Source organism: Rhipicephalus microplus, chromosome 4, assembly GCF_043290135.1.
Source record: "Rhipicephalus microplus isolate Deutch F79 chromosome 4, USDA_Rmic, whole genome shotgun sequence".
Taxonomy (NCBI): Eukaryota; Metazoa; Arthropoda; class Arachnida; order Ixodida; family Ixodidae; genus Rhipicephalus; species Rhipicephalus microplus.
Genome location: NC_134703.1, coordinates 213355317 through 214400316, shown reverse-complemented (window position 1 = coordinate 214400316; position 1045000 = coordinate 213355317). Strand labels below are relative to the sequence as shown.

General features: G+C 45.4%; 4 protein-coding genes, 5 long non-coding RNA genes and 1 pseudogene across 19 annotated transcripts in view; 4 read left to right on the top strand and 6 right to left on the bottom strand.

Annotated features, from left to right (window-relative positions):
- Nucleotides 1-96423: 96423 nt before the first annotated feature.
- Nucleotides 96424-98502, bottom strand: LOC142814475 (uncharacterized). Its single transcript, XM_075893234.1, has 3 exons — nucleotides 98365-98502; nucleotides 97376-98238; nucleotides 96424-96889 (listed from the first exon to the last, which is right to left on the bottom strand). Exons 1-3 carry the CDS (start codon nucleotides 98500-98502, stop codon nucleotides 96424-96426), a joined length of 1467 nt encoding a protein of 488 aa, XP_075749349.1.
- Nucleotides 98503-206580: 108078 nt separating this feature from the next.
- Nucleotides 206581-208971, top strand: LOC142814748 (uncharacterized). Its single transcript, XR_012895076.1, has 2 exons — nucleotides 206581-207027; nucleotides 207762-208971. It is a non-coding gene; the product is annotated as an uncharacterized LOC142814748 (long non-coding RNA).
- A 733-nt stretch (nucleotides 208972-209704) lies between these two features.
- LOC142814747 (uncharacterized) lies at nucleotides 209705-216692 on the bottom strand. The gene is made up of 3 exons (XR_012895074.1): nucleotides 216443-216692; nucleotides 213750-213826; nucleotides 209705-212275 (listed from the first exon to the last, which is right to left on the bottom strand). It is a non-coding gene; the product is annotated as an uncharacterized LOC142814747 (long non-coding RNA).
- An 828-nt stretch (nucleotides 216693-217520) lies between these two features.
- Nucleotides 217521-756033, top strand: LOC119172976 (alpha-mannosidase 2C1). Of its 5 annotated transcripts, XR_012895065.1 has the most exons (18): nucleotides 217521-219089; nucleotides 252981-253095; nucleotides 276139-276335; nucleotides 300108-300238; nucleotides 346080-346293; nucleotides 401152-401279; nucleotides 482171-482299; nucleotides 519761-519920; nucleotides 567225-567370; nucleotides 581356-581744; nucleotides 616753-616995; nucleotides 658029-658255; nucleotides 664987-665160; nucleotides 666288-666411; nucleotides 676081-676191; nucleotides 693579-693768; nucleotides 739670-739812; nucleotides 754190-754321. XR_012895065.1 is itself a non-coding variant. In XM_075893985.1 (17 exons), exons 1-17 carry the CDS (start codon nucleotides 218844-218846, stop codon nucleotides 754451-754453), a joined length of 3207 nt encoding a protein of 1068 aa, XP_075750100.1. In that variant the 5' UTR covers nucleotides 217540-218843; the 3' UTR covers nucleotides 754454-756033. The 5 variants fall into 5 exon arrangements, 4 of the variants coding, with proteins under 4 accessions (XP_075750101.1, XP_075750100.1, XP_075750103.1 ...); XM_075893985.1 differs by lacking the exon at nucleotides 666288-666411 and having other exon boundaries at nucleotides 217540-219089; nucleotides 754190-756033; XM_075893986.1 differs by lacking the exons at nucleotides 616753-616995; nucleotides 666288-666411 and having other exon boundaries at nucleotides 217536-219089; nucleotides 754190-756033.
- LOC142814047 (uncharacterized) lies at nucleotides 303013-303876 on the bottom strand (annotated as a pseudogene).
- Nucleotides 756034-771113: 15080 nt separating the features above from the next.
- On the bottom strand, nucleotides 771114-772153 carry LOC119171509 (uncharacterized). The gene is made up of 2 exons (XR_005109859.2): nucleotides 771634-772153; nucleotides 771114-771273 (listed from the first exon to the last, which is right to left on the bottom strand). It is a non-coding gene; the product is annotated as an uncharacterized LOC119171509 (long non-coding RNA).
- A 3292-nt stretch (nucleotides 772154-775445) lies between these two features.
- Nucleotides 775446-783356, bottom strand: LOC142814746 (uncharacterized). 3 transcript variants are annotated; one of them, XR_012895073.1, is made up of 4 exons: nucleotides 781033-783356; nucleotides 780354-780428; nucleotides 779403-779456; nucleotides 775446-778195 (listed from the first exon to the last, which is right to left on the bottom strand). It is a non-coding gene; the product is annotated as an uncharacterized LOC142814746 (long non-coding RNA). The 3 variants fall into 3 exon arrangements; XR_012895072.1 differs by having other exon boundaries at nucleotides 780354-783356; XR_012895071.1 differs by having other exon boundaries at nucleotides 779403-783356.
- Nucleotide 783357: 1 nt separating this feature from the next.
- On the top strand, nucleotides 783358-826658 carry LOC142814745 (uncharacterized). Of its 4 annotated transcripts, none has more exons than XR_012895070.1 (4): nucleotides 783358-784025; nucleotides 797941-798081; nucleotides 815203-815353; nucleotides 824112-826658. It is a non-coding gene; the product is annotated as an uncharacterized LOC142814745 (long non-coding RNA). The 4 variants fall into 4 exon arrangements; XR_012895069.1 differs by having other exon boundaries at nucleotides 824089-826658; XR_012895068.1 differs by lacking the exon at nucleotides 824112-826658 and adding an exon at nucleotides 822199-822610.
- Nucleotides 826659-917714: 91056 nt separating this feature from the next.
- LOC119163434 (uncharacterized) lies at nucleotides 917715-922106 on the top strand. Its single transcript, XM_037415429.2, has one exon. The coding sequence runs from the start codon at nucleotides 920573-920575 to the stop codon at nucleotides 922079-922081; it is 1509 nt and encodes a 502-aa protein (XP_037271326.2). The 5' UTR covers nucleotides 917715-920572; the 3' UTR covers nucleotides 922082-922106.
- Nucleotides 922107-955875: 33769 nt separating this feature from the next.
- The window catches only part of spab (space blanket), a 140328-nt gene continuing 51203 nt past the window's right edge, over nucleotides 955876-1045000 (bottom strand). The window contains exons 2-5 of one of the 2 annotated variants that reach the window (XM_075893984.1): nucleotides 1005169-1005316; nucleotides 997894-998043; nucleotides 961551-961639; nucleotides 955876-957791 (exon numbers count right to left, since the gene is read on the bottom strand). In XM_075893984.1, coding sequence (XP_075750099.1) covers nucleotides 957648-957791; nucleotides 961551-961639; nucleotides 997894-998043; nucleotides 1005169-1005316 — 531 coding nt within the window. In that variant the 3' untranslated portion in view covers nucleotides 955876-957647. The remainder of the gene's footprint in view (nucleotides 957792-961550; nucleotides 961640-997893; nucleotides 998044-1005168; nucleotides 1005317-1045000) is intronic. The other variant, XM_075893983.1, reaches the window with a different exon arrangement.

Below are 1045000 nucleotides of genomic sequence, written 5' to 3'. Positions count from 1 at the left end.
GGAGTTCGTCCTGATCCACGGAAAACAGCCGCCATCGCCGACTTCCCGCCGCCCACTGACAAGAAAGCCGTGCGCCGATTTCTGGGCCTGTGCGCCTATTATAGGCGGTTCGTGAAAAACTTCGCCCGCATCGCCGATCCTCTCACTAACCTTACCAAGGCCGACGTGGAGTTCAAGTGGGAAACGCCACAGAAACACGCTTTCCAGGAGCTTAAACATCGCCTCCAGACGCCTCCGTTACTTGCCCATTTCGACGAATTCGCCGAGACAGAAATACATACTGACGCAAGCAGCGTAGGTCTTGGCGCCGTTCTTGTGCAGAGGGCTGACGGACTTGAAAGGGTTATTAGTTACGCCAGCCGATCGCTATCCAAAGCAGAAGCAAATTATTCCACAACAGAAAAGGAGTGCCTCGCCATCATCTGGGCTACGTCGAAATTTCGCCTATACCTCTACGGCAGGCCCTTCAAAGTTGTGAGCGACCACCACGCCTTGTGTTTGCTAGCCACTTTGAAGGACCCTTAAGGTCGCCTCGCACGATGGAGCCTGAGACTTCAAGAATATGACATTACTGTCATTTACAAGTCCGGCAAAAAACACTCCGACGCCGACTGTCTCTCTCGTGCGCCTGTCGACCAACCGCTACCCGACAACCCGGATGACGACTACTTCTTGGGAACGATCACTACCGACGACTTCGCTGAACGACAGCGGGCCGACCCGGAACTTAAGGCCCTAATAGAATACCTCGAAGGCAGGACCGCCGAAGTCCCGATGGTATTCAAGCGCGCACTTGCGTCGTTTTTTCTACGAAACGGTCTTCTACAAAAGAAAACTTTTCACCGCTTCGGGCTAAGTACCTCCTTGTGGTGCCTTCATCTCTGCGACCAGAACTCCTGCAGGCCCTGCACGACGATCCGACGGCAGGGCACCTCGGTGTTTCTCGCACGCTCGCGACGATACAAGAAAGGTACTACTGGCCGCGTCTTACCACCGACGTCACTCGTTATGTAAGGACATGCCGGGACTGTCAGCGACGCAAGACACCGCCGACAAGGCCAGCAGGACTTCTGCAGCCAATAGATCCACCTTGCCGACCTTTCCAGCAGATTGGTATGGACCTACTGGGGCCGTTCCCGACGTCGGCTTTCGGAAACAAGTGGATCGTGGTAGCTACCGACTACCTCACCCGCTACGCCGAGACAAAAGCCCTGCCAAAAGGCAGTGCATCTGAGGTAGCTAAGTTCTTCGTCGAAAATATCGTCCTACGTCACGGCGCCCCGGAGGTCCTTATCACCGACAGAGGAACGGCATTCACTGCCGACTTAACTCAAGCGATCTTGGCATACAGCCAAACAAACCACCGCCGGACGACAGCGTACCACCCACAGACCAACGGCCTCACCGAGCGGCTTACCAAGACGATCGCCGACATGCTGTCAATGTACGTCGATGTCGAACACAAGACGTGGGACGCCATTCTTCCGTATTTGACCTTCGCATACAACACGGCGGTGCAGGAGACGACGCAAATATCTCCATACAAATTGGTCTACGGAAGGAGCCTGACAACGACGCTCGATGCCATGTTACCCAACGTCACCGACGAAGAAAACCTCGATGTGAGCGAGTACCTTCATCGCGCCGAAGAAGCCCGACAACTTGCGCGGCTCCGTATCAAGAATTATCGAGGACCGACAGCCACCGTTACAACCTTCGACGACGCTTCGTGGAATACCAGCCCGGTGAACGTGTTTGGGTGTGGACGCCGATACGCCGACGTGGACTAAGTGAAAAGCTTCTGCGACGGTACTTCGGACCGTACAGGGTGGTTCGACGTCTAGGCCCACTTGATTACGAGGTTGTCCCCGACGGCATCACGAACTCTCAACGACGCCGATCGTGACCTGAAGTCGTCCATGTCGCACGCCTAAAGCCGTTTTATGCGCGTTAACAAATTGAAACAGTGCTTTTTTTTGTATTATTGTTGAATTGTAATTTATTCATTGTACTTTCTTGCATTATTATTGTACCTTCATCTTTAGTTAAAGCATCGAGACGATGCCTTTTTCAGAGGGGGCAATGCCACGTTCCATTTCCCAAGCTTTTGTTATCGTCCCAAAACACCACACGATTCTCAGCGCAAACCGCGCCTGCAGTTTTCGAGAGGGTTCCGGACTGTAGTAGATCATTTCGATAAGATCACGCCCACTGTGCGAATGGTACAGATTGTTCTGGAACGTACGCCGCCGCCAGCGGTAGCGCTAGAACATTCGACGGTGGGAGTATAAATGCCGACGCGCGTCGCCGCTTGTCAGTTGTTGATCGAAGGCCGACGCTCCGTTCGCCGCTATCAGTCCGAGACTGCTATCTGTGCGAGACTGCTGCTGTAATTGGACTTTCCGTTTACCGGGCACAGGTTCACCCAAATAAACAGTTAAATCCCAACACAAAGTCTCCTGTCTTCGGCCACGTCACGACCCCGTGACAATATCAAACCAACAATTGTAAGCTTTCCATAAACGTCGACACAGCAAATTGATAGAGTGCGCGGCTTCATGTCAGCAGAACGAGACTTACCTTGAGGCATAACGTCGTACACGGTATTACCACGGAGGACCCGAGAAATGCATTTCGCGGTGACTCGGGCGTCCTCGTCTTCTGTCGTCTGCTCCACATCATAAAGTGGACTAACGAGCTTTACTCCTTTCGTTTGATTCGCTTCTCGGAAGTGGTTGTCTAGCTCAGAGATCTTTGTGAAGCCGACTGCAGGGGGTTCATTGTGAGTTGTCTCAAACGGAGCGCGTGATCTCTGCACGAGCAGGTAAACGAGTGGAGCGCATTGGAGCGAAGAGAAAACGCGCCATCTACATCGTTGATTTCTACCTTTCTACCAAAGATGGCGCTGCCGGATGGATGAATGGATGGATAGATGGATGTGGCAGTACCCTTTAGATCGGGTGGCAGCTAACGCCACCTAGCCGTAATACCTAATGAACTAACCATTACATTTATCTTTTTTCCCTTTAAATAATGAAGTTGAGGATTCGTACTTCGCAATGAAGGGCTTAATTTTCACTCGTGCCTTGACTTAAGCCACCAATCAGATAACCTCCTTCTAGTTAAGTCTACCTGCTTAAAGGCTATTTTGCCCTCCCTGTCCCTAAAACCCAGTGCTTTCAAAAACTCTGCGCCATCATTCTGAATTATATGGTGAAGCCCTTTACAGAACATTATCAAGTGTTCGGCAGTTTCTTCTTCCTCTCCACACTCACTGCATACTGTGTCTACCCCTTCGTATTTGGCCCGATATGTCTTGGTTCGCAATACTCCCGTTCTGGCCTCAAACAGTAGAGAACTACCCCGAGTATTATCATAAATCCTTTCCTTGGCAATTTTCTGCTTAAACGTTCAATAGATCTCTAGCGCGGACTTCTTATACATGCCCATTCTTAACATATCAGTCTCCTTTTCCTTCACTTTCTTCTTAACCGATAGTTCTTTTTGGTTTAGCCACCTGCTGTTTTCTAAGTATTTACCAGTCAACTTCCTGGTTCGCTTCCTCCATTTTGTATCGACATTCTTCATGCACAAGTAGCTGAAAACTTTCCTAGCCCAACGCTCCTCCCCCATTTCTCTCAATCGCTTCTCAAATTTTATCTTGCTTCTAGCCTCCCTGCCCTCAAATGATGTCCATCTCATATCACCTTTTACTCCCTAATATCGTGTATTCCCGTGAGCTCCCAAAGCAAGCCTACCTATTCCACGTTGCTTAATTTCTAATCTTGCTTGAACTTCTGATCTCATGCACAAGACTGCATTGCCGAACGTCAGCCCAGGAACCATGACCCCTTTCCATATTCCTCTCACAACATCATACCTATTGTAATTCCACAGTGCCCTATTTTTCATGACTTCTGCATTCCTGTTACCTTTAGTCGCCACGTATATTTCGTGTTCTCTCAGATACTTGGTGCCATTGCTTATCCATACGCCCAGATATTTGTATTTATCTGTTATCTCTAGCGTGACCACCTGTATTCTAAGCTCACTACCTTCGTTGTCATTGAAAATCATGACTGCTGATTTTTCCTTACTGAATCTCAAATCTAACCTATCTCCCTCATTACCGCAGATGTCCACCAGTTTCTTCAAATCTTCCTTGTTGTTGGCCATTAGCACTATATCATCTGCGTACATTAATGCTGGTAGTGCCTGATCAATAAGATTTCCTTGTTTGACTAAAGAGAGGTTGAAGCCCAGTCCACTTGCCTCTAAATTTGCCTCTAATCCCTGTAGGTACATTATGAATAATAAGGGTGACAGGGGGTGCCCCTGCCTAAGCCCCCGTTTTACCTCTGCAGGCTTGGATACCTGTTTTTCCCACTTTATAACTACCTTGTTACCTTTATAGATACCCTTTAAAAGATTAGTGACTACATGTTCCACGCCTAGTGTGTCCAGTATTCCCCACAATTCCTCTTGAACCACATTATCGTACGCTCCCTTGATGTCCAAAAATGCTAGCCACAGGAGCCTGTGTTCCTTTTCTGCTATTTCGATGCACTGCGTCAGTGAGAACAGATTGCCTTCCAACCTCCTGTGTTTCCGAAACCCATTCTGCAGTTCCCCCAGCACCCCCTCATCTTCTATCCATGCCTGCAGTCTTTCCTTTATAATCTGCATCGCCAGCGTGTAGACCACTGATGTCACTGTTATAGGGCGGTAGTTGTTTATGTCAGCTTTGTCCCCCTTTCCTTTATAAATCATGCTCATCCTGCTAAGTTTCCATCCATCGGGAACTTCACCATCGATTATTATTGTGCTCACTGCCTCTCTCAAAGCCTGCTTAGACTTCAGACCTATTGTCTTTATCAGCCTAATTGGAATGCCATCTGGGCCTGTTGATGTACTACTAGGAACCTTTTCTCAGCCCTTTCCCACTCTCGTTGTGAAAATGGAGCCATTGCACCACTTGATTCGTCCTTGTCTATTGTGGTGCATAAAGTACTTCTTTGTTGAAATTTTTCTATCACCCTTGTTCTTATATATTCAATAGCTTCGTCCCCTTCTAGCCTAGCACCTTGGGCTGTAGTTATAAAACTCTGCTCTAGGCTCGTCTCATTTCTTAGAGAGTTTAGATGGTTTCAAAATTTCGCAGCTGCCTTTCTATCTTTTTTATGTGCTTCTGCCAGCCACTGAGCTCCTTTTCTTCTAATCTTTTCATTGATCAGAAGGAATGCATCCCTTCTACAGCTTAGAAAGGTTGCCCATTGTCTTTCAACATCATCTGTCGGTTCACCCCACTGCTTAGCATGTCTGTGTTCCCTAGAGGCTTCCTGACGTTTTGCTATGGCTCTCTTAACTTCCTCATCCCACCAACTTTTGGGTTTGTGTCTTCTTTTCCGGGGTGACTTGTCACGCGTCTTAGCAAGCTCTAGCTCAAAGAGTCTAATTAGATTCGTGTATGTCCGCACTGTCTTATTATCCTCCGTTATTACTTTCTCAATTTGTTTAGTGGCTATTTCAATTTGCCTTTCTGGATAAAAATTTTCCTGTAGTTGCTCATCTTGTCTCCTTCTCACTTTTGCTGCTCTTACAAAACTTAGCTTGATACGTTTGTGATCACTACCCAGACTTCTGGAGCCACCTTCATCTACGTGCATTCCCCTGAGCTTATCATACATCCTATGTGACATCAGTGCATAATCTATCGTCGACTGCAGCCTTCCTACCTCCCATGTTATTTGCCCTTCACACCTCTCGGTACTGTTGCAAATGATAAAATCAAGCCTTTCACACATATCCATGATCATTTTGCCTGTCGGGTCGGTATACCCATCTATATCTTCTATGTGCGCATTGATGTCTCCTAGTATAATTATCTCGCACTCTCTTCCTAACTCCTGAATGTCCTTTGATATACACTCTACCATTGCCTGGTTTTCCTCTTTGGCCTTTGCTCCCGTCCACAATTACACGAAATCAAGGGGTGTCATTTGACCTGGCACTTTCTCCTTTTTAGCCATAAATGTTCCTTGCACTCCTGCTTGACCTTTTGCCAGTCTGTACTTTTATGAATGAATGCCCCAATACCACCCCCCTTTCTGCTGCCTTCTGTTCTATTACAATATTCCCACGCGTAGTCCGGATTGTTCGGAGGTTGTTCCATGTCCCTGAGATATGTTTCTACAAAACCGCATACCATCGGCCTCTCTTCCCTTAGCTGTTCTTCTATCTCTTCCCACTTCAGCCTGTTCCTACCACCCTGCATGTTAATATACCCTATGTCTGAATTGGCTCGGCGCTCGTGGCTACGTCTATTTATGCCCCGGTCTCTACCTATCTTAGATATTGGTGCCACTTTGGAATCGTATCTGTCCATACCACCTGTCGAAGAGTCTCCCTCGTTGTTTTCCTCGTTGCTAGCTATCCTGCACCCCGAAGGACTCGCTTGCCCCCCCCCCCCCCAAAAAAAAAAGCTACTGCGCGTCCTGCAAGTCGCCACCCCACCTCATGACCTAGCCGCCCATCGAAGTGAATTCTGTCTCCTTGAAAACCACCCCACCTATGCACCTCTCTGTTTATTTCCACCATCTCAAAGCCTTTCTCTCGACTCATCCGCCATATCTCTTGGTTTGCGTTGACAACCACTCTTTGCAGGTTGCTATCACGCACCGGTACCTCCGGTATCGTGCATACCATTACCTGTACCTTAGGAGAAGTCGCGCGCATGTCATCGACGCCTTTCGCCAGAGTGGCTGCTAGTCCTGCTGTATCTTCATTTAAGACATTGTTTGAACCGCCTGAAATTATCACGATGTTTCGTCTATCAGCTGTTGAGTTTGAGATTTGCTCTCGCTTGCCTCATGACTGCTTCAAGCTTGCGTCCTGGGAACGCCCCTACTGCAACCCTCTTGTGACCTTTTACCCTCTCTTTGATGGCTTTTGTGCATCGATTTAAATTCGAGACCCCGACGATTATCCCATGCTGTGGCTTTTCAGCTGGAGCGTCCTGCACCCGGGGGCTACTTGCACCTGTGACGCCGGCTGCTTTGTTCCCTCCCAGCCTTACTAAGACCTCGCTGAAGCTGGGCCTTGCGACAGTTGAACCGGCTAAACCTGTTTTTTGCAAACTTGGTTGCTCTTTTTTGTCCACCGTTCTGGTTGCCCGTTCCCTACTGTTCTCTCCGTAGGCCACTTCTTTGTTCAGCTTCGCTAGTGCTCCTTCGGCGGACTTCAGTCTTTCTCCGATTGCCCTCGTTTTCTCTTGCTCTGTCGCCAACGCAGACTCGAGCTCGGCGATTCTCATCAGCAGTTCACTCTGGGCAACCATCATTTTCTCCATTTTTTCCTCGACCTCACATTGCCTACACTTCGCGTCAGCCTCTTCTCCATCAGCTTCTACACTTGGGTCCACTTTCAAACCCTCTCCACATCCTGAACACTTAACAGTCTTTTTAACCTTGTCTTTCTGACACCAATTGTCCCTATACTCGATACTTACAAAACTCGAGCCCTGCACTACAAGAAAAAAAGAAGAAAGTCTAAGCTCTACTACAAAAATTTACGTGTCCAATGTACGCGCACCTTCCCACGGGGTGGCAAAAGAAAAAAAAACAATAACAACAAAAATTTAAACACACATACCCGCACTAACTAATAATTACCTGGTGACTGGCCCCCGAAAAAGCCGTACCATAAAATAAGTGCTACGAAGATTTCAACCGCTGCCTTATAATTATAAAGACAAGCTCAAAACATGCAAAAACACTTATCCGCGCAGTCGACCCGGAGCGCTCAAAAAACACGTCCATCCACCATGACAGCCCGAACTGAACTGACCGTATGGGGGCGCTGCGCTCCTGTCCGGAGTCGCAGCGCCCCCATACGTCGCTTCGGCTTCCTATATATAGTCTTACGCCGGGCGCGACCGCTGCGACGAACGTTCGTCGGCATGGCCCGACGCAAGCAGCGCGAAATTCGACATGCTGCATTTCGCATCTATGCGTTACCCAGACAACACTGCGTCTCCTTCTTTTCGTGATGGAGGGACACTGGATGCGCTGTAACACTCAAGCATGAAAGCAGCGCAGCGCAGTGCGGCACGCGCCTGCGAGTATATGGCAGGACCAGCGCCAGGCGTGGCCACGCCAGCTTGACGCCACGAAATGAACGCTGTAAAGCACGCGCACTGCGTAACGTCGAAGTGCATTGGCGCCTCGGCTGTGGCATGTAGTCATGTTGTTACATGACACGCATCTCATGATTATCATGTATGCACCAGTCACATACTTAGTCAACCATTGACGTTACATAATACCGAATTTTACATAAGTGAAGCTAGCGAAACGGCCGCGAGCGCATCATTAGTGTGGCATGTAGTCATGTTGTTACATGACACGCAAGTCGTGATTATCACCTTTGTATGTGTCATTTACCTATGCCGTCCGTTAGCGTCACGTAATATCGAATTTGGTACATCTGAAGCTAGCGAAACGACTGCGAGCCCATCATGAGCATGGCATGTAGCCATGTTGTTACATGACATGCACGCCATGAATTTATTGTTAGGGTCTGTCGCTTGTGTTCGCCATGCAATAATATCGTACCATACTAGTTTTGCAACATGTCATGTGAACGAAACCACCGCAAGAGCTGTAGGACAATCAAATGTAAATCATGACATACATTTCACGATTTTCATGTTAAGACTACTGAAATGTGTTCTTGATACAGCCATGTTATGTCATGCCAAGTATGGTATTGCTGTCATTATCGAAAAGGCCAGGAGAGCTAACAGTCGTAGGTGGATAGATAGATAGATAGATAGATAGATAGATAGATAGATAGATAGATAGATAGATAGATAGATAGATAGATAGATAGATAGATAGATAGATACATAGATAGATAGATAGATAGATAGATAGATAGATAGATAGATAGATAGATAGATAGATAGATAGATAGATAGATAGATGGACAGACAGACAGACAGACAGACAGACAGACAGACAGACAGATAGATAGATAGATAGATAGATAGATAGATAGATAGATAGATAGATAGATAGATAGATAGATAGATAGATAGATAGATAGATAGATAGATAGATAGATAGATAGATAGATAGACAGACAGACAGACAGACAGACAGACAGGCAGGCAGGCAGGCAGACAGACAGACAGACAGACAGACAGACAGACAGACAGACAGACAGACAGACAGACAGACAGACAGACAGATAGATAGATAGATAGATAGATAGATAGATAGATAGATAGATAGATAGATAGATAGATAGATAGATAGATAGATAGATAGATAGATAGATAGATAGATAGATAGATAGATAGATAGATAGATAGATAGATAGATAGATAGATAGATAGATAGATAGATAGATACGTTCAAAGCCGCCGACGTTCGCTAAGAAACCCCTCGCATTTAATATTTTCTTTTTTCATTCCAAATAAATCTTTTTTGTGTCATGGGGTCGTGACGCTGACGAAGGAAGAGAAGCTTTGTTTACAATGAAACTATTTGGGCTGAACTTGTGGCCGGTGAACGCATGACCACATTACACCGATACACACTGGCACTGATGGCGGCGAACAGAACGTTGGCCATTGTTAAACTGAGCAACGCTGAAATGCGTCGGCATTTATGCATGCGCCATCAAATATTCCAGTGCTATTGCTAGAGGCTACGTAAGCATAGAGAATCACACTTACGTAAAGAGTGGACACTCTCTTAGGCCGCTTTCACACTCAGCATTCCGGCCGCCGAAAGTGCTCCGAATCCGGTTCGGCGGCGGCGAAATTCGCCGAAAGGGCCCTTTCCGCGCCGATCGCTCTCGGACCGATTTTTGCGGCGTCTGCCACCACAATCGGTCACCACAGACCAATAGGAGCGCTAGTCAAGGAATTTTAAAAAGTGGCGGCCAAGCCTTACTCACTTGTTATGCCGCAGTGCACGTAACTGAATGTTGAAACCAATGGTAGTTTAACCTACTCTGTGCCCACTTCGCCTCCGTATTTCGTGAAAGGGGTGACCGAGCTTGCTGTTGGCGTGACCGAGCTTGTTGCGGTCTTGCAGAGCAAAACGAACCCACCAACGCCACTGGCGTCGGTGGTTTTTCTGCTCTTCCTGAATTACAAGACAGCCACTTGCAAGCAAAGTAAGCAGTACTGTCTTTTCTTGCGTACGAAAATCGTCCCAATATACACCAACGGGTAGCGTAGTAGCGTTTGTGAGTCGCGACAACAACCGGGTGACAGCGCATGCATCCCCCGTTCGCCCCGTAGTAGATGGCATATTCGGCGGCGCGGGGCGCGTCCAGTGAGAACGACGCTGCGTTTCGGCGGCAGGGGAATTTCGGTCGCTGTAGAAAGCGGATGTTTCAGTGCGAACTAGGCATTAGGCCCTGCAGCTTAACAATTGCACTGCTTCGCACGCCTTGAGTGACTGGCCAGACCTATATTTTCTTCGGCATAAATAAATTTCGAAGAAGAATTTTTCTTCCCTATGCTGTTATTTGAATCCGTACACTCATGCTCCAAAAGCGAGTGCCTCCACCACATGGGCTTCTTGCTGTTTTCGTGTGACAGTGCCAGCACCAACGGACAGGCCACAACAACCTCTGAAGAATAAAAACAGGTGGTTTGGCCTTGCCATACTTGTAGGTTGTATTTAACTCCGAGCAACCTTGTACTCCCGCAGCCTACGCCTCGGCAAATGCACACAACACGCTGGAAGGTGGATAAGGCACTGCTTACAGCCACTATGACTAGGGTCATGTGCATTGTGTTTGCCTCTTTGTTATATTAAAGTTGAGCCATCTTTTGCACTCCCCATTCATTATCTCTTTTGATTGTGCCGTATCTGTGCGCCGTCATCGCGCAAAATGGAAGGGTGACGAGCCTGGTAACGCAAAACTGGTTATGTTTTACAGAGAAAGCTGTTATGAGATCACAACTCGGGTCACGCTCAGTTGTCCGCCGCCGCCGCTGGTGTCAAATCAAATCAAATCAAACTTTATTTCGTCCACAAGTGTGTGTGTTGTGGAACAGGAGGGCTCGAGAAAAAGTGGATTTATCCACTTGAGATGCCTCGAGCCCCCGTTTTACATGGCATGCAGCGAGAGCATGGAAGTGATTATGCAGTACTGATATAATACAAATACTTATACTAACACAGTATTACAATATTTACAACAAACACTATACAATACAAAACGTGCACACCATCTAATAGTAAATCATTCACATAATCATGAGATCGCAATCAGCATTTCTTCATGCAAAAAAAAATAACTGAAAAAAGACAAAAAGAAGAGAAAACAGTTAAAACTTCAAAACTCGTTGGACAGAATCTATACTTTTTTACAAAAAGAAAGAGCATCAATCCTTGGCGGCAAAGAATGCTTTGATTTCACTGTTCCCAGTTGTCTCTAACATGATCTCACATTGATGGAGTTCATTTAACAACTTTGGAAGCGTATGACGAAGCATTTGTTTTGTTATCATAATGCGTGAAAAAGGTATTTTCCAGATATCATCATTTCGTGAATTATATGACCTTGTGAGTGGTGTCAACTCAGAAAATGTACGAAGTAGTCCGTCTTTATCGTGCTTGTATTTTCTGGCTAGATTTAATGGATACAAAATGTGTACGGACGTGATGTTATATTTGATAAACAGGGCTTTTGTGTGCGCAGTTTTTTCTACGCATGCAATGTGGCGAAGTGCTTTCTTTTGTAAAACAAACAGGTGGTTCAGGTTTGTGAACGTTGTTGTGCCCCAGACTAGACAGCAATAATTTAAGCGAGAAAGAAATAGTGCATTATAAATATGAAGCTTGACAGCTGTTGGCAAGTGGAATTTGAATTTCGCCAGAATTCTTACTACCTTTGCTACCTGTGTAACAACATGATTTATATAGATGTCCCATGATAGATGCTTTTGAAAAAATACACCAAGTGATTTTACTGAGTCAACAATCTCGATACGTGAATTTCCTAAGGTAAGATTCAGAGTGGGTGCTACAGGTGATTGTCGGGGTGTGAAGATAATAGCTTTTGTTTTGGCTGTGTTGATTTCAAGAGAATTGATTACGCTCCACTTGTGTAAGTCGCGCAGAGCTATGTTAACGTTATTTTGAAGAGTTTCGTAAGAATTGCTGAGAAAGAAAATAGCTGTATCATCTGCATAAGTTATGTACTTTGCTTCATAATTAATTTTAGAAATGTCATTTATATAGAAGTTAAATAATAGTGGTCCAAGGGTACGCCTGAGGTACTTCCTTGGGGTACACCTGAGGTAATTGCCTTGGGCCGAGATAAATTGCCTTGAACACAAACACATTGCATTCTATGTTGCAGGTAAGACGTTATAAGAGCGAGTGGTGTGACTCTAATTCCATATAATTCAAGTTTTTTAGTGAGTGTTAAGTGGTTTAGGCGGTCAAATGCCTTAGAGAAATCAATGTATATGCCAGCTATTAGACTTTTTTCATGGAATGCTTTTAAAATGATTTCTTTTTGCATGACAAGGGCAAGTTCTGTTGATCTCCCTTTTTTGAATCCAAATTGAGTTGGGCTAATTAAATTGTACTTGTTTGCAAAACCAATTATTCTGGCATTAATTATCTTTTCTAAGCCTTAGGAGAACACGGGCAGTATGGAAATCGGTCTGTAATTTGATAAGCTATTTTGTTCACCACCTTTGAATATTGTAATAACTTTTGCTACTTGCATTTTCTTCGGAAAGACGCCTGTAGAGAGAGCAAGATTATAGATATGCGTAAGCTGTGGCAGTATGATGTCAAGAACATACTTGACTGGCCTAACTTGAATGCTGTCAATATCGCATGTTAAGCTGTTCTTAAGAGATTTATAAACGTTATCTATTTCACTATCAGTGGTGGGATTCATATATATGCTTGCCGAGTTCCTGCTGATCGCCTTTATTGCCTCCGGGGAATGAGAGCTAGAAACTGGATTTACAAAAAAACTATTAAATTCTTCAGCTAATTCTGCTCCTTGTATGACTTGATTGTTCAACTTCAGTTCATGAGTTTCTGGGTTTTTAGATGCACGATTTAGTAGCTCATTAATTTTTCTCCACATTACGTCCAAGTTCTGTTCATTTCCGATGTCAAAATAATTGTACAGATAGTTTCGCTTCGCATTACGTAATAAGGCATTAGTTTTGTTTCTATGTAACCGAAATGTGTCCCAGTCGGCAGTGTTACGCGTTTTGAGAAATATATTAAAAAGCCTATCTTTCTTTTTAATCATTTTAAGGCACTCCTTATTTACCCAGGGCTTACGCGCTTTTTTACTTTTTTATGTGTGATTAATGGAAAATACTAGGAGTATGCTTCAAGAAATAGGCGCAAAAATTCATCATAAGCATTATCCGAAGTGGTAGACATGTATACAGTATCCCATTTTATTTTTTCGAGGCTGTTGCGAAAGTTCCGCAAGGTTTTTTCATTGATGTCTTGAATTTTTTTGCTCATTATAGAGGTACGGCCAGAATTAGTGTTTTTGGTCAACAAAAAAATGGGCAAATGATCACTAATGATCGATGCTAATACACCACTGATGACTTCGGGCTCTGGTAAGTTTGTTATAAACAAGTCGATTAATGTTTCCGTTATGTTTGTCACTCTAGTGCATTCTTTAATCACATTATTTGAGCAGTATGAAGATAGCATTGTCGATAACTTGTGTGGAGCGTTAGAGTAATTTAACATGTCTATGTGAAAATCACCACCTATAATTAATACTAAATTGTTTTCACTTGCATAGCTCAATAAGTCTTCCAAATGCGCAATGAATGCATCGACGATTCCATCTGGAGGGCGGTACATTACAGCTAAGACATAGTTCTGTGATACAATTGTGAGACACTCTGCATCATGAGTTATAAAACAAAATTCAGGAACGTAAACATTTTGACAGCAATCTGTCTGGCTGGGTAGAAAAGTTTAGAAAATTGAAATTGCTCCAGCCACAGTTCAAATAGAGTCCGACGTTTCGAGACCGACTCGGTCCCTTCCTCAGGGGGTGACTGTCTTGGTCATGGAAGTGTCGTCGCGTCGTGTTCTCTCACCACGGCTCCGGCTTTCCCTTTCCACCACGTTTCGGAGACCGTGAACCTACACCGAAGGCATTGTTCCCAGCGAGCGGTTCACGTTGGCAGGCGTATGCTGAATGTGCCAAGACTCGAGCAAGAGCCTCTTTCCCAAATTCCGTTCTGTTTCAATAACAGAAGCGCGGTCTAAGTCAATTTTATGGTCGTGCTTCTCGCAGTGCTCCGCCAGAGCGCTACCTTACACTTCCATCTTCCTGATGTCGTTCTTGTGTTGGCGCATTCTTTCCGGGAAACACTTGCTCTCGCCTATGTAGCTGGCTGGACACCCAGAACACGATACTTTGTAGACAACGCCCGGGTGTAGCTCCCTCGGAGGTCGGTCTTTCGGCCGCGGTAGCAAGCGAGCGAGCGTCGAAACAGGTTTATGGATTACCGTGACCCCGGCTTTTCCTAGGACTCTCGAGAGCTGTTCACTTATGCCCGGCACATATGGAATGGCGACGCGGTTGTTTGGCGCCTTCATTTTTCTCGTGTGCGGTGGTGTGGCCAGGGCGGAAAGGGGTCGCCTACTGGAATACTGCCTCAAGGGGACGTATTTTAGCGTCAACGGGAGCTTCTACAGACAAGCCAGCGGGACCGCGATGGGAGCGGCGATCTCCGTTACGGCTGCGAACCTCACAATGGAACACATAGAAGAGACGGCACTGGGCTCCTTTATTGACAGGCCGAAAGTATTTGTGAGGTACGTGGATGACTGTTTTTGCATAATAAAGAAGGCAGCAGTAGACAGCTTCCTCGAACATCTAAACTCCATCGACCAAGCGATACAGTTCACGGTGGAACGAGAGCGAGACGGGGCGCTTCCGTTTCTCGATGTTTTAGTCAGACGACAAGGCGAGCACATGACCTTTTCGGTGTATAGAAAGCCAACTCACACCGGCAGGTATTTGCATTTTGCGTCCTGTCATCCAACTGCCCACAAAGCTTCAGTGGTTTCGGCACTCCTTTCACGTGCACGAGTAATCTGCACGTCGGAGGGTGAGAGGAAGAAAGAAGAAAAGAGGATTGCCGCCGAGCTACGAAGGAATGGCTACACAGAAGCGTTCATCCGCCGGGCGTCACGCCGTTTGTCGAGACGACAACCACCGCACCGCGGAAAGACACCTGCAAGCGACACACCGCCCGACCCCCTTTCCGCCCTGGCCACACCACCGCACACGAGAAAAACGAAGGCGCCAAACAACCGCGTCGCCATTCCATATGTGCCGGGCATAAGTGAACAGCTCTCGAGAGTCCTAGGAAAAGCCGGGGTCACGGTAATCCATAAACCTATTTCGACGCTCGCTCGCTTGCTACCGCGGCCGAAAGACCGACCTCCGAGGGAGCTACACCCGGGCGTTGTCTACAAAGTGTCGTGTTCTGGGTGTCCAGCCTGCTACATAGGCGACAGCAAGTGTTTCCCGGAAAGAATGCGCCAACACAAGAACGACGTCAGGAAGATGGAAGTGCAACGTAGCACTCTGGCGGAGCACTGCGAGAAGCACGACCATAAAATTGACTTAGACGGCGCTTCTGTTATTGAAAGAGAACGGAATTTGGGAAAGAGGCTCTTGCTCGAGTCTTGGCACATTCAGCATACGCCTGCCAACGTGAACCGCTCGCTGGGAACAATGCCTTCGGTGTACGTTCACGGTCTCCGAAACGTGGTGGAAAGGGAAAGCCGGAGCCGTGGTGAGAGAACACGACGCGACGACACTTCCATGACCAAGACAGTCACCCCCTGAGGAAGGGACCGAGTCGGTCTCGAAACGTCGGACTCTATTTGAACTGTGGCTGGAGCAATTTCAATTTTCTAAAAAATTCAGGAAGTAGGTCACAAGTAATGCACTTTTTGATATTTAGTAGCACTCCTCGACCACGTTTGTGCTTGCGGTTCGAGTGAAAAGTGCGATAATTATCATTCACTATGGCATCACAGTCTGAATTCAGCCACGTTTCAGTGAGCATGACTATGTCGAACTTGAAATAAAACCGATCTAGGAAAACGTTCAGCAAGTCTTGTTTATGATAGGCAGATCTGATGTTTAGATGGAAGCACGTTAGTCCAATAATGCTTTCGGAAGCTATTGGTTGGTTGACATCTTCGGGTTGCAATGTCATTTTCGGTACAAAATCGTGGTTGAAGGCGTGTCACTGTACATTCACATTATTTTTGCAATGTCACTCTCACAGTGTACGCGAACTACCTTGGACTGTTCGTCCTTGCGGGCAAAAATCTTCCCATCCCTTGTCCAAACAAATTTCCATTCACATGCCTTTTTCTTGCTGATTGCCATCCCGAGCAATCTCTTGAGAGTAGGGCAGAGGTGCTCGTTAACAAATACTGGCTTATTTGTTGAGCGACCGATGTCACTTGTTGATAGCCTAGTTTTCCTAGCTTTGAGCAAAAAGGCGTCCCGCTTTGAGCGGCTCTTAAACTGCACTACGATGTTTGAGCAGGAAGCATCGTTCTTGGTTTTCACTCTATGGCAAACATCAATGTCGCTTGCAGTTATTGGCTCATTAAGGGTTGTTTCCATCTGACACAGAATTTCATGCAGATTCTCATTACTACCCTCCTCAATTCTCTTGATTTCCACATTGCGATTTTTAGAGTATTGCTCGCTATTTGTGATTCTTGTTTCATGATCATTTAGTTGTTTCATACACTTATCACAATCCTCTTTCAGTGCTAGGTTCTTTTTGAGGGCCTCGTTTTCTTTTTGCAGCGTTTCATTTTTTATTTTGCTCTCATCAAATTGCTTACTTAGGAATTCAAGACTTTCTTTGACTTCCCTCAACTCCTTTCTGAGCTCACGTTCAATTTTAGATTTGAATTCTTTAAGTTCTTTCCTACTCTCTTCTTCGAAACGAGCAGACATGGTTAAACAGGAGATAAGTCAATAGTTTTGGCAGCAGGGAACAGCAAAAAAAAATGCGTATATATGGGAGCGATATCCAACCTACGACGATAAGAAAGATGTGTCTTCAGGCGCGTTCCACGCTGCCCGCGCTGCTGCCACGTGGTCCGGTGCACGATGGTGTCCGGCTTATGTTAGGGTGCCTTGATGCCTGCGCGCTCCGCTGATGGTGAGGACAGCCGCGTCGTCTGCTACGACGGCCGCCATTACGGCTCCTGCCGTAGTGGGGCAGCATGCGAAGCGCATTACCGCTTGCGGTGCTCGCGTATGGTAGGAAAGAAGTACTCGTTGGCGAGCTTTTTTTTTTTTGGTGCAACTTGGACACCTCTTAGTGCTGTTGTTGCCTAATTGTTAAATGGAACAACGCACGTCATACAAACTGGTGGCCTGTGCTTGTACAATGCGCCAGGGGCTGACATAGACTGAATGAAATGAGCCACGAACTCCCACACCAGAAAGATTCGCGTTAAACCGTTGTCGTCGTTAAGACGGAGGGGCGCACGAACTTTTATTACTACGCTTGCTGAAAGGAATGCAATATTTGGGTCTTTGTGAATCAGCCGAATAGCAAAGGCAGGAATCGCTGTACTTTATATACTTGCGTGTGTGTGTATATATATAACACACACACACACACACGCACACACACACACACACACACATTATCTGACATTCGGTACCACCTTCCCCTGCCTCACCATTTCATGCACTGTGCAGGCAGCATACCCGAGAGTAACATGCTTTACCAGTGTACCTTTATGAAACGACACCCACGATTTCAGTGAACAGGCCATTTATTTGTGCGCCTTAATGCTGCGTTGTCCCACTAGTGAAAATCAAAGTCAGATACAAGACAAACCAAATGCAGTACGAAATGAAATGTTTAAAAATAAAAAATGCAAGAGTCAAAAGCGTGCCCACGTGAGCCGAAACCTTTTAAGCATACAGCTTATCTTGGCGTGTCCATTTCTCATGAGAGGTTGACGCCGGCACATGTTTTGCTTGCATGTCCATTGCAACTCCCGACTGGAACCTGCCGAAGGTGAATGCGCAGCCTTATTCTTGCGTACCTCTCTGTGAGCAGTCGGTATATACTGTCCTCGTGCTCCGCGCATACACACAAGCTGCGGCGGTGCACCTTGTTTAGGTATGCGGTGAGTGAACGAAGCGGCGACTTCATCGTGACTACTTTGTCCGTGCACCAAGAGTTTATGGCAGCAAAATGCTCCTCATAGTCTATCAAGGCTTTCATAACTCCCTTGCTGGGGTAGATGAGGTTGCCTCCATCTGAAACGTACTCTTTCAGTGCTGTCAGCGAAGCATGCTCGTCGTTGGCAGTTCCAAGGAGAGCATCTTTGCATTTTGCGCACTTCACAGATGTCAAAATTCCCTTCAAAATAAATCCTCCTAGGTAAAAGAGAATACTGCATTCTGTGGACGACAATCCTTCGATGAACAAAATCTCTGAATCATCGATTTCTTGAGCTTCCTTCTCGACGCAGGCTTCCTTCCCCTGGGATAGCAGGTCCACCAGGTACTCCCTGTCATCAAGCTCGTAGCTGGTCGTTCTCGGTGAATGCAAAAATTGGCTTACGCTCACCAGTCTCAGAGCGCACTTGAGATCGTAGGCATTGGGAACCGGCTTCATAAGCCGCACCACAGAAAAGAGGTTCTCTAAGCAGTCCTGCAGGAGCCTGCTCGTAAGAAAAAACTCATAGCCTTCGTCTCCTAAAAGAACGTCTTGGAGGCGAAGTACAACTGTAGTTGATATGAGTACACCTGCTTGCGACGGTTTCCAATGGGATGTGGCACCCATTTTCATAGTTCTGATGGTTTCTATTGCTGTGTGTAATGTATCTAGGGCTTCGGAGTACTTAGCCCTACTTCTCCGACTCAGGGCCAGTGTTGGATGCCGCGAAGACATCAGTGCATACCATTTTGAAATCAGCTCCATAAACCAAGCTGTTGTTTCTGCTTCCTGTTTAACAACTCCTTCCTTTATACGGAATCTGATAGCTGGGGGAGCTTCCCGAAAAAGTTGTACAGCGACACCAACCTTCATTTTGGTGAAGTGGCCTGCGCTGGTGTGCATTTCGGATAAGTTTGGGGCTACCTTCAGTTCTCTTTTAGAATCTTCTTCGAGCACAGCCTGAACATATTCCAAGTTGACTTGTGAAGAAGGCAGGCCATGTTTGGCAACTGTGGCCTCACTCAACGTGAAAACTTCTGAGCTCAAGAGCTGGCCTCTGAGGTTTTTCAAGACGTGAGCCGGATCAGCAATGAAAAAAAGTTCCTTCCCCTCCATGCACGGATGAGGTATGGAGCACACCGTGGAAGAATCTCTGTGACTGGAAAAGGCGAATTCCCTCCACATTGCGCGGTTTGCCGAGCCCATGTCACATGTGATTGCGTGAACTCTCAGATATATTTGACTGCACAGCTGTACTAGTTCCAACACATAGTTTTTCAGCAAGCCGCCATCGATGTTTCTTCCGGTAAATTCATATGCAATCACCTGCTTCCATCGCTGGTTAAGTCCGCCCAACATAAATACCAGAGCATGAACCGCAGGCTCTTCAGGCTTCGGAGGAAGAGTTATTCCTCCGAGAAGTGCGTCTTCAGCCCGATCTAGCTCAAACCCCGGCACTATCTCCATTTCATCCAAAAAAAAGGACGCAGTCCTTTTCTACATCCTCCATGGTCTCAGCTTTGCATTTCATAACGTCTATCACTTCGTGAAGAACGCCTGGGAGAAACTTCAAATTTTGAATCCTCCGTGCGAGCGTTCTTTTGGATGGGAGAGGATATCCCATTTTTCTCAAAGTTTCATATCCGGTTGTTCCACAAGCAAACTTAATTTGAAGGCCTTGCTTGACAGTGTGCGGAGACCAAGAGTTCCCCAAGCTGCTGCTCCTTGAGAGAGCGCGTACTTGATCGTCGTTGAGAAATTTCATATTTTGCGAAATATTTGTTGCCTCAGTCTCGAGTTTTTGCACTTTTTTCTTGAGACCACTAATGGAGTTCTTGGCTGTGTCATGATGTTGCTGAAGTTCAGAGTACTTTCTTGTAAGGTCAGCAAGCTTCTTCTTCAGTTCTGCTGATTCTGCAGTAGAATTTGATGTCTCACCAGCCGCTGCATTAACTTCTCTTGAATCTGCATCACTAGTGTTCGCTGACAGTTCAACAACGGCGTCGTCAACTTCCATGGTGTCGTGCCCATAACACGATGTTCCTTGCCGTGTAGATTCAGGAACGGCGTGGTTTTGTGGGGTCTCTAGGGTAGTTTTAACTGCAGCTGGATATTGACGCAGACCAGGAGGAGATTTGTTGGTCTCGTTACTGGAGGGTGCAGGCACAGTTCTTTCTTTTGGTGGCTTTCGTTCCTTAGGCAGTGCTGCAAGCAGAAATGTATGTATTCATGAACATATTCAAGCAATGCCAGTTCATGTCTAGCTTGTTAATTTTACAAATGTAACACATGCAGCAGATACCGGCTTAGTTATTGACGTGAGGAAGACACTTGTCCTTCCCCCGCCCTTTCCACAAGGGATAGGGTCTTAAAATACCATAATTAAATTGTGCTCAAAATTTCTCCCCACAATAAATGGCTCTAATTCAAATTGGAGCTTCATATGCCAGAGCTACACGTGTGCGCCGTTGTGGAGGGCTCAACTGACATTCGCTCCCTATGCAGTTTATTGATTATTTGATTGTAGGGCTTAACACGCCAACGCAACGCAGGTAATGAGGCGCACTGTAGTGGGGGCTCGTGCATCGTGGATCTCGTATACATAATGGTTTCCGTTTTCCCCCTTTGTAAATAACATAGCCACTGCACCTGACATCCTAGCAGTACACGACCGTGTGCTAAGTAGCGGAAAACTGTTGTGCAGTGGGTCATGTCTGTAAACACTGAAATCCAGACGTATATACAGTCATGACCAAAAAATGCAAACAAGAAATATAAACCACAACACTCAAGTATCGCAATTTTTTTTTACATGCAAGTCAAAGTGATGCAACGTAATCACAAAAACAAAGTTGGGAAATGTAGCTTTCCAAACGCACTAATAGCGTGCCATTATTTGACCGTCTAATATTAGCAGTATTTTTCGATTTTGCGTGGTCTGGTTCACATTTTTGTGTTCGCATTTCCTAGCTTTGTCCGTGACTGCATTTCCAGAATTTATGCACTAATGTGGACGCAGCATATGAGGACCTATTTGGTGTTAGCTTCGTAGAAATCCCAGGTACATAGAGTACTTGCAACTGGTGCTGCTTTATGTAATGCAAGAAAAAAGTTCAATCTTACGTTTGAATGTGAACAAAGTTGGGACGGCATTTGGTTTCAACTTCTTCCAGCCATCCGCACGATGTTGCTCATAGTTGTTCTCTTCAAAGTGAGCCTGCAAATAAAACCAGAATTGGAAATTAACACACTGGCAGAAGAAAAACGAATGTCTGTCACTGTCAATAAACAAGATTTCATGTATGCATTCAAAATGATTCGCAGCAGGAACTAGCAGCAACTTTGAAGCACAAAAAGAAGGAAACTAATTGAGCTCACGCGCGCTTTCACGTAAGCCACTTCAGTGAGCGCGATCATAGACCCAGCCTGCTGTTATAATGACCCTTTCAATTTTCGCACTGAAAATCTGTAAGGATTCCTGAATTCATGTGAATAAAATATTAGTCTATTGTGCCGACAAAGGACCAGGTCTGATTTTATAGCGAGCGTTACAGATTTCGTTCTATCGAAAGCTTTGTACCCAAGCCTCCAAGTTCCCAATGCAATCGAATTTATTTGTCAGGTAAAAATGACAACACTCCGTAACAGCGCTTGTTTTGTTCTTCACTGAAGTGTTCCTGATTCCCAAGTATACATACGATGATACACACAAGACGGGCAGAAGTCCGGCCTTGTAATATTACGAGTTTTTCGCAGGAACAGCATGTTTATGTTCAAACGGCTTGATTTCACAAGAGGCGTTCAAATTTCGACCGATCAGTGCCAACGCGTGCACGAATAAACATGGGCAGGCCTCGTAAGCGTTGTGAAATCTTCCTACCACGCACCCGAGCCTATCTATGTTAATTCCCTGCGAGGCCATATGCGCGCATTTCACGTCCAATTTCCTCTTATGTGAATTACGTGAACTCTACGTGCCGTACTCTTGAAGTTCGGCAGCAGTCAGGCGCCGTCAGATTTCCGTACTCGCTCGCCGGCACGCGGCCTGAACTCACTCCCCGTTTTCTGCCCTTGCATATAATTTTCTCCCTCCTCCACTTTCTAAATTCTCATCTGTTTAACTACACCTCCTGCGTCCCCATCTCTTGCCTACTTTTCGTTCAGCTCAACTCCGCCAGCACCCGGTCGACGCGTACGCTGTCGGGGCGAGTTGGCGAGCGAGTACGGCAATTTCACGAAGTCTGTCTTCGGGCTGCGAGGCGGACGGTCACGACAGCGGCAGCCGGTCTCGCGAGCAAAATAGCTGCGAAGCGCAGTGCACGAAATTAACAGCCTCGGGTAGGGGGTGGGAAGGATTTCACAACGCTGCTGCCAAGGCAACACTTTCCCGTGCAAGGGCACTGAAACTAGTCGCAATTCCTATGAATGTAGTAGCACACTCGAGGCCCTTGAACCAGCATGAAATGTTATCGACACGGGGGCTTCCGAAGCCCCCGTACTTGACGCATTTTCTTAAAGCGTGATCTTTTAACACGAGCAAGCCGCACAGTACCCTGCACGACGTTTGGCTGTCCTGCGTTTACATTGCGCACCTAAATAAAAAACAACGGCGCCCTAAATAATGCTGACCAGTCAGAATACGACGCACTAAAAAAAATGTTTACTTACGCTGCATACGTGCGACGTATAAGTCGGTTGCCACTTGTCTCGTTTGATTTTAACGGTCCAAAGAAGCCTTCTTTTTGGGTCTCTTGGAAACCGGTACAACTTCCATCCGTTTCTCGAGTGATTCGAGCACTGCGGCACGCAGCAGCCGGGCATGGTGATGCGGAGATGGGTGCATAAAACTGTAAGGGAATGAACACTGCCCAACAACACCTCACACGCCAAGCACGAACTACCGGCCGGAGGCGCCAAAATGGCGGTCGCGCTGGCGCCGAAGCCGAGGCGGCGGCATCTGCCCTTGCAAAAGCTGACACCACTCTAAGCGGGGGCGCGCGCATCGAGGCACTCTAGCTTACGTAGGCTTCAATAGCCCCTGGCGGCAAAACGATGAGGCGGCTTCCAGAAGATACTGCGGCCACAACCCCAACGTAGGCACGTGGATTCGCAGCAGGAGCAGCTGTGGCTTGTTTGATGGGGTTATCTGCGACGATAAGAAAGATGTGTCTTCAGGCGTGTTCCACGCTGCCCACGCTGCTGCCAAGTCCATAACCTTATCGCGTGAAATAAAAAAGTAGCATCGAAGGCACAGTGGGGATCGTAACACGGGTCTGCTCTGGGTGCTAGAGCAGCATTTTGCAACTGAACTACGCCTGTGCTTGTGACATATTGGCAAACCTAGCATCAAAGACACCAGACACCATGGGGCTCTATCCTTAGTCCGCTGCGTGTGAGCCCAGCATTCTGCCAAGCAAAACTGCGATTCGACCTAGTTGGAACATATTTGTCTTTCTTTCTGTGTCCATGCGTGCTTGCGCAAAAACATTAAGACCGTATTCTACCACTGAGCTACGCTGTTATTTTTTACATGGTTTTAGAAGGACCACAGAAACCGCAGAACCGATACGTCTTCGGTTTATTGCTAACAGAAAGATATCAAAAAATATACAGAGCATGTCCCTGGCCACTCTTTTTTCCTCGCCTCTGAGCTACATCTTCAATCTGTTTTCTACATCTTCCCGCCGACCAGATTCAACCGAAGCAACCTTCGAGCGAATACAACAGTTTAATAGCCCTCCTGACCAGTTTTTTTTTTCAGGTGTACAAACCAAGCATGTTCTCACTAGTCCTTCCTTGCCTGGGAAAATTCTTTCGACCTTGCAGAGTTGACACTGAGTTCTTTTTTACGCTTCTCCAAGCAGCAGTACATCTCCTTATTGTATACTTGTGTGACCCTCCATTTTTCCGCTGGCACACTTAAGCTCTTCCATAAAATCCTCCCCACCATGGAGCTAACTCTACAATAAACTTCCATTTCATTATCAGGTTACAGGTATACTGTTGCACCCTTTCATCTTTCATCTTTATTATCTTGTTCATCTCTTTCTCAAATTTTTTATGCTATTGCATTATCACTGTAAATTGTGCACAATTATCTTCTAGCTAAAAATTTTCGGAATGCTTGTATAAACGCTTCTGATGACATCCCCTTGACCAACTCCAGTTGTGCGGCTGTTGTAAATATCACAATGTTGAACTTTATAATTCTGTGGCCTTTCTCCTCTCGAGCATTTAGTGGTCCAGCAAAATCTATACCAACTGTATCGAATGTCCTCGTCTGCGTTATCCTGTCAGCCGGAGGTGGTGAAACTTCTCGTGCCATTGGTTTAGAATTAAACCTGCTACACGTAATGCATTTTAAATGCTAAGCATTTCTTAGCAAACTTCGGTGATTTTGAGCGTATCTATCTATCTAGGAGGATAAAATCTTTTGACAAATGTGACGCGCTGGTCAAGACATGAATAATGCCACAATCCCATCACGTACGTCGCCAAACACTTCCCACCAGACCGTGGCACATACTTACGGGCGGGTATGTGCTGATGGTATGCGGGTATGTGCCACATGTGATCGACTCTTAGTATCAACGAAAGAACGACAACACACATGGGCTATTTAAACGCACGAGCACTAGGAAATACCCGATATCGCTAACGTTGAGCTGACGAATTCAAAGAAAAAATGTAGGGGTCCCAGCTGGAATCGATCCCAAGCAATCTGCGTAGCAATGAAGCATTATACCACAGAGCACAGGGCTACGCAACGTCTCGGAACTATATCCGTTTTAAATGGACGATAATTTTCGTGAAACGTCAATAGTAGTTGCAGTGCTGCCTACCCAATTTTATAAACATTACTTATGTAGCCCTTTGATACAGCCGTCACGTAAGGTTAACGTCAATTGTGGTTAGTTGTCACGCGCTGAAGCTGATTTATGTAGCCGCGTCCAGGGACAGCGTCCTCGTGAGCATCAGCACTTCATAGCAGCTTCTCGCGTTGCTAATATGCGTGTTACAGATGGCATCATTGCGCAAGTGCGAACAGCTGGTCATATCAACATCTGCAACTCTTCATGTGTCTGTGCGTGCAACATTTTTACATAGTGTAAGCACAATATTCACAGCGTTTGACCTTCACCTTCTTCATCTGTATATAATCATCATCACAAAAACGTCGTCTTCGTTCGAAGCGTTGATCAGGTGATTCGGCCTAAAAAACGCCGTCGAGACCCAAACGCCGCAACTGTCTTACAGAGTGGTGGAGGCTGCTTAAGTCCCTAAGTCCTCTCCGACGTCACGTTCCCCTGGAGCTTCGTTCGGGTCGCCGCTTGCTTCCCCCGTCCGCTGTCACGGCTCAAGAACCGCTGCCCGAAACATCCAGCATCCCTGTCCAACAAACCATTCCTGCGGAGATCGTGAACGCCCGGCAGCGCAACCCACCCATCTTTTCTGGTCTTCCACGCGATGACGTCGAGGTATGGCTGAACAAATACGACATGACCAGTGTTTATAACCAATGGCATGAGCCTCAAAAACTTTGTCACGTCGCCTTCTATCTGTCCGATGTCGCAAAAACGTGGTTTTTAACCACTAGAGCAGCTTCCCGGATTGGCCTGCTTTTGCTCAGCGAATTTGTACGATTTTTGGGAAACAGGAAATCTATTCCGAAGTGTTGAAACGAAAGCTCTATGGGCGTGCCCAACATCCCGGGGAAACGTACACTTCGTACATTCAAGACGTCCTTGCCCTTTGCCACCGCGTGAACTCGGCGATGAGAGAAGCTGATCGTGTTCGCCACATCATCAAAGGGATAGGCCATGTCGCGTTTAACGCTCTGGCTGTTGGAAACCCCACCACCGTTGAGGACGTCATCACCACATCTCAGCAACTTGATGAACTCCAACCTATTGAATTGCACCCAGACTACCCAGACGCCAGTGACAGCCGCCCTTCCTCGGATGCGAATTTGCGCACGCTGATTCGCACTCTGATTCGCGAGGAACTTCAAGCGCAAGGGTTTTCAAGTGCACCCGCCCCTCGGCCTCACTCTCTATCTGCTGGTTTGCGCGACATCATCAAAGAAGAGCTCTCATCCATGGCTGGCACTCTCTCATCGAACACTCCGGCTCCACCAACCCCACTCATGACGTATGCGCAATTCGCTGCCTTGCCACCTGCCTTGGTTCAGCACGCGCATGCTGGTCCTGAGCAGTCCCGCGTAGCAGCATTGGCACCACACTCACCTGTCCCAGCGCCAGTACCAGCCCCTGTGACAGCTCCGGCACTCTACGCCCCCTGGCGCTCGCCTCACCCAATATGTTACTATTGTGGCATTCGGGGCCATATTTCACGATTTTGCCGCAAGCGCCAGCAGGACGAACGCCGTGGCTACGACGTTCACGAAAGGAATTCGGAGTCATCCCCGAACCAGTACCAGCGCCGTCCTACGACACGTTCCTTCTCCTCGACTTCTCCACTCGCCGCACCTCGCCTCTGCTATCCCGGACGCCACCGGTCTCCTTAGCCTCTGCAACGCTCAACATCTCCTTTAAGACCGGCAGCACCTACTTCTGAATACCAGTCGGAAAACTAGCTGGTGCAGTTTTGACGGAAATCTGCATCGCTCGAACACCAAGACCTCCAGAGGGCCCAGCCAACTTCTTATTAGTGTATGCTGAAGGGGTATCAGTTCAGGCATTGATGGACACGGGGGCTTCTATTTCTGCTATTCATGCGGATTTGTGTTCTCGTCTACGTAAGGTTACTACACCCTATACTGGCGCGCTCTTACGTAGCGCAAATGACTCGCAGATATGGCCATCAGCACAGTGCACCATTAGAGTTTTCATTGATGGGATCTGGCCTCATTTTCAGTTTGCCGTGCTGGCTTCTTGTGCTTTTATGCTTATTTTAGGACAGGACTTTCTTTCTGATGCTGCTGCTTCACTCTCTTGTCGACAACGACTCATATATATGCGAGAGACGGATGTTATCTCCCCGAACTTATCACGTGACCGGCTACGAACAGCTAATAACTTTCGTATGCCACCTAACCACGAGCACGTTATCATGGTTGTGTCTGACTCCATTAACCACGGTGACGTCCTAGTCAATCCATCAGCCCGTTGTCTATCCAGAGGGATTGCACTTTCATCGAGTCTTCTGCGCTTCTCCAACGGCACCGCATTTATCGCTGTACTGAATATGACCAATGAGCCAATTCTGCTGACCAAGGGCGCTGTTGTAGTTTCCAGCGTGGACACACAACCTATCTCTGTAGTAGCTTGGGATACTAGTCTGGTGAAATCAAGTTCAATACCAACAGATGCTCCACCTACTGCAGCTCTCGTCATTGCCATCAGCACAGATCTCACTCCTCCGCAAGCAGACGAACTACTTGGGTCTAAGCATAAATTTTTTTTCGACGTACACTCCTCTGCTCTAAGCTAGGCTTCTGCGGTGGCTCATCACATACACATCGATGGAACTTCTATTGTCCGTAGTCGACCATACCTCTTTCGTCCCAGCGAACACGAGATAATCGACAAGCACGTTGCTGATATGTTGAGGCAAAACATCATCCGCCCCTCTTCAAGCCTTTGAAGGTCACCTGTCATTCTCGTGCGAAAAAAAGATGGTTCGGTGCGATTCTGCGTGGACTACCGTGCATTAAAATTGACCAGAAAAGACGTATATCCTTGGCCTCGCATTGATTATGCCTTAGATTCTTTACATGGAGCGGAATATTTTTCGAGCCTTGACCTGCACTCCAGTTATTGGCAAATTTCAATGCACGAAGATGACAAGAAAAAAACTGCCTTTGCCACACCCGACGGACTTTACGAATTCGACGTCATGCCTTTCGGCCTCTGCAACGCGCCAGCAACGTTTGAACGAATGATAGACGCTGTATTGCGAGGCCTTAAGTGGAAAACATGCTTATGTTACTTTGATGACATCGTCATATCTCTTCAACGTTCGAGCAGCACTTGCAGCACCTAGATGATGTTCTGACGTGTCTCGCAGCTACTCGCCTTCAGCTTAACACCAAAAAGTGTCACTTTGCTTGCAAAAGTATTAAAGTACTAGGACATCTTCTCAGCAAAGATGGAATCCGGCCTGATCCCGACAAGATTACCGCCATTCTTCACTTCCCGGTGCCTCAACACGCCAAATAGCTCCGAAGCTTTCTTGGCCTTTCGTCATACTTTCGGCGCTTTATACGAGACTTCGCCACCATTGCTGCGCCACTTCACCAACTCCTTTCTTCGGGAGCGTCGTACGTATGGTTGGACGAATGTTAAATCGCTTTCGACACCTTCAAAGGTGCCCTCACGTCTGAGCCAGTGCTTTGTCATTTTGATAACGCCGCACCTACTCTCCTGTATACTGATGCCAGTGGACACGGACTCGGCGCTGTACATTTACAACGAACAGAGCGTTATGGCGAACGTGTGATCGCATACGCTAGTCGCACCCTCACACCAGCAGAAAAAAACTACACCATCACCGAGCAGTAGTGTCTCGCCGTTGCCTGGGTCATCCAGAAGTTTCGACCATATCTTCACGGCCACCACTTTGCTGTCGTCACTGACCAACACGCTTTGTGCTGGTTGTCGACGTTGAATTTGTCTGGACGTCTCAGTCACTGGATACTTCGTCTCCAAGAATACAAGTTTGACGTTACCAACAGATCCGGCGAGAAACACAACGATGCCGACGCTTTTAGCCGCTGTCCTTTATTATCCTCATCAGGCACCCTTGGCCTGTCGCCAGCCCCGCCACGGTGGTCTAGTGGCTAAGGTACTCGGCTACTGACCCACAGGTTGCGGGATCAAATCCCGCATGTGGTGGCTGCGTTTCCGATGGAGGCTGAAATGTTGTAGGCCCGTGTACTCTGATGTTGGTGCACGTTAAAGAACCCCAGGTGGTCAAAATTTCCGGAGCCCTCAACTACGGCGTCTTTCATAAATAGTGGTTTTGGGACGTTAAACCCCACAAATCAATCAATCAATGGCCTGTCGCCAACTGAGAAAGAACCTATCAAAGCGTCTCTGTCAGTTCATTCACTCGCCGCTGTCGACTTTCTTTCTGCCTTCGACAACGAGACGTTTTCCTCCCACCAACGCAACGACAGTTACTGTCGCTCTGTAATGCAGCGCCTTCAAGGTTCCTCTTGTTCTCCCAACGCCCGCACCCATCGACAGCTGCGGAACTTCAAAACTGAAAACTCAATCCTATACCGCTTTGTCTTTTACCCCGTAGGACAGCGCTGGGTTCCTGTCGCTCCTCGTTCCCTAAAGGCGCAGACTTTGGAGGCGTTTCACGATGACCCCAAGGCTGATCATCTCGGTTTTCAAAAAAACCTATGAACGCATTCGCAGTCGTTTTGCCTGGCCTGGGATTTCCACCTGCGTAGCGGGATATGTTGCGTCATGCTCGCTATGCCAACGCCGCAAGCGACCCACCTCCTCCCCGCCCGGTCTTCTACCACCTCTTCCGTGTCCTGGTGCTCCCTTCAATGTCATTGGCATTGACCTCTACGGACCGCTACCAATATCAGCTAGCGGCAAGCGCTGGATTGTCACAGCAGTTCACCACTTAACAACGTACGCCAAAACAGCTGCACTTCCTTCAGGATCAGCAGAGGACATTGCCACAATTTTTTTCTGGAGGCAATCTTTCTAAGACATGGTACACCACGCATCTTATTGAGCGATCGCGGCAAGGCGTTTCTCTCGAAACTACTCGAACAAGTCCTCCACGCATGTAATACGATTCATAAGACGACATCCAGCTATCATCCCCAGACTAACAGCCTCACAGAGCGCTTCCATCGAACTTTGACCGACATGATATGTATGTATATCAACGCCGACCACACCAACTAGGATACCATCCTGCCATTCGTGACATTTGCGTGCAATTCCGCTACGCAGCGCACCACGGGCTATTCCCTATTCTTTCTCGTCTATGGCCTTCAACAGACATATCCGCTCGACACCTTCTTTTTTGACGTCCCTGTGAACTCGTCATCGTCTTCGAGCGAGCACTTAATCTCTCACCTGGCCGATTGTCATCGACGCATCCACCTCAATACAGAGGCAAGCCAACGAGAGCGGAAGACTCGCTACGGTGGCGTCCACCGCGTAGTTCACTTCAATACTAGAGACGAAGTACTGTTGTAGGCCCCAACGCGGGTTCCCTGCCTGTGTGATAAGTTTCATTCACGTTTCATAGTCCCCTACGCTATATTCGGGCAGGCGTCTCCTACCGAGTAACCCCTGTTGTTATGCCTTCTGATGGCCGTTTTCATAGTACGGAGGTTGTTCACGTGTCACGCCTAAAACCATTCGTGCGACGTACACCACCATCGTAAACTACGGCCACAATGGCCGCTTCCCCGCGAGGAGGAAATTATTGTAATCATTATATTTACAGCGTTTGACCTTCATCTTCTTCATCTGTATATAATCACCATCACAAAAAACATCATCTTCGTTCGAAGCGTTGATCAGGCGATTCGGCCTAATCAACGCCATCGAGACCCCAACGCTGCTACTGTCTTACAATATAATTAACGTCCACTCATGACGTGTCGTTCAATAGAAAAATTGCAACACGGACACCTTCTTTACACAAGCTTCGCATATGGTCAATTCTAGGGTACGTGAAATCTGTGGAATTTCCGTTATAACATATTTCACCATCTATCAGCCACGCACAATGCGAAACCTCGTTCATAGATGTATCAATGTTTCCGCAACGTCACCGTGCGTTATCACTTGATGCGCGTTCAGAACTAGAAGTTCTGAAAAGTGGTTCTCTCTTGGTAAAACAATAGGATGCTTCTCATCGAAGCTCAAAGCACACCTATGAAGCCTCCCTTTTACTTTTAGGACACCTTGATCGCCTTCGAAGATGTTCGTGCCGTACAGATTCATGTTGTCATATATTCGTCTCACTGCATTTTGTAACGTTTTCTGCTCCTGTTTTATCAACACAAACTCTGCCTTCTCCTATTCTACGCATGTGAGCGAACTTGTTTCCTTTCTTTTCGTCGGTTCCCTATATAACGCATCACCCACGCGGTAACTCGCAACGCATTCTTGTATGATCCAAACCTGTTCACATCAATTATCTTTTCTTGACTGATGGTGGCAGTTAAGCTTGCCATGGTCTTTTTGTCGTGTTTGTTGTCATCACTGTCTGCTTCTTTCGTGATGCCATATTCAGGCCTTTGTTTTTCATTCTTGATCTCCATAGGGCCTTTCCACTATACTTCACTGTTCAGCAAACGTTTCATCTTCATCCCCCTTGTCATCAAATCCACAGAATTTTCATCACTTTTAACATAGCCACAATGACTCTCGTTGGACATGCTATTGATTTCTGCCGCGCAGTTGCGAACAAACAGATATTCAGTTTTGTTTGACTTTGTCCAGCATAATACAGCTTAAGATTCAATCCAGAATTTCACACTCCTTAGTTTCCTGGTGAAATTCTCAGTTATAAGACTGACTGGCCAATCTGACTGATATTATGGCAGCCAACAACTCCATTCTTGGTAGTGTAATCTTTTTTATTGGAGCGACTCTACCTTTTGCAATGATTAAGCTGGCTTCATTGCTTCCATCGAAGTATTCTGTTATAATGTATGTTCTGCTACATATGCCACCAGACTTGCATCGAAAACGCGTGTAGAGTCGATAATTTCACTTCAGTTTGCCTGTTGTCATAGCATCCATTAACGGTGAAGTCATCTATGTGTTGAAGCTCCTCAGACCAGTCTTTCCAAGCTGATCGATGCTAGCTTGGTAATGGGTCGTCCCATTTCAGTTTATCCATCCATATTTTTGCAGCAATAATTTTGCTCCAACTAAAGATGGTGCCAAAATTTCTGAAGGGTCATATAGCCTTGCCGTAGCTTGCGAAACCTCACTTGCTCGCTGGAGTCCGTGCCGACCAATTGTGCCCTCGCGATCTCCGACGACAGTGCAACTCTGACCAACTGGGTTGGTCCTACGCCACCTCCTGGCGCCAGTCACCGACGACGACGACAGTGTAGCTCTGGCCGACTGGATTAGCCCTACGCCATCTCATGTCACCGACAAGATCTCTCGTCAGTGGTGCCCCGTCCTCGGACTCCTGCAACCGTGCCCATCTTTCCTGTCTTCTCCTCACTTCCGTCGTTCACTATCCCTGCGCCTTGCCCTCTCCTTCCTCTCTATCTCTCTACCTTTTAACCCTATATTTTTATTCCCTTCTCTACCCTCCCCCCTCGTGAGCTACTGTTGAGTGTCCTCCCCCTGATAGACAGTTACGGGGCTCACTTTTGTCTTCTTTTCATTTTAATCACTTACCCCCTTGCCAAACCTGTCTTTTTGAGAGTTGTCTCATGTCCTTGCCATTTCGCCATGTAGTGTCGGGAAAGGTCAACACGTCGTCTACGAAATTCTATTTCAGTCCCAAAATCATGATTTGTCCCTCTTTTTTTATTTCTTGATCCAGATCATCTCCTTCTTCATCAAATATTTTTCTTTGTTTGGCGTCATATGAAGTCCGATTTCTTAAATTCATTCCTGCATTACGAAAAATGTCTCTTGCTTCTTTGTATATCTTTGTCGATGTCGAGTATTCGTCGGTTCCTTGTAAGACGTCATCGACGTAGTTTCCTTTCCGGAGTTGCACCACAACTGCAGGATATTTTTCTTCGAACTTATTCAAATGTCGATGAAGTGTGTTCGCTAGAAGAAAGCTACATCGTGTAGTTCCGAAAGTAACCCTCATAATATTCCACGTTTTTATCTTCGGGCTTGGCATCTCTTCGCTAGATATTCTTTCCCCCCACATATATCGCAGTGCGTCTCGGTCATTTTTATGTATTTTGATCTGTGTAAATTGCTTTTTTCACGTCGGAATACATGGCGATCTTGTGATGACGAAAGTTCATAGGCAAACTTGTGATGTGGGGGTTAAGGTTTCGCTCAATTTCCAAGTTGTCATTCAAGAATTTCCCTGGATTCTGGATTGACGATGCGTCAAAGACCACTCGTATCTTTGTCGTTGTTTGGTTTTCCTTAATTACCACTTGATGCGGCTTGTAGTATACAAATTTGTTCTGTATATCTGATCCAGCATCTTCATCGACGTTTTCTGCTATTTCTTGCTCGAAGTACTCTTCGATAGTTTTGTCGTAGGCTAGGAGGTCATCTTTATCTTTGTATAATTTCTTTGTCACCCCCCTTAGCCTCTTCTCTGCAATGCTGTTGTTGTCGCCCAAAGCTTTTTCTTCTATGGTAACCGCACTTGGTATATTCCTGCTTTGAACTCTATTGATTGTCGTACGTACTCTAGCACATGGTTATCGCTCATTTTTATTGCTGGTTTCTCTTTTATTCCCATCTTTCCAAGTCCAAAAATTGGTGTAGTCCTACAGTGACGTCCTACGGGACCTTGGACTGTCCATCCCAACATTATTTCTATCGCCATTACTTTTAGATTAATCTCTCAAATGCCACCAGTGACTACAGTCCAGTAATAATCTGCTCTAATTGATATCGAAATTTCCATATTTTTTGTTTCTTTTTCAGTCTTCTCACTGTCATCAGCCAAACAGATTCCCATCAATCTTGCTATTTCGTGTATTGTCGATAATGGCGATGTTAGTATGTCACAGGATATCACTTCTATCTCCAGTGCCTCAATCGTGACTCGCTCCGATGTGGGGTTCTTCCTCACGCTTACCTCGATGACTTTTATGTCTAGATCCATCTCTTCTCCTCCAAATGATTCTACGGTAATCCTTTCGGATCTTTTTACCTTGCACGCTAGTTTTATTGACAGTCTTTTAGGGATGAATGCCCTCTGGCTTCTACTGTCCAGCAGAAACCTTGCGTAGCGCCCACTATCTTCTCCCTCCATCCTCAGAAAGGCTGTCTGCAGTATTTTGCACTTGTGTTCCCCAGACTGCTGTGCGTGCTTGTTGCAGGACTTGCTGGTGTCTCACTGCTCAGGCTGCGCGCTTATACGTACTTGCTCAACATTATCCCCGCTTTGTTTCTGTGCTAGCTTTCCTGCAGGCGTACGTGGTTGACAAATGGATGTCGCGTGCCTTCCCCTGCATGTTTTGCAGCATACGTTAGCGTGGCATATCTGCGCCGTCTGGTGAGGTCCGGTGCATCTGAAGCACTTTCGCTCCCATCGCAAGGCTTCTTTCTTCTGCTGCATAGTAATGCTTCTGCAATCTTCCGTGTTATGCCCAGTCATCTCACAGAAAATGCAGTTTTTTCATCGAGGTACTTTGAAGCGTAGATGTTTTAGTCCGCCTCATAGTGTGTGGTGACTGGGTCACGTCGTATTTTCCCTCTCGAGTATCTTCTCTGCTGCGTACATATATATATAAATAAAACTCCATAATTTCTTTCAAACCGCTCGCGCTGTCTCTTGACGCTGAGTCCGTTTCCGTAGTTACGGGTCTGTTGTCGTCTTTCTCTATCTCCTTCATTTTCATCTCAATTCTCATATCCATCGATAGCGAAAATTTTATAACAGGAGCTATCACTGTGGCATAACTAGCCATTTCCACTTCTCATGACTGCAATGCTCGTGTGTTCTCTTGCAACTTTTGGAGGAGCTTCTTCAACCCATCTACGTCTTTAGGATACTGTACTGCTTCTATACGTTTGCTAGCTTTTTTATGTGGGTGTCTCTTAAATTCTCTTGTCTTCCGAAGGTTTCTATCAGAAGATCGGCTGCGTGGTTGCAATTCTGATGAGAAAACTTCAAAGTTATTATTAGAGACGCAGCCTCTCCGCTCAGGGACTCCAGAATATGATTATATTTTTGATTCTTCGGCATGTTCAATCTGTTATGCTCCGATGTCTCGAACTGATGCCCAAACCTTGACCATGCTGTTTTTTTTCATCAAACTTGCTAATCTCAAGACGTGGCAACTTAACAAGCTCTTGCGTCTCCGGGATTTTGTTAGTACCTTGCAGTGAGCTCGCCTGTTCTGTGAATATTCTCGTAGTCAGTTCCATCTCTTGTTCTAACTCACGTAATTGCTCCTCTTTTTTTGTCGTTTTGGCGACGATCTTCATCTCATCCTGCAAAACATTTTCAAATTCTGCCTCCGCGTCTTCTTCTTTGATGAGCAGTTTCTGTTCGTTAACTTGCCTTAACGTCTGTGACACGCTCTTCAGCTGGTTTAGAAGCGTCATAAGTTGCGCTCGATCAGCGTCTTCTTCTATCTTCTTATCAGTTTCCCTCGTAAGCGTTCTCACAATTACTCGAAGTGGCTTCCGCTTCTTCGATAGGACCTCTTTATTCATGCCTAAAACGTGTTGAAAAAGCCCTTGCATGTGTGCGCTGCCAACAGTTATCGGTCATGGTCCTTCTCTCGAAGGTTATTCGTTGAGCCAGAAGCCGCCGTTTCGTTCTTAAATCCGTTGTGCGAATGGGGTTGAAGTCTTTGCGTCTGTCCTCAGATATCCTGGTCGCTGCAACATGCTTCAGAAGGACCAGAGACCGCAGAACTGATACGTCTTCGTTTTATTGTTGACAGAACGAGATCAAAAATTATACAGAACGTGTCCCTGGCCTCTTCTTCTTCCTCACCTCCGAGCTCTATCCAAGCTCCATAGAAACGCAGCGAACGTGTATACATTGCGTACAACATACATAGGGTCAAATCAACAAATGTACAATGGATGTTATGAAGTAAATCTTGTACTACAAAATTCTGAAGGAGTATTTGAGTAGCACACTCCATGAACTCAGCATACCAGTCCGTCTGAAATCGCAGTCGGTCATAAAAGTCCCTCAGCCACACAGTGATTTTCAAAAAGTGGCTTCGCGAAGACGCCATTGGTTCCACATGCCTGTCCAACATGCGAGTGTTCTACAAGCTATGCCTGCCCGTTAACAACAGCATGTCATCTGGCATTTTGTTGCATTTGGGTGATACAAGATAACGGATAGTATGAGAATATAAACCCAGATCTTTTTGAAAGCCCTCTGCAGGACGTCCCAGAAAAGTATGGCGTCCTTACAATAACGAGAAGTTCGGGCAATAGCTACAGAAATTGGATCTTTGGGGGGCTTCTACAGGAAAGTAAAACAAAGCATGTAAAGCAAAATCTTCAAAACCTATATGAATTTCAGCATGAGGCCCCTGGTCGCTATACAGCTGAAATTGCTAACACCAAAAATGCACTCCAGACGTATGCCACTTTACTTACAAAGGTGTCCGTGTTTAATTCCGCAATACTCGTATTTTGCATTGAGAGGAGCCCGCACGCAGAGAGCCTTAGTCGATGAATATCGCAACGATTAGATGAATTTTCTACCAGACATTTACTTGAAAGGATATTAGTCAATAATTCCAGTGAAATTATGCCGTAATTTGAAACTCATTACAAAGAATTGTTCAGCGCCTCTTCTGAAAACGACACTTAAGATCTGGTGACGCAGTTTTTCTCATTTGTGACTCCTCTTACTGCCGAGGAATGTGAATCTATTAGTTGGCCATTCACTATACAAAAAATAGAACTTGAAATTAGACAGTTACCACTATCAAAAATACCAGGACCTGATAGAATATTCGGCGAGTTTTACAAAGCATTTAAATCCATACTTTGCTCTGTACTGGTCAAAATTTTCACACTAATTTTGAATCTGGAGACGCTTCGTTGCTCTTTTACTAAAAGCCACATCGTTCTAATTTCAAAATGCTTACATAAAAAAAACTTCGTCACGTTGACCGATTACATTGTGCAACGTTGATTCCGAAATTTTTGCAAAGGTACTTTCAAGCAGGCTTCAATTTGTAATGTCAAAACCCATCGGTGCTCATCAGACGTGCGATATGAAAGGTCACTCAATACAAAATAATATGCACATTGCTCGCGCAGTATTGGAACGCTGTTCACACTCATATAAACAACTGGCAATACTACAAGTAGACTTAGCGAAAGCCTTTGATCGAGTTCGCCATTCTTTTCTGTTTTCTCTTCTCAAACATGCCAACGTTGGCTCCACTATAGTTATATGCGTAAAACTATGCTACAATGAATATTCAACCCGTTTAATTGCTATTGACTATCTTTCAAAACCCGTGTTTCTTGACTCGTCTGTGAAACAAGGCTGTTCATTCTGACTAATGTTTTGTGCTCTTTCCTTGTAGCCACTATGCTCAAGTTTATATTCGATCTAGTAACGTCTACGGTTTCAGTGCTTATGAGAATGAGGTAAAGGTATTGGCGTATGCGGATGACCTAACGTTCTTTTGCACAGATATTTCTAGTATAAAAATGGTGGTGTCAACAATAGTAGAATTAGGAAAAAATTCAGAGGCACGAATGAACTTCGCTAAAAGCTTGGGAATGTGGTTTGGCCCATGGACATATAAACCAACCCGATTTCAGAATATATAATGTTCTTGTGTTCGACCAAAATACCTAGGCGTTCCATTAGACGCATATCGATCATGTGCAAAATATTGAAAATGACGCGTACCCACCCTAAAGCGCTATGCCCAGACGTTTATTCCTCATAACATCCCTATGTTCGGCAGAGCTAAAGCATGCAACCTGTTTTTGGCATCAAATTTATTCTACGCTCTGAAAATAATTAGTTGTTCGATGATTTACATACAGAAATATCACCGTATATTTGCTACCTTTACTCGGTTATCAACGTATGAACCGATGAGGCGAGATAATGTTTTCAGACCTGTCGGCGCAGGTGGTCTTCTATTGGTACGTTTTTATTAGACCACTGGTGTGGCGCTTCTCTTATTTGCCTAACTGCGCTCATCCACTGCTTCGAACATTCTTGCCAGTGAATTTCACAGATGTTTTACCAAAGTTAGTGGTACCTACTAAAGTTGCATCACCTGCCTATCTGCAAGGGTTCATGCGTGAAGTATTCGAATCAGTGCGTTTCCTGACAACCAGATTCTCTAATGAGTACCTGTTCTCTAGCTAAAGAAAAGACCTATATTATGCTGTGTTGGAAGCGCTCCTTCCGGCCCACTTTACCGCTCACTATGTATTGGATTTGTCGGTCACGACGTGCCATTACGTGTGAAGAAAATGCCAATTTCACCAATTACGAAGACGTTTTTTTTTAGTGCATACAGACACAATACCTGTAAAAACCTGGTTAAACACCAAATACACATTTGTATCCTCAATTATTTGCTGCCTCTGTGAAGTTCCAGAGAAGGAGGAAGGAAAACAGGGGGAAAAGAACGGCAGGGAGGTTAACCAGCCTATAGGCAGCCGGTTTGCTTCCCTGCGCATGGGAGAGGGATGGGAGAATGAAAGATAGGGAGCAGAGAGGGAAGAGAGAAACACAGCAAATTCGGCAGCACACGCGCGCACACTCAGTCATAGTCCAATTTTGTCTTTCGCGGTGTGTGACGTTGCTGTTACAGTCGCTTGTTCAAGTCCGTGTCGCGTAGGAATTTCAACAGAACTTTCGTCGCCTTCTGTAGCAATGTCTTCTCTCGGGCACTTGACAGAATAGTGTAGACCGACATTTGGCTGTTGTCGATGCGCGCAAAAGCGGACACTAGTGACTGTCTCTGGATTTCATGCAACGGAAAGTCACACAGAATGGGGTGTAGCGTCTCTTCACAATGACAGGCATCGCAGAGAGCGTTGTCGGCCATTCCTATCACAAAGGAATAAGATTTTGTAAATGCCACTTCTAGCCATAAGCGATGAAGAAGGGTGGCTTCTCTTCGGTCGAGTTCAGTGGGCACGCGGAGAGCCATCAAAGAGGACAGGTGGTGTTGAAAATTCGTATCGATGCTTGGTGCGCACCATAGCAAAAACGTGATTTCACGCGCAAGTCGCCGAAGATTACTGGCAGCATCAATCCACGATAGCGGCATGGCTTCTTTTCGTGTTCCTTCAAGGGCTGCTCGCGCGGCAGTATCGGCATGTTCGTTTCCTATGATGCCGCAGTGACTTGGCAGCCATTGAAGCGTCACATGATGCCCTTTCTCGTGTGAACTGTGGAGAAGGCATCGAATTTCGAAAACAAGCTGTTCGTATGGCCCGCGACGCAGTGCTTAGAGCACAGATTGTAGGGCAGCCCTTGAGTTGCTGAAAATCGACCATTGTTGCGGTGGTTCCCGATTGACCACACGAAGTGCAGCGCGCAAAGCAGCTAGTTCCGCTGCTGTAGATACCGTGGAGTGGTCATTCCTAAAGCTGACGGTAACACTTCTTGCTGGGACAACTACTGCCCCTGACGAAGACTGGCGGTTTGTGGAACCATCGGTGTATGCATGTATGCTGTCTGAATATTTCTCGTGCAAAAGATGAAGAGACTGTTGTTTCAGCACAGGCGACGATAGCTCACATTTTCTCCAGATCCCTGGTACACTAAGGTGCACTGTGGGTCGAATAAGACACCAAGGTGGTATGGATGTTTTAGATGCAGGAGTGAAGCCCGAGGGAAGTTTATCGTTGTATTTCACAATCATTTTGGCGAACGATGCTTGGCGCCTTTCTGAAGGCAACAGTGCAAGGTGATGACAGGGAGCACGTGCGAAGTGTCTGATGTGCGTTCTCAGGACTTCTACAACAATGTCAGTTTGTATCAGATAGTCACCAGCAATTGCAATTGTTGCTTCTGTTGACGTACATCTGGGCCGACCGAGGCACACTCTCAGCGCTTGGGCTTGCACTGCCTGTAGAACACGAACATTCGTCTTGCAGGTATTGCTAAGCACGGGCAAGCTATATCTGAGGAAACCGAGAACATGGCTCTGTAGAGCTCCATCATTGCGTCTACTGACATCCCCCACGTTTTCCTGTCAGGAACTTGAACAGTTGGGAAATAGCGGTCAGGCGCTTCTTCATATAGGTCACATGCGGACTCCAACAGAGGTCCCTATCAATAATGATGCCCAAAAACCGGCGGGTTTTGGCGTAAGAAATCGGTCGCCCGCAGATTAAGATGACATAAGTGGTCATTGCTTTGCGAGTGAAGGCCACCAGCGCACATTTTTCTGGTGATATGCTGAGACCTTGTTTTAACAAGTAGTTGGCAATCATATTTGCTGCTTTTTGAAGCCGGGAACGTATCTGAGGACGTGTGACTGCCGAAGTCCAGACACAGATGTCGTCTGCGTATATTGAGATTTTAATGATGCTTGGCAAGTATTCAGCAAGGCCCATTAGTTACAAGATTGAATAGCGTCGGGCTAAGAACTCTGCCTTGAGGAACACCCCTGGAAGTATAGCGTTGCTTAGTTGGGCCACCTTCTGTTAACATAAAGAATGATCTTGCAGCCAGGTAACTCGAAATCCACCGAAAGACTCGACCACCAAGGCCAACCACCGCAAGAGCACCCAAAATGGATTCATGTAGTAAATTATCATAAGCGCCTTTCACATCTAGAAACAGAGCTGCAAATAGTCGCTTACGGGATCTTTCGTGCTGAACGTACGAAATTAGATCAATGACATTGTCAATAGAAGAGCGGTCGCGTCGGAAACCAGCCGTTGAATTCGAATAAATCTTGTAGTAATCAAGACACCACTCCAAGCGGCCTAGTATAATCCGTTCCATTATCTTCCCTACGCAGCTGACCAGTGCTATTGGGCGGTATGAGGTGAGTCCGAGTGGGGATTTGCCCTGCTTCAAAATGGGTAACAAGCGGCTTACTTTCCAGTCATCAGGAACATTGTCATCCTGCCACGAGATGTTGTAGAGGCTCAACAGTTCTCTCCTTGCACCTTCCCCAAGGTTGCCCGGAGAAGTTGAACACCTGCAGAGAGCTAGTGCCACCTCGAGCTCTTCCATCATTAAAGGGAGGTCCATGTGGTAGTCACGGGAACGGGGGTCGTCACCCTCACTGGAGAATCTGGACGAGTGGCTTTGTTGGTGATCTGCGCACAGAAATCTTCTGCGACATCGATGTCTTGCCTCCTTTGAAATAGCGCGAGCGTTTTGAATGGAAAGCGCTGTTCCGTAGGGTGACGCATACCTTGCACCGTTTTCCAAATGTGTGAGAGTGGCTTGCGAGGGTCTAGTGACTGGCAAAGCGTTGTCCATCGTTCCGACGCTAATCTATCCATGTGACGCCGAATCTTCTTTTGCATCCTCCTGGCTGCCCTAAGATCGTGAATTTATTTTGTACGCCAATACCTACACTTCGCCCGGCGTCGCAGTGCTCGGAGTCGCTCTAACTCTATATCAAAGTCGTTTCGTGTGGAAGATATCATCACCAATCACCATGCGAATGGCGTTCTACACTGTGCTCCTAATTGTTTGCTCTAACCCAGATCGTAGGCCATCGCTGCAAGCATCTTCCATGTCAGATTTGAAGTTGGTCCATTGTACTGCTCGAATGGTCGTCCATGGACCATAACTAGACAAGCCTTTGATGTTAAGGTAGATTGGAATGTGATCACTTCCTCGTGTCTCAACATCTGGAAACCACTTGACTTATCTCGCGAGGGAGTTAGAGACAAAGGCAAGGTCGAGACAGCTGCCGTATGTCACCCCTCGAAGAAAGGTGGGGCTGCCGTCGTTCAGGAGAGTAAGGCTATAGTTGTAGGCGATGTTTGCTAACCTGCGTCCTCTTGCATTTGTCCGCGTACTTCCCCATGCGTGATTGTGCGCATTGAAATCACCTATGTTGACCCATGGTTCAGGACACACTCTCAAAATATCCGCTAATCTTCTGGAATCGAGATTATTCGACGGCGATATATAAACGCCTATGAGAGTAAACATGATTTTGTTCTTTTTCACAGTGATGCAGACATACTGATTGTCATCGTGAGGTGCAATTGGTTGCACAACATACGTCAGTTCATGACGAACAAAGACGATGATTTTGCTGCACGCACAGTTTGTTGAAGACATGACAACTTCGTACCCCGGCAGTCTTATTGGTTTCGACAAATTGGGTTCACAAATGACGATGATTAGAAACACGTTGGTAAACACAAACTGCCGAAAATCTGAAAGGCGTGATTTTAGTCCTCTGGCGTTCCATTGGATGACGGATGCAGCCTTGACTTCTTTACGAAATGATGAGGTGTGAGTAGCCATCTTCCTAGTTGAGAGATTCAAGCACTGGGCTTAGGGCCTTCAATAGTCCAAGTGCGCTTCGAGCAGACGGTGTCTTCATGTCGACTAATATCGCTCGGATGGCTTCTATGAGGGAACGCAGCACCGAAATCACTAGACGATCAGTTTTAGGCAAATCTTCCATGGCTGGAGATGGCTCTGGTGTGGCCACAACCTGCAGAGGTTCCTTGGCAGAAGAGCACGTCGGGAGCGTGGGCCATTCCTCAAGAGAAGGCGGCTTCTCCGTTTCTTTCGTAGAATTGGTGGGCCCTTTCGCGGCGCTATTGGATGGAACCGCTAAAGAGTGGGAAGTAGCGTCTCGGGAATGTGCCTTCTTTGAAGACTTTCAATGATGCCGACGTCGACGCCGACGCCAGACTACTTCGGCTGCCTCCCTGTGCGTCGAGTTGTCTCGGGCCATTTGTCTGAGAACCGCGCGCTCCTTTTGGATTCGAGGACACTTTCGACGAGGCAGCATGAGGACCGCTGCAGTTGGCGCACTTCAGAGTAGTTGCCCGACAGGCGTTTTCAGCATGAGGTTCAGCGCAGCGGGGACACAGTCGTAAGTTGGGGCATACGCCCTTGACGTGTCCTAGCCTGAAGCACTGATGACATTGAAGTGGATTTTGGATGAATGGTTGAACCGGATGTCGGAAATGTGCAAGTTTAACGTGGGACGGTATGCAATCTCCCTTGAAAAACACTTTTACACGGCACGTATTTCCAAGGCGCCGCACTTGCGTAATGACAGTTCCCTCGTTTGCAGGCTTGATGAGGGTAGACAAGTCAACATTAGGAATGGCAATGTCGATGTCATAAATTACACCGGCAATTGAATTTTCATCCATCGGGATAAAGGGGCGCATTTTAATGCCGCCTAGCTTAGTCATTTGCTGCAGCTGTCCTAGCACACTCACATCGTGCACGTCTATGGCGAGAATGTTCTTCCTTGGGTTTACTCGTACGTCCTTAATTTGATGTGGCACCGCACATTCGAGAGCAATGGAGAGGGCTTGCCTGTTCAGAAGCCGTAGGTTGCTTGATGGATCTTCGGGCATGAAGATGACGTGCGGCCAGCGTGCAGGCCTTTACTGCACAGTCGCTGTGCTTGCAGGAGCTGAGGCTGCTGTCGTCACCGTCCTTCTCTTCGCCATCTAAGCCCGGACACGTATAAAGCTGCCATCGGATGTGTCGTCTTCCGACATAGAATAGAGATCGGTGTCCTCAGTGTCACTGGGAGAGCCAGCTCGCTTTTTTGTGGTGGACGGGTGTGAGGACCTGTGACCAGGCGGGCCTCTGGCATGATCCACGGCCATCACCGCAAGACGGGAAGGCGAAGCACCTCAAAAGACCGATGATTTCACTAAAAAAATACAGAGCGCAGAAACAAGTGTTCTTCTAAAGAGACACTTTTTCTTCTTCTTCCTCGCCTGTCTGAAGATACAAAGAAGTGAAGTTCTAGAAACAAATGAGCTTATTCCCCCAAAACGCCAAATTACAATCCCTCAAATTTTTAAATAACATATTATTAGATTACTTGGAGCATGCAGAAACTAAAAATATAATAGCCACAGATGCTTCCGTAAATAATCAAAAGGCAGGTGTAGGCATTGCCTCTGATTTGCTTGACTGGTCCTTTTCAGTGAGACTGCCTGATTTTACTCCAGTTTTTGAAGCGGAGCTCTTGGCGATTATTTTAGCACTTCGAAAACTTCCATCAAATCAAAACAACGCAGTAATAATGACGGATTCTCTTTCAGTTTGTGCAGCTCTGACGGCTTCAGAGAACTCTCGAATTCTAAGCACATTCAAAACATTAGTACCCCCGCAGTTGAGACTCCTGAGATTACTATGGGTTCCGGGACACTGTGGATTAAGATTAAATGATTTGGCCGATTCCTTAGCACGAGCCGCACTTGATGGGCCAGTTTTGTCCATACTGCCAGATGTTGAATATATCAAGGCTATAAGATATCAAAAATCAGCAATCTCCACTGATACGATAGAAAAAGTAACTACACGGACAGACTATAACCACCTCATGTTTCCATGGCAACCCCACAGGAGTCAGTCCAGAAAGCTCGAAGTCTTAATTACTAAATTTCGATGTCGTGTCCCCCTTCTAAACCTGTATCTACACAGAGCTGGTCAGACAACATCACCCCTCTGCGCATTCTGCGGAGAAATGGAATCACTAGATCATTATTTTTTGTATTGTCGCCGCTACGAGATACTTAGAAAAAGGTTACTAGTTATGCCATTTCGGAAAATAGGCCTTAGATTGACGGCGGAAACGGCGCTAAGCTTTGGCGCCTCAGCTTTGGGACATTGCCACAGGGATGCTTTCAATGCCGTTTGCGATTATATTCAGGCAACCAAGCGTATACCTTTGTGATCTTCAATCAAAAAAAAATTATTTATTACTCCCTAGGGTAGAGTGAAGTAAACGCAGCTGAGTGGTAATCATAACACCTCAAATCTCAAAATTGCTCAACTTGATTTTTTTTCGTTTGCTCTTTTTATGTTGTTTTTATTTTTACATTAGTCTTATTATAATACCAATTCATTACACATAGTTAAAATGATCACAGAAAAACTGCACTACACTTTCTTGGCCAATCCCCCTGAGTGGGTATGAACCAGCCTCCCAGGGAAACAAAACAAAACAAAACAAATGAGCTACCCTGGTGCTCGTGATTTGTTGGCAAACTTGCCTTGGGCAGCCTTGATGTCGGGAAAGCAATCGCGTAAATATGACTGTGAAAGTGTTTTAAAACTGCGAAAGTAGAACCAGTCGTCGTACATTGCGAATAACGTAACGAGTGGGCCATCGAATGCTCCCACCCCTTACGAAACGTTGTTGTTCCCCTATTAACGGTGGCGCATACCAACTTCAGTCCTCATCGTCGTCAGCCACTGCATGAACAATTGGCATGACATTCTTTGCAAGTGTTTAGCAGGTACCATGCTTCTCATAAGAATGACGAAAAATAGTATAGCGAATGCCCGCCTACTACTTAAAATTTTATTATTATTGCACTAGTGGGTATGGAGCAAGCGTGCTTGCAGTAGTTACGTAATGAGCGCTTTGAAAAACTCTGAAAGGCCACTCTTCTAACTTTCACTGTGGTGCTGTGCCTTCCGCGCAGGAATGGCATTTTTATTCTCTTGGTGAACGTTATTCGCAGTCAATGTAGCCATGCAGTGGAGCTTGCGACCATAAGCGGCATGGCGAGTGATTCAGCCGTCTTCGCCAGGCTGATTTTAACAATGCTATGGGGTGAGTGCTTGAGGACGGTTCACCTGCGAATGAAAACTTGGTTTAATTTGGATTATGACAGCTTTGACTAGTTGAGATGCGAACGAAACACGGAAATAAAGAAATCGCTATAACACAGCAAATGCAGTCAGTTGCGATGCTCTGACACAGACGTCTGCGAAAATCACAACACAGTGCAGTATGTATATTAATAGATGCGCGGTACACTGCAAGCCTAAATGAGAGGCACATGCTTTTGTTTTTCTCGCTAAAGTGACCTGGCTCAGTACACATGCGTCAAAGTACAGGTGACTTGTAACCATGGTCTAGTGAATAATTCATTGCTCCTGATACTTTTTAGTAGATTGGTCAAAGCTGGGAGTGAGCCAACCACGTCGAAATTTCAGTCTTGTGTGCACTTTACCACAATATAGTCTGCACCATTCAATGATGTTTTCGCGTGCACGTTCGTAAGCGCTGTTAAGCACACCGCTTCGGCTAGATTTGTAACACATCGCACTAGCGTCTAATTCTTGGGTTAACTCGACTTTAGCGCTTACAGATAGAATACAACTTCAGATTATCTTACATTTGCCCCCACAGTGACACAGTCACACTGATTTTACAGCGAAGGTTCGTGGACAAACCCACTAGTCAAGCACCCAACAATTTTTCGGAGTTTTGAGTCCTTTGTGCGTCACGAAAATAGTCGTATATGAATCATGCTGTCCTTTATGTCTCAGAGTTCTATCTTCGAAACAAGTCCGGTATCAAATGCGGCCTTCTCGCTTGTCAGAATGAGTGGGTCAACGCACAATGCAGAGAGCCACTTTGTCCGTGTATCTGTGTTTAGCACAGGCGTCCAATTCCTCAGCGTACAGGCTCAAGCGAGCCGAGAACGCATCAACCATGGCTGCAGTACATTCGTAAATGGTAAGCCTCATACCTTCTAAAGCCAAGTAAAATAAAACACGTACCCGCAGTAACTTGTTTGCACCTGCTGGAACCACCAGACTGTACTACGTCTATGCCACCGTAATGGTGGCCTTCAATATGATTTCCGAGTGGTTGCCAGCACAGCTGGTGCACTTTTCGCTGCCGCGCACCACCAAGCTACTTGTGAGGCAGGTTGTATCAAGGTTTCGCTTCCACGGTATCAACAAGATTCGTTTTTACGGACATTCCTTCAAATCAGGCTCGCATCAGAATTGCCAAACTGTATTGTTATATCAAATGATTAACTCCGTAATGGTGTCAGTTGCTTTCTTCGAGAAGTTGCTACTTTTCGGTTTTTTATGGCTAGATTTAGTTCGGAGCACCCGTCTCATGGCACTCGGAAGCGTTCGTCGAGAAGTTTGATTGAAACTGTTTTTTTCTCTTCCTTTGTGTAATTCTATGCATAATGTAGGCCAAGAAGAAGACGTCTTGAAGAGAGATGAAAAAAATTATCGCTCCAGCCGGAGTTAAAACCTTCTTTTTTAAGTTGCACACGAATACGCTGCCGGTCAAAACCTGGCTATAACAAAGAGGTAATTTTTTTACCGTAGGAATCCGACTGCTTACTGTGCTGAAAACCTGAGCCAGTAGAGCATGTTTTTATGAATTGCTGGATTGCATTCTTGTTTTGGGATGTTTTGCAGAGAACACCTAAGAAATATTTTTTTCTAACTTCACATGGGATTTCATTTTTAGCAATAGAACCTAGCCTAATAAAACACGATTTCTTCTTTCGTCTTGACTTATGCAACATTTGGCGAAGCCTCATGGCAGTCCGACATTGTGATTTAGACGCTCGGCCAGTACCGCTATATTTTATTAAATATATGTGCAAGTAGTGAGAAGTTTTTGCAAGACTTTGCTACATTGATGAATCGCTCAATTTTAAAGATAAATTGTGTCACTTGAAATCATTTTAAGTATGTTTGGCAAATGGTTTATCGTCCTTGAAACCATGGCGTTAAGCATGAAGCTTAGTTGGAATATGTTTGCTTTTGCTTGAATGTTACATGCTGTAGTAAAAAAACAGATGGGCTGCACACCCATGTTTTCTCAAAGAGAATACATGTACACCTATACCACGTGAATGTGTGCTCTTGGTGCGAAACGTATGCTAAAATACAACACTTTCTAGTCAAACTTTACTGATGTTCATGGTAGTGCACTAAACGTATTCAGCGAGCCATCATGTTGAGCCATTGTGGAGAATTGCCAAAATCAATTATTTTGAATAACTTGATGCAAAACTTGTTTTCCCTGGTGCTTCTCAGGCGACAATTACATTTTATATTTAGACTGGTGGCGAGGGCTCCACCGCAGCCCATACGTTCAGAAAGTAGCTGCTGGTCAGCGCCTGATAGGGCTTAACGCCTTCTCTGTGAAGGGGCAGTACTTCCGATGGAACGAAAAATATAGCGGATGTGATGAAATAGCTCGTGAACAAGCGACGTCATTTTGTGTGCACTAGCGTGAAATTTAATCTCAAATTACTTTTCATGGACCCTTGATCGCTAAAGACTCACGCTAAGTCGCTCGCCGGCGAGTAATCTACGAGTGCACTTCAACCCAATGCCCGCTAATCCAATACGGACTCATGAATAAATAGTGATGTTTAAATGTGCTACCGTTAATTTTGCCTCGTTTTTTACAAGAAAACTTATTCTTCAAACGTGGCGTCATCCGCTGATGGATTGAGGCAACCCACAATATAGCAGCGTATACATGTGCAATCTGCGGCTTGACTGATTTGTTTCACATATACGCAGGTTCTTTAGCGTGCACGTTGCTTGTGATCTGCTGTTTTAACAGGAAGAAAGATAGTCACACCAAAATTACGACATTTTAGTTTTATTCAATAGCCACAATAACTTAAATTTCTTACACAGCACAAAATGGTAATAGGAGCAAAAAATCTGCAGACACTCACTGCGTTATATCTTTCTTTTGAGCATTATGCTACAATAAATTAGCGGTACATATGCGAATGAACACATGCGAATTTCGCCATGATATAAAACTTGGCAGTCTGCTCACCGATAGCACGAATAATAGGCACTGCATGTTCAAGAAGGTAACCGGGATGCAGGAATACTGATGGACGAAAGTACAACGAGCAGCGCATTCCGAGCCATTGTCCCTGTTTCGTGTCTAGGAGACATGGGTCATTAGGCATGCGCTTGTTGCTACTGCATGCTCGCACAGCACATTGTTTCCACAGCTACCGACGAAAGCACTTGGCGTTAAATGTATTTTGTGTGTTCTGCCGCCCGTTCGACACTGCACTGAAGACGTTCACTAACGATAAAACGCACCTAACTATTTTGCGCACAACAGGGACACAAGCAAGCGCAGAACAATAAAACACGTGAGGGGGTGTGTCTTCGCAGATGAGTTTTACGAGCGGGCCTGCCATGTATACCGATATAGTACAAGAGTTGTACTGAGTAACAATAGCGAGGGCAGAAGGCACGAGAAAAAAAAGAGTCTCGTAATAATAAAATCATCATAAATCTTTTGTTTACTAAATCTACATATTATTGTTGGGGAAAACATCTTATTGATAAAACCCATTATTTGCTTTCACTTTAAATCAAGCTCACTTTTTTTCTCTATTAGTGTTTGTTCTCTCCACATATTGTCGCGCTTCAATCGCAGCTACCAAAACCACTATGCTGATGTCGCTGGCAATAACTTTTGAACCGCTTTTCGCCCAAGCCTTCGTAAACAATTTAAATAAACCTTGGCTATTACATGTCTTCACTAACGAGTAAAAGCGAGCATGAGTATGCCATCTAGCCGTGGTTCAGACCTGTCTTGCTCGAACGAAGCCCCATTCCAATCATTACAAAAGTATATTTCTCTATGACGTAGGTTTCAGAATAATGTTGGCGTTGTGCTCTTAAATTTAACAAAATATTTACAACAGCCCTGAAGCTTCTCAAACACTACAGGCGTGGTCTGCGCTCATAATTACTTAAAGTTTAACAGAGCAATAACAAAATTTGCGGACGAAATTTGTCGTTGCCTCCTTCTGTGAAAGGCAGTGTCTCGATGCTTTAACAAATGTTCAAAGAAATATTAACGGGATCGTGATGTGGTTGAAGGCAGGAGACGAAATGGTCAGATCAAACTGTTTATTTGGGCGAACCTGTGTCCGCTAAAGGGAAAGTCGGGTTATGATAGCACACTAGCACTGATCGCGGTGCACGCAGCGTCGGCCGTCGATCAACTGACAAGCGGCGAAGCGTGTCGGAATTTGCCGTCAAACACTTGCCATGAAACACTTGCAATCGAATGTTTTAGCGTTATCGCTAGCGGTGACGTAGGTTCCAGAATAATCTGTACAGTTCGCGGAGTTAGCGTGATCTTATCGAAATGATCTACTACAGTCCTGAATTCGCGAAAACTGCAGGCACAGTTTGCGCTGAGAATTGCGTGGTGTATTGGGGCGATAACAAAACTTGAGAAAAGGAGTGTCGCAATATAAATAATAGGCACAGGAAAGCGAATACAATAAAATATACAGTCTTCATGTTCACTAACGCTCACGATACCGCTCGAGATGCACGATATGGACGACTTCAGGTCACGAATGATGCTTTTGAGACTTCGTTAAGCTATCGGGGACAACCTCATAGTCGACTGGGCTGACATGTCGAACTACTCCGTTCGTTGCGAAGTACTATCGCGGAAGTTTTTTATTGAGCCCACGTCGGCATATCGGCGTCCGTATGCAAACCTGGTCACCAGGCAGGTTTTCTACGAAGCTTCGTCCAAGATTGTAACGGCTTCTGTCTGCCGTCTACTGATTGTTGATGAGGAGACGGGTGAGTTGACGAGCTTCTTCAGCACACTAACGGTAGACAGTGACCTCGAAATTTTATTCGTCAGCGATATTTAGTAGCATTACGTCAAGCGTCGTTGTCAGCTTTCTTAAGTTGACCGACTTATTTGGCGTCATCTGCGTCGTACCCTGCACGGCCACGTTGTATGTGGAGGTCCCGTACAGAAGGATCGCGTCCCACGTCTTCTTTTTGGCGTCGACGTACATGGCCAGCTTGTCGGCGATGATCTTGTTCACAAGCTCGGTTAGGCCATTGGTTTGTAGGTGGTACGCGGTGGTCCAGAGGTGGCTTGTCTGACTGAATCTTAGGATTGCCTGAATCAGGTGAGCAGTAAACGCCGTACCTTTGTCGGCAATGAGAGCCTCCGGGGTGCCTTGCCGAAGGACTTTGTTCTCAACAAATAACTTCGCTACCTCGGCGGATCTGCCTTTGGGCAAGGCTCTTGTTTCGGCGTAGTGGGTAAGGTAGTCAGTAGCTACGACGATCCATTTCTTTCCGCACGTCGACGTTGGGAACAGCCCCAAGAGGTTAATCTCAATGTGCTGGAATGGTCGATGGGGATAGTCAATTGGCTGGAGGAAACCTACTGGTCTTGTGAGGGGGGGGGGGGGTTGTCTTCTGCCGTTTACAGTCTCCGCATGTTCTCACGTAACGCGTGACGTCGGCGGTAAGGTTTGTCCAGTAGTACCTTTTTTTGTATCCTTGCAAGCGTGCGGGAAACACTAAAATGCATTTCCGTCGGATCGTCGTGCAGAGCCTAGAGGAGCTCTTGTCGCAGATTTAAAGGCACCACAAGAAGGTTCTTAGCTCGAAGAGGTGAAAAGATCTTTTTGTGAAGAGCTTTCCGCAACAAAAACGATGCTTGATTACCTTCGGAAAAACGGAGGTCCTGCCCTAGAGGTATTCGATTCTAAGTTTTGGGTTGGCTTGCTGTCCTTCAGCAAAGTAGTCAGCACTTATTGTTCACACGAAGCAGTCGTCATCCAGGTCGTCAGGCGGTGGTGGGTCTACGGGGGCAGGAGACAGGCAGTCGGCGTCGGACTGTTTTCTGCTGGATCTGTAAATTATGCTACTGTAATATTCTTGAAGTCGCAGGCTTTATCGATTGAAGCGATCTGAAGGGTCCTTCAAGGTAGCTAGCCAATAGAAGAGAGACTCTTGCGGTGGTCGCTCACAACTTCAAAGCACCTGCCATGAAGTTTCACCCTTAAAGGGTGAAAGGCGGCATCGAAGTTTCACCCTTTATGGGTGAAACTTGGATGCAGCCTCGATGATAGCAAGGCACTCCTTTTTTTTCTTTTGCAATAAGCGGCTTCTGCCCAGATAGTGACCGCCTAGCGTAACCTGATAACCTTTTGCACTCCGTCAGTCCTCTGCAAAAGAGCGGCACCAAGTCTTACTCTGCTTGCGTTGGTGTGGAGTTCTGTCTCGGCGAATTCCTCGAAATACGCGAGCGACTGAGGCTTCTGTAGGCGTCGTTTTATTTTCTGAAATGCCTCGTCCTGCGGCGTTTCTTACTAAAACTCCACGTCTATCCTGGTAAGGTTAGTGAGTGGCTCACAAATGCGAGTAAAGTTTTCGACGTGATGCCTATTAGGCGCGATGGCGAAAAAATCGGCGTGCTGCCTTCTTTCGTTAGGTGGTGGAATTCGGTGATGGCAACTGTTTTCCGCACGATGGGAAAGACGCCAGGCTTGATAATCACGTGTCGAAGGTACAAGAGCTCCTCGTACGTGAATCGGCACATTTATGGCTACCGGGGTAACCCAGAGGCTCGATGGCTCAAAGTACTGCTTCAATGCGCTGGAGATCCTTGTCGAAGCTCGAGGGAAACGCGACGACGTCGTCCAAATACAAGTCAATTCTGCCACCTCAATTTTGTCCATACTCTATTCGTAACACGTAAAAAGTCGCAGGCGTCGAGCAAAGGCCGAAGGGTATGACTTTCAACTCGGAAAGGTCGTCTGGTGTCATAAGCGCGGTCTTTTGGATATGGAAGATTTGACTTCCCAAAACCACCATATGATTATGCCAGACGCTTTAGTGGAGTGCTCGTGACATTTCGACCACCTGGGGTTTTTTAACGTGCATCCCAATATGAGCACACGAGCCTGCAGCATTTTCGGCTTTATCGAAAGTGCAGCCTCCGCTGCCAGGATTCGACCCCGTGGCCTGCCGGTCAGCAGCCGACTACCTTAGCGACTAGACCAGCCCGAGGAGCATAGATGCGGTCTTCTCTCTCTCTCTCTCTCTCTCTCTCTCTCTCTCTCTCTCTCTCTCTCTCGATTGTCGACTTCGATTTGCCAGTGCCAATCTTGAGGTTCATCGATGAAAGTACTTTGCGTTGTTGAGCCAATTCAGCACGTCGTCTATACCTGAGTGAGGATACACGTCACATTTGTGATTTTAATCAGGTGGTGATAATAGACGGGAAACACAGGGTTTCATCCTTCTTCGCTAATACCACCAGAGACGCCCATGGACTCAAGGACGGCGAGATGATGTCAAGGCGTAACATTTCATCAACTTAATTGTCTGTACGGCCTTATGTTCTCGCGTCAAAACCCTCCACGTACTCTAAATGAGCGGTTTACCATTTTGCTTTTTTATGATGCGAAGTCTATCAAATGGGGTTTGCTGAATTTTTGATGACGACAAAAAACATTCCTCCTAAAGCACGAGCAAGGTCTTTAGCTGCTCTTGCTTACGCTTCAGAAGGCTCAGATTCAAATCGAAAGTCGAGAGAGGGGCTTGGTTCCTTTGAGTAGGTTCCGCAGATTCGGTGAAGGTGGGAGCACAGGTGGCTCCTACAATTTTCTCAATATATGCGATCATAGTGTTTTTTTTTTTGACGTGTCTGTACTCGTTGCTGAAGTTTGTGAGCATAACTATTTATTTTCCTTCGCGTATCTCGGCGATTTTCTTTGTGACATAAATATCGTGGTTGGCGATCAGGTGCTGATTGCTTTCAATGACGCCTTTGAAGTTTTCTGCTTTCAGAATGTCGACAGAAATGATGACGCTTGAGCGAAGAGGAACATTGTCTTCTTCCAGCCCATTCAGAGCGTGGCTTCCTGATAGGGCGTATGGCGGTAATGCTCTTTTCTGTGACTAGCCCTATAGAAATTTTTTCTCATGTCACAGACCGCATCGTTGAGACTCGAAAAGTTCATTCCAAGATGATATCTCTCAAGCAATGGTTTCGTACGACGAAGCTTGCGAGATAAATCGGGCATTTATCTGGCTGTGCGAATATCTGCTGTTGTTGCTAGGTGACCTCCGTCTGTGCGGATTTCAGGGCCTTCCCAAGTGGTCCTAACTTTCTTCGACTTCGTGGCCAATGTTTTGCTGATTATGGAATAGTCGCCTCCGGTGTCGACAAGAGCTGTGACAGTGTGGCCATCGATCAGAATGTCGAGGTCACTAGCTCGTCGCCTGGCGTTGTGATTGGGTCGTGGCGTAGGATTGCGGCTACAATGGTTTGTACCGCTGTTTTGCCGTTGCGTCATCGGGTCTTCTTCTGGCCGCAAAGTTGCCCCACCGCGGGGACCTAGTGGCTAAGGTACTCGGCTGCTGACCCGCAGGTCGAGGGTTCGAATCCCGGCTGCAGCAGCTGCATTTCTGATGGAGGCGGAAATGTAGGCCCGTGTGCTCGGATTTAGGTGCACGTTAATTAACCCCAGGTCGTCGAAATTCCTGGGGCCCTCCTCTACAGCGTCTTTCATATTCATATGGTGGTTTCAGGACGTTAAACCCCCCATATCGATCAAACAATGGCCGCAAAGTTTCGACGTCGAGACTACATTGAGGATGTGGCGGATTCTTGAAGTTTCGTCGCGGTGTCGTCGTCAGTGGCGGATGATATTCGGTGGTTTTTACCGGACATCAACCGCACCTACATTGGTTACTTCCCTTAGTTTTTCAAATACAGACTAAGCGACCCGCCCTGGTGTGAGCCAGTGTACGGCCAACGGTGAGGTGACATGTAGCGGCCGTGTAATGGTGAGCGGGAAGACAGTCAAGGCGTCCGTTGTTCTGCTCCGATGTAGTCGGCAATGTCACGCGGTCTTTTTCCCCACTGTGCACGCAGTGCATTGACGGCAAAACAACGCAGTCTCATCTGGCGCTACTGGCAGCGGCAATAGGTGTGGGCAGCTTCTCCGCAGTGGTAGCAGAAAGGTCGGTGGTTGGCGGATAGCCATATATACGTCGACTTTCTTCTTAGCGTTGCGCTGGCCCACGGGTAGCTGGTATGGCGCCGATGGCGGCGGTGTCTGGACCGAAACTGCGGTGGTGTGGCTTCTTGACGTGGACGTGGAGGGGGAGCGTAGCGTCGGGCTTCAGCAGCGTAGTGCATTGCTTGTGGCTCTGGTGGTTCAGGGCTGCTTATCGGCTGCAGAATTTGATTTTTTTGCGATGTCGTCAATGGAGGCCACTTGTGACTATTGTGATGTTAACAGCTTCTGCAGTTCCTCCCACTCGATCGCTCGTATTGTTTCGCGCAGGTCAACGAACCGAGAGCAATAAGACCTGTGCTATTCTAAATAATCGGTGATTGTACTGGAGTGTTCACATTTCGAGCGTCTTTTCAATTGCTGTCGCCTCCGACAGAAAATTCAGCATGTTATTCGGTGGGTTTTGAATTAGCCAAGTGAAAAATTCTTGCTTGACCTCTCACATGAGGAAACGGACCTTATTCTCTTCGGGCATGTCGGGGTCGTCGTGATAAAATGGCTGGGTAATCTCTTCCACTAAGATGCTAATGTTTTCGTTCGTGAGTTGCACCCTAGTTTACAGCAACGTTGTGGCCCTTTCTTTGTGGGCGACACTCCTGAACGTGCCAAGATATGTGCTATGGAAGAAATCCCAGGTTTGAAGTTCAGAGTCTCGACTCTCGAACCAGGTCGTTGCCACGTGTTTCAAGAAGTACACGTGACGCACCTTGTCGTTGTCACAGTGGTGTAGGGTTGACATGGTCGCAGGTATCCAGCCAGTTTTCCCGGTCTTCACTCAAGGATTCTTGGAAGCTCGGTGGCTCTCTTAATGGCTGCGTCATGACCGTGGTGAGTTACAGCGCAATGGTTGTCATGGTTGCCACAATTGTGGCCGTAGCGTCGGTTTTTCGCCTGTTATGCGGTAGAGGCCTGAACTTGGGATGTAGCCCTCGTTACATATTCGGCTAGCTCGCTGACCGTCGTTGGTGTCAGTGTCATTTTTATAGTTCGGGCTTCACTCATAGCTGACTGGAGGCGTTCGGGGCATGGATCGGTAAGCACGTCCACCAGATGTCACGGGTTCATAGAGCTGAAGAAAAATGAAATTGTTTATATAAAATGAAACCGTTTATTTGGACCGAACTTGAGACCGGCACATGGATACGCCAATTAACCCGTGACCCCGAGTCTAAAGAGGCTGCGAAGTAACTGACTACGGCAGTTATCAGTTCTGCGTCCCAGCAGAAGGTGCTAAGAATCTCTGTGGCTGGACCGGCCGCATCTGTACCTGAACATGGTAACATTTAACGCGAGAACCTTATCAAGCGAGGCAAATCTAGCTGTCCCATCCGAGGAGCTAGAGGTTGTTTGTTTATTTATTTTATTTATTCATAATACCCCTAAAGGCCCTCGTGAGAGGGTATTACATAAGGGGGGGGGGGGTTACATGAGCAAAATTACAAACAATAAACGTCAAAAACGAAAAAAAGGTAAAAAAATTCAAATTAAATACAGACTAAGGTTGAGATATATGTTAAAACAAGTAATTGGTAAAGACAGCAAAAATAGAGAAAAGAATAGGCAACGAATCATTGGAATACAGATAAGTACACAGTGAACAACCTATGAAAATGCAAGAAAAAATAATCAATACACTTGGAAAAAAACAGTAAAGCGTACACTCAAAAACGGATAAAAAATATACACTCACTCATCACACCTCAAATAAGCTGAATCAAGGTAAAAATACTACACGTGTGCTCTGCACGTTTTAGAAAAGAGGGAAAAACAAGTAAAAGAGCAAAAGTTAGATGATGTCAGTATTTTGAATTAGTTCTTGAAATTTCGGGGCGTTTTTTTCTAAGGCAATGTGTGATGGTAGATTATTCCAATTCATTGTGGTACGCGGAATGAATGACTTGGAAAAATCAGATGGCTTACAGTGTAAGCGTTTAACTTTGTAGGGGTGATCGCGGCGAGGAAAAATAACGGCAGCTGGCTCGAAGAAATCGCTGTGAAGTGACACGTGGTGATAAAGTTTATGGAAAAGTGATAGGCGTGAAAGTTTGCGACGATGGAATAGGTCGGGTAGCTCTGCTCGGCGTTTTAGTGCTGTGACGCTGGAATGACGTGAATAATCTGAAAATATGAAGCGAGCGGCACGATTTTGCAGTGATTCAATGTTGTTTGTGATGTAAGCATGTTCGGGATCCCCAATGGCTGATGCATATTCTAATTTTGGACGTATTAGTGTAGTAATTGCAAGTTTGCGTATGTTAGGAGGAGCCTGTTTAAGGTTACGCTTGAGAAATCCGAAAGACCGGTTAGCAGCCGCCAGGGTGAGTTTTATATGGTAGTGCCATGTCAGATCAGGTTGCAAATGAATTCCAAGATATTTATAAGTGAAGACGAGGTCAACAGTAGTATTATTCAACACGTAGGAGGTAGGAATCCGGGTTACGTGTTTACTGAAAGACGTAGACTTCGTTTTAGAGCAGTTTAGGGTCATTAGCCAAGATGAGCACCATGCATTAATAGCATTTAGATCAGTTTGCAAAGCTTTCCGGTCATTGTCAGAGGAAATTATTCGGTAAATCACACAGTCGTCAGCAAAAATTCTAATTCGGGATGAGACACAGGATGGCAAGTCATTAATGTAGATTAGAAACAGTAGTGGACCAAGTACGCTACCCTGTGGGACTCCAGAAGTTACTGGTCTGAAGGAAGAGTTACAATTGTTAGCGGACGTGAACTGTGTTTAGAAGAAAGGAAATCTTTTACCCATGCCAAAATGTTAGGGTGAATGTTAAGCCTAGACAGTTTGGTTAGAAGCCGGTGATGAGGGACACGGTCAAAAGCTTTAGAAAAGTCGAGGAAAATAGCATCAACCTGGGATCCACCGTCGAGAGCTGAATGTATGTCATGAATGAAGCCGGCGAGCTGCGTGTCACATGAGTATCCTCGGCGAAAGCCATGCTGATATTTATGTATAATGTTATGATCTTCCAGGTAGTTCTTACTTGGGTGTGGATTATATGTTCAAGAAGTTTACAAATGGTACTGGTTAATGAGATGGGACGATAGTTTAATGGCGATGAGCGTTCACCAGACTTGAAGATGGAAATTACTTTAGCGATTCGCCAGTCATGTGGGAAGCAGCCTAACGATAACGATTGTGAAAAAAGGGCGGACAGTATGGGACAAATGCTAGCTGATATATTCTTTATTATCTTATTATTAAAGCCGACATGATCAGAAGCGATAGAAATTTTGAGTTTATTTAATAAGGAGAATATACCCGCTTCACTGACTATTATTTCTTGCATGCTGATATCAGGAATGAGGTTAACTTTCGGGCATGACGGGATGTCTTCACACGTGAATACCGAAATTGGATGTAATTGGCCTCGATGAGGTTAGTAGGACAGATGAGGGCAATTCAGTGCTACAGAATGGTCACGCTTTTCGCCATTGTGGCTTGTCTGGCAGAAGAGAACTGGGGGTCGAGTTCCTTATGCACAGAAACATGGCTGGTAACATAGAGAAATACTATACCATTAACGAAAGGGTAGACGGTATTGTAAATAAACTCAATAAAAGATGCAAGGCGAAGGTGGTGCAGGCATACGTGCCTACATCCAGTCATGATGACGTATTAGTTGAAAGCCTCAATGAATAGTTGAAATTGGCAATGAGTAAGATAAAAACACAGTATACTATATTCATGAGGGACTTCAATGCCAAGACAGCGAAGAAGCAGGCTGGAGACCAGGCAAAGAAATTATGGCGTTGGTTCTATAAAAGCCAGAGGGAAGTTAGTAGAATTGCCAGAACGCTGTTTGTGACGAATCTTGAATACCTTCTATCGAGAACGACGGAACTGAATGTGGACTTGGAGAAGCCGTGATAGAAAAAGTAAGAACAAAATGGACTCTATTCTGAGCGCACACTCCGGCCTCATGCAGGATGTGGAAAGCTTGGCAATGTACGATGCAGGGACAATAGAATGGTAAGGTCTGGAATTTGCCTAGACTTGAAGGAACTACTGAAACCGAAACTGATGAGCGAGCTCTAAGAGGGAACGTAAACAATTTCAAAGTGTCGCTTAAAGGTATATACGCGGAGGTTATAGAGGCAATCGGCCTTAGTGTTGACGCAATGAGTGGTTCAAATTTAAAATCACATTTTATTTCTACATTAAAGGACACATTTCACAAGTCGCAATAGTATTGCATGCTTTGGGGTGACAGCAAAAAGCCATTAAGGCTTGACAGAGGCTCTCGCACCATTAAACAACATATAAACAGCAACATTCGTTACACAATATAAAACGAACGTCGTGTATGAAAGAAAAAGTAAGAGTGTTTTCTTGCACACAACTATTTAAAATTATTGGCAATAAGTAGCACATCTTTTGTAGACCATAAAGTGTATGTGTAAGGGATGTTCCACTTTGCAGTGGCTCGTGTGCAACAAGGGCAGGTTGACAGGTTTTAACGCGCTAAATCATCAAGAAAAGAATTGTGCGTTATTCTAGAAGTACTATATAGCTTCATAAAAGCTGAATTGTACATGTCGAGTATTCGTTGTAAATTAAGGGCTTCGAAAAGTGGTCGGGCATGCTCATCGCGTAGAATACCTGCAAATATACGCACAGCTTTTTTCGGTGATCTATATACTCGGCCTAAGCTCTTTTTCGTTGTGGTGCGACATACCCAAAAACAGTAATTGATTGATTTGTGGGGTTTAACGTCCCAAAACCACCATATGATTATGAGACACGCGGTAGTGGAGGGCTCCGGAAATTTCGACCACCTGGGGTTCTTTACCGTGCACCCAAATCCAAAAAGCAGTAACCAAAATTAGTTAAAAATAGATAACTATATAGTAAGAGTTTAATTTTTGTTGCAAAAGGATCCGCAAACGTCACAGTACACCTACAGCACGGGAAAGTTTAGTGTGAATGATATCAGCTTGTTCGTTTCATAGCATGTTTTAATGAAACATTACTTTTATTATTTTCATCTCAGGCACAATATTGATGAGTGAGCCAATTTTAAGGCCAAATTTCAGTTGTCGGGCTCGTTTGTTGGGCGAAAGAGGACAAATATTGTTTTCGATGCCTTTATAATTTGCTAATTTGCTATGCTCCAAACGTTCAACATTTGTAAGACACCATTTTCTTGGTTCTGAAGCTTATTCAAATTATGACCCCTAAAAATTAAATTGGCATCATAATCGATGTTCACCATGTCATTGACGTAAATATAAAAAGCAGGAGAGCCAGTACACTGCCTCGGAGCATGTCATGAAGAATTTTCTAAAACTAGATGTGTATCCATCAAGTTCCACTTTTTGCTGTCAGTACATCAAACAGGTTTTTATGATATTGCGAAAGTTCCTCCGAAAGCCATAGTGTTCCAGTTTCTTTTAATTATAGTGGGATAATTATTCCTGTCAAATTACTTAAAAAATTCGCATAATTTCAAAGGAATATGTTTGTTTTTCAAATACATCGAGTAAGATTTCTTTTCACATCAACAGAGCAGTTTCCGTGGAGCGCTGCTTTGTGACACTGAATTGACAAGGTAGAATAATATGGTGCTTAATTAAGAAGGACACTACCCGTTTATGCAAAAAGCTTTTGAACTACTTTTTTTAAGAATACAGGTAGTATAAATATGGGTCTGCAATTCGACAAGCTATTTTCGTCCCCACCTTTGAACATAACCAAAACTTTGGCCATCTAAAGACGAAGAGGAATGGTGCTCAACGAGAAGATTAGCTTAATTATGTATACTAATATGAGACATGTAACAAGAATGACGTGTTTGACAAGGCGAAATTGAAGGCCGTCTACATCGCAACAGCTGCTATTATTAGGTGACATGAAGTCAGCCATAACCCTCTGTGTAGTCACCGGAAAGAGAAATGCACTATTGCCTATTTGCCTACCTATGTATCGCACAAAGCTATTGTCATGCAAGCTCATGCCGATAGAGGTAAAACATTTATTGAAAGCTTCAGGGACGTTCTCACTAATGAGGACTTCACCGATGAGAAAATAGTGTCGCAGGGCCCCTTTCAGGAGAGCCTAGCTTCATCTCCCGTGGAAAAGAATTTTCGAGTTGAGTTGGCAATGTTTTTTTTTTACTTTGCACTGCCCGTTCTGCTTTGATAGTCATCGTTGTGAAAATTTTTCAAAGTAGTTATTGTATAAGCATGTATTTCAAGACAAACAGCTTCAAACACAAAATTAGGAACAGTTCTCTACAACGTAACAAAATAAATTATTAAAAAAAGGCAGAAACATTATGCCACCTAAGGCAACTGCATTTTCACAGAGATAAGGGAAGGTCGACCAATTTACTCAACTTAAACGTCCATGCAAATGTCCTGAGGCCACAAAAGGTGATGCACGTGGAAGCATCATGACGTGCCAGTGCCTCCTCTTGATGAAATTTTCTTTTTCCCTCTTCTCCTCACAGGCCAGCGTCTTTGCGTTGTCCAAGTCTAAACTGCGCCTTAGTACTGTTCGAACTCCCGTCTTGCACCAAAAAAAAACAAAGAACTGTAGCCACAGCCGCGGCAGCACGACTGAAAAGAGAGAAAAAAATTCAGCAGATAGTAACCTCTCCCATCATCAACACAGAAGTTGCAGCTAGTTTTTTGGAAGGGTGCCTTATCATTTCTCCCTTTCTTCCACTACAATTTCCATTCCGTCCTAAAATGCTGAGCCGGGCTGTCATACGGGTTCACTTTACTATCCCCCTCCCCTTCACAGAAACGTCGAGGGCCGCACGACTCGTTCTGTCAAGCAAGTCCCTCTCTCTCTCTCTCTCTCTCTCTCTCTCTCTCTCTCTCTCTCTCTTTGTTTTTTTTTTTGCATTCCTCGTCTTTTGTACCATCAGTTAGTTTCGCCCATTTCTTTCTTTTCCTGAAAGCCCCACGTCCCGCGAAGAGTCCAGTATACTTCTAGAATAATATCTCAGATATAATTTATCGAACCTAAATAACTTTTTCACAAGTATGGGTGTGTGTATGCGTTCTAAAAGCCTTTACTAAACCCATTGCCCTACCTCAATTCACTACATTTACAAAGAATAAACACTGTTTTTAGTTATTGAAGTTTTACTACATCAGAATACATATTCTATCAGAACAGTTTTTCAGTATTGGTAGACCTCGACCTGGCGTGTGTTGATATGAAAAGCGGACAAATATTACCGTTTATGTGTACTGACAAGACCAAAATATATTTTAACCAGTTAGGTTTACCTATAACAATTATTTACGTTTGATGGAATCAATCTAAAACTATCATATTTTTTTCTATTACTGCATATATAATCAGCGCTCCAAATATTACAGTGACTTCATTTCATTTACTGAAGTTATTTAGCGTAAACGCAGTCCAAAAAGAAAATGAACAACTACAAGCGCTTGTGGTGTTAACCTTCTTTATCTCGTCTTTTCTATTTTGGGCTACCTTTACGCCATAATTAATCAGTACCAACTCGCTTTTGCTTTACCTAAGTTATGTTAAGAAAGAAACAAAGACGTAGTGCAAACAATGCATTATCAGATTTGCGCTAATTTTTTTACTTATATCTTGTGAAATATTAATCACATGTTTGGTGTACCAACCCAGCATTATCCAATCTTAGCACTACCTGACAGTGATAACATCATTCACCACTTTTTGGCCACACCAGCAACCGCCGGGTGCCTAAACACTCACGAGATCACAATGTGTCTTTCGCTGCTCGGAACCATCACACGATTACCGTTTGCACAACTCCCTTCTGTCGTTGATAACCTTCGTTGCTGCTTGTCGCTTGCGATATTCAGAAGGTGTTCAAAATGACTTCCTTTTCTCAGAAGTGGCCGAAAGCTTCGCACTGACCCCACTGCACCAGCTCTGTCTGCGCGACGTTGGCTTGTGGGGAACGGCTTCCCGGTGGCAAGGCTACCTACGTAACTCCTTATTGGAGCATTTTCGGAGCAACCACGGGAGCATAATAAGGGGATTGGCCCCGTTTTCCTCTGGTTTCCTTCAGGCGGTGCCCACTGAGAAAAATGGTGGAAAACGAATGTATTTCCTCCGGTACAATTCGGTTTGAGTGACGCCACCGGGGCAGAGCGGGGGCATCATTCCCGATTCCTCCCAGCTGAGTATATTATTGTTCACACTAATAGGCGTTCTACATGCAGCGATGCGTCTAATTGGAAATGCAGTGAAAATACCGTTCACGCTTTAAGAACACACGCGTCCTGTACACATCAGGCTTCACAATGCAACATGTATTATCAAAGTAATATCACGTGGGGCAAGTGTGCATTGCAGTCAGGCGTCAGAATTTTATTATCATAAGGACTTTGTGACTTGAAGCAGGCAACCCAATACAAAAGGCACACTCGTTAGTGCACAAATTCCCATAAGTACACGTAGTGGGCGCATAAGAACTCCTAAATGATTTTATGCGCATAAATTTTCTTATTACACAGAATGCAGCCATACGCGAAAGCTTAATTCACTGACGCAGATCACTTTCAATAATGAGCTACTTTACTGCCGCGCAAACGCAAGAGGCAGCACACTTCGTGATTACATGGAACACTACCCAAACATAGGCACAGGAGTGAGTAAAAGTTTTTAATTACAAAAAAAACATGATCTACGTGCAACATTCAAGTATTATGCAGCTTTTAGAGACAGTAAATAATTTATTACTTTGCGGTTCTTTCCATTTTGTCTGTCATGTGAAAGTTTCATGTTTAGCGCATTTGCTTCATCTCCAGTGACAGAGACGGCGTACATAGTTTCGCCAACTACGTGTCTATTCTTGTACATCGCAAATGTCGTGCAAGAGGCACTTCTAAAGCAGTCAAAGGAAATCAAAGTCCAATCGTGTAATGAAATTTGAGTACCGCGACGAAGCTTTAAATAGTGCATTCGCTGACGCCGCTTGCTCTCTCGTGACGCGTTTTCGGCCTTTACTATAAAATGCAGCCTTGTCATTACATCAGACTTGATGAAGCTGTTAGTTAAATCTGTGAATCATTGTTTTCTGCCAACATAAGTCATCTTATTTTTCTTGGCACTCAAAATCAAGTCCATTGCGCTATTTGCTCTCAGTTTGCTAAAGCTCAAGCAGTGTGTGAACGAGTCTTTGAACTTTGCAGGCTTGCTGGTCGCTGGCTTCGTAGGCTTGCTCATCGTTATTCAGGTCGTGGAAAGGTTTCAAAACTTCACTAACGTGCAAACGTAGCAACGGAGGTGCACACTGTACGCGCGCCGTACACGTTCTACGACGCTTCTGACCGGACAGAGCGATCTAATAAGCTACGCGTACGCCACCTCTTGATCATATGAACAACTGCTACACCCCCCGCCGTCTCCTGTTGGCTGTGTTGCTCCCACCACAGCTGCTGGATGAAACTCCTTCATTCAGAGGCCGTGCTCTCACTTAGCTCCTCCCACCTCCCCTTCTAGACACCATACCGAGCTGGTTTCGACCGGCCGCGGCGTTGGGGTTCTTCAGCGTCGGCGGCAGCGGTGTCGTCGGCGCACGCCGGGTAAAATCGTGGAAGGTAGCGTACGGCCTCTCTTCGTCGGCGTGGAAAACAAAACGACACGTTCAAAAAGCTCTTTACCGCGTGTTTTTTTTTTTTTTTTTGCTTATTTAGCTAAAATTCAGAGCTTTTAACACTAACGGCTGAAAATGACATATTATTTTACTAGAACAGAATATGCAAACGTTTTGTAAATGCTTTGTTTTTCAACATGCATATTGAAAATTTTTTAAAAATTGCAGCATATCCACGGGGTGAATGATGTAGAGTGGGGCGAAGCATCCGTCCTTCCATTCGTTCTTGCTTCCATCTGTTCATGCGTCCATCTGTGTGACCGTCCATGCGTCCATCCGCCCGTCCGTGCGTGTGTTTGTTTGTCGGTCCGTCCCTGCGTTCGTCCATGCATCCGCCCCTGCGTCCGTCCATGCGTCCATCCATCCGTGCAGCCATCCGTGCATCCGTTCATGTATCTGTCTGTGTGTCCATTCGTCCATCTAGTCAACACTCTATGTACCACGATCTCGCATCTTTTCATCATATATGCGTCCGTCTGTGTGACCGTTATAAAATATCATCATCAAACGCCAGAAGAAGAAGAAAGAAGACTGCTGCCTGGAGCGAGCGCGTGCTACTTCGCTTCTTCGTCGCTCGTCTCAATCGTCTTAATAATGGTGCCGTGACCAGGATACTACCTCCTCACCGGCAAAAAAGGCCATCCTGCCACGGAGCAGCAGAGAAGAAAACGGCGGAGGAGCAGAGGATAGACCTGGATCGAGCGACAAGACCACGGTGGACAATACGAGCATCAGAACGAACAATTGACAAGTAAGGAGTCATTGTTAACCGCCTCAGTATGAGCAAGAAAATGATAACGAAGAAAAGAAAACCGCTTCGCTCCCAGATCACGTGACTGATTAACGCAGCCGAGAAGCAAATTAATGATGGAGCTAACCGGGAGCAGCTGCGTACAACGCAGGCACAGATTAAAGCAATAAGCGACAGCCTCAAGAGCGTGAACGAGCAAATGGAAAAGTTTCTGACAGAAGACAATGCCGAAGCTGAATTCGAAAGCGTCATAGAGTACGACATGAAATTAACAACGACCTTATCTACAATAGAATTCAGATTTCGACAGCCTGCACAATCGGATTCAAGCGATAGGACAAGGAACGTGACGCCCCCAAGTACAGTACAAGAAGCAACGGAACTAGTTAAGCTATCAAAGCTTGAAATAATAAAGTTTGGGGGAAAAGCTTTCAAGTGGAACCGCTGTTGGTCTCAGTACGATTCGGCAGTTCACCTGAGACTGAACATAAGCAATGGACAGAAGTTTAATGACTTGTTAGCATCACTAACCGGAAAATCGGCGGCTGCTATTGAAGGACTTCAGTACTGGTCAGAGGAAAATTATGATGACGCAATCAAAATACTGCAAAAAGCATTCTGCAATCGAGAACATTCCATTGAAATGCATATGAATGAGCTATTGAGTATGAAGAAAGTGAGGTATGTTCAAGATACCGATGACCTCAGTAGGCTAGTACAGAGTGCAAGTTACCATATTGGCACTCAAGTCCCTAAAAGTGGAAACCGAGAGCTATGCACGATGTTGTTACCGGTATTGAAAAGAGCAATTCCACCAGAATAATCAGTGCAGTTAAAGTCAAAAGAAGCTATGGGAAGCAGCTCAGCTTCAGAAAACGGTGAGCAAAACAACGCAACGGGAAAAGAGTGCGAGAGAAAGCTGGACAGGCTTATGTTATTCTTAAGAGAGCAAGTGGCTTTTCGTGAAGAAACACAACGTGAACAGGAGAGGATAACTGCAAAACCAAGAGAGAACCGCGGACAGATGCGCACAACTTCGAGCTTCTGTAGCTCAGCGGACAGAATATGCTTATTCTGCAAGCAGAAAACCCACGCAACCGAAAACTGTCGTAGGAGCATTCCAATGGATGAAAAGAAGCTATGCTTACCGAAAATAAAGCATGCTTCAGATGCACGCAACCAAACCACACTGCACGCATTTGCAAGGCCCAAGTAAAATGCAAGCAATGCAAGGGACCACATGCCACGTCAGTGTGTAGAACGGTGACGCAGGCAGAGCTGGTCTCAACAGCGCAAGCCGAAGCGACGACGTCTACGCTACACGCAACTGAAAATATCAAGCATAAGTTTGTGCTTTTGCAGACGGCTGTAGCATGCGTAAAGGAGAAAAATGTGACCGACATTGCCGTTTGTTATCATACAGCGGAAGTCAACGTTCATTTATTGAAGCGGGATTAGCGAAATAGGTGCGAAAGGGTTGCGACAAGAAAGGCTGACGATTGGTTCATTTGGAGGAGACGAAAAGGTCAAACTAATGAACGTGGTGCAAGTGGCTGTAGGATCACGAGAAACAAGCACGACAACAGTGATTGAAGCGTTACAAGTCGACGTTATCTAGCACAGTTGTATACCCACTGCAACTAAGAAACTCAGCGAGAAAATGAAACAGCTAAAGATGCAAATGGCGGATCACAGGACCGAGACGACTGCAACAGATTCTGTAGAACTACTGATCGGCTCAGACTATTATTGGGAATTCTTTACTGGTAGAACTCAGAATTGAGGACAAACTGATGGCAGTAGAAACTATACTGGCATGGGTACTGCAAGGGCCGTCGGAGCAAAGCAAGACAAAACTAACACATAATCAAGCAGTCATGGTTCTGAAGGTCGAAGCTGCGGAGACAGAACTCCAGCAAGAGCTACATGAGTTCTGGAGCCTGGAGTCAATGGGGATCACAAGAAATAGTTTGGATAATACCGGAAATGAAGTGGTAGAAGAACTCGAGCGCAAGATTGTACAACAAAATGGTTGCTATCAAGTCAGCATGCCATAGAAACAGGACGTAAGCTTGAAAAGCAACAAGGAAAATGCGATAAAAAGACTACAGCAACTGACTAAAAGGCTGCAGAAAAAGGAAGACATGCTGTATCGCTACAAGAAAGCGATATCAGAGGATATGGCATTAGGAGTCGCAGAGGAGGTCCAAGAGCCATCAGAACAGCCAAATGCACTTTGCGACTGCATGCCACATCATGCGATCATTACAGAGGACAGAGCCACAACAAAGGTTCGAGTAGTGTTTGACGCCTCATCACATTCTCGAAAAGGCATGTCTTTAAACGAGAACCGAGAGGCAGGAGCCAATTCGAATGAGGACATGCTATCGCTGCTCATTAATTTCCGAAAAGAAAAGGTGGCATTAGTAAGATATGTTGAAAAGGCATTTCTGCAAATCTCTATACACGAAGAGGATAGAGATGCAATGAGATTGCTGTGGTGGAAGCATGACGCTGAAGGAAGGTTAATGAATGAAGTGCAAACATGGCACATGACAAGAGTAACGTTCGGAACAACACCGAGCACGTTTATACTGGCAGCTACAATTAAACACCATTTGAAACAAGTGGAAGACCGGTTTCCTGATACGACAAGGACATTGCAGAAAGTGATCTATGTGGAAGATGTCATTCTGGGAGCAGCAACGCTTGATGAAGGAGTCAAGTTGTACAAAGAGGCAAAGCAAGTGTTCAGAGAGGCAGCGATTAATTTGAGAAACTGGACATCCAATGAAGAGCGATTAAACAAAATCATAGATGAAAACGAAAGGGACGATTCTCACATAGATATTTGATCTAGAGGATTTACAATGCTTCTGGGCTTGATAAGGAAACACTCAAACTACATGATTTGCTTCCCTATGGAGAAGTGGAATTTATTAACAGATACAACATACTTAACAAAAAGGGCCGTGTTACAAACCACAGCGAAGATATTTGACCCGCTCTGTTTGTTGTCGCCATTCACAGTACGCCCGAAAATAGGACTGCAGAGACTGTGGAAAACGAACGTCACGCGGGACGACCAGCTCCCTAAAGATGAATGTTACAAATGAAAGAACCTTATGTCTGAAGCGGAGGACTTTCGAGTTCTAGAAATCCCGCGATCCTACGCAAGCAAGAATCAACCAGTACAAGCATACAAGCTGCATGTATTTGCCGACGCGAGCCCATTAGCATACGGAGCCGCAGCATGCTTGATAGCAGTATACCACGATGAAAGCAAAGAATCAAGGCTGGTAACAGCAAAAAGCCGCGTAGCTCCAATTAAAGAGCTGACATTGGCGCGACTTGAACTGATGGCAGTGGTGGTAGCATCAATGATTGATTGATTTGTGGGGTTTAACGTCCCAAAACCACCATATGATTATGAGAGACGCCGTAGTGGAGGGCTCAGGAAATTTTGACCACCTGGGGTTTTTTAACGCGCACCCAAATCTGAGCACACGGGCCTACAACATTTCCGCCTCCATCGGAAATGCAGCCGCCGCAGCCGGGATTTGATCCCGCGATCTGCGGGTCAGCAGCCGAGCACCTTAGCCACTAGACCACCACGGCGGTGGGTGGTAGCATCAAGATTATGCGACTACATCAAAGTTCACTTCAACTAAAAATTTCAGGAAATACACTGCTGGACGGACTCGATGATTGTGCTTCACTGGATCAAGGGAACTAGCAAAAGAAATTCGTTTGTTGCCAACAGAATCGCAGAAATCAGAGAAAAAACACCTCAAGCAAGCTGATAATTCGTTCAAAGTGGCGACAACCCTGCTGACCAACTTACACGAGAAATAAGTGCAAAGGCATTGATTACGTCAAAGTTATGGTGGAACGGTCCCGAATGGATAACATCACTGCAAAAGAACTTAGTGAGAATAATTGACACAAATACAGACGTGGAGGACTAGCATAAAACACAATGTCACCAATGCATGAGAAGAGCCGAAATTGAGCCAATCTTGGAAATCGAAAGGTATTTATCATACGGATGGCTTATAAGAGTGACAGCATGGATGTTCAGATTCATAGGCAACACAAGAAAGGGAAATCACAAAGGACCGTTGACAGGAGAAGAGGTAACAAATGCAGAGAAATACTGGATAAGACAGATCCAAATATCACTGAGACAGACAAAGGGTGAGGTCTATTCAAACACACAATCATTTGAAATTATTGAACACGAAGTCTACCTTCATGACGATGGAATCATCAGACAGAAGGAACGATTGCAGTGCAGCCAAAAATTCAACAAGCACGTTATAGTAATTCCAAAGGATGAACATTTCACGGAACTGCTAATACGTCCCGTGCATAAAATAGTAATAATACACGAGGAGTTCAAGTTACGCTAGCGCAACTTCGAACTAAGTTCTGGATATTGCAGGGTAGACAAGCAGTGGAAAGAGTTCTGAACAGATGTGTCGTCTGTAAGAGGCATAACTCCACACCGGCGACTGAAGACATACCTCCACTTCCGGCAGACAGAGTCACTGAAGCAGAGCCATTCAAAGTTACGGGAGTTGACTTCACAAGACATCTTTACGCAAAGGACAAGTACCAGATTGTGAAGCAATATATATTGATATTCACCTGCGCGGTAACGAGAGGAGTACACTTGGAAGTTACCAACGATTTGTCATGGTCAAGTTTTCTACAAGCATTTCGACAATTTACAGCTCAACAGGGAATGCCAGCAGTAATCTACTCGGACCACGCCAAAACATTTATAAAAGCTGGAAAAGAAATCAACAGAATGCTCAAAACCATTCAAAACGAGGTCTTAAATAATTACTGCAGTAGCCAACGAATTCAGTGGAAAACGATAGCTGAGTGCGCGCCATGGTGGGGAGGATTTTATAATAGTTTCACTGAACTGGATGAATGAGAGAAGTTCCTGCGAATATACCCAAGCAGGCGGTCGGCGTTATTTATGATATAATGAATATGAGTTTTCCAAGACAGGTTAGAATAAATGTGAACACCTAGGTACTTATAAGAGAGTACAGTTTCAAGAAAGACATTGTTAATGTGGTAAGTGGAAGATGGGCTAGAATTTCGAGAAATGTGCATGTGCTTACACTTATTTATGTTTAGTTTCATGTTCCAAGTGTTGCAACAGTCCATGACCTTGTTAATGTCGGATTGAAGGAAAGAGACATCGTTATTGTCGTTAATTTTGAGATAAATAACACAATCATCTGCAAAAAGATTAATTGAAGAAGAAATATTAGTCGGTAAGTCACTTATATAGATTAGAAACAAAAGGGGCCCGAAAACGGACCCCTGAGGTACACGAGAACGAACAAGTAAAGGATGCGAGTCAATGTTGTTTGCTGTTACGAATTGTAAGCGGTTTGAAAGAAAACAGATCAACCATGCAAGTACATTAGGGTCAATGTTAAGATTACATAGTTTAAGAAATAGAAGTTGATGCGAGACTTTGTCAAAGGCTTTCGAAAAATCCAAATACATACAGTCTGCCCGAGATCCGTGATCGAGGATGCAATGAAGCTCATGCATGAAACATGAGTTGGGTTTCGCATGAAAATGACTTGCGGAATCCGTGCTGGGCTATAGTGAAAAAAGAATTCGATTCTAAGAAATAGACGAGATGAGAGTATATGACGTGCTCCATGATTTTACAAGGTATACTAGTGAGAGAAATGGGACGAAAGTTCTCAGGGCAATGTGTATTTCCAGACTTGTGCAGAGGAATCACCTTTCTAACTTTCCAACCATTGGGAATACAACCTGTTTCAAGGGATCGTTTAAACAGTTTATTAAGATATATAGAACAATACAACTTCGTATTAATCAAGAATTTGGAATTTATGTTGTCAATGCCACAAGACGAAATTTTAAGATTTTCTATAATCTTCTGAATGCCAGATACGTCAAATATAACTGGGACCATAGGAAGAACTTCAAAAACAGGGTAGTTAAAATTATCGCAAGAAACATCAATAAAAAAAGCCCCCGCAAAACATAGTTGAGAACAGAAGCACATTCGTGTGACGGGACTGCAACACCATCAGTAGATGTAAGTCACAATGTGGTGAAGTATTTCTTGTTTATTACATTCCAAAATTGTTTAGGATTGTTAATAAGCATAGCAGGCAAAGTGTGGTTGTTGAACGTGTCCTTGGCGCTCTTTAATGCAGCTTTGCATTCAGCGCCCACGAAAAAATAGGTTTCCCATCGCACCTCGGAATTCATAACCTTTGCAGAGCGAAACAAACGTTTCTTTTCATTGGACAGTCTTTTCAAATACTCATTAAACCAAGGTGATTTCCTCTCACACCTCAAAAATTTGAGCGGCACAAAAGCGTCAATAAGACGCTCAACAATGCCCTTAAACAATTCCCAATTAGTGTCCACAGAGCGCAGTGAAAACTCCTGCAAGTAATCATCGAGAAAAAGAGCTAGCTCACGATTCATCTCGTTGTAGTCAGCACGTTTATAGTCTCTAATATTTTTTTTTATTGATGTGTTTAGACAAAGGAGTTTCAAGATCAAAATGGTGTAACGAATGATCACTGAGACTAGGTAGATACACGAGTGAAGAGATAAGATGTGGTGCGTTAGTTAGAACGAGATCTAAAATGCTGGATGTGGCTGAGGTATTTCGAATAGGTTCAGAGACAAGTTGTGACAGGTTGAAGTCCAGACAAGCCATCAAAAACTTGTTACATTCAGTCTAGAAAGGGCTAGGATAAGGCGATGTATTATTCCACACAATCGAGGGGTAGTTGAAATCCCCAGCCAAGAGGATAGGAGTGTTGGGAAAACGTACAGTGATCATGTTGAGCGTGTCATGCAATTCATCAACGAATGTGGGACACGAAGACGGGGGACGGTAACATATGCCCAAGATTAACTTCATAAAACGTACGCAAAGCTCAACCCAGACTAGTTCCAGGTTACTTGGGGAATTATTGGGCAGCGCAACAAAATTTTCTGCAACAGCTATCAAAACACCACCGCCACACCTGTGGTCTCTGTCGGAGCGGAATACGTTGAACTTCTTTTTGCAATCAAACAATTCCATACTCGTTACCTTAGAAGAAAGCCTTGTTTCAGTCAACAAAACAACATCAGCATCACAGGAATTGATTATAGAGTCAAGTTCATCGCGCTTTGGTAATGAACTTCTAATATTTGTAAAACGAAAAGAGACAGAATTTGCGGTAGTAGGCGCTGAGCCACTGCCCCTCACGCAACCCCACAGCGCAGGGTGCGGTAGAACAGTGACATCACGGGTTAACTGCTGACTCTGGACCAACGGACGAGCATAGTGATCAGTATGTTCAGTACGTGACAAGTCAGAGATACTAGAATCGTTGATATCGTGACGCGATGTCTGTCTCCGAAAATTATTTTCCATAAAAACATGATCACGAGCTGCGCTGTAGCTATAACACTGACCGTTAATGTACAGTTTGTTGTACCTCAGTTTGTGATGCAAGCCCCGATTGTTTGCAAATCAAAGCATCTTTTTCTTGGCTTGGCGCGTTTCTAAAGAAACATCTTCCCTTACAGTGATATCTTTATTCTTGAGTTTCACTGACTGGTATAGAATCAGCTGCTTTGTTTTAAAGGAACGAAATTTCACGATTAGCGGACGGCATTTTCCCTCCGAGAATGCACCAATTCTATGAGCACGTTCTAGCGCGACCTTTGTAAGCACTGGTGTAAAGCAGCTTGAAATCATGTTTAACAGCTTTTCTTCTGTGGCCTCCCATGTGTCCGATAAACTCATATACAGCGAGGAACAATAATTTGTCTCTTCGTTGCCTGTGCTCCAGCTGTGATTGACAAAGTCACAATTTGTCATTTTCACGAGCTAGGTTATCCGCGAGTTCTCGTAAGGCCAGCAGGTCTTGTTCAGCGGTGTCAGTGGCAGGCGTCCTAGTTTCAACAGCGGACAGCCTTATATCAATATTGGCTATGTTGCTTTTCATAGTTTCCTCAGCTTTTTTAACTCAGCAATAGACGTAATTAAACGTGACTGTTGTTTCCATTTCTCGCTGTGCGGGAATTAAAGCTCTGTAGTAGAGTTAACACATCATTCAGTTTCTTCTGTATTGCCTCCTCGCTAGCATTGTCTTTAGACCGCGTAACAACGCCAGAAGCACCAGTCGAAGGGCCAGGGTTTAACTCTACGTTTCCTGACTGCAAAAGCAGCTGACCACAAACATCAAATGATTGCACAAATAAAACAAGTAGTACTCGTGGGCGTGGGAACAGCAAAAGGCAGGCATTGCTAGATTTCTTAGCAAATAACGAAGTGTTTTACTGACCTGCATGAACAAACGCATGTTTTAAAGCAACCGTCCAACGATGCTGTTCGCACGCCCACTGGAAGGCGTGGGCCGTTGGCATCCGTTTATATCCAGAGGAAATGGTGATGTCATAGGTGATGAGCTGAACTTGTGCACTGGAGCCATGGTCCAGGAGGGTTGCCAAGGCAAGTCATGTCCAGCGTAGTCGCCATGGCGGTGGCCGCAATCAGTAGGTGCGCACGAAGCGACAATGGCTGGAGAGTTCGATGCCGCGCAAACATGAAGGCATCCCGCTATCTGCATGAACAAACGCATGTTGTAAAGCAACCGTCCAACGATGCTGTTCGCACGCCAATGTTGCCTGTTCAATGAGTTTTCCTTGTTTGACGAAAGAGAGGTCGAAGCCCTGTCCACTTCCCTATAATTTGGTTTCTAATCCTTGTAATTCTGCTTATTTAAGCAATGCCATCCAGCGGACATTCCGAGGACTAAACGAGAGGTGCACACGAACGCTTTCTTAAGGCTTGCGCTTCTTGTCTAGTTCCCACCTTTAACCACCTCGAGTTCACGGCAAATACTAGTTCACTGTATTCATGGCGGGCGCTGTGGCCCAATGCTCGCTAAACCTTTCTAAAACCAAAGAGGTTACGCCCAGCGAGTATAACCCAGCAACCCTTTCTTTTCTGATAGTGCTCAATGTACATGCCAATGGGTGTTAATTTGGATTGAGAGACGGGAGAATTCGGCTTTCAGTTAACGTGCACGCTGCGAAATTTTTATTGTTGAACAACGCACAGGAGAAATCTCCCACCGGCCCCACCTTGCAGGTCAAAGCGTAAGACTGGTTAAGCACTACGATGACGACGAAGGACGAACGGGTGCCGCTTTAAGGAGCTTCGCCCCTAAAAAATGATGTGAGGGGGAAGTACTTGCATGAAGTAATCTCCTTGAAAGCTTCGACCACACCGTTAGTGCTCGTCAAATTGCGATTACCGCGGCTAAGATCAAAGACGCATCAAAACATCATGCCACTGTGGCACATACCTTGAAATAATGTTTAGTGTTTTCACATGAGTGCAGCATTATTTGTTTTCTTTTTTTGGTACCGTGTGTGCATATGTTTCGCGAGATTCATGGCGGTAACCTGCTGGCATATCACTTGAAATAGCGACAAACTCAACCTTCAAGTACGCACGCTCTCAACAAGATTAAACACGATATCTCAGAATAGCCACTTCAATGAAGCAACATGGTTTGAAAAGAACACCAAGATGTACATGCGCTACGCGTAATGCATCTAGTACAGATGGAAACATTGCGCATGGGACACTCCGATAATAGTTAGTTACCAACATGTGGCCATGCGCCGAAAGAGCCATAAAGATTTAACGCAGAGCATGATACATGCAAATAACATTTCTCTAAAAAGATGTTTAGCCTCATTTTGTGATTACGCTATAAAGAGTAAACGACCAGGACCATGTTTTTTCTTGGTATTTACATGTCTTAGTCAGTTCCCTCTCGCACATCGTGGCATTTAACGTGCTTCTATCAGTTCCTTTTCGCATTTATTTAATTGCTGGGTAAATCATTAAAGTAGGGTGAGCATGCACTCTGCAGTCGAGCTGGCGAGTCTCTGACCACCATGATAGCAGAGCGGGTGGTTGTCAGGGACGTGCCATACCTGCCCGTGTTAGCAGTACCGACAGCTGGCTTTACGGGGTTTCACCATGAACGCGTCAACGACCACGCGACATCACCGACAACCTCGCGGGAGCACAGTGGGCATCCCGACGAGCTTACCGCTCTTTGTAACCTGGCTGGTACGCCTCACCGTACTGCAGGAATGCCGGCTTGGCTCGGGGCCGATCTTCAAGCCCTTACCAGGAAAACTAAGGGCAGCAAGCGATGTAGGTGCGATTACTGCACGGCAAACTACCGAAGATCCTCCACCACCGACGATGACGACGACGGCGTGACGAGGTATCAAGAGCCTGCTACACCCCGAACGCAGCTCTGACGTTGATACTTCGCAGCCATCGGAATACGTGACAACGCAACGTCGAAGCAGTGGTACAAACGTCATAGCCGTGAATGAGGCCCTAGATCGACTCCACAGTGCCAGATACTTTTCTTCGATGGACCTCAAGACCGGCTAATGGCAAATTGAAGTTGCTGAAAGAGACAGAGAAAAGACGGCCTTTATAACACCAGATGGCCTATTCGAGTTTAAGGTCATCACGCCCTTTGACCTATGCTTGGCACTTGAGACTTTGCAACGAGTCATCGATAACGTCTTGGCTGGCTTGAAGTGGCATAGTTGCTTCGTTTACTTGGACGACGTCGTTGTGTTTTCCTCGAGCTTCGACGAACAGCTTCAGCGCCTTGAATCTGTACTTCAAGCAATTACGAGCGCTGGACTAACCCTACAGCCATAGAAATGTTACTTCGCGTACAAGAAGTTCTTGTTTTTTGGGTCACGTGATCAGCAAGGTGGGAGTGTACCCAGATCCGCAGAAAACAGCTGTCATCGCCGCCTTTCCGCCACACACCGACTAGAAGGCTGGGCGCCGATTTCTCGGCTTGTGCGCCTATTACAGACGCTTCATCAAGGACTTTTCACAAATCACTGAGCCACTAACGGAGCTTACGAAGACCAACGTCTATTTCAAGTGGGGAACGGCACAAATTGAATCATTTCCGAAGCTAAACGACGCCTGCAGAGCGCTCCGATACTAGCCCATTTTGACATTTACGCCGATACGAAGATCCACACCGATGCAAGCAGCATAGGCCTCAGCGCCGTTCTTGTGTAGAAGACTAACGGAGAAATAGGTTATCAGTTATCTAGCTGGTCGCTATCGAAGGCAGATTGCAACTATTTCTCAACAGAAAAAGAGTGCCTTACCATCATCTTGGCTACATCTAAGTTACGCCCCTACCTCTGTGACAGGCCTTTCAAAGTAGTGAGCAACAACCATGCCCTCTGTTGCCTAGCTAACTTGAAGGACCCTTCAGGTCACTTTCTACGGTTGAGTCTGCGACTTTAGGAATTTGTCGTTAGCGTAATTTACAAGTCTAGACGAAAACGCTCTCACGCTGACTGCCTGTCCCGTGCCCCCGTTGACCCACCACCGTAGAATGACGATGACACTGACATTTTCTTAGGAATATTAAGCGTCGATGACTTTGCCGAACGACATAGAGCCGACCCTAAAATCAAGGGCCTTGTGGAATACCTCGAGGGTAAAGCTACCGCTGTTCCACAGGTATTAGAGCGAGCCCCGCCGCGGTGGTCTAGTGGCTAAGGTACTCGGCTGCTGACCCGCAGGTCGCGGGTTCGATTCCCGGCTGCGGCGGCTGCATTTCCGATGGAGGTGGAAATGTTGCAGGCCCGTGTACTCACATTTGGGTGCACGTTAAAGAACCCCAGGTGGTCGAAATTTCCAGAGCCCTCCACTACGGCGTCTCTCATAATCATATGGTGGTTTTGGGACGTTAAACCCCACAAATCAATTATTTTACTTTACCCTTCTGTTAAAGCATAGGGACGATGCCTTTTTCCGAGGGGGCGATGCTACGTCCCATCCACAAGTTTATTTATCACCCCGTTACACTGTACGTAATCCTCAGCGCAAACAGCACACACACTGTTCAAGAAGCTTCGGATTTGCAGTAGTTCATTCTGTTAAGATTATGCCCACTTCGTGAGCAATACAGACTACTCTGGAACCTACATCGCTGCTGGCGATAACGCTAGAGTATTTGATGGCAAGAGTATAAATGCCGACAGGCTTCGCCGGTCATCATTTGATCGACAGCCGACGCTCCGTTCACCGCTATCAGTGCAAGTCTGCTACTCCTACCGACTTTTCGTTTACTGGGCACAGGTTCGCTGAAATAAACTGTTTGATCTGACAATCCAGCCTCCTGCCTTCAGCCACGTCACGACCCGTGACAGTATGGTTATGAGAGGCGCCGTGCAGTGGAGGGTTCCGGAAATTTCTACCACCTCTGTTTCTTTATTGTGCAGCCATATCCGAGCACACAGGCTTACAGTATTTTCGCCTGAATCGAAGATGCAGCCACTGCAGCTGGGGTTCCATCCCGAAGCCTAAGGGTCAGCAGCCGAGTACTTTAGCCACAAGACCACCATGGCTAGACCATAGAGAAACATACTTACGTAAAGAGTGGACAATGTTGTAGGGCCCTGCGGCCGAGCTAGGGCGCTTCTTTCAGCGCCACGAGTGGTTGGTCAGACCTGGTAATGTCTTCAGCATAAATAAAATAACAAAAAAATTTTTCTTTGCGACGCTGAGATTTGAACCCGTGCCTTCATGCTTCGAAAGCGAGTGTCTGTACTACTATGCTACACACCCATGCGTGCACAAAGGGAATACATGTACAGTACATCTAAACCACATGAATGTGCCTCTTTGGGCAAAACAAATGCAGAAATACAACACTTTCTATACATACTTTACTCTTTTTATTGAAAGGCATTTAATGTCCTCAGTGGCAAATGATGCAGGGCAGATATGGAAAATAGCACCAATTATTACAATTTCTCTTTTGCAAAAAATTTATGCCAAACTTAGGTATTTACTGTCCTCCTGAAGAGGCTATTATATGTATTAACAAAAAAATAAAGGCCAGGACCGGGACGCCATCTAGCGGTTAGTCAGACCCTTTCTTGCTATAGGCCGTGAAAAGGCTCCAATGGTCACTCTATATAGTATGTTTCTCTATGGCGGGACGATGTGTCTCATGCAAGAACATGACGACATTCCACGCTCATGATGGGCTCGCGGCCGTTTCACTAGCTTCCCATATACCAAAGTTGATATTACGTGCTGAAAACTGACGACGACGGTAAATGACGTATACCTCCAAACATGATAATCATGACATGCGTGTCATATAAGTACATGACTAGAAGCCACGCTTATGATGCACTTGCGGCTATTTCGCTGGCTTAACATATACCAAATTAGGTTTTACGTGGCATGAATCGACAGCAAATGTAAGCTACAAATTGAAACATGATAATTATGCCATGCGTGACATGTAAAACATGACTACAAGCTACGCTCATAGCGTGCTCGTGGCCGTTTCGCTAGCTTCGCATATACCAAATTAGGTATTATTGACTTGAATGGACGACGAAGGTGAATTACGTGTCTAATCATGATATCCATGGCATGCGTGTCATGCAAAATATTACTACATGCTACACTCATAGCATGCTCGCGGCTGTTTCACTATAGCTCCACGTATATAAAACACATACGTTAAGACCTGTTGTTAAGCACCGCTTCAACTTCAGAGGTAATTCTTTCTTTATCTTCCCTTGTTAGCAGTCTCTATCCGATGACTTTCCTCGTCATGAATGGTTTCATGCTTCGTATGATCCTTTCATAGAAGCTTCCCCAACAACGCGCTTGTTTGGCGATAAACTTCTGCTTTATTTGATCTCATATAGCGCAATGACTGATACAGGCAGAACTATAGTGGCATGTTCCAAAGTGGCTTGTTACAAAAAACAACACCACGGAGCAGACGGAAACGGAAGAAGACTGAGAGTAGTGAATGTTATGCAACTAACACATACACGTCAATTGCGGCCGTGATCGACGCAGCGAAGTATGGAACCTACATGAAATTGCCCAGAAAGACAGCCTGCATGGGTTCTTGGATAAACGTAGATTATAAAAAAAGAAGCGTAAAATCAGTGATCTGAGCTTTGAGGAACTGAAGAATGCAGAGACAGGAATAATTAGATCGGAGCAACGAAAGATACCGGAACATATTATACTCAACAACAGCAACACGACTAAGACAGCAAGGATGTTTCTTTGTGGTGGGGAAGGCTTTGAAGTTGAGCAAGGGCTAATAAGGCCCATGGGTCGTCTGTCTCGAGGTCGATTGACATGAAACAAAAAACATCCAATTGTGCTACCGAAGAGGACGGCCGCTACAAAGCTGCTAGTACGACGTGTGCATCAACTCGCGTTACATCAAGTCAGTGCAACACTGTCACAGCTTAGAACGAAATATTGCATAATCCAAGGAAGGCAGCTGGTAAAGAAGTGTGTTGAAAGTGTCAACTATTTGACGCTAAACCAATTCAGCAAGACAAAGCACCCCTGACTGCTGGCAGAGTAAACTACCAACACCCATTTGAAGTGACTGGTGTAGATTTAGCAGGCCTGATGCTTATAAAATACGCCGCAAAAGGCACGGCAAAACTGTACATCGCAGTATTCGTGCATGCAACAACACGAGCTGTACATCTCGATGTTGTCGACAACTGTAAAACAGAAGCATTGTTACATACATTCAGGAGATTTACAGCGAAGCCAGGCTTATGCCGCACAATATATGGCGACAACGATATAGCGACAACGCAAGAACATTAAAAAAAACCAACAGAGAAATCAATCGTATGCTAAAGGAATTACAAGAAGAGATTTTTCAAAGAGCTAACCATATGCAGCTCTACAACACTATCGCAGATCCCTATTGAACACGCTGCAAGCAGCAATAGGACGAGGTCGGTGACTCGATGGATGCCCAAATGCACAATGGCAAGTCCTGGGGCTTGCTTAAACATTTACTCAACGAGGGCAACACAAGGGCGAATCAGAGACACGCTCTCACCAGAGCCCTCCGCGAAGCAATCAGGTCGTGTTCCGAAAATTAGCTGGCTGCGAAGCTTATGAAGAAGTACCTGCCCCTGACGCATCGAGACGAGGAGGTCCAGTTTCCCGAGTACCACGGCCCGGCCCGTCCAGAGTTGGACCAAGACTTCACCTTGGTGGAAGTCAGGCAAGTCATTTTCGCACTCAATGGCAAGTACACGCCAGGTCCCAATGGCATCACCAATAAGATGCTGTGGAATCTTGATGGTGGTTCAATCGAATACGTCACAGATATGATCAAAGAGACGTGGAGAAACAGCAGCGTCCCAAAAAATGGATGACTGCCACGACCGTCCTTATCCCTAATCTAGGCAAAAATCCGAATATTGATAACCTCCTACCCATCTTCTTACGCCCGGCGTGGAGAAAGTGGCGGAGCACGTCGTCCTCAACCGATTAAGCTGATATATGCAAGGCAAAAACGTCTGTACTTAAAACATGATTGGCTTGCGTGCCGCCTTGTAGACGAAGGATGCAATGAAGATGACCAAGGATCAGATAATTGATGCCAGTGCCAGGAACACCAGGGCCTTGCGTGAACTCGACGTTGAGAAGACGTTTGACAGTGCTCTCCACTCATACATTCTGCTTCCGTCGCGGACCTCGACCTGGGCTCCAACTGTATAACTGCGTCCGTTCATTCTTGACCGGGAGGAAAGCTAAACTGCGGATTGGTGACTGTCTCTGATGAGGTGCTGCTGGGCCCACCGGGTACACCGCAAGGTTCGGCCATTTCACCCACTCTATTCAACATCTGCGTGGTCGGCCTTTCAAAGAAACTGGCCCAAGTCGAAGCTATCAACCACACCATCTGCGCAGATGACATCATGATCTGGTGCACCTGCGGTAGTAAAGGGCAAGTGGAAAGTGCCATACAAGAGGCCATAGACGTAACGGAACAATGCGTCTTATCTACCGGACTCAGGTGCTCCCCGGCTAAGTCCGAACTCCTGCTTTATAGAAAAGAAAAAAGGGGCAGACCCAAGTCTTCGAAACCGATCTCTGAAAGTGACATTCACCTGTTTACTCGGAGCAGCAACCCAATACTCAGGGTCGACACCATCAGAGTCCTGGGTATGTTTATGGAATACCGTAGCGGCAATGGCAGTGCGTTGCGTAAGATCACTGAAAACACCGAAAACGCTTTTCGCCTCTCTCTAAGAGTCACAAAGAGAAGTCGGGGCCTCAAGAAGCACAACCTGCTTTGGCTCATCAACGCCTTCGTGTGGTGTTACTTTACTTACATGGTGGCCATGCACAACTGGCGCAGAGGAGAGCGTGACAAGGTTAATGCCCTCTTAAGAAAAATTATCAATAGAACCTTCGGGCTGCCCATCAGAACGTGTACCAATAACCTCCTTTGGCTAGGCATACACAATATCATGAAAGAGGCAGCCGAGGCTCAGGAACGGGCCCAGCTAGCTCGGCTCTCTACCACGCTAGCCGCAAGGCCGATACTAAAACAACCTGGACTCGCCCCAGCCAAGAATTCAACTAGTAATACACAATTATCCAGAGAAATAAGGGAGAAGGTCGTCATTGCTTCACTGTCTCGCAATGCCCATCCAGTGCACAAAGCATCACGTCGCAAGGCAAGAGCGGCGACGATACTTCAGCAAATTTCCAAGAACAAGATCGAGGCAAGCTTCGTAGGTGCCACCGAGCACCGAAATGGCAAGGCTTTTGTGGTTTCCGTTCTGGAGACACAAGGCGAGATCATCAACTGTGTTTCCATTCGGATTACGAACCCTGAAGTAGCCCAGCAAGTGGCCATTGCGCTACCCATGCAAGACGGTCGGAGAGACAGCGTGTATAGCGACACAGAATCCGTCAGGGCGTTTCGGAAAGGCCGGGTAGCATGGGAAGTAGTTCATATTCTGAGAGGCACCAGAAACAGTGACATCACCATACACAGCATATTATGGTTCGCTGCTCACGTCAGGGCAATTGAGGGGGTTCCTCTGAACCTTAACCGGTCTGCTAACATGGCTGCGCCTGGCATTGCCGACCATGCTACCCTCGGATCGGGCGACTTTCTTCCTAGACACAGTGTTGCTACTCGCACGCACAATGAGATAACGAAATTCTTTTATTTAGAGAGAAGGCTCTTCCCGCCACCTCATATCAAGCTAAACAGACCACAGGTGGTCCCGCTCAGACTCCTGCAAACCAACTATTGCCCTATAATCCGGCGTTTTTATTAGTATCTATACAGAAATTTACAAGAATAGTTCTTGCGTGGCTTGCGGCAAAATTGATACTTTGCCTCACATGCTGTGGGAGGGTGGGGCTCGATGTTCAAGAAGGAAAAGTGGGACACGCTCATGTGAAATCCCGTCTTCAAAGACCACATCCTAGCCGTCCAGCGTGCCCGTTATTGAGCCGGCAGGCTATACACATGTCGGTTTCGTCGCGGGATTAGCTAGATGCGTGCTTTGTCGCGTTTTGCGGGACCAAATAAATGTTTATGCGCTGACTCACTTGCTCACTCACTCAAGCAAATGCATCGCAATCAATTCGCCTGCCGGTTACCGTTAAATCGCTGGATCAGAAAAACCTGTTCGGTGCTCCTAATATCCTAATAGCGTAGAACCGTAGTGTTGGACTGAAACTAAAAGTTATCTTAAGTTACTTTCAGGCTCACTGTAGTTAAGCGAACACAGGTTTATGACAGGGCCTTACTTGGAGTATGGGAGGGTAATGCCTTGTGTTTCCTGCACTTTCTCGTGCAGTCGCGAGACCATCAAACCTAATCTGCGCCTTACTTTGCCCGTTTTTTATCTAGTTCTAGATGCCTATTTGTGACAATTGGTTCAATTGAAACAGGACATCACTAACGCCGCTTGCTGTGATGATGTGTAGTGCTTTACGGCGCAAGGGCCAACTGATGGTCAAATAGCGCCATTTCAGTGACTAGAGATGTGGACAATGATGTGGTTCGTTGCTGTATACAGGCCTTAAAATTTTTCGCGACAATGCGGGTAAAAACATAAGTATTAAAATTATGACAGTGGCGTTATATGTATAACAAAAATGAGTGACAAAAGGTTTTGATAATAAAAGCACATGTGGAAATATTTGGCACTAGCACAAGTGTCTCATCCGCGCAATTGTGTCTAAGGGCCACGAGGCAAGTGCTTTTCAATGTAGCCAACGGAGAAGCCAACATCCCTTGAGAGGTTGCGCTACGCAATGCCTGTGTTTATTACATGGTAGAAGTGGACATCTCTTCAAGCTGGCAACAATTTATGAATGAAAAGTGGTTCCCTTCCGATGAACATTACAGGGTGTAATGGTATATGTTGTCTGTGGGGTAATGGAAAGTGTTGTATTCTTAAAGTGTCTAATTGTTCACATTTGATTAAAGTGTGAAGAACTGTTAGTGCTTCACATCTCTCACACATTGGTTGATCGCCACCGGACAAAAGATATGAGTGTGTTGCGTATGTAGGTCCTATCCTGATCCTCGTTAGTGCTACCTCTGTTCGACGTGATTTTGATACTGGCGGCCAATGACCAAGGTGTGGCTTATTAACGGGTAATTTGTTTGGTGTGTGTCTATCCCACTTGCTCTGCCAGTAGTCCCTGAGCGTTCGTTTGACATACGGTTTATGATCAAAGGCCGAGATTGATATGTAGTGGCAGTGCTTTCGTAGACGGATGCAGCAAGCTGGTCTGCCATCACGTTGCCTTGGATCTCACGGTGCCCTGGCACTCAGCACACTACATGTTGTTTGAGTGTATAGAGTGTGCATAGAATAGAGTAAAGTGAGAAGAAGACATGGTTTTTTTGTTTTTTAAGAGTTTGCAGAGCTGTTACCACGCTGAGGGAGTCCATATAAGATACTGCTTTCTGTAGTTGTAATTGTTTGATGTGTTTAGTGGCCAGAAGTATCACGTAAGCATTCGCTGTGAAGGTACTTGTGTATGGATGTAGAGGGCCAGCATTCGAAAAGGATGAGCTGATAGCAGCGTAGGACACAGAGAAGTTAGACTTAGAGGCACCCGTAAAGAACCCAGGACGTGTGCATTTGTGTCGAAGTTCCAGGAAGTATGATTAGACATGGGCAATGGGCGCGTGTTTTGTAACTTCTAGGAAAGTCATATCGCCATCTATAGTCTGCCCCTGCCATTGTGGCGGGTATGCTACAGGAGCCATTAAAGTGTGATCGAGTGACACACCAGTTTTCTCAGATAAACCTCTCAGGTGAACTGAGTAGGGCTGCTTTATCGAAGGCCTGTTATGAAACAGAGTGGAGCTCAACCAATTATTAATAGTGGAGTATGAGGGGTAATTTTTGTCTGCTTTCACCTTGGGGAAATGTCTAAAAGACATGTAAGTCCTCAGCAGATGAAGCGACCATTCATTTGACTCAACGTAAAGGCTTTCTACGGGGCTGGAGCGAAAATCACTTGTAGAAAGGCGGATGCCCAAATGGTGCACGGGGTCCAGCATCTTCAAAGCGCTTTGAGTCGCAGACTGTAAACCACGACCCCATAATCTAAGTGGCTGCGAAGGAGGCTTCTATACAAATTCATGAGAAATTGCCTGTCACTACGCCACGTAGTATGTGACAACGCTTTTAGAACAATCATGGCTTTTACACAATTTGTTTTCAAATACTTGATGTGCGGTATGAAGGTTAGCTTGTGGTCCAAGATTAGGCCTAAGAATTTATGCGCGGCATTACCAGACACACGTTGACCATTCAGTTCAATGTCAGGTTCTGAGTGCATGCGTCTTTTTCTCGAGAACAAGACACATGTGTTTTTTTGTGGGTTCAGCCGGAGTCCATTTTCTTTTGCCCATTTGGAGACCTTGTTTAAGCCTAGCTGAACCTGCCGCTCACACATTGCCGGGTTGCATGACTTAAAGCCAAGGTGGACGTCATCGACATATGTACAATAGAACATATTGCGGGGGATGGACAGTTGCAAGGAATTCATTTTGATAATAAAAAGTGTACAACTAAGTACACCGCCTTGCGGTACTCCCGTTTTTTGAACAAATGTTTGGCAGAGAACACTCCCCACACGGACACGGAATGTAAGACTTGACAAGTAACTTTCGATTGTGGTAAACATTCTACCTTCCACGCCAAGGTGGGACAGGTCTCTTAATATTCCGAAGTGCCATGTTGTATCGTAAGCCTTCTCGATATCGAGTAACACAGAGAGAAAATATTGTTTGTAAACGAAAGCATCTCTGTTCTGTGCCTCGATACGAACAAAGTGGTCAGTGGTGGATCTGCCCTCTCGAAATCCGCACTGAAGTAGGTCGAGCAAATTGTTTGTTTCAAGCAAATCTACAAGTAGGTAGTTTGCCATTTTTTCGAAACCTTTGCACAAGCAGCTCCTATTTGCAACAGGCCTGTAGCTTGAACTGAAGAAGAGTCTTGCTCACTTACAAAATGGGAATAATTATTGCCTCTTTCCAGGAAGTAGGGATAGCGCCAGAAAACTAGACAGCTTTGTATAAGCAAAGTAAGATTTTTTGCGTTTCGAATATTGGGTTTTTCAAAATTTCGTACACTACCCGATCATAACTTGGGGCGGAATGACTGCAGGAGTTGAGTGATGTTAGGAGCTCACCTAAACTGAAAGCTTGGTTGTATGCTTCGTGTTTCGTACATTTGTGTTCTATTTTCTGCTTTTCAATTTTTGTTTGGTTTGTGGAAAGCTGCATTATAGTGGAACGAGCTGGACACTTGTTCGAATCGCGCGCCGAGAAAGTTTGCTTGATCTTCCAAACTGTTGATTGATTGATATGTAGGGTTTAACGTCCCAAAACCACTCTATGATTATGAGAGACGCCGTAGTGGAGGGCTCCGGAAATTTAGACCACCAGGGGTTCTTTAACGTGCACCCAAATCTGAGTACACGGGCCTACAACATTTCCGCCTCCATCGGAAATGCAGCCGCCGCAGCCGGGATTCGAACCCGCGCCCTGCGGGTCAGCAGCCGAGTACCTTAGCCACTAGACCACCGCGGCGGGGCGATCTTCCAAACTGTCACCTTACGTGTTTACCAGAGGGAGTAAATGTACTTGTCTTCCTGCTACTCTCCTAACCATGTTTCTGACTTTAGCCTCTTATGTATATGAATCGATGTCTGATGTAAAGCTGCGCCAACTTTCTCTTCTGACCTGTCGGTGGGTCCTCCTGCCTTGAGACTTCATGATTTCAAAATTTCTGAGATTCTCCGTTGTCGGAGAGTCTCTAAGCAGCTACCATGTCTTATTTTGCTTTCTACGTGCATACTGACACTAACAGTTCCACAAAGGGACGTGTCGCCTGGTGGACCGTCCAGTTTGTGGGATACACTTTGTTGCAGCATCAATAAGAAGTGCTGTCGAAAAGTCTGTAGCTGCATCTATACTTAATATACATATGTCCGACCAACTAAAGCGAGTAGCTTCTCTGAACTTTTCTCAGTAAACTTTGTCTGTTTTCTATCTGGGGACATGTAGAGGACCTTTGTCTATTGGTGTACTTAGAATGATCGAAAAGTGGGCACTTCCAAAGGATTGTTGAACGCTTTCCATTGAAGAAGGGGTACAAGCGATGAGGACGAGATCTATGCACGAGATCTATGCATGAGATCTATGCACGAGATCTATGCAATGCTGAGATCTATGCATGAGTAGGTTTTTTTGGCGAGCCTAAAGTATGTTGGTTCTTTCCTATTCAACAGACACGCACCCGAAGAAAAAAAAACTGTTCGATAAGGCAACCTCATGCATAGCAGCAAGAGTCGCCCCATAGACCATCATGTGCATTGAAGTCCCAAGAACCACATAAGGTTTCGGTAGTTCATCTATCAGTATCTGGAATTTGTGTTTTTAAAGATGGTACTGTGGAGGTACGTAAAGAGAGCAGATGGTGAAAAGTGTGTTCAAAAGAAGTGCTCAAACAACCACTGCCTCAATGAATGTTTGTAGCGGTAAATGTTTACATGCTACGCCCTAACCAACTATAATGGCCACACCACCAGATGATGCTACTGCTTCATTGAGGTATTTTCTAAATACAAAATAACGACGTAGAACACTGGTGTTCCTGGAATTTATGTGTGTCTCTTGTACACACAGCACTTTAAGTGAATGATTGTGTAAGAGTTCTTGGATATCGTCAAGGTTTCCAAACAGTCCTCTGACATTGCATTTTAATATTTTTGTATCCATTAAAAGTGTAAAAGAGTGCTGTGTGTACTAAAGAAGTATTGCGTTAGGTCAGAAGCCCTTGTCAGGCCCCGTGATGATTGTTTTTGACTTTCTGGCGCGCTCCAAAGAGCCGCGCCTGTGTCTTCGGCGCCGAAGACAACGTTGGACTCGCTGTTGTGTCCATCACCTCGGACGAGGTGCTGGATGCCCGCTCGCGGTTCGCGCGTGCGGCAACGGAAGTCTTAGGGCTATCTGTCCAGACAGAAGGCCCTGTAGCTTCAGGTCCGGAGGCTTGCAAGCGCTGCCGCCCGTCCACTTTGTGTGGTACGTGCGGGCGCCGCTGATTTCGGTGGCACTGCCCCCTTTCATGCCATCTCCGCGAACGAAGAATCCTACATAAGTAGACGTTTGCGCGCCACCCTAAACGAGATTTTTTTCATTTACTTTGGGTGTAAGTATTCCTTTTTCGTGTTTCCGTGTAGGAAATGTGCGAGAGTGAGCGGGCTGTGCACCATTGCAGTTTGCACAGTGGGGAGTTTCTTCTTCACAGTTGTCTGTAGCGTGTTCGCGCGAACTGCACTTTGCACAGGTTTGACGGCCCTGGCAGCTCTGAGAGCCGTGGCCGAAACGTTCGCACTTAAAACAACATCGCGGGTTTGGGATGTAGGGTCGGACCTTTAAATTGAAGTAACCTGTTTCGATGTATTCTGGAAGTGTGTTTGTGCAGAATGTAAGGATGAGGTGCTTTGCCGGCGTTTCTTTGTTGTCCCACCTGGTCATAATTCTCTGAACATCCGCTACGTGTTGTTTGTTCCAGCCTTCAAGGCGCTCACTCTCTGTCAGGTCGATTAGGTCTTGATCAGGCACTACGCCTCAGGAAATGTTCAGGGAATGGTGCGGTGTGACAGATAGAGGTGTGGTTCCGAAGGAGGTGAGTTTTGAGAGATTTTCGTACTTGGCTTTGCTTTGTACTTTGAGAAGAAGGTCGCCACTGGCCATTCGTGTATCCTGATAACCTGTACTAAGGGTATTGGTGAGGCATTTTGATACAAAAAATGGCAATATTGTTCTTGCGTTATTTTGTGTTTCACAATGAACCACACGGAAGCACGGGAAGATTTCTTTTGGCTTTATGAAGACATTCAGTGTTGCTTTCGGTGCGCCCCCTTTTAGGAGCAGGGCGATCAGACATTTTAGGAAATGAAAAAGAAGCAATAAAATATATACGAATTCGGCAGCCATGCCAGCCGCCCACCATCGAGCCCGACATGGGGACGCAGCAGCACAATTATAAAAAAAGCATGCTAGTGCCATCTGTACCAAGTCCCTATAACCCAATACTACGTGAGCAAGAGAGGGCACATACACAAGCTTCTTCCTTGCCGCCTGGACGATGGAAGTAAACATAAATGAGGAAATGACAGGAAAGATTCAAAGAGAGAAAATACCAAGACGTAGAAAGAGAGGGATAGGAAACGGCGACTGCCGATTTCCCCAGGGGTGCCGTAAGTCCAGGGGTGCCGTATACGTGAAGCCTGGGCCAAAGGGGTGTGTTGCCTCTGTCGGGGGCCTTAAAGGTCCAATCACCCAGCGTCAGCTCAAGCCCCAGGATCCCCTTTTCCCCGGACGCGGCTCATTCACGCACGGCTAGGCGTGGGAGAGATCGAAACCCCCCGTTAGCTCGGGTCTGTGGTGTCGCTACACACCAAACGCCTGCTTGCACAGATGCTCCTGCGGGGATGCCGCTTGCTGTGCGAGTCGCTTCATGATATTAGGAAGAGAAAACAAGCAAAAGACACGAAGACAGGAAAAGAAAATAACCACCCAGAACAAGCGCTGCACATCAAACACGGTGTTCATTGCGGAAAGCCCACCCATACACAACCCAGTGACGCATGCAATCTGAGTCATTTCATAGTTGCACACTTAGCGGTAAACAGGTGTGAAGGTGTTACGAAAAGAATATTTTCATAAAACACTAAAATATTGATGACACCGTGACACCACTCTGTAGCTACGCGAATTCTTCATCTGTAAAGAAAACTAATGAATGATTTATGCATGATGCTTTGCCATGCAATGTTTTGTTTACGCATCGTTTGATAGCCCATTTACGCATGCGCTGAGGGTCCATGCGTGCGAAGGCTTTCTTAAATAATTGTTTCATTTTTAGTCCACCACTTGTTCTGTCTGGTTCATTTGCTGCTTTCATGTTATTGGTTGGGTTCTTATGAAGTATATTTCACCAAATATTATCACAATTATGGCCATGCGAGTGATGCAACAACAATCGTCACTCCCTTCATCTTTTTTCTGTATTTTCTTTTCATGCGCATATATACAAAACGACTTCATGAATGCATGACGTAATCTATTGCACTGTTCACACACAAACTATACAGCCCATCAACCTTCTTTGAACATGTTGTACGAGACATTCTGAAAAATGATCTGAATTTCACATATAGTGTTTGTCATAGATCATCGTTATGCCAGTAATTTATTAATTCATAAAACTATCAAATTAAAAGAACCCTCTATATGACAGATTATGAAATGAAATTAAACTCTGCAGAGGTATATCAGTGGTTCTAGAGGTTGTTTAGATATTGTGTCTGGTCATTCTGCCAGAGGAGATCCGGAAAATTGGTGTCGAGGCAACTTTATAGGTACTGAAGCTTCACGTTTATTTAGAATAACTAAAGAACAAGCATTTTGCTACGTGACTAACATATCGTGAAACCAGACGAATATTTCGTCTCCATTGAGCCAATGTACGCCCAGGTCAAAGTTTTGACTATGCATTGGCACCACACTTTACATATGGCACAAACGTGTCCCTTTCTTGATGTGAGAAGGCGGCTGGGTCATAGGTCTAACGCTTGTATTACGAAGCAACAAAGGAACTCCAGTCGCCACGCTCAATGGGTGGGCTGATTGTCATCCACCATAATACCACTCTCTTTCAGCAGGGTGTCGTGGCCGGGACCCATTGCAGTAGTTTTCGTTGAACACCTTGCCTCGTTGGGCTGCGTAGCGTCTCAATTTCTGTGTCGGGAGGTCGGGAGGATGATACACCTAGTTGTACGACCATCAGCCGGCCCAAAGCCCTCTGGCGACCTGCTTCTTGTGGTAGAAGGAGGAGCAAAAAGCGGGGGGGGGGGGGGGGGATGCAGACTCCAGTTTCAGGAAAGTGTCGCCCAAAATATCACCAGAAAAAGGCGTGGTCATGACTTTTTTGTATTTGATAGCACAAAAACCCTGTATTGCCATAAATACTGTTAATGTGTGCTCACAATGGTCCCACTCATTTGCCCTAACTGGTGATAGTAGAGGAACGCGATGCACTGAAAAGAGGGGGAGGAAGTGCTGAAAAGCTTTGGGGGGAAGGGGTGATCGCCCCTACCACCCCCCTTTCTCTAGAGCCGCCACTTAGAAGAGGAAAGGGGACACCACTTTCTCCATGACTCGGCGCCAATCCCAACAAGGTGTTCCGAAGACAAGTACTTGTGTGCGATTCCAAAAATACTTTCATTTAAACAAAAGAAAAAAAAGCTGAAAAATCCTTTCTGACACTGGTAAAGTAAAGCACTGTTTAGTAACCCCTTACCCTTTTCACAACCCCCCCCCCCCCTTTTTTTTGCTCCGAAGGAAACTTGGTAGATAGAAGGCACCTTTTTCGGAGGTCTTCAACATCATGACGGGCTTTAGGCGGCACTTGGAGAGCCTTTGTTGAAAGGCTGCAGCGTTCAGTCACCCGTTAAAAGGCCCGGCCGCAGGGCTGAGTCGAAATGAAATGAAAGATAACACATTGGCCCCGTATATGCATTTATTCTGCAAATGTCGTCGAAAGACGATAGTCTTGCTTGGGGAGAGAGTGAACAAAACATTTATTTGATGTTCTGCGCAAGAAAATTGGTGAATGGTATTCGGAGGCGCTATGTCAGAGCGCCTAGGGCGTGCAATGGAGGCGAACGAGCGCATCAAGTCACGTCACACGTGAGACATGGGCGCCGTCTGGCAGTTTTCTTCAAAAACAAAGCAGGTGGCTCTGAGACGGGTGTGCGCGCCCGTCTCAGAGGTGATAATGTGTTGAACGGAAGGCGATGGGTAGGTGCCACCACCGTCTCGTTTTAGCAAAGTGTTGGAAACACTCTCCTTTTCGTGCAAGCGTTACATGGTCAGCGCAGCGTGATAAGTGCTATGGTCCTTAAAATTACTTATCTCGGTCTTTTCTACCAAAAGGCGCACATGCAGAATATATAAGTGTTGTTTTAGTGCCACCGACATGCGCAATAATTTCTGTTTAATCGACAATTGCACAAGTATGAACGCTGAATCTTGAGCAACATAGGTGGGCGCTGCGGATGGGGTCGGCCGTTTCAAGTGCCCAATGCTGTTAAAGGTGGACAGACAGACAGACAGACAGACAGACAGACAGACAGACAGACAGACAGACAGACAGACAGACAGACAGACAGACAGACAGACAGACAGGCAGACCAAATGTTTTGCGTCGAAGGTCCCCAAGAAAGAGTCTTAAAAAACAGATGAAACTCTAGGTAGGCGTGAAAAGGGTACAGGAGGCGAGTAGTTATGCACGATTCCTGTTAGCGTGAAGGAAAACTGGAAAATTTTCGGCGTCATTCTATGGCTCCGCGATATTTTTAGATCATCAAAAACAGGAGATCAAGGACCAGTTGTACTACTGTCCATGTAATCGATTAACCGAACTATTTAGCCAATATCAGGAAAAAACTGCACATTTAAAGGCGCATTGTTTTGTTAGATGTCGTACGTGCCACCTACCATTTTCTTGAAGGAGGAAGAGGAAAGGAATCAAAGAGATGTTAGCCATTTTTTGTCTTGAGATAGAGTGTGCATAGGCAATATGGGACGCTCAAAGAACCTTGAATGTCCGTTGCATCATCGGGAGAAGACTCGCCTGCTCGACTTCAGAGTGTGCGGAAACTCGCCCGGTTTTAACGACACCCAGAAATTAATGCGAAAGAGAACTGATGGAAGCATTTCAAATGCCACCGATATGCGAGAGGGAAATGACTAAAACATATCAAATGCAACAAAAAAACAGGCGCCTGATCGTGTACCTTCCGTAGCATTATCACAAAAAGATGCTGATATAGTTAATATATAGTTGATTTCTTCATGGGGTTTTTTTTTCAGAGATATGTTCTCACTTTGACAAGATTTGTAGAGGGCACATGGGCCTATCTCGCTTGAGTTGAAGTTCAGTTGAAGCACTTAAGTTCAGTTGAAGCACTTAAACAATTATCTATGGCTTCAGTGCTAAAATTCTGCACAAGTCTTACTTCCTAAGAACTATGCGATATCAAGCATTACTTATGAAACATTTGTAGAGAAAGAGCAAGTAATCCATAGCTTCCTACCTTTCTTTGGAGCCCTTACTTGGTAAAATATTAACTATTGAGCTAACCACAATTAAACGAACAAAGGATTTAGTCTCATTTATACTGCTAGATTCACATGCCTACATCAATTTACTGAAGAAATTGTGTATAAGTTGTCCAATGTTTCAATAGATATTGTCAATAGGTGTCCTAAGTCTTAACAGACAAAACTTACTTTTCAGCGACTATAAGGTAATCTAGTGTATCTTAACGTGCACAGTCATGTACTTTGTCTTTTCTTAAACCGCATGCTCTGATTGCAATTGTGGATCTGCTGTGATTGCTAAAGAGCTACGACATTTATATGGGTCAGACCAGTTCATCTGGTAGTATCTTGGTTGTGAATGATGGTGGATGTTTGGCAAAACAACATGAATGAGTCACACAACAAACTCGATTTGGAACACGTTTATTTGCTACGAGTAGATGAGAAGTACACTTAATCTCTTATAGTGAAAACTGTTAGGTATGACGTCATCATTTATTGCGATAGAGGAAACAGGGTCAAAAAGCACTTGAGAGGAAAGGAGGTGGGATTAGTGTCACGGCATGTTCTGCAATCTAATATTAAATGGAATTTCCAGTGCAGTCTTCTGGCTGTCTTCTGAAAATAAAAATAGGAGCGAGACAAAGGCAACTAAAGGAGAACAGCAAACTGCAGGGTCTTTCTAAGCTTCCACAGCACCAACGCTTTGTAAGATATTCCTCTTCGAGCATTTTTACACCAAAAGCAAATTTCTTTTTTCATGTTATTACTGGCCGTCACTTCCACACCCACCGAGACGAATTGAAGATGTTTCCTTATGAACTGTTTTTATTACCTCGTTAACTCGTCCAAGCAAAGTGGCATCAATCATAACTTGCAATTTCAAAACCTTTGTGAGGTTACACTCCCAGTAGGCATTATACTAGTGTTAATAATATATACCAGACTATTCATTACCTAACCCAACAGTAAATGCAGACTGTGAAATTATACTTAAGTTTATAAATGTGTTCACTTTGACTGGGCAATAATTTCATAGGAAACTAGTACACCACAATCATTCACGACATGGGACACTTCAGGTTGGTTCAACAGAAAGCAGCACGGTCGAACCAACTGTGTAATGAGCTTAGGGATAACAGGTACTGAGCTATGAACAGCAGGTAGTGAACCGCAGGTAGTGAGCTATGGTAACATCAACAACATCTAAGCCCTTGAGAGGTCTCTTTCTGTCGATACTTTTTGTTGGATTGACAGAACGTGAAAATGTGGTTAGAAAAAATCATAAAAAAATCACTCACAAAGGAACAAGTAGGCTAAGACGTCTGGCCTACGTGGCTAGACGTCAACCACCGTATAAGCTGGAGGAGTGTTCTTCCATAGAGCCTTCAGTAAACTTTCGTGTGGTAGTGTACTCCTACTGCAGGTACACTAGCTAGGTACCCGCTACACCAATTGCCATCATTTTGCATATAACGAAGTACCAATTGTGCATCTGCAAGGTGTTTACGCAGCTTGCACACTTTGTTGATACCGCGACTGGTGATGATGAGAATGACGAATTATGGTTTTGCCCTTGGTAACGATTGGGAAGTTTTCAACCATTCACTCATTAAGCAGTTCACAATAAGTGATGTCTTGTGCAAATCTACTCTGCTTCCAAGCAATCAACGTGATTCGTCACTTAATATGATGCCTGCAAAAGGTAGTTTTTGCGAAGAATATTCGAACACTTGAACACTTGGCGCGAAATGACCAGAATTCATGATCATCACCAGGAATCCAACTTCAGTTGCTCAAACCCTGAGCTTCTTTTCTTACTGAGGATGACAGCTGCAAGAGACTCTGGTGGCAGTTGCAGAAGATATTGCCACTAAAACTGCCTATTGTGAGCTCATAACTTACACTGCAAAAGTTTTTTTTCTTCTGTGTTTAGTTACGACACAGACAGAAATCATACGACCCCACTGTCACGATCTGTCTCGAAGACCGTGGACGAGAAAAATGGCTGAGGCACCGCTTTCTGACAAGGAAGACACCACACGCATGGTGGAGTAACAGCTACTGACTGCCGAGCAGCGCTCGTCCGTGTTTAGTCTCCAAGCACGGCCTCGTTGCTTCCAGAACTTGGTGAGGTAATGAAAATCGGCTAGGCAGGGTGCCACACGCTCGTTACCTCCCTCCCCCCATTTAGTGCAGACAAAAAATTACAAGTCGCAGTCGGTGTAGCGTTGCTTTAGGTAGGCGAAAAGTGGTCTGGCGCCCTTTGTCGTCAGTTGCTCCACCTGGCTACAGGTGTTGAGAGGCTAGGTGCAGTAGCACTAGGTGTTGCCTGAGCCGCTCTCGGTTCCTTCCGTGATTCTTCCGTGGTTGGCAGGAATGGCAGTCAACTTGCCGGTGGCTCAACTAGTGGCGCACAGCTGGAGGCGCCTGTTCCTTGCGAAACGGTTGCCTCACTAGCCCCAGCTGGTGCTGTCGTGGATCCAAGCGTAGTCCCATGGTTAGCACTCACGTGATCAGGATGTCGGTGCCGTGTGGTTTCATCCTCCTTTCGCAAGAGCAAGGATAATGAGCTTGCAGGCGAAACCACTTGTCCAGCAGACCAAGGTGGGCCGGAACAAAAATTCCTGGTAAATACTGGCATTCCGGGCTCGGGCAACAGCCCAGGGTGGCACCCTTTGTCAGCAGCCAGCTTCTGCTTCAACTGTTTGAGGAGCGCCGTGGACTTGAGGTTTGGGAGCAGAATTTCCAATGGTGTATTCACCATCCGTCCCCGCAAAAGCTCGCAGGGGGCACAGCCGGAGACTATATTGAGGTGTGCCCTGATATTGAAAGAGTATGCGGGCGTCCTGCGTACGGAAATCTCTCACCTGGCTCTTAAGTTTGTTCTTAATCGTCTGCACCACCCGCTCTGCTGCACCATTTGAAGCAGTGTGGTATGGACGAACTATCATTCAGCGGATTCCGTTCTTTTTCAGTCAGGCCAGATACTGCTCGCTGGCGAAAGTGGACCCAATCTCGGACACTATGATGCCTGGGAGCCCCTGGGCTGCAATGATCTGCCGCAGTGCTGCAATGGTCGTATCTGCTGACGGAGTGGTGGCAGGTAAAACCTCCACCCACTTTGTGAATGCGTCAACCACCATCAGGAAGTAGTGACGTTTGAAGAGGCCCCCAAAATCCACGTGAAGGCAGGACCAGGGCCTCTGTGGGAATGGTCATGGGGTGATTTCGACATGACGGGAAGCCCGCTGATGTTCCTGGCAGACTTGGCAGCTCCGCACTATGTGAGCAATATCCTCGTCCATTCCAGGCCACCCAACGTGGGACCGGGCCACCAGTTTTGTCTTTTCAACGTCAGGATGCCCCGCATGTAGCAACTGCAGGACCCTGGTCCGGAGACTTTGTGGGATCACCACCCTGGAACCCCGAAATAGGCAGCCTTGCTCCAGGTTCAGCTCAGCGGCCTTGTGGCTGTAGGGCTGTTGCACCAATTCCTCCCCTCGGGATGCTGCCTTCACTACCTAGGACCGGACCGAGTCCCGACTGGTCGCCTGTGACACAGCAGACCTGAAGATTACCTCGGGGTACGCATGCTCCAGCATGAGCACTTCAGCTCGTTCTGGAACCACAGCAGGCACGTCTGGCAGCGGTGACCATATCAGGGCATCAGCAGGCCCCAGGTCTTTTCCCGGACGTTACACCAACTGGTAGCTGTAGGCCCCTAGCGTCAAGGCCCATTGTACTCTCGAGGTGATGCCTGCACGGGGACCGCCTTGTCTGACCCCAATAGCCCCAGCCGTGGTTCGTGGTCCATGACTGCCTTAAACTTCCGGCTCCGCAGGTACTGTTGAAAATGCTCGACGCCATACATGAGAGCGAGGTCGTCCTTATTCAGCTGGCTGTAACGCTGCTCTGCTGTGTGAAGACGACGAGAAGCAAACGACATTGGCCGTTCATGGCCATCCTTGTTGTCTCTGCGCACTAGGACAGCTTCTACACCGTATGGTGATGCGTCTACAGTAAGAACAACAGACTTGGCTGGATCGAGGTGCACCAGCACCGGTGCCTTCGTGATTAGCTGTTTACAGTGCTCAAAGGCCATGTCCTGCTCCTTTTTCCACGCCCAATGCTGGCCATACCGAAGCAGAATGTGCACTGGCTGCAGATACACAGACAGGTTGGGCAAGAACCACCTGTAAAAAATTGATGAGGTCAAGGTAGCTTTCCAGCTCTTTCTTTTTTCTGGGCTTAGCCGCCTTCAGAACAGCTTCAACATTGCGGGGTGCTGGAGTCAGGCCGGCCTAGGATATGACGCGTCTCAGGAATTCTACACTAGGAACCAGGAAAACGCACTTTTCTTGCTTGAGCTGAGACCAGCATCCTGAAGTCTGGCCAGAACGTTGTGCAGATTCTGTATGTGGTCACCGTCATCAATACCGTCGACCAGGATAATGTCCATGTACACTGCGACGTGCCTCGTGCCCTGGAAGAGGTTGTCTATCCCTCTCTGAAAAATGACTGCTGCCGAGGCCACGCCGAATAGCAAACGCGTATATTGGAAAAGCCCCATAGTTTTCAATATTGTGACGTACTTCCATGAGACCTCCTGGACCACCAACTGCTGGTACGCATTTTTGATGCCAAACTTCGTGAATTTCTGGCCACCAGACAAAGCCTACCAGAGATCTTCAATCCGAGGCAGAGAGTACTTTTTGATGGTTACCGACGGGGTTATCGTAACCTTGAAATCCCCACAAATTGTGACACTACCGCCTCGCTTGGGAACTAGAACGATAGGAGCGGCGCACTGCGCCGTCTTGATGCCTTCTCGCTGTAACCGTTGCAGCTCCAGGGTGACCCCGTCCTTAAGTGCGAATGGCAGCGGGTGAGGCTTGAAAAACCAAGGCTGGACTCCCTCGGGTACACGAATGCCAGCAGTCGTACCAGCGAATGTGCCCACCTCTGGCTTGAACAGGGACTGGAACTCCGTTAGAAGGCTCGGGATGTCTTGTACGCCATGTATGGCTGCTTCCTGGCCACCTGGCAGCCGAATACCCAGTGCGCAAATCCAATTCCTGCCGAGCAGCGCCAGTGACGACCACCTGGTCAAATACAGAAGAAGGGTAGCTTCTCTGTTGCCAAAACAAACGCTGACCATGGCCTGGCATTGGACCTGGGAAAGCTCGCCGGAGTAACTTCGCAGCATGATGTCTGAAACCTCGACGGCCACTCCAGGGAAGGACCTTTTAAAAGTTTTGCCAGCCATAACCGACACACTGGCCCCCGTGTCCAGTTCCATGGAAATGGGCCACCTGCAAACTTGGACGGTTAGTACGTACGGCGGCACAGACGGTGGGACAAGGTCTGTGTGCCACATGTCTAAAATAGGCAGGTGCTCAATCGCGACGTTGAGCCTGGCCGCGGAGGAACCCGAACCTGCTGCCGCACTTCCCCGCCGCCACTTCCGACGCCTACCCTTACCGGGGGCTGGTGTGGAACCTGGGCTTGACCCAGGCTGCTCCTGTGGTCCGCTGTTATGCTTCTACGTTTGGCATACTTGTGCAAGGTGCCCAGTTTTTCCGCACGTGAAGCACTGCGAATGCACGAACTGGCGCTGTGATGGGGAATGGGCGTCACCACAGTGACTGCATCCATCACCCCTTCCCACCATCTTGTTGACCACAGCTTCTGTTGACGCCACACGTGAAATCTCACCGGCGTCTTTCGTCGCCGCGTCCATTGCCAGCGCTGCTTTCACCACGTCGTCCAGCGAGGGGTCGGGAAGTTCCCGGAGACGCGTCTGCATGCCGGAATTGTTTATGCCGCAGACGAAACGGTCTCGTAGCAGCGAGTCTAGCTGGTCCCCGAAAGAGGTACAAGCCAAACTTCATAGCTCAGCGACGTACTCCCCTTCCCGGCGGCTACGGTTGTTAAAGCGGAAACACCTCAGTAGTGTGAACGAAGCCGGACTGAAGTGTGAGCGCAGTGCAGTGAGACACTCACTGAGCGTCTTGGTACGCGGTGTAGCTGGTTTTAGGATATTGAGCAGGAGACTGAAGACTTCGGTTCCAGAACCTGCCAGGAAAATGTCCCGTTGGTTCTCCTCGGGCGTGTTGCTTGCGCGGAAAAACACGTGAACTTGCTCCTTATAGATGGGCCAGGTGGACCCGTCTCCCTCGAACGGCTCGAGCCTTCCGTACAGCGGCATGGCGTCAAATGCGGAGGGCGATGTTTTGCCACTCTCGATGGCGCTGGTCGACTTGTTGACTGAACTCGTCGCCAGTTTCACGGTCTGTCCTGAAGAGCGTAGACGAGAGGGAGGGCCCAGGCGCCACTCTCTGACAAGGCCGACACCACACGCATGGAGCAGTAACAGCTACTGACTGCAGAGCAGCACTCGTCAGTGTTTATTCTCCAAGCACGACCAAGGTCGCCTGCCGAACTTGGTGAGGTAATGAAAATAGGCTAGGCAGGTCGTCACACACTCGTTACACCTACTAAAAAACAGCTGTGTGATACGATATGTACGCTTATCATGAAAGAAATCGCAGACTTCGCTATTGATTACGGCACAATTTCTAGCAAAACCACAAAATCTTAGCTTGAACCAAGTTTGGCACTGGGGCCACCCTTTGAATAGTGTACTTTCAAGCAACAATAAGCCTCACATTTTACACTGAGACATTCATGCACGAGTTGAAATTGACAACTTCGCCACGACGAAGAACTTTTACCAATGACACAGCGGGCCTTCAACCCGGGTCTACTGCGTGCCAGCTCAATATTCTATCACTGAGTTACGCCGGTACTTGTACGTTGTTGTCAAACTTGTCTTACGCAGGTATTACCTAGCACCAATGGCACAGTGGGGCTCGAACCCGAGTCCGCTGGGTTCCAGCCCAGTATTCCACCACTGAGATACAACGGTGCTGGTGACTCGTTGTCAAAGTTGCCATTGGCAGGCTTGATGTAGGCAAAGCAATCGTGTTATTACGACTTATAGAACATTTTACAACAGCGAGAAAACAACCAATCAACGCGAATTGCAAATAGCGTAACGAGTGGCCCGGCCAATGTTGCAAATCATCACAAAAGCTTGTTCTTGTTCCCCTATTAACTGTGATGCATACGCACTTCAGCCATAATTCCTCATCGTCGTCAGCCACTGCATGGACAATTGGCACAAAATTCCTTGTAACTGTTTAGCGGATACCACAGTTCTCAGAAGAATGACGAAAAATAGCTTAGCGAACGCCGGCCTTCCACCCAAAAGTTTATTATTAATGTCCTAGTGGGTATCAATCAACTGCGCTTGCAGTAGTTACCCGATGAGTGTTTTGAGAGGGCTCTGAAAGGCCGTTCTTCTAGCTTTCGCTGGGACTGTGCTGCGCCTGCTGCACAGGCCTGGCCTTTTGTGTTGTTGTTGTTGTTTTTTTCGACCGGGCAAGCGAGCTAGATGATACGCTGAATTCCTTTTTGCGCTTTGAGCAGATCAGGTATTCAGCGGAAAGCATTCAAATTTTGGCTGTAGACGAACGCGAAACGCCATCCACAACGCCACCTGCCAAATGCCTTTTTAACAGTAAGCGCTGGCGTCGGAAGCCTAGGCACCCTCGTCATCGCACGGGCAGAAAGTAGTCGTTCGATTTCTCAGATGCTCAAGTAGCTAAGAAAGAGGTGTCAAAAAGAGTGGATACAAAACAAGCCGTCTTCATCGTGGCGATCGACCCATTCCTCGACACGTTTTTTTTTTTTGACATATTATGAGCAAATGCCCCGAGGATTCGTAAACTATACTCGAACTGCCCCAGAAGTGGCCATTTTGTAGCGCACTGCCGTTTACCGCTAACTGGAAAATTTTAGCCGTGGCTGGAAGAATTTTGATCTTCCAGCCCACACCAGCAGGAAAACGTACAGCTGGTGACGCCGATGCTCACGAGCAGTCGCTAGTAATTGGGCAGGTTTCGTATGCCGCAGGAGCGGGTACTTTTTGTGTTCCTGTCGCCATTCACAGTGAAACAATCAAAAGGACTTTGGACCCTGCAGCTGTAAAAAGCTTTATTACGGCATCAATAGTTGCCAAACTCCAACTAAGCATAAGGCCTTCGTGCCTAAGTTTCGTAGGAGCAAGCAATCATCCGCCGCAAACTTTAGGTCATGTCAGCGGTGACAGTGGATGACCTATTACTGCAGCAGGACTTTGTCATTTTTCCCCACTTATCTCAAGAAGTAATTGGTGCTATAGCCAATGAATTTTTGCGGGCTTCAAGAGCCGTCATCGACTGGGGCTTGAAGAGTTGCGCAGTATCGGTTCTCCAAATGCTACACAAGGTCTACTTGGTTAGGGTGCAACCACTTCCAGCTTCATCGCGAAGTTAGTTCCTCTGGCCTGGAGTCGCATATATGAAGATGAAGTTTTTTCATGGTTTATCACAAGGACAAAGCTTATGACCGCTATACAGTCATAGTGGCGCTCATTGAGGCAGATGCATCAGAGGATACAACGAAGGTTTTGATGACGAACTGCTCTTCACAAACATTCGTGCTTCTACCTTAAATAACAATGGATTTCATTGAAGAAACAAGCAGAATTGAAGACACAAAAGTTTCTGCAGACGGCTGCCAAGAGATCCTCCAAATTTTGTGCCGGCCTTCACCTGAGGATCTTCATGCACCACAAGCTCATGCAGTCGATGACCCGCAACATTGCTCAATCGCAATAGCAGACGTCAGCTTTCAAATTGGAACAAGGTTATCTTCCAGTAGGCTGTAGGCCATGAAGGATTTGTTGACGCAACATTCCGCCTGCTTTTCAGTCAAGTACAGATGTAGGCGATCTGTACAGTTGACCCAAATTGCATTCCAACTGGAAACGCAAAGTCAATATCGCAATGTCCTCGCAGATTGTCACCAGCACAGCGTGATCTTGTTAAAAGCATGATCAAAGACCTCATTCATGTCAATATTGTGCGCCCTTCTCAGATTAGTTAAGCGTCACCAGTGGTCCTTGTAGTAAACGAAGGCGGGACGACACGCATGTACGTTGAATAGGGGCGTCTCAACGCACTCACTGAGGACATCGTTCACTCTTTCCCAAAAATTGAGGATCAGCTGCAGGCACTCACCGAAAAAGTACTTCTCTTATGAACAGGGTGTCTGGAATTTATCAAATCGTCATTATATATATATATATATATATATATATATATATATATATATATATATATATATATATATATATATATATATATATATATATATATATATATATATATATATATATATATATATATATATATATATATATAGATGACGCACAGCAGACTGCCTTCGTTACGCCGTTGGGTTTTCACTCACCAATTCGTAAGGATGCCATTTATATTTACGCTGTTTACGCATTTTATATTTACGCTGGTCTCCGAGAAGGCTGATTTCGTTGTTCAAGTACAAACACATGCACTTAGGCTCAGCTTGGGAGGTGTTTATATATTGCCGCAAGAGGAAATCATTGTGAGAGAGCAACAAACACAACGCACGAGGAGAAACAGACGGGGACAGGCGCACACTACAAACTGACGTTGCTTGTTTAAGGAAGATCCACATCCTGATACATCAACGCCTTGCACAGGGGCACTGCCACGACAGCCAAGAAAATTCAAATCAGGCGTCAAAGAAATTGTGATTCACCATTTTACAGCGCAATGGAGGTTTCACTCGCGCACTTGTCACCTGCTTTTTTAATGAAAAAAGCTACTAGCGTATCGCGAGCAGTTTTTTCTATACTTATACCTAAAAATTTAGCACAAAATAATCACGGTTCACAATTCGGGCAAGCTAAGCAGTTGTCAACGAGGTGACTTCTCTCAATATTAAGATTTTTTTCGTGTTCACTGAGCCGGTCGTTGAGGCAGCTCCCTGTCTGGCCGATGTAGACTTTGCCGAAAAACATGGGAATCTCTTACACGGCGCTGTTGGCGCACTTCACAAAACGTTTTCCATAGTTTTTCTTTAGGCAGACCCCCTTATGCTCCACGCAGGTGGTGCGCCTGATCAGCTGAGCGAGCTTCTTCGTGGCCGAGAAAATCAACTCGGCGTTGAACCCACTGGCCCCGTTTTTCAGACTGTGCGTGATCTTGTGCACGTAGAAGACCACAGCTGGCCAATGCGAGCCTACCAGAAACTTAGTGGAATCTTTTCAGTCGCCCTGCTTCATCTTCTTGAGAAGCATCTCAGTAACAGACATGATGACCGCCCCGGGGCACGAGTAGTAAAATGCCTTTCCAATTGTGGATCATAACTATATTTTACGCTGTGAATGCAAGGCTTACGAGGTTCAAATTCTAAAGAGAGTGTTGCGATGCCTCTATTTTTCGTCTTGGAGTGATCCGATTTGCATGGAAGGAGCTCTTTCTGAGCATGCGGGGAGTACGCCCAGCACACGTGACATGCATTTAACTTTATCTGCGTTCAAACTAAAGGTTATCTTCTCGTGCGTGCTCAAAAGTGAATGCCAGTGCTTCCCTAATATTTTGAAGTCTTTAAGAACAAACACACTTCAGCACATGCTCATCTTGGTTGGACACTTCTGTAAGAGGATTCAAATGTCGTGAACGTTGAGGAAATGTTAAAGACTATGTCACTGTTGCTACAACTCAAATGCTGATGTACAGCGTGACTGAAGGATGATAAGAAAATATGGCACACACAGATGCGATACAAGAACCAACGCAGATTTCTTCCTTTTAAAGAGAGATCTGGTTGCGGAGCTTGATGAAAGTGAACTGAAGAAGTAAGTCTAAAAGAATGAAAGGTGCTCAACTGACGTCCCTGTAGCATTTCGAAAGGTATTCACACTGTTTTCATGAATGCACTGTTTAACAGCAGCAAATAATTCACAGTGAGGCACCACGTATAAGAGCTCTTCAACGTCTGCAGAAAAATCTAAATCAATGTCACTGTTGTCTTCAAATAAACGGACAATTTCAACTGGAGTTTTTTGTTACGAACGGATCACTTGTCTAGAGAAAATTCAGTAGTTTAAGCAAGAACTTACTGAGCAATGCTGCGAGGGGCCCCTTTCACTCACAATACTATGGAACAAGGCTTCAGGTTTACGCGTCCTAACGCTAAAGAAAACACTCAAAGCACAATTTCACTGTTGACTGCAAGTCTTGTGAGCTCAACGAAATTAAAGTGCTTCCAAAGTTTGCAGATTTACTTTTAACTCTGCCATTGCTTTTTACGAGAAAGAAGTTCTTGTTAGACAAAAGTTTACCGGAACGACTCAATCAACAAGCTAGCGATGTCCGGAAGCTCTACAAAAAGCGCAGCGCCGTCACCGAGCACTCTGAGATTTTCGACTACAGGGTAAATTTCGACTCAATGACCAACCTTGAAAATGACTCTAACGGGAGGAGAAGGTTTTTAGTCGAGTCGTGGCATATACAGCGGACAGCCCAAAACGCCAGCCGTTCTCTCGAAACCCTTCCCCTGGTGTATGCACACAGAGCACGCTGCACACAAAAATGGGAGAGGGGTGGGGGTCATTACCACCCCGCGAGTGCCTTGAAAACGGCGCTACAACGTATCCCCAGCCCTCTGAGGAAGCAACCAAATGCGTTCCGAAACGTTGTGTTTATGCGTTTTTACGTCCTTTTTGGTAGGAGTTGAAATCATTTCCCAGTGTACAAACCCAACCAGACAGACATCTGCTAAATTTTAACATTCGTAAAATAATTGTGTCTGCTTATGGCTGGTTTGAAAATGTTGGTTAATTTTCCAACTACAACTTCTGTACTTCAGCTATATTTTGTCACTAAAAGTAGATTTTGGGCTCTACATGGTCCAAACTGTAGGTACATAAAGATGTTCACTGCTGGCTTAAAATATTCTGACAAGCCAGTTGGTATGGCTACGCCATCGTAGACAAATAAACGAAAAAGAAGTGGACTCGCCGCGCGAGATGCTCGTAGCCTTTGATGTCACAGGTACTTGTAAATATTGCAAACATGTGGTTTCTGTCCTCTGTGTTACCGTGATCCCCATGCAAAATTGGCTGACAGGCTGGGTGAAGAAACGCAATACAACGGAGCTACGCAGTGGTCGTCCAATCAGACTTTTCAGGATGAAACACGGGACTTCTCCCACGACCACTTCTCTATCGGTCTCGTAAGTGCCAGCACCATACACGGCAACGCCTGCACCGGCCCTAACCACACCCACGTACGTGCTGATGCATCCGAAGAACCCAGGAACGTCCTGCGGTATACGGACAAAGCTGGCGTTGACGGTTGGATAGCCGACAATGAACGTACCCGTGCACCCAACCGATATGACCCCACTCTCATTCTGGCCAATTTACTGTTTTTTTTCTGAAAGGCACGGCTAAAGTGTGGTACGAGAATGATGAGGAGGTGATTGGCAGTTGATACAATTTCAAGCAAAAGCTTCACGACTTATTCGGGAAACCCATCGGTCGAAAGGCGCTTGCAAAGAAGGAGTTGTCCATACGTGCTCAGACGTCCACATAGTCGTAAATCTCGTATATTAAGAACGCGCTGGCTCTATGTCGTAAAGTTGACAACGACACGTCAGTCTGACAAGGTTGGACACGAACTGAAGGTGATAATGGACGATGGGCTCAACCTGGTAATAAGCCGGAATTGTGCGACCGACGATGAAATTATTAAAGAATGATGTTGTTTAGAACTGTCCGAAATCAGGCGTATTGCGAAATCATTCAATCGACTGCCCAACACCCCTGCGACGTCCTCCTGCGAAGATGGACTGACTTCTCGTCGGCAGTCTTCACCGGCGTTTAAATCATGTGAATCGTCCGGCGGGAAGTGAAAGCATTTACACTTGCTCTTCTCACCCAATGGTCAGCCAGATTCCCAAGTTCCTCAAGTTTCTCTGGTCTAGTCGATTGTGCGGGAAGAACTCAGCAGTTTGGGCTTCGACGTCTGGGCCGTTGCTCAGTCTCGGCCTATTGGCTTCATTTCAAGGTCACCGGCTCACCCCATGTCACCGACCCAGAAATAGTCCTATTCATGCTCTCGCGATGCGGCCGAATGGCGAACTGCGGATGATCGGCCGATCTGCTTTGACTGCCGCTGCATAGGTCACGTCGCACGGTATTGTCATAACCATTGGTCTTCACACTGGACCCAGTATAGTACTGGTCGCCACGCCGACAGCTAAAGGCCAAACCACGGTACGGCCGCACGCCCTGTACCGCCCCGTTTTTTTTCTGTGCGGGCCTGGTTTTCGACCGATCCAGATGCGGCGACACCTTTTCGGCTTTGGACGGAGGGGACGAGCCCGCATGCTCTTTAGGTTGCTGATTGGCTCGAAAAGACTGGTGGCTCATGACGTCATCACGCAAGCTGGAGAAACACCTCCTCTAGAAAGATGCCTGCCGCATGAGAAGAAAAACAGCTGCCACACCCTTTCCCTCCTTTATTTTAAAATGTTCGCGGTCGCTAGCGTCACCTGTGGCGGACGGTGCAACAACGCAACACTTTGCATAGCCTCCGAAGCAGTAGCGCACAGTTGCAGGTCTCGAACAACTCTCGACGGACACGCCCCTATGGGCCGCAGATGAAAAACGCTTAGCTGGTACCGGCCGCCGCCGTGATGATGGATGGATGAATGTGGCTGTACCCTTTAGATCGGGCAGCGGCTAACGCCACCTAGCCGTAATACTTAGTGAACTAACCGTTAGATTTATCCTTTTTTTCCTTTTAAATAGTGATGTTGAGGATTCGTACTTTGCAGTGAACGGTTTCATTTTCACTCGTGCCTTGACTTTAGCTACCAATCCCATAACCTGCTTCTAGTTAAGTCTACCCGCTTAAAGTCTATTTTGCCCTCCCGGTCCCTAAACCCCAGTGCTTTGGAAAACTCTGCGCCATCATCCTGAACTATAGAGTGAAGCCCTTTACAGAACATTATCAAGTGTTCGGCAGTTTCTTCTTCCTCTCCACACGCACTGCCTACTGTGTCTACCCCTTGGTATTTGGCCCGATAGTCTTGGTTCGCAGTACTCCCATCCTGGCCTCAAACAGTAGAAAAATACCCAGAGTATTATCATAGATCCTTTCCTTGGCAATTTTCTGCTTAAATGTTTGATAGATTTCTAGTGCGGACTCCTTAATCATGCCCATTCTCCACATGTCATTCTCCGTTTCCTTCACTTTCTTCTTAACCGATAGTTCTTTTTGGTTTGGCCACCTGCTGTTTTCTAAGTATTCACCAGTCAATTTCCTGGTTCGCTTTCTCCATTTTGTATCGACATTCTTCATGTACAAGTAGCTGAAAACCTTCCTAGCCCAACGCTCCTCCCCCATTTCTCTCAATCGCTTCTCAAATTTTATCTTGCTGCTAGCTTCCCTGCCTTCAAATGATCTCCATTCCATATCACCTTGTACTCCCGTATTTGGTGTATTCCCGTGAGCTCCTAAAGCAAGCCTACCTATTCCACGTTGCTTAATTTCTAATCTTGCTTGAACTTCTGATCTCGTGCACAAGACCGCATTGCCGAACATCAGCCCAGGAACCATGACCCCTTTCCATATTCCTCTCACAACGTCATACCTATTGTAATTCCACAGTGCCCTATTTTTCATCACCACTGCACTCTTGTTATCTTTAGTCGTCACGTATATTTCGTGTTCCCTTAGGTACTCGGCCCCATTGCTTATCCATACGCCCAGATATTTGTATTTATCTGTTACCTCTAGCGTGACCTCCTGTATTCTAAGCTCACTACCTTCGTTGTCATTGAAAATCATGACTGCTAATTTTTCCTTACTGAATCTAAAATCTAACCTATCTCCCTCATTACCGCAGATGTCTATCAATCTCTGCAAATCTTCCTTGTTGTTGGCCATTAGCACTATATCATCTGCGTACATTAACGCTCGTAGTGCCTGATCAATAAGTTTTCCTTGTTTAACTAAAGAGAGATTGAAGCCCAGTCCACTTCCCTCTAATTTGGCCTGTAATCCTTGTAGGTACATCATGAATAATAAGGGTGACAGGGGACACCCCTGCCTAAGCCCCCGTTATACCTCTACAGGCTTGGATACCTGGTTTTCCCACTTTATACCTACATTGTTACCTTTATATATATCCTTTAAAAGATTAGTGACTACATGTTCCACGCCTAGTGTGTCCAGTCTTCCCCACAATTCCTCTTGAACCACGCTATCGTACGCTCCCTTGATATCCAAAAATGCTAGCCACAGGGGCCTGTGTTCCTTTTCTGCCATTTCGATGCACTGCGTCAGTGAGAACAGATTGTCTTCCGACCTCCTGTGTTTCTGAAACCTATTCTGCAGTTCCCCAAGCACCCCCTCATCCTCTATCTATGCCTGCAGTCTTTCTTTTATAATCTGCATCGCCAGCCTGTAGACCACTGATGTCACTGTTATAGGACGGTAGTTGTTTATGTCAGCTTTGTCCCTCTTTCCTTTATAGATCATGCTCATCCTGCTCAGTTTCCATCTATCGGTAACTTCACCATCGATTATTATTTTGCTCACTGCCTCTCTCAAAGCCTGCTTAGACTTCGGTCCTAATGTCTTTATCAGCATAATTGGAATGCCATCTGGGCCTGTTGATGTACTACTAGGAACCCTTCTCTCAGCCCTTTCCCACTCTCGTTGTGAAAATGGAGCCATTGCACCCCTTCAATCGTCCTTGTCTATTGTGGTGCATAAAGTACTTCTTTGTTGAAATTTTTTCTGTCAACCTCGTTCTTATATATTCAATAGCTTCGTCCCCTTCTAGCCTAGCACCTTGGGCTGTAGTTGTAAAACTCCGCTCTAGGCTCGTGTCATTTCTTAGGGAGTTTAGATGGTTCCAAAATTTCGCAGCTGCCTTTCTATCTTTTTTATGTACTTCTGCCAGCCACTGAGCTCCCTTTCTTCTAATCTTTTCATTGATTAGAAGGGATGCATTTCTTCTACAGCATATAAAAATTTCCCATTTTCTTTCAACATCATCTGTCGGTTCACCCCGCTGCTTAGCATGTCTGTGTTGTCTAGAGGCTTCCTGGCGTTTGGCTATGGCTCTCTTAACTTCCTCATCCCACCAACTTTTGGGTTTGTGTCTTCTTTTCTAGGGTGACTTGTCACGCGTCTTAGCAAGCTCTAGCTCAAAGAGTCTAATTAGATTCGTGTGTGTCCACACTGTCGTATTATCCTCCGTGATTACTTTCTCAATTTGCTTAGTGGCTATTTCAATTTGCCTTTCTGGATAAAAATTTTCCTGTAGTTGCTCATCTTGTCTCCTTCACACTTTCACTGCTCTTCCAAAACTTATCTTGATACGTTTGTGATCACTACCCAGACTTCTGGAGCCACCTTCATCTATGTGCATTCCCCTGAGCTTATCATACATCCTATGTGACATCAGTGCATAATCTATCGTCGACTGCAGCCTTCCTACCTACCATGTTATTTGCCCTTGACACTTCTCGGTACTGTTGCAAATGATCAAATCAAGCCTTTCACACATATCCATGATCATTTTGCCTGTCGGGTCGGTATACCCATCTATATCTTATATGTGCGCATACATGTCTCGTAGTATAATTATCTCGCACTCTCTTCCTAACTCCTGAATGTCCTTTGATATACACTCTACCATTGCCTGGTTTCCCTCTCTCCCCTTTGCTCCCGTCCACAAGTACACGAAATCAAGGAGTGTCATTTGACCTGCCACTTTCCCTTTTAGCCATAAATGTTCCTTGCACTCTTGCTTGACCCTTTGCCAGTCTGAACTTTCCTGAATGAATGCCCCAATACCACACCCCTTTCTGCTGCCTTCTGTTCTATTACAATATTCCCACGCGTAGTCCGGATTGTTCGGAGGTGTTTCCATGTCCCTGAGATGTGTTTCTACAAACCCGTATACTATCGGCCCCTCTTCCTTTAGCTGTTCTTCTATCTCTTCCCACTTCAGCCTGTTCCTACCACCGTGCATGTTAATATACCCTATGTCTTAATTGGCTCGGCGCTCGTGGCTACGTCTGTTTATACCCCGGACTCTACCTATCTTAGATAATGGTGCCACTTTGGAATCGTATCTGTCCATACCACCTGTCGAAGAGTCTCCCTGGTTGTTTTCCTCGTTACTAGCTATCCTGCACCCCGAAGGGTTCGCTTGCCCCCCAAAAAGCTACTGCGCGTCCTGCAAGTCGCCAACCCACCTCTTTACCTAGCCGCCCATCGAAGTGAATTTTGTCTTCTTGAAAACCACCCCGCCTATGCACCTCTCTGTTTATTTCCACCACCTCAAAGCCATTCTCTCGACTCATCCACCATATCTCTTGGTTTGCGTTGACAACCGCTCTTTGCAGGTTGCTATCACGCACCGGTACCTCCGGTATCGCGCATATCACTACCTGTACCTTAGGAGAAGTGGCACGCATGTCATCGACGCCTTTCGCCAATGTGGTTGCTAGTCCTGCTGTATCTTCAATTAGGACATCGTTTAAACCGCCTGAAATTATCACGAGGTTTCGTCTATCAGCTGTAGTTTTGAGTTTTGCGCTCGCTTGCCTCAAGACTGCTTCAAGCTTGCGCCCTGGGAACACCCCTACTGCAACCCTCTTGTCACCTCTTACCCTCTCTTTGACGGCTTCTGTGCATCGATTTAAATTCGAGTCCCCGGCGATTATCACATACTGTGAGTTTTCAGCTGGAGCGTCCTGCACCTGGGGGCTACTTGCACCTGTGACGCCGGCTGCTCTGTCCCCTCCCAGCCCCACCACTACCTCGCTGAAGCTGGGCCTTGCGACAATTGAACCGGCTGAACCTGTTCTTTCCAAACTTGCTTGTTCTTCCTTCTGCACCGTTCTGGTTGCCGGTTCCCTATTGTTCCCTCCATACGCCATTTCTTTGTTCAGCTTCGCTAGTGCTTCCTCGGCGGACTTCAGTCTTTCTCCCATTTCCCTCGTTTTCTTTTGCTCTGTCACCAACGCAGTCTCGAGCTCGGCGAATCTTCTCAGCAGTTCACTCTGGGCAACCATCATTTTCTCCATTTTTTCCTCGGCCTAACATTGCCTACACTTTGCGTCAGCCTCTTCTCCATCCGCTTCTACGCTTGGGTCCACTTTCAAACCCACTCCACATCCTGAACACTTTACAGTCTTTTTAACCATGTCTTTCTGACACCAGTTGTCCCTATACTCGATAATTACTAAACTCGAGCCCTGCACTACGTAAAAACAGAATGTCTAAGCTCTACTACAAAAATTTGCCTGTTCAATGTACGCGCACCTCCCCCACGGGGTGGCAAAAAAAACAAAAAATTTCAAACACACACACCCGCACTAACTAATAAATACCTTGTGACTGGCCCCTGAAAAAGCCGTACCATAAAATAAGTGCTACGAAGATTTCAACCGCTGCCTTATATTTATAAAGACAAGCTCAAAACATACAAAAACACTTATCTGCGCAGTCGATCTGGAGCGCTCAAAAACACGTCCATCCACCGTGACAGCCCGAACTGAACGCGTGATAGTGTCGGTCGCGAGCGTCACCGTGTGGAGCTTGTTTAAAACTGAAGGCAGGCCAACTCTGCTGGGAGCGCGAGCCATTCCTCAGCCATCTTTCTAGAGGAGGCGTTGGCTGGAGCAATGCCTCCGCTAGAAAGATGCCTGCCACATGAAAAGAAAACAGCTGTCTCACCCTTTCGCTCCTTCAATTTAGAATGTTCTCGATCGCTAGCGTCACTGGTGGTGGACGGTGCAACAACGCAACACTTTGCATAGCCTCCGAAATAGTGGCGTACAGTTGCAGGTCTCGAATGGATGGATGGATGCTATGAGCGTCCCCTTTATATCGGGGTGGTGACAAGTATGCCACCAGGCTCGACAAAAAAAAACCCTTTTTTTCTTTTTATGTTGGCCTAATGCCTCTACTTCGATAAATTCTATCTTAATAGAAAAAAAGGTAAATTTTCAGCTTAAGTTCTCTGCCATTTACGGCACACTGTCCATATTTTATTTTTCCAATATTTATTTTTGTCCTTTCTCTCTAATTTTCTGCCACCAATACTCTAACCGTCTCTTACTTATTTCAATCGCGGGTGTGTTCAGCTTTCCATTGTTGTCCCTAAAACCCAAGGCTTCCTGTAGGCTCGTGCCCAAACGTACACCTGGGTGGATATCTCCACATTCAATCAGAACATGCTCCGCCGTTTCCTTATCTTTCCCGCAGCATGTGCATTGTTCTTCTTCTTTACTGAATCTTGCTTTATAACTACGCGTTCTAAGGCAACCCGATCTCGCTTCAAACAGTAAAGCGCTTCCCCTTGAATTATCGTAAAATGCCTCCCTCCTTATTTCATTTTTGCCCTTTCGGTAGTTACTCAAAGCCGGTTTTTTCTCCATAGCTGCCATCCAGTAAATCCTCTCCGCCTCCCTGACTTTTCTCTTAACGCTCTTTGTTGACATACGGCTTACAATACCAGCCGTATACTTACTAGTGAGTCTTCTAGTTCTTTTTCTCCACTGTGTGTCCACGCTCTTCCTATACAAATAACGGAACACCTTCTCTGCCCATCTACTCTCCTTCATATTTCTTAGCCTTTCTTCGAACCTTATTTTGCTCTGCGCTTCCCTCGCCTCAAAACCTGCCCACCCCATATCGCCTTTTTCAGCCTCGTTTGTCGTCTTCCCGTGAGCACCCAACGCGAGGCGTCCCACAGTCCTTTGATTTACATCCATTCCCGCTTGCACCTCTGCCCTCATGCACACCACTGAGTTCCCAAAAGTAAGCCCTGGAACCATTACACCCTTCCACAGACCTCGAAGCACCTCATACCTATTGTATCCCCACAACGCTCTGTGCTTCATTATTGCCGCATTCCTCTTTCCTTTTGCTGCCGAGGCTTTTTCCTGTACCTCCATGTATCTATCACTCTCATTTACCCATACTCCAAGGTACTTGTATTCACTTACCCTCGGTATTTCTTGGCCTTGTATGGACACCGTCTGATCACAGGGATCATTGAATACCATCAATCCACACTTCGTTACACTGAATCCTAGTCCAAGAGCTTCACCTTCCCTTCCGCATATATTCGCCAGCTGCTGTATATCATCTCGACTGTCCGCAAATAAGACGATATCGTCCGCATAAAATAAACCTGGAAGCTTCTGCTCAATCATCATGCCGCCCTGTTTGTGTGACAGATTAAAACCAATGTTGCTACCTTCTAGCGCTTTTTCCATACTCACCATGTACAGCATGAATAACAGCGGGGACAAAGAACATCCCTGTCTCAGACCCCTGCTAACCTCAACGTTCTCTTTGCTACGCATTCCTTCCCACTCTATGCAAACTGTATTTTCTCGGTATATCTCCCTCAAAAGCTGTATACAGTCGTCGCCCATGCCCATTCCTTTCAATATATCCCACAAAATTTCCTGATTAACGTTGTCGTATGCCCCCGTGATGTCTAGAAAAGCCACGTACAAGGGCCTATTCTCTATTTTGGATATTTCTATACACTGAGTGAGAACAAACAGGTTATCGTCTAACCGCCTGTCGACTCGAAATCCGTTCTGAAGTTCTCCCAAAATATCGTTATGTTCGGCCCATGTTTCTATTTTCATTTTTACTGCTTGCATCGCCATCCTGTATAGTACCGATGTAATTGTTAGTGGTCTATACGAGCGAATCTTGTCCTTTTCTCCCTTGCCTTTATAGATTAAGTTCATTCTACTTTGTCGCCAACTGTCCGGTATTTGTCCGTCCTTTAAGCTTTTTTCTACTGCTTTTAACAATGCTCGAAGAACTCTCGGCTGAGCGCCCCTATGGGCCGCAGATAAAAAACGCCTAGCTGATCAACGTTTCTAGACCAGGTAAGTTGCAAAACTGAGCGATGTTGCGCGGCACGGCCGCTGTCAGCAATAAATGTGGCGCTGCGGTCGCATCCGGATTCACTCACTCAATGCTCGCTCCTGTCTCCTGTCACTCTCGTAACGTCCGTCGGCTGTGAATGTTGCAGCGCGTCGCTATTCGTGAAGGCTGCCTTCTGCGTGAACAGTTTACGCTTCACCGTGCCAAGTTGTGCTTTGTATGTGTTACATGTCTTCATCATGCAACATGTTGCGTCCCCAGCTGTACGAGTGGCTATAGGAAGTCAGAGACACCACGACATTTCTTTTGTGCTCCGCGTGACCCTGAGCAGCGAGTGGCGTGAGATCACGCTATTCCTCGTGTAGATAAAAAACTGTCCAACACTTCACGTGTGTGTGATATGCACTTTCATGAGGAAGACATCCTAAAAACTTTCACTCACATCATCAATGGTGAGAACATACAAATCGCCAGAGGAAAGTGGGACCTCGTCGAAAGATGCGTTTCAAAAATATTTCCGAATATGCCCACTTTCTTGTCAAAGCCAGCGACAAAGAAGCGAAAGCTGCCCGATAGGAGCGGGAGACTCTCCGGAATGTCATCGACGAGAAAGAGAAGACTATCAGCGAGTACTGCGCCCGAAGACAGTGAAGTACCGACATGTCATTGAATGGCGTCATTTCGCTTCAGTACATAGAAAACAATTTTTCGCCTGCTGCATGCTGGCGAAAAGTTGTTGAGAATGACGCGACAGGACGTTTTGTGGGGTTTCTTGTGCTCAAGAAAGAAAATAAGGCGCTATTTGTGGAGAAATGCGTAGTTGTCACAGAAGACATGACAGTCACCGCTAGCGGCCGTGGTCGCTTAGCCAAGTCGCCCGACGACGTAAATACGATCACTCGATTGACCGAGCTACTGGAAAACATAGAAAAGTTGAAAGTGTGTTCAGGTTGGCCTAATTCGTCAGCAGGTTGTCTCGTGAGCAATGACTGTCAGGTGCTCAGCGATACCCCTAACTGCGGTCCCTGCTCGAAGCTTTGGCTTAAGCTCTGTAAACAGGCTTCTTTAGAGCAACTCAAGAAGAAGAAGCAGAGGGAAGACTTGCTCAAGAAAAGGGCCACACGCGCAGTTTTCCGATGGTCCAAGTTAGAAAAGAATGTGACTGACATGAAAAAAAGCTGACTACAAAACAAGATAAAAGCCTCCAGGAGGCTTTAAGCGTACTTCCGCCTATTCAGCAAGTGGCATTCAAATCATCGCTAAAGCAGGCAGAGGCCAAAGGCCCGCAAGGAATGCGTTTTAGCAGCACTTGGATCATGAACTGCCTTCTTTTGAGAATTGCTAGCCCGAAGGCTCACAAGCTTATAAGGTCAATGAAACTCCTCGCATTGCCAACCTGCAGCAGGCTTAACCAAATCCTTGCAGGAATGCCATGCCAATACGGTTTCAACGAAGTTGCTCTGGCAACAATCAAGGCATACGTTCAAGGGAAAGAAAGGAGAAGTAACTGTGGCACACTACTAATTGATGAAATCAAACTCAGACAGTCAGTCGTCTTCAACCCATCGGCATACAAGTTCGATGGCTTGGTTGACTTTGCTGGCACAGCTCCTAGTGAAAATGGGAAGCTCGCAGACCATGCACTTGTTGTTATGTTTGCACCCCTTTTCGAATCATGGGTCCAACCTGTGGCCAGCTTTGCAACCAGAGGAGCAGCACTTGGTATTGTGCTTGCAAAACTGGTGTTGGAGTCTGTTCTCCAGCTGGAACGCAATAGTGCGTGTATCAAGGCCGTTGTATCTGATAGCGCAGGAAATAATCGTTCCATGTGGACACATAATGGCACTTCGGGAAAGTGCAATGGAGCCAAAAACAAGATCCCACACCCATCACTTCACGGAGTGTGCTCACTCCACTTTTTGTGTGATGTCCCGCACATAATTAAGTGTATCAGAAACACTCTGCTGACCCACAATTATGCAATGATGAGTGTCTTTCCTTTGTAAATTTTGCCAATAATGCAGGATTTCAAATAAAATTGGAAATAGAACTGACTACTTTTTGTATTCCCATTCTTCACTGAGATGACCATTTCAAGCTTTATGTTTTTCAGGCTGGTCCGCACAAGATCAGCTTTGATCATTACAGGCTGCTGTACAAAACAGAGGAGAACAGCTAGTTGAAAGTCGTTCCGAAGCTGACAACCTCCCACATCAATCCAAACAACCTACAGAAAATGTCGGCGCCACTGGCCACACAGGTAGATGTCTTATTTGCAGAAAAGCCCTCGTGTACATTCTATTGCTGTTTAAAGTGCATGTTGACTAATATACAGGCCGAACTTCGTATTTCAGCTTTTCAGCAGGAGTGTTGCAATTGGATTTAGTATCTACAGAGAACAAAACACACCGGAATTTGAGGACAACCAAGGTACTGAGAGCTCTACTTTGCTTCTCAATAATGTTTTTGACACTCTGAATGCAGGAATTCCTGCCGAGGGAATAAGGAAGGTTTCTCGCGAAATCAAGGTAAAATCTCTCTTCCTTCATGCAGCCTACAGTAGTTGAATTACATGTGAACCAATTTTTAAAATTTTAGCAGCAGAATGCAATTAAGTGTTAGTTGTCATCAGAATGCGAAAAAGAAAAAATATATTCAGTTTTTTAAACAGTATGCAATCTATCAACACGCAATTTTTTACAGCTTCTCAAAGACTTCCTCAGCACGATCAACGCGACGGAACAGCAATGTCAGCAAACCAACACAAAAATGTTTGCATCACAGATGACAGTAGAGTCCTTTCGTGTCACTCTATTGTCTGTACTTGACATTATCGATATTTTGCACAGCAAAGGAATGCCATACGTACTCACCGCAATGTTAAACCAGGATCCTTTGGAGGTAAGTAGCTTTTTACTAAATTTTCAGAGGCTTCAAGCAATGTAACGAAGTTTGTTATAAGTCTCTCTATAGATCCATAACGTGAATCGATCTTTTTCAGCGATTTTTCGGCGTGGTTCGAACATTTGGAGGCGATGAGGACCATCCCACTATCACCAGTTTCTGCCAAGTGGTCCGGCTCTTCAGTTTAAATACACCCCTCAAAATGGCAGTCAGGGGTAACTGCACAGGTCAATCCGATCCAGTGCTTATATTCCTGAAAAAGACGTTGACCAGCAAGAAGATGTTGGCTTTGACTGAGAAGCAGAAAAGAAACGAGAAACTCGGCAGCCTTCTTAGGTCTATAACTATTGAAGACCATTCCACAAATGCTCTTGAGCATGGCTACAATCGTGCACGTGCCCAAAACAGTGTGTTATATTACCTTAGTGGCTACGTTGCGAAGAAAGCTTAGAAATTTTCCGGGTGCAACGAGTGCCAGGCAAGTGTCATTAACACGGAATGCGTTCCTCCTGCAGCTATTCTGACTGAGAAGCGCTCATTCAATCCTGGGGCCCTCAAACATCCATCACAAGCCCTGAATTCATTGGTGACTGTTGTAGAGACAGCTGTACAGAAGGAAACAAAAACTGGAAAGGTTTTTGGAAACTTGTTTTGGTGTATCGTAGACGTTGTGTCCCAGCGCAAACTTGTAAAGTTAGGCTGCGACCTCTACTCCGAGGAGTTCACTGCCCAAATAACCAAGTTTTATTTAGTAATTCGCATGCATTTCTACTCCAGGTTTCTTGCTGAAAAGAACTAGGTTAGTGAGCAAGTGAAAGCAGCCAGGAAGCAGTCACGACTTTTGTAAATAAGTTTCCATTCAAAAAGTCAATGTTGAAAATAATTTTGTAATGTGTCAATAAAAGTGTGTGTTAAGTGCACAAGTGTGTGTAATTGATTATGAAAATCGTGCTCTAAATAATATTTTAGAGTTAGAGCTGCATTGATAAGGTATTACGCCTGATAATATCAATTGTGTAGTCTGCGCATCACACTTAACATGCAGTATCTGAGAATTTGTTTCACTGCATTGCATGTGTAAATAAATTCAACTCTTCTTGCCGTACACACGGCGGTTCTGCCACTGGAAGTAATGACAGCCTATATACGCAGTGAAGCTCCTTCAAAAAAGTGAAAGTGAATTATGCCACGGGACTGCACCACACAGTTGTAATTTATTTTAGGGCACGAAAAATGCAACTACAAAAGAGGGCATGGGACATTGTGTCAATTTTTGCGCCTAATAAAAATCAATTGCTAACGTACACCAACTATAAGCTAATGAACAGACACGTATGTTATGCTATAAAGCATCGTTTATCATTAGTAGTTCAGAAAACCATAATTATACTGTCTTTGCCTTACACCGTTACATAAAAAGTAGTCTTACTTTGGTGCGGCCGCGCAACAAAATCCCGGTAATATATTGTTCGCAAAGCCCTTTCTGAACAGCCGCTCCGGCGTCTTGTCAAGGCGGCTACGAGTTTTCGGCTGCTAGCGGAAGCTTGTTGCGCCGCCAGCGCCACTATACCGGAAGCAGTTCTGGCGCCGCGTGACGGGTTGGCTGACGCGGAAAGCTTTGCAACTTACCTAATCTAGAAACGCTGTAGCTGGTACCGTCTGCCGCCGTGATGATGGATGGATGGATGGATGGATGGATGGATGGATGGATGGATGGATGGATGGATGGATGGATGGATGGATGGATGGATGGATGGATGGATGGATGGATGGATGGATGGATGGATGGATGGATGGATGGATGGATGGATGGATGGATGGATGGATGAATATGGCTGTACTCTTTTGATCGGGCTGTGGATAGTGCCACCAAGCCGTAATACTTAATGAAAAAAAATTCGATTTATTTTTTCCTTAAATAGTTAAGTTGAGAATTCGTACTTTGCAGTGAAGGGTTTAATTTTCACTCGTGCCTTGACTTTAGCCCCCAATCAGATAACCTCCTTCTAGTTAATTCTACTCGCTTATTGTCTATTTTGCTCTCCCTGTCTCTAAACCCCAGTGCTTTGAAAAACTCTGCGCCATCATCCTGAACTATACGGTGAAGCCCTCTACAGAACATTATCAAGTGTTCGGTAGTTTCTTTTTCCTCTCCACACGCACTGCATACCGTTTCTACACCTTTGTATTTGGCCCGATATGTCTTGGTTCGCAATACTCCCGTCCCGGTCTCAAACAGTAGAGAACTACCCCGAGTATTATCGTAGATCTTTTCCTTAGCAATTTCCTGCTTAAAAGTTCGATAGATCTCTAGTGCGGACTTCTTAATCATGCCGATTCTCCACATATCGGTCTCAGCTTTCTTCACCTTCTTCTTAACCGATAATTCTTTTTGGTTTGGCCCCCTGCGGTTTTTAAGTATTTACCAGTCAATTTTCTGGTTCGCTTCTTCCATTTTGTATCGACATTCTTCATGTACAAGTAGCTGAATACCTTCCTAGCCCAACGCTCCTCCCCCATTTCTCTCAATCGCTTCTCAAATTTTATCTTGCTGCTAGCTTCCCTGCCCTCAAATGATCGCCATCTCATATCACCTTGTACTCCCTGAATTGGTGTATTCCCGTGAGCTCCTAAGTTTTGGAAGAGCAGTGAAAGTGGTAAGTAGACAAGATGAGCAACTACTGGAAAATTTTTATTCAGAAAGGCAAATTGAAATAGCCACTGAACAAATTGGGAAAGTAACCACTGAGGATAATGAAACACTGTGGACATACACGAATCTAATTAGACTGTCTGAGCTAGAGCTTGCTAAGGCACGTGACAAGTCACCCTGGAAAAGAAGACACAAACCCAAACGTTCGTGGGATGAGCAAGTTAAAAGAGCCATAGCAAAACGTCAGGAAGCCTCTAGGGAACACAGACATGCTAAGCAGCGGGATGAACCGACAGATTATGTTGAAAGAAAATGGAAAATCTTTCTAAGCTGTAGAAGAGATGCATCCCTTTTGATCAATGAAAAGATTAGAAGAAAGGGAGCTCAGTGGCTGGCAGAACTACATAAAAAAGATAGAAAGGCAGCTGCGAAATTTTGGAACCATCTAAACTCCCTAAGAAAGGAGACGAGCCTAGAGCAGAGGTTTATAACTACAGCTCAAGGTGGTAGGCTAGAACGGGACGAGGCTATTGAATATATAAGAACAATGGTGACAGAAAAATTTCAACAAAGAAGTGCTTTATGCAGCACAATAGACAAGGATGAATCAAGCAGCGCAATGGCTCCATTTTCACAACGAGAGTGAAAAAGAGCTGAGAAAATGGTTCTTAGTAGTACATCACCAGGCCCAGATGGCATTCCAATTATGCTGATCAAGACATTAGGTCCGAACTCTAAGCAGGCTTTGAGAGATGCAGTAAGCAAAATAATAATCTATGGTGAAATTTCCTATGGATGGAAACTTAGCAGGATCAGCATGATCTATAAAGGAAAGGGGGACAAAGCTTACATAAACAACTACCAACCTATAACAGTGACATCAGTGGTCTACAGGCTAGCGATGCAGATTATAAAGAAAAGATTGCAGACATGGATAGAGGATGAGGGGGTGCTGAGGGAACTGCAGAATGGGTTTCGGAAACACAGGAGGTTGGAAGGCAATCTGTTCTCACTGATGCAGTGCATCGAAATAGCAGAAAAGGAACACAGGTCACTGTGACTAGCATTTTTGGATATCAAGGGAGCGTACGAATGCGTGGTTTAAGAGGAATTCTAGGGAATACTGAACACAATAGGCTTGGAAGATGTAGTCACTAATCTTTTAAAGGATATCTATAACGGTAACGAGGTAGTTGTAAAGTGCGAAAAACAGGTATCCAAGCCTGCAGAGGTAAAACGGGGGCTTAGGCAGGGGTGTCCCCTGTCACCCTTATTATTCATGATGTACCTACAATTATTAGAGGCCAAATTAGAGGGAAGTGGACTGGGCTTCAACTTCTCTTTCGTCAAACAAGGAAAACTCATTTAACAGGCACTACCAGCATTGATGTACGCAAATGATATAGCGCTAATGGCCGACAACAAGGAAGATTTGAAGAGATTGGTGGACATCTGTGGTAATCAGGGAGATAGGTTAGATTTGAGATTCAGTAAGGAAAAATCAGCAGTCATAATTTTTAATGACAATGAAGGTAGTGAGCTCAGAATACAGGAGGTCACGCTAGAAATAACAGATAAATACAATTATCTGGGCGTATGAATAAGCAATGGGGCCGAGTACCTAAGGGAACACGAAATATACGTGACGACTAAAGATAACAGGAATGCAGTGGTGATGAAAAACAGGGCACTGTGGAATTACAATAGGTATGATGTTGTTAGAGGATAATGGAAAGGGGTCATAGTTCCTGGTCTGACGTTCGGCAATGCGGTTTTGTGCATGAGATCAGAGGTTCAAGCAAGATTAGAAATTAAGCAACGTGTAATATGTAGGCTTGCCTTAGGAGCTCACGGGAATACACCAAATCAGGGAGTACAAGGTGATATGGGATAGACATCATTTGAGGGCAGGGAAGCTAGCAGCAAGATAAAATTTGGGAAGCGATTGAGAGAAATGGGGGAGGAGCGTTGGGCTAGGAAGGTATTCAGCTACATGTACATGAAGAATGTCGATACAAAATGGAGGAAGCGAACCAGAAAATTGACTGGTAAATACTTAAAAAACTTAAGGGGCCAAACCAAAAAGAATTATTGGTTAAGAAGAAGGTGAAGGAAGATCAGACCAATATGTGGAGAATTGGCATGATTAAGAAGTCCGCTCTAGAGATCTATCGAACTTTTAAGCAGGAAATTGCCAAAGAAATGATCTGTGATAATACTCGGTGTAGTTCTCTGCTGTTTCGGGGGGGGGGGGGGGGGAGTGAGATTTGTGTCTGTCTGTCTCGACCCACATGTGTTTAACCTCGCGATTGATGGCTGATCGTCGTCAGCGTGCCTACTTAAATAATCTGGTTTGGAACATGTGCGGGAACGTCGTGTTCTAAGAAGCTGAAGCGCGGGCATGTTCAAGCACGGCGATGTCACACAGAATGCACCTAGTACAGATGGGCTGATCTCATGCTGGATACGGCAGCTTAAGCGAATATCAAAAATCACACAGGTTAAGGCCCCTCTGTAGAGTTTCTAGCGTCCACGATCGCTGCCATGCCACTCATGCCGCTGCAGAACAGAACGTAACAGTGCACGTACTTCGTTTCAATTGAACCCGCAAGGGCAAGAGTGTACGTTTTGTGTCATCTGCTGATGATAGTCGCCATCGAACACCTCTGTTTTGCCGAACAGTTGTCAGTACTTCATGAATATCGCGTCAGCCAATCACGGTGCTCATGCATTCCGCTCGTGCGGCCCCACCGTGAACAGCCTCCGTCTCCAGTCCGGCTGAAAACCGGAATGGTCCTGAAAAACGGATTGGAACCGGGCGTGCGGCTGTACCCTGTTTAAGCCATAAGGCCGTTTTCATTCTCCTGCGCCGATCAACAACTACCGCCGGCTCCCGCCCTTCGATTTCTACACCTTCGGCGGCCCAATACTCAGCACAGCCGTTCACCATCGCCTCGAAGTCACCAGTCTCGCTTGCCACCAGGACGTCACCCGTCGTCACCGTCTCCTCTACGATGACGCCCGACCCCCCTCAATCCTCATCAGGAAAACTAAGAGGTGCAGTTCTTGGATGTGAAGCTGCATCCTCGATTCCGACCTCAAATCCTCTCCTTATACTGCGGACATGCCAAATTTGATCGACGTCGACGTAGATGACCTGACAGTTTCTGCGCTTGTTGACACTGGGGCGTACATTTTTATGATGACTGCTCGACTTCGTCGCCACCTGAAGAAAGTGCTCACACCAGCTGCTAGTGGTATTATTGGCGTCGTTGACGGAAGAATTCTTGGTATCACAGGATTGAGCACAGCACGTATCACAATCGCCAATGACATCACATATGTCCTGTTTGTAGTTATTCAGCAGTGCATCAATGACTTAAATCTCAGATTAAATTTCTTGTCCTCTAATGCCACTCTCATCGACTGTACAACCGTCAGTAATGTTTCAGGCAAGCGAAAGGGGGTCACTCGGTAGACGGCACTTGACGAAAAGAAGAGATAATGAAAAGTGGCCGCGCAGACGGGGTACTAAGCCGTTTGCCTATGCACGCGCCTTTGTTTTCAAGCACCCCACATCTGAGAAACGAGTCGGAATGATTACCAGGTGCCTCAAAAAGGCGAATATAGGCCTATGTTACTCCAGGGATAAACAAAGAGAGACCAATCATCTTTCTAAGAAATAATATAACTTCTAAGAAAGTAAATCAGTTGGCAAGCAAAAGAAATGTGTTTATCGTCGTGTGGGCCCTCAGCCTGTCGGACAAGCTGTCAGTTGGTGTTAGAATTAAAGTAGTAACGGCACGTGACCCGCTCTAATACCTGACCCACTCCATGTGATCTGGTGCTCACTTGACCCACTTGGCTGTGGCAATACGGAAGTACATCTTTTTTATCACATAAAGAATTGACTTAATAAGTGCGATGATGTCTTGTCACATTTAGACAGTGGTATTCAGTAGAGAAAACTGAGGGGGGCGGGTGGGAGGTTGTTCTTTTTCTTTCTTGACTACTACTACTACCGAATGGGTCCATTGTGAAGTGACAGTATGCAAGTTTGTTAGATTTAGGCAAGCAGCAAGAGCATGGTGTCGGAATGTTGATTAATTGCCATGGTGCACCAAGGAACGTACGCAACAGGGTCCAACCTGCCAGCTATGGTCCGACCATTGTGCGGGTGTGGCTACTTGAGTGCGTTTCTCTTGATTTTTTTTTATTTCGTGTGCATTCCCCTCCTGGCGGTAATATGTTTGACTTTGTGCGTTTGAGTGACTACAAACATATTACGTCAATCCACTGTAACGTGTTGCTTCTGTTGTTGTTGTTTTGGTCATTTTTGTATGATGTTTACTCACGACTCGAAGTGTCGGCAGGGCACCTAAGTGTGATTTCACCCCCACTCATACTGTTTTCGCAGTTGTACGTACAACTGGTATACATAGAACACTCTTGGGCTGGAAGGAGTTATGTTTGGGGCAAGCGGAGGATGGCCAGTCAGTAGAGGGCGCCTGACGAAAAGGGAGGATAATGAAAAGTGGCTGCGCAGACAATGTACCAAGTCGTTCGTCTCTTCACGCGCCTTTGATGCCAAACCTCGTGAACTTTTCTTCACGGCACCTTTCGCTAGTGAGTCACCCGCATGGCAGAACTGTTCTCGTGGTGAACTAGTCTGAGAAACAAGTGGCCCCTGTCGCGACACCACTCCCAACAGGATAATGTGGCAGAGTACTGTCACAATAAATGCGGACAGATGGCAGTATCGTGTGTCCAAACAGGATAATGTGGCAGAGTACTGTCACAATAAATGCGGACAGATGGCAGTATCGTGTGTACTAACTCCAGACACCCGACCGGCTGTCTACCCTAGTTTGTTGTTGCGCGAAAGTATTTTTAAGCAGTACGTTGACGAAATGATGAAGTTCTTTAGCCGATTCCTGGAGGATGCGGATAGCAAAGTGTGGGAACGCAAAGGCGTAGACACGTCTCTGAGGAAAGAAGAGTTGTTTACTGCATTTGTGGAGCATAAAGAAGGGGTTCCTCCCACCAGGTGGTCTCAGATGAGACGGTAGGTAATTAATGGAGAAGAATAGAGATAAGGGAGCTTAGGGCTTGAAGAAGAGATCGCGAAGTGTGGACAGAGGTCATGCTTGGCGCCGGCTCTGATCCAGCGTTCCATACCACATCAAGAAGTTGATGTCGATGTGTGCAGTACAGTAAAAGCTCGGCAAGTAACGCTGACAATAATACAGCCCAGTGCTTACTGTGTGGTCGGTTTAGTGTTTGCCCCGGCCTGTGATATTAAGTAAGTGACAGTGTGTAAGTAAACTGAAGTTTGCTAGAAACGGAGCAACCGGGCCTGTCCGGTCCTTCAACATGTCATCGTGGCCATCTGAACCATCGGGATTGCCTTCATCATCCCAATCTTAACTACACCGTTCTCCAGCTTGAACAGCCTCGACTTGGGGCTGTGCCATCTTTGCCGTCACACCTCTTGTGCGCTGTTCATTGTGTGTGGCTCTTACCACAAGCCATCGCTTGCATGGCCTTTATGATGCTGCCAGCCGTTCCTGACGGTGACTACATTGTGTCTCCATCAGTAGATGTGCTCTTGGCCCGAAGTGTTGCTGTGTCCCATACCATTGTGACTATCGTCGACAACTACGTTCAGCTTCCACTCCTCAACTTTATTCGTTCGAACCAAGCTCTCCAGGAAGGCATTTTGTTTGCCTGCGTATCTTCACTTGATGCATGTAACGCTGTGGCAGTACAGCTTAAAAATTGCTCATCCCTTGTTACAGCTGGTCAAGCAAACGCACATCCCAACGGAATGAGGAAAATGATTGCCCCTTATCTACTGCCTTGTCAGGCTGCGCAATATTTTGGTTGGTTCTGACGACCAACCAAAATATTTCCGACTTCAATGACTACCCTTTAAGTCAAACGTCATTCGTGCGTCATCAAATACGTACCGGTGATGCAAGTCCTGTTAGACGGCAACCATATTGTGCTTCACAGTTCAAAAACCAGGTCATACAACGAAAAGTCGAGAAAATGCTTTTCAAAGAAGTCATAGAAGTCTCTTCAAGTCCGTGGGCAGTACCTGTTTTTTTTAGTCGAAATGAAGGATAGCAGTGGGAGATTTTCCGTTGACTACCGTGCCTTGAACAAAATAACCCTCAAAGACGTGTATCCGCTGCCACGAATCGATGACGCCCTTGACTGCCTTTAAGGTGCGTGATACTTCTCATCTATAGATCTGCGTTCAGACTACTGGCAAATTCCTGTCGACAACTTAGACCGAGAAACGACTGCCTTCATCACACCAGATGGGCTTTATCAGTTCAAGGTTATGCCTTTTGGGCTGTGCAACACCTCGGCGATGTTTGAACGCATGGTGGACTCTCTCCTTCGTAGTTGATGATTGATATGTGGGGTTTAACGTCCCAAAACCACCATATGATTATAAGAGACGCCGTAGTGGAGGGCTCGTGAAATTTCGACCACCTGGGGTTCTTTAACGCGTGCCCAAATCTGAGGACGTGGACCTACAACATTTCCGCCTCCATCGGAAAAGCAGCCGCCGTAGCCGGAATTTAATCCCGCGACCTGTGGGTTAGCAGTTGAGTACCTTAGCCACTATACCACCGTGGCGGGGCTCTCCTTCGTGGTTACAAATAGTCTATCTGCCTTTGCTACCTCGACGATGTCACTGTTTTTCCTCAACATTTAAAAGCCACTTAACTCGTTTGTCGACAACTCTAGCTGTTTTTTGTCGAGAGGGACGCCAGCTGAACTCCAAAATGTGAAATTTCGGCTGACAACAAATCACGGTTTTTGCTCATCGTGTAAGTGCTGCTGGCATCCAACCGGACCATGACCAGGTTAGTGCTGTAAATAACTTTCCTCTGCCTTCTTCTATTAAATATGTTTAGAGTTTTGTGGGCTTATGCTGGTACTTCCGACGTTCTATATACAATTTCGATACCATTGCCCGACCACTTACTGACCTCCTCAAAAACAGCGTGTCCTTCTTGTGAGGCCAAGACCAAGCAGCTGCGTTTTCCACGCTGATCAGCCTGCTTACTTCACTACCAATACTTGCCCACTTCGATCCACCCGCGACGACTGAAGTTTCCACAGACGCCTTTGCTCACGGCATCGGCGCTGTCCTTATTCAACACCAGGGTGCCGAACGCGTATTATTGCGTACGCCAGCCAGCTTGTCTCCACATGTGAGTTAAACTATTTGATCATGGAGCGCAAGTGCCTTTCGTTGGTCTAGGCTCTAGAAAAATTTCGCCCCTACTTGTATGGTTATGAGTTTTTAGTCATTACCGACCACCACGCTCTTTGTTGGTTGTCGTCGCTCAAGGGCCCAACCGGTTGCCTAGGTCTCTGGGCTCTACGTCTCCAGGAGTATAACTTAAATGTAGTTTATAAGTCTAGCAGGTTCAGCCAAGATGCCGATTGCCTCTTGCGTTATTCGGTAGACCCTACTAACCTCGCTGTCCAAGAGAGCGATTCTTGCGCTACATCAGCACAGAGCAGCGTCAGGGCGCAACCCTCAAAATGGTCATTAGGCAAGTATTTTAAGGGCATTCCAACCCTTCGCTTTCTCAATATATTCTACACAACGACGTTCTGTATCGCCGCAACATGAAGCCTGATGGCCCGGAATGTTTATTAGTTATTATTCAACACCTGCGCGTTGCCATTCTTAAACATCAGCTTGACACTCCGACGGTGGGACACCTGGGCCTTTCACGTACCTATCACCGTACCTAGCACGGCGATACCTTCACGTACCTTTCACGTGCCTTTCACGTACCTAGCACTGGTTCTTTTGGCCCTGGCAATGCTCGCTGTTTGCGAGCACTGCCAGAGTCACATACCTCTTGCTCTCCGTCCGGCTGGCCTGCTCCAACCTATCAACATTCCCAAAGAACCATTCTTCCATGTCGGCCTTGATTTGCTCGGACCTTTCTCTGCGTCCGTGCCAGGCAGCAAATGGATCGTTGTCGCAACTGACTATGTGACCAGATGCGTTATAACTCGCGTCTTGCCAACTAGCTGCACTACAGACGCCGCAGACTTGCTACAGAATGGCGTCAATCTGTGGCATGGGGCTCCATGCCCGCTTCTTACGGATCGTGGTCACCCCTCCTCCACGAAGGTTATCGACGAAATTCTCCGTAGCTGCTCTATCAAACATCACCTTGCTACTGTCTACCATCCCCAGACAAATGGCGTCATGGAGCGCCTCAACTGAATTCTCACAGATATGTTGTCAATGTACGTCTCTGCTGACCACCGTCATTGGGATGCAACGCTCCCCTGCGTTACATTTGCATGTAATTCGTCAAGGCATGACACCGCTGGCTATTCTCCGTTCTTTCTTCTGTGCGGCCACAACCATGCATTGTTATTATAAACACTCCTTTCTTCTGATACTGTCCAACCAACAGTGCATCCTCAGGTTGTTGCTTTTCGAGCCCACGTTGCTCGACAAGTCACGCACACAAGGCTCTGTATTTCTCAGGCCTCACAAAACGTCCACTACGATGACTGGTACTGCGACGTTGACTACCCTCCTCACTCTCTTGTGTCCTACTTCAGAAGCCGTGCCGACGTGAAGGCTTATGCGAAAAGCTCTTCTCGCGATACACAGGACCCTACAAAGTTTTCTATAAGGTCACCGACGTCGACAACCTGATCAGTCCCGTTCAACCACACACATTTTATACTGCACCACCCGCTGATGTTGTTCATGTGTCGCGCCTAAAGCTCTACTATACTGCCCTTCCTGATTGACTTACGGGTGCCGTGACAGTTCCTTGTCTACAGGCGGGGTGGGGGGGAGGGGCACATTACGTGGCAGTGGGCATAACTCCGCCGTCGTAGGCAAATCAACGTAAAAGAAGCGGACTCGCGACGCGAGGTGCTGGCAGCATTTGTCACACCTACTTGTATGTGTTGCAAATATACACGTTTCTTTCTTCCGCGTATTCGCAATCCCCATTGCACTATTTTGCTGATAAGTTTTGCACTTGCAACTAGTATATCTCAAATATGTTTTGTACCTCAAAATACTTGCATATCAAGCCTTGGGTCCATGCATTGAGCTTCACAGATGGGGATCGTGCATGGAGCCAGAAAAAGAAACTGGTGCAAAACATGTATACACCAGTACCGATTCCGATATATAGCTATGTCAAGCCACCTGTCTCTCTCCAACAAATCCCTGAAATTTATGCCACACAGCTGTTACAGATCTTTCAGAACAATGCCCCCAATTATGCCATTGCAGTGATCAAGTTAAAAGTGTACCTGTAATGCCCTTGCAAAATAACCTGTTTTCAAATTAATGATACACAAGCAATAAAACTAGTGTTTAGAACATGTAAAGCAGACAAGTTTTGCAGTCAAATTTTGTGCACCTGTTGTGCTCGTATGTGCCTGTTCATTTATACAATCCAGAGAGGTTGAAGCTATGAAAGACCATGTCGTCCTACAAGCAGGTAAGTTATCGTAGTGGTTGTAGTACTTTGCAGCAGTGCATGAGTTGACCGTTGCAATTTTGCATGCTGCAGCCGCATTTTAGTATAGGTGAAGATCTGAAAAGGTGGTGTTACTTAGGCTCATGACAAGATATAATAGCTGTAGAGTATGACTTTGGAGCTGTGCACTACAAAGCGTTGTGTAAACTGAATGTCTCATTAGAAGTTCAAATAGTGGCTTATTCAAACCATCAGCACACAGCACTCTAACATTTACTTCAAACGCACTGGTGGCTATCATTAGAAAATTGCCATTAACTCATTCAATAGTGATATATAGCGCTTGGTCATTGATACGGGGACAATAATAAAAACTGATCAGAACTCTTTGTGCACGATGTCATGGCTGTTTCCGAGTGACCGCTCTCACCTAGCACTTGGTGCTCAGCGAAAATGTGCAGGGGTGAGTGAAAGCATTGCGCATGCAGAAATGCTGACAAGTAGTTGCATATACCACGCGCACATAGTTGTAGGTTGTGAAAGATATGGTAAATCACAGCATGGTAGCATTTTATAGGGCTCTCAGCATTTATTATCTGTTCGTATTCTATTTTGTCAATTACAACAGTGAGCTTTAGTCGCCACTCTGAAACGAATATTTGGCTGCGTTCATGTTCTAAGACGTTCCTCTGTGTTTTTTTGTATTAAGCTAAGTATTGATTATTTGAAGCAGCTCCAATGAATGAAGAAATGCACTATCTGTGCAAATTCAGCCAGCATTTGTAGGATGGTAGTGACTTCTTCCTAGGGCACACAATGTCTACAAGAACTGTTATGATAGCAGGTCGACCATGATTAAGATTACATTGCTGTGTGTTGTGTCTTATCCACTGTCCCTAACATACTTTTCATTGCCATGCAGAAAGCACAGGCGATGGCCTGACAGCTCAATGGCGAAGTCTTGTACCAAGAAAGGTGAGTCTGGCATTTGTCATGTGTTAGTGTGCAATGGACTCTGTTGCATACAAGCCATTTACAAAGTCAATTGCTAACAAAAAAACCCCTTAAACTTCAGTCAACCAAAGAAACAAGCAGGATTTCGAAAAGGCTACTCAAAAATTTACCACATACATACTATCGATCGGGTAATAGAGAAATGCTCAGAATAAAGCCAACCACTATACATAGCCTTCATTGATTACGAGAAGGCGTTTGATTCAGTAGAAATATCAGCAGTCATGCAGACACTGTGGAATCAGGGCGTCTATGAAGTATATATAAACATCCTGGAAGAAATATGCAGGGAATCAACTGCTACCATAGTGCTTCATAAACAAAGCAACAAAATACCAATCAAGGGTGTAAGGCAGGGGGACACAATCTGCCCAATGCTGTTTACCGCGTGCTTACAGGAGGTTTTCAGAAGCCTAGAATGCGAACAGTTAGGGATAAGAGTTAATGAAGAGTACCTTAGTAACCTGCGCTTCGCCGGTGGCATTGCACTGCTGAGTAACTCAGGGGACGAATCGCAACTCATGATTACGGAGTTAGAGAAGGATAGCAGAAAGGTGGGTCTTAAAATTAATCTGCAGAAAACGAAATTATTGTACAACCACCTCGAAAGAGAGCAGCGCTTCGAGATAGGTAATAGTGCACTTCCAGTTGTAAAAGAGTATGTTTACTTAGGGCAGGCAATAACCGCGGAGCCGAACCACAAGATTAAAGTAACTAGAAGAATAAGGATGCGGTGGAGCACATTTGGCAAGCACTCTCAAATTATGACAGGTATATTGCCACTATCCCTTAGGAGGAAGTTATATAACAGCTGTATCTTGCCGGTACTTCGCTACGGAGCAGAAACCTGGAGACTTACAAAAAGGGCTCAGCTTAAATTGAAGACGACGCAGCGAGCAATGGAAAGAAAAATTGTAGGTGTAACCTTATGAGACAAGAAGACAGCAGAGTGAAGGGGGGAACAAACGGGAGTTAAGGATATCACACTGGAAATCAAGAAGAGTAAATGGACATCGGCTGGGCATGTAGCGCGTACACAGGATAACCGCTGGTCATTAAGGGTAAATGACTGGATTACTGAAGAAGGCAAGCGGGTTAGGGGGAGACAGAAGGTTAGGTGGGCAGATGAGATTAAGAAGTTTGCGGGTATAAATTGGCAGCAGCAAGCACAGGACCGAGTTAACTGGCGGAACATGGGAGAGGCCTTTGCCCTGCAGTGGAAGTAGTCAGGCTGATGATGATGATGATGATGATGATGATGATGATGATGATGATGATGATGATGATGATGATGATGATGAGGATGATGAGGATGATTATGACTGTGCAATGACATCTTTTCACTTGACTCTTCCGGACTTCTGCCATGCGAACACTCGAAAGACACGTGGGCGTTTCTTTGCCTGAGCACCACTCAAGTTTGAATATGCCAGTGCACTTGAGCATGCTGCTTGATGCTCTATTATTCCTGAATAAACCTTGATTCAGCGATTAATTGGTAAGGTGTTTGCACCTTAACTAAAGGCAGTGCTTTTTGCATCTTGCAGATCTGTCCTTTCAGAGTTAATTGTATATAATCTGGAGGACCCCTGTTTACAATCATTAGGTCCCTCAAAAATAGTTTCCGAAATATTGAATACATTATTGTAAGTGGTAGTGCATGAAACACATTAGTGCAAGCTATGAAGCCATACAAAACTTCTAGAAAGCTGTACAGTGTAGCTGCGGAGTATGTATGTGTTGCTCTCTTCTACGTATTTTGTGTAAGCCCCACTTTGAAATCGGGCCAGTATTTCTAATCGCTCCTGCTCTTGAAGATAATCACTGCTCCTCTAAGGTTTGAAATCAGCTCTATCTATTTGCCTGTTGTACATGCTTGAACATCATATCGGAGTTTCACGTCTCATAACTAGTGTTCCAAAAAACTACTGGAGGGACAGACGTGTTGAGGTGCACTACATCAGGGTCCATCCTTGTAACAGTTGCTTTGACATACGCAAACGATTACTTAGTGAGTCTCTTCCAAACTTCATTAGAAAACTTTATATTCATTATCCCAAATAATTTCTTTAAAAACTGATAATTACATAGACTGCTATTATAATTAGTTTGTGTGCCACTACCAACACAAAATGTGGCTCGTGCTTGTGATATTCGTTTCACGTAATCCCAGAAATTCTTTTCCTATAACAGCATGACACCACAACGTCAAGTGAAGGCAGGGGTCACACCGAGTTAAGCTCGATGTCAGAGTGAAGAAAGTTAAAACTGGCAAAGCAGTGAAAAGGAATGTGGCATTGCCTCTGTACTGCATTCTGATCACCGTGTTGAAAATAGCACTTTTAAGGGAGAAATGCATCAGCTTGTACAGTCATTCATTTGCTGCACAAGTTAATGCCGAAAAGCACGTTTTTATTGGCAATATTAGAAAATAGCAATTTAGAAACAAAATTTACATAGTTGCCTATGAACAAATATTTAGATAAGGCTTAATACTCTACAGTTGCTTTTACTACAGTCGATCTGACCCAAGTGTGTGTTCAGTTTTACAGCTAAAAAAGCCTGCCATTTCAGCCCATTTACTATGCTGGAAACGCTCTCTATGATGACTCGTGACTTCTAGCAGAAAGCACTAGAAAAAGTGTTGCAGGAATTGTGTGAAATATATAGTGGTAAGAGTTCTAGAAGTGAGATTTAATTCATTACATGGGAGCGATCGAATTCTTCAGAGTGGCACCGACATAGAAAGGGCCTTGTGACAGCAAGCGTTGCTCATGCTTGTATGGCCCGAGCGAAGACATTTCTTCGTTCGAAAGGTACGTTCAACATTAACCCATTTTTTCTCTCATTTTAAGAAACAAGGCCGTACCTATGCCCGCAATGCGTTCTGGCATTGCTATACAGGATGAAGCTCGTAAGACCTATAGAGTGTGGCAGGAATCCTTAGGCTAAACACTGGGCCTATGTCACGCTTGGCAACGTCCCCCGTTTCGTCAACACTTTGACAGCAAAGGTGGCCGGTGATATACGTGTCTTCTGATCTTTCTATCAGCATTTTCAAAGGTTTGTTTCAGCACTTTTGTATTTGCTTATACCTAACTTTCAGCTTGTTACTACTGCTGCCAAACTTGTCGACGTAGTTGTGCCATACGGTTAAGGGGACACGGATTGATTAGTGTTACTGAATAAGACATATGCCTCGTTTGCAAGCGCGTCCTTAAAGCCGCTGACGCTGAAGTGAAATGTAAGACATCCGGCTACTCTTATCGCATAGAAAAGTGCTCCGGTGTAACTGAGCCACTTGATCAATCAAGAAGTGCTCCTAGTGGCTTTCGAAAAACTTATGTCTGCCCCACATGCAAATCTGGTGCGTCCCGCAAGGATGCGGAGATTACTGCTGATGTTTGCCAAGCGTTGAATCTTTCTGTTGCTTTTCTCAATTGAGCCGGAAGCTAGATGTTTTCTAGCCGCTAAAAGAGAAGTTTGATGACATTGAATGGACGATGGAAAAAAACGATGTCCGATCATGTCGGCAACTTTTCGAAATGGCTTCATAACACAGAAAAACAAATTGAGCAACTGTAAAAGAGAACCGAACATTTGGAACGTGTGAGGCCAGACGAACAACTCCACCAGTTAAAGAAAGATTTGAATGACTTGGAAATGCGTAGTAAAGCAAAAACCTGGAGATTCATGGTGTGTTATTTAATGAACACGAAAACCTTCTGTGAAAAATCAATGATGTAGCTAGACTGATCCAGGTTGCCGAGATGGGTGACCATGACATTGACGCGTATCACCGGCTAGCAGCAAAGCCAACTGAGCAGCCTGCTATAATCGCGCGCTTTCAAAGCCGAAAACTGAAAGATACGTGGTTACAAAAAAAGCGTACTAAAGCAACAGGGTTTGAAAATGTTCTTGTAAGAAATTTTACACGCTGGGCTTGATAAAGTTTGTGGACAGTGAAACAATTGGCTCGCAAAAACAGTTTTCAATACATATTGCTACATGCATATATAATTATGTTCTTTGGGGCAACGCGCATGTGTGCCTGACGAGGAAGACGAAGGGTTGTCTCCGCTCGATCGCTGGTGAACCGGTCACGCCATTACCGCTGATTTTGAATACATCTCATCCCCAGCCTCGTCTATATGGCGTCTCTTTTTTTCCGTAACATATTTGGTGTAGGTGGAATGTTCCCCGTCTTCACCACGAAGCTTCGGAGTGGCCGCACCGTTCAGTCTCCGGCCATGGCTACCAATGACAACAACCCATGATCGTCTCCATCTTTAGCTCCAGCCACTACATACCTGACGATGCCCAACCCCTGTGATCCCGATACATTCTCCACACAACTTGGGCTTGACGTTGACTACTGGCTCCGTATGTACAAGTGTGTTAGCCAGACACACCTATGGGACCCTACCATGATGCTCGCCAACGTAATATTTCACTTGGACGGCACCCCACGGGTCTGGTTCAACACCCATGAGACCAATCTCACCAGCTGGGATACCTTCAAGGAGAGACTACACGACATCTTTGGGGACCCGTCCGGTCGCCAAATGAAAGCGCGAAAAAACCTCGCCACTCGTGTGCAGTCCTCTTCAGAGTCGTATGTCTCGTACATACAGGACGTGCTCGCGTTGTGCCGAAAAGTCAACAAGCAAATGATAAAGAGTGACAAGGTGGGCCGCATACTCAAGGACATCGCGGATGACACCTTCAACTTGCTCGTCTACACTAACGTCACAACCATAGATATGGCTATCAAGGAATGCCGTCGCTTCGAAATGGCCAAAAGCCGCCGTGTTCTGCCTCAATTTACGCGGCTACTAAACACGGTTACATCCACTTGCAGCGATCTCGATGCCGCACCACCCATGCAGGACAGCATGACACGAATATTTCGACGGGAGCTTGAGGCGTCAAGTCCGGCACCATTCCCTCCACATCCACTCGACCATGGCGCCGCACAAACGCCTCCAGTGGTCTCCGTTATTTAAGCAGTCATGAGGCAGGAAATTGCAAAGCTCGGTCTTCCTGTGGCCTGCTCTGTCTCCCGACCCGTTTCCAGACCAATGACAAACAAATGCACCACGCCATGACTCACATTTTCTTCCACAATCCCGCAATCCGGCGGAATGGAGAACTGCAGACGACCAACCTATCTGCTTCCGCTGCTACCGAGTTGGCCATATCTTCCGCTACTGCCGCAGCACTTGGACGACCTCGAACTGGAGCCCATTATCCTCTTCAAGCCCATACGAGGACTCCCGTCGATATTTACCCAGTCGTGTGTACCCTTCTTCCGACGTCCCTAACAGCAGCTCCATCGCTCGTTCGCCGTCACCTCAACGCCGCCGTTCCCCATCGCCCCAACCACGCCGCTATCTGTCACCGGTGAACTGTGGATCCTCTCACACGGAAAACTACATCATGCAGCTCCGGGAGGTAGTGCTGCATCACTTGCGACTGATCCAATTCCTCCATAGATGCTTTCCACTAATACGAACTTGATTGAGGTGTATGTGGACGGTATGTCTTTGACGGCGTTAGTCGATACCGCAGCTCAAGTGTCCATAATGAATGCTTATCTGTGTCGCCTGTTCAAAAAAGAAAGCCCTCCGTGTCGCTGATGGTGGAACTGTGGCCATCACTGTAATGTGTACCGCTCGTGTTATTATTGCCAGCCGCCATGTCCCCGTTTTATTTACGGTGCTTAAAAATTTTCCTCACGACCTAACCTTCGCCATGTACTTCCTGTCGACGCATTCTGCCCTAATAGATTGTGCCACTGGTACTCTCTGCCTAGAACTTCATCTTCTCCCGGATTCTCACCTTGAACTCCCGAACAGCCTGTGCACCACTGACTTCTTCCGGATACCGCCTAAAGCTCTCGCATTCGTTGAATTGGCAACACCCTCTCCCGTGCTCGACGGTGATTATATTGTGACGCCGATTACTGCTCTTCTCCTGGCGCGTGACATTACTGTCTCACACTCCATCGTAACCATGGCCTCTAACCGAACATATTTACCTGTTATCAATTTCAGTTTCATAAAACAAGTGCTACCCCAAGGAATTTCGGTTGCCATGCTAATACCCCTAATTGACGACCAGGTCATCAAATGCTTAGCTTTTTCACCAGTATAACCGTGATTGGATTACCAGAAAATGCAAGCGGGTTAGGGGGCGACAGATAGTTAGGTGGGCAGATGAGGTTACAAAGTTTGCGGGTATTAAATTGCGGTAGCAAGCACAGGGCCGAGTTGACTAACGGATCATGGGAGAGGCCTTTATCCTGCAATGGACGTAGTCAGGCTGATGATGATGATGAGGAGTGGTGTTTTAAAAAGTCCTTCAGGGTGTTATGTTTCACGCATGAAAAAGTAAGACTGTAGGGGTCCTGAAGGAAGAGAATAAAGGAAAATATACTTTTACGAAGGCTTATGCCGCACGATTGCTATGGTAATGCCCCGCCTGTGGCGATGTTGCTGACATCTACGCAACGACTTCTTACTAATTTCAATATTCATTTGGTCTGGCTTAGTTTATCAGCAGGCAAATAAGAAGCATTTCGATTCGTGATGTCTGCATTCTCTTTTTTTTTAATTCTTTTAATAAAATGCCCATCTTTTCGCTACCACACTTTTCTCTTTCAGCAACCGCTGCTCTGTGACTTGAGGAACAAGATGTTATTGCCCCTTACTGCTGCCACTTCGAGCGTGGCCAGAAAAGTGATACGAACAGAAAGAAATCGTGCAGTCTCCAAGTGACATATGTAATCATATCATTTTTTATCAAACGAACGAGCTCCTTAAGAAACCTTGAACAATGTACCTTCAAAAAAACTCCTAAGAATGCTCTTCTTCCTTTGTTCATGTACAGCCACCATTGCTGGCAGCCAACTTGTAGCCTCAGATTCAAACATTATCCGAAAGCCTGTAGCTGTGTGCATGGTCGTATATGTGGGACCGAATATTTTTCTTACTAAACATCGGTCCAGCCAATTTTTAACATGCACCTTTATCCGTAGAAACAAAACAAATACTTTATTGCGTGTTTAACAATAAAACTTAAATATTCATATTCTATTAGAGAGTGTTATTAAGCAAATACTCTTACTCTTAAAAAGTGAATGCTGGTTAAAAACTTGAAAGCTTACTCTGTTTCAAGGCAGTCACGCTACGTACACTCCCATATCATGACGTGTACGCCTTGTGACGTGTCCACAAGGCGTACTCGTTACAATCACACACACGCTTTAACCCCTCATTTCGCTAGGACAGATATTTACAAACACTCAGTTTTTCCCAGGACAGTGTCGGAGTGCAACTCTAGGCATGAAATGAATGACCTTTTTTAAGTTACCGTAGTACCCGCGTTAGGTGTTGTGTTTTGATTTTGTATGTTTTTTGTAAGTTGTGTATTGATTTCGTATGATTTTGTATGTCGGAGTGGAATTCTGGGCATATAATGAATGGCCCTTTTTAAGTTACCATAATACATACGTTAGGTGTTGTGTTTTGATTTTGTATGTTTTTTGTATGTTGTTTTCATTTTGTATAATTTTGTATGTCGGAGTGGAATTCTGGGCATGTAATGAATGACCCTTTTTTTGTTACCATAATACACGCGTTAGGTGTTGTGTTTCTATTTTGTATGTTTTACTTCATTTTACTTATTTCTGTTGTAACTACAGTACTGCATTTTTTTATATTACGCAGTATGAGTGCCTTTACTAAGTTGAGTGTAAAAATTTGCGCATTCCTTGTACTCACTGTATTGATATTTTGGTATTGTATTTCTTTTTTTAGAGTATTATGAGTGCCCTTCCTGCAAGGACCAAATTCTGGTCTGCAGTATGTTATAAATAAAATATATATATATATATATGTTCACTGATTCATGCCACCGTATTTTAATTTGTGCCATGCTTCACATTCAGAAGCATGGTATGCTCAAGCAAATATTATAACATGTGCATCGGTCATCAATACTAGAGAAACCTTCACAGTTGTTTGAAGAATGTAAGTCATCTTTCAAGTTTTGGAATTTTATGATGCCATACACACTAATGCATACTTTTGGAAGGTTAAATACCTGTGTTCCTGGGCGCATTTCGCGTCACAGTTATTCTTCCATTACACTCTTATCACCAAAACTGTTGCGTGGTCAGGGGCACCCGGACGTATATAGACTTAAAGTAGTCATTCATCCTAGTTAGAGAGTACATGACATGCTTGTGCGAGGGGGCATTGCAAAGGTGAAGTTTTTTTTACAAAATATGTTTGTCATGCCGTACCTTAGCCTCTCGTATGCACACGCCATCAACTAAAGACATTCTTTATTTGGCAAACAATGGCTAGTGTGTTTCTAAGATGTGACCACACAAAACAAACATGCCCGCCTTACTATTTTCATTATTTCTGAGGAAAGGTATGTGTTACAATTGAAGCCCTGCTTACCCCATATGTACTGCTTATCAGGGTCCCCTTGTCACCAAGGATGTTCCGCAGCAACTTCAGACCATGGCACGCATAAAAGATGACATGAATCTCGCGATTGTGTCCTGGGCACTGAAATGTTGTGGTCAGGTCATCGTAACACTGTTAATGCACACGACAGCCGAGTAGTTTTGCCATTGACGCATTCGCTTCTAGGCAGTCGCAAATCACAGCCATGACGATGAGCCCGCACTCTTGCAGCTTCTCCAGAGCTTGCATCACAAGGTTTCGAAGCACTTTGCCTGATAGTCCAGCATTTAGGAAATACCCAAATGGCATCCTCCATGGCGCAGCTAGTCCAACAACCATGAACACAAGCGCGTCAGTGGCGAGCGGGGTGCTCTTTGGGTCACTCGGCTGCTGTCTCCCAAATCAGGATAGCCGATAAGACGCCCTGTTGAAATGTCCAGGTCACACACCTGTTTGATACTCATACTATCCAACAAAACTGAGCACATGCGCTCACAAGGGATGGCGATTGCGTATTTAGTCTTCAGGGCATTAAGAACCTCAGGTGTGAAACCTGGCCAGCCATCAACAGCCTTGAGCCATCGTCGTATTGCTTGTACACATGGCATAAGAAAAAGTGTGCTAACGTAATCATACGCTCGGAGCGAGTAGTAGTGTAACGTTGCAGCAAATGTTTTCATTTCAGGAGCATACCTCCTTCCACGGGGCTGTTTTGTCGAATTTCTTTGTCAATCCGCAACAATTGCCTTTGGTAAGTTTTCTACTGCCTCTTTTAACACCGCTTGCGACTTTTGTTTTTGCTGTAGCAGTGTCTGTGCTTCACTTTCCAAGCTTTCTCTTTTTTTCTTGTAACGACTGGCCTTTTCTACAAGCAACTTGACTTTTTTTCTTGCAGCATCTAGTTCCTTGCTGAGCCTCTTCACTCTGCTCTCGGGCTCCTCTCTTTTGCTGTACGAGTGCTCAATAACGACGCTTTGCAGGCTTGCGTTTGGCAACTCAACTGCTGCTGTCTGCGTTCTGGAGGAGCTCTGGCATGTTCCCTTGTCGGCTGGCATCTGCGTGTCTTGTGCCTGCAAACGAATGTTCACCCCAGATTAACTTAACTGATCGTTTATGCAACGACATAGTAACTACAAGAGCAAATCAGTAAATACACTTTGTTCGATAAGCATTGAACAGCAGGTAGCAAACGCAGAAGAGCTGCCTTTTAAGAACACACAGGTTTTTTATTGCTTGCACTGCAGCAAACATAAGCATATCTAGACATGTGCCAAATAATTAAGAAGAACATGTTTTTCCTGTGTTCAAAAGCAACTTTACAGAAACTTACTCTTTGGGCAAATCATTGTCATGGAAAAACGTCATTGCCGAACCAATGACCACACAAGGCTATAAAACCATAAGGCTTCACACAAACCACTGTGATACAGCTCACACTTTGACACGGACACAAAGATTGGACAAAAATTACCACTGTTCTCATTTGTCTTTCTTATTCTTCCTTGTCATAGTGTGTAATGGTAATAATTCCACTGATCAACATCAATGAACTTGTTGTACGACACTGTTCAGTTCCTTTAAAAGTATAAGTGCCTTTGATTAAATAAAAAAAAATTAGTTGTCATGGCATTTAAACTGTGGAAAACTGCCATTTGTGGGCGGTGCCTATCATGTAAGCAGAGTAAATTAACTTATCACAAACCGGGGGAAAGTAAATTAACAACAACACAATTGCTCAAAACAGCAATACGCCTGCAAGCATGTCTTGGTAGTTTTATACATACTCCAGGGCACGACATTTTTTACCTTTCTTTAATGTGCAATGCGGGCTGTTTGCACCCAGTCTAACAGCGAGGCAAACAAGCAACTTTGTTGATATTTGAGCATAAGTACTTCTATAACGAAAGGGGTACGCAACAATTTTGTCCTCGCTGTTTTTTTTCTGCACTGTCGTTCTGGGGACCTTTTAATCACAGCACAACACATAATTGTATGTGGGGTGCGACCAGCAGTGGAAGTGCTGCCTATTTGCTCTAAGCTGTTCCAAGAGAGAAGTGCTGTTTCATACTGCTCCATAGAGTTATGTTTGTTAGTAACTGCTCCGAACCTGCTACAAAATTATATTAAGAAACGGAAAACAATGCATCTCAAGTGTGTGAACATTCAGCAAGCCTACACGAAACCAAAAGCAAGCTGTATGTTCTTTCATCTTAGTATGCAAAAATGCAGCTTGCTTGCTAACTGAATACTTGCTGCAAACTGGCATATTGGCAATGCCAGAAGTCGTGGCACTGTATGTGCCTGATTTATCTGTATATTTGGACCTGACAAGCAGATTATTTTGATGAAATGTGTGTGATGACGGTTCAATATCATAGTGGTTAATAACCTCTGTGATTATGACGTTAATGCGTTTCAAATTACATGGACCTTTACATCACCTTTCACCTCATTTATGCCACAATAGGTGACGTTATGTAACTAGCCTTCCTTTATTTTTTGCTTTCTATTTCTATGTTCAGTTTAAATCTTGAGAGCTACCTATTCCTTTGATCTCGTACCAATATAAACTGCTGCTTTGGCGATAGTTCCATGTGGTTTTGCCTAGTCTTAAAATGGGGTGTGTCGCTTTATTAATGTTATGTCATTCATACCACTGGTACCAACATATTAAATATATAAAGCTCACCTTACTTAGTGTTAAGTGACCGGTCATCTCCTTAATCATTTGTTTCTTGTAGTTTGCTATGGTTATTGTACATGTACATGTAATAGCTTTATTATTATGCATTGTTTATGACATGTTTAAATGATTCTTTTTATTCCAGGAGTCGTTTGGAATAATTTGCCATGTGCTCCGAAAAGTAAAATGTTGCTTCCATCGCTATATTGGACAGACAGTTATTTACAGACTTGTTATTACCAACCAGTGTTACTTCGGGTTTCAAAAAACGACAAGCCATCGTGTGCAACTCCCACCACCTACCTGGTGCAACACTCGACCATGGCAGCACACAAAACTGTGATGCACTTCCGTGCGGTTCGCATAAAGAATTATTTTGTCGAACAGGAAATGGGGCGCAGCAATGTCATCAAACACAAAACATACAATGCACGCGCCGCGACGACACCTTCCCAAGCAGCTGCCGAGTAAAAGTCTGCTGGAGCAAACTTGGCCAAATAAAAATAAATACTGGCTTTGATGTAGTCATAACTTGCTGCAGTGTAGTCAAATGAGGGAAGGAGGGAGTTTCCAAAAAACCCCTTTGAGGTGATCTTTCAAGCAAATTTCAAAATTCATTTACCATACCTTCAAAGTTATTTCCACTGGTGATATTTCGCAGATACTACTCATATGTTCATAGGAATCGGTTTCGCGGGCTATCCTAAGCGTGAAATTTTGTGTTATTATGCCTCAAAAAACCCCAATTGATGGGTAACTGCTGTACACAGTCCACTGCACATACTGGGATATTAGTACTAGTAGCTTCCTATCTGTCACTTCATGAGCCAGAGAGTTGCAGTATTCAGCAGTGTAAAATAATGTCTCACTAGCATTGCTATTTGCGTATGGCATCGTGCGAAAATGTGCATATAGAATCGCTTTTTCCCTTATCTCTTTCACCTATTTAGTGCTGTGCAAACAACATAACTAAATTGTTCTTGGCAAGTCTGCCACCTGATGGCCAATTTTTTAGCTTCTTAAGGGGGGGGGGGCGATGCAGTGTACAGTATTTTATTATTTATGAGAATAACGCGTTGACATTCTGCATGCATGTGTGGTTTGTTGTGCCGATATTACAAATATCAGTTTTGAACTATCTGTTCCAGTTCTTGATTTATGACACTTGCTATGCTCTCATTCACATTCCAAAATAAACTAATTAAGCAAACATATTCCGACATTTTTACATAACTATATCCAAAGAAGCCATGGCGTCCTGTGAAACTGTTGGCCGATGTATGAACACTTTTATTAGCTAACAAAACAGTTTTGAGATGCCCTGTACATCAGGTTCACTGCAAACTTTTAAAAATATTGCAGAAAGCTTTGGAACGTGCCCACAAACGCGAACAGTTTTACGACACTTACTGGTATTGCAGAGTATGAAAGAAAAAAAACATAAGAGGTATATCTATGTTAATTGTTGCGAAATGTCTCAGGAGTGACTGACGGCGACTGTGCAAAATCATGAAAGTTGAGAAAACGAAGTTCACGGTAAATTAGATTGAAAATCAGACAAAATGGAATCCTGAAGTGAGTTTGTTTTATTTGTCATCTGAGAAGTGCAGCATTGCTGCCACCGTGGGCTACATTCTCGTCAATGAAAAAAATTACAGCACTGTGCCAAGAAAAAGCTGCAAAATTTCTACTTTTTATGTCCCAGCTTTCTCAGACTTTTGCTCACAGCACACTGATCAACTGGTATTTTCACAACTTTTATTGCTCATTTTGTTTTATTATTTTGTCATGATGTACAGGAATGGTCAAACTTGACATCTTGTCTACATTTATCATTGCTATTGCCCTGTCTCCATAATATTATGCAAAATAATGTGCTTTGCTTATGGAAACATTACCCTGAAATTTGTGCACATTTGTTTGTTCTTTATGAGGACTCGTGCACACATGCCAACACACACAGAATGATGTGTTGCTAAATGGTGGCAGTCATCTATTACCTCATTCTGTGGCAAACTAAGGTGGACAGAACACAGAAGCATGAAGCATGTACCAAGTTACCCCTATATTGGCGCAAAACGAAGTTGTGTTTGCAATACCACATTAGTGTGTATGTTTCACTGTGGAAAACAACACTGAACCACAGCTGCTAAAACATAAGCTTTCATTACTTCAATTACATGACTTGCTCTTCGTACACACAGCATGATCTGCATAGCTGGCATTCTTGCACATGAGCATAAAGTCGGTTACGAGAGCAGTATGCATACAATAATTGCCTACTGTTCATAACAAGTGGTGCTGTCTTTTTTTTTTTTGTCAGTGCTGCTCCGCTTCCAGCATTTTTCGCAGTCTTTAATTGTAATTTGGAACAATTCTTCATCGTTGAGCACGAAGGTTTGTTCAAATTACTAGTTCATTGACATTTGCGCCTTGGTATTTTTAATAAAAAAAGTAGCAGTATGATTACCTGTTCTTTTTTGTCTGGTGTCATGAACTTCGATGGCACGGCACCCTCATGGAGGCGGCGGCGTTGCCTGCCAGCGTAGAAAGCGGATTCTTCAAAATGTGCGGAGCACAGCACGTGGCGCCCCGACGGTACAAAGCCTGGCTGCCCCAATGCCTAAAGCCATTTTTGCAGCAAGCCTGGGTCATGTACCAGAAACCTGCACAATCAGAAAGGTTTTCCTTCTTTCGTAGAAACTGTCCTATATGAAGAGGGGCGGGCGTTGCAATGCTGTTCCTGCAGCTTTTGGTGCATTTTTGGCAGGATATGTTTCTTGTAAATGCTTAAACAAGTTCAAGGATGCACATGTTCGAAGCCATTTCAAGTAATTTAATTTCAAATGTCACTGGGGCCAACATTTTATAAAGGGAATTTCCCCTTTCAACATTCCTTGTCCAACAAATCCAACACTATTTACATGGCGTCATTGTCGCTATGGCCAAGTTCAACTGTCGCCGCCCGATGAAATACAGCATATATCTTTCTGGTCAACACAATGATTTATCGCAGCAGTGACTGCACATTCTTTGGATGTTTTCATGAGGCATACACATCCCCATTCTTACTGCTCTGCAACGTTGCACATCAGCATCTGCTGACCAGACTTTTTATCTGTTGTGTTGGTTATTATTTCAAAAACATGTCTCACAAACGTCTTCATCTGTTAGCCTAGGCAGGTAATGGCACAACTACATTAGCATTAGTTCCACATTGTTCTGCGATGTGTTTACGAACTGCAAGGTCCCACTACATAAAAACAAACATGCCAAAAAATATTTCTGCTTCACTAGCTAATTAAATGACCGTGCACACTTCTCTTGCCCTTTAGCTATAAAAAGTGCCTCACGTTTTCTTTTATTTTATTATTTGCCTAGACAGCATTTCGGAACCTTTCTATACACTTTACCAACTAAAAACATCACATTGTGTGTTTACGTGCCTTCTAGCTCTCCCATTACCATCGTATGCTTGAACATTATGTAAATGTCAATTATTTCTGATTTTGATAGTGCACTATGATCACAGGATTTAACTTTTCTATCAAAGTTTTCAGGTTGACCTGCATACTTCCTTCTGATTCCACTGTGTAATTTCGAAGGCTGCCAAAAGTCTTCAATTTTTAAAAATTGTACTGCTACTATTTATGTCGCCAAATGGTGCTGCATCTCGGATGGCAGGCTGCTCCTATACAGCTTTGCATTTTAATTGTTTTATCTTGTGTATTTTCATTACACTGACCACTGGTACACACGTACCTGAAGTCAATCAGCTGTTGTGACAATATTGAAAAAAAAATCTTCAAACACTGTGCCTCTGAGATTACACATTTTAGTTCACGCTTTCTTCTAGGTAGTCGCACCTTCAGGACATTCAACAAAAAGACTTGTGCGGCACGATGAATTTTAGCTTATTGTACACTTTGGTTTTGCACGTATACCTGTGAAGTGAGACAGCTGTGTTTCCTTGCTTGCTTTTACTTGAGCAAAAACGGTAGACACAACGCAGGGGCATTGTCAGCGACGTTGGCAAAGTTTTACACACGTTTGCTACTATCAAATGCAACAAGCATGCCGGTGCTAGTATGCTCCCCGAAGGTTTTGAGGGGCAGCAACCAGGGATGTCTGTGTTGTCAGCGTAATATTCGCGAAAACGCTAAGCTTTAAGACGTTTGCCGTAGTTCTCGGTGCTGAACCAGCTCCACGGGAAGTGCAATGACTTCAGCTGAAATGAAGGCAATGCATGAGCAGACGATACCTCAGTTGACGTTAAGCACAGCATCTCAGACTGTATTTTCCGTAATGTATTGTGAGAAATACCATTTCATTCACTTAACTAAATTGTTTTCGTATTGAAGGATTTCATTACGGAGTGTCGGGACACGCACGTTGATTCACTCGACCAAACAGTCGACTTAGTGAACGCTGTTGTCCTAGTTTTTCTGCAAACGTAAGAAATATAAGTACGAGGTGCACATTTGAGGTCATTTTGGCAATCCCGTGCGAGTTTCGTGACTCTTGCTGAACGCTGTGTCTGATGAAGCAGCACATAAACACCGCATCTCCCGAAGCAGACGACACTTTTACCAGACGACGTCGTGGTTCTTTTTTTTTATTAATTTTTTTTCTAGTGCGTTGAAGGGAAGCATACAGTTGTTGATTTTTACACACAATAACTCTACTATACATGAAGACATTTGTTGGTAAATCATTTATTATTGCACATCACATGAAGATCAATAACAAGTCTTACCTCGGCAAGAAAGAATACCGCGATTCACAAAGCGTTTCGGCAGCTTCATCGTTAGTCAAATTTTTTTAGCCTTAGCACAGTACGTCACAATATCCGCATTTCTTCATACACCAATAATATTACACAATAATAACAAGAAGTTCACCCAACTTTGAAACTTGCTTGTATCACACACGAACCTTTTGAAGGTAAAAACGCTCGGTTGACCCAACAGCTGCTTAAAACCGGCTTGACTTGGCTTACAATGTATGTATAGACGGCGACAGAATCGCTGTGTTCGACATTTTTTCGGGGACGTTTAGGTGGTGAGAACGAAAGGTCTACCGCAAGGTTCCTCAACTAACTTGTGAGAATCTTTACCGTGCGGTGGTTATTTATCCGTGGTCTTTGCTTGGCCGGGAGCCTTATGCATTCGCGAGAACCGCCTCTGCGCATGGATACGTGGATATGTGGTAACGACTTGCCCGATCATGAACACCGTGTGTTATGCTATTTGTGGATGTATGCCGTACGTGTATGCCTGGTAAGTGCGTGTGTTGCGTAAGGATCAATGTGTCGCTTAGGTGAAGTGTATGCTTGTGCCAAAACTTTCATTGAAGCTTCATCGTGTGTAACTGCGTGAGACAGATACGAAATGCACAAGTTGGAAGCGATGGAATATTAGCAGGCGTTCACACGACGTTGTTTTCCAAGTGGCTTAATTATGCTGGCCGATTACGATAATCGGTTTTCTAAGCTATGTCTGTTCTTGTGGGTGTATACAAAGAAAAATAAGAAAATAAAATTGAAAATATGCTCGGAGCACTATAAATCTCCGGTCAACATTGCCAACACTGCAGGTGCACAGGTGGAATTACACTTGTCTAGGGCAGTGGAGCGCATGGCTCTTGTTAGCGGCGGCTTCTATGTCACCTTAGCTACATGCTTCTTTTCACGCTTAAATTATCAAACAAAGGACTAGCACGCCGTATGACATGTTAGATATTCATACGGCGTCGGCATTTACATATTTTTGCAGAAAATGGCAACTGGAGCGGTCGGCTGGGTGTTTTAGACACGTGTGATTCGATCTGTAGAAATATTCAGTGATTTAGCGCTCCAAATTTAATTTTTTGTGTTCGATTCAACAGTCATGATTTGCAAAACTGTATATGTTTTAACAGTTTACTAATGTTTTAAAATGTTAAGTACACCAAAATAAAAGGAAAACTTGTGCAACAGTATGATACACAGCATCTGCCCTGGCACATTATAAGAAAAAACTTCAGAAGTTGTGTAGCGCAGCTGGCTACTTAGCTCCAGGAATGTGCTTGTACCAATGAATGCTCACCTTTTCTAAACTGTTCTGTGGATTTTGAGGGCCTGATTATTTCTTACAGCCAACCAATTTTCTAATGTACATTTCTTTCATGTCACTGGAAAGCTCGTAATTCAGAGTGTCTAATCACAGATTGGCAACACAAAAAAGGCAACGAAACAGTTTTCACCAAACGTTGTTGCTGATGGAGTCTTATATGTAACACAGTTCAGGGGCCTACAGCTGTTCACTGCATTAGAACCAAATTCTGCCATGACAGAGTGCATGAGAGAAAAGCTGGAGAGATGGTGTGCGCATGCACTGTGGTTCAATGCAGGTTTTTTGTTGTTGTAGAAGAAGCTCCACTGCTGAGCATCAATTTCTTAACCTTTTGAGGGTTAATAGTGTCACGGGGTCATGAGGTGGCTGAAGACAGGAGACTTCGTGTTGGGATTTAACTGTTTATTTGGGCGAACCTGTGCCCGGTAAACGGAAAGTCCAATTACAGCGGCAGTCTCGCACAGATAGCAGTCTCGGACTGATAGCGGCGAACGGAGCGTCGGCCTTCGATCAACAACTGACAAGCGGCGAAGCACGTCGGCATTTATACTCTTGTCTTCGAATGTTCTAGGGTTATCGCTGGCGGTGGCGTAGGTTCCAGAATAATCTGTACGGTTCGCACAGTGGGCGTGATCTTATCGAAATGATCTACTACAGTCCGGAACCTTCTCGAAAACTGCAGGCGCGGTTTGCGCTGAGAATCGTGTGGTGTTTTGGTACGATAACAAAAACTTGGGAAATGGAACGTGGCATTGCCCCCTCTGAAAAAAGGCATCGTCTCGATGCTTTAACTAAAGATGAAGGTACAACAATAATGCAAGAAAGTACAAAAAATAAATTACGATACAACAATAATACAAACAAAACACTGCTTCAGTTTGTTAACGCGCATGAAACGGTTTGAGGCGCGCGACATGGACGACTTCGGGTCGAGATCGGCGTCGTTGAGAGTTCGTGATGCCGTCGGGGACAACCTCGTAATCAAGTGGGCCGAGACGTTGAACCACCCTGTACAGTCCGAAGTACCGTCGCAGAAGCTTTTCACTTAGTCCACGTCGGCGTATCGGCGTCCACACCCAAACACGTTCACCAGGCTGGTATTCCACGAAGAGTCGTCCAAGATTGTAACGGTGGCTGTCGGTCGTCTGTTGATTCTTGATATGGAGACGCGCAGGTTGTCGGGCTTCTTCGGCGCGTTGAAGGTACTCGCTCACATCGAGGTTTTCTTCGTGGGTGACGTTGGGTAACATGGCATCGAGCGTCGTTGCCGGGCTGCTTCCGTAGACCGATTTGTATGGAGATATCTGCGTCGTCTCCTGCACCGTCGTGTTGTATGCGAAGGTCACATACGGAAGGATGGCGTCCCAGGTCTTGTGTTCGACATCGACGTACATTGACAGCATGTCGGCGATCGTCTTGTTAAGCCGCTCGGTGAGGCCATTGGTCTGTGGGTGGTACGCTGTCGTCCGGCGGTGGTTTGTTTGGCTGTATGCCAAGATCGCTTGAGTTAAGTCAGCTGTGAATTCCATTCCTCTGTCGGTGATAAGGACCTCCGGGGCGCCGTGACGTAGGACGATATTTTCGACGAAGAACTTATCTACCTCGGATGCACTGCCTTTTGGCAGGGCTTTTGTCTCGGCGTAGCGGGTGAGGTAGTCGGTAGCTACCACGATCCACTTGTTTCCGAAAGCCGACGTCAGGAACGACCCCAGTAGGTCCATACCAATCTGCTGGAAAGGTCGGCAAGGTAGATCAATTGGCTGCAGAAGTCCCGCTGGCCTTGTCGGCGGTGTCTTGCGTCGCAGACAGTCCCGGCATGTCCTCACATAACGAGTGACGTCGGTAAGACGTGGCCAGTAGTACCTTTCTTGTATCCTCGCGAGCGTGCGAGAAACACCGAGGTGCCCTGCCGTCGGATCGTCGTGCAGGGCCTGCAGGAGTTCTGGTCGCAGAGCTGAAGGCACCACAAGGAGGTACTTAGCTCGAAGCGGTGAAAAGTTTTTCTTTTGTAGAAGACCGTTTCGTCGAAAGAACGACGCAAGTGCGCGCTTGAATACCTTCGGGACTTCGGCGGTCCTGCCTTCGAGGTATTCTATTAGGGCCTTAAGTTCCGGGTCGGCCCGCTGTCGTTCAGCGAAGTCGTCGGTAGTTATCGTTCCCAAGAAGTAGTCGTCATCCGGGTCGTCGGGTAGCGGTTGGTCGACAGGCGCACGAGAGAGACAGTCGGCGTCGGAGTGTTTCTTGCCGGACTTGTAAATGACGGTAATGTCATATTCTTGAAGTCTCAGGCTCCATCGTGCAAGGCGACCTGAAGGGTCCTTCAAGGTGGCTAGCCAACACAAGGCGTGGTGGTCGCTCACAACTTTGAAGGGCCTGCCATAAAGGTAGGGGGAAAATTTCGACGTAGCCCAGTAGATGGCGAGGCACCCCTTTTCTGTTGTGGAATAATTTGCTTCTGCTTTGGATAGCGATCGACTGGCGTAACTAATAACCCTTTAAAGTCTGTCAGCCCTCTGCACAAGAACGGCGCCAAGAACTACGCTGCTTGCGTCAGTATGTATTTCTGTTTCGGCGAATTCGTCGAAATGGGCAAGTGACTGAGGCGTCTGGAGGCGATGTTTAAGCTCCTGGAAAGCGTGTTCCTCTGGCGTTTCCCACTTGAACTCCACGTCGGCCTTGGTAAGGTTAGGGAGAGGATCGGCGATGCGGGCGAAGTTTTTCACGAACCGCCTGTAATAGGCGCACAGGCCCGGAAATTGGCGCACGGCCTTCTTGTCAGTGGGCGGCGGAAAGACGGCGATGGCGGCTGTTTTCCGTGGATCGGGACGAACTCCAGACTTGCTGATAACGTGCCCCAAAAACAAGAGCTCCTCATACGCAAATCTGCACTTTTCTGGCTTCAGTGCGAGTCCGGACGTCTTGATGGCTTGAAGTACAGCTTTAAGGCGCCGAAGATGCTCGTCGAAACTCGAAGAAAACACGACGACGTCGTCCAAGTACTCAAGGCAAGTCAGCCACTTCAATCCTGCCAGTACTGTATCCATAGCGCGTGGAAAAGTTGCAGGCGCTGAGCAAAGGCCGAAGGGCATCACCTTAAACTCGAAGAGGCCGTCCGGTGTTATAAATGCCGTTTTCTCTCGGTCTCTTTTGTCGACTTCGATTTGCCAATAGCCAGTCTTGAGGTCCATTGACGAAAAGTACTTGGCGTTATGGAGCCGATCAAGTGCGTCGTCTATTCGTGGGAGAGGATACACGTCCTTTCTTGTAATTTTGTTCAGGTGGCGATAACCGATGCAGAAACGTAGGGTCCCATCCTTTTTCTTCACTAACACCACGGGGGATGCCCATGGACTCTTGGACGGCTGGATAATGTCATCCCGCAGCATTTCATCAACTTGTCTCTTCATGGCCACACGTTCTCGCGTCGAAACCCTGTACGGACTCTGACGGAGTGGTCTGGCATTTTCTACCCAGCACCTCCACCAGATGTCACGGGGTCGTGACGTGGCCGAAGACAGAAGACTTCGTGTTGGGATTTAACTGTTTATTTTGGCGAACCTGTGCCCGGTAAACGAAAAAGTCCAATTACAGCAGCAGTCTTGCACAGATAGCAGTCTCATTGATTTTATTGATTGATATGTGGGGTTTAACGTCCCAAAACCACTATATGATTATGAGAGACGCCGTAGTGGAGGGCTCCGGAAATTTCGACCACCTGGGGTTCCTTAACGTGCGCCCAAATCTGAGCACACGGGCCTACAATATTTCCGCCTCCATCGGAAATGCAGCCGCCGCAGCCGGGATTCGAACCCACGACCTGCGGGTCAGCCGCCGAGTACCTTAGCCACTAGACCACCGAGGCGGGGCCAGATAGCAGTCTCGAACTGATAGCGGCGAACGGAGCGTCGGCCTTCGATCAACAACTGACAAGCGGCGAAGCGCGTCGGCATTTATACTCTTGCCGTCGAATGTTCTAGCGTTATTACTGGCGGTGGCGTAGGTTCCAGAACAATCTGTACCGATCGCATAGTGGGCGTAATCTTATCGAAATGATCTACTACAGTCCGGAACCTTCTCGAAAACTGCAGGCGCGGTTTGCGCTGAGAATCGTGTGGTGTTTTGGGACGATAACAAAAACTTGGGAAATGGAACGTGGCAATGGGATGAATGTATCCCACTTTTTCCTCAGCAAAACTATCTCTGCCACTTTGCGTTGCCATCAGCACAATGCCTTCCAGCTGTGGTGTACCAGAAACTATATGTTGCACGTTTACAATGCATGGTATGAGTGATACGTTGAGCTTAAAACAATTTTGTTGTGTTAATATTTTTTCAGCCAGTGTCATATTGCGTACCAGGTAGCTAAAGTTCCAAATTTATGGTATTATTCTGTTCTGAATGTTGAGAGAATTTTAGCGTGCAACTATGGATTTTCTTTCTGAATTGCAAAATTATATCTGCCTAAAATCATTGTGGAAGTGCACTTGAATGAAAAATGAAGCACTTCCTTGCATAGCCTAATAACATAGCATACATGCATAACTGTTTTTTCATGTTTGATGGATTTCACAAAACAGCACATTCTTTTATATTTTTTACCATTATGAGGAGAGGCAACGAGACCAAAAGCTGTGGCTAAGACACTGTTGCTAAGATTTTGGGCCAAAATAAAAATATGGCGAAATTGCTGCTTCGTACAGCCAGAAGCCAAAGAGAACACGAATATTCAAGATCATCAAATCATGCAAGTTATATGAGAAAAGCAAATATGTCACACCAGATTTTACGAATATGATGCAGCATTTGTAAATGCACTTACAGCATTCAGTGCATTGACAACACGTCGAAGTGGCTTGCCATGATTCATTACAATTTCAATTATGTGCGAAAATGCAGGTTTAACTGAGATGTTCCCCCTTATCCGTTGCAGAAACAAGACAAGACATGCATGGACACAGCTTCGTTGAATGTGAATGAAAATCAATATTCTCCTTTTTTTATTTTCTTATGAATGCGTGCAATCTTCTATGCCTGCTATTTTGTCCTTGTCTTCATCGAGTTTCAATATTATCTACACCTACTGACAAGACAGACACAACCCGAAAGGGTTTGTGTATGTGAAGACCCTGGGACAGAGCCGCTAGACTCAATGCCACAGGCAGAGTCGCAGAATTGAGTAGAACATCTGAAATTAAGGTATACTGCAATTTTTTTTCCACATTTTAGAAGTGTTCCTCTGTACTGCTTCCACTGGGCCTTTTTGGGCAAGAAATTTGGCAGCAGAATTACAGCTTAGTGCCCTTATGAGACAATGTGATAGGTGTTGCCCCACTTATTCAAAGATGCTTCATGGGTCGATGAGCCACATGCGTCCCACTTTTTTCTCATAAATTGATGGCCATATTTTAGTGAAGATTGTGTCACACTATTTTTAGGCATGAAGTAGTGCAATGGCACAGCTGCTGTGATTTTCAAACACCATTTCAAAATACATATACAACTCAAATTACTCAAGGGAAAGGGAGCTTGACTTTATCATACTCCTGCATGTTTCCAAATAAAGAAAGATCTATTTACACTTCCTGGCCAGTTAACTGCTGTACCCCTAAACAGACATAAAAGTGAAAACCATGACATTTGATAGTCTAACAATGGACCTAGGGATTTCAACATCACACCAATGTGATTTGGCATAAGCTGTAAAAGCTTATTCAATCAGTCATACATTGTTACCCTTTTATGCCAGTTTTAACGCGATAGTTTTAAAAATCTCGTGGGCGTCATTGATTGTCAGTGATGGACCTTGTGAGCAACCGGAAAACCAAGAAAGATGCAAATAAAATAAGTAATAAAAAATTTCCCCGTTTGCGGGAGGATCGAGCCCAGGCCGTTTGCATGGCAAGAAGGCATTCTACCGCACAGCAACACATCTACTTGGAAATTCAGGGAAAATAACTTCATCTGCTTGAAAATGCAGTGAAAGTAACAGGCTTTGCAAACACATGTGTCCTGTATACTGCCTTCACAATTCAATATGTAATATCACAGTATTATTTCTTGATACAAGTGTGCATTGTAATCAGGCATCAGAACATGTGATTATCTTAAGGACTTCATAGTTAAAAGGTGGCCAGCCATAACAAAACGCGCACATTTTGCTGTACACATTTCCTTCAGACCACATAGTGAGTGCATACCAAGTTCGAAAAGATTTCATGCGCCAAGTGCTTGAAGTACGCACTAGGGCCAGGGTATCGTTATGATGTTCAATTCTTAAAAGCGAAGCTTAAGAGTCCCCCAATTTTTCTTTATTAAGGGAGAAAAACGAAGCACTATTCTAACCATGAATATTTTTATGCCAGCAATTTGACTAGTAGGTTAGCTCAGTGAACCATTTTTGCTTTTATATCAGGTTTATTTGACTCAAGGAAAGCAATATTATTTGAAATGGCACTGTATGCCAAAGACCTGATAAGGTGTCTATTGTTGGACATTATATCCTGGTATCCTCGGCCCTCCCCCTTTCGCTCGTTGAAAGGCCTGTTTTTTGTTTGAGAAAACGTGGCAACTCTGGTGACAGCAAAGTGTAAAAACAGTATAGAGATATTGAAGCAGGTTGTGTAGACAACAATCTACAGACAGTGAGTGGCATACAGAATTGACTTGGCTGTCTTCAATAAGGGGGGGGGGGGGCATGAAAAAAAGCTGCTACAAGGCCAAAACAGATGCCTCAATCGCAGTGGCATCTATGCAAAGGGGCAGCTGGAAAGTCTACTTAAATGTTCCAAACATGAGCGTCTTGAATTCGCTGTAGTTTTATTTCGAACGAATTAGGACTTGGAAAAAAATAATAAAACCTAGCCCTCATATATTTGAAACAGGCACATATTGCAAGAAGGCTGGTGATAAACCAGCAACAAGTTTAGCCTTGCCTTCATTGTTGACAATTATGAGCACACAATATATACAACAGCGATACTTTTGGGAAGCACACCTATATGTGACCGAAGTTGGCCAGGGAAGGAGACACCTTTGAGAGGCTTCACACATTGAATACATCACTAACAATGCTAACAGATCTCTCTGAAGTGGCGTACAATTCTTTCGTGAGCGAGGGGGCAAGCCTACCACACTCGTCACCCGGGATATATATATATATATATATATATATATATATATATATATATATATATCTATATATATATATATATATATATATATATATATATATATATATATATATATATATATATATATATATATATATATATATATATATGCAATCTTGGCAAAATTACACTATGTTGTAACACATCCTCGTAACAATTTCATTCTCCTATAGAAACACAAGTGAGTAATTGCTGTTGTGATAAATAATTACACCTTACTTATTCGTTTCCCCAGCGTGCAGCCATGAGTGATCACTGTTGAAAGTAGGGGGGCTCAGCCCCCCAACCAAGTTTTCTTCATGGTGGAGCTCGTGCGTCCCTCTCCCCCCCTCTCGGCTGGTACGCCTACGTCTCTCTGGTAGATTTGCAGAATTTGTTCCGGAGCTTCATGTCATTTAAAATTAATACTCAACAAAACATTAATTAAACCCAGCTGGAATATGCAGCTTATTTTTGGGATCTGCTCAAAAAGTATTACCAACCATAATTGAATCAGTTCAGAAGCATTCAGCGTGTTTCACATGCTCTAACCATTTTCACTCGGCTAGCATTTCACTGACGAAAGCAGACCTTGGACTAACAAATTTGAAACTTCGAAGAAAAATTTCTCGAGTATTTCGTTTTTAGAAGATCAGCTACCATAAATGTTCACTTAAACAGGAACTCATCTCGGCATCTTCATACGTATCATTGCATCTTCATTTCTTTTCCATTCAAGGTTTTCATTCCTTTTTACTGCACTAATTTTTTTCAGACTTCTTTTTAGCGAAAACGAGCACTGAGTGGAACCGCCTTCGGCCCTTTATCGCCTACATGGAGGATGCGTCATCATTCAAGGCTGCACTAACGGATTACATCTTCAGCCTATTGTAACTTAGTTTGTTTGAGCATGTATTTTCATTAATATGTTGTATTGCTATGTTGCGTTTGTTGCCTTTTTTGTTTTTGTATAACCCTGCTCCTTCTGTAAAGCCTTTATGCGCCCTGAGGTTAAATCAATGAAATGAACCGCATGTGCCCTGCGAAACATGCCACGCTCTGTCCGTTTTGCACAAGAGAAAAAGGCTTTCTGCCACATATCTTGGCAGATTGCTCAGAACTCAAGATCCCCCTTCCTTCCCTTTCCCCTAACACCCTCAATACCCAATCTCTTTGGCGTGGGAGACCTTGATATCCAGCCCCCTCCTACCAGCTCGGCTTGCACTGACCAACAAGGTCCAGGATCTGCTGAGAACATATGAGTCATGTAACCAGTGAACCACCTCGTCTGGTGCCAGTGTTCACCACCAACATAGTTGGGCTCAATGAAAGTTGATTCATCTCTCTGATTCTCATCATCTAATTTTGGGGCTATGTGGACTCCCCAGTTTTAGTTTCTTGTAATGTGCCACACAGCGTCCCACAACAAGAATTTTTTGTAACCCATTCTTAAACGCTTTCTCCAAATAAATGCAGTCCCTTCCCTGTCGTTGGGTTAGTTTGACTTTCGCTTCAGCTCGTCGGCATTAATACACCTTTTACCTCTTCCAGATGTTATATTTATTGCCGAAACAGTATGCATGCAGAAAAATAAAAGAATTGCAATTGGGTCATTCTATGTCAAACTTCCCAGCCATTTTGGCGACCATCTCAAATGTATTCGAAAAAAATTGTGCTCATTCACTGCGTTGAAAACAGTGAACTGCTAAAATTTTTCTGAGAGAAAAAAATGTTTGGTCACGTGGCTGCTTTCTGAGTTTCCTGGAATGCCATTTGGGTGTTGTTTGTGGAAAAGGTTATTTTAAAAGTACCGCTCCTTCTTTCTATACCAACATTGGTCTACATGTTAAGGAAAGGTGCCTGTGTAAGTCTCCACTACAAGAATTTAGGTGAAATGTCTTGTGTTTGCAGTTTTTTTATTGCAATACTGCAGTTTTTATGCATACCTGAGTAGTGAATACTTTCTTTACAAAAGGAGTATTTTTAGGGAAAAATATTGTTAAACCTCTCAAGCAGCTAAACATTACGAGAAAAAATTACAAATTTTGCAAGTCGTCTTTTTTGTTCGTATTAAAACTCAATTTGCACATTCTGGGGCTATAATTAGGTCACCTTTATACCTAAATCAAAAGCAAATAAGCAGTTGTTTTTATATGCAAATTTTATCATTACATTTTTTTTGCTTTAAGGCAGAAAATAATTTTTTGAACTTTCTCATTGGAGCCCATCTTCCCATCTGGTCATACGACAGCTGCCGCTTTGAAATTCCACATTGTCGTCAATAGGCAAGTTCTAAAATTATTTTCTTTCTTAAAACAAAAAATTTAATGATCAGTGTTGGCAATTGAAGAGAAGTGCTTATTTGCTTTTGATTTAAATATAAAGGTGACTTTCAATTCGACCACCCCAAGGTGCAAATTGCATCTGAATATAGACAAAAATGACAATTTTGAGAAATTTATAGTTTTTTATATTAAATTTTATCTGCATGAGGGAAACTGCAGTATTGCAATAAAAAAACAACAAGCATAAGACATTTCGGCTAAATTCTTAGAGGTGTATGCGTTAGTAAAATTGCACTAATATCACTGAGCTTGCACACCATGCACAAGCACCTTTGCTTAACATGTAGACCGAATTTGGTATAGAAAGAAGTGGTACTTTAAAAAAAATTCACAAACAACACCCTAGCGACATTTTCAGGAAACTCGGAAGGCAGCCGCGTGACCAAAAAAGTTTTTCTCTCAGAAAAATTCTACCAGTTCACTGTTTTCAATGCAGTGAATCAGCAAGATTCTTTTTTTCGAATACATTTGAGATGGTCGCCAAAATGGCTGGGACGTTCGGTGTATAATGACCCAATTACATGGATGACTTGTAGAATTTTCACTTTATATATCAGAAATTACTGCCCCGTTTTGGAAACAAGTAAGACTTATCAGACATCTAATTTCAGTATTCAAATTGAGAGTATAAAATGGGCTAAAATGGGTGTGGTGAAATATGATCTGCGTTTATAACAATAACAGTAATAGTAGTATTAATCTTTCCTGTGATGCACAATAGGGGATTCACATTTCCACCAGACGATTGTCAACTCATGGCAGAGAAAATGCACATAAGGGAGGTAACCTCCCTCGCCTCCTTAGTAGTTCTTGTCAGCTTGCTTATTCTGCACTTCTGAGTAAGGAAGCTGCTGTTGCATAAGGGCTGTGCACCAGAAACAATGGCTGCACCAGTAAGCTTACCTGTTGGCGCCTCTCAAATATACCGTGGTAATGAACACTCAGTAAAACCCGCTTATATCATTGGTTGCCAAAGTCACCAATAGTCCCAATGTACGCGTCATTTAACTCTAATCAAATCATTTCGTAGGGCTTTACATGTGCAGTACATGACCAACAGGCAGCCACTTGATTCCGACAATCTAAGCATGTAACTTATGTTCAAAGGTCGTTCGTGGATCTGCAGTGCCAATATAACAATTTAACTCAGGAAAAAACGAAAAAGACCTTGGCGGAATCCCGCCAACAAAATTTTCCAACGTCCACGTCTACGTGGCCTTCGCCGCGCGGTACCACACTGCACGGAAATTATACGTAGGACGGCTATCACAGCTACACACGCCTAATTTCGCGTAATTTTATCTGCCGTGGGCACTTGCGATGAAGCATGTGCACTGTAGCGCTGCAAGCACGCCTGCGTTTTCTTGGAGGATTGAATTCGTCTGTTTTAAATGCAACAATTGCAATATGTGTCGTTGACTCGTCGCTAACCTGTAACTTTGATCGTCCGCAGCTGCTACCGACTAGGCAGCTAGCGCCTATGTAACATCCACATTAATTGCTTACCTGGCTACCACGTTTCGTCGGGTGCACGCCGTCATGCTTCAGCATACCCATCAACTCGTGTGTGCCGTCCACGAAACCGTAGCCGTTCTTGTGGCACAGCGCCTGCAAAATGGCATTCGTCTCCCCAGCATCCGTGTTGAACGCCTCCAAATCTCCGACAGACAGCGCCCACTGGCACTTGCACAAACTCGCTTGTCTCGGCAGAATTGCAGACACTACCACACGGATTGACATCTAGAATTCTGGAAATCAGTGATCGGAGCCTGGCAATCAGCGCGAGGGGTTCTTTGCCGACATTGTTAGTGCCAACCTGAAGAACTACCATGTGCACATCTGCCAGAGAATGAGCAATTAAGGAGAACAATTTCTCGATCCACACACCACTGAATGAGCGAACCTCGACATGTGTTCTGGAGCTCAATGCGAAAGACCCTGCGAGGTCCTTCAACATTGAGTCTTTGTCAACGAGTGCACGGGTGATGTTAGGGTTGGCTTTTCAGCAGCCGCACACGAACAGTTCAAGCACACTTAGACAGACAAATATATGCGAACAAACTACAATGCAAAAAGTGCAACAGAATTGACAGGCACAACTGGAAGATCACATGCAAACTCCAACACGATACGGTAGCAGAATCCGCCAGCTGTCAACGGTTAGAATTGTCCGCAGAGTCAACCGCACAACTCACCACCAATGAACAACGAGGCCACAGTGCTAGGCAGCAAAGTTTTGAAATGAGAGCTTTTGCCGCTATGCTTTCTGCGCACGCGCCAAAGGCGGGCACAAGGCAGTATGGGAAGGCGAAGCGCAAGCCGCTGCGGGGCTGCGGCCACCGAAGTTTTGTCTGCTCTACTTGCACCCTTGCTTGCAGCGCGTGAGAGCGTATTGCGCTGTTGTAGCGCGTGCATGCGAACGCGTTGTTGCAAGACTAACGCGGGTTTGTGAGCATGCAAAGTACACATTTCGATAGCTCCACCGACCATAGACAGGATGCCGTATATTTGGTTCCTAAAAGAGTGTTAAAAAACTCCTTAAATGGGAATGGCTGTGCAGCTGGGCTGGGTCGTCAGGTGCTTTCTTGGTAATTTTTCATGGCAAATTCTGGTATTGATGCGGCGTCGGCATTAAATAAAAAGCAGCGTTGCGTTGGGTGTCACTGAAAATTCGAGGTAAGAGCTAGCCGAAGGACGTTTGCACCTTCATGTTTTCCTAGCGGCACACAGCCCTTGCAGGAGTGAAATAGGCTTGCGTACGTGAGCCCTTGCGTTCTTTTGTATTCTCCATAGGTGGGCAGAGAGTGTATCCGGCAAGGCTATTGCATCACGACTGCGCATCGGACATGCGCAAATACTCACGGCGCGCTATCGTGCGCCTATATAATCAGTGACTGAATAAACCGATGCCACTTCTTGTTCTGGCCATCATGCTGTATCGTCGTCCTTGCTAGTTACATGGTGTCAGAAGTGGCCACCGCGGACCGAAGCACGGCAGCAACGGCGCGGAATCGCCATGGACCTACTGAAGCCGCCGGAGCCATTGCGCCTATCAGGCAACTTGTCTGAAAATTGGAAGCGCTTCAAGCAAAGATTCGAGCTTTTTCTGCAAGCAACGGCAGCCGAGAAGTCCCCGAGAAGTGACTCCTCGAAAGTGGCGCTCTTGCTGAGCTTCGCGGGAGACGAAGTGCTCGACATATTCAACAACTTTCAGTACGGCCCCGGAGAAAGCAAGGAATGTTACGACACGGTCGTGCGGAAGTTCGACGCCTACTTCTCCGAGGTGAGCAATGAAATTCACGAAAAATATGTTTTTCGTACACGAAGCCAGGCGGAAAAAGAACCTTTTGAGAAGTTTGTGCGGTACTTAAAGAAGCAGGCGACACAGTGCAACTTTGCGGATCAGCACGATTCACTGATTAGAGACCAAATTGTGTTTGGTACGAACGACCCAAAACTGCGTGAAAGAATGCTTGCCGAGAGAGGCCTGACACTACTAAAAGCCGAGGAAATGTGTAAAGCGGCAGAAGCAGCGGCACTAAGGAGCCTAGTTTGGAATAGGACGGAAGACAGCTTTGACGCAGTTTCAAGTGGCAAAACGGTGACGGAAAAACGGCAGCAGCGGGAAAAAAAAGCAGAGTCGCGATAATCAAGATATTTGCTGCAGGAAGTGCAACCGCAAACATAAACCTAAGCAATGCCCCGCGTATGGTAAATTATGTCATTCTTGCCGCAAATACAACCACTTTGCAAGTTGTTGCCAGAAGTCTACCGCCATTAGCGAAGTAGCTAATCTCGTTGAGAATGACTTTGAGGTTTTCGAAATCGGCTCCGAAAATTGTCGCAAGAAAGACTGTACAATCAAGGTTCGAGTAAATGGCAGAGAAGTGACGATCAAAGTGGACACCGGTTCGCAGGCAAGCTTACTTCCATTTACAACGTACCGTAAGCTTGTATCCAAAGAAGCGTTGCAACCTACCGGGTCAGTGTTGCGCGCCTACAACGGGGGCGTTATTTCAAGTTGTGGAACAACGTCACAGAAAGTGTCTGTCGGAACCACCGAGATAAGCGTGAAATTCTTCATCGTAAAGAATGGGCGCCAAGCCATCCTTGGGCTCGATGCCAGTGAAGCGCTTGGATTGGTTCGACGTACGGTGGACGCTGTCAATGCCTCGTCTGAGTATGAACTTTTGAAAGATTTCAGGCACCTGTTCCAAGGGCTCGGCTGCTTGAAAACGCAGTACAGAATGGTCCTGGATCCAGACGCGGTTCCGGTCGTTCAGCCTGCTCGCCGGGTTCCACTTGCACTTCAGGAACCTCTGAAGAAGGAGGCGAATGATCCGGGGGGGGGGGGGGGGGGGGCATCATCGTCAAAGAAAATGAGCCAACCGACTGGGTAAGCCCTCTGGTACTGGTAAAAAAAAAGAGACGGTGCTCTAAGGGTTTGCATGGACCCCAAAAGAGTGAACAAGTATATCAAAAGGCAGCATTTCCCTTTACCCAGACGCGAGGACTTGGAAGCACGGCTAACCGGTGCTACTTATTTTAGCTGTTTGGATGCAAACGCCGGCTTTAATCAGGTGCCCTTGGACAAGACAACATCAAAGATCTGTACGTTCTCGTCGCCTTTTGGCAGATACCATTTTCTAAGGCTACCTTTTGGCATCTCATCTGCACCCGAGGTGTTTCAGCAGGTACTTTGTCAGGTATTTGACGGTCTGCCAGGCGTGCTCATATATATAGATGATATTCTGGTCTGGGGCTCAACGAAGGAAGAGCATGATGAGCGCCTGGTAGCAGTCCTCAAAACTGCTGAAACAGCTGGATTAACGTTTAATCTGCACAAGTGCAAGTTTGGCGTAAAAGAGCTACGGTTTCTGGGTGATATCTCAAGTGCGAACGGCATATCCCCAAATCCAGGGCTCGTAAAAAGTTTGGTTCAAATGCCAGTGCCAACATGCAAGGCCGATGTTCAAGGTATGCTTGGTGTGTTGAACTACTTTGGAAAGTTCGTGCCGCAGCTATCTGAAAGAACGGCCCTGTGCGTTTAATTTTAGATCATTCTTGCGGAGCTATTTTTCTTGATAACTCAAGAAAACCCGACAAAGTAAACCATGAGCTTTTAAAAGGAAATTTGCGAAATATGCACAATCATCTCTAATACATAGCCTGAGTATATCTTTCAATAATAATGATCATTTTCATTTGAGAGCACATATCTGATGGCACAAAATCTGGAGTACCAAGGAGTTTGTCGCAGGTATTTTTCATTTCTTTATTGGGGGCCATGCAACAGTTTTAACTTATTCATGCGATTTACTAGAAGTTTACTGCAGTGTGAATCACTTGCCACAACTAAAAAAATAATTATGGGGGGAACATATCGACTCTTTACAAAGGTTGAAGTTGGTGCCGATGCCGTCTGCCGCATGACCAGTAATGAGACAAAGCACGACGCATCACATTGGGCCTAATAGCAGTGCTACGCTTCCATTTTACACACACACGCGGTATGTATGCTTTACTGCAATACACTGCAAGCACTTCGCCCCATAACACTGGTGTATTGCGGCAATGTTAACTTTTAAAAAGACCTTTAGGGGTTAGCAATTTAAGCTCGACAATGCTCCCAGCAATGAAATTTCTATTTTATTCCATATTTTTTCATTTTTATACACTTGCCTAAACTAGTGTTACCAGCCGTACCGAATTTTGCTGGACTGTCCAAGACTTTACCCGTGCTGTCCCAGTCAGGACAGATGTCCCCGATTTTTTCCGGACCGTTCAGTAAACGAAAAAAAAAAAAAAGAAACGTTTTGCGTTATAAAAGGCACGCCAAATAGCGTGCGTCCAACTGATCACACAGACTAAGAAATGTTGCTGTGGATAGCCGCAAGGAACTTGAAACACTTCAGCTGAACTTTCACGTCAACTTTTACTAGAGCATTTCTACAGCGAGAGGAAGTGTCACGAAAAGCACACAGCAAAATTTAGTGCCACATCAAGAGAACGACGCAATGAAGAGAAGAAACAACGGATTTGTTTGGAAGGCACCGCAACAAAGAAAACTGATTTCCCCACCCACACACAACTACCTTCACTGTTGATTACCACAATCTAAACACACACTGCTAAGCAAACAAATTGCCATCATCTGCGACCGCTAATTAAAGCCACTTGGACAAGAACATTCTTTAATTCCAACTTGTGCATTCCGTATCTATCTCGCGCACTTACGCAAGAACAAGCTTCACCGAAAGCGTTGACACAAGTATATACTTCCTCCCAAGTGACACTAGCTGTTTGATCTGTCTTCAAGCAACACGCATGCACCTACCATTCATCCGCGTAGTAGTACATGCGTCAAACCAATATTCACAAACCGCATTCCACACGGCCTTTATTTTATGATCTATATCATTGCTTGTAGATTTGGTGGCAAACACCTTGGGCGAATGCCGTTAACTACTCGATAAGCACGGATGAGAAGCTCCTGAAGACGGCGACATCACAGGAATTAACAAAAGCGGCAGCGACTTCGTATGAATCACTTCCTAACAACAGAAAGCGACCACGTCCCCACGGGCAGAGGCGGTTCTCGCCATTTCAAACAGATTACAGTCCAATCCAACACCAACATCGGAGAAAAAAACATCACGACTAGAATACGATGAACCCGCCGCAGACTGTGTCACAAGCTAATGAGAAACAGAATAATGAGAAACAAGCTAATGAGAAACAGAATAAAGAACGCCTCAATCGCCTGGAAAAAGTTTTCTAACACTGCGATTCTAACGCCTTCTATTCATACACTTTCAGCCAAGTCAAGCCGGTTTTAGGCGGCTATTGGGTGAACCGAGCGTTTTTGCCCTCAAAAGGTTCGTGCCACCGGGTGAACCGAAACACTGCCCTATCACACGTAAAATTATGGCCGCGTCTGCTGCCACCGGGTGGCACGAACCTTTTCGAGGCAAAAGTACAGTGAAAGTATTCTAGTTCACTGTAGCAAAAGCGTTCGGTTCACCCATTAGCCGCTTAAAACCGGCTTGACTTGGCTGAAAGTGTATGAATAGAAATCGACAAAATCGCCGTGTTGGACATTTTTTGGGGGACGCTTAGGCGGTGGAAACGAAAGGTCTAAGATTCCTCACTAACTTGTGAGGATCTTTACCGTGCGGTGGTTATTTATCCGTGGTCTTTGCTTGGCCGGGAGCCTTATGCATTCGCGAGAACCGCCTCTGCGCATGGATACGTGGATATGTGGTAACGACTTGCCCGATCATGAACACCGTGTGTTATGCTATTTGTGGATGTATGCCGTACGTGTATGTCTGGTAAGTGCGTGTGTAGCGTAAGGATCGATGTGTCGCTTCGGTGAAGTGTATGCTTGCGCCAAAACTTTCATTGAAGCTTCTTCTTGCGTAACTGCGTGAGACAGATACGAAATGCACAAGTTGGAAGCGATGGAATATTACCAGGTGTTCACACGACGTTATTTTCCAAGTGGCTTAAATATGTTGTCGCCGATTACGATAATCGGTTTTCTAAGCTATGTCTTTTCTTGTGGGTGTATACAAAGAAAAAAAAGAAATAAAGTTGAAGATGTGCTGGAAGCACTATAAATATTCGCTCAAAATTGCCACCTTAGGCGTCTTCTTGAAATTAAACAGTGCCGCAAGGCACTTGTGCCTTGCGGTGAAGTGCACGTTGTGTATTGCGGTAAAGCATACTTATTGCGCGCGCTCGTGTTTAAATTGGAAATGTAGCACTGACATTGGGCCTCGTGTGTGCACCTAAATTGTACACGCGCTATCCTCTGCCTCATCAGTGACGATGCGGCAGTCAGTATCGTCATCATCTTCAGCTTGTGTAACAAGCACAGAACAATTTACCTAGTAAAATATATTTTGTGGCAGGCAATTCGCAAGGCATTCAGATGTTAGTTCATTGCAGGATTATTCAAGATTCTTAAATGGCACCTTCAAATAAACGAAACATGCATATGAGAGGCTTCAGTCGTACTTCAAAATTTGTGCCATGCCTCAAATTGAAAATGATTATAAAGGAAATATATGCTAAGGCTGGGTGTAGATTACCATTCACAATTCAATTACCATTCATATTTTAGAAACTTAGAAAATTTGTAGCTCATGTTTTCCTATCGAGTAAGCACAAAAATAACTGTTGAAGAATGGTCTACAATTACTCACACAGTTTGCAAGAAATAGATCTTTGAAACGTATGTCGTGCCAGAACTAAGTGCAAGGTGGTTAGAGAAAACTGGTTATGACCCGACATAATAGCGCATGTTCGAACGTTTTACATGGGCTGCTTGTTGGCAAAATGGGGTGAGAATTAGGTAAGTGCCTGCAGGGATCTGCACCAAGAGACGAAACCTTCTACATCTTTTTCATAAATTTCATTATTTGTGTCGAGCATGCGTGCACTCTTCGTTGTTGTGTTCTCTCAGGGAGCAAGTATATGGCATACACTTGAAATCTATACGTTACCCCTGCGATTTGAAGATGTTATCACAGTGGACATAAACGTGCAATGTAGTTGAAAACGTTGCTGGGCACCAACTTTCTTAACAATCTGAACCCGCTTATACTACAAAAGTTACCACGTGACTTCAGCCAAATAGTTTCTAACTGTTGTGGTTACTGTCAGATAAAAGTAATAATGAGCTAGTTGTGCTTGGACAACAGTCTTGCGTTACTGTATTAAAATACAGTAATTTAGTACCTGCATATAGAACTGACTACTTAGTTAATTTTTTATTTGTGATCCTATTTGTTACAGTTTACTTTCAAAATATTTCATACAAGGTGGTTAAGTTTTAAGTCCATACAGTGGGCAAATTTTATCAGCAGCATCGCATGCTGTACAATCACTGTTACTTCTCCTAGAAAGCATGGTGTTCCGCTATCCCGGTATGTCTCGGCTGGGCTTCTCGACCTCAACGACTGTACATGTCAAACAGTTTGCCAAGTGTAACTACTTACTCCCCCATAACTCTAAATTTTGTCGAGCCATAATAAATAATTGCCAGTAAGGACCAGTTACAAAACCCTTTTTTTATGAAGTGCTCATCAATCAGGGACCTAACAATTCTGTACATAAACGATGACAGCAACCACTTCTCCACAGATTGAACGATTAGGATGTACTAATAAAAGCATTAATATAATCAGACCCTTTTTTTTGGAAAGTAAATACAATGCATAAATAGTCTTACCAGTCCGTGATTCAATATTGTAGCTACACTATCGTTGAAAGCCAGAGTCATTTACAAATGCCATGTGAATTCCCGGAAAGCACTAGGTAGCTTTATATAAATTGGGGATGTCTGCAAAAAAGCAAAAAGCCTACATTTATGTTGAGCAGAAGTCCAAGTGAACATGCATGCATATATATGTTCATGAACTAGTTCCCTGTAACGTGTGGTGCAACAGCTCTAGCTTAAAAGCTTCAGGCAGCTTTTATGCTGCTCAAAAAAGATTTTAGTTGCACCACAAGCTCCGGATATGCCTTTCATGAGTCACGTCACTGTGCCTGTTGAGTCTTTAAAAAAAACACATTTGAAGGGGATGCTAAAATTTTTTTTGAAGGGGGGAGTAGCAGAGAGCATTAATTTATTAAAGTTTTCAATTTTATTATGTTAGCTCTGAGTCTTGCAGGTATGTTAAATGAGCATGGTCATATGAGTAACACCTCTTAGGTCAATAATTTTTGGGTTGACAGCAAGGTATGAAGAGACAAGATTATGAAAATTGCAGAAGTGAAAATTGCAGTAATGAAGTTGTCGAGAAGACTTTGTTAACAGTACAATTACAGGCTTCACGCACAATTTGCTTTCCAGCAGGGTGAATTTACTTTTGCTGATGCTTCCGATGGCATCATTGCACTTCATAAGCACTGGTTTTATGCACTGCACGTGAGGATCTTGTTTTTTCAAGGTTCATGTACTGATTAAAAAGTATAGCATCAAGAAACTTACATGCTGTCTTAAGGCATAATCAGGCTCACCATAGAGGTAATTGGTGACATTTTAGTGAGTTGTATGTGGGAGGTCTGTGTACATAACATCATAGTAATCTTGCAATGCTGTAGCTTTATTTGTGTAACGAGTGAAGCTTCTTTTCCTGTTAAATATTTCTCCCAAGCAAACAAGTTCCAACAGTAGGATTTGCCCTTGGGTAAAGCAGGTAGTAAGAGTGAGCTTATTCAGAAGCCCTTCAAGAGTACCCACTGAAGGAATTAGTACCTATAGGGCAAAAATTCCAGTGCACCAAGAAGGGCAAGGGAGGACGGTGCAGGTTAACATTTCAGGAGGGCATCTTCTGGACATCATCCTTCTCTAGCCACAAGCTCGTATGGCCAATGTTTAGCAGACTCCTACTAACATAAACTAGGTATAAATGTTGCTTCTCTATTGCAAGATGACACACCATATACCTTTTGAGAGTCTCCTCACCACAAGCCCTTACATTAGCCTAAAAATATTTTTTTCTACGGTGCCCTTTTTTTGTCCTAAGCAGTTGTCTGAAGCAACAATATGCACATTGTGACAGTCTAGCTGGTGACCACAGAGATGGCTCCCGCCATCACGATGTATACTCCACTCAAAATGTAAGACACTGCAAAATCATAGTCCGGTGTGCGTGCATACGACCTTGAACATGCAAGCAGTGACCACTTCTCTTGTGTTCTCTGCACTGGCGCATGCTTGTTGCACACCTGTTCAAGATTGTGACAGTGAAATTAGTTCTGGCAATGCTGTCTCAGAGGTAAGACTGTGTACGCCCTTAGGAACACCATGGTGGAGCGAGCAGAGATTCATATCAAACGTAGTTATAAACTGGCAACACCATGGTGATATAAGCACCCTTGCATTAATTTATTACATTTTATTGAGGCAGACATCACACAGCTAAGCCTAGTTGTGATCTCTTTTCATTATTGTCTACATAGTTTTCCCATTGGTCAAAGCACAGGAAGAAAAGTTTCTCTGTGGGAGCACCATATTTTAAGCTTGCATGACTCCAATGAAGCACTGTGCGAACAGATATATTGAAAATGTCAATACTTCGGGTCCTATAAATGGTGAACTGGTTGTCACATTCAGCCGGTGATCCTGCAGGAGCTTTAGCATATACTCTAAGGTCATTTTGCATCAACAATGCCACATACAATAGTTTAACAATGGTTGTTAATGGGCAAGATGATGCATAGCTTCAGGGAGGTAATTAAGCGAAGGGGGAAAAATATAGATGCCTAAGCACCATTAAAAAAATGAAAAAGCACAGAAAAAGAGCGTCGGTCGCAGCTGAACTACAGAAAATATTTACACTGCACCACACATTCGCATCGCCTAGAATTTTCCCTAATAATGTTATACCAACCTGCCTAGCAGCAAGTACTTCTAAGGTAATAAAGTGCAGAATGACACTTGCATAAGACAGGGAACAGGACGCGAGTTAGCTGCCATCTATCTTTGTTTGTGCAGGGTGTCTACCAACCTGGGAAAGTCTGGGAATTGGGGCCTTGCTGGAAAACTGTAGGAACTTTGGTAAAACCTGGCTAATTCATGGAAACTGGCGGCAGTCTGTGCCACCATCACAAAAATAAGCATTACCCTTGATCAATACTCAAAAAGTCACTCCTTCGATTGCAACTACAGTGAACAGCTAGAAGAGGTCTAAAAAAACGCAATGCATAACTGTTTCTTCTTAGTGTACAAACAAAAGGATACACCGACCAGAATAACACAAAGTTCACTGATGTTTGGGCACCTGATATTGTTCTGAATGACAGCCATAAGTGTATCGTGCTGGGTCATGCTGACCATGACTCATGATGCGCACTCCGGTGCGCACCGACCGATTATGCCTAATATAAGCGGCGACAATAAACCCGGCAAGGCATTGCTGCATCCTGCTTCATCGGTGACCGTCTCAGTCTTTGATCAGCCTACCTGGGTCTGATACATGGTGTCAGAAGTGGGATCGACGGCGGATGCTACCACATCGCTTCGCCGGTGCCGACAATCATGGAACTACTGAAGCCACCGGACCGACTATGCCTGACAGGAAATGTTCAGAAGAACTGGCAGCTTTTTAAACAAAAGTTCGAATTGTTTCTACAAGCAACAGAGCCAGCTACACGACTGACAGAAGCTGCTAGAACAGCCAGGCTCCTGACTGCTGCTGGGGACGACGCTTTAGAAGTCTTCAATAACTTTACATTCGCAGAAGGCGAGAACAAGCAAGACTACCAGACTGTGGTAAAGAAATTTGAAGAGTACTGTGCAGAGCAGCAAAACGAAGTCTACGAAAGATATGTCTTCAGGACAAGGACGCAAGATGAAGCTGAACCAGTGGAACATTTCATAAGAGACCTGCGCAAGCAAGCAAGGTATTGCAACTTCGGTCCGCTTGCTGACTCGATGATACGCGACCAAATCGTATTTGGCTCCTGGAACACTAAACTGAGGGAAAAGATGCTACGCGAGAAGGACTTGACGCTCCAGAAGGCCGAACAAATCTGCAAAGCAGCAGAGCTCGCGAACAAGCAAAACGAAGCATGGCAAGGTAACGAAGCAAGAGTGGACGCCACCGAAAAACGTTACCTACATCGCACCCAAGGCCGGAAAGCTCCTGTCCAGTGCTGCAAGTGCAATCGAAGACATGAGCCTAGGAAATGTCCCGCCTTTGGCAAAATATGCCGCGCCTGCGCAGGCCGAAATCATTTTGCGGTTTGTTGCAGAAAGTATGAGGTCGACGAAGTACAAGAGGAAAAGGAAGACTTTGCAATCTTGGACGTCACCGTGTGCGGAATCCAGAAAACATATTGGATTGTTAAGGCCCAAGTTGGACAGCAAGAAGTTGCATTCAAAGTAGACACTGGTTCCCAAGCCAATTTATTACCACTGTCAGTGTACAAAAGATTCCGAACGAATCCACCCCTCAGGGCAAGTAATTCCGTTTTACGATCCTATAGCGGAAACGCTATCATGCACTACGGAGTGACAACTCAGGTGATTACGATCAACGAGCGTCGGTGCCTTGCAGATTTCTTCGTTGTGAAGCGGGGCCAGAGTATATTAGGTCTCGAACTGGCTGAATCTCTAGCACTTGTCTCCAGGGTGGTTGATTTCGTAACCACTGAAGGGATGACTCCAATGACGCAACGGTCTCTCCCAACGACGCAGAAATTCAGCCACCTCTTCGAAGGCACTGGGTGCGTGAAGCGGCAATATCGTATGGTACTACATGACGATGCGGTTCCAGTGATCCATGCAGCGCGACGCGTTCCTTTGGCCTTACGGGAACCCCTACAGAAAGAGCTGGTGCGCATGGAACAGGCGAACATCATCTGCAAGGTGGACGAACCAACTGATTGGGTAAGCCCGCTTGTTATTGTAAGAAAAAAAGACGGTAGCCTCAGGGTATGCATGGATCCAAGAAGCGTAAACGCATGCTTGAAACGCGAACACTACCAGATGCCACAACGCGAAGACATTGAGGCGGAGCTGTCTGGTGCGAATTTCTTCAGTCGACTAGACGCTAACGCAGGGTTTCACCAAATTCCCCTTGATGAACCTACCTCAAAGATATGCACGTTCGCCACGCCGTTCGGGCGCTACCGATTTCTTAGACTTCCATTTGGCATTGCATCTGCCCCCGAAGTCTTCCAGAAAACACTGAGCGAGATTTTTGACCATTTACCCGGAGTTAGAGTGTACATTGATGACATTCTCGTGTGGGGAGCAACCAAGCAAGAGCATGACAGTCGCCTTCAAGCCGCTCTATGCGCAGCCCAACGCGCAGGGCTAACATTCAACAGGGCGAAGTGCCAGTTTGGAGTGCAGAAGATAGTTTTCTTGGGCGATGTTATCAGCTCAGCAGGAATTCGTCCAAATGCAGCTCTTGTAGACTGTTTGAGCAAAATGCCCGTACCAACTGAAAAACTTGCCGTACAACGTATGCTTGGAGTAATAAACTATTTTGGAAAATATGTGCCAACTCTCGCTGATAGAACGAAGCTTCTTCGAAGCCTGATACGGAAGGACACCGTATTTGACTGGACCGAAAAACACGCTCAGGAATGGCACGCAGTCTGCGAAGCGCTGCGCACTGCCCCGCTCCTCGCTATATTCGACCCCGCGAAAGAGACAAAGATAACGGCAGACGCATCTAAGGACGGCATAGGGGCCGCACTGCTCCAGCGACACTCCAGTGGCTGGCGTCCTATCGCCTACGCGTCACGAGCCATGACCGACGTTGAAAAGCGTTATTCTCAAATAGAGAAAGAAGCGATGGGTATAGCATACGGTTGCGAGAAGTTCCACCAGTTTGTGTACGGTAGGAAAATTGTGATCGACACCGATCACAAACCGTTGCTAGCCATTTCGTCCAAAGATATCGGGAACATGCCCCCAAGACTTCAAAGATTTTTTCTGCGCTTATTAATATACGACTATGTTCTACAGTTTGTTCCAGGCAAAGAATTGGTCCTTGCTGACATGCTCTCAAGGGCCACACCGTCAGAGCGTGAAGACACAGTGGATTTTGGCGACATTCAAGTACACGCAGTGGCCGTTTTGTCATCTTTAGTGAGTGAAAGAACGAAACAGCTTTTGTCTCGGGAAACATCTAACGACCCGGAGCTACGTGCGGTAGTAGAAAGCTTGTCGTTAAACAAAGACTTCGAAGGAACACTCAAGCCGTTCGCCTCGGAACTTTCAGTTGTCGACGGAATTCTTCTGAAGGGCTGTAAAGTAGTTATACCAAAGAAACTGCGTCCAGAAACCCTAAGCCGCATTCACGAGGGCCATCTTGGTTTAAATAAGTGCAAAGCTAGGGCACGGCGTTTAGTATTTTGGCCTGGTTTGAACTCTGACATTGCTGACGTTGTACGGAATTGTGCTGCCTGTAATACCTATGCGTACAAACAACCGGACGAGCCCCTCTTGCTACGAACCCCTCCTGATCACCCTTGGTACCGAGTGGGCGTAGATCTTTTTTGTTATGCTGGAGCCACGTACCTTGCTGTTTTTGATGCCTATTCCAATTTTCCAGAAGTTGAAAAACTCGAGGAGACATCGGCAACTGCGGTTATCGACAAGCTGGCAGCCATCTTTGCAAGGTATGGAATACCGATGGAAGTCTGCACAGACAACGGCCCCCAGTTCGCAAGTCACCAATTCGCCACGTTCTCCAGACGGTACGATTTCAAACATATAACTTCGAGCCCAATGTTTCCACGTTCCAACGGGCTAGCAGAAAAGGGTGTCCAAATTATAAAGCGGCTGCTTAAGAAGACTGGGACCACACATGAAGATTTTTGGCTTGGGTTACTTGGTTACCGCTCTGCTCCCTTGCAGGATGGCCGGTCGCCGGCGGAACTTCTGCAGGGCAGGCCTCTACGCACTAGGATCCCCGACTTCAACCTGCAGCCCAAGAGTCCTGTAAAAAAGCGCCAGCAGACGTCGTCTGGACGACCGCTGAAACCACTCCTACCGGGAGACGTGGTTCGCGTGAAAGGCCAGGCTTGGTCTCAAAAGGCTAAGGTATTGGGAAAAGTAGCCCCGAGGTCCTACAACGTCGCAACAGGAGAGGGGAGAACGCTGCGGCGTAACCGCCAACAGCTGCTGGCAACCTCGGAGCCATTTACGTACTCCAGCGACAGTAACACTGACGTCGGAGATGATGACGCAGAAGAGCCTCCACATCAGAGCCCGCCTCGCGTGACTTCGCCGGCACCTAGAAGATCCGCGCGCATTAGGGAGGAACCAAGACGTTTAGCATACGGCCCCAACTTTGCTCAAATAGTTTAGCGGCTAGTTCCGGCGGAATACTGTTGAATTTGTATTTTTTCTATCGCATTGCACTTCTTTTTTACGCCTTGTTAAAAAAAAAAAAAGGATGGGAGATGTATCGTGCTGGGTCATGCTGACCATGACTCATGATGCGCACTCCGGTGCGCACCGACCGATTATGCCTAATATAAGCGGCGACAATAAACCCGGCAAGGCATTGCTGCATCCTGCTTCATCGGTGACCGTCTCAGTCTTTGATCAGCCTACCTGGGTCTGATACAATAAGAAAGGTACATTGTATTTAAGTATGACTAGGTGCGTGATGTAAGCACCAAAAGTATATGGTCAGCGTTCCATAAATCTTATTGAGTATATGTGCAGCTGTGTGAATGTGCAGGGATTCCAGGTGCTGGCATGATGCAAGCTTGTTTTCTTCGACCAGAACACGGTTGCTTGACCAGTCAATTTGAAAGCCTGTATATTCCGCATGTTCAGCGAGGGCATCCAAGGCCACCCATGATTTGGTGACTTCATTTTGAACTGTTGTGTTGTTTAACTCTTTCATTGAAATCACAGGTCTCATAGACTGACATGTTGTCACACTCGTGGCAGACAACAGTGTAAAAAAGACTACAGAAAGTTCGCTCGGCAGCTTATTCTTTCCATTGACTAAAGCATTCCTTAACTTCCATGTTGGTACATGCACTATTTCGATGTATGTTCCTTCTACATATCACATATCATATCTGACTTCTCAAGCACAGCATTTCTCACATCGGTAAATTTGTGCATATTTGTCGTGGCCACAAATTCGGCTTGGCTTGAAGGCCTTTTAGTTTGGTGCTTATGTTAGAACTACCATCGCAAGAGGCTTACTGAGCTATATCCTGCCTTTTATAATATTACTGCTATTATTATGATTGGCGATGCAGCTGCAAATGTCCTGCGCCATGCACTTATTGCAGATATTTCAAGAGTAGCACTTTCTCTTCTCATTTCATTTTCTTGAGATGGTGTTATTAAATCCAGAGTATTTTTAGCATTATGTTCATAGAAGAGTACGTAAATGAAGATAACCAAACACACAACTTAGCTTCACAAAAAAAGCCTACTGGCTTTTTCAGCTTGCCTTTGTTGTACATAGCATGGTCACTCCTCACAACGGTGTTCATGCTGTCTGAGACGCATCTGCAAGCTAAGTTGCGTCTTTTGGTTGCTGACAAGGAAGGCTTCTTTTTAACTCTAGATGGCTCTATTTATAATGATAAGGTAGCCACTGGTTTGGAAAAAAGCTGAATAAATCATTTTCTGAGCAACTCCAGCCAATCAATTTATGTGGATGGACATGCATCTTCACTTTCACATGCAAAGTCTGGTGTTCCCCAGGGATCAATCATGGGACCAGTTTTGTTTCTCATTTACATCGATATTGGACATGGTTTGTCATCTACTATCAAATTATTTATATACAACTGCATCATTTATAGAAAAATTGACAGTTTCTAAGCTAACGAGTCATTATAGTTGGACCCTAATTAACTCGCATTTTGGTGTCACCATGGCAAATTAACACTTCCAAAACGAAGGCCATGACGTTTACAAGAGCACATAAAACAGAAATGAGTCAATATGAAATTCAAGCTCTCCCCACTGAAAAAGTATCCCTATTTAAGTATCTTGGAATTCATTTATCTTCTGACCTGCCTTAGAATAAGCGCATCGATATTATAACTAGTGAGGTGTCAAAAGCACTTAGATTTATTAAAAGAAACCTTCACTTGGTGAACTATACCTCTAAAATGCTAGCGTACACTACACTTGTCCGTTAAAAGATAGAATATGCATCCATCATCTGGAACCCGAATCAATCATATCTCATCGATTAACTAGAATCAATACAAAATGAAGCAGCAGGATTTATCACCAAGTAGTATTCTCGCAACTGCAGCACTACAGATATTACACACTCACTTTCATTACCCCTTGAAACACGCAGACTGTCGTCACTGTTGTTGCATTTTCATACATTTTATCACAGTAAATCTGCCTTCGTAAAGCTTGCACAAACACACCTCATAATATTTTGAAACATATTGACAACTAATTCAAAATACAGCCTTTTTTGGTACGCACAATTATGTATCAACAATCACAATTCTTCGAAGCACACATCACTGGAACACACTGCCGGGCGACATCGCTTGATTCATTGATCATGCTGCCTTTGTAAACCAATTCAATGTTTTCTTGGACATATGACTTACCTATCTGTGTGAGTTTGTAAGTGCATGTATGTGCTTATTTTTACTCTTCTTTCATTGTAAATATATTTTCTGCTTAAAGATTATAGTCTTGCTTGGGATACTCCAACGCAAAAATTTTGGTCTGTCTGTCAGCAAAAAGGCTCAAGTATGACCACATCCACAGCATCCACCAGTATTGCTCAAGTTTCTGCGTTCCTACTTGTACGATTGTCAATAAAAAGCAAATATTGAGCATATTTGAGGCACAATATCAACACGTCAATATTGTGCACTGTGTTTATTTATACTAGAAAAGGTATAAATAAGTAATTCTAAGCACTGCAGCTGACAATGCGACGCTTCCCATGGAAGGGCGAGTCTCCTACGCTTTGCTAAGACGATACTGTGCTGCTACCTGTCTTGAAATCTACAAAATATGGCCTCCAAGATTACACACATGCTGCGTGCTCGCTATAACAAAGGCCATCCTTTCGTTTTCTGAAATTACCGCCAGATGGCACTCATGCCTCACGCAACACCTCCAGGATCCCATTCACCAGTTTTCTCGTGCAAAACATCAAATAAATATTTCTGTCTATTCACTCTTTTCAGGCAAAATACAATAGTCTTTCGACGACATTTTTGGTCATATATGCAGATAGGGGGCAATTTTTTTCATGGCAATTTTCTGTATATATATTTTTTTGCACTATAGCTGTGTCTCTCTTATTGGGTTTTCATTCCTGCCACAATTTTTTTTTCCTTTTGCATCTTTGTCTATGGAAGTGTAATTTACATTGTTTACCACTTTATTATATAATGGCAATGTTCTGATTTGCAAATTTATTGTATAACTAAAACCCCCTGTGTAATGCCTGAATGGGCCTTTAGGGTATATATTAATAAAAAAAAGTGTTGATGCACAAAGCGGGTGACTGAACGAATAAGTCTATGCCCTGTTACTAACGCTTAATCAGGAACATGTAGCGGCAAGTGTGAAAAAAGCAAAAAGGCAAAAACTGTCAGTTTTTATTTCAGTGAAGATTCATGTTGCCACTAAGAGCTGTTGTTTCAGAAAAAAACACTTGGTAAATAAATGTTTCAGAGTATATTCAAAGAAATTTGGAGCGTTTGAAGACTTGTGATCCGCTAAGAATTTCTAACTCAGAATCTATCATCTTATCACTAAGTCAACAATCTTCACAGTAAATCACAGCAACTCCTTTTTGCTGAAAAGTATATTTTAGACATGTACAATTGAGACGGGGATGCAAATCATTAGTAAATACAGCAGTCTAGATCAAAATAATCTAATCCAATCCTAAATGGCCTGCAGGCTATAGCCATTATAATGAACTAGAATGTGGTCCAGTAAGCCAACTGGCCGGGCTGTTGCATCCTTGTTTTATACGAATGCCACGAGATAGCGCCACCTTTACGTTTCCTAGCAGCATTGGCTGCACTGTTGGACTATCGCAGGCTCCTTCAAACTTGCAGCTGCAGTTGATTTTATTTGTGTGGTTGTGTTCTGGCTGTTCTAAAAACCAAACAGCCAACTTCCTCAGTGCCTGGGTCACAAGTTTTGTTTTGACCAGATACGCACATTTTTTCATATTTACCACATACACTCACAACATTATAAGTGTGTGTGTAAAATGTGTTCATTTGTTTTATATGGGTGCCTCTTATTTTATTTTTTTACTGCTAAAGTGTTCTTTGCACCGCACATTTTCCAAGCAGACATTATGGTCATGGAGTTTGCTTTTAATCTATGTGAAAAACCTGAAAAATCACTAAATTTGAAAAATTTAAATTGATAAATGTGATATCACCGTATCGCGAAGCGCCGAGTGATAAGTCGAACCGATCCATGGACGGGGAACCACCGCCTTTATTTTGATGGCAATCGCTTATATACAGATGATAGCATTGACAGCGCCCCCTATACACTACACAACACATTCCCCCCTCATAAAAATTAACAACACAACTAAAGTCAGTCTACTTTCGCGCACTCACTTCACAGCACACGTTCACTTCACCACACTTGATGTTCTTGTAGTCAGGTCAGCTCGTAGTCTTGATACCGTGTTGGCATTCTTCTTGTTCGTTCCGGCCTGGTGCGTGATGGTGCTGTGGCTGTGGCCAACTGCGACCGAGATGTGTCCTGCTGATCGGGAACCTCTAATATGGGCTCCGTTACCGTGGTTTGTGCACTGTCAGAATGGTTAGCGCTTCCCTGGGTGTCTTCTGATGGACCCACTTCCGATTCATTCACGACTATAGGGTTTTGTGGCTGAGCCATCTTTCCTATGTGAAGATCCATGTCGTAGGAAAACCCCGAAGATGCATTGCGTCGCGCTGTAACCGCGTCAGCTAGTGCTTGTGCCTGTCCTGTCCTTCCTTTACTAATTACTGTTAACTTTGATGCGTTCCATTTCGTCCCGTTTGCCAGTAGAAACGAATTCGTGCCCACACGTCTCTTCACCTGGATCGGCAAAGAAAACTTGTGTTTCGTCTTCGGTCCGCCTTGTTTTACTTTTACGAAATCTCCTGGCTCAATGACAGACGCTCTGGCACCTCGTTTTTCATCGACGTACTTTTTTGTTCGTTGTTGCTGCTCCTTAACGCGCTGTTTCAACTTTTCCATGACGACACGCGGCTCCTCAAAAAATTCCCTTTCTGGGAGGCCAACAACATCCAATCTCGTTCTGGGTTTTCTTCCATGCAGCAGGTAAGCCGGCGACGCTCCTGTAGTTGCATGCGGGGTGGCCCTATAAACACCCAGGTAGTCCCAAATTGCCTCCTTCAGTGGTCTTCGCTCCAATGCCGCAACCTGCATATACTCCTTGAGAACGCGGTTGAACCGCTCAATTTGCCCATTGCATTGCGGGTAGTACAATGTTGTAACACAGTGCTGAATTCCCCGGTCTCGTAAAAACTGCTCAAAACATGTCGACATGAACTGACGCCCATTGTCAGTCACAATGCTTTTCGGGTACCCTTCTCTCGAAAAAATTTCCACGAGTACTTTCACTACTGCCTGTGCAGTTATTGTGGACACAAATGCCACCTCAGGCCACTTGCTGTGGTAATCAATAATAGTGATTGCAAACCTGCACTCTGGAGGGGCTCGTTCCATCGGCCCAACGATGTCAATTCCAAGCTTTTCCCACGGCTTCTCGGGCCACTGCACTGGCTCCAACGGGGCCCTTACAGTTTTTGCAGATTTATCTGATGCTTTGCAGACAGCACAATTCCTAACCAAAGATTCAACATCACTGTCCATTCCGGGCCACCAGTACTGTTCCCTCAACCGTTGTTTGGTCCTTACAATGCCTGGATGCGATTCGTGTGCCATCATGACCAGCCTGGAAGCAAGTGCTGCTGGGGGAACGACCCGTTCAGCGCGAAACAATAGTCCGTCTATAACCGACAGTTCTTCTTGCATACGAAAAAACAATTTTATGTTTTCAGCTAAACAGCCCTTTTCCGGCCATCTGGACATAACATACTGTGCCACCTCATTTAACACGGAATCCTCGGCTGTCGCTGCTTGCAACTCACTCTTTGTGATCATGCTGGAAACCACAGCAACTACTTCCTCCACAGGGTCGTCCTCTGCAGGGGTCAACGGTAGCCTAGAAAGCGCATCCGCAACGACATTGGTGCTCCCCTTTGTGTACTGCACCGTGAAGTTGTATCTCAGAAGTCTAGCAGACCAGCGTTCAATACGCAGTGGCCGTCTTCCAACCCCATTTGTGGACAGCAGTGTCACCAAAGCCTGATGGTCAGTTCGTAAGACAAACTTGCGGCCCCACAGATAAACATGCCAATGTTCGCACGCCCATAAACATGCCAGCGCCTCTCGTTCCCCGGTAGAGTACTTGCGTTCTGGTGGCGTTAGTGTCCTCGAAGCGAATGCCACTGTACGTACTTCTCCGTCGACTACCTGCTGTAGCACAGCTCCCAGTCCATATGCCGAGGCGTCAGTGGTCACTTGTACAGGCCAAGACTCGTTGAACATGGCCACCACCCCACATGACGACAGCATCTTCTTGACCCTGCAAAAACTCTCCTCGGTGCTCTGGTCCCACACGAACTTCTGTCCTTTACGAAGAAGCCGTCGCAGCGGCTCCACCACCTCTGCATAATTGGGGAGAAAATGAGAGTAATAGCCTATGAGCCCAAGGAAAGACCGCAGCGAGACTACATCGGCAGGCGTTTGTGCTTTCATCACAGCATCCACCTTTGACTTAAGTGGGGCCAGACCTCTTGCACTCACGTGATGACCCAAAAAGGAGAGTTCCTTGACAGCGAATAAGCATTTCTGATTCAGCTGCAGCCCCGCCTCAGCGATCCGATGCAATACCTCGCGAAGGTTACGGTTGTGCTCGTGCTTAGTCTTTCCAAAGACTATAATGTCGTCGATATAAAACAACACGCCCTTGCAGCCCTTCAATATTTCTTGCATCATTCGCTGAAACGCGGCAGGTGCCGATGCGAGGCCAAAACAAACTCTGCAGAACCTAAATAAGCCTTCGTGCGTAATAAACGTCGTTATTTCGCGACTCTCTTCGGCTAATTCCACTTGATGGTAGGCTGCAGCAAGATCCAGTTTCGAGAACCATGCTGCTCCGCTCAGCGCATGTAACAGTTCCTCCGTGTGCGGCAAAGGGAATCCATCAATGACTACTGCTTTGTTTGGCTCGCGCAAATCGACGCATAGGCGAATAGTTCCATCTTTCTTCTGCACAACCACTATAGGAGACACCCATTCCGCAGCGCTAACCCTTTCTATAATGCCTGCATCCAATAATCTTGTCAGTTCAGCCGCTACTTTATCTCGCAGCGTCAGGGGCAAGCGTCGAACTTTCGCTGCTACTGGTTTTACGTCTGCGCGCAGCTTTACAGAATGTACAAAGTTTTTCGCTAAGCCCAACTTATCAGCGAAAAGAAAAGAAAACTCACACAATTCAGGAGGGAGCGACTGGGGGCTGGCCGTGACTTGTAGACATTCCAATGTAGAACCGATGATGTTCAACTGTAGCTGGTGCACCGCGTCTAGTCCCAGTAATGCCACGCCCTGGGGAACAACGTAAAAGCGGAGGCAAGCCGAGTTTTTCCCGCGTACAACTCTGGCTGTGAACCATCCCAAGACTGGAATTTTCTTCTGTGAAAAATCACGCAGCGTCGCTGTAGCCGCAGTCAAAGGAAACCTGTTGGCGAACTTGTCTCGGTAGACGTGGTCGGGCAAAATAGACACCGACGACCCAGTATCCACCAGCAACTGAAGTGGCTCGTTCTCAACAACGACGTCAACTACCAAAGTCCGTCGTTCCACTTGTCTGACCGCCAGCACAGTGAGCACGCCTTCTTCGCTAGCGCCGTCGTTCCGGACCGTCCGTACGTTCCGCTCCCTCCTCATGCCACAGACCGCTTGAAAATGTCCCATCTTGTGGCATTTGGAGCAACGTTTCCCCCGTGCTTTACATTCCTGTGAATTAGCGAGGTGCCTTGTAGAGCCGCACCGGTAACACTTGCGCACCGACGTCGCTGTCGAGTCGCCGTCTGGGCCTCTGCCTTGGGATACGTGCTGTACTATGTCCGTTTGTGGCGACCCTTGGTCATAGACCGCAGCGCCCTCCGCTGCCTGCTCGTACGTCTGCAGCATTTCTACAGCCTCTGCCAGCGTAAGTTGGGACCCCTTCACGAGCAGTTTCTGTCGCAACTCAGTGCTCCGTATTCCATCAACAACCCTGTCTCGCAGAGCCGCCTCCAAGAAATCCCCGAAGTCACACGTCTTCGCTAACTGTCTGAGGTTACTGACGAACTCCCGTATAGGCTCATTCGGCAGTTGCCGACGTAAGGTGAATCGACGTCGCTCTACCAGTACGTTGACGGTGCTTGAGAACTGACGCTCCAATAGGCCCAACGCCTCGATGTAACTATCTCTTCCACTTGCCTCCGTCTTATCTTCTGTCGTGCCTGGCGTCCGCGCCGGCTCTGGGCCCAGTGTGCGAAAAATACGGCGTCCCTCGACCCCGAGACATTGCAGTAGAATGGCCTTTTTCCGTGGTGGCGGTTGCGCGTCCATCCCCGTTGCTTCAAGGAAATTTGTGAAATCATCGCGCCACTGCTCCCATGGGATTGTCGCATCTCCAGGAGTCTCCAGAAAAGGCGGTAATGGCGGTAGTCCGTACGTTGCCATCTCGTAGGCGACGCCCCTTAAAACGGCAGGAAACGGTTCGTCGCTAGCTCGCTAGCTTCGCCGACTGCGCCAGAATGTGATATCACCGTATCGCGAAGCGCCGAGTGATAAGTCGAACCGATCCATGGACGGGGAACCACCGCCTTTATTTTGATGGCAATCGCTTATATACAGATGATAGCATTGACAGCGCCCCCTATACACTACACAACAATAAACACCCTGTTGTGGCTTTGCTAGCAAGTATGTTAGGAAACATTTTGACGCGTGAGCATTGAGAAATTATGAACCATTTCCCCGAAGAGAACCCTGCTGGGATGCGAAGCAGCAGTGGTGCTCACGTCGTTGACCCAGTTGAAACGGGTGTCGACGCGGGGGCTGGAAGAACGGCTGGAAGCGAACTCGGTGTAATGTTTACTCGCGTAAACGTTTGTTTGAAACGCAAAGACATGGGAGGCGGGTTGGGTTTCGTGTAAGTTTCATCGCAGATAACGAACTAAAAAAGTGTTTCCACTCGACGTGCGGTCGAGCGTTGCGGGTGGTGGAGAAGATGAAGTGGGAGAGATGTGTGTTATGAGCGGGTGGAGGAGCCGGCAGCTGCTGCGGGTGAGACGTCAACGCGCAGCTGCGACTTGACCTACTTGGCAGTGCTGCAATACCTGCGGCGAGAGAAACGCGCTGCGGTGCGTTCGCACGGACGTACGTACGGCGTTAAACACGTGAGTCAGAGATGCTTCGCATCTAAAAAGCCTCACATCGGCAGCGCTGACCCGACGAATGCAAAGAATAAATATCGCGGTCCCATCAGGAATCGAACCCAAGCATTCTGCGCGGCACTCAAGCATATTCTACAACAAAGCCACGCCAGATCTCGGACTTACTTTTCAAATAGCTTAATATCTTAATATGTTCATGAAACGTTAATAGTGGTTGCAGTGGTGGCAATCCAGCTTTATAAACATTACATATGTACTCCTATGAAGCAGCTGTGATATCGGGTTAACGTCAATTGTTGCTAGGTGCCATGCACTGAAGTTGATTTATGCAGCAGCGTCCAGGGCTACCATCCTCACTAGCACCAGCACTTCATACCAGCTTATTGATTCTGGTGTTCCTAATGCTCAAGTTCATGTTTGCATCATTGCACAAGTGCAAACAACTGGTTATATAAACACTTGGAATTCTTCAATGTATGTCTGTGTGTGGAACATTTGGACGTATATTTGGCATAATTTCATGACGTGCCGCTATAAAAAAATCTCAACATGGTCACGCTAAGCATGCCTCCGCATGTGTCGCATAATGTCGATTCCGGAGCTACGTGGAATATGCTGAATTTTTCAGAAAATCAGAATATCCCTGGGCAAGACGTACTTTCGGCACGAAACTTGACATAAGTATGTGTCAGTTTTTTACAAGAAAATGTAACTCTTATAAATGCCGATTGTCATATTTTTAATTGTGTAGTCAGTGTACTTAACATTTCAAGCAGTACTCTCTTTTATATTCATACAAAACACAGCTGTATTGTATGGCTCATAGTTGAGGAAAATGCTGGAAAAGCACAACTTGCACTTTTGCAGTTAAGACGACATAACTTAAGGGCCCACTGAACGTTTGTGTTATGCATGGTGTACTACTAAGTTATTACCGTTACTTCGTGCGATCAGGCTGACATTATGATCTGTGCATGATACAGCTCCTCAGCTGCACGATAGTGATTTGCTTTGCAAAGCTGTTTTCTGGCACGACAGGCATGAGAATTTTGGGACAGGATGTGACAACGAGCATGTACGCTAAATCTTAGTGCGCCATCAATTCAGTCGATCTGTGTATAGGAGCGAACATTTAGCCAGGTAATGGTAAAAAAGTGACGCATAGGTAAAAAACGAGGAGCCCTCAAAAATGAGGGCGAGAGAAGTTCAGTGTGCGTGTGCCTCCTTCTTTCTCTCTTCTCTCTTTCTTTTTGAGAGCTCGCCTTTTTTTTTCTTGCTCTGTTCCCTGTTTTATCTTTCCTCTTTGTTTTCTTTTCTGCCTTTGGCTGCATCACTTTCTACATTCTTTTCTTTCCAGGTGAAAATACTCCATGGTTTCAGTTCACTTTAACTGAAACCATGGCTGTATACAGCTGGGACTAAGTACAAGCCAGCACATTAGCAACATGTTCCAGTTGGTCCCAGCATGAACCCCTCGAGACTGAAAATGAAACCAGCTGACCTGGAAATGGAATCAGCTGGAATCATTTGTTATAATGAAACCAGTTGGTGTGAATTATTATTATTATTATTATTATTATTATTATTATTATTATTATTATTATTATTATTATTATTATTATTATTATTATTATTATTATTATTATTATTATTATTATTATTATTATTATTATTATTATTATTATTATCTTTCTTATGGCCATTCTCTTCATCCCAGACTAGCTGTAGTGCAAGGCAAATAAGTGATAAGGGCTCATTGCCTTCATGATGGTTTTTTTTGTACATCTAATGCTGACAACATTTACAGTTCATTGTATGCCAGTACAACTTTCATTTCAAAAAGGCACAGGGTATTTCAAGCAGTGCAAACAACTAAAAAACAGTTAGTGTAAAGCACAGGACATATGCACAACCAAATATTGCTGTGTGCTGCATCGAAGTTTAAACGGGCTGGCACTCCCTTACCTTCTATTGCCTAGCACCTCTCTACCAGAGGAGGACATGGCACTGCAATTTATAGAAAGGCATAAAGCTACTCTGAAAAGGTCTAACTGCTTTGCCTCATACTGCCATCACCTGATCTTTTGGAGATAAGGTAAGGTTGCATGAAAAACAGGTAGCCGTGCATCAGTCATTCCCTAATACGTACCTCCTTCAAAAATCCAAAACATCCCCGGGATGTCCTGAAATGACGCAAATATTCTTGTCCTGTAGGGTGTGCCACAAGACTGGCTGATATATCTGAGTCCATTAAATGCAGTTAAAATATGTAGGTCTTTGTAAGGACATTATAAATACTGCCTTGAACAGTGTAACAGTGAAATACAGATTTAATGAGGAAACTGCAAATCAAGTGCAATGTTATCAATGCAATAATAATAATAATGAATGAATATATAACTAACATGATTATAATAGTATTGTGGTGTTTCCACATACAAGGTAACTAATTGCAAGGATTAAAAGGGGGTGCACAGGAAGGCAATGAGGTATATTTATAACAAATTCAATATAACGAATTCTCCTATTGAGTTGCAAACGAAAGCTGGTCTATTAACACTACAAGGTAGGGCAAAAATAGCAAAACTAAAGATTTTGTTTCAATTAATTCATAGTGACATAAACATCGACATGTCAAAAGTAATTTTTTTCTGTCATTTTAAGTTAACACCTTACAGGCACTCACAAACACATAATAAATACACTTTTAAATCAAGTTGCTATAAATATTCATACTTCCCCCAAACTATAAAAGAATGCAAACCAAATAAGTCCTTTTGGTACTGATGCCTCATCTTTCACTGTGTCCTTAGATATGGTACAAGCATCACGCATAACCGAGAGGAGAGAAAACAAAGAAAGGAAGGAAGTATTTGCCGAACAGTATAATAGACAGCGCTTTCTTAAGAATTACATAGAAACTGCAGTTGGGTAAAGATAACTAGATGGCGCTGTACCCCTACTCTCAGATTGGCTGCATGGGGGGCTGTGCCTGGATATGCATTGAACGAGCGGATCTCTCAGTCTCTTTTATAGTCACCATACGTAGTGGATCGTTGGTGTGGCATGAACGAAGCAGAGTGGCGAGCACGTTAAAGATGCTTGCGCTCGGCTCCTTTGGCACGCGTCTCATCGGTGTTACCCATGCGTCATCTGCATTCTCAAACGCAATCGAACGCATAGACGCATGCATGGACGGACGCTTCAACCCACTCATCATCAATCACTCCATGAATATGCTGTAATTTTTTTAATTTTTTTTTCTTCTGGAATTTAAAAATGTAATATTATTTTTCCTCATTTTAACTTGCACATATGTTGTAATACCACTACTATTATTATATTCTAACAAAGCTTATTCAGCAGCTAAGTACCTCTATATCACCTTACATTTCATACAACACTACGCAGTATAGATTTAAAACTACGCTTCAAAGTTAGACCCCACCTATTTACTCATAAATTGTGCCATTCTCTTGATGAAGTGATTCATAGACTGAATTATTTTATAATTTTCTAACACATTTTCATAGACTGAATTATTTTATAATTTTCTAACACATTTGACAAGGTGAGTCATAAACATTTACTTTAAAATTAAGTCATCTGGACCTTGGCACTACCGAACAAAGTTTAGTACTTTGAATGCTTCGCATGAAATTGAACTCACTTTGTGCTCAGCTAAGCCCAGCTTATTTCTCATTTTAACTGCCGATGCCCCTTCCTTGCTATCATCTAAATTTCGTCATGATTTGCTGATAATAGTGTTGTCATTTGTGAAATTACTAACAGAAACTATTTGTACCACATGTTATAGATATATTGCTAACAAAATAGGCTGGAATTAATCTGGAACTCCCGCACTAACTATAAAGTTAGTGCGGGATAAATACCATATTCTTTCGTCACGATCGTTAAAATTCACGTGGCGGAGGCATACTCATCGCCACTAAAAAAGAACTCTCATGCTCTCTAATCAACACATCTTCACAACTAGAATCATTATGGGTAATATGCCGTGCCCCTCCCGAAGCAATAATACTTGGCGTACGCTATAGGCCCCCCCCCCCCGAACTGACCCAGACTTCCCCCGCAAACTTAATGAAATCTTATCCCAGCTAACTAATAAACACCCTAACGCACGTGTTCTGCTTTATGGGGATTTTAACTTTCCCTTCATTAATTGGCTCAATCAGGTTTCACCAACTTCGGGAAATACTGAAGCAAGAGAATTCGTCGATGTTTGCCTCAACTTTAACCTCATCCAACAGGTAACCGAACTAACGCACCTCACTAGTGAATCCTCAAACATTTTAGACCTGGTATTAACAAATAGCCCCGAAAGCTTAAAATCTATTGCATATTTACGTGAAATCAGCGATCACAAAGTCATCCATACAATATTTAACTTCACCCCAAAAATACGCTCCATTTTCCGCAAAACGATTCCCTCGTATGATAAGGGTAACTATGAATTATTTAATCGTGAATTACGAGATTTCCTACCATACTTCGAACTGAATCTCGGTTCCTGTTCTCTCAATGAGAGCTGGCTAATGCTTAAGGACAAGATAACTGACTTGATTAATAAATTCATCCCCACAGTGAGCTTTACTGCCAATAAATATAAACCATGGTTTTCCACAAGTTTGAAAACACTTAAAAATAAAAAAAGCGCCTCTTCCGAGCTGCGAAGTTTAATGGTAATGCGTGCGCATGGGGCAAATACTATGCTGCGAAAGATGCTTATTATGCTGAAATTATAAAAGCGAAACAGACATTCTATCACAATGATTTATCTAAAATTCTGAAATCTAACCCTAGAAAATTCTCGGAAATCATAAACCTGCAACTAACACGAGACATCACGCTTACAAACGATAAAAATGAAGACGTAAGCGACACTGTTTGTGCCAATATCTTTAACACCGCGTTCTCATCAGTGTTCACTAAAGAAGCCAACGTACCGTTTCTTGCGCCACCTACTACGACATTACCAGCGATGGACCCTGCTGTGTTATCCGTTAGTGGCATTTCATCACTCATTGACAAATTAAAACTTTCATCATCAGCTGGCGTAGACAATATTAACTCTAAATTGTTAAAAAATACTAAGGAAATTATTGCAGTGTACTTTTCGATGATGTTCTCATTGTCACTCGAAACAGGAATTTTACCAGGATGGAGGGAAAAGGTCATTCCAGTCCACAAATCAGCTAACAGACAGTCCCCCGTAAATTATTGACCCATCTCTCTAACAAGCGTCCCCTGCAAAATCATGGAACATATCATATAATTACACATCATGAACTTTCTTGACACCAACAATTTTTTTCATTTTTCCCAGCACGGATTTCGTAAATCATTATCCAGTGAATCCCAACTTGCTATATTTATTCATGATATACACTCTTCTCTCGACCATCACTTTCAGACCGATTCAATCTTTCTCGACTTCGCAAAAGCCTTTGATAAGGTACCGCACAAACGCCTACTGTTAAAACTTTCCCAGCTGAACCTGCACCCCAACATTCTTGCATGAACTACACAATTTCTTACTAACCGCTCTCAGTTCGTCTCCATTAAAAATACCCGTTCTAGATCCCTCCCAGTAACATCCGGCGTCCCCCAAGGATTTGTACTCGCACCCCTCTTGTTCCTAATATATATTAATGATCTTCCTGTTCATGTATCTTCCCATATCCGTTTATTTGCCAACGACTGTGTCATCTATCGCACAGTTACTAACATTTCTGATCAAACTACACTCCAACAGGATCTGGATCTCGTGCAACAGTGGTGTGATCTTTAGTTAATGAAGCTTAACCCTACTAAATGCAAACTCGCCTCATTTCAACGCCAGCGTAATCCTTTATCATTCTCATACCTAATCTCTAATTCCGCTATCGAAGAAGTTCAGTCATAAATACCTAGGCGTCACCTTAACATTTGACCTTTCCTGGAACACTCACATAAACAACATCATATCATCCGCGAACAGACCCCTCGGTTTCCTAAAGCGTCATTTGCGTCACGCACCACTAGACCTAAAACTTATGGCTTACAAATCGCTCATCAGACCTAAACTAGAATATGCAGCGCCCATCTGGAGCCCGCACCAGATATACCTAATAAACGAAAAAGAATCTGTACAAAATCATGCCACTAGGTTCATTCACTCTTCATATTCATACGAAATAAGCATATCATCCCTAAAACATGACATTGATATTGATAATGTTTCTGTGCATCACCGCATCGCCAGCCTCTATTTGTTTCACAAGTTCTTTCACAGTTCCCTCAATCAAGCACCTTACATTATCCCACCAACGCGCATATCTCACCGCACAACCCATTCTTATTCAATAGCATGTGCACGCGCTCGCACTACTACTTTTGCTGCCTCATTTTTTCTTCGCACAGCAGTGGACTGGAATGGCCTTCCCCGTGACATTGCAGCCATCACGTGTTCATCAACGTTTGCGCAAAACATAAATACATATTGCTTGTCAGAAGATCACTCTCTGTAACCTCCATTTGTTAACCCATCCCTTATGTAATACCCCGTCACCGGGGTCTTTAAGATAATAAAGTGAAGTGAAGTGAAAGTTAGCAATGCTAACCACATGCTTGGCTTGTGCGAGAAATGTCGCACCACTCCTTCCTTTCTTAATGTTAACGTACAATCAAACCAAAACATGTGCACGCATGTGCCTTTAACACATTTTGTAAACAGATTTGTCCAATGCCTATGAACAAGCCTTACCAATGCCTTTTGGCCTGTTTGACACTTCAGGGCCTTCGATGCACTGTAAGGGCACAAGAAAACTTGTGGGTCTTAAAAGTGACTTGTTTCAAGACTTTGCAATATGATGGTTAATTGAAAGTGATAAAATACTGAAGTTGATAAATGAGTTAGTTGTGGTGTCTTGTATAATAATATGCATACTCTGTGAAAAAGAAGCAAGCATGCAAATTACTAAATTCATAATGAAAACATAATGACATCAGTGGAAGATTGGTTGTTGTGGTAACTCACCTGCAGTTTGATCGTAATTATGGAATATGAATGTTTAACTATCTTGAGTTTTAATTAACTGGCATTTAGTTTGTGAATAACAGTATGCTAAAGAGCATGTACATATTCTTGTTTGGTTGTACAACAACAGCGTTAGGAAATATTTTTAAAGAATGAGTGGTAAAAATTTGTGGCACAAGCCAAGAACATTATTAGCATTGCTCATTTTGTAGCCAGCCTGGACATTCGAGAATAATTTAACAGACATCTGCCCAGCCAAGTATTTAAAATTACCAAGGATGTTTCAAGGGATGACTACATAATAATCTCACCTGCATGCATGAGCTCGTGTCTCTCAAGTTTCATGCACGTGCTTCGTCATGGCAGAGCATGGTGCAAATACACCCAATGGTTGTCGGCCACTGTTTGATACACAAGTTGTGCAGCAAAACGAATTTGAAATAAAATTTAACACAAAATGTTTCATTGCTATTTCCCAGTTGATGTATTATTTCTATTGCAATATAAAAACAAGTACATCAAATACTGGCTGTATCTCCCTTTGCAGCTATGATAAGGACTCCTAGAAATCTTAAAAGTAGGAATCGAGTATCTGGCAAAAACATCAAGCGCTTAAAATCTACAGAAGTGTTAAGAAAGGGTAAGTGACAATTGTATAAGTAGCAAAATTACTTTCCTAGAGCAAAGCAGCCAGCTGCACTAGATAAACTGTCATGTTTAATGCGTATAACCTGCCAGGGATGAAACTTATGATACTTTTACACATTTCCGCTTTATTTCAGTGCACTTAACATTTTAAATTTTATTAAACTAGTAAAAAATGTTAAGTTCTACAAATAATGGCGACTGAATCAAATAGAACAGTATTCAACTTGGTATGTGAAATCGTAGAATATTTTGCACACTCTTCGAATTTGCCAGTTGCAGAATTTCCCTGGGACGCATACTTCTCCATATGGGCTTTACATGTTTTCTAGAGAAAGCTTCTGGGCCATCATCGTGAAATAATTTTTTTAATTAAGCCATCATAGCAAGTGTGGTACTTCATTTGTTTTTTGCAAAGCAGTTGTAGGGTTCACATATCTCTATTTTCAAGAAATATGAAGTGAATGAATGAAAGTATAGTTAGGCAGCTAACTGAATGATATAATGACCCGTATGGACTCTGACCACTGGAAGGGTGGAGCGTGTGTTGTTACACGTGAACTTACAGGCTGTTAAGGGTAGATAGACAAATATGGCTGATTGTGTGAAAGTATCGGGGCATGTCAGTTCAGATTAAATACCAGACAAAAATTTCAGGCAGCAGTCCTGATAGATGTGGACTGTTGGAAGCAGTTCAAGCTCGAAAAGAAGTGGTGTATTTAATTGTGACACAATTGTTGAAACTTTGAAAACCAGGAAAATTTCTCGAGCAGGCAATGTTAAGTGATGTTTTTGATGACTGCGACATTGTACACTGTCACTCTTCACATGTGTCTGTTTCCTTATATATTTTCTACCAAAGCCACAAACAAAGATAGATGGCAGTTAACTCGCGTCCTGTTCCCGGTCTTATGCAAGTGTCATTCTGCACTTTATTACCTTAGAAGTACTTGCTGCTAGGCAGGTTGGTATAACATTATTAAGGAAAATTCTAGACGATGCGAATGTGTGGTGCAGTGTAAATATTTTCTGTAGTTCAGCTGCGACCGATGCTCTTTTTCTGTGCTTTTTCATTTTTCCAGTGGTGCTTAGGCATCTATAATTTTCCCCCTTAGCTTAATTACCTCCCTGAAGCTATGCATCATCTTGCCCATTAACAACCATTGTTAAACTATTGTATGTGGCATTGTTGATGCAAAATGACCTTAGAGTATATGCTAAAGCTCCTGCAGGATCACCGACTGAATGTGACAACCTGTTCACCATTTATAGGACCCGAAGTATTGACATTTTCAATATATCTGTTCGCACAGTGCTTCATTGGAGTCATGCAAGCTTAAAATATGGTGCTCCCACAGAGAAATTTTTCTTCCTGTGCTGTGACCAACGGGAAAACTATGTAGACAATAATGAAAAGAGATCACAACTAGGCTTAGCTGTGTGATGTCTGCCTCAATAAAAATGTAATAAATTAATGCAAGTGTGCTTATATCACCATGGTGTTGCCAGTTTACTACATTTGATATGAACCTCTGCTCGCTCCACCATGGTGTTCCTAAGGGTGTACACAGTCTTACCTCTGAGACAGCATTGCCAGAACTAATTTCACTGTCACAATCTTGAACAGGTGTGCAACAAGCATGCGCCAGTGCAGAGAACACAAGGGAAGTGGTCACTGCTTGCATGTTCAAGGTCGTATGCACGCACACCGGACTATGATTTTGCAGTGTCTTACATTTTGAGTGGAGTATACATCGTGATGGCTGGAGCAGTCTCTGTGGTCACCAGCTATACTGTCACAATGTGAATATTGTTGCTTGAGACAACTGTTTAGGACAAAAAAAGGGCACCGTAGAAAAAAATATTTTTAGGCTAATGTAAGGGTTTGTGGTGAGACGACTCTCAAAAAGTATATGGTGTGTCATCTCGCAATAGAGAAGCAACATTTATACCTAGTTTATGTTAGTAGGAGTCTGCTAAACATTGGCCATACGAGCTTGTGGCTAGAGAAGGATGATGTCCAGAAGATGCCCTCCTGAAATGTTAACCTGCACCGTCCTCCCTTGCCCTTCTTGGTGCACTGGAATTTTTGCCCTATAGGTACTAATTCCTTTAGTGGGTAGTCTTGAAGGGCTTCTGAATAAGCTCACTCTTACCACCTGCTTTACCCAAGGGCGAATCCTACTGTTGGAACTTGTTTGCTTGGCAGAAATTTTTAACAGGAAAAGAAGCTTCACTCGTTACACAAATAAAGCTACAGCATTACAAGATTACTACGATGTTATGTACACAGACCTCCCACATACAACTAACTAAAATCTTACCACTTACCTCTATGGTGAGCCTGATTATGCCTTAAAACAGCATGTAAGTTTCTTGATCCTATACTTTTTAATCAGTACATGAACCTTGAAAAAACAAGATCATCATGTGCAGTCCGTAAAACCAGTGCTTATGAAGTGCAATGATGTGCAACTTGTTGCAATGAAGTGCAATGATGTACACAAGTTGCAATGAAGTGCAACTTGTGTACCAAACAGTGGCCGACAACCATTGGGTGTATTTGCACCATGCTCTGCCATGACGAAGCACGTGCATAAAACTTGAGAGACAAAAGCTCATGCATGCAGGTGCAATTATTATGTAGTCATCCCTTGAAACATCCTTGGTAATTTTAAATACTTGGCTGGGCAGATGTCTGTTAAATTATTCTCGAATGTCCAGGCTGGCTACAAAATGAGCAATGCTAATAATGTTCTTGGCTTGTGCAACAAATTTTTTACCACTCATTCTTTAAAAATATTTCCTAACGCTATTGTTGTACAACCAAACAAGAATATGTACATGCTCTATAGCATACTGTTATTCACAAACTAAATGCCAGTTCATTAAAACTCAAGATAGTTAAACATTCATATTCCATAATTACGATCAAACTGCAGGTGAGTTACCACAACAACCAATCTTCCACTGATGTCATTATGTTTTCATTATGAATTTAGTAATTTGCATGCTTGCTTCTTTTTCACAGAGTATGCATATTATTATACAAGACACCACAACTAACTCATTTATCAACTTCAGTATTTTATCACTTTCAATTAACCATCATATTGCAAAGTCTTGAAACAAGTCACTTTTAAGACCCACAAGTTTTCTTGTGCCCTTACAGTGCATCGAAGGCCCTGAAGTGTCAAACAGGCCAAAAGGCATTGGTAAGGCTTGTTCATAGGCATTGGACAAATCTGTTTACAAAATGTGTTAAAGGCACATGCGTGCACATGTTTTGGTTTGATTGTACGTTAACATTAAGAAAGGAAGGAGTGGTGCGACATTTCTCGCACAAGCCAAGCATGTGGTTAGCATTGCTAACTTTCACTTCACTTCACTTTATTATCTTAAAGACCCCGGTGAGGGGGTATTACATAAGGGATAGGTTAACAAATGGAGGTTACAGAGAGTGATCTTCTGACAAGCAATATGTATTTATGTTTTGCGCAAACGTTGATGAACACGTGATGGCTGCAATGTCACGGGGAAGGCCATTCCAGTCCACTGCTGTGCGAAGAAAAAATGAGGCAGCAAAAGTAGTAGTGCCAGCGCGTGCGCATGAGATTGAATAAGAATGGGTTGTGCGGTGAGATATGCGCGTTGGTGGGATAATGTAAGGTGCTTGATTGAGGGAACTGTGAAAGAACTTGTGAAACAAATAGAGGCTGGCGATGCGGTGATGCACAGAAAGAATATCAATATTAATGTCATGTTTTAGGTATATATATATTATCAATATCAATGTCATGTATTAGGTATATCTGGTGCGGGCTCCAGATGGGCACTGCATATTCTAGTTTAGGTCTGATAAGCGATTTGTAAGCCATAAGTTTTATGTCTAGTGGTGCGTGACGCAAATGACGCTTTAGGAAACCGAGGGGTCTGTTCGCGGATGATATGATGTTGTTTATGTGAGTGTTCCAGGAAAGGTCAAATGTTAAGGTGACGCCTAGGTATTTATGACTGAACTTCTTCGATAGCGGAATTAGAGATTAGGTATGAGAATGATAAAGGATTACGCTGGCGTTGAAATGAGGCGAGTTTGCATTTAGTAGGGTTAAGCTTCATTAACTAAAGATCACACCACTGTTGCACGAGATCCAGATCCTGTTGGAGTGTAGTTTGATCAGAAATGTTAGTAACTGTGCGATAGATGACACAGTCGTTGGCAAATAAACGGATATGGGAAGATACATGAACAGGAAGATCATTAATATATATTAGGAACAAGAGGGGTGCGAGTACAAATCCTTGGGGGACGCCGGATGTTACTGGGAGGGATCTAGAACGGGTATTTTTAATGGAGACGAACTGAGAGCGGTTAGTAAGAAATTGTGTAGTTCATGCAAGAATGTTGGGGTGCAGGTTCAGCTGGGAAAGTTTTAACAGTAGGCGTTTGTGCGGTACCTTATCAAAGGCTTTTGCGAAGTCGAGAAAGATTGAATCGGTCTGAAAGTGATGGTCGAGAGAAGAGTGTATATCATGAATAAATATAGCAAGTTGGGATTCACTGGATAATGATTTACGAAATCCGTGCTGGGAAAAATGAAAAAAATTGTTGGTGTCAAGAAAGTTCATGATGTGTAATTATATGATATGTTCCATGATTTTGCAGGGGACGCTTGTTAGAGAGATGGGTCAATAATTTACGGGGGACTGTCTGTTAGCTGATTTGTGGACTGGAATGACCTTTTCCCTCCATCCTGGTAAAATTCCTGTTTCGAGTGACAATGAGAACATCATCGAAAAGTACACTGCAATAATTTCCTTAGTATTTTTTAACAATTTAGAGTTAATATTGTCTACGCCAGCTGATGATGAAAGTTTTAATTTGTCAATGAGTGATGAAATGCCACTAACGGATAACACAGCAGGGTCCATCGCTGGTAATGTCGTAGTAGGTGGCGCAAGAAACGGTACGTTGGCTTCTTTAGTGAACACTGATGAGAACGCGGTGTTAAAGATATTGGCACAAACAGTGTCGCTTACGTCTTCATTTTTATCGTTTGTAAGCGTGATGTCTCGTGTTAGTTGCAGGTTTATGATTTCCGAGAATTTTCTAGGGTTAGATTTCAGAATTTTAGATAAATCATTGTGATAGAATGTCTGTTTCGCTTTTATAATTTCAGCATAATAAGCATCTTTCGCAGCATAGTATTTGCCCCATGCGCACGCATTACCATTAAACTTCGCAGCTCGGAAGAGGCGCTTTTTTTATTTTTAAGTGTTTTCAAACTTGTGGAAAACCATGGTTTATATTTATTGGCAGTAAAGCTCACTGTGGGGATGAATTTATTAATCAAGTCAGTTATCTTGTCCTTAAGCATTAGCCAGCTCTCATTGAGAGAACAGGAACCGAGATTCAGTTCGAAGTATGGTAGGAAATCTCGTAATTCACGATTAAATAATTCATAGTTACCCTTATCATACGAGGGAATCGTTTTGCGGAAAATGGAGCGTATTTTTGGGGTGAAGTTAAATATTGTATGGATGACTTTGTGATCGCTGATTTCACGTAAATATGCAATAGATTTTAAGCTTTCGGGGCTATTTGTTAATACCAGGTCTAAAATGTTTGAGGATTCACTAGTGAGGTGCGTTAGTTCGGTTACCTGTTGGATGAGGTTAAAGTTGAGGCAAACATCGACGAATTCTCTTGCTTCAGTATTTCCCGAAGTTGGTGAAACCTGATTGAGCCAATTAATGAAGGGAAAGTTAAAATCCCCATAAAGCAGAACACGTGCGTTAGGGTGTTTATTAGTTAGCTGGGATAAGATTTCATTAAGTTTGCGGGGGAAGTCTGGGTCAGTTCGGGGGGGGGGGGCCTATAGCGTACGCCAAGTATTATTGCTTCGGGAGGGGCACGGCATATTACCCATAATGATTCTAGTTGTGAAGATGTGTTGATTAGAGAGCATGAGAGTTCTTTTTTAGTGGCGATGAGTATGCCTCCGCCACGTGAATTTTAACGATCGTGACGAAAGAATATGGTATTTATCCCGCACTAACTTTATAGTTAGTGCGGGAGTTCCAGATTAATTCCAGCCTATTTTTTTAGCAATATATCTATAACATGTGGTACAAATAGTTTCTGTTAGTAATTTCACAAATGACAACACTATTATCAGCAAATCATGACGAAATTTAGATGATAGCAAGGAAGGGGCATCGGCAGTTAAAATGAGAAATAAGCTGGGCTTAGCTGAGCACAAAGTGAGTTCAATTTCATGCGAAGCATTCAAAGTACTAAACTTTGTTCGGTAGTGCCAAGGTCCAGATGACTTAATTTTAAAGTAAATGTTTATGACTCACCTTGTCAAATGTGTTAGAAAATTATAAAATAATTCAGTCTATGAATCACTTCATCAAGAGAATGGCACAATTTATGAGTAAATAGGTGGGGTCTAACTTTGAAGCGTAGTTTTAAATCTATACTGCGTAGTGTTGTATGAAATGTAAGGTGATATAGAGGTACTTAGCTGCTGAATAAGCTTTGTTAGAATATAATAATAGTAGTGGTATTACAACATATGTGCAAGTTAAAATGAGGAAAAATAATATTACATTTTTAAATTCCAGAAGAAAAAAAAATTAAAAAAATTACAGCATATTCATGGAGTGATTGATGATGAGTGGGTTGAAGCGTCCGTCCATGCATGCGTCTATGCGTTCGATTGCGTTTGAGAATGCAGATGACGCATGGGTAACACCGATGAGACGCGTGCCAAAGGAGCCGAGCGCAAGCATCTTTAACGTGCTCGCCACTCTGCTTCGTTCATGCCACACCAACGATCCACTACGTATGGTGACTATAAAAGAGACTGAGAGATCCGCTCGTTCTATGCATATCCAGGCACAGCCCCCCATGCAGCCAATCTGAGAGTAGGGGTACAGCGCCATCTAGTTATCTTTACCCAACTGCAGTTTCTATGTAATTCTTAAGAAAGCGCTGTCTATTATACTGTTCGGCAAATACTTCCTTCCTTTCTTTGTTTTCTCTCCTCTCGGTTATGCGTGATGCTTGTACCATATCTAAGGACACAGTGAAAGATGAGGCATCAGTACCAAAAGGACTTATTTGGTTTGCATTCTTTTATAGTTTGGGGGAAGTATGAATATTTATAGCAACTTGATTTAAAAGTGTATTTATTATGTGTTTGTGAGTGCCTGTAAGGTGTTAACTTAAAATGACAGAAAAAAATTACTTTTGACATGTCGATGTTTATGTCACTATGAATTAATTGAAACAAAATCTTTAGTTTTGCTATTTTTGCCCTACCTTGTAGTGTTAATAGACCAGCTTTCGTTTGCAACTCAGTAGGAGAATTCGTTAGATTGAATTTGTTATAAATATACCTCATTGCCTTCCTGTGCACCCCCTTTTAATCCTTGCAATTAGTTACCTTGTATGTGGAAACACCACAATACTATTATAATCATGTTAGTTATATATTCATTCATTATTATTATTATTGCATTGATAACATTGCACTTGATTTGCAGTTTCCTCATTAAATCTGTATTTCACTGTTACACTGTTCAAGGCAGTATTTATAATGTCCTTACAAAGACCTACATATTTTAACTGCATTTAATGGACTCAGATATATCAGCCAGTCTTGTGGCTGATATAATAATAATAATAATAATAATAATAATAATAATAATAATAATAATAATAATAATAATAATAATAATAATAATAATAATAATAATAATAATAATAATAATAATAATAATAATAATAATAATAATAATAATAATAATAATAATAATAATAATAATAATAATAATAATAATTCACACCAACTGGTTTCATTATAACAAATGATTCCAGCTGATTCCATTTCCAGGTCAGCTGGTTTCATTTTCAGTCTCGAGGGGTTCATGCTGGGACCAACTGGAACATGTTGCTAATGTGTTGGCTTGTACTTAGTCCCAGCTGTATACAGCCATGGTTTCAGTTAAAGTGAACTGAAACCATGGAGTATTTTCACCTGGAAAGAAAAGAATGTAGAAAGTGATGCAGCCAAAGGCAGAAAAGAAAACAAAGAGGAAAGATAAAACAGAGAACAGAGCAAGAAAAAAAAGGCGAGCTCTCAAAAAGAAAGAGAGAAGAGAGAAAGAAGGAGGCACACGCACACTGAACTTCTCTCGCCCTCATTTTTGAGGGCTCCTCGTTTTTTCCCTATGCGTCACTTTTTTACCATTACCTGGCTAAATGTTCCGTCCTATACACAGATCGACTGAATTGATGGCGCACTAAGATTTAGCGTACATGCTCGTTGTCACATCCTGTCCCAAAATTCTCATGCCTGTCGTGCCAGAAAACAGCTTTGCAAAGCAAATCACTATCGTGCAGCTGAGGAGCTGTATCATGCACAGATCATAATGTCAGCCTGATCGCACGAAGTAACGGTAATAACTTAGTAGTACACCATGCATAACACAAACGTTCAGTGGGCCCTTAAGTTATGTCGTCTTAACTGCAAAAGTGCAAGTTGTGCTTTTCCAGCATTTTCCTCAACTATGAGCCATACAATACAGCTGTGTTTTGTATGAATATAAAAGAGAGTACTGCTTGAAATGTTAAGTACACTGACTATACAATTAAAAATATGACAATCGGCATTTATAAGAGTTACATTTTCTTGTAAAAAACTGACATATACTTATGTCAAGATTCGTGCCGAAAGTACGTCTTGCCCAAGGATATTCTGATTTTCTGAAAAATTCAGCATATTCCACGTAGCTCCGGAATCGACATTATGCGAAGCATGCGGAGGCATGCTTAGCATGACCATGTTATGATTGTTTTATAGCGGCACGTCATGAAATTATGCCAAATATACGTCCAAATGTTCCACACACAGACATACATTGAAGGACTCCAAGTGTTTATATAACCAGTTGTTTGCACTTGTGTAATGATGCAAACATGAACTTGAGCATTAGGAACACCAGAATCAATAAGCTGGTATGAAGTGCTGGTGCTAGTGAGGATGGTAGCCCTGGACGCTGCTGCATAAATCAACTTCAGTGCATGGCACCTAGCAACAATTGACGTTAACCCGATATCACAGCTGCATCATAGGAGTACATATGTAATGTTTATAAAGCTGGATTGCCACCACTGCAACCACTATTTACGTTTCATGACCATATGAAGGTATTAAGCTATTTGAAAAGTAGGTCCGAGATCTGGCGTGGCTTTGTTGTAGAATATGCTTGAGTGCCGCGCAGAATGCTTGGGTTCGATTCCTGATGGGACCGCGACATTTATTCTTTGCATTCGTCGGGTCAGCACTGCCGATGTAAAACTTTTTAGATGCGAATCATCTCTGACTCACGTGTTTAACGCCGTACGTACGTCCGTGCGAACGCACCGCAGCGCGTTTCTCTCGCCGCAGGTATTGGAGCACTGCCAAGTAGGTCAAGTCGCAGATGCACGTTGACGTCTCACCCGCAGCAGCTGCCGGCTCCTCTGCCCGCTCATAACACACATCTCTCCCACTTCACCCTCTCCACCACCCGCAACGCTCGACCGCACGTCGAATGGAAACACTTTTTTAGCTCGTTATCTGCGATGAAACTTACACGAAACCCAACCCGCCTCCCATGTTTTTGCGTTTCAAACAAACGTTTACTCGAGTAAACAATACACCGAGTTCGCTTCCAGCCGTTCTTCCAGTACCCGCGTCGACGCCCGTTTCAACTGGGTCAACGACGTGAGCACCACTACTGCTTTGCATCCCAGCAGGGTTCTCTTCGGGGAAATGGTTCATAATTTCTCAATGCTCATGCGTCAAAATTTCCCTCGTGTGTTCTCGTCATTCCTGGGTAGATGCAAAAAATTAAGTGTCAATTACTTGGGGCACATAGCCGCCCGCGGGTATGTGTCACTGTTCAGCAGGAAGCGTTTGGCGATGCGCGTAACAGGATTGTGACCTTATTCATGTCTTCACCGGCGCGTCGTATTCGGCAAACTATGGAACACTCCTATACTAATTTTGGTTTACGCCAAGTTAAGGAGGTGATCACGAGAGCACCCAGACGTGAGCGGCTAGACAGATAGATAGATAGATAGATAGATAGACAGACAGACAGACAGACAGACAGACAGACAGACGGACGGACAGACAGACAGACAGACAGACAGACAGACAGATAGATAGATAGATAGATAGATAGATAGATAGATAGATAGATAGATAGATAGATAGATAGAAGAAATGCTTCGCCTGTAATATCTTTACTCACATTTGTAAAACAGCAACGGTAAAATAAATATGAATTACCTTTCTTAGGTTTAACCAATCACAAGAAGGCTGTTTGTGTATGACGCCTTTTTGTTGATAATCTGCATGCTGTGAAAGAACTTTTCGTATTGCTCTTCACATGTGCGTTAATTCGTTCCATTTATACACTTGTAACTGCATGCATGCTTTCATGACGCGAGGACGCGCGTTGCTGTTACATGCAGCGTTCAGTATTTCCTTTGTCGAGCTACACGATAGGACATGGCACAGCGCTTATAAAGCACTGCGCATTGCGCCATGTCCACTTATACTCTATGAATGAGTCTTGACGCTGTCAGCCACAATGATTCTTCACATCCATCTGCTGGTGCGCAAAGTTTAAACACAGTGAATATATATATATATATATATATATATATATATATATATATATATATATATATATATATATATATATATATATGTATATACATACGCATAAATGGCTCACTGAGCTAACCTGCTAGTCAAATCGCTGGCATAAAATATCTATGGTAACAATAATGCTTTGTTTCTCTCATTTAAAAAAGGAAAATTGGGGGACCCTTAAGCTTTGATTTTAAGAATTGAGCACGATAACGATACCCTGGTTCTAGTGCGTACTTCAAGCACATGGTGCATGAAATCTTTTCCAACTTGGTATGCACTCACTATGTGGTCTGAAGGAAAGTGTGCAGCAAAATGTGTGCATTTTGTTATGGCTGGCTACCTTTTAACTATGAAGTCCACAAGATAATCACATGTTCTGATGCCTGATTACAGTGCATGCTTGTATCAAGAAATATTACTGTGATATTACATATTGAATTGTGAAGGCAGTATATAGGATACATGTGTTTGCAAAGCCTAACATTATTTTCACTGCATTTTCAAGCAGATGAAGTTATTTTCCTTAATTTCCAAGCAGATGTGTGGCTGTGCGGTAGAACGCCTGCTTGCCATGCAAACGGCCTGGGCTTGATCCTCCCGCAAACTGGGAAATTTTTTATTACTTATTTTATTTGCATCTTTCTTGATTTTTCCGGTTGCTCACAAGGTTCATCACTCACAATCAACGATGCCCACGAGATTTTTAAAACTATCGCGTTAAAACTGGCATAAAAGGGTAACAATGTATGACTGATTGAATAAGCTTTTACAGCTTATGCCAAATCACATTGGTGTGATGTTGAAATCCCTAGGTCCATTGTTAGACTATCAAATGTCATGGTTTTCACTTTTATGTCTGTTTAGGGGTACAGCAGTTAACTGGCCAGGAAGTGTAAATAGATCTTTCTTTATTTGGAAACATGCAGGAGTATGATAAAGTCAAGCTCCCTTTCCCTTGAGTAATTCGAGTTGTATATATATTTTGAAATGGTGTTTGAAAATCACAGCAGCTGTGCCATTACACCGCTTCGTGGCGAAAGCTTAGTATCGAGTTCTGGAGAATTTCTGCACGTTGCCTGCTGGAGCTCAGACAATCGTTAATCTGGCTTAAAATTATATAGTATATATATTGCATTATCACTTTCAATTTTGCTTAATATGCAATTTAACTTACCCTTCGTGAATTCATCGATATTTTTCACATAATAACAGAAATTTGCAGAACTTCATGCCTAAAAATAGTGTGACACAATCTTCACTAAAATATGGCCATCATTTTATGAGAAAAAAGTGGGACGCATGTGGCTCATCGACCCATGAAGCATCTTTGAATAAGTGGGGCAACATATGTCACATTGTCTCATAAGGGCACTAAGCTGTAATTCTGCTGCCAAATTTCTTGCCCAAAAAGGCCCAATGGAAGCAGTACAGAGGAACACTTCTAAAACTGTGGGAGAAAAATTGCAGTGAACCTTAATTTCAGATTTTCTACGCATTTCTGCGCCTCTGCCTGTGGCATTGAGTCTAGCGGCTCTGTCCCAAGGTCTTCACATACACGTACCCTTTCAGCTTGTGTCTGCCTTGTCGGTAGGTGGCGATAATATTGAAACTCGTCGAAAACAAGGAGAAAACAGCAGAGATAGATGAGTGCACTCATTCATATGAAAATAAAGAAAAAGAAGAAGAATATTGCTTTTCATTCACATTTAACGAAGCTGTGTCTATGCATGTCTTGTCTTGTATCTGCAATGAATAAGGGCGAACATCTCAGTTAAGCCTGCATTTTCGCAAATAATTGAAATTGGGGTAATGAATCATGGCAAGCCACTTTGACGTGGTGTCAATGCACTGGATGCTGTAAGTGTGTTAACAAATGCTGCATCATATTCGTGAACTCTATTAAGGTGTGACATATTTGCTTTTCTCATATATCTTGCATGATTTGATGATCTTGAAAACTCGTGTTCTCTTTGGCTTCCTGGCTGTATGAAGCAGCAATTTTGCCATATTTTTTTTTTGGCACGAAATTTTAGCAACAGTGTCTTAGCCACAGCTTTTGGTCTCATTGTCTCTTCTCATAATGATAAAAAATATCAAAGAATGTGCTGTTTTGTGGCATCCATCATACATGAAAGAACAGTTATGCATGTATGCTATGTTGTTAGGCTATGCAAGGAACTGCTTCATTTTTCATTCGAGTGCACTTCCACAATGATTTTAGGCAGATATAGTTTTTACAATTTACAAATAAAATCTATAGTTGCATGATAAAATTCTTTAAAAAATCTGAACAGAAGAATACCATAAATTTGAAACTTTAGCTACCTGGTACGCAATATGACACCGGCTGAAAAAAAAAATATTAACAGAATAAAAGATTTTAAACTCAACGTATCACTGATACCATGCATCGTAAATGTGCAATATATAGTTTCTCAGTTTCCTTAATGTTTCTGGTACACCACAACTGGAAGGCATTGTGCTGATGGCAACGTAAAGTGGCAGAGAAAGTTTTACTGAGGAAAAAGTGGGATGCATTCATCCTATTAACCATCAAAAGGTTAAGAAATTGATGCTCAGCAGTGGAGCTTCCTTCACAGCAACAAAAAACCTGTATTGAACCACAGTGCATGCACACACCATCTCTCCAGCACTTTGCTCATGCACTCTGTCATGGCAGAATTTGGTACCAATGCAGTGAACAGCTGTAGGCCACTGTTTTCAACATGTGTTGCATATAAGACTCCATCAGCAACGGTTGGTGAAAACTGTTTCATTGCCTTTTTTGTGTTGCCAATGCGTGATTAGACATTCTGAATTACGAGCTTTCCAGTGACATAAAAGAAATGTATATTAAAAAACTTGATTGGCCGTAGGAAATAATCAGGCCCTCGAAATCCACAGAACCGTTAAGAAAGGGTAAGTATTCATCGGTACAAGCACATTCCTGGAGCTGAGTAGCCAGCTGCGCTACACAACTTCTCAAGTCTTTTTTCTTTTAATGTGCCAGGGCGGATGCTGTGTATCATACTGTTGCACAAGTTTTCTTTTATTTTAGTGAACTTAACATTTTAAAACATTAGTAAACTCTTAAAACATATACAGTTTTGCAAATCATGACTGTTGAATCGAACACAACAAAATTATATTTGGAGTGTTAAATCACTTAATATTTGTAGAGATCGAATCACACTTGTCTAAAACACCCAGTCCACCGCTCCAGTTGCTGTTTTCTGCAGAAATATGTTAATGCCGACGCCGTATGAATATCTAACGTGGCATACGGCGTGGTAGGCCTTTGTGCGATAATTTAAGCGTGAACAGAAGCATGTAGCTAAGATGACGTAGAAGCCGTCACTAACAAGAGCCATGCGCTCCGCTGCTCTGGACAAGTGTGATTCCACCTGTACAGCTGCAGTGTTGGCATTTTTTTGGTGCATGAAATTCTCCATGTTCACTTTACATCTGGTGTATTATATAAAAACATGGAAATAAAAAGAATAACAAATAAAATCTTCTAGGTCTGAGTGAGAATAGAAGCCAAGCTGCTTGTGTGGCAAGCAGGCATTCTACCACAAAGCCACGTGCCTGCTCAAAAATAATTTTCATGCTTTACAAATACACGCGTCTAGTATACACGCTTCACAATACAATATGTAATATTGCAGTATTTCATGGTACAAATGTGCATTGCTACTGGCCATCAGAACGTGTGATTATCATAATGACTTCGTTGTTTAAAGCAGCCACAAAAAACAAAAGGCACAAATGCTACTGGAGTATTCTCTTAGGACCATGTACTGGGTGCATATCAAGTTTAAAAACATTTCATGCACATAGTTGCTCGTGATTTAAAGCATACTACACAGTACCTGTATTGCGTGGTCTATCCTGTGTCCCATCTCTGCGCTCTTCGAAATAACTATGTGTACGTATCAAGAAGCTCGCTTAGCCACCATTTAGAAATCTATTACGCAGACCGCAACTATATGCGAAACCCTTACTAGCACAAGCCACTTTAAACATTGATTACGTAGTAATAATCTGCAGTATAAACTTTTCAAGTAATGTTACCTTGCAAAAAGTATGCACTAGGTGGTTGGAATATGCACTAGGGATAGGATATCACTCTTGTGTTCTACTCAAACCTTGAGGGTCCCCTAATTTTTTTCACCAAGCAATTGTAAGATTCATAGATAGTAATGTTCAGCAAGCATGGTATTGTAAATAATCACACATTTGGCCTATACTGGAAGAGTGGAGGGGGTGTTGTTAGGAGTGAATTTACAGGCTGTTAAGAGTGTACGGAAAATTTGACATATTGTGTAAGTATGCAAGCATTAGGGCATGTCAGTTCATATTAAATACCTGAAGAAGATCACAGGCAGGGGTCCTGATAGGTCTCTTGAAAGCATTTCATCCTAGGAAAGAAGTGATGTGTCATTGACACATCTCTTGAAACTTGGAAGGTCAGAAAAGTATTTCAAGCGTAGGTATGTGACGTTTCTTGACAATACATGACTGTGACATTGCACACTTCCATATTGCACACGTGTCTGTTCCCTAACATACCTGCTAGCAAAGCCACAACAGGGTGTTTATCAATTTAAATTTTTTCAAATTTAGTGATTTTTCCAGGTTTTTCACATAGATTAAAAGCAAACTCCATGACCATAATGTCTTCTTGGAAAATGTGCGGTGGAAAGAACACTTTAGCAGTAAAAAATAAAATAAGAGGCACTCATATAAAACAAATGAACACATTTTACACACACACTCATGTTGTGAGTGTATGTGGTAATTATGAAAAAATGTGTGTATCTGGTCAAAACAAAACTTGTGACCCAGGCACTGAGGAAGTTGGCTGTTTGGTTTTTGGAACAACCAGAACACAACCACACAAATAAAATCAACTGCAGCTGCAAGTTTGAAGGAGCCTGCGATAGTCCAACAGTGCAGCCATTGCTGCTAGGAATTGTAAAGGTGGCGCTATCTCGCGGCATTCGTATAAAACAAGGATGCAACAGCCCGGCCAGTTGGCTAACTGGAGCACATTCCAGTTCATTATAATGGCTATAGCCTGCAGGCCATTTAGGATTGGATTAGATTACCTTGATCTAGACTGCTGTATTTACTAATGATTTGCATTCCCCTCTCATTTGTACATGTCTAAAATATACTTTTCAGCAAAAAGGAGTACTTACGTATTTTATGCCACCTTGTCTTGACAACGACTAACAACAATGTTGCAACAACGAAACTGTACAGCATAATTTACTTTATCCTTTCTTTCACTCTCTTTTTTTTTTTTTTACACAATGCACACATGCTTGTTGGTGTTTTATTTCTCTGGGTTCTGACACGTGGAGCACAATGAAAGTACTCAGACACCTGCAATAAAAGCTGCGGTAGCGTTTGAAGTGCTGATGTTTGAATATGGGGTGGAAAAAAGGAATCTGTCAGACCGCAACTGCTTCCCCGATTCCATAGGTAAATAAAAGATGCAGAATCATGATTTAGGCAAATTGGTGAGTGTTAACCATAGAATATTTTACAAAGGAACAGGTTAGAAGCAGTCAGAGAGCATAAGAGCGCAGATTTCACAACTGAAATTTATTTGGAAAAGGAAAGAACATATATAGAAAATATTGACTCATCAGAACTATGCACATGTACACATGTGTTACAACACAGAATGATTTATGTCTTCTCTAAGACCTTATGTTCTTCATCTAGACGAGTGTTACATGAAATACTTATGCACTTGTTGTTAGATCTAATGAAAATGCTTCGGCTACTTCACACATGCGCTAATCAACATGTCAATATTTGATATTTGTTTTCTACAAGTGGGGCACAGACAGGGCTGGGTAGTATCGCAATATTTAAGAGATACTACTGAGTGTCTGTATTGCTGTATCAAGGCACTTTTAAAAAATGTATTTGTATCTCAGTAGTGAAATAATTTTACGGTGTATCGCATGTATCGCGATACTATCCAGGACATGGGTATCTTGTTACTTTAGTTTTTTCGTAAATGAGCTGAGACGTGTTGACAATGGGGAAAAAAATTTCTGCTGTGACCTTGGCAGTCCACGGTAAGATATGCACCCACCATTTCTACATTTCTGCTGAGGGCGAAACTGACTCCTACCTTCTTGAAAGCGAGCTAGTTGCTTTGCTACCCGCATCCTATGATGTGTTTGAATGATGGCCTGCTTCAGCGTGACAACAATGTTATACTGCTATATTGAATTCCAGCACAGATATTTTCATTGTGAGGAGTATTGTATACTGCACAATGGGCGCCATTTTTTAAATGTATTTCCTCATGCCAATTGAACGAGTAGTGTTTGTTTTTCTAGTTTTTTTTCCACTTTTCTTTTGCAGCGCCCATTTGAAAAACTGGAGCTTATTGCGGAAGCCACAAACCACCCAAAGAGAATTTGGTGCCGTGTGCCATCTACGATACTTCTTTCTGCAGAGCATTTCTGAAAAACGCCAGCATGGCCAAACAGCGGTTCGAAAGAGGTCTTGTTGAGTTTTCTTTCGCATTCCTTGTTTTGTCTGTTCTTAATTATTTCTGCCTTTTCTAAGATGTTTCTAGAAAACACTAAACCTTCAACTGGAAGTTCACTAAACACTAAACCTTCAACTGGAAGTGTATCGCATGTATCGCGATACTATCCAGGACATGGGTATCTTGTTACTTTAGTTTTTTCGTAAATGAGCTGAGACGTGTTGACAATGGGGAAAAAAATTTCTGCTGTGACCTTGGCAGTCCACGGTAAGATATGCACCCACCATTTCTACATTTCTGCTGAGGGCGAAACTGACTCCTACCTTCTTGAAAGCGAGCTAGTTGCTTTGCTACCCGCATCCTATGATGTGTTTGAATGATGGCCTGCTTCAGCGTGACAACAATGTTATACTGCTATATTGAATTCCAGCACAGATATTTTCATTGTGAGGAGTATTGTATACTGCACAATGGGCGCCATTTTTTAAATGTATTTCCTCATGCCAATTGAACGAGTAGCGTTTGTTTTTCTAGTTTTTTTTCCACTTTTCTTTTGCAGCGCCCATTTGAAAAACTGGAGCTTATTGCGGAAGCCACAAACCACCCAAAGAGAATTTGGTGCCGTGTGCCATCTACGATACTTCTTTCTGCAGAGCATTTCTGAAAAACGCCAGCATCGCCAAACAGCGGTTCGAAAGAGGTCTTGTTGAGTTTTCTTTCGCATTCCTTGTTTTGTCTGTTCTTAATTATTTCTGCCTTTTCTAAGATGTTTCTAGAAAACACTAAACCTTCAACTGGAAGTTCGTTTGTTTATGGTTCCAGCATTTCGCTTGAACTATGCTCCTTCTAGCATATCTAATACTGTTGAGTTCCGGATTTCAGTGTACAATGCGTGTGACTGATGCTCTCATATGGCATAGTTTTTTATTGCAACTGATATCTGTAAATATGTGGTTATTAACAATTATGTGCAGTGTAAGCATCCTTTGTAATGCCTTAATGACACTCGGAAAATGGCGAAAATATAATAAATCAAATTCATTTGCAAGTTCCAATGTGCTGCACATTTTAAATATTATGCTGCACATAACAAATGTTTGTATGGAGTATAACTATCCCCGACATAGACAAAAGTATTTTAGTATATGTATTCTGGAATACTTTTTTGTCTTTTTACAAACGTATCTCTGAAATATCCTGTCACATGAATTACAAATTTATCTCAGTATATGTATTTTATGCTTTCAAACCACGCATTTCGATATCTGCATTCCAGAATACTTTTTCGGGCATCTCTGCCCAGCCCTGAGCACACATCCACATGGCCTACAACGAGCTGCCAAATTAGACGTGATTTTAGCATCTGATAGCATTAGCCCATGCTCTCTTAAGCACACGTTTATGTAATGCCCCATTTCACCTAAATATTCGCAGCTGCAAGACAGTGGAATCCCATAAACCACGCCAGTAGTGCAAGGAGCATATCTGTGGACATGACTGGAGACACATTTGTTCCCTTTCCCTGGCTGCTGACACAATGCTCTATCCACCAAAGTATACACATTATGCACTTTATTATGTGCTGAGAATGACATGTTTATGCAATAACGAGCATCAACATTTTTCAAACCATGTGCTATCCTGTACATGTATGGGATAACTGCCTGCCTCTTTTTCTTACTAATTTCTAGTGCAGTAGAATCACAATGATAAAACTTCTCTATCTTTGAAATAAGTTTTTCCGACAAGGAGCAAATCACGTCACTCGGAAAGCCAGAATTTGCAAGGCGAGCAACTTGTGCATCAAATGCATGCGCCATAAGGTGCTTGCGTAATTTCTGAAGAGCGGCACCCAGCACAGTTGACGCAATGGCTCCCTGTATGGTTTTGAGTGGCCAGAATTAAAATTTAGCATTGGCTTTATGAATCTAGGTTGGTATTGCTATATATGTGATCTTTGACGAAAGCCTGTCTTAAATCAAGAAACTGTAGCTCATCAATTTTTTGAAACTCCAAAGTGAAACGCTGGCATTTCGTTTTCCTTAACATCTTTCTTTATATTAGCAACCAGTAAAGAGCAATTGTTAATGTCCAGTAGAACTAAGAAGTCATGGACATATCAAACAGCGTGTGATGATAACCAATTCAAATGCTTTTGCAGCTGCCCGTCTACATACCCAAGAAAAATATAACTAATTACAGGTATATTCATGATTCAATGCAGATACCAGATTTTTGGACAAAATTATTTCCCTTCCAAGACACAACGGTAGAATTTAGGTGGCCTGCATGAGCTCTAAAAACGACGCAATAGAGATGCCACACTGGCACTGAAACAAAAACTCATCATTATCTTCTCTCATGCACTGCTTTATACACTTCAAATCTTCACATTGGGGCAAACAATAATATAAATCTTTTACGTCTATACCGAATGCATTACGGCACAAAGAAGGTTGTTCACTTAGTGATAAGATGATAGATTCTGAGTTAGAAATTCTTAGCGGATCACAAGTCTTCAAACGCTCCGAATTTCTTTGAATATACTCTGAAACATTTATTTACCAAGTGTCTTTTTCTGAAACAACAGCTCTTAGTGGCAACATGAATATTCACTGAAATAAAAACTGATAGTTTTTGCCTTTTTGCTTTTTTCACACTTGCCGCTACATGTTCCTGATTAAGCGTTAGTAACAGTGCATAAACTTATTCGTTCAGTCACCCGCTTTGTGCATCAACACTTTTTTTTATTAATATATACCCTAAAGGCCCATTCAGGCATTACGCAGGGGGTTTTAGTTATACAATAAATTTGCAAATCAGAACATTGCCATTATAAAATTAAAGTGGTAAACAATGTAGAATACAGTTCCATAGACAAAGATGCAAAAGGGAAAAAAAAAATTGTGGCAGGAATGAAAACTCATTAAGAAAGACACAGCTATAGTGCAAAAAAATATATATACAGAAAATTGCCATGAAAAAAATTGCCCCCTATCTGCATATTTGACCAAAAATGTCGTCGAAAGACTATTGTATTTCGCCTGAAAAGAGTGAATAGACAGAAATATTTATTTGATGTTTTGCACGAGAAAACTGGTGAATGGGATCCTGGAGGTGTTGCGTGAGACATGAGCGCCATCTGGTGGTAATTTCAGAAAACGAAAGGATGGCCTTTGCTATAGCGAGCACGCAGCACGCAGCATGCGTGCAATCTTGGAGGCCATATTTTGTAGATTTCAAGACAGGTAGCAGCACAGTATCGTCTTAGCAAAGCGTAGGAGACTTGCCTTTCCATGCGAAGCGTCGCATTGTCAGCTGCAGTGCTTAGAATTACTTATTTATACTTTTTCTAGTATAAATAAACACAGTGCACATTATCGACGTGTTGATATTGTGCCTCAAATATGCTCAATATTTGCTTTTTATTGACAATCATACAAGTATGAACGCAGAAACTTGAGCAATACTGGTGGATGCTGTGGATGTGGTCGTACTTGAGCCTTTTTGCTGACAGACCAAAATTTTTGCATTGGAGTATCCCAAGCAAGACTATCATCTTTAAGGAGAAAATATATTTACAATGAAAGAAGAGTAAAAATAAACACATACATGCACTTACAAACTCACACAGATAGGTAAGTCATATGTCCAAGAAAATATCGAATTGGTTTACAAAGATGGCACGATCAATGAATCAAGGGATGTCGCTTGGCAGTGTGTTCCAGTGATGTGTGCTTCGAAGAATTGTGATTGTTGATACATAATTGTGCGTACCAAAAAAGGCTGTATTTTGAATTAGTTGTCAATATGTTTCAAAATATTATGAGGTGTGTTTGTGCAAGCTTTACGAAGGCAGATTTACTGTGATAAAATGTATGAAAATGCAACAACAGTGACGACAGTCTGCGTGTTTCAAGGGGTAATGAAAGTGAGTGTGTAATATCTGTAGTGCTGCAGTTGCGAGAATACTACTTGGTGATAAATCCTGCTGCTTCATTTTGTATTGATTCTAGTTAATCGATGAGATATGATTGATGTGGGTTCTAGATGATGGATGCATATTCTATCTTTGAACGGACAAGTGTAGTGTATGCTAGCATTTTAGAGGTATAGTTCCCCAAGTAAAGGTTTCTTTTAATAAATCCAAGTGCTTTTGACACCTCACTAGTTATGATATCGATGCGCTTATTCTAAGGCAGGTCAGAAGATAAATGAATTCCAAGATACTTAAATAGGGATACTTTTTCAATGGGGAGAGCTTGAATTTCATATTGACTCATTTTTGTTTTATATGCTCTTGTAAACGTCATGGCCTTCGTTTTGGAAGTGTTAATTTGCCATAATGACACCAAAATACGAGTTTATTAGGGTCCAACTATAATGACTCGTTAGCTTGGGTACTGTCAACTTTTCTATAAATGATGTAGTTGTACGTAAATAATTTGATAGTAGATGACAAACCATGTCCAATGTCGTTGATGTAAATGAGAAACAAAACTGGTGCCATGATTGATCCCTGGGGTACACCAGACTTTGCATGTGAAAGTGAAGATGCATGTCCATCCACATAAATTGATTGGCTGCAGTTGCTCAGAAAATGATTTATTCAGCTTTTTTCCAAACCAGTGGCTACCTTATCATTATACATAGAGCCATCTAGAGTTGAAAAGAAGCCTTCCTTGTCATCAACCAAAACATGCAACTTAGCTTCCAGATGCGTCTCAGACAGCATGAACACCGTTGTGAGGAGTGACCAGGCTATGTACAACAAAGGCAAGCTGAAAAAGCCAGTAGGCTTTTTTTGTGAAGCTAAGTTGCGTGTTTTGGTTACCTTCATGCTACCTTCATTTACGTACTCTTCTATGAACATAATGATAAAAAATACTCATGGATTTAATAACACCATCTCAAGGAAATGAAATGAGAAGAGAGTGTGCTACTCTTGAAATATCTGCAATAAGTGCATAGCGGAGGACGTTTGCAGTTGCATCGCCAATAATAATAATAATAGCAATAATATTATACAAGGCAAGACAGAGCCGAGCAAACCTCTTGTGATGGCAGTTCTAACCTAAGCACCAAACTAAAAGGCCTTCAAGCCAAGCCGAATTTGTGGCCACGAAAAATATGCACAAATTTACCGATGTGAGAAATGCTGTGCTTGGAAAGCCAGATATGATATGTGATATGTAGAAGGAACATACATCAAAATAGTGCATGTACCAACATGGAAGCTAAGGAATGCTTTAGTCAATGGAAAGAATAAGCTGCCGAGCGAACTTTCTGTAGTCTTCTTTACACTGTAGTCTGCCACGAGTGTGACAACATGTCAGTCTATGAGACCTGTGATTTCAATGAAAGAGTTAAACACAACAGTTCAAAATGAAGTCACCAAATCATGGGTGGCCTTGGATGCCCTCGCTGAACATGCGGAATATACAGGCTTTCAAATTGACTGGTCAAGCAACCGTGTTCTGGTCGAAGAAAACAAGCTTGCATCATGCCAGCACCTGGAATCCCTGCACATTCACACAGCTGCACATATACTCAATAAGATTTATGGAACGCTGACCATATACTTTTGGTGCTTACATCACGCACCTAGTCATACTTAAATACGATGTACCTTTCTTAAGGCTGTCAATAAGAACAATATCAGGTGCCCAAACATCAGTGAACTTTGTGTCATTTTGGTCGGTGTATCCTTTTGTTTGTACACTAAGAAGAAACAGTTATGCATTGTCTTTTTTTAGGCCTCTTCTAGCCGTTCACGGTAGTTGCAGTCGAAGGAGTGACTTTTTGAGTATTGATCAAGGGTAATGCTTATTTTTGTGATGGTGGCACAGACTGCCGCCAGTTTCCATGAATTAGCCAGGTTTTACCAAAGTTCCTACAGTTTTCCAGCAAGGCCCCAATTCCCCGACTTTCCCAGGTTGGTAGACACCCTGCACAAACAAAGATAGATGGCAGTTAACTCGCGTCCTGTTCCCTGTCTTATGCAAGTGTCATTCTGCACTTTATTACCTTAGAAGTACTTGCTGCTAGGCAGGTTGGTATAACATTATTAGGGAAAATTCTAGACGATGCAAATCTGTGGTGCAGTGTAAATATTTTCTGTAGTTCAGCTGCGACCGATGCTCTTTTTCTGTGATTTTTCATTTTTTTAATGGTGCTTAGGCATCTATATTTTTCCCCCTTCGCTTAATTACCTCCCTGAAGCTATGCATCATCTTGCCCATTAACAACCATTGTTAAACTATTGTATGTGGCATTGTTGATGCAAAATGACCTTAGAGTATATGCTAAAGCTCCTGCAGGATCACCGGCTGAATGTGACAACCAGTTCACCATTTATAGGACCCGAAGTATTGACATTTTCAATATATCTGTTTGCACAGTGCTTCATTGGAGTCATGCAAGCTTAAAATATGGCGCTCCCACAGAGAAATTTTTCTTCCTGTGCTGTGACCAAAGGGAAAACTATGTAGACAATAACGAAAAGAGATCACAACTAGGCTTAGCTGTGTGATGTCTGCCTCAATAAAAATGTAATAAATTAATGCAAGTGTGCTTATATCACCATGGTGTTGCCAGTTTATAACTACGTTTGATATGAATCTCTGCTCGCTCCACCATGGTGTTCCTAAGGGCGTACACAGCCTTACCTCTGAGACAGCATTGCCAGAACTAATTTCACTGTCACAATCTTGAACAGGTGTGCAACAAGCATGCGCCAGTGCAGAGAACACAAGAGAAGTGGTCACTGCTTGCATGTTCAAGGTCGTATGCACGCACACCGGAATATGATTTTGCAGTGTCTTACATTTTGAGTGGAGTATACATCGTGATGGCTGGAGCAGTCTCTGTGGTCACCAGCTATACTGTCACAATGTGAATATTGTTGCTTGAGACAACTGTTTAGGACAAAAAAAGGGCACCGTAGAAAAAAATATTTTTAGGCTAATGTAAGGGCTTGTGGTGAGGAGACTCTCAAAAGGTATATGGTGTGTCATCTTGCAATAGAGAAGCAACATTTATACCTAGTTTATGTTAGTAGGAGTCTGCTAAACATTGGCCATACAAGCTTGTGGCTAGAGAAGGATGATGTCCAGAAGATGCCCTCCTGAAATGTTAACCTGCACCGTCCTCCCTTGCCCTTCTTGGTGCACTGGAATTTTTGCCCTATAGGTACTAATTCCTTTAGTGGGTACTCTTGAAGGGCTTCTGAATAAGCTCACTCTTACCACCTGCTTTACCCAAGGGCAAATCCTACTGTTGGAACTTGTTTGCTTGGCAGAAATTTTTAACAGGAAAAGAAGCTTCACTCGTTACACAAATATAGCTACAGCATTGCAAGATTACTACGATGTTATGTACACAGACCTCCCACATACAACTAACTAAAATTTTACCACTTACCTCTATGGTGAGCCTGATTATGCCTTAAGACAGCATGTGTGTTTCTTGATCCTATACTTTTTAATCAGTACATGAACCTTGAAAAAACAAGATCATCACGTGCAGTCCGTAAAACCAGTGCTTATGAACTGCAATGATGCCATCGAAAGCATCAGCGAAAGTAAATGCACCCTGCTGGAAAGCAAATTCTGCATGAAGCCTGTAAATGTACTGTTAACAAAGTCTTCTCGACAACTTCACTATGTCTATTTCTGCAATTTGCATAATCCTGTCTCTTCATACCTTGCTGTCAACCCAAATATTATTGACCTATGTGGTGTTACTCATATGACCATGCTCATTTAACATACCTGCAAGCCTCAGAGCTAACATAATAAAATTGAAGACTTTAATAAATTAATGCTCTCTGCTACTCCCCCCTTCAAAAAAAATTTTAGCATCCCCTTCAAACCTGTTTCTTTAAAGACTCAACAGGCACAGTGACGTGACTCATGAAAGGCATATCCGGAGCTTGTGGTGCAACTAAAATCTTTTTGGAGCAGCATAAAAGCTGCCTGAAGCTTTTAAGCTAGAGCTGTTGGACCACATGTTACAGGGAACTAGTTTATGAACATATGCATGCATGTTCACTTGGACTTCTGCTCAACATAAACGTAGGCTTTTTACTTTTTTGCAGACATCCCCAATTTATATAAAGCTACCTAGTGCTTTCTGGGAATTCACATGGCATTTGTAAATGACTCTGGCTTTCAACAATAGTTTAGCTACAATATTGAATCACTGACTGGTAAGACTATGCATTGTATTTACTTACCAAAAAAAAAAAAGAGTCTGATTATATTAATGCTTTTATTAGTACATCCTAATCGTTCAATCTGTGGAGAAGTGGTTGCTGTCATCGTTTATGTACAGAATTGTTAGGTCCCTGATTGATGAGCACTTCATAAAAAAAGGGTTTTGTAACTGGTCCTTACTGCCAATTATTTATTATGGCTTGACAAAATTTAGAGTTATGGGGGAGTAAGTAGTTACACTTGGCAAACTGTTTGACATGTACAGTCGTCGAGGTCGAGAAGCCCAGCCGAGACATACCGGAATAGTGGAACACCATGCTTTCTAGGAGAAGTAAAAGTGATTGTACAGCATGCGGTACTGCTGATAAAATTTGCCCACTGTATGGACTTAAAACTTAACCACCTTGTATGAAATATTTTGAAAGTAAACTGTAAGAAATAGGACCACAAATAAAAAAAAATAACTAAGTGGTTAGTTCTATATGCAGGTACTAAATTACTGTATTTTAATACAGTAACGCAAGACTGTTGTCCAAGCACAACTAGCTCATTATTACTTTTATCTGACAGTAACCACAACAGTTAGAAACTATTTGGCTGAAGTCACGTGGTAACTTTTGTAGTATAAGCGGGTTCAAATTGTTAAGAAAGTTGGTGCCCAGCAACGTTTTCAGCTACATTGCACGTTCATGTCCACTGTGATAACATCTTCAAATCGCAGGGGTAACGTATGGATTTCAAGCGTATGCCATATACTTGCTCCCTGAGAGAACACAACAACGAAGAGTGCACGCATGCTTGACACAAATAATGAAATTTATGAAAAAGATGTAGCAGGTTTCATCTCTTCGTGCAGATCCCTGCAGGCACTTACCTAATTCCCACCCCATTTTGCCAACAAGCAGCCCATGTAAAACTTTCGAACATGCGCTATTATGTCGGGTCATAACCAGTTTCCTCTAACCACCTTGCACTTAGTTCTGGCACGACATCCGTTTCAAAGATCTATTTCTTGCAAACTGTGTGAGTAATTGTATACCATACTTCAACAGTTATTTTTGTGCTTACTCGATAGGAAAACATGAGCTACAAATTTTTTAAGTTTCTAAAATATTAATGGTAATTGAATTGTGAACGGTAATCTACACCCAGCCTTAGCATATGTTTCCTTTATAATCATTTTTAATTTGAGGCATGGCACAAATTTTGAAGTACGACTGAAGCCTCTCATATGCATGTTTCGTTTATTTGAAGGTGCCATTTAAGAATCTTGAATAATCCTGCAATGAACTAACATCTGAATGCCTTGCGAATTGCCTGCCACAAAATATATTTTACTAGGTAAATTGTTCTGTGTTTGTTACACAAGCTGAAGATGATGACGATACTGACTGCCGCATCGTCACTGATGAGGCAGAGGATAGCGCGTGTACAATTTAGGTGCACACACGAGGCCCAATGTCAGTGCTACATTTCCAATTTAAACACGAGCGCGCGCAATATGTATGCTTTACCGCAATACACAGCGTGCACTTCACCGCAAGGCACAAGTGCCTTGCGGCACTGTTTAATTTCAAGAAGACGCCTAAGGTGGCAATTTTGAGCGAATATTTATAGTGCTTCCAGCACATCTTCGACTTTATTTCTTTTTTTTCTTTGTATACACCCACAAGAAAAGACATAGCTTAGAAAATCGATTATCGTAATCGGCGACAACATATTTAAGCCACTTGGAAAATAACGTCGTGTGAACACCTGGTAATATTCCATCGCTTCCAACTTGTGCATTTCGTATCTGTCTCACGCAGTTACGCAAGAAGAAGCTTCAATGAAAGTTTTGGCGCAAGCATACACTTCACCGAAGCGACACATCGATCCTTACGCTACACACGCACTTACCAGACATACACGTACGGCATACATCCACAAATAGCATAACACACGGTGTTCATGATCGGGCAAGTCGTTACCACATATCCACGTATCCATGCGCAGAGGCGGTTCTCGCGAATGCATAAGGCTCCCGGCCAAGCAAAGACCACGGATAAATAACCACCGCACGGTAAAGATCCTCACAAGTTAGTGAGGAACTTTAGACCTTTGATTCGCACCACCTAAACGACCTAAACGTCCCCAAAAAAATGTCCAACACGGCGATTCTGTCGCCGTCTATTCATACGTTTTCAGCCAAGTCAAGCCGGTTTTAGGCGGCTATTGGGTGAACCGAACGCTTTTGCCTCGAAAAGGTTCGTGCCACCCGGTGCCGGTGGCAGCAAACGCGGCCCTCGAAAAGGTTCGTGCCACCGGGGGAACTGAAACACTTCCTAAAATTTTTCATTTTTGTTCTATTTTCCAAAAACTTACTGCTAAGTTTAGACACTTGCAAAAAAAGCAACATTAACATTGTACTAAAATTTTGTTTGATTTTATGCGTATTTATACTTTTTAAAGCGTATATTAGTAAAAATAAAGGCATAAATAAAATTGGGCATGCCACAGTCATTACATAAGATTTTGTCTGTCTTTTATTAAATAACAATTTTTTTATGTCGAAAAGTCATTTGGAGCCAGAATTACGAAAAGTAGGCAAACGTTTGTGCTACCCATAATTCCCATGCTCACTGAAGCCCTGTGTTACACTGTAACCGTGTGTTGTAGGCTTGCAGCTCCCAGCTCCCCTCTTATATCCTCCTTGGCTCCCCTCAAATCACGGAGCCTCGGATGGATAAATGGATGGATGAATATGGCTGTACCCTTTAGATCGAGCGGTGGCTAGCGCCACTAAGCCGTAACACTTAATGAACCAAAAACTATATTTATTTTTTTTCCTTTAAATAGTGAGGTTGGGGATTTGAACTTTGCAGTGAAGGGTTTAAATTTCACTCGTGTTTTGACTTTAGCGACCAATCAGATAACCTCCCTTAGTTAATTCTACCCGCTTAACGTCTATTTTGCCCTCCCTGTCCCTAAACCCCAGTGCTTTGAAAAACTCTGCGCCATCATCCTGAACAATAGGGTGAAGCCCTTTACAGAACATTATCAAGTGTTCGGCAGTTTCTTCTTCCTCTCCACACGCACTGCATACCGTGTCTACGCCTTCGTATTTGGCCCGATATGTCTTGGTTCGCAATACTCCCGTTTCGGCCTCAAACAGTAGAGAACTACCCCGAGTATTATCGTAGATCCTTTCCTTAGCAATTTCCTGCTTAAAAGTTCGATAGATCTCTAGTGCGGACTTCTTAATCATGCCAATTCTCCACATATCGGTCTCAGCTTCCTCACCTTCTTCTTAACCGATAATTCCTTTTGTTTTGGCCCCCCGCTCTTTTCCAAGTATTTACCAGTCAATTTTCTGCTTCGCTTCCTCCATTTTGTATCGACATTCTTCATGTTCAAGTAGTTGAATACCTTCCTAGCCCAACGCTCCTCCCTAATTTCTCTCAATCGCTTCTCAAATTTTATCTTGCTGCTAGCTTCCCTGCCCTCAAATGATGTCCATCCCATATCACCTTGTACTCCCTGATTTGGTGTATTTCCGTGAGCTCCTTGCGCAAGCCTACCTATTTGACGTTGCTTAATTTCTAATCTTGTTTGAACTTTTGATCTCATGCACAAGACCGCACTGCCGAACGTCAGACCAGGAACCATGACCCCTTTACACATTCCTCTCACAACATCATACCTATTGTAATTCCACAGTGCCCTGTTTTTCATCACCACTGCATTCCTGTTATCTTTAGTCGTCACGTATATTTCGTGTTCCCTTAGGTACTCGGCCCCATTGCTTATTCATACGCCCAGATAATTGTATTTATCTGTTATTTCTAGCGTGACCTCCTGTATTCTGAGCTCACTACCTTCATTGTCATTAAAAATTATGACTGCTGATTTTTCCTTACTGAATCTCAAATCTAACCTATCTCCCTCATTACCGCAGATGTCCACCAATCTCTGCAAATCTTCCTTGTTGTCGACCATTAGCACTATATCATCTGCGTAGTCACTAGCGCCAGAGTTTCCTCTAATAAGTGTTGTGGGAAACTCTATGGTGAAGTAGGGCGAAAATGTTGGGCTTGCACCAGCGCCCTCTCTATGTGGTGAAAGTTGCGAGTGGTGAACTGTGGTGCCTGGTTAGTTGGCTGGTTATAGTAGTTTTTCTAACCCAGCTTTCCCTCTGGAGTCTGTGTATCTGTGTATTGGATCATCTATGCTCTGCACTCTAGTAAACAATACCAGGTGTTCTGTGACAATACTCTTGTGTTAGTCTTGCGAACTCTGAGCACGTTGTGGCAGCGAGAGCATGGCTTCGCTGTTCAAAAACAAGCGGTCCACTCTTGAGAGGGTGGAGAAATTCGTCAGTCCGGTCTATTTCACGGATGTCAATCTTTACGGTAGGATCTACCCTGAAGCCAAAGAGTTAACTAGTCTGTCCGTGTGGTCTACACCCGACCGCGTCTCGTTCGACGAAGCATCTAAGCGACCTGACTTCGTGAACACCAGTGTCGGTGCTCAGTTCGGACCGACGTGGACTACCTGCTGGTTTAAGGTACTACTATCCCTCACTAGCTTTGAGATCCTAGGCATTTTTGTGGGGCACATGTCTGAAAGCTCGACGCGGCGCCAAGAATTTTATGACGCCTAGGCAACATCAGCTTGTCTTGATGCTAACGGCCAAATTGATGTAATATTCTTAGACTACAGTAAAGCATTCGACACAGTTCCACACAATAAACTAATTATAAAGCTTCGGTTAGTTGGTATACCAGAATTATTTATCTCCTGGATCTCAGCTTATCTACTCAATCGCAACCAATATGTTCAGGTAGGAGAAAAACAATCGGGCTGCCTTCCTGTGACTTCTGGCGTTCCGCAGGGGAGTGTACTAGGCCCCCTTCTGTTTTTGGTCTACATTAATGACATTGTCAATGTAATTAGCACCCCGGTACAAATTCGTTTATTTGCTGATGATTGTGTTTTGTTTAGATGTAACCTGCATTAGTAACCAATGTGATCTTAATACTAACTTATGCAATGTATCAAAATGGTGTGAGCAATGGGGAATGCTTCTTAATGCAAACAAATGTGTGTATCTCCCCATAACGCGCAAAAAAGTCCCATTAAACTACACATACAATTTAGCTGAAGCCCCTTTACTTAAAGTAGCCTCCTATAAATACTTAGGATTAACGTTAACAAGAACCTTATCCTGGAATTTGCACATAAACAACATCTGCTCTGCCGCTTTCCGTAAATTATGCCTTCTCCGCCACAAGCTCAAGACTGCTCCGCCTAGTGTTAAACTCCTCTCCTACTTTTCCCTAATTAGGCCTAAACTTGAGTACGCCTCCATAGTTTGGGATCCCCACACAAAAATTAACGTCCAATACCTAGGAAGAATTCGAAGAAAAGCAGTACGATTCATATATAGTAAATTTATGTCAACCGACTCCCCCACTGCATTACTAACAGCAAATGGTATAGAAGTATTACAAATTCGAAGAACAAAAAGTCGGCTACAGTTTCTTTCAGACATAGTGAACCACAGGCTACCCTTAGACACCGCAATATACGTATCCCCCTTGTTAAGCAGACCCACTCGACACCACTATCCTCATTCCCTAACTCCAATCTTCGCAAGGACTGATACTTTTCGGTACTCCTTCTTCCCACAAACAATAGATGATTGGAATAAACTAACCGAAGCATTTCCTCAACGCCCTTGACCATTTGTGTAAATACTCTTCTTCCATGACTTCCTTGAATGGTATTATCACCTTGTTGTTCAACTGTTACTTTTTTTTTAAAGCCATAACCCTTCTGTCTTATAGCAAAGAAATTGTGTAAAAACGCTTTGCAACCTTGTTTCATTCTGTTATTTAGTGTGCTTCATGTATGCTCACCCTGCTTGGACTTTTTGTCCGCAGTATTCTATAAATAAATAAATAAATAAATAAATAAATAAACCGAACTTACTAACTTTGACGCGAGTGAGAGCAGTCCTGAAGTGCGCATAATAATTTTTTTTTGCAATTTCAAGTACGGAGTGACAGCAGGGTGGGTGGATGCCTACTAAACCACAAGTGGTTCCGAAACCAAACAAAATGTTCGGTAAGCAGTCTTGCAATAAAAGGTGGCCAGCTTGAACGTTTGATCAATCGCACTAATGGCACGCGTACCTGGTTGCATTCTGAATTCGTGCCTGCGCGTATATGGTTCAGAAAAGATCATTACTCGCACGTATGTCGGCGGCATGAGTCGACTTAGATTGGGAGTCCGAGTGACAAACTTTAGTGAGTGAGTCCAGTTGAGGAAAATATTGACTAGTTCGAATGAGCCCTACGCGCAGACTATATTTCTTGAGGGAGCCTAAGTTAGCTACACATTTTGTATTGACATGTGCTTGATAACTAATCAACTTCAGCATAACTATCGCCCTTATGATGGCTTGCATTCAACTGATGTCTACTCAAACAGACAATAACACACTAGCATTCATATGCCCGCTGTAGATTTACTGATCAAAGGCGTGAAGTGGCTTGACCAGCCCCCCCCCCCCCACGTGGGAAGTTATGAAGCGTGGAAATTTGGGTAAGTTGGTAGGACATACCTGAATGCAGGAGCAGCACAACCTAGAAGTAGTTTCTTCGTAACTACGGAAGCGAAAAAACAAGGTCAGAAAAGACCTTGATAAAAAAATTGGCGGATCCCACGTACTGTGAGAATTGATGATATATCAAGCACAAATGAGGAAGGTTGATATGTCACATAAAAATTGACGCAACATTATGAGGTGGATGTAAATTATGCGTGCATGACTTCCATGCCATGACTATCATGTTTGGATGTGTCATATACCTTTGTCGTCTATTCACGTCATGCGATACCAAATTTAGTAGCACGTGATACGATATGCGAAGCTAGAGAAACGGCAACAAGCATGCTATTAGCGTAGCATGTAATCATGTCTTGCATCACACGCATATCATGATTATCATGTTTTGACGTGTCATTTACCTTTGTCGGCTATTCACGTCACCTGATACCAAATTCAGTTTTTGGGTAGTTAGCGAAACGGCCGCGAGCAGTCTATGAGCGTAGAATGTAATCTTGTTTCACATGGCATGCATGTCATGATTATCATGTTTAAACATGTCATTTACCTTCGTCTTTCATTCACGTCACGTAATACCAAATATGGTATATGTAAAGCTAGCGCAAGGGCCACTAGCACATCGTGAGCATGGTATGTTGTCATGTTCTTACGTGGCACTCATGTCATGATTATAACGTTTGCATGAGTTAAAAACTTTAGTCATCCGTTGACCTCAAAACAAAATTCGGTATATATGAAGCTAGCAAAACAGCCGCGAGCGCATCATGGGCATGGCGTGTAGTAATGTTCTTACGTGACATGCATTTTATGATTATCATGCTTGTAACATTCATACCTTCGTCATTCATTCAAGTCCATTAATACCAAATTTGGTGTATGTGAAGCTAGCGAAATGACCGCGATCGCATCATGAGCGTGGTGTGTAATCATGACTAGTCATAACATGAAAATCATGACACGCATGTCTTGATTTCCACCTTAGGGTCTGTCACTTATGTTTGCCATGCAGTCATGTCCCAAGCAAAAATTTGTTCTCCGCAAGAGGTTGGCGAGAGGTTTGTGACTGACTGCGAAGTGGGTGGCCCGACCTTGAAAACCAACGTAGGGTCGGTCTTGGGGATTGACGCCAGCTGACGTCGGAACACAATGTAGGCCCGACCGCGTTGGCCGACGAACCTGAGTGCGTGCCGCATACAGCTTGCCTTTACATAAGCGTTGATTCACCGACAGCTGTAGGTCGGCTGCCAATGTTCCTTGCTCTGCTTTTCTTTTTTGTATTTTGTGCACATCACATTGGCTCTGCGCACATGTAATACGAAATTAAATGCCTTTAAAGTCTGCACTTGTTAGCGTGTATGTAAACATAATAAAAGAAAGATGAACGCTAGTTTCCTCACTTTATTTGTTTATTTTGCAGTTGTATAAATGCACTATGTTTTCATGCCACATTGTTCCCATGGAACAATTTGTAGCAGGCCTTGTGCAACCCAACTATACAGTCGATGGAGTGGTATTCTTGCTAGATCGGTTCTCTCTTTCAGTCAAATTTCGTACTCTTGGCCGCAAGTACGTATTCAGTGTGCGACGTTTTACCACTGAGATGTGAGGCTTGTATCGTCCTGTGGCTGGGAAAAGCTGAAAAGAACAAACAGAATCATTGATACTTAAAGAGTCGCATGCGTGAAACGCATGCGACTGTGCATGCACAATTCGGCAAACCAATTTTGTGGGTATATACACAAATCAGAAAAAAACTGTGCACTTACAATAATGTGAGTCCGTTGATGTTCTGAAACATACTTGAAGCCCCAGAGCACACAGTTTTCTCGTATTATGTCACCAGAAAACAAACAGTGCAACAAATAAATTAAGGAAAACACATCTTACCTCCTAGGCAGGCTAGGCAGATATTTTTCAGTCATCATTTACAGTTCATTTGCGACCTAATGTAACGTGAAAAAAATTGCGTAGTACCTTAGCAGCAGAGCATGGATCTTACTCGACTTCCTTTCAGCACGGCGAGACAAGTGCATCACGCTATCCACACTTTTTGCAGTCCTTGTTGCAGTACTTCCTAATTGAAAAAAAAAGCAAGTCTTGTCATGCTCTTGCAATATAAACAAACAAACAAAAAAAAAAACAAACACGGAAGGTGTATATTTACCGATAAACGATCAACGACAACTGATACAGCAGCCGTTCACCTGAACCACTCTTCTTCGTCAGCTAGAGGAGACTAATGGATTGACACATCAGTTGTGCAGATCAAAGTGAATTTTTCCAACAGACAAAACTGGCAATGCGTCAGGAAACATTGTCACTTACGAGTACGCATGAAATCCTCAGCGGGGGGATGCGGCTGCTTCTACGAGCATGGCAAAGGAAATCCTGCTCAATGCATGTGCTTCTTATGACTTTGCATGGTAGTGCTCCGAGCGTTGTCTCCTTCCTTCCTAACGCCGCGACTTGAAAAAAAGTATACGCAAAAAACAAGCAAAACTTCCGCATTCTTTTCCTCAGGTCTTCTTTTTCTGACCACAGCCGGGCTAGACTGCACCTGCGCGTGCATCTTTCAAGCGAGGGGGTGCTCTAAGAGAGACGGGATGCATGGTGTATATGTTCTGTCCCCAAAGCCGAACTACGGGGCCCCAACTTCTTTCGAAGGAACGCATGTGCTGCTCTGTGTGGTGAGAAAACAAATACCATCAAAAAGAGGGGTGACTCCGTATTCCCACTGGGACCTTACGGGGCCGCAGGCCGGGCCAGTAGAACCATGGAGTAGTAAAAGATTTTTTTTTACTGCTGTTTTTCTCCTTTCTGTGTTTCTCTACTAGCACACGATTCCTGAATTGACTTTGGCTTGCAGGCCCTGTGCCGTGCTCTCAACCTGGCTGCAGAAATTTGTTTGTTTCCTTGGATAAATGGCACGTGTACCCACTTTGGGGAATTGGTTAAACACCTTCTTCATTTTCCAGCCACTACCACCACCTTGGCTTGTCTGTGCTTTTCCTGTGCTTTTAGATTATAAATGGAATAAATGCATTGTTTGAGTTAAATTTGCTTATGCTAGGGATCTAATTATTATGTAATCAAGTATTTGAGGCAGAAATGCACCGTTTATTCAGCCACTTTTTTTATAAGAGTCTGCTATTAGCGTATTTGAACACACACACAGACACACATTTATTTATTTATTTATTTATTTATTTATTTATTTATTTTGCTACAGCATGAACCGCCGGCCTGTGGTATGTGCCAGTGATGTGAAAGAGGGAGACGACGTCTGGTGCTGTCTGAGAGCTCCATTTTTACTTCTAATTGCCCAATCTCATATTCTCACCCTGCAAATAAACCCAGTCATTCTTTATTCAACCCTAACAATATATTTTTGCCCTCTTGGCGAATGATGGTGCTGTGGCGAAATTTCTCAAGGTGGATGCGCTCCCCCGGCAAAATCATGTACAAATTAAATTACTTATATTTTGTGTTATCTGGTCTATAATGTAATCGGATTGTCGCACAAGTACTCTTTGCCTATTAAAGTAACCGAACTTAAGACCACAGGTATATTGTATCTCACTGTCTGCTAGGTAATGTTTTTAATGTTAAAGAAAACACTATGTTGTTTATATTGTTACGTGGAAATAACACTAATTCAGTCGTAAATCACATTACGACTCACGCCCGATCGACAACTGCTTCAACTCCCTTCTCGAGGCCTTTTTAGATTTGTCCCAGTATACACTGAGAATGTTAGTTAAAATCACTCAACAATATATTTTATGCCAGTCTAAATAAATACATGTTGTTTTACTATACTCATTCGGCAACCTAGGCCGGCCCGATGTGTTGCCGACGGAGGCCCGAACCACGCCGCCGACCAAGTGCCGATGTAACCGGCAGCGCACCTCAGGCTGACCCTTTTCAAATGTCTGGGGGCCAGTGAAGTTGGCTGCCGTCTACATGCCAGCCAACCGCCAATGGTCGGCAGTCGGCCAAGGTTGCTTGGGGTCATACCATACCAGTTTTGCAAGATGTCATGTCAACGAAACCACCGTAACAGCAGCAAGATTATAAAATGTAAATCATGAAATTCATGACATACTTGTCATGATTTTCATGTTATGACTAGTCTATTATGCTAGTCATACAGTCATGCTTTGCCATACGAATTTTGGTATTGATACCATTATCAAGACGGCCAGGTGAGCCAAAAGTCTGAGGCGGTCAGACAGACAGGCAGGCAGACAGGCAGACAGGCAGGCAGGCAGGCAAGTAGGCAAGCAGGCAGGCAAGTAGGCAGGCAGGCAGGCAGGCAGGCAGTCAGGCAGATACGCTCTGTCTCTGAAGTTCGCTAAGAAATGCTTCGCATTTAAAATGTCTTTTAGTCATCTTTTTCTATACAAACATCGTTACTTGATTTCAATAACTGATAGATTGATTGATATGTGGGGTTTAACGTCCCAAAACCACTATATGATTATGAGAGACGCCGTAGTGGAGGGCTGCGGAAATTTAGACCACCTGGGGTTCTTTAACGTGCACCCAAATCTGAGCACACGGGCCTACAACATTTCCGCCTCCATCGGAAATGCAGCCGCCGCAGCCGGGATTCGAACCCGCGCCCTGCGGGTCAGCAGCCGAGTACCTTAGCCACTAGACCACCGCGGCGGGGCTTCAATAACTGATAACCAATATTTAAAGCATACCAGATCAAAATGGGCCGTTTTTTTTTCTTGAAAAGCAACAGCTCAGCATCAACTTTGTCTCAGTAATTCAGGAGCTTTATTAGATGAGGCTCCAGTATACAGAGAAACGCACAGCTGAGGGTGCTTGCGGCAAATTCAAAGAAATGTTTATATTATTATACGAGGGCTTTCCCATTGTTATAACGCCATCAAATAGCCCTGCCATGCGGCAACCACTGAGCTCCATATACCTCCATTCAGCTTCTAACTCCTCAATGGAGCTTTACTAGAGTGGAGTTGTAGCCATGGTATGTCACTTAGTGAAAACTTTTGACTGGAGCCACACGAGGCAGAAATGGGGCTGTTGCATCTGTCGAGACATTCCATATTTGCCATATGTAGTCACTTTTAAAACAATGTGCATTCATCTATCTCTCTCTTTTTTCTATGCATTGTAATAAAACTAAAGTGAGAAAGTACACTGTGCACATGCATATGTTTCGTGTGTGTATAAATGAAAAATACGGCGCTGCACTTACCGGTGGCAGCTTGGCGAAATGTTGCGTGTACAGGGTACAGACTCTGATGTCCTCGAAAATAGACGTGTTATTCTAAACCGAACAAAAGTATAATGTTAAATTGTTTAATTTAGACAACTTTGTTAGCAATATTTTTTTCTTATCAGTAGCTATGTCAAAACGAGATTACTCCATCAAGACCTAATGATCATTGCCAAACTCCCTTTTCCAAAATGGAAGTCGTGTGACATAAACCTCGGCGAAGAGATGAAGTCATGGTTGTTGTGTGACAAAAGTATAAGACTTCTCATGAACTCTGGATTATCAGTTAGCTTACACCAGTAAACGACAATATGTCTGCGATATTCATCAAAACAAGAGATGCCGACGTGCTAGCAGAGTACAAATCGCTGTGTAACCACTTGAGTTAGGAAACTAGAGTAGCCAGAACTACACATTCATCATTATCATCAGTGTGTAGAGAAGCCGCCGAACACTGAAATGTGTCGAACTCTCAAGTGCTTTTTAGTGGGTCTATCCAAAAAGAACGCCGCTCGTGCGAAGAGTCCGTGCTTGGCAGTTATCGTCGCCATTGTGTATACTCGCTGTGTGCCGGCTAATAAACGCCATAACAAGTTGGTGGAGGTGCTGGGTACGTGAGCGTAGTTCCAAGGGCATCGAAGGGGATCGTAGCCCTCTCCACGAACTTGTTATGGCGTTTATTAGCCGACACACAGCGAGTTCCCTGATTATGTCGTGGCATATGCAAGCCGGGTTCCCTGATTATGTCGTGGCATATGCAAGCCGTACGCTCACGAGAGCCGAGACAAACTACACCATCACGGAAAAAGAGTGCCTGGCGATCGTCTGGGCCCTTACAAAGTTTCGACCTTATTTGTATGGTCGCCCATTCGATGTCATCACCGACCATCATGCACTATGCTGGCTGTCATCATTGAAGGATCCCTCAGGCCGCCTCGCCCGTTGGTCTCTTCGCTTACAAGACTACAACATCCGCGTGCTCTACCGCAACGTATGCCAGCATGCTGACCCCGACGCCCTCTCGCGCTCTATTCTGCCTGAAGCTGACGTGCTCTGCTCAGTATCCTCGGTTGCTGTTTCTGCCATTGATGTTGACATCATTGCTACCGAACAGCGAAAGGATAATTGGATCGCCCAACTGATCGACTTGCTCTCTGATCCGTCCGCAACGCCATCCACGCGTGCCTTGCGTCGTCGAGCTCACCATTTCGCCATCCGACCGTGCTTTTAGAAGGAAAGGGTTGCTAGTACCTTTCGCGACCGTGCAAATTACCCAGGGCAACGCCACTATTTTCGTGACCAACCCATCCCCAAACAGTGTTACCTTGGTTCGAGGGGAATGTCTCGGCAAAGTGTAACCCGTCGACGGCGCGACATAGTCAACATGGAGCGCCTAAAGGCTTACTATGACCTGCTCGTAGTGACAAGCTGTTAGGTCGCCAGGCGGCTCCCTCTTCGACCCCGGGGTAATTGTAGAGAAGCCGCCGAACACTGAAATGTGTCGAACTCTCAAGTGCTTTCTAGTGGGTCTACCCAAAAAGAACGCCGCTCGCGCAGAGAGTCCGTGCTTGGTCGTTATTGTCGCCATTGTGTAGACTCGCTGTGTGCCGGCTAATAAACGCCTTAACAAGTGTTATAACCGGCAGTGCAAGGACCCGGCCTGCAATGGACGCTTATCGGTGTACCTGCGAAACGGGGTACGCATCCAGTATAAACGCAAGAGGTGTCCCTGTGCGCTGCAGAAAACATGAATCGAAGTAGCGGGGACAGACAGTTCGCGTTTGAGGAGGAGCGCATGCAAGGACTGAGGATATAAAAAGCTCATCTCGTGCTAGCTCGGTGCTCTCTCTCTCTGGCCTTCATTAAGGCCGGTCGTGTCTTGTGTAAAGGTACGTCTCGACGCCTAGTGTGCTTGACCCGTATAAATATTGAAATAAATCGTGTGTTCTTTGTGTGAGCAAGAAGCCTCACAAAAGTTCTTCCTTCCCCGGTGCCTGGGTGAACGCTAGTGCCCCGCTCTTCGGTCAACGCAGCTGGTTGGCAGCGGCGGGATTCGATTGTGTTCTTTCTTGGTATCGATGCTGATGAGTGCTCACTTTCTGTAGAGATTCTACCAGGTGCTTTGGATAGATGATGTTTTTCCAAAGGGGTAGATTGGTTACTGCTTTGTGAAGACTAGTGTTTATTTGAGGTGCCTTCACAGCAGTTAGAGCAACCAAAGTTTGCTTAGTGTGACGATGGATTTGAACAAGGTAAAGGAAGCGGATTTAGTGCTTTTGTGCAAGGAGCTGGATATTGACGTGGTGATGATATGTAGGAAGCCACATTTGATACAGGCAATTAAGGAGTTCGGCGTCGATGTGTGGATTTGCGATGGTTGGGTGCTCATACAGGCCAGGCGTAATGAAGTAGAAGAACAAGAGCAACTTCCATTTGAGAGAAAGACTGCCAGGCGTAAAGAAAAAGCTGCAGCTCATGATGGGGAAATGGGACGATTGAGGCTTGAGTTTTGCATAGTTCTGGCGAAACATGCCGGTGGTCAGGGTACAGTGAATGCGGAGGTTCATGATACACACAGCACGGGAAACATTGAGTGCGAGGTTGAACTAGCTTGTGTGTACGGCATCCGTCACCAGTCAGAGATGACAGGTGTCCCAAGCATGGCAGAATGCTAAGATGACTCGGTCGTAAAAGGAAGTTTTTCTCAGCTTGGGAAGATACGATTTCCTTGACTGAATGGGAGAAAAGATTAGAAGCGCTTACCAAAATTGAAAATGTGCAGTCTGAGGGGCTGTCGTCAATATGTATTGATGTAGATGGTCAGGATAGCTAAAGTGGTGGTGTGGAGACATATGTGGAATGTGTTGTTGGTGAGATGTATGAAATTCCACTGACTTGCAGGATGGTCTACATAGGCCAAACATTTCGTGTGAATATTAGGGCCTGTGAACATTTTAAATTGTTAGGGAAAGGAACAGGGTCCAATTTAGCCCTCCATTGTAAACAGTGCAAATGTAAGCCTATGCTGAACAAAATTAGGATTTTGGGCAAAAGCCATGAGTAAATGGCACGTGAAATGCTTGAATCTTTTCGCATTGCAAAGAATGGTGAAGCATGTTGTAGTGATAGCTCCGTGGTGTTGTGCAGGAAGTAAAATACTTGCCTGGAATCTTTTCTGTAATCTTGAGTGATTAGTAGGGCAAAAAATGCATACAGTGACTGTGTGTCAGTTTATTATATTTTGCAATTTTTGGGAAAAGCTCATAGCATGACCATGTGACCGCATGAGTACATATACTTGAGCCACGCATACGTGAATAAACAGTTGGTAGTCTAGCCGCTTTTGTGTCTCCTCCTTTGTTTCCTGTGTTAGTTACTTTATTGGCTGAATTTTTTCTGATGCAATGCCAATACTAGCCCAACAGCGAGTGTTATTAGAATTGGCTTTTTATGTATCAGTTTCTGGCTTCGTTTTTTCAAATCTGGGTGGATACGAGCTCTTACCATTCTATGGTCACTGCATCTGATCTTGCCCACAACTACTACATCCTGTACAGTGCCTCGGTGTGCACACAGAATGAAGTTTTTTTTATTTTAAGTTTCACGATTAGGACTTTGCCACATCCTCTTACGATTGCCGCGTCTACTTACACTTAGCCCATTTTCTGCTGAAGGTATTCAAGATCCGTAAATTATTTCGTTCTGCGAACTCTACTAATAACTTCCCTCTGGCATTTCTAGAGCCTATGCCATATTACCCCATCGTATGGTTTCTGACTTGTTTCTTGCCTACTTTAAGGTCAAAGGTGCCCATCAGAATAGTATACTGTGTTTTTATTTTATGGTGTCTCGAAATAGAATGCCACAGTCCCGGAGCAGGAACACAGTAGACATGGTCGGACCGAACCAAAACAACACACATTTATTTAACTGTTTTAGTACGACAATATTGCTAGCCGAATTAATACATCAGTTGTGATCAACAATCTAAAACAATCTCACGCAATATTCCACAACACTCAACAACATAACAAAGACAAGGAGGCATCGCCAATGCTTGACTCACCACGAGGGCCCACAGCAGACGACCTGCGGTGCCGTGCATCGCGGGTCCACCGCCAGAAACAGTCGTTCGCGTCAACCCATATGCACCAATGAGAGCCGCTCATCTCTCATGTGCTGCCACCCAGGCTTGCCGCCAGTTGTCACTGTCGGCGAGACCGCACTCACTATGATGATGATGGTGGTGATAAACGCTCGCAAGCACAACGCCACCTACCGCTCGATAGTTGTGACTTCTGAATGTTGCCCATACGCGAGACACGTTCACCATGACGTGCAAATGACTTTACAGGGGGTGTTAGCACACCCACAACTTTATGAATTGCTGACTCTACATCTTTATAGAAGCGTTCAGCCGAATGATCGTCATGGCTCAATGTAGACGCGTGGGCCTCCACCACCTTCATCGTGTACCTTTTGTTAAACATAATTATACTTGCCACCCTCTCAATGATGCTCTACTATTACATAAAGTTGCCAGGGATACTCTTGTGTGTAAGAAACCCCATACCTTGCTCTTTTCTGTCAACTAATCCACGGTAGCGTTGGACGTGTCCTTTCTTTGGAACTGTATAAGCCTCACGTGTCCTCCTAACTTCACTGAGCCCTATTACGTCTCATTTAACACCCTCTAATTCCTTGAATAGCACAGCTAGACTAGCCTCACTAGATAGCGTTCTAGCGTTGAAACGTAACCAGGTTCAGATTCCAATGGCGGCCTGTCTGGACCCAAAGATTCTTAGCACCTTCTACTGCGTTACAGGTCTGACCTAGGACAGCTGTTTCGCAGTCGCTGGGGACTGAGGGCCAAGGGTTAATTGATGCATTCGTAAGGGATGTAGTGGCCAAGTACTGCACAGCGTAGCCAATCCTGCTTACGTGAGGAAGTGGATTACAGTAACTTAGTCCTGGGTAAGATCACACACCAGACCTCTTTTTTTCATGATTCTTTCATCACGCATTTCAAGTAAATATACGAATGGAAATGGTGCAGCATGTGCATTCGAACTGAATTTTGCCATCGCATCCTACGCTGCTGTGCTATCGAAAAGTGCGAGGTTCTGTTGCAGATTCTTAGCACTTTAGCCTACTACCTGACCCATCTACTCCAAACTTCACCTGAATCGTAGCTCGCCTGGCCTCCTTTTTTTTGAGTGTTTGGAAGTGCATCTTTTCTAGAAAAAACAAAAGCATCCAGCCTGGTTTCAAACTCCTGTCATTGGGAGTTTAGGCCGGTTTATTGCTTTGGATTACCCTCCTTTTCACGCGTTTATTTTCTCCTGACTTATTCTTGTCTCACTCATTTTGCCATTGTTGGCTTCAAAGTGTCCGCAATATCGGAGTTTTGTGGATTTCGAGTCGTCGCACTCCTACTTTGACATTTCCTGTCAACTGAAGAGTAGTGCGCTCCTGTTTTTCGAGCTGATCGCCTACTTCTATGTGATTGTTACGTTGAGCGTATACAATGTGGGAGGTTGGAGTGCATGAAAAGTAAATGCAGAATGTTTCTAACTCCTAAAGAATAAGCTGGTGTTGCTTCTAAAGGGCCCATAAACCACCCAGAGGTAGACATTTAGTTGTGGGGGTGAAATTGTGCACGACTGTACGAAGAACACGGAGCTGTGAGAATTTTTTGAACGGTGCAGTACTAGTGGAGTTAGACGCCTTTGATTATCAAAACCGTGCAACCACACTTTTCGCCATCTCCTGAGCTTCCCTCTACTGCTATTCTCTTCCACACCGCTTTGCCCTCTCGCAGAGCGCCCCTCTCATGTCTCTCCCAATCTCGTGTGGCATACGTCATCGCTGACACGCTGTTTCAAAAACCATCTACTTCCGGTTGCTGCGACTTCGTCTGTTGCGTGCTTGTTGGCGAACCATGGCTGTCGTAATCGTGCCGGTATGGAACCTGCGTTGCGCGCTTGCCTTCAAAGAATTGCCAACGCGATGGACCCGTATGGGGACACGCTGTGCCCCGCACGTGTTACACGCAGGCAGGCAACGCGACGAACAACAAGCAGGGCAGACAGCTGCTTGCAGGCTGACCGGAAGTTGTAGGCTCTTGCTCGACCAGTCACAGCATATTTGGCATATTTGGCTCGGTGCGTGAGAGATGTGGCACGGCGCGTCACGTGGAGGCTTGAAAGACCCAGAAAGGAGGAGGGATTATTTTTTGGTAATTGTGGCGCGCCGGCGACTCGTAGCGCTGCTTTTTTCAGAATCGTTGATTGCGACGGCATTCTGCACATGATGCGCTTTTACTTGAAATGCTTGAAGCGATATCGAAGGTGGTTTACGGGCCCTTTAAGGCTATATCCGATTTTTGTTGGCATATTGGAGTAGTACTTAAAACTCTGGTAAAGTGAGGTTTATTGAGGTGCTGTATGTAAGCTTAGTATACCCTCATCTTGGGTCTTGTATATTAGGCCAAATTGAGGTGGTATTATGCGAATTATGCATAACATATTCTTTGTAATAATATTTTATTACAAGTCCTACGCCATGCCACCTCGAACGCCATATAGTTCTACACTGTCTAAATAAAGACGCAAATATAAATTATTTATCCGAAAGCATAGCCACTCACTGGCACCAGTTACGTTCTTTAAAGGTAGGACTATGAAAGCTCCTAGAAGCACTTATGAGCTGAACATGTCGCGTGGACTTGTCGTGTACGTGCGTGGTGCCAAGAGTCCTCAGGGTCTATCAATTCAAGCTGATGCTATGCGGGGAGGGATCCAAACACGTCATTACTTTGGTAGGAAATTTCTTGCCTTTCACCACTTTCTAGGTTTAGAAATAATTTCCTCCTTACCTTTTGATTCACTTTTCTACATTACTTAGCCATAGGTGTAATTAGTGAGATTCACCGAGTTACACGGCCCCGGACACCGGTGCCACATTCGTTTTTCTCGGGGACCATCTGGAAGCTCCACCTACTCGTCTGGGATCGCTCGGACACATGTTCGTTTTTCGCGTGCCTTGCGGCCTGCGGACAGCCCGGTACCGTCTGAACAATTTTTTTCAGGCAGGCTGGCGAACGACAGCGCGGTGCGCATGCTGTGCGGCCATCTTAAGTTAGACACAGGAAATTTTCGATGCGCTCTTGCTCCCTCTTTGTTTTTCTGTCCACTTCTCGCATGTTTCTGGATTTCGCATTGTTTGCGCACCCAGTTGTTATCTTTTGTGTTCTGAGCCACATCGAGCATGTGCGTATTCCCGAAGGTCGGGCAAACACGCTTTATACTCGCTAGGAGAAACAGCGGTGGAACGACCGTGCCTGTCTACGATGCGCACGCACTCGAGTAGTTCACCTACAGTAAGTTGCATCATAACAGAAATAGGTATAATTCACTACCTAACTGCTGTTTAGGTTGAAATTGGGTCAGCGTTTTGGCCTGTGTCACAGCTATGCCGAGGGAGCAGACGTCACAGCAGATGCAGTCAGCATCAAGCGCGCAGATGGCCCGAGGCCGCTCAGGCTGACTCAGGACTTTTAGATCACATGCATGTGACATAGCCGCCTGTGAGCCGAGCCGTCCGCGAGTGATCCGGGTCTTGGTGAATCGATGAAGCTCACTAGTACATATAATTGACTCCCGACTGAAGACCACCGTGTACTACTAGTATATCGATTTACCAAAGTTTTTTGTTTACGTAAACAATTCAAAATGGAAATTTTGTGGCTTTTTTTTTTCAGGGGTCCCGCAAAAATCAGTTTTGGGGCCAGCTTTATATTTACTGTAGCACATAAATTACATGTACCCAGGTATGAATTCACCTGAGGTAGAAATAAGGTTTTTTCTGGAAGACTGCGTCTGCTCAGATAAAAGTTAATGTGATGATCAAATAAAACTTGATTTGAGTTTAGGAAATATTGGTTGACAAATGGGCCATGCAAATGAGCACAAAGAAAACCATGTCTATGACTGTGATTGAAAAAAAAAGAGCCCTCAAGCTTCAGATGCAGGCTGTAAATGGATGATTGCATGGAACAAATCGACTCAATAAAGTATTTAGGTATAGCTATAACAAAATCACAAAAGTAAGACCTACAAATGAATAGCATTGGCACTAAAGCTTTTAAACAACTCGCATCTTTGTAAAAAAAACTGGTGACAGCTTTTCTCTCAGTGAAAGTAGCTGGTTATAAGACTCTTGTTAGGCCTATACTGGGATACAGCTGCCTTGTATGAAACCTGCATCGAAAATATTTATGCCTTGCATTAAACAAAATTCAGAACAGAGTTCATATACACAAGATATTTCAGGCATGACAGTGTAACTGCGCTTCATACCAAAGCAGGCATATCTATGCTGCCTTGTCAGAGGAAAGCTTCCTTGAAAATTCTTTGTTGCACTTGCCACGACCTTACAAAGTTAACCAAGTTGGACAACTACTATTTGGGGCCACCCTACGTCGTTCCAGTAGAATGAAATATATCAGGCCAATTTCTTTGTGCTTCCACACACTGAAATGCTTTTTACATTCAACAGTACAGGTGTGGTATTTTTCATTCCCATTTGATATTTTGCTCACAATATGTGGCCACTTTTGTATCAGCACTCGAATTGCACTTCGAGTCATCCGAAACATGAATATGTTGTTATTTAGTATGCCATCAAACTTTCCACATATGCCATGACTGCGAGTTTTTTTTCTTCATCTGCAGCTTTTGTTTTTATTGTGTTTACATTGCACACATGTACACGAGTGTGGCTCAGTTATTTGTTGTATTAAGCAGCTTTTCAGTGTGGACTTGACATTGTTTCCCTCTGCATTTTTTTTTCTTTACTGAGTGTCTTCTTTTGTACTTTGTCTATTGCAATGGATTCTTTGGCAGTACTGTTTATATGCCTATACAAGCCTTTGGCTTAGAGTGCTCATAAACGATAACATTTAGTGAGGGAGTTTATTCTGATTGAGCTGCCCCTTCTATTCGCACTGCCTTGACGTCATTATGAGCAGAAGCGAGTAGAAACGTGCGTCAATATCAGGCTGCCAGTGATTGAAAAAACCTTAGTAGGGTGGCAAGACATGCAGAGCTCACTCAGACTCCTCCAAGAAATGTATTTTGGGCTTGCGGCTCACTCGGACTCATAAATTTTGCTCGACTGGACTCTTCATGCTCCAACTCAGGGCTCGATCTGTGTCTCAGGAAGTCTCAGATTTAAGTAAGGCAAAAATGCACTGAAGAGGCACACAGACATACACGAATGTTACTTTCAAGAATTTTTTCATTGGGATTTTTACGCTACTTTACCATCACTTAAAACTTTCGTGACCGCCAGAAATTTGGCTGTTTTAGGGCAGTCCAGGATCCTAGAAGAAGAATAACTTTATTTATGAAGTCCAGCGAAGTTGATTTGGGGCGGGCCTAGGCGTCGGCCACGAGCCCTTGGGCTCGGGCGGCTTCCTCGGCTCGCTGGACGGCCCACAGTTGTTGTTCGAATGAGGAGCTGAGCAGAGCCCCCTCCCAGCGTGTCCTGCGGTCCGAAACTGCCTCTTCGTGGTTTTCATCGTTGCTTTCATCTAAACTCGAGCATTCCCATAGTATATGTGAAAGTGTCGCCCTTTCATCGCAAACCTTGCATTTTTCTGTTAAATACAGATCAGGGTATCCTATAAATAATATTTTTTATGGCACTTTAAGCTTATGAGCTTACCTTTATGGTTTGAAGTTGTAGTGTAAGGAGTTATCTTTCATGCAAGGTCAGTTTGAAACCACAAATTTACTAACAAAATGAACAAATTTTATATTATCATCAACTGTGCTGTGAACAAGCTAAGTATAAAAAGAAATCAAAATATACATTTTAAGCTCAAGGTATGCACACAATTACTTTAGAAACGTAAGTGCTGTAAATTTTAACGTTTATGTGCACATGGAATATTATTACACATGGTGTGTTTCATGCTAATGTAGGAGCAGTTTTGCGATGCAATTAAACACGCCCATTTCCAGAAAACATTTTTCTTTTCAGCTTTGTTCATAGCATAATTTACAGTTCCTGTATTTATCAATTTTTTTTCCTTGTGCTGTTGACCCTGAGAAGTGTTCCGTGTAGAGCAGCAGGAATGACTGCGGAACTTCCAAAAATCATCTCTCTTGCTGTATGTCATCTTCTAAAAAATATGCGTATAAGCATATTCATTTGTGCTTTTGCACAGCTGTCCGTTAGCTTGAACAATGAAAAACAAAAAGTCGACAGCTCTCAAGAAGCACGGCGCGGCACTACGGAATGCAGTTTCAGGGTTCACTCCCGATTGCCTTCACGCGCTCTCTGCACTGCCACTAGCAAGTGATCCTGCCCGATTCAGAACACATCGGATTAACTTACGCCGACAGATACCGGCAATAACACGGCACGAGCACAAAGCTAAACTCACCGACAAGTGACCGGTGATGTTCTGGGGTGGTTTGACGAACTCCTGTCGTCCGCACTAAAATCACAAGTGTCGCTGCCGTCTTCCGAGCCTGTGCTGGTGTCATCATTTTAGATTCTAGCCCAGATGCATGAGAATCGTCTGAAATTTGCCGTTTTCGTGAAGCGGTCGCAACCAACGTCGACATCATCATTGAAACTACACACGCTCACTCGCACGCATAGAAAATAGCTTTAAAAGCCCACGCAGTGAAAAGGAGAAAAGCAGTAGTGAAACTGATGAATTACTTTTCCTTTTACATGTTAGATAGTGCAAGGTGTTGAAAAGTGGTCGGAACGGGGCAAATATTGAAGTTGTAAACATGGAAAGCATGCTATTGATGGAGATGGGCGCAGTCACAAAAGTGTTAATCTGAGCACAACAGGGCACAGAAATCCCTAAGAATCGCAAGTCAACATTGTATAAAAATTACATTGTCACACCCGCAAAATTGTACAATTTTTGGGTTGGTGAAACTGCGGATGCTTAGGCATGTTTCACTCGTCCTTGTATAATTCCTTTTTTTTTGTTGATGATCTCTCTTGTAATGAAAAGGAAGTTTAACGCTGAAGTTGACGAGGAAAAACAGGAAGGGACCCTAGACACATGGGTGCTGCTCACAACAACAAAGTTTATTCCTTGTTTGCATTGTACAAAAGTGCCATTGTTTGTGTCATTGTTAGAAAAAAACTGTCATTGTTTAAAGTACCCACTGCAAAGTCACCCAATCGAGAAAAAGTGAGCAAATTGATTGTCATGGTAGCTCCTGCATCGGCAAGACTTCGCTAACACTATCTGACAAAGTAATTATTTTCTGGCGCAAACCCTGAAAGTCTTTATCTTTTTACTGATCTCACTGTAGTGGTTCTTTTGTTTATTTACTTGGTTTCGTCTTGTTCTTGTATCTTGCGAAGGTCACATATTTTTGGGATGTCCAAGTGAAGGCGCTTTTGTTTGACACAATCAACAAATAAAATTTATTGTTGTGAGTAGCGCCATGCGTCTAGTGTCTCTTCCTGCCCCACCGCGGTGGTTTAGTGGCTAAGGTACTCGGCTGCTGACCTGCAGGCCGCGGGATCGAATCCTGGCTGCCCCGGCTGCATTTCCGATGGAGGCAGAAATGTAGGCCCGTGTGCTCAGATTTGGGTGTACGTTAAAGAACCCGAGGTGGTCGAAATTTCTGGAGTCCTCCACTATGGCATCTCTCATAATCATATCGTAGTTTTGGGATGTTAAACTCCACAAATAAATAAAAAAAAATGGAATGATGCAAAAAAATAGACAAAGTTGCTGTACGTAACAACTCGAGTGCTTCTTCAATTGAAAAAAAATAAAAGCAGCGAGTCGAAGCACCGTCACTACGCCCTCAACACCCGAATCAACCCGCCAAACCATAGTCTTTGCCAATGTGAACGCACGAAGCATTCTAAATAAATCCGAGGCTGTTGAATCGTTACTGCTTTGCATGAAACTCGACTTCTTAGCAATAACCGAAACATGGCTCACACATGAGGTTATGAATTTTTAAATTACACCGCCCGGCTATGTTATCGTACGGAAAGATAGAGCAACACGTGGAGGAGGCGTGGCCATCCTTATTAACAAAAAAATACCTTACACTGTTATGCTTGAAGCTTTCGATGTAGAGGCAATATTCTGTAAACTGATGTTTGGTTCACGTAACGTTATTGTAGGATGTGTTTATCTAAGCCCCAATTCCGGAACAGATAGCTTGCAAGCCCTGCATGGCTACATGCAACGACATGTTGCTGGCGCAAGGGTTATCTTGTTGGGGGATTTCAATCTCCCGACTATTAACTGGGAAACATTACGATTCCAATGCGCACGCTCGGAAATACTTTTTGATTTAATGTTGTCTTTTAACCTCAGCCAGATCGTGAAAGAGCCATCACGTGTTCAAGGAACGAAATCAAACATACTTGACCTGATTTTTACAAGCGACCATTTCTCAACGCACGACTCTAAAATTTAAATAATGACCGGTATATCAGACCACAAACTAGTTCTATGTACCTCCCACATTCAAAGAAGTAAAACTGATTCAGTATCACGGACCACAGTAGCGGACTTCGCAAACGCTGACGATGCAACTATAATTGATTATCTTTCCCTTCAATTAGAGTCATTTGTAAATGATTCGGGTCATCCCTCCGCTGATATAGATACAGTGTGGCAATTATTTAAAAACATTGTACTACACTGCCTTCACAATTACATACGAGTAAAAACAAAAAGAACTAATAAGCATAACCCATGGATAATGCGAGACGTTATTCATGCCAAACGCAGGGTTAAAAGACTTAGGAAATCGCTAAAGCATAAACCTAATCCTTCTAGGAATTCGCTTTGCACTGCCATAGTTGAAATGAAATCTAAAATTAAGATGGCGAAATGTCACTATTTTAAAAACGTTCTATCGAGCTTTATTCAAAACGCGCCAAAAAAATTCTGAGATTATCTTAACCCTAAAAAACGTACTGACAAACCGATCACGGGAACAAACCGCACAACAGCAGAGTCCTTAAACACGTACTTTACATCTGTTTTCACTATCGATGATGGTAAACTACCCCATATTGACTCATGTGACGAAAATCATCTCGAACCAGTCTCTGTAACTGAAGCAGGCGTACTCAACCTCTTGCTAAGTCTTGACATAAAAAAAAGCCCTGGCCCTGACAAAATTCCAAACCAATTCCTAAGAAGGTATGCCGAATCGATAGCAAAGTATTTATATATAATCTTCAACAAATCCCTCCTGACAGGTACTGTCCCAAAAGAATGGAAGAAGGCAAAAATAATCCCGATACCTAAATGCGATAACACAAATGATGAATCAAACTACAGACCAATATCTTTAACATGCACAGTATGCAAAATTTTGGAACACATAATTCTTAAACATTTGACCACTTACCTCGAGCAAAAACGCTTTTTGTCACCTTCCCAACATGGGTTTCGTAGAGGGCTATCGGCAGTAACTCAGCTAGCTGAACTGATACACGACTTGTCTTCGAGCATTGATAACCAGAAACAAGTAGACCTCATCCTACTAGACTTTTCAAAAGCTTTCGATCGTGTCTCACACAAAAAATTAATTAAGAAACTTCAGTCAGCTATAGAAAATTGCTCGGTTGTTCGCTGGATTAAAAATTACCTATCTGATAGGACACAGTACGTCGAGATAAATAATGAAACTTCCTCTATAGCAGCAGTAACTTCCGGAGTACCTCAAGGCAGCGTCCTAGCACCTTTGCTGTTTCTTATATTTATTAATTACTTACCGCTGAATATTCCTGTTACCGTAAAGCTTTTTGCCGACGATTGCATACTTTACAATGAAATTAACTCCCACGAAGATCATATAGCGCTAAACAATGCCCTAGAAACCGTGTCAAAATGGTGCGATGATTGGCAAATGACAATTAATGCCAAAAAATCCGCTCTTCTGACAATAACTAGAAAAAAAAACAGGTCACTTTCCCCTACATCATTAATAACATTCCCCTGCTACGAGTTTACGAACATAAATACCTCGGCCTAACAATAACCCAGGATCTCAGGTGGGACTCCCACATATCGATAGTAACCTCAGCTGCGTTACGGCGCTTGATGTTCCTTAGATGACGCCTTCGATTAGCTCCTGCAGAAACAAAACTAATTGCATACCAAACGTTCGTCAGACCTGTGTTAGAATATGCCAATATTGTTTGGTTCCCATTTTCTGTCACCAAAATTAACAAGTTAGAAGGAATTCAGAGGAAAGCAATTAGGTTTATATACAATAAGTATCGATTTTCTGACTCACCCACTGAACTTATTAAAAAAGCTGGAATCCTAACTCTTCAAAACCGAGCCAAGTTAGCACGACTACGGTTCATGTACCAATTGGTACATGGAGAGATAAAGATTAATACATCCAAATACATTTCTATTGCACAAACAAGACTGACACGTCACACACATTCTGAAATGCTTGACGAGTGCTCATTTCACACAGATTCATTTAAATATTCATTCTTCCCATTTGCAATAAGGGAATGGAACCGGCTGAGACCTTCTATACTTCACTGTACTTCACTGGATAATTTTACCGCGGCAGTAAAAGAGCATTTACAAGGCGACAACGAATAACCCGTCTACATTGCAGACTCTCTGAATTACTCGTGTTCTGTACGAATTTTGTGTTTTTGTTAAATCAATAAAAGAAGGTAGTTGTTGTCAGGTTGTCATAGGTACGAGTATGAACATTGATTGTTGTTTTATTCTATATACTGCGGGACTTGTTTGTCATGCTCGTCACACTAGGTACGATGCAAATTATGTTTCCCCTTTACTGTTCATTCCTTTTCCAAACAATTACCCTGTGCTAAAAAGTGCCTAGCCCTCAACATGTATTCCCCTCGTGTATGTATGTGTTAACTTGAAAGCCCAAATGATTTGTTTTTTTCTTTCTTTTTATTGTTCACATTCTATGAAATGCCCTTTCTGCTAAAATCCCAAATGGGATTAGCAGTATCTGTAAATAAATAAATAAATGATCAGTGTCTCTTCTTATTTGTCCTCGTCCACACCTGTGCAAAGGAACTGCCTTTCTACTATGCACCAACAAGCCCACATTGCCATGCTCTTAAGCTGTATTTCTCACTTAACGGGCATTTTTTTTCATGTTCCTTGTCAAACGGTTGCCTATCTCGCTACTGCAATGTGCAGCGTTCGTACTCTTAGTTCTTGCATTTGAAACGGCATCATTCCTCAATACGTCTTACCCCTTTCTGGGTGTTTTATCCCCTCCGTGGACCAGTGCAATAGAAATAAGAAGATTCTATATTCAGAGTGGCAGTGACAGCTCAACGGGCAGTGCAGTTATACCGTACCTTCGCACAGGTTAGGCAGTGCCTTGTGGACCAAGTCATAAAGCACCTTTGTTGTGTCCGATTGCGGTGGAATATAAATCTCCCCAAAAAGCCAGCAACAGTGTTCAGGTTCACGAAGGTGTTTCGAACACAGACGTTGTACTTTGTGGTATTGAGCTCGGCCCGAAGTTTGCGGTAGACTCCGAAAAAACAAAATGCAGAGCTTCTGAGTGTTATGTACCAGGTTTCTGCCAAGTTTCTAAGCGGACTCTGGAAGATGAGGCACCAAGGCTGAACTCTGAGGGAGCAGATTTTGAAAAAAGCCTCACCCTGACAGCATTCCAGTGAAGCGTGTTTTGTCACATCTCAGAAACAATAATTACCTTCGCGTTCGCCCTGCTGATAAGGAAGGTGTCTTTGCTCTATTTTCATGGGATACTTTTCTAGGGAAGGCTGGAAAAGCTGTATAATCTATTTTTTAATTAGAAAAAGGCAATGACCTCGCCTAGGATGAAAGACCATGCACTAGAACTTTGTGGGAAACCTGGTCTTAAAAATTGTGGAAAATATTGTGAAATCTGCCAGCAATTTTTCAAATGTTTTCTTTAGTGCCAAAAAACAAGAGAAAGGTATTTCTTTCAGGGTCATTATTTTTGAGAGATGCATGTGGCAAAACCAAGTCTCGTCTTATCTAAGTGGTGTGCTAAGGTAGTTGAAGGTCAACAATTCATTTCTCACAAGAAATTCTAATCAAGGCTCGTATAAATGTTGTCCTCAATGCTTTTTTCATTGATGTCACAGATGTATATTATTCCTTACCATATATTAGGATGCGTTGAAGAGTGCATTAACAAGTATGGGCCTGTAAACAAAATTTTCTTGTGGAGCTGATGTTGCCGTCAGTGCCTTTAGGAAGGCTTCAGTTCTACCTCTCTTCATCCTTCATGGAATGGAATAGGGATTTTCATTTATAAAGAAAAGAGTCTGCATTGGTTTCCATCTGGCTCCTTTTTTACGTGATTTGTATTTAGTGACGTTTGATTGTGAGGCCTTGTCCCTACGCCTAGCGTCACGTAGAACCTGCATGTAAATCTTCAGATATGTAGATGATTTTTTAGTGTTTGTAGACTGTACTGTGGAGATCTTCCAGCATGAATGCAATGACACCGTATTGGATATGCTTCAACTCCTTGTCACCTGTTGACCGAGATGTAGGTACTGACTTTTTTTTTTTCAATGACCAGTGCACACCCAGGGCTAATAAGGTGCTCATACCTGCCATTTCAAGCTGATAAAATGGGGTATGTTGTACACTGGATAAGTCATGTTCCCATCTGATGCAAAGCAGCTTCAATAATCAAGCGTACCGTCTATCCAGGACTGATTTTTAGTATCGGCAGGTGAAAGTACAGTTGTGCCATATGTAGCACCAACATAATTCCTGCTGCTGACAAACACAGTGAAGCTATAATTTTATATATCTATCGCTCAACACAAGGCAGGCCCTATATGTTTCATGCATTTTTGGTCATTTTGAGGTACCATATTCTAGGAGACTAAAGGGACATTCACATAATCCATACATGATTTTGTTCGATGTTCCCTGCTATTTTAATTGAACTAGGTTTATTAAAATCAGATTTATATTAGACTTTTAGTAAATTTTTAACCACGAGGACCTGAATTTTGAGTCAATTGTCATCCACAAAAGGTTGTAATACAAGAACTATCAATTGCACAATGTCAATTCAGTTACAGTACCTGTAGGCATTCATGCAGAATACAAGTAAAAATATTCAGCTGGTTATCTTGGAATGCATAGGAAATAATGGTACCTAAGTGATAAAAACATGGTTTGAGATAATCGTGTGTGAAGTTAAAAAATGGCTGAAAAGCAAATACACTTCTTGACAAACACCGTTCAACTATTTTGTTTATTTGCCAAAAGCTTGGTAATCATTCCAAAAGTCAATTTTTCACTTTGGAGCCTCTCATAATGCTTTCCTTGCGTCTTTTGTGAGCTGTCCTGTAGCTGTGTCCGCATTGTATCATTGAGTGTAGTCAACGTTTTCCAGTAAGTTAATTCTAGTTTGGCCAGGTTTCAATCCTATTTCAGAATTTTGACTCGTGTGATACCACCATCAGTAAATGCGAGAACAATATCATATGTCGCAATGCTTAAGACTTTGAACCTAAACAAAGACAACAAAGACTCTATGACCCAATTCTAATTAACTCAGTACGTGTGCCGGGCAGTAGGCACATGCTATTTTGGTCTACTTGCATCACAATATAGTGGTCATGTCCATTAGAGCACACTTTTCGTCACCCTGCACGTGATTGCCTCGAACAACACCGAAAGATTTACCTATGAAGAGCTTACCGGTTGAGCCATCAGTGCACATCATTGACATTTATTCACATTTAGAAGAGAACTGTATGGGTTGCTGCAAAAATCATGCTTGCTAAAGACATTCTTTACCCTCAACATCTAAACTTATTGACAAGCACGACAAACTCAAGGTGTAATGAAGCTAGAAGCTTAAAGTGTTCGAAATGATGCACTTTGTAGGCAAGGCGAGAAAATAAAAATGCACAGTATCTTCCGACTGTCTTATAGAAGTTTATATACACAGCTGACTCTTGGCAAGCATTTTGGCTTAAGTACAAAATGTTTTTTTAGAAACATAAGCCGTAAGCACTGAACGCATATGAGAGGCTTGCCCTAGGGTGCGTGCTCGCTCACTACGAGAAAGCTGGTTTTGAGCATCAAAAAATGCTTAAGAAAAGCGCGAATGTGGAAAATATGCACTAAGGGACGCCATTGCCAAATTGCACAAAAAAGGGGTATTTTTTCTAATTTCTCCTGACCCTGTGCCCTTAAAGAAAATAACGGCTTGGGGCAATTTACAGTTTGTTTTCGCAGCGCCTTGTAAACTGTTAAGTCTATGTAAACAAAAAAAAAAGAATCCAACGTAGACTATTTTAAAAATCACGAAGGAAAGTTTGTTGGGGTGTGTACTGGATCTTGTTATCTTGCCAGCATTTTTATATCAAACAAACAGGAAGATGCCTGCGTGATCATCTTCAAGAACACCACTGTAAATGTAATGAGATGCTCGCAGCTAGTTGTCTGGGAATTCATTGCCAAGCGTGTGTATTTTGCTGTTTTTTGAAAAAACTGCCACTGTTAGAAAGAGCAACTAAGAAGTCATTGCGATGACATTAGAAAGTGAGCTAATTTACTAATACAGAAGGGATACTAAAGACTCAACCCATGTAGACAGAAAAAGAAAGGCGACAAGGTAGGGTGCCAACTTGCAACTAACTATTTGAACAAAGCTCCTTTTTATATGCACGCTGACGTGTGCAGTTAGAGTCGTGCAAGACGTGGGTGAAAAATTGCATAACGAGCCCGCATCCCTTACCAACGCCCACCTATGCTCAGGTTGCTGCTCTCGCACCACCCTCCCAGCAGTCTCCACAGCCTGTGTAAGCAGTGCCTGCTTCACCTAATGTTCTCTCTCCCAGGGCGCTGCGTGAGTTTTACAATGCCTGGAATCCACCTTGACCGATCTGTGATTACTGTGGAATCCGTGGCCAGATCTTGAGGTTCTGCCGACGGCGTCAACAAAACTAAAAGCACGGCTATGATGATTTCGAAAAGAATGAGTTTGCCCCTGTTTCCCAACTCTGCCACTCATACCCACTTTATCCACGCCACTCACTATCTCTGCAGACCTTTGATGCAGCGGGTACGTACCGGTCTTCGCATCATCGCTCTCTATCGCCTATGCGGCGCACCTCTTCTCTTCGTCTGACTATCACGGCATCAGTGGTGCAATTTTATACGCGTTTGAAATCCAGATGGAGGCGTTCCGTTCAATCGAGTCGCTCGTGATTGGCATATTTGAGCCATGGGGAATGTCGTGATATTCTACGTCACGTAAGCCAAATTCGGACGGAGGCGTTCCGCTCCATGGAGTAGCAGACGATTGGCCCATTTGAGCCGTGACGAATGCTGTGATGTTCTATGTCACGTGAATCGAATTCTGATGAAAGTGTACCACTCCATCGAGTCACACACGAATGGCCCGTTTGAGCCATGACGAATGCCGTGACATTCTATGTCACGCGAGCCTAGATGTCACGTGTCTGTTTTCGTCCATTTCTCGGACGTAGGTGAAGGAACGGTCGGAGAGACCGCCCAAAATGAAGCGGATGAATTGAAATGGCTGCGAGGTGACACGGGATTGGATTTAAATGTAAGTGCTTCGCTCTTTTCGTTATCCGGGGACTTTGAGAACATGGCGTCGCAGCGGGCCTCATGCACTTAGCCTGTGGCTCAATCCCCCCTTTGTTTTCGTAGTCACTCCGTCTGCCTGTCCGTGTCCATTGTCATAGACAGACAGACGGACAGACAAAACAAATGGACAGATGGATGGACAGACAGACACAGATAGACAGACAGAGAAACACACGGACGGACAGACAAAGGCAAATGCAAAGTCGGACAGACAGACAGACATATGGACAGAGAGAGAGACAGGCGGAGAGACGGACGGATGGAGAATTCACGGTTTACCAATGAAACCCTTTCAAGGTTTGCTCCGCTCATCATCATTCACTCCATGTTGTTATGAGTGTGCTGCGTCTCTTGCAGAGACACTGAGTGCATCCGTCAGGGACACTGGGTGGGTCCTTCGCAGGTGGGAGCAAGAGGAGGCACTGGTTGGAGACATGGCGTGCGTCCCATAGAGATGCTCGACGCGTCTCTTTTTATATGGGGCGCATTCCACAGAGGCACTGGCACGTCAGGTTTCTATTGCGCTCAATTGGTCCCCAAGCCGATGGCGAAATTGGGACACAGGCCTCCATTTCTCACATTGGCTGTTCGCTTCTCGTCTTTGCAACCGATGCGGACCACCCACTTTTTGGCGCCGCCTCTGTCAGTATTTGGAATGCGTATAAAATTGCACCACTAATCTTCGCTCGTAAAACTAAACAGTGCAGCTTCAGGAGGGAAAGCTGCATCTCACGGGCTGCATAAAATTCTTCCGGAACGCCCCTCGTATGTATTTTCGGTGTGTGTCAAAGGTGTGTAGACTTATGCCTTGGTGGACACGGGTGCATCACTTTCTATTATTAGTGCCGATCTTTGTTCTCACTGGTGAAAAGTAAGACTCCATATGCTGGTCCTTCTCTTCACTGCGCTAAGGTAGTTCTCGTTCAGCCCTCCGGAGTTCACACAGTGCGAGTTTTATTTGAGGGCATTCTACATCAGATATAGTTCCTCATTCACTCCTCCTGCACTAACACACTCATTTTGGGATGGGAGTTTCTCTCCCCAGCTTCAGCAGTGATATCTTGCTGACAGAAAGTCATTCACATGACAGACACTGCACTTTCTTCTGATATCAATGCCCATAGCCTGCGCTTTCTCATGGTGGCAGATTGCTCCATTTCTCTAGGTCATGAGCATATTCTCATGCTGTAATCTGATACCATCAATAATGGGAATGTGCTCTTTGTACCATGGGTGCGGTACTAAAGCCTCTATAATTCGTTAAAGTACCGCCGTCTGCTCCCCCTCGTCGCCTACTCCTCGGCGCGTTGCTTATTTTCTTTCGCTTGCGAAAGTGGCGCCCCCTGTAACACGCCACGAGCTTGCAGTTTGCTTTCGAGCCGGTGGCGCACCGCCGCTGCTGCATTAGAGACAGCCGCTGTACAGCCGTGGCCGTCTGCTGTGACTCGCATACGGCTTTATGTAACGATTCTTCTGCATTGATTTTCTCAGCAAGAATGCGTATGCTCATCAATAATACGGCAGAAGAGCTGCTGCAAGTCATGCACAAGTTGTAGCGAATTACACTTCGTTTAAACTTCTTTTCGCAGCATAGTGCTTCCTTGTGTATTCGGCGCTTATATAACCAACTGGGTTTATTGAGAACAGGTTTAAATTAAATTCAGTAAACTCGGCACGCTAATTAAAACTGGTAGGAAATATTTGAATCACATCTGGGTGTCTCAAGTCACATGGTTTGGGAAGCAGTAGCTCTCATGTGTACAAACTATCGCGATATTTTATAATTGTAGCAATGTCAACAATTTCCATGAAAGTGGTCGCTCAGAGCTTTGTGACGTTTCACATGTTCACATGCTACATCTCCTCTGCCTGCCCAATGCACGCAGTACGCCGTTCTGAGATATTTGTCCTCTGCGGTGCAGTTTGCAACCATTGTCTTAAGGTTTTACATGTCTTCATGAGCGTTCCAGATAATGTAGGGAATAAAGGTCATTCTTGCACATAGAAACTATTTGGAATTGCTGGACGGCCAAGATGATGCTGTAATATAGAGGTCGAAAAATGCAGTCGCGTCGTCACAGTCGAAAGTACCGCTCGCCCATTTCTAGCGGTGTATTTTCTGAACTCAACGCACAGTATCATCTCAAAGCAATGCGAAAATTCAACACATCATTACATGTATTACAACAAAGCGTTGTTGTTTTTTTGCAATTGCCAGCGGTTCATTTCATAAGGAGTACATGCGACGTGCACGCTGTTGCAGACATGGGTTGCGCTTGAGAACAGCCGCGATCAATCATGAAATTCGAAACATTAATTACTTTCGAGAGAAATGCTCTCACACGTCCTGCACTTAGTTGCGGCAAAGAAGCAACTCAGTGGTGCTTTGGCGCATCCAGCATGGTGCTGAGTGGTAAAAACCGGTTCTTTGCTGCATCCACCCGAAGAGACAAAAAGCTCCAGCGGGGAGAGGAGAAAGCGGCGCAGATCAAAAAAACACTGTATTTTTCCGAAGGTATAGGGGCTTTGTACTCCTTTTTTCTAGAATGTTGTACTCCTTTTCTCCTGAATGCTGTACTCTTTTTTTTTTCTGAATTTTATATACGTGTAGTGTCCTTTCGGTGACTATGCATAAGAATAACATATTTTTGTGATTTTATTTTTATATGCCAGTTTCCTTACACTATCACTGCTTGCTGAACTGTAACCGGCTGAGAAGCCTAGTCAAGCTCGCAGGAGCTTTTTCTTTCCATGCCCTCTACTTGCTGAAGTGGAAAAATAAAATGATTGATTGATTGATTGATTGATAGGCGGTACATCTCTGGCAGCCTTATTGTTGCTTCTAGCCTATTGCGACGTCATGATAACCGAGCGTTTCTTTCAGCATTTATTCCTACTTCTTTGCCTATTGTGCTTGCCTGCGGCATCACAGTGACTTGCTTTGCCGACACCGAACTGCTTTTTCTAGTGCCTCTCCACTCGTACTCGCCATCTTTATCTACCAAGACTTATCCGGATGCTACGACTGCTTTAATGGCCACAATAAATCCTGATCTCACGGCAGCACACAAGGAAGAACTTTTACAACAGAACCGAAAGTTGGGCTAGTTGGTCCTCTCTTCCTTTCTGTTTATTCGTGTACTTGAACAGACAGTTACACCAAGAACTTTTAGCGCTACTGCAGAAACACACACCTTCATTTGATGTCCACGGCAAAAACTACCGTTGCTTTACATTGGAGTATCTAAACTGAAGGCAATTCAATTGTATGTCACCGCCCCTATCGTGTATCTTCCCCTGAGTGAAAGATCACCGACCTGCTGAAGGGAGACGTCATCCTACTTACTATCCTCCAGCTCTTGGTTATCACCTGTAGTTTTTGTCCGGAAGAAAGATTTGATTTGATTGATATGTGGGGTTTAACGTCCCAAAACCACCATATGATTATGAGAGACGCCGTAGTGGAGGGCTCCGGAAATTTCGACCACCTGGGGTTCTTTAACGTGCACTCAAATCTGAGTACACGGGCCTACAACATTTCCGCCTCCATCGGAAATGCAGCCGCCGCAGCCGGGATTTGAACCCGCGACCTGTGGGTCAGCAGCCGAGTACCTTAGCCACTAGACCACCGTGGCGGGGCCCGGAAGAAAGATGGTTCCGTGCGATTCTGTGGGGATTATCGAGCTCTTAACAAGATTACACGCAAAGACGTGTACCGGATGACACACATAGACGACGTCCTTCACTCTTCGTAGGGCACTGAATTTTTCTCCAGCCTTGACCTTCGATCTGGGTGTTCGCAAATACCCATGCCTGAAGCCGACAAGGATAAAAGGGTTTTTGAAACACCAGACGGCGTGCATGAATTCAACGTCATGCCTTTCCGCTTATGTAACACTCCTGCCATGTTCGAACGAATAATAGACGCAATTCTTCGTGGCATATAGTAGAAGACCTGTCTTTGCTATCTAGATGACATCGTCATCTACCACTTTTCGTCAAGATTTTGAGCGATTGAGCGAAGTTTTGACATGCTTTTCCAATGCTGCACTTCAGCTAAACACGAGCAAATGTCATTTCTCCTAGAAAAACATTAAGGTATTACGTCATCTTATCAACAAAGACAGCTTTCGACCAAATCCTGACAAGATTTCTGCCATTATAAGCTTCTCTCCCAGAAATTCTGAAACACCTATGGAGTTTCTTGGGTCTGGCCTCCTACTTTGACTGCTTCGTCAGTCATATTGCTACAATCGCCTTGCCACTGCACAAGCTCCTGACATCAGGATCGGCTTTCACATGGACCGACAACTGGGAGCGGGCTTTTCAAGCCCTCAAGCGTGCCCAAACATCCGACCCCATCTTACATTATTTTGATTAGAACGCACCTACTTGTTTACACACTGACGCTAGTGGCCATGGAATCGGAGCAGTTCATTTACAGCAGGATACCATTTCCCAAGAGAGAGGTCTTGCGTATGCCAGTTGTGCTCTAACCGCCGCTGAGCAGAGCTACTCTATCACTGAGCAGGAAGGTCTTGCTGCTGTTTCGGGCTATACAAAAGTTTCAACCATATCTTTACAGACACCACTTCACAGTCATTACAGATCATCACGCCTTATGTTACCTATCTTTCCTGAAAAACTTGTTCTCTGAAAAATTAGTCTGGTTGTCTGGGTCGTTGGGTACTCTGCCATCATGAGTATGATTTCGACATTGCCCATAAATCTAACAAAAACCACTAAGATGTAGACACCCTCTTTCGATACCTTTTGCCACCATCGCCATCGAGATCATTTGTTCAATCCTTGTCACGTGATCTTGAGGCTGCATCACCCCACACATTAACCCACCTAGTGATTGCTGACACGCAGGTTTTGAATTACTACGCTCAGTTTGCCTCGAGTCAGGGTAATGATGCATATTGCAAGTGCCTTATCGAACTCCTAAGTGGTGGATCACCCCCTTCTAATGCTAGATCGCGTCGACAATTATAATAGTTTAAGATCGACAACAATGTGCTACTACATCGTTCAATCTACACTACTGCTGAACACCTCTAAGTTCCAGTTTTTCCCCATTCTCTATGTCAACAAGTACTCAAAGCCTTTCATGACGACCGGTGTGCAGGCTACTTGGGATTCAACAAAACTCACTTAGGATTCAACAAAACTCGCAGCCGCGTCAAGCAACATTTTTCCTGGCCTGCCTCTCTACATTTGTGGCCAAGCATGTTGCATCTTGTCCTGTATGTCTACGGCGGAAGTGACCAACTTTGTCTGTAGCTGGCCTAATGCAACCGCTTTAGTGTCCCGAGGCATCATTCGCCATTGTTGTGATAGACCTAGTTGGACCTCTCCCCATCATGCCAAGAGGACATCAATGGATCGTAATAGCCGCTGATCACCTAATACGGTACGCAGAGACGGCTCCTCTATCTACAAGTTCTGCCTCAGACGTTGCTGATTTTTTTCTTAAGTTCATTGTGTTACGTCATGGTGAACCTCGAGTCCTGTTGAGTGATCGCGACAAGAGTTTCCTCTCCACTGTCATTGAAGACCTACTGAGGACTTGTGGCACAATGCACAAAACAGTGTCAGCCTGCCACCCTCAAACAAAAGATTTAAATGAGAGATTTCATCGCACACTAACAGATGTTATGGATGTATATCTGACCACACAATGACAACTGGGATATAATTCTGCCTTTTGTGATGTTTGCCCACAACACCGCTGTCCAATGAACTACTGGCTATTCTCTATCTCGTGTACGGCCGTTCATGAGTGTTCACAATCAACGTCTTCCCCGCCACGATTGTCTAGTGGCTAAGGTACTCGGCTGCTGACCCTCAGGTCGTGGGATCGAATCCCAGTTGCGGTGGCTGCATTTTCGATGGAAGCAGAAATGCTGTTTGCCAGTGAGCTCTGATTTCGGTGCACGTTAAAGAACCCCAGGTGTTCGAAATTTCCACAGTTCTCCACTAGGGCGTCTCTCATAATCACATGGTGGTTATAAGACTTCAAACCCCACATATAAATTAATAAATCGGCGATCATCGTCTCTTTCCTGAATATTCCCACTGACACTTCGGCAACCTTATCTGAGCAGTTTGTCTCCAGATTTTACCAATGCCGGCAACGTGTTCGCCTTAACACAAAAGCTTGTCAGCAAGATCGAAAATAATGCTACGACAGCTCCCATCACAATGTTTCTTTCAGTCCTGGAGATGTAGTACTGCTTTGGACGCCCACTCGTACTCCAGGACTGTGCAATAAATTGCAGTCACGGTTTATTGGGCCCTTTATAGTCAGTCAACAAACATCCCCAGTCAAGTATCGCGTCGCCCTTGTCGAGCTTTCTTTGGACTGCCGCTGCTCCATGCTTTATGTATGAAACCATTTGTTCAACGTCCCGTTGACATCTAACGCACGGTCGGGCTGGCTGCTCCGCGGGGGGGGGGGGAGAATCAGTGTGAACACTATCCATGCGCCCATCTACTCATTTGTTCATACTCATCATCACCATGCTGGACTGGGTGGTGGAGCTCATTATCAGCAAATGAAAGAAGTCTTGCCTTACACTATTTTTAGTTTTTTCTTGCAGCTACGTCTGTGTTTTCCTTGTACCTTTACTTTTATAAAAGTGGTTTTACTAATATGCCCAGACTGCTGTATTGCTGGGCATTACAAAAAGTTTGGGGCATCAAGGGGCCTGGGTTGGTATGTTCAACATTATCACGTGTGAATGCAAAAGCAATTGTTAAATGCCAGTCTTGTATTTATCCAAACTGAACGTGGTGGAGAATATAGAACATGTGCATTTGCAATAAAAGCGCTCAAAATATTAAGTGTGTTTCATTTGAACATCTGTCGTCATTCTGGTTGCGGAATTTTTCGCCACAGATTGTCATCGACATTCCGAACAAGTGGTGCGGCAAAGAAGTCCACCTACGATGGGACTCCGAAAGTGAAGCACTTCTTTTCACGAAAGATGGGAAACCTCTTCAAGGGCTTTCAGGTAGTGTCTGCTATCACTGGCAGCTCATTCAAGCATACTTGAAATTGAGATTGGACTTTGTTGTTAGAGCTGTGTTGCTTCTAATGACTGCATAAGCATGTACTTGAAGTAGCCATCATAACCAATGCATATACATTGTGTCTGTTTTAGAAGTGTCATTGCGTTCAGGTATCAAACTGACGCGAAAAGGGGAGGAAAATTTAGGCAGCACTGGTATTTTACTATTTGAGAGATTATAAAATTCTTGTTTAACAAGCTGTAGTGATTCAAAGTATGTTTTTTTCTTTTTAGTTTGTTTTGTTTTATAATATTTAATGCAGTATTTATTAACATGTGTACATATGTTATTGTTACATTTTCATACCTGCCAACTTTTCCAATTTTCCTGCAAAATATATGTATTTCGACCGCGCTTACGATTTTATGAATCTTACCTGAAATTTTACGAAAAATATTTCATTTCCGATGAAAAAAAAAATTTCTAAAGTAGCGCGGCTTCTGCGATTGGCTATGTTGCATTGCCGTAGCTGGTTGCGGAGGCCACAAAAACAGTTTTGTGCTATATCTCGCCTCCAGGAGAGAACAATATGCATTGGTGTTATTTTCACATACCTGTCAAGTTTCCCGCATTGTCCAGGAGACTCTCGGATTTCGACGGTTTCTTTCGTTTGTACGGTTGCCATAAAAATCTCCCGGAAATCTAAATTTGTGTGTGACATGTGGCCGCATTGACATAAGTGCAGGTCAGTCTGTTCCAGGCTTTTTGAGAGCCCACCGCATTTTGTTATAAACGAACTTGAGAGGCGTTCATCTAAACATACAGTAGAGTCTCAGTGATGCGAAACCGGGGCAGATACGAATTCGTGAAATTCTCCAGCTAAATTCATGTGTCCATTAGGCCAATAGTACCGAAATCGTGTAAACGAAGGCCAATCGAGAGCAGCGGGCTCGAACTTCGGAAGTACGTGCGCAACCAGCGCACGCACTATCTTCTACAGTGCGTGTGGTTGTCGTTGCCCCAACTGCCGTAGTAGTTCGACACGATCATGTATGGCGACGATGTTACTGACAAAACTCCGAAAATGTGCGCAACGCTCGACTAGTCAAAGCAAGGCTGCTTTTCCCAAACTCTGTTGTACAAAACTGCGGCAGTTGTGATCATAGATAGCATAAAACAACTTAGTTTTGAAGGCATGTGGATTGAAAACAAAACTGCCGTTTGCCACAACCGTCGCAGCGATGCAATAGCGATCTACGAGCTCCAAGGATATGTGGTTGACTCAGCGGTAGATTAAAAGTGGTAAAGATGTAAAAAAGGCTAGAAGCGTTTTGGCATTCCTGTCCTAAGAATCTAACGGCGAGCAAAGCCAAAGCTTTGACCTATGCTTTCGCGGCAGCCAGCTGCGCCGTCCCGTTCGTTTACATGTGAAGACATACGCGAGTTGTTTTCATGGAATCAATTATTTCTCTATAGTTGTTTTGATGATGCAAAACTTCGGAAGCATTTGCGCTCCCTTTTTGATACTCTCACCTTAGCAGGAAACCCTACCCTCGTGTGTTTGGCCACTGCAAGCCATTATGAGACCGCAACACCGATGTTTGCACTTGTCTTTGGGCCCCCCTCCTTGTTTTTCGCGATGTTTTTTCTTCTGGTGGCGAAATTGGTGGAAATAATTCAGTGCCTCGATATGACTTATGGTGGCAAAACATCATTATGCTTGTCGCTAAAGACAAATTGATTACACCTACAAATGAAAGAAAAATCGGTAACCCCTCCCCTCCTTGCCCACGTTCCCCACTTGACGGGTTTTACGAATTTCTCTTTTGCCAGGTTAGCAGGTATGCATTTTTTTCTTTTTTACGCTTTTATTCTATACACCTTCTTGTTGTTTTCTGTTTATTTTGTGTGTTTCAACATTTTCTTGCATTACGCTCCTTGCATACTGCTAATAGTTACCTATACAAGCCACGAAGATATGGCTGTTTTTGCTAGACGAAAGAACAAGAGAAGGAGTCAAGGAGAGCGTTAACTTTTGACAGCTCGTTTCTATCATGAAAATTTACTGGCACCCACATGCACAGCAAGCCAGGCACACATTGAGTATAAACCAGCCTAATCACAACCTGTGAACTAAGACACTGACATATCACCGATACACAAGGAACCTCGTAAGTTTATTATGTGGAATGCAACCAACGATTCTCACGTCATGGTGTCCCTGCCTCTGCCGATGACCAAAATTTCATTCAGGCAATGCTCACACTTACTAACATAGCAGCGCGTCAGCTAATGTGCCCCATCTTTTGTACCGTTTAGTGAACACTTGTGTTCTCACACATGCTCATTCACGTACTTTCCCATCTGGCTGACTCATGTCTTGCTGCAGGATAGGGGAAATTCATGCTCCTATTGCTCCAAATCGCTCCAAGAGATAAATGCTGCTTCATGCTGCTCCAAACAGTAATTTTTGTCAGTAATTGCTCCAAACTTGTTCCGAAATGGCATCCAGAGAATGACAATAACAAACTTTTACTATTACACTAACTCAAATAAAAATTAAAGAAACCGAAAATAATTTCTGTACTATCATCCAGTGTGCAGCATTATTGGGTCTGCTCTCATTTGTGGGAGAACTTGCATATTTAAGAGACTTTAAAAGTAATTAATATGTCGACGTTCATTGCTGAAATAATGGTCCAGAAACCCCATAGTTCTAGTTTTGCGCCAATGAAATGGTTATTTTGAAATAAAATCATGTTTTAATGGTCTGCATTACATTAGTGCACGTAAAATCACTTGCGCTTGAAAGTAGTCTTTTAGATGTCACTGTTACCGTGGCAAATGCTGCCTTTACTACGTGGCCGCTGACACCAGTAGCAGCAGAGCAAAAGTAGCCGGAGCCACTGTAACAACAGCAGCTATTGAACTATATTATGCATTCTTGGATGCCATGAATCTGCTTGCTTGCTTCACTTGGGCCCCGCTAGATAGCACCACCTGTCCATCCTAATCAGTCAAAAACGGGACTGGTTAGAAATGCAGTGAAAGTAATCTTCATGCTTTACAAACACATGCATCCTGTATACATGCTTCACAATGCAGCATGTAATATTTCCATAATAATGCGTGGTACAAGCTTACATTGTCACTGGACATCAGAACATGGGAATATCATAATAACTTCATAGTTTAAAGCCAGTCACCCACTACCAAAGACACACACGCTACTGCACCCTTGTGGCCATGTAGTGAAGTGAGTTCAAAGGAAGTTCAAGAAAATTTCATACACTAGGGGTTTAAAGTACGCACAAGGAATAGAATATGGCTATCGCGTTCAGTTCTCAAAGGCGAAGCTTAAGGGTCCCCCAATTTTTGAATCACCGGTGCATTCCCCATAGTAACATCAGGGGCTCTTTTTTTTATAAATCAAACAGAAACCGACAAGCAGCATTTTATTACATGTCTTAATGGATGGAAGGTTCTGTTTTAATGCAGATAGTTACTAGCGTATAATTGTAGACGGACACACATGTCATTGGTATTATTTCGTGAATGTCCCACTCATGACGCACTTCGTATCATACATTTATGGTTGAAGCTTGTGACGAGCAATAGCAGACGACGCTAGGTGCGTGTCTCGCGCTTTTGCGCGAGAAAAACAAAATAGATCGGCACCGAGCACGCGGGTGCTCGAGGAACGTACAATAAAAAAAGGGTCTGGCTGTCCCTTCCTGATCTTGAAAGAGTGTGGACGTCCTTCTTAGGCCGCCTCGAAACCCAGCATATCCGACGGCCACAACGGTACGTCACAATTGGCGCCCAGCGGCTCGAGGTGAACTAAGAAGACTTTTACATCTTCTATGTGGGGACGTCGCTCCCAAGCGCTCCTTTGGCTCAACCACTGATGTTTAGATAGCGTCGGCTCCGTGTTCCCAAGATGGCGACGGACTGTGCTTTGTCGACATGTTCGAGCAGCTGGATGACGCCACCCGGGTAAAAACCTACCGATCAGCTGTGTCCGAAGCCGATGACCTAAGGACCGAGGTGGGTCAGCTCCGGAGCAAATTGGAGGAACTGAAACTGATGATTCTCAAGGACCATGACACCGTCAAAGACGATGACGCACCAAGACCGTCTCTTGACTCGCAGATGAAGGCAAGTCACGACCTCTTGTGTAACTTACTTGCTCCACTAGTAGAGCGCATCGAGTGTCTGGAGTTAAAAAACACATGAAAATTCTGATGTCAAATCAAGCACGAGTGTAGAAGAAAGCAGTGCGTCGATGAATCTCAAACACAGTTCAAGAAAGCAACAAAAACAAACGAGAAGCGATACTCCCGTGTGCATGTCTAATAATGAAGATGCTCGTCACTGACTTTCGAGTTTCACGGCGAGCTCTTTACCACATTTGGGAAAGATCTAAACGTCTGGTTTCACCAAGTTGACTATTGGTTTAGACCAACCAGAAATATACAGGAACTACAATCATTCATCGGGCTCACATCGTACTTCAGGAAGTTTATTCGGAATTACAGTGTTATCGCAACACCTCTTCGATCACTCCTAAAGAAAAACGCTACTTTTTCTTGGGAAGGAGATTAGTAAGTGACACTTGAGACATTAAAGTGCTCGTTGTGCCAGCTGCCTGTCTTTAAGCTATTCTCCGAAAAACCAGAATTTGGTGTCCAAGTACACACAGATACACCTCGGCTCGGCTTGGGAGGTCTGTTGCTGCAAGAAGATGGAGAGCGACGATATTGTCCAGTGCTATACTTGAGTCGATCTCTCAAAGGAGCAGAGTTTCATTACTCTTCGACAGAACTGGAAGCTCTTGCAGTAAAATGGGCATTAGAATAGCTACAACCACCTGATTGGGTGAAAATTTCACGTTGTCAGCAGCCACCATGCGCTGTGCTGGGTCTTGTGCTACAAGGAAGGAAACCGCCTTCTTCTTTGGTCACTGATTCCGCAGGAGTTTGACTTTGATGTCATTTGTTAATCAGGAATTCTGCACAATGCACCAGATTGTCTTTCTAGGAATCCCCTCATTGTTGATGATGCTGAACCAATTCATGCAGTATCATATCTATCACTGCGATTCTGTGACAACATGGGTGGCGAGCAGCATCAGGATGCATCTTGCGCTGAAGTCTTGGATAGGCTTAGGGGTGCGCTGGGCACGAAAAAGCAACAGAAATGCCTGCAAAAGAAGTTTATCATGCATAATGACTTATTGTACAAAAGAGACGAAGGCCCAGTCAGCAGTCGATTTCTCCTCTGCCTTCCTGCACAACGATCAGCTGAGGCACTCCATGAAATTCGTGAAGGACAATATGTTGGCCACATGGGCATCAAGCGAACATTCGTTGCCCTTAGGTCTAAGTATTACTGGCTGAAGCTCTATGCAAATGTCAGACTGCACGTGCGTCACTGTGACCTTTGTCAGAGGATGAAGATGTTGACATCTCAGTGCCTTACGGTCGATTACAGCCAATAGAAGTCCAGAGCCCACTTTACACAGTTGGGATGGACATAATAGGGTCATTCAAAAACTTCAAGAGATTACAAGTACATCATTATAGCCATTGATTACCTCAAAAAGTTCGTAAAGACAAAACCACTCCGGAACATAGAAGCCGCAACCGTCCAGAAGTTTGTCGAACGACGGATTATTTTGAAGCACGGATGCCCAGCCACAATAATCACAGACCGCGGTACTCAAATGATGACGCGCTCTACTGAAGCATACCTCAAACATCAGGGCATCAGACATGCTGCCACTACCGCATATCACCCCGCAGCAAACGGCTCGTGCGAAAGAGCCAATAAGACAATCAAACAGATGATTGCCATGACTACCGCCGAGGGAGAAAAATGAGCCGATGTCCTCCCTTATATTGTATTCTGTTATAACACTGGGTACTAAGACACAGTTCGCCAAACTCCCTTCTTCCTAGTCTACGGTAAGGATCCGATGCTATTATTAGATGTTGTATACAGCCGCCGAGAGCTTAAAGACCTCAAAGAAGAATCAAACTATTTCACGGCAGTGCGTGAACGACTACAAAAAGCCAGGGAGCTCGCAGCTATGCACATTCGACTGGCTCAAGAAAAAGAGAAGCGGCACTTTGACAAGCACCACGAGGACGTTGTGTTTGAAAGAGGACAACTGGTGCTCCTCAAGGCTTCAACGTACGGTGTGAAAACAACTACATCGTACACCCGACCTCACAAGATAGCGAACAAACTGTCTCCCATGAACTATGAGATCGAACTCACGGACAACATGGGAAGTGACATTCCGCATGTTGAAAAATTAAGACCATATCTGAGCCCCATTGCTCACATAAAGCAACCAAATGCTTCGGACTAAGGTGTACATAGGTGCCGTGCAGTGTAAATAAATGTTGGTACTTGTTTATAGTTTTGTGTGCCTGAAAGTTAATAGAAAATGTTTTGTTGACTTTTGTTAATAGTTACAGATAGGACTGTTTAAGTTAGTTTAGTTACGTCTGTCTTAGTGTTTTGTGTATGAAGTCGGGGCGACTAGATTCCAAACCCGGACATGTGACGAGCAATAGCAGATGACGCTCAGTGCGTGTCTCGCACCTTCGCGCGAGGAAAACGAAGTCGGCCGCCGAGCTCGCGGGCGCTCGAGGAATGTGGAATAAAAAAACAAAGGGTCTGGCAGTCCCTTCCTGATCTTGAAAGTGTGGACGTCCTTCTTAGGCCGCCTCAGAACCCAGTATATTCGACGGCAACAACGGCACGTCACAAAAGTAAAAAAAAACCTGGAAACACTGTGCCGACTGAAGTAAAAGTTAAAAAAACACACAGAAAAAAGACATTTCGGCTTCGACACGGAAGCCTTGTTTACAAGTGAAATAAAAACATGTGTAAAGCAGTTCGCCTTATGTACGTTTCAATATGTGACGCAGGCAGCACACATACACTGACAGCAGATTACCATTGTTTCTGTTTAGAGTGTGTGGAGTGGTTTGTATCATGAGCGACTGAAGATAAAGAGGCCATCACAGTCCTTTTTCTCTCGCGAGAACACGTGCCTTCTTCCAGTCGATTGTGTGACCACCTGATGCATGCTCAGTCAGGGCACTGGAATTAACATTTCCTTTCTTTAAGTCATAAATGTGCTTAGGCGCTGTTCAAAGTCACCGATATACACAACGTCACAATCCGAGCATGGGACAGCGTACACTACACCGGGGAACTTCACTTTGGCTAATCTGTCCTTCACATTTACAAGTGATTGTCGGAGTTTTCGGGCTGGAACATGTGGCACATGGACTTTGTAAGAACGGAGAATATGGCCGAGGGCTTCGCTTATGGAGGGAATATGCGGTATTCTCGCATGCTTTTGACCAGATGGAGCTCAGGGCAATTATGGATGTGCAATTTGTCATTCGACAGCGTTCAAGAAAGAATTCGGGTAGCCATAAGCTAAGAATTCACGCCGCACCAAACGTACGTTGGCAGTGTAGTCTTCATTTCTTGTGCAGATTTTCTGTGCACATCGTAGACGTGTAGAAACCATGGCCCTTTTGTGAGAAGCGGACGGTATGCTATCAAAGTGCAAGTAACGACCCTTGTAGGTCGTCTTCCTGGACACTTCGAATGACAGTGTGCCCTTTTCTTTCATTGAGCAAATCAAGGAATGGGAGCTTTGCTTCAACTTTTTTCTCCATCATGAATTGAATAGCTGCTTTCATGCTGTTCATGTGTGAAATAAATGCCTGAGCCGCCTCTTGGTGAATGATGCAAAAAAAATGTCGCCCACATAGCAGAAAAAATGTCGTCCACACCTTGGGGCTGAGCGAAATGAAGAGAGGGCTCGATTTTCAATCGCTTACATAGTCAAATTAGCAGCCATCACTGATATAGAACCGCCCATAGTCGTACCGTAGATCTGTTTGTACAACATGTTTTCGAAAGAAAAATATGTATTATGCAAACAAAATGGTAAAAGCCGAACTAAGTCTGGTACATTGACAGGTGATATTTCTGCGAAATTTGATTCCAGAGCTCTCTTTCACGCATCCACAGCCAGTTAGGCGGGCTCACTAGGAAAGAGGGATTTCACGTCAAAGGACACTAATATATCATCTTCATCGAGGATGACGTCACGGACTTTGTTTATTAAGTCGTATGAGTTCCAAATGTGGGGGCCAGAGTGTCCTACAAGGGGTGAAATGACACAATGCGGAAATCCTGATAGTCGAGCCCGCTTATAACGAACCTGAGCTGGACGCGGCATCCGTTCGCTGTATCCCGAAGTTCGTAGTAAATTGAACACAGCTTTTAAAAAAGTTACGAATGAAAACAGAAAATTTTTTGCCCCAAAAAGTTTGTGACGCACGTGTTTCGAAAAGCAGAAGCAATAAGGGCAGTCTCGAGTTTATTTTTAAACGGCTGCATGCTCTTCGCCGAGGCCTGTTGCATAAGCTGCATGAGGCACTGGCTCCAACGTTTCGTTGTTCTCGCAATCCGATTCCTTCAAATCGCTCTTGACGCGTGCTTCATTCACAATGCCCTAATCCGTGCACGGTTCTGCGGTGTCGGCATCATCATCGGCCGTAATAAAACCACCGCAAGAGATGTCCCACCCGCTCTCCCATGTCGAAGTCGACAATGCGCTGCCACATATCGTCGCCGCAGTGGTCCTGTGCGGAAGCTTCAGGGTCGGCATCAGGCCCGACGTCGACAAAGTCGGCCTCGCGAAAACTCTTTCGCGCGCATGTAAACGTTACCGCCGCCCACAAAATATTCACTATCTTCAGAGCTGAACACCGGGACGCCCGAAGCGGCAAGTTGACTGCCAGGTGGTCAATAGCTACGAGCAAGCGCTCCGCAACACGGCACCTAATGTGCCGATTACGCCCAAGCCAAGCAACCACACTTTCGGCGTTTTGTTGAGTGGCAGGAAAAGCGTGCAAGGCCTCCCGTCTGTCATCCTGATCACACACGTGCACACCAAGAGCGAGCAAGACGTGCACACGTGACACACATGCCAGAACGCGTGGTACAGCTCTGGGCCCGTTTCTAGCCGGAAAGCGAAACTTCTGAATTCGAGCTAGCTGGCGTCGCGGAGCGGTGGAGACTGGCGGTGGAGACTGGTGGAGTTGTTATAAAGAGAGGAAAGCAGATTTGCAAGAGAAGGGCAACATGTTGTGATAGAGTGAAAAGAGGGGAGGATGCGGAGAGAAGGTGACCTTGAAAACCAAAAAACGCATGGAGGAAGGAAGGAGGCAGGTTGAGCAGCTTGCTTGAAAACTCACGCGTATAAAAGGTTGAAAAAATGCCTGCGCGCAGAGGTCAAAGCACAGCCGTTTGGATTAGTGCGTGTGGCGGTTTTGAAAGCATTGGCGGCCGTGATCAAAAAGTCATTTTCTTGCGCCATCGGGTTTGCGTGGCCTCACCAACTTTGATATTTTGCGATTCTTTCTGCGCAAATTAATACCTGCTTTCAAGCATCCGCACGCGTGCGGAGGGCATGCTGAGCCGAGTGCGAAGTGAGCGTGAACAGGCCCTAAACAAAAAAAGAATCCCGAATTATCAGAGTGGGTGGGGTAGCGTACGCACGTGCACTAGAACAATACGAAAAGAAAAGATGCAGACGATCAGATACAGACGATGCTGGCAAATGGTCTGGTCACTCCAGGCGGGCCACGTCAACGACAGTACCGGCGATTAAAAACAGGGGAGAAGGCCGACACGGGCCACATCCGGCGATGTGGGGTGCTCAGTGTAGCCGGGGGACAAGGGACAGAGGGGTGCATAACAAAAATCAGTCGGGGAAAGTGGCAACTAGAGGGGCGCAGAGGCAGGGTCGGCGTTATGAATCTATGGGCACCTCGCGGATGTCTGATTGGTGGCCGAAAGTGGTTTCCGGGGAAGTCGGCAAAGCGCCAACTCTGTCCGCTGCAACCGATCAGCGGTGCTCGGAGACGTTCGTTGTAAGTGCGATTTTGTGCCATTGAAACAATGTATATTTTCACGGTCACGCAGATATTGTTTGTTTTAAGCAAAAGTTTGTCTTAAGTGGGGCCATTATATGTGGGCTTGACTGTAGCTTGTGCAGGGGTGAGTGTGTAAAATTCACAATTGGGCGCATCGGAGCGCCTGGCTTGTGGATCTTGGGTAGGCCGTACAAAGCTAGTGCTCAATCATTGTGACAAAAAAAAAAAAACGGGCCCACTTTGTCGTTCGGCGTTTTCAGGAAAAGATTCACACAGGTCGTTACTTGCATTTTGATAGCATGCAGCCCGTTTTTCACAAAAGAGCTGTGGTTTCTACACTTCTACGATAGAAGCAGAAAATATGCACAAGAAAAGAAGACTACGCTGCCCATGTACGCTTGGTGCGGCGGGAATGGTCGGCCTATGGCTACCCGAATTCTTTCTTGAATGCTGTCGAATGACAAATTGCATGTCAATAATTTCCCTAGGCTGCATCTGGTTAAAAGCATGCAGGAATATCGTATATTCTTCTATAAGCGAAGCCCTCGGTTGTATTCTGTGTCTTACAACATCCATGGGGCACATGTTCTGGCCTAAAAACTACAACAATCGCGCGCAGATGTGAAGAGCAGATTAGCCAAAGTGAAGTTCCCAGGTGTGGTGTACGCTGACCCTTGCGCGGATTGTGACGATGTGTAAATCGGTGAAAGTGGTGGTTTAGAACGGCGTCTCAAGCAGCACATTTATGACGTAAAGAAAGGAAATGGCAAATCCAGTGCCTTGGCTGAGCACGTCTCAGGTGGTCACACAATCGACTGGGCAAGGCAGGTGTTCTCGCTAGCGAAAAAGAGCTGTTACGGCGTCTGTATCTTGAGTCGCTCGTGATAGAAATCACCCCCACACTCTAAACCGAAGCAATGGCAATCTGCCGTTAGTATATGCGCGCTGCGTGCGTCATATATTAATACGTGCATAAAGCGAACTGCTTTACATATGTTTTCATTTCACTTGGGAACAACGCTTCCGTGTGGGAGCTAAAATGTCTTTTTTTCTGTGTGTTTTTGAAAACCTTTACTTTGGTCAATGCAATGTTTCCAGGTTTTTTACCTTCAACTATGTATCATCCCGACCAGACGGGCTTCCGTCAATTTTTAAGCTTTGTCATACATTTAGCTTAAAAATCGTTTTTTGGTAATTAAGGCACTGGTGTTGATATTATTGCTGTCTTAGACATTGTCATTCATTAAGCTTTCAGAAACTCTGACATAAAATTGTTATTTGCCTTCAGTGTCCCTTTCAGCATATGGCTCATTTGGCCACATTTTTTTCTTAAGCTTACATGCAGGCTATTGTGGTGAAATGTGAAAATGAGCAGGATTGCTTTTATCTCACATTGATCACAGTTACTGCGTGTTCGGCAACAGTTATATTGGACTGTGGTTACTTCTGAAATGTGGCGCTCAGCTCTTCCGGTATCGATTAACTTCTGCCACAAATACAGGTATTTTAATTTGTAGCTTATTTTGCAGCACATTTTTGGCAACCTGCCATTGTTTGCTACGTGAAATTTACATTGATTGGTGTGTGTGGTAAATAGGTATATTTCATAGGAAATACTAATGTTCAAGAGATGCTTCGACAATGCTCCGAACTTCAAATAATGTATGGCAAATTTAATACTTGCTTATTAAACCCATAGCTGCTCTAAAAAAGCATTTTTTTCTGCTTCGAAAACGCTTATGGCTGCTCCAAAGCAGCACTTTTCTTGCTTGAGAGTGACCTCCAAAAAGTAAAAAGTCACTTCTATCAAATTAAATGACACCAGTGCCACGTTTTGTGTTTGTCTTGGCATGCTTCTTGCTGCACCCATCTTTGTTGCTATCATCAGCAGTGAATAGCTGCATAGGTCGACATTTTTAGAGATTGCTCACTCATAATTACTCAGCACAATTTTTTCAGCCTTTGCACTCACGTTCATACTCACGTCTGCTCAAACTCATAAGCCCTCATTCACATTCATACTTAAGACTACTCATACTCATTAGTACTCACTCACTTCATACTCACGACTACTTACACCCATAAGTACCCACTCGCTTCATACTCACGCCTACTTACACGGACAGGCTCTCACTCACGTTTATACTCATACTAGCTCACACTCGTAAGTGCTCACTCATGTTCATACTCACACCAACTCACACTCGTAGGCCCTCACTCACGTTCATACTCTCAACATACACTCATGAGTACTCACTCTCGTTCATGCTGACGCCTATTCACACTCATTGCTCCTCACTCTCGTTCATACTTATGACCTGTCACACTCAGAATTACTCACTCACGTTCACACTCACACTCATGAGTATTCACTCACGTTCATATACTCGTGCCTACTCAAACTCACAGGCACTCATTCACGTTCATACTCACGATTACACACTCATAGGCACACTAATAGGCACCTACTAACACAAATTGGCAGTCACTCATGTTCGTTTACTCATGCCTACTCACATTCATGGAGTCATAGGCACTTACTCTTGATTACACTCACGCCTACTTGCACACATAACTTATTCGCATTCATACTTACGCCTTCTCACGCTCATACGCACTCACTTACTTTCATACTCACAACTACTACTCATCATCATCATCATCATAAGCAGCAGCAGCAGCAATGGCGGCGGCGGCAACAACAACAACTAACGACAAGAATTCTTGGTAGATTGCCACTATCCCTCAAACAAGACGGAGGTATATAACAGGTGCATCTTACCTGTACCTGTATACCTACAAAGCATAAACCTGGAGGATTACAAAGAGGGTTCGACTTAATTTAAGGACGACACAGCGAGCGATGAAAAGGAAATTGATAGATGTAACCTTAAGGGACAAGAAGAAAGCGGGTGTATCAGGACATCATGGTCTAAATCAAAAAGCGATGTTGTAGGGAAGGGCACGTAGCGCAAAGCAAGATGACAACTCGTCATAAAGACTCAAAGTAATCTACTCATACTCATATGTATTATCTAATATTCATACTCATGTCTACTGAACGAGTGCTCACTCGCGTTCACACTCACGTTAACTAAAGCTCATAACCACTCGCTCACGTTCATAATCACGCCTACTTACATTCATAGACACTTAGTCACTTTCATACTATGTAAACTCACACTCGTAGGCTCTCACTCATGTATACCCAGGCTTACTCACACTCACATGTATTCAGTCCGGCCGCGGTGGCCGCATTTTCTGTGGAGACGAAAATCCTTGGTGCCCGTGTGCTTAGATTTAGGTCCCTGTTAAAGAACCCCAGGTGGTTCAAATATCCGAAGCCTTCCACTACGGCTTCTCTAAGAATCGCGGGGTAGGTCGTTAAGCCCCAGAATTATTATAGGCACTCACTCGCATACTCACACCTCATGCCCATCGCCACTCGCGTGCGTACTCACGACAGCTAACACTCTGTGATGCGAGTGGTGTGCGTTTTATGAATGTTTTAAAAGTGTACGAAAAGAAAAGAAGATTGAGTGCACGTGCCGCGTCGGCCAAACAACAACAACGGCGTCAAGGGCCACCGCACGTGAGTGCCCAGAGCGCATGAATCAAGATCATAAAACAAAAGAATTATTAGCTGGCCACCACCCAGTTTTAAAAAGCTGAACGAGACGAGATAAGTGCGCTCCAGGGCAAGCCAAGCCTAGAGGGCAGAAGAGCTAACAGTTCGAGGTGAACGGAGCAAGAAGAAGACCGTAGCTGGGAGATGAGACGGGCAGTCAGGTGGTGGACTCAAGCCGTCTAGACTTCATGTGGCTTGGGCCTCCAGACAGCGCTTTCCAGGGAGTGCGATCTGTCTCAGTGTTCGAGACCGAAGGGAGCAGATTCTGGTGCAAAGGCAACAGCGGCAGTTGGGCCATGGGCCTGAGCTTTGCATCCAGTCGCCTCATCAGACAAATATAGGCCACCACAGGCGTCACAGAGCGAGCCCTTTTCCATCGTCGCCGCTAGTGATCATCTGTCAGCACCAACAATCAAGCCACAACGTTTTGGTGAGACAACACCTACGCTCTTCGCCGCTCCACCGCATTACCACATCAGAACTGGATTGTGTAACTTTGACTTTGGGCCGATGTTTTGGGGACTTTAGACTTTGTTTTTCTAAAGCCAACTTTTAGCCAAATACTCATTTTTTTGTAGTTTGCGTTGAGTTTTCATTTTAGTTCTTGAGTAAATGTTTGAGTGTTGTTCTTGAAGCAAACGGGTTTGTCCTTAATAATAATACTCTCCGAGGCTCAGCCCAGGAGAAACAAATTAGTTCGAAGAACCGACATCACAAATTCGCATCCGTAGCGACAGGACGAAACCGTCGGTTTTATACCTTCATTTATTGACATCATTGAAATAATGTTGGATATGTGAGAGAGCTAATGGTCTTAGTGGACCGCATGGTGCTTGATGGGGTGGATTTTAAAGCGTGGTACGACGAGAGGGAGGCATGAGCATGAAAGAAACGGGCTGCGGAACACGAAGCTTGTAAGGGACAGTTAGAATGGGACACGCAGGCCATGAAGGAGCGGCTTAAGCCCGAGACGTGCGAGAAAGATAAACAGCCCGAACTGGAGACACGCGATAAGAAGGAGCAGCTGGAATTGGAGAACTAAAGCCTACAACTCTGTCTCAGACTTGTCGAAGCTGAGAGTAGCTATGTAGAAACAGGAATTGCTGGTGCAGCAACAGGCTCAGCACAAGGAAGCAGTTCTTGATGGAGCGTGAATCTTCATAATTTGATACCAGGATTCAGTGAAAGCTGGGAAGACTTGGACACCTATTTAAAGAGGTTCGAGACGGTCGCCATCAGTCAAGATTGACCTAGGGATAAATGGGCCACGGCTTTAAGTTTATGCTTGAGCAGAGGAGCCTTAAAGTTGTTTGGAAGGCTTTCACCAAAGAATTTACTCGTATATGAAGCCAGGTTGGCGTTCTAGCATTCCTATTTTACAGCTGAAAACTATCAGAAAAAGTTCTGACAAAGCAAACCACAGGACGGTGAATCGGTAAGCAGTACCCAACTATGCTACCGAGTGTTTTCAATCGTTGGGTTGAAATGTCGAAGACAGAAAAGGAGTATTCGGTTCTTCGTAACTTGATAGTTACTGAACAGTTCTTAAGCAACCGTCATAACTGTTTGGCACTTTTCCTGCGGGAAAAGAGCTACAGCAAGCTAGAGGACATGGCTGAGTCCTCCGACAACTTTTTAAATGTTCAGAGACAACCCAACCTGCCAGTTCTCCCGAGCGAAAATGGAGTGCAAATGCAATACGAAAAAAGTGGTAGTTACCCTGGGAGAAGAGCAGTGCGCTACTTTGTATGTAGTAAAATGTGTCACAAGGCGTCGGAATGCCGATTAAGGCCCAAAGAACAATTTTGTGGATATTGTCACAAGACGGGGCATGATTTCAAAACTTGCATGAAGAAGAATGGCCCAGCCAACAAGGCGTCATGCTTTTTGTCGCCAGAAGAGCACCCAACGAAAGTGAAGCTTTCGCCGCATAAGCTAGGGGACATGGCTGGCATAGTGAGTACTGTCCTGAAGTTAGCCACAAACAAAATGCCCGTGTTACAGGGTAGAATCTTTGGCCTAACCATCTCAGTATTGCGAGATACTGGCAGCAATACATTGCTGGTGCGTCGTTCTTTGGTACCTGATGAAGCCCTCATAGGAACTACAGCTACGCTATTCTTAGGTTAAGGCAGTAGCATTACCGTTCCTGAGGTGGAAATTTATTCACCGTATTTTTCTGGTACATGTATTGTCAAATGCATGACAAACCCACTCTACGACAAACCCACTCTACGGTGTTTTCTTTTTCTAAGCCCAACACTTAGCCGAATGCTCATTTTTTGTAGTGTGTGTTGGGTTTTTGCTTTAGTTCTTGAGTAAATGTTTGGCTGTTGTTTTTGAAGCAAACTCCTTTGCCCTTATTAATAAAAATCTCCAAAGCACGGCTAAAGAGAAAAAAATCAGTAAAAAGAACATGCACCACATGTTCATAAGTACTCCCTCAAGTTCACCCTGGCTTACTCATGGCCACGAGTAATCCTTTCAGTTTATACTGACACCCACTCACACTCATAAGTATTCTCTCACCTATCGTCACACTTACTTGGACTCATCAATGCTCTCTGGCATTCATACTCTCGTGCGGTCACATACCTACCTGCTCAAGTTCACACTCACAGCACTTACGCTCTTACTCATCTGACCGGCTTCAAAAACACCGCACCCCAACAGTCGAGAACCTGATGTAATGTGCATGTGCACAAGCAACTTCGCCCACTTATTTTGAATGCCCACAGTGTTATGAATAAAACAGAGCACCTCGAAATCCTGCGACTGCAGTACGACCCTCACATCACCGTAATAACTGAGACGTGATTAAGTGAACAGGTGAATGATGACATTTTCCCGCCTTCGTACATGGCTTTTCGTAGGGACAGGCAGTCAAGTGGAAGTGGTGTGGCCGCCCTGATCCAACACAAATTTAACGCAGTCTTATTGGAGGACGTACCATAAATTGAATGTGTCTGTGTTAAAGTAACCTTGTGGGGCCACTCATTCATTCTATGCACATTATATAGACCACCTGACGCAACTCTTGAATATCTATTAAAATTAAAGGCACACATGTCTAATAAGAACGTTTTAAAACCCTTACAGCCAATGTCAACAATGCATATGCGGTGTTTGACATCATGCTCGCACATAATTTGACAGAATTGGTTCGTGAACCAATGCATTATCAGGGCACTGCTAAATCCATTTTAGATTTGATATTTATTCCTCGTGGTTTTAGTACAAACACTGTAGTAACTAATTAAGGGCTATCTGATCACTACCTTGTTTCAGCTTCTATCTCTCTGGTACCACTTTCCGAAACTGCAAGCTCGTCCTTTCATTGTGTGAAAGACTATACACGTGCCAATGACGCTTCCATTATTGAACATTTAGAAACTTATTTGATAGATTTTGTTATAGTACCAATGTTTGTAGATTGTGGGACCATATATGCTCTTTTAGCCTTTCATTAAGGCAACGCCCCGTTTGGCCATGTGGTAAGTGGTATTTCGGCCAAACGGGGCACTGCCTTAATGAAAGGCTAAAGAGCACCATTATAATGTTCACAAAGCAATCCAGGGCCACATTGGAATTCACTGCCGCGATTGTAGATGTTTCCCCATGTTTGATCAATGTGAACTGGTTAAAAAGCACCCGTCACAATTAACTCGGGAAATTATAGAAGCGCATTGTATAGCAAGAGCTGGCAGCACGTGTATTAGCGCCCCTTCTTTGGTTTTATCTGAACATGAAGTGGCCTTCCTTAATCAGGATAACCGCCTTTGATTCTGTGATATGTGACGGTGTGATGCTGTGTGTAATCTTGTCGTTGCGTTAGGGTGGTTTTGTATGCTTGCGCCGGTCTACATATTTGATGCAGTTTGACAATAAAGCTCAGTTGGAAGTTAGCGCTCTGTCCTCTTGTGTCGGTCTGCTCGGCCGTTTCTTCTTCCCCGTAATGCGCTATACTAGTTCAAGTAGCTAACTACCTTTGATCGGATCTTGCACAACTACAAAATACGGGTGTACGGTAATACGGTCGCTCCCAAGAAAGGTTTTTCATGCCGTGCAGTGGTAAGACAGCACGAGCAACATTCACAACACGCAGAATAGTCTACAAGTCGTTCGCTGATGTATACGAATAGCGCTCACACCCGTATGCACTCGTGGGGCGGGGAGGGGGGAAGTTGCGAACCCCAGCCACATAAGAGGTGGGGGCTCCCTGTTTGCCCCTTACATTGACCTAGTAAGGAGGAAGCACTGCAATGAATCTTCCTCCCGCCCCTGAAAAGATCTATGCGCCCGCTTATGCTCACACACGCCAACGCTCGCCACAGTGCCTTAAATGTTCATAGTTACTGTGCCGGCCGCACAGCCCTCCCCTCCCGAATTTTCGGCATTCCTTCGTGCTCTTTTGCACAGAGAAATATGGACAAGACCTTTCCTTTCTTTTTGAGGAGCAAGCGATGGCAGGTCTGGCATGCGGGATGATGTTACCGCATGTGCCCTCTATGCGACAGAGATGGCCTGCTTCTTTCGTCTGCTTGCTATGTTATGTCCACAAACTCTGTCTGAGCGACGCAGTCTCGAAAGCCTGAAGTTGCTATATATTCTGGTCAATACCTCACGCTACACATCAACTAACAAATATTTGTCTCCCGATAAACAGAAGCCCACGAGAATTAGCCACAAACTCAATCTGACACCATTCTGTCCACCTACTAACCTATTTAAATTCAGCTTCTTTCTGCACACTATAGAAAAATGGAATAGTTTGCCTGGGTCAACCAGATTATTGCCGTTAGATGAATTTTTGAATGAATATATGGAATCACGCTTTGTTAAGAGTGTTATTACTGTTTTTTGTTTTGTTTCTTTTTACTTTTCCTGCATTGCCTTGCTGTTTGTATTCTCCTGTTGAAAAGCCCCACTCCTGCGATAGCCTGAATTGGGTGGCAGTATGTGAAAATAAATAAATAAATCTCTGCTTCAGCCGTGTTGCTTGCCAACACTCGCGGGTACAACTTACGAAGTGCGGAGCGATGGTATCTGTTTAGATGTAGCTACGTGATGGCGAGTGACGCAGACGTGTTATTGTCGTAAGTTTGATGAGAGGGCGAAGGCGTACAGCTGAGAAAGGATGCGAGACGCCGAAGCAGAGCGATTGCCGTGGCGTTCAGGTGGCCAAAAGCACCCAATCGTTCTAAGCGCCTCTCGCAACGAGCCATCGGCACTCGTCATCTATTCATCCTGCTGGCTGGCTGTCAGTGGCACTGTGCTACGTAGACTCCACACAGAAAATGACGGCAATGGTAAAAACCTGTCCAAAGGGTCCATATAGTAATTAGTTAAAAAATAATCCAAAAACTATCGAAGCATGCACGCCTTTTTGCATGGCAGCTGTGTCTCCAGTGTAGAGGCCCTCTGTTGGAAGAGTCAAATGATCCACCGTGCATTCTGCTCCCTTCGTCCACGTCATGACCTCGTGACCACATGCCACCTTTAGATGCGGTTTCGTGTAAACCCTAATAACATTCCCATGGATAATCAAGGTGCAGCATATGTCCACTAGCACAAACGTGAAAAAATAGACAGTGTGGAGAACACTTTGGCATACTAAATAAATATAATGGGTTTTGTTTAATATTGACGATATAGCTTCTGGTGTAGATTAAGTAGAGCATTTGTAGCATAGAAGGGGGAAATTGATTAAATTTGACACGCCGAGTAAAGAAAGGGAAGAACTTTGGTTATGCAACATGAAGGGCGCATGCTGCCGGGGCCGCCGCCACACACGTTTTTACCCTTGTTTGTAGTTCCTGTTTTTGTGTTTTGTCCGCACCTGTAGTGGGGTTCTGCGTAATGATAGAATAAAGTGAGGGAATGTGGCTCCATGCATGGTATGCATGGTGGTTCTATAGAATATGTAAAGTGATCATATTCCAAAGGCTCCTAAACGGAATGGGGCAGCGGTATTGCAGAATGGGGGAAGGAAAAACATATATTGCTGAAACAGAAAAATCAACGTTTTAAGGGAGGAGCTGTTTTAGGCTTAGCGTAGATTTGTGTAGTATACGCCATAATCTGCCGTCTGGCATTTCACATGGGGAAAGTTATATGAGCCGTTCGTCCTGCAACGAGGCACTACCCTTCTCTTGGTTGGAAAAGCCGACGGAGCAAAAAGGTGATTGGTAAGAAGCCTCAACAAGCCTTAATTGTTGTTTGAAAGAAACCCACATGAATGGGTCCTGCAAATTTGTAACCGAATGACATGTTCTAACCATGGTGCAAGAATACTTTAGGTGAGCGAACGCTGCGAAGAAAGCTCTTGGCGAGAGGGGACCGATTATATCCTCGTTTGTGGCATGCCGATAGATGACTCGCCGGACTGAGGACCGTGGCGGGCTGCTTGCAAATTCCGCAAAGCACATTCGGCATGCAGGCGACGGTTTCCAAATCTGAGAAAACTGGGTTATCACGCGATATCACCATGTGACACGCATAGAGCGGCGCCACGAAAGAGGAGGTGATAAGGAAGGAGGTTGACGATGCTGCAAGGTTGTTGTGGCGATGATAAATGAGTGCCGCTACTTTCCCACTCTAAGAGGGAAGGGGCGGGGGAAAGCTGGGGCAAAGTTTGCAGCACCATCTCTCGGGTTCTTGCAAAGCAGAACATTATCAGGCAGCGAATAGTCCCAGAGTTCGCTCACCTAAAGTATTCTTGCATCATGGTCTAGACTGAATGTCACCGGTTCTGTGTCCACCACGTGCTGGTTGCAGGTACGTTTTGGTCACTTGTAATTGCCCATTGACACTCTGAATTTTACGGTGTTCAATGGATATGTTGGGCGACGTAAGAACGAACATCGAAATGTTTTGCCGGTTCAAGAAGTACGCAACACACATTCAGAGTTCTCGACAAAGAACTTTGCGGAAGGGTTGATGTGCGGGCTAGTTTCTATATATTCATAATGAAATATTGGAAGCGGGAACTAACGGGATACAAAGGAGACAAGCGCAGACTGAAACTTCTTTTTTTCAACGAAGATAATATATATTAGAAAGACAAGAAGAGAAAGGGAAATATAAATAAGGTTCCACTCTGATCAAGTGTCGTCCAAAAACAAAATTGGTCTGACTGCGCGCTCGTGTTGTGGCCCCTAATAAAGCTCAACTTTGCTTTTTCTCCTTTTTTTTAAATGCAGAAAGCATTGTTGTCACTACAAAGAGAATGTCAGTTGCTAACCAGACATTTTCTTGAGATTTTAGGCATTCTTATAATTGTTCTCATGTGTGTTTGCTGTATTATGTGACCATTTTTTCTTTTTTTTTGTATAGCACTAGATCGCTGTTTTCCTGAAAAACTGCTATTTTTTTTTTTTGCTACAACATTTCTGTATTGGATCGTTCACTAGCCACTTAGGCTATGGGTCCAAATATTTCTGTACACATCTGCTATATTATATGGCAATAAAATTGCTTTTTGATTGATTGATTTACGGCGTGTTGTATGCGATGTAATGAATGCGATAGCTACAAGTTCTAATGCTATAGAAGTAAGGCTGGCAGCCAAATCTTTTGGATCCGATATCGAGAAACTTGTACAAAACGCTATTGTAAGCAGATACGACTACTCCAGGGAGAAGTGCTCTTTTTACACAGTCTCTTCGCATTGAAAGTGCACTAATACTTTCCGAGGCGTCGCCACCGTGCTTTTAAAATCAAAGTTCACCATTGCTACCCAAGCTACCCCCTCCCCCTCGATGTGTTTTCATGCCCGTTCAAAACAGGTGGTTTTCCTTCTGTTTGAGCATTCGATGGTAGTTCTAACAAGGGGGAGAGATGTTATCGTATGCGCCCTTCACGAGATAGAGATGAGCCAGCTGATTTGATCTCTGTTTCAAGAACACTCGCGCGCTTTTACTCGCTCGTGAAAGTTACGATGCGCGGGGGCATGTTATCAATTTGGATATGTTACGGAACATGGCGGCGACGGCAAAAGCTTGCCAAGAGTGTCCACATAATTGCCATTGCAATAATAATGTAGTTTGTTCCCGCTAAATAAGTATTTTGAGTTAGCTCTGCAATTCAGTTTCCCTTTTGCTTGATTTGTGCATATATCTCAAATTTTCGTGACAAACATGCATAAAACAAAATTCTCTTTGCAATTCATTTTTTCCAGAATTAGTTGATTTTGTTATATCTAGGTTCAACTGTATATTCATTAGAATAAATGGCAATCAGCGCCCCACGACCATCGCATGTAAATCATGCCCATGATCACGTGCACGTTTGCCCAATGAGGAGATAGGGGTACAGAGTTTTATCTAAGTGCCCTCCTTTCCACGATGTCCAATGTATATGGCGAATTTTCGGCCCCCCTTAGGTAAGTAGGGGGATGCCCCCTGCTTGCCTGTATGCACACCTATGATCATAACGTAAATGACATACGTATCATGATCTACAGGTGATGACCTGTATGATTCTACGGCTGGTATTGCTTGTACAATATACTCCTCCTAAACAGAACCTGCATGGAGGACAAAAACATGTTCAAATTAACGGGAGTTTCTAAAGGAACACAGTGATGCAAGTTTTAAGTGTGAAACAGACCTCATTCGACAAGCAGCCATTCTGTTCAAAAGATTTGCGTTTACTGAGAGGCTACTGTACTTACTTATTTTCATGCTTTATCCCCACAGAGGTAAGTAGGAGTTCATACCTTTGCAGATGCTGTTCTCACAATAAAGTCAATGAAAGCACACCGTTACAGTAGCTGCTAGGCTTGATTTGCGTAGCATTTCATTTTGTTGCTATTGCATTTATTGCTTTACCCTATGTGGCTAAACTGGCCTTTTCTTTTTATACTTGTTACGACACCACACAATGGCAGAATTTTCTTTACATTCACTGTAGCATCTAACTGCTTTTGAGGTACAGGAAAATCACAGATCATAATGTCAGAGCCAGATTTTTCACATGCACTGCATTATTTACACAGATCCGGTGCTGTAAAACCATTGCATAGCAGAAATAGAAGTATGGACAACTTGTTTGTCATTTTACCGATGAACTTGACAAATACCTTCATTTGTCTGAAGCGCAATTCAATTATGCTTTAACTGAAGGAAAAATCTTGCTTTCACAGTATCTCTTCAGAAGGGTCTGAAATTTTTATTTAAAGTAGAATACTTAAGCGTTTAGATGAATTGAAAGAAAACATCATGCAACGTATTGATTTAGTACCTTTCTGGCAATTGGCTTCAGTATTTTTTTGGTTTAATGGTTTCAAGTGCGAAAAGGCGCTGAAAAAGTACAGGAGAGGAAGTGTCTGCCTGCCAGATATAACATCTCTGCAAGGTCTGATTTCTTCTCGTTACTTTGTTTTACGAGTTTAGATGCTCAATTGTGTTAATGATAATGAACTTTCTGGTCTTTCGCAGGTGGCGTAAGTCATCAGGAGCGGCAGACTTTCACCATCACACCATCTGCAAGTGTTTCGTGCCTGCACTATGAGTTCTTCCTAGAAATGGCTTGCAACCATCTTTTTGGTGCCGGCACTCCTACTATGATCAGTGCTCCTGACCCCAAGAAGACGTTCACACTGAAGAAAGCAGATGTTGCTGTTTACGACAAGGAAGTAATTACAGGCTATCATATTTGTTCAATGAAAGTGTGCTTAGCTGCAGCTTTAGAGAAAGGCATGATGTAATGAGTGTGATGCCATGAAATGCTGAGCAAGCACCCATTCTGATTTCACTGCTCCTTTCAGACAGCACCCACCTCTCTTCTTGCTCCGCAACCAAATTACATCCGAATTATAGCCCTAGCCTGTTTGAATCCCACATCGACGGCTGTTTAGCACCCTGAATGTAACGCAAAGCCTATGACAATTTGCAGGGTCCTGCAAGCAAAAGCATGACTCTTAAAATCTGTAATCAAAGATGGTACTTATGACAAGTGTGCAGCGAAAATAACGCCTGTGATAGCACACTTTTAGCGGTGAGCCGGAGAGACGTTTAATAAAGAAATGGCATAGGTAGAACCGACCAGTTGTCAAGCGAAGCAAGCATGAGCAGCAACAACAATAGTCTTCCTTCTCTTCTTCCGCTGGCAGTCTGGTCTGGGCCGTACGTCCATACTATAAATCACTCCCCCACACAAAAGCATCCTGGCGACCTGTGGAACGGGTATAACGGGTGGGTTGTAATGCGGCTTTAAGCGATTAACATGAACAATCTGGCGGCCATGAGGGCGTCACTTTGTCTGTGGTTGAACCGGCTCACCAATATAGTTGACCGGGGAAGCTGGACGTATCAGTCTGTAGGGGCCTTTGTACTTTGGCAGTAGCTTTGTGGAATGGCCAGGAGAAGATGAGGAAATGCGAAGCCATACTACAGTTTCAGGTTGATATGACTGGGAAGGCAGGTTTTCATCTTGGCGACCCTTCTGGTATGGTTGATCTTGTGCAGTTGAGGAACGTGAGAGTTGCCCGCATTCTTCGGCATAACTGGCGACATTAAAAAGAGTAGTGAATTTAGTAGAGTCCAGGCGATACAAAAAAATGGTGCCCACAATTGAGGAAAATTCGTGCCCCTAGAGAAAAAAGAACGGAGAGAATTGTATCAAAGACTGAGTGGTGCTGTTCAAAGCATAACTAATAAACGTTAGTATGCGGTCCCAGTTTGTGGGGTCAGCAGACACTACATGACTAGCATGTCACTTAGCATTCAACATGGTTAAAGTGGTCATTTATTTCGTTGGTTTGTGGATGGTACGCGCTGGTCGTCCGATGCACAACATTGCATTCACGAAGAAGGGCTTCTACCAATTCAAAGAGGAACCTACGCCTGCAGTCGCTGAGTAGCTCACGAGGTGCGCCATGGGGAAGAACAAGCTTGTGAAGGATAAATAAGCCAACTTCATGTGATGTGGCCATGTGATGTGGCTAGTAGCTGGTCCAATACAAAAAATGCATAAAAGTTAGCAACACACATGATTGGTCATGAAAATTATTGTTTTTGCAAATTTCAACAATGTAAAATCTACTTATGAAAGATGATCACAATTCACTAGACAAGAAAAATCATTTGCAAGAAAGGTTGAAGTTACACATAGTTTTTATTTCTAGAGGCAGTGTTGTAGGTTTGAGCTAAAGAATTCCAACAGTCGTTCGCCATAAACATTGTTGCAGGGAGGAAGATTTAAATTTAACTGATTTGTTTGCCTGGTGTTGGTACGCAGAAATTTGAATTTGGTGTTGGGTAGTGGACAGTTTGTGTACAGTATTTTGTGAACTAGGGAAGCTACCTTATAATTTCTTAGTGCCGTAAATGAGAGGATATGAAGATCATTGAATAGGATGCTGCTGGGGTATTGAACTGGGGAGAATGTTATTATTCTTAAAGCACAGTTGCAGTTGTGAACAAAGGTGTCTATGCAGGCTAGTTGGCACAGTTAAACCTGAATAAAACGAAATTGATAAATTCCCAGAAAAATTTGTTATACAGAGGATTTTGATATACGCAGGTTTGGCATGAAAATCTGAAAAATAAGCGTGCAAGTTAAACAAACGGGGGACTGAAGGCAGAGCTATTCCGAAACATTTATTTTGCAGTAAAAGACCGTGCTATTATTGCAGTATCAATTATATGGACACTCTCGGCGAGTTTTGCCATCACCGCCATGTTCTGTAAAAAGTCCGAATTGATAACATGCCCCCTCATATCGCAACTTTCACGAGCGGGTAAAAGCAAGCTAGTGCTGCTGAAGCAGAGATCAAATGAGTCGACCCATTCCTGTCGCCTGAAAAAGTGCATAAGATAACATCTTCCACATGTTAGAACAGGCATCGAATGCTCAAACAGATTGTAAGCCACCCGTCTTGAATGAGCATGAAACAACGTGTGGAGCGGAGGGGAATCGCTCGCGTAGCAATAATGAACTTGCATTTTAAGGGCGGTCTCAATCGCTGGCCCACTTGCTATCTTGCAGTTTCAACGCGAAGGGACTGTGTGAAAAAAGCACTTTTCTCTGGAGCGGCCCTATTTGCTCACTCCAGCGTCTTGTAGGAGTTCTGCGATATCGGATCTGAAAATGTTGGCTGCCAGCCTTACTTTTTATACCGTTATCATTTTTTAATATCGCATTTAATAAATTGATTTTGATGCATCGTCGTGTTGCCAGAACAAATCAACTGATCACGAAAGCTACCAGCCTGCAATCTCAAGTGGCGCGGGGCAAGACTGAGGGGCGTGCAAAGTCTACCTCCGAAGATCCCTTGTCACCGTCGTGGTCTTGGAGAGTTTTCATCAGCGCCAAATCTGACATCCCCTCGGTGGCGATGACATGGTTGTCCGAAATTAAGAGCAGTCACAGTTTCGCCGCGAGGGCGAAGCAATTAATGTGATAGCAACAACTTGGAATGTAACACTGAGAATAGCAAGCAGATCAAAACGTGCAGCGCGCTGCTCATGCACAAATGACGCACAAAAACAGCATACACAGGATGAGAGCAAACAGCGTTTACCGCTCGACACTTAACACGCTTTTTGAAGAAAAATGAGGCTTGAAACGTAATTGCAAGTACAGATATGAGTGCAAACAAGTCCCCCAGCTGTTACTTCGCTGTGTTTGAAAAGTGCACTCTTTTTGCAAACGGCTCCTGTCCTGCAAGCAAAATGATCATTGTGCGCCCGACAACTAAATACGATTATTCCGGTCAAGGTCAAAGACGCGCGATTCTCCCCACCGAAACAAAAGTGCGCGTGCACAAGCATCTACCCCCCCCATTCGCGCGTCAAAGTACGTGTGGAAGATAAGCGCGCGCCAGCGCGTGGTGAAGAGCGGAGCGCCGAGTGGGGCGTGGGTATTTTTTTCTCTTTTTCTTTCTTGAGTTTTCATATATTATACACGTATACAAATGCGGTGATTGACAGCGGCTGCAAAAAACCAGTCGAGACTGTACATATAGTTGCTATAAAAAGAAAACCATAGCTGAACGTCGAGGGCTACATCATGCACGCGCAGTGAAACTATGCACGCACGCACATCGTCAAATGTGACGCCAACTATACTTGGGGGCAACTTTCTGTGGCAATGAAGTGAAAGCTACGGGGTCGGAGCTTACTGCACATGTATTCCTCCCCGAAGTAATCAGGCTACATTCACTTTCCAAATGCCCGTTGTGTTCAAATAATACCACTGCACAGAATTTGCTACATCCGCTCACACAGCTATTTGTGAGTGAAATTCCACACAAGCTCCTTCGGCGAATCGTCAGAATAGCTGGAGGGCGACGAGCACTCTCCTAAAGACGAAGGCACCATTGGGACTGTGAGGTGCACCTAAAATATACGACGTTTCCAGATATGCAATAATGGGAAATGACACTTCATGAAACAAAACAAATAATAATATCTTCTTGGTTCGTGCAGCGTCTCTTTATAAACGGCATCCCTTAGAAAATGAAGTAATGTTGTTTTTTATTATCTTCGTGCGGATAACACCGACGCATTTGTGGGATTGTATTCCTCAGCAGTGGCACACACCCTCTTTGGTTTCATGGCCGTCCCTTTATTGCCACAGAAAGTTGTCCTCGACTATAAAAGCGTGGCACTGCCAACGCGCAAAAGTAGTTTTCTTTTTTTCTTTAATTTTGGTTTGGAGTGGAGGGGGGCACACTCGCACACGCTCCCACGGCGGTGAGAACGGGGGCAACGCTGGTTCGTGGCGTGCAGGCCTGCCTGCCCACCTCGCCCTTACCCACGGGCAACAACGAGTGCTCGCTCTCACCTGGTCTGCTGTGAGCGCCACCGCCACTTGCTTCATCGACAGCGGGACAGTCAGGGAAGATGCAGGCTCATACCGAAATGTCAAAATGCGGAGCGAAATTTCTAGATTGCCTGTGGGAAAAATTCGTTACATCAAAGTTGTCTCCCGCTCTTACTTTGTTACATAGAGGTCGCGAATACATGTGCTTCTATGGAGCAAAAGCGGGTAACTGAAAAACTTTGCTATATTGAGGAAGTCATTATATGGAGGTTCGTTATAACCAGGCGTAACTGTACTTCATTGCAATAATTCGGTGTAGCATCACGCACAGAATTGTAAGAAATAGTAGTTCACAAGAAACAGGCGCACTCGCAACCAAGCTTTATTTTTGCATTCATTGCACATAAAAAGCCGAGAAACCATGCAATACTGATAGCACTGGCACATTGTCTAACAAGATAAAAGCAAATTAAACTGCATACAGCTCCAATCGTCGAAGATGGCGGGAAGGTGACGAAGACAGCTGTTTTTTGCGAGTCTGGGCGCACTCTCGTCCTGGTGATCAAGTGACTCAAAAATAAATAGGAGCTGTCTGTATGCAAGCAGCATTTCTCTGGCTTTAGGGTGAGTCCAGAGCTCCTAATTGCTTGGTGGTGGTAGTGGTTACAATGAAGAGGAAAAAGGCACCTAATTTCTGTCTGCCTTCAGGCGACACGGCGCAGTGCCTTATAGGGGTGGGGGGAAGGAGGGATAAAAAGGATAGAAGGAAAGTAGAAGCAGAAGAAGACAGCCAACGAGAGGAAAAAGAAGGAGATTGCTTGAAGTTAAGTTTCAAGGCGTTGCAGGTGTTCGTCAAAGCTCGAGGGAAACACAACGACGTCATCCAAATAAATGAGGCAAGTCTGCCACTTCAAGCCAGTCAGGACTGTATTCATGACTCGTTGGAAAGTTTCAGGTGCCGAGCAAAAACCAATGGGCACGATCTTGAACCCAAACAGGCCGTCCGGTGTTATGAAGGCAGTCTTTTCTCTGTCTCTCTTGTTGGCTTCGATTTGCCAATAGCTGGTCTTGAGGTCCATAGCAGAAAAATACCTCGCATTGTGAAGTCAATCTAGGGAGTCGTCTATCCATTGTAGCGGGTACACATCCTTCTTCTTCATGGACACCACCGATGACGCCCATGGACTCTTTGAAGGCTGAACGATGTCGTTGTGTAGAACTTCGTTGAGCTGTTTCTTTATGTCCTCGCGTTCTGGCGTCGACACTCAGTACAGGCTTTGACGTAGGTCTTTCACGATTCAATGTTTCACGACCGAGGTCTGTCGAGTTCTGGACGATGACAAAAAGCAGTACTTGTAGTTCAGCAGCAGGTTTTGAGCTGTTTTTGTTCATGCGTCAGAAGGCTCAGATTAAGGTCAAAAGCTGGTTGAAGCTCTTGATTCGTCGGAGTGCATTTCGCAGAATCGATGCCTTGAAGTGTCTGGCTTCCAGTATTTCTTCGATGTAAGCAACCATAGTACCTTTGCTCACAAGCTTATACTCGTTGCTGAAGTTCGCGAACATCACTCTTATATTACCTCCCCGCAGCTTGGCTATTCCTCTGAAGATGCAAACTTTGCAATTGATCAATAGGTGCTGGTTGCCTTCAACGACGACTTGCATGACAGCCGATTCTTGAGTGCCAATGGAAGTGCTGACGCTGGAGCGAGGAGGAGCGGTGACTCGATCTTTGAGCATATTCAAGGCGTGTCTCCCTGACGGCGGGTGCGGTGGCCATGCTTTTTTTGTTGATAGCGTTATCGTCCAGACCTTAGGTCGACGACGGCGCCGTTACTTAAGAAGCCCATCCCAAGTATCACATCCCTTGAGCAGTGCTGTAGAATTAGAAAAATGGTGAGATAAGTACACTTATTTATGGTGATCTTTGCTGTGCAAACACCAGCCGGCGTTATTAGATGACTCCCAGTGGTCCGAATTTTAGGGCCTTGCCATGCAGTCTTCACGTTCTTGAACTTTGTCGTGAAAGGCCCACTGACAACGGAATAGTTGGCTGCAGTGTCGATGAGAGCAGTGATGTAGCCATCAAACATTACGTCAAGGTCGCTAGTTCGTCGTCGTGCGTTTCGGTTTGGTTGTGGCGTCTGGTCATGGCTAAGTCGGTTTGCTCCACTGCTGCCACGCAAAGTCATCAAGTCTCCTTTTGGCCGGGAAGTTTCTACTTCAGGGCTCTCTCTGGCTTGCAGCGTGTTAACATTTCGTCGCATCATCGTCGGTGACGGAAGGTCTTTGCTGGTTTATCGTACAGCAACTGCACATCGTTTATTCATTTTTGTTTATCAGTATCTCAAGGGTCCCGAGAGACATTAAATGAGGAGTGGGCAAAAAACATAACGGATGAAAAAAAAGCAAAGCAGCACTAACAGTTACAAAAATAGAAAAACAGCTGTAGTTCATAATTACAAAGATAAACTATGGCTTTTTATGGCGTTTTTAAATGGATGAAACTGAGATGACCTGGTGATGTGGGCGAAAAGATCGTTCCAGTATTTCGTTGTCTGAAGGAAAAATGATTTCTGGAAGGTCGTTGTTTTTGGGCATACGGGATATACTGCATTGGGGTGAGAATGTCGCGATGTACGATGTGCAGGTCTGATGAATGCATTGCCTGGTGGCAAGGAATGAAAAAAAAAAGTTATGATACAAGCACAAGCGTGAAATTTTATGGCGAGAAGCAAAATGAACAAGAATAAGCTGAGATTTGACTGCTGACACACTTATGTTATTTGAGTAGTTTGAGATAATGAATCTGGAAGCATGGTTCTGGATGGATTCAAACATAGTGGAAAGGTTAGCTTGACGAGGATAAAAAATGGCATTAGCATGCTCCAGTTTAGGCCTGACGAGTGTTTTATAAGCTATTAGTTTGGTAGCAGCAGGTGCCGAAGCAAGTTTGTAACAAAGATATCCAAGAACTTGATTACTCTAGTTGGTGATGCTAATGACGTGTAAAGTTCATGTTAGATCAGATGAGATACGAACACCTAGATATTTGGTAGTGTTAGTAGCGACTACGGGGTAGTTGTGTAGAGTGTAAGTGATAGCGATGTAATTTTTACATCTAAGAAAAGTCATTAGGAAAGTTTTAATAATATTTATAGACATTAATCAATCCTTACACTATTGCTGTTTAGTGTTAAAATCTGACTATAAAACAGAAGAATGCGAGACATTATTTACAGGATGATACAACATGCAATCATCGGCAAATAGTCTAATAGCAGAGGTGATGTTACGTGGCAGGTCGTTAATGTAAATATAAAAGAGGAGGGGACCTAGTTCAGTACCCTGTGAAATGCCTAAGTGATTGGGAGAAAGAATAGATTTGCAAGAGTTAGCGACAACAAACTGCTGGCGATGGGTTAGAAATTCGTGAATCCAGTTCAGCACAGAGGCGTCTAAGTTCAAGCATGAAATCTAAAGCAGTAAGTGATGATGAGAAACCTTATCAAATGCTTTTTTTGCAATCAAGAAATATAGCGCCAATGGGGATATTATTATCAAGGTGAGAATGAATTTCATGCAAGGGCTAGTTGGGTTTCACATGTAGGAAGATGGGTGGCATTTGGTTTTCCACATTTTCATTATTTTATCCCTTCTCTGGCATAGACGTCCTCAGATGCTGTCGTTCTTGCTGGCGTATTCTTTTCTCATCTGGCTCGAACACGTGCAGCTGTGGCACAACTACTTCATCTTCTCCGAGACGCTGACGGCCTGCCATAGGGCACCCCCTCTAGCGAGGTAGCCAGTGCGCGAAGGAGCGACCCCATTAGCAGGTTGTAGGTTCTGCTGTTGCGAAGTGCGTTCGTCTAGTTTTTGCGGGTGGCTTGTAGTCTTCGAGGACAGCGTCATTGTCAAGGAAAGCTGGCTTTATGCGGTCAATGGAGACACTGCCTTTGCGTCCATTAAGCATCAGAAGGAAATGCTTCGGGCAACGCTTGAGGCTCTTAAAGGTTCTGTCGTAAAAAGGTTGCAGTGGTGGCCTGATTGCATCATGTCGTACGAAGATGTGGGTGCAGTCACGCAGTGCACGACTGACGAAACTTGGGCGTGAGTGTTGAGGCGCAGGAATAGAAGTCACATCTCTCGTGGGATTCCTGAGTTGACTGGCATAGTCAGCTACGTCCAATGGTGATACCGGTGACGTGTCGAAAAACTGTCCAAGAAGCCTTAAGGAAGTGCCAAATATGAGCTCAGCTGAGAAGCAGGATGCATCCGTACATATCATGGTGCGCAGGGCGAGGAGGACGAGTGGTAGTCGCTCTGTCCAGGGTATCAATGATAGGGGCGCCATGAGTTGGCGGTGAAATCGCTTAGCCATGCCATTCGACATCGTGTGGTATGCCGTCGTCTTGATGTTGTTGACTCCAAGGGACAAGGTGCGGAAGAGTGGGGAGTCAAATTAACGACCTCGAACCATTGTGATAGCCTTGGCAACTTCGTAGCGGCCTATCCACACTGTGATGAGTCCCCGGGCGACTGACTCTGCCTTGACGTTGGTGAGGGGTAGTGCCTCAGGCCACTGCGTGAAGCGGTCTACGCAGGTTAGTATATACCAGCTGTTTTGCGATGGGGGCAAAGGGCCTACGAGGTCCAGGTGCATGTGACTGAACCGCGAGCCAGGAGGTGTGAAAGTACCCAGTGAGCTGACCGTGTTGCGCTGGACTTTGGTTAGCTGGCACTTGAGGCAAACACGTGTCCAGCAGCGGACGTCAATGTCTCAGGCCGATGTCAAGTGTGACAAACCTCTGTCCATAGGTCTGTATGATCGAACTATTGGCCGCGGTGACAGGCGGCGAGGTCTGGCGTCGTCAGCGGTTCTCCATCGTAGAAGGAACACCACTCACTTCGGCAACTGTGTCGATGAGGTAGCGGACTTTGGTGACGCTGTCGGAGACGTGGAATAGGCGGTCATATGTCGGGCCTAAAACACTGGCCGCTGTCAGCGCGCAGGCCATGCGTTTCCCGCAAACAGGCATGCCTGTTTGCACTGACAAGCTCGAGCTCCGTATCAGTGGTGGTACCAGGAGATGCTGAGAGGCAGATTTTGCGATATTTCACGGCTTTGACGCTGTTGTCGTGACACGTTGCAACGGTGGTCTCGCTCAGTTCAGTGGCCAACTGATCCACCTTGCGATTGAGCTCTTCGTTAGCTTGAAGAAGGTGGTCCAAGCGGTCGTCGTGCGGGGCTCCGATATCCTTAATTTTTTCGGCCATCCACGCTAGGGTGTTGAGGGTTTCTGTAGATGATATACTCAAAATCATCTGCACCTGCTGTGGTAGTCGTTGTAAAAAGAGTTTGCATAGGATGGAAGCATCCAATGCAGCAGAGTGGTCCCCAATCAGGTGTCGCATGTGACGGAGAAGCTTTGTAGGCATTCGGTAACCGAGATTTTGCGAGGTGAGTAGCTAGTGCAGCCTAGACTGTTTCGACTCAGTTGTCCGGCGTATGAGCTCGTATTTGAGGGTGTTGTAGGGATTGTCAGGAGATGAAAAACGCAGAAAGTATCTTATGATGGGGATGACAACAGGTGGTAAAGCGCCGATGACAAAGTCGTACCTTGCTGTTTGCAACATTACCCAGTGTCGTCGGAAGAGTAGCTCGACGCTCAGAAACCAGAATTCAGAGTCCGTCTGCCAAAACTTCGGGAGCCTGAGAGTAGTGATGACATGGTCAGGTACCGTGGGATTCGACATAGCGTTGCTGTTGTGGTGTCTATGGTCAGCAGAAATGAACGGGGCTGAAGGCCATAACCGTAGTCACCAGAGAATCTGCGGAGACGAGAAGTACAGGAGAAGAGCTGCCGAAGAAGAGCAGCGGCCGTGGCGTCCAGCCTGCTAGAAGCAGAGTTGGCCGTGACGGTCGGTGCATTGACGAAAGGACGAGTCATTGATGAACAGAGGCGCGTTGCCGCTCTAAGTCCGGGTCACCACTTGTAGGAAGACATATGGCATTTGCTTTTCCACATTTTTTTATTTTATCACTGCTCTGGCATGGACGTACACAGATGCTGTTGTTCTGGCTGATGTCTTCTTCTCTCGCCTGGCTCGAACCTGCGAAGCAGCTGCGGCACAACTTCTTCGTCTTCTCCGAGGCGCTGACTGCTTGCCATACACAAGAATGATTGGGACAAAAACCATGCTGATTGGGATGAAAAAAATTATGAGTGGACAAAAAACATGCTACTTCAGAATACACTATATGCTCCATTCTTTCGCAACAGACAGCGGGGATGGATATAGGACAATAATTGTTTGAAAACCAATGATTACCTTTCTTGAAGATGGAAACAATCTTCCCGATTCCCCAGCCCTCTGGAACTGAACATGAATCTAGTGATTGTTGAAATATTAACGATAATATGACACTGGTTACATGTTTGGTGTTTTTGAGCACTTTGGTATTGATTTCGCGTAGGGCAAAAATGAAAGAAAGAGTGGTTTCATGGGTGAAAACTGAACAGAAAGTATTGTTTAGTACAATAGCGACATCCTCGTTGGTAATGGGACAATCATCTGAATCGATTAGCAAAATACCTTCAGTTTCTTTGGGTTTAATAGTTCTCCAGAACCGTTTAGGATTGTTGTGTAGCAAAGAAGGTAGCGTGGTAATGTAAAAGTGACCTTTGACCTGCGTGATTGAAGCTAGATAATCGTTAGCTGCAGCAAAGTACCTCGCCCAAGCCGTGTCAGAATTAGAACACTTAGCAGATCTGAATAATCTTTCTTCTTATTGTTGAGTTTCTTTAGTTTACCAATAAATCACAGGGATTGTGCTCGCTCTTCAACAATAATGGTGAGGATATATTTTTCGGTGCCCCGTCGCGATGGTCTAGTGGATAAGGTACCCGGCTGCTGACCCACAGGTTGCGGAAACGAATCCCGGCTGCAGCGGTTGCATTTCTTATGGAGGCGGAAACGCTGTAGGCCCATGTGTTTAGATTTGGTCGCATGTGAAAGAACCCCAGGTGGTCGAAATTTTTGGAACCCTCCACTACGGCGTCTCCCATGATCATATGGTGGTTTTGAGACGTTAAATCCCACATATCAAATCATCATTTATATTTTGCGGTTAGATGTAATGTCTCATTTTTAAACATTGACCAGTTAGTTTTAATGAAGTGTGATTGATGGTGATTTTCAAATTCATCACAAAAGACAGCTAGTTCATCAGTCATAGAAGCGTAGTCAATCTTGTCATACAACATCAAAGTTTTTATAGTTTTCTTGGTTTTTATTATATAACAGGACAAGGTACCATGAATAAATAGTACAGTGATCACTCAGTGGTGGAAGATAAGTTAATGAGGAACAGTTGTCAGCATGTGTTGTAAAAAGTAGGTTGAGAATGTTTGAAAAATGAGTTGAAATGCATGTTGGCTGAGTGAATAGTTGAGATGGACCGAATGTAAGACATGTGTTCAGGAAATCACTTTCAATGCTATTTCTTGATAGCTTGACTGCTTGGTTAGTCTAGTCGGTGAAAAGAAAGTTGAAATCACCGATAATAACGATGGTGGAGTTAGGATAGGCTTTCTTTATGATTTGCAAGCATACATGGAAGCTTTCATTGAATGAGCTGACACTAATAGGTGGTCAATAACAGACACCAATAAGCATACGTGGCAATCTAACATTACAGCATATTCATAAGAATTCTAGGTTAGATGATACCTTTACTAACGTGCAAAGCAAAGATAGGTTAGTAGAAAAAAGAACGCTACCACCACGCGAGCCATCGGGTCTATCTTTACGAAACATATCAAAATTAGGAAATGCTAGTAACAACTCAGAATCTAAGATAGACAAATTAAGCCACGTTTCCATTAATTAGACTACATTGCTTGAAGATAAGAAAATGAGGCCACAAAGCGAGTTGCGCATGGATACCAAGCTACAGATACTTGCGTATAGGAATGACAGGGGTGTTTGGCGGATTAATTACGATGTGCATCCTGGTGCTAAGATATATACTCAACGACCTTTTGTACAGCGTGGTGATAAATATAGCTTTTGTTATTGCACTAAACGGCGCCTTATTGGAGCAAGTCTAGTTTACGAGCCTTATCAAACTGCTCTAGTTGTTTGTGGGCTAAGTGCATTTGTGGCAGAAAGTCCTCACTGACACCATAGACATATCCTTTAAATGTTTTTACTTTGAAAAAGGATGCTTTGTTTTACTTTAAAATTGCCAAACTTGAGCTATATGGGTTGATTTCTGCCATTCTTGTAGGAGCCCAGTCTGTGCTTATGCTCAATAGAGCTGGAATGAATAGTTAGACTGAGGGATGTCTTGTAAAGATCAATGATTAGTTATTCGCTTTCTTGCCAAGGTTCTTTTTGCGTATCACTAACACAAAAAAAAAACGAGATTATTATGACGGGACATGTTTTCTGCTTTATTCATCCGAGCAGACAGCGAAGAAACTTGGCCTGCGCAATCAGCAGTAGTTACTTGAAGTTTTTTCATGTCAACTTGACAAGTGTTGAATGAGAAGCACTCCAATTCAGTTTTTTAAGCCTTGTTTTGAATTCATTTAAAGATTTCTCGTGATTCAAGAGTGTTAGATGGATTGATTTCAATCCCTCAAGTATCGCCTTCTGCCCTGATTGCAGCTCTTACATTGTGCTGAGAAGTCCACAGGATGAAGAATCAGAGAGGACCAGAATTAGTTTCGATATTTCCGGCTAGTAGTAACAATCTGAGCAATATACAACTACAGTCATAAAACACTTTCCGCATGCATCGTGGGCTGGGCAGCACAACAAGCGTACGACAACTTGTTTTTTTTGGCAAATAAACAATGGCACTTAGTTACCTGCATAGCAATGACGAGCCAGTTAGGTCGAGCCATAGCTGTCGTGCTGCCAAGCCCATTACAACATGACCCTCGAGGCTGGCTCCTTTTGTAGTGGTATTGTGGCAACATTGATGACGTCACAGTCTTGGTGTGATGGCGCTGCAAGGCCCAATGCGATATCAGAAGAGGGTGGGTCAGCATTGTTCGATGCATCTGACGGTGTGCTTACACCCGCAAGTGCAAGGCGCAGTAGTCTTAGTGGTGTTGAGTTTCGGCGAGTCTCGGCGTCGCATCTATCATAGATTTCGTAGAGCAGTGGAAAGCATTCAACAGAACATGAATGCTAGGGAGGTTCATCATGACGCGTGTGCTACCAGAGGCAGCAGGTTCTCCAGACCACTGCGGCGGTGAGTGTACGATGCTGATAAATCTACATAGCAAAGACAAGCCAGTGAGGCCGAGCCATAGCTGTCGTGCTGCCAAGCCCATTACATCCATCAGTTCCTGCCTTTAGTTTTCCAATTATGAGTTCACGGAACGGCTTCTGTTAGGGCTGCTGTACTGCAGTCATCGCTGAGTTGACCTGTAAGGTCCAGGTGATCGAGAACGAGAGGAACTTCGAGGTGCCCGTTCTGTGGTGGTCAGGTAGTGAGAAATGTCTCGTGGTTGGCCACAGGGCTGCCGGGGTGGTGCATTGATGGCGAAGCCGCGTAGGCTCCTTTGGCAGTTCTGGCAGCGGTGGTATGTGTGGCCCAGCTTCTCCGCAGTGGTAGCAGAGTGGGCAGTTTCAGGAGCGCATCAGACGTTTGTCTTCCTCAGTACATAGCGCTGGAAAGCAGGTGGGTGGTATATCATCGGTGGTGGTGGTGGCCATGTCTGATGACGAAAATGCGACGGTGAGGCCTCTTTACATGGACGGGGGGGGGGGGGTGGAGCGTAGCGTCAAGCAGCATCGGCGTAGCTCATGGCATGGGGTTGCGGCTGTGCTCACTCAGGAATGCCCAGTGATTGCTGAATTTCTTCTCTGACGATGTCTGCGATTGACAATACTTGAGGTTGGCACAACGGGAATATTCGGCGATCTTCGCGCACTACGACTCTTATGGTGTCACACAGATCGTCGGAGCCAAGTGGCTGGATCTCTGCACAGCCTGGCGTCGAGCAGCTGTTGAATTGTCATGTGTGCACTTTAAGGGTCTTCTAGATAGTCATCGGGTCGGAGACGAAGTCTTGGATGCTGTTCGAAGGGTTGCGCTTCAGTCCCACAAAAAGCTCCTGCTTAACTCCTCACACGAGAAGGAGGACTTTCTTGTCCTCAGGCATTTTGGGGTCGGGGTGACGGAAGAGCTTGGTCATTTATTTCGTGAAGAGCACTTCGTTTTCGTTTGGCAGCTGCATGGGGGTAGGAGGGCCTTCTCCTTGCAAACCACACTTGCAAAAGTGGCTAGAAATGTGGCCCGAAAAACGTCCCTTGCTGTGAGGCTTCGCTTTTTATTCTTGAATCAGGCTTGAGCAGCATCTTCCAAAGTGAAATAGACATACCAAAGCCTGTCGTTGTTGGCCCAGGCATTGAAGGCGGGAACTCGGTCAAACTTTTCAAGCCAGCTTTCCGGCTCTTCGAGTGGCGAACCGCGGAAAGTTGGCAGGTCCTTGAGTTGCTGGTGGAGGAGTGCTGTTGGTGGCACAGGCGCTATCATTGTCGCCGTAATCGACATTAACGTCTTGGTCTTCGACGTGTTGTCAGAGAGAAGCCCATACTCCGGTGGCAGGCCTTGTTGCGTGCGGCTAATTTCTCACTTGTGGCTGACGTCAGGTCTTCTCTGCGATAGGGGCTGGGTTCGCGGCTTGATGGTGGCGTCCGGTACATGAAAGCAGCACCGCCACCAGATGTCACGGGGTCTTGACGTGGACAAAGGAAGCAGACTATATATTGGAGGTGAAAGTATTTATTCGGGTCGAACTTGTGGCCAACAAAAGAAAAGTAAGATTAAAGTGATGAGTACTGGCACCGATAGCGGCAAACAGAGCGTCAGCCATCGATTGATTGACAAGCGGTGAAGTGTGTCGGCATTTATACACGTGTCGTTGAACATCTAAGTGTTAAAGCTAGCGGCCATACAGGTTCTAGAATAATGTGTAATGTTTGCGAAATGAGTGTTGTCTCCATGAAATGATCGACTACATTCCCAAAGCTTCTCAAACACTGCAGGTGCGGTTTGCACAGGGGATTATGTACAGTGTAACGGAGCGATAACAAAACTTGAAGAAAGGAACATGGCAATATTGTGTCTGCTGTGTACAGGCCTCCATCAGCTGCTCCTGAGTACATTTTCAAACTGTGCGATCATATGACTGCGTTTTCAAACTGCAGGGTGATTTCGAATCATTCGCCAGTGATTTTAATCATCCTTGCATTGGTTGGCATAGCCCTGTTTCTTTTTTCGATGAGGATATAAATTGTCTTGTGGATAATCTGATCATGTGTGAGCTAAAACAAACTGTTACCAAGTACATAAGGGAAGTAGAAAGCGCCCGCTCAGTAATGGTTATGAGTAATGACATTTATACATACTCTGTAGATGTGGTTGATGGTGTCTCGAACTATAAGACAGTGTATCTTTCCACTTGATCATACGAAGCAGCACAAAAAAGAAGGAAAAAAGTTAATGAAGGATTTCACTAATGCTGGGGACCGTGCAATACTTGACTGTTTGTGGGAACTTTGTGATAAAATGCCTGGCTGCGTCATAACCCTCTGGGATGCTCTGAAACACACTATTCATTATTGAATTGAAAAGTCTGGCCCTTCCAATTATGTTCACACTAACAAAAACAATCCGTAGATGACGAGATAAATTATTCATCTACACCATAGACTAAAACGAGTCAAAAAACTTGGAAACTCATTAGTACAATATCTCAATCAAAAGTTAGCCTCACTTTCAATGTCCAACGATTCAGGTATTTCACTCATTCATTGCCTGAATTCTTGACAAAAAGTCCTAAAAAATTCTGGTGAAATTTAGAACAAATGGATGCTACACCCAGTCAAATAGCCGTTGATGGTTCCATCATAAATAATGCAATAATTGTCGCTTATAACTTTAACAGATACTGCTCTGTATTTTCCCCAGGTGATCAAAATTTCCGGAGCCCTCCACTACGGTGTCTCTCATAATTGTATGGTGGTTAAACCCCACATATCAATCAATCAATCAATGCTCCATATTTTCAGGCGTCTAGCATCAATTACCACATGAAAACTTTCTTTCAGTATTGTCTATTGAGTTCATATCTTATCAGGGTAAATTTTTTCGCTGATGAACCTGAAAACTAAATCGCCAGCTGGTCCCGATAATATCCCTTACACATTCTTGTATAGGTATGCCGAACGGGCTGCACACATTTTAACAAATCTTTTTCGCCTCTCATTTGAAAATTTCCTTATTCCGGATGATTGGCGTACCGCACGTGCAGTGCCAGCGTTTAAAAAAGGGAATCGTCTCAACATAACAAGCTACAGGCCTATTTCCTAAACGTGTACGTTATTCGAATACATCGTCACACATTACATTTATGGCAAGCCGTCAGCGTACCGTAGAAGACAAAGTTGTGCCTCAGCTGCTCCGCGTGTTCGAGCCAGCTCGAGAGAAGAAGGCGCCAGCAAGAACGACAGCGTCTGTGGACGTCCATGCCAGAGCACAGATAAATAAAATATGTGGGAGACCAAACGCCGCACGCCTTCCTACAAGTGGTGACCCGGACTTCGAGCGGCAACGCGCACCTACTCGTCCTTTTGTGAGCACACCGAGCGTCACGGCCAACTCTGCTTCTTCAGCCCCGTTCATTTTGGCTGACCATGGACACCACACCCAAAAGTGACACCACGTCGAATCCCACGATATTTGATCCTGTCGTCGCTACTCTCAGGCTCCCGGAGTTTTCGTAGGCGAACTCTGAACTCTGGTTTCTGAGCGTCGAGCCACTCTTCTGATGACACCGGGTAATGTTGCAAACAGCGAGGTACGATTACGTCATCGGCGCTTCACCCCCTGCTGTCATTGCCATCGTAAGAAACATAATGCGTTCTCCACCTCCTGACAACCCTTACAACACTCTTAAAGAGGTGCTCATACGCCGGACAACTGAGTCAGAACAGCGTAGGCTGCAGCAGCTACTTGCCTCGGAAGCACTCGGTGACCGAACGCCTATGGAGCTTCTGTGTCGCATGTGACTTCTGATTGGGGACCACTCTGCTGCATTAGACGCTTCCATCCTATGTGAACTCTTTTTACAACGACTGCCACAGCAGGTGCGGATGATTTTGAGTATATCATCTACAGAAACCCTCAACTCCCTAGCGCGGATGGCCGACAAAATTATGGATATCGGTGCCCCGTCTATATCTGCGAATGAGAGACCACGTGAATCTATTCTTTCTGTGCTGGTTCACGACAACCGCTTGGACCGCCTTCTTCAAGCTAACGAGGAGCTCAATCGCAAGGTGGATCAGTTAACCACTGAACTGAGCATGCTCAAGCTAGACCACCGTCGCAACGTGTCACGACAACGGCGTCAAAGCTGTGAAATATTGCAAAGTCTGCCTCTCAGCGTCTCCTGGTACCACCACCGATACGGAGCCCGAGCTCATCAGTGCAAACAGGCATGCCAGTTTGCGGGAAACGCATGGGTCGCGCACTGACAGCGGCCAGTGTTTCAGGCCCGGCATACGACCGCCTATTCCACGTCACAAACCGCGTCACCAAAGTCTGCTACCTCATTAACACAGGTGCTGAAGTGTGTGTTGTTCTTCCTACGTTGAAGGACCGTTGACTACGCCAGACCTCACTGTCTGTCACCGCGGTCAATAGTTCGATCATACGGACCTACGGACAGAGGTTTGTCACGCTTGACATCTGCCTGAGACGCATGTTTCGTTAGATCTACTTAATCGCCGACGTGCGTGTACCCATCATCGGTGCAGATTTTCTTTGACATTTTAAGCTTGTGCGAGACCTACGAATTAGCCGTATCATGGATTCTGAGACCCTCCTCACAGTTCAAGGCGTGACATCAAATTTGCCACCTTTGCGTCTCGTGCAAGATCGTGCCAAAGTCTCCCCGCTGTGGTCTATGCTACTGCAAGAATTTTCTGACCTTTTTCGTGCTCTATCTTTTGAAGACCCCATACGCCACAATGCCACTCATCATAGAGTGACAGTAGGAGCGCCAGTGTTTGCATGTGCTCGTCATCTCGCTCCTGACCGCTACAAGATTGCACGCCAAGAATTCGAGCGCATGTTTGAACACGGATATGTCCGCCCCCTCTTCTGGTGCCCGGTTGTCACCAATACACGTGGTTCCCAAGCCCTCAGGTGACTGGAGACTATGCGATGACTACCGCGCCCTCAACAAAGTGACGGTACCGGACCACTATCCGATACCGCACATCCAGGGCTTTACGGCATTGTTCAGTAAAATTGACTTAGTGAAGGCATACCACCAAATACCTGTCGATCCTTCCGACGTATCAAAGACTGCCATAATAACACCTTTCGGCATGTATGAATACTCGCGTACGCCCTTCGGTCTATGAAACGCCGCACAAACTATTCAACGGTTCATAGACCAGGTACTTCGTGGTTTGACCTTCTGCTTTGCATTCATCGACAACATCCTTGTCTTTAGCACCACTGCAGAAGATCACGAACTTCACTGGCATCAGGTTTTCACACCACTCCGCAAATATGGACTAATCGTCAACGGACCAAGGAGTGAGTTCGGCATTGCCTCACTGGACTTTCTTGGCCATCACGTAGATTCGCGTTAGATCTCTGCACCGGTTGCGCTTGTTGAAGCTATATTGCAGTTTCCACAACCAACAAATACGAAGAAACTACGTGAATTCTTCAGGATTGCCAACTATTGCCGGTGGTTTATTCCTCATCGCACTGCCATCTTGCAACCACTTCACGCACTTCTATCCGGCGAAATGAAGCCCAACGCTTCCATCTTCTGGATGCGCGTTGCAGAGACAGCTTTCAGTTCCATCAAGGAAGCTCTGGCTAACGCAACGCTCCTCGCACATCCAAAGAGCGACACCATCATGTCACTCACAGTTGACGCCTCGGACGTCGCCATAGGAGCAGTCTTAAAGCAGTTGGTTGACGAAGTTTGGCAGCCGATTGCTTTCTTCTCACGGAAACTCTTATAGACCGAGCGTCACTATAGCACAATCGGTCATGAACTGCTCGTGGCCTATTTGGCTGTCAAGCACTTTCGACACTTTTTAGATCGGCAGTTCTATATCCTCACCGACCATAAGCCGCTTACGTGTCAATCGACTGCTACCAACTCTGCCCACACCCCAGGTGAGAACAGCCAGCTTGCCTACATATCCAAGTGCACGAGTGATATCCGGCACATCAGTGGCAAAGACAACCACGTCGCTGACGCGCTTTCTCGAATATGAATCAACGCAACTTTGGATGAGTATGGCTACTGCACAACAGGATGACAGCGAGCTTCAGGTGTTGCGACTCCAAGAGAATTTCCTCAAGTTCGAAAATGTCTGACTTCCAGGCTGCAAGATTTCCCTCGTTTGCGACATCTCGACCGGTTGTCCTCGCCCTTACGTTCCAGCACCATTTCGCCGCAGAGTCTTCGGCGCTTTGCATTCTTTGTTGCACCCCGGTATATGTGTGACTCAACGTTTCATCACAGGGCGATACCTATAGCCTTGAATGAACATCGGCGTCTGCCGCTGGAGGCGTGCTTGTCTCAAATGCCAGCTAACCACAGTCCAGCGCAACACGGTCAGCCCACTGGGTACTTTCACGCCTCCTGACTCGCAGTTCAGTCACATAAACCTGGATCTCGTAGGCCCTTTGCCTCCATGGCAAAACAGCTTGTATATACTAACTCTTGTACTCTTTTTTCTTCACATTTACACTATTGTCATCTGGTCTGGTCTACAGGCTCTAAGGCATCTCTAAAGAACCTGGTCGTGTTACAAAAAAATGCCTTGCGGTGCATTGAAGGTGTATCCTATAATGCACACACTGCTTCCATATTTGCAAAATACAGAATTCTAAGAATTACCTGTTATTACGAATACCAGCTTTTGTCAGCTTTTAAATCAGAAATACGCAGAGAAAGTATCTTTTTTTGCACCTTGGCTACCTTGCAACCAAATCCTGCCAGTCGCGTTACTCGGTGTACGGAGACTTGGCACGTACCTTGTCCTCACACAAACTATGGATTCGAAACACTACGTTACCGCCTTCCAAGTGTGATGAACAAATGGAAACTAACAACTGGTAATCTGCGTATATTGTCTAAAACTGAAATGTTAAATCGGATGTGCTGATTGTGTTGTAAATGAATGTTGGGTGATTTCTGTAATGGTTATTCGGTTTTTATTCTTTCATACATTGCTTTATTATGAATATTTTTGTATGTATTTCAGAATTGTCATTCTATTATTTGCTGTCATGGGCCACATGCGTGTTTCTTTTTGTATTGTCGCTTTCCGCTGCCTGTAATTTTTGTATTTTTGTAAATTTGTAGTTTAGATTTTTTTTGGGCGAAGGGGCCAGTCAAGCTGTGAAAGGCAGCTTTTTTCCCTTCGCACCAAACCACGTATACAGTGTATTTTCGTGTACTTGTCACTTGGTTAAATAAACTCAAACTCAAACTCAACCTGCCTAGACCGGTTCACGCAGTGGCTTGAGGCACTACTCCTCACCAACGTCACGGCTGAGTCAATCGCCCACGGACTCATCACCGTGTGAATAAGCCGCTACAAAGTTATATAAACCATCGCAACGAATTGTGGTCATCAAATTGACTCCGCGCTCTTCCGCACTTTGTCCTGAATGCTTGGTGTCTACCACATCAAGACGACGGCCTACCACCCGATGTCGAATGGCATGGTTCAGCGATTTAACCGCCAACTCAAAGCTTTGCTCATGGCCTTGCAATCGTCGATACTCTGGATGGAGTGATTACCACTCGTCCTCCTCACTCTGCGCAGCACGATACTAATGGATGCGTCCTGCTCCTCAGCTGTACTCGTATTTTGCACTACCCTAAGGCTTCCTGGAAAATCTTTTGACATGTCAATGGTATCACCATTGGACGTAGCTGATATGCCAGTCGCCTCAGCAATGCCACAAGAGATGTGTCCCCTATTTCTGCACGTCAACACTGACACCCAAGTTTCGTCAGTCGTGTGCTCCGCGACTGCACCCACGTCTTCGTACGACATGACACAATCAGACCACCACTGCAACCTCCTTACGACAGACCCTTTAAGGTCGTCAAGCGTTGCTTGAAGCATTTCGTTCTGTTGCTTAACGGACGCGAAGACAGTGTCTCCGTTGATCGCATAAAGCCCGCTTTCCTCGACACTGACGCCGCCCTCGAAGACTACAAGCTATTCGCGAAAACGAGACGAATGCGCTTCGCAATAGCAGAACCTACAACCTGCTCAGAAGGTTCGCTCCATGGCGCACGAGCTTCTTCGCCCCGCCGCGGTGGTCTAGTGGCTAAGGTACTCGGCTGCTGACCCGCAGGGCGCGGGTTCAAATCCCGGCTGCGGCGGCTGCGTTTCCGATGGAGGCGGAAATGTTGTAGGCCTGTGTGCTCAGATTTGGGTGCACGTTAAAGAACCCCAGGTGGTCTAAATTTCCGGAGCCCTCCACTACGGCGTCTCTCATAATCATATAGTGGTTTTGGGACGTTAAACCCCACATATCTATCAAATCAACGAGCTTCCTCGCTAGAGGGAGGGCCTTATGGCAAGCCGTCAGCGTCTCAGAGAAAATGAAAAAGTTGTGCCACAGCTGCTCCGCATGTTCGAGCCAGCACGAGAGAAGAAGATGCCAGCAAGAACCACAGCTTCTGTGGACGTCCATGCCAGAGCAGAGATAAATAATATATGTGGGGAACCAAACGCTGTACGCTGGTAATGTGTCTTCCTACACATTACTATATTTCTTGAGGAAAACAGCTCGCTGTCGCCATCACAGCACGGATTTAGAAAAGAAATACCGACAATGCAACTATAGTCACAACAATTATGAGTTCATGTCGTTGATTGATACAGGGAATCACATTGATGCTATTTTTTTCAGATTTAAGTGAAGTATTCGATCTTGTCACTCATAGCAAACTAATTTCTAAATTGCATAATCTACAGCTACCTGTTAACTTCACTGACTTGATCTGTTCTTACCTTCACAATCGCAAACTGTATGTTAAATTGCTACATGTCTGGTATTCTACCAGTATCGTTCGGTTTCCCTCAAGGTAGTGTTTTGCGACCTGTTCTCTTTTCAGTGTACATAAGTGTCATTGGTAAATGAATAGACGCATTGCAAGTGGACATAAAGCTTTTTCCAGATGACTGCATATATTTTAAAACAATTACTACTCCTGATGAGCAGAAATGCCTGCAATACAGCCTGTATGGCATTTCTAAGTGGTGCGAAGAATGGTCAAGGAAATGAAATAGGGATAAATCAATTGTGATTCACATAACAAATAAAAAACACCATTGGATAAATTATATATATAATCATAATTACGGTCCCTTGACTGAAATTGAAGAAGATAAATACTTAGGTGTTGCATTTACAAACCGCCTAACATAGTCAAATCACATTAAAAAAAAGCATGCTCATCTGCCTCTAGAAAGCTTGGTCTTGAAAATTAAAACCAGCACCTTCAAAAATAAAACTGTCAGTCCACAATGCTTTTGTAGGACAGAAGTTGGGCTATAATAGTGTTGTTTGTGACCCACATCTAAGGAAAGATATTAAGAAAGCTGAGGTGGTGCAGCATAAGGCGGTTCACTTCGTCTTTAATGCTTACCGCAAAAATTACGTGCCAACAACGATCATGACCATTAATAACATCCATACTTTAGAATACCGATAGAACCCGGCTGAAATTTTCACACTCGCTTTGTTTTCATAAATCTAGCATTTGTCCAGAAACACACATAAGAAATCGAATTTCAAGACAAACTAGGCATTTGCATGCAGGAGACTCTTCAACCTTACTTAGTGCATACACTCATGAATTCTTTCTTTCCTCGGACCATCAATGAGTGGAACGAGTTACCATTTGAAGCATTCTGTGATAATGATAATCTGAACGTGGATAATTATGTATGTTTCTCTCCCTATCAATACAACATAAGCTCTCAGCTGTTCACAGTGCATTTGCTTTGCATTCTGTAGTTGCAATTTATATCATCTTGCCGTCATTCTAATTCATTTATTTTTTGTTCCTGTGCCTTATGATATCTTTATTGCTTGAAATTTCGTTGTATGAGAGTTAAACTGGGAATTATGCACCCTTGCTTCGTCTTGCGACTGAAGTATACTGTAAATAGATAAATAAAAGAAATAAATGAGTAAACATGGCCACCCAGGTCACTTAGCTGCAATGGTATTCAATTTCCCGGGAAACCAGTCAAGCTGCAATAGTGATTCAAGTATCACACAGTTGACATGAATCAACACAGGTACATACTACAAATTAAACAGTCATTGAAAAAAGTTGAATGTCCTGTAGCTGTTAACCAATTAAATGTCTATAAAATGTCTTTAAAAAGATAAATCTCAAGATTGGACACAAGGACCCCCTCCTCCTTCGTGATTTACACCATTGCCCATTGCCATGTCCGCGTAATTTACATGTGCAAATGTCTTTGTAACATGATGCGCACACTGCAGCTCGGCTTTTCTATCTCTTTTTCTTCCCCATTCTAGGTCGACGCTCTGGTCACTGATCTGGAGCTCTTGGCTGAGATGGCGAGGGAGTTGCCCAAGGATGGCATTCGTTCTTATGAGGCACTGTACGCTGCCAATGAAATCGTTAATTGCATCGACGTCAATGACAGGTGTGTAAATTCATACTTTTTTTTAATGGTAAGTAATGTTTGTCCATGTGGGTCTTGCAACACGCCACGGAATTCTTGCCCTGTTAATGCCCACGTGTTTTGAGCCATGTGCATCCACGTGGATGATAACTGGCTGTTTTGTGTGCAATTAAATGCTCTCAGGCATTGTTGCCTGCACCGGTAGTGTTGCATCTTCGCGGTTTTCTGCATTTTAGCTCTATGTTCATACAGTCTTTTCCTATTTATTTATTTATTTAATTACAGGGTACCTACATCGCGATATAGGCATTACGTAGGGGGAGAACAAAAAACAGTCTGTACGAAGGAATATGTAGCAAAATACATAATGCACATAAAAAAATAAAAATAAAAAAAGAACCATCATCACATTTATCAGAACATAATAATGCATCACAAGATACATTTACATACACACAGAACATACATAATGCAAGAAGAATTTCACAGCATAGAAAAAAATAAATCATTATTTGTTATATTAACCAAGTTGCACTTGAGCTGTTCCACTCTCTTATTGTTTTTCGAAAGAATGAGTGGAAAAAAGTATTGGATCTGCATTTGAAGGTAGATATCTTTTTGCTATTGTCACAGCAAGTGGATGTGTAGGGGGGTTGAACAAGGTAGCTATGGTGATTGATTCCTGCGTTAAAGTAATATATCTGGTGCAACAGTTTGAGCCGTGGTTTTCGTCTACGTACACGTAGCAGATCCCATCCCAAAGTGGCCTTCATTTGTGAAACGCTGGCGTAGGGGCTATAAATATTTAAAAGAAACCTTGCCGCTTGATTCTGAAGTTTTTCTATTTTAGTTATAAGATAGTCTTGGTGGGGGTTCCATACTACGCATGCATAATCAAGTATGAACCTGACGTGCAAAAAATATAAAGTTTCCTTGATTTCGCGCGTCGCCTGTTTGAAATTTCTTCGAATAAAGTATAACATCCTACTAGCTTTTGCTATGGCCGTGTCAATGTGTTTGTTCCATGTAAACGATTCAGTAAAATGAACACCGAGATACTTATAATCGCAGTGTGTGTTAATAAGTACGCTATAGATGTTATATTGATGAAATGATTTGGATATTTTCCTTAAAAAGCTTACACTGCAACACTTTTCAATGTTTAAATTTATTTTCCATTCTTTACACCAGTCCGCTATGTGATCTAGGTCGGTTTGCAAAACGCAAGTATCAGATTCAGTCGTGATTTCTCTGTATATGACGCAGTCATCAGCAAATAATTTTATGGGTGATGTATTGTTTTCAACTATGTTGTTTATGTAGATTAGGAACAGTAAGGGTCCTAAAACGCTCCCTTGGGGAACGCCCGAAGTTACTGCTATGGACGAAGATTTGACATTATTTAAGACAACGGACTGGGTTCTACCATTCAAATAATTACGTATCCACTTTTGAACCTTTTTATTTATGCCCAATACAGCAGGCCTTACATTCAAGAGCTTATGGGACACAGTGTCAAATGCTTTTTGGAAATCTATAGAAACCGCGTCTATACGACTATTGTTATCAATAGCTTAGAATACGAAATTTTTATTATTTTATTTTTATTTACATTTCACCTACATTGCCATGAGGCATTACGTAGGGGAGGTACACATAATAATTTGACTACATAGTTTTTAATCGAAACAATAGATTCAACAAATAAAACAGCACTCAAAATATTTTAAGAGAGAAAAAAAAAACACTCGAATATTGGTGAGTGAAAACAACGTCACAGTCATGCATTTGAAAACACACACGCGCTTCGAGACAGCAAACCATTCTTAGTGGCAGTGATATTGTAGGAGTTGTTACAATGAAGAAAAAAAGGATTCATTATCAGTTTCATTGAAGAGATCATCCGGTAGACGGTTCCATTCCTGTATTGTTTTTACGAAAAAAGAACTACCGAAAAAGTGAGTTTTGAAATGCAGAAATTCTATTAGTTGTGTGTTACAGGAATAACCTTTTGAAAACCGTGCTGGGAGGGAGTAACTAAAGCGTCTGAATCAAGAAATTTAAATATATTGGTATGTAAAATGTGTTCAAATATTTTGCAACATACCGACGTTAATGAGATCGGTCTGTAATTTTCTCTGAGTTTTTTATCTCCAGATTTGAAAACGAGTGTAACGTTTGCTGTCTTACAATCTTGGGGAATAAGACCAGTTTCGAGGGAGAGTTCATAGGTGATACTTAAACATGGAGCAATAACGTCATGACACTCTTTGAGAACTACTGGGGACAGTCCATCAGGTTCAATGGCTTTTGTTGCATCTAAGCGGCGTAATAATGAATCGACGCCTCTAACATCAATTTGAATGTCTGGCATAATATTGCTCTGGGCGGCATTGTTTAGAAGCGATGCCTGCTCGGCAGTTTCATGCGAAAAAACTGACTGAAAAAATTGATTAAAACATTCTGCCCTCTGGTAGTCTGTCGTCACGGCTTTGCCGTCGACAGTTAAGGCTGGTATAGATATATCTTCTTTTTGGTTCTGCTTTACATACTTCCAGAATGCCGTCGGTTTTCTTTTAGGTCTTTGCCTAATTTAACAAAGAAAGAATCTTTTGCAGATTTAATTGTTACTTTTAATAATTTATTTATTTCATCCAAGTGATTGTGGTTTATCAAACTAGAATTAGCAGAAAATATTTTATAAGTGCGTCCTCCTGACAAGTTTGCGTAGTTCTGCGTTAAACCAAGGTTTATGCGTTTTCTTTTTACACAAGTATCTACATGGAACATGACTTTCAACCAATCCAAGCATTTTGTGACGAAATGTTGACCACAGAGCCAACGGACAGTGTGCTTTTGACATATGCTGGAAAGTAGGAAAGAAATTTTCTAGTTCAGTTCTAATAGCAACATAATCTCCTCTGTCATAGCTGAACACTTTTCTTCGTGGAGCCTGAGATGTCCGTACACGCTGTATGCTAAGCTCTGCGGCAACAGCCCTGTAATCGCTAATACCTGGGCACACGGTAATCCCTGATACTAAGTTTTGTTCATTGCAAAGCACCAAGTCTAAGATTGAGTTTTCTCGTGTAGCTTCCAGCACGTACTGTTGTAAGTCATACAATCTGAGCAGTTCTTCAAACTCTAAGTAGATACAGGAACCGTCACCAATACTACATCCAGCACTCCATCTAAAATTCGGCAAGTTAAAATCTCCCCCAAGAAATATGCTGTTAGGCATAACAGATAGCGCATCAGACATTAAACTGAACGACTCGCTTCTGCCCGGTGGGCGATAGAATGTCCCGAACGCGACATTGTTTCCCTTGGGTAAATTCACGAGGCACCAGACATATTCTGAGTCGTTTTCAAAAAAAAAATTCAGTGCTTGGCAATGTATTTGATATTAAAAGAAACACTCCCCCGCCATGCCCAAGTCTATCTTTCCGATAGACAGTAAAACCTGGCGGAAAGATTTCTACATTACACACAGAGTCTTCCAACCATGATTCAGTGCCCATTACAATTTGGGGCTTAATGGTAGCTATCAAAGACATGAAGCTACCGACATTATTTTTTATGCTGCGACAATTTACTAGCAGAACAAAAAGTCGTTCAGGCAGTGAGCAACCCTCTGTATTTTCGTTGAGGGAAACAGTATTTAGTGTAGGTCATTTGCCTCTATCCATTTGCGCATGCGCCCTCACTGGAACCGCCATCTGCATGTCGCTATCCCAGACAAAAGCTTGCCCATTGATAATCAGTGTATCATAACTCAGACGTACACGGTTTTCTTTGCATTCTCTTTTATCTTTCGCATAGTTCCACAGCTGTCGCCTTTTTTCCTGCACGGCCTGGCTGAAATCCTCGGAAATACTGTACGAAGTACCCTTTAGCTTGAAAGCATTTTTAAAGACAGTTTCTCTAGCCTTCCATTGCGAAAAGCACGCTACAATGGGCCGGTTCTTGGTTTCCTTAAAAGCCCCTATGCGGTGAGCCCGCTCAATTGATATGTCGTCGAGTTTCATCGCATCTTTGCATATTCCTTTAATTAAGTTTTCTGACGTTTCCCAAGTCTCATTTTTTTCCGTATCAGGCACACCAAAGAAAAACCAAGTTCTGTCTATGGGTTCTATTCTCTAATTCGTCCACTTTCGCCAATAATTTGTCTTCAATTTTTTCCACACGAGTGATGCGACTTTCCACAAGGTTTGTTTTCTGTATTAAATTCATTATTTTGGATTCCAGTTCACTTTGTTTAGTTGTGATTTCTGTTAACTTTGCAAGCACAGTTTCCTGGCCCGTTTGCATTTCTAGAAGAATCCTCTCGCTGTTCGTTATTTGCTCACGCTCTGCCGCACTCATGGGTCCTGGATTTAACTCTACGTCTCCAGATAAAAGTATAAAAAATTGAAAAAGCATCAAGCATCCATCGCAAAGCAAAAAGAGCACAGCATCAATAAAACACACGCTCACATGATTAAGACAACATAAAAGTTGTCGCTTGTTAATGGGGCACGACACTCTTAAAAACATAGGATTGTTGGAGCGATAACATTTACTTCCACCTAGGTAACTAACCTGGTACATGTATAAGGGTGAGCATGGGCCGAGAAAAGTGTCGTGCCCCAGTTGTTGCAGGCCAGGTTGACCCTTTTTATGGCCACCATGCAGCGGAAACGGAAACGTTCCACAATTTATTTATTTATTTATTCATGATACCTTACAGGGCCCGATAGGGCATTGAGTTAGGGGAGCAAGTACGAAACAAAAAATATCAGAGATAAATGCATTAATAAATACAGGGAAACAAAATTGAAAAAAAAAAGGGTACAGTGCATACATATGTGCAGTGCAAAGCATTTTCAAACAGAGGAACAGCATTTCTTATTCCATGAAACAATTTTTCGCCAATCACACACACTCGCAAAGGAAAGAATGGCAGAAGAATTCGCGAAATAAAAAGTAATGGTGACGACATGATACTATTTCAAGAAATGCTTACGCAATTGGTCAAGAAATGCTTGATGGTTACTGATAGATGCAATATTGTCGGGAAGATCATTCCATAGAACAATGGCTCGGGGAAGTGCTGATGAATTGAAAGTGTTAGTTCGTCCACTGATGCGTTTAATGCTATATTGATTATGCAAGCGGCGTGATATGCGTGAAGGCGCTTCCAGTGGTAAGGGAGATGGCCTGATGCTATAGCGATATTTATGGAATAAAGACAAAAGAGAAATGGAACGACGTACAATTAATGGCACAAGCGGTATGTCATGTTTTATCTGCGTTATGCTGGAATGTGGGCTGTAGTTGGAAGTAATGAAACGAGCGGCTCTGTTTTGTACAGACTCAAGCTTGTTAGTCAGGTAGATTTGATGAGGAGACCACACTGGTGAATCATATTCTAATTGCGGACGAACGATGGTTTCATAGGTGAGTTGTCTTAGACTGCTTGGTGAGTTCCACAAGTTCCGGCGCAGGTATCCGAGTGACCTGGATGCCTTGGCAGTAATGGTGTTAATATGCATGTCCCATGAAAGATTGTGCTTGAGATGGACGCCTAAATATTTATACGATGATGCCTGGGATACTAATGTGCTATCTATGAGGTATGAAAAATCGGAATTGATGCGCTTGCGGCTGAAAGTGATAACCTTGCATTTAGTAGAGTTAAGACTCATCTGCCATTTGTCACACCACTTTGCAATTAATATGAGATCATTTTGAAGTAGGAGGTGATCTTTGGTGGATTTAATTGAGCGGTAAATGATGCAGTCGTCAGCGAAAAGACGCAAGTTAGAAGATATGCCTGTGGGTAAATCGTTAATGTATATTAGGAACAGTAAAGGACCAAGGACACTGCCCTGGGGCACACGTGATGTTACGTCACAGAGAGAATGCAGAGACACAGAGACAATGCGCAGAATTGGTCTCGGTGTGCCGGAGATCACACGCAGGTTGCAGCAAATCATCCCGTGGTCGATGGAAAGCATGATTCGATGACTGCAGATCAGTTGCGATAGGTCCTGGCCAAGATTCTGTGATGCCGTGTTCCACCGCCTCAGCGATGTTCGCCACGACAGCGAGGAATCCGAGCAGCACCTAGTGCATGTATAAGGGTGAGCATGGGCCGAGAAAAGTGAAATCAGCAGGACATACCACTGGCAGTATGTCCTGCTGATTTCACGGGAGCTTACAATAGAACTGACTTTTGTTTCTATAGTAACTGCCAAAGAGCGCAGGCAAGAAAAAGTGCTAATACTGGAAAGGAGTGCTTCGACAAATGGCCGAATTCAGATTTTGTGGGTAAATTCAACCACCATGAAACCCACCAAGCTTAAGCTACATTTTGAAGCATATGGACTTAGTAAACTTGATGGGATCTGTACAGAGTAGTCATTATTATACCCCAGTGTTTTAAAGACAACATATATGCATGTTAGCTCAAAAGCTAGTGTCAGCTGGCACAGATATGCAACTTTTATTAAGGTAGCTGCGACCTAGTGGTTCTGAACCTCAAGGAGGTTTCCTCCGCTCTTTCTTTCTTTTTCCAGTCTTCTTTCTCTCTATATTTTTCTGCCTTCTTTCTCTCGCCTGCTTTTTCGTTGAATATTTATATGTGGTTTGTGTTGTCTAGTTTCTCTAGCCACGCTAGTAATTTCTGCAATGATCGTAGCGCTCGAAGAACTAGAGGCAGAAGAGTTCTCTTTCACACTGTGCTCTCTATGATACATGGAGCTTTCCGTTTTTCCCGCCGCGGTAGTCTACTGGTTATGGCGTTCGTCTGCTAACCTGAAGCTCGTGGGATCGAATCCTGAACATAGAGGCTGCATTTTTGATGGAGGCAAAAGTGCTGTAAGCTTAGATTTTGGTGCACATTAAAGAACCCTGGTTGGTCGTGATTTCCAGAGCCCTCCACGATGGCGTCTAAAGTTTCGGGACCTTAAACCCCGAATATTATTATTAGTATTATTATTTAATATATGAAATGGCCGGAGGTTGCCTCATCGTGGCAAGTGCTCAGGATCTCATCGCGAATGGATGTCAGGACGACAAGTACGTGGGCATTTCCGCTGGAGGAAAAGTTTCTCTTATGTAGGACTCCACTGCGCAAGCAGAATGATAGCATGCTCCTTGCAAATATCTTGGGAACGCTTGTAGACTGGCCGATAAGAAAATTAATTAGCGAAAGCAACTCGCTGTCTTTTTTCTGCTTAGACGAAATGGTGACCGTGTCGACCACTCCTAAAGGCCATGTCATCCTCTTCTGAGACATTGTCTTGCTTTATAGGTGCCCTGGATAAGCAATCAGCATCGAAGTGCTGCCGTCCCGACTTATCGACGACCGTCATATCAAACTCTTGTAGGCGTAAGCTCCAGTGCGCTAGCCGACCAGATGGGTCCTTCAAGTTGGTCAGCCAGCAAAGGGAGTGGGGGTCGCTGACTACGTGGAAGGGACGGCCGTAGAAGTATGGGTGAAACTTCATAACTGCCCATACTACAGCAAGACATTTCTTTTCCGTTGTGGAATAATGGGACGCTGCACGGGAAAGCGTCCTACTTGCATATTGTTATGCCTGCGAGTCCACACCGAACGTCCATGCCTCTGAAAAAGGCAATCTGTGTCAATGCCAGCACGCGAGCCCGCCTGACGTGAACAACTCAACGGCGTCATCACGCGGCGTTGCCTTTCTGTCGCGCACGCACAGTGAGCCACCTCAGCCCACGAGCCCGTTGCAGCAATAGGCGCCTTCCAGTCTGGCGAGTCTCACGCAATGCGTGGCGTCATCACTCGCCCTTGGCTGCAACCACGTGCAGCGGCTCCGGATTCGATGAGAATGACGCGGCCCAGCGGCGACCTCATTGGAGGATTTTGACCTCACGGCCAGCGGCGCTTCTGGTTGGACATTTGGTTACTCAAATAATCCTCCCGGTGCATATAAAAAAGCCCTACAGCACGTCGCGAGCAGTAGACCTATGTGTCACAGAAAAGAGCTTGGCTCTTCGAGTCTCTAAACTGTTGGCCCGAGTGCCGAACTTGTAACGCCTCTGTATATATGCTGTACATAAACCTCATTAACTCACTGTCCTCTCGTCCGCTCGTCTATCAGCTCTGCGCAGAAGCAGTCGCGAGCTGAGTGAGAAACCTACGCTACCAAACGGCTGGTGACCTTCCCGGCGGAATTCGAAGCAGTGGCGCCTTCGGGACCGTGTTGGCGTCGAGTCTTTCATAACAGTGGTGGCAACGGTAGGATTCGTGGCACCCTTCGTAACGTTGTCCGAGGCGCGCTTCGTAACAGTGGTGGCAGTGGTAGGATTCGTGGCGCCCTTCGTAACGTCGTCGGAGGCGCGTTTCGTAACAGTGTTGGCAGCTGCGGGATCGGCCGGCGTCAGCCACATTGATGCGGTGAGTGCCTGATGTTTTCGCCTCAGTTTACCAGACTACTCTAGCTCAGGTTATAGTAGTTTAGAGAAGGTCTGTGTGAAGCATTAGAGTGCGCTTTGATCGTTTCAAGCAAAGTCAGAGCGCTTTGAAACCAAAGTTAATGCGGAGGGTGTAAACACGGCAGTGTTAAAATTGCTTGTGCGCCTTGCTAGTAGACCTATAGTGGGTATGGCAAGTAGATTCTTATCAAGGGCAAACAGCAAAAGGGTAGTGTTAACGATGGAGAACCTAAAGTGAAGGAACTCATCGAAATTTGTGAGGAACTCGGCATTACTTTGGGCCATGCGAAACGAAAGCAAACGATCCTTGAGATCATGAAGGATGAAGGAGTGTCGGCTGAAGAAGTCGATGAGGCCTGGGTGGATATCAAAGCACGCCGCGAGGAGGCCGAAAAGCGAGAAGTAGAAGCTCGCGAACGTGAAGAAGCTGAAAGGCGAGAAGTTCACGAACGTGAAGAGGCTGAAAGGCGCGAGCGTCGCGTGCGTGAGACAGGAGCGCCTCGATTTGAAACGAATAGAATTGGCAATCCTACAGTGTTCGCTGGCGCCTAGCGTAGCTTCTCCAACAGTTCAGGTCAGCAATTATAGAATTCAGTACCAACTGCCACCGTTCGTAGTAGGCGAGGACATGGCGAAGTATCTCGTCAAGTTTGAACACGTCTGTGAGCGAAATGCTTTAGAGCGGTCTCTTTGGGCGCAGAACCTGTTAGCTCTTCTTCCCGGTGAAGTGTCCGACGCGATAACTTGCTTGTCGAGGGAAGCGTTTGAGAGCTAAGACGAGGTTAAAGAAGTGCTCTTGAGACGTTACAAGTCGTCACCCGAGGCTTTCAGGCAAAGGTTCCGGTATGCTAAAAAGGGGAATGAGTCACACGTTGACTTCGCGTTTCTTCTTAAAGCCGATTTAATGGAATGGCTCAAGGGCGAAGGTGTTTATGACGATTGCAATGAAGTGGTAGAATGCATTGTATTGGAGCGATTCTACCGCTGCATCGAGGAGAATGTCAAGCTTTGGCTGCAGGACAAACTTGGTGAAGTACAGCTAAACAAGGCAGCAGAGTTAGCTGAGGAGTATTATACTCGCCGAAAGTTGCATAGCAGGGCAGTGCATGTTGAAAAGGATGAAAAGAAAGAGGGCTTTTTAAAAAAACCTGATCAACGAAAACCTGCTCCGCACGTAATTTCAAGGACCCGTCTCTTACAAAGGACACTGTAAGGGAAGGGCAAACGGAAGCGGAGAAATTGAGTGAGGTTCCTAAACAATGCACTGATACCACACGGGCATTTGAATCACGGAAGCCGCAAGTCTGCTACAACTGCGAAAAGGAAGGGCACATCGCGATAAACTGTAAGCAAAAGTTTGCTTTTGCAACAATCCGAGAATCAGAAAAGAACATGCGATTGTCAGAGCCGTATCTCCAAGAAATTAGTGTGAATGGGAAAACGTGTCGAGCACTTCGAAACTCAGCGGCAACCGTGGACGTTGTCCATCCTTCATTGGTGTCTCCGGATGACTTTACAGGAGAATGCGCGTGGATCAGGCAAGTCGCCGAGGAGCAGAGTGCTTGCTTACCAATCGCTATGGTTGTCATTGAAGGCCCGTTCGGTAAGCTTCGCACCGAAGCGGCTGTGTCTGCCGCGTTTCCCGATCGTTCTCTTTATCTTTTCTCTAACAACTCAGTGCAGCTTCTCAAAGAGCAGGGTAAATTGTTTTTCCCACACTTAGCGTACATGGCCCTCACGCGATCCCAAGCGCGGAAGCTTTCGTAGGAGCTTGATCTTGTTCAATGTGGTGACCTTGGGGGCGTGACCTTGGTGACCTTGGGATCTTGTTCATCAAGTGACCTTGGGGGCGAGTCGACGGAACCTCAGAGAGAAAGTTCTTCGTGTGAGTCATGTGAGCAGTCACTCGAGCGGACCGTTGCCGAAGTGACTGGCACGGTTTCCGTAGCAGGGGTAGACGACATGGCGCCATTGAGTCAGAGCGAGAGGGGTGCAACGCTCTCGCCTCTAGCGGAAAGTTGGAGTAAGCTGTCGAGGGTTGATCGAAAAACGCTCATTCGAGAGCAGCGTGAGGACCTCTCGATTAAAGCACTAATGGAAAGCGTAAATGTGGGAAAAAAGAAAAAGAATGTTTCTTTTTTTGACAAAGCAGGGCTCCTGTATCGAAGCTACACAAATGTGCAAGGTCGCAAGTATGAGCAGCTCTTGGTGCCACAAAAGTATCGTCGCCAACTATTGGAACTGGCGCATGAAAACGCATGGGCAGGGCATCTCGGCATTAAAAAATACCAAGGCTAGAGTTTCCCTTGAGTTTTATTGGCCGAAATGCTCGAAGGATATTGAAGACTTTCTATGCTCATGCAACACTTGTCAGAGAGCGGGGAAATCCATGGACAAGTAGAAGGCACCCAGGAAGCTTGTGCCAATTATCACAGAACCTTTTCGGTGCCTAGCAATTGATATCGTCGGGCGACTGCCAGAGTCAAGGTAAGGTTGTCGGTACATTCTAACGGCTCTCTGTGTAGCCACAAAATTTCCGGAAGCGATATCACTGAAGAAGCTCAATTCCCCTCATGTCGTGGATGCACTGCTATCCATATTTGCACACGTCGGATTTCCTTCTGAAATTCAATGCGACAATGGTGGTGTCTTCAGTAGCTGCCTTACCTCTACCATTATAAATAAATGTGGAATAAAAGTAGTGCACAGCTCGATCCATCACTCGCAATCTAATCCAGTAGAGCTTATGCATTTCGTTCTGAAACGGATACGGAGAGCTCTTTGCTACGAGCACAAATGCGACTGGGAAGCATGTATTCCTCCCGCTATGTTCGCTTTGAGATCAGCTCGTCATGAGAGCACTGGTTTTAGCCCTGCAGAGCTTGTGTATGGCAGGAGTTTGAGAACACCATTGCGGATGCTGCGTGAGTCCTGGGAGGGATTCGATGAGGACCCTAATGTAGTTGTGTATGTTTTAGACCTCCTTCAGAGGGTTGGAAAAACGAAAGATCCTGTGGAAAGCCACATGAAGGCTGCACAAGTGTTGTCGAAGGAGTACTACGACAAATTGGCGAAGAAGTGCGCTTTTGAAGTAGGAAGTCAGGTAATGCTGCTGCGGCCGTCCAAAAAGAACAAGCTTGAGGTTCATTGGGAAGGGCCTGCCAAAGTATTATCGAAGCTTTCTGATACCAATTATGAAGTGAAATTAGGAAGGCGGCCAAACAAATTTTACCACAGTAACTTTATGAAACCATACGTTCAACGTCAAGCGGTCGTAAATCTGCTGTTGAATGAAACCTTACGTTCAACGTCAAGCGGTCGTAAATCTGCTGTTGAATGCTTCAGAGGAAGAGGGAGCAGAAATTTTGAGTTCTAGTGATGTAATCGAAAGGGGATCGGAGGTAATCTTGGAGCAGTTGAACCTAGAGCCTAGGTTAAGTCAAGTCCAGAAGGAGGACCTGAGAAGGATTGTTTCCGACTTTGACGACGTCTTTTCGGACCGTCCCGGAAACACGACGGTGATCGAACACGATATCGAGCTACCTTGTGAGGAGCCAATCCGTAGCAAGCCGTATCGTTGTTTCCCTGTGCAAAAGCAGATCATGAAAGAGGAGATCGCTAAAATGCTGGAGTTGGGAGTCATAGCACCGGGCGAGAGTGACTATACATCCCCTTTAATATTGGTTCAAGTGCCGGGAAAAAATTCCAGGCGATGCGTTGGTTATCGGCGTCTTAATGACATAACTCGAGATCAAACTTACCCGATACCAAACCTAGAGGAGAGGGTAGAAACTGTGTCACAGTCCAGCTATATTTCCAAGTTAGACCTTGTGCGAGAGTATTGGCAAGTCCCCTTTACGGAGCGTGCTAGCCGCTATGCTGCATTTGTTTCTGCATTTGAAACGTATCGTCCACGTAAGCTGAGCTTTGGATTGAAAAATGCGCCCTTTTGTTTTTCAGGCTTAATGGACCGCGTTCTTCAAGGCCTCTCTGAGTTCACTCTGCCGTATCTTGACGATGTCGCCATCTTCTCAAACAACCGGGAAGAACATGTCGATTTTTTACGCGTCGTGCTGAACAGGTTGAAAGAGGCTGGCCTTACCGCGAAACCTACTAAATGTCACCTAGGGTGCGGCGAGGTGTCTTACCTGTGACACGTTGGGGGGCGTGGCCGGCGTAGACTTTCAGAAATTAAGGTAGCCGCCATCGTGAACTATCCACGACCAACCACGAAATCTGAGATGAAGCCATTCTTGGGCCTGGCTGGATACTATCAGCATTATGTGCAAAACTTCTCTAGCATTGCCAGACCTCTAACTGACGCACTTCAAAAATCTGAGCGGGTAAAGTGTTATGGGACTCAAAAAAGGAGAATGCGTTTTGCCAGCTAAAACAGGCCCTAAGCGATAAGCCCGTTCTCATGGCACCCGATTTCTCTAAGAGATTTGTGATTCAATGCGACGCGAGTGATCGCGGCATGGGAGCTATATTGTGCCAGGAAGACAGTGCGGGTAACGAAAGGCCAGTATTGTATTTAGGTCGAAAACTGAGCGGCAGGGAAGAGGCATTCAGTACCTCTGAAAAGGAAAGCGCATGCCTCCTGAGGGCCGTTCAAAAGCTAGCCTGTTATGTCTCCAGTTCAAGATTTGTGGTCGAAATGGATCACTGTCCTCTGACCTGGATATATAACATGTCGCCTAAAAGGGACTGGTTACTGAGGTGGAGCATGATACTCCAACAGCACAACTGTGACGTTCACTAGAAAAAAGGAAAGCTAAACGCTAATGCAGACGCATTGAGTCGTGTGTTTAGTTAGTACCTTCTCCGCCTTTCGGTTTCTCGCTGGCGATTTTGGGCTAAATTTTGTCCTCATCACGCCCTTAGCTGAGTGCTCTCGTCCAGAATGAGCTCAAGGAGCCAACGTTATGTTCTATTCTATTTCGTTACGTTGTTGTATGTGTAAAAATTTGAGTTCTTACTTTAAGAGACTTGTGTCCCACATGTGCCTCTTGATGTAGACGGAAGGAAATTCTGATAGACCTGTAGCTAGCTAGGTATATGTTTTACTATACTTCGTCTGGTATTCTGTCGGGTGACCGAGGGCACTTGCTTGTGTCGTTTGTTGTCTGTTGTCGAACTGTTCTTGACAAGTTGCAGAACCATCGACAAGTGCTGACACCAAAGATCGTTAGAAGAGACGAGCGATGCTGGCCGACAAGTTGTGGCGACAAGCCAGTGGAGCTGGGATCCATCCTCAAGAATGGGGTGTGTTCCCGGAACAGAGTCTAGAGCTGCATTCTCCCCATGGCCCTGGAGGCGAACCTGGAGGGACCTAGCGAACGAGCGCACCTGACATCCGAGCCACCAGGAAGCAGCTCCTCTTTCCAGCGCATTGTCTGGCGGCGGGGGTGCTGTTATGCCTGCGAGTCCACACCGAACGACCATGCCTCTGAAAAAGGCAATTTGTGTCAAGGCCAGCACGCGAGCCCACCTGACGCGAACAACTCAACGGCGTCATCATGCGGCGGTGCCTTTCTGTCGCGCCTGCACAGCGAGCCACCTCAGCCCACGAGCCCGTTGCAGCAATAGGCGCCTTCCAGTCAGGAGAGTCTCACACAATGCGTGGCATCGTCACTTGTACTTGGCTGCAACCACGCGCAGCGGCTCCGGATTCGATGAGAATGACGCGGCCCAGCGGTGACCCCATTGGAGGATTCTGACTTCACGGCCAGCGGCGCTTCTGGTTGGACATTTGGTTACTTAAAGAATCTTCCCGGTGCATATAAAAAGAGCCCTGCGGCACGTCGCGAGCAGTAGACCTATGTGTCAGAGAAGAGAGCTCGGCTCTTCGAGTCTCTAAACTGTCAGCCCCAGTGCCGAATTTGTAACGCCTCTGTATATATGCTGTATATAAACCTTGTTAACTCACCGTCGTCTCATCCGCTTGTCTATAAGCTCTGCACAGAAGCAGTCACTAGCCGAGATACCTACGCTACCAAATGGCTGGTGACCTTCCCGGCGGAATTCGAAGCAGTGGCGCTTTCGGGACCGTGTTGGCGTCGCCGTCTTTCATAACAGTGGTGGCAGCGGTGGGATTTGTGGCGCCCTTCGTAACGTCGTCGGAGCCGCACTTCGTAACAATATGCAATCACTTGCTCGGCATAGTCTTGCCACTGGATGAGTACAGCGCCTAAACCTACGTTGCTGGCATCGGTGTGGATCATTGTAGGAGCGTCCTCGTCAAAGTGAGCAAGCACAGGTGGAGTCTGCAGGCACTGTCGTAGATCGTCAAATGCTGCTTGCTCCTCTTCGCCCCATAAAAATGGAACATCGTCTCTCCTTTTGCGTTTAAAGGGCGACACTATGTGCGGAAAATTGGCGATAAACCTGTGGTAGTAGGCGCAAAAGCCAAGAAAACGTCTCGCGGCCTTCTCAGCCGTTGGCACCGGAAATTTTCGGGCGGCATCAATCTTGTCAGGGTCCGGACAAGCACCTTCATGGCTCACCACATGTCCTAAAGATCGGAGTTCCTTGAAACAGAAATGACTTTTATCAGGTTTCAGTGCTAAGCCAGCGGACCGTATTGCTCGAAATACTAATAGCAGTCGTCTTAGGTGTTCCTCAAATGTTGCTGAGAAAACAACGACGTCATCGAGGTATACCAGACACGTCTGCCACTTAAGACTTGATAGGACAGTATCCATCAGTGTCTGAAATGTGGCTGGGGCTTAGTGCAATCTGAAGAGCAAGACTTTAAACTCGTAAAGCCTGTAAGGCGTAAGAAAAGCAGTCTTTTTTCTGTCTCGCTCATCGACCTCGATTTGCCAATATCCGCTTTTCAGGTCCATCGACAAGAAGAAGCGTGCATGCCTCAGCCTCTCAAGCGAATCGTCAATACGCGGTAATGGGTATACATCTTTCTCATGCGGTTCAGCTTGCAGTAGTCCACACAGCGTAAGCTGCCATCTTTCTTTTTAACTAGTACTACTGGTTATGCTCAAGGGCTTTTCAACGGCTGCCACGCGGTATGGGTTTTGTCGAATTGGTCTTGCCGTCTATTCCGTTATAATTCGGGGCTTTGTCAGTGGCGTTTGATTTATGCCCGAGGTCGATGAAAAACAATCTTTGAACTGGTCGAGAACATCTAGAAGACTCTGCCTCTGCGCTGGCGATACATCTGTGCTCACGTCGACAGGTATTGGTGTTGAAGCGGCCGGCGTCTCTGCCTGTTGCACTGTAAAACACTCGCGGAATCCTACAATTTCTTCAAAGTATGCAACTGTGGTACCCTCTGTATTGTGTCGACGTTCGTTGCTGAAGTGCGTCAACAGGACCCCTGCTTGCCTAGACACTCTACTGATGAGACTTTTGGCAATAGCAATTCCTCGAGAGAGTAAAAGTGTTGATACTTGTTCTGCGACACCTTCTCCAGTATGCTGCGTGTTACACGTGACAGAGACGAGGCGGCATGATAGTGGTGGCATGGTCACGTTGTCAATGATGGGCATGGGCTTGCGCTGCACTATGATCCGCTGAGAACGTCAGAACACCGTCCGGTATATTTATAATGGCACCGTACTCCCGCAAGAAATCCATACCCAAGATGGCCTGTTTACAACACTCGGAAAGAATTACGAAAGTTGCGACGAATGATGAATCCTTGATCTTGATTTGTGGGGTGCACTTTCCGGTAGGCGTCAGCAGCTGACCTTCGGCTCCTCTATGTTGCGGCCTCTGTCCATTCTATATACACCTTCTTCAGTTTGTCGGCCAGATTCGCCCTCATTATTGAAAAGTCCGCACCAGTGTCGACCAATGCCATCACGTCGTGATCGTCAATTGAAAGTGTAATGTCGGCGGTGACAATCTCGTCTTTCGTCGATTCATTCGAAATGTGCGCCACTTCACGGGGCGATAATGGGAGATTTCGAACTCTTCGGCAATTCGCAACCTTCCTCCCTAAGGTCGCTGCTTTTAGTTTCCCCGGCGTGAACTGGGAGACCTTCCTCTAGCCATGTCTGTGGTGCTACCTCTGTTCGATTGGGGAAAACGATCAGGAGATGGCGAGCGTGACCGGAACCCAGGAGAAACGTCCCGCGGGATCATCGTGCAAGTATCAATGTTGCGTTTTTTGTCGAAATAGCGCCAAGGGGTAGTGGACGAAAATTCTTGGCACCCGGCGACGCGATGAGGACAATACCGCACGATGTGGCCTGCTTCCCCACAATGGAAGCACAAGGGCCTTGAGTCAGGGGTGCGCCAGATGTCGGTTTTGCGCAGTGGAGGTCGCATCGGCGTCGACGTTTCCCTGTAGTACCAAGGCACTGTCGGCGTGTGGTATTGCTGAGGTGACGACACATTGCATGGCTGTTGACTGAGAATATCTGCATATGTCGGACTAACTATGGCAGTGTTCGGCTCGGTAAGTGAAAGTGCTTACCTTATCTCTTGGCGAACAACCTCTGTGACCGACGCAATCGCGCAGTCATTCGGTGTGGCAGCGAGCTTATTCACCTCTTCTTGCACGATTTCGCGTATCAGGTCACTCAAAGAACGCTCATCAGGTGTCACAATGGTCACGGGGTTGCGCTGATTTGTCCGCTGTTGTTTGGGTGGTCGTACTGGCGGTAGTGTAGATGTAGTGCGCGTTCGATGGTGGTCGCCTCCTTCGAAAATTCGTCGACGTTTGAAGGTGGGTTCCGCACGAGACCAGCAAAGAGCTGCTCTTTAACACCGCGCATGAAGTGGCTGATCTTTCTGCTCTCGGACATATCGGGATCCGCTCGATGGAAGAGACGAGCCGTGTCTTCAACAAACGTAGCAACAGATTTATTTGGCTTTTGAATCCGTGATTTGAGGAGTCGTGCATGCTCCCGCCTTTAGGTGTTTGCGAAGGTGTCCAGGAAGTTCCGCCGTAACTCATTCCACGTTGACCAAATGCGATTCGTGAACCATGTGCGAGCCCCGTTCTGAAGAGGGAAATACACGTATCCCAACTTCTGTGCAGCGTTCCACCCGTTAACATTGGCTGGGTGCTCGAACTCCTCACGCCAGTCATCTACGTCCTCATATGTGTTGCCGTGGAAGTCAACAGGAATTTTAGGGCTGAAAACAGTCACCTGTGTCGTGCTTGGGCTGGTCATGGCCGGGCGACTGCTTTCGGGCGTGTTCATGCTTTCCATCCAGGGACCGAACTCTGGGCTCAGGCCTAACAGACGCCGGCTGGCGCGGTGAACGGGTGTTTCGACGAGCGAAAGTCTTTGTGGACTAGATCCCGGGCTGTTGGAAGGTGTCCTGGACATGTATACCCAGCACTTCCACCAGTGTCAGGTCGCAGACACACCAGAAGTTCGATATAAAAGAGCTCACTTTAATTAAATGAAAGGCGGTCGTAAAAAGGACCGGGTGAGAACTCCGTCTTTTTTTCTTGCTGCGCGAGCTCTCTTGTGCAGGTTAAATACGGCAATATAACATTATTATAATATTACGGATAATGTTATAATAATTATTTTGCATGCATAATGCCAAGTGATAATGACATCACACGAGAGCCTGCTCACTGAAGTGCTCTGCCCTTTATTTAATAGAAGAATGTGTGTATGTGCCGTTATTTTCAGCAAACAAACTTTGAGCAGCGGAACTTCTCGAGCCGACCGTTAGTTCTCTGTAGAACATGATGAAGAAAGCAAAGAAAGCAAAGCCAAAGGGCTTTGCTCCCTTAACATGCACCGATTACAGTCTCTGAGTGTGGGACTAAAAGAGGGAGAGAAGTCTAAGTGGGGGAAAGAGATAGGAAGAAAGATAGGAGAGAGAAAGACATAAAAATAAAGGGAAAGATATGCAGAGTAAACAAGACCAATAAAGAAACAAACAGAAAACAAGTTGAGGAACCAATAAATTAAGAGAGAAAGGACGGAAGGAAGTCAAGCCATTAAAAAAATAATAATAAGAGCAAGCATACCCGTGTATAGTATAGTGCCACGGGGATCACGAATACATGGGAGACAGAAGCGAGTGTATATATTTTACAATATACATGTAGCTGTGTTACTCCATTCATTTGAGGACAATGTAGCAAAAGATGGAAGGAAAAATGATAGGTGTAACTTTAAGAGACAAGAAGAGAGCAGAGTGAGTCAGGCTGAGGATATCGTAGTTGAAATCAAGAAGAAAAAAGGGACATTTCGCAGGCACGTAGCACTTAGCATTATAATCGCTGGTAATTAAGGGTAACTGACTGCATTCCCAGAGAAGGCAAACACACAAAGTTAGGTGGGCTGATGAGATTAAAGATTTTACAACTATAACGTGGCAAAAAGCACAAGACTGGTTGATTGGCGGACTATGGGAGAGACCTTTGTGGCGTAGTCAGACTGATGGTGATCATGTGTACCCTATTCCAGCCACTGTAGCTTTGTCCCTGAAAGGCTGCCAGCATCATGCGTGGCAAGTTAGCTTATTCTTTGCTGATTTGTCTGCAATGGTGGGCTCATGCTCACTGCCTTTTAACGTCACCACTAGTTAACGAAGCGCCGTCAGAGTGCCTCCTAAGTTGGTCAGGACTGGCCGTATAGTAGCGTTAGGCGTGACACTTGAACAACATCAGTAAGCGGTGGAGCAGAAGATGTGTGTGGTTGAACGGGAGTGATGAGGTAATCGACATCGGTGACCTTGGAGACAACTTTGCAGGGCCCTGTGTACGAAGGGAGGAGCTTCTCACACAAGCCTTTACGTCGGTACGGCATCCAGAGTAGGACAAGAAATTCTGGAGGGTAGTCGAAGTCGAATTGACACTGCAGTGGCAGTCATTGTGGCGCACTTTTTGTGCAGCCTTGGAAACAGACTCTAGTGTTCGTGATTCAGCGAGCGATGCAGGCTCAAGAAGTAATGTCCATAGTATTGCGTCGTGAGTCCTGAGGATGGTATCTGAAGGAAGAAGCGTTTCGAATGGCAACGCAGGGTTGAGGTCGTACAGAAGGAAGAATGGTGAATAGCCAGTGGTTTACGCAAATGCAAAGTGTACGCAATCGTAATATAGGGGAGCGCAGCATCTTAGTCACGGTGGTCAGCTGAGCCGTACATTGACAACTTGTCTGTAAAAGTTGAGGTTCTCTGTATGATCGTTAGTCTGTGGATGGTAGGCTGTGGTATGGTGACATTCGGTGCAGCAGCTACGGAGGATTTCATTGATGATCCTTATGAGGAAGCAGCGACCATGATCGGTGAGGGGTTAGGGCGGAGCCCATGGCTCAGAATAATGTCATTCACCAGAAAGTCTGTGACGCCTGTAGCGCAGCTAGTTGGTAAGGCGCATATTACGGCGTATCTGTTCGCATAGTCAGTTGCGACAGCGATCTATTTGTTGCCTGACACGAATGTAGGAAAAGGTCCGAGCAAGTCGAGGCCAACGTGAGAAAATGGTTTCTGCAGATTGCCACAAGGTTTGAGGAGGCCTGCCGGACGGAGAGCAGAACGTTTGCGACGCTGACAGGGCTCGCAAAGAGCGACATAAGGGTGCATAGAACGATACAGACCAAGCCAAAAGAACTGCTGCCGCACACAGTCATAGGTGCATGAAATGCCCAGGTGTTCTGCGGTCTGAGCATCTGTGGATTTAGGATAATGGTAGCATGCAGGTGTCGAGCAATAATTAAGAAAAATTCGAGGCCAATAGTCTTCATGCTGTGACGATACATTTTGAAGGACATATTAGCCAAACGAAGGGTCGTGACGTCCTGAGGGTGACCATCGTAACTGAGGTGCGGGGAAAATTGAGGTATGCGAAACTGCGGTACGCGAAAGTTAGGTGCCCACCAGCTTTGCTTTGACCCAACTTTGCGCGACTTGCTACAGGCTGCACTAGTTCTGTTTTTATTTTTGAGGAGAAATCGTTGTGTGCCTTATGAGAAGGGTCGGGTGGTGAGAAGCCGGACTTTGGTGCAAGAAAAAAAAAATGTATGGATAAACACCAGCCACGTTCAGTCTTTGGTATCTTTTAATATTAAAAGTAGCCCTACGTTTGTTCGTATAAACGTAGGGGCACCCTTTTCGTGTTTGTTCATATAAGTTTACCCGCTGAAACAGAATCCCTGTGAAGTATGTTTACCTTTAAAAAAAGCGCATGAATCACAAAATGCCAACCGTGTGCACAGTGCTCAATATTAGGCACGTGAGCTGCGGGGTCACTCGGGGAGAGCAGACGCACTAGGCACATACAGCGTGGCCGAGGGTTAGGAAGTCTAGCGAAAGGCAGAGGCGAGAGAGAGGCTAATGAAAGGAGGTTGGATTAAAACAGGCTTGTAAATAAATAAGACCCTCGTATTGTCGGATGACATCTTTTGTTCCTTTCTCTGTTAGATGTTGCGTAAGCCCTCAATAACACAGCAACTTACTGGCTTCAAACGGACCATTGGTACTGGCATCTGGAATAAATAGAGCGACTTAAGAGTCCCTTTCCCCTCGCCCACCCCCGGTTAAAATGAACTGCAGCTGCGCCACGGGGCTTAGATATTTCAGCTCGTCGTTGCCCTAACTCGCCACTGCATGCACATCTCCAATCGTGTATACAGCCAGAGCTGTAACAACAGCAGCAGCAATAATAATAATAATAATAATAATAATAATAATAATAATAATAATAATAATAATAATAATAATAATAATGTTTTACGTCCCAAAACTATGATGTTATTATAAGGAGCGCAGTTGTGAGGGCTCCACAAACTTCTACCACCAGGAATTCTTGAATGTGCACATCAACATGATTGCAGTGACCTCGGGCGTCTTGGTTGTACAGCGCATGCAGGACAAGGACAAAGGAAAAGAACACAGACAAGCACTTGTCTGCATTCTTTTCCTTCGTCCTCGTCCCTCGTGTGCTGTTCAACCAAGATGAACCCATACCAACTCGCTCAAGCTTCTATTCTTATGCGACCTCAGGCATTTTCAATTCATTGAAAAAGTGGCTGCCGCGGCCATGGTTTGATCCCATGACCTTTGGGTCAGCTGTAGAGCACTGCAGCCACTATAGATGTTTCCAAATTTTCACCACAGAGGGCTTCCATATTGAAGTGCATGTTGCCTAACGTCCAAGTTTGGCGAAATCACCATTTATCTAGGGCTGCACGTACTCGAACCGGCACATTATCCGTTGGTGTAAGAATCCCTGCTAAAGCCTTTGTTTGCCAATTTTTTGTTTGCTTGGACTGTTCTGTGCATTATAGTCTCTGTCACTGCCCGAACCGTTCAGTGACGCGCGTTCATGGTAGCAATGCAAGAATGAGCTCCACGTCTATAATCTGAAGTGCTTCGTCGTCGGTACTAGTAGCAATGAGCATAGTACCTTCAGCGATTTGCATACAGAAGTAATTACACTTGTCTAGAATAGCGCGGTGCATGGTTGTGGGCGCTGTTGCCCACAGCTGCCAATTGACATTAGCTTCAAACTTCTGCTCACGCTTCAGTTACAGCAATAGTGCTTGAGGTATAGCTATGCTACATACAAGATGTTTCAAGAAATGGGTCCAGTATTTTTTAAAAACTACAAAAAAGAGGTGTCTGTGTGCTACTTACGGCGTTGCCATCCTGTGACAGAAGGCATCTTCAGAAGGGTACAAACTCTAATTACGGCAGTAATTATACAAACTAACACAATTAACTTTTTAACCAATGGTGATAGCTGGTCGAGTCAAATGGGTGAGTTCAAGCCCTTTCTACGAATACTCCGTAGGCACTTTGAAATTTTGGAAAATCGGCCACTGGTAATCACCACAGAGTGATGCAATCTGGCCAATTTGGCTGGTGAAACCGAAACCGACGCACCAAGCTGCACATCAGCCATTCACTTCGACAACATCTCTAATGGCGACTTTGTTTCCCTCGCATCGGGGGAGAAGAATAAGCGAGCGCCGATAAGCGGTCTTGAAGTGAAGTGTCCAAATTGATGGTTGATAACGGTGAAAAAAAAAAAAAAAAGTGGCCGCTTTTCTAAAATTTCAAAGTGGCTATAGACTATTTGTAGGAAGGGCTTGAATTTGCCAATTTGACACAACCAGCTATCACTAGTGGTTAAAAAAATAATTGTGTTAATTTCTGTAAGTACTTCCATAATTAAGGCGAAATGCTACTCGAAGACACTTTCTTAAAATTATTTCCCCTAGAGCAATGAAACTTGAGTTGTTTATGGAACTTTTTATGCTGATTTCAAATATATATTTTGTCTTCTTGGAAGTTGTACACTTTTAGCTCTGAAACATCACAAAGTGAAAACCTTACCCCTTTTGCCTCCCCTCTTTTCATCCCTAAACTTCTGTAAATTTTTACTTTTCATAGTTCATAATGTTTCAAATAAAGTTTAGCATGCAAATAACTAATTAGAAAGCAGATACAAAATATGTAATACGTGTGAAAAATAATAGACGTAAAAAGTCCACATTTCACCTACTCTAGTAAAGGTTTACATACAATTTTTTTATTATAGAATAAAATATGGGAATTTAAACTAGATACTTGCATTTGTCATACTTTGGAAAAATGTGAGCAAAATTTCATGCGAATTCAAGCACTAGAAGTGCCCGGAAATGGAGGGGCACATTGGAAAAAATGGCAAAATTTGCATTTTGAGAAACACGAGTTTTAAAGTTAAAATTGAGTTTTTATTTATTAAAGATATCATTAAATCTAATGAAATTTGCACACCAGAAAGAATAATCCTTCCTGTAGTGGCCACTGCGACTAAAATAGGCCAGCATCATGAGTTTGTCCCTCTCGTCTTCTTTGAACTGACTCCTCACTTGCACACCAGAAAGAACAATTCTTCCTGTAGTGGCCACTGCGACTGAAATACGCCAGCACCATGAGTTTGTCCCTCTCGTCTTCTTCGAGCCGACTCCTCACTGACATTTCGCTCACAGACAGGGCCATGAAACGCTTGCCAAACTTCCGCTTCATCTGGCAGAGCCTTGTGCCAACTGCAAGCTTGGAAGAAGTTCAACAGGACAGCGACATCCTAACTAAGTCCAGTGTCATGCCATTTTACAGCCATGTTTGTGTCACGTACCGTCGTACATAACGGCAATGTCGTCCCTGCTAAATTCTCTCACTGCGAGCTCTTTCGACCTCGCAAGATTGGCGCTGATGTCATCCATTGCCGCACCATGAACTTTCCGGCTGACGGGTGTGGATAACTTTTGACACATTGACTTTTGCAAGTCAACAAATTAACTGCCGCAAATCGGACCAGCTGCTTGTAGCCTATTCCTGCAGAGCACGCTGCACAACGGCTTTCACTTGCGAGCAATTCTTTTTTTCATTCTTAACAGAGATAATTACACGAGAAAAGCATTGTTCAGTTGAGCTGCTCGACAAGACATAGACCTTGCAAATAGGTTTCACAGCACATACAGGCGCACATCGGCCAATGGGGGTCCCCGAGCAGTACCACGTGATAAGCCAGTCGCTGCGCTTGAAAAACGCGGGGAAGCATGCTTTCTTTATTATTTCTTGCGCTGCATCAGCGAGAGAAACTGTTGTTATTTGAAGAGTGAGGCTAGACTCTTCGACTCATGCAATCAACAATGGTGAGCGGCCTCGCAGTATCGGCGGCAAGGTGCTCGAAGACGGCACACTTTGGACCTTTTAACAGGCACCTTGTGCTCTTTAGATGAAATTTAAAAGTATTTCCAGTTAAGTCTCGATCTGTATTTTTTTTTAATAACAGTAGAGGTACTAATCTTATCAAAACAGGCGAAAATAAAAAATCTATAATTTTGAAAAAAACTCGCGTTTTTTGATCCGCATCTCCCCTTAATGTTTGTAGATGCCTTCTGCCATAGGAAATGCAATGCTGCAAGTAGCACGCGGATACCTCCTTTCTGTGATTTTTTAAAGAATATTGAACACATTTTTTGAAGCACCCTGTATATTACAGCATCTGTATTTACATATTTTTGCAGAAAACGGCAACTAAAACGCCCGGCTGGGCACTCTAGACAAGTGTGTCTCTGTCTGCACCTTTTCTTGCTATCAAAGATGCAGCACGGGAACATTTTTTTGATCAGCTTTCTTGCCACCAAGTGCTGTGAATAGGCGCATGATAATAGGGACAGGTGGGAGTTCTTTCGATTTACTGACGATATTTACCGCATCCAATGAAAGAAACCAACGCAGCACGAACATATTACACTGGTAGTCATCGCGTAACAAACTGTGCTGAAGACACATGATTTCACCCAAGTTGTTCCTTTTTACGCTGATTGTTCGTGCACTCGTACACAACCCAGTGATGGCCAGATGGTCTGTTCTTCGAATACGTACAATTTCCTGCCACGACAGTCACTTTTATTGAGAGGGGCGCCTTTTAGACATGCTGCATGCACCCAAGCATACGGCTTGTGCAGCCCAAGGCACAATAGCAACCCTTCCACTCTTCAGCTCATTGGTTCAAGACCCGTGAAAATGTGTTTAGACCATCCTGGAGCCCGAACTGTGAGCGTTCGGACTCCATGGTTAGGCATCAGAACATGCAGTATTTTGTGATTGTCCCCCTTTCGCGTCCCAGCAAACGACGGGGTCCTCTGAGCTCAGGGACATGAGAGTGCGAGAGTGGTAGCGTTTGCCCAGTCATGTTTCTCCAGGGTCTGTTCGACCATTTTCATCAGCCTCGAGTGTGCTTTCTCGCACTGCATACTCGCTCAATAATGGCGGCAACGGTTGTGCTCCATGTATCGACGATGTGCTAGTTGCACGTGCTGGGGTTTATCCGTTATGCATGTTTATATCGGGGGAGCTGCTGAGCCAACGTGTTTAGTGTGAATGTGCAAGCTAACTCCACTCTAACACACCGTTAGCAGAAGTCACTAACTAGTGTAAATAAGGCTAACTGAATCGCAGAAATATACCATTTATCGCAGAGCACAGTTTTAAAAATTAAGATCGGCGTGACACACATTGTACCTAGTGCATATTGTTCTCAGTATAGTATAGTAACGACTAATATTTTTTGGTTAATGACAATTAATTTGTGAATATTAAATCTGCAACTGAAAAATACTCGCTTATTTGTCTAGATATCGATGAAGCAGATGTGTGCATGTTCAAACAACATCTCTCTGTGCTACTTTCAACAACATGCTAATGGTGCGCTCATTTTTTTTCTTAATAAAGAAAGCCATAAGAAACAGGTCTTGTGTACACAATGCACACTGGCAGATGTATAAACACAAGCCTAAAGGATCATACGTCTTGTCTGAAAGGTCGTCATTGAGCACTGCATTGCAATCAGTGCACATGCATGCCTTGTGTTGGTAGCACCACCATTGGCATCGTAGTCGAACTTCCGGGGAGACTAGAAATGACGATTAAAATAAAAGTGTGTTAGCCACCCTTCATTGCCTTCCTTGGGAAAAAAAGGTTTCGCTCCTGTCATTTCATGTTAAGGTATGCGATTCTGAGCTGTGCCATGTGTGCATTCAAGGAAGGCACAGCTACACAATCGGTTTATATGTATAGTGTAATATGCACATATAGGCAGACAGAGTGCTAATTTCCAACCAGGGAATGTTTATACATGTCTCTAACGAGTCACAGTCGCGTGAGCATGGTGAACAAAGCAACAGTATTTATATATAAGTTGTGTCTTTTCTCTTCCCAAGTACATTTAAGGCACACGACATGTCGAGCCCACCTATAAAGGCCCCACTTAAAACGAACTTTCGCTTAAAATGAACAATATCCACGTGACCGTGAAAATATACATTAGTTCAATGGCACAAACTCGCACTTACAATGAATGTCACCGAGCGCCACCGATTGATTACAGCGAATGGGGTCGGCGCTGAGCCGACTTCTTGGGAAACCACTTTTGACCACCGATCAGGCATACATTCTTATTGTTAAACGCCGACCGTGCCTCTGCGTCTGCGGCCCTCTAATTGCTGCTCTCCCCGACCACTTTTTGTTACACGCCCCTCCGTGCTTTGTCCCCCCCCTCGCTACTCTGAGCCATACCGCATCGCCAGACGAGGTCCATGTTTTCATACTGCCACTGAACTTTCAAAGACCGGTCAGCCATCTTCTCTGTTTTTGATTGCTGGTACTGTCGTTGGCGTCGCCGGCCTGGAGTGACCAGACCATTTACAAGGTTATCCCTGATAACTTTATAGATAAGTATAATACCACGAAAAAGCCTATACATCACAGTGGATAACTTTCATTTTCAAGGAACATGTACGCTCGTAATGGTTGCCAGGCATCAAGATCTGTTTGAACGAAGTTAGGCTGATGTTGATATTCTGACCTATTGGCTTTCGCAAGCTTTTTTAGGTAAAGAAATTTTGCTTCACTTTAAGTAACTTTTTTTGTTTATTGCCTTTTTCGTTTTTTATTTTGTGAATTTTAAATGTGACGAAGCATGGGAAGTGCTTGACTTGAGTTTGTAGCGCATGGGGGTTATAAGAGAGAAAGTTGTGGCGTATCGTGAACGGAAGTTGCAGTGAGCCACGCCAAGCAAATCAACCATGCATCAGATGGCGAAATCGGGCATGGCATGTTTTTTGCCTCTCTGCGGTGTGTTGGCCCGTGCCTTTTCTCGGCTGGCCAGCGCTTCCAGCCGCTGGGCATGAAGAAAATGGTTGATGACGAGGTCGATGGCCTGGCTTGGAACCTCCAGCTGCAAACTTGTAACCAACTCCTAAACCACCCCACAATGATCGACAACAGCTAGGGGAACCACACTACACTATACCATGCTACACTTAAGCACCTTGGCCTCGCTTAAAACCCTCCAAGCTTCTAAAAAAAAAACACAAACAAATTCTGCTTTAAAATTTCGACAGAATTATGTGCCACAAAAATTACAACAGTCATAGATGTGGAGATGTCTACTGAAGACGGAACATTTTGCCATGCGAGAAAAGCACACAATGGCAAATACAATTTGGCCCCAGATAACCATAAACACACACTTTCAAAACTAGCTTTTTTTGCTATCCGTTCTACTAAGTTGTAACTTACATCTGCTAACTTTATGAAACGCAACTAATTTCTTGACTTTCACACAAATGCAGCCTGAATCTACGAAAGGTATCTGTGCGCATTCTTTATTCTCTCATTACATACTTTCAAGACGTAGTCGAGAGTACCTACTTGTAGGACACCCTGACGGCAACAAAAACTTTCTCATAACAGATCAAACTGCATTTTTATAAATCTGTGAAATGTATTTCTAGCTGCAATGTTCGGTGAAGTGTCAGGCTTTTCTCAGGAGATTACATGATCCCCAAGCACTCACTAAAATAACAAAATGAATAAACCTCGTATATGAACACGCTCATTTGCTGAATGTAGCCTCATGTCAGCCCATGTTTTTAAAGAACACACAAGACTTTGCTGTGCGCTCGAGCACGACATCTTACTCTCATCCAAATAGCTCTAGCATACTAACACACCTAACCATAGGTCATATCGCTATAACCTAGGCAGCACTAAACACACATCTGAAGGGAAATGTTCACAAAGAACAACACGCAAAGAAAGCAAGATGCTGTACACGTCAAGAGCACCTAACAAAACCTGCGTAAGTTTTGTCCCACAAACACTGTACCAAATGTTTCTCAAACACAAGACTTTCGAAAACAGCTTTTGATTTATTCTAAAACCTTCCTGAATTGCTCATTTACTCTCTTAAGATGGCATGCGATGTCGTGCTACACTAAAGGGCACGAGGCATAGAAACTCTGGCTCCGCTCGACAACCCTACCGTGCTTGAAAAACTAGCAAGGCGTACAAATCTGCATTCACGACTAACGTGCTCTTATATCAAAGATAAACTCATTGCACGCAGTCGGCTGACTGATGCGGGTCGCTGCTTTCGGATAACGCCTAATGGCTCAGTTAACAGCTTAACTAAAACCTCTTACAATGCTTTAAAAAAAATCTAGGAGGAAAATAAAAGTATTCAAGCAAACTAGCCGTAGAGATGACACCGGCATACTACTTCAAAACCAAAAATAAGCAAACATGCTTCCAAAACCATTCCTGTGTCACTTTCTGGCTTACAGCTGTCCCTCACTCTTCAATTGTACACGCGGCGGTCGCGATCCTGGCGAATTTTCAGAACGCCCGACACCACAACTTGCACGTCCTACAAGCTGAACAGTACAGTCATGCCTCATTCACGATTTCGGCCTGCTTCTGTCAGTTTGCTGGAAGGGACACGAGAAATGTGTGGGAAAGAGTGACCATGCCTTACTCGGGCTCACTCCCATGTGATGCTTAGCTACTGTGGCCTTTCTTCTATGACCACTTCGACACTCTTGCCCTCGCAAAGCCTTAAATCTCCACTGCACATTCCGTCGCGAGGATGCGCGCTGTAGACTACCATTTCGCCGTTTGTGCCTTACTTCACGCCACAAAGGCCTCTTCTTTGAACTGGCCAATAACCTACCCTTCTGTCGTTCGCCCGGCTGATTGCTACTTTTTTCATCCCTTCGCTTGGTCGCGCGCGTACGCTTCACTCTTTTATGGCGACGTTTGCGACCGACCTTTCCCTCACTGCATTGAAATTTGTTGCAGGTTGAGTCATCAATGGTTTTACAGCTCAAGGGCGCATCATGGAACTTTCTGTGGACGGAATCAGAAGACTGGCACTTTGCACGAGATTCCATTTGCAAATCCGCTTTTCTTTTTCTTTTCTTTCGGTGGCTTGGACGCATGCAGAGCAACTTTGATGCCGATGCAAAACGCATCGTTTCGCCTGCTACGCTCAAATATTGTGAACTTTCTTCAACACGCGTAGTGCCCTTTGTCTTCCTCGAGGCTCTCTGACGTCTCTTGCATCTGCGTCGCTTCTTGCGACTCGTTTCTAAGCTTCTTGATCGTAACTCTAGCTCATTAACACTATCACTGCTTTTGTCTGCTGTCTCATCCATGTAGTCTAAATGATTTTCGACTGAATCATCTTACTTTTCACACACTGCACTGGCAAACAGGTTAACACAATAAGGAACAATGCAGCTCTTTGAACTATCTCGCTCGCATTCCTGGGAGCTATCTGCAACTGTGTTGTTGCCCTCACACTCTACTTTGGTTGCTTCTCCTGAGCTTTCTCTGGTGTTCTTGATCACTTCAACCTCATTTGCTAGATCCACCGTAGCGACACCCACAGTTGAGGTCTGTACCAGTTTTTCTACAGCTATCTTAGCTGTTTCACTTGCATTCAACTGGCACAGCACCTTATCGCATTCGCTCTGACCTTTTGTGGCCTCTCTCATTAGAGCAGCATCTTTCGCAGCTCTCACATTTGCTTCATCTTTGAACCTGCTGCTGTTTTCATTCGTGCTAGCCTTCTCTACGGCTGTGAACTGCACCTCACTCATTTGATCATCACACGTCTTGTGCGCTACAGTTGCGGATGGCTGAAGCTTCCACCGCATTGCCTAGACTTTATGTTCCAATAGTTAAATCTCCAAGTCGAGTGTTCGATCATGCTCGTCACTATCTCGCTTACGTTTTTCTCTTTCGCTTCTTTTCTTTTCTTCATTTTCATTTTCTTTCTCCTCTCTTTTCTGTTTCTCGAAAGTCTCTACCGCATTTTGAATCTCCTCTTCACTGGCTTTTTGCAGGGTCAGCTTCACAAATGGTGTTCTGCTTATTCCTTCCTCTACTTCAATGCCTAGATGCTTACTCACAACGAAAAGTTCATCTCTCAGCATTGACTTCCACGCCATGATTGCGGCTTTATTTTGGTCCTGCGTCTCACACATAATTAGGTGATCCCTTCAACTCAATACTCACAAATAGGTGATCTCCCTAATTCACACACAATGTAGCTTCTACTTAACTCACTCACAAAACGAAGCCTGGAAAGTCAAAGCAAAGACCAAGTACTCAACACAACATAGCACCATGTCGTGAAGTCCATCTCATCACTGCCGACCAGTTGTAAAGGGTAGGAAGTCGATGATGGCATTCCACCGCTGCTGCCAGTTGTTAAGGGCTCGAGGTCGATGGCAGGTACGGTGGGTTTTCTTTAGGGTAGCTGGCACCCTGCCGTCGTCCGCATAGCCGATCTTCACCAGTGAGGAGACGTGTTCGTAAGAGAGATAGAACGAAGATTTATTTACATTATAGATGAAAGATAGGAACTGTACAACTATCCAGAAGATCCCGTAATATGTACAACAGAGAATCAATTATTGATTCCGCTCATGATTTTCCTCTTATTTACAAAATGATTCGGCTTTTATAGCCCGCCGTCTCCTTTACACGGAAATCTGAAGAAGGCGGTGAGCACTCTCGTCACAAATCAGGTGACGAAGTCTCAATGGTCCAATGAGAGCACGAGCGCACCACATTATGACGCACCCAGCCCCCGCCTTGAAGGATCCATAGGGCGAGGAGGTAGAGTCCGGAGAGGGAAGGTTGAGCTCCTCCGAGGAGATGGCCGCTGACCCGAACGTCAGCAGCGGTCCATGCTGCTTTCAGCTTCAGGCAGTCCAAACGCTCGATCCCTGAGAACGGCTCCTTCGACATCTTCCCACGCTTCTGGATTGAAGGTGCTTTTGTGATGATTTCATGTCGGCGATGACAATAGGCGAGTCGAGAGGTTGACCTAATTATAACAGGCTCAGTGGCGCCGTTCCACGCTGTTCAAATCCGTTCAACGAAAGGGTTGTCTCGCGAAGCTTTTGTTGTAGCCCGACCAATTCATGGAACATCTACGGGACAGCGTCTTGCAGACTGGGTGACGATAGGGTTGAAAGCATCCTAGCAGACCAGCTTATGCACAAGGGCGTTTCTCCAGACGAATTGCCGGGCCAAACGTAACACTGGCCAGTGGTAAAAACGGCGCTGCTGCTGCTTATCAGCATGAGAGAACACAAAGCCAATTTCCGCCCTCTTGTTGAAGCTCACGTCTTCAGGTCAAGTTTCGCTGCTAGGGCGAAGCAGTGAATGAGGTGGTGTTATACTGTCACGCGGTCGCGACTTCCAAGAAAGTAGCAGTCGATGGGTTTAAGACGGAACTTTCTTATTTCGGGCAAACCCAAAAAGTGTGAAATAAAACTACAAGCGATGCGCACTGCGCACAGAGATTGGTCAACAGAACATTGACCGTCAATAATCTATCAGGCAGCCTAACCTATAGTGCGACCGTGCCCTTAGAAAACTTTCCCTTCTCGCGTCGTTCCATGACGCGTGGTAGTGATGCGTTTCGACAAGTCAGGCACATTTCATCACTGCTAAAGCGTCTTTTTTTGTAATCAAGATGTAGAAGGCACCCTTAGGGAGCATGCATCTTTGGTTAAACTAGTGCACTTTTTAACTCTGTCACTCATGTAGAGCTTGTCTATTCGTGAATCTGATCCGCGAATCTGACTGAGCGGTCGTGTTGAGCGGCTGCACATAAAAATAGCGATAACAGGGTCACTGTTGAAAGAAGATATGTTACTATGTTGCGCGCGATGGGTAGTGGTCGCGTGGTTCGTTTATTTTCACCTTGCCACACGTGCAAGCCTGAAAAAGAAAACGATGTCCCCAGACCATTGCAGTGTCGCAATGCACGACATCGCGGTGCAAAGATACGGTATGTATTGTTCCATATCTTCCCTAAGGATGCAGAAAATGCGCGATGGAGAACGGCGCAAATCAGAAACTTGTGCATTAGAAAGATGGTGAATCACACTATGGTAGTTTTTTTGTAATCACTTCACCCATGACGACCTAATTCTCCTTGGTGAGCTTACCAATATTTAGCATGTGTGCATTTTTATCAATATTCAGGCATTGCTAAGCGCGGAGTATTGTTCAGTTTGTATAAGCAAGCGCGTTATGAAATTGTGTTAGGTGTGTGAGTCCATTTCTCGCATAAGCTTGTTTTTTACGCAGGTCATAGTATTACTCATTTTCACATCAAGCTGCTGTAATCCTTCTCTCCGAAAATTTTTGGTTTTGCATGTGTTACATGCACACAAACATGTACACAAACATGTCCGCAAAGGCCACGTGTGTGTATATGTACGTGCATACTGCCTCGTTCATTTCCTCAAGTTTCGTTATCACCCCGTTAAACCGTGCCTACGGTGTTACAGAAGCTTCGAGGCTATAGTAGATCGTTTCGTTAAGGTTATACATACTTCGTGAACCTTTCAAATTATTCTGGAACCTACGTCTCCGCTAGCAATAACGCTAGAATATTCGATGACAAGTGTATAAATGCCGACGCGCTTCGCCACTTGTCAGTTGATTGACAACCGGCGCTCTGCCCTGTTGAGTAGGCCGGACCGATCCCGCCGAAGCCACCACTGTTGCGAAAGACGGCGACGCCAACACGGCCCCGGAGGCGCCACTGCTTTCAACTCCGCCGGGAAGGTCACCAGCCGTTTGGTAGCGTATGTTTATCAGCTCGCGACTGCTTCTGCGCAGAGCTGATAAGACGAGCGGACGAGACGACGGTGAGTTAAACAAGGTTTATGTACAGCATATTTACAGAGGCGTTACAATTTCGGCACTGGGGCCGACAGAGACTCGAAGAGCCGAGCTCTTCTCTCTAACACATAGGTCAGTCTTTCACCTAAGACCGCTGACTCACACACATGTCGGCACTCCGACACGGGGACGCCTCTCACATAGGACCGCCGATCGCGACGCGCCGCAGGGCTTCTTTTATTTACACCGGGCCCAACTAAAATGTCCAATCAGAAGCGCCGCTGGTCTTCCGAGCAGGCTCCTCCAATGGGGTTCGCCGCGCGATGCGTCAGGCCACCAGACATGAGGACGCCGGCTCGCTGTCACGTGCGCAACTGACTCAATGCACGTGGGCCACAGATGCGCCGCGCGTGTTCACGCCGTGGAGTTGTTCGCGCCCGGCGGAGTGCGGGCTGGCCTTGACCCAGATTGCCTGTTTCAGAGGCACGGACGTTTGACGAGGACTCGCTGGCATAACAGCACCCCCGCCGCCAGACAATGCACCGGAAAGACGAGCTGCTTCCACGGGGCTCGGATGTCAGGTGCGCTCGTTCGCCAGGTCCCTCCAGGTTCGCCTCCAGGGCCATGGGGAGAATACAGCTCCAGACTGTTCCGGGAACACATCCCATCATTGACGACGGATCCCAGCCCCACTGGCTTGTCGCCACAACTTGCTGACCAGCTTCACTCGTCTCTTCTGACCATCTTCGGTTTCAGCACTTGTCGATGGTTCTGCAACTTGCTAAGAACGGTTCGACAACAGACAACACACGACACAAGCAAGTGCCCTCGGTCACCCGACAGAACACCAGACAAAGTATAGTACAACATATACCTATCTACGTGTTTATCGGAATTTTGTTCCCTCTACATCAAGAGGCACATGTGGGACAAAAGACCCCTAAAATGACAACTCAATTTTTTTTTCCACGTACAACAACGTAACGGATTAGAATACCACATAAAGTTGGCCCCTTGAGATCACTCTGAACGAGAGCGCTCAGCCCAGGTCGTGATGAGGTCAAAATTTTGCCCCGAATCGCCAGCCAGAAACCGAAAGGTTGAGAAGTTACTAGCTGGAACGCACTGCTCAATGCACCTGCATTAGCGTTTACCTTCCCCCCCTTTTTTTTTTCTTTAGCGAACGTCAAAGTTGCGCTGTGGAGCAACATGCTCCACCTCAGTAACCGGCCACTTTTAGGCGACGATACCTATGCGGCACCAAGAGCGGCTCACACTTGCGACGTTGCACAGGGGAACAACGATACGGCTTGCTACTGATTGACTCCTCACCGCTTAGCTCGATATCGTGTTCGATCACCCTCATGTTTCCGGGGCGGTCCGAAAACACGTCTTCAAACTCGGAACCAATCTTTCTCAGGTCCTCTTTCTCAGGTCCTCCTTCACTTAAGCTAGGCTCTAGGTTTATCTGCTCCCAAATTACTTTCGATCCCCCTTCGATCACCTCACTAGAACTCAAATTTTCTGCTCCCTCTTCCTCTGAAGCCTTCAACAGCTGATTTACGACCGCTTGATGTTGAACATTGGGTTTCATCAAGTTGTAAATTTTGTTCTGCCGCCTTCCTACTTGCACCTCATAAGTTGTATCGCAAGGCTTCGATAATACTGTGGCGGGCCCTTCCCAATCAACCTCAAGCTTGTTCCTTTTGGGTGGCTGCAGCCGCATTACCTGATTATCAACTTCAAAAGCGCGCTTCTTCCCCGAGTTCTCGTAGTGCTCCTTCGACAGCACTTTTGCCGCGTTTTTCTGGCTTTCCACGAGCGCTTCAATTTGGCTTTCCACTAGCGCTTCTATCGAGAGATCCTCACCCTGCCCTCGAATGAGCGTCTCTCGACCAACTCTCGGCAGCTCGCTCCAACTTTCCGCTACAGGCGAGAGCGTTGCAACCCTCTCGCTCTGACTCAATGGCGCCACGTCGTCTCCCCCAGCGCATACCGCGCCGGCCGCTCCCGCGACGGGCCGCTCGCGTGACTGCTCACATGACTCATGCGGAAAATTCCCTTTCTGGGGTTCCGTCGACCCGCCGACAAGGTCACTTGAGAATTCACCGCATGGAACCAGATCAAGCTGCCGCGATAGCTTCCGCGCTTGCGATCGCGTGAGAGCCATGCACGCTAAGTTGGGGAAGAACGATTTGCCCTGCTCTTTGAGAAGCTGCTCCGAGTTGTTGGAGAAAAGATAAGAAAAACGACCATTCAGCGCGGCAGACACAGCCGCTTCGGTGCAAAGCTTACCGAACGGGCCTTCAATGACAACGGTGGCGATTGGTAAGCGAACACTCTGCTCCTCGGCGACTTGCCTGATCCACGCGCATTCTCCTGTGAAGTCATCCGGAGACACCAATGAAGGATGGACAACGTCCATGGTTGCCGCTGAGTCTCTAAGTGCTCGGCACGTTTTCTCATTGACCCTAATTTCTTGGAGATACGGCTCCAACAACCGCATGTTTTTTTCTGATTCTCGGATCGTTGCGAAGGCAAACTTTTCCTGACAGTTTCTCGCGATGTGCCCTTCCTTTTTACAGTTGTAGCAGATTAGCGGCTTCCGTTTGTTTTCCGGTTCTAATGCCTGTGTGGTAGAAACCTCACTCGATCTCTCCGCTTCTGTTTGCCCTTCCCCTACACTGTCCTTCGTAAGAGACGGGTCCTTCTTGAAATTACGGTGCGGAGCGGGTTTCCGTTGATCAGGTTTCTTTGAAAAGCCCTCTTTTCTTTCATCCTTTTCAACGCGCACTGCCCTGCTATGCAACTTTCGGCGAGTATAATACTCCTCAGCTAACTCTGCTGCCTTGTTTAGCTGTACTTCACCAAGTTTGTCCTGCAGCCAAAGTTTGACATCCTCCTCGATGCAGCGGTAGAATTGCTCCAATGCAACGCATTCCACCACTTTATCGCGGTCGTCATAAACACCTTCGCCCTTGAGCCATTCAATCAAATCGGCTTTAAGACGAAACGCGAAGTCAACGTGTGACTCATTCCCCTTTTTAGCATACCGGAACCTTTGCCTGAAAGCCTCGGGTGACAACTTATAACGTCTCAAGAGCACTTCCTTAACCTCGTCATAGCTCTCAAACGCTTCCCTCGACAAGCAAGTTAATGCGTCGGACACTTCGCCGGGAAGAAGAGCTAACAGGTTCTGCGCCCAAAGAGACCGCTCCAAAGCGTTTCGCTCACAGACGTGTTCAAACTTGACGAGATACTTCGCCATGTCCTCGCCTACTACGAACGGTGGCAGTTGATCCCGAATTCTAATACCGCTGACCTGACTCGTCGGAGAAGCTACGCTAGGCGCCTGCGAACACTGTAGGATTGCCAATTCTAGTCGTTTCAACTCTAGGCGCTCTTGTCTCTCGGCCTCCTCGCGAGCTTCTCGCCTTTCTTCACGTTCGCGAGCTTCGCGCCTTTCTTCACGTTCGCGAGCTTCTACTTCTCGCCTTTCAGCCTCCTCACGGCGTGCTTTGATATCCACCCAGGCCTCATCGACTTCCTCAGCCGACACTCCCTCATCCTTCATGATCTCAAGGATCGCTTGCTTTCGTTTCGCACGGCCCAAAGTAATGCCGAGTTCCTCACAAATTTCGATGAGTTCCTTCACTTTAAGGTTCTCCATCGTTCACACTAGCCTCTTGCTGTTTCCCCTGTTAAGAATCTTCTTGCCGTACCCACTATAAGCCTACTAGCAAGACGCGCAAGCAATTTTTCACACTCCCGTGTTTACCCCCTCCGCATTAACTTTGGTTTCAAAGCGCTTCGACTTGGCTTGAAACGATCAAAGCTCACTTCAATGCTTCACACAGCCCTTCTCTAAACTACTACAACCTGAGCTAGAGTAGTCTGGTGAACTGAGGGGAAAACATCAGGCACTCACCGCATCGATGTCGCTGACGCCGGCCGATCCCGCAGCTGCCAACCACTGTTGCGAAACGGCGGACCGATCCCACCGCTGCCACCACTGTTGAGAAACGGCCGGACCGATCCCGCCGAAGCCACCACTGTTGCGAAAGACGGCGACGCCAACACGGCCCCGGAGGCGCCACTGCTTTCAACTCCGCCGGGAAGGTCACCAGCCGTTTGGTAGCGTATGTTTATCAGCTCGCGACTGCTTCTGCGCAGAGCTGATAAGACGAGCGGACGAGACGACGGTGAGTTAAACAAGGTTTATGTACAGCATATTTACAGAGGCGTTACAATTTCGGCACTGGGGCCGACAGAGACTCGAAGAGCCGAGCTCTTCTCTCTAACACATAGGTCAGTCTTTCACCTAAGACCGCTGACTCACACGCATGTCGGCACTCCGACACGGGGACGCCTCTCACATAGGACCGCCGATCGCGACGCGCCGCAGGGCTTCTTTTATTTACACCGGGCCCAACTAAAATGTCCAATCAGAAGCGCCGCTGGTCTTCCGAGCAGGCTCCTCCAATGGGGTTCGCCTCGCGATGCGTCAGGCCACCAGACATGAGGACGCCGGCTCGCTGTCACGTGCGCAACTGACTCAATGCACGTGGGCCACAGATGCGCCGCGCGTGTTCACGCCGTGGAGTTGTTCGCGCCCGGCGGAGTGCGGGCTGGCCTTGACCCAGATTGCCTGTTTCAGAGGCACGGACGTTTGACGAGGACTCGCTGGCATAACAGCCCGCCGCTATTAGTTGCAGTGTCTGGTTGTAATCTGACTTTTCTTTTCTATGGCCACAAGTTCGGTCAATTAAATAAACACTTTTCATTTGGACAAGTCATCTTTACCTTTGTCAGCGTCACGACTCTGTGACATCTGGTGGAGGTGCTTCCCGGCCCATGTACCAAATGCCCCCCCCTCCAGCCGTGAGCCAAGCCAGCGCCTCCTAGAATTTGCAAGGCCCCTTCACTCCCTTCGTTTCCTTGTCTGACGTCAGCACACCTAGCCCGACGAACTGGTGGGCATTGTGAGGACCGGTTGGGGAATGCAGGCTCAGTGACTCCCTTCGTTAGGGTGAGCCTGTTAGAACTTGTTTGACCATGGCAAAGCGAGGTGCTACGCTGCACAAGAATTTTGAAATAGTGCTGGTGGACGTTCTTCGGAGATATGTGCAAGTTTTGGTCCTGGCTGTGTTATCTGGAGTCCAAGATGTGAAGTTTGTTCGCGTGAAATTACGAGGAAGTTCACAGGATGGGCCGCTGCTGCGTGCCGAGCTGTCATGGAAATTATGATAGTGGACCGAAGGTCCGCTTGTCCTTCCCTAAAGACGACGCAGGATAGAATGAAAACGCGCTATTCGTCGCGAGGACGTCGACATCGACACTCTGCGTGATCCGAAGGTAAGAATTTAAAATTTTTACCGATAAACCTTCACATAAAGCGGATTCTGTGTCGCAGATCTGTGCTAGTGCAGTGCATTACGGAGCAGCATCACTATAGATCCCAATCCTTGCTAATTATAACGTTCTAGAATGTAATCAGGCAGAAAAACATATATAAAATGTTGCTAAAATATTTTAAAACATTCTTTTTGTTTTTGCATATTGCAGGTCTGCGAACTTCATTTCATAGCAGAGTATTTGAGGACTACCACCACTTACACGGATAGCAACGGAAAGACTATAGAAGTTCCGATGAGCCTTACTCGACTAACCGAAGATGCAGTGCTGACGATGTTTCCGAACAGCCTCGCTTACCTATCCGACTGTGCTAGATCAATTGTGCTAGAAAAGCTGACCTCGAAAGAGAACACCGCCTGGTTTCACGCAGAACGGCACCAAAGGCAGCTTGTTCTCAGTGTGGTGAAGCACCTTTTAATTGACAATGAAGATTTGGACGTTTGTTGCAAAGAACACAATCCAGAAATAGTGCTTCCCAACATCTTGTGGGCAGCCACCAACACCTTACTGAAAAACTACGTCCAAATGAAAACCGACAAGCTAACGGCGGCAAAGAAGGGCGCAACACTGAATAGGAAACTGAAAACGCTCAATTAAGCTACCTTCAACGTCTTGAAGATTCACGTTAGAATAAATAAATGGTGTAGTCTCCATGGAATATATTGGATCGTAGTTTATTTCTTTTTATTCAAGGAAATCGAAATGCGCCATACCCTATGCTGGCACACTTCTAACGCTACGACTTTCGGGCACAATAATCAAAGCTTCTTTTAGCATGTCTTAGTTTGATATAACTTGCCCTCAAATTTATATCTGCACGCTTGGCAGAAAAGTACATATATGTGATTAGCACTCTGCGACTTGTGGAAGGCAACCCCACACATCTAGTGCATGGAAGTGAGTACTGCCTGGACGGCTAGCAGACAAACTTTTTCGCGAGGCATGGCCCACTCGGGCAAGGTGCGTGACGTCACGGAGGGAGTGCGCAGGCCTTAACCTGTTCTAGGTGGCTTTGGCCAAGCCCACATCGTGAAGAGGACACTGAAGCCAACCTCAATAAGCGAGCTAGCCGCAAGCAGCGAGGGCTACATGCAGAGTACGAGACTCTACCTGATAACATTTACAAGTCCAAGGCCACCACTACTACAGTTACCACTATGGCTGCCCCTGCATCAACGCCCCCCACGGTCGTAATGCAGCAGCCGAGAGAGCCGCCGACCTTTCACTGTTCATCATGTGAAGAGGCGGAGACCTGGCTGGAAACATATGACCGAGTGGCTGGCTTAAACCAGTGGAACTTGGAAAAAAAGCTGCACCGCGTCTACTTTTACCTGCAAGACACGATGAGGAAGTGGTCCGAGAACTACGAATCATCACTTTAAACCTAGATTCTGTTCCGCGGCACATTTCGGAAAATGTTCAGGAGTGTCGCACGAAAAGAAAGGCCCGCTGCTGTGCTGGAAAGATGAGTGCAGCTTCCAAACGAAAGCGCCACTATCTTCGCAAAAGAAATGATTAGCCTGTTCTGACTCACCGACCCTGACGTGACCGAGGATAAGAAGGTCCTTTTTCTCATGCGAGGGGTAAAGCAAGACCTCTTCGCTGGACTGGTGCAGAACTCACCCAAATCAGTTCAAGAGTTTGTCTTGGAGGCTACGACCGTCGAGAAGACTCTGCAAATGTGTACCCGGCAGTACGATCGCCGATTGGTGCAAGACGGCGCATCTGTTCACTCCCTCAGCTCCGACAACATCTGCGAAACGATCTCACAGGTCGTGCCGGAAAAGCTACGGAACCTACTGCCTTTATTGCAGCCTGCAGCCCCTGCCTTCATCGCAGCCCCAAACGTACTCAACTGCCAACATTGTCCGCGAAAAAGTTCGGCAATCACTTGGAGTTTCCGAAGCACCACAGCCTGAGCCGTAAGCGGTGAGCTACGCTGCTGCTGCCGGACGCCACGTCCAAACTCTGCACCCACACCAAGACGCCGCTTCACCAAACTTTCGGCGGCAGACGTCGCCGCCACCACTACCACCGGCGCCCTACCATTCTCCTCTCGGCCAGTGCTTCACACCAAGAAAAATAGATATTTGGCGTGCCCCTGACAACCGCCCGCTATGCTACCTCTGCGGGAAGGCCGGCCACACTTAGCGATGTTGCCAGTACCGACAGATGGGGCTGCGAGGATTTGCCGTCAAGACGCCGCGTCCGCAGCTGGGGAAAAGCCTGGTGACATTGCCGATTACATCACCGTAACACGGTGGCAAAAACGATGACCCAACCATTCCCCGTTGCCTGGCCGCTACAACTCACCCCACCGCTGGCCCTACACTGAACCAACCCGTAGCCGGTCGCCTAGCTCACATCGTTTGGAAAACTAAGAACCACAACTGATGGAGGGGCGGTTGCTGTACGACGAACTACCGAAGATCCTTCACTGGTGCCGCCACCGCGACGAAACCTTTAGAACACGACAGTATCCTGACCGAGCCGTGACATCCGAACCTCACGTACTGAAGGCGACCTAATGACACAACAGGGAAGCTTCGGAACAAGCCGACACAGTCATGACCCGACGCCACGGCCTGACTGCAACGTGTGATTTCGAACTAGCGACCCCGACGTTGTTATCGACAGCCACAACATGATAGCTCTTGTCAACACCGGAGCCGACTATTCCGTTATCAGCGGAGCGTTCGCTACAAAGTTGAAGAAAGTGAATACCGCGTGCAAAGGCCCTGAGATCCGGGCAGCTGGAGGTCACTCAGTAATGCCGCCAGGAATCTGCACAGCGAGAGTCTCCATTAACAAGCTTTGTGTTCCTACAACCTTGCTCCAGGAACATCATTCTTTATGTGGACTTCTTGAACCTTTAGTGTGCAGTCATCAATCTCAGATCAAAGTCGATAACGCTATCGATAAAAAAAGCACTGCCGCCACACACGTGATCAGAAAAGCACGCCTTAAATGTGCTGGAAGAAGAAGTCTCCATTCCCCCTCGTTCCAGCGTCAGCATTTCCGTCTGCACACAGATAGCAACAAACATGCAGGGGGTCATTGAAGGCGACCGGCACCTGTTGATCAACCGCGAAGTTTGTGTTGCCAGAGGAATAGCCGAAATGCGAGGAGAGAAAGCTATAGTGATACTTTCGAATTTCAGCAATGAATGCAAGCACGTGAGCAAAGGCACCACGGTTGCCTACATCGAATGCATTGTGCAAACCAGCAACGCTTTTGCCTTCACCAAGTCTACCGAAGCTCCTACGATGAACCAAGCTTGTCAAATAACTTTTGACGTTAACACGAACCTTCTGACACATAAGCAAGAACATCTCATAGCTCTGCTACGACAATACAAGGAGTGTTTTTCATCTTCGTCGGAAATTGCATAGACCCGGTCGCAAAACATCGAATCCTTACAGAGTGCCAGGCAACACCGCCAGAGCCCGTATGCAGTGTCGAGGCGAGAACGCGACGCCACAAAGAAGTAGGTGGATAAAACGCTACGTGACAACATTATCCAGCCTTCAAAGAGTCCATGGGTGTCACCCGTTCTGCCAGACAAGAAGAAGAACGGAAGCCTATGCTCCTGCTGAACTATTGCCGCATGAACAAGATCGCGAAGAAGTATGTGTATCCTCTTCCCCAGATAGACAACACCCTGGATCGACTTAACAATGTGAGGTACTTTTCTTCAATGGATCTCAAGGCCGGCTATTGGCAGATTGAAGTCAATGAGAGAGATCGATAAAAAGCTGCCTTTATTACACCGGATGGCCTATTCGAGTTCAAGGTCACGTCCTTTGGTCTTTGCTCAGCACCCGCGAGTTTACAACGCGTTATGGACTCAGTACTGGCAGACTTTCCTTGTGTACCTGGATGATGTTGTGGTGTTTTCCTCAAACTTTGATGAACACCTTTGGCACCTTGAAACGGTACCGCAAGCTATCAAGAACTCCGCGCTCACCCTGAAGATAGAAAAGTGCCGCTTTGCATACAAGGAGTTCTTGTTCCTGAGCTACGTCGTCAGTAAGTCCGGCGTTCACCCTAACCCGCAGAAAACAGCTTCCATTGCAAACTTTCCATAGCCAGCGGACAAGAAGGCCGTGCTTCAATTTAATGGCCTATGCGCCTATTACAGGCGGTTCATCAAAAATTTCGCCCGCATTGCAGAGGCACTCACTAATCTTACCAGGATTGACGTGGAGTTTAAGTGAGAAATTCCGCAAGAGGAAGCATTCCAGGAAGTGAAACGACACCTCCAGTCACCTCCGCTATTTGCACATTTCGATGAATTCACTGAAAATTCACACTGGCGCAAGCATTTTAGGTCTCAGCATTGTCCATGTGCAGAAGACTAGCAAACTGGAAAGAGTCATCAGTTACGCTAGCTAGTCGCTATCAAAAGCAGAGGCCAACTATTCCACAACAGAAAAGGAGTGCCTTGCAATCATCTTGGCTACATCGAAGTTCAGCCCCTATCTTTACAGCAGGCCTTTCAAAATTGTGAGCGACCACCACGCCTTGTGTTGGCTAGCTAACTTGAAAGACCCTTCAGGTTGCCTTGCACGGTAGAGCTTGAGACTTCAGGAATTCGGCATTACTGTCGTTTACTAGTGTGGAAGAAAACACTATGACGCCGACTTCCTGTCACATGCCCCCATTAAACATCTGCCGAAGGATGACCCTGATGATGATTGCTTCCTAGTAATCATAAGTGCCGACGACTTCACCGAGCGACAGCGAGCTGACCTGGATTTCAGGAGCCTTGTAGAATACCTAAAGGGCAAGGCCGCCAGTGTTCCAAAAGTATTCAAATAAGAAGTTGCGTAGCTTTTTTTGAAGAACAGCGACCTTCTAAATAAAACCTCTCGCCACTTCGAGCCAACTACCTCGTCGTAGTACCTTCTGCGTTACGTCCAGATGTTTTAGGTGCTTTACACGATGACCTGACGGCTGGACACCTCAGTGTTTCCCGTACGCTCGCAAAAATGTAGAAGTATTACTGGCCACGCCTTTTCGCGAACGTCACTCGTTATGTGAAGACATAAATATGATGGCATATCCAAGCAGATCGCTTGGATATGACCCCATATTTATGGCACTCGACTAAAATTTGAGAAATCAATCATTTAGCCAGCTGTCAGATAAACCTTAGATAAAATTTATAGTTAGCGTTGATAAAATTACACCTATTTGAAAAAAATTACGTTGAGTTATTAGTTTTGGTTATTTTTGTCTCTCATTACCTAGTCGTGCTTCTATCATTGGTGGGTGTTGATGCCTGTGGCAATAGGTTTTCAACATTTTTCATTCCGAGTTTCACGACACATTTAATTTGACCATGCTAGCACCTTTCGGAGAGGCGTGCTTCACATGAGCAGTTGCCATCTTCAACCTCGGGCTCGCTAAACATGTTATTTAACTTGAAGTAAATATGATGCGGTTCGCCGCACAGGCACAATGTTTGCATGCACAGTGCAACTATGGCTGCTGTTTCACCAGTGAAATCTTTTATGCTGCTGAGAGCTACATGTTCTGCGGCCAGCACCTTTCACCTTCGACGAAGCAGAGGAATCCAACCCCAAAATTCAGGTACTTCAGCACAGCCCCAAGTGAAAGCGTGTGCCACACTGTCATGCATTGCTATCTTTGTTTTTGGACAAGTCTTGCCAGGACAAGAAGCGTTCTATGGATTGGCAAACTATACCACGCAATCTTCTGGGTACACCACGTCAGAGGTCCATTGCAGAGGTCCATTGCAGGGCCACCTGCTTGCGCAATAACATAGATGTGGATCCTGCTGTTACAATATGTGGTCTCCACTTCTGTTGTCTTTAACGTGGGTGCGCCATACTGCCTAGCGACCGTTCATGGTCTGCGAAGCCACTGGTAGATGTGAAGCTCCGTGTTTGTATGTAAGGTATTCGTGCGGTTTTGAGCCTGTGAGACGCCCTAAAAAGTTTTGACTAGTCGGGGTCAATCATAATGCGATGGCGCAAGCGGGTCTCAAGTGGTCGATATCGTATGTTTTAGGCACTATTTTGATGCTGCCACGATCGAACAATTTTTAGATGCGAAGCAGCTCGTTGACTAGCCTGTGTAACACTGTACCTTCGTGCGTTCTCACGAATGCACCGCAACGCGCTCTCCTTGCTGCAGGTGTTGGAATGGTGCCAAGTAGGTCACACCGCAGCTGAGCGTTGACGTCACGCTCCCCTCGCAGTGCACGCAGAAGTCACTCTCTCGCCTGCGGCACACTTGCCGCAGGTGCTGCCTCATCCGTTCGCCCTGCAACATGTGCTGTTACCGCCGCTCGCTCCGCTACATTCCTAATTCGTTGGTTCATGTGCAATAAACCTGACCTGCGTCTAACGTGCACGTCTCTTCTGTGCGTTGTTGAGCACTCAGAGTTAGCAGCATGTGTGTTAATCAAAAGCGGACTGTGAGTCTGTGTCCAACCGGAGTCTTCTGTCTCTCACTGCCCATTAGCAGCGATTGGCATGTTCCAGCAGGATACAGTGGTCCATCACTGTGAGCTCTGCGCCTCCTTATGTTTCTCTCCAGCGCGATGCCACCATAAGCGCCAGCGTCGCTGCCACCACCAGTGCAAGCGTTAGCGCCCACTGCTTTGCATCTACGCATGGTTTTCTTTAAGGGGAGATGGTGTAATTTTTGTGCATGGACTTTAAATTTAAGTTTCCTTCAGTCACGGCTCGTTTATGCAGTTGCTTCGACCACCACTCCTAAATGCGGTCATTCATGAGCGCGAAGCCTCGATTTTGTGGTCAGGACAGCATCAGTTTGTTTCTCTTAAATTGTTGTCTATCTCGTCGCTTGAATTCTAAAGGGATTGACAACTGCCCAAAACATGAAATGACTAGACGGATGGAAATATTGTCCTTCATAGTGACTCAAACTAACCCTGTTTTTCTCGTTATGTTATTTTAGATGCGAAGCAGCTTTTTGACTAGCCTGTGTAATGCTGTCCCTCTGAGTCTCCGTGTCAACGCTCCGCACAGCCTTTCTCCGCCGCAATTGCTGGAACGATGCCAAGTAGATCAAGTCGTAGCTGCGGGCTGACGTCACCTTCTCCCTCACTCGCACCAGCTGCCGGCTCTTCCCAACATACCTAGGTGGTGTTGCTCCTCCGCCCGCTAACAACGCACTGTTCTCTCGCTTCACCCTACCCACCGCCTGCAACGCTCGACCGCACGTTGGATGGAAACACTATTTTGGCTCGTTTATCTGCGATGAAATTTACATGAAACTCAACCCTCCTCCCGTGTCCTTGCGTTTCAAAGAAACATTTGCTCGAGTAAAAGCTACACGGAGTTTCGCTTTAAATCGTTCTTTGAGCATCTGTGTCGATGCCAGTTTCAGCCGGGTCAATGGCGTGTGCACTGCTGGTGCTTCGCATCCCATCATGGTTCCCTTAGGGGAAATGGTCCATAATTTTCTTCATTGAAATAAGAATCTCATAGGATTGCATAAATTTATGTCATTGATGAAAGTTTATTTTGTAATTGCAGTAATTTTTTTCATGTATTGTATTTGCTTTTCTCAAAAACAGGAGTTCACTAAAGGCAGCCAAAGACATAGCTGACCGATTTTTTGGGCAACGCAACGGAGAGTGTCAGCACACCATAGCAGCAATTGGAAACTGCCACATTGACACAGCCTGGCTGTGGCCCTATGCTGAGACCAAGCGAAAGTGTGCCCGAAGCTTCGCGTCTGCACTTCTGCTGATGGAGAAGTTCCCAGAATACACCTTTGCCTGTTCACAGGTTAGTATTGGTTGACCATCATACTGCCATGGTAGTGCTTTTTGGTTAGTTTTTTTTTCGTTTCGTTATCGTATGGTGAAAGTTTGAGACAATCTCGCACAAATGTTCCATAATATAGCACTTTTATACTATGCTACTTTTATGTAGTGTGGCACCTGTACAATAGTAGTTTGAGCTTGTACCACGAGCCTTTCTCCGACCAATATTTTGCGTCTACCTGACTGGTGCGCGTGCACTCGGGCAACTCTCCTCTTGCACCGCTGCTGCGCCTCCGCATTCGACATTGTTCTGGTGCCTCTCCTTTATTCATGACACCATGTTATACCTTCTGATGTCAGCTACCTTCCCACGAAATACAAGAAAACTTAAAAAATTATAGTAAATATTTAAAAAGGCTAGTCCAAAAGTATATAAGAAGTCTTGTTGAGATTTTATTTAAACGTAAGCAGCTCGAAAACCTCTTGTAGCTTTGCTAATGCCACGCTAAAAACTTCTAGAGAAAATTCTAAAAACGTCTTTCTAGATTTTTTAAGAACCTTTGTAAACATTTACTATACTTATATTATTAGAAGCCTAGTAAACTTCTTGCCAAGATTTTAAAAAGACTTTTGCTAGATCTTTTAACACCTTTTTTAGACATTTATTTTTCATGCAAATCAGCTTGTTGAGCATTTCCCGTGGTTAATTTGTTGCATCAAGTCAGCGTTTTGCAATCGACGCATTTAGCTGTTCACTGTTGAGAGTGACAACTATCTACAGTAGCATAGTTTCGCATCAAATTGACTGCTGGCACTTTTTTAACCAGCAAAATTGGTGCCCTATTTGTTGAAAGAATTAATTTGTGACTGCCGTCTGTCATTACAATAATCTATTTTGCTTGGAGACAAGACGGGCTTTTAAACGTCAACTCATTATTGTTTCTGGTGGTGCCTGGAATGCATCATGCTGCACATCCAGAAGTAAATACAAAATTTCAACATATCTTGTTGCATACTTGTAGCCTTTATTATATATAATAATGACTGCACACTTTTTCCCAGAACTTGCATGATTTATAGTAACTATAATTATACAAAGCAATTGAGGGGCTGGCCAGATACTTGGTCCAGGAACCTGCACACATACAAAAGGCACAAACTGTTCTCTTTGAGCAGACTTATATCAGTGCAACGAAATTAGCAGGCTAGCTCAGCAAACACATTGGCCCAGTAGCAAATACATGAAGGTAGAAAATTTGTTCCAGCCAAAAAGCAGCAGTCGAACAATGAATTTTTTTCTCAACCAGTGCACTTAAATTTAGGTATGTTAAAATCATGAGTAGTCGAAACTAATGGATTGCACCACAAACCTGTGTTTAAGAATCAAATTGTGGTTTTGGCAACACCCCGAATTCTAAATCCATACCAAAATACTCGCTCAAAAGACACAGTGAAGTAAAAAACGCTACAGTATTCTAGAATGCCTTCTATCAGTCATTATTAACAATGTTAAACATGGTTAGGTGTCACTGTGATATATCACGCATGGTTAGGCATTGGCAAGGTTAGGTATGATTTAGTAAGACAGTAGAAAATCACTCGATTGCACTTATGGCATGAAGTTTCCAAAGACAATGAAATAAGGTTACAAAAACATTAAAACAAAATATTCAGTCAATATTACAGTGAAAATAAAACCATTGATCTGGTACAGCCTTTTTGAAATGCAAAAAATTCAATTTTAAGTGACTAACTGCAGATTAGACAAAAATTAAACATGACATAAAACCTTAGAGAGCAGCACTCACACATTCAGAGACGGGCATTGTGCTTGTAATAAAATTTAGCCCTAAGAAGAGAAAACTGCCTTTGCAGATAAGTCATGTGTGCAGGGGGACACAAAGTAAGACAATAATCAGCTGCCTAATCAGTAAGGCAGTAATGTCAGCTGCCTAATCAACTAAGAATACAAAACTTTTGGTGCCTACAATAAGTGGGTATGTTTGCATAGAACAGTTTGTGCTAGTCGTGTTTCTAAACACTTCCACTTTGAAAAATTCTTCGAGCATGTCGATGCTCTGAGGTATTTCACGCGGAAGTTTACTGTGCTTTTCATGATTACGCATTCAAGGCAGTGAGGATCAGCAAAACATTACTGCTTGGTGGGACGAGCAGTCAGTGCTTGCTATCACCAGCCGGTAGTAAAAAGGTAACCATTATAATGCTTGTCTATGGCTTTGACCCATGGTCAGATTATATGCGGCACCTCAGGGAGTAGTAGCTGTGTGCTAGTGCTCACTGTCCTGCGCGCATGATGATGCAACCCTCAACTAAACTTTTCAGCGGGATATCTGAGCACAGGCATGCCAGAATTTTGTGGACCTATGTAGAAATGTGACTGGTACAAATTTTTAATACATGCGTGGCTGCCTGCTGCAATCACCAATAAGTTCATTATTGAATCTTATTCGAGGGCACGGCTGACAGTGATAATTATTCTTGCACATTGTGTTCCCCTGAACACTTAGCTATCTGCAAAAGTGGCTTTTACTCACACAACTTACAGCACTGACTTTATTAAAGAAAAACAAAAGGCTTAATATTGGACGTCTGAACGTGCGCGCTACTTGAATACAGCAACAAGGTGGCTCAGTGAAGTTCCCTTTCCATAGGAAACAGAAGCCTTTCGCAGCTGCTGTGCATTCAGTAGCCAACTTTTTCACAAGCCACCATTGATGAAAGGCTTGTCTGGAATTCTTTCACACTCAGTTCGTACGAGGTGCATGCATAGGCTGCGATGGAAACAGCGAAAAAACAATTTAGTGACGTGAGTGACATGTGTCTCTTAGGAAAACTGGGTTTGTCAGTATATTTAAAATGATTTCGAACAATGTGTCTTAAAACAAGCAGGATGTACACAAGCTAGAGATGTTACAAGCAAAACTTTTTTGATGTTCTTGGCAAACAGAGTTGCAGCCTTATGAAAGAAAATGCAATTTCCGCATTGTAGATGTGTCAAAACCATGCTTGAATTGCGCTCGTGCATAGTGCATTGAAAGCAAATTATATGATACCACAACACATACATGATGGTATGCACTTAATCAAATATTCATTGCAGGTAACCAATAATATTGAACATGAATTTGATTTCAAATACATCTAATGTAGCTTTTTTCAGGCTGCTCACACTGGGAAGATTATACCTATAATGTCAGAAATTGGTGTCACTAAATTACTATTGTGTGCTGCCAAATTATGGTCATCAGTTTCAATAATTTTGATTGGCTAAAAGGCAGTACCCCTCACTCAAGCATCACAGGTTGTCTAATGAAAAAAAAAAAAAAAACATATGAGGCCCCCGCTTTGAACCACACACCATCCCAATAAAGCATGCGAGCTTCTGCAACAATCTCCGGGAACCAAAATCTCGCAAGCTATTGACCGCAATTTAGCAATAAGATTTGATGAAGCTGATTTCCAAATTTGTATAATTCTTTCAGTACAATAGCTTGAAAACTTGCAGTCTATATCTATTACTCTCAAATAAGTGCGGTGTCGAATTTTACATTTCAACAGCAATACGTCCATGACTTATGCATGCTTACCGTGATTTATAACATTATCGCGAGTTTTGAGTGACATACCACAGATTCCGTCAACATCTGTAGTGCATGTCTAGAAAGTTTACTTTATCCAGTATACTGTTAAGCTTGTCTATAATCAAAAGTTTCATTGGAGGTGGCGCTATAAACTATTCCTAATGATCGTACACATAAATGTGTTTATCAAAGTTTCAACACCAAGGTTGGGCGAGGTGCATAAAATACTTAATAAACCAAAACAAAATATGAACATAGTGGAAAGAAGCAGAGTAAAATTGATGGTGTTCGAACATGTGGACTAATGGCTGAATTTGTTCTCGCACAGTAAAGTACAGCAATTTGGCCACATTTAGCCATGAAATATTTGTTCTAAAATACAGTTCATGATAAACTAGTGGCTTAAAATGCATGGATTCAGGCCGCATGAGGCAACCTATGTTGCTGCTGTTTGTTTGTTTGTTTATTAATACTGTCAACCCCAGCTGGGGTTTTTACAGGAGTGGAAAACAAATGAAAGAAATGGTCATGAAATACGTTACAAAATAGAGACATACAGCGAACACAGGTATTTACACTAAAAGACAAAGTTAAACACAGGCATGTGCACTTGCATTCTGCACATAGAAAACAACAATTAACAAAGCGAGAGGCAATATACATTGACATCGTGAATTATGACGCATCTATTTCGGAGAAAATAAGCGATTCTAAAGCTGCAGAAAACGCCGTGATAGAGGAAGACATCGCGACTTTGTTTGGTAGTTCATTCCATTCTTTAATTGCCCTCGGAAAGAAGCTGTATTTAAATGCGTCGTTTCGGGTGGCTGGTGGCTGTATATATAAAGTGTGTTTGTGTCTAGAGCGCGGATCTGGAGAAATTTCAAAGAAATCTAATGAGTTGATTTTAACCTGACTACGAATAATGAGGAATAGGAATTTCAAACGGTCATACTTAGTTCTAAGTTCTAAGGCTTGTAGGTTTGCACGGTTGCAAAGATCGGAAGCAGAGTGCATGCGTTGATATTTATTGAATATAAACCTGGCAGCCATTCTTTGAACTTTCTCCAGTTTATGTAGGTTAGTGGTGGTATGAGGGTCCCATACTATTTTACAATATTCAATTATTGGGCGTACTAGCATTTTGTACGCAAGACTTTTTACCTCGGGTGTTGCGTCATGTAACCTTCGCCTCAGACCCCATAGAGCTTTGTTTGCCTTTCTACAGGTGACGTCTACGTGAGTATTCCACCTCAAATCTGGAGTGAATATTAGCCCTAAATATTTATATTCTGTTACCCTTTTTAGATCGTGGGAACCAATATTGTAATTATATTTGAGAGGTACCTTTTTTCTTGTTATGCTCATGCAAACTGATTTTACGGGGTTTAGAACCATCTGCCATTCATTACACCATAGTAAAATTTTGTTTAAGTTGTTGTTCAGGTCTACCTGGTCTCTCAGGGATGTGATCTTGTTATATATAACGCAGTCATCTGCAAACAATCTCACGGGAACAGACAAATCTGAGGGCAGGTCATTTATAAAAATAAGAAATAAAAGAGGCCCCAGAACACTGCCTTGAGGCACACCGGATATAACGGGTCTGGACTTCGATTTAATTTTATTTATTTCTACGTACTGTGTACGAGAATGGAGGTAAGAAATGAACCACTGAGTAATATTTGAGTTTCTGAATATTTCATTTACTTTAGGTATCATTCCAACTTTAGGTATCTTATGTATACCTAAAGTTGGAATTTTACTAAGCGAGCTACATGAAGTCTTAAGTGTAAGTGCAATTTTCGCGAGCCCTACCTAACACAATTCAACACGCTGCACACGAACACGCATCAACTCGAGTATCACGGTAGTTTATAGAGACGTGTGCCAGTGCGGATGCACACACCGGCATACATTCGGCCACTCTCAAAGAAAAAACTTCTCTGATAGTAGTCATAACGTATAACGATACTGTAGCTGTTTAAAATGGAACGTACAGCAGATGAAACTGCCTCAGACACGTTCACTTCAATAGCGCACAATATGAACAGGCATCAACGCCTACACCTAACAAATGCCCCAGAATAAATAAACAAAAATAGTGGTCACTTGCGAGCAATGCCCCCTTTAACACCACTGCCAACAGAGGCTGACATCCGCCACAACTCTGCTCGAATCTGCCGCCGAATTCCCGCTACGCGTGCATGTTTCACACTCCACACAAAAGAAAAAACTTGTCCGTGCTTATCTTCGCAAAACTTTGCCTTTACACTGCTGAAGTACTACAGAAAAGCTGTGTCTCCACGTAAACAAAAGCTCACTTATCGTGCACATGGTAGGAAAAATGTGGTGAACGCAGTGATAACAAAGCGCCGACAGCAGCAGTGTTGTACATACTTGCCGAGTGCTCCACGATACGAACTCACACGCCTTTGCTTGAGTATAGCGCATCTTCGTAGTCAGCAGCACTGGTGGAACACAAAACACGAACACAAAGCACAAGCACACTTTTAAAACACGAGAGAAATTGACCCGAATCCGCTCTTTCGAGAGGCGACTGAGCTCGTCCAGACAAGTAAAATTTTTCTAGCCGTGCAGGCGCACAACGCATTTGCGCGTCTTAATTTCTTAATGCTGACTAGAGAGCTCAATTGCTACATTGATATAGGTAAAAAGTATGTAAAAATATATACTACATAAATATGTAAAGCGAATATTATTTTGATTAAAAAAAAAAGAAAGAAACTTAGAAAACACCCTGCATATATTGCATGGACAATCAGGACTTCATTCGCGAATTCTACCAAAAGTTCTAAAAAATAACTTTTAGGAAACGTTTTGAGAAGACTTCTGAAGATAGTATTTAAGACCCGTAAATTATTACGTTCTGCAAACTCTACTAATAACTCCCCTCTGGCTTTTCTAGAGCAGATGCCATCTACCCCACTGCATGATCTCCAGCCAGTTTCTTGCCTACTTTGGCAAAGTCGCATACCAGAATAGTATACTGGGCTTTACTTTACTAATGGCTGACTCTACGTCTTCATAGAAGTGTTCAAGCAAATAATCATCATGGCTCAATGCAGGCGCATAGGCTTGTACCACCTTCATCTTGTACCTTTTGTTAAGCTTAATTGTGATACTTGCAACCCTCTCACTGATGCTATGGTATTTCTCTATGTTGCCAGCAATATTCTTGTGTAAAAGAAACCCCACCCCCTAGTTCTTTTCTGTCAACTAATCTATTGTAGCATAGGACATGTTCGTTTTTCAGCACTATAAAAGCCTCGCTCATTTTCCTAAATTCGCTGAGCTCTATCACCTGCCGTTTTACACCCTTTCATTCCCCAAATAGCACAGCTAGACTAACCTCACCACATAGCGTTCTAGTGTTGAAGGTAGCCAAGTTCAGATTCCAATGGCGACCTGTCCCGACCTAGGGATTCTTAGCACTCTCCGCTGCGTCACAGGTCTGACCGCCGCCTTGCACAGTTGCTTCGCTGCTGCTAGGGTCTGAGGGCCAAGGATTAATTGCGGTGTTCTTGGGAGGTTGTGGTCAGGTACTGCACAAGGGTGGCCAATCCTGCTCTGGTGAGGGAGTGCACTGCCGGCAGGTGGTCGCCAGTGAGGCCGCACCCCAGACCTCTTTTTTTTCTTTTTAACGATTTATTTTTCACGTGCTTTAAGTAAATATATCATTGGAAATGGTTTGGCATCTGCGTTCAGACTGAATTTTGTCATTGTATTCTAGGCTGTAGGGCTATCTTATGGAAAGGGCTCTGTTGCACTTTCTTAGCACTGCATAATACCACGACAGCCTAGCAGCTGTCAACTTCACATGAGTTGCAGATCGCCTGGCTTTTTTTTTAACTGTTTCAAAGTCAATTGAAAAAGCGGCACAGTTTCGAACTTCTGACCTTGCGAACTAATGCTTTGAATTTTGTGGCTTAACACCCTGAATAACCCTTCTTTTCACGTGTTTATTCTCTCCAAATTTCTTCCTGTCTCTCTCAATTTAGACATTGTTATCTTCAAAGTGTCCGAAACGCTGGCATTTTGCTCATTTTGAGTTGTCGCACACCTACTTTGACGGTTCCTGTCAACTGACGAGTTGCGCGTTCTTGTTTTCGAGCTAATCAGCTACTTCTATGTGATTGTTACGTCGAGTGTATACGCCGTGGGCAGTTGGGTTGCACGAAAAGTAAACAAGAAAAGTTTCCAACTGCTAAAGAATAGACTGGTTCTAACTTTAAGGCTGTGTCCTATTTTGTTGGCATATTAGAGTCCAGCAACAGTCTCGGCAGAAAACAGCACTTTGCAATAAGTGAAGAGATGCTAGAAGTTCTAAGGGAATATGTCTACTTAGGACAGATAGTAACCGTGAAGCTGTACCATGATTGAAATAACTAGAAAAATAAAGATGGGGTAGACCACATATGGCAAGCATTTTCAAATCATGAATGGTAATTTGCCACTAACCCTCAAGAAGAAGGCATATAAGAGCTGCATCTTGTCGGTACTTACCTACGAAGCAGAAAACCGGAGGCTTAGAAAGAGGGTTCAGCTTAAATTGAAGACAACGCAGCGAGCAATGCAAACGAAAGGGTTAGGTGTAACCTTAAGAGACAAGAAGAGAGCAAAAAGTATGAGCTGGCGCTGTGTGTTGGGACGCCGAGCTGCGAAGACGTGGGAAACGAGCGTCCCTACTGCCACGAGAGCAGCATGACCGCCCAGTTTTCAGGATGTTGGCACGAAGAGCTCGGGAAGTGGCCGTCGATCTCGGAAATGGTCTCGAGTGAGACTTCCCGGACTTGCAGTTCCTGGCGGTCTTGCAGCTTCCCCACATCGCATTAGGAAGAGAGCAGCCCACACCAGTCAGCCGAGTGGACACATTTTTTGGGGAGTCCTTAATGAGCAACACTTAGCGAGGCCGAAAATGGAGACAAGGACTAAGACACTGGCGATGCGAACAAGCGGAGAGCGTCAAGTGGACGCGCCCCAACGACGAGCTTCTTCTGCACGATGTGCTTCATGCATCCAAGTGCTTCTTAAATACCGTGGAGCGTTTAGAAAAGTAATGCAATTTCAGCTGCCATTTTGTTGTAGATGTAAGCCATTAATTACCGTTACAGTTTCACTGATCCTGGATGGAATGGTGGCGTTCTTTCATTTCTCCCAAAAGCAACTAGCTACTGTTGTTTCCTTAGAACTTCGTTTCGTGCAAGACGGAGCCGCAATAGCACTTAGGCACTGGGCTACGCTGCGTAGCGCTTTATACGACGCCACCAAAACACCCAGGAAGATGAGGCCCTCCCTGAAACAGCGAGCGGCGCAGACAAGATCAGAGGTCTGCCAAAGCGTAGAGTGACCGAGGAAACAGCCTCAGAACCACGAGTAACCAAAGCCGCCGATAATGAGGTAGCAGAAATCAAACGCGAGAATGTTATGCTCGGGAGCCTAGCAGTACAGATTAATCAAGAGGGGTACATGGGAGCGCAAACTCGAAAAACACAGATCGGAGAAAAGAAGTAGGAAAGAGCAGTAAGGTCGGAGGCTAAACTTGAGATTAAGATAATAGGCAGAAGCAACGACACATTAGTGAGAGAATTTTCAAAAGTGTTTTGTATTAAGAAGAGAGGCACGAGCTGCATTAGTGATACAACTGTTTCACTTTACCAAAATGAGCTGTAGCTTCTTGTAAGCGAGTGTGATCAGTGTTTTCCGATATTGATGCACGCATGTGCAGAGAGCTGTAATCTGGGGTCCTGTTCTTTCGAATAAACAGTTGAAGTGAAAGTTTTGCGCCTGACCTTCCTACTTCCTCCTACTACTTTTCTCTGATCTATGTTTTCCAAGTTTGTGCTACCCCATTGACGTTAAAGGTACTGACGTAAAAACTTTGTCCTCGTGTTTTTTTGCTGCAATGTGTTTTTGTTAGTCATAAAACGACACATTGTTTGCTGCAGCACGTGACAGGTAATCAACTACAGGCCCCTAATTATCGACCAGTTTCGGAAAAGCCACCGGGTGCAACTATTGCCAGCTCGCGTGTACACTTCTAGACCATATCAGCACACAGAACTGTGACACACCTCCGCATGGTCCGCATCAAGAATTACTTTCGGGTAGGAAAGGGGACTGCAGTTTCTCCAAACACTAAACTTTGAAATCATGGGCCACAACCACGTACTCGCGACCAGCCTTCGAAAATTTTAGACTGTGGGAACAAACGCATTAAAAGAAAAATGACGGCTTAGAAGTCATGATAACTTGTTTTATTTGCTGCAGCGTGGTGACGTGAGGGAAGTAGGGTCCCCAAAGGGCCCCCTTCTATAGTGTCAATGGCACGGTGGAGTCGAGCGCTCACACAAACTTGAAAATTAATTTAAAATGCCTTGCAAGCTATATTTGCTGTTGATATTTTGCAGATTATATAGTCGAGCCCACTTATAACGAACCTGAGCGTGACGCTGCATTCGTTCGCTGTATCCCAAAGTTCAGAGTAAATGAAACACATCTTTTAAAAAAAAAGTTGCGAGTGGAAATGCAATTTTTTTTGCACCAAATGTCCGTGATGCATGTGTTTCAAAGAGCAGAAGCGTTAAGGGGGGTCTCGAGTTAGTTTAAAACGGCAGGGTGCTCGTTCGCCGAGGCTTGTGTCATAAGCTGCATGAGGCACTGGCTCCAAAGTTTCGTTGTTCTCGCAATCCGATTTCTCCAAATCGCTCTCGCCACGTAATTCATTCACAATGCCCCAATCCGAGCACGGTTCCGCAGTGTCGGCATCATCATCAACCGTAATTGAACTATCGCAACAGATGTCCCACCCGCTCTAGCAGGTCGGAGTCGACAATGCGCTGCCACAAATCACTGCCGCAGTGGTCCTGTTAGGAAGCGTCGGGCTCGGCATCGAGGCCGACTTGACGAAGTCGGCCTCGCGACAGTTTCGCGCGCAAGTAGCCGTCACCGCCGCGCACGAAATGTTCACCATCTCCACAGCTGAATACCGGGACGCTTGAAGAGGCAAGTTGGCTGCCAGGTGGTCAACAGCTATGAGCAAGCGCTCCACAACGCGGCACCTAACGCGCGGACTACGCTCAAGCCAAGTGGTCACACTTTCGACATTTTGTTGAGCGGCAGAAAAAAGCGTGCTTGTCCTCCCGTCTGTCATCCTGACTACACACGCACACCAAGAGCGAGAAACGTGCACACGCGACACACAGGCCAGAACATGTGGAACAGCTCTGGGCCCGTATACAGTCAGAAAACGAAACGAATTTGAGCCAGCGTAGCGGGCGTCCCGGAGCGGTGGAGACGGGCGAAGGCACAGAGGAACCTTCCTGTGTGGGCGAAGGGGTTGATATAAAGAGAGGAGAGCAGACTTGCGAGGGAAGGGCAAGGAGTTCCGATAAAGAGAGAGGAGGATGCGGCGGGTGGGCGAGCTTGAAAACCAAAACGTGACGGAAAGGAGGCAGGCTGGGTAGCTTGCTTGAAAGGTCCACGGAACTTGCACGTAAAAAAACTTGGAAAGAATGCCTACGAGCGCAAAAGTTGAAGCATGGCCACCTGCATCGGTGCGCGCGGCAGTGTTCGAAGAATAGGCGGCTGTAGTAAAAGAATATTTTTGTTGTGCTGGTCAGCTTGCGTGGCCTCACGAACTTCGTTATTTTGCGATTCGTTCTGCGCAAATAACATCCATTTTTGCACTTGCACGCGCGCGGAAGGCATGCCGAGTCGATTGCAAAGTGAGGGAGAACAAGTCCTAAACACGAAACGAATCACAAAGTCGGTGGGGTAGCGTACGCGCATGCACTAGGCGCAGACTATCGTATACAGTCCAGTTGGTGACCGACGATGTTGGCAAATGCTCTGGTCACTCCAGGCCGGCGCCGCCAACCAGCGATCAAAAACAGGGTAGATGGCCGACCGGTCTTCAAAAGATCAGTGGCAGTGTGAAAACACGGGCCTTGTCTAGAGATGCGGGGTGCTCAGAAAAGGACGGAGGGGTGCGTAACAAAAAGCAGTCGGGGCATGGAGAAAGGAAACAACTTTCTTTCCTACATCCTTCCTCCATCGGTTGGGGAGGGCGGCAACAAGAGGGTCGCGGAATCAGGGTCGGCGTTTAACAATAGAATGTATAGGCACCTCGCCCGCCCTGATCTGTGGTCAAAATTGGTTTCTCGGGAAGTCGGCAAACCGCTGATTTCATTAGCTGTAACTGATAAGCGGCGCTCCGAGACATTCGCTGTAAGTGCGATTTTGTGCCATTGAACCAATGTATATTCTCACGGTCATGTGGATATTGTTCGCTTTAAGCGTAAGTTGGTTTTAAGTGGGGCTGTTATATGTGGGCTCAACAGTATATGAATGTTCACGGGGATTGACCGTGCAGGGTATCTCAGTTGTGAAATTTTGTGTAAGTACCTTTTTTGATCAGCTTGCCCAGCAACAAGTTTTACTCAAAAAGTTTGTGAATTGAAAAAGGTAGTCACACCCACCCAAACCCTTAGACTTACTCTCTTTAGCACGCCTGCTCCTCGCAACAATGGGGAGGATCAGGACGCTGCTATCTTACCTGCTAAAAAACGAGCTGTTCAAAGGCACAAAACTAGCCAGTGAAGGTCTGAAATTAAAGGCACACTCATCGAACTGCAAAACGCAGTGGGAAACCTGTCTTTAGCCTTGTCTGGTCTCACAGCTATGGTAGCAAAGCTCAAAGAATGTTCGATGTGGGCATTGACCCTTTCACTACCTCCATAGATGGATGCGACTTTTCACAGCATGAATCACGTCCTAATTCCGAACTCTTTTATGATGGATAAACGCTCCGCGCGTGGCTCTAGTTTCTCAACAGCTCTTTTTTTACCACCACAAGAGGGCACGATAAGTATCTCTTGGTCTACCAGTGGAATAGCGGAGGTCTAGCCAGGGAATAAAATTGGTCCTACAAGAAACTGTGTGAAACGTCCAACCTAAACCTATTCTGTAATGCTACAAGAAACCGTCAACACGTCCCCCAACATCTTGGGCTACCATGCCCTCATCCATAAATGTCGGAAATACAGAGGCAATGAAACGCTTGTCAGAAAGGGCCTCGTACCCCTAAAAGATCAAAGGTTCACAAGCTGAGCATATTATGACAGAGCGCCATAAACGAGCGCTCAACAAAGCGCGCACCTTCGAATTTTAACCGCTACATGAAATCGAGGCACCGGACAGACCCGACAAAAGCCGGCGCAAAGAAATAAACATCAAAAAGATGGTGTTCGCACACCTTTTCTTCTCGAAAACGCCGTTGCTACACTGTCAAACCTTCTCGCATCTATCGCTGAGCAATCTCTGAAAACATCTTGAAGGAAAGGGGCGTCGTGCTGCACAGTTGCGCCACGTTACGAGATAGGTCCCATCCTTTCTGCAGCGTTGGCTGTGTGGTGTGCCAATGAAACTTTTAGAAATTTCAGGAACCCAGTGGCTAGTGCATATAAGCCAGAAGCGGAGGGAGTCACATCAGGAGATGAAGAGAGTTTTCTAAAAACTTTTTTAAAGCAGTGGGGACCAAGCAGAGGGGAAGAAGTGTGTTTGCCACCTGCGAGTGAAGGCTTGTCTTACAAGCAGGAGAAGAGTGTGTGTTTACCGCCAGTGGACGAAGAAGTATTCTGCAGCTGCAGCGCTTGAGTGGCCGACGTGGTACCGGCAACGTAGTTTTGTTATTTTAGTGCAGATATTTGACGACGCGAGAGTTTCCTGAGTTTCCTGGAAGGGAAACTTCGGACCCAGCGGGATGAGAACTGGCGCTACACTTTGAGTGAGTTTTTCCTTGAAGAGAAGCATTCAAGCTTTGTTCTAAATACTTTGGACTAAATTCGTTTGACGAACATTTTAATCTGTAGTAAGTGCATGAGATTGCATTATAGCGAGTGTTGTTTGTGCCTGTTGTTTTGAGTGTATCTTGTTGTTTGTACCCGTTGTTTTGAATTTATTGGAGTATTTTGAGGGGGTTACGTTTTGTGTTGGATAGTGGTTGTGTGTGCATGTTTGTGTGTTGTTTGTTTCCGTATTTTAGAATATATATTTTTGTTTTGTTATGAACTGTCAGCTTTGCCTCGTTTTTTTGGACCACAGCTGGCATTGACTGGCGCATCATAAGAACCAATTCTAAATTATTCATTCTTTCGTCGTGTGTTTAGGGGGGGGGGGGTGATACATCAACACTTAGAATCAGCCCGGTGATTCCAAGGCTTAGGGATTAGTTACGGGACTAGTGACACAGAAATAATTCCTAACCGAACCTGAAAGAGTAGTATTTGTCTGCTAAACGTATACAGCAATCCATCCAAGAGACGGCAGCGTTTCCCTTTCTTGCTGAGAAAGTCGTCCGAGCTCGCCAGCGTTAGCCCGTTTATTATAGGTGGATACTCGAATGCTCCGTGAAATACTTGGAGATACGGCCATACCACAGCTAAGGGCAAAAGCTCATGGTGGGCCTCTCAAAATTGCAAATATACGTTCATCACAGATTTGAGCACCCCAATGCGAGCACGCAACTCGGTTGCAACAGGTACCACATTGGACTTGACAATAATCAGAAATATCGTAAGAGCTACATAGTGAAACACCCTGGAAGATTCGGGGAATGACCTTCTAATTATCCAGATCAAGATAGTGGGAACTACTCGCCCGGTCAAAAGCTTCAAATGGACTGACCGGGACAAATTCTGCCAGCACCAAGACAGCAGGCTACACGATGTGTCGATAGGAAACGTCGACTTATGGATCGCAGACCTGACTAGATAGAGATGTCGGAGAGGTCACGAAAATCACAACTTTTGAAATTACGACGGAGAATATGTATGGTCGCCTCACCCACCTCTGCGAAGCCAAGGAATTCATAGAAGGCTGATGAAAAGGCTGAATCGGCAGCTTAAAAAAAAAAAATTTCCGCATATTCACAAAGTGAACGATAATGAAGGAGCTTGCTCCATAGGTTAAATCTGGTAAACCGTGAATCCTCTGTACAATCATCATTATATTAAGACATGACACGAGAGCTGTGTGATTGTGTATACACGTTATATACACACTGTTTATTATTTACATATTTCAATGTACTATATACAGACATTTACATGCTGATGCAGTATATACATTTTGTTCAAGAGCTCATTTATGGATTGTATAAGCTCTAAGGAACATGTTTCTTTTAGTATAATGGCTTTGTGGTTTGTAAAGTACCAAGTCAGAGGATCTTGAATTGTAGCATGCAGTGAAAAGTTCAAGAAGGATCCTGACGGCGAGCCCGCGCTACAGCCGCATTTCGAGCTCTCCGCGCTGCCACCTTGGCCTCTGTGGTGTTTAAAGTGGGTGGTGGTATCAACGCGCACTGAGTGATGTCCAACGAAAGAGAAAGGAAGTGCGCCAAGAGCGAGCATTATATATAGGCGTGGCCACCTAGCGGTCTCCTACTAAACTGGAGCACGCGCCGAAAGCGGAGCAAGTGTCGCTGGAGCAGCGGCCCGTCATCTAGTCCCTAGGAAATGAAGAGCACAGCTGTGCTTCTACTGGAAGCACTGAGCACTAGCGTACACACTGGTGCAACGACGAGAGGCAACTCCCTAGCAAAAGGTGCAAGCTCCTAAATCATTTTCGATCTCTTCGTCATAGGAATGGGTAAAATAGAAAAGTAAAACCTATCCTTACAGAAGTAGTTTACATTGTACTGTACATATACGAGAGCTTGTGAAATATTATGTGTTGCTTGAAAGCTATAATGTAACGTCAATGCATCCATGTTAACTCTTAGTCATGCATCTACATCTCAAAGACTGACATCTATCAATTATGATTAAACAAACGCTTGTGGTCTAGGTGAGGGCGGAACCAGAGAAAGCGATGTCACACTCAGAAGAACGTGACTGATTGGATGCAGAGCTTTTGCTAAGGTCGCCTACTCGCGACATGTTGGGCTTATTGAACGCCACGGCCCAACCAGAGCGAAATGCAAGGCGCGTTGTGTCTTGTCTCTCGGCTGGTCACGTTTTTTCGCAGAACAAGCATTATCGGTGAACGCAGAGTTCATACATCAAGATGAAGCAGGTGCATTGCGCTATGTGTTGCAGGCCTATTTTTTTGTATGGATGAATGCTATCAGTGACACTGACGCTCATGAAAAGATGGCCACCTGAGAGTTTGTTTAGCATTGATAAAATTGCACATACATACTCTTATTATAAACGCGTCCAATGAGACAGATACTTAGAAACGACGCATTGAAGGAACTAATCGCGGATGCCACGGTCATGATGCAATACTGCACTTTACCAAGAACGCTGAGAGGACTGCGATAAATATAATAAGGTGTATTTTTGAGCGTACGAAGTATGCTACCATGGCATAGTGGATAGCGTGCCCGGCATCTGTTGCCGCGATCCAGAGCTCACCGGCTCCACTCCCGATGACTGTCATAGTCTCACGATGTCAAGCACGCCAGAAGGATGAAAGGAGTAGAACAAGTTTCTATGAGAAAAATAAAGAATTATGAAAAAACCTCAAGTATCAGAAAACATGAAAAGTAAGCTATAGTATCATCATCATCGTCATTATCATCAGCCTGACTACGTCCACTGCAGGACAAAGACCTCTCCCACTATCTGCCAGTTAACCCGGTCCTGTGCTTGCTGCTGCCAATTTATACCCCCAAACTTCTTAATCTCATCTGCCCACCTAACCTTCTGTCTCCCCCAAACTTGCTTGCTTTCTCCGGGAATCCAGTTAGTTACCCTTATTGACCAGCGGTTATCCTGTCTATGCGCTACATGCCCGGCCCATGTCCATTTTCTCTTTATTTCAACTATGATATCCTTAACCCCCATTTGTTCCCTAATCCACTCTGCTCTCTTCTTGTCTCTTAAAGTTACACATATCATTTTTCTTTCCATTGCTCACTGCGTCGTCCTCAATTTAGGCTGAACCCTCTTTGTAAGTCTCCAGGTTTCCGCTCCGTAGCTAAGTACCGGCAAAATACGGCTGTTATATACCTTCCTCTTGAGGGATAGTGGCAATCTACCTGTCATAATTTGAGAGTGCTTTCCAAATGTGCTCCACCCCAATCTTATTCTTCTTGTTACTTCAATCTCGTGGTTCGGCTGCGCGGTTATTACCTGCCCTAAGTAGACATAGTCTTTGCAACTTGAAGTGCACTATTACCTATCTCGAAGCGCTGCTCTCTTCCGAGGTTGTTGTACGTTACTTTCGTTTTCTGCAGAACAATTTTAAGACCCACCTTTCTGCTCTCCTTGTCTAACTCCGTAATCATGAGTTGCAATTCGTCCCCTGAGTTACTCAGCAACGCAATGTCATCGGCGAAGCGCAGGTTACTAAGGTACTCTCCATTAACTCTTATCCCTAACTGTTCTCATTCTAGGCTTCTGAAAACCTCCTGTAAGCACGTGGTAAATAGTATGGGGAGATTGTGTCCCCCTGCCTTACACCTTCTTGATTGGTATTCTGTTGCTTTCTTTATGAAGCACGATGGTAGCAGTTGATTCTCTGTAGATGTCTTACAGGATGTTTATATTGTAACGAACAAATACAGTGCCGGAAGCTAAAACAGCTATTTATTAATGGCGAACTTGTGCCCGTCAACTAAACACACAAAGGTCGTGAGCTCACTGGTCAAAACCTCGTCAACTTCTCTTGCGTCTCGCCTCGAGCTGCCCCTCGAAAAACCACCAGCGTTCCTTATCCAGCGCGTGATGTGGAGACACCTGCAGCCAGCGTTGCATGGCGCGTTGGCGCGTTTAGCTTGGCGCGTTTAGCTTGGCGCGTTTGGCTTGTCAGTTGGTGTGGCAGCACCTCGAAAAACCACCAGCGTTCCTTGTCCAGCGCGTGATGTGGAGACACCTGCAGCCAGCGTTGCATGGCGCGTTGGCGCGTTTAGCTTGGCGCGTTTGGCTTGTCAGTTGGTGTGGCAGAATTCATAAGAGCAGGAAGCGGGGCAAGACTTCGGTAGGTGCCTAACAACATGCGGCATTAGTCCCCCTCCCGAAACGCATCGTCCCGATGCGTACGCTGACGTCGAACAGTTTTGTAAAGGAGTATTTATCTGATGTTTGAGCACATATATCAGTTGTCTCGTTCAGTGCCTTTCGTAGTACGGTTTCATTCGTACTACATGTACGACTTCTGGGCGATTCCTGCGTCGGGTTGAGCACACTTGCCCTTCAGGAATTACTTCGTAGTTTAGCGTGCCTAACTGGCGAAGTACTTTGTAAGGGCCGAAATAGCGCCGCATCAGTTTTTCCGATAGGCCAGGTGCGCGTATAGGTGTCCACACCCACACTTTGTCTCCGGGGTTGTACTGTACGTCTTTCCGCTTCAGATTATAGCGACTTGCATCGGAGCCTTGTTGCAAAATGATACGATGTCTTGCCAATTGCCGTGCCTCTTCTGCCCTTTCTATGTAGTCACTGATGTGTGGGTCACTCTCATTCGAATCGTTGATAGGTAACATCGCGTCTAAGGTCGTTGTGACCGTCCGACCATAAACAAGTTGAAATGGCGTGAAGTGTGTCGTTTCTTGTACTGCGGTATTATACGCAAATGTTGCATAAGGCAAAATACTGTCCCATGTCTGGTGCTCAACATCCACATACATCGAGATCATGTCGGCGAGAGTTCTATTGAGCCTTTCGGTTAATCCGTTTGTTTGCGGATGGTATGCTGTAGTCCTTCTATGATCGGTGTGGGTGAGCTTCATAACAGACTGCATCAAACGGGCAGTAAATGCTGTTCCTTTGTCTGTAATGACAACCTGTGGTGCGCCATGTCGAAGTACAATCTGAGTGACGAAAAACTGGGCTACTTCGTTCGCCGTTCCTTTCGCGAGAGGTGATGTCTCAGCATATCGAGTCATGTAGTCTGTTGCTACCACAATCCAGCGCTTTCCCGATGAAGAGAGAGGAAATGGACCAAGCAAATCCATTCCCACTTGCTGAAATGGCCCTTTTGGTGGCTCTATTGGTTGCAACAGACCCGCTGGTTTCGATGGTGGTATTTTACGTCTCTGGCAATCGCGGCATGACTTAACATAATGGTGCACCGAATCCCTTAATTTCGGCCAATAATGCTTGCGGCGAATTCTGGCCAAAGTGCGACTACTACCCATATGGCCAGCCGATGGGTCGTCATGACACGCTTCTAAGATTTCTGCTCGCAGTGATGATGGTACAAGAAGCAGAAACGTCTCACCGGTGTTTACGAAGTTGCGCTTGTATAGGACGTCATTCCGGAGGACATAGGATGTCAAACCACGGACGAAAACTCGTGGTACCTCAATTTCGTGACCCTCCAAGTATTGGATAAGCGGGCGTAGTTCCGGGTCCTCTCGCTGAAGACGAGCCATGTCCGACACATTCAGAACTCCAAGAAATGGGATGTCTTGTTCTTGGTCAGATGATGGAGACTCAACAGGTGCGCGAGACAGGCAATCCGCGTCATTGTGCTTGAGACCGGACTTGTAGACCACAGTGATGTCGTGTTCCTGCAGACGCAGGCTCCATCTAGCAAGTCTTCCTGAAGGGTCCTTGATGTTTGCCAGCCAACACAATGAATGATGATCACTGATTGCTAGAAACGGTCTGCCGTAGAGGTATGGGCGAAACTTGCTGATGGCCCATATAACTGCGAGACACTCTTTCTCTGTCGCTGAGTAATTAGACTCAGCATTCGATAGAGTGCGGCTCGCGTAAGCAATGACCTTTTCTTCTCCATTCTGCCACTGAACGAGGATGGCACCGAGGCCAACGTTACTCGCGTCGGTATGTATGTCTGTATCGGCCTCTTCGTCAAAATGTGCAAGTATTGGAGGAGACTGCAAACGGCGTCGCAACTCTGAGAAAGCCGCTTCTTGTTCCTCCCGCCAAGAGAATGGTACACTTTCTTTCGTTAGCCGTGTCAAAGGCTCAGCAATTTTAGCAAAGTTTTCAACAAAGCGTCTGTAGTAGGCACATAGTCCCAGGAATCGTCTGACGGCCTTTTTGTCTTGCGGTTTCGGAAATTTTTCAACTGCTGCAATCTTTTCCGGGTCTGGGCGGATGCCTTCCGCACTAACTATGTGCCCGAGGAACCGAAGCTAAAACAGCTATTTATTAATGGCGAACTTGTGCCCGTCAACTAAACACACAAAGGTCGTGAGCTCACTGGTCAAAACCTCGTCAACTTCTCTTGCGTCTCGCCTCGAGCTGCCCCTCGAAAAACCACCAGCGTTCCTTGTCCAGCGCGTGATGTGGAGACACCTGCAGCCAGCGTTGCATGGCGCGTTGGCGCGTTTAGCTTGGCGCGTTTAGCTTGGCGCGTTTGGCTTGTCAGTTGGTGTGCCAGCACCTCGAAAAACCACCAGCGTTCCTTGTCCAGCGCGTGATGTGGAGACACCTGCAGCCAGCGTTGCATGGCGCGTTGGCGCGTTTAGCTTGGCGCGTTTGGCTTGTCAGTTGGTGTGGCAGAATTCGTAAGAGCAGGAAGCGGGGCAAGACTTCGGTAGGTGCCTAACAACATGCGGCAATATATACTTCATCGACACCCTGATTCCGCAGTGTCTGCATGACGGCTGATATTTCTACTGAATCAAGCGCCTTCTCGTAATCTATGAAGGCTATGTGTAGTGGTTGGTTATATTCTGAGCATTTCTCTATTACCTGATTGATAGTATGAATGTGGTCGATTGTTGAGTAGCCTGTTCTAAATCCTGCTTATTCCTTTGATTGATTGAATTATAATGTTTTCTTTACTCTGTTGGCAATTACCTTTGTAAATAGCTTGTATACTACAGAGAGCAAGCTGATCAGCCTGTAATTCTTCAAGTCCTTGTCATCTCCTTTCTTATGCATTAAGATGATGTTAGCATTCTTCCAAGACTCTGGTACTCTTCTCATCAGGAGACACCTCGTAAACAGGGTGGCTAGTTTTTCTAACACAATCTGTCTTCCATCTTTCAGCAGATCTGATGTTACCAGATCCTCACCAGCAGCTTTGCCTGTTTGCATGCTCTCCAAAGCTTTTCTGACTTCTTCTATCATTACTGGTGGGGTGCATCTGCGCTACTGCTAGTTCTTATAGTATTAAGGTTGTGTTTGTCCCGGCTACTGTGCAGATCTTTGTAAAACTCCTCCGCTATAATAACTATCCTATCCGTGTTGGTAGTTATCCGTATGGCAGCTATAGTATAACGGTATTTTAAACACTATATACACAACCTAGAAAGGTATTTACAGTACAGGTGCAAGGCCTGACGTGATGGCAGCTTCATAGTCGAGTCGTTCAGACTCGTCACATCTATGAAGTCCGTCACGTCACTGGTGCATGGCCGTCGGCTACACATTCGGGTCCCTGCAGCATCACGTGACTGCAGTGTCCGGTCCCTGCAGTGGCTGTACCACTTGCCCTTGTGATGAACCTTGTACGGAGCGAATCCGCAGGACATCTTTCTCGTCCTCACAAGGATGACATCGCTTGGCGGAGCTCCTCTTCTGGTTGCACCCCACAGCTCACAGGGTGTTTCTAAGAAGGCAGGGGCACCTGGCTATGCGCTCTGCTGGCGGATTTCCGTCGAACGCCATGCCGCTATCATTACATGCTTGCCTCCTGCCGTTCTAATCCCCTTGTTTGTTTGTTTGTAGCCTTTAATCCATGGCTCATACACACTCTGGGGGATTGGCATAAAGAACATATGGTCTCATATGGACGATAACTGCACTATTGCTTACAAAAAAAGGGAAAAAAAAGCTGTAGAATGAAGACAGTACTAAAAAAAAAGAAAACAAAAATTGAGAGTGAGAAAAAAAGTCAGCAAGAAAATTCACACTAATAACTATACATTGATTTTGTGAGCCGATCAGACAGCTGACTTTGCCAAACCCGATTAATTTAGTATGTCGCCGATTTATCCACGTTTTGGAAATTACTTCTCGACACACATTTTTTTCAGTATTTAATAACGTGGGCTTTATGTTGAAAAACGTTGAGTCTTGAACGAAATTAAACACCGCATCGAATGCATCTTTGTGGCAATTTCCCAAAACAGAGGCACCAAAATTTAGAACATTTTCTTTGGTTAAATTTGAACCTAGCTTTGCAAATGGAATAGCTAGAAGTCTTTTCCTAATTACTGCATAGTTCCGACATGAGCCAAAATAATGTTCAATAGTTTCTGATTCTTCGCAGAACGGACAAAGAGGGGAAAGTGTCAGACCAGCTGTGTGTAAATAAAAATTTAATGAGCGAGCACGGCACTGGAATCTGGAGATGATAATTTCAAGTTCTTTTGATGGACTCCACTGGCCTTTCCATGGAAATTTGAGGTGCTGATATTGTCTCCATTTTGTGATATTTTCCAAACTATCTGTAAAAATATCAAATTTCCTATATCTAACCCCTGATAAGTATTATAACTCAGGAAGTACCGAAATTACTGGTCCATCAAGTGATGCTCGCGCCAAGGCATCTGCCAATTCATTTAATTGTAATCCGCAGTGACCTGGAACCCACAATAATTTCAGGAGTTTCAAATGCGGCGCTGCTTTTGTGTGGAACGCTGCTAAGGCACGAGATTGTTCTGAGGTGTTCAGAGCTGCACACACCAAAAGTGAATCTGTTAGGATGATTGCACTGGTTTCGGTCGTTGGAATTTGTCGAAGAATTAAAATAATAGGTACTAGCTCGGCTTCAAATATAGGAGTGAAATCTGGAAGCCTCACTGAAAAAGACCAGCCGAGGAAATCAGACGCGATTCCTACGCCTGCCTTTTCATTGTTGACAGAAGCATCTGTAGCTATTACATTCTTTGTTTCTGCATATACCAAGTAATCTTTTAATGTATTGGTCAAAATCTAAAAGATTGCAACTTGGCTTGTGGGGGAAGATTTCGTGGTACTCTATCCTAATGTTGAGGGCTGAGGAATTGGTTTCAATTACCGTGCTAATGTCTACATTTATGCAATCCAGTTTCCTTATAACAAAAATTATCTGAGGTGTATGAAATCGAGGCCTATGGGCAAGAAAGAAAGAGTCAGGGTCGCTGATAAGTGCATACTCTGATCTTCGCGGCGGTGAACTGTACAACTTTAAGAATGTTTGAACTGTTAGGATGCGGAATCGACACAGGAGTGTTGACAATCACACTTCTTAATACAATACATTATTCGCCACAAACCTGGGAAGTCCCAGGCATATTCGCAGAATTTCTCGCTCTAACATTACTAGCGGTTTAATTTTATAACCAGTGGCCCCCAGGAATAATACACACCCAAATTCCAATATTGGTCGCACTTACATTTTATATAGCATTAACATTGTGTCTCTGCGCAGCCATATTTTCTGTTGCTTAGCCTGCGTAATAAACCTTTCGCCCATTACGCCTTTGCTGTTATATATTCTATGTGTGGGCTTCAATCAAGCTTTTCATTATAAATCATTCCTAAGTACTTGACTGGATCTACTCGTGGAATAGGTTCCCGATTATATAATACAGAAATCGGAAACTGAATCTGGTATAGGAAACACTATGAGTGCACTTTTACTGATGTTCAACGATAATGAAATGGATTGCAACCAAATTTTCTAGAGTATTAATATATCTTTGCAATTTTGGTGTAGTGAGTGTATGTCGCTCTCTGCAGCGAAGAACACAACATCATCTGCATAAATGTAGACACTGACATCCTGAACAATTGGAATAGAGCTTATCAGTATATTGAATAATGCTAAAGATAGGACGGACCCTTGAGGAACACCGCATTTCTGTTTGAATTTATGTAAACAACATCCATTCTTCGTGCAGTAAAATTCTTTTGATTTTAGAAATTCTGCTATCCACTCAATAATATAATGAGGAAACTTTAGGCTCTGCAATGTGTTCAGTAGAATAGAGTGCTCAATACTGTCATACGCTTTAGCTATTTCAAGAGTTACTAATGCGGCGTATTGTTTCCTTTTACGAGCAAGCTGTATTCGACTCTCTAAATTCGCATGCACGCACTAAATTGGGCATTCACTGCGGAAACCAATTTGGTTTGGCTTTAATTTCAACTTATTTGTCATTCAGGAGTTCATTCGAATATTTAGGACCCTCTCTATGTGTTTCACCATGTCAAAAGTCAGCGAGATCGGTCTGATATTTTATATTTTAAAACCTAATCCTTGTTTTTTTATTAATGGGATTACCTTCCTATATTTCAGTCATACGATATCGAGGCGTTCTTTAAAGAGTAGTTTATAAGATTGAGGACGTCACCGGGGGATAGCTTGAATAAAATTTTAATTATAAGAGGAGTATTTCCATCTGGACCAGGAGCTGACGAGGGTAGATCTCGAATTACTTTTGATGCTTCAAACACCGTTACGTTTTCGAAGTCAGCGCATATGCTAAAATTTTGCCAGCTGAAAGCCATAGTCAAAGAAAATCTAATTTCTAGACCTCTGCCAATTGGCTCTAGAGAGTTCTTTGTTTCTTATAATGATAGTTTTTCATAATCAGTATTTACTGTAGACGGCAGGATTTTGCGAAATTGTATATATCGAAATGAAGCTTTCTTATTTTTCGGTTTCGAGAGAAAAATTGAAATGTTTTTTATCATACTCTTTTTAGCTTGGCCACTGTGCGTTTAAGCACAGCGGCAAGAAATTTATAATATGACCAGTTCTTAGGGGTCTGACTATGTATTAGCTTCTTCCAAGCTACCTGTCATCGTCTGTGATCTCATGAACAGTTGGAATTCCACCAGGGTCTATAGGGTACTCTCTTCGCCGATTGAACAGCAAATTCATCATTTTTGTATGCCCTTTTAATTAACTTTTTAGCTTTAGTGTCATCACCATCTTGAGAGGGAGAGTCTAAAGAAACTTTGAGGCCGTGTTGAAATTTTGGATAATTTATATACATCTGGGCATGGAAGCATGATGGTTTAACGGGGCAAGCAATCTCAAACATTAGAAGAAAGTGGTCACTGTTGGAGGCGCAATCAAGGGCTGTCCACGATGTGCTAGAAATAGCCGAGCTTACAAAACTTAAATTTAAAGTGGAGCGTGAATGACCTCGAATAAATATGGGAGTTCTAGTGTTAAGGCGAATAAATTGTTGTCTACCGAACAGTCCCACAACCGTTGTCCACATTGATCCGTTTTAAAACCCCAGCATGTATGGTGAGAATCCAAGTCGCCAACTATAATTTTTTATTTACAGCGTGAATTAGCAGCCGAATCTAGCAATCTCGTGATTGAACGCCTACAGGAAAGTAGACGTTTATTAGAGAGAAAGGCAACTATCCTGGCAAGGTAATACCTAACATGCAAATTCCGCATTCAGAAGACATACATATGTATAAGATTTTAACTTTTAAACTAATTTTATTATTTATAAAGAACGCTAAACCTCCGTTTTTGGATGGACGGTCTAGACGAAAAGTTTGAAAGTTGGGTAGGTGAAACAAGTGATGTGTGGAAAGCCAAGTTTCTTGTAATGCAATAATAGCCGGATCGAATTCGCAAGACAGTTATAACAGATCTGTTATGGCTGAGTGAAGAGATCGGCACTTCCAATAAATAATTTTAAGAGACCCTATGATTTCGTATGAATGGTTTCGGCAACTACCTTATCTAAAATACTTTCTTTTAGAAAATCCGTTTTTGAAAGGTTGTCCTTGTGGTATTTTTTGCTTTTTACATGGTTCGGCGAGCCAGGTTTTTTCGATACAGGGGATGTAGAACACTTTAGGCTTTTGAGATCTATGTCCATATCTTGTGTAGCCTGAGAAGCTTCCTGTGCACCCTGGCTTTGCCTCTGAACGTCTTCTCCTGAGGGCTCTGCGGACTGTGCATTCAACAGAGTTATCTCAGATTCTGCCTCACTTTTTGGGTGTGCAGACTCGGCAATTTCTGAAGCCGTACTTACGTCTATCTGTGCTCCATAGACTTGTGGGATTTGGTTATTTATAATATGTGACAGAGACTCACACAGGGTGGTAGCAAGGGATTGCACAGCCTTTTCGATGATGTCCGCAATTGATAGAGAAAATGATGCTTCCATTGCTATGTTATGGCGGGCAGCTGCTCCTGCGTACTTTTGAGTTCGGGCCTAAATTTCAGCAATGGCATCCTTTCGGGAGCATCGCCTTCTGTCTACAATTTCAAGGATTTGGATTTTACGTGCCTTGGCTGAGCAATTTGGGCTATCAGCGCAGTGTGCTTATGGCAAAGGCATCACTTTTCTTCATTACATTTACAGTCGTTTGAGTTGTGCGTCTCACCACAAATTCTGCATCTAGGTACTGACCTGCCTCCTATCACTGTGTGCCCATAACGCCAACACTTAATACAATGTGTGGGACGAAGTGATAGCGGCTCGTCTCTGTATATTAAAGGCCACGCTTTGATTTCAGTTGGGCGATTCGACCCGGCAAATGTAGCAATCACGGACCCCGTTGAGACCTTGTTCTTGTCCAGAACTCGACTACATCTATAGACCGCTATCACACCTGCTTCTGAAAACATATCTAATATCTCAGTTGGAGTCAAGTTGACGTCGACACCCCGAACGAGGCCTTTGACACAAGCTAGGTGAGGTGGAATGAATGCGCTCGCTGGGTCGGTAGCGAATACCGAGCATTTTAGTAGGTTTCGAACACAGAGCTGGTCAGATGAGAAGCAGAGAATGCCACCTTTGCCGAACTGTCTGACCTCTGTCATGCTTTGGTAGAGAGTTGTAGCGGCTCTCAGCTCCGTCTGAATCATTTTTGGATTCTTCATCCGTATGATACCACCGTTGCTTGGGACTAATGCCACAGGCACGGATGAGAGGCCATTGTGTAGAAACAAGTCCACTGGTAATTCCTGTGGAGGAAGAGAAGCAGACCAGAGGAAAGCCCCTGGTCCAGGCGAGGAAAATGGCATCTGTCTGGTCTTACTATCTGAAAACATACTCGCTAATCAAATAGGACACTATAGAAATGCCTATAAAAATAATAATAATAAAAATTATCACAGCTACTAAATACTTGGCCAAACCCTTTCTTCCCTTTTTTCTTCTTCCTGCCTGCAATTAATATTGTTCTTTTCTCTCGTTTATTCTTCCTCTTTCTTCTACCACCACTTGACATGTTCATGACAAGGACGGAACTTTTTTTTTGTCTTCTGATTGTGCGCATTTTTCGACAACTCTTCCGTAACGGAAATACGTCGTTAAAAGTCTGGGTTGACCCTGGCATAAAGGGTTTTCGTGTTAAAATATTGCCGAACTTAGTAAGCTAATCGGAAAACACATTCAAACCTTCAGCAAGCAGCAGTGGGACAAAGTTTGCTACGTCGCTGATGGCCCGCGCCACAACAGAAGTAAGTGGCGTCTGCTAAAGCACCTGCTTGGTCAAGCCCAGAGCAAATCCAACCAAAGAGATGGCATGCAAGGACTTTTGCACAAAGAAAGAGTTGGCGAGAGAGAAGGGAATCATCCAAGTATTCGACAAGTATCTTCCGTAGCTATCGATCATTGGGCACGATGGGCACACCGGCAGTCCGAACTCCAGGTTAGACTAAGACTTCACTAAGTGGATGGTGTTTTGTGCAGAAAAACACGAACAAGAAGGAAGAGAGCACAGACAGGAACAGACTAACAACTGACTTTATTTTTAGAAAAACACATATAAAAGAAAGGCAAGGATGCGTGGTTATGATTACATGTTGGCAGTTAGATAATCAATCTCGAGTTTATGCAGGTTCACCAATGGCCTCATCACACAGACATCACAGTACTTATGTATGAAAAAGGCCCCAACGATCTCGCGTGGTCTTATCTTTGAGCCTCGGCAATACTTCCATTTCATTTAGTAAAGGATGACGTCTACATTTCTGGCAATGCAGGCAGATATTAGACGACGCCTACCCTTTCAGAGAATTCCTGTGGTTCATAATGGATTATTCAAACAGTGCCAGGTTTGACAGATGTAACACTTATATAACATGCTAGTGGAATATGATAGACTGCTCTCTTTTCACACTCAACCAATCTGCCCCGGTACTTAGCATCACACCCATTCCATTTTTTCTTGCCAACTTCATGTTTTCTTTCAAGCATTGCGCCAATGGGACCCAGCTTGTTTTTGGCAGAAAATACTTTGTCAATTACACAACGACTTCCTACTTTTTCATTGGTGAGAAAAAGCATGCAGATATCGAATACTAACGACTGGCCTTACCTTACCGTGAGCGTCTCTCATAGTATCACCTTTTCCTTCACTTTTCAACTTCCTCAATACTCATTCACTGGGTATGGCCGGACTTTCACAGGGATAATTGGACTGTTCTAGTCGATTGACTTGGAGAAAGCATCCTTCATTTGATGTAGGCAAGACTTACTCAAGGTGGACACCAGGCAAGATGTGGCAATCTCTTCCTTGACCAACCAAGAGGAATGGGACCTGAAGTTTCGAATTGGCTTCGCGGACCTCGAAAAATATATCTGGCAGGTATGTTCACGCTCAGTAGTCATCCTCAAGTCGAAGAACTGGATGGATCCCTCCATAGGAACTTCGGAAGTGAAGCTCAAACCGCCACTTTTCTTCTTGAAGACATCGAGAACTTTGTGTCTAGTAATGACACAACCTCAACAACAAAAAGCTAACCATTCACATACTGCGTTACCTTCAACCATTCAGAGCTGCTGCAAGGTCGTGGTCTATTTTGCTTAGGAAACTTTCGCTAAGCATGAGCGCGATTCGAGAAAATATGCACACGCCCGATCTCTACTTGTAAAGTTCATTCTTCCCAGGAAATACTCAGTCAAGCCCAACTACATGGTTAATATTTCTAGAAAGGCCTCCTCAAATATACAACACTCGCTTGCTGATGTGTTCTCTTTCATAAAAAAAAAGTCAGTGTACAAGCTAATGCCCTAGCAATTCAATTTCATTTGGGCGTTCAGGTGAGTGACCATGTCACACAGCCCCGCCGTGGTGGTCTAGTGGCTAAGGTACTCGGCTGCTGACCCGCAGGTCGCGGGTTCGAATCCTGGCTGCGGCGGCTGCATTTCCGATGGAGACGGAAATGTTGTAGGCCCGTGTATTCAGATTTGGGTGCACGTTAAAGAACCCCAGGTGGTCAAAATTTCTGGAGCCCTCCACTACGGCGTCTCTCATAATCGTATGGTGGTTTTGGGACGTTAAACCCCACATATCAATCAATCAATCAACCATGTCACACACTTGTGGTGAGGCCTCTTCAATCTAACATCAGCGGGCTGCTAGCGTCCATGCTTCGCCCTGTGACGTCTGAAATACTTTGAAGGGGCATATTTTGTATGCCGGTCGACCTGTGCTTGTAGGGCTGCACATGTAGTGATGTCTGGGTTGACCGATGCACTCATTAAGTAAATACTAACATTTGCTCAGGGATAAATAAGCATTTAATTAAAATAAGGCCAATGGCAAGAGCTGACAAAAATTAACTATAAGGAAAAACAAAATAAGCTAGAACAGCTACAATCAGTAACAACGCATAATGTTAATAAAATAAATATAGATGATAATGGAGATAAACAGAAATTCAAAAGAAAGAAAAATTTCGAGATAGTTCACACTCTCGTTTCAGAGCTTCTCATGTAATGCAATGCACTATAAATGTTTAAATCACTCACACACATGCAAAATCAACGTTACAATTACTTCGAGTAATGTTCCCTATTCGTCCTCTGGCATTATTGTCTGTTAATTCTCAATATTACTTCTGTACATCATAACTGTAGATCGTCATTATAACTGTAGATCTATAAGAGCAAATACATACATGTATGTAAGTATGTTAAGGTACAACTGCAGAGTATTCAATTATATTCATTCTGGAAGTATTTGGTATCAGTATCTCCAGTACATGCCCTTGTACATCATATCGCAATACAGTTCCAATGTATGTTTGCCAGCCCTGGTCGCTAGGAAGAGGTGAAGTATTTTGGCGCAGGCGATCGAGTCCTTTCGAAAAGTTAATTAGAGCGCGAAAACTTGACACGATCACTCAACACGCACACACCCATGCATCAAACACACAGCGCTCAGTTTTAAATATACTTGTCTTGCAATCTGTGCAAGTTTAACATATTTGCTTTTGTTTAGGATCTGCTGCTGCAGATCAATAAATAATATGTTTATTCATCTCCGTGTTTGAGTCATATATCTTTTGTTGTACAGTGCCGGTAACTGTGGTTAAACATCAACATGGTAGGGCTCATGCCATGTTGGCCGCCCACTTCAATTCGAACTTGCCCTTGACGCTCGCCTAAAAGCGCTCACAGCAACAAATGAATGGCATAATGAGGTCGCTGTGTAGTTATTGAAAAATTAGGTGTTTACTTAACCATGCCTGCTAATCTTAGCGTGGCGACATTTTAATAGCAAGCTGTTCATGGAAATAGTGCAATGTCACAAACATCGCTGCCAAAGCGCCAAGACATAATTAAGCGTTAGTTTTGAACTTAGGGCTCACAGAGAGCACAGCAACAAAAAAAAAATACAGGCGGTAGGGCACCAGCGTCGATAGGCGCAGCCGTTTCAAGTGTTTTTCGGAGATTGTAGTCTGTTGAGCAAGTGCATGCAGACACGTTGGGTACACTTAGCAGACAACGCAGCTCGGCTAAATACATGTGGAGGAGCTAATCGGCCTTCCTGTTAGTTAAGGGGCGCTGTAGCTCCCACAGTGCTGAAGGGAGCTTCTGACACAGATCATGGAACTCCGTTATCGCCAGTTATACCTAAGATGTTGATGTCGCAAAATGTTTAATGCAGAATGTGTGCCCAGTTCCCGCAGTATAGATGCCAGAGAATGCAGTGTGAGCGCACCGCCTTATGGGAGACGGCGCTGTACAACACTACGCCCCTCGAGTGTCGTATGCTCATGCGGCGGCCACTTCACGATGCTATGATGTGCTCCGAGATTTTACTGAAGTGTGAAACAGACTGTACTTATATAAAACACGCAATAAATACCACTTTCAAAACGGAGCTGTCGGAGTCGACCATGTATATCAAGGAAACCAGTCTGTACCTCATCTTCATTCATTGGCCAAGCCTGTGAGCTCTATTGATGCGTTCTAGGCAGAAAGAGCCAGCACCAGCCATTCGGGCAACATGGTGTGCAACCTTGCTGATAATTACAATCATACCATCTTGACTCTCAACGTATTGCCTAAACGACGCACAGACCACCACGAAGTCATTGCTGTCACCATGGAAATCACTCTTCATTGTTGGGGCCTTGACAAGCTGGGTCAAAACAAGAGCGATAATAGCAAGGAAACTGCAGGTGCATCACATCATGAGTTTGTCCAGTGGCCTGTGCTTTCTCACATTCATCATGTGTTGCATAAGCATTTTCTGGCTTAGCATACGCCCACTGTCGCCCACCAGATCTCCCGACCGAGTTGCAGTGTCGTAAGGACAGACCACCAAAGCACAGCCAGTTTTGTCTCCTCCCCGAGTCATCATCAACCAAGGTGTGAGAAAATGTCAATGCCTATCAACTACAACGACGCTGCGACCAACCAAGGCAACAATTCCAGTCACAGCGCCGTCTCTTTCGGCCGCGGCGAAATAGCTAGTACTGCCCGCCAGAACCATCTGTGAAAAAGTCGCAGCTTTAGCGCAAAGGCGAAGCAATAAACGCGATAGCAACGAACTAGAAGGTCACGCGAAGAATAGCAAACAGATCGAAACGTGCCCCACGTTTCTCACACACAAATGACGTGCAGAATGTACTCACAGGTACAGATTAACGCGAATAAGCATTCCAGTTACTTCGCTCTGTCTCAAAAGCGCACCCTTTTCGCAAACCGAGACTGTGCAGCGGGTGCAGTGACCTCCCTGCACCCAGTAACTACAACAAAATCATTCCGGTGAATGCCAAAGCGACTCCCCCACTGCGAGATTAGCACGCGCACATGTGAGTATTCATCTTGCCCCCCCCCCCCCTCTCCGCGGAGCAAGGTACGCGTGGGAGATGAGAGTGCGCCACCACGTCCTGACGATCTGGTGACATGCTTTAGGCCACGACCTACTGTACTCCTCACCTGCCCAGATAGACCCTCTCTAGTGCCCACGTCTAGTTTGTACCTTCTCCTCACCTGCCCAGATAGACCCTCTCTAGTGCCCACGTCTAGTTTGTACCTTCTGCCGCTAGGTCGGTAACCTATGAGCGCCCTGGGGCTAGTCAGCACCTGTTCGCTGACATCACTTGCAGCGTTTGCGGTCATATTTCGGCCAACGGAGGACTTGTATTGCATAACTATTACGCACAAATAGAAAAATAATTTAGAAATAACTATACTGAGTGTCATTCAGAAATTCTTTGCAGTTAAGTGGATGCAACACCTCATAGGCTGTCCTACACTATGAATGTCTACAAGTTTCTACGTTTGTCAACTAGGGTGCGATAATTACTTAACTGCACTGAACAGCTTACATGGCCAGCCATCTAAGTGAAGAAATAGACACATATATGCTGACAGTTCATCACAGAATGGAGGCGTTCTTACTTTAGCGCCGTGCAAACAGCCGTAAAGTAGCAGGTGAACAGATCACATCTAGCACCACTAACGGCGAGCGGTTGAACGAGAGCTGGGGCACGCGCTCTCATTGGAATGCCGCCACCTGGGCAGGTCAGGAGTACAGTAGGTCGTGCTTTAAATGTGCTCATTGCCCCATCTCGACGTTAGTGCTGAAAACACGATATTTCCCCTGGGATGACCATCCCCAGCGGTAAGTGGTAGATATAAAGAACTTGGCATTTCAACCTTGAAAGAGGTGCTTCTTCGTGGCTCAGTGACTTATGCCTCGCACTCACAACTGAAAGGTAGAACTTTTAATCCCGCGCGCCGGAGTTTTTTCTCTCGATTGTTTTTCTTTCTTGCGTTTTCATATATACAGTAAAAGCTCGTTAATTGGGATTTCATGGGACCGGAAAAACTGTCCGAATTAACCGAATGCCGAATTAACGAATGAACAGGAAAAACAACATTTAAAATCAAGCTGCAGAAGCATGCCTTTATTTGTTGAAGTATTTTGTAATTGTCATCTGCATTTTTGCGCAGATTCCGGCTGACATCACAATTTTTCTTAACTGTTCCAAATGGCCAACAGCACTCAAGCTGTCGGGAGTGTTCAGGCAAGCGTCATCAAATATTAACAGTGCCTCCGAGACTTCCCGTGAGGTGCGATGAGGTCGCGGCTGTATCTCCTCGCATGATTCTTCGTTGGAATCGTGGTCTTCATGGGCGCCCGTGACATTATTAATAATCTCTTGATCAGTCAGGAGACCACTCGTGGCGCCACCATGATCAATCGCGATGTAGTCCTGAAAGGTCACATCTGTGGGAAGGACAGCATCGAAAGTCGGGCAGTCATCGTCGGTGGACTCGGCTGACACCTCCTCAATGCCATCGTCAGCTACTGCTGCATGCTCGGGCCTCACAAAACCGCTATGCCGAAAGCAGTTGGCGATGACTTGCGGCGGAGTGTTTTTCCACAGGTGGGCGATAATGTGCACTGCGCCGAGTAAGTCCACTTGATACAACTTTCCAGCTTCTGAGCATAGGATCATTCGCTCTAGCAGGTGCTTGCGGTACTTCGACTTCACGTAGTGAATGATATCCTGGTCTATCGGCTGAAGAGCAGACGTTGTGTTGGGCGGCAAAAAAACTACTTTGATGCTCCTCAGTTCGACTGTACAGTTATGGGCACAGCAGTTGTCAACAACCATAATTATCTTGCGGTCCTTCGACGTGAAGTGCCGGTCCAACTGCTGCAGCCAGCCGTGAAAAATGTCCGATGTCATCCATGCCTTCCTGTTCGCTGTGTACTCGACAGGAAGGCTTTTGACGTTCTTAAAACAACGTGGCTTAAGCGCCTTCCCGACGACAAGTAGTGGCAAGCGCTCCGTGCCAGTCATATTGGCGGCAAGAAGCACAGTTATCCTTTGCTTGCACTTCTTGCCATCATTGCACGCGTCCCCTTTGAAAGTCACCGTCTTGTCGGGCAAAGCTCTAAAAAATAGAACAGTTTCATCTGCATTGAACACGTCACGTGGTTCATATGCGGCGATGTGCTCCAGCAGCTTCACATTTCTCCACTCGGTGGTCACGCTTTCGTCAACACTGGCCTTTTTGCCGCAGACACTCCTGAAGACAAGTTCGTGTCTCTCTCGAAACCTTGCAAACCATCCTTCTGACGCTTTGAACGATTCAATGTTCATCATTGCAGCGTACTTCTCACCTTGCGCCATGATGAGAGGTCTGCTCAAAGGCAGACTTGCCCAACCGCTTTCTAGAGGCATGAAACTTCTCACTTTGGAAGGCTTGTCGAATCTGTTGTTCATTTTTTCACGTACGTTCCCAACGTGCTCCGCTTCACATTGTACTTGGTCATAATCTGCTGTCGCGATTCGCCGTTCTTCAGTGTTTCCAAAATTTCCACTTTAGTCGCCAAGTTCTTTGCGTTGTAGTTCTGCCGCTTTTTCGGCATTGCCATCACTGTAGCGCACGATGGTGGTGGCATGCAAATACGGTCACAATGGAAGAAAAAGAGAACTCCGCAAGAACAGATGGTTCCGACACGGCAACACAAGGGAAAATGGCGTCGGAGGCGCTGAGTGGAGATTAAAGAAGATGCCGACGTTCGGTGACGCTGCGATCGCCCCCACTAGTTGATGATGATGGCGATGCCACTCAGGTTTCGGTTTCACTCCAGTGGTGCCAGCACTGCTTTATCACACTTTTGTGTAGCAGCAGCCTCCAGCATTCGTCCGAATTAAGCGGTGCGGAGCCGAATTCCGACGAATTAACGAAGGTTTGATCCCATAGCTTAACATGCACTTTGGCCGGGACCAATAGAGCCGTCCGAATTATCCAAATTTCCGAATTAATGGGTGTCGAATTAACGAGCTTTTACTGTATATAGACACGTATACATATACGGTGAATGACTTGGACACCGACGATGGTGGCAAAATCCTGCCGAGAATGTCCATATAATTTCTATCGCAAGAAAGACTTCTGGATGAAGTTCAAGAGTGGCCGAGCATGGCCACTTCGGAATAGACAGTGCCGCCCACCGAAGACATGCTCGGGAGTCCGCACGCTCGCAGTCATGGCCGAGTGTGATAACGAAGAATGAGACTTTTGGGCGTGCTGGGAGCTTGGCCAAGGTAAAGAAAGATGATGACAGAATAGAACAGCTCGCTCGACGAACGGGTGTTGCGTTTGTCTCGCTAACAATTACTACAACTTAAAGCGGACAGCGCCAGCATCATTTCTTTGTTTACTTCTTATGTAGCTTCGGACCTACTAGATCTTTTTATGCAAGTACGGATCAGCAAAGCAAGACAAAGCAAGGAAATCAAAGCAGGAGTCTCGAGCAAAAAAAGTATACATGTTTGAGAGTTTGAAATAAAACTATCCGCCTGGGGAGCACAAAAGTGACCTAGGAAATCAACGTTGATAGCTGATATCATGTGTCTTTGTGATTCTTTGTTAATTCAAGCGATGGTGCTGTATTTTGAACGCAGGAACAAAGCCTTCAAGCTACCTCGTTTTACTAGCAGGTGCTCGTAAAAAAAGGACTGCGATGTCCATAAGCCACCGACCTACCTATTCTTGGTGCTGAACCACTTCACTTTGCGAAAAGAATTCTGAGTACATTTTGGCACTACGTTGAAGCACAAGGCTAGTTGGTCTTGCACGTGAACCAACTAGACAGCTTGAAGGAGAGTGTAAATTTAAGGGCTTGTTTTTCTATTGCTGTTCCAAGATCGCAATTTCAGATCTTGCCGGTGGCAAGTCATCTTTTCATTAATTTTGTTTCTTCTCATTTCTATTACAAATACTTATAATAACATCACCTTTCTACGGCATTATTCTCTGTTATCATTAATGTTGTGTCTAACAAAAAAAAAAAAAACAAGCCCTTAAATTTACACTTTCTTCATTCATAGCGAAAGTCTTGCTCTGGCAGACTCGATGTTTTGGGGTGATATGCGAGGAATTATCGGTTAGCTGTCATGTCATAATAATATCACTTAGTAAGTCAGTAAGAACAATGTAGTATGTCAACAACAGCAAAAATGTGTCCAAGTGCAGAAGTAGTCGTATGTATTCCACATTAATAGGTAAGTTTAAAACATGTAAAAGAAATGAAATAGCGTGTTGGACACATCAAAATGAAGCATAGTGAAATAGACTACACAATTTACCGTGCTGGTTTGGTTTAATGAACAAAACTTTAAACAACAGCTTCACTGTGATGATGAAATAAAAAGGAAAAGGGGATAAGTGAATCCCGGGAGTAAGTGGACCAGCTAAGCATTATCAGTGAAACGGTTAAGAAGATGCTCGCAAAATTTATTGTGATTACGCTGGAGGGCGATGCTGTTTGAAAGATCATTCCTCAGTCGTATGGCACGCGGGAGTGACGAGTAGTAAAGACATTAGCGGTGCCGTAGAGGTGGGTTTAGCTAAAGTCATTGTGCAACCTGTGCGATAAGTGAGAGGAAAGTTGTAATTGCACTAGTGGTGATCGAGTGGCGTAGGCATATTTATGGAAGAGAGACAAAAGCACCATGTCACGACGAATTACTTGTGGATGGAGTGATAGTTTGAGCTTTAGCTGGGTTACACTGGACAAGTTGTTTTAATTCCGCGTGATAAAACGACAAGCCCTGTTCTGAATAGCTTCTAACTTCTGTATTAAATATTTTTGGGGAGGTGACCAAATGGATGATGCGTACTCAAACTGGGGCCGGACAAATGTTTGGTAGGCCTGTTTACGTACTTGAGGAGTAGTGGATTTTAGGTTGCAACGAAGATACCCCAATGATCTTGAAGCATTAGCAGAAATGGTAGTTATATGGTGGACCCAGCAAAGATTTTGTGTGAGGTGAACACCTAGATACTGGAAGAGACGCCAAGCAGCCAAGAAGAGTGTTCCACACTCGCCGCCATGGGAACTGGTGACCATGATTGACGCTGCCATAATGTCCTATTTGCAGACAATCACGAGGATATACAGCAACTGGCAGATATATGCGGAAGGGAAAGCAAGGCTGTAGGACTAGGATTTATAGTGACACAAAATGTGGATTGATGGTACTCAATGATCACAGAGACCAGGCGGTCTCAATACAGATCCAAGAAATAACGAGGGCAAGTGAGTACAAATACCTCGCAGTAGGGGTAAATAAGGGAGATAAATATATGGAGGTACAGGAAAAAACATTGGCATTAAAGAAAAAGAGGAATGCTACAATAATGAAGCACAGATTGTTATAGGGATACAATAGGTACAAAGTTATTCACGGTCTGTGGAAAGGCTTAATGGCATTTGGGAACTCAGTAATGTGCATGAAGCCAGATGTGCAATCAGAAAAGATGTAAATCAAAGGAATGTGGGACACCTCACGTTGGGTGCTTACAGGAAGGCAATGACTGAGGCTGTAAAGGGGGATATGGGAGGACAGCCTTTGAAGTAAGGGAAGCTCAGAGCAAAAGGAGATTTAAAGAGATGCTCAAGAAAATGAAGGAGAGTAGATAGGCAGAGAAGGTGCTTAGGTATTTGTATAGGAAGAGCGTGGACACAAAGTGGAGAAAAAGAACTGCGAAGCTTACCAGTAAATATACGGCTGGCAGTGTGGGTGACATGACAACAAAGAGCATCAAGCAAAAAATCGGAGAGGCAGAGAGGATGTATTGGATGACAGTGAAGGAAAACAAGGCGGCTCTCAGTAACATACGAAAAAGGCAAGAAGAAAATAAGGTGGGAGAGAATTTATGATAATTCAAGGGGAAGCGCGTTACTTATTGAAGCAAGGTCGGGTCGCCTTAGAACGCCTAGTCAAAAAGCAAGATTCAATAAAGAAGAGTAATATACATGTCTTGGGGGAGCTAAAAAAACGATAGATTATGTTCTGATTGAATGCGGTGATATCCACCCAGGTATACTTGGGGGTACAAGCCTACATAAGGCTTTGGACTTCAGTGAAAAACATGGAAGCCTGAACACATTTGTGAAAGAAGCAAATAAGAGACGGGTAAATTATTGGTGGTAGAAAAGTAAAGATAAATGACTGAAATAGTGGGAAAATGAGGTCATTCTGTCTGAAGAGGCAGAGAGATAGAGCATAAATTGACATTTTTTATTATATTAAGATTGATTTATTTGAAGCAGATAAGCAATTAGGCTAACATAAAAACAAAGTTTTCTTTTCATTTTTTATTGCGAGCCTGGTGGCACACCTGTCACCACCTTGTTATAAAAAGGACGCTCATAGCATCCATTCATCCATCCATCTACATTTAAATAATAATGTTCAAAATAATTCCGCTCATTTTATCCTGTCAAACTATAACCGTACTGCCAGCATATCTTCAATGAAAAGCAGCCTTTCCCTTCCCTCTTTATCATCACGCAGGAAACTTTTTCGGTTAACCATGCTGCATAAAATATATTATCATTCCTTCCTGCGCAACGAACTCTTACCCCAACCACTATACATTTCCCATCGCATTGACCACCGTCACAAGGTTGGCATTAACTATTATCATACAAAATCTGCCACTCAGTCATTCTTGCCCCGTTCGTCCCGTGAATGGAACCACCTTCCCGCTGAAATTGCGGGTATCACCGATAACCAACTGTTCCGTGCTGCCTTAGCCAATATTGTATATGCAGAAATATCTAATGTTTAATCTGTGTTTGTGTGACCACATTGTTGCGATAATACTAATTTGTTTTGTCTTTCCTTTTCCTTTTTATGTACACAACGTTTTTGTAACCATGCTACCTCATGTTATGCCTTTGTTCTGTACCACTCCCCTCTGTAATGCCTCTGGCCCTGAGGGTATAAAAAAATAAAATAAAATAAATGCGCATGTGTACTTTATAAAGTGAATAGGTGGATAAGCGCCCATAACTCAGTGGTAGAGCACCGATTGCATTATTCGAAGGTCGCAGGTTTGGACCCTGCTGGTTTCATGTTAACTTGTCATCCCCCTTGTTTCTTCTCATTTACATTACAATCACTGAAGTTTCAAGTTTATTTTGCAGTTATTAGTACAGAAAAAGGAACAGTATACAAAGTATATATACAGGAGGAGGTCCGAAAGCACAATGCTGCAGGGGGACCTTCTGTTCAATATGGGATTAGAAAGTTTACTCAGTTAGCAGTAACAGTGAAAAAAGAGAGATGAGTAAATTGATAAAATCAACACTGACTAAGAAACAAGTGAAAAGAAGAGTGGAATAAACAATGTAACACTAAGAAACAAGTAAAAAAAAGAGTGGAATAAACAATATAACAGGATAAAAACATCTAGTAATTCATCAACTATAAATACAATTGTTTTTTAAATGAGCCAATCGTCGAGCATTGTTTGACGTGAGATAGCAATGACTTCCATAATGATAATGCTGAGAAATATGCAGTGTGGCGACCAAAATCAGTGCAGATAGTAGGTAGTAAAAAATTTTCATTTGAAGTGAATCTAGTACGAATATAGTTAGACGAGACATTAGGATAAAAGACACTTGATGGGACAAGATGGTGCAATGACTTGAACAGCATGATATTTAAATAAACTAACAGTAGAAAGTATCTCTAAGTTACGAAGTAATGATGATGCACGAGAACCGTATGAACTGAAGGTTTCACTCTGATGGTTCGTCCTAAGTAGCCGTATTCCTTTACAACTTTCAGTGTCTCTACACCTATTGCAAAGTGCAGTTTTCCGCTGAGACTGTTGTACATTACTTTAGTCTTGTGCATATTTATTTTCTGACCTACTTTTCTGTTTTCCGTGTCCAGTTCTGTAACCATGAGCTCTAATTCGTCCCCCGAGTTACTCATCAAGATAATGTCATCAACGAATCGCAGGTTACTAAGATACTCCCCATTAACTCTTATTCCTAACTCTTCCCAATCTAGTGTCCTGAAAGCCTCCTTTAAACAGGCGGTGAATAGCACAGGAGATATTGTGTCTCCCTGCCTTACACCCTTCTTTATTGGGGTTCCGTCACTTTCTTTATGGAGAACAAAGGTGGCTGTGGATCTACTGTAGATTTTTCTAGTATGATTATGTAGAGTTTGTCTATGCCCTGATTCCGTAGTGCCTGCATTACTGCTCATGTTGAGACTGAGTCAAACGCCTTCTCGTAATCTGTGAAGGCTATGTATAGGGGTTGGCTGAATTCTGCACATTCCTCTATTATTACTTGATTGATAGTATGAATATGATGTATTGTGGTGTAACCTGTCCCCGAAATCCAGTTTGTTTCTTTGATTGAACTCAAATGTCTCCTTAATTTTAATAGCTATGACTTTTGTAGATACAGTCGAATCTCATTAATTTGAACACGTTTAATTCGAAGGTCCAGTTAATTCAAACTCATGCTGAGGTCCTATCAAAGCTATGGGTATTTCAATGGTCGAAAACACCCTGTAATTCAAATGCGCGAGCACTTGCAACGGTTAATTCGAACATACCGCGCTCCGAAAATGCTCTCAGCACCACGCATAATCTCGTGGCGGCACCTCCGGCACCTCAATGCTGTGCGCAAAGGAAAAGAAAAGGAAAGAAAAAGCTGCGGTGGAATGCTTGCTCTCTCTCAAATGCCGATCTGCAACGCGTCTGTGCCAGGTTTCTCTCCTTTCCGTCCCTGTCACCTAGAGAACCTTCGTTCAACACCACGTGCGACAAGAGAGAGAGAGAAAAAAAAAACAAAGCTGTCACAGAGTGTTGGCTCTCTCTCACACGCCGGTGAGAGAGAGCCAACTCCTTTTAGGGCTTTCCTTACTTCCCCTGTTGTTACTGGTAGAATGTTGAATTTCTCTGGACTATTACTGGCTGTTTTTCACGATATTATCCTGGTTGTTCTGGCTTCTGTATAGCTCTCTGTAGAAGTCCTCTGCCACCTCGACTATCCTGTCATTATTGGTAGTGACGTTGGCTTCCTTGTTCCTCGATGCATACATCTGATTTTTGCATATGCACAAGTCTGCTTTTGCAGCTTTTAGGTTTCTGCCACTTTTTACAGCCTGCTCAATTCTCTCCACCTTATACCTTCTTATGTCAGCTACCTTGTGTCTATTGATTAACTGTAAAAGCTCCACTAGCTCTATTTTGTTGGTTGCATTTGAAACTTTCATGGTTTGTTCTCTCTTAAGACTTTTTGTCTTCTGAGTTAGTCTGCCAGTGCCCTGTCTAGTGACTGCACCTCCGACTTCTATTGCACACTCTTTGATGATACTACTAAGGTTATCGTTCATTGGGCCAGCATTAACGCCAGTTACTATGTTTAGTGCCTGGAATCTATTCTGGAGCAAAACACTGAATTCCTGTACTTCCGCTTTCAATGTTTGTTCATTAATTGGCTTCTTGCGTATGAGTTTTTTTGCTTTTATAAATCTAGGCGAGTATGAGCTCTTACCATTTTATGGTCACTGCATCAAATCTTGCCAACTACTTCTACATCCTCTACAATGACTGGGTGTGCACAAAGAATGAATGCTATTTAATGTTTAGTTCCGCTCATTAGGACTTCGCTGCGTCCACTTACGGTTAGCCCGTTTTCTGAAGAAGGTATTCAAAATCTGTAACTTATTACTTTCTGCGAACTCTACTAAAAACTCCTCTCAGGTATTTCTAGAGCCGATACCATATTCCCCCTCTGCATGGTCTCGGGCCGTTTCTTGCCTACTTTGGCATTAAAGTCGTGTGTCAGTATAGAGTACTGTGTCTTTATTATTTGCTAACACTACGTTTTCATAGAAGCGTTCAACCAAATGATTATCATGCCTCGATGTAGGCGCGTAGGCCTGTACCACCTTCATCTTGTACTTTTTGGTAAACTTAATTACCATACTTTCCACCCTCTCACCAATGCTATAATATTCCTCTATGTTGCCAGCAACATTCTTGTGTATAAGACACTTCACGCCTACTTTTTTTCTGTCAACTAATCCATGGTAGCATAGGACTTGTCCGTTCTTCAGCACTGTAAGCCTCACATACTCCTAAATTCGTTAACTCCTATTACATCCCATTGAACACCCTCTAATTCTAATTCCTCAAATGGGACAGCTAGACAAGCCTTACTAGGTTGCATTCTAGCGTTGAAGGTAGCCAAGTTTGCATTGTAATAAAGGCCTGTCCAGACCGAGGCATTCTTAGCACCCTCTGCTGGGGACTGAAGACCAATGGTTAATTGGTGCTCTCATAAGGGAGGTAGTAGCCAAGTGTTGCATCAGGGTGGCCAATCCTGCTCTGGTGAGGAAGTGAATTACTGGCAGGTTATCGCCGGTGAGGCCGCACCACAGACCTCTTCTTTTTTTTTAAACGATTCCTTTATCACGCATGTCAAGTAAATATACGATTGGGAATGGTACAACATCTGCATTCAAACCAAAATTTGTTATTTCATGCTACGGTACTGCGCAATCTCTGAGTAAAGGGTTCAGTTGTACTTTCCTAGCACTGTAGAACATCATTTAACCGTCTATCAGCTCTCAAGTTCATCTGACTCGTAGCTCGCCTGGTCTTCTTTTGTAAACTGTTAGAAAGTCTAGTTTTCCTTTAAAGAAGAGAAAAAAAGAAACGGCGTGGGTTCAAACTTCTGACTTTGCCAGCTTAGCCCGCTTAGTGCCCTGGATGACCCTCCTTCTCACACGTTTTGCTCTTCTAACTTCTTCCTGTCTCGCTAAAATTTGACACGGTTGGCTTCAAAATGTTTGCTATGTCGGACTTTGGCTGATTTCGAGTGGTCGCACTCCTACTTTGACGTTTCCTGTCAAGTGACAAGTGACGGGCACTTTTTGTGACTAATTGGCTACACTCAAACCTCGTTATAAAGTAATGAGATGTAACGAAATAATGGGTATTATAAAGTAAATGAAATTCTCCTTGAAAGCTCCATTGACAAACATGTATTTTAAACCTCGTTGTAACGAAGTAAAATTGACCGGTAAATGGATATAATGAACTAAATTAGTCCATCAAAAAAAAATAAAACAACCGTAGTGTGTTAAGTATATCGTTCTCTGCGAAGTTTGACGCTCGTTAGGCTCCGCTCTTTCAAAACTTTCACGTCGACCTTACACCCACACCCCGCGGGGCTAGGGGAGCCGTCCTCCTCACACAGCCAGCGGAGAGGATTGAGGAAGCGCTCAGCAGGTCACATGATCGAGAAGTGGCGCCGTGGTGCAAAGCGATTTCCCTCTCACGGCGGCAACGACTGCGTCTCCGCTGCTACCATGGCTGCTACCCTCAGCACCGAGAAAGGAAGACTCTCCGCGACAGCTTTTTTTTTCCTCTCTCTCTATGCGCGGCCTTGAAAGGAGAAGGGTCTCTACGTGCAGAGACGAAAAAGGAAGAAGTGTGGCACAGGCGCGTTGCATATCGGCATTTGAGAGAGAGCAAGCAATCCGCCACAATCTTTTCTTTCCTTTTCTTTTTTTCCTTCTTCGCGCGCAGGGTTGAGAAGTGCTGCCGGGGGATCGGGCATGGTGCTGAGAGCATTTTCGGAGTGCGGTACGTTCAAATTAACCGTCGCAAGTGCTTTCGCGTTCGAATTACAGGGCGTTTTTGCCCATGGGAATACATAGCTTTGACGGAACCTCAGTGTGAGTTCAAATTACCCAAACGTTCAAATTAATGAGATTCGACTGAGTTGATTTTCCGTGGCCCGCAAGGTCACTCAGCGGTACATCGGGCTGCGAGGCGGTTTCCTTGTTTGCATGCTTATAGGTGTGCGCTGTTATGGGTCGGAAGGAAGATCGCTGATGGCATCCCACTGCTGCCACCAGTTGTCGCGAATGGGAGTCTACCCAGTCTCTTGTGGTAGCGTGGTGTAACCGGGTGGAGGAAATGAACGCTGACAAGTAGAGGATACGAAAAGAAACAGGTTTATGACACTATTTACACATATTTACAGCAAAGAAGGGTTAGTGGTTTTGCAAACCACGAGCGTGGTGGTTGAATCGTTACATGGTTCAGAGCGACGTCCTGCACTCTGCGGCGTCGTTTTAAGCCCTGTTGGGCTCCTCCTCTCCGAGTGGAACACCAATCACACACACACAACAGGTGAGGGGGACGAGCATGCACGGTCCACGTGCACGTCCAATATTGAGTCGTGATCACTGCACTGCAAGGTGGCGCCATTAGGGCTCTTCCTCGTCGTGTGTGTGCCGCTAGTCGAGAGGTCCCACAATTCTGACAGCATACATCAAAGGGTCCACCGATTTGTTCGCTTAATTAGCGGGGCGATTTGCGGCAGCCGCCACGGTCTCTTTCAAGGAAGATGCTGTCTTTGTTGTCCTCTCTGGAACTGTTTGCGATGTCGTGGCGACACGATGTCTCATCCTCCGGCTAGCGGGGACAATGCCTAGCGGGCATAGGCAGCCAGCCGGTCGGCTACTTGATTGAGGGTTAAAAGAGCGCCGCTCTTGCGTCAGCTCTGGCGCCGGTCAGTCACAACAGCTTCCCCGTCGCCAAATGAGTCGCCGAGGTCATCGGGCGCCGCTGCTGTTCAAAGGGACGACGAAAGGGTCCGCATTTGAAAGTCAGGAACTCGCCTTTGCTTGCCGCATGGTCAGGGTAATTGCAGAAATCTTCAATGGCATCTGGCAGACTGGGCACTGAAGGGGCTGAGAGCCTCCCCAGTAGACCAGCTTACGCACAATGGCGTCTGCCCAGACGAATCGCCAGGCCAAACGTAACAGCTTCTCCGCCGCCTGGAAAATCTGGGCTAGCCAGCGCTCCCAATCGCTGGGCACGAAGAGAATGGCTGGTGATGAGGACGATGGCCTGGCTTTGACCCTCCAGCTGCGAACTCGTAACCAACTCCCAAACCAGCTCACAATGATCGACAACAGCAAGGCTAACCACACAAGACAATACCATGCTGCAGTTAAGCACATTGGACCTGCTTAGAACCCTCCAGGCTTCTCAACACAAAAAGGAAAACCTGTAGGCTAAAATTTTGAGACAATTTGGTGCCGCCAAATTTACAACAATCATGGATGTGGAGATGCTTACCAAAGATGAAACGAATTGCCGTGCGAGAAAAGCATACAAAGGCAAACGCAATTTGGCCCCATATAACCATAATCCATTTTTACAAAATTAACTTTCTCCTACCATCTGCACTACTAAGTTGTAACTTACATTTAACTTCATGACTAATTTCATGAAACACAACCAAATACAAAGGTTTCATACGAATGCTGTCAGACCTTATACACAGGTTATCTGGGCGCATTCTTCATTCTCTCAATATATCGAACTGTGTAAATCCTTAAAACGCATCTCTGATCTCAACGTTCGGTATAACATAACGCTCTGCTAAAGAATTCAACTGATCCGTGAGCACATACTAAAATAATAAAGGGAAATGCAATTCGTGTACTAATGCGCTCATTTGCTGAATGTAGTTTCATGTCAGCCCATGTTCTTAAAGAACGCACATGACTTTGCTGTGCGCTCTAGCACGACATCATACTCTCATCCAAAGAGCGCTAGCATACTAACACACACCTAACCACGGTAAATTCCTAAAACCAAGGCATCGCTAAACACGCATCTTAACGTAAAGGTTCACAAATAACCAAACGCAATGAAAAATAACATCTGATTTCATACACTTACGGAGCACCTTACAAAACCTGCATAAGTTTTGCGCTAAAAACCCTGTACTGAATGATTCTAAAACATGAGCATTTCGAAAATCGCATTTGGTTTTATTCAGAAACCTTCCTTTAAATGCTCATTTACTCTCTTACGTTCTTACATAAAAGAAAAACTGATAGCGCGCAGTCAGTTGACTGATGCGGGTTACTGCTTCCACATAACGCTTAACTTGAAACACTCACAGTGCTTTTAAGAAATTTATAAGGGAAAAAAACTGTATCTAAACAAATTAGTCATGAAGGTGACAAAGGAATATTACTTCAAAACCAAAAAGTAAGCAAACAAACATGCTTCCCCGTAAATTCCTGTGTCACTTTCTCCAGCTTACAGCTGTCCCTCACTTCAATCGTACACGCGGCGGTCGCGGTCTTGCCGGATATCGAGGACGCCCAAGGCAACGTCGCGTCTGGGCTACAAGCTGAACGGCGCAGTCACGCATCCTTCGCGATTTCAGCCTGCCTCTGTCAGGTTCGCGGAGTGGGCCCAGCAATGCGTGGAAAAGAGTGGCCATGCCCTTTTTGGGCTCGCTCCTGTGCTGCGTTTAGCAATTGTGGCCTTTCTTCTAGGACCACGTTGACACTCTTGTCCACGAAAAGTTCTAAATCTCCACCGAGCCTTCCGTTGCGAGGACTTGCGCCATGGCCTACCCTTTCGCCGCTGGCGCCTTACTTCCCGCCACAAAGGCCTTTTCGCTGAACTGGCCGATGAGCTACCCTCTTTTCGTTCTCCCCGATACTTGATTCCTCCTTCTTGCCTTCACCTTGTCGCGCGCGTACCTTTCACTCCTCTGCAGCGACGTCTGCGACCGACTTTTCCTACACCGTTAGGAAATTGGCCTCGGGTTGCGTCAGCGGTAGTTTTACAGCTCAAGGGTGCTTCTGCACCACCTGTCACAGTACTTCGGCACTTTGATTCCTTAGCTCTGTCGCCTTGTCCGGCCGATTCACCTGTGCTAACGCTGTACTCAGGCGCGCCCTGAAACGTTCTATGAATAGAACGAAAAGACCGGCGCTCTCCACGCAGTTTCATTCGCGTACCCGCTTTTCTCTTAGTTTTCGTCCGGTTGCTCGGACGCATGCAACGCAGTTTTGACGCTGCTGCAAAGCTCTTATTTGCTACGATGACAGGTTTTGCGCCTTCTTTTACACGCGTAGTACTGTTCGTCTTTCTCGCGGCTTTGCGACGTCTCTTTCGTCTGCGCCGCTTTTTGTGTCTTGTTTCTGAGCCTCCCGATCGCATCTCACACTCGTGAACCCTCTCACAGCTTTCGTCAGCTGTCTCAGTCGCGCGGTGTAAATGATTTTCTACCAATTCATCTTTACTCTCACCCTCTAGACCGGCGGACTGGTTGACACACTTAGGAACAGTGTAGCTGTTTCCCTTCGAAAAATCTTGCTCGCATTCCTGAGAGCTGTCTGCTATTGCACTGATACCATTCTCTACTGTCGCTGCTTCGCCTGAGCTTTCTCTGGTGTCCTAGACTACTTCCACATTGTCTGCAAAATCCACCATCGCGACAAACACAGTTGAGGTCTGTACCAGCCTGTCTACCGCTATTCTAGCTGGCTCGCTAGTATTAAACTAGCACAGCACCTCGTCCCATTCGCTCTGGCCTTTGTCGGCCTCTCTACACAGCACAGCATCTTTAGCAGCACTCAAGTTTGGTTCTTCATCGAACCTGCTGCTGTCCTTAAACGTGCTAGGCTTATCTACGGCTATCAACTGCACCTCACTTATGTTTTTCTCGCACTTTTCATGTGCTACACTTACGCATGGCTGAAACTTCCGCCGCAATGCTTAAATTTTACATTCCAGAAGTTTAATCAAGTTGCGTGCTTGATTACGCTCTTTTCTATCCCTTATTTTCTTTTCTTCTCTTTCTTTTCTCTGTTTTCGTTTCTCCAACTTTTTTAAAGCTTTTAACGCGTATACAATATCCTCCTCACTGGCGTTTTGCGAAATTAGCTCTAAAATTTCGGACCTGCCCGTTCCTTTCTTCACCTTAATACCCAGGTCTTCGCAAATATTCAAAAGACCATCTTTTAGCAGTGTCCTCACCTCCATGATTGCCGTTGTACTTTGGTCCTACATAACGCACAAATGTAGGGGATCCCTCTGATTCACTCACTACTCAAAATTAGGTGATCTCCCTATCTCACACACAGTCCAGCTTCTATCAACTCGCACTCATAAAATGAAGCCTGGAAAGTCAAAGCAAAGACCAAGCACTCACCACAGCACAGCACCATGTCGTGAAGTCCATCTCACCACTGCCAACCAGTTGTTATGGGTCGGAAGGAAGGTCGGTGATGATGTCCCACCGCTGCCACCAGTTGTCGCGAAAGGGAGTCTACCCGGTCCCTTGTGGTAGCGTGGTGTAACCGGGGGAGGAAATGAACGCTGACAAGTAGAGGATATGAAATGAAACAGGTTTATGACACTATTTACACATATTTACAGCAAAGAAGGGTTAGTGGTTTCACAAACCACGAGCGTGGTGGTTGAACCGTTACTTGGTTCAGAGCAACGTCCTGCACTCTGCGGCGTCGTTTTAAGCCGTGTCGGGCTCCTCCTCTCCGAGTGGAACACCAATCACACACACACAACAGGTGAGGGGGACGAGCATGCACGGTCCACGTGCACATCCAATATTGAGTCGTGATCACTGCACTGCAAGGTGGCGCCAGCAGGGCTCTTCCTTGTCGTGTGTGTGCCGCTAGTCGAGAGGTCCCACGATCCTGACAGCATACATCAAAGGGTCCACCGATTTGTTCGCTTAATTAGCGGGGAGATTTGTGGCGGCCGCCACGGTCTCTTCCAAGGAAGATGCTGTCTTTGTTGTCTTCTCTGGAACTGTATACGATGTCGTGACGACACAACGTCTCATCCTCCGGCTAGCGGGGCAATGCCTGGTGGGCATAGGCAGCCGGCCGGTCGGCTACTTGATTGAGGGTTAAAAGAATGCCGTTCCCGCGTCAGCTCTGGCGCCGGTCAGTCACAACAGCTTCTCCCTCGCCAGATGAGTCGCCGAGGTCATCAGGCACCGCTGCTGTTCGAAGGGACGACGAAAGGGTCCGCATTTGAAAGTCAGGAACTCGCCTTTGCTTGCCGCATGGTCTGGGTAATTTCCGAAATCTTCAACGGCGTCTGGCAGACTGGGCGCCGAAGGGGCTGAGAGCCTCCCCAGTAGACCGGCTTACGCACAATGGCATCTGCTCAGACGAATCGCCGGGCCAAATGTAACAGCGCCCATCTAAACATACATTGTCACAAACTGTTATAATCGATGCAACGAAATAGTAAATATAACAAAATAATTGTGGCTCCCCTTCAACTTCGTTATAACGAGGTTTGAGTGTACTTCCATATGATTGTTACATTGAGCATATACGTCGCGGGTGGTTGCAGTGCATGAAAAGCGAATGCAAAAAGTTTCTAACTGCTAAAGAATGGACTGGCGCTGCCTTTAAGGCTGTATCTTGCTTTTCTGGCATTTAGAGTAGTAATTAGAACTCTGGTGAATAGACATAGAAGTAGACAGTGGCCCTCAGTCGGTAGTCAAGTATACATACTAGTAATGACATCTACGGTTAGCCTAATAATGTAAAATAGTGGATGAAAATACTGGATGCAGTAGAAGTTTAATGAACTCCTCATAATGCAAAAGTGTGGGCCGCATCAGTCAGACTACGTTGCGGGTGAATTAAAATGCCAAGTCGAATTTCATGCAACGGGCTTCATGAACACCTTAACGTAAATTCAAGCTTTGTGTGCGTTATGTGATCTAAAACAACATACTGGAACATGCAACAACTTGAGTATCATAATAATTTAAAGATGCATGCCGTCACGGATGCATACACTGACATACGTTAGGTCACCCGCAACAAAAGCACGCCTGATAATAGTCATAACATATAATGATCTCGTATCTGCAGAAATCAGAATGTACGGCAAATGAAGCTATCTTAGACTCGTTTACTTCTAAGCGCTCAATGAACAAGCGTGCTAAAACATTGAACACATAGCCGTACAGGTAATGAAGGTCGAAAACAGCTAAAATGCAGATATTTTGGTAGGTTTCTTAAGCTTTTATGTTCTGAACAATTGCATGTTTACTTTTATTCAGAGTGCCAGGCTGAAATTCAGTGACCAGGCTGAAATTTTTTGTGGCTATTACGTCCAGAAGAAACAAGGTGGATGTACAAAATAGACACATTATTGACAGAGTCACTTTTAAAAATTTTCATCATTATTGCACCTATGCAACATCACTATACACCCACTTTCCCATTTTCCATTAAATCATTGTGAAGCATGACAGATGTTACTTTGAAAATTTTTTTTCAACTAGCAAGACAGATTTTGAGACAATGGTGCAGTTTGTTGTGCATTGTCAATTTAGCTTGCTATAGTGAAGCAATCAACTTTCACATCTGGATGTAGCGTGTATACCACTTACCGTATTTACTCGCATATTCCTCGCACTTTTTTCGGCGGAAAGCCGATGCAAAGTTTGGGGGTGCGAGAATTGTGCAGGGAAAACTTTCCACGAAAATGTACAGAGCGAGAAAGAGAACGAAGTGGCCACAAATTGGGATTCTCACACCAACAACTAACAGCAAGCTTTGAGAAGTACTAATTAAAATTTACCTCAACAATAAAAGCAGAGGTTCAACACAAGGCAAAATTTATTTGAGACACAAAAAGGGCAAGCTGTGGGGCCTCTACGAGGCGAGCGCCTCACCACGCTCTTGGAGTGAACGGACACAGAAGACGCGATTGGTACAAACCAAATAACATACATACATTTATTTAAGTAATTTATAACGACGATATTATCGGCCGAATTGATACATAACTCATAATGTAATACGCTAGGACATCGTTACACAATAACACGACAAACACACTAACACACCCAAGGCAGCGTCGCCAACGCTTGACTTAGCACGAGGGCTCCCGACGAGCAGGCACGCGGTGCCCCTCGTCGAGGACCCACGCTAGAGATAACTAACTGTTTGCGACAGCCGCCACGCGCAGAAGTGGCTCACTCAGCTCTCGCCCACCACCATGGTTGCTTCTCGCTAGGGGTCACCACCGGCGCTACCACTGTCACAACCATGATAATGATGACAGTGGTAATCAACGCCACCTACCACCCAGTAGTTGTAACTTGAAATGCGGCTTTTGGGCAAGACACGTTGGCCACACGGCGCAAACAACTTTACAGGGGGTGTCAGCGCCCCCACAAAGCGAATAGTTGAGAATTAGAATACCCCACGTGTTCGTCACTCAACCGGAGCCCGCAAAAGGTAAGCGTAGGGTGTTAGTATTGGGCTGATGACTATTTAACAGAATTGTCCGCAGTTTCCTTCTCAAGCAGTAAGGTTTACCATCAATCCCAGTCACACGGCAGGCCCAACGCTTCTTGGTGGCTTTCAGCTGCCGTCACCAGTAGCGAACGCAAAACTTGTCCACTCCAAAGGGCCTACCGGTGGCCTTGTTGCCATATTTTAGTGCATGATCAATCACTTTCAACTTTAAAGCAGCCCTGTTGCTTCAGTATCGCCCCATAACGTGACAAGATTGCCGACACAACATACAAAACAGGCCGCAACGCGCACTTGCCGCTTTGGCTTGGCTTCGTTTGGATTGAATCTCCGTGCAATAATAGTACGCTTGATGCTTAAGAGATGGTGACAGATGGCGCACGCTATCCTCATCAACGACTGGAACAAGCAGACCACATTATAGTGGCAATTTCTGAGGGTGCGATAATTACTCGAGGAAAGAAAAATCGTATTTTTGTTGGGCAATGTGGGGAGTGCGAGAATTATGGGAGTGCAAGGATTATGCGAGTAAATACGGTACTCAAAGAATGTAAATTACCTTCAAATTACCTTTGAGTATTGTTGCATTTGTGCAACAATACTCAAATTTATTTCGACCCAGCATCAGAGATATGGTAGTGGAGGGCTCTGGAAATTTCGACCACCTGGGGTTCTTTTATGTGCACCGAAATCTGAGCACAAGGGCCTATAGCATTTCTGCCTCAGTCGAAAATGCAGCCGGGATTAGATCCCACGAGCTGCAGGTCAGCAGCGGAGTACATCAGTCTCTAAACCACTGCGGTGAGGCAAGTGAAGATTGGATGAAGCGCCCCACCCATTGAAGTTGTGATAACTTTATATTCAATATTTTATTTTCCATCTCATCCACTCACATATCAAAGGTCTCGGCACAAGCTCAGTCTTCACTAATACTATAATTTACCACTTTATTTCGACCATCTCCACTGACAAACGGTAGGATTTGCATATCACAAGCTGAGATCATGCAAGCCCATCAGCCAGCAACTTTCATGAGCAGTAAATGTGCCAATCTCCACTTTGAGTTAAGAGAAACATCAAAAAGATTTGACAACTCCTTTAATGAGCAGCACAACAGTTCTAATAGCACATAATAAATAGTGTTTGATGTACAGGAAGGTAAGGGGAGACTTTCAGGCTTTTTTTTCTCTCCTGCGTTAGGTGGATGGCTCTACATAAAATGACAACAGGCACAAGAGGTTCCTTTTGTCAACAAGCTCAGGTACACTTGCACTGTTGGTTCTACAAGGTAATGTTCAAAGACAAGGGCTGCGGAGTGTGCCTTTGTCGGCACCGCTTGGCAGTCCCCTGCCGAAGGCCAGGTCTTTTTTCACAGCTCGCATACATTTACATTTGCTTTTCCTCTAGAGAAGATGAACTACCACTTCAAACGCAGAACTAATGGTTCGCCAGTGCTTGGAGTTACCCCCAGAGGAATGAAAGAGCAATTCTTTAGAATTCTGGCACTCTTGTCCGAGCGCAACAGTGCCACTCTCAGAAATGGCAAGGAAGTATTTGTGCATTCCAGTCACATCAGTACCTGCAGAACCTATGTTCTCCCCTGCCGGACAGATCATTTCAGAAAGAAAGAGCAGGCGAAATGAAGCAAAGGTTTACATGCTTGGGCTCCTTCACCAAAATGCTTGGCTTATAAATGGTAATGAAATGGAATAGTTCAGCGGTAGTGACAGGGAAGTCATTCATGTCATGGAACTGTAAGACCTAGAATTTATTATATGTCTTGTGGTCTAATTTAGACCTAGAATTTGTGTTGGGTTTTGTGGTCGTAATCCGACGCCACGACCCAACCACAGCTCACGACAACGAACCAGCGACCTCGACATACTATTCGACGGCCACCACATCACTGATCTAGTCGACACTGCAGCCGACTATTTTGTCGTGAGTGGGTCTTTCGGGACGAAGTTGAAAGTGAAGACTGCATGGCAAGGCCCCGAAATCCCGACAGCTGGACGTCGTTTAATAATGCTGATAGGAGTACAGCTGAAGTCACCATCAATAACCAGACTTATTCTGGGAGCTTTGTGAACCCACAACATTGCTCCAGGGATGCGATACTTAGGATGGACTTCCTAAGTCAACAGGGTACTGTCATCAACCTGAGGTCAGAGTCAATGACACAAAGCTCACAAAACACGCTGCCGACCCCCATTATGCCAAGGAATCACGCATTGATTGCGCTGTAGATGAACTCACCATCCCGCCTTGCTCAAGCATCATCGTTTCTGTCAGCACTAAAACACCCACAGATTTTGAAGGTGTCATTGAAAGCCACAAGCACCTGTTTCTTAGCTGTCAGATTTGCGTTGCAAAAGGCATCGCCGCACTGAGTCATGAGAAAGTGAAGGTAATGACGACAAACTTCAGCCGTGACCGGGAACACAGATACATCAATATTGGTACGAGTGTGGTCTACATGGAAGAATGCATTGACACCAGCAATTCTTTGGCCCTCTCTGATATATCCAAACCTGGCTCGACGAATTCTCGTTTCCATCTCAATTCGACATCAACCGAAGCTTTCCGAAGCACAAGCAAGACCAGTCCAAAACTATGCAATTCCTGCAATTCATAGACCGCTCGTTGTCGTCAACAATGCGACAGACCCCGGTTCTCGAAACATAGTATCATAACAGAAGAAAGCACCCGACCAATTCGCCACAAATCTATCAGTGCCAGTGTGTATTGCTGTAACCTGGCTTTCCATTTACCGGCCACAAGTCCGGCCAAAAAAATTTTATTTTGGACAAGTTGTCTCTGCCTTCATCAGTATCGCGACCCCGAGACAGTATTGAAGGGCGTAATTTGTCCTTATTAGCTTGCAGCTCACTCAGGCTCACAGACAAAGAGGAGAGACACATGGAGACAAGCGCTTCTTCTCCTCGTCCGTGTCTCTGAGTGCGCTGTGAGCTATTATGGATCTTCACCAGCTAACCTGGTGCCTTGTCACGTTATTTATCACCAGCTTTTAAATTGCAACTGATAAATGAAAATTCAATAGTGTCGTGAACATCTTGCTAATAATAATAGTGAGTTAGTGACACTTTATTTAACGACACTGGAGCTCAAAGAGCCCCTAAACTATCCAGCGGTCGAAATTTAGTTGAGGTTAGAAAGTTGTTCTCGAGTTTACATCAAACACGTGGCCGTGAGAACTTTTCGAAACAGTGCCATAATAGCCGAGTTACATGCGTTTGATTATTGAAACGTGACGATCGCTTCTTTCCATCTTTCCTACGTTACGCTTTTCCAAAACCGCATGGCCCCTCCTCACTCAGTCAGCTGAGTGCCCCTCCTCATCTCACGTGGTATACATCATCGCTGATGCGCTGTTCGAGACAGCGTCTACTTCCAGTTGCCGCAATCCGCCACTGTGACGCCCCAGCTCAAAACACAAAAGTGTGTTTTGTGTGTCATCTGGGTGCACTGGTCGTTTACTAACCGCTGTTGCTGTCGTGCTAGCTCGTGCCACTACGCTAACGACTAGGCAGTTGCGTTACAGGCCGCAGATGTCAATTCGCAAGCGGCAAGACGACCAAGAACAGCAAGGTGCGTGCGAACAACTGTTTGCAGTCTGACTGGAAGTCGTCGGTTGTCGTTCAGCCAATCACAAGCATTGAAATTGGTAACGCCATCAAGTTTCACTGGTGATGTCACACATGTCACTGGCGGGAATGGCAAAGACTGGAAAGGAGAAATTGTGGCGCGCTTGCTACCTGTAGCGCTGTGGCGTGTGGCATCGTTGATCGTGACGGCATTCTGCACGTGATGCGCTTGTTTACTTGAAATGTTTGGGAAAATATCGGAGAAGGTTTAGGGGCCCTTTAAGGAAAAGAAAAAAAAGTTTTCCTCCTGTGACAAGTAGAGTCTACAGTCCCGTGAAATCTCAGGCTACATACGCCTTTGTAATTCGATGAATAAAAAAAAAGAAAAATGTCCCTCGCTTTCCTGGTACTTGAAGATTTTCTTGTCGATCCTTGTTGTTGAAAAAAAAAATATCAGAAAGATAATCGGTTTTTTCAATATGCCCCATTATATTGTAGCACTGAATAAAAACAGGACATATATGTTTTGTTAATATTTGGCATTGCTGTGGACAGCTCATTGAGGTACCTTGTTTCTTATTGCAGGCGCAGCAGCTGTCCTGGGTGAAAGAAAGCTACCCGTCACTGTTTGAGAGAATTCAGCAGTACGCCAAAAAAGGCCAGTTCATTCCGGTTGGTGGCACATGGGTTGAAATGGACGGCAACCTGCCTAGGTAAGACGCCTTTGTCATTTGAAGGATGTCATCCCTAATTGAAGTTTCCTGCAATGTATATTCACAGATGCGCATCAATTCTGTGTTAGTGGTGGCGTAGTTGTATGGGGCTGCCCGTGTCCGTAACGGCTCTCACGCAAAGTGAAAAAAACCTCACATTCACATAAAAAGCCAATCTCCTGTCTTTTTTTTCGTAGTTTATAAAGGAACACGAACTGTGGCTTCGCATGCCACGCTTCCGTTTCCATTTTCTGTTGTTGAGGAGGACCCCGCAGTTGCATCACGAGGTATCAAATCACATGACCTCACTAGAATTTGGCGACATTGTGTGGTGGCATTGTCAGGCCATGTAAATTTTTTGCGTCACTTGTCCCCGGCACCCCGGGTCTGTTGCCACTGCAGACGGTCAGATTTGCCATCTGGTGAAGCATGCGGGGCCTTAACATTCGAGCCTGTCATGAGGCTGTTTAATGCACTATCGTGTAAGTTAGCAGAAAAAGAATTGATCACGTTGCGTCATCAAGAACACATGAGATCATTTGTACACACACAGACACATACATACACTCTAAATATATTTCTGTTTACAAGATGAATAAATTACGAATTTGTACAAAAGACACTCAACATGCATAAACCAAGCTGATTAACAACTAATACCTAGTTAGCTATGCTAAGTCATACAGAAATGTCAGTTTGCCAGCAACACGCACTGGCGTCAGAAGCAGACCCTGGCGAGTTGGAGTCAACAGCCAGACGCCCTGTCTGCGTCCGCCATTCGAACACAGTGGTTCACGGAGTAGACCATCTTCTTGCCTGGCCAATGTCAAGCGATGAGGAACATGGGCCCCGCCAATGCCAGAGGCTCGAAAGAAGGTTGGGTGCGCGCCCAGGTGGGGGACCACAGCAGCTGTGGCACGGCTACTTCGGCCGCTGCTTGCTTTTGCGCCTCGTAGTCTGCGATGCCACAGCCACGGCTGCCGCTCTCTCGGGGGGGGGGGGGGGGGGGGGGGTCTTCATTGGCCGAGTGTGTGTTTCATGTGCCCACGTGCCGAATATTCACATTGTCATCTTCGACACTAATGAAGCCAGCATTCCTGCCATCGTCCTCCTTGTCCTCCAGTGTGCTCTATCATCACGTTAGCACACTTCTTGAAAACGCGCCCTTCACTCATCTTCGGGCCGTACGCATGATGATGAAGTATTCTGTTGAAGCTACTTGGAAAAGGGACCCTCGTCATGCTGTTCAAACAATCACGTTGTCATGTGTAATATACATATAGCATGGTAGAAGAGTAAAATAAAGAGCTGCCGCATAATCAGGATTGTGTAATTCGTAGCTCGTTTAAAGCTTCCAAGTCACTGGAGCAGGACTCGGCCATAATTCGTCATAAACCACAGCATCAATAGTGAGCCTCTTGCATTTTCGCTTTTCGGGGAGCCCGACGGCGGCCCGAGGACTTGTTTCGAACTGGAAACGATGTCAGGATTTTGCCGCTCGTCACCGTGACGAGAGGCAAAATTATCGAGCAAGCCTCGGGCAGCCTGAGGCTGCTTCTGCAGCATTATCTTCATCGTCACGCTGGCGCAGCCGTGTTTGTGTGGTCTGCTACACCACTGGCCTGTAACCACAGAGGTTTCGGCAGTTGAGACCGTTGTGATGCTGTGTGCTTACGACTCGATTGAAGAGGATGGCGGGCAGCATTACACCATCAGCCTGTTGTTGGCCCGGGTAATGAGGCAAGAACGGCACTGTGTTCTGTTGTACGCTGAGCGGGCTGTGCCAGCATATGTGGACCTGAAGTTCACAGAAATGTTTGGATGGTCCAAAAACACATATGTGAATCCTGCAGAAGAAATCAAAAGGTGTACCTTTCATACTCAATGCTCAAATTGGACAAATGAAGCTGAAGAGGCCGTGCTGATCAAACTGAGCTATCCCGGCACCCAAACTACAATGCATAGAATTGTGGACAAAGTTGACGTGAGTGGAGCTCAGCGTGCACATCGCGGTGCATTGTGCTCGTGGCTATCAATGCCAGAGAGATCAAGAGGCCGGACAGCAATGACATCACATGAAACAAGCATGCATTTCGTGCGCTGTATTAATGCCAAGGGGTGGAAGCCAATACTTGAGATGTCATCAGGGATGTTGACCGCTGTCACATTCTCATATACAGACCATCAGATTTAGAATAAAGCTAGAACCAAGGCAAGCTTTATTGCAGTGAGAGGGCAAGAATTTAACGTAGACAACATAAAACTTGCTCGCATGACAATAAAATGTCTTACTTTTGTTCACATACATGGGACTACTATGGGGTAGTGCAATGTCTTCAATCTTATGGACAGGGCACACTTCGATTTGCATCTCATTAAAAAAATATTTGGTGGTGTTAGGAGATGCTGTCCTAAACATGGTAAGGCTACAACTGAAATGCACGTCTAACAAACGTGAAAGCCGTGAACTGAAAAAGGTCGTCAAATCGAGTGCAGAACTTCTGCTACGAAGAGAAGACGCTCACAAGCAGATGACGCAAAAAAAAAGACGCGCAAAAGCGCGTCGTTAATAGGGTGGCTGCTCCAAGCAAGCCCTTGTTCACAATCCTGCTGGCGTCGGCAGGATTTTTCGTTGGGGAGGGGTGTGTAAAGCCATGCTGCGTCGCATCTGGGGGAAGGTGAAAGCACTCATACAGCACCTTGTTGGTACGTGTGGCCTAGGGGAGGTGTGGGGGGGCAGCACTTTTTATACAGCATCTTTCCCCCTCTGCTGAAGCCCTGTCATTGCTAAGTTTTCACCACTGAAAAAGCTTTATCAATGTGATAAACAATTTTAATAATTCACAATGTAGTAATAATGCACTGAAGAATAATTAACGGTATCTGTATGAACCTTTCAGCAGATAAGAAGTCAGCCAGCTCGCATAAATTGAGCGTCAATCAATGTGGGCCTGTTGGCCTACACTGAACCGTTGGGAAAAAAGCGCTGCTCTTGTCGCTTCTATGCCCCATGCTGGCATAAACTCTTCCAAAAAATCAGACATAACTCTAGTGTCTACAATGCAACCATCTTTCACTGAAATATTATTTTAAATGGCCACTGTTTGTGCGTTTGGTGAAGGCATCTTCATAATATTTATTTTCACAATATGGAGTGAAAAAGAAAGCTTCTTTAAGCGGCACATTATATAATTTCAAAAGTTTTTCAACATTCTGGTATCATTACAATATAACCTTTGATAAATTGTATTGTCTCGTGTTTTGTTTGTACATTGATAGTGAGAGTAGCCTTGTCGATTTGTTCTTTTTGTAACGGGGTTTATTTGCAGAGCAGAACGCAGAAGGCGAAGCAGTCAGCAGCATCCGGCCAAGTGCAGCAAGCACGAGCTCATGTTGATGGCGATGCCGTTGAGACGGATAAAAATGTCGCTGAGGCCCCTCTTCTTCACTACAATCGTCCTCCGCAGAAAAAGGGGCCATCCTAGCGAATTAAGGAGAAGAAAGGACTAATGTGTCATAGTTTGGCTTGAGGCGAGAGACGTGGACAGCGTCGCGGCCCCGGTAGCGTAGGTCTGTGGATGAGATGATGGGCTCCGCGATATAGTTGACGAGTGACGTTTGCTCTACAACACGGTATGGCCCGAGCTATTAGGGAAGAAGTTTTGCGGAGCGGCCAGGTGCAGTAGCAGGTGCCCGAAGCCATACCAGTGAACCAGGTGGAAAGTTTGAAGCCAAACGGTCCCCAGGCTGGCGGGATTGCTGCTGCCACTGGTCCTCGGTAGAAAAAGAGCGGGCAAGCTGGTGGCATTCGTCAGCATGTCGGGCAGCTTCGGACAGAGTTGTACTTTTGGACTCACCAGGTTTATATGGAAGAATAGTGTCTATTGTATTGGAAGGTTCTCGTCTGTATAGAAGAAAGTATGGCGAAAACCCTGTAGTAGCTTGTACGGCAGTATTATACGCGTAGGTGACGAACGGCAGAACTTGGTCCCAATTTGAATGATCAGAGGCGACGTACATCAACAGCATATTGCCAAAAGTACGATTGAAGTGCTCCATCATGCCATTCGTTTGAGGGTGGTACGCTGTATTTGTGCGGTGCACGATTCGGCATTCGTTGAGTAATGCCTTCAATGCGTCAGAAAGGAAGGCACGGCCTCTATCACTTAAGAGCTAGCGAGGGGCACCATGATGCAGAACGAAACGTCACAACAGAAACGTTCCAACGTCACGGGCTGTGGCAGTCGGCAGCGCGGCTGTTTCGGCATGGCGTGTCAGATGGTCTATCGCAACACTAATTCAGCGATTACCAGCTACAGTTGACGGTAGTGGTCCATAAATGTCAATGACGATGCGATCAAAAGGTTGACTAGGACAAGGAAGAGGTTGTGACGGGTAGACTTGCCCGGGAGGTAACTTTCGTCGTTGGCACTGAGCACACGGGCGAATAAATTTCCGCACGTAGTTATACATGCCACACCAATAAAATCTGAGTTGAAGCCTAGCGTATGTTTTGAAGAGGCCTGTGTGGGTGCACTGTGGGTCAGCGTGAAAAGCTTCGCAGATAACAGCTCGAAGATGGCAGGGTATCACAAGGAGACGCGACCGTCGAAAAGGTAGTTGCGTCGATAAAGAAAGTCATCCCTTAGGCAAAAGTTGCTAGCCTGGCAGCGGAGAGCGCGAGACGGCGAAGGAGTGAGAGGATCAGAAAGGACATTATGACGCCACTGATCCAGGGATCCTTTCGTTGTTCTACCGTCATGTTGCGCAAGGCGGATGACGCAAGTGCAGGCTCGAGGGAAGAGAAGCAAACACCTTCATCCGATATGGGTGAGCGAGAAAGGGCGTCGGCATCCCTGTGCTTACGACCGGATCTGTAAATAACGCGAATGTCATACTCCTGAAGTTTGAGCACTCAGCGAGTAAGTCGTCCGGAAGGGTCCTTAAGTGTGGATAGCCAACAAAGGGCGTAATGGTCAGTGACGACGTCGAATGTGGGACCATACAAGTAGGGGCGAAATTTTCCAAAGGCCCAAATAATAGCTAAACACTCTTTCTCCGTCACGAAGTAGTTAGCCTTGGCTTTCGTCAGAGTTCGGCTTGCGTAGGCGACGACATATTCATCAAACCCTGCCTTTCATTGCGCGAGCAGAGCGCCAAGTCTAACACCGCTGGTCGATCCTGCCGCTCCGACGGAGGTATGAACCTCCGTCGGAGCGGCAGGATCGTAGTGATGGAGGATGGGTGGTGAAGTTAGCAGGCGGCGTAATTTGGTGAACGTATCGTCGCATGCTGGTGACCAGGTGGAAAGGTCCTTGTCGCCACTGAGAAGCTCCGTAAGGGGTGCACATATGGCAGCAAAATTTCGAATAAAGCGTAAGAAGTATGACGATAAGCCGACAAAACTTCTAAGTTCCTTAGATTCTTTGACTTCGGAAAATCAACGACTGCTCGAAGCTTGGTGGGTTCGGGAAGTTTGCCTTTCCGCGATGCGACGCGGCCAAGAATGGTGAGCTGCCGGGCACCAAAACGACACATCTTGTGGTTGAGTTGAAGGCCGGCGTCGGTGAGACGTGTGAGGACGTGCTCTAGACTATTTAAATGGGTGTCGAAATCGGTGGAAAATACAACTACGTCATCGAGGTAGCATGAACATGTGTTCCACTTGAGGCCTCGTAAAATAGTGTCCTACATTCTTTCAAAAGTGGCTGGAGCATTACAAAGGCCGAAAGGCATAACGGTAAATTCGTATAATCCAACAGGTAAGACAAAAGCTGTTTTCGGTCGGTCAGATGCTTCCATAGGAACTTGCCAGTATACAGACCTTAAATCCAGTGAAGAGAAGTATTCTGCTCCCTGCAAACAGTCAAGGGCGTCGTCTATTCGCGGTAATGGGTAAACCTCTTTACGGGTGATCTTGTTTAAGCGTCGGTAGTCGACACAGAATCGAATGGAGCCGTCCTTTTTTTTAACTAGAACGACTTGTGACGCCCAGGGACAGTTAGAAGGCTGTAAAATACCCCGCTGGAGCATGGCAGCAACCTGGTCGTCAATAACACGGCGCTCCGTCGCTGAGACTTGGTAGGGACGCTGCCGTAGAGGCGTATGGCTTCCTGTGTCAATCTTGTGAGATATGTTCGATGTGTGACTGAGGACCGAAGCGTGGCTGTCAAAAGAAGTGCGAAAATTTTACAGCAGGTTGACCAACTGGCTTCGTTCTAAAGAAGACGTTGCGGCATCGAAGGAGCGGTGGAAAGCGTCGAGGAGTGACTGGTCAACAACAGAGTCAGAAATGAGTGCGCTGAGGTCCGTAGAAAGTAAACTAGACGGAGCATCAAAAATGTGACAGGCATCGATCGGATGCACGTGACTGAGACATTCACAATGGAGTAAAGGTAAAGGCACTTCTAGTGTGTTGTACACGAGCATCTTCGTGGCGCCATGCTGGAGAGTAAGCAGAGCAACGGGCAGTGGAGAACATTTGCGTTGAAGGGACACGGGAGAGGGCGTAAATAGAACATCACCATCGGAAATAGCGTCACAAGACAGTCACAAGCAGAGAAGAGCGCAATGATACGGTGGTGTCGTCAGAAACAGTCAGTTTATAATACGGCAAAGAGGCTTCGACAGCGTGAACATCAGGAAGTGCAGACAGCTCAAGTTTAGCGGGACAGCAGTCAATGACGGCATTATTATTCGCAAGGAAGTCCCAGCCGAGTATCATGTTATGAGAACACGAGGGCAGCACTACGAATCCGACGATATACACAATCCCTTCGATGACAACTCGTGTGGTACAGGCTGCGAGAGGTGTTATACTTTGTGTGTTAGCCGTTTTAAGAGAGAAACCGGATAATGGCGTCAGTACTTTGCGGAGTTTGCGGCACAGGGGGACAGAAAGGACAGATAGAGCGGCTCCCGTGTCGACAAGCGCCATAACAACGATACCATCGGCTGACACTTCAATGACGTTAGCTGGACAGGGGCGAAGACTTGTGCATGGTGACGGGGATGCAGTTCGTGCCTCGGGAACTGCGGCTGTTAGTTTTTCTGATCGATGGGTCCGGAACGGCGACGCATAGGGGAAGGCGAACCTCGACGTAGAGATGGGGAGTGGTGGGTGGGGCCGAGTGGACGATCAGGGGGAAAGGAACAGGAAGGAGAGCTTGAAGGCGTAGAAGAAAACTGAGGGTCGTTCGTCAAAACAGAGGGCATTTGTCGAATGTTCGCAGCAGCCTGGCGACGACGACAATAATGCGCCACGTGGCCAACACCGCCACAAGCAAAACATATGAGACGGTTGTCGTAGGTCCGCCATTAGTCGGAGTAGACGCCGAGTTGTGGTTGGGGGGCAGAAAACTGCGGCCGAGGTGGTATCGGCATACGCGGTGGTGAATAGGTCGGCGGCGAAAAGGGCGGCGGCGAATACATAGACGCTGGCTGGAACGCAGGCTGTCGAGGTCGAGCAACGGCCTCGGCGTACGTGAGAGGTGCGGCGACTGGCGGTGGTTCACGGGTGGGAGGAAGAACTTGTGCGACCTGGTCTTGAATGAAGTCGCGGAGTGTAGACGTCAATCTGCATGGTTTATCGGGTACACAGGACATCAAAGAGAGTTGACGAACGACCTCAGCGCGGTTGAACTCTTGGATCTTGGAGAAAAGAGGGGCACGGTCTTCTCCTATGCCAAGGGTGGACAGGCTGGACAAAGAGTCGTCAAGCACCGAGGGACGTCGGGTTTTAAGACGTTGCCTGCGCAACTCGTCAAAACTCTAACATAATTCGGTCAGTTCTACGACAGTGCGAGGACTCTTAGAAAGCAACATTTCGAAAGCGTCGTCTTCAAGGCCCTTCATGATGTGCCTCATCTTAAGCTCTTCAGACATCGACTCGTTGATTCGCTTGCAAAAGTCCAGAACGTCCTCAATATAGCTTGTGAAATTCTCACCAAGCTGCTGGGACCGAGTATGCAAGCGTTGTACGGCACGGCGTTTGCGTACCTCAGGCCGTTCGAAAACTTGTGTGAGGCTCGTTTTGAAGACAGACCACCTAGGGAGTAGGACAGTAGGCGGTGCCGGTGGAGGAGTTGGAGCAGGGCTTGCGTCGGTAGGCATAATGGACCATAAAATGCGATTCCGAAGCTCCGAGGTGATCGAAACCTAGCAGACTCCACCACTTGTGACAGAGCTTATTTGCAGAGCAGAACGCAGAAGGCGAAGCAGTCAGCAGCGTCCGGCCAAGCACAGTATGTACGAGCTAATGCTGATGGCGATGCCCCTGAGGCGCATAGAAATGCTGCTGAGGCCTCTCTTCTTCACTATACTTTTAATAAATGCTGAAAGTACTGGATGGCGAACTGTCAGCACGTCGGCACCTGGCTATCGAGCTGTCGTTTTAAATCGGGGACGCGCCCTAGCTAAGCTCTCTATTGTGACAAGCACCGTGCACAAGTACACTTCCGTAGAGCCCCGTGCCTCTTCTGTACCTGCCAGCACAGAATTGTCTAGCACCCAAATGAAGGGAAAGTCAGTGGTGCCTGGGCTGTCCCGAATAGTGAGCCGTGATTCAGCCCCGAAGTTTGGTGCACCGTGAGGACAAGCAGCATTGTGTCAAGGGTTGATCTGTGACAACAGCATGCAGCCACAAACCCAAGATGTTTGTACCCTACGTGGACGATTGCTTCTGTGTGGTGAAGTCTGGCGAGGTCGGCAACTTGCTCGCATGCTTGAACTCTGTTGAGTCTGACATAGAGTTCACACTTGAAAGAGAAAATCATTTGGCTCTGCCCTTCCTAGATGTACTAGTGAGAAGGCAGAACCTGTCATTTTCGGTGTCCAGGAAACCCACCCACACAGTACGCTACTTTCATTTCAGCTTGAATCACCCTCACGCCACAAGCTTTCTGTGTTGTGAAGCCTTTTTTGGAGGGCCAAAAGAATTTCTCGTCACCACTGGGGTGGAAGGAAGAAAAAGATAGAATCATCAGTGACCTTGGTGGTGATCCAACTGCGTCAATTGTGCCGTTTTGCTACAATTCTATATCTCTGTGCTTTTCTGCGCACACTCAAGTACAGCTTGCGCCAACTGCGCCAAAGTTCGCTAGTCCATCTTCGTACATGGCGTCGGACCGTTTATGGCCCAAAACTATTTTTGGCCTCAAGAAACACAACTAGAGGTTTTTCATAATGCCACTGCTAACCAAAGTGCTTACGCCTCTGCATGTGACTTCGTTGTTGAAAGTTTAGCATGCCCTCAATAGCCTCTCTAATTTGTTATGGAACTGGCGATAATGCGTAGATATGTCACTCCGGGTACCGTACTTTAGTCACCGTGGCTAATAGGCAACAGGTATCGGCACTGCGTGCTAGTACCTTTTTATTCCCGCAAATTAAAATGTGGCTGTGAAACATTTTGCTTGATATTTCTCCAAAAAAAGTAGACTCCTCTTTATCATGCTGCACAACGTTCTTCGCAATGCCTATTAAAAGATTAAGCCCTAATATCCAAGTAGAGCAGGTGAATGTGCAAGGGCTCGTCGCACGTCTTGAATTCCAAACAGACAGATCCCAATCACTGCACATTGTAATTGAGACACGAATTCAGCCATAAATAAACAACCAATGCTCTCATGCATGCTTAACGCCGTTAGAGCAATTGGTGTTGTCGTCAGTAGACAAAAAAAAAACTTAGTTTCTCAGCACGGGTGAAGCGAATAATGCAATAGAAACAAATCGCAATGTTATACGAAGTGAGTCTGGCAGCTCAGTCTTTAGGATCCGATCTCACGCAAATCTAGAAAATGTTGGTTTAATAAGAGAGTATGGCCGCTTCACAAACACTCTTCATGCTGCCTAAATAACGTGCGCACCAGTGAGGACTGCGCTCTTAAAATCAAAGGTCTCAGTTGGTGCTAGAGGGACCCCCCTTCCCCCTCGTGTTTTTTGACGGGAGTTAAAGACAGGTGGGTGTTTCCTCTCTGTTCAGAATATGACAGCCGGTTTAACAGACTGGGGCGGGGGATCTCATCTTATGCGCCTCTGAGTGAAGAAAATTGGGCGACATGATGATGATGCTTGAAACACCGTCGATACTTTCAGTATATGCTAGCGCAGTGAAAGGTAAAACATTGAGTAAAACAAGTCTTCCCAGCTTGTAAATATTGTGAGCATTATTCATACGTCTCATCTTATCATATGTACATACTCATCATCGTCAGTCTGACCTGTGTTGTGGGGCAGAGGCTCGGGAAGTAAAAGAAGTGATTTGCAGCCAAAACGTTGCCTTGCAAGTGGTGGAGGTGCTGGGCACCCCTGGGCATGCTTTCTTCGACTGTCACCGCCCCTCAAAAAGATCCCCCGATGTTCGCTGGCCTATGCGGTTAAGACGTTGAAGACTGGTTGGATGAGTACGACCGTGTGAGTGCGCTTAACTATTAGCATGATTCTGTGAAGCTGTCCCGCGTACCGTTCTATCTGACGGGTGTTGCTAAGCATGGTTTCTCAACCGTCAGCTGGATTTCCCAGACTGGCCTATCTTTAAGCAGCAGCTCCGTCAGATATTTGCCAACCCTTCTGTATGTGCAGACATCACCAAACGGAAGCTCGCTGAACGTGTCCAGCATTCCAGCGAGTCCTATACCTCGTACATTGAAGATGTTCTCACCCTATGCCGTCGGTCGACAGCTCGTTGACCGCGTTCACTACTTGCTCAAGGGCATAGGCGCCGTCGCATTTAATGCTCTGGCGGCAAAGAACCCGACCACGGTTGCCAATATCATCAGTGTGTATCAGCGGCTTGATGACCTTCAACTTATACGTTCACAACCTGAAACAGCAGATATCAAGCCAACGCAAGATGGTGAGCTCCGTGCGTTGATACAGTCTATGATCCGCGAGGAGCTACAACTCTAGGCAACCTTGTCATTTTATGAGCTCCGCATGACGCCTTCTGCAGGCAGCCTCCGCAACATTGTGAGGGAGGAACTAGCGTCCATGATGTGTGAGCAAGTCCCGAGCTCGCATACCACTCCAAAGCCGACGTACGCTCAGGTGGTTGCAGCGTCACCTCCTCATCACCGCAGTATGGGTCAACTATGCAGCCTTCACTGAATGTCCTCGCACCAAGGGCAACGCCTCCTTCTTTTCAAGCCTGGCGTCCATCTCGACCAATTTGCTATTATTGCGGAATACGCGGCCACATCTCACGGTTCTGTCGCCGACGTCAACAAGACAAAAGGCGTGGCTATGGGGACTTCAAGAGAGATGAGTTTGCCCGTGCTCCACAACATCGCCACCCATACCATCTGTACCAACGCCGCTCACCCTCTCTACAGCACTTCGATGCAGCCAGTACCTTCCGCTCCTCGCGCCGTCGCTCCCCGTCATCTATGCGCCGATCCTCGTCACCACTCCGTCCGGCTACCACGACGTCTGATCATCGCCCGCAAAACTAAACAGTGCAGCTTCAGGAGGGAAAGCTGCATTTTGCAGACTGCATCGAACAACTCCGGAACGCCCCTCAAATGTACTTTCAGTGTGTGTTGAGGGTATATGGACTGAAGCCATGGTGGACACAGGCGCATCGCTCTCAGTTATTAGTGTGAACTTGTATTCTCGTTTGCGCATAGTGAGGACACCGTATGATGGCCCTCCCCTTCGCTGTGCTAATGCAGTTTTTGTTCAGCCTTCTGGTGTTTGCACAGCATGAGTTTTTATTGAGGGCATTCTTCACCTTCACGATATACAGTTCCTTGTTCTGTCATCGTGTACCAATGCGCTCATTTTAAGATGGGACTTTCTCTTCTCTGCTTCAGCCGTGATATCTTGCCGTCAGGGGGTCATTTGCTTGTCAGATACTGCACTTTCGTCGGATAACTATGCCCATAGCCAGTGTTTCGTCACCGCTGATGACTGTTTTGTTCCTCCAAGTAATGAGCATATTCTGACCCTGACATCAGATAAGATCGATACTGGTGATGTGTTCTTAGCACCGTGTGGACGTTACATCTCTGGTGGACTTACCATCGCTCCTAGCCTGGTGCGCTTCCGGGATGGCAGAGCATTAGTTGCGGCAGTTAACCCCACTTCATTGCCTGTTGCACTGCCCCAGGGCACCAGTGTGGTTTTCTTCACAGATACCGAACCACTTTCTCTGGTGCCCCTTCACGCAGACTCGCCATCTTTCTCTACGACTACTGATGACCATGCTACAACGGCTACTTTAACAGCCACAGTAAATCCCGATCTCACGTCAACGCAAAAGCAAGAACTTTTGGGTATGCTTCAAAAACACAGCGCTTCATTTGATGTATATCCCAAGCTTCTTGGTCGCACTTCTGTCTGCTTGAATCGAATTGAAACGGAAGGCAATACAATCGTACGCCGCCGCCCATATCGAGTGTCGTTCGCAGAGCAAAAAATCATCGAGGACAACGTTGCTGATATGCTCAAACGACATGTTATCTAGCCTTCGTCCAGCTCGTGGTCATCACCTGCTGTGCTAGTCCGAAAGAAGGATGGTTCGGTGCGATTCTGCGTCGATTATCGAGCACTTAATAAGATCATGCGCAAAGACGTCTACCCGATGCCGCGAGTCGACGAGGCACTTGACTCTCCGCAAGGCGCTGAATTTTTTTCCAGCCTCGATTTACGGTCTGGTTATTGGCAAATACCTATGCACCATGTGGACAAAAAAAAACTGCCTTTGCAACACCAGACGTGCCATACGAATTCAACGTCATGCCATTTGGTTTATGTAACGCTCCTGCCCCGCTTGAAGGCATGATGAACACAGTTCTACGCGGACTAAAATGGAAAACATGTCACTTTTATCTAGATGACATCGTCATTTTCTCCTCTTCTTTTCGTCATTATCTTGATCATTTGGACGAAGTTTTGACGTGTATTTCTAGTGCTGGACTTCAGCTAAACACAAAAAAATGACATTTCGCCAACAAGAACATCAGGGTGTCGGGCCACCTTGTCAGCAAAGAAGGCGTTCGTCCGGATCCTGACAAGCTTACTGCCGTGATACGCTTCCCTCGGCCAGAAAATCGGAAAAACCTACGAAGTTTCCTGGGCCTGGCATCCTACTTCCCCCGCTTCATTAGTCATTTTGCTGCCATCGTGTCACCACTGCAGAAGCTGCTGACATCTGGATCAACTTTCGCTTGGAACGACGACTGCGAGCGTGCCTTTTAAGCCCTCAAGAATGCTTTAACGTCCAACCCTGTTCTGTGCCATTTCGACGAGAATGCACCTACATGTCTGCACACCGACGCGAGTGGCCATGGCATTGGTGCAGTTCTTCTACAGCGGGATGCCACTTCACGGGAAAGAGTTAAAGTGTATGCTAGTGGTGCTCTTACGGCTGCTGAATAGAACTACTCCATAACTGAGCAGGAGTACCTCGCTGTGGTTTGGACCTTACAAAAATTTCAACCATATCTTTACGGACGCCACTTCACAGTTATTACAGACCACCATGCCTTGTGCTGGCCATCGACAGTGAGAAACTTGTCTGGTCGCCTCGGTCGTTGGGTGCTCCGCCTACAAGAGTACTATTTTGACGTCATCTATAAGTCTGGCAAAAGACACCAAGATGCTGATGCTCTCTCTCGCTGCCCCCTTCCACTGTCATCATCTAGTACATCAGCTGATTGCTCGTCTGGTGGGCAAGGCACTGCGTCACCCCTCACATTATCACACTTAGCGGTTATCCACACGCCGCCTTCAAATCGCTACACCGAGTTCGCCACACGCCAGCGTGATGATCCATATTGTAATCGCATTATCCTATATCTAAATGGCATATCACCTACTCCTAATGCTAGATTGCGCCGACAACTACGGCAATTTAAGCTTGATAACAATGTGCTCCATCGTTTCGTTTACACTACTGATGGACACCGCTGGACACCGCTGGGTTTCAGTACTTCCGTGTTCTCTACGTCATCAAGTTCTCGAAGTGTTTCACGACGACCCATGTGCAGGCCACTTGGGATTTCACAAAACACAAATCCACATCGAAAGCCATTTTTTTCTGGCCGGGCATCTCTACCTTTGTGGCCAAGTACATTGCATCTTGCCATCTTTGTCAACGGCAGAAGCGACCAACTTCGTCTCATGCTGGCCTTCTGCAACCTATCCCGTGTCCCGAGACTCCTTTTGCCATCGTTGGCGTAGACCTACTCGGACCTCTCCCCATCACGCCAGCAGGTAATCGTTCGATTGTGGCTGCTGTAGACCACCTGACACGGTACGCAGAGACTGCTGCACTACGCACAAGTTCTGCTTCAGACGTTGCAAACTTCTTTCTCAACGTCTTTGTATTGCACCACGTTGCACCTCACATCCTTTTCAGTGATCGCGGCAAGACATTCCTGTCCACCATAATCGAAGCCCTGCTCACAACCTGTGGCGCAGTACATAAGACGACATCAGCCTACCACCCCCGAACTAATGGGCTGACAGAGAGATTTCATCGGACACTAACAGACATGCTGTCGTTGTACATCGCATTAAACCACGACAACTGGGATACGATTTTGCCTTTTGTGACATTTGCCCATAACACCGCTGTTCAAAGAACTACTGGCTACTCGCCTTTCTACCTCGTGTACGGCCGTTCACCGACATTCACCATTGACGTCTCTTTCTTGAGTGTGCCAACTGACGCCTCAGCAACCGTATCAGAGCAGTTCATCACAAGGCTCGAAGAATGTCGGCAACGGGCTCGCCTCAATACAGAAGCCAATCAGCAAGATTGCAAGCAACGCTACGACAGCTCTCATTGCGACGTCTCCTTCAGTCTGCGGGATGAATTGTTGCTTTGGACACCCATTCGTACTCCAGGATTGTGTGACAAGTTTCAGTCATGCTTCATTGGACCCTACACAATCAATGAACAAACGTCCCCAGTGAACTATCGTGTCACTCCCACCGACCTTTCTTCCGATCGTCGCTGCCGTGGTTCGGAGACTGTCCACGTATCCCGTTTGAAGCCATTCGTTCGACGTTCCGTTTTCGTCTAAGACGCGTCTGGGCTGGCCGCTCGCGTGTGGGGGGAAAATAAGTGTGAGCATTACTTATACACATCATCTTATCATATGTACGTACTCATCATCATCAGTCTGACCTGTGTTGTGGGGCAGAGGCTCGGCAAGTAAAAGAAGGGTCTTGCAGCCAAAACGTTGCCTTGCAATATTCACAAGTGATTCCTTCAAACTTGTTGAAAGCTTCGCTTGGGAATGTGCTCAGCACCTTATGTTCGGAAATTGCACACTGACTACCTCCTCCACCCTCCTCCCAAATAAAAAAAATGGTAGCACTCCTCCTACCTAACCCGTCGGTCGCCATCTGTCATCTTGCCTGTTCAGGGAACACCGTGGTTAATCCCAAACTATGTCAGTAGCCCAGGGCTTATACCTTCGCAGCATATTTAGGGGAACAATCCTTGAACAGGTGAGTCGCAAAAGCCAATATTTTGACAAACGGACTCGTCTCCTTCATGGCTGTCTTGAATAAATGCATCCCTCCCCTCTTCATATTTAGATTGATGACCAACCACACTCCTTGTATCAGCTGTTTAAATCATGCCAGTTTCATTTCTTGAATACCTTTTTTTATCTGAATCTAGAAAACTGGAAGTGCTGAGCCCAAACTTTTCTAGATTTCAAGTGTCACTGTGTGCTCACACCTCTAGCAATTATTGAGTAGGGTAGAGCATCATCCTCAGTGAGGGGTAGCGATTATTTATTGCACTATCTATGTAACTAATTTCAAACAGGACATTCCCAGTTGCAACGATTGAGTTTTTTTCATTTTCATTCTTTAATTGTTAAACTGCTGGTTTTCTGAATAGGTTTTACTTTTTTGGAACGACCTTATGACATCTGTCATATCGCAGAAACAGTATGCGCCATGCTTAACTTGTCAAGAACACATGTGACCGTTCTTGTCACAGTAATGCTGCACATTTGCACATCCTGTGCAGTGCAGTGAAACCAGAATGTGACACCTTGGGGATGAGAACCTGATCACTTTCTCTCCTTGTTTACATTGCAGCACCATTTTCAGTTTGAACACTAGTAAGAATATTCAATGAAATTTAGACATGTTTTGCACCAAGTGATTCTAAATTCTGTTTTGCCTGCTCCAAATCTGCTCCGAAATACAGTTCTTCCAGCTCCAAATCTGCTCCAAAACAGACTTTTCTTTGCTTCGAAAATCACTCCAAATCGTAAATAGGAAGGATTACCACTGGTGACATTGATGCCAACAGCTACACAAAAGCGTTTGTTTGCCGAGCCCTCCGCAAAAGTAAAAACGCGGCACCTTGGTTGGCACAACGACAACGCATATCAATACTTCACATCGTCGGCGCCTGTAGGGGCCCCAAGAGTTCTGGGCCTCAAAGCTTTTTGCATATGCACGCTTTAGATCAAGCAGGAGGGTAGAGTTTTCTAATAGGGTCTGCTGCGCTTTGGATGCTCTCCCAATTCTTGGTCATGTCACTTCAGTGGGTGCCATCACGTTTGTCTGATTCAACGCTTTTGGGGCAGGCTTTGGGGCTCCCGCTAAATTCGAGAAATGGTGTCCCCAACCTAAAACCCAAACGCGAATTGGGTTTCACGCATTGCGCAGTGGCTTTGATGTTATTTCTACCCTTTTCGAAAACTTCCTAATAGCCCGCATACTGAAAAGGGTAGGGGTCAACGTCGCACACAAGCCATTCACCACTATCGGCAGCTTCATTCCCCGCCCCAGAGACCACGCACCTGCAGAGAAAGCTTAAGGTGTGGTATACCAGATCCAGTGCGCCGATGCCCCGCTTCCTATATTGGGGAAACAAAAAACTTCCTTCAAAAGGTGTGACAGCACGAAAAAGACCTCTGTCAAATGAACAGCCAACGGAGCGCATTAGCAGAACACTGCGAGCGGTTTGACCACCACACCCACCTGGACGACACAGTGATTCTGGAAAAGAAAGGAACACACGGCCCTGAACACAAGAGAAACAACACCCAGCGAGCGGAGGCTTCTCTTCCTAGTGCGTCCAGAGCGTCCATGCGCCCACGGCGGCCCCCAAATCGCTTCCAAGCGACAATCTAAGGAGGGAGGAGATGTGTTTCAAGCACCCCTGTGTCACGAGCGAGCCTCCGAACCCGCGAAGGACCGGTTACTGAAACTGCTTCCAGATGTTGACCCCTCCCCTTCCCCCGCTCGGCGCAAACGAGCCACCATCGTTTCCCCCGGCAGTTCGGCCGCCGCCTCCATCCGAATAGGAATAAACTTGTTTTTAATCGTTCGAGGCTGAGCTTTTTAGACTACCGCGACCTACGCGTACGTCTATGGGCCGACGACAACACCGGACATAACACTTTAATAATTTAGAATAAGACTGCGGCACGCGGAATGGAACGTCCAATCCTTGTTTGTGAGCGCAAGGCATTAGCTATTGAGCCACAAAAGAGCACCTCCTTCAACGTTGAATTGGCAAGCTATTTATACCTACCACTTACCATTTTTGATGGCCATCTTGGGTGGAACTATTGTGTTTTCAGCATTGCCAGCGAGATGACGCAGTGAGCGCGCATCGCCAGATGGCCAAAACACGGTGGCGCGCGCTCTCATCTCGCACGCGTAATGTGCCCAGCGAAGAGGGACGGGGTAAACGCTCACATGTGCGTGCACTTATCTCGCGGTGGGGACAACCGTATGCCTTGGGCTTTCACCGGAGAGATTCTGTTGTAGTTACCGGGTGCACAAAGGTCACTGCACCTGCTGCACAGTCTTCATTTGTGAAAAGGCTGCGCTTTTCAGACGCAGCGAAGTAACAACTGAAATGCTTCTTTGCATTCATTTGTGTCTGTGAATATGTTTCGTGCGTCATTTGTGCGTGAGAATTGCAGGGCACGTTTTTATCGGTTTGCCATTCTTCGCTTTACCTTTCAATCTGTTGCTATCACGTTCATTGCTTCGCATTGGCGGCAAAGCTGTGCCTTTGTTGTGTGTGTGTGTTTGTGTGTGATATTTTTTGTGCACTAGGAGGCGATGAAGCTTCCTATATTTTGATAAACTAGATGAGAAAGACAGACACGCATCACATTGCTACGGGTCGCCGGACAGGCTACTACGGCCATCGCCTAGAAAACGGACAGAGGGTTTTGTTGCTTTTTTTTTTCCAAAATAGGAATACCGTAGAAAGGTTTGGTAGCAGAACTTCAAGTGAAAGGACAAACCTCTAGCCGAGACATCTGCGGTGTGCGAAAAACATAATTCTTAACATCTTGTTATTCATGAATATGTACACGTTATGGATGGTAATCAAGTGTGAATTCTCCCGCAGAAGGCCTGCTCCCACTGCAGGTGCGGTGTCAATGCTGTTACTGGACCTACCCGCATACATATTCTTACGCACAAGGAGGACCAGGACGTATACTGCTGAAGGGGGTCGTTTATTTTGGTCGCGAAGAGAAGCGCCGGAGCGGCCAACAGGTTGATGATCGCAGTGTCGTCCTCTTCTTTCTTCCTCCAGCTTGGGGCAGCCAGCATGTTCACCCATCTTCGTTTTCTTCCAAGGCATGTGTAACATTCCTCCCCTCGCAGACGAAGCCCGCCGGGCAAGGTAACCGATTCACCTTGGTGTGTACAACTTCAGTCGAGCGACATGGACTGCTTGGGTTTTAGCGGCTCTTCTACCACTTCTCGTGAGGCGAGCTATTGTGTATGTGACTTCTGTGATTTTGTCGAGAACGACAAACGGTCCGTCGTATGTGGCCAAGAACTTTTGGCATAACCCGCGTCTTCGTACCGGAGTCCACAGTCACACTAAGTCGCCTGGATGGTAAGTTACAGGCCGGTGGTGGATGTCATAGCGAACCTTCGATTTTTCCTGTGATGCCGAAGTGCGTAGACGAGCAATACGACGTGCCTCTTCTGCAAGGCAGAGGATTTCGGTGACTGAGAGGTTCTCGTGCGCCGAGAATGGCAAAATTGTGTCGAGTGTGTGCCGTGGCGGTCGTGCGTACATCAAGAAAAAGGGGCTATAGCCTGTTGTCTCGTGCTTAGCGGTGTTGAACGCGTACGTTATAAATGGTAGCACGTCATCCCAGTTCTTGTGGTCGGATGCCACATACATAGAGAGCATGTTTACAATTGTTCGGTTGGTGCGCTCCGTGAGCCCATTTGTTTGCGGATGGTATGGCGACAAGTGACGAAGGCGGGACTCACTCAATCGAAGCAGCTCTTCTACTATGTCTGCCGTAAATTGTCGCCCACGATCACTGATGATCACGTGAGGTGGGCCATGTCGGAGGATAACTTGCTGCAGCAGGAACACAGAGATGTCGCTGGCAGTTGCGGTTGGTGTAGCCGCCGTCTCGCAGTAGCGCGTGAGGTAATCGACACATACAATTATCCAGCGATTGCCCTTAGCCGACTTTGGAAAAGGGCCCATGAGGTCAATACCCACCTGTTGGAAAGGTGTGCTTGGAGGTGGCAAGGGCTGTAGAATACCAGCCGGAGCAGTAGACGGGTGTTTGTGGCGTTGACACTGTGTGCAGCTGGCCACATACGCCTCGACTGACTGTCGCATTCCTGGCCAATAAAAGCGTTCCTTAGCACGGTAAAGCGTCCGCGCAGAACCTAAATGTCCGGACGTAGGATCGTTGTGCATAGCACCTAAAATCGCTGTCCGAAGGGTTTCCTGGCACTACCAGGAGGAAACGTGCGCCAGTGCTGGAAAAGTTCTTCTTATATAGGAGTCCGTTGCGTACACAGAAATGGCATGCCGTAGGAGCTGTGCAAAGCGATGATAGCCTGGTGTCCTTTCGCTGTTCATCTTTGAAAGTACTGAGGTACTGAGGTCGGGAAACTTTGGTGACACAGAAGCTACGAGGTGATCGAGGTCGTCGGCGTCACACTCTGTAGTGCTCAGTGGCATGCCCAAAAGGCAATCTGCGTCGGCGTGTCGTCGACCACTTTTGTACGAGACTATGAAGTTATACTCTTGGAGCCGAAGTGCCCAGCGCGCTAGACGGTTGCAAGGATCCCGAAGGTTGACGAGCCAACACAATGAGTGGTGGTCGGTGACGACTGTAAAAGGGCGTCCGTATAAGTAAGACCGAAACCGCTGAATCGCAAATACTACCGCGAGGCATTCTTGTTCTGTGACAGTGTAATTCTGCTCGGGCCTACTCAAGGAGCGACTTGCGTATGCAATCACGTGCTCGCGGTTACCATAGCGTTGAACTAGGACGGCACCAATTCCTATGCCGCTGGCATCTGTGGGCAGTTCGGTTGGAGCTGATGGGTTGAAGTGTTGAAGAACAGGCCGCCACGTCAGGAGAAACTTCAGTTGACGAAAAGAGGAGTCGCACTCCGGAGTCCACTCGAAGGGAGTATTCTTCCGTAGCAAACATGTCAGCGGATACGCGACATCGGCAAATTTAGGTATAAAGCGGCGAAAATAGGAGCAAAGCCCCAAAAAACTGCGGAGCTCCTTCACAGAGCGCGGCACATTGAATGTTTCAACGGCTGCCGTCTTTTGGGGATCTGGACGGATGCCCTCCTGATCGACTAGGTGTCCGAGAACAAGGGTTTGTCGGTCTCCGAAGTGGCATTTATTTGAGTTAAGAACAAGGCCAGCGTTTCTTATGCAAGTCAGTACAGTATCCAGGCGTGAATTGTGTTCGCTGAAGGTGCGGCCAAAGATGACGACGTCGTCGAGATAGCACATGCAAATGCTCCACTTCAAGCCACGAAGAACAGTGTCCATAAATCGCTCGAACGTCGCCGGCGTGTTGCACAGTCCAAATGGCATGACGTTGAATTCAAAAAGGCTGTCAGGGGTTACAAAGGCTGTCTTTTCTTTATCTTCAGGATGCATGGGAATTTGCCAGTAGCCCGATCTTAAGTCTACAGAGGAAAAGTAAGAGGCCGAATGCAGACAGTCTATGGCATCATCAATACATGGAAGTGGGTACACGTCTTTTTTTGTTACAGCATTCAATCGGCGATAATCGACGCAAAATCTCCAGGATCCGTCTTTCTTTTTAACGAGAATTACTGGAGCTGCCCATGGACTTACCAACTCTTGAATGATACCGTTTTCAATCATTTCGTTCACCTGCTCATTAATAATCCGCCGCTCGAATGGCGAAACACGGTATGGCTTTTGTCTAATCCGATTGGCCAAACCCGTGTTGATAGTGTGACATGTCCGAGAAGCAGGGATTAGGGGCGCTTTGTCTTTCTGCGCAAAGTCGAATGCAGAGACGTGCTTCGAAAGTACATTGACCAATGTTCGGCGTTCACTTGTGCTCAGCGACTTATTCACCATTGACAGAAGAGCCGTTTCAAAACTGTGACTACGATGCTCTTCCGGCGCATCTCTAAGCTCGGTCACCACTAAGGCCCCGTGTTGTCCACTGACGACGGCTAACTTTAGACCATCTGGTAACATCACGGGTTCTGTAGAGCAATTGACAGTCCATAAACCAGCGCGTCCACGTCTGATCGACACCACACAATGTGGGATCAACACATTCTTTTTCATGCAGTTGGTGTACACTGGTTCTACGTTGGCATCAAAGTTGGCGGAATAGCTGTCGCTGCAACCAACAGGTACATGAACGGTTGATAACGGTGGTATGATAGTGTTGCCACAGACACACAATGCCGTCTCACCATCCACAGGGTTTTCCAAGAGTGCTGGCGGAACATGATCACTCAAGACTCTTGTCCCTGTGCGGCAGTCGACAGTCGCACCACACTCCATCAAAAAGTCCATGCCCAAAATAAAATCATGTGTCGCCTGCGGAATAATCACGAACTCCGTTGGGATAACACGGCCTCCGAGAAATACGTCAGCTTGACACACACCAACAGGATGCAGTGCCTCACCACTCACTCCGCAAAACTTCGCAGCTTGATTCCACCTAAATAAAACCTTCCGCCCCAAGGTATCTTTAAAACACGCACTCATGACCGAAATGGTTGCCCCCGTATCCACCAAAGCCATCACAGGCACACCGTCAACAAAAACACGTACTTTGTTCTTGAGCATCAACACAGGAGGTATTTCTGATATTAGCACGTCTCCGGCGACCTCACCTCCATCGGCCGCGCTTGCTAGTTTTCCTGTGGCAAAGGAGACGTGTTGCGACGCCGTGGTGAAGGAGAACGGGGAACATGAGGCGGTGGAGGCGTCAAGCTCCTGTCAGATGTAGGGGAGTGGTTCCGGAAGCTGCGTGTCCAGTAGTCATCGCGAGGCAGCAGGTGTATTGCCTTAGGGTCGGCGTACGGTCGATCAGACGATCGTGTGAAGTGTTGTGGTGGGCCATAGTACGTTGCTCGCGGGTCATCGCGAAGTCGTTCGGAAGGCCGTGCAAAGTGTGGTGGGTAGCCATACCGTGGGGCTACAGGTCGACGGTTGCAAAATCGCGAAATATGTCCTGGTACACCACAGGATTAGCAAACTGTGAGAGGTCGAAACTCTCTTTGTTCGTCGATGAATCGAACATCGTCTTCCCTGGCGGAGCGGGTCGGTTTGTTCCGTATATCATAGGGATAGACCGGGCGTCGCGAAGAAGGCGGAGGCTGGGGGCGTCGGTCATGGCGAGGAGCTGGCAAGCGTGGTGCTCTCCTTGACTGTGGGGGTGCGCTGTACTCAACAGCTGCTGCACTACCCATCGATTGCCAAGGAGTCGTAGAAGGTGGCAGCGCAGTCACAGCCTCACGTGGCACATATACCGAATGTTCGTCGTTTACAGAATGGTGATAAACTGCTGAATGCGTCTGTTCTCTATAGCGAAAATGTTCTTTGCGAACAATATCTCGAATTGTCGAGGACAGGTCTGGGCAGGTGCTCGTGTCGATGCTGGCAACCGTTGTAACATTTGTGAGCCGGCCGAACTTTGGAGCAATCCTGCGCATTTTCAGCTGTTCGAAAGTTCGGCAATGCCGAATCATGTCGGACACCGAGCTCAGGTGCTCTTTTCCAATCAGAAAATTATATACATCTTCGGCTATGTCTTTCAGCAAATGTTCTACTTTGTCGTCTTCTGACATCTGATCATTGACCACCTTGCAGAGCTTCAGCACATCCTCTATATACGTGGTACATGTCTCACCTGGAAGCTGCGCGCGTTGAGACAATGTCTGCTCTGCCCGCTTCCTTTTGACGCTCGAGTCGCCGAAACATGCTTTAAGCTCTGCAACAAAAACGTCCCACGTCGTCAGTGTGTCCTCGTGGTTTTCATACCACGCGAGCGCAGTATCTGTAAGGCAAAAGACCGCATTGCTGAGCTGAGCGGCGGCATCCCAGCCGTTGGACTTGCTGACTCGCTTGTACTGGACGAGCCACGTGTCGAAATCCTCTCCCGATTTTCCTCCGAAGGTTGGCGGGACTCGGTAGTAGGGCACGGAACTGATTGGAGTCGACCTTGAAGCGTTAGATGGCTGATCTTGGGCCATTACGATCGGCGCAGGCGGGAGTCCGGCAAGGCGGGGGCTGCAGCGTAGTCCAGGTAGTGAAGCTCCCGTCGTTGGGCTTGTCTTACCCCGCACCTCCTCCAATCTGTTACGCACAAGGAGGACCAGGACGTATACTGCTGAAGAAGGTCGTTTATTTTGGTCGCGAAGAGAAGCGCCGGAGCGGCCAACAGGTTGATGATCGCAGTGTCGTCCTCATCTTTCTTTCTCCAGCTTGGGGCAGCCAGCATGTTCACCCATCTTCGTTTTCTTCCAAGGCATGTGTAACAATATTTAGAGTACTTGTAAAGCCAGAAAAGAAGGGTTCCGATGTTTCTTCGTCAGAATCCACGAACAAAGTGCGATTGTCTCGCCATTATGAGTGCAGAGAGAGAGGTAGAAAATACAAAAAATGCTTTTACCTCGCCGTAGAGAATTGTTTGGAAATGCGAATGCATTGGGTAGCGTATATAACGGTGTTTTGCATGCAAGTACCCAGTGTTAGAAGAATAATGTTTTTTTTTTTCTTAAATCGTGCAGGCAATAGTTTTATTCATCGCACGGGGTGTTAGTCTGTCTTGAGAAACGGGGTATGCATTTCCAGCTATAGTAGCTATCGTGCACTATTAAAAAAGACTACAAAGTGAACAAAACAGACAGCATTTCCGGCTCGGCGTTGACATTTAACAACGGCGTCTTGAGCACACATTTCTGGATGTTCTTAAAAGGTGCCCAGCCAGCGAACGGTCGAGAGTGAGGTGCAAGCGGACGAGAATGTGCGGCTCAGGGAGCAGAGAGAGCGAACAGGGAAAGAAGGAGCGGCGAAGCACTGCACCTGTCGTTGTACTTGACGGCCATAATGTCAGTGCCTTATCAGCACAAATGCTACAAATGCATTTGAAGCGCACTCCATTGAGATGGTGGCAAGTCGCATTCAAGTCAAGGAGGTGGGAACTCCAGTTGCCAGGGGCGAGGATAAGCGTGCACGCCCGCACCTATTGTTGACAGCTGCCGGCGCCGAAGCGTAACAAGGGGGGGGCTCTGATTGCTAGGGATGCGCGCGTTCGCACCAGTTGCTATGGGAGAGGGCAGTGAATAGATCTTGATGAATGCCTGACATAGGCCGACTAAGAATCGCATTCGCACTTGAAACGTTTAACAAGATTTTCTTGGCTGGTAGATCGAGCTTGGTCGAAGACCAAAATTCTGACCCAAACGTGAGGCACATCAAAAACAACGAAGCAAATTCTCTTGTATCAGGTGGCCTGCATGCCATAGCCGACTGCTTTGGTGTTTTTTTCTTCCGTGTCCTTATCCTATTTTTGACTTTGCATATTCACACCCCTTGTCCTGACGTCGTGAGGCGCATCAAAAACAACGAAGCAAATTCTCTTGTATCAGATGACCTGCATGCCCTAGCCAACTGCTTTGGTGTTTTTTTCTTCCATGTCTTTATCCTATTTTTGAATTTGCATATTCACACCCCTTGTCCTGACGTTGTGGCCCTGCCGTGGTAATCTAGTGGCTAAAGTATTCCGCGGCTGCACCACAGGTCGCAGAAAGGAATGCAGCCTGGGGCGGCTGTGTTTTCGATGGAGGCGAAAATGCTGTATGCCCATATGCTCAAATTCGTCTGCACGTTAAAGAACCCCAGGTGGTCGAAATTTACGCAGCCCTCGACTGCAGCGTCTCTCATAATGATATGGTGGTTTTGGGATGTTAAACACCACATATCGATCAGTCAGTCAATCTTGACATTGTGCGAGAATTGAGTAGTTATGTATATTTGTACCAAAGTATATGTGTTTCACATTATCTTTTTAACCTTCATGGCTTCTTAAATGCAAATATAGGAAGTAAACTGCCTTTTAATACTGCCTTTTGGGAAGTAAACTGTTGTATCGCGACGGAAGCCACGGAAGAACAACGAAGCGACCACTGTCGTCGACGATCACACACCAGAACTGCCGTTTTACTCAGAGGTATGCATATACAGACAGAAGTCACCAGATGGCAAGTAGAGACGACATAAACTAAATGAAAATGGAAACTGAAAACACTACATAAACTGCCTTTTCAAGCTGCCTTTTGATACTGGTACTTCCTAGAAGTACTTCCTAGATTGCCCTTCCTAGAACGCTATTTCTATTTGACGTTTTCTTTGGTGTGTTCACATCCGTAGTAGCAATACCCCTGATATTTAGTTCGGCATACTATGAAATGTTGTTAAAAACAATAAAGAACTGAGGTACCCTTAAGTTTATAAGAGTTCAACGTGGTAGTGGCATCTGAACACAAGCATATGCACACACACACACTATCGCCTTGCCAATCACTAGCCATTTCTTGCTTTTCGGTCGTGACCTAAGTTGTGCCACAAGGAAAAGGCCAGAATGCAAATGTCCTCTAGCTCTCATGTTTGGTTTAATATATCTCGAATTTTCGCTTACGGCCAAAGACGCCACTACCAACTCCAAAATTCCTGCAAAACGAGTTCTTCAATGTTATCTCGGTAAACTTATTTCATTTCTTTTATCATCACTCACATTTTGACCATTTGCAACAGCATGTCCTTTCATAAGTGCTCTATTTTCTAATAAAATAATGGGCAATATTTGCACAACCATTTTTCTGTGACAAAAAAAAAATAATTTCAAAGTTTTGCCTTGAAGTTTGAAGTGAACTAAAGCAGTCCAATAAGTAAGTCGGCTCACATTGCTGAAAATAACAAGAGAAAGGCTTTTGGCAGTGCTGAAACGAGCACCAGGCAGCTACATGATTCTTACTAGGCTTGTGCGAATAGTGAATTTCGGGATCGAAGCGAATTCGAAGCAAATTTTGATTTTGGTTGAATAATTTCGAATCAAATTCGAATAGTATGTATGACATATAAAAAAAGGGAATATTTATCATAACCTAACTAACCTGCACGATATTTATTTTGAATTTAAATAGGGGCTCTATGCAAATGTCTTTTCTTTTCGTTGAAAGGAAGTCAAAACAACTTTGATTGGTAGTTTCGGTAGGATCCGAGTGATAACCTGTAAGATACATAACGTTTTAAAATTTATTATACTTGAATCATATAAACTATCATAACAAGCTCAATAAAATGAAGGATTGATTTGAGGGTAACATGTTCCTTTAAAGGGGCCCCTGCAACACTTTTTCAAGTATCCATGGAGCCAGTAAACATGCTTGTCGCCTCACAAATTTACCGCCGCAAAGTTTCTAGAATCAGTCCAGTACAAGCGGAGTTCCAAAAATCTGTCGCATGCTGCAATTGTGTTTTCTATTCTCGACCCGTCAAAAGAGCTAGAAGCTAAGTAGGGAAGGATGGCACGGAAAAAGAAAAAAAAAAAAAACATCATGAGTGCCTAGTGACCTTGAACATTTCTTCTCTCTCTTTTTTCTTCTAATACGAAGCCTTTCAATGCGATCCTGCACGTACTTGTGGACAAGCGGCGACCTCACGCGGCGGTCCGATAACGACGAGCGCGCCATGCTCATATCAGCCGATGACTGTGACCAGAGCAGTATTTTCTTTCTTGGCTGTGACAAGTGATTTTTTAACTTGTAGTGTCATTTGCCGAGGGAAGAGAGCAATTTTTAGCTTTGAAAATTCATTGTGAATTTCAGGCCACGTGCTGTGCTATAATACTTGCCTCGTGTGTTCTCGGTAGCCTCGACTACCGATCGGCAGCGTTTTCTGACCATGCTCAGTAAGTGTTGCAGGGCCCCTTTAAATCTGAAGGGGGGCTTCGCGGCAAAGCAAATTTCTCTTGAGTAGGTGTTTTCACGGCCTTGCATTACTACATTGCAGTGAAACCACCTTTACAGGCGGACTAATGTACATTTATTTGTTTATTGCGAATACTTCGAAAATATTCGATAATTTAAATTCGAATCAAAGCGAATTCGAATACTCTCCTATTCGTTCGAATATTCGAATACTCGCCTATTCGTTCGAATATTCGAAGCATTCGAATATTCGCACAAGCCTAGTTTTTACGCATAGCACATCAGTCTGAAAAAAAAAAAATCACGGCATATTCACGGAGCGAGTGATGATGAGTGGGGCGAAGCGTGTCTCAGTCTTTCTGCGCTTCCATTCGTCCATTTGTTGCGTCCGTTCATCTGTGCATCTGTTTGTCCGTGCGTCGAACCATCCGTTTGTGTGTTGGTCCATCCGTTCGTCGGCTTGTCTGTCTGCATATGTGTCTATCCTTCCGTCCATTTAGTGAATGCTCCAAGTATCGCCATCTCACATTTTTTCATCATATATTCATCTTATAGAAGTATGGCCGTTGAGCAAACATTCTAAGGACTAAACGAGAGGTGGCTACCTACTACTACGACTACTACTACATACATAGCGGATGCACGACCTACAGCTTAAGGAGCTTCGCCCCTAATACTATGGACCATCTTCCTGAAGGGAATCTCGATGGAATGCGAAGCAGCAGTGGTGCGCACGGCGTGGTCCCGGTTGACACAGGCGTCGACGCAGGTGCTGTAAAAACAGTTTGAAGCGAAACTCGGCGTAGCGTTTACTCGAGTAAACATTTGCTTTAAACACAAAGACAGGAAAGGGGAGACACATTAAAGACGTTCGGCTTTCTTGGCTCCTGTCTCTCGGTGTTACCCGCGCGCCATCTGTATTCTCGAATGCGACCGGTGTTCTTGACTCGCATCTTGTTGGTGTCGTTGGTCTTCAAGTGTCGAAGCTTGCGTTCGGCTTTCTTGGCTCGGCTCATGCCTCATTGGTGTTGACGTCGCCATTCACGAGCGTGATTGGCTTCGCTGAGCCTCTTAACGCCAGCTGGTTAAAGGTACACGCACACTAGCTGGAAGCATGCCGCGACGGCGTCCCGCCCATCTGCACGATCGCGTGGCAAGAAGCGGTGTGCTGTCCACATTGTCAACGCTGCGAGATTCTCAACACGGGTGCACGCGTTAGCTTGCGGCTTCTTCTCGCCGACAGATGGAGAGAGGTGGGGTAGGTGAGACGATGCTCACGTAAGAAGTGGGCTCAAGTGTTGCGAGTGGGTGGAGAGAGAGAAGGCAAAGAGACAGTACCGCGCACTGCTAGGAGGGCGTGAGCTACATGACACCGCTCCAACACCTGCGGCGAGGGGAGCTGTGTGGACGGAAGGAGAGCGTCACACAGTCTAGTCAAAGAGCGGCTTTGCATCTAAAAAAAAATATTTGTGATGTTGTACCGGGCCTGTACCAGTTTCCCCACACCAACATCTCGCAGTAGCTACTGCAGCGCCACAGACGGCATCAGCTTTTTTATTCTCACGAGAAGCGCCTTGCTTTTGCCACTACAAAACCTTCTAGAACAATATAGTTATGCGGCGCCCGCAGGTTTCGTCTGGCTATAGTGAACTAGAGTATACTCTAGTTCACTATAGTCAGGCTTCAACCCTGCATCCCGCACACACGCTAGCTCCGCGAACAATCGCGGCTAGCCAAAGGGAAGACGTGCCATTTGTTTCTTTTCTCTCTTGTCAAGCAATGGTGTTTAACTCCAACGTGGCGCAAATAGGCGACATTAGACCAAGTTTGGCCTCCAATCAGTAATGCTCTCATGGCTGTCACATCATTTTCTCTGGTTTCTCTCTCATCCTTACCAGCTAGAGCTGCCACAAACATGTATCAACACAAGGGTTTGTTTATTTACTAATGATAGATGGTGGTTACGGGATGGAGATGTATGACTAAGGCGAGAACGTGGATGCATGCAAGTTAAGCAGTGCAATAGCTGTGAAATACCAATAGACATTGCACAAGCTCTTTTATGTCATTAAACAGTAAATGTTAAACTACTTTTCTAGGGATACATTTTACTTTCGTGTTTCACTGATTTACCGAAAGTATTTTATTGTAAAATAAAAAAAGCTGCCATAGTTACATTGTTGAATGGGTACCTTTCTGTAAACGAGCAATATGACTGCTGTAGTTGTTCGAGTATAGCTAAGTCATTGGCAAACATTATGATTAGAAAGACCATCATCAATTTCACACATACAGAGAAACGGGAGTAGTGATCCAGAGAAGCTTATCCAGTCAAGTGCTGAGGGAGCAGTTGGACCCAGACGCACGCAAGATGAGACAACCTGAGTCAGATTTTCGCAGAAAGTGAGCTCTAGCAGCTTTAATCACTTCGCTGCCCTCTGAAATGAGCATCGACCAATTAATTCCATGGATATTAAAATCTCTTGAGGATAATATTATCATCATGCTTCAGGTGTAAGTCCATGAAGCTTCTTAAGTTACAGTCGAACCCCACTACAAAGAATGCGGCTTCAACGAAATTTCCACTACAAAGGCGAATTCACGGTTCCTCATCAGCAGTCTATGTGAGTCAATGCATAAATATTGTCGCCACAACGAACACTTTTTCTCCTGCCATCCTGCTTCAACAAGATTTCACGATGCGATTACAGGCTCAGATATTTATTGCTACACAAGAAACCCAATCTTTAAGATTTTGATGTATTTTCAGAACCTGAAATTACGTCGACAAAGCCTAAAACATGCGTTGGCACCACCAGAAACCGCCGCTGTTCAGCAAGCATGGGCGTCGCCATGGCTCGATAGTGATGGCAATGAGACTGCTCCAATTTCGCCACTGGCTTGCTTTCGAGGCGAAGCTTGTTTTCGAGCCGCAGCTTGCTTTCGAGCCGCAAATGATTCGAAGCTGAAGCTCAGTCGCTCAGTTCATGGTATCCTTCGTGCAGCTGCCCCAGCTGCTGGGTGTGGCAGCTGCATGTTGGGTGCTGGGTGAAAAGCATCGCTTCATGTAACCACGGAGCGATGCCTTTTCTGATTCCAATGCTTTATTCGTGCTTCGCCAGTGTGGTACCTAATCAGAGCGGCTTTTCCTTTGTAATATCAACCAAATAAGCTAGCCGCGAGTCATTGGATGATAAGAATGGCGTAGAATAAGGCAAAAATCGCCGCTCCACGAAACCCCGCCTCCATCTCGACTTTGTCGGATACACTTTGACGGCAGACAGCTGCTCGTGTTAACGTGTTAATGCAACTGTTTGGTACGTTCATGAAAGCGGTTGCAGGCGTTGTTGTTTCTGCATGCTTTTTACCATGGCCTCACTATGCACGACTGAGAGTGGCGTCATGATGCAACTGGCAAAGAATGGTAAACAGTAGACACTTTTTTAATTATAAAAATAAATGTTCTTTTGTTTTTGGTATTAGCACCGCAGAACTCATGGCTGGAATTCGCGAACCGGCAAGATACACAGTTATTCACGCCCGAATGCTAGGTCAATCGACCGTGGCAGTCGCCTTCTTTGAAGGACCGCACGTTCCCTACTACATAATTTTCCAGAGCGTCGACTTCCGCTGCAGACCATATCGTAAGTCAGTGCAGTATTGCCGAGCTTGTGGCATTACGGGTCACCGCCAGGACGTTTGTCCGAAACCTATCCCGGATTTCTGCTATATATGCGGCAAAGCCGGACAAACGTAGAGATATGAATGTGCACCCATCTGCAAGATCTGCGGAGAATGACACGAAACAGCAAGTAAGGAATGCAAAAGGAGACTAAAGCCAAGTCCACCACCATACCACGTAAGACAACAGCGTCTCAAGAGGCTTCAAGAAATAGACAACAACTGGAACGCCAGTGGGGAAGAGTTCCCTGAGGCAGAGTCCTTCAATGCTTTTCTGGTCACGAAACTCCGGCCGAAGTTTCATTCAGGGACAAAAGACAAAAGCTGCCGCTAGGATCGCCCCTGTTAGCGTGAAGGCTTCGCCGGCGACGCTTGCGGGCCGGCTGTTTCTCCGTCGGCAATGCGCCTAATTTCATCTGCTCTTCATTTCCACCTGTAAAAACGCGACCTGTAAAAACGCGAGCGAAGTGTGCGTGTTTTTGATTCAGTTGACGCTTAGCTTAGCTGTGAAATAGAGGCAAGGCCACGCGTGTTACTGAGTCGTATATGTTGCAGCGTTCGTTCGTTGCGGTAGTCACGGCCGCTACGTTCTCGCTTTGAGAAGAAGGACATCTGGCGTTTTCGATTTTTGAGTAGTCTTTGCAGTTTCCTGCATTTGAGTTAACTAGCACCAGATTTAAATCGGTATATACAGCCCTGGGCGACATGCTGCGCTTAGCAAATAGGTGTGCAAACGTACAGCACGTTGGGTTAGCGCTGTGTCTGCGCGATTTTATAGCGCGCTAATAATGTAAAAAAATAACCTAGGTTTGGAAAGTGAGCATCAACATGATGAAGAAAAACGCTCACGAAATGGAAGCAGCATAATGAGCGCGCGTAGGAGTAAATGCTACACACTTAAGCGACTTTCCCGGCTGTCAACATAGGTATAGGGTGTCAACAGAAAAACTCGTATGGTCAGTGTCTGACACACTCGTCCCACCAAAACGACAAGTTAATTGATTACTTGGTTATGAGGTTTAACGCGCTGACGCTATGCAGGCAATCGGGCGCGCGCCGTAGTGTAGCCAGAGTCCTTCAAGCATTGAAGGACTCTGGCTACACTACTACACCAGAGTCCTTCAAGCATTGAAGGACTCTGGTGTAGCTCTCCGGAATAATTTTAACCACCCAGGTATCTTTAACATGCGTGGGAATCTCTAAAACAGAGGCATTTTCTCTTTTTGCCTCCATCAGAAAAGCGGCTGGGAACCCGCGTCCTTGGGCTCATCATCATCAGCACAGCGCCCTAGCCCCTGAGCCACCGCGGCGGGGACACTAAAAAAAATTAAAAAAGAAATACAGGCAAAGCTAGCCATGCTCCGCTTTGCAAATTCAAAATACCTGATTGGATAATCAAAATGTCGCCGCCGTGGATTTTGGTTCCGCCACACAGATGACAGTAACCTGACTGGCCACTTGCTGATCGTCGCAGGCAGCTGCCAAGCGCATGCAAATGACTAGAAAACCCGCCGCGGCTGTGGTGCAAGTGTTTATTCATACAAGTTTACGGCAATAGCATGGCGGATAAAGGAAATGAACAACGTCACACAAGCAACTAGGAACACAAATGTGCAAGTGTTTTTTGTCACTAGCAAACACAAAACACAACAGTTGGGCTTTACATAGCATGACAAACAGAACATCTGCTACCCATGGGGCTTGTTGCCACCATTTGCTGGGCAGTTTGCTCGCCGCGTCGCTCGTGTCAGCTTGTTTTTTTTCCCTGGTGTAAAAGTGCAGGCGGCACCTCAAGAAAAAATGAACAACCTCTGCTGTGGTACCCACATAGTGCAACCTACAGCCCACACCAGCAGAAGCAATGCGGCTGTCGAGCAAAACTTGGTCAACAATGTTCGCATACACATCGGCACATGCAACTGTGTCCACAGTCAGTTCTTCAACATGTCCTTCCACAATGCGCAACAGGCTGAGAAGCTGGGATGAGGGCACTTGCAGGAATCCTCTTGACTTCTTCTGGATTAGGTCAGTTGGCTCTCGTGTCTGGCTCTTGAGTGTTCCCACGCAGTCAGTGCAGCTTATCGTTGAAAACTTCTTTACCACGTAACCGGCAAGATAATCAAGAATGCACTCTTTGGTGGAGAGCGTAACGTCAGGCACGGATGCATTGTTCACTGCCTCTCCCGGCTCCTCAAGAACGTCATCAAAGAGGACCGCCAACATGTCAATCTGCAAAATACATTCCAAGTTTCAAATCTTTCAATGTATAAGTTGAGATTCGTAAATGCAAAAACACATTATGTTTCATTTGGTTATTTGGTCATTTGTGTAGTGAAACTGCTCCTGAAAAAAAGAAACTAGAGCTAATAAATAAAAGCAAGGGGCACTTTACCTGACTGGAGGCAGGTTTTCCCTTGCAAAGAGGCCCTGGAGCTTGAGCAACAGCTGGGGTCCATCTCCCTCGACCGAGGCCCGTTTTGGCGGCCGAACTAGGTTGTTTACAGAGAGCATCCGATAGATGAACAAAAAATGTTGCACATTCGGCTGCCCTCCGTCACCAGCAACATGCCTGACGATGCCGAAAAACCTCTAGAAAGAAAAAATCAATTTATCGCAACAATGAGAAATTCATAGCACATTTATACACATAAAAGTCATCATGTTTACCTCTAGAGGATCTTGTCCGAAGTTCCCAACGAGAACGTAACGAAACCCAGACAACAGCAAGCTCTCGATGAGTGCAACTGAGCTATGCAGTGTCAGTCTGAGGGCTCCACATGTCTGCTTACTCAGAAAGCAGGCTTGCCTCTGGGTCGGTAATGTCTTGATGTATTTCTTCCAGTTGTCCAGCCATGCAATGCTGTCCTTCAACACCTGGAATAAAATTATGCTTCATCTATAGTACACGAAAAACACTTCATAACACATGTAATAATCTCACAGCAATGTGTTGTGCTTCGTTGAATCGAACATGGTCTGGCCTCCGAGAGTTCAGGCAGTCGAACAGCTTGTTCAATGTTCTTGTGAATTGCGATGTTGCAGCCGACCCATGGAGCTTCTTGCAGTCTTCCTGCTCGCTATAAAACTCCATGGCCGAAGCAGTACTCTCACTGAACAGCTGTAAAATGTGTGGAAAAAAAGGATTTTAAGTTTACTTCCCAAAACGTGTGAGCAGATGTTTTTGAAATACACTTTGCACTGAACATAGCTGCGTGCATGACTTGCCTGGACAGCCAACTTCACGCTCATCTTTTGGAACGCATTGGGGAAAATATGGGCTTTCGTTAACTTCGGTACAGCCCGGAGTCCAGCCTGTTCTTCTTCATAGTCCAGTAAGTCCTTGTAGTGACAGTGGAACACCTCCTGTCCTTGAGGGAGCTGCAACATAAGGACAAGTGACAAATTTTTTTTTTAAACTGAATAGTTTATGCACAGGTCAAGGCATTCACATGCAACTTTTTTTTACTTACCAAAAACTTGCCCACTTTGAGCAAGTTGTTTCTGATGCACTTAAATATGTGCGGTGGATCAATTACAACGTGGACTTGCTTTGAGGGCTCACACGGGTGTTCAAAACACGTTTGAAGCTTGTGCATGTCCCCGTTGACACCTTGAGAGAAAAACAGTTTAATAGTACACTTGTTTTTCTACTACATCACTAACCACAGCTAAATAAAATTTGAAAAGACGTACCCAGAGATCTCAAGGCTGATTGGTTTGATGTGGAGTTGTCGCAGGTCACTGCGTCAACAACAACACCAGCGTTTGTAAGGTGAACAATGCACTGCAAAAGGAGCTTCGCCACGATTGATCCTGGGGCAGCACCAGAAGCACAAAATGTGCCCGCAGTTTGTGACCACCCTCCCAGAAAAGGCCGAAACAGAAAGACCAGCACGTGGTCGCTGTCTTTGCCATGGTCACCTGGTCGTGTGTGTTCGGCGAAATCCACCTTGCCCAGCAGTGTCATGTCCGACTCGCGAATGTGGACGCTTTTTCTGACGCTCATTTCATCGAACATGAGCACTCCTGGAAAGTTTTGGGTAGGTTAACATCTTGTCTCAATTGCGCTGCTGAATATAATACAATTATAAAAATGAGTACTGCTTCTTACTTCGACGCTCTCTTTCTGGAACTGCTTCTAGCTTTTCACACAGAACCGTGAACAAAGTGCTGTCGAAGCCAAAATCAGCTTTCAGATTTCTGAGGTAGCCATAGAGGGTGCGGGGATTTGGAAGGGGCAAAAATTCATTTTCATGAAGAAAAGTGTAGACTGCTGTGGACTTTATCTTTAGCAGCAAGCAGTCATAAATCCACTCTTTTTTGTACCTGGAGAGAATGAATTGCAAATTTGTTTTCCACAATGAGCGTGTTGGAAACTATTCATGCAAAGCAAAAAATAATGAGAATGGTGTTATAAAAACTGAAGAAAGTATATTTGCCCAAACAAACCTGCAATTTTTCCCGAAATTAGAAATAACACTACACAAAACGGCCAAACCAATGTCTGCCTCAATAGCATATTGTTTTGCGGTACAACAGATACAAATACATGATGAATAAATGAAGGCTACACCTTGAGATAACATTTTCAAACGCAAAAGGGGCAATCCAATAGCAATGTTACGTGTGTGATGGGGTATTTGGAACTTACCGCGCAGCTGTTGCAGACTTCGCGTTGGCTTTCATGAGCCAGTGGTCGAAAATGAGCTTCTCGCGAGCCGAAAGCTTCTGAACGTCTTGGTGCGATCTTCTGCTCCTATTCGCTTGCACTGTCAATTTCGCAATCTTCACTTGGCACAAACGAAGTTGCTGCTTAGTGCTTCGAAGCTGGTCTTTAACTGCGTGGAGCTCTGAGATGGAGCAGACATTTCCCTCTGTCTGGCATGCCATCTCTGTGCAGCTTCCAGTGCTTATCACTCCACCTGTCAAACGAAGAAATATGGATCAATATAATGCAACATCACGCAGCACACAGGCAATACAGGCTCTCAACATAGTGAAACAAGAAAACAAGGCAACGCGAATGGAGGCTTACCATCATCTCCGGCTGCTTCAGGATCGCAGGGCTCTGTGCTGGAGCTCACAGAAGCTGCAGTGCCATCGTTGTTCGGCGACGAAACGCGACGACGTTTTGCAGGCGGATTTTCTCGCTGTGAGCGCGACCGTGGCTTGGGCTTCGTAAGATACGCCGGCAGGTTTTCAAATATCCGGGGTATGGCACCGATGCGGAGCTTAGGCTTCTCGCGCTGCAGAAGCACAGATTGTCCACTTATTCTGAACTCATCGGCTCGAATAATGTCCGTGGTGTCGAAATGTTTCTCGCACACACGAACGGCCTTCGACTCAAAGTTGAAAGCGCCCGTCTCCTGTCGTGGAATGGCTCGCTTCCACCTGTCGCGTTGTTCGCGGTCGCTTGGGAGGCAGAACAGCGAAGCTTTTTCTGTACAACTCCGATAGCCAGAGCGGCAACCAGGTACGCAGCACGTCAGAGGCATGGTAGTTCACATAGTTTGCCGTCCGTGATGAGTGTAGACAGCTATACCACACAACAAACAAACCAGTAAGCTCGCGCTCCAACGCACTGCAAACGCTGCAAATGCGGCCGCCGCCGTCCAAGCCGCCTTCACCAGACTCGTAGCGCCACCGCGCGGGAGCTTTGATCCCCATATGAAGCTCTCCCATAGCGTTACGGAGAAGTTTCGTGACCAGAAAAGTATTGAAGGACTCTGCCTGAGGTTAACACATCAGCTGCTACCTCTAACAGTAATAATGAGGGCCGTGAATAGAGACGCGGCAGATCCAAATCAATACTGAGTTCCAGTTTAAGCTCCCACTCTCGCACACGCTCGCGTTCCGTTAAACGTGCGAGCTACGCTACCATGGCAAGTGGATCTAACGGCAGCAGCAGCTTAACCTCCTCGAAGTCGGACACCTCATCCATACAGGTTCTCGAAGATAAACTGAAAAATCAGGAAAAAAGGCTCCAGAATCAGCACAGCCAACTGCAAAGCCAACAAAGCCTCATAAATAAACTGCTTCAGAATTAAAGACGACAGCAAGAGCTCATTGAAAAACTACTTGAAGAGTGCACGCATCAGCAGAACATTCGGGCAATGCAGAAGAATATCAAGAACAAGCAAACTCAAGCACAGAGCCGGCAACGACGCTGACCGAGGTAGGGATCCAAGCCCTAGTGAACGCAAGGTGCACGATATTCGAAGAATCTTTTTTGAATAACATGCACGCCACGATGGAAAAGATTGTCCACTCAGCAATAGAAAAAACAGCCCCAATGTTTGAACACAAGATACTACGCTTAATGCCAAAATTGATGGGATTGCTGCGCAAGTCAACAATTTCATCGTGCACGTGAAGAAAACTTGCGTAACCATGCCACAGTTCGACAGCTTGAACAACCCACGCCAAATGACTTGGAAGAAGGCACGAGCGAACAGTCACAGTGCTTCTCGCTCAGTCTCGCGAAGTCACGATCGCAGGCTTGACATCGAATCGATCGAAGATGGCAGTCCCAAGCCATAAGTATAAGAACCAGCATTCAACTTTACGCATATGGCAATGGAACTGTCGGTCATACCGCCCTCGACACGCAAGCCTACAAGAATTCATCAAGCTTAACCATCCAGACATCATTGCACTTCAAGAAACCAACACGCAGAACGTACGACAGCAAGGGTACACGACCTGCGCACAAACCCAACGCACTGCCATACTTGTCAAAAAAGCACTTTCAACGCAAAAACACGAAATCGAGGACACTCAGATAGAACATATTTTAATAGAGATTTTGCCGGAACGAAAGACGCAGCAAAGTCTTTTCATAACCAATATATATAGCCCCCCACGAGACCAACTACCAGACTTCGATCACTTTATACGAGAAATCAGGAAATGCACGAATGGCCACCTGATCATAATAATGGGAGACTTTAACGCCTCTCACACGGCATGGGGCTATCATATCACCACGAGGAAGGGTTCTAGGGTGCACGATACTGCTAAACATCACAGACTAACCCTGTGGAACAATCCTCTTCAGAAGACGAGAATAGGGAACAGTGTCTCCAGGGATACGAATCCCGATCTTACATTTACGACGAACATTACTGGGGCAGAGTGGAGTCTGCTACCGGAAACTTTAGGTAGTGATCATCACATCATCCAACTCTCTGTAGCGCATACTCGTAAGCAGACCAAGACTGGAATAGTGCGGTTAACAGAATGGTAATCCTTTAGAAATGATCTCGACGTTGAAACTACTATAATCGACATCAAAGACTGGTTTAAGAATGTGCTCAAAATCACCGAAGGCTACACTAAGGACATACAGCTTGATGTCGATACACCCGTTGTCGACGCACATCTCCTCCACCTTTGGGAGGCTAGAAGAGGACTTCCAAAATGGTGGAAGCGGCAAAAACTAAACAGAAAGTTACGGAAACGCATTTCTCTCCTCACCGAGCAATCTCAAGATTATGCGAACCAATTGGCCAGGCAGAACTGGCACGCTTTCTGCGACAAGCTGCTGGGGACTCTGAGCACCAAGAAGACCTGGCATCTGCTACGCACACTTATAGCCACGCAACCCTTCAAAGCAGCGCAGAAGCAGCACTTTCAGAGGCTTATTCGAAACTACGCCGGTACAGAAGAACACCTCCTAAAAGAAACACAAAAGAAGTTATGTGGCGATGCACCCACTGAGGCTTCAATTCACACCAAAGAATACGCTGGCGCACCAAACACTGAACTCGACCGGCCCTTCAGCCAGGCTGAACTGCACACAGCCCTAATGAAGTTAACAAGAAATACCAGCCCCGGAACAGACAGGATCGTCAACAAGCACTTGTGCAACCTGCCGCACCAGGCCACCACGGCTCTTCTCCGATATTACAACGACTGCTGGGGTAAAGGAGAGCTACTTGTGGTATGGAAGCACTCAGAAATCACCATGATCCCTAAGCCTAAGAAACCAGTCGGCATTGAGAACCTACGCCTCGATTTTTCTCACCTCGTGCGTGGGAAAGCTGTTCGAACACATGGTGCATGACCACTTAACCCAGTACCTGGAAGACAGTGGACACCTACCGGACACCATGTTTGGCTTCAGGCAGCATCTTTCGAAGCACGACATGCTCTTCTATTCAAAAAAGACCTCCTTGATCACTTCGCCCATCGAAGAAAGTACTCCATACTCGGAGACGACGTTAAGGCGGCCTTCAATAACGTCAGCCACGACGCAATCCTCAACAACCTCGAAGGCATTGGCTGCGGCATTAGAACCTACACATATGTCAAATACTTTTTGACGGACCGTACGGCAACTGTCGGCATATGCAACATCCGCAGCAAAAGCTTCCAACTACCGAAAAAAGGCGCCCCGCAGGGTTTGGTCATCTCGCCTTTACTTTTCAATGTGGCTATGATCAATCTGCCAAAAATTTTCGACAAAATACCAGATTTACTGCATGCGATCTATGCTGATGACATCACGCTCTGGACCAGGGCTTCGAACACTGGGAGACAAGAGACCTGCCTACAAACCGCTGTAGATACCATCAAACGGCATCTCAGAAACTGCGGTCTCTGCTGTGCCCCCGAGAAATCCGAGCACCTCGTCCTCAAAGCGAGAACAAGAGGCAGACCCCCTCTATACGACGAGCCCGACCCTAGTGTAACACTGAAAGGGACCTTAATCCCAAAAGTCGAGACCCTGCGAGTACTTAGAGTTCACAACTACAAGGATGAATCGGGAGATGCCACTTTACCGAGACTCCAACGAACACTATCACAACTCACGCACCTCGCTGAGAGAATCGCGAATCAACGAAACAGACTCAAAGAGCACGACACGCTACGTATAATGCAAGCTCTGTTCACCAGCTGCATTACGTATGGCACGCCGTACCTGAATTTGAAAACCACTGAAATTGAAAAACTTGATATCATGTTAAGAAAGGCCACTAAAGTAGCCCTGGGACTTCCGCCAATGGCCTGTACCACACATCTCCTAAAGATGGGCGTCTATAACACGTTGCAAGAGCTCATTGAAGCGCATAGGAACAGTCAGCTGAAGAGGCTCAAGCTGACGCCCACGGGGAGGTCGGCGCTCCGGCACCTCAACTACGGCGACACGTTCATCATCGATGCAGACCGGAAAAAGCGCATCCCGCTGTACGTTAGAGAGTCGCTGTCCGTCGCATCTATTCCACGCAACATGCATCTTACTTTCCATAAAAGCAGACGCAAGGCTAGAGCTAACGCTATTCAACCAAATTTCAAGGAAGACCCGGGTGCCCGCTACACTGACGCGGCCAAGTATCCGCATAGAAACGCTTACGCTGTCAGTGTCATAGATTTCAAGGCCGAGAATTAGCGTCGGCCATGGTCAATGCATTCAATCCCGACGCCGCAGAAGAATCGGCAATCGCTCTAGCAACCACAAAATGTACAGACGTCGCGGTGATTTTCACCAACTCACAAGCCGCCTGCAGGAATTTCGCTAAGGGCCGTATCTCAGCCAATGTCATCAATATTTTGAAACGGCGAAGCACTCCACTCCCATACACTTGTATATTATTGGTGCCAGGACACAAAGGTCTGCAGGAAAATGAAGCGGCCCACGCCGCTGCCCGCGAGTACGTCAGCCGGGCTGCCCCCTGCCCACAGGACATTCGACCCGTCGTTGAGGAGACGGAAGTTGTTCAAAACACCTACTCGTCGTTACTCCAGCATTACAGGCTGGAGCGACGAGTATACCCTCCACCACACCCAAAATTTACAAAAGAGGAAAGCGTAATACTGAGACGCCTGCAAATCAGCACATACACACATGGGGTCCTAATGCACCGTCCCTACCCAGCGAGATATAGCTCTATGTGCCCGCTTTGCAACGTACCGGACACCCTGGCACACTTTTTTCTTGCATGCCAGTGTATTGCCAGACGTAATCTGCTACAACACACGACTGATAATGAAGCACGACGGACGAACGAAGACCTAACCGAAATGTGGGAGGCGAAGCTCGCCCCCGAGGACCTAGAAGACCAAAAACAACTCGTCGCCAGGTCCAAGAGGGCAGTAGAAGCCAGAGGGTTCCTGGACTAAGGAGCCGTCCCACCTCAGTATGACACCGGGCATTGATTGGGGCACTGTTTCAAAATAAAAGTTTCCTTCTCTCTCTTCTTTTGTTTTTGGTGGCTCAAATCAGGTATATTTTTTCGATTTCACTGCAATGAAATTTTCGCTTCAACGAAATATTTTCCGCACCCCATGAGCTTCGTTGTAGCGGGATTTGACTGTATCATGTACATTTACTAGGGCATTTGGTTGTCTGGACAAATGTATACCATTCGATTACAGAGTGTGGTTTCAATAGTATGGAGAACACTAACTAATATATTGTCTTTAACTAAAATTGCAACATCATCTCCCCTTGTTTCGCAGTCTCTTCTCACAGTTGTGTATCTGGGAAGAGGAACCTCGACATCTATATAGTATAGCTTTCTTCAGCCATGCTTCGGCCATTATAATAAAGTTGGGATCATGTTCGAGTACTACTGCCTAAAGATCCTCCATGTGTTCATTATAATTCTTACATATATATTTATTGCATTGAACTGCTCAAGACTACTCTTACGCCGTCAGCCGTCGTCACCACGTCTGTCAGATGTTTCGGGAGGTGTTACACATTTGTACCTCGTATTAGTATCTCCATGCCAACCATAAACCATATCATTTATTTTCATTTTGTCAAAGGTGTTTTGTGGTGGTTTCATGCGTACCATCAGTATTTTACTTACATTTATGTGCTGTTTATGGTGCATTCAGACGACGGATCGAATCCCGATGTGGCGGGACGGACGGCGTGTCACGTGACCTCACATCAGCGATTCCCCTCGTCCGCGACTCGTCTGCGCGGCTCGCGGATGTATGAACCCAACCTGTTTCTCACATCGGGATTCTGGCGGGGGAGAGCCGGTACTTCAGCGGAATAGCTTGGAATCGGTGGCAACCAGTACACTTTTCGTCTGCTCGCGGCATGTCCTCCATGGCTCGCGGACAGCTGCATGACTGGTCGGCATCATCTACGCTTGAGCATTGTTTACTTAGTTTCCGGAGACTTTGTTCTCAGGTGATTAAATATGCAGAAATCACTTTTGGTGGTTCGGGAAATGTCGCCGCCGTGGCTTAATATGCGAGATTCTTAGCCGTCATGGTGGTAAAATATTCCAACTTCTGCAACCGGCAACGTGCCGCTTCTAAAAAAAAAAAAGGCGGGAGACACGTTTAGAAGTCCTACAAGTGGGGAATAATGTAGTTGAAAGAATATCCTGCTAGCAACTCCCTTTTCTCCTGAAAGAATAACACTACTCGTTCATTTGTCACAACACGACAGACATCGCAGCCAAGCTTCGCTTCTTGCGGGCATCCATGTTGAATACTCTCAAACCGGTCTGCTGCCAGCGGGTGCAGGTGAGCGCCGAATCTGCTGTCGAGGGTAATCCGGCTGTTTTCCCCTAGGACACCGTCCGTCGTGTGGATGCGCCTGCGGGCAGACCATCCGCGGATTAGCTGTCCGCGTCCACGACAAATCCGGATTCGGTCCGTCGTCTGAATGCACCATTACTGGTGGGACATTCCAGAGCTGAACTAGCGCACAGAATTTGTAGGTATAGCCACTCCTGAAACTGCTGACTGCTTTTGCTGGCGCACGGCCAGCGTGCTAACCTAATCTAACCTAGCCTTTGGTGACAGTGAAGGCGACACTCTAAGCAAAGAGACACTGTACTCTATGGCTGCCAAAGCTATATTTTGAAAGCTGCTGTCTCGCTGCGGTGGTTTTCAATGATTGGCAATGTGAGTTTGCAAACTATTGTTCTATTATGCTGGTGAACATTTGTATCAGAATTACCTTTGCGAAGTTTTTATGCATATTTTGAGTACGTCATTTGGCTAACAAAACAACTTTGCTTCCTCAATCTTTGTTTTTTTTTTCTTTTCTCTCCCGCATGCAATAAGCGAGCCACAAGGTGCAATAAAGTCGCGTATTAATAACGGCACGTAAAAAGTCGGCAATGAATAAAAAATTTCAATTTCGCGCTATGTAGGGCAAATGTGCGACGTCGCTACACCTTTCGGTTGTGAAGTGAACGCTGCCGGCAGTGTAACAATTAGCGCCCGCTGCTTCGCATCTACACATGGTTCTCTTTAGTGGGAGACAGTGTAATGTTTTTCTCTGTTTTTTTCTACCGTTTTCCCTCTCTTGTTTTTATGCTTTCGCTTGATACTCGTGTCTGTTGTACACTCCTTGCCTAGTGGTGCATTTCTGTTTACAATACAAGCTTCGCTGCTAAGTTTTCAAAAGACAGATCCTAAAAAAAAATGTGGCTAATTCATCTATTTAAGAATGGGTATACAGTCAAGCCCACATATAACGGCCCCACTTAAAATCAACTTTCGCTTAAAACAAACAATATTCACGTGAACGTGAAAATAAACATTGTTTTAATGGCACAAAATCCCACTTACAAAGAACGTCTCCGAGCGCCGCTGATCGATTACAGCTGAAGGAGTCGGCGCTCTGCCCACTTTCTGGGAAACCACTTTCAACCACCAATCAGGCGTCGGCAAGGGGCCCATAGATTTTTATTGTTAAACCCCGATCCTGCCTCTGTGCCCCTCTAGTTGCCCCTCTTTCCGATCGCTTTTTCTTACGCACCCCTCTGCCCTTTGTCCTCTCCGCTACTTGGAGCACCCCACATTGTCAGATCAGGCCCGTGTTTTTACACTGCCATCGATCTTTCGAAGACCGGACCCCTGTTTTTGATCGTTGGTACTGTTGTTGGGGTCGCCGGCCTGGAGTGACCAGACCATTTGCTGGCATCGTCGGCGGCCGACTGCATCTTGTCGACTGCATCGTTGGCCACCGACTGCACCGACTGCACCGACTGCATCGTCTGCATCTTGTCTTATCGTATCGTTCTAACGCTCGCGCGAACACTACCCCACCCCGACTTTGATAATTTCCGATTTGTTTCATGTTTAGGAGCTGTTCTCGCTCACTTTGCACTCGGCTCAGCATGCCCTCCGCACACGTGCGGAAGTGTAAAAATGGCTGTTCATTTGCGCGGAAGGAATCGCAAAATATCGAAGTCAGTGAGGCCATGCAAACCCGCTGGTGCAACAGAACGATTCTTTGACCACGGCCGCCAATGCATTGCACACTGCCGCGCGCTTATCCAGGTGGCCGTGCTTTGACCTCTGCGCGCACAGGCACTCTTTTCTTTGCTCGAGTTGCGTGCTTCGCGGACCTTTCATGCAACTACCCGACCTGCCTCCTTCCCACGTGTTCAAGGTCGCCTTACCCCCGCATCCTCCCCTCTCTTCACCCTATCGCAACTCTTTGTCCTTCTCTCATTAGTCTGCTCTCCTATTTGGATAACAAATCCTTTCTCCATCTCCACCGCTCTGTGACGCGATCCACGCTGACTCGAATTCAGAAGTTTCGTTTTCCCGCTAGAAACGGGTCCACAGCTGTATCATGCGTTCTGGGATCTGTGTCGTTTGTGCCAATGTGGGGTTAGGGGATAGCTGACGGGAGGCTTTGTACACTTTTTCTTGCCGCTCAACAAAATGTCGAAAGTGGGACCTCTTGGCTTGGGCATAATTTGCACGTTAGGTGCCGCGTTACGGAGCGCTTAATCATAGCTCTTGACCTCCTGGCAGCTAACTTGCCTCTTCGTGCATTCCGGTATTCAGCTGTGGAGATGGTGAATATTTCGTTGGCGGCAGTGATGTCTAAATGTGTGCGAAACTGTTTTCGTGAGGCTGACTTCGTCGACGTCGGGCCCAATGTCGAGCCTAAAGCTTCCAAACAGGACCATTGCGGCGGCGATTTGTGGCAGCAGGTCGTCGACTCCGACATGGGAGAGCAGGTGGGACATCTGTTGCAATTGTTTCATTACGGCTGATGATGATGCCGACACCGCAGAACCCTGCATGGATTAGGGCATTGTGAATGAAATACGCTGCAAGAGCGATTTGAAGGAATCGGATTGCGAGAACAACGAAACTTTGGAGCCAGTGCCTCATGCAGCTTATGCCACAGGCCTCGGCGAAGAGCACGCTGCCGTTTGAAATAACTTCAGATCGACCTTATCGCTTCTGCTCTTGGAAACACGTGCATTACTGACTTTTTTGCTTTTTTGCGCAAGAAAAGGATTGTGTTTTCACTTGCAACTTTTTTAAAAGCTGCGTTTCATTTACTATAAACTTCGGGATACAACAAATGGATGCCGCGTCAGGCTGAGGTTCGTTATAAGCGGACTCGACTGTAACGTGAAAGTGAAACGTGTGTTCACAAAAGCAGCTGAGCATCCATCGCGTTGTTTCGCCACAAGGGCGAATGAATGAATGCCACAGCAACAAACTGTAATGACATGCGAAGAACAGCAAGCAGTTCCCAACTTGAAACAGGCAGCTCAAGCAGAAAGCATGCACGAACAGGCACGAAATAAACATACACGAGACGAGTGCGGACTTACAACTGTCACAGCTCGACACTTCAAGCGCGTGGCTCATAAAGAAAGATGCACAAAAGGAACGCGCAAGTATACACAGGGCGAGTGTGAATAACTGTCACAATTCTTACTTCATCGTGTGTGAGCAGTGGGCTTCTTTACTAAAGCGAACCAAGTAACTCTCGTGCTCTCATCACTAGATTAGCGCAAGTGGACAAGACTGCGCCCTGTAGTGGGGCGCGTTTGCAGCAAAACGCAATGGGGAATGCGCACCCTTTGCACCGTGTCCTACTAATGACAAAAATGTGCTCAAGTTGCAGAGTTCTGTTGACGAGCAAAAGGCATTCACCATATATAAATAGCTTGCTGTTAGCAGGCTGGGGAATGTACACTCCATGATCTTGTGGATTCATGCCGCGCGTTGTGAAGCGAGAGATTGCGGGTTTGACGCCTGACAGCGGAACTTTTAAATGCGAAGCATTTTTTAGCGAACTTCAGCGACTTTGAGCGTATCTATCTGTCTGTCTGTCTGTCTGTCTGTCTGTCTGTCTGTCTGTCTGTCTGCCTACCGACCGACCGACCGACCGACCGACCGACCGACCGACCGACCGACCGACCGACCGACCGACCGACCGACCGACCGACCGACCGACCGACCGACCGACCGACTTTGTGCATGCTTTGCACAAAGTCGATTCCCAGGTACGTGGGATCTGTCGATTTTTTTTGTCTTGTTCTTTTCTTTTCAATCTCTTATAGGATACATTTTACAATGTCATAACCGTGTGGGTAATATGTCAGCAAAGCCGTGGTGGACTCTACGCACGAACATGGCTCAGAACAGAAGGTAGCTATCGCTGAAAAAGATATATGAGTTCTAAAGCATGAAAATGGTAGGAAATGAAGATATTGCCATGTTCCTTCCAGAAGTTTTGTTGTCACCCCTTTATACTGTACGTAATTCTCAGGAAAATCGAGCATGCACTGTTGTAGAAGCTTCGGGACTGTAGTAAATCATTTCGTTAATATTACACCCACTTCGAAAATATTACAAGTTATTCTGGAACCTATATGGCTGCTAGTGATAATCCTAGAATATTCGACGGCACTTGTGAAGTGCCGACGCGCATCATCGCTTGTCACTTGATCGCCGGCCGACACTCTGTTCGCGGCTATCAGTGCCTGTGTGTTGCTGTAAACTAAAATTCAGTTTCCTGGCCACCAGTTCGGCTGAATAAACAGTTTTATCTTAACATAGAGTCTACTGCCTACGTCCACGTCACGACTGCATGACATCTGTTGGAGGTGCTGCCTCTTTGATGCATCGGACGCTCCTGTCAAGCCATGTACGCAGACCAAGTTGGAAAAAACACATCTACGTTAATCCCGAGCAATGAACAAGGTGCTGGCGATTCGGTCTACTGCCAGAGTATGGGCCTCCACCTGTAAAGACCTGGCAAACCATGACCGTGACCTCAGACATGGCGACAATAACAGCCCCTGTGCCACCTGCACCGATTTTGATCCGGCAATTCAAAGAGCCACTGACCTTTCTTGGTCCAGCACTGGAGAGTGTTGGCTGGAAGCGTACGACCGAATCCCTGTTTTCAATACATTGACAAACGAAACAAGCTTAGTCATGTGTATTTTGCTTTGCAGGACACCGCTAGTATCTGGTTTGAGAACCAAGAGCGAACCCTCGAAGCGTGGGACATATTCTGCACCAAGTTTCTTGCTACACTAATGAGTGTCACTCGCAAAGAGAGGGCCGAGGCGATGCTTGAAACTTGTTCGCAGCTCCTAAAAAAAAAACGTGATGCTCTTCATGGGAGAGATAACCAAACTACTCCATCACGCTGACCCTGAAATGCCTAAAAGTTCGTTTCCTCAGGCGAAGAGTAAAGAAGGAGTTCTTCGCGGATCTGATGCAGAACTTGTGAAGTGCTGTCCAAGAATTAATGTTCGAAGCGGTGATGACTGAAAAGATGCAGGAGATGCGTGCCTCACAATTCAATCGCTGCTCTGCACCAGAGTACACAGAAGTTCAACCACTCTACTCTGACGACCTGCGCGTGACTATCAGAGTGATCGTGCGGGAAGAGCTGCGCAAGCTGCTTCTTTCAGTGCAATCTCAAGCACCGCTGCCAGTGCCGAAAGCTATGAACTATGCCTCTGCTGTGCGCCAGAATGCTCCTTTTTGCCCACGTTAGAACGCTGCCCCACCGCAGTTCCGCCCTCAGACATTGCCGTCGCCGCCATCGCCATCATTGACGTCCTATCACCCTCCCGTAGGCCAGCACTACGCGCCAAGAAAAAACGATGTTTTGCGCGCTCTTGACAACCGCCCTCTCTGCTATCACTGCGTGGAAGCTGGCCACACCTACCGTCATTGCCACTACCTAGAGATGGGTTTACGGGGTTTCGCCGTCAACGCGCTGTGTCCACAACAAGGCGGACGCTCACATGACATCTCCGACTACCTCGCAGGAGCACAGCTGGCACCACGGTGACCTTATCGTTCTTCGTCACCTGGTTGGTAATGCTCACCGTATTGAAGGAACGCCAGCCTGGCTAGAGGCCGATCTCGAAGTCATTACCAGGAAAACTAAGGGTAGCAACCGATGAAGGTGGGATTACTGTAGGATGAACTGCCGACGATCCTTCACCGCCGCCGCCGATGACGTCTCAAGAACCTGCCTTACCCCGAACGCAGCTTCGATGTCGATATTTCGCAGCCAGGAGAAGGCCTGACGATGCAACATCGAAGTAGCAATACAAATGGTCGTAGCCGTGATCTGACGCCACGACCCAACTGCAACGCGAGGCCACGAACTAGCGACCTCGACGTCCTCATTTATGGCCACATTGTCACATCTCTCTTCGACACCGGAGCCGACTATTTTTTCATCACTAGGCCATTCGCTGCCAAGCTGAAGGAAGTAAGGACCGCCTAGGAAGACCCCGAAATCCGTACTGCTGGAGGTCACCTAGTTACACTGGCGGGAGTTTGCACAGTAAGAGTTACCCGCAATCACCTCACATATCCTGCGAGCTTTGTAATTGTACGACATTCCTTCAGGATTGTGATACTTGGGATGGACTTCTTAAGTCACCACGGCGCTATTATTTACCTGAGATCTGAGTCAATGACGCTATCTACAGAAAAAGCCCTGCAGCCGCACACGCCCTCAGGAAGGCACGCTTTAAATGTGCTAAAAGACCACGTCATTGTTTCTCCTTGCTCCAGCGTAGGCATTTTTGTCGGGACATGAGAATAAAGAGACATACAAGGCGTCGTTGAAGGCGAGGAGTACCTGTTGATTAGCCGCATATTTGTGTTGCTAAAGGAATAGCCGAGCTGTAAGGCGGGAAGTAAAAGTGATGCTCACGAACTTCACCAACGAGTACAAGCATGTGAGCAAAAGTACGACGACTGCCTTGTGAGGGAGCACATGCACCCAGCCACCCTTTCCCTTTTGCGGCTGCGCGACAGCCTAGTGTGGGGTACGGGCCCATTACGTCATATGCCACGATTTGCCAGGGAGTCTGACTGTTAATCGGTTGTATGAGGTAGGGCGGACGTCCGCCTTGTGGCTTGATGCTTTGGCACACAGGACATGAACAGGCGTAGCGAATTACATCCCGATTCATGCCTGGCCGTAAGCGAGGCGACACAACTTAGCGTAAGTCTTAGGGCCACTCGCATGCCCCGCAACCCACTAGTCATGAAAGTAGCGAGAAAGTGCTCCTCTCAACGTGCGCGGTATCATGACATTGAATGACTCACTTGTGTCATCGTCAGATGGGATGTACCTCAGCAGGATGCCATCAGAATCGAGCAGATATGAATCCAGCGCACTCACAGCACTACCAGCTGTTGCCGAGCGCTCCGCACCGACAGTCATACCAGCTACCCCCATGTGCACCGTAGCCTTATTACCACTCTGCTTCCAGAGCTCGTCAAACATCTTTCGACAAAATGAATTTTTCTGCTGAGCTTCTAACAGTTACCTTCTGCTGAACCCAATCCCTGCGCTAACAACAGCCTCTACGTGGTTCACACCTTTGCCTTGAACTAATGTTTGCTTCACTGTTTCTAGTAGCGCAAGTGTCTCGCTTTCAGTTCGTTCCCAGTTAGTAGTGTGGCTTGTCTCATGTCATACTGGAGCACGTGATAGTGCGTCGGCCACGGCATTGTACTTACTCTTGCGGTAGCGAACAGTGCAGTCGTAACGCTGCAGCAGCAATGCCCAATGCGCCAGGCAGCCACTTGGTTCATTCAAGCGCCGCAACAACGTGAGCGCCATGTGGTCAGTTTCAATCACAAATGCAACTCCGTTGACATAAAAATCAAACTTACCGAGAGTGAAAACTATCACAAGACACTCTTTCTCGGTTACCGAATAGGTCCTTTCTGCCGGCGTCAACGAACGGCTCGCGAATGCAATCTGTCAGAAGGAATCTGCATGCTCCTGAAATAAAATTGCTCCTAAGCCTAGGTTGCTTGTGTCTGTGCGAATCACAAACTCTATGTTCAGATTGGGTAGCTGCAGCTGAGCCGTGTTGGCCAGCAACTTCGTGAGGCGACGCAGTGCGGCCTCCTGCTCTTGGCTCCAAGCCCAACGCTCGCCATTCCTTAAGAGCTTCGTCAAAGGTGTCTGCACTGCTGCGCAGTCTGGAATTAATTGGCGATAAAAGTTCACCATCTCCAGAAAGCGCTTCAGCTCACCCATATTGTTCGGTGATGGATAACTGGGTATTGCTTCAAGCTTACCCTTATTTGGCAAAATGCGACCCTCATCAAGCGTGAATCCCAATAATGTTCTTCGGGTCGCCGCTATCTGAGCTTTGTTCGGGTTCAGAGTGATGTCCGCAGACCTCAGCCTTTCTAGAACGTCTCTCAAGTGGGGCAAGTGCTCCTCGAACGTTTTCGAGTAAGCCACTATATCGTCTAGATATGCGAGTGTGTGCTGCCACTTTGTGTCTCCCAGAACACGGTCCATTAGCCTCTGATACGTAGCGGCAGCTCCCACCACACCGAAATACATTCTCCTGAATTGGAAAAGTCCTCCTTTGCTTGTGTAAGCCCATTTCTCTTTATCCCGCTCGTCCATTTCAACTTGAAAGTATCCACGGCTAGCGTCGAGCGTAGTGAAGTACTTCGCCCCGTCTAGGTTAGACACTAGCGATTAAATGGGGAGAAGAGGGTACGCATCTTTTTCATAACCTCATTCAGCCTGTGGTAGTCTACACCAGTGGGAAGACGACGAAGCTGTTGCTGCTTGGCTAAGTAGCTCTGTCTACATTTATCGTTTTTTGTTTATATTACGGCTCAGCACTGCTCAAGACGTCGGACGACTCGAAAAGGTACCTGCCGCATCGGCGACCGACGGGTGCTGCGCAGCCCGCCGCGTCGAAAGGTGCTAGAAGAAACGAAACAAGCATCAGGGAGAGCGCCGCCATGACCTCCCAAGGCGTGACACCAGGTCAGAAGCATTAGCTGGTTTGCGCAAGCATACCTGACTGCAAGCGACAACACAGCGTTGAATCAGAGGACGAATCAACTGTCGTCAGGGACCACAACGAGGCGAACCTCACAGATCTAGACATGGACGAGGGTGGTTTCCGCCTTCTGCGACATCGCAAAGACAGGACGGTGGGCATTCCTGTGTTAATTGCTCCAACATTCGAAGGAGCTAACTTGAGGCAAGTGAATCCTATTGACCTATACTCGGAAATTGAAACGATTCTGGGTGGAGCCTCAGTTAAAAGTCATTTCACAGCACAGGGAGCCCTGCTCTTGGATATAGAGACGGAACACCAAGCTAATACGCTTCTAGAGGCCAACACTATCTGCGGCCTTGCCATATCTGCCCGTGAATCACACAGCTACATGAAAAATACATGCATTATAAAAGGGGTCCCAAGATGGTACTCGGACGAAGAGCTGTTAACCTCCCTGAGACCGCAGGGAGTATACCACGCAAGAAGAATCATACTGTTACCACATGTGTAATTTAGGTATGTGCACCTGTGTAGCGGGGAACATGGCGGTAGCAGAAGAAGAGGACGTTCGGTTCGTGGCTTCGCGTTCACTGTGGTATACCGTCGAGTCGACCGTTACGTCTGCTTCGAATAAACCCCTCGTAGGCGTAACAGAGTGGTGGAGGTGCTGGGTACGACACGTCGACGTACCACGGAGCCACAGCTGTTCGGAGTTCGCCGGAGCCGTCGTCTTGCCGGTCTGCCGCCGACAACAGTCGTCATGACCCAGAGCGAAGGTCAGGAATCAACCGCCTCGACTTCGCGTCAGTCTACACTGACTACACCTCGGCATCACTACATGGAACCCCGCCCGTTCGCGGGAATGGCAGGAGAAGATGTGGACGCGTGGCTAACGCACTACAAAAGGGTGAGCCGGTACAATCACTGGAACTCTATCGATCAGCTGGAAAACGTCGCGCTGTTTCTCACGGACACTGCACTGATGTGGTATGAAAACCACGAAGAGTCCTTGACAACATGGGCTCTTTTTGCTCAAGAACTCAAGAAGTGTTTTGGTGACTCCGACTCAAAAAAGAAAAGCGCGGAGCGGACTCTTGCTGGAAGAGCCCAGACTCCTGGAGAAACCTGCACTGCTTATATAGAGGACGTCCTTAAGCTTTGCAAGATTATAAACCCGCAGATGTCCGAAGAAGACAGGGTCGGACACCTATTGAAAGGCATAGCGGAAGACGTTTACAATTTTCTGATAGGCAGGGATGACCTCACCTCTGCCTCCGACGTCCAACGACAATGCCGCACGTTTGAAAAATTGAAGACTCGTCGCATCGCCCCGAAATTTGGTAGGCTGGCAAATGTGACAACGGTTGCCAGCGTCGACGTGAGCCCGCCCACCGACCTTGCGGCTACTATTCGGGCAATTGTGCGTGAAGAGCTGCAGCGACAAGGTGGTAGGGTCGACGAAACCATTCCTCATCCACCTACCAATCCACCCTACTACACGGCGGCACCATCAGCTACTTTGCGACCATCGGTATGTGTGGCAGACATCAGCGAAATTGGAAATCCGAGGCCACGTCGTGACTCATTCACGGCCGACCAGCGATATGGCCAACGCCTTCGGCACGGCCCCGCCACACAGAGGTGGGCAGCCCCCGCTCAGCAAGCTCGTCACCGACCCTTCGCAGCTGAGCGGTCTCAGCATTGGTTCAGCGAGCGTCCTCTACCAGTCTGCTACAACTGTGGCTTCGAAGGACACATTGCCAGGTATTGCAACTACCGGCAGCCGCCAAGGTACGACCGATCACCGAGATTTAACCGTTCTGGCCTTACCCGAGCATCGACATTCCCGGGAAGCGCGTCTTAGGAGATCCCAGGACCGCTACGAAACCAATCTCCGGCCTCTGACCGCAGTGTGACACCACCACCTGCCCCTCGTGCCAACCGATCACCGTCTCCTCGGCGCCGCCACTCCTCGCCTCTTACGGAAAACTAGCCGGCGCGGCCGTTGGAGGTGAGGTCGCCGGACATTCCTCGATTTCAACAGATATACCTCCGTTAGCTTCCATGCTTAGAAATAAGGTTCGAGTGCTTATCGATGGTGTACCGACGATGGCGTTGGTGGACACAGGTGCAAGCGTGTCAGTGATGAGTTTAGTTTTCACCCGCCTTCTTGGACGAAAGGTTATGTTTCGTTGGGATCGTCCTGATACGTTTCGTGGAGTGAGCGGAGAGGTGTTACAACCTGTTGGTGTCTGCACTGTGACTGTTAGTTTGGCATGCCAGAACTTTGTTGCGGAGTTTGCTGTTCTCCCTCATACTACGCACGACGTCATTCTGGGACTCGATTTCTTGAAGCTATGTGGTGCTACTGTTGATTGCCGCACAGGACAAATTACAGTAGATTCTGATATCCCAGTTTCGTTTATGGAAAACTCGCCCTCTCAAGAAAGTGCTCTTTGTGTGTCTGTGGACACAACTGTGCCGCCGTTGTCTGCAAAATGTGTCCCTGTTGCCTGTTCACCTGCGAGAAAACATTTGACGCAACTGTGGAGCCCGTGCATCACAGTTGCATAAAGAAGACAGTTTTAATACCCTACTGTACATTATCGGTTGCGCAAGGGCATACTGGTTTATGGGCGATTAACTGCTCTAATGAACCTACAGTGCTGCCGAAGGGTCTGAAACTTGCAGAGATTCGTGAACACCAAGTATTGTCGCTTGCCACCCTCGCAGAAAGCAATGATTCCCCGGATAAGACCCGTTGCGATAATCTGCACGCCAGGGACGCCACCATTATGGCTATGATTGATAAGTCACTCAGCACCAAGGAACGTAATGAACTGGCGAGTATTCTGCGCAAACATGCTGGTATTTTTGATTTCGCACAGCAAGATTCACCGTCATTCCCTGCTTCTCGTATAAAGCACCGAATCGACACGACATCTCACAGACCTCTCCGACAGAAACCATATCGTGTATCACCTTCCGAACGCGCAGTGATCAATGAACAGGTTTGCGAGATGCTCAAGCAAAATGTAATTCAAGAATCATGTAGTCCGTGGGCCGCTCCAGTAATTCTAGTGAAGAAGAAAAATGGGACATGGCGATTTTGTGTTGATTACCGCCGTCTCAACGCCATCACTAAAAAAGACGTATACCCACTCCCGCGGATTGATGATGCCATCGACTGTCTATCATCGGCCTCTTACTTTTCGTCTGTGGATCTGAGGTCAGGCTACTGGCAGATTCCAATGCACGAGGAAGACAAGGAGAAGACGGCATTTGTTACAACAGACGGACTATTTGAATTCAATGTGATGCCGTTCGGACTCTGCAACGCGCCTGCAACTTTTGAGCGATTTATGGACAACATTCTACGTGGATTGAAGTGGGAAGTGTGTATGTGTTACTTGGACGATGTTGTAATTTTTGGGCGCACCTTTTGTGAGCACAACACACGCCTTGGTCTCGTACTGGACTGTCTAAGCAAAGCACGCTTGGTGCTGAACTCAAAGAAATGTCGTTTTGGAGAGCGCCAAACACTCGTCCTTGGACACTTAGTAAACAAAGAAGGCATAAGACCGGATCCCGCCAAGACGGCCGCAGTGGAGGCATTTAAGCAGCCAAGCTCGGTGAAAGAACTGCGAAGCTTTTTGGGGCTTTGTTCATACTTTCGCCGATTCATTCCTGGCTTTGCCAATATCGCATACCCGCTCACGTGTCTGCTTCAGAAAGGTGCGCAGTTTGACTGGACCCCGGAATGCGAGTCTGCTTTTTCGGAGTTGAAGTTTCTTTTGACGTCCCATCCGATTCTTCGCCACTTCAATCCTCTCGCTCCCACTGAGATTCACACAGACGCCAGTGGTATTGGTGTAGGTGCTGTCCTGGTTCAACGCTTGGATAATCAAGAACACGTCGTAGCGTATGCAAGTCGCTCGCTCAGCAAGTCCGAGCGTAACTACACTGTCACAGAGCAAGAATGCCTTGCAGTAGTCTTTGCAGTGCAGCGCTTCCGGTCCTACCTGTACGGACGCCCCTTTACCGTCATGACAGACCATCATTCCTCTGCTGGTTGGTCAACCTGCGTGACCCATCTGGTCGGCTGGCGCGCTGGGCACTTCGTCTACAAGAATATGACTTCACGGTTTCCTATAAAAGCGGCCGACGTCACGCTGACGCAGATTGTCTTTCGCGACTGCCGCTTCCAACGATTGAATGTGACGCGGACACCTTCGATACCTACATTGCATCACTCGACCACCCATTTCTCGATAACAAGACCTTTAAGGATGAGCAACAAAGGGACAGCACCGTACAACAGCTTCTTGCTACCAAACCAAAATCATCGCCTACGCGCTTCTGCATCTGAGACGGGCTAGTGTACAAAAAGAGCTACACCAACACCGGCTCACGATATCTTCTGGTTGTTCCGAAGAGTCTTCGCGTTTATGTTTTGCAGGCTATGCATGATGACCCAACATCCGGTCATCTAGGCACAGCGAAAACTCTGTGCCGTCTTCAAGAAAGATTCTACTGGCCCAAAATGCGCCAGACGACGGAACAATACGTGTCTAGCTGTAACGAGTGTCAACGTCATAAGCGCCCAACAAGTGCTCCTTTAGGGCGATTACATCCGGTGCCGCCCCCTAGAGCTCCATTCGAACAAGTCGGGATTGACCTCCTTGGACCCTTTCCCCGGTCGTCTGATGGAAATCGCTGGATAGTCGTTTGCACCGACCATTTAACACGGTACTGCGAGACAGCTGCCATATTATCGGCAACTGCAGCCGATGTGTCTTCCTTCATGCTACGTTTTGTAATTCTTTGACATGGACCTCCCAAAATCGTAATCAGTGACCGTGGCCGACAATTCACAGCAGACGTGATGGAAGAGATGCTTCGTGTCTGTGCTTCAAGGTTTCGGCACTCTACGCCATACCATCCCCAAACGAACGGTCTAACTGAACGAACGAACAGAACTCTCTCGAACATGCTGTCTATGTATGTTGCATCCGATCATAAGGACTGGGACAGTATTCTACCCTTTATCACATATGCATTCAACACCGCTCAGCATGAAACTACCGGCTACAGTCCTTTCTTTCTTCTATATGCTCGACCACCTCGTCATACCCTGAATACCATCTTCCCGTGTTTGGACCACCGTGATCCCTGCATATCCGAGATCATCTGTCGGGCAGAAGAAGCTAGACGCCTTGCTTATTTGCGCACTCTTGCTTCGCAAGATCGCTCGAAGGCACATTTTGACCGCCGACGCCGACACGTGACGTACAATCGCGGCGACCTAGTGTTGCTGTGGACACCAACTAGAAAACGCGGTTTGAGCGAGAAACTGCTAGCGCACTATGCGGGACCTTATCTTGTTGCATACCGTATCAGTGATTTAGTTTACCGCATAGCACGTCTCCATTCAAACGGCCGACGGTCTGCAAAAACTGAACTTGTCCATGTTGCACGTTTGAAGCGCTTTATTCCTCGAGAGACTGTTTGACTCGCCCAGTGGGCTTCGTCTGCGCGGAGGGAAGTGTTACCACATGTGTAATTTAGGTATGTGCACCTGTGTAGCGGGGAACATGGTGGTAGCAGAAGAAGAGGACGTTCGGTTCGTGGCAAGAGCTCGCTGCTTCACGTTCACTGCGGTATACCGTCGAGTCGACCGTTACGTCTGCTTCGAATAAACCCCTCGTAGGCGTAACAATACGACAGTCCAAACCTCATCCTCCGAGTGGGAATCAAGGCGCACTGACTCTGTGGTTCTCACATTCGCTCCCAATTTGTAACGTCCAGAGAAGATCAACCTTGGCTTCACCAGACGCGAGCTGGTAGACTACGTGGAGACGCCACCACGCTGTTTTAAATGTCAGCGTTTTGGACATGTTGCTAAGCACTGTCGTGGGGAACAAAGGTGTAAGCGCTAGGGGGGGCCTCGTGACTTTAAGACGTGTACAAGTAAAGAAAAACATGTGTGTGCAAACTGTGGCGGCGACCACCCAACTAGCTACGGCCGACGTCCAGCACAAACAGCTGCACAGTGAAGAAATAAGACGTTTGTCCTTGGCCCGAAGACTGTGAACGAACCATCACTCACAAAGAAGACGTCAGACGCACCACAACATGGCAGTTTGGATAACGAGTACGCAGGAAATTTTCCGCGCCTAAATCTGACAAGAGCTGGTACTGAGTCAAGGCAAGTGCTCAACGCTGGTGAGAAATGTATCACGAAAGAGTCCGCCAAGCGCACCTACGCTGATGCACTGAGCCCACCTCAAGTACCATCTGGAAGCAAACAGCAAAAAAAATCTCGAGCATGTTATTCGCGCTCTGTTCACTGCACTGCATTCACACGTCGCTAAGATGTCTGCGAGTTCAACGGAGGATATGTTGGGAGCAGTCCTGGCTCTAGAGTCAGTGTTACTTTGCTCTGCTTCCACAAACACACAGTAGAATAATGGCAATGTCTCGCCCACCTGGTCTATTTCGTCCTTCAAAAGTGCCCTTAATAATGCAATAGAACTGCGCCGGTCTTCTAAAACGTCTGTGCGTACTCAATCTTTTTCTGCGCGACATTCCAATACCGATTCTAGCCCTCTTCAAAGCCGGTCTACCGAATGCAAGGACGCTCCCAGGGTACACCCGACACGGCAACCCAAGCATAACGTCATTTGCAAATGGAAGCGCAATGATATACGTAAGACAGGAAATACCTCAGGTCACCTTACCAGTGCAAGACCTCTATTCCAACTAACTGGAAGTCGCTGCTGTGCAAGTGTGCCTGGGAAACCGAAAACTGAGTGTGGTATCGGTGTACATAAGCCCACGAAAAAAGGTCTCCATGGAGACTTTTCTAAAGGACCTTTACACTCGATGTCCCGCTCCTCGAATAATCTGTGGTGATTTTAATGCGCACCATCCACTCTGGGGAGATAAGAGTGTAGATTTTCGAGGCAAGGAACTTCTAGCAGCTGCTGATGCTGCCGACTTATGTGTGGCGAACAATGGCAAACCTACATTTTTCAGGCCACCAGATTCATGGAGTGCAATAGACTTTGTACTTCACACCACGGACCTTCTGGTATCATCGACCACGGCTCCAGACAGAATTGGCAGCGACCATTTCCCCATCTTCACCAATATCTTGGGATTTCGAACTGCTGGTCGACAATTCTGCAATGTAACACGCTGGGACACCTGCAGAGAAGCGTTGGACAAATTCACTGGTGAGCTGTTCGCAGATATGTTGCAAAGCAAGCGAGCAGCAACTTCGTTGCTGAAACTGCCCGACCATTTTCCTGCTCCTGACCTGAAATTGAAGAACCTCTGCACAGCACGTAGACAGGCGGAGCGGAAAATAATGAGAACAAAAGGAAATTCGTCTGCGAAAACTGAATATAACAGGATAAACGCTGCCATTCGTCGCCATACAAAAAAAATTAAGACGAAATCAATGGGCCGCTTTCTGTGAGAGTTTATCAATGTTTACGCCCTTGACAGAGATATGGGCAGTAATAAATAGTCTTTCTGGGAAAATTCGAACACACAGGCCATTCGAAGCACTTGCTTTGAAGCAAGGGATAGATTTGCAAACCCTTAGAGGATTTCGCAGACGTGTACACATCTGGTAGATCAGCAGGAGCGGCGATTCCTCTGTCACCCCAGTTTTTTCACACGGTGGATACGCCATTCACCTTTCGAGAGCTGGATATGGCACTTAGCAAATTAAGAAGACGCTGTGTTGTGGGTCCCGATTTGATCAGCAATCAAATGCTGACAAATCTACCATATCAGCGAAACAGGGCCCTTTTGGACATATTTAATCATGTCTGGAGATCCAGAAAGGATCGTGCGAGCCTCGCGTCATATCGACCAGTATCTCTTACATCATGCGTATCTAAGTTGATGGAAAGAATAATATGTACAAGATTAACTTGGTACCTTGAACAAGGAAGACGATGGCCATCGTGTATGATCGGATTTCGCCCACGACTGAGTGCCCAGGACAGTGTTTTGGACCTATTAAGCCACATCGAGCACCAACAGGTCAGCGTACTCTCGACACTCGCCGTCTTCATGGACGTTGCCAAGGCATATGATTGTGTGCTTCAGGCAGGCATCGTGAACAGGCTCCAAGCCATGGGTGTGTCAGGAAATGCTCTTCGGTGCGTACATGAATTTCTCAGAGACCACTGTGTCCGTGTTAAGCTTGGAAATGTAACGAGCGAAGAGAGACGCGTTTCCCTCAACGTCCCACAAGGAAGTGTTCTACCTCCCTTGCTTTTTAACGCTGCCATGGCCAGCCTTCTCGACACTCTGCACTTAGCTCTGAAAGCAGTTAAAATATCCATCTACGCCGATGACATCTGCATTTGGATCTCAGGGTACCAGCACAAACAATTGGCCCGGATAGCAAAGAGCGCTATTTCAATCATTGAGCGTCACTTGCTGACACTTGGCCTATCTTTATCAGCGGAAAAATCAGCCTTCATGCTCTACCCGGGAGCGCGACGGAAGTCAACTTGTCTGTCACTGAATATTCAAGGCCACTCAATTCGTTGTGCAACAAGTGTCCGTTTCCTGGGCATTACAATCGACAACAAGCTATTATGGCGACGTGCGAATGATGGTATAGTCACTGCATCAGTGAAAAGGATCAACGCTCTTCGTCGCATGGCAGGGGTCTATTGGGGCAACAATCCTATGTTCATGCTTAAATTGAATGATGCGCCTATAACAAGCTGCATTCTTTATCAGCTGCCCCTGATATCACCATCACCAAGCCAGTTAGAACGCCTAGAGGCAGTGGACAGAAAGGGTCTTCGCTTGGCGATGGGAGTCTCTCAGGCGGCTTCAAACACGAAGGTCACCAATGAAGCCGAGTCTCTTCCGCTCCGCCTTTTGGCGTCTCAGGCTTTATTGACGCAGCTGTCAAGACTGGGCGAGTCCTTCGCAGGCACGGCGCTTCTCTGGCGGCAAAAAGCAAGAACTGGCTCACATTTCAACGCGGCATTAAACACATTTCGATATTTAGGCTTTAGACTGCCTAAACGGCACTATATGGACCCGTCATGGTCTTTTGTGGATGTTGCGTGTAACTTCAGCGTACCCAATCTACCAGCGAAGCGCACCATTCCAGCCGCGCAAGCAAAATTTCTTGCGCTGGACCACTTGAGCACCATGTACTGCAGCCACCTACAAGTGTACACCGACGGATCAGTGTGCACACAAACAGATAGCTGCGCAGCGGCTTTCTGCATACCCTGCCTTGGCGTGTCATTGTCGGGCCGCCTGGATCAGGTGGTTTCGTCCACAACGGTAAAAAGCGCTGCAATCACGGCGGCTTTGCGAAAATTGCAATCCTTTTCTGCACGAGTTGTTGTAGTGCTGACAGACTCCAAATCGGCACTACAAAGACTGCATCGTGGCCTACCTCAAGAAAAGTTCACCTGGCAATCTCTGGCACTAATCAAACATCTAAATGGCAAGAGTTTAATATAAAGTTCCAGTGGATCCCATCCCACGTTGGCATTGAGGGCAATGAAAAGGCTGATGCCCTTGCATGCGAAGCACGTACATCGTTTCCAAAAGTAAGAACTCCCAAGACTTACCAAAACAACAAAGATGTGATACGCAATTATTTCAAGGCGATCTACAAGTTTCTACACCAAGCATGTGTAATTCATGGACTTTCTCGTGAAGAAGCGACGCTGTTGTACCGCATAAAAACCGGCTCCGCATACACCCCGGCCTAGTCATTCAAGACTGGGAGATACGCTTCTTCCTTCTGTGCCTTCTGTGGTGACATCGGGGATATTGAACATTTCATTTGGCTTTGCCCACAGTTTGATGTGCAAAGAGCAGCGATGATCCGCACCTTGCGAAAAGGCTGTCATAGGCACCGGACAGTTGATGACATCATCTTTCCTGAAGGATCCGCGGAAACAAGGCGGAACGTGCAACGAATTTTGTTGGTCTTCCTGCAAGACACTGGGCTGTCTGACGCGTGGTGACATTTTCCAAATTCAGGAGATGCTCAGGCGGAACAATTGCCGGCCATGCAGGCAAGGCTAACCCCGCCTGCTGCAACACCACCACCACCACCATCTACACCAGTGGTTCTCAAATGGGGGTCCGCAGACCCCCTAGGGTCCACGAAGCCATCTTTATGATCCGGGAAGCCATTTCTGTGATTGACGAAACCCTCACCCGCATTTTTCTTTAGGCGTGACTGTGCCACGTATTGATGAACTGTTCCAAATGAAGTGATGTGGCACATTTGTTTGAAGTGATGTGGCACATTTGTTTGATGTTTTTGGTAGCAATCAACGGTAGGCTTGTGTGAATATTTGAAATAATAGTAGAGTATTGGAATTCGCTTCGATTCGAATTTAAATAATTGAAAATTTTGAAGTATTCACAATGAACGAATAGGCGCAATTAATCCGCATGTAACTGCTTGTAAAGATTGTTCTACTGCAATGTCAGAATGCTAAGCCGTGAAAGCATCAATTCAAAGGGTAATCCGCTTTGCTGCGAAGCCCCCCTGCAAATTTAAAGGGGCCCTGCAACACTTTCTGAGCATGGTCGGAAAACGCTCCCGATCAGTAGTCGAGGCTTCTAAGAACACGCTAGCCAAATAATATAGCGCAGCACGCATCCTGCGATTCACAGGAAATTCTCAAAGCCAGCTGAAAATTGCTCTCTTCTCTCGGCAAATGGCACCGCAAGCTCAAAAATCACTCGTCACAGCTATTGCACGAGCCATTGGCTGACTTGAACATGGCCCAACGGTTGTCACTGAAGCCACAGCGGGAGGCCCCGATGTATCCACGCACGATCACACTGAAAAGCCGTGTGTTCTAGTAAAAAAAAAAAAAAAGAGGGCTCAAGGTCACGACGTGCGTGTGATGTATTTTCTTTCACCGTGCCATTCCTCCCGGCTTAGCTTCCAGCCATTTTGTCGGGACGAGAAGAGAGAACAAATTGCAGTGTGCGGCTAATTTTCGGAACTCAGCCGCTCATACTGGACTGATTCTAAAATGTTTGTGGCGGTAAATTCGCGAGGCAAGAAGCTTCTTTACTGGCTCTATGGCTACTTGCAAAAGTGTTGCAGGACCCCGTTAAATGACCATGTTACCCTCAAATCAATTCATTATTTTATTAGGCTTAAAAGCTTGTTATGACAGCTTATATGCTCTAAGTACAATAAAATTTAAAATGTTACCTAAGTTTCAGATTATCACTTGCATCCTACCGATTTCATATCTCTCTGCTACTTAAAGCTGTTTCAACTTCCTGTGAACGAAAAAAAAAGACATTTGCATAGAGGCCTTACTTAAATTTAAGACTAGATTGTGCTGGTTAGTTACGTCATGATAAATATGCCCATCTTTCATTGTATGTGATATATACTATTCAAATTCGTTGCAAAATTATTTGACCAAAATCACTATTTGCTTGGAATTCGCTTTGAACCTAAAATTCACTATTCGTACAAGCCTAATCAAAGGCACCAGTTTCACCCTCTAGTTCTGTTAATTTACCTCCTAGCCCCCCCCCCCCCCTTCCTGTCCAGTACTTTGCAAGGGGTCCCCCATCACTTACACCAGTCCACGAGGGGTCTCGGACACATCCATTGTTGAGAACCACTAGTCTACACAAAGGTGATACGTATCATCATTTTTTGGAACTAGAACTATTGGGAAACATCATGGGCTGTTTGACCTCTCAACTACGCCTGTGTCGATGAGTTCACCCGAGGCGGTGTTAAGTGCTTTCCGCTTAGCCAAGTTGATCGATCGGCTATTGTATTTCCAAGGTGGTGCATCACCCGTGTCAATTCTGTGCTTGACTAGCATAGTGCCGCCGAGGCGGTCAGTAAACATCGCGTCGTACTCGTACTACAGCAGTGATGACAGCTCCGCTCATTCCTTCTCTGGCAGACTCTGTGCCTCTACCAAAAGCGGGTGCACTGACCTTCCTTGCAGTGCAGCACATTGTTCCAGCGGGGTGGTTACTCGCTTTCTCTGCATGCTTTTCTCTCCGCGTATACGCGCCTCTCTCCCTGTGATTAGCATGCACTTGTCAATGCAGGGGCCTTCACGAAAAGATTTTGCGCGTCTTCGTCGCACTCTCGGTAACCGCCCTTTGTAATGTCAATGACAATACCCGACTTGGCGAGGAAGTCTCTACCCAATATTAGAGACATTGACAGCCCAGGAAGATGCACGAAATGTTATCGCCTCTCTCGTCTATCCCAGCGGATCACTAGCCTAGCTGAGTCGCTCGATTGTGCTGTGCCCATAGCAAGGTTGAAAATGGTGTTGCTTTGTCTAAAGTGGATATTGTTCTTGCAGAGATGGTGCAACACATTGTCACCGAATAAATAACAGCTTGCCCCAGTATCAAAAGGTGCCATGAACTTCTTTCGAGCTATCGTTAACTCGATTAGCAGCACAGGCGAGTCTACCGCATCACTTGTGTGACAGACTGAAGGTGCAAGTTGCAAAACTCTCTTTTATGGACAAGTGAAACTCCACACCGATATTTGCACCATTATTGCAAAGGCTTCTTGTTGAAGCTCATGTGATTATATAGCAATATCTAGCTAGTCCACAAGCTGAGCAGCGACATCAATCAATTACAGAAATGACAAACAAGAACAGCTGTCAATGAAGTGTCTACAGAGCTGTGCTGCTAAGCATCGACATCAAACCCTGTGGTGACCTCGCTACTCATCGTAGCAGAGGATCACCGCAGATTCAGGCTTATTGAGCCACAGGGCCACTTCTCCATCAGCTATATAGCCCACCGCATCGCTCGCGCTCAACTAACAAAGTGTCTAGCACGGCAAAACAGACAGTGTTCTATTAACGGCAATACAGAAACACTTTATTGCCTTTGGCGGCACCCCGAACAACAGTACAGCATTTGCTCCCGGGACGCTGAGAGCAAAGGCTCCCGCACGCGAACGTTCACAATAAGGGGAAACCGCGAGCACGTTGCAGCTGGCAATGGTGCCATTGGAGAGCGCCTGTTGTTCACAGCTGCCTTTTCGGGCAGCTTCACATGAAATTGCTTGACTGCTTCCGGCCAGCGGTACAGGCGCGTACTCAAAGTTAGTCTGGCTGCTAGGTTGCATAGCAGCCAGTGGGCAAAATTCGGCAACGGCTGAAGCCTCGTTTCTGATCTGTGCCCCGGAAGCTCCACTGAGAGCTGTTTCGGAGCACTGTGACATGGAACTGCCATGCTTTTGAAAGGGAGCAATAGCAGTCCGATTCGCCCGTGTGCAGGTTGGGTTATGGCCCCGGATCCAAAACATGCTACCTCTCCAGTGGTAGCTGTTACATAGCACCTCGTGTCATCTCGTTTGGGGCTTGTGTCAAGTGAGGGTGCTGGATTGGATGGCTCAAGGGGGGCACTAGCTCTGTTTTCGAGCAGTGCGGTATCTACTGAAAGCGTCAGCGCACAAAACTCACGCGTAGCAGCCCTAATGCGGGTAATACTGTGAGCCTAATTCTCAAAGGAGGGCTGACCCGGCTAAGTCTTATCAAAGGCTTAATGAGCCTTTGGTACTGCGTTGGGCACCAGTGTGGTGAGCTCGCTACTCACCGTAGCGGATGATCACCGCCAGTTCAGGCTTAGCGAGTCACAGTGCCGGGTCTCCATCACCTACTCACCTGTAGCGCACCGCTCCGCGTGCGCTCAGCTAACAAAGCGTTTAGCGCGGCACATCAAAACAGACAGTGTTTGATTAACAGCAATACACAAACACTTTATTGCCTTTGGCGGCACCCTGAACAACAGTAGAATGCCCGCTCTCGGGACACAGAGAGCAAAGGCTCCCGCACGCGAACGTTCACAATAAGGAGAAACCGCCAGCACAATGCAGCTGGCAATGGTGAGCTTTGACACACTGGTCGGGAAAAGGTCCCTCGTGGCTATGCTGCACACTCTCAAGATGGCCACTGGGCCTGGCTGCAAGAGTTAGGATAAACCTTGTACATGTAGGCCTTCGGCAAGTACGGCTTGGCGTGGTGCGACCACTTCAAGCACAAGGCACCGCTGTTGGCTTTAGGGTACGGTACCGAAGCTAACACTCAGGTAAACACACCCGCCGAGAATGCTATAGTCACCCGGGCAGGCTACAGTCCGGCGATTCCGAAAGGGGAAGTGGACAAAGGAAAAACCATGTGCTTACCGGGCGCTGGCCAACGGAGGGAAGAACCTTTCCGGCGCGCACGTAACTGAGCCCATGAAGACATGGACGAAGGAAAAACTTCCTCCATGACTAGGCCTCGTTAATTTTTGCTGCCACCAAAAACACACGCCGCGCCCGCGCATGGTGCCATCTATCGCCACGCATCGTTACCAAAGCACAAGAAAGGAAAAAGACTGGCCGTACGGCGGAATTCTTGTGAAATGGTCGCGGGCACGTCTCATATCTCCAAAACCCTAATAAGTTCTTCAGAAGTAAACTGATTTACTTTGGAACGAAACTGTTTGAGATTCCAGCAAACATTTATTTAAAATAGAATTAACAAAATTGGGGTTCAGAAGTTTTCAAGCCATAGTTATTGGGCACACGCATTCACTACTATGTATACAGATTGTTGGAGGGGGTGTCTATAACTGCAGATTTTGGAACTGCCATTCCAAAAGTATTCAAGGGAGTACTGTCATTGTTTTTTTTGCAGAATGTCATCTTTGCCAAGAAAACTTCTCGCCACATCGGGCCAACTTCCTCATAGTAATTCTGGATGCTCTGCATGATTGCCCGAAGGCTGGACACCTTGGGTTTTCCCGTACGCTGGTGAGGATACAAGAAAAGTACTACTGAGCCCGGCTCACTTCTAACGTAACCCACTATGTAAAAAAAAAATCACAGCATATCCACGGAGTGAATGATGATGAGTGGGGGGAAGCCTCCATGCATGCGTCCGTGCATCCGATCGAGTTCGAGAATGCAGACGACGCACAGGTAACACCGACGAGACGGGATCCAAGGAAGCTGAGTGCAAGCATTCCCAGTACGCCCGCCGCTCTGCTTCGTCCATGCCCCACCAACGACCTGCCGTGTACGGCAACTATTCAGGAGACTGAGAGAGGCACTCCTTATCCACGTACCCAGGTGCAGCCCGCGCAGCAGCCCATCGGAGAGTAGCGGTACAGCGCAATCTAGAATATTTTCACTCAACTGCAGTTTGTATGTACTTCTATGAGACCTATGAGACAGCATTGTCTATTATACTGTTCGGGAGATACTGCCTTCTTATCTTTCTCGTCTCTTCTTCTCTCGGTTACGCGTGGCACATGACAAGGTTAGACTAAGAGGAGCTTCGCCCCTAAAAACTGCCGAGGCTGTCCACGATGCAAGACATCACCGACGAGGCCAGCAGGCTTTCTTCACCCTATTTAACCATATTGAAGACCGTTTCAAGAAATTGGGATGGGGCTATAGACTGGGGCTGTTTCCAACGTCGAATTTCGGAAATAAATAGATCGTTGTAGCCACTGACTACCTCACCCACTATGCCGAAACAAAGGCCCTACCCAACGGTAGTGCTAATATGGTTGCCAAGTTCTTTGTTGGCAATATTGTCCTTCGTTATGACACCCCGGAGGGAGGTTCTCATCACCGATAGAGGGCACAGCCTTTACTGCTGATTTCACTTGGGCGATCTTGAGACATAGCCAGACAAGCATATCCGCATCACAGCTTATCACCTACAGACAAATGGTCTCACCGAGCAGCTAAACAAGACAATTGCCGACATGCCAGCCATGTACGTTGACGTCGAACACAGAGCATGGGATGCAATTCTTCCGTACGTGACCTTCCCTTACAACACGGCCATGCAGGAGATGACGCAGATGTCGCCGTATAAGTTGGTCTAGGGAAGGAATCCGGCAACGACACTCGACACAATGCTCCCCAACGTCGCGGACGAAGAAAACCTTGACATCATCCTCAATCTTCGGCGCACTTATGAAGCTTGTTAGCCAGCCTGCCTGCGCATCACAAATCAGCAGACGACCGACCGCCGCCATTACAATCTTTAACGGCCCTTTATGAAATACCAGCCCGATAAACGTGTGTGGGTATAGATGCCGATACGCCCACGAGGACTCAATGAAAAACATCTGCGACGGTGTTTCAGATTTCATTTCATTTCATTTATTTTCTCTCAATGCACAAGGCGTTACAGAGAGGAGTGGTGAAAAAACAAGTAACAATCTGTACAAACAAATGGAGCATGTTTAAAAAGGGTATGCGTTTATGGTACTCTTGAAGTTGGCTGGGTCAGTGATGGATGCGATGGAAGCGGGAAGGTGATTCCGGTCCGTGCTTGTTTTGGGCACGAATGAATTAAAATGGATGTTTGTACGGCTGCTTGTAATTCCAACTTTGAAGTGGTGATCGCTGCGGGATGAAATGTAGGATGGCGGCAAAAAAAGCGAGTTACTCAGTGAGTGCATGGTATGGTACAACTTGTGGAAGAGGCACAAGCGCGAGATTTTGCGGCGAAATGATAGGCTAGGTAGATTTAAGGTTGACTTCATATGGGTTACGCTTGCTGTACGGGAATAGTTCGACAAAATGAAACGAGCGACGCGATTTTGAATTGCTTCGATGCTACTGATATGGATGTTTACGTGGGGATCCCATACAGATGATGAATATTCTAGCTTTGGTCGGACTAATGTTTTATAGAGCAGAAGTTTCAGTTGCATCGGGACAAGGGAGAAGTTACGGCGTAAATAACCAAGTGTGCGGTTAGCATTGTTTTTAATAAGGTCAATGTGAGACTGCCAGGAAAGGTTGTCAGAAATTGTAACGCCAAGGTACTTGTAAGAGCTAACTTTAGTAAGGGTAGAATTATTAAGTACGTAGTTAGTAGAAATATTACATGTTCGACGTGAGACTCTCATTACCTTGCATTTAGTAACATTAAGGTTCATTAGCCAAGTATCGCACCAAGATGAAACATTGTCTAAGTCACACTGAAGGGCAAGGTGGTCAGAAGGGGTTTTAACTTCGCGGTAAATAACACAATCATCGGCGAAACGTTTAATAGAAGAAGAGATGTTATGTGGCAAATCGTTAATGTAAATCAGGAAGAGTAGTGGGCCAAGAACGGATCCTTGGGGGACGCCAGAGGTTACGGGTGAGAAGGGGGAGTTGGATTCATTTGCAGTTACAAATTGGGAGCGGTCTATTAGAAAGCATTCAATCCATTTTAATATGTTAGCATCAAGATTAAGTTTGCTTAGTTTTAGCAGTAGCAGTTTATGGCATACAGTGTCAAAAGCTTTAGCAAAGTCGAGAAAAATACAGTCAACAAGGGAAGAAGCGTCAATAGCAAGAAAAAGGTCATTAGTAAAGCAGAAAAGTTGGGTCTCACACGAGTACTGTTTCCAGAATCCATGCTGGTGATCACTAAGGAACGAGTTGTTTTCTAAGAAAGTGATTATGTGAGAGTAGATGACGTGTTCCATGAGCTTACACGGTATACTTGTTAACGATATGGGCCTGTAATTGCGGGGGTTATGAACGTCACCTGATTTGTGAAGAGGAACCACCTTTCCCGCTTTCCAGTCGCCCGGGAGGCAATGACATTCCAAAGACTGTGTGAAAAACTTACATAAAATGACAGATGAGTAAACAGAGGTATTATGCAAAAACTTTGCACAGATACCGTCTTCACCTGGAGCACTGGCTAATTTCATGTTTTCTATCAATTTTTGTATGCCGACACAGTCAAATAAAAGGGGTTCCATGGGAACAAAGTTGTGGGTGGGGGTATCGGGAAAGAAAAGTGCTGTAGGTTTAACAAAGCACGATGAAAACACAGAGCTTAAAATGACACAACACTCTTCTTTTGGTACACGGCTGTTATCATCATGGTATAATTCTATAGCCTTTTTTTCATTTCCCCTAATCATCTGCCAAAATTTCTATGGGTTAGTTGCAAGCAGGGAGGGAAGCGTTTGTTGATAATAATTTTCTTTTGCGACGGATAATGCGCGAGTGTACTCGTCAGCTGCGTGATGATAAGCGGACCACCCTTCCGCATTGTTAGTTAGCTTTGCCCTTCGAAAAATTTGTTTCTTTTTATTGAGTAGTCGTTTTAGTGTTAGCGTGAACCAAGGGGACTTTGCGTTTTGCCTAATTCTGCGGAGTGGAATAAAACGATTGGTAAGTTCTGCTACCTTGTGCTTAAACAAATTCCAGTTTTGTTGCACGGACCTTTCCAGAAATTGCGAAAGGTAATTGTTTAGGAAAAGCTAAAGCTCATTATTAATTGAAACATAGTCGGCTCTTTTGTAGTCCCTAAAAACTTTTGAGCTATCATTTCTTTTAGTTGTTTTAGTCATGTTGAAATGAATAGCTAGATGGTCGCTTACGCCCGGAATAACTGATAGGGATTTAATTAGGTCGGGATGCGTGGTGAGCACCAAGTCTTGAACTGAGGAGGTGGACGAGGTAATGCGGGTTGGAGCGTTAACCAGCTGGGTAAGGTTAAAGTCTGAACACACATCAAGAAAGGCAGCACTGTCAGCAGTAGTTGATGAAATTATTGGGAAAGGGGGAGACCACGAAACATTATGGAAGTTAAAGTCACCTAGGAGAAACATAGGCGCAACCGGAAACTTTACTCGCAACTTATTTAGTACATCGTGTAATTCATTTGTGAAACCGGTAGTAAGGCTAGGAGGCCGGTATCAGCCACAAACAACGATATCTTTGTGGTTAATGCGAACACACGCGACAACATTTTCAAGCGGTGAAACAACAGGCGCACGCTGAACGAGCTACTCTCGTGGCTAATGGCAATCAATACGCCGCCCCCGCACCTCATACCCCGGTCACAGTGGTAGAATTTAAACTTTTTTGAACAGTTAAATATTTCGTTATTTTCAATTTCCGCGGACAGCCAAGTTTCAGTTACTACGACGACATCAGCTAGACATGTATCTATTAGCGCAGATAGGGCATCACGCTTGTTAGTAACACTTCGAGAATTACATAGCAAAAAAGAAAATTCGTGAGCTCGAAAATGCTTATCTAGCTATCGATGTGAAGGAGGAGCGCTGGCCCCTGCGCATTCTGCATTGTTTACTTCGGGAGCAACGTGGACGGGGTTATCATAAATAGGTCCTGCCTGAGTTACACGATCGGTGACCGGACAATAAAGGTAGGCTTTCTTGTTGATTAGTATCTTGTCTATCTTCAAGTAATATGGCTGCCCAGTGCTTTTCGCGAAATTTAAACGCTTTTTCTGGACGTGGCCCGTGGCCTTGCAGAAATCTTCGCTAACTGACACGGGGGTGCTGCGAAGCATCGATTTCTTAGTAAAGACACTTTCTCTTGTTTTGAACGAACTGAAGCGAACAATAACAGGTCGACATTTGTTCTGTACATATGTTCCAAGCCTGTGTGCACGGGAGATAGCTTCATTAGAACGTTCCAGTTTAAGGGACGCAGACAGGATTTCACGAATTTTTCGCTCCGACTCAGCCCAGGTTTCTGAAGCAGAATCCAATATCCCATAAAAAATTAGGTTCTCCCTACGAGAGCGATCTTCGAAGTCATCAAGCCGTGAACTGAGAGCGACACTTTCGTGTCGCACGGCAGCTGTTACAAGACCTTGTATCTGTGCATTGTCTGGAACGCTCTCGAGGGAAATAACCTTCTGTTCAAGTACAGTTAGTCGGGTGGTTAAATCTGTTACTTTGGAATCAAGTAGCAACTGGTTTTCTTTAACTTCGTTAATAGTCTTCTGCAAGTTGTCATGACGCTTATCCAAGTGTGCGGTTAGTTTGCTGATGGCGGCTAATACTTCGCTATTCGGACCAGGATTCTGTTCAATATCCCTGCAAAGAAGAAGTTTCTTTATAAAGACAAAACACTCTGCGACTATATCAAGCAACACATGTGGGCATGGAAGGAGCAGCAGACAATAGTTGCTAGATCGCTTAGTGCTATAATCTTGGGAGGGACTAACCTGTACAAAAAGCAAAAAGTGGTTGGATGAGACTATGGTGGCGGCCGCTCCGTTCCACTGCCCACTGAGGCGTGCGGTGCAAGGCTGGCTGTATTTGTAGTTTTCTGGGTGGCTTGTCGATGTCGATGCGGTTGGCTTGGTGGCAGCGTAAGGGGTTACCGGAACGGGTAACCCCTTATCATACATGGTAGTACGATGTCTCTGCCCACTCGACTACAAGGTTGTCCCTGATGGCATTATCAACTCTCAATGGTGCCGATCGCGACTTGAAGTCATTCATGTCGCATGCCTCAAGTTGTTTAATGCAGGTATTAACGAACTGAAAGAGTGTATCTTGTTTTTGTTGTTATTGCTGTATAGGGATTTATTGTTTTTACTTCCTTGCATTGTTATTTTACTCTCATTTTCTGTTAAAGTACCTGGCCAATGCCTTTTTCAGAGGAGGGTGATGCCACGTTCCTTCCACAAGTTTTTATTTATTTATTTATTTATTCATGTTACCCTACAGGCCCCAGAAGAGCATTGAGTAAGGGGGGTTACAGAAAAATCACAATAACATAAAGCATAAAAAGAAATTATATCGAAGAAAACAAAGAAAATTGCACAATGGAAGGGAGAAGAACAAACACTATAAGCAAATGCAGCAAAAAAACAAAATGAAAAAAAATAAAGCACCGTTATACAAAATCAAGAGAACATATAAATTTGCAGTAGCTCACGAAATTTGACCGGATCTCTCACAGAAACAATTTCATCCGGAAGGCTATTCCAAACTGCGATGGCGCGTGGTAATGCAGAATTATTGAATGATTGAGTGTTGCCGAAGATGCGTCTAAAACTGAGATGATTATGAAGTCGACTAGATGTACGCGAAGGAATGTCAAGCGATAGACGACTGGTCCACGAGTTGTAGTAGTACTTATGGAGGAGGCATAGACGGGAGACAGAGCGGCGGGAATCCAAGTTAGTAAGGGCAATGTCGCGTTTGATTTGGGTGATGCTGGAGTGGCGGTTATACATTGAAGTGATGAAGCGGGCTGCACGATTTTGGATGGATTCCACTTCATCTATTAGGTATTGTTGATGCGGAGACCAGATCGATGAAGCGTATTCCAGCTGAGGACGTACAAACGTTTGGTAGGCCTGCTGCCGAATGGTAGATGGGGAATGATGCAGATTCCGGCGCAAGAATCCCAGAGTTTTGTTTGCTTTCGCGCATATCTTATCGATGTGAGTACACCAGGCAAGATTAGTACAAAGATGGACACCAAGGTATTTGTATGTAGATGAACGGGGAATTACAGCTGAACAGATAGAGTAAGAAAAGTTAAAAACCGATTTCTTACGGGTGAAAGAAAGTACGCAGCACTTAGATGTGTTAAGCGTCATTTGCCAACGATCACACCACTGATTTATTAAGTCGAGGTCATTATCATTCCGTTACACTGTAGGTAATTCTCAGTGCAAACCGTGCATGCACTGTTCGAGAAGCTTGGGGTCTGTAGCAGATCATTTTGTTAGGATTACGCCCACTTCGAGAACACTACAGATCATTCTGGAATCTATGTGGCTGCTAGCGTTAACGCTACAATGTTCGAGGGCACATGTTTAAATGCCGATGCGCATCACCGCTTGTCAGTTTATCGCCGGCTGGCGCTCTGTACTCCGCTATCATTGCTCGTGTGTTGCTGTACTCTGACAGTAAGTTTTCTAGCTACAAGTTCGGCCGAATAAACAGTTTCATCTGAACATCGAGTCTGCTGCCTTTGTCCACTTCATGAATACCTGACAATATTTAACCGATCTAGCAATATTGAATATGAAAATGCGTATGTGAAGGAACAATGAAAGGAAACAACATGAAACATGTAAACAAGCCCTTGCATCCACGAGGAGGCACGACTTTTGGCACCCAAGTTGAAAATGAGTTTAACGAAACCCGAGTTCACGAATACCCTGTTTGGGCGAACACATTCAGGTTGCCCCCCGCAATTTCCCTGAGGCTTCTTGATTTAACAAAGTTGTCTTTTAATGAGATAATTTGCTGGTGTCTTCAATTTTATTATATTGAGTTTTAACTGTGTGTCTAAATGGGCTTTATTGACCATGGTGTTGATGCTATTTAAAACCAGTATCTCAAGTAATGTTCTTGGCCGTCCCATCTCGTTTCTTTAAATGTGAGGTGTATCATTGGCTGCGATTCGGCAAGGTCTTTTGTGTTGAAAGAGATTTCTCACAAGATATTTTTTATTAGAACTTTCCAAAAAGAGCTTGCAGGAAGAGGGGAAGACATGGCAATTTTTCCCCTTGCCCTTTTTTGTGCCTCATGCCTCTGATTAAGAAACATCGTGTAGGTGCATCAACGCTGGTGCGTTGAAATAGGTGTGAGTAGGTGTGACCATAAACGGGAGCCCACATAAGGCTGAAAGTATTGCTCATAGTGTGCCTTAGATTGGTAAAAAAGTTAGGTCACTCATACTCACCCAAGGAATACATTTTGTTCACGGGACTCACTCTGTCTCAAACTCACTGAAACTTTTATAAGCTGGACTCACGTGGACTCAAGCTCACCAGAAGGTATATCCGTTTGAACCTCGACTCACGGCTCGATCTGAGTAGGAGTGAGTTCGGTGAGTCGACTAATGAGTCAGCTGGCTGTGCTGTGTCCTCTTCTTGTGTAATGTGCCACTTTTTTCGTCATGAAACCGAGGTGATAATGAGATAAAGTCTCAGCTTAGCCGTAAAAGTGAAGCAATAAATGCGATAGCAAGAAATTGCAATGTCATGCAACGAATGGCAAGCAGATCGAAATGTGCCCCGCATTTCTCACGCACAAAGGATGCATCAAACGAAGTCATAGGTATAGATGAATGCGAATAAGTGTCGTAGTTGTTACTTCGCTGTTTGTGAAAAGTGCACCCATTTTGCAAATGGAGACTGTGTAGCGAGTGCAGTTACATTTGTGCGCCCAGTAAATACAACAGAATCGGTCCAGTGAAAACCCATGGCATACGGCTCCCCCACCGCAAGATAAGCGCACGCATGCGTGAGCGTTCATTCTGCCTCCCTCCCCACTGGGCAAAGTACATGTGGAAGATGAGAGCGCGCACTGCCGCTTCACAAGGATTTGGCAATGTGTGCTCATTGCACCATCTCGCTGGTAATGCTGAAAACGTGATAGTTCCCCTGAGAAGAGCATCACCAGCTGTAAGTGGTAGATATAAATAGCTTGCTGTTTCAATGCTGAAGGAGGTGCTTCTTCGTGTCTTAGTGGCTAATGCCTCGCACTCACAAGGAAGAAGTCAACCGTTCGATTCTGCATGCCGGAGTCTTTTTTTCTGGATTATTTTTCTTTGTTGCATTTTCATATATATAATACGTATGCATGTAGAGTGAATGACGGCAGAGGCAATATCCTTTCGAGAGTGTCCATATAATTGTCATTGCAATGAAAATAATTAGGATGGTCCCCTTCGTAGCTACGGGGGCATTCAGCCTGATCTTCCACATCCATTTTTTGTCCTGAAACGATGCTGCAAAACACAGGGCAGCTGCTATAACGTGCATCTTCTTTTGATGCTACGAAGTGTGCTTCAAAATGCCTTTGGCCGTTTTCATCACTGGCTGTAGTGCCCTGTACATGCTCTAATTGGTGCAGTGGGGCTTTTTTGAAAGAGCTCATAAATATTGGTTGTCTTTATATTGTTATGTGCCGCTCACCTAGAGGAGGAAGAAGTGAAGGAATAGGTGATGCCTGTTCTCGCTATCTTGGTTGTTTTTAGCCACACTATTGTGGTCTTTAAATAGTGTAAATACGCCCGTTTTTTGTCATCTCCCACGTAACATCATTAGTGGAGGTGCGGGGTAATCAAAAAGTCGCCATCACATACTGAAGGGTCTGTGTTAAAGGAGTCCTCTAACACCTGAAAACATCGGTGCTAACTGCATAACTCATAGTGCAGCTTGCTAGAACCATTTTGAGTCGAAATGATGGCAGAAGATTGCCGCCATACCATTGGATAAGTGTACGTTAAATGTAAATGCGGCATTGCATCAAAATATGTATTACTATTGGATTTCTTTTTTATTTAGCATGATTTTTTACTCAAAGCGAAAGGGAATAAAGCTATTCGACTTTTTCAGCTTGAAAACTGCAAAGCTGCTCAAAGAATGTGCCGAATGCCACGGTGCTGGAGGAAACGCACCGGGGACGCTCCAGGTGCTGTTGTTTGAAGAAACTAAAAGAAAAAAAATCTAAGAGCGCTGAGATATAGACGCAATGACAAAAAGAAACATCAGTAAAGCTACAAGACATTATAGAAGCATTCACGAGCTGGCTCATTTCGCACGCGTCCTTCCCTTTTCAAGTACCACATTATTTGTTACCATTGCAACGGGGTTCTGGACCTAATAGGCAATGTGTCATGCGAGCTTCCTGTACTGTATAGCTTTCAATTGATTTCATTGGGCAGCCTTCAGACGTCGGAGGGTGAGGTACTTTTGTTCAGATGAGCCCGCGAAAATTGAGTTGAGGTTAAGCATCCATTTCATTGTATTTGGATATCTCTGCGCTAAATAACTTTACGCTGCGTGCCCCTATTGTTGCCGTTCTTGTAGCACTCATCTCATAAGACTTCAGTGTATGCAGCCAGCTAGAAAAGCATGTATAACTATGAGGTTGTGAAAAGTGTTACAGGGCCCCTTTAAATGAGACGTAAGTTGCGGTACCAGGGCGCAAGCAAACCAACTGAACGACACATAAACGTGGTGGCGACGCCGTTGTAAGGTCAGGTATACCAGGAAGCTTTAACTGTAACAAATCAGACGAGGAGTCGATCTATGCAGAATGTGTGCTCAGAAAGTCATGGCCGAGGATTAGGTCATGAGGGCATTCGTCCAGAACAGCAAAAAAAGAACTGAGGTCATCGAAGCTCACATGCACAGAACACATTCCAAGGACAGTAGGTGTATAGCCATTGGCTATACGAACAGGTGATGAGGCAGGTGTTAGGACATTACAGAGACGAAGGGAAAGGTGAGCGCTCATGACTGATAATTGGGCACCTGTGTCAATGAGCGCTGAAACAGGCACGCCATCTATTTCTACGTCCAAAAGGTTTTGTCGAGTTGCCAGAGTTAACACAGGATATCTGGGTCGATAGGTCAATGCAGCATCACCTCCGGGAGCTGCACTGGTCAGTTTTTCAAGGAGGTACGGCGTGGGAAAGGCGAAGGGGAGCGATGGGGTATAGGTGACCGAAAACGTCGCTGGGTCTAGGGGGACGGCGAGCAGTCGCAACGTGGTATCGATGTCCAGGCGTTAGGGTTCGATGGGTCCTCAAGACTGTGCAAAGGGTAAGATCACGACTTTGCGAAGAAAGATAACACCTGGTGGTTCTGCGTCGACTACCGGCACCTCAACAAAATTACCAAGAAAGACGTCCACCCTTCACCGCAAATAGACGACGCCCTTTATTTCCTCCATGACACATACTTTTCTTCTATTGACCTTTGTTCAGGCTATTGGCAAAAAGCTGTTGATGAAAATTATCAAGAGAAGACCACCTTTATTACACCAGATGGTCAATACCAGTTTAAAGTCATGCCCTTTGGATTGCGCGATGCACCAGCAACATTTGAGCGCATGATAGACTCGCTACTGAGGAGTTTCAAGTGGTCCGTATGGCTCTGCTACCTGGACGATGTCGTCGTTTTCTCCCCGACATTCAACAGTCACCTGCAATGCTTTTCCGCTATTTTGCAAATATTTCGCACCGCGGGTCTTCAATTCAACTCTTCAATATGCCGCTTTAGCCGCTGAGAAATCAGCATGCTTAGCCATCTTTTTGACGATGTGAGTATCGACGTGATCCAGCGAAAGTACGCGCTGTCACCAACTTTACTATTCCACATTCTTCCAAGGACGTTCGCTCTTTCTTCGGCCTGTGCTCGTACTTTCACCGCTTTGTTAAAGATTTCGCAGTCATTGCGCAGCCCCTCACATGTCTTTTAAAAAAGGATGTCCCTTTTTCTTGAGAACCTGACCAAGAGTCGGCTTTTTCTCATCTTTTCGATTGACTCATGTTACCCTCTGTGTTGGCCCATTTCAATGACTCAGTGCCTATCAAAGTGCACACCGATGTCAGTGGTCATGGTATTGGCGCTGTCCTTGGTCAAAATCAATGTCTCCACAGCTGGGTGCAACTATTCTATAACCGAGAAAGAGTGCTTTGCTCTTGTTTGGGCTGTCGGGAAATTTTATCTCAATCTTTATGGCAGACCTTTCACCGTGGTAAGTGATCACCACACCTTATGCTGGCTGTGTTCACTTCGAGATTCGGCTGGCCATCTTGGTCATTGGGCACTACGACTTTAAGAGTACGCATTCACTGTTCTCTACAAGTCTGGCCACTTGCATCAAGACTCCGACTGCCTGTCCCGCTATCCTGTCAACCCACCAGACTTTTCAATTAAAGATACCGTTCCCTCTGAGCTTGCTGTAATGGACCTGCGCAACATTTCCGCTGAGCAACAACATGACCCGGCTCTTCCTAACATTATGGGCCACCTCAACTCTACAGCTCCCAATTCATTTCTTCGTCTCTTTGTGCTATGGGACGGCACTTTACTGCGTCCCAGTGTGATACCCAATGGTCCTGAGCTCTTACTTGTGACTCCGGCACATCTTTGTTCGACTGTTCTGGCCCAGCTTCATGATGCACCAATGGCGGGGCACCTCAGCGTTTCCCGCACCTATGATCGTGCACACCATCAGTCCTACTGGCCAAGATTGGGTAAGTCAGTATGTCGTTGCGTGACCTCGTGCGATATTTATCAGTGTCAAAAGAAGTCAACACTCCCACCTGCCGACTGTATTCAATCACTCGACGTCCCATATGAACCGTTTCATCGTGCCGGCTTCGACTCGCTTGGTTCGTTCCCCACATCTGTCTCGGGAAATCGATGGATCGCCGTGGCCATTGACTATGCCCATGGTTAGCAATTACTCGTGCACTTCGCACTAGTTGCCCGACCGGCGTAGCAAACTTCTTGCTCTACAATATCATCCTTCAGCACGGAGCACCGCGGCAGCTTCTGACAGACCGTGGAAGGCAGTTTTATCTCGGGTCATCAATGATAATTTAATGTCTTGCTCGACCAGATATGAGCTAACCACGGCCTATCATCCGCAGACAAATGGCTTAACAGAGCGGATGAACTGAATCATTACTTACATGCTGGCATTGTACTTGTCTGCCGACCACTAAGATTGTGGTGCAGCGTTGCCTCTTTTCACAATTGCCTACAATACGCATACCTGCCAAGTCTTCCGGATTGACTGGGAGACTCCCAGATTTGAACTGTTTCTGCCGTTTGTACGGTTGTCGTGAAAATCTCCCGGAAATCGAAATTTTTGTGTGTGATCCAGCTGCCTTGACAAAAAATCAACTCAATCCGCTCGAGGCTTTTCGAACCTACCCCATTTTAATATGAATGAGTTTAAGAGGCATTCATCTAAACGTACAATAGAATCTCCGTGATGGGAAACCGCAGCAGATACGAATTCACGAAATTTCTCAGTGGAGTTTTATTATGTCTATTGGGCCTACATTCGAATGTTCCCAACACATTTCTTAATCGCGGTGGTTGATACGAACTTTAGTACGGAAATCGTTGAACGAAAGCTGAGAGCAGCGTACTCGAAGCTTCAGAAGTACGCGTGTGACTGGCGCTTGCAGTCTTTTCTACAATGTGCATGATTGTTGTTGCCACAACCGCTGTGGACGAAACCGTGGTTGCTTTTAACACAACCATGTATGGCGATGACATAACTGACAGTTCCAAAAGTGTGCGTGCGTCCAACACTCAACCAGTCAGAGCAATGCTACTTTCCACAAACCCTGCGGACAAAACCGCGGCAGATACGATCGTAGACAACATAAAACAACTTTGTTTTAAAGGCGTGTGTGCAGTCAAAGCTCATGAGGATTGAAAAAGGAACTGCCATTTGCCGCAACAGCCGGGCACAACATCACGGTTCCAGCGGCGCGATAGTGATCTACGATCTCTGAGGGCACGCAGCCCTAGACCAAAGGCAGTAAATACGTAAAAAAGAAGTCACAGTTTTGCCGCAAGGGGGAAGCAATGAATGCAACAACTTGGAATGTCACATTGAGAACGGCAAGCAGATCGAAACGCGCAGCGCGCTGCTCACGCACAAATGACGCACGAAAACAATACACACAAGATGAAAGCGAACTAACAATGTTTACCGCTCGACAGGTAACATGCTGTTTAAAAAAAAAAAAAAGCAATTCTCGATACATAATCACAGGTACGAATGAGTACAAACTAACAAGTGTCGCTATACCTCGCTGTGTATTAAAAGCACGCTCTTTTCACAAACAGGGCCTCTACATATACCGAAGATACCTTTGTGGGCCCGGCAACTAATGCAATCGTTCCAGTGAAAGCCGAAGGCACACGATTCTCCCCACCAAAAGATAAGCGTGCGTGCACAAGCATCAACACCTCCCCCCCCCCCATCCGCGGAGCAAAGTACGCGTCAGAGATTAGTGCGCCTCGGCGCATTGCGATGAGCTGGGCACCGAGCGCGGGTGGCTTTTTTTCCCTTCCTAGAATGTTCATATACGTAGATAAGTATACATATACGGTGAATGATGGCGGTGGCGGCAACAGCAAAAGACCAGCCTAGACTGTCAATAACAAAGGCGCCAGACACATTTTGGCGTTCGTGTCAAAAGGATCTAGTAAGGAGTAAAGCCTTGACCCGTGTTTTTGCGGCAGCCAGCTGCGCCGTCCCGTTTGTTCACGCGTGTCCCAGTAAGACATACACGAGCTGTTTTGAAGGAAATATTTTTGAAGGAAATATTCTGTTAGTTGTGTTGATCCTTTGAGACTCTCACCTCAGTGAGAAACCCTATCTTTATTTGTTCGCCCACTCTAAGCGACCGCAACGCTGATATTTGCGCTTGTGATTGAGACCCCCCACCCCTTCTTGTTTTTGCAATGTTTTTTTTGTTTGTTTGTCCTCATTTGGTACCAAAAAAATAGAGACAAATAACTCAGCCCCCCCCCCCCCCCCCCACTGAGGAAATCTCCCGGAATCAGAATCCTTGAGCTTGGCAGGTATGCAATATATTGGGGCACGAGAGGGCTGGCTATTTGACATTCTTTGTTTTATTTGGCCGAAATCTAATGTTGCCTATGGACACGATGACGCCTCCTTCAACGTACCCATCCACTGGATACACTGAAGAAGCTATAGCTCGCGCCGACCATGCACGTGAACTTGCCCGGGTTCGGCTAACTGACTTGCAAGCGGGCCAAAAATCTCGATACAACAGCCCTCACCGAAACGCCCACTTTCCTCCAGGATCTCTTTTTCTCCTGTGGTCTTCAGCACGCCGTATTAGGCTTTCTGAGAAGCTACTATTCCCATACAATGGACCATACTGTGTGAGCCGCCAAGTGACCCACATCATGTATGAAATCGAGCAATTGTCTTTCGCCTCATTCACGCAACCCCACATTGACATCGTTCACGTTCCCCATCTGAAGCCTTGTGACACACTGGACTCCCCCAATGCACGTGCATATTGACCACTTTCACTACCATCGTTTTCTAGCTGCACTGAGTCGGTGTCATCACCGCTGGAGGGTAATGTTTTGTGCCGCTCACCTAAAGGACGAAGAAGTGAAGGACTAGGTGGTGCCTGCTCTCGCCATTTTGGTTGTTTTTGGCTGTACTACTGTGGACTATAAATATTGTAAATAAGCCCGTTTTCTGTCATTCCCTCACGTAACAATATGACCTTACTAAATATAGAATACTTTTCATAGCCATTATCTCTTGGAGCGAAATTTTATTATTTTTGTTAACGTGTGTTTCTCTCTCTTTTCAACACAGCGGAGAGAGTTTTGTTCGGCAATTCCTCTACGGACAGCTTTTCTTCGAGAAAGAGTTCGGCACTCGGTGCAAGGAGTTCTGGCTTCCGGACACATTTGGATACTCTGCTCAGCTTCCCCAAATAATGAGGTAATGTGTCCTGGCTTTTTGTCATTTCTGACACTTTCCTTTCCCTGATACATTTACTTCAAGGACCATGAGCTATTGCAGATGGCAGAGGCACATTAGATACAGAACACATTCAGGTAAACGTTCAGCATGGCACAGACAAATTATAGTTAAAGCAGAGGGTCGTTCGTTCTTCATTTGTGCCCCGCAATACCTGAATATGTTGGCTTACCAACTTGTCTGCCTTGCTGCGTTAATGGAAAAAGCAGATAAAGATATGTACGCAAGATTGCTCTTGAAACGCATTTTAAAGCAATATTGTACTCTGAAGGATATATATACGTAATGTTTGATGCTGTGGCAACACAGGGTGCATCTGCCATTCTTTCTTGAACGTTCTCGTAAAAGAATCGCCGGTTAGCGCTTCTTCAGAGAGAGGCTGAATCACTGTTATGGGCGAGTGAGAAAACATGTTCGCTGCTTTCGTCATCGCGTGCCGCATGAACTGAAGCACGTAAAAGCCCTGAAACATCATTAAGTAGCCACGTGCATTGCTAAAAACGAACCTCCTTTCTTTCCTCTCCGAGGCTGGAGGCGCGTTCGTATTGGTCAATGTCGTCACACTAGACCGCATTCAGCATTCGTTTGCTTGTACGGTCGCCCTCGACTACCATCTCTTTCTCCAAGTGGGCACTCGATGGTGTACAGCATATCTGTTTTGTGGATACATGCTTGTCCTTCCTTGCGCGTTGTGCTGTGAAATGCTCTTCAACCAATATTGATGGTGCTCTTGGTTGGCGTGTGCGGTTGTTACGCTTTTTGATGCCACAACAAGCCTAGTGATGGCTGAGAGCTCTTTAAGAGGATGAGCTTTTTAAGAGGATACAGTTTATTGAGCGCAACTAGTTGTGACAAAAGGCGTGGTCACATAGAATCTGAACGCGGAACTTCAGGCCAATATCTTCCATTCCACTTAATGAAGTGAGGCGCAATTTTCTCACTATGAATGAGAGACTTTCACCACTTCGATGACTTCTCTATTGTCGTGGACGGGTCGCAGGTTATTGTGCTGCACGTCACCATCTCTGCCTTTAATTTCATTGATGTTTTGGGAAGGTTTGTTGATAACTATAGTACATGCTAAGGTTTTCTGCTTGACATTATGCACCGACTGGTTTGCTTTTTTGGTGTTGGTTTGTGCACTTAGCATACATGCAGAAGCAGGATCGGAAAACCATATTGCGAGACTTCTGTTTGTAATAAACAAGACTGCAGTGTGAAAACTCACTTTAAGATCTGTACTCTCCATTGCTTTTTCTTGTGTACTCGTATAATTTTCTGAGCTAATTGCTTCCTCTGGCTTTTTTGCATTGACTGATCAGGGGTGCCTTGCGATGCAAGGGTAGCTATGCGAACGTGCGTAGCTGCATGTGCTTATCGTTTAGGAACTTCACGTGTACGTGCCACTTTGCACGAAGGCTTGCGTTCTCTTTTGCCTGAAGGTTTAATCTGTGAATGGAGCGCTCATGAAAAAAGCACGCAAGTTCATTCATTGTCTAGCTCATTCTTTCAGCGATATAGTTTTTATCTCAGATAATGTCCACAAGGCACATTTGCGAAATATGGTTGGTGCATCTAACCACCTAATGAAAGAACCACAACTGTTTGAACCTATCAACGATAATTAATCTAGGTACGCCTTCTGGTGTACTATTAAGGCGAAAGCCTTAGGTGCCTTACTTAACGGTAAAACTGACATTGGCGAACCGCATCGACGGCATAAACGCGAGCTGATGCTTCCACTGACGGTAAGTGTGAGCGCTTTCTGCATATATTTTATACCCTGTGCGACATTACACAAAGCTCTCATAGGCTGTGTTCCAATTCTGAAACAGCATCGTGGACAGTCTACGCAGACAGCTTAGAAGACAACATTGAGTCCATGTTGTCTGAAACATGGAACACGTCCGGATGGCTTCTACGTGACGAGGTGCCACTTCTCGTCGAGAAGAGAAAGCTAAGATGAACAAGCGTAACTGTTAATTTTTTTTCCTTATTTTTGTTGAAGTCTAAAAAAGCTTAACATTACTCACATTGAGCGTCTGTAGAAGTGTATTCTTGTGTGCAAACGACAGCACTGGCGATATCCGAGCATTTCGAACAGTTCGCTGAGCTGCCATCTTGTTTGGACAGCAAAGTAGCCTGCGTTGTATTCGTCTATGATGGGGTCTTCTAGATGCTGTTTTCGTGAGGATTAGAATTGAACTTAAAATGGCCGCCGTCCACTTAGCTGTTTATTTGTTTATTGGAACACACCCGTGAGCCACTGGTGTTGATAATTTGAGCATTAGATAGATGGCTAGTGCAAATTCTCTCAGCATGCTGCGTGGCAAGACAAGCTCTTCATGAAAAGGCTCTGCTACGCATGACATTGGTAGGTGGCGCCATGTTCGATAAGAGTGTGAAGGAGAGGAGACTGAGGAGAAATGAGAGCGGAAGAGGAAACCATGTCCTCTTAGTGAAGTTTAGGGGTTTAACGATGAACCTCACTGTGCGAACCTCTGCAAACCTTACACTGAACCCCACTGCCGATTTGAGGTAGGCGTTCAAAAAACTTGTTTTTGCAAAAGAAGTGTGACTGTTCGAGCATCAATTTCTAAGGCACTGCAATGCATTTTCATAGCATTCCCACTATGATGTTACACACGTGTCATAAAAACACTTCAGATATCAACACCACGTTGTTTCTGCACGACCTGTACAATGCTGTGCTACTGTACTCGACAAATTTTTTTTAGCCACAAGTATCGCTGCACCCGCCGCCCTAATGTGTGTCGTTGCTTTTTCAAAATAAACAAGGCATAGGAGTGTGCATAAATGGCACGCTGCAGAAAAAAAAAAATCACAGCACATCCAGGGAGTGAATGAGGATGAGTAGGGCAAAGTGCTGGAGTGTTTTAGCACTAAACCGTGAACCATCCGTGAATATCGCATCGCCCACTACATCATCAAAGACTTGACAAGCAGTGTATGTACTTATACAAGAAATTTAATTATTCATAAGTTGTAGCTATGCATCGCTTCTGTTCCCCCTTCATTATAACGGTTTTATGGTCGGTGAAGCGGCGGATTGATGATAAGGCGTAGCGGGATGTTTGCAAGTACGAAGTAGTAGGCAGTTTGCAAAGAAGGAACTATAGGCAGTCATGTACAAACAAGGGATGCACACAGTGGGAAAATCCATGGTTTTTAATGTGCACCTGGATACAAGTACGCGACCATCTTGCATTTTATATTGGCTACTTGTCAACAGTATTTGCTTTATGGTCGGTGAAGTGGTGGATCGGTGATGAGGCGTAGTGGGATGTTTGCAAGAACGAAATAGTGGGCAGTTGGCAAAGGTGGAACTATAGGTAATCACGTGCATACATACAAAGTATGGACAGATCCATGTCTTTATGAGGTTCGCCTCTAAAAAAAAAGATCACTGCCGTATCCACTTTGTGGATACGGCAGTGATCTTTTATTTACAAATATTAGAGCAGCTTGCTGGGAACATCGAACCCCACTGCCGATCTGAGGTAGGCGTACAAAAAAATGGTTTGTTGCAAAAGAAGTGTGACTGTTCGATCATCAATTTCTAAGGCAGTGCAATGCATTTTCATAGCATTCCCACTACGATGTTACACACATGTCATAATTGTTTCATGACACTTGCTGGGAGTTGCACAGGTCGTTTCTTGGCAAGACCATTTCTGTAGGAAGGCTTGACAACAACCCGATGCATGATGTGTACATCGAAGGCAGCATTGTTGGGCACGTTCTGCAGCCGGCTCTGCACAGTGTTGGCTTTGTCGATCTGCCTGTTAACCACGTGCCCCATTATGACATACTTGCCGCTGCTGTGAGTCAAATGCCTAACACTCATAAATGACACATGTGGAGCTATCAGGTGTTCATTTGGGGGTTGAGAGCAGGGAGGTGAGGTGTCTTGGAAGGATATCAGTGCCCGTGCGTAACACTCATCAGAGGAACTTATCACGTGCTGCCGAGCCTACAAATCGACAAGAACGAGTTGGAAGTAGTTACAGTGTACTAACAGGGGGAATAAAATGAACGAGCCGGTCGCGCCGCATCTCGACTGATTCTCCAATGGCTGACAGTAGTGGCGGCGTTGTAGTCACTTATGTACTGAAGATGTCAAGAGCATCTGTACTTGGAGCCCACGTGTCGTAGCTTGCAAAAGCATGTAATTCCACATTTTTAGCGTGTATAATGCATGGCTGAGCCTTTATCAGTCTATGCACACGTGCTACGCACCATGGTGTATGAGTGAATATGCAAGCGTGCCAGAATTGCATGGCGACGTTTCCTGTTTCTGAAGCCTGCTTATCGACAGAAGAAAAATTAATGCGCAATCGGAATTTGCACAGATCCGCCTAGCTGCTCACTCAATGTTGTGCGATTGGAAAGCAGCGCTCTGAGTCACGCTACATCATAAGGGGGGCTAATGGTGAACTGCAAAAAGTGGGGAAGTATTAAAACCGCGATGAAAGCATACGCTCGTTCTGTTGGCATTCTCTACGATAACCAGAGAACTGATCCTGATATGAGTCCACATGCACTCCATTGTTTCATGACAAATCCGAGTATGAGTAACCAGAGCTATTCAATCATATGATTTGTGAAACTCCCCATAGGCTCCATGTATCGAAATCCGGAGACGTCATTGGCCCCCCCTGTCGGGAGTGAGCAGATTGTTGTGCCACCTGTTGATCTGCCCTCCCACTATTAAACACATTATTTGTGTTTTATGTTGCCGTACCCAGGTGGTGCAAACGTCAGCTGATTTCCGAAAAATTGGGCAAACTATGTGTCCCGATTTTGAAACACAGTTTCGCAACTCGTATAATTGAGCAAGTAACATCTTCACAACATCTATATCGATGACAACTCAGTCTTAACGTGCCAGTTTTCCGTGGGGTCACTGGTTTTTCAAAAGCTTTTCTCGATCGTTTCAACCATGTGCTTTCGTACTTACTGCGCATCGGTTGTGCAAGCTCCGAGTGCTTATACTAGCATGATGCCAAGCCAGGGAGTCAAGCCAAAAGAATGCATTTACCTTAGAGTTGCGAATGCTATGCGAAAGGTGTTTTCTTAGTGATATCAAAAAGGGCAGTTTTTTAAATAACCCCTCTACTGTTATTCTGCATACAACCAATTCTCATTTTTTATTGACAGCTCACATTGTGCAGCTTTAGAAATTTTCTATTAGCGTAATGGCATTGCACTACCGCCGGTGGAATAAGATCACACGCCAGGATGTTTACCCGCTACCTCACATTGACGATGCCCTTGACTACTTATGAGGCACCGTGTTCTTCTCGTCACTATACTTGCGCTCTGGTTTTAGCAGATTTCGATGGTTGAAACTGATCGCCCCAAGACGGCTTTCGTTACCCCCTATGGCTTATACGAATTTAACATCATGCCATGCAGGCTCTTCAATGCACCTGCCACTTTTGAGCACATGATCGACAACTCCTTCGTGGCTTGAAATGGCTGACATGCTTGTGTTATTTTGAAGCGGCTTTTCAATGCATCTTCAGTGCCTTGAAATAGTGCTATCTTGCCTCAGTTCTGCCGGTCTACAGCTCAACTTAAAGAAGTGCTGTTTCGACGCTCAAAAACTTCTAATGTTGGGACATGTTATATATAGAGCTGGTATCCTGGATGTGACGAAACTCCATGCCCTTGCCGAATTCCCTAAGCCAAACACCATGCCAGTCTTCAATGCTGGTCTCCAACCGAACTCATCAAAGTGTCACTTTGGACGCCAGCAACTAATCACCTTGCGCCATCTTGTCGACTCCTCTGGTGTGCACCCTGATCCTGATAAAGGGCGAGCCGTGTGGGACTTTCCTTTTCAGACCTGCACTAAGGAAGTCCGCAACTTCCTCAGTCTGTGCTCGCACTTTCAACGTTTTGTGAACAAGTTTGCGGAAGTTGTCCGCCCTCTCACAGACTTACTGAGGAAAGATGCCCCATTCACATGGAGCGCTGCACAGACTAAGCGTTTTCTGCACTTATCACATTGCTAACAAAACAACACCACCTGTTGTGGTCCATTTCGACATTGTCATCTCTACAGAAGTCCACATCAACGCCAGTGGCCACAGAATTGGTGCTGTTTTAATCCAGCATCAAAGTGGATGCGCCCCCGTTATAGTTTATGCCAGCCGTCTCCTCTTTGCAGGGGAAAATAACTACTCAACCACTGATAGGGAATGCCTTGCTCTCGTTTCAGCAGTAGGAAAATTTTGGCTCTATTTACATGATTGAAATTTCATCGTCGCAACCGATCACAACCCCGCAGGGGCGCCTGCGCAAGTAGGCGTTTGGTGTGTAGCGACACCACGGACCCGAGCTAACGGGGGAGTTTCGACTCCCTCCCACGCCTAGCCCTGCGTGGCTTTGCCATGTCCGGGGAAAAGGGGATCCTGGGGGTTGAGCCAATGCTGGGTGATTGGACCTTTAAGGCCCCCCGGCTTCACGTAGACGGCACCCATGGGCCGACCCACCCAGGGGAAATCGGCAGTCGCCTTTTCCTATCTCTCTCTGCCTACATCTTCGCCTTTATCTCTCACTATCTATCTGTCCTGTCTTCTACTCTCTTCTGTTTACTTCCAATTTTCCTGGCAGCAAGGGTTAACCCTGTGCAAATAGCCTACCTTGGTCTAGGCGCATTGGGTTATGGCAGTGTTGTACGGCTGACGTATGCAAGCTTTCAGCACCTGCAAACTTGCAGCGTCCCCTTGTTGGGCTCCGTGGTGGGTGGCCGCCAACGCTGCTGAACAAAAATAAGACCGGCATGCATGGAGCATTTCCTCTACTGTCTGATCGTACCGGCCTAAAGCGGGTACGCACCGACGACATCAATTTCTTCAACCAGCCAATAGAAACTTTTCCCCACTTCCACGTCATTCACTGTGAAAAAACCGGAAAGCAAGCCAGGACCGTATCTCCTTTCGTAGTTGCCAGGTGTCTTACTGAAACTCTCGGGGCTGGATACAAAGTAACCAAAATGGCTAGCGGAGACCTTCTTCTCGAAATTAGGGACAAAGCACAATTTGTAAAGCTAGACAGCCTCTCAACGTTTGGTGACGTACCAATAACCGTAACTCCACACAGATCTATGAACAGCACTCGCTGAGTGGTATCTGACGCAGACTTACTTGACCTGACCGAAACTGAACTTTTGGAAGGGTGGAAGCGCCAAAATGTCAATAATGTACAGAGAATTAACATCGGAAGAAATAATAAGGAAATACCGACGAAACATTTAATACTCACGTTTGCATCCAGTAAACTACCAGATTCCATTCAAACAGGGTACACGAAGACATCTATCAGGCCGTATATACCAAACCCTCGTCGTTGCTTCTAATGCCAGAGGTATGGCCATGGCTCTAAAACCTCTCGTGGTCGCCAGACTTGTGCACAATGTGGAGCCCTAGGCCACGTGTCTAAGAACTGCAAACAACCGCTACACTGTGTAAACTGCGAAGGAAACCATGCCGCATATTCACGCTCTTGCACATACTGGAAAAAAGAAAAAGAAATAATTACGTTGAAGGTGAAGGAGAACATTACATTTAAGGAAGCACGTTGAAGAGTCGCTCCATTCTATGGACCTACATACGCTGATGCGGCGCGTCAGGGGGCACCGCCGCACCAGCCCTCGCCACTCCTTCGGCCCGCGCATACCGAGCCGGTGGTTGTGGCACCTGCCCCAAGGCGGCTGTAGCCCAGGCTACACCGCCTACTCCCAAACAGAGACCGGAGACTCCAGAGTCCTCTGGTCTCAAGGCCTCACCTCACCAGGCGAGGCCCGAAATTCGAACTAACAGCCCGCACGTGCGGGCATCCAGTGCCTCCGAAGAGGCAATAGATACGTCGGTACCCTTGGTGCCGAAAGAGCGGCGTGGCTCCTTGGAGCGCGCCAAGAAAACAAAAAAGCAGATAACAGGGCCTGGTGACGGCCCTGTTAAGTGAACTCAAACTCCCTGTCTAAACAGCCACTCGCTTTTCGTACACACAGCACTATTTTACATTCACCATGAACACTCAAATTATACAATGGAACGTCAGGGGCCTTCTCAGAAACCTTGACGACATCCAAGAACTCTTACACAAACACACACCAAAAGTGCTGTGTGTACAAGAAACACACCTTAATTCATAACACACAAATTTTCTTCGTAAGTACGTTATTTTCCGAAAGGACTGTGTTGATGCCATGACATCATCTGGAGGTGTTGCCATCATAGTGAATCAAGGAATTGCATGCACACACTTCCAACTCCAAACATCCCTTGAGGCAGTGGCTGTTCGAGCAGTTCTTTTTGATAAACTGATCACAATCTGCACATTCCTCGTAGCTATCAGCTGCAAAAACGTGATTTACACTCTCTAATTGATGAACTTCCGGAACCTTATGTTCTCCTTGGAGACTTTAATGCGCATAGCAGGCTATGGGGTGACTCTCGGTATGACGCGCGAGGTCGACTGATTGAACAGTTCCTTATCTCGTCGAGCGCGTGTCTTCTAAATCGAAAAGAACCAACCTAATCTCGCTAATAACACCTACTCCTCCATAGACCTAAGCATAGTATCTTCATCTCTTGTGCCTCTACTCCAGTGGAAAGTCGTCAGTAATTTGTACGGAAGTGACCACTTCCCCGTAGTTTTGAGCACAACTACAGTAACTGAGTGCCCACCACGTGTTCCCAAGTGGCTCATAAATAGAGCCGACTGGGAACAGTTTTATACCATCGCTCGTCTAGGTTGGAATGACATATCTACTTTGAACATTGATGATGCTGTGAACCACTTCACAGCGTTTTTGATTGATGCTGCAACAAAATGCATCCCACAAACAAATGGACACCCTGGAAAACGGCGTGTGCCATGGTGGAACTCTGAATGCCGAAACGCGCGCAAACAGCAAAACAGAGCTTGGAGGCTGCTTCGGAACTCACCGACAGCCGAAAACCTTGACACCTTCAAGAAAATAAAGTCTCAAGGCAGGAGAACGCGTCGGCAGGCCAGAAGAGAAAGCTGGCAGAAGTTTTTATCAGGAATCAATTCATACACACAGGAGGCTAAGGTCTGGAACATGGTCGGTAGGATAGCAGGAAAACAAGTACGCACACTTCCACTCGTAAACACTCAGGGTGATACCTTGGGAGATCAGGCAAACTTCCTCGGTGCACACTTCGAACAGGTATCCAGCTCATCCCACTATACTGACACTTTCCAAAAATACAGAACAAGAATAGAAAAGCAGAAAGTCGAACACAAATGCACTAGATACGAGACATATAACCAAGCTTTCAGTCTGGCTGAGCTCCGAACATCTCTAAACTCCTGCAGTACTTCTGCCCCAGGTTCTGATCGTGTGGTGTATGAAATGTTAAAAAACCTACCAGCCGAAACACGAAAAACCTTACTTTGTTTGTACAACGTTATCTGGTTTTCTGGCACTATCCCTACCTCCTGGAAAAAGGCTATTATTATTCCCATTTTGAAAGAGGGCAAGGACCCTTCTTTAGCTTCAAGTTATAGGCCTATTGCACTTACAAGCTGCTTGTGCAAAGTCTTCGAGAAAATTATAAACTGCCGACTTGTACATATCCTTAAAACAAACAATTTGCTCAACCCATTTCAGTGCGGGTTTCGAGAAAGTAGATCCACCACAGACCACCTTGTTCGTATCGAGGCACAGATCAGGGACGCCTTCGTCCATAAACAACATTTTCTCTCTGTATTCCTCGATATCGAAAAGGCTTATGATACAACATGGCGTTTTGGAATTCTAAGAAACCTGTCCCACCTTGGAGTGCGTGGAAGAATGTTTCACATAATCGAAAATTACCTGTCAAACCGGACATTCCGTGTCCGAGTGGGCACGGTTCTTTCCCAATTATTTGTCCAGGAAACAGGCGTGCCACAAGGTGGTGTACTTAGCTGCACACTTTTTCTCATCAAAATGAATTCCTTGCGCTTGTCCATTCTTCGCAATATGTTTTATTGTATATATGTCGATGACGTCCAGCTTGGCTTTAGATCTTGCAATCTGGCAATGTGTGAGCGGCAGGTTCAGTTAGGTTTAAACAAGGTCTTCAAATGGGCAGAGGAAAACGGATTCCGACTGAACCCACAAAAAAGCATGCGTGTCTTGTTCTCCTGAAAGAGAGGCATGCACTCAGAACCCGACATTGAACTGCACGGTCAACGTCTGTCTGTTAATACGGAGCATAAATTTTTAGGATTAATCTTGGACAACAAGTTAACCTTTTTACAGCACATCAAGTATCTAAAAACAAAATGTTTAAAAGCCATGAATGTTTTAAAAGTGTTGTCACGTACTAGGTGGGGTAGTGACAGGCAATGTCTCATGAACCTTTATAGAAGCATAATTCGCACCCGCTTAGATTATGTGGCGGTTGTTTATCAGTCTGCGACTCAAAGTGCTTTGAAGATGCTGGACCCCGTGCACCATTTGGGCATCCGCCTTTCTACGGGTGCTTTTCGCACCAGCCCCATAGAAAGCCTTTATGTTGAGTCAAATGAGTGGTCGCTTCATCTGCAGAGAACTTACATGTCCTTTGTTTATTTCCTTAAGGTGAAAGCAGACAAGAAGCACCCCTCATACTCTACTATTAATGATTTGTCGAGCTCAATTCTGTTTCAAAACAGGCCTTCGATGAGGCTGCCCTTCTCAGTTCGCCTGAAGAGTCTAGCTGAGGAAACTGGAGTCTCACTTGAACACAGTTTAATGGCTCCTGTAGCATACCCGCCACCGTGGCAGTGGCAGACTATAGACTGCGATGTGTCTTTTCTAGAAGTTACAAAACATGCGCCTATTGCCCATATCCGATCATACTTCCTGGAACTTCAACACAAATACACACGTCCTGAGTTCTTTACAGATGCCTCCAAGGCTAACTCCTCTGTGTCCTTCGCTGCTGTCGGCCCATCCTTTTCGGATGCTGGCCCTCTACATCCAAGCACAAGTATCTTCACAGCGGAAGCTTACGCGATACTTGTGGCGGCTAAACACATCAAGCAATTACAAATACAAAAAGCAGTAATTTATACGGACTCACTCAGTGTGGTAACGGCTCTGCACACTCCTAAAAAACACAAAAACCCAGTCCTCGTCTCACTTTACTCCATTTTGTACACACTCCACACACTCAAACAACATGTTGTAGTGTGCTGGGTGCCAGGGCACCGTGAGATTCAAGGCAACGTGAGGGCGGATCAGCTCGCTGCATCTGTCCACAAAAGCACTCCCCCTACACCCATATCAATCCCGGCCCTTGATCTTAAGCCGTCTATCAAACGAAACTTCAGGGACTGACTACTGGCAGAGCAAGTGGGATACACACACACAAAACAAACTACACATTATCAAGCCGCACCTTGGTCATTGGCCACCAGTATCAAAATCACGTCATAGACAGGTAACATTAACGAGGCTCAGGATAGGACACACATACACCACACACTCATATCTTTTGTCCGGTGGCGATCCACCATTGTGTGACAGATGTGGTGAAGCACTAACAGTTCTTCACATTTTAATTCAGTGCAAACAATTGGACACTATAAGAAAACAACACTTTCCATTACCCTACCGACAACATATACCTTTACACCCTGCAATGTTCATCGGTAGAGAACCGCTTTTTAGTCATAAATCATTATTAGCGTTTTTACAAGAAATTCATAGTTTTCATATCATATACCAGGGCATTCCGTAGCACGACCTCTACAGAGAGGTTGTCGCTGCGGTGGCTACACGAGAAAGCACTTGCCTCACGGCCCTTGGACGCAAGGGTATGAACGAGTGAGGCACTTGTGCTAATGCCATACATATCCACCATCGTCTTTTATTATCACCAACTTTTGTCATCTATTCACACCACACACACCTTTCACGGCATGGTCATGATTTTATTACTTGTATGTTCTTACCCGCCTTACCGCGAGGAATTTTATGGCCCTTATACAGCCGCTAATCACAATCATTGTCCACATTCCTTGTCTCATGAACTGGCGCTCTTTGGCCATCGAATGGCCCTTGCGCCAAAAAACACCATATATCATCATCATCACAACCGATCACAATGCATTTCGCTGGCTCTCGTCCTTAAAGGACCCCACTGGGCGCCTTGGTCAATGCAATAGGAGTAAAACTACTCAGTGTTTTACAAATCTGGATGTTTGCACCATGAGGCTCACTGCTTATCTCTGAGTCCAGTGTACTCACCTGAGGGATTCGATGAAGCGCCATGTGTGCTGCGTATCTGCTTTCGGCAACATCCTTGAGAAACAGCGCCGAGATACTGTTTTACGTAACATCATTGAGAAGCTTCATTCTGCGGCAGCCGATTCGTCAACACGATTGTTCGTGCTTAAGGACGGCACATTGTACTGTTACAATGTCCGCTTTGATAGACACGAACTGCGTCTTGTGGTATCTTCCCATTTACGTGCGAGCATGATCGGCCAACATCATGACGCTCCCACTGCCAGTCACTTCCGACTGTCTCGAACGTGTGACCGTGCCCGACTGTCTCAGACTGTCTCGAACATATGACTGTATACAGCGTCGCTTTCACTGACCCAGTCTTTATCGCTTAGTCCGCAACTATGTCGCCTCATGTGACCAGTGTCAACACCGAAAAAAACCTTCTACAAGTCCTGCCGGGTTCCTCCAACCACCTAATGTTTCCTTTGATCCCTTCTTTCAATTTGGTCTTGACTTCCGAGGCCTTTTTCCTGCGTCTACTTCGGGAACAAGCTGATAGCTGTCCAAACGAATCGCACAACAGGTACGCCATTACACAGGCTCTACAAACCAGCTGTGCCTAGGACGTTGCCGTTTTTCTCCTGCATGTCATTCTCCATTATGGCACCCCACACATACTCCTCACAAATTGTGGGCACTATTTTCTTTCCCTGCGAGACAAAACATGGTTTAAGAGAATTTTATTTCCGTATATATCATAGAACATAAATTTACGAAGGCCTACTACCCGTAAAGTAAGAGACTGACTGAACGATTTAACCAGACTTTAACTGATATGCTCCCTATGTACGTATCGTCCGACCACCCGGACTGGAACGTACCATAATTTGTTATGCCACGATACAGCTGGTTTTTCACCTCTCTATCTCGTGTTTAGCCATGATCCAACTTTACCTTTTGACACCATCTTTCCACAGCCGTCGATTTGATGACTGAACACGCCCATGATGTTATCACCAAAGTAAGCAAAGCACAAAAAATTGCTTGTCAGCGTCTTTTAGCATCGCAACATGACTAAGGGCAACGTGACAACTTATATCAACGCCAAGTTTTCTTTACTCCGGGTTCCTTTGTGCTATTGTGGACTCTGACTAGGCGTGTGGAACTGTTTGAAAAACTGGTTTCTCGGTACTCGGTACCCTATTGTTTATTGCACCAGGTGACAGGCGTTACCTACAAAATAGCCCTGCTTGAGTCTTCCTTCGCTCCGCTTCGCTGGCTACAGACATTGTTCACGTATCCCACCTTAAGCTTTACCAATCGCCAACATCATAGAAAGCACCGGGAGGATGCCTCGGCACCCGGGGACTTTGGTATAAGACAATTTCACACTTAAGCAGGAAAAGAGGCGCCAAGAAAAACGATGTGATTTCGGTGTGTGGTGCGTACTCTTGTTCTCTGTCTTGGTTTACGCTTCATCACGGTATTAACTCTTTCATTACCGCACCTATTCAAACCGATCACTGGTGATTATTGCTTATGGATGGTCGATATTGGCATATTAAAATTGCTTTTCGTGCACGCAGCATTTTCTAGTACGTAGTCCAGCCAGTAAACTTTCAGAATCAATTTGAATTTGCCCGTTATGACAACATAGTAATTTTTGACAGATCTTTGAGCAAACCAATGTGCTTGTATTGTTGGAAAAGTCTAATAGGCTGGCGATCTTGACAATAGTGCATGTCCCTCGTGATTATGCTGCAGTAACATCAAAGGTCTGTTATGAAAAGAATCTTTGCAAGCCAAATATTAAAGTGTCAGCTTCGCAATTTCACAATGTTGAGAAGTAATGACTGCCAGAAGTTTGTGCCAGCTATTCAATAGAGAGCTGTTCCTAGGTGTCGGGGAAGATTTGTTCTACAAAAAATATTTATGAAGGTCCACCGCATCTTTAAAGTGTTGAGGCAGCCTTCTCTGACAGTTTGCAGCAGCTTTGGTTTTACTTGCATCGTTATATCAGACACAGAGTCGCATCTAGTGTCACTAGTCAATCCTATGACGTCATCGACCCGCACGCATAGGTACGCACCAGTGCTGCAAAACACATGTACTGCTGGAAACTGTCTTGTAGACCCACCTAAATTGTGTGAGGGCGAGCTTAAAGTTCGAGGATGACCGCACCTCAGCTTCAAGTTTTATAGTGACAATGTTTTGCCTCGGCCTGTGAGACACTCCTTGTCGTTCATGGATTTGCTTTATGGATTTGCTTTGTTTACGTCAAGTTATCTCTTCTGCCGCAAGTGTGTATAGCTTCTAGCTTTTGTGCATAACCTTGTAGTTACTCAAGTTACATGCATGGTCTACACTTCACTAGGGCACGGTGTGGTAGCGCTGGATCAAGAGCTCCTAATGGCAAGAGGGCCCCCGGAGCACATCTTGCCCTGACTACGAAGCAGTGCGGAACGTTTTAGAACTTCGCGCAATATTGTCCTTTTTTTATTACGATATGCACAAAGATACAAAGGATTATGCTTGGATGCATATATAGGAACGCCAACCTTTGTGAAGTGAGGTGGCTCAATGAAAGAGGTGATCCTAGATAAAATAACGAAGTTCATTGGACATCTCGTTTATAGAGGGATTATTCACTTCACGGGCATCCATTTATATTAGAAGACTTGGAGGCTCTTATCGTAACACAACAAAAATTTACTGAGAAAAGTGTACGAGTTCACTTGTGCCCCACGAAAAACTATGCGATGCTTCACAGCATGAAACAAGCAATGAAGCAGCACCTCGGTTGTGATTTTCCTTGCCTATGTGAAGAGAAATATTTTGTACAGCATTCATTATTTTTTATACTGTTCCTGGGTCATTCATCTACAAAATGTATATTCTGAATTTTTGCTGTTTTGAATAGTTTTGCATAAATGGTGTTTTTTATTTCACTGTTTACCAGCTAACAATAAAAAATTACAGAGTCCTCACATTTTACTCATTTTAAAATATTTTTGTTGCTCTGCAACATATAATATTTCGAAAGAGCATTTCATTCTGCAAATTTTGGTATGCTGCAATGCTCGCTGGAGTACTTTATAAACTGGCAAAAACGATCTTCCCAACACATATTAAAAACAACCATTTTCACACGGTAACGAAAGAGTTAATATATTCTAAAACACCTAGTTTCCTGTGTGCCATAACGGAACATTTTTTTCATTGTTTTATTTGAAACTTTGCCTCCATCATCTCACCTTTTATAGACTTTCTTTCTGGCAACAGCGACTTTTCTTGATGGTCATCTGCTTGTGATGATGCATTCACCACACTCCGCCACCTTCTTACAATCGCCTCCAATACTGCAATATTTTGATCCTCTTGCATCGATGAAAAGGCACATAGTTGCTAGTGGCGTTGGTCATGTTGCTGTGCTCGCCCAGCATAAACCTGCATTTGATGAGTACGTTGTCTTTTCTGCCAGTTGTGTGCTGACAAAAGCAGAAGCCAACTACTCAGTCACCGAAAAACAGTGCCTAGTCATCATATGGGCCATAGCCAAGTTTCCACCCTATCTTCATGAGCACCCATTGAGTGTGGCTACAAATCATGATGCATTATATTTGCTTTCCTCTTTGAAAGATCTTACCGGCCAGCTCATCCATTGAGTGTTTCAGCTACAGGAGTACGGCATTCACGTCATTTACCCATCTGAACGAAGACATTCCGACGCAGATGCTTTGTGCCGGACACCTCTACAATGTGGTGACGAGTCGCTGTCTTCCCCTGCCCACGACGCATCTGCGCTTTTTGTCAAGGAGATGCTTCACGAGCAAAGCAAGGACCATTGGATCGCTTCAGTTCTCAACTTGCTGGGATGATTTCCTTTGCAACACATTCATAGAGGTACGCACCATCAAATACTGCACTTCGTCATAACGTATGATTTGCTATACCGACGAAATTATCTCTCCGAAGGACACCAATGGCTCCCAGTTATTCCGAGACATCTCCGCTGCAACATATGCGCCTCCTTTCACGCCAACCCACATTGTGCCCATGCTGGAGTGTTAAAAACCTAAACTCCCCTCTGCCACCACAACCACTGGCATAGAATGTATCGCTTCGTTCCTCGCTTCGTCTGTTCCTGTCTCGCTTGCTAATGCCGAAAAAATCCTACTGCCCATTTTTCAGCTCCACTACTACCAATATCTTGTCCTTCCCGACCTTTTGACCGTGTTAGTATCCTTCTGTGTGGACCTCTTTTGGTTACAGCTGCTGGAAATTTCTGGATAATTGTTGCCATCGATCACCTTACGCGCTACGTAGAAACTTTGCCACGGCCATCCACGTCGGCAAGTGACGTCGATTGTTTCATACTGCTCCACTTCATTTTACGTCATGTTGCACCACTTGAGCTGCTGAGAGACCGAGGGTGCATGTTTTTGTCGGATGCAATAGAATCGCTTTTCAAGGAATGCCAATTCATTCATCGCATCATCGGGTATTATCGTCAAACTAACTCCATTACATTAAGATGCAATTGTACCTGTAAATATGCTGTCAATGTGTGTGGCAACTGATAACTTCAACTAGGACAGTCTCACTTTTGTCACGTACACGCATAATACTGCTGTCCGACAACCACTGGCTTCTCTTTGTACTTCCTTCTGTATGGACGCGAGCCCTCTTGCACGCTTGACACCATCCTTCTTTACCGCTCGGACGTTTCTGAGTCGACAGTGGTGTCACAAGCTGCTAACTACGCCGCCAGCTTGCCAGCTCCCTCACAAGGGCTGATCAGCAAGGCCAGAAACAACGCTGTGATAACCTGATGCCTCCAGATTTTTATGCCCCGAATGACCTGGTCTGGCTTCGCATCCCTTTAACCAGCGCTGGTCTCTGAACGAAACTTCTGTCTAGGTATCACGGCCTTTACAGTGTGGTAAAACAAACATCACCCGTGATTTACATCGTGGAACCACTTGAGCGGCCTCCTGATTATCGGTGCTGTGGACCTGACACAGTCCACATAGACTGCCTAAAATCGTATTACGATCCCTCGGTTGTCTCCTGCCCATGAGTCACCAGGATTGCTTTTATCTGGAGGGAGGAAAAGGTAGTGAAGAAGGCGAGTGCTACTCAGGAAGGCTGTGAAGAAGACTACGTTTGGTTGGCTGGGTGCACAGGCTGGTTTCGCCATTACCACATCACTTGTCGTGGCTACTCTTCTGTTATATAAACAAGTGCCACTTTTAAACGCCTCATTTTATTATATATATATATTACGGTGAAGCCCTTACGCTACAAAAAGCTGAACAACTTGCACAAGACTTCGAGGCACTTCACAGCGCCAACGCAGGGTTCAGTTATTCAGTTCAGAAACAGTTATTCAGTTCATTCGCCATTGATGGCGGCATTGGCCAGTGTGATACAGCAGCTCAAAATAGCTTCGCTGGCCGTGCAGTTGCCTCAACATGGCCACACCGGCTCGTCAGCGAGCCTGCACGGCGTTTGTGACCAACAAGCGGGTTAGCCTTCTTCCAAACCTCCACTGGACTCCTGTTTCTGTGTGGAAAATTTAGACATTTGGCAACTTCACGAAATTGCCCGCTGGGAACAAAATTTGCTAATTCAGCTGTATGAAAGGCCACTACGCAGCAAGTTGCTGTAATCGGCAAGCGTCAGTACAGGAGGTACAAGGCTCTGACTCTGGCACTCCCGAAGCCCTGTCTGTGAACGTTATGCCAACTGGCCCGAAGGACTTTTGTATCCCTCTGGTCGTTGGCGAACAAGCTCATATGTCTTTTTTGGTGGGTACGGGTGCCACTGCATCACTAATGACAAAGAAGGACAACGACGTGTTTCGCTTCTAAGCACAGACTGCTCCAGATATTCATTCAACTACGAAACTATTCGAAGCACCGCATACCGGTCCTCAGATATTTCCGCACTGACTTGCAGCACGGTGAGAAGCGCACCTCTGTTACTTTCTGCATCACAGCACTTAGCACTTCATTGCTGGGGCTGGATTCCATCCAACAATTAAGTCTCCTCGTTGATGGCACGACATTAACGTGTCACCTTACTACTTCAGTTTCTTCGCAGCTTCCTGCAAGTGTGCATTGTGGGTTCGAGCATCTGTTCGACGGGCAGCTAGGACTTGTCCGGGACTTTGCCCATCGGGTCAAGCAGTAGCCAGCATCCTGCGCTACTGCCCGCCAAATTGCATCGTCTGCCCCTGGCTCTCCGGGAGCAAGTTGCCAGCGAGCTGCGTTGACTCGAGGACAACGACATTATCGAGCGGGTGTGGGCATCTTAACGGGTGTCACTGCTCGTGGTCATCCATAAAAAAGACGGGGACATCCGCCTCTGCGTCTATCTGTAAGAGCCCAACAAGGCCATTGTCATCCATGCCTCCCCGTTGCCCCATGTAGATGAACACCTCCAAATGCTGAATGGTGTGCCTTACTTCTCTAAATTGGACTTAGCATCAGCATACTACCGATTGCTCCTAGAGGAATCCAGTAGAAACTTAATCACATTCATTACGCATGAAGGATTGTTTTGTTTTAAACGAGTATGCTTTTACCCAGCCCCTGTGGTATTCCAAAGGATAATGTCTATCATTTTGCAATTCTGTAAGAATATTGCATGCTATTTAGACGACATACTTGTGTGGGGAAGCTCAAAGTTGGAGCATGATGAAAATTTAAGGCAAGTCTTAACTTGTATTGCGCAGAGTGGCATGAAGTTGAATCACAAATGTCTTTTTGCAGTGAAGGAATTGACATTCTTAGGGCATAAAATTTTTGCAGATGGTATATCGCCCATGGAAAGCAAAATTCACGCAATTTTCAATGCTCCTCCTCCTACATGCCTTAAAACCCTTCAGTCCTTTCTTGGCCTTACAGGGTATTATGCCAAATTCTTTCACCACTACGTGGATATTATTGAGCCTCTTTGCACCATACTGAGAAAAAGACAATAATTCTTCTGGTCGGAAGACACGCAACGCAGCTTTGAACAAGTGAAGGCTGGCCTTGGGTGTGCTCCTGTTATAAAAATGTTTGATCCTTCATTGCCAGTGGTTGTCACGACAGATGCCTCTGATGTCGGAGTGTTGCAGTAACGTGCGGATTCTCAGCTACACACTATATCATTAGCATCCAGGACATTAACCCGTACAGAGTGGAAGTGCTCTGTGGGGGAAAGAGAAGCCTTAGTGTGCTTATTTGCATGCAAGCGGTGGCATATCTATCTGTGGGGCAGGCGTTTTACGCTCAGGACAGATCACCAGGCGGTCGTTGCCCTGCTCGCAGTAGGTAATTAAGGCAGACGTCCTCTGCGTATTTCCTGATAGTCAGCCAGGTTAATGTATGATGACTTCAACATTCAGTACTGCTACGGCTCCAAGAACCGTGTAGCCAATGCCTTGTCGAGGCTTCTATTGCAAAACGACGATTCCACTACCCTAGATGAGGAATTGTCTCCCTTGTAACCACTGTAGTCGATAAGCAAACTGTCCAGGCAGGTACTGCTTACGATGAAACATTGCAACAGGTCATCAACTATGTAACTAAAGGATGTCCCCGGAAAAAAAAACTTGGCATCACACTTATGACATACTTCCATCTACATGAAGAGCTTTCTTTCGTTGACCCTATTGCGGGGTGAACGTGTAGTTATGCCAAATGTACTATACTCAAATCTCGTTATAATGTAATGGGATATAACAAATTAAATTGATTTCTCCTTAAAAGCTCCATTGAGAGCCATGCATTCTAAACCTAGTTGTAATAAAGTAAAATAGACCAGTAAATTGATATAATGAACTAAATTAGTCTATCAAATAGTGTATCAAAGAAAAAACTGACCGTTGTGTGTTAAGTATATAGTTTTCTGTGGAGTTCAAAGGGACACTTAAGTCAAACAACAATTTATGTCATAGTGAAAGCTCAATGTATGACAACATGTAAAACGACAACATCATCAACAACAATATACTTACTGAGAAATAAAGTAAATACACAAGAACACAAGCGCCGCAGTAGGACATATTCAAAATGATCGCGATGATATCAGAGGGCCGCCTGCAATTAAACACTAGTAATCGATCTAACTGCACTATATAACGAGTGTTCCGTGAGAGACGCAAAAAAATGCTGCTTGTTCGTTCCTGTTTGATTCATGGAAAAAAGAATCACCGGACGTTGCTATGGGGAATGGCGCATGTGGTTCAAAAATTCAATTTTCGCATGGTTACACGGGACAGGTGGAGCCATCTAGCGGGGCCCAGTTGAAAGAAAAACGTCTGCAATCTCGAAGCCAGTGGCGGGAAATCGATCACCGACTTGTTGCGACTGTGGCTCCCGCTGCTTTCGGTCTGCTGCTACTAGTACAGTAAAGTAAGACGGTCCGGTCGGTCCGCTTCTTGAGACGGGTAATTTGAAGTGCGGTAACCTCATGTGGAGTGCTAAAACGTAATTTTAATTCAAAATAGGTCCTTCCTCAACACAAAAATAACACTACGAGGTTTCTCGGTCTCCGTTTCAATAATCACCATCGACATAATAGTTGACTATAGTGTTCCTTCAACGCTTGTTCAGCATGGCTCTTTCAAAACTCCTGTGCCGACCTTACAGCTACGCCCTGCGCAACCTAGAGAGCCGTCCTCCTCACACAGCCAGCGGAGAATATTGAGGAAGCGCTCAGTGGGTCATATGACCGAGAAGCAGCGCCGCGGTGCAAAGCGATTTCCCTCTCACGGCGGCAACGACTGTGTCTCCGCTGCTACCATGGCTGCTACCCTCTACACCGTGAAAGGAGAACTCTCCGCGACAGCCTTTTTTTCCCCTCTCTCTCCCGTGCGGCCTTGAAAGGAGAAGGGTCTCTATGCACAGAGACGAAAAAGCGCGTTGCAGATCAGCATTCGAGAGAGAGCAAACAATCCGCCACTGTCCATTCTTTCCTTTTCTTCTTTCCCTTCTTCGTGCGTAGCATTGAGAAGTGCCGCCGCAGGATTAGGCATCGTGCTGAAAGCATTTTCGGAGTGGGGTATGTTAGAATTAATCGTCACAAGTGCTTGCGCGTTCGAATTAGAAGACGTTTTCACCCATTAGAATACAAATAGATTTGACGGGACCTCAGCGTGAGTTCAATTTACCTGAAAGTTTGAATTAGTGAGATTCGACTAAGTTTATTTTCCACGGCACGCGTGGTCGCGTAGCAGTACATCAGGCCATGAGGCGGTTTCCTTCTTTTCAAGCTCTTAGATGTGCACCCATCTGAGCATACATTGCCACAAACTTATAATCGATATAACGAAATAATGAATTTGACTAAATAATTGTGGCTCCCCATTTAACTTCATTTTAATGAGCTTTGAGTGTAATACCGACCTTCTTGCAATTAGCAAATGGGCCCCATCACGGTATTGTTCGCACTATGCTGCTACTACGCGAACGCTATTGGTGGCCCCCCATGAATAAGTGTGTGAAGGAGTTCGTCAGGCAATGCCACATCTGTCAGCTTGTGAATAAATTCGCTAAACTACAGTGCCTTCCTTTCAGCCAGTACAATGGTCCGAACAGCCGTGGCAGCAACTGGGTATGGACATTATCTGTCCTCTGCATACAGCTCTTAATCCTACATACGCCATCATCTTAATGGACTATTATTCTAAATGGCCTGAAGTTTTTTTTATCAATACAGTCACAACGCGCGTCATCATAAAGCTACTTAGAGTTCTGCTTTCAGCTGTGAAGGTCTGCAAGAGACCGTAGTTACAAATAATGGACCACAGTTTATCTCCAGAGAATAAAAATACCTTAAAGGAAAAAGGTATCGTTCATCACTTCTCTTGTAACTATTACCCGCAGGCATTTGGGCTAATAGAGAGATTCGACCATGTTCTCAGTGAACACATTGAAGTGGCTAAGCTGCAAGGGAAGGATGTCATTCAAAGCGCTACAGAGTTCTTAGGATCTTACAGGAAGGATCTTACAGGATCGCCCCTCATGCCACAACTGGTTGTTCACCAGCTGTCCTACTTCACAGTCACCAACTGCGATCAACATTAGACATTAGAAAGCATAAGCTTCCAGTATTGCTACATACCTCCCCTTCCGCACTTCGTCAGAAGGTTCAGCAAAAGCAGGAAAAAACGAAATTCTATGAAGATACGTGCAAAGACACTAAACAAACTCTCATTAAAGTAGGCAACAAAGTGAAGGTTAGGCTACATTTGAAAGGTCCATTTAGGTTCAGCCAACCGCTTACTGCAACAAGTTAATCTATCCGTATTCCTTCTAAACAATGGAAAAAATTGGAATGCGTCAAAGTTAACACTCTAGCATCCCACATGTGACTGCAGCATCTCTTCTATTAATGCCTCAGTCTGAACCAATCTCTGTTGCACGCCTCCTCTTTATTCACGATGACTTGAGCAATTTACCCTCTCTCTTCAATAGAGAAGTTTTCCTTCAACACTCCATTCCTAGTGTCCCGGCTGTCCAGCCCAGCAATGCGCCTGCTATTGCCCAGCGCGACTTCACACCACCTGGCATGCACCCTCCGTTACCAGTGACCCAGGACCATTTGTTGGGCCTTCAAGAAGGAAGCCCTGGTTATTCTTTCTCGCCTATTGTAATTGCACGAAATTCTAATATGGGGGCGGGGAACGCGGGGAACGATTGTTCTGAGTCTGCTCTCGACAGCAGAAATCCAAGTTCTTCTGAAAGGGAGGGGGACAGGGTTTCTCAAAGTCATCCTGCAGGGCCTGTGTCGTGGCATCCACAGAAGACATGTAAGCCCCCCCGCCTACTTGAAGGACTATGTCACAAACTAAAGTAGTTAGTACTCGGTGGCTATACTGCCTCGGAGGTCTCAGTATAGCCCTAGAGGACCAGTGCGTCTTCAAGTAGTTCATTTATCAGTGCAAGTTGTCACTTGTGCTATGTGTCAGCAAAGCTGTTTTATTTTCGTTACTTTAGGTTGTTTGTTTTAGTGCAATATCATATTAATTCATTTCATTTGCTATGTTTAGTTCCCGCACAGGCTAGGTGCGAAGAAACACTAAGTAATTATACAGATGCCTTCATTGTTTTCCCTGAGTGTAAAAAAACATTTTATGCAATATCTTTTTGGGTTGTAACAGGAACTTGAATTACAGTCATTTTTGTAGTTGAACAGTGCTGTTAATTTTGTTCCATCTAAAACCAGGCTGGCTACTCCTGTTTTGTTATAATTCATTGATATGTGTATATTGTCTTAAGCTGTTCAACATAATTCAGGACCTTTTTTCACGTTGTATAAGGATGCAATTTTCCTAGGGGGAGATGATGTTGTGTCGTGCGACCCCTGGTGTCGTGTTAACACACCAGTGTGTTATCGTTTCCTCTAAATGCCCCGAGGTTGAGCTGAGCCTTCACCAGGACAGATCTCGGCAACCAACAATCCTGTCTGTACATGCAGTCACGTGACCAGTGTGTCACTGACCAATCACCCTGTTCCCAATCTTAGAAAAAACACACCTCAATAAACACTGGAGAGCATTCTCTCATCAGCCAAGCCTAAGTTCATCTGCATGTCGTCACTCGCCGGTTGCTCGGCCTCTCCACCGGCCGGCCGCCGACTTCACCGTGCTCCAGCCCTACAAAATATATATATATATATATATATATATATATATATATATATATATATATATATATATATATATATATATAGTGTGAAAAGCCAATGTTTGATGCCACTTATGCAGCCATCCTGTTCTTTTAGGTGACAGAGATCTCACCACCGTTTGTCTTCATTCACAAGGCTGCGGAACTCCAGAAGAGTACTCGACGCTGCCTCACTTCCGGCGTGCTGCAGCAGGCTGGACAGTCCCCAACCACCTCCACGCAACAGGGTTGCTTTTCTTGCAGACGTCGTGGACAAAATTCTAAGGAGTGCTGCCAATCGTCCGAGGCCTGGATTCAATATCAAGCCTTCCAAACTCGACCTTTGCTGGTGCATGTCGAAGGGATTGATGACTTGTCAGCACTTGTTGATACTGGCGCCGAACGGATGGCGCTTAAATAACGTCACGCTCTCGACGCCATTTCCCTGTAGACTCAGCCTCCACTCCGTTGACTTGGAAGCATCGCTGCTCCGGGGGGATGCTAGACGTGAATGTCCGGATGACAGCACGTATAAAGTTTCTCCCAGCCATTGCTGTCTTAGAGGACCTGCCAGCCGAGATAATTTTGGGCGTGGATTTTCTACTGGCAGGCGACATCCAGATCACAATAGATCACGGCCGTATAGAGCTCCGGCCTTCATTAAGCGAGGTTACGGAAGCGCTCCTGCCAACGCTGACAGGTGAGCCACTGCCTGGTCCACTTGCCTTAAGTTCTGTACTCTCTCAGCATAAAGCAATATTCGCCGACACTACAGCAGATCTCCCCGGCAATAAGATACGTGTACCATTGAGAAGATTTGTTAAAAGAGAGTGCGCTGTTATCGTAGATCAAGTATGGGAGAGGCTTTCTGCGGGCATAATTAGGCCTTCGTCAAGTCTGTGGGCAGTGCCTGTCTTGCTCGCGCGTATCCATGTGGTTCTGCGTAGATTACAGGCAGCTCAACAAATGCACAACGCCTGGCTCTGTACCCATTGCCCTGCTTTGACGATGCTATTGATACAGTTCGTCACTGCAGATTTTTCTTGTCACTCGATTTATGCGCTGAGTACTGGCGGATTAGCGTCACTTAAGAGGATAAGTGTAAGACAGCCTTCCACACTTCATCTGGCCTATATGAATTTATTCACATGCCCTTTGGGCTGCAAACAGCCCCTAGCACATTTCAGCGTGTGATGAACTCTGTATTAAGCTCACTGAAGAACCAAGCTTGCGTGGTTTATTTGAATAATTTACTCATCGTTGGCACCACCAAGTACTAACACCTGCACAGTTTAAACGAAGTGCTACGCAGACTCTACGGCGTGGGGTACCGCCTAAACCTAAAAAAAAAAATGTCAGTTTTGGCTGTCTAAGATAGCATAGCTAAGACATAACATTTCCCTCGATGGTACACAGCCACTCCCGGAGTGCATCGTAGCAGTGTAGGAATATCTGACACCAGGCGACGTGAAGCGATTTCAATCTTTCATGGGTGTGCCATCTTACTTGTGGAGGTTTATTCCCCACTTTGCTTCTATTGCGGCGGCTCTCCTGAGTGATCTCCTTAAACAGGGCATTCAGTTTGAATGGGACACCATGCAAGATATTGCTTTTCGGATGATAAAACAAAATCTCACTGACTGTCCAGTACTGAGTCACTTCAATGACGAATACACCACTGAAGTACACAGCGGCGCTAGCCAAGTCGGTCTCAGGGCAGTGCTAGATCAGCGAGATCCTGACGTGTTGAGCACATCGTCGTTTATGCCAGCTGCAAACACTCAGATACCGAGTGCCACTATCACTCCAATGGGCTAGAATGTCTACCAGTGGTCTGGAGCATGGGCGATAAATTCCGCCATTTTCTATTTGTGTGCAAGTTCACTGTGCTAACTGACAATGCCACTTTAACGTGGTTGTTTTCTAAGCAACAGCTTAAACATAAGATTGCTCGGTGGGTTATCACACTCCAACTTCGACGTCCGACAACGTGCTGGGGTCTTTAATAACATCACTGATGCCTTGTGACGCAGCCGCCTCATGCGCGGTGAAGAAAGCAACCAAAATCACATCTATTTTGCCGAAGTAGACATGTGCAAAGCCCAAGAAGAAGATGAGAAATTGGCGCCAATAATTGCATCTGTAATGGGTACGAAACAAATTAGTTGTTTTCAATACGCAGTGATGTACTGTGCCATCATCATTGGTACCAAGAGCTCTCGAAAGAACGATGCGTACTGGCCATTCTTAAATGTTTTCGCACATATATATACGGTCCATTTATGGTGACCCTGAAGTAGGGCACATAGGACAACAAACCACGCTTGGTAAATTACAAGAACGTTTCTGGTGGCCAGAAATGTAAAGGACTGTGCGCTCTTAAGTTACCAGTTGCGAACTGTGTCAGCAGTTTAAACGGCCTTAGTTGTGCCAGCCTGGACTGTTGACACCTGTTGAGATACCCAACCAGATATTTTTTACGGTGGGCATTGACGACATCAGACCGCTACTGACCACTACTTCTGGAAACCGCTACATCATTGTAGCTGCAGACTATTTATCGCAGAACATGGAAGTGGCAGCCATGCCATCACTTGCCTTCATTCATTTGGTCGATTTCCTGAAGTGCAGATTTGAATACAGGCATGGCTTGCCAAAGAAATCAATATCGGATCGTGCAATGACATTTCACAGCTGAGAACTACGAAGGTACATTTTCAGGGCAGGTGTACAGCATCATTACACATCTGCGTTCCATCCTCAGGAAAATGGCTTTACTGAGCTCACTAATCACAGTGTTTAGGCAAGACTCGCTCTATACACCAAAGTCTACAAAAAACGAAGAGGCCGACGGGGATGTCCATTTTTGGGCGTCTGGCTATGCAGTTAACACGGTTCTGCAGACGTGTTAACACATGTTAACACGTATTAACGACACTATACAAAACCGTATATGAAAAGCTGCCCTAGCTAAAAGCGGTCCTCAGCTTGGACGCTCCTGTTAGTGTCACACGCTGCGACAACCGTACAGATGCTTTCAGCTTGTACAGCATGTACAGCTTCCTGATGGGCGTTCCTGTTGTGAAAATGTTCTCTCCTTTTTTCGTAGCGTGTGCTGCAAAATGATAGAGGGGCTGTTAAGTAGGCGACTGCTCTAGAAGCTGAGGAAATGCCTCCAGCTGGTCGGCGAGCTCGGCAGTGGATGCGATGGGTTCTTCCAGTGCCTGCACTAGAGGCATGCCAAGCACGACAGGAGCCGGCATCTGCGTGTGTTCCTGCAATGACGAAGTTGGCGTCCGCTCCTTCATTTGCGCTGCGTGGGTAGTGGTCTCGGCCTCTGCTAGCAATGTTACGGCGTCGAGTACAGGTGCAGAAATAGAGACAAGCAGCGGAGCACAGCCCAAGCTTTCAATGTCTTCGGTAGAGCAGCCACAGAAGCTATCCATTGTGGGTCTTGAGGGCACCGAATGGGCAATTAAGGTGGTGTGCCACGAGCGCTTGATCTTTAATAGAAAGCAGGTTCATGGACAGCTGAGTTGCACCATCGATGTTATGTGCCTCGCAGCTCACGCGAGTGTCTTGGTCAGGAGAAAAGTAGTCCCAAGTATCGAAAAGGCGTCGAAAAACACTCGTCAATCTCGCGCAACACTCTGTGCAGGATTGTTACGTAACTCTTTCATAGCTGTGCCACGCTTTGGCAGCAACGCGAAAGCAGTCGGTGGTGATTACTCATTTTCGATCTTCCGGCCAAGTATGGAGAGGGCCGAGTGAGTTCATGGTGTCAATTCACCTGAAGATATCGTCCTCAAAGCTCCAAAACACTGGTAGTTCGCAGGAAACGGGCAATGGCAAGTCAGCGGCCAGAAATCCGCAGTGTGCCCGCACCAAGCAGTTCACTTGCTCTGAAATCTCTGTGAGAGAATGCCAGAGCTTGGGACGGTTCTCAGGTGGGCTTGCTTCAAGGCTTTCTGAGGCGGCCGCAGCCATCGTGGCATTGAGTGCGCACAATGTAGACAAGGCGGCAGGACACAGCTGGGAGCTTGACGCTACTAGGGCATTAGTCGTGTTGTTGAGTTGCGCAATGGTATGCTGCAGCTCCGCTACGCTGTCGGGTGATCGGCACGAAGAGCCAAGACTGGCATCTGCGGAATGTAGAGCGACTTTGGTACTCGAGGTGTTACGCTTCAGGGCAAAGGACGCGTGGATGGCGTCTCTTGAAAACACAGCTGTAGTGGAAATCGTGGACACAGGATCCAGGCCACTGGAAGCGTCGACGACAATCCCAGGCAAGTGGAACCCGTGTGATATGTCGTGACCTGGTACTGTGGCATCTATGAAGCGATGTTGTGCCGTCAAGTAGGCTTCGATGTCCTACACGGACGGTTCTGGAAGCGCCAACAGGTTGCCAGGTATCAAGGAGACATGTACGTCATCCCTAGACAAGAGAAGCTCATGCGCATAGTTGCCGCGACCTATCGCTTCGTAGAACAAGTTCACCGAAGCCACGATAAAGGCCTAGATGCCATCCACTGTTGGTGGGATCGATTGCCGCGACGGTCCCCTTGCGGGTTCCATCAGGGAAGAAGCAACCTTGTCATTCTGCTGGAAGACATGTTACCTCAAGCTGGCAGCTGAGGTTCGCCAAAGGCTTGCGACGACTGTACTATTGTCAGGGAAAAACAAGACACAATGCCATTGCTGTAGGCCAGCTGTTTTTATTCTGACTTCTTTGTCTTCTGGCTCGAGCTAGCAGAGCTTGCGCCAGAGCCTGAGCGCGGATCTTGCTTCATTACAATATATATTTATATATACAGTAGACTCTCAGTAAACGGTACCTGAAAGGACCAGAAAAATATGTTCCATTTAACAAGAGTTCCGTTTACTCAAAGGTGAAAATGGGTGCAGAATACAAACTCGAAATGAGGCTTCACAGAGGCAATAGTTCTGTTCACTGAGAGTCTACTGTGTGTGTGCATGTGTTTGTGTGTGTGTGTGTGCTGTAAGAACTCATCGGACTTCATCGTTCTCATCTGTCAATACTCATCATCAGTCTTCCCATCGTGCCACTTGATTTTCGGCGCCATCATGCTGTTGCTTGAATAAAGCGTCAGCTGAACCGTGGTATTTCAAGTGGTGGAAGGTGCTTCCTGATCTCTTTAACTTCTCTCCATCCAAAGCCAGCGCCTGGAGCTCTGTTCGGGACGTTGCTTACCTTAGCAGAGCACCATGGCGCAAGAGCAAGCCCAACTGAACCACCCATTGACCCAACCACCCGCCGCCAACCCTGCCTGGTCAACAAACCCCCTCGGGAGCCTCCAATCTTCTCCAGTCTGCCTGGCGAAGATGTCGAAGACTGGCTCGACAACTATGCCCCCGTAGGTTTCTACAACAACTGGAATGAGACATCGAAATTAGCATGCGTCTAGTTTTACGTCTCTCAAGTTGCCAAGACGTGGTTTTTAAATGATGAGAGTGACTTCTGCGATTGGTCTTCCTTCAAAGACCAGCTCCGACATAATTTCGGCACACCGATTGTCTGTTCAGAATGTGCTTGGAAGAAACTGGCAGAACACATTGAACATTGCTGTGAGTCCTACACATCTTATATTGAGGATGTACTTGCACTTTGCCACAGTATCGACAACACCATGCCAGAAACTGATCGTGTCCGACACCTTCTGAAGTGTATCGGACCTACCGCTTTCAGTGCCCTCGCCGCACCAAACCCTTCGACGGTTACCGACGTCGTCTCTTATGCCAGCGGCTCGATACCTTGCAGTCAATCTGCCTTCGGCCGGAATTCTCTTGAGAACCAACTGGCAAACAGTATGGAGCTCTGATCCATCAGGGAAGAGGCATACATTACCTGTGAAAAGGAATGCGCTTGCCTCGTGTGGGCTGTACAAAAGCTAGCCTGTTATGTCTCCGGTTCGAGGTTTGTGGTCGAAACGAACCACTGTCCTCTAACCTGGTTAAATAACATGTCGCCTAAAAGTGACCTGTTACTAAAGTGGAGCATGATACTCCAACAGCACAACATTGACGTTCACTACAAAAAAGGTAAGCTAAACGCTAATGCAGACGCTCCTAGCCGTGCGTTTTAGTTAGTACCTTCTCCGTCTTTCGGTTTCTTGCTAGCGATTCGAGGCAAAATTTTGTCCTCATCACGGCCTTAGCTGAGCGCTCTCGTCCAGAGTGATCTCAAGGGGCGAACTTTATGTTGTATTCTATTTCGTTACATTGTTGTATGTGTAAAAATTTGAGTTCTCATTTTAGGAGTCTTGTGTCCCACATGTGCCTCTTGATGTAGAGGGAACGAAATTCTGATAGCTAGGTATATGTTGTACGATACTTTGTCTGGTGTTTTGTCGGGTGACTGAGGGCGCTTGCTTGTGCCGTGTGTTGTCTGTTCTCGAACCGTTCTTGACAAGTTGCAGAATCATCGACACGTGCCGAGACCAAAAACCGCCAGAAGAGACGAGTGAACCTGGCCGGCAAGTTGTGCCGACAAGCCAGTGGAGCTGGGATCTGTCCTCAAGAACGGGATGTGTTCAGGGAAAGGAGTCTGGAGCTGCATTCTCCCCATGGCCCTGGAGGCGAACCTGGAGGGACCTGGTGAACGAGCGCGCCCGACATCCGAGCTACGTGGAAACAGCTCGTCTTTCCGGCACATTGTCTGGCGGCAGGGGTGCTGTTACGCCTGCAAGTCCACACCGAGCGTCAATGCCTCTGCAAAAGGCAATCTGTGTCAAGGCCAGCAATCGAGCCTGCCTGACGAGATCAACTCAACGACATCATCGAGCGGTGGCACCGGTCTGTCATGCAACGCACCGAGAGCTCCCTCAGCCTCCGAGCCCGTTGAAGCACTTGGCGCCTTCCAGTCTGGCGAGTCTTACACAATGCGTGGCAACATCCCTTGTCCTTGGCGCAACCACACGTAGCGGCAGGCCCCAATGAAGGATTCCAACATCACGGCCAGCGGCGATTCTGGTTAGATATTTGGTTACTCAAAGGATCCACCCGGTGCCTATAAAAAAAGCACTGCGGCGCGTCGCCAGTAGTAGACCCATGTGTCAGAGAAGACATCTCGGCTCTTCGAGTCTCTAAGCTGTCGGCCCCCAGTGCCGAATTTGTAACGCCTCTATTTCTATGCTGTACATAAACCTTGCCTTAACTCACCGCCGTCTCGTCCGCTCGTCTATCGGCTCTCCGCAGAACAGTCACGAGCTGAGAAACACACGCTATCAAGTGGCTGGCGACCATGTCGGCGGAGTTCGGAGCAGTGGCGCCTTCGGGACCGCATTGGTGTCACGCCTTCGTAACAGTGCCAACTTGTGTTCTCGATTGCGGAAAGTGAAGACACCCTACCTTGGATCACCTTTGATCGGGGCCAATTGAGCAATATTAAGACCATCGGCCCAACGTACAGCGCGTGTCTTCATTGATGGTGTTTGTTACCACATCACCTTTGCTGTCTTAATTTCGTGTGCTCATGACCTAATTTTAGGTTGGGACTTTCTCTCATCAGCATCTGCATTAACTTCTTGCCATCAATGTGTAGTCAAGATGACAGAGACCGATCACTGCAGGCGAACGCATCGACGAGAATCCACTGCGTTTTTTCAGTTTCCGATTCCATACTGCTCCCGGGTCAGGAGCTACTCATCACCATCACTTCTCCAAATATTGCCAATGGTGACGTCCTTATCACCCCTTCCAGCCACTGTCTAGCTCGCGGCATTGTACTTCCCTCCAGCCTCGTGCGGTTCAAAGACAGTGGTGCGATAATTCTTGGCCTGAACCCCACCCCAGAGCCCGTCCTCCTACCCCAAGGTTCTGCAGTGTCGTGTTATATGGATACCCAATCGATATCTTTGGTCTCTCATGACGCCATGCCAGCTCAGCCACAACAGGGCCAGCCTGTTACTTCCTCTTCCTTTGCTCCCGGGATAAATCCTGACCTTTCTGCTTCTCAATGTGACGCGTTGCTGAATTCGCTAACGAAACACCAGGCCCCCTTCGATGCCAATGCTTCAGTACTAAGACAGACCACAGTTGCGCATCATTGCATCGACACTGAAGGTCAGGCTGTTGTAAGCCGTCGCTCCTACCGAGTCTCCTTGGCCGAGTGCAAAATCATCGAGGAGAACGTGACCGATATGCTAAAAAGAAACATCGTATGACCGTCTACCAGTTCTTGGCCATCACCCGTTGTGTTGGTACAAAAGAAGGATCGATCGGTACGATTTTGTGTTGATTACCGCACGCTCAACAAGATCACCCGAAAGGATGTACATCTAATGCCCCCGTATAGATGATGCCCTTGACTCATTGTAAGGCGCCCAATACTTCTCTATCCTTGACCTCCGGTCCGGATATTGGCAAATTGCGATGCACGAAGCAGACAAAGAAAAGAATGTCTTTCGTACCCCGCATGGTCTTTACGAGATTAACGTAATGCCATTTGGCCTATGTAATGCTCCCGCGACATTTGAAAGGATGATCGACACTGTTCTTCGTGGCCTCAAGTGGAAAACTTGTTTATGCTACTTTGATGATGTCGTTGTGTTTTCTTCCACTTTTGCTCATCATCTGCAATGCCAAGATAAAGTGCTTACATGTCTCTCCAATGCTGGACTTCAACTGAACACAAAAAAGTGCCATTTCGGCAACACAGCTATAAAAGTTCTGGGACATGTCGTTAGTAAAGATGGCATCCAGCCCAATCCTGACAAAATTTCTGCAGTACTCCATTTTCTGCGCCCCTTTCGTTCCAAAGAACTACGCAGTTTCCTTAGATTTGCATCTTATTTTCGCCACCTCATTCGCAACTTTGCCCCCATTGCCGCTCCTTTCCACAAGCTCCTTGCTAGTACCGGTTCCCTTGATTAGAATGATCGATGCGAAGCCTCGTTTCAAGAACTCAAGCACGCACTGACATCCCCACCGGAGCTTTGTTATTTCGATGACAAGGCACTTACGTTATCACACACTGACGCTAGTGGACAAGGAATCAGCGCCGTACTCCTCCAGCGCAATCATGCCTTTTGCGAGAAAGTTGTCGCGTATGCAAGCCGCACTCTGTCCTCTGCAGAGAAGAGGTACTCGATAACTGAACAAGTGCGCTTGATGTTGTCTGGTCCATCCGAAAATTTCGGCCCTATCTACATGGTCGACATTTTACTGTTGTGACAGACCACCATGCTCTTTCCTGGTTGTCGACAATCAAAAACTTGTCGGGGTGACTTGGCCGCTAGGTTCTCCAGTGACAAGCACATCACTTTGGCGTCATCTACAGGACCGGAAGACAACAACAAGATGCCGACGCTTTGTCACGATGCCCTTTGCTGCAGCCTTTAGCGCACGTCACATCCCCTTGTCAAATTGGCTATGAAAAGGACGCCTCGTTGATATAATCCATTCCTTTTCTACCTTCATCTGCCCATCCGTCAGCACTTACCACTCACCAGCGGGCCGATTCTTATTAAGCTGACCTCGTCGGTCGGCTTACCAGTGCTTCGTCTTCCCCGAATGCCAGACTCCCAAACAACTCAGACCATTCAAGTTGGCGGACGAGGTGCTCTATCGATACATTTCCACCCTGAAGGCCATCGATGGGTTCCCATCGTACCACGCGCACTACGCACTGAAGTTCTGCATGCTTCACGCGATGACCTGACGTCAGGCCACTTGGGTTACTACAAAACCTACGAGCGCATTCGCAGTCGATTCTTCTGGCCAGGTCTTTCCACAATGGTAGCTAAGTAAGTTGCCTCGTGCGCACTTTGCCAACACCGCAAGCGGCCCACTACTGCTCCAGTCGGGACCCTACAGCGACTTCCTTGCCTAGCAGAGCCCTGTTCTCTGTCGTCAGAATCGACCTCTTGGGGCCCTCCCAACTACATCACACGGCAAGAGATGCATCGTCACCGCGGTTGATCACTTGACCCGGTACGCTGAGACGGCCTCAATCACTTCAGGAAATGCTTCTGAAGTAGCGACTTTCTTCTTTAATGCTATTTACCTACGTCACCGAGCCCCTGTTGTTCTTTTGAGCGACCGAGGCAAGGCATTTCTTTTAAGCACGCTCAGTGAAGTTCGTCAAGCATCAAAAGCAGTTCATAAAACAGCATCTAGCCACCCACAAACCAATGGCTTAACGAGAAGGATTTAATCGCACCTTGCGCGACATGCTGTCCATGTAATCTGACCGGACCATCGCAATCGGGATGCCATTCTTCCCTTCGTCATGTATGCATATAATACGTCAGTTCAACTAAGCACAGGCTAATCTCCGTTCTTCTTAGTATACAGACGCCAACCAACATCACCACTCGATGTTTCATTCTTTTCTGGCCCTGTCAACTCTTCACCATTCCTTTGCGACCAGTTTCTGTGCCGTGTTGCTCAATGCCATCGTCTTGCCCGTGTAAACACCGGAGCTAGCCAAGAAGATCGCAAACATCGTTACGGTGCCACTCACCGCATCGTTCTCTACTGCCCTGGTGACGATGTACTTCTGTGGACTCCTGCATGAACGCCTGGCTTATGCGAGAAGCTTGAGTCACGCTATCTTGGCCCTACAAAGTTGTCGAACAGACCTCCCCAGTGAACTACCTTGTCACACCGCTTCATGCCCCCACTGACCAACGCTGCCGCGGGACAGAGATTGTGCACGTTTCGCGTCTCAAGCCATAATGTATGCATTCCACAGCGTAATTCGCGGCCAGGCTGGCTGCTTCCATTGACGGGGGGGAAACTAGTATAAGAATTCATTGGACTTCATTTTTCTCATCTGTCAATACCCATCATCAGTCTTCGCATCGTGCCTCTTGATATTCAGTGCCATCTTGCTGTTGCTTGAACAAAAGCGTCAGCTGAACCGGAGTATTTCAATATATATATGTGTGTGTGTGTGTGTGTGTGTGTGTGTGTGTGTGTGTGTGTGTGTGTGTGTGTGTGTGTGTGTGTGTGTGTGTGTGTGTGTGTGTGTGTGTGTGTGGTGTGTGTGTGTGTGTGTGTGTGTGTGTGTGTGTGCACGTGTGTGTGTGTGTGTGTATGAAATCTAACAGACAATAATGCCAAGAAAAGTATAGGGGAAGTTATTAGTATAGACCGAATGGTAAGGTAAATGTGAAGAAATAAAAGTGGGTGAAAAGGTAAGTTGCCATGGGCAGGAACAGAGCCCGCTACCTTCGAATAACGTGTGCGATGCTCTACCACTGAGCTACCACGGCGGCTATCCTCCCAGCCACTTTATTGGGTATATGTGTGAATTTAAACGTGAGAGTGTCAGTCAGCGCCATCTGTAGCCATGGCAGCGAGTGTGGAACACTCTTTCATGAGCCTGTGTGGCATGATGTAGCCAGATCTAACAGACAATTATGCCAACCAATGTATAGGTGAAGTTATTAGAAGTAATTGTAATGTAAATATGATTGAATAAAAGTGCATGAAAAGATGACTTGCCGTGGGCAGGGACCGAACCTGCGACCTTGTCGCAGGTTTGGTCCCTCTCTTTGTCGTCTCTTTGTCGGCCTGTGTTGCGTCACGGGGCGCCTTATGTAGTGCAAGCTGGCAGCTGACCTCGTATACTACCTGAAGGTACCAAGTCGGCCAGAACAAGACCGTCGCTATGGAAGGAAAGAAGTGTGCATTTAAAGGGGCTCTGCAACGCTTGTTGAGCGAGGTCAGAAAACGCTGCCAATCAAAAGTACATGCTCCTGACAACACGCGAGCCAAATAATATAGTGCAGCACGTGGCCTGGAATCGGCAATAAATTATTAGATTCAGCTAAAAATTGCTTTCTCTTCTCTCGACAAATGACAGAAAATGCTAAAAAATCGCACGTAGCAAGCCCATCTATCAGCCATTGACTGATTTGAACATGGCCCGCTTGGTCGTTACAGAGATTGCCGTGGGAGGCCATGACTTGTCCACGTGTGCCTGCGCAATTGCACTGAAAAAGCCACACATTCGAAGAAAAAAGTTTTCAAGATCAGGTGGCGTGGGTGACGTAGTTTCCTTGCCCCTGCCGTTTCTCCCTGTTTAGCTTCCAGCGCTTTCGTCCAAATGAGAGAAGAGAGAATGCAAATGCAGCATGCGAGAAATCTTTGTAACTCCACTCGCACTGGACGGGTTCTTGAAATTTTTGCAGCATTGAATTCGTAAGATAATTCCAGCAATTTATTCTAGCGAATTCATTATTTTATTACTTGAATAAGTGTTTCAGGGCCCCTTTAAGGGGTCGTTTTCTTTTTTAGACATGATAATAATGAAATCTAACAGACAAAAATGCCAGCTGAATTATAGGTGAAGTTATTAGGAATAATGCTAATGAAAATGTGAAGAACCAAAAACGAGCTCTTGAATGTATACATCTTTCCTTCAGCAGATATTGTTGTTATTCAAGCGAAAAATGGAGGCCCGGATGTTATGTCGAACTGTTGAACTGGTAATGAAGCTGGAGGTGTGAATGTTTCAACAAATGGACATGTAGAATAGAAAGTTGGCGTGCAATTAGTTGTAGCTAAAAGGAAATGGCTTGAAATTTTATATAAGGTGGAGCTGGTGAAAGCTTCATTCTCGTCGAACTGTTGAACTGGTAATGAAACCGGAGGTGTGAATGTTTCAACTAATGGACATGTGAAATAGAAAGTTGGTGTGCAACCAATTGTAGCTGAAAGGAAATTACTTGAAATTTCTTATAAAGTGGAGCTGACGAAAGCTTCATCTTCGTCAAACCGGGCATGAACTCTTTCTAGCAGGTGAGTTAATCAGGATGCAACATATCAACAGCATGAGGACGAGTTCTAGACCACGAAGCACGAATCAGTTTTGGCGAAGTGCCGCAAGGTGATGGAATGATTATGGAGAAAATTCACACCCATTTGTTAGTATCATAAAGCTAATTAGGAGTAACTGACGAACTGAAACCCGCATAATAATAATATTATCTGGATATTCATCTCCCTTAACTCCAATATGATAATGAGAGACGCCTTAGTGAAGGGCACCTGCAATATTCACATTCCAGAAAACATGTGCCTCTAGCGTTTAGCTTCCATCAAAAAGCGACTGCCGCAGCTGATATTGAACCCTTCGGGTTAGTAGTTGAGCACCTTTACCACTGCTCGACAGTGGCCGGCAGTCAAAACTATGATCAAAGCCCGCAGTCTTCAACTGATTACAGGTATGAGTGAGGGTTTCCCTGACCAATTATTTGTAAGTTCTGAGTGTGACTTTTGAATGGTTCTTTCTGATATTGTAGTTTATGTATAAAGCATTGGGTGAATATTCGGCATTGCATATCATATTATCATTGCATATCATATCATATTATCATATCGTCAAGCATAGGTGTTATTATGCTTTAGCAGCACAGGGAACCCGTACACTTCGAAAGTTGACAAGCAAAGATTCTCTACAAATTATTTTGCGCAGGGATCTCCTGGAAATGTCGTCTTGCTTTTAAGTGCAAGTATCACTCATCTTTGCAGGATGTGTGGGGTTTCCCGATTTCTCACTCAGAAGTTGAGCTGGAATTTGGTGAACAAGTTTCCCCACCACAACTTCGTCTGGGAAGGCCTTGATGGCAGCACAGTGTTGGCCCACTTTGCTCCCTCCGAAACGTATGGAGCAGAACTCCGTGTGGCTGAAGTAAGTTTGACCGGCGCTGTTGTGTCACTGTCCAGTAAGTGCACTTTTTATCGTAATGCCATATAGTGTTGTTTGTGTAAAACGCTATCATTAGTGCGGTGACCACGATGGCTACTAGCTCTTGAACAAATGACTCTCCCAAATATAGAGTTGATGTATATATATGTATATATATGACTGATGTAAGCATAGTAAAAGCATCAGCAAAATGATTGCACAGACATAGGTTTCGGGACATGCAAAAAGACTCAGAGCCTGGGACAGCCGGAAGACCCATGAGCGGAAAGTTAAAACAGGAGTAGCTTTTGCCAAATAGCCGCCGTAAAATTCATGAGCCCGTCAATATTTCTGCTTGAAACGTTACCTTTTTTGCACTAAATACAATGTTTAACAATCTCATAACGTTGCTTGCATTTACGCTTACAATCGTTACCGATGATCCGTACATATTCCCTCTTAGTGTGAGCATGGCTGAATAGAGTGGTAACATAAAGAAAAGAATATATTGACACGAGCATCTGTGGCAATATTTTTGTCTGCCGTGCTTCCCCTACAGGAACTCCTCTTTGAGGTCATCCCCCAATGACACCTTCTATGTGGGAACAGTGACTTGAATTTCAAAGAATACAAAGCAGTTTATTGGATAACACGCTGCTTGAGATACTACCAAATATACCATTACAACTTTCTTGAATCCGTCACTCTAGTCAACATGAAAGGGTTCCATGTGAGCCCAAATGTTGGCTGTGGCGTAGCAGCCTTTCCATGAGCCCAGCGATGAAGGTTGACATAATCCTAAGTGCGCTTCTTAGCCCCTTCTCTTGCTGACATTCGTACATAATTTTAAGTAGCCAATCAATCCAAGTAGGCAAGTGAAGTAAAAGGAGCTTTGCGAAAAGGTAAATATCGCACTATTGCTAGAAAACAAAATTATGCATTATTTTTCTACATAACCTTATCACATTTTGGCCAGCGTTTGACAAGTTATATGATTTTGTCGGAAAAAGGACTTCTAGGTTTTAGCTGTAACTGATTTTGCGCCATATCAGTGACCGCTACATCGATTGCATGTCTTCTTCACATGAGAAGTTTCTTCAATGGTCCAAACATATGAAAATTTTTTGTAGTCACGTCTGCGCTCTATGGCGATGTTACAGGAATTAATACTTTCGTGACTGCAAGAAATTTTGTCATTTTTGGGTAATCCAGAAAACCTTACTTCTTTATGGCTTCTAAAGTTATTGATGTCAATGTTTATATGGTCAAATTATAAATCTAGGAGTTATTTTTGAAACACGGTCAGTTTGAAACCACAAATTTATTATCAATAGTACGAAAAAAACCATCAAACGAAAAACATTGTAAGCATGAGCAAAGAAATTTCATGGAACCATCAACTCTGCTTTGAACAGGCTAAGCATAAAAAGAAATGGAAATATACATTTTAAGTGCAAGGAGCACGCGCAATTTTCCTGTAAATAAAGGCGCTGTAAATACAAAAGTTTTCGCGTACATAAAATAACATCACGCATAGTATCTATTATGCCACTGTGCAAAACAGTGTTGGGATTCGGTAAAATGTAGGTTTGCTACACATGTTTCACAGAAAACACTTGCTTTCTGTTCAACTTTTCTTTGTTCATAGCTTAAGTTACAGTTCCTGATATATACATTTTTTTGGCTGCTGCCGTTAGCCCTGAGGAGCGTTTTGTGGAGGAGCGTTTTGTGGAGGAGCGTTTTGTGTAGGAGCATCAAGATGGTCTTTGCGTCCTCCAAGAACTGTCTCTGTTGCTGTACGTTAGCTTCTAAAAAATATGCATATTTACTGTGCTTTTGCATAGCTGCTCTATAACTTGAATAGTAAAAAACAAAAAGTCAACACTGCTCCCGAAGCGCCGCGCGGCACTATGCAACATGGCTCCAAGGTTCACTTCCAGCTGCCTCCGCCCACGAAACTGCAATCCCTGCCCTGCCGCGGGCAAGTAGCCTCGCTCCATAGAACTGGACATCCTGCAGATAAGAGCACCAACCTTTAGAACACATCGGGTCAACTTACACCGACTTTCGCCAGCAATAACGCGGCCTGAGCACAAGCTAAACTCACCTGTGGACGACCGCTATTGTTCCGGGGCGGTTAGACGAACGCTCGTTGTCTTCGCTCAAATCAAGAGTGCTGATGTCATCTTCCGAGCCTGTGCTTCTGTCGCAATTTGAATATTCTAGCCCAGATTCATGAGAATCCCCCGAAATTCGCCGTTTTCATGAAGCGGTCACAAGCTGCATCGACGCCATGATTGAAACTATGCACGCTCACTTTTGCGCATGAAAAGGCACCTTAAAGTCATCACACGGTGAAAAAAAAGAAACACAAAAGTGAAACTGATAAAACACTTTTTATTTTAGGCGTTAGATAGCGCAAGGGGTCCAAACGCGTTCAAAACAGGGCAAATATGCAAGTTGTAAACATCGAAAACATACTATCGATGGGGATACGTGCGGTCATGAAAGTGTTAAAACCGAAACTCTTTTATTGTTTCAGCTGTCTGTTTGGGAGAATGTAGTGGATCATTGTCTTGGTGTGGAATATTTTTTCACAGCTTTTTGCAACGCTTTGATGGAGATTTCTGTTTAGTTTTCACTACAACACAAAAGTTCTCACTGACTGCAGTGTCGCTTCTAGGGAAAAAATAAGTCGCTACGATAAATTTTATATATCACTACTGTGTTTGCATAATCTTAGCGGCCGAGGATCAAACTTGTAAATTTTAACATAATAGTGTGTTATGCTTGGTTCCATCTTGTGGGAATCGAGCGTGTCTTCCCCTTTGGTGCCTCATTTCCCAAGCTTGCGCAAGCGCTTACGCGTGCACTTCGAGCGCCGGGAACATGGCCACCGTGGTACCGTGCCCTGGCCTATTTGTCTGGCGTGAGCCATGCGTTGGTTTTCCCGCATAGAGGCACATGTTCGAACTTGACCGAAAAATGTGCCTCTCCCTCACGCCACGCTAGCTTACACCACGGTGCTCCGCCAATCCTAATTGGCCGCCCGTAAGCCTCCTCTTCTGGTAGCTTGCGTTCACTTGGTTAGAGTGACCTATTCTAGATAACTCTAGCCTGCCGCCGGGCAGATTCACACAGGCCTGCACCAGAGGGAGACACGCTGCTTTAGCAGGCAGCTTTTCGTTTGCGCGCTTGGCTGCCGCCCTCTGTGTGATAGCCCTAGCACTTGCCGGCAACAGTGCTCTCGGTCGGTCTTGCGGAGTTCTCTGCCGGCCCGCAAGCCCATGGTTGTCGGACTTTGTTGTATCTAGGGTTAATAAAACTTGTGTTTGTTGACCACCTGTCTCGAGTGCCATCTCTGTGCCATGTCAGAGAGTGGATAGTGGATGAGCCTGGCCATTGCGTGTTCGTGCGTGACGGCAGTGTAGGCTGTCGCGTCCCTTCCTGGTCGCTTCGTGAGTCACCCTTAAGCAAATTTAGCTCCACAGCCAAAACTTCGAGATTTGAAAACTCGACTTGCTGTGTAAGCCTAAGGAAAGCGCCAATGGCCATTGCGTGTTCGTGCGTGACGGCAGTGTAGGCTGTCGCGTCCCTTCCTGGTCGCTTCGTGAGTCACCCTTAAGCAAATTTAGCTCCACAGCCAAAACTTCGAGATTTGAAAACTCGACTTGCTGTGTAAGCCTAAGGAAAGCGCCAATGGAGACAAGAAAAAGGGCAGACTACCAGCTGTTTATTGTTGTTTCATGAAACCAAAGTATGTAGATGTATGCCATGTTACGCTACCACGATGTGCACAAAACCAGCTTTCTATTGCAGGGGTGCCGCAAACAGAGCCATGAGGAAACACTTCAAATGTAACAAACGCTGCAATCTAAAGAGCGTATTCATAAAGTGTACGCCTATATTTCATATATTTACTTTTTCTTTTGATCTTTTTATGGCACCAAGCTTCTTCAATGACGTGAACACATGAAAGGGTACTGTAAAAGCTTTTTTTTAACTTTTAAATAGCGCTTGAAACCGACTAAAACAATGAAATAACAATATTCAGATCACCCTAAGCCAGCAGCAAATGAGCAAAAACGATGAAGCACTACGCCAAGAGAGTCAAAAACATAAAACCTTATGAAAAATTGCTAAGCATCGCATGGGAAATAAAACAGGATAAATGAGTGCACACTCATAAAAAGGTCAACAAAAGAAGGAGAAAACCTTGCAAGGTGTTACCCACAACATGGCCATGCAGGAAGACTAATTCCCTGTTCAAAAGTGAGATTGATGGCATGCTTATGTATTTGTCATTCAATTACCTTTTAAATATCTTGAATAATCTCTGTTTCCATCTTTTCACGTGCCTAAGCCATGGCTGAAACATTCTCAAATCGGGTAGTGCATCCACATGTCCTACAATGAAATTTTTCGCCTTTACAGCCAGACTGTGCTCACGCATGCGTGAGCACAGTCCGGCTGTAAGGCAAAAACTTAAAAACAAATAAAAAAAAGAAAACTACGTTTGCTCGTTGGCAGTGTCATGCTTTTAGTGAGTGTCACTTATGTGGGGCCGTGCTGCATATAGAGGGCATTTTACTGAATAGTTTTCCGCGGTATCTGTGTCTGTTTGTGTCATTCGCTCTTTATTTTCAACGCATGCGCGTTCGTGCATAGTTTCACTGCGCGTGCATGGTGTGATCCCGACGACATTCAGCTTTGCTTTTTTGGGGGGGATAGCAATTATATGGACAGTCTCGACTGGTTTTTGCTACCGCCGTTATTCACCGTATATGTATACGTATCTATATATATTAAAGTTTGAGAAAGAACAAAAAAAAAATGCCCGCGCTCGGTGCCCAGCATGTCACGATGCGCTGGCGCGCGCTTGCCTCCCATGCGTACTTTGCCCCTCGAATGAGGGGGGGGTTAGATGCTTGTGCGCAAACTTACCATTCGGTGGGGAGAATCGCATCCCTTCGACTTTGACCGGAACGAATGCGTTTAGTTGCCGGGCACACAAAGAGCACTACGCTCGCTGGACAGGCGCTGTTTGTGAAAAGAGTACCCTTTTCAAACACAGTTAAACCTGCTTATAATTAACCTCCATAAAACGAATTTTTTGATATAATGAAGTTTTTCTATTTTCCATCGCTGCCCATAGAAGCACATGTATTTGCGACCTCTATGTTACAATGTAACAGCAGGAAACAACCTTAATATAATAAATTTTTTCCGCCGAAAACGTAGGAATTTTGCTGATTTTGGTACGAGCATGCATCTTCCACGACTAGCCGCCGCTGAAGCGCTTAGCGGCGACATGCACGGCGCACCAGGTGAGAGCGAGCGCTCGTTATTGCGCGCAGGTGTGCGCAAGACAAGCAGGAAGGCCTGCACCCCACGAGCCGGCACAGTGTTGCCGTCGTTTCTGCCGCCGCAGGCGCATGCGCGGGTGTGCCCCCCAATCCCACACTCCTAGCAAAAAAAAAATCTACGTTTGTGCGTTAGCAGTGCCCAACTTTATGGCAGTGCCACGCTTTCAGTTACCCTCACATGTGTGGGGTCGCGCTGCATATGGAGGGCGCTCTACCCAATAGTATTCCGCAGTATCTGTGTCCGTGTCATTTGCTCTTCATTTTTGATGCTGTGTGCGCGTGAATAGTGGCCACACTATGCGCGCATGGTGTGGCCTCTAATGTTGTTCCGCTTTGCTTTTTTTTTATTGCGATAGCAATTATATGGACAGTCTCTGCTGGTTTTGTTCTGTTTCTGCCGCCGCTGTCATTTCACGTATATGTTTGTGTATACACTTATGAAACCTCAAGAAAAAAAAAGCTGCGCGCAGTCTGCGCTCAGCACGTCACAATGCGCCGACGTGCGTTTATCTCCCACATGTACTTTGGCCCGAGAACAGGGGCAGGGGGGGGGGTTAGATGTTTGCGCTAGCGCGCTTATTCTTCGATGGGGAGAATTGCGCGCCTCTAACTGACTGGAACGATTGCGTTTAGTTGCCGGGCGCACAAAGATCACTTTGCTTACTAGACAGGTGCCGTTTTTGAGAAGAGTGCGTTTTTGAAACGTAGCGAAGTAACAACTGAGGCACATGTTAGTTCGCACTCATATTTGTACCTCTGATTACGTTTCGTGCCTCGTTTTTGTTTAAATAGCACGTTAAGTGTCCGGCGGTAAACATTGTCCATTTGGTCCCGTGTTGTGTATGTTGTTTTCATGCTATATTTGTGCGTGAGCAGCATGCTGTACGTTTCGATCTGCTTGCCATTCTTAGCATTACATTCCAAATTGTTGCTATCGTATTCATTGCTTCGCGCTTGCGGCAAAAGTGTGACTTTTCTTAATTCATGTCATCGCCACCAAAGGAATGTCAGATTAGGCACTGATGGCAACTTTCAGAGACCATGGTGACGACAGATTTTCGGAGGTCGACTCGTCACGCGCTTTCCGTTTTGTGCCATGTCGCGAGTTCGCAGGCAGGTACCTTTCGCGATTAGCTGATTAGTTCTGGCAATACGACGGTGCGTAGAATGCAATGCAATGAACCTGATAGCAAAAATTTGTAATGTAAGAAATCAGGCTGGCAGCCAACTCTTTCGGATCCGATATCGCGGAATGCTTTCAAAACGCTGGTGTGAGCGAATACGGCCGCTCTTGGGAGAAGTGCTCTTTTCACACAAACCCTTCGCGTTGAAGCCATACTGATACTCACCGAAATAGCGAGCGCCCCAGGGATCACAACCGCCCTTAATATTCAATTTCATTATCGCTGCTCGAGGGATCCCTCTTCCCCCTTTTTCCTGCGTTCTTTAATGAGAATTCAACAGCAGTTATAACAGACTGGAGATGTTACCTCATGCACTTTCCCGGCGATAGGGATAGGCCGACTCATTTGATCTCTGCTTCAGCAGCGCATGTGTGCTTTTACCCACTCTTGAAACTTACGATTCACGGGAGCATGTTATCAATTTGGAATTGTTACGGAACATGGCGGCGACGGAGGGGGGGGGGGGCAAACACCTGCCGAGTGTGTCCATATAATTGCTATTGCAATAATAATGCAGTTTTTTACTGTTTTGGGTTAGCTCTGCCTTCAGTCCCCCCTTTTTTTAACTTGTGCATTTATTTCGCGAATTTTGGTACTGAGCCTGCATGTAACGAAATCCTCCTTATAACGAATTTTTTCGGGAATTCATCTATTTCGATATATCGAAGGTTAACTTTACCTGGTTCTCGAAGCTTTCTGACATTAAATGCGGTCAGGGCTTGACCATGGCATTTGCGCAAGCTGACAATGCTCCAGTTTCAACACGCCACCAGCTGGCCTCTGATGCGAAGCAGATTCAGGGCAACACATTGGCAGCGAGAGTCTACCGCCCGCCAACATCATCGTCCACTTCTCTCGAGCCTCGTAATGTGTGAGCTGGTGGGGACTCATGACCACGTGTCCTGCCTAAACACGAAGTGGCTTCGGCTGCAAGAGAACAAAGAGATGCGCCTGCTGTGTTGAACTGTGCTCTCAACCTGTACTCATACACGCCACGGTGGGCCCCTTCGCCGAAAAGAGCGAATGAGAACCGTACCCCCGTGCTCCATTGGAAGAGGAAAGATCCAATCGCGAAGCCTAGCATGCGGCTAATCAAGAGAAGGCCTACTAGCTCTCATGGAAGCCAAAATCCTCCACTGATAGTTGAAAAGGCGTCGCAAGGCCCTGCTCGTGAGGCACTCCTTCGATGGGAGGCCCTGCTTGCCTGTCGGGAAATTGAGTGAGCTGTCGATGAGCTCCTCGTCGCCGCCAGCTACAGCATAAAAGAGCATGGGGGTGCCACCCACCCTCTGGCACCGATGGCGTGTCGCGCTGCACATGATTTTCCAGCCACGCTGGCGCTATTTATCACCCACACGATCGCTGGTTGAGAGCTTGCGACGTTGCTGGATAGCGGAGCTTCAATCTCGCTGTTTGTCGAAGAGTTTATGGCCGTGTTGCCTGACCACTCTGTCCGCATTCGAGCTTCGCTTACGACACTGCCTTCCATCTGGCCAGTGGTACCACCACTACGCACTGTGTGATTGGTTGCACACTGGGAGAATCGCGCATGCCAACGGCGTTTTGTGCATCTCCCATGTCTTTACGAGCCAGGGACTCTCGGTCAAGACTTTCTCGCGCGCACTGGGGATCATGATTGACGTTGCAAGTGGAGGCCATACCAACGGTCCTACCGGCGCTCTACGGTCATTAGCTACACTTCCCTTAGTTACAAGTGCCTAAGAGTTGCCGGTCGTCGCTAGAAAGCTGGAGAAGAGGAGACAAAACGGAGCACCATCGGCCCGTGTCTCTTACTCCTACGCCAAGACTGACCCTTTGATTTGCGTGGCGGGGAAAACTGTCTATCTTTTTCTTTCGAGCATAGTGCTACCGTCCTGGCTTCATATGCGACCAGCTCGGTATTTAGCAGCTCGGATCACTCACTCCCGCCTTTGCGTGACAGCTTGTCGAAATGTGAGAAAATAAGCCTGTCGTCACTCTTGAGTTTTTCCAGTGATATGCTTACGGAACGACTGGGTCACACCTCTTTCGTGAGGCACCGTATTCACCCAGGAGAGACACAACCGTGGAAATGCAGTCCTCGCTCTGTAAGTGTAGCTGAGAGGAAAGCATTGGGGGAGTTAATTGGGACTGGAGTTCTCCAACGCTCTAACAGTCCCTTGAGTTCACCCATGGTATTGGTCCCCAAAAGAGACAGCTCTTATCAACTCTGGGTGGACTATCTGCCGGCTGAACGAGGTCACGAGGAAGGATGCTTATCCTATGCCTAACATTGACTCAATCGTGGCTGCTCTAGGCAGTGCCTACTACTTCAGCACCTTGAGCTTCAGTCACGACCGATATAGTGCATGTCTCGAGACTTGAATAGTACTAATCACGACCCAAGGATTGATCGCACCGGAACGGGGCTTCTGCTGCTGGCAGGTAATGTCATGGGCTTAGTAGATAGCTAAAAATGATGACAACGAAGTGCTGAGAGGATCGTGCGTAAACTGTAGCAGCGTTGTACGCATTTGCTTGCAAATATATTTTCGCATACTTTCTTCCTTGTAACACTATATATATATATATATATATATATATATATATATATATATATATATATATATATATATATATATATATATATTATAGGCATTCATTAAGCACATCTGCTTTCTTTACACATATTCATCATCGTGAGTGGTCGTCATCTTCATCTACTGTGGGGATTTGGCTTGTCTGAGTTCTGCGCCTTGGGCGTGGTCGCTTCATCGTGTCTTCCGGGCCTAATAAAGGTTGCCTTCACCGTTACATCACAAGTGGTGGAGTGGGCTCTAGGATCTTCCGTCCTCTCCCAGCCCGATCTGCCTCCTGGAACTCCGCTCAGGTCGTCGTTTGTGGCAGGTGTCCGGTAACATGCCTCAGGACGAGCCAACCGGCGCTTCTGCGTCTACCTCCACGGCCCCGGCCACCGCGGCCTTTCCATCGTGGATTATCACCGCGCACCAGCGTGAGCCGCCCACGTTCGGCGGACTTCGAGGTGAAGATGTGGAGGATTGGTTGGACCAGTTCAATCGAGCGAGTTCCACTAACAACTGGGATGATCCTACCAAGCTTCGCCGTGTTTCTTTCTATCTGACAGGCGTAGCGAAAACATGGTTTTTCAATCATGAAACGGACATTACGGACTGGACACGTTTTAAGCAACAGCTTCGCCAAATTTTCGGTGCCCCGGGGGTTCGTTCAGCTCTCGCGAAGAAGACACTGGATGCTCGCAAGCAACAATGCGGTGAGTCTTACACATCCTACATAAAGGATGTGCTTGCTCTCTGTCACTGTTTCAACACGTCCATGTCTGAATCAGAGAGAGTTCGTCACCTATTGAAAGGGATCGGCACGGTCGCGTTCAATGCCTTGGTCATTCAAAACCCGACTACAGTCGCTGACGTTGTTGCCACGTGCCAACGGCTAGAGGAACTTGAATCCCAACGGTTACCGCCAGACAGCGCTGAAAACACCACCACGACTGATGCCTCATTGCGTGCCATCATCCGGGCGATTATACGGGAAGAGCTGCAATCGTTCGGCCTCTCAATGACACCAAGTCCGCCTCCCCCCTCCAACACTGTTTTGCGCGACATTATCAAAGAGGAGTTGGCGTCCATGACTGGGCCAGCGTATGTAGACGCTCCAGTACCTCGACCCCAGCCGACGTACGCACAAGTCCTCGCTGGATCACCACCCGTCGTACAACCAATGCCCGCACACTCGACGCCTGTCCCGCTGGCTTCGTTGACTCTGAGTGCGCCTAGCCAACCCTTTCACCCACCGTGACAGTCACATCGTCCAATCTGTTATTACTGCGGCTATCAGGGCCACATCGCACGCGTCTGTCGGAAGCGTCAGCAGGACGAACGTCGTGGATTCAACACCTACGGACGGGATGATGGGACAAGCTGGTACGCTTTCCAACGTCGTCCTTTTGATCCGCCGATACGTTGTTCAACGTCTCCAACTGCGACATCTGAGCCAACCAGTTCTTACCGCTCTACTAGACGCCGCTCACCCTCACCCCTCCGCCGCTCCACGTCTCCATTGCGACCTGTCTCGCAATTCACCAACCAACGCCCGGAAAACTAACCTCTGCAGCTTTTGGAGAAAAAGCTGCATCGAACGAAAAGACAGAAATTTCTCCAGTGCGTCCATATAATACGATATCTGTTTTAATAGAAGGTGTGTACGTGGACGCTTTAATAGACACTGGTGCTTCTTTGTGCTCACGTCTGCAAAAAGTGACCACCCCTTATGATGGACCTACACTGCACGCTGCTCAAGAGGACGCCATTAGACCTGTCGCTATGTGCACTGCTCGTGTTTTCATAGCTGGTCTCCTTCATTTTGTGCAATTTGCTGTGCTGAGTTCATGTGCCCACCAGCTTATATTAGGCTGGGATTTTCTGTCTACGGCGAACGCTTCCATCTGCTGTCGACAAAATGTTGTTCATATGATGGAAACTGACTATGCCCTGTATGCGGATGACAAGCCCGTTCACTTGCTCGCTGCTGAAGATACCAAGCTACCACCTGATCATCAGCGGATAGTTGCCATAACTTCTAATGTGATCGACTCTGGTGACGTGTTTGTCCAACCATCTGCACGCTGTCTCACAAGAAGTATAGCCCTTGCTTCAGGTCTAGCGCGGTTCCACAATGGCTCCGGACTTCTCTGCGCTACAAACCAGACTTCTGAGAAAATTCTCATTCCTAAAGGCACCACAATGGCTTGCGTTTCTGAATCTCAACCTGTCTCTGTTGTCCCGCTTATGCCAGCGTGTTCTGACCTTCCTTCTATTGGATGTTCATCAAGCGTTTCTGTTCTTGCTGCGACTATTAGTCCAGAAGTGACCTCTTCACAGACAGATGAGTTGCTTGCCTTGCTACAAAAGCATAGGAGATTGTTTGATGCCTATTCCTCATCTCTGGGACAGACGTCCATTATTAGGCATCGTATCCAGACCGATGGCACTTCCATCGTACGCCGTCGACCATATCGCGTCTCTTCGCCTGAGCGTCAGATCATAGAACAAAATGTAGCCGATATGCTGCAACGGAACATTATACGTCCCTCGGCGACTCCTTGGTCATCCCCTGTTGTTTTAGTAAGGAAAAAAGATGGCTCCGTGCGATTTTGTGTGGACTACAGAGCACTTAATAAGATTACCCACAAGGATGTTTACCCCATGCCGCGCATAGACGATGCTTCGGATTCACTGCAAGGTGCTGAGTACTTCTCAAGCCTAGACCTGCGTTCAGGTTACTGGCAAATACCCATGCACGAGGATGACAAAGAAAAGACAGCGTTTTCAACACCAGATGGGCTGTACGAATTCAACGTCATGTCATTCGACCTTTGTAATGCTCCAGCAACATTCGAGCGGATGATCGACACTGTTTTACGAGGCTTGAAGTGGAAGACTTGCTTTTGCTATTTAGACGATATTGTTATTTTATCGTCAACTTTCCCTCAGCACTTGCAACGACTGGACGAAGTTCTTACGTGCCTTGCAAACGCAGGCCTTCAGCTGAACACCAAGAAGTGCCGTTTTGCGAACAAGACGATTAAAGTGTTAGGCCACATCGTAAGCAAGGACGGTATTCGTCCCGATCCTGACAAGATTTCCGCTGTCCAACACTTCCCGCGTCCTGAAAAAGCCAAAGACTTGAGCAGTTTCCTCGGCCTCGCTTCTTATTTTCGCAGATTCATTCGAGACTTCGCCTCAATAGCTTCACCCTTGCACAAATTGCTCGGATCAGGCGTCGCCTTTGTGTGGTCTCCTGAATGTGAAGCGGGGTTTGCTCAACTGAAGTGTGCACTCACGTCCGAACCAGTCCTATGCCAATTCGACGAAACTGCGCTTACGCTCCTGCATACAGATGCTAGTGGTCGAGGCATTGGTGGAATTCTCCTACAGCGAGACAAATATTCACATGAGAAAGTCGTGGCATACGCGAGCCGTGCACTGACCCCTGCCGAAAAGAATTATACCATCACCGAACAGGAGTGCCTCCCGGTCGTATGGTCGATACAAAAGTTTCGACCTTATCTCCTCGGCCGCCACTTTACTGTGGTTACGGACCGTCACGCCTTGTGCTGGCTCTTGACAATCACGAACTTGTCCGGCCGCCTTGGTCGCTGGATTCTTCGCTTACAAGAATACGACTTCACGATCACATACAAGTCGGGAAACAAGCATCAAGATGCCGACGCACTTTCGCGTTGCCCGCTCTCTTCGGAGCCACTTAACAAACCCGCCACTGCCGCACTCGAGAAGCTTTCGGCCGTCTCTTCCCTACATGTTTCGTCATTAGCTACTGTAGACCCAACTTCTCCAAGCGGTTTGTTCTTATCTCACCAACGTGCTGACCCTTACTGTCACCGCATCATGGACCGTCTTGACGGGACTTGCCGGCCCCCTAACGCCCGTCTTCACTGACAGCTGACACAATTCAAGCTCAACAACCACGTCCTGTACCGTCATATCTACCACCCTGATGGTCAACGCTGGGTGCCCATTCTACCTCGCTCTCTTCGGGCTCAAGTCCTCAAGACATATTACGACGACATGTCTGCTGGACACATGGGCTTCCAGAAAACGTATGACCGCATAAGATGTCACTACTACTGGCCGGGCTCGTCCACCTGTGTCGCGAAGTACCTTGCCTCATGTGCCCTTTGTCAGCGTCGCGAGCTACTTACATCGACTCAAAGTGGACAATTACACCCGCTCCCGTGTCCCCTGCAACCATTCGAGGTAGTTGGCATTGACCTTTATGGTCCGCTTCCTATGACTGTCACGGGCAATCAATGGATAGTTACAGCTGTCGACCACCTGAACCCGCTACGCCGAAACAGCTCCCGTGCCTTCTGCATCAGCTTTGGAAGTGGCCGACTTCATCCTTCGAGCAATAATCCTTCGACACGGAGCTCCTCGTGTAATTCTGAACGACCGTGGAAGAGTATTTCTTTCAGAACTCGTTGAAGAAGTGCTCAAGGCATCCGGCACTACACACAAAACAAGCTCCAGTTACCATCCTCAGACGAACGGCCTGACTGAGTGCTTTCATCGTACACTGTCAGATATGATAGCGATGTATATCGAACCCGACCACAGAAACTGGGACACCATTTTGCCATTTGTCACTTTTGCGTATAATACCTCTGTACAGGGCACAACCGGTCACTCGCCGTTCTACCTCGTCCACGGTCGCTTCCCTTCTTCTTTCCTCGATGTTTCGTTCTTCTCTGCGCCTGTCAAACCATGTTCATCTTCAAGTGAAGAATACGTGTCTCGTCTACTTCATTGCCGCCAGCTGGCTCGTGTCAACACTGAAGCCAAGCAACAGGTTCGCAAGCTTGAATATGATGCCTCTCATCGTGCCGTGTCTTTCAGCCCTGGCGACGAAGTCCTCCTCCTTACACCCATTCGCACTACCGGACTGTGCGAGAAGTTTCAATTACGTTTTATTGGCCCCTACACTGTCTTGGAGCAAACGTCTCCTGTGAATTATCGCGTGGCACCCGTTCTTCTTCCCATGGACCGCCGCTACAGGGCAGCAGAAATAGTCCACGTATCCCGCATGAAGCCTTTTATATGGTGTTCATCTTCGCTTTAAACTGCGGCCAAGAACTGCGGTCAGGATGACCGCTTTCACGTTGGGGGGAAGTTAGTGTAGGCATTCATTAAGCACATCTGCTTTCTTTACACATAATCATTGTGAGTGGTCGTCATCTTCATCTGCTGTGGGGATTTGGCTTGTCTGAGTTCTGTGCCTTGGGCGTGGTCGCTTCATCGTGTCTTCCGGGCCTAATAAAGGTTGCCTTCACCATTACATCACAATATATATATATATATATATATATATATGCGCTGTTGCATCTACGTACAGTTGCAGTTCGGACAGAGGGCCAGCGATCGCACATACTCGCGACGTGGCTTCTTCGACAGGATCGCCTTGGATAACGCCAGCAGCCATTGTAACAGGGACACTTCCGATGATTATCAGCGCCAAGCTACACAGGAATGTGACTATCAACGAGGACAGCCATCACATCGCCATAGGCCGACAACAACCACGTGACACTGATGAACGTTATTTAATAGAGTGGCTTGTTGGCTATGTGGTATTTGGAGCCGGCATGCTCGCCAACATGCAGCTAACGTTTCTTCTGTTGCTGCTGGTTGATGGTGCTGTTGCCTGTACTAGCAGTTGCAGTTTGGACAGAGAGCTATCGATCGCACACGCTCGCGACGTGCCTTCTTCGACAGGATCGCCTTGGAAAGCGCCAGCGGCCAGTGGAATAGGGACACTTCCGACGATTATTAGCGTCAAGCCACACAGGAACGTGGCTATCAATGAGCACAGCCATCACATCACCGTGGGCGGGCAACAACCACATGACACGGATGAACCTTACTTAATTGAGCGGCACGTTGGCTACGTGGGATTTGGAGCCGGGACGCTTGCCGACATGCAGCTAACATTTCTTCTGTTGCTACAGGTTGTTGGTGCTGCTGCATTCACGTACAGTTGCAGTTCGGACAGAGGGCCAGCGATCGCACACACTGCGACGTACCTTCTTCGACAGGATCGCCTTGGATAACGCCAGCGGTCGGTGCAACAGGCTCACTTCCAACGATTATCAGCACCAAGCCACACAGGAATGCGACTATCAACGAGAACAGCCCTCACATCACCATGGGCCGACAACAACCACGTGACATGGGTGGACCTTATTTAATCGAGCAGCATGTTGGCTACATGGGATTTGGAGCCGGCATGTTCGCAGACATGCAGCTAACGTGTCTTCTGTTGCTACAGGTTGCTGGTGCTGTTGCATCTACTTGCAGTTGCAGTTTGAACAGAGGACCAACGATCGCACACGCTCGCGTTGTGCCTTCTTCGACAGGATCACCTTGGAAAACGCCAGCGGCCAGTGGAACAGGGACACCTCCGACAATTATCAGCGTCAAGCCACACAAGAATGTGACTATCAACGAATACAGCCATCACATCGCCATGGGCCGATGACAACCACGTGACACGGATGAACCTTATTTAATCGAGCGGCACGTTGGCTACGTGGGATTTGGAGCCGGGACGCTCGCCAACATGCAGCTACCGTTTCTTTTGTTGAATCAGGCTACTAATTATTGCTCAATTACGATTTGCAGATTATTGTATGCATTGCCGGCTTTATGACCTAAGAGCGGTGTACAGTGAAATGGCGTTATAACGAACCTCAACTTAAGGATTCTTTCTGATTAACGAATATTTCAAAAATCTCCCTCCCGATGCCCATTGATTCAATACAAAAGTATTACATTAGTACGAATTTCAAAGCAATGAATGTTTCAAGATAAGAAATAAAATTTGATCGCCCGGCAATTTTATAGCACTTAAAAATATTTAATTACTAGCAACGAGCTACCGTATTTCTCATATGATCTTCGCATGATCTTCGCATGATCTTCGCACTTTCTTCTCGCGAAACCGCTTAAAAGTTGGAGGGTTGGGATAATTACGCGAGGAAAATTTTCTGCGTAAACTTATAGAGTGAAAAGAAAAAAAACACAATGGTCGCAAGTCGGGATTTTCACGCCAGCAACTACAAACTTTTAAAGGGCCATAACACCCAATTTTCAACTATAATCCGTGTTGCGTGGATTGATTTTTGTACGTTGACAGACAAGCTGGTGAAGTTTTAGGGAATTTGGTTGAGTTGTTCATTTTTAATCGAATATTTTCATAAGCGAGTGAACGGTTTGAGAGTCGGGCAAAACTGGTGCACTCGCTAGCCGTGATGTCACGAAGCGCTTGTTGTGCGAGCTGCCGCACTGTCTGAGTTCCGGCGGACGGTCGTGTTCCGTGGTCAGCTGCGCGTGCAATCGAACTTTTTCTAGCGTTGTTCAACTTGCCACTCAGCCTAAATGACTATTATGGGTTGAAACAATGCTACCGTGGCACCCATGTAGCGGCGGCACTTCGAGAAAGCAATTTCGGAGGTCGGAAAGTGTCCTGTGAATGAGCAATGCGAATGCCGTTTGCCACTACAGAAAAATATTTATTGAAACTCCTCGCAGGCAGTGCCATAGTTGAGCGTCACGGTTGCTATTTTTTACCAAAATCGAATGCAATCGACAGAGTTCAAGCAAAGATTTGGCCAAAAGGCATATCGTGAGTGACCTTAGCACCGCACTGACATGCTGTTCTCTTTGGCTTATGTTTAGATATGCTGCACGCAACAACTGATTGAAAAACAATGGTCCCAATGCGCAGCATTGCTACAGCCACCTATTTATTATGTTGAGCGCCGAGAATCGTGCATGCTAGCCAACAAAAATCTGCACGCTTTGCCAATTTCACAATGCTAAGTAACACTTGCTCGCAAATGTAGCCTCAATGAACACCCGTATTTCAAGCTCGCTGTTCAACCTGACAGGCTTGAAATAAAGCTACTTATTATTGTGGAAAACTCTCTGCAATGTCTGCCACAACAGCGAGTTCGTTGGCATGTTGGTTAACACCATCTTCGACGCTTTCTTCGTTGCTTGCGCTGATAGAAGTGAAATTGACGTCAAAATGCGCATCGTACATGACGTCGTCGACGCATATGGGGATGGTACCAGTAACACACCACAAGACTTGCAACCCACTCACCCATGCGGACCACGCGGCAAGCAACAGTCGCAACACTGACCGCGTGCGAAAGCTGCTGTTGGGTAGCAGACGATGACATTGCTCCTTTGGCTTGTGACGTCACGTACTGCATGACAAAATGGCGATCGCCGGCGGTGGGCGAAGTTTTCAGCTGATGGCTTCTACTGTTTATTTTAGACTGAAATAATTTCTTACAGTCCAGTTTTCACACGTGTACAAGCATATTTGATCCTCTACCTTCGTTTTTCGCTGAAAACCATCAACTGTTTGGTGACCATGTCATGACACCTTTAAGTTCTGATCGAGATTTACGTTAACAATAAAACCACAGGTTCAACACAAAGCGATTTTTCACGGTCCACTGTTTCTAGGGCCTTCGTGTGGAAACCCTTAATATAATAAAGAAGTTCCGCCTCAAGCGGGGGGTATTTTGCACTCAGGCCCACGAAACATCTGGTGCGTGTTGGTGGCCTCCGGATTCCCGTGCTGCCATCGCCAGTAGCGAACACAAAACTCGTCGACTCCAAAGTGCCTGCTGGCAACTCTATCGTCATTGTTTTGTGCATAATCAACCGCTTTCAACCTAAAAGCAGCCATGTAGCTTTCGTATCAACACATCGCGTACCGCATGCTGCACAGACTTTAATAAGATGCCACAACGGGTGCTTGCCACTTTGGCTTGGGGCTCCGTGCGTTGGTAGTATAGATAGTTTTTAAGAGATGGTGCTAGGCTGTGCGTTATCATCAGGGGTTGAAAGTAGACATAATTGCTGCAGTTGTCGCGAGTGTGATAATCAGTACTCGCAGAAAAATAATATCGTACTGCCGCGTGCATAGCTGCATTTGGTGGCGAGATAGCGACCTCAACTAAGAACGCGGATTTGCTCGAGAGACGCAGCGCAGGCCAGTGAAGACGACAGTCTTAGTGGCCTTCTCTGAGAGCATCTCTACGAGTTCCACTGTCCGGGTTTTTTAATAAACCCCCTGTAATTTATAACCCGCGACACTGGTGCAGGAGCTGGGTACTACCACCTCATGATCAGCATCCTGTGAGAAGCCCCGAGTCCAGCCCTACGAGACTGCCTCGCGTGGAGACGCCTGTGCAGCGCTCAAGCCATCGCCTTCAAGGTCTTGAACCAGAATTTGGCCTTTTAGAGGGAGCAACACTTCTGACAGCCACCCCTACTCAAGAAATGGCAAGGAGTCTTGGACAAGTGACGGTCCAGAATATGCGCATTCCTGAACCATTTCATGGCCGGCAGAACGAAGATGCGCAAGACTGGCTTGAGCAGTTTTAACGGGTAACTAAATTGAACTACCGGAGTCTCGATAGAAAGCTCTTTCACGTATACTTTGCCCTTGAAGACGGCGCGAAGACGTGGTTTATAAACCGGGAGGCAACATTCACGACATGGGAGGAGTTTTGTCGTCGGTTTCTCGACACCTTCTGTAACGCGGCCTGACGCGAAAACGCATGCCTTCTTGAAGGATGCACCCAATTTCTGCATGAAAGCGTCGCCATGTTTGCTGAGGATATGGTGCGTCTGTGCCACCGCGCGTACCCCAACATGCCCGAGGCTCAAAAGCTAAGCCACCTCATGAGGGGCGTCAAAGAGCAGCTATTTGTTAGTCTTGTGCGCAATCCACCATCAATAGTGGACGAGTTCACCAGGGAGACCATCGCAATAGAGCATGCGCTGCAGCAATGGTGCCGACAGTCTGATCGCCCGACCACCGGCGCAGCTGCAGGCGCCGCCGCACTTACCACAAACGACAAGTTTTCTCTACGCCACCTGACTAGACAGATTGTGCGTGAGAAGAACGCAAGGAGATCGCGAAGGAGAACGCAAAGTACACATTGCAGTCACAGGTGCCCTCGCAGCAGGAGTCCATGGTAGCCTCTGTCGCTGAAGTCATTTGCCATGAAATTCGACAAGCCTTTGTCTCTCCTCAGCAATATTCCAATCTACCGTGCCATCCAAACTTGTGTACCTACGCAGACGCTGTGCGTCATCCATTGGCTCCAGAAGTATCCTACCAGCCGAACAAATCCAGCTATGTAGACGCTGTGCGTCGACCCATGCTCATGCCAGTGCCGCAGTACCTCGAACCGTATCCTGTGGCAGCCTGGGCTCAGCAGGATTCTGTCAGGCAACCCTATATGTGGAAGACCGGCATATGGCGCACTGCGAATCGCTGACCACTCTGCTACAACTCTGGAGAGCAAGGGCACATTTACCAATTTCGCCCACATCGCCGAGCTGAGTACCGGGGTAGTGCACCTACAGCTATGCGCTGACAGTTCGACGAAAGCCGTGCCCCCATCAACAACCACCAGGCTGTGTAACCACGTTACAAAAAAAGACGTTTATCCATAACCACAGATCGATGACTCTTTGGACAGGCTATGGCATGCGCGCTACTTCCCGTCAATGGACCTTAAAAGTGTATACTGGCAAATAGAAGTTGATGAGCGCGACCGAGAAAAGACTGCCTTCGAGACGCCAGATGGGCTTTATGAATTCAAAGTCCTTCCTTTCGGTCTATGCTCAGCCCCAGCCATGTTTCAGAGACTAATGGATATCATTCTGTCCGGCCTGAAATGGAAAACATGCCTTGTGTACCTCGACGACGTGATCGTTTTTTCGACCACGTTTGAAGAGCATCTAAAGCGGCTACTGTCAGTCCTTCAAGCCATACGGACCGCTGCAGGGACTCACACTCAAACCGGAAAAATGCCACTTCGGCTTCGAAGAACTCCAATTCCTGGGACACGTGGTCAGTCGCAAAGGTGTGAAGCCTGACCCAGATAAAACTGCAGCCATCGCAAAGTTCACAAGGCCTCTTGATAAGAAAGCGGTCAGGCGTTTTCTGGGTCACTGCGTCTACTACCGGCGATTTATAGCAGGCTTTGCATACTTCGACTTTCCACTCACCCGCCTTACAAGAGAAGATGTTGCAATTGTATGGGGTGAAGAGCAAGAAGCTTTGTTCAATGAGCTGTGACAGCATCTTTAAACTCCACCTGTTCTCGCTAACTTCGACGAGAATGCACCAACAGCCATCCATACAGACGCCAGCAATGTGGGCTTAGGTGCTGTTCTTGTCCAATGCCAAAGTGGTGTGGAGAGAGTAGTTGCCTACACTAGCAGACGTTGACCTGCGCCGAGTCCAACTACTCAACAACAGAGAAGGAGTGTCTGGCTGTTGTTTGAGCAGTTGTGAAGTTCTGCCCATACTTATATGGCTGTGCTTTCCAAGTCGTAAGCGACTATCACTTTCTTTGTTGGTTGACCAACATAAAATACCCATCTGGACGTTTAGCACGATGGAGCTCATGGCTCCAACAGTACGACATGGCCGTAGTTTACAAGTCTGAAAGCCAACACTTAGGCGCCGACTGTTTGTCGAGGTCACCAATTGAGTCACCGTCTACAGAGGATGATGAATTCACAGGTTTTTTAGGAGTTGTTGATGCAGCTATCATTTCTCGGCAACAACAAGATGATCGGGAGCTCAACTCGCTTATAGAATTCTTAAACGGACGAGCCGCCAATACACCAAGAGTGTTTTCGAAGAAGTTATCGTTATTCTGTTTACGGGACGAAATTCTGTTCAAAAAGAATTTTTCATCAACAGGTAGAAGCTATCTGCTGATAGTTCCGGAAGCTCTCCGCAGCGAAACTTTACAAGCCTGCCATGAGGACGATAGTTATAGGGCGAGAACAAAACGACGATACAGAGACAAGAAGGACACAAAGGACACCGCGTCACCGTGTCCTTCTTGTCTCTGTGTCGTCGTTTTGTTCTCACGCTTTAACTATCGTCATGCCATACCAACTAGCCCAAGCTGCCACACTTCTGCCATGAGGAAGCCACTGTGGGCCACCTCGGTTTCACAAGAACACTGACAAGCGTCAAAGGAAAATATTACTGGCCAAGATTAGCAGCAGAGGTGAAACATTACGTCCGAACATGCGTTGACTGTCAGCGGCGTAAGGTACCACCTGTCAAACCCGCTCGGGTATTACATGCTGTACCCGTGCCAGAAACTCCGTTTTCTCAAATCGGAATGGATCTGCTGGGCCCATTCCTAATATCGGACAGCGGCAACAAATGGGTTATAGTGGCGACGGACCACCTCACCCGATATGCGGAGACCAAGGCAATCGGGAGTGGCACTGCAGCTGAAGCGGCCCAGTTCATTGAGAACATTGTCCTGAGACATGGTGCTCCAGCTGTCGTCATAACAGACAAAGGTACCGCGTTTACAGCCGAGCTTTTGCGCACTGTGCTTACGCTCAGTGGTACAGCGCATAGGAAGACGACAGCTTACCACCCACAAACGAATGGGCTTACAGAACGACTTAACAACACAATCGCTGCATAATTTGCATGTACGTCGACGTAGAACACAATAATTGGGACCGAATATTGCCGTACATCACATTCGCTATAATACGGCGTGCCAGCAAACAACAAAATTGACGCCGTTCGCACTAATTCATAGCAGAGAAGTTACTATAATGCTTGACTCCATGCTGCCTTCGGATTGCAATGATTCAGACACAGACGCCGTAGACTTCACTGAGCGCGCCGAGGAAGCAAGGCAGCTTGCCCGCGTCAGAGTAATGAACCAGCAGCAACTTGACCCCCAACGGTACAACCTTCGCCATCGATTCGTCACTTATCAACCAGGAGATAGAGTCTGGGTTTTGTTTCCTGTACGACGGCGAGGCCTTTCAGAGAAACTCCTACGCCGATACTTTAGACCCTACTAGGTTTTGCGCCATCTTAGCGACGTGTTGTACAAAGTCGTGCCCGACGCCTCCTCCTGTTCAAAACGTTGCCAGCATCTGCCTGAGACAGTGCACGTGGTCCGCATGAAACTTTACCACTCCCTGTGATTTAAACACCCGCTGGCCGCATCTCTACCTGTTGAGCATCGGGACGACGCTCACTCTGGCGAGAGGGTAATGCCACGTGCATAGCTGCATTTAGCGGCGAGACAGCGACGAGAACGAAGAACGCGGATTTGCTCGAAAGGTGCAGCACGGGCAAGTGAGGAAGAGGACAATCTTAGTGACCTTCTCTGAGAGCGTCTCTACGAGTTCCACTTTCCGTGTTTTCAAATAGACCCCCTGTAATTTATAACCCCCGACAGTAATTTGGTTGGCCAATTCGGAGAGGGAGGGTGCGAGAATTATGCGAGTGCGAGGATTACTCGAGTAAATACGGCAAATGCTGAGCTTCATACTATGTGGCACTAGTGTCATCATCAAAGCTTTCGGACCATTTCTCCATACATTGCCCTATGCTATGCAGCCTTTTATCGTTTTTGCCTCCCCGTTGAGCGATTTAGCCAAGCTGAGCCTCGCCCGCTGGCTTAGCCTGGCAGTCTTTGTTCAGACAACCGTCAACCTCGTTCTATTGTCGTTTAACAATTTGTGTTATTGATTAGTGTCAACGTCTGGTTAAGACATTCGTTTCTGTGTTTGCCGTTTGCCATGAGCACCGGGAGCAGCACGAGAAAGAAGCGGAGGCAGTTCATTTTGCAAGAAAAAGGGGACATCATTTCACAAATAGACGCCGGTAAAAAGCAAATCCAGGTTGTGAACGCGATGATAGTCGCACCTAGAGATGAGCACGGGCCGCAATTTCGCGGCCCGGACCGGGCCTGATGCTTGCTGGAGGCGAGTCAGCCTGGCCCGATGATGTACAGAGGACCCAGGTCCGACCTGGCGTCTCATACCCAAGGCCCAGCCCGACTCGATAAATGACGCAATGAAGCCGTGACATGACAACAAAAAAATGAAAATGCATTCACTATGAGAAAAAATGTGCCATCCACCCCTGGAGCTTTTTTTTTTTAATTGTTGATAGAAGTCAAGCCTGAGTGCAAAACCATTCACAAATTATCATGCAGAAACAAAGGGCTGTCCATTGGTTCAGGCTTCAATCGAGTCTGTCGTTCCTGCATTCAGCACTGAAGTCCACGATATGAACATGAGGCAGGTGCTTCATGTTCATATCGTGGTCACGGTACTTGACAGCCCAAAAATTAATACATTGTACATGACTCGAGATAAGTTCTCTCCTCGCCTCATTTATCTTTCAATTTCAATATGCATACGATAAAAACAAAGCATTTATGAAACGTTTCAGTTGTTTTACTTCTAGTACATATTTGTGCTGTTCCCTCAGCCCTTAGTGTTAAAAGTCGTGAATTTCAGCTAATGAACCCAGGTGCAACCCAACTATGAACACTATGACAAAATGATTATTTTTCTTTCACAAAAAGTGTACTTCGCCTCTCCAAATAAAGCACACAAATGAAGAACAATTCCAGCTAATCATCTATATTTTTGTCTTGATTCAGGCTTTTGATCAGGCTGAAGCCTTGCCCGATAATTCAACAAGGAAGCCTGAGCCCGGCCTGGGCCGGAGGTGAAAAGACGCCGGGTTGTCCGAGCTTGACCCGCGGGCCGGGTTGGGCTCAGGCTTTCAGGCTACCCAGATATCATGGAGATGCACCGAGGGTCCCAACTCGCACCGTCTAGAAAACGGCTCCGACTAGGAAACTTTCAGGGCGTAGATACTGGAGTGCTCACATGGTTCCAAAACGCATGTTCTCAAAATGTGCCGGTGTCGGAACCCATGCTGCAAGAAAAAGCCCGACAATTGGCTTTCGCTCTAGACATCACGAGCTTCGAAGCAAGCATGAGGTGGCTTCATCGCTTCTGTGAGAGAAACGGAAACACCTGGCAAGTGGTGTCAGGGGAACAAAATGCGGCAGACGCAGCGAGCGCTGCTGCATGGAGGGATGAAAAGTTCTCTGAAATCATCGCTTTGTACTCTGAAGATATCTTCAATGCATACGAAATGGCGTTCTTCTATCAGATACTTCCAGATAAAATAATGCATTTCAAGGAGAGCAGCTGAAATGGTGCCAAGCATTCTAAAGTCCGTATTTTGGTGTTGTTCGACTGCAACGCCACAGGCACGAAGAAGCTGAAACCATTATTGATTGGTAAATATAAGAAACCTCAGTGCATAAAGAACATTGTGTCATTGCCATGCGATTATTGGGCTAATCCAAGCACATGGATGACATGAGCGCTTTACTCTGAGTGGCTAATGAAGGTGGATGATGAGATGAGGCGAGCAGGCAAGAAAATAATAATTATTGCCTACAACTGCTCGGCGCAATTTGTGAATGTTAGGCCGACTTATGTGCAGCTAAAATTCTTGCCCCCCCAACTGCACTTGGTTGCTACTGCCGCTCGACCAAGGTGTCATAAGAAGCGTCAAGGTCCATTATTGCAAACGTTTGATTCAGCGATTGCTGATTAACCTTCAGCTGAAGCTGCCTACTTCAATCAGTGTGCAATAGGCCGCAGAAATGGTTGCTGGGGCTTGGTGGAATGTTACAGGAACCACCATCTAGAACTGCTGGAGGAAGGCAGGCCTAGTATCGATTCCACATGAAGTTGACTCCGAATAAGGCAGCGAAGAAAGCTACGTGGGTGGCATGTGGCAAGAAGTCGCTGAAAAAGTTTAGATGGATGCCTCAGTGATGTTTGAGGACTTTCGGAGTGTAACATGAAGTGTATACGTCAGCCGAATTGACGATCAATGAAATCATCAGCGCCGTTCATGATGACGAGGACGCCAGTGATGAGGATGCTGATGGTGAAGATGATGCTAAGAACGCGCCCGTGTGCCAGCCCAAAGCATCTCTTTCCAATGCCGACATCATGGAATGCGTGCAAAAGATGCGCACCTACCTTGGCAGGTGCAGCAATGCCACCGACCAAGAGCATAAGAATGTGGACAACCTCGAAGCGTTCGTCATGCAGGAGTTGAGCGGCACCCGCCAGGCCAAGATCACCGACTTTTTAAAAAAATAAGCGTGGGCTCATTCCGGGATATTTCGTGTTTTGTGTCTTTTCTTAATCTTCATAAAAGCATGCATTTGAGGATATGCACCTAGCAATGGTAGGTAGCTGGCTTTTGTTGCGTTTGAAATTTTTAGGGCCAATTTTTTATGTTTTCACTATGACGATATTTTAAAATAACGAAAAATTTTCGTGGTCTCTTCAAATTTGCTGTATCGAGATTGTAACGCCGAAGCCAATGATGTATCATAGCAACCACTTTTGTTTTTTCACGCATAAGATTCTGTACATTGCATTTTTGTTATTCCTTCCAGTGATCTTGAGTTAAATCCCGATCCACTAAATGCCAGAGCGCTCGAACTGCTTTAAACCTTACAAACTGGTCAGGCTACATTTTTGAGTAAGTCAGAGGTCATCAACACCAGATTGGCAATGCACGAAGATATTGATGCCAGAAATTAACGGTAAACTACGTGCGACAGAAGGTCAAATTACCACACTCAGAAAACGATTAAGCGACCAAGAAAGCACCATTAGGACAATAACAAAAGAAGCTAGGTAAGCTGCATGACAAAGGTGTCGACTTGGAAAATAGAAGCCAGATAAACAACCTGGTCTTTTATGTGGTCAGCGATTCTGTTCTGAATCAGAAATGTGGGAATAGTCTGTACTACTATTCAAATAGATCTGCAAAGAAAACTTGAATTTAGAATAGCAGTCTGTGGAAAGAGTGCATCATATAGGTCATTATAATGCATAAAAAAAACAGGCCTATCATCGTCAGTTTTGCCTCCTGCAAAGAAGGCTCCTGTGTTCTTTCCGAAGCTAAGATATTCAAGGGAACTGCGTACAGTATAGAGCAAGATTATGCACCTGAAAGAAGGTATATTCGGAAAATACCTTAAGAATATGTTGAAGCTAACAACTGGAATGAAAAAGATTGCTCTAGGTTGAACTTTCGAAAGTTAATTGTGGATGGTAAAACATATAGGTGGGACAAAGAAAAGGAAGAACTCGTTCAAATTGTAAAAAATTGACTCTTGCAAAAAAAATTGGGGTGTAAAGTACAATATTTGATTACATTGACAGTGAACTCCAGAAGCGTTGTCAATAAAGCTGATAAAAAATTCAGAACTGAATCGTGGCTGGACCCTTCTATTAGAGATAGCGAGGTGTGCACGAGCGCCTTTGCTACTTATCGAAAAGATAGATCCCGGGGCGTTTTTTTTTAGTTTGTCGCTTTTCACAATTACCTTTATTAGAAGTTGGTCATGAAGAAGTAGAATCAGTGTGGTGCAATGTTACTATGTGAGACAATTTCTTGTTTGTAGCAGGTACTTTCTATCGGTCTATAAACTCGTCCGTAATTGCATTAAGGCTTTTGCATGAAATGTTTTGAGAAGCTTCTTGTCGCACGTTCATTTTAGTGGGAGACTTTAACTTGCCTGACTTAGGGTGACGGAACTTGTGAGATGACAGCGAGGGAATCTTAAACTTCGAGATGGAGCACATTGTAGATTTTCACATTTTAATCGAACGTGCTACTGCTCCCACACGAGGAAATAATACATTGGTCCTTGTTTTTTGCAACTCGCCAATTATGGTGAATTCAATACATAACGTACTAGGAATAAGCAACCACCATGCTGTCGTCGCCATCGCCCACACGAAAAATAGACAACAAACGAAACAGGAGAGAAGAACAGTGTGACAGAGGTGATTAGGTTAGCATATCCAGTAAGCTTCTTGTTCATCTGTTGCTTTTTGAATGTCTCTCAGATGACTGTGTCGTACAAGAATTATGGGATAAGTTTAGACAAAAAATCGAAGAGCTTATTGAAACCTACAATCCCAGTATCAAAATCGGTAGACTTAAAAAGCGAAACAAACCATGGACGTTGGCGCGTATCTTAAGAATAGTAAGCAAAAGAAAGTGCATTAATTGAAAATATAAAACGACTAAATGCCATCGTCACTTTGAAAGCTTGAATGGCACGACTCGGAAGTTCAAGCTTAATGTAGAAGAGGCTAAGCGGCACTATTTTGAAAAACTCGGAAACAAAATAAAAACTAATTCAAAGATGTTCTGGCATTTTATAAAAGGCTATAGAGCAGACACCTCGGGAATTACCAAAATTGTCTTCTACAATCATGAGGTACTAGATGACGCTGAAAAAGCTACCTGTTTAAACAAACATTTCCTTTTCGTATACTTGCCAAAACTTAACTCTAGTGCTTTGCAATGCACAAGTTTCATGCCGAAATTGCAATTAGTAAAGTTAAGTGTGAATGGAATCAGGGTATTACTAAACAAACTTACCGATAATAAGGCAATCGGACCGGACGGAATTTCACTTTGAGTCTTGAAGCAGTGTGCTGAGTAAATTTTTCTTTACTTGCATATAATCTACACAATGTCTTCGTCCTCCAGTGCCCTCCCAAATGACTGGGAAATAGCACATACAGTTCCTACTCATAAAGCGGATCCAAGAAAGGCATAACCAACTACAGTAAAAGCTCGTTAATTCGACACCCGTTAATTCGGAAATTCAGATAATTCGAATGGCTCTATTGGTCCCGGCAAAAGTGCATGTTAATCTATGGGACCAAACCTTCGTTATTTCGTTGGAATTCGGCTCCGCACCGCTTAATTCGGACAAATTCTGACGGCTGCTGCTACACAAAAGTGTGATGAAGCAGCGCTGGCACCACTGGAGTGAAACCGAAACCTGAGTCGCATCGCCATCATCATCAACTAATGGGGGTGATCGCAGCGTCACCGAACGTCGGCGTCTTCTTTCTTCTCCACTCAGTGCCTCCGACGCCATTTTCCCTTGTGTTGGCGTGTCGGAACCATCTGTTCTTGCGGAGTTCTCTTTTTCTTCCATTGTGACCGTATTTGCATGCCACCACCATCGTGCGCTACAGTGATGGCAACGCCGAAAAAGCGGCAGAACTACGACGCGAAGAACTTGGCGTCTTCGCTCGGCGACGCGAACTTGGCGACCACCGACGATGACTGCCTGACTTTCGATGATGTCCTTCCCACAGATGTGACCTTTCAGGACTACATCGCGATTGATCATGGTGTCGCTACGAGTGGTCTCCTGACCGATCAACAGATTATTAATGATGTCACAGGCGCTCATGAAGACCACGATTCCGACGAAGAATCATGCGAGAAGATAGTGCGACCTCATCGCACCTCATGGGAAGTCTCAGAGGCGCTGTTAATATTAGAGGACGCTTGCCTGAACACTCCCGACAGCTTGGGTGCTGTTGGCCATTTGGAACAGTTGAGAAAAATTGTGATGTCAGCCGGAATCTGCGCGAAAACGCAGATGACAATTACAAAATACTTCAACAAATAAAGGTATGCTTCTGCAGCTTGATTTTAAATGTTGTTTTCTCTGTTCATTCGTTAATTCGGCATTCGGTTAATTCAGACAGTTTTTCCGGTCCCGTGAAATCCGAATTAACAAGTTTTTACTGTATAGACCTATTTCACTCACGTCCATACCCTGCAAGTTATTAGGGCATATTCTGCATAAAGAAATAATGGCACATTTATCGACAAACAACTTGCCGGCGTCTCAACAACATGGGATTCGTAAGGGGTTATCTTGTACAAAACAAGTAATTGATTTTTACCATGACTTAGTATCTGAAATAGACGATGGCGGACAAATCCATTGCCTTTTCCTAGACTTCCAAAAAGCTTTTGCCACTGTATTGCACTCTTTTCTTTTGAGTAAGGTTGAAGCGCTAAACATTGACCCCGAGATTCTGGTGTGGATAGAAAATCGACTCTCAGGCTGCCAACAGTGGCAAAAAATCAAGCTTTGTACACATCACTTCAGGGGTGCCACAGGGTTCAGTCCTACGGCCGCTTTTATATTTAGTATATATAAATGATATTTGTTCAAGAATTGATTCTAATATTTAGTTGTCTGCAGATCACTGCGTTTTGTACAGGAAAATCAAAAATAGAAGTGAGATCGCCCTGCTCCAAAGGGACTTTTCGCGAATTTCAGAGTTGCATTCAAGGTGGAAAATGAGATTAAATGCCAATAAATGCATTCATGTTACTTTCACGCGTAAAAAGTCAAGTTAGCTCCAGAGTATGTAATGTTTGATAGTATATTAACACAAAAACTGCATTATAAATATTTAGGTGTAACTTTTAAATGCGAAGCATTTCCTAGCAAACTTCGGCGACTTTGAGTCTGTCTGTTTCTGTCTGTCTGTCTGTCTGTCTGTCTGTCTGTCTGTCTGTCTGTCTGTCTGTCTGTCTGTCTGTCTGTCTGTCTGTCTGTCTGTCTGTCTGTCTGTGACTTTTGGCTCTCCTGGCCATTTAGATAAGGGTATTGATACCAAACTATAGATATGGCATAAGATGACTGTATGAAGAACTTATGTGACCAGTCATAACATGAAAATCATGACATGCATGTCATGATTTACATTTCATTGTCTTGCTGTTTTTGCGGTGGTTTCGTTCACATGACATGCTGCAAAACTGGTATGGTATGGTACGATTGCATGGCGAACACTAGCGACAGACCCTAACATGAAAATCATGACATGCGTGTCGTGTAACTACATGATTACATGCCATGCTCATGATGCACTCACGACCGTTTCGCTAGCGTCACATATACCGAATTTGGTATTACAGTACGTGAATGGATGACGAAGGTATGTGACTAATGCAAACATGCTAATCATGAGATGCATATCATCTAACAACATGACAGACATGCTATGCTCATGATGCGCTGATGGCCGTTTCACTAGTTTCATTTATACCTAATTTGGTATTACGGGACATGAATGGATGACGAAGGTATGATACTGGTGCAAACAGGATAAACATGAGATGTGTGTCATGTAACAACATGTCTACATGCTACACTCATGATGGGCTCGTGGCCGTTTCGCTAGCTTCACATGTACCAAACTCGGTATTACGCGATGCGAACAAACAACGTAGGTAAATGGCACATGCGAACATGATAATCACGACATAGGTGTCGTGTAACAACATGACTGCATACCACACCGATGATGCGCTCGCGGCCATTTCGCTGGCTTCACATATGCCAAATTTGGTATTGCGTGACGCCAATATATGACGAAGGTATGGGACTAATGCAAGCACGATAATCATGAGATGCGTGTCATGTGAGAACATGACTACATGCCACAGTGAAGGTGCCAATGCATTGTGACCTGATGCAGTGCGCGTGTTCGCTGGCGTTCTTTCATTGCGTCTCGCCAGCATTGCCACACCAAGTGCCGGTCTTGCCATGTACTCGCAAGCACACGCCGCGCTGCGTTGCTTTGATGCATGCACGTTTCAGAGCGTCCGGCGTCCCTCTGTCACGAAAAAAGGAAGATGCAGTGTTGTCTGGGTAACGCATCGGCCCAAAATACAGCATGTCGTATTTCGCACCGGTTGGCGTCGGGCCATGCGGACGGAGGCTGGTTGCGCTTGGGGTCAGACTATAGAGTGCTCGCGTTTTGCTAACATAGCGTCGCTGTGCCCAGCGTGCACATGAATGAACGCTACATTAGAGTATGTTGGGCCTTTCATGATGCGCTCACGGCCGTTGTGGTAGCTCCACATATATCAAATTTGGTGTTACGTGATGTCAATGGATGACGAAATAATGAGTGGTGCAAACATGATAAACCTGACACGCGTGTCTTGTAAGAACATGACAACATGCCACGCTCATAGCGTTCTCACGACCGTTTCCCTAGCTCCTCATATACTAAATTTGGTATAACGTGACTTGAATAGATGACGAAGATAGACGACACCTCCAAACATGATAATTATGGCAGGATAGTCATGTACAGCATCATTTACCTCCACCTCGTATTGTTGTGCTGATTTTAAAGTGAAATATCAACATTTCTCATCCGTGCTTCGCATATCATCGATTCCCACTGTATGTGGGATCTGCCAATTTTTTCCAGCTGACTGTTCATGGAATGCACGCGTTGATTCACTTGTTGTGAAGGCCGCCAAGTCATCAAGTCTTATACAGCTGAGCCTGGGACATGTGCCAGCATGTTTAAAATAAGGAGTATTCAACATAAATTCTTCCTACGCTTGAATACGCTTGTCCCGTGTAGAACACCTTGCAAAGTACTTCAAGTTACTAACGTAAAAAAATACAAAATAGAGCTGCAAGATTTGTTTTAAGTCGGTATTCAAGAAATGACAGCTGCACTAGTATAAAAAATGAACTAGGATGCGAATCACTTTCTTGGAATTGAAAGAAACTCTGACTAAAGCTCCTGTGCCAAATATTTCATGGTAAAACCGGCGTTCAAAGAGAAAAGTACCTTCACAGTCCTTCATTATATCTCTTCACAAAATGATCATTGTTTCAAGATTTAATTTGTATGCTAATTTGTTTTTCGTTTGTTTCATTAGTGGATGGAATCACTTATCAAATGAACTAGTGTGCTGTATTAATGATGTGTTTTTCTCGACATTGCTACCTTCCTGCTGCAGTGCCTTTGGGCTAAAGCAGGGTAATCATTTAATAAAGAATGAATCAGTTGGTGACGGGACCTGGTTTGTGGTGGACGTGTTTTTTTCTATTGGCGCTCCACGCCGAAGTCATGGGTGGCCGCCGCCGGCAGCGTTGACGTGCTCCAGCCCTTCGTTTCCTCTTCTTTGCCGGCATCCCAGCCTGCCAACCCTGACACAACAACGGCGACAAGGTTAATTACAAACAGTTTCTTTCATAGTCTATTTTCTTCCGGTCCGCTTTCTCGATTTTATTCTGCTTGACGCTATTTTGATGTTTTCCCGCTTCTTTGTTCTGTCGAGCAGCCACGTCGCATTGTTCTTTCCTGCCTTTGACTCTGTGGACTTTTTCTTCTTTTCGTGCTGGCGTTTCTCTTTTCGTGTTTCGTTTCTTTTTTCATTGGTCTAGAGTTTTCTGGTTGTGATGGCTACTTCCATACCTTCACCGCTTTTTTTTTCCACGCCGGGCAATCTGATCCGCTCATTTCTTGGGCTGATTAGAAGCGCATCTTCGAGGCATATGTGGATGCAGTCGGGGAAGACGCTCGTAAGCCAGAGCGGCGGAAGGCCCTGCTGCCTAACGCGTTGGGCCACGCCGGGCTGAAGCTTTGTTGGACATTGAGTTCTGCCAACACGTCAGAGACGCCTGCGTGGTTTGATGTATGTTGAACAAACAAATGTTGAACAAAGCCGCAATTTCCTTGTTCAACGACCATTCAAAGATGTGTCCTGTGATTATGTCGTGCGCCTCTGCTTCCAAGAGCATCGTCAGCTCCCCGGTGAGCCCATTGCAGAGTTTATAGCTAGTCTCCGGTTGCTTGTCGTGTCCTGCGGGCTCAGCCCACTTGAAAACGACATGATCAAGCAGCAACTCTTTATTGGTGCTGTATTAAATAATGTCCGTTGCCGGATACTTCAAAAAGACTCGTCCATCACTCTTTCAGAAACTCTCTCGATCACACGAGAGGATGAACATTTATGCATGCAGTTAGAGCAATTTGTTCGCGTTTGGTGCAGGAACTTTCTGCTGGAGACCTCATGATGGCCACCAGTTTCACCGCTCATGCCAACATGATGGCCCTTTTTTTTGTTTTGACGCGAAGGCCAAGATGGCTCTCCTTCATCCAAGCTTCAACGCGGTGCTCAACATGACCGCCCTTCCGCCTCACGGAGGTGAGGAGGTCGCCAAAAGTGCTGTTTGGCGCCTTCGACTTCGTTTTTTCATGGCCAGAAGCGAGCTCCGAGCTCTTTCGAACATTCTTCTGCACAGTCGCCGCTTGCTTTTTGCTTCCGTTGTGAATCAGTTCGGCAATTAGTGAATTTTGCTCAGCGTCCAGCTTGGAACGGGACTTGCCTCGCATGCGGACAACGCGGACATTTTCAAGCCATATGCCATTCGTCCTCACATCAAAATGCAGTCTCTTCGCCGACTTTGTATAACGGCCAAACAAACAGGTCAACGTTTTGAATGTGGCTGGTCGCCACACAACGCCTGAGTCTACTGTTGTCACAACAGTGGGCGATGTTCCCTTGACTTGTCTCGTGGACACTGGTGTATCTGTTTCGTAAATCAGCGCTGCTGACTTTTATAGACATTTTTCAAGCGTTACGCTTTCTCCTTCGCTAATCGTTCTGCAGGCGCATTTCAAAGAAACAATTGACGATTTGGAATCTTTCGCTGCACAAGTCGGGTTTTGCAGTTGTACTGTTTCTGTTACTTTCTACTTCACTGCAAGCGGCAGTTCCTTTCTGAGTCGTGATGCTATACAGGCATTATCCCATCCTTGTCGCCACTGTTGTGTCGGGGTTCGCTGGCCGCAATGTTAACAAAGAAGAAGGAAGAAAGAGCCGCAGCACGTCGATGCTGCCAGCGGGGACCACCCACAACAAACAGGTTCGCCAAGAACCAGGTCCTTTCACCAACTGGTTTATTTACACATATATACATATTGTTACGGGGAAGATTTATTGACCGAGAGCTGGTCTTGCTAACGGCTTAGAGAGCGCACAGTCAGGCAGGCCAACGGGAGAAGCTCGAGAGTCCAACCCACAACAACCACGTTGTCGTCTTCTTCATTTGGGTGCCAATTCAGCTGTCGGGGTGACAGTTCCATACACGTATCGTCACCCTGGCCCATAAGGCACCGTCTCGGTGCCTATTAAATGAGCGATGAGCGAGTCGGCATTGTAGGGCTTGAGACGAGAAACGTGGACTACTTCCGTTCTGGGTGCAGCAGCTGATGAGTTTGAGGTAGCGCCAATCTCGTAGGTCACAGGTGTGACCTGATGAATGACTCTGTAGCGTCCAGCGTATCGCGATAGTAGTTTCTCGCAGAGGCCAACAGGTCGAGATGGGAGCCACAGGAGAACAAGAGATCCCGCAGAAAAAACGGCATCTCTATGTCGACGGTCATAAAGGGACTTCTGTGCTGTCTGCGACGACGATAACCGAGCGCGCACTGCCGCGCGTGCCATGAGGGCACGGGTGATCGCATCCTGAGCGTACAAAGTGGAGGATGGGTGGTCTGATGAAAGCAGTGTGTCGAAGGGCAGTAAGGGATTACGTCCGAAGAGTAGATAAAAAGGGCAGTAGCCCGCTGTTTCATGACACGAGTTATAGGCGAAGGTTACGAACGGAAGAGCTATGTCCCAATTAGTGTGGTCGGTAGATACATACATGGAAAGCATGTCTGTCAACGTGCGGTTTAGGCGCTCCGTAAGGCTGTTAGTTTGAGGGTGGTAAGATGTGGTGAAGTTGTGATGGGTAGCACAAGATCGGAGTAGATCATCAACCACAAGAGATAGAAAGTAGCGACCAAGGTCTGTTAGCAGGTGAGACGGAGCGCCATGCTGGAGAATAATGTCGTACAGCAGGAAGTCGGCAACGTCGGTTGCGCAGCTGGTTGGTAGCGCTCGAGTGATTGCGTACCGAGTGGCATAGTCTGTGGCCACTGCAATGCATTTATTTCCAGTTGTAGAAGTAGGAAAGGGACCTAACAAGTCCAACCCCACTCGATAAAATGGCTCGGCTGGCACTTCAATAGGTTGAAGAAGACCGGCAGGGGGAGTCGTAGGCTTCTTTCGGTGCTGGCAGAGGTTGCAAGATGGGACGTAATGGTGAACAGAGCGGTAGGGACCCTTCCAGAATACTCATCGTTGAATGTGGTCGTAAGTTCTGGAGACTCCTAGATGTCCAGAAGTTGGAGCGTCGTGGAATTGTCGCAGAACATCCTTTCGCAGGTGATGCGGTACGACGAGTAAAAGTTCCGCGCCGTCGGGGTGTAAGTTGTGGCGGTACAAAACGTTGTCTTGAAGCAGGTATCTACTAAGAGAAGGGTCAGCATAATGCGATTGAAGGCGGTCAATGATGGTGAGCAGCGATGGATCTCGGCGCTGTTCATCGGCCACGTTCAGAAAGTCATTGATGGCTAAAACGCAGGCATCAGATTCCAAATCAATGGAGCTAGTTGGATCAACGGGGTGCCGGGATAAGCAGTCAGCATCACTGTGCAGCTTTCCAGGTTTTGTGAACAACCGAGAACGTGTACTCCTGTAATCGAAGTGCCCATCAGCCGAGTCTTCCTGTAGGGTCCTTAAGCATCGACAGCCAGCAAAGCGCATGATGGTCCGTGATGACTGCGAACGGACATCCGTATAAGTACGGACGGAATTTCGCAATAGCCCAAACGAGGGCTAAGCATTCCCGCTCAGTGATGGAATAATTTTGTTCCGCTTGCGACAAAAGGCGGCTAGCGTAGGCTATCACACGGTTGGTGCCATTCTGTATCTGAGCGAGTATAGCACCAATGCCATGGCCGCTTGCATCGGTGCGAAGTTCTGTTCGAGCTGCTGAGCTGCTGGATCAAAATGAGCCAACACAGGTGGTGATGTGAGGGCGATAATTAGCGACGCGAAGGAATGTTCTTGGTTCCTTCCCTAAGAAAAGGCCCCATTCTTTTTGAGGAGATCCGTGATGGGCCTAGCAATATCCGCAAAGTTGAAGACAAAGTGGCGAAAGTATGAGGAGAGCCCAATAAAACTGCGAACTTCTTGTGTGGAACGCGAAACCGGGAATTCTCGGACTGCACAGACTTTGTCAGAGTCGGGTTGAACGCTAGTGGCGTCAACAAGGTGGCCGAGTAGTTTAATCTGCCGGCGTCCAAATGAGCATTTCAACGAATTCAGTTGGAGACCAGTGCAACGAAAATTGTCAAGTATTGCCGAGAGACGAGACAGGTGGCTTTCGAAGGAGGGCGAGAAAATGATTACATCATCCAGATAGCAGAGGCAGGTCGACCATTTGAAACCGCGAAGAAGAGAGTCCATCATACGTTCAAAAGTAGCCGGGGCCTTGCACAACCCAAAAGGCATGACCTTGAATTGGTAAAGGCCGTCGGGTGTGATAAATGCCGTCTTCTCGTGGTCGCGGTTGTCGACCGAAATTTGCCAGTATCGGGATCGAAGGTCAAGGGACGAGAAATAGTTGGCGCCGTGGAGGCAGTCGAGCTCATCATCGATTCGGGGTAAAGGATAAACGTCCTTCTTGGTGATCCGATTCAGGTGGCGATAGTCGACGCAAAAGCGCCAGGTGTTGTCCTTTTTTTTAACTAAGACCACATGAGATGCCCAAGGACTCGATGAAGGCTCAATGACGTCTTCACTCAGCATTTTCTCGACCTCCGTCTGTATAACTTGGTGCTCAGCATGTGACACGCGATAAGGGCGTTTCTGGAGTGGACTGGCGTCGCCGGTGTCGATGCGGTGGGTTACGGCACTTGGGCGGCCCAGGGGACGGTCGTCGACGTCAAAGATATCTAGGTAAAAAAATATAACACCCCGGAGAGCTGCAACTTGGGAAGGTAAGAGGTCGATGGATATCATTTTGTCGAGGAACGCCTTATATTGTGACGTGATGACAGGTTTCGCCATGGTCTTAGTGTCAAGGGTAAAAAAACAAATAGAACATTCATCAAGAGTGGAAAGATCGGCTAAAGTGATGCCTTGGGGAAGAGCTTGGGTCAACGTAGAGAAGTTCAGAACTGGAAGTAGCACCATGTTGTTAGCAACAACCACTATAGTATGTGGTAGTGCGATGTGGTGCGTAAGGGTCAAATCAACGAGAGGAGCCACCAGATAGTCTCCATCAGGAACGGACGGGAAGGGCGACAGAGGAATATACATAGCAGCCTGGGGCGGTAGCGGTAGAGACTCCACGGATCGTAGCCGAGTGCGACTTGTAGGAGTGAAATCGGAGCACAAAGGCAATTCGAGCCGTAAGATACCAGTAGAACAATCGATGAGGGCGGAGTGGGTGGTTAAGAAGTCAATTCCAAGGATGACGTCATGTGGGCAACCATCGAGGACTGGAAAAAGAATGGAAGTGTGGCGGCCAGCAACAGTAACGCGGGCAGTGCACATACCAAGCACCGATGTTCAACTTCCGTTGGCAACTCGAACAGTAGAGAACATAGCCGGTGTGAGAACCTTTTTCAGGTGAGATCGAAGTGTAGAACTCATAACAGATACTTGGGCACCAGTGTCAATTAGAGCAGTAACGGCGTGGCCATCAACGAACACCCGAAGTAAATTGCGTCTTGAATTTGTAGCCTGTTCAGGGTTTTCGTTCCAGGTCGTCATCGCAGCGCCACCTCCAGGAACTGCACTCGACAGTTTCCCTGGGAATGGCCAGAATAAGCCGGTGACGGAGAGCGGCGGCGTTGAGGGGAGCGTGACGGCCAACCCTGAGGTGATGGCGAGCGGCTAGACCAGTTTCTTTAGGCAACAATGTCAGCGTAGGACGGTTCGGAGCGTGGAAATGAACAGCGAGCTGAAGGGTGCTGAATATGGTCGTCCGGAAAACCGGGTTGCGAATAGTGTCCACGGTCCTGACGGCGGTCGACATTAAGAAAGCTTGGCCGGAATTACCACCTGTTGCGGCAATGGCGGGAGATGTGCTCAACTCGAGAGCAAGAAAAGCAGATGGGTCGATCACCGTGCGTGCGCCACTCAGATGGATTTCGGTAGCGTAGTGGAAACCAAGGAGTCGAAGCTGCCGCAGCAACAAGTGGAGCAGAGTGGTCGTCAGTGTTGTGAACAGGAGTGCTCATGGGCTGCGGCATAAATCTGGCGGGCTGGGGAACCTGGGCGCCCAGGTTAGCGAACTCCTGACGTATGACGGCTTGAATAAGCGAGACTGTTGCCCAGTTGTCTTGCGCAGGGGGCTGATAGGAAGCGGGTGCCTTGGCTTCCAGCTCCTGGCGAACAATCCTTGCGATATTGGCAGGAGGCACAAGTGAACGGGGCGCTGCAGAGTCCTCGCAAGACGAAGTTCCAGCAGTGTTTGGTAGTCTCGTGATGTGGTGGGTTATTCGCCTGCTTTTAGCTTGTTCAAATCGTCGGCATTCAGATATGATGGAGTCGACAGTGGTGCATTTGTTGCACATTAGTATGTTGAAAGCATCATCAGCAATGCCTTTCAACACGTTGCTGATCTTGTCCGCCTCGGACATGTTTTTGTCAGTTTTCCGGCACAGTTCTAGTACGTCTTGGATGTACGTGACGTACGACTCCGTCAATGATTGAAAACGCGACGCGAGTTCCTGCCTCGCTGCCATCTGACGAGCAACTGACCGACTGAACAAATCGCGAAGCTTTTGCTTGCATGTGTCCCAGCTGGTTAATTCTTTTTCATGCATCTCATACCAGGCGCGTGCCGTACCCCGTAGGTAGAATAGAATATTTGCCAGCATAAGCGTTTCGTCCCACCTGTAGTGCTTGCTGATGCGCTCGAATAATGCGAGCCATTCTTCGACGTCCGTGTTGTCCGTCCCAGAAAACGTGCTAGAGTCGAGAAGATGCGGAGGAATCACAGGTGATGGAGCCGGCGCGGGTGGCGAGGCCTGAGTGCCGGTTTCAGGCATCGTGGCTGGACAAAGCTGGCGTCCACTGCGGATTTCCAGAGCGGGGTTGTGTGAAAACCCCGCACCTTCCACCAAAAGATGTTACGGGGAAGATTTATTGACCGAGAGCTGGTCTTGCTAACGGCTTAAAGATTGCACAGTCAGGCAGGCCGACGGGAGAAGCTTGAGAGTCCAACCCACCACCACGTTGTCGTCTTCTTCATTTGGGTGCCAATTCAGCTGTGTGAGGGTGACACTTCCATATACATATCAATATAGTACATAACACTGCTGCACAAGGCAGCACAAAATATTTAGAACTGAAATTGAACGAGACATCATCACACACACACACACACACACACACACACACACGCATGCACGCATGCGCTAGTAGAAAAAAACTTGTTATTTTCCTACGTTTCAGCCAGAGAATGGCCTTCATCAGGGGAAACACCATACAAAAATGGGCTAATATTAAGTAGACATATAATGTAAGGGGCCCCCTAACACGTGAACTAATACTATCATACACTACCCACTGCAGTGTTGCGAGTAATGAACGGTGACAAGAGCATGTCATTACAAAATGGTCTAAATATATCAATGGTGTTTCCATGAAGTATATGGCATGAATAGGAGTTTGAAAAACACGACAAGATCGACAAACAAAGATCATTCGAGGAAACACTTGGAGCAAATCACACACGAAACAAAAAATACAGCAAAAACACTACAATGTAACAAAATGTGTTACTATCATTTTCACAGGGCATGAAAATTGATAACCAAAATGAAGAAAAGTAAGCCACCGAGAGCATGTAGATAGAATCCGTGAGTACAGCAATCAACATTTGGCTATGGCGATGGCTTAGTTCTGCGCCAAAAGAAACGTGAGCTTGCCTGGATTGTCAATTATACCAGATAAGACAGCCTTAAACTTGTGCATGAGGAATGACTCGCAAATTTCTCTATCCTGGTGTGAAGTGAAACCTGATTCTAGCATAGTAGCTGTTAGTTTACTGAAAGAGTGATCAGGAATATTAACGTGCCTAGACAAAGGTAGATTGAGTAGGCTTGTGAAATGTGACCTATGGATTTTGAAATGCAGTCTAAAAAAGGTTTCAGTGTGCCCGATGTATTGAAGTTTGCACACACAGCATTCAAGCATGTTCGTAGTCAAAAATTGCATTTGTTGCAAGGATGACAACCAGATTAAGTGGCGGGCATAATCTTTGGAGATGTTAGTAAGTTGCGTAAGTTTCTGTATGTGCAATATACCACACATGGGGTATTAGGAAAGATGCTTTTAAAGTGATCACTCTGTAATAGTTTGTTCTGATGCTTCTGAATAATGCTGTTGATGTTTGAGGTCGGTGCAGTGTGTTAAAACAAGGTTGATGTTAGAGGGCGTGAAGTTTTTTTTTATCGAATAAAAAGCTCTTTTCGATCAATGTCATGAGCCCGTTGAATAGCAACGTTAATACTTTCTGGTAGGTACTTTAGTTTTTTGTTTTTAGAGCCTCCTGAAGTTTGGTGCAGTTGCTTCTGAAATCTGAATCTGTTGAACATATTTTATTTCTTAAAACGTATACCGTGCTAGACCATATGGGATCGCAATTTTGCAGCGCTTTGGATGTGTACTCAAAATGCAGGTAGGATTGCCTATCGGTGGGTTTTCTAAAAAGTTTAGTCGTCAGTTGATTAGCATGTATAGTAACCGGGACGTCAAGAAAATTGGTTTACGTGCTTGAGTATGATTCCGAGAAAAAGATGGCTGGATGAGCGTTGTTAAAGTCTGCCATGAATGACAGAAGTTCTGTCTCCCCGTGCTGCCAGATAAGGAATACATCATCAATATAATGCCTATAATAAAATGGTTTGAGTGTGCCATGTCTAAGAATTTATCTTCGAGCTGGCTTATGAGAATGTTTACATAGCTTGGTCTTATTTTTATACCCAATGAAGTACCACTAACCTGCCTGTAATGTGCAACATCAAATTCGAAATTGTTCAAGGCTAAAATTAGTTCTAGTAGCATTCTTAGAGTAGTGCTGTCCATCATTTTGTTAGAAACTTCGTCTTCATTAGCTTGCAATGCTGCTTGAATGCCATTCATATGCGGGATCTTCGTGTAGAGCGAGGCCACGTCTAGTGTCACAAGTAAAGAACCTGATGTAGCGTTGTGGTCAATGATATCAGTTGATATCAAAATGGGATAGAGAATGTTTACAAACACATTCAGAGCATCGTGTCTCTGCACCCATCTCGTTGGACAAAGTGACTTCAGGTGTGTCACATGAGCTATTGGTATTAACTTTTTTAATTCGGTCACCTAGAGCAGCCTGGCCTTTCGGACTCGCATGAAAAAAATCACAAAATTTCGCCACGGCTCCCATGCAATTTCTAATCTGAGGCACAGAGCATGTACTCGACAGACTCAAATTAAGGCTGTGAGAGCCACAGTGAACATTAATGGCGTAAGGACACTGCTGTTAGACGAGTGCTTGAACACCATTGTAAGCACCACTCATTGAGGCTGCGCCGCCATTCCCTCTAGCTCTTAGGTACTCAGTTGCGATGCATATATCCCTTAAAGGGTCACTCACCAGGCCCCATACCAAACTTTAGTTAGACAGTGGAAGTGTTTGGGTGTCCTATGAGGAACATTTTGCCACAAAAATTTTTTGAATCAAATAATCAGGGTAAAACAGGGTTTTTGAAGCGGCACGAAACGAGGATGTAAGGGGGCAAGCTTGAAACTCTTGTTTCTCCTCTGCGTAGCCTTCGCAAGCTGAATCTCTTTTTAATCAACGTAGCGCCTTAGAATCAAAGGACATGATTCTAACGCGCTACATCGATTAATTATGTCTTACCAACATGCCCAACTTTATACTCTACTGAATCTCTTCCCCACTCTCTCCTGCATCCGACCAAGAGGTGACGTTCGCATGACGTGCCCATGCAAGTCCAACCCCCGAGCACGCGAGTGGCGTAGCTTTGTTGACCAGCGTTATTTTGTGGTCTTCTGCCTGTTTCTGCGGGATCATTTGGAAACACTTGCTTAGACACGGTAAAATAGATGACACAATGAGTGCGCGGATGCGTAGGAGCGTTCCATGGCGGTCGTCTGCTCCATGCGCTGACCGCGGGGACACGAATGCATGCAAAATGCTGCACATTAGACCTGCATCTCATTGCGATTCAAGGGAGAAAAATGGAAAAAACATGCTCACATTCCCTTATTGCGTTTCGTTATTTATCTAGAGTTTTATTGATCTTTTCAAGCAACAAATTGCATAAACTATGCCTGCCGTTTTAAATAATTTTCACCATATCATGTTTCACTGTCTGCAATGTCAGAGCAGAGTCGTCTACGTGGAGGACCTGCGTCACTGCATTGCCGTGTACGTAGGGCCATTCATACCCGCAGGTCATGCCCTCATTCTCCAGGCGCGCGCCGACAGAGGGGAGAGAGAGCAGCGTTCATATTGAAATTTGACCCATTTCTGCGGCACGTAGCATTGCGAATTTTGGCAGACGTGATCATGAACGCCTCGTCTACGCATTACATTTGTCAGCTCAAAATTGTCAAACCTGGTGAGTGGCACTTTAAACTTTTTAAAACTGTATCCACCAGACCCCTTCCAGTTAGATCAGTAACAGGAACAAACTGCAAAAACATTTCCCGAATTTCATTTTTTTTATGTACACGTAGCATGCACATATTGAAAGCTGCTCAACGCATGCTATATTGGCTGTTTTATCAGCCAATACTGCGAAGCATTTAGCAGTATTGATTTTAGAAACTAGCTTTCACAGTTTAATCTAATTGCATGCTGAGATAATCTCATTTTGAGTTCTCCAACTATAGTGTAAGTTGCATTAGCACCACATTCTTTGAGGTGACTTTTTAGAGAATCAATCCCTTGCAGGCACACAACCTAAGCAAGGCCTTGAAATGCCTTTCATTCTCTGCAGGCTCACTCAACAAATCTATTCGCCCTCTATATCTATCGCTTTGAAGAGCAACTCTCTGTTTTCTGCAGAAGACTACCGTTGTAATAACAGGGGTAAAGTTTTTTCTATTCTTGGCTATTTGCTCTCTTAGCCGGTGGTCAAGATTATGGTCAATAGGGTTCTTCTTGCCATCTAAAACTGCTAGAAAATTGTCTGCATCAAGGACGCTGTTTCTGTGAAACGACTTTTTCTCATGCTCGTTAAAAGCCTCTATCGCATTCTTCCAGTTGTCAAACTTTGACATCACAAGTTTGTCTGAGGGCAGGCCTCCTACACCGGCCCCACATGGAGCGAAAAGGACACAATATTTTACAAAAGGTGTTGTTCTCCTTCTTGGAATAAACTAGCCTGTTTCGTCGCTGCAGCCACCGGTACTGAAGCTTCAATTTCTTGTTCCTGTTGCCTTGAATGGAAAGTTTGCGGCAGGCACCCACGCGCTTGTCAGCAACTCCTTTTTCTTGACATTGGTCACCTACAAAAGGTTTGTGTGATTAATATACAGACGGTAACCAGAAATTCTCGCAATTACAGCATCAAGATTCGCATCCCTTAGTCTGGGTTGTCATATCACAACACATTAAAAAACAAAAAAGAGACTATACAAAAAAAACTGCTTTTTCATGCAGCTTTTGTCCTTCAGATTAGGAAGTAACAAGCATCACTATGAGACATATACACATACACATTCATTCTTGAGACAGCGAATATGCATATGGAATAATAGAAAAAAACATTATTTCTTATCCGGCTTGTTTATGAACTGGGCTCCCGCCTGCGCGTCGGCTACAATAAACTCGTACAAAAAATACACATTTCGGAATTGATTAGATTATTCTGCATAAATTTGCTAAGAAAGGGGAAATAATTATGGATTGGAAAATGAGACAGTTGCTCAATCATTACTGTGCCGAGGTTCCCGAACAACTTGCCTAAGCTACTGCTTTCTCTTGTACCCGCGCCTTGGGGGGCAGCTAGCAGCACATGAAGAGAAAAAAAGTGAGGGAAGTACAAAACAGTGAATACCATAAGTTCCTTCGACATATCATCTTCCAGCCTTTAATATCAGAAGCCTGTAGTTTGTATGTAAACAATCACCTGCTGCTGGTAAATTTTGTATTTTCGTTAGGCAGGTTGCTGTGCCATAAGGTAAGGTTTGTCAATGGTAGTTACAATGGTACATTTGGTAAATTTTGTCAATGTGACATATACAAAAGTGTCTGCTTGTTTTGCAGGGCCCACTCAATACGTACAAGGTACACATGGGAAAGACCAATATATAGCGCCTAAATATTGTGCACAGCAATGATTGTTATCGAGTTGTGTCATTGTGAAAATAAATTTTTGAGATATAGAAACGGCTGTTGTTACAATAAAAATAAAAATCCACAATAGTAATTAAGCGACAAACCATATGTTTAATTGAACTTGAACAAATGCATACTAGGTACTGCCGAACTGACAAACATTCTTCGCCATGACACGTTGACAATAGTTGTAGTGACAATAGTTGTAACCCCAAACACGGCTTTTGTGCGAGACACATGCGCCACGCAGTGCAAACAACTTTACAGAGGGTGTCAGCACCTTTACAGTATGAAATCAAACAGATGCACATTGCAAAGAGTAGAATCATCGCAGAGCCCAACGAAGGCCAATTGGACGACATGCTTATCATGCTTCCCGCAGAGAACAAGACGCCGTTCTCGACCAAGTGCAACAAATGCTTGCTGAGAACATCAATCATTTACAAGCCCATGGGATCATGGATTGTGTTGGTTGAAAAGAAAGATGGCACATTGAGCTTCTGTTTTGATTATCGCAAACTGAACAATGCGACAGAGAAAGATGTCTATCGGCTACTTCGCACAGACGACTCACTTGATCACCTTCGAAACACCCGGTATCTTTCATCCATGGATCTACGCAGTGGTTATTGGCAAATTGAGGTCAACGAGCCTGACCGGGAAAAAACAGTCTTTCTGATGGGCTTTTGAATTTAAGGTGCTTTTTTTCTAACTGTGTTCTGCTCCCGCTGCTTTTCTATGAATAATGGACACAGCTTTGTGAGGTCTCAAGTGGCAATCGTGTCTTGTCTTTTTAGATCACGTCATTTTTTCAGCGTCTTCGTGCAGTACTTGAGGCGCTCGAAACAGCTTGCCTATCACTCAAGTTCAAAAAATGCCACTTGGACTACGAGGAGCTCAAGTTTCTCTGCTACGTCGCCAGCAGTGGTGGAATTCACTCAGACCCCAAGAAAACGCTGGCTCTCGCTGCCTTCCCAATCCCAATGAACTTGACGATAGTTATAGCGCGAGAACAAAACGATGACACAGAGACAAGAAGGACGCCCAAGCTGCAGGACTCCCAATGAACTAACATGACGTACGCTGTTTTCTGGGCCTTTGTGTGTACTATCGTCACTTCGTCCTGAACTTTTCGAAAATAGTGAACCCTTACACCAACTCACAAAAGACAACGTTGCTTTTGTGGGAGCAGAACATGAACTTTTTTGCGAGCTACGACACCACCTCGAGACTCCTCCAATCTTAGGTCATTTCAACGAAAATGTTGACACAGAAGTGCACACAGATCCGAGTAATGTCGGTTTCAGAGCCGTGCTTGTGCATTGGCATGAAGGTATCGAGCGACAATCGCCTACTATAGTTGTACGTTATCTTCGGCTGAAGCCAACTATTCCAACACAGTGAAGGACTGCCTAGGTGTTGTGTATGCCATGCCTAGTTCTAACCGTATTTGTATGGACGACTGTTCAAAGTTGTCACCGACCACTATTTTTTGTGCTGGCTTGCAAGCCTCAAACTTCTCTCAGGCCTTCCACCCAATGGAGTCTGCATTTACAAGAATTTGACGTTACGGTGGTTCACAAGTTGGGACACAAGCACACCTTTGCTGACGTCCTATCACGCGCCCCAGTTGAGTTGATTCCTTCTGACCAATCTGATGACAAAAGTTTTTTCATGGCTGTCACAGCCTTCGATTTGGCTCAGAAACAGTGTGATGACATAGAACTTCGCCTACTCATCAATTATCTTGAGGACAAGCTTGAACAGCTACTGCGAACATTCAGGCACACGATTTCATTATTTTTTTCTCCATGACAGCATCCTGTTCAAGCAGAGCTTTGATCCCAACACTCGAGCCACTCTACTGGTCGTACCTTCTGTGATGCGAGACGACATCCTGGAGGCGTGTCATGACTAACCATCTTCCGGGCATTTAGGGTTGATGCGTGCTCTGGCTTGTATCGGCCCCAAGTACTTACTGCTGGCCTGAACTGTCCCTATTGTCAAGCACGACGTGAAAACCTGCCGAGACTGCCAGCCTCGCAAGATTCCGCCCATGAAACATGCTGGTTTTTTACACCCTAGCGAGCCACCTCAACAGTGCTCGGCGTGGCTCCCCGATGGTGCTTGAGCACCGTCTCAACTAGTTGGCATGACCTGCTAGGTTCATTTCCAAAATCTTTAGCAGGTAATCGCTGGATAATAGTTGTGACGAACTATTTAACTCGTTACTGTGAAACACGAGCACTCTAACGCAGTACATACAGCAAGTTATGTCGAGGACTTCATTCATGATGTCGTCCTTCACTATGGTGCACCAGCCGCGGTTCTTACCGACAGAGGCACTGCCTTCACTTCCCAACTGCTGGAAGAAGGGATGACACTCAGTGGTAGCGCACATCACCGGATGACAGTTTACCATCTGCAAGCTTACGGCTTAACAGAACAGCTCAATAAGACCATCACAGACATGATATTCACGTATGTGGACAAGAACCATAGCAACTGGGACAGTGTCCTTCCTTTCGTAAGGTTCGCATATAACATCGCTCTGTTAGAAAGTACAGGATTTACACCTTTCCGTCTGCTTCACGGCCGCGAAGTTGCTTCAATGTTAGACACCGTGCTTTTATCTCGCACCATTACGAACACTAGCAAAAATGCTCACCAGTATGCGCAACACGTCAAAGAAGCTTGACGACTAGCTTGCTTGTGCAATCGCTCTCAGCAATAATACGATGCTCCCAGGTAGAACCTTAGCCACTGAGAAGTCCCAATCACCCCGGAGAAAAAGTATGAACCTGGAGCCTCGTACGTCAACGCGGTCACCCAGGCAAGCTCTTGCGTTGTTATTTCGGCCCTTACCAAGTTCTTCAGAGCCTCACGATCTCAACTACAAAGTCATTGCAGAGCCCCGCGCGTGGTCCTCCTGCCGTTGTGCACAACTGGACATCATCTACATGGCCAGGATGAACTCGTATTACTCACGCTGAAGACTTGCTCTTGCCTTCAAACATCTGAAAGCATCGAGTTGATGCTTTTGGAGAGGGGGAGTAATGGCACTGGCATGTAGTGGACATCTGGCTGTTGCGTGGCTAGTTTCATCATTACTTGTGTGTGGTGAAGGATTTGGCAAAAGAAAGACAAAGACGAACTCGCGCTGTTCGATTCGGAGTTGTTTCGCTTTTTACTGTGCTGATACTTATTTTCATTTTATTACCAAGACATTATATATATATATATATATATATATACGTAATGCGTATATACATGTAATACGTGTACTTGACCACTATGACAACGAAAGAACAAAAATTGCACACTGAGCTTGTGAAGAGGCAACAGTTGCCGGCTCATTCGTGGTTTGACAGTGTCGCTACTCTTGCAGGTGGTGAAAACAGTGACAAACTTGGAGGACAAAGGGCGGGTGTCGCACAGCATTCTTCTCTTCGGCCATGGGGATGGAGGAGGTGGTCCCACAGAGGCCATGCTGCGGCGTCAGTTGAGGCTGCAGGACGTTTGCGGGCTCCCGAAGTGAGATATCTTTCCTTGCTGTGGCTCCAATCATTGCCTAAGCAGTCTAAGAAAAAGAAGGGGCAGTTCAGGACCTGCGAAAAATGACCTGCTGAAAGCCTCTGATACACACCGACTGATTCGCTCGTGCGCCTGTCCTGTCTGCGTATTGTGGACGCGCAAGCCTGCAGCGGTTAAACAGGACACAGATGTCACTTGCTACCCAGCAGTAGTTCCAGCACTCAAGGTGGTGATGTGGGCTAGTTAATTTGTGTCACTTGCACGCATATTTGTAGTATGAAAAAGGAATAACATGGAGACACAGAGGAACACATAAATAAGACGGGCACTTGACATTTTTTTATTCGAACTGCTTTTTTTTTATTGGAAAACCCAGAACCGTCGGACGAGCGCATGCGCGCAGTCGCACTCGAAGGTGCCCTCTTATATCATTAACGTCACGTGTGACCACCCTGCATGCGCATGCTCAATGTCCTTACTCAGGAAGGCAACCGATGCCACCCTGACACATTTTCTTTCATTAATGCTGATAGCAAATGCTTCTATAATTTCTCACGTTGTGTGATCCTCGCGTTTTCTAAGCACACTAGTAGGGGCGAATTCAGGTGTACAACTACACTTGCGGCCATGATCTGCCCAATAATGCTCCGCTGCCTACGCGTCAACTGCCGAACAGTGCTCTTGCAATCTGTCATTAAGACAGCGCATCGTTTGTCTTGTGTAGCACCCCCTGCAGGAAAGGGGTATCTTATGCACAGCACCCGTCTCGCAAGGCAAGGTGTCGTGTATGTCGCGTCGTGGGCCAGCCCTCTCTCTACTTCCCAACGGGCTGTACTGTGTTTTGGTGTTGCCACAGACAATAAAGTGTTGCTACCTTGAGCAGTATCGTGTTCTCACCATGGCGATGGTTAATGCGTGCCCTGTGGCTCGCTAAGAACGGACCCACGCTCTTGGCCGAACTCTTTCGGTATACGTATACACTACACTGGCTCCCAGCGCAGTATCAAAAGCTCTAACTTTTCACTGCTCTCCCCCACCTCTCTTCTTTAGAAATCGCCTACCATGGTCTCCGAGATGGTGAGCGCGCAGTATGTCTGTTTCCGGTCGTCACAATCGCACAGAGAAAGCATGTTTCCGGTGGTGGGCGTGGCCTGCTCTTTTTTCTGCTCTACGACCTTCCCAAGGAGGATCGAAAAGGCTGCCGCGCTGTTGTCATAGCTTGTATGTGGTAGGGAAAAAATGGTTTTGCGCTTTTATTGCGAGAGCAACTATATGGACAGTGTTGGCTGGTTTTTGCCATCGCTGTGGTCGCTGCCGTCATTCATGCTGTGGGAACGAAGGCTAGCCCGCCACCGTTGCGTGGGCTTTCTGGCCTATTTCTGTCGTTCTCATGTCCCCTACTCCGCTGTCTGCCACGCTGGGAGAGCAAGGAGTGACGCTTAACCCCTCTTATCCTGTAGCGGATTTCGACTGTGGCACCGCGCACAGGGCCTCTCGGGACGTGTCGTATGCGCACGCTGGGAGTGAGTCAGATTTCTCCGGGACAGCTGAGGGTGAGCACGCAATCTCTTTTTCGTCTGTCAACTCCCATTGTTTGGAGCTCGTCGGACTTCGCCAACGGCGCCTCGTGCTCAAGACAAACGCTCACCTTTTTGTTGCCTCTTTGCCTATGCTAAGTCGTACGGTGTCCTACTGCGTGGTAAAACTGCGCCGACCCGTATCTCTCGGACGCTAACACGAGCGCCTTTGCCCTCGCTCAAGCAACCGGACCCTCGCTCAAGCAACCGGTGCCTCCGTTAATCACTTTTACCACGGAGATGTGCTCGCGGCACCCCTGTGTAGTGCTTCTCGCCTGTGGCGTGGATAAGGCCATTTGCTTTCTCGCCGCGCCTTTGCAACGGTCTGTATTGCGTTTTGGTGTTGCTACAGACAATAAAGTGTTGCGACCTTGAGCAGTATCGTGTTATCATCACGAGGATGGTTAATGCGTGCCCTCGGCTCGCTAAGACCGGACCCACGCTAGTGGCCGTACTCCTTTGGGATATGTATACACTACACTGGCACCCATTGCGGTATCAAAAGCTCTAAGCTGACTGCTCTTAGCGAGTCAGTTCGCTTGTGCAATTCAGGCTCGTCGCAACATGTCTGCTTCGCTGGATTTTTGTCCGCTGTCCTTGTTAGCGGATGCCGCGTTGCGCAAGGAGGCCATTGCCTCTATTGACGGGAACTCTTTGGCACCCGTTCGTGTCGCCACCACCTATTGCGGTGCATACACAAGGCGCCTCTCTGCTCCCTTTGGAGATGGTGCGTCGTTTCGGAATGGGCCTCTTGCCCTACCCGAACGGTACGCACAAGCGCCTCCAACTGCTACTGCGCCCTTCGGCATGCATGGCAGTTCGTCTACACAGTGCTCGCCATCGATTCCCTGCAGAATTGACGGGGCGCAGGCTTTGGCCAATGCCGACTTTTGCCCGCCGTCAGCCAGGCCACTGACACTTCAAACGCTTGCTGCGCAGTCACCTGAATTGTCGACGGTAGCCGCACCAAGTGGGCATTATGTTCGACAACAGGCCAATTCCACAAAGAGCCCTTTTTTCTCTGGGAGTGGCGCACAGGGCGGTGGTCCAGTTGAAACCGCCCCACTGATCAAGCTGGGTGACTGCTCACCTTCGTTTGACCGCACCGCTAACGCACCAACGGCTTTTTAAGAAGCCAGTGCGACGATGCAGACGTTGCTGTAAAACGCCGTGCACATGATCCAAGCACTCTCAGGAGCTGTTTCGAGACCCAAAGCAAGTGTCTAACCGAAGCAGGCTACCCAATTCTGTTACAGGTTTCTGTAGCGGAACGCATTCTCCAAGAGTCTCGAAAAGAAAACAGGCGTGAAGCTTTGAAGTACTCGGGTTGCAGAGTAGGTGTAATCTGTTACACGCAAAAAATTTCTCACAACTTAAAGAATGTGACCCGGAGGGCTAATGTACGTGTTGTTTTTCAGCGCCCAAGAAATTAGGGGAGCTTTGCAAGCCCACTTGTCCAAGAAATGTTGCTCCCCCAGCTTGTGATAAGAAACACCACGTTAGATTCGTTGATTGTGTATCCTGTGTCATCTACAAGTTTCCATTATCATATTGGGCAAACAAAACGCTGTCTGAATGACAGATTACACGAGCACTGCTATAACGTGAGAAATAAGCTTATGGCGGGAGGATTCCTGGCGGCACACTGCAAAGGCTGTGGGTGCTCCCCTGATCTGTTTAGTTGCATAGTTATCGATCCTTCTAGAGATCGGCTCACACGGGAGATAAAAGAAGCCGAGGCTATAGAAGAATGAAACCGTTTGTGTGTAAGCTCATCATCGATTTCCTTGTCAGAAAAGGAAATGACGTTCCTTAGTTTAAGAACACGTGCAAGATGAGTTGTGCTTTGTTGCGGATGTATAAAATGGGTGTGATTGGCATGAAATAAATAGTCTCTACGTCTGTGTCGTGTGCCTTTCTTTCATGTACTGCGCTAATACACGCTACGTTTATGGATGACCAACTCCCCCGATCGGCAACCCTTCTGAGCATAAACCAAAGCATCAGAACAAAAGTGCAAGCGGAAGTGCTCTCTTCACTTGTGCGCAACAATCTAGCCAATGCTTTATCAATTGCGATATTCTCACACAGAAGGTTAACGGCTCAACCCCTGACAGATAGAAGAATGTGTTGAAAGCAGATAAACAAATGTTCTCATTACAGAAAATACTGTGTAGACCAATTATAATTTAACAGCTTATAGTGCAGAATCACTTACAATGCGGTCTTTTTCTACTCCTGTTCACCCTCCCATAAAACTCCATGTATGCGTATACCACTTATTGTACAGTCCCCCAAGATGAAAGACCGGTTATAACGCACTTGCTGTAAATTCTTTGTGATAAATGCGGTAGCGAGTGGGTGTCTGAAAGGAGGTGTGCTGGGTGCACCGCTTGGGAGCGAACGACGATGTTGTTGCGAAGGAGGAGGGGACACTGACGGAACGAACGAAGGGCGGTTGGAAGAAAAAGAAAATGAAAAAAAGTCTGCGGACACTGCACGGGCTCGACGAATAAAAAAGGAGAATTGTTGCCTTGGGGACCGATAAGCCTTTGCACCAACCGCTGCGACTACAGCGTACTACGTCTCTAGCGTGGCTTCGGCCGTGTTCCACTCAACGTGGCACGTACGATTCCATCATTATCAACTGCTTGTGCCCAAAAGTTCCCTGTCAAGAAAGACATCATTGTTATCAAGCTAGCAACAAATATCGTGTTTGCTTCCTTGTCCGTAAATTGAAAACCTTTTATGGTTTTAGGACGCGAGCTTTCACTTTTGCTGCCAGTGCGATGACGTACGTAAGCTTGGCAAGTTGTCGTCGTTGCTGATCTGCCGGCCACACACGTGAACTTCGTATCATGCAAGCTGTTTTTAGTTCACTGCTAGTGGGATCTTTTTGACACAAAATCTTCATGTTCTCGACAAACTCTCCATGACAGCATACCAAACGGCAATTAAGGCCTAATACACGTTGGTTGCGCTTCGATTGGTCGCGGTCGTGTGAATCTAAGTTGCGACCGAATCAATGAAACTCTTTGCGGTGGCCGCACTTGACTGGAAGAGATACATATATCGCTAATGAAAAGAAGGGTGTCACCTGTAGCGCTAAAATAGTGGTTCGCGATTCTATTGCAATGTCTTAAATAGGGCGTACGTGCGCCGATGAAATCGAATGATTACCGTCTTTCAACGCGTCAAATTCTGGACGTGATTCGACAGAGTTTCTATGTAATGCATATAATCAAGGTGGTCTAGTAGTCGGCGAATTTCCGCGATGGTGCTTTCATTTGTTAGACCCCCCCACCTTTTCACCTTCATTTCATTGGCCTTGTGTGTCTTTCAATGTTAAATTCTTTTAACATTCAGAAACTTAAAGGTTAGCAAGCACGCATCACCCATTTCGATTTTCAGACACGCGAAGCTGCATGTTCGACACGTTTTGCGCAAGTGCGGCCCTTGAAAAGGGTTGTTTTGGTTTGTGGGAATTGAGGCTAGCCCGCTGCCTTTGCGCTGGCTTTGCCGTTTTTTCTGCCGTTCTCATGTCCCGACATGTCTGCCCTCCTTTGCTGTCTGCCGGGCTGGGAGAGCGGAGTGACGTTTAACCCCTTCACCGGGTAGCAGATGTTGACTGTGGTGCCGCGCGCAGTGTCTTCCGAGAGGTTTTCGAGCGCTGTGTCGGGTGCTGGCAGTCAGATACTCTCCGGGACTGCAGACGGTGAGCCATGTAATATTTTCCGTCCGTTGACTCCCGTCGCTCGGGGGTTCGTCGGACTTCGCTGACGGCGCCTCGCCCCCGAGGCGAACGCTCACCTTTTGTTGCCCCACTGCATACGCTCCGCCGAAGGGCGGTACGGTGTCCTAGTGCGTGGCCTAGCTACGCCGACCCGTCTCCCTCCAAAGCCAACGCGAGCACCTTTGCCCTCGCTCGAGCAACCGGGCTTTGGCCCCGGTTTCTCCGTGGATTACCTTTACCGCGGAGACGTGCTCGTGGCACCCTGTGTAGCACTTTTATGCCCGTGGCGTGGATGAGCCTATTTGCTTTCCCGCCGCGCCTTTGCAACGGGCTGTACTGCGTTTAGTGTTGCCACAATAAAGTGTTGCGACTTTGAGCAGTATCGTGTTCTCGCCACAGCGACGGTCAACGCGTGCCCTGCGGCTCGCTAAGACCGGACCCACGCTGGTGGCCGTACTCCTTCGGGATACGTGTACACCACAGGTTATAGTGCGGTACTGCGTATAGTGCCGATATTCGCGACTTACGTTGTAAGCGGTCTATACTGTACAACACGAAAGACTACCAGCGAAGAACAATTCGAGCTTCTAGAGACCTATTCGATGCCTTCAGAGTCCTCATCAATGTCCAATGCCCATCGACTTAGTAAAAGAGCGGCTACTCGGGTGTGTGTGGGCGAAGAAACTACTGCGATTGAATGGCGCGATGCCTTTAAAAATTCAGGATACCTTCCAGAAAATGCCAAGGATAAGTACTCACCAAGGTCTACAATGTCCATTGTGAGGCAGTCCTCCATTTCATACTTACATGTTACTGGAGGAATTAAATCGCTCCCACAGCAACAAGTGCAAATAAATAGGAGAAAAAATGAAAAGGGTGTTAGGGCACAGAAGCCTACTGCCTGTAAAGCTCACGAATGTTGCTCTTCGAGAGAACTGCAGACACCAAGGAAGAGAAAAAAGGGGATCGTACGGGCTGCATCACTGCAGATGTCCAATGCCAAGACAGAACCACAGCAGCGAACGATGAAACCCAAGCCGAGGTGGAGGAAAAGGGCAAGTTCTCACAAGGTAAATGCAGCCAAGAACAGAAATCCAAAAAGAAGATTCCCCCGGAAAGGCTGCCTAACATATTCTTGTAACAGCCTTCATTGCGAATTTTCATTTCAAGGAAGACCCCTCAGAGACAGCGCAAGCTCAGCAATGTCAACACGCTCAAAGACACGAATCTGGAACAAGCGTCAAAAGCATTGATGGAAAATCAAGTTCAAGGAGATGCCCGGATGATCCCACAAGCAGTGACTTTAAACTCGTACAGACACTCGTAGTCTCTGTAGGTTAGTGTTCCTCAGCATCATGCGTAACTATGAAGACGCGGAGGATGTCAAATTTGTAGGAGGGTGATACAGCCAGCTCAAGAACTTAAGGGAAGCTAAGTCAATTCGTCGGGACGGAGGATGTCGGAAATTGTATGCGGCGCCGGTGTAAGGAGTGAAAAATTTAAAATACCTTCCAGAAGATGCCAAGGATGAGTACTCACCAAGGTTTACAATGTCCATTGTGAGGCAGTCCTTCATTTCGCACTTACATGTTACTGGAGGAATTTGTGTCGGGTAATGGGGTCTAGGTAGGACGAGTGGACTCAGTTTGGGTATGTTTGAAGAAAAATACGGCCGACGTTGGGTTTCGCCATGGGGACGGCGACTCGTCCCTTCCTCAATAGAGCTGTTGAGTAGGGTCATCTCCCAGTCCTCTTTGGTGGGGTTGGAGATGGAGGTTAATTTTGACTTCTTTTGGCAGGCCCAGACCATATGGTAAGTGTTGGCCACTTCACTACAGTACTGGCACAGCCCTTTTATTTTTGGGTCATATTATTTGAGTATGGCTGGACAGAGCAGCCTGTTTGCTTGTAGACGCCGCAAGACGCGCTCCTCCATTTTCGAGTAGAATTACGTGAGATCTTATCTAAATGAGTTGACTGCCAGCCTCACTTCGCATAACATTGCAATTTGTCGCGATGGCCGTGCCGCAGGAAACTTGGTTACTTAGCAAGTACTTGTTTTATACAATTAATATTGCACCTAAAATACCCTTGCTTCATAAAACACTCGAATATGTTGCTATTGCATTGTTGCTTTGCCCTTTTCGCCAAACTGTGGCCTTTATATCCCCTCACCTTCATTCGGAAATGTCGGGTCAAGGTGTACGAAAGTCAATGAAATGCTGGGAGATATAGATTCTCAAATGGGCATTTTTTTTTTTGCTGTAGATTCGTGTCACATTCATAATTGCGATGCCTCGGCAAGAGGTTCACATGTGCTCGAAACTTACTAGACTTCGAATTTTGCAGGCTGTATATTAGGGGGGAGGGGGAAACACTGGCAAGGAACAAAAAAAATGACTGTCTGATCTGCAAGCAAAGCCAGAAGAGTGTTGGGTTCTACACTTACGGGTTACACTCGATTAATTAAATGGGTTCCTTTTTTTCTTCTTAAATCTAGTGTTCCTTTCATTGTAACAGTGTTTCCAGAATTCTTGCAGACAGGCTAATCTGTAATGACTGTGGTGCCATGGTCATAGTGCGTATGGTCGCTCATTCGCACTGTTAGTTTTAGGTTGTTCAGTAATTATTTTGGGGATGTAAGAACAAACGTCGATATCTTTTGCTTGTTGAAGAAGAACACCGTGCGTGCGTTAAGTTTGGTGTATCTGAATGAAACACTGCACGTTACATATAAGTGACAAGTCACTTTTTATTCTTCAGTAGTCTAACTGGACGAATACTTAGTTTAATTCAGAAAGACGCCAATCTGCCACATGTACGACCTTTTCATTTGGATGCACTCGAGAGTGCAATAAATATACCCAATACCGATATTGCCATTGTGCTACCAAAACATAATGAAAATACAGATGACAAAAAAGGAGACGATAATAACTCAGGCACTTTCTCCGCTAAAGACATGGGGATGGGGGTAAATGTAGGTCAGCCAATCGAAGCTTTCCACATGATTTCGTCAAAATACTTATCACCTTGCTTCAGTATAAAGACCAGGGCACTCATTTATTTGGAGTGTAACTGTGCTGCAGTTCACCACATCATAAACATTTGTATGGCGATAAAATGGGAAAACAATGTGTCACAATGAGAAGGCAATATGGTTCATGGACAATAATCAGCGCAGTTTTCACCCGTACACATCTCGAGAAAGAAGAAAATCTGGTATGCTCTAATAAATGCTCAACTGATGTATTTAGCCCCTAGATAAAACCTACTGTAATGAAAAATGTAATACGGCCACAAACGAATCCATACCAATTTGAATTACTTCTACTGAGAAAATTCAGCAATTGCCACGCTTTTCTTTGTAAATGGGACCAAAAGAAATGCAGTAAGAGAAAGAAATACTTGCTCTTAGTGCAGCCAGAATATTCTAGGAGTGATTGCTCGTACGCGAAAAAAAAAGTCACAGGATATTCATAGAGAAAATGATGATGAGTAAAGACCGGATTATAGGCAAATGCCTATTTTGTTCCTTGTGTTCCTATTGTGCCATTTTGATATACGAGTATGAATTAAAGGTTAAAAAGGGCTTTTATGGTGATTTTATGGTGCATATAAATGCCTATTTTGGGCGTTTTTGCCTAAATGGCTATAAGTGCCTATAAATGCCTATTTTTCAAATGAGCATATATATGAGCACTATTCAAGCCTAAATTTTGTTTTCAAGCGTGGTGTGAAACCATTAATCATATAAAAAAGGCAACATTGATATTTTCAAACACTATAAGGTTCAACAGAGACAAAGCTGACATGCTGCGAGCGATTGGAGGAGGAGCATGAGGAGTGCAAAAAATGCTATTTCTGCAGCCCAAAGTGGAAGAATGTCTCAGCGTCTGCAGGGGAAGGAGGAAAAAGAATTAAAGATTGGGTAAGAAAATAAAAGTGACGTCTACGGAGTGGGTGGCTATCACTTTCTACAAGTTGCTGTTCAGTGCCCTGAAGGAACTGAAGAACACCCCTGAAAACCTGGGTGTTGTGATGGGAAAGGAAGAGCAGGTATTTCTGGGCAGCTGCGGGTAGCAGGTGAACAAATGAAAAACCATGGAGAACCACTCATGGAATGCTCTTGTTGATTCAGTGGTGGCAAAGGTCGCCAAATGGTTATACTTTATACAGCGAAGCATGAGACAGGCACCTGCATGTTTACAATCAACGGTGTATTTAGCATGCATTCACAGTATGCTTGAATGTGCTTGTTCCGTTTGAGATCCTTTGTCATATGTCTTTAAGTGACAAACATGAAAAACTACAGAACAGTGCGTCAAGGTTTGTCGTAAGCCATTTCTCACAAATGACAGTTGTAATAAAATAAAAATTAACTAGGATGGAAATTACTATCATCACATCGAAATAAACTGCAATTAAAACTCCAATGTCAAAGATTTCATGCGAAACTCGCATTCGAAAGTTAATGTACCTAAACAGTCCTTTTTGCGCAATGGTAATCAAGATTTTAGAATGTCGTATCAGATAGAATTTTTCCAATAATTCGGTTATTGTTAGTTTCATGACAGAATGAATTTCTTATAAAGAGAACAAAGTGTGTTGTGTCAATGAAGGCGTGTTTTCTTTGACATTGTAACCCATCTGCTGCAGTGCCTTCAGGTGAAAAATGTGATTTGCACGCGGCTTTTGTTTTGTTTGTAATTTACTTTTTAAGCGTCTCTCTCTAGGTGACATAATAAGTTGTATTTGGACATCAGAAATTCTGGCGTGACCTATAAAAAATATTCTACCATGGTGATTTTTCATTTGCTCCGAGCCACCAAAGCGTGATGCAAAGTGAGCAAGCTTGAATCTCTTGCCTCTCGTCTCATGTAGCCATCGTGAGCCTTATTCCTTCCCTGTTTTCTTCGGTATCAGGGCTGGAGAATTATATGATGCATACACACCAAGAACAACATGCGTCAGCAAGGTCACGCACGCCTGACGCGCCCCAGCCTACTTGTGCACGTGCGCCATCGATGTTGTGTCATTTAGGCATTGTTCTTTGTGTATTACCAGTTTTTGTGGGAGGATCAGTCAATGCGTGTACTTTAGGAGAGGCTGGCAAGGATCATGTATAGTGACTGCGATACAGCACGTCACTCCGCTGAAACTGCGGTCAGAGACGACGCACCAAACACAAGCTAAGCGTTGTCAAAGTTGACGAAGGCGCAATGCACGAATGGCGAGAAGACGAACACAAGTGGAATGGGTAGTAGTAGTAGTAATAGTAGTAGTAGTAGTATTAGTTGTTTTTGTTGTTGTTGTTGTTGTATATAGTACGGTATTTACTCGTGTAATGATGGCACTCGCGTAATTATCACACCCCTAAATTTTGTCGTCTATATTCGATTTTTTTTCCCCGCGTAATGATCGCACCCCGAACTTGCTGCATCGGTATGTCATGTGCCAAGTCTAGCCGATGATCATCGCCTTTATTATCTGTCGAATAAAGCTTCAAACATATTCTTACTTTTTGTCCACCGTTGGCGGAAACGTGCCATTTAGGATTGCAGTAAGTGCAAATGCCGCAGTTTTCACTGAATGCCCGCCTTGTGTTTTTATGTCTGTGGCAGCTGAACGCACCCATCATTGTTTCTGTGGTCTGAAAGCAGGCAACACTATGCTAATGCTGTAAATTTACTGATTTAAATGAAAGCATTCTTTATGCAGATAGAAGAAGCTGTTCTGACGCGCGTGACGTACTCACAATCTCCATAACTGACGAAAAGAAGAGAAAATGCGGTCGCTTCGCTCTGTCAGCCACCATGTTTGTTTTGACATGCTGCACTGTTACAGGGGCGGCCGCCTGCTCGTCGACCGGTGTTCATCCAGCAGCAATGTTTTTTTTTCCCGACACCACATTTTTTTTTTTGGTGTGCTTTGTGATCGTCTGTTGAAGCGCCGTTTCACCATGGGGCGATATGCGAGCATTACTGCCACGTTTAAGCTGAAGACACTTGACTACGCGCTAGAGCACGGCAACCGCGCTGCCGGCAGACATTTCAGCGTCGACAAAATTTTAATCCGATATTGGAAAAAACAGCGCGACAAGCATACGGCTTTCAGCACGCGACAGGCTTTCTGCGGACCCAAATTTGGCAAGTTGCCTGACATTGAAAAGGCAGACCTCGAATACGTTAAATTTACCCCGCGTAATGATCGCATCACGAAGTTGGAGTCAATTTTTTGAGAAAAAAAAGTGTGATCATTATGCGAGTATATACGGTAGTAGTAACAGTGGTAGTATGTGTAGTTTTATGTAAAAAAAAACACAATATGCATACAAGGGACGCCGCAGTAGAGGTCTCCGCAAATTTTGTTAAAAAACACCGCAAAATGGTGTTATTTAACGTGCACTGACATTGCACAGTACACGGGCATCTACTTTTTCGCCCCCATCTGGATGTGACCGCCGGGGCCACAATCGAACCCATGGCATTCGGGTCAGCACCGGAGTACCCTATAGCGACTGGTCCACTTAGGTGGACGCTAAACGAGGGTCGGTTAGTGAATAGCATCTCGAAGCTATGCAAAATAAAAATAAAAATAATAATGAGCTGAGATTCCATTTGCACGTTTTATTATTTTTTTCTCAGCATTCATTCATTATACTGATTTTGAAAGGGCAGTGCAAAAACACAAGGAAAAGAAAGACATAGAAACAAAGAGTGCTGTTTTTCTTTTTTCTTTGTCTTTACGCTTCCTTTTTAAAATGATATGAAGCAGCTAGCCCAAATCAAAGTATTCCTCAATAGTGCTACACAACAGAACACACAAATTGCACATGTCAAGTAGAGTAAAGTCACATACAACACTCTTAATGAGGTACCGTTTAAAATGCAGGATATAATCAGCAGACGAAACATTTTTCGTCTGTTTTTATAGATACAACTAGCATTTACCAAAGTTCTGATGAAGAGCGTACAGTATGTGATGTGAGCCCACCAAGGTAAACGTAAAGGAGTGACGTAAAAACAGGACCAATCTTTGCTGTACGTCACTCCCTAGATCTTGGGGCGTAGGCGCACGAGAAGGGCAAGTGGCATTTATTAGAAGTTGAGTGTTTTCTCGCGACATGTAATTTTGCAAATCTTAACAGGAATAATCCCGAGGGCCCTGTGCATCATTACTCTTGTCCGCTCAAAGTGCCAAACGTAGTGAGGAGCCTTGTAAAGTGTTCACCGATAGGGGAGAAATTGGTCCTACGCAATTACACCTAGCATCCCTCTCTTCTCGGGTGTCAGTGGTCTGGTTATTTCATTTGCTCCTGCGCTGTTCTTTCCAGCCACAACGAAAAAGAGACCCATGAGAGTCTTAATTGAATGGTGGACACTTGATGCACAATGCTAGACAATGAAACGAAAAACCATATACTGTGAATCGCACGGAAAAGGCATACCTATGGTCAATCGTTGGTACCTTTCTGCTGTCCTAAATATCATTTTTTTGCTTCTTGCAAAAAAATGATATTTTGTTTTGGGATCTTCAATTTTTGTGAAAATTTATTGTGCCTCTAGAGGGCCCAAAATGGTGTTTTACCTGCCTGTCTTTGGCGCCTAAAACACATTTTATTAGTGTCTGAAAATCCGGCCTCTAATGATGAGCAAGGCGAAGCATCCATCAATCCCTCCGCGCTTCTGCCTATTCCTGCGACCGTCTGTGCATCCCTCCGTGTGTTAATCCCTGTGCTCGTTCGTCAGTGCTAAATTCGTCCGTCCGTTCGTGCATCCGTCTGTTTGTGCATGTGTGCATCTGTCTCTGTGTTCGTTCCTTCGTGCGTCCATTCTTCCGTCCATCTAGTGAACACTCCAAGTACCGCCATCTCGCATCTTTTCATCCTATATTCATCATATAGAACTGCCACCATCCAGCGGACATTCCAAAGACTAATCTGGAGGCTACCTAATACTACGACGACTACTATACTACTACTACAACTACTACCACTACTACCACCACCACTAATACTACTATATACATCGCCAACACATGACCCATGGCTTAAGGAGCTTCGACCTCCCAAAAAAAACTATGCGCATGCTAGAATCTGGTGCACTCTGCTTATTGCTGCGGTTTCTACCGCCGCCGGAATCCACACTGAATGCACTCTCTCTCGGTAGCCGGACGCGCGAGGCAATATTCGTTGGTTTTGCTGGGGAGCGTGGCGATTGGGATGGCCGGAGGCAGTCCTCTTGGAGGCTATGCCTGCACTCTATGGAGTGGCGCGCACTACAAATGGTGCAACAGTTGCATACTCCGCTAGAAATGCCACGGTAGTTCTGCGGTGTAAAATGACGGAGTCTGCGCACATCATTCTCACCTGCACTATGCCACGATGAGCACTAGTGTCAACGCCGTCGCCAGTGTCAGCGTTAGCGCCACCGCAAGCTTTTAATAAAGTGCACCATCTAGCGCTCAAGCGAATCATGTACCCGCTGCTTCGCCTCCGCACATGGTTTTTTTCGGCGGGACATTGTGTGACTTTTCAATTCTTCAAAGGCCAGCCCCATTGGAGGACATCCTCGGGTTGGTCATCGTTTATTGAGGTTAATTTACGGTGGAGTTGTTTGAGAGCTATTGTGGCGAATCTGGCAAGAATGCAAGCGCTGTTTTCTTTTTTGCAGGGTTACCTTGTCCACGCCAGATGCCTTCTTCTCGGTCTTGGAATCAGAGTCTCGAAACCTGTGCCGCTGGTCGGGCGAATTGTTCTTGGAGCTTCACAATGCAACGTACACCACGCACGCTCGCACCAAGCAGCTTAACCGAATGTGTGAAGAGGCACTGAGAGATGCTGAGATGATCTATTCGGTGGTATTGGCACTTGCACAATACGTGGCACCTTATCCTTGTGGAGAATTTGAAGGCTGCTGGAAGGACGTGCTTGTCAACCAGTTTCACGATGTCCTCCCAGGAACCTGCATTGCCCAGGCACGAGAAGATGCCCAAGCAATCAACTGTCAAGTGCTGAACCGCGTGAGACAGTTAAGCGACGAAGCTTTGGAGAAGCTTTTCGGTGAGTATTCGTATATGTATGCAGTAGTATTCGTGTCTGTATTTTCTATTCACCCTGTGCACGGAAGAAGAAAAGCTCAGGAGACGCCCGGGCAGCAGAGCGAAAAGTGTGACGGAAGTCACGTGCTTTGGCAGGGGCTTGTGGGATTCTCAGGTCGCGCCGGCGTTTTGCGCCATCTGCATCACCACCTATATGATCGTGTTGTTGAGAGTTGGCTACAGTTCCAAATGCGCATTTTATGCAGCTGCTGCATTTCAAAAAGTATCCAATGTGTGAAAGGCCTACAATGAGTGTTGGACTTCAAGGTTGCGAGTTCATATCGCTTGCGGTCGCAATCGTTTCTTAAATTATGGTTAGCGCCAAAGCTTCACTGTTTACTTTCGGCACTCCGTGCCTCAGTGATCAAAGGCTAGAATTCTAAGACAAGAACAGCGGCTCCTAATGTGAGAGGTGATGGTGACCATTTTCTATGTACGACTATCACAGCTATTGGGAAGCCCAGTATGCTCACCCGAGCTTTCAGAGTCAAGTATTACAGACGCAGCTGTCCTAATAGTGTTTCACGTAATAAGGCGATTCGTTGTTTTCATGATCACATCCTGTTTAGCTTTCGCGCATGGTAACTTCATCTTTGGCCAAGTTTGCTTCGATATGATCGCAGTCAGCCGACCCGCATTGCTGCTAATGATACTCATGCGAAAGCATCTTGAAACACACGGGCAAAAGATGATTTGGAAGCGCTTCATCCTCCTAAACAACAAAACCAAATAAGATGTCACTGTTCATTATGTTTCGTGCCCCTGAACTTACCTTATATGCAGAAGGAAACAGCCTGCTCGAGGTGAATAGCCGGCCAATTTGCACCCTTGCTCTCGCATTAAGTGGAAAGACACCAAGTTCAAAGTGGCATGTTTTTGTTGATGTACAGTATGGGCCTTAATGAAGCTGTGAGTGACCCGCATGCCCCGCCGCGGTGGTCTAGTGGCTAAGGTACTCGGCTGCTGACCCGCACGTCGCGGGATCGAATCCCGGCTGCAGCGGCTGCATTTCCGATGGAGGCGGAAATGTTGTAGGCCCGTGTGCTCAGATTTGGGTGCACGTTAAAGAACCCTAGGTGGTCAAAATTTCTGGAGCCCTCCACTACGGCGTCTCTCATAATCATATGGTGGTTTTGGGACGTTGAACCCCACAAATTAATCGAGTGACCCGCAGTTACTCTACAAGCGAGTATTGCAGTGCATTTGCTTATAATAGGAACAAAAGTTTCGCTTTTTCAGCTGGCCTATCAACTGGCTGCCGCTGACATCGGTGCGTCCAACCTCAGCTTGGGCCTCTAAAACAGGGCACTCATATTAAAAAGAGAATTATAAATCTTATATTTTCCCACTACATAAAACTCAAACCAATAATTATGGTATCTGTCATGTAAAACATAAATGCATAAAATTTCCGCAAAATCATTACCTTATGAGTGTTACCTGAATACTAATATCTGGTAAAATACATGAAACACAAAACGGTTGTAGAAAAAGAAGTAGTCTAATAAAGGCTCGTAAACAAAAGAAGATGACAGTGAAGTTCGAATTCTGTTCTGTGCAAAAAATTGCTGCGAGAAAGCTGAAATTGTGGTTTCGTCTGCTAGAGGGAACTCTATTGCTCCTTGGTGGACTTATGATTGTTCGAGGGATTATAGAGCTGTAAGGCAGCCTGGAGAAAGTTGCTGTATAATTAGTGCCCTAAGAATTGGAAAGACTATCAGTTCTGCGCAGGTATACTTTTGAATGAACAGCTTCGAAAGCAGTGGTGCGATTTTGCATGTGTTCCAAATTTGGAAGGAGGTGTTACGTTCGTTACGTCAAAAAGTGGGCGGTCCGCATTGGTTGCAAGGACAAAGGGAAGTGAACAGCAAATGAGGGAAATAGAAGCCTGCATCACAATTTTGACATCGGCTTGGGGAACGTATAGCAAGTGGAGAAGTGTTTCTAACGTGTTGAGGAATGTTTAACTATAATTGCTCACTACTAAAATGTGTTGGTGCTAATTTTGAGACATTGAATAGGGAACACGGCACAATCAAAACATATTTTCTCTGTTATTGTTTTGAAGTGATGCTAGGTGGTGCGGCCATTTATCAGGACGTTTAGTGGTGGTGCTAGGTACAACCCTGTTTCAAGCAATCACTCTACTCGTGTCTCCCCCACTATTAAATTCTAGCGGCGCAACTTTTGGAGCCGTTGGCTCAGTTAAGCGAAATCATGGTGGAGGGCACCTCTACCGGTAGCCAAAACGGGCATCTTCTCTGCATTTTCGAGGCTCAATGCGCGATGGTGTTCGCGTGCATGGAAGAGCATCCCCAGCTCGCGGCGAAAGAGATTAAGCTGGGGAACGGCTGCACCATCACCGACCGATGGTGACTGTGACAGGAGCTAAGTGACGCGCCTAACCATGAAGGACCTGACCAGAAAAAAAAATTCACAGCATATCCACGAAGTGATTGGTGATGAGTGGGGCGAAACCTTAAAATATTTCACCGGTAAACCGTGAATCCTCCGTCTGTTCGTCCGTCTATCCATCAGTCCGTCTCTCCATGAGAACGGACACAGGTGGACGGACGGGGTGGCTACGACAACGGAGGAGGTACTGAGCCACAGCGTAAGGACATGAGGCCCACGACGCTGCCGCCGCTATCAACAATGCACAAACTTGAGTGACAGTCGAGTCGAATGGTCTGGACGATTTGTTCTTTGACATTGGTGTATATTTCCAGGCCACTGGCTCTCTGGCATCTAATGATAGGGTTAAGTTCGTCGCACAAGCTATGCACTGTCTATTTCTACTGAAGAAAGTATTGTTGGAACTCTTTCAGTAAACTGTTCAAATGTATCATTCATCTTGCTTCGTCATCTCTGCTCAGCTACAGAAGCCGCGCAGGCAAGACGAAAAACCATGGCAGAGAAAGGAAACGCCACATTATAAAGTGTTCGTACACTAAAAAGGTGCGAAACACTTACATTGTAATCCAATCTATGCTTCCTCGCAGCCATTTCACTCCATCCTTTTCATTTCGGACGGTCCCTCCAACTGTTCCTTTGCCTCCATCCGAAAAACGAATAAAAAGAGACACTTGACACATTGGCTCATGAGACATACCTCGAGCGTCATGTCATTCGTCACGGCTTAAATAGGCCAATCGCGTGCCACTCAATGAAACAGAACCCCTCCATCCGAATTTGGAGCGTGCACAAGACTGCACAACAGAAGAAACCATAAATCGAACGATAAAAATCCACTATATGTTCGTCAAAAAGAAATTTATTCCACGGCCTATACATGCAGATTCTTTCATTTGGCTTTGCAAGAAATAAGAAACTTGGAAGTAATTGCCAAAAGGTTAGAGCATGGTTTTTCTTCACAATTATTACCTCCTTCAATAAATGCATGCATTTATGAATAATTCACTGAAATTTCTGGGTCTGAATTGTCAAAGGTGTTACCTGCACTTCTGTCAGCGACTCCTGGCCCTGCCGGAGTCACGACAGCTCTGTTGAAAGTGCTAAATAAGGGATGCCAAGATTATTTATTACATGTATTTAATTACTCTGTAAGAATGGCATTGCTCCCATCAATGTGGAAGATTGCAAAAGTGATACCATTACTTAAAACTACGGGTAAGGGATATGTTTTGGACAACATTAGGTCCATCGCACTAACTTCACACAGTCGAATCTCATTAATTCAAACACACTTAATTCGAACTTCTGGTTAATTCGAACTCATGATAAGGTCCCGTCAAAGCTATGTGTATTTCAATGGGCGAAAACGCCCGGTAATTCGAATGCGCAAGCACTTGCGACGGGTAATTCGAACATACCGTGCTCGGAAAATGCTCTCAGCATCCCGCCCAATCCCACGGCGGCACCTGCGACACCTCAACGAATCGCACGAAGGAAATGAAAAGGAAAGAAAAAGCTGCGGTAAAATGTTTGCTTTCTCTCAAATGCCACTCTGCGATGCGCCCGTGTCACGCTTCTCCCTTTTTTGTCTCTGCCACGTAAAGACCCTTCTCCATCCAACACGCGAAGAGAGGGAGGGAAAAAAAGCTGTCGCTGGGTTGAATGAATGTGTGGTTGAAGGAAAGGAAAAAGGCACTATCTTCTGCACCTTGTGGCAGCACGGCTCTGCGCCTTGAGAGGAGGGGGAGGGCGGCCTCTCATGCGTCATGCGCCCTTGCCACGTCTCCCTCTTCTTTCCCGTCCCTGCCATGTAACCCTTCTCCTTTCAACGACGCACGTGACGATAGGGGAAAAAAAGGAAAAAAAAAAGCTGCCGTGGAGTGTTGGTTTTCTCTCAAATGCCGATCTGCTTCTCTCCGCGTGGAGAGGCTCCTCCTTTCTCGTCACGTGCTGGCCATGCTGCCGCTGTGTAGCGGAGAGACTACGCAGTCGTTGTTGTCGTCTTTAGGAAGTGTCGGCGCTGGACATTTCTGCACGCAAATTCTCTTGCCAGGAGAATGCTGAAGCCGAAGTAGACATGCTTAGCAAGCTGCGTGCAGAATTAATTTACTTGCTGCAAGGCAAACCTGGGCAGATGCGCATCACCGGAAACTTCAATTAATGACGGATGTCCTGTGATTTGTGAATAAATGTAAATCTTCTAAAACTTCTCCCTCGTGTGTTAGCTCAATGCACATGTGCCACTGCATGAAGAGCCCTCGGTTTATTTAGTTTTCATTAATTCGAACAAGTTTTTGGGCCCCTTCGAGTTACAATTATCGAGATTCGACTGTATTTGCCAACTTGATCGAATGGCCTATAAATATTCGCATTAACAATTTTATTAATGACCACAAAATGACAAGTCTATCCCAAATTGGCTTCATAGCAGGATTCTCTATTTGACAGGCCCATATAGACTTTAAGAGTCACATTTTTGAATAGCTAGGCATGAAAGGAAATATGCTGCGTTAGTCACACTGTTCATTCCAAAAGCATACAACAGTGTGGAGCATGTAGCTTTAAAAATCCGCTCCACAACCTCAACTTCACCTAATATATTTAGGCATGGATTGTGGAATTCCTACGAGATAGAAGGTTTTACTGTTTCCGAAGCGGCGTTTCGACTGCTACGTATGCACAAACAAGAGGCGTCCTGCAAGGGACATTCCTTTTACTGGTATTATTAATATCCTAATGAGCTTTATACTACGACATATAGACATATGTTTATAATGATGGCATTGCATTTTGTACTTCAGCATATGATATCTCCAAGCAATACACCATATTACAGTCATACTCAACAGCCATAGAAAGTTCGCTTGTTGATATGCATTTGTATTTATATGTTGGAAAATGCTCTTTGCACACATTCCCTTTTAAAGACCGTACTTACGTGATGTTCTATTGTCATCTGACAAATATTTCACAAGTAGACAATGTAAAGTATCTTGGTTTAATGTGATGGAATATATATAGTACTGAAGCGCATTGAATATAGAGAAGTAGAGGGTATTTCTGATGTTGGAATATTCAGGAAACTAAGTAGTTATCAGATAGGTATGCGCAGCAAAACACTCCTATTAACACATTGCATGTACATTTGCACGATTTTGGAGTTTGGGTGCATATTATTGGCGGGCCATCTATTTATAAGCTTCATTTTCTCATAATAATAGAAAGACAAGCCTTGAGTCTGTGTTTAGAACTTCCTAAATTTGTAGCAATGGAAGTTTTGTATGTGCAAGCTCGGGTACCCTCACTTTCTAGCAGGTTTAAATTGTTAGCGATGCAAGCATCTTTTAGTCTTAACGAATCTACCGTAAGCTGTTCAGAAACTATTTTTATTTCCCATCCGGACTTATTGTTTTATCATGCTGGCCGAGATATTGCACCCATCAAATTCTGGCTATACAGGTTCTTCTTAACATGTCAAACGTTCACATTAGTGACATGACTTCAATTAGTAATAAGAGCAACTATATTAACATACAATACAGTCACATCTTTCTAAGAACTACTAAACTAATGTCATACCAATTTTTAATTATCATTTGTTGTGGCACACACGCCAATGAAGACAATCATTGCAACTAATGCTCCTCAAAGTAAGGAAAGGTGTGGCATTTGTATTTTCTCCCTTACTCTAGATTGGCCTTCTTTCCTTCGCCTTTCAGATTTCGTGCGCATCTTTGTAGCAGAACTTTTAGCGAACAATATAGCACTCCACAAAAAAACATCATCAACAAGCTCTGCAGTAATTTGACAGATTCTTTATCGGCCTGTTCTTCCCTCTCTAGAAATGGGGACTCACATGTTCTGAGTGCATTGAAATACCAAATTCTTTGCATATAAATTTGAGTTGGTTGGTTTGGATTCCAGGACATAAGGGCCTATTTCTGAACGAAATGGCGGATGCATTAGCAAAGACATCTTTGAATGGCCTTGTTACTGATGTATTCGCGGCATCTGAATTCGTAATAGGTGCTATAATAAGGAGAAAAATGATGTCAGAAGGATTGTCTGCTTCGTTATTAACTGTGACATTAGAATTTCAGTACCTCAGAAACTGTAGGAACAGTAAAATATATCAAACGAGAGCAAAGTTGCAATCACTAGACTACATTGTCAGACTCCATATCTAAATTGTTATTTACACAGAGCTGGTCTGTCAGCTTTTTCTTACAGCCCTTTTTTGCAGAGTACATGAGACAACAAAATATTATCTCATTTCCTGTAACAGATACCCTACGTTGCAGGAAAATACATCAGGTGTCATTTGCAAACTCGTTAGAAGGACTGCGAGCTGGGCCAGTTGGTGACAGTACTTGAACATATTTCAACTCAGCATACAACTACGCAGATGCAAGAGATGAATAGATGACTTGTAGCACTAACTTGCAACTGATTTTTTATTGTAAAGGCATGCAAGTGTGAGACTGCGTGTTACGAAACATAATGGCAAAGTGAGTTTTTGTAACAATGCAGGTGTTTCTGTGACCAGCTTCTTGGAGATTCTTTCCTTTACTTGAATTTTGCATTTGTTGAATTGGAAGGTAGCATTTACTTACAGTGTTGTGGTGTTTGCATAGGCTCAGAGGTTGCTCCTGTGCTGAGCAACATATTTCCGGAAAGAGCTGACAGGTAAGTTCAGGAGCTTAGCATCTAACATTATTAGATATTTAGATATTTTTATTGTTTTTGTGGATGCATCTACTTTTGAACAAACAGTAACTGACAGTATCCATGTTTTCAAAAAAATGGGGTTTGGGTTTGAAATTCACCCATGAGTTATCATAAACAATCACCTACAGTTTTTAGATATTTAATTAGAAGCACAAAATGATCATGCGTGTTAGAAGTATAGCCATTCTTCAACAAAACTGCTCCTGAATTGTAATTCAGGCCATTCGAAAGGTATTAAGAATGGTAATGCTTTTTAATGTTTGCATTCTGCACTGTTTAGGTCTTGCTCCATCAGATGGGCAGTAGTTTCTCGCAATATGTGAAAAGGCTAATAGATGCAAGTTTTCCGGATGGTAGCATCTGGCAAACTGTTTGCAAGTTTACCAAGCGAGTTAAGAAAAACAGAGACAGTATCGCTACTCACCCAGATCCAGAGCATAGGAAATCTTCAGCAGTACTTCAGTACATACACACGCTATCCCACAATTTTAAGAATGTTGCCAGCTGGCCCGGTGTAAGTGTAATTTTTCATCCCATAAGAAGTTTCATATGAAATCTTAAGAAGCACACGCCAGGAGTATCTAAAGAAGGCTGTGGGGTCGGACACGTAACTCTTTTTGTACAGTGCAGGACGGGTATCGTTGTTTCCTGTGGTCGTGTATATATAGGCCAACAAGTAGATGCATTAACATAACGTTGTTGGAACACATACATTCTTTACGAGAGACATTCGTCCCAACATATTACGCAGTGCCATTGTGCACCTACTTTTTATGAAGTAAAAGTTCTATCAACACAAGGAGACCAAACCACACAATAAATAATTGAATCATATAATATAAAAAAAACTGCCGAACAGTGCTGTAGTGTGCCTTCTATAGCCTTATTTGATAGCGAGGTTAGGTTCCTGAATAGCACGATATCTTTTCATTGTTCAAAATGTCAAGTTTTTCATTGTTCATCAAGTTTTCATCAAGTGTTTTTATTGTTCAAATCGTTCAAAGTGTCAGCTGATTTGCTTTTTCTTGCCTTAGTGTGGTCACATGTGTGTTGAGGTCGAAATGTTCCTTTTTCGTTCACGTTTTTCATATAAAAATTCAGTTGCAAGTCAGCGCTGTGGTTTGTCCCTTTTATTGTGTCCGCGTAGTTGTGCGCCACGTTAAAATATGTTCAAGTTCTTATCCTAAATCTAAATATACCAAATGTGCTTTTGTTCAGGGATTTGACGCTTGGCCACAGTGATGGGTAAGTTGGCGATGCCTTAAGGGGATTTATTAAATGTTCATAGAGATTTAGACCGCAGAGCCAACTAATCCTCCTATTTTCTAAATTGTGTTTTTGAAATTCCTAGTTATTTCGTTCTAAATTACCTAGCTAAGAGGTACTATCTATGTCTTTACTCATCTATTGGTAGTATTTGCAATTTGGTTACATTATTTTTTCTTTCATCATTGAATAGATGACATTTTATTTAATAGATGAATTTAATTAAGATGACATTAAATTTAATTAGGAATGTCTTTTGAAAGCTACCTGGTTTTTCTCTCAGTTCTGGTGTGTTCAAGGTTCTACTCTACCCCTCTGTGTCCGAGCATTTCTTTGCGAACTGCAAGCACTTTCATTGTATATCTGCGTATCTATCTATCTGGCCTGCTGACGTCTGGGTGCTCCCATGAGCTTGGCATGAACCAAAATTAGTATTGGAGCTAGTCTGATAAATATGATGTGCTGGTCAAGACATGAATAATGCCACAATCCCATCGTGTACGTCATCAAACAATATCCACTAGACAGTGGCACAAACCCGGGGGTGGGTATGTGTCACGGGTGATTGACAGTTAGTATCTACCCAGGAAAGTCGAGAACACACATAAGCAATTTTAACGTGCGAGCGTTTAGAAAAAGCTGGCATCGGCAGTGTTGACCCTGAATAGTAAATGTTGACCCTGAATAGGAATAGTAAATGTGAGGGCCCAGCAGGAATTGAATCCAAGCATTCTGCTTGGCAATTAAGCATTCTACCCCAGAGCCGCGCGAGGGCACTGAACTACTTTTCAAATGGACCCTAATGTTCGTGAAACGTCAATGGCTGTTGCAGTGCTGGCTTGTAATTTTATAAACATTACATATGTTTTCTTATGATACAGCCGTCACGTCAGGCTAACGTCAATTGTAGGTAGGTGCCGTGCCCTCAAATTAAGTTACGTAGCATTGTCAAGGGCTACCACATTCACGAGCACCAGCTCTTTATATCAGCCTATTGTTTCTGGTGTTGCTAATACTCAATTTCCTGTTGGCATCGTTGTGCAAGTGCAAAGAACTGGTCATATAAACATCTGCAACTCTTCAACATATTGCTGTGACTGGTTGGCCACGTTCAATTAGCCCGCCGCAATCATCATGGCACGAACACCAGGCAAGACCTGGCTTGCATGCGTCACGCGTTCGTGCGCTCGAGCTACGAGGAAGAGGAAGACAGTTGGATATGTGCAACTCGACTACTCGGACTTCGACGGTCATAGTCACTAGACTCGTGGACACAAGTTCGCCTTAATAAAGATGCTTGTTTTTTTAGCCTGTCTGCCTCAGCATTGTTACAATTCTAGTGGAGGTGCTGGGTTATGAATCGAAGCCCCGCGAGCTCATGACAGCGCAGCCCCGATGACCAGTGAGCAAACCCCGTGGAAGTGATTCCTGTACACCAGAGGGCAAGTCGCCGTCTTCGAGGTGACTCACCTGAGTTCAGTCCTCTTCACTTCACACCAAGGGGAATTCAAACGCTGGATGCCATGAGTATGACTAGCCAGGTAACACCGGCACAAGTATTCATCAGCCAACCGCACCAGCCGCCAGTATTCCACGGCGACTCGTACGAGGACGTGGAAGATTGGTTGGACCTGTTCGAGAAAGTGGCGAGCTTAGGAAGTGAGTGTATATTTTTTATTCGTTTTTGAGTGTACGTTTTTTTTTTTTTTTTTCAAGTGTATTGATTATTTTTTCTTGCATTTTCATAGGTTGTTCACTAGGTACTCATCTGTATTCTAATGATTTGTTGCCTATTCTTTTCTTTATTTTTTGCTGTCTTTACCAATTACTAGTTATAACATATATCTCAACCTTAGTCTGTATTTAATTTGAATTTTTTTTTACTTTTTTCTCGTTTTTGACGTTTATTGTTTATTTTGCTCATGTAACCCCCCTATGTAATACCCTCTCACGAGGGCCTTTAGGGGTACTATGAATAAATAAATAAATAAATAAATAAAATGGATGGGACGAAAGAGAGAAGCTGTGTAGCGTATACTTCGCCCTGGAAGTCTTCGCAAAGACATGGTTTGAAAGCCATAAAACCTCGTTGTCTACCTGAGAGGTATTTTGATGACAAGCGGTGGCTACGTTCGCAAACATAGACAGGAAAGAAAAGGCGGAGTCTGCTCTTCAATCGAGGAACCCGCTCACAAACGAGAGTGTTGCTATGTACATTGATGACATGGTTCATCTCTTCAAGCGTGTGGATCACAACATGGCTGAAGATAAGAAAATGCGCCATCTAATGCGCGGAGTGAAGCAAGAGCTGTTTGCCGTTCTCATCCGCAGCCCCCAAGCACAGTTGGCGAGTTTTATTCGGAAGTGATGGCCATCGAAAAAAACACTGGAACAGCGAGCTTGGCAGTACAACCGGAATCTAAACTGCGCATATGCATAGGTATTCTCTGGAGGCGTGCGAAATGATGTTGAAGCCCTGCGAGAGCTCATTAGATCAGTTATTAGAGAAGAACTGAGCAGACTGCGAATGCCCCAGACTCCAACTGCACTATCTGTTACAGACGTTGTTCGAGACGAACTGAGGCAGGTCATACGAGAGCCAGAGCGTGAGCTGCAGCCGGTTTGACCTATTCAAACATACTCTGAAGTTCTCAGACAACCCATGGTACACAGAAATGCAGCAATTGCGATGGCAACGACTTCTCTCCCACCTGCAGCACGAAGCACACCTCGTCCGCGGCAACCAACGGCTACCTATCTGTCCCCAGGAGCACGTAGCATACATTGCTATGTGGAGCATAGGCCCAGGAAAAGTGACGTCTGGCGTGATCACGAGCGCAGGCTTTTGTGTTTTCATTGTGGCGAAGCGGGTCATCTGTACAGATTCTGCCCTTACCGACAGGCTGGACTAAGAGGCTTCCCGTCGTATGCACGGTGCCCTCGAAACGGCGCACAACCATTGGAGATTGAGTACTTGTCCACTGGCCAGAACTCGCCACCTCTATGCCAACATCGGTCACGGTCACCATCGCCTATGCGCTACCGGTCATCCAGCCCACGTGCACCTTCAAGGCAACCTGGTCATCGTTCTTGAAGTCCACTCCCGGAAAACTAAAGCAAGCGACCTGTGGAGGTGAGGCCGCTGATAACGTCAGTTACGAAGATCCTCCAATATCCTCCAATAGTTTTTTAACTATTGTATAACGCCATGCAATTGCTGCCCGTATTCATGGTTTGAGCTTTGTTGTGGTTGTCAGGCTGCACTGTATCTTGCTGTACTGCTTTTTTTTTTCTGTTTTGTTGTATTGGCCCCATGTATTGTATTTCTGACCCCATGTATTGTATTCCCCATGTATTTCTGTATGTTGTATTGGCCCCCCCCCCCCCCTATGTAATACCCTCTTCTAGAGGGCCTTTAGGGGTAACCTGAATGAATGAATATAGTTTGAGGGCGACGACGGTGTATTTCCGGTAAATGGCTGCAGCAACGAAAGCGTTACTTCAGATTTGCGGTTGAGAATGGAAGGATGGGAGCTGAATGCTTTAGGCGACACAGATGCTGATTATTCAGAGAGAAGTCACGAGGTGGTGAAGAAGCTAAACAAAGTTGTGATGCAGTGGAGTGGATCGCAGATACGCACGGCAAGTGTTCACATTATTACGCCCCTTGGCAGATGCACTCCAAGACTTGAAATACGAAGCTTTATTTACAATGCCTATTTCTTTGTGCTACCAAAATGTTCAAGGGAACTCATTATAGGAATGGATCTTTTACAAGCTAATGGCACCGTAATTAACCTGCGTAGGTCCAGCGTGTCGTTTTTGACTGGATGAGCTATACCTGTGGAGAAATCCGAAGAATGACGGCTAACTGCTCTATGCGTTGTTCATGATGACGTAACTGCCGCCACGCTGCAGTATAATGGTGCTCGTAGAGAATGATGTATTGTACAACCGCGGAGGCATAGCGGATACAAATGTAGGGCTGTTCTTGAACAAAGGTGTCTGCGTAGCTCGGGGTCTTGTTCACTTGACGAATGGCCGTGCAGATGTCCTACTTACAAATTTCTCTAATGAACTTCAACACATCGCTCAAGGCGCGGCTATTGCCTATTTACACCACTTATGTATGGTGACCGAACTATGCAGCTTAACGATGTCAACCACTCGACCAGTGGTCTGCAACATCGACACATCTATGACCGTCAACCAGATCTTTCCGGACAGTCAAAATAAACAGATTTATGCCTTGGTAAAAGAATTCTCCAATTGCTTCTCAACTGCCTCGAAGGTCCAGCGCACGTCAATTACGAAACACAGAATTGTAACACAAGACGACACGACGCCTATATGCCAGCATTCATATCGAGTGTCGAAAAAAGAACGGCAAATTATCAAGAAGCAAGTGGAGGAGATGCTTTTGGATGACGTCATTCAGCCTTGGAAAAGTCCATGGGTGTCCCCCGTAGTGCTTGTTAAGAAGAAAGACAACACACTTGGATTCTGTGTCAACTACCGAAAACTGAACAGTGTAAATAAATGAGGTGTCTACCCTTTGCCACGTATCGACAATAGATTAGATCGGCTGCGATCCGCAAAGTTTTTCTCCTCCTTGGATCTGAAAGGCGGATGTTGGCAAATAGAGGTCGACGAGCGGGACCATGAAAAAACGGCATTCCTAACACCAGATGGCCTCTACGAATTCAAAGCGCCTCCATTCAGCCTCTGTTCTGCACCAGCGACGTTCCAGCGAATGATGGACACTGTCCTCGCGGGATTGAAATGGCAGTTATGCCTAGTGTATTTGGATGACGTGGTGGTATTCTCTGCAACAATCGACAAACATCTAGAGCGACTACGCACAGTATTGGAAGCCATCCGGTCAGCAAAATAGACTATCAAACCCGAAAAATGCCACTTCGGCTTTGAAGAGCTGTGATTCCTTGGACATGTCATTAGTTCCGAGGGTGTTCGTCCTGATCTTGAAAAGACAGCCGCTGTTCACAGGTTCCCTACACCCAGAGTCAGTGCGTCGATTTTTGGGTTTATGTGCCTACGATAGGTGATTTGCGGAAAATTTCTCAAAGATTGTGGAACCTCATACAAAACTAACAAAAGACGACGTGCCCTTCACATGGTAAAGCGAACAAAAAAAAACTTTTGACGAATTAATAAAACGACTACATGGTTCACCAATACTTGCCCATTTTGATGAGACAGCCGACACAGAAGTCTATACCGATGCCAGCAATGTCGGCCTCGGTGCCATCCTGGTCCAGTGGCAAAGTAGTCAAGAGAAAGTGTTAGACTATGCCAGCCGCAAACTCAAAAGCTGAGGCAAACTACTCTGCAACTTAAAAAGAGTGCCTCGCAGAGTCATCTGGGCAATAAACAAATTTCGACCCTACCTTTATGGTAGACCATTCAGAGCTGTCAGTGACCACCATGCTCCATGCTGACTGGCAAATCTCAAAGATCCGTCAGGTCGACTAGCAAGAAGGAGCCTTAGGCTGCAGGAGTATGACATTACTGTCGTATACAAATCTGGAAAGAAACACAGTGATGCCGACTGCCTGTCACGCTTCCCCGTCGATCCAAGTGTACCTGAAGAGAAAGACTTCCCATTTCTAGGCGCTGTCGACGCATCCGAAATCGCTCAACAACAACGAGGGGACCCGGATTTGCTGGTGCTTATACAACACCTGCAGGGTCTCGGCGTTCAAGTCCCTCGCATATTCTCCAGAGGGCTTTCCACGTTCTGCCTTCGAGGAAGCGTCCTTTACAGAAGGAACTTTAAACCTAATGGCGAAACATTTATACTAGTCATACCCTCAGCCATGCGAGAGGAAATTATGCATGCATGTCATGACGAGCCAACATCTGGACACATTTTTTATTTATCGTATTTTTATTTTTTATTTTAATACATACTGCGGACACTAAGTGGTCCAAGCAGGAAGGGCACGTCACGCATACCACAGGCGTAATGACGTACATCATACGAAAACACACTTTGTTTTACACGCTACAATACACTTCGTTATGTAACAACATCACGCTTCGCTCTATACCCTACAATAAACTTCAATATGCAAAGCAACAACACACCCAGTTCTACAACACTACATTACACTATGTTCCACAACACAAGTAGTAACTTAAGCCAAACAACGACAATACATTGCATACCTCATACTTTACAATACGTTACAAAGAATGAGGTTCGCATAACTTGTTCCAGTCCAACACTGTTCGCGGAAAAAAAGAATACATAAAGGCATCGGTTTTCGCAAAAAATGGGGTTAGCAAATTGGGATGATGATGTCGTGTGTTCCTTGTTGACAGAAAAGATAAGTGAGGCGATGAATCGATTGCGAGTTTTTGATTAAGTAATAATTGAAGGAAATTCAGCCGTTGTTCGCGTCTGCGGGATTCAAGGGTCTGAATGTCGTTTGCAGACATTAGCGCGGAAGGGAAGACATCAGTGCGGAAGGGTGTGAGCCGAATATTTGCCAGGATTCGCCTGAAGTACTATTCGCCTAAGTTGCTCGCATCAGTGCAGCGCTACGTGAAAACTTGTCGTCAATGTCAACACCGCAAAACTCCACCCATAAAACCAGCTAGCCTTTTCTGGCCAATAGACCCTCCGGATGCCCCATTCCAACAAGTCTGCATGGACTTTTAGGACCTTTCCCGACATCGTGTACAGGCAAGAAATGGATAGTCGTAGGCACAGACTGTCTGACCCGTTATGCTGAGACTGACTCTCTGTACAGTGCAACAGCTGCCGAAGTCGCCAAGTTTTTTGTGAACAACATAGTGCTCAGACATGGTGCGCTCATCGTCGTTATTATAGACCGAGCACCGCATTTGCTGCAGACCTAGTGCAATGGCTGATGCGCATGACAAATACTGATCACAGAAGAGCAATGGCTTATCACCCTCAGTCAAATGGCTTAACCAAACGCCTCAACAGAACTTTGACCGACATGCTATCAATATATGTCAATGTTGAACATAAACAGTGGGATGAAATATTACCCTACATAACATTCGCATATAATACAGCCATTCAAGAAACAACCCGCGTTGCCCCTTTCGAACCAGTATTTGGCCGAAGAGTGACCACCCCACTGGTTGCCATGTTACTACTACGGGACAAAAGCAGCTATCCACCTGACTTGGATGACTTCTTGCAAAAAGCCGAAGAAGCAAGACAAATGGCAAGATACCGAATACGCTGCCAACAGCGCGTCGATTCTAGTCGGTACAACAACGGACGCAGTGACACACTTTATCATCCCGGTGACATAGTGTGGATATGGGTCCCAGTGCGCCGCCGAGGACTCTCTGAAAAAGCTTCTCTGCCGATACTTCGGCCCTTATGAAGTACCCCACCGTATCAGCGATGTCACTTATGCAGTCAGATCTGCTGAACACGAGAGCTCAAGACGTCACAATCCCACGAAAGTGGTACACGTAGTCCGCATGAAGCCCTATCATGACAGATTGTCAGAAAACGAGTGAGATTGCACATGTATCTTTTCACAGTCTTAAGCATCGGGACGATGCGTCTGAGGAGTGTGATGCGTCTTGAACGTGGACGATGCGTCTTGAACGTGGCCACGACAGGTTAGCCACGTTCAAGTAACCCGCCGCAACAATCGTGGCATGAGCACCAGGCATGACCCACCCGGCTGGCATGCGCCACGCTTTCGTGCACTCGGACTCCGAGGAAGAGGAAGACAGTTGGATCTGTCCAACTCGACTACTCGGACTTCGACGACCATAGTCGCTAGACTCGTGGGCACAAGTTTGCCCTATTAAAGATGCCTGTCTAGCATCGCTACAATATGTCTGTTTGTGCAACATGTATTCATATATTTAGCTTTGTTTCATGACCTGTCGCACTATAAAAAATTACAACATAATCAGTTTCCTCCGCATTCTTCGGACGACGTCAATTCCTAAGTGCAAAAAACCCCGCGCGTACACGTTTTAATCTGTTCAGATGCATCCAGGGGCTCTCTACTCTGCCCCCGCTGGCGAGGAACAATAAGCGCCGTTGTGGAGATTCACTTCAGTGCTATTCAGCGGCCTGATTGCATCTAACTTTGACTGATTGACGGGAATTTTCTATGAAGGCAAAAATGCTGTAGGCCCGTGTGCTCAGATATGGGTGCACGTTAAAGAACCCTAGGTAGTCGAAAGTTTCAGAGTCCTCCACTACGGCGTCTCTCATAATCAAATGGTGGTTTTGGGAGATTAAATTTCACTTATTATGAGATTGACGGAAGACCAAGCGGGTGTCCCTGCGAGCGAAATACCAAGGTTATTCAAGTAGCCAGATCTCTACTGAGCACGTCTGATATTGAAATTCTCAAGCTCAAAGGTACGCGTGACGGTCTTTTTTCAAGTAATGGCTGGCTATCGAAGGTACATGCCGAGATCAAGGAACACGTACCAGAGGAAGAGTTTTAAATCGAATGTGCGATGGCCACTACATATGACGACGAGGCAACCTGTATGCCTGCTGAAATAACTCATCGGATGGAGGCACTGAAATGAGCCGAGAGAGATCATAGTACAGTGAAATCTTGGTATCACGAACTTCAGGGTACCGCGGCACTTTGTTCGTTATTTTGAAAGGTCGTTATAGTGAAAGCCCAAAAATTCACTATACATATTTTCCATCAACTGAAACGACTTACCTTTACAACAGTGGTTCCTTGAACTCGTTTTTCACGATAAAAAACAAATGCACAAGTGAACACGAAGAAATGCAAGAAAAGTCTGTGATGTTTTTTTTGGATGCGTGTAGCACAAACTTTGCAGCGTGAAGGCCTCCAGCTCATCCACATTCTCCTTAGCGAAAACTGTTTTATATAGTCAAGAATTCGACGGAATCCCGTCTGGTCGGGGATGAACATAGTGCAAAATAACAAAAACACCGACCAAGGTGAAATACACAAAACTTAAAAAAACGTTTCGGCTCCCCACACGGGAGCCTTGCTCACAGTGACCGCAAATGGCGTAGTGCGCTCATCTTATGCATGTATCATTACGTGTTGTAGACATTGCGCGTACACAGGCGGGAGTGTCCCAATATTTCTGTTCAACGTATGCGCAGTAGTTTGAATGGCCAGAGATTCCATGTGCAATCGTGGTAACAACTTTCTTTCCATGGCAATGATACAGGCTTTATCCAAGTCGATAGCGTGCCCAGTAGACGCAACATGTTCTGCGAGGGCATTAGAAGCTACTTTCTTGTTCTTGACGTCATTAAAATGTTCCCGGAGCCTTCTTTTGCAATTGCCCGTTTCGCTAATGTATCCGTATTCACAGTCTTTGCAAGGAATTTTATACACCACGCTAAGAAAATCATGTCTGTCCAACTTATCTTTGACATTTGTAAGACGGCCTCGGAGCTTTCGTGTCGGAACGTGAGCCACTTGGACGTCGTAGTCACGCAATGCCCGAGAGAGGGTCTTGCTGAAGCCTGGGACGTAAGGCACCGATGCGTGTTTTCTTGTAGCACTGGTGTGTGACTGAGCCGGACGCTGCAGTTGTCGCTGCACCGAGTTCATGAAGGAAAGCGGGTATTCGCAAGTACCCAGCTCCCGTTGAACGGACTCAACATCTTCTACTGCGTCTTCTTCCTTAGAACAAATTTTCCAAGCGCGCTTTACGAGTGTAGACACTACGGAACGTTTATGGCCGGATGGGTGCACAGCATTGAAGCTTAGAAAACGACCGGTGTGCGTTTCTTTTCTGTACACGCTGAAAGTTAGGCGCCTACCGTCTCGTTTCACAAGAACGTCAAGGAATGGAAGACAGTCGTTTGATTCTTCTTCCACGGTAAACTGTATCGCGGCTTCCACGGAATTTAGCTGCCCCGCGTGTCCAATGCATTTTCTGGCCACATAGCAAAAAGGATTTCTTTTTTTTTTAATGATGATAGCAAGGTTTAATGTACGTTTTTGACATGCGAAAGATAGCGCCAGATTGTGCCGCCTGCGGAGTAGGAGCAGCAAAGTCGCGCATGGCTGCGCAGTTTTGGGGGGGTCACGCACATTAACGAAAAAAGAGAGAAAACTTCGTTGTAGTACAGGGAGGGCAGTGACACCTTGGTACGGCTGTTGCTTTTGCTGGCTGTAGAATGTGCCAGCATTCCAGGAAGTGATGGTGGTCAGACTGCTCGCAGGGCTGTGCCACTTCACTCCTTTTGGTTTATTCGCTGTTCAACTGACGGAGGTCCTTCCTGTGCTGCCACATCTTATTGTCAAAATTTCTGGTTTCCCAATGCAGGAAGTGGGCAGCCGACCATTCACGGAGCCGTGAAATGCTCCCGTCATGGCACCGATTTTCGTGCCCGACAGACAACTGCTGAATGCTTACGTTTGGTATTACAAGCCAGATGAGATTGTGGCGTGCAAGAGAGACCCCACCCCCTCCTCATTTTGTGCTAGTGTTTTCTGAGAATGCCGACTAGGACGTAGTTCGCATTTCCACGCGGGCTGCGTATTTTGCATTGCTGGTGCCGCATCGCAGAGAGAAAAAGAGAAGAGTAAAGAGGGACCCAGCCTTTCCGACAGGAGCGCTTGCTTGACGGGACGTGTGCGTCGCTTGGCGAGCGCGCATTCGCAAACGGGGACGCACGCACCTAGGAATGCACAGCCCTCTGCGGCTGTTTCATTGTACGGGCGCACCCAGGCGCTTAGTTATGTGAGGGTTGGTGGTGCCACTGTTAAGCTTTGGCGTGGAGGGGAGCACATAGTCAGCCCTTTACGTTGACATGATAGGGAGGGGCGCGGCGACTCGGGCGCATAAGGAGGGGGTGCGACGCTGCCACGGACCTCCACTCTCCCTCACCTGAACTCGGAAGGGAAACTGCGCATGCTTATGCCCACACCTCACCCACACACTTTCTCTACCTTTACTGTCTTCATCCACTTTCCCCTCTTCCTTAAAGAGCTAAGCGGAACCATGCTTCCGCAAGGGTTCATAGAACCTACTACCAGGGTTTTTTCTAAACTGCTGGTCACGATTAAGCAGCGCTTCTCCTTTTCTCAAGTCAGAACTTTTTTTACATTTTTCAGTTTTTTTTAACATGACCGTTTTCTCCTCTCACTGTCTCTTTTATCCTCATCTCCCTTATCGAGCTCTCCTCCCCTATATCGTTACCTTTTTCCTACAACATTCTTGTTTTTTTGCTGTTTTCTTTACTCATCGACAAGGGTCGCCGACAAGAGTGCCTGGTTTTTGTTTTCTTCTTACGCGTCCGGACTACGAGTGGCGAAGGCCGAGCTGGGTAAAGGCGAGTGGTCTGCAGGACTGTATTTCATATCTTTTGTTTTCACTTGTCATTATACTTCACTTGTCAATAGGCTTCATGCTACAGGAATCCATTTTAGACAAAACACCTTTCAAGTGCACAACATGCTTGATTACGGCCCCAAACTAAAATGTTGTCTAAGTAACAGACAACATTTGGACACCCCTTCAGTACATCGCTCATCATTTTTTGGAAAATAGCTGGCACAGATGCTAGCCCGAAGCACACTCTGTGAAATCTGTAAAGCCCTCGATGCGCTACAAAAGTAGTAAGGTCACGACTGTTCTCCACTAACTCAACCTGGTGTTATGTGGATGGAAGATCAAGTTTAGAAAAAATTTTAGCACCTGGTAACTGTTGTAAGAGTTCCTCGATGTGAGGTAGAAGGAACCCGTCCACCACAATGGCCTTGTTCTGCTCATGAAGATCGACACACAGTCAGATGGAATTGTCTTTCTTGCGGACAACGACCAGGGAGACACCCAGTCTCAAGCACCCACCCTCTCAATTATGCCAGTCGACTCTAGTCATTGCAGCTCGTCAGCAACTTGTTGCCTCAGCAAGAAGGGAAGACGACTCAATTTGGTCGCTACTGGCTGCACACCAGGCGCTTGACGCGATATATGTAATTCCTGACGATGCCGATGTCTGGCATAAACAGGTGGTGATATTCCGGTGGTGCATTTGCCAGAACCGCTAAAGAGTCCACGAGAGAACAAGTGATGTTCTCACCTCTGCTGATTGTTTTCAGAGCTCAGATGGCATCTAATCCCAGGAGCGAGGTGCCTTTTTCTATGGCGTAGAAGGGAATCGTTGTGCAGTGGCTGTTGTACGAGACTTTTGCCTCTAAATAGCCATGATTATTTACGGCTTGCTCTGAGTAATTCTGTAGAACAAGGTGCGAAGATAGCAACTTGATATGCTAAAAGTTCCTCTTATAATCTTGGGACCTTGAGCAATGACACAGCTGCCGCAGTGTCGGTGAGCATGTTGAAAGTGGATCCATTGATCCGTTTGGAATGATGAAGAAGTCCAGTAGTTGTGACCATTTCGTTCACTTGCAGGACAGTAACTGTATTGGTCACCGTTGATGTGCCTTGATGACCAGTCGACTCTGTAGTAGTGCGGCAGACTCTCGCGAAGTGTCCGCAACGTCTGCACCGCGAACAGGTTCGGCTCCTGGCAGGGCAAGCGGCAGAGTTGGCCCAATGCTGTGTAGAGCCGCAGCGGTAACAGGCGCCCGCGCGAGCTGGCGGGGAAACGGAAGAGGAGGTGTCCGCAGCAGTGGAGAGCGAGGAGGTGCATGCAGGAAAAGTCCCACCAGCGCCATCTTGCACCGAAGCTTGGGGAGGACGGCTGCCATTTGGCCTGGCATCTTGAACCGCTCGACAAGCTGAGCTGCCATCTTGAATCGGACACGACAACACTGCGTTGACTTGTAGTCCCGATAACTGTAGCAACGTGCGGTCGACGCACTCCTCCTCTCTCGCTACATCGAGCACCTTCGGTAGGTTGAAGTCCTTGCCCATCTTAAAAAAAAAAAGTTGTTCTAAGCTGCCGAGACGTGATGCCAGAGACAATCTGATCGAAGGTGAGGATATCGTTCGCTGTGCCAAATTTACAAAGCTTGGCTACTCGGCGTACTTCCTGAATAAATTCTACCGCCAACTGGTCTAGGCCCTGACGCAGGGCTTTGAAGTGGGCACGCAGACACGCCGCGTCCAGTTGAGGGTCAAAGAGCTCATTAAGCAGCGCAAGAGCTGCGTCGAACACACCCGGCGTCGTCTCCTGAGTTAGCCGGTCGGCTCCCGGCTGCTGCTCATCTTCGACGGCACGCAGGTAGGTGTTGAGGCCCTCAATGCCCAAGGCGTTCAGGAGCAGCGCCTTCTTGTATTCTGGTCTGGCGTCTATGGCAGCGGCGTCGATGTAGACCTGTAACACAGGACGCCACTGCCTCCATGGAATAGGTGGTACACCGGTGCACTGACCTGATGCACGTGGATTGAAGATCCTCGTCGCCAAAATGTAGTATCGTGCAGCGGACGCACCGCACGGAGAACACAGGGCACGGCGCTGAAACCCCAGCTGACAAGACATATAAAGCAGCCGGTAGCCAAGCAAGAACTCTTTTATACACAATGCCGTGCATATGTACACAGGGCAGCGCCTCTTGAGGGCGAAAATACTTTACGTGAAACCAAAACTGGCAACCATAAAACAGAAACCGAAACACACCACAGTAGGATTCACGGTTGACCGATGAAACCCTTTCAAGCATTGCCACTCATCGTCATTCACTCCGTGGTGTTACGAGCGTGCCGGCATCCCTTCTAGAGACGATGAGAGTGTGCATCACGGACACTGGACACGTCCTTCGTAGACTGTAGATGCGCCCATCGAAGATATGGAGTGCATTGCTCAGAGATGCTGAATGCGTCTCTTTTCACACAGGGCGTGTCCAACAGAGACGCTGAATGCGTCACGTTTTAATTGCACTCAATTGGTCCTCAAACCGACGTCAAAGTTGTGACGCAGGCGTCCATTTCCAACATTGGCTGTTCGCTTCCCATCGTTCTCGCGACCGATGTGGACCACCCACTTTTTGACGTAACGAACGAAATGCCTGTCCAGATCTGGAACGCGTATAAAATAGCACCATAGAAGTCCTTAGACACCATTATTGTTACAGACCTATATAGCCTTAATACTACAGATAAATTGATAGGACAGACCGAATGGCTTACCCTATAAATTTCCTAAATATTTTAAAATATCACTAGCAAAAAGCATTTCAATTCAAGGATTATCAGCATGCTAGAAATTGAAGTTCTTGCACTTTGGAAAGTACACACAGCACTCGAAAAGTTGAGATGGGTTCTACTTTCCTTTTATCTCTGATGAGTGACAGTACTGTGGTGTGATGCGGCTGTGCTGACACATAACTTTAAAATGTGGATTTTGCTCGTTTAAAAATAAGTAAAAGTAAAAACATCCAGCACTACAAACTCTGTTTGCATTCTCTTTATCTAAAGTAAATATGCAGTTTCAATAGAGCAGGTTTGCTCTGGTAATTCATGGTTTATTTATTTTTATTTTCAAATGCAAGCAAAGGTTGTATGTTGCAGAACAGTTTTTGTGAAACAGAATGAGAAATCATGTCTACTAAATGCCTTCAGAAATAGCCTACAAAGGCAGATTCTGTCCTCATCGCAGTACTTGGCCACACTGAGCCGAGCAGCAGTACCCGGCAGCATTCTGTCTCTGGTTACCCACCCACATTTCTTCAGGGACCAGCCTATGAGTGGAGTAGGAGAGAACAAAATAGTTTTAAATTTCGAGTTCAGCAACTTGTTCTCTGGCGATTTTTACTTGTTTTTAAGGACAGTTGAATGCAAATATGAGGGTGGGGAAGAAGCCAGCACTTTTATGAGTGTGAACATCGCAGTGCAAGTCATTGAGTGACATAGCATCGAGTACAAGCACTGACAGCTGCACAAGCGGCTAAATCAAAAACTTAACTCAAAGAATGAAGCGTAGGGAGGTTTGCGTTGTTAAAGAAATTGTGCTCTCAATTACAAAGATTTATAGCACTTGGCCTATCCAGGCTCTGCTTCTAATATCACTCTCTAGTTATACTGGGAATGAAATCAGTTGGGCAATCCAGATGGACATACAAAAAGACATGTATTTATTTATAAATGAACAGATGGAAATTGAAGAAGGTATACTGTGCCGACACACAGCTACTCTAGAGACAAGGTCCCTTCATCCTTCCTGTCACTTTGGCTAGATATATAAATCGTGGGCTTATGCTATTCTAAAAATACATTGCTCTTGTGTTTCTATATGATATATGCATGGCCATGGAGGACAATCCTGTGTGGCGGTGTGTTGCTGTAGATGACAGAGCATGTCGAGATAGAGGCACTGAAGGCGACTTGATAAGTTTTAAAAATGTAATTTTCTAACCCAATAAGCAAGCATTTTTTTCTTCTATAATGTGTTGTTACTACTGTGGCATTGCTGCACCTAACTTCTTAAAATCACCTTTGGCGATTTCAATACCTATAAGTAAATCAATTGTAAGTCAGGCAGTGTATACGACACTCAAGTAACAGTACCAACATACTTCAGTGGTGCAGTAATCAGTGGTTGAGTATCAGTTAGTGATAATGCCTGAGCAACTTGCGTTTCAATGACATGGCAAAGAGGAGGTAACAAGGGTGCCATTGGTTGGGATGTCCCATGATTATATATAACCTTCACACATGAATCACTGTGTACTCTGTGCAAATGCATCATTCATTTGACATGATTCTAAGGCACTCAATATTACATTCCAAGAAAAAGAATATATTGTTTTGTGCAAGTAATCAAATATATAGTTATACCACAATCAGTCAGCTTAAATGTTTGTCAAAAGCTAATCAAATATTCTACCTGAAATATGTGTACTGTTTGTTTTCCGGTGGCATTCATATTAAGCAAAGAAAAAATACTCTTCACGTTGGTCCTGGTACGCAGCACATCAAACGATCATCGAACATTGTAGTGTCTCCCACAAGTTATTCTCCTCAGCAATACGCAGCACAATGAAGGTATATGAAGGTATATGAAGGTATACGAATGTGCACACCAAATTTGAAGCTACTATTTGAAGAAACACCTGGTGCATGGCACACCTCCAATGTTGATGTGGAGGGAAGGGAATACAACTGCTGTGCGATCTCACAAATGAATTGCAGAGCTGGAATTCATTAGTGACCATCTGGGGGCTCTCTGCAGCATGCATCACCCAGACTGTTCGTGCGTGGCAGGCCCGAGCACTCCATGCTGAACAACTCCATGGAGTTTTTTTGTGAAACAACACCGAAAGCACCACTACATGCCATAAATAAAAACATTCGGCCCCTGGATTATTGTATCCGAACCCACCCCGCAGTGACTTGCGTGCTCTGCTAAGCGTAAAGCCATCTTTTTTCCTTTCTCGCAGCCCAAGTTCCCGATCTACTGGCCAATTATCAGTTCTATTCTTGTGAAATTGGTGTCAGTTTGGCACTGCATAATTTTAAAAGCTTGCTTAGTAGCTATTTTGTGCAATGCCAACCTAGAATTTAAATGTGAATTCACATCGAAAAAAAGACACCACTGTATTGCATACCAATTGTGCACGTAATGTTTGCCATTCCAGTAGTGTTGCAATTCCAGTGGTTGCCGAAGCAGATGCAGAACAGCTTGTGCTTGCGTCTTCTCACTCGCTTTGTTTCCTCTCGGCCCCCTTTCCCCTCTTTCATGATATAAATTTCAAGCCGTCAATAAACGCCGTCTTCTCCCTGGTGACACCGACTAGTTAATGTCACCGGTGGCGTCTCTGCCGCCATTGTAACAGTGGCGACGAGTATAAGCGACCCATCGAAAACGCTTATGCTGACGCTAGCCTGGCCTCGCTGGCCCTTCAGCGCTGACTATACGACAGGAGTTCTGCAACGCTGACTCAGTGCGAAACCCAGTGACGACAATGGCACATAGGCTCCCAGTGTTTGACCAGGAAACAGATAAGTGGGATGCTTATCTTGTAAAAGTTGAAGCATATTTTGAAGCCAATGAATTTACTGATGAAGCTAAGAAGATAGCATTGTTGGTCGCTGTGTTGGAGTCAAAGACGATAGAAGTCCCATGGGGAAGAGTGGTGCCGTGTCTGCCAAACGCTCTCAGCTACAGGGAAGTGATAGCATCGCTGAATCGCTTTTATGCCCCAGTGCCTAATGAGATCTCGGAGAGCTTCAAGTTTTTTCACCGCAAGCAAGGGGAAGGGGAGTCCGTGAAAGTGTTAATTGTTGAAATTGGAAACATTGCCCAGAACTGCAATTTTTCGTTCATGTTAGATTGAATGCTGAGAGACATAATCACATGTGGTGTTCGCTCGAAAAGTTTGCTAAAACAATTGCTAGCAAAAAGCGACTTGACTCTTGAAGAAGCAGAAGCCCTTTCCTTGGCTGCGGAAAGTGCAGAAGACGGTTCGCAGCAGATAGACAAGCACACTGATACTTCGACGGTTCTGAACGTTAGCCAACGGCGCATGTCCGATACCAAAATGAAGGAGCTAGGAAACGCACCGTGGCAATGCAAATGCTGTGGCAAGTACAGTCACAAAGCTGCTATATGCTTTCAAAAGAGCCGTCGATGCTACAGTTGTGGTAGGCAAGAGCATCTGGCTCGCATGTGTACAAAGACAGGTGGCACCGGAAAAACGCTATTTCTAACTGCAGAATATACAGACCAAAGTGATGACAGTGACTCTAGCGTATTGCAAATCTGGTCCGTCACTGGTACTGAGCCCCTGGTTCCGCCCATAAGGAAGTTTATCATATGGAATGGTTTCCCCATGAAGTTGGATGTGGACACAGGTTTTCCTGTCTGTATAGTTAGTTCCTAAAGGAACGTATGAGGCACATCGCAACCATTAGCCCTAGCTGCAGAGTACACATTTAAAGCTTTCTTGTTACTTGGGCAAACTACCTGTGTTAGGCACATTGGCAATGAATGCAAATTATATGTCGACGGAGGTCGACTGTAACCTCACCGTGTTAGATTGTGAAGGTCCCAGCCTGTGTGAACGAGACTTATCGGAGGAGCTTGCAGCAGAAGGAACACCGGTTCTGCACGTCACTACACCACCCAGCACGGCAAGCCAACAGAAGGCAGCAGGAACTGGTGCTATAATGGCCGAATAGGCAGATGTATTCATGGAAGGTCTTGGGTTAGTCAAGGGCCCACCAGCTAAGCTTTACTTCAAGGACCCGGCAGTCTCAAAATTTTGCAAGGCTTGGAAGGTTCTTTTTGCGCTGCTAGATAAGGTATCGGCTGAGCTAGATAGACTAGTATAATCTGGCATAATATCTCCGGTATCATTTGCAGAATGGGCAACACCAATAGTGCCGGTATCAAAGAGCAACGGCTTATGTGCATTTGAGGAGATTTTAAGGTAACATTAAATCCTGTGTGTGAAATGAAGCGATACCCTTTGCCAGTCATTGATGACATCTTCGCGACCTTGCAAGGCAGAGAAAAATTCAGTATCTTAGATCTACGAGACACTTACAACCAGATTGCATTGGACGAGGAGTCGCCAAAGCTGGCTTTCATGAACACACATAAAGCGTTGTTTTGCTACAACCGGTTGCCCTACGGAATTGCTTCAGCACCGACAATATTCCAGAGAACGATAGAGTCCATACATCAAGGAATACCTGAGGTGCAAGCATACTTGGACGATGCTTTGATTGCGGGGACCGCACAAAAGCCCTACCTAAAGCTTCAACAGGTTTTGGGATGATTCAGAGAACACGACATTAAACTTCGCGCCGACAAGTGCCGGATAAACGAGACCTTAGTGGCTTATTTAGGTCACCAAATCGACGACGCAGGGTTGCACCCAACAGAAAAGAACACGGAGGCCGTCAGACATGCTCCCGCCCCTTGGAATCTTGCAGAGCTGCGATCATTTTTGGGTATGCTAACTTTTTACAAGTCCTTATTGAACCTGTCGACTCTACTGGCACCACTGTACCGACTTTCGGAAAAAACAACCCGATGGTCATGAGGGACCACAGAAAAGGATGCTTTTGAAAATCTAAAGAAGCATTGTGTGCCGCTTTAGTACTGGCTCATTTTGACCCGTCAAAACAGCTGTTCTTAGAATGTGATGCTTCACCGTATGGTGTAGGAGCTGCTCTTTTTCACCGAGTGGATGGGCAGTATAGACCGATCGGGTTTCTGTCACAAACATTGACCTCGGCCGAGAAGAATTATTCCTATATTGAGCGAGAGGCACCGGCTTTGGTTTATGGCGTCTCACGGTTTCGCAACTATCTACTTGGAAGAGAGTTTACTCTATTGACCGATCATCAACCTTAGCTGGGTGTCTTGAGGGCGGACAAGCCAACCCATACCATGGCAGCAGCTTGGATACAGAGATGGGCTATCGCGCTAGGCGCCTATAGGTACTGTTTGCGGCATAAGCCTGGGAGACTTTTGTACAACACCGACGCACTAAGTCATTTACATATTGCTTCACAGAGTGCATCAGAACTGGAGGACATCACACCAGTTGTCCTATTCCTAGATAAGCAGGACATCGCTGCTATGTTAACGAAACAATTCTAAGCATTAAAGGTGACAGATGACATCATTTCTCAAGTATGCATATACACCTGCAGTGGTTGGGCACGGAGTTTGAAAAGAGATGACGAACTCTCTGAATATTATAAGAAGCCGTATGAGCTGTCGGTGGAAAATGACCTGCTGTACAGGGATCATTGCGTGTTAATACCTACCTACGGCCGCCCACAAGAAGTTTCTCATGATACTGCATGACTCCCATCAGAGGGTGTCCTCAGGGAAGGCTAGAGCAAGATCAGTATTTTGGTGGCCTAGGTTGGACCAAGACATACAACGTGTAGCCGCCACCTGTAACAACTGTGTTCAAGCACTGCCTATGCCACCTGCGCAAACTCCTGTAAACTGGTCAGAGACGAGCGAAAGGTGGTCGCAATTTGATATTGACTACGCGGGACCACTGCGTGGCAAGATGGTGTTGATTGTGGTTGATTCATATAGTAAAAAGATCGAGGCTGTGCCAGTAGCACATGCCAATTTTCGCAGTACCATCGAGGGCCTTAGAACAATGTTTGCCCAGTTTGGGATACCACGTACGGTGGTGTGAGATAATAGAACAGCTTTCACAGTTTTTGAATTTCGTCAATTTATGGAGCGCAATGGCATTGTTCACATTAGAACATCTTCACATCATCCACAGAGCAATGGGCTGGCTGAGCGTGCTGTGCGGACTGTAAAGGATGCATTAAAGATCGGAAATGCCGAGTTTTGACCTCCTTGGCCCAAGTGCTTTGCAACTATATAAATGCTCCTCAACAACCCGGCCTTTCACCTTCGAAAAGACTTTTAGCCTACTGGTTGCGCACAAGGCTGGACTTGTCTTTTTTGCCAAAGAACTATCACAGCGTCTCGGCCAAGCCGATGGAAGACACTGACTGGAATTTCGCACCAAGACAATTCGTCTATGTGTGAAATTATGGAACGGGCGACAAATGGACGCCTGGAAGGATCAAGACCACGACCGGTGCTCGACTTTTGGAAGTGGAGACTGAGGCAGGGGTTGTCCGTCGCCATATGGACCAAGTACGAAACTGCGATAAGGAATTATTCTCGGAGAGCAAGGACACTAAAGAATCGGTACTACCTGACTACGAAGTGACAACCGAAGATGCCAAAAATGCGCCTGGAGTAGCACAATCAATACAACGGTCCGCGAGAAGAAAAAAAAAACGGTGGCATGTTATGGTTACTAAGGTGGAAGAAGTGTTGCAACGCCAGCGGTTGCGGAAGTGGACGCAGAACAGCACGTGCATGCGTCTTCTCTCTGTCTTTGTTCTCTCTCTGCCCCTTTCCTGTCTTTTATAATATAAGTTTCAAACAATCAATAAACACCATCTTCTGCCTGGTGACACTGACTAGTTCATGTCTCCGGCAGCGTCTCTGCTGCCAACGTAACAAGTACACACAGAACTGACATGCAGCGAGCACACAGTGCACAATACATACACTCGTAGTTAAATAACAACAAGAAAAGTTTATTGTCTTTCTCTGTGAACGACAAAACTTCTGAAAACGCGACCTTCTGAAAGCCAACTTTTGGAACGCTTTTATCGAAACTCTTTTGTCGCCTTTTATCAGCTCCTTGATTGCCTCTGCGTATCGAACTAAATTCGAGTCATTGGTGACAATAACCTGCTTGGGCTTCTCTTCTGAGCTGACTGGCACCTGTGTGATAACTACATGACTAGCGTGTGCCACGGCTAGCGCATGGTCACTCAAAACGACTTCCCAGAAACAAGGCCCCGTGATCAGTGTATCTGCCTTTCTCATGCCTGTTGCTCATTTCGCCTGCTCAGGATCGGGGGCCTTGGTCGTAATGTTGGTGCCGTAACCTATATCTACTTTGTTACTTCGACGATCCCTTCAATAACTTTTCTTCGACAGACCTAAGACTTTCTCCCAAGGCAATAATTTTCTCTCGCTCTGTCGCTAACGCACTCTTCATTTTTGCGATTCTCATCACGAGCCCACTTTGGAAAGCCATCATTTCTTTTTCATTCTCTCTTCGAACTCACATTGTCTGCACTTGGCGTCAGCTTCTTCAGCTTTCGCATCTGCACAAACTTTAATCTTTTACGAGAGTGGCAATTAGGGCTTGGTAACACATGATAATTGGCGGTGTGCACACTAAGGACAAAATAAGGCACATTAAACACAAACACAGTGCCAACTTTGAGCACCGGTTTCATTACTGACTCATCCAGCTGGCATCTATGTCACGGGGTCGTGACGGGGACGAAGAGAGCAGACTGTAGGTCAAGAATGAAGTGATTTATTTGACCGAACTTGTGGCCAGTCAAGGCAAAGTCAGATTATAGCGATATGAATAGAAAGTGATGACGGCGAACAGAGCGTCAGCTGTCAATAAAGTGACAAGCAGTAAAGCGCCTTATCATTTGCACATGTGTCGTCGAATATTTCAGAGTCGTTGATAGCGCCCGCGTATGGACTAGTTCAAATTGTAATGTTCGCATTGGCTGCGCAATCACATGGGATAGTTTTAGAAGTATTGCGATTGTTCTTGGTCATTCTGTGCGGTTTGCACAAGGTTGAATTCGCAGTATTACAGGACGATAACAAAACTCAAGGAACGAATAGGGCAATATACTTTTGTGACGACACATGTCACATGTGCAAAGCTCTCACAACTATTAAGTGTTAGCTGCATGCATACATCACACCATAGGCGTGCGCAGGGTTCCCCTTCAGGCGGGGGGGGGGGGGGTGCAAAGGCTCGGGGTCCTTCTTCTTACTAAGTCTACGTTTGGGGCAGACCACCTTCTTAGGTGGCTAGGGGGCCGCTGCTCCCCTGCCTCCCCCCTCGCACGCACGCCTATACATCACAGACATATGCACACTAAGTAAAATTCATCATGTGTACACATTTTTATTCTAGTAGCTTAGAAAAAGCATTACATTGCATGCACTTGCACTCCAGTTCTTTATCTCAGAAGAGCACTGACAGACTGTTCACACATGTGTTACAAAACGTTGAAATCCTGCCGGCCTCCTGTGTTTCTGCCGACACTGTCTTTCTTTTGACCTTGTCAGCCTGCGCTCCATCAATTATAATTTTATTTTGCTAGCCATTCTCCACTCTGAGCACTTTACAGATGTTTTTCTGTGACTAGTTGAAATAGCTGGTGTCCGCGTGTTTGAAAATTGTCACACATAATAATCACAAGACACTGTGTATCATATGCAGTGCCCTGAGCCAAAAAATATCACTAAAATAATGAATGCAATATACTTCAAGTCACATGTGTATGCACGCAGTAAGTCTACGGGCACACCTCAGCCACGTGGTGGAAAAAAAGCGAAACAAAAAAATCACATGGGTGATGCAAGAAAAAGTACAAGTAATAAACCTAATGAAACTTTACGCTAGTAGCTTATGTACTCATAAAGCTACAGATGGAGGCAAGAGAAGTATTTTGGTTTGGGCTAGCTGGTCCATAGTACTCATCTTGAAAAGAGGCAGCACAACATCATGATGAAGGAAAGACAGAGAGACAAAGAGCACTAACAACTGATCTTCTGTTGCCGTCACCTGTGCATATATATGAGCCACAAAAAAGGAAAGAGGCGCGCAAAGGTGCCTAGTTTAAAGACAAGATAACAAAGCTGATTTCAACCAGTGAAAGAAAATAAGAAACTGAAAAACGATAAAAAACAATAAAAACTTTTTAAGGAACTCACACATGCAGGATGAGTGAGAAACACCAGCCTATGACAAAATATGAGCACAAAGGGTAAGGATTGCAATTAAACAATATCTCTAAGATACATAATTTCAGCATCAGACAAAGATATGGAAGGACTGCTTACGCATTTGTCACCCGCTTGATAAATGAAAAAAGCCTTGAAAATTTCATGCTCTAACTTATCACTCGCCATCACGGATAACTGTGTGCTGTGAAAGTCAGCAGAGCTGATGCAACGCCGGGAATGGTCAGCCAGAAAACCACTAGTTATATTATGTACATTATAGTCATGCTCTTTCTCCCTTCCATGAAAGCACCTGCCAGTTTGGCCAATGTACTCAAGTCCACAAGCTAAAAGAAAGTTATACACCACATTGGAAATGCACTCAGTAAACCTGTGTCTGTGTTTGGTTGTGCAGCCAGTTTAACTCTGTTCGTCATGCCACATAACCTCGAGAGTTTGCAAGCCGCGGACAGTACAACTTGAACGTCATGCTTTGATGCAAGTCTCTTCAAGTTATGCGAAATTTTGTGAACGTATGGGATAAGGTACACATGCTTCATCAATTTTCTACCAAGCTTTTCTTTTGTTTGATTGCGCTTCATGTTCTGTAATAGGGTCTCACAAACTGCAGAAATTAATTCAAGGGGATATCCCGCCTGCTTCAGTCTGGTAACCTGTGCATTGGAGCTAGATGAAATAGCATGTACTCCTCACTTATTCAGGGCTCAGTGCAAACAGCTCATTGGGATGCTTAGCTTAAGAAGCTTTGAATGGGGTCTTTCATGAGGTAACAGAGGTTTCTTAGAACTAGGATTGTACTTACAAAATATATAGTTATTCGCAAAAAACATGCAAATGTCAAGTAACTGCAACGTTTGCTTATCAGGCATTTTATGCATAAATTCGAGGCCTTGAATTTCACTCTGAAAGACATGCAAAACATTATCAGTGACGATGTCAAGGTCCGTAACATCATTCAAAATTACTAAAAAGTCATCAGCATGTCAAAAGATTTTGACAAATTGCGGTACTTGCAGCTTATCTTGAATACGGCAACCAACGACCGACAGGCAGGTGTTTTAGTGAAAGGGCGAAGGAGCATGACCATAATGTACGTAATACGACTAGTGGTCTTCTGGCTGACCATCGCAGGCGTTGCAGTTGCTCGCCTGACTTTCGCAGCACACAGTTTAAGGGGAGATGCTACTCAAAGACACTTTTTTTTTAATATTCATGAGTTTGTCCCTCTCCATGAGTTTGTCCCTCTCAGCTTCTTCGAGCCGACTCCTCACAGACATTTCGCTCACAGACAGGGTCATGAAAGGCTTGCCAAACTTCCGCTTCATCTGGCAGAGCCTTGTGCCAACTGCAAGCTAGGAAGAAGTTCGACAGGACTGCGAAATCCAAACTAAGTCCAGTGTCATGCCATTTTTCAGCCATGTTTGTGCCACATACTGTCGTACATAATGGCAATGCCGTCCCTGCTAAGTTCTCTCACTGCGAGCTCTTTCGATCTCGCAAGATTGGCCCTGACATCATTCGTTGCCGCATCATGAACTTTCCGGCCGACGGGTGTGAATAACTTTTGACACATTGGCTTTTGCAAGCCAACAAATTAACTGCCGCAAATCGGACCTGCTCCTCGTAGCCGATTCCTACAGAGCATGCAGCACAACGACTTTCACTTGTGAGTAATGCCTTTTTTCATTCATAACGAAGATAATTATGCGAGAAAAGCATTGTTCAGCTGCGCTGCTCGACAAGACATGGACCCCGCAAATAAGTTTCACAGCACATACAGGCGCACAGCGGCCAATGGCGGTCCCAGATTCGTTCCATGTGATAAGCTAGTCGCGGCGCTCGAAAAACACACAGAAGTGTGCTTCTTTTTAATATTTCTCACGCTTCCTCAGTGATAGAAACTGTTGTTATTTGAAGAGTGAGGCTCGACGCTTCGACTCATGCGATCAACAATGGCGAGCGGCGGTGCATTATCGGCGGCAAGGTGCTCGAAGGCTCCACACTTTCGACCCTTTAACAGGCACCTTGTGCTCTTTAGATGCATTTTTGAAGTATTTCTAGTCAAGTTTCGACCTGTATTATTTTTTTCATAACAGTAGAGGTACTAATCTTATCAAAACAGGCAAAAATAAAAAATCAATAATTTTGAAAAAAACTCGTTTTTTGACTTGCATCTCCCCTTAATGATGCTGAGGGATAAGTTAGAGCGTGAGATTGTCTAGGCATTTTTCATTTGTTAAGCAGGTGACAAATGCATGAGCAGTCCTTCCATATCTTTGTCTGACGCTGAATATATGTATTTTAGAGGTTTTGTTTGATTGTCGATCCTGAGCCTTTATGCTCGTGTTCGTCATGGACTGGTGTTTCGCACTCATCACGCATGCGTGAGTTCCTTAAAGTATCTTTATTGTTTTTTATCATTTTTCAGTTTCCTATTTTTCTTTTACTAGTTGAAAATAGCTTAGTTAACTTGCTTCTAAATTAGACACAGTCGCGTGTCTCTCCCCCTTTTTTGTGGCACATATATATGCACAGGTGACGGCAATAGGAGATCAGTTGTTAGTCAGCGCTCTTTGTCTCTTTGTCTTTCTTTCCTCGTGTTGTTGCATTGCCCCTTTTCAAAATGAGATGAAGGCAAGTTTGATTTGTGCAAAAACACTGCGCTGTCGTTTCTCCAAAAATACGTTCTCCGTCGACACGGAAGTCAGCCTCCCTGTTTGCAGAGGCGCCCCTGCACCAGGCCGCAATCCCTACACCAAACTTGGCCGGAAGTTTCGTGAGCAGTAGAAAGTTGCTCTAGACTCTGGTAACACTAAGCTTTGACTACCCGTTAGCTTGGAAATTTCGCACGGCAGTAGCTTCTTCCTGAAGCCACTCTCCTTTGGAGCGAGCTTTGGTTTTTTAGTGGGGACACATGAAACGCACAGCACAAGTAACGGCGAGGATACATATTTCATAGTGGTTCACCAACAAGCCCAAGCTCCCTCTATTGTAGTAAGTCTCACTTGTGTACTTGGAATTGGTGTCAACCAGCCCTCCATGTGCGCGTGTGTGTGTTCGCTTTCTGTGTCCCTCTCGTTACTTGCAACGGGGGGGAAATTTTCATAGGCCTGTGTGCTCAGATTTGGGTGCATGTTAAAAAACCACAGGTGGTCGACACTTTCGCAACTCTCCACTGCGGCGTCTCTGATAATCATATGGTGGTTTGGGACGTTGAACCCCACATATCAATCAATCAGCCTCGTTACTTGCGCTGTGTGTTTCATAACCACTTTATTGTTGAATCGTAATGGTACATAATGCTCGCATTATCGCACAGGCACATGTGATGACCACAACAGCGGCGACCTGGTGTTCGTGAACACTTTGTCGTGGAGTCGGTCAGAAATTGTCTTGGTGCCCTGGAACCGGGAAGAACTCTCCAAGCGCTGCTGGATCGAAGGTGTAGATGACAACGCCATGCAGGAGACTGATTGTGGTACACTGGTGTCAATTGTAGCTCCATCTGCTGGCTACAAAGTGCTCCGAGGCATCTCTTCCCACAAGGTGCCTGTCCTGGCTGGTAGGTCGTGACCATTTTATTATTTTGTTTTACTTAAATAGTATGAGAGGCCTGCTTAGAAGTTCAAGCAGGAGGGGGCACATACACACTCAACTGAAGTGTTGTATGTATTGTGCAGTTAAAACCGTACAGTAACAACAACAAAAGGAAACAAAATGCCGTGCATTGTAGAATGTATATACATACATACATACATACATACATACATACATACATACGTACGTACGTACGTACATACATACATACATACATACATACATACATACATACATACATACATACATACATACATACATACATACATACATACATACACATAAAAAACTTGGTTGATCCCTCCGTCATAGGAATCGGTAAAATACGAAAGCAAGACATGTCCTCACAGAAGTCGTTTACTGTACATTTATATCAGAGAGCTTGAACACTGTTCGTTGGCGTTTGACAGCTACAGCACCCCTTAAGGTGGAAGCGTCCATAGTAATACATCTACATCCCAACAACTAACATTCATCATTAATTATTAAACAAACTCATGAGCCCATAAATGCTTGTAGAAGCTGTAGTATAGTTAACGGCTAGAGCAGAATTGCAGAAAGTGATTTCAGTGCCAGAAAAGCACGACCGATTGAACGCCGAACTTTGGCTAAAGTAGCCTACTCGTGGCGTATTGGAGTTATTGAACACCTCTGCCCGACTAAAAAGAAACGCATCATGTCTTTTCTCTGGCCGGCCGCGATTATTCGTTGGGCGAGTGTAAGTGGCTAATGTGTAGCTACATTCAGGGGAAACAGGCCCGTTCCAGAGGTTGCACAGCTATTTTTGTGGATGGATGTTGATGCAGACCCTACCACACTAGCCATGTTTAATTTAGTAATTAAAATTTTATGAATGATTGAATCGAACATCAATAAACACTGCTCCAGCATAATTACCTGCGTCAATGTAGTATTTATTCTTATCCATGAATGAAAGAAGCGAGAAGGTGATAGAGTAGCCTGCACGAAGGCCAGACTGTGTGGCACAAAGAATATTAAGTTTTGTTAAGTAATTCATTAAACATTTTTCAAAGCGCTCCTCTATAACTTTGCTGAGTACAGGCAGTATTGTAATAAGGTGTTAGTTGGAAACGAAAACCTTATCATATTTCTTAAATGCAGGAACAATTTTAGGACATCTTTGCCTTGTGTCTGTGAGCATTTCCAGTGCAATTTTTTCGCTGAGTTGCACGTTGTTAATCAGTGCACACGTATCTTGATGCTGCATATGACTCCGAATAGGTGTGAGCGACCTTGTCTATGGTTGCACCAAGAAATGAGTAAGTGGTGTTTTGTCCTGAATTGCAAGTCGGGGTGTCAGACGCCTATACTGAGCATGTGTGGCTTTTCAAGGCTCCGCATGTACCAGAGTGCTTCAATAAGTGACTACGGGCAATTCTGACAAAGCATTGCAGCCTACTGACCATGTGTGCACGAAGCATTTGCTGGAAGAAGCGATCTCTGCTACATATTGTTACGTAAAAATGACACGGGGCGTGTCTATTTACAATTTATATTGAAACTGATGCATATAGCATCGACTAAGATGGAGGACAGCACGCACAACCGACAGACCACTTCCTCGCTGTCGTCTTCTTACCCCTGATATGTCAGCTACGTAGCATTACCCCCCCCCCGCCCCGGTGATAAAAGCGCCGTCTCGGTGCACATTAACTACGGTCTTCAGTAGGCAGGTGGTAAGGTTTTAGCCTGCTGACGTGCACAACATCACTGGGTGTGGTTGCAGGCAGGCTTGTGGTCTCAGATGCAGGAATGATCTCATAGGGGATGTCGGTTATCTGGCGGATGATACGGTAAAGACCCATGTAGCGAGACAACAACTTCTCTGATAAGCCAACTCAACGAACTGGGCACCACAGAAGAACGAGAGAACCGGGTGAGGAGCAATTGTCAACATGCCGGCAGTCGTAGATGGCTTTCTGGGTTGCTTGCGAAGCCGAAAGTCTAGAGCAGGCGATCTGACATGCGTGGTCGGCACGAGCAATAGCGTCGCGTGCATAATCGGTTAATGGCGTTGTAGTGGTTGGAAGTACGGTGTCGAGTGGTATTGTCGGATCACGGCCATAAAGCAAATAAAAGGGGGAATAACCAGTGGTGTCGTGGCGCGAAGAGTTGTACGCGAAGGTAACGTGAGGTAGCGCCAGGTCTCAGTTATGGTGGTTGGAGGACACATGCACTGGTCGCATGTCGGTGAGGGTGCAATTTAGCTGTTCAGTAAGACCATTTGTTTGGGGATGGTAGGAAGTGGCCAACTTGTGCTGCGTTGAGGAAGAGTGCAGAAGATCGTCAATTACACGGGACGAACATGCGCGGCCGCGATCCGTGACTAATTTGCGAGGAGCGCCATGGTGTAGGATGACATCGTGGAGCAAAAAGTATGCAACGTCAGTAGCGATGCTGGTTGGGTGTGCTCGAGTGATAGCATACCTAGTCGCATAGTCTATAGCAACGGCGACCCATTTGTTGCCTGATTTCGACTCAGAAAAAGGACCGAGAAGATCTATACCAACACGGAAGAAAGGTGCGATTGGGATGGAGATTGGTTGAAGAAATCCAGCCGAGGGCGCAGTAGGTTGCTTTCCACGTTGGCATTTATCGCAGGAGGACATGTAAGGGTGAACGGACTGGGCGAGACCGCGCCAAAAGAAGCAGCAACGCACGCGGTCGTACGTTCGAGATACACCCAGATGACCACCAGTTGGTTCATCGTGAAGCTCGTGCAGCATGGTTGAACGCAAATGTTTCGGCACGACAAGAAGGAGCTCAGGGCCATCTGGCAGGAGGCTACTATGGTACAGCGTGCCATTCAGGAGGACGTACATGCGAAGCGACGTGTCATTCGGAGCAGATTCGAGACGGTCCATAAGTTGTCGCAGAGAAGCATCACGACGTTGTTCATCACCAATCTGAAGAAACTGGGACATTGACATGATGCTGAGGCTAGGCTCGATGTCTGATTTGTCGGGCTGATCAACAGGGTAGCGGGATAAGCAATCGAAGTCCAGATGAAGACGTCCAGACTTATAAGCAACCGAGTAGGCATACTCCTGTAGGCGTAATGCCCAAAGGCCAAGTCGTCCAGTGGGGTGCTTCAGAGAAGAAAGCCAACACGACACGTGATGATCTGTGATGACACGGAAAGGCCGGCCATACAAGTAAGGACGGAATTTCGAAACCGCCCAGACAAGGGCGAGACATTCCCGTTCTGTTATAGAATAATTGTGTTCAGACTTAGAAAGCAGATGGTTTGCATACGCAATTACACGATCGTTGCCCCGCTGAATTTGCGCCAAAACTGCACCAATTCCATGACCACTTGCGTCTGTTTGCACTTCTGTAAGAGCATCGGGGTCGAAATGTGCAAGAATAGGAGGTGTCGTTAGAGCGGTATTAGCTGAGAGAAGGCATCAGCTTGAGAAGGGCCCCAACAAAATGGGACGTCGTGTTTGAAAAGATAGGTGAGTGGCCGTGCGAGCGCCGCAAAGTTTTTCTTGAACCGGCAAAAGTAGGAGCAGAGGCCCACGAAACTGCGAACATCATGGACAGAGCGTGGGACTGGAAAGTTTGTTACAGTGCGTACTTTCGCCGGGTGTGGTCGTACGCCGGCAGCGTCAACAAGGTGACCCAACACGGTAATCTAACGAAGACCGAAGTGGCACTTGGAGAAATTGAGCTGCAGGCCGGCTCGTCGAAATATAGATAGAATGGTCAAAAGGCGCTCAAGATGGGTTGCAAAGGTAGGTGAGAAAATGATCACGTCGTTCAGGTAACACAAACATGTCGACCATTTAAATTTTTGTAGGAGCTTGTCCATCATTCTCTCGAACGTCGCTGGAGTGTTGTAGAGACCGAAGGGCATGACCTTGAGTTGGTAAAGACCATCAGGGGTAACAAAGGTGGTCTTTTCTTGGTCTATGTTATCTACAGCAATTTGCCAGTAGCCAGATCGGAGGTCGAGAGATGAAAAGAAGGTGGTGCCATGGAGGCAATCGAGGGCATCGTCAATGCGTGGTAGAGGGTACATGTCTTTTTTAGTAATTTTGTTGAGGTGGCGATAATCAACGCAGAAATGCCATGAGTCATCTTTCTTGTTTACTAATACCACGGGAGATTCCCAAGGGCTCGATGATGGTTCGATTACGTCTTTTGTAAGCATTTTGGCCACTTCTTTCTGAATCACTTCTTGCTCAGATGCTTACACGCGGTATGGCCTACGGTGAATGGGCGCAGAGTCACCAGTGTTGATTCGGTGAGTGACAATTTTAGTCTGGCCCAAGGGACGATCATCAGTGTCGAAAATGTCACTGTATGAGGCCAAAACCTGGCAGAGAGTGTCGGCCTGGTAAGGCAACAGCTCCGATTCAATCATGTTTTGAAAAATAGCATCGTCTGAGCTGGGTGACCGTGAGACTGCGCTTCGATCAGGAGCACATACAGCAACAACACGGATATCGTCCTCTGTTACAGCAGTTAGCTGGGCTAGAGACATCTGGCAGGGCAACACTTGAGGGGTGAAACTAAAGTTTAGGAGCAGAAGGAACACACAGTTATCCCCTACAATCGCGATGGTATGGGGCACAGTAACACTGCGCGTCAGCTGAACGTCAGTAATCGGCGTAACGATATAATCATCGTCAGGAACGGGAGGGGCCGATGACAAAGACGTACGTGACGGCTCGAGGTGGCAGGCGAACGAAAGTGGTTAGGCTCAAGCGGCTGGTGGGCTTTGCAGAGTAGTCGGTAAAGATTGGAACATCGAGGCTGAGGGTACCAGACGAACAATCAATTAAGGCCGAGTGTGCCGAAAGGAAATCAACGCCAAGTATGAGGTCGTGAGGGCAGCAGGCTAGCACGGCAAAAAGGACCACGACGTGACGACCAGCAATGCTGACACGAGCAGTGCACATTTCGATTACTGGTACTGTACTGCCATCGACAACACGTATTGCTTGCGTCATAGACGGCATCATAATCTTTTGTAAGCGGCGGCGTAGGGAAGCGCTCATAATAGACAGGTGCGCATCTGTGTCAATGAGGGCGGTCACAGGAACATCGTCGACTTGTACTTCAAGCAGGCTGTGGTGCGTGGGAAGCATCAGTAGAGGATTTTCGGCCGTCATTGCTATTACAGCTTTACCTCTATAAGCTTCAATATCTAGTTTTTCTGCTGCGGTCGTCCAGAGAAGCTCGGGGATGAAAAGCGCCGAGGTGGCGGAGAGTGGGATTGGCGACGTAGCAGCGACGGGGAGCGGAAGCTGCGGCGACCGAACGAAGGGGCGTCAGTGTAGCGGGGACCGGGCAAATGCTTCAAAAAAGTATGGAGTGCAAATACCTAATTAGGAAGCACATACAAAGTATGTAATACGCGTGAAAAATAATAGATGTAAAAAGTCCTTATTTTTCCTATCCTAGAAAAGGTATACATACAATTTCTTTATTATACAATAAAATATTGAAATTTAAACCAGATAATTGTATTTGTCATACTTTGGAAAAAATTTTATGCAAAATTTTATGCAAATCCGAGCACCAGAAGTGCCCGAAAAAGGAGGGGCACATAGGAAAAAATGGCAAAACTTGTCTTTTGATAAAAATGGGTTTTAAATTTGAAATTGAGTTTTTATTTATGAAAGATATCATTAAATCAGATGAAATTTGCACACCAAAACGAACAATTCTTTTTGTTGTAGCCACTGCGACTAAAATACGCCAGCACCATGAGTTTGTCCCTCTCGACTTTTTCGAGCCGACTCCTCACAGACATTTTGCTCACAGACAGGGCCATGAAATGCTTGCCAAACTTCCGCTCCATCTGGCAGAGCCTTGTGCTAACTGCAAGCTAGGAAGAAAATCGACAGAACTGCGAAATCCAAACTAAGTCCAGTGTCATGCCATTTAGCAGCCATGCTTGTGCCACATACCGTCGTACGTAATAGAAATGTCGTCTCTGCTAAGTTCTCGCGCTGCGAGCTCTTTCGACCTCTCAAGATTGGCGCCGACGTCATCCATTGCCGCATCATGAACTTTCCGGCTGACGGGTGTGAATGACTTTTGATGCATTGGCTTTTGCAAGCCAACAACGGCCGCAAATCGGACCAGCTGCTCGCAGCCTATTCCTACAGAGCGTGCCGCACAACGGCTGTCACTTGCAAGCAATGCTTTTTTTCATTCATAACGAAGATAATAAAACGAGAAAAACATTGTTCAGCTGCGCTGCTGGACAAGACATGGATCTCGCAAATAGGTTTTAAAGGATATACAGGCGCGCAGCAGCCAAAGGGCGGTCCCCGATTCGTACCATGTGATAAGCCAGTCGCGGCGCTCGAAAAACGCACAGAAGAGTGCTTCTTTTTATTATTTGTTGCACTGCATCAGCGAGACAAACTGTTGTTATTTGAAGAGTGAGGCTCGACTCTTTGACTCATGCGATCAACAATGGCGGCAGGCGGCGCATTATCGGCAGCAAGGTGCTCGAAGACTGCACACTTTCGACCTTTTGACAGGCACCTTGTGCTCTTTAGATAATTTTAAAGCATTTCCAGTTAACTTTCGACCTGTATTATTTTTTTTTTCATTACAGTAGAGGTACTAATCTTATCAAAAAAGGCGAAAATAAAAAATCAGTAATTTAAAAAAAAACTCGCGTTTTTTGACCTGCATCTCCCCTTAAAGGCATCGTCTGGTATGCCTTTCAGCACATGGGCCACTTTCTCAGACTCACTCATGTGCTCGTCAATCTGGTGGCATAGGGCGATGATGTCATGAATGTACGCGACGTACGACTCCATTGACGTCTGTGCATGAGCCGCCAGTTGATTCCGCGCTGCGATCTGCTGCCCAACGGTGTCGCCAAAAAGGTCGTGGACGTTTTCTTTAAAGGAGTCCCAGCTTGTAATCTCCACTTTGTGCGTCTCGAACCACACCCGCAGTGGGCCATAGAGGTAAAAAAGCACATTAGTAAAGCAAAAGAGTCAGGTCCCACCTATAGCTTCGCCTGAGCCGTCCGTACCGGTTGATCCATTTGTCGACGTCAATGCCATCCTGACCGGAAAATACACCAGGATCACGAGCAGGAGGTAGAATGACATATGTAGAAGTCACAGAAGGGGCAGGTGGTGAAGACGATGGTTGTTCAACCTGTCACATGGTTGGACCTATGATGATACGGTCGTTGCGGAGCTTCGTGATGAAGGCAAAGAAGTATACACCATGTCCACGACAAAGATGTTACGTAAAAATGACACGAGGCGTGTCTATTTAGAATCTGTATTGAAACTGATGCATATAGCGTCAACTGAGATGGAGGACAGCATGCACAACCGACCGACCACTTCCTCGTTGTCGTCTTGTGACCCCTGATATGTCAGCTACGTAGCAATATCATGCAGAATACAAGGAAAACGACCTGTTGCACGCACAAAAAAAAAACCTGCACTGATTTCGAATGCTGTGCCTGCAATTTTACCGGGGCTACCCAAAATACCTGACCGTGCAGTGAAAAACCAGGAAAGGTATACGAAAACGGCTGGCTCTGCTATCGACTTATTGGAAGCGATGGGGACCAAAAGGTTCAACTGCATCTGAAGTGCCTGACACGACCGCTGAAAGTATGTCAAATTTCTTGCACGTGAAAACAGTGACTTTTCACAAAAGGCAGTGCTTTGACTTTAACAGTGATGGGCCTCCTCCACGTGAAGAGGAGGATGCTTCTCAACACGACACTAATAGTACCTGTGTGCTAATGTCAGTTCCTCATCACACCAGAAAAGTAATTTCTTGTTTCGAATTGAGATGTCATTGTTCAAGCTGCTTGATCTATGCCTCTTTGGACCATGAAAAATTAAACGTTGAACATAAATCATTGTACATGTCATTTCTGTGATGCAGCCATGTTGTTTTACGTTCACTGTACTCACGGCACTATAACTAGTTTGCCGGACTTGATGTCATCAGGCCAGATTTTCTTCTTTTTGGATGTCTCTAGCGCTTCATCGTCACCATCTTCCAACATTGCAGGAGCACTTCCGAGCACGGTACTTAAGACACAACACTGTTTGTTAAGGTTAAAGCTTCAGACAGCCTTAGATGCCTAATAAAACGTGAAATAGCATTATGGGCGTCCCGCATCAGCAGTGTAAGGGATGAGCTGCACAAAATATACTGCTTTAGGTAGTGCGCTCGCTTTCAGTCTGATAAGCACTTCATCGAGTTGACGTCCACGCGGCTTAATAAAATATCGCAATGTCTTACTGATGGGGCTGGACCGACAATCCCGACATGCATGTGGTATGGGTTGACCCTATGAAGTTCTTTCCACCATACCATGCTGCTTACACTGCCAGAGGCTGAAACAGAGTCATCTGAGTCATGCTAACAGCAAGACTGGCAGAGGTATTGGATTGGATTGGATAAACTTTTATTTGGTCCTCCAAAACACAGATCACTGTGTTGCGGGCAGCTCCCGCGTGGGTACTGAGATGCCAAGCTCCTCAGCCGCCTCGCGGGCTTGGTGGACAGCCCAGAGCTGATCTGCCAAGGATGAGCTGCGGATTGCCGCCTCCCATCTGGCAGAGGTGATGTGCGATAAATGAGCGAATTTGGTGCACTGCCAGAGCATGTGTTCTAATGAAGCTATTTCCCCACAATGTGGACAAAGATTACTTGGATATAGGTCAGGGTACATGATGTGTAACATTTTCAAAGTAGGGTACATCCGCGTTTGCAAAAGCCTTAATGTAAGTGCTTGGGGCCGGGTTAGATTTTTGTGAGGTGGAGGAAAAATCCTTCTAGACAGGTAGAAATGTTTAGTGAGCTCGTTATATGTTGTAAGAATTTCCCGGTTATCCCCTTCACCGCTAGAACGCATCCCCGGGGAGGCGCGGTTGGAGAGTTCTCGCGCCGCCTCGTGTGCTGCTTCGTTGAGATTGGGAGGGGAATCGTTGATTTGTTCAAGGTGAGCTGGGAACCAACTCAGAAGATGATGTGTTATGTTCTTGCCTTGCAGTATTTTTAGCGTTTGTTCACAGACCGTCCCCTTGGCGAACGCCCGTAGTGCTGACATGGAATCACTGTAGACCACTTCAATGTTATCCATCTTGAGTGCTAAGGCGATGGCCACTTGTTCCGCAATGATTGGGTCTTTCGTCCTGACCGTCGCTGAGTTGACGACATGGCCAGCCCCATCGACTACCACTGCCACAAACGCTTTCCCATTGGCGTAGGAAGCCGCGTCAACAAATACGACCCCTCGTTCCTTGTTTGAGACTTGACGAAGTATAGTCCTGGCCCTCGCTACTCTTCTTCCGGCGTTGTGTTCTGGATGCATGTTTCTCGGTTAGGAGATACCGTGATAGTCTCCCTGATGTTGTCAGGGATATCATTGTAATTGCGTCTGATTGCTATTGGGTTTTGGCCCAGCTCCTGCAGGATCATTCTCCCCGACCTTGTAGTAGATAACCTTGCAAACTGTGCTCTCTCTTGGGCTTCTGCTATTTCTTCGAGCGTGTTGTGTATGCCAAGCTCAAGCAGACGCTCGGTGCTGGTATGTATGGGTAGGCCCAGGACCTTCTTGATAACTTTCCTGAGGAGCACATTCAGTGTCTCGGACTCTGCTCTTGACCAGTTGTGCATTGCTGCCTCGTATGTGAAGTGACTTAGAACAAACGCATGCATCAACCTGATGAGGTTGTCTTCCTTGATCCCATTTCTTTTGTTGGCCACTCTGCGTATGAGGTGCACCGCACTGTCTGTTTTCCGAGTTAACTTGGCTATAGATTTGCTGTTGGCGCCGGTAGACTCTATCAGCATTCCCAGGACTTTGATGGAGTCGACCCTCTGGATGGCATCCCCTTGATTTGTACGGAGATGGATGTCTATCTGGCAGAGGTAGCGTGTCAATTTAAGTTCCTAATAAAACGCATGTGTCGTGACGCATAAGTTGAAAGTTGTCTAACGAAGTTTTTTGGTCATTTTGCTGAGCAAACAGAACCGACAGTGATATCTGCACACGCTCACACACACACACACACATGCACTCACATACATGCATAAACGCACGCAGACTATTACTTTCCTGATAGCTAGCGGAATATCTTTACTGCAAACACCTCAGATTTTCTCTCACGTACAATGTTGCTTTTTAGGGGCGAAGCTCCTCTTAGTCTAATCTTGTCCTGCATGGGGTATGACAGAGAAAACAAGAAACGAGAACAAAAGTTGGCAGATCCCACGTACAGTGGCAATCGATGATATGCAAAGCACAAATGAGGAAGGTTGATATTTCACATTAAAATCAGCACAATGTTATGAGGAAAATGTAAATTATGCCATGCATGACTTTCATGTCATCATTAATATGTTTGAACGTGTCATTTATATTTGTCATCTAGATGTTCTTGTCACATGATACCAAATTCGGTATATGTGCAGCTATCGAAAAGGTCGCAAGCATGCTGTCATGTTTATATGACACGCGTATTATGATTTTTATGTTAGGACATCTCATTTACCTTCGTTGTCCATTCACGTCTTGTAATACCAAATTTGGTATATGTGAAGCTAGCGAAATGGCCGCAAGCGCACTGTGAGCGTAGCGTGTAGTCATGTTTTGTAGCATTAGCATTAGCTACACTGGTCTCGCTGAGCCAATTTCGTGTGGCACTGGTCTGCGCATGCGCAATGATACTCCGCCGCCGCCACGCGCGGCTCACCGCCGGTGTGTGCGCAATTTGATATGCTGCGCAGACGATCAGTGGTGTCACGCACCGGAGCCGGCACCTCCCTCGCACTCGGCCGCGGCCACGCGCCACTCGCCGCCGCCAGTGTGCGCTTTCCAGAGGAGTGCCGATATAGCCTTGGTAGACACATGGACATCGACGCGTGCCTTCCCTGTGCAGTCGCTCTCTGATACTGCGCTGGAGCCGCTTGATAGCACCTCTGACTGGCGTTTGCCACTGTGGTATAGCCATGGAGAAGAAGAGTGCAAATGCTGCTCAACGGTGCAATAGAGCGGAGAAGCTCAACTGATAGGGTCCCGAAGTAGTTGCCCGGCAAAATAAATATACATGTGTCATTGCAGCAGCAGTAAGCATGATAATCAAGCTAATCCTAGACACTCTGGAAAGCTAAGAATAATCAGCTGAACCTTTGCTAACGCTACGTATATCCTGGCATTGCTGAGCTAAGCCACTGCCACTTTTATATCATGTTTGGACATGCCATTTACCTTCATCAGCCCCTTAACATCGCGTAATACCAAATTTTGTATGTGTGAAGCAATCGAAACAGACGCGAGTGCATCATGAGCATGATATATTGTCATGTTTTTACATGACACGCATGTCATGATTATCACATTTGCACCTGTCATATACCTTTGTCATCCATTCACATTCCATAATACCAAATTTGGTATATGTGAAGTTAGAGAAACGACCGAGAGTGCACCATGACTGTGGCTTGTAGTCATGTTCTTACATGGCATGTGTTCCATGACGAGTTGTGTCTTCCTTTCTGTGTCCCTGTGTGCTTGCGCAAAAATTTCAAGATGGATATGTTCCAACTTATTAAGACGATCGAGACTAGGGGCTGCTTTGAACAAATACGGTTTATTAGAATAAGTGAAGTAGCACGCGCTCGCTCTAGGCAGCAGTCTTCTTTCTTCTTCTGGTGTTTGATGCTGATATTTTATAGGCTCCCGCCCGCCCAAGTTGAAACAGGATAGGCTCTCGCGGGCTATTTGAAACAACCCCCCATAAGGTATATGTGGTTCACCGATCTTCTTAGAAGTTCTCTTTTCCCTGTGTGAAGGAGACAAGCTCTTGTTATTTCATCTCGCCTAGGGTAGAATTTTTCGATCCGGCACATTTTCTCAAATATTCTTGGAGCCTTGCCTTCAACCAACACGATGTCACCCTGTGAGATTTCCTTAATGTATTCTCGATGCCATCTTTTTCACCAAGCTTGCACTAGTTTGCATCTGATTCGCCATGTGTCTTCAATGTCACCATTGTACAGTCTTGTGTGTTCGTCTTGAAGCTGTCGCCGTCCGCCTATGATGTCTGCCGGCGTTAGCGGCATTGGCTCATCAGGTTCTCCATACATGTAAGTCAACGGTCGATTGTTAAGGTGCTCCTTCAACTTCTGCTACAATAGTGCATAGCTCCTCTACCGAAGCTGTACTTTTCGATATTATCTTTCGCATCGACGTCTTCAGGCTTCTTATCAGGCGCTCGTAAAATCCTCCCCATCATGGCGCTCACACGGCTATCACTTTCCACTGAATTTGTTGGCCACTGCAGTAATCCTTTAAGACATCGTGTTTAATGGTTTCGAGCATTCTGTTGATTTTTTTGTCAGGTTTTATAAATGTTTTGGCATTGTCCGAGTAGATTATTGCTGGCATTCCCTGTTGAGCTGTAAATCGTCGGAATGCTTGTAGAAAACTTGGCAATGACAAACCATTGGTAACTTCCAAGTGTACTCCTTTCGTTACCACACAGGTGAATATCAGTACATATTGCTTCACTATCTAGTACTTGTCCTTTGCGTAAAGAGGTCCTGTGAAGTCAACTCCTGTAACTTTGAATGGTTCTGCTTCGGTGACTCTGTCTGCCGGGAGTGGAGGTATGTTTTGAGTCATCGGTCTGGAGTTATGCCTCTTGCAGATGACAGACCTATTCAGAACTCTTTTCACTGCTTGTCTATCCTGCAATATCCAGAACTTAGTTCGAAGTTGCGCTAGCGTTACTTGAACTGCAAGCTCTTTCAACCTTGCAAGATTGGTGCTGAGGTCATCCATTGCCGCATCACGATTTTTCTGGCTGACGGGTGTGAATGACTTTTGTTGCATTGGTTTTGATTTTGATGCATTGACCGCAAGTTTGGCATTGATCGTAAGATGGTTTGATTTTGATACATTGGTCGCAAGTGAAAGCCGCACTAGGGCTTTCACATGCGAGCATTGCTTTTTTCCTTCATAACGGGGATAATTACACGAGAAAAACATTATTCAGCTGCGCTGCTCGACAAGACATGGACCCCGCAAATAGGCTTCACAGCGCATACAGGTGCACAGCGGCCAATGCCAGTCCCCGATTCGTACCACGTGATAAGCCAGTCGTGGCACTCGCAAAATGCGCAGAAGCGTGCTTTTTTTTATTATTTCTCACGCCGCATCAGCGAGGAAAACTGTTGTTGCTTGAAGAGTGAGGCTCGATTCTTCGGCTAATGCGATCAACAAAGGCGAGCGGTCGCCCATTATCGGCGGCAAGTTGCTCAAAAAGTGCACACTTTGGACGATTCAACAGGCACCTTGTGCTCTTTAGATGCACTTTTAAAGCATTTCCAGTTAAGTCTCGACCTTTACTTTTTTTTTTTCATAACAGTAGAGATACTAATCTTATCAAAACGGGCAAAAATTAAAAATCGGTAATTTAAAAAAAACTCGTGTTTTTCGACCTGCATCTCCCCTAACCTTCCCTTAGCATCATGCTTCCACCACAGAAATCTGATTGCATCTCTATCCTCTGAGTGTATAGAGATTTGTAGAAATGCCTTTTCAATATCTTCTACTAATTCCACTTTTTATTTTCGGAAATTAATGAGCAGTGACATTAATTCAAATCGGGTCCTGCCTCTAGGTTATCGTGTAAAGACATGCCTTTCGAGAATGTGATGAGGCGTCAAACACTACTCGAACCTTTGTTGAGGCTCGGTCCTCTCTAATGATCGCATGATGTGGCATGTAGTAGCAAAGTGCATTTGGCTGTTCTGATGGCTCTTGGACCTCCTCTGCTACTCCTAATGCCTTATACTCTGATTTGTCAAAGTGATACAGCATGTCTTCATTTTTCTGCAGCCTTTTAGTCAGTTGCTGCAGTCTTTTTATCGCATTTTCCTTGTTGCTTTCCAAGTTTACGTCCTGTTTCTATGGCAAGCTGACTTGATAGCGACCACTTTGTTGTACAACCTTGCACTCGAATTTTTCGACCACTTCATTTCCTGTGTTATCCAAACTATTTCTTGTGATCCCGATTGACTCCAGGCTCCACAACTTTTGTAGCTCTTGCTGGAGTTCTGTCTCCGCAGTTTCAACCTTCAGAACCGTGACTGCTTGATTATGTGTTAGGTTTGTCTTGCTCTGCTCTGATGGCCCTTGCAGTACCCATCCCAGTATAATTTCTCCAGTCGTCAGTCTGTCCTCAATTCTTCGAGTTCTACCAGTAAAGAATTACCAACAATAGTCTGAGCCGATCAGTAGTCCTACAGAATCTGTTGCAGTCGTCTCGGTCCTGTGATCCGCCATTTGCATCTTTAGCTGTTTCGTTTTCTCGCAGAGTTTCTGACTTGGAGTGGGTATACAACTGTGCAAGATAACATCGACTTGTAACGCTTCAATCACTGTTGTTGTTCTTGTTTCTCGTGATCCTAGAGTAACTTGCACCATGTTCATTAGCTTGACCTTTTCGTCTCATTGAAATGAACCGCTCGTCAGCCTTTCCTGTTGCAACACCTTCGCACCTATTTCTTTCACTAATCCCGCTTCAATAAATGAATGTTGACTTGCGCTGTCTAATAGCAAACGGCAATGTCGGCCACATGTTTCTCCTTCTCCGCATGGTACAGACGTCTGCAAAAGCACAAACTTATGCTTGATATTTTTGATTGCGTGTAGTGTAGATGTCGCTTCGGCTTGCGCTGTGTAGACCAGCTCTGTCTGCATCACCGTTCTACACACTGACGTGGCATGTCGTCCCTTGCATTGCTTGCATTTTACTTGGGCCTTGCAAATGCGTGCAGTGTGGTTTGGTCGCGTGCATCTGAAGCATGCTCTATTTTTGGTAAGCATAGCTTCCTTTTCATTCGTTGGAATGCTCCTACGACAGTTTTCGGTTGCAGGGGTTTTCTGCTTACAGAATAAGCATATTCTGTCCGCTGAGCTATAGAAGCTTGAAGTTGTGCACATCTGTTGGCCGTTCTCTCTTGCTTTTGCAGTTATCCTCTCTAGTTCACGTTGTATTTCTTAACGAAAGGCTGCTTGCTTTCTTAAGAATAACATAAGCCTGCCCAGCTTTTCCTCACACGTTTTTCTTGTTGGGTTGCTTTGCTCGCTGTTTTCTGAAGCTGAGCTGTTTCTCGTAGCTTCTTTTGACTTGAACTGCACTGATAATTTTGGTAGAATTGCTCTTTTTAAAACTGGTAACAACATCGGCGCAGAGCTCTCGGTTTTCACTTTTAGTGACTTGAGTGCCAATATATTAACTTGCACTCTCTGTACTAACCGATTTAAGTTATCGGTATCTTGAGCAGACCTCACTTTCTCCAAACTCAAGAGCTCATTCATGTGCATCTCAATGGAATGTTCGCGATTGCCGAACGTTTTTTGCAGTATTTTGATTGCGTCGTTATGATCTTTCTCTGCCGAGTACTGAAGTCCTCCAATAGCAGCTGCTGCTTTTCTGGTTAGCGATGCTAACAAGTAATTGAATGATGCTAACAAGTAATTGAGCTCATGTTCGGTCTCAGGTGAACTGCCAACTCGTACTGAGCCCAAAAGCGGTTCCACTCCAAAGCTTTTTCGCCGAACTTGATCATTTCAAGCTTTGGTAGCTTAACTAGTTTCGTTGCTTCTTGTCCTGTACTTGATGGCTGCTCTGTGGCAGGTTGACCTTTCTTGCTGGCGAGGAGGTAGTATTTTGGTTCACGGCACCATTATTAAGACGATCGAGACCAGGGTCTCCTTCGAATGAATACGGTTTATTAAAGTAAGTGAAGTAGCATGGGCTCACTCCAGGCAGCAGCCTTCTTTTTCTTCTTCTGGCGTTTGATGATGATATTTTATACAACTAGGCCGAGTCGCAGCTTTTTATCAAGATGATTTCCATGTTAGGGTCTGTCACTAATGTTCGCCATGTAGTCATGTCATACCATACCAGTTTTGAAATGTCATGTGAAATATGTCATGTGAACAAATCACCGTAAGAGAAGCAAGAACATGAAATGTGAATCATGACATACATGTCATAACCGACCGGCCGACCGACGAATGGCGTGCGCACTGTTGCTGCTTCGTGTCTTATCGTGGTTTGCTTTGGGGAGATGGTCCATAATTTTTCAGAGTGAATTTTGAGATGACTTGACTTCTCTTTCGTTTCCGTGTTTGAATGCCCTGTCTATATAAGAGCCCTAAAACAGCTTCTGAAGATGCACAATCGATCCTGTAATTCTCTCTTGCCATTTCTCATTCTTTTGGTGCTCTTCGCGACGCCAGAACAGTGATTGATGTTACATGATTACAGCACATTCTTTCCAATGGTCCATATACGAGAAATGTCAGTTGCAAATTGTTTTCTATACTGTGAGCCATGCTTTTGCACCACCCTCCGTTCCTCCTCGCTTCGTTTTTCACTACATTTTGTGAGTTTCCAATTACATAAGCGAAAATAACAAAGTTTAATATATGTGAAAAAGCGATAGCCTGTAAGACTTGTAATGAAGGGAGTGCAGTGGAGTGTAATAGAGAACAAAACCAAAGGAAGGCACTCTGGAATATTTTATTTAATCAACGAGTGAACTTTTTACAGGGAAGACGACGTAGCTCTCCTTAAATATTGCCAGCCCGCTTTGATAGTTCTTGTATATTTTTTTATTACAAGAAGCTTGTGAGAGTGCACATTCTCTACAGGCTTTCATCATCGCTGTCATGCTCTGTATTATGTCTAAATCAACAACTTTTTTACGAAACATTGTATGCTGTTCCCGCGAATAAAATCTTGCGAGCACTAGTGAGAAACGTCGCTGAAGCATATAGATGAAACATGTTCATCGCTATCGCATGGAGGGCGCATGCGATAGCATCACTTCACTTGCAATGCCTGCCATCGATTGCTCCTCAACCGGAAAGGAAGCCCGTTCTGTCTTTTGCTGGACGAAGGAATATGAAGAGATACTCAGGTAGGACGCCGCGTGATTCGATCCCCAACTGTAAACATTGATTCGCCCGTGCTAGTGCAGGCATTAGTGGACAGCTTGAAGTATCCTTCTGTGTGCTATGGCATCACTGCAGAAAAACTGCTCTTTTGCCGGGAGCAGCCGTATTTCCATATAGCAGCATTTTGCAGTTTCAGGAGATCAGATGAAAAAAAAATTAGCTGCAGCCTAGGGTCATTATGGGGCTGGGTGCTCCTATCGCATGGTATAAAATGTGAAGTTGTTGAAGGACCTTCCCACTATAGAACTGCTGAAGTCGCCTCTAACTAAGCATGTTCCCCTAAAAGACCTGAGATCAAAACTGTTTCGAACTTTCTTGAAGCTGATTACACTTCTGTACTGAACCCTTTATCCTCACCTTTTCAGGAATTTGAATGTTGTTGTGAATTCCACAGTGTAGATGCACTCCTCAATTTTTATCACATTTTGCATGGATGCCGATCAAGGTGCGTGCTTCAAAAATGTAATAAATCGAACTTGAGACTCCCATGGTACTATAGAGATATAATAAATCTCACTTGTCACATGAAGCGCTGACGTAAGAATCGTCATTCCAAGGGTAATGGTAATGCTTTTTTCTTTAATGAATTAGAAAGTATATTAGAAGCTGAAGTGAAAGAGGCTAAGAACTACTACAATAAAATAAAATTTCGGTAAAACGAACACCTCTTCAACAAACTTTTCAGAATAACGAACTTTTAAAAAATTCCACTACGACTGCTAATAGTTTCAATGTAAAGTTATTTCACAACTACGTACTTCAGAATACTAAACTTTTCAGAATGACGAATGCTAATTTAGTTCCGCGTTATATTAACGCTTCAGTACTACAAACTCATGTTCTGAAATTCGTCGCGACCACCGAAGCGGCACACAAGCAGACGACACAGCGAACGAACGTCTTGCTTCTCGGAAGACGCGCATCGGTGTGGAGGGGGAAAAAGACCGTAAGAACGACTTTCTTTTCTTTCTTTTTATTGAAATGCTGATGCTGCAGGTTTACAAACGCTGAGGCGAGTGCAACACGGGAGGGCAAGGTCATCGAGGCAGAGGGCAGAGTGGGGGTTGCGGAGCAGGAAGCATGGGCGCGGAAAACCTGAGGCAGCGAGGAAGCAGAAAAGAAAATGCGAGGAATTTTCTTTTTTAGATCTTTCTTTCCTTCAAGAGAAGCCGTGAGAACCGCGACGCTTCAGACTTTTTTTTATCTTTGTCACTTCTACATTTGATCCAGGAGACCAAAGGGGTATAGGTGTTCTCTGAGGAAACCTTGTCAGTCGTGTTCATCTTTTCGGTGATTACTTATCGTGTCCACAAAGCAAGTCCGCATTTGGGCTGCGATGCTACTACAATGAGTTCATTTCTGCTTGCGAAGAAGAAGCGGAAGCAGTTTTCACTGAGGAAAATGTCAATGAGCTGGAGGTCTTCGCGCAGCAAAGTGTGTGCTGCACGCGTCAAGAAAAAAAAAAAAACAGACTTTTCGAAGGGAATGAGCATTTTTTGATGTTCACTTGCGCATTTGTTTTTTGTCTTGAAAAACGAGTTCAAGGAACCACTGGCGTTAAGGTAAGTCATTTTGGTCGGTAGAAAGTAAGTAATTATAGTTAATTTTTGGGTTTCACTATAACAACTTTTCAGAATAACGGAAGGATTGCCGCAGTCCCCTGAAGTTCTTATACCGAGATTTTACCGTACTTTAGGAACGACTTCGTTACATTTATGGAAAACTTCTTTCAGGTTCTAGTGGTCGATTAGTCCTACATCGTCTATGCCCTCGTTGTTTAATATTGTTAGCTAGTCCTCCTCAAACCTTGAGGCTATAGCAAGCAGATTTAACAATTACTTCAAACCTGTTTTTTTCTACCAATAATTGCATTACTGCTTCATTCTTTGCATGCAACAATCTACCTGCTCTTTTTGATCTTGCATTAACTCTTCTGGAGTACATAACCTTCTACTAAATTTTGTGGTTTTGAAACAGTCAGGCCCAGATGGTATTCTAAATATGTTTCTTAAGATGTATTCAAAATGATGTGCTGACAATTTATTATACTATTTAAAAAACCAATAGTATCAGCAGCGGTTGACAGCTGTGGAAATTTGCAAACGTCGTGCTTGTATTCAAGTCTGGACACAAGCAAATCGTAATAATAATAGGTCAATATTTTTGCTTTCTACCAGCTCTAAAGATTTAGAGCATATCATTAACAAGTACATTGTAGAATACCTAAATGTACACAATATACTTTCATAATCGCTGCACGGCATTCGTGCTGGCTATCCTACTGTTACACAGTTTCTTCAATTTACGCGCAACATTGCTTCTTCTCTTGATGATTGAAAGCGGGTTGATGTCATACTATTGACTATTTGAAGGTCTTTGACATGGTTTGCCATGTTAATTTTCTACCTTCTTCACAAAGTGTTTGGCTGGTTGATTAGATAGTAGATTACTTGCTCTCATGCTCGAAATTTGTTACGTTTAACTACACGAAGTCATCTGACGTACAAGCCTGACCAAAGTAAGCAGACCATGGGATTGCGTGCAAGAATGCACCAACACGCCATCTATCGACGAGGCGCCTGTTCTGGCGTGCATGCCCGTCCCATCGTTATAAGGTGGCTTCTCGGATCTTTTTTTTTTTTTTTTCAGAGTTACGAAACTCCTAGCCAAAACGATAACTGGGTTTCGCTTTCCTTTTCATTGAATCTGTGTCGTTCTTTCATGAAACGGCTGCAGCAGGGCTGGTTTAAGAGCTGGGCGCATGTTATTTTTACACCAGTTAATTAGCGGGTTGATGTCATACTATTGACTATTTGAAGGTCTTTGACATGGTTTGCCATGTTAATTTTCTACCTTCTTCACAAAGTGTTTGGCTGGTTGATTAGATAGTAGATTACTTGCTCTCATGCTCGAAATTTGTTACGTTTAACTGTTGCTCGAAATTTGTTACGTGTTACGGCTGCAGCAGGGCTGGTTTAAGAGCTGGGCGCATGTTATTTTTACACCAGTTAAAAGCGGGTTGATGTCATACTATTGACTATTTGAAGGTCTTTGACATGGTTTGCCATGTTAATTTTCTACCTTCTTCACAAAGTGTTTGGCTGGTTGATTAGATAGTAGATTACTTGCTCTCATGCTCGAAATTTGTTACGTTTAACTACACGAAGTCATCTGACGTACAAGCCTGACCAAAGTAAGCAGACCATGGGATTGCGTGCAAGAATGCACCAACACGCCATCTATCTCCTAGCCAAAACGAAACTCCTAGCCAAAACGATAACTGGGTTTCGCTTTCCTTTTCATTGAATCTGTGTCGTTCTTTCATGAAACGGCTGCAGCAGGGCTGGTTTAAGAGCTGGGCGCATGTTATTTTTACACCAGTTAATTAGCGGGTTGATGTCATACTATTGACTATTTGAAGGTCTTTGACATGGTTTGCCATGTTAATTTTCTACCTTCTTCACAAAGTGTTTGGCTGGTTGATTAGATAGTAGATTACTTGCTCTCATGCTCGAAATTTGTTACGTTTAACTGTTGCTCGAAATTTGTTACGTGTTACGGCTGCAGCAGGGCTGGTTTAAGAGCTGGGCGCATGTTATTTTTACACCAGTTAAAAGCGGGTTGATGTCATACTATTGACTATTTGAAGGTCTTTGACATGGTTTGCCATGTTAATTTTCTACCTTCTTCACAAAGTGTTTGGCTGGTTGATTAGATAGTAGATTACTTGCTCTCATGCTCGAAATTTGTTACGTTTAACTACACGAAGTCATCTGACGTACAAGCCTGACCAAAGTAAGCAGACCATGGGATTGCGTGCAAGAATGCACCAACACGCCATCTATCGACGAGGCGCCTGTTCTGGCGTGCATGCCCGTCCCGTCGTTATAAGGTGGCTTCTCGGATCTTTTTTTTTTTTTTTTCAGAGTTACGAAACTCCTAGCCAAAACGATAACTGGGTTTCGCTTTCCTTTTCATTGAATCTGTGTCGTTCTTTCATGAAACGGCTGCAGCAGGGCTGGTTTAAGAGCTGGGCGCATGTTATTTTTACACCAGTTAATTAGCCTAACGAAGCCTAGCATCATATAACCTAATGAAGCCAAGCATACAATATTAAGTTTTTTCAGCCCAGGTAGCGTTGGTCGCATTAAATTAAGTTAAACTTACCTAAGCCTTGTTAAGCCAAAATAAGTGTAGCCAAAACTAATCGAGTCTAGTTTATCCTAGTATCACCGATCAAAGCGAAGCGTAAGTATGTTAAATAAAGCTGATTCTAATAAAGCTTAGTACACTTTGATATTTTCATGTCAAGTTATGTTATGTTTAGATGAGTGGAGGGGAGCATAATCAAGGCTAGTTAAGATAGTTGAACATGGTTCAGTCTAGTCCTGCTACAATGAAACGGAAAGGACGCGTGAAAAAAGTCGTTGCAGAATTTCGTTTTAGCGAAATTTTACCTATAGACCACAAAATTTGGTAAGATCTGATGATTATGACTCGTCGTTTGGTCTCTGCAAGCGCATTGATTGAACTCTTGCCAACTCAGAGGTGCTTGGCTGAATGCTGAGTAAACGTATTTTCTCGCATATGATCAAATTGTACAGAAAATTTGGAGCTGAAGTCGGGGTGTGGGTTTACAAAAATTTTGGCGTGCAAGTTGGCTTCATGTGATGGCTTTACAGCAATGGAGAGTAAACGCCCTTGCGTCACGTAAAATCACACACGCTAATACAACTACTACTTCTTCTCGCTGTTCCTGATCGTGCCATCCCAAAGCTTGACAACGCTTAACACGTTTTTGGTGCATCGTCTCTGACCGCAATTTCAATGGAGGGACATGGTGTATTGCAGTCAGGATATACGATATGTTCCAGCCTCTTCAAAAGTATGCTCACTGAGCGATCCAACCCCTAGAAACGAGTAATACACTACATAGATTATTGAAACGACACAACACCAATGATGTGCGTGTACAAGTAGGCTGGGGCATGCCATGCACGCTTGACCTTGTGTGCGCATGATGTTCTTGGTGCATATATGCGTCATGTGATCCTCCAGCCCTGATACCTAAGAGAGCAGGGAAGGAATTAGGCTCGTGTTGGCTAAACGGGGCGAGAGGCAAGGGTTTCCAAGCTTGCCCCTTTGCATCATGGTACAACGCTCTTCAGTTGGCATGCAAAAACTTCTGTAGTGTCCAAATACAACTTCTTATGTGACCTGGCGAGGGGTACTTAAAGAAGTAAATTGCAAACAAAACAAAATCCACATTACATTTTTAACCTGAAGGTGCTGCAGCAAAGGGCTTACGATGTAAAAAAAAAAAAAAAAACATGCCTTCATTGACACAGCACGCTTGTTCTCTTTAAAAGTAATTTCATTTTGTCATGAGATGGACAAAAAAACGTATCGGTATACAAATTAGGCCTGGAACAGCATTCTAAAATCTTAAAACATTGATTGCAGGAAGAAACATAATGAAGACTGTGTAGATACATTTATTTTCTAATGCGAGTTTTACCATGAAATGCTTGACATTGGAGCTTTTACCGCAGTTTAATTTGACGGGGTGAAAGCAATTCCCATCCCAGTTTCGTATTTGTACAGCTGTAATTTTTAGTCCAGACTACAAGGACAAACCTTGTAGCCCTGCTCTGTGTTTTTTCAAGTTTGTCTCTTGAAGACATATGCCAAGGGATCCCATACGGTGCAAGCATATTCAGGCATAGGGAAAATGTATGCTAACTACACCGTTGACTGTAAACTTGCCAACAGATGTCTCAGGTTTCACTCTATAAAGTATAACTTGGCAGCCGTAGCAACCACCGAATCAACATGAGCATTCTATGAGTGGTCCTTTACGGTTTCGCATTTGTTCTTCGCTTCCCATGGCTAGACCGAAAAACCTGCTGCTCCTTTCCAAACGCTACAACCAGGTTTTTATAGCAGTTCTTCAGTTTCTTCAGGACACTGGACTGCAGAGTATGGTCGCCACGCCTTCGGCCATAGTTTCCACTCCCATTTTCTTATCCCATCTTTAATTTTTTTTCCTTATTCGCCTGCAGACGCTGAGACGTGTTTTCATTTAGGGCTGCAGAAATAGCGTATTTGCACTCCTCCTCCACTATCTCCTCCTCTACCCGCTTGCACCACGTAAGCGCTGTGGTGTATAGTGGCCACAGAGTATCACTTCATTGAGGTTGGCAGTTGTTTTGTGGAAGTTGCTAGAAGTAGAGGACTTTGTTGAACCTCGTAGTGTTTTGAAAAATTAATGTGTCCTTTTAACATTACTAAAGATTTCAAACGGCACTCAAAACAATATTTCGCCGTAAATAGCTCTGATATAGGTGCTGAGTTCAAAAATAGGCGTTTATAGGCCCTTATAGGCATTTAGGCACCAACACCAAAAATATTCACTATAAAACACCATAAAAGTCCTTCTTCACCTCTAATTCAAGTTCATATATCAAAATGGCAAACTAGGAACACAAGAAACAAAATTTTCATTTGCCTATAATGCGGTCTCTAGTTATGAGTCTTCAAATTTCGAAACTCGAGCAGATGAAAAATGGGGAACATAAACGTTCTCTTTCGCATTTCACTTGCCTGCTGACATCAAAGGCCACTACCAATTACAGCGGGCGTCTCATAAAGACATACCAGAAATGTCACCTCATGGTGGCCTTCATACAATACCTCACTACCACTCTTTCTGACAGGGTCGTTAGCATGCTTACTACGAATCACGTGCGTTGAGTAGCATACGCTCACACAATCACACTGTTAATGGTGAATTATACTCATCGAGCGGGAGCAAGTTTTCTTGCTCCACAGCTGAGAATCCGTGTTTCGCTGGTATATTAGGAGCAACCCACTCCGCGGCTAAGCTTTCCATGTGCTCCATCTTGTAGAGAAGGATTTGGCCAGAAGTCCGAGAGTGTATTGCCGTTATTTTCAGTACAGTCGGGATGCTAGGTTGTCTTTGACATTTTTTGAGGCATTCTAGTAACCCTGTGCTCTTGTTTACATTCCTAAAATCGGAAAGCGCTACCCCTGCTTTCCAGCCCCGCCGCGGTGGTCTAGTGGCTAAGGTACTCGGCTGCTGACCCCCATGGCGCGGGTTCGAATCTCGGCTGCGGCGGCTGCATTTCCGATGGAGGCGGAAATGTTGTAGGCCCGTGTGCTCAGATTTGGGTGCACGTTAAAGAACCCCAGGTGGTCGAAATTTCCGGAGCCCTCCACTACGGCGTCTCTCATAATCATGAAGTGGTTTTGGGACGTTAAACCCCACATATCAATCAATCAATCATTACCCCTGCTTTCCACAACTGCGTGGTCGAAACGCGTACATTGAAGTGGTGACACAGTTGTCATTGAAACGTAGAGAGCAGAAAAAAAATGGTTTTTGGTATTGGTTCAGCGAGGTATGCGTAAACAAATTCTGGAGTGACCTCATGCGGGGCGTTCACATGTTTCACTCGCAGATCTGGTTTGGTGCAATTCAAGTGCTTGCTCAAGGATTTTGGTGGCTGCTTTTATTATACCAGTGGAATTCACCATAACACACATGCTTTGGTTGGGGTCACTTCTGGGTTTACTTGCAAGGCGCGTTCTACAGCAACGCCAGCACCCACCGCCTGTCACATTCATGGCTCGCTAAAAACGCACCATGCGTTTTCATCTTTAGTTGTTGATGTACCATAACCTCGTTCGTAGGCTAAATGTTGGGTTCATTGCTCTGAAAATATGTCATTTAGAAACAGGCATGATTTTTTTCTGAAAAAGTGTAAAAAGAGTTTTTGCTATTTTAGAATTCATTCGTATGGCCTGGCTACCACTATATGAATATTGCACACTATTTGTTGCATCAAGCGCATCAAAAGCAAACGGTCTTTGTCATCACGTTATATGACATGACGCCACTTCTCACAACAAAAATAGCCAATGTGTGTTGCCATAGCCCCCAAAATCAAGGTAATTTGACCCATAAATAAAATTATAACAGTGTTGATTTTGGCATTGCCATTTATACACTGATATTGGCGCATTCCACAGCACCAGAAGAACCAATGAAAAATGCATGCTCAAGTAGTGTCGAAGGGCGTTTTTAACAAGTTCAGAAGAGCAGGGCTTTCTAGAAGGGGGGAGCGTACTGTCACCATACCTGTTCTGGCAGAAACATAAGCTCTATGTCTAGAAATGTAAGTTTGTTACTTTCAGGAATTTCCGTCGTAAGTTGCACATTACTTATGTTCTCTGAAAAAAGTGCTAATTTCTCATGATCTACAGTCGACGTTCATCACGAGAAAATATAAATGATACATTTAAGTACAGGGCATGTACATTGGTTCATGTTCAGCTGCAGTCCTCAGCAATATTTATTAGTTCGTTACGACAAATGTATACAAGCAAGGCTTGCTGAGACAAATACTGTTAAGGTGTTCTACTAAGTTGATGTTGTAGTTTATAGTACAGAAGAGTGCGACACACAGCAGCACTCTGATCAGATTTTCAGCATTTTTTTTAAAGAACATGACCAATCTGCAGCTGACGACAGAGTTCCCTGAGAATAACAAACTTACATTTTTAGACCTAGAGCTTGTGTCCACGTCACAACCTGGTGACAATATATTCCCGCAATATGTGCAATAAAATTGTAAGTATGCGCTCTGTCCTATCTGATTTCTTTCTGAAATGTTACCCTGTGCACTAAGAAAATAGACTTCTTTCAAAATCAGCAGGTTAGTTACCCACAGCACGCCACTAGCGTTCGTTTTGATCACCCTTGCATTCTTGCAGAACCGTGCTCCCCATTCGGCTTCTACATTGCTACTCGCCTGTGAAACATATAACTGAACCCCGGTCCTGCTAACAAAAGCTCATCTACATTTATAAAAACTATGGCCACCCCCGCCGTGGTGGTATAGTGGTTGTTGTGGAGAAAAGGACGAGCTGCCGTCCCCATGGCGAAGCCCACTCGTTCCTCTTCTTTATTCGAATGCAATGCTCCCATCCTAATGATGATAGTGGCACTCGTCATTGTTCACACAATATTTAACATTCTCCGGGCGCCCACATTGGCACCTGATGATAAACACTAACGTATATGTGGGTTCCAAGCGCACACCAATTGTCACTGTTCCTAAGTGTTCCTAAAAGTTCCAAGTCAGTCCTAGTATGGTGTCATCCGGGTCTCCTACTGAACTTCATTTTCCAGCATTGTTTTCAGTGCTTGTGCCACGTTCATGCTATTGAGAGCATTGACATCGATGCACCGGTGTTCTTGCTGAGCAGGCTTTCTTGGTATCTGAATTCCCATTTAAGGCGCTTCCAGAAAAATATTGCACAGCTCTTCCTCAGGCAACCTTTTCATCGCTTTCTTTTCCTGGCCCCATTTACTTTGCATTTATCTTGCCTCCATTCTCTTCTAATCTTTTGCCTTTGCTTCTGTGGCACTGTCTTGGCATTGCGCAAATTCGCGATAATCAGCAGTACCGTACACATTCTCTTCATTCTTGATTTGTGCACCTTTCTCAATGAGCAGAAGCTTGGTGCAGTACAAGGGGTTTGCTTTTTTGTCATCACGATCTTTCCTTTTTCTTTTTAGTTTCTTTTCGCTCTATGAAGTGGCCTTGATTTTGTTCTGTCGGGCACTTGTACACACGGTGGTGAGGACTTTATAACGTCTGAGTCTGCCAGCTTTTGCTTGGACACATCCTTAACGTCTCGTGTGTGGACATTTGGATATACAAAGTCTTCCTCGTTTTTAATCATGAGAGTGCCTTCCACCTCGAAAATCACAGTTGTTGTAAACGTCTTGTAGATAATTTTATGAGTTTTGAACGCTGACGACAGTTCTAAAGGCGTTGGCCAGATCTTTGCTAGTAGTGATTGTTCTGTGTGGGCTCTTTTGATGGTCGTTACTTCAATCAACATGCTAATCGGTTGGCTTCGACCATGCTCAAGGATGTGTCCAGAGGCTGACTCGTCTGGCATCTGTGCTACAATATAGCTGTTCAGTAGGCTTCGGCTGGATGGTGGTGACGCAGACGCACATTGTGTTTTCTCTTTGCTTCCATTTTAATTTCTTGTCTTACTGATACCAAATGAGCCTGTCATGTCTTTAAGGTTTCTGTGGTTTTATATTCTGTTCTGACCTTTGCTAGAGTAATCTGGTGCTCATAAATATCCGCTTCCATCATCTCCGATTCCAAATTATCGATATCAACTATATTCTCAACTTCGTTGTCAATTCGTCTGAGTTCCTCATACTGCTCAATCAAGACTTGGTGAATACATCGTAACTCACAGATTGGTGGGCGATCCTACTGCCGAAGACGTTCGATGTCTGCTATGACTTGCATGACGGCCTTGCATACTCGACTTTGCCTTTTGAAGAAGGCCTCCATGATCCGGTACAGTGTCGCAAACGTGAGAAATCGTTGGCCGGATGCATCATGAGGCAAAGTCGCAGTCAACGTGGTATCTGTCACAAACGCTTCGCAGCACGAAGTCTCAAGCTATGTCGAGGTGTCATGCTTCTTGATCTGGTTCTTGGGAATGGTTTGGCTTCGAACATCAGCTTCAACCAACGACGGCGTCACGACAGTCGCTCAGGCTTCAAATGCAGTCGAAAACTCTTAAAGTCCGCTTTGTCTCACTTCTAAAAGTCTTGTCTCCAGGGTTACATGGCACCAAAATGTTGTGAAGAAAAGGACGAGGCGCCGTTCCTATGGGGAAGCCCAACTGTACTTTTTCTTTATTCGAATGCACTGCTCCCATCCTAAAGATGATAGTGGCGTTCACCGTCGTTTGCAAATATTTAACAGTGGCTATAGCGCTCGAGTGCTAAACAAAAGGTCGCGGGATAGAATCCTGGCTGAGGCGGCTGCTTTTTCAATGGAGGTGAAAAATGTTTGAGGCCCACGTGCTCAGATTTAGGATCAGGTTGAAGAACTCCTGGAAAAACTTCCAGAGCTCTTCACTATGGCATCTCTCATAAAAATATGGTGGTTTTGAGTTATAAAATGCCAGATATCGATATAATTATTATTACAAACTGTGGTCAGTGACTTATCCCCCCTTGAACAAAGCGAAAATTCAGTACTGGCAGGGCTTGCACTTATCAGCGCTGACAACTCGAAGATGAAAAAACTTAGCTGATCCCCCTATCTAGAAATTGGCACAATGCCGAATTGAAACGTGTCTTCACCAACGTAGTCGAGCATTTATTGTGCATTGTTTCAGCTACAGCGACAAATTTCAAAGTCACATCAGTCAAGCAGGTCAAAACTTGCAGCGCACAGCTCTAGCAGAAAGCACGCACGAAATTAGAATACTCAGGACGAGGGCGGACTAATAATTGTCTTAGCTCGACACTTCAAGTGCGCTGTTCAAACAGAAAGAAAGATGCATGAAACAAGAGCACAAATGTACACGAGACAAGCACAAACAACCGTCACAATTCTTCGTCGTGTGTCAGCAGTACGTCCCTTTCGTAAACGCATCCACGGCAACGAGCTAAGTGACCTTTGTCCTCTCCCGAATTACGTGTCTGATAAACCTGCTCAACAGAGACCACCCTCCCTAGAGGGGACGACCATTAGAGAGCACCCAATGCTGAGGGGACCCAACACAAGCCCTTTGTGCCATTTGGCAACTGATAACGAAGACATGGTAAAGTTTCAGAGTTTTGAGGACTGCGAAACGGTGTCTGGTGTATATAAATGGCTTGCGGTTAGCATCATATTCAACATTCGTTTCACGGCATAGTATTTAGCGCCACACACTGCGAATCGAGGCGATGCTGGTGCGATGCATCCCGACAGGATCTTTCCTTCTCGTTTCTTTAATTGCAATCTGTCAGTTTATGTTTTACATCATATCCATGATGGAAATATGTTAGTGAAGCCGTGGTGGACCCCGGCATAAAACACTTTTGTTTTACTACATTATCAGTAGCTTCGCCACTCAAGTTGACAGAGCAGTTCACACTAGTGTACCCATATCTGACTAACACTAGCTCAAGATTCAGCAATCACCTAATATGCTTCTAAAATATGGTAATTAGCAGAAATTATTGGAATCACCTTAGGGGTATTCCATTAACATTATTTAAGTCTTATTTAACTGATTGCAAACAATTGAATATACGAAAAAGACATGTTTTCTTCCCACACTAAAGGGCGGGCTTAAGGTAGGGTATTAGGTCCGTTGCTTTTTAACCTCTACATTAATGACATTACCAATCTTCATATCGCTGTTCAAATTGTCATATATGTTAGCGACACTACTCTTGTTTTGTCCATTTATTTATGTAGAAAAAAAAAAAAACCAAAGGCCCTCATAATGACGGTATTGCAGGGGGCAGGGGGACATACTACATGGTTTTCTTAAACATTTCAACAGTTGGAAAATATTTTTGGTAACGTAAATGGAGAGAAGCAGCGTACAAAAATAATTTTCAAACACAGACATCATGAAACAGCAACCAGATTCACGAGAAAGCCACCTCAAATGACAAGAGAATGAAAATTAACATACGAGGTGGTAAGTTGAGCATGCTAAGATTGTGTTCCGTGGCAATGTCTTATGGTAATGTGTTCCTCTCCATTATTGTGCATGTCAAAATTGAATGAGGATAGACTGGCAGTTTATACGTTTGACTTTATATCACAAAAGGGGGAAGACTAAAATAATTCATTGTGGAGAGAATGAGGATGATAAAGTTTATGGAACAATGTTAACTGAGAAATATTTTGGTGATGTGCCAAGTTCGCCAACTCAGTTTTCTTCTTTAACATGGTCATGCTACTGTAATGAGAATAATCAGAAAAAATGCATCACACAGCATGGTTATGCAAGAATTGATGATATATATTTGTCGTGGGTCTCACATGGCAGATGCGTGTTCTAATTTTGGATGGAGCAACGTTGTGTATGCTAGTTTTTTACATGTAGAGGGGCTTTTTTTAAGTTATGTTTGATGGGTGCGATTAGCAGAGATGAGGGTAGTATTCATGGGGTTAATCCATGATAAAACTGGAGATTAATGCCAACGTATTTGTATATGGTGGCGAGTTCAACGGTACTGTTATCAAGGGTCCTGTACTGTTATCAAGGGTGGTCCGTATGCGATGCTTATTAGTAAAAGACCTGAGCATAGTTTTCCAAATGTTCAATGGTATCAACTAACCTGAACACCATGTTTTTATGGCATATAAATCGGTCTGTAAAAATTGGCTATATGTTTGAGATGTTGCTCGTCGGTAAAGCACGCAATCATCTGCAAATAATCTAGTTTTTGACATTGAGCAAGTGGGTAAATCATTAATGTATGTATTATAAAAAATAAAAGTCCAAGCACACTGCCCTGAAGAACTCGAGAGGATACATCAGTAAAACCTCAGTCAGAATCATTAATTGATGTAAACTGAGTTCGTGAAGAGAGAAAATCGGTGATTCATGCGATTATCTTAAGGTGAATGTTAAGTCAGGAAAGTTTGGGCAAACAACGTCTAATGTGGAACGTGATAAAATGTTTTTGAAAATTTTAAATGTGGTGTCAGCTTGAAAACCAACGTCAATTAGTTTATGAACATCGTCAATAAAGCCGGCGAGTTGGGTGTCGCATACTAAGTAGCCCGTGCGAAAGCTGTGCTGGTGTCTAAAAATAATGCTGTGATCTTCAAGGAAGGCGATGACTTCAGTATGTACGATATGATCAAGTTATTTACAAATTGGGCTGATTAATCAGATTGGACGATAATTAAGAGGAGAAGCGTGATGACAAGATTTATAGATGGGCATGATTTTGGCTATGCGCCAGTCATCAGAGATGCGACCGCTGAAAACACCGGACTCTCTGACGACAACCTCGTGCATAGTGATCTCTTTCAATCCCCTGAATGTAGGCAGTAAGCTTAGTTTTTAGCAAGTGAAGACCGTTACAAGCGCGCCATTGAGAATTTGAGCGCATTATCAGTCACGTATGGGATCACCATTAAGGTCCATCAGACTAATCTCAGCCCGGCTTACCAGGTTCACAACTTGCCAGAATCGGCAACGATTATTTTTTAACGAGGACGTTAAGTCATGAGAAAAAAAAATTCGACAAGTGGATTTAAGCAGTGCTTGATATTCCTTTTTGCATGTCATGTATTTCGCATATGCGCTCGCTAGTTCATTCAGTTTCGCCCGTTGGTATAGTTTTTTTCTTGTTATTAGGTCGCCAAAGTTGGTCCATAAACAAAGGAGAACTATTTTTGCAGGTAATAGACAACAAAAAAATGCACATGTCAATGAGGTGAGTGAGAGTAGATTGAAAGAGGTTTCAATTCTGTTCCATAGAGCGGTTGTGAAAATTGTTCAAGAAGTAATCTGAAAACTTTGTTAATTAGATATTCATTTCAACAAAATTGGATTTAGCGTAACACCTTTTTTTGTGGTTGTTCTTTTGCTAGCAGTAAAATTCAGGCATCTGGTAATAACGTCATGGTCTGCGATGCCTTGGTCATGAGTTATGTTGGAAAAAACATCTGGATTGCTTGTTAACATTAGGTCAATGATATTGGCAGAACTTTTCATTGATCATGTTGGTTGGTCGATTAGCTGAGTTAATAAAAAGTCAAGGCAAATGCTCAGAAAAGGATTTGCAGCTGCTTCTGCAGCTGACATGGAGAGGGTTCACCAATCAATGTTTGAATAGTTGAAGTTGCCAAATAATTTTATAATCGAGTTTGAAAAAAGTGTGCATACTTCACTCAGTACTTTTCAATATTCATCTGTAAATACACCAGACATATCAGGTGGATGGTCAAAAACGCCAATAATCACACGAAAACCAGCGCTCTTCATTGAAATTCAAACAGATTCTAGAAAAGAACTGTGCCATGAATTCTTCCCTTATCGCAATCAGCATGCCGCCCCCTTTTCATTGTTTTCTATCACAGTGAAAAAATTGCAATTTAGATACACTCGTGATTATATTGCTATTGTGGATGTTGTCTGTGAGCCTCGTCTCAATTATTAACATTACCGTTACAGCCTGACGTGCATTAGTGAGCGATGAGAGAGCAGTACCATTTGTGACAATACTCCTGGAATTGGTGTATAGAAAAGGGCATTTATTGTCACCATTCCATTGAGTTTGTACAGGCAAGCTGGTAGATGATGTGTAGTTTAATGATACAGGAGAAGGTCATTCATCTCTGGACCAGAAGAAAAGGACCGATCAGCTTTCGTGTGCATTTCACATGTAAACATCATTGTTTAACAAGAGCTTGTCAAAAACAAGGTGCACTCAGTCCCCGTCTTTCTTTACAGTTCTCGAGAAATGTAGAAGCTTCCACCGCTTTTCACGAACTATTTCTCAGTGATCTTGTGATATGCTTACAGTAGTCAGCATTCGGAAAAATTAAGGAAACAAAGCAGCGATCAACTTGTTAAGTGGTCTTAATGTTCGATTACTGACTTCCTAAAAATAAATTCTATGAAAACAAAAGCAATGTTATTTCGCACAAAATACAAATTTCTGACTTGCAAACAAAGGGTAATGCTTGTTGGTAAAGAACAAAAATTCTGGATGAGCATAAATTACTAGGCATTACTTTTCTTCACACCTACACATAGAAAATATCTCCAAAAAACTGTCACCTGTCACATTTATTCTACCAAGAGCAAAACTTTATGCTTTACTTTCTTCTGATTTAAGTTAATGTAGCTTTGTGTGGACAACTACAGTGAAACCTCGTTAAACCGAACCCGCGTAAACAATAGTTTCATTTTAAAAGTAGTGAAGTCAAGTCCCCGACTCGGCATCCATTGAACATAATGCATTTTGTATCCGCATAAGCCGTACCAGCTTATCCCGTATGTATCGGTTAATAAGTAGTTTTTCCAATTTTCATTGCGCACTTGCCGCGGCATGTCGTCTCCCACTGGTCGTCCCGACAGAACAGGAAGCCCCAGAGATCGAAACACGCCTCGCTTGTTTGTGTTGATGATGATGGCGGCTGTGTTGGTGAGCACCATCTCTTGGATTTTTCTGCAACAAGAAGCACTCGGTCGGCTAGGCTTCTGGTGTTGTCCACGCGATGGCGCTTTTCGCAAACACGCAAACACAGTGTGCGCTTGCTTTGCTCTCTTTGTCCCTTTGGCGCCGTGCATAGGTGTTCTCTGGTTGATCCGTGCTGTACAGCTCTACAAGAAGAATCTGCTGCGCAGATTTCTTCTCGCCATTGAATGTGGCTAATTATTCTCCATCAACCTGATTGGCGCGATTCACCTGCTCGAATACTCGTGGCGGCAGGTTGAAGCAACGACAGTTCAAAATCGCTTCAAGCGTGCTGGCTTCAGTGTGTGTGCGGGCGACGCAGATGACGTCAGTGACACCATCGACCAGACTTCAGACATCGTAGACGAAGCTTGCAAAACTCTGTTAGCTGAAGTGCTGGAGTGGCAGGGCGTTACGGAAGGCATTTCCTTCCCCGACTTCAGAGGCGCAGACAGCGATGTGTAGACATCTCTGAACATGTCCGACGAAGCCATTGTTACCTCGGTTGTCGAAGTGTCGCCAAATGATAGTGATGAAAACAACATGGAAAGCGACAACACGGGTGGTCCAGGTTTGACAGTGGCGGAAGCTGCGCATTGCGTCAGCTTCATGCGGGTACTTGCCGAGAAGAGGGGGCTGGCGGAAAAGCTGGCTCACAGCATAAGTGAGTTTGAGGCCGCTTTCGTTGCTGCTAGGCCGCCGCGTCATCAAATGAAGATTACAGACTTTTTCATGCGAAGTTAATAAATTACTGCACGTTTTTTGTTCTTTCATCGCACTACCGGAAGGTTTCTTTTTTTGACAGGTAAGTGAGCGGCCTGATGCGATTTCCGTTAAGCAGTACTATCGTTTAGTACGTACTTTTTCCGAGCTCCGGCCAACTACGGTTTAACGAGGTTTCACTGTAGTGGAAATACAAACACTATGAGAATATTTCTATTGCACATTTACAATATTGGCTTTTTGTAGTCAGTACGGCCAGCTTTCCTAAACCATGAAATCATTAAAATACTATATCTCTACACCTCTCGCTTACTTCATTCATTTATTTCTTTAAAAGTGCCAAGAAAACGTTTCTTGCATCTTTGAAACTTCCGCCAATACCAGAAATAATGACATGGGGTATATTCCTAGGTTTTGTAATAAATATCATTACAGTACAACCTGCCACACGTTTTAAAGCAATATAAAAATGTCAAATGCTTTTCAGCGAAGGAACTTCAGATGCTTTTATAAACATTTAATGATTCAACGTGACTCTTGTTTTCCGGAATAATTGCTTTCAATGTTCACTTGTCAGAGCCAATCATGTATGAGTTCTTGTAACTATTGCATATATTTCTTTCTTGTGCATCAAATTTATTTCCATTATTCTTTATAATATCTAAACCTTGTTATGAACATTTGCATTATTATTTAACTTATTTTTCAGTTTCTGACAACATTGCTGTTTTTTTCATACAAACATAACGTATGCCTTAAAAAAAGCATTGGTTCAGTCAAGCTGTTTGCCACAGCTTTTAGCCAATAGTATCGCCAGAATCCTTGTATTTCTGATAATAAATCTATTCTATCATCTTTTATTCTGAAAGTGCAATGACTCGGAAAACTGGCAGCATCTCCACAGTTTAGTTTTTGGGGGGGGGGGGGGGGGGAAGGAGGGAATTTCAGATGTGGAATAGAAAACAAGGACATAACTAAATAAAAAACGCCAAGGTCACAATGAGACTCAATCCCGAATCCGCTGCGTGCCAGCCCAGCATTCTACCACAAAGCCATGTCAGTGCGGGAACTCCGTTGCTAACTGGCCTTAGACAGGCTTGTTATCAAGAAAGAAATTGCAATAATATGAGTAATAAAGGGTTTTACTACAGCAAAGAAACAACCAGGCATCACAAAATGCAAATTGCATAACGAGTGCATCATCAAGTGCTTCAACACATTGCAAACGTTTTAGGCATAATTTTTCATCGTCGGCATCACAGCATAAAAATATTGCACAAAAAGTCTTGCAAAAAAGACTGGCCCTTTCGAAGAGCCCAAGTGGGCCATGCACACCGCTACTGCACAACACGCGGTGCTATCTCTTGATAGCCGGTGGGCGTGGTTCTCGCACATCCCTCCTCCCTCAAAAAGGCAGCTGGGGACCAAAAGTCTGCAGGTAATGTCCGGCTGCAGGGACCTTGTGGTTAGGGAAGGCAAAAAAACCAATAAATATTTTCTTCTTGCCACCAACGAAAGTATTTGCATCTTGCACCAAATAATGAGGCGAACATAACAGCCCAAGGAAAGAAAAAGAACAAGCAACAAGGAAGGAAATGCACCATTTTTTCATACCCCTGTTTCCCTAGATTATCGAGAACGCAGATTGTACCACTTGCTGGGCCGTGTTGGTGACTGGGTTGCCAAGCTCCGGTGAGGAATGGATGAATTCCTAGAAGCTGAATCTTGTCGTGCAAAAAAAAGGTTTGAGATCGGGGACAAGAATAGGGCCATACACTTGATTGGTCATCCAATCTGTCAACATGTATGAAAGCTTGGATATCCGAGTTATTCTATAAAGCCCCTCCCACCTGTTTGCTAAAGAAGCAGAAAAACCTTTCGAAATGTCACTGAGGAAACGTGTGTGTTTTGACACCAAGCTTAACAATAATGTACTTTGGATGCTTATCATATTGTCCGGCCTGTTCCATGCAGGATACATCGAGGTGCTGTCTGGCTTGTTGTACTGCATCCATCAGTTGGCATCTCAAGTCATATGCAAACCTTCCATAAGATCTACCAGTGGTGTCTGTACGTGTTAGAGCATTGTCCTGCAGAAAACTCGATTCTTCGCCAAAGTTATGTTATGTAGGAGTATAACCTGTTGGCCGACACTGTCGTTCAAGTCGCTATCTCTGCCAGTTTCAGATCTCAGTCCTTGTGACGCTTGATATGCATGACAAGCATATATTTAAGATTTCGGTTTACCCTTTCTGTGATGCTGGCTTGCAGGTGATACACAGACGTGTGCTTGTGACGAATTCCCAGGGTGTCACAAGAATCCATGAACACTTTGCTGGTGAAGTATGTTGCGTTGTCCGTGATCAGATAATCCGAACCTGGTGAAGGTTTCGAGAAGGCAGTCCTATACTTTCTGCAAAGTCAGCTTGCGCAAAGAACACAATTTCACCCATTTCGTGAAACGGTCAGTCAAAACGAGCAGGTTAATAGTTTCGCCGCGGACTCATTGGAAATGGACCGATAACAAAACATGCGACTATTTGCCATGGTGACGTACTCTCAACTGATTGCATTGGTCCTAGCGGTAAACCACCTCGTGGTTTTAGCTTTTGACAAACTCAACAAGAACGCGCATAGTGTAACACATCTTGTTTTGTGCCTGGCCACAACTATGCGACACAGCTTCTCATAAGTTTTCTGCCCTCACGAGTGACCAGCTAGAGCACTGTCGGGGTAGTACGTTATGAAGGACTTGCTAAGTTTGCGTGGGATAACAACTCGAAATGTGATTTCACGTTACCATCGACAACCTGGCGAAAATATTAGAACAACAGGCCTCCTTCGCCAAGCAGGTAGCGGCCTGTTTCCTTGTCACTTCCTGTGTCAGCTGGATCATGAGCAGCAAGCTTTTCTGACCCTTTACGACAGAAGCCACCTTCCAGCTGCGCGGGAAGAAGTTCCTGTTCAGTCACCAAAGTACCCCAAAGGGAATGCATGATTTCTGGTGGCATAGTGACCACACACAGGGTTTCCGGCTCTACCTGGGGCTCAACGGCACGGGTGAAAGTGCGTCAGCAATTGTGTTAGTGCTACACTTCTTGTACTCAATGACATAATCGTAGCACTGCAAAGTAAGCGCCCATCGAGCCAGTCGTTTGGAGGGGTTAGGTAACCGTTTCAGCCAAGACAGTGCTTGATGGTCAGTCTGAATAACAAACTAAGCCCCACCCAAAAACATCTCAAACTTCTTTAACGTAGAAATGATGGGCACACATACCTTCTCAGGTAGTTGCGTTCCGCACCAGTCTAAGTGTGGCTCGCAAAAGCAACGGGTCTATGAGCGCTGACGCACTCCTGTAAAGGTGCTGTGCCATGGCCATAGTCACTTGCATCGGTCTGCAACAAAAAAGATTTGTTTAGATCTGGCAGCTGAAGGGAGGCATTGCTGGAAATTGCTATCAGAAATATGTCGAAAGCCGCTGGTTGCTCGCTGCTCTAGAGCCATTTAGCGCCTTTCTTCAGCAGCTGTGTTAGTGGTCGAGCCATGTCTGCGCACTGTGTAATGAATTCACAATAAAAAGCAATCATTCCCAGAAACCTTTGCAAACTCTTAGTGTTTCGGGGTGGTAGGAAATCTGCGATTGTACGGAGCTTATCTGAGTTTGGCTGTAGTCCACCATTGTCAACAACAAACCCAAGCAGGTTGATCTTGTCAGTAGCGAGCTGCATTTTCCCAGAAGGAGCTGTTAGACCAGCTGCTGACATGGGTTGTAAAACTGTATGCAAGTGTTCAAGATGCTCTTCAAACGTGCACAAAAACATCGTCACATCACCAAGGTACCAAAGTGCATAATTCTATTTTGCATTGCCCAAAGCCATATCCATCATGCGCTAATAGAAAGTCGGACTCTTAGCAAAACCAAAAGGCTTATGCACAAACTCAAACAATCCTCTATAGCTTGCGAATGCCGTATTTGGGATATCTTGAGAGTGAACTTCTATTTGCAGGTACCCACAAGAGCAATCTACAGTGGTGAGGAACTTCGCATTTCCAAGAGCTGAGGTTATGCTTGATATTTCTGGCATAAGATAAGAATCCCTCACCGTGACCAGGTTGAGCTAGCAGTAACCATGCCATACTGTCTTTCTTTGGTGCCAGTACAACTGGGAAGGCCCACGGACTTTCCGAGGGTCGCCCAGCTCTAGCGTCTAGCATCTTGTCCAGTGCTTTATTGAGAAGGGCTCGCTTGTGCTGGCTCAGCGGTCTCAGGTTACAACAGCAAGGCTAGCAGTCACCTTGTTGATGCAATGCACAAGGACATCGGTCCTCTCAAGATGTTCTGTGAAAATTCCCGAGAACAGTGTCAGCACGCCCTCCAACTGCTTTCGCTGGTGTTCTGGGCCCGGGAACTTGCTGAGGGACCGCACGACGGCTGATGGCACTGTGGTTTGCATGGCTCCCACGACTTCTGTGCTTCTTCGTATCGGCATTATGTCTCTTTTCTCTGCAAAGGGAATTGTCTCAGACTGTCCACAAAAGCGGTATCCTCTTGCCGGAAAGCTGAGCATGAACCCCTCATCTGCAAGAAAATCTCGGCCGAGAAGCATTGACACTGATAGACCAGGCAAACAAACAAATCGCTAGCGTTTCATTTTTCCATTAAAGCTTATCCGCAAGCCAGCACAAGCTTCAGCATTTGATACATGATTTAATGCCATTCTCAAAGGAATATTTGCATTACAAAGCTCCAGCTTTTTACCTTTACACTGTTCCAGCAATGCGTCCCCGTTTTAAGAGACTCCTGAGTCAATATCGAGAAGTGCTGGTACGATAATTCTCAGTGCTTGCTTTAACGTTGCCCCGCCACAGTGGTCTAGTGACTAAGGTACTCGACCGCTGATTGGTAGGTCTCAGGATCGAATCCCAGCTGCGGCGGCTGCATTTTCGATGGAGGCGGAAATGTTGTAGGCCCATGTGCTCAGAATTAGGCGCGCGTTAAAGAACCCCAGGTGGTTGAAATTTCCGGAGCCCTCCACTACAGCGTCTCTCATAATCAAATGGTGGTTTTGGAACGTTAAACCCCACATATCAGTCATCATGTGCTTTAATGTTCATTGTAGATTCTGGTGACCCCACCTGTGCTATGCAGCAAACAGTGAAAACAATGACTGGCTCACCAGCTTGTTGTTCCTTGTCTACAGGTACCGGGCAGCGTTCCACGCTCCTGGCATTGATGGCCATGGGCTGCAATACACTGCCATTGTTTAGTGTCGCCGGCCACAGGAGTTTTTAGAATGACCTGTATTCGCGCTACGGCGCACAAAACATTGCTGTCACACATGACCAATACGACAGCACTGGTAGGATACGACTTGCCCATGTCTGCGTTGGGAAGTTAGTCTATCCAGTACTGAAGTCACGCCTTTCGGCAAAGTGGTCCCCAGAGTAGCTATTACAGGAGTGCCTGTCTCAGTCAACTCTCGCAGGACTTGGGAACACGGCACATCGGGACTTGGGGTCTAGCCGACTATGCTCTTTGGCTCGAGTAAGGAGCGAGTGCTTTGCACTTTGACACTGCTCCAGGGACGCTCGCTCCCAGGAATAGCGGACCCCAGATATGGTATTGAATGGGGCCCCAGGCTGCCCTTGCTCTTATGCGAAGGGGTTCAGGATGAGAGAGGAGACCACTGTGACTGTGCCTGGGCTCGTCAGGTCGCATGAGGGATTGGCAACGGGTGCATGCTAAGCCAGTGATGGCTGAAGAGCAGATAGAGGCAATGGCGGTGGCACATAAGTGCTGTCAGCTAACAGGACGTCTTGTACACCATGAGCCTCCCGTGCAAGCTGCTCTAGGGTTTCGAATGTGTGCCTGTAAAAAAAAATGGCCTGAATTTGGGATGACTCTGTTGAATGACCCGAGCGACTTTGTCCCTTTTCGAGGCAGTCGGTGCTGCTCAGTGATGCAATTCCTGCTTCTTCCGGACATATTCGAGCAAACTTTTGTCCAGATGTTGGGTTCTCAGTTCGAGCTCGCCCTGGACTCGCTGCTCGTACCTAGGGGGCAGGAATTCGTCTCGGAAAATCTGCCCATGTAGTAAAAGGTGATTGTAGCCTCCACAATCATCCTGCAGCACCCCATAAAGCTTACGACAGGATTCGACCCATCATGTTCTGAGGTTCTAGTAGCTCTGGCATAGCTGTCTACTTCATATAGAAAGTCAGCTACGAATTTAGGACTTCATATAGAAAGTCAGCTACGAATTTAGGGTCATCGTAAAGCCCGCATTTGTGGGCAGCTTGACCTGCGGTCAGAGCTGGAGCCCACTTACCCTTTGTGGCTCCATGGCCAGACTGCTCACGCAGTATATGATTGTGTTGCATAACTCAGCGACACGCTCAAATGTGTCCAACTGCTGTGCCAGCAGCTATTTCGCCGGCTGGAGAGATGAATTCTCTTTCCCGCCGACGAGTAAGATCATTCCGGAACGAAGCTGCTTTCCGTCTGCTTGCATCATGAAATGAAAAACGATACCACACAACAAAAACCACACGCACCTAAAAAAGCTCCTGTGGATGTAAGCTCGTCAGCCAAATCAAACTACGGACCTACGTCCACCATGCCATTCCTACTGGCGGGAGCAAAAACCACGTTGGGCCCCAATTGTGGGTGTCAGGCTTGCTGCACCCTGTCCGTAGGTAAAGCGAGGATGATGGAGGCTTCACATCAAAAACAAACATTTAACTAGACACGGCTTACGGCAGGGTCAGCCCAAGGACGAAACAGCTACGCAGCGACCACGATTCCAAGCAGCAGTAATCAGCCAGCGTGGGTGACAGTCTCCGTCCTTCGTAGCAGCCCAGGCGGCTCTCCCTGGGCAGCACCCAGTCTGGCCCTTTTGAAGAGCGCAAATGGGCCACGGGCACCGCTACTGTGCAACACGTGGCGCTATCTCTTGATAACCGAAGCACGAGGTTCCCACAGTATTTACAAACACAAGCAATTTTCTATATCTTTCGGGCCATTCAAAAAACATTAGAGAATTCTTTTTTTTTTTGTCTGTAGAACTTTATTCAACGGTAAAGCATGCACTAGGGGTAGCGAAAAAGCCCTTGTAAGGAGGTGTCATGGTTTGGTAGATAAAGTCGAATCGAAATTGCTTTTGGATATAACGTTTTTGCCATCAAGTTCCTCTTAAAAATTTGCTTTTTCAGTGAAAACTGCTCCTGGCGTGATTCGACTGCGCAACCAGTTCCTGGAGGCCAAGTTGAACAACGTCTGTGAAGTTTCGTCGCTGAAGATCCTGGGTGGTTCCAAAGAGCTTGTCTGTGCAGACAGACTAGCAAATGTGTTTGTTATGTTCGATGATATTCCGCTCTACTGGGATGCCTGGGACGTCATGGACTACCACCTTGAGACTGGAAGGCCAGCGGTTAAGCAGGTGCGCTTTGACTGCCCTTACGTTTCTCAGTGTCACAGTCTAACCGGTGTTTAAATGATGCAAGAAGGTGCGCAAATTGCGTTCAGCTGATCCATATTGTTGTCAGCAAAGTGATGGTAAGACATACAGAAATAAAGGACATTCAGTTGACGTGAATTGTGGGAGGTGGTAGCTAGGCTTGGCGTGACCTCGCCTGCCTGCCTGTGATAATAGCTTTCTATGGCAGAGCTTCCGAAAGCATGAAAAAGGACAAGTGGTTTGTTTCTCAAACAATGCATGCAGACCTTTTAATATAACAGAGCGAAAAATTATCCATATCAAATAACACACTTAACAAAAGGTTTACTGCACAGGGTAATACGCTTATAAAGACACACAAAGGGGTATTTCACAATGTATTTCACAATCTTGCGCCAGTTGGTACGAATCCACTCTTTTGATTACGACGAAGACAGAAAACAGAAGGCTCATTTGTGTCCCATCTGTTTTCTGTATTCGTCCTTTTTGCTCTATATAAGCAAAAATGTGCAGGCGTGAGCATAAGTGTGCAGAGCACGGGATCACGTGACAGAAGGCATCGATGCGCTATCTGGCAAAGAGACGCCTGCTGCGGTGTACATGTGCATCTTGTTATATCAGTCGGCCTCTTATGTCCTTGCTTCGTGAAATTTGTTTTGTTGTTTTTCTTTTCTTTTCTTTTATGTAGCGGCTGCAACGGTGCCGATTTCAGCGCCAGGCTTGCATTGTTATTTATACCAGTTTATCAGCATAACTAAACATAGCCAACTTCCCAAAACCTGATGAAGCCAAGCACACAAAGTAAGTTTTCTCAGCTCAGCTTGCCTTTGTTTCAATGAACTTCAATGAGCCTAGTTATGATGAAACAAGTGCGATAAGTTTGAGGACACAATTAAAATTTGTTTTTAAGGCTAATTAGATATAATTTAACTGTAAGATACTAGACACGGTGATTACTAATTAGTGTCTTTCTCAGCTTGGATTCTCTGAGCTCATAAAAATTCAACTTCAATTACTTTAATTGTTTAATTACATCTAATTATAATCGGACTAGTTTGATGATGCTATGATCAACCACACTTAGTCAGCTTTTCCATGCTTACCTTAGTGCTGCCTCATTATAGTTATGCATAGATAGCCTAATTATCCCACGTGAAACTCCAGTATGTTTTGTGTGTGATTGGATATCAGACAAATAATCAAGCATAACTAGTACGCATCTTAACTAACATTAAATTGACATAAATTAGTTTGATTGGTATAGTGTCAGTAAGGAGTAATTAGTATCATCCAGGGCTTGGCACCTCCTTCATTTTCGCAGTGAATAGTTCATGCATCACTGAATAGTCAGCTCCTGTGTCTATCAAAGCAACTATGTCAAAGCTGTCAATACATAACTTAACGTAGGTAGTCGGTCTCCAGTTGCCAGTTCATTAAGGCATCGTGTCACAGCTCGTTCGGGTTAATGGTCCATGGCTGCACCTGATTATCTCGTTCATGGGGAAGTCAACTTGGATTAGTTGGTGCGAAAAGGTTTGCCTTATTTGCACTAATTCTGCTCGGGTAAATGAAATGATAGCATGATCAACTCTGCATAATTTGATTTGGCTGTAGGTTTGCTTTTCTCGATCAATCTGGGCACATCAAAGCTTTACTATACTTAACCCGTATATGCTCAGTGTCCTACATACATAAAACTTTTCAGTGTTACTCGAATGTTTTTTTCTGTCAAAAAAGTAGCACTACCTAAGATGTGTTTACGATACCCTGTCCTCGTCACATCCAAGTCTAGGTGACTGCTGGGCTAAAAATAGCAACGTGCTTGCTGTCACAAAATGGTTATTTGGTGTGCATGTAGCTGAGTGCCATACCGTGAAAAAAATATATATATAAGTAATATATAGTCAAATTATTCTTGATGCTGATATTTTTGTTGATTGTTTGTCAGTTATTTGGTGTGCAGTAACTTTCGTATGACAGTGATAGGCGCTAATTTTTTTTGTTCACGGTGTGTCAAACATTGGTGTCCTACATATAAGGCAGCTCCAAAACCAATGTTCGAAAGAGTGTTTTCTTTTTTCAATAGAAGTCTTATTCTGTTTTCTGAGGTCATACAAGCAATCATAAGGGGAAATAAATTAGTTTTGTTAATTTTCCTACGTTTGGGTACATATGGGTTAACATAAAAACAGCAACCTGGACTGGGTATAAGCTTATACTTACGCCCAAATCAATCAGGTATACTTACGCCCAAATCAATCAGGCGATACCACGCGCAACTAGTAGGCTGAACTAGATTCGTCTACACTTACATTCACTTAACTAGGCTCATTTAAGGTCAGCTTGACCAAACGCTACGACGGTAACCTGAGCCGAGAAAATTTAGTTTTGTGTGCTTTCCTTCATCAGGTTTTGGGAGGCTGGCTAGGCTTAGCTATGAATCAACCAGCATAAATAACTACGCGATCCTGGTGCTGGAACGGACACTATCGCAGCCTCTGCGTAAAAAAAAAAAAATGGCGCGAATTTGATGGAGCAAAGACAGCGACAGCCAAGTGTCTTTTTGGCTACTAGCTCGTCGGAGAGAGTGACATGAGAGGTCAAGGAATACGACGGGACATGCCTGCACACTACAGCAGGCGTCTCATCGCTAGATAGTGCGTCGATGCCTTCGGCCACGTGATTCCGTGGTCTGCACGCAGACTTATGCACACACCTGTGCACATTCCAGTTTGGACGCGGCTGAGCGGTGGAGCTGTGAATAATAGAAGTTTGAGCTCATGAGTCTGTCGAAGTCTTGGACAATGCTTGCATAAAAATGAAGCAGAGGCAGGCCTTGACTTTAGAGTTCAGGTGGGTTGCGGCCAGTGGCAAAACGGAAATGATCTGGGTGACACGCCGAGAAACCAAGTGCAAGCCGGCCAGGCAGCTGGACGCAGAACTCTGGCCCGTAGCCTGCCTTTTGCTGCCATGTTACCTGCCAGCACCGAACACCATAGGCATACAGGCGGTGTTCACAGATATTGCTATGATCGCCTCGATTGCGAACGGGAACCAGCAGGCGTAGGCCATTTTGGAGGCCCGGCTCCGCAACCCAGTCTGCGCCTTCAGTGCCCTTCTGCTTGCCTCGTTCTCTTTCCACTTCCCTGCCCTTCGTGTGCCTAAGATTTTTTTGTTCCACTGTCTTTACCCCATCAGGGACCTCGGTGTTGGCTAGAGATTGCAAGCGGAGGCTGTTAGCGATGCCCCTAAGAGTGTCTTGGCCTTTTCTAGCTAAAGGGGTTGTTTGGAGTGTTGGTATGACAAGGAAACAATGGGAAAAACAAGAAACCACACAAAGAAGGACACGTATAGTGCGTGAACTTACCACGAAAGTTTACTCTTCAAACCATGCATATGCAGTGAAATAAAAAAAGAAGAAAGAAAAGTGATAGTCGAAGATAAATTATATGTGAGCATCATAAAAACCATGCTCCTTGCGCGTGCAATCAACTTGATAAAAATACAACCTCCTTTTCTGAAAGGGCAACTGAAGGCCTACTCACCCAGCATAGCTGTCTCCTGGGCCTACAGTATTTTACGAGTTAGCTGGTCCCGCTTGACAACAGCACATAAATGAAAATCAGGGACGCACCCACAATATCGGCAATGAATGCCTACCTGGCCTGTGGAGGAAACGCTGTGAGCGTGTTTCTCGAGATGCTCATTTAAACATTCGCCAGTTTGGCCTATGTATCGTTTTTCACGGGACAATGGTAGGCAATACACCACACCTTGAACTCATGGAAAAAACTTATTCTAATTCTTAATCGCGCAGGTGGTGGTTTCTCCAATTCGCGGTTTGATAGCCCTACACATGCTAGCCAGCTTCTCAGGGGCAGAAAAAACAGTGTCGACATCACACCTGCCAGCTATCCTTTTGAGGTTACGGGCTACACCCTAGCACACAGACCTAATAGTACACAGAGACTGAGACAAAGCACATTTTGTACACTTTCTCTTACGTACACTGGTTATGCAGAAAGCCTTGCAGTACAATCTTCCAACGATACTGCAGCCGGCTGTACGGCTTTAAACATACTTTCCAACGGGCATGCCAAGCTAGCTCACAGCATAAGGCGAACTCAATATTCGAAGCCTTGACATCAAAGCAGCAAGACTTTCGACGACTCACAAGCCACTGACATACATCTTATACACTGCTGCTTGCTTTGACAAGCGTCAGCTGAAAGGCCGACCACATGCTTTGAGGGTAATGTGACGACAAATAAATGTAGGATGCCTTTTGAGGGCGATTTAAAAAATTATTTCCTTTCCTAAAACAAAACATGATGTGGTTGTACTTTCTTCATTACTTAACCATAGTGGTCTATCAAATGCCGCATCATCAGAATTTTTTCTTCAGTACGAGAAATACAGTGAAATACGGGACAAATCGCATATTTTTACCAATTTTTTTTTCAGGAAGTTCTGAAGTCTATTGCACTCCTAAACTCTTTGTACGCAAACGAACTTACCTTAAAACCACATAAATATTCGATGCGAAAGCCACATAGATATCTGGTGCTGTCGCTGGGCCAAAGGTGCGGTGCGCCTTGGTTACTTCATCTGGTCAAATGCACCTTGCGAGCGAGCCCAGTAGTTATGCCCTCAAGCTAACCCCATCAAAAGAAAATGCCCCTGAGAAAATGCGAAAGTATTTCGTGCGCCGAGAGTGCGCAGCATAGTAATTTAATGGCAAAAAATAATGACTAGATGAGGATTTGTACCGTAACCATTTATTTACACATTCGTCAGCCAGGAAACGGTCGAGGATGAGGTGCGCACTTCACTCCTTTTATATATACGTACGAGTGAGCAGACGGGAGAGTGGGGCGCATGGAGGAGAGAGAGCAAACCGCGAGAGGAGCAGTGAAGCACTGCATATACTCTCTCCTACACTGCCTTTACACGCGGCAGCTCCTCCTAGCTCCCGCGATGCGAGCTCCCTCACTCGCCAGAGTGTGCTCCTTCTCTGCACTTACTCTCCACTACTCCGCCTGCACCGCTTGCTTCAGTTGCTAGGAGAGAGAATAAGCATGCACGCTTGAGAGAGGGAGTGGGAGCCAAGAGAGAATATCTGCCAACCCGCTGATAGTGCGCAGGTGCCGCCGCATGCCTTACATAGCCTGACTAAGAAATTCATTCGCATTTAAAATAGGGGGGAGAGGGTGTAGCGGTTTTCGAAAGTTCCCTTGCCATATTTCAACCTGTGCAAGGCGCTGATGCCCTGCGAGAAATTCTATGATTTGGAAGGGGGTTGGCATTACTATAGGCACGAGACTCAGCACATTTTGTTTAATTACTCAGGCATAAATGCGACACATAACTGTGAGGACTCATATGATCACTCATGTGTAGAAAAGCTACTGGCAATCATTTGTAGCAGTGTATAATATTTCTGCCCCCTAAAAAACTGTGTGGCAATTCGTTTTTTTTTTTTTTGCCACTTTTACTCTTATGTTTTACAAATCCCCTGAATTTCAAAGTCACCAGCTTGGCAGATCGACACTTAAGTTCGCAGAGTCTGTCAAAGGGTTTCAGAGGTGCGGCAAATGCTAATGTGGACTTTGTAATGTTTCTTAGTGGGTGTTTCTAAATACTACTTTTATTGAAATATCAGTGCACATGTTCCCTCCACATGATTTAAGCGATATTGAATGGTGTTTACATATATACATTCTTTAATATAAGCCTTCTATTTTATACTGCTCTAAACTTGGTGTGTTATCATGAAAAATGGATGTTTTTTTTTTCTACCTGCTCCAAATTTGTATTTTAGTCCTCGAAAAATAGCATTTTGCTGGTCCTAAAATTGCTTCGAATTCTAGTTCGGTTCTTGCACGTCTGCCATGGAATTTATAAACTGAAGGAGCATAAACATAATATCGAGAGCAGTGATTTTTCAATCTGGGTGCCACTCATATCCCATAGTCATCGCGATTTTTTCGAAGTCTTGTTGCTTTCAGTCTTTCTAACCTAATGCTCATTTGAGCATTGCAAGTGCTCTCGAGTGTTTTAATGATGTAGAAGCATTCACAAAATATATAACCCTCAACCGGAATTCGGAACATGTGTGCCAAAAATGTAGTATACCCTTAGAGCATGTTTTTGGCAAGGTAAAATATAAGCGAATGTGTTGGGTATTTAATATTGCTTTTAAAGGAGGAGAATGGATGAGAGGATCATTTATGTCTTGTTAGACAGCTAACAGAAAAGGAAAACTAAGAGAGAGCTATTTCTATTTCTGAGCTGAGCTGTAACAATTATGACATAAACAGTAATGAATCAAGGATCCCGAAAACAAATTTCCTGTTTGTAAGGACCGGACCTAGCAGGTTGCGACAGCACAAAACTTGCTGATGCTGCAAGGATTGAACATACTCAATGACCCCAATAAACGGAGTGCGAGAATTATTGGCCTATTAGTGCCGTTGCTGAATCGTCGTACGCAATATTCGAAGATTTGGTCCCTGCTGACGTGAAGATGTTTTTTTGTTTTTTTTTTCACTTTATTTGCCTTTCGCTTGTCAAGATTACCGAACGGCAGTTGGAAATGACCAAGTGTGTGAATTGTGGATCGATGGTAAGCTGGCTATACGGCGTTGAGATTTATTTCCTGAGCCACTTGACGATTCAGTGTCGAGATGTATCTGTTTTTTGTTTAATGGCAGGTACTCGAACCAGCTACCATATTGGAGCAGGGGCCCCTGAAAGCAGCTGTCAGAGTGAAATTCACAGTTGGTGTGTCGAGCGTCATGACGCAGACTGTTATCATCGACGCAGTGCACCCTTATCTCAGGTTTGACACAGAAGTGGAATGGAAGGAAAACCACAAGTTTCTCAAGGTAACAACATTTCATGTCGTGTGAAGCTAACAAAATTATCAGGATGATTGCATGAATGTATTACATGCCTTTAGCCATGTCCTATAACCTTTCACAGGAACAGTGGATTATCTTCTTTTACGGACGAATCATTTGACGGTATGAATGTCGCGAGTTAAGTGAAAAAGCAATACAAGATTGCCTCGCACCGGTCAGTGTTATTTCGTGAGAAATGGTTCTTGGCGTCGTGGCAACTCGTTTAAACGCATGAGTTTAGAAACTACTGCTCCACCGTGTGATTTATGCAAAAAAAACGCTACCCATTCTATGTGTTTTTTAGTATATCAATATGCTGCACCTATAGACTAGAGCAACTTCAGTGGTACGTTCACGGCTCGTACTTATATCAGGGTGATACCAATTTTCCTGTGGTCCTGGCCGAGGCTCATTAACTCTATCGTAATGTAGTATGGTTGTTACAAATTCAATTTCATCTCGTGACGTTTGATACATACTTACTAGCAGGCAGGCACGAATGCAGCGATCAAGCACGACACAAGAACCCAAACGTGGGAATGACCCTCGCTCTGTAGCCTCCAAAATAACAGGCGCAAATTTTGCAGCTCTCAATGCGCCTTCATGTGCCTGTGCATATAAATTACAGGTGGCGTTAGCATTGTAACCTGTGGCAATGCGTGTGTTTTTGTCATTGAGTCGACGCGTGCAGCTGTACTCGGGGCAAGCATCATTGTACTGTGTTTGGAAGTGCCTGCCACGTCCATACAAAATATGTGCTCGCAATCAGACATCCATGAAAGTTGGAACGATGTGCGAAAAAGAGGCTGGCAGCTGTGCACCTAGGTCTCGCAACGTCAACGTGCGTGATTGTTCGAGACACACATGCCTGCCGATTTTCCTATTTGCACCGAAGACTCCCGAATTTTCAGAAAACCTTGCATTATGTTGTCCTGGCTTCCACAGTGCAGGGTAGCAAATTTACCAGATACTTGCTTTTCGGTTAATCTCTCTGCCTCTCTTCATACCATATATCTCCCTCTCTTTTAGTCACCCTTCTAGAGTTTACAATGTACTCCCCAATGCTCGCTCTTCCAACTTGGGCTGAGGAGTGTATGGCATGTTCTGTGCAGGCCTGGCACCTTTCTCCTTCATGGCGTCATGTTGTATTTACCCCACAGAATCACACACGTACGGTGCGCGTGTATGTCTTCTGCAAGCGCGAATGGCGAAGTGACACTGCAGTAATTATTAGAGGTATTTATTATTATTAATAATATTATTTGACAGTGTTTAATAAAAGCAAAAGAAATTGTGTTTTGCTTCCAAATGAGAACAAAAACATGCAGGTCCAGCTTGAACCTTTCTTAAGGGGTGACGAATGGCAGGGAGGGCACTAGAAAACAGCACAGTTTATTACGCCTTCTCTTCAAGTCATGGGGTCACGCTTGTTTTGAGTGATGTGCCGTATTTCATGAAATAGAAACGTGACAGCGCGTTTGCAGATGAGTTCACGTTACTGGCTGTTGCCTGAAGGAGCCAGCACTCCATAAGACACCGCTTTTGCTAATTGACCTCGAAGTTGACAGTGTGGTGGTAGTTCACCTCGCTGTTCTCAGATAGGTATGACTCTTGTTTTCAAGGAAAAAAAAGCTGTTACTGTGGTTGGTGTTACTTTTGGAATGATATTTACTTCTAAATCACACAGAGCTTGAAATTTCCCCTTTCAATAAGTGTGTGACACACTCAGCTGCCCACCAACAACGTTTCTTGTTTTCAAAAAGCAAGTAAAAGAATACTCTCATGATAAGTTATCTGCTAAGATGCATCAACGTGCCCTGCCGGCCATTTTCTTCGGTGAAGTGAACTAGTGATCCTCCCGTATTTGTGCCACTGAGAAAGCATGAGGGGTGCCAATATGTACATTTTATTTTATTGTTAATGTTAAGCAGCAGATTGCTTTTTGCAGTCTTAAATTCACCAGTATTTCAGAGCAGTTTTAGAGTTTGCCCCTCCTTCATATAATTTGTGTCTTATGCGACAAACGGATGGGCAGCTTCTTTGATCAGGCGCGCATACAAATGTGTACGTGTAGTGTCAGTTAAAATTAGTGTTGGACACCATTGTTGCCTTACTTTTTTGGTAACATGGTAGCATATTTATTACAACTTCAGAACTGTAATGGGTAACCTAAGTACCTAGGTTACCAATTTTCAGTAACATGTGGTGTCACGCTACCTTTTACTTTTTCTTTTGTAGGTGCTATCTTCCTAGAGCTCACCCCGACGAATTTCTTTGTCACAGAACGAAATGACTGCCTGCTTGCGTTGCACTGACAAAAAAAAATTACGCCGTCTCCCGCTAAAGAGAACCACGTGTAGAAGCAAAGCAATGGGCCTTAACGCTAACACTGGTAGCGACATTGACACTGGCCTTAATCGTGGCGCTGCGCAGGAGAGTAACCTCGGGAGGTGCAAGGCTTGATGGACTTGTGTTTTCCTACTGGAAAATGCCAAGCGCTGCTAATGGGCAGTGAAGAACAGAAGACTTTATTGGACACAGAGACCCGCCATCTGCTTCTAGTCAATGCGCACGCTGGGAATTCTCATTGTTCAGCAATGCATTGGAGAAATCTCCCACCGGCACTACCTTGGAGGTGAAGATCCAGTGCCTATATACAGGGTGTCCCACATAAGTTCAGCCAAGAATTTGAAAATGAAAGACACTTCAGTGGCCAAACCAAACACGTAATATAAACGTAACGTAACCATAATATAACCGTAATGTAATGAACACGTAATATAACACATAAATATAAACCAAACACGTACTACTCGCATTAGCCAGTAGGTACTTCAATGTTCAGTGCCAATGCACGGCGGTGTTCAGTGCCAGTGCACTGAACACTGCCGTGACCGCTGATACAGGTGGCTGTGCTTTGACCTCCGCACGCTCAGGCACTCCTTCAAGTTTTTCTACGCCCGAGTTTTTCAAGCAAGCTACCCGACCTGCCTCCTTCCCACGTGTTTTCGTGTTTAAGGTCGCCTTCTCGCCGCATCCTCCTCTCTTCACCCTATTGCAACTCCTTGCCCTTCTTTTGCGAATCTGCCCTCCTCTCTTGATCATCCTTCGCTCGTCTCCACCGCTCCGCGATGCCAGCCACGCTGGCTCCAATTCAGAAGTTTCGTTTTCTGACTAGAAACGGGCCTAGAGCCATTCCACGCATTCTGGCATGTGTGTCGTGTGTGCGCGTCTTGCTCGCTTTTGGTGTACGTGCACGTGTGTGGTCAGGATGGCGGGTGGGAGGCCTTGCACACTTTTTCCTCCCGCTCAATAAAACGTTAAAAATGGGACTGCTTGGTTTAGGCGTAATCCACACGTTAAGTGCCGCATTGCGAAGCGCTTGCTGTTGACTACCTGGCAGCCAACTTGCCGTTTCGGGCGTCCATGTATTCAGCTGTGGAGATAGTGTGGCGGCGGTGGCGGCTACATGCACGCGAAACTATTTTCGCCAGGCCGACTTGGTCGACGTCGGGCCCGATGCCAAATCTGAAGCTTCGGAACAGAACCACTGTGGTGGCAATTTGTGGCAGCGCGTCGTCGACTTCGAAATGAGAGAGCGGGTGGGACATCTGTTGTGACGGTTTCATTCGTCGCAACGGTTTCATCTGTTGTGTCGGCATCATTATCGGCCGATGATGATGCCGATAGTGCGGAACCGTGTACAGATTAGGGGATTGTGAATGAAGTACGTGGCGAGAGCGATTTGGAGGAATCGGATTGCGAGAATGATGAAACTTTAGAGCCGGTGCCTCATGCAGCTTATGCCACGGGCCTCGGTGAACGAGCACCCTGCCGGTTTAAGCGAGCGCGAGACCGCCCTTATTGCTTCTGCTCTTCGAAACATGCACGTCACGGACTTTTTTCGGGCAAAAAATTTTGTGTATTTGCTCGCAACTTTTTAAAAATTTGCGTTTAATTTACTACGAACTTGGGATATAGCGAACAGATGCCGCGTCAGGCTGGGCTTCGTTATAAGCGGGCTCAAGTGTGTATATATATATATATATATATATATATATATATATATATATATATATATATATATATATATATATATATATGGAGAAGTATGCACTATCCTTCTCTCTCTGCCGAGCGAACCTCGGCTTTCCAACCGCGGTCACATGCGTGCGCGCCTGTCTTGTGAGCGAACAGGGGAGGGAGGTGGGAGAAGGGGAAGGGCACTGATAGTTGGACGCGTTGTTTCTAAGGGTGAATTCACGGTGTTTTAATTTTTGAACAGCACCGTATTGCTCTGACTTGATTCTAAGATCACGCAATGCGAAAGTTGCAGTAAACGTTACCTGCGGCGTGCCACAGTGCGCTATGTATGCAATGCCTCCGTCGGGATTGCTGGCAGGGACACTTGTCATCTTTTCCTTTTTGTTGTGGTTGTTATTTGGAGCCCATGGGGTCAAAGTCAGCACAAACCATGAAAGTTCACACAGAAGCAGAACGTTCCAGTTTCCGCACGAAACCCTCGTTCACAATGAAAAATAAATGTGCGAACAGTTTGAATATGTATATTTTAAAATGAGACTCTGAATTGTCAGAGTCAAGATATAGCTCGGAAGTACAGTTCTATTCCCTTTGTCTTCGTTATTTTTACCCTATTCTAGTCTTTTTCGTGGCCAGTTGCTTTTGCGTGTATGGCAAGCCTGTTCGACTAAATCTTTTTTCTTAGATCATAGATGTGCACCCTAGTCTATGCTAAAGCTTACTTCTCTCGCCACGGTAACTTTTACCACAGTCTGCGCCAGCACCGTCCTCCTTCCTGGGTGTTCGTCATCATGCCTGTACCTGACCACGCAGGTTTCCATCCACCAGTGGCGTAGCCAGGGGGTGGCACACCAAGCACGTGCCTCATCCTTTGATATTTTCTCATGGTATTCAGCGCACAAAATTATCGTTGCCCACACCTGCCGGCCTGCCTGGCCCCCGGTGCCGATCAAGGTGGTGCCCCCTTTGAAAAAATTTCTGCCAACGCACCTGCCATCCGTGACTTCAGCTCACAGGAATCCTTGCTTATAGATTACGTCTGTAGAATAGGCCCATAGCCACTGTCACTTCCTCTTAATGCTGTTTTGATCTACAGGCGAAAACCTGGTCAGCTTTGAAAACTGATTTGCCTTCGAAGAGCTGCCATAAAATATCACACAGCTTATCATTTAAACTGCAAAAAAAAATGGGCACAGGCAATTTTACTGAAACATGAAATTGCAGTTTATATCACGGTACGCAAGACCTGGCAGCATGCTCATGGGTGTAAAACTATACAACTGGCTGATCGCATTTTCAAATCACAAATTACCGCTTTGTAGAAGCTGCGGAACTGAACCAATCATTCATAATTTTCACCCATGGGTGGTTAGATGGCGATCGAATGTGCAACGTGTGACCACAGTAGAAATCGGCACAATAATTATTAGGATTGTGCCACAGAGAAAAGTTACAACTTTGAATGAGGCATGTGCGTGCGTAATTTTCACGTTTGCCCGCAATCATATAAGAAAAGTTGCGGCTGCATGCGGCTGTAAGAATGCTTGATCACTAGCCACAAAGCGGAGAATCCGCTTACGCTCTGCTTCGTAGGGTTATGTGTAGTAAACATAATGTCATTTGCGCATGCTTGTCATGTTAACCGCGGCCCGTCTTTAGATCCAAACCTACAATGAATGAAACAGCGTGGGTGCACACATTTCTTGCAGCAAAGATAAGTTTCTTTACCATTAATGCCCATTTGATGCTTCAATTCAGCACGGAATGAGTTGTCACCTTTTACAGAGGCGGCACGCTCGGCTGCCATGATTTTTTCATTTAGGTGGCCATAGCAGACGACACTGGCAGTCAGGCATTGTGAGAAGCATAACATTTTCCTAGGGCAGTTAGTTATCACTCCGTACAGTCAGGGAAGAAGCTACAGCAGGACCTTACGGATTTCATTCAGTGAAGTACGAGAATAAAATAATTTTTAAAATGGAGACGTGAAAGCGACTATGGGCTGTGCACGAGAGGGCAGCAGAGCAATCCAACCACACACATCACAGGGATGCCTCTGCATGGTGGTGCCACGATATGTCCTCACGCCTAATAGGCAAGACAGGCTCAAGTTCGCGCAGCGCCGTTTGACGACCAAGCGGAGAGAGGGTAAAGCTCCGATCACTCGGACGGGCTGCACTTGCTTGGTTTTCCCATCAATAGCCCACAGAAAACATGTGCTTTAAGGCTATCTTATCTCGCATTGTGCACGCTATGGGTGCCGCTCCTTCGTCATCCTGGAAAGCAGGCAAACGCCCCTGCTGCATTGTGAGCTGCTACAATAAAAATGACTTAGAGCTGTAAACTGCCCGTGAAGTCCTACTGTTTTCAATGCAAGCAGTGCGAGGAGCAAAGGCTTCAAGAGTGAATTATGGCAGTTTGTCAGTACTTTCGCGGTCGTGTCACTTTGAAGAATTTTTTATCTGCACAATGTTACCAACTATGAACGGGGATAAACGTGATTGCCAAACTCATAAAATGAAAGTGCAATGGTAAATTGAAGCCACAGCAGATAGCCAACCACTGTACATTTCCAGATTGGGCACTGGCTTCAGAGACAATCATTTGTAATGCGACAGCGACGGAGCTTGCTAGCTTAATATGCCACAGTTAAAATATCGTACCGTGAGCCCTGCCAGTGTTTTATTCAGCTGATGGCTGTAGACTTTTCGTCGCTACTCAGTGTCGACAGTTTTATACTATGTGTTAGCGCTGAGCGTTTATACGTTCAGGTCTTTCAAGCGACACCTATAAGTCAGCGGGCTGACATGTTGCGATGCTAGGATCAAAGTCGTGAGTTCGATTTGCACGTGCACCAGCTGCATTTTCATGGGCGCGAAACGTAGCACTGAGCTTAGTTTGACATGCAAGAATGGCAGGGGCGTGTTGGTATTGCATATTTGAAGCGTGCGGTTGCATGACGCTCAATGTAAAAAGAAGTGGCACTCAGTGCCTGTACCCTCTCTTCGTTGTCGTCATCGCACCTTGCCTTACGCTTCAAATGGATTTAGGTGCACGTTAAAAAACCTCAGGTGGCAGGAATTACTCTGGAGTCTCACACCGCGGCGTGCCTTCTATTGATAGCATAGTTTTGGCACATGAAATAGTTTATCCTAGCATGCACTTGAGCCGCGGACAATATACACCTGCCACTATGAAAACTAGGGAAAAAAAGAATGAAGGCGGCAATAAAATTTTCAATTGTTTTGTGAAATTAGATGCAGTTATCAGGGACAAATCTCGTTGTAACCAAAACATGCTCAATTCTAGTGGGTACTGTATAATATGACGAATACCAAGCGACATACGAATCAGTGAACATGCTGCGTGATCAGGTGTGAATATTGTCTGAAATGAAACATTCATGCGCTGCAGGAATCATGCATGGTCGAAGTCAGTATAAAATACCTTTTTTGTGTGCGCATCATTTTGCTTTCAAAGGAACTGTAAAAAAAAATTCGAGGTAGCATTGATCTTTCGATGCGACGTTGTTAACTTCCGATGAAAACCTCGGCAAAAGTAAGACTTTTATGAAACTGAACATTGTCAACAGGGTAGATGTAAGTTAGGCTCTTCACACTGGCCCCCTAATACATTTAAAGTCACACGACAAGCTTGGCATCCAAGCCATCGAATTAAAAAAAACACACACACACACACACACACACACACACGCACGCACGCACGCACGCACGCACGCGCACACACACACACACACACACACACACACACACACACACACACACACACATCATCCGAGAAGACACAACTGCCACAGCAAATGTGCTTTTTACCAGTAACATCCATATATGATTCACGCCGTCACCTTACTTTTAATGTCATAGAAATGCGGCCATTCACCATTGACACGCAGTAGAGCAAAGACATTGTCTTTGGCAGCTTAAATCACTTGTACCCGCAAAGGTTGTCGAATAAACGCTCTGGGTTATGGTGAGATTCATGCAGTGAAAATGTTCTTCAAATCTTCCTAAATTTTCGGTGAAAGTCACAGGTGAGGCTGGACGTGCAGGGCGACCAGACAAACATGCATGCAGAGCATGTGAGCATGCTTAGGGAGTGCAGTGCAGTCTTAGCAAAGCGTTGGAAACACTTGCATTTTCGTGTAAGCGTTGCATCGTCAGCGCAGCGTGATAAGCGCTACAGTCCTTATAAATACTTATGTCTGCCTTTTTTTGTAAAAAGACACTCATACAGACTATTGACGTGTTGTTATAGTGCCTCAGATATGCGCAATAATTGCTTTTTAATTGACAATTGCACAAGTATGAATGCTGAACCTTGAACAATATTAGTGGGCGCTACAGATGGGGTCGGCGGTTTCGGTTATCGATAGGTGCCGTTTAGATTTTAGGGGATCGCAAAGGGTGGACAAATAGACAAATAGTCAGACAGACCAAAGTTTTTTGTCGAAGCTCCTCAAGAAAGACTATCATCTTTAAAATATTGCCGCATTCTCACTTCAAGCTTTGTTATCGCCCCATTTTATTTTCAGTTATTTTCAGCGCAAACGGCTTCTACAGTGTTCGAGAGGCTTCAAGACTGCAGTTGATCATTTTGTTAAGATTACGCCCTCTTTGTGAACATTACAGATTATTCTGAAACCTACATCGCCGCTAGCGATAATGCAAGAATATTCGATGTCAAGTGTTAGTGCCAACGCGCTTCGCAGCTTGTCAGTTGATCGATGGCTGTCGCTCTGTTCGGCGCCATCAGTGCCAGTAGGCATTGCTGTATTGTGACCTTCAGTCTCTGAGCCACAAGTTCAGCTGAATAAACAGTTTCATCTTGTAATTACAGTCTGCTTCCTTCGTCCAAGTCATGACCTTGTGGCATCTGGTGAAGGTACGGCTTCGTTCATGTACCGGACACCCCCGTCAAGCCGTGAACCCAGCCAATGTCGCGGAGAAGACACAAACACCAGCCAGGAGCAGCAAAGAAGCCTCACGCAGCAATATCTACCACCGGAGTACAGGCTTCTACAAGACAAAGCTCGGAAGACCAAGGCCATGAGCTCGAGTGCGGCGACAATGATAACCAATCTTGCGATCTTCATGCATCAGCCAAAGGAGCGGAGCCACCAACTTTTTGTGGGTCATCATTCGAAGACCCGGAGACCTGGCAGGAGACCTACGACCAAGTGCCTGCCCTCAACCACTGGGACACAAAAGAGGAGCTCCAAACATTTAATTGAAGCACCAACATATTTAATCTGAGCACCAACTCAATTAGGCCGTATGCCAGTGAATTTAATCCAAGTGCCAACCATGTTTCATCCAATTACCAACAGCTTTAATTCAGGTGTCAGTCAATTTAATCCATGCACCATAAACACATGGTTTGCCACTTTATACAGTCTAAATGTTGGAATAATGTAAACGTGGAGCGACAGGAAGAACTTTTCACTTGCCTATACATGCTAGCATTAACGAAAGGAGGTACAGTGCTAGTTCCCCCTAACGCCTTGGTTTCATAACTTCAAGTTCAAAAAATCCTGTGTATTAGTTACACTTACGGGTACTAAATGTATTTGCACATAGAGTACATGTTAGTCTATGCTTCATCGCTACTGCATTATTCTGGCTGATCGTGTACAGCATTGCGTGTGCAGACTCATGTCGTCTGCTGAGCAGATGACATTTGGCTGCTTATTTGCTGTCGTCTTCTTGGCCCTGTGATAATGATAGTGACCGATAGATGATATTCATCCATTCTTTAATCAGAAATAACCATTTAAAACACTGAACTTGTATTTATTAGGGTTCATATGAAATTAAGTTTTTTTCATAAAACCATCAAAGGAGTACTCCTGTTTTTATGTCACAGACGATGCTAGTGTTGCTGAAGCGTGTTTGCTTGAAACACACGTGTTTTATCGGATACACATAATTTTTTTTGAATAAAAAGATAACAGCTAATGTGATTGCAGAATATGACTTCCATTGTTCACATCAGAATCATTAGTTTACATCTTATGTGCACTGCAGGACGAAAATCTCTTTGAATTATCTCTGATTCACTCTGCCCTGTGAGGGCCTCCTAATTACTCAAGCATGTACGTGCTCTTGACCTATCACTGCCCTTGGCCGGGTTTTTCATATCTTGGTATGTATTTTGGCTTTCCTATAACCATAGTCTGCCCTTTGCATTACATCACCTGTCCTGGTCATGCAATGCTATACAAATTCAATTATGAGCGTTAGTGACGAACAAAACATAATCGTTAACATGTCCCTGCTTTTTCTTTCGTTGCCATTAAGGTGACTCCACCCGAGCCAAGCCCTCATCTACAAACTTTTACGCCCCGTATTCTGCTTTTTGTGCATGGACTAAACTGGCTGACACCTTCATTAAAGCCGTTAGCAATTGGAATAAACATGGTGGCACTTGGATTGAATTCACTGGCACACGACCTTATTGAGTTGGTGATTGGATTAAATGTTTTGCACATAAATTAAATAGTTTGGCGCTCAGATTATTTTAATAGTGTGCAGATTATTTAAGCTGGCACTTGGATTAAAGTGACCGGAAAAACCGGTTCACTGCGCAGCTGCTTGATGTGGAAGTATAGTGAAACTCATTGTTTTCCTCTGGTTTTTAGCTGAAATTATGGTTCTGTCTGTCTACTTAACCAACCAATCTTGCAATTTGGCTGAAATGTTTGGCAGCAAGAATTTTGTACAGCTTCGCTTCAAGTGATGCCTTGAGATATTTTCAGTGTCTATGCGAAGAGAATGAAAATGTGGTCACCTTGCAATATTGCAACTTTTAAACCGTTTCCTTTACCAATGTTTCTTTTTTTTGAAGGTGGAATTTCCAGTCAACATCTTGTCTCGGCGGGCCACTTACGAAATCCAGTTTGGGAACGTGGAACGACCAACCCACTCGAACACGTCATGGGACTGGGCAAAATACGAGGTAAGTTGTGGCTCGCTGTTGTCAGGGATATAAGTGTGGACATACACGAACATGCCGAAAGCCTGAGTCATGCCTGACTCATGCCTGACTCATGGGCTGGGGTCGGGACTCTTAGTGGACTTTTAATTGGTCCAAGCAGTAAGGCAGGCTAGTTTGTTGCTTGAACTCCTATTGTTAGCGGCACCATTAAAAAAAATGCACAAGTAGATACAAAGACTGTATGAGCACTATACATGAACCGAGTTTCTTCCCACATACTAAAAAAAATATCTAATGCGTTTTCCGGAACTCATGAATTCAACTGAAAATTTCATGTTGCTAACTTCATAGGAGATGAAAATGGCAGAAAGATGGAGAGGTCAGTCAGTTTGCATACTGGCTGGCTACGCTGTGCTAAAAAAATGTGAACAAACGCCAGGCGTTTGGGAGAGGCAGCACAGTCACAGCGAAAGCTAGAAGAGTGGCCTTTGAGAGCCTTTGTGAACACTCGTTGGGTAACTGCTGCAAGCACACTTGCTGGGTAACTGCTGCAAGCACACCTGCTGCACACTTGCTGCAAGCACACTTGCACACCTTTCTACCTAGAAACAAGTATTCCTTCTTGTACAAAGTGATCGACGAAACAATGACGCATTTGTTCCCCTTCCTTTGTATGTAATATGCCTCAAGTACTTCACGTGCTAACGTTTCCCTCCTTTGTCCCAACACGTGTTTCTCGGAACAGTGGTGCGCAGCCGCATGAAGCCCAATGTAATAAATGGCAGGTGTGAACTCATGCCATTCTTAATTGATAATATACAGTAAAACCTCGTTAATTCGGACTTGGTCATTTCGAAATCCCATTTCATTCAAAAGATTTCCGCGGTCCCGTATTTTGCAGTGTAAGTTTGAGTGGATAATTTGAAGCGTCGGCTTGCACCAGTCCGGTTAATTCGAAAACTTCGGATGCCATGTTCCAGATCCCGATTTCGCCGCGAATCCGCGGAACGGCGTATATTAATAGCCACAAAGCAATGCAACATATTGATACTAATGAGTGGCAGCTGAAGCACTCCAGCATCGCTGCTTTCAGCGCAAAAAAAAAAAAACAGAAAAAACGGTCTCATGGTCAACCAAAACGTGCGCTTGCAGAAAACGAGCTGTGCTTCACTGCAACATGCAATGACGTGCGGGCAGCTTATCGCATGTTTCTCGGAACGTCAGCAAGTCATGGTTTACCCATTTTTTCTGGAATTGTAAAAAAATAATAAAGGACAGTTTTGCAGAAATCGCGATGTATGCGAACCTCCGATTCTCGGTTGCTCCAGCAATTCGTGTCTTTGCACTGCTGGCAGAGTTCTTGCCAGCAACATCTACTTCGGAAACTAAGTTCGAAAGTTTCAAAGATAATTTTTTCCAGCCAAAACACATCGTGAGCTTCATCATACTGGCCATTAATAAATTCATAATTATAATTGAAAGAATGTGAAAATGGTCGCATCATGACGTGCTGACGAAACGAAAAGCAAATGACATTCTGCTCGCATGTCACTACTGTGTTACAGTGAAGATGTCGTTTTCTGCAGCTGCATATTTTAGTCAATTACGACCACATGTTTTTTTTCCGTTTTTTTTTTCTTTGGTGGAAGCAGCGAGGCTCACTGTTTCTCTATGCTTACGGCAAAATAAAGACCAGGTATTGCTAGAAAACATGACCTTTGGAGCCGCAAGCTAGCCGGCACAGCAAACGACGAGCACTAATTACTTTGAATAGCTCTAAGTTCCTTGCATCCCACTTTTTGTATGTATTGTTAATTCGAAAACCAGCTTAATTAGAAGCTTTCTTGCGGCCCCAGTGATTTCGAATTAACGAGGTTTTACTGCTCCCTAAGGCGATCATCAACACAATGTCCAGTCTGGCCTATGTATACTTTGCCACAGCTCAACGCAGTTTCATAAATAACACCCACTATGCAATGCAGAACTGGCCGGGCGTGCTTCTTTTCCCATGAGAAGTTAACTTTTTGCAAACAAATGCGAGCACAAAGCTTCGACAGCTTGTTGGGTGCCGAAAAGACCACTAGAATGTTATGCCTGTTAGCAACTTTCTTCAAATAGAAGGCAATTTTTTGCATGTAAGGCAGAACCAGTGGTTTCTTTTTCCGCCATCCTCAGGCTGTCTGCTGCATTCTTTAGGCTTCCGGAGCAGAGATTCAAACACACTGGTTACGACCCTTAAGACCATCGAAAGGAAACTCGCTGCAACCTGCCTTGAAATCTGCTCCTGAAACTGTCGTCCATAGTGTGCTTGCACGACTTCAACAACGCAGACCAAAGACAGATTGTAGCAATGGCTCTTTTTGCGGTTTTACAGTTTTCGAGGGCACAGATTCGTCAAGCAGGAGGTCTTCGCGTGCACGAGGGCTGTACATCTAGCACAAATGTGTAGCATTTAATGACAGGTTGATGTCTCAAAACTGCAAATGATTGTCTTGAGGTAGCTCATGGGTAAACGTCAAGCCTTTCCCCTGCTGAATAAATATGATAAAACATTCCTTACATCGTCACAAGCAGTCACAGAGTCAGGGTTGTTTAGATATACAAGAAAATCGTCAATTTGTCTAAAAACCTTTGGGTCAAAGTTTCCAGTCAAGGTTTCCAGCAAGTGCGTGGTAAATAGATGAAAAAAAAAAAATGTTGCATAAAACAGGAGCTACGAACCAATGGCAATGCCTTTGCACTGTACATAGGTAGAGTCATTAAAAGAAAGAAAATTCAAGCAGGGACAAGAAATTGTCAATTGATAAACCACAAGAGTTCATAAAGTTAGTGCTACCATTGAGATCAACACATTCTCAAACACAAGGAACAAGTTCAGCATGTGGCACAGAAGCAAATAAATTCTCAACATCAATATTAAAGGCGTACAGAAAAGCACTTCTACTAAAAAAATCTGTGACCACGGCTGAATCTTTATGGCAAACGTGTCATCAAGGCAAAGTCTATTTATGTGATTAAACGAGAAGGGACTGACCAGAAGTTTCCATGTGTGCCTTTCCGAGACAATAGACCTGAATGGCCTTTTCAGCTTGTGTGTTTTAACTGCGAAAAAAACTTCAAGGGTAATACCTTTGCACTCACCAATAGCTTTTGCTAGCTGGCACAAATTTAGTTCCTTGCACAAAGATACAGCACAGCTTTTAACCTTGGTAGGGTTCGCTAATGAATGGACAAAGTCCTTCTCAATAGTGCAAGAGGCTCTCTCTCGGCATTGGTCTTCTGGTAAAACGACAAAGCCTCCTTTTTTGTCCGACTGGAGAAGGAATAGTTCATTTTCTTTGAAGAGGACACAATGTTTTCTGTCGAAAACATCTGTCGAGCTGTACTCTTATTTCTGAGGATTGTGTCATCTCCCTCGAGAAGGAAACGATCATGGTCCTGTTCTTCAGCACTCAAGGAAATGTGCCGGTTCAGAGCCAGAAGTTTATGTGCAGAGACCTCAGGCTGAAGGCAAAACTTCGGCCCTTTCTTAAGAACGCAGCCTACCTCATCGGGAATGGAAACACTCCCAAATTTATTGTCACGGGTTGTAAAATACTGGGGGTTTATTTAGGAACAAGGAGAGTAGAACTCGTACAGACGCTCTCAAAAGAGAGCCGCTAAGATTGTCGTCTTAATGACTCGCCTGCGCTGTGCCTCTCGTGCAAATCCACGACCTTCATTGTCGTCGCTATCTCGAAGCTAGACGCAGCTATGCACGCAGCAATACCCTCCCGTCAGAGTGAGCGTCGTCCCAATGCTCAACAAGTAGAGATGCGGCTAGCGTGTTTTTACATCATTCAGAATGCTAAGGTTTTATGCGAGCCACGTGCACTGTCTCCGGCGGATCCTGGCGACGTTTCGAACAGGAAGAGGCGTCGGGCACGACTTCGTATGTCACTTCGCTAAGACAGGGCAAAACCTAGTAGCGTCCAATGTATCCGCATAGAAGTTTCTCCCAGAGGCCTCGGCATCGTACAGGAAACCAAACCCAGACTTTTTCTCCTGGTTCATAAGCGACAAATCGATAGTGAAAGTTGTACCGTTGGGTGTCAAGTTGCTGCTGGTTGATTATCCTGACGCGGACAAGCTGCCTTGCTTCCTCGGCACGATCAGTGAAGTCTGCGGCATCTGTCTTTGAATCATTCCAACGATAAGGCAGCATGGCGTCAAGCATTGTAGTAACTTCTCTGCCATGAATTAGTTGCGAACAGCGCCATTTTTATTGTTTCCTGGCGTGCTGTACTATACGCAAATGTGATGTACGGCAAGATTCGGTCCTAATTCTTGTATTGCACGTCGACGTACATGCAAAGCATGTCAGCGATCGTCTTGTTAAGTCGTTCTGTAAGGCTATCCGTTTGTGGGTGGTAAGCTGTCATCTTCCTATGTGCTGTGCCACTGAGCGTAAGCACAGTGCACAAAAGCTCGGCTGTAAGTGTGATACCTTTGTCTATTATGATGACAGCCGGAGCACCATGTCTTAGGGCAATGTTCTCAGTGAAGAACTGTGCCGCTTCAGCTGCAGTGCCATTCAGAATCGCCATGGTCTCCGCATATCAGGTGAGGTAGTCCATCGCCACTCGCCACTCTTTGTTGCCGCTGTCTGATGTTGGCAATGGGCCCAGCAGATTCATTCCGATTTGAGAAAATGGAGTTTATGGCACTGGCACAGGATGCAATAGCCCAGCGGGTCTGACAAGTGGTACCTTGCGCCGCTGATAGTCAATGCATGTTCGGACATAATGTTTCGCCTCTGCTGCGATTCTTGGCCAGTAGTATTTTTCTTTGACGAGTGTGAGTGTACTTGTGAAACCTAGGTGACCCGCAGTGGCTTCGTCATTGCAGGCTTGTAAAATATAGCTGCAAAGAGCTTCAGGAACTAGCAGCAGATAGCATCTACCTGTTGACGAAAAATTCCTCTTGTAGAAAATTCCGTCCTGTAAACAGAATAATGATAAGTTCTTCGAAAACACTCTCGGTGCATTGGTGGCTCATCTTTTCAAAAATTCTATGAGCCAGTTGAGCTCCCGATCACCTTGTTGTTGCCAAGAAATGATAGCCGCATCAAGAACTACTAAAAAACTTGTGCATTCATCATCCTCTGTAGCCGGGGATTCAATCGGTGATCTTGACTAATAGTGGGCATCTAAGTGTTGCCTTCCAGAATTGTAAACTACGGCCATGTCGTACTGTTAGAGCCGTAAGCTCCATCGTGCCAAACATCCGGATTGGTCTTTCTTGTTGGTCAACCAACAAAGAGAGTGGTGGTCGCTTATGACTTGGAAAGCGCAGCCATATAAGAACGGACGGAACTTCGCAGCTGCCCAAATGACAGCCAGACACTCCTTCTCCGTTGTTGAGTTGTTGGACTCGGCATATGTCAACGTTCTGCTAGCATAGGCAACTACTTTGTCCGCACTGTCTTGGCACTAGACAAGAACGGCACCTAGGCCCACATTGCTCGTGTCTGTATGGATGGCTGTCGGAACATTTTTTCTTAAAGTGAGGGAGGACGGGTGGAGTTTATGGATGCTGCTGCAGCTTGTTGAATGGAGCTTCTTGCTCTTCAGCCCATACAAACGCGATGTCTTCCTTTGTAAGGCGGGTGAGTGCAGAGGCGATGTGTGCAAAGTCTGCTATAAATTGCCGGTAGTAGGCGCAGAGACCCAGGAAATGCGTGACGGCTTTCTTATCAACAAACCTTGCAAACTTTGCGACAGCTGCAGTTTTCTCTGGGTCAAGCCTCACACCTTGGCGACTGACCATATGTCCCAGGAACTGCAGTTCTTAAAAGCTGAAGTGGTATTTCTCCGGTTTTAGTGTGAGTCCAGCGGATCATATGGCTTGAAGGACTGACAATAGCTGGTTTAGATATTCTTCAAACGTGGTCGAACAAACAATCACCTCACCGAGGTACACAAGGCATGTTTTCCATTTCAGACCGGACAGAATGGTATCTATGAGTCTCTGAAATGTGGCTGGGGCTGAGCCGAAAGGGAGAACATTGAATTTATAAAGCCTGTATGGCCCCACAAAGGCAGTCTTTTCTCGGTCGTGCTCATCTACTTCTATTTGCCAGTACCCGCTTTTAATCCCCGCCGCGGTGGTCTAGTGGCTAAGGTACCCAGCTGCTGACCCGCAGGTCGCAGGTTCAAATCCGGGCTGCGGCGGCTGCATTTCCAATGGAGGCGGAAGTGTTGCAGGCCCGTGTGCTCAGATTTGGGTGCACGTTAAAGAACCCCAGGTGGTCAAAACTTCCGGAGGCCTCCACTGCGGCGTCTCTCATAATCATATGGTGGTTTTGGGACATTAAACCCCACAAGTCAATCAGTACCCGCTTTTAAGGTCCATTGACGAGAAGTAGCGCGCCTGTCGTAGTATGTCCAAAAAATCATCGATCCGCGGTAACGGATAAACGTCTTTTTTTGTAACGTGATTCAGCTTACTGTAATCGATGCAGAAACGCAAGCTGCCATCTTTCTTTTTCCTGAGTACCACTGGTGGTGCCCAAGGACTCTGATGGTTGGATTACATCATCCTATAGCATCTTGGCTTGCTGCTGAATTACCTCACGTCTTTTCTGAGCGATGCTACATAGGTTCTGTCGGATTGGTCTTGCTATGTCTTCTGTAATAATGCGATGTTTATTCAGAGGCGTTCGATCTACTCGTGACGTCGATGAGAAGCAGTCCTTAAACTAGTTGAGCAGCTTCATAAGACGGCATCTTTCAGTCGGTGTTAGACTCAGACCGATGTCGACTGTTGATTTATGCAGAGCTAATTGTGCTGTGGCTTCCTCTTGCGTAACAAGACAGTCGTGAGAGTAGTCAAGCTCCTCGAGGTATGCCACAGCCTTTACCGATGTGCTGGCGCTCGTTCGTGAAGTTAGTCAGAAGCACTTCTGCACGCCCATTCACTGAGCTGACGATGTCACGAGCGATGGCAATGCCTTGACAGAAAAGAAAGGCAGTGATGGGTTCGGCTATGGCGCATTCAGTACAGTGCACCCTGCAACACATGAAAACAAGACTATATGACAGTGGTGGCATGCAGACGTCGTCGTCGACCACACGTAACACCCTGGGTTCTTAGTCTGGATCATGGGTCACACGCTTCAGCGGCGAGTGTAATCACACCATCATGTATGTTGACCACAGCACTGTACTTTCTTAAGAAGTCCATTCCCAGTATCGGAGGTTTGCAGCACTCTGATAGGATCACAGATGTGGCAACGAAAGCCACATTCTCAATCGTGAGCCTTGCTGTACATTTTTCCGTGGGTGTTATTATCTGGCGTCCAGCATTTCTGATATAAGAGCCCGTTCATTCCTTCCTGACTTTCTTGAGTTCGTCTGCTAATCGTTAACTCATGATGAAAAAGTCTGCACACATGTAGACTAAGGCCATCACTTCAAAGCCATCAATCGTCACAGCTAGATTGGCACGCACAGTTTTCTCGGCAGTATCGTCATTGTTGTCTCTCACGTGTTTTGGCAGCAGTTGAGGATCTTCGGCAATTCGCCAGCTTGCAACCTTCCCCCCAGAAGTCGCTACTTTCAGTTTCCCCACCGTGGGCAGGGAGACCGACCTCTGGTGGCGTCAGCAAAACTACAGTGGCTTGGTGTAGTAACACGAGCTGGATATGGTGAGCGCATCCGGAAGGTAGCAGAGCGTTCTCACCGGCCATTCTGGTCATCGTCAATGGGAGCACGGGTTCTGTCGAACTGTTGGCGAGTATCGGCAAGTACACTACTGCGGTGTTCAGCTCGGCAATGTGGGCAAAAATGATAAATGTGCCCTGGCTCTCCACAGTTGTAGCAGAGTGGTAACAGGATTTGCTGCAGGCCTTCTGCTACTGACGCTTTCCGGAAAGGATGGCCTAGTCGCAGTTACATTGTTTTCAAAGCCGGCGCGTTTCCTTGAGAGCTGAAGAACAGGACTGTGGTCGTTGCCTTCTGGAGGGAGCTGACACAATCCTCAGAAATAAGAATACAGCTCGACAGATGTTTTTGACAGAAAACATCGTGTCCTTCTTCAAAGAAAATGGACTATTCCTTCTCCAGTCGGACAAGAAAGGAGGCTTTGTCGTTTTACCAGAAGACCTATACCGGGAGAAGGCCTCTTGCGCTATTAAGAAGAACTTTGTCCGTTCATCAGCGAACCCTACCAAGGTTAAAAGTCGTGCTGTATCTTTGTGCAAGGAACTGAATTTGCGCCAGCTAGCAAAAGCTATTGGTGAGTGCAAAATTAATACCCCTCAAGTTTTTTTTTTTTTTTTTTTCAGTTAAACCACACAAGCCGAAAAGGTCATTCAGGTCTATTGTCACGGAAAGGCGCACATGGAAACTCCTGATCACTCCCCTCTCGTTTAAGCACATAAATAAGCTTTGCCTTGATGACACGTTTGCCACAAAAATTCAGCCGTCGTCACAGATTTTTCTAGTAGGAGTGCTTTTCCGTACGCCTTTACTATTGATGTTGAGGATTTATTTGATTCTGTGCCACACGTTGAACTTGTTCCCTGTGTTTGAGAATGCATTGATCTCAATGTTAGCACTGACTTTATGAACTCTTGCGGTTTATCAGTTGACAATTTCTTGTCCCTGCTTAAATTTTCTTTGAGTGGCACATTTATTTCTTTTAATGACTCTACCTATGTACAGCGCAAAGGCATTGCCATTGGTTCGTAGCTCCTGTTTTATGCAACATTTTTCTTTCAACTACTGACCACGCACTTGCTACAAACCTCGACTTGGAGCTTTGACCCTAAAGTTTTTAGACAAATTGACGATTTTCTTGTATTTCTAAACAACCATGACTCGGTGACTGCTTGTGACGATGTAAGGAATGTTTTATCATTTTTATTTAGCAGGGGAAAGGCTTGACGTTTACGCATGAGCTACCTCAAGTCAATCATTTGCAGTTTTTAGACATCAGCCTGTCATTAAATGCTACACATTTGTGCTGGATGTATAGCCCTCGTGCACGCAATGACCTCCTGCGTGACAAATCTGCGCCCTCGAAAACCATAAAACCATAAAAAGAGCCATTGCTACATTGTGTGTCCGGTCGGCGTTGTTGAAGCCGTGCAAGCACATTATGGACGACAGTTTTCAGGAGCAGATTTTAAAGCAAGTTGCCGCCAGTTTCTCTTCGACGGTCTTAAGGGTCGTAACCAGTGTGTCCGAATCTCTGCTCCAGAAGCTTAAAGAATGCAGCAGACAGCCTGAGGATGGCGGAAAAAGAAACCACTGGTTGTGCCTTACATGCACAAAATTGCCCTCTATTTAAAGAAAGTTGCTAACAGGCATGACATTATAGTGGTCTTCTTGGTACCCAACAAGCTGTCGAAGCTTTTTGCCCGCATTTGTTCGCAAAACGTTAACTTTTCATGCGATAAGAAGCACGCCCAGCTAGTTCTGCGATGCATAGTGGGTGTTATCTATAAAATTCCGTTGAGCTGTGGCAAAGTGTACATAGGCCAAACTGGACCCTGTGTTGATGATCGCCTCAAGAAGCTTATATTATCAATTAAGAATGGCATGGGTTCACACTTGTCATTACATTGTGCTTCGTGTGGCTGCACACCATTGTTCCGAGAAACACATGTGTTGGGACGAAGCAGGGAAACGTTAGCACGTGAAGTACTTGAGGCACATTACATACAATGTAAAAGCAACAAATGTGTCTGTGTTTCGTCGATCACTCTGTACAAGAAGGAATGCCTGTTTCTAGGTAGAAATGTGCGATAATCCCTTGTGCTGTGCCCCCTCTTTGTGCGCATTCTGAAAGCATAGTATATATTTGGGTGATGTGACGAAAAATGACCGAGTTTAAAGTCTGGCGCCCTATCCTGTTTCTTTTTTTTTCCCCTTTTCCTTGCAAGTATCAGTTGCTCCACAAGTAATTTATTGAGATATGCACCAACTTGCCCAATGTCACACTCTGCTAAAGCCAGTATACAGGCCATTACGATTCATGTCTCCAAAAGTCTCCAAAATAAAGAAACTGAGATATTTTCACTCAACCTCTTCATGCGACACAATGCATCTGAAGGTGAGGCTTGTTTTGAGAGAAAAGCAGGGGTGCAACAGCTGCGTCAATTGCGCTCATTTTATACAATTCTTCAGTCATGCACCGATCTGCGCCAAAGCCATCAAATTTGTCGAAATTGCACAATGCTGCGTGAAAATGCCCGACAAGCCTCAAAATTTTTTTCTTGAGCTAATATCAGCGACAAATAAAGGCCACGTTGGCCACCTACAGTTTGCGTCAATCACTCCAGGGATCTAGGCACGGAGACGTTAACCCTAAAGCGGGGTGTATGATACTTACTCATTAGGCCAAGACATTTGTGAAATGCGATTGTCGAGATCAAGTAACAATGCCGTGCGCCCATTGGTACGCTGACCGCAACAGACATTTATCAGTAACATAACAGAACTTCAAGACAAAAATGTGTTGCCGTAGCCAGCAACACTTTGCGGCAAGTATGAATTTTCTAGTCAGGAAACGCTGCAATGCATGTTTGAAACTAATGCTGAAAGCGCATCTGCCGGTACTGCGTGTGAACAAACTCGACGTGCTTTGAATGCAAATGTTACCAGTGACCTCGTTATTTGCTGTTGTAATGGCACTTTCTTTATTTTAATAAATTGCTAATTATTACAGTGGCATTCTGATATGCATTCTTCGTCATACTTCTAGCAAATTTGGCCCTTATATTTTGTATCATTGCGGCTTGTCATTAAGAAAAGCGTACCTTAAATCTTCCTTGCGATAGAAGTGGCTTCTGACATTGTTGTTCTTGTTTTTTTTATTTGAACTGACCACTCTGTTTTGATTCTTGTCGTAGTGAACATTTTTCAAAGTAGTTATTGCATGAAAATGTATTGCTTCAAAAGGAACAGCCTCAAACGCAAAATAAAAAAGCTTTGTTACTGTGTAACAAAATAACTTATAAAAGGTACAAACATTACACCATCTAAGCCAACTGCACTTTCATCATACACTGACAGAAATGAAAGAAGGTCGACCAGTCTGGAGGTCATGAAATGTGATGCACGTATTGGCGTCACGACATGCCCAGCAGGATTCCAAGAATTTTTTTTTCCATGTTTTGTTCACAGGCCTGCGTTGTCGCATTTTCCAAGTCAAAACTACTTCTCGTATTCGAGCCCTGTTCGTCGGAGAGAGATAGAAAGCAGAGTTTTGTTCTCACAGAGAAAGGGTACATGAAGGCAAACATTTTGACAGTTTTACCTGTTTAGTCAGGAAATCTTCGCTCTCATCTTTTCCGATTCACGGCCATGGCAGCAGGACTGAAAAGTGGAAAAATTCAGAGAGCGTTGTAGCACTCTCTCATCAACTCGGGAAATAGGGCTAGTTTTTGGAGAAAGTGACCTCACTTTTCTTTCTTTTACTATCATGTTCCCTCCGTCCTATGACTTCGAGCCGTGCTGTCAAATGCGTTACAGAAATAAGTGTTTTTTTTTCTTACTCTCAAACTATGCCGAAAACTCGCCCCCCCCCCCCCCCCTTCCGCAGAAACCTAAGCGCCCCACAACCCATTTTGCCAAGCGACTTCTTTTCGCATTCCTCATCACTGATCTAATCAGCTCCTTTCCCCTTCTATTTCTTAATCTGAATGCACGACAAGCCCCAAAACGGTCACTTATACTTCTAGAATAATATCTCGGATACCACTTAAACAATCAAAATAATTTTTTCACTAACATGAGTGCGTGTATGCGTTCTAAACGTCTGTACCAGGCACAATGTGCTGGCTCAATTCACTACATTTATAAAGAATAATGCTGATTTCAGTTATTTATGGTTTAATAGTTTAGTTTACGTCATAAATTAAAATAAATTATATGCTGTGGTAGACCTCAGTGTGGTGTTTATTAGTCTTTATGAGGACAAGTATTACCATTTATGCATACTGATAAGACCGTAAGGATTTTTTAACCAGTTGGGTATACTTCTAACGGTCATTAACCTTTAACTAAATCAAGCCACAACTATGATATTTTCTATTATTGTGTACCTAAGCAGCGCTCGAAGTATCACAGTGGTGTGATCGATGTTATGCTAAGAAAAAAAACACGTGGTCCACTATTGAGATTTCCACTGACTTTTTTACTGGTGTTCTGTAAAATTAGCCTATTATTGATAACCTCCTTCATTATCAACCCAACATTACCACATCTTAGCACCACCTGACAAGAAAAAATTCGTCAGATCCCACGATGCTGGGAATCGACGTTATCCGAAGCATGCGAAGAGGAAGTGACCGTGTTGAGATTTTTGTATTTAGCGACACATCATGAAATGATGCTAAATATATGTACAAGTTTTGCACACACAGAGAAAAGTTGAAGAGTTGCAGATGTTTATATAACTAGTTGTTTGCACTTCCGCAATGATGCCTACTGGAACATGCGTAGTAGCAACACCAGAAGCTGATATGAAGCGCTGATGCTCGCGAAGGTGCTAGCCCTAGACACTGCTACATAAATCAACTTCAGTGCACGGCAACTAATCACAATTGACGTTAACACGACGTGACGGCTGTATCAAAGGAGTACATATGTAATGTTTATAAATTTGGGTAGGCAGCACAGCAACCACTATTGATGTTTCATGAAGATTAGTATGTACTTGAAAAGTAGTTCCAAGACCTGCCGTAGCTTTGTAGTAAAATGCTTCATTGCCACGCAGAATGCTTGGGTTCGATTTCAGCTGGGACCTTCACAATTATTCTTTGCATTTGTTGGGTTGACGCTACCAATGACGGGTATCTCTTATTGTTCGCGCGCTAAAGTTGCCCATGTGTGTTCTCGTCATTCCTGGGTAGATACTAAGTGTCAATCACCTGTGGCCTATACCAGCGGCACATACCCTCCCGTTGGTATGTGCCACTGTCGGGCGGGAAGTGTTTGACGACGTACGTGATAAGATTGTGACATTATTCACGTCCTGACTAGCGTGCCATGTTTCTCAAACCATCTTATCCTTTCATTCTAATTTTGGTTCACACCAAGTTTTGGGGGTGACCACGAGAGCACCAAAACGTAAGCGGCTAGAAAGATAGATAGGTACGCTCAAAGTCACCGAAGTTCGCTAAGAAATGCTTAGCATTTAATAACATGGATGAGGTGAGAAAAGATCACTCGCCAGTTTTGCGCTGCACTAGCGACTGCCGGATCGATCACTTTTCGTGAGTTCACAATGCATCGTTCGCTACCCGGAACCTTCACATGATTAAGGTTCCTAGAACTCTCTTCTGTCGATGGCAAACTTCGTTGCCGTTTGTAGTCCTTTGTGATATTTAAAAGAGGCACAGAACTATTTTTCTTTCCCAAACATAGCCGAAGGCTTCACACAATTCTCACAGCACTGTCTTGGTCTGCACCATGTTGGTTTTTGTTGAACGGCCATCTGAAGATGCTGCCTACGTCACTCCTCCAACAGGCAATGAAAGCTACTGAGTAATGTACCGGTGCATTTCTGGAGCATCCACTGGTGCATAAGCGATGCGCCGGAGCATTTGCGGAGGAACCACCGGAGCGAATCCAGGGAATTTATGTTGCAGTTTGTTCCTTCTTTTTTTGTGTTTGCGTCATCGTGCGTCGAGTCAAAATATGTTCAAGTATTGTCAACAACTGGGCCCACTTTCAGTCCTTCTACAAAGAATTGGCCCCGTTTTCCTCCGTTTCCTTCTTCCGTCGCCCACTGTAATAAAACTGTGGAAAACGAATGTATATCCACCGGTACATTTCGGTTAATGGGAACAGTTAATGGAGAGTACCTTAGTAACCTGCGCTTCGCCGATGACATTGCGTTGCTGAGTAACTCGGGGGACGAATTGCAAATCATGATTACTGAGTTAGACAAGGAGAGCAGAAAGGTAGGCCTTAAAATTAATCTGCAGAATACTAAAGTAATGTACAACATCCTCAGAAAAGAGCAGCGCTTTGAGATAGGTATTAGTGCACTTCAATCTATGCCTACTTAGGGCAGGAGCCGAACCACGAGATTGAAGTAACTAGGAGAGTAAGAATGGGGTGGAGCACATTTGGCAAGCACTCTCAAATTATGACAGGTAGATTTATTTATTTATTTATTTAAAAATAGCTTACAGGCCTTCGTTGAAGCATTGTGTAAGAAGGTGAGTACAAAAAGTGGACTTCCGTAGTAGTTACAAACAGACAAAGTTCATGAACAGCGGTCATGTAGCAGATCACATAATAAGAAGAGCAGTACAAAATAAAAAAGAAATCAACAACACTAGCAAAGATAAAACAGATAATAAAGAAATATATAAGCGACACTACGGTGCAATATAATAAGAGACTGCAAAAAGGTTACAACGAAAAGAGCACACTGCAGTAATGGCAAACATTTTTACACCTCGTAGGTCAGATAACTGGTCAGTGCGTTACGAAAAGCATTATTGTTTGTCAGACATGCGATGCTATCCAGCAGGGAATTCCAACATCGGACTGCACGTGGAAGTGCAGAGCAGTTGAATTCACGTGTTGATCCGTAAATGCGGGTATAGCTAAAGTGATTATGAAGCCTGTGTGATGTGAAGTAGGGTGTTTTCAAGCATGCTAGTGTTGTTCGAGATGAATGAGTGAATTTGTGAAACAGTGTCAGCAAGGCAATGTCACGTCGAGTACTCAATGATTGCAATGAAAGTTTAGGTTGATTTGTGTGACGCTAGATTGATAGCTGTAATCGTTAGAAATGAAGCGGCTTGCCCTGTTCTTAATTTGTTCCAACATGTCAGTAAGGTATTTTTGGTGAGGAGACCAAATAGGGGAAGCGTACTCGAGTTGAGGGCGAACGAGGGTAAGGTATGCTAATTTGCGAACATTCGAAGGAGCATTTCTTAGGTTTTGTCGCAAGTAACCCAAAGATTGGGAGGCTTTGGCTGAAACACAGGTGATGTATTCTGACCAAGAAAGATTTGTAGTGAATATAATGCCTAGATACTTATATTGTGTAGCTATTGCAACAATGTCTTTATTTATATTGTATAAATGTAGGGAAGTTATAGGCTTCCGAGTAAATAACATTAGTTTACATTTTGACATATTCAATGACATTAGCCATTTACTGCACCAGTTACTAACTTGTTCGAGATCGTGCTGAAGAACCAGAGGGTCGTCTGTATTAACTATTGTGCGATAGGCAATACAGTCGTCAGCAAATATTCTTATAGAGGAGGACCCGTTATGTGGAAGACCGTTAATAAAGATGAGAAAGAGCAAAGGACCGAGGACGCTTCCCTGTGGTACATCAGAAGATACTTCAGTTAAGGAGGACGAGAAGTTATTTGCAATGGTGAACTGGTAACGATCAGAAAGAAAGTTCTGGACCATGATAAAGTGAAACAGTCCAATTGAAGAGCTGAAAGTTTTGAAATAAGGCGACAGTGTGGGACGCCATCAAACGCCTTCGAAAAGTCCAGAAAAAAAGCAGTCAGTTTGTTGGTTGTTGTTCAAGTTAGTGTGTAGGTCTGTAACAAATTCAAGCAACTGTGTTTCACACGATATGCTTTTTCTAAAACCATGCTGATTATGAAAAAAGAACTTGTGAGTTTCAAGGTGTCTGTAGATCTGCGAGGCGATAACGTGTTCCAGTAACTTGCAAGAAATGCATGTCAAGGAGATTAGTCGGTAATTTTCGCATGATGATTTATTGCCACTTTTAAGTACCTATATTATATTTGCCATTTTCGAGTCTGTAGGAAGGAGGCCAGTCGCGAGTGACTGCTTAAATATGTGAAGAAGAATTTCGCTTGACACTGTTACTGTACTTCGTAACATTTTTGAGTTTATGCCATCTATGCCACAAGAAGAAGACATCTTAAGGTTATTTATGAGTGATGATAGTCCTTTTAATGTGATATCTATAGGTTTCATGTATTGGTATCTGAAATCAGAAATGTAAGGTTTGCTTAAAGTGTCCTCTTTTCTGAATACGGAACTGAAGAAGGAATTAAGAGCTGATGAACACTCGCTATTTGGAAGAGGAACATTGCTGCAGCTGTGTAGGCAGATATCAATATATTCGCGGTTGGGGCTTATTATTTTCCAAAACTTAGCTGGATTGTTTTTAAGTTGTTCAGGAAGGTCATTAGAGAAATATTTGTCCTTAGCTTCGCCTAAAGCTGAGCAATATGTTTTAAGATAGCATTTGTAATTCTGCCATGGCAAAGAAAGGGTTCTTGCCATGGCAGAATCTTGGCAAAGATTCATGGCAATTGTAATTCTGCCATGAGGATGATTCGAAGGCTCTTGGCGATATTATACAGCTGTTTCTTTCTGCTCCTCATGCGCTTGAGCTTTTTTGTAAACCAGGGGTTTAATCTATCGTTTGTTATAGAAACGAGTGGGACATATTTGTCTACCAAGGCGCACAAAGCATTTTTAAACAACAACCAGTTCTCTTTTACAGATCTATTGTAAAATGAGGTCCACAATGTGCTTTGAAAAAATGCTCTCAGTTTCGTATTTATTGCAGTAAAATTGCCTTCATTGTTGTCTCGAATTCGCTTTGTTATGGACCTGCCGTGGGTGGTGTTATGTTTATCGTCACTTGAAGCAGATGGTGATCGCTGAAACCACCCAGGTGTTCTATGTTACTTATAGTTTCAGGAGCGTTCGTGAGAAAAAGGTCTATAACATGGGTACCGCGTGTATGTTTAGAAACAGTTTGAAATAGGTTCACATCTAAACATAAATTGATTGCCACTATCCCTCGAGAGAAAGGCATAAAACAGCTGTATATTGCCGGTACTTAGCTGCAGAGCAGAAACCTGGAGACTTACAAAGAGAGTTCAGTTTCAATTGAGGACGATGCAGCGAGCAATGGGAAGAAAAATGGTATGTGTAACCTTAAGAGACAAGAAGAGAGCAGAGTGGATTAGGGAACAAACGGGGGTTAAGGATATCATAGTTGAAATCAAGAAGAGGAAATGGACATGGGCCCGGCATGTAGCGCGTAAACAAGATAACCAATGGTCATTAGGGGAACTAACTGATTCCCAGAGAAGGCAAGCGTGTTAGGGGGAGACAGAAGATTAGGTGGGCAGATGAGATTAAGAAGTTTGTGGGTATAAATTGGTAGCAGCATGCACAGGACCGGGTTAACTGGCGGAACGTGGGAGAGGCCTTTGTCCTGCAGTGGATGTAGTCAGGATGATGATGATGATGAAGACATTTTGGTTTGAGTGAGGCTACCGAAGCAGAGCGGCAGCATCATTCCCCAGCTCCTTCCAGCTGGGTATATTTTTGTTTACAGTGCAGTGGTGAACACATTGGAAGCACGACGAATGTGGCAATATTTTGCAGGTGTACGGCCACAAGTGGATTGACCTCAGCGAACATGGTCACGGCGTTGCACTGCTGAACACGTGCAAGTATGGCCATGCAGTCCACGGAAACGTCATGCGGCTCTCGTTGCTTCGAGCACCCAAGAGCCCGGACCCTGAAGCTGATATGGGTCACCACAAGTTCACCTACGCCCTCATGCCGCATCAAGGTGAGTGCACTGCTGCGATGTGGCATTCCATCGACTGGAGGCAAATAATAACTAGCTTTGAACATTAAGCGCTGTAATGTTGAGGCGCCTTGCACTCACTTTTATAGCCTCGGCCCTATCAATGTCACCGGTGGAATAATATATACGAAGGGGGGGGGGGGGTTGATAAATGACGAATGTGTGAAAATATTTATTTTTTTCAACGCCTTGCCTTCGTCTGGGAATACACAGTTCCAGCAAAAACGCACTTCTATACACCAGTACGACGGGCGCTACACTACTATCGTCATAGACGTGGCGTATAGTATCACGTAGCCAACAATAAATGTAGGCACTCGTGCGATATATTTCGCATAAAAACTGCGAGCAAGGCACAGCTTTCAACAAAGTAACCTAAGCACGCACTTCTGGACGTGAGAACTCATGTATGAAGGAATGCCATAAATATAGCACTGGAAATATATGGTCACTGTGTGGAACTTGTAGGTTGCGCAATGAGCAAGGTGCGTCAGGACGCATCAAAAGAGATTAACAGAATAGGTGTAAGAAGATCACAACAACTAAAAAAAAAGGGGGGGGGGGGGGTTGCAACAGCAGTGCAAATGGGCAGTGAAGATTTACAAAAAAATGAAGTACTGGAAATGTGATAACTGAATACATTTGAAAAGTCTAACATAAATAAGTGTAAAATAACAGTAACAAATTGGAAAACAGCAACAGCGGTGAAAATGTACAGTGAATGTGTGTAACAAATGAAGTGTACCAACGGTAAGTATGGCAAACCAACTAAAAAAAAAAGTGATGTATAAAGTGTAAAGACTGTGCCAGAGGTGGAAATGGACACAACCAGATGCGCCGAAAAAGTGATTATGAACAGTTTTAAACAAGCACACAAAATACAAAAATACAGTTAATTAGCAAATATATGACAAGGGCTTACCTATTATATGGCCATAAGTGTCAGCTTTCTAGCGCTTTCATTAATATGAGATGATACGTCTCTAAATTTATAGATAAAGAAGGATTTGCGCACTTTTCTCTCTTGTTGGAATCAAAAACCAGGTTCCAATACTGTTAATGGTTTGTCAAGCGAATGTCCTGGCATGCTGATGTGCTTCAAAAGGGGCAAGTGAGAATATATTGTCATGTGTGCCTTGTGGTTATTGAAACGTAATCTTAATGGTGTTTAAGTTTGACCTATATATTGAAATTTCCAAGGTGAGATTCCAGCAAATGGACACAGTTATTGGTCTCGCAGTCAAAGCTCTCTTTAATTTTCATTGTAAAATTTGATGCCATTCTGATAGCAGCTGATGCTGTGAGTGCTCACCTTGCACCTCGTTTAACGAGAAGCACTGCAATCAGAATAAACGGAAGGAATGAGGGGATGGTGTCCTAGATGATGTCAGCTCGTCGTGCAGGTTCCTTGACCGACAGTATGCCATGCGCTTGTAGTTCACAATAAATGCTTTTCACAAAAATACTCTGCATGAGGATGCTGTGATGTTTTCGTAATATATAATTCATGTTCGGTATTGATGGAGAATGCATTCAGATTAAATTAGTAGGTGGTTTCTGTGAAATGCGCTTCTTCGAGGTGAAAATCTCGTATCTGTCTGCTGTTGTGGCGTAATTAATGCTGTTGTCAATTACTGGAGGCGGGCACTTGTCACCTGTAAGTTCATCACGCAGCTTCTCACAGTTATCGCGAAAGTCCGATTGCATGGAGCACCAATTTTAAAATTTGAGGACCTGACTCTATGTGCATTTCTACATTTAGAAGTTTGAGTGTATTTTTTAATGAATCAATTTCCTGCAATGACAAGGTTTGCCACGTCATCTCCAAACTATCTCAAATAATTGGTATCCTTTTCCGCTATCAGTCTGTTCGTCCCCCAAGCACCATAATATCGCTTTATTATTCGCTGTTCCAGTCTTGGCTTGACTACTGCCATCTTATCTGGGATATTTCACCTAAAGAAAACCATATTTAAATTACATATTTTGCAAAAAAAGGTGATTAGGATTGTTCCTAATGTCCCTTAATTACAACACACAAAGGAGCTTTTTCACAAATATAAAATACTTCGGGTCGAAAAATTATACAAATACTGTTTATCTGTTGTCTATAAGCATGGAATAACCCTAAACACATTCTTTTAGCAACAAGTTTCTAATTTATAAAAACGCCAACGCATTCACACAACTCGGCAAAGTGCATAATGGCTTGTTTCAACATATAAAAAGCAGTATAGTTGGCGATTACTTGAAGATGAATTGCCACAACTTCTAAATAATTACGTCGAAACAACATTGTTCTTGAACACACCACAAAAAAAGCTATTTTTGAACACTTTCTTTGCCAAGATTTTTAAGTACTATGTAGCTTCACAGTTTCTTTTTTTAATAAAACATTCACCTATTGTGATTATGTTGTACTTTGTAATATAAAAACCGTTAACTTTAATTATATTATATCTGATGTTTTATTTTTCGGACTTTCATTTCGCATCCGTGACATCAATCACGAAATTTCACTGGAACATTATTTTGCGTACTGATGCATTTGTATTGTTTAGCTCTGTATTACTATGTATTACTGCTTTCTGTGATGAGTGATAATTTTATGCCTTTTTTCGTGCGGCTGTGAAGCTGCAAAGGTGTTTGTTTGTAGGTGTCCACGGCATTGTCAAGCTGTCGAGTGATAGCTTTTAGCACGGGCTGTTCAGCCATCAGGTTTTGTTTTGATGGCAAAATTAACCAATTTCAATATGGGATGCTGGTCCTGTTATTTATTTATTTATTTCAGAAGTGCTGCCAGCCTCACACAGAAGGCCTTAGGCAGGGGTGGGTGATACAAAAAAGGAAACAAATATGAAGATACAACAGGAAAGGAAACACGTCACGTAGAGCTACACCATGAAGAACTAGTGCACCAAAGTAAAATGCCAGTACTTACACAATTGTAGTGGTTTACGCATACACATACGAAAAAAAGCATGATGACAAACATCTGCTCATACAGAACTAAGAAACAAATATCATATAACGGTTCAAAAATTGGCAACATTTCAAAAATACAATGCATTGATATGAAAAAAGTGATAAAAGTGCAACAAAAATGGAAGCCTGTTCAGGATGCGCAGTGGAAAAATAGAGGGCGAAGCGCAAAGAAAGATCAAAGTCAAGTGGGTTGCTGGTGTTTTAAGTTTTTCCATGAACGACTGAAGGGTTTCGCAGTTCACCAGATAGGCAGAAAGAGCATTCTAATTAGTGACAGTGCGCGGAAAAAATGAGTTTTTAAAGGTTTTTGTTTGACAGGAATATTTATTCAGTTTTTTGGATGCTCGGAATGAGTTGATCGGCGGTGAACCGTTTTTATGTACACGTGCTTGTCTATGCGTAGCTTGTTGAGGTAAAGTAAAAACATGTACTTCAATCCATCGTGTTGCCGTCTTGCCTGCAATGTATCCAAGTCAGCTTTTTTTAACAGTTCACTGGGTGAGGTCACAGCGCTGTAGCGATTATATACTTGACATAGCTATTTGCTTGACATAGCTACTTTCGTAGTGAAGATAGCGGTGTTTGTCCCTTGATTTGTGGTTAACTCGTTAGTGGACAAGCAAACCTTGACATCCAGAAAGTTGATCATAGTATGTGAATAGGTGGGCGAGAAAGATATTGATGAATTAACGACATTAAAGTTTGAAGTGAAAGACAGCACTTCAGCTCCTCCATGATGCCATATGAGGAACATATCATCTATGAAGCTCTTGTAGTAGAATGATTAAAGTGCTTAAGCGACATTGTAGAACTCGACGTGCCTGAGAATTACACTTCGCAATAGACATGGCTTCGCTCGGCACAAACATTCCTCACAACAACAACATTCGGTCAGAATAAATGCTTATCACGAATTAGCCCTAATCCTGCAACTGAACAACTTCGAATTTAATGGCTTTCACTAAGTTCAGACAAGTGGTACCTTGATGGGCACTCAATTGGGACCAAGTTACTTTGACATATTTAACATTTTATTTTCTTGGTCGTTTACCCTTGTTACCGTCAGCACATTTAATTTGTTATACATGTTCACAGTTCATTTTCACTGCTGTTGCTGTTTTGCTATTTGTTATTGTTATTTTACACCTGTTTTTGTTAGACTATTCAGACGCACTCCATTGTCGTTTCAAGGGCATGGCGTTAAGAAGCTCATTACGCAGAAATTTCAGCGTCGGTGTCAGCGGTGTCGGAGTAAAAAATCATCATCTTTGCGTGACGTGAAAAATCGGCAATTCTTGCGTGACCTTAAAATCGATAAACATGCAAATAAAATAAATAATAAAAAATTGTGAGTCTGAGTGCGATCGAACCTGGGTCGTTTGCGTGGCAGGCGTTCTACCACGCAGCCAGGCACGTAGCCAGGACTTTTTTTGCCAAGGTCTGATTGTTTGGAAGAAAGTCATTTCATGGCAAATAAGCCTGAGAGCATATAAGGTGCTTTGGACGCTTTGATGTTAACAGGCCCATTAGAACTCGGCCAGAAGCCATCATCGCCCTGATTGAACCCTATCTACTTTTTCTTTGCCTTGCACTGGCTGGAAGCATTTCTTATACTTTCAACATCCTGCCCAGCTCCAGGAAAAGCGCGAAGCAAGTCTTGTTGATCTGGTAAATACAGTGCTGGCTTGTGTATTGGAGGGGCAAGACAACACTGGTTTACCATGATCAGAATGTGCCTACATTACGTGAGGCAGTCGCCATCAACATAGGTTCGTACTGTCGTGTTGCACTGCTATGGCATTGTCTACTATCATACTTTGGCTGGAACTTTGAGTGCACCCCTACGGAGGTGAAGCTGCTTCCTGTGATAGAGGCAATATGCATCACTGATGCCGTGTAAGCATCACCATTCACTTCGTCAGTGCAATCGTTTGTTGCAGGACTTGGACTTGGGGATTGTTACAACTGACCCCGCGACTGGGCCGCGCCCCGAAATGCACGAACAGAGTGGCCAGGGCAAAACAAGAGCGTTTATTGTCCGGCTTGGGTCTTTATGAGAACGAAAGGTAAGGGAAGGGGAAGAGGGAGATAAGATAGAAGGCGCGCGCAGCGTAGACTGGCAGCGCTTGTTTAGCGGTGGCCAACAGTTCGTGTCATTCCTTCTTCCTTAGAATCCATAACGCTCCACTAGCTTCTTGATACGTGTGGAACGTTTTAGCTCTGGGGGCGGGTGGCCCGGAAGACCGGAGCCAGTAGCCGTTGGAGCTTCGCAGTCTTGTACTGGAGGGTTCGGGCTTATCTGGGGGCTAGTGAGAGCCTCTGGACTCGACGGTTCTTCGATGCTTCTCCGCCTGAGTTGGTCCATGTGCCGGTCAACAAGCCCGTTCTCCGTGTCGACAGACACGATGCGTGCACTGGAGGTTGACCGGACCTTGCCAGGTGTCTACTTGTTACCACGGCCGTAATTGCGAAGCTACACAGGATCTCCCGGTGCGAAGTTCCGCCCGGCGCTGTCAGCAGAGTGGACATCCCCTGTTGCTCGACTCCTGGGAGGAAAACACATGTCTAATCGGGTGCGGAGCTGGTAACCCAACAACATTTCTGATGGTGAGCGCCCGGACGGAAGCGGCGTGTTTTTATAGCGGCACAGTGTTCTAGCCAGCGTCTTTGACAAGTCGGCGTCTCCACACTTCTTTAGTCCGTCTTTGATGGTTCGCACCACACGTTCGGCGAGTCCATTACTCTGTGGTTGGTAGGGGGGTGCCCGCACGTGAACTACCCCGTTCTGTTGCAAGAACTCGTTGAACTCCCATCCGGTGAATGGCGTGCCAATATCAGACACTACTGTGTGTGGCAGACTGAATCTACTGAACAGCGTTCGCAGGGCATCGACTGTGTTGCGCGAGGTCGCATGAGCCAGGGGAATGGCCTCAATCCATTTACTGTGAGAGTCCACGCCGACAAGAAGCATTCTTGTTTTGGATCGGACCCTCGAAGTCGACATGCAATCGCGACCATCTTTCCTGCGTCTCTGGCCAGCGAATGGGTGCTTGCGCGGGTGGCATGGGCAACGCCTGTACGCAGTGCTGACACACAGCGGCTAAGCGCTCATTATCGTGGTCCAAGCCAGGCCACCAAAATTTTGACCGTGCAACTGCCTTCATTGCAGAAACTCCTTGATGAGCTCCATGTAGTAACTTCAGTAGCTTCTTCCTGGCTTCCGCCGGAACCACAACACGATGACCCCAGGAGAAGCAAGTTATGCTGCACGGACAGCTCCTTCCGCCTTTTGTGATACTCCCGCATCTCTGTGCCTTTCTCCGCAGTGCGTTGTGGCCAACCTTGGATGACGTACCTGCACACACTTGACAGTACGCCGTCTGACTGCGTGAGGGCTTGAAGCTCTTTCATGCGCACCGCTGGCTCGTCCCACTGGTCCACGACGAGGACTACTCGGCCGCATTCTCGTCGTCCTGCAGCTTCTGTTCAAGAGATTGGGGTAACCGGCTTAATGCATCCGCGTTGAGCATAAATTTTCCCGGCTTGTACTGCAGTTTATACTTGTATGCACCAAGTAGTAGCGCCCATCTTTGTATTCTGGCTGCCGCCATGACGAGGTCTGACGGTCGTGCCTTAACAGGCCGAGCAACGGCTGGTGATCCGTAACCAGAGTGAACTTTCGCCCCAACAGGTAGTCCCTAAACCTAGTAACACCAAATATCAAGGCTAACGTCTTGCGCTCGATCTGAGAGTACTTTCTTTCGGCAGTTGTCAGCGTTCTCGATCGAAAGCCTACGGGTCGCTTCTCGCCTTCGGTGTGATGAAAAAGTGCAGCACCAACTCCGTATGGGGACGCATCACACTCCAAGAAGAGCTCACGGTTCGGGTCGAAATGAGTGAGTACGGGTGCCGCGCACAACGCATTTTTCACCTGGACAAAGGCTTTCTTTTCTTTGGTGCTCCACGTCCACTTAGCGCCTTTTTCTAGCAGTTTGTACAACGGTGCTAGAATGGTAGACAAGTCGGGCATAAACTTGTTATAAAAGGTTACCATGCCCAGAAACGAGCGTAGCTCGCAGACGTTCTGTGGCGAGGGGGCTAGCCTGATAGCATCCACGTTCTTTTCCATGGGATGCAGTCCGTTCGCGTCAATACAGTGACCTAGATATGTAACAGAGGGCTCGCTAACGCGGCACTTATCAGCATGAAGCTTAATGCCATGTTCACGGAAGCGCTCGAGCACAGCCATCAGATTGCGGTTTTGGCTGTCACCCTCTTCCGCTATCAACACGTCATCTAGGTACGCTTGCACCCCAGGCAAACCCTGTAGGATTGATTCAATCCGCCTTTGAAATATCGCCGGTGCCGAAGCAATCCCAAATGGGAGGTGGTTGAAGCAAAAGAGGCCCTTGTGGGTGTTTATCACGGCCAATTTTCGAGACTCTTCGTCTAGCGCGATCTGGTTGTAGGCGTCGCGCAAATCCAAAATGCTGAACCGCTCCCCCCCCCCCCACCTAATTGCGCAAAAATATCCTCGATAAGAGGCAGCAAGTATTGTTCCAGCTCGCAAACTAAGTTCAAAGTAATCTTGAAGTCACCGCAAATGCGAACTGTGCCGTCTTTCTTTAAGACTGGAACAATGGGCGTAGCCCATTCTGAGTGCGTCACTGGTGATATAATGCCAGCTGCCACGAGTCGATCTAATTCCCCTGAAACTTTATCCAACAAAGCGTAGGGTACCTTTCTTGCCTTGAAGAACTTTGGCGTCACTCTAGGCTTGATGTGAAGGCGCACTGGTGGGCCTTTCATGAGTCTTACGCCCTCCGTGCACAGGTCGGAGTAGCGGTCCAACACAGCAGGCGCGGGCGGAGACTCCGGGCTCGACCCGAGTGGTGGCGCAGCTACGTAGAGTACTGCTGCGCCCTGCTCTTGTAGTTTCTGCAGCAAATCACGACCGCACAGGAGAGGACCTTCGCAGTCCAAGACGATTAGGTTACAATCAACCTCCGCCGATTTGTGGCATACATGCATTGACAGTACTTCGAGTACGGGTAGCTTCCCCAAATAGCACGCCAGCTTTATCTTCGGCTCCTGCAACTTCGGCCATTGATGACGGTGGGCTTTGTAGGTTGCTCTAGGAATGACGCATACGGGCGAGCCGGTATCAACGTCCATCTTCAGCTTTACGCCGTTCCACGTGAACGTTTCCTGAATCGGTGGCACCAATGAATTCTTCGAAGTTACGGACCAAAGTTGCGACGCGCTGCTATCACTGTCGTTGGCTTGGGCTGTTACATTCAACGCGTTGTCGATCCTTTGGCACATGCATGCCAAGTGCCCTTGTTTTCCACATTTGTAATAGTGCCTCTCACGCATTGAACAGGTCACGCGCTTATGATTACGCTTTCCGCAGCACTCGCATGGCTTTCCGCCTTCGTTTTTCTTCTGGCCTCGCGGCACCCAGCGTTGCTCCTTCATTGCCGACACTGTTACCGGGGGCGTTTCTCGATTTATGTTCTCCGCATCTAACTCTGCATTTTCTGCCGCCAACGCAAGTGCCTCTGCTTCTTGTAACGTCAACTCAGGTTTCGCGAGCAGCTGCTTTTGCAAATTTCTTGAACGTACCCCGCACACGATACGGTCCCTTAACATCCTATCCAGCATGGACAAGAAGTTGCAGTTATGCGCTAGGCGCCGTATTTCCACAATGAATGCGTGAACAGACTCTCCTTCCTGCTGGTTTCGGTGGAAAAACTTGAAGCTTTCTGAAATTTCGTTTGGTCGTGGGTCATAATACTCGCTTAGAACTTTCACTACCGCATCGTAGCCGAGTGCGTTTGGCTTCTGCGGTGCCACTCTACCGCATAGCACATCAATCGTTCGCGACCCAAGTGTGGCTACCAACAAGGCTCTTTTCCTGGCATCGTCAGTGACTTCGTTTGCTTCAAAATATGCCTCAACCTTCACGAGGTACGCTTGCCACTTATCTGTGTCGTCGTTGAATTCCGGGAGGCGGTGACTCATGCCTGTCGATGGGGTGGCTGCTTGCCCGCCTTCAGGAAGCAGCTGGGTTTCGTTCTTTGTTGAAATACTCGTCGCCACTGTTACAACCGGCCCCGCGGCTGGGCCGCGCCCCGAAATGCACGAACAGAGTGGCCAGGGCAAAAAAAGAGCGTTTATTGTCCGGCTTGGGTTTTTATAAGAACGAAAGGTAAGGGAAGGGAAAGAGGGAGATAAGATAGAAGGCCCCCGCAGCGTAGACTGGCAGCGCTTGTTTAGCGGTGGCCAATAGTTCGTGGCAGGGATGCATGCTGTTCTCTGCTTTCGAGCTCCACTCGCATGAAGAGTAAAAGGTCGTTCAGCTCCGTGTCGAACGTTGCTGCCGCATCTGATCAACTTGACGAGGAAGTTCGAGCAGAAAATACGTCAAAAGGCTGTGTCAAGGCATGGCGCCGTTTTTCTCGCGTGAAAGAAAGACCGATGTCCTGCGGAAGAGCCTGTAGCGAAATGTTGACAAGCGTAGCCGAATACGTCAGTGTCAGCACGTTCAGCGCTCCGAGGCAGTGAACATTCAGTTGCGTGGTATCGTACAATATTCGTAACCCACGAATGTCATTGACGGATGTCACATCTAGGAGATTTCTCAGTGCCATCAGATGGTGCTGAATAATCATTGTTTTATCGCCTAATCTTCCCTTAAATATATGCATGGCGTCAGCGCAGCAAGATTCGGTCATGGGCAAACCCGTGATTGCGTTCGCTGCGTTGCCGGCTGCGAAATTTTTTAAGTAATAGAACATTGTGGATGGCGTCAAATCACTATTGAATTGAATGAGCTGTTCAAACTGCTCCCAGAAGCCTGTCCACTGTGCGATGTCACCTTTGAATATTGGGATCTGCAGCCGCGGCAATCGGGGTGCCATAACTCTTGCAAAGCCTCGTGCCTGAAGGCTGTTGTTGTCGTGCACAAGCAGCAAGCGGTGCTTTCACCGCTTGCTGCTAGCGCACGACCGGCTTGTGCTCGTTCCATTGTGATAGTCTGCAACCTAATTTGGCGAGCATGCTGACCACTTCATCTTGGTGTTCCCCTACAGCTGTATACTGTTGTATGATGCGTTCCACTTAGATACACTGCTCATACTACTCATTAATCTGCCACAGCTCTTCATTGCCAATGGAGAGCCGTTGCTTTACGGCTGTGAGCTTCATGATGTCAACACTAGCGATGTCGAGTAAAATTCGCGCTTCCTGAATAATCTTTGTATTCTGCGCGCGTCATGCGGATCCCTTGCCTTAGAGTCGATCTATTGACAGAGCACTGCTGCTGGCTGACGTCGTAGCACCAACACCGATCTATGCATCCACGATCTGTCAAGTCCTCACTGCCTGCAACAGGAAGACAGAGTAGAAGCCCTGTGTACCGCGTGTAGAGGGAAGGCTTGTCTGCACATGTTTTTTTGGCACCACAATTATGTGGATGCTAGAATATTAACTGGCATGGAATAATTGAACTAGCAGTCATCATTGCCATCACTGAACACGATCTACTACTTCTTGGCCTTTCACTGATTGGCAGCATTTAATTATATTTTCAACAGGTGATTTGTTATTAAAAGAAAATAAGAACCAAGTGGAAGGGAACACAAGAGGCGAGTTAATCAGCGATGGAAAGCAAATTTTGACACAGCAGTAACGCGAGTGCGTGCGAACCAAAAGTAATGCTTTACTACCAAATAATCTCTGCCAAGAGGAGCCCTACAGAGTCAGTAATGGGAAAAGGAGGGACAAAAAAAGCGCAGCACAGTCACAGCGAAAGCTAGTAAAGCGGCCTTTCAGAGCCTTTTCAGAACACTCATTGGGTAACTACTGCAAGCACACTCGCTTGGTACTCACTATTGCACTAATAATAAACTTTTGGGTAGTAGGCCGGCATTCGCTATGCTATTTTTTGCCATTCTTCTGAGAAGCGTGGTATCCGCTAAACACTTGCTAGGAGTTTTGTTCCAATTATCCATGCAGTGGCTGACGACGATGAGGAATTATGGCTGAAATGGGTATGCGCCACAGTTAATAGGGAAACAAGAAAAAGCTTTTCTAATGGGTTGGAGCATAGGACGGCCCACTTGTTACGCTAATCCCATTGTGAGGACTGGTTGTTCTTTTGCTGTAGTAAAACGCTTTATAAGTCATATTAACGTGATTGCTTTCCCGACATCAAGCCTGCCTAAGGCAAGTTTGAGAACAAGTCACAAGCACCGTAGTAGCTCAGTGGTAGAATACTGGGCTGGTACCCAGCAGAGCCGGATTCGAGCCCCACTGTGCCATTGGTGCTAGGTCATGCCTGCCTAAGGCAAGCTGACAACAAGTTGCAAGCACCGGCATAACTCAGTGGTAGAATATGGGGCCGGCACCTAGCGGACATGGGTTCAAGCCTCACTGTGTCATTGGTGCAAAATTTTTTTTTCTAATTTCGCGCGATGTGGTTATGGACACCGGCGGAGGCAGTTGTGGACAACATGCAACTGCGCGTGACCCGAGCTGTGATCTCATAATGGCTTTGGCTGTAAAATGTGGCAGATCCTACACTAGCGCAACCTATTCGACATTAATAATACTTGTGCAACACACACAGGGACGAGAGGAGACAGACACCACAGGTGCAAACTCACAACTAATTTATTGAAAACAAAAAAATTCACTTTTATCTTCAGGACAAACAAACACCCCCCCAACGGTGCTCTTAAACACCTACAAAGTAAAACTAAAGGAATGTGTTCACATTACATCATGAATATAACACACTAACAACCAAATTTTGAGGCTGACATGACGCAACTGTAGAGGGATACCTAAACGTGCCTTTCAAGAAGTCGAATTCCTTATAAAACATTGTGACTGATGCTTGGCTGACACACTTCTCTCCCATATTTTTATTATTAATTTTGAACGCTTCAATTACCTCTCGCTTTATTTTCTGCCTATGTGTTGATAAAATCTTCGTGCCTGTAAAAAGTGGTGTGCACCCACATGATGTAGAATGATCCACCAGATGTGTTTGTGCTGAACTACGTAATGCAGAGTCGGGCTCCCTCAACCTGGTGTTTATACACCTTCCAGATTGCCTAACATAAGAACGGCCGCAACAAAGGGGACAACTCCCATTTTGCAGGTTTGGTAACGTTGGCTGTTCTTTCTCTGGGTGGTGCCAGACTTTGCCATGTTTCGAACTTGTGGACACAACTTCGAAAGTTTGTTAGGTGCTGTTGTAGACACAGAAGTCACACCATATCTCGCTGCTACATATTTGGCTGAGCCATGGGACAACCTGGCAACATGTGGGAGAACCACACGCTTGTTTGGTTCACTTTCCAGCCTTCAGGGAAATTTTAAGTACCTTTTATCACCAGAATCTGCAAATATAGTGTTCAAAACACGGGTGGGGTAAAAGCTGGAACAGACTTCGTGGACACATGATCAGAGCAACAAAATATTTAAGCAAGAAAATGATTTTTCATTACTTTCAAGTAGGCGGAAGCGAAATTCAGCAAAGGTTTTTAGGCTCATGGAGTGTAATGCCAGCACACGTGTTCTGCCTTAAATAGAAACTTGAGGTTCAGAAACTGTAGGGACTTGTCTTGTACCAATTCTAAAGTGAACTTAAGCCCACAAGAATTCCTTTCAAACACCTTAAGTACAATATTGACATTCTGGATATAAATAACCTTGCGTACGAGCACAAGGTAATCCCAAACATAATGAAAGATGTGTTTCGCAGTCTCTGCTAAACGTTCTGACACTTTTCTATTAACGTGGCTGAAGAAAATGTCACTGAGTAAGGGTGCTACAGCTGACCCAATACACACACCAGCCTTTTACACATGAAGGTCCTTGCCAACACCCGACTACCGTATACTGTAGATAAACCATGAGCAGTTCCAGAAATGACTCTACGATCAATCTGCACCTTGACCAGAAATCTAACCCGTCATTACCTTGCGTGATGCACACTTCTACACTTTTTACTAGTTCACTGTGTGGAAGTCAATAGTAAATGTCTTCCACATCGATTCTCACCACATAGAGGTGTGACGGTTTATTGTAGCGAAGAAAATCAAGCAGGGCTTGCGGATTCCGTAAGGGTCAATAATGTAACTGTCTTTCTAGAAACCGGCAAACAACTTCCAACCACGTGTGTCTTTCTGACACTGTCGCCTAGAAAGGAACGTCTTTCTTGTGCGTTTTAGTAATGAAATACATGTCAAGCTGCATTCTTTGTGCCTTCTTAACACTTGCTGCAATTGCATCCTATCCCAGACTCGACAATAGGCGTATTGCATTTTTCTTTACTTTGGCAAACTGGAGCATAATTTTTTTTTAAACTCTTCTCAACGGCTTTACTGGCTTTTTTTTTTTACAAGCAAGGTTTCTGACTACACAACAAAGTGAACTTCTTTATCTGAAAAAATTAACCCCAGTTTTCCTCCAGCGAAAAAATTCAAAAGTGGCCGAACACTCACAGGTCTTTGGGAACGAATCCTTGACTGAGATACTACATCAACTCGTTCTGACAAGCACCTGGGGCGGTAATTCTTTTCTATAGTTCCAGACACCTTCCGGCAGAACGTGAGCTTGTCCACAGCTTTTGTCCTTTTCTTTTTTCTCGGTAGCTCAAGGAGGACACATTTCCAGAGTGTGCTGGTGCGTTTGTTTGCTATGCGGCACCATTCCGTGTACCTGATGTCTGTATTACTCGAACCTTGTTCTCTAGTGCAGGTCACTTACAGCATTTCCTTGTAGTTGCGGGCTTGACACAACGAAGTGAAAAAAAAAAACAGCGCGTAACACAGGACAGTGACACAGACGGACGAAGCACTGAACTTACAACCAAGGTTTATTACATACATGGAGGCATATATAGAACACGAAACTTGGAAAGGAGAGAGAAGAGTGACATACTATTGTTATGTTTGTATGCGTCTGAAAAACTATGACTACACAATCATTCATTTGTCAAATACGCAAATGCTCTGGCGAGGAGCGTTATCGAAGCTGCACTGACACACATATCACCTTTGTTGTTAATGCAGAATGCCTCTTAAATCTCACGTGCTCGTTGATCTCTGTATCGTTGAAGTATCTTACACTGATCAAACAATGCATGGCATCCGCAAATGGAGCTATGCGCAGCTAATTGGCAGCCAACAAAACCCTGCATTAGATTGCGGTGCTCTCTGAGGCGGTCATTTATATACAGCAGCCAGATTTCCCAATGTAACAGCGATCACATGAGAGGGTGATTTCGTATACCGCACAGAAACAACATTCAACAAACTTGATTCTGAGTTTTTTATCACACAAATCTCGGTAGAATACTCTCAGGGCCCTACGGGCCCTGAGGGTATTCTAATAAATAAATAAATAAATAAATAAGGCCCTCTGTCCTCTCTGTTCATATTATTGCACATAGTACTAGAGAACTTCTTTTTTGCTGAAAAAACAACTGTGATGCTGGCTTTTTGTGCTATCTTTTTAAACAATGCGACACCTTATGCATATAAGGAATGACGGCTGTTTTTGAAAATGGGCTTTTTTCTTGAACACTAGTCGGTTGGATTAGTTGTTTCAAGTATTTTAAAAAACTTTGGCTATGGTACACAGTACGTTATCCAGGTAGCCTGCCCTGCGCAGTCTGCACACCTGTGACTCAAAGCTAGTACACGATGTGTGATGGCAAGATCGCATCAAGGCCTCCCCTAGACAAAATTTTGCAATCCCTCGCTTGACAAGTTTCGAATGCACAGAACTGTAAGGTAGCAGACTTTTCTTGGAGCGGGGGGCATACTGCTAGCACACGTGGTCGGATAAAAAGATATCAAGGTCAAGAAACTGGAGTTTCTTAGCGATGGTGAACTCAGTGGTTAGATGTAGTGAGCTCATGCAAGCGCACAACATATCAACAATATTATCAGCATATTGCTGAGCTTCAGAGTGGTTAGACCTGTACAATATCAAGAAGTCATCAACAAATCTAAACCCTTTTACCGCGCTCGTCTGTTTCAGGCATTCAACGAGGAATCCATCATATTTGACTGAAAGAATATCGCTTAGGATCGGGGCAGCAAATCCAAAAGTGTTTAAATTTGTTGATGACTTCTTGATATTGTACAGGTCTATCCACTGTGAAGCCTTTTACAACTGGGTGCTCTTGTGATCACCACCTTAACTTGGCGTAAACGAAAATTAGTATGGGAGGGTAAGATGGCTTGACGAATATGACGCTCTGGCAAAGATATGATTAAAGTCACAATCTCATCAAGTATGTCATTTAATACTTTCTAGATCGATGGATGGATGGACAGACTCTAAAAGTGCTTGCAGTAACGCAGAAAAATGCTTCAGATAAAAAAAGAAAAAAAAGGCAGATCCCACGTACTTCGGAGAATCGATGGTATGCGAAGCATGAATGAGAAAGGTTGATATGTTACTTAAAAATCAGCACAACATTAGGAGGTGCACGTAAATTATGCCGTATATGACTTTCATGTCAAGAATATTATGTTTGCGCCTGGCATTTTTGTTCGTCGTTCATTGACATTACGTAATTCTAAGTTTAGTATATCTGAAGCTAGTAAATGGCCGTGAGCACATTGTGGGCATGGTATGTTGTCGTGTTCATACATAGCACGTGTGTTATGATTATCATGTTTGGACGTGTCATTTACCTTCTTCGTCTATTCACGTCACGTAATACCGAATTCGGTATTTGTGAAGCTAGCGAAACAGCTGCGAGCACACTCTTAGCGTAGCAGTCGTCATGTTTTACATGACATGCATATCATGATTATCATGTTAGGACATGTGATTTACCTTCATCGTCCGTTCACGTCACATAGTACCAAATTTGGTATATGTGAAGTCAGCGAAACGGCTGCAAGTGCCTCGTAAGCTTAGTATGTAGTCAAGTTCTTATATAACACTCATGTCATGATTATTATGTTGGCAACAGCCATCTACCGTGGCCATGCTACTAATTTGGTATATGAGAAGCTACCGAAAGGGCCTAGGAAGCTGTGAAAAAGGAATAAACTGAGGAGAGGCTGTTACGTCACATTTTGTGAAGCTGAAAGTACATGAGAGTAGAGGACTCCTCCTCGTAATTGTGAGCACGCTGCCGCGGCTCACGCATACGGGACAGGCGCAAGCAGAGGGAGGTAAGTCGATTTAGGTAGAGTGACCTTGAATAGAGGAAGTGTCCAAAGCGCCGTTCGAATACACAGGAGGAGCGATGACCTTTTGCAGTGAACTCCCACGCCGCGGTGCCGCTGTGCCGGACCCGTGGGGTTTCTCTATGGCGAAAGCCAAGTCAAAGCAGCGGGCGTCTGCTTTGTGCATAATTTTTCAGCTGCTATTAGCCAACAACATTGCAATAGTACGGACAAGATTTATTATTTCATCATTCCAAAACTATGCTGTAGTAACTCACAACACAGAAAACATGTTTGGTAGCTCTGGAGCAGGTATCTTTTATGTTTTCTTCTAGCTGTTTTTTCAGGGGAATGATCTACACTTACGCACCCGTTTGAAGAATGCATTCTGCATGCACGCATTGTGAGCAAAGTACCTAATTTAGTTTCAGGTGGAATGATGAATGTAAATGCACTGCAGAAGAGGATAAGCTGCAGATCACACAGATAACCAGGAGAACGTATGATGAGGTAAGATGTGGGTTCGGTAGCCGTCTGGCCTTTTCTGACCGCGTTTCAAACTATCTCGCCTGCGCAAGCCCTCCACTCTCCCCCCCCCCCCCCCCTTCGCCTTTTTTGTCATTGAAAAAAAAAAGTTCTTTCTTCTTCCTCACGTTCCAGGGAGGAAGAAGAAAGATCGAATGCACGCTCTCGCGTGCAGCCCATCACTGGAACATGAGCCTGTCACGATCACTGAAATATGAGCCTGTCGGCTATTCGCTCTCGCTGGCCCGCCTTAACGTGCATCTTCACACACTTATATGCACAAAATAAATGCACGCTTGAAAACTTCATATCCTTTATTTTACTTCCTGTAATGGAATTGCTTTAATGGCAGTGTTCTGCGCTCTGCTGTTTCAAGCATTTTCGTGCGAAGGGGGATGTCTTTGTTGGCGTGGCTGCAGTACCAAAAGTAAAAATTAACTTGCGAAACTTTCAAGTCTCGTTCACTTGGTAAAGTTATGACATCACTAAAATGACATGCTTGTGATTCGCATAAAGATTAATGGTAATAATATGGTGTTTGGCATGCAAGCTCACTTTCTTCGGCCAGAAATAATTCTGACGATGCGTGGTCTGATGATTCATCTTCACTATGGGTTGAAAACATGGTGATCATCAGCACCAATCAAGTATCGGCGTAGGAGTTTCTCTGAGAGGCCTCGTCGTCGTCGTCGTCATCATCATCATCATCATCATCAGCCTGACTGCATCCATTGCAGGACAAAGGCCTCTCCCATGTTCCGCCAGTTAACCTGGTCCTGTGCTTGCTGCTACCAATTTATACCCGCAAACTTCTTAATCTGATCTGCCCACCTAACCTTATGTTTTCCCATAACCCTCTTCCCTTCTCTGGGACTCCAGTTAGTTACCCTTATGACCAGCGGTTATCCTGTCTACGCGCTACATGCCCGGCCCATGTCCATTTCCTCTTCTTTATTTCAACTACGATATCCTTAACCCCCGTTTGTTCCCTAATCCACTCTGCTCTCTTCTAGTCTCTTAAGGTTACACCTACCATTTTTCTTTCATTGCTCGCTGCGTCGTCCTCAGTTTAAGCTGAACCCTCTTTGTAAGTCTCCAGGTTTCTCCTCCGTAGCTAAGTACCAGCAAGATACAACTGTTATATACCTTCCTCTTGAGGGATAGTGGCAATCTACCTGTCATAATTTGAGAGTGCTTAACGAATGTGATCCACCCCATTCTTATTCTTCTAGTTACTTCAATCTCGTGGTTTCGCTCTGCGGTTATTACCTGCCCTAAGTAGACATAGTCTTTTACAACTTCAAGTGCACTATTACCTATCTCGAAACGCTGCTCTTTTCCTAGGTTGTTGTACATTACTTTCGTTTTCTGCAGATTAATTTTAAGACCCACCTGCCTGCTCTCCTCGTCTAACTCCGTAATCATGAGTTGCAATTCGTCCCCTGAGTTACTCAGCAATGCAATGTCATCGGCGAAGCGCAGGTTGCTAAGGTATTCTCCAATAACTCTTATCCCTAACTGTTCCCATTCTAGGCTTCTGAAAACCTCCTGTAAACACGCGGTAAATAGCATTGGGGAGATTGTGTCCCCCTGCCTTACACCCTTCTTGATTGATATTCTGTTGCTTTCTTTATGAAGCACTATGGTAGCAGTTGATCCCCTGTAGATTTCTTCCAGAATGTTTATATACACTTCATCTACGCCCTGATTCCGCAGTGTCTGCATGACGGCTGATATTTCTACTGAATCAAACGCCTTCTCGTAATCTATGAAGGCTATGTATAGTGGTTGGTTATACTCTGAGCATTTCTCTATTACCTAATTGATAGTATGAATGTGGTCAATTGTTGAGTTGCCTGTTCGAAATCCTGCTTGTTCTTTTGGTTGATTGAATTCTAATGTTTTCTTTACTCTGTTAGCAATTACCTTTGTAAATAGCTTGTATACTACGGAGAGCAAGCTGATTGGCCTGTAATTCTTCAAGTTTTTGTCATCTCATTTCTTATGTATTAAGATGATTTTAGCATTCTTTCAAGACTCTGGGACTCTTCCCGTCAGGAGACACCTTGTAAACAGGGTGGCTAGTTTTTCTAACACAATCTGTCCTCCATCTTTCAGCAGATCTGATGTTACCTGATCCTCACCAGCAGCTTTACATCTTTGCATGCTCTCCAAAGCTTTTCTGACTTCTTCTATCATTACTGGTGGGGTGTCATTTGGGTTACCACTAGTTCTTATAGTATTAAGGTCGTGGTTGTCTCGGCTACTGTACAGATCTCTGTAAAACTCCTCCGCTATTTTAACTATCCTATCCATATTGGTCGTTATTTTGCCTTCTTTGTCCCTTAGTGCATACATCGGACTTTTGCCTATCCCAAGTTTCCTCTTCACTGGTTTGACGTTTCCTCCGTTTTTCAGAGCGTGTTCAATTCTCTCCATGTTATACCTTCTTACATCGCATACCTTACGTCTATTAATCAACTTCGAAAGCTCTGCCAGTTCTATTTTATCTGTTGTACTTGACACTTTTATAATTTGACGCTTCTTAATTAGGTTCTTCGTTTCCTGGGAAAGCTTGCCAGTGTCCTGTCTAACTACACTGCCTCCAACTTCCACTGCACACTCCGTAATGACACTCGTCACATTATCATTCATTGTATCTACGCTAAGGTTGGTTTCCTCACTAAGAGCCGAGTACCTGTTCTGCAGCGACACTCTGAATTCCTGTACTTTCCCTCTCAGTGCTAGCTCACTGATTGGCTTCTTGCGTGTTAGTTTCTGTCGTTCCTTCTTCAAGTCTAGGTGAATTCCAGACCGTACTAATCTATGGTCACTGCATCGTACCTTGCCAACCACTTCCACATCCTGCACGATTCCTGGGTGTGCACTCATTATAAAGTCTATTTCGTTCTTATTTTCGCCATTAGGGCATCTCCATGTCCACTTGCGGTTTTCACGTTTTCGGTAGAAGGTATTCAAAATCCGTAAATTATTGCGTTCTACGAATTCTACTAGCAGCTCTCCTCCGGCGTTTCTAGTACCGATGCCATGATCTCCTACTGCCTGGTCTCCAGCCTGATTCTTCCCTACCTTTGCATTAAAGTCTCCCATCAGTATTGTATACTGTGTTTTACCTTACTCATTGCCGATTCCACGTCTTCATAGAAGCTTTCAACTGAAGCATCATCATGGCTGGATGTAGGCGCGTAAGCCTGTACCACCTTCATCTTGTATCTCTTATTCAGTTTAATTACGATACCTACCACCCTTTCATTAATGCTATAGTATTCCTCTATGTTGCCAGCTATGTTTCTGTGAATTAGGAAGCCCACTCCCAGTTCTCTTCTGTCAGCCAAGCCCCGATAGCAAAGGGCATGCCCATTCTGTAGCACCGTATAGGCCTCATCTGTCCTCCTAACCTCACTAAGCCCTATTAGATGCCATTTAACACCCTCTAGCTCCTCGAATAGTACAGCTAGACTTCCCTCACTTGATAAGGTTCTAGCGTTAAACTAGGCGACCACTTGGGTGTAACTTGAGGGCGCAGGGGCCGGATGTTGTTGTGGTTGGTACGCAGGCATGACCTCCGCTATTTCCTGCTCAATCGCTCGGCGGATGGGTGGAAGAATAATAGTTGCCGATTGTTGAACAGCCGGTGGGTAGGCGAAGGGAAGGAGAGAGAACTGGCGCGCGATTTCCTCACGTATGAAGGACATGAGGTCTGCCAGCAGCTCCACCTGATCACATCTCACCTCCAAGCCAGCAAGCTTTGCATCTCGTGGTGTGGAGCGACGGGTCATCGAACGCTGCCGGCGGAGCTCCTCGTAGCTCTGGCACAGCATGATGACCTCAGCTATTGTGCCTGGGTTTTTGGCAAGCAGCATCGTGAAGGCATCATCGTCAATGCCCTTCATGACATTCCGGATCTTGTCTGATTCAGACATGCTGTCGTTGGATTTCTTGCACAGGTCCAGGACATCTTCTATGTAACTGGTGAATGATTCACCGGCTTGCTGAGCGTGTTCGCATAAGCGCTGCTCGGCTTGCAGCTTACGAACGGCAGGGCGGCCAAAAACGTTGGCGATAGCGGTCTTGAAATCGGACCAGGTTGCGAAATCGGACGCGTGGTTGTTGTACCACAAGCTTGCAAAGCCCGCAAGGTAGAACACCAAGTTTGTCAACTTGCCGTCCTCGTCCCATTTGTTGGAGACGCTCATGCGCTCGTAAATGGCGAGCCAGTCCTCCACGTCAGTGCCATCGGCGCCCGTGAAGATGGGTGGATCTCGGATCCTGGGGACGCCGGGACAAGGGAGTGGCATGGGAGGAGGCGTTTCCTGAGAGGCGTCGTTGGACATGGTAGATTGCAGGGTGCGTGAGCGCAGTTCCAAGGGCATCGAAGGGGATCGTAGCACTCTCCACCAATTTGTTATGGCATTTATTAGCAGGCACACAGCGAGTATACACAATGGTGACAGTAACGGCCAAGCACGAACTCTCAGCCCGAGCGGCGTCCTTTTTGGGTAGACCCACTAGAGAACACTTGAGAGTTTGACCCACTTCAGTGTTCGGCGGCTTCTCTACAATGTATATATATATATATATGTGACGCTATGATGACTGGGCGACGTGGCCTGAAACTGATGTAATTTTGATGCATTTCCTTTTTCTTTCCTAATTCCTTGAAGTTTTGAAAATCGACGTCAAATTGTTTTTTCATGTTTTGTGCTCTGCGGATTTTTGTAGTGCCAAGTGAAGAGAGGTAGGAGCCTCTTCAAGTTGCTAACATAGCAGCTTTTTGCTCTTATCCTTGCATTTTCTTTTTCGCAACTCTGTGAAGAAAATGCTCAATAAAACTGAAACTGAAACTGAAACTTATGTCATCAGAAGTCGCACCTGCGGTTTTGTTTACATTATAGGCAGTGAGGTTGTATACTGGATTCACGTCGCTTCGATCTTGTGATTGGTGAACACTCGACGCTTCTGCAGAACACTTTCAGATTTGGGTGCACGTTAAAGAACCCCAGGTGGTCTAAATTTCCGGAGCCCTCCACTACGGCGTCTCTCATAATCATATAGTGGTTTGGGGACGTTAAACCCCACATATCAATCAATCAATTCTGCAGAACACTTTTCTTCACAAGATGCTGATTTTGAATGCTTCTGTTTTTGTGGAACTGCTGAGCTGACTACTTTGAACAAATGAGATTTCTGTGAACATTCGTTGTTTTATTTGGTTTCGTGCAGATTTACTAACTTTTCATGCGTAAATGCTACGACCTTATGAGGTGCTTCATCAGGTTTATTAGTAAAGTTGATGACAGGAGATGGAACTGCTGAGCTGAATACTTTGAACGAATGATATTTCTGTGAACATTCGTTGTCTGGTTTGGTTTCATGCGGATTTACTAACTCGTCATGCGTAAATGCCGCCACGCATCCGAAGCCGTGTGGGCCATGTGTGTGACACGAAGCATCAAGTGGTTCGGGTTGTTCAGTAATACCTGGAGTGTTATGGTGCCGTAAACAAATCGGAAATGGCGATTTGATCGCCCGAGAAAAATCGAACCGTAAGTTCACTTTTTTGGCAAAATGGTCTACATTCCTATCGGCATACGGTGGCATTACCTTCTCTGCTGCGACGTGCAAGTCCCTAGTTGGTGTTGTAATGCGTGAAGTGTATTTGGACGGGTCAAATGATGGTACAATGGTGGGATATTTACTCTCATGTCTTGTTCGGGAAATAAGCTTACTGCGGGAAGACTTCACTTAACTGTGAAGGTTGAGTTGAAAAGCTTTCAGCTGATGAGGTATGAACAGGTCTTCATCGTATTCCTTGAAACAGCTGATCATTTCTTCTTTGATCTTTTTCCAAGACTCATCGTTCTCGAAGATGTGGGTGAGGTAAAACTTGAATGCCTCACCTGAGATGTAGTCAGTGTAGTTTATGATCATCTCCCGTTCCGACTAGGATGCAGCGGCCGTGGGGAGCTCGAAAAGGTTGAACCAGTCCTGTACGGGTCCGTCGTCCGCTGATCAGGTGTACTTGGGGATGTCAAGGTCGTCTGATGGTGCTTTCATGATGCTGGTCTTGGTGTAGTGTTGAGATGTACTTTCGTGGTCCACGTTCGGTCACTGCGTCTTGCTGAGACGTCCGAAGATGGTGGCTGGTTGATGAAGTGGCCACCAGGACTTCATCCTGCCGACTCGTGTGATGCTACGATGACTGGGTGACATGGCCTGGCTCATACGCCATGTTTATTCTATTCTGACTTCTTCCTCCTCGGATTCTTCTAACTCCTAACCATTGCTACCTTCTTACATTACACACACACATATATATATATATACATATTGTCATGTAGGTGGCTGTACGTCGCATGGTGCAAAAACCAGTAGAGAAGGAGACCATGACCGAAATGAAATAAAAAGTAATTCATTGGGCTGACTTGCTCCCGAAAAGAAGCTAATATGCATCGCTCGGCGACGGTGAAAAAATACAAGACAGCAGGCTTGTACAGTGGCTACCAGACTGGCCGGCAGCGGATGCAGTGCTCTCTTATCTGTTAGTTGTGGCGCGACAAACCGGGCATCAGTATGCCACACGGCTGCACTCGAATACATACGTGGCACTGGTAAAAAACTGTAAGATAGCCCAGTCTGCTTCTTTTTTTCTAAATGCACGTGGCGTTGCCCCCCCCCCCCCCCCCCCTTGTGAAAAAGAGCATTGCATGATGCTAAGAAAACTCACTAAAAACAAACGAAAGAAACCGCAAGTGTGTAGTAAGACCAAAGCTATGAAGATTTTCAGTCTGCTAACACTCAAGATATTTTTGAGGCACAGAACATGAACTGTTTCAGGTCGTGGGCCTCATCGCTGCGACTGTGTCAATCCATCAGGGACAACTTTGTATACTAGGGGCCCCAGTTGTCAAGTAATCTTGTATTGTCCAAAAATACCATCACAATATTTTTCACTGATACCGCGGCGGCGAATCGGTGACCACATTATAACACGATCACCATGTGCATACTGTTTGTGCCGTCTTCCACGGTTGTAGGGTCGGGTGTCCGTGTGCTGCTGCTCTAGGATACGTATTCGAGCCAGCTGGCGGGCTTGCTCAGCAGGTTAAAGGAAGCCAGCGACATCCGTGTGGATGCTCTCGTCGTCGACGTCAGGCAACATCGCATCCAGCATGGTTTTGACTGGGCAGTGGAACACGAGCTGGAAAGGAGTCATCTGCGTTGTCTCCTGTGATGCGGTGTTGTACGCGAACGTGACGTATGGGAGGACTTCATCCCAAGTCTTGTGCCTAACGTCAACGGACATTGCGAGCGTGTCGGAAGGTCTCATTCAAATGCTCTATTAGCCCATTTGTCTGTGGGTAGAAGGTGAATGCGATACCTCTTTCGATAATAAAGACCGCGGGTCTCTATTATCGACCGTGCCAGAAGAATGTTCTTCACGAAGAAGCTGGCTACTTCGCTCGCATTGCCGGATGGTAATGCCGCAGTTTCCACGTAGCCTGTCAGGTAGCCTGTTGCTATCACTATCCACTTGTTCCTATAGAATGAAGTCGGGTCGCCGACTTCGTCCTAGACTGCGACCATAAGTCCTGCAGTCGGGTCACCGAGAAACGCTTCTAAAACTTCTTGCCGCAAAGTGGCTGGAAATGCTATGCAGCAAGTATGTGTATATACATATTAAAATAGAGGTGTTGTACGTCGAGAAAGGTTCAGACGCAGCTTGGCAAAGTGTGCTTTATCAGGCAGGTCTGGCTAATGGCGAGCGGCGTGCGCGAGCTACTACTACAGCCACCGATCATCATCGTCTTCTTCATTACCAGCAGAGCGTCCGTTATTCAGATTTATTACAATTACTCCCCGCGAAATAAGGAGCCGTCCTGGCGACCTATGGACAAGTAAACACGGGAGGGTCGTAGCAGGGCTTAAGTCTCAAGACGTGGACGATTTCCTGGCCAGGACGACGTTGGTCAGAAGATGGTCCCAGTGGTTCAATGAGGTAACTCACTGGTGACGTTTTTTGTAGCACACGATATAGGCCATGATACTCGGGGACCAACTTGGTAGAAAGGCCAGGTGTAGCAGAAGGGACATGCAGCCAGACGAGTGAACCTGGATCGTAGAAAGTAGTGTTATTTGATGCGTCATGATGGTGCTTTTGGCGTCCTTGGTCTTGGGTTGTGAATGATCTTGCTAGTTGGTGGCATTCTTCAGCTTATGTAGCGGCTTAAGACAAAGTCGGAGTCGGGTTTGTACAAAAGAATGGTGTCCATAGTGCCAGAAGGGTCGCGTCTGTGAAGAAGGAAAAAAGGAGAGAACCCAGTAGTGCTTTGAATGGCGGTATTATAGGCGAACGTGATAAACGGGAGCTCTCGGTCCCAATTGGAGTGGTCTGACGAGATATACATATAAAGCATGTCACCAAGGGTGCGGTTGAAGGGCTCTGTCATTCCATTGGTCTGGAGATGATAGGCGCTTGTAGTGCGGTGAACGACGTGGTACTCACGCAGCAATGCTGTGATGACGTTTGACAAGGATACGCGATCACGATCGCTCAGTAACTCCCGAGGTGCTCCATGATGTAATACGATGTTGTGAAGAACGAAAGTCGCAACGTCTTTTGCTGTAGACGAGGGCAGGCATGAAGTTTCGGCATACCGCGTGAGATGGCATACCGCGTGAGATCCAGCGGTTACCGTCAGCAATGTTGGGAAGGGGACCATAGATATCGATTCCGACGCGGTCGAATGGTTGGGATGGCCATAGTAAGGGCAACAAGGTACCGCTGGCGTGATAAGGGGGTTTTTCGTCTCTGGCACGTTCAGCATGCCCGGACGTATTGTCGTATAAAACGGTACATGCCACGCCAACAATATCGGAGACGTATGCGAGAATAAGTCTTCAGGAAACCTGCGTAGCCGCATTGGGGGTCGTCATGAAACGTGGAACAAATTTCGGATCGCACATGACGTGGAATCACTAGTAGCCACTGACGTCCACCGGGTGCGTAGTTGCGTCGGTACAGCACGTCGTCCCGAGTGGCGAAGTGCTCGACTTGCCGACGCAACGTGCGAGAAGGGGGGGAAGCCGTCCGCCCAGCCAGGATGTCTAGAACCGAAGCAACCCAAGGGTCCTTGCGTTGCTCAGATGGCATGTCGGCGATGGTGACGGCAGTGGCATCACAGGTTAGACTTTCGCAGCAGTCTGGGTCAGGGGTAGGGGAAAACGGGATAGGGCGTCTGCGTCCGAATGTTTCTGGCCGGAGCGATAGACCACGCGAATATTATATTCTTGGAGGCGTATGGCCCATCGGGCGAGGCGACCGCTTGGATCCTTCAGTGACGACAACCAGCAGAGGGCGTCGTGGTCAGTCACGACGTCAAAAGGGCGGCCGTACACGTATGGTCGAAATTTCTCTATCGCCCAAATAATGGCGAGGCATTTCTTTTCAGTGACGGAATAGTTGATTTCGGCTTTGCTAAGAGTCCGGCTTGCGTAGGCAACCACGTACTCTTGGAAATCGTCTTTCTGCTGTGCAAGAATAGTGCCTAGCCCGACACCACTAGCGTCGGTGTGGATCTCTGTGGGTGCCGATGGGTCGTAGTGTCGCAGAATAGGCGGCGACGTGAGGAGACGGCGCAGTTCATTGAAAGAATCGTCACAGGTGGCAGACCAGACTGAAAGGTCTCTAGAGCCGGCGAGATGCTTGGTCAAAGGAGCGATAATCGTCGCGAAATTGCGGATGAAGCGCCGGAAGTAAGAGCAAAGGCCTATGAAGCTTCGGAGCTCTTTCATGGTGGTCGGTTTGGGAAACGCTGAAACGGCTGTAAGTTTGGCAGGGTCAGGAAGAATGCCGTCTTTTGAAACCACGTGGCCAAGAATCCTAAGCTTTCGAGCGGCGAAATGGCACTTCTTCAGATTCAGTTGCAGCCCCCCGGCAGAAATACACGCGAGGACTTTCTCGAGGCGGGTTAAATGGGTTGCGAAATCAGTTGAAAATACGACAATGTCATCTAAATAACAAAGGCAAACGTTTCATTTGAGGCCTCGAAGGATAGAGTTCATCATTCGCTCAAAAGTAGCTGGCGCACTGCAGAGGCCAAAAGGCATGACTGTGAATTCGTAAAGCCCGTCGGGCGTGATGAAAGCTGTTTTTTCGGGATCGGCCTCTGCCATGGGTACCTGCCAGTATCCAGAGCGCAGATCTAAAGAAGAGAAAAATTCGGCTCCCTGTAGACAGTCCAAGGCATCGTCAATGCATGGCAGCGGATAAACATCGTTGCGCGTGATTCGGTTGAGACGTCGGTAGTCCACGCAAAACCTGATGGATCCGTCCTTCTTCTTCACCAACACAACTGGAGAGGCCCAGGGACTGCTTGACGGTTTGATTATGCCACGTGTCAGCATGTCGTCAACCTGTTCATTGATGGCACAGCGTTCGGTAGTTGACACACGATATGGACGCTGCCATAATGGCATCGCTTGACCGGTATTTATACGGTGAACAACAGATGACGCTCGACCTAAGAAAGGCTGATTGTGGTCAAACGAGGCTCGAAAACGCTGTAGGAGCTTGATCAGCTGTTCCTGCTGCCCAGGCTTGAGGTTGCAATCAATGGACTTGCGGAATACATCCATAGGTTCATTAGCGTCAGTTGCGGGTGTAATGGCACAAGTCGGTGAAAACGGCTTGTCTGGATAGATCGGGTCTTCGAAAATACAATTTAAGGTCTCGAGGCTTCCCAGACACTCGCCGCGTAGCAGGATGTACGGACAAGCAGAAACGTTGCACGCATAAAGTACCGCCGAACCATTGGAAAAGCTGATGACGGCAAATGGGAGGACGGGGGTTCGGTGTTGCACACTAGCTATAGTTGATTGGAACAGGAGCGTCTAGTTAGTGGCAGCAAGGGAAAACACAGGCACTAGGATGGCGGAAAACGGCGCGATGCGGACGTCAGCTGCGGCAAACACTTTCGAGAGACTGTAATGGTCGATATCAAGGCACGGATTCGTCAACGTGAGTTCGGCACAAGCGCAGTCAACGAGGGCTTGATGGGTAGAAAGGAAATCCCATCCTAGTATGACGTGGTAAGATGACCGTGGGAGAACAACAAAGTTGACGGCGTACCAAACATCTTGAATAAGAATGCGTGCTGTGCACTGAGCTGTCGGCACGATGAAATGGGAGGTGGCTGTACGCAGAGCAAGATTTGTAAGCGGCGTTGTAACTTTTCTCAAATCGCGACACAGTTTTTCACCAATTACAGAAACGACGGCGCCTGTGTCGACAAGTGCAGGTACAGCAACACCTTCTACTAGCACATCAGTTTCGTTGGTCGGACAAAGAGGAGGTCTTGGAAAGTTCGACGACGACGCAGTTCTTGCCTCCGGAACTGCGGCTGTCAGTTTTCCTCTCGAGTGGGGCTCGTGCACCGAAGCATCGGGGAGACAGACCGGTGACGGGGTGGTAATGACCAGCAAGAATCGACAGGGCGTCGTGGGGACAATGAGTCGGTGATAGGAGAAGATGGTCGCTGGGGATTCTGGGCAGCCTGGTAATTTGCAGAATTCCCGTGGTCTGGAGGCTGGAAGTTGCAACGGCGACAGTAGCGTGCTATATGTCCCACATAGCCGCATGCGAAACAGATGGGTCGATTATCCAAGGTGCGCCATGGGTTAACGACAGAAGGTGCAGGGGGCGAAACGGGATGGGGTGCCGTGTATGTAGGCAGCGTCGTAGGGTAGGAGGACCCGGTGCCCCGGTATGCGCCAGAGACAGGTGGGGCTGGGGGTCTAGCAACGACGGCAGCGTAGGTCAGCGGCGTAGGAACAGATGGCGATGGAGGCAGTGCCTGCGTGACCTGTGTCTCAACGACCTGGCGTAGACGTGGGTCTAACGAGGTCACTGGCTCAGATGCTTCGGCAACAAGAGAAAGCTGACGCGCAACTTCTTCACGAATAAATTGTTTGATGTGGGGCAGTAAGACGGTGTGATCTCTAGTGTCTAAGGTACTCGGCTGCTGACTCGCGGGTCGCGGGTTCGCATCCCGGCTGCGGCGGCTACATTTCCGATGGAGGCGGAAATGAAGAAGGCCCGTGTGCTCAGATTTGGGTGCACATTAAAGAACCCCAGGTGGTCTAAATTTCCAGAGCCCTCCACTATGGCATCTCTCATAATCATATGGTGGTTTTGGGACGTTAAACTCCATATATCAATCAAGACGGTGTGATCAGCAGCGACGTCGTGCACGAGGGTGGAAACTTCAGCCGTATCTTCAGCGGCCCTGCGCGTCGAGACACGCTGCTTACGCAACTCGTCGTACTCCTGACAAAGCTGGACAACATCGGTGATGGTCTGTGGATTTCTAGCGACGAGCAGGAATCCACAGACCATCACCGAGGAAGGTGATGTCATGAACTCCTTCGATGATGTGCTTGATTTTGTCGCGTTCGGTTAGAGATTCATCAATGCGCTTGCAAAGAGACAGGACATCTTCAATGCAACTTGTAAAGGTCTCGTCCCTGCGCTGGACTCGGCTACGGAGACGCTGTTCTGGGCGAAGCCGGCGCAAGGCGGGACAACCAAAGACCGCGGCGATGGTGGTCTTGAAGGCGGACCAGTTGGTGATTTCGTCTTCGTGGTTCTTGAACCAGAGGCTGGCCACATCAGCGAGGTAAAAGCGCACATTTGTGAGCTGGTCGCAGGCGTTCCACTTGTTGGAAGCGCTTACGATTTCGTACTCGACGAGCCAGTCCTCGACGTCTTGTTCGTCGTTGCCGAGAAAATTTGGTGGGTCGCGTTGCCGAGGCACCAAATTACAGTAGACTGTCGTTGGTAAGGCAGCTTGAGAAGGGCCAGGAGCAGTCATGGTGAATGGTGAGGGTAGCGTCCGATTGCGAAGTTTCAGGTTGATGGGAACCCCGGCTCCTCCACCACTTAAAATAGAGGTGTTGTACGTCGAGAAAGGTTCAGACGCAGCTTGGTAAAATGTGCTTTATCAGGCAGGTCTGGCTAATGGCGAGCGGCGTACGCGAGCTACTACTACAGCCACCGATCATCATTGTCTTCTTCATTACCAGCAGAGCATCTGTTATTCAGATATATATATATATATATATATATATATATATATATATATATATATATATATATATATATATATATATATATATATATATATATATTATATATATATAAGCTAAAGAACTATATATATATATATATATATATATATATATATAAGCACCGTCCGTTTCAGATGAACTAGGCCATAGAACGGGTCCAAATTTTCTTAAACTTAGAAAAGTTGTTAACAAAAGAATACGGCACGAACTTCACGTGCAAAGCCTCGAACAATATGTACCGGCGGGTATGGCTCCGAAGGGGCTGCGCTTGTCACTAACACCATCGATGCATAACTTTTCCGAAGGGGAAATAAAACGGTGGAACAAAATTCTCGATCACGCCACACAGGAGCTAACTAAGGGCACCATCGAACACTGTAGAAAGACTCTAAACGCACTGACAGACGAGGAGCGGTATTTAAGAAATAACTTTTCTCTTTCGGAGTGGGAAGCTAAAGAACTCGACGTATTTGAGCACAAAAAAAACGGAGGAAATTGAAAAACTTAAGAGGAAGAAATTTGCGTGGGACAATGTGTCACAAGCTATACCCACTGCTGCTTACAGAAAAAATACCAAACCATCTCACGTTCAAAAAAAATTTGCCACCACACCCCAAAGAGCCAAACGTTATTAAACTTTCCGACAAAGAACTTAGCAAAGAAGAATTGAGTATACTATCACGCGGACTTACAGTCTGCCCTGGCCACGGAAGGTATGATGAATTCACGCTCCTAAAAGACCTAGACAACTTCGCACGAAATATACGATTGGAGGAATATTTCTTTGATAAAACCGAAAAAGATAACGCACTTTTTCGTGGGGTAATCGGACGGCAATGGACCCCAGACGCCAACAGAGATCGACATCTGGATCTCTATATAGACGCGGTTCAAAAAGATGTTATACATGCGTACAAGGTGCACAAACCAAGCATGAATAACATATCAAAAAGAGAAAAAGAGGCACTACTCACGTTGAGCAACTGCGAAAATCTCGTCATTAAACTGGCAGACAAAGGAGGCGCGATTGTTGTTCTGAATAGATCGGACTACATTGAGGAAGGCAAGCGACAACTAAATAACAAACAATTCTACAAACACCTCGAATTTGACTCTACCACGGAGCACAAAAAGATCATTGTAACAACCCTAGAGGATCTCAGACGTGAAGGCGCCATTGATTCAAAGCTTAAAAAGGCACTTATTACGGTACATTCAGCGCCTGGTCGTTTTTACATGCTGCCGAAGATTCATAAAGAGAATAACCCTGGCAGACCCATTATATCAGGCACGGGAATGTTAATGGAACCCATTTCCAGTTATATTGATTCTTTAATCAAAGACATACCACCCACACATGAGTCCTTCTTGCGTGACACAAACCACTTCCTTCGGGAAATAGCAGACGTGAAAATTCCAGATGGTGCATTTCTTGTAACATTGGATGTTAGCTCACTCTGCACAAATATCCCACATGACGATGGTGTAAGGGCGCTTGTTGAATCGTATGGCACACACAACCCTGTCGCTTATTCAAGCAAAAAAGTAATTGAAATCTTCACAAGACTTCTACTCGATTTGAACAGCTTTGAATTTAACAACCAGTACTATCTTCAAATCAGCGGCACGGCAATTGGTACAAGAATGGCCCCGAACTACGCTAACATATTCATGCACCACATAGAGTCCAATTTTTTTTCATCTTGTAATATCAAACCATTACTCTATAAACGGTACCTAGATGATATATTCATAATTTGGACACATTCGGAAAACGAGCTCCTCAAATTTATACAGGCATTCAACCAGGTACACTCCAGCATTTATTTTACACACTCCTACTCTAACACTGAAATAAACTTTCTTGATGTACTCATTCGAGTTGAAGATGGTGCGTTGGTAACTAACGTATACAGAAAACCTACGGACAGGCAACAATACCTGCACTTCAAAAGCTGCCACCCGCGACATTGCAAGACCAGCATTCCCTATTCCCAAGCACAGAGATTCCGACGAATCTGTTCCCGCACCGAGGACTTCCACAAAAACAGCACACATATGCGCGAAGTACTCCTTAATCAAGAATACCCACCAGCTATCATCGATGACGCCATCAAAAAAGCTGAAAATCTGTACTGCCAGATTCTTCTCAACCACCAGAAAAACGCCGACCAACATCGCAACAAAAACTTGCTGTTAACTTTCACAAGCAACCCACCGAACATAAGCAAGGTCCTAAGAAAACACTTTAACATATTGGAACAGAGCGTGCGAGTATTCAAAATTTTCACTTCTACTGCTTGTGTTGTATACAGATGGCCGAAAAATATAAAGGATCATTTAATAAATTCAAAGATAGGTGTAAAACCTCAAATTGGGTGTCACCCTTGCGGAAAAAGCAGATGCAAGGTATGCAAACACATGCAGACGACAGTGGCAAAAAGCACCCACTCGGATTTTAAGCACAGGATAAGAGGTGCACTAGACTGTGACTCAGACAACGTCATATACCTCCTGGAATGTGGGGTATGTAACAAGCAATACGTGGGCCAGACAGACACTCCGTTTCGAATTACATTCAACAACCATCGGGCACATGTACGATCTCTGCCAGGCCTTCCACTTTCAAAACACTGCACATTAAAAGACCACAGCTTTGATGACATCAGGGTTACACTACTAGAAAACAACTTTCGAAAAATCAGAGAACGGGAACAACGGGAATCTTATTTTATCTACAAATTTAACACGATAAAATACGAAATAAATGAACACCCAGGCACTCTGTCAGCGTTACGACCGCTAAAAGACGCAAACGCTTCTCTCTAATCAGTCCGGTTTCATTACGACAATAATATTACCCGCTAACAAAGCTTTTGGCCTATGCATCTGACAACATAAAAATGATTTGCCTCATCAAGCACAGCCGGAACACACAGATAAGTGGTCCCGGATGTCGTACGCCCCCCCCCCCCCCACCCTCCCCTTTTTTTCATTTTTTTTCCTCTTTAAGTTTTAACGCACATTCTGTTCCTTCACTGACAAGGAGCTGACAGCTAGGGGGTTTCGTTAACTTTTTCATACATGCGCGCATGTCTTCCCAGTGAGCCGCAAGTGTGTGGTGACTGTCCCGGATGTCGTACAGTCTCCCCCCCCCCCCTCCTGTTCTTCTTTTTTTTTTTCCTTCTCTAATTTTTAACGCACATTCTGTTCCTTCACTGACAAGGAGCCATTGCATATAATGAATATCGATGGCGGTGCCTCAATCACCGGCTTTTTTATTCCTCCCGACGCCACTAGCACGCACTAGAAGCACTTAAGCCCTCCCCATCAACTTGTCCTAAACTTCAAAGAGGAACGAGCCGCCAGCGCACTACACGGAAAGGCGAAATACAAGAACGGCGGCTCACTGCCCACTTGGGGAAGAGTGGGTGCGGGGGAGGTATTGTTGACAATGATGACATTGCTCATCTACCTCTGCCCTACTCTGTTGAGATGCTGCCCCTTTCTAATTACGCCGTGTCGGTCTTGCTTTTTCTCCTAGATTTTCTATATTTTATTTAATGTTTGTCCTCCTGTTTCGCTGTTTCTTCTTCTTTTTTTTCTCACTCTCTCTCTTTTCTTTCTTTTTTTCCCCTTTTTTTACTTTTCTTTTGACCCCTTCCCTCCTGTCTCGACAGGCTATCAGAAGACACGGAACATGTGTAAATAGTATTATGCCTTGAAAAAGACGGGGTTCCCGTCGAAACGTCAGCACAGTAAACAGTTGTTATGTGAAAGCGCATCTACTTTCATATTTAAAACCTTGCGGCAACCAAAGTTATTCTTCTGCATATATATATATATATATATATATATATATATATATATATATATATATATATATATATATATATATATATATATATATATATATATATATATGAGAGAGGAAGTTGTTTGAAATATATATATATATATATATATATATATATATATATATATATATATATATATATAAGGGCTCCATTTTCTGTGTTTTGACACAATAATTATGAGATCTAACAGACAATAATGCCAAAGAAAGTATAGGGGAAGTTATTAGACCGAATTGTAATGTAGATGTGAAGAAAGAAAAGTGGGTGAAAAAATAACTTGCCGTGGACAGGAACCGAACCTGCAACCTTAGAATAACGTGTTCAATGCTCTACCACCAAGCTACTATGGCGGCTATCCTCCCAGCCACTTTATTAGGTGAATATATATGTGAATTTAAACGTGGGAATGTCAGTCAGTGCCACCAGTAGCCATGGCGGCTAGTGTGGCACACTCTTTAGGAGCCTGTGCGCATCACGTAGCACGTGAGTTTATCAGGAGCTGGCAGCTGACCAATAGTCTCTCGTATACAACCTAAAGGTACCAAGTCTTCCTGTATGTATATATAGTGTAGGCATCTATTATGCGCTTCATCCTCATCTGGACAGCAGTCAATCATCACCTGTTCTGGCTGACAGTCATCATCTTCTTTGAACTTGCACTTTATCTTCGGGTCCGTTGTGCTTGTTCATTCCCGAGTTTACAGCCAATAAACCTCGTTACAACCAGGTCGTCATACGTGGTAGAGGTGGATTGACACTCCCGGTCCTCTCCTCACAATGTCTACTCGCTGGAGCTTCGTTCAGGCTGCCGCTCGGACCCTCAGACCACCAGCATGTCTCAGAGTGAGTGGGCGGACGCCCTTTCTGCTCCCATCCCTCCACCGCAAGCCCCTCCTCTTTACACCGTAAACCACCAGTGTGACCCTCCAATCTTCGCTGGTCTTCATGGCGAAGATGTGGAGGACTGGCTCGATAACTATGAGCGAGCAAGCGCAACTAATCACTGGGATGACTCGAACAAACTCCGCCGAGTATCGCTTTATCTCACGGGCGTTGCCAAGACACAGTTCTTGAACCATGAGATTGACTTCACCAACTGGCCTACCTTCAAGCAGCAGCTTCACGAAGTATTCGGCACACCTGCCGTTCGATCTGCTATAGCGAAGAGAACCCTAGATACTCGCCAACAACATCCCAGCGAGTCGTACACATCGTACATCGAGGATGTCCTTGCGCTCTGTCAGTGCATCAATTCTTCGATGTCCAAACTGTGTTACATCCTGAAGGGCATCAGAAGCATTGCCTACAATGTCCTTGTTGCCCAGAATGCTTCTACTGTCGCTGACGTCGCCTCTACCTGTCAGCGTCTCGACGAACTTGATTCTGTTCGCCTGCAGTTGGGCAATAGCGAACACCGTCCAGCAAACAGGGACCTGCGCGACATGATACAGTAAATCATACGCAAAGAACTCCAATCAATGGGCTTCTCACCACCTTCTCCATCTATCACACAGCCTTCAGGTATGGCCTTGCATGACATCGTAAGAGAGAAACTAACATCATTCACCGGTCCAGCTCACATACAGGCTTCTCCGTCCAGCCCGCCAACGTACGCGCAAGTTGCATCTGCGCCTCCTCGCAACTCTATGTTTCCGCTGCCATCGTTCACGCCGGTTGCTGCTGCACCACCGGTCCACTTACGGCCAGTGCCACCCGACCCTCCATCTGCCCACTTGAGTGTGTTATCTCCCAGTGCGTTGAACGCTCTCTACTACCGGCCTTGTTGCTTGTCTCGCCCAACAGGCTTTTACTGTGGATATCGTGGCCATATACCGCGCTTCTGCTCCAAGGGCCAGCAGGACGAGCGTCGCGGGTACGACATGCGCGAACGGGACTTTTCCAGTAGGGATTCATACACCCGGCATTATTCATCTGGACAGCAGCGGTCTCCATCTCCGCCCGCATCGAATGACATGCGGAACACTTGTTCAAGCTGACGCCGATTGCCCTCGTCCTTTTGTCGCTCCTCCTCTCCCCTTCGGCCAGCCTCGTTTACCACTGACAACAGGTCGGAAAACTAAATGATGCAGTTTTCGAAGGAGAAACTTCATGTAACAGTAGGACTGATATTCTTTCAGCACATATGATGACATATGACGACTCGGTTGTAACGAGGTTTATTGGCCGTGAACTTGGGAACGAACAAGTGCAACGGACCTGAAGATGAAGCGCACGTTCAAAGACAATGATGACTGTCAGCCAGAACAGGTGATGATTATTGACTGCTGTCCAGATGAGGGTGAAGAGCATAATAGATGCCTACTATATATATATATATATATATATATATATATATATATAATGCCATGTTCCATTTCACAAGTTTTTGTTATCGTTCCGAAACACCACACGATTCTCGGCGCAAACCGCGCCTGCAGGTTTCGAGAAGCTTGCGGACTGTAGTAGATCATTTCGATAAGATCACGCCCACTGTGCGAACAGTACAGATTGTTCTGGAACCTACGCCACCGCCAGCAATAACGCTAGAACATTCGACGGCAAGGGTATAAATGCCGACGCGCTTCGCCGCTTGTCAGTTGTTGATCGAAGGCCGACGCTGCGTTCGCCGCTATCAGTTCGAGACTCCTATCTGTGCAAGACTGCTGCTGTAATTAGACTTTCCCTTTACCGGGCACACGTTCGCCCAAATAAACAGTTAAATCCCAACACGAAGTTTCCTGTCTTTGGCCACGTCACGACCCCGTGACATCTGGTGGAGGTGCTGCTTTGTTCATGTACCGGACGCCGCCGTCAAGCCGTGAACCCAGCCCCCGTCGCGGAGAAGACACTGACGCCAACCAAGAGCAGCGAACGAGCTGCCGACAGCAAGGTCTCCCACCGGAGTACGGCCTTCTACAAGACAAGGCGCGGAAGACCAAGACCATGACCTCGACTGCAGCGACAATGACAACCGGAGCGTCCCAGCCCGCGATCGTCATTCATCAACCCAGGGAACCACCAACGTTCCATGGCTCATCGTTTGAAGACCCGGAAACCTGGCTAGAAACATACGACCGTGTGGCCGCCCTCAACCACTGGGACAACGAAGAAAAGCTCCGTCGTGTGTACTTCTACCTGGAAGACACCGCAAGGACCTGGCTAGAGAATCGGGAGTCCACGCTCCGAACGTGGGATGTCTTCTGCGGCGCCTTTCTGCAAACGTTCGCAAGCGTCGCTCGCAAAGAGAGGGCCGCTGCTCTACTCGAGACCCGGGTTCAGCTACCAAATGAAAAGGTTGGAATTTTCACAGAGGAGATGACCCGCCTATTCCGTCATGCTGACCCAGACATGCCTGAGGAAAAGAAAGTTCGTTTTCTCATGCGAGGGGTCAAACAGGAGCTCTTCGCGGGACTAATGAGGAATCCACCGAACACCGTCCAAGAATTTGTATCCGAGGCGGCCACCATCGAAAAAACGCTGGACATGCGCACCAGACAGTATAATCGTCGCCTGACTCCAGAATGCGCTGCTGCTCAAGCCAGTGACTCCGACGACCTGCGTGAAACGATCCGAGCGATCGTGCGGGAAGAGCTGCGCAAACTGTTGCCTTCGGCGCAGCCTCAAGTGGATTCGATCGCCGACATTGTGCGAGAAGAAGTCCGGCAATCGCTTCAAATTCCCCAAACACCGCCGCCCGAGCCAGAAACTATGAGCTACGCCGCTGCAGTGCGCCACAACGCTCCTCCCCGTCCACGCCAAAACGCCGCCCCGTCACACTTCCGTCGCCAGACGCCACCGCCGCAACCACCCCAACCGACGTCCTACCGTTCCCCAGCGGGCCAGCGCAGTGCACCGAGGAAAACGGACGTTTGGCGTGCACCTGACAACCGCCCGCTCTGCTACCACTGCGGCGAGGCCGGGCACACATGCCGCCGTTGCCAGTACCGACAGATGGGACTGCGTGGCTTCGCCGTCAATGCACCGCGTCCACAGCCAGGAGATCGGCCACGTGACATCGCCGACTACCTGGCAGGAACTCAATGGACACCACGAAGTCCTTCCCGTTCGCCGTCACCCAGCCGCCGCATGTCACCGCACCCCCGGCAGTACTCTGGCCCAACGCGGGGCCGGTCTCCTAGCCCGTATCCGGGAAACTAAGGGCAGCAACCGATGGAGGTGCGGTTGCTGTGCGACAAACTACCGAAGATCCTCCGACGACGACGCCGACGCGACGGAGCTTTTTGAACACAACACCAACCAGGCAAAGCCCTGAAGGCAAAAGCTCACTTACCGAAGGTGGCCGGACAACGCAACATGGAAGCAGCGGAACAAGCCGACGCAGCCGTGACCCGACGCCACGCCCTAACTGTAATGCGAGACGGCGAACTAGCGACCTCGACGTTCTTATCGACGGCCACAGTGTGACTGCTCTCGTCGATACTGGAGCCGACTATTCTGTCATCAGTGGGTCGTTCGCCGCGAAGTTAAAGGAAGTTAGGACAGCTTGGAAAGGCCCTGAAATCCGCACAGCCGGAGGTCATCTCGTAACGCCTGCAGGAATCTGCACAGCGAGAGTCACCATTAACGGCCGTATTTATCCTACAGACTTCGTAGTCCTACAGCGTTGCTCGAGAGATGTCATCCTTAGCATGGACTTCTTATGCCTCCATGGTGATGTCATCAACCTAAAAACAAGGTCGATAACGTTATCCACAGAAGAAGCACTACCGCCGCGCACGCCGTCAGGACACCATGCCTTGAATGTGCTGGAAGAACAAGTCACCATTCCGCCTCGCTCAAGCGTCATTATTTCAGTCGGCGCTCCTAAATCACCTGACTTGGAAGGCGTCGTTGAAGGCAGTCAGCATCTGTTGGTCACCCGAAGTATTTGCGTCGCAAGAGGAATTGCAGAGCTGCGGGGAGGCAAAGCAACAGTTAGGCTCACGAATTTCAGCAATGAGTACAAACATCTGAACAAAGGAACAACGGTCGCATACATCGAAGAAATTGTCGAAGCCACCAGTGCTTTCGCCCTCGCCGATTCTGCGGAACCTGCTCAGAGGAACCAAGCCCCTCCCATAGCTTTCGACGTCAATCCCAGACTTCCGAACGATAAGCAAGAACAGCTCAAGGCCCTGCTCCTGCAATACGAAGATTGCTTTTCGTCGTCATCGAAAATTCGGCAGACCCCAATCACGAAACATCGAATCATAACCGAAGAAAATGCCAGACCACTCCGTCAGAGTCCGTACAGGGTTTCGACGCGAGAACGTGAGGCAATGAAGAGACAAGTTGATGAAATGCTGCGAGATGACATTATCCAGCTGTCCAAGAGTCCGTGGGCATCCCCCGTGGTGTTAGTGAAGAAAAAGGATGGGACCCTACGTTTCTGCGTCGACTATCGCCGCCTGAACAAAATCACAAGAAAGGACCTGTATCCTCTCCCACGAATAGACGACGCACTTGATCGGCTCCATAACGCCAAGTACTTCTCGTCAATGGACCTCAAGACTGGCTATTGGCAAATCGAAGTCGACGAAAGAGACCGAGAGAAGACGGCGTTTATAACACCGGACAGCCTCTTCGAGTTTAAGGTGATGCCCTTCGGCCTTTGCTCAGCGCCTGCAACTTTTCAACGCGTTATGGATACAGTACTGGCAGGATTGAAGTGGCAGACTTGCCTTGTGTACTTGGACGACGTCGTCGTGTTTTCCTCGAGTTTCGACGAGCATCTTCGGCGCCTTGAAGCTGTACTTCAAGCCATCAAGACGTCCGGACTCACACTGAAGCCAGAAAAGTGCAGATTTGCGTATGAGGAGCTCTTGTTTCTGGGGCACGTTATCAGCAAGTCTGGAGTTCGTCCCGATCCACGGAAAACAGCCGCCATCGCCGACTTCCTGCCGCCCACTGACAAGAAGGCCGTGCGCCGATTTCTGGGCCTGTGCGCCTATTATCGGCGGTTCGTGAAAAACTTCGCCCGCATCGCCGATCCTCTCACTAACCTTACCAAGGCCGACTCGGAGTTCAAGTGGGAAACGCCACAGGAACACGCTTTCCAGGAGCTTAAACATTGCCTCCAGACGCCTCCGTTACTTGCCCATTTCGACGAATTCGCCGAGACAGAAATACATACTGACGCAAGCAGCGTAGGTCTTGGCGCCGTTCTTGTGCAGAGGGCTGACGGACTTGAAAGGGTTATTAGTTACGCCAGCCGATCGCTATCCAAAGCAGAAGCAAATTATTCCACAACAGAAAAGGAGTGCCTCGCCATCATCTGGGCTACGTCGAAATTTCACCCCTACCTCTACGGCAGGCCCTTCAAAGTTGTGAGCGACCACCACGCCTTGTGTTGGCTAGCCACCTTGAAGGACCCTTCAGGTCGCCTCGCACGATGGAGCCTGAGACTTCAAGAATATGACATTACTGTCATTTACAAGTCCGGCAAAAAACACTCCGACGCTGACTGTCTCTCTCGTGCGCCTGTCGACCAACCGCTACCCGACGACTCGGATGACGACTACTTTTTGGGAACGATAACTACCGACGACTTCGCTGAACAACAGACGACCGACAGCCACGGTTACAACCTTCGATGACGCTTCGTGGAATACCAGCCTGGTGAACGTGTTTGGGTGTGGACGCCGATACGCCGACGTGGACTAAGTGAAAAGCTTCTGCGACGGTACTTCGGACCGTACAAGGTGGTTCGACGTCTCGGCCCACTTGATTACGAGGTTGTCCCCGACGGCATCACGAACTCTCAACGACGCCGATCGCGACCTGAAGTCGTCCATGTCGCGCGCCTCAAGCCGTTTCATGCACGTTAACAAACTGAAACAGTGTTTTTTGTATTATTGTTGTATTGTAATTTATTCATTGTACTTTTTTGCATTATTATTGTACCTTCATCTTTATTTTAAGCATCGGGACGATGCCGTTTTTCAGAGGGGGGCAATGCCACGTTCCATTTCACAAGTTTTTGTTATCGTTCCGAAACACCACACGATTCTCGGCGCAAACCGCGCCTGCAGGTTTCGAGAAGGTTGCGGACTGTAGCAGATCATTTCAATAAGATCACGCCCACTGTGCGAACGGTACAGATTGTTCTGGAACCTACGCTACCGCCAGCGATAACGCTAGAACATTCGACGGCAAGAGTGTAAATGCCGACGCGCTTCGCCGCTAGTCAGTTGTTGAACGAAGGCCGACACTCCGTTCGCTGGCACTCGACTCGGCGAGCGGGAAAAGGGCACTCGACTCGGCGAGCGAGTTGCAAGATACCATGGTAAGGGCGAAAGAGTGCGGCGGTATGATGACGTCTTCAGCAACAAATAGTTTGTCCCCGGTTTGAAGAGCATAATTTAACGGCGCGTCGCCAAACACTTCAAATTCTACCTCAGCGCGAGAGCAGTTGATGACGGCCTTGTTAGCGGAGAGAAAGTCCCTACCCAAAATGAGGTCATGGGAGCAGGAATCCAAAACTAGTAATTCAACGACATAGATGAGGCCATCAATCGCGATGCGAGCAGTACAGGCAGCGGCTGGCGTGACGTGCTCTGTGCTGGCTGTACAAAGGGATTTACTTGCTACTGCCGTCATAACCTTTTTGAGCAAGCGGCAGAGTCTGGCACTGATCACTGAAACTGCAGCACAAGTGTCGACAAGAGCGAGTGCAGTGACGCCGTCCACATATACGTCGAGAACATTCGTTGGGAAAGAGAGAGGCCTTGGTCTTTTCGCGGGCGATGCAGTGCCTGCCTCTGGAACTGCGGCAATCAGTTTTCCCGCTCCGGCGATGAAGGACGACGACGCATCGGGGATGGGGAGCGGCGTCGAGGTGATGGCGAGCGACGGTTAACAGGAGAGTGGTGGTCGGTGTATGATGACATTTGGTCAGGAGGCTGAGATCCTGTGAACGAAGGGCGCGGTGGCACATAAGGGGCAGGTTCGAAGCTCTGGTAGTAGCTCTGGTGGTAGACAGGGACGCGTCGACGGCAGTATCGCGCTATGTGGCCAGGTAGGCCACAGGCAAAGCATATGGGCCGATTGTCCACTGTACGCCATTGTCCACTACTCTGGGGGGACCTTGGCTGAGCGAACCGAGCAGTAGTAGGTTGCGGTGGCACGGCTGATGACACTGACGTAAAAGTCTGAAGAGGTGGTCGAGCGGCCACTTCAGCATAGCTTAGAGGTGCATTTACCTCGGCACAGGCAACGGGGGTCGGCAACGGTGAAGCGTCACGGGCAGATGGCAGAGCCGCGCAAACTTGCTCCTGGATGGCCTGGCGAAGGTTTGCTGGAAGAGGTGACTGTGGTTGGCCGACTGTCGATAGCAGCGATAGCTGACGAGCGACTTCAGCACGAACAAACTCTTTGATCTGCGATAGCAGGGACTCATGGTCATATGTGGTGGTTAGGCTTGAGAGTGTGTCATCCGCGACATTAGGGCGTCGCGTGAGAAGACGCTGTCGTTGGAGCTCTTCTAAACTCTGACACAACTCGATGAGCTCAGAGACGGTGACAGGGTTCTTCGAGAGCAGCATTTGAAAGGCGTCGTCGCAAATGCCTTTCATGATGTGTCGTACTTTGTCAGTTTCCGCCATCGTTGGGTCGACACGCCAGCAGAGGTCGAGGATGTCCTCAATGTAGCTAGTGAATGTTTCGCCAGTTTGTTGGAACCGGCTTCGTAGACGTTGTTCTGCGCGAAGTTTGCGCACACCAGGGCGTCCAAAAACATCTGCGATGCAGGCTTTGAAGGTCGTCCAGGTGGGGATATCCGCCTCATGGTTTCTGTACCACAGCTTGGCAACATCCGTTAAATAAAACATCACGGCACCAAGCTTTGTGGGATCGTCCCATTTGTTAGTAGCGCTGGCTCATTCATAAGATTCCAGCCAATCCTCAACGTCTTTCTCGTCGGTGTCGCTGAAGATGTCGGGATCTCGCAAGAGCTGGGCACTGGGACAGCTCCTGCGTGGCGAAGCCGGTGGGGGTGTGAAGACAGCGTCGTCAGGCATGACAGACAGCAGCTTTCCGCTATGCAGTTCCAGGACTGGGGAAGACCGCAGCACTCTCCAGCAAAATATAATGTAAATGCAAGGTCAAAAGTGGTATCAGCATCTGTACAAAAGCAGCAAGAGCTGGCCGGGTGTACGGACAGCATCGCAGCAACAACCAGGCAGTCTTAGCTCGTGCATCGCGCCAACGTGTCGATGTCGCTTTAGTAGTGGGCATTCCTCTTCACTATAATATATATATATATATATATATATATATATATATATATATATATATATATATATATATATATATATGAGTCCCCTTTTGTATTTTCAAGTCTAGGTGCATAAGTGATCTCAACAATTGAGCCATTTTCTAAACTGGTTCAAGTATTACACTTTCGTAGTTTTAAACTTGCCAGATTTTCGTTCAGGCAGCTATTCAACTTGTACAGCAAGAAAGGGATATTTGTAACTTTAATTGTATGTGAATATTGGTAGCGCATTTTCTATAGTATATCTTTTATGCAAAAACTTGTGAAGTAATGTGATTTTACCCTGTCACTCCTTTTCTTTCAAATATCAGAGTTTAGCTCAAGCTTTGCACTTGGTGAGCCTTGCAGGCTACCTCAGAAACAAAAATAAGACAATAGTATTACGTTTGTACAGCCATTCTAACTCTTTCTTTTGTTTCCCTTACATCTTCTCGATCTTCTCCGTTTCATAATAATTAGCGCTAGTTGAAGCTAACAAATTATCGAGTAAAACGGCTTGCATATGGCTTGTGAACAAGTAATAACCATGAGCATTGGTGCTCGTATATAGTAGTGCTGAGCGAAGCGATCACTGCACTTTATTATTTCAGCTGACTGTGCGTGTAATTTACCTTGTTTTCACTAAGTACTTGATTCTTGCGTGCACAACGCCATTGCTCGATTAGCTGTGAGAACAAGTTTCTTTTCGTTTCTTTCTTGTGCCTGTTCATTTTGCGCGTTTTTGCGCATGCACCAATGTTTTCAAGCTCTACCATTAGAGCCAGGCCACGCTGATGTCGCTCGACAGTTCAGTTTTTGCATTCTCCTGTTGCCCCAGGCACTAACACAATGCCTAAAGGTCAGTAAGCTTCGTTCCACATCGCATTATTAAAGCTAAGTAGACTTCAAGTCCACCTTGTGGAAACCAGCGCAAAAAACTGCAGCGCGTAGCAGATGCTCCTAACTTTCTGCGCCCCCGCTCGGGTGCAAAAAACCTACGGGTCCAGTGCAACAGTGGCGCGGCGTGGAAGTTCCCCGCAGCAGTCCCATGCACGCAGAAGCCAGCGTTTTGGACACTCCCCTACTCGAGGTCACTCTAATTTCGGACGCACCGGGCGGCACCGACGCTGCCATCTGATAGATAAGCTGGCAAAGCGAAACTTCTGTACTGATTATGAGTAAACGTGCTGCGATACTCACTTGTATAGAGCCTATGTGCTATTTGCAGTCTCATTATGGCTCATATTGTGAATCTATAATACACTTGCAGCGCTGCACTTCGTGTTTTTTCTGCTGAATGCTAGATAGCAACGGCGCGAATTGGGGAGATAATCTGCATGACAGGCTGTTTTCTTCTGCACATACGATAAGTTCGAAATACGGAAGGAACATAATGTAAGAGTGAAATGTTATTTAATTTGTCTTGCTATTTATCCGGACAGAGAAGCCCTGAATTATTCTTTGTCATGTGTGTCACGATACCCGCGCATGGGTATTGTTCGGAGTAGCACAAGACAGCCGATTGCGATCATAATGAAAAAAAACAATGGCCAAAGATAAGGTTACCGCGGGAAAAGATAACCAGGAAGCGATAAACCAGCATCTTGCTATGCCAGGCACTTCTAAGTCTTGACTCGGCCAGCTCCGGTGAGAACAGTGGGCCACGTACTGCATTCCGATATATGTGACTGTTGTACACGAGAATGGCTCACCATCGCCTCTTCCATTAAGAGCCGTAGACGCTCCAGTTTTCATCTAGGAATTCTAGGCTATCTTTGCTGAGACATGCAACAGTAGAGTGCCAAAGGAAAACAATGAAGCTGCGGCACAAACCATTTTCGGAAAAGTGGTCGAGAGCTTCGAAAACGACCGCTTTCGACCTCTAGGGATATCAACTAATCTCGCAGCCGTTCACTGGAGGTTTCACTGTAGACTGTAGACCGTTCACTGTAGACCAGCGTTCTAACACATGGAATTTTGCATGAAGTGCAACAGCTGCATAAAAATGCAGATTCAGATCTACAGCCAGCTATCAACAATGCGGTCGCACAAGTGGTGATGCAGACGACACGAGACGCCGGCGTGCCCAGCTTCTCCCGAAACCCTCCTGGAAAAGCACGTGACTTCCGACACACTTTTCGCTCTGCAGCTCACATTGCGAGGGCCTTTCCTTAGCTTTCCTTCCTCTATGAAATGCATCACTTGATGCAGCTCGGCGCCGGCATTCAGTGGCCATGCCATGTTAGCCGTGTTGTTTGGGTGTGTTTCAATAGCCACTCTAGACATCTGAATAGGCAGCTAAATGAACGGCAACCTTCTTGAGTACCATTTGAATTCTCACGTGGCCAGCAAAACAGACAGCTTTGACAAGACAGCATCGTAGATAAGAACGATGGAGGCTACTTTGCTGTCCTGTCTAAACAAGATGGCATGTCAGCGAAATGCTCGGGTTTCACCTGAATGGTTGTCTGCACAAATGCAGATGCCTTTGCAAAGGCTGAATGTGAGTAATGTTAACTTTTTCATATAATGGAACACGAAATCAGGTAAAGAAATGATAGTTACGGTTGTTTATTTTAGCTTGTCTTGAAGCGAGGTGGCGTCTTGTCGCTTAGACGCCATCCAGACGTGGTCCAGTTCTCAAAAATGTGCTTTTTGCTATCTTCTAAGCTGTCAATCTATACTGTCTACGGTGTCTGAAATTGGAACACAGCCTCTTTTCTTAACTGTTGCATTTTTTCTTCATGCCCAAAGTGAGCTGTGCTATAATCGTACGATATTGGAGTACTTATTCTGCCACAGTCGGAGATTTTCAAAATTGTCTTTGTTTTATTCAGCAGTTGAAAGTGCTTTCAGAAATATTAACAGTGACTACAAAATGTTGTTTCCTGTTGCTTTTAATACTTCAGGAACATTACAAGAGGCTGGTGTGATTCAGCAAGCATACGAACTGGGCTACCCTCTTAAGGCTGTTGTCTGCAATACCGAATCAAAGCTTTCTGGGATTCTGAATTCACAGAAATCGCTGATGGAGTCCGCCTCATGGTTTCAGGTCAGTGCTAATTTACATGACTTACCACTCAGTTTATTTGCTGACACCGCGTTCAACTGAATAATTGGGAGCTACTGAGTGGTTTTTACCTAATTCGATTCATCCAGGATATTACTGTCAGTAATACCCCACTGCTACTTTCGGTGTTTATTTAAGTATTCAACAGCAGTGAACGTTGGAAGACAGTGAATTTCAGTGAAATCCTTGTTAGAAGAAGTCGTCCTTTTTGAGTTGATGTGGTCAGGTGATTCTTCTTTCTGATGTGATCAAGTGGAATTCCGTTAAAAAGTGTTCACATTGAGACGACACTCAGTCGATTGGCAGACTGCCGGCGGTAACCTTGTCTGTGTCAGTACCCGGATCCTGATGACAACTGTCTACAAACTTTTCTGGCGAATACAGTCAAGTCCACAAATAACGGCCCCACTCAAAACGAACCTTCGCTTAAAATAAACAATATCCACTTGACCGTGAAAATATACATTGGTTCAATGGCACAAAATCGCACTGACAACAAACGTATCTGAGCGTCGCTGATCGGTTACAGCGAACAAAGTCAGCGGTCTGCCGACTTCCAGGGAAACCAATTTCAACCACCGATCAGGCATCGGCGAGTTGCCCATACATTCTTATTGTTAAACGCTGACCCTGCCTCCGCGACCCTCTAGTTGCCGCTTTCCCCAACCCATGGAGGAAGGAAAGCTGTTTCCTCTCTCCATGCCCTGACTGCTTTTTGTTAAGCACCCCTCCGTCCTTTCTCCCCCCCGCTATTCTGAGCACCCCGCATCGCCAGACGAGGCCCGTGTTTTTACACTGCCACTGATCTTCGAAAAATCGGTCGGCCATCTACCCTGTTTTTGATCGCTGGTACTTTCGTTGGCGCCGCCAGCATGGAGTGACCAAACCATTTGCCTACATCGTCGGCCACCGACTGTATCCGATAGTCTGCATCTAGTGCACACGCGTACGCTACCCCATCGACTCTGATAATTTGCAATTTCTTTCGTGTTCAGGATTTGTTCTCACTCACTTCGCACTCGGCTCAGCATGCTTTCCGCGTGCGTGCGGAAGCGCGAGAACGGCTGTTGATTGCGTGGAACGAATCGCGAAATATCGAAGTTTGTGAGGCCACGCAAGCCTGCCGGCGCAACAAAACGATTTTTACCACGACCGCCGATTCTTCGAACACCGCCGCTCGCACCGATTCAGGCGATCATGCTTTGACGTCTGCGCGCGCAGGCACTCTCTCTAAGTTTTCCTACGTGCGAGTTTCGCGGACCTTTCAAGCAAGCTACCCAACTTGCCTTTTTCCCATGTGTTTTGGTTTTCAAGATCGCCCTCCCGCCGCATTCTTTCCTCTTTTTATCGCAACTACTTGCCCTTCTCTCGCAAGTCTGCTCTCCTCTCTTGATCGCAACCCCGTCGCCTGTCTCCTCCGCTCCTCGATGCCCGCTACGCTGGCTCGAATTAGTTTCGTTTTCTGACTGCAAACGGACCCAGAGCTGTTCTACGGGTTCTGGCATGTGTGTCGCGTGTGCACGTCTTGCTCACTCTTAGTATGCGTGTGTAGCCATGATGGCCAACAGGAGGACTAGCACGCTTTTTCCTGCCGCTCAACAAAACGTCGAAAGTGTGACCGCTTGGCTTGAGCGTAATCCGCGCGTTAGGTGCTGCGTAGCGGAGCGCTTGCTCATAGCTGTTGACCACCTGGGCGCCAACTTGCCGCTTCGGGCGTCCCGATATTCAGCTGTGGAGATGGTGAATATTTCGTGGGCGGCGATGACGGCTACATGCGCGCCAAACTGTTTTCGCGAGGCCGACTTCGTCGACGTCAGGCACGATGCAGAGCCTGAAGCTTCTGAACTACGGCGGCGATTTGTGGCACCATGTCGTCGACTCCTACCTGAGAGAGCGGGTGGGACATCTGTTGTGATGGTTTAATTACGGCCGATGATGATGCTGACACTGCGGAACCATACACGGATTGAGGCATCGTTAATTAAGTATGTGGCAAGAGCGATTTGGAGGAATTGGATTGCGAGAATGACGAAACTTTGGAGCCAGTGCCTCATGCAGCTTACGCCATGGGCCTCGGCGAACGAGCACCCTACCGTTTTAAATGAACTCAAGACCGCCCTTATCACTTCTGCTCTTCGAAACACGTGCATCACGGACTTTTTGAGGCAAAAAAAGTTTGCTTTCACTTGCAGTTTTTTTAAAAGCTGTGTTTCATTTACTATGAACTTCAAGATACAGCGAACGAATGCCGCGTCACGCTCAGGTTCGTTATAAGCGAGCTCGACTGCATACCATCTACACCTCGTCATTTTCCTGGGAAGCTTTGACCGATTCTGCCACGACGTTGACTGCACATAGCTGGAAATTGTGAGAGGAGCTTTGTGGATGTGAAGCTAACCATGGCTCGACCTGCTGGTCCTTTAGGAGACAGAGTCGCTTGCGGTGTTGTGCCCATATACGGATCAGAAAACGATTGCGTGACACAGAAATGAGCATACGCAGCAAGATTTTAGCTATTAAACAGTGGCAGTATTCGCAGCTGGTGAGGACCTCAGCTGGTGACCGAAAATGCAGAACTACAGGGAAGTGCTGGCAGTTCTGTTGGCAGTTCTGCATGGGAGTTCTGTTGTGAAAGACCCATTGTCTCTCGTAGATTTCTTGAGGACAGACCCTGGTGGCACAGCTTGATGCTTTTGGTGCTGGCAGTCGAGCTTTGCTTTGACGTCGCATCAAGAAGTGACTTCAGGTCCCTGGGTGTATCTAGCTGACCGCTGCAAAAATTAAACGTTGCGAAAGGTCTAGCAATTTTTTCGCTGCTTGCACTGCAGGCTACATCGTGCCATTATCGCAAAAGTAATATGGACTTGGCATTACATGGACGATTCCGAGCTCTATCAGAAAATAGCGGAACCAAGCTCTGTTGAAAGGTGGTGCATTATCGCTGCGTAGCTCAATGGGAATGCTGTGGGTCGCAAAAACGAGCATGCGTGCATTGCTTGAAGCAGGTTTTGAATATATAGATGGCTTGCACTGACGTCATTGAACCGCCATCTTGGAATACTAACATGGTGGTGTGTTTGTCATGTCACGTTAGGTTTATCAGTAAATTGAATGCAGGTTATTTGGTTGTTTATGTTCAAATGCCAAAAATGTTTCAGTGGTGTCGGGACCACACCGAAGCAGGTGACATGATCAAGCTACCTTGACGTCATCAAATCCATCATGCTGGAGTAGCAGACGATGACTTGACGGGCAAGCTATCAATAATAAGAATGAGTGCAATTGAACCAGAATTAAGCCATTGTGGTACATCAAGGCCTATGACTTGCCCCAGCAGACTTCGCATCTGGTGGATCAGCGTTGGTAGACGAGTGTTTCAGCCCTTGTACTTTTTAAATACAGTACGTGACTTAGAGAACTGGTGTGCCAGTGTTCATACTGGGCCTTCCCTTCCGTTCATGGGCGCTGTGTAACAAACTCCGTTTGCTTGGCATTGTGACTCCAGACCACCGTCGACGTGCGACTTGTGCATCTGAGCTAGCAGAAAAGATACGTAATTAACTGGTCAGGTGCTAGGCATCAACTGATGATTTATTTACATAAAACGATCGAAATGTGCAGACATGCACAGAACTCAGAAAAAGGGTATGACGGCGCTACTAACGCATCTACCTGCAATAACACTTTAGGTACACAGTTTAATTTTTGAATCCTAGGGACAAAGCCCCAAAGAAAGTTAATTTCCAGTGTTTAACTCCAGTCTTTTGATACGGATGATGGCCCCTAATGTAATTTTGTGCAAAGCGGCATATCTTTCACTAGATATTAGATAACGGTCTATTGTCTCAGGGACTCCACAAAAACAACAATTAGGGGAAGCAGCCAGACGAGCTTTGTGCAAATAAAAATTGGGATAAGGAGTTTTACACCGCAGCTCAGTAATAGCAACTTCAACTGCATGCGTGTGACATATTTTACTGTTCTAACAATGATTTAGGTGTTTAAATTTCATTGTGTTCATTATGAACGGTAAAGAAAATTCTTCTAACATCATTTTGCTCTTAAATCTAGTCTTTATAATAAATTTAGATGCTGGTAATAAGTGGATAAGCAGGCCATTTAACAATGACATAGCTAAGGCATCCGCCATTTCATTGAGAAAAACTCCCGTATGCCCTGGTACCGAAGCCAACTTGACCTAATATATATCCCATAGAACTGATGATTTGAAAGCGATGCGAGCCTTGGCTTCATGTGGCACCGCCAAGTACCGTCTTTATCTTTTTTCTTTTGCGATGGCGCGCTCTCCGTTTTGCACGCCATTCAAACAAGAGTGCTGCACTAACATGCGCAATAGGCAGCTTTGATGTGCTTGCACATAAAGGCTCTCTCTCTATCTAGCATGAAAGACAAAGTGTCTAGTACGTAGTCATATTTGCAAGATGTTTCAGCGCGCGAACAAAGGAAAAAGGACAGGGTAGACAGAAACAGCGCTGACTTCCAACTAACTTTATTTCACAGAGTGGAAAGAATATATACTGCTAAAAAGGATGATAACAGAGCATGAAGGTAAAATGCACGCCTAATCTGCACATCAGTAACAAAACACGTGTGACAGGTCCTCTATTGCCTCAAAGCCCAGCTAGGTAATCACGTTCAGCCTGTGATAACGCAATCGATGATGTGCCTACACATTTATCTCCTAGCAAGTGTATTTTTTCGGCTTCAATAATTTCTCGGGTAAGCTGGTCCCTGTGCCTTGCCAATATTGAGCACTGATCAAAGAGAGGGGTGCACCCACAATCTCGGCAATGAATGCCAAGATGCCCTTGTACCACATTGTGCACATTGTTTCTGTGTTCTCGGAGGCGGTCATTTATGCACCTGCCGGTTTGCCCGACATAGATGCACCCACGTGTCAGTGGAATCAAGTAAACGACTCCCACTGCGCATGGGACGTAGCGTGTCCTGTGCGCGACAGAGCACGAGGCAGAATTTGCACGAGTTGCATTGACCTGTTTGCAAAGCCTCTGCAATTTTTCCGGGGCAGAAAAAACCACAAAAATGTTGGCGTCTCGAGCAATCTTTTTTAGTCTGTGTGATACGTCGTGCACGTAAGGCAGTACGACAGGCCGGCTCTTTCTGCCACTGTTTCGCTTATCCGGTTTGTCGCCTCGCTTCAAGACAGTGACCAGCTTTTCCACCACCGAAACGAGAACATGCGCGGGGTAACCAGCTTTGGTAAGCCGCTCTACTTGTAGAGCAAAGCTGTGGTGTACCATGTGGGGGCATGACTTCTTTAAGGCATTGACAAGGCAGAGGTTAGCGATGCCCCGCTTGACCAATTTAGAGTGAGCTGATGTGAAAGGCAGAAGAGGCTTGCCGCTTCTTGGTTCATACATCCAGCAAGCATGTCGGGAGTCTAACAAAAGCTTCAAATCTAGAAACTTCAGGTTGTTATCAGTGGGTGATTCATGGGTTAGAACTAGTGGTTTCAGGCACTCTCGGAAAAGAGTCAACACGTCAGAGGAAACGGTCTCAAAATTTTGACTATCGCATTTCAACAACACTAAGTAATCATCAACCAAACGGCAAACTTTAAAAACTACAGAGTCGTCAAGCTTGTGACACGATCATGATGTGCTAGAAATATGTCACTAAGAATGGGTGCCAAACATGAACCAATACATATTCCACTTTTTTGTAAGTAGTTTTTGTCCTCCCATGATACAAAAGTGGCCTTCAAATAAAAACTGAGTAATTCTAATAAGCTGCTGTTGTGAATTCCAGTACGCATTTGAAACGCTGATGATCCTAACCTGTCTATGAGTTTCTCTACACAGTTAAGTAGTTGGTCATGCGGCAAAGAGTAATACAAGTCCTTAATATCCACAGACATTGCCTGGAGTCCTGTGTTAGTTCGTCCAATAATGTCAATAACAGCGTCAGAGTTCTTGACCAAAAAAGGATAGTCTATTGTTGTATGTTTTAGCTTTTCCTGCAAGAAAAGTGCTACAGACTTTTGCCAGGTCCCCCTTTCTGTTACAATGACCCGCAATGGGCAGTCAATTTTATGAGTTTTTGCAGAAAAGAACAGATCAAGGCTAAGCTTTTTGCAACTATCTATCGCCTTCGAAAGCTTTTGAAACCACAGGGCCCCGGTAAGAGTTTTTGCACGCTTCTTAATCTTATCCAGACCAATCTCATCATTCTCGTTAAAAAAAGACTGCATTGCCTGCATAGCTTTCACCTTAAACATTGAACGAGGAAGAACCGCAAAACCACCTTCCTTGTCAGCCGGTAGAAGTGACAAGGAATGTGCCTTTAGGTACGCGACAGTGCTTCCTGTATGGACAACTTTGTTCGAAGGCTTGCATCTCGAGAGCACCTGCACGCCTTGGGCAACACATCTATCACATTCAGAGTCAGGAGCACGACGGGCGACTTGCCTGACCAGAGTGAGGAGCTCGTGCGGTGTTCTTGAAGGTGCCACCGCGTACTTTGGTCCGAGGCATAGGGTGTGCTTAACGTTGTCGGGAAGAAAAGCATCCCCGAGAACATGCACAAGGTCCCTAGCAGCTGGAGACTTCCTTGGTGTGATAGCCCGCAGGTAACTGAGCGTCTGACGCCACATGAACTCGACGTTTCGGTCAACGAGGCTTGAGAGTTCACGACACTTCTTTTGTTTAACTGCTGTGCGTTCGTTCCCTAGGATTCGTAGTTGCAGAGCTTGACGGTACAGGCGTGCTTGCCGAAGCCATTCTGAGCGTAGAATCTTGGAAACTCTTAGACCATGGCCAATCGAGGGAGTGAGGCCACCAAACAGCGCCTTAACTTCGGGAAGAAGTATCTTTAGCCGGATGCAGTACGCCAAAGAGCGTGCGCGGCAAGCTGCCACACTGATTAGACTGACGAGAAGAGAAGGGCTTGTAGAAGAGGAGATATAGATGCCCGATGTGCTAGAAATGTAACTCACAAGAGTGGAAGCTTGGGCTAGTTGGTGCGTATTCATATTTGCTAGGTGTTTCAGCGCGCGAACAAAGGAAAAAAGGACAGGGTAGACAGAAAGAGCGCTGACTTCCAACTAACTTTATTTCGCAGAGTGGCAAGAATTTATACGTCTAAAAAGGAAGATTACAGAGCATAAATGTAAAAAACAAGCCCAATCTACACACCAGTAACAGCACGTGTGACAGGTCCTCTAATGCCTCAAAGCCCAGCCAGGTAATCGCGTTCAGCCTGGGATAAAGCAACCGATGAAGTGCTTACGCATTTATCTCCTAGCACGTGTATTCTTTCTGCTTCAGCAAAGCCGGTTACCCCGCACACGTTCTCGTTTCAGTGGCGGAAAAGCTGGTCACTGTCGTGAAGCGAGGCAACAAACCAGATAAGCGCAACAGCGTCAGAAAGAGCCGGCCTGTCGTACTACCGTACGTGCACGATGTCTCACACAGGCTGAAAAAGATTGCTCGAGACGCCAACGTTCTTGTTGTTTTTTCAGCACCTGAAAAATTGCAGAAGCTTTGCAAACGGGTAAATACACCTCGCGCAACTTCTGCCGCGTGCTCTGTCGCGCACAGGACATGCTACGTCCCATGCGCAGTGGGAGTCGTATACTTAATTCCACTGACGTGTGGGTGCGTCTATGTCGGCCAAACCGGCAGGTGCATAAACGACCGCCTGCGAGAACACCGACACAATGTGCACAATGTGGTACAAGGGCATCTTGGCATTCATTGCCGAGATTGTGGGTGCACCCCCCTCTTTGATCAGTGCTCTATATTGGCAAGGCACAAGGAGCAACTTACCCGAGAAATTATCGAAGCAGAAAGAATACACGTGCTAGGAGATAAATGCGTAAGCACTTCATCGGTTGCTTTATCCCAGGCTGAACGCGATTACCTGGCTGGGCTTTGAGGCATTAGAGGACCTGTCACACGTGCTGTTACTGGTGTGTAGATTGGGCTTGTTTTTTACATTTATGCTCTGTAATCTTCCTTTTTAGACGTATAAATTCTTGGCACTCTGCGAAATAAAGTTAGTTGGAAGTCAGCGCTCTTTCTGTCTACCCTGTCCTTTTTTCCTTTGTTCGCGCGCTGAAACACCTAGCAAATATGAATACGCACCAACTAGCCCAAGCTTCCACTCTTGTGAGTTACATTTCTAGCACATCGGGCATCTATATCTCCTCTTCTACAAGCCCTTCTCTTCTCGTCAGTCTAATCAGTGTGGCAGCTTGCCGCGCACGCTCTTTGGCGTACTGCATCCGGCTAAAGATACTTCTTCCCGAAGTTAAGGCGCTGTTTGGTGGCCTCACTCCCTCGATTGGCCATGATCTAAGAGTTTCCAAGATTCTACGCTCAGAATGGCTTCGGCAAGCACGCCTGTACCGTCAAGCTCTGCAACTACGAATCCTAGGGAACGAACGCACAGCAGTTAAACAAAAGAAGTGTCGTGAACTCTCAAGCCTCGTTGACCGAAACGTCGAGTTCATGTGGCGTCAGACGCTCAGTTACCTGCGGGCCATCACACCAAGGAAGTCTCCAGCTGCTAGGGACCTTGTGCATGTTCTCGGGGATGCTTTTCTTCTTGACAACGTTAGGCACACCCTATGCCTCGGACCAAAGTACGCGGTGGCACCTTCAAGAACACTCACGAGCTCACTACTCTGGTCAGGCAAGTCACCCGTCATGCTCCTGACTCTGAATGTGATAGATGTGTTGCCCAAGGCGTGCAGGTGCTCTCGAGATGTAAGCCTTCGAACAAAGTTGTCAATACAGGAAGCACTGTCGCGTACCTAAAGGCACATTCCTTGTCACTTCTACCGGCTGACAAGGAAGGTGGTTTTGCGGTTCTTCCTCGTTCAATGTTTAAGGTGAAAGCTATGCAGGCAATGCAGTCTTTTTTTAACGAGAATGATGAGATTGGTCTGGATAAGCTTAAGAAGCGTGCAAAAACTCTTACCGGGGCCGGGCCCTGGGGTTTCAAAAGCTTTCGAAGGCGATAGATAGTTGCAAAAAGCTTAGCCTTGACCTGTTCTTTTCTGCGAAAACTCCCAAAATTGACTGCCCATTGCGGGTAATTGTAACAGAAAGGGGGACCTGGCAAAAATCTGTAGCACTTTTCTTGCAGGAAAAGCTAAAACATATAACAATAGACGATCCTTTTTTGGTCAAGAACTCTGACGCTGTTATTGACATTATTGGATGAACTAACACAGGACTCCAGGCAATGTCTGTGGATATTAAGGACTTGTATTACTCTTTGCCGCATGACCAACTACCTAAATGTGTAGAGGAATCCATAGACAGGTTAGGATCATCAGCGTTTCAAACGCGTACTGGAATTCACAACAGCAGCTTATTAGAATTACTCAGTTTTTATTTGAAGGCCACTTTTGTATCATGGGAGGACAAAACTACTAACAAAAAAGTGGAATATGTAATGGTTCATGCTTCGCACCCATTCTTAGTGACATATTTCTAGCACATCATGATCGTGTCTTGTCAAACAAGCTTGACGACTCTGTAGTTTTTAAAGTTTGCCGTTTTGTTGATGATTACTTAGTGTTGTTGAAATGCGATAGTCAAAATTTTCAGACCGTTTCCTCTGACGTGTTGACTGTTTTCCGAGAGTGCCTGAAACCACTAGTTCTAACCCATGAATCACCCACTGATAACAACCTGAAGTTTCTAGATTTGAAGCTTTTGTTAGACTCCCGACATGCTTGCTGGATGTATGAACCAAGAAGCGGCAAGCCTCTTCTGCCTTTCAGCTCAGCTCACTCTAAATTGGTCTAGCGGGGCATCGCTAACCTCTGCCTTGTCAATGCCTTAAAGAAGTCATGCCCCCACATGGTACACCACAGCTTTGCTCTACAAGTAGAGCGGCTTACCAAAGCTGGTTACCCTGCGCATGTTCTCGTTTCGGTGGCGGAAAAGCTGGTCACTGTCTTGAAGCGAGGGGACAAACCGGATAAGCGAAACAGTGTCAGAAAGAGACGGCCTGTCGTACTGCCTTACGTGCACGACGTATCACACAGGCTAAAAAAGATTGCTCGAGACGCCAACATTTTTGTGGTTTTTTCTGCCCCGGAAAAATTGCAGAGGCTTTGCAAACAGGTCAATGCACCTCGTGCAAATTCTGCCTCGTGCTCTGTCGCGCACAGGACACGCTACGTCCCATGCGCAGTGGGAGTCGTTTACTTGATTCCACTGACGTGTGGGTGCATCTATGTCGGGCAAACCGGCAGGTGCATAAATGACCGCCTCTGAGAACACCGAAACAATGTGCACAATGTGGTACAAGGGCATCTTGGCATTCATTGCCGAGATTGTGGGTGCACCCCTCTCTTTGATAAGTGCTCAATATTGGCAAGGCAGAGGGACCAGCTTACCCGAGAAATTATTGAAGCCGAAAAAATACACTTGCTAGGAGATAAATGTGTAAGCACATCATCGATTGCGTTATCACAGGCTGAACGTGATTACCTAGCTGGGCTTTGAGGCAATAGAGGACCTGTCACACGTGTTTTGTTACTGATGCGCAGATTAGGCGTGCATTTTACCTTCATGCTCTGTTATCATCCTTTTTAGCAGTATATATTCTTGCCACTCTGTGAAATAAAGTTAGTTGGAAGTTAGCGCTCTTTCTGTCTACCCTGTCCTTTTTCCTTTGTTCGCGCGCTGAAACATCTTGCAAATATGACTACGCACCAACTAGCCCAAGTTTCCACTCTTGTGAGTTACATGTCTAGTACGTACTGTCAAAACAATGTAATAGTGTAACGTCCTAATGAAGTACCTGGGCCTTGCTCTCACGATGAACTTGGACTGGACGTTGCACGTTGACTAATCATATCTCTGATGACAACTTTATCAAAAAAAATTTCAGTATGTGCCGAAAGCGTTAAGGGAACCCCCTACCGTGATCTAGTGGCTGAGACACTCAACTGCTGACCTGCAGGTCGCGGAATTGAGTTCCAGCTGGGGTGGCTGCATTTCGGTGGCCCGTGTGTTTAGATTTAGGTGCATGTCAAGAACCTCTGGTGGTCTGAACTTCCGCAGCCCTGTTTTATGGCATCTCTCATAATCATATGATGGTTTTGGGGCGTTAGAGCTGTACTCCTATTATGTAGCGTTAAAGGAAACGTACATGACTGATATTAGACCCGTGTTGGAATATGCATGTGCAGCGTGACACCCCTTGTGTTTTAGTTTGAGTGTTTTAGTAGATGAGTTAGAGCAAGTTCATAAAAGAACTGCAAGATTCTTCACGGGAAGGTATGATTACAAAATGCAAAGTGTCCAAAACAGAGATCAACTGGTCTGGAAGTTACTTTCTACCTACAGGAAGGTAATCTGGCTGAAGCTTTTAGAGGGCACCAATAGTGATAATAGGGCAATCTATAAAAACACATATTAAAACAGCCTCGTCATGAGTGTAAGAGACGTGACAATTAAAAAAAAATTGGGCTCTACTAATGTCACAATAAGATTCTTTTGGTTTTTGTTCTCCCCTTGAACAATCGAATAACAATATTTACTTCTAGATGACATGGTATTTGCATCAAACTTTTATTCTGCCAGAGAGAACTTTCTTTAAATCCATATAAATATTCCTCAAATGCCATTATAGTTGAAGGTCTTACGCTTTCTGAATGCGAAGCATTTTTTAGTGAACTTATACGACTTTGAGCGTATCTATCTAACTGTCTGCCTGCCTGCCTGCCTGTCTGTCTGTCTGTCTATCTATCTAGCCAGCCGCCTACGACTTTTAGCTCTTTTGGCCATTTCAATGATGGGATCAATACCAACATATTCATGGCGTGACATGACTGTATAAAAAGCATAAGTGACTAGTCATAACACGAAAATCATCACGTCTTTCATGAATGTCATGATTTACATGTCTTGGTCTCGCTGCTCTTTCAAATCGTTTCGTTCACATGACATATCAAAAAACTGGTATAATATTACATAGCTGCATGGCAAACATAAGTGGCAGGCCCGTGCAAATAATTACATGCGTGTCATGTAAGTCATGATTACACGCCATACGCTCATGGTGCGCTCACAGTCATTTCGCTAGCTTCACATTTACCAAATTTGGTATTACGTGACGTGAATGGATGATGAAGATATATGACAGGTGCGAACACGATAATCATGACATGCATGTCATGTAAGAACATGACAACATATCATGCTCATGATGCACTCGCGCCTGTTTTGCTTGCTTCACACATATCAACTTTGGTATTACGTGATGCGAATGTACGACGAAGGAAATTGCACATTGTAACATGATAATCATGACATGCATGTCGTGTAAAACATGACTATATGCCACGATCATAGTGCGCTTGCGGCCGTTTTGCAAGCTTCACATGTACCAAATTCCATGTTACGTGACATGAATAGATGACGAACACACATGCCAGGCGCAAACATGATAATCGTGACATGGAATTCATGTATAGCATAATTTATATGCCTACCTCTACTGGGGCTGGTATTTCAGATGTTAGTGGTGCCATCATTACGCGACTATAAACAGCATACTTGCATCTTATCCAGATACCCGAGTGCACATAACCTTTGTACTTGTGTTTTCTGTATACTACATCCACGCGCCTCGTAATGTTGGGAGTGATTTTAAAGGCACATATCAAGGTTCCTCATTAGTGATTCGCATAGAATCGGTTCCCACTGTACGTGGGATCTGCCAATTTTTTAAAATAATATTGTCATGGCATATTTTTTGTCGTGATACTTGTATATATGCCAGTTCTGTGGTTTTGATGCTGCTAATTTGTGACATTTATTACGATTCTATCCTTTTACGATAATACTCAACTAGGGCACTAGAGTTATGTGTAATAAATAAAATAATTAGTTACAAGTGGCATCAGGAGTTCTTGTTCCTTCTTCATCGGGAGTGCTTTCTTGTTTAGTAAATGATGATAGTATTGTTAGTAATCATAGCCTAGTTTTAAAGAAAACGGCTCTAGTAATCATAGCCTAATTTTAAAAAAAATGGCTCTGCGTCAATTAGATTTATCTGAGAAGTCGAGCACGTGGCTCCATATGGTGGTGCCGTCCGCAGCTGCTGCATGGCTTTAGAAGCAGTTGCTGTCTCTGTCACTTTTCCCGTAAGTAAGAAGGCAATCGCAGTGCTGATTCCAAGGGCTGACGTATTGACCCTCGAAATGCACTACAAAAGCGCGAACAGTTTTGTTTTGATCTTTTAGTGCCACAGAGAATGCTGCTTGTCGTCCGAAGGTTGAGTCAGAGCCGGAGTGGATAGGAAAACAAGCTATATTCTCAGATAAGGCAGTACAAACAACGTAAAAACATGCGCCCTCGGCAGTTATGAAACACAAGTCACAAAATACTCCGATATATTGAAAACAATGGGCACAAACAACAACTAGCGTTATACAGTACAATGCATTAACTATCCAAGAACATTTAAAGATTAGAATGTTCGTCAAAGCATTCAGTCCAAAGTTCTTGGACTACTTATTCTTGAATGCTTCTCTTCTCGGAAACACCCACACTATGTCCTGCGCCGGTGATCATCCTGCTACGTGCGAGGTTTCTCTTCCAGGAAATGCTCTTTAAAACTTGCCCGCTCTTCCAGATTGTTCCAAATCGACTGACCACACTTCAACAACAAAACTTCTTCGTCGGGCATCACCATCACCCACTCATGCGCCACCACTGCAGGACAGGCCTTTGTCCCCTGGCGGAATCGCACGCCGACTTCATTACCTAGATCGCTTCCTCCACTGCTTGCTTATATCCGTTCGCCACTGGGTTCTCGAAGCTACCAGGATTTTCAACGGTGCGCCGCACAGCAAAAGCTAGGGAAGGGGTGAGATATTTCTCGTAGTTCTCGCGCTAGGATTCGCTTGGTGTTTGATCCGAGGCGGCGGTGGGCAGCCGTTCCGAGGCGGCAAGGAGGAGTGCGCGGCACCCTAGATGCTCGCTTCTCGGTTGTGCTGGCTTCTATCGCATCTGATTGGGGCCTGGTTTTCACGTAGCCATTAAAAATCGGAGGAGCGTGCTTTTTTTAGTACTCGTTTGTGACAACCTCGCAGCTGCTATCTCGCTGGCGACGGTCACAGCTGCTATCTTTGTGCTGGTATGAGAGTGCTTGGCAGTCTTATGGCGTTGGTTTCTGCATATTTTTGCAAAACACGATGGGTGAAGCGACCGACTGGCCGCTTCACCCAGAGAATAACTAAAGGGCTTAGGCTTTCTCAAACGATTTTACATTGGCTCATTTGAACATATTGTCATTTGCTTTGACCACATTTCTTGCCTTTAAGAATGATTTGCATCTGCCCTAACAGGTGTCATGTCCAGCGGTGGTGTTGGAGACGGTGAAACGAGCCGAGCGTCACCCTGATGCCATAGTCCTTCGGTTTTACGAGGCATACGGTGGGGAAGCGACGGCAGCAGTGACCACGTTCCTTCCAGTTGCCCGGGTAGTGATGTGCAATGCTCTCGAAGACGGTGGCGCCGATCTGCTTCTCAGCGGGGGAACAATTCAGCTTGTCTTCAAACCTTTTCAGGTTGTGTCAGTGCTAGTGTTTCTGAAAACCCTCACCAAGTGAATCTTGTCTTCCTCGAAACCAGCATGATGAATTCAAGGCACAGAACGTCAGCTAGTAGAACTCACTGTTGGGCTAGTTGGCACCTGTATAAATAAATAGTCAACTTAATGCCAAAATCACAAACACACAGAAGAAGAAAACATATACAGGACGGGCGCTCACTAAAAACTGTTTATTTCTTGAGGAAACGGGCTATTATAAACCCATTTCTTATCAACACATGCGCAACATGATTGAGCCGTCGCTTACCTAATCACGCTATCGGACTCATGCTCTCTAGAGAACGTGGTTTCGACCCATACAGGTTAAGCGATGTTTTGCTTACACAATTAATATTCTGTTTCTTTATGTGATAGGCCTCCAAATTTCCCGTGCCACCTTGATTTCACTTTTTCCCAGGATCCTAATCTGCATGAAGCTTAGTGTGCATCCACATGAAGTGACATGCGCGCTTTGATGCGCACCGCTCTTATTCTTTACCACGAGAGCGTGTTCTCTCACTCGATTATTGATGCAGTGCCCCATGTGGCCAACATAGCTCATCCCGCATGATAGGGGTATTTCGTGCACCACTCTAGTGGCATATGAAGTGCTCCTTTTTCCAGCCTTTTGGCTGTTGAGCATGACTTCCATTGATGTGAGGGCACAACTTTGCCTATTTGTTTGGTGCAGCGAACATCATCAGTACACCATGGCAACTCACCAACTTTTTTAGGTTGTGTTTAACCTTTATAAGGTACCACCTCCGGCTGCTCTTTATCTTTTTGTGCTTCAGCCGGGCCTTTTTTTACATTCCGCAGAAGGCATTCCACAACCGCATATGAAAAGTTCGACTGTGTGCTTTGTTTGCTTTTTTTTCTTGCATAGTCGTTCATGGATTGAGTTGTTATAGAAAGTGTGTGGCTTCACACTTGGAAGACGGGAATTGTTTGAAAGTGATGCATGTGATAAATAATCACTATGCCGTAATGGCCAATCACAGTGGCGGTCCATATTTTCAGGAGACCGCGAATGCTTGATAAGCGTATGGGATTCTGCACATGGTTTTACAAGGAACGCATACTGACATTCCTGTAAGCATGACAACAGGTGGCACATATTGGGATCAGGGTAATGCTTAATAGTGGACAAGCTAAAACCCTCTCTAGTCTGAAACACTTGTGTAGGTGCACCATAATTTGTGCATAAACTTACAGCACTTATATTATTACTACACACCCCACTTTATTCTGTGCTTATGACACCTGCTGCATCTTGCCTATGACATTGTAACCCCAACACGTTTCTGCACATTTTCTCAACATAGCGTCGTAAGATTTCTTCTTTTTTACCATTTAACTTTTAAGCTTACGCATATTTTGAAGTGTTGCACTGCGTTTTGATTATTGTCCTTTTTTCTTTACCTGTAAACTACAATGACTTCCTCTATTGTTGCTCTTGTTACAATGTATTTTGTTGTTAATAATTTGCACTGTTGCATTTCTCCGTGTGACTTGTCTTCTGAATTCGCTGTAACCACCTTTCTTAGCACCTTTGGGCTTGTAATGTATTTCAATAAATAAATAATCTTCAACTGGGAAGTGTTCTTTGCACATGCGCAGCATGCATCCATTTCATGATTTCATCACTATCTGTTGTTTACGGACACATGGTCAAGTTTTGTGGTGGGTAAATGAGAAAGTATCTTCGAAGAAAATTTACCATGACATCACTGGCTTACAGGAAGGTGTTTGGCTCATGAACAAGGGCAGAAATTCGGCCTTGTTGCTAAGCATCAAAGCGATATTTAGCGCTAACATGAGGAAGGGTGTAGAGGACACTACGAGTGTGCTACCTTCTAACAAAGTAATTCATTGCAACCAGAGCACGAATGTGTGCAGTGGTGATGCTCAGCCCACACCAAAAATGTTGAAGTATCGTCTGACACTGCCTAAATGACGCTATTAGTCAACCATGGGAGAACTGCGCAGCAGACAGTCTCTGGAAGCAGTCCTTCTGTCTCTCTGACTCCTTGTGCGCCCAAGTGTCACTCGCCGAGGGCTTGATCAAGGAATGAAACCACACTGATCAAAGTCCCCATTCGAACACAGATGTCGCTTGAAAAAAGGTTGTACCGTCGTCTTTTTACAACGTGAAACGGCTAGCATCACATGCAGGTAAGCAGTTATTCCGCCACATGCAAGCTGAATTCATTTGGCCAACTGCATTGTCATGCTTGGCAAAACGCTTCTGCTTCCAACGCACAGCATAGGACTCGGTTCCTGGTGAGGTGTACAAGATCATGCGAAAACATTTTAAAACTTACTTCCACAGCGGTTTTTTCCAGACAGGTTCAGGCAACTTGTTTCATTCTACTGTTTTTGAGATGCACGAAGTGGACTTTATTTCATGCAATGATGTTCTGTAAATGCTTTTAAACTTGAAGACAACGAAATCATGTGGCCCAGATGGTATCCAATACGTATATGTTTCTTAAGTGCTATGCGGAATGTTTTGGTAGATTTCTTATTGTACTGTTCAGAGCTTCTTTGTTGTCTACTGAGGTGCCCAAAGGCTCGAGGACAGCTAGAGTAGTGCCCATTTTTAAAAAGGGCAATCGTTGATCTGTAGAAAATTATTGATCCATATATTAAACTTCATCCTGCTGTAAACTAATCGAGCATATCATCGCCAACCACATGAAAAAATTTTTAGACAGAAATTCAGTGTTAACGAACTGCCAGCATGGCTTCAGGAAAGGCTGCTCCACTACGACACAACTGTTAACTGTAATTCATAGTTTTGCAACAACATTTGATAATAATGGTCAAATCGACGCTTTTTTTTTTAGAGATTACAATATTCCTGGCATTATAGTATCCTGGATAGCAGCTTATCTTTCGGATCGCGGGCAGTTTGTCACTATTGAGGGCAACGACTCGAGCTGTCTTCCAGTCACATCCGGAGTACCCCAGGGTAGCGTCCTGGGGCTATTGTTATTTTTCGTCTATATAAATGACATTGTCAACGTTGTTACACCTGGCACACAAATCAGATTGTTTGCAGACGATTGCATTTTATATTAGGAAATAACTACAGTGCATAACCAAACCGACCACGAGATTAGTTTGCACAACATACAGGCGTGGTGTGACAGATCAGGCATGTCTTTGAATAAAGAAAAAACTGTCTGTCTTCCTATCACAAGGGAAAAAAGCCCGTTAAGATACACCTACACACTGGCCGCCTCACCGCTAAAAGAAGTTAAAAACTATAAATATCTGGGGGTAACATTTTCAAACAACATTTCGTGGAATATACATATTACTAATATATGTTCCTCAGCTTTCCGTAAGCTTTGTTTCCTGAAACAAAAGCTTGAAAATTCACCCTCCCACATTAAACTACTGAGTTACATTGCTTTCATTAGACTGAAGTTGGAGTATGCTTGCATTACATGGGATCCCTACACTAAACACAACATTAAAATAATAGAGAAAGTCCAGAGAAAAGTTGCTCGCTTCATTTATCCTTAAGTTCAAGCACACCGATTCCCTCACACAGCTGATGACAGAAAATGACATCCCCCTCTTCGAAACATGTAGGCAGATTCTCCGCCTCAATTTCCTACAGTCACTCCTTAAACGTGAATTATCCATCGACTCCGCATTATATGTAACACCTCTGTCTACTAGTCGTACACGTCACGATCACGCACATGCTTTAACTCCTCATTTTGCGAGGACAGATATTTAAAAACACTCATTTTTTCCCAGGACTGTGTCGGAGTGGAACTCTAGGCATGAAATAAATGACCTTTTTTAAGTTACCACAATACCCGCGTTAGGTGTTGTGTTTTGATCTTGTATGTTTTTTGTATGGTGTGTTTTGATTTTGTATGATTTTGTATGTCGGAGTGGAATTCTGGGCATATAATGAATGACTCTTTTTAAGTTACCACAATACACACGTTAGGTGTTGTGTTTCCATTTTGTATGTTTTACTTTATTTTACTTCTGTTGTAACTACAGCACTGCATTTTTTTCTTTTCTTTTTTTAAAGTATGCAGTCTGAGTGCCTTTACTAAGTTGAGTGTAAAAATTTTTGCATTCCTTGTACTCACTGTATTAATATTTTGGTATTGTATTTCTTTCTTTAGTGTACTATGAGTGCCCTTTATGCAAGGATCGAATTCTCGTCTGCAGTATGTTATAAATGGTAAATGTTAACCAGTACGCCAGACAGACTGTTTCGATCGCAAAAGCCCTGGAACCTCATAAGAGAGAGTAACGATGCAACGCAGAGCTGGTGGGGTGTGCCCCACATATTTTTTTTTTTTTTTTTTGTGGAACACCTTTGTGTTATAGACCTACAGCGACGAATGCTAGTTTACTTACGGTGCAACTTCAGAAAGTAGCTTCTTTCTTAATACTACAAAACAATAATAGGCCCAATACCTGAGTATGCTGCCCAATTTGGGATATGGGGCAATCAAACCTTACACAGTCATTGAATGTAGTTCAGAATAACTGTGCACGTTTCATCATTGCTAACTGTGACAGAACCGCTACTATCAGTGCCAGAAATCTAGCCTTAACTTACCTTAATTCTTTCTCATCCAATTGAGAACTGATTCTGTTAATGCATTTTTGATAAGTTATTTCATCACCCACATCTTCGCAACAAACTTACTCCATGCCTCCGCACGTATCCCCCAGACTAGAGGATATCCATATATAGTCGGTGTTCGGTTGTGCAAATTTAATGCCTTCTTGCCATCATTTTTACGATGGTCTTTGGAGTCGCCTTACTGCCTCGACGTTCACCATTGCCAGTGATTCATCAGTGGCGTAAGAACACTATAGGTAACAGTGTATGACTACAAGGATCTTTTTTTAAGCTGTTCAATTTGTACCTACAAATGTGACAGCGATCATTGGATCTCTCTGTGTCATTTGATTTTCTATGCATTTTCTATTTGCTCTATTTCCCAAGTTCATTGCATTAACCGGGTCTCTTACAACCACTAACATCTGTATAGCTGTGTTGGCCCTGTGTACATGTATATTATTTTGTTACCACACGAAAACGGTTATTTTTCATATGTCTTGGAAAAATAGTTTTTGACAGATTGAAAAGTACTACAGCATGCATTGCAGCATAGCGAATTTTTCACAATGAAGTGCTATTTCTAAAGAATATATGTTGTAGAGCAACAAAAATATTTTGGAATGAAAACAAATGATTCAGAGGTGCAAATGTTGCGCCAATTCTATACAATGCCATTTCGTTGCGCCGAGCTGCGCTAAAATCACAAAATTAGCTGAAATTGCGCCAAAATGCCCGACCGGCCTCAAAATTATCTTGCGGCCGTTAATCTTAGTGCGAAATGGAGGCCACATTGGCCACCTGTATTTTGCATCATCAATGAAACGAAACAGCAGACCCTAACCTTAAAACACTGTGTAATTTTATATACTTGTTAGATGAGGACACTCGCAAATCGCGGTCGACCAGATAAAGTATAAGATAAAGTAACAGCGGGCCACGTGCCCATCGGTCCGCGGCCCGCAAAGACCGGTTCCCTCCAGTGGCAGGCATGCCTCGCCATTTGAAGTTCTTAGGCAGTCGAGCGTGGCTGTTTCCTTCGCGCGCATCTGCTGTTTTTTGCTGTATGAAGAATGGGTCTGAGACCCATTTTTGCAACTTTTGCCGTTTGCCGGAGAGCGACACAGCCAATAACCGACGAAGGAGTGACATGAATGAGCCGTGTCGTCTGCTTCTGGCTCTCGGCGTCGTCTGCATCTGCTGTGGGACACTTCGAGCTGCTTGCTTCTTGCTCCGCGGTATTCACGCTGTAATGAATGAATGCGTGGTTTTTCCAGAAGTGAAAAAATCACAGCATATTGCCACGTTCTATTTCTCAAGTTTTGTTATCGCCCCAAAACACTACACAATTCTCAGCGCAAACCGCGCCTGCAGTTTTCGAGAAGCTTCCGGACTTTAGTAGATAATTTTGATAAGATCACACCCACTCTGCGAACTGTACAGATTATTCTGGAACCTACGCCACCGCCAGCGATAACGCTAGAACATTCGATGGCAAGAGTATAAATGCCGACGCACTTTGTCGCTCGTGAATAGTTGATCGACGGCCGACGCTCCGTTCGCCGCTATCAGTCCAAGACTGCTACTGTAATCGGACTTTCCATTAACCGGGCACAGGTTCGCCCAAATAAACAGTGAAATTCCAATGCAATGTCTCTTGTCTTCAGCCACGTCACGACCCCGTGACATCTGGTGGAGGTGCTGCTTTTTTGATGTTCCAGACGCCCCCTTCAAGCCGCGACCCCAGCCCAAGCGGCAAAGAAGACACGGACGCTAACCCTGAACAGCGAATAAGCCACCGGCAGAGGGGACTACAACCAGAGTACGGGCCCCTTCCTGAAGCAGCCAGGCAGACCCGGATCCCGACATCAACTACTGCAACCAAGACCGCCCCCGTGCAGCCTGCACCACTCCTGCTCCGACAACCCAAAGAGCCGCCAACTTTCCGCGGTTTGCCACTGGAAGACCCGGAAAGTTGGATCGAAAGGTTCGACCGCGTCGCCGCCTTCAATGACTGGACACACGATGACAAGCTCCGGCATGTGTATTTCGCCTTAGAAGATGTTGCTCGGACCTGGTTCGAGAATCAAGAGCAAAGCCTTAAAACGTGGGACGTCTTTCGCGCCAGGTTCCTCACCACTTTCGCAAGTGTGGTGTGTAAGAAGAAGGCCGCAGCTCTCCTCGAAACCCGCATGCAGATGCCAAACGAAAATGTGGCGCTATTCACGGAAGATATAATAAAACTTTTCTGCCACGCTGACTCCGACATGTCCGAGGAGAAGAAAGTCCGTCTGCTCATGTGAGGAGTAAAGCAGGAACTCTTCACCGGGCTGATCAGAAACCCGCCAAAGACGGTCGCTGAATTCATTTGAGAAGCATCTACGATAGAGAAGACGCTCGAGATGCGCACGTGGCAATATAACCGTAGCTTCTCGTCTGCAAACTACGCCGGCATTCAAGGGCTTGGAACCACTGACTTGCGTGGGACGATCCGAGCGATCGTGCAAGAAGAGCTGCAAGAATCACTTCCTTCAGCGCAGCCTCACGTGGAATCCATCGCGGACGTCATACGTCAAAAGATCCAGCAATCGCTGGGCATTCCTCAGTCTCAAGAGCCCCAGCTGCAAGCCATGAACTGTGCTGCTGCAGCCCGCTGCCACGGCCCTCCTCCACGCACACACAAAAACTCTGTCCCATCGCACTTCTGTCGCCAGACACCACCGCCGCCACCACCCCCACCGACGTCCTATCGTTCGCCAGCAGCCCAGCGCAGTGCATCGAGGAAGACTGACGTCTGGCGCACCCCTGACCACCGCCCGCTCTGCTACCACTGTGGCGAGGCTGGACACACATACCGCCGTTGCCAGTACCGACAGATGGGACTGCGTGGCTTCGCCATCAATGCACCGCGTCCACAGCCAGGAGAACGGTCAAGTGACATCGCCGATTACCTGACAAGAATTGAGTGGACACCATAAAGTCCTTCCCGTTCACCGTCGCCCAGACGCCGCATGTCACCGCACCTCCGGCAGTACTCTGGCTCAACGCTGGGCTGGTCTCCTAGCCCGTATCTGGAAAACTAAGGGAAGCAACCGATGGAGGTGCAGTTGCTGTGCGACGAACTACCGAAGATCCTCAGACGATGACGACAACGCGACGGAGCTTTCCGAACACAACGCCAACCTGGCAAAGCCCTGACGGCGAAAGCTTACTTACCGAAGGTGGCCTGACGACGCAAGATGGAAGCAGCGGAAGAAGCCGACGCAGCCGTGACCCGACGCCACGCCCTAACTGTAATGCGAGATGGCGAACTAGTGACCTCGACGTTCTTATCGACGGCCACAGTGTGACCGCTATCGTCGATACTGGAGCCGACTATTCCGTCATCAGTGGGTCGTTCGCCACGAAGTTAAAGAAAGTTAGGACAGCTTGGGAAGGCCCTGAAATCCACACAGCCGGAGGTCATCTCGTAACGCCTGCAGGAATCTGCGCAGTGAGAGTCACCCTTAACGGCCGTATTTATCCTACAGACGTCGTAGTCCTACAGCGTTGCTCGAGAGATGTCATCCTTGCTATGGACTTCTTATGCCTCCATGGGGCTGTCGTCAACCTAAAAACAAAGTCGATAACGTTATCCACAGAAGAAGCACTACCGCCATGCACGCTGTCAGGACACCATGCCTTGAATGTGCTGGAAGAACAAGTCACCATTCCGCCTCGCTCAAGCGTCATTATTTCAGTCGGTGCTCCTAAATCACCTGATTTGGAAGGCGTCGTTGAAGGCAGTCAGCATCTGTTGGTTTCCCGAAATATTTGCCTCGCAAGAGGGATTGCAGAGCTGCGGGGAGGCAAAGCAACAGTTATGCTCACGAATTTCAGCAATGAGTACAAACATGTGAATAAAGCAACAACAGTCGCATACATCGAAGAAATTGTGGACGCCACCAGTGCTTTCGCCCTCACCGATTCTGCAGAACCTGCTCAGAGGAACCAAGCCTCTCCAACAGCTTTTGATGTCAATCCCAGACTTCTGAACCGTAAGCAAGAACAGCTCAAGGCCCTGCTCCTGCAATACGAAGATTGCTTTTCATCGCCATCGAAAATTCGGCAGACCCCAATCACGAAACATCGCATCATAACCGAAGAAAACGCCAGACCACTCCATTAGAGTCCGTACAGGGTTCGACGCGAAAACGTGAGGTTATGAAGAGACAAGTTGATGAGATGCTGCGGGATGACATCATCCAGCCGTCCAAGAGTCCATGGGCGTCCCCCGGGGTGTTACTAAAGAAAAAGGATGGGACCCTACATTTCTGCGTCGAATCACCGCCTGAACAAAATCACAAGAAAGGACGTGTATCCTCTCCCACGAATAGACAACGCACTTGATCGGCTCCATAACGCCAAGTACTTTTCGTCAATGGACCTCAAAACTGGCTATTGGCAAATCGAAATCGACGAAAGAGACTGAGAGAAGACGGCGTTTATAACACCGAATGGCCTCTTCGAGTTTAAGGTCTTTGCTCAGCGCCTGCAACTTTTCAACGCGTCATGGATACAGTACTGGCAGGATTGAAGTGGCAGACTTGCCTTGTGTACTTGGACGACGTCGACGTGTTTTCCTCGAGTTTCCACGAGCATCTTCGGCGCCTTGAAGCTGTACTTAAAGCCATCAAGACATCCGGACTCACACTGAAGCCAGAAAAGTGCAGATTTGCGTACGAGGAGCTCTTGTTTCTGGGGCACGTTATTAGCAAGTGTGGAGTTCGTCCCTATCCACCACGGAAAACAGCCGCCATCGCCGACTTCCCGCCCCCCACTTACAAAAAGGCGGTGCGCCAATTTCTGGGCCTGTGCGCCTATTATGGGCGGTTCGTGAAAAACTTCTTCCACATCGCCGATCTTCTCACTAACCTTACCAAGGTTGACGTGGAGTTCAAGTGGGAAACGTCGCAGAAACACGCTTTCCAGGAGTTTAAACATCGCCTCCAGACGCCTTCGTTACTTGTCCATTTCGACGAATTCGCCGAGACAGAAATACACACTGACGCAAGCAGCGTAGGTCTTGGCGCCGTTCTTGTGCAGAGGGCTGACGGACTTGAAAGGGTTATTAGTTACACCAGCCAATCGCTATCTAAAGCAGAAGCCAATTATTCCACAACAGAAAAGGAGTGCCTTGCCATCATCTGGGCTACGCCAAAATTTCGCCCCTACCTCTATGGCAGTCCCTTCAAAGTTGTGAGCGACCACCACGCCTTGTGTTGGCTAGCCACCTTGAAGGACCCTTCAGATCACCTCACACGATGGAGCCTGAGACTTCAAGAATATGACATTACCGTCGTTTACAAGTCCGGCAGGAAACACTCCGATGCCGACTGTCTCTCTCGTGCACCTGTCGACCAACCACTACCTGACGACCCAAATGATGACTACTTCTTGGGAACAATAACTACCGACGACTTCGCTGAACGACAGCGGGCCGACCCGCAACTTGAGGCCCTAATAGAATACCTCGAAGGCAGGACCGCCGAAGTCTCGAAGGTATTCAAGTGCCCACTTCTGTCGTTCTTCCTGCGAAATGGTCTTCTCCAAAAGAAAAACTTTTCACCGCATCGAGCCAAGTACCTCCTTGTCGTGCCTTCAGCTCTGCGACCACAACTCCTGCAGGCCCTGCATGATGATCCGATAGCAGGGCACCTCGGCGTTTCTTGCCCGCTCCCGAGGATACAAGAAAGGTACTATTGGCCACGTCTTACCACCGACGTCACTCGTTGTGTGAGGACATGCCGGGACTGTCAGCGACTCAACACACCACCGACAAGGCCAGCGAGACTTTTGCAGCCAATTGAACCACCTCGCCAACCTTTTCAGCAGATTGGTATGGACCTACTGGGGCCGTTCCCAACGTCAACTTTCGGAAGCAAATGGATCGTGGTAGCTACCGACTACCTCACCCGCTACGCCGAGACAAAAGCGCTGCCAAAAGCAGCGCATACGAGGTAGCTAAGTTCTTCGTCGAAAATATCGTCCTACGTCACGGCGCCCCGGGGGTCCTTATCACCGACAAAGGAACAGCATTTACTGCCGACTTAACTCAAGTGATCTTAGTATACAGCCACACAAACCACCGCCGGACGACATACGTACCACCCACAGACCAACGGCCTCACCGAGCAGCTAAGCAAGACGATCGCCGACATGCGGGCAATGTACGTCGATGTCAAACGCAAGACGTGGGACGCCATTCTTTCGTGCGTGACCTTCGCATACAACACGGCAGTGCAGGAGATGAGGCAGATATCTCCATACAAATTGGTCTACGGAAGGAGCCCGGCAACGACGCTCGATGCCATGTTACGCAATGTCACCGACGAAGAGAACCTGTGAATGATGTGAATTAATGAAGTGAATGATGATGAGTGGGGCGAAGTGTTTGTCACTTCGTCCGCGCTTTCGTCTGTTCGTTCATTCTTGCTTCCGTGCATCTGTCCATCTGCTCATCTGGCTGTTCGTCTGTGCATTCGTCCGTCTATCTGCCCATCTAGTGAACACTCTAAGTACCGCCATCTCGAATCTTTTCATCATATATTCGAGTAAATGGGCTGTGTTTTCTGACTCAAAACCAGCCCTACAGAGCATGCAGTAAGTCCTTCGACGAGGTTGTCAAGCTTGTTAATCACGTCACAGAAACAGGCCACGAGGTCAAGTTTCAGTGGCTTCCTGGCCATTGTAGGATCAGTGGCAATGATTCCACAGACAACGCGGCTCGCGCATCGCACCAAGAAGAGCACACCCTTCCGATTCTTTCGTCAAGGACTGACGCTGCAAAGCAACTTCGTCACCTGGCATGTAGTCTGAGTCTGCAGGAGTGGAACACCCCAGGCATAAGGCATACGAGACTATACCAAATAAACCCTCGACTGGAACTTCGACCTCCATCCGGACTTCATCGACGTGAAGCCTCACTTCTTTGTTGCCTTTGGTTGGGGGTTGCCTTCACAAAAGCATATAGAACCCTCATCGGATTGAACGACAATGCGGAATGTGACATCTGCTGCACTAAAGAAGACATCGACCATCTGATATGCCATTGCCCTCGATTTGCCTCTGAAAGACAGAAGCTTTTGGACGCATTGGGACAATTGGACGATCGGCCACTCTCTGTGCAGATGCTACTGGAACACCGTCATCGCCTTTCGTTGGCTCAAAAAGCAGTCAAAGCTGTCTTGTGCTTTTTGAGGACTATAGGCATACGTGACCACCTTTAACTTTTGTGTAGTGTCACCGCTGCATACGCGCCAGCCGATTGACTGACAATCCTTCTTTTTTTGTTTTTTCTCTCTTTCTCTTCTCTTTCCTCTCTCTCTCATCTTTATGCCCCCTTCCTATTCCCCCAGCGTAGGGTACCAAACCGGGCATGTGCCTGGTTAACCTCCGTGCCTTCCCTCTTGTTGTTTATACCCCCCCCCCCCACTATCCAGTAGGCATTCCAAGTACTAAGTGAGAGGTTGCTACCTGCTATTACTACTACTACTACTACCGCTACTACTACTACTACTACTACTACTACTACTACTACTACTACTACTACTACTACTACTACTACTACTACTACTACATACATACATCACGGATACACAACCCAAGACTTAAGAAGCTTCGCCCCTGAAAGGCACCTAATTTCAGTCTGCCTATAAGGCGACACGGCGCAGTGTCGTGTAGGAGATGTGAAAAGGGGGGTCAGAGAAAGCACTCGCCTCACAGGAGCAACAGAAATAGAGAACATATAAGAAAGATGAGGCACACGGTCAAGACGGTTGAAGGAGTTCGAGAACGGGGCACCACTCGGTGAAAGCCATTTGCAACTTTCATAGATGGTGGCATGGCCACGCAGCAGCTGTCATAACTGTTGTTTGGGGGATGCCCACACTGCCAGCCCTTGCCGGCATTCAGTTGGCCTCACTTTGCCAGTTTGCTTGTGCTTTATATTTAGTCGCTGGCAATTTTCACTACGGTTATTTTGAATTTAGTACTGAAATACTGAAGTTGGACAGATACTGCGAGTTGCGAGTCGTAGTAGCGATGATTTACTCTTTATTGTTTTCTCACTGTGAGCTAGAGGTACATAAATCACGAAATGTGCTGGGTGTTGCTGTGCACACTCCGTGCTGTCAATGGCGAGGTTCCTTCTTTGCACAAGCGATAATCCTGCAAGGGAGGGAGAGAGAAAAGAAATATTTGCAGTTGCTGCAATTCAGTAGAAGCATAAGCACGCGCTTATGGTTCTTCTTTCAAGAGGGGGGGGGGGGGGGGAGGTTCGTCGAAGTGCCTCACCCCTCTATTATATCAGTGTGTGTGAGAGACATTCCTAGGTCCCACTCGTGCGCATGCATGTGAGTAGAAGTGTCGAGAAGCTCCTTCAATCGAAGTGTCGACAAACTCCTTCAAAAGAGTTTCTCCTTTAATAATACACCAGGCAAGGGTTTCTCAACACCCAGTGTGGGATACAATACACACTAGAGTCAATCACCTTCTAAGCGAAACCTTCTCAACATGGTGGCTGCAGCTGAAAATACCACACAGTTCGATGTGACGAGCACACTATGCAGCAACAGCAACATGATCCCCCATTGCAAACGACAACAATGTTGGGCTTACACTAGCGCCCTCTCTAGGTGGTAAAAGTTGCGAACACGGTGTCAGGAGAACATGTTTGGCGGACTGGTTGACGAGAGCTACACTGGCATAGGAGATTGCGGGCAACACAATCGTCGAGCTCGAAATTCAGCAGGCGAGTATCCTTCACAATATGAATGCAGATGTCATATATGTTGTTCTCAGGCTTAGTTCTATCTCTGAATAGCATGTTTCAACATCTCCGGTAGGTACTAGAGGAGGTGAACATAGGAGCGGCCGATTGAGAGAACGGTAGGGCACCGGCACCCAGAACGACAGAGAAGTAAAGGAAAAATGGGTTCAACTGCATTCAATGATCACAAGACCAATCTTCAACGAAGTAGTGGTGGAGGTGGGATGGGACAAAGCAGCCGGCATCACAGATGCAAGTAACCTCCAGGCGCGAGACACTCTAGCAAAAAAGTCACAGCACGTGATAATCACCGGAGATTCAAATTTAGATCGTTGCGCAAAAGCAATCAAAGAGAGAGTAAGAGGAGACATAGGCATACCAGCTAGGGGGGCAAGGGGGGTGCGAGCCCCCACTGAAAGAAGTTGGGGGGGCTGAGCCCCTCACTTTCGGCAGTAGTCACTCTTGGCTACACGCTAGGGAAACCAACAAGTAAGACAAAGTTTTCGTCACAACAGTAATAACTCAATCATGTTCTTACGGGAGAATAAAAATGCTACAAGGCAATGTTACAAATAGTGAAATTTTGCCAACGTTTCCGCTATGATCATTTTTCTTCGTAGGTTCTTTGCGGCGCGGGTCACCAATGCGACATTTTCACGTCGTGTGCTGTAGTATTTCAGAGTAGACAAGCTCTAAACAGGGGATCTACTATATTACATCACTTGTTCATGTTTTTATTCTGCTGTGTCTTGTTAATGCAGTTACAGTTTGGAACAAGCAAACTTTTTATGGACTGGTCAATTCATTTGCAGCTTCCGGAAAATAATTTTCTTCGAAAAGGGTATATCACTGCTGCTCTGTCGAAGCTGTTGTGAGCCGATGAGTGTCACGAATCGTTTTTGATGTTTAGGGTTTCCACACTGAATCGCCAGAACTGTTTTTTAGTCTCTGATAAACCTGATCCGCCTTGCTTATGGTAACTTGGAAGTTGGAGCTATAGCAGCAGTAAAATGTGCCTGTACAGAGGTAATGGAATATTTTCTGTACATTGATAAATGAGGATTTGCCGAATGTATGTTTTGGTGTTTGGCTGCTATAGCCCATTCAATGTGAATGTATGTATCCTCGTTGATTCTTGGAACATCTCCATCCCGACGACTAACAACCATGCTAAATTTATTAAACAAACTGTTGTGGTATCTGTAGATGTTCATCACCAAATTGTAATCACTCAAAAAAGAGAGAGGCATGATAGCAAGGTGAGCGTGGCACATAGGACGCGAAAATTGGGCTAAGGGGCCATTCCTCGGCCTTTTAAAGTGTGATTGAACTTCGTGGTATCTAAGAAAGCACGTTGTGGCACCTCTGTGTTTGCGAATTCATATCAAAGTGTGAGCACGTCAACGAAGTTCTGTGCTATATATATATATATATATGTGTTATGGTGTAATGTGGGCCCAGGATCCGGAATAAATCAACCGGCAGTCAGGTGACTCTGTACACACAACACAGACTTTAACACAGCCGATAACTCTTACAATTCACACACAACACACTATAGCGTTCCTTATTTACATGCCAACTGTCCTACGCGCCTCGGCACACGAACTGTCCTACTCGCCGTTATGACTGCTGTCGCTGCGGCGAGGTCGGTCGTCACCGGTGTTCCTTGTGCAGTCACGCTGCCTTGACCGTGGTGAGGTGGTGGTGGTGGTGATGGTGGTGCTGCAGGCCGGTAGATCACCAGGCCACTGCAGTGCAGGTTAATGGCCCGTCGCCAACATGAGCCGCGGCCACCTCGTGCCACCACTCGGGCCCCAGGACCTCAGGCCACGAACAGACTATGCTGCCGGTCCCCGTGTCAGCGCCGTCCACAGAGCGGGAAGCCAGCTCACCAGGTCCGCAAGGCTGCCGGACACCTGGTTGAGTGACGCAGCCCGAAGCAGGAAGCCAGCTCACCAGGTTCGCAAGGCTGCCGGATGCCTGGTTAGGCGATGTCACGACCCGAACCGCCGACCAGCAGCTGCCGTTCGAACCGTGTCACGCTCCAACTGCCCGAGCCGCACACCCCGCTTGCGCTTCCTTTTTCTCGTCTTCGCCTCCAAGGCGTACCGCAGAGCAGAACCGCCGTTCCCTCTTCGCCCCGTCACGAGCCACACAATCCACATCATCACAATATATATATATATATATATAGTGTTGGCATTTATAATGCACTTCTTTTCATATATGCATTATCATAATCATTATCATCCGTCTGGGTCCCTGTCCTCATCTTCACTGGCTGTCACCACAATCATCATCGGGTGTGTGCGCGCTCGGTTTCAGACACCCTGTTCATTGCTGAGCCTTTGGGCTGAATAAACGCTGTCTCAACCCAGACGTCATACGTGGTGGAGGTGGATTTTCTGTCCTCGGTCTTCTCCCACTTCGCTCGACTCGCTGGAGCTGCGTCCAGGCCGCCGATTGCCCCCACTGTCTGGCAGCATGTCACAGAACGAGCCTGCCAGCACTGCTGCCATCGCTGCTGCCATCTCTCCCCCACCGTCTTCAGCCGCGCCTCCTGTTTACGTACACAGCCACCAGCGTGATCTCCCTCTCTTCGCCGGTCTTCGCGGGGAAGACGTCGAGAACTGGCTCGATGAGTACAGCCGCGCGAGTGTTGCTAATCACTCGGACGATAGCACCAAGCTCCGTTACGTCTCTTTCTAATTGGCAAAGACAACCCATGTGGCAAAGACAACCCATGTGAAAATTTCCTGCTGGTTGGCTATTGATTCCAGCAGTGCTGGTTTATTAGCACATTCCCAATAGGTAATGGAACCAGCAGGTGATGAAACCAGTAGGTGATGGAACCAGTAGCTGGTGGTTCCAGCAGGTGTTGAAACCAGCAGGCGATAGAACCATCAGCTGCTGGTTCCAGCGCAGTGTTGCAGGCAGTCGGCCAACTTGTAATTCGCCGACATGGAGCACACCTCCAAGCAACAAAGCAGGCAATAAGCCTGATTCGAGCTGCATATTGTCAGCTGCAAGCTTTATTGCAGCTCGAACCAGCTGAAATACGGCATGTTTCTAACTGGAAGTTAGTCCCTTCACAGCTGAACAATCGTCACATTTCAATTTCTTAATACTTAGTAATATGAGTTAGTAATACGAGTTAAAGTGGTACCAATCAGCAGATTAAGTTTGTTCCCATCAATAGCATGTAGTTCTAAAGGGGCTGCTTTTCAAAAGTCCGTTAAATACACCCATAACACACAAGCGTTGATCTATTACATTTTATTAAAAATCTATTTACACTTGAAAAGGGTAATCTGCCAGCTTCGGCTCCGGCTCAAATTGTTCCGAATGAAAATCCACAGGGGACCTTGATCCACACCACAGATGTCTGTATTGTCGAGGGCAGCCAAGTGATGCAGGCAATCTATAACAAAATAAAATATTTTGTTGTCAATGCATATCGTGACTGCAGATTATCAATCTTTAAAAATGTTACTTAACGTCCGTTCGCGGGAGACAGTGCGCACGACGACGTACATATCAAGCGAACAACTTCTACATCTATACAGCCCCGTTATTTCGCTCAGCAACTAGAATTAAGCATTGTGGTAATACTTCATTACACGGAGACAAAGGATCATGGCTTACTTACAGCAACCGGCATGCATATGCAAATTCATTAACATCACAAACATCAATGTACGACGACAGTGAGCCTAATAAAGCACAGAAGCATTTGGGATATGCAAGGTTTACTTATATTTGAAATAAATATGCAACTTACCTGCATGAAAGATCGATTGCTGAGATACAAGGTGGGCCTCGATCTGCACTCACGAAATCAAGACACCGCATAGCATAGCACCAAAAAACAGCTAAAATAGGCTGATATTCACTTGTTACACTTTCCACAGGTGTAACTGACTCAAAAGTAAACTATTACATGCTCATGTCACACAGATTCCAGAGGAAACTTGCAACTAACACATCGAAAATACAAATCCAAAGACAGACAAGTCACGACAAGAGCACAACATGTGTTGTACTAAACTATGGCGCTAAGACGTCATAATAATTTATACGTTACATAAAACTGCTATTTCTTATAATTTTACCTGTAATTAAATAATAAAAATTTTTATTATGCAGTATTTTTAATAATAAGTAGCTAACTATTTAGTATTAATTTGAAAAAAAAAGCGGAAGTGTTTCGGTTCCCCCGGTGGCACGAACCTTTTCGAGGCAAAACGGTTCGGTTCACCCAATAGCCGCCTAAAACCGGCTTGACTTGGCTTAAAGTGTATAAATAGATGGCGTTAGAATCGGTGTGTTAAAAAACACTTTTCAGGCGATTTGGGCGTTCTTTATTCTGTGGTTCAGGTAGAGTTCCTCACTAGCTTGTGACACACAGTCTGTGGCGGGTTCATCGTATTCTAGTCGTGATGTTTTTTCTCCGATTTTGGTGTTGGATTGGACTGTAATCTGTTTGAAATGGCGAGAACCGCCTCTGCCCGTGGGGTCGTGGTCGCTTTCTGTTGTTAGAAAGTGATTCATACGCAAGTCGCTGCCGCTTTTCTTAATTCCTGTGATGTCGCCGTGCTTATCGAGTAGTTAACGTCATTCGCCCGAAGCACAGAATTAACACCTACCAGCCCGAAGTGTTTGCCACCAAATCTACAAGCAATGACAACGAGCATAAAATAAAGGCCTTTGGAACGCGATTTGTGAATATTTGTCTGATGCATGTACTACGCGGATGTATGGTAGGTGCATGCGTGTTGCTTGAGGACCGATCAAACAGCTGGTGTCACTTGGGAGGAAGTATATACTGTGCCAACGCTTTCATTGAAGCTTGTTCTTGCGTAAGTGCGCGAGATAGATACGGAATGCACAAGTTGGAATTAGAGAACGTTCTTGTCCGAGTGGCTTTATTAAGCAGTCGCAGATGATGGCAATTTGTTTGCTTAGCAGTGTGTGTTTAGATTGGGGTAACCAACAGTGAAGGTAGTTGTGTGTGGGTGAGGAAATTAGTTTTCTTTGTTGCGGTGCCTTCCAAACAAATCCGTTATTTCTTCTCTTCATTGCGTTAGTCTCTTGATGTGGCACTAAATTTTGCTATGTGCTCTTCGTGACACTTCCTCTCGCTCTAGAATGCTCTAGTAAAAGTAGACGCTAAAGTTCAGCTGAAGTGTTTAAAGTTCCTTGCAGCTAACCACAGCAACATTTCTTTGTCTATGTGATCAGACGGACGCTCGTTACTTGGCATGCCTTTTATTACGCAAAACGTTTCTTTTTTTTTTTTTCATTTACTGAACAGTCCTGAAAAAATCGGGGACATTTGTCCCGACTGGGACAGCGCGGGCAAAGTCTTGGACAGTCCAGCGAAATTCGGGACGGCTGGTAACACTAGTTTAGGCAAGTGTATAACAATGAAAAAAATGTAATAAAATAGAAATTTCATTGCTGGGAGCATTGTCGAGCTTCAATTGCTAACCCGTAAAGGTCTTTTTAAAAGTTAACATTGCCGCAATACACCATTGTCATGGGGTGAAGTGCTTGCAGTGTATTGCAGTAAAGCATACATTATGCGCGCGTGTGTGATTGTGAAATGGAAGCGTAGCACTGCTATTAAGCCTAATGCGATGCGCCGTGCTTTGTCTCATTACTGGTCATGCGACAGACGGCATCAGCACCAACTTTAACCTTTGTAAAGAGTCCATATGTTCCCCCCATAATTATTTTTTTTAATTGTGGCAAGTGATTCACACTGCGGTAAACTTCTAGTATATCGCATGAATAATTTAAAATTGTTGCATGACCCCTAGTAAAGAAGTGAAAGATACCTGTGACAGACTCCTTGGTACTCCAGATTTTGTGCCATCAGATATGTGCTCTAAAATGAAAATGATCATTAATAGTGAAATATATACTCAGGCTAGGTATTGGAGACGATTGTGCATGTTTTGCAAATTTCCTTTTAAAAGCTCATGCTTCACTTTATCGGGCTTTCTTTAGTTATTAAGAATAATAATCCCCCAAGAATGGTCTAAAATTAAACACACAGTTTGTCATGGGGCAAGTTGAGCTTAGCAAGAAAATGATTTATGAAAACCATTCTGTCGCATAACTAAGAGCAAGCTGGTTTCAGGAAACATGTTGACCTGAGATGATGGCACGTGTTCACGCATCTTGCAAAGGCTGCTTGTTGGTATAATGTGACTGTAATTGGACAAATGTCTGCCATCAGGTGTGGAGATACATCGCATCTCTGATGATCAAATTTTTAAAGAATAGGTTTTCAGGGGATGCTAAAAACTTTTTTTGAAGGGGTGAGCATTAGAGAGCATTACTCTATTAAAGTCTCCAATTTCATTAGGTTAGCACTGAGGCTTGCAGCTATGTTAAATGAGCATGGTCATATGAGTAACACCTCATAGGTCAATAATTTTTGGGTTGACAGCAAGGTATGAAGAGACAGGATTATGAAAATTGCAGAAGTAGAAGTAATGAAGTTGTCGAGAAGACTTTGTTAACAGTACATTTACAGGCTTCATGCAGAATTTGCTTTCCAGCAGGGTGCATTTACTTTCGCTGATGCTTTCGATGGCATCATTGCAGTTCATAAGCACTGGTTTTATGCACTGCACGTGACGATCTTGTTTGTTCAAGGTTCATGTACTGATTAAAAAGTATAGGATCAAGAAACTTACATGCTGTCTTAAGGCATAATCAGGCTCGCCATAGAGGTAAGTGGTGAGATTTTAGTTAGTTGTATGTGGGAGGTCTGTGTACATAACATCATAGTAATCTTGCAATGCTGTAGCTTTATTTGTCTAACGAGTGAAGCTTCTTTTCCTGTTAAAAATTTCTGCCAAGCAAACAAGTTCCAACAGTAGGATTTGCCCTTGGGTAAAGCAGGTGGTAAGAGTGAGCTTATTCAGAAGCCCTTCAAGAGTACCCACTAAAGGAATTAGTACCTATAGGGCAAAAATTCCAGTGCACCAAGAAGGGCAAGGGAGGACGGTGCAGGTTAACACTTCAGGAGGGCATCTTCTGGACATCATCCTTCTCTAGCCACAAGCTTGTATGGCCAATGTTTAGCAGACTCCTACTAACATAATCTAGGTATAAATGTTGCTTCTCTATTGCAAGATGACACACGATATACCTTTTGAGAGTCTCCTCACCACAAGCCCTTACATTAGCCTAAAAATATTTTTTTCTACGGTGCCCTTTTTTTGTCCTAAACAGTTGTCTGAAGCAACAATATGCACATTGTGACAGTCTAGCTGGTGACCACAGAGATGGCTCCCGCCATCACGATGTATACTCCACTCAATATGTAAGACACTGCAAAATCATAGTCCGGTGTGCGTGCATACGACCTTGAACATGCAAGCAGTGACCACTTCTCTTGTGTTCTCTGCACTGGCGCATGCTTGTTGCACACCTGTTCAAGATTGTGACAATGAAATTAGTTTTGGCGGTGCTGTCTCAGAGGTAAGACTGTGTACGCCCTTAGGAACACCATGGTGGAGCGAGCAGAGATTCATATCAAATGTAGTAATAAACTGGCAATATCATGGTGATATAAGCACACTTGCATTCATTTATTACATGTTTAGTGAGGCAGACATCACACAGCTCAACCTAGTTGTGATCTCTTTTCATTATTGTCTACATAGTTTTCCCGTTGGTCACAGCACAGGAAGAAAAATTTTTCTGTGGGAGCACCATATTTTAAGCTTGCATGACTCCAATGAAGCACTGTGTGAACAGATATATTGAAAATGTCAATACTTCGGGTCCTCTAAATGGTGAACTGGTTGTCACATTCAGCCGGTGATCCTGCAGGAGCTTTAGCATATACTCTAAGGTCATTTTGCATCAACAATGCCACATACAATAGTTTAACAATGGTTGTTAATGGGCAAGATGATGCATAGCTTCAGGGAGGTAATTCAGCTAAGGGGGAAAATTATAGATGCCTAAGCACCACTGGAAAAATGAAAAAGCACAGAAAAAGAGCATCGGTCGCAGCTGAACTACAGAAAATGTACACTGCACCACACATTCGCATCGTCTAGAATTTTCCCTAATAATGTAATACCAACCTGCCTAGCAGCAAGTACTTCTAAGGTAATAAAGTGCAGAATGACACTTGCATAAGACAGGGAACAGGACGCGAGTTAACTGCCATCTATCTTTGTTTGTGGCTTTGGTAGAAAATATATAAGGAAACAGACACATGTGAAGAGTGACAGTGTGCAATGTCACAGTCATCAAAAACATCACTTAACATTGCCTGCTCGTGAAATTTTCCTGGTTTTCAAAGTTTTAACAAATGTGTCACAATTAAATACACCACTTCTTTTCCAGCTTGAACTGCTTCCAACAGTTCACATCTATCAGGACTGCTGCCTGTAATCTTTGTCTGGTATTTAATCTGAACTGACATGCCCTAATACTTACACACAATCAGCCATATTTGTCTATCTACCCTTAACAGCCTGTAAGTTCACGTGTAACAACACACGCTCCACCCTTCCAGTGGTCATAGTCCATACGGGTCATTATATCATTCAGTTAGCTGCCTAAATATACTTTCATTCATTCACTTCATATTTCTTGAAAATAGAGATATGTGAACCCTACAACTGCTTTGCAAAAAACAAATGAAGTACCACACTTGCTATGATGGCTTAATTAAAAAAAATTATTTCACGATGATGGCCCAGAAGCTTTCTCTAGAAAACATGTAAAGCCCATATGGAGAAGTATGCGTCCCAGGGAAATTCTGCAACTGCCAAATTTGAAGAGTGTGCAAAATATTCTACGATTTCACATACAAAGTTGAATACTGTTCTATTTGATTCAGTCGCCATTATTTGTAGAACTAAACATTTTTTACTAGTTTAATAAAATTTAAAATGTTAAGTGCACTGAAATAAAGCGAAAATGTGTAAAAGTATCATAAGTTTCATCCCTGGCAGGTTATACGCATTAAACATGACAGCTTATCTAGTGCAGCTGGCTGCTTCGCTCTAGGAAAGTAATTTTGCTACCTATATAATTGTCACTTACCCTTTCTTAACACTTAAGTTCTGTAGATTTTAAGGGCTTGATGTTTTTGCCAGATACTCGATTCCTACTTTTAAGATTTCTAGGAGTCCTTATCATAGCTGCAAAGGGAGATACAGCCAGTATTTGATGTACTTGTTTTTATATTGCGATGCAAATAATACATCAACTGGGAAATAGCAATGAAACATTTTGTGTTAAATTTTATTTCAAATTCGTTTTGCTGCGCAACTTGTGTACCAAACAGTGGCTGACAACCATTGGGTGTATTTGCACCATGCTCTGCCATGACGAAGCACATGCATGAAACTTGAGAGACAAAAGCTCATGCATGCAGGTGCAATTATTATGTAGTCATTCCTTGAAACATCCTTGGTAATTTTAAATACTTGGCTGGGCAGATGTCTGTTAAATTATTCTCGAATGTCCAGGCTGGCTACAAAATGAGCAATGCTAATAATGTTCTTGGCTTGTGCCACAAATTTTTTACCACTCATTCTTTAAAAATATTTCCTAACGCTGTTGTTTTACAACCAAACAAGAATATGTACATGCTCTTTAGCATACTGTTATTCACAAACTAAATGACAGTTCATTAAAACTCAAGATAGTTAAACATTCATATTCCATAATTACGATCAAACTGCAGGTGAGTTACCACAACAACCAATCTTCCACTGATGTCATTATGTTTTCATTATGAATTTAGTAATTTGCATGCTTGCTTCTTTTTTTAAGAGTATGTATATTATTATACAAGACACCACAACTAACTCATTTATCAACTTCAATATTTTATCACTTTCAATTAACCATCATATTGCAAAGTCTTGAAACAAGTCACTTTTAAGACCCACAAGTTTTCTTGTGCCCTTACAGTGCATCGAAGGCCCTGAAGTGTCAAACAGACCAAAAGGCATTGGTAAGGCTTGTTCATAGGCATTGGACAAATCTGTTTACAAAATGTGTTAAAGGCACATGCGTGCACATGTTTTGGTTTGATTGTACGTTAACATTAAGAAAGGAAGGAGTGGTGCGACATTTCTGGCACAAGCCAAGCATGTGGTTAGCATTGCTACTTTTCACTTCACTTCACTTTATTATCTTGAAGACCCCGGTGAGGGGGTATTACATAAGGGGTGGGTTAAAAAATGGAGGTTACAGAGAGTGATCTTCTGACAAACAATATGTATTTATGTTTTGTGCAAACGTTGATGAACACGTGATGGCTGCAATGTCACGGGGAAGGCCATTCCAGTCCACTGCTGTGCGAAGAAAAAATGAAGCAGCAAAAGTAGTAGTGCCAGCGCGTGCGCATGCGATTGAATAAGAATGGGTTGTGCGGTGAGATATGCGCGTTGGTGGGATAATGTAAGGTGCTTGATTGAGGAAACTGTGAAAGAACTTGTGAAACAAACAGAGGCTGGCGATGCGGTGATGCACAGAAAGATTATCAATATCAATGTCATGTTTTAGGGATGATATGCTTATTTCGTATGAATACGAAGAGTGAATTAACCTAGTGGCACGATTTTGTACAGATTCTATTTCGTTTATTAGGTATATCTGGTGCGGGCTCCAGATTGGCGCTGCATATTCTAGTTTAGGTCTGATGAGCGATTTGTAAGCCAGAAGTTTTATGTCTAGTGGTGCGTGACGCAAATGACGCTTTAGGAAACCGAGGGGTCTGTTCGCGGATGATATGATGTTGTTTATGTGAGTGTTCCAGGAAAGGTCAGATGTTAAGGTGACGCCTAGGTATTTATGACTGAACTTGTTCGATAGCGAAATTGGAGATTAGGTATGAGAATGATAAAGGATTACGCTGGCGTTAAAATGAGGCGAGTTTGCATTTAGTAGGGTTAAACTTCATTAACTAAAGATCACACCACTGTTGCACGAGATCCAGATCCTGTTGGAGTGTAGTTTGATCAGAAATGTTAGTAACTGTGCGATAGATGACACAGTCGTTGGCAAATAAACGGATATGGGAAGATACATGAACAGGAAGATTATTAATATATATTAGGAACAAGAGGGGTGCGAGTACAAATCCTTGGGGGACGCTGGATGTTACTGGGAGGGAGCTAGAACGGGTATTTTGAATAGAGACGAACTGAGAGCGGTTAGTAAGAAATTGTGTGGTCCATGCAAGAATGTTGGGGTGCAGGTTCAGCTGGGAAAGTTTTAACAGTAGGCGTTTGTGCGGTACCTTATCAAAGGCTTTTGCGAAGTCGAGAAAGATTGAATCGGTCTGAAAGTGATGGTCGAGAGAAGAGTGTATATCATGAAAAAATATAGCAAGTTGGGATTCACTGGATAATGATTTACGAAATCCGTGCTGGGAAAAATGAAAAAAATTGTTGGTGTCAAGAAAGTTCATGATGTGTAATTATATGATATGTTCCATGATTTTGCAGGGGACGCTTGTTAGAGAGATGGGTCAATAATTTAGGGAGGACTGTCTGTTACCTGATTTGTGGGCTGGAATGACCTTTCCCTCCATCCAGTCGTCTGGTAAAATTCCTGTTTCGAGTGACAATGAGAACATCATTGAAAAGTACACTGCAATAATTTCCTTAGTATTTTTTAACAACTTAGAGTTAATATTGTCTACACCAGCTGATGATGAAAGTTTTAATTTGTCAATGAGTGATGAAATGCCACTAATGGATAACACAACAGGGGCCATCGCTGGTAATGTCGTAGTAGGTGGCGTAAGAAACGGCACGTTGGCTTTTTTAGTGAACACTGATGAGAACACGGTGTTAAAGATATTGGCACAAACAGTGTCGCTTACGTCTTCATTTTTATCGTTTGTAAGCGTGATGTCTCGTATTAGTCGCAGGTTTATGATTTCCGAGAATTTTCTAGGGTTAGATTTCAGAATTTTAGATAAATCATTGTGATAGAATGTCTGTTTCGCTTTTCTAATTTCAGCATAATAAGCATCTTCCGCAGCATAGTACTTGCCCCATGCGCACGCATTACCATTAAACTTCGCAGCTCGGAAGAGGCGCTTTTTTTATTTTCAAGTGTTTTCAAACTTTTGGAAAACCATGGTTTATCTTTATTGGCAGTAAAGCTCACTGTGGGGATGAATTTATTAGTCAAGTCAGTTATCTTGTCCTTAAGCATTAGCCAGCTGTCATTGAGAGAACAGGAACCGAGATTGAGTTCGAAGTATGGTAGGAAATCTCGTAGTTCACGATTAATTAATTCATAATTACCCTTATCATACAAGTGAATCGTTTTGCGGAAAATGGAGCGTATTTTTGGGGTGAAGTTAAATATGGTATGGATGTATTTGTGATCGCTGATTTCACGTAAGTATGCAATAGATTTTAAGCTTTCGGGGCTATTTGTTAATACCAGGTCTAAAATGTTTGAGGATTCACTAGTGACGTGCGTTAGTTCGGTTACCTGTTGGATGAGGTTAAAGTTGAGGCAAACATCGATGAATTCTCTTGCTTCAGTATTTCCCGAGGTTGGTAAAACCTGATTGAGCCAATTAATGGAGGGAAAGTTAAAATCCCCATAAAGCAGAACACGTGCGTTAGGGTGTTTATTAGATAGCTGGGATAAGATTTCGTTAAGTTTGCGGGGGAAGTCTGGGTCAGTTCGAGGGGGCCTATAGTATGCGCCAAGTATTATTGCTTCGGGAGGGGCACGGCATATTACCCATAATGATTCTAGTTGTGAAGATGTGTTGATTAGAGAGCATGATAGTTCTTTTTTAGTGGCCATGAGTATGCCTCCGCCACGTGAATTTTTACGATCGTGACGAAAGAATATGGTATTTATCCCGCACTAACTTTATAGTTAGTGCGGGAGTTTCTGATTAATTCCAGCCTATTTTTTTAGCAATATATCTATAACATGTGGTACAAATAGTTTCTGTTAGTAATTTCAGAAATGACAACACTATTATCAGCAAATCATGACGAAATTTAAATGGTAGCAAGGAAGGGGCATTGGCAGTTAAAATGAGAAATAAGCTGGGCTTAGCTGAGCACAAAGTGAGTTCAATTTCATGCGAAGCATTCAAAGTATTAAACTTTGTTCGGTAGTGCCAATTTTGAAGTAAATGTTTATGACTGACCTTGTCAAATGTGTTAGAAAATTCTAAAATAATTCAGTCCATGAATCACTCCATCAAGAGAATGGCACAATTTATGAGTAAATAAGTGGAGTCTAACTTTGAAGCGTAGTTTTAAATCTATACTGCGTAGTGTTGTATGAAATGTAGGGTGATATAGAGGTACTTAGCTGCTGAATAAGCTTTGTTAGAATATAATAATAGTAGTGGTATTACAACATATGTGCAAGTTAAAATGAGGAAACATAATAATAAATTTTTAAATTCCAGAAGAAAAAAATAAAATTAAAAAAAAATTACAGCATATTCATGGAATGATTGATAATGAGTGGGGTGAAGCGTCAGTCCATGCATGCGTCTATGCGTTCGATCGCGTTCGAGAATGCAGATGACACATGGGTAACACCGATGAGACGCGTGCCAAAGGAGCCGAGCGCAAGCGTCTTTAACGTGCCCGCCACTCTGCTTCGTTCATGCCCCACCAACGATCCACTACGTATGGTGACTATAAAGGAGACGGAGAGATCCGCTCGTTCTATGCATATCCAGGCACAGCCCCCCATGCAGCCAATCTGAGAGTAGTGGTACAGCGCTATCTAGTTATCTTTACCCAACTGCAGTTTCTATGTAATCCTTAAGAAAGCGCTGTCTATTATACTGTTCGGCAAATACTGCCTTCCTTTCTTTGTTTTCTCTCCTCTCGGTTATGCGTCATGCTTGTACCATATCTAAGGACACAGTGAAAGATGAGGCATCAGTACCAAAAGGACTTATTTGGTTTGCATTCTTTTATGGTTTGGGGGAAGTATGAATATTTATAGCAACTTGATTTAAAAGTGTATTTATTATGTGTTTGTGAGTGCCTGTAAGGTGTTAACTTAAAATGACAGAAAAAAATTACTTTTGACGGGTCGATGTTTATGTCACTATGAATTAATTGAAACAAAATCTTTAGTTTTGCTATTTTTGCCCTACCTTGTAGTGTTAATAGACCAGCTTTCGTTTGCAACTCAGTAGGAGAATTCGTTAGATTGAATTTGTTATAAATATACCTCATTGCCTTCCTGTGTGCCCCCTTTTAATTCTTGCAATTAGTTACTTTGTATGTGGAAACCCCACAAACTATTATAATCATGTTAGTAATATATTCATTCATCATCATCATCATCATCATCATCATCATCATCATCATTATTATTATTATTATTATTATTATTATTATTATTATTATTATTATTATTGCATTGATAACATTGCATTTGATTTGCAGTTTACTCATTAAATCTGTATTTCACTGTTACACTGTTTAAGGCAGTATTTATAATGTCCTTACAAAGACCTACATATTTTAACTGCATTTAATGGACTCAGATATATCAGCCAGTGTTGTGGCACACCCTACAGGACAAGAATATTTTCGTCATTCCAGTACATCCCGGGGATGTTTTGTATTTTTGAAGGAAGTACGTATTAGGGAATGACTGATGCACGGCTACCTGTTTTTCATGCAACCTTACCTTACCTCCAAAAGATCAGGTGATGGCAGTATGAGGCAAAGCAGTTAGACCTTTTCAGAGTAGCTTTATGCCTTTCTATAAATTGCAGTGCCATGTCCTCCTCTGGCAGAGAGGTGCTAGGCAATAGGAGGTAAGGGAGTGCCAGTCCGCTTAAACTTCGATGCAGCACACAGCAATATTTGGTTGTGCATATGTCCTGTGCTTTACACAAACTGTTTTTTAGTTGTTTGCACTGCTTGAAATACCCTGTGCCTTTTTGAAATGAAACTTGTACTGGCATACAATGAACTGTAAATGTTGTCAGCATTAGATGTACAAAAAAAAACCATCATGAAGGCAATGAGTCCTTATCACTTATTTGCCTTGCACTACAGCTATTCTGGGATGAAGAAAATGGCCATAAGGAAGATGATAATAATAATAATAATAATAATAATAATAATAATAATAATAATAATAATAATAATAATAATAATAATAATAATAATAATAATAATAATAATAATAATAATAATAATAATAATAATATTAATAATAATAATAATAATAATTCACACCAACTGGTTTCATTATAACAAATGATTCCAGCTGATTCCATTTCCAGGCCAGCTGGTTTCATTTTCAGTCTCGAGTGGTTCATGCTGGGACCAACTGGAACATGTTGCTAATGTGTTGGCTTGTACTTAATCCCAGCTGTATACAGCCATGGTTTCAGTTAAAGTGAACTGAAACCGTGGAGTATTTTCACCTGGAAAGGAAAGAATGTAGAAAGTGATGCATCCAAAGGCAGAAAAGAAAACAAAGAGGAAAGATTATTACCCATAATGATTTGGGCAGGGTTTCACCGCCAGCATGCGGCCACGGAATAATCTGCTCTTGTACGTTCTGCAGATTCTCGCCTTGTGCCTGGGGTTATCATCGGATGGATGGTCACCGGAAAGCCTGCTGCCAGTGATTTTGTCACCCGACGCCAATCAGCGCAGTCCTGAATTCTGCTGCACAGATGAATTTTCCTGGATTCGGTGGCCAGCTCAAGTTTTGGTTTCCGGTGCTTTGAACTACACAGCCAAATCGACAGCGACAGGCGAGGCCTCGAGATACGCCCCCCACGTTTACAGCGGCATTGGGCAGGGTTTCACCGCCAGCATGCGGCCACGGAATAATCTGCTCTTGTACGTTCTGCAGATTCTCGCCTTGTGCCTGGGGTTATCATCGGATGGATGGTCACCGGAAAGCCTGCTGCCAGTGATTTTGTCACCCGACGCCAATCAGCGCAGTCCTGAATTCTGCTGCACAGATGAATTTTCCTGGATTCGGTGGCCAGCTCAAGTTTTGGTTTCCGGTGCTTTGAACTACACAGCCAAATCGACAGCGACAGGCGAGGCCTCGAGATACGCCCCCCACGTTTACAGCGGCATTGGGCAGGGTTTCACCGCCAGCATGCGGCCACGGAATAATCTGCTCTTGTACGTTCTGCAGGTTAGTAAAAAACATTCCTATTCCAAATGCACCACGAGTTTCCGGTGCCTGGTGGTGTTGCCTTGCCCAAGAGCCTTTTGTGATGGAGTGGCCGAGTGCTTTGATGCTGCGTGTATGTTGGTATTGCTTCTGAGTGGGGACATTGAAATGAACCCGGGCCCTAATGATTCTGCAATGCAGGAGCTACTTAAAGGTCAAAAAGAAATACTTGAGGTGATGGGAACAATTAGAAAGAAGCTCGACGACTACATTGCTCTTACGGATCAGAGGTTAGACTCAATTGAAAGTGAATTAAAATGCCTTGCCGGTAAAAGTGTACAATTTGAACGTTGTGAGAAAACAGTGGATCGAATATCGGCAGGCATTGTTGAGATGCAAGTGAAACTCGATGATCTTGAGAACAGAAGCAGACGTAATAATTTGGTTGTATATGGGTTGAAAGAAAGTACTGGTGAAACAACTGAATCACTTCGTAAAACTGTTCTTGACGATATTTTTACTGCTAAAATGGGTGTCACCTTAATGAGTGTTGAAAGAATTCACCGCATTGGAGCAAAGAAGCGGGGGAAGAACAGACCAGTCATTCTACGGCTTTACAACTTTCGAGAAAAAGCTGATCTCTACAAAAATGCACACAAATTGAAAGATTCTGGCTTATCAATCAGTGACGACTATTCCAAGCAGGTGCGCGAAAAAAGAAAGCACTTATGGGAATATGCAAAATCAAAAAAAGCAGATGGTCACACAGTGAAACTTTCTTTTGATAAGCTTATCATTGACGGTAGGACTTACACTTGGGATAGCGTTGCGCAAGATGTCACAAAAGTAAGACGTTCGTGACGCGATAACAAAGAAGTGAGACAAAAGCCCCAAGGTGCCCGAGATATTGTCCTTCTGATGATGAATTGCCGAAGTGTTAAGAATAAAGCTGATGAGCTGGGTGGCCTTATTGGGTCAGTGAACGCTGACTTAGTCATTGGGTCAGAATCTTGGCTTGACGAAGCAGTTTCGAACTCTGAAATGTTTCCTTGCAATTTTCAAACATATCGAAAAGACCGGTCAACGCATGGTGGTGGTGTTTTCATTCTTGTGAAGGATTCTTTGATGTCCGAAGAAATTTTTATTGATAACAATGAAACTGAATCTGTTTGGTGCCGAGTAGTGCAAAGTAATCGTTCTAGTTTCATTGTTGGTGCTTTCTATCGGCCTCCTGTCTTTGAACCGAATGTTATGCGTCAGCTGAGAAAAATTGCCTGCACATTTTCTAAAGAATGTGTCGTTCTTGCTGGTGACTTTAATTTACCGGATGCTGAGTGGAATAACGGTAATTGTGTCTTAAAGTCTCAGGCAGCGACATACTGTGAATTGAAAACGTTGACTGACGTGCTCGGCCTCATGCAGTATGTTTCCAGTCCTACGCGAGGTGACAACATTCTGGATTTGTTGTTTTGTAATACCCCTGATGTCATTAATGAAACACACGTTATTCCCGGTATTAGTGATCACAACGCCGTCTTTGCAAAGCTAACAAGATCTCGGGTAAATACAAAGAAATGCGAATCTAGGAGAATCTTCTTTTATAGTAAAGCAAACTATCAGCAAATATCAGCTGGTCTTGAGCAACAATTTCTGTCTTTTGAATGCAGTGCAGACGAAGCAACTGTTGAGCAGCTATGGCAAGTGTTTAAGGAACGCATTACTGGGCTCATTCGGCGTCACGTCCCGAGCGTCTCAAGCGATAAACTGAGTAAAATTAAGAAACCTTGGATTAAGGGGCATCTTATTCAGCTTATCAAAAAGCGCAAGAGGGCTTTTTCCCGATACTGCCAAAAAAAATCCCCTGAAAATTTTAATAAAATGAAAGATTTGACATCACTTTATAAAATGGAACTGAAAGAAACCAAGAAAAAGTATTTTAAGAGTCTGGCCGCTGACTTTTCTAATAAGAAAAGGTTTTGGAAATATATGAGACGATGTGGTACTGAGAAGGTTAGCCCACCAAACCTACGTTACGGTGGCGAGATTGTAATTGAGGATCGAGATAAAGCCACACTTTTTAACGACTTCTTTAAATCGGTCTTCCGCCCACCTACACAAGTGATTGTCACGAATAAAAAAGAACAATATTTGCCTATGGGTGAGATAGAGCTTTCATTCAATGGCATAATGAAGTTGTTACAGCGCATTGACGAAGGTAAAGCAACTGGCCCTGATGGCATATCACCAAGAGTTTTAAAACTTTGCTCTGAGGCAGTGGCTCGTTACCTTTATGTTATCTATAAAAAATCACTCGATGAAGGCAAGCTTCCTGATGATTGGAAAATAGCTAATGTTGTGCCAGTTTTCAAAAGTGGTTCTAAATCAGACGTATCAAATTACAGACCAATTTCTTTGACGCCGATTTGTTGTAAAGTACTTGAACATGTTCTTTGTTCTGCTTTAATGAATCACCTGACTTCAATTAAATTTTTTTAATCCTAAACAACACGGATTTAGACAGGGTTTTTCATGCACAACCCAATTAATTGAATTCTATCATGATATAGCATCAGTTTTAGATAATCGAGGACAGATTGATTGTTTATTTTTAGACTTCAGAAAGGCTTTCGATACGGTATCACACTCTATTCTGATTCAAAAACTGCAGAACTTGAACATTCATCAAACCATTTGCCGTTGGATTGCGGACTATTTAACTTCAAGAAAACAAAAGGTTGTGCTTGGTGGATCTTGTTCGTGTTTAGCTTCGGTGACATCAGGGGTACCTCAGGGTTCCGTACTCGGTCCGCTTCTCTTCCTTGTGTTTATTAATGATATTTCGGATACAATTAGGTGTCGTATCAGAATGTTTGCTGACGACTGTGTGTTGTATACTGAATTGACCGACCAAACGGATTCCACCCAGCTTCAGGATGACCTTAATCACGTGGAGGCATGGTGTAAAAATAATGACATGGTATTAAACACGAATAAATGTGTTCACGTCAGTTTCACCAAAAAGGTTAATAGATTTACAAATCAGTACATATTAAACAATGAAGTTATTAGGTATGAACACAAATATAAGTATTTGGGTGTCACGCTTTCTGAGGATGGGGGATGGTCTGAGCACATTGGCAATGTTGTAAGTAGAGCGGGAAAAGCCCTAGGCTTTTTACAAAGAAATCTTAAACATGTAACCAAGGAGGTTAAACAGGCCGCATATTATGCCTATGTGAGACCAATACTAGAATACGCCTGTCCTGTGTGGGATCCGTTTAACAAAATACATATTCATGAATTAGAGCGCATTCAGTCGATGGCAGCAAGATTTGTTCTGGGAAAATATGGCCGAACTGAAAGCTCCCGTTGTATGAAAAGAGAACTTAATTGGCAATACTTACAAGATCGAAGACGTAATCTAAGATTAAAACTATTTTATTCGATATATAACAATAAAACGGGCATTAATGCTTCAGATTATTTAAAAAAAGCGTATTATCAATCCTCCCGTCATGATCACAAATTTAAAGTACGGCCATACAACCCCAGAACGGATCTTTTTAAGCATTCTTTTTTTCCGCAATCCATTGTTGAATGGAACACGTTACCAGCCGATGTAGTTGGCCGCAAGACTGCGGATTCATTTTATGAGGCTCTGTGCCCCCCGCAATAATGCCTAAGTGGCGCTGCGGGTTTTGTTTCAAATAAAAAAAAAAAAAAAAGATACAACAGGGAACACAGCAAGAAAAAAAAGGCGAGCTCTCAAAGAGAAAGAGAGAAAGAAGGAGGCACACGCACACTGAACTTCTCTGGCCCTCAATTTTGAGGGCTCCTCGTTTTTTCCCTATGCGTCACTTTCTTACCGTTACCTGGCTAAATTTTCGCTCCTATACACAGATCGACTGAATTGACGGCGCACTCAGATTTAGCGTACATGCTCGTTGTCACATCCTGTCCCAAAATTATCATGCCTGTCGTGCCAGAAAACAGCTTTGCAATGAAAATCACTATCGTGCAGCTGAGGAGCTGTATCATACACAGATCATAATGTCGGCCTGATCGCACGAAGTAACGGTAATAACTTAGTACACCATGAATAACACAAAGGTTCAGTGAGCCCTTAAGTTATGTCGTCTTAACTGCAAAAGTGCAAGTTGTGCTTTGCCAGCATTTCCCTCAACTATGAGCCATACACTACAGCTGTGTTTGTATGAATACAAAAGAGAGTACTGCTTAAAATGTTAAGTACACTGATTATACAATTAAAAATATGGTTATCGGCATTTCTAAGAGTTACATTTTCTTGTAAAAAACTGACACATACTTATGTCAAGATTCGTGCAGAAAGTACGTCTTGACCAAGGATATTTCTGAAAAATTCAGCATCTTCCACGTAGCTCCGGAATCGACATTATGCGAAGCATGCGGAGGCATGCTTAGCGTGACCATGTGATTTTTTTATAGCAGCACGTCATGAAATAATTTTTTATGTCGTCTTAACTGCAAAAGTGCAAGTTGTGCTTTGCCAGCATTTTCCTCAACTATGAGCCATACACTACAGCTGTGTTTGTATGAATACAAAAGAGAGTACTGCTTAAAATGTTAAGTACACTAATTATACAATTAAAAATATGGTTATCGGCATTTCTAAGAGTTACATTTTCTTGTAAAAAACTGACACATACTTATGTCAAGATTCGTGCAGAAAGTACGTCTTGCACAAGGATATTTCTGAAAAATTCAGCATCTTCCACGTAGCTCCGGAATCGACATTATGCGAAGCATGCGGAGGCATGCTTAGCGTGACCATGTGATTTTTTTATAGCAGCACGTCATGAAATAATGCCAAATATACGTCCAAATGTTCCACACACAGACATACATTGAAGAAATTCAAGTGTTTATATAACCACTTGTTTGCACTTGTGCAATGATGCAAACATGAACTTGAGCATTAGGAACACCAGAATCAATAAGCTGGTATGAAGTGCTGGTGCTAGTGAGGATGGTAGCCCTGGACGCTGCTGCATAAATCAACTTCAGTGCATGGCACCTAGCAACAATTGACGTCAACCCGATATCACAGCTGCATCATAGGAGTACATATGTAATGTTTATAAAGCTCGATTGCCACCACTGCAACCACTATTAACGTTTCATGACCATATTAAGGTATTAAGCTATTTGAAAAGTAGGTCCGAGATCTGGCGTGGCTTTGTTGTAGAATGTGCTTGAGTGCCGCGCAGAATGCTTGGGTTCGATTCCTGATGGGACTGCGACATTTATTCTTTGCATTCGTCGGGTCAGCGCAGCCGATGTAAGGCTTTTTAGATGCGAAGCATCTCTGACTCACGCGTTTAACGCCGTACGTACGTCCGTGCGAACGCACCGCAGCGCGTTTCTCTCGCCGCAGGTATTGGAGCACTGCCAAGTAGGTCAAGTCGCAGCTGCGCGTTGACGTCTCACCCGCAGCAGCTGCCGGCTCCTCCACCCGCTCATAACACACCTCTCCCACTTCACCCTCTCCACCACTCGCAACGCTCGACCGCACGTCGAGTGGAAACACTTTTTTAGCTCGTTATCTGCGATGAAACTTACACGAAACCCAACCCGCCTCCTATGTCTTTGCGTTTCAAACAAACGTTTACTCGAGTAAACATTACACCGAGTTCGCTTCCAGCCGTTCTTCCAGCACCCGCGTCGACGCCCGTTTCAACTGGGTCAACGACGTGAGCACCACTGCTGCTTCGCATCCCAGCAGGGTTCTCTTCGGGGAAATGGTTCATAATTTCTCAATGCTCACGCATCAAAATGTTCCACGTGTGTTCTCGTCATTCCTGGGTAGATGCAAAAAATGAAGTGTCAATTACTTGGGGCACATAGCCACCCGCGGGTATGTGTCACTGTTCAGCAGAAAGCATTTGACGACGCGTGTAACAGGATTGTGACCTTATTCATGTCTTCACCGGCACGTCGTATTCGTCAATTTATGGAAGTCTCCCATACTAATTTTGGTTCACGCCAAGTTAAGGAGCTGATCACGAGAGCACCCAGGCGTGAGCGGCTAGATAGATAGATAGATAGATAGATAGATAGATAGATAGATAGATAGATAGATAGATAGATAGATAGATAGATAGATAGACAGACAGACAGACAGACAGACAGACAGACAGACAGACAGACAGACAGACAGACAGACAGACAGACAGGACAGGACAGGACAGACAGACAGGACAGACAGACAGACAGACAGACAGACAGACAGACAGACAGACAGACAGACAGACAGACAGACAGACAGACAGACAGACAGACAGACAGACAGACAGACAGACAGACAGACAGACAGACAGACAGACAGACAGACAGACAGACAGACAGACAGACAGACAGACAGACAGACAGACAGACAGACAGACAGACAGACAGACAGACAGACAGACAGACAGACAGACAGACAGACAGACAGACAGACAGACAGACAGACAGACAGACAGACAGACAGACAGACAGACAGACAGACAGACAGACAGACAGATAGATAGATAGATAGATAGATAGATAGATAGATAGATAGATAGATAGATAGATAGATAGATAGAAGAAATGCTTCGCCTGTAATATCTTTACTCACATTTGTAAAACAGCAACGGTAAAATAAATATGAATTACTTTTCTTAGGTTTAACCAATCACAAGAAGGCTGTTTGTGTGTGACGCCTTTTTGTTGATAATCTGCATGCTGTGAAAGAGCTTTTCGTATTGCTCTTCACATGTGCGTTAATTCGTTCCATTTATGCACTTGGAACTGCATGCATGCTTTCATGACGCGAGGACGTGCGTTGCTGTTACATGCAGCATTCAGTATTTTTTTTGTCGAGCTTCACAATAGGACATGACACAGCGCTTATAAAGCACTGCGCATTGCGCCATGTCCACTTATACTCTATGAATGAGTCTTGGCGCTGTCAGCCACAATGATTCTTCACATCCATTTGCTGGTGCGCAAAGTTTAAACACAGTGAAAGGTCAATATATATATATATATATATATATATATATATATATATATATATATATATATATATCATGCGTGCACACGCGCGTTTTAATGTCGGGTACCCCTAGCTGCCTGTAGCACGCGCACGCTATCGCGTTTCTTTGAACTCACCGCCGCACCTGTGGAGAATACAAAAGAACGCATGGGCTCATGTACGCAAGCCACTTGGAGCCGCCGCACTGAAACTCTGTATTGGTAGCCTGTTTCGCTCCTGCAAGGGCTCTGTGCCGCAAGGAAAACATAAAGGTGCAAACGTCCTTCGGCTAGCTCATACCTCGAATTTTCAGTGACACATTTTCAGTGTCTGTAGATTGTCGTCTACACAACCTGCTTCAATATTTTTATACTGTTTTCACACTTTGTGGCCACCAGGATTGCCACCTTTTCTTAAACAAAAAACAGGCCCTTCAACGAGGGAAAGAAGGAGGGCCGAGGATACCTGGAGAATAATGTCCAACAATAGACACCATGTCAGGTCTTTGGCATACAAAGCCATTTCAAAATAATATTGCTTTCTTTGAGTCAAATAAACCTGATATAAACGCATAAATGGCTCACTGAGCTAACCTACTAGTTAAATCGCTGGCATAAAATATCTATGGTTACAATAATGCTTTGTTTCCCTCATTTAAAAAAGAAAAATTGGGGGACCCTTAAGCTTTGATTTTGAGAATTGAGCACGATAACGATACCCTGGTTCTAGTGCGTACTTCAAGCACATGGTGCATAAAATCTTTTCCAACTTGGTATGCACTCACTATGTGGTCTGAAGGAAAGTGTGCAGCAAAATGTGTGCATTTTGTTATGGCTGGCAACCTTTTAACTATGAAGTCCTCAAGATAATCACATGTTCTGATGCCTGATTACAGTGCACGCTTGTATCAAGAAATATTACTGTGATATTACATATTGAATTGTGAAGGCAGTATACAGGATACTACATGTGTTTGCAAAGCCTAACATTATTTTCACTGCATTTTCAAGCAGATGAAGTTATTTTCCTTAATTTCCAAGCAGATGTGTGGCTGTGCGGTAGAACGCCTGCTTGCCATGCAAACGGCCTGGGCTTGATCCTCCCGCAAACTGGGAAATTTTTTATTACTTATTTTATTTGCATCTTTCTTGATTTTTCTGGTTGCTCACAAGGTTCATCACTCACAATCAACGATGCCCACGAGATTTTCAAAACTATCGCGTTAAAACTGGCATAAAAGGGTAACAATGTATGACTGATTGAATAAGCTTTTACAGCTTATGCCAAATCACATTGGTGTAATGTTGAAATCCCTAGGTCCATTGTTAGACTACCAAATATCATGGTTTTCACTTTTATGTCTGTTTAGGGGTACAGCAATTAACTGGCCAGGAAGTGTAAATAGATCTTTCTTTATTTGGAAACATGCAGGAATATGATAAAGTCAAGCTCCCTTTCCCTTGAGTAATTTGAGTTGTATATGTATTTTGAAATGGTGTTTGAAAATCGCGGCAGCTGTGTCATTACACCGCTTCGTGGCAAAAGCTTAGTATCGAGTTCTGGAGAATTTATGCACGTTGCCTGCTGCAGCTCAGTTAATCTGGCTTAAAATTATATAGTATATATATTGCACTCTCACTTTCAATTTTGCTTATTATGCAATTTAACTTACCCTTCGTGAATTCATCGATATTTTTCACATAATAACAAAAATTTGCAGAACTTCATGCATAAAAATAGTGTGACACAATCTTCACTAAAATATGGCCATCAGTTTATGAGAAAAAAGTGGGACGCATGTGGCTCATCGACCCATGAAGCATTTTTGAATAAGTGGGGCAACACATGTCAAATTGTCTCATAAGGGCACTAAGCTGTAATTCTGCTGCCAAATTTCTTGCCCAAAAAAGCCCAATGGAAGCTGTACAGAGGAACACTCTTAAAACTGTGGGAGAAAAATTGCAGTGAACCTTAATTTCAGATTTTCTACACAATTCTGCGCCTCTGCCTGTGGCATTGAGTCTAGCGGCTCTGTCCCAAGGTCTTCACATACACGTACCCTTTCAGCTTGTGTCTGTCTTGTCGCTGGTGGCGATAATATTGAAACTCGTCGAAAACAAGGAGAAAACAGCAGGCATAGATGAGTGCACTCATTCATATGAAAGTAAAGAAAAAGGAGAATATTGCTTTTCATTCACATTTAACGAAGCTGTGTCTATGCATGTCTTGTCTTGTATCTGCAATGAATAAGGGTGAACATCTCAGTTAAGCCTGCATTTTCGCAAATAATTAAAATTGTGGTAATGAATCATGGCAAGCCACTTTGACGTGGTGTCAATGCACTGAATGCTGTAAGTGTGTTAACAAATGCTGCATCATATTCGTGAACTCTATTCAGGTGTGACATACTTGCTTTTCTAATATATCTTGCATGATTTGATGATCTTGAAAATTCGTGTTCTCTTTGGCTTCCTGGTTGTATGAAGCAGCAATTTTGCCATATTTTTCCTTTGGCACGAAATTTTAGCAACAGTGTCTTAGCCACAGCTTTTGGTCTCATTGCCTCTCCTCATAATGATAAAAAATATCAAAGAATGTGCTGTTTTGTGGCATCCATCAAATATGAAAAAACAGATTATGCATGTATGCTATGTTGTTAGGCTATGCAAGGAACTGCTTCATTTTTCCACAAGTGCACTTCCACAATGATTTTAGGCAGATTTAATTTTTGCAATTTAGAAAGAAAATCTATAGTTGCATGATAAAATTCTTTAAAAAATCTGAACAGAAGAATACCATAAATTTGAAACTTTAGCTACCTAATACGCAATATGACACCGGCTTAAAAAAAATATTAACAGAATAAAAGATTTTAAACTCAACGTATCACTGATACCATGCATTGTAAATGTGCAATATATAGTTTCTCAGTTTCCTTAATGTTTCTGGTACACCACAACTGGAAGGCATTGTGCTGATGGCAATGTAAAGTGGCAGAGAAAGTTTTACTGAGAAAAAAGTAGGATGCATTCATCCTATTAACCATCAAAAGGTTAAGAAATTGATGCTCAGTAGTGGAGTTTCCTCCACAGCAACAAAAAACCTGCATTGAACCACAGTGCATGCACACACCATCTCTCCAGCACTTTGCTCATGCACTTTGTCATGGCAGAATTTGGTACCAATGCAGTGAACAGCTGTAGGCCACTCTTTTCAACATGTGTTGCATATAAGACTCCATCAGCAACAACGATTGGTGAAAACTGTTTCATTGCCTTTTTTGTGTTGCCAATGCGTGATTAGACATTCTGAATTACGAGCTTTTCAGTGACATAAAAGAAATGTACATTAAAAAAATTGATTGGCCGTAGGAAATAATCAGGCCCTCGAAATCCACAGAACCGTTAAGAAAAGGTAAGTATTCATTGGTACAAGCACATTCCTGGAGCTGAGTAGCCAGCTGCGCTACACAACTTCTCAAGTCTTTTTTCTTTTAATGTGCCAGGGCGGATGCTGTGTATCATACTGTTGCACAAGTTTTCTTTTATTTTGGTGTACTTAACATTTTAAAACATTAGTAAACTTTTAAAACATATACAGTTTTGCAAATCATGACTGTTGAATCGAACACAACGAAATTAAATTTGGAGTGTTAAATCACTTAATATTTGTAGAGATCGAATCACACTTGTCTAAAACACCCAGCCGACCGCTCCAGTTGCTGTTTTCTGCAGAAATATGTTAATGCCGACGCCTTATGAATATCTAACATGGCATACGGCGTGGTAGGCCTTTGTGCGATAATTTAAGCGTGAACAGAAGCATGTAGCTAAGGTGACGTAGAAGCCGTCACTAACAAGAGCCATGCGCTCCGCTGCTCTGGACAAGTGTGATTCCACCTGTACAGCTGCAGTGTTGGCATTTTTTTGGTGCATGAAATTCTCCATGTTCACTTTACATCTGGTCTATTATATAAAAACATTGAAATAAAAAGAATAACAAATAAAACCTTCTAGGTCTGAGTGAGAATAAAAGCCAAGCTGCTTGTGTGGCAAGCAGGCATTCTACCACAAAGCCACGTGCCTGCTCAAAAATAATTTTCATGCTTTACAAATACACGCGTCTAGTATACACGCTTCACAATACAATATGTAATATCGCAGTATTTCATGGTACAAATGTGCATTGCCACTGGCCATCAGAACGTGAGATTATCATAATGACTTCGTTGTTTAAAGCAGCCACAAAAAACAAAAGGCACAAATGCTACTGGAGTATTCTCTTAGGACCATGTACTGGGTGCATATCAAGTTTAAAAACATTTCATGCGCATAGTTGCTCATGATTTAAAGCATACTACACAGTACCTGTATTGCGTGGTCTATCCTGTGTCCCATCTCTGCGCTCTTCGAAGTAACTATGTGTACGTATCGTATCAAGAAGCTCGCTTAGCCACCATTTAGAAATCTATTACGCAGACCGCAACTATATGCGAAACCCTTACTAGCACAAGCCACTTTAAACATTGATTACGTAGTAATAATCTGCAGTACAAACTTTTCAAGTAATGTTACCCTGCAAAAAGTATGCACTAGGTGGTTGGAGTATGCACTAGGGATAGGATATCACTGTTGTGTTCTACTCAAACCTTGAGGGTCCCCTAATTTTTTTCACCAAACAATTGTAAGATTCATAAATAGTAATGTTCCACAAGCATGGTATTGTAAATAATCACCCTTTTGGCCTATACTGGAAGAGTGGAGGGGGTGTTGTTAGGAGTGAATTTACAGGCTGTTAAGAGAGTATGGAAAATTTGACAGATTGTTGTGTAAGTATGCAAGCATTAGGGCATGTCAGTTCATATTAAATACCTGAAAAAGATCACAGGCAGGGGTCCTGATAGGACTCTTGAAAGCATTTCATCCTAGGAAAGAAATGATGTGTCATTGACACATCTGTTGAAACTTGAAAGGTCAGAAAAGTATTTCAAGCGTAGGTATGTGACGTTTCTTGACAATACATGACTGTGACATTGCACACTTCCATACTGCACACGTGTCTGTTTCCTAACATACTTGCTAGCAAAGCCACAACAGGGTGTTTATTAATTCGAATTTTTTCAAATTTAGTGATTTTTCCAGGTTTTTCACATAGATTAAAAGCAAACTCCATGACCATAATGTCTTCTTGGAAAATGTGCGGTGGAAAGAACACCTCAGCAGTAAAAAAATAAAATAAGAGGCACTCATATAAAACAAATGAACACATTTTATACACACACTCATAATGTTGTGAGTGTATGTGGTAATTATGAAAAAATGTGTGTATCTGGTCAAAACAAAACTTGTGACCCAGGCACTGAGGAAGTTGGCTGTTTGGTTTTTGGAACAACCAGAACACAACCACACAAATAAAATCAACTGCAGCTGCAAGTTTGAAGGAGCCTGCGATAGTCCAACAGTGCAGCCAATGCTGCTAGGAAACGTAAAGGTGGCGCTATCTCGCGGCATTTGTATAAAACAAGGATGCAACAGCCCGGCCAGTTGGCTTACTGGAGCACATTCCAGTTCATTATAATGGCTATAGCCTGCAGGCCATTTAGGATTGGATTAGATTACCTTGATTTATTTACTAATGATTTACTAATGATTTGCATCCCCGTCTCATTTGTACATGTCTAAAATATACTTTTCAGCAAAAAGGAGTACTTACGTATTTTATGCGACCTTGTCTTGACAACGACTAACAACAATGTCGCAACAACGAAACTGTACAGCAAAATTTAATTTATCCTTTCTTTCACTCTCTTTTTTTTTTACACAATGCACACATGCTTGTTGGTGTTTTATTTCTCTGGGTTCTGACGCGTGGAGCACAATGAAAGTACTCAAACACCTGCAATAAAAGCTGCGGTAGCGTTTGAAGTGCTGATGTTTGAATATGGGGTGGAAAAAAGGAATCTGTCAGACCGCAACTGCTTCCCCGATTCCATAGGTAAATAAAAGATGCAGAATCATGATTTAGGCAAATTGGTGAGTGTTCACCATAGAATATTTTACAAAGGAACGGGTTAGAAGCAGTCAGAGAGCGTAACAGCGCAGATTTCACAACTGAAATTTATTTGGAAAAGGAAAGAACATATATAGAAAATATTGACTCATCAGAAATATGCACATGTACACATGTGTTACAACACAGAATGATTCATGTCTTCTCTAAGACCTTATGTTCTTCATCTAGACGAGTGTTATATGAAATACTTATGCACTTGTTGTTAGATCTAATGAAAATGCTTCGGCTACTTCACACATGTGCTAATCAACATGTCAATATCTGATATTTGTTTTCTACAAGTGGGGCACACACAGGGCTGGGTAGTATCGCAATAGTATTTAAGAGATACTTCTGAGTGTCTGTATTGCTGTATCGAGGCACTTTTAAAAAATGTATTTGTATCTCAGTAGTGAAATACTTTTACGGTGTATCGCATGTATCGTGATACTATCCAGGACACGGGTATCTTGTTACTTTTGTTTTTCGTAAATGAGCTGAGACGTGTTTACAATGGGGAAAAAAATTTCTGCTGTGACCTTGGCAGTCCACGGCAAGATATGCACCCACCATTTATACATTTCTGCTGAGGGCGAAACTGACTCCTACTTTCTTGAAAGCGAGCTAGTTGCTTTGCTACCCGCATCGCATGATGTGTTTGAATGATGGCCTGCTTCAGCGAGACAACAATGTTACACTGCTATATTGAATTCCAGCACAGATATTTTCATTGTGAGGAGTATTGTATACTGCACAATGGGTGCCATTTTCAAAAAGTATTTCCTCATGCCAATTGAACGAGTAGTGTTTGTTTTTCTCGTTTTTTTTTCCACTTTTCTTTTGCAGCGCCCATTTGAAAAACTGGAGCTTATTGCGGAAGCCACAAACCACCCAAAGAGAATTTGGTGCCGTGTGCCATCTACGATACTTCTTTCTGCAGAGCATTTCTGAAAAACGCCAGCATGGCCAAACAGCGATTCGAAAGAGGTCTTTTTGAGTTTTCTTTCGCATTCCTTGTTTTGTCCGTTCTTAATTCTTTCTGCCTTTTCTAAGATGTTTCTAGAAAACACTAAAACTTCAACTGGAAGTTCGTTTGTTTATGGTTCCAGCACTTCGCTTGAACTATGCTCCTTCTAGCATAACTAATAGTGTTGCTGTTGAGTTCCGGATTTCAGTGTACAATGCGTGTGACTGATGCTCTCATATGGCATAGTTTTTTATTGCAACTGATATCTGTAAATATGTGGTTATTAACAATTATGTGCAGTGTAAGCATCCTTTGTAATGCCTTAATGACACTCGGAGAATGGCGAAAATACAATAAATCAATTTCATTTGCAAGTTTCAATGTGCTGCACATTTTAAATATTATGCTGCACATAACAAATGTTTGTATGGAGTATAACTATCCCCGACATAGACAAAAGTATTTTAGTATATGTATTCTGGAATACTTTTTTGTCTTTTTGCAAACGTATCTCTGAAATATCCTGTCACATGAATTACAAATTTATCTCAGTATCTGTATTTTATGCTTCCAAACCACGCATTTCGATATCTGCTTTCCAGAATACTTTTTCGGGCATCTCTGCCCAGCCCTGAGCACACATCTACATGGCCTACAACGAGCTGCCAAATTAGATGTGATTTTAGCATCTGATAGCATTAGCCCATGCTCTCTTAAGCACACGTTTATGTAATGCCCCATTTCACCTAAATATTCGCAGCTGCAAGACAGTGGAATCCCATAAACCACGCCAGTAGTGCAAGGAGCATATCTGTGGACATGACTGGAGACACATTTGTTTCCTTTCCCTGGCTGCTGACACAATGCTCTATCCACCAAAGTACACATATTATGCACTTTATTACGTGCTGAGAATGACATGTTTATGCAATAACGAGCACCAACATTTTTCAAACCATGTTCTATCCTGTGTATGTATGGGATAACTGCCTGCTTCTTTTTCTTGCTAATTTCTAGTGCACTAGAATCACAATGATAAAACTTCTCGATCTTTGAAATAAGTTTTTCCGACAAGGAGCAAATCACGTCACTCGGAAAGCCAGAATTTGCAAGGCGAGCAACTTGTGCATCAAATGCATGCGCCATAAGGTGCTCGCGTAACTTCTGAAGAGCGGCACCCAGCACAGTTGACGCAATGGCTCCCTGTATGGTTTTGAGTGGCCAGAATTAAAATTTAGAATTGGCTTTATGAATCTAGGTTGGTATTGCTATATATGTGATCTTTGACGAAAGCCTGTCTTAAATCAAGAAATTGTAGCTCATCAATTTTTTGAAACTCCAAAGTGAAACGCCGACATTTCGTTTTCCTTAACATCTTTCTTTATATTAGCAACCAGTAAAGAGCAATTGTTAATGTCCAGTAGAACTAAGAAGTCATGGACATATCAAACAGCGTGTGATGATAACCAATTCAAATGCTTTTGCAGCTGCCCGTCTACATACCCAAGAAAGATATAACTAATTACAGGTATATTCATGATTCAATGCAGATACCAGATTTTTGGACAAAATTATTTCCCTTCCAAGACACAACGGTAGAATTTAGGTGGCCTGCATGAGCTCTAAAAACGACGCAATAGAGATGCCACACTGGCACTGAAACAACAACTCATCATTATCTTCTCTCATGCACTGCTTTATACACTTCAAATCTTCACATTGGGGCAAACAATAATATAAATCTTTTACGTCTATACCGAATGCATTACGGCACAAAGAAGGTTGTTCACTTAGTGATAAGATAATAGATTCTGAGTTAGAAATTCTTAGCGGATCACAAGTTTTCAAACGCTCCGAATTTCTTTGAATATACTCTGAAACATTTATTTACCAAGTGTCTTTTTCTGAAACAACAGCTCTTAGTGGCAACATGAATCTTCACTGAAATAAAAACTGATAGTTTTTGCCTTTTTGCTTTTTTCACACTTGCCGCTACATGTTCCTGATTAAGCGTTAGTAACAGGGCATAAACTTATTCGTTCAGTCACCCGCTATGTGCATCAACACTTTTTTTTATTAATATATACCCTAAAGGCCCATTCAGGCATTACGCAGGGCGTTTTAGTTATACAATAAATTTGCAAATTAGAACATTGCCATTATAAAATTAAAGTGGTAAACAATGTAAAATACAGTTCCATAGACAAAGATGCAAAAGGAAAAAAAAAAAATTGTGACAGGAATGAAAACTCAATAAGAAAGACACAGCTATAGTGCAAAAAAATATATATACAGAAAATTGCCATGAAAAAAATTGCCCCCTATCTGCATATTTGACCAAAAATGTCGTCGAAAGACTATTGTATTTCGCCTGAAAAGAGTGAATAGACAGAAATATTTATTTGATGTTTTGCACGAGAAAACTGGTGAATGGGATCCTGGAGGTGTTGCGTGAGACATGAGCGCCATCTGGCGGTAATTTCAGAAAACGAAAGGATGGCCTTTGTTATAGCGAGCACGCAGCACGCAGCATGCGTGCAATCTTGGAGGCCATATTTTGTAGATTTCAAGACAGGTAGCAGCACAGTATCGTCTTAGCAAAGCATAGGAGACTCGCCTTTCCATGCGAAGCATCGCATTGTCAGCTGCAGTGCTTAGAATTACTTATTTATACCTTTTCTAGTATAAATAAACACAGTGCACAATATCGACGTGTTGATATTGTGCCTCAAATATGTTAAATATTTGATTTTTATTGACAATCGTACAAGTATGAACGCAGAAACTTGAGCAATACTGGTGGATGCTATGGATGTGGTCGTACTTGAGCCTTTTTGCTGACAGACCGAAATTTTTGCATTGGAGTATCCCAAGCAAGACTATCATCTTTAAGGAGAAAATATATTTACAATGAAAGAAGAGTAAAAATAAGCACATACATGCACTTACAAACTCACACAGATAGGTAAGTCATATGTCCAAGAAAATATTGAATTGGTTTACAAAGGTGGCACGATCAATGAATCAAGGGATGTCGCTTGGCAGTGTGTTCCAGTGATGTGTGCTTCGAAGTAATGGTGAGTGTTGATACATAACTGTGCGTGCCAAAAAAGGGTGTATTTTGAATTGGTGATCAATATGTTTCAAAATCTTATGAGGTGTGTTTGTACAAGTTTCATGAAGGCACATTTACTATGATAAAATGTACGAAAATGCAACGACAGTCTACGTTTTTCAAGAAGGGGTAATGAAAGTGAGTGCGTAATATCTGTAGTGCTGCAGTTGCGAGAATACCACTTGGTGATAAATCCTGCTGCTTCATTTTATTTTAATTCTAGTTAATCGATGAGATATGATTGATGTGGGTTCTAGATGATGGATGCATATTCTATCTTTGAACGGACAAGTGTAGTGTATGCTAGCATTTTAGAGGTATAGTTCACCAAGTAAAGGTTTCTTTTAATAAATCCAAGTGCTTTTGACACCTCACTAGTTATGATATCGATGCGCTTATTCTAAGGCAGGTCAGAAGATAAGTGAATTCCAAGATACTTAAATAGGGATACTTTTTCAATGGGGAGAGCTTGAATTTCATATTGACTCATTTTTGTTTTATATGCTTTTGTAAACGTCATGGCCTTCGTTTTGGAAGTGTTAATTTGCCATGGTGACACCAAAATGTGAGTTTATTAGGGTCCAACTATAATGACTCGTTAGCTTGGGTACTGTCAATTTTTTTATAAATGATGTAGTTGTATGTAAATAATTCGATAGTAGATGACAAACCATGTCCAATGTCGTTGATGTAAATCAGAAACAAAACTGGTCCCATGATTGATCCCTGGGGTACACCAGACTTTGCATGTGAAAGTGAAGATGCATGTCCATCCACATAAATTGATTGGCTGCAGTTGCTCAGAAAATGATTTATTCAGCTTTTTTCCAAACCTGTGGCTACCTTATCATTATACATAGAGCCATCTAGAGTTGAAAAGAAGCCTTCCTTGTCAGCAACCAAAACATGCAACTTAGCTTCCAGATGCGTCTCAGACAGCATGAACACCGTTGTGAGGAGTGACCAGGCTATGTACAACAAAGGCAAGCTGAAAAAGCCAGTAGGCTTTTTTTTGTGAAGCTAAGTTGCGTGTTTTTGTTACCTTCATGCTACCTTCATTTACATACTCTTCTATGAACATAATGATAAAAAATACTCATGGATTTAATAACACCATCTCAAGGAAATGAAATGAGAAGAGAGTGTGCTACTCTTGAAATATCTGCAATAAGTGCATAGCGGAGGACGTTTGCAGTTGCATCGCCAATAATAATAATAATAGCAATAATATTATACAAGGCAAGACATAGCCCAGCAAACCTCATGTGATGGCAGTTCTAACCTAAGCACCAAACTAAAAGGCCTTCAAGCCAAGCCGAATTTGTGGCCACGACAAATATGCACAAATTTACCGATGTGAGAAATGCTGTGCTTGGAAAGCCAGATATGATATGTGATATGTAGAAGGAACATCAAAATAGTGCATGTACCAACATGGAAGCTAAGGAATGCTTTAGTCAATGGAAAGAATAAGCTGCGGAGCGAAGTTTCTGTAGTCTTCTTTACACTGTAGTCTGCCACGAGTGTGACAACATGTCAGTCTATGAGACCTGTGATTTCAATGAAAGAGTTAAACAACACAACAGTTCAAAATGAAGTCACCAAATCATGGGTGGCCTTGGATGCCCTCGCTGAACATGCAGAATATACAGGCTTTCAAATTGACTGGTCAAGCAACCGTGTTCTGGTCGAAGAAAACAAGCTTGCATCATGCCAGCACCTGGAATCCCTGCACATTCACACAGCTGCACATATACTCAATAAGATTTATGGAACGCTGACCATATACTTTTGGTGCTTACATCACGCACCTAGTCATACTTAAATACGATGTACCTTTCTTATGGCTGTCATTAAGAACGATATCAGGTGCCCAAACATCAGTAAATTTTGTGTTAATTTTGTCGGTGTATTCTTTTGTTTGTACAATAAGAAGAAACAGTTATGCATTGTCTTTTTTTAGGCCTCTTCTAGCTGTTCACGGTAGTTGCAGTCGAAGGAGTGACTTTTTGAGTATTGATCAAGGGTAATGCTTATTTTTGTGATGGTGGCACAGACTGCCACCAGTTTCCATGAATTAGCCAGGTTTTACCAAAGTTCCTACAGTTTTCCAGCAAGGCCCCAATTCCCCGACTTTCCCAGGTTGGTAGACACCCTGCACAAACAAAGATAGATGGCAGTTAACTCGCGTCCTGTTCCCTGTCTTATGCAAGTGTCATTCTGCACATTATTACCTTAGAAGTACTTGTTGCTGGGCAGGTTGGTATAACATTATTAGGGAAAATTCTAGACGATGCGAATGTGTGGTGCAGTGTAAATATTTTCTGTAGTTCAGCTGCGACCGATGCTCTTTTTCTGTGCCTTATCATTTTTCCAGTGGTGCTTAGGCACCAATAATTTTCCCCCTTAGCTTAATTACCTCCCTGAAGCTATGCATCATCTTGCCCATTAACAACCATTGTTAAACTATTGTATGTGGCATTGTTGATGCAAAATGATCTCAGAGTATATGCTAAAGCTCCTGCAGGATCACCGGCTGAATGTGACAACCAGTTCACCATTTAGAGGACCCGAAGTATTGACATTTTCAATATATCTGTTCGCACAGTGCTTCATTGGAGTCATGCAAGCTTAAAATATGGTGCTCCCACAGAAAAATTTTTCTTCCTGTGCTGTGACCAACGGGAAAACTATGTAGATAATAATGAAAAGAGATCACAACTAGGTTGAGCTGTGTGATTTCTGCCTCACTAAACATGTAATAAATGAATGCAAGTGTGCTTATATCACCATGATATTGCCAGTTTATTACTACATTTGATATGAATCTCTGCTCGCTCCACCATGGTGTTCCTAAGGGTGTACACAGTCTTACCTCTGAGACAGCATTGCCAGAACTAATTTCACTCACAATCTTGAACAGGTGTGCAACAAGCATGCGCCAGTGCAGAGAACACAAGAGAAGTGGTCACTGCTTGCATGTTCAAGGTCGTATGCACGCACACCGGACTATGATTTTGCAGTGTCTTACATATTGAGTGGAGTATACATCGTGATGGCTGGAGCAGTCTCTGTGGTCACCAGCTATACTGTCACAATGTGAATATTGTTGCTTGAGACAACTGTTTAGGACAAAAAAGGGCACCGTAGAAAAAAATATTTTTAGGCTAATGTAAGGGCTTGTGGTGAGGAGACTCTCAAAAGGTATATCGTGTGTCATCTTGCAATAGAGAAGCAACATTTATACCTAGATTATGTTAGTAGGAGTCTGCTAAACATTGGCCATACAAGCTTGTGGCTAGAGAAGGATGATGTCCAGAAGATGCCCTCCTGAAGTGTTAACCTGCACCGTCCTCCCTTGCCCTTCTTGGTGCACTGGAATTTTTGCCCTATAGGTACTAATTCCTTTAGTGGGTACTCTTGAAGGGCTTCTGAATAAGCTCACTCTTACCACCTGCTTTACCCAAGGGCAAATCCTACTGTTGGAACTTGTTTGCTTGGCAGAAATTTTTAACAGGAAAAGAAGCTTCACTCGTTAGACAAATAAAGCTACAGCATTGCAAGATTACTATGATGTTATGTACACAGACCTCCCACATACAACTCACTAAAATGTCACCAATTACCTCTATGGTGAGCCTGATTATGCCTTAAGACAGCTTGTAAGTTTTTTGATCCTATACTTTTTAATCAGTACATGAACCTTGAAAAAACAAGATCGTCACGTGCAGTGCATAAAACCAGTGCTTATGAAGTGCAATGATGCCATCGGAAGCATCAGCAAAAGTAAATTCACCCTGCTGGAAAGCAAATTGTGCGTGAAGCCTGTAAATGTACTGTTAACAAAGTCTTCTCGACAACTTCATTATGTCTATTTCTGCAATTTGCATAATCCTATTTGATACATACCTTGCTGTTCACCCTATAATTATTGACCTATGAGGTGTTACTCATATGACCATGCTCATTTAACATACCTGCAAGCCTCAGAGCTAACATAATAAAATTGAAGACTTTAATAAATTAATGCTCTCTGCTACTCACCCCTTCAAAAAAATATTTTTAGCATCCCCTTCAAACCTGTTTTTTTAAAGACTCAACAGGCACAGTGACGTGACTCATGAAAGGCATATCCGGAGCTTGTGGTGCAACTAAAATCTTTTTGGAGCAGCATAAAAGCTGCCTGAAGCTTTTAAGCTAGAGCTGTTGGACCACATGTTACAAAGAACTAGTTCATGAACATATGCATGCATGTTCACTTGGACTTCTGCTCAACATAAACGTAGGCTTTTTTGCAGACATCCCTAATTTATATAAAGCTACCTAGCGCTTTCCGGGAATTCACATGGCATTTGTAAATGACTCTGGCTATTTATGCATTGTATTTACTTTCCAAAAAAAAAAGAGTCTGATTATATTAATGCTTTTATTAGTATAACCTAATCGTTCAATCTGTGGAGAAGTGGTTGCTGTCATCGTTTATGTACAGAATTGTTAGGTCCCTGATTAATGAGCACTTCATAAAAAAAGGGTTTTGTAACTGGTCCTTACTGCCAATTATTTATTATGGCTCGACAAAATTTAGAGTTATGGGGGAGTAAGTAGTTACACTTGGCAAACTGTTTGACATGTACAGTCGTCGAGGTCGAGAAGCCCAGCCGAGACATACCGGAATAGTGGAACACCCTGCTTTCTAGGAGAAGTAGAAGTGATTGTACAGCATGCGGTACTGCTGATAAAATTTGCCCACTGTATGGACTTAAAACTTGACCACCTTGTACGAAATATTTTGAAAGTAAAGTGTAACAAATAGGACCACAAATAAAAAAAAATAACTAAGTGGTCAGTTCTATATGCAGGTACTAAATTACTGTATTTTAATACAGTAAAGCAAGACTGTAGTCCAAGCACAACTAGCTCATTATTACTTTTATCTGACAGTAACCACAACAGTTAGAAACTATTTGGCTGAAGTCACGTGGTAACTTTTGTAGTATAAGTGGGTTCAGATTGTTTAGAAAGTTGGTGCCCAGCAACGTTTTCAGCTACATTGCACGTTCATGTCCACTGTGATAACATCTTCAAATCGCAGGGGTAACGTATGGATTTCAAGCGTATGCCATATACTTGCTCCCTGAGAGAACACAACAACGAAGAGTGCACACATGCTTGACACAAATAATGAAATTTATGAAAAAGATGTAGCAGGTTTTGTCTCTTGGTGCAGATCCCTGCAGGCACTTACCTAATTCCCACCCCATTTTGCCAACAAGCAGCCCATGTAAAACGTTCGAACATGCGCTATTATGTCGGGTCATAACCAGTTTCCTCTAACCACCTTGCACTTAGTTCTGGCACGACATCCGTTTCAAAGATCTATTTCTTGCAAACTGTGTGAGTAATTGTAGACCATACTTCAACAGTTATTTTTGTGCTTACTCGATAGGAAAACATGAGCTACAAATTTTTTAAGTTTCTAAAATATGAATGGTAATTGAATTGTGAACGGTAATCTACACCCAGCCTTAGCATATATTTCCTTTATAATCATTTTTAATTTGAGGCATGGCACAAATTTTGAAGTACGACTGAAGCCTCTCATATGCATGTTTCGTTTATTTGAAGGTGCCATTTAACAATCTTGAATTAATCCTGCAATGAACTAACATCTGAATGCCTTGCAAATTGCCTGCCACAAAATATATTTTACTAGGTAAATTGTTCTGTGCTTGTTACACAAGCTGAAGATGATGACAATACTGACTGCCGCATCGTCACTGATGAGGCAGGGGATAGCGCGTGTACAATTTAGGTGCACACACGAGGCCCAATGTCAGTGCTACATTTCCAATTTAAACACGAGCGCGCGCAATATGTATGCTTTACCGCAATACACAGCGTGCACTTCACCGCAAGGCACGACTGCCTTGCGGCACTGTTTAATTTTAAGAAGACGCTTAAGGTGGCAATTTCGAGCGAATATTTATAGTGCTCCCAGCATATCTTCAACTTTATTTCTTTTTTTTCTTTGTATACACCCACAAGAAAAGACATAGCTTAGAAAACCGATTATCGTAATCGGCGACAACATATTTAAGCCACTTGGAAAATAGCGTCGTGTGAACGCCTGGTGATATTCCATCGCCTCCAACTTGTGCATTTCGTATCTGTCTCACGCATTTACGCAAGAAGAAGCTTCAATGAAAGTTTTGGCGCAAGCATACACTTCACCGAAGCGACACATCGATCCTTACGCTACACACGCACTTACCAGACATACACGTACGGCATACATCCACAAATAGCATAACACACGGTGTTCATGATCGGGCAAGTCGTTACCACATTGCTTATAGACAGTATTACAGAACGAGACCACGTATCTATGCGCAGAGGCGGTCCTCGCGAATGCACAAGGCTCCCGGCCAAGCAAAGACCACGGATAAATAACCACCGCACGGTAAAGATCTTCACAAGTTAGTGAGGAACCTTAGACCTTTCGTTCCCACCACCTAAACGTCCCAAAAAAAATGTCCAACACGGCGATTCTGTCGCCGTCTATTCATACGTTTTCAGCCAAGTCAAGCCGGTTTTAAGCGGCTATTGGGTGAACCGAACGCTTTTGCCTCGAAAAGGTTCGTGCCACCCGGTGGCAGCAAACGCGGCCAAAAAAAGCCAATAATATATACGAGACTAGTGCTACTGAGGAGTAGCTGGTACCAGTACAGCCAGCTGGAAGTTTGCTGGGACCACAAGCAGGTCAGTAGGCAATGTACTGGTCCCAGTAAAGAACCAGTAGACACCCTGCTGGAACCAGCAGAAAACCAATGGGCACACTGCTGGAACCAGTAAAACCAGCAAAAAACCAGCAGTCTAACTGCCGGTTCCATCAAAAACCAGCAACTCCCGGCAGAGAACCAGCAGAAAATTTTCATCTGGGATGGTATTTCAACCACGTCATTGACTTACCCGACTGGACGACCATCCAGCACCAGCTGCGACATCTTTTTGGGACACTGGCCATTCGTTCCGCCGTCGTGAAGAGGACCCTCGATACTCGCTGACTACATCCTGGCAAATCATGCACTTCCTACATTGAGGATGTCCTTTCACTGTGCTGGCGTGTCAATTCATCTATGCCAGAATTGGACAAAGTATGCCACATCTTGAAAGGCATTGGACCTGTTGCTTGTAATGCCCTCGCTGCGCAAAATCCAGCTACTATCGCTGACGTCATCGCGACATACCAGCGCCTTGATTCACTGGACACCGTTTGTCTCCAACCGGACATTGGCGACCACCACTCCATGTCCCATGGCCATCTGCGTGACCTCATCTAGGACATTGTACGAGAAGAATTGCGGTCTGTGGGCTTCACACTTCCTTCACCGCGTTCAACACAGTCTTCGGGAGTTCCTTTGCGTGACCTCATTAGGGATATATTTACATCCCTGACCGGCCCTGATCTCATACGACCACCTGTTCCTCGCCCCATATCAACCTACGCTCAAGTCGCTGCCATGCCTCCGAGCAACGTACACGTGCCATTGCCGCAACCATCCTACGGGTCGGTTGCTGCCGCTCCCCCGGTCAACTACTGTTCGATGCCGCCTGACCCTTCTTGGGCCCACCTGAGCGCGCTATCTCCAGGTGCCCCTAACGCCTTCTACTCCCCACCCTGGCACTTGTCCTGCCCTGTCTGCTATTATTGCAGCTATCGCGGCCACATATCTCGTTTCTGCCAAAAGCACCAGCAAGATGAGCGTCGGGGTTACGACGTGCGTGAACGGGATTGGTCTACCGGGGCCTCTTATCAAGGTCAGTGTTATTCGTCTCCTCCGCACCAATCTCCATCTCCACCGGCATCGAATGCACTGCGGAATGGCCGAAACACGAGACGCCGCTCGCCTTCGCACTTCCGCCGTTCCTCTTGTCCACTTCGGCCCACCTCATTCTCCTCTAGTAGTCATGCGGAAAACTAAATGATGCAGTTTGTGGAGGAGAAACTGCATGTGAAATTGGAACTGAAATTCCTCCATCAGGCCCGTGTAACATGGTTCCTGTGGAAGTGGAAGGAGTGTGTGTCAATGATCTGGTGGACATGGGTGCAGCATTTTCTGTTATGCGTGTTGATTTAGGCCAACGTACGAAGAAAGTAATGACCGATTAAGATGGACCCACGTTGATTGCTGCCCAGGGGGCATACCATTCGCCCTTCCGCTTTCTGTTCAGCCTGCGTTTTTATTGATGGTACCTGCCATCACATTCAGTTCGCCGTCCTGGCTGACTGTTCTCACCGATTAATTTTAGCATGGGACTTTCTTTCATCTGCCTCTGCAGCGATTCGCTGTGGCTGACACGTCATCCACCTTACCGACGCGGACTGCACGCTCAACGACGACACCCAGAGGCCACTTCGTTGGACAGCTGCGGAGAATACCGAATTACCGCCAGGTCAAGAGCAAATTGTAACTATTACCTCCAAAGACATCGACAATGGCGACGTCTTGGTCTCACCATCATTGAGTTGCGTCGGCAAAGGCACCGTTCTCGCTTCCAGTGTAGTTAGTTTTCTAAACGGTTCCGCACTTGTCACTGCCGTGAATACAAAATCTGAAAACATTCTACTTCCTCAGAACACCATGGTGGCCTGTGTGACCGATTCCAAGCCTGCGTGCGTCGTGCCACTTCATACCGTCTTCTCTAACGACCACCCTAGTGAAAAGCGAGCCTGCATCTTCTTCCACATTTGCTGCAGCCATTAGCGACGACTTGACACCTTCACAAACGCAACAACTGCTTGCTTTGTTAAAGAAGCACGCAAGTTCTCTTGATGTTTACTCCTCGACATTGTGCCGCACTACTACTACAGCGCATGGAATCCACACAGTCAGAACATCTGTTGTACGCCGCCGGCCCTACCGCATGTCTCCTGCTGAGAGAAAAATTATACAAGGAAACGTAGCTGACATGCTCAAACGAGAGGTCATTCGCCCCTCATCTAGCCCTTGGTCGTCGGCTGTGGTTCTGGTTCGTAAGAAGGATGGCTCAGTGCACTTTTGCGTTCATTACAGGGCGCTCAACAAGATAACTCGCAAGGGTATGTACCCAATGCCTTGCATTGACGACGCCCTTGATTTTCTACAAGGCGCGAAATACTTTTTCAGCCTCGGCCTGCGCTCCAGATATGGGCAAATTTCTATGCACAAAGAGGATAAAGAGAAAACGGCATTTGCACCCCCCTACGGGCTATACGAATTCAACGTTATGCCTTTCAGGCTGTGCAACGCGCCCGCTACTTTTGAGTGCATGATTGATACAGTGCTGCGTGGCCTCAAATGGAAGACGTGTCTCTGCTACTTGGACGACACTAATATTTTTTCGACGTTTCCTCAACGCCTGCAACGTTTGCATGACAATCTGACGTGCCTTACCGCCACTGGTCTCCAACTCAACACCAAAAAATGCCATTTCGCCACAAAAGCTATCAAGAGAATCAAAAGATGGGCTAGTTGGATATGCATGGATAAAAGGAAAGCGCTTGTCCTCTCTTCCTTTCTGTTTATTCGTGCGTTGAACTGACAATTATACCAATTAAGCTATCAAGGTTTTGGGCCACGTCGTGACCAAAGACAGAATTCGGCCGGATCCGGACAGAATTGCTGCGGTACTTCGCTCTCCGTGTGCCGTAAGGCCGAAGGAGTTGCGGAGTTTTCTTGGTCTTGCCTCCTATTTTCGCCGTTTTATACAGAACTTCGCACCAATAGCGGCTACACTGCACCAGCTTCTTGCTTCCGACGTGCCCTTTCTGTAGTCGGAAGAATGTCAAACGGCATTCGACCTGTTAAAATGTGCCCTCACGTCTGAACCTGTACTCCGCCACTTCGATGAGTCCGCACCGACCATCCTACATACGGACGCTAGCGGCCACGGTATAGGTGCCGTTCTGCTCCATTGCAACACCTCTTCACAAGAGAGAGTAGTTGCATATGCCAGTAGAGTGCCAACCGCGACCGAGAAGAACTATACCCTAATTGAGCAGGAGTGCTTGGCGGTGGTCTGGTCAGTGCAAAAGTTCCGTCTCTATTTCCACGGCCGTCATTTCACAATCGTTACGGACCACCACGCCTTATGCTGGCTTTCTAAGCTGAAGAACTTGTCTGGACGCTTGGGTCGGTGGATTCTACGTTTAGAGGAGTATGACTTCGATGTCATTTACAAGTCAGGTAGAAAACACCAAGACACCTGCGCCTTTTCGCGCGGCCCACTACCAAATACCCAGCTCAGCATCGGTCAAAGTTCGGCCATCACTTCTACTGAAGCGCCCGCCTCAATAGACCAGCTATTCTCAGACGACAAGCACACATTTCACTCCTGCCAGTTGTCTGGTTCGTACTGTAGGCGTATTATGAACCAGCTCTCAGGAGCTTTCCGTCCACCTAAAGCACCGCATCGTCGTCAACTCTTGCAATTTAAGCTGGAGAATGGAGTTCTATACCGTCACATCTACCACCCTTATGGTCAACGCTGCGTTCCTATGCTACTACGCTATCTTCGACTTGACGTGCTTAAAGCCTTCCACGACGACTTGACTGCCGGACATCTTGGTATTACAAAAACTCACGACCGCATTCCCAGTCGCTTCTACTGGCCTGGTTTTTCTACTAGCATCGCGCGCTACGTCGGTTCCTGTGTCCCGTGCCAGCGTCGTAAAATCTAGACAACTGCACCGGCCGGGCCTCTGCAGCCAATTACGTGCCCCACAATGCCATTTGGGGTTGTAGGTATCGACCTTTACGGCCCTCTTCCCGTCACATCTACGGGCAAACGATGGATAGTGACCGCCGTAGACCACTTGACACGCTACGCGGAGACAACGTATCAACTGCCTCTGCTTCGGAAGTTGCCAACTTCGTTTTGCACGCCATCATTCTGCGCCATGGCGCCCCTGTTACGGTATATTGCTGAGTGACCATGAAAAGGTGTTCCTGTCAGAAGTGCTAAATGAAGTTTTGCGCGCCTCTGGAATAAAGCGCAAGACAGATGTGGGATTTTTTTCTGCGATTCGGCGTGCGGTGCGATGATGCGACTGCCGGAGTGGTGACGTTTCGTGACGCATCATCGCGTCGCACCACCGCATAGCCGGTGCGGCGAGCATCAAACCGGCCAGATATTTTCGTCACAGCATCGCACCGCCGCATGACAGCAGCCAATCACAACGCGAGCAGACGAGTAACGTCATGCCGCTAGTGGCGCCATCTCCCTGCAGCCGCTCGCATCACCCGTGATCCAGGCCAGTTCAAGTATTTCTATGGAGTCGTGCGAGTGTTGCTTTGCTGGCATCGCCGACTGCGACGGCGTGACAAACATGTTGAACATTTTTCTGGTGACGTGATATCATAACGGATTGAATAAAGGGATGTTTGAAGTGCGCCAGTTCTGTACGACAACGCCAGTTTTGAAACCGTTAGCGAGACCGGAGATTGTGAGCAGTGATATAAGGTCATTCCGCACTTAAACCCGGCTACCAGCGTTTCTGCGCTGGCTCGCTTCGCTTCCACCTTTGCTCTTCACATCAATGGCATCGAGAAAGTAATAGCGTGTGCAAACACATTACAACCGAGTGCAAAACTTAATAGTGTTGTCAAAAACAAGCGCTCGATGACGAGCTCGCGTGTGAACGGCGTAGGCGACTACTGGCGCCCGCCATGCTAGGCCTACCTGTCGAAGTCGTGAATAATCAGCTGTTACCGCTGTTGCGACATGCTTGTCATTCACAAGGACGTTTTATTCATTATTTTTTACGGAACGAAGCATAGCTGTGCAGTGCTGTTTGTTTTGAGCTTCATTACTAGGATACAAAGTCGTTTGACCGCGCATGCCGAGGCGCCGCATGGGGGTGAAGCCAGCCGCTGATAGCTCCTTCGCCTCCGTGAGTCCCAAAACGTCGTCTGTGGCACGCCGCACCATGCGACACCGCACGCCGCATCGCACAGAAAATCGCACGTCTGTCTCGTGCTTAACACACAAAATAGCTTCAAGCTACCATGCACCTCAGACCAGTCGTCTCACTGAGAAGTTTCACCGTACTCTTGCTGATATGATATGATATGATACATAAGTCCAGATGAAAAAAAACTGGGATACTCTTCTACCATTCCTCACCTTTGCCTACAACACGGTCGTTCAGCGCACCACCGGTTATTCGCCGTTCTACCTCGTTTATGAATGTTTCCCTACTTTCTTCCTCGACGTTTCTTTTTTCAACAGTGACGTCAACTCATTTCCGTCTTCTAGCGAGGAATACATTTCAAGACTAGCTCGGTGTCGCGATCGTGCTCACATAAACACGGAAGCACGACAGCAAGATCGGAAAGTCACTTATGATGCATCCCATCGCCTTGTATTCTTCCGACCTGGGGACGAGGTGTTCCTATTCACACCTCTTTGTACACCTGATCAGTGTGACAAGTTTCAGCCACACTTCATTGGGCCTTACATAGTTATCAAACAGATGTCGCCCGTTAATTATCGCATGACTCTACTTGTCGTCCCAACAGGCCGCTGTCACCGCACCACACAGATCATGCACGTGCCTCGCGTGAAGCCTTTCAGGCGATGTTCTCTGTCACATTGACTTGCTACGGCCAGGTTGGCCACTTTGATGTGGGGGAAATCAGTGTGGGCACTTGTTATGTGCTTATTCTCATATATGTATTATCATAATCATCATCATCCGTCTGGGTCCCTGTCCTCATCTTCACTGGGTGTCACCACAATCATCATCGGGTGTGTATGTTCGGTCTCAGACTGCCCGTTCGCTGCTGAGCCCTTGGGTTGAATAAACGCTGTCTCAACCCAGACGTCATAATATATATATATATATATATATATATTATATAATATATCATATAATATATATATATGATATATATATATATAATATATATATTAGCCAGGTCCCTGACGAAGGCCGGACCCCGGCCGAAACGTAGGAGCAATAAAAGTTTTCGCACGTTTGTCCGCTCAAGCCAATTTCTATATATATATATATATATATATATATATATATATATATATATATATATATATATATATATATATATATATATATATATAATTTTCTCTTGCTTGTGAGAAGTAAGCCAGGAGGAAATTGTTGAGAAAGAGTGACAACTGGAGACCATGCTTGTTTTTTCTGAATGACTCGTACGTGTACACTGTCTTTTCTTGTTTTTTGTTTTTTTTTCCTCGTTTTTCTCCTTTTTCTTTTCTTTCACATGCACATACAAAGTGATTATGTTCGCCTACCACTTTTTGACCATTGAAGGGAAACGGACGAAGATGAAAGGTAAACAGCTGACCGACCCATTAAGGGGAAACCCTTTCCTTACGCACGCCGTCACGGACCCCTCCCGCCACCGCGGTGACAATCTTGGGTGGCCCGACACACGTCGAGAACTGACCAGCACGGGATAAGAACCGGATGTGGACGTACACCAACATTTGGTTTTGTTCTCAGTGTTCACAGTGGTTCTTCCTCTTTTTTCTATCTTCTTTTTCTTTTGCTCTCTTCGTCTTTTTTTCTTGTTTTTTCTTTCTTTCTTTTTCAGTTCTCTCTCACTCTCGCAAACATCTTTCAAGGTGAGAGGGACGCGGCAGCAGCAAAGTTTGGTAGTTCATGTTAGTATAACTCATCCCCTGATGAAGGGATGAGCTATATATATATATATATATATATATATATATATATATATATATATATATATAGCTCACAGCTGGTAATCTTTTCATCCACTTTTCTTTCTTCTTTCTTCTTATTTACATTCCATTGGTTCTAATAACTTCCCCTGTACATTCCTTGGCATTACTGTCTGTTACATCTCATTAATATTGTGTTAATATTGTGTTTTTACAATCTAACAATTTTTACAATCACGACCTTGAAGCTGGTTCTGCCGCACTGACGAGCGTGGTACCTTGCAACGCCGGCAACTGCTACATTATTCTTCTTTTGGATGTCCAGGACTCGGCGGCCGACGGAATCTGGCATCGCAAACATTGGGATTGCGTCATGATCTGAGACGCCCCTGCCCCCACCTGTTATCGGCAGTTTGGCAGTAGCGGTGACCGGCGATAGACGCCCGTTCTGACGTGTTCATCTGCATTTTTCACAGGTTTGTCTTCACACATTCACACAGTGTTTTCCTTTTCCTATTTTTCTGCTGGTTGCTGCTACTGCCAAACTTGTCGTCGTAGTCATGCTTTTCGAGGTGTATGAGAGATGAGTGTTTCTGGGGAGGACATATGCCTTGCTTGCATGCTTACCCTAGAAACTACTGATGCTAAAGTGAAATGCAAAAAGTGTGGTAATTCTTATCACATCGAACAGTGCTCTGGACTGACTGAGCCGCTTGATAAGACGAGAAGTGGCACCAATTCTCGCAAAAACTATGTGTGTTCCACGTGTAAAACTGGTGCGCCATGCGTCGGTGCAGGTGCCGCTGCTGCGGCTCGTCAGGATTTTAACTTTGCTGTTGCTTTTGCGGAGTTAAGTCAAAAACTTGATTTTCTAATGCCACTAAATGAAAAGATGAACAGCATTGAACAGGCAGTGCAAACAATGTCTGATCATTTCGATACCATTCTGAAGCGATTGGACAGCCAAGATAAACAAATTGAGCAGCTCCGTAAGAGAACTGAACAGTTGGAACGAGCAAGGCCTGACGAGGAACTACACCAGATAAACTCTGACTTGAATGACCTGGAAATGCGTAGCAGGAGCCGAAACTTGGAAATTCATGGGAAACTTTTCAACGAGCACGAGAATCTACTCCAAAAGATAAACGAGATAGCCAGGATGATCCAAGTTCCTGAGGTCAGCGATCACGACCTTGAAGCTTATCATCGCCTTCCGGCGAAGGCAAATAAGACCCCCGCCATTATCATACGTTTTCAAAGCCAAAAGCTGAGGGATATGTGGCTGCAGAAAAGGCGATTACTAAAGGAAAAGGATGCAAACATATACTTTTCGGAAAACCTAACGCGCAGGGCAAGAACACTATTGTGGACTGTGAAGCAATGGGCTCGCGATAATGGCTTCCGTTACGTGTGGTATGCAAACGGGAAAATCTTCATCCGCAGGAAAGATGGCGAACCGTCCCATGTTGTCAGGGACGCGAGTCAGCTGGCTAATTTTACTGTGGTTAGGCACGTCAGCACATAATATGTGAACATCACGTCAGAATGGCTAACAATAGATTCGTGTTGCCTTGCAACATTCGCAGCGTCATGCCTACCGATTGGTTGGGCTCATCAGTGAAATGTTTTCATTTGAATGTACGATCACTGAACAATAAGGCTGATGAACTGCAAATTTTGTTAGACAGTTTTAACCTGTCTTTTGATTTCGTCATGGTATCTGAGTCATGGCTGAGCAGTAGCTTTTGTTTGCCATCATTTTCCACATTTGCCGTCAATCGTAATGTGGGTCGTGGTGGAGGTGTTTGCATTTTCGTTAATAAGAAAATCGAATGTGAATTGATCTCGGAACTTTGTTGCATGTCATCTGCTGTTGAGGTTGTTTCTGTATTGGCAAATAATACCGTTTATTCAGTGTTCTACCGACCACCCAGTGGAGATGTTGACGTATTTTTTGAGTACATTGAATCATATATTTCTTTTACTTCTGCGCATCACTATGATGTCATTATGGGCGGTGATTTTAATATAGACATGATGTCTAATTCTGCCCATGCAATTGATTTTGATGTGCTGTTAAGAAGTTTTGGCTTCAGTATTGTTACTAAGCTTCCTACTCGTATAACTACTAACTCAGAAACACTGATTGACCTGTTTATTACTAATATTAACAATTCTGTTATACATTCAGGGGTAATCTGTTGCGATTTAAGTGACCACATGGGCATTTATTTGTTTTTTCAGAAAAAGCAGCCAAGATCTAAACACACATGTACCCCAATGGTTCAGTACGTCACACCTAATGCTCTTGAAAATTTTCACAGTGAAATGTCACTTATGTCATGGAGTGATGTGTTCAATGAAACTAATGCAGAGGCAGCTTATGAAAAGTTTCTTAGTAAATTCTGCGGTGTTTATAATAGGCACTTTCCGCTAAAAAAGAAACGTACTATGAAAAAGATAAGAAAACCTTGGATATGTAATGAACTTCATACACGCATTAAACAGAAGAATAAACTCTATAACACATACATTGCCTCCAAAAGCACACAGCTGTTTCAAGAGTTTAAAAGCTACAGAAACAAGTTGACCAGTGACATCCGAAATGCCAAAAAGCGATATTATGAAAAACAATTCGAAAATTCATTTCGGCATCCTGATAAACTATGGAAACAAATCCGTTCTCTGGACGCTAATTTCATTGAGGATACGCATTTCGACAAGATCACTCATAAAGGAGAAGATTACACAGGGGAAAAATTAGCTGAGGCATTTAGTTTGTACTTCGCAAGGGATCATTCTACACCACATAACTCACAAGACACCCCTACTGCCAGATGTTCATCTACTCTTTTTCTTGAACCAGTAGGTGAGAGTGAAGTAACGCAAACGTTTCTTGAGCTTTCAAACAGTACGTCATGTGATTTAAACAACATACAAATTCGTCCAGTAAAATATGTCATTGAATTAATCTGTGTGCCGCTTACACATATCTTTAATTTGTGCCTGCAAACCGCTACATTTCCTTCGGCTATGCAAATAGCAAAAGTAATTGTGCTTTACAAAAAGGGAGACAAAAATGACTTTAGCAATTATAGGCCAATTAGTATCCTTCCTGTTTTTTCTAAATGTCTGGAAAAAATCATACTGAAACGCATGGACAAGTTTTTACAATCTAACAATATTATCAATGATTCTCAGTATGGATTTAGAAAAAACCGTTCTACGGAAATTGCTTTGATTCATCAAAAAGAATATATTCTTGATAAATTAGAAAAAAATAAGTTCGTGTTAGGCATTTTTGTAGATTTTACCAAAGCATTTGACTGCATAGTACACAGTATCTTATTTAGAAAATTGGATTTATGTGGTATTAGAGGGCACGCTTTAGATTTAATAAAATCTTATTTATCTCATCGGAAGCAGTACGTTCAAATCAGCAATTTTCAGTCCAAAACGCGTGATATTACAGCCGGTGTGCCACAGGGCAGTATACTTGGGCCTCTTCTCTTTAACATTTATATTAATGATATTGCGAACATTGATGATCAATCCAGGTTTATTATTTATGCGGATGACACTACAATCCTTTTGTCAGCTGATACACACAATGAGCTATCTTCCCGTGGTAACAATGTATTAGGTAAGCTAGAAGTTTGGACAAAGGAAAATGCACTGTCAGTTAATGTAAATAAAACTAAAGCTATAATTTTTAATTCTATTAATAAAAAATCTGATACTTTAGTACATTTGCTGTATAAATCCCAGCCAGTTGAAATTGTCAGGTCAATAAAATCACTAGGAGTTTATTTCACACTACATTTGCAATGGAATGATCATGTCCACAACATTTTATTAAAAGCATCGAGAGCGGTTGGTATACTTTGGCGACATAAATCTGTTTTACCTTTAAAGGCAAAGCTTGCTATATACCACGCTTTATTCCTTTCACACTTGAACTACTGCACGTTAGTGTGGGCGACAACGACTAAAACTAATTTAAGAAAAATTTCATCACTCCATAATAAAATCCTCCGTCTAATTTACAACCTTCCTCACAGACATACAACAGATCACTTGTTTAGTGAACATGAAATCATCAATGTTTACCACCTATACATTTACAGGCTTTTACGCCGCTATAAGATCGAACAAAAAAAACGTTCATTTACTATCACAGATATCGCTTCCATGATACGTTATCAATCAAAGTACCCTCACCGTCATCAACCACCTTGGATGCTTCCTCGTATAAGAACTAACTATGGACAACAAAAAATTACTTATCAGCTACCGTTACAATTAAACAGGTTATATTCATCAGGTGTTAACATAGCAGATATCACCCTTTCTCAACTTCGCCAATATCTTATTAACACTCCTGACAATTAAGACTTTATCTTCAAAGTTCGTAGATAACAATTAGGGAAAACAATAAACAAAAACACAAAGGATGAAAATGCAGTCACCGCTGCATGTAAATAATATGTTTAATGTATTCGTGCTTTACATATTGCGACTTTTGATTTATATTACTATATATGTTTATTGCACTGTGTCTGTGTGGGTTTTTCTTTTTTTTTCTTTTTTAGTTTGAAGGCTTTATCAATTCTAATTTTGTTAATGTTGTGTATTCTTGTCAGCTGTGGTGTTCTGTTGCCGCCACCGCCACTGCCTTATGTACATTGGGGGGTGAGAACTTAGTCAAGCGGATAATCGCTTTTATTCTCACCCCCTCCATCAACTGGGTATTGGTGGAAATAAAAACCATTATTATTATTAAAAAAACACGGAAATACGAGCCCTTAGGTATACACTTCTCTCCCTTATTTTATATATATATATATATATATAAATATATATATATATATATATATATATATATATATATATATTTATATATATATATATATATATATATATATATATATATATATGACGTATGAAGGCATGGTAGAAGCCGATGAAGAAGAAGTGCTTGAGAATAAACATAGCGTATGAGCCAGGCCACGTCTCCCGCATGTAGCGTCACAAAAGTCGACAGGATGAAGACCTGGCGGCCACTTCATCAACCAGCCACCATCTTCGAACGTCTCAGCAAGACGCAGTGACCGAACGTGGACCACAAAAGTACATCCCAACTCTACACCAAGACCAGCATCATGACAGCACCATCAGGCGACCTTGACATCCCCAAGTACACCGGATCAGCGGACGACGGACCCGTACAGGACTGGTTCAACCTTTTCGAGCTCCACGCCACTGCTGCATCCTGGTCGGAACGGGGGATGATCATAAACTTCACTGACTACATTTCAGGTGAGGCGTTCAAGTTTAATCTCACCCACATCTTCGAGAACGATGAGTCTTGGAAAAAGATCAAAGAAGAAACGATCAGTCATTTCAAGGAATACGATGAAGACCAGTCCATACTTCATCAGCGGAAAGCTTTTCAACTCGCCCATCAGAGTTACGCAAAGTCTTCCCGCAGTAAGCCTGTTTTTCAAACGAGACCTCAGAGAAATTATACCACCATTGTACCATCATATGACTCTTCCGAAAAAACGTCACGCATTCGAACACCGACTGGTAACTTGCACGTCGCAACAGACAAGGTAAAGCCTCTGTATACCGAAAGGAATCTAGACCATTTCGGCAAAAGACTAAACCTAAAGCCAGGCCACGTCGCCCATTCATCATAGCATCACACAAGTCGACAGGATGGAGACCTGCCTGCCCCTTCATCAGTCACTCATCATCGACGCAGTTCCCCAGAAGACACCCTAACCATACATCGACTACGGAATCATCTCCTAGCCGCACACAGCGACCAGCACCATGACAGAATCATCGACCGACCTTCCCATCCCCAAGTACACCGGAGCAGCGGACGATGAACCTGTACAGGACTGGTTCGACCTGTTCGAGTTCCACGCTACCGCTGCATCTTGGTCGGAACGGGAAATGGTTACGAACTTCAGCGACTACGTCACCGGTGAGGCATTTAAATTTTACCTCACCCACATATTCGACAACGATGAGTCTTGGCAAAAGATAAAACAAGAAATGATCGTTTGGTTTAAAAAATACGATGACGACTCCGACGAAGACTTGCTTGTAACCCACCATCCACAGACAACTGCACTCAGTCGTCAATTTTACAGGCAGTCTTCAACCATTCGAACGCACAACAAGATTCGACCTCTGACAAAAGACGAAGTGGCACACGAGTTCAGTAGCAGACGACAACGCGTATTTTGGGGAAAACACAGCCATCGAGCGCACCTCCCTTCTGCACGAAAGTCGGAATTTGCGAAGTCATCGCTTCAGCATATGACCCGAAACGTTGCCCAACCACCTGCTGCCGTTCACTCTTCGTCTGGCATACGTGGTCCACCACCTGGGTTTTCATCACGCGGTTCTTCAAGCGCTCCTAACGCTCACCATTTGCCTTATAAGGACGCCGTATTTATGGTAGATGACCTGGCGCATCGGGAAAACACCCTGTCGAGCCATGCTCCTTCCACACGGGTTCATGCATCGCCATCCAGTCCATACACACTCGACAGTGGAAGAAACACCGAAGGCTCCGACGCATCGAACGTCGCACGCTGCAATGCGCAAGGGCCTCTTATAGTGAACAGGGTAGAAGAAGCTTCTGAAGAACTTTCTACCAATTCTGAAGCATTATCTTCATTGCCCGAAGTGCATGACAACAGCCCACAAACTACCAGCTGCCGACTGGGCCCCACATCAAGTTGTGAAGAAAACGAGCGCGATGTTCAAGAAGGGATCTCACCGCAATGCATTCCACAGCAACATCAGCAACGCCAGCAAAAGCAAGTCCAAGAATCGCAGACACTCCAACGGATACACCGACAAGAACGATGACGCAAAGTCAGCCTCTTAAAACAAATTCAAGACGTCAGGCATCTTAGCATAAGGGATCGGCGCCAGAAACGCATTTGGCACAAAATATCAAGACTGCGCCTAAGATTACAGCTCCGAAACCTCAGGAAACACCGAACAAGACAAGAAGTCACCAGTTCTACCACGCAAAAATTCAGACACCATCCAATTAGTTCACGAGAATGGAGCCAACGCCACAGAAAACTACAAAAGAGACTGAACGCTATAATTTGTACAATGCACGAACATAGACATAATTCCTTGAACTTCAGTTCTTGTACACGCAGGCTGCAAGCACTAATTCTGTCTCAGCCGCGACACAGAATACAACGCGTACGACAGAAAATTTTGCGCCTACGACATTCGACCTTAAAATGCTCCAAGGACTTCCAACTTTGTTCGTTCCTCGCAGGTGCTCAAGCCTCGTCATGGTCAGTGCAGTTTTGCAAGACGCGGTTACCTTCTCCAGAACGCCACAGCCAACCTCGCCCACCAGAACTCCCCCATTTACCGGGCTGCTGCACTCTTTTCTGAAGTTTTGCGAGTTTACGGAACACCACGGAGCCATGAAACCAATTGTGCATTTTGACATTTGTGACTTCTCAACCTCTCCTTGTTTACTTTTTGTTGTGCGTAATCCATGCCTTCTTTCGGGGGGAGGGGGAATCGTGTGACGTATCAAGTCATGGTTAGTAGAGGTCGAGAAGAAAGAAGTGCAGAATTGAATAAGACATGGGGTATGAGCCAGGCCACGTCGCCCATTCATCATAGCGTCACACACACACACACACACACACACACACACACACACACACACACACACACACACACACACACACACACACACACACACACACACACACACACACACACACACACACACACACACACACACACACACACACACACACACACACACACACACACACACACACACACACACACACACACACACACACACACACACACACACACACACACACACACACACACACACACACACACACACACACACACACACACACACACACACACACACACACACACACACACACACACACACACACACACACACACACACACACACATACATACATACATACATACATACATATATATATATATATATATATATATATATATATATATATATATATATTTATATATATATGCAAAAGAAGGTGTCCTTGGATCCAGCAGAAAAGTTTTTCCGCTGTGGAAGTTCCCAAAGACAGCTGTTTCAACTGTTGTTCTAGGGGACTCACAAACAAAGTACCTTTACAAGCACTTCGACCCTGCTCGAGAAGGCAGTCCCGCCTTCGTCACACAGTGTGGCGCCAACATCGACGACGTACGTGCGTTACTGGACTTCGTGCCACCGTCAACAACGACCCTTACCCTCAGCTTCGGGACTAATGAACTCACCCGCAACACCGATCATCTGGCGTTTTACAAATACAGAGACCTGCTGAACCTCATTGCCTCGCAACGCCCTGAAATACACCCTCAGCTTCGGGACTAATGACCTCACCCGCAACACCGATCAAAAAGGGGTGTAAAAGGGGTGGTATACGAGACGCCCTTTTCGTGCGGACACGTTTACGTGGGCCAATCTGGGCGGTGTCTCAATATCCGTCTACGCGAGCACCACAGCTCTTTGAAAGGCACACCGACATCCCACTTGGCATTACATTGCCGTCAGTGTGGCTGTACTCCAATGTTCGATCAAACAGCTGTGCTATTCCGTCACAGAGAGCAGTTAACCCGAGAATTAGTTGAGGCCTGCTTCATCCGAAAACGTGGCGAGAAGTGCGTGAGTCATCCGTCTGTACTCCTTCACGATAAAGAATTTTCATTCCTAATGAGCACGTTTTCATAGTTTCACCGAGGTAAGCATGCGCAGTTGGTGTTACATTTTTCGTTTGTAGGGTTTTTCGGGGGGCTGTTAAGTTTTTTTTCTAAGTTTTCTTGGTTCCATTTACACATGCGCGTTTACCTGTTTATTTCCTGATATTACATTTTTTGTTTTTGTATGACGTTGTATAACAATATATGTGTAAAAAAGTAGGCGTGAGATTTCTGTGATTTGAGTTCGTATATATTCATGTGTGTTTCCTAATAAACTTGGTTTGAAGTTAGCGCTCGTGTTGTCTACGTTTCTTTCTTTTGTTTCCGTTCTGTGGCGCTAAGATTTCTTAGTCATGCATCGTTACCAACCTGCCCAACTCGCCGCACTCATCAGTCTTATTTCTAGTACGAAGGGCTCTGTTATTTGTTCTAACGTTTTGCTCTCTAATCCCAGCCTTCTCACGTCACTGATCGCAGTGTATATATGTCGAGCCCGGACGGCGTCTTGGTATGCTAAGACGTCTACGTGTCCCCCCGATCTTCAGGTGCTCGTTGGCGTGTTGCGTCCGTCGGCTGGACACTCCAGAAGGATGTGCCGTTTGCTGTGCTCGGAATGGTGGCATCAAGTTCGTTTCCTCAAGGATTGCTTGCGGTTGACGTGTCAACAGGATTTAAGCCCGCCCCAAGTGAACTACAAATATAATCTGTGGCTGAAGCTTTGCAACCAAGTTACTGAGTGGCTATGGAACCAGGTCAGACCCACGCTTCCTGCAAGAACAAGAACTAAGGCAACTTCGGAGGCCAAGGTGCTTAACTTGAGTGAATGTGATGTGCCAGTCAAGCACTTGGATGTGTTGAGTAAAGGTCCCAAGTTTTGTGTGGAACCGGCCCTTCGCCCGGCAGAGCTGGTTTCGGTTTCAAGGTCTGTGGCTCGAAGAGTGCCCGAGGACAGCAGGACTACTTGTGTGGCGGAGTGCACCGATGTTCTGCTTAAGCATAGACCAAGGCGAGTGCATGATATTGTCATGTCTTCGGTTGTTGATTTCTTGCATTCCTCTGGCCTCACTTGTGTAGTGTCCGACAAGGAAGGGTTCTTCGTGGTTCTGACTCGTGGTTTGTTTTCCGAGAAAGGAAGCGTGGCTATTGCTAAGAATTTTCGCGAAGTGTCGCACAACCCTTCCAAGATAAAAAAGCAAGCAGTGGAACTGCTCAAAAGCCTAAGTTTAGATAAACTGGTCAATAAGGTAAAGAAAGAAATGGGTGATACTCTAGATGTTTTCTTTACCGCTAAGACTCATAAGCCTGACATTCCCTTCCGTACAATAGTTTCTGAAAGGAACACTTGGCTTCAAATAGTGTCCCGATATCTTCAAAAGAACCTTGAATCTCTGGTTGTGGCTGATCCTTTTCAAGTGGCTAGTTCGGATATACTCGTAGATTTTCTTAGGAACAACGACTCGGGAGGCTTAAGGGCATTTAGCCTCGACATCGAGGATCTTTACTACTCCTTACCGCAAGCCCCTCTTCTGCAGAGTGTAAAGGAGTGTATTGGGAATCAAGAGGACGAATTTGAGTTCACCTCTCGTTCAGGTGTGTCAGTTGAGGGGTTCCTCGAGGTACTGAGGTGTTACCTGGAAGCGACACTCGTCACTTGGAATGGGAAAGTATTTGCTCAGAAATCTGGCGTATGTATCGGTTCGTGTGTCGCGCCTATTCTGAGCACAATATTTTTGGCAAAGGTGGACAGGGCTATACAGGGTAGTCTTGTTGATCTGGCAATCAAAGTGTTTCGTTATGTTGATGATTACTTGGTTTTCGTGGACAGGTGTGTTTTTATCAGAAAAATGATTGATGTAATGAAGGTGTTCAGGGAGCAAGGGCACGGTTTGACGTTCACATGTGAGGTACCCCGGAACGATGCATTGCAGTATTTAGACCTCCAGTTAGCATTTAGCCCTGATGGTTTATGCTGGCGATATAAACCAAGGTCTCAAAAGGGCTTGCTTGACTACCAGTCTGGTCACTCCAGACTTGTAAAGAATGGAATAGCCAGCTCCTGTATCCGGTCTGCCATCTCAAAGTCATGCCCGCACCTGATTCGACAAAGCATGTGTGAACAAGCAGTTAAGTTGCGGCAGGCAGGGTACCCTGATGCTGTTATAGCCGCTGTTAGTGAAAGGTTGCTTAAAACCATAAGAGCAGGTGGTAAGCTGGCGGCGACGGAAAGATGCAAAGGGAGCAGACCTTTCTCGGTAATCCCTTATATTCACGGAGTGTCCCACCGGTTTAAGAGAGTGGCGGCACGCTTTGGCGTCAACGTGGTGTTTTCAGCCAAAAGTAAATTGAAGGATATTTGCCCGAGACTGCAGCACCGTGAAAATAAAAAAAGTGGTAAAAAAGGCAAGTGCACAATGAGACATGGCATTCGTTTCGTGTCTTGTGTAAAAGGGGTGGTATACGAGACGCCCTTTTCGTGCGGACACGTTTACGTGGGCCAATCTGGGCGGTGTCTCAATATCCGTCTACGCGAGCACCACAGCTCTTTGAAAGGCACACCGACATCCCACTTGGCATTACATTGCCGTCAGTGTGGCTGTACTCCAATGTTCGATCAAACAGCTGTGCTATTCCGTCACAGAGAGCAGTTAACCCGAGAATTAGTTGAGGCCTGCTTCATCCGAAAACGTGGCGAGAAGTGCGTGAGTCATCCGTCTGTACTCCTTCACGATAAAGAATTTTCATTCCTAATGAGCACGTTTTCATAGTTTCACCGAGGTAAGCATGCGCAGTTGGTGTTACATTTTTCGTTTGTAGGGTTTTTCGGGGGGCTGTTAAGTTTTTTTTCTAAGTTTTCTTGGTTCCATTTACACATGCGCGTTTACCTGTTTATTTCCTGATATTACATTTTTTGTTTTTGTATGACGTTGTATAACAATATATGTGTAAAAAAGTAGGCGTGAGATTTCTGTGATTTGAGTTCGTATATATTCATGTGTGTTTCCTAATAAACTTGGTTTGAAGTTAGCGCTCGTGTTGTCTACGTTTCTTTCTTTTGTTTCCGTTCTGTGGCGCTAAGATTTCTTAGTCATGGATCATCTGGCGTTTTACAAATACAGATATCTGCTGAACCTCATTGCCTCGCAACGCCCTGAAATACACCCTCAGCTTCGGGACTAATGGCCTCACCCGCAACACCGATCATCTGGCGTTTTACAAATGCAGAGACCTGCTGAACCTCATTGCCTCGCAACGCCCTGAAATACACACTCAGCTTCGGGACTAATGACCTCACCCGCAACACCGATCATCTGGCGTTTTACAAATGCAGAGGCATGCTGAACCTCATTGCCTCGCAACGCCCTGAAATACACCCTCAGCTTCGGGACTAATGACCTCACCCGCAACACCGATCATCTGGCGTTTTACAAATACAGATACCTGCTGAACCTCATTGCCTCGCAACGCCCTGAAATACACCCTCAGCTTCGGGACTAATGACCTCACCCGCAACACCGATCAATTGGCGTTTTACAAGTACATATACCTGCTGAACCTCATTGCCTCGCAACGCCCTGAAATACACCCTCAGCTTCGGCACTAATGACCTCACCCGCAACACCGATCATCTGGCGTTTTACAAATGCAGAGACCTGCTGAACCTCATTGCCTCGCAACGCCCTGAAATACACCCTCAGCTTCGGAAATAATGACCTCACCCGCAACACCGATCATCTGGCGTTTTACAAATACAGATACCTGCTGAACCTCATTGCCTCGCAACGCCCTGAAATACACCCTCAGCTTCGGCACTAATGACCTCACCCGCAACACCGATCATCTGGCGTTTTACAAATGCAGAGACCTGCTGAACCTCATTGCCTCGCAACGCCCTGAAATACACCCTCAGCTTCGGGACTAATGACCTCTCCCGCAACACCGATCATCTGGCGTTTTACAAATGCAGAGACCTGCTGAACCTCATTGCCTCGCAACGCCCTGAAATACACCCTCAGCTTCGGGACTAATGACCTCACCCGCAACACCGATCATCTGGCGTTTTACAAATACAGAGACCTGCTGAACCTCATTGCCTCGCAACGCCCTGAAATACACCCTCAGCTTCGGGACTAATGACCTCACCCGCAACACCGATCATCTGGCGTTTTACAAATGCAGAGACCTGCTGAACCTCATTGCCTCGCAACGCCCTGAAATACACCCTCAGCTTCGGGACTAATGACCTCACCCGCAACACCGATCATCTGGCGTTTTACAAATACAGAGACCTACTGAACCTCATTGCCTCGCAAAGCCCTCAAATACACCCTCAGCTTCGGGACTAATGACCTCACCCGCAACACCGATCATCTGGCGTTTTACAAATGCAGAGACCTGCTGAACCTCATTGCCTCGCAACGCCCTGAAATACACGCTCAGCTTCGGGACTAATGACCTCACCCGCAACACCGATCATCTGGTGTTTTACAAATGCAGAGACCTGCTGAACCTCATTGCCTCGCAATGCCCTCAAATGCACCCTCAGCTTCGTGACTAATGACCTCACCCGCCACACCGATCATCTGGCGTTTTACAAATGCAGAGACCTGCTGAACCTCATTGCCTCGCAAGGCCCTGAAATACACCCTCAGCTTCGGGACTAATGACCTCACTTGCAACACCGATCATCTGGCGTTTTACAAATGCAGAGACCTGCTGAACCTCATTGCCTCGCAACGCCCTGAAATACACCCTCAGCTTCGGGACTAATGACCTCACCCGCAACACCGATCATCTGGCGTTTTACAAATGCAGAGACCTGCTGAACCTCATTGCCTCGCAAGGCCCTGAAATACACCCTCAGCTTCGGGACTAATGACCTCACCCGCAACACCGATCATCTGGCGTTTTACAAATGCAGAGACCTGCTGAACCTCATTGCCTCGCAACGCCCTCAAATACACCCTCAGCTTCGGGACTAATGACCTCACCCGCAACACCGATCATCTGGCGTTTTACAAATGCAGAGACCTGCTGAACCTCATTGCCTCGCAACGCCCTGAAATACACCCTCAGCTTCGGGACTAATGACCTCACCCGCAACACCAATCATCTGGCGTTTTACAAATGCAGAGACCTGCTGAACCTTATTGCCTCGCAACGCCCTGAAATACACCGGATACATGCAAGCTTGCTCCTTCCTCGATGTACGAATCATCGCCATGGCAGCAGCAACACAGCGACTGTACAACATTGCAATCGAGAGGCATGTGAATTTAACCGCCACCTAAGAGATTTTTGCCGCCACTCTCGTCTTGTATTTTTTCTGGACCACGGTTTTGAGTGGTTCCCATCTGCGCGTGTTCTCACTGCTGACTGCCTACCTCCCAGCTACGAGGGCGTCACACTGATGGCGAGCCATATCCGACAACTCTGTCTTTGTTACATGCGCAACGTCGTATCTTGCTCATGGCTTGATCACGCAACCATCTGTTCCCGAAAACAGAAGTCTCCTGATCAACTGCCGTCATCCCTGGACCACCAACAAAGTCAAGCCTCGAGCAGTCGACATTGAGCGTATCTCCAAAGCTAGCTTTGCTCAACCACATACCATCGGAACAGAAGCAATACACAAAGGGGCCCTTTTTCATTGGATAGTTGAACGGTCCCTCAAAGCAAGCACACGCCACCCGGCCGTCTCCCTCACAAGACCAGCGCACTGGTGACTCTCTTACTGGGTGTCAAATGACAGAGCACCAGGTTTCTCAAAACAACGCTTCAAGTTTGCAGACGCAGCCACGACTCTCTTAGTGGGTGTCAAATGACAGAGCACCAAGCTCCTCAAAACAACGCTTCAAGTTTGCAGACACAGCCACCGCAAAAAAGGTCCGTCACTCTTCCTGCTTCACACCCATACAAACTTAGAAGTGCTAAATTCAGCAAGGTCTCTAATAATTGACTAGTATCTCAACCTGCAGCCATCTATCAAACTATTCGGGCTTTTGTAAAATAAGAAAGGTTATTGAAAAACGAATCCGTCATGCTCTCCACGCGTCCACACTTGTTACCTATGTAACTGCTTCGACGGTACCTAAAGGGCTTCGAGTTTTGTTGAAACCAACAACTTCCAAAACGTCGCGCCAAAACAGCGACAAACGGAATGTAATCTTAAAAAATGCTTCTTTAGCCCTAACACTTATCGTGATTGACCATTACAAAGAATCCTCCAAAGCATTACTTAACACTGATTGACAACTATGCGCCTCGCATCCAATGAGTACTTGAAAGATCAGGGCCTTCAACGAATGCGAACAAAGTAAATACATTGAAATCCACTAAAAAAGCCTAAGAAGTTGCTCCGCGACAAAATACTTCCTGAGACAGCTGTTAAAAAAATAGCGGATTCTGATAATACAGAAGCAGATAAGTCCACTAACATTGTCAGTATTTTTGAGGGTATTCTTTCCGAACCGGAATTAGCGATAGTTGCTCGGGGTTTAAACTTCTGTCCTGCCACTGGTGGCTTTAACGAATTCCGGCTGGCAAAGTATTTAAATAATTTTGCACGAAACCTACGCTTGAGAGAATTCTTTCATGAACGGCCATCTTCTTCTCACATGCAATCCCGTGAGCACTGGACGCCTCCAACACAACATGACAAGTTTCTTGATCTCTACATCTCAGCAGTACAAGGCGACATTTTAGAGGCCTATAAGAAACCCACGTAGCCTCACTCTATACGAACATCCCGCATATTGATGGCATTCAAGCAATATTGAAGGCTTATGAACAAAAAGTTTCTGACAAAACGGTGGACAGCAACACACTAGCGCAGTTACTAGAACTAATCTTGATATTGAACAATTTTGAATTTGATGATGCGCATTATGCACAGGTTAGTGGCACTTCTATGGGTACAAAAATTGGACCAAGCTATGCAAATATCTTTATGGGCCAACTCGAAGATAAATTCTTAGACGCATGCGGTCTCGAATCGTTTTATTACAAGCGTTATATTGACGATTTCTTTCTGATCTGGTAGCACAGAAAGACAGAACTTCTGTCGTTCATTGCAGACTTCAACGAGACTCATCCCACCATCTCTTTTTCAGAATCATACTCAAGCGCAGCAATAACTTTTTTTGACGTCACGGTTACTATACGTGCTAATCAAGTAACGTCTAAACCCTTCAGGAAACCTACAAATAGGCAGTCATACCTACATTTCAGAAGTTCACATACAAAGCACTGCAAAACATCAATACCATATGGTCAAGCACTGCGACTTAAGAAAATATGTTCAAGAAATTAAGATTTTACAGACAACCGCACTAAACTTCGGGAGGCCCTACAGAAACAAAATATCTTCCACAAATCTCTAACGGTGCTATTAAACGTGCTGAGGACATTGACCATTAGCAACTTCTTATTCGGCAGAGAATCCGCACCCTCAAAAACGATCCTGCTTATAACACACTCCACATCAGCACCAAACATCAACAGCATTTTTCAGAAGTATCACAACGTACTACTGCAGAGTGATTACCTTAAAAACAACTTTCCTGATCCGCCACGTGTGGTATATCGCAGATCGACGAACTTACGCGACATACTGACATCATCAAAGATTACCCCCACCACTTTTTCTGGTTGTCATTCATGCAACAAACCCCTTTGCAAAATTCGCAACCATATGACGAAGACAACTTTGGTTAAGATTACAGCATTTAACTTTAATCTGAAAATTGAAGGGAGATTTGGACTGCGACACAAGCAACATTGTGTACATGCTTGAATGCTCTAAGTGCAAACTCCAATGCAATGGACATACTGAAATGCCTTTTAGACTGCGCTTTAATAGCCATAAGTCACATGCCACAAGCCTACCCTATCTACCCTTGTCTAAGCACGTTAATATTCCTGTTCACTCATTCAATAAACTAACAGCTACTATACTGGAATCAGGTTTCCCTTCACACTATAAACGGGAACTGCACAATCATTTCTGATACACAAGTATAACGCGATCTTATCCGGTATAAATGAATATCCAGACAAACTGTCGTTTCTTTCAGCACACAACTAAGTGCTAGCTTCATCGCAGTTTGTTCATAATCACTGTATACGCAGATTTTCACTACATGTTTTCGGTGCAGTGAATTTTCTGACTTTGTGTTATCGATTCTAATTGTGCTCCATGAAATTCTTAGTAACGCATCTTGTTTCATTCGAACGTTTTCTACTATGCTTTTTTGTGTTTTGTGCGTGTGGTTTGCTGTATGGGTTTGATAGCTTTATTTATTTGTTTGTAGATATTACCGTAGTTTTCAAACTGCTATTCATGTGATCTACTTGATGTAAACGCCATTCATGCATTTACATAATTTTACTTTGACATTGCTTCGACATTCTCTGGTCACCCTTCAATACTCGCCACATAGCAGTATATAGTGCATGATAGTGATGGTTCACGTGTCAGGGGCCCCTTATATACCATGCCTACTTAAGAAAAGCACATTTTTATATCGTGTTTTCTCTGGTGAAGGCCAGTCCCTGGCTGAAACGTAGGAAAAATAAAAAGTTTTCGTTTTGCCCGTACTCTACTTCTTACTTCTTAGCATATATATATATATATATATATATATATATATATATATATATATATATATATATATATATATATATATATATATATATTCGTATAGACAATAATGCAGGTGCCAAGGAATGTATAGGGGAAAGTTATTAGAACCAATGTAAAGTAAATAAGTCAAGAAAAGTGGGTGAAAAAATAACTTGCCGTGAGCAATATATATATATATATATATATATATATATATATATATATATATATATATATATATATATATATATATATATATATATATATATATATGAAGGCCAGACTCTGGCCGAAACTGTCGAATTAAACACTTCCGTTGTTACCGTTCTCTTGGAGGATCTACTTGACTTATATATATATATATATATATATATATATATATATATATATATATATATATATATTGAAACGGGGTGTTGAACCAGCAGGGGTTGACTCGGCAAACGAAAGCTTTATTGAGCGCAAGGGCTAACTGAACGCCAGCCTGCGATCACAGCAAGTCTTCTTCCTTTTCTATATTCGAGCCGAGCTCCATGCCCACTGCCCTCGTTACAATCACCCCCGGGCGATGAGGGAGCCATCCTGGCGACCTAAGGACAGGTGTACACAGAAGGGTCGTGGTATGGCTTGAGCCGAGAGATGTGTACGATTTCTTGTCCCCGACGGCGCTTGTCCGGAGATGCGTCCAGCGTCTCGACCAGGTAGTTGACAGGGGATGTTTGGCGTACAACTCGATAAGGGCCATGGTACCTGGACGAAAGCTTGTGGGGGAGTCCTGGAGGAGTAGAAGGAATCCATAACCACACCAGTGAGTTCGAAGCAAAGCTCATAGGCGTGGTTGACGCGTCGTGGCGATGTTTTTGGCGCGTCTGGTCATGTGACGTGAACGCACGAGCAAGCTTCCGACATTCTTCAGCGTGTGCTGCTGCTCGAGAAACGGTAGTCGTCTCTGAAGGGTCCGGTCGGTAAGGAAGAATATTATCCATTGTTGATGATGGCTCGCGTCCATAAAGAAGAAAGAAAGGCGAAAATCCAGTGGTGCTTTGCGTTGCAGTGTTGTAAGCATATGTCACAAAAGGCAGTATGCTATCCCAATTTGACTGGTCGGATGAAGCGTACTTGGCCAGCATATCCCCAAGTGTACAATTAAAACGCTCTGTCATCCCATTAGTTTGCGGATGATAGGCTGTAGTAGTGCGGTGTATGATGCGACACTCGCTCAACAACGCTTTGATGGCATCGGAGAGGAAAACGCGGCCGTGGTCGCTTAGTAACTCGAGGTGCTCCTTGCCTTAAAACCAGGTTTTGCAGTATAAAACATGCAACGTCTTTTGCGGTAGCAGAAGGTAACGCAGCTGTTTCAGCGTACCGCGTTAGGTGGTCGATAGCGACAATGACCCAGCGGTTGCTACTGGAAGTATAGGGAAGCGGACCGTAAAGGTCGATTCCGACACGATCGAAAGCTCGTGCTGGACATGGCAATGGCTGCAAGGGACCTCTGGCATGCTGAGTGGGCATTTTGCGTCGCTGGCACGTAAGGCAAGACCTTACGTAACGGCGAACGAAACGGTACATACCGCGCCAGTAGTACCGCAGCTGCAAGCGAGTGTATGTTTTTAACACAGCAGTGTGGCCACATTGCGGATCATCGTGGAACGTGGCACAGATGTCAGAGCGCAGATGTCGGGGAATGACGAGCAACCACTTACGACCCATCGAGCTGTAGTTTCGGCGGTAAAGCAGGTTATCCCGAAAAGCGAAGTGTCCTGCTTGACGGCGAAGCGTCCTGGAAACTGGAGCGGGCGTCCGGTTTGAGAGCAAGTCCAAAAGAGAAGAAATCCAAGCATCTTTGCGTTGCTCGGAAGGCATGTCCGAAATGCTGATGGCCAAGGCAGCACTGGTGGAGATAGGCGAGCCGACAGGCTCTGAAGCTAATGGCGAACGTGACAGGGCATCGGCGTCGGAATGCTTACGGTCAGAACGGTAGATAACACGGATATCGAACTCTTGTAACCGCAATGCCCAACGAGCAAGCCGACCATTAGGATCTTTTAGTGAAGGTAACCAGCAAAGCGCATGGTGGTCTGTTACAATATCAAACGGACGTCCATATAAATAAGGCCGAAATTTTCCGATTGGCCAAATAATGGCGAGGCACTCCTTTTCAGTTACACTGTAAATCTTCTCGGCTTTACTGAGGGTGCGGCTGGCATAGGCAACGACGTACTCGTCAAAGCCATCCTTGCGTTGGGCCAGTATGGCCCCTAGCCCGACACCACTAGCGTCTGTATGAAGCTGCGTTGGAGCAGACCGATCGAAATGTCGGAGTATGGGAGGCGTGGTGAGGAGCCGTTGGAGTTCTTGAAATGCATCATCACAGGCCTGCGACCACGCCGACAAATCAGAACTTCCGGCAAGAAGATTGGTCAAGGGGGCGATAATGGAGGCGAAATTGCGGACGTAGCGCCGGAAGTAAGAACATAGGCCGATGAAGCTTCGAAGCTCTTTGATGGTGGTTGGCTTTGGGAACGCCGCGACTGCATTAAGTTTCGTAGGGTCCGAGAGAATGCCGTCCTTAGAAACTACATGGCCGAGAATTACAAGCTTGCGAGCGCCGAAGTGGCATTTCTTCAAGTTAAGTTGAAGTCCCGCCGTGGAAAGGCACGTAAGAACTTGCTCGAGGCGGCTGAGGTAGGTAGCAAAGTCGCTTGAAAATACCACAATGTCGTCCAAATAACAGAGGCATGTTTTCTATTTCAGATCTCGCAAGATGGTATTCATCATCCTTTCGAAAGTGGCAGGCGCATTGCAGAGGCCAAAGGGCATAACGGTGAATTCATATAGTCCATCCGGTGTTACAAAGGCTGTCTTCGGGCGGTCACCCTCTGCCATGGGCACCTGCCAGTAGCCGGAGCGTAAATCTAATGAAGAAAAGAACTCTGCACCTTGTAGGCAGTCCAGAGCATCATCAATGCGTGGACGAGGGTCTTTGCGCGTTATCTTGTTGAGTCGGCGGTAGTCAACGCAGAACCGGATGGATCCGTCTTTTTTCTTGACGAGAACAACCGGTGAAGCCCAGGGACTGTTGGAGGGCTCGATGATGCCACGTTTCAACATGTCGTCCACTTGTTCGTTGATGACAGGGAGTTCAGCAGATGACACACGGTACGGACGCTGTCTTAGCGGGGCTTGTTGACCGGTGTCAATACGGTGAACGACCGCAGAGGTTCGGCCTAAGCCTGACTGGTCACGATCGAATGAAGAGCGAAAGCGGAGTAGAAGATTTATAATCTCTTCGCGCTGAGTTGGTGCGAGCTCACAGTCGATGGCATCCGAGAATACGTTGAGAACATTATTAGGCGTGTTGGTAGGAGTGACAGCACAAATTGGGAGCGAAACCGTAGAATCGGGTATAGTAGCCGGAAGAATGCACTCGTAAGGTTCGTAGCTTCCCAGGCATTCTCCACGCAGTAGGGATGACGGACTGTCCGAGGGATTGCACACATAAATGGCAGCGTGACCATTGCGAAAAACGACGACGGCAAACGGAAGCATGATATCTCGACGGCACGCAGACGGGACCGATGGCATAAACAACACAGGCGATTTCGGGGGAGAGGCACACGACACCGAGACAACAACAGCAGGGAAAGGCGCAATGTCAACGTCAGAAGCAGCAAACACCCTACACGAAGCGCCATCGTCGGGGTCATAGCACGGCACAGATAATGCGAGTTCGGAACGAGCACAGTCGACCAAAGCAGAATTTGACGAAAGAAAGTCCCATCCAAGGATAACGTCATGCGAAGAACGGAATAAAACTACAAATGAGACGACGTACATCGCACCTTGAATGACGGCTCGTGCAGTGCACAAAGCTGAAGGCTGAATATGATGGGACGTAGCTGTCTGCAAAGATAGGTCGGTAAGTTGCGTGGTCACTTTCTTCAAGTGTCGGCACAGTTTCTCGCTAATAATAGATACGGCAGCTCCAGTGTCAACAAGTCCGTGCACCTTAATGCCATTCATATAGAGTTCGATTTCGTTCGGGGGACAGCAGTTAGGTCTTGAAATTTTCACTGCCAACGCAGTTCTTGCCTCCGGAACTGCGCCCGTCAGTTTTCCCCTCGCGGTGGGCTCTTGCGACGTAACATTGGAGAAATAGATCTACGACGAGGAGAAGGCGAACGGCTTGAGCCGAATGGGCGGCGACCGGTACGTACGTCTAGAGGTGGATCGGCAGGAACGGGATATCGCAGCTGAGTGGGCATGTAGTGTGAGGCCCCTGCATTGTCCTGAGAAGGGAAGCCACGACGGCGGCAGTGACGAGCTATGTGGCCTGGGATGCCACATGAAAAACATATTGGCCGATTATCCGGAGTGCGCCATTGGCTGACAGTAGGGGCACTTGTTGCTGAATAAGGTACCGGAAACGGTCGTGCAGGCGGCGGCTTCATATAAACGTTCCGAGTTGTTTTGTATACAGCCGGAGACGGGACAGTTAACGGGCGGGCAGGTGGCGTCGACGAATAAACGTGGCGAGTTGCTTCGAAGATAGCTGGAGACGATGGAGCGCGTGGCCGAGCAACAGTGGCTGCAAATGTTAGTGGTGCGGTAACAGACGGTGGAGCCTGAGCTGGCGGCAACGCTCCGGCAACTTGCGATTCAATGACCTGGCGAAGCGAAGGCGATAAGGGTGCCATCTGCTCGGTAGTTCTGGTGATAGATAGCTGCCGAGCGACCTCCCCGCGTATGAATTGCTTTATGTGTGGCATTAAAGCAGAGTGGTCAGCAGTGTCGTGGCGATAGTCGAGGGTTGAGAGGCCCGCGGTGCCTTGAGCAGCGCAACGTGTGGAAGCACGTTGCCTACGCAGCTCATCATAACTTTGGCAGAGCTGAATCACCTCGGCGACCGTGTGGGGACACTTCGCAGCGAGCATTTGAAATGCACCGTCGTCGATTCCTTTCATTATGTTTTTTATCTTGCCTGCCTCATCCAGAGTCGGGTTGACGAGCTGGCAGAGGAAGATCACATCGATGTAGCTCGTGAAAGTCTCATCTGTTCTCTGTACTCTGCCACGCAAGCGCTGTTCAGCACGAAGGCGGCGGACAGCAGGACGTCCAAAGATTTCCGAGAGGGTTTTTGCCAATTCCGACCAGGTACTGAAATCACTTTGATGATTCCTGTACCATAGTTTCGCCACGTCCGTCAAGTAAAAATTCACATTTGTGAGCTTATCGGCTGCGTTCCACTTATTGTACGCGCTCACCAGTTCATACTCGGCAATCCAGTTGTCCACATCTTGGTCCTCTGTGCCACCAAATATGGGGGGAGTCGCGCTGCCGGAGAGTGCCAGCGCAGAAGACAGGTATGGGTGCGAGACCTGGAGTGGCGGTCTGAGACAGTCCCGGATCATTCATTGCAGAAGGTGGTTGGAGTGTGCGGCTGCGAAGTTCCAGGGTGAGGACCAGATGTACCCAGCACCTCCACCACTTGAAACGGGGTGTTGAACCAGCAGGTGTTGACTCGGCGAACGAAAGCTTTATTGAGCGCAAGGGCTAACTGAACGCAAGCCTGCGATCACAGCAAGTCTTCTTCCTTTTCTAAATTCGAGCTCCATGCCCACTGCCCTCGTTACAATATATATAGTAACGGAGAGAAAAGAGGCAACACCCAATCCTGGGCCAGCTGTTCTTATTCTGCCTCTTCTTCCTCGCTCACCTAGAATGCGCGTCTGTACCAGAGTGCCAGTTTCGGTCTTCGTCATTACACTCGGCCATGACTGCAAGCATTGTCGATGGGCCACTCGACAATGTTCATGTGGGTGAGGCTAGCATGCAGCAGTTGACATTGCTTCAGGTGGGCGGGGTCAGCTGCATCGTCGTGGTGGGCCCCGACCACGCTGGAAGTTTGTCGAAATTGGCTCCAGCGGCCGACACTGGCTATGTCGCCTGGGTCGTTCGCCATGTCGAGGTGGGGACTGGGTCCTGGTTGGTCTCTTTGTTGATGATGACTCCACGGGGCATTGACTTTCGTGTGGCAGTCTACAGCCTCGGCCACGCTGCGACTTTTCAGAGAAAGCAGTTCGACTTCGATTTTGCTTTGGTGGACCGAGCAGGCATTCTCGTGGTAGAAGTTTCCTTCAGTGGTGTGGTTTTCTTGGAGATGGTTCTGGCGGGCGGCGCTGACTGAATCGGCATGGTCGCAGGTTGATCAACGAACTCTTTTTTTTGTCCCACCACGTTTTAAAAAACAGGGCAGGAAATGGTGGATCCGGCAACGAAACAAGTAGCATCTTACGCAGCCGTCTACGTAATTTTCGGCAGATCGAGGGATGTTTTTTGGTGCGATTAGACATCTGCGCTAACTTGGGGTGAAGTCCTCGTGCTGACCTGTGGCGTGGCTCCTGCGCCGTGACTTGCGTAGTCCATGACTTGCGCAGCGTTGTCGCTATGGGGCTCCCGGACGCTATAAAGTCAGCGATTCTTGAAGCCACGCTGCGTACTGGTGGGAGATCCTCAATGTAAGCCGTTCCGAAAATCGAAGGCTCTACGGATTCAGGCAGTGCATGCGTCGCATGCATATCCTCTTCCGTCTGGTCAGATGGGATGTCATTAGGCTTAGCGGAAAGACCTGTCTCATTAGGTGGTAGAATGTCCAGTAGGATGGGGGCCGGTGCCTCTAAAGTTGACCGGACGACCTGCGTTGGGGCCTCTTGCGGAGCGTTGCGCAAAGCTTGCCATCAAGGACCAGCTGGACACGGCTGCATCCTCGGGCTGGTGCTCCCCAGGAGCTCTAAATACGACAGCAGAAATGCCTGTGCAAAGCAGAGTTACACGATCATGTTTGTTCCCTACATCTTGGTCACCGAGAGATGACAGGATGGTAGGGGCTCGAATTGCATCCTCTAGGTTGGGCTTTTCCCGAGTTCCGTCGTGAGAGAAGGTCGAGTTGCATGGGCAGGTGGCATAGGGAATCGGACCGAAAGCAGCTATGAACTTGAAGCTCCACTCCGCCCATGACTGCTGCTTCCAACCTTCATACCGGTGCCACGCCGCTGCACCTTCCCGAAGACGGTCTATGGCCTCATACCATTTTTGATTCTCTGTCCAGGCCGCGCGCATTGCTAGCGGGTTGACGGTTGCCACCCAACTGTCGGCGTCGTTCCGAAACCCGTCGAATTCCGGCAGTTCGTAGGTGGACGGCAATGGTGGGGTGGCACGTGAGAATGCGAATATCACTGAGGCAACGCCGTCGAGCTGGTCTGATAGCTGCAGGAGGGTGCCCCAAAGCTGCCTGCGTTGCTCTAATGGGCTTGCCTCAAGGTCGTGCGAGGCAGCTACATCCAACACGGCGTTAGTGGCACGCCATTCTGGCAACATTGTAGGAGCTCGCTGGGAGATTGACACTGTCAGTTCGTTAGTCTTGACGCGGAGTAGCGCGATGGTATGCCGCAGGTTCCCGGCACTGTCATGTGTGAAACGCGAAGAGTCGGTAATCGCGGTCTTCGAATAAGTAGCGGTTGCAGCACTCACGCCGGTGAGGTTGACGAGCAGAGGAGCCTGGACGGCGTTCCATGGCAGCTCGTATATTGAAAGAGTGCGGCAACGGGAATGTAGGCCATGGGAAGCGTGAGCGGCATTTCCAAAGGACAGGAGCCGGTGTGGAGCCCTGCGGCGAAACGGTGGTAGGGTGTCAATAAGGTCATGCCTTACAACCCCAGGGGCGCCCGGACGCCGTTTACTGGTGGTCTGAAGGGTAGCTGAAGCGGTGGGTGGGACCCCATTGCCAAGGAAGCGTGAATGGCGTTCCTCGATGGAGAAGCCCGCAATGCCAACGAACCACGAAGACACGTACCGGTGGCTTCCCGCAGATGATTCACTTATTGAACTGCGCCATTGTAACGGAGAGAAAAGAGGCAACACCCGATCCTGGGCCAGCTGTATGTTTGTTTGTTTATATCCTAGAATCCATGGCTTATACCCACTCTGGGGGATTGGCCAAGGAAACATATAGTCTCATCTGCACGATAACTGTACTATTGCTTACAACATCAAAAAAAGGGGGGGGGGAGTTGTAGAGTGAAAACAGTGTATTAAAAAAAGAAAGAAACCAAAGATTCAGATAGTGAGAAGAAAAATCAACAAGAAAGTAGACTCTAATAGCTATACCTTGATTTTGGAAGCCGACCAGACCACTGGTTTTGCCAAACCCGATTAATTTGGTATGTCACGGATTTATCCAGATTTGAAAATTACTTTCGGACCTGTTTTTTTTTCTTTTTTGAGTACCTGTTAGCGTGGGCTTTATGTTGAAAAACGTTAAGAGTCTTGAATAAAATTACACACCGCATCGAATGCATCTCTGTGGCAATTTCCCAAAACAGAAGCACCAAAATTTAGAACATTTTCTGTGGGTAAATTTAAACCTAGCTTCACAAATGGAATATATACAAGTCGTTTCCTAATTAATGCACAGTACCGACATGAGCCAAAGTAATGTTCAATAGTTTCTGATTCTTCGCAAAACGGACAAAGAGGGGAAAGTGTCAGACCAGCTCTGTGTAAATAAAAATTTATTGGGGGGACACGGCACCGGAATCTGGAGATTATAATTTTAAGTTTTTTTGACGAACTCCACTGGACTTTTCATGGAAATTTGAGGTGCTGATAATCTGTCCATTGTGTGATATTTTCTAAACTATCTGTAAAAATAGCAAATTTCCTATATCTAACCCCTGATAAGTATTCTAACTCGGGAAGTACTGAAGTTACTGTTCCATCAAGTGGTGCTCGTGCCAAAGCGTCTGCCAATTCATTTAATCGTAATCCGCAGTGACCTGGGACCCACACTAATTTGAGCAGTTTTAAATGAGATGGTGCTAATGTGTGGAACGCTGCTAGGGCATGAGATTGTTCGGAGGTTGTCAGAGCTGCACACACCGACAGTGAGTCTGTTAGGATGATTGCACTGGTCTCAGTCGTAGGAATTTTTCGAAGAGCTAAAATAATAGCTATTAGCTTGGCTTCAAATATAGGAGTGAAATCTGGAAGCCTTACTGAAAAAGACCATCCGAGGAAATCAGATGCAAATCCTACGCCTGCCTTTTCATTGTTGACAGAAGCATCTGTAGCTATTACATTTTTTGTATCTGCATGTACCAAGTAATCTTTTAATATAGTGGTCAAAAATCTAAAAAATTGCAACTTGGCTTGTGGGTGAAAAATTTCATCGTACTCTATTCTATTGTTGAGGGTTGAGGAATTAGTTTCAATTACTGTTCTAATGTCTACATTTATGCAATCCAGTTTCTTTTTAACGAAAATTATCTGAGGGGAATGAAATCGAGGCCAATGTGCAAGAAAAAAAGAGTCAGGGTCGCTGATAAATGCGTACTCTGATCTTCGCGCCGGTAAACTGCAGAACTTTAAGAAGGTTTGAACCGTTGGAAAGCGGAAATGACAGAGGAGTGTTGGCAATCGCGCTTCTTGGTACAATACATTATTCACCACGAACCTCGGAAGTCCCAGGCATATTCGCAGGGATTCTCGCTCTAACATTACTAGCGGTTTAATTTTATAGCCAGCGGCCCCCAAGAATAATACACACCCAAATTCCAATATTGGTCACACTTACATTTTATATATCATTACCATCGTGTGTCTGCGCAGCCCGTATTTTCTGTTGCTTAACCTGCGTAATAAACCTAACGCCCGTTGTGCCTTTGCTGTTATATATTCTATGTGTGGGCTCTAGTTTAGCTTTTCAGTATAAATCATTCCTAAGTACTTGACTGAATCTACTTGTGGAATAGGTTTCCGATTATATAATACAGAAATCGAAACTGTATCTGCTATAGGAAACACCAAGAGCACACTTTTACTGATGTTCATTGACAATGAAATGGATTGCAAGCAAATTTCTGGAATGTAATATATCTTTGCAATTTTTGATGTAGTGAGTAAATGTCACTCTCTGCAGCGAAGAACGCGATATCATCTGCATAAATGTAAACACTGACATCCTGAACAATTAGAATAGTGCTCATCAGTGTATTGGATAGCGCTGGAGATAGGACGGACCGTTGGGGAACACCACGTTTCTGTTTGAATTTATGCGAACAACAGCCATCCTTCACGCAATACAATTCCCTTGATTTTAAGAATTCTGCTATCCACTCACTAATATACTGAGGAAACTTTAGGCTCTGCAAGGTGGTCAGTAGAATAGAGTGCTCGACACTGTCGTACGCTTTAGCTATGTCGGGAGTTACTAATGCGGCGTACTGTTTCCAATTACGAACAAGCTGTATTCGACTCTAAATCCGCATGGGCACACCAAATTGAGCGTTCACTGCGAAATCCAATTTGGCTTGGCTTTAATATGACCTTACTCGTCATCCAGGAGTTTATTCGGCCATTAAGGACCCTCTCTATGAGTTTCACCATGTTCAAAGTTAGTGAGATGGGTCTGATATTTTCTCTGGTAAAACCTAATCCTTGCTTTTTTATTAATGGGATTACGTTAGCTATTTTCCAGTCATACAGTATCCAGGCATTCATTAAAAAGTAGTTTATAAGATTGACGACGTCGCCGGGGGATAGCTTGAATAAAATTTTAATCATAGGAACTGTGATTCCATCTGGACCAGGAGCTGACGAGGGTAGATCTCGAATTACTTTTGATGCTTCAGACAGCGTCACGTTTTCGAAGTAAGTGCTTATGCTAGACTTTTGCCAGTCGAAAGCCATAGTCGAGGAAAATATAATTTCTAGACCTCTGCCGATTGACTCTAAAGAGCTCTTCGTTTCTTCCAATCATAGTTTTTCATAATCAGTAAAACTGTAGACGGCAGGATTTTGCGAGATCGCATATATTGAAATAAAGCTTTTTTATTTTTAGGTTTCGAGAGAAAATCGAAATGTTTTTTATCATATTCTTGTTTAGCTTGTGCCACCGTGTTTAAATACAGTGACAAGAAATTTATAATAAGACCAGTTCTTAGAGGACTGATTATGTATTAAATTCTTCCAAGCTGCCTGTCGTCGTCCGTGATCTTGTGAACAGTTGGAATTCCACCAGGGGCTATAGGGTACTCTCTTCGCCGATTCAACAGCAAATTCAGCGTTTTTGTATGCCCTTTTATTTACTGTGCTTAATTTCATAGCTTTAGTGTCATCTCCATCCTGAGAGGGAGCGTCTAAAGCAGTTTTAGGTCGTGTTGAAATTTTGCATAATTTATATAGGTCCGGGCATGGAAGCATGATGGTTTGGCGGGGCAAGCGAGCTCGAACATTATTGGAAAGTGGTCACTGTTGGAGGCGCAATCAAGAACTGTTCCCGATGTACTAGCAATTGCCGAACTTACAAAGCTTAAATCTAAGGCGGAGCGTGAATGACCTCGAATAAATATGGGAGTTCTAGCGTTGAAGCACAATAAGTTGTTGTCTACCGACCAGTCCCACACCCGTTGTCCACACTGATCTGTTCTAAAACCCCAGCATGTATGGTGAGAGTTGAAGTCGCCAACTATAATTTTTTTCGTTACAGCCTGTATTAGCAGCCATATCTAACAATATAGTGTCTTGAACGCCTACAGGAAAGTAGACGTTTATTAGTGAGAAAGGCAAGTATTCTGGCAAAGTATTATCTAACGCGAAAATTTGGCATTCAGAAGACATTTGCATGAGTTTTTGACTGTTATTATAATTTTGTTGTTTATAAAGAAAGCTAAACCTCCCCCTTTGGATGGACGGTCTAGACGAAATATTTGGAAGTTGGGTAGGTGAAATAAGTGATGTGTGGAAAGCCAAGTTTCTTGTAATGCAATAATAGCCGGATCGAATTTGGAAGACAGGTATAACAGATCTGTTATGGCTGAGCGAAGAGATTGGCAATTCCAATGTATAATTTTAAGAGATCCTATGATTTCGTTTGAATGGTTTCGGCAACTATCTTATCTAAAATACTTTCTTTTAGAAAATCAGTTTTTGAAAGTTGTCTTTCTGGTATTCCTTGCTTTTTACACGTTTCAGCGAGCCAGGTTTTTTTGATACAGGGGATCTAGAACGCTTTAGGCATTTGAGATCCATGTCCATATCTTGTGTGTCCTGAGAAGCTTCCTGTGCACATTCGCTTTGCCTCAGAACGCCTTCTCCAGAGGGCTCTGCTGATTGTGCACCTGACTCTGACGGAGTTATTCCAGATTCCGCCTCACTTGTCGGGTGTGCAGACTCAGCATTTTGTGAAGCCGTACTTATATCCATCTGGGCTTTATAGACTTGTGCGATTTAGTTATTTACAATGTGCGAGAGCGACTCATACAGGGTGGTAGCAAGACGTTACATAGCCTTATCCACAGCCTTCTCGATCATGTCCGCAATTCATAGGGAAAAGGATGCTTCCATTGCTATGTTATGGCGGGCAGCTGCTCCTGCGTACCCTTGAGTTCGGGCCTAAATTTCAGCAATGACATCCCTTCGGGGGCATCGCCTTCTGTCTACAATTTCAAGGATTTGGATTTCACGTGCCTTGGCTGAGCAATTTGGGTTATCAGCACAGTGTGCTTCATGACAAAGGCAGCACTTTTCTTCATTAGTTTTACAGTCGTTTTGAGTTGTGCGTCTCACCACAAATTCTACCTATAGGACCTGCATCCTTTCGCTGTGTGCCCATAACGCCAACACTTAATACACTGTAGGGGACGAGGTGATAGCGGCTCCACTTTGTATATTAAAGGCCACGCTTTGATTTCGGTTGGGCGATTCGACCCGGCAAATGTAGCGATCACGGACCTTGTTCTTGTCCACAACTCGACTACATCTATACATAGCTGCCACACCTGCTTCTGAAAACATATATAATATCTCAGTTAGGGTCAAGTTGACATTCACACCCCGAACGAGGCCTTTGACACAAGCTAGGTAAGGTGGAATGAAATGCGCTCACCGGGTTGGTAGCGAATACCAAGCATTTTAGTTGGTCTCGAACACAGAGCTGGTCAGACGAGAAGAAAAAGTGCCAGCCTTGCCGAACTGCCTGACCTCTGTGATATTTTGGTAGTGAGTTGTAGCGGCTCTCAACCAGCTGTTCTTATCTGCCTCTTCTTCCTCGCTCACCTAGCATGCGCATGTGTGCCAGAGTGCCTGTTTCAGTCTTCGTCATCACAATATATATATATATATATATATATATATATATATATATATATATATATAGGGTTTTAGTGGGGACGTTCCCAGGACATAAGCTGCCCAGACAACACAAACACAACCTCAGGATTCTCTCAGTATGCTTTCGTGAGGACAATATGACGCGCTCAGAATGTCCTCTAATGGTACTAGAATGGCACTAATTCCGTTCCTTTGTCCGTACACATAACAACCTCAGCACATTCTCAATACAACTCTTCAGGACTTTTTCAGTATCTTTTCAGAACGATTGTGTGGCTGGTTCGGTACTGTGGGCAGTGATACTACTTAAGATTTACTTTTTTCATGATATTTCTATACATCAAAAGAAGAACACCTGCGAGGTCTCATGTGTATATATACTGTAATAATCAACCGACATGTGACAAAACAAAGCTTGTTGACTGAAATTTATTTAACAGTAATTAATCACAACTGACACTTTTGTCAGGCATTCGAGTCCGCGTATAGTCTAAAAAAGATAAGCAGTATCAAGGCAGTCAACACAGGTCAATCGACTACGTTTGTAATCTACCTCGAAAGTTTGACACAGTGTCTTCATCACCACGTGTATCGTGCCCAATGCACTCATTAGTGTTAGAGGCTCCGCTCTGACAGCCTATCAGTACACTCGACACGGGCGTTGACTTGACTTGCCCGAGGTCAGGCCATGTGTCAGATGCAGAAGTAGACCCTTCCACGTCGGAAACATGCTGCTTCGAAGCACAATTGATATGTGGTATTCCAAGGTCCGTTCGATTCGCTTGCACCACGTGAACCAGTTCACGAGGTGCTGCACCTTACCATTCATTTCAGCGGTGCAGCATTGACGACCGCTGAACCCTGCCATTCGTTTCGAAAGGTGCAGAAGAGGTGCAGCACCGTTTCACGATTTTCCTGCACCTCCTTCGCTGACGGTGCCGGCTTGGTGCAGGCGCGCGTGCAGCTGAGCAGATGACGCAGCACTTAGACGTAGGTGGCTTAGGCGCCGTACCCGCCTCTACAAATGCGGTGTGTTTTGCCAAGATGTTTGCGCCTCATAAATTGTCCGCATGTGCGTTTCGCCATAGGTCAGTGTTTGCTGAATGATGTAAATTAACCGAAAAGAAATAAGGCCAACACCTTGTCGGCACATCGTCATTTGTTTCGGGTGCCGTGCTGTGCCTGCACCGCTGAACTCACGCTGCACAGTTTCTGAACTTCGCGTGCACAGCCGTGAACCGGTTCCTACCGGTGCAGGTGAATCGAACGGACCTCCAGGCTGCTTCGAACCACACCTCGCCGCGGTCGGCTAGTGACAATGCATCCATGATCAATCTGCATCCATGATCAGTTGTGCAGCCCAGTGCACCCATCAACACGGCAATTCACCAGGCGTCATCACCTACGACTCACACATATCTCACTTTTAACCATGCACACAAACAAGAAAGGCCACGAACTTCCACTAGTACACTCCACCTTCCCTGAAAGGGCCGCCGCTGCCATTTTGACAGTCAGTTGGCTTGAGATGGCTTGGCTACTTGACTACCTGAAATGTTGCTGCATAGTCAGTGGTTGCCAGCTGCTAGTTTGTTATTACGCACTGCAGTGGCTTGTAATGACTAATTTAAGGCGGTGACATTTGGGAACACACTGTTTCAAATGGACATTTCGCAATACCAGGTTCGATACCTAAGCAAATTATTTACGCGTGTCTCATTAGGCGAAACGCGTAATTTGAAATTTTTCTGCCAAAAAAGAAACAAACGAGGCGAAAATATACAATAACTTTATGACTGTATGAAACGAACGTGTGAAGAAAGTTTTCAGATATGAAATGCATCTGTTTGGTGCGCAAAGGTCTTGAGGAATTATATCTAAGTGCTCAGTGCAATGTTCTGTCATCCCCAAAAGGTCCTTGACAGGACCTTTTCCAGACCAATTGTTGTCCTCAGAAAGCACTGGAAAAAACGTTTGAACCGGCGCTCGTGCGTTGCTTTTGTCCTCTCCAAAACGCCCTTTAAAGTACTTTTTCAGGATAAATTGTTGTCCTCAGAAAGCACTCGAAAAGACGTTTCTGGGTCAAACCAGCTTGTGTCGTCCTCAGTAAGTACTAAGGTCAATGAGAACTGTGCGAGGACGATTGTACCATATGAGGACGACCTCAGGACATCGAGTGTTGTCTGGGTGAAAGCAGTCATGAGGCAAGAGAGCGCGAAACTCATAACTAAAGCTAATGAACAAACCCTCGTGATAATTGCGGGTGGTCTAAACGATGTCCTGAATGAAGAATCAGCAGGACTAGCGACCACACCGACGAAAGGGGTCGATTACATGTGCGCCATTTCGCCTCAGGTGCAGTGATATGCACGATACCGGAGGTACCGGTGCATGACGGCAACCCGCAAAGAGCGGCTGTCGACGCAAAGAGATATGCCAGTTGAGTCCAGAGAAAGGCTTTGAGGTAATAAAAAACGGCAGCATATCCAAGGAGTGAATGATGGAGAATTGGGAGAAGCATTCGTCCGTCCATTCGTTCGTGCTTCCGCCCGTTTATGCGTCTGTCTGTGTGACCGTCCATGCGTCCATCCGCTCGTCCTTGCTTGCGTCTGTTCGAGCGCCCGTCCCTGCGTTCGTCCATGCATCCACCCCTGCGTCCGTTCGTGCATTCCTCCATGCATCTGCCTGTGTGTCCATTCGTCCATCTATTCAACACTCCAAGTCCCACCATCTCGCATCTTTTTATCATTATTCCCCATATAGAAGCACCGCCATTCAGTGGACATTCCAAAAACTAAACAAGAGGTGGCACACGCACACTTTCTTACGGCTTGCGCTTCGGGTCTACTTCCCACCTTTAACCACCTCGAGTTCATGGTATATACTAGTTCACTGTATTCATGGCACTGCGGCCGAACGCTCGCTAAAGCTTTCTGAAACCAAGGAGGTTACGCCAAGCGAGTATAGCGTAGCAACCTTTTCCCGTCAGATAGTGCTCAATGTACATGCTAAAGGCTGCTAATGGGGATCGCAGCGTGCGCGTTAACTAAAAGCCGAAGGCTCCTGTTTCTCATTACCCCTTAGCAGCTCTTGGCATGTACATTAAGCACTATCTTTTATTGTTCAACGATGCACAGAAGAAATCTCTTGCCAGCACCGCCTTGGAGGTCAAAATGTAATACTTGTTACACACTACAGTGGCTACGAGGGATGAATGGGTGCCGCTATAAGGAGCTTCACACCTAAAATAAACAGAGAGGTGCATAGATGGGGTAGTTTCAAACGAGACAGAATTTCTTCGATACGAGGCTAGGTCATGAAGAGGATTGGCGACTTGCAGGACGAGCAGTTACTTTCTTGGGGGGCACAAGGGCCCTTTGGGGTCCAAAACAGCTAGTAATGAGGAAAACGGCCAGGGGGACTCTTTGACAGGTGGTATAGAAAGATACGATTCCAAAGTGGCACCAATATCTAAGACACGCAGAATCCGGGGAGAAATTGAGGTAAGCACGAAACCCGAGCAAATTCAGGCGTAGGGTATATTAACATGCAGGGTGGCAGGAATAGGTTAAGGTGGGGAAAGATAGAAGAACAGCTAAAGGAGGAGAAGCTGATGGTATATGCGTTTGTAGAAACACATCTTAGGGTCACGGAAGGTTGCTCTAGCAATCTGGACTATGCATAGGAATATTCTGATAGAACAGAATGCAGCAGAAAGGGCATCGTATTGGGGCATTTGTTCATAAATCTAGACTTGTAAAGGGTCAAGCAGGAGTACAGGGAACATTTATGGCTAAAAGGGAAAGTGGCAGGGCAAATGAGGCTCCTGGGTTTCATATACTTATGGACAAGGGCAAAAGCCAGAGAGGTAAACCAACATGGTGCAGTGCATAGGAAATGACATTGCTGAACTAGGAGACGAGTGTGAAGTAATTATATTAGAAGATATGAATGCGCACTTAAAAGATATAGATGGATATACTGACCCAATAAGCAAAATGCTAATGGATATGTGTGAAAGGCACAATTTAATATTTTGCAACAGTACCTAGAAGTGCGAATGGTCGGTAACATGGGAGGTGGGAAGGCTGCAGTCTGTTGCGAATGACGGACCGATCCCGCCGAAGCCACCACTGTTACGAAATACGGCGATGCCAACACGGTCCCAAGGCGCCACTGCTTTCAACTCCGCCGGGAAGGTAACCAGCCGTTTGGTAGCGTATGTTTCTCCGCTCGCGACTGCTTCTGCGCCGAGCTGATAAGACGAGCGGACGAGACGACGGTGAGTTAAACAAGGTTTATGTACAGCATATATACAGAGGCGTTACAATTTCGGCACTGGGGCCGACAGAGACTCGAAGAGCCGAGCTCTCTTCTCTAACACATAGGTCAGCCTTTCGCCTAAGACCGCTGACTCACACACATGTCGGCTCTCCGACATGGGGACTCCTCTCTCGTAGGACTGCTGATCGCGACGCGCCGCAGGGCTTCTTTTATTTACACCGGGTCCAACCAAAATGTCCAATCAGAAGCGCCGCTGGTCGTCAGGGCAGATTCCTCCAATGGAGGTCACCGCGCCATGCGTCAGACCACCAGACACGCGGACGCCGGCTCGCTGTCACGTGCGCAGCTGACTCAATGCACGTGGGCCAGAGAGGGGCGCCGCGCGTGTTCACGCCGTTGAGATGTTCGCGTCAGGCGGACTGCGGGCTGGCCTTGACCCAGATTGCCTTTTTCAGAGGCACGGACGTTTGACGAGGACTCGCTGGCATAACAAGTCGATGATAGATTACGCAATAATGTCACATAAGATGTATGATCGGCTGAGGGTGATGAACATAGATTAATATTGGTCTATCTATAGATAGATAGATAGATAGATAGTTAGATAGATAGATAGATAGATAGATAGATAGATAGATAGATAGAATCTTAGGTAGTGATCACAAACGTATCCAGCTAAGTTTTGTCAGAGAAATAAAATTTGAAAGGTGGCCTTACGAGCAACCACTCGGTAATATTTATTCAGAAAGGCAAATAGAAATAGCAACTAAAGAGATTGAGAAAATAATCACTGAGGATACTAAAACAGAGTGGACACAAGTATGACTCGATTGTTTGAGTTAAAGCTTGCTAAGGTAAGAGTCAAATCAGCCGGGAAAAGAAGACACAAACCCAAGAGCTGGTGGAATGAGGAAGTTAAGAGAGCCATAGTAAGACGTCAGGAAGCCTCCAGAAAACACAGGTATGCTAAACAGAGGAGTGAACCGGAAGATGATGTCAAAAGAAAATGGGATAGTTTTTTTAGTTGCAAAAGGAAAGCATCCAATCTGATCAGTAAAAAGATTGCAAGAAAGGGGGCCCAATGGATGGCGTAAGTAAAGAAAAAGCTAGGATAGAAAGGCAGCGGTGAAATTTTGGAACTGTCTTGATTCTCCAAGTAATAAGACAAGCGTGCAACGGAGGTTTATAACTACAGTTCAAAGGGTTAAGCTAGACGGGGATGAAACAATGAAATATACAAGAACAATGATGACAGAAATACTTTAAACACCAAGGAAACAATGCATGCACCATACTGAATAAGGATGGGCCAATTGGCGCAGTGGCTTCACTGGGACAACGAGATTTGGAAAAGGCAGAGAGAAGAGTTCCTCATACCACATCAACAGAACCTGACGGCATCCCAATTATGCTAATAAAGAAACTAGGACCAAGCTCTAAATAAACATTAAGAGAGATAGCGAGTAAAAGACTAATGAATGGTGAAGCCCCCAATGTGTGGAAACAAAGTAGGATGAGCATGATCGATAAAGAAAGGGGGACAAAGCTGATATAAACAACTACCCTCCTATAAAAGTGACATAAGTAGTTAACAGTCTGCTAGTGCAGATAATAAAGAAAAGACTACAGACATTGGTGAAGAATGAGGTGGTACTGGGAGAACTACAAAATGGGTTCCGCAAACGAAGGAGCCTAGAGTACAATCTGTTTTCACTGATGCAGTGTGTTGAAATAGCGGAAAAAGAACACATACCCCTGTGGCTGGCATTTTTAGATATGAGGGGATCTTACGATAGTGTGACTCAAGAAGTCTCGTGGGGAATTTTGGAAACCCTAGATGTGGAAACTGGAATAACTAATCTAAAGCATATCTATAAAAGTAACAAGTTAGTTATAAAATGGGAAGAACAGGTATCCGAACCTATAGAAATACAATGCAAGCTTCGACTGGGATGTCCCTTGTCACCTTTGTTATTTATGCTGTATCTACAGTGACTAGAAGCTAAATGAGAGAGGAGTCTATTCGGGTTCAGCCTCTCTTTTGATAAGCAAGGAAAACACGTAGAACAGTCATTATCAGCATTGATGTGTGCAGATCGTGCTGTAATAATAGCCGACAAGAAGGAAAATCTACAGGGATTAAAAGACATCTGTGTTATTGAGGGAGATAGGTTAAATTAGAAGTTTAGTATGAAAAAATTGGCTACCATGATTTTTAATGATAACAAAGGCAGCAAGCATAAAATACAGGAAGTCACGCTAGAAATACAGGATAAATACAAATATTTGGCCTTATGAATAAGTAACAGGGCTGAGTACCTAAGAAAGCACAAAAGATATGCAATGACTATAAGGGTAACAGGAATGCAGCTGTAATGAAAAATAGGGCACTGTGGAACTACAATAGATATGACGTTGTGAGAGGGATTCGGAAAGGTGTCATGGTTCTGGGTTCGACGTTGGGCAATGCGGTCTTGTGCATGAAATCAGAGGCTCAAGAAAGTGGAAATGAAACAATGTGGCACAGGTAGACTTGCTTCGGGAGCACACGGGAACACCCCAAATCAGGGGGTATACGGTGACATGGGATGGACATCGTTTGAGTGCAGAGAAGCTATATCAGGAAGATAAAGTTTGAGGAGCGATTGAGAAAAATGGAAGAGGAACATTGGTCTAGGAAAGTTTTCAGCTACTTGTACATGAAGGATGTTGCTACTAAATGCAGGAAGCGAAGTCGAAAATTCTCAAGCAAGTATTTAGGCAACAGCAGAATACCAAGCCAGAAGGAAACATCGGTTAAGAAGAAGGTGAAGGAAACAGAGAGACTCGTGTGGAAAATTGCAATGCTTACAAAATAATCACGGGAGAACAATGAAAATTTCAAGGAGAAAATTGCAAAAAAAAGATCTACGATAATTCTCCGTGTATTTCTCTGCTGTTTGAAGCCAGAACCGGAGTATTGCGGATCAAGACATACCGAGCCAAATACGAAAGCACAGGCATTCATAGCGCTTGTGCAGAAGAGGAAGAAACGACTGAACATTTGATAATGTTTTGTAAAGGTGTCCACCTTATACTCCAAGATAATGGCGCGGAATTTTCGGATGGACGGATGGACGGACGGATGAACGGATGGACAAATGGATGGATGGATGGATGGATGGATGGATGGATGGATGGATGGATGGATGGATGGATGGATGGATGGATGGATGGATGGATGGATGCGCTCAAAAGCACAGAGGTAGAGGTTTGCAATAGGACATGTTTGAGATGTAAAATGGACGCTTGTTTCCTATGGCAAAAGAAGGAGATTGATGAAGAGGAGGAAAGGAAGGTTAGCCAGTTCTCAGACCGGCTTGGGAGAGGTGAGTAAAAGATGAAAAAAAAACACCAAAGATGCTGAAAAATTGCAGAAATATAAAAAAAGAAAGGAGGAGATTTGAGGGTATCAGCACCTGTTTTATCTCCGGAACGCTGTCCCACCAGCATACCCAAATTGACGCATACTGAAAAAACTAGGAAGAAGCGATAAGTTTTCATCATAATCAAGTGGCATGCAACATAGGAATAACAATATATTGTATGGACTTGTCTGCAAGAAAAAGTTTTGTTGTTTTGTATTCATTGGCTGTGGAGACTTTTGCTGGGTCATTGGCGAATATTTCAAATCTCTTCACAAATGATAAGCCAGCGCTTGCTCGCAATTTAACAGTGATACTGATGACGACAAGTACTTCATATAACAGTTCTGAGGGAAGCTATGAAAAAAAAGTCGGTGGCTTCGTCCAAAACGGAACTAAAAAGCGGTGACACCCGGTGACGGCCAGCGTTGCGACTGCAGGAGGAATGTAGGAGTGATGAAAAATAAAGCACTGTGGAATTACAATAGGTGTGATGCTGTGAGAGGAATATGGAAAGGGGTCATAGTTCCTGGTCTGACGTTCTGCAATGCGCTCTTGTGCATGAGATCAGAAGTTCAAGCAAGATTAGAAATTAAGCAACGGGGAATAGGTAGGCTTGCTTTAGGAGCTCACGGGAATACACCAAATTAGGGAGTGCAAGGTGATATGGGGTGGACATCATTTGAGTGCAGGGAAGCTAGCAGCAAGATAAAATTTGAGAAGCGATTTAGAGAAAGGGGGGAGAAGCGTTGGGCTAGGAAGGTTTTCAGCTACTTGTACATAAAGAATGTCGATACCAAATTGAGGAAGCGAACCAGAAAATTGACGGGTAAATACTTAAAAAACAGCAGGGGCCTAAACCAAAAAGAACTAACGGCTAAGAAGAAAGCGAAAGAAACGGAGACCGACATGTGGAGAATTTGCATGATTAAGAAGTCCGCACTAGAGATCTATCGAACTTTTAAGCAGGAAATTGCCATGGAAAGGATCTATAATAATACTCGGGGTAGTTATCTGCTGTTTGAAGCCAGGACTGGAGTATTGCGAACCAATACTTATCGGGCCAAATACGAAGGGGTAGGCACGGTATGCAGTGCATGTGGAGAGAAGAAAATTGCCAAACACCTGATAATGTTCTGAAGAGGGCTTCACCCTATAGTTCAAGATGATGACGCAGAGTTTTTCTAAGCACCAGGTTTTAGGGACAGTGAGGGCAAAATAGACTTTCAGCGGGTAGAAATAACTAGAAGGAGTTCATCTGATTTGTGGCTAAAATCAAGGTACGAGTGAAAACTAAGTCCGTCACTACAAAGTACGAGTCCTCAACTTCACTATTTGAAGAAAAAAAAAGGTAAATCTACTAGTTGTTGGTTCGCGTAGTGTTACGGCTAAGTAGTGTTAGCCGCCGCCCGATCTAGACCATGGAGGAAGGAGAAATATAGGAGAGGCCACGACGTCATATTCGTGAAGCCGCCGCATCGCACACACCCGCACCACCTCCTAGCGGAAAAGCAGATAAACACTTCGCGATTTCCGGAGAGCAGCTGCCGCAGCGGTATGGTGGCTAGAATTGGGAGGTGACGCCAACGGGAGCTCGGAGCCGCTCCTTCGTTTCGAGCAGCGCGGCGGTGGCGCTGTCGGCGGAATGGTGATGCTAGTTACGCGCGCGCGCCTTGAGCGCGCGGACCTTTCAAAGATGCTGTTGCTGAAGCATGATTCAGATAAATGGGCGATTCAGATAACTCACTGTGACGATGGCTGATAGAACGCCATTTCAAGCATTAAAAGAAATTGGCTGCCGCTGCAAGACTTCTGTGACGTTGAATCTGCGCAAATTAAAGCTTTCGTTCGCATATCCCTGCAGTGTTTTGGAGTGCAAGGCGACGGCGTTTTTTTAAAAAAAATATTACCAAAGTTCTGGGCGAGGAAAATAAAACAAATATTTATTGCACATCATATTATTAGGAAGATCTATTGCACATCATGGAATACAGGGTAAAATAAAATAAAATGAAAAAATACGCACATTTACATACGCTCGGGAGTAGTTAAAAACATTGAAACATTGCACACAGACAGCGCATCGCTTGGCACTAAGTAATAAGAGGCATACAATCACTTTCCACTCGGCAAAAAAAAAATCAATAGAGCTTAAAGTTACAATATCAAACTCAGAGCACGCGTCTAAGCTTCAGCAATTTCATTCTTTCCTGCTTAGCGTTTCGTTTGCTGTTCTGGGCTTTCACATGAAAGTGGAGCCTAGTAAGAACATAAAACTTGATAATTTTGTTTGTGAGGGACATACTGTGGTCAGGGCAGCCAACAAGTGTAAGCTTTCTTAACTGCAAGAAGGAAACCAAGTCCATGATGCTGTCAGGTTTGACTTCTGTAACACTGAAGCAGTGGGTAAAAGTGTTCTCGAGAGTGGTCACGAGTTCATTGAGCTTGACTGATGGGTACAGCAGGCCTCCTCGGTCAACAGCAGCCGTGAGGGATGCTGCAGCTGGAGATGGATCGTTCTCGCCTTGTAGGAGCTGCTGGCTGCACTCTGCACATTTGGTGCTTGCAACGCTTTTTCTTGCCACATATCCAGCCATGTAGAATATGAGTCTGGCATCGCTGCTTTGCACGACCATGTCTGCATGCTCGGTGCCGTGGCCGTATTCATTGAGCACTTCATGTGCTTCGGCAAGGTTTCCTACGTCAAGAAGCTCGTCTAATTTCCTCCGAGGAGTGAGGTCCTTTCCGTTGTCAGCTCCCAGCAGACTTCTCAGCAGTCCTGAGGACACATTGCTTCCTTTCGGTGGTTTTGCCAAATTCTGGAAGCTCAAAGTGTTGACCGAGATTAGGAACTGGGAGGCAGTCGGATGATCATTGCATCCAGACATTTGTCGGACGATTCCAAACAGCCTCTCCAGGGGGTCCTGACTCAAGCGGCATGTCATCATATAGCTGAAGTTCAACTTCATCGTCAGGTAGCGGAGAAGGTGTAGCGTGCTTGATAAGGTAACACGAAGCCCCTCGGCTGTACTGCGGCTTAGGAAACCTCCGGAGCCAGCAGCTGTTTCCCAATCGTCCAGGTAAGTCAAGAAGTTTTGAATGCACTTCTCGTGCATCCCTCCAGGCTTAAGTGCACCCGAACTGCACCTTGAAGTCATGGCCTCAATGAGCCTTCTCATTCTTTCCACAAAGCTGACTGTCGCCGCTGTGCTCCCATGCTTTTCTTCGATGGTTGCATTGTACAAGAAAAGGCCTCTGAGGACTTCATCACTGTAAAGCCGCACTGCATAATTTACCCTCATTTTCTCAAAGCCATTGGGATGCACAACCGATTTGCTAATATGAGGCATGGCTTTGAGAGTCGTGTCATGCTGTTCATCAAGCTTCCGGGCACAGTCAATAGGGTCAACACTGGCATGGCCTTCTGGCAGTTTCACGCCCGTTCGAACAAAGGTGTTCCTCACACATTTAAGAAGGTGTGGGAAGTCCGAGATGAAGTGCAGAAAACGTTCTGGGTCTGTAGGGTGCTGCCTTCCACATACTGTGTTTTCTTTCCTGCCGTGTATGCCGAATGAGTGCCACATGCTTCTGTTCCACGCAGCTCCATCAGTGGTGATAAAGTCTACGTGCAGACCGGCGTTTTCGCTCATGACTACTGCTTCGAGGATTATTTTGCCTAACGTCTCGGACTTCACATTGCTGCGTGATGCGAACACACCAATAATCTGGTGCCACGTGCCTGTAAAAGGCACGAACAATACTACAAGGCCATGGTCACATGCTACGGAGCGCTCACTCTCTGGTGTGAACTTCCCAAGGTCCACAAAACCTTCGATGGTGCCATCGGTTCCCAAGCTCAAGTGTTCAGATAGCTTAATCTCATCAATTAACAGCCCACCATGGCGCTGGAACAAGTCCATAGATTTTGTTTTTTCCGCCACAGCAGCAAACACTTTTTCGCTCAGGCCGAATCCACTCCTGTAACGCTTGAGATATCGACGTAGTGATGTTCGAGAAGGCAACGCCATGATGTTGTTTTTGCGTATATGCTCATAGAGGCGTGGGCTTTTCATGGACATAATAAGGCACTCTAGAGCTCATTCACTTTCATACTTCATCCCTTTCGTGGATTTTCTTTTAGCCGCAGCAAAGCACGCCTTGACTTGTTGCTGCTGCTTAATGGGTAGGGCCTTCACCGCTTCTTCAAATGCTGTAGAATCATTCCGTGCATTCTTTTCTTTCATTTGTTTGATGAGTGATTTAGCCTGCAGGACACTCAGGCGACTCCTTTTCGCTTGCGCTGTTCGCAGCTTAAGCCTGTATGAAAGCTTTTGGGACTGGGCCACATTTTTGCCTTTTCTTCGCCTGTAGGACTCACGATTCAGGAGTAGTCTTCTGAGGTGCTTGCATTGTGGGCAGGCTTTTTCTGGCGTTGGAGCAACCCCACGGCAAGATGGGCTGAAGGTTCTGCCATCAAAAGTCTTCTCCTTGTACTTTAAATTCACTCCAAATTCACCAGTTTTACCAAACCCTCTGCATGGTATCATGGAGTCGACGTCGCGAAGCAACTCTTCTGCCATTTCGATGTCGGTAATGTCAAGGGTCTTTATTTTTGTGGCTTGCACAAAAGCTGTCGCTTGAAGTTTGTTTTCATCTGATGTCATTAGCACATACTTGTCAATAGTCAACTTGTCACCATCTAGTGCGCAAACTGTAAACACCGTGGCGTTGTCGGCTCCAGCAATTAGATGTCGAGCCCAGTAAGCGCTGGGAAGACCACACTTGCGGACGTCGGGAATTGCGGGCACATTCGGAACAGGTATTTGGTTACTGTCGCTTTCTGTGCTGTACGAGCCAGCTGTCTCCTCGCAAGCAGACGTGCTTGGTTCCTGACGCCGAATTTTCGATGGTAGGCCGCAAGTGGATGTTCTTGACGTCCTTTTCTTCGGCACTTTCTTTGAAAGATACGCAGGAACATTTGGGAATATGGTTGGCACCGCGTCAGATTTCAGCACCGGTTTCCCTCGGGGAATCTGAACAGTTTCGCCGTTTATCACATGCGTGTAAAAACGCTCAATAAACTGCTCGTCGAAATGAAGCTCACATAGCGCCGACTTCACGTCCAACGACTTGTCGGCACGGGGTACGGCTCGTTGCCAGGCTTCGAAGAGGGCAGGGTCTTTGGGAACAGAGAAAAGAGAAGCACGCTGACCTTGCTCCCTCGATGACACATAGCCGCTCGTGCAGCCAGGAGCAAAGCAGTGGCGTTGCCTCGCTTTCGTAGTGCTGGAGTTCATCCTAAGGTCGGCACTCACACTGTCATGTCAGCAACTAAATACATTTTGCCATAAGCGAGACATCAACGCGGAAAACTGCACACACCCAGACACGCTTCCAGAGGCGAACCAGCGAACCCAGCGGCGAGTCGACGAGAGAGCGCGGAGCGCGCGCTTCGCCCGCATCACTATGCCGACAGGAGCGCCGTGGTGGCCGTCGCGGCGGCGCTTGAAAACGAGGATCGCGCGCGCTCGGCGAATATGCGGGCGCTGGCGTCACCTCCCAATTCTAGCCACCATAGCAGCGGCCTTCGAAGCGGCGCCGGATGTGTGGTAGGTGTTCTCTGCCGGCAGCGAGTCAGTTCACGAGTGCTGCTTCTTTTGCGTGTTTTAGGAAGGCTGTGCGATGCTCAGTTGTAGTGATTGTATACTCGGTGCGAATCGCGTGCACCACCGGATGTTCCAGGTGGCACTTGTCACGTTGGTTCGCTTCACTAGCTGTTGATCAATAATGCATGGTATCTGCATGTGGACCTCTGCTGTGCGCTACTTTGGTTCTTACTCATTGCGTCAGCTGAGCTAGAACACACGCTATCATTTTTAGTGTTGTAGGCATCGTGTCGCGTTTTTAGAAGTTATTTGCGTCGTTCATACGGAAGGACAATAAACTTTTAATGTTATTGGACTAAATAAGTATGTATTGTACGGTGTGTGCTCGCTGCGTGTTAGTTGTGTGCGCGCGTCCTGAAATTACACACTTTACGTGTACGATCGTGTGTACAATACAGTGGTGCCTTCTTACCAGCGTGAAGTACGTCAAGTACGAGGCTGGCGTTGCATGGAATAGCTGCGGAGCACGCTCTTAAAATCATGCATTGCAACACTAACACTATATACGAGCAAAGAAATGCTAATCGGCCCGAAGATTGGGAAATCTGGCTAAGAGAGAGGGAGAGAGAGAGAAAGGCCTTATGGAGAGTAGAACACGTAAGTCTTTGCCGGGTGAGCGCGAATGCGATGATGCAGGGGCTGAATGATTTTAATTACGACACGCACCGGTGCTTTCTGTGCTGCTGCAAAAATACTCCACGAAGTATTTCAGCACGCCGCACTCGGGCCTGCCACGCTCGATCAGTTTCGTAAAGATGTGCTCGCAACATTTTACAGCATGTAAACCATACAATTCGCGTTAAGTTTTTGCCGGAGCTATAAGTTCGTGCAGAAGTGAACCAGCGCCTAGAGCACGCCGCGGAGCGTCTGCTGTTTTGTTTGCCCCATAAATTTGACGTCACTTAATTCTGCCACACTTCTCGCAATTCGTTGGGATAGGATAGGGCCTCTCCTCAGTTTTTCCTTCCTCCATGAACTAAAGGGCACAGCCACAGAACACCTATATTCTACCACTTAGAGAAGGGAAGCTGTACCTTTGACAGTGCAACAAAAATAAGGGTAGCGGTGGCGCTCTGAACTAACTTATCCTACCTAGAAATGACGCTGCTAGAACTATCATCATCATTGCGTTGGGGCAGTATGGCGGTTGTTTTGGTTAGAACATGGCGCAGATATGGTGTCAAGAAGCCACCATAGCGCAGATAAGTGGTTTGGCGTGTTTAGTTGACATTAAAGACTGCAGCACAGATATGTGGCTTGGCATGTTTTGAGCTCGCCTTTATAATTATTAAGGCAGCAGTTAAAATCTTTGTAGCACTTATTACATTGCACGGCTTTTTCTGGAGTCAGTAACTCAGAGTTCAGTTCGGACTGGAACGGTAGGTAGACGTATTTTTTGAGCGCTCCCGATCGAAGGCGAAAATAAATGCTTTGGCATGTTTAGCCTTTATAATTATTAGGGCAGCAGTTAAAATCTTCGTAGCAGTCATTACATTGTACGGCTTTCCGGGAGTCAGTCACCAGGTATGTGCTAGTTTGTGCGTGTGTGCGCGCAGTGTTTGTTTCTTTGTGTTTCTTTCTCTTGCCACCCCGTGGGGGGGGGGGTGCACGTAAATTGAACACGCATATATTTGTAGCCGAGCTTATAATTTCTCTTTTTCGTAGGGCAGGGATCGTGTTTTGTAATTAACGAGTGAGAGAAGTGTTAAGGGCAAGTGGTGTCATAAAGATTTCAGATTTTTTATTGGTACGAATACAAGAATGTGGCATGTGTTTAGTATAGAACAGGTGGTCCCAAAGTCAAAGACTGTATTGAGACCTCCCGTTAATGTCAAATTGAGGTAAACACTGTTAGAGGCAACAATAAGCGTTAATCAAAATTATAAACTAAGCATAATTGCAACAGAACAATGATATATAAATATATATATATATATATATATATATATATATATATATATATATATATATATATATATATATATATATATATATATATATATATACATATATACATAACAAAGGAAAACAAACATAAAAGAAAACCAAATGAATCAATGAGTAATATGAAGAGTATAACTTAAAAATAATACAAAAAGTTGTAATACATAACATGTGCACATTCAAACAATGTAGCGCTATGGTAAGAAACTGTAAAACTAGTCATGCATAATGTGTGATTTTAGTTTTTTCTTGTAGTGATGCAAGTTTCTAGCGTGTTTAATAACAGGTGGTATTGTGTTGCAAAATGCTATAGATGAAAATTCAGCAGTTAGTTTGCCATAATTAGTACGTACCTTAGGCAAAAGGACGTTATTGTTACATGCAAATCTAGTATTACTATGAGCAACAAAGTCGGAAGATGAGAAGCAGATGGGAGGTAGTGTCTTGGTTATGTATTTATAGAATATGATACCTAAGTTGTAAGTGAGGAGCTCTGAAATGATCAAAATGTTGTTATCATGAAGTAGGCATTTACTGTTAGAAAAAAATGGCAGCATATCCACGGAGTGAATGATGGAGAGTGGGGCGAAGCATTCGTCCGTCCATGCGTCCGTCTGTGTGACCGTCCATGCGTCTGTTCGTGCGCCCGTCCCTGTGTTCGTTCATGCATCCGCCCCTGCGTCCGTTCATGCGTCCATCCATGCATCTGTCGGTGGTTCCGTTCGTCCATCTATTCAACACTCCAAGTCCCACCATCTCGCATCTTTTTATCATTATTCCCCATATAGAAGCACCGCCATTCAGTGGACATTCCAAGGACTAAATGAGAGGTGGCACATGCACACTTTCTTACGGCTTGCGCTTCGGGTCTACTTCCCACCTTCAACCACCTTGAGTTCACGGTATATACTAGTTCACTGTATTTATGGCACTGCGGCCCAATGCTCGCTAAACCTTTCTAAAACCAAGGAGGTTACGCCCAGCGAGTATAACGTAGCAACCTTTTCCTGTCAGGTAGTGCTCAATGTACATGCCGGTGGCTTCTAATGTGAAATGAGAGATAGGAGGATTCAGCTTTTAATTTCTTACGGCTTGCGCTTCGTATCTGCTTCCCCCCTTCAACCACCTCGAATTCATTCATGGTATATACTAGTTCATTGTATTCATGGCCCTGCGGCTCAACGCTCGCTAAACCTTTCTAAAACTAAGGAAGTTACACCCAGCGAGTATAATGTAGCAACCCTTTCTTGTTCGATATTGCTCAATGTACATGCCAATGGCTGCTAATAAGGATCGCAGCGTGCGCGTTGACTAAAAGCCAAATGCTCCTGTCTCTCATTCCCCATTAGCAGCCATTGGCATGTATATTGAGCACTATTTTTTATTGTTAAACAACACACAGAAGAAACCTTTCACCGGCACCACCTTGGAGGTCATTTGCTATACCTATTTCGGGTATGTGCCACTGGTGGTTACGTGCTACGAGGGACGCACAAGCCATGCCATGAGGAGCTTCGCCCCTAAAACGTGAACTGTTAGTAATGATTTTTATGGATTGGTTCTGTAGTACTTGAAGGGAAGCCAAGTGAGTGTTATAGGTGTTACCCTAGCACATTATGCCATAATTTATATGAGAATGAACGAATGAATAGCAGAGTGACAGTAAAGTGGAACGTGTGAAGTATAGGCGAGTTTTAATCAGAGCACGGATGCCGTATGCGATTTTCTTTTTGATGTCAGAAATATGATCTATGTATTTCAAGCTAGACTCGAGAGAAATTCCGAGAAAAGAAGCGCAGGGACTGGGAAAAATAGAGTGCTTGCCAAGAGTCAACGAAGGAAAGGATGCTGATTATTTTTGATGCGTTGAAAATACTACAAATTTAGTCTTGGTTGCGTTAATAGTTAACAAGTTAGGACTGCACCAACTTGAAACATTTTGCAAGTCAGTGCTTAGCTTGTCGACAAGAAGTGAAACGCTTTTGTCAGAAGTAAATATGGTAGTGCCATCAGCATACAAAATGTAATTAGTGAAGGACAGGCAGTTAGGAAGATCATTTACATAAATTAAAAAGAGGAGCGGTCCTAAATTGGATCCTTGAGGGACACCAATATTAGTAGATAATTTCTTAGAATATACATTAGAAATAGACACAAGTTGAACGTGGTTATGCAGGCAGCTTTTTAGTAACGCTAAAGCAGGACCACATACACCGATCGCTTCAAGTTTATTTTAGAGAATGATGTGATTTAAACTGTCGAATGCTTCTGTTAGATCGATGAATACTGATCCTGCAAATAAACCTTTGTTTTTTTTAGTTGATCGGTTAGATGAATGAGTGCTAGATCAGTAGAGAAATGATTGCGAATGCCGAACTGACAAGGGGACAGAATATTGAATTTATCAAGGTAATTGGTTAGGCGCACTCCAATCTACTTCTCAAGAACTTTACCAAAAAAGCGCAGAATGCAAATCGGTCGGTAATTATTAATCAATGTCCTATCACCTTTTTTATGAACTGGGATAATTTTACCACGTTTAAGCTCTTTAGGAATTACGCCTGTCTTGAATATCAAATTCTTAATGAAACAAAATATATCAGAAATTAAGGGCGAAATGAGTTTTATATGAGCAGGCAGGACTTCATCAATTTCTGCACCGGTATATTTGAGGTGTTTTATGACATTATGTATTTCTTCAGGAGTAGTGGGAAAGAGTAAAAACGAATGAGGGAGGCGTCTAAGTGGTGTGATTTGTGTGGGACAGGGTGCGTCAGCGCTAAAAAAAGTAGGAAGAGAAAGTGTCAGCTATGTCGATAGGCGAGTTAAATTCAATGTTGTCGATTACAATTCTGGATACTCGGTGGCGAAAATTCCCGTTTAGAAAGCAGTTTACCATGTACCATTTTTGTTTAGCATTATTACCTTCTTGCGATATATTTTTCTTCTAGAAAAGAACATTTCACAGCTTTCAAGTGCTCGTTTACAGCGTTACGTAATTTTTTAGAGCGGGCGATTAACTTAGTATTCAACGGCTGAGTTTTAATTTTTCGTAGAGGTTGTAGCGTCTGCGTAAAGCAGCTAATAGCTTTTGAGACATCCACGGATTGTGAGAAAATGCTAATATTTTTATGCATTTCTTTTTGGAAGTGAATTTTCGGATATCCGTTATAATTAAAGAAAAAAAATTTAGAAAACGATTTTTGGGGATCATTGCAAGATTTAACCTCGGTCCAATCTAAGTCTTCTATGGCAGGTATGAAACTTTCTTTATCCAGAACATATTTAGAATGAGGAAGAGTGCATGGACGTAGTTGTCGATTGAAGCGTAGGAGCATAGGATAATGATCACTAATGTCAATGTCGAGAACTTTCACCTGCGGAGATATTAGCGAGTTAGAGAAAGCATGATCTATCAGGGTCCCAGCACCGCTGGGAACTTGCCGTGTACGAACATCATTTAAGGACTCAAACCCATAGCTTTGCAGTAGACTGGTGTAACTAATAACAACAGGTGAAGTGTAAACGAGTAAGTTAATGTTCCCGTCACCCATTAAAATGGCAGTTTTATTCACAAGAGAAATGACACGTGGAACATTTTGAAGATTAGAAAAAAATCTTTGACTGAGGATGAAGGAGATCGGTAAATGCAGCCAAATATGAAATCTCTCTGATCGCAAGATGGAGAGCAATTAGTGATTTCAATGCAAACTGATTCGCAATTAGTTATAGGAAAGTGCAAATCATGTCTTCTCCTATAAGAAAGATCAGGAAATATAAAAATCGCTGCACCACCATGACGGCTAGTTTGTTACAGTATTCCGAATTATAATTTGGGAAGCAATAGAGATTTCTGTCAGCAACTGATAACCATGTTTCTGTTATGGCAATAAGTGAAAAAAGAGTTACTATATGAAGACAGTAGATCATGTATTTCATCGAAGTGTTTACGCAGGCTCCTAGCATTGAAATGAATGATAGAATTATATCCACTTATGAATGAGTTAACATAGTCTGGTTCTATAAGAGCATCCATGTTGATGCGAGGCAAAAATGATGCAATGATCACAATGTGCAAGCCTTAGTCTATTTTTGTCTAATCGAAGTCTTCACGAATGCGCAGGACTCTGCTATTAGTAGTCTTTCTAGCTTTAGTTTGACAGTTGTCTGTCCAGAGAAACATCCAGTTCTTTTCTTTTTTAGTGTAAAGGCTTTGGAAAAGAGGACCTTGTTGCTTGGAGTCAAATGATCATTGATAAAGACCGAGGCTTTTGTACCACGAGTGATACCAAGATCACTAGCACAGAGCTTCGCCTTACGTGCTTTACTGATGTACTCATATTTCTTAGTTCTAGAGCAGATACACGCAATAATGTTTATTCTATCTTTAGACCACGTTGGCACGCGATGCACAATGTCAAGATCAGCAGGCAATATGGGACAGCCAGCCTTCTCCCCTATCATTTTTATGATTGCTCTGCAGTCTTCCCCCTGAGAGCAGGGAACACCCTTGATCTCCACATTGCTCATGCGCGAGTATTGCTCCAGTTCCTCAACCTTGCGGCTGAGGGAGTCATTCTGGGTTTTTAGTTGTTTATTCTCATTTGCCTGTGTGACATTTTGGTTACGTAGGTCCTCGACAAGTTCATTCAAGTGCTCTGCACTCAATTGTAGGGATACAACTTCTTTCTTTAGTTCAGCAACATCTATGCCCGATTCTTGCAGCTTGAGTAAGAACCTGCCGAATACTTTTCAGATGTGTCCTTAACCAAGCTGTTAATTTTAGCCTCAATGTCTTCAATTTTTTTGAGAGTTCAGCATTGGCTGGCATGATAAATACTTTTGATAAAAAACAATGGCAGACACAGAAAAAATAAATTGCAAATCAGAACGCAATTTTTGGCAGCAGCGGCAGTTGAAAAAAAATTGAAACGAGTGGTCAGGATAACTGCATGAACAGGGAACTCTGCCTAATTTGTAGCTCGTGCAATGCCAGTGCTGCCAGTGGCATTGCACGACATGGTTAAAAAGGCTGTAAAGTGCAAAGACATAGTTAAAAACGACATTGCAAAGATATAGTTAAAAAGGCTGTAAAGTGTGCAGGATGTGGGTTGAGTTTGAAAATGGACCCAAGTGCAGAAGCAAAAGGAGAGGAGGCTGACGCGAAGTGTAGTCGACGAAAAATGCAGAAAACGATGGCTGCATAGAGTGAACTGCTGTTGAGAATCACCGAGCAGGAGGTGGCGTTGGCGACCGAGCAAGAAAAAACGAGGGAATGGGAGAAAGGCTGAAGTCCTCCGAGGAAGCACTAGCCAAGGTGAACAAAGGAGCAGCCGACAGAGAGAATGGTAGGGCACCGGCAACCAGAACGGTGGAGTAGAAAGAGCAAGCAAGTTTGGAAAAAAACAGGTTCAGCCAGTTCAATTGTCGCAAGGCCCAGCTTCAGTGAAGTAGTGGTAGGGCTGGAAGGGGACAAAGCAGCCGAACGTCACAGGTGCAAGTAACCACCGGGTGTAGGACGCTCCAGCTGAAAAGTCACAGCATGTGATAATAGCCGGGGACTCGAACTTAAATTGATGCGCAGAAGCAATCAAAGAGAGGGTAAGAGGTAACAAAAGGGTTGCAGTAGGAACGTTTCCAGGATGCAAGCTGGAAGCACACATCAGCAAGCGAGCGCAAAACTCAAAACTACAGCAGATAGACGAAACCTCGTGATAATTTCAGATGGTTTAAACGATGTCTTAAATGAAGGTGCGGCAGGAATAGCGACCACACTGGCGAAAGGGGTCGATCACACGCGCGCCACTTTTCCTCATGTACAGGTAGTGATATGCACGATACCGGAGGTACCGGTGGGTGACCGCCACCTGCAAAGAGCGTTTGTCAACGCAAACCAAGAGATATGGTGGATGAGTCGAGAGAAAGGCTTCGAGGTGGTGGGAAAAAAATAGAGAGGGGCATAGGTGGGGTGGTTTTCAACGAGACAGAATTCACTTCGATGGGCGGCTAGGTCATGAGGTGGGTTGGCGACTTGCAGGACGCGCAGTATATTTGTTTTTTGGGAAGGGGGGATGGACACGGGGGCTCTTTGGGGTCCATGATAGCTAGTAACGAAGAAAACAACCAGGGGAACTCTTTGACAGGTGGTTGGACTGACACAATTTCAAAGTGGCGCCAATATCTAAGATGAGATCTAAGTGTGGGACAGAAATAGACGTAGCCACGAGCACCGAGCCATTTCAGACATAGAATATATTAACATGCAGGTTGGCAGGAACAGGCTGAAGTGGGAAGAGATAGAAGAAGAGCTAAGGGAGGAGAGGCCGTTGGTATACGGTTTTGCAGAAATACATCTTAAAGCCATGAAACAACCTCTTCACAATCCGGACTACGCGTGGGAATATTGTAATAGAACAGAAGGCAGCAGACAGAAGGGTAGTATTGGGGCATTCATTCATAAAAGTACAGACTGGCAAATGGTCAAGCAGGAGTGCAAAAGCATATATGGCTAAAAGGGAAAACAGCAGGGCAAATGACACTCCTTGGTTTGGTGTACTTATGCACGGGAGCAAAGGCCACAGAGGGAAAACCAGACAATGGTAGAGTATATATCAAAGTACTTTGAGAAGTTAGGAGAAGAGTGCGAGATATTTATACTAGGAGATATGAATGCGCACATAGAAGATGTAGATGGGTATACCGACCCAACATGCAAAATGATCATGGATATTTGTGAAAGGCATGATTTGATCATTTGCAACAGTACAGAAAAGTGTGAAGGGCAAATAACACGAGAGGCAGGAAGGCTGCAGTCAGACAATAGAATACGCAGTGATGTCACAAAGGATGTATGATAAGCTCAGGGAAATGTACATAGATGAAGGTGGCTCCAGAATCCAGGGTAGTGATCACAAACGTTTCAAGCTAAGTTTTGCAAGAGCAGGGAAAGTGGGAAGGAGACAATATGAGCAACTACAGGAAAATTGTTATTCAGAAAGGGAAATAGAAATAGCTACCAAACAAAATGAGAGAGTAATCACTGAGGATAATACAACAGTGTGGACATACACGAATGAGACTGTTTGAGCTGGAGCTTGCTAAGGCACGTGAGGGGTCACCCCGGAAAAGAAGACACAAACCCAAATGTTGGTGGGATGAGGAAGTTAGGAGAGCCATAGCGAAACGTCAGGAAGCCTCTAGGGGACACAGACATGCTAAGTAGCGAGTGAACCGACAGATGATGTTGAGAGAAAACGAGAAATCTTTCTAAGCTGTAGAAGGGATGCATGTCCCTTCAGATCAATGAAAATATTTGAAGAAAGGGAGCTCTGTGGCTGGCAGAAGTACATAAAAAAGATAGAAAGGCAGCTGCGAAATTGCGGAACCATCTAAACTCCCTAAGAAATGAGACGAGCCTAGAGAAGAGGTTTATAACTGCCGCTCAAGATGCTAGGCTAGAAGGGGACGAAGCCATCGACTATATAAGAACAAGGGTGACAAAAATTTCAACAAAGAAGTGCTTTATGCACCACAATAAAGAAGGATGAATCAAGTGACGCTATGGCTCCATTATCACAACGAGAGTGGGAAAGGGCTGCGAAGAGGGTTCCTAGTAGTACATCAACAGGCCCAGATGGCATTCCAATTATACTGATAAAGACATTAGGTCTGGAGTCTAAGCAGGCTTTGAGAGAGGCAGTGAGCAAAAGAATAATCGATGGTGGAGTCCCTGATGGATGGAAACTTAGCAGGATGAACATGATGATGTATAAATGAACAGGGGACAAAGCTGACATAAACAACTACCATCCTATAACAGTGACATCAGTGGTCTACAGGCTGGCAATGCAGGTTATAAAGGAAAGACTGCGGGCATATATAGAGGATGAGGGTGTGCTGGGGAAACTGCAGAATGGGCTTCGGAAACACAGGAGGTTGGAAGATAATTTGTTCTCACTAACGCAGCGTATCGAAATAGCAGAAAAGGAACACAGGCCCCTGTGGCTAGCATTTCTGGATATCAAGGGAGAGTATGATAGCATGGTTCAAGAGGACTTGTGGGGAATACTTGACACACTAGGTGTGGAAGAAGGTGTCACTAATCTTTTAAAGGATATCTATAAAAGTAACAAGGTAGTTATAAAGTGGGAAAACAGGTATACAATCCCACAGAGGTAAAACGGGGGCCTAGGCAGGGGTGTCGTCTGTCACCCTTATTATTCATGATGTACCTACAAGGATTAGAGGCAAATTAGAGGGAAGTGGGCTGGGCTTCAACCTCTCTTTAGTCAAACAAGGAAAACCTATTGATCAGGCACTACCAGCATTAATGTACGCAGATGATATAGTGCTAATGGCCAACAACAACGAAGATTTGCAGAGATTGATGGACATCTGTGGTAATTAGGGAGATAGGTTAGATTTTAGATTCAGTAAGGAAAAATCAGCAGTCATGATTTTCAATGACAACGAAGGTAGTGAGCTTAAAATAAAGGATGCCACGCTAGAGATAACAGATAAATACAAATATCTGGGCGTATGGGTAATCAATGGGGCCGAGTATATAAGGGAACACGAAATATACGTGATGACTAAAGGTAACAGGAATACAGGGATAATAAAAAATCAAGCACTGTGGAATTACACTAGGTATGATGTTATGAGAGGAATATGGAAAGGGGTCATGGTTTTTGGTCTGGCGTTCGGCAATGCGGTCTTGTGCATGAGATCCGAAGTTCAAGCAAGATTAGAAATTAAGCAACGTGGAATAGGTAGGCTTGCGCTAGGAGCTCACGGGAATGCACCAAATCAGGGAGTACAAGGTAATATGGGATGGACATCATTTGAGGGCAGGGAACCTAGCAGCAATATAAAATTTGAGAAGCGATTGAGAGGAATGAGGGAGGAGCGTTGGGCTATGTCTTCTTTTTCGGGGTGACTTGTCACGTGCCTTAGCAAGCTTTAGCTCAAACAGTCTGATTCGTGTATGTCCACTCTGTTTTATTATCCTCAGTGATTACTTTCTCAATTATTTAGTAGCTATTTGTATTTGCCTTTCTGAATAAAAATTTTTGCTGTAGTTGCCCTTCGTGTCTCCTTCCCACTTTCACTTCTCTTCCAACACTTAGCTTGATACATTTGTGATCACTACTCAGACTTCCCGAGCCATATTCATCTACGTGCATTCCCCTGAGCCTATCATACATCATATGTAACATCAGTGCATGAGCTATTGTCGACTGCAGCATTCCTACTTCCCATGTTATTTGACCTTCACATTTCTCAAGAATGTTGCAAATGATGAAATTCTGCCTTTCACACATATTCATGATCATTTTGCCTGTCGGGTCAGTATACCCATCTATATCTTCTATGTGTGCATTCATATCTCCTAGTATAATTATCTCGCACTCTCCTCCTAATTCCTCCATGTCCTTTGCTATACACTCCATTGTTGCCTGGTTTTCCTGTATGGCCTTTGCTCCCGTCCACAAGTACACGAAACCAAAGTGTGTCATCTGCCCAGATACTTTCCCTCTTAACCATAAATGTTCCATGCATCCCTGCTTGACTCTTTGCCAACCCATACTTTTATGTATAAATGAACCAATTCCACGCCCCCTTTTTGCTGCCTTCTGTTCTATTGCAATATTCTCATATGTAGTCTGGATTGCAAGGCGGTTGCTTCATGTCCCGAAGATGTGCCTCCACAATCCCATATACCGTCAGCTCCCCCTGCCTCAACTGCTCTTCTATCTCTTCCCACTTTAACCTATTCTTGCCACACTGCATCTTAATAAAGCCTAAGTCTGACTTAGCTCGGCCCTTGCGCTTACGTCGATCTGATTACGTTTCCCATGGACTCCGTGTGGCTTGAATATTTGTGCCCCTTTAGAAACGTCTTTGGCTACACTGTTGGCCTCAGGGCTCTGGGTCCTCCTAAAAAGCTGTGGCTTTACGACCCATCTTATTACCAACCCTCCTGCCCGTCGCACCACTGTAGTGAATGTCATCCTGTGCAAAGGGGCGACCTCCGGGCTCGTACACATCTTGGTTCACTTCCATTAAGCTGTATCTGAGTTGCCGGCTTATACCCTTAATCACACAGTTGGCCTCCGCTACCCTCCGTTCAATCCCACGAGACAGCCCCCAGACCTCTGGGAGTATGCATATGGTCACATGCACACTCTCAGAGGCGTCTCGGAGCTTACGCTTATCCTCTGTCTCTGAAGGTTCTGATCCTTGCCCTTCAACACATCATTGAGGTCAGCAAGAATAATGACGAGATTTTCACCCTCCATGCTGTCCTCTACAACCTCCTGAGCTTTGGCCAGCGCATCCACCATGCTCTTCCCTGACGTGGCCTCCACCCTCACTCTCCCATCTTCCTTCACTGTCGTGAAGACGCCATCCCTTACCCTGGCCACGTCCGAGTCCCCCACCACTAGGACCCTTCTACGCTCCAATCACTGGCTTCCTGTTTGTGATGACACCCCTGTTTTCTTCACCTGTTTTTCTCTCTGCCATCTGTCCTGTGTTTCTGCCCTTCTCTAAGACTGCCGTACCACCAAGCTGTATGTTCTAGGGGCCTCCGTGCTGCGGCCAGACACTGCGGCCCCCTGACCTCCCTTCTCGCCTGTTCCTTCCCGCCTGTCGCCTTCTCCGCTACCCACGCCATCCGTCTCACACCGCTCGGCGCAGGGGCAAAGCGCCATCAGCTCCTTTACCAGCTGCTCGGGCTCGGTCCACTCATCCCGTTCTTTTCGAAGGTCACCCTTCATTTGCTCTAATAGGCTGGCAGTAGCCTCCTCCCGCTCACGCGACGCCCCGAGGTGTTTTTGGAGTTATATCCTCTCCTCCCGTTACGCCCTAAGCTCCCCCTGAAGCCCCTCGATGCTATCCTCCATGCGCTGCACGGCCGCCTTCAGTGCTTCGCACAGACTGCACACGATGCTCGCCTTCTGCGCGTCAGCCAAACTCGTGAATGCTGTCTCGTCCAAGTAGCACCAGCGCTTGCATTCTTCGCACTGCACTAGCTCACTCTCACCTGTGGTTTTCCTAGCCTCCTTAGTCATCGCCCGCCCGACCATCGGACCGAGTGCCCGACAGCCCAAAGTTTAACCCTAATGCCGCTCTCCAGCTGCCTCCGCTAACTCTCCTACCTTTTCGACTGAAAGAAAGAGCGCCGCGATGTGGAGAAAAGAGCGGGCCACGCCCACCTCTGGAAAGATGCGCTCTCCGTGAGATTGAGACGGCCGTAGAGAAACCCGCCGCCCACAATCGCTGAGGCCCTGACTAGTGTGCCGACCGCCGAGCATTTCCGATGGGAGACGCTGACATTGCCGAAGCTGCCTTCCTCCGGAGGCCACCAGACGGGGAGACCTTCAGGGACCGTGCAATTCGAGGGGTGGGTCGCACCGAAAGCGCGCATCACACGCGCGCTGCATGCGCATCGCTTGCGCTATTGATGCACTTCGGATGCACGTTCATGAACCCAGTCGGTTGCAGTGTATTGTGCAGTTGAGGGGCATTTCTGCTGTTGCGCACATTGCACGTGTATCAGCATGCCTTCGCCGTGTTTCCTTCCTGTGTGCGCTGTTCACGCTTGCGTATCTTCACAAAACCGGGATGTAGAAAAGGAAGCGTAAGGAGAGCGCCTTTTTTTCATATTGTGTGAGTTAACACTGCTCTAACAACTAGCGGATTTCAATATTCAGCGCTCCTGCAGACCTAAACGGGTATATTCTAGTTCACTATACTCAGAACGCTGAGCCGAGTGGGAGATAACATAAAGCGAAAGGATCGAAGACTAACTACGGTGGCTGTCGTTAGGGAGAAACGTTATAGTGATTGCTACATTTAGCGCTCTTTCAATATTACAGTCGAGGGTGTCAATAGTGAAACTCCCCGTGAAAAACTCAAACGAAAACGTTTTATCCTTCATTTTCTTTGCAGCTCTCTCGATTTCCTTTCACGGCCGAGATGATTTCTCGCTTAATCCGGTGTTGCCGACATCGGCATTTCTTCGAATTAAGCTCTTTAAAGCTGTTGCGTTGATATTCATTATTTGTCTTGCAACACTCGACAATGCCCGCAGCTGTACCGGGTGTTTCAATAAATGTGTCCTAAATCCTCAATAATGAAGAAAATTTGATATGCGCTGTGGCACTCGGAGAATATTAGTTATAAAATTAAACTTCTTAATGAGTTCAGCTAGCCTCAACATCATTGGAGGATTGGCGCTTATGCAAAGAACTCTTCCTACTTTCAAGAAATAGAAAAATTGGCTTATAGTGAATGTAATGACATGTAAGTCAACTAAATGCTGCGAGTTTGACTGTCGTATTTTGTTGAACTTCATTAGAGTGGACCTTTTCCCTCAGACACCACGCGTATTCATTTCTTTATTCATAATTTTTTGATCAAACATTCAATTTGCTGTACCGTAATAATGATAACGGCACGTACGTACGTTTGAAAGTGATACGAAAAAATATTGCTTAGATTACGCATTGTCTCCAAACCGGCATACAGTTCTTAATGGGCTGGCAGTGGCAGAGCCCATCGGCGCCTGTCGCACGCGCGCGTTGGCTGGAGTGTTGCTAGAGACACGGCCACTGGGTCCATGGTAAAGACCTCGCCAACACCACTCCACTCGGGCTCTAGCTTCTCGGCCATTGGCTCGGCATAGCATGGATGGATGGATTGGATTGATAAGGCTGTACACTTTAGATCGGGCGGTGGCTAACGCCCCCAAGCCATAATACTTGGTGAACCAAAAAATAGATTCATTTTGTCCCTTTAAATAGTGAGTTCAAGGACTCGTACATTGCAGTGCAAGGTTTAATTTTCACTCATGCCTTGACTTTATTCACCAATCAGATAACCTCATTCTAGTTAATTCTACCCACTTAAAGTCTATTTCGCCCTTCCTGTCCCTCAACCCCAGTGCTTTGCAAAACTCTACGTTATCATCCTGAACTATAGGTTGAAGCCCTTCACAGAACATTATCAAGTGTTCGGCCATTTCCTCTTCCTCTCCACACGTACTTAATACCGTGTCTACCCCTTCGTATTTGGCCCGATATTTCTTGGTTTGCAATACTCCCACCGTCCTGGCCTCAAACAGTAATAAACTACCCCTAGTATTATCATAGATCCTTTCCTTGGCAATTCCCTGCTTAAAAGTTCGATAGATCTCTAGCGCGGACTTTTTAATCACGCCACTTCTCCATATGTCGGTCTCCGTTTTCTTCACCTACTACTTAGCCGATAATTCTCTTTAGTTTGGCCTCCTGCTATTTTCTCAGTAATTACCCGTCCATTTTCTGGTTCTCTTCCTCCATTTTGTATCAACATTCTTCATGTACAAGTAGCTGAATACCTTCCTAAACCCAAGAGTTGGTTGGAAGAGGAAGTTAAGAGAGCCATAGCAAAACTTCAGGAAGCCTATGGGGAACACAGACATGCTAAGCAGCAAGGTGAACCGACAGATGATGTTGAAAAAAAGGGACATCTTTTTAGCCTGTAGAAGAAAGGGGGCTCAGTGGCTGGCAGAATCACATAAAAAGGATAGAAATGCAGGAAATTTCGGAACCACCTAAACTCCCTAATAAATGAGACAAGACTAGAGCAGAGGTTTATAACTTCAGCTCAAGGTGCTAGGCTAAAGGGGGACCAAGCTATTGAATATATAAGAACAAGGGTGACAGAAAAAATTCAACAAAGAAGTGCCCACCATAATGTACAAGAATGAATCAAGTGGTGCATTGTCACAATGATAGTGGAAAAGGGCTGAGAAGAGGGTTCCCTAGTAGCACATCGACAGTCCCAGATGGCATTCAAATCATGCTGATAAAGATAGAAAGTCCGAAGTCTAAACAAACTTTGAGAGAGGCAGTTAGCAAAACAATAATCGATGGTGAAGTCCCCGGTGGATGGAAACTTAGCATGATGAGCATGATCTATAAAGGAAACGGGGACAAAGCTGACACAAACAACTACCGTCCGATAACAGCGACATCAGGGGTCTACAGGCTGGCGATGCAGATTACAAAGGAATGACTGCAGGCATCGATAGAGGATGAGGGGGGGCAGCTGAATGGGTTTTGGAAAGACAGGAGGTGGAAAGACAATCTGCTCCCACTGACGCAGTGCATCGAAATAGCAGAAAAGGAACAAAGGCCCCTGTGGCTATCATTTCTGGATATCAAGGGAGCGTACGATAGCGTGGTTCAAGAGGACTTGTGTGGAATACTGGACACGCTAGATGTTGAAGAGCGAGTCACTAATCTTTTAAAGCATATCTATAAAAGTAACAAGGTAGTTATAAAGCGGGGAAAACAGGTATCCAAGCCCACAGAGGTAAAGCGTGGGCTTAGGCAGGGGTGTCCTCTGTCACCCTTGTTATTCATGATGTACCTACAAAGATTAGAGGCCAGATTAGAGGGAAGTGGTCTTGGCTTCAACCTATATTTCGTCAAACAAGGAAAACCCGTTGAACAGGCACTACGAGTATTGATGTACACAGATGATATAGTGCTGATGGCCGACAACAAGGAAGATTTGCAGAGATTGATGAATGTATGCCGTAATGAGGGAGATATACTAGATTTCAGATTCAGTAAGAGAAAATCAGCAGTCATGCATTTTGTTGATAATGAAGGTAGTGAGCTTAGGATACAGGAGGTCGCACTAGATATAACAGATAAATACAAGTATGTGGGTGTACGGATAAGCAATGGGACCGAGTACCTAAAGGAACACGGAATATACGTAATCACTAAAGGTAACGGGAATGCAGCAGTGATGAAAAATAGGGCACTGTGGAATTACAATAGGTTCGATATTGTGAGAGGAATATGGAAAAAGTCATGGCTCTTGGTCTGACGTTCGGCAATGCGGTCTGGTGCTTGAGATCAGAAGTTTTGGGCAAGATTAGAAATTAAGCAACGTGGAATAGGTAGGCTTGCTTTAGGAGCTCACGGAAATACACCAAATCAGGGAAAACTAGGTGATATGGGATTGACATCCTTTGAGGGCAGGAAAGCTAGCAGCAAGATAAAATTTGAGAAAGGATTGAGAGATATGGGGGTGAGCGTTGGGTTAGGATGGTTTTCAGCTACTTGTACGGGAATAATGTCGATACAAAATGGAGGAAGAGAACCAGAAAATTTATGCGTATATATTTGAAAACAGCAGGGGGCAAACCAAAAATAACTATTGGTTAAGAAGAAGGTGATGGAAACGGAGACCAACATATGGAAAATTGGCTATATTAAGAAGTCCGCACAGGAGATCTATCAAACTTTTAAGCAGGAAATTGACAAGGAAATGATCTGTGATACTACTCGGGGTAGTTCTCTACTGTTTGAGGCCAGGACTGAAGTATTGTGTACCAAGATATATTGGACCCAATACGAAAGGGTCGACACGGTATGCAGTGCGTGTGGAGGTGAGGAGGAAACTGCCGAACACTTGATAATGTTCTGTAAAGAGCGTCACTCTATAGTTCAGGATGATGGCGCAGAATTTTTCAAAGCACAGGATTTAGGGACAGGGAGGGCAACTAGACTTTAAGTGGGTATACTTAACTAAAAGGAGGTTATCTGATTGGGAGCTAAAGTCCAGGCATGAGTGAAAAAAAAACCTTCACTGCAAAGTACAAGTCCTCAACTTTACTATTTAAAGAAAAAAAAGATAAACTAGATGTTGGTTCATTAAGTATTACTTCTAGGTGGCGTTAGCCGCCGCCCGATCTAAAGGGTACGTCCACATATTCCATCCATCCATCCATGGAGGAAGGAAAAACAAAAAAGAGACCCTATTGTATCCCAACGCATTGCGAAAAGTGTGGTGGAAGTGACGTCAAAGTTATGGGGCAAACAAACCGATATGGGGCAAACAAAATAGCAGACGCTCTGCGGCGTGCTCCTCAGTGCTGGTTTGCTACTGCGCGGACTTGTAGTCGTGGCGTAAACTTAACGCGTATTGAATGGTTTGCATGCAGCGAAATTCTGGGAGCACACCTTTCCTTGACTGTTCGTGCGTGGCAGGCCCGAGAGCGGCGTGCTCAAGTACTAACTCTTGGAGTGTTTTCGTGCAACAGCACAGAAAGCACCTGTGCGCGTCGTAATCAAAATATTTTGGCCTCTGCATCATCGTATTCAAACTCACCCGGCAGTGACTTACGCGTTCTGCTCATTGTAAGGTCTTTTTTTTCTTAGTCAGATTTCCCGATCTACGGGCCGATTAGCAGTTTTTTGCTCGTATATAGTGTCAGTGTGGCAATGCACGATTTTGAGAGCTTGCTTCGTAGCTATTCAATGCAACGCAAGCCTAGTGCTTGACGTACTTCACGTCGGTAACAATGCACCACTGTATTGTACACGCGATCGTACACGTAAAGTGATTGATTTCAGGATGCGCTCACACAACTAACACTCAGCGAGCGCACACTGTACAATACATACTTATTTATTCTGATAATATTAAAAGTTTGTTGTCCTTGAGGTGGATTGTGTGGGCATTTTTATACCATGTGGTACAGGGTCGCTGTTTTAGTGACACAGAACCTGCACTGTGGTGCGTATGTGTCGGGATATGTCTTGGACAGTATATATGAATTGGGGTAAGACAAGGCCGGCAGGCGATGCCACGCTACCTGAGATTCTTTACTGAGCTTTGGCGCCGGGGGTGGAAGTTTCCGTCTTTCGAGTCTTTGATGTTTATAATATTTGTGTATTTTAGGAGCGGGTGCATACGCATAGCCGAGGGTGGAGGCGATTTGCCAGAGTCGGAGGTCCGAAGAGTAGTTCTCAGGCCGAGGCTTGGGTGAGCTCATTGCCTCTAACTCTGCAGTGGCCGCGTATCCATACCAGCTGTTTCCATTCGCCCTCTCAGCGTGAGAACGACAGTCGTGTAAGAAGTCGATGCGCAATGGGGCCAATGTAGCCTTTACGAAAATTTCCATAGGCTGCTTTTGAATTTGTTAGAACGAAGGTGGACCTTGAGTTTCGTAGGACGAAGGCGATTCCTGCTTTTTTCATACTAGTTGTGTCTGTGTCCTGGGCTGATATACAATGAACCTGTTTTCTACAATGAATGACGCTTGCTGTATATTTGCCGTTCACTGGTCCAGCTACATCGACAAAGAAGGCGCCCTCAGTATCCGAGTAGTTGTCGTGAACTTTTACCCGCGCCCGATGTCGATGTTCGTGGAACTGAGGATGCATGTTTCGTGGAAGTGGTTTGATGATGAAGTCCTGCTGTCACAGGTCCCGTTAATTAAGGAGGTGATCGCCGGGCTAATTCTAAGGACCGAACTGTCGGCCTGGCGAACCGCACCAGGAAAGCGGGGACAATTTAAAAGTGGTCCTATTTGGCGTGGCAGTGGACGCCGGCTGTGGCCCAAAGGACAAGTCAGAGCCGAGAGTTGATAAACAAAACAAAATTATATTCTCAAATATGGCAGATCAAAACGATGCACTATTATGCACACTCGACAATAGTTGAATACGATATGTCACCAATCAAACAACGTACTACACAGTACAATCAGCCACACTCGAAACAACGGACACAAACAACAATACGCAATACAATGTAATCGCATTCATCGAACAACCAAAACACTTAAAGACTAAAGAGTTCGAAAACTTACTCAGTCCAAACTCCTTGGAAAAAAAACCTGAATGATACTCTTCCAAGAATCACTCCCTCAAATTCCAGCGCTGTTGTCGTTCCGCTGCCCCCGAAGTTTCTCTTCCAGGAAACCTCGCGTCTTCAATTGGCTGCTATCCAAGCACCAAACTTCGATGGTAACACGTCGGCTTCCCACGCGTTGCGATTACAGGACGCGTCTTCGCTCTCTGGCGGTAGTCTCCCACTCTTCTGCTTGTAACGCGAGTCTTCACCCCTCATGTGGAAATCCTCTTCATTACCTATTTTGTCACTGAGGACAGAACCTTCGCCGACGACACGGCGGAAACACCCTACGCACTCTGGCGCATACTTTCTTTTCCTCCTTTGTCACTGAGGACAAAAGACTTCGCCGACGACACGGCGGAAGCACCCTACGCACACTGGAGTGAAATTCCTTCTTCTACTGATCTCCCATCTCTGCTGCTCGGTTAAATACCTTTCGCGCTAGATTCCAAAAAATTATCATCATTTCATCGGCGCGATGCACAGTCATGGCTGGGGAAAGCACGAGACGTTTCGAGGGCCGTCCGTGACTCGTGACGCATCTCTGCATCACCGCGCCCCTTTCCCTCGAGAGCCTTCCCGAGCTTGCTCAGCCGCCGATGTGAGGAGGATGGTCGGCGAGACTACGCTTCCGAGAGGGGAGGGACGGCACGCCCGGGGAGCCTTTGGATGTTTGTTTTCTTCTTTATCGTTTTTCTTGAGGTGCCTCTCTGCGCTTGGTATTGTTACTGTCGCTAAAATTCAGCGGCGCGTGCTTTTTCGGAGTGCTCGTTTGTGACACTACCCCACGTTAGGAATATTATCGCATATTCAACACCACACAAACGAGTGCGAACAGTCACTACACACTTAAAGACTGTAACATAGTCCGTCGCTCATGGCGCATCATATTCATAATAGAACACTCAATACAATTGCACATTGAAATTTTTCTCACAACACATGAAATATAACCACAGGTACATGATTACAACACTCCATCACACATTTAAAACAATACAAATGTACAACGGTCTGTCTTTACAACAATTGTAGAATCCTATACATCACGTCACCGCAACAACACTTTTACTCGCTCGACACGCACTTGTGACACAGGATAACAACCACATTAACACAACATATTGCACTCAGCACTGTCAAACACAGTCTGATTCGACCTCAGCACCTATCCTGTGAACTTCGAGCGGCGCTTGCGCCCTTTCTTGCGGTGTTCGCTCGATCTCTTCTTGTTTTTTCTCGTTCTGTTCCGGCGAGCCCTTCCAATCGACGGTGTCGGAGGTGGCGTCTCAGCCACCACTGACACTTTCGACACCATTAACGGGTCATAACGTTCAATCGATCTTCTCTGGGTATTCAGCAGCTTGTTCACGTCACGACATTGGGCCTAGCTGGCCGACTCCGTCATCTTTACATTGTTGGTCGGTTGAGGTCGTGGCGACGTAAGTCCAGCTGCCCAGCACGTTAACTCTTTCAACACGATCATCTCCTGATTCACTGTCTCTTGGACCCAGGCTTCACCTTGGGCTCGAGAGATATTTTTCACGGGATTTTTCTCCACTGTATCTCGTGGTTCCTGTGTCGGCGAAGGTTCCATCTTCGGGTCTTCCCCCAAACGTTCTGGATCAATCGGCCCTCGCGTCCCGTCGACGTTTCCGATTATGAGGTCGTACAGGGGGGTCGTCATACATAGGGCAGTAACCTTCCCGCTGAAGTAAGGAGTTTCGACCTCAATCAGCATCCGAACCATGCTGTCAATAAGGCAAACCGGTTTCGTTTTACCTGTTAACTCACTTTCGCGTACCAAATCTCTCCGCACTATAACAGTGGAGCTACGGGTGTCTCTTAACACCATAGCCTTCTTGCCCGCAACTTTTCCAGGCAGCGCTAGTATTCCCTTTGTAACACCAGTTGGCTGTTTTGTCTTTACAGCACCCAGAATAGGAAGTTTCTCCCCATTTTTGAGCTCTGAAAACCTGTTGGTGACGTCATCATCATTGGCTTTCGGTGCCACCTGCACACAAGCTACTTGGTGAGTTTGACTCGCTACGTTACGACATGCGTCTGCTTTGTGCCCGGTTTGACCACAATTGAAACATATTACAACAGTAGGGCTCGTAAAGTTAGTTCGACAGCTATTCGCACGATGACTCACTTGGTTACACAGAAAACATCGTGGAACACTCTCCGGTGCACGCTTCTTTTGTCCGGGTGCCGAATTCTTCAAATCTTCGGGACACTCCTTCTTGACTTTGGCCAAATTTGTGCCACCTTGCGCTTCCAAGAATTGGTCGGCCAATTCAAGCATGCCTTCAAGTGACTCAGCCTTCCTCTCTTTCAAGTACAGTGACAGGCTTGGGTGGCAACTAGTAAGAAAATGCTGTGTAATTAAACTCTCTCTGAGCCATCATACTCCTGTCCTGTGCCTGAAAGTTCGATCCATCTGTCAAAGTAATGGCTAAGTCGGGCGGCGTACTGCGTAGCCGTCTATCCATCAGCTGGTTTTCCTGTCCGAAATCTGTCCCGGAAACCTCCCACAGTAAATCTAAATCGCTTAAGTAAGGCAGCTTTCACGTTTGCATAGTTGGCTGCATCGGTCGGCGTCAGCCTACCGTACATACTGAGCGCTTCACCACTAAAGCAGGTACTCAAAGCAGTTGCCCATTGATGTTCGTACCAATTCTGGCTCCTTGCAGTCGTCTCAAATCTGTGAAGGTACGCGTCAAGGTCGTCCTTCCTTTCATCAAACTCTATGAACAGCTTGCTTGGGTTCAAGCGGAAGCCATGGTCTTCCCGTTCGCTGCTTTCAACTCTAGCTTGGACGGGAGTTTCACTTCGTTGTTGCAAACGGAGCCACTTGAGTTTGATCTCGTGCTGCCGCTGCCGTTCCCTTTCCTCTCTTTCTTCTTTCAGCTGTCACTCGCTTGCCTCTCTTTCTTCTTTTGCCGTTTTAGCTGCCAGCTTTTCTGCTTTTCTCTCTCCAGCTCCAACTTCAATTGCTGCTTTCTTTCTTCTTTCAGCGCTCTCTCCTTTGCCGCTGTTTCTTCTTTCACCCTTTCAGCTAACAACCTCTCTCTCTTCAACTCAGCTGCCTTTTCCTTCTTGGCCCTCTGAGCTGCCAACCTCTCTCTCTCTCTCCAACTCAGCTGCTTTTTCCGCGTTGGCTCTTTCGACCCGCCAACTTCTCTTTTTCCAGCTCAGCTGCCTTTTCTTCTTTGGCCCCCTCTTTTTCTTCTTTTTTCTTCTGGGTGACCCGCTTCCGTAGTTCAGCGCCAGAAAGACCCATCTTCTCACCAAGAACTACTAACATGTAGAGATCCATGGTGTCTCGCAAATAAAACCTTGGCGCGTGCAAAAAGTATCTGCCTAAATCAGTCTATCGGAACACTCCCGCACTCGTTAACGAGAACACTGAGCAAAACACGAAATCGTTTCGACGGCACTATCAACAGCTCGAGGCACTTTCTCACTACTTTGGACACACTGTGCACCAAAAAGGTCCTGTCGCGGACGCCAGATTAATTGTCACAGGTCCAGTTATTAGGGAGGTGATCACTGGGCTAATTCCAAGGGCCGAAGTATCAGCCCGCCGAACCGCACCACGAAAGCGTGGACAATTTAGAAGTGGTCCTATTTGGCGCGCCAGCGGATGCCGGCTGTGGCCCAAAGGACAAGTCAGAGCCGAGAAGTTGATAAACAAAACAAAATTATATTCTCAATTATGGCAGATCAAAACGATACACAAATATGTACACTCGTCAGTAGTTGGATACGATATGTAACCAATCAAACAACGTACTACACAGTACAATCAGCCACACTCGAAACAACGGACACAAACAACAATACACACTACAATGCAATCGCATGCATCGAACAACCAAGACACCTAAAGACTAAAGAGTTTGAAAACTTATTCAGTCCAAAGTCCTTGGAACAAAAGTCTGGATTATACTCTTCCGAGAATCGCTCACTCTAAGTCCAGCGCTGTTGTCGGTATGCTGCCCCCGAAGTTTCTCTTCCAGGAAACCTGGCGTCTTCAATTGGCCGCTCTCCAAGCCCCAAACTTCGCCGGCAACACGTCGGCTTCCCACGCGTTGCGATTACAGGACGCGTCTTCGCTCTCAGGCGCGAGTCTCCCACTCTTCTGCTTGTAGTGCGAGTCTTCACCCCTCAGGTGGAAATCCTCCTCATTGCCTGTTTGGTCACTGAGGACAGAACCTTCGCCGACGACACGGCGGAAACACCCTACGTACTCTGGCGCATGCTTTCTCCTCATTTGTCACCAAGGACAAAAGGCTTCGCCGACGACACGGCAGAAACACCCTACGCACACTGGCGTGCGCGCCCGGGGAGCCTTTGGATGTTTTCTTTTTTGTCGTTGACCTTGAGGCGCCTCTCTGCGCTTGGTATCGTTACTGTCACTAGAATTCGGCGGCGCGCACTTTTTCGGAGCGCTCGTTTGTGATACCTGCCTCCATTCTTGTGGGATACGTTGTTTTCCCTTTCTCTCGATGGGGGGCTTTGATGCCAAGTTCTGATAGTGTTTTCCGTCCCGTTTTAGTGATGGCGATGCGCATGACTTGATTCGTGTGGTGTGCTAGAAATAGTTCTGGTACGGTATCGTGGAGCCCCATTTGAAGCAGACGTTCTGTGAGGGTCCACGGGGGAAGGTTCAGAGCCTTCTTGAGAGTCACACGCATGACTCTGTCTATTTTGTGTTCTCTGCTTTCAAGACCTTCAGGTAAAGAAAGCTATAGGCTTTGCGGGTGATAACAAATGCCTCAATGAGTCACATTATGTCGTGCTCTTTCATCCCTCGTCGTCGGTTAGCCACCCTGCTAATCATGCGAGAGATTTGTAGGCAGGACGTTTTTAGTTTATGTAAAGCAAATAAGTTGTTGTTCTGATTATTGAAGTGGGCCCCCAGAATTCGGATGGTTTAAGTCTCTTTAATTTGCGTTCCATTGAGTTGTACGTTGAGGGATGTATTGTCAGATGCCTTATTTGGATATACTAATATTTCTGATTGGGAGGGGGGGGGGGCACTCCAGACCACTCTTGCGTCCTATCTTTGCTACGAAGGAGGTGGCCTGTTGGAAGGCTCCTTCTATCTGACCCAGGTTACCAGACCGGCTCCTGATTGTGACGTCATCCGCATATATGGCGTAGCGTACTTGCGAAACTTCATTTAGGGCCTCCGGGAGGCGAATGAGGGTGATATTGAAGAGGGGCGGAGAAAGGACAGCCCATTGGGGAGTACCGAAATCACCCGCGGTGATGGGTTGAGATTTAGGGTTTCCTATGCGGATAGTGACCTGTCTGTAAGGAAGTACCGCACATATGCATATAATTTAGGGCCGCACCTGAGTTGCCGTAAGTTTTCCAAGATAATGAAGTGCCGAACATTGTCAAGGGCACCCTTGAAATCAATTGCAAGAATGGCCCTTTCCGCTTGAGGTAACTGCTGGGTAGGTTGACAATCTCGTGTTTTAGTTGCAGGAGGATGTCCTGCGCTGACGAATGGGGACAAAAGCCGTACATAGTGGAAGGCAAGAGGTTCTGTTCTTTTAGATATTAGTTTAGCTTTATTTGTATGGCCTTCTCCATCTCCTTACTAGCGCATGACGTGAGGGATATGGTACGAAGGTTGCCAATATTGAGCGCTTTGCCGGCTTTCAGGATGAAAGTGAGCTCGGCCGATTTCTACTCCAAGGGTAGCGTTCAGGCGTCCCAGTACTGGTGCATTTTATCTACTAGCAACTGAGTCATGTCATCGCTTAGGTTAGAGAGCAGCCCTATCAATACCTGATCGGGTCCTGGGGCGGTACCTTTCCTCATGCTTTGTATTGCCACTTTAATTTTGACGACCGTAAACGCTTTTGACAGTTCTGTATTATTGGGGCCATCATAAAGGGGTATAAATGCGTAGTCCCGCACAGTGCTGACATACTTCGACTGTAGGGCACCGAGTAAGTTCGCCTTGTTGCCAGGAGAGCCGTGTATATCCCTCTGAAGGCTTCTTCTATTCGCGCCTCTGGTAGAGTCTGGGTCAATGAGGTGACGCAGAAGGTGCCAGGTAGATTTCTTATGGAGAGACCATGCAAGGGACTCGCATTTAAAAAACCAATTTTCTTTAGCGAGTGCGAACGCGTACATCTTTGGCTTAGCAGTTAGGGTGGCAATACGTGTCCTGAGTCGGCGATTAAGCCTTTGCTGTTTTCAGCGTCTTGTGATTTGGCGCCTGGCATCCCATAAATGCAAGAGATGGCTATCGACCGCTGAAGCTTCAAGTGTAGGTGCAACAGATTTGGTAACCTTGTCCTTAAGTTCCAGTAAGGTACCGGCTCATTCCGAGTAAGATGTGGAAGTTTGATGAAAGGGAAATTTTTCTGTTTTGCAGAAAGCTGCCCAATCTATTAGATTGACTGTCTTTTGATGTTTCTTGTATCTGCCATGGCTGTACCCTTTATATCGGGCGCCGGCGAACGCCACCTAGTCGTAATACTTCGCAAACCAACAACTAGGCTTACCTTTTTTTCCCCTTTAAATAGTGAAGTTGAGGACTGGTACTTCGCAGTGAAGGACCTAATTTTCACTCGTACCTTGATTTTAGCCACCAATCAGATAACCTCCTTCTAGTTATTTTTACCCGCTTATCGTCTATTTTGCCCTCGCTGTCCCTAAACGCCAGTGCTTTAAAAAACTCTGCACCTGAACTGTAGGTGAAGCCCTTTACAAAACTATCTGGTGTTCGGCAGTTTCCCTCTCCTCTCCACACGCACTGCATACCGTGTCTACCCCTTCGTATTTGGCGCGATAAGTCTTGGTTCGCAATACTTCCGTCCGGGCCTGAAGCAGTAGAGAACTAACTCAAGTATTTTCATAGATCCTTTCCTTAATGATTCCCTGCTTAAAAGTTTGATAGATCTCTAGTGCGGACTTCTTAATCGTTCGAATTTTCCACATGTCGATCTCCGTTTTCTTCACCTTCTTCTTAATCGATAGTTCTTTTTCATTTGACCCCCTGCTCTTTTCCAAGTCTGGTTCGCTTCCTCTGTTCTGGAACACTGTAATGCTGCCACGAACATGGAGGAAGGAAAAACTGAGGAGAGGCCCCATCCTATAGCAATGCATTGCGAGAAGTGCGGCGGAAGTGACGTCAAAATTATGGGGCAAACAGACTGATATGGGCAAACAAAACAACAGACGCTCCGCGGCGTGCTCTCAGCGCTTGTTAACTTCTGCGTGGACTTATGGCCCCGGCATAAGCTTGACGCGTTTTGTATGGTTTGCATGTAGTCAAATGTTACGAGCACACTTTTGCGAAACTGTTCGTGCGTGGCCGGCCCGAGGGTGGCGTGCTGAAATACTTCGTGGAGTTTTTTGTGCAACTGCACAGAAAGCACCTGTACGTGTCGTAATCGAAATCATTCAGCCCCTGCACCATCGTATTTGAACTCAGCCAGCAGTGACTTACGCGTTCTACTCGCCTTGAGCCCATGTTGTATCTCTTAGCCATATTTTCCTCCCTGTCCTTCCTTTTTCAATCCTCCTCCTCATATTTTCCTATCTACCTGCTGATTAGCAGTTCTTTGCTCGTATATGGTGTCACTGTGTCAGTGCATGATTTGGAGAGCTTGCTTCGTAGCTATTCCATGCAACGCCAGCGTAATATTTGACGTACTTCACGTCGGTAAGAAGGCACCACTGTCTTGTATACGTGATCGTACACGTAAAGTGTGTAATTTCAGTGCGCGCGCAGAGAACACGCAGCGAGCGCACACCGTAAAATACATACACATTTAGTGGGTCCATTGGTCCAACGCAACACGATGCCTACAACACCAAAAAGAATAGTTCGCGTGTGTTCTGGCTTAGTTGAAGCAATGAGTAAGAACCAACGGAGCGTATAGCTGAGAGCTCCGCATGCAAATACCAGGCATTATTGATCAACAGTGAAGCGAACATACGTGAAAAGTGCGATCAGGTACATCGGGTGGTGCACGCGATTCGCACCGAGTATACACTACAGCTGGACATGACGCAGCTTTCCTAAAACACCCAAATATATATATATATATATATATATATATATATATATATATATATATATATATATATATATATATATATATATATATATATATATATATATATATATATATATATATATATGGGCTATGTTTGCCGTTCCGCAAATGACCACAGGCAACCAAACTTCCTTAATGGAAGGGATGCTCGAGCTGTTTTACGAGAATGAACATAAGTTCCACATGACATATATTGCCACCAGCACGTAGTGAGTCGACAGCAAGAGCGGCTCTCAATCTGGAGGAAAAAGAAGATCGCGTGCGTCTTCTCTGCTCGAGAGCCAGCCACGACTGACGCATCGTCCTAGAGCTAGCTACCCGGTGGTTCAATAAATCCCCCCAGTACTTGTGATTCATCGTGACAAACTGGTGGAAGTGCTTGGGTAGTCTCACGGATGCTGCAAACCCCCCAGGAAGCCGTGATACGAGTCCAGTGCCAGACAATACTCCCGTGCATCGGACCAGCCGCCGAATCAGGGGATTACCTCAGGAAGTCGACGATACTGCTCCCACCACGTCGACAAACATGACCAGCACTTCAGTGCAAACCTTGTCAACCGGCACGGGAAGCACGACGTCGAACCGCTATACGTTGGAAAGCCCACGGGCACCGGCGACGTTCCATGGCATAGAGCATGAAAACGTTGAGGACTGGTTGGCGGACTTCGAGCGTGTAGCCACCTTGAATCAGTGGGACGACGCGGCGAAACTGGGTCATGTCTATTTCTATCTCGAAGATTTGGCACGTACGTGGTATCGAAACCGAGAGGAGCAGCTGACGACGTGGCCCGAATTCTTTCGTAGACTTCTGCAGACATATGCCAGTGCTGATCGCCAAGAACGAGCTGAACGAGCTATTCTGGCCCGCGTCCAGTTGCCAAACGAAAATGTCACCACGTACGTCGAAGACATGACGCGCCTCTTCTGACGGGCCGATTCAAGAATGACGGAGGACAAGAAGTTGCGCCACTTGATGCGTGGTGTGGAGGACCAGCTTTTTGCCGGCCTCATGCGCAGCCCTCCGAAGACGGTTGCGGAGTTCTTGTCCGAGGCCGTGACAATGGAAAAAATGCCGCAGCAGCGATCCAACCTATACGACAGGCATGTCAGTGGCATGTCTACTGCTGACATTTTTACCGCCACTAGAACCAGCAACGGTTGTCTCCGTGAACTCATCCGTGATATAGTACGTGAAGAGTTGCAAAAAGCTGGTGTAACATCTCATCCTATGGTTAGCTCGATTGCAACTGTGATCAAGGATGAGCTGCACTAGGCCCGCCGGAAAACCTTGTCTCCTGATACAGCTGCGACAGCTCCTGCTGAATACCGCCGTGAGACAACCTACGTGGAAGCCTTTGAACGCCCTGCTGCATCGCCGCCATTATTGGCCCATCCTGTTCCTGCTGTTTCACTCCAGTCAGCGCAGCACATACCGTACTACGAAGGCACGTACACGCCACCGCCATTGCCCTTGGTCCCTGGCGCTTCTGTCGCCCATCGGTCGGTGCCACCAGTTCAGTACATCGACGATCGGCGCACGTCTCCTCGGAAGTCTTATGTTTGGCGCACACCTGATCGCTGGCCTCTGTGCTTTCACTGCGGAGAAGCTGATCACTTGTACCGCCAGTGCCCCTATCACCGTCTTGGGCTTCGCGGCTTCTCTGCGTACTCCCCGCCACCCCGTTACGGCCAGAGACCACGCGAAATCGAAAACTACCTCTCCCAGCAGCATACACCACCGCCTGCCGGTTGCCAGTCACACTCTCCATCACCGAGGTGATTTTCATCAACACCCCAGCGATATTCTACCATACGGTCTCCCAGCCCCCGCCGGGAAAACTAGTCCAAGCGACCTCTGAGGGCGGGGTCGTTGAACGTCGAAGCGCTGAAGACCTCCTATTATCGCAGAACCGTACAGAAACTGGTCTGACATCACATATTGCTGCAAAGGATGGCCGACTTTCACTCGACATATCAGTGACAATTGATGGTTGTGCAGTTAATGCCTTAGTGGACACCGGCGCCGACTATTCGATAAGCGGGAAACTGACAACGCAGCTGAAGAAATTCATCACGCCGTGGCATAACTCACAGATTCGGACAGCTGGTGGCCACGTCGTTACTCCACTGGGTGCCTGCACAACTAGAGTACAAATTCAAGGGTATACATTCGTAGAGAGAGAGAGAGAGAGAGATTAATGAAAGAGGAAGAGACAAAAAGGACGCTATTTTCTGCCTCCCGTCGCGGGGGCACGGCTCAGCGCCTTTAGGGATCGGGGAAGGGGAAGTAAAGATGATAGGAAGAAGAGAGGAGGGAAAGAAAAAGTGAATGGCATGGCAAGAGAACGTCTTGTCAGTACAGTCAGTAGTGCGAGTGTAAAGAGTCCGTCTATAAGGCGGCGAGGTCCGCGCAAGCACAGAACTCGAGGAAGGCTCGAAGGGCTTTCGTCTTCGAGCGCGCGGGAAAAAGTATGTCTTCCATTGTTTCGGCAGGTAGTCCAAGCAGACGATAGCGGCTTACCAGTGCGCAACGCTCAGTGGCCAGGTCAGGGCAGGAGCAAACAATATGCTGCAGCGTTTCGTCATCACCGCACCGTCGGCACGCTGGCGATGAAGAGCGACCCGCGGAATACATGCGTGCCGCAGGCCAGACGCTGCCAGTACGCAGGCGAAGCAACAACCGCCGCTCGCATCTGTCCAGGCCGGTCTCCGGAAGGGATGGTGGAGGTTTGCCGCTTGCCACCCGTGTGTCAGGGTGGGCCGTTGGTAAGAGCTTCCGCAGTCGCTGCCGTGAGTAATCCGACTGGGTTACCGCCTTAGTGACTGGCGTGTCGCAGTGGTGTGCTGCCTTAGCGGCGGCGTCAGCCTCCTCGTTGCCAGCTATTCCAACGTGCGAGGGAAGCCAGTGGAGGGACAGGCGCACACCACTCTCTTTGATGGCGGTCAGTTTTGCGTGCAGCAACGCCACAGTTATGCCTGCTTGGTCTGGTTGGAGCAGCGCTTGTAGGGCTGGTCGGGAGTCGCATAGAATCGCCACAGGCAACTGGGGTAACGTGGCAGCAAGGTGGTCGGCTGCCAAGTGAAGGCCGGCCAATTCAGCTGCAGTGGAGCTGGCGTGAAAGGGAAGTCGGCAGCGGATGGTTGTCCCAGTCGATGGTATGACGCAGGCAGCCGCGGCCGAATGGGGGCTGTCCCGAACGGACCCGTCCGTGAATACCAGGAGCTGCCCCTTAAGTCTTTCATGAAGTTTCGCCACGGCTGCCTGATGGAGCTCGCATGCCGGTGTGCGCCTTTTTCTGAGGTTGTCCAGAGTTAATTGTACGTCCAGAGGCTGCTGATGTGGTGGAGGGGGTTGGATTGGACTGGGGGGATCGGGGACCAGCTCTTCATAGAGAGCGCAGATCTGTGCCATCCGTGACGCTGGTCGGCTCCGCAGTCTCCGAAGGAGGGCAGCGCCCCCGAGGGCCCTGTGAAGGCGATCCACGTGATGCAGCGCCTGTCGTAGCATCAAGAGTGACAGAGGCCAGGTCTGGGCCTCCGCCAGGGTTGCAGCTATGGGTGACTGACGGGGAAGTCCCATGAAGCGCCGAATTGCCATGCGATGTTGCCGCTCCAGTTGCTCCTTGCGGTGTGGCGCTAGCTGCACCAAGGGCAGTGCATAAGTTTGCGCTGTCGTTGCAGCCCCTTCGTAGAGTCTTAGAGCCAGCCGTGAGGTGCACCCTTGGCCCCTGCTGAGCAGTTTGCTTACGGCAGTCTCGACCCTGGTGGCCTTGAGGACGGCGAGCTTAACGGCTGGTATCCAGGTAAGGCGGTGGTCGATCCTTAGCCCCAGGTACGTCACTGCATCGCTCCACGGGATAGGTCGGTCACCTAGCACAAGCCTTCGGACGGCCCTCCGCGCAGTGGCTCTGGGGTGAACCAGCAGTGCCTCCGTCTTCGTGGGCGAAACGTTCAGTCCGATTGCCTTGAAGAAAGAGACGACGGCATCCAAGGAGCGCTGCAGGGAACGCCTTATGGCCGTGAAGTTTTGCCTAGGCCCCTTAACCCACAGTGCCACATCGTCTGCGTACAAGGAGCACTGCGTGGGGTAACGCTTGTCTGCGGGCATCGCGGTCGGCAGCCCCGCTAGCACCAGGTTGAACAGAAAGGGGCTCAGGACGGAACCTTGTGGAACGCCTGCTGTCACTGGCCGTGGATCGCTGAGCGCGCGTCGTACTCTAACCCGGAGGGTGCGTTTTGCCAGAAAGGCACTGATAAAGGTACGTAGGCAGCTCACGATGCTGAGTGTGTCCAAAGCACTCTCTATCGCTATGTGAGGCAAGCTGTCAAAAGCGCTCTGTACATCCAGCAGGACGAGGAGGGCCACTTCGCCGTTGCGCTTGGCCTCCTCCAAGGTAGAGACGACGTCCGCGATCGAGTCTGCTGTGCATCGGTGGCGTCGGAAGCCCGTCTGCTGTTCTGGTAGGAAATCCTTTGCCCCCGCAATCCAATTTAGGCGTGCCAGTGCTATGGCTTCCATGAGCTTGCAGGCAGCAGAGGTGAGAGAAACGGGTCTGTAGGACGTAATGGCGGCACAAGGGCGGCGAGGTTTCCGGATCGGCACCACAACAGCGGTCAGCCAGGCTTCAGGTAGGTTGCCGCTCTGCCATATTTCATTAAAAGTCCTCAACAGGTGTCGTCGTGAGGCCATATCCAGGTTGCGCAGCATCTGGTATGTGATGCCGTCGGCACCAGGGGAACTGCGGCGCTTGGTTCTGGCTAGAGCAACGTTCAGTTCGTGTTCGAAAATAGGGTCCTGACACAGAGATGCGATCTGGCTGGCCGTCCAGGCAGGGTGATGACCTTGCGGTGGCTTGGGAGCAGGCGTGGCGATGAGGGCTGAAGGATTGGCTGGTGGGAGTTCTGTGAAGCGATCGGCCAGTCGCTCTGCCAGTTCTTTTTCACTAATGCCCAAGTAGATGGCCACCGCAATGACGGGTTGCCGCACCATTGGTCCAGTGACGAGGGATCGTAGAAGTCGCCATGCTTTTGCGCCACCTCTTGCCTGACTCAGGGAGAGGCAGATGCCTTGCCAGCTTTGCCGCCTGCGACGGTTGGCATGTCGCCGACATACCGCATCCACACGATTGAAGAGTGTACGTTGAGCTGGGTCATGGGATTTTAGGTACCTTCTCTCAGCCCTGCGCCTCGCAGCCCGTAAGTTCAAGTGATGGAGGTCTGGCACAGGGTGGTGCTCTGGCACCCTGGTCTGGATAGTTGCCGCCTGCGCTGCCACTGCTACCAGATTCAGGAAATCCTGATCCTCTGGGACGTCTCGAAGCTGCCTTCGAAAAGCCCGCCAATCGATCGTACTACACAGCCTCCTCCTTGGGATCTTTCCGCCCACAGGTGAGATGACGATCGGCAGGTGGTCTGAACCCCAGGAGTCAGGCTCCACTGCCCAATCGTACCGGTCCCCTTCACTGGCCAAGGTGACGTCAATGGCGGAGCATGACGGTCGTGCTGTTCTGCGGACGAAAGTGAAGGATCCGGTGTTCAAAACTTGTAGGCCCAGTTGATGGATAACGTCCACCAGATCCCTTCCTCGAGAGGAGCAGGTGCTACTCCCCCACATGGTGTGATGAGCATTCATGTCCCCACATATGAGGTAGTCTCTTCCGAATTTAGCCGTGAGCTGTAACAGCATGGAGGCGTCCCACCGCTGTCCAGGTCGCACATACACAGAGGCCACTGTCGTGTCCACACCGCGAAGCCGCACCGTCACGGCACAACACTCAAGAGCCCCTCCAGTGACATCAGCCACGTTTATGTGCACATGTGGTAGTTCTCGTCGCACGTACACTGCACAACGTGGTCGACCCTGGGGATGTGCACTCGCTATGCACGGCGCGTCCTGGCACGTGTCTAGAGTACACGACGTGATACTTTGGTAACCGATATATCCGGGAAGTCGCAAGTCGGTCGCTGCTACGTACACTTCCTGCAAAGCAAGCACATCATACTCGCTCTGCAGGAGATGTGAGGAGAGGTCTGCATGCCGCCGCCGCAACGAGTGAGCGTTCCATTGAAGCACACACGGGCGGCGGCGGCGGTGGTTCTCTGCAGCATGCGGATGAGTGTCAGCCATGGTGGCTGCTATGAGGGTGCGCGCCACCTGCCTGAAGGCAGATGGAGCGCAGCTGGTTTTCAGGAGGCAGCAGGTCCGCAACTGCTCTTAACAGGAGCCTCAGGTTTGCATTTTCCTGGTCCACACGGGGCTGGGAAGGTACCTTCGCGGGTGGACGAGTCGTGGTAGAGTCTGGGTGCTTGAGACCAGCCGAAGGGCCCCGTTGTTGTACGCCTGTCTGGCCTGGATGGGTCGAGCTGACCGTCATCTTGGATGGTGATCCCACTGCGGCAGCATAGCTCTTGCCCGTGGTCTGCTTCAGCTGAGGACTATCAGTTACACTAGGGCTTGCCCGCAAGACTGCTTGAGCCTCGCGGTGAGGCAGGTAGGTGGGAGCTGATGCCTTGATGGTGGCCAGGCGCCGCTCTCTTTGCCAGAGCTGACAGTCTGCGGAATCAGCTGAATGTGGCCTGCCGCAGTGCAGGCATCTTAATTTGTTGGTGCAGTTGGCGTCTTTCCCATGGTGGCCACCACATCGCAGGCACCGCTCTGGTCCTCGGCAAGTGACGGCGATATGCCCATAGCGTCCGCACCGCCGGCACTGAAGCGGGCGAGGTCGGGATGGCCTCACTTCGAACACCATGCGAAAAAGGCGGACCCGGGTGGGAGGCACGGGAGAGGCGAACCGCAGGACTAGTGATGTCCCTTGTCGCCTGGCTGCAATCACCGGCACATCGGACGACACGGCGGCCAGGAGGGCTTCGTCGGTATAGTCGCCATCGACGCCTTGCACCACGCCACTGCTTTGTGAACGGTCAGCAGGGAGGCGGGCAGTCACGGGTATTCCTGCGAGCTCCGATGTTGCTAGTAGGCGATTCATCCATTCTGGTGTAGATGCGTCTGCTGCCACGATGTTCTTTTTCGTGTTTACTCGCACCTCCTTGACTCCGGGCAGCGCAGAGAGAGCTTGCGCAATGGCAAGACGAGAGGTGCGGTGAAAGGAGGCGCTGGCGTTTGCTGGTCGAAAAAGAATAGTGCCCGAGTCTAGCGACGATGAAGCAGAAGCCGGCATGGTGTGTTCAGTGGCGCGTACCCCTGCAGGAGCGGTCTGAGTCGCAGTGGGCGCATTAGAAGTCCCTGGAGCAACGTGGGCAAGCATAGCCGTCGATTCAGTGGCGGGACGAGGACCAGTGTGGGCAGCGGGTCCTTGAGATGTCGAGGCTCGCTGTCGGCGCTTCTTAGACTTGGAGAGGACGGTCTGAAACTCAGACTGACTGATTTCGTCAGTTGCGTGTGTGACGGCGTCTTCGTGGGCAACCGCATCATTTGACGTTGGGGTAAGACACGCAACTGTGGCACGTTCAGGCGCTACTGCGTGCATCTTCCGCGAGCCACCCTCATCGTCGCTGCCCGACTCGCTAGGACGCGAGCGCTTACGCGTTGACGTAGTATCCATGTCTGCAATATCAGGTTCCTCGTCTAACGGCAGTGGTACGTTCTGCGGAACGGTGACGTTCACGCACAGAATTGACCCGGCATCTTCGAGTTGGGCTGTATGATGCGCCGCTACAGCGGTCGAAGATGCTGTGGTGCTAGTGGTAGGGCTGGAGGCCGCCGAGGACGTCAGGCCCCTTGCAGTTGTCTCGACGTCGGCAGCAAGCACCGGTAGGCGAAGTGATGTCGGTTTCTCGCTGACGACTCTGCACAGTTTCTGTGCCTGTTCATGATGCAACCGCACCGCTTTGGCACTGGAGATGAGGTTCCACAGCACGCGGGTGCACGCGACGCTCGCTGAGCGTCTGTGTGACGATGTGGGAACCAGGGAACGCGACGGGCGTTCCAATGGCGTAGCCGAGAATGGAGGGGACTGCTCTGCCATGGTAGTCGGGATGACAGCTGCCCCAGCGACGCGCAGGAGCAGAGGACGCTGTCACAGGGCTCAGGTCACCGAAAGCGGTGGCAGGGATCCAAAGGCATAATCTGTAAAGATTACTCTCCTTGACAAGACTCGAACGGGTATGAGAGTCCAGGAACGCGAGGAGCACTGCGCGGAACGCGGTCGCGTCTCTCGCGGGCTGACGCGGTAGCGTCTCTCGCAGAATCGGGAGCACCGGGCAACACGTCTGCTCTCTGTGAACGCTCGAGAGAGACTCTATACATTCGTAGCAAGCTGCCTTGTTCTACGCGAATGCTCCCATGACGTCATTCTGGGAGTTGACTTTCTACAGGAAAATGGAGCTATTATTGATCTGCAAGAGCGCCGCGTCACGTTCTCAGCCCAGCGAGCAATCAACATGAAGGATGTCGGAAGGCGTGTCGACGTACTCCGTATTTCTGAACAGAGCGTGACGCTTCCTCCACGAGCAAGTGTTCTAGTCGACCTAACATGCTGTGGTTTGGGCGATGGCGATGTGGTGGCCGAGACAAATTTAGAACACCTCCTGCAGCAAGGCATTTGTGTAGCTAGAAGTGTAATACACCTTCGGGATGGCCGATCTGAATTGCTCGTAACCAACTTTAGCAACGAGCATCGACATCTGTTCCGTGGCACTTCGATAGCGTTTGCCCACGAAGTAGCAAACGCCACTAACTGTCTCATGTCAGAACTAGTGGATACCACCGACACGTCAATGAGTAATATTGACATCAATCCTGATCTGTCCACCGATAACCAGAGTGCGCTACGAGCGCTCTTGTTCGAGTTCAGGTCTTGCTTCGCAAGTTGCTCAAAGATCCGCCAGACATCTATCACTCAACACAGGATCATCACGTACGAGGACGCACACCCGATACACCGGAACCCCTACCGCGTGTCGGCTAAAGAACGTGAAGCGATACGTACGCAAGTCAGCGAGATGCTTGGCGATGGCGTTATTGAACCATCTAACAGCCCGTGGTCATCTCCAGTCGTACTTGTCAAAAAGAAGGACGGGTCGCTACGCTTCTGCGTCGACTACCGAAAGCTTAATAATGTGACCAAAAGTATGTGTATCCGCTGCCACGTATCGATGATTCACTGGATAGGCTTCGTCGTGCCCATTATTTCACTTCTCTCGATCTCAAAAGTGGGTACTGGCAAATCGAGGTAGATCAGCGAGACCGTGAGAAAACAGCCTTCGCGAATCCAGACGACCTATACCAATTACGAGTGCTCCCGTTTGGCTTGTGTTCAGCGCCGGCAACTTTCCAGCGAATAATGGATACTGTCCTCACAGGGCTCAAGTGGCAGACTTGTCTTGTTGACCTTGATGATGTTGTGGTCTTCTCTACCACGTTCGAGCAGCACCTTCACCGCCTGCGCAGCGTGTTGGAAGCTATTCGATCGGCGGACCTCACACTAAAGCCACAGAAGTGTCACTTCGGCTATGAAGAACTAAAGTTTCTTGGACATGTAGTTAGCGCCGAGGGAATTCGGCCCGATCCGGACAAGCTTGCCGCTGTTGCCGAATTACCAGCTCCTGTCGATAAAAAAGCCGTCCGGCACTTCCTTGGTTTGTGCGACTACTATCGCCGGTTCATTCATGGCTTTTCACAGATAGCAGAACCTCTGACTCGTCTTACAAGGGACGACACGCCGTTTGTCTGGGAAAACGAGCAACAAGCAGCTTTTGATGAGCTGCGACAGCGCATGCAATCAGCGCCCGTTCCCGCTAATTTCGACGATGATGCTGACACGGAGATCCATACCGACGCTAGTAACATTGGGCTCGGTGCAGTGCTCGTTCAGCGTCAAGAGGACACCGAAAGAGTGATAGCCTACGCCAGCCGCTCTCTATCCCGTGCTGAGGCGAATTATTGCACTACGGAGAAAGAGTGCCTCGCAGTCGTGTGGCCAATCACCAAGTTTCGCCCATACCTTTATGGTTATCCCTTCAAGATAGTGACAGACCATCACGCGCTCTGTTGGTTGGCAAGCCTGTGTCACCCTTCAGGACGGCTAGCTTGGTGGAGCTTGCGGCTACAGGAATTTGATGTCACCATCGTCCATAAGTCCGGCCGTAAGCATGAAGACGCTGACACACTGTCACGCGCACCCCTTCATGTCGTCAGGCAGGAAGCAGAGGAATACGAAGGCTTCCTGGGCGCCGTTAGCACATCAGACTTGAGCAAACGGCAGCGAGATGACGCAGAGATTCGTCCAATCATTGATCATTTAGAGGGCCAGGGCACTATCATACCACGTCATTTATCCCGCTCGTTGACGTCATTCTGCCTGCGAGATGGTGTGCTGTACAAGAAGAACGCTTGTTCGAACAACCGTGCTTACCTCCTGGTGGTTCCTCGAGACATGCGGTCGACGTCCTCTTCGCTTGCCATGACGAACCCACATCTGGCCATCTGGGCTATTAAAGGACACTTGCCAGAGTGAGCGAGAGGTGCTATTGGCCAGGACTTTCAGCAAGCGTCAAGAAGTACGTCAAGATCGTCGCGACCGACTATTTGACACGCTACGCAGAGACGCTGGCGATCCCACGAGCCACGGCTTCTGAGGTAGCACAATTTTTCATGCGCCACATCGTGTTACAGCACGGTGCTCCTTCCAGTATAATAACGGACAGAGGGACGGCATTCACGGCACAGCTTACGGATGAAGTTTTCAAACTGAGCAACACCAGACACCGAAGGACAACTGCGTACCACCCGCAAACCAACGGACTTACCGAGCGACTGAATAAGACCCTCGCAGACATGATCTCGATATACATCGACGCAGAGCACAAAAAATGGGACCAGATCTTACGTGACCTTCGCGTATAATACCGCCGTGCAAGAGACCACGCGATTCACGCCATTTTGGCTTCTCTACGGCCGCGATGTGCAGACCATGCTAGACTCTATGCTACCGTGTCAAGACGAACACGAGTTGGCAATTGACGCCGAAGAATTCGCAGAGCATGCTGAGGAAGCCCGGCAGCTCGCGTGACTGCACATCGGCCAGCAACAGCAGGCAGACGCACGACACTATAACACCCGCCACAAAGAAGTGTTTTACAGCCCCGGAGATCAAGTTTGGGTGTGGACGCCCGTACGCCGCCGCGGCCTTAGTGAAAAGTTACTGAGCCGGTACTTTGGTCCATATAAAGTGTTACGCCGCGTCAGTGACGTGAACTACGAAGTGGTTCCGGACTCAACGCCCCATGCACGGAGCAGGACATGACCGAGGCCGGACGTCGTTCATGTGTTGCGCATGAAACCATTTATTGCGCGTTGCTCGTAACTTTTCCTTTACTGTACAGCGCTCTTTATGTTTTTTGTTTATTTTTATGAACTCGCTTTCTCGTTCATTGACGTTTCTTATATTGGCACGCTCTTCAATTTTTACTTTCACTTTATCCGAATTTCCTTTTTTTTTCACGTGCCTATGTAGTAGCATCGCGGTGCTGCTATGTACTTTTCTTTCCTCTTTTGGGGACTTGTTTTTTTTTTCTTTTCGGAAGGGGGATAATGCCACCAGCACGTAGTGGGTTGACAGCAAGAGCGGCTCTCAATCTGGAGGAAAAAGAAGATCGCGTGCGTCTTCTCTGCTCGAGAGCCAGCCACGACTGACGCATCGTCCTAGAGCTAGCTACCCGGTGGTTCAATAAATCACCCCAGTACTTGTGACTCGTCGTGACAATATACTAGCGTGGAACTTTCACCACCTAGAGAGGGCGCTGGTGGAAGCCCAACATGTTTTTTTTTTGTCGAGCCTGGTGGCATACTTGTCACCACCCCGTTATAAAGGGGACGCTCATAGCATCCATCCATGGCACTGGTGTTTAGGGACAGGGAGGGCAAAATAGACTTTTAGGGGGTAGAAGTAAGTTCAATTAACTAGTAGGAGGTTATCCGATTGGTGGTTAAAGTCAAGGCACGAGTGAAAATTAAACCTTTTACTGCAAAGTACGAATCTTCAACCTCCCTATTAAAAGGCAAAAAAGAAATCGAGTTTTTGGTTCATTAAGTATTACGGCTTGGTGGCGCTAGCCACCGCCTGATCTAAAGGGTACAGCTATGTCCATTCATCCATCCATGGCTGTCGTTTGGGGGATCGTCACGGAGGAAGGAAAGGTGGGGGATCGTGCAACCGGCAGCCGCCACCGGTGTGCCTGTCACTCCAACCTATGTTGTGTTTTCGGCTGCAATCACCGTGTTGTCAAGGCTTTGCTAAGAAGGTCATTGACTCTAGCATGTATTATATCCCACACTGCGTGTTGATAAATGCGTGTGTGGCGTATATTGAAGGAAAAGAAGTTTCGAACGCCGGGCACGTCGTCTGCTGCGGTATACAGCTTTGTGAACGCTGTACGAGCCTCGGCCGGGGAAGACCAAGCAGCCGTGCTCGTGCTAAGCAAAAACCTCGCTTTTAACTGCACGGTGTCTGCATAGCGGCATCCAACATATTTTGTGAGTCTTAATAGCTCAACAAGCAAACAATAAAGAATAAATCATTGCTACTACGACTCGCAGTAACTGTCTGACTTCATAATAACCGTTGTAGAAATTGCCAGCGACAAAATATACAGCACCGGCGAGCCACCAAAGTGAGGCTGACTGAACAATGACATGGGCTGGCTGCGTGGGCATACCCCAAACGAGACTTACGACGAATGCCAAATGGCGACGCCACCGTCTGTGAAATTTGCGAAGAGAGCAATGACGCTGACAATGATAGGTGTCAACTCCAGACACGAAAACATGAATGGGCAGGGATAAACTGAAGCTATATTTATTTTTGCGTGACATTCACTTGCCCAGTTTTTTTTTTATTTACATACTGCTGGGTCAAGTGACAACCACGTTTTTATTATGTTTACACATCGCAAAACCACGGCTGCTGTAGGGAAGTCACGTGACGTGCGGTCGTTTGAGCGAGCACAGGTGCCAATTTGTCCACGGTACATAGTAGCGAAAATAAACAGTAATGGATGACAGAACCGCATGACCAAGACTGCTGGAAGACAAGCACGTTAAGAGCGCTATCGAGATTTGCCAGTACCCGTAGAGAGGCTAACATGAAAGTGCAGAATGGATGGTTTTGTTGTCGATAGACACCTAAGGCGAAAGCTGGGCGAACAAGATGCAGGCAGAACACAACAACACTAATAAATAACGTGAAAAGTAAACAGAGACGATTACAGCAGAGCGTTTATACACTTTTTTTTTCTTACAACAGCTCTTTCCGAAACGACCCTCCTCACTTTCTCCCGGTGAGAGGCTCTGAACGCGTGTGTCGGCTGCCAGTATATATTTGTTAAAAAAAAAAAATCGGGCGACCCTTAAGTTTCGTCTTTAAGAGTTGAACGTGATAGCAAAAGCCGGCCCCTAATGCACCCTTCAATCACTAAGTGCATACTTATTCATATGTTTTGTTACATACACACGCTCTCACGCAAACACGCACAAAATAGATTGAACCGACGTGCGTTATTAGACAGTTATAGTTTAGCGTTATCGTCATAGCGTAGGCTAAGGAAATGACAATACCGTGCAGAAAACGTTTGTCGTGGGCAGCGTATTATAGTTTAACGGAATAGCGTTTACGTGCCCCAACTGGGATGGTGGCGCCATCTATTAGATGGTTAATAAATTAAACAGTAAAGAATGAAAAGAAAGCGAGAATGTTTGCTTATGCCACCGCGCGAAGCATTGTAAGAAGTTTGTTTTAGTGACAATAAAAGTAAATAACTATGAACCACGCACCAAACGAGAAAACCTTCATGTTGCCAAATTGTTTACATCGATTTTGTAGTTAGACCTAGACGTGTTCGAAATGGGAAGCTATCTCAAAAACTATGCCAACTTAGCCGTAATACTCGGTCATCGAAGCTAACTGAAGGCAAGCGAAGCCACTTTGAAGAGTAGTTTGCTGCGAACAAGGTGAATCTTTCAACAACTACGTCGAAATCACTTCGAAGAGGGCGTCCGAGAGCTCCGCCATGTTTATGTACACTACGTACACTTTCGCTACCACGGTAACGTGAAATCTGAAAAATACCACGCGTACGGGAAGTGGTACGGGTAACGTACGTATCTGCGCATGCGCACTTCCATTCCGGTATCACGGTACACACGGTAACCCGCTAAGCCCGGTATACTATTACTCTCTATTATCGCCGAATGGGCTCGTTTTCGTCGTGACACCTATCGAACAAAATGCGTTAAAGGGGCCCTCAAACACTTTTTCAAGTAACCATGGAATGAATTCACAAGAAGAGCTTGTTGCCTCACAAATTCAATGCCGCAAATGTTTTAAGAATCCGTCCAGTGCGAGTGCAGTTACGAATGTTTGTTGTAGGCTGCAATTGCATTATTCCTTCTCTCGTCCCGACGCAAGCGCTGGAAGCTAAGCAGGGAGGGATGGCAGGGCAAAGAAACTACCGCACCTCATGATCTTGAGCACTTTTTTTCTAGAGCACTAGCTGCTTTTCGGCACCTTTTTGCATCCACATATCTTTTGCTGGTCTAAGTTTGAGTCTGTTTGCCGTTCTGCGAATGATCACAGACAACCAAACTTCCTCAATGGAAGGGATGGCTGAGCTGTTTTACGAAAACGAACATCAGTTTCACATGGCATTTCGAGAGAATGTGCGACATCCCAAGGTGACAGCGTTCGGAAATAACCGGAACTAATGACAAATGTGATGAGTGTTTAAAGGCAGACATTAAAAGGAAACTAGAGATAAGCCAAGAATTAGAAAAAAATCTGGATATAAAGAAAACTAGAAGGTGGTGTCAAGACTCCTGGCTGCAAAAACGTTTGCAGCCAGCTAATAGGGGTGGTGGGGTTGGTGAACGCAAACATTTGCTCGTCGATTGCGGAACGGGGCACCTTAAGTGTGTGTGTGTGAGTGAGGCCAACCAATATGCTCTCACTAGTATACTCTACCTGGAAAATATTGCCTATGAGGCTACATGTGAAGCAATTGTGAACTCGCTTTTTTATGAAAAAAATTAAGGTGTAAAGTAGAAAAAGCCAAGACCAAACCTAAATTTAGCATAAATATAACATTTTCATGAAATTTTTTCTGATTATGTGTTCACTGTTGAATTAATTGAATTGTCATAAAAACGCCGTGACCGAAAGACACGAAAACAATCAAGTGCGCAGAAACGCAAGCAGTTGTGTTCGCATTTTCAGCCTATATTATCGCTCTTTTTGCCTTACAGTTTTCATATCATTCACTTCATGACTGCTCGCTCAATCGCTAGAGCTGAGGTTACAGTCAGTGAAATTTCAAAGAGGCTCGAGTGCACTGTTATGAGATTGCATACATACTAAGTATATTTCGTGGCTGTTGCATACGATGCTGTATTGTATGAACACTATAGACGTGTTCGGAGGAAGTAAAAAGTATATCCTATTTTGTGTTAAATGAACAGTGGCAACTGCAATTGCTGAGGTTCCTTATTCTAGACGAAATGATTAAATCTGAAGCAACGTTTTCTGAAGCGACGTACTTACAGTTAATACAATTAATTTCGATGCAATAGGAAAGGTGTAGCTCTTACAGATCTGTTGGTTGTGATCTTGTAGAATCCGAGTAAAATTCGCTCACAAGTTTTACTTCCGCGAAAAGTGATCGATGTGCAAGGCTTCATCTCGGGCAAGACATTACCGAAAATTTGCGAGTACTGTAGGTATATATTTGCAAATGATGCAGCAAGATAGGTAATTACCAGGTGGGCACATGCTAGACGGATATCAAAAGAAGATTTCGCGGGTCACACACTAATGCAAGCGCTCAATTGTAACTACCGGAAGTGCCGTGCATGCGATTCCGTAGTGGCTTGCGAAAATTGCCCCCCCCCCCCCTCAGTGGTGCCGCAGCGATGTTCCGGGTACTATAGAGCTGTCACGTCGGTTTTGGAGCACACGGCGGGCCATATCCGTGCGCTTTTTTATCCAGTGGCCGTGCCAGTCATAACATGAAAATCATGACATGTATGTCATGAATGTCATGATTTAGATTTCGTGGTCTTGCTGCTCTTGTGGTGGTTTCGTTCACATGACATTTTGCAAAACTGCTATGATATTACATGGCTATATGGTGAACAATAGTGACAGACCCTAACGTGGAAATCATGACTTGCGTGTCATGTAAGTCATGACTACACGACACACTGGTGGTGCGTTTACGGTCGTTTTGCTAGGTTGACATACACCAAATTTGTTATTACAAGACGTGAACGGTATATAACTGTTGTAAACATAATAATGATGAGATGCGTGTCATGTAAGAACATGACTACAAGCCACTCCCATGATGCGCTAGCGGCCTTTTCTCTTAGGCTTCACATACACCAAATTCACTATCATTATTACAATAGTGTTACGTGACGCGAACGAACGACGAATGTAAATGACACGTCCAAACATAATAATCATAACATGCGTGGTGTGATATAAAACAAAGCTACCTGATACGCTCATAGTGTGCTCATGGTCGTTTCGCTAGTTTTATGCACATATACCCGATTTGGTGTTACGTGGCTTGTATGGATGACGAAGGTATGTGACTGGTGCAAACATGATAATCATGGCATTCGTCTCATGTAAGAACACAACATACCACACTCATGATGCGCTCGAGGCTGTATATTCATATATACATAATTCACAGATATTCACATGGGCACATATTAACGTAGACATAATTTGGTAGTACGTGACACGAATGGACGGTGAAGGCAAATGACACGACCGAACATGATAATTATGATATGCGAGTCATTTAAAACATGACTACGTGCTACGTACATAGCGCGCTCATGGCCGTTCCACTAGCTCCACATATGCCAAATTTCGTATCACAAGACGTGAATAGAGGACGAAGGTAACTGACACGTCCAAACATGATAGTTATGACATGCGTGTCACGTAAAGCATGACTACATGCTATGGTCACAGTGTGCTCACAGCTGTTTCGCTAGCTCTACACATACCAACTTTGGTATCACGTGATGTGAGTAGAAGACGACGGTAAATGAAACGTCCAAACATGATAATCAGGTCATGGCAGTCATGTACAGCATAATTTACGTCTGCCTCGTAACGTGGTGCTGATTTTAGGCTGACATATCAACCTTGCTCATCCGTGCTTCACATATCCTCGATATCCACTGTACGCGTGATCTGCCAATTTTTTCATCACCTCGCTGGCGCTCGCGAGACTTTATTCGCGAGAACAATATAGTACGCTTATAAAAGTTATTATTTGAACTTTAAACGGGACATGATAGCGACAATGAAAGCCTGTAGAGAGTGTCCTTACAATTCTTCGTGCAATCGAAAATTATACAAATCCTCGAAGCAGGCGGGCCTTCTTTTTTTTTTTATAGAGCTGCGTTGTTTCGGCTGTAGAGAATTCGTCTATTGGGAGAATGAAATGAACCATTATCCAGTACACTCTCGTCACTACAATTTTTACAGGCTACACCCCTTAGACCTTGACGTCTCTATAAAGCATGGATGCAATGTGAGCTCTAAGTAAAGGTGCAGTTAAAAAAACACTTGGAACCAAAGAGAAATTTCCACTTGGTTTCGATTGGTTCCATTTGTGAATTATTACACCATTGGGCTGTTTGGACCAATTGGACCAAGTGGTTGCATGCCAATTGGATCAAATGGTGCAGTAGCGTAAAACCAATTGGATCAATGAGGGTATTTCAATAGACCAATTGGTTGTTTTCCACTTGGGTCAAATGGTGGAGTCAGTACGTAACCAATAGGACCGATTGGTTCTAAGCCAATTGGTGCAAATGGCGCAGTTAACAGATTCGTCTGTAAAAGTGCCCAATCTTGACACCTTGGTGGTCCACCATGCTCAGGTGAAATTCCAAGATTAATCATAAAATTCACCAGAACTTGCACGGATATCAGTTGCTTTATCGCATGTCAGGTAGTTAGTCCTTTGATAGGTCCAGTACCTGCTGATCCAGCGAACTTCACACGGTCAAGGTAAGGAAACTCAAAAATTTATTTGAACACTTGCAGCAGGTGTTGTTATAATGGGGAAATATCCTCAGCTGAGCATTGTGCTTGCGCACATTCTTGTACACCCCCTGAAAAATATTAAGACAATAATGACTCATCAAACGTACAAAATTACACCAATTATATAGCTTTGCCAAATAACATAGGTGGCATGAACTCATTTGTGTTCCACAGTAAAACGTTGAAATGACCCTTAACCCAGTGTAAAGAGCCGTCGGCGAGAGAACTCTATCGGAAAACTATGTAACAATTATTATTGTTCACACACACACACACACACACACACACACACACACACACACACACACACACACACACACACACACACACACACACACACACACACACACACACACACACACACACACACACACGCACACACACACACACACGCACGCACGCACGCGCGCGCGCGCGAAACGAGTTCCATCTCGTGTGCAGTGGTCACAGTTTCATGTAGGCGAAATGTGACGCACACTGAGGGCAACAGAATATTTTTCATTCAGTACCACAATAACTAGAAGCCACAAGAATTCACTTGCACATAATTACTACCACTTGCTGCAAAGATGCAAGTGCGCCATAAGGCACAGGCACCACCCAAAGGATGCTTACACTAACCAGCATATAGGCACCATTAAGTCGAGTTTTCGAGTCTGACTATAGCACCAAAATACATATCCTATCGGATAAAAATACTCGGAATATCCCACGTAGAGTGGGAATCTGTGGTATGCGAAGCATGAATGAGGAGGGTTGACATGCCATTTTCAAATCACCGCATTGTTACGAGGTGGAGGTAAATTATGCCGGACACGACTTCCGTGTCATGATTATCATGTTTGGATTTGTCGTTTACCTTTGTCATCTATTCACGTCACGTGATGCCAATTTTAGTATATGTGGAGCTAGTGAAGCGTCCGCGAGCACGCTGTGAGCGTGATATGTTGTCTTGTTCTTACATGACACGCGTCTCATGATTATCATGTTTGCACCAGTCATATACCTTCCCCATTCATTGACGTCAGATAACACCAAATTTGGTATATGTCGAGCTAGCGAAACGACTTCGAGTGCATCATGAAGGGCCCAATATACTCCAACGTAACGTTGACGCGCGCGCACGCTTGGCACAGCGACGCTACGATAGCAAAACATGAGCACTTTATAGTCTGACGCCAAGCGCGACCGGCGTCCTTCAGCGCGGCCCGACGGCAACCAGCGCAAAATGCGACCTGCTGCATTTGGCGCCAATGCGTTACCTAGACAGCACTGCGTCTGCCTCTTTTTGAGACGGAGGAACGCCGGACGCGCTGACACGCGTATGGTCAAAGCAAGGCAGTGCGGTGTGCCCCTGCGAGTATGTGGCAAGACCGACGGCGCCTGGCGTGGCAACGCCAGTGTGACGCGACAAAACGAACGCCAGCGGGCCCACGCACCGGGTCACGTCCAAGTGTGTTGGCGCCTTGACTGTGGCATGTAGTGATGTTCTCACATGACACGCATCTCATGAATATCGTGTTTGAACCAGTCACATACCTTCGTCATCCATTGACGACACGTAATATTAAATTTGGTATACGTGAAAATAGCGAAACAGCCGGGAGCACATCATGAGTGTGGCATGTAGTCATGTTGTCACATCAGGCACATGTCATGATTATCATGTTTGGATGTGTCATTTACCTATGTCCTTCACTCGCGTCACGTAATACCGAATTTGGTATATGTGAAGCTGGCAAAGTGGCCGCGAGCGCATCATGGGCGTAGCATGTAGTCATGTTTTTACATGACACGCATTTCATATTTATCATGTTAGCAACTGTATCAAACCTTCGTCATCCATTCATGTACTGTGATACTAAATTTGGTATAAGTGAAGCTAGCGAAACGGCCTCCAGCGCATCATGAGCGTGGCATGTAGTCATGTTGTTACATGACACGTATCTCATGTTTCTCGTGTACGCACCAGTCACATACCTTCGTCATCCATTCACGCACTGTAATGCCTAAATGATATATGTGACACTAGTGAAACGGCCGCGAGTGCATCATGAGCATGGCATGTAGTCATGTTGTTACATGACACGCACGTCATGATTTTCATGTTAGGGTCTCTCGCTTGAGTTAGCCATGCAATCATATCACACCATACCAGTTTTGCAACATGTCATGTGTAGAAACCACCGCAAGAGCAGCAAGACCACGGAATGTAAATAATGACATTCATGTCATGATTTTCATGTTATGACTGGTCACATAAGTTCTTCATACAGTCATCTTATGCCATATCTATAGTTTGGTATCAATACCCTTATCTAAATGGCCAGGAGAGCCATAAGTCATAGGGGGCTAGTTAGATAAATAGATATGCGCAAAGTCACCGAAGTTCGCTAAAACATGCTTCGCATTAAAAAAAATTAAAAAGCAACGTTGAGGTGGCCTCGGTGAAAATGGAACGCGAGTACGCGTTTCGAGGATTGCATCTGTCGGTGGGTTGTGACCGGGATACATGGGGGACGCGCGCACGCGTCTATTTTCTGCGTGCCCTTAACGGGGAATGTTAAAGACATTGAGATGGGGCAGTATGAGCAACGCAGCTCCCTCTGGTCAGTGTGCGGTGACTATAGTGCGCTTCACGCATTTCATCGCATACTGCAGAAAGGTATACAATAACACAGTGCCTACAATAAAGAATACAAATACTCGGTACGAAAGTTCATATATACTGGAAATGCGTAAGTGCAATACTTATATGGAAGGATTAGAGCCGAGGAAACCACGATGACCATCAATCAACGCTGGCGAAGTGATCACCGATTGGTATAACTAACACAACACACACAAAAAAAAAAACAGCTCGAACATGCACATCTTGACTTGCGACCATTTCCACATAGAAAGCAACCAAAAATAAATGTCACATCTTAATGTCACCAAGGTTTCTCGCAAACGCGCTGCACAATAGAACATGCCGCGCGCACACACGCAAAGAGAGCATCCATGACTAACCACGCTATGGGCGAAATTTCTCTAACTACGGCGTCATAATAATGTTTGACCGCCGTCCGCAATGTTATTACCAGTGAAAATAAAAATGTAACTTACTGTTACATGAAATATCTATAATATAAAACGTTATTACTTTCTATTTGTATTGAGAACCACAAAAAAAAAACGAGAATAATGTTACCAAGTCGCGGCTAAATCTGTTGTTAACGAAAATGCCGGCAGTCATTATGATGTTTATCTCAACAACGTCAAGTGCACTTCATTACGATTGTGGCGATAGCGAGTGCTGAATGAAAAAAAAAAAGGAACCCTTCGCACAGGAAAGAAATTGACCGTTATACTTAAAACAATAGGTACTTGCGCAATGATTCAGTATGACGTAATGGCCTGTAGATTTCGTCTCATTCGTGCACAACGTGGAATAAAAGTTAGCTTTCTCCCAGCTATAGTTTTGCAATCTATCCATGTGGGGCACCTTATATCAGTGCTGTAAAACGCGTATCCTTTCTCACACCATTAAAATTCATTCACCCTATGGTGCTTTGAATGATAATTGTATATATAGATAAATACTTATACAAGTCGCAAGAATATGAAGTCGAAGTGCTTGATCACCTAAATTTGTTCATTACTTTAATTGCGCCGCAAACTTCCACTGAAATTACCTGGCCTGATTGGAAACGAGTGTTTCTATTTGGACGTTCTCATTGAACCAAATGGTTCAGTTGGGTATTTAATTTTCCAATTAGAAGTAAGCTTCCAGTTGAAAGCTTGTGATTGGTTCACGTAATACTACTTGGCGATTTCAGTTGGCCAAGTGGTCCATTTAATAACACATATGTCCCAATGGGAACTAAGAAAATCACCTTAACCATTTGAAAATTTCAAATGGTCTTGTTGGGAATACCATTGGCCCAATCGGGAATCATTACTACCATTTGGACCCGTTGATACTTCCAAGTGGTTCCAAATGTTTTTTTTTTTTTTAACTGGGGAGCCTATCAGGATTTCAAGCTTGAGGGCTACAATCTGGAACTTCTACTTGTGCAGTCGGAAACTCACAAAATACGGTGAAATCACGAGTTATTCACACGCGATAATCATGTGAGAAGCGAGAAAAACTGGTGGGGAGGGGGCTAATGCATGATAAAGCAGGGTATAAAATAATTTACAACTGGTACTCTTCATATAAGGACCATCTGAGAGTATGCGTTCTATTCATGTCTCGTAAATCACCGTTATGGCGTCACGAAGATTGCCAAAATAACGAGAAACGACAAAAGATCATTGGAATCTCAATCGTTTATCATCAGAAACTGTTTTACGGTCTTTATATGGACAGGACATGCAAACGAGGAGCAGTCAAGACACCGCTAACGCCGCTCTGAGAAATGTTAAAGCTGCAGAAAAGAAGGTGAAGTGATGTAACTTGTGCCCAGATTTCTCGTTCACGTTAAAATAAAACAACAGTGGCGCACCGCAATTATTGCGGGGCAACGGCGGTGTGGTCTCTCTTGAAAGTTTGGTGGTGGCGCGAACGTCGTGGGTAAAAACGGGTGATGGCACGGCGAGGCGGCGCACAGCTCTAATTTCAAGTCAGCCAACCTGCCATTATACATCATGTTGTATATAAAATTCACATAAACGTTTGCATGCCTGCATCTTTTATTTATGTTCATCCCAAAGCCAAGCCACGAAGTACGAATTTTGGTGAAAGTCTAGCAATTCGCGGCGAGATCGGGCTATAGGTGGCAGCACCGTCCCCGAGAAATTGTGGATAGGCGGTCGGCGGCGCGTACACAAATACACGCCGCGGCGCTTCGTTGCGTGTGGTCTAAGCCGATTGTCGGTGGATAAAATGTGGTAACTATAGTTTACTGCTAATATCTACGCTCTTCTTCACAGAATCGGTGCACGACGTCTATGGAACGTTAACATTAACCGCGAGTAAAGCGCATTTTGCCTTTCATATTGATGCTCGCCCGGGGTGACTCTCCACGCTTTCGCACTAAATCACGCCTTTACTGTGTTGTTTGTACGTGGTTAGCTTGTGTTACGCCTGCTACGCACTGCTGTACCATGACTGAACTACGTATTTACATCTTTGTCATCTGCATACTACAAAAAAAGAGAGAGATAAGGAACGTAAAAAGCACGCATACCTGCGCGATTTTTTTTTGCAGTATCACTATTCGCACCTTATACGAATGTAACTTTTTCCCTCGTTTTGTTCCGCATGAAAATTGGAACAGTCGATAAGACTAGTCAGGAAACATTAGTGGCTGACGGCGCTTTGCGCTACACTGCGTTTACCACGTTTACGCACATGTTCTCGAACCAGCAAAACTCGCTTATAAGTGTTTAGAGAAACCTTTCATCTGTGAATTACGTGCATGACGGTGCTACAACAAAGGTCTGGTAAATGAGCCAAGCATGTTTTTTTTTTTTCAGACAAAATAGTATCACTGCCTTCCGTTGTTGAATAACGATACCACAAAAACGCTGAAAACAATGTAAAAATATGAAAATTACAGTGAAATTACGACATTATATTTGAGGCATGCCGTCTGAAATATTTTGAATGTCTGGGCTCTTTACAGCATTCCTAAATCTAAGCCCATGGTTGCACACTATAACTCTGTCCTAATTACACTGTAAGTACCGAAGTTTCACAGTTTATGTGATAATAATATTTCTAGTAGTGGTACCTCGGCCAGATAAACACAACTAAGGCTCCGCAAATGATCTATAAGCTATACAGTGCCGTAGTTGTACACCTACCAACAGCGCGCTAGTGCATGACTTGAAGCCTGTCTTTTTCGTTTTTTTTTTACAACCGAGTCGCTATAAAACGCTGCGTTCACACACTATTTAATAGTCCTCATGTTTGGGAGGATTCCAAGAGCATTTTGCGATGTGCTTGAAACAAAAAGTGGCACTCACTTTGAGATTATTCTGGTGAATGAGCGGTACGACGACAATATACATCACTCTTGAGAACTGCACTCGCTGATGTTAATGCATTAGCAGCCGAAGAAGACCAAATGTTTTCGTACGTCGTTTCTGGCACACGTAAAAACAGTTCCACTCGCGCTGACATGACCAGACAAACCACAATTCGAGAATGTGCATGGTGTATGCGCACATAGAAACACGACGTGGCTAGCAGACAACGCAAGGAGCAATCCACTCTTCACCGTTTTGGCCAGTTGCCGGAAGGCGGCGACTCTGTTCGATCTCGCGGCCAATAAATCGGTAACAAGCCCTTCATGAGCGCCGCGTGTAAATCATGCTGTATATGAAATGCAAGCCATGATTTTTATGTTACCACCGGTCATTTATATTCATCATACAAATATATCTCGCCGTAGAAATTTTACATGCATTTATTTACCCAAACGGTGGCGAGCACGCCGAGGCACTAGCGAGGCCCACGAGTTGGATCATTTATGTGGCGAAGCCTACTGAGGGCGCGCGGCAGCGAGGAAAATGAATATGGTGCTCTTCCCGTTCCTGTGACTCTCAATCTGATATAGTTGCTGGCACAAAATATGCTTGGTAAAACTAGAATATAAAGTTTTATTCACAATATTAAAAATTATGTCAGAATATGGAGGTTTATTCATGTCTCCTGAAAGACTATCAGTTGTTTATTTAGCTTTGTTCATAACTTGTTGCATTTGAACCCGCCGTTTGATGAATATTTCTCGCATGTTCACATATTAGTAATACCAACAGGAAGAGTGTAATATTCTTTCGAACTACAACCACCAAGAAATTTAATCTTCACCCTCTGTCTCTAACAAAGCAGCATCAAAATGTTTGGTGCTAGAACTTAACTCGAATTATATACCACAACTTATCTTATTTTACGAAAATTTTCCACCCGCAGCAAAGCAAACGAGTGAAATCACCTTTGTTACTGTTGATAAGCTTTCTTGCGAAGTAGTAACTGCCACGGCGACAAGTCTGTTGGGAGTGTTAATATTCATTTTTATTCACTGTGTTTCATCGACTCACCTTTGAAAGTCTTTTGGCCTTGCAGCACACCAATAAATAAACAAAATAAATTGTTGGTGTTGTTACTTTACTTGTCTTATACGCTCTTCTTTGCCATGCTCCTTGCAGCATACCAATAAATTACAAATTGATAAAGTGTGTTGGTACTATATATGTTTGTGTTTTATCCGCACTTAGCAATGCTCTTGGCCTTGCAGCATACTATTTATTAAACAGAAAATGAATAAGTCAATTTTCGCAGCTTACCTGTTGCTTGAAAGTCAGGCTAGAGGGAAAAATCACGCTCTTGTTTCTATGTTTGTTGCAAAGCGAAAATCACATTGGTGTAGAATAGTGAAATATACAGCCATAATAACGCCTTTGTTCTATTTCGCTAGAAATTTGACAATCATGCTAAATGGCAAAGCTACTTTGGCTGCGTTTAGCTTGAAATCGGGCTCCTTTTCAAGTCTACCCAACGGAAATCCACGGGACGGATGGATTTCCTCGTAGGTCGTCGCTCCGGGGAGCCTGGTGCGACAAGAAACGCCTGTTAAAGTTCAGTGTGGTTGAAAAGTCTGTGATGCGTTGTGGCGAGGGTTGAGTTCGCTGCGATGAAACCTCGTGGCCAAGCAAATGGACGGTGAATGCGCCGAGCATACGGGTTTTTCCACGAGAGGTCGACACGGGTCCAAAAGTTGATATTTTAGATTTTATTGAGTATTTTATATTTCCTGTACCTCTCGCCAGGTAGCCCGAAAGTCAACTTCGTTTTCCTATTAACGGCGTAACTTACGAGAAAAAAAATCAAACTTCACCAACACGGAGGCACCAACTTCGTCACCTGTCATTTTCGAAAATTGCAAATGCTATAAAAAAGGACAAATATTTTTATTTCAAGAAAGATATTTTTTACCTAAAATGCATGTCTAATGAAGAATGAATTCATACGGTTTCAAGTTTGTAGACCTTAAGAAAATAGCTTTTAAAAATGTCTAATTTTGCGACAGTTTAAAATAGATTACGTATTCCCATTTTTTTTTCTCCGAAAGTAATGCAAGCAGCGTTTTCAACCTTGACACGTTTTAAGGATATAGTGTGTTGATTCGGTACATAGATAATTGCTGCCGTAGGGCAGGTGTAAATTTTTATATATTGCCTGAAAATTCTCATATTGGCAAAAGTGTACTCCACTGAAATTTGAATAATAAAAAAACCCTATCTTCGATTTTTCTTGAAATCTCGTAAATAGACTACCGGAGGCCATCATACAGTAATTTAAAAAAATAATGTTGCATTATTTTGTTTTTAGCGACAATATTCGTGGTACAAATCAGAGCTTTTCGAGAATGCGCTGATAAGTTGAGAAATCTAGAAATCGGAACAGAAAAGTGGCAATAAGCTTCAAAAGCGAGTAAACGTGACCGCATTTGGTGAAGAAAGGCTGTTTTAGCACTGTGACAAATACGTACCCATGAAGGTGCATTTATGCTCCTCATAACACAGCTATAATGGAGGAAGTCTTCGAAACTGTAACTCAGTTGCAAAACATCTGTCTATATTTGCAGATAAACTCAAAAATGAAAATGTTCCAACGCAAGTGTTGGGTCTCGCTAGAAAAAGCGTATGCGCTTGAAGTACCCTCACTGGTATTTTGGTGGCGACTGCATGAAACAAGAGATGCGCTCAAAATGGCTGCATCTTTTGCAGATCACATTTAGCAGTACGTGACGCTACAAAACACGACCACGATCAGTGCCCTCAGATCTGCTCAGCCAAACATGCCAAGAACGTATGCCTGGAACACGTGGCAACGATTTCCACTGGCTCTTCTTAAACTGACGGAATGTTTCTAGCTCGTCTGCATTTTCACACAGCAGCTTGACATTCTTGAGCTTCGCGCTCATTTGCACCACGCCACCATTTGGGTTGCTGACATAATCACAGCTGAGCTTGCCGCTCTGAGGTTTTAGAGCGTAGCCTGATGCTTTAGTAGGCCACCAACGCCGTCACAAGAGTTGTTGCCATGTCCTGTGGCCGAAAAAATCCACTTTGTTGATATATGATCTTTCTGACATAACTAGAACAACTGTTACTTGTTTTTGAAGTGACTGCATGCACCATCAGAAACATAAGTAACATGCGTGTCAGGCTTAAGTTGTTCCTTCATATAGTTATGGATTATTTGTAGAGCAAAACAGGCATGTGCAGCACCATGGCATGTGTCATCACTGATGACGGCAAAACTTTGAATTGATTGCTTCCTTGTGACGACACACGTGAATATAGACACCTGTCTTTTGTGCCAGTGATACGAATGTACCTCATTCGGTAAAATGGCTGTCCAATTTTCGGCGAAATCAAAGTGAAAAATGCAAGATTATTTTTCTTGGTTCTCTTTCGCTTGGCGTATTGCTGATTCTTGAATGTATCTTATGTATGGGTAATCCACTTCATGAACAATAGACTTAGCTCTCGCAGAAAAGCACTTGCCTAAGCTGTTTTTTTTACTAGATCGCCATTTTCCCATACTGCATAGGCTACCTCAATATCTTCAGGGATTCCTAAACATGTGGCTGTCAGAGCGTCCTCCTAAGCACAATAGTCACAATGGCCTAAAAAACAATCGCTTGTAGGGGAGCTGCAAAGACATAGTTCTTTCAAGAAGTCCGCCGTGTAGGCACCATCGGTGACGTCTTGTAGGACAGAAACACACTCCGTAGCATTAGCACAGTATATACAAAGGCGCACTTCTTGGTGTGGTGCAAGAAGAACCCACTTCGGCCTCAGTGAATAAACTTTGAGAGCCCAATAGACGTGCTCGGATTAGCTTCTCTAAAGAGACGGTAAGCCTCTCGCACCGAACGGGTATAAACCTTTTCGAAGCAAGCTCCTTTTTCCGTCAATGATAACAGATATGACATCTTTTTTGTTGGGACTCTGCCGAGAGCAGCTATACTCATCTTTGGAGTAGTAAGCCATAGTTGCCTGGACGTCCATTAAGTTCAGCCGTGTCCTTTTTACCGCATTTGGTGCTAACCATATCCCGTGTTTTGCGCGCCAGCGTCGGGATGTGTATATCATGTAAGTGGACAAGTTTGGTATAAGCGCTTGGAGTTTTCAGCGCTCTATATCACTCGGCAACAGTGTCAACAAACGCATGCGCTCTTGATACGAAAAACACGCTTCATAGGCTTGCTTGAAGTTCTTGAACCACTGGGCACACACACTGCATTTTAGATCTGATGGTTGAAAGTGGCGGTTACACACGTTACGGTGGCTTTTCACGGTTACTGTAGAATTGTTGCTAAGTTGTCTTGGCTCTGCATGAACTTTGCTATTTTGCGCATGCAGATCCTCCAGTCGCATATGTGGTGACAATGCTTCAGGCATGTCTACGCACCACTCTTGACTTTTGCCTTTTCCTTCTTCCGGCGAAAACTCATCAGCTGTTCAGCTGAGAAGCCATTAGACAAAGACAGCATATCTCTGAGACATCTGAAGCAGTTCTGGCAGACGTGGTTGTTGTTATGTGCATGGTGGGCAGCTTTCGGCAAAAGCTTTTGAAGGGCAAACAGGCCGATGTCTTCGGCCTTGCGGAAGTTTCTTTGATAACGTATTTTCTTTTTGTGCAACAAGAGGTAGTCTGAACAAAAAACTCTATCCCGGCTGAAGTGGTCAGCCATCGCCACGCTCCTCGAGGCTCAAATTACTGGCAATGCAACTTTGCGTAAAACCAGCAGCACGAAAATGATCTATCTGCCGTCTGTTCCTATGTCTCTCACCTTTAATGAGAGCAGACGTAAAACAGCGTGCGCAAGTATTTACACTGCGAATGCAAAACTGAAGTATAGTACATTGAAATGAATTTCACAATGTTTTTGTCGATAAAATTACGGGAGGCGCAACCTTTGTCCGTACTTTGAACCATATGATCTATAGCGTTGCCTCCGAGATGTGGTGTACAGCAATTCATCTGTCGAGCAGACGACGGATAACTTGCCCTAAAGCGTGTTCTTCAGTCTAATGCGGCAGTCTTCGTGCCCCAAATGATAAAAATTTGTTATGAATCGTTTATGAACTCATTTAACATTCAATTCTTTTACCCAACGTGTTGCAAACACATGGCCGTCACAGCAGCACCATCTGTGTGTCAGTAATGGAGAGGCACCACATATTAGAAGTCTCAGTGCTCTACGTATAGGAGTGAATTCAGATACTGTAGAATATCGTGTTCAAAATAGTTACTCCTATCTGCTAAAACAGCCTTTCTTCACGAAATGCGGTCACGTTTACTCGCGTTTGAAGCTTATTGCCACTTTTCCGTTCCGATTTCTAGATTTCTCAACTTATCAGCTCATTCTTCAAAAAGTTCTGAATTGTACCACAAATATTGTCGCTAAAATCAAAATAATGCAACATGTTTTTCTATATTACTGTATGATGGCCTCCGGTAGTCTATTTACGCGATTTCAAAAAAATCGAAGATAGGGTTTTTTATTATTCAAATTTCAGTGGAGTACACTTTTGCCAATATGAGAATTTTGAGGCAATATATAAAAGTTTACACCTGCCCTACGGCAGCAATTATTTATGTACCGAATCAACACACTATATCCTTAAAACGTGTCAAGTTTGAAAACGCTGCTTGCATTACTTTCGGAGAAAAAAAAGGGAGAATACGTAACTTATTTTAAACTGTCGCAAAATGAGACATTTTAAAAGCTATTTTCTTAAGATCTACAAACTTTAAACCGTGTGAATTCATTCTTCCTCAGACATGCACTTCAGGTAAAAAATATCTTCCTTAAAACAAAAAAAACATTTGTCTTTTTATAGCATCTGCAATTTTCGAAAATGACAGGTGACGAAATCGGTGCCTCCGTGTTGGTGAAGTTGGATATTTTTTTTTTCTCGTAAGTTATGCCGTTAATTATAAAACGAAGTTGACTTTGGGGCTACCTGGTGAGAGGTGCACGAAATATAAAATACTCAATGAAATCTAAAATATCAACTTTTGGACCCGTATAGATGTCTCGCGGAATCGCCCATACTTTTTCGGACGTTGACGAGTAGACCATGGTCATCGAGGCGTTTCAGAAGTTGACGAATGTGCCTGTGGTGTTTTTCGACGTTACTGTAAAAAAATCAATATGCCTTCAAGGTAGGTGAAGCAAAAGTCGAGCCCGCGGACAGCTTCGCCACTGAAGCACTGAAAGGTTTGTCCTTCAAAGCTCATGAAGGGAAACTCATTTAGGCAAATTGAGGGAGCAATGACAGCAGTTTTCAGGATGTCGTCAGAATTGAGGTATCCGCGTGTAGGTCTTTTTCAAGTCTAGCGCGGAAATTTTGCAGCAGGGAACGTGATGGGCAAAGTCCTGTATGTAGTGGAGCGGAAATATTCTAGTATGGTACGCGCGTTGAGGGCACGGTGGTCCCTCCAGGGTTGCCAGCTTTCGATCTTTTTCGGGAGAGAGAGAAGTGGTGAGGCCCATGGGCTGGCGAAGCAGAGGTAGTGTCTTCGTGGTGCATTGCTTCGGACTGTGCTTCAGCAATGCGCATGCGGTTCGGGGCAAGGTGACGGGCACGGCAGAAAACCGGGAAAACCGGGGGGTCTGCAGTGGTCTGGTTTAATGCATGGTAGTGTGCTACACGTTGCGTAGTAGGCCGCTGGGGCGCTGCAAACCAGGCAGTTCGGGGAGAACGGTGTAGTACGGCGAATAATTCTCCTTAAGGCGTGATTCGTGCGTCTCCTGTAGGGTGCCTCGATGCGCGCGCCCCGGCTGAGGAGAGAGCATCGAGGCACTCTAGTCTTCTGTATGTAGCAGCCCCCTCTCGTTTTAGTCCTTTAGTCCTTGGAATGTCCGCTGTATGGCGGTAATTGTATATGATGAATATATATATATATATATATATATATATATATATATATATATATATATATATATATATATATATATATATATATATATATACACACATACATATATATATATATATATATATATATATATATATATATATATATATAAGTGAACTAATGAACTGTTACGATGCGAAATGGTGGCAATTGGAGTGTTGACTAGATGAACGGATGGACGGACGGACGGACAGACAGACAGACGCGGCCAATGCATGATTCATGGTTTGCCGATAAAGCACTTCGCAGTTTCGCCCCACTCATCATCATTCACTGCGTAGATATGCTGTGATTTTTTTTTCAACGCTCAGTTTTCTGATGGTTAGTTGGGGGTGGTCGTTCGCTGGCCTGGCGAAGAATGATCCGTTCTCGCGTCGATGAGACGGTCGTGGCGACAGTCTGGAAGGAGATACTCGGCGAAAAAGTCTGAGACGATGATTTGCTCAGCGACATCGGCGAAAACCGAATCGGAGTTAAAGTCGCGGCGTATAGCCATGTGCCATGACCCTGAGTTCACCTTCGCCTTAGGCCAGCCCCCGAATTCGTCGCAGTCGACATATTGAACTTCGCCTCGCAGTTCAACCACGCTACATTCCTGCCATGCCGGCCTAACCCTAACCACCACCTTTCTCTGTCTTCCCGCCTTCGCCAAGTAAGCGTCATGTCTACATTGAATTAGAATGCCATTCCGCAAATGACCACAGGCAACCGAATTTCCTCAATGGAAGGGATGCTCGAGCTGTTTTACGAAAACGAACATGAGTTCCACATGGCATATATACTGGCGTGGAACTTTCACCGCCTAGAGAGGGCGCTGGTGGAAGCCCAACATGGCACGGGGGTTTAGAGACAGGGAGGGCAAAATGGACTTAGGCGGGTAGAATTAACTAGTAGGAGGTTATCATATTTGTGGCTAAAGTCAAGGCACGGGTGAAAATTAAACCTTTCACGGCAAAGTACGAATCCTCAACCTCACTATTTAAAGGTAAAAAAATAAATCTAGTTTTTGGTTCATTAAGTATTACAGCTTGGTAGCGCTAGCCACCACCCGATCTGCTATTTCCTTTTCCGCTATTTCATAACACTGCATCAATGAACACAGATTGTCCTCCAACCTCCTTCGTTTAAGGAATTCATTTTGTTGTTCTCCCAGCACCCCCTGATTCTTCACCCATACCTGTAGTCTTTCATTTACTATCTGAATCACCAGCCTCTTAACTACGGATGTCACTTTTAGAAGACGGTAGTTATTTATATCGCCTTTGTCTCTTTCCTTTATAGATCATGCTCATCCTGCTTAGTTTCCACCCATGGGAGCTTCACCATTCATAATTGCTTTGCTCTAAGCCTCTCTTAATGTTTGCTTAGAGTTTGTTCCTAGTTTCTTTATTAGCATGATTGGGATGTCATCAGGGCCTGTTGAGGTGCCATTAGGAGCCCTTTTCTCTGCCCTTCCCACTTTTATTGTCGCAGTTTACCAGGACGCACTTGCCTGCAAAAATACTTACGCAGATTTAAAGATGGCTTTGCCATGAACCTCCAAATTTTTTTCTGCATTAAATGAAGAAACGAAAAACATGGAGAAATTCAGTTGCCGTGGAGGGCTCATCCTTGACGAGATCAAGCTATTAGAGCATCTCAACTGTCACAGGTCCAGTTCGGAAGGCGATCGCTGGGCTAATTCCAAGGGCCAAAGTATCGGCCCCCAGAAAAGCACCATGAAAGTGCGGACAATTTAGAAGTCGTCCTACTCGGCGCACCAGCGCACGCTGGCTGTGGTCCAAAGAAAGAGTCAGAGCCGAAAGTTTATAAACAAAACAAAATTGTATTCTCAAGTATAGCAGATCAAAAAATGTTCGGGACATTCCTTCTTAACCTTGACCAGATTTGTGCCACCTTGCGCTTCCAGGAATTGGTCAGCCAATTCAAGCATGTCTCCAAGTGAATTAGCTCACCTCTCATTCAAGTACAGCGACAGCCCTGGACAACTGGTGAGAAATTGCTTTCTAATAAGGAGTTCTTTAAGCTCATCATACTCCTGTGCTGTCCCTGAAAGTTTGATCCATCTGTCGAAATAATGGCTAAATCGGGTGGCGTACTGTGTAGCCGCCTCACCATCAGCTGGCTTCCCTGTCCAAACTTTGTCCCGGAAACCTCCCACAGTAAGCCTAAATCACTTCAATAAAGCAGCTTTCACCTTTGTATAGTTAGCCGGATCGGTCGGCGTCAGCCTACCGTACACACTGAGCGCTTCACCACTAAAGCAGGTACTCAAAGCAGTTGCCCATTGATGTTTGTGCCAATTCTGGCTCCTTGCAATCGTCTCAAATCTGTGAAGGTACGCGTCAAGGTCGTCCTTCCTTTCATCAAACGCTATGAGCAGCTTGCTTGGGTTGAAGCGGAAGCTATGGTCTTCCCGTTCGCTGCTTTCAACGCTATAGCTTGGACGGGAGTTTCGCTTCGCTGTTGCAAACGGAGCCGCTCGAGTTCGATCTCGTGCTGACGCTGCCGTTCCCTTTAGGCCATCTCTGCCTCTCTTTATTATTTCGCCCTCTCAGCTGCCAGCCTTTCTCTCTCCAGCTCCAACTTCAATTGCAGCATTCTTTCTTCTTTCAGCTGTCGCTACTTTGCTTCTCTTTCTTCTTTCGCCTTCTCAGGTGAGTCTCTATCTAGTGAGTCTCTATTTCAGCCTTTCTCTCTCCAACTAAGCAACTTTTTCTGCTTTGGCTCTTTCAACTGACAACCTTTCTTTTTCCAGCTCAGCTGCCTTTTTTTCTTTTTCCTTCTGGCTGACCCGCTTTCGTAGTTCGGCGATAGAAAGACCCATCTTCTCACCGAGAGCTACTAACTTCTCCCGATCCATGGTGCCTGTCAAATGAAATTCTAGCTGCGTGCACACAATATCTGCCTGAAGCAGTGTATCGAAACACTCTCTGCACACTCGTTAACGAGAACACTGAACAGCACACAAAAATTGTTCCGATAGCACTATCAATGACACGGCGCTCTTCTCGGCCGTCACTCACTCTGTTCAATGTATCAGGTGCTGATCGGGCTCATGGCAGCGGCGGCGACGTATGCTACACCCGTGGCATTTCGACCGATCGACACATGGCCAGCGGCTCTTGGCATTCCACAAGCGACTACGCATGATCTACTAGATTCACCAAGCACCTCGGAGCGGTGCCATCTGCGCATCGAAACGAGCTGGATGACAAAGCATCGTGGTACGCTTCCGGATCCGCCTACTGCTGGCTACAAAAGGGAGCCCCTGAACCAATGTCCACTGGGACACGGCGCTCTTCTCGGCCGTCACTCACTCTGTTCAATGTATCAGGTGCTGATCGGGCTCATGGCAGCGGCGGCGACGTATGCTACACCCGTGGCATTTCGACCGATCGACACATGGCCAGCGGCTCTTGGCATTCCACAAGCGACTACGCATGATCTACTAGATTCACCAAGCACCTCGGAGCGGTGCCATCTGCGCATCGAAACGAGCTGGATGACAAAGCATCGTGGTACGCTTCCGGATCCGCCTACTGCTGGCTACAAAAGGGAGCCCCTGAACCAATGTCCACTGGGACACGGCGCTCTTCTCGGCCGTCACTCACTCTGTTCAATGTATCAGGTTAGTTATTTATGCCGTTGTAATTGCTTTAGAAGCAGTGATGACATGCTTCTTAGAGTGTCGTGTCCCATTAACGGTAAATGGCTTATCTGGACGTGCTATGCTGTTTCTCGCGAGTGTATGGCTGCCGCATTGAATTGGTCTGTCTTGGAGGGTTACGATGTGGCCTCTCAGACATTACTACTCTTGGCTGGTGACATAGAACAAAACCCTGGCCCTATGTCTGTGCCTGAGCGAGAACAGATAAGTAAAATCGAAGAAATGCTAAAGGTGCTACAGTCAGGGCAGGTAACCGTGTTGGAAAAGCTGTCGGGCATTGCTAAAACTCAGGATGAGCTTCGGAAAAAGCTGGACGACGTGATTACTAAAACTAATGTAATTGAAAAGCGCCTTACTACACTAGAGGAAACAGAAAAGAAGTTCGCTGATAAACTAGACGACTTAGAAAACAGAAGCCGGAGAACAAACTTGGTATTCTTTGGAATACCAGATAGTCATCCAAAGGAAACTTGGGAAGAATCCGAAAATCTAGTTAAGTCTGTCTGTACGGATGTATTAAAGCTGGAAAATATAGCAATAGAAAGGGCTCATCGTCTCGGGGCCTACAAAACAGAAAGAATTCGTCCAATAATTGCTAGCTTTTCAGGATCGAAATCAAGAGAATCTGTTCTGCGAAATGCATACAGATTCAAGGGGACGTCATACAGCGTATCAGAAGACTTCAGCAAGGCAGTTCAAGAAAAACGCCGGCAGCTTTGGAAGTACAGTAAAGAAAAACAGCTCGACAAGAAAAATCGTGTACATTTAAGTTACGATAAGCTGGTAATCAATGGACAAGCATTTGCCTGGGATACTGACATGCACCAACCAGTTCCTCTTCGGGCGCATGCTCAGATATTGGGGCGGAAATGACATGATCATTCTAGCTTAAGAACAAATGGGAAATATACCATCACAAAAAGCTTTACACCAGTATTGTTGGTGGTCAATTGTCGAAGCCTAAAAAACAAAACTGATGAGTTTACAATCTTACTTGAAACGGTGAAAGCGCAAATCGTTATGGGTACCGAATCATGGCTTGACGACACAGTATTGGATGTAGAAATATTTCCGCCAGGTTTTACAGTGTACCGTAAAGATAGAAACAGGCACGGTGGTGGCGTGTTTCTTTTAATTTCAAGTAGCCTTGCCAGCGAAGAAGTTGTTTTTGAAAATGAAACTGAATCAGTATGGTGCCGCGTCCAATTTCCCCAGGGAAACAACATCGTTTTTGGATCATTTTACCGCCCACCTGACCACAACAATGAATCTTTGATTCAACTTTCCGACATACTATCACAAATATCTCACTGCGTAATACTGGGAGGGGATTTCAATCTGCCCGATATGAAATGGGATTCCGACTGCGTAGCCCCACAAAAAAATCGAAATTGTTCTGCCTTTTCAGAACTATTGAGTGTCTATGGGCTACAACAATATGTGAACGAACCAACTCGGATTAACGCTTTACTAGATCTTTTACTAAGCAATGACGAAAATGTTATTGTTCACACAAACGTATGTCCAGGAATTAGTGATCATAGTTGCGTTGTTGCAGAGTTAAACGTTTCTAGAATACCTGCGTGTAAGCAAACCCCTCGAAATGTTTTCATGTACGACAGAGGGGACTTTAATGCCATTTCCGAAGAGCTGGTCTTGTATTATCCCACTTTTTTATGCATATCGGAGTCATGCGGCATGGATGAATTGTGGCAAATTTTCCGTGACAAGGTTACAGAGCTGGTGAATATGTACGTACCTCAGAGGTGTCTAAGATGCAGAAAGAGGCACAAACCCTGGTTCAACTCTGAGATACGCAAACTTGTTAGAAAAGCAGCGAATGCCCATAAAAGGTTTCTTAAAAAGAGAACAGCACTAAATAAAACAAAGCTCAAAAGTGTAAACAAAGAGCTTAAGTTAAAACTAAAACAGGCAAAGCGTGTCTTCTTTGACAAGCTAAACACAGACTTGAAGTGTAATCCAAAATTCTTTTGGAAGTATGTCAAGAGCAACAGAAAAGACGACACAGCTATCCCTGACCTTTTAACCCAGGAAAAAACTATAACGGATGACTTGGAGAAAGCTGAAGCATTTAACGCCTATTTTCAGTCAGTGTTTTCAAAAAGAACTGAACACTCTCCAATGCTACCTTCAAAAAATATTGGTAATGAAATGGCGGAAATTGAAATCGATTACGCTGGTTTGGATAGTCTGCTGCGTACTCTGGACACCTCTAAGGCTACAGGGCCTGACGGTATATCATCTCATGTACTTAAAAAGTGTCACGTTATTATTGCACAATATTTATGCATAATGTACAAGTTGTCTCTAGACACCGGCGTTATTCCAAGGGATTGGAAAACAGCCAATGTGGTTCCTGTACATAAGGCAGGAAGCAAAAAACATGTACAAAATTATCGTCCCATATCCTTAATTTCAACCTGTTGCAAATTATTAGAACATGTTATTTATAGCGCATTGTTCAAATATCTCGAATCTACTCATTTTTTTGCCCGCTCCCAGCATGGATTTCGGCAGGGTCGTTCATGCGTCACGCAACTAACTGAATTTCAGCATGACGTACTGACTGCGCTTGACCGTAACAACATTGTTGATGCATTATTTCTCGATTTTCGCAAGGCATTTGATACGGTCCCACATAATCTGTTAGATATTAAACTGGCTTCACTGAATATTAATGCTAAGCTGCAAACCTGGCTACGGAATTACTTAAGTGGTCGTAAACAGTGTGTTGTTTTAAATTCTAAAACGTCTTCATATGTAAACGTGACTTCAGGCGTGCCACAAGGTAGCGTTCTAGGTCCGCTGTTATTTTTGGTTTATATAAATGATATAGCATATAACATAAAATCTTGCATAAAATTATTCGCAGACGATTGCATCATCTACCGTCACATTACTTCAATCACAGACACTGAACTATTGCAAGATGACTTAAACACGGTAACACATTGGTGCTCCACGTGGAATATGTGCTTAAATATCTCGAAGTGCAACCACATCAGCTTTGCAAAGAACATTTCAAAAATCCAGTGCACATACAGTATTAATGGCGAGGCAGTCAAAAAGGTGCCCGAGTGTAAATATTTAGGAATTTACTTGACAGAATTGTTCCATTGGAACAGACACATAGACCAAATGATCTCAAAGGCTAGTAGAACGTTGTTTTTTATTCGTAGAAACTTTCACTGTGCAACAAAAGAAGTGAAAGAAACTCTTTACTTCCTTCTTGTCAGGTCTATACTTGAATATGCTTGTGTTATCTGGGACCCGGCTCAAAAGTATCTTGCAAAAACAATAGAAAAAGTCCAAAACCAGGCAGCCCGTTTCGTCAGCAACAACTACGACCCATTCGCTAGTATGTCAGAAATAAAGGCCATATTAGGCTGGGAAACTCTAAAATCTAGAAGACGGAAACTTCGATTAAAACTTCTGCATAGCATATATTATAACCTAACAGGAATTAATAAGTCTGAATACCTACTAGCACCAACATATCGTTCCACAAGATGCCAACACTCACATAAAATACAAGAATACGCGTACAAAACCACTACTTTTGCCAACTCCTTCTTTTTAAAAACAATTAGAGACTGGAATGAACTTCCCGAAGGTATAGTGAACTTGAGTGACAACAGCGCTTTTTTCTCATCGTTGTGAAATTGTGACATATGTACTTCTCTTTTGGTACCTGTTGTCATGTGCAATATTGTACTAAAATATTTTTTATTTTATATGTTGTTATAATTGAATTTTTTCACTATGTTTGGCGTCTTATCGCAGAAATGTTTCCTATGACTTCTTATGTATACCCCCCTGCAGTAATGCCACTACGGCGTTGCAGGAACTATGTAAATAAATAAATAAAAAAATGACTCGAGGCTTTTTCTCGCTACTTTGCACACACTGTGCACCAAAAGGTCCTGTCGCAGACGCAGATTACTTCTCACAGGTCCCGTTAATTAGCGAGGCGATCATCAGGCTAATTCCAAAGGTCGAAGTATCGGCCCCCTAACTGCATGACAAAAGCGCAGACAATTTAGATTTGGTCCTATTCGGTGCGCCAGCGGATGCCGGCTGTGGTCCAAAGAACGAGTGAGAGCCGAGAGTTGATAAAGAAAACAAAATGATATTCTCAAATATAGCAGATCAAACGATACACAAATGTGCACACTGGACAGTAGTTGAATACGATATGTCACCAATCAAACAACGTACTACACGGTGCAATCAGCTACACTCGAAACAACGGACACAAACAACAATACGCGCTACAATGCAATCCCATTAGTCGAACAACCGAGACACTTGAAGACTAGAGAATTCAAAAACTTTTTCAGTCCAAAGCCCCTGGAACAACGTGTGAATGTTCTTTCCTACGAAAGACTCACTCAACGTCAAGCGCTGTTGTCGATCCACTGCCCCAAAAGTTTCTCTTCCAGGAAACTTCGCGTCTTCAATTGGCCGCTCTCCAAGCACCAAACTTCTTCGCCGGTAATACGTTGGCTTCCCACGTGCCGCGATTGCAGGAAGCGTCTTCGCTCTCTAGCGGTTGACCACTCTTCGCCTGACCCTATGCACTCTTTCGCAAAACTTTCTTCATCTCCTGCCTACGCACGCTGGCGTAAACTGTCTTCGTCTCCTGCTTTGTCGCTGAGGACAAAAGTTTAACCGTCACGGCGGAAACACTCTCGCACATAGGCATAAACTTTCTTCTCCTGACCTTCCTTATTCGCTGCTTGCTTAAATGTCTTTCTCGCTAGATTCTAGAAAATTTGAATAATTTCGTCGGCGCGATGCACAACCAACGCTGGGGAAAGAGCGAGACGTTTCGAGGACCGTCCGCGACACGTGACCCAACTCTACATTACCACGCTCTTTTCCTTCCAGATCTTTCCAGGGCTTGCTAGGCCGCCGATGTGAGGAGGTTGGTCGGCGAAACTACGCTTCCGAGTGGGAGAGACGGCGCGCCTAGGGAGTCTTTGAATGCTTGTTTTCTTCTTTGGCGTTGACCTTGAGGCGCTCCTCCGATGCCCGGCACTGTCACCGCCGCCAGAACTCGGCGGCGCGCTCCTTTTCTGAGCGCTCGTTTGTGAAATCAACGTGAAGTCATCTGGCGAGTCTCTATTTCATAATAAATAGCAATTAACAGGTAAGACGGTGCTTGTGTAAAGCTACAACGTAGTTTTGTCTGTTTTTTTTTGTGTGTTCAATAGGTGTTATCGAAGGCTTTGTTGACCTAGGCGACCACAAATGCCGACCACAAATGCTCGCTCGCTGGCCACGGAATGATCGTGATGTTTCAGCCATTCACAAGTCAGCTAGCTTCTTATAAGTGTAAATTATATACCGGCAAGTGTCAAAATGCGAATGATTATATGACGAACTTTTACCTTTTTTGTTAATAGGCAGCTGTACTCAAATATTGGGTGTCTTTGCATCCAGGAGCAACGTCAAGGCGTCTACATTAGCCAAAGTTATTATGGGGAGCACAGTGCTTTGTGAGCAAGTCGGTTTTTGCGTGAACTGGGTAACTTGTGACGCTGCAAGTAGGAATAGGAGCATGTGGCGACTATTTGGAATGCAAGGTACTAACGTTTGCTGCAACTTGACTTTCGATTTCAGTGAGCAGCGATGGCGTGACAGCTTGTGTTATATAAAGTTACAGTCCCGCTCAACATGATTTGCAACGCTCTGTCTGGACTCAAAATTATGCCGAGGCTGTAAATCGTCACCTACATAGAAAAAATTGGTGAACTAAGCTTTCTCAGTTAGCGGTATTTTATGAATCAGTTTAACTTCTGTCAGTTACAGTGTTCAGTATTGAAGTAACTTTATCCACAGCTAGCAAGTTGCAAGTCATAGCAAGCTAGACCATAAGAATAGGTTATTCCGTGCACAAACGGCAAAATATGTGTGGTTGAAAAGCCTGAATGCGGTGGAGAAAAAAGTACGCATTAATTGAGACCGCTAAGAACCTTTTAACGAGGGCTTAAACATGCGTGCACACTGAATGTACGTGTACATTCGAATGAGGGTTGGATGGAAGTGTGGTTATATAAGCTTTGCAGATCGCCTTAATATTACTTTTAGTTCAAATGAAATTGTAAATTTGCAAATTTTTGAAGATTTAAGTACATATATAGTTTAAATTTTAACACTGCTTGTTTACTTTTCTCATGGATATTGATATTGTCGCGGGTTATAAATTACAGGGGGTTTATTTAAAAACACGGACACTGGGACTTGTAGAGACGCTCTCAGAGAAGGCCGCTAAGATTGTCGTCTTCTTCACTCGCCTGCGCTGCGCCTCTCGAGCAAATCCGCGTTCTACGTTGTCGTCGCTATCTCGCCGCTAAATGCAGCTATGCACGCGGCATTACCCTCCCGCCAGAGTGAGCGTCGTCCCGATGCTCAACAGGTAGAGATGCGGCCAGCGGGTGTTTACATCACTGAGAGTGGTAAAGTTTCATGCGGACCACGTGCACATTTTTCAGGCAGATGCTGGCGACGTTTCGAACAGGAAGATGCGTCGGGCACGACTTCGTACGCCACGTCGCTAAGACGGCGCAAAACCTTGTAGGGTCCGAAGTATCGGCGTAGGAGTTTCTCTGAGAGGCCTCGTCGTCGTCGTCATCATCATCATCATCATCATCATCATCAGCCTGACTGCATCCATTGCAGGACAAAGGCCTCTCCCATGTTCCGCCAGTTAACCTGGTCCTGTGCTTGCTGCTACCAAATTACACCCGCAAACTTCTTAATCTGATCTGCCCACCTAACCTTCTGTTTTCCCATAACCCTCTTCCCTTCTCTGGGACTCCAGTTAGTTACCCTTATGACCAGCGGTTATCCTGTCTACGCGCTACATGCCCGGCCCATGTCCATTTCCTCTTCTTTATTTCAACTACGATATCCTTAACCCCCGTTTGTTCCCTAATCCACTCTGCTCTCTTCTAGTCTCTTAAGGTTACACCTACCATTTTTCTTTCATTGCTCGCTGCGTCGTCCTCAATTTAAGCTGAACCCTCTTTGTAAGTCTCCAGGTTTCTTCTCCGTAGCTAAGTACCAGCAAGATACAACTGTTATATACCTTCCTCTTGAGGGATAGTGGCAATCTACCTGTCATAATTTGAGAGTGCTTGCCGAATGTGATCCACCCCATTCTTATTCTTCTAGTTACTTCAATCTCGTGGTTTCGCTCTGCGGTTATTACCCGCCCTAAGTAGACATAGTCTTTTACAACTTCAAGTGCACTATTACCTATCTCGAAACGCTGCTCTTTTCCTAGGTTGTTGTACATTACTTTCGTTTTCTGCAGATTAATTTTAAGACCCACCTGTCTGCTCTCCTTGTCTAACTCCGTAATCATGAGTTGCAATTCGTCCCCTGAGTTACTCAGCAATGCAATGTCATCGGCGAAGCGCAGTTTGCTAAGGTATTCTCCAATGACTCTTATCCCTAACTGTTCCCATTCTAGGCTTCTGAAAACCTCCTGTAAGCACGCGGTAAATAGCATTGGGGAGATTGTGTCCCCCTGCCTTACACCCTTCTTGATTGGTATTCTGTTGCTTTCTTTATGAAGCACTATGGTAGCAGTTGATCCCCTGTAGATTTCTTCCAGAATGTTTATATACACTTCATCTACGCCCTGATTCCGCAGTGTCTGCATGACGGCTGATATTTCTACTGAATCAAACGCCTTCTCGTAATTCATGAAGGCTATGTATAGTGGTTGGTTATACCCTGAGAATTTCTCTATTACCTAATTGATAGTATGAATGTGGTCAATTGTTGAGTAGCCTGTTCGAAATCCTGCTTGTTCCTTTGGTTGATTGAATTCTAATGTTTTCTTTACTCTGTTAGCAATTACCTTTGTAAATAGCTTGTATACTACAGAGAGCAAGCTTATTGGCCTGTAATTCTTCAAGTTTTTGTCATCTCATTTCTTATGTATTAAGATAATTTTAGCATTCTTCCAAGACTCTGGGACTCTTCCCGTCAGGAGACACCTTGTAAACAGGGTGGCTAGTTTTTCTAACACAATCTGTCCTCCATCTTTCAGCAGATCTGATGTTACCTGATCCTTACCAGCAGCTTCACATCTTTGCATGCTCTCCAAAGCTTTTCTGACTTCTTCTATCATTACTGGTGGGGTGTCATTTGGGTTACCACTAGTTCTTATAGTATTAAGGTCATGGTTGTCTCGGCTACTGTACAGATCTCTGTAAAACTCCTCCGCTATTTTAACTATCCTATCCATATTGGTAGTTATTTTGCCTTCTTTGTCTCTTAGTGCATACATCGGACTTTTGCCTATCCCAAGTTTCCTCTTCACTGCTTTGACGTTTCCTCCGTTTTTCAGAGCGTGTTCAATTCTCTCCATGTTATACCTTCTTACATCGCATACCTTACGTCTATTATTCAACTTCGAAAGCTCTGCCAGTTCTATTTTATCTGTTGTACTTGACACTTTAATAATTTGACGCTTCTTAATTAGGTTCTTTGTTTCCTGGGAAAGCTTGCCAGTGTCCTGTCTAACTACCCTGCCTCCAACTTCTACTGCACACTCCGTAATGATACTCGTCAGATTATCATTCATTGTATCTACGCTAAGGTTGGTTTCCTCACTAAGAGCCGAGTACCTGTTTTGCAGCGACACTCTGAATTCCTGTACTTTCTTTCTCAATGCTAGCTCACTGATTGGCTTCTTGCGTGTTAGTTTCTGTCGTTCCTTCTTCAAGTCTAGGTGAATTCCAGACCGTCCTAATCTATGGTCACTGCATCGTACCTTGCCAACCACTTCCACATCCTGCACGATTCCTGGGTGTGTACTCATTATAAAGTCTATTTCATTCTTATTTTCGCCATTAGGGCATCTCCATGTCCACTTGCGGTTTTCACGTTTTCGGTAGAAGGTATTCAAAATCCGTAAATAATTGCGTTCTGCGAATTCTACTAGCAGCTCTCCTCTGGCGTTTCTAGTACCGATGCCATGATCTCCTACTGCCTGGTCTCCAGCCTGATTCTTCCCTACCTTTGCATTAAAGTCGCCCATCACTATAGTATACTGTGTTTTTACCTTACTCATTGCCGATTCAACGTCTTCATAGAAGCTTTCCACTGAAGCGTCATCTAGGCTGAATGTAGGCGCGTAAGCCTGTACTACCTTCATCTTGTATCTTTTATTCAGTTTAATTACGATACCTACCACCCTTTCATGAATGCTATAGTATTCCTCTATGTTGCCAGCTATGTTTCTGTGGATTAGGAATCCCACTCCCAGTTCTCTTCTGTCTGCCAAGCCCCGATAGCAAAAAACGTGCCCATTCTGTAGCACCGTATAGGCCTCATCTGTCCTCCTAACCTCACTGAGCTCTATTATATCCCATTTAACACCCTCTAACTCCTCGAATAGTACAGCTAGACTTCCCTCACTAGATAGGGTTCTAGAGTTAAACGTTGCAAAGTTCAGGTTACAATGGCGGCCTGTCCGGATCCAGAGATTTTTAGCACCCTCTGCTGCGTTGCAGATCTGACCACCGCCGTAGTCAGATGCTTCGCAGCTGCTGGGGACTGAGGGCCGTGAGTTATTTGACGTATGCATGTGGAAGGTAGTGACCACATCTTCACCAGGGTGGCCAATCCTTCTCTGGTGAGGGAGTGCGTTCGCGGCAGTGGTTACCAATGAGGCCGCACCCCGGGCCTCTTCTCGTCGTCGTACAGGAAACCAAACCCAGACGCTATCTCCTGGTTGATAAATGACGAATCGATGCCAAAGGTTGTACCGTTGGGCGTCAAGTTGCTACTGGTTCATTATTCTGACGCGGTCAAGCTGCCTTGCTTCCTCGGCGTGCTCAGTGAAGTCTGCGGCGTCTGTCTCTGAATCATTCCAATTGTAAGGCAGCATGGCGTCAAGCAATGTCGTTACTTCTCTGCCGTGAATTAGTGCGAACGGCGTCATTTTTGTTGTTTCCTGGCGTGCCGTATTATACGCGAATGTGGTGTACGGCAATATTCGGTCCCAATTCTTGTGTTCCACGTCGACGTACATGCAAAGCATTACAGAGATTGTCTTGTTAAGTGGTTTTGTAAGCCCATTCGTTTGTGGGTGGTAAGCTGTCGTCTTCATATGCGCTGTGCCACTGAGCGTAAGCACAGTGCGCAAAAGCTCAGCTGTAATCGCGGTACGTTTGTCTGTTATGACGACAGCTGGAGAACCATGTCTCAGGACAATGTTCTCAATGAAGAACTGGGCCGCTTCAGTTGCAGTGCCACTCGCGATTGCCTTGGTCTCCACGTATCGGGTGAGGTAGTCTGTCACCACTATAGCCCATTTGTTGCCGCTGTCTGATTTAGAGAATGGGCCCAGCAGAACTATTCCGATTTGAGAAAACGGGGTTTCTGGCACGGGCACAGGATGTAATAGCCCAGCGGGTTTGACAGGTGGTACCTTGCGCCGCTGACATTCAATGCATGTTCGGACGTAATTTTTAACCTCTGCTGCGATTCTTGGCCAGTAATATGTTTCTTTGATGCGTGTCAGTGTTCTTGTGAAACCGAGGTGGCCCGCAGTGGCTTCGTCATGGCAGGCTCGTAAAATTTGGCTGCGGAGAGCTCCAGGAACTACCAGCAGATAGCTTCTACCTGTTGATGAAAAGTTCTTTTTGTACAGAATTACGTCCCGTAAACAAAATGACGACAAGTTCTTTGAAAACACTCTTGGTGCATTGGAGGCTCATCCGTTCAAGAATTCTATAAGCGAGTTGAGGTCCCGATCATCTTGTTGTTGCCGAGAAATGATAGCTGATTCAACCACTCCTAAAAAACCTGGGAAATCATCATCATTTATAGCCGGTGATTCAATCGGTGACCTTGACAAACAGTCGTCATCTAATTGTTGCTTTCCGGATTTATAAACTACGGCCATGTCGGACTCTTGGAGCCATAAGCTCCATCGTGCTAAACGTCCAGATAAGTCTTTCATGTTGGTCAACCAACAAAGAGAGTGATGGTCGCTTACGACTTGGAAAGCGCGGCCATATAAGTACGGGCGGAACTTCGCAACTGCCCAAACGACGGGCAGACACTCCTTCACCGTTGTTGAGTAGTTGGACTCGGCGCGTGTCAACGTTCTGCTAGCGTAGGCAACCACTCTCTCCACACCATCTTGGCATTGGACAAGAACAGCACCTAGGCCCACATTGCTGACGTCTGTATGGATGGCTGTTAGTGCATTCTCGTCAAAGTGAGTGAGGACAGGTGGAGTTTGTAGACGCTGTCGCAGCTCGTTGAACGGAGCTTCTTGCTCTTCACCCCATACAAATGCAATGTCTTCTCTTGTAAGGCGGGTGAGTGGAGAGGCGATGTGTGCAAAGCCTGCTATGAATCGCCGGTTGTAGGCGCAGAGACCCAAAAAACGCCTGACCTCTTTATTAACAACAGGCCTTGCGAACTTTGCGATGGCTGCCGTTTTATCTGGGTCAGGCTTCACACCTTCGCGACTGATCACGTGTCCCAGGAACTGGAGTTCTTCGAAGCCGAAGTGGCATTTTTCCGGTTTGAGTGTGAGTCCAGCGGACCATATGGCTTGAAGGACTGACAGTAGCCGCTTTAGATGCTCTTCAAACGTGGCCGAAAAAACGATCACGTCGTCGAGGTACGCAAGGCATGTTTTCCATTTCAGGCCTGACAGAATGGTATTCATTAGTCTCTGAAACGTGGCTGGGGCTGAGCATAGACCGAAAGGGAGGACTTTGAATTCATAAAGCCCGTCTGGCGTAACGAAGGCGGTCTTTTCTTGGTCACACTCATCTATTTCTATTTGTTAGTATCCACTTTCAAGGTTTATTGACGAGAAGTACCGCGCATGCCGTAGCCTGTCCAAAGAGTCATCGATCCATGGTAATGGATAAACGTCTTTTTTCGTAACATGGTTCAGCTTACGATAATCGATACAGAAACGCAAGCTGCCACCTTTTTTTTCACGAGTACCACTGGTGATGCCCAAGGACTCTTTGATGGTTGGATTACACCATCCTCTAGCATCTTCTTGACATGCTGCTGGGTTACCTCACGTTCTTTCTGAGCGACGCGATATGAGTTCTGTCGGATCGGTTCTGCTGTGTCTTCCGTAATGATGCGATGCTTTGTCAGAGGCGTTCGACACGCTCGTGACGTCGATGAGAAGCAGTCCTTGAACTGGTCGAGCAGCTCCATAAGACGGCATCTTTCAGTCGGTGTTAGACTCGGACCAATATCAACTGGTGGTGTATGTGGAGGGGATTGAGCTGTGGCTTTCCTTTGCATTAGAAGACAGTCGTGAGAGTTGTCGAGCTCTTCGAGGTACGCCACAGCCGTGCCTTTACCGATGTGCCGGCGCTCATTCGTGAAGTTGTCAGAAGCACCTCTGCGGGCCCATCCACTAAGCTGACGATGCCGCGAGCGATGGCGATGCCTTGGCGAAAAAGAAGGGCAGTGATGCGTTCGGCTATGGTGTCTTCATTACAGTGCACGGCGCAACACACGGAAACAAGACTACATGACAGTGGTGGCACGCCGACGTCGTCGTCGACCACACGTAACACGCTGGGTTCTTGGTCTGGATCATGGGTCACAAACTTGTCAGCGGCAAATGTGATCACACCATCGCGTATGTTGACCACAGCACCGTACTCTCTTAAGAAGTCTATTCCCAGTATCATAGGTTTGCAGCACTCCGGTAGGATCAGAAGTGTGACTACAAAGGCCACATTCTCAATCGTGAGTCTTGCTGTACATTTTGCCGTGGCAGTCATTATCTGGCCTCCAGCGTTTCGGATATAAGGGCCCGTCCCTTCCATCCTGACTTTCTTGAGTTCGCCTGCCAATCGTGCACTTATTATGGAGAAGTCTGCACCCGTATCGACAAAGGCCGTCACTTCAACGCCGTCAATCGTCACAGCGAGGTCGGCAGTCACAGTTTTCTCGGCGGAGTCTTCATCGTCACCTCTCACGTGTTTCGGCAGCATTGGGGGATTTTCGGCAATTCGACGGCTTGCAACCTTCCCCCCAGAGGTCGCTGCTTTCAGTTTCTCTGCCGTGGGCTGGGAGACCAACCTCTGACGGCGTCAGCAAAAGTCTGGCAGCTTAGTGAACCAAAGCGAGCCGGGAATGGTGAACACGTCTGGAAGGTAGAAGAGCCTTCCCGCCTGCCAGCCTGGTCGTCGTCGATGGGGGCACGGCTTTCGTCGAACTGTCGGCGCGTAGCTGTTGGTGCACTACCGCTGTATTCATCTCATCGATGTGGGCAAAAACGGTAAATGTGCCCTGGCTCTCCACAGTTGTAGCAGAGTGGTCGGTGATCCGCAGTGCGCCATATGTCGGTCCTCCGCATATAGGGTCGCCTGACAGAATCCTGCTGAGCCCAGGTTGCCACAAGATACGGTTCGAGGTACTGCGGCGCTGGCATGTGCATGGGTCGATGAACAGCGTCTGCATAGCTGTATCCGTTCGGCTGGTAGGATACTTTTTGAGCCAATGGATGACGCACAGCGTCTGCATAGGTACACGAGTTTGGACGGTGCGGTGGAGCGGGATATTGCTGAGGAGAGGCAAACGCTTGCCGAAGCCCTTGGCAAACGACTTCAGCGACGGTGGCTACCGTGTACTCCTGCTGCGGGGGCGCATGTGACTGCAATGTGTATTTTGCGTTCTCCTTCGTGATCTCCTCACGCAAGATCTGTCTAATCAGGTGGCGCAGAGAAAACTCGTCGTTTGCGGTAAGTTGCGGTAAGTGCGGCGGCGCCTACAGCTGCGCCGGTAGCCGGGCGATCAGACTGTCGGTACCGTTGCTGCAGCGCACGCTCTATTGCGGTGGCCTCCCTGGTGAACTCGTCCACTGTTGTCGGTAGATTGTGCACAAGACCAACTAATAGCTGCTCTTTGACGTCCCTCATGAGATGGCTTAGCTTTCGAGCCTCGGGCATGTTGGGGTCCGCGCGGTGGCACAGACGCACCATATCCTCAGAAAACATGGCGACGATTTAATGCAGCTGTTGGGTGCGTCGTTTAAGAAGGCGTTGTGCGTTTTCGCGTCGGTCCGCGTTACCGAAGGTGTCAAGAAACCGACGACAAAACTCCTCCCATGTCGTCAATGTTGCCTCCCGGTTTATAAACCACGTCTTCGCGGCGTCTTCAAGGGCGAATTATACGTGGAAAAGCTTTCCATCGAGACTCCAGTAGTTCGATTTAGCTACCCGTTCAAATTGCTCAAGCCAGTCTTGCGCATCTTCGTTCGGCCGGCCATGAAATGGTTCAGGAATGCGCATATTCTGGACCGTCAACTGTGCAGGACTTCTTGCCATTTCTTCAGTGGGGGTGGCTGTCGGAAGTGTTGCTCCCTTTAAAAGGCCAAATTCTGGTTCAAGACCTTGAAGGCGACGGCTTGAGCGGTGCACAGGCGTCTCCACGCATAGCTGTCTCGTAGGGCTGGGCTCGGGGCTTCTCACAGGGGTGCTGATCATGAGGTGGTAGTACCCGGCTCCTCCACCAGTGTCGTGGGTTATAAATTACAGGTGGTTTATTTAAAAACATGGATAGTGGGACTTGTAGAGACGCTCTCATTGAAGGCCGCCAAGATTGTCGTCTTCTTCACTCACCTGCGCTGTGCCTCTCGAGCAAATCAGCATTCTTCGTTGTCGTCGCTATCTCGCCGCTAAATGCAGCTATGCACGCGGCAATATTATGCTGTTATACGAGTTTTGTTGTTGTCCAAATTATTTCTACTGACCTCATTTTTGGTAATCTTTTAACGGAGGTCGCTGTCAATTCTTACACACAAAGCAATTTAGTCGCCGAGCTTGCATGCGAGTGACGCAGGTATAATCTACTGAGCAGTGCAAATAAAGGGGCTGATTCATTTCGTGGAACTGATGTAAAATAATAATTGGTGTTTAGATTACAAGGTTCAGTTTAATTAGTAGACGTTGTGACAATGTGTACCCTTCGTGATCACTGGGCTTTGGTAGCGAAGGAAATCATTTGGGAGCACACACATATTGTTTTGCCTGAAATAACGTGATTCTGTATTTCACGCCGTGGATGAGTCAGCATATGTTATCACATTTTTGTGTGAGTTCATTAATTGTCAGTTCCATGATCATCCATGACAAGTTACTTGAAATCTCTCGTGATATCTATTCTTTTTAGGGTCGGTGAGCCGTGGGAATAACAGTGCTATCTACCCGTTGGACGACTAGAGCAAACTTTATTTTGTCTCAGACTTCCCACATTTCGTCAAAACTCTAGGGAATACTTTCATCTCAAAAGGATATCTCTGGCCATGAGGTTATGTTCGCTCTGGCATAATCTAAGCTGCTTTTGATGCAGACCACGAAAGCATAACGCTGACGGTAATGACACGAATTACTGATGCTCATCTCAATACAAATCAGTTTGAAAGAATGAAGGTAGACATTACATTTCAGTTATTCGGTGATGAAGTTATAAAAGGGATCCTTCTACACCGACATCACATTGAGTCGACTGTGACGTCCCCGCAAACACAAACTGAACCCCGGTCCTTTCAGGATGTTATCGCTCGTTTCTTAAATCCACGCATAAAAAAGGAAAATAAATCCTTCGGTGTAACGAATGGGTATTTCGGAGTGAAGTACCTGGAAGGATTATTTATGCTATTCTCGCGGGCTCATCCGCGCAAACACGAGGACCGGACGGCGCCTTGTCGTCTACAGACAGTGTGACAGTGCACAGTGGAGATAATCCGCGTGCACCCTTCAGATTTGTGGCATGGGGGAGCAGCAGAGCACCTTTTGTTGGTTCGGGGAATGCGACCCTGCCGCAGTGCCTGTGCCGGGTCCGACCTGCCTTTTCGTCAGCCTCCGTGCCTCCAGGGCTCATTATGCGTTCTGCGCGGATGACCACCCGCGGCGTTGAATGACGAAGAAGCGGCGGCAACGGAGAATTTCGCGGGAGACGCCGAGCTGCATGGAGACGTCGAGACTCGTTCTGGACATCGGCTCGTCAAGTACCAGAAACCGGTGCCATCGGTTCGGCCGAAAACTTTTCATTCGACACAACACTGCAAACTCCGGACGTTGGCCATTACAGACGACGCACTTTGTCGGAAGCATCGGAACCATTGTTCGCCCGTAATTAAAGCGTCTTGGGACAGCTCGCCCATCTATCTCTCTGAGGCTTGAGTTTGTACATTGTTACTTGCTCGCCTTTGTTTGGGAGAGGGTTTTCTATTGGTGTGAGCCGCGGGGGCGGCCGTCGAACATGATACACTCTGACTGACAAGAAAATTATGATACACTCCGACTGACAAGAAAATATGCCACGTCGATAGTGGCGATTGGTTTGGGGCACCGGTAGGGCGGAGTTGGGTCCTACAAAAAGGGACTACGAGACGATACGAGAGGGGTCAGAGAGATACGATACGATGAGCTCGAGATGGTAGAGAGGCAAGGACGGTACGATGAGGAATGAAAGTTAGGGATAGGAGGTGAGTGAATGGAGCGTTACGAAAGAGGGCTAAGATGGAAATCACTGAGAGGCACGACGTAGGCGTCGATGACGAAGACGATGAAGACGCTGACGAATTGGACAGATCAGACCTCGACGCCAAGAACCAACCTTCGGCCCCGATTCGAGCAGCCAACTCCGAGGCCCCGACTACATGGACATTCTGTGAGACGAACTTCACCTCCCTTACCCTGCCCTATGCTGCATCCCTACCCGTAAAGCTCTGACGAGCTTTACGAGTAGGGATGCGGCATATTGAGACATTGCGTGGTTTTATTCATTGATAACTTTATCATTTGTATCGTCGTGTGTTTTTTCATATGCATACCCTTGTATTGTTACAGTTACTTTCTTTATGTGCCTGCCCTGTGTCGAACGTCGTGAGTGTCTAAATCATGTGTTATAATTTTGTGTAGTGGTTGATGTACGCGGGTACACGATGTTGGCAGTTAATAATAAATGAATGCATCAGTAAACAGAAACAGGTCGTAGCGCCTCTTACTTCCCGGCCCCAGCATGAATCCCTGTATGTGAGAAGTGATTGAGACACATAGTCAAGAGGGAACCGGATAGAAAAAGGGTTGAGTGTTCTTCCCTCTCTTTGGTAATCGGTGGCGTAGCGGGGGACGTCTCACCACGCACAAAACAGTACAGCCAACACAGGGCTTTATTAAATTGATCAATCGTCTTATACGAGTGATGACATCGAGAATAAGCTGCAAAGCACTGAAGCCAGAGCACCCTGATTTGCGCTTTCTTGAGAGCTTTTTCGAGTACATGGACCAGTGGTAAGAAAGTGGTAAACCTTCTGGAGGCGGTTTCTTGACAGATAGCATGGCTACCGGATTGAGGGTAATAATTAAAAGCACTATTGATCTTCTTTCTTACCTACACTCGGAGTGTGGTTTCAAGTACCTTTGAACCTCCAGATTAAGCCAAGATAAATTAGAAAATCTTTTTGAAATCATCAGACAATTATCAGGCTGTAATGACCATCCGATCGTGTCACAATCTTTAATTGCAGTTATTTTATTGACATTCTCTAACCTCGCTAAGGCACCGAAAGGACGAAACTGCACCCAGGACGTTGTGGAGGCAGTTTTGAGCCCGAAAGACGCCTCTGACGCGCTTGACGGCATGTTTGAGCAGGGAAAGGTGGACGATGTAGAGCAAGCCATTCAGGCTGCCTCTGAGGGAGACCATGAGGACTACAATGAAAATAAAAGCAACAGTGCGCTACGCTGTTATGTTTCAGGCGATGTCGATCGCAAGATAATAACGAAAAATGCGTGCCCTGATTGCGAGAATCATTTGATTGTTAATGGGGTGTCCTTGTTGAAACGTGGATGCTGACTTTACTGCTAAATTTGACAACGGTGGCCTCTGTACCCTAGCCCTGCTTTAGCACAGGTAATTGGGCTCATGGAAGGAACATTCACATCGTATTTCAGCAAAAATGAGTTGCATGCTCATAGTCTACCTGACGTTGTGAATATTTGACATTCAGTGACCTTTCCCGAACTTGGGTGCCTTTTGCACGAAAAGGAAACGGCCGTAGCCTTTATACGATTTTATATACTGTTGTGATTCAGGTTTCTGGTCAAAGGACTCAACAAAGAAATAGATGGGCACGGGGAGCGAGCGAGACTGCTGAAACAACACCTCTGCAAGTAGTTTGAGTTTGTTCAAAGCAGAAAGAAGGTGTTTATTTCTGCAGAATGAACTTTTATTCTGTGTTGTTTCTTTACTTTATGCTACACTCTAAAAAATATTGAGTAAAAAGGGTGTCTTTTTGTCCCACAACAATAATCGTCATCAAGCTTGCGTGCACTTCCTTTCTTGAAAACTCGCCCCGCAGCAGTGGTCTAGTGGATAAGGTACTCGGCTGCTGACCCGCAAGTCGCGGGTTCGATTCTCGGCTGCGGCGGCTGCATTTCCGATAGAGGCGGAAATGTTGTAGGTCCGTGTGCTCAGATTTGGGTGCACGTTGAAGAACCCCAGGTGGTCAAAATTTGCGGAGCCCTCCACTACGGCGTCTCTCATAATCATATGGTGGTTTTGGGATGTTAAACCCCACAAATCAATCAATCAATCTTTCTTGAAAACCTGGCGCTGGCCACTTTCTTATTGAGAATGTAATGTGGCTCTGATAATGGGCATGTTGATCGTGACCGGAATGTACCGGGCGCGGGTTGATAGCGCACAGATGGAACGCATTAGAGAGGACGATTATTGTTGTGGGACAAAAAGTCACTCTTTTTACTTGCTCTTTTTTTATAATGTTGTCCAGTTTTTAGCGCGTATATTTGCGATTTGCCTGACATTACTTGTGTGATAAAGTATGAGCTGCTCAACAATTATTGTTCAAGTTTATGAACATAACATATTTTCAACGCGCAGGTGTGTCAATTAACCGAAAAATGAATTATGTAGAATGAAGAATTGGTGTTTTATTAATTCAGCACTCAATACACAAAGCACTGACCTGAGTGCAAATTATTTTGTTGCAGTAGAATTAAGATGCTCGTGTAAATACGGTGAACGATTGAAGGACACTTGAATTTCGTCTTCGAAAGTACAACGCGGCAGCGTAATTGGGCCCCATGCGCATTGCCTTCCCAATTTCTTGCCGCACTTGTCTGTGTGCACGACTCACCCGTGCCGTAACGAATCGAACCACTGCGCGCGTAACCTTGTCCATTTGAAACTATCCTAAAGCACCTACAGCGAGTTTACTTTAAAGTGCCCACCACGCAAATTTCTTCTTTTCGTGAATCTCCGAAGGGCCCGTCCTTAAAGCAGCACTCGAACCCACGCAGCTGCTCATTACGTTGAAGCTTTTGCACCTGATAATGATCAAGTAGGTCCAAGCGCTTTGTGGCGGTGCCTAAAATACTGTAGGCACTGTATCTTTTCTATGGGTGGGCATTTCAAACATCCACTTGCCGCACAATTCACACGTTTCTAAACGGGTGTGAATGTACCCTTTTGCCATGCAATATATTACATGCGTTATAAAGACGTTTTCTACTACACGATAATAATGTAGCTTTTTGGTTCCCAGCAGTTGAAACTAATATTGTGGGTCGGTGGTAGAGTATTTGCGCCCCACGCAGACGGCCTGAGTTAGATTCTCATTCACGCCAAAATTTTCATCCTTCATTTTATTTGAACTCTCTCGATTTTTCTCACAGCCAAGATAAAGTTTCGCTGAAACCAGCGTCACCGACATCGGCATTTCCACCGAATTAGCTCTTCATTGCTGTCGTGTTAATACGAATTGTTTTTGTTGAACCACTCGACAATATTCACATATGTACCGGGTGTTTAAAAAAATGTGTCCAAAATCCCCCAAAATAAACAAAATTGAACGTTTGCTCTCAGCCTTCAGAATTGCTGTAGTGCCTATAAAATTGCTGTTCCTGTAGCAGCAGTCATCTTAAGAAGTCCGAACATCATTCGGAGCATTATATAAAAGTTAAATTGTTTACTTTTATGAGCTGGCGTTAACGTTATGAGAGAATTGAAGTTCTTCATTTGAAGAAATCATACTAGCTTTGAGTAATAGAAAAGTCAGCTTCTAGTAAATGTTGTAGCGGAATGAAATCACCCAACTGCCACTACTTTCCCTGCTGAATTTTGCTGACCTTCATTATAGTTTACTTTCTTCGTCGGAAATTAACCACGTGTATTCAGTTATTTATTGGTAATTTTTCAACCAAACACTTCATATCGTGCACCGTATTCGAAGGAGCACACGTAAGTTGGTAATTCCAAGAACAACAAAAAACACTGCTTCGATTACGCTTCGCCCCACCGTTCTGTAGCGCTAAGCGGGCTGGGAGTGCCCGTCGGCGTCTGCCGCACGCGCGCTGGCTGGAGCGTTGGAGACGCCGCCGACAACACTCTTCCTCTCCTGCCACTCGACATAGCGTGGTCCTAGAGTTTCTGTATATGCTGCCTTTAGGTGCTACCTAAATGTAGCATATACAGTAACTCTACACGGTTCTACGGCTATCGCCGTCTGGTGGCCGCCGGTGAAAGGCATCGTTCTCCATGCCACCGCGACGGCCGTGGTCGGCACACTAGTAAGTATATTCTAGGCACTATACTAAGGTGGTCAATCAGAGTTACGTAGCACCCTTTGGTCACTTAAGGGGTCATAAAGTAACGTATATGGTCTAAGCAAGCAGAGGCTGCATGAGGTATAGATACCTGGTAATTTTCTTCATTGTATAGGTTATCGAGTTCGTGTAGCGCAAATTGTGCACGTATTTTACCTTTGAATGCCGTCCAAGGTTCGTTTCTTCTTTTCAACAAGAACACAATATTCTGAATATCATGTGTTCCAACATTTCTGTCTTTCTTTTTTTTTTCAGTGCCATATACTGTAAGAGCTGTCCGTTGGCGGCACGGCAAAGATTGACGTAAAGCTCACGGGTGCCTCTCAGTTCGTGGGAAGAAGGAGAAAATGGCCGTGGATGCCAACGGACGTAGTGCTGTTATTGTAGGTACGAAGACAATGTCCTTCTTGAGTGGACCTAATGGAAAAGTCAATAAGTTGGCTGCTCTGATTACTTATTTTCTAGCCGAAATGCCACTACCAGGCCACCATTTGGGGGGGGGGGGGCATGATGTGTTGACAGAGAGACTGGGTGCGTGTAACTAACATTCGCTTTTGCATAGTTCCTTTTTAATTTATTTACTGTGTTATGAATACTCCTGACGTGTTTCCGATATCGGCATCGCTGTCACGCACCATATAAAGTCCAAATCGATAACAGCCCCCACCCCCGGAAATCGTGTGTTCTAGCCGTGGGTAAATGAACGCGAGCGAGCTTTACGAACGCGGCTGAAGCAAAGGGAAAGCAAGGCGACCCATCTCAGTCACACGAAGGGTGCATGTGATAACATCACGCGCGTGCGAGGCATGTCGTCGATTTATACTCAGGCACAAAGGAAACGCCCTGTCTGGCTTGAGGAATGCCGGGGCCACGGGGAACAAGAGGGAAGCTGCCATATAACCAAATGGGAAGATAGCCGCCAATTGGAAGCTTCAAAAATTATTTTCTTCCTTGAAACAAAAATTGTAATGATAAAACTTAGGATATCAACAGAACTGCTTACTTCCTTTCCAGTTGGATATAAATAGGAAGTTTTAGAATAACGTTTGCAAGCCCTGCGGGCGTTGCGGGAGAAGTGGGCGTCATAATAGCTTTAGAATAGCGTTTACCTTGCGGCGAACCGCAACACGCGATCGCAGCGACAGCATAGCGTCAAAACCAGTGCTTGCGGGCCACATGTGGGCCGCCGTCACCGCACGCAATTTCGGATTTTCTGCGAGCGGTCTACGAACGCGAATACCAACTCGCGTTATGACGCATGCGCAGTGGCAGCGACCGCACCGCAAGGGCTCGCAGTGCACTATTCTAAAACTCATATTGTTATGTTTATTTGTTATTTTTAAATGTTATTTTTATTTGACTATATTGAGGCCAATTTGCACCACTACGTGGGGTGAATTGGCCTCAATGTGTACAAAGTTGGTGATTTTGGGAAATTCGTGATTTTTTTCGTAAAGTTTTTCGACTTGTGGAGTGCAAAGGTAATCTTCTTTTTCAAAATATACCTTCTATGAAGTTGTGATCCATAAAAGGTATATTGTGTTCCCTCTGATGTGAAAATTCATATGTCCTGTCATCAAGCATTTCAGTGTTGTTAGATTGCACGTACAATAAATAAAAAAAACAGATGCGTTGAAATGAACAGATATGGTGCACAATTTTTTTCTTTCCTCGGTAAGGAAGTTCCTTTTCCCTTTTATTCGCTTCCCGATGAAAAAAGTGGTCGAAATTGCAGTCGAAAAAATAGCGTATGCGTGCTTTGCTCAACTGAATGCGTGAGTTCACCTCGCCAGTTATAGAGCGCGTACGTATAATTTCATGGTGTATCTATAATGTTTTTGACGCGAAAGTTAACTACGACAGCCTCACCATTTCTACGAAGTGTCCTATTCTCAAGTACACAGGTTATTGTACTGCGTTGGAGTGTGTAGCGAAGACAACTTATACCACAACCACAAGCTTATACCACAACCACAAGGCATGGTTTAAATATTGTTTCAACGAGAAACTCCTCAGATCGTGGGCCCCTTCGCGACACCAGAACAACGCCGCGCGCGCCGATCCAGCCGGCCGTGCGTCGGCGGGTCGGCTCGCGAACACATCTCTCCGGCGTGGTCACGTGATGTGTGTTCGCGGCGCTCGCCAGCCAACATGGACGCTTGTCATGGCGGAACGTCGCGGCCGAGGACTCCTTAGAAACAACCATGTTCAACGGCGATTTGCGACACCAAGACGTGTACTCGTTTTCCTATTCTGATCGACTAAGCTGTGGTTGCCCTAAGTCAGAAAATATGCCACAAGAAGTTTGCGCAACGTGTCGGTAACTTCACTGCTTCGAGTCATCATTCTGTCGGAGCTTTCCCGACAAGATGACCAGCGAGCAAGTTTTGTGGATTTCGCTATCAGGTAAGTCCTATCTTACGGCTCTCGTGAATTTTCCCTGCTTTCAGCCTGTTCGACTGCCTACAAAATGCTCATGCCTTGAATGTTTACGCTGCTTCGAAGTCGCACAGAGGCTTACTCGAAAGCGGCTTTCTTTGTGCGCATGGCTTCGGCGTATTTGCAAATTCTCTGCAAAGGTGTCGCGCGCCCCAGACCAGTAAAGTTGGTTACCAGGGGCTTAGTGGTGTGTGCTTGATAGCTGCTGTCACGTGTCGTGTTACAGTACGCATTGCGTTATAGTTGACGAAAATTCCTCTACCTCCCGGGTGAGTGGCAGACAAAACTGTGCATCCCATTTTTTCGCTGCAGTTGCGTGATCAGGCGACACGACCGAAGTTCAGTTGGCGTGTTCCGTGTAGATAAACAAGCCACTTTGATTAGCAGGGGTGTGACAGCTGGGCTGTATCTGATTGCAATAATGCACTTATGGATATTTGCGTGGCATATTCAGCCGGCAGCATTTATTTTACCGTTCGCAGGTCTTGTACTGGCAGTGGTTGCTCAAGTTACGTCCAGCATGTTATCCTTTTGGCTCTCGCTATTTTCGCAGTGTTCATTAGCGATTTTCTCGTCTCAGTTGGGCACCAGTGACCTATGCTGTGGCGAATTGCGGTTCTCGCTATTTGGCTATCAGAAAAAATGTAATAAAAAAGAATGAAACGGAAACACCATACGGAAGAGATAGCCTGATTCGAGAAACCCCGAGGGATGCACAGCGCGTTAGCATGAGCGCTTCCCAAGTTCATAGGGTGAAAAGGGACGAAGAAGCTGCCTTCGCTGTAACGGTTTGACAAGAGTGCGGCTCATCAACTTCGAGTGGTATAGTTCCTGTTGTGACTTCCTTTATTCATCTCTCGCAGCAGAAGAGCAGTAATCATCATTATTGAGCCTCCTCACGAGCTGACGCTTGGCCTCGTGGCAGCACCGGCAAACCCTTGTTTTTTTCTTTCTTCTTTAGTTCCATTAAAGTCTTTCATCTGGCAACACGTCTTCTTTGCTTGATGTGAGCCGCGCCGCAGCAGAAAGGCTCAGAGGTCCAACACATGGTGCTGAAACCCGAGCCTTTAACGACGCCAACATCATCGACGTTAGTAGCCGCAACACCTCGGAAGACGGCGTCTGCGATCTTGGCGAGATACATCGACTGCGGGGGCACAATGGAACGATATCCTAGACGACGCCATAGCCTGCGGTCCCAACTGGATGTCCTGTTGTCCGAGGTGGAAGACCACTTGTGCCGAAATCAAGCCATCCCGGCAGCATCAGTAAGTGTATTCCTCGACCGAATAAGCTCATTTTATGGTCAGATAGAGAAGGTGGATGAGGCAATTTTTGAAGAGACGCCAGACGACCTGTCGGATAGCGAGATGTTAGACGCTGGAGAATACTGCGACAAGGTTGTTATTCTCACAACGAATCTACGAGTCAAGTTGAATGGATGTCTGGCTCCTCCAGCACCACTCCTTACGAACGTTCACCCGTTATCATCTGGCAAAAGCAAGCTTCCCCAACTAGAACTAGTAAAATTTGATGGTAACCACAGACTATGATAGAGATTTTGGACGCAGTTTACATCAGCAGTCCACAACAACAGCGAGTTAAGCACAGCTGGCAAGTTCAACTACTTGAATAGTTTGCTTACCGGAGCGACCACGTCGGCGATATCGGGATTACAAGCTACCGTAGATTGCTCTAAAGACGCTATTGAAATTTTAAAGAAGCGTTTAGGAGGTGAACAGATCATTTTGCACGAGCATTTGCAAGGTTTGCTGAATGTGAAGCCGGTGTCGTCGTCAGCAGATGCTCGTAAGCTGAGGCAACATTACGGCAAGGTACAGGTTCATATTAGAAGCGTCAAGGCGCTTGGCACAATGTCGACAACTTATTGCTCCATGCTTCGGAAAATCCTGCTAAGAGTTCTACCGATGTACATGGTGCTGCGTTTTCACGAGATGCACAAGGCATCCTCGTCGGCTGCATCCTCTTCGAATACGCAAGGCAATTCAAACCGTGTAATCGTTCCAGAAGATAACGATTTTTGAATGCTTCTGAAATTCTTCAAACTTCAGCTCAGTTGTCAGGAAGCTGTTGCTGAACAAGACGTAACAGAAACTTGTCAAGCCCCAGATAAGGGAGGACTAAAACACAGTCATCCACGTGACGTTTCCATGACAGCTGCTCTACAAAGCTCAACAAAAAGTCCACAACAATGCCTGTTCTGCCGGTCTAAAAAGCATTCTGCCGAAGTCTGCGATAGGATGGATATCGACTTCTCAAACAAAATGGAGATGCTCATCAAAGCGGGAAGATGCTTTCGCTGCCTAAAACAGGGTCATATGGCAAAAGATTGCAAAAGCCGGTTAAAAGGCGGCAAGTGCGCAAGAAGGCACGCAACATCTGTTCGTACATCCGACGACATCAAAAACGACAAGGTGATATCTGCATTGTTTAATCAGGTGTCCAAGCAGGAAAAGTCAGTAGTAAGGCTGCAGAGTGTGACAGTCACCGTATTGGGCACCGAATCATCCGGTCGCTACCGAGTCCTTCTTGATGGCGGAAGTCAGCGAAGCTTCATTACAACCAAAGCTTATGGAAGACTTGGATGCGAACTAATAGAAGAGGAAACGTTAGCCATCGGTGTGTTCGGGGTGATAACACACGGAAAATTATGAAGAAGGTACGTGTATTGATTCTCCCTGCGAACCAGAAGCTTCCGATTTCAATAGAGGCGCTGTTGGTGGACACGATATGCACTGAATGCGTTCCTGTACCAGAAGAAAATGTTATAAGAGAAATGAACAAGATGCACTTGGATACGTGAGTTCTCTCTTTACAAGGAGTAGAAGACAAACAGATTGCGGTCCTTATTGGATCAGCCTATTATTAGGATATAATAACTGGTACCGTGCAGCCTGTACGGTACCAGTTACTGTACAGGCTGCACACATATATATATATATATATATATATATATATATATATATATATGTATATATATATATATATATATATATATATATATATATATATATATATATATATATATATACGCATACATACATACGTACATACACATTCAATATGTACATACTAAAGAAAAACAAACATAAAAGAAAACCAAATGAATCAATGAGTAATATGAAGAGTATAACTGAAAAAGAATACCAAAAATTGCAATTCATAACATGTGGACATTGAAACAAGGTCGCGCTATGGTAAGAAACAGTAAGACTGGGCATGCATATTGTGTGATTTTAGTTTTTTCTTGTAGTGATGCAAGTTTCTAGCATTCTAAATAACAGATAGTATTGTGTTTCAAAATGCTATGAATGAAAATTCAGCAGTTAGTTTGCCATAATTAGTACGTACTTTAGGCAAAAGGACGTTATTGTTACGTGCAAATCTAGTATTACTGTGAGCAACAAGGTCGGAAGATGAGAAGCAGATAGGAGGTAGTGTCTTGGTTATGTATATTTATAGAATATGATACCTAAGTTGTAATTGAGAAGCTCTGAAATGGTCAAAATGTTGTTATCATGAAGTAGGCATTTACCGTTAGAAAAATGTGAACTGTTAGTAATGATTCCTATGGATTGCTTCTGTAGTACTTGAAGGGAAGCCAAATGAGTGTTATAGCTAGGTGTTACCCCAGCACATTATGCCATAATTAATATGAGAATTAGCGAATGAATAGTAGAGTGACAGTAAAGTGTAACGTGTGATGTATGGACGAGTTTTAATCAGAGCGCGGATGCCGTATGCTATTTTCTTTTTGATGTCAGAAATATGATCTATGTATTTCAAGCTAGAATCGAGAGAAATTCCGAGAAAAGAAACGCAGGGACTGGGAAAAATAGAGTGCGAGCCAAGAGTCAACAAAGGAAAGGATGCTGAATATTTTTGATGCGTTGAAAATACTACAAATTTAGTCTTGGTTGCGTTAATAGTTAACAAGGTAGCACTGCACCAACTTGAAACATTTTTCAAGTGAGTGCTTAGCTTGTCAACGAGAAGTGAAACGCTTTTGTCAGAAGTAAATATGGTAGTGTCATCGGCATACAAAATGGAATTATTGAAGGACAGACAGTTAGAAAGATCATTTATATAAATTAAAAACAGGAGCGGTTCTAAAATGGATCCTTGAGGGACACCAATATTAGTAGATAATTCCTTAGAATATACATTAGAAATGGACAAAAGTTGAACGCGGTTATGCAGGTAGATTTTTAGTAACGCTAAAGTGGGACAACATACACCGATCGCTTCAAGTTTACTTTAGAGAATGATGTGATTTAAACTGTAGAATGCTTTTGTTAGATCGATGAACACTGATCCTGCAAATAAACCTTTGTTTTTTTAGTTGATCGGTTAGATGAATGAGGGCTAGATCAGTAGAGAAATGATTGCGAAAGCCGAACTGACAAGGGGACAGAATATTGAATTTATCAAGGTAATTGGTTAGGCGCACTCCAATCTACTTCTCAAGAACTTCACCAAAAAAGGGCCGAATGCAAATGGGTTAGCAATTATTAATCAATATCCTATCACCTTTTTTATGAGCTGGGATAATTTTACCACGTTTAAGCTCTTTAAGAAATGCGCCTGTCTTGAATATCGATTTCGTAATGAAACACAATATATCAGAAATTAAGGGCGAAATGAGTTTTATATGAGCGGGCAGGACTTCATCAACTCCTGCACAGGTAGACTTGAGGGGTTTTATGAAATAATGTATTTCTTCAGGAGTAGTGGGAAAGAGAAAAAACGAATGAGGGAGGCGTCTAAGTGGTGTGATTTGTGTGGGACAGGGTGCGTCAGCGCTAAAAAAAGTAGGAACAGAAAGCGTCAGCTATGTCGATAGGCGAGTTAAATTCAATGTTGTCGATTACAATTCTGGATACTCGGTGGCGAAAATTCCCGTTTAGAAAGCAGTTTTCATTGTCCCTTTTTTGTTTAGCATTATTACCTTCTTGCGATATTTTTTCTTGTAGAAAAGAACATTTCGCAGCTTTTAAGTGCTTGTTCACAGCGTTGTAGCGGGCAATTAACTTAGTATTAAACGGCTGACTTTTAATTTTTTCGTAGAGGTTGTCGCGTCTACGTAAAGCAGCTAATAGCTTTTGAGACATCCACGGATTGTGAGAAAATGCTAATATTTTTATACATTTCTTTTTGGAAGTGAATTTTCGGATATGCGATATAATTAAGGAAAAAAATTTAGAAAACGCTTTTTGGGGATCATTACAAGATTTAACCTCGGTCCAATCTAAGTCTTCTATGGCAGTTATGAAACTCTATTTATCCAGAACACACTTGGAATGAGGAAAATTGCAAAGATGTAGTTGTCGATCAAAGCGTAGGAGCAAAGGATAATGATCAGTAATGTCAATGTCGAGAACTTTCGCCTGCGGAGATATTAGCGAGTTAGAGAAAGCATGATCTATCAGGGTCCCAGCACCGCTGGGAACTTGCCGTGTACGAACATCATTTAAGGACTCAAATCCATAGCTTTGCAGTAGACTGGTGTAACTAACAACAGGTGAAGTGTAAACGAGTAAGTTAATGTTGATGTCACCCATTACAATGGCAGTTTTATTCTCAAGAGAAATGATATGTAGGACATTTTCAAGATTAGAAAAAAATCTTTGACTGAGGATGAAGGAGATTGGTAAATGCAGCCAAATATGAAATCTCTCTGATCGCAAGATGGAGAGTAATTAGTGATTTCAATGCAAACTGATTCGCAATTAGTTACAGGCAAGTGCAAATCACGTCTTCTCCTATAAGAAAGATCAGGAGATATAAAAATGGCCGCACCATCATGACGGCTAGTTTGTTACAGTATTCCGAATTATAATTTGGGAAGCAATAGGGATTTCTGTCAGCAACTGATAACCATGTTTCTGTTATGGCAATAAGTGAAAAAGAGTTTCTATATGAAGAAAGTAGATCGAGGATTTCATCGAAGTGTTTACGCAGCCTCCTAGCATTGAAATGAATGATAGAATTACATCCACTTATGAATGAGTTAACATAGTCTGGTTCTATAAGAGCATCCATGTTGATGCGAGGCAAAAATGATGCAATGATCACAATGTGCAAGGCTTAGTATATTTTTGTCAAATCGAAGTCATCGCGAATGCGCAGGACTCTGCTATTTGTAGTCTTTCTAGCTTTAATTTGACAGTTGTCTGTCCAGAGAAACATCCAGTTCTTTTCCTTTTTTAGTGTAAAGGCTTCAGAAAAGAGGACCTTGTTGCTTGGAGTCAAATGATCATTGATAAAGACAGGGGCGTTAGTAGCACCAGTGATACAAAGATCCCTAGCACAGAGCTTCGCCTTACGTGCTTTACTGATGTAGTTAGATTTCTTAGTCCGAGAGCAAAAACGCGCAATAATGTTTATTTTATCTTTAGACCGTGTTGGCACGCGATGCACAATGTCGAGAACAGCAGGCAATATGGGACAGACAACCTTCTCCCCTATCACTTTCACGATTGCGCTGCAGTCTTCCCCCTGAGAACAGGAAACGCCCTTGATCTCCACATTGCTCATGCGCGAGTATTGCTCCATTTCCTCAACCTTGCGGCGGAGGGAGTCATTCTGGGTTTTTAGCTGTTTATTCTCATTTACCAATTTGACATTTTGGTTACGTAGTCCTCGACAAGTTCGTTCAAATGCTCTGCACTCACTTGTAGGGATACAACTTCTTTTTTTTAGTTCAGCAACATCTATTCCCGATTCTTGCAGCTTGAGTAAGAACCTGCCGAAGACCTTTTCAGATGTGTCCTTAGCCAAGCTGTTAGCTTCAAGGTCTTCAATTTTTTTGAGGGTTCAGCATTAGCTGGCATGGTAAATACTCTTGATAAAAAACAATTGCAGACACTGAAAAAATGCAAATCAGAACGCAATTTTCGGCAGCTGCGGCAGTTGAAAAAAATAGAAACTATACAGAAAAGAGCTTGAAAGAATACCTGCAAGAACAGGGAACTCTGCTTAACTTGTAGCTAGTGCGATGCCACTGCTGCCAGTGACGCCCGAGCCATTCCACGGTGACGCACACAAAGACGCAAAGGACTGGCTCGAACAATTTGAGCGCGTCACGAGGGTCAATGGCTTGGATGCTGCTCGGAAGCTACGACATGTTTATTTTGCGCTGGAGGATTTCGCACGAATGTGGTTTGAAAACCACGAGGCTGCTGTCTCGACTTGAGATGACTTTCGACGAGAGGTGAAAAGTTCTGTTGTCGAATAACAAGCTCTAACATTCTTTCAATTGTTTTGTTCATCAGGTATACATCTCAAAACATGCATTACAAATCCTCAAATTTAACAACTGCTTTTATTGTAATGATATTGGGTGCAAAACTTAAGCTGCAGAGGACAAGGCATTTCATTTGAGAAAATTTGTTTTTGGAGCCAATCAAGATTTTTCAAGATTACGTTGTTTTGAATGTTTGATCAAAAATTGTTTGTCTAAGTCGTGGCAGTAACCTTGATATGGTTTGCTATTCTGGTAAATGGATGTCGTCTTGGCGAATCACTCGTCTTTAGTATCATGGACATACTGTAATAAAACTGTTGAGCCGCCAGACCCCTGCTAAATGCCTTGTCCTCTGCAGCTTAAGTTTTGCACCCAATATCATTACAATAGAAGCAGTTGTTAAGTTTGAGGATTTGTAATGAATGTGTTGAGATGTATATCTGATGAAAAAAACCATTGAAAGAATGTTAGAGCTTGGTATTCGACAGCAGAACTTTTCACCTCCCGCCGAATGTCATCTCAAGTCGAGATAGCAGCCTCGTGGTTTTCAAACCACATTCGTGTGGAATCCTCCAACGCAAAATAAACACGTCGTAGCTTCCGAGCAGCATCCCAGCCATTGACCCTCGTGACGCGCTCAAATTGTTCGAGCCAGTCCTTTGTGTCTTTGTGTGCGTCACCGTGGAATGGTTCGGGCGTCATCGGCGGATCTACTACAATTTGTGTTGGCGCGGCCTGGGAAGTCATCTCGGTAGCGTCTCCGCTGAGAACTGCGACTGTTCTTGAACAATGAAAAGAAGAAAACTCAGGGTCCTCACCGCGTAGGCGACGGCTGCTGCGCTGGTGAGCAGGGGTTAGCTCGGTTGGTCAGAGTTTTCCTTGCTCCGAATTCCCTTCTTCAAGTTTTGAAAAGGTTGGGTTCATACCCTAGCTCCTCCACCAGATTTGTCACGCACAGTTGAAAAGTAGACTCTAATGAAAATAGCTAAAACAGGCGCCTTGTGTCTCACAAATAAGCAAGTTTGATAAAAGTGTTTACATCCAGAACACCTCGGTTTCTTCCAAATTCGGCACCTCGTCTTCTTCTCTTATCCCACGCAGCTCGAACGTGCCTGAGTTGTCAATGTCGATCCTGGTAGTCCCCACCGGCGCTTTGCTTGCTCTGTTTCGCGCGCACACCACAGGCAACATTGAGGGCGTAGCAAATGACTGGCGCGCAAACTTTATATGTATCTTGCGTCAATGTGTCACTTTCATGTCACCACTACGTTATGAGGTGCACGGACGTAGTACACAGTAAACACATGCAGAAATATCATGTGCACTCAGGTATCTGGATAAGATGCAAGTATGTTGTTTCTGGTCGCGTAACTGCGGCACCACTAACTTTTGTAATACTGGAGCATCAGCAGTAGTAGGCATGTAAATTATACCGTACATGACTTCCATACCATGAATATCCTGTTTGCACCTGGTGTGTTCATCGTCCATTCACGCCACGTAAACCTAATTTGGTATATGTGAAGCCAGTGAAACGGCCGCGAGCGTGCTGTGAGCGTAGCATGTGGACATGTTTTACATGATACGCGTATCATGATTATCATGATTGGATGCGTCACTTACCTTTATTGGCTATTCACGTCACCAAATACAAAATTTGGTATGTGTGGAGCTAGCGAAACGGCCGCGAGCGCATCATGAGCGTGCTATTAGATCATGTTGTCAAATCACACACATGTCATGATTATCATGTTCGCACCAGTCATGTCCCTTCGTCATTATTTCACGTCACGTAAAATCAAATTTGGTATAAGTGAAGCTAGTGAAAAGACTGGAAGCGCACCATGAGCGTGGCGTGTAGTCATGAATTACGTGACACCCGTCATGATTTGCACGCTGGGTCTGTCACTTATGTTCACCATTCAGTCATGTCGTATCATACCATTTTCGCAATATGTCGTGTGAACAAAACATCCGCAAGAGCAACAAGACCATGACATGTAAATAATGACATTCATGACATACATGTCATAATTTTCATGTTATGACTAGTTACTCATGCTCTTCATACAGTCATGTTATGGCATAAATATTTTGGTATAGATCCCATCATTAAAACGGCCAGAAGAGCTAAAATTCGTAGGTGGCTGAATCTATATATTGATACGCTCCAAGTCACCTCAGTTCACTAAAAAATGCGTCACATTTAAAATTGGATAGCTAGTACAGCGTACGCAACGAGGTTATTGCACTAGACAGATTGGTTGCGGGTCCGCAGCAGCCATTCTGACGCAACCTCCCATTGCAAACAGCTGGCAGGCTGCGTCCGTACGGCTGCGGCTGACGCACAAATAAATCTGTATCATACTAATGTCTTGACCATCACATAATTGGCCTCGAGGACATACCTTGACGGCACCTACGTGATGACGTACTTTATAGGATGCCGGGTTGTGTTGTCTGCTAGAACACCGCATTTTCTGCGCTTTTGCTGGGGACACCTTGCGTGCTTGCCTTTGTTTTGAAGCTCAGTGCTTAAAGAAGCTGTAAGACCTCATAATAGCGGACGACCTGATAATACGGGCAAGATAACAATAAATCGGTGTCCCCGGTGGCACTTTCAGTTTGCACCGTGAAATTGCGACTAAGAACCGGTGCATTCATAGAGCACGATGCAAGCAAGGCGAGCTCACGCATCCTATCTGTGACGTCAAAACGATCGCAGTGCTCGCCTCCCTGGTGGAAGCCCTTGCAGCCAATAATAGTTAAACTGACTTATCCTTTCAGACAAAATTTGGTTCACTGGCAAGGGGGTGATCATAAGAGCACGTCACAGTTGGTCGCTAAGTCCGGCTGCTTGACGAAACCGCAACAACACCTTCAGAGCGGTTATCCGAGGTGGTGAAGCGTAACTGCTTAACCTTGCTGATCTTCATGCGTGCGTGCGTGTGTGTGTGTGTGTGTGTGTGTGTGTGTGTGTGTGTGTGTGTGTGTGTGTGTGTGTGTGTGTGTGTGTGTGTGTGTTGTGGCCTTTTTGAGAGCAGTACTGGCGCTCGGCGCCTTAGATGTCTGAACGCACGTGTCTTCTTCGTCGTCTTGCGGCAAAGTGGATTCATGCCACGCGAAGCCAAATAGAGGCGAAAGAACGAAGATTAGACAAATCTGTGTACTACCCATCCTTTCGCCGTACGTTGTAGTTCCCATTGATACTAGAGCCAGAGTTGCCCTCTGGTGTGTTTATAGGGAACTGCATGAATGCCACAGTCAGCTACGCACGAAATCGAGATATTTTAGCTCTCTCCGGTTGGGCACTGAAGTTCAATAATTTGGAGCAGATGATGACATCGCCCCTTGCCGTCCATGACGTTACATGGTGAATTCGCGATGAACGGGCTTAACAGCCAAGGGCTTCCAAGCCTTGTTTTGTAGTTAAATATACTTGTGCGGACCACTTTCCATACCTGTATCGACAACAGACCCTCTATTTGTAGTTTCCGCTGAAAACCACTAATTTTAGGAGAATATGCCATGGTCCCTTTAAGGTGCGTATCACATGCGAGTGAGCTTGCCGCCCAGAGTGGAGCAGCAGCCATCGCACGAGCCCTAAAGAGGTTTCCAGAGCATCTACTACGTGCTGTGATGAACGTGCAGAGTTGGAAAAATTCGCTTGCTGCCGAGCGTATTCGGAAAGAAGGAGCAGTGAAGTGTGGGGCAAGTGGTGGCAGAAGTAGAGTCGAGGTGCTGGCGCGCGCGCCGTGATGAACTCGCTCTAGCTCGGGGAACACTGTCCATCAGAGTGATGTGCATCGAGCAAGAGCAGCGCATGCGAAACAAACTCACGTCCACGCGTCGTGCTGCCGCTCATCGCCGCGACCACCATCGCTCATACATGTGGAACAGACTTAAAGAGCGGAAAGCGATAGTGGAAGCGCTTCTCTGTAGCACCCTGGCAATTTCACATGAAAAGTTTTCTAGGGGAGCCAGACGACCTGAAAACCAAGTTGTGGAGCTTCGAATGCGTGATGAGGCACCCATTTATAACAGAGTGTGGAGAGAGTTCGTCACGAGAAAATAATGAGCATGCTGATACACTGAGAAAGCTTATTTGGCTTCTCCGCGTTTCTCGCCGCTGCTACGATGATGTGGACCTATGAACGAGTTCATTTTCACCAAAATTGATGCCTTTTCAGCACGTCCTTGTCCTCCCCCGTAGTGGTGTATCGCTGCGTGACAATAAGCTGCTATGCAGAAGTAGCGCTCAACCAATAAGAGCATCATGAAGGCGAATATATTTTATTTCAAGTTGTTCTTTTATTGAAATATCGACACAACCATTTGAGGACTTCTGAGCGAAAGTGTGCACATCACCCCGCCGCGAGCACGTAGACGGAATGACGCCATAAGCCACGAGTTGAATATGATTGTCGAATGCGCCCACATGATGAAAAATACGCGCTTCGTGGTCTTACTAAGATTGTTAGCAGATTGTACGCCGCAAGATGAACTTGTACGATATAGGAATTTCATCAGTCAACAGTGGCGGACAAAAGTCTAGACGCTGGGTTCGCTAAACTTCACGGCGCTAATGATTGTCTCTGTAGGAGTCTAGAAGAATAAGGCGCCACCTACGAAGCAACAGGAGGTGCAAATGTAATTTTCTCAGGTTCAGTAGTGCAACGTGAAACTCGCCTGCGTGTAATAGCGCTTAACCTTCCAACCATTTGTTGCCTTGTGTACGGGAGACCATCATTTTCAACGAGCTTACCGTAATGTTCGCAATATAACGTCTTACTTGCAGCCTTAGGGGCCGGATGCGCTGCGACCTGTGCAAACACCTGTGTTGCTTATCGTGTGCGACCGCTGTAGCACTTGTTCTGATGCTAGACGTATTAGCACTGACATAGCAGGATTTCCTGCAAGAAAATAAAAAAAGTGTGCACATGCGTATTGACAGATGCCTGAGGGGTGTAAGAAAAAAACAAAACTGCATTTGGTATTATCGCATTTAGCGTAGCATATTTAGCGACTGCCTTCAGTCTTCATTTGTGATTTCAAGTCCACGCCTTGTTTTTCAAACTTTAGAGTAGTCTAGAGGCATTTCGAAAAATAGAGGTACAAGCGCAGGGGATGCAATAGAAGACGCATGAAGTTAGGTGTGATTCTCGATCTCTCAACATAGGGCGCCCTCCGAGTGCTTTCCTTCAACTCTCCTGTTACTATAGGACTATGTGGGAGTGCTGATATGACGTCATTGCTAAAAAAATAATGAGGAGACCAGACGGATAAACCACAAACGTTTTTTTTTTTTGCATTTTACGCTGCAGTCTTAGATTGTCCTTTGCTATGAACCAACAAACAAGGCAGTGCTCCCACTTAAATTAGAAGAGCTGTTACACTGAACAACAAGTTACGTTTTTGTTGCATGACTTCCTGACCTGGCGTAGCACGAGAGCGCAATACGCTGCCTTTTAATACATGTAGTCCACAGGCTTGCCGCACTGTTGTCACTCAGTTAGAAAAAGTGCTTCCATTATAAACTTATTTTGCAGAGCGAGGGCACCGCTCGTGCGAATAACTGAGGATGTTGGGTACTTTAGAGATATTTGGGTAGCAATTTCTTTGCCGCTTCTACTTTCAATTATCTTCCTGTGTGCAACAAACTGTGCGAAAAGTTATAGGTGTAGTTATGGGTTATAGGCCCAGGTCGGTGCACGCTTGTTATTGCTCATAGAAGTAACGTTTTACCGGTGAAGCACAGTTATTCAACGATCACTCACATTGCCTAGCGATGTTGGGAAAACCTATATATCAGCAACTGGGACTAATAAAAAGTTGAACAGCTACTTAAACAGTGTTCGTGCATTCGTCTAAAATGGGACTGCGTTAGAATGCCACAGATACCTGCAATTTTCTGTCGGTAATGAAATCCTCATCTAACTTGAACACCATTTCTGCCGCGATGATTGTGGCAGTCCTACAATTTCCGGAACGTACTCTACACAGGGCGTATGACAAGGTCGCTACGCTAGAGTTATGGCAATGACATCTACGCCAGTCGGGTTTAGCCCATACGAGCCTTGAATAACGGGTTGTGGAAGAAACTCATGGATTTGTAAGGTCTGTAGCTGGGCGAGTAGAAGTCCATGATGGGTGCTGCGGCTACGCTGCCAATGCAGCTCTTGGGGTCCGTGAAGTAATAGCACACCTGCGCAAAAAAAAAAATGAAGAACGGGGAGGGGGGAGGGTTCACTGCATGCAGGGGCGTCAAAAGTTTTTAGGCCAAGCTCCCAGGAAAATATAGGATAGTGGCCTGGGAACTTTTGCCCGCCATTGTACATCATCCATGGACATGAAAAAGGTGGACCACTTAACGACAAGAACCTCAGAAATGCTTCATGTTTACGGCAAAAGCTTTTTAAATGCAAGAAAAACGAAGACAAGACAGGGCTAGGAAATTCACACTACAACGTTTGTCCTGTCACTGTCTCAGCGTTGTTCTGTCTGCGATTTTCGACGGCTTAAGAACGTCTTGTTTTAAACATGAATTTTCACCAACTAGCCCACCTCACCATTTTGTTGACAAACGACGTCCTACGGACTAAAGTGACATTCTAAAGAGAAAAGTCACTTCCGAAAAAAAAAAAACACATCTCCTATAACAAGCCATATCATGCTTGCACAGCACTTGTTCACGTGAACACCCTTTTTTGTTGTAATACTCATGCAGTTTTTGTGAAACAATATACTGAGCACAGATAGAATTGAGCCGTAATAGTGCAGTAAGACTCTGTGTTTTGCAGTGGTGACTAACAATCCATTTAGTGCCATGCTCACAGTGATGGTATGCAAGACAAAGACGTGAGAATGAATTATTTTGATACAGCATATTCGCCATTTTTCTTTTCTATTACTGAGAGGCATTTCGGGTCTATGCCAAATACTCCCATCTACTACGCGCAGACATACAACCATAAAAAACCACAATATCCACTGAGAAAAGACGTGTACTGACCAGCAATGGCGAAAAAAATATTAGTATTTCACAGTTCTACTTCCAAATGGGCTAAATATTCTAGTCAACAATGCAACTTGACAGAGCTGGTGCAACATCATGCGTAAAGTGCAGCGTACATAGGAACGACGGATCAAAGAGATGCAAACAGCGCTGATCCACTTTACGCATGATGATATTCCCGAACTGTCGCGAATAGGGCCTCTTGGTTGTGCACCTGAAGCAAATGCGTAGCCATTTCTTTTCAAGAGGGAGGGGGGGGGAAGGCACTTTTTTGAAATGGTCATTTTTTGCTTTCTATGCCATGCCGAAATAAATGTCGAGGGGGGGGGGCACAGACTTGTGCTAACCCGTGGCTGCGCTGCTGATCTGAAGTAATTTTTAGCGGGGAATACGGCCAAGCTGCTCGCCCTTGTTCGACATGCGTCACGACAAGCCCCTTAGCAGGATCAGTAGGAAGATTTCGTGCCTGAAGAGTACACAGCAGCAGGATTTTTCTAAAGTGCGTCGAAGGTTTCCTGGAGCCTCTGATGGTCCCGACACCCGACAAGTTTTGCAGCTCTTTTTATTTGACGCTGAGACGAACGACGCAGTCGCTTCAGTTTTTCATTGATATCTACATATCATTGTGAAAGCCGAAGCCAAAAGGCTGCGCTAATGACGTGCTGAAGCTACTAGCTGGCTTGTTTAGAGCAAAAGAACGCTTCAAAACGTATTTTTCAGTACGAAGACGCACAAATACGATAAGGTGTTTAGAGTCGCCATTTCGGAATACAGCACTTGGCAGAAATCTGTGCACTTATAAATTGATCGCCCATTTCTGGTTGAGAACTGCGACAGAGTGTTACAATTCTTCGATTCAATTTTTAATTCATAAATATTACAGAAGGAGGTCTCGGAGTTACAAGACTGTCAGAGGAACCTCCTACTAGTCATTTGTAAATATCGATAAGTTGCATATAATGATAAATAGCAATTAAAGAGCAAAAGAAGAAGTGAAAAGTAATAAAACAGGGTATATAGAAAGAAAGAACAATAATGAAAAGAGCCAACCAAAGGGTGTTTACATGAAAAGTGACTTACAAATGAACAATACAGACCTCAGTATCACGACGAAAATTGTTAGAAATATAAATATTATAAACATAAAGCTTTGTCAAAAACACGGTGTATACTTGGTAAACAAAATATAACACCAATTACCGCTCATGGGAACCATATGTAGATGCGAATCAGCGGGCACTAACGCTTACACTGGCGGCGGCGTTGACGCTGGCACTCATCGCAGCGTTGCGCCGGAGATAAACATGAGAAGGCGCAAACTGGTATTTAATACTAGAACATGCCAATCACTGCTAATGGGCAATGAGAGACAGAGGACTGCAATAGGACACAGAGACTCGCAGTCCGCTTTTAGCTAACACGCCTGCTACAATTTTTTTTATTGTTCAACAACGCACAGGAGAAACATCCGACCAGTACTACCTTGGAGGTCGAGATCCAGTGCACACACACACACACACACACACACACACACACACACACACACACACACACACACACACATATATATATATATATATATATATATATATATATATATATATATATATATATATATATATATATATATATATATATATATATATATATATATATATATATATGGGCTGGCCAGTTAACGGTACTCTAAATCGTTACCTGCCTTTTCTAAACACGCGTTGGCGTTGCGAGTAGAGAGAGGGGACGTGCATGCGCAATAAGGATACGCACGTTTAAGGGAGGGATGCCTACAGGAGAGCGAGGAGAGTGAGCGTTGACTAGCTGCGTGCGTCAGCGTTGCGAGGCGAGAGAGCATACGAGAGGAGAGAGAAGAAGTGCGCATTCGCAATGGGATTGTGAATGCCTCGGAGAGAGATGCCCAGTAAAAAGAGGAGGGAGCAAAGAGATGCTGTCGGAGTTGGGAGGCGAGAGAGGGGGGGGGGAGCACACGAGAGAAGAGACGCGCCGTAAAGGTGGTCACGCCGCACATCGAATTGAAGTCGATCATCTACAAAATTAACACATGCTTGAAAATGTTTGAACGGCATAAAATTTGAAAATTTCTAGACGCTAACTATGCGAATCGACTTTGTGCGTTTGCGATTGACGTAAAGGAGTTCTTGTATTTGTTATCTTATATGACGAACTGCTGGTCAGCCGTAGAGGAAAGCATATACTGCACTGGTTGTGTGGGGTTTAGGAGGAGGAGACTTAGTGCGAATGTTTCCACAGAAATAAATTGTTCATTCAGCGCTCTGTGTTCTTTCTTCGGTTTCCTCCTTCCCGTACTACTCATAATCACGTTGTGCTTTGCGCCTTCATTTCTGGGCCCAAGTTTGGCCACTAAGGAGTCACACATTTACCGCTATCACTGCAACCTTTGTCACCGTCATAACTATGCAAGAATATTGTGTATGGAAACAAATAATTAGCAGTACTGTAGCACAAAAACGCGACATGCGGAGTAGAGCATAGCCAAATCACATACACGCGTGATAACAAAACCGGTTCTTTCGCCCTACCCACATACGGTTATGCTGTGTCAAACACCAACAGCGCGGGAACGATACAGACGAATAAGAGCAACTAAGAGAGCACACAAAGCGCACTGTGTGTTCGGTTCTTTCTTCCGCCATAGTTCGACTAGTCGCACTTGTTTGTCGGTGTCGCTTCTGCTCCGTTAGCTTTTGACGCGTACCTTCCACTCGACCAGATAATCGTTCCGGCCCACATTGTCCCGCCTACACGTTTGCGAAGGTCGGAAAAATTTTGAAGCTCACTCATGAAAATATTTCGATGTTTGGACTCGCAGTCTCGAAATTTCTCTGAAACCAGGCTCACTCGGACTCAGATTGGGTCCGAGTGAGCCTGGGTGGGTCGACTTTTGGGTCAGTTTGGAAGCATGCCTACCTTTCTTGGTGCCATGCGGTGTCTTCGCTGCATCTGACAGCACAGGCCCCTGGACGCATCACATTCGTCAGAAGACTGGCATTCGTCATCTGTGAGAAGGTTATCAGTTATTTGCGCCTCCATGGCTATACGTGCACAACATTCCATTCAGTTTTGTTTCATCTAGGGGTTGAGGGAAAGCTAGGGGCAAAGGTGCCGTTTTTCATTCGAACCTCCCCAGTGCATGGCAAGCAATGAGCACATGGGGGGACATATACCATGAAATGTTTGGCGCAGTACAAGTGGAAGCACGTACAATAAGGTTGTGCAAGGCAACTAATATACTCAAATAGTTTCTTGCTGCATAAACTCCAAAAGTATATATTGCCGCGACGCAGAAACAGCAGAATGAAGGAGAGCTCACTTTAATTTTAAGCAAAGCACTCGCAAGAGGACAGGGCAAGAACTTCGACTTTCCTTCTTGCTGTTTGAGCTGATTGTTTTTTTTTAGCTCTGCAGGCTGGAAGTGGCATTTACCTACCTTTGCTACAAAATACGAGGTGTAGTAGACGTATTATGCAACTGAATCTGTGCAATTGGGCTTCGTCCTCACAACGCGTACGATTTCTGATTTCTGCTGGTGAGTTCTTCAGGAACCCTCAGAGATTATTTCATAGTTCATGGCACTTATAGGCGCCATAAAACATTTTAGGAACCTAAATGCTTCAGTAACTTTTCAGAAAGCCTCCGTCGGCGAATAGGGCTCCATACCCACGCTTTCTCACCTGCTTGATAAGTGATATATTGGTGTCGCAGATTATAACGTTGGGCGTCGTACCTTTAATTATACGCAAGGCACTCGTAAGAGAACCGAGAGAGAACTTCGTCCTTCTTTCTTGCTGCATGGTATTATTGAGAACTGCGAATGTTTATTGAGTCAGTTTAAACGTGAAATTGTCAATCAGCACCACCTGCTGCCATCGCGGCAAGTGTGGAACACTCCTCTTGCCTATTTTGGCGGGACATATCACTTGATCGTATTACGACAGGCCAGATGACCAGCAATCCCACGCCTACCACCTAAGTCATAAATTCTGCCAAAACGGAACTTTCGCTATGAATGAAGCAAAGAGAAAATTTCTAGGGTTCGTTATCTTTGTTAGACACAGTGTTAATTTATTGAGAACACACACACACACACACACACATACACACACACACACACACACACACATACACAGACATATATATATATATATATATATATATATATATATATATATATATATATATATATATATATATATATATATATATATATATATATATATATATATATATATATATATATATATATATATATGTATATATATATATATATATATTATTTTATTTTATTTATTTATTTACAGATACTGCAATCACCTTTGGTGATTTTAGCAGGGTGATACATGAAGTTAGTCATGAACAAACGGCAAGTACAATGTCATATAATATATACAGGTTATACAATGTCTATAGGGCAAATACAAACTTCAACTGGCAATATCATACAATAAAAAATAGAAGACTACAATTATACAAGCATGTACAGTGGTATGTAATACGATTCAACAATTCAACTGGTTAGTGCACTTTCTAATTTCGAGGAAAACAATGCCAATGAGGGTGCTGAAACAAGTGCATTAGTTAGTTTGTTCCACTCGACTATGGTGCGAGGAAAAAATGAATACTTAAAGCAATTATTGTGTGTGGGAAAGGGGGTTATGGTGAGGTCATGTCTCTGCCTGGTAGAGTAGCCAGAAGAAAAAGAAAAAATATCGGCTATGTCTACTTGATATTGGCCGTTAATTAGTTGGTACAGAAACTTAAGCCTTAAGTTACGGTATCTTAATGATAAAGGTGAAAGTTGAGCTCTGCTTAATAGGTCAGTAACGGAAGTCCTCGAAAAATTATTGTAGACAAAACGAACTGCTCTTTTTTGCACTTTTTCTAATTTGTTAATGTTAGTCTTAGTAAAATGATCCCATATAATAGCGGCGTAATCTAATATTGGTAAAACAATTGATTTGTACGCTAAAAGGCGGACAGAAGGAGTGGATAGTTTGAGAGCACGACATAGAAAAAACAGTTTGTAAGTTGCATTGGCCGTTACATGTGTAATGTGTTTGTTCCAGCAGAGATCATTCGATATGAAAAGCCCCAAGTACTTATAATTAGTGACTTCAGTCAAAAAGTTGTTGTTAGCATTGTATCTTAAATGCAAAGGTTTTTTTCTTGTGTGTAATTCGCATAAAAACAGTTTTATCAAAGTTAATGACCATCTGCCATTCCTCGCACCAGGAGGCTACTTTTTGAAATGCCTGATTTAACAGAAGTTGGTCGGATGTGCTATGAACCTCAGAGTACAAAACACAGTCATCTGCGTAAAGTTTCACTTTAACAGGAATTTGTTCTACAATATCATTAATGAACAAAAGAAACAGTAGAGGCCCTAGAACTGAGCCCTGGGGAACGCCAGAACCAACCATTACACATTTTGAGTTGCAACCGCGAAAAGAAACAAATTGTTGTCGTTTCGTTAGGTAGAAAGAGAGCCAGCCCATTAACTTTTTGTTTTTAAGTATTTTCTCTAATTTAAAAAGTAATTTTTTTGTGGGAAACCTTATCGAAGGCTATATATATATATATATATATATATATATATATATAATGAGATATAACAGACAGTAATGCCAAGGAATGTACAGGGGAAGTTATTAACATTAATGGAATGTAAATAAGAAGAAAGAAAAGTGGATGAAAAAATTACCAACTGCTAATTACCTGCTTACAGTTGGTAATTTTTTCATCCACTTTTCTTTCTTCTTATTTACATTCCATTAATGTTAATAACTTCCCCTGTACATTCCTTGGCATTACTGTCTGTTATATCTCATTATTATTGTGTTAAAAACACGGAAAAACGAGCCCTTAGGTATACACTTCTTTCCCTTATTTTTATATATATATATATATATATATATATATATATATATATATATATATATATATATACCGACGTTTCGACGAGAGCCGCGTCTTTTCCAAGGCATAATGCCTTATGCCTTGAAAAAGACGGGGCTCCCGTGGAAATGTCGGCAGAATAACCAGTTGTTATGTGAAAGCGCAAATACTTTCACATATATTACCAGAGATCACCAGAGACACGAGCTCTTGTTTGGTCTTTCTCTTTGTCCTCGCTGATTTTCTACCAGGGCACATACACATGTATGGGCATACACTCTATGGCAAAATTACCCCAAAAAGAAGTAACGGAGCCCGATGGGCGCGTGCGATGAACGGTTAGGCCATCGAGCAGCAACCACAGAGGGAAGCGTGGCGCGCGAAACCACTTCTCCACGCTTCTCCAAACACGCTCCAAAGGGATTACCCACCCGGGGATTGCAAGCAGCGCGAAAAGCGTTGCGAAGATGACTAGCCGTCCTTCTCTTCCTCTGCTGGCTCAGTCTTTCCCCGTATTTTGCTGGTGACGGTTCACGTTGCGTCGCGCTCATAGAGCTCGACCACGGCCGTCTGGATTCAACAATCTAGGAATTACGACGTGGTGCTTGTGTGTACGCTTGGATGAGCGTGGGCTGCTGTTTTTGCGTTTCGCTGCACCCATGAAGTCTGGAGCAAGTCTCGACACTTCACCATGCCGCGCTGTATATCTCTGGCTTCAAGATAGTCACGACCAACACACGACAGCAACAGTTGGGAAGGCCAATATGGCGGCCGAGAAGACAGCAGGCCTATTAGATATATACTTCAGTCCGACTCAGGGCAGAAATCAGCACTGGATTCTTAAGCAAGTAAGTTATCATTCTTTATCGTACTGGTCACGTGTGTGATACGGATCGCGCTTGCCGACAACGGGCTCGGTCGTATTGTATATCGCACGCACGAAATGCGTCACGAAGGTCAACTTCGGCGCCTGCAGTTCGCCTGTGCTATGCGACCGCCTGGAAATTGGCCACCATTGCCGTCGGCCTCCCGCACGCTCGCTCATTGAGTGCTTGCCTGTCTTCGCTACCGCGATGATCTCCTTGCTGATGATATTGGGCTGAGGCCTCGTCGCTGTGTTGGGAGTCGTCGAAAACACGTTGCGGGTTCTCGTAAAAAGCTTGGTTGTAGTATTTCGCGCGCTGTAAGTGCACCAGCACGGGCTGGCGGGGCTTTTGTTAGCTTCGGGACTCATTGAAAATTGTTCGCCATTACAGTTGGCTTTCCCGTCAGTCAGTCACAAGCAGCTCGGCGCCGTCCGCTGGCCGCGGCGGCGGACTCGCGTTTGCGCGCTGCACTCACTCGAGTATGTGGAAAAGCGCCGCATTACCGTCGATTTCTTCGGCGCTAGCTCCAAACCAGCTGGGCGCTGTTCGTGGCGGCGGCCAAGCGTACGCTCGCTCTCCTGTTCGAAGTTCGCTGGCGGCAGGCACTCCGCGTGCAGCGCCGTGTTTGGTCTAGCGTTCACTTCCTCGAGCTGAACGACGTCACTCTCTTAGGACTCGCCGACTTGTTAGCGGCACGGTGGGTCACGGAGGCGTGGCTGAAGCCGCCGCTCCTAAGCTGATGCACTACGGGGATCGAAATAAGTTTTTGACGATGTGTGGCATCACGGTGAAACAATTAGCATGTCATATCTCACGCATGTTTTCATTTAACCTTGCACGTATTTCTCATATGTATTTGTATTCATCCTCTGCCAGGTGTGACTCACTATTTTACATACTTATTGTGCAGCCGTGGACACACACCCGTGCTGAAGACTGTGTGCGCTGGCGTCTGCAATGTCTGTCATCCATCTCTTTCGTCAAAGCAGCTTCAGAAGGACTGTGCGAGATGCGAAGTGAAAGTTATTTGTGTGTCATATTTTAACGCTTGTTTTTATATTAGCGTACACGTACTTGTCATATGCGTGCATTTTCATTTTCTATCACGTGTGTTTAACTATTTTTACTGTATTATTGTACGTGCAGCTGTGGAAACACAACATGCAGAAGGTTGTGTGTGCTGGCGTCTGCAATGCCTGTCATCTATCGCTTCCATCGGAGGAGCTCCACAAGGAGTGAACAAGATTTGACAACGAGACTGGACTTGTACACTTCACCATAAATTAACTTAAAAGAATGGAGAAACTTCATGTGTACATAAAAAAGTAAAAGATTTCGATGTCTCACTTTTGTCTTTATTGTTGTCGTGACTGCAAAAGGTGTTACACATAGGTGGTTAACAACGTTTTCGCGTTTTTTCTGCGGAACTTGTTGCTCACGGCGCAGAAAAACAGGCAAAAATTTATTAGGCCTGGCAGAAAATAAATAAAAACAATGTTTGAACTGGCGACAAAAAGTTCATCCGATTGGAGCATTTGATTGGATCAACCGTTCGTCCGGCAAGGTGCAACTGTGAGGACTAAGTGTTGCCCGGGAAGCTGTACATGTGGAGATTAACAGTTGCCCTATAAGGTGCAAATATGAGGACTAGATGTTAGTCCTTTGAGGTGACTTGCGGGACTAAGAGTTACTCACTAAGGTTTATATGTGAGGACTAAATGTCCTCACATGTACAGTCCCTCACACATATAGTCCCTTGAGCTTGTCTGTGGGGACTAACTGTTAGATCCAGTTACGTTAGTCCTTAAAGGGATTAATGGTTGTGGCAGCCCTATTAGTGCCCAAAAGGACGAACCACACACCCTTTTAACACCGTTTTGCCTTAAAATGTAGCCCAATGTCGTTCCATGCCCGTGGCATTGCCCATATTCCAAAAAATTTATACATCATCGCTACGCTGAGTGCTGCGAAGAACAGAGTAGTCGCGCACACGCACAAACACGCATAGTGCACCAGGGTCGGGGGTAATGTGGCTTCATTCTCGATACATGAACAATGTCCGCCTGCTGGGAACGGTGGGATGGCCAGGGTGTTTCTTCAAGCTGGACTTCGTAGTTGACGTCATTGAGGCCACGTAATTTAGACTCTATAGGGGCCGAAGTAGTGGTGAAGTAACATTTTCCGAGCGGCCCCTTTGACCAATGGGAATCCAGAGCCACACTAGATCACTGGGTTGGTAAACCACATGGCGATGATGAGAATACTTGTCCTAGTCAATGCGTTGTTGTTTTTGGATCCACTCGACTGCAAGTTTGCGGGCCGCCTCTGTGAACCAGATGAAGTCATTCACATCAGTAGTAATATCATTCATGTCAGGTAGGAGCATGACGCCAAGCAGCGTAAGTCCATGCTGATTTGTTCGAAAGGTTTTGATGGTGGTGCAACAGGCTTAAATAAAATAGCGGGGCGCAGTGGTGAGGCTTCACGGCGCTGGTAATTGTTACACGTTTTAACGTAATGGTTGACATCGTGGGTGAGATTAGGCCAGTAGTAGTGAGTACAAATCCGGGCAAAGGTACGCGCGAATCCCAAGTGGCCGTAAGAAGGCCCGTTGTCAGTCAGATATAAGGTGATGACGTAGAGCTGATGGAACGATGAGCAAGTGTTCGGTCGCATAAGGTTCGCAATTCTTTTTGTAGAGGATTCTGTTACGGAGACGAAATAATTCGGAACGCTTGGATTTTTTTCAGGGTATTTGATAAGATGTCGAAATTCTGAATCATTCCGCTGTTGGGCTAAGTCACACTCACTGAACGCGCAAAGAAAATGGCTATCAATATTGTCACGGGGTCGTGACGTGGCCGAAGACAGGAGACTTCGTGTTGGGATTTAACTGTTTATTTGGGCGAACCTGTGCCCAGTAAACGGAAAGTCCGATTACAGCAGCAGTCTTGCACAAATAGCAGTCTCGGACTGATAGCGGCGAAACGAGTGTCGGCCTTCGTTCAACAACTGACAAGCGGCGAAGCGCGTCGGCATTTATACTCTCGCCGTCGAATGTTCTAGCATTATCGCTGGTGGTGGCGTAGGTTCCAGAACAATCTGTACCGTTCGCACAGTGGGCGTGATCTTATCGAAATGATCTGCTACAGCCCGGAACCTTCTCAAAAACTGCAGGCGCAGTTTGCGCTGAGAATCGTGTGGTGTTTTGGGACGATAACGAAAACTTGGGAAATATAACGTGGCATTGCCCCCCTCTGAAAAAAAGGCATCGTCCCGATGCTTTAACTAAAGATGAGGGTAAAATAATAATGCAAAAAAGTACAATGAATAATTTACGATACAACTATAATACAAAAAAACACTGTTTCACTTTGTTAACGCGCATGAAACGGCTTGAGGCGCGTGACATGCACGACTTCACGTCGCGACCGGCGTCGCTGAGAGTTCGTGATGCCGTCGGGGACAACCTCGTAATCAAGTGGGCCGAGACGTCGAACCACCCTGTACGGTCCGAAGTAGTGTCGCAGAAGCTTTTCACTTAGTCCACGTCGGCGTATCGGCATCCACACCCAAACACGTTCACCGGGCTGGTATTCCACGAAGCGTCGTCGAAGGTTGTAACGGTGGCTGTCTGTCGTTTGTTGATTCTTGATACGGAGACGCGCAAGTTGTCGGGCTTCTTCGGCACGTTGAAGGTACTCACTCACATCGAGGCTTTCTTCGTCGGTGACGTTGGGTAACATGGCATCGAGCGTCGTTGCCGGGCTCCCTCCGTAGACCAATTTGTATAGGGATATCTGCGTCGTCTCCTGCACCGACGTGTTGTATGCAAAGGTCACATATGGAAGAATGGCGTCCCACGTCTTGTGTTCGACATCGACGTACATTGGCAGCATGTCGGCGATCGTCTTGTTAAGCCGCTCGGTGAGGCCGTTGGTCTGTGGGTGGTACACTGTCGTCCGGCGGTGGTTTGTTTGGCTGTCTGCCAAGATCGCTTGAGTTAAGTCGGCAGTGAATGCCGTTCCTCTGTCGGTGATAAGGACCTCCGGGGCACCGTGACGTAAGACGATATTTTCGACGAGGAACTTAGCTACTTCGGATGCACTGCCTTTGGGCAGGGCTTTTGTCTCGGCGTAGCGGGTGAGGTAGTCGGTAGCTACCACGATCCACTTGTTTCCAAAAGCCGACGTCGGGAACGGCCCCAGTAGGTCCATACCAACCTGCTGGAAAGGTCGGCAAGGTGGATAAATTGGCTGCAGAAGTCCCGCTGGCCTTGTCGGCGGTGTCTTGCGTCGCTGACAGTCCCGGCATGTTCTCACATAACGAGTGACGTCGGTGGTCAGACGTGGCCAGTAGTACCTTTCTTGTATCCTTGCGAGTGTGCGAGAAACACCGAGGTGCCCTGCTGTCGGATCGCCGTGCAGGGCCTGCAGAAAGCTGAAGGCACCACAAGGAGGTACTTCGCTCGAAGCGGTGAAAAGTTTTTCTTTTGTAGAAGACCGTTTCGTAGAAAGAAAGACGCAAGTGCGCACTTGAATACCTTCGGGACTTCGGCGGTCCTGCCTTCGAGGTATTCTATAAGGGCCTTAAGTTCCGGGTCGGCCCACTGTCGTTCAGCGAAGTCGTCGGTAGTTATCGTTCCCAAGAAGTAGTCGTCCTCCGGGTCGTCGGGTAGCGGTTGGTCGACAGGCGCACGAGAGAGACAGTTGGCGTTGGAGTGTTTTTTGCCGGACTTGTAAATGACAGTAATGTCATATTCTTGAAGTCTCAGGCTCCATCGTGCGAGCCGACCGGAAGGGTCCTTCAAGGTGGCTAGCCAACACAAGGCGTGGTGGTCGCTCACAACTTTGAAGGGCCTGCCGTAGAAGTAGGGGCGAAATTTCGACGTAGCCCAGATGATGGCGAGGCACTCCTTTTCTGTTGTGGAATAATTTGCTACTGCTTTTGATAGTGATCGGCTGGCGTAACTAATAACCCTTTCAAGTCCGTCAGCTCTCTGCACAAGAACGGCGCCAAGACCTACGCTGCTTGCGTCAGTATGTATTTCTGTCTCGGCGAATTCGTTGAAATGGGCAAGTAACGGAGGCGTCTGGAGGCGATGATTAAGCTACTGGAAAGCGTGTTCCTGTGGCGTTTCCCACTTGAACTCCACGTCGGCCTTGGTAAGGTTTGTGAGAGAATCGGCGATGCGGGCGAAGTTTTTCACGAACCGCCTATAATAGGCGCACAGGCCCAGAAATCGGCGCACGGCCTTCTTGTCAGTGGGCGGCGGGAAGTCGGCGATGGCGGCTGTTTTCCGTGGATCGGGACGAACTCCAGACTTGCTGATAACGTGTCCCAGAAACAAGAGCTCATCATACGCAAATCTGCACTTTTCTGGCTTCAGTGTGAGTCCGGACGTCTTGATGGCTTGAAGTACAGCTTCAAGGCGCCGAAGATGCTCGTCGAAACTCGAGGAAAACACTACGACGTCGTCCAAGTACACAAGGCAAGTTTGCCACTTCAATCCTGCCAGTACTGTATCCATAACACGTTGAAAAGTTGCAGGCGCTGAGCAAAAACCGAAGGGCATCACCATAAACTTGAAGAGGCCGTCTGGTGTTATAAACGCCGTCTTCTCTCAGTCTCTTTCGTCGACTTTGATTTGCCATTAGCCAGTCTTGAGGTCCATTGATGAAAAGTACTTGGCGTTATGGAGCCGATCAAGTGCGTCGTCTATTCGTGGGAGAGGATACACGTCCTTTCTTGTGATTTTGTTCAGTTGGCGATAATCGACGCAGAAACGTAGAGTCCCATCCTTTTTCTTCGCTAACACCACGGGGGGGATGCCCATGGGCTCTTGGACGGCTGGATAATGTCATCCCGCAGCATTTCATCAACTTGTCTCTTCATGGCCTCACGTTCTCGCGTCGAAACCCTGTACGGACTCTGACGGAGTGGTCTGGCATTTTCTTCGGTTATGATGCGATGTTTCGTGATTGGGGTCTGCCGAATTTTCGATAACGACGAAAAGCAATCTTCGTATTGCAGGAGCAGGGCCTTGAGCTGTTCTTGCGTATTGTTTGGAAGTCTGGGATTGACGTCGAAAGCTATGTGAGGGGCTTGGTTCCTCTGAGCAGCTTCCACAGAATCGGAGAAGGCGAAAGCACTGGTGGCTTCGACAATTTCTTCGATGTGTGCGACCGTTGTTCCTTTGTTCACATGTTTGTACTCATTGCTGAAATTCGTGAGCATAACCGTTGCTTTGCCGCCCCGCAGCTCTGCAATTCCTCTTGCGACGCAAATATTTCGGGTGACCAACAGATGCTGACTGCCTTCAACGACGCCTTCCAAGTCAGGTGATTTAGGAGCACCGACTGAAATGACGCTTGAGCGAGGCGGAATGTAACCTGTTCTTCCAGCACATTCAAAGCATGGTGTCCTGACGGCGTGCGCGGCGGTAATGCTTCTTTTGTGGATAACGTTATTGAATTTGTTTTTAGGTTGATGACAGCACCATGGAGGCATAAGAAGTCCATGCCAAGTATGACATCTCTCGAGCAACGCTGTAGGACTACGAAGTCTGTAGGATAAATACGGCCGTTAATGGTTACTCTCGCTGTGCAGATTCCTGCAGGCGTTACGAGATGACCTCCAGCTGTGCGGATTTCAGGGCCTTTCCAAGCTGTCCTTTCTTTAACTTCGCGGTGAACGACCCACTGATGACAGAATAGTCAGCTCCAGTATCGACGAGAGCGGTCACACTGTGGCCGTCGATAAGAACGGCGAGGTCGCTAGTTCGCCGTCTCGCATTACAGTTAGGGCGTGGCGTCGGGTCACGGCTGCGTCGGCTTGTTCCGCTGCTTCCATGTTGCGTCGTCAGGCCACCTTCGGTAAGTGAGCTTTCGCCGTCAGGGCTTTGCCTGGTTGGCGTTGTGTTCGGAAAGCTCCGTCGCGGCGTCGTCGTCGTTGGAGGATCTTCGGTAGTTCGTCGCACAGCAACCGCACCTCCACCGGTTGCTGCCCTTAGTTTCCCGGATACGGGCTAGGAGACCGGCCCCGCGTTTGGCCGGAGTACTGCCGGGGGTGCGGTGACATGCGACGGCTGGGGACGGCGAACTGGAAGGACTTCGTGGTGTCCATTGAGTTGCTGTCAGGTAGTCGGCGATGTCACGTGGCCGTTCCCCTGGCTGCGGACGTGGTGCATCGACGGCGAAGCAACGCAGTCCCATCTGTCGGTACTGGCAACGGCGGTAAGTGTGCCCGGCCTCGCCGCAGTGGTAGCACAGTGGTCGGTGGTCAGGGGTGCGCCAAACGTCGGTTTTCCTCGGCGCACTGCGCTGGCCCGCTGGCGAACGGTAGGTCGTCGGTGGGGGTGGTGGCGGCGGTGGCGTCTTTCGACAGAAGTGCGATGGGGCGGCGTTTTGGCGTGGACGGGGAGGAGCGTTGTGGCGCAGTGCAGCGGTGTAGCTCATAGCTTCCGGCTCGGGCAGCGGTGCGTGGGGAATTTGAAGCGATTGCCGAACTTCTTCTCGCACAATGTCGGCGATTGAATCCACTTGAGGCTGCGCCGAAGGCAACAGCTTGCGCAGCTCTTCCCGTACGATCGCTCGGATTGTTTCACGCAGGTCTCCAGAGTTACTGGCTTGAGCAGCAGCGCAGTCTGCAGTCAGGCGACGATTATACTGTCTGGTGCACATGTCCAGGGTCTTTTCGATAGTGGTCGCTTCGGCTACAAATTCTTGGACGGTTTTCGGTGGGTTTCTCATCAGTCCCGCGAAGAGCTCTTGTTTGACCCCTCGCATGAGGAAACGAACTTTTCTCTCCTCAGGCATGTCTGGGTCAGCGTGACGAAATAGTCGGGTCATTTCTTCTGTGAAAATGGCGACATTTTCATTTGGTAGCTGAACCCGGGTCTCTAATAAAGCAGCGGCCCTCTCTTTGCGAGCGACGCTCGCGAACTTTTGCAGGAATGCGCCGCAGAAAACATCCCACGTTCGGAGTGTGGACTCCCGATTTTCGAGCCAGGTTTTTGCGGTGTCTTCCAAATAGAAGAACACACGACGCAGCTTTTCGTCATGGTCCCAGTGGTTGAGGGCGGTCACACTGTCGTATGTTTCTAGCCAGGACTCCGGGTCTTTGAATGATGACCCATGGAAAATTGGTGGTTCCCTGGGTTGATGCATGACCATCGTGGGCTGGGACGCTGCGGTTGTCATTGTCGCTGCAGTCGCGGTCATGGCCTTGGTCTTCCGCTCCTTGTCTTGTAGAAGCCCGTACTCCGGTGGTAGCCCTTGCTGTCGGCGGCTTGTTCGCTGCTCCTGGTTGGCGTCGGTGTCTTCTCCGCGACGTGGGCTGGGTTCACGGCTTGACGGGGGCGTCCGGTACATGAACGAAGCAGCACCTCCACCAGATGTCACGGGGTCGTGACGTGGCCGAAGACAGGAGATTTCGTGTTGGGATTTAACTGTTTATTTGAGCGAACCTGTGCCCAGTAAACGGAAAGTCCGATTACACCAGCAGTCTTGCACAGATAGCGGTCTCGGACTGATAGCGGCGAACGGAGCGTCGGCCTTCGTTCAACAACTGACAAGCGGCGAAGCGCGTCGGCATTTATACTCTTGCCGTCGAATGTTCTAGCGTTATCGCTGGTGGTGGCGTAGGTTCCAGAACAATCTGTACCGTTCGCACAGTGGGCGTGATCTTATCGAAATGATCTGCTACAGTCCGGAACCTTCTCGAAAACTGCAGGCGCGGTTTGCGCCGAGAATCGTGTGGTGTTTTGGGACGATAACGAAAACTTGGCAAATGGAACGTGGCAATATCACCGTCACTCAATGTCGCTCGCTGCAAGCAGCGCGCGCCAAAGGCAATCGGGTCAGTGTGCCCGCGGTCAGACTTGTAAACGATTGTTACGCCCAATTCTTGAAGGCGCAAGCTCCATCTCGCGAGGCGCCCCGAAGGGTCCTTGAGATTGGCCAGACAACCGAGGGCATAATGGTCTGTAGCGATTCTTAACGGACGGCCACACAGATAAGGTCGGAACTTTGATATTACCCAAATAACAAACAGCTAGGCGTTCCTTCTCCATGGTGTAGTAGTTAGCTTCCGCAGATGACAGAATATGACTAGCATAAGCGATGGGACGCTTGACGCTGTCTTGCTACTGGACAAGCACTGCAACAAGGCCGATGTTGCTTGCGTCAGCATGCAGTTCGTTGACGCCTTCTTAATCAAAGTGCCCTAGTAAGGGCTCAGTCTGAGGGCGCTGCTGAAGTTCGGAAAAAGCGACTTTTTGCTCTATATACCCCAGACAAAAGGAGTACCCTCCTCCATTAAGTGGGTAAGAGGTTCGGCGATGTTTGCGAAGCTGTCCACAAAGCGCCTGTGATATACGCAGAGACCCGAAAATCGCTTCACGTCCTGTTTGTTGAAAGGTGGGGAAATGCAGCAACAGCCATTGGCATTTCTGGGTCTGGCCCAATGCCATCGTGACAGACTATGTGGCCGAGGTACTTTAGTGCTTCGTAGCCGAAATGGCACTTCTCCGGTGTTAGTGACAGGCCTGCGAATAGAATAGCGATTAAGACGGATTGAAGTCACTGTAAATGTTGCTCAAATGTTTGAAAAAAAACGACATCGTCTAAATGGACGAGACACGACAACCACGTTAGACTTGACCAGCACGGTGTTCATAATCCTTTCGAACGTCGCTGGTGCAGAGCACCACCCGAACGGGAGGACTCGTAGAGGTCATTGGAAGGTATGATATATTGATTGTCGGAGGAAAGGAAAAAACACTAATTTCGGTCTGCCCGTTTGCGACACGGCTGAGTGCCTTGTAGGGGGGGGGGGAGAAGGACTAAAAACAGTAGTAAAGAATAGGTAAAGAGATAGGACATGCAAGCGATGGAAAATAAGGAGATAGAAAAGTTTTGAGCCGGTCGAAGGAGTACGAGGACCGGGCACCACTCGGCGAGAGCTTCACGGCGTCAGGAGACCGTGGAGGGTGAACTAGTCGGTGAGAGCTATGCTAGCGTCGGAGACTGCGAAGACATAACTGTTCAGCTTGAAATCCTCAGAGCAACTCTGAAAAATATCAGGCATGTAGAAGTCAGTCCAGTGAGTCGTCTATACGTGGGAGAGCATAGACTTTTTTCTTTGTGACTTTGTTAAGTTTCCAATAATTCACTCAAAATCGAAGATTGCCGTCCTTCTTTTTAACATGTACGGCAGTCGACGCCTATGGACTATTCGAGGGCTGTTTTATGTCATCGTCGGGCATCTGCTTCACCTGAAACCTTAGTGATGACTGCCTCGATGAACTATTCCTCTATTTTATTGAGCACATTTGGGAGCGTGGAATTGTTCCGCCAGAATAGAAAGAGGCCTCAATCATACTAGTTCCCAAGGATGGGAAAACCCCACCTTACATATTCTCCGCCCAATGTCGCTCATGCTCACATCCTACCTCGGCAAGCTCTACGAGAAAGTCATTCACACCGGCCTGTCCAACTATCTCGAGGAACGGGTTTTTTACTCTACCCCCATGTATGGTTTCCGCCACAACTTCTCAACACAAGACGTTTTCCTCGGGTTCAGGATGATGTATTACACGACATTCCATCGGGCACGGAACACATCTTGGATGCTCTCGACTTAAAATGTGCGTTCGATACTATGGGCCACAGCCTCGTCTTGCAGGAGCTCAGCTCCTCCAACTGTAGGGAAATAATATACCACTATATCCTACCTTTCCTCACCGATCGAACTGCAACAATAGGCTTAGGAAACATTAGATCATCGGCATTTAAATTCCCAATAGAGGAACGCCTCAAGAGGCGATATTACCTCCTTTACTCTTTAATATTGGCATGGCCTGACTTGCGCGAGAGCTCGAGTCTACACCAGACTTTGGATACGCCCTGTGTGCCGATGATATAACCCTTTGGGCGACACGATGCTTTCTCGGCCACAAGGAAACTATTCTCCAAAAAGCAGTTCAGACAGTGCATCTCTTTGCGGAGAAGGGTGGTATGAGTTGGTCTCCGGAAAAGTTGGAATTCGTTCCGGTGCATGGTAGGGGTTACCGAAGTAAACCACCGTTTGCACTGAAAGTAGGTGACTATTCCATACGAGAGATAGCGCGTACACGTATCCTTAGTCTCTGGGTACAGGAAAATAGTCACGTGGACCACACCTTCAGAACTCTTCAAACTTCTGGTAAACAAATTGCGCGCATGGTACTCAGAATGACGTATCATTGTAAAGGCTTTGAAGAGGCGGACACGTTTCGTATTATCCAAGCCTTCGTATTAAACAGAACAACGTATGGTCTCCCTTACCAAGAGCTCCGTAAGACTGAATTTGAACAAGTGAATACCCTCATTCGTACCACTCATAAGGCTGCCCTCAGCCTACGAATGGGAACAACCACAGATCGGCTTCTTGCCTTTGGGGATCTACAACACCTTCGAGGAGCTTAAGACCACGGTTCTCATCTCACAGCGAGAAATGCTTTGCCTCTAACCCATGGGTGGAAAAATATTACTTGGCTTAAGATATCCTGTCCTGCCCCAGTACAGTGACGAGGAACTGGCGCCCCTTTCTGCTCGTATCCGTGCCCAAATTCATATCGCTCCTTTACCGAAAAACCTGAATCCGTTGTACCAGCAAGCGCGTCACAACGCCAGAGCCCGGCAGCTCACCAAACAGTTCAGAACGGACCCAGACACGCTCTATAGCGGCTGACGCAGCCCGCTCCGGTAACCATGGCTTTTCATTGGCCGCTGTTGGTTCGGTACGCAGCCCGGGTTTATTCAGCTGTGCTTCATCTAAGACGAACTCAGCGGACACGGCGGAAGCCCTCGCTGTAGCACCCGCCTCCAAAACCAAACACGTTATGGAACAGTAGTCATATATCTTCACGAACTTTCAAATAGCCTGTTGACATTTCACTAATGACCGCGTATTTGCGTGCCATATCACAAGATTCGTCAGCGTTTCCAGTGGAAACACATGAAAGAGGCCGTTCAACGATATGCTCAGTCTTGTCATCACAAAGCCAAGTACCTTCAGAGAACAGACGAAATGGTTTTGCCTCAACATTCCGACGTACCATTTGAAGTCATTCATCTGGATTTCGCAGAGCTCAAGAAGAAGGCTGCAGGAGTAAGAAGAATGCAGTCTTTCCTAGTGGCAATGAACGAGTGCACAAGAATAGTGGCTGCACGGCCGGGAAGAGAAGACGCAAATAGTGTGATCGCTTTTTTGAGTCGAGAGATGTTCAAGAATACGAAAATAGTAATATTAGACAATGGGCCAGCGTTTCTCAGTCAGCGCTTGCAAGATTGGGCGAAGGAGCGAAGAGTTGTATTGCGACGCTGCGCTCCATACCATCCTGCAGGAAATGACATGGCTGAAAGAATCATTCGGGATTTGAAGCAGTTCATTTCACAGTATCCAGGTTTTCAAGGTGGATAGAAGTGCTGCTTGGAGGCAGCTGTCGCTCATCACAATTGGTCGCACATTGCGAGCATCGGCTGTAGCCCATATTTTGCAGCTTTCGGAAAGGTACCAGTGCTTCCTGCTGATCAAGAACTTTCATTGCAGACCGCCTGCAATTATGCGAAAAACGAAAAACTTCGGAAGCCTACCAGCGATACTGGGAAAGTATGAAGAGGAACTTTGACCATCACCACAACACGCGGATACCTCAGATACAACTGAACGATCTGGTGCTTGTCAGAAAAGGCCTTCCCGGCACAAAGCAGGGGTACGTGGGACCTTATCGCGTGGTGCAGATCGCAGTGCAACATGGCGTTCTCAAAAGGGTCGGTTACACCAACGATGATGGTGTGCTGGAGTTTGCGACCATTGGAAACGTTTTCATGTATCACCCCAAGAGGGATGAGTCCTCAGAAAGGGGGAGTGTACGTGGACGTTAGGCAGGGTTCGAGGGAGACGAGGAAGAAAAAGAGGTTAGAAATAAAGAAGACCCTATCGGAAAAAAACGAATGGTGGGCATGGTGGAAACCACCACCCACCATTATAGTGGATTAATGAAGTGGGTGAATGGTGGGAAACGCCCACCATGGCGCATGGTGGGTATGGTGGGTGCTGCAGTGCCGGCAACGCTTGAGCGCGAAATGACGTCAGAATCACCGTGACGAGCTGCCACAAAAAATAAAAAAAATTCTATAAAAACGGTATAAAAACACCCTTCCCGTAAAAAAAAAAACAAGGCGCCACGGAGGATCGAACGTGCAACCTGCGGATTTCCATTCGAAGACGCTAACCACTGCACCACACCAACTTTTTTTTTTTTCTTTATTGCCTTGCAAATCATGACTGTTCACATTTTACATATTTACATATGGGTCCATATTCAAGTGCGTCACAAAATACACCCACAGAGTTCATTGAGGTACCGTCAGCTCTTGACTGACTATTAATCAATACTTGGGCATTCGTAACAATCGCTCAATGCACCCAATCCAGTCTGGCACATCCTCTTGGCTTTTCAGCATTTCAAGAAAATGGCACACAGATTTGCAAAAATATTGGCGCACAGCTAGCACTTCTACATCCGCGTTTTCAAAGGCACATCGGGTTTTCCATATACTGTGCAGGCCCAGAAGCATGATAAGATCATAAGGTACACCTGCCTCGTTTTTAACCGAAAGAAAACGGATGCCATGTGGACTTAACGGTAATTCTTTTTTCAAGGTTCTTTGCAGTATATCCCAGAAAAAGACCCCGCTCCAGCAATCTATAAACACGTGTTCAATTGTTTCCGGTTTATTACACAAGTGGCAATTTGTGCTCCATGGCACGAATATTCCCTTATCCTGCAACCACGTTTTAACTGGTAAGGTACCAGTATGTAATTTAAAGAAAAAGGTTTTGACCCCTGGCGCTACAAGCATTCTTTTAACACGTTTCAGAACATCCTGTCCTGGGCCTGCACAATATAGCTGACGGTACAATGGAACAGGCAGTAAAACATCGACAAGGTCTCTATACAATTTTTTACGTGGTACTTCAGCCAGATACTCTAACGAAAATCTTACTGACAAAAAGCGGAAAGACGAAACAACTTCTTTTAAATATCCTTGTATTGGTCCTTGCATATTTGATGATGATACAAGAAATCCCGGCAGCACTCTAGATAACCTTAGTTGTATAACAGTTCTCAAAAAGGGGTCATCCACATCACGCAGAAAAAGGAAACGATTGACAAGTTGTCTTATGTACAAATGAACTAATCCGAGTCCACCATCTCTAACTTTTCTGAAAAGGTTTGTGCGGCTTGATCTTTCCCATACAGAGCTCCATATGAAAATTGCAAATACTCTGTGTATTTTCTGTACACTTATTCTACTGCAGTGCAAAACCTGCATTGCGTACCACAGCTTGCTCACCAGAAACAAGTTGCATGTTGTGGCCCGTGCGAATATCGAAATACCCCAACCTTTCCATTTTTCTACATCATTGCGCAATGCCTGTGTTTCTTTTTTCCAATACGGTTCACTGTCATGATAGAACTCCAGCGGCACTCCTAAATACTTCACTGGTGTTTCCTGCCATTTAATGTTTAGAAATACTCTTGGCGTGACGTCCCATTCCCCATGCCAAAAGCCAAGGCACTTATCCCAGTTCACGGCACTACCACTCGCCTGGCAAAAAGTTTTCACGGCATTTACAGCATGCATTATACTCTCATAATTTGTACAGAAAACTGCAATGTCGTCTGCGTATGCGAGGAGGCTAACCTCAGCTTCATGCAGTTTAAAGCCGCTTATTGCAGGGTTATTAATTACACTTAAGCAGAAAGGTTCAATGAAAATAGCAAAAAGCAGGGGCGATAGTGGACACCCCTGTCTTACTGACCGCAGCACAGGTATACGCTCACCCGCAGTTTTATTTAATACCAATCTCGTCGTGCATCCAGTGTAAGCCATGCGCACTCCTTCGCTAATCAAACTCCCTACGTTAATGTGCTCAAGTAATGAAAGGAGCACGTCGTGCGGCACGCGATCAAATGCCTTTTCGAGGTCAATTTGAAGCATGGCAACATTGAGATGCATAACGTCACAACTTTCTAGGATTGATCGAGCTATGTTTATGTTGGTCATTATTTTCCTTCCCTTTATGCCACAAGTTTGGTGGGGCCCAATCAGTTTTGTCATAACTGTCTGGAGTCTTCTGGCCAATATTTTCATCAATATTTTATAGTCAACATTAGTTAGGCTAATTGGTCTATAAGCAGTAACACTTCTTAACTTCGCGGGATCTTCTGTTTTAGGTATTAAGACCGTGTGGGTTGACAAAAACGATGGTGGAAGTTGTTTACACTTAAAAGCCTCGTTAAATACGTCCCTCAAAATAGGTGAAACTACGTGTTTGAATTCCTTGTACACTGCAGCACTAAGGCCATCTGGTCCTGGAGACTTACCATTGTTTAACTTATCAATTGCTTTTTCAACTTCTCGCTCTGTTATAGGCAATTCTAAAATTTTCTTTCTTTCATCATCAAGTCTTGGCATTATTGAAATGAAATCGCTATTAAAACGTTCTGCGTGTACACTGGTTGGTGTGAATAACTCTTTGTAATATTCGAAAAAAGCACCGGCTATTGCTTCTTTCGTATGGCACCTTGTTCCTTTATATTCTATTTCTCTTATTTCATTCTTACAGGCATGTCTCTTCTCAGCTCCAAGAGCTCGTTTTGTTGGCATTTCTCCCGCTACCAAGTTTTCTGCTCGAGCTCGAATCAATGCTCCACGATAACGTTCTTGGTCTATCAACTCTAGCTTCTGTTTAGTTATGTTTATCTCCTCTGAAAATGTTCCGGCCTGAGTACATTCATCCGCTACTAACTGTTGCAAGTTTTCACGCAAACGCACTTCAAGTTCTTTTTCAGCATGTCTCAGGATACTGGCTCTCTCAAGTGCTTTCAGTTTAATGGTCTGTTTAAATATTTCCCACTTATGTCCCCAGGATTCAAGTGTTCTATTTGCTAAGTCTTCTATGCCCTCTAGAAAAATCCGATTAAACTCTTCATCCTTTAGTAGCTTTACATTAAATTTCCAGAGGTCCCAAGAGAAATTTTTGTTATTCCTTTTATGTTTACCCATTGAGAATGAAACCAAACAATGATCACTAAACGTAACAGGTGTAACTCTGTAATCATGGCACGAAGGAATGATTTCGGAAGACACATATACTCTGTCAAGTCTAGCATGGCTTGAACGCTGAAAGTGGGTAAACATAACCCCTTTTCCACTGCAAAGACATTCACCCACGTCCTCTAGCTGAGCTTTCGCCACCATATCAATTAGAACGGCAGTGCTTGAATCTCTGTATGACCTGGAACTTGATTTATCTATACTCGAACAAACGCAGTTGAAATCCCCAGCCAAAATTAGTTTACGTTCACATTTTAAATACACATCAAGTTTTTCAAAAAACTCCTTTCGATCTTGAATCACAGTGGGTGCGTACACACAGATTACTCTCCATTTTTCTCTTTGTAGGGATAAATCACATATAATAAAACGACCCGCCTCGCAGGTAGTTACAGACTCCACTTTCGCGTTTAGGCTTTGCCGAATTAACAAGAGGCAACCTGCAGACGCACCTACCGCGTGACAAACGCACACATCAAACACTCTTGTGAAAGGCTGCACCATTCGCTCAGCGTGCTCTTCACTCTCTACTTTAGTTTCCTGTACAGCGACGATGTCCAGATCTTGTTCTATAATCAGGCGGTAAAGCTGGTTTTGCCGCCGTTTGGCAGAAAGCCCACGTACATTTAGCGTCGCCAATTTAATCGTCGCCATCGTGATGCGAGAAAGCCGAGCGAAAGACGCTTACCTTACCAACACCTAAACAACTGTCCGGCCGACGCTCACGGCGTCGTCCCGTCGCCGCCGCGTGAAAGCGACGACGAACGCAGGCGGCCAGCACCCCGAGACTTTTTGGAGCCAGCCACTCGCCACTGCCCTTGATCTTCCTGGGTCAGACGCTGCTGGGACGCCGCGTCTCCCTCATTCAGGCGGCGCTTTACTGGCGTAGCTTCAACTGTATCCATGTCCGAAGTAGCGTCGGACCCGATGACTGGTTCAGCCTTGTGCTGGGTTTCCATTTGAGTCGAACGCCGTGTCGTTGGAGTGCCCACAACCGTATTTTCATCTGTGCCTGCGTCTTGCTTAGGTGTCTCCGTCTTTTCCTCGCTGGTCGCCACTGCATGAGACGCCTCCTCTCCTGCCTTCGACGCCGCGGCCCTCTCTGCTTCCTCTTCATCCATGAGCAATTCACTGTGGTCGGCATTTGTTGCTCGACTTGCTGCACTGGCATAGGAACGAGTACAGTCCGCCTGCTCATGCCCAAAAGCGCGACAACCAGCGCACCTGGGCACCCTGCAGTCGCGACGAATGTGTCCCGTGTTCCGGCAACGCAGGCACAGCGGTGCTCTTCCTGGCACGACCACCAGTGCCATGCCGCTTCCGAGACGCATCTGGTGGGGTATGCGATCCGTAGTAACGCCTTCTTTGAGTAGTAGCCGAACGAATCTTGTGGTTGACTCAACTCCTTCGAAGTTTTCGTCTCTCCACTTGTCGCTGATAACTTCTTTCACTTCACCGTACTCCCGGAAAGCACGCCGTACAGTCTCTGCGTTGACGTCAAAGGCTACCCAATGCAACTTGAGACGCACCTCTTGCCTTTCTGGGTCGACGACGACGCAGGGCCGCTCTTTCACGGAGAGTAGGCCAGCGTCCAGAACTATCTTCTTGGCTTCATCTGTCTTCATGTTAAGAAGCCAGACGTGCGACATCTGATACGCTCCTATGCCGCTTACCTCTTGAATGATGCCTAGTTCCTTGAGCGGCTTTCGGAAGTCGTTAATCCCGTACGGACGCGCTGCGATGTCGCAGTGCAGAACCAACGTGCGTCTGAGTCCTTCTCCTGTGGGCAGTGGTGGCAGAATTAAACGGTAGTCCTTGGGAAGCGATGTGCACGAGAAACCGCGGCTAGCGTCGGCCGCTGTAACAGCTCTTGAGGAGCCTGCCATCCTGCGTCCGCACGCGTCGGTGACCAGAAGCAGAATGCTCACTGCACCACACCAACACGTCGTTGATTGCGTGTTAAATACTTATTTGCCATACAAACTTAAGGTTCAACTTAGTTATGTTTGTCGTGTACACAACATAGACAAGATCTACACCTGCTACTAAATATTGCACATTTATTAAACACAAGCAACTGCGGCCTGTAACGATTGTCACTATGTTAGTGACACTAGTGCTATTTTTTGCAATTCACAACTTCAAGAAAAAAAAAAACAAGTGGACTGGGGAGCAGCGACAGTTTACCGGCGGGGTCTGCCAAGTTTAATATCCGTTTCGCGCTCGTTCTAAAGGGCGACATCTGCTCACGCTTTATGACGCTTCTAGGCTCATTCCATAGATACGCCCGCCTAATTTATTTGATTCAGTATTGGGATGCTTTTCGCGTAATGTAGTGGGCGGTCGCGCCAGCGCAATGCTGTAGCTCTTTCGCTAAAGCAACAACTACATAACGGCTTGGCCAAAACGAATGTAGTGTGCCGGAAACATTACGCTATCATATTGGTTCACCAAGCACACGAATTGCCACGTCTGAGTTCACGTACAAAAGCTAGAGAAGTGCTGGCGAGTGTGACCGGCGGCTGTCGGTGAGAAGACACTTAATTACGTTCTCTGGGAGTGCTTTAATCGCGTCGCATCGATGTTTGTTGCTTCTTGAGCGAACACCATGCACAATGAAAAATGCTTCATTTAGGTTAATTGATGCCATATGGCTGCGCTGTATTGTCATACTTAATCGTCGTAATCATGTATTCTGAAACCCGGAAGCACGGGTAACACGATTGTACGGGCTCGGTCAGTAGGCCTAACCTTTGGTGGAAATAATGGTGGTAGAACATGTAGTGTACAGATCCCAGCTTTGTACACTATATAAATTGCACACCATTATAAGCCCACCCATCATCTGCTTACTGCTTCCCAGCATTATCGCGATGGTGGGCAGAGCTTCTCAGCTTGGTACACCATGTGGCCCACCATAACAAGCAGCACCCATCATCTGCTTAGTGCTTCCCAGCATTATCGCAATGGTGGGAAGAGTTTCTCAACTTGGTACACCATGTAGCCCACCATAATAAGCACCACCCACCATATGCTTAGGGCTTCCCAGCATTATCGCAATGGTGGGCAGAGTGTCCCATTAATGCCCACTATCTAGTCTCTGCTTTCCACCATCATTTCTACTTTACCCATCATCTGTACACCATACCACCCAGTTTGTCCCAGCATAACCACCATATTTTCCACTACGTCCCACCATAGCCATCATAATTTCCACCATGCCCACTATTATTTCCACTACTCCCACCATGTTTTCCAGTATCCACCATGGCAATTTTTCCGATAGGGGATGGCTGACACCCCAGCCTAGTACTGTGTATTACTACACACACACACACAAATATATATATATATATATATATATATATATATATATATACATACATACATACATACATACATACATACATACATATATATATATATATATATATATATATATATATATATATATATATATATATATATATATATATATATATAGTGATCGCGTAAAGAGCATTTAATAATTTTGTCCTTCAAACCATCTTTTATTTGCTTTGTCACTACGGAAACCACTGCTTTGGGGTCACTGTGGCATAAGACAATTGTATGTGCTTGGACATGAGCTACGTTCTTACTGAAAGTAAGATAAATACTCGGGAAGGGACGTGCGAACGTTACACTCATTTGAGCGCAGCACTTGAGACGAAATATCGCGCTGTTGTTCATCCGTCACCGGACATCTATATCCGACGTTACTGGTCCTTCGGACAAAATTCGTTCGTTTATAGCGACTTCACGTCACTTTAGTGCCCAGTCACATGTTGTGCTTCATGCCGACGCTCTATTCTTGCCCCTCATTTTTATTACTACGTGCGTACTAGTCATGTCAAAAGGTGCTCACAACTGCTCGTAACGTCGTTATGACGATATTGACGTCATAAGAAACTGATGCACAGACATTGGTGGGTCCAATCTTCCCCTTCCGATGTGACAGCGCATGCTCTCTTCCCCAGCGGAAGTCGCGAGGCGCTTATTTATATCGGAGGCTTCTATACGGGCGATGGCAGTTTTCCCGGCCCCTCCGCGCCACGCCACTGCCGATCCGATGAGCCCCGCGCCGCTCACGCGCCGCCGCCGACAATTTTGGTACCGGCGCACAGGTCTAATACAAAGTGTACTGTACGGACGTATTTCACTGAATAGTCACGAAATTAAATGAACATGTGGAAAAGCGAAAATAAACATGTTATGTCTGCAAAGAAACGACAACAAAAAATGTTACGCATTATATTGATAGGTCAGTTTGCCCAAGTCAACAACTAAAATTTGCAATTAAGACACGGAAATGGAAAATACATACAGGGGCGTTGTCAGACAAACTCAATATTTTGTGAAAAGAGCAATGTTTTAAAATATTCACTCGACGCTTCTATAACTTCGTCGTGAAACTCATGTATTCGATTGAGTAGTGAAGGTGCTTGGTAACTTTGTAACTGTTTGCCACAATTTGTTCTTATTTTTGGTGTTTTAAGATGGCGTTGCCGAAAGCTGTAACGCGGGTTGGTGGGTGCATACGTGGTATAATGTGTCCTGTTTTATTTGATATGTTGCAATAACTTGTAATGCTACACCTGATTTGCCTTTAACATGGAGTACTTGATAAAAACAGGCTGTGTTCTAAAATTTCGTAAAGGTCCACGATAACCCGCAAATGCCCGTAGGGCTCTTTTTTGCAGCACAACCAGCTTCTTATAATTTTTTGTGGGGTCGTGCTCCAGATTAATATGCAGTAAGTTAGTCGGGAGTAAAATAGTGCGTAATACAACGAAATGTTCAGCCAAGAGGGAACCAGAGTACTCAATCTGTATAAGAAGCCAACAGTTTTACTTAATTCTGTCATAATTTTGTCCACATGTGAGTTCCAGGTCAGATCATCCTGAAACCACACTCCTAGAAATGTTTGACGTTTAGCCTTCTCAATTATTCTGTGATTAAAAACAATAGTCGCGTTGCAGTTTCATGGTTTATTAGTCAGGGCAAATATCATATTTTTTGTTTTGGATGTGTTCAATTGTAATTTGTTCTGCTGTAACCATCAAGAAAGTTGCTCTATATAGCAGTACACTTTTGATTCCAGATCTGGTATAGTGGCAGCTGTAAAGAAAATTTTAGTATCCTCAGCGTACAAAACTAATTGTAGCGACTCGGGGATATCACGCCATTGATATATATCATGAATATCAGAGTTCCAAGTATTGAACCTTGTGGGACACCCGTAGTGGTTTCCGCGTAAGACGAAATATCATTATATATTTATGATGACATACTGATATCGCTTTGTTAGGCATTTACGCAATAGTTTGAGTGTGTTACTCCTCATACCATACTTTTCAAGTTTATCAATGAAAAAGTTGTGGCAAACCGAATCAAATGCTTTTCTGAAATCAACAAATAGACCTAATGTACACATTCAATTTTCAATATTTGATATAATTTTATGTTTATTATAAAGAAGAGCTGCTTCACAAGATTTCTTTTTTCTGAAAACCGTACTGCATACCAGTGATTATATTGTATTTATAAAAGAATTTCTGTAATCTAACGTTCAAGGCACTCTGAGAAACTTTTGAAAAGACAGGTAAAACAGAAATGGGCAGTGAATTTGTCATAAGATGTTTATTCCCTTGTTTGTAGATTGGGCATACTCGTGCTATTTTTAGTAGATCAGGAAGTATACCACTTTCGAACATCCTGTTTACGATATGAACTAAAATGGGTGCGATAATACCCGCAATGTATTTAATTTTTGCTTGTTTAACGTCATCATGACCAGCAGATACATTGTTTTTCACTTTAAGGAGTGGTTGAGTAGCTTCATCAGCTGTAACAGGCGTAAGTATAATTGAGTTAGAGAGACTGGTACTGTTCACAATAGGTGTGGTCATATGTACTTCCTTATTAGGATACTGCGCGCTAGAAGCAAAATATTCATTTAAAGCAGCTGCTGCCTCTGTACTTGTCGACACTCCAGTGCGTGTTGTTTTGTTGATGTCAGTGCTCTTTGCCTTCATGGCATTGAGTTCTCTGACTTCAGTCCAAACTATTTTAGGGTCGCTGTTTATTTTATCAGATAATTGGGTATAATACCTAACTTTCCCCTTCTTCAGTTCAGCATTCACCTTAATTCTAAATTTCCTAAAGTCACTAAACAGATCAGCACTTCTGCATTTTACAAAGTTGTGATAAAATATATTTTTTAGTCGTTTTAATTTTTTAACAAGTGGGTATTTATCCAAGGTTTTCGTATCTTCCTGTTTTTTCGGTTGCCTGGTTTTAGCGTCATAACAGTGGATCAATTTTTCAAAGAACAAATCGCATGCAACATTTGGGTCTTGCTTTTCAAACACACTTGGCCACTCTAATGACAATATCAAGAACGGACAGTTTGCAGTGTTGTTGCATGAAAACTACGTGATGGTATTTCCTTTCTTCCTTCCACTCGCTTATGAACCTAAAGAAGTGTGGTATGTGAAGAAGAAACGTCAACTTATAGCCAGTTTTCTGACATTTGCGGCAGAAGCTCCCTATCTTTTCCACTGTTATTTCTAGTTTCCTGCAACAATACTCTAGTGGTCGTTTACTTTTTATACGGGTGCGAGCTTTTTATTGTCGTTCCTAAAACCGAAGGCTGCACGTAGAGTTACGCGCAAGCGTACATCATCTCTACATTCAATCAGAATATTGCTACGTTCCATTCCTCAAGCTTTGTTATCACCCCAATACACTACACAATTCTCAGCGCAAACCGCGCCTACAGTTTTAGAGAAGCTTCTGGACTGTAGTAGATCATTTTTATAAGATCATGCCCACTCCGCGAAGTGCACAGATTATTCTGGAACACTCGTCAGCGCCAGCGATAACGCTAGAACATTCGATGGCAAGAGTATAAATGCCGACGCACTTCGCCGCTTGTCAGTAGTTGATCGACGGCTGACGCTCCGTTCACTGCTATCTGCGCAAGGCTGCTACTGTAATCGGACTTTCCGTTTACCAGGCACAGGTTCACCCAAATAAACAGTTAAATCCCAGCATAAAGTCTACTGTCTTCGGCCATGTCACGCCCCGTGACATATGGTGGAAGTGCTGCTTCGTTCATGTACTGGACGCCCCCGTCAAGCCGTGTACCCAGCCCACGTCGTGGAGAAGACGCCAAGGCCAACCAGGAGCAGCGAACAAGCTGCCGACAGCAAGGTCTACCACCGGAGTACGGGCTTTTACAATACAAGGCGCGGACGACCAAGGCCATGACCTCGACTGCAGCGACAATAAGGACCGCAGCGTCCCAGCCCGCGATCGTCATGCATCAACCCAGGTAACCACCAATTTTCCAAGGGCCATCGTTCGAAGACCCGGAGACCTGGCTAGAAACATACGACCGTGTGGCCACTCTCAACCACTGGGCAATGACGAAAAGCTCCGTCGTGTCATCTTCTATTTGGAAGACACCGCAAGGACCTGGCTCGAGAATCGGGAGTCCACGCTCCGAACGTGGGATGTGATTTGCGGCGCATTCCTGCAAACGTTCGCGAGCGCTGCTCGCAAAGAGAGAGCCGCTGCTTTGCTAGAGACCCGGTTCAGCTGCCAAATGAAAATGTTGCCATTTTAGAAGAGATGACCCGCCTATTCCGTCACGCGGACCCAGACATGCTTGAGGAGAAGAAAGTTCGTTTCCTCATGCGAGGGGTCAAACAGGAGCTCTTCACGGGGCTAGTGAGGAATCCAGCGAACACCGTCAAAGAATTTGTATCTGAAGTGACCACTATCGAAAAGACTCTGGACATGCGCACCAGACAGTATAATCGTCGCCTGACTCCAGAATGCGCTGCTGCTCAAGCCAGTGACTCCGAAGACCTGCGTGAAATGATCCGAGCGATCGTGCGGGAAGAGCTGCGCAAGCTGTTGCCTTTGGCGCAGCCTCAAGTGGATTCGATCGCCGACATTGTGCCAGAAGATGTTCGGCAATCACTTCGAATTCCCCAAGCACCGCTGCCCGAGCCGGAAGCTATTAGCGATGCCGCTGCAGTGCGCCACAACGCTCCTCCCTGTCCACGCCAAAACGCCGCCCTATCGCACTTCCGTCGACAGACGCCACCGCCGCCACCACCCCCACCGACGTCATACCGTTCGCCAGCGGTCTAGCGCAGTGCACCGAGGAAGACTGACGTCTGGCGCACCCCTGACCATCGCCCGCTCTGCTACCACTGCGGCGAGGCCGGACACACATACCGCCGTTGCCAGTACCGACAGATGGGACTTCGTGGCTTCGCCGTCAATGCACCACGTCCGCAGTCAGGGGAACGGCCAAGTGACATCGCCGACTACCTGACAGGAACTCGGTGGACACCACGAAGCCCTTCGTGTTCGCCGTCGCCCAGCCGTCGCATGTCACCGCACCCCCGGCAGTACTCCGGCCCAACGCGGGGCCGGTCTCCTAGCCCGTATCCGGAAAAGTAAGGGCAGCAACCGATGGAGGTGCAGTTGCTGTGCGAGGAACTACCGAAGATCCGACAACGACCCCGTGACGGAGCTTTCCGAACACCACGCCAACCAGGCAAAGTCTTGGCGACGAAACCTCACTCACGGAAAGTGACCTGACGATGCAACATAGAAGCAGCGGAACAAGCCGACGAAGCCGTGACCCGACGCCACGGCCTAACTGAAACGCGAGACGGCGAACTAGCGACCTCGACGTTCTTATCGACGGCCACAGTGTGACTGCTCTCGTCGATACTGGAGCCGACTATTCCGTCATCAGTGGGTCGTTCGCCGCGAAGTTGAAGAAAATTAGGACAGCTTGGGAAGGCCCCAAAATCCGCACAGCCGAAGGTCATGTCGTAACGCCAGCAGGAACCTGCACAGCGAGAGTCACCATTAACGGCCGTATTTATCCTGCAGACTTCGTAGTCCTACAGCGTTGCTCGAGAGATGTCATCCTTGGCATGGACTTCTTATGACTCCACGGTGCTGTCATCAACCTAAGAACAAAGTCGATAACGTTATCCACAGAAGAAGCACCACCGCCGCGCACGCCGTCAGGAAACCATGCCTTGAATGTCCTAGCAGAACAAGTCACCATTCCGCCTCACTTCAGCGTCATTATTTCGGTCGGCGCTCCTAAATCACCTGACTTGGAAGGCGTCGTTGAAGGCAGTCAGCATCTCTTGATCACCCGAAATATTTACGTCGCAAGAGGAATATCAGAGTTGCGGGGATGCAAAGCAATGATTATGCTCACGAATTTCAGCAATGAGTACAAATATGTGAACAAAGGAATGATGGTTGCATACATCGAAGAAATTGTGAAAGCCACCAGTGCGTTCGCCTTCTCCGATTCTGCGGAACCTGCTCGCAGGAACCAAGCCCCACCCACAGCTTTCGACGTCAATCTCAGACTTCCGAACGATAAGCAAGAACAGCTCAAGGCCCTGCTCCTGCAATACGAAGATTGCTTTTCGTCGTCATCGAAAATTCGGCAGACCCCAATCACGAAACATCGCATCATAACCGAAGAAAATGCCAGACTACTCCGTCAGAGTCCCTACAGGGTTTTGATACGAGAACGTGAGGCCATGAAGAGACAAATTAATGAAATGCTGCGGGATGACATCATCCAGCCGTCCAAGAGTCCATGGGCATCCCCCGTGATGTTAGTGAAAAAAAAAGATGGGACCCTACGTTTCTGCGTTGATTATCGCCGCCTGAACAAAATCACAAGAAAGGACGTGTATCTTCTCCAGTAACATTTTAACATTAATATTTGGGTACTAACAAAATCCTGGCTAACCGATGAAGTTACTGACGCCGAAGTGCTCTCGGACTTACCCGATTATCAGGTATTCCGCACCGACCGCAAACGCGGCCGGAGCGGGGGTGTGCAAATCGCTGTTTGCCCAGAAATACCCTGTTCTTCTGTCAACATAAAATCTGCCTTTCAAATTCTGTGGCTAGTTTCCCACGCTTCCCCTTAAACATTCCTACTCGCAGTGGGCTACGGGCCACTGAGCACCAATACAATTTTTTCACGTGATTTAAACAATATAATGATCACACTCGCGACCACCTACCTTAACGCTCACATTTTATTTTTTGGTGACTTCAATTTCACGAAAATTGATTGTCTTAACTCTGCGCACTCGTTGGCTTACGATGTCAATACGATAGATTTTATAGGCGTTTGTTTGAATTTTAACTTTTCTCAACTTGTGTCAGAGCGCACGCGCATATCAGGCGGCTGTGCTAACATCCTAGATTTAATACTAACCGACCACCCGGATTCTTTATCGTCCATTTCGTACCTACCCGAAATTAGTGACGACAAAGTAATACATGCAGATTTTTCCTTCCCTCTTGAGCGGGGCGACAAACTCAAGAAAACAATTACCTTATACAATAAAGGTAAATATGAGGCCATAAACAAAGAACTCGAAAACTTCTTTCCAGACTTCGAACATGGCTTTCACTCCCAATCTGTGAATAATGATTCAGAGATTTTTAAAGATAAGTTGAAATAAATAATTAGCAAATTTATCTCCACAAAATCATTTCGTAGCACGCCACAGAAACTCTGGTTTACAAACAAACTAAAGAGACTAGCGAATAGAAAAAAGCGCCTTTTTCGCGCAGCAAAAGCAAAAGAGACGCCTGAAGCTTGGGCGAAATACAACGCAGCCGAAAAAGAATATACTACCGCTATTAGTAACGCAAAATACACGTTTTGAACCAGGACTTACCCCGCATGCTAACCGATAACACACGTAAATTCTGGCAGGTCGTGAATCCTTGGTCTGCCAGCACCATCCACCTTGCAAATTATTTCGGTCACATGCTCCCAGATTATCAATGTGCTGATGCTTTTAACAGCGCGTTTTCATCTTTATTTACTAACAAATCTAGCGTGCCGCCCTCTCCTGCCCCGGTGCTGTTGACATCGTCTATGCGCTCAATTGTTTTTTGCGTAGGTGGTATTTCAAGTGTGATTCAAAACATGAAACGGTCCTCATCAGGTGGTGTCGACGATATTAACTCAAAATGTTAAAAAAATATCCATGACAACATCGCGCCATTTTTTTGCTTGATGTATGCGCAGTCGCTCTCCACAGGCATTTTTCCAGATGACTGGAACATGGGAAAGGTCGTTCCCATCTACAAATCAGGTGATAAAAACTGTCCATTGAACTACCATCCCATTTTTTTAACAAGCGTCCCGTGCATAATCATGGAACATACCATTTACTTTCAGATTGTAAACTTTCTAGATTCTAACAACTTCTTTCACCTCAGCCAGCATGGTTTTAAGAAAGGATTCTCCTGCGAAACACAACTAGCAATATTTCTTCACGATCTGCATGCTACCCTTGACAACAACTTACAAACTGAAGCAATCTTTCTAGATTACACAAAGGCATTCGACACAGTACCCCACCAAAGACTAATGCTAAAACTATCACAGTTAAACTTAGACCCAAGTGTACTGAATTGGATCAAAGCATTTTTAACTAACCGTTCTCAGTTTGTGCATGTCAATAACAAATCTTCTGCTTACCTCAAAGTAACAATAGGCGTACCTCAAGGTTCAGTTCTTGGCCCCCTCCTGTTTCTGATATATATTAACGACTTACCCCTCAGCGTATTCTGCAAAATCCGCATGTTTGCAGATGACTGTGTAATCTATCGGACAGTAACTAACACTCATGACCGAAATCTTCTCCAGAACGTTCTTGACCACATTCAAGAACGGTGCGATAATTGGCTTCTGTCTCTTAGCCCTAACAAATGCAAACTTGTTACGTTTTCCCGCCGTAAGAATCATTTCATTCTTTCATATCATATTGTTAACGCCCCTGTACAATCAGAACCATCCTACAAGTATCTCGGTGTAACATTGTATCGCGATCTCACTTGAAAAGCGCATATTACTAACGTCATTTCATCGGCGAATAAAACTCTGGGCTTCTGGAAGCGTCACCTACGTCATACACTAAAAAATGTGAAGTTGTTGGCATATCAGTCCCTAATCAGATCGAAACTCGAATATGCCTCCCCCATATAGAACCCGCCCAAGACATACCTCATTAACGACCTAGAATCTGTCCAAAATCGCGCCGTTCGATTCATTCACTCCCAGTACTCATACAACATCAGCATTTCATCCTTGAAAGCACAATTCGGTTTGTCACCCCTCTCTGTTCGCCGCCGTATCGCCACCCTTTCTCTCTTTCATAAATTTTTTCACTCTTCTCTCAATGCAGCTCCTTACATCCTCCCCCATACATACATTTCACACCGCACAAGCCATCCACTTCAAGTGTCCCGTTATCGCAACAGAACTGCCACTTTTTCAGCTTCTTTTTTCCCCCGCGCCGTCAAGGATTGGAACAACCTTCCCTGCTCCATTGTTTCAACCACCTGCCCTTCATCCTTCGCGACAAATGTTACAAATTACCTGTGCTGCGAAAATCAACGTGTTCAAATGTTCTCTTTTCCTGTGTATCCACCTCTTATGTAATACCCCCCAGTGGGGTCCTTAAGGAAATAAAAATGAAATGAAATGAATAGACGACGTACTTGATCAGCTCCATAACGCCAAGTATTTTTCGTCAATGAACCTCAAGACTTGCTATTGGCAAATCGAAGTCGACAAAAAAAGCCGAGAGAAGACAGCATTTATGACACCGGACGGCCTCTTTGAGACTAAGGTGATGCCCTTCGGTCTTCGCACAGCACCCGCAACTTTTCAACGCGTTATGCATACGGTACTGGCAGGATTGAAGTGGTATACTTGCGTTGTGTACTTGGACGACGTAGTCGTGTTTTCCTAGAGTTTCGACGAGCATCTTCGGCGCCTTGAACTTGTACTTCAAGCCATCAAAACGTCCGGACTCACAATAAACTCAGAAAAGTGCAGATTTGCGTACGAGGAGCTCATGTACCTGGGGCACGTGATTAGCAAGTCTGGAGTTTGTCCGGATCTACGGAAAACAGCTGCCGTTGCCGACTTCCCGCCGCCCATTGACAAGAAGGTGGTGCGCCGATTTCTGGGCCTGTGCGCCTACTATAAGCGGTTCGTGAAAAACTTCGCCCACATCGCCGATCCACTCACTAACCTTACCAAGGCCAACGTAGAGTTCAATTGGGAAACGCCACAGGAACACGCTTTCCAGGAGCTTAAACATCGCCTCCACACGCCTACTTTACTTGCCCATTTCGACGAATTCGCCGAGACAGAAATACATACTGACGCAAGCAGCGTAGGTCTTGGCGCCGTTCTTGTGCAGAGGGCTGACGGACTTGAAAGGGTTATTAGTTACGCCAGCCGATCGCTATGCAAAGCAGAAGCCAGTTGTTCTACAACAAAAAAGGAGTGACTCGCCAGCATCTGGGCTACGTCGAAATTTCGCCCCTACCTCTACGGCAGGCCCTTCAAAGTTGTGAGCGACCAATATGGCTTGTGTTGGCTAGCTACATTGAAGGACCCTTTAGGTCGCCTCGCATGATGGAGCCTGAGACTTCAAAAATATGACATTACCGTCGTTTACAAGTCCGACAAGAAACACTCTGACGCCGACTGTCTCTCTCGTGCGCCTGTCGACCAACCACCACCCGACGACCCGGATGACTACTTCTTGGGAATGATAACTGCCGATGACTTCGCTGAACGACAGCGGGCCGACCCGGAACTTAAGGCCCTAATAGAATACCTCGATGGCAGGACCATCGAAGTCCCGAAGGTATTCAAGCGCGCACTGATGTCGTTCTTCCTGCGAAACGGTCTTCTCCAAAAGAAAAACCTCACCGCTCTGAGCCAAGTACCGCCTTCAGCTCTGCGGCCAGAACTCCTGCAGGCCCTGCACGACGATCCGACGGCAGGGCACTTCGGTGTTTCCCGCACGCTCCTGAGGATACAAGAAAGGTACTACTTGCCACGTCTTACCACCGACGTCACTCGTTATGTAAGGACATGCCGGGACTGTTAGCGACGCAAGACACCGCTGACAAGGCCAGCGGGACTTCTGTAGCCAATTGAACCACCTCACCGACCATTCCAGCAGATTGGTATGAACCTACTGGGGCCGTTCCCGACGTCGACTTTCGGAAACAAGCGGATCGTGGTAGCTACAGACTACGTCACCCGCTACGCCAAGACAAAAGCCCTGCCCAAAGGCAGTGCATCCGAAGTAGCTAAGTTCCTCGTCGAAAATATCGTCTTACGTCACGGTGCCCCGGAGGTCCTCATCACCGACAGAGAAACGGCACTTACTGCTGACCTAACTCAAGCAATCTTGGCATACAGCCAGTCTAACTACCGCTGGAGGACAGCGTACCGCCCACAGACAAACGGCCTCACCGAGCAGCTAAACAAGACGATCGCCGACATGCTGGCAATATACGTCGATGTCGAACACAAGATGTGGGACGCAATTCTTCGGTACGTTACCTTCGCAGACAATACGGCGGTGCAGGAGACGACACAGATATCTCCATACGAATTGGTCTACGGAAGGCGCCCGGCAACGACGCTCGATGCCATGTTACCCAACGTCACCGACGAAGAAAACCTCGGTGTGAGCGAGTACCTTCAACGTGCCGAAGAAGCCCGACAACTCGCGCATCTCGGTATCAAGAATCAATAGACCGACAGCCGCCGTTACAATCTTCGACGACGCTTCGTGGAATACCAGCCCGGTGAACGTGTTTGAGTGTGGACGCCAATACGCCGACGTGGATTCAGTGAAAAGCTTCTGCGACGGTACTTCGGACTGTACAGAGTGGTTCGACGTCTCGGCCCACTTGATTACGAGGTTGTCTCCGACGGCATCACGAACTCTCAACGACGCCGATCGTGACCTGAAGTCGTCCATCTCGCGCGCCTCAAGCCGTTTCATGCGCTTTAACAAACTGAAACATTGTTTTTTTTTGTATTATTGCTGTATCGTAATTTACTCATTGTACTTTCTTGCATAATTGTTGTACATTTATCTTGAGTTAAAGCATCGGGACGATGCCCTTTTAAGAGGGGGACAATGCCACGTTCCATTCCTCAAGATTTGTTATCGCCTCAATACACTACAGAATTCTCAGCGCAAACCGCTCCGGCAGTTTTCGAGAAGCGTCTGGACCTAAGTAGATCATTTCGATAAGATCACGCCCACTCCTCGAACTGTACAGATTATTCTGGAACACTCGTCACCGCGAGCGATAACGCTAGAACTTTCGCTGGCAAGAGTATGAATGCTGACGCACTTTGCCGCTTGTCAGTAGTTGATCGACGGCCGAGGCTCCGTTCACTGCTATCTGTGAAAGACTGCTACTGTAATCGGACTTTCCGTTTACCGGGCACAGGTTCACCCAAATAAACAGTTAAATCCCAACATGAAGTCTCTTGTCTTCGGCCACGCCACAACCCCATGACAATATGCTCAGGCTTGGCGCTCTTATTGCGAAGCCTGAGCACATTCTTTCTATGTAGATAGTATCTATTAGTAACTGTCGAAGTAACACAGTTACTAACTTCACAGTTACTACGTTTAGTTACTACATATGTATTAAATATTATGATGAGTGCTCGATATATACGCCTCACTTATAAACACCACTGCATTTTTCAATAATGTGTACCCTGTAACCACTAAATTATAGTGTAAAATTGTGGAAATCAGATATTTATATCGGTCAATAACCAAGACTAATTTGGACAGTGATCCACACTCTCTGTCATGGCTGCTAGAGGCACCGACTAACACTTTCACGTTTTAATGCAAATTTGTACCCTCGTGAAGGGTATGCAGTAATGATGGCCACTGTACCTCAGTCGGTAGAGCATCGGGCGCATTATTCCAAAAGCACAGGTTGGATCCCTCTCAACAGCCAGTTATCTTTTCGTCCACTTTGCATTCTTCGCATTTACATTAAAACTGCTACGAATAACATCTCATATGCTTTCCTTGGCATAACTACGGATATTATTTGGGGCTTAACGTCACGAACACAAGCCATAATTTTATGATGGACTCTGTAGTCGAGGGCTCCAGAAAGTTCGGCCATCTGGTATTTTTGAAGGTGCATTGGCATCACACAGTACACGGGAGCTGGCCATTTTGCCTCCATCAAAGTGCCGCGGCTGGGATCGAACCCGGAGCTTTTGGGGTCAGCAGCCGAGTACCGTTACCGCCACCACGGTGGATTGTCTGTTAGTGTGTCTGCCAAAGAAAAACGAGCCTTTAAATTTTCCCTAATGCAAAGCACATTGCACAGTGAAGTGAACGAATGGCGGCTCACTGAATTGCTTTTTGCGCATCTCCCTGTTGCGCTGCTGGCAGACGCGCCGTGCACCTCGGGACTGCAGGCAGCTTAGGCCTCGCTCACAGTCCGCCTCCTGCTGGCAGGTCTCGCCCTCACGCTGCCCGTAAACCGGCAGGCAGGTACCCGCTGCGAAGAGAAGCATTTCATTCTTGTGCACACCTGCAAGACAGTCGTTTTGAAACGTGAACGAGTTCGTAGACCACCGCGCCACACCGAGACAATTGAAAGAAGCACACTCACAACTTCTTCTTCTTCAAAAATGCGCATATATGCGCGGCACCGAAGAACAAAGCAAAACAGAAGCAACAGAAAAAAAAAACACTCTGGGTGTGCCACTTTATCCAGGCTACAAAGACGGAATGCATGGCAACTCAGCGAGAGATGAAGCCTAACCCTGAATCATTATTCAAATAGGTAATCTCTTTCTTACTGGGCGCTATCCATCAATGCAACGCTTATGCACTGCGCGCCCCAGAGTTCTATCACTGCTGTCTCGATAATTTCATAGGTAAGTGTGTCCCAATTATGCGCGCATTGTAGGGCTCTCAGGCTCATGTGAGGCAAAGCATTCGTCCACTTCAATCAATCCATCAGCTTTAATTTCTCCTTAAGAAATACGGGAATACCGGGAAAAAGCCGCAATACTGCGGCTTGACACTTCTCCGGCCTCCTACAAAGTCCAGCAGCAAGATAGTCAAGTGGTAGAAGAAAAACTGTGCTGGAAATATAAAATTTGAATGCCATGCACTAAAAAAGCTAAAGGCAATATACAGTGAAAACTATGTTAAACATCACAATATTTAATCTGTATGACACATTATACGTACAGAGTCAAATTAATGCGATTCAAAAGAATAAAATGGAATAAAAAGAAAGAAAAGCACATCACAATTGAGAATATTGTAATCTTTACTGCATAAGTTTATAATTTACGCCAAGAGAGTACTATGAAGGCAATGAAGGCACAACAGGAAGAAGAAAAAAACGGAAATAATGAAGGCAAAAAAAAAACGTCATGTGCCGAACAGATGTAGTACGTAATGACTCTGAAACCAGTCATTGATACACCTCCCAGTTTTCCCCATGTGTTACATTTTCTCGCAGATTAACGGTAATAAGTATACCACAACTTGAACACATTAAACGAAGGTTGCTAGTTTTGCAACTACTGGCTTTCCTTTCCGAACCACGTATCCACTGCTAAATGCCGACAGTTTATTCGGGGCAGAATTACACTAGCATTCCCGCTCGTCCGGATACCCTTCTCATGCTACGGAAACCACATAAATGTACGTGATCACTGCTAAATTTCCCAATGCACTTCTTTAAGGACTTCAAGTTGTGGGCCCCACATACTTTGACTTTACAGCTTAAAATTCCTTGTGTGACAGAAACAAAACAGGCGAATAGATTGCTCATTATTGCGCCAGTACATAATTTAGAGTTTGGGTAACGTGAATACATGACTTGGTCTTAATGATGTTGTCCAACAATTTAGACAAGAGCAAAGAGTCCAGCCTAGAGTTGTATTTTGCCGTGAAAAACCCACCAAGTCGATTGACCTTATCATGTCAAGGTTTAGGTTTCGGCAAAAGTTAACAACGTTGGCAAAGTTAACTGCAAGAAAAGTTGAATTCGCTCAGGATAGCGGACTCTTTTTTTATAAGCAACTCCGTTTCGGTATAATATAATTTTCGACGACTCACACTAGCTAGCCATTCTGCACTGTTTCAAAAGATATGATGACTTTTTCCCCCCAAAATATTACCTTGAACTGAGGATTGCGTAGACCTATTCGTTCTCTTTTGTTATATGTTTTGTCCCCAGACACCATTGATGCGTCCTATAAAAAAGAACGCTCCTGCCGTGAAATTCTCCTGGTTGACACCCCGCTCAAAATACAACAGTGTCGATGAGGATGTTGAAATTAAGACTTTGGGTTCAGAAGAGAGATGCGAAGAAGTCAGTTGTGTTGTTCTGGTTTGATTGCCCCCGAGATTCTCACGGCAGAATAATAATAATAATAATAATCATCATTATCATCATCATCATCATCATCATCATCATCATCATCAGCAGCAGCAGCAGCAGCAGCAGCAGCAGCAGCAGCAGCCTGGCTACACCCACTGCCGTGCAAAGGCTTCTCCCATGATCCGTCTATCAACGTGGTATCGTGCTTTTTGTTGCCACGTTATACATGCGAACGTTTTAATCTCACTGGCCCACCTAACTTTCTGTCTCTGTTTCGTGCGTTTGCCTTCTCTGTGAATCCACCCTTAATGACCAGCGGTTACCCGCCTACATGCTACATGCCCGGCCCATGGCTATTTCTTATTCTTGATTTCAACTATGATATCCTAAACTCGGTTTGTTCGCTCACCCGCTCTGCTTTCTTTTCGTATATTAAGGTCAAACTTATCAGTTTCCTTTCCATCACTCTCTGTGTCGTCCAAAATTTAAGCTGAACCCTCTTTTTAAGCCTTCCGGTTTCTGCTCCGTAGGTAATACTGGCAAGATGCGACTGTTATATACCTTCCTATTGAGGGATAGTGGCAATCTACCAGTCATGATTTGAGAGCACTTGCCAAATGTGTTCCACCCCATTCTTGTTTTTCTAGTTACTTCAACCACGTAGTTTGGCTCCGCTGTCCTAAGTAGACATATTCCTTTACAACTGCCACCATCTCTCCACCTATCACAAAGTGCTGTTTTATGCCGAGGCTGTTGCACATTAGTTTTGTGTTTATTTACTTTCAGACCTACTTTTCTGCTTTCCGTGTTCAGTTCATTAATCATGAGCTGTAGTTCGTACTCTGAGTAACTCATCAAGGCAATGCCATCAGTGAATCGCAGGTTACTATGACACTCTCCATTAACTTTTATCCCTAACTTTTCCCAGTCTAGAGTCCTGAATACCTCCTGCAAACACAGGGGGAATAGCATTGGAGAGACCTTGTCTCCCTGCCTTACACCCTTCTTTATTGGGATTCTGTCACCTTTCTTATGGAGAACTAAGGTGGCTGTGGATCTACTATAGATTTCTTTCAGTATGTTTTTATAGAGTTCTTCGATGCCCTGAATCTGTAGTGACAACATTACTGATATCTCGACTGAGTCAAGCGCCTCCTCGTAATCTATCAAATCTGTGAATAGGGGTTTGTTGTATTCAAGGCATTTATTTCTTTCCTGATTGATAGTATCAATATGGCATATTGTTAAGTAGCCGGTACAAAATCCTGCTGGGTCCTTTAGTTTACTCCAATATCGCCCTAATTGTATTAGCTAATATTTTTGCAAATAGTTTGTAGAGAACAGTCAGTAAGCTGATCGGCCTGTAGTTATTCAAGTCCTTGTCGTCTCCTTTCTTATGAATTAAGATGATGTTAGCGTTCTTCCAAGATTCTGGTACCCTTCCCGTCAAAAGACAATTCCTAAGGTAGGGTTCTGAAAGCCTCCTGTAAACACACATTGAATAGCATTGGAGCAATCGTGTCTCCCTGTCGTACATCCTTTTGTATTGGGATTTTGTCGCTTTCTTTATGGAGAACTATGATGGCTGTGGATCCAGTGTAGATTTACTTCAGTGTGTTCTTTGGTTCCCTGACTCCGTAGTGACTGCATTACTGCTGTTGTCTCGACTGAGTCAAACGCCTTTTCGTAATCTATGATGGCTATGTATAGGGTTTGGTTATATTCCGTGCCTTTCTCCATTACCTGATAGATAGTGTGAAAATTGTCAATTGTGAAGTAGCCTCTAAAAATCCTGCTTTGTCCTTTGGTTAATCAAACTATAATGTCACCTTAACTTTACTTAATAGTTGGTGGAGAACAGACAGTAAAATCATCAGCCTATAAATTTTCAAGTCCCTGACGTCTCCTTTCTTACAAACTAAGAAGATTTTGGCGTTCTTCCAAGAATTTTGGTTCAATTGCCGTCAAGAAACACTTTGTATATATGGTGGCCAGTTATTCCGACATAATTTTTCCGCCATCTTTCAGGAGGACCGTTGTTACCTTATCCTCACCAGTGGCTTTGCCTCTTTGCATTCTTTGCTTTCCTTACTTTCCCTGTCGTTACTGGTGGAATGTCAAATTTCTATAAACTGTTATTATTTCTCACGATATCATCCTGGTTGTTCTGGCTTTTGTATAGCTTTCTGTATAACTTCTCCGCCACCTCGACTATCCTATCCATATTGGTTATGACTTGCCTTGCTGGTTTCTTAATTCATGCACCCGATATTGGCTCATGCACAAGTTTGCCTTCGCAGTTTTGGGCTTCTGTCGCTTTTCACAGCCTGCTCAATTCTCTCCATGTTATACCTTCTGAAATCGGCTACCTTACGTCTATTGATTAACTTCGAAAGCTCCACTGCCTCTATTTTGTCGGTTGCATTTGAGGCTTTTATGATTTGTCTTCTCTCAATAAGATTTTCGGTCTTCTGAGATAGAGTGTCAGTGTCTTGTCTAGTGATCGTACCTCCGAATGCAATTGTACACTCTTTGATGGTGCTAGTAAGTTTATCGCTCATTGTGTCAACGCTAACGTCGGTTATCTCATTGAGTGCCTCGAGTCTACTCTGAAGTGAAACTTTGAATTTCCGTACTTTCCCTCTCATTGCTAGCTAAATGATTGGCTTCTTGAGTATCAACTTTTATCTTTGCTTTTTTTTAAATCTAGGTACGTACGAGCTCTTACCATTCTATGGTGACTGCATCAGATCTTGCCAAGTACTTCTACATCCTGTACAGTGCCTGGGTGTGCACACAGAATAAAGTCTATTTCATTTTAAGTTTCGCCTTTAGGACTTCGCCACGTCCACTCACGGTTAGCTTGTTTTCTGAAGAAGGCATTCAAGACCAGTAAATTATTACGTTATACAAACTGTGCTAATAACTCGTCTCTAGAATTTCAGAGCCGATGCCGTATTTCCCTACTGCATGGTCTCCGCCCTGTTGCCTAGTTTGGCAATAAATTCGCCCATCAGAATAGTATGTTGTGACTTCATTAATGGCTGGTTCTACGTTTCCATAGAAGCGTTACACTAAATGATCATCAAGGCTAGATGTAGGTGCGTAGGCCTGTACCACCATCATCTTGTACCTTTTGTTAAACTTAATTATGATACTTGCGACCTTCTCATTGATGCTGTAGTATTCCTTTATGTTGCCAGTGATATTTTTGTCTATAAGAAACGCAACCCCTGTTTTTTTTCTGTCAACTAATCCTCGGTAGTACAGGACGTGTTCGTTTTCGAGCACTGTATAATCCTTACGTGCCCTCTTAACTTCGCTGAGCCCTATTACATTCTAATAAACACCCCCCAATTCCTGGAATAGGACAGCTAGTTTAGCCTCACTAGATAGCGTTATAGCGTAGCCAAGCTCACGCCAAGTTCACGTTCCTATGGCGGCCTGTCCGGACCCAGAGATTCTTAGCACCCTTCCCTGCGTCGCAGGTCTGACCACGCTTTGAACAGCTGCTTCGACGCCGCTGAGTAGTGAGGGCCAAGGGTTAATTGCTGTAGTTATGGGCATACACCAAATTTGGTATTACGAGACGTGATTGAACGATGAAGGTGTGTAACTGGCGCAAACATGATAACCATGATGCCACGCCATGATAACCAGATGCGTGTGATGTAACAACCTGACTGTATGCCCCGCTCATGATGTACTCGCGGCCGTTTCGCTAGCTCTACATATGTCAAATTTGGTATTGCGTGACGTGAACGGACGACGAAGGTAAATGACATATTCAAATATGAGAATACTGGCATGCACGTTATGCAAAACTGGACTACATGCTACGCTCATAGCACGCTCGCAGCCGTTTCGCTAGTTTCACATATACCAAATTTGGTATCAGGTGACGTGAATAGAAGACGGAGGTAAATGACACGTCCAAACATGAGAATCATGACATGGAAGACATGTACGGCATAATATACCTCCGGCTCGAAACGTTGCGCTGATTTTAAAGTGACATATCAACCTTTCTTATTCGTGCCTCGCATATCATCGATTTCCACTGAACGTGGGATCTGCCATTATTTTTACTTTAGTGAGAATATGTTTATTGCACAAGTATGATACCTCGCCATACAATGGCTCGTCAAACGCTTCGTTACATTCGATAAGTACTGCTGCGACACTGTTGCCATTCGGGATAACGTCAATTGTCGTTAGGTGGCTTCCGCTCAAGCTGATTTATGTAGCAGTGTCCAGGGCTACCATCCTCGCGAGCACCACTACACCAGCCCTTCATATCAGGTTACCGCCTGTGGTGTTGATAATAGCCATACTGCTGTTGGCATCGTTACGCAACTGTAAACAACTGGTTGTATAAATAATACTCGGCTGCTTCACATTGTCTGTGCGTACGTCTTCACATTGCCTGCCCGTACATGTATCTTCACATTGTCTGCGCATGCATATTCATGAAAGAGTACCAAAAGGGCCACGGCGCCTTCTCTGTGGATGGAGCTAGTAAGATTTTGGCGTTCTTCCAAGAATTTTGGTTCAATTGCCGTCAAGAAACACTTTGTATATATGGTGGCCAGTTATTGCCGTCACAGTTTGTATAACGTAAGTTCAGGAATCCCTGAACCCTTCTCCTGTGGATGGAGTGAAAGTCCCAGTTTTAGCAGGGTTAATCAGAAAAAGTTGGTATAATGCCACGTGATGAAAAAAAAAAAGAACATCAAGCACTGTTCTGGATAGCTAAAAAACATTTTTGGTGAGGTGACCAAATGGACGTTTTTTAAGCCTGTTTACTTACGTAGTGGATTGTAAATTCCGATGAAAATAGCCCAGTGATCTGGGAACAATAGCAGCAGCAATGGTACTTATATGATCGATCCCAGAAAGATTTTGTGTTAGGTGAATGTGGTTATTATAATTGTTTTTGGAAGAAAAGAGAGATCAACCTGACTGACTAGTAAATGAGGCAATTTTACATTTATAAGTGTTGAGAATCATGAGCCATGTTTCACTCCAGTTGCTAGTGTGGTCACTTCAGCACAGCTTATAAACATTGAAGTAGTGAGCAACTATACGTATACAAGATTATATGTTAATGCCATATCAAAAACTACCCCTTCTCCAGGTGTCCAGCCTGAAGCTGATTTAAATTTTTAAAAATTTGTAGACATGTCCGAGTGAGCTGTGCTTGTACTACTTGATGCCCAATGTCTGCTAGTTCTAGCTATGCTACCGCGAAAACCAGAAACGTGATGTTGGGTAACGTACCTTTGGATCCGTCGACGTCGACGCAAACAGAGCCGCGGCAGCACTGATCGTTTGCGACGCACTTGCGGCCGAAGCAGGCCAACTCGTCCTCCTCCGAAAAGCCTGTGTCCAATAAAACCTCTCCACCGCCCCCTTTCTTTTGCTCTGCCTGCGAATTAGAAAACGGACATGCCTGGCAGAAATCTCTATGGCTGGGTAAAATAATAAACGGTCTTGCCAGCCGAGTTTTGTTTCTTTTTATTCCGTTAGCAAGTGTATGGACGCTGTCGGTTTATTTTTGACGTCACCATCATGTCCCGGATACGTATATATACATGTATATAAAAACACAGAGAAAAATGAAAACCGGGAGAAAAAATTTCTGAGGCACCCACCGGGGATTCGCGCCAGCTACACCTCGCTCCTCAGCGCACTGCATTAGCCAAGTAGGCCCCGCCGCTGAACAACACATGCATCATTTTTTCCTTGATGTAAACGCTGTGGTCACCATGTGTTGATACACAACCCTGAATAAAGAACTTTATATTTCAGAATCGTGGTTCATATTTTAGTCACTTTCGAGATAAACATTAGTTTTTCTAATCCCGGTGCCTAATCACCTTCAGAAATGACCCGAATATGAGATAGGTGAAATGAATTTTAAGTGTACTGGACAGCAAAGGGCAATGAGTATGTGCCTACTTAAGAAGAGGTGAACGTGCTAGTCTCGTGCAGTCACCTTTGTGCTTCCATCGCGATGAAAGTGAATCCCTGAATCATTTCTTCTCAAGATGCAAATTGCCCCTCCGTGGTTGTCTAGTGGCTAAGGTGCTCGGCTGCTGACCCGCAGGTCGCGGAATCGAATCCCGGCTGCGGCGGCTGCATTTCCGATGTAGGCGGAAATGTTGTAGGCCCGTGTGCTCAGATTTGGGTGCACGTTAAAGAACCCCAGGTGGTCGAAATTTCCGGAGCTTTCCACTATGGCGTCTCTCATAATCATATGGTGGTTTTGGGACGTTAAACCCCACACATCAATCAATCAATCAGCATGCAAATTAAAGATAAAGACGTCGGTATGAACCGCTCCAAAGGATGGAATTAAATTGTGCTTCCCGGTGGTTGTTTCCTTTGAGGAATGTACTGTAAGAGAGTTTTCTTGGGTTAGTTTGTACATCATTTGAAATAAAAAATTGGCCCGAATCTACATGTTACACTGTAAATGTCGTCGGAAGACCATAGTCTTGCGTCTGGAGACAGTGAACAAAACGTTTATTTGATGTTCTGCGCAAGAAAAACGATGAATGCTATTCTGCAGGCGCTGCGTTAAAGTGCCTCGAGCGTGTAACGGAGGCGAACAAGCGCATCTAGGATGGATGGATGGATGGATGGATATGGCTATACCCTTTAGATCGGGCGGTGGCTAGCACCACCATGCCGTGATAATGAACCCAAAACTATATTTATTTATTTTTTCTTAAAAAGTGAGTTTGAGGATTCGTACTTTGCAGTGAAGAGTTTAATCTTCACTCGTGTCTTGACTTTAGCCACCAATCAGATAACCTCCTTCTAGTTAAGTCTACTTACTTAAAGTATATTTTGCCCTCCCGGTCCCTAAACCCCAGTGCTTTGAAAAAATCAGCGCCATCATCCTGAACTATAGGGTGAAGCCCTTTACAGAACATTATCAAGTGTTCGGCAGTTTCTTCTTCCTCTCCACACGCGCTGCATACTGTGTCTACCCCTTCGTATTTGGCCCGATATGTCTTGGTTCGCAGTACTCCCGTCCTTGCCTCAAACAGTACAGAACTACCCCGAGTATTATCATAGATCCTTTCCTTGGCAATTTCCTGCTTGAAAGTTCGATAGATCTCTAGCGCGGACTTCTTAATCATGCCCATTTTCCACATGTCAGTCTCTGTTTCCTTCACTTTCTTCTTAACCGATAGTTCTTTTTGGTTTGGCCACCTGCTGTTTTTGAAGTATTTACCAGTCAACTTCCTGGTTCGCTTCCTCCATTTTGTATCGACATTCTTTATGTACAAGTAGCTGAAAACCTTCCTAGCCCAACGCTCCTCCTTCATTTCTCTCAATCGCTTCTCAAATTTTATCTTGCTGCTAGCTTCCCTGCCCTCAAATGATGTCCATCCCATATCACCTTGTACTCCCTGATTTGGTGTATTCCCGTGAGCTCCTAAAGCAAGCCTACCTATTCCACGTTGCTTAGTTTCTAATCTTGCTTGAACTTCTGATCTCATGCACAAGACCGCATTGCCGAACGTCAGCCCAGGAACCATGACCCCTTTCCATATTCCTCTCACAACATCATACCTATTGTAATTCCACAGTGCCCTATTTTTCATCACTGCTGCATTCCTGTTACTTTTAGTCGTCATGTATATTTCGTGTTCCCTCAGGTACTCGGTCCCATTGCTTATCCATACGCCAGATATTTGTATTTATCTATTATCTCTAGCGTGACCTCCTGTATCCTAAGCTCACTACCTTCGTTGTCATTGAAAATCATGTCTGCTGATTTTTCCTTACTGAATCTAAAATCTAACCTATCTCCCTCATTACCGCAGATGTCCATCAATCTCTGCAAATCTTCCTTGTTGTTGGCCATTTGCACTATATCATCTGCGTGCATTAATGCTGGTAGTGCCTGTTCAATAAGTTTTCCTTGTTTGACTAAGGAGAGGTTGAAGCCCAGCCCACTTCCCTCTAATTTTCCCTCTAATCCTTGTAGGTACATCATGAATAATGAGGGGGACAAGGGGCAACCCTGCCTAAGCCCCCGTTTTACATCTGCAGGCTTGGATACCTGTTTTTCCTACTTTATAACTACCTTGTTACCTTTATAAATACCCTTTAAAAGATTAATGACTACATGTTACACGCCTAGTGTGTCCAGTATTCCCCACAATTCCTCTTGAACCACGCCATCGTACGCTCTCTTGATATCCAAGAATGCTAGCCAAAGGGGCCTGTGTTCCTTTTCTGCTATTTCGATGCACTGCGTCAGTGAGAACAGATTGTCTTCCAACCTCCTGTGTTTCCGAAACCCATTCTGCAGTTCCCCCGCACCCCCTCATCTTCTATCCATGCCTGCAGTCTTTTCTTTATAATCTGCATCGCCAGCCTGTAGACCAGTGATGTCACTGTTATAGGACGGTAGTTGTTTATGTCAGCTTTGTACCCGTTTCCTTTATAGATCATGCTCATCCTGCTAAGTTTCCATCCATCGGGAACTTCACCATCGATTATTATTTTGCTCACTGCCTCTCTCAAAGCCTGCTTAAACTTCGGACCTAATGTCTTTATCAGCCTAACTGGAATGCCATCTGGGCCAGTTGATGTACTACTAAGAACCCTCTTCTCAGCCCTTTCCCACTCTCGTTGTGAAAATGGAGCCACTGCACAACTTGATTCGTCCTTGTCGAATGTGGTGCATAAAGTACTTCTTTGTTGAAATTTTTCTGTCACCCTTGTTCTTATATATTCAATAGCTTCGTCCCCTTCTAGCCTGGCACCTTGGGCTGTATTTATAAAACTCTTCTCTAGGCTCGTCTCATTTCCTAGGGAGTTTAGATGGTTCCAAAATTTCGCAGCTGCCTTTCTATCCTTTTTATGTAATTCTGCCAGCCACTGAGCTCCCTTTCTTCTAATCTTTTCCTTGATCAGAAGGGATGCAGCCCTTCTACAGCTTAGAAAGGTTTCCCATTTTCATTCAACATCATCTGTCGGTTCACCCCGCTGCTTAGCATGTCTGTGTTCCCTAGAGGCATCCTGACGTTTTGCTATGGCTCTCTTAACTTCCTCATCCCACCAAATTTTGGGTTTGTGTCTTCTTTTCCGGGGTGACTTGTCACGCGTCTTAGCAAGCTCTAGCTCAAAGAGTCTAATTAGATTCGTGTATGTCCACACTGTCTTATTATCCTCCGCGATTACTTTCTCAATTTGTTTAGTGGCTATTTCAATTTGCCTTTCTGGATAAAAGTTTTCCTGTAGTTGCTCATCTTGTCTCCTTCCCACTTTCACTGCTCTTCCAAAACTTAGCTTGATACGTTTGTGATCGCTACCCAGACTTCTGGAGCCACCTTCATCTATGTGCATTCCCATGAGCTTATCATACATCCTATGTGACATCAGTGCATAATCTATCGTCGACTGAAGCCTTCCTACCTCCCATGTTATTTGCCCTTCACACTTCTCGGTAGTGTTGCAAATGATCAAATCAAGCCTTTCACACATATCCATGATCATTTTGCCTGTCGGGTCGGTATACCCATCTATATCTTCTATGTGCGCATTCATGTCTCCTAGTATAATTATCTCGCACTCTCTTCCTAACTCCTGAATGTCCTTTGATATACACTCTACCACTGCCTGGTTTTCCTCTCTGGCCTTTGCTCCCGTCCACAAGTACACGAAACCAAGGAGTGTCATTTGACCTACCACTTTCCCTTTTAGTCATAAATGTTCCTGGCACTCCTGCTTGATCCTTTGTCAGTCTGTACTTTTATGAATGAATGCCCCAATACCACCCCCCTTTCTGCTGCCTTCTGTTCTATTACAATATTTCCACGCGTAGTCTGGATTGTTCGGAGTTTGTTCCATGTCCCTGAAATGTGTTTCTACAAACCCGTATACCATCGGCCTCTCTTCCCACAGCTGTTCTTCTATCTCTTCCCACTTCAGCCTGTTCCTACCACCCTGCATGTTAATATACCCTATGTCTTAATGGGCTCGGCGCTCGTGGCTACGTCTATTTATGCCCCGGACTCTACCTATCTTAGACATTGGTGCCACTTTGGAATCGTATCTGTCCATAACACCTGTCGAAGAGTCTTCCTGGTTGTTTTCCTCGTTACTAGCTATCCTGCACCCCGAAGGGCTCGCTTGCCCCCCAAAAAAGCTACTGCGCGTCCTGCAAGTCGCCAACCCACCTCATGACCTTGCCGCCCATCGAAGTGAATTCTGTCTCGTTGAAAACCACCCCACCTATGCACCTCTCTGTTTATTTACACCACCTCAAACCATTTCTCTCGACTCATCTGCCATATCTCTTGGTTTGCGTTGACAACCGCTCTTTGCATGTTGATATCACGCACCGGTACCTCCGGTATCGTGCATATCACTACCTGTACCTTAGGAGAAGTGGCGCGCATGTCATCGACGCCTTTCGCCAGTGTGGCTGCTAGTCCTGCTGTATCTTTATTTAAGACATCATTTAAACCACCTGAAATTATCACGAGGTTTCGTCTATCAGCTGTAGTTTTGAGTTTTGCGCTCGCTTGCCTCATGACTGCTTCCAGCTTGCGTCCATGGAACGCCCCTACTGCAACCCTCTTGTCACCTCTTACCCTCTCTTTTATGGCTTCTGTGCATCGATTTAAATTCGAGTCCCCGGCGATTATCACATGCTGTGACTTTTCAGCTGGAGCGTCCTGCACCTGGGGGCTACTTGCACCTGTGACGCCGGCTGCTTTGTCCCCTCCCAGCCCCACCACTATCTCGCTGAAGCTGGGCCTTGCGGCAGTTGAACCAGCTAAACCTGTTTTTTTTCAAACTTGCTCGCGCTTCCTTCTCCGCCATTCTGGTTGCCGTTTCTCTACTGTTCTCTCCGTAGGCCGCTTCTTTGTTCAGCTTCGCTAGTGCTTCCTCGGTGGACTTCAGTCTTTCTCCCATTGCCCTCGTTTTCTCTTGCTCTGTCGCCAACGCAGTCTCGAGCTCATGGATTCTCACCAGCAGTTCACTTTGGGCAACCATCATTTTCTCCATTTTTTCCTCGACCTCACATTGCCTACACTTCGTGTCAGCCTCTTCTCCATCCGCTTCTACGCTTGGGTCCACTTTCAAACCCACTCCACATCCTGAACACTTTACAGTCTCTTTAGCCATGTCTTTCTGACACTAATTGTCCCTATACTCGATAATTACTAAACTCGAGTCGTGCACAACGAAAAAAAGAAAGTCTAAGCTCTACTACAAAAATTTGCGTGTTAAATGTTCGCGCAACTCCCCCACGGGGTGGCAAAAGAAAAAAACAACAAAAAAAATTCAAACACACGCACCCGCACTAACTAATAAATACCTGGTGACTGGCCCCCGAAAAAGCCGTACCATAAAATAAGTGCTACGAAGATTTCAACCGCTGCCTTATAATTATAAAGACAAGCTCAAAACATGCAAAAACACTTATCTGCGCAATCGATCCGGAGCGCTCAAAAAACACGTCCATCCACCGTGACAGCCCGAACAGAACTCTCACAGTTCTGTGAGAACGGGCACGTTAGGCACGAGCGCCATCTGGCAGTTATTTTCGAAAACGAAGGCATGCGGGACCGCGGAGAAAGATGCGCGCCAGTCACGGAGGTGATGAGGTGTAGAATGCAAGGCGACGGGCAGGTGCCACCACCGTGACGTCGTAGCAAAGCGCTGGATGCACCTTCTTAAGCATCTCGTTGCACTGTCAGCGCAGTGCGTTAAACGCTACAGTCCTTAGAGTTACTTGTGTGTGCCTCTTCTAGTGTAAAGGCAGACATACAAAACAGAGACATGTTCTTAAGGCGCCTCAGATATGCGCAATATTCGCTTTTTAATTGACAATCATCCAACTATGAATGCTAAACCTTGAGCGTTGTTTGTGGGCGCTGCGGATGGGGTTGGCCGTTTGGTGCCGTTGAGGTATCGTTAGGGCGGACAAACAGGCAAATGTACAGACAGACAAAAATTTTTTCGTTGAAGGTTCCCAAGAAAGACAATCGTCTTTAAAATTGAGCGTAAACACATGACATATTCAGGCGCACACACATGCAGACATCCAACACGCACAGTGCTCCCACCCACCAACCAGCGCCACGCCCCAAAAAAACACGTTCAGGAGAGTTACTTGTTGGCGAAGTTGGTATATGCTTAGTAAACTACAAAATTTATACAACGCCGAAATCTGAAATATCAGAGCACTAGGAACAGAGACAGACAGTCTTTCTCTGTTTCTAGTGCTCTGCCTTTGTCAATTTCGATGTTTTGTGGGTTTTGTAGTTTGCCCCGAGAAAAACCGACGTTTGACGCACCTCTCTGCGGAGAGCTGGCCACACCTACCACCGCTGTAGAGTGTACACCACAGAACACCTACCTACACTGTAACCGCTGCCTGTACCGCCAGATGAGAGTGCGTTAAAGTGGCTAGAATTGTAGCGTGGTGCGTGTTTGTAGGGTGCCTTAAATCACGCACTGCCGTTTAGGGTGAAGTATCTTTTCAAAACGGGTGTCTCCGCCAGAAACGATTTTCGGGGAGCACCGGCGCCATTTTCTACCGTTATACACGGAAAGCTGCTTTTGTCTCGTCTCCATGCAGAATACCAGGGGGCTGCGTTCCGTAATGCAGAATGAAAGCTGAAATAGCTTTAAAATGTTTTCGTCCCTTTAAGAACCAAAAAGAGGGCTCCTGTGTACAGTGAACATTAAACGGGACAAGTGGCAGCCGTCGAACTATTCTTGCATATGCAATGTGAGTATGCGCGACTTGGCAGCCGTAGGAAAATCGTTTATGGGCATAGTCAGAGCGTGCGCGCCACTGTTTTTTATGGCGGATACGTGCGATTTTTTGTGTTCAGACTGCGGACATTGACATGCTTTCGAGAAACGTGTGGCTTTCTGATATTCGATCATTGCAAGTGAACGTGGTATCTTAGAGCGGTAACCAAAAGCGAACACTTGGTGCAGTTACAGCTCCTGGTTTACTCTTTATTTCCATTTGATATTCGGGGTGCACGAGTAGTGAAAGAGCCGAATTTCAATAGAACAGTGCAGCATAGTGGCCAACTAAATCGAATACAATATATATCATCAAAAATGGAACAAAAGTACAAAGAAAAGAAATCTACTCATGGCCTCAAACACGTAACACGGCAGGTGACTGCCACCATAAGGCTATGCAGGTAAATATGGTCCTTCTGACAGCGCTCGTCTTACTTAGTCGCTCTGTCCCGTGTTTTTCCTTGCACTGCAAACACTCTTGAAGTAGAATACGAGCCATCCCGTATCCACCTTGCTTCGGTAATGATGTACCTGATCAGCATGAGTGCTCTGCGCCGAAAATTTTTAACGCCCGTTCACAGCAGAGATATAATTGTGCGCTAAAAAGATGGGAGTCTCTAAACAAGTGTTTTCACGATTCATTTGTGCCAAAAACATCTGTATGTTGGAATCATATTCCTTGTGATATTGTTGGTATAAAAGATGCCGCTTTATTTAAAACTGCCGTCACTAGATTTATTTGTACGTAGCCTCAGTTCAACCCTGTAGCAAGTGATGATTGCAATTTTTCAGTTGTTGTATTTTGCTTTGTATGCTGTACATGTATGTATGTACCCACTCCCCTCTGTAATGCCCTCGGGCCTTGAGGGTAACTGAATAAATAAATAAATAAGTGGTACGTTGTGGCAGTAGCCACTGCGTCATGGAGTCGAATTATTCGGAACTTTAAATACTAGTTAATAGAAAATCAAATCAAATTGTTCAGATAAATAGTTTCCATTTGAATTCAAAGTTGAAATAATATGTGGGGTTATACATCCCAAAACCAAGACACGCAGCTGTGGAGGTCCCCGAAAAGTTTGACCATCTGGTGTTCTTTTTTTCGACCGTACTGAGATAATGCTGTTTTCAAATATATAGTATTGATAGTTTTGCGAAAGGCTAGGGTGGTTCATTTCGCATTGGTACTCATCAATAATTTTAACTGAGCAGTAAGCGGCGAGTTAAAACAGAAACCGAAACGGGTAGCTGCTCTGTGATCTATGGTGTGCATCGCGTGACGACAGGAGAGTTTGTCGCCGATGACGTCACGAGATCCACTACAGCGGCCTAGGCTGGCCCGGTGTAAACCATGGAGGAAAGAAAGCTAAGTAGAGGCTCTCACAGTGTGAGCTGCAGAGTGAAAAGTGTGGCGGAAGTCACGTGCTTTTCCAGGGGGTTGTGGGATAAGGTGGGCACGTCTTGTGCGCCAGCGAGAGGAAGTGCCCGGCGCCTTCCACTCTCTGGCGCCCGTTGCGCATGCGCGCGTGGCCACAATTGCGAGGAAGAGTCCTCTGCTCCTCTTCACTAACGGCCTCTCCTCAGTTTATATCCGTGTAAACATAGTCAACGTGCCTCTTTTGACGCGCGAAAAGCAAATTGGCGATGTTATCCAACGCAGAATCAAGCTGTGCCAGCTCACCTGAACGCGACAAGTTCGGCGACAATTGCAGGTACTTCTGAGGGCGGAAGCATCACTTTTTGATTTTGACCTGCCAGCGCTGAAGCACCTGACATCGATTTCCTCGTGGCTCAATATTGTAAGACCAGACGTCGAAGACGGCTAAAGCGCGAGACAGACGTGCGGTTTTCCGTGCAATGCGGCGTGCGGTGCGACGAGGCGACCACCGAAGTGGAGACGTTTCATGACGTGTCATCGGGGAGGGGGGGAGTGATCTTAAATGAACAGAAAAGTGAGCCCCATGACTATCTCTCAAGGGGGGACACCTCAACAGTAGCTCGCGAGGGGGTAAAGAAATAGAGGGTAAAGGAATGAAAAGAATAGGATCAAAAGGTAAAGAGATGGAGAGAGAGGAAGAAAAGAGCGAGGTGCAGGGAAAACCAACCGACGCAAGTAAGGAGAATATAGGAAAGATGGACACGGTTGCAGGAGTCCGAGGATGGGGCACCACTGGCGAGAGCTCTTGTCGGCGTTAGGAGATGGCGTAAGGCGAGCCCAGTAGGCCATAGCTACGCTGTCGTCGGAGATCGTGAGGGCACAACCGGTCGGCACAAAATCCAGTGAGCGAGTCCCACGTATCATCACGTCTGATTTGATTCTTAAAGAGAAAAGAAGACAAAAGTGAGCCCCGTAACTGTCTGCATCACAGTGCGACACCTCATCAGTAGCTCACAAGGGATGGCGGTAAGGAAGGATTAAAAGGATAGTATTTGAAGGTAAATAAATAGAGAGAGGAAGGAGAGAGTGAGGAACAGGGACAGCGAACGACAAAAAACGATGGAAGTAAGGAGGAGATAGGAAAGATGGACACGGTTGAAAGTTACGTGCGAAAAATTCGGCAGATCCCACGTACCTGAGAATCGACGTTATGCGAAGCATGCGGAGAGAACGTGCCCATGTCGCAATTTTTTTTTACTGGGCGACACGTCATGAAATGACGCTAAATATATGTGCAGGTGTTGCACGCAAAGACATATGTTGTAGAGTTGCAGATGTTTATATAACCAGTTGTTTGCACTTGCGCTATGAAACCAACGTGAACATGCGTACGATAGCGACACCAGAAGCTGATATGAAGTGCTTATGCTCGCGAGGATGCTGGCCATAGACACTGCTACATAAATAAACTTCAGTGCATGGCAACTAACAACAATTGACGTTAACCCGACGTGACGGCTGTACCAAAGGGGTACATATGTAATGTTTATGAAATTGGGCAGGCAGCAATGTAACCACTACTGACGTTTCACGAAGATTAGCGTCTATTTGAAAAGTAGTCACGAGACCTAGCGTACCTCAGTGGTAAAATGCTTCAATGCCACGCAGAAGGCTTGGGTTCAATTCCAGTTGGGACCCTGACTTTTATTTTTGGCATTCGTAAGGTAGACGCTACCAGTGTCGGGTATTTCTGAACGCTCGCGCGTTAAAATTGTCCATGTGTGTTCTCGTCGTTCCTGAGTAGATACCAAGTATTAATCACCTGCGGCACATACCCGCACACCAGCGGCACATATTCGCCCGTGGGTATGTGCCACTGTCTGGCAGGAAGTGTTTGACGACGTTCGCGACGGGATTTTGACATCATTCATGTCTTGACCAGCCCATCGTACTCGTCAAACCATCTTACCCTTTCATACTAATTTTGGTTCACGCCAAACCTAGGGGGTAGCCACGAGAGCACACAAACGTAAGTGGCTAGTTAGATATGCTCAAAGTCGTCGAAGTTCGCTAAAAAATGCTTCGCATTTAAAACGTTATGAGGTCAGTATCCTGTACTCAGTGCAAGGATGTCATCCTTGGCGCAGCCAGCAATGAATACGCTTCTTTTGCGATTCTCAAAGAATACGTGAGTGATGGAAAGAACTTCAATTTATCCGAACAGTGAAGCAATTCGCTCCCTAAAGAACTACAACGAGACCATCAAAGGGATTATTAAGTGGTGTACAAACGATGCACACTCAGTCGAGTCTCCCCTAAGCTGGCAGAATACGTTGCGATTGTATTAAATGATTGTTATCATATAGTAATAAATTATTGTACTTCTTCGTGCGGAAGTCTTTGTTTAGTATATGTGATGTATGAGTGACACAGTTTGCCGCCGTCCAATCGTGTACCACCACGTAATAGTGCAATTAGTCGTAAGAATGCCGGGCATTCGTATTTAAGTAAACAGCAGTTATTTACTTCCTTCTCGCACTTCGCATATACTTTACGCTATGTCGAACATAAGCGCTACGACAGAAAGCTAATAATTACGGTGCGATTACGATGACGGGCAGTTTCCCACCGTTGTCAACAATTATAACTGAAAGAATAATAATAATCCTCTCGAACTAGTGGATGCGTCTCTGAATCTACCCTTGCTTATCAGATACCCTCACAAAGAAATTAATATATCCAAATTAATTAGGATGCACCTTCCCATTGCAAACAGAAGCCACCGCGTTCGTGGCGCGCTCCGCGACCAGCGAGTTCAAGGAAATGGCGAGACGACGCGTTTGTCTTCACCCTGAGAGGGCGCTCGAATCGGGTCACCCTTATGCACCTTAGTGGAGGCGCCTTATATACCTTAATAGACAAGGGTGGATCAAGAGGCACAGTGATTCCACTTTCACAACGACAGTGGGGAAGGGCTGAGCAAAGGGTTCCTAGTAGTACATCAACGTACAGTGCAATTATTTTTTTTATTTACAGATACTGCAGGCATTTCTCGGGCCCATGTAGGAGTGAAAACAAAGAAATACATTAACAGAAATTCGACATACAACTTGACATACATCATCCTTATGCTGATAATGATGATGATATGTAGGGTTTAACGTCCCGAAACCACGATATAATTATGAGAGATGCTGTAGTGGAGGGCTCCGGGAATTTCGTCCACCTGTGGTTTTTTAACGGGCACCCAAATCTGAGCACACGGGCCTACAACATTTCCCCCTCCATCGGAAATGCAGCCGCCGCAGTCGGGATTCACTCCCGCGACCTGCGGGTCAGCAGCCGAGTACCTTAGCCACTAGACCACCGCGGCCAGGCCAAGTGATGCTGATAAAGATCTTGGGTCCTAAGTGTAAGCAAGCTTTGAGAGAGGCAGCGTACAAAAGAATAATCGATGGTGAAGTCCCTGATAGATGAAAACTTAACAGGATGAGTATGATCTATAATGAAAAGGGGGACAAAGCTGACATAAACAGCCACTGTTATTTAACAGTGACAGCAGTGGTTTGAAGGCTGGTGAAGCAGATTATAAAGGAAAGACTGCAGGCATGAATACAAGATGGGGGTGCTGGGGGAACTGCAAAATAAGTCTCGTAAACGAAGAAGGTTTGACGCCAATCAGTTTTAATCGATGTTGTATAATAAAATAGCGGAAAAAGAACACAGGCCTCAGTGGCTGGCATTTATAGATATCAAGAGAGCTTACTATAGTGCAAAATGTGTGCCGAAAGCGAAGAGGTTGGAGGCCCATCTGTTTTCATCGATGTGGTGTAATGAAACAGCGGAAAAAAAACACAGGCCCCTGTGGCTGGCATTTCTAGATATCAAGGGAGCTTACTATAGTGCAAAATGTGTCCCGTAAATGAAGGAGGTTGGAGGCCCATCTGTTTTAATCGATGTAGTGTAATGAAATAGTAGAAAAAGAACACAAGCCCCTGTCGCTGGCATTTCTAGGTATCAGGGGAGCTTACTATAGTTCAAAATGTGTGCCGTAAACGAAGGAGGTTGGAGGCCCATCTGTTTTCATTGATGTAGTGTAATAAAATAGTAGAAAAAGAACACAGACCCCTGTAACTGGCGTTTCTAGATATCAAGGAAGCTTACTATAGAGCAAAATGAGTGCCGTAAACGAAGGAGGTTTGAGGCCAGTCTGTTTTCATCGATGTTGTGTAATAAAATAGCGCAAAAAGAACACAGGCATCTGTGGCTGGCATTTATAGATATCAAGGGAGTTTATCATAGTGCAAAATGTGTGCCGTAAACAAAGGAGGTTGGAGGCCCATCTGTTTTCATCGATGTAGTGTAATGAAGTTGCGGAAATAGAACACAGGCCCCTGTGGTTGGCATTAATAGATATCAGGAGAGCTTACTATAGTGTGATTTAGGGACTTGTGGGGGATACCTGACACATCAGTTGTGAAAGATGGAGTCAATAATCTTTTAAAGGATATCTATTAAGTAACAAGGTAGTTACAAAATAAAAAAAACAGGTTTCCAAGTCTGTAGAGGTAAAACGGGGGCTTAGGCAGGGGTATCCTCTGTCGCCCTTGTTATTCATGATGTACCCACAAGAATTAGAGGCCAAATCAGAAGGGAGGGAACTTGGCTTCAGCCTCTTTTTCGTCAAACAGGAAAAACTCATCTAACAGGCAATGCCAGCATTATTGCACGCAGATGAGATAGTGCTAATGGGTGACAACAAGGAACTTTTGCAGGGGTTGATAGACATCTGCAGTAATGAGGGAGGTGGGTTGATGATTGATTGATATGTGGGGTTTAACGTCCCAAAACCACCATATGATTATGAGAGACGCCGTAGTGGAGGACTCCGGAAATTTTGACCACCTGGGGTTCTTTAACGTGCACCCAAATCGGAGCACACGGGCCTACAACCTTTCCGCCTCCATCGGAAATGCAGCCGCCGCAGCCGGTATACGAACCCGCGACCTGCGGGTCAGCAGCCGAGTACCTTAGCCACTAGACCACCACGGCGGGGCGAGGGAGGTGGGTTAGATTTGAGAATTCGTAAGGAAAAATCAACAGTCATCAGTTTTCTTGATAATAAAGGTAGTGAGCTTGGGATACAGGAGGTACGCTAGAGATAACGGTGAATACAAATATCTGGGCGTATAGATAGGCAATGGAACCGAGCACCTATGGGAGCACGGAAGGTACGTAACGACTAAAGACAACAGGCATGCAGCGGTGATGAAAAATAGGGCACTGTGGAATTACAATAGGTATGATGTTATGAGAGGAATTTCGAAAGGGGTCTTGGTTCCTGGTCTGACGTTCAGCAATGTGGTCTTGTGCATGAGATCAGAAGTTCAGGCAAGATTAGAAAATAATCAACCTGGAATAGGTAGGCGGGGTACAGGAGCTCATGGGAGTACACCAAATGAGAGAGTACATGGAATATGGGATGGACATCGTTAGTGGGCAGGGAAGCTAGCAGCAAGATAAAATTTAGGAACGATTGAGACAAATGGGGGACGGGCGTTGGGCTAGGAAGATTTTCAGCTATTTCCACATGAGGAATGTCGATATAAAATCAAAGGAAGTGAACCAGAAAATTGATGTGTAAGTACCTAGAAAAGAGCAGGAGGCCAAACCAAAAGGACTATCGATTAAGAAGAAGGTGAAGGAAACGGAGACCGACGTGTGGAAAATAGGCATGATTAAAAAGTAGGCACTTTTAAGCAGGAAATCGCCAAGGAAAGGATCTATGGTAACTCTGAGGGTAGGTTTCTACTGTTTGAAGCTAGGGCAGTAGTGTTGCGAACCAAGACTTATCGGGCCAAATACGAAGGGGCAAACACGGTATACAGCGCGCGTAGAGAGGAAAAACAAGTTGCCGAACAGCTGATAATGTTATGTAAAGGGCTTCACCCTCTTGTTCAGGGTGATGGTGCAGAGTTTTTCGAAGCACTGGGGTTTAGGAACGGGGAAGGCAAAATAGACTTTAAGTGGGTAGGAATGACTAGAACAAAGTTTTCTGATCGGTGGTTACAATCAAGGCACGAGTGATAAATAAATGTTTCACTGCAAAGTGCCAGTCCTTAATTTTAGTATTTAAAAGGAAAAAATCGGCAGATTCCACGTACCTGGGAATTCAAGTTATTCGAAGCATGCGGAAGAAAGGTGACCGTGTTGTAATTTTTTTATTGAGCGACACGTCATGAAATTATGCTAAATTAATGTACAAATGTCCCACACACAGACATATGTTGAAGTGTAGCAGATGTTTATATATCCCTTGTTTGCACTTGCGCAACGGTGCTAACGGTAGCAACACGAGAAGCTGATATGAAGCGCTGATGCTCGCGAAAATGCTTGCCCTGGACGCAGCTACATTAATCAACTTCAGCGCATGGCAACTAATTACATCTGACGTTACCCCGACGTGACAGCTGTATCAAAATAGTACATAGGTAATGTTTATAAGATTGGGTAGGGAGCACTGAAACCACTATTAACACTTCACAAAGATTAGCATCTATTTGAAAGTAGTTCCGAGACCTGGCCTAGCTCTGTGATAAAATGCCTCATTGGCACCCACAATTCTTGGGTTTGATTCCAGCTGGTACTTGTCGGATCGACGCTATACCGACGTCAGGTAATTCTTAACACTCGTGCGTTAAAATTGCCCATGTGTGTTCTCGTCGTCCCTCAGCAGATACCAGATGTCAATCACCTGTGGCACATAACCGCATACCAGTGGCACATACCCACCCGTGGGTATGTGCCACTGTATGACGTGAAGTGTTTGACAACGAACGTGATGGGATTGTGGCACTATTCACGTCTTGACAAGCGCGTCGCATTCTTCAAACCATCTTACCCTCTCATACTAATTTTGGTTCACGCCAAGCAAATGTGGTGACCACGAGAGCACCCAAACGTAAACGTATAGATAGATAGATAGATAGATAGATAGATAGATAGATAGATAGATAGATAGATAGATAGATAGATAGATAGATAGATAGATAGATAGATAGATAGATAGATAGATAGATAGATAGATAGATAGATAGATAGATAGATAGATAGATAGATAGATAGATAGATAGATAGATAGATAGATAGATAGATAGATAGATACGCTCAATGTCGCTGAAGTTCGCTAAGAAATGCTTCGCATTTAGAAGGAAAATCTAGTTTTTGTTCACTAACTATTACGGCTAGGGGGCGTTAGCCGCCACCCGATCTAAAGGGTACAGCCATATCAATCCATCCATGCATCCTACGTTTTCGATGCATGGGTTTGTGCGTGAATGTCTCGTGGGTTAGCGCTCATATTTTATTGTTTCGAACTTTCTTTTGAGGCTATACCGTGCTGGGTTTTAGCCACAGCAGTGTATGCGTGCACATATGCGATTTACTACATGATACGAGACTCATGAATGATTACGATGATTAGTGGAGTTTTGTGGCGCGAGGGCAATGGTGGCCAAAGTTCACCATGTCCTTGATGACTAATGATAGCAATGACAAGGTGTAATACGGCTGTATAAAGGCCTAAAATCACGTGCTGACAAAAACGCAAAAACGTAAAATACGTCTATAAAGTTTAAAATATGACAGTAATACGCAATTTGAGGCAGGAGGTGGAATGAATCACAAGTGACCATGGTATCTACAAGTGAGCGATTGTAAAATAGCACGATTGCCTCCTCAACCCTTTTGAAAACCAAAGGGTGAAAAGCAGGTGCTTCTCATTGTATCTACTGCAGCAACAACCTCTGCGGGGAGGTCATGGTACGGGTTTCCCTTATATACGATGCTGAAGATTTGAAATTCATCTAAAACGCAAATAATGAGTGATATTTAAAAAGTGGTTCTTTGCCAATGAGCATCCCAGGATGCCGTGGAATGTGTTCATGGTATAAGCTAACGGAAAATGCTTTTTTCTAATAGAGTCTAGTTCAATGCATTGGATGAGGATGTGGCTGACGGTAAGTGATTCCCCCCATATATCACACAAAGGTGGATCGCCACCGCACAATAGGTGTGAGGTTTGCTGTGTGTATGTCCTGTTCGTAGCCTTGTAAGGGTAACTTCTGCGTGGCGTCATTTTGATAGTGGCGGCAAATTATGAAGGAATGGCTTGATGACGTGTAATTTATTTTTCTGTGACTATCCCATGTGCTCTGCCAATAAGCTCTAAACTTTCATTTAAGATACGGTTTTAGGTCAACAGCAGAGATAGCTACGGATGTATTAGCAGTGCTGTCACGGACAGATGCGGCTAGCTGGTCCGCCATCACGTTACCTTAGATCTCGTAGTGTCGTGGCACCCAGCACACTACAACATGCTGTTTATACTTGTCCACTGTGCTTTTAATAGTGAATAAAGCGAAACAAGGACAGGGCTTTTGTGTTTATTAAGAGTGTTCAGAGCTTTTACAATGCTTAGGGAATCTGTGTAGAATACTGCCTTATCTAGCTTTAATTATTTAATGTGCTTAACGACCACAAGTATTGCGAAAGCTTCTGCAGTGAATATGCTTGTGTTATGATGCAGAGCGCCGGCATCAAGAAAGGATGGACCGACCGCTGCGTACGAAACCTAAGTGTAAGACTTTGATACATCAGTAAAAGATTCAGGACAAGTGTATTTATGTTGCAGGTTCATGACGTATGTGTGGATGTGTACAATGGGTGCATGCTTTTTAACCTCTAAAAAAGACACATCGCAGTCTGTCGACTGCCAATGCCACGGTGGCAAGCCTGCTGCAGGAGCCATCAAAAGGTGGTCAAGTGGCACACTAGTTTCCTGAGCAAGGCCCCTCACACAAATCGAGTTGGGTTGTCGCAACGAAGGCCAATTTTAAAACAGTGCAGAACTTGACACATCTATAATAGTCGAATGTGTACAGTGTTGTTTGTCTGCGTTCACTTTAAAATAATATAGCAAGGACATATAAGGTCTCTGAAGTTGCAACGACCACTCGTTCGATTCTACGTACAGGCTCTCCACAGGACAAGTGCGAAAAGCGCCCGTAGAGAGCCAGATGCCTAAATGATGGACCGAGTCAAGCATTTTCAAAGCGCTTGGTGTGGCAGACTGATAGACAATCACCCCATAATCTAAGCGCGTGCGTATGAGGCTTTTATAAAGATTCATGAGACATTTTCTATCACTGCCCCACGATGTGCGCAGAGGACCTTTAGTACACTCATAGCTTTCAGGCAATTGTTTACGAGATTTTATTGGGTGTGGTATAAATGTTAATTTCATATCTAAGGTTATGCCTAAAAATTTTTGTTCTGTTTTCACAGCAGTCGTTGGCCGTGAAAGGGAATGAGCGGATCAGGATGGAAACCTCTCTTTCTTGAAAACAAAACGCATGTGCTTTTTTGCGGGTGGAGGGTGAACCCATTCTCGTCTGCCCATTTAGTAACCTTATTCAAACCAAGTGTGAGCTGCTGCTCGCAGATTCCTAGATTGCAGGATATAAAACTGATCTGAACATCTTCGACATGTGTGCAAAAAAGATATTGCGAGGAATATGGTAATGTAAAGTAGTAATTCTTACAATAAAAAGCGTGCAGCTCAAGGCACCGCTTTGCGGCACTCCCGTCTCCTGGACAAATGTTCGTTACAGGACGGTCCCCACGCATACACAAAAAGTGCGGTTGGACAAGTAACTTTCAATTATGATCAGCATGATACCTCGGACCCCAAAGTGCAAGTGGTCTCGCAGTATGCCAAAGCGCCACGTAGCGTCATAAGCCTTTTCTATTTTGAGAAAAAAATGAATGAAAGAATTGATTGTAGACAGAAGCATCGGGAATTTGCGCCTCGATTCGTTACAAGTGGTCAGTTGTAGATCTATCTTCACGAAATGCGCACTGGTATGGGTCAGATTGTTTGTTTCCAGAAAATGTAAAAGGCGGTGGTTAATCATCTTTCCGAAAAAAGTTTACACAGACATTTTGTAAAGGCGATAGACAAGTAGCTTGTGACGGATGATGAATCTTTGCATGGTTTTAGAATCAGAATAATAATGTCTTCGTTCCAAGCAGAAGGAATCTCGCCGGAAAACCCCATGGTATTATACAAGGAAAAGAAGCACTTTTTGTGTTTCAGAGGGCAGGTGCTTAAGCATTTCATACACTACTCGGTCGGACCATGGAGCAGATTTGTTACAGCAGTTTAGCGATGCCTGTAGCTCAGCTAAGACGAAAAGTTCATTGTATGGTTCGTGTTTTGTAGGTTTTCGTTAAAGTTTCTGTTTTTTATTATGTTTTGTCTCTGGAACAATGTGGTATAGCGCGACGAGCTGGAGACCTGTTCAAAGTGCGCCCCGAAGATTTCGCCTGGTCTTCCAAGCTGTCGCCTTGTGTGTTCACAAGAGAAAGCGCATGAGATTGCCGTCCTATTACCTTACCTACCATGTTCCAGACTCTCACCTCCAGTGCATATGAAGTGGTTGTAGATAAAATATTATTCCAGCTTTCTTTCTCGCCTGTCTGCGTGTTCTTTTTGGTTGGGATTTTATGTTGCTAAAGTCGTAAAAGTTTTCGGCTGTCGGTGAATCCCTGAGCAACTTTCATGCCTTATTTTGTTCTTTTCCTGAATTTCGACACTCCCTATTCCACAAAGGAACGCGTCGTTTGGTGCACGGTGTCGCTTGTGTGATGAACTTTGTAGCAGCATCAATTATAAAAACTGTGAAGACTTCAACAGCGGCATCTACGCCCAAGTCAAGAAAATTAAATAAACTTAGGCGAGTCGCGTTTTGAAACTTTTCCCAGTCAGCCTTGTCAATCTGCCATCTCGAAGCCTGTGGAGAGCATGCACTATTTATTAATGTGCTCAGAATTATGGGAAGATGGCCACTTCCGGAAGGATTATTAATAACCTTCCATTTGAGTTGAGTTAGGAGTGATGGGGATGTGATGCTAAGATCTATGGACGAGTAGGTGTTGTTGGCCAGGCTGTAATATGTTTGTCGCTTCTGATTCAAGAGAAAAGCGCCGAATGAGAAAAAAACTGTTCAATTAGACTACCTCGTGGATCGCAGCGAGAACAACCGCATAAACTACTGTGTGCATTAAAGTCTCCAAGAACCAGATAAAGTTCTGAGAGTTCATCGATTAAAGCCTGAAATTCTTGTCTTTGGAGCTGGTCATACGGGGGTATGTAAAAAGAGCAAATGGTGACGAGTTTATTGAAGATGACGGCTGTAATAGCCCTGCCTCAAGGGATGTTTCAAAGGGTAAGTGTGAGCATGCGATTCCTTGATTGACTATAATGGCAACACCACCAGATGATGCCATGGCATCATCCCGGTCCTTTCGGAATATAACGTAATGGCGTAAGAATTTCATGTTTTTAGAATATAGGTGTGTTTCTTGTACACACAGCACTTTTGGCGAATGTTCATATAACGTTCTTGAATATCACCGAGGTTTCTCAGCAGTACTCTGATGTTCCATTGTAAAATTTGTGTCTGCATTTATGTGTAAAGTAGTGCTGTATCTACAAAAATGAAGTTTAAGATAAAGGGCCCTTTCCAGGCCCTTTAACGCGTACTTTATCTCTTTTGAAGCGGTCGAAGGACTCTCGCTGCTCCATAGGCGCATTATGCGCCTTTGGGATAGGTGTGGTGTCCATTGCCTCTGGCGAGGCGACGGGTGAGCGTGAGGTCTCTGCGTAGAAGTCTCGCCACAGTAGACGAGACCTTTACACCCGCCGGCCCAGAAGCCGATGGGATTGTTTTAGTGTCCACGCCACACTGGCTGTTACCAGCACCAGCTGGGGCCGGAGAGGATGAGGCAGCCTTGGCTGTGCCCACCATGTCCGGTTGTGGCGGTACTGAGCTTTCAGTACGCGTGGCACAGGCTTTCGCCGTTGGTGTTGGCGCCAGCAGCCCCAGAGCGGCGGGACTTTCTTGCTGGGTAGGTGGAGTAGACCTAACTACTTCCACCACGAGGGCAGGAGCCGCACCCAACAGCTCGCTTACCGCGGGCTGGGCTTGTGGCGATAGCCGGTGCGGTGCTTCTCTCCGACGCGTCGCATCAGCATAAAATGTGCCGTAAAACGGCGCAACTATCTTCGTGCTTCCTTGAATGAAATATTTTCTTCGTGTTTCAGTGTACTGATTTCTTTTTCCTGTTTCCAAGTAGGGCAGGCTCTCGAGTATGCCGCGTGCCCACCATCACAGTTTGCACAGTGAAGCGGACTGTCACAAGTATTAGAGGAGTGTTCATGATTGCCGCCTTTGGCACCGGTCAGTCGGCCTCTACAACTCTGCGGACCATGGCCGAAACGCTCGGACTTAAAGCACCTGCGCGGATTCAGAATGTGTGGTCTGATGCTTGTTTTTGTGTAGCCAGTTTCTAAGGACTCGGGCAAAACAGTTTAAGAGAAAGTTACAATTAGGAATTTTGTCAAGATCTCTTTGTTTTCATGCCTTACCCTAATTCTTTGTACCTCGATTACATTCTGGTTCTTCCATCCTTCCAAGAGCCCTTCTTCACTCATGTTCAGAAGATCATTATCGGGGACCACTCCTTTGATGGTGTTCATTGACCGATGAAGGGTCACCGCTATTGGAACAGCGCCAAATGCCACAAGGTTAGAAAGATTTTTGTACTGTGATATGTCTCGTAGTTCAAGTAACAGATCACCACTGATCGATTTGGCAGCCTTATAGTCGGGTCCTATTGTGTCCGAAAGACACTTCGCTACAAGGAATGCAGACATGGTTCTGACAGTCTTCTGAGGCTCTGTGCAGTGAATCACATGAAAACGAGGAAAATTTTCCGTTGGCTTAGCTTTTCCTAGCGGGCGTTCAGGAAGTTTCGGAAAGTCGTTGGAGGTCATATGTCTAGAAATATATTCGGCGGCCGTGCCAGCCACCCACCACCGAGCCCAACATGGGGACACTGACACGTAAAGGGAGCCCAGACACAAGCTGTACATGGCCACTAAAACTAAATATATAGTTCCCAAGGAAGGACATAAACACAAGGTTAATACTTGCCACCTGGAAGATGGAAGTAAACAGAAGTGAGGAGATGACAGGAAAGACTGAAAGAGAAAAAGACGAAGATCAGGGGAGAGAGAGATAGAAAAAGGCGACTGCCAATTTTCCTTGGTTGGGTCAGCCCAGGGGTGCCGTCTACGTGAAGCCGGGCCAAATGGGTGTGTTGCCTCTGCCGGGCGGCTCTAAAGGTCCTATCACCCGGCATCCGCTCAGCCCTCAGATCACCCTTTTCCCGGACACTGCTCAGCCACGCCCGGCTAGGTGTGGGAGGGAGTCGAACACCCCCCGCTAGCTCGGGTCCGTGGTGTCACTACACACCTAACGCCTGCGTACGCAGATGCCCCTGCGTGGGGACTTATGAATGCTAATTTATTGAAATCAAGCATATTTTGACCATCATCTTTTTTTCCTTCAAGACGAATTTAGTTCTACGATTATCAAGCATACTGTATGTACCATTAGTCGCTTTCTTTTTTTTTTCAGGAACAAATTTCGATTTGCGATACGTATTACTTATTACAAAATTATGGCAAAACGCACATGAGGACAAAAATTGTTTTGGGTATGGCATGTGCTCTCTGGGCTAAAATAATTCGGCAGCGACTATGGTGATGGGGCCCGTCAGCGCAGTGATCTCGTTAAAGGGGAAGGGGGTGTCACCACAGTGTAATCGTGATTTCGGTGACGGGGCCCATCACTGTAGTGAAATCATAACAATGACGGGGCCCGTCATAATAGCGATGCAACTATAGCGATGGCCCCGTCACCATAAAGCAATGACTGTGGTGAGGGAGCCCGTCACCGTAGTGTAATGATAAAAAAGTGCCGCCATATCCACGAAGTGAATGATGATGAGTGGGCGAAGCTCCGGAGGTAAACCTTCTAAACCATGAATCCTCCGTACAATCTGCCCACTCGATTTTATTACAACGCTCTCCCTAGCGTATGTCACCGCACTAAATCGAACGATTGCCTTCCACCAATGAATCACATTCCTAGTTTACAACATCTCGCATCTTTCACGATCAACTGCAAGTATCTCCGCCTAGTTTATAACATCTTGCATCTTTTAATCGTCAGCTACAAGTACCGCCATCTAGTGAACACTGCAAGAACTAAACGAGAGGTGGCTACATAGATGGATGGATGGATGGATGGATGGGTGGATGGATGGATGGATGGATGGATGGATGGATGGATGGATGGATGGATGGATGGATGGATGGATGGATGGATGGATGGATGGATGGATGGATGGATGGATGGATGGATGGATGGATGGATGGATGGATGGATGGATGGATGCGTATGGCTATACCCTTTAGATCGGGCGGTGGCTAGTGCCACCAAGCCGTAGTACTTAATGAACCAAAAACTAGATTTATTTTTTCCCCTTTAAATAGTGAGATTGAGGATTCGTACTTTGCACTGAAGGGTTTAATTTTCACTCATGCCTTGACTTTAGCCACCAATCAGATAACCTCCTTTTAGTTTATTCTAACCACTTAAACTCTATTTTGCCCTCCCTGTCCCTAAACACCAGTGCTTTGAAGAACTCTGCGCCATCATCCTGAACTATAGGGTGAAGCCCTTTACAGAACATTATCAAGTGTTCGGCAGTTTTTTCTTCCTCTCCACACGCACTGCATACTGTGTCTACCCCTTCGTATTTGGCCCGATATGCCTTGGTTCGCAATACTCCCGTCCTGGCCTCAAACAGCAGAGAACTACCACGAGTATTATCATAGATCCTTTCCTTGGCATTTTCCTACTTAAAAGTTCGATAGATTTCTAGTGCGGACTTCTTAATCATGCCAATTCTCCACATGTCGGCCTCAGCTTCCTTCACCTTCTTCGTAATCGATAATTCTTTTTGGTTTGGCCCCCTGCTGTTTTCTAAGTATTTACCCTTCAATTTTCTGGTTCGATTCCGCCAATTTGTATCGACATTCTTCATGTACAAATAGCTGAAAACCTTCCTTGCCCAATGCTCCTCCCCCAATTCTCTTAATTGCTTCACAAACTTTATCTTGCTGCTAGCTTCCCTGCCCTCAAATGATGTCCATCCCATAACACCTTGTACTCCCTGATTTGGTGTATTCCCGTGAGCTCCTAAGGCCAGCCTACCTATTCCACGTCGCTTAATTTCTAATCTTGCTTGAACTTCTGATCGCACACAAGACTGTATTGCCGAACGTCAGACCAAGAACCATCACCCCTTTCCACGTTCCTCTCACAACATCATACCTAATGTAATTCTACAGTGTCCTGTTTTTCATTACCACTGCATTCCTGTTACCTTTAGTCGTCACGTATGTTTCGTGTTCCCTTATATACTTGGCCCCATAGATTATCCATACGCCCAGATATTTGTATTTATCTGTTATCTCTAGCGTGGCGTCCTTTATTCTAAGCTGACTATCTTCATTGTCATTAAAAATCATGACTGCTGATTTTTCCTTACTGAATCTCAAATCTAACATATCTCCCTGATTACCGCTGATGTCCACCAATCCCTGCAAATCTTCCTTGTTGTCGACCATTAGCACACATCATCTGCGTACATCAATGCTGGTAGTGCCTCTTCAATGAGTTTTTCTTGTTTGACAAAATAGAGGCTGAAGCCCAGTCCACGTTTCTCTAATTTGGCCTCTAATCCTTGTAGGTAAATCATGAATGACAAGGGTGAGAGAGGACACCCCAGCCTTTTACCTCTACCCCGTTTTACCTCTACAGACTTGTATACCTGTTTTTCCCACTTTATAACTACCTTGCTACCTTTATTGATATCTTTTAAAAGACAAGTGACTACATCTTACACGCTTAGTGTGTCCAGTGTTCCCCACAATTCCTCTTAAACCACGCTATCGTACGCTCCCTTGATATCCAAAAATGCTAGCCACAGGGGCCTGTGTTTCTTTTCCGCTATTTCGATGCACTGCGTCAGTGAGAACAGATTGTTTTTTAACTTCCTGTGTTTCCGAAACCCATTCTGCAGTTCCCCCAGCACCCCCTCATCCTCTGTCTATGCCTGCAGTCTTTCCTTTATAATCTGTATCGCCAGCCTGTAGACCACTGATGTCACTGTTATTGGACGGTAGTTGTTTATGTCAGCTTTGTCCCCTTTTCTTTATAGATCATGCTCATCCTGCTAAGTTTCCATCCATCGGGAACTTCTCTATCGATTATTATTTTGTTCACTGCCTCTCTAAAAGCCTGCTTAGACTTCGGACCTAATGTTCTTATCAGCATAATTGGAATGCCATCTGGGCCTGTTGATGTACTACTAGGAACCCTTTTCTCAGCCCTTTCCCACTCTCGTTGTGAAAATGGAGCCATTGCGCCACTTGATTCATCCTTTAAATTGTCGTGCATAAAGCACTTCTTTGTTGAAATTTTTGTCACCCTTGTTCTTATATAGTCGATAGCTTCGTCCCCTTCTAGCCTAGAATCTTGAGCGGCAGTTATAAACCTCTTCTCTAGGCTCGTCTCATTTCTTAGGGAGTTTAGATGGTTCCGAAATTTCGCAACTGCCTTTCTATCTCTTTTATGTACTTCTGCCAGCCACAGAGCTCCCTTTCTTCCAATATTTTCATTGATCTGAAGTGACATGCATCCCTTCTACAGCTTAGAAAGATTTCCCGTTTTCTCTCAACATCATCTGTCGGTTCACTCGCTACTTAGCATGTCTGTGTCCCCTAGAGGCTTCCTGACGTTTCGCTATGGCTTTCTTAACATCCTCATCCCACCAACTTTTGGGTTTGTGTCTTCTTTTCCGGGGTGACTTGTCACGTGCCTTAGCAAGCTCTAGCTCAAATAGTCTAATTAGATTCGTGCATATCCACACTGTTTTATTATCCTCAGTGATTATTTTCTCAATTTGTTTAGTGGCTCTTTCAATTTGCCTTTCTGAATAAAAATTTGCCTGTAGTTCCTCATCTTGTCTCCTTCCCACTTTCACTGCTCTTCCAAAACTTAGCTTGAAACGTTTGTGATCACTACCCTGGATTCTGGAGCCACCTTTATCTATGTGCATTCCCCTGAGCTTATCATACATCCTTTGTGACATCAGTGCGTAATCTATCGTCGACTGCAGCCTTCCTACCTCTCATGTTATTTGCCCTTCACACTTCTCGGTACTGTTGCAAATGATCAAATGAAGCCTTTCACACATATCCATGATCATTTTGCCTGTCGGGTTGGTATAACCATCTATATCTTCTATGTGCGCATTCATATCTCCTAGTATAATTATCTCGCACTCTCCTTTTAACTCCTGAATGTCATTTGATATACACTCTACCATTGCCTGGTTTCCCTCTCTGGCCTTTGCCACAAGTACACAAAACCAAGGAGTGTCGTTTGACCTGCCACTTTCCCTTTTAGCCATAAATGTTCCTTGCACTCCTGCATGACCCTTTGCCAGTCTGTACTTTTATGAATGAATGCCCCAATACCACCCCCCCCCCTTTCTGCTGCCTTCTGTTCTTTTACAATATACCCACGCGTAGTCCGGATTGTTCGGAGGTTGTTCCTTGTCCCTGAGATGTGGTTCTACAAAACCATATACCATCAGCCTCTCTTCCCTTAGCTGTTCTATCTCTTCCCACTTCCGCCTGTTCCTACCACCCTGCATGTTAATATACCCTATGCCTGAAGTGGCTCGGTGCTCGTGGCTACGTCTATTTCTGCACCGAACTTTACCTATCTTAGATACTGGTGCCACTTTGGAATCATATCTGTCCATACCACCTGTCAAAGAGTCTCCCTGATTGTTTTCCTTTTTACTAGCTATCCTACACCCTGAAGGGCCCTCTTGCCCCCCAAAAAAGCTACTGCTCGTCCTGCAAGTCGCCAACCTTCCTCATGACCTAGCCACCCATCGAAGTGAATTCTGTCTCGTTGAAAACCACCGCACCTATGCACCTCTCTGTTTATTCCCACCACCTCAAAGCCTTTTTCTCGGCTTATCCGCCGTATCTCTTGGTTTGCGTTGACAACCGCGCTTTGGAGGTTGTTATCACGCGCCGGTACCTCCGGTATCGTGCATATCACTACCTGTACCTGAGGAGAAGTGCCACGCATGCCATCGACGCCTTTCGCCAGTGCGGTTGCTCGTCCTGCTCTATCTTCATTTAAGACATCGTTAAAACCACCTGAAATCATCACGAGGTTTCGTCTATCAGCTTTAGTTTTGAGTTTTTTCGCTCGCTTGCCTCATGACTGCTTCCAGCTTGCGTCCTGGAAACACCCCTATTGCAACCCTCTTGTCACCTCTTAGCCTCTATTTGATGGCTTCTGTGCATCGATTTAAATTCAAATCCCCCGCGATTATCACATGCTGTGACTTTTCAGCTGGAGCGTCCTGCACCTGGCGGTTACTTGCACCTGTGACGCCGGCTGCTTTGTCCCCTCCCAGCCCCACCACTACTTCGCTGAAGCTGGGCCTTGCGAAAATTGAACCGGCTGAACCTCTTTTTTGCGAACTCGTTTGATCTTTCTTCTCCGCAGTTCTGGTTGCCGTTTCCTACTGTTCTCTCCGTAGGCCGCTCCTCTGTTCCCCTTGGCTGGTGCTTCCTCGGCGGACTTCAGCCTTTCTCCCATAGCCCTCGTTTTCTCTTGCTCTGTCGCCAACGCAATCTCGAGTTAGGTGATTCTCATCAGCAGGTCACTCTGGGCAACCATCACTTTCTACATTTTTCCTCGACCTCACATTGCCTGCACTTCGCGTCAGCCTCTTCTTCTTCCGCTTCTACACTTGGGTCCACTTTCAAAGCCACCCCACATCCTGAGCACTTTACAGTCTTTTTAACCATGTCTTTCCGACACCAATTGTCCCTATGACTTGTCTCACTCGAGAATTACAAAACTCAAGCCCTGCCCTACGAAAAAGAAAGTCTAAGCTCTCCTATTAGAATTTGCGTGTTCAATGCACGTGCACTTCCCGCGCGGGTTGGCAAAAGAAAAAAAAAACAAAGAAATCAAACACGCACATACGCACAAACTAATAAATACCTGGTGACTGACCCCCGAAAAAGCCATACAATAAAATAAGTGGTTCAGGGATTTTAACTGCTGCCTTATAACTATAAAGACAAGCTCAAAACATGCAAAACAACTTATTTGCGCAGTCTATCGGGAGCGCTAAAAAATTACACCCATCCACCGTGACAGTCCGCAACGTATCGGACTGTCAAAACTTACAGGGGAATGTACCGCCATCTAGTGAACATTGAAAGAACTAAACGAGAGGTGGCTACATAGAGGGGACGCACAGCCCACGCCTTAAGGAGCTTCGCATCTAAAAATGAGGAAGGGGGACTCGTTGCCATAAATTTGTAGTTGTTTTAAACTCCACCACCTACCTGCTCTGGTGGTACAGTGGGTAAACGCCCTGTTGGGGATGCGGTCGTGCCGTGGGTAGTCAGTTCGAGGCCCGTTTTTTATATGTATGCGCCAATATTGACGTTATAGCTTTCAAGGAGTCGTAATTTCGCTTTTTTGCAAGAAAATCACGTCGCTATTTTGGCCGGCTGTTAGTCCTACAGCGTTGGTTTTTCGAGGTGCAGTTACGTTGGTGTGCAACGTACATAATGCGTTGTTGGTGTGCGACTTCAGTTCGAGTCACGCTGACTGAACTTATTTCTTTCTTTTCTGCTTACAATATTGTTTCAAGTAATGTTGCCTACTTTAACGACAGCATCCTACAGTGGAGCGATGGGAGGAGCCTCTGGCTAGCGTGATTCTGGACGATAAGCTGAGTCGAGGTTCTCGTTGACGAACCTGGCTCTGAGCGAGTGGGAGCGGCCACGGAGACCTGGTCTGCGGCTGCTCCGGGAAACGGGAATTCAAACTGACGACCGGCGTGACGACGCGACTGCTTCCCCAACTGCGGGTCAAGCCATTACGCCACCAGAACAGCTCGGTGATGGTGTCTAAAGCGACTAAAAATTCGTGGCAACGGGCCACCCTCATTTTTACCATTACACTACTGTGACAGTGCCCATCACTGTAGTCATTGCTTTATGGTGACGGCGCCCGTCGCTATAGCTGCATCGCTATGATGACGGGCGGCGTCACTGTTATGATTTCACAGCGGTTACGGCTCCCTTCCCTTTAACCATAGTACTACACTGGCAGCCCCACAACTGTAGTCACGATTACACATACGCTGACGGGCCCCGTCACCATAGTCACGGCCGAATAAATATTATGACTACAAAAATTTCAAAGCGACACATCATATATTCATCATATACAACTACCTACATTCCGAAGACAAAAACGAGAGGAGGCTACTACATACAGGAGACGCGCAACTCAAGCCTTAAGGGGCTTCGCCTCTAAAAGCATGATGCCGATTCTTAAAACGGAACACAAGTGGGGAAATGCATGAATAATTAAAATAACAACAATAAGGTAATGAAATTCAATAGTAGTATTTACGAGAAGTAAACAACAAATAAACAACAAAGAATGCAATCTTTAGGTTCGTTAACGCGCATGAAACGGCTTGAGGCGTATGACAAGAATGACTTCAGGTCACGCACGGCACCATTGAGAGTTCATGATGCCATCGAGTACAACCTCGTGGTCGAGTAGTCCGAGACGTCTAACTACCTTGTATGGTCCGAAGTACCGTCGCAGAAGCTTTTCACTCAGTCTACGTTCACGTATCGGCGTTCACACCCAAACATGGTCACTGGGCTGGTATTCCACGAAGTGTCGTCGAAGATTGTAATGGCGGCTGTCGATCATCTGTTAGTTTTTGACGTGGAGGCGGGAAAGTTCTGTTTCTTCGGCGCACTGAAGGTAGACAGTGACGTCGAGGTTTTCTTCGTCAGCGACTTTGGGCAGCGAGGCGTCAAGCGTCGTGGACAGGTTCCTTCCGTCACAGGACAGGACCAACTTGTATGATGACATGTGCGTCGTCTCTTGCACCGCCACGTTGTATGCGTAGGTGGTGCCCCGCCGCGGTGGTCTAGTGGCTAAGATACTCGGCTGCTGACCCGCAGGTCGCCGGATCAAATCCCAGCAGCAGCAGCAGCTGGTGCATTTTCGATGGAGGCGAAAATGCTGTAGGCCCGTGTGCTCTGATATGGGTGCACGTTAAAGAACCCCACGTGGTCGAAATTTCCGGAGCCCTTCACTATGGCGTCTCTCATAATAATATGGCGGCTTTGGGACGTTAAACCCCACATATCATTCATGTATGCTTAGGCCACGTACAGAAGAACGGCGTCCCACGTCTTGTTTGTGTTGAGTGTAGCCAGGTTGGACGAGGTGGCGTAGCCAAAAGCTAGAGGAACTGTAGTCCAAATGTAGCCAAAGACAAAAATGGCAAAAATATTTGCAGCCAAACATAGTCAAGCGCATTCGTCGTTTTATTTCTAGTTGCGTTTTCATTTTCTACTATAACATAATCTTTTTTTTTGTAAAATCCATCCTTCGTGCACCTTTCTAAAGCACCCAGAAACCACGATGTAATTATAAAGACGCCTTAGAAGAGGACCCCGGAAGGATTGACCAACTGTGGTTCTGGACCTATATATGAGTACACGGGCCTCAGCATTAACGCTCGAGAACGTGAAAGTATTAATATGCAGGCACTTCTTAAGCAAATAAACGCGCTTTAACTTTGTATGCAAATGGGTAAACTTTCGATCGACTATAACAAAAAAGCGAAAATAATTAACAAACAACACAATTGTGCAAGCCGCGTCCCACCAGTCCCCAAAGATACCTCAAGAATCGAGGTGTTCGGTTCCCAATTCAGCATTATTTTACACATGCGAAACCTGGCCGAAAATTGTTTGACAAATTTTATGATCATGGACGCTAACTTTTGCCGCCTTCCTTGTGAATATTGTGTTGGTATGTCGAATTCAATTTAGCACCAGCAAATAACAAAAAGAAGTTTTTTGGAGAGGGACACCTTTTTGAAATGGTCGTTATTCGCTTTGGACGTCATGGCGAAAAATATGTTTCGAGGGGGGAGACACGGGTCCTCTATGCCTCACCCTGGCTACGCTACTCCTTATCGATGTCTAATATAGGTCAATGTGAAAGAAAAGTTTTTACTTTCAATGAATGCGTTAATAATGTTGTGGCAGTGAAGGATCGAATAGTGATAGTGCAGTTAGTGATAATAGTCGAGGTTGGACGTGTCAAAGCGATGACATGATTATGAGAGACACCATGCATACGAAGATGACGACCACCTGGGGTTCTTCACGGAGCTCTCTGTAGCCTCCACGGAAATGCGGCCGCTGTGACCAGTATTCAAGAGCCTGACCTTCAGTCAACGGTCTAGCCCCGTAACAACAAGCAATGAATAAAACTGCAGATAAAATCCTCTTGGCTAAACTTGCTGCCAGTAACGCCGTGATGAGTGCCAAAATCTGACATTTGGCGAAACGCATGAGCTCAATAATCATACTAGGTGCACGACTCATCATTCTTTGCAAGATATGCGCTCGAAGTTGCGTAGGCACCATACACAACACAATACACGCGTTGCGCCTGCAATCTGAATAAAAAGATGATTAATAGCGACGAAATCGTTGAAATTACAGAAGGTTTCAAAGAACGAAAGCCAGTTTGTATACGTATATACCAATACACGTCCAACTCCTTGGCATCACGTGGCTCAAATGTCAGCACAGCCTAAGTATACGGCTTTCAGAAAGGCGTTCTGTACCCGCTCGGTCGAAGAGGGACACAGACTGCTAGTGCTCCTAACAGGGTTTTCTGCTTTTTCAAGCGACGAAGCGTAGGGAGTTTTGGTGAATTTTGGTGTTTTGGCCTCTTCAAGGCCAAATGTGAATGCGTCTTTCGAGATTTGCGTCCGCTCGATGAGATGATGATGATGATGATGATGATGATGATGATGATGATGATTTGTGGGGTTTAACGTCTGAAAACCACGATATGATTACGAGAGACGCCGTAGTGAAGAGCTCCGGAAATTTCGACCACCTGGGGTTCTTTAACATGCACCCAAATCTGAGCCCATGTGCCTACAACATTTCCGCCTCCATCGGAAATGCAGCCGCTGCAGCCGGGATTCGACCCTTGTGTAATATAGGTGCTAGGACACGAGGGTCTGCAGGGAAATGAAGCGGCCCACACCGCTGCCCGCGGGCACATAGGCCGGGCTGCCCCCTGCCCACAGGACATTCGACCCGTCGTTGAAGAGACGGAAGTTGTTCAAAACACCTACTCGTCGTTAGTCCAGCATTACAGGCTGGAGCGACGAGTATACCTTTCACCACACCCAAAATTGACAAAAGAGGAAAGCGTAATACTGAGACGCCTGCAAATCAGCACATACACGCATGGGGCCCTAATGCACCGTCTCTACCCAGCGAGATATAGCTCTATGTGCCTGTTTTGCAACGTACCGGACACCCTGGCACACTTGCTTCTTGCATGCCAGTGTATTGCCCGACGTAATCTGCAACAACACACGACTGATAATAAAGCAGGATGGACGAACGAAGACCTAACCGAAACGTGGGAGGCGAAGCTCACCCTCGAGGACCTAGAAGACCAACGACAACTCGTCGCCAGGACCAAGAGGGCAGTAGAACCCAGAGGGTTCCTGGACTAAGGAGCCCTCCCACCTCAGTATGACACCGGGCATTGCTCGGGGCACTGTTTTAAAATAAACGTTTACTTCACTCTCTCTCTCGTTGCAGTGTAGTTCTAAGTTTTCTCATTTTTTTCCCTCCTCTCTCTCTCAGTTAGGCGGCACAAGCGCCGTCCGTTCGCGATGTGCATGCGTGCGGTGCGTCCGGCGTGTTGTGTGTGTCATGGAGTTTCCTGAAATTAAGGAAAACTTTATGATGTAATTAGTTCGCGGCATGCGTTGCCGTGAAGGCGGCTACGCCCTAAGCTACCTGAAGTCAGATGATGAGCTTATTGAGAAGTCTTTGGCTGCCGTCAACTAGAGGTATGCTGTGTGGACCTGAACAAGTCGTCTAAATGTAAGAAGGTACAGACTGATTCTCGATTTAGCATTAAATCATGGTGCGCTTTGATTTAGCATTAAAAACACAGTAGTAACTTCAACCATCTACTAAACACGGCAGAACAACATGTTTTAAGTTAGGGTTAGAGCTTCAGGAGGAATTTTGCGTTTCGGAAGCTCAGGTTATTGTATATAGTTCTGGTTACCAATACAGAGTCTTTGCGGCACCAACTGATTTCGATTTGAAAGGAGCGGTGCTCGGGTTATCGGCACATGGACCAAACTTGAGAAATTCTTATAATTGTATTTGGAACTGAACTTTTGTTTTTCGGTTTAAGTCATAAATATATGCGCGCACGTAAGCAAAGAAAAAAATATTTATGGCCGATTTCACGCAAAGTCGGAATCCATGATATGTGAAGCACGAATAAGGAAGGTTGATATATCACTTTAAAATCACCAGAACGTTATGAGGCGCACAGATGTAGTACATAGTAAACGCAAGTAGAAATGTTATGCACACTCATGTATCTGGATAAGATGCAGGTATGTTGTTTATAATCGTGTAATGACGGCGTCATTAATGTTTTCAATATGAACCACAACAATTGTAGGCATGTAAATTATGCTGTACATGACTTCTATGTCATGATTATCATGTTCGCGCCTGGTATTTGTGTTCGTCATTCATTCACGTCACGTAATACCAAATTTGTTATATGTGAAGCTTGCGAAACGGCCATGAACACGCTATGAGCGTAGCATATGTCATATTTTACACCACATGTATTTCATGATTATCATTTTAGAATGTGTCGTTTGCTTTATAGTCCTTTTGCGTCGCGTAATACCCAATATTGTATACATGAAGCTAGCGAAACGGCCGCGAGCTCGCTATGAGCGTAGTAGGTAGTCATTTTTACATGACACGCATATCGTGATTATCATGTTTACCCCAATCATGTACCTTTGTCGCTTATTCAGGTCAGGTAATACCAAATTTGATATACGTGAAGCTAGCAAAACGGCCGTGAGCGCGCTATGAGCGTAGCATGTAGTCATGTTTCACATGCGACGCATATGTGATGATTATCTTGTTTGGACGTATCATTTACGTTAATCGTCGATTCACGTCACGTAATACCAAACTTGGTACATGTGAAGCTAGCGAAACGGCCACGAGCGCATCATGAGCATGACATGTAGTCATGTTCTTGCATGACACGCATGTCATGATTATCGCGCTTGCATCAATCATATCATACTTTCGTCATCCATTCACGTCATGTAATACTAAATTTGGTATATAAAAACAATATACCAAAATTTGGTAAGCAAAACGACTGTGAGCGCACCATGAGCGTATGACGTGTACTCATGTTTTACGTGACATGCATGTGATCATTTGCACGTTAGGGCCTGTCACTTAGTTTCGCCATGCAGTCATGCCATACCATACGAGTTTTGCAATATGTCATGCGAACGAAACCACCACAAAGCAGCAAGACCATCACGTATTTATTTATTTATTTATTTATTTCTGCTGGCTTGCTTTGGGTTGTACAAAAAGCTAAAAGAAACAAAAATAACGAACTGTGAACACACATTGTGGGAAAAAGAAAACAATTAAGAGATCTGTCTCCAACAATATTTACAGCGTGTGAAATACTGGAAGCAGTATAATATAACGAACGCAATGTATTGCAGGCGAAAATTCCGACAAGCAAATACAGGGATAAAAAACAACAGAACAAAAGAAACAAATCGTAGCTAAAATAGTTATCTCAGAGGAATAAAAAAATTGAAAAATGTGACAAGAATGCTCAAAACAGCGCTTGGTTACTGAGCGCTCATCTCAGCAACAAAAAGAATATGTTTGTGTTGAAACACCTTGTGTCATAGATTAGTAAGAGCATGCACAAAAGACGATATGGTTGGTCTCTGCAGTACATGTTCAAGCAACGCATTCCATTCATCTATGGCACGAGGAAAAGACTGTTGGAAGATGTTGGTTTGGCAGGAATATTAAGTTGATTTGAGCGAAGGAGATGAGCGAGTAGGGCGCCGGCCACACGGTCTGATGTACGAATCCTTGCGTATTTCAACGTGTTCATGGTGAATAATTAGGTATAACATTTTCAGTCTTCCTCGATGGCGTCATGTCTCTAAAGGTTCAAGGTTTGCGTCTTGTAGTAAAGCACTTACGGATGAGTGACAATGCTAGGAATTGAAAATGAATCTGACTGATTTTCGTTGTATGCTCTCGATTTCACTTGTGGTTGACTGGTTGTAGGAACCATAGACAGGAGAAGCATATTCTAACAGCGGCCTAATGTATGTCTTGTATGCCAATAATTTTATGTTACTCGTGCATTTAGACAAGGTTCTCCTGAAATATCCAATCTTTTTCATGGCTTTAATTGTAATGTAAGCTACGTGACTATTCCACCTAAGGTCTGGTCTGACGTGATCACTAGGCCAAGTTATTCATATTCAGTAATAAACGATAAGTTATGACTGCTGGTGCTGTATTCAAAGAGTAATGGACTCGTTTTGCATGTTATGACCATCGAAACTGTTTTTTTAGGTTAGGGTTCATCAGCCATTCTAAGCCCCATGTAGCTATTACAGATAAAGATGAATTCAGCAGAGCGTGATGTACCTCGCTGCACGTTTCTTAGTAAAGTATACAGTCGTCTACAAACAGTTGAATTTTAACTTTTATGTCTTTTACTAAGTCATTATTAAACAGTAGAAAAAATAGAGGACCTAAGACTGATCCTTGTAGTACACCAGAGTGCACATCAGATGAGACAGATTTAGTGTCTTCAACCACAACTGTCTGCCGCTTACCAGTCAAATGCGCCTCTATCAATCGAAGAAAGCAGTCATTTTTTAGAATGGGTTTTAGTTTTGATAACACCTTTTGATAAGATACACGGTCTAAGGACTTCTCAAAATCTAAGAATATTAGGTCGATCTGACTTTGGTTGTCCAGTGTTTCCGCAATTTCGTGTACAGTTTCCAGTAGTTGGGTTACAGTTGATTTTCCGCGGCGGAAGCCGTGTTGCCGGGTGTAACAGAGGCCATTATTTTCAATAAAGCCTGAAATGTGCTTATATATAATGGGTTCCATGAGTTTTGACTGCGTGCAAAGTAACTAAATAGGACGGTAAAAGGCAAGCAGTGAAGGATCTGTTAATTTAGGAATAGTTCAAATTTTCACATGTTTCAAGTGATTAGGTATTTCTGCACGTGAAAGCGATTTTTCGAAGATAACGCAAATATATTTGGCGCACCATTCGGCGTATCTCTGGAGGAAGGCATTTGGTATTTCATTGGCACCCTGCAATTTTTTTACACCATTGTCAAGAAGCATGCACAACACTCCCGCTTCATTCACATAGAGGGGATATATGGGTGGAATCTCATCAAAAATAGCTATGAGTGGCATCTCGTCATTGTCATTTGTGAATACGGAGCAAGAGTACTCGTTGAAAGGATTTGCAATTAAAATATTGTCGGTTAGTATGGTGCGTGAACAAAAGTATCTGACAAGTGGGTCTGTTTTGGCGATAAGTATCACCAGACCTCATCCGGGAATGACAAGAAAGCTTTGGAGTGAAGCACTTTGGTAATGGTCTTTTGCTTTAGATATACCAATTTCGAACTGTCAGCCAAGTTGCTTAGCTTATCAGAGTTGGCCCTCCATGGCTGAGCTTTGTGCTTCTTCCTTTCTTTTTTCAATTTTCGTCCAAGGCACAACAGGTCTCGTGTCATCCAAGGATTCGTTTCACATACAACTTTTTGTTTTTTGGGCACAAAATTGTCGATGCACCCGTGAACTAGTTTTTTAAAGGACCATAATCTATCAATGAGTGTATCGTGCGATTCCGAAAGGCTTAAAAACTTAGAAAACTCATTATCTAAAGCATCAAGTATGTCAACATCGCTAGCACGTGAGAAAACAAGAAGCGCGTCATGGATCTATGTCTTGCCAAGCTGGAAGTTTCAGTCCAACCTAGAGACATTGAACGCGCTCACCGCATAGGGCGTTTTCAACCAAGTAAAAATAGACCCATCATTGTCCGGTTCTGCCATTTCAAGAATCGAGAACTAGTGCTGTCCAATGCCAAAAAACTAAAAGACACCAATAACAGCATTAGCAAAGATCTTTCCCCCAACACACGCAAGGCCCATAAGCACCTCATTGAATTTGGTAAAGCATCTTGCAAGGCCTATAAACTTCGGTACAACAAACTAACCATTGATGGCACCACTTATGTTTTCGATCGCTCTTCTGAAAAAGTAATCCCCCTCCACCCATAGCTACCACCTCCCACCCCAGGGAATCCTAAACTAAACCCTGAACTTTGTCAATTGTACACACTAACATTAAAAGCCTCTTGCCGAAACGTGACTCGCTCTTTAATCTTATCTGCACGACAGAATGCAACTTTGTTCTGTTAACTGAAACGTGGCTAAACCCTTCAATAAGCGATTCCGAATTAGCACCATGCTTTCCTGGATTTACTATTTTTCGGCGAGATCGTGATGGTAAGCGTGGTGGTGGCGTTCTGATAGCTGCTCACAGTCGATTAAATTGCTCCCCAGTGGTCGTCCCTTCCAGCCTTGAATTACTGTTTGTCTGCTGCAGAAATTCATATCCTCCGGTTATCATCGGAGTCTGTTACCGCCCCCCTGACGCAGATGCTTCATTTATCGCTAATTTCCACAGTGCTCTTAACTTCCTGAATGCCTCTTATCCTAAAATACCGGTTATTTTAATGGGTGACTTTAACTTCCCAGGAATAATCTGGTCTAACCTCGTGCTCACGATATCTAAACACACTATGGAAAGCGACTTTGTTAACACGTGCCTAACATTTGGTTTATCTCAACTTGTTTCATTCCCAACGCGAGCTACTGAGCACTCTTCAAATATTCTCGACCTCATTTTCACGTCACACCCCGACAATCTTGCATCCCTAGTTCCTCTCCCAGAGATTAGTGATCACACTGTGCTTCACGCTTCCTTTTTTAATCAACTACCAGGCAAAAGCCATTCCAAGAAAACCCTCACACTCTACGATATCGGTAACTACGCCGCCATTAACAACGAACTATCCATATTTTGTGAATGGTATTTAAACGACTTCTTCCAACGCCCCCTTGAAACTAACTGGTCTTTGTTCAAGTGCAAAATCCATGATTTGATCAATAGATTTATACCCACAATTACAATTACGGAACGGGCGTCTTCACCTTGGTTCAACATATCTCTTAAGCGTCTTAACATTAAGAAAAAGCGATTATATTGCTCGGCTAAACTGTCTAACAGCGCGAGCGCTTGGAAGAAGTACCGCGGAACGGCATAAGAATTTGAATAACTCGCTGCAAAGGCTAAGCGTTCTTTTTTCTCTTCTACATTACCTAATATGCTACGAAATAACCCTAAACAATTTTGGAGAGCCATTAACCCCAACCCCACAAAAACGTTATCCTTACTTGATCAACACGGCGATCCTATTCCAGAACTTGTTACCCCTCAAGTACTAAATACTGCCTTCTCTTCCGTATTTACCCCTGAATCTTGCAGCCCGCTTCCAGACTCCCCATTTATTGATCATCCTGTCATGCCAGGCACTACATTCGATTCATACGGTATTGCGAAACTAATTGACGAATTGAAACTAACGTCATCCGCGGAAATGGATGGCATCAATTTCAAAATTCTGAAAAACACTAAGCCTATAACAAGCATTTTTCTTTCGCACATATTTCAGCAGTCCATTTCAATCGGAGTGATGCCGGAAGACTGGAAGCTTGGTAAGATCGTTCCTGTCCCGAAAAAAGGTCTTTCATCTTCACCGAGTAATTATCGCCCCATATCCATCACAAGTGTATGCTCTAAATTAATGAAACACATAATTTATTCCCACACAGTAATTTTTCTACGTTCAGTAGATTTCTTTCACCCTAACCAACATGGTTTTCAAAAAGAACTTTCATGTGACACTCAACTCGCCCTGTTTGTTAACGACCTGAGTTCCAGCCTGGATAATAACATACCTGCAGACGCCATTTTCATTGATTTCGAAAAGCCTTTGACAAAGTTTCTCATAACAGATTATTTTTCAAGCTTTCACGTCTTAACCTTAATTGTCTTGTTTTTAATTGGATATGTGACTTCTTGACTAACCATAAGCAGTTCGTTTGTGCTAATAACCATCGCTCCTCCCTATCCACTGTAACCTCCAGCGTACTTCAAGGCACGGTCCTTGGTCCTCTACTATTCCTAATCTACATTAACGACCTCCCCAATAACTTAGCGTCTAACATTCGTCTCTTCGCAGACGACTGTGTCATTTATCGTCCTATTCACAATTCTAACGACCCTGTAATCCTACAGTCTGATCTTTGTTTGATTCAATCATGGTGCGAAAAATGGCTGATGTCCCTTAAGATAAAGAAAACTTGTGTCATTTCCTTCCATCGCCGTCAATCTTATTCCTCCAATAAATACTTCCTATTTGATTCTGAAATAACAGCAGCTAATTCATGTAAATACCTCGGTATCACTCTAACTTCAGATCTGACCTGGTCATCCCACATTATGAACATCACTAATGACGCCAACCGCGTGCTTGGCTATCTCCGAAAAAACTTACGTCTAGCCCCACCTTCTGTTAAACTTTTAACCTATCTAACACTAGTCCGCCCGAAACTAGAATACGCATGTTCCATCTGGGATCCCCATCAAATAACTCTTATTAAAACGCTTGAAACTATCCAAAATCGTGCAGCCAGATTCATTTATTCTGACTATTCCTATCTTAGCAGCGTCACCGAACTAAAATCCCAAGCTAACATGATTAACTTAGCTCCACGCCGCAAAAT

Excerpts from the sequence above, each read along its gene's own strand:
- LOC142814475 (XM_075893234.1), bottom strand. The coding sequence starts at position 98,502 with ATGCAGACGCGTCTCCGGGAACTTCCCGACCCCTCGCTGGACGACGTG. Across the intron at positions 98,239-98,364 it reads AAGCTGTGGTCAACAAGATG|AAGCATAACAGCGGACCACA; the intron begins GTGGGAAGGGGT and ends TGCCAAACGTAG. Across the intron at positions 96,890-97,375 it reads CCTCGGATTGAAGATCTCTG|GTGGTTCTTGCCCAACCTGT; the intron begins GTAGGCTTTGTC and ends AATTTTTTACAG.
- LOC119172976 (XM_075893985.1), top strand. The coding sequence starts at position 218,844 with ATGGCTTCGCTGTTCAAAAACAAGCGGTCCACTCTTGAGAGGGTGGAG. Across the intron at positions 300,239-346,079 it reads TGCATCGACGTCAATGACAG|GAGTTCACTAAAGGCAGCCA; the intron begins GTGTGTAAATTC and ends TCTCAAAAACAG. Across the intron at positions 616,996-658,028 it reads CAAGGTGCCTGTCCTGGCTG|TGAAAACTGCTCCTGGCGTG; the intron begins GTAGGTCGTGAC and ends TTGCTTTTTCAG.
- LOC119163434 (XM_037415429.2), top strand. The coding sequence starts at position 920,573 with ATGTATCAGGTGCTGATCGGGCTCATGGCAGCGGCGGCGACGTATGCT.